The following is a 1,142,569-nucleotide window of genomic DNA, read 5'->3' as shown; positions in this document are numbered from 1 at the left end:
ATCACCAGTTCATCTTACAGCCCCTGGAAATGCCTACACCTCTTATACAACATATCTTTGGTCTGGGATAAGCATATCATTCATTTCTTTAGCTTCTCTTAGTTCATACAGTGTCTTCTGGATTCTCTTCATACTGAGCCTCTATGTACTAGAATGCATTGCTGAGTGTATTTGTGTTCCATGTGATTATATTTTAGAGATACAGATACATGTAGAAAAGATTACACATAACCTAATTTCTCTAAGCTCTGTTCTAACTCTCAGATGTGTTTCATTCCTTCCCCTTTATTAGAAATCACCCCCTCTCAGAGAAAACATGTAAATTAAATTATTAACCATACATTTGCAACTTGGAAGTATTCTCATTTTTAAAATTTTCTAGTCTTTTTCCCTTGCTTCCTATTATTATTATTATTATTATTATTACTACTACTACTACTACTAAAGGCATGTTTTCTTTCTTCCTTTAGTCCTTAATTACATTTAATATAGGAAACAAGTATACAATTAACACTTCAATTGCTCTGCAGATCTTCTGTCTATGGCAAGAGTTACCATTACAGACAATCTTTCAATACTGGAAAAAAAATAGCAGCCATGTGATTCTCCACACCCCTGTTTAAATATTCTATTTTTATATAATTTAATAAAGCCATGTAACAGTTGTTTTTATCTGAAAATATCATGACTGTCTGAATGTTGTGGTTACCAAAAGGATTATTTATTGAGGGAAAGATTAAGGATTGAAAGAGGCATTGTTTTAAATTTCACAAGGGCAAATAGAAGAAGTATGTTTAGATTCTTGAAGTACAGTGCTCATAAAATAATTATTACAGTAACAACTTCATTAAAAATAAAAATGAGCTCATTTAATTGAATTACTTGTAATTGCTAATCAATTAGAAACACTTTCAAAAAGGTTATGGTATTCTTGGGTTTCCGGTTAGAGAGCTCTCAAGGGAAAAAAGGCTCATTAACAGTTCTGTATTTAAAGATGAAAAAAATTAAGACCTGGGATTGCAAAGAATTAGACAATTTCTTAGAACAGTTAAAATAAAATATTAAGAAAAAGAATACAGAATTTGAAAAAGAATGAAAGAATGAAACAAATTTCTGCAGTGTTCAAGGTTGGAATATAGTTCATATCCAAACAATACATGGCTATATAGTATTTATTATTCCTAATAAATATTGTATTTAAATTTTATACAGTGGGTATTTTGTTGTTGTTAAAATCGTATCTTCTATCAGTAATCTAGAATTTTCCTGTAGTTCAAGGTCTCTGCTTGTTTACCAGTGGTGTGACTCTAGTGAATTGGTTGAACGCTGTGTGTCTGTTTCCTGATCTATAAAATGAGGTTAGTAACAGTCAGTGCTTCTTGATTATCTTGAGAATTAAATAATATGTTCGAAGTACTTAAAACAATGCTTTAGAATTGAGGAATATTTAGTAACTTTAGTGGTTGCTGTTATTATAATAGTTATAATAATTATTACTACATGAGTAGTCATTATTGCACTTTGCTTTCTACCCACTTGTACATTTCCGTTTTTGGTTTCATTTTAAAGGACAATTTATCATCGAGAGCTCCAAGTACAATCCATAATTTCCCTCAAAAATCTCACCTTGTACATCTCTCCTTGAATGAGGCAGCACCCTCTTGTGACCCTACTATCTGATCATCTGTAACTCTTGACATGAGAAAGATTTTTCAAAACAAGCATGAACTGTTTTTTTCTGTCAACTCCTCTTTTCTAGAGCTTTATTTGTGGGGACTGTATAGCTGAGAATTTAAAATGCCATCGTTAGCACCACCACCCCCTCAAACACACACACACTCTCCTTTTATCCTCTGTGATTTCTTTTCTCTCCTGAGAATCACTACCTTTGAATGCACGTGAAAAATGGTAGGTAACTGAAAGGTCAATACTTTGTCTAGGAAAAGAATCAGCAAACAGCCAAAATATATTTAGCTGCTCAGTTTTCATGTCATCAAAGACTGATTCTTTGATGTGGTAGATAGGCCATAAGAAAAATTTAAAGCATCTTCTATCATTTTCCAGGCAGCTGCTGTTTAATGAGAGTGAGAGAAAGAGAAAGGGTGAGAGGAAAAGACGTGGGCAGAGAGAGGGAGACAGAGAAGTAACAAAAGAAACAAAAGAAACATCCTATGTAATGAAGGGAAGCTAGGTAAATTCTTCATGATGAAATTGCTAGGGTTCGGATATGGACTCATATAACAAGATTCTGGAATTGTATGCTGCTGTTGATTTTGGTATTTACATTTGTGGGTTTTCCTCACTTTTTTAAATAGATATTTTAGTGGAGTGGTAGAAGATGTTATATTAGGGGTTCTTGAATACTGTTTTAATCTACAAGATTCAATCATTCTGTTTCTGAACTACAAGAAAATGTTAAAACTTGAAATGAGTGGGTGGATGTGCATGTATGTGGCAGAGTAAGAGGGACCATTGAAGTTGTAAGTTTTGTGTGTGTATGTTTAAGAGAGGAATAGAAAAGAAGAAAAGGAAGAGAAAAAATTTAACAAAATGGTTGGTTTCTTGGTTTGATCTGTGTCAGTAGTCCTCTCCCTGATGATGCATATATTCATTTTCTATAATTTTTTATACATCAAGACTTACAAAACTTGAGTTGATTTTTTTCCATAAATAAAAATAATTGTGACCTATAACAAATAGACTACATAATTTTATGGACTGAAAACTACCTAGGGCAAGACAGCCTTTTGCAGGAACATTACCCTGTCAATCAATTGATATTATACAACCACGCTTTCATTAACTGGTTAAGGTAGTATTATTTAAGTATCAGCTAAGTATGGTTGGAAATATTTCAACTTGAAAAAAAAAGAAATATTTCACTTGAAAAGGGCCTGGTATTTCATATAATACAGTCTAACTATTAGACACAAATAATGTCAACATATTTTTGAAAATACCTGATAAGATGCAGACTTAAGGTTTGCATATTCTTCATTCTTTAAAGAGTACAGTATTCCTAGGTTGCACCCAAGGTTTCCATCAGTGCAGTGTCTGGTGTTAGAAGTTTCAGGCTATGTTGAATTGTTCCCCTTTATGCAAGAATTTTCCCCTATTTGGTAGCTACAACAATTTTTTCCTCAAACTTGAATTTCTGTAATGTTTCTTTATAATATAAAGGACATAAAGAGTCTATGTGATTATGCTAGTTGCCTTGTCCCTTCTGTTTCTTGATATTTTTAATTAATTTTATTTTTTCAAATGTTATTTTTGTCTTTGACTTTTTTTTAACCTGCAAGTTACATTTAAATCCCATCTTTTTCCCTGTGTAAATTCTGTTGTAGAGGTAGTGTTTTATTGGATATATTATTACACTATTTACAGTGTTCATATCATTTATGGAAAATTTGTCTTCTGTGTCAGCATAAACTAATATGCATTGTACATGATAATATCCTTTGTTTCATGTGCATATATTGGTTGGCACTGCTACTGTTCCGTATCTTGTCACTTTTTTCCCACTTGGGTAACTTTGTCCAGATATTTTCTTTGCTCCTTGACATGTTTTGACAATGTTCTCACCATAACCACGTTGCTTGTTTTTCCTACTTTGTTACTATTGAATGCCAAGTAATTTTCTGTTTTAACCACATTTCTATAGCCTGAAAGCATGACAGGTAAAGGAAAAAGCTTGAGTGAAGCGGTATGCAAGTCTTGTTAGAAAACCCAGGGTATGCTTTGGTTTCTGTCATGATGCTTAATGCCCACACGCTATGTCCTCAGTGCCTGCCGTATTGGCACACTGTAGGTCTCAACAAATGATTATTAAATAAAACAAAGAATAACTATCTTAGACAAGAATACCTGTCACATAATTGGGTGTTTATTACCCTTCTGCTACACGATGTTTCTTCTATTCATTATGTACTTTGAAATTCACACTTCAAATTGAATGAGCAAACTCACACAATGCTACATAAAACTGGAATTGGCACACTGCATTCATTCATATTTTATTAGTTTAAGCAAGACATAGGATTGAGCCTGCTACTGGGTAAGACATACATCTGCTGTCCTCAGAGAAGTACTAGAAATACCAATGGGAACAGGTATTTACTTATGTAGCCAGGCTTTTCTGGAACTAAACATTCTTAATAAATGTAAGATGACAAACTTCAGATTTTTATTCTTTATATTTGAAGCTAATATTAAGAATTTCCTGGGGCGCCTGGGTGGCGCAGTCGGTTAAGCGTCCGACTTCAGCCAGGTCACGATCTCGCGCTCTGTGAGTTCGAGCCCCGCGTCGGGCTCTGGGCTGATGGCTCAGAGCCTGGAGCCTGTTTCCAATTCTGTGTCTCCCTCTCTCTCTGCCCCTCCCCCGTTCATGCTCTGTCTCTCTCTGTCCCAAAAATAAATAAATGTTGAAAAAAAAAAAATTTAAAAAAAAAAAAAAAAAAAAAAAGAATTTCCTGGCCTCTGTTTGCCTATGCTGTGTTCCCCTGGGTTTGTAGGCTTCAATAATTGTGACTGCCAATACTGTTGGCAGTTTTTCTAGTTTCTAGAATCATGTTAATTTGTTAGTAGCCATTTTTAAGTTTTATATTTATAATGTTTATTTTAATCTTTAGAGAAAATGAGTGTTGCAGTTGAGTTCTTCCATTGTTTTCTATAATTTGTTTATTTTTTATAAGTTACATCCAACTTAGCACATGGTGCACAATGATTTCGGGAATAATTTCCTTAAGCCCCTTATCCATTTAGCCCATGCCCCCTCCAACCATCCCTCCAGCAACCCTCTGTTTCTTCCCTATATTTAAGAGACTCTTATGTTTTGTCCCTCTCCCTATTTTTATATTATTTTTGCTTCCCTTCCCTTATATTCATTTGTTTTGTATCTTAAAGTCCTCATGTGAATGAAGACATATAATATTTGTCTTTCTCTGACTAATTTCACATAGCATAATACTCTCCAGTTCCATCCACGTAGTTGCAAATGGCAAGATTTCATTCTTTTTGATTGCCAAGTAATACTCCATTGTATATCTATACAACTTCTTCTTTATCCATTCATCCATCGATGGACATTTGGGCTCTTTCCATACTTTGGCTATTGTTGATAGTGCTGCTATAAACATTGGAGTGCATGTGCCCGTTTGAAACAGCATACCTGTATCCCTTTGATAAATACCTAGTAGTGCAATTGCTGGGTCATAGGGTAGTTCTATTTTTAAATTTTTTGAGGAACCTCCATACTGTTTTCCAGAGGGGCTGAACCAGCTTGCATTCCCGCCAGCAGTGCAAAAGAAATCCTCACCAACATCTGTTGTTGCCTGAGTTGTTAATGGTAGCCATCCTGACAGGTGTGAGGTGGTATCTCATTGTAGTTTTGATTTGTATTTCCCTGATGATGAGTGATGTTGAGCATTTTTTCAAGTGTCGGTTGGCTATCTGTATATCTTCTTTGGAGAAGCGTCTATTCATGTCTTTTGCCCATTTCTTCACTGGATTATTTGTTTTTTGGGTGTTGAGTTTGATAAGTTCTTTATAAATATTGGATACTAACCCTTTATCTGATGTGTCATTTGCAACTATCTTCTCCCATTCTGTCAGTTGCCTTTTAGTTTTGCTGATTGTTTCCTTCACTGTGCAGAAGCTTTTTTATTTTGATGAGGACCCAAAAGTTTATTTTTGCTTTTGTTTCCCTTGCCTCCAGAGACGTGTTGAGTAAAAAGTTGCTGTGGCTGAGGTCAAAGAGGTTTTTGCCAGCTTTCTTCTCTGGATTTTGATGGCTTCCTGTCTTACATTGAGGTCTTTCATCCATTTTGAGTTTATTTTTGTGTATGGTATAAGAAAATGGTTCAGGTTCATGTTTCTGTATGTCGCTGTCCAGTTTTCCCAGCACCACTTGCTGAAGAGACTGTCTTTATTCCATTGGATATTCTTTCCTGCTTTGTCAAAGATTAGTTGGCCATATGTTTGCAGGTCCATTTCTGGGTTCTCTATTCTGTCCCATTGATCTGCCTGTTTTTGTGCTAGTACCATGCTGTCTTGATGATTACAGCTTTGTAATACAGCTTGAAGTCCGGGATTGTGATGCCTCCAGCTTTGGTTTACTTTTTTAAGATTGCTTTGGCTATTCGAGGTCTTTTCTGGTTCCATACAGATTTTAGGATTCTTCTATCTCTGTGAAGAATGCTGGTGTTATTTGATAGGTGTTGCATTGAATATGTAGATTGCTTTGGGTAGTATTCACATTTTAACAACTGTTTTTCATATCCAGGAGCATGGAATATTTTTCCATTTTTTGCGTGTGTCTTCTTCAGTTTCTTTCTTAAGCTTTCTATAGTTTTCAGTGTATAGATTTTTCACCTCTTTGGGTTAGATTTATTCCTAGGTATTTTATGGTTTTTGATGCAATTGTAAGTGGGATCAATTCCTTGATTTCTCTTTCTGTTGCTTCATTATTGGTGTATAGGAATGAAACCAACTTCTGTGCATTGATTTTATATCCTGCAACTTTGCTGAATTCATGAATCAGTTCTAGCAGGTTTTTTAGTGGAATCTTTTGGGTTTTCCATACAGAGTATTATGCCATCTGCTAAGAATGAAAGTTTGACCTCCTCCTGGCCGATCTGGATGCCTTTTATGTCATTGTGTTGTCTGATTGCTGAGGCTAAGACTTCCAATCCTATGTTGAATAACAGTGGTGAGAGTGGGCATCCCTGTCTTATTCCTGAACTTAGGGGAAAAGCACTCAGTTTTTCCCCATTGAGGATGATATTAGTGGTGGTTTTTTTGTATATGGCTTTTATGATCTCAAGGTATGATCCTTTTATCCCTATTCTTGAGAGTTTTTATCAAGAAAGGATGCTGTATTTTGTCAAATGCTTTCTCTGCATTTATTGAGAGGATCATGTGGTTCTTGTCCTTTCTTTTATTGATGTGATAATCACGTTAATTGTTTTGTGGATATTGAACCAGCCCTGCATCCCAGGTATAAATCCCACTTGGTCGTGGTGAATAATGTTTGTAATATATTGTTGGATTGGTTGGCTAGTATCTTGTTGAGGATTTTTACGTCCATGTTCATCAGGGAAATTGGTCTCTAGTTCTCCTTTTTAGTGGGGTCTTTGTCTGGTTTTGGAATCAAGGTAATGCTGGCTTCATAGGAAGATTTTGGAAGTTTTCCTTCCATTTCTATTTTTTGGAATAGTTTCAAGAGAATAGGTGTTAACTCTTCTTTAAATGTTTAGTAGAATTCCCCTGGAGAGCCATCTGGCTCTGGACTCTTGTTTTTTGGGAGATTTTAGATTACTAATTCAATTTATTTGCTGGTTATGGATCTGTTCAAATTTCTATTGTTTCCTGTTTCAGTTTTGGTAGTGTATGTGTTTCTAGGAATTTGTCCATTTCTTCCAGATTGCCCATTTTATTGGTGTATAATTGCTCATAATATTCTCTTATTGTTTGTATTTCTGCTGTGTTGGTTGTGATCTCTTCTCCTTCATTCTTGATTTTGTTTATTTGGGATCTTTCCTTTTTCTTTTTGATCAAACTGGCTAGGGGTTTGTCAGTTTTGTTAATTCTTTCAAAAAACCAGCTTCTGGTTTCATTGGTCTCTTCTACAGTTTTGTTGTTGTTGTTGTTGTTTCGATAGCATTGATTTCTGCTCTAATCTTTATTATTTACTGACTTCTGCTGGTTTGGGGTTTTATTTGCTGTTCTTTTTCCAGCTCTTTAAGGTGTAAGGAGGTTGTGTATCTGTGACCTTTTTTCTTTCTTTAGGAAGGCCTGGATTGCTATATACTTCCCTCTTATGACTGCCTTTGCTGCATCCCAGAGGTTTTGGGGTGTGGTGTTATCATTTTAATTGACTTCTATGTACTTTATAATTTCTTCTTTAACTTCTTGGTTAAATGTGTATTCTGCTGCTTTAGGATGAAATGTTCTGAATATATCTGTTAAGTCCATCTGGTCCAGTGTGTCATTCAAAGCCATTGTGTCCTTGCTAATTTTCTGCTTAGATGATCTGTCCATTGTTGTACGTGGGGTGTTGAAGTTCCCTACTATTATGGTATTATTAATAATGAGTTTCTTATGTTTGTGATTAATTGATTTATATATTTGAATTCTTCCACATTTGGAGCATAAATGTTTACAATTATTGGTTTTCTTGGTGGATAGACCCCTTAATTATGATATAATGCCCTCTTCATCTCTTGTTATAGTCTTTATTTTAATGTCTAGATTGTCTGATATAAGTATGGCTACTCCAGCTTTCTTTTGTCCACCATTAGCATGATAGATGGTTCTCCGTCCCCTTACATTGAATCAGAAGGGATGCATCATGTTTTCTTATCCATTCTGTTACCCTATGTCTTTTGATTGGAGCATTTAGTCCATTGATGTTTAGAGTGAGTACTGAAAGATATGAATTTATTGCCATTATGTTGCCTGTAGAGTAGGAGTTTCTGGTGGTATTCTCTGGTCCTTTCTAGTCTTTGTTGCTTTAGGTGTTTTGTGTGTGTGTGTGTGTGTGTGTGTGTGTGTGTGTGTGTGTGTGTGTCTTTTCTCCCCTCAGAGAGTCCTCCTTAAAATTTCTTGCAGGGCTGGTTTAGTGGTCATGAACTCCTTTGATTTTTGTGTGGGAAACCTTTAATCTCTCCTTCTTTTTGAATGATAGCCTTGCTGGATAAAGAATTCTTGGCTGTATATTTTTCCAATTCAGCACATTGAATATATCCTGCCACTCGTTTCTGGCCTGCCAGGTTTCTGGGATAGGTCTGCTGCAAACCTGATCTGTTTTCCCTTGTAGGTTAAGGACTGTTTTTCCCTTGCAACTTTCATGATTCTTTTCTTGCCTGAGTATTTTGTGAATTTGACTATGACATGCCTTGTTGATGGTTGGCGTTTGTTGAATCTAATGGGAGTCTTCTGTGTTTCCTGATTTTGATGTCTGTGTCTTTCCCCAGGTTAGGAAAGTTTTCTGCTATGATTTACTCACATAACCTTTCTACCCCTTTTTCTCTCTCTTCATCTTCTGAGACACCTATGATTCTGATGTGTTCCTTTTTAATGAGTCACTGATTTCTCTAATTCTTAAATTGTGCTCTTTTGCCTTAGTCTCCCTCTTTTTTTCTGCTTCATTGTTCTCCTTAAGTTTGTTATCTATATTGCTGATTCACTGCTCTGCTTCATCCATTCTTGCCACTGTGGCATCTATCAAGATTGTAGCTCAATTATAACATTTTTTATTTCATCCTGACTAGATTTTATCTCCGCAGAAAGGGATTTTAATCTGTTTTCAACTCCAGCTAGTATTCTTATCATTGTGATTCTAAATTCTGGTTCAGATATCTTGCTTATAGCTGTGTTGATTAAGTCCCTGACTGTCATTTCTTCCTGTTTTTTTCTCTTAGCGTGAATTCCTTCTTTGTGCCATTTTAAGGAAGAAAAGGAACTAATAAGATAAAAGAAAAAATTAAAATTAAAAAATGTAAAACAACACAAAAAAATCAAATAAAGGATGCTAGATCCTAGGCGTGTTCTGGTCTGGTTGTTGAAAGGAACTTGATAGATTAGAGAAAAAAGGGAAAGATAAGGAAATAAAAAAGGAAAATGTTTTGAAATTTGAAAAAATGAATACAATGAATGAAATAGAATAAAATTAAATGATGGGAGTAAAAAGTAGAATTTGAAAAATTTACCAAAAGTAATAAGTATAGTAGAAAAAATTTTAAGAAAAATATTTTAATAGTAATGGAAAATATTAAGAAAAATATTGTAATAGTAATGGAAAATAAAAATAATTTTTTCTCTTTCTGTAGTTAAGACTAAGAAAAGAAAAAAAATTGAATCGATGCACTAGCAAACAGACTGAAGTACGATTGAAATTACATCAGTTTCTCCTAGAAGTTGAACTCTGATGCACTTTATAGTCCATAAACTAAGCAGGCAGAGACATTTATGTTGCTCCTGAAGAGCGAGGTTGGCCCAGTTGGGCGGGGCTTAGTGTAACGACTCCATTCACCACTAGATGGTGCTGCTTAGCTTACTGGGATGGATTGTTGTGGCACCTGTAGTTGTGTATGCGCATGCACAGGAGGGGTGAAAATGGCATCACCCAGCTACCCAGTCTCTAGTATCAGAACTCTATGTTCTCCTTGACCAGCAGTTGCACATGCTTTTTGTCTCTGGCTTCTGTCCACTCCTTGTTTTTACATTGTCCATGAACAAGCCATCAGTTTGCCAGGCAGCACCTCCCTCCTGAATTTTATCTCAGATGTGGCTGTGTTTCCTAACCCCTCACTTCTGAAGGACTGTGACTTTGACCCACTGGGACCTTCTGGGGGAGGGTTTCACTAAGCAATGGCCAGATGCCGCCCCACCCCCAGGAACGATCGGGAGACCACACTGCTGCCAATGCCCAGAGACTGCGGCTGGGTCCCAGCCCGCTACAGAAAAAGTTCTCATGATAGTGTAGCAGCAGCGTTTCAGGGATATGGAAAATCACAACACAATTCTGGTGCCAGGCTTCACCCTTAAGGACCTTGTCCAGCACCAGTGAATGTGATTGTTCTCCAGGGTCCACTGGGACCTTTGCCTGTGGGAAGGCTGCACAGCCTGTGTCTACCAAATGTCCTCCCAGCAGGGGAACCACCTCTCCCATGTGTCCTACAGACCTCACTCTCTGCTTCTAAAGATTTGCCCTTCCTACCAGAGCATGCCAGATATCGAGCTGTGGAGTTTCAGACTCTGCACTCCCCCTGTTTAGAGTCTTAATGGAATTTAAACCCTCTTCTTTCTCCTTCCTCCTTTTTTTGTTCAGTCCTTTGTGTACTCTTTCTTTTCTCTCCAGCTGCTTTTGGGAGGGGGAACGGGGGATGCTTTCTGTACTCGTCCCCTGTCTCTGTCCTCTCTCTGAAAGCAAAAACAGTTCCCCTCCCTCCTCAACTTTCTTCGCCAGTTCACCTCTCCACACCAGGTACCTGCTGAGTTCTCTGGTTCAGGTTGTGCAGATTGTTGTGTTAATCCTCAAATGAGTTTTTTAGATGTGCAGGCTGATTAAGTGTTGATCTGGCTGTATTTCAGGGATGAAAGATGCAAAAAAAAACCTTCCATCCTGTTCCACCATCTTGGCCCCTCCTCCAAGTTCTGCCATTTTTACATTACTGTTCAGCTCAGATGTTGGCCAAGATCTTTAAAGCAATAATATGTACTCTGGTATTCTTTTATCCTATCATATATCAACATTATCTTATTTGTATGATAGTTTTATTTAATGCATATTTTTACATATTTAATATGTGATACATTCTAAATGGTTAGTACAGTGTTAGTACAAGGTTGGTGCTTCTTTTAGTATTTTCTTTATTACCTATTAATATTATCTGTATCAGAAGATTCAGAATTTCATCTGTTTAATTAGGAATCTAATTTACACTCTACTTTAAAAAGTTCAGGAATAAGGACACATTTTCAAATTTGCTGATATTTTAAATTGTACAGTAACTTCTTCATCTAATAAATGATGTGAAACGTTGGGGTTCAGCAGCAAATGGTCAAGATTTCTTGAGACATCTTTGGTGCAAAAGGGTAGTTTTATTAAAGCACAGAGGCAGGACTTGTGGGCAGAAAGAATTGCACTGGGATTGTGAGGAGTGACTAATTATACACTTTCAAGTTGAGATGGGGTTTGGTATAATATATGTCTCCAAAGAATTTGTAAGCCAGTTTTCCAGGACTTTGAGGGACTAGCTGTTGTTAGCATAATGTTATTTACTACTGTCTAGTAGTAATGACCTCTTACTTATGAGACCCTTCGGATGTATATCAATGGGTCATATGTTTGGGGGATGATTGCTAACATATATATTGGGGGGCACAGATAAAGGAAGTCTCCAAAGGAATTTTTGTATGTTAAAAAAGACATAGGATCTGGAGATCAGGCCAATGTCAAGCTAGAGTTTCTTTTTGCCTGTAGCAAATATCAACATTGAAGAAGTTGAGCTCCTTGAAGAAGGTCACTCTGTCCCAAGTACTTGTCAATGGGCTAAGTAGTAAGGAAGTTTATTTTGTTCTAAATTTCTTTTGTCTTTGGACCCCACATCACTAAACCATGTTTTGAAAGCCATTAATTTTCTTTAAATATGCCTTTCAACTTAAACACTTTTAGGAATATGGGATCATATTTGCTGTGTTTTCTTAGAATCTGTAGGAAAACTACTAGGTTGTAGGTCATACTTTGGGTTACAGAGAGTGGTCTCAGAACTTGTGCATAACCAGAATCTATATCCTCACCAGCATTTGTTATTTTTTCTCTTTTTGATGATAACCATTCTAACAGGTGTGAAGTGATATCTCATTGTGGTTTTGATATACATTTCCTAATAATTGGTGATGTTGAGCATACACCTTAACTCCCTGTTGGCCATTTGAATATCCTCTTTGGAAAAATGTCTCTTTAGGTCTTTTGCCCATTATTTGACCAAATCATTTTCTCGCTTTTTTTTTTAACTCCTTATCAGATGTGTGGTTTGCAAATATTTTTTCCCATTTTATTGTTTTTCATTTTATTAATCATCTGTTTTGCTGTTCAAAAGCTTTTTAGTCTGATAGTTCCATTTTTTAATTTTTAATTTGGTTGCTTGGGTTTTAGATGTCATATCAAAAAAAAAAAATCATTGTCAGAACCCATGTCAAAAAGATTTTTCCCTGTGTTTCTTCTAGGATCTCTCTGGTTTCACTTCTTATATTTAAGTCTTTCTTCTGAGTTAACCTTTTTTAAGATTTTTTAAAAAGATTTATATTATTTTTATTTATTTTAAAGAGTTTATTTTTAAGTAATCTCTACACCCAACGTGGGGCTCAAACTCACAACCCCAATATCAAGAGTTACACATTCCACTAGCGGCCAGCCAGGCATCACTGAGTTAATTTTTTTTAATGGAATAAGATAGGGATCCTGTTTCAATTTTCCCAGCCCTAATTATTGTCATTTCTTCATGGAATATTCTTGGCTTCCTTGACAAATATTAGTTGTTACTGTTTTTAATCCTTTAACTGCCTTTGTCTCTTTTACATTACAGAATATAAATATATCCACTTATTGTTCTTTCTTTCTAGTTTTAATGTGTAATTTTTTTTCACTGTAAGGTGTTTGAATTTTATAATAGCTTAGAAAAATGTGGGGGTGTTTGATAGGAGAAAATATGTCGGTGTTGTTTACGTTAATTGCCCAAGATTTATAAGTGAAGACACAGTTAAAGGCATAGCAAGTGTGATAATTGCTGCAATGAATGCTGCGAACTTTCAGTCTATTGTTACACAGTGCCCTAGAGACGTGTCATTTCTAACACATTATTTTTGATACCACATCTCTTAGACATTTTCCAGCAAATGCCAAATTTATAATTTAATATATATTTCTAGTTATTGTTTATTAAATCATCCATAATCAATTGAAAAATTATCATTACAAGTCATATATCTGAGTTACAATCTAGTAAAAAATGTGGAGAGTTAGATATTAACATTTGTGGCTGTAAAACATCTCAAGATAAAACCAAATAATTTTACTTGGTTGAAAAGCAATTTTGAGGGAAAAAAACGACTAAGATGATTAAAAGTATAATAATACCACAGCCACCTGGTTTTTCAAAGTAAATACAAATGACACAGCTTGCGTCATTTAAAATATCAAAAGCCTTAGTGAACTATAATTTTTAATGTTTAGTAGAGAATAAAAACAATTTAGAATGAATTGTTTATCTAAATTATTATTAAATTAGAAGAATAAATTATTTAATTTAGAAGGATAAATTGTTTTTTACTATTTAGTTCTACACTCTGTGAAAGATGAATTGCAACCACACATGTTCACTCAATCAAAAAAACAAAAATCTACACCCTTCCAATGACTGAAAGTCGATATGCATATCTCTGAATGTAGCTGATACTTAAACATCCCTCACTGAGAGGGGTTTAAATCTCATGCTGAGGTTACAAGGGGCATCATTTGGAAGATCTTTTTGTTTGAGATTTTCAGTTTGTATCAATCAAGATGCATTTAATGGTCCCGGTCATCATCACTACACTTTAATGAAAGCTTCTTCCTGATTCTAGGCCCCTGACTTCCCCTTTCATAGAGCATTTACTTTAGGAAACTTGTAATTGTAAATTCTTTCTCAGCCATGTTGAGATGTAAATCTTTTTAAAAGCCTCTTGCATGTTTTACACCCCAGGAATGGTTTTCTCAAGGAAGTGAGATGCATTTATTTGAAATGTAATCATCAAAGGTGACAGTACTCTTATCTCTCAGTTTTGTGAGAGAATGGGGACCTAACTTCTGCAGGTGCCTTGCTCCAAGTTGTGAAACTACCTTCTGTTGTAAAGATATGACAAGCTTATTTTTCCTCTGGATAAGCCAATTGAGCAAACACAGATGACCTATAACATTCTCCCATAAATTTCCACAAGCTCACTCCAGCCCTAAGGAATACTCCCTCCCTCTACCTCAGAGGAATTAGGTTCAGACTCAGTTCCAACCTCTCTTCCCCCATCACAATAGCCTTTAAAATCTTCCTTGTCTGACTTTGTCCAGTGTAATTTTTTGCCTTCACAGAATCAGGGTTCAAATTATGTTGGTAATTTATGAACTTATTTTATACAGTGGGGAAAAAAGCAAAATAAATAAAAATACCTGACCATGAATAAGATAACCTGGATTTGAGTTCATTTTCTCCATTTGCAAATATTTAAAGGATATAGTTCATATTTCTTCCTGTGATCATCAAGTAAACATTAGCAACACACTAAAGAAGAGATAAATGAATTTCCTAGCACTTTCCATAGACTGAATGTTTGTGCTCACCACCCCCTTCCCATCACCACTGTGATGATACTTGGAGTGGGACCTTTGGAAGGTAATTAGGCCATGAAGGTAGAGTCTTTGTGAATGGAATTATTACCCTTATAAAAGAGACCCCAGAGAACTATCTTACCCCTTGTGCTCTGTGAGGGCACAGCAAGAAGAAAACCATCCAAAGTGGGTTCTCACCAGGCACTAAGTCTGCTGGTACCTTAATCTTGGATTTCCCAGCCTTCAGACTGTAAAAAATTTCCATGTGTAAACCACCCAGTCTTTTGTTATAGTAGCCCAACTGGGCTAAGATAGCACCTTATTCTAATTTAGCATCATCAGATCCATTTTTGTTTTCCTTCAAAAGGACAGACATAGAGATGGCACAGTGTAGGAATAATTAACCAGGAGCATGCATAAATTTGGTCTGAAAATTATAATATTTTGTGAATAGATATCTCTAAGAAAAAAATATACTAAGATAGGTTCTTAATAGAGTATGAATGTAGTTCTGGCAAACATTAGCACATCAAAAGGTGAATTGGTTTAAATGTGAAAGAACAAGATTTATATATAAAGCATATGCTAATTATTAGTCTAAAATGGTAACGTAGAGCCCTTGTGAGATCTGTGTAGACATATCTTCAAATGGCAGTGTCTGATCAGCAGTGAGAACACAATCTCAGCCTACACATCGTTCCTAGCTAATATGCCTTTGGTATGATACTAATGTTACAAAAATTATAATCCCACTTACTAATTTATAGTTGCTTTATGAAAGTGTTCACCATTGAGTTTTTCAGCCAGAGTTCTTGCTGCTCAATTTTATTTTGGTTAGAAAAGCCAAAATGAAAGTCAGAAACTATCAACAAAAAGGCCAACAGATTTGCTTACATAAACATGAAGATATTCTCTGTACTTAAATATGGCTAATAGACAAGCAACATTTAGGGGGAAAATATTCACAAAAAATATAGAAGGCAAAATATCAATATATAAAGATTTCCAGAAGTACAGAAAATTAGCAGGACAAAGGAAAGATATAAGCAGTTGATTTAAAGAAATAAACTATAATTGGTCAATAGAGATGCCCAACAAAACTACCAAATATTAGTGAAAATTAAAAGTTTAAATTGTCCATATGTTAGTATATTTGAAAATATAAGATTGTTAATACACAGAAGTATTGATATTAGGGTGATATTTTATCTGAAAAGTTGATTCCTACAGAAATATTCAAAATTTTTGCATATATATGAATGTTTGCTGTAACATTGTTTATAATGGCCACATATTACAATATAATATAATGACATCCATATCCACTTAGTAGGGAATATTTAAATAAACTGTGAATTATTCATATAAGAAAAAATTATAAAATCATTAAATATAATTACCAGGAGCAAAGAGATCTAAAAGTATGCTTAGGATGCAAGATTTTTTAAAAAGTAATATAGCAAGTTGCAAAGTTACATATAAGAAAGTATATGTCATCCCAAATGTATTAAAAACAAATATATACACTTGTGTCTACACATACAAGCAAATGTACAAAAATATTTTGCACATTCATATCATATTTTTTATAATTGTCACCTATAGGGTGTTGAGAGCATTAAATCAGAATACATTGATGTAGTGTTAGTTTGCTTACATTGTTTTACTTCTGAAAGAGACAAAATATTAAAGGTTGACATCAAAATTATCCCCTAATTTATTTTAGGATAGCAATTTTATTTGGACTAAACATTTATATAAAGTTATATTTTTAAAAATTTCAGTGACGGGGAAATAACAGTATTGAGTTACTTTTATTAGATATTTCTTTGTAAAATTATATCATGTCCTTACAATTTTTATGCTGTGAAGATGTAAAATTTTAAAAGTTTATTTTGAATTGATCACTTTGGGGGAAATGATTAAAAAGTTGTTATAATTTACTACAAATTCTTATAAATGTTAGAGTTTACTATGAATTCTTACCAGTGGTAGTTGACTGGAGTCCCAAGGTAATCGCTTAGATAAAACCAGATGCTCTTAGGTCATGTCTGATAATCACATTTTTACCAGATAACATTTATTTCTGACAACAACTTACCAAGTGGAACCCATATTACTGCTTCCGTAGGATATCACGTTTGAGAGAGTGGGACTGTCTAGGATCTTGAACTAACCTTAATTTTCAAAGCCAGCCTAGCTGGTCCAAGAGGTGGATATAAACTCCCATCCGCTTTTAGGATTTGACTCCACTATCTTGCAGAAACTGAACTTTAGTTTGTCAGTCCTATAACCTAGTTCTTGTGTTTTCAGCTGGCATTATAATTCAATCACATCTTCTTTTGTTTTTGTTTTATGAGTACTTGTATCACTGTTCACTACTAGAATTTTAGCATTGTCATTGTCAAAGACCTTCAGTTTAAGCCCTCCTTGCATATTCATTCATACTCAAGTAGAAAACACTTCCAGTGGAGACTGCGTTTTTTGCAAAGCATATGCTAAACCTGAAGCCCTCAATGAACAGTAGCTCTTTCTGTCTCCCGGTTTCTGAATAGATTGATGGCAATTAATAGCTAACATTTCTAACGTTCTTATAATGTACCAGGTAAACTTCTAAATTATACTCTTATTCATTCCTCAGAGCTAGTTGAGGTGACTGGAATTTTATCCTTTCTTTACAGATTCAAAAAGTGAAGAGCAAAGAAGTGAAAAAAGTTATCCAATATCTTATTTCTGGTAAGTAGTGGGACTCTGATCTGAATCCAGGCTATTAGCCTTCAAAGTTTTGTTTTCTCTCCTTTTTTGTTTGTTTGTTTTGTTGTATTGCATTGTATTGTTTATTTCTGCCTTTAGACTGTACTTCAGATGGGTTATCAACTCAATTCAAAAATATGAAACATGTTAGAGAGTTGAGATTCAAAACCAAGCAGTCTGACTCAGACGCCATGCTGAACTATTGTTCTGTACTATCTAAGCCCATTCCCATTATCTATATCTATGGTTTTATCTACCTGTCAATGTATTCATATTTACAAAGCCTATATATGGACACACACGCATATGTATATATGCTTAATTTGCATGGCATGCATAAAGAAATAGTTATTGTATTTCAGGGAAAACATATACTTCATGAATTACATTTTCCTCAAAACTAGCTCATCCAGACAAATGGAGACTAAAACATGGGGCTCATCTTGTTCCTCACACAGGTCTACATATGGAATTCGTTCCTTTGCTGTGAGCAGAGACAATTTACTATCACCATCTGGGATTGAAAATTAAGAGTTTCTTTGTTCTCCAAACAGAAACAGAGAATCTTCAGGAAACAGCATAGTTGCCCATAATTGACCACTTCCAGGGAGTCAAGTGAGAGTGGTGCCTCTAAGAATCTCTAGAACTGAACTTAGAGGTCTTCTGTCTTACCACCCACTGTTAATACATGGCAGTGGGTCATTTGTGGGTTGGAATTTGTGATTAAAAGAGAGGCTATAGGGACACTGGACAAAGTTACTCAACTTCACTAAACTTAAATTTCCCCCTCTGTAAATAAAGAATATGAACTAAATACTCTACTGTTTGTAATAAGCTTCTGATAAATTATAAGTCCCCAACAAAAACATAAATTTCCACAAAAATAAAAATTACTGTCATAATATCCATCAAAGAAAAAGTGGTCTTTTCTGAAAAAGGAGAGAGTGCAAACGGTTACAGGCAGAACAGGAACATAATCTGAGGTGAGCCTGAGGAAACATGCCACTGGGGAGAGCAGAATTAAATAAACAAGAGCCCTGAAATGGGAGGGAGACCAAGGATTCCTTTCATCCTGTACCTACAGTATAAAGAATATGGAGACAGATGCTGAAATTTGAAGAACGTCTTTCATTTTTAAATTCAGCATTTTGGGGATGACTCAGGGGTATTTGACCATTCTTTAAAACTATGAAGAAATTCCTAAGAATATTTATTTTCATTCTCTTATATAAGAATGTGTTGAAATCTGAGAATTCTCAGGAAAAAAGTTTATAATTGGAAACATATCATTATGAGTTCTTATGAAGAACTCTGTTGTCACACACACACGAAAAAAATAGCCATGATGTAGACATGGTTTTGTTAACATGAAATCTCTTGTTTCAATGCTGGGGTGCTTGGGTGACTCAGTCGCTTAAGGGTCCGACTCTTGGTTTTGACTCAGGTCATGATCTCACAGTTCATGGGCTCAAGCCCCACATCGGGCTCTGCGTTGACAGTGTGGAGCCTGCTTGGTATTCCCTCTCTCCCTCTCTCTCAGCCCCTCCCTAGCTCACTCTCTCTCTTTCTTAAAAACATGAATTAAAATAAATAATTAAATCTCATATTTCAATGCAATGAATAAAGGTAGACTGGTTTCCACACAGGGGTAAGTGTGAATATTAATAAGTTTGATGCCTTCTCTTTCATAAATTAAAAGCAGTCAAGTGACGATATATCATAAAAGCAATGAGAAATACCAGAGATAACATATGGATATGTATATCTATATGGATATGTATATCTATGTCTATCTATTTATCTAAAAAGCTAAAGATTCAAAACATTATACATACAGACGTCCTAATACATCTGTGAAGAGTGAATTACTAAGTCTGCCAAGTTTATATTGATCAAAATGCATGAGGATATTTATACATATATGCTTGTTGCATTGTTTTTAATAGCAAAATTGGAATAGTTTTTTAAAAGTTTAAAATTAAAACACACCAAAGAAAAAGTTTTAAATAACAAAATAATTTTACTAAATATAAAAACATTATTTTTGAATGTATGTATTTTGAAAAATACATATATGAGTTTATCATAGATGAGCAGATTATAGCTTATTTGAATCAGTGAATAAAAATATTTTTAGGAGCTCCTGGCTGACTTAGTCAGTGGAGCATCTGACCTTTGGTCTCAGGTTGTTGGTTTGAGCCCCATGTTGGATATAGAGATCGCTTAAAAAATAAAATCTTTAAAAAAATATTTTTAAAACAGCAAACTTTGTCATTTCCAGACTAATCTATACATCTCAAGTACTCTGATTTTTTTTCACACAATTCATATAACAAATCAATATCCTAAAGAAGAGAGGGAAGAGGAGGGGTATACCTTAAAGTTACTATGTTTAAGGTCACTCTCCCAGACTTGCTTGAAATTAGCAAGGCAATAGAATCTCAAAAGATGATTGAAAATTAAACTGGCTAAAATTGGTCGAAGGACGTATCTCACCAAAGAGTATTTTAATAACTTTGTTACTCATCTGTACTTCCATAAGCCTGATTTTTATTTGTGATATATATGTAAAAACATTCCTGCTTCAGAGTCAAGTGTGGACTCCTAGGGGAAAGTTATGATCAGAAATCGTTCTTTTTTTATTTCTTTTTAATGTTTATTTATTTTTGAGAGAGAGAGACAGAGACAGAGTATGAGCAGGGGAGGGGCAGAGAGACAGGGAGACACAGAATCTGAAGCAGGATCTATGCTCTGAGCTGTCAGCACAGAGACTGATGCGGGGCTCGAACGCCCAAGCCGTGAGATCATGACCTGAGCCAAAATCAGATGCCTAACCAACTGAGCCACCCAGGTGCCCTGCAGAAATGGTTCTTTAAGGCTCTGCAGCAGGCAGAGGATTTGTCTTTTACAAAGACAAATGTCTTTTCCCCATGACTAGCCTTGGATGATGATGTCAGGTTTCCAACATGACCCTCATATTGAGTAATTGCAAGAGAGTTTAATAAATATACTATTTTACCAAAATATGGGCAAGAAGCCAAATAAGGAAAATGCGGGTAGTAATGGACTGTCCTTGTGCTAGCAGTAGTCCACCAACAACAGACTGAAGCCTAAGTGGTGAGCAGAGGGATTCGCAGAATAATGCAGAGAGAGAGAGAGAGAGAGAGAGAGAGAGAGAGTCAGTCATGAGATATAGCCAGCCAAAGCAGACCCCACAGAAGAGAACCAGGATTTACCTTATTCTCCTAACTCTTCTGGTATTTCTACTAGTACTCTTTATTCTCCAGTCTTAACTGTAGCACAAAGGATCCCATTAGTGAAATCCATAGAGGTCAATCTCCCAGGGCATAAAGCAGAATAGGGGAAGAGTGAATATGTATCTGGAAGGACAGGCAAAATAAATGTAGCTCACATATGAGGAAGAAAGATACAAACATGAAAAATGGGTTTTGCATTAATACTAAGCCTCAGAATTGACTGGCCTATATAATAATTCTTCATCTTTGAGAGAGCATTCCAGTACCTCAGCAAAAGAGAGGGTAGTGAGGACATTGATGATACTGAACCAGATATAAAACATTGATATTTTCAATTGTATTCAGCCCTTTTGGCAAACCACCTTTAGAAATATCTTAGCCTCTTAGTGAAATAGATTTACACTCAATTAGGCCATTTAAGCATACTTTTCTACTTACCCTGAGGAAACACAATGTGATAACAAAAATATGACCTCTGATCAAGATCTTGCAACATAAATGCCCAGGGAGAGGCAATTGTTATCCTCAGGCTAACTTTCTTCCTGCAGCTATAGGAACCACCTATATCTGCCAGAATGGTAGCAGCTGCCTTCCTTTTTAAAGAAGTGTCATATAGACTTCATCAATTTTGATTTGAGTATTATGTTGTTTAGAATATGCAATGAATTTGAGATAGCATACAAATTGGTTTAAGAGAGTAAGAAATGTTTTAACTGCTAAGTAGTAATACATGTTGTCACTTTAAATAAATTAAACATTATGACAATAATATAATTTCCTGCTTTTTAGAGCATATCTTAGAAGTGTATAGCCCGGTTTCTGATCTAATCAGAGATGTGATCCCGCTGGGGGTAGTTCTGCTTTACCAGTCAGAGTTGCAGATTTTATCCAAATCAGGGTGCAGGGCTGGTGTGGTGTGGACAAAAATTAGGAGAAAGCTTTGGGGAAAGGAGGACTAGTGTATATATTTTGCTTGTTGAAACAGATGATGTTTGAGAGGCAACTGGAAATCTATCATTTTCCACAAGAAACACTGGGAAATGAATATAATTTCAAATGGTATACCAAGATAATAAGTAATAGTCCAAAAGAAGACATTAATAACAGACATTAGTATGAATATATCAGAGCCACATCCAAGTCAGAAGATAAATCCTAGGCCATAAGTATAGTCTATCATGACACTAAGAGGAATAAAATGGGACTCCTCCCCCAGCCTTTAAAAGTCTTATCATATTTGGGTTAAGTTGAGCTTTAACTACTTTAGAAGCATGTGGAATACATTGGAAACCTTATATAATATAAAAGTGTCTTTATTCATTTTTACTCCGTTGGATATTTATTGAATGCTATTGTGTGCAAGGCATTGTTTGGGGCACTAAGGATATAAGATAAATGAAACAGACAATAATCTGATCTAATGGAGTTTACATTCAAGTTCACAAGACAGATAATGACTACATAAAACAAATAGATGCATAACAAAATACATGTAATGTTATATCCTTTGAAGGAAAAGTAGGAGAAAGGAGGTGGAGTCCATGGAAATTATTTCAGATAGGGTGGTGAGAAGGTGACATTAGAACATGAACTTGAGTGAAGTTTAAAAGCCAAGCATACAAGAACCTGGGGGAAGACCAATCCAGAGGAAAGAAACATCAAGAGCAAAGGTTTTGAAATTGATTGGTAATTGGCAAGTTGGATAAACAGCAAGGAGTCCCCTGTGTTCTACATATGGGACAGAAATAAGCTGATAGAGGATTGGTCGGGAGCCAAATCTCAGGGCTATGCAGGCAAAGGGAAAGGATTTGAATTTTATTCTAAATGTGATGAAAGGCCTTGGGAGATTTGGGGTAGAATAATTAGATGGCCTGAATCAAAAATTGGCCACTCTGTATTGTCTATGTAGACTAAACTCTAAGGGAGGAAGATTTATTTAGGGAGGCCAGTTAGGGAGTAATTATAGTAGTTTAGGTGAGAGATGATGACAATTTTATGCCCTTAGAACTTGTGACTTGCCCTTTTAATACTAATGCCATATATTTGTTTTATGTTTTTTTGAAATCAAAACTCTATTCCTTTTATATTTCTCAAATCATCATAGAGCTTTTTCACTTAGAGGTAAGAGGGCCAATGGAAACACTAGGTCTGGAAAACACATATAACCTAAATGCGATTTGACACCTGCAATAAGTCTCTGATGGTTTCTCTCATTACTTGCCAAAACATCCTCCACTTACTATTTTGCATTTGCTTCATACAACTCAGCATCATCTTCTGTCATCTCTGGACCAGCTGTTCTGATTGTGAAACTTCAAATAGTTTCTCTAATCACCAACCTCCCATGACTGTTTTTTAAGTTCTGAAAACAACCTGGGATAAATTTAGAAATCAAGAACAAAGCATACATGAGACTCTAGGTTTAATAGCTTGTGGTTTTTAATGGCATCTGTCAGCATGTCTTTGAAAAGCTATTTATCACAATTCCCTACTGTACTGTTTTCAAATGGTGGCCTTTTTATCTTCTTCACCCAAACATTTCATGTAAACAAAATCACTAGGATGAGAATAGGAATATCATATTTGATAAAGAACTAATTTCTGCTTTGGAAAAACTTAAAGGTATCTAGCATCAGATATTCAGACAACATGAAATATGGAACTGGGGCCCCTGGGTGGCTCAGTTGGTTGAGTGTCTGACTCTTGATTTCACCTCAGGTCATGATCCTACGGTCTTGGGATTGAGCCCCATGTGGGGCTCCACACTGAGCATGGAGCCTGCTTGGGATTCTCTCTCTTTCTCCCCCTCTGCCCCTCCCCTGTGTGTGTGTGCATGCACACACATACTCTCTCTCTCTTTCTCTCTCTCTCTCAAAAAAAAAAGGAAGAAAAGAAATTAAATATGGGACTGAGCTTTCATAATGCTCATTAACCAGTATTATGAGATCACATGACATCACATTAGACATTTTCTCAGCTTCAAACAAGCACTGGCAACATGTGATACAGCAGAACAGAGTGTCAGGTACGAGTAGGAAGTTTGATGTTAGTGGTTTGTTCCATGCCATTGAGCATGAGCATCATCCATATGGGCTATAATTACCTCATTTGAGAAATTAGAAATTTCAGTTAAATATATTTAAATTCCCTTTGGGGTCTGAACATTTACATATTTTTGAGCAATAAGATAAATCTTCTAGGTTTGGTTCCCCAAGAAAATGATAGCATGAATCACTAGAAAAAGGATAGATTACATCTTTAGCTCTACTAATTTAATACAATTCATTACCAAGATAGAATTTTACTCTTGAAGTTCTTATTAAATTAGTAACACACAATACAGAGTAATTTAGCTCATAGTAATTTTCAGTATAGTTGCACAATGAGATTTTGTACTATAAGGAAAACTGTTGTTTATACACATTTTAATGCATAGGTATGACGAAATTTTCTTGAAGATGAATGTCAGGTTTTGGGTTATGTTTACCACCCCCCCCCAACCCGCATTAACTCATAATATAAGTTTCCCCTTCTTCTTGTTTTTGGCATCTCTCCAGTGTTTTCTAAAGAGTGTCAAAGCTTCTTTGGTAGCAGTCAATTGTAAAACAAAATAATCACATCATTATGAGGATGTCATTAGGCTCAAAATCTTGCCTGTCTAGGGACAGTCAGGTGTTCCATAAGGGCCCAGCCACCACTGTCTTCAGAAATCCACTTCTATGGACTCTTTGTCTGAAATGAACATGGCAACTCTGTGAGTTATGCTCAGATGTCCTCTCACTACCCTTGGCCTTTATTATTCATTTTGCAAAACCTCTCAGACCACATCAATTGAAACTATGAATAAACTCCATATCTGTTCGTGGAATGATAATTCAAGGCATTATTATTTTGCAGACAATTTCCCATCTACAAAAAATTAATATTTAATTTCAGAGGGAAAGCTTTAGTGTAAGACAGAGTGTCACAATGCCAGTATGTGTCAATTTGCTATTGTGGTGTTTTCTGAGTGATAGTGACTGATGTATCAGAAGGACAAACCAAGGTATTCTATTCATCCCTCCAGGCAGGGACGAACAGGCCTCTTCCTGCAGTGAGATGACAGCCGGTGTGGGCATGAGCCCTAGCAGAGAAAGGAGTTTTACAGTTTTAGAAATAAAGAATGAGCTCGTTTTTTGTTGTTGTTGTTGTTTTGGTTTTTTTTGAAGGAAGGGACACATCATCTGTTAGTCATAGTCCTATACATGTGAGGGTTAAAATTCACTTTCTAAAGCCTCACCAGAACCCAAATAAAAAGCAGAGGACCACTAGAAGCAGCATGACTGCTACATGTGCTTTTATCAGTTTCTAATGATAAGTATCAATAAGTTATCTGGATAGGGACTTCAACTTTTCACTTAATTTTTTTCTGGTTACATATAGCATTGTATGCCATATGTATGCTTTGTTTATTTGTTTTTTCTTTATCAGGAAGACTTGACTCTTCCTTACACTTGAACACTCCCATGCCCTGAGACACTGTCCTTGGGCAGTTCACACATTGCAGAAGTATAGGCGTGATAACATAAAGGAGATATTACTCCTATCAGATTCCTTGATTGAGAGTCAGTAGGTTTTATGATGATTCCTATATTAATTTCAGATTTCAGCTGTCAATTTTAAATTACCAGTCTTCCCTGTATATATTATTTCTATGTGTTATGACAAAGTGCCAATTATTTTGTACTATAGCTTGTCAGAATTTAGTAAACCTTCAGTAGAGATGAAGCTAAACAAGGAAAAATCAGAAATAATGATTCGTATAATTATGACTAGGTTTTAAGAAAAATATTCCTAGCCGTTTATAAAACGAAATTTATGCGCCTAGATATCTTATTTGAAGTGATGAGAATTGCCATTTAGATTACAAAAGCCCCTGAAACTAGTTTATTGGGTCCTATAGATCTTGGAATAATTTGAAATAGCTGTAAAATATATGTGCTATTTCTTTGCCATACCTTGTCAGTTTTAATTGGCTATTTTGGAATTGGAATCATTTGATGTGTATTTTATTCTGTTGGTACTTGATATGATATTGTAGTATTTTTTGATATTTAATCAGAATCATAATTCAATTATACCAGATAAATATTTACTTACATACATGTATGTAAGTTATTGTATGCATCCGTGTGACTTTTTTCAATTTTTTCTGTAAGTTGGTTTGGTATACGAGGTAGCACTAGAATTGTTGTTTTTTTATGCTGTTTATTTATTTATTTTACCTTTTTTTTAAGTTTATTTCTTTATTTTGAGAGAGAGACAGCATGAGCAGGGGAGGGGCAGAGAAAGAGAGAGAGAAGAGAGAGAATCCCAAGCAGGTTCTTCACTATCAGCGCAGAGCCCGACGTGGGGCTGGAACTCAAAAAACTGTGAGATCATGACCTGAGCTGAAACGAAAGGTTGGATGCTGAACTGACTGGGCCACCCAGGTGCCCCCGCCCCCTTTTTTAAGCTACTTTTTTTTTTTTTTTTAAGTCAGCTCTAGGCCCAACGTAGGGCTTAAACTCACAACTCTGAGACCAAGAGTCACATGCTCTACCTACTGAGCCATCCAGGCATTGTTTTTTAGATGTTTGTCTTATTTGAAGGGTAAAATGAGTCTGAAACAAATACCTTAAATATTTAAGGTATTCGTTTTACTCATGTAAATTACTTTACTGGAGGTTCCTCTCAGATCTGATATTTTATCTATAGCCTATTTTGTGAGTGTAAAAGAAAAATTCAATCCATTTAGCTTAGCAAATATTAATTTCAAAATCAAAGAATTGTTCTATAGTTCACATGTAAGTGTTCACTACTAAATTGTTAGTTTTCTCAAATTATAAAATATTTTAGATTTATCTAAATTCACAAGATAATTTTTTAAAATTAGATTAAAAAGTATTCTGCATAAAATAAGACATGAATTTAAGGATTCATTTTTGACATGTTCATTACCCTGGCCTGGCCTCACCTCAAGTGTGCAATCCTATTTCATACCCCTTGATACACTTAAAGAAGTGTATCCTCTTTCTGTTATACTCTCAAGTGGGGCACAGCTCTCTGGAGTTTCTCATGGCTTATATTTCCACCAACAGTTATGAGTATAGGTGCTGTTAGATAGAGACCCCCTCATTCCTTAACCACAGTGGCAAATTGCAGATTTCTATTAAATGTAACCGCAATAACTAAACTCACTTCTATGTGGATCTTTATATGACCATCACTTTAGAACTATACAGCATATACATGTTCTTAAAATATAAGGATGATTTTTTGACAAGTAAAGCCATATTTAATATTAGTATTATCTTTGAATAGCCAAAAAAAAAGGATTTGAATATAATTTTTGGATGCACATTAGGATCCAGGGTAATGCCTAGGTAATGTTTAGTTTCCTAATGTAGACTTACAGACTCAAGTCTAATAACGGCCTCTCATTATATCATTATATCACTTTATAACTTAGACTTGAAGTGAATTATCAGACATTTAAAAAGCTTTCTACAGTGGAATTTAATGGACATTATGCTAGTGAAATAAGTCAGAGAAAGACAAGTACCATGTGATCTCATTTATATGTGGAATTTAAACAAACAAAAACACAAACTCATAGTTACAGAGAACAGATTGGGGGTTGCCAAAGGCAGAGGGTAGGGGGTGGGCAAAATGGGTGAAGGGGGTCAAAAGGTACAAATGTCCAGTTATAAAATAAGTCATGGGGATATAAGGTACAGCATGGTAACTATAATTAATAATTATGTAGTGCATATTTGAAAGTTCCTAATAAAGTAAATCTTACAATTTTTCATAAGAAAAAATAAGCAACCATATGTGGTAAATAATATTAACTAGACTTATCAGGGTGATCATTTTGCAGTATATACAATATGGATTCATTGTTTTACACTTGAAATAATATATTGTTGTATGTCAGTTTAACCTCAAAAAAATAATAAAAGGCTTTCTGTAAGAGTAGCTTTTAAATGTAACTTTGCTATATATTTTTAATGAATCATCAACTTGGTTTTTTGTATCTCAAGTTACAACTAGAATCTTCAGAAATAAAATATCCTAAAAACTGATTAGGCACTCATTGCCACCCATGGCCTAACAATTCAGGGTGATAATCATTAGATAAATTAGGTTCCCAATTGTCATAAACTAGAGATAAATTAAAACTCAAGAATCATTTTATTTTAAACATAATTTGATCCCAAAAGGGTAATCTTAATTTTTTTTAATGTTTATTTTTGAGAGAGAGAGTGAGACAGAGCATGAGTGGTGGAGGGGCAGAGAGAGAGGGAGACACAGAATCTGAAGCAGGCTCCAGGCTCTGAGCTGTCAGCACAGAGCTAGACGCGGGCTTGAACCATGAACCATGAGAACATGACCTGAGCTGAAGTCAGAAACTTAACCAACTGAGCCACCCAGGAACCCCCCAAAAGGGTAATCTTAATGAGAGCATCGTAATGATTCTTAAGAAGATTCCAGTTAATTTACCATGTGAGCTACAAGGGAGTAAATTGAAGCACTACAGGGAAGGAAGGAAGAAAAGGAGGGAGGGAAGAAGGAGAATTAACATAACAAAAATTGTCTTGGTGAAGGCAATTACACTTATATTTTCACCAGAAAAAATAGTGGAAAACACCAAGTCATCTGTCAGTGGGTATAACTATGGGGCACATTTTCAATAATCAGAAATAAAAGCCAGATTGGTTTTAAAAATTAATTTATTTTCAACAAATGTATTAGATAAAACAGGATTAAAGTAAACTATCCCCAGGGCCCCTGGGTGGCTCAGTTGGTTGAGTGTCCACCTTTTGATTTCAGCTCAGACCATAGTCTCAAGATTTGTGGGATCGAACCTGGTGTTGGGCTGTGCACTGACAGATCTGAGCCTGCTTGGGATTCTCTCCCTCTCTTTCTCTGCTCCTCCCCCACTCATGCTTTCTCTCTTTCTCAAAATAAATAAATAAACTTTGAAAAAAAAAAACTTAAAAAAATAATTAACTATCCCCAAAATGATTACTATCCCCAAAATTTCCTTGACTCTTTAAAACCTCTCCTATACCTCAAAGGCAAACACATTTAATACTGAACTATTTGGGGGGCACCTGGGTGGCTTAGTCAGTTGAATGTCTGACTTCAGCTCAGGTCCTTGTCTCACTTATACCTTATATTTTCCTCTCAAAATAAGTATACCTTAATTTTTCTTAAAAACATTGTATTTCCATGATGACTTTTCAGATATTGTTCACTGTGAACAAGAAATGTGTTCTGATTACATTTCCTTCCTCTACATTGATTTTGTTACAGAAGTTAAAAATTGACAACCCCCACCCTGCTTTGATTTGGTTTTCTTTGAACTTATGAATAAGTCACTCCAAACACTCCAAAGGTCTGTAAAATGCCTCATTATAAAATTTTCCATATGGTCACAGCTTTCATCTCATTTTCAAGCATACTTTATTTTGCTGAACACATGCCTAATGGAGACGTCTGACTTCCTGCTAAAATATGACCCTGTGCACTCTTCTCCTACTCTACAACTACCACATGGATACTTCCTTTTTGCTATGATCTCGGGAATTTTTTTCATCTCTCTACTGTGTTGAGTCCCCTGTTCCCTGGATCACAATTCTATGTTGGTTTATTTTCTTGCTTTGGCAGAAATCATCCTCACATAGCTTCCTTTAAAAAGGTACAGAGAGTCAAATGTTCTATACTTGGAAAGTCTCAAGGACTTTTATTCTCTGATATGTGTTAGAATATCTAATGGAAAAAGAATTTTAGGTTGTAAATATATTTTGCCTCAGAATTTGGAAAACTGGCTCAAACTTCTTCCTGTTGCTACTGCTGCATCTGAAAAATCTGATATTCTGATTTATCATCATTTGTATTTGACTGTTTTAAAGTTTTTATTCAGTTATTTTGAGAGAGAGAGAGCGTGTGCAGGCGTGTACGTGCACAAGTTGGGGAGGGGCAAAGAGAGAGAGGGAGAGAGAGAGAATCCCAAGCAGGCCCCACACTGTCAGCACAAAGCCTGATTGCAGGGCTCAATTTCGTGAACTGTGAGATCCGACCTGAGCCGAAATCAAGAGTCGGTCACATAAGCAACTGAGCCATCCAGGCACCCCTTTATTTGACTTTTCTGTTCTTTGAAATATTTTAGTGTTTCAGTTGTTCACCTTATTCACCCCATTAGTGAGGGGAGGACTCAACTCTGTGGTTACAGGGATGTCTGAACTTGTGGCTCCTGACAGTGAGCAGAGGAGATTCACAGCATTTTATAAGGCACATGTGCTTACAGTGCAGGGGGAGGAGGGTACTGCAGGGCCACAGAGGGGTACATTTTGGAACAGAGTAAAGGACAAGAAGCTGTGGGAGGCAGGCTTTTCAGGACCAGGAGGTTAGGGTTCCCTTCATTCCTATAAAAGGACGTGATTATCTTGTTTGAATAGCACCATGGGCCTAAATAATCCATGAACTGAAACCCACTACTCAAGAAGAAGCAGGAGCTGTGCCTGCTCCCTTTGTTAAGGGTGTAGCAGCAGAATGGGGTAAGAAGGGACTTGCACTGTAGGACATTCGAGGCAACCCCAGTTCTACCAAATGTCAAGGAAGCAAATGTTATTTATTTTAGGACTTCTCCACTATGTGCGACCTTCCCCTTACTTTTTGTGTTCTGTAAGTGCATGATAATACACGTTAAATAAGGGTCTACTTCTCGTTCTCTGCGCTGAGCATGTTTTGGACCCTGTCACTGTGGAATCCCCTGCCCCTGCTTCCAAGTTTGTTTGCTTTAATGATTGCTTTCAAGAGTTCCTTTCCTTTAGTTTCACTTTTCTCCTTTTGTTGAAGTTCTGTTAGCCAGATTTTGGATTACTTCAATTTCTATACCAATTTCCTTTTCTATTTTCTCTTACTGAAAATCATCATCTTTTTTCTTTCCCTGAGAGGTAAGATTTGACTTTTCTTCCAACCATTTTACAATTTTACAGCTATTTGAAATTTCCAAAGTTTCTTTTCTTTTTCTCGGAATGATTTTTAAAATATTGTTTAATAGCTGCTGTATCTTCTCCGCTAGCTCTGAAGATATCACTGATATATTTTTCCCTTCCATCATTGTCACCATTTTTCCTCTTTGCTTGCTTCTGTCTGGATCATTCATCCTTAAATGTTGGCAGCCCATTTATATTTACCAATGAGGCACTAAAAATTGATTGGAAGCTCTATGTGCACTGAATTTACTGTAAGGCCGTCAGACCTCCTGCATGTGTGGTATAAATCTGGCTGCTGTTTTTCTGGATCTGCTTAGGAAAAAGAGTGGATAGGCAGAGTCTGACCTAATGCAAAAAGCAGACTTCCATATTGTGCACGTGTGTCACATATAGGACATAAGGGATAAAATTCAACTGCCTTTTTTGGTTTAACCAACTTCCCATCATGCTCTCATTTTCTGTACTGCTGCCCATACTCTCACAGCACTTGATACATCAGTTCCTGAAGCTCTCCAAAGGTTATGCTAGGTTTTTCTCCTCTACCCCAACTTGAAAGCAATTAGGTATGACTTCTTCCTCTTTCCTAAGTCATTTATTATGCATTTTTCTGTCTCATGTATTTTTTTTAATTTTTTTTCAACGTTTTTTATTTATTTTTGGGACAGAGAGAGACAGAGCATGAACGGGGGAGGGGCAGAGAGAAAGGGAGACACAGAATCGGAAACAGGCTCCAGGCTCGGAGCCGTCAGCCCAGAGCCTGACGCGGGGCTCGAACTCACGGACCGCGAGATCGTGACCTGGCTGAAGTCGGACGCTCAACCGACTGCGCCACCCAGGCGCCCCTGTCTCATGTATTTAAATACTATGTGCTGGGCTTGCAGGTTTATCCTACTTTCATTGAGGATTGGTTTTGTGATGATATAGCCTTAGGTTTATTGTTGTTGTTTTTTTTTCCTTTTTTTGATTTTCTTACTATTAAAGGAAATATTTTAAGTGTTTATTTATTTATTTTGGAAGAGTGAGAGCACACGCACATGCGCACTCTCCCTAGCGGCAAAGAGAGAGAAGAGAGAGAGAGAGAGAGAGAGAGAGAGAGAGAGAGAGAGAGAGAGAAAGAAAGAATCCCAAGCAGGCTCCATGCTGTCAGCACAGAGCCCAATGCGGGGCTCAATCCCAAAACTCTGAGATCATGACCTGAGCTGAAATGAAGAGTCAGATGCTTAACCAACTGTGCTACCCAGGTGCCCGTAAAGGAAATATTTTTAAGGTTAAGATCTAAGGTCCTTATGTTCAAAAATACCCTTTATTGTGAATCCTAAGGCTGTTTCTTCCATTAAACTCTCTGGACATCACTTCCTTAATACTTAGAAAGAAAAAGGAAAAATAATAATCTAGACCTCATAGATATGTTCTGGGAGTTACATCTGAAAAAGCTTTAAAAATGATTGGCACAAAAAGAAATAACTGGCACCATGGTTAGCATGTAATGTGATCTCCATCTTCATTGTCAGCAATATCATCTAAGTTCTGTGCATCACCAGTCCAATATCTTTGTTCTTCAGCCTGACTTCTTTCTTTTGCTTACCCCCTTTCATTTAAATAGGCATTCTAAGCAGTAACATCTTTGAATTTCTTTTTTTATAGTTTCTATCCTTTGAGTAGCATTTACTTCCATTGTTTCAATCATTTCTGTAGTGTCGACTATCAATAAAACTTCACTTCTAGAAATTTCCTTTTTCTAGAAACCCTGTCTTTTGATTACAACTTTATCCTACTTAGCTTCCCCTAAGTCTTTCCTGTCTAGTTGGAATTTAGCAGGTTCTGAAACACCAATGACTCTACTGTTGGAGTCTACTGTTAGAGTCTGAAACACCAATGACTCTACTGTTCTTACAGTGTTTTAGTTTGTATTTTGATGACTTGTTTTCCATTCTTTTAAGTCCTCCTGATCAAACCCTTGGGATCAAACCTTTGATTTCCTTTTTTTATCTTAAATTTCAGTATTTGTATTTATTACCACTGCCCTATCCTATTTCATGCCTTAATTTCGTTTTTTCCCCAAGCTTTAAATTTAAATTCCAGTTAGTTAACATACAGTGTAATATTAGTTTCAGGTGCAGAATTTAGTGATTTATCACTAACACACAACTCATCACAAGTGCCCTTCTTAATCCTCATCACTTATTTAACCCATTACCCCACCTACCGTCCCTCTGGTACCCATCAGATTGTTCTCTATAGGTAAGAGTCTATTTCTTGTTTTTCCTCTCTTCCCCCTGCCCCCAGGTTTGTTGTTTGTTTTCTTCAATTCCACGTATGAGTGGAATAATATGGTATTTGTCATTCTCTGACTTATTTCACATAGCAAAATACTCTTTGGCTCCATCCATGTCATTGCAAATGGCAATATTTCATTCTTTTTTATGTATGAGTAATATTCCATTTTATATATATACCAAATCTTCTTTATTCACTCATCACTCTAAGGACATTTGGACTCTTTCCATAATTTGGCTGTTGTTGATAGTGCTGCTATAAACATCAGGGTGCACGTGTCCCTTCAAATTAGTATTTTTGTACCTTTTGAGTAAATACCAGTAGTGCAATTGCTAGATGGTAGGGTAGGTCTGTTTTTAACTTTTTGAGGAACAGCATGAGTTTGCACTCCCACCAACGGTGTAAGAGGGTTCTCTTTTCTCCATCATGCCTTAACTTTTAGTTGTTTAGAGAATTATAGTGGTCTTCAAACAACTTTAATCATTTCTGTACAATTTATTCTCAATCATTAGCAAACACTGTTTTGCATTTATTTTGGATGTGAAAGGCTATACCAAAATCTGTAAATAAGTGCATTCAAGGTGTCATATGAGGCATATATAGATATGGAAAGAGTAAAATGATGAACTCAGATTTAGGAATACATTTTCCTATATGGGAGGATTATTCTTTAATCAGCATAAAAGCCTTTGAAAGATAAATGACTTGGACAAATGGCTCATGCAATTCATTCTACACACAATTACTGTGTTAAACTTTCTTCTTCCTATCCTTATTTGAACAGTTTTAGTTTCTCCATTCCCTATCAAGTAAAACCTGGCACATTTAGCTTGACTTTCAAGATATTAGCAATATGACTCAACCATACTTTTCAGCTTCCATATTCCAGTACCTCTTTAGATGCTTAAACCATCATCTAATGTACCTGGATTGCTCACAGTTACTTCATACACTAGCCCCATTTATTTTGCACACTTTCTTATTTCTTCATTTTCTTTACCTCAAGCTTTCTCCTCTGACATTTCTGCTTGTTAAGCCCTATTCACTTCCTTCATGAAGCATTTTCTGATATATTCACCCATATTACCTTCTTTTCCTCAAACTTTCCCTTCTGAATATTTTAATGTCTTTTGTAGCATTGATGGTATTCAGCCTTTTTATTTTATCTGTACTAGATTATAAACTCCTTGGGAACATCCCCCCCCCATTTTTTATCATGTGTGTATTTCATAATACATTAGTGCTGTACTTTCTAGGCATTCAAATATTTACTGATTTATATTTATATTCAAGTTAATTTTTTTTCTAAAACAAAACCTTTGCTGGAAGTTTTCATTTTCATAAATATTGTGTCTTCAGCAATTACCCAGAACGTAATGTCTATTTTTTTTTCAAAGTAAGGGTATTTTAAAATAACAATGAGGCCTCCAGTGCATGTATCATTACTGAGTTTCTTCAGAGGTAGGAATTATGATAAGATGTTTCCTACATAAATTTCAGCTTAAACTGAATTGCCAGGAGGCAGAAAAAGAATACAAATTGCCTTCAAGGTAAGAAGGACCTCAAGTTTTCAATACTTCCTAGAATTCATATCTCTAAAAAAATATGCTCTGTGAATCCAATAGCTTTGTCCTGCTAGGCATATTAAATAAGTAATGTAATTCATGGTTTGATGTATGCGTGTATATGCGTACAACTCATGCTGACACTCTTATTTTTAAGAAATCCCACATAATACAATACAAAGTCTATGTTGTGTTAATACAGAGTTTAATAAGAAATACTGTATTTTATACAATCCTTTGTGAATAACACAACTATGTAGCTAACAATTACAAAGAATGTTTTAAAATGTCATTATTAGATTTGAAGCTATTTATAGAGTATTTACATTTATGTATAGTTCTTTTCAAGGTCCTATACTTCATCATTTTAAGATGCAAAATGTAATTCTTAGCTGACGTATTTAATTATATTTATTTTTGTCTTATTTATTATATTTAGTATTAGCATTTTGTTATGCTTTAGCCTATTTTTGTTTATTTTTGTTTATTTATTTTCAGAGAAAGAGAGAGAGAGCACGAGCACACAAGCAGGGGATGGGCACTAAAAGAATCCAAGAAGGCCCTGTGCTATCAGCGCAGAGCCTGACATGGGGCTCAAACACACAAACCGTGAGATCATGACTTGAGTTGAAACCAGGAGTCAGATGCTTAACCTACTAAGCCACCCAGGTGCCCCATGCCTGGGACTAATTCTAACAGAGATGTTACTTTGGAGGTCATGATTACACATGTGTCAATTTGCGTATTTCTTGTAGGAAAGATATCCAAGTTCATGTAGGATGGCTTGCATGAGATCTCAGAAAGGAATGAATCCATAGTATTTTCTTCTAGTCAGCACTTTTCTTGTCATTAGATTTATGTCATTCTATTTTCAACTTAAAAGCTATTTTGATCATAGGAATGGAGAGATATTGTGTCTTTTTCAGTCCCCATTATAATGTCTGTGATGAGAGTATAGTATGGAAATGTTAATGTTTTATGTATTTCTGACAGTCATAATGTACAATTCGATTTTGACCTTTCCAATATGATACAGATCAATTGGCTGGGCACTTTATTTCTTCCTTTGTCTACTACTGTAATAGTCTATTAAGAATAAGGGCAAAATGATCAATCAATCAAACTTTCTAATGTGTTGGATAATAGTCCTCCCATTTTGCCCAGTAAAGATAGACATATGTTCATTATTTAAATACATCCATAAATATATTCATGTTAACATAGGCGTTCTATTATTTTGAATATACCATCAAATATTCTTATGAATTATAGTTTTGTTTATATCTAATCTCCTACTTTCCATTGCCAGTTATGGATTTTGGAAAAAAAAAAAAAAAAAAAGAAAGTAGTGGCTTTTAGCTGCTAGCTTTTGGAAATTTGGGTACTTTGTTTGAAAAATGGAATGATTTCTCTAGATACATTGGACAAAGTAGCAAGGTCCCCAGATGTTATTTCAAAATAACAAAAGGTCTTGAGGTTTGTGCACACACATGCAAGGTAACTGAACTGAATGCATACTCTCAAATGGTTTACTTGTGATAACACTGAAAAAGAGGAAAGAACAATTCAAGTCTCATTCAAAGAGTCAACCCATTACTGTGTAGTTTAAATTGATTGGTTCTTATTTGTTTCATACAAAGGCATCTCTGCTCTGGAAACCAAACATTTTCCTCTAAAAACTCTGTAAGCGATATCAAAATTGCTGTATTATGAGTGGGAGAGAGGTCTAGTAAGTAATGTCCTGGGTCTGCCTTACTCCTAAAGAAATCAATTAATAGCAATATAGTGATTAACAGCACTGTAGGCCTGGTTCCCAGAGTCAATAATTTCCATTTTCACCACTGCAGGGATATCATAAAAGAAATACAATATGTTATCTTGAAGTTAAAATAAGTGTTTTTGCCACCTATTTGGCAGTTTTCAAAGCATTACAAATTATTGAGGGTCATTGCTTATATAGTCCAGGTGACTGTTACACTTTTGATTTCCAGGAGGAACATATCATTCGAATACTTGGAACAAAACATGTAGTATACACTTCTTTCCAAAGTGAAACGAAAAATGTAATGCAACCTCACAGTGTTTGGAGGGCTTAGCATGGTTTGAGATACTCTAAACACAAAGAACTGAATTGCTTATCTTGTTGCCTGGTAATCTTTGATGTCCACTCAATTTGTCCAACACAAGGTGAATCACATTTTGTTAGAGAAAGGAGAAAGAAAGGAGAAAAGGAGTTACGAGGTAACACTTGTGTTTATATGGAGGTAAAGGGTATGATTAAACACTTAAGATGCATATCTGTAACCCTGGAATCATTTCCTTCTGAATTATCCCAAGGAGAAATCTCAGAGTTATCTTGATTACTTTGGATATGCAAGGCTATGCATCCCCTTCTTACCATCTCTACAACCACTGTCTCCTTTTCATTTAGCAAATATTTGTACAGTTCCCAGTTTATGATAGGCACTATGTTTTGAATTTCACCTGGATTTTTGCAATTTTATGTTGCTCATGCCTCCATCTTATTAGCCTCATCCATAACATTCGCTCTACAGCCATTAGATCATCTTAACGTCTCTAGATACAAATTTTTTTAATATGAAATTTATTGTCAAGTTGGTTTCCATACAACACCCAGTGCTCATCCCAACAGGTGCCCTCCTCAATGCCCATCACCTACCTTCCCCTCCCTCCCACCCCCCATCAACCCTCAGTTTATTCTCAGTTTTTAAGAGTCTTTTATGTTTTGGCTTCCCCCCTCTCTAACTTTTTTTTTTCCCCTTACCCTCCCCCATGTGAAGTCTTCTGTGAAGTCTCTCAGGATCCACATAAGAGTGAAAACATATGGTATCTGTCTTTCTCTGTATGATTCATTTCACTTAGCATAACGCTCTCCAGTTCCATCCACGTTGCTACAAAAGGCCAGATTTCATTCTTTCTCATTGCCAAGTAGTATTCCATTGTGTATATAAACCACATCGTCTTTATCCATTTGTCAGTTGATGGACATTTAGGCTCTTTCCATAATTTGGCTATTGTTGAAAGCGCTGCTGTAAACATTGGGGTACAAGTGCCCCTATGCATCAGCAGCACTCCATTTATCCCTTGGGTAAATTCCTAACAGTGCTTTTGCTGGGTCATAAGGTAGATCTATTTTTAATTTTTTGAGGAACCTCCACACTCTTTTCCAGGGTGGCTGCACCAGTTTGCATTCCCACCAACAGTGCAAGAGGGTTCCATTTCTCCACATCCTCTCCAGCATCTAGATACGAATTTTAAAGGGCTTCACATATCCTTTAAAGTTTGGATCCATAAGCATGAGTGGAATTACATATTACTTAAAGAATTGGCCAGTAACTCTTTCTCCAACAGAATCTTTTTTCTTGCCTAGAGGATATTCAAAATTACTTAACAATACTCAGAAATAGTATGTTCTAGACTAAACTACATTGTTTGCATAAACTGATCTTTAAGCCTGGACTGCTTTAATTTTACTTGCTAATTGGCTAATTTCTTTCTACTCAAACTCTTTAACCTGCCAATCTTGATTATTATAGCCCTACTATGTGCCCTGTAACAACTCATGCTTTCTTTTATCTTTGCACTTATCACTTTGCATTTCAGTTGTAATTAAACTTTTTGTTTTGAGATCATTGTAGAGTCATATGCAGTGGAAAGAGATAGTACAGAGAGATCCCACGTATCCTTTATCCAGTTTCCCCCTGTGGCAATATCTTGTAAAAGCACAGTATCCCAACCAGGATATTGACATTGATACAATCTAAAGATCTTACCTAGATCCACTCAGACTTATGTGAACTTTGTATGTGTGTGTGTGTATTTAGTTTTATGCAATTTTAACACAAGTAATTTTGTGTAACGCCATCCGAGCGAAAAACAGAACAATCCTATTGCTGCAAGAATTTCTCAGTTTGACCTTTATTGTTAACTTTCCCTGTATAATAAACTCCATGAGTTTATATGGCCAATTGGTAAGTTTAATCAATATTCAATAGTAAATTTTCTGATCATACACACACACACGTGTATGTCTGTGTGTGTGTATGTGAATAGATGGATAGATAGACATATGTATGTATACATATATATGCATATATAGTTCTTTGAATTGGTATTTTGTTAAGTTAATTTTGATTACAGTTCTAGTCAGTATTTCTGTTTTATATGTCCAAATGTTTGCTTTTTGTGTAATAATTTCTATATAATACTATAACAAATCATGTTGTAAAGTGTGTGTGTGTGTGTGTGTGTGTGTGTGTGTGTGTGTGTGTGTATGTATTTGATGTGACTCTAGAAGTTTGACCCTTAAAAGCTTAGAACTTGTGGTACATGGAATATAATGTTTTTGATAGCTTGGATAAATCATGAAATGTATGATTTAGCACTTCACATGATTACTGTGATTCACACATATTTGAATTCATGCTGATGCTCTGTGCTAAATTCAGTTAGGTGCCAAGATTTGGAATTTGGGTGCATCCACAATATTTTCCCCTTTTCTGTTTATCTGCTTGTTGTGATTGGTGATTACCAGCAGCTGCTGTGCACATTTGCTGATAATAAGAAATGTTTAGAGCTCTGTATCCAGTTTCTCTTGCTTCAAACCCTCCATGATAATCAGCTTATCTGCATTTGGCTTTCACATGATGAGATTATCTTACCCCTGTGAGTTTAGTCCTTCCATCATGGGTATAAATCATTATGATTGGGCACACAGAAATGTTGGCTAGAGAACAAGCGAAAATAGGGCTCATTCTGGCTCAGTAATTGGAATCAGCCCCCATCCCTTGGAGAAGATTAAGAGTTGGTCATCAAACATGCTTTTCTACGTATCTCTTCATTGTTAACTGGTCCCTGGAGTTGGAGGACTGTTTCTTAATAGCGTTTCTGGGGAGAATGCCCAACCATCAGCCAGAACTCTGTCATATTTGGATGTTAGTGTGAGGTTGGTTACCAGAGGACCATTTCAGACATGGTCAGCAAGTATTCTTCTGTTCCATTTTCATACTTCAGTCCTGATACGAGATTCAGAACAGTGTATCTGGAAGAAGTGTCTAAAAAGTCATATACTCTGTTTTAGTTAATATCCCTATAAATATCTTTGTGTCAGAGAAGATAATACAAGAGAGAGCTCAGACAGAATGAGAACAAATCTATTGATTGAGGAGAAGTGGTAATCTTCATTCATCTTAAGAAATGTAGCTTCTTTAGCAAATCTCATATCATTTAGTTAAGCAGCATTAAAAGAGGGATCCTCACACCCACCTTTTAATGGTTTGTGTGTTAAATCATTTATCTATGTCAACAGCATCTATTCAGCAATCTGAAATACATCAAATGCTTCTAAAGCCATCTTTGTTTAAGTAAGTGAGTTTCATTCCTCTGGCTTCAGATCAGCCAAGAATGATTAATTGTTGGTTCCTCAAATTGTCGGTTCCTCACCTGTGAGGCATTCAACACTCCTGATGCCCAGGTGATACCCTCGTCCAATTGGCCTCTGAAAATGGGACCCAGGCATCCATAGTTTCTATAAAACTTCCAAGTAATTCCAATGAATGGCCAAGTTGAAGAACCAGCAATTAACTGCTCATTCTCAGGCACTTATATATCAAAATAGTCTCCTACGGTTTATTGGGGTAAGAAAAATCTTTAATTTTCTTTCTCATCTCTGTCATACATTTATATATTTTAAAGTTGCTTTAGTCTTTTTTTCAGGCTCCCAGAAAGAATATATAGGCAACAAACTTCTTCTCCTAATTTCAGTTCAGGATACAAGAGGAAACTGGTAACTTGTCTGGATGGCATTAAAGTCGACTTAGCTAAGTTATAACAAGTTAACACTAAACAAACAAGAAATCTCTGATTTAAGAGAAAAAAAGAAACAATGAATTTACTCAATATGAAAACCAAGTTCCAATTTTTAAATTTTATTTCAAGCTAAATAATGCACAAGTCTTTCCCCCCACCCCCCGCCCCAGGAAACTGAGCCTTAATGAAAGTCCTGGTAAAAGATATTTGTAGGTATTTTAGTATTTGGATCATGACTACCCAAAGAAGGGATTTTTGTGAGTTTGTTTGTGTTATTTTGCTTTTTGGTTTTTTGCTTTGTTTTGTTTTTGCTTATCTGTACAAAAAGTAAGATAAATGCAATGGGAAGAAATTTGCCTTGGCATATATAATGGAAGCCCATGGGACTCCTTCATATGCATAGCTGTAGACCAAGGGCTGCCAGGGACCTTGACCTTCAATGTTCATGGCATAATATGTACAGCTTGATAAATCAGAGCCCCTCTGGAACATCTTGGGAAATTTTAGCAACTTTAGAATCATGACCAGTATTAATAATTTTCCAATTAGGTGCAAAGATATTTTAATAATATACAGCACTATGGCTTATTAATAGGTTTTACATTTTTAAAATGTTTAAATTTTTATGTAAAAAAACTTTGATAACTGTGCTTCAGAAGAACACACTAAAGTCCAGCACACTTATATGATATGTGTTGAAATATAAGAGAGAAAATTTCAGGTCCAAAGTAAAGCTTTATCATTTAGAATCATTATTTTGATGGTTATAGAGAAACATTATAAGAACTCAATTTCATATATTCGGAATACGTGATTAAGAGTAGTAGGACACTTCAAACAAAAAGTGTCCTATAAAAGAACTTTCCTTTAAAATATTTTTCTTGGGTGAAGAATGTTCTTTTCTAGGTTTTGCTTGTATGAATTTAAAATATTAGCTGTAAAAGTAAAGTAAATGTACAAAGAACTATTTTTTTATATTATCAAAGGAGTTTAATTGATAAAGAGGTTAAGTGAATCATATTAATAGGCTATAAAGTTTTATTTATCTGCAACATAAAATGCTTCACAAATGTAGAATGAGAACTTAGAGATTCTGTGTCTGTTAGGGTAGGCTAAGTTACAGAAGCTAATATATAAAATGTTAAAGACTCACAGAAAGAAAAACATATTTCTCTCTAATCTTAATGGTGTAGTGCTGGTATTCCAGGTCAGTGAGAATAGTGTGTGTGTGTGTGTGTGTGTGTGTGTGTGTGTGGCGATTAGGGAAGTGGCAAGGAGTGGGGAAGTCTTGCTCCATGCATTCATTCAGAATCCCAGACCGATAGGAACTCTTCCATCTTCATATATAGTTTTTCTAATTCTAGGCAACAAAAGGGAAAAGATCATGGAGGAATGAACATAGAAAAATTTAAGGGTCTGTGCTAGAGTTAGCACGTATCACTTCCTTCACATCACTTCAATTATAGCTGAATTTTATAGCCATATCTGACAGCAATAAACATTGCCCAGGTGAAAAACAAGAAAAAACAGTTTGGTAGATAGCTTGTAGCTTTTGCCATGCAAGCCAGTGTGCATTACTAATTTCTAGATTCAAGTTTGTTTTCTTTATGTCCAAGGATCTTAAATATTTTAAGAGACTGGTTTCCTCATAAACATGATCTGTTCCTTCTTTTTAGAATACTCTACAACATAACCTAGGCAGAGCACAGCCGTATGGCTCTCTTACACACACAAAGACATAGACACAGACGCAGACACACACACAGACACACACACACACACACACACACACACACACACACACACAGAAAATGATTCTGTACTGGAAGAAAAAGAAGAAATTGAAAGCTAATCTTTCTGACCCCAGGTACTGGTTTGATTTTACCTTGAACAGTCATCTCTGCTACATCATCCAAGGAAAGACATGGAGGCAGAGAGTGCCTATGAGTGGGAGATGTGGCAGCGGGAAGGAGGAAGTCACTTGTACTGTAAGAAGTGGGCACAGCTCTGGCAGCTCTCCCCTCTTATGAAAAAGGGTGTGCTTTATGAGGGCAAATAGTTGGGACAATGAAATTCTGTTGACGAGTTTGGAGCCCAAGGCAGAGTAAAACAGGCAAGAAGAATTCTGCCCTCTTACAACCATGGCCTTCTTTAGGGCCTGCTGCAAAAGCTTCTCTATCCTTTGCAGAAGTGTGAATGAAACACAAAGACTTCTGACTGACAGCAGTTGGAGTCCCTCAAGCCCTTAACCATCTAGTCCTGGATTATCACTCAAGAATCCTCATACATTTTGAAGAATCTTCCTTCCATGCTGTTCTGTTTTGCAATTCCTTAAAGTATTGTATCACTTGTTTGGACCATTCTCCTCCGTTTTCTACCCCTACCATCCCCTCAAATGTTTTGAGTCGATAATTGGCTCTTCAGATCTCAATGCTCTTGATTTCTGAGCATCCTAGACTGAATTAGCTCTCCCAAGTAGAGATTGCTCCCTTAGCAATCTGTACTTTACCATTTAGACAGACACTACACTTACAGTGATCTGTTAAATGATTGACTTCCCCTATTAAATTGTAAACTCCCTGAGGACAAAGAGAGGAGTATCTGCAATGCATTGCTTAGAACAGAACACAGTCCGTGGCAACAGTAGCTGCCAGTAAAACAGTTATCAGATGAAAAAAATAATATATATATATATATATATATATATATATATATATATATATATTTTCAATGTATACCATATATTATCCAACCCTTACTATAGGCAGTCATTCACATATAAATACTTGAAGCAATTTATTTTAACCTTAGCATTTCTAATGCTAATTTCAGAAAATCTATAGGCCTCAGAGTTAAAGTTATTCTGATTGATTCTAAAATGAGGTGTTTCCTATGTTGTTTATCTTAGTGGGCCAAGCATAATATGTGTGTATGTATATGTGTGTGTGTGTGTGTGTGTGTGTGTATGTCTATATATAGATCATATATATAAATATATATGTACTTATAAATATAGTCAAGGCTATGGGATACCATAGATTATCTTGCTAGTATATGTTTTCACCATAAGTGATTACAAGCATGTGAATGGACAATGTGATTCCATCACTATAATTAAAAAAAATAACTTAGAACAAATATTCCATCCCTGAATCAGTAGATTCCTGTGTCCAAAAACAGTTCATAGAACTACATAGTGTTAGGGAAACAGCATTTTCCAAAGTTATAGAAAGGGTGGTGTAATATAGTAGTTAAGAACATACGTCCTGAAGCCAGATCATGGGGGTTCAGATCTCAGTTCCACTACCTGTGTGATTACATACCTCTCTGTGCAACTATCTCATATAGGATACATCACAAAATATTCCTCTCCTTTACCTCCTCATCCTCCTATTTTCTTTTTCATTTTCCTAATTTTAGGAAATGCTGTGCATAATTACCATTGTTTATTGTGGGAAGCATTAACAGAACATGATTTATGAAATTATGAAATAAACTGACCAGTGAAATAAGAACTTTACTGATGTGTTAATTAATACAATATTATTTTGTTAGATTACACTCTTGAGTAGTGGTTGTATATGGCAAAGTTTAAATACCATGATTGTATTCTTTTTAAAAAGCTGCCCTGTCTGCTGGTACAGGAACAATAGAAACTAAAATTTAGGACCAAGATTTTTTATCATAATTATGTCCTTACTCTCTTTCAAATGCAGCAATGTTGAAAAATATTAATTATATTTAATGACAGTATCTCAATTAAATTAAGAAAACTATATTGCCAAGCAACATTTTGCTTTGTGCACTTTAGGTTTTTTCCAATAAATGTCTATCTGCTCTACATGAATCAAACCTGTAGATACTACTTGCAAAACATTTTTTTTCAAATAAAAGAAAGGAAAAACATGGGGGAAAAGTTAGGCCCCAAACAAGAAAAGCCGCTCTAAGTACTAACCAGAAAATATTATGTGTGACAAGGTGTGTGCAACTACTAAAAGACTTTGTTGCAACCAGAATGCACTAGCTTTGGGCACCAATCATAGCAGAGTAGTTCTGCTCAATATGCTGACACACAGGCAAGTTGTGCAATTTGCCCTGATTGTCACAATATTGCTTTAGTTTACAATACTATTCTGTGGAAGCATTTATTACTAGTTTAAATGCTCCAGAGTTTTCCTGTAAGGTTCATAAGTATTGCATGGCGTTTGACTATTGAATTATAACTATAACCTGAAAGTGAGTTGCAATATACTTGAAACTTAGCATCAGTAGCCTAGAATATTTTACCTCACACTGTGCAGATTGTCATTGTGACCATAATTTGTAGTTGAGATTACTAGTTACAGTTATTTCAGCGCAAGCAGTCACAGGGATCCATTTATCCAGGTCTGCTTATAGAAGACATATGTGATCATCTATAAGAACAGAAAGAGATTTCATGCTCTAATTCTGGAAAATGTTCCTTCCCGGGAACATAGAAACAGAAAGAGATACTTGGCTTAATAATGTATAAATAACATTGGAAAATGTAATTACTAATACAAAATACCAGTCGTAATGTTTTCAACACTTATCAGCCCTTTTCTTTTTTTTTTTTTTTTTAATTTTTTTTTCAACGTTTTTATTTATTTTTGGGACAGAGAGAGACAGAGCATGAACGGGGGAGGGGCAGAGAGAGAGGGAGACACAGAATCGGAAACAGGCTCCAGGCTCCGAGCCATCAGCCCAGAGCCTGATGCGGGGCTCGAACTCACGGACCGCGAGATCGTGACCTAGCTGAAGTCGGACGCTTAACCGACTGCGCCACCCAGGCGCCCCTTATCAGCCCTTTTCTGATACAGACACTATCACTGGTGTCTTAAAATCTAGACTTAAGATTTTCTTACCGAATTTTGAAAACCAAAGTCCTGTTTCTCTACTTCAATCCATAAATCTCAGGAAACTAGAACTACCCATGCTCCCTAATCTATCCTACAGGTGGCTGAAATCCCCTGTGGATCCCACTTACTTAGCAAGACACACACAGTATTGTGCTCAAAGTATAGATCTGCCACTTGTTGTAGCTGTGGGTAAATTACATCACTACATTGTGCCTGGTACCCAAATACATACGTAAAACAATGTTAACTATAGTATAATGCTTATGTCACAAGATTCTATAAGGACTAAATGAGCAAATGCTTAAAAACCATTCGCCACATGCCTAATAAAAGCTTGTTTAATAGGCATTACATATTATGACTAATATTGTAAGCAAAAAAAATTAATTTCTTTTTCCCAATATTCTTGCCACAAAACTCCTGATTCCTAAGTAATAGTCTCTTAAAGTAACAGGCTTATATGTGTACTGTTCTAGCTAAATTAAGGATGATGAAATAAGAATAAATATAGTAAGGTAAATTTCAGGTAGAAGATTTCAAAAAGCAGTTTTATGATGTATTTTAAATAATGTAACTCTTTAAAAAATTTTTTTTGAAGTTTTTGAATGTTTATATCTGAGAGAGAGACAGAGTCTGAGCGGGGAAGGGGCAGAGAAAGAGGGAGACACAGAACTGGAAGTAGGTTCTAGGCTCTGAGTCGGCAGCACAGAGCCTGACGTGGGGTGCAAACTCATGACCTGTGAGATCACAACCTGAGCCGAAGTCAGATGCTCAACTGACTGAGCCACCCAGGCATCCCAGGATTTTAACTCTTAAGAATCAATTTACCTTTCTATTTTTATTTTTTATTTTTTATTTTATTTTTTTAATTTTATTTTTTTATTTTTTAAAATTTACAGCCAAATTAGTTAGCATATAGTGCAACAATGATTTCAGGAGTATATTCCTTAGTGCCCCTTACCCATTTAGCCCATTCCCCCTCCCACAACTCCTCCAGTAACCCTCAGTTTGTTCTCCATATTTAAGAGGCTCTTCTGTTTTGTCCCCTCCCTGTTTTTATATTTTTTTTGTTTCCCTTCCTTTATGTTCATCTCTTTTCTCTTAAAGTCCTCATATGAGTGAAGTCATATGTTACTTGTCTTTCTCTGACTGACTAATTTCACTTAGCATAATACCCTCCAGTTCCATCCACATAGTTGCAAATGGCAAGATTTCATTCTTTTTGATTGCCGAGTAATACTCCATTGTATATATATATATATCACATCTTCTTTATCCATTCATCCATCAATGGACATTTGGGCTCTTTCCATACTTTGGCTATTGTCGATAGTGCTGCTATAAACATGGGGGTGCCTGTGCCCCTTCGAAACAGCACACCTGTATCCTGTGGGTAAATGCCTAGTAGTGCAATTGCTGGGTTGTAGGGTAGTTCTATTTTTAATTTTTTGAGGAACCTCCATACTGTTTTCCAGAGGGGCTGCACAAGTTTGCATTCCCACCAGCAGTGCAAAAGAGATCATCTTTCTCCGCATCTTCGCCAACATCTGTTGTCGTCTGAGTTGTTAATGTTAGCCATTCTGACAGGTGTAAGGTCGTATCTCACTGTGGTTTTGATTTGTATTTCCCTGATGATGAGTGATGTGGAGCATACTTTCATGTGTCGGTTGGCCATCTGGATGTCTTCTTTGCAGAAATGTCTATACATGTCTTTTGCCCATTTCTTCACTGGATTATTTGTTTTTTGGGTGTTAAGTTTGATAAGTTCTTTATAGATTTTGGATACTAACCCTTTATCTGATATGTCATTTGCAAATATCTTCTCCCATTCTGTCGGTTACCTTTTAGTTTTGCTGATTGTCTCCTTCACTGTGCAGAAGCTTTTTATTTTGATGAGGTCCCAGTAGTTCATTTTTGCCTTTGTTTTCTTCACCTCCAGAGACATGTTGAGTAAGAATTTGCTGTGGCCAAGGTCAAAGAGGTTTTCGCTGCTTTCTCCTGTAGGATTTTGATAGCTTCTTGTCTTACATTTAGGTCTTTCATCTATTTTGAGTTTGTTTTTGTGTATGGTGTAAGAAAGTGGTTCAGGTTCATTCTTCTGCATGTCACTGTCCAGTTTTCCCAGCACTACTTGCTGAAGAGGCTGTCTTTATTCCATTGGATATTCTTTCCTGTTTTGTCAAAGATTAGTTGGCCATATGTTTGGGGGTCCATTTCCGGGTTCTCTGTTCCATTGATCTGAGTGTCTGTTCTTGTGCCATACCTTTATGTTTTTTTTTTTTTTAATTTTTTTTTTTTAACGTTTATTTATTTTTGAGACAGAGAGAGACAGAGCATGAATGGGGGAGGGTCAGAGAGAGGGAGACACAGAATCTGAAACAGGCTCCAGGCTCTGAGCCGTCAGCACAGAGCCCGACGCGGGGCTCGAACTCACGGACTGTGAGATCGTGACCTGAGCCGAAGTCGGCCGCTTAACCGACTGAGCCACCCAGGTGCCCCCATACCTTTATGTTTTTAAGTGCGACACTTAAAACATTAACAGTTCTCTTTTTAGGAGATTAAATTAACTTATATTAAGCAGTTTAGAATTCCCAATAAGCTATTTAATTAGTATTTTACAGAGTGATCTTAACTTTATTACATTATAACTAAGCAAACATACATATTCCCAAGAACTCATATATTAACAGCATGCAGCTGTCAAGTATTTTTTGAAAAGGCAATCAAAATAACTGAGAAACTTTTTTATGGATGACATAATCCAAATGCAGAAATGCATTCGAACATCATCTGCATATTCCATAGCTTAATGACCAATCTCATCTTCATTCAGCATTTTTCAAGTCCTTGTGCTTAAAAGGATGAAAGTAATTCTAAGATCATCTTTCATACAAACACAAAACACCTCTGCAAATTACAAGAGCTACAGGGAATGCGAATGTAATATATTACCTGAGCAAAACATGAGCCCCTTAACTCTGATATTCACAGCTTTTCCTTTGAGAGGTACTGCCAATTACAAATCAGCCAAATGTGTGAAATCTTTTAATAGTGGACGTGCCCCCAAATCCAGCAAACATTAAAGTTAGATAGAGTTAAATACAACAAAGCTGCTTGATAAAGAGAATGAGACATCTTTTCTTATAAGTAAATCTATTGGGTGCAGATAACATGTTAGTGACATTCTTATGTGACCCTTTCTTCTGGGATAGGGACTATCTTTGGCCTTTGGATACAAAGGAATCACATGTTACCATGACAAATGGAAAATGATCAAATGATTTCTTTTTTTTTTTATTTTTTTTTCAATGTTTATTTATTTTTGGGACAAAGAGAGACAGAGCATGAACGGGGGAGGGGCAGAGAGAGAGGGAGACACAGAATTGGAAACAGGCTCCAGGCTCTGAGCCATCAGCCCAGAGCCTGACGTGGGGCTTGATCTCACGGACCGCGAGATCGTGACCTGGCTGAAGTCAGACGCTTAACCGACTGTGCCACCCAGGCGCCCCAATGATTTCTTTACCCAGCAATTAAAAGCCTCATATAACATAGAACACTTTTATTTAAAAAGCCCTTCAATTTAACGTTTTTCATTTAAAGATAAGTGTCTTCCCTTGACAATAGTGTTAACTTTATACATTAGTTTTAAACATATGTTGTGTTTCCTAAGCAAATATCTCTTAATTCATCTCAGAAGACTGAATTTTGAGTCCTTTTCATCAGCCTCAATGATTTTTTTTTTAAACTAATTGATTTGTATAAGCCTGTCTTTCAACTAGTTACCTCAGTTACAAACCGTCTTTTAAGGACTAGGTTTCAATCAGGGGCTTCTTGTGATTTTAAACATAAAATTTTTAGGTTTCTTAAATTGTTAACTGAGTATCTTTTTAAATTAATTATTACATGATATTCATATACTTAACTAAGTGAAGGAGTGAGATGTGAGGAACCTCAGTGTCAGAATTGGGTTTCCTTGTCTTATGAACTCAGCCCCACTCATCCCCAACCTTTTTTCTATTTCTTTGAGTAAGGTAATGAACTGAAAGTATTCAAATTGGCAATGTGCCCCCTTCTGATTAGTTCAAAATGGGTTCCTCATCGTTATTTCCCCATTCAACAATCTATTCAATTCCAGGATTGTGATAATGATGTTTTCTCTTACAGAGCTATTGTGCTACTTAATTAATGTTTGTTACATACTTGGAGATCCTTGGATGGTAGATGATATACTGGTGCCAAGTACATTATTATTTCATTAAAATTAATGCCAAGATAAAACATAATGTGGACGGTGATGGCCTGGAAATTGTTTCCTATTACCAAGTGGAAAGGATAGATTTGTTTGGCACCTTTCTAAGTACAGTGTAAACAGGTGGCCATCAGCTAACTGATACATAGAAGAGAAGTATTTCATCCAGATAATTTAGATTTTAATTGGATTATTAGCAAAGTATATGAAGTTTGAGTTTCTTTTGCAAGGTGGAGATTTTGATGAACTACTTTATAAGAGGGCAAACAGAGACCTATAAGGAAAAAAATAAAGCACAAATGTGTACTTTGGTGTAGTGAAGAAACATGAGCTTGGTGTTAAAGAAGACAGTCTTGAATCCAGGCTCCATCAACGTTGACGTTCCCCAGCACACAGACTAGACCTGTCTTTTTCACTGCCATTTTCCTAGTATATAAAATGTATCCGTGTTTTACCTACTTCATACACTTCTTAAACAAATATTCTAGTTTTTGATATAGTCAGTTTCACCAGTTTTTTTCCCACAGGCTTTGTAGTTTTCATATCTTTCATTAAAAAGTCTTCTCTCAGGGCACCTGGCAGGCTCAGTCAGTAGAGCATGCAATTCTTCACTCTCAATCTCAAGGCACACATTGGGCATGGAGCTTACTTAAAAACCAAAAAACCAAGAAACAAGTCTTCCCTTACTTGAAATGATTAAAATAAATCCTCATATTTTATTCTATAAATTTTAGTTTCTTTAAAAGTTTATTTATTTATTTTGAGAGAGAGAGAGAGAGAGAAAGTACACAGGGGAGAGAGAGAGAGAATCCCAAGCAGGCTCTGCACTAACAGTGCAGAGCCTGACATAAGGCTCAAACTCAGTGAACCGTGAGGTCATGACCTAAGCCAAAACCAAGAGCCAGACACTTAACCCACTGAGACACCCAGGTGCCCCTATAAATTTTACTTTTTATATATAATCCATTAATCCATGTGGATTGCATTATTTTGGAGTAAAAATTGTAAAAGGTAGAAAAACATGAGCAGTCTAATTTGAATTTCAAAAATTAAAGATGTATTTGGAGAGAATTCACATACTATCTTTTTTTGTTTGTAGTTTACTTTGTCTTCTAATAATGAATTAGAGTATACTTTTTTCATCTATTTTAGTTTACTTTTTGTTTCCAATAAAGTCCTATACATATTTTGCTAGAGTTATTATAGGTACTTAATTTCCTGTGTTAATACTGGAAATGGTGTACTTTTTCAAAAGGAATTTAAATATCTGATTAAATGCACTGAAATTAGAAACGTACTTCAAGAAATATCTCTGTTTTTATCTAACAAGTGCCTTTAAATAAATTGTTTAATCTTTCTTCCCTGCCATAAATGACTGCTAAGATAGAAGCCATCACTTTCAGGAACACTTTTAGTTATAGAAACAAATTTTATCTCCGTAATTACAACTCACTTTGAGGTATTAAAATGATGGCTCCAGTGTAGAATCCAATTAAAAATTTAAATGTCCAGTCAAGTTCATAGATTTTCCCTTTCCGTGGTTCAGGGTTAACTTAAGCCCAGGATGCCTGGAGTAGAAACTTCTTTCTTCCTTCCTCATTCCTTCCCCAGCCAGTCAACAACTTCTGGGTTCCCCTTCCTTCTCTAATGTAAGTGTGATGTGAAAGAAAAGATGGCAGTGAGCAAAGTTGAACAGGAAAGGAGTATTTATTCAAGACTGTTGCAGTAGGGCAGAGTGGCCAGAGCTCAGTAAAGGATTGGAGAGTTTTTAAGAGCCGGAGTGGGTGGGTCTTAGGCCATCTATGTTTGCTAATTGGCTTTGCCCATAGGAAAAGTAGACATTCTCTTTCTTCACAGAAGGAAGTAGTTTTACAACTTGGAGCAAGGCTCCCACCAAAGTTTGGTTCCTGATAGGTGCTCTGTCTTCCTTGATGAGTACATTTCAATGGATGGCTCTCAGGTCCTCTAGAATAACATTTTATTTTTTTTATTTATTTTTTATTTATTTATTTATTTATTTTTAAAATTTTTTTTTCAACGTTTATTTATTTTTGGGACAGAGAGAGACAGAACATGAACGGGAGAGGGGCAGAGAGAGAGGGAGACACAGAATCGGAAACAGGCTCCAGGCTCTGAGCCATCAGCCCAGAGCCTGATGCGGGGCTCAAACTCACGGACCGCAAGATCGTGACCTGGCTGAAGTCGGACGCTTAACCGACTGCGCCACCCAGGCGCCCCTAGAATAACATTTTAGGTTGTAAAACTGGCAAGAGGCTTTTAAAAAGATTTACATGTCAACAGGGCTGAGAAAGAATTTACAAGTACACTTTTTTCTAAAGTAAATGTTCTAAACAAAGGGAGGTCAGGGCCTCCAGTCAGGAAGAAGCCTGTCTAAAGTTTAGTTGTGCTTAGGGGAAGGTTAAGGCCATCTTGTTCAATGGGTGCACATTGCTGTCCTCTGTCTTGTGCCGTAGACAAAATTTATGGACAACAGGAAAATTCCTTTTTCATCTGTAACTTTTTCTAATTGTTTATGCTGGTGTTTAGGAATACAAATAATTTTTGTATTATTCCAGAAAACTTGTGGAACTCCTTTTTTTATTATAATGTGGGTTTTTTTTTTGTAAAGTCTGCTTGGTTTTGTATATAAGCAATTATTTTTCCAGGAAATTATGGAAGTTTTGTTTCTGATTAATCTTTCTCTTTTTCTTTACTTTCTGTGCCCACTAGAACCTCCTTTACAATGTTCAGTATATACAGTAATGAAAGGCATTCTTTCCTTCTGCCTGACTTAAAAGAGAATGCTACTAGTATCTCACCTTTAAGTATGAAATCTGATGTAAGATTTTTAGGAGGATTCTATAGAAACAGGCAATGCCTTTATGTTTTTATTTTATTAAAAGCTTTTCCCTAGGGATTGAATTTCTCCTTTTGTTATAGGTTTGGAAATGTAATACAAATTTAATATAGTCAAAGATATCAATGTTTTATTCTGTGTGTTTTTTTTCTTTTAGTTATTTATGCATTTTTTTCATTTCAAGATGACCTACAAATTCACTGGCACTTTTTTCTAGTACTTTTGGAATATTATCTTTTATACTTAAATATTTAATGCCTCTGGAATTAATGCTCCAGTAATTGTCCTCATTTGTGATGTCATTAGAATTATCACTAACATGGTGTTATGCTAGGATTTGTTCTTTGGCACAATTCTTTATGATACAATGACAGATATCACAGACTCCGGAGACAGAATACTCAGGTTCAGGATCCAGCTTCTCTACCTTTGGCTCTATGTCCTTGATGGATATTTAACCACTTAGTGCCTAGTTTACTCATCTGTAAAATTGAGGTAAAAATAGTACTATGGCAGGAAATATTGTAATGATGTTCCCTCAAGAGTCTCACCTTCTGGTTATTCCATCAAATGCAAACCTAGGTACTACTGTCATAGGGCTTTGCAGATGAAATAGAGAAAGTATCTTGAATTATCCAGGTGGGCTCAATGTAATTGCATATGCCCTTCAATTCAGAAGAGGAAAGAAGAACACAGCCAGAGATATTTGGCTAAAGTAGAAAGCAGGAGAGGGATTCCATATATAAGAAAGACTCATCCCACAGTTGCTGGTTCTGAACATGTCAAGGAATGTGGGTAACCTCTAAAAGCTGAAAATGTGGGGCACCTGAGTGGCTCAGTTGGTTAAGCATCCAACTCTTGATTTCAGCTCAGGTCATGATCTCATGGTCATGAGATCCAGCTCTGCATCAGGCTCCACATAGAGCCTGCTTAAGATTCTCTCTCCCTCTCCCTCTGTCCCTCCCCCTTACTTGCTCACTCTAATAAAATTAAAATTAAAATTAAATAATAAAATAAAATAAATAAAATAAAAGCTGGAAGTGGTACTTGGCTGAGAGCTAGCAAGGAAATGGGGACCTCAGTTCTACAACCACAGGATGTTAATTCAGACATCAATCTAAATGAGTTTGGAGGTCGATTCTTCCCCAGAGCCACCAATAAGGAACACAGCCCTGAAACACCTTGATTTTAGACTGGCAGAAATCTTGTTGAATCTCGAGAAACTATGAATGAATAACCTCCAGAAACTATGAATAGTGAGTTTGTTGTTTTAAGTCCCTATATTTGAGGTAATTTGTCATGGCAGTGAAGGGTTTAAAGAAAGCTCCCCTGCCCCCCTGCCAATGTGCTGCTTTGGCATGTAGATCATTTTGAGTTGAAGGCACTTGAGGCCCTGTGGGCTCAAGAGAAACTTCTGTCCCTCTCTTAACCGCACAAAAGAATCTAAATTGGGGGTCTTTCCTAGAATAAGGGTTATTAACAGAGATAAATTTTATCTGAGTAACCCATCTGTATGGTAGGGCAAACATCTAATAACCAGACATCTGTTCTTCTTATCACCCTGTGAAATGTATTCCTCTCTCTGAAATCTCAGACCCTTTTCCCCTTCTCCTTAATTCAGAATGACATATACCTCATTTTGCCTAATTGTCTTTGGAATTTCCATGTCTGTGTGGACTCCCTGTAAGTACAGCTGTTAAATTTGATTTTCTCCTATTAATCTGTCTCATGTCAATTTGATGCTCAGTCCAGTAGGAGGACTTTTGAAGGGGCAGGAATTCTTGCTCCCCCAAATGGCAGCAACAGAAGACTAACACAAGTGCATACATGAAAAAATTATCATGCATGCTAAATGAGTTTATTTGTGTAAAACACTAAGGATAGTGCCTAGCAGGAATTAAGTGATAAATTCTGATTTTTATCCAGTTACCCCCTATTTTATTTCATTCACTCAAATCAGGTTATTTATTATATTTTTATAATACATATTAATCTTTGGTGTAAAATGTACTCATATGGTCTTTTTTTTTAATGTGTTCTTAGATATCCTTATTCATTTATTCTTCCTCATTCTTTCAAATTTAAATCACCATTGGAGTTTTTATTAGGAATACTTTAACATATATACATTTGATTCTACTTTCTGTTTGACTCTATTGATAAAAATGATAGCTTTTATAGCCAGATTATTGTTATTGAATACTTTTATTATGTTTGTGCCCTCTCAGGAATTATTTTTGCTACATTTCTTACTCATATCCATGTTTATATTACTTACATCATTTTTTCTTTTCTTTTCAAGGATCCATGTTATCCTTTAGTTGCATGTTATTCCCTGTCCTTTATGTGTTAGTTATTGTTGCATGATCAGCACCCCATACTTAATATACTAATGTTCTCCCATTCTAATTATGTGTCTTTATTCTCCGGACTAAAAGGACATCCTTGCGATTCTCATCTGCATCACTCATTAAATTTGATGTTTTCATTCAAAAATAGGTCAAGTTTTATTAACTTAAAAATTTCTCATATAATATTTTCATATCCCAGTGATATTCTCCCACCCTTTCTCCCTATCCACTCCCCTGGGCTTTGTTTCTATTACTAACCTTTTTCATTTGAATTAATTGTTATCATCTCATCTTTTATCTATTTTAGATAGTTAGCGTTTTGTTGAATTTTTAAGAATACTCAATTATATTTTTCATATTTACCTTTGTTGCTATTTCAGTTTTTATGCTGGCTTTTTTCATTGATTTTAGTAAGGAATTCAGGAGTTCTTTGTTTCTCAACTATTAAATGGAGAGAGCTCCGACTTGGCTTAGGTTTTGACATAAACAGAACGGGTAAATTGTTTCTGCTTTTCTAATTCTTTGAGTCAGAAAAGAATCTGGATTGTAAAATGTGTCCTCAACTAACATTCTATTGAAATGAAAGGGCTTTCCTTTTTTCAATGACAGGGATTTATTATTGTAATATTTGAAGCAGGCTACAGTTCTTTCCTTTTCAGAAACAGTACATGAGCCACTGTAACCCCTCACATACAGACACTCCAGGTTTTTCCATGTTTGCCCTCCCTGTGATGGATTTCACATCCCAGACTGCAACAGGTCATTGAACGTTCAACTCAGCTCTGAAACGGAAGTGGATGGGAACTAGAGCATCCAATGCGGGACACATTCTTGGGGAAAACAAACAAACAAACAAACAAACAAACAAACAAACAAAGGCTACTCCTGTCAGGTATATACATGTATGTTTCAACTAGAAAAAGGATTCGATTTTTTTTTTTCCTTTCTAGTCTTGGAAGATTTGTTTCTCTGTGATTGGATGGAAATCTGCCATCATCTTCTCAATACTTTTCATTTTTGTATTAGGGTCCTTACTTGTGCTATGATTGTTGACAGTTTCTTTAGGACCTGGAGAATTCTTGACAAGTGATTCAGTTTTTAGTGGTTTTACAATGTTGTATCTCTATCTGTGTTCTCATGGGTATTTCAATTGGAACTGAATAGCCCTTCCTAGAAGTCATTATATCAAATTGTAGTAGAATTTCTTTATTTTTGTTGTATATTTTATCAAACCAATACAAAGTAGAAAATCATCTAAGGTTTTGGCAATAGATTGACTGTTTGCCTTTCTTACAAAGGAAGAAATTTGGGGTGCTCTTTAGTATTTTCTCAGGTATTGGAAATATTTTGTGAAAACTGGGTAGTGCAATGTCTAGTGACATCTTAAATTCTGATTTTTACTTTTTATTTTTCATGATCACAAAATAAACCAACTAATCTTTCCATATGTTTTCAAATTATTTGATCACAGTACAGAAGATATTTTTGAAATACCGTTTTGTCACACTGTTCAGGGGAGCAGTCCTCTATAGTTATGAGTCAGTCGTAAGCCAGCATAAGCCGACAGATAATGATGTGAATATCCACAGAATGTGTTTTATTTCGGTGATATTTTCCCAGTGCAATGTAACTACAGAACAGAATTCTATATGGTACACGGACTAGGAGACTACATGTTATTAAACTCATTTTGAACAGTTGACATCAAGAAGTCTCAAATGTTTTGACCTGTTTTAAGTAGGTCATAAAACTGCGTCTCACCCAACTTCCCTCTTCCTATTATTGTTTTCCATATCACTCTTTTGAAAATAATTGACTTTCATGCAATCCTTTTATCTTTTTTAGAAGCTGAAAGAGGGTCTTTATAAGCAGCAGACTAGGCAAAAAAGAAAGAAAGAAAAAAAAGCTTCAAAGGAAAACTGAAGCAAAATTTGAAACTGTGTCACAGAGCTGGGAGTTGTTGAAACATAGAAAATGTTTTCAGACTTATGGTGAGCTGCCTGAATGGATCATGACTTGTCCAGTAACTCTTGGAAGAGTTATGAGCAGTGATACATTCACTAAGACACACCTTCGAACCCTAGTTGATGAAGTGTCTAGCCTTTAGTTCTGTGCTAAAGGTAGTTGACAACAACTTGCCAGCTTTTGACCCTTTCTTCTAAGGTTGTCCTATTTTTACATGTGCACTCCTGCCCTAGGCCTGTTCCTTTTCTGGAATCTCAAAGGAAGGGAACAAGGGAATATATCAAGGTTTTTGATGGAAGAAACCATTCAGTGCTATCCCCTCCTCTTTCCTCAACTCATACCCAGTCCAAGTCACAACTACAATATATAGATATGAAATGTTATTGATAATGTGAAAGATACACAGTAGTCATATAAATAACTAGAAGAAGCCTAAGTAGATATCTCTCATGTTCATAGGGCATGATCTTTATATTTATTGATGAGCCATAGACTACTAAATGCTTTAAACAACAACCACTTTAATATGCTTCACTGTTTTGTAAAGTATAAATATGGGGTGATTTTCCTTTTTCATGTGGCAGCAGTGTCCCAGGGATAGTATTTTGCTGGCAGACTGATCTAGATGGTTCAAGATGGCTTCACTCATCTGTCTGGCACCTTGGGAAGGAAAGACTGAAGGCTGAGCTCAGCTGGACCCTTCTTCCATATAGGTTAAGGGCCTTTCCAAATGATGTCTCCACCTAAGCAATTGGATGTCTTTCATGGTGACTCAGATTCCAAAAGGCTTAGAAGTTGCTGCATATTTTAGAGCTTACACACAGACTGTCACCTTTGTTGGTCAAAATGGTTTTGAGTCAGCCCAGATTCAAAGGAATAAGAATACACTCCAACTCTCAGTTAAGGGAGAATTAAATAATTTGTGGCATTCTTTTATACACTTTAGGACTCAATAATCTGTATTCAGTGTTTAATAACAACTTATGGAATATTTAATATCCTTCACTTCTGTTCCATCTGTGTTTTCAGCTCAGTTTCAGCACTTGGCAGACAGGAATTCACATATTAATACAGCGACCACATATTCCCTGTTCTGTGTATGTGTGCTTGCAAGCACGTCTCTCCCCTTGTCCTCTGTCTTCATACAGTCTGTGTTACAGAGTGAATTCGAGCCTGAGTTTCAAAACATTTAAGTATCATGTGGTAAAAGTTGAAGAAGATAATTTCTCTCTAAGAAACAATATGGCATAAGCACCATGTATTCAGAAGTGAGTTAACCAGATGTTATTTTGGAATTATAAATGAAAAACAAATTGCCAGTGGATGATGGACTGAAGCCTAATCTCTTTGAGCCCATCAACTGCTTTAGCCTTTGTAGAACACATTGGTGGGAAAGACAGCAAAGACAGAGCTCGTGAAATTGAAAATGATAGATCATAATGTGGAGAGAAAAATAGCAGGATTTTCTTATTTGTTTTCCTGACCATAATAGAACGCAATTAGGCAAGGGAGAAAAGGAGGGAAGGGGGTGAGCAAGGAAGGAGACAACAAGGAAAGCTGAAAACATGTTGGGGGGAGGTGGGCAGGAAGAGGAAGAATACAAAGATAATGAAAAAAAGGTGGAGGAAGGAAACAATTCTAGTGACTTTCTTTGTCTCAAACCCAAATAAATTGTGTCCTACCAAGTATCCATCAATACAAAATAAGGTTTATTGCCATGGAGGCTATCCTCAGGTAAAACATGTTAAGCTGTTATTAATTACTAGAAGGGAAGAATTTTTTGTTTCATTTACTTATCCCATGTCCTTTTCAGTATTTGACACAATGCTAGGAACTGTGTACATATTAAACCCAAGCTAAATGAAAGAAAATATAATTTAATATAAACGTTTGACCAGATTGGGATATAATGAATGGATCGCATGTTTTGGCTTTATTTTTATATTAAATGTACCAGATTACATCACCTTTGTAGATATGATCTGAGTAAAGTAAAATTATTAAAATAATTAGATATTTGAGAATGGGCATAAGGTCCTTTTTCACTTTCTTGATAAATTATTGCAAACTTGGTTGAGGATATGTCTAAGACAAGTAGGTAAGTATTAACATATGTTCAGTAAGCCTCACACTTCTATTTAGAATTAGACTTTTTTCCTCATAATGCACGGTTTCTCATATTCATCATAAGGCTTATTCAACACCAAGCCACCATTGCCCAATAGCATGACACTACCCATTTGTGTAGCAGAAATGTGACTTGCTTCCAGGCTTCTATTTTAGGAATCTGGAATGAAAATGTCATCATAAGGAAGGCCATTCACAGAATCTCAAGTCATTAAAAACAAATCTACACAGAGCTTTATTGGAGATCCAAAGAAATCCTCAATTAAACACGAAGAATACCTTCTGAATGTAGATTAAGAAATATATAATCTCTAATTTTATAATAATTCTCTTTTATAATGTATGATATAATATATATGTAGATAAATTTTTAGAACATACATATCAAAGGTTTATGCAAATCTAAAAAATGTAGCTTGACAAATACTATTATAAAGTTTTATATTTAATAGAAATGATTTCTGGAAAGTAATTAATGTTTCCATGACCATATTTTGAAGTTGTCAGTTTATTATATCAATTATAATATATATGTAAATATTTTGAAAAACTTAATTTGAAAGTATTGAATTATAGTGCTTTTATACAAACTTTGTTAACTACTGGAGAACTTAACGCCTCTGCATCATGTGTGTAAATGTGTGTGTATGTGTGCATATGTGTGTATGTGGGTATATATGTGGTATATATAGTAAGTATCTTGGAATGTCTGAAATTTATTAGCATTATAATATATGTGCCTTCTCAGTTGTTTAAAATGTTTACTTAAGGTAATCTACACCATATTTTTCAAAGAAGAAGAAACAAGAGAGGCTATATTTATATAGCACTATTGTTTTATTAAAAGTATTCCTGGAGGCAAGAATCTCCACTATTTATTTAGAGGTTTATGATTTTTTAATATTATTTTCTGGTTCATAGAAAAATAATCAAAAGAAGACAGCAACTTCTTTAACTTATTATATATGCATCTCATAAATCTAATCTTCTCCTAAAGTTTCTGGTATTTACATATAAAACTCACTTTATATAGGAAATTTTAGGAACTATGTATTTGGGGTATGCTTTTCACTATCAACCACCAGTTTCAAAAGAAATTAAATATCACTGTAATGAAAACTTTACTTGAACAGTTTCTATTGCAGAACACTCTCAATTAAATTTTGGGATAATTTTTTTTTTCTCTTTCAACTCTTGCTGCTAACTTTCAAAATTTAAATATATGTGGAAGAAAAATGTATGCAGAGATAGCTTGATAACAAATATGGAAATTAAAATGCTTATATAATAATAATTTCAAGATACTTAAATTGATGCTTAAAATAAGCCCATGCATATGTACTTTGGACAGATAATGTAGCATGTATTACATGTCAGGTGCTATGCTGGGAGATGGAGATTTAATAATAAATGTATATGCTCTGGACAGAGTTAAAGAGATTTCCTGCAAGAAAAGGTATATCCAACTTGAATCAAAGCATATTCTTTGGTAACATGAACTATTTCAAATATCATTCTTTAACTGTGAAACATAGTAAGAATTTTTGCAGGTTAAATCAATTATCTAAACAAATTTTAAAATTAAATCACTATTTCTCTCAAAGATATAAAAGAATTTATCATTTAATCAAACATCTCATATAATCTAGTAATTGTTCTACGTTACCTTTGATGAATAAAAATTCATTCAAGAGGCAGTCCGTTTCATTGTTTTCGGGTACCTGCAGAGCAAGATATTTACTTGTAATGAACCCAAACCTGCTGGGTGTCATTCTCAGGTGCTTGGAGGAGTGGGGGAAGAGTATATAGATAGTTTTACTATCTAAATCTTAACAATTATAGGGGCACCTGAGTGACTCAGTTAAGCAACCAACTTTGGCTCAGGTCATGATCTCACAGTTCGTGAGTTTGATCCCCACATTGGCCTCTCTGCTGTCAGTGCAGAGCCCACTTTGGATCCTCTGTCCCCCTCTCTGTGCCCCTGCTCTGCTTGTGCTCTGTCTCTCAAAAGTAAAATGTTTTAAAAATTTTTAAAAAAATCTTAACAATTCTGTCTATACCACTTAATTATATATTCATTTTTTTCTAAATTCTGTCTTCCCCACTGGAATGTGATTTCCACATGGGTGGGGATTTTGTTTTGTTGACTATTGTTTCCTGAGCAGTTAGAACATCTCTTTCCCAATAAAAGGTGTTCCATAAATATTTGATGAATAAACAAATACAAGGTAATAATAATAGAGAGTGGCAGATGCTATTGATGAACCAGCACATTTGCCTTGGGCTATCTGAGGTCACCTATAGCTACAGACAGTTTCCAACTTGCCAAATGCTTCTTAATTTAGATGCCCTGCGTCTGTTTCCCTTCTCTGCTTGAGAGCTTACTCCCCACCATCTGATGCAATTCTATCCTGTGCTCCCCCTTGAGGGCAATGCTCCAGCAAAGCAGGATGGGAGTGAGTAGACAAGTGCTAGAACCTGTCTGCCTTCTGGTAAGACAGTCCTGAGGTTGATTCCACAATGTTTCTCAGAGGGCCCTGCACCCAGGCAGGATTGAGCCATAGTTGCTCTTAGGAGCAACTTCCTCGTTAATACACTCTGTTAGCTTTTTCTCTGTCCTACTTTCCCCACTTCTTTGCCTGTGTTTCTCAGGACTACACTTTGGAGAACCCAAACTATGGAGACTTAAAAGTCATCGATGATGATATTTCCTCTGGGCAATCAATGCTTATTATTTCATCATATTAAAGGTAATGACCAAGTCCATAAAAATTAACTTTATTTATTTTGATATGCATCAGCATTAGGGAAAAAAGACAAATTTGGGAGCCATTAAAATTATTCATTAAAGTAACTGGGTCAATACTTTAAAAGTACTAATAGATTTCAAATGTTTTGTGCAGAAGTGTGTATTCATCCTTGTGCTTTACGTCAGTGCCTACCTCCCTGCTGCTCCTAAGTACCCTTCTAGATTTAAGTTGTAGAAAAGAACCCAACCTTTGTACAGCATAGATCATCTCATTTCATGTTTAACAATTATCTTCCCTAGAGCTTAAAGAATTACACTTCAAGACAAGTAGGTAAAACATAGAAGAACGAAATTCTTTGTATATTATCAATAAGAATTTTTAGACTTTGTGTATAATCCTTATACTTCCAAATGTCAGTTGGAATATTACTTGTTTTCTAGTGAATTTTCTACTACATTCCATTTTAAAACACCTCATTTTGAAAAGATAAATTTTAAAAATGAAGTTGAAAAGAAATTTGAAATAACTTACTTTAACTTTAAATGAGAAATATCAAAGGGCACGTGGGTGGCTCAGTCGGTTAAGCGTCCGACTTTAGCTCAGATCATGATCTCATAGTTCATAAGTTGGAGCCCTGCATCAGGCTCTGTGCTGACAGCTCGGAGCCTGGAGCCTGCTTTGGATTCTGTCTCCCTCTCTCTCTGCCCCTCCCCAACTCACGCTCTGTCTGTCTGTCTCTCTCTCTCAAAAATAAAATAAACATTAAAAATTTTTTTAAAATGAGAAATACCAAAACTGATGTGCTTTTATATGTATGTAACTACTAAGTTACATACATATAATTGGCATATTTATTTTGGTGTTTGGCATATTTATTTTGTGTGATTTAGCCAAATAATGTAAAATGAGATCTGTGCTTTTCATTATCAAAACCATATTACTAGTTAAACCATGTGAGGAAGAAGTGAAAAAAAAGAGAGAGAGACTCTATATTTGATGAGAGGATTCGATCTTAACATCTCTTTGTGCATGTGCTATATAAGAAGGTAGTATTAAAATTACTATGCTTTGTTTCTAAATGAAATGACCATAATGAGTTCCTTGGTGTTTATAGAAGCCTCATAATTACAGTGTTTGAAAAAACAGACAAGTTTATTTCATTTTATGTAATAGTTCTAAATTAATAGTGTTTACAAGACAATTTTGTTCTGCATGAACATTCAAAAACTTGAATATCTTCCACATCATGGTGCAGCCACATCCCATAAAGCATTTCCATTTTCTCAAAGCTGAATCACTGTGGGTCCTGACTGTTCTGTCAATGGAAAGAATAAGGCCACTATCATGAAGACTAAACACAGAAGTGGAAAACATCACTTCTGTTCACATTCCATTGATAATCACTTACATAGACACACCTCACTGCAGGGAAGTGGGAAGTAAACTATTACCATGTTACCAGAAAGAAGGAAAGACACATTTTGGGGGACCACTCACTGTTCCATAAACAAATGATTAGGGCTTAGTTACTAATAGGTTTAAAAAATTTCATGTAGGGGCGCCTGGGTGGCAAGGTCGGTTAAGGGTCCGACTTCAGCCAGGTCACGATCTCGCGGTCCGTGAGTTCAAGTCCCGCGTCAGGCTCTGGGCTGATGGCTCAGAGCCTGGAGCCTGTTTCAGATTCTGTGTGTCTCCCTCTCTCTCTGCCCCTCCCCCGTTCATGCTCTGTCTCTCTCTGTCCCAAAAATAAATAAACGTTGAAAAAAAAATTTTAAAAAAAATTTCATGTAATGTTAGAATTCTTGAGATTGGCATAAGTTTAAAAGGCAATATGTGTAGTATTAATTCCCACTGTGTTTCTTTTTTTTTTTAATTTTTTTTTTCAACGTTTATTTATTTTTGGGACAGAGAGAGACAGAGCATGAACGGGGGAGGGGCAGAGAGAGAGCGAGACACAGAATCGGAAGCAGGCTCCAGGCTCTGAGCCATCAGCCCAGAGCCTGACGCGGGGCTCGAACTCACGGACTGCGAGATCATGACCTGGCTGAAGTCGGACGCTTAACCAACTGCGCCACCCAGGCGCCCCTCCCACTGTGTTTCTTAACAAACGTTGACTAGTCTTATGAACAAGGAACTTAGTTTCCAATATATAAATTAAATCTAGTTTATGACATGTTTTAATAAAATGTTAATGTAAAGCAATTAGTAACTTGTCACATTCAAAGAAGTTTAGAAGCAAGATGTCTCATATAGTCATGTCTAACTGCTTGAGCATAGATTCATTTCAGAATTATTACAGAATCATTTTAAGTTATAACATTGCTAGATTTTTGTCAAAGCTGAAATATAGAAATAGCAATCATTGTACACATTCTTCCTGGGTGATAAAATTCATGAAGCTGAGCATGTAGGCAAGGACACCTTCATTTATTTTCAGTAAGCTTATGTGTAATTTAATAATATAACAAACAAAGAATCCTCAAACCCCCTTCTATTCCAACCCCTTAGAGAGCTGAAAATATCAGTAATTTTATCTTCCAACACATCCTAACATATCGTCGGAGAAATTGGTTATCCAAACACACAACCTAGTTAGGAAACATTTACACTTTAAATATTTACCACTATAATTATAATAAATTAATAGTAATTGTCTTAGTCTTTTGTTTCAGAAATATCAAGCTTCTATTATATAGAGATTGAAAACTATATTTTTATTTTTTTATTTTTTAAATGTTTTTATTTATTTGTGTTTTGAGAGGTAGAGAGACAGAGACAGAGCATGAGTGGGGGTAGGGCAGAGAGAGAGGGAGACACAAAATCCGAAGATGCTTCAGGCTCTGAGCTGTCAGCACAGACCCCGACATGGGGCTTGAACTCATGCATGACCTGAGCTGAAGTCTGAACCAACTGAGCCACCCAGGTGCCCTGAAAACTATATATTTAAAATGGATAATTTGTATCCAAGACTATAACATTAATTTTACAAAACAGAAAGTCAAATGAATCAACTTCATAATGGTTTTATTGAACTTCATGAAATACTTTTTCAATGGTACTTATTTCTGAAATAAAGTAGACCTAATAGGATATAAAAATGCAAAGGTTTATCTAGTTTACTGTATGTGTAGATTGTATTATTTATTTATGATACTTTCTCTCTTTCTCACTTTTGCCATGGTTTAGGGTAGGAAAAAAATCTATTTTCCCACTAACTTTTGCCTTGGCCAGGCCAGGTGATTTTATTTTTGATCAGTGGAATGTGAATAGAACAGAATTTGCCACTACTGAGGAGAGATTTTTAGAGACACTGTGTGTTTCATTCACCACTCTGGTTTTTTTCTCTTCCACATGATAACACATCTCACATAAGATGGTTCCCAAAGCGGGGTGCCTGGGTGGCTCAGTCGGTTAAGTATCCAACTTTGGCTCAGGTCTTAGTCTCACAGTCTGTGAGTTTGAGCCCCATGTCAGGCTCTGTGCTGACAGCTCAGAGCCTGAAGCCCGCTTCGGATTCTGTGTCTCCCTCTCTCTCTGCCCTTCCCTCACTCACGCTCTGTCTCTCTCTGTCTCTCAAAAAATGAATAAACGTTAAAAAAAAAAGATGGTTCCCAAAGCAAGGAGACACATGGAGCAGTGTTTCACCCAACTTGCATCCTGCATCCATGTCCACCAAAGATAAACCCAGAAGAGTTCTGAACAGTCACAATAAACTCTCAGACACTGAAGTAAGACATAAATACAGGGCATTGTAAACATCAGAGTTGTCAGTAGAATGTTGTACATAATTATAACAAAACCATACTAATACAGAAGGGGACACCAGATGTAGAATGTCGCCGTAACAAAACCATAGCTGTGTGACATTGGCACTGGAGATACACGGTAGTCAGCCATTGTGCACAGAAAATATTCAACCCATGTGTAATAGTGGAACACCAGTTGATAAAACTGTAATCTGAAATAACTTCAGGGTAGTAATGCTCCCAATGAATTCCTGAATGAGGACAAGGAGGTTTCTCGAGCTGAGGTGATCTATGCGAATTGTGAGCAGAGACATTAAAAGGCATTGCATGTTTCTATTTACTTCTCTTGCATTCTTCCTCTCTTATGAAACTCCATGTCCCAGAGGAGACGGGCTCCTTCGATTTGTGTCCTAGAATGGGGAGACATGTGGCACAGACTAATCCTAACACTGAGTCTGTGGCCAATCACAGACAAATCTAGCAGAAATAATCTCAGCAAATCACAGTAAGCAGCCAAACATGCATAGATCTGTGAGTGATTAACAAACATTTGTTGCTGCAACTCATTGTGTTTCAAGGTCAGTTATTATACATATATGGCATGGCAGATATAGATAATTAAAATTTCACTTTTCTTGCCAGAAATATTTTGTTATTAAAATATCTTGAAAACAAATATTTTTTCTAAGATAATATTGTACAGTATAATGAAATGGCTGTATCTGTAATCCATCTAAATGTTTACTCTTTTATAATTTTGTATTACATTGCCGCCTATATTTTAGAATCCTCAAATAGATTAGTACATATTTTTTAAGTACTATTTGCCTAATGGATATGTCTGGGATTTCACTCTAGATTCTTTTTTAATTTTTTTTTAAGTTTATTTACTTTTGACAGAGACAGAGTGCGAGCACGAGCTGGGGAGGTGCAGAGAGAGAGAGGGAGACACAGAATCGGAAGCAGGCTCCAAACTGTCAGCACAGAGCCTGATGCGGGGCTCGAACTCACGAGCTGTGAGAATATGACCTGGGCCAAATTTGGACGCTTAACCGACTGAGCCACCCAGGCACCCCTAGATTATTTTTTTAATGTTTATTTATTTATTTTGAGGTAGAGCACTAGCAGGGGAGGGGCAGAGAGAGAGGGAGAGAGAGAATCTCAAGCAGGCTCCGTGCTCAGAATGGAGCCCGACATGGGGCTCGATCTCATGACTGCAAGATCACAACCTTAGCCAATATTAAGAGTCTAATGTTTAACCAACTGAGCCATCCAGGCACCCCTCATTTTAGATTCTTGAAAGGAAAAATTAATTGTCGGTTTCAATCACTGGTTGAGCCAATTTAAAAAAATAATTTCTGCTAAATGAGCTGGTGTCTGAATTGCATATAACATTCTCATTAAAGACACACATCAATAATTTACCTAGAGACAATGTTGTAGCAGTCACTGTCTAAAAGAGTTTGGACTAATGAGTTACAAAATCATTCACAAAATCAGTCATTGTCTATAAAAGATTCCTTCAATAATTTGTCTAATGTCCAGATTTTAGACAGGGTTTAAATTACAGGGTTTTAAAAGCTACTGCAATCAGTTATATGCATCGATAACTTTCCAAACAAAACATTGTATACTAAATCATAATTTCTATGATGATTAAAAGGTAAATTTATTTCAAAAATGAATGTATTTGTACTAATATGCAGTATTTTGATCTAAATTTCAGGTTACACACACACACACACACACACACACACACACACACAAAGTTGGTAATAAGGAGAAGAGAATATAGTAATAGTTTTGATGCAGGCCAGCTGAGTCCAAGAACCTGGGGGAAAATCCAACAAGAGGGTCCTTGGCTTCACTGAGGATAAAAATCAAACACGAGCCAGAGAAACTGAAAACAGAGGTTATTGAATAGTGTTAAGTGACAGGTACAGAACATTGGATGCTGTGTCTGGAAGACTCAGAAAGGAAAGGAGAATGAGCCTCATCATTGCTTGCGGCTAGGTGTTTATATTAGGAGAGGGTATGTGTTCCTCCAGGAATCCAGGGTAGGGTCCAATCGAGGCAAGCCTCAAGTGAAAACAGGTGTTCTTCCACAAATAATCAAAGGTAAGGGTGTTGATGCCAGTGTCAGCCAAGGTTTGCTTGAAGCTGATGTCCTGGAACATGTTTGGGATCTGACTCTTGTTAGGTGTTATTAGGTATTGGGAGGCTAAGACAAAACTCACAGAATCATCAGCTTTCTTGCTTCACTTTTGAAGTAGGAATATAGCTTCTTTGGCTTATTCAGAGGCAAAATATGGAACAAGAGTCAATGAGGCCTTGCAGAAAAACAGCAGAGATGGGTCCTTTCTAAAATGGAGTCCCTTTAGCTTCCCTACTTGTTTCAACTCTTTTTTGTAAAATGACCCCTAAATAACTTATGTATCCATTTTGAGAAACCTGATTTTCCTGAAGGTGATTTTGTTCTTGTGTCATCCTTAAATTGGGTCAATTCAGTTCCTCTTTCACTTATAAAATATTAGATATAAATCTCAAACTGTTACCTATTAGTTGTGCAAAGTGAAAAAATTCATTTGTGCCTTATTTCCTCATTTAAATGTGGATAATAATATCTTATTTAGTAATTGGGAGTACAATTTCTTTTTTTTTTTTTTTTTTCAATGTTTATTTACTTTTGGGACAGAGAGAGACAGAGCATGAACGGGGGAGGGGCAGAGAGAGAGGGAGACACAGAATCGGAAACAGGCTCCAGGCTCCGAGCCACCAGCCCAGAGCCCGACGCGGGGCTCGAACTCACGGACCGCGAGATCGTGACCTGGCTGAAGTCGGACGCTTAACCGACTGCGCCACCCAGGCGCCCCGGGAGTACAATTTCTTAACACAAAACAGAGTATCTAGTACATAATAGGTATCATATAAGTGTTTATTTCCACCTCACTGAGAAATCCCCATCTCATCCCTGTGTAATCACCAATATTGTTTCCCAAAGTCTTATTTATTCTTAAAAGTAATTTTCTTTTCACACTTAGCACTGCCTATGTGGAGTAGACAAAATATTCTGGTACTACCTTATGCAAAGGAGACCAGTATGTATTTGTACACATACAGGTTACAATCCTCAACACTTATATTTGTAGCTATATTCTTAGAGAATTAAATATGAATATGTATGGGTATGTACATGTGTGAGTTTGTCAACATATTCATATTAGTAAAAGAGAGGGAGAAAGGTATGCCTTGTATAGACAATCCAGGCTCTGTTAGAGTACAAATGATAAAGAAATAACAGTGATATGGGCCTTTGGGTTCATTTTGAAATGACTTCCCTTCTCAAATTTAAGTGAATCAAGTCAACTGTTTTTTAATTTGACCATAATTAAAACTCAGGTTTCTAACAAGAGCCCATACTGGGCTGTAACAATAAAGATCAACACCAGCATTTATTAAACCCTGAATCTTTTCTCTGGGTGGAACTGTGTTGCCCATTGTTTGTCATGAGCCCTGGCTCTATACTTTGAGAAACTCCTCCTTATCCATTATGCTCTTTGACCACAGTGGACATGAATGAATATTTGGGGGCACTCCATCCTTGTTACTGTACCCTCTTTAAAGCCTACTACTCATGGAAGACTAGGGATCTAAATGATTCTAAAATTCAGTGGTGTTTTTAGTGCAACATTATGGTTATTTTACTAATAATATCCCTTACAGATTTACTAGTATCACATTCGTCACTAACCACCCACCAAGGTTTTCAAAATCATAGGTCTCAAATCTGCATTATTTTCTGCCACTTTGCTTCCATGCGCCCCATCTTCAACTAATTTCTCAAATTTGAGCACTCCCTTGTGCTCTCTGCCTCTCTTCTCTCTCTTTCTTACACATTGTTCAATAGAGATATTTTACCAAAACTTTGGTTTTCCTATCCCTTTGTTTGGAGTTAGAACCAGTGGCTTCAGCTTGAAAGACCCTTTATCCCTTCATCTCTGACTGCCAACTGCCCAGTTTGTTCATGTGTTAACCCATCTGTAATGACAAGTGTTTTAAATCCATCCCACAGGAAGTCAACACAACCTAACAAGGTTTGGTATTCTAAGTCCCGTTTCTAGCTTCTCCCCTGGAGCAGCTGACCCAGCAAATACATGTTTTTTTCCCTTCCTTATCGCAGATGATGATTAAGTAAATCTTTTGCTGTTACCAACATGGATTACTCTTTTTAAAATCTCCAATATTAGTTTTCTCACTTTTTGCCATGCAGCTGTTAAGTCAATGCCACATATTTTTGGGTTTTGCTAAGGCAGAATCCTGCTTCAAAAAGCCACTTTCTGTATTAGTTAGGATGATAGTTTTCTATATCAGTTAGGAACTATATTTAATAATGAGAAAGAAAAACTATCCATTCAGTAGCCTCTATCCTAGTATTTCAAAGAAGTCAAAAAGAATGTTCAAGAAACCAATTATTTTATGGTAAATATGTAAAAAATGCAAGATATGAAAGGTAACTTGAGAAATAATGGGAATGAAACACAATAAGGGTGACACCCCATTTTTAAAAAAGAGGATTTTTTTAATTAGTCCTTTGAAAATACCTGCTTTTCAGTTTAGAATTATGAATCGAGTGTTATGCTTATATAACTAAATCTTCCTCCAGCTATCAAGGAGGCAGATGAAAAAAAAGCCTTCAAACAGAACAAATTGTTTCCTTACTACTAAGCCAATGTCTTTGTACACTCCTGACTTTTTAGATGAATAATAAATAATAAAGATATTGTTTAGAAATGGCTAGTGATACCCATTTCTTTCGAATCAAATAAGGATAAAAACATTAGCTATAGAGTAGAAGTTGTATATATAACACGGGATTAATTAAAGGCATATAAGGCATTATTCAAGGGTGGAGAGAGGCAAGTTTGAATGAAGACCCTCTAAATATAAACAGAATGGGGGAAATTACCTCGTTAAAGAAGCGAGCTTCAAGAGATTGATTTTTACTAATGATAATAAATAGAAATGTTCTCAGGAAAGCAAGTTCAAAGGTAAATGAGTCCAGGAAATCACATTGCCAACTTTCAGAAATAATTACAGCTGTATTTTCTAAATGTTTATATAGAATAGGAAAAAGAATAAAAGTAGACCATATGAATTCATAGCTACATAATAATGTGAAATTTAAATCTGCTAACATGGAAATAGGAAAGAACAATCAGGACAAAGGTAGTTAGTTCAAAGATGTATTTCTCGGGGCACCTTGGTGATTTGGTTGGTTAATCTCCTGACTCTTGATTTTGGCTCAGGTCATGATCTCACCATTGTGGGATCTAGCCCTGCATCAGGCTTTGTGTTGTGCTGAGCATGGGATTCTTTCTCCTTCCCTATCTTTCTCTCTCTCTCTCCCTCTCTCTCTCCTTTTCCCCTCCCCCACTCATGCTCACAAGCTCTCTCAAATAAATAAATAAATAAATAAATAAATAAATAAATAAATGAATAGTACTTCTAGAGTATAAAACAGAGGAAACTCCTTTAAGATATATTTTGGGTCACCACGTGGCTTAGTCAGTTATGCGTCTGACTCTTGGCTTCACCGTTCAATGGAGCCCCGCATCAGGCTCTGTGTTGATGGCATGGAACCTGCTTGGGATTCTCTCTCTCCCCCTCTCTCTCTCTCTGCCCCTCCCTTGCTCATGTGTGTGCATGGTCTCTCTCTCTCTCTCTCTTAAAGAAGTAAACTTAAAAAAAAGATACATTTTGTGTTTAGGAGGAGAAAACCAAAATAAAGCAGCAATACTGTATTTGAAAGTAAATAGAATAGATTTTCTACTAATGATAGCAAACAAAGGGCATAATTCTTTTAATATTTTATTTATTTTTCCATTGGCAACAGTAATACATGCAATATAGAAAAACAAAATTCTGTCTTAACACTGCCCCTAGTTCTTTTTTTTATTATTCTCCCAGAGGCAGCCACTGTTATCTGTCCTTGGTTGTGCTTTCAGAGATGGTTTCAAATTATTTTAGGTACATATAGCCATATATGCACAAACATTTATACACATAGGCACCTTTATACACCAAAATATAGTCCACTCTACACACTAGTCTATACATTGATTTATTAATAAGTGATATATCTTGAAATTTTTGTATAAATATGTATGCAGCTTCTATATACTTTTTAACAGCTACACTTGTAGACATATTTATGTACACCTGTGTATAGCTGTATCAGGGTTAAATATCATCACATCTTACAATAATACAGGTCAAATGATACAATTACTATATCAGAGGGTATGCAAAATTAATTTTGATAAATATTTCTAACTGCATTATAGTTGTATTCCAAACATCCAAGTACAACAGTGCCTATCGTCTTACTTTCTCTAAGTATGTTATCAAAATATGATTATACCTAATGAAACTGTGAGCAGTGGCATAATGTGATTTTGATTTTTTTTTATTATGAGTAAGATCAAACACTTCTATATATTTGAAAGCTATTTGTATTGGCTTTTAATTGAATTCTCTGTTCATATCCTTTGTGTTTTTTATTGTGTTCATGGATATATCATGTTCACCTTTCAAATGCATTTAACAATTAGAGAATTTAGCCCTTTTTACGTGATATGAATTACAAATATATTCTCATCTTCCCCCTTGTCGTTTTTATGCACTTTCTTTCTTCATGCAGATCTTCAAAAAGTATATGATATATAGGTCCATTCATATCATTGATTTCTCCTTATTTGAGTTTTGGTAGTTTGTGCTTTTCAATTATTCTATTTCATCTACATTATTAAATTTAAGGTCATGGAGCTATTAGTATTATTTTATTATAATCCTTTTAAGATCCATGAGATCAGAAGTGGTGACACTCTCTCACTTCTGATATTTGTGATTTATGTCTTCTCTCCTTCACCTTTGTTAGATTGACTATGGGTTTTTCAATTTTATTAATCTTTTCAAAGAGCTAGCTTTGGTTTTGTTGATTTTCCTCATTTTCTTGTTTTCAATTTTATGTATTACTTCTATAATTTTTATTATATCTTTCCTTCTGTTTGCTTTAGATTTAAAATTGCTCTTTTGCTCTAATTTCCTGAGGGGGAAGGTTTAGGTTATTGATTTTGGATCTTTCTTTTTTTTCATATATACATTCAATGATATAAAATTCCCTCTAAGCACTGCTTTTGCTGCATTGCACAAAGGTTTATAAGTTACCTTTACCTGTTTAAAAATTCAAAATACTTTATTTTTATGAGAACTTTTCATTGAATCGTGTATTCTATTAGAAATATGTTGTTTAATCTCCAAATATTATGGAATTTTCCAGTGATCTTTCTGTTATTGATTTATAGTTTAATCCAGTGTGTTCTGAGAATATACTTTGTATCATTTCTTTTAAATTCATTGAACTATGTTTTATGGTGCAGAATGTGGTCTATCATGGTGAATATTCCATATGAACTTGAGAATAATGTGTTCTTTGCTGTTGTTGGTTGGAGCTCTCCATAAATGTCATGTTGAGAAAGCAAGAATTTCCTGTAGGAATGAGTTGAGTGAGTTGTTTTATTCTCTGCTTCCTTTGAACCAACGAAGATCAGCAACTATATGGCTATTCACCCTGTTGTCTCTTTCATCACCCCTACCTCCTTGCCTCATTGAGAGATCGATTCCCTTAAAATTGCTTATGTATATAATTCCTCAATAAACATTACCTCTTTTGCTTATCTTTAGAATCTTTTGAAATCAAATGGAATCATTCCAGACCATGCACATGTATCTGTTGTCTCAAATAAGATATGATGGGTTTTTCAGAGAATACTCCTCTCTTTGGAGTATGGCAGATCCTGTTGGTTCTACAGGATTGTCTGACATCCACAATGATAAGTAGGTCAATATGCTGTGGTTAGTCAGATCTTTCATAGAGTTTTGTCAGGTGGGGCCACTTACATAAAAATTGCTTGACATTAATAGGAATAATTTTCTAAAAAACATCTTAAAGTAAAAATATTTCAAAAAACTTGTGAATAAATAGTGTAACTATGGGCTAAGTGTATAAAATAAAAGTTCAATAAAATGTGTTGATAAACTGCAGGGCGGCAGAATAAGTAATTAGAAAAAAATTACTCAAATCAAGCACACACTTTATTATATGCTAATTACAAAAACCAATATTTGAAATCACCACTTTATGTTTTGTAATGAAACATTTGTTATAATGAATGTAATTTAAATGAAATAGAGACAGTGATGATGTAACGGGGCTTAAATGATCTCAGTGTTCCTTCTCTTAAACGAATGTGCTCCACAATCATTTATAATATGCATATCCACCTCTTATAAACGAAAACTGTGATAGAAAACTTTAAATGTAGTAGAAATTTAAGCAGTTGGTTAGGAAAAAAAAAAGAAAAAGATCTCTGTAACATTTAATAATCTCCTGGTACTGAAGTGTATATTGTTTCAAATTACTGTTATTTACTTAATAATCTATGAAGAGTCATCTGACTCCTCCATAGATTTTTCTCTTGCCAAAGCCTATTAGAGTCTTTCCAGTGAAATATTAAACCCTTAGGTTATAAAACTTACAAATGAGTCATTACTGTCTATTAGGTCAGTACAGGTGTAAGTATGGGCCATCTCTTGGTTAAAATGGCTTTTAATATCTCAAAGATAAAAATATCAAGCTGGCACTGCAATGATTTACTATAAAAGATGCCATAAAAATAAAATGCATACATTTTCAAGAAGAAATCACTTGTGAGATGTTTGAAAAAATTTAATCTCCAAACATTTTTAAAGTATTATATTTCAAAAAATATTTTGCAGCCATAAATTTTTTAGAAAGATATATATATATATATATATATATATATATATATATATATATATATATGAGATTACTCAGATGCTATTCTAATTTATTCCGTTATATGGGAACAAAACTGGAGGGATTGTCCTAATTTATATCTGAGGCTGGAAGAACAAGACCAGAAATGAAGATGGAAAATTAGCGATATTGGAAAGAGGAAAAAGCACAGAAGTGAGTTCAGATATCTGTGTGTTAGTCTGGTCTCTGCCACTACTCGGTCTGTTATCCTTGCAAGGCAGTTCACTTAGTATGCATTCAATCTTACTATCTCTAAAACAAGGAGCTTATAGTGTCATGTCTAAGGACAATCTCTGTGCTAAATTAAGTTTTGTTTCTTTTTAAGTTTATTTATTCAGAGAGTGAGTGAGCAGGGCAGGGGCAGAGAGAGAGGGTGAGAGAGAAGATCCCAAGTAGGGATCCCCGACATGGGCCTCAAACTCATGAACTGTGAGATCATAACCTGAGCCCAAATCCAGAATCAGGCACTTAACTGACTGAGCCACCCAGGCGCCCCCTAAATTAAGTTTATAATTATAACTGCCTTAATCAAAAGAAATTGAATTATAAATTCAAGTGCAATTTTTAGTAAAATAAACATATATGCTTAAAATATCTAAAACTAACAATAGAGTATAAACTAAGAAAGCTCTTTAAGTAAATGGTATAGAAAAAACATTAAAACAAGTATACATGAGAAAATAATAAGTTGGTTAATCAAAATTGAGGTTGATAGTGAATTTCAGAGGTAGAACAATCACATAGTTCCTAATTGCTTTTGTTAAATGAATGTGGAATTCTGGAGTGGATCCTGGAATAACAAAAGCTCTTAGGGAAAAACTAAGAAAATATTAATGTTAAGTATGAACTTTAGTTAATAATAACATGTCTGTAATATTTTATTAATTTTGATAAATTTATATTACTAATGTAAGATATTGGTAATAGAGGAAATGGCTTGCGCATATGGAAACTGTAATATCTTTACAAATTTTCTGTAAATCTAAATATATTCTAAAATTAGTCTTTTCTAGATGAAAATTACTTTTGTTAGCCTAGCTAGTTTATCAATTTTATTGTCATTTTCAGACAACTAGCTTTTGGCTTTGTTAAATTTCTTTTTCTTATTTTTTTTTTTGTTTTAAATTTAATTGATTTATATGCTATTTTTTTATGTTTCTTTTCTTCCACTTGTTTTAGGCTTAAATTATTCTTATTTCTCTGGTTTCCTAAGGTGAAAGCTTAGGTTTCTAATTTTAGATCAACCTTCTTTTCCAATATATTTGTTTCATGCTATAAATTTTCTTTTAACCACTGCTCTTGCATCCCATGGATTTTTATACAATGCATTTTTATATTCACTTATGTCAAAATATTTTAATTTGTATTATAAATTTTTCTCTGACTCATTAATTACTAATTATTTGGAGGTTTTCTAGTTATCTCTGTTTTTGGTCTAGTTTAATTCCACTTTGTTCTGAGAACAGATTGGAATAATTTCCAATTTGTATAATTTGTATAAAAGTTGTATACTTTCTGTTTTTAAATTTATGAAAGTATGTTTTATGGCCCCAAAGGTGGTAAATCTTGGTTAGTATTTTATATAACTTGAGAATAATGCAAATATTGTATATTCTGCTGTGGTTAGATTGAGCATTCTATAAATGCCGCTTAGAACAGTATATTTATATTGATGTTTTGGTCAACTATATCCTACTGATATTCTTTTTGTTTGACTTGTCACTTACTGAATAAAAAGTGCCAAAGCCTCCAACTAAAATAGTGAATTTATCTATTTTATTTTTAGTTCTTTTTAAAAAAATTTTTAAATGTTCTGTATATTTTTGACAGCTAGAGCACAGGGTGGGGGGTGGGGAGGTGCAGAGAGAGAGGGAGACACAGAATCTGAAGCAGGCTCCAGGCTCTGAGCTGTCAGCACAGAGCTCAACGCAAGGCTCGAAGTCACAAAACGAGATCATAACCTGAGCAGAAGTTGGACCCTTAACTGACTGAGCTACCCACGCACCCCTTCTTTTTTTGTTTGTTTTTTATTTGAACATTTTATAAGATTATCTCTCTTAGCACATCAATTATACTGCTTTTTTAAAAAAATTTATTTGTTGCTCTAGAAATTTCTTTTTTTCTCTAGAATATTCAATAACCCATTTAACTACTCTAAATCTACCTTCAAATAACAGTATACTGCTTTGCAAGTAGTACAAGTACTTAAAATAGAGAATTCCTAATTTTTTTCTCTCACTCCTTGTAATGTCACTGTCATTCATTTTACTTATCCATATGATATAATCCCCAAAACATTGCTACTATATTAAACCAAGCAATTGCCTCTAAGGTTAATAATTTTAAAATAAGGTATTTCACCTTCATTTACCCTTTCTTCGTGTTCTTTCTCTTTACATTGATTCAAGTTTCTGGCCTATACATTTTTCTTTCTGTGTTTAGCATACATTTTAAGAGTTGCAGGGCAAGTCTGTTTAGCAATGAATCCCTCAGTTTTTTTTTTCATGAGAAAAATCTTTATTTTTCCTTCACTTTTGAAGGATAGTTTCAATAGACATACATTCTTTTTTCAAGGTCTGAATATGTCTATAAATATTATTAAATATTTCACCTTCTTTCTTCAAATGTTTCTTATGAGAAGTCCACTGCAATTTTATATTTGTTCCTCAGTGAGTAAGGTGATTTTTTTCATCTGGCTTATTCTATTTTATTTTTTAAGTAATCTCTACACCCACTGTGGGCTCGAACTTGAGATCAAGAGTCACATGTCATATGCTCTACTGACTGAGCCAGCCAGGCACCCTTCATCTGGCTTATTTTATAATTTCTCTTTGTCTTGTCTTCCATTGGAATATGATATATTTAGCTCTAGCAGGTTTATTTGTTTTCGTTTAGACTCTGTTATTATTTGTTTGTTTATGTTGGTCTTAAAATTCATTCTGTTTGCTGTTGTCTGAGCTTCCTGGTTCTGTTGTTTCATATCTGTCAGGACTTTTGGATCAATGGCTACTTCTTAACCATTGCTACTTCAAATACTTTTTTTTAATCCTGATTCTTTCTCCTTTTCTCTCCTGTCATTCATTAGACATATTTTATACTTTTGAAATTGTCCCGAAGTTCTTACTCTGTTCTACCTTTCCTCATTCTTTTTTTTTCTTTGTATTTCATTTCAGTAGGTTAATGAGGTGTGAGGAGGGTGAGAATAGTCTTCCAATTAAATCTCTTTATTTAAAAAAAATTGTTAATGTTTTATTTATTTTTGAGAGACAGAGTATGAGCAGGGGAGGGGCAGAGAGAGAGGGAAACACAAAATCTGAAACAGACTCCAGGCTCCGAGCTGTCAGACCCTGACACAGGGCTTGAACTTGTGAACCGTGAGATCATGACCCGAGCTGAGGTCAGACGCTTAACCAACTGAACCCCCCAGGTGCCCCGTAAATCTCATTATTTTAAGAGCTTATTTCTTAGAACTATGACCTTCACATCTGTTTCTTCAGTGATATAGCCCCCACCACACCCACAACCAATCCCCCAGCCAACTATTTCCTTCTCTAGCTACAGTGTTCTAGAGCCCTCCGGGTTCTGTTTTTCTCTCTTCAGTTAAAACAGGAAGGCTGTATGGGGCTAAGATTAGGGTCAGGATTGTGCTTAAGTTCTTTCCTTGAGAGTATGCCTTTATTATGATGAAGGCTCTGAATATATTGTATACTGATACTCTTTCCTTCTCTCTACCAGAGACATGAAGGTATCTTTCTTGGATCCTCACAGTGAGAAATTAATGAGATTTTTTAGAGGTAAGCCTGTGGTCCTGAGGACTTTCTCCCTCTCGCACTAGTGCACATTCAGCAATGCATTGAAATTACACGGTAAGTAATTCCTGCCAGTTTATGGTTCCCATGCCACTTACTTCAGGTAAATAGACCTCTTGGCTAGACAGGTTGCATCTGTTTCTACAGATTTGAAACTCTGTACCCTCAATTCTCTGATTTGTCCTGGATTGCTGACTTTCACTTTTCCATCTTGTTCTTATTGTAAGGATGATGTGATGACTTTTAAGTTCTTTAAATTAAGAAGTGAACCTCAAAGTGTAACTAGGTGCTTTTAAGCATAAAATTCTTAACTAGTGGTTTCCAAAGGCCTAGCTTTTTACATTTTTTTAAAATCAGAATGACTATGAAAATACCATTTAGGAAGCTTCTTAGAAAAACAAATTTCTAGAGATTCCCTTTCAGAAATGTTGTGATATAGACACCAGTATTGTTATAAACTGCCCTTGGTGATTCTGTTGTGCAACCAGGTTATGGAAACTAATATTCTAGAAAATAAACGTTATTTTTGAGAGGTGCTATCAATTCATTATTCTCTGTTTTCTACTTCTAATGTCTAACATACAGCTTAACTTATTTTACAACAGTTACTATGATCTATTTTTTTTATATTTCTTTAATAATTTGGTCCCATAGACTACTATAATCAAACTTATGGTTATCATCAATTTGTCTCAGGCTTAGGGTCGCATATTGGGTCACATTTGACTGGAATCAAGGTATCTGTTAAAATTCTAGAAAGACTTTCAAAAGATGATACATGGAAGTATTAATCAATTTATTTAAAATGATAGAAGCAACCCATTCAATTCATGAAGGGAATACCCACAAGTACATTTAGAATTCTATAGTAAAAAATGATGAAAATTAATTAGGAAGATATAATTAGGGGGTTAAAAAATTTGATATATAAAGTTGTTTAATATTCTATTTGCTAATATTCTTAATATTCTATTAATATAAAAATTAATTCAGGGGCACCTGGGTAGCTCAGTCAGTTGAACATCTGACTCTTGATTTCAGCTCACACTTTGTGAGATTGAGCCCCACATCAGGCTTTGTGATGACAGTGCAAAGCCTGTCTGGGATTCTCTCTCCCTTTCTCTCTGCTCCTCCCATGCTTGTGCTCTCTCAAAATAAATAAACTAAAAAGAAAATTTAAAGACAATTAATTCAGATCCCAGAGTACACTTGATCTGTCTCTATATAATACAACACTAAACATATGAGTAGAACCCTGGAGTGTTTGATGAAATAAACCTCAAAACTGAACCTCATATTTGATATAAATTTTGTTTATTGTTTTAAGTACTATATATGTGTATGTGCACATATATTGTAGTTATATGTTGACATACATACTTTTCCATCAGGGGAAAAGAATATAATATTTGCAGAGACAAGCAGAAAGAGAGAAAAGAGAAAGTTAGGAAGCTATGTGCTTGAAAAACCTAGTTTTTTATTTTCTTCCAGGCAAAGCTTAATGGAAGAGATAAACCTGGAGGGCACTGTTCCTGTTTTTAGCTCTGAAATTCTTAGTCCTACAGAGAGTGCTACTTGTCCCCAAATGTTGACATGGATAAGGGAAAATTTTAAATGAAAGTTCGGTACTGTTAAAATATTAATATGCAAGTTTCAGAAGCCTGAGTAACAGATGTCAGTGGGACACCAATCTATGAAAATCTTACCAACACTAGAGATTCCATGATAGTAATAATTTCTTATATCCAAATCAATGAGGGTATAATGGGAGTAGCCTTGACTAAAACATTTAGAGACTCTTGGCCAACAAAGAGTGCCTAAAACAAAAGCAAAGTGTACTTTAATGTATATTGCCACTGGGGGAGACAGGAAGGAGGAAATAAAACTGTAGTTGATTATGTACCACATGATGTTCTGGGTTTTGAATGTTTTGCTGCCTACCAGTTGTGATATTAACAAAGAAAGTAAAACAAGATGTGAATCTAGTAGCATGCGTTTGATTGTAAACTAACTGCACTGAGAAGATGCTGCCTTAGTCTCAGAAGGTGAGTACAAGCTCATTTAAAGTCATTTTAGCTAGCAGGTTGTCTTCATGGTACATAATAAGGTTTCCCATACCCTGGATAAGAATCAAGAGATAAAACTTAATCATAGTACATGACACTTCAAAAGGTTTTTTATCTCACTTAATTTAAGATTCATAACTAAAGCCAGGCTATGATTTTATTCTGACATTTCATCTTCTTAGCATAAGGAAGAGTCATCATGACCTCAGAATCTGAGCCAGCCACAGTCATTCAGCAATCTAATTTTATACTCAGTGGGCTGGAATACTTTTCATCATTCTGGAAATGTTCTGGTTCATCTAGGAAACACTGGTTCTTGTATTTTATCTTCTTAAATAGATAATGGAGTAGTAGTGATCATGCAGTTTAAGATTAAGTTCGTTTAATGGTCTTAAAATGTAGATTAAAAAAATCTTGTTAATGAGAATAATCCTCTTTAGGTATTTTGCCAGATGCTTGGTAACAACTGTTCTCCAGTGCAATTTATCCTGAGATATTTGCTTTTTGAAGTTTTCCTGATTAAGTGAATCAAAAGCACTTAGAATGCAATTTATACTCCTCTCAGTTCCAGATTGATCTGCAACACAGATTGAATTAGAGTTAACTGCTAAAAAATGTTCATTTTCGTGCCTTCTTTTTCAAATTCTTGTGTACTTAATATTTCCCCTCTTTAACTTTGCTTTAATATGATGTGATTCTCTTCAACATATATAAAATCAGTGATATAAGACCAATCCATAGCTTTTTCAAAGAATTATATATCAAGATTCTGGCCCTTCTGCAGGTATATAGATGATGGATATGTTTTTGAATGGAGTGATTCATCCTACTACACACTAAGTAAAAACTGAGGCCCATTTGTAATTAACTAAAACATAAGCATACTTTGAATGAGGGCCTTGGGGAGGAGATGAAAATAATAAAGACTACAGTCAGTGAGTTGGGTATATGTGGGTAAGATTTCTAAGGAAAAACCAAGAGGGAGAAGTCCCTGATTAAGTAAAAATGCTTTTGTTTCATTGTGTTAGCATTATGAAGATGAATTTAGGTTGCATGTTTACTTGGAAAATAAATAAAAACAGTAAATTTGTTAAATGAACAAAAAATGCTTTTAAAAATTAAATAGATCTGAAATTTTTAGTCCTTTTTAAAACATTTTTTTTAAAAAAAAACTCCCCACCCCCAATTTCCAGAGAGTGGAATACTATGACTGAAGCAGGAACTCAAGGAAAGGAGAAATACCCTACTAGCCAATTATCTGCTCTTTCCTCTCTCACAGTAGCCCCCAAAATATCTCCAAATAATCCAAAGATTCTGGGTAACAGAATTGAGAAACTACTTTTCATTTTTTTGTATGCCTATAGGTCATCAGCAGCATTTTTTTCCAATTGTTTTGTTCAATATTATGCCTCTCAGTAGTGCTTTTAGAAGTGTCTCTTAAAGAGGATGAGGTCAAACAGAGTTGTGACATTTTTTAATAATGTTTAAAAGGTCAAAAACATAGAGCATGTGAAGCATGAAGTAATATAGCATTCTATGGCTACATGTATTAATATCTTACAGTTAGGAGCAGAGTTGGATTGAAGCATGTTATCAGTGAGACTACTGGTAAGAAGGACATAGAAGCTCACAGACATGCAGTGGACAGGATTTATACTTCTCCAAATGTGATTTACAGGAGACTGGTGGTCCCCAAGGACATCACAGGTTGTCTGGAAGCCCAGGTGTCTCAGCTGAATTAATGTTAAAGTATTTAATTTATTTATATCCTGCATAATTCCAAAAGTGATTTGGACTTAAAATACATTCAAGAGGAATAATTGAGTAAATAGCTTAGCTTATACCCAGAAGTTGACAAAATATGGTACACCAATGTGATGTTATTACTTAAAATAATACATGAGGTCTTCCATCATTGTTAGAGTTGACACAGATTAGGATGAGTTCACAAATGTCTACCATAAGAAGGGACAATAATTATATTAATTAAAGGGTCTATGACATAATACCTACCTTCTTAGTACTTACAATCTAATCTGTTGGACAAATATGGAGACAATTTCAATCCACTGTCTAAATATTGTGATAAATTGCTTAAACATGTGGCCTATCATAGTTCAAGATAGGAAGCAGTGAAACATGTTGGAATGCTGTCAAAGTGATCCAGGCAACTGAGGAGTTGCAGTGGGAAGAGAAAGATATAAAAAAGGCAGAATTTATAAAATTTAGTCATTGCTTGTTTATGGAATATGAAGAAAGAAGAGGAACCAAGAAAGGATAGTACCGCATCCGCATCTTTAGTTGATTGCACCATTCTCCAAGATTAATAAACAGGCGGGAGGAGTATGTTTGGAAGAAGGAGAAGTGAGTTACATTTTGGACAAATGGGGTTGGAGGCTACTTGGGAGAAATACAATGATTTCTGGAACTAAGGAAAGAGTGAACTTTCCCCCATGGGTCTTCTTTAAGACAGTTATGACACACTGAGCAACTTTCTCAACAATGTCTTTGTAATTAATAACATAACGAATTTCTTTGGTCATTTCTTATATATTCTTCTACATAGTCAAAAAAATAATATTTAAATATAGTTAAGTAAAACAAATTTGAAGGTTTCCAAAAGTATATCGTCCGGGTAGACAACTTGGAGGGTTGGGCTGTGAATAATTTTCTTTCAAATTCTTTGGGTTATTATAATGGAAACTTCCTCCCTTCGGGGATTATCAGGAAAGCTATTTCTTCCTCTCCTTTAACCCTTGTGATTATTGTTACTCAGGTGGAGTGATTTCTCTGATTTGTAGAATGACAAGAATCTCACAGCTAGTGGGATCCCTTTCTCTATTATGAAGGGCAGAGGTGTTAAAGATGACTGTTTCAATGTTGTTTTCTCTTTTCACTTTTAGGCTAGCTTATGGCAATAGATCATTCTTCACTGAATGTAGGTTTCATGAAATATGCACATCTGGGTACAAGTCTAGGGTCTGCCTTTTAGAAGCAAGTTTGAATTGCAGCCTACTTTATCCCCACTCTCAGGACAAGAGGAGTATAAAAGAGTGATTTATCTTAGGCTGCCTGAGTAAATTTCCCAACTGCAGACAAATTTCCTTATGCATGGGTCACAGATCTGGATTTTGGGAAGGGTGGCAGAAATCTTTATCTTTGCATCTTTTAATCTAATCTAGTCTTTCCCATAACTAAAACTTTTTTTAAGATTTTATTTTTAAGTAATCTGTACATCCAATGTGGGGCTGGAATTCACAACCCCAAGATCAAGAATGGCATGCTTCACTGACTCGGCATGCCCCAAGAAAACTGTTACTTTGATGCCAGTCTGACATTTGTGTTTATATTTCAAATATTTAAGAATCTGTAGTACTAGGTGTGCAGTTTTTATCCCAAAAAGAACCCAAACACAGATCTTTCATTGGGGTGACTTTTAGAGTATTTGGAGTGGGTGTTACACATTGCACTCAAAATGGTCTAGAATAGCATTTTGTTAACTATTTTTTTGGAAGTGTTTCTGAGTGTTTTAGTACTTAAATTTTGCTATAGAAATGGTAAAAATGCTTTTCCAACTCTAGCCACAAAAATACAGATAAAATTGATCTGGAGTAGAATCCAGTATATGTATCTTCAACAAGAGCCACGGAATATTCTGACTCAAATATCCATGAACCTTACCTAGGAGACACTGTTATAAGTTTAGAATCAAACTTTTTTTTTTAAATAGAGCTTTTGTGGGGCGCCTGGGTGGCGCAGTCGGTTAAGCGTCCGACTTCAGCCAGGTCACGATCTCGCGGTCCGTGAGTTTGAGCCCCGCGTCAGGCTCTGGGCTGATGGCTCAGAGCCTGGAGCCTGTTTCCGATTCTGTGTCTCCCTCTCTCACTGCCTCTCCCCTGTTCATGCTCTGTCTCTCTCTGTCCCAAAAATAAATAAACGTTGAAAAAAAAATTAAATAGAGCTTTTGTTAAATATTATCTCAAACAAGCTTTTGCTAAATATTATCCATCTTGGAGTCTAAAACTTTACTCTCCAATGGCTACTGAAAACTAACCCCCACCCTAGTCATTGTTAATTGAAACGATGTTGGGTACCTGAATTAACACCAATGATAACCAATATTGTGGACTGAAGTGTAATCTAAGAGAAAAAAAGTAAACATCATTCTCTTAATAATGGGAACTAGAAAACACAAAAAGAGTGAGTAGGTACAAGTAGGATCAAAAACTACAGAGTCAGGGGGCGCCTGGGTGGCTCAGTCGGGTAAGCATCCGACTCTTGATTTCAGCTCAGGTCCTGATCTCATTGTTTGTGAGATGGAGCCCAGCGCTGGGTTCTGTGCTGACAGAGCAGAGCCTATTTGGGATATTCTCTCTCTCTGTCTCTCTCTCTCTCTCTCTCTCTCTGTCTCTCAAAATAAATTTTAAAATAAACAAAACAAAACCGCAAAATCACAATATAGAGAAAAACTTGACAGACATAATGTATTCTCTTTCAACTAAGTTTTGTGAAAACACAAATCAGAAAATGTGCATATACTGTTATGAAACTGAGAAAAGATATTAGAGCAGAGAATAAACCAGTGGTGACAGGATAGAAAGAAATCACCATAGAGCAATGGAGTCATGCCCGTGTCCAGTGATTATCAAAGCTATAGCAAAATTCCAGCCTATGTTTTCTACTCTTCCCAAGTCCTGTTATTTGACTTGTGTGTGTGGTGGGGGGGGGGGGGGGGAGAGTTGATGCATGTTAATCATTATAGTAAATTCCTTTTACTTGGGATAAATTGCATTATCTTTATTTTTTAAAAAGTGTTAAAACAGATGCCTTTTCTGGACATGATTTCATACAGTATCCAATCCAAAAACCATTCACTTTATTCATTTTCTATTTACCTACATTGTATATCATATTAATAAATAATATTTTAAATTAATCATTATAGTTTATGTATTATTGTTGAATAAAAACTCATGGCATAGGATGCCATCTTAATATTTTGTAACTCAGTTCACAAAATATTTTCAGAGAACTCTGTTGCCTGAAGAATCACCTAGTTATTTGCTCTTCTGCATCTGCCTTCGGTGTTGTCACCATTTTGCTATAACTTTCACCAGCTCAAATTATAGACTGTTTTTTTTTTTAATTCATCCCATCTGTGGGCATTATTTAATACCATGAGATATGATGAGAATACTTACTTTTTGCTCTGTAGCAAACTTATGGACATCAGCAAATATTAGCATTAATTCTGTAAATTTCTAGGGAAGATTTTAGATTAGTCTTCATTTTCCTTTTTTTTTTCTTTTTTTTTTTATTTATATATGAAATTTATTGTCAAATTGGTTTCCATACAACACCCAGTGCTCATCCCAAAAGGTGCCCTCCTCAATACCCATCACCCACCCTCTCCTCCCTCCCACCCCCATCAACCCTTAGTTTGTTCTCAGTTCTCAACAGTCTCTTATGCTTTGGCTCTCTCCCACTCTAACCTCTTTTTTTTTTTTTTTCCTTCCCCTCCCCCATGGGTTCCTGTTAAGTTTCTCAGGATCCACATAAGAGTGAAACCATATGGTATCTGTCTTTCTCTGTATGGCTTATTTCACTTAGCATCACACTCTCCAGTTCCATCCACGTTGCTACAAAAGGCCATATTTCATTTTTTCTCATTGCCACGTAGTATTCCATTGTGTATATAAACCACAATTTCTTTATCCATTCATCAGTTGATGGACATTTAGGCTCTTTCCATAATTTGGCTATTGTTGAGAGTGCTGCTATGAACATTGTACAAGTGCCCCTATGCATCAGTACTCCTGTGTCCCTTGGATAAATTCCTAGCAGTGCTATTGCTGGGTCATAGGGTAGGTCTATTTTTAATTTTCTGAGGAACCTCCACACTGCTTTCCAGAGCGGCTGCACCAATTTGCATTCCCACCAACAGTGCAAGAGGGTTCCCGTTTCTCCACATCCTCTCCAGCATCTATAGTCTCCTGATTTGTTCATTTTGGCCACTCTGACTGGCGTGAGGTGATACCTGAGTGTGGTTTTGATTTGTATTTCCCTGATAAGGAGCGACGCTGAACATCTTTTCATGTGCCTGTTGGCCATCCGGATGTCTTCTTTAGAGAAGTGTCTATTCATGTTTTCTGCCCATTTCTTCACTGGGTTATTTGCTTTTCGGGTGTGGAGTTTGGTGAGCTCTTTATAGATTTTGGATACTAGCCCTTTGTCCGATATGTCATTTGCAAATATCTTTTCCCATTCCGTTGATTGCCTTTTAGTTTTGTTGGTTGTTTCCTTTGCTGTGCAGAAGCTTTTTATCTTCATAAGGTCCCAGTAATTCACGTTTGCTTTTAATTCCCTTGCCTTTGGGGATGTGTCGAGTAAGAGATTGCTACGGCTGAGGTCAGAGAGGTCTTTTCCTGCTTTCTCCTCTAAGGTTTTGATGGTTTCCTGTCTCACATTCAGGTCCTTTATCCATTTTGAGTTTATTTTTGTGAATGGTGTGAGAAAGCGGTCTAGTTTCAACCTTCTGCATGTTGCTGTCCAGTTCTCCCAGCACCATTTGTTAAAGAGACTGTCTTTTTTCCATTGGATGTTCTTTCCTGCTTTGACAAAGATGAGTTGGCCATACGTTTGTGGGTCTAGTTCTGGGGTTTCTATTCTATTCCATTGGTCTATGTGTCTGTTTTTGTGCCAATACCATGCTGTCTTGATGATGACAGCTTTGTAGTAGAGGCTAAAGTCTGGGATTGTGATGCCTCCTGCTTTGGTCTTCTTCTTCAAAATTACTTTGGCTATTCGGGGCCTTTTGTGGTTCCATATGAATTTTAGGATTGCTTGTTCTAGTTTCGAGAAGAATGCTGGTGCAATTTTGATTGGGATTGCATTGAATGTGTAGATAGCTTTGGGTAGTATTGACATTTTGACAATATTTATTCTTCCAATCCATGAGCAGGGAATGTCTTTCCATTTCTTTAAATCTTCTTCAATTACCTTCATAAGCTTTCTATAGTTTTCAGCATACAGATCCTTTACATCTTTGGTTAGATTTATTCCTAGGTATTTTATGCTTCTTGGTGCAATTGTGAATGGGATCAGTTTCTTTATTCGTCTTTCTGTTGCTTCATTGTTAGTGTATAAGAATGCAACTGATTTCTGTACATTGATTTTGTATCCTGCAACTTTGCTGAATTCATGGATCAGTTCTAGCAGACTTTTGGTGGAGTCTATCGGATTTTCCATGTATAATATCATGTCATCTGCAAAAAGCGAAAGCTTGACTTCATCTTTGCCAATTTTGATGCCTTTGATTTCCTTTTGTTGTCTGATTGCTGATGCTAGAACTTCCAGCACTATGTTAAACAACAGCGGTGAGAGTGGGCATCCCTGTCGTGTTCCTGATCTCAGGGAAAAAGCTCTCAGTTTTTCCCCATTGAGGATGATGTTAGCTGTGGGCTTTTCATAAATGGCTTTTATGATCTTTAAGTATGTTCCTTCTATCCCGACTTTCTCAAGGGTTTTTATTAAGAAAGGGTGCTGGATTTTGTCAAAGGCCTTTTCTGCATCGATTGACAGGATCATATGGTTCTTCTCTTTTTTTTTTGTTAATGTGATGTATCACGTTGATTGATTTGCGAAATTTGAACCAGCCCTGCATCCCAGGAATGAATCCCACTTGATCATGGTGAATAATTCTTTTTATATGCCGTTGAATTTGATTTGCTAGTATCTTATTGAGAATTTTTGCATCCATATTCATCAAGGATATTGGCCTGTAGTTCTCTTTTTTTACTGGGTCTCTGTCTGGTTTAGGAATCAAAGTAATACTGGCTTCATAGAATGAGTCTGGAAGTTTTCCTTCCCTTTCTATTTCTTGGAATAGCTTGAGAAGGATAGGTATTATCTCTGCTTTAAACGTCTGGTAGAACTCCCCTGGGAAGCCATCTGGTCCTGGACTCTTATTTGTTGGGAGATTTTTGATAACCGATTCAATTTCTTCGCTGGTGATGGGTCTGTTCAAGCTTTCTATTTCCTCCTGATTGAGTTTTGGAAGAGTGTGGGTGTTCAGGAATTTGTCCATTTCTTCCAGGTTGTCCAATTTATTGGCATATAATTTTTCATAGTATTCCCTGATAATTGTTTGTATCTTTGAGGGATTGGTTGTAATAATTCCATTTTCATTCATGATTTTATCTATTTGGGTCATCTCCCTTTTCTTTTTGAGAAGCCTGGCTAGAGGTTTGTCCATTTTGTTTATTTTTTCAAAAAAACCAACTCTTGGTTTCGTTGATCTGCTCTACAGTTTTTTTAGATTCTATATTGTTTATTTCTGCTCTGATCTTTATTATTTCTCTTCTTCTGCTGGGTTTAGGCTGTCTTTGCTGTTCTGCTTCTAGTTCCTTTAGGTGTGCTGTTAAATTTTGTATTTGGGATTTTTCTTGTTTCTTGAGATAGGCCTGGATTGCAATGTATTTTCCTCTCAGGACTGCCTTCGCTGCGTCCCAAAGCGTTTGGATTGTTGTATTTTCATTTTCGTTTGTTTCCATATATTTTTTAATTTCTTCTCTAATTGCCTGGTTGACCCACTCATTCGTTAGTAGGGTGTTCTTTAACCTCCATGCTTTTGGAGGTTTTCCAGACTTTTTTCTGTGGTTGATTTCAAGCTTCATAGCATTGTGGTCTGAAAGTATGCATGGTATGATTTCAATTCTTGTAAACTTATGAAGGGCTGTTTTGTGACCCAGTATATGATCTATCTTGGAGAATGTTCCATGTGCACTCGAGAAGAAAGTATATTCTGTTGCTTTGGGATGCAGAGTTCTAAATGTATCTGTCAAGTCCATCTGATCCAATGTCTCATTCAGGGCCCTTGTTTCTTTATTGACCGTGTGTCTAGATGATCTATCCATTTCTGTAAGTGGGGTGTTAAAGTCCCCTGCAATTACCACATTCTTATCAATAAGGTTGCTTATGTTTATGAGTAATTGTTTTATATATTTGGGCGCTCCGGTATTCGGCGCATAGACATTTATAATTGTTAGCTCTTCCTGATGGATAGACCCTGTCACTATTATATAATGTCCTTCTTCATCTCTTGTTACAGCCTTTAATTTAAAGTCTAGTTTGTCTGATAGAAGTATGGCTACTCCAGCTTTCTTTTGGCTTCCAGTAGCATGATAAATAGTTCTCCATCCCCTCACTCTCAATCTAAAGGTGTCCTCAGGTCTAAAATGAGTCTCTTGTAGACAGCAAATAGATGGGTCTTGTTTTTTTATCCATTCTGATACCCTCTGTCTTTTGGTTGGCGCATTTAATCCGTTTACATTCAGTGTTATTATAGAAAGATATGGGTTTAGAGTCATTGTGATGTCTGTATGTTTTATGCTTGTAGTGATGTCTCTGGTACTTTGTCTCCCAGGGTCCCCCTTAGGATCTCTTGTAGGGCTGGTTTAGTGGTGACAAATTCCTTCAGTTTTTGTTTGTTTGGGAAGACCTTTATCTCTCCTTCTATTCTAAATGACAGACTTGCTGGATAAAGGATTCTTGGCTGCATATTTTTTCTGTCTAGCACACTGAAAATCTCGTGCCAATTCTTTCTGGCCTGCCAAGTTTCAAAAGAGAGATCAGTCACGAGTCTTATGGGTCTCCCTTTATATGTGAGGGCACGTTTATCCCTTGCTGCTTTCAGAATTTTCTCTTTATCCTTGTATTTTGCCAGTTTCACTATGATATGTCGTGCAGAAGATCGATTCAAGTTACGTCTGAAGGGAGTTCTCTGTGCCTCTTGGATTTCAATGCCTTTTTCCTTCCCCAGTTCAGGGAAGTTCTCAGCTATTATTTCTTCAAGTACCCCTTCAGCACCTGTCCCTCTCTCTTCCTCCTCTGGGATACCAATTATGCGTATATTATTTCTTTTTAGTGTATCACTTAGTTCTCTAATTTTCCCCTCATACTCCTGGATTTTTTTATCTCTCTTTTTCTCAGCTTCCTCTTTTTCCATAACTTTATCTTCTAGTTCACCTATTCTCTCCTCTGCCTCTTCAATCCGAGCCGTGGTGGTTTCCATTTTGTTATGCATTTCGTTTAAAGCGTTTTTCAGCTCCTCGTGACTGTTCCTTAGTCCCTTGATCTCTGTAGCAAGAGATTCTCTGCTGTCAGCTATACTGTTTGCAAGCCCAGCGATTAATTTTATGACTATTATTCTAAATTCACTTTCTGTTATATTATTTAAATCCTTTTTGATCAGCTCATTAGCTGTTGTTATTTCCTGGAGATTCTTCTGAGGGGAATTCTTCCACTTGGTCATTTTGGATAGTCCCTGGCGTGGTGAGGACCTGCAGGGCACTTCCCCTGTGCTGTGGTGTATAACTGGAGTTGGTGGGCGGAGCCGCAGTCAGACCTGATGTCTGCCCCCAGCCCACCGCTGTGTCCACAGTCAGACTGGTGTGTGCCTTCTCTTCCCCTCTCCTATGGGCGGGATTCACTGTGGGGTGGGGTGGCCCGTCTGGGCTACTTGCACACTGCCAGGCTTGTGATGCTGGGGATCTGGTGTCTTAGCTGGGTTGGGTAGGCAAGGTGCACAGGGGCAAGAGGGGCAGGCTTAGCTTGCTTCTCCTTAGGTGATCCACTTCAGGAGGGGCCCTGTGGCAGCAGGAGGGAGTCAGATCCGCTGCCGGAGGTTTGGCTCCGCAGAAGCGCAGAGTTGGGTGTTTGTGAGGAGCGAGCAAGTTCCCTGGCAGGAACTGGTTCTCTTTGGGATTTTGGCTGGGGGATGGGCGGGGGAGATGGCGCTGGCGAGCGCCTTTGTTCCCCACCAAACTGAGCTCTGTCGTCCGGGGGCTCAGCAGCTCTCCTTCCCTTTGTCCTCCAGCCTTCCCGCTTTCTGAGCAGAGCTGTTAACTTATGACCTCCCAGACGCTAAGTCGCGCTTGCTGTCGGAACACAGTCCGTCAGGCCCCTCCGCTTTTTGCAAGCCAGACTCGGGGGCTCTGCTTGGCCGGCTAGCCGCCCCTCCGCCCCGGCTCCCTCCCGCCAGTCCGTGGAGCGCGCACCGCCTCGCCGCCCTTCCTACCCTCTTCCGTGGGCCTCTCGTCTGCGCTTGGCTCCGGCGACTCCGTTCTGCTAATCCTCTGGCGGTTTTCTGGGTTATTTAGGCAGGTGTAGGTGGAATCTAAGTGATCAGCAAGACGCGCGGTGAGCCCAGCGTCCTCCTACGCCGCCATCTTCCCTGACCAACCTTTCCTCTTTTAACAGGAATTGAATCAGTCAAGATCCATCAATAAATTGGAAACCATTCTTGTCGTTCTAAAAAGGAATATTGGTTACATGCTTGTTGCACGACATAAAGAGTTGAAAAAGGGATTAAGAGAAAATAAAAATTAACAGTTGTAGGAAGCAGCTACCACTTCTAAGTCTAAGGGAAAAAAGGAGGAGGTCGAGTTATAAGAACCTAGTAGCACTGAGGAAGGGACCCAATAGAGCTGATTTTCAAGCCTTTATGGAGGGGATACTTCTAAGTGCTTCTGTAACCTATGGGGAACACAGTCAGGTTGGCTCTGAAAATGACAAATAATGGAAATATGGAGATTTGCCTGCTGCTGCTTCTAGGGCAACAGCTAAAAATGGGAAACAGGAAGTAAATACCTTCTCCACAACTCCTACTTCCCAGGATTTCTCTAGTGCCTACTATCTAACCTAAATTGAAGCCAGCTCACAACAAAATGAACACCAAGAGACTCAAGCAGACTAGACTAGGGAAGGTTTAATTTAGAGTTGACAAACAATAGATAATCTTCACTGAAAAAAAATGAATTTTTATGTAGTTTTAATATTATATACATATCACACGCTTATCATAATAGTGATTAACTTTCCTTGCTGTGTGTATAGATTTTCTTCATTTTAAGACAGTTGAAATCATTGTGACAATAGAAAATATATAAATTATAAACAAAACTATGATCCTTGCTGAGAGTAACTCTTCTGTATGTGGAATGAGACTGGAACACAGGAAATTTCATGACTATTCAACTTGTATCTTCTTGAAATGTTTCATTCTTTCTTCTTTTTCCAACATATGCATTTAAAGCTGTAATTGTCTCCATATGCTCTGCTTCAGCTGCATCTCACAAGTTTTGATAAGCCATATTATTTGTTTTTCAGTTCCAAGTATTTTATCATTGCCATTGCAATTTCTTTTTTGACCCATGGGTTGTTTTGAAGTTTATGGTTAATGGCTAACCTTTGGAGGATTTCATAACTATTCTATTATTACACTGAGTAAATTCCAATTTAATTCCACTTTAATCAAAAGTCTTATGTATTATTCTAATAATTTGAAATTTCTTTATACTTAAGTGTCTAGAACTTATTTTGAGAATTGTCACATCTTTAGCACAAATGATATGCATTCTACTTCTCTTTGAGTGTAGGGTTATATAAATGTCAAATAGGACAAGTTGGATAAATGTGTTGTTCAAACATTATATATTTTTAAAATTTGTGTCAGCTTTTTCTTAAAATTAAAAAAAATATATTGTTTAATTATAGTGAGAGAGAGAGAGGGAGAGAGACAGAGCACGACTGGGGGAGGGGCAGAGGGAGAGGGAGACACAGAATCTGAAGCAGGCTCCAGGCTCAGAGCTGTCAGCACAGAGCCTGACACGGCTCTGGAACTCACCAACCACAAGATCATGACCTGAACTGAAGTTGGAGGCTTAACTGACTGAGCCACGCAGGCTCCCTCGTGTCAGTTTTTTCTAATAGTTACTAACATTTGTGTTCAGTTATTCATTTGTATTATAAATTTACCTATTTTTCCTATATCTTCAAATTTTGGCTTTTTGCATTTTGAAACAGACTTAGGATTGTTATACCTCCATTTTTATAAGGACAATTTTCCCAGATACAATGTTTTTCCTTGCCCCTAATAATATTTCCTACATTAAAGTATTTTATATTATTATTAGTTATATCAAATGATTTTTCTGGTTAGATTTGCATATTTCACAGTATCCTTTTTATCAGTCACCATTCCTTCAAATCTATTTATGTTCTCATCTACAGTGTGACTTTTGTAATAAAATAATCGGGTCTTTTGTTTTTAATCCTTTCTGAAAATCTTTGTCATTTAATTAGAAGGGGTATTTTTTTAATGTTTAATTTAACCACTGATATAGGGAGATTTAAATCACCATCTTGCTATTTATTTGATAATTATTCCATGTATGATTTATTTCTTTATTCTTTTTTAGCCTCCCTTTGAATAATTATCTTTTATTATTTGGTTCTATCTCCTTTATGAACACATTATTTATGCTATTTTGTATTACTCTTTTACTGGTTAGTTAGTAATGTAGAGATTAAAATATGCAACTTTTGCTGCTTATAGTCTACCTTAAATAAGCACTCTTAACATGTCTCAAACAACTTGAGAACCTTACAACAGTTCATTGCTGTCTACCCCATTCCTCAACTTTGTGCTATTATTATAGGTTTTACTTAATTGTTTTAAAACTCACACACCATAGTTAATTTTTTTCTTTTTGCCTATTCAGAATACTTTTCATATTTGCTTACATATTTGTCACTTATGGTGCTGTTCATTCCTTTTGGCATCATGGAGCTTCTGTGTGGAAGCACTTCCCTCCTGTACAGGATGCACCTACAAATAACAAGCCAAAACAGTGTCTCAAGTGACTGGTAATTTACAAGAGGAATAGGAAGACCCCATCCAGAAGTTACCTGCAGATCTTGCCTCTCTGCATAACTTCCTACCCTTCTCCTCATGAAGGATAGGCAGAAAAAAAGCATCAATAACTTGTAGCACTATCCAAACAGATAAACTGTGGAAACAGACACAAAAGCATATAGAACAGAAAATTCAGGTACAAAGAAAGTACAATCGAGACTCAACAAACATATGAGGAAAGCCAGTAACATAAAAGGCCAATAGTGACAAATGAAAGTAATTATAATTGCATAACCTAGTATAAAAATCTAACATGAGGAAACAGTTAAATCAACCCCTACATGTTATAATCTCAACCCCTACATGTTATAATCTCAAAGTTTCAATTTAGACCTTCTATGTTGACCCTATGTTAGAACTTTCCTTCACTGTTATTATTTTTTCATACTATGTATATGTTTGACTTCCGGAGTAGGGCCAGAAAATAATGCATTCATGCATTTACGTTGTCTCTCCAGGGGCTTAGATAAATTTTGATTAAAATAAAAAATTTTTAACGTTTATTTATTTTTGAGAGACAGAACCGAGCACAAGTACGAGAGGGGCAGAGAGAGAGGAAGACACAGAATCTGAAGCAGGCTCCAGGCCCTGAGGTGTCAGCACAGAGCCCAATGGGGGGCTCACACCCACAACTCGTGAGACCATGAATTAAGTTGAAGTTGGATGCTTAACCAACTGAGGCAACCAGGCACCCTGATAAATTTTGATTTTTAATAAATAACTGTTTGTAACTTTAAAGCCTGAAAGAGAAGTACCTATGGGATTCTAAAATGAACGCAATTTTATGGGGCGCCTGGGTGGCGCAGTCGGTTAAGCGTCCGACTTCACCCAGGTCACGATCTCGCGGTCCGTGAGTTCGAGCCCCGCGTCGGGCTCTGGGCTGATGGCTCAGAGCCTGGAGCCTGTTTCCGATTCTGTGTCTCCCTCTCTCTCTGCCCCTCCCCCATTCATGCTCTGTCTCTCTCTGTCCCAAAAAATAAAATAAAACGTTGAAAAAAAAAAAATTAAAATGAACGCAATTTTAAATTAAGTGCAAACAAATAAAATCAACAAGACAGCTCGTCAAAGAAAAGGTAGATAAATACAGTTGAAAATTTTAAGTGGTTGTTGAAATTGTTTTAAAATATTTAAATGTTAAATAGTAAAAGAGTAGTTATGCTGGGTTTATTTTTTAAAGCTGAATAAAATATTACTTTTCTAAAAGATCTAGCGATGGAATCTTTCCAAAATGCAGCACAAAGGGGTTGATAATGCAAAATATGGAAAAGAAAGACAAGAGAAATAGGAAATTGAAGCAGACATTCTAAATCTAATGGAGAATGAAGGAGAAAAGAGAGATTGGGAAAAAAGGTTCTCTTTAAAGAAAAAAGGAGAAATAACCTCCAAAACTGAGAAGGAGTGGCATACACAAATTAAAAAGACATGACGGTACAGGGGAAAAAATTAAATAAAATAATAAGATACAATCAATAAAATAAACACATAAATAAATATATATCTGGCAAAACTTATAACATTAACAAAAAAATCTCATATTATTAATTATAGTAAACCAGAATCAAACAGACATCAGACTTCTCATCAAAATAGAATCTAGGAAACAGTGAATAGCATTTTCAAAGGAGAATTAACAGATTCTATACCTAAGCAGGTAGGATGTTGAGGTAAAAATTATTCAAACATGATAATTCTCAAGAGAGTATATCACCTGTGAATTCCCAGTGGAAGAATTTCTAGAGTAAACAGTTCTTTAATCCAAGAATTAGGTTTCAGGAAGATAGTAGGAACAATGAAATTTGTAAAGCAAAATGCTAAATGTTATACATATAAGTACATACAAATGGAAAAAAATTAATAAATCTGGAAATAAATTGCCAGAGAAAATCATTAGGGGAAGTGAACACTGATGATGATAAGGAAATGGCACTCTCTCCTTGACCAGTTTGACTGAAGATATCTAAGACAATAAAAAGGTGTTAGTTGTTTGTTTTTCTGAGACATAGAATAAGATACTGATTAATTTTATACATACTTGGACAACATAGGTTAAAATATGTGTGCAAAATATCAAATGCTAAGAGACTTCTGATTCTTAAAGACTGTATACAATGCTAATAGCTTTGAATTTCTACAAGCATACCTCTCATAGCATTTCTGGGTTATGGGAAAAAATAAACACCAGGAGGAACAAAATAAATAAGCAAAATATAAGCTGCATTGATTGGTTTAATCAATGCAAACAATTGCTTCACCTTGGGTCAAATGCCAAAGAGAGGCTAAGATCTGGAAATGAAGCCTTGAGTCCACACCAGGCTGTGAGCACATTAGGGTGGAAGTTTCAAAGTTAATAAAATTGTTGCAGATAAGTAGTATCATTGTTTTTTCCTAGCAAAAACAGATGCAATCACAAATCTCATGTACATCCAAACTAAACATATCCCCAACTCACATCCCCAAAAATCTCAGTAGCCACTGTGATGCATTTGACAAGAGGGAGTCTTAAGGGGAACCCAGACTGGTAAATTGTGAGGGGAGACTAAGGATCACATATCTTCTAGTTGAAAGCTTGACAAAAGGAGCTGATCCAAGAAAACATTGCTAGAACTCCTGTTGTTACAAAAATGAAACATGGGGGTTTTGTTGTTGTTGTTGTTTCTGCAGAGATCCAGCCAAACTAGGGGCCCTGCAATGTAAGTTTTCTAACTTCCTAGTTGACCCATCTCTGTTGCCCGGCCTCATTCCTCCTTCCCACATGTATTTTTCATCCATCCATCCATGTTCCGTGAAGTAGCCCTTAGGAGATGCTGCAGGTGGAAACTAGGCAGATTAATCATAAATTTGTCAGAATATGTAAGGAAATACCCGAGTTCAGATAATGCTTATTTAAATGTACTTCCCATGGCTTGTAGTCGCTTTGACTTCTGAAACACGATAGAGAAGACCAGGTCAAAAAGAAGAAAGAAGAAACTTTAACTCACATACCTCAAAAAGAAGTAGTAACCTGCTGAACCTACCTAGCCTACCTAGCTATTTTTCACAGAGTACAATGACAAAACTAAGGAATGGTATAATTTTTGAAAGTTTATACATTTTGAATGATCCAAGCTCTGATAAGTACATAAAATAGGGGCGCCTGGGTGATTCAACCGGTTGAGCACCCAACTTTTGATTTCAGCTCAAGTCATGATCATGGTTCCTGAGATACCCGGAGTGAGGCTCCATGCTTTCAGTGCAGAGCCTGCTTGGGATTCTCTCTCTCTGCTCCTCCCCTCCTCCTTCTTTCTCTTTCTCTCTCCACTCTCTCTCTCTTTCAAAAAAAAAAAAAAGAAGTGTGCGTGTGTGTGTCATACACACACACACACACACACACACATTTTTTTAAAAAGAACATAAAATAATAGGTGCACCAAGGTTGATCTTGGGGTTGTGAGTTTGAGCCCCATGTTGGGCTTAGAGATTAGTTTTTTTGTTTTTTTTTTTTTTTATTTTTTTTAAATTTTTTTTTTTTCAACGTTTATTTATTTTTGGGACAGAGAGAGACAGAGCATGAACGGGGGAGGGGCAGAGAGAGAGGGAGACACAGAATCGGAAGCAGGCTCCAGGCTCCGAGCCATCAGCCCAGAGCCTGACGCGGGGCTCGAACTCACGGACCGCGAGATCGTGACCTGGCTGAAGTCAGACGCCCAACCGACTGCGCCACCCAGGCGCCCCGAGATTAGTTTTTTTTAAAAAAAGGAGCATAAAAAAAATAAAAAATTAAATTAAATTAAATTAAAAAATAAAAAAAATTTAAAAAGGAGCATAAAAATCATAGAATAATACCTAGACTAGGAAAAGAAGGAGACTGTGTTTCTTTTTTTTTTTTAATTAAAATGTTTTATTTTTGAGAGAAAGAGAGAGAGAGCACAAGCAAAGGAGGGGCAGAGAGAGGGAGACACAGAATCTGAACCAGACTCTAGGGTCCAAGCTGTCAGTACAGAGACCCCACACAGGGCTCCAACTCATGGACCACGAGATCATGACCTGAGCCGAAGTCAGATGTCCAAATGACTGAGCCACCCAGGTGCCCCAGGAGACTCAGGTTCTAATGTCAATCTACATATTGACTAAAATAACTTAACCTGATTTTCCTGACATTTTTCTTTTTTTGTAAAAAAAAAAAAAAAAGCAAAACTGAGTGATGAAAGGCACACAACTAGATTGAAAGGGAAAAAGTCTCTTATGATACAAACGCTCTCAGAAAACCACTTTGATATTAAAAATTTCACAAGCGTGTACAGAAATGCAAACCCATTGGTGCATATGTGTTGTTTGCTTAACAGTGATGGGAAAAGATTACAGAGCAAAGGAAATAAGTTACACACTGAAACAGTACAATAGCTTATCTAATAAATTAGCAACAGCAAGGAAGAAAGACACAGAGGAAAAGGACAAAGAGACTAAAGTGATAAGAATGAGATAATAGGTACAAAGAGACTGATGACCTCCCAGTGGTTTCCTAAAATGGAGAATGCATCAACTGAAACCTTAAAAATGTATTCAGAGAAATGACACAGCAAAATTTCCCTGAAGTGAAAAATTGCATAAGTAGATTAAATTATGCCAATTATACAACAATGAATTAAAAGATAAAAATCAGCATTGAGTTATATGCTGAATGTTGTAGAGGTCGACTCGCTTTAAAGTGTACTTGGTTCATCCAGGTAGAATATGAGAGTCACCTGCAGAGGGAAAATTGAGCTGAACTCAGACTTATTCACAAAACCAAGAATAGTTCAGCAAAATTTTAAAAGACTGAGGAAATATTATTACCAAGAAAATTATATTTAGCCTAATTTTCATTCAAGTATAAACACAAAAGGAAGATAGACTCAATTATGAAAAACCTCAAAGAAGAAGCATTCACTAGTACTTTTTGGAAAAACTATTTGGAAGAACTGAAATTTCACTAACCAATAGTCAAAATACACACTTTGGAAATGAAGATGCCATTTAGAAGGACTGATGGTGTATATTGAAATCCTATAAATAGAAAACTAAGATTTTAAAATAAGGAGAATTGTAGATACACACCAGAAATGTGAGTACTACAAACTCTGACTAATTAAATCTATTTTAAAAACTCGGAATTTGTAGGAAGGGAATCATTGCAGTGAAAGTTATAGTGCAAATAATTTCATCTTTCCTAGCAGGGAGTTAATAATAATAATAAATTAGTATAGAAATATTTTAATAGAACTATTATACAAATAATACCGTAACTATTAAAAAAAGAAACAGAGTTTTAAAAAGAAAAAGGAATGACTTCAACATCTCTGATACCCATTTAGAGCAAAACTGTGAATGGCTATGTTCGCTCTCTGTGTTTCTCTCCTAAACTTGATACAGTCAGTCCTTCATCCTGCTCTCCAGAAACTGCTTTTCTGAACTCCATGTTACCATACCCAGTGGTCATTTCTCAGCCTGCATCTTATTTTCTTTATCTTCGGCATTCGACACTCAGATTACCCTCCTCCTGGCAAGACTTACTTTCCTCTCAGAGGACATCAATATCTTTCCATTTTTCTTTGCCTTTATGGCTTGCAAGTTTTTAACATTTCAATTAATCTTTTTTTTATTTTATTTTTTTTAACGTTTATTTATTTTTGAGACAGAGAGAGACAGAGCATGAACAGGGGAGGAGCAGAGACAGAGGGAGACACAGACTCTGAAACAGGCTGCAGGCTCTGAGCAGTCAGCACAGAGCCTGACATGGGGCTCGAACTCACGGACCATGAGATCATGACCTGAGCCGAAGTCGGACGCTTAACCGACCAAGCCACCCAGGCGCCCCTTTTTTTTTTTTTCTAAATTTTTTTTTAACATTTCAATTAATCTTTCCCGTGCTAGCAGCTATAAAGGTTGTAGTGCTCCTAGATTTAGCGCTTAAAGTTCTTTGTCTATGTGATTTCTTAGGGGATCCCATATGATTTTATCAAGAATGAATGACGAAATGAATTGACAGCATCTATATCCTGTCAGGTTTTAGAAGTATATCCGGCCTAAACCGCATCCTGGATTCTAGACTCAAATATTCAACCACTTCCTTGACATCTAAATTTGAATATCTGATAGATATCTCAAACTTAATATGTCAGAGTGGAAATTCCCATCCCCCTACTCCTTTCTCATCTTGCTGCTCATCCAGTCTTCTCCATATTAATAAATAGCAACAATATCCTTTCTGTTGACTCTTCTCTCTCATATCCCACCCACAATTACTCATCAAATCCTGTTCACTCTACCTTCAAATTTATCTATCTCTACTGTAGCTTGTACAATTCACGATTAACTGTCAGTGTATCATTCTAATAGATGCCTTACAGGCTTCTCTGCTTTTATCTTTATTCCTACAATCTAGTCTTAGCAGAATGTCTAGAATGAGCATACTAAAAAATTAAATCAAGTTACTTACTTTTGAACTCAAAATCTAATGTATTCCTGCCTCATAGTAAAATGTGTTTATTGGTTTTTAACAATGAGAATGTGACCTCCATTACATCTCTGCATTGTAAGAAATAACCTTTGGCCATCTGGAATGAAGAGATTATTGAAAGCAAGTCTTTGAAGGACCAATAAGCCAATATTTTTAAAAATGTGTGACAGGGGCACCTGGGTGGCTCAGTCGGTTGGGCATCCAACTTCAGCTCAGGTCAAGATTTTGTGGTTTGTGGGTTTGAGGCCAGCATCAGGCTCTGTGCTGATGGCTCAGAGCCTGGAGCCTGCTTTGGATTCTGTGTCTCCTTCTCTCTCTGCCCCTTCCCCACTCATGCTCTGTCTCTCTCTGTCTCTCAAAAATAAACATTGAAAAAAAAATTTTTTTAATGTACGGCAATGAGTAATTCAAGAAAAAGTTAGCGGGCTGATTGTCTCTAACTACACTGAAATTTTTTAAAGCAAGTGAATTTTAAACTTAAAATCCAAAATTCTCAGCTCAAAATCTAACCAGCACATATGAAGTTTCTCTGATTTTGTAAAAGAATTTATTGTAGCCGTAACATTTAATCTATAGTTTACTAAACTACAACATCAACTAAATTCAGAGTCATGACCAGACTCATCTGTGAAGAAGAGTGCCTAGGAATTGAGGGGGAGGCATAACAGAGAAATCAGGGTCTCCACTGGAAACAGGAAAAGTTTTTCTTTTCCTATTTTATGAGGGTCTCGATAGCTTCTCAGAAGATACTATTATGATGTCTCTAAGGTATTTATTGGCAAAGGGAAACACAATTTTTTTTCATCACTTACTTGCAAACACCCTTCTAGAATTCTAGAGTCAGAGTACAGTATTCCCCAAAGGAAGATATAAGTTTAAGCCCAAGAAGGTATGAACTCATGTCTCAAGATATGCTAATTAATATTGAGAAAAACCTTGGAATGCGTGGGAATGTATTCTAAGATTATAGACTGGAGGGCTAAATTTATTAATCTGGATACATGTGCCAGGGATTCTGAATTCAAAAAAGTTGCGTGATGTAATTTCTGGTTTTGTTAGTTGGTTAGTATATAGGCTCAATGGTTAGCCTGAACTAAAAGTGAATTCCCAGGGTTTCTTGGTGTGTCATGTATACTTTGTAAGTATGCCCAAACCAATGCATCCTATCTCCCATGTTTTATTTATAACATCATTTTATAGGATGACAAATCCTGACATTTACCACCCTCCACCAAAAAACACAGTTGTATTTGTATACTTCCTGTATACTTATTCATGCTATCCTGCCACACTGTCCTCAAATCACACGTACAGCCTCATGAGTATTGCTTATTACAATATCCAAGTTATTAAGGAGGAAAAAATAGGGTCTTGCTTGACAAAAGGTTCTTGGCAATATGCTTAGATCATCTGGATTGATAGTCCTGCAGTTAGGCAACTTTATTCAAGAGTAGGGCAGAATGAAAATCCCACCAATAGTTACAAATTCAACTTGTTTACCTCACAATCTACTTAGTCCAGAAAAAGAGAAGCATGAATTCATGGGCAATAGCCAAGAGGTTGGTCAGATGTTCATAAATTGAAAGAAATATGACTGAAGGATTAGAGGCAAGGAAATTGCTCATATTGCAAGAAATGCTGTGTCTTATTTAAAACTCACCAAATCTTCTTCTGAATAAGAGTCTCATGTGGACAGTATGATCCACTTCATATCAATCAGCCATTTTTTTTATTCAGGTACACCAACGTTGATCAATAGGTTTATGAACAAATAGCTATGATAACAATTACCGTTTATACTTCACTTTAACATGGAATCTCACCATGTTTGAACTGGATACAACCACTCCTAAGCATCCAGTATGTTGACATCAGCAACTGTCTCTGAGATCCCAATAGAGTATCATACCCAGAACAACCAGAGAGCCAACTGGTACAATATGACTTTACAATTTCTCCCATTGAGAGGGGCTGGTATTGTGACTTCCGTTGGCCAGGAGAATGTAGAATAATTATGACATGCCATTTCCAACCTCATGGATCTGGGAAACTTGTATGTAATCTTGCCTGGTTGCTATGTAAACGGGTCCATGCTAGCCTGTTGGGGATTGAGACACCACATGGAAAAGAGTGATCTTTCCCACTTGAGCCCATCAGAGACCAGCCCAAGTTCAGTCAGCCAGTTGCTGACTGAAAATACATGTGCGAGCTCAGCCAAGACCAAAAAAAGCACCCATCAGAGCCTAGCACAAATAGTTTACTCAGAATTGTAAATGAAATAAATTATTTTTAAACCATCTGTTTTCTATAAAATGATCTCTCTACTTGTCTACCTTTGTCTTTCATATTTTCTCTTTTTTTCATTTTTAAATATTTGGTAGAATTCACCAGTGACACCGTGGGCCCTGGGATGTTCTTTGAGGGAGAATGTATTCTGTGTGAGTGTGTGTATGCACCATCCCCCAGCCCCCATGCTCCACTATATTTCCAGCAGTTAAAGTAGACTTTTGTAATTAAAATGTTCTTGGATCAGTTAGAGTCTCAGCATGAAATAGATGGCATACTCTATTTAGGCTAATATAATTCAAGGAATGTTTAATGAAGGGAAAATAGGTGTGATAAGGTAGAGGAGGGGATCCTAAGGAATATCTCAGTGCCTAGGTCTAGTGGCGCTAACATTCATACCCAAAGTATCAAACAGAATAGAGTGATTACTGAAATTTGGAAGAGAGAAGCTGTATATTCCTTACAAGACAAGAGTCATACTCATCTCAAGGAAGCCAAACAGAAAGGGAGCCTTAACTTTACTTTCCTCCCTCCTTCTGCCTTTTTTTGTCACATCTTTGAGGCTGAACCCAATTTGAGGCCAGAGAGTAAAGAAGCCCATTCCTACAGTTAAATAGATGATCCTCCTGGAGCGGAGAACAGGGCACAAAAGATATGATGTATCTGGAAAGCAAAAAAAGATGTTATAACTGGTATAGCACTGAAGAATACATGAATATATATATATATATATATATATATATATATATATATATATATATATATATATATTGAATGAATTAGCAGATGCATGGATATTGCCATATATATTGTTGCAGTTACTCTGAAGGCAATTTGGAAGCAGTTATTGGCATTTAAAATATTTGATTCCATATCTCAGCATCTAAATTAAAGAAACACTAGTACAAATGAAACAAGAGGTAAGTTCGAGAAAGATAACTTAAAGATACAACTTTGGTCACCATGTGAGATTAGTGTAGGCTTTGTGGATAATATTTTATCTGTAATTTTTTTTAATTAAAAATATATTTTTTACATATTCAACCTGGGTAATTAAATGATAATTTAAGTTAAAAAAAAATACAGGAGTGCCTGGGTGGTTCATTTGGTTCAAATTCAGCTCAGGTCATGAGCTTGTGGTTCAAGCTTCAAGCTCTGTGTCAGGCTCTGTGCTGACAGTTTGGAGCCTGGAGCCTGCTTCAGATTCTGTGTCTGCCTCTCCCTCTGCCCCTTCCCTGCTCATGCTCTGTCTTTCTCTCTCAAAAAACAACAACAAATACAGTAACTATACTAGAGCCAAGATAAAATAATTCTTACAATTAATCATTCTACTCCTGTGACTCTTCTGAGGTTCTTGGCAGCCAAGGCAAAATGAACAATATAAAAGATTATATAATATAAATTATCAAAGAAAAGCAGACCAGATGAAATAAATGTTTTATTTCTAGTAAGCTCCTTCCAGTATTAAACACGATGTTCCTATAATTTTTTTTTTTAAATATAAGCTATCATAGAAAGAACATTTAAGGTACCATCTTATTGGGAGTTTAAAACATCCCATCTGATTGGGAGTTTAAAAAAAATTGCAAAAGCATCCTTTTTCATGAACATTTTCTTACACCAAGTAGTTAAAAATGATAGACATTGCTATTTGAGGGCCCTGTAAAACAGTTAACGTAATCTAAATACATCATTTTCAAGTAGTGTAATGTGAGCAAAGAATAAAGATGCCATATTTTAATTTTACACAGTATGACTTACTATTTACATGAAAGTGGTTTTATAACAATGATTACATAACTTCACCTTTTTAATTAAATATTCTCACCAAAAACAATGATATAGTAGATGATCTGCTTCTGCTTTCCATTTATTCATCTTTCATGAATGAGTAGAAAAAGCAATTAATAAAATAACACATGGGCCACAAATACATCGTGTATAACAAAAATGAAATTGTATGATTTTTCTATGCAATTCTTCTCACCTTGATCATGTCACATTTAAGTGTTCCTTTCTAGGATGCATTTCTAGTATTTCAAGAAGATATATTTTATATTCATTATGCATACATTGGGACCTCAGCATGGCCAGACTAGTTCTGGCATAATATACAAAACTTGTATATTTGGCATTATATTTTTTATGGCTTTCAAGAGTTTTATTACTGGGGCGCCTGGGTGGCGCAGTCGGTTAAGCGTCTGACTTCAGCCAGGTCACGATCTCGCGGTCCGTGAGTTCGAGCCCCACGTCGGGCTCTGGGCTGATGGCTCAGAGCCTGGAGCCTGTTTCTGATTCTGTGTCTCCCTCTCTCTCTGCCCCTCCCCCGTTCATGCTCTGTCTCTCTCTGTCCCAAAAATAAATAAACGTTAAAAAAAAAAAATTAAAAAAAAAAAAGAGTTTTATTACTGAAAGCAAGCACCATATGAAAGAGTTGTAGCATTACTGAGGCATGCGTTCTTGTAAAGGGTTGTATTTTACTTGCTTACAGACACCAAAATCATCAATCAAGTCTGAAAACACAAATATAAAAATATAAAAATGAGGATCTCTTTTTCAAATAAAAAGTTGATTATGAATATGTAAGCTATAACTCCTGAATTTCCTACCAAAAATATAATTTCTTGGTATGAATGCTTATTTGATTATGTATTTTGGTAAACAGCATATCCTAGTGATAGTTTATTTCCCATGTATATCAATATTTGCAAAAAAGACCAGTTTAATAAAAGACATTAAATATTTTTAAAATTTTCATGTATTATAGCCCACCCTCACCCCAGGAAAGGAATTTAGGAATTGGAAAAGGTAGATTCATACTCTTGCCCCTTCCCCCCACCCTTTATGTTGTCCCAGATGACAGTGAATATGTGTATCTTACTAGACTTGTGAAAAAAAAGAACTTAGGCAATAAAGTCAAGTTATAGGAATTTTTTTAAAGGTAAAGATAATATTGAAGAAAGTTTTTCTATTAAGTCAAACAAAATGTTATTTTAAAAGTTGCATACAGAAATAAAAGTATAAATCAGATAACTCAGCTCTTATCATTGGTTAAACTGATGAGAAGGGGCATAGGCAGAGAATCCTCATCAATCTGGTTTGATGGGGCTGACTGGATTGACAGGGGCATTTGGGGTAAGAAGTGCTAAAAAAAAAAGTCAAAGAAAGTGGATGGGGTAATAACTTAGAGCAACATAAGGTTAAGTCCACTAGGATATTACTGCAAGGAGACATACAAGCAATGGTGAGTCGTCCATTAGCAAGTTACTTGAAGTTTCCCTAAAAATCCCTGTCTATACTACATCATGTCCTCATTCCAGACAAATAAAAAATGAATATTAACTGCATTATTGATGCTTGATTCATCTCTGGAGGATGAGGTCAAAGTCTCAGCAATGGGGATTTTTAGCAGAGTCCTGACAACTTCAGGTCTTAGGCCAATGCTTAGGAGAACAAGCCTTTTCTGCATAGCGATTATTCTCCCACTTTAAAGGTAAGGGCTTTCCTTAAATATGATTTACCCTATTAAAAATTTACATTCTCTTAATGTATGGACTCAGTCCAATTAACTTCTGCATTACCTTCCCCAATTTGGCACAAAAATCACTTCTTTATCTCTGGATAGATTTGTTATATTCTCTCTTACTTTGGAAATGCAGATACAGGGAGGGAGGAGATGACATCTACTTGGTGCCATCTTGGCTTTAAATAAATTAGTTTATCTGAAATCATCTGAGATACCTCTTATCGAGATTTTACAAAGAACAGTGGATCACTGGCCCAAGGTCAAATGGGAAGGAAGGAATTTCAACCCACATCTTTAATTTCAAAGCTTTTTCTTGTTCTAATAAATGATAATTTCTACTAACACGAAGCATCTATTTAGTATTCTAAGCTACAAATAATGGAGTGGATTGAATAGTTTCCTACAAAAATCCATGTCCACCCAGAACTTCAGAATGTGACCTTGTTTGGAAATAGAGTTATTGCTGATATAATTAGTTAAGATGAGTTCATACTGGATTAGAGTTGGCCTTAAATACAATGACTAATGCCCTTATGCAAAGGTCATGTGAAGACACAGAGACATAGGTGCACATATGGAAGAAGACCATATGGAAACAGAGGAAGAGACTGAAATGTTGCAGCAACAAGCCAAGGCATCTGAGGATTGCCAGCAACCACTAGAAGCCAGGACAGACAGGGAGCCATTTTTCCCTACAACACTCAGAAGAAACATGGCCCTTCTGACGTTTTGATTTCAGACTTCTAGCCTCCAGAACTTAAAAGGGTAAATATCTGTTATTTTAAGCCACCAAATTTGTAATATTTTGTAGACAATCCTAGGAAACTAAGAAAAAGTCAATTAACAAAGAAGTTATAATTTGCTTGTCACAGTGCTACTGGAAATAAATATCTTTTAATAATTTAGAGGATACTTTAGAATTTGTATTTCCTCAAAATCACAACAAAAATAATTACCAGTCACAATTTTTAAATTGATTTTGCCTATTGCCTCATTTGACTGCTCTTCCCCCACCTATATAGCTAAACCCAAGCATTCAACACAGCATATTCTAAGTGTTCCTATGTTTTGGGGAGAAATTCTTTAACAAAGCATTGGCAGAATTCATCATTGAAACTCAGAGTATATGTATAGAAAAGCTGACTAGTAGAAAGTCTTAATAAAATTTTGGCAAAACATTTGGAGCAAATATGGGTCCTATGTCACTGACCTTTTCTCTTACGTATACAAAAAAACATATAAATGTGATGAAATGGGTAAAGAACTAAACTCCATCATTTTTACTCACAGCTACTGCCTCTTGAAAGAATACTTGCCAAAGTGGCAAGGTAAGAATGGGATGTATGATTTGAGACAATAATTCTGAGATTGCCCCATCTCAGTTACAAGAGAAGTTATTACCAGAAGTATCTGCACTTAGATAGAAGTCATGTTTCCAGTACCTCCAAAATCTCGATAACAGTAAGAATGGAAAAATAAAACTATTCCAATACGTTGATAAAGTTTCTGCATATTAATATCTTAACTTTAAACAAGTGCAAAGTACAGAATTCTTTGTAGTCATGATATTACTGTTATTCAAGTATCTACCTGGAAAAATGTGAACTGATTTGGAACTGGCTTATTAAAGAATATCCCTAATGCCCTTAGTTTGGTAATTAATTTCACAACTCCACCTTTAGATATATCTATATGTTATATATTTTTTTGTCTTGATATTTATACTTAACTAGTTTTTTTTTTTTTAAATAATGTGTCTTTCATAACACATCTCTCTGTAGTGGGTAAAACTGTTTTCTTATCAGGCAAGAGAAAATAAAACTCTCAACCCCGAAAACAGGGAGAAGAGATCAGCTAAATCTACTGTGTGTGCTTTTTATTTCCTTGGTTTTGCTCTTCTGTAAAAAAGAAAAATCCCCTCTTCCATTCATATATTGAACATATGCAGTAGCTCTCAGCTCTGCATCCCACAATTTATCACTTTAAATCAAGCTTGAACAAAAGGACTGTGACATAATCAGATATATGATCCAAGAACCTAAATTGTCTTTTGTTAAGCCCCCTCGTTTCCATAACTTCACTGAATTCTAGGAGCTGCTGAGCACAGTTGATAGTACATATAGTAGGTGTCTAGAGCATCCTTGATGTTAACACCACAGGACAAGAGAGATCTATCCTTGTACACAGTACAGATCTCCACAGGGACAGCTCATTTTCTTTTGTTTTCTTTTGTTTTCTAACGTGCCATAAAACACATTTTTCCTAGAACTCAATGTTTTAAAAAATCAAGATTAAGTTCTCCGCAGCTGAAAATTGATATAGAGTACTTACAAATTTATTAAACTTGATTAGACCCACTCAAAAGTCCCTGTGTTTTTGACAATTTAAATAAGAATTGCTAAGTGGATAAATTTTTTCATCTGTTTTGACATATCATATTATACAAGTACTTCACAGTGGAGATAAAACATTGTATATAGACATTTCCAATAAAATATATCCCTTGTGTGGAAACCACATTAAACTAGCAACCAACATCTTAGCAGCAGTGTATGTCAATAGAACACTAACTCCGAAGGCTCAGGTTTTTCTTGTACCATTTATGAAAATGTAACCCTAGGCAAGTTATTTATTTGAGCCTCTTCGAGGCTCAGACTCCTATCTGAAAACTGGATAAGAGATACACGCTGCCAAACGTTATGAACTAATAACTGAGTTACTAGAATTGAGGATGGACAAGAAAGCACTGTGAAATAAATGCATCCTTAAGATATATAGATCATTCATGTTTTACTTTAAAAAATTATTTTGTTTAATAAGATAAGCACATACTTTCAAAGATTGATATCCTATTAGGAGTTACTTAGCTCTTTCAAACTTTTTGCTCCATCTTGAATCTCAAACCCCCTACTCTACCCATTGCATCAATATTGAAATTGTTGGATGGTTGCATTACTATTAACTGTGTAATGTGCTAGGATTAAGTTTCCATTCTTGTAAAACTCTTTCCCCTGGATTTATTAATTACTTATTTTTGTTATCTGTAGTGAATTTTTAATTTTCTCTAACAGATCTATCAAAGCACAACAATTGTTCTAAATACCTAGGCCATCAGGTTCCTTTTTTTTCCTTGCACATCACCCTTCCATAGCTATCTTCCTATGCTAATTTTGACTGTGCAGCTGTTATTGGGAATGCCTTCCATCATTCACATTTGGGAATCTATTGTTTCATGAATGTCATCTCTCTTTTTTTTAAGTTTATCTATTTATGTTATTTATTTATTTGGAGAGAGGGAGAGAGGAAAAGAGCACAAGTGGGGGAGAGGCAGAGAGTAAGGGAGAGAGAAAGAATCCCAAGCAGGCTCCACACCATCAGCGCAGAGCCCAATGTGGGGCTGGAACTCATGAACTGTGAGATCATGACCTGAGCCGAAATGAAGAGTCCGATGCTTAACTGACTGAGCCACCCAGATGCCCCAAATGTCATCTCTTTTTGTTTATGTTTCTTCCTTAACATATTCTCCAGTCTCTTCTAAAATGGATTACAAAAGAATTACTATTTTCTGATTCCTTGCGTGTTTAAAAATGTTATATTGTATCCTCTCATTTGAGTAAATTTGTCCAACCATAGATATCTATCTCCCCACAATCAGTGGATTTTCTCCCTCTTCAGAGGCCATAGGAACAGTGGGCTGTTGAGAGCTATAGTCTTGATTCAGCTGACAAGTACTGCCAAAGGCAAGAAACCCAATGCCTTCCCACATAAGTCCTGTCCTTGAAGGAATACAGACAGGTAGCAGACAAAGCAATGTAGAGAGGCTCATCATCCTCCATGCCATGAGAGAAACAAACGGTCTACAGTACCCACAAGTTCCCAAAAGTACAAGCTGGGATTTAACTGTGCAACTAATTATTTTTGATCCACCTTTTGACCTCACCTAACTTTCCACCCAATATCTTTCTCAGGGTAGAGCCACAGATCTGCTCACTTCTCCCCCCGCCCCAAATCAGACTGCTTACACATAATGCCATTATAATATACCAAGTGAACTGAGGTTTGGGCTGTATTTTTCATGCTTCAACAGTTTTTTGTTTGTTTGTTTTTGTTTTGTTTTATTTTGTTTTACTATGTATCTCTTTAAAATCTTTGTGGAGAAACAGAACATTCTTTTTCTTAATACCTTATAGATAACAGTTGGTATTAAACAGAATCGGTCTGTTTGGTTTTTTTTCCTACTCTCTGTACTTTGGGCTCCATTTTTAAATTCAAGCCATCTTTTTTTTCATATTGTTAGCATACTTCTGAAATACTGTGTTAAGTTGAATTTATTTAGTATACTTTATCGTCAATTTTGTCCGTCTCCAATTTACTATCCAAGGTTGAAAATTAAATGCTTTCAGAAACTTGAAGTCATGACTCCATTGTCTTCTAGAACCCAATATTGCTTTCCATTCTGATTCCAAGTTTGGATGTGTACTTGTTGTATCAGGATGGACTTCACTAACGAGTAGGCAATTTAGTTAGTTGATCTTGTTCTGAGAGTGTCCAGAAGCTTTAAGGTAAAAGGGTGAAACAAATCATTCAGAAGTAGAAATCTTTGCAAGAAGACCTGGAATTTCAATTACTTCCCCCATTTTTATGGTGTCAAAGTTTAACTTTTTATAACTGTACTGGGAAATGAAATATAGAAACAAAACACAAATATGGAGATTCATATAAATAAATACATGCACATGGAAATGTGTGTGTGTGTGTGTGTGTGTATCTTTGGTAGCTAAAGGATTCTTTATTATACTCTTTGAAGAGATACGTGATTACCTAGCATGAAATAGTTTACTCTTTCTCTTTAAAACGTAAAATGCCAGTAATTCCAGCTAATTACAACAAATATGGTACTGAGTTCTGTTTATTGGCCTGTTTTCCTGCTTCATTGTAATTGCCTCTGCCTATTGTTTATTTCTGTTTTTGATAAGTCCAACTCAAAGAGATATGGGAGCCTAAGGCTTTTTTAAACAATTGAGGAAAATGGGAAATTGTCAAATAGAAACCAAATATAAATATATAATCAAGAGAAACTGCCGAATTAAAAAAACAAAAAGATGGAAGTACTGCATGTCCAAAATTTTGTATATTGACCATCTGCACAATCTTAACTCATCAAACAACTTCCAGCTTTTAACCTCATTTTTCAACATGTTTTCATTGAGTAATAGTGAGAGTTAGAGAAATTACCAAGTTCTTGTCCTTTCTGATCCATTGATTTGTTCTATGACCTTTTGTCTTGACACTGTTGGACCCCAATTTCACAATCTATAAAACCATTCCTGTTAGATTTACTATTGGACCAATTACTCTAGTCTTGGGATACTTTAGAAGACAAACAAAAAAGGAGAGATGAGATATCTATCCCACATCTTTACAGTATGCCATTCCAAATAATTCATTTCTATGTCACCAATGTTACCTTATAACCTAAATTTTTTCACAGATTATATTTTAATTATTTTTATGTGTTTTATATAAGTTTAAGATACTGTATTAGTAGTGACTGAAAAAAGAAACATCTTCAATCTAAATTTAAATAATTTAAAGTACAATTGGAAAACTACAGAAAGTGTCATAGAATATATGATGCCAAAAATTATATTTGTACAATAAATGTTTTACATTTTTTTTTCTTGGAAAAAAAATGAAAGTTCTCCTCTAATGCACTGAAGACACAGGTAATACCTAGAATTCTCAGTACAAAATACAACCTCCATGGACTCCTTACATAGAGTTGATGTGCCATTCTCCCCTCTGCAGATGAGTGTTTTCCGTTCTCTAATCTATGTGTTATAAAGGAAAGAAATCCACCCAAGAGACATACAGAAAACAATGCTCATAAATTTGGGGCAAAATATATCGAACTATACTCATGTGTTATCATTTCAACTTGTTTAGTCTTTATGCATTTCGATGGCCTTTGCAACAACATTGTAATGACAATCTCTTGCATCTTCTCCAAACCTTTGTCCTTAAATCTAAAATATCACTGCATTAATAAAGCAAATCATAAGAGTATTTGAAAACTTATTTCACTCCTAATTCAGTATTATTAGTCATGAAATTATTGCAGTTGACTGTTCAAATATTAGTCACTTTATATCTTCATAATGAAAAATTTGCTTTTATGTCATTAAAAGTGAAACCTCACCTTAAACATTTACTTTAATTATCAGTATTCTTTCCTCCTTTAGTGTAAGTTTATATGAGTAGGTAGGATCATTAAGAAGGCAAAAAGGAAGCACACGTGCACTCAGTGTCAACAGTCACTCTACTCTAAGGTTACTTTCAAGAAAGGCTTCCTCACTAACTACATGAATAGAATTAAGACAGGCTGAATTTGGCTTTCTTTACCCCATGGCTAAGCATCTGGAACTCTTGCCCCTTCCTTCCTAAGATGACTGTTAATACTGGACATTTCTTCTTAAAATATTTATAGGCCATTTATTAAAAATCAGGAAATGTCAGCAAGTAGACTCCAAGTCAGAGGATACTTTATTAATGTTAAATATCTTATGTGTAACTTAGCAAGAATCAACTGGATTTCATAAAAGAAATTTTGGCTGAGGGGTGCCTGTGTGGGTCAGTATGTTAAGCAGCCCACTTGGCTCAGGTCATGATCTCATGGTTCGTGGGTTCAAGCCCCACGTCAGGCTCTGTGCTGACAGCTCAGAGCCCGGAGCCTGCTTCAGATTCTCTGTCTCCCTGTCTTTCTGCCCCTTCCCCACTCGTGCTCTGTCTTTTTCTGTCTCTCAAAAATAAATAAACGTTAAAAAAATTTTTTTAAAGTAAAGAATTTTTGGCTGTGATATTGTGTATTAATTTTATAGTTAATATCAATGTATAATTAATAGAATATATTTGTAGCTGTATGTTTGTACTAATACAAATATAATTAGTACAGTTGAAACCATGGAAAGGCAATTGAATCAATTGATGTATAATTAATACAGTAATATATAATTAATATAGAGAAAGGAATTGGAGGAGCAAAATTTTCCACTGATGAAGATATCTCTGTGTTTAAAGACCCAGAATTATTTTCCTAAAGTGTTCCTTTGGAAACATCTAACTGTAATTTTGTAACCCTAAGCAATAAAATACACATATAAAATCAACTTTTAAATATGACCCAAATTTGTTTAAATCTTAAACATTCAGTTACAGTAACTCTAGAATCAATATGAAAGAGTTGTTTGAAGAGTTATCAAGAGAAGCAGCTCCCTATTTCTCTAAAATGTAGACACTTTATAGTAACATGTCATCTGCATATAGGGACAGTTTTACCTCCCCCTTACCAATTTGGATGTGTTTTATTTCTTTATGTTGTCTAATTGCTATGGCTAGGATTTCAGTACTGTGTTGGATAGAGGTAGTGAGAGTGTACATCCTTGTCTTGTCCCTGACCTTAGGGAAAAAGCTCCCAGTTTTTCAATATTGAGTATGATATTGGCTGTGGGTTTTTCATATAAAGCCTTTATTATATTGAGATGTGTTCCCTCTAGGTCTACTTTGCAGAGGTTTTTATACAACTCAATACCCCTCCCCCAAATAATCAATTAAAAAATAGGCAGAAGACATTAACAGACATTTCTTCAAGAAGATATCCAGATGGTCAACAGACATATGAAAAGATACTCAACATCATTCATTATCAGGAAAATGTAAAGCAAAACTAAAATGAGATATCACCTCACACCTGTTAGAATGGCTAAAATCAAAAACACAAGAACAAGAGGTATTGGCAAGGATGCAGAGAAAAAGGAATCCTCCTGCACTGTTGGTGCACTCTTAGGAGTGCAAATTCATGCAGCCAGTGTGGAACACACTATGGATGTTCCCCCCAAAATTAAAAATAGAACTATCCTGTGACCCAGGAATCACATTACTGGGCATCTACAAAAAAAAAAAAAAAAAAAAAAAAGCCAACACTAATTCAAAGTGATACATGCACTCCTATGTTTATTGCACCTTTACAATAGCCAAACTATTGAAGCAGATCAATTGTCCATCCACTGATAAGTGGATAAAGATTTGGCATATATATACAATGGAATGTTATTCAGTCATAAGAAAAGAATGAAATCTTTCCATTTGCAACAACATAAATAGAGCTAGATGTATAATGCCGAGCAAAATAAGTCAATCAGAGAAAGACAAATACCATACCATCTCACTTATATGTGGAATTAAACAAACAAACAAAAAAGAGAGAGGCAACCAAGAAACAAGAGGAGGTACTGGGTGGGGGATGGGGGAAATAAGGGATGGGAATTAAAGAGTACACTTATCATGATTGAAGTAAATAAAATAAATAAAATAAAATAAGTAAAACAAAAATAAATAAAATGTAGACACTTTAGGTTGTTTAATATTTATTCAACACACTGTGCTTTATTTTCTTCTCAAGGATATTCCACAAATCCCGTTTCTTAGATTGAGAGTTAAAAAGCTTTTTTTAATTTTTTTTTTTTTCAACGTTTATTTATTTTTGGGACAGAGAGAGACAGAGCATGAACGGGGGAGGGGCAGAGAGAGAGGGAGACACAGAATCGGAAACAGGCTCCAGGCTCTGAGCCATCAGCCCAGAGCCTGACGCGGGGCTCGAACTCACGGACCGCGAGATCGTGACCTGGCTGAAGTCGGACGCTTAACCGACTGCGCCACCCAGGCGCCCCGAGAGTTAAAAAGCTTTATATACAACTTTTACCCTACTCTATGTATATATAGTTAAGTATTTGTAAATATAGATTATATATAATTTATCTAAGTGTCACAGCATTTGATTAAATGGCCAAGAATATCTATTAGTTAAATAAGATGACTCACACATCAAGTTATTGACTTACCTTTATATACAGTATTCTGGTGTTGTTTCAACATAAGAATAAAGAGAAAATAGTTCCTGATAAATGAAATTCCAATTTCAAATTGTGTAATTTAGGGCTAAATTATCCCTTTGCCTTATTTTACCAAGCAATTAAATTAATATACATGTTTTAAATGTGCTGGACATTTGCCCTCCTGCCATAATGTAAAATAACACCCTTAATGCTGCTTACATGGTTTTTATCATCTTAATTGTTAATAGACAATTAAGAGCCTAACCATCTATCACCTCTAGGTTGTACTTCATCCTGGCCCTTTGTACAGCCCCACCACATTTTGGACGCTTGTGATAAAGAAGACAGTACAGTGATTTTCTTTTCTGGGGACCTTTCTATAAGCAATTTGACTTGCTATTTAGGCCCTGGTATCCCTGCATGGTGTATCTTAATGAGTACAAGAGAGAAGAAATTGTACAGGATATGTGTGTACTACTATTGTATAACATTAGGGCAACAGAAGGCTGAGCAGATTCCAGTTTTATATGATGTCTGGCTAGCAATCAATATTTTTGGAGTTAACATGAGTCTACATTAGCTCCAGATTGCAATTCCCATGTCAATTACATGAGATGGCAATTTTGTTGAAAATCTGGCAGTAGTTTGGAATTTAATCTTTAATTCTGAGTGCTTTGACTTTTTGCTAAATCTTCATAGATAATTTAGAGGGAACATAAAATACCATAGGAACAAACCTTACTATGGTCAAGTAGCTATCAAAAAGGATATATGAGTGTTCTTCCTTGCTGACTGCTGCTGCTATCAAGATTCAAATTATATATCAACATAAAACTGGGTGGTGATCTTTAGTTTGGATTAATATTAGACTAGAGAGCTCTATGTTGGCTAGAGTAAAAGATAGCCATCCATTTGAAATATGCACACACATACACAAATATGCGCATTCCTACACATTTGCACACAATGTGCTATTTTATACACTATATCTGAAATCTGCATTGTAAGTAAATGATATTGATAGGTAAATAACAAAAATTTTAATTGAATTGGGAGATGCTTTAATCAATATGATGGATAACAAATTTGTGGATTTCTGTAGCATGAAAAGGAAAATGAAAAAGAAGATAAAATGCAAGGATTGTATGGGATAGATATGTCAAAAACAAAACAAAACAAAAAAACCAACAAAAACACTTCTAAGTAAAAAATTATAGGTATTTCTCAGGAAGAAGAAGAATAAATCTCTGGAAATATACAACCTACCAGGACTAAGTCATAAAGAAATAGAAAATATGAAAAGACCAATTATGACTAAGGCTACTGAATCATCAATCAAACAACTCCCAACAAAGAAAAATCCAGGACCAGACGGCTTTGTTAGTGAATTCTATCAAATATTTAAAGAAAAATTAATGTCATTCCTTCTCAAACTCTTCTAACAATTTTAAGAATAGGGAACACATCCAAACACATTTTTACTAGCCCAGCATTATCCTCATACGAAAACCAGACAAGAACACTATAAGAATATCCCTGATGAATTTAGATGCAAAAATCCTGAACAAAATATTAGCAAGCTGAATTTAACAGCATATTGAAAGAATTGTACACCAGGATTAAGTGAATTTATTCCTGGAATGCAAAGATGGTTCAACATTCATAAATGAATAAATATCACACACCATGCTAACAAAATGAAGGATAAGAATTATATGCTCATCTCAATAGATGCAGAAAAAGCATTTGACAAATACAACATCTTTTTATGATAAAACTCAACAAATTAGATATAAATGGAATGCATCTCAATATAATAAAGGCCATATATGACAGGACCACAGCTCTCATCATTTGTAGTGGTGAAAAGCTGAAAGCTTTTCCTCTAAGATCAGGAAAAAGAGAAGGATGCTACTTTCACCTTCTGTATTCAACATAGTACTGGAAGTCCTAGCCAGAGCAATTAGGAAAAAATAAATAAATAAAAGATATCCAAATTGATATCTATACAAAGGAAGAAGTAAACTTGTCTCTGTTTGCAGATAACATGATTATACATATAATATATACATTATATATAATATACATATATAACCATAAAGACTCCACAAAAACAAATTGTTAGAACTACTACATGAATTCAGTAAAGTTGCAGGGTAAAAAAATCAACATAGAAAAATAAGTTACATTTCTATACCATGAGGTCAAAATATCAAATACCAATTAATTCAGGATAGTAAATGCAGAGAAGACGGTCAAACATGCTTTACAGAATTTACAAGGATATGGATGAATTCAAATTACTCTTCTAACCTTCTCCTTCTTATCTTCCCTTTCATATATGTGTGCATGACTCTAAGAAGATGTTAACTAAGGAAGAGGATGACTAATATCTTTTCCCTTTCTAAACATGAGTCAAATAAAGGGGCTCCTTTCAAGGAAAATAAAGAGAATCCAAGAGAACCATTCATAGGGACTGATGGGTGGGGAGTGAGTGGGGGGGTGCGAACATGAAAGGGAATGTGCCATCTTAGTTGATAGCTGGACATCTTTTTCTATAGTAAATTGTGCTTTGCCTTCTGTACTCATTTGAACAAAGTCTGAAGAGACTGGGAGAAAAATGGGTTAGTGAGGCATCCACAGAACAGTCTACCGTACCCCCACTGGTAAGACAAGTACATACAAGTTTCCTGTGGGTGAAGTGTAGGCAACTGCAGCAGTGGGAGATGGGTATGGAGTTTAGGGTGAAGAAGTTTGATCACAGATAATGTTCAAGGACAATGAATTGTTCAGTTGCAGGTTCCTTGCTGTGCTCCCATAACAATCATATATACGGCTCAGTAGTTGGAAAGCTGCCCCACAGAGTCTGTTGTCAGAGAGCCATTGTTAGTATAATGTTCTCTGCCATTCCCCTTCTTCACCCCAGCCTGCTAGAGCAGTAGACTACAAGAAGAGGAAGGAGAGAAGGCATTAAACTATTTCAGGAGGACTTTTTTTGCATTCCGGGTCATTTGAGCATAAGTCTAAACTAGTGTGGATGAGAAATGAAGAGGTCACAAAGCTTTAAACTGGGTATGGAATTGGAACTTTTAAATAGACTAGACTAGGGGTGCCTGGGTGGCTCCGTTAAGCATCTGACTCTTGGTTTCAGCTCCGGTCAACATCACACAGTTTGTGAGTTCAAGTCCTGTATTGGGCTCTGTGCTGACAGTGTGGAGCCTGTTTGGGATTTCTCTCTCCTTCTTTCTCTGTCCCTCCCTGGCTTTCCCTCTCTCTTTCTAAAAAACAAACAAACAAACAATTTTTAAAAACCACTTAAAAATAGACTAGACTGAAGTTTATGAAAAAGAGATTAAAATCTTTGGATTTTCCAGAGGTATCATTTAGGAATGACAAAAGAAAAAAAAAAAAAAAAAGGAAATTCACCAGCGTAGTACAAGGCAGTGATTGGAGAAAGTAAAGCCATTTCTGTTCGGTTGTGCGCCGATTACAGATAGTTTAATAATTGGTTAACGTAATTGCTTGACAAGAAAATTAATAATGGAAAAATAGCCTAGCATTATCACTTGTACCAAAACTCCACATAATAATTTTGACTGCAGTCTTGGAAAAGAGTATGCTAACTAATTTCATTCAGACAGGTCAATTATTTAATAACCTAGGAATGGGGGTGGAACTCTTTATAGCTAACATTTCGTGACAGGCCCTATGTTGATAGGCTTAATAATTTCTATTTCAATTAAAGTGTCTAATGTCTAATACCTAACTTTAAAATTTTAAATACTAAATTATCTCTTCAATCTATGACATTGAAATTGAGGGCTTCAGCCCATTACTTGAATAAATATAAAGATACCTTTTAGGACAGCTTTGGCCTAGCCTATGGCCTCCTTATAAATAGTTCTTCAGATTGAGAGGTGATGGCAATTCTGGGAAGCAGATGCTGGCTTACTCTTTTATGACTTAATTTATAGTGGTTCTGTGAAAGCACAGGATCACCTACCAGTAACCAGAACATGCCCTTACCCAGGTCCTAATGGTTCATGATAGCACAGTAATCTGAGGTGACAGTGCTAGAGTCAGACTACCTGAGACCAAATCTCAGCTTTGCCCCTTCATGTTTACGTTACTTTGGGCAAATTGCATAACCGCTGTGTCTCAATACCTTGATTTTTACAAAAGGGGCTAATAAGCTGTTTTATTTCATTGGATTATTGTAAAATAGAAAGTCAAAATAATGTATAATGAATAATATTCATTCAGAATATTAGTATTAGCCAAGACACCAATTTTGAGTGTGCTATAAGCAGCTCTTGTGAAAAACTGACTCAAATAATCATTATTTGAGAAAGATAAAAAAAAAGGATAAGTACATATTATTCTATCTTCCCTAAGTTTTATTCCTGTTTTTATCTTCCTAACTGAACCATATTATTTTAACACTCTGACATTTTTCTGTGTTTCAATACTTATATAGCTCAGTAGAAGAAATGGGTAATAAAGAAGATTGCATAGGCATGCCCTTATGTAATGATATGCATGATTCTTCAATAATTGAATAGCAGCAATTTTTTTTCTCTCTCGACAAAAGGATATATACTTCCTTTAACACGCAATAGGATTATATCCTTTTTTCAGTTTGATATATGGGGAAAAAGATATTCATTTTAAACCATATTCATCTAGAATCCTTATATGATCTTTCCCTTTCACATATTTTACATTTTATTATTGCAATTATAGAAGTTCAAGTTAACTCAAACCCTATTGTTGAAGCAGAAAGAATTTAAATTATAAAATTAATTTAGAGGACTATGTGTAAACGACTGAGGTGGACTTTCCTATTCCATAGAACTAGCATTTCTTTGTAGAGTGAAATGTAGTCCAGTTAATATTTACCAGGAATCTATATATGAGTAGGGGGTGGTATATAATAGAGTTTGCCTTTGATAAAAGAGTCCAGCTAAATCCTTTATTTCTGGTGGCCTGGATAGAAACAGAAGAGAAAACAAAATAAGGACAGATTGAGGGAGACAGGTGAGAGGGAGAAGGTGAAGGAGACAAAAAGGAGAGAAAGAAAGGGGAAGGGAGAGGGAGAGTTTAAAGTTAGGTGCAAACATCATAGACCACAGCTTCCACAATCAGTCATGGGCTAGGGGTTAGTAGGAATAAGTTATCTTTGTTTCTTATTGCTAACCTCAAGTATAGTAGAAACCTTGGGATTACTTTTAATTGGGAAAACAGCATACAGTTATACATGGATTTGGTTATGGCCAATGATTATTTTCCACAGGAAATACTCATATTATATATGAGTATATATATATTATATACTCATAGATATATATAATATACTCATACATGCATTATTTTTACTTTGTTTAAATACATTAAATGTAAACTCGGTGTGATATACAGTCATTGACTCCATTTCAATTTGCCTTGCTTTAGGAATTAGAAGATTCACAGGACACAAAACATACCTAGTTTATTTAAATTCAAAATACACAAACAAGGTGATATAGCATTCAGGCAAACAGCAATTGTAACAGGAGTTCTTGCAACATCTCAGGTGCAGATTCTAGGCCCTCTGCCTCAGAAGAGGCATTCTATTGCAAGAGATGAAACTGAAGCATGTATGGACCACTTCAGTTTATGAGCCTCTATCATTCATCAAATAACTTTTGCATTATTGCAAGTTACACTTCTTGGAGAATGTGCCACTTGAGTACAGCCGAACCCACCAATCAGAGATTTAACAATGAACACTTCTGATACCTGAATACAAGCTACTTGATACAGCATGAACTAATCAACATTCCACATTATCTTAACTCAGTACTCTTCAGAAGGCAGAGTTGTAAGAAGGCAAATCCAGGGACGCCTGGGTGGCTCTGCCAGTTAAGCTTCTGACTTCAGCTTAGGTCATGATCTCACGGTTGGTGAGTTTAGCCCTGTGTCAGCCTCTGTGCGGAAGCTCAGAGCCTGGAGCCTGCTTCAGATTCTGTGTCTCCCTCTCTTTCTCTGCCCCTCCCTGACTCGTTCTCTGTCTCTCTCAAAAAAAAAAAAAAAATTAAAAAAATTTAAGAAGGCAAATCCAGAATCATACAACCAGATCTCCCTGGAGTTCAGACCAAATGAATGAAACAGCGAAAACCAAATTTCCTTAACTCTTTAAGCATTACCTACAGATTTTACAGATTACCTATTGGTTGTATTGATTAAATTTGAAGTGAATATAATTTTTCATTACAGTACCTTTGAACATCCTAAACAGCAGGTAAACAATTTCAAAAACAACTAATATTAAAAACTTAAAATATTATATCACTTCACATATAACCATCATGGGAAGTATATGTGTTCATTATATCCAATATTTTGTTTATAACTTTGCTTACAGCTTTAATTGCTTGATATCCCTTATGATTCTTCTTGTAATATACCTTTGATACTTTACAAGAAGTTTACATTATTCTAGAAGTGAAGGTAAAAGAATACCAAATCAAACTAGCTAGGGATTTGAGTTATCCCTCTACTGATTCTTGTCTGAATACAGGATTAGGATTATTTTCCTTTGGAGATTCGAACGTGAGATACTCACCATCAGGCTGAGTTTAGCGTTTAACAGTTAAACTTATTAAAATGTAGGGTGTAGGTACCCATATCCCAAACTTGGAGAGCAGAGTCTGAAAAGTAGTGAGTGCTCAATTAACAAGCACATATTTGTTAAATGTATTAATTTGTTAATTGGCACTTTTTGCTTAATGATTTATAGAAGTTTTATTTTCAAAGCCTACTTTGAGTTTCAAAACATGTACCATCCATTTGAAATTTTGTTTTATCAGTAACCCATTAATCCATTAATCCATTACCAGTAATCCATTACCTTAATATCATGATATCTTGACCTGTCCTGCCAGCACTATTAAAAATGTATGCAATAAATAAATAAATAAATAAATAAATAAATAAATAAATATACATGCCTCATTAGTATTTTATAATTAATAGTATCATTTAGAAAATGTGTCTCCTAGGAGATGAGGACTTGTGTCTTCCCTACCAATTCTTCTTTTTTTGACACATTTGGCCAAGAAAACACTTCAACCACAAAATTTAAACTTTTTTTTTCTCTTTGCTCATTGTTTTTTTTTTAATGTTTATTTATTTTGAGAGAGAGAGAAAATGCTTGCATGTGCACACATATGCACAAGCAGAGATGGGCAGAGAGAGAGAAAGAGAGAGAGAATCCTGAGCAGGCTCCATGCTGTCAGCTTCATCTCATGAACCATGAGATCATGACCTATGCCAAAATCAAGAGTTGGACACCCAACCAACTGAGCCACCCAGATGTCCCTCTTTGCTCATTGTTTGTGACAAGTAATGCTGATTAACTGTTGGGCCCCAGGATAATCTGTCTTATCTAACTGATATTACCATTACTTATCATGTTCTTCCTTTCCCTGTAACAAGTGTGATTGCTTCTGAAATACCTGACATTATTGTTTGTTCTTCATGCTTACTAATTCCTGCCTACATTCTTCTTTTTTTATACCCAACTTTTGTATCCCAATAACTTTTGATTTCCTTTTATTATCTCTTTCGATTTTGAGGATACCAGTCAGGGTAAATAATGTTAGCTGAGTAATAAACAACTCTCAAATCTCGGAGGATTAACAATATAAACGTTTATTGTTCATTCATGTCAAAGTACAGCATGGTCCCCAAGAATGGGGAGAAAAAGTTCTTCTATGTGGAGAAATTCAGAACACCAGTATAATGAAAGCTTGGCCATCTCTAATACATGGCTTCAAATTAATTCATTCAATAGAACAGGGTAAAAAGAGATTGCGAAGCAGCTTCTAACTGCCTTATACCAGAAGTGACATATCATTGGTATAAACCAGTCATACAAATCCACCTATAATCAAAGGGATGAGGAAACGGTTTAACTACACTCACAAGAAGGGGAAAAGTTTAGTGAGCATCTGCCCAACATTTTACATAAATTTCACATAATCTCATGGGTTTTACAGACTCAGCTTTTTCCACAGAATTATTGTTTATCATTATCAGTATCATCCTGATACAAAACTTGCCATGCCATTTCCAGTGTAAGCTTTAATACTATTTTTTGAAAAGATGTCATGTTTGATTCTAGGCAATGAAAACATATAAAATAACCCTCTTAATCTTTTTCTTTACTCAAGACAGGGATTCATCTCCCTATCCTTTTAAATGGAGAATAGTAATAAAATCAAACATAAAGGCATGAGGTATAGACATGGGCCAAGATTGCTACAACTGCTGGGTCAGTTTTAGTAGTGACATAATGGAAGACATGTGTATTTAAGGTTACAAATTCAAATTTATTTCTTAATTTAATGTATTTTGTCACAATACTTTTTTTTATAGTGATGAGGTTTCATTGACAACTAAGGTTTTCTACAACTTCAACAATAGTTTTTTAGACTTCAGTTAAAGCTCTTCCAGACTCAGTTGGGAGCCTAATCAAGGTATTTTCAGGTGAATGATGCTGGAGTCCAGTCATTTTTGAAATATACCTTTTCCAGTTATGACTATAATCAGAAAGCTGTCTGACTTCTTTAATTAGAAGTTAATAAGCAACTGTGTCAAAATTTTCCTTACAAGATAAATGGTTAATTGTACTAAAGATGCACTCTATTCTCATAGGGAGAATTGAGCTTACCATGCAATCACAAGTTGGTATAAAATTCTAAAACTTACGTAAGTTTCAGGTTTCCTTTTTCCCTTCACACTTTGAACGGAAAAGCATCATCACTTATTTTTATTACTGGAGCCTGAAATTCTAAAAGTTATTTTGCGTGTACTTCATTTGCTGGGCCTTTTCTATTCCCAAATTCATTCATATGCAGAATTGCCATGATATTCTGAAGAAAACAGGATGTCATTCTCTAAATGAAACACTTGGAAGGAGGATTATTTCTATTTCAAGCCTCCAGTTTATTTTAATTTATTTGCTGATGGAGCCAAGATCTGCAAGAACAGTCCCACTTTCTCATGCTGATTCTAAGTGCAAAAATCTACATCATGACCTTTGTATTAACAGACACAATATATCTTTAAAAATAGAGTATTCTTGCCGTATGTGCCAGGGCCCTAGTGACTTCAAATATGAACAGACAACATTACTACAGAAAAGCTTCGGTCTTGAGAAGAATGGCTTTCACACAGCTGAATGAGAATTAAAAAAAAAAAAATGCTGAGCTCAAAATACATTGTCAGAGTACCAGGATCCAAAATAGAGTGAAAATGTATGCCTCAACTCAAGCAGTTTTTGTCTGTCACTCATCTCCTGGTTTAGAATCATTCTCAAGTGAATATTAAGAAGGTACTTTTATCTCCTCAGGCTCCATTTCCCCTAGGTACTTTTCTGTATCCCCATGAACAATCCCCAGAGGAACCTTAGAGGGTGACTGAGTTTGCTATTCACATTTGGATTGCATGAGCTCCAGGGATGGGGTCCAATCAGTGACTCAGCAGCCTTCTCTCTGCTCATGCTTATTCTTCCCACTTTTCTAGGACCACAGAAGAAGAGAAATAACCAGTAGCAAATTTTGGAGGGAGCTACATGATATCAAAATAATTGAATAATTGATGTTCTCTTAGGATATACATGTCACTGAGTAGTATATCCTTGGAAACCAGTATAATTACTTAAAAGGAGAAGAAACTGTTGAAATTATGAGTAGTGGTCAATGGGACTAGGGAAACCCTTAGAAGAACTAGCAGTCTGGATTCTTATCTCAGAATATAGGGAAATCAATGTCAAGTACAACGGTGTAGAGCGTTGCATGGTTTCCTGTGGGTGACGTCTCATTCAGGTGTTAATTATATAGCACAGGTATTATTTACAGTTAACAGCTGAAGAAATGAAGATTTGCAGAATTTAAGTGATTTAGTCTGTCTTCAAGTAATATGTGCCAGAATCAGCATTTTATAAAACTTCAATCCTATGATTCAAAACCTTATATCTTTGTTTTCTCATTTTCTTTCTTTCTTTACTTTTCTTTTTAAAACTACAATAGTGATTTTCAGATTGTATTTTGCAATGATATGGGTCTTTGGAAATGAATTTTGGGATTACTATAGGGGAAAGCATAGAATCAAAGCAAGTATGAATGCCAATATCCAATATCCAATATCCAATGTCTCCTCTTACTTCAAAGCAACACTACCTTTTAAATATTTATTTATTTTTGAGAGAGAGAAAGAGAGGATGCATGAGCCTGTGCACACACGGTTAGGGCAGAGAGAGAGAGAGAGAGAGAGGGAGAGAGGGAGGGAGAGAGAGAATCCCAAACAGGCTCCACCCTGTCAGCACTGAGCCCGACATAGGGTTCCATCCCACTGCCAGGAAATGAGGACCTGAGCTAAAATCAAGAGTCAGATACTTAACCAACTGAGCCACGCTATTGCCTCAAAACAACCCCATTTTTATTGATATTGAAATTGGGATTTGATGTTAAGATTACATTTGAAAAATTTTGGGGTGCCTTGGTGCCTCAGTTAGTTGAGCATCCGACTTTGACTCAGGTCATGATCTCATGGTTCATGAGTTCAGGCCGCACATAGGGCTCTGTGCTGACAGTTTGGAGCCTGAAGCCTGCTTCAGATTCTGTGTCTCCCTCTCTCTCTGCCCTTCCCCCATTTGTGTTCTGTCTGTCTCTCTCTCTCTCCCAAAAATAAACACTAAAAAATTTTTTTAAATAATAAAAAACAATTTTAAAATTAGTTCCAATAACTAAACAACAGTAACAATAGATTTTCAGTACAAAATATAGTACTATGTTTTGTTTTTTTCCAAATAGAGACTACTAAAAGTGATTCCTAGGTACAAAGTACACTCATCAACCATCCTGGAACTCAAGACCTTTAGATAATAAGATTAATGAACAGCTGGCTGCACTAAGGGGCAGCTCTAAATTTGCCTTAAAAAGCACAGGAATTATAAGTTCAGCAGTTTTATTTTTAAATGCTTATTTATTTATTTGGAGAGAGAGGGAAAGCACGCCCGAGTGGGGGAGGGGCAGAGAGAGAGGGAGAGAATCCCAAGCAGGCCCCACTCTGTCAGCACAGTCCCATAGGAAGGCCCTATGCCTTGGACCTGGAGAGAAGAGGGCACTTCACATATCTTTTAGCACCCATCACTATTAAATTAAATGAGATCATGACTGAGTCAAAATCAAGAGCCGGACGCTTCACCAAATGAGCCAATGAGGCACCTCGAGGTCAGGATGTTTTTAAGCTAACAATTTATGTATATCTTTTCTCTGTTAACCTTGTTTAAAGATAAAATTATAAACTCATTGATTAGATATAGCAAATGTCCTATTAACCTGCTGGAATTCTGCACTAGCTTCAGTAGCTCTTTGTTGAGAAGGGCACATGGATCCCTTGATGACAGAACCAAGACTCTTGGCCAAAGCCAATTGAATAGACTGGCATCTAACCCAAGTTGGGCTAGTTTCATTACTTTGCACATGTAAAAACCAGATACAGCAAGTTATAACTGGAAGCTGTCATATTGATAGTATAGCCATAATAAACTATAAAACTGTCCCATTTTCTGTCCATTATGAAACCTTTATTTTTTGATATTTCCTTTGATTCCATGACATTCTCTTTTATTGCTTAAGTTAACTCAAGCTTTTGGTTTTCCTCTTTTGAAACCAACAATATCTTACTTAAGAGAGCAGTAACTTAAAAATCTATTTTTGAAAGCAATACAAACTCTTTATTTGTTTCTAGTGTATTTTTTTTTAATTTTAACATTTATTTATTTTTGGGGAGAGAAAAAGCAAGGGGCAGAGTGAGGGAGACACAGAATTTGAAGCAGGCTCCAGGCTCTGAGCTATCAGCACAGAGCCCCACACGGGGCTTGAACCCATGAGCCACGAGATCATGACCTGAGCCCAAGCCAGGCACTCAACCAACTGAGCCACCCAGGGGCCCAATTTCTAGTGTATTTTTAAAACAATTAGAAATGATCTAAATGCAGGTAAAATTAAATTTTTGTAAAGCCTATTAAATAAATCAGTGCAGTGTTTTTCAGATATTTAATTCAATTTTTTTCTTTTCTTAATTTCTACTGCTTAGATTAGAACTGCATTCCTATGTTTGAGGAAGCTTGAGTTTTTGTATGGTTATTACTCAGCTAACATATTTGAAAATAGACTACTTAATTTTACAGCATTATCTCAAATATCATTATTGCATATGGCATTTTATCTAAGTACATACTTTAAAATAGGACTATTCTTAAATGATCACCATATGAAGTAAAATCCCTATTTTATATCTTACTCTATTAACAGAAATGTGGACTATACAAAATAAGTAATTGTGTATAAAGGAAGATTTTACTGATGATGATTAAGTTTCTGAAATTGTATTGTGTTTCACAGGGTATTATTTTATTAACCTGGAGAGAAGAGGACACCTTGCACATCTTTTAGCACCCATCATTATTAAATTAAATAGACTATTTGAAAAATAAAATTCTCACGGTAAACTGCTGAATTGGGTCATTCTGAAAGTCTTCTAATCATTTTTATGGTTTATTCTTAATAGTTGTACAGTATTGCCTTATGTTCCCTTGGTTCAGGTACCCATCAATTCAGAATTTATTACAATAACCTCTCGACTGTCCTCCATATCTCTGGCAGCTCCTTTCTTTCTTGTCACCCCAAATGCAATCCAAACTACACCCAATCCATAAATTAATCCTCATAAACACCGTCTTCTCTGGTCAGCAGCTTTTGAAAAACAAAAACAAAAAGTACTTAATTTAATTTTAAGAAAACATTTTAATACTTTTGGGAGTCATTCAAGGTCTCTAAATTGATACTAGCTGGTCCAATACAAACCAATTTTATAAAGTCAAGCATTTGTAATGCATATTCCCTAATGCTCATAATAAACTTCTTAAGCACATTCAGTTATTCCAGTTTTACAGCTGAAGAAACTGAGGCCCAGAGAATTTAACTAATTTTCCAAAGCTATATAGCTAATGAATAGAGCCATCTATTTTTGAACCCAAGCCTGGATTCCATAAAATACATCATGAAAAATAGGTCCCAAGGTCCAATAAGTTTTGAAAATAATGTAGAAATATATATCTATCGTAGAAATTCAAAGTTCCCAGTAGCATTTTAGGGAACTTAACAGTTGTATAGTAATAAATGCATTCCAACATGATTACTCCAACATTTTCCAAACTTATTGGACCTCACTATCTTTTTCATGTTCCACTAATACACTATTTCTAGAAGACTATTGTAAAAGTATTTTTTGTCTGCTTACTAGGCATTCACTTTTCCCTCTTCATGGCTTCACTGGGGACTCCCTGCTGTGTATGGCCACAGTAATTATCAATTATGTATCTGCCTTTTCCCATTGCAATGGTAGATGCACTACCCTGGTTGTTCAATGAGAGTCCCACATACTGTAGGACCCAGTAATTATTTCAAAATAAAAAAAAAATCAAAATTATTTCAAAATTATGGGCATGGCTCCTTAGAATCTTTCCTGGGAAATAGGAAAGAAAACTTACCTTTACAGAAGCATCTTTATATGTATGAAGAATAAAGTTAAATAAATTTGAAGGATGGAAACAGTAACTGAAACCCTTAGGTCCAACTATAAAGGAAATTTACCCTTGAGTTCCACAGACACAAAGGACAATGAATTTTCTTTTGTACTAAGTTAATTTGAATTGAAATTGTATCACTGGCCACCCAAAATAGTCCTGACACATAAAAACCTGTGAAATTTATGTACTATGCAATATATTTTGGCAAAAACTGCACTGGTCTATGCTAAAAAATAATGCCTTTAATTTCTTTATAGTATTATAGACCCTACTAAGCAATTTTTCCAGATTGTGTCTTTTCATTTATCATTTCACTGAGATGTGACACATACATACTTATATGTCGAAAACTATGTTTGTTTGTTTGTTTGTTGTTGTTAACCTGTAATGAACTTGAATCATATTGCTATTTAGCTAGTTATTACAACCTTATCTTAGATTCTCTAGAAGCTTAGTTTCTGGATGGGGATTCTTGAGCCGGTGAGTTATTAAGGTGCTATTCTCAGATGAAACATATAAGGGAGAAAAATAGGTGAGGGGAAGGTTTGTAAACCTTTGTGTATAGATAAAACTCCAGCTTCAGTCTGATCCCATGGGGAGTTCTTGCACAGGAATGTCCACAGGGCCATCCTACCCTGAAGCAAAGTATCTCCCATACCCTGAGGGTAATTATAAGGAGGAATGGAACTCAGCTTTTAGCAGCCACCACTCTCAGAAACTGGGAGATGGATGACCTCAGACCAGTAAAGGGATCTTGGTAAGGCAACAACAGCCTACCACAACCACCAACTTGCTTCCAAAACCTACATAAAAGAGTTTTGAGAAACTGTGCAGTATAATTTAGTAAGACCTTGATTGTTACAATAGGATTAGTCTAGGTTAAATTCTAGCTCTTGAGTATAATTTCTGGGTTAATTTGGACAAATTGTTTCACATCTATTGGCCTAGAAACATTTTTTTGTGATGACTAGAGGTAGTAATGTATTTAAAGCTTTGCCACATACTAGGTACCCGATAGCTAATCAGGGTTAGTAATACGTACAAAATCAAGCACTTGGTGGCTTTTTAAAACTCTGCCAATTCAAAGAACAAATTTATTCAATATACAAAAGCAAATTAAAATAATTTGAAAGTATGTTTTGCTATAACCTCTCAAAAAAAAAAAAAAAAAAAAAAAGAGTCCAGTAGGGATCACATAGCTAGTACCTGTCAAATTGCTTTACAGTCTTCATTTGTAAACCCTGTCCTAAACTCTAAACCACAAGGCAGCTGTCTCTAAAGTTTCAGTTCTTCCTCCTTCTAAACTACCACAAGCTGTCTCTCAGAACACAGCCTATATTAAGCCATCTTGAATTTTTCCTTTTGTATTAGTTTGCTAGAGCTACTATAGCAAAGGACCACAAACTGGGAGGCCGAAACAGCAAAAGTTTATCGTCTTGCAATTCTGGAGGCTGGAAGTCTAATATCAGTCAAGGTGTTGGTTTCTTCTGAGGCCTCTTTTCTGGCTTGGAGTTGGCTGTCTACTACCTTTCTTTACTTGGTATTTTCTCTGTATGTGTCTACATCCTAATCTCCACTTTCTGAATAGTCTTGGGGGATTAGGAACAACCCTAATTATCTCATTTTAACTTAATTGCCTCCTTAAAGGCCCTAGCTCCAAAGATGGTCACATTCTAAGGTACAGGGGTTAGGAATTCAACATCTGAATTTGGAGGGGACACAGGTCAGCCCTTAATACCTTTACTGGTCCTGTAGCTACCATTTACTAGATGCTCTCTGTTCTTTTTAGAGGCTCTCTACTCTTTCCAGTGTGCTGGTCTCACAACTTTTGCTTGTTACTCTTTATTGTGATGTGTATAAAAATGGCCCCGGAGTCATTCTGGTAAAGGAAAACTCTAGTGGGCACTTCTTGGACAAATGAGAGTGAGCAAGTAAGAATGGTCATGAATGAAATTTGTTCATGTCATATTCTTTAATAAAAAATAGGTTTAAAATAATTTAAAAATAGATCTTATAGTAAAATATCTCAGTGATATTCAACATTGGTAGCAGTAATATATGTTAAAGCAGGCACTGGTCATTCTACCCAGGATGTGAGGGAGAGCTGAAAGAACTTATTCTGAGTGGCTGCACCAATTTGCATTCCCACCAACAGTGCAAGAGGGTTCCCGTTTCTCCACATCCTCTCCAGCATCTATAGTCTCCTGATTTGTTCATTTTGGCCACTCTGACTGGCGTGAGGTGATATCTGAGTGTGGTTTTGATTTGTATTTCCCTGATAAGGAGCGACGCTGAACATCTTTTCATGTGCCTGTTGGCCATCCGGATATCTTCTTTAGAGAAGTGTCTATTCATGTTTTCTGCCCATTTCTTCACTGGGTTATTTGCTTTTCGGGTGTGGAGTTTGGTGAGCTCTTTATAGATTTTGGATACTAGCCCTTTGTCCGATATGTCATTTGCAAAGATCTTTTCCCATTCTGTTGGTTGCCTTTTAGTTTTGTTGGTTGTTTCCTTTGCTGTGCAGAAGCTTTTTATCTTCATAAGGTCCCAGTAATTCACTTTTGCTTTTAATTCCCTTGCCTTTGGGGATGTGTCGAGTAAGAGATTGCTACGGCTGAGGTCAGAGAGGTCTTTTCCTGCTTTCTCCTCTAAGGTTTTGATGGTTTCCTGTCTCACATTCAGGTCCTTTATCCATGCATAGGGGCACTTGTACCCCAATGTTCATAGCAGCACTCTCAACAATAGCCAAATTATGGAAAGAGCCTAAATGTCCATCAACTGATGAATGGATAAAGAAATTGTGGTTTATATACACAATGGAGTACTACGTGGCAATGAGAAAAAATGAAATATGGCCTTTTGTAGCAACGTGGATGGAACTGGAGAGTGTGATGCTAAGTGAAATAAGCCATACAGAGAAAGACAGATACCATATGGTTTCACTCTTATGTGGATCCTGAGAAACTTAAGAGAAACCCATGGGGGAGGGGAACAAAAAAAAAAGAGGTTAGAGTGGGAGAGAGCCAAAGCATAAGAGACTGTTGAGAACTGAGAACAAACTAAGGGTTGATGGGGGGTGGGAGGGAGGAGGGGGTGGGTGATGGGTATCGAGGAGGGCACCTTTTGGGATGAGCACTGGGTGTTGTATGGAAACCAATTTGACAATAAATTTCATATATAAATAAAAAAAAAAAAAAAAAAAAAAAGAACTTATTCTGTGCACTTGAGAATATTAGTTGAGGATAGTATGACTATTTCACCTTTTCCTCAGGCAAGGATTTGTTTTACTTTAATTTCAAATTCAGAGTGGAAAATACACTGAACTCTTACAGCGATGATATTTACTTTATAAAATGCAGAGCTCTTGCAAACAGGTAAGATTAATGGAAAGAAAATTACTAGATCAAGATTATTTTGTTTACATATATATCATGTCATAGTTCTAGAGAGCTTAGTGTTATATTTGCCTGCAACCTCTGTCTGAAGACTGTGCCAGGGCTGGACAAACACAGGTCACTGGAGAGAGAGAGGATCTCTGACATTTTGGTAATGGAAGAGTCAACTGCTATACTGCCTACCACAGGAAAGAAGTCACTTGTCTGGGGAGAATAGTGTACCCTCCAGTGCAGAGGAGTGGAAATCACTGCTGAAAAGAAACAGCCTAAGGATCAAAATCGAGGACCAAAGAATGAGGAAATGAGAGGTAGAGGCTATCAATTTATAAATTATTTAAACTAAGAGAGTGAAAGAGAGAAACCTAAGGCCAGTTATTAATATTTTTATTTAAGGTAACACTAATTTCTTCTGTAAACCATATTTTCTTTTCATTCCATAATTCTCCAAGGTCTATCTGATTATTGCTAAATAATCAAAGCTTTCCATTCCTTTATTTCTTTCCAGTATGAATTTTTAAAAATGAGCTCAATAGCTCAGACCCTTCAGAATCATCATTAACTTACTAGTCTTTATTTATTAATGCCCCTTCCTTACATCTTATGCTCCCTTTTCTCCAAAGTATTTGTAAAATTCTATTCTCTTCAAACCCTTTGGCTACCATGAATTATTTCTGCTTTTTTCCCCCTTGTACTGAAAACTACAAATAATACAACATATCTTTGTTGTTTCTTCTTTCCTTCTTTTTTTTCTACTTTCAATATCAGTTTTTTATTATAATAGAAAATAGAACCATACTCGGATTTTTATAGGATCATACTAATGACTTAATAGAACAGGTTGTCATAATTATCTGTATATTTCTAGGCTATTTGAAACAAATAAATGTATAAGGCTCATCTAATTTATGATGGCTATATGTGTGTGTGTGTGTGTGTGTGTGTGTGTATCCATGTACAATGGTGCATTCACTTGTTGTTAGTGACATTTTATACTAATACTAGCAATATGTACTAGAAAGATTGACAAAGTATGTGAAACAAATCTTATTTATATTAATCTGACTTAAAATATATGTTTATTTACTGGAGTGGTGGCATGTGCCACTTAGATTCCCCTCCTAGATTGAGACTCACCTTTCCCCAGCTGCTGGGAGTGTTAGCTACGAATAGCTCTTTGCTGATTCCCTCTCAGGAAATTGTCTTTGGCTGAAAAGAATACCCTTGTCTGAGGTCACATCTTCGTGGAGGTCAGCATGCAATGAGTAGCTGATACTGAGATATAAACACTTGGTACTCTTGCCTCAAACTGGAGCAATCCCAAAGCATTATCCCATCTCTAGAGTCCCCATTAGATTGACTGAGACCTTTGGTGCAAATACATCAATAGTTTGGTTCTTCTATCTGTCCAATCTTCTTTCCTTTATTCTTCTACAGATGTTGACCCTGAGGGTAGTCCCTTATAAATTTTTGGCATAAAAATCTCTGCCTCATAATCTCTTTCCCAGTCAAACAATTATAAAACTGTTGTTACAGGAATGGTCCAAGGAAGCAGACTCTAAAACAGGGTTTTGGAACTGGACCACGTAACACCCAGGTGCAAAATGAGACCCCATTGGTTGCAGGCAGTTGCATTGCAACTGTGAAATTTTGCCAATAGTTAATATTTTTGAGATAAGATAAATATGCACTGGTGGTATAATATTTTTTAAAGTTCCTTAGAAGTGCAAATTATAAGAACAATTGTATTCTGATAACTCTTGCTAGGTGCCATTTATGTACTGGAGAAAGACATTAAAAGTAGAAGGTGATTAATCACTGAATGAAAGTAAGTGTCTAAGGAAGAAGTCTTCCTTGGCAGCATAAAAAGAGACTCATCTCCTACAGCCAGAGGGCAGAAAAACCTAAGGAAGAAGTCTGTGACTTAATTAGAAAGAGTAGTAGATTTCCAGGGGAGAGAGGAAAGAGAAATCTAATGAATTGGACCAGGACCTAATTATATGAGTAGCAAAGTTGACAGAAGGTTAATTCTTAGCTCCCTCTACATGTTCCACATGTGCTGTGCCAAGCATGGTTGAAAAGAGTGGGATATTGATACCTGGCTTGAGGATATCTGTTCCGCTGCACTCAAAAACCTTGGGACTCCAGACTCCACTGAACTCTCTGTGGACCTGCAGACGTGGCCCACTCTTACTCTTAGAGGGTAAGGCTACCTTCTTTCTAAAAGCTATAGCAGAAGCTTCTGCCTTTCAAGAAACATGTATACCCTTTGGGATCAACCCATACCTGCCCTCATTGCCAACCACCAGTTACTGAAGCCAAGTCACAATATGCCCAGGGAAGTTCTGGGCATTCTCTTATGATACAGGATATAACACTCTGGCAAGGATCTCAGGAAACAATATTAACATGCTGCTCTTGGAAATATGGAGAAAGTAATGGTCCATGCTATGTTAAATAGAAACACCTATGGCAGATGCCTAAAGAAAAGATCAAAAGGCTCAGAGAAGTAGTTTAGGGTGGATATACTATGTAAGACTGAAAAATCTGCTAGTTAGCTATGTTCTGCAGAAGGACCTCAATGAAGAGCACCCCAAAATGGCACAGAATACACTAATGAGAGGAACACTGATATTACAGGAAACCTCAATGGTCACTGTCCTCTAAAACAGGGGCTGATGATAATAGGTATTTTTTTATAATTAAGCTCACTGATAGCAATGGAGATTGCACATTCCCCCATCCCCAGAATAGAGGCCAAGTAGAAGCATTTCATTGTCAGAAGCAAGTAGAGTTACAATAATGCTAGTGAGAGACAAGGTTGTCATGAAAGCCAAGAAAGCTTGATTGCAAAGAGGTATGGATATAGTTAATAGAACACAGCATCTCTAGGGTCAAGACAGTTGTCAGCCAATGAGCTCATTGTTCAGTTTGCACAACCAAGGGGTGAGGAGGAGTAGAAGGGAGAGAGAGGGGAAGAGGAAGAGAGGAAGAGGAGGGGGCAAAGAAGGAACAAGGAGAGAAAAGGGAGAGAATTATCAGGAAACGGAAGCCCACTGTCTCAGTCATGATCCTGCACCAAGTTTATGGATCTGAGCCTATTTCCAGACCCTGATCCCATTGACTAAAGGAGATAGCTGGTACTTAGATGGAGGAAACCTGCAATACCACATCAGAAGCATGTGGCCCAGATCCCTGCTGCATTTACAGTTTCACTAATGCCTTTCTCTGCCTTTCACCTATGGCCACATGGGATGGAATGCAGTCTTATATCACTAGATGCCAGAGGAAGAAAAAGAGAAAACTTTGTTCAGAGATAGTTTGGCTCTGTGAATGTAGGATGAAATGGTCCACTGCTGTACTTCTGTCCCACTGAAGAGAACAATAAGGGGAATTATTTCAGCGAGCAAAGCTTCAGGTGGCATGCTCAGTCTTGCTTTATGCAAAAAGAGAAGTGCCCAAGGTAAGAATATTTAAAGACACATGTAGGGTCAGTTGGCTTGGCTAATTGGTCCAGGCCTGGAAAGAGAAAACTCTGAAGATCAGGGATAAGAAAGCACAACAAAAAGGCATGCTGAGAGCATTATCAAAATGGGCAGTAAGGATGAGGGTCTTTGTATTTCTTATTAACCCTCACCAAAAAGCATCCACTACAAAAATACACTAAACAGCCAAGAAGATAGAATTACTTGACCAATAATTCTGACTTGATCAGCTGGCTTCTGTCATTGTCCACCCCACTGCAGGCATAATAGATTCAGGAAGACTCAATGGCAGTAAGGATGGAAGATGTACATGGGAAATGAGCTCCCACTCAACAAAGCTGATTTTAGCCACTGCTGTTGCTAACCATCCAGCTTCCCAGCCATAAATATCAGCATTTCAGTCCTGATATGGCACCCTACCTAAAGAAAACAAATCAGCCACTTGGTGGCACATTGATTACATTTGACTCCCTCTACCCTGAAACAGTCAATAGTTAACTTTGAACAGAAAGAACTCATATCTGAGGTATATGTTTGCCTTTTCTGCACCACTGTTTAAAAACTTTGAAAGTATTTAATCATCTGATAGACCCAGCATGACATTGTTTTTACCATTGTCATTGTTTTGGACTATGAAACCATTATATAGCAAAGGGGTGCAGCAAGAGGCACATGATCATTGAAGCCCGTGATCTTGCCAGATACCACACCTCCCAGCAGCTCTTAACATGCTGTATCCTCAGGGGGTAGAATATATATGTCCAGGAACAGTGCATGGGAAGAGGAGTGAAAAACCTATTTGTAATCTCACCAAATGCTTTCCTAATTATTTTGAGGAAAAATTAAATAAATCTCCAATGTCGAAATACCTTGAAAGAAGACTAAGAATTTCAATCTTGATCTTGTTGACTTACCATTTTTCTTTCCACTGAGATTCACTACCTTTTCATATTTGCTCCTAGATCAAAGGGCTGAACAAACAGGAAGAACAGCAAAAATAGTCTCTCAGGAATAGGTGGTCAAGAATGCACTTTAGGGCCTCATTTGTATACAACAACATTCACATATTTTTTTTTTAATATTAACAAACTGAAATCAACCAAATGTCCATCATAAGGGAATTAATTATACAAACTATGTAATAAATACATGATGCATGAGCATGCAACTATTTAAATTTTTGTTGTTGTTGACTGATTTACCCAATTGTGGTTAGTACGTTGTAGCGTCAGATCTGTAACGCATGATGTTTGGTGTTTAGTCCAATGGGCTATCCACCATATTTAGCTGGATTGGTCTTGATCTCCTTAGACATCACATTCTAGCACTACCACTCTTCCATGCTCATCCCATACCTTTCCTTCCAAATTATGTACTGAGGTTGAAAAAAGTAATCAAGTTCTGATTAGTTAATACTAAATGTGCATATAATTTATGAATAAGTTTGATCTCTGCCATTATTAAAAATGAATACATTTTTCATTTTGTTTTTTAAAGTTCATAATAGCATGAGATGAATATCGCTATATAAAATTATGTAAAAATATATATATATATATATAAACTGTATAGCATGGCCTCATTTATAAACACATAATCACTGGATATTAACCAGAATATGATACAATTTAGTGTGCATTTTATTTCTCTTTTATACTTTTCCATATTTTTCATACAATCTTATAATTTTTAAATCTGAAAACAAGAGCTATAGTAAGACAAGAATAAGGAAAAGTAAGCAAGAAAGAATGCAAAAAAGAAAACCGCAAGTTAAATGATGTAAAGCCCTACCCAAGATCTCCGGTGTACATTTTAAAGGCATTTTTTGAAATGTTGTTTCTTTTTTGAGCATTATTTCTATAATCTCTAGGTGAATTGAAGTAAATAATATTCCTCCTAAATGAATGCTAGCAAAGTTGTTCTCCAGGGAATAAAATTTGCTTGAAAAAGGAGGGGGGGAGCCCATTAGGATTTGCAAATTACACACGAGTACACTAGGTCAAATTTAAGCAGAAATTGCTTCTAAGGCTTGATGTTACTTCCTTCAATCTCCTCCCAATCCTTCTGTGTTAGTTTACCAATAGAGCGGAAATGAGTATTTGTCGCATTTTTTTGTCAATTAAGAAGTTAAAAGCAACACCATGGTATATAATAAGAAATAAGGACTTAAATCAGGCGATACATTACTTAGCCACTTTAGTTTTTGCCTTCATTTTGTATTTTACCCAAGTGATACAGCTATGTTAAAAACAAAGCTATTCCCTTGGGTTCTATAACAATTGGCAGAAAGAAAGAGAGAAAGAGAGAGAGAGGGAGGAAGGGAGGGAGGGCAGGCATTGGACATGATGCATGATAATTATATACATCCGCTTTTTATGCAATGATACTTTGTAGTAGCTTCATCACAGTGCCCGATCATTTCCTGCTTTACCTCATGACTTAAATGAAATTAATTATTATTGTTTCTTTGCTTATTGTTTAGTTGAAAATCTTGATATACTAATAAATAGTATTTGTTCTTTGAATAACCACATTAAAGTTCAAAGTAGCTTTGAAATTACTATCCGTATTAAAATAAGCCATAAAGCGGTGCCTGGGTGACTCAGTCAGTTCAGCTGCTGATTCTCGAGTTCAGCTCAGGTCACTATCTCGTAGTTCTTGAGATCGAGCCCTGTGTTGGGCTCTGTGCTGACAGTCCCAAGCCTCCTTGGGATTCTCTGTCTCCCTCTCTCTCTTCCCTGACCCTCCCCGGTGCTCTCTCTCACTTGCTCTCTCTCAAAATATAAATAAACTTTATAAAAAAAAAAAGCCATAAAATGAGAAGGTAAGGAAGTGGTTGTTTAATGTCTGATATATTTAATCATATTTTACTATACCGGTCAGATTCCCAACAGAAATCCATTAGCACACTCAAAATAGGGTATACTTCAAGGACTGTTTATGGACCAGGAGTAGAGGAGCCTTGGATAGTGCAGTCACCTGGAGTTAGTGAGCTGGAGATCAGAGGGAGAAGGACAAAGATTCGTTGCTAGAATCTGGGAGAAGAGAGTCCTGGAAAATCAAAAGCCTTGGGATGAACAGTAATCTTCACTTGAGAGGTGTAGCCAAACCAAGGCATCCTAGCAGGAGTAAAGCCACATAAAATACCCTGACCTCACTCTCCTCCTTCCCTCTGATTTCTTACAGTGGTTGCCCATTTTCAAAATCCAATCTGATAGAGAAGGCATGGATGCTCATAGACATATTCTATATGTTCAGTTTGTCAGGGCACAGGGCCAGCGAAAAGATGAAACATGTACCTGGAGGGACAAAAGGAAAACATTCCACATAATTGGAGGCCTTTTTGTCCAACTTGAATATAAAAATATAATGATAATAACAATAAGAGTAACAGTTTACATTTGGGTAGATCTTTGGTCAATTTACATGTATTTTTTATAGCGTTCATACTAGCTTTTTATGGTGTTTTCATCTGCTTCAATGTGACATGGTATCCAGAGTGGTTTAGCTTTCTGGGGGCTCACTAATTCAAAGCCTTCTAGATTTTTAAAAGTAAAGTCAGAGAAAAAAAAATGTTTGCTCTCCATGATGCATTTATTTAACCAGTCAAGAAAAGTGCATAGTTTCAAGGTTTAGTTTTAATTGCTGTCAAAATTATTCATGTTTCTGTTTTAACAAGTCAGTTATATAAGGTTTGTTGTGGAAAATAATAGTTCACGCCTCTACTCTCCTTGGTTATCTCTCTCTTTTAGCATTAATTGATCTTTTTTGCTCATAACATTCTTGTATTGTGACTTCTTGATTGTTCCGTTTCAGGTATTTATTAGTGTGCTAGGGCTGCCGTAACAAAATATCGCAGACCAGGTAGCTTCAACAACACAAATTTACTTTCTCATGGAAAGGCTGAAGGCTGAAGGCTACAAGTCTAAGACCAAGGTGTTTTAGGTTTGGTTTCCTCTAGGGATTCTCTCCGTGGCCTGCACATAACCAGCTTCTCACCATGTACTCACATGGTTGCCTCTCAGGCCATGTATGTCTGTGTCCTCATTTCCTCTTCTCATAAGGACATCAGCCATATTGGGTTAGGGTCCACCCAAATTACCCCATTCTACCAATTGCCTCTTTATTATTTTTTTTAATTTTTTTTTACTGTTTATTTTTGAGAGAGAGAGAGAGAGAGAGAGCATGAGCAGGGGAGTGGTGGAGAGAGGGAGACACAGAATCTGAAGCAGGCTCTGAGCTATCAGCACAGAACCCAAAGCAGGGCTTGAATCCACAAGCCATGAGATCGTGACCTCATCAGCCATATTGGGTTAGGGTCCACCCACGTTACCACATTTTACCAATTGCCTCTTTATTATTATGTTTTTTGTATTTTTTATTTTACTGTTTATTTTTGAGAGAGAGAGCACAAGCAGGGGAGTAGTGGAGAGAGGGAGACACAGAATCTGAAGGAGGCTCCAAGCTGTCAGCACAGAGCCTGACGCGGGGCTTGAACTCACAAACCGTGAGATCATGACCTTGAGCCAAAGTCAGATGCTTAACCGACTGAGCCATCCAGGTGCCCCCAATTGCCTCTTTATAAGCCAAATCTCAGATATAGTCTCATTCTGAGGTACTAGAGATTAAGAGTTCAACATATGAACTTTGAGCGGACACAATTCCAGCCCTAAACAGGTATTGTCTATTGACATCTTACTAGAAAGGTGATATAAAAGGCTATTTGTAATTTACCCAGTAGCACCACACAAGCATGCTTTCCATCTTCTCATGTATTCATTATAGTTACTATGCTTAAGTCAATATTTAATGTTCACATTATTAACCATATGTAAACCAATTCATAGTGAGTGCTAAATTTACTTTCACTTTATCCTGAAAATTTTTTCACTTTCCCTAGAGTTAGCAAAACTATTGTTTTTGCTTAGTTTTCTATGCAATTATATTATTTTAACCCCAAACTGTTTGCTATTTTAAAAAAATATCCTATCCGGGCACCTGGGTGGCTCAGTCATTTAAGGGTCTGACTCTTGGTTTCAGTTCAGGTCATGATCTCACAGTTCATGGGTTCGAGCCCCGTGTTGGGCTGTGCTCTGGCAGCATGGAGCCTGCTTAGGATTCTCTCTCTCTGTCTCTCTCTCTCTCTCCCTTCTGCCCTCTCTCCACCTCTCTCTCTCTCTCTCTCTGCCCCTCCCCTGCTCACACACACACACACACACACACACACACACTCTCTAAAAATAAATAAAAAAGAAAACAAACCAAAAAAACCTGTAAAATATCCTATCAAGACATTCAGAAGCATGTGAATTTCATAGATTTTATCTTCCTGGGGTAACCTTCCCTGAGCCTTCTGACCTGTTCCAGGCATGTCATCTGCTCCTGATGTGTAGTAATGTTCTGGGATCTCCATTTACCAACACTGTGAGTATTTTTCTTGCCTCTTTTCAATTAGGGTCTCTTAGATCTTTCTTTACATACCCTAACTTCACACATGGCTGAAATAGAATTTTAGTTGGGAAGAATTACCCTTCTGAATTTTAAGGACATTTCTTTTATTGCCTTCTAAATTCTAACGGTGTTGTCTAGATGTCTGAAGCCAGACTTCATTGAGACTTTGTGTCTGTTTTATGCTTTTCTCTCTTTGAAAACTTGTATAATTTTCTCTTGATTTCCTGTTTACTTAATTTTTTTAATGATTTGTCTTCCTCAGTTTGTTTCATCTGTCTTGTTAGGCGCTGAGTATTTACAACCTTTCTGCTTGGCAACATTTCCTTTAGTTTTAGGACTTTAAAAAAAAGTATCTCGTTGACCATTTTTTCCTCTCTTCTTTTCAAAATAAATATGTCCATACATAAAATCTCCTTTCCTCCCCAGGATATGTATTTTTTCTCTACCCCTCAATTTTCCTTTAAGAAACAAGCATTCTTATTGCTGAGGTTAGACATAGATTTTTCCTGTTTCCTTCATCTTTTTGCTTCATGCAATATGCCAATCAGTCTTACTATTTCTTCCTTTAAATTGTCTCTCAGGATTTTCACTTTCTTGGCTTTCTTAGTAACTCTATTCTGGGTCATCTGGATGTCACTGAAATCCCAGATCAGTAAATATGAGAGCATTCAATAAATTTGTGTTGTATTATCCAAGTGAGAGGTCTTGCACACCTAATGATCAATTTCAGAAGTGAATGTTGGAAATGTTTCAAACTTAAATTAAGGTAAAACCAGTTTCTATTAATTTACTCTATGTAAATATTATAATTTATTGATATCTGAAAGTGGAAGGAGATATAAGAACCAAGTGAATAAATGGTCAGCTTTTTATTATCGTTGATTTAATTCATATGGACTTTAGAAAACACTTTCTCCAAATTGATTCTTAAGCCCATCTATCTTTAAGGCAAAAGCAGATTACTATTTATTCAACATTGTCTAATTTATATAGTTCCTACCATGTGTCAATTATTGTGTTGGAGTTTAGTCAGATTTTGTTGGAATGAGGATACAAATGTGAATAAGGAAATTAGAATGTGACTTCCAAGTCTTCCAAGTCTCATAGGAACGACATTTTACAAACAGAATGTGATAGGATGTGCTAAGTGGTGTAATAGAGGTGGGGACAAAGTGGGTAGAGAATAAAAAGAGTATAATTTTAAACTCTACCCAACTGGGTCTTGTAGTTAAGGATGGCTTGGAGGAGAAAACATTTGCAGTGGTATGGATATTATGGGGGAGAGCATTCCAAGCAAACTCATCAAAAAATGAGGTAGGATGACATGTCTAATCAATTGTATATTTAATTATCTTTTCACAGTTTATATTTCCATCACCTTTCCAAAAAATACTATATACTTATTAAAATATTATTGAAAATACATTACATTTCATTAATTTAAGTGATAGTACCATACATGTTAGTTTAATATACATATATATATATATATATATATATATATATATATGAAGGTAATATTTCCTTGTGTTTTTGTTGGGTATCATTTATATTTGTGCTTGGAACTAGGCTCTATATGCTGTAGCCCCTGCCCTCAGAATGATGAATATCCCTGTTAAAAAAGAAAGACTTGTGCAAATAGCACATATTAGAACAATGTGTTCAGTATGTAGGCAAAGTAGTAGGTTTTGTAGAAAGAGCTCTGAACCAGAAGGCAGGAAACCTAGGTTCTATTCCCAGACTTCTCTCTAATTAGCTGGGTGACCTTTTTAGAATCAATTATCATTCCTATGTCCCATGTTCTTAATTTAAAAGAGTGTCTTGCACTAGATAACAACTATGTTTCTTTTCAGCTCCTAAGTTATATGTCAGTAAAATGACAAATGGATAATTTCCCCTGCCTCTATTCTTTCCTAATTGTTTCTGGCAAGTCTTGACCTATGCTTCTAAGGTCAGCACAGAAGCCAGTTTGTCTCTTCTGAACTCGCATGGAATTGTATTTCTAGCTCTCTTAAGGTTTAAGGTAGACTACAATTTAGAATATAGGTTCTGGAGCCAGACTTCCTGGTTTAACAATCCAGCTTTGCCACCTACTTACAAATTGTATAATCTTAGAAAAATTATCTTTTTTTTTCATGTTTTTAAATGTTTGTTTATTTATTTATTTATTTGAGAGAGAGAGTCAGTGTGTCAGCAGGGGAGGGATGGGCAGAGAGAGAGAGACAGACAGACAGACAGACAGAATCTGAAGCAGGCTCCAGGCTCTGAGCTGTCAGCACAGAGCTCAATGTGGGGCTCAGAACCCACAAACCACAAGATCATGACCTGAGCTAAAGTCAGATGCTTAACCCACTGAGCCACCCAGGCACCCCTTAGAAAAGTTATCTTAATATTTATTTCTTCATCAATTTATTCAACTCTTATAGAAAACAAATGAAGAGGAACCTCATTTTTATTAGGCCAGGTTTACTTTGATAGTAAAACCAGACAGTTATAAGAAAGTTGAAGACCATTTTTTTTTTTTTGGTCATGGATGCATAAATCCTTATTACCAAATCTAATATTAGCAAGTCTAATCCAGCATCATGTAAAAAGAAAACCATCAAGTTTATTTGGGCATGGTATGTTGGTTTCATATTAAAAAATCAAAGTGTATTTTGCCATATTATGAGTATAAAGAAAAAAAATCTTAATATTTCAAAGGTGCAGAAAAATAATTTCACAAATTGAATACCCATTCATGATAAAAATGCTCAACATATTGGGGCGCCTCGGTGGCTCAGTGGGTTGGGCAACCAACTTCAGCTCAGGACATGATCTCACAACTCTTGAGTTCAAGCCCTGCATCAGGCTCTGTGCTGACAGCTCAGAGCCTGGAGCCTGCTTCGGATTCTGTCTCCCTCTCTTTCTGCCCCTCCCCCACTCAGGCTCTACCCCCCCCCCATCCCCATCAAAAATAAACAAACATTAAAAAAGTTTTTTTTAATGCTCAACATATTAAGATTAAAAGGGAATTTCCTCAACCTGGTAATGGTAATCTAGAAAAACTATACCACTAACATCGTACATAAGGATAAAAGACTGAATGCTTTTTCTCTAAGATCAGCCACATGGCAAGAATGCCCATTGTCACCACTTCAATTAAACATTGTGTTAGAGACCCAAGCCCCTGAAAAATAAGTCAAAGTTTTATAAATTGTAAAGAATTAATATTATCTTTATACGTATACTGTGGCCCATGTGCACTGAAAAAAGCAAGCAAACAAGCTACAAAAAAACCTACTAGATTTGTCAGTAAGTTTGCATGATACAAGATCAATACCAATATGATTGTGTTTCTATATCCTAGGTAGGAACAGTTGGAAATGGAAAATCTTTAAAAATACTTTACAATAGCATTCAAAAATACAAAGTAATTAGGTATGAATTCACAAAATGCTCTGCCAATTAAAAAAACACTGCTGAGTGAAATTAAAGAACTAAATAAATGGAGGACTATACTATCTTTACTCATCATAAATTGACAATTATCACCAACTGATCTATACATTTATTGCAGCTCCAACAAAACTTCCATAGGCTTTTTATGTAGAAATTAAGAAAATGATTCTGCAGTTTATATAGATATACAACAGGCCTGGCATAAGCAAAATAATTTTGAAAATGTGAACACAGTAGGAGGACGTAGACTAGCTGCTTTCAAAACGTATGAAGTCACCCAGTATAAAGCTACTACTGTAGTCCAAAAATACAGCTATGGATGAGTGGAGCAGAACACAGAATCTAGGGATACACCTGCATTTGTACAGTCAATTACTTTTCAAAAGTTACCAAGGTGCTTCAATGGAACAAAAAAATTTTTAATAAAATGGTCCTGGGAAAAATCTACATATTCATATGGGGAAAAAAACCAATAACTTCAACCCTTAGCTCTTGTCATATGTACAGGTTGACTCAAAATGAGTCACAGACCTAAATTTAAAATTCAACAGAATCTATAATTAAATGTAAAAGCAAGCTATTGACCAAGAGAAAATATTCACATTACATGTATCAAACTTTGAATTTGTGTGATGAATATTTTTTAAAAAGTTGTGACTCAAAAATAAGTAAATAACCTAATACAAAATAGCCAAGAGATTTAAACAGATGGCTTATAAACAAGTTTTATATGTGAACAAAATGTATATGAAAATACTCAACATATCAGGGAAATGTAAAGTAAATTCACAATTAGATATTGCTACACACATGGTATTAAAATAGCTAAATTTGTAATGATTGACCATGCCGACTATTGGTGAGATTCCTTGCTGAGGGTAATATAAATTTTACAACCACCTTCCAAAACTTTTTTAGCTGTTTATTAAATAACTAAATATATTTATATATATATAAAACCTAGAAGTTTCAATCCTAGATATTTACTTAGGGAAATCAAAGCATTGTATATGTCCCAGAAAGACTTGTAAACAAATCTTTCTAGGACCTTTTTGCAGACATAAGGGATATATTCTATGATTGCTTTTATATGAAACTCTAGAAGGGAAAAATCTAAATTCATAATGAAAACAAACTGAGGAGTGATTGCCTGGGGTTGATTGCAGGGGCTTAAATTGACTGGGAAGGGACATTGGGCATATTTTTGGGTGATACTGGTATTCCAGTTTGCTTTTGGCTACTCATTAAAATACACACTACTCGGGCACCTAGGTGGCTCAGTAGGTTAAGTGTCCAACTTCAGCTCTGGTCATGATCTTATGGTTTGTGGGTTCGAGCCCCGCATCAGGCTCTGTGCTGACAACACAGAGCCTGGTTCAGATCCTCTGCCCCCCTCTCTCTCTGCCCCCTCGTTCATTCTCTCTCTCTCTCTCCCTCTCTCTCTCAAAAATAAAAATTTAAAATATACACTAACTCGAGGTGGTGGGTGGCTCAGTTGGCTGAACATCCAACTCTTGATTTGGCTCATGTCATGATCTCACCGTTTGTGGGATTAAGCCCCACATCAGGCTCTGAGCAGACAGCATGGAGCCTGCTTGGGATTCTCTGTCTCCCTCTCTCTCTGCCCCTCCTTCCCGTGTGCTCTTTCTTTCTCTCTCTCAAAATAAATAAATAAACTTTAAACAATAATAAAATATACACTACTCATAAGGTGTATTTAAACGAGACATTATATTGTATGTAAATCAAACTGAACTTTATTTCAAAAAGTTTCAGGGAAATTTTTTTTAATATTTAATTTTGAGAAAGAGTGCAAGGGAGGGGCAGAGAGAGGGAGACAGAGGATCCAATGTGTGCTCTGCGCTGACAGCAGAGAGCATGATGTGGGGCTGAAACCTACCAACCATGAGATCATGACCTGAGCCCAAGTTGGATGCTTAACTGATGGAACCACCCAGGCACCCCTCAGAGGTTTTTTTTTTTTTGTTTTTTGTTTTTTAATTGAAATATAGGTGACATTCAAGGTCACATTTATCTCAGGTGTTGTTTTTTTACATATGATCTTAATTGAAATCAACTAATCATGTGCAAATTACCACATCTTTTTATATTCTATGGTGTGAATTCACCTAGGTGAGCCCTGAAGATCTGAGCCAACATTCATAAGCAATATCCTTGTCTCTACCAAGATTCCAAGATACCTCACAATGGACAACTCAAACTTAGTGGAGGAAAAATCTATGTACATATATGCATAATCCTGCTGTCATTTCTCCTCTGGAAATAAATTTAATGATATTAAAGTTTGTACTTAAAATGTATACTTTGTTTAAGCTATTCATGCATTATACTATATTTCAAATGATAATTATCTGTTTGAATATTTTTTAAAAAATGTTAATGCTTAGAACTCCACAAGTAATCAGTGATTATATTCTGTCCAACCTGAAATACATTTTTAAAGGGATTTATGGAGATTTTTAAGCAAATTCTATCAGAAATATGTTTAAATTTGAATTACTTCCAAATGTTCCTCACCCTCCACCCTGCTTCTTTCTGTTTCCAGGAATTACCTCCTTTGCTGGGTCCATAAACATGGAATTAATCATGAGGCAGTAACTATGGCCACAGAGTCTAGACTAGACAAGTCATATAATTATTATTCAATTTCCAATAGAATACGATAACTTTTACCTTATTTCCACCAATTTAAAGACACCATAGTATTTTTTAATGCTCATGTTTGTTCTTATTAGAAGTGTTTTCACATTATTGTAAAAGTCAAAATGCAGATATGTTTCACTGATACTCCATCAGAAAATAATTCAGCAATGAAAGCAGAACATATCCAGCTTTTCATCCGATAAAAGTGAGAACCACATTGTGTGTGGTGCTGGCTACCTTCACTCTTTCATATGTTATCCAGACGGTTTATTCGTGATGCCCAGCTTAATGATGCACACCTTAAATTGACCATGTTGGACTGGCTGGCTTGTAATCTGCTGTGTCTGTTTATATATCCAATTCAAAAATCTTTGATAAATTGAGCATTAATCATGATTTTCTTGTCACATATTTTTGAAATCTACATTATGACTCATTTAATATGTGTTAAATTATTCAGACTCTAACACGGCCGTTTGGACATTATAAATTGCCTGCAGATTTTTTATTTTGTTCAAATCAGTATAAACTCGCATGTGGATGGAGATATCCCTATTGACTATACATATGAATAGGCTCAACAGCTTAATGTAATCCTTCTAAAGATTATAAAAGTTTGCCTAGACATAAAAATTCAACAATGAGCATGTTTTGTAAACTGAAATTGATGAGAGAATAGATCTGTGTAGAGTCTAGACACTTTGCAGCTTGTGACTTGAAGTCAAATTTTATTTTTCTTTCATAAAATACATTTCTTGACTATAAGTGGCAATCTACTAACAATACTCTATTCACTGATAGGATTAATGCCACCAAAGCATTGAGGAAGGAGAGGTACATGTAGTTTAATGAATTTGGAAAAATATAGTGTCACCATGTACCTAAATCCTAATACCAGTTCCAAGTAATATGGTAATTATATAGCAGAAATCCATATACAAGCAATGTTAGCTTTAAATTTGCACTGGTAAATATTTTTATGGTGCTATTTAGTTCCTTCAATCAATTCTGCAATCTCATTAATATCTCTGCCTATAAACATGCCTCTAAAATGATGGATAGAGTCAAAGTTCTTTTAAGGTGGTGTTTTATTACCTTTTCATAACTTAGTGTGTTTTAAATTATGTTTAGTAACTTGGTAAATGCTTCTCATGGTTTCCTTTTCTCAAAAAAAAAATCACTGTATTTAGGGTCAGAAGATAGCACCAACTATGGGTTTGCCAAGCAAGATGTGAAGATAATTGAATACCATTCCATCCGTGCAGAATTTAAAACGTGATAGATATCATTATACAGACATAAGTTCTATAGGAGTAAAGAGGAGGAAGCATGCAACTTACGGCTTTGAAGAAAAATTTTAAAGAGTAAGATGTATTTGAGTAAGAAGTTGCCAGATAGAGAAGGGGAGAAATAGCATTTAAATCAGAGGATACAGACACAACATGCCAAAAGACATAAATAGAAAAATCTTGAAATTTACAAGTATTCTGACATGACTGTATTACAGTATGCATGTGTTGGTAACCATTTCGGGGGTATGAGGAGGGGAGGGAGATGAGCAGATTGCAGGAAATGAAATGGGGTCATTGCAGAGAGCATGGTAACTTTATGCTCCAGATAATTATAAGCTCTTCAAGATTCAGCAGAGGAATGAAGTGAATCTGTTTTTCTTTTGTGTAATTTTTAATTTCTAATCTATCACTCTGCACTGTAGATCTTGCCTGGGTAGAAAGAGAACCTGTTGCAGGAGGCTAGTTAGGAGATTATGGTCATAAGCCACATGGAAGAGAGTTTACAGAAGGAATGGGAATGAAAAGGAATGGGCAGATTTGAGAGTAACTTTATACCTTTTTTTAAAATTTATTTATTTATTTTGGGAGAGACAGAGGCAGTATAAGTGGGGGAGGGGCAGAGAGAGAGGTAGAGAGAGAGAGAATCCTAAGCAGGCTCCACACTGACAGCACAGAGACAGATGCAGGGCTCAAACCCACAAACCATGAGATCATGACCTGAGCTGAAATCGAGAGTCAGATGCTTAACAGACTGAGCCACCCAGGTGCCCCTATATCTTTTTAAAAGCACTTTGCCTTTACTTAACAAAAGTAGTTTGTAAACTTTTTGTTGACTCAACACAGAAAATGTTACAAGTATTTCAATTCAAATTCTTATTTTACCCTATTCAATCAAACTTTTCTTATACAGCCAAGGGTCACACTGTTACTTTGGGAAGAAGTCCCACTTTTTTTTTCCTCATCCAAAGTTTCTACCTCATTATCCAAAAATGACTCATATTGTTAAATCACTTACATATCCTAATACATCATTCTGATTCTCTTCATCATTCCACCCAGGTCAGAATTTATTTATTTTCCTTCTTTGCTCCCGTGTTCCATATTGCCTACACCTTCTATTCTAGCTTTTGTTTTCTTTGCTATATTTAATATCTTAAAGGATCCTTAAGGGTAGGGACCCTGACGTGTTTGACAATCTAGGACAGATCTTTTATCATAAATACTTGATAAATATTACTGAAAAGAATAATAATTGATTCATACTCAACCTATTTCATAATGTTATTTCCAAGTGATAAGAAGTTGCCAAGTTTTATCTGTGATACAATCTAACACAGAATCCCTAGTGTATGATTTTTATTCATCTTTAATCATATCTGTATACAAAAAATAATCATGCCTTTAAGTCCCATTCATCAATGTGAGAATTCTCTCTTGTTCTCAAATATCTTCATGTAAAGTCTTTCATATTTACTTTATTATAATTTTGATTATAATAAATCATATATTATAGAGTTTTATCATATCTAACGTTTAACCTGACTTATTCAAGTCATCATTGCTACTAAGAGCAAACTATTGGTCATATAGAGTATTACTACATTTAAACAACATCATGTCAATGACAGAACACTAGAAAAAAGTATATACCTTATTGTACCATAGTTTATTAATAAGGCTTTGAGTATGGAGTTCTGAGAACTTACTGTAACTATACCTTGATTATAAAGGCTATTTTAATTTGAGACCTTTATTTAAAAAAAAATCAAGTCTCTAGCATGTGTCATTCATTATCTCATAAATATGATAGTTTATACCTCAGATACATGGTAATATTTTCCCATTCATTGTAGTTGTGATAGAGTGTACTTTTAAAAAATGCCTATAACAATATTTCTAGTCCTATGTGATCTTCTAGAATCTTGCCTCTCCTCCATCACAGGGCGAAGTCTGCATCCACTCCTCTTGATCTTGGGTGGGCCTCTTGGGGCAATAAGGAAGTAGAAGTGGCACTCTGTGATGATTGAGGTTAGTCATGTAAGTGGTAGAGCTGTCTTGCTCTCACTCTGAATGCCATTATGCTGTGAGGAAGCCTTGGCCACGTGGAGAGCTCTACATAGAAAGAAACTGTGGCCACATGCCCTCAGTTCTGTCTGAGCCTCCATCCAACAACTATCGCCAATTGTCAGCTATGTGAGTTTAAAGGTGAGCCTTCCCTGCCAAACCTTAACCATATTACACATTTACAAGCAAAATGAAATGATTGTTGTTTGAGCCCTCGTGGTATTGAGGTGTATTTTTTTAAGGTTGTTATTTATTTTGAGAGAGAGACAGATAGAGAGCGAGCAGGGCAGGGGCAGAGACAGATGGAGGGAGAGAGAGAATCCCAAGCAGGCTCTGCACTGTTAGCACAGACCACAGCACAAGGGGCTTGATCATGAACCATGAGATCATGACCTGAGCCTAAACCAAGAGTCAGACGCTTAACCAACTAAGCCACCTAGGCACCCCAAGGTGGTTTGGTAAAAGGCAATAGTAACCTGAACGAAAGCAAACAAAGCATTAATAAGAGATATATTTTGCATTATAGAGTATTTCTTTATAATGCAAATGTGACCTCCAGAACAGCACCACTGCTGTTTGGTTCGCTTCTGTCTTTTTGGTCCTTAGTACAGGGGGTGGCCCATAGTATTTAGTACATAAAGTAATGATGAATTTATAATGAGATATATATATATATATATATATATATATATATATATATATATATGTATACATATAAATGATAATAAAAGCTTTTGAAAAACTTATTCAATCAAAAGTGCTTGCAAATTAAAACTTTTCAGAACGTTACCCAAATTGATGAAAGTGTTAGTATACATAAGAATTAGCAAAAACCATTTTTGTACATTTAAAGCTATAAGACTCTCAAAATATAATGCATACCATTATGTCACATTCAGTTCATGTTTCATTTCAAATATATATTACTTATGTTGACCCTCAACAATATTGCTGAGTTTTACATACCAAGTTTTGATTTAATAGTCTGTATTTGGTTTATTTATTTACTAGTTCCTGAGATATAGGAATTGATTTAAATATCTCAAAAATGTATTTTTATGTGTTCTTTCAAATATCATGAAATTTTGATTTAAAATGTGCTATGTTATCTCCCCCAAAGCAACGATCCTTCTGATTTCTTCATTTATAATGTAGGCTGCAAACTAGGCATGTCTTAATGTTTTCTCCTAGATGAAAAGGTCCCTGCAGACAATATCAATCCAGAGATTCAGATTCAGCCATGTGTTTTCCATCTTATCGACTTGAAGCAAAGCATATTCTCTCTCAGCAATGCATAAGGCTTTGGGGAAAGATTCCATAACTAAGAAACATGTTTTATTATTTACTCTGCATTGTGATGCAGAGCTCATTCCAAGTGTGATTGACAAGGAGGAACATTAAATAGGCAGAGGCACATAAAAATCAGTGTGAGAAAAATTATGGGATAAAAAGTCACTGAATATGATACTATTAGCCATTTTTTATTTCTGTACTAGAAAATTATCTAAGATGAATCTGAGAAGCCTCCCACAAAGATATTCAAATATGTTCTAAAAAATAGCAAAACCATCCATTGATTATTGTCGTTTATAATCAGTGGCTCAGTAAATTCAACTGTAATTTAAATTTTTTTAAACTTAAATTTATTAAATTATCAGAATATTGCCCTATTGGGGCACCTGAGTGGCTCAGTCGGTCAAGCGTTCAACTCTTGATTTTAGCTCAGGTCACGATCTCATGGTTTGTGAGTTTGAGCCCCACATTGGGCTCTGTGCTAACAGTGTAGAGCCTGCTTGGGACTCTCTCTCTCTCTCCCTGTCTCTCTCTGGCCCTCCCCTACATGTTTTCTCTCTCTCTCTCTAAAAAATAAATAAACATTAAAAATGATAATACTGGCCTATTTATGGAAATGCTATGTCAAACAAAAAGAAATATTTATGAAATAATATAAAATTTCATTAAAATAATATTTTGTGTTTTATTTTATTCAAATAATTATCTAATGCAGTAAATACCTTACAGTCTATTAAAAGACAGATCTGTGTTTTTAAAACCAGAAATACTCTATGGTTAATGTGAAATTGCAGTTAGTCCGGTTTCACTCTGAAATTATCTCCTATGAGAAATTCTTGAAATGAAAAAAAAAAAACAAAAACTAAGAATAATTAAATAAAATAACAACACCAAAACCTACCACAGATGTATTTAGATCCAACCGACTGCTCTCAATGTTTTTTCTCAAGGTGGTCTAGCAAAGAATGAAGATGAACAGCCTTGTTTTTCAAAGGCAAACATTTAACAGCCTCATCCACACAGACACTATATTTTACAGACACTGTATTTTAAGTTGTTGACAGAGTATTTCATATTGCATACAATACATAAGTGATAAATTTCATTTTGTAGATGTATTATATTTTGAAACTTATAAGGTGGTTCTAAAACTGACAAACACCCCAAAACATATAAAACAAAATGGTAATATCACTGAGTAAAGAATGTCAAATTTATTGCCTCTTCTGATATTTATCAGAATTTATGAATAAGGGAAAAATGTATCATAGTCTATTGCAAGAAAGTTATTAAGTTGAAGAGAACTTCTATGTGATTCTGTCTTTGAAAATATAAAATACCAAATAGCTAATTGGTTAATAATTTTTCAGAGTATTAATAATTTACTGATAATAGCACATAGATTTTTACTCAAAGGTGTGAATAATAAGGATAAAAACCTATCATTCTTTTTCTGTCCAAGATATCCATTGAAACACTCAATTTTAGTTATTCCCCATTCTGAATACTTCCTAAACTATTAAGATGTAACATTTAATAGAAGAGCTTTTGAGATCTGCCTTCTCTTATATTTTTGGACAAGGCTTTCCTTGAACTTTATTGCTGAGGTAACAATGAATTAGTTATGGATCCCCCTCTGCTCAATGACGTGTTGATTCCCACTTATGGTTTGTTTAAGGTGTTTCTTCTGTCCAGAAATGCCCTAAATTGCCATTTCACTTTACAAAGTTGGTTCAGTGGACTTAAAACTCAGTTCAGGAGTGTGTTTGATGTCCCCAGGACCACTCCCACTTTCAGAGACAGGCTAGAAAAACTGATAGGAGTCAGCACATAGGTGTACTCACCACAAAGACTTATACAGTGATGTCATGAGGACACATGGCTGGATCATATGCAAAAGAGGTGCAGTGTCTGGAAGAATTTATGTGGTGGTTTTCTTATGCTCTCTCCATCCCATGAGGTGTCACATAGGGTGTCCTGTTCTTTCAGTAATGAAATGCAGTGACCTGTGTGCAACATTTCTGCCCAGGGAAGCCCATTAGGGACCTAGCCGGGAGCAGATGATGCAGGACCCTCTGCCTAGCATGTATGAATTCCAGACTTCGAGAAGGGAAGAAGGCGTTTAGCATAAAGCTTATTGGTTGCACAGTCTAGGCATAGTGAACCTTCATCAGTTAACTATGTATTGGGGGCCAAGTTTCCAGATGCAAGCCAAGGGCCCATGGTTCAAGCAGGTCCTTCTATAGATAGCAGTCTCAGGCCTGCTATGGTAACTTTTTTTCCCCCTGAACAAAAAGCAGCTCCCTAAGGATTCTGTGTCTTGATTCCTGGAGTGGTAGCTACTGATCTTCAGTGACCCCATATCATAGTACTTTCTACTTTGGAGTACCATTACCAGTATATTTAGCTTCTCTCCCATATTACTCCTGATTATTTTTTACATGAAACTTGGATACACTGTATGTTAGCCAACTTGGCAATAAATTATATTTTAAAAAAATGAGTTACCCATCAGGACCCCAGTGCAGCTCATCCTGCCCATGGGTCCTGTCCCCATGATTTAAAAAAATCACCTTTTTGCACCAAAAAAGAAAGAAAGAAAGAAAGAAAGAAAGAAAGAAAGAAAGAAAGAAAACTTGAAAAATAGTAGGCACTTAGAAAAAGCTTGTAAAAAGTTAAATAATGAATCAAGTCCCTTTTCTTTAAGGTTTAAAATCTATATAGTTCACCCCTTTTCCCATCTCTTCTTTCCTGAGCAATGTATTCATAATATCATTAAATAAGGCGGAGCAAAGTATGTGTTCACATATGAGGTGGAAAGGAAGCAGGTTGAGTTGTGGTGGACCAAGGCAGGGTCTCAGAGCTATGTGAGATAAGTAGGAATAGAACTGCACAGGGTAGGAGTAGAATAGCACAAGATGTTGAAGCCCAAGTATGATGAGGAAGGCATCCCTACGGGAAGACAACCCAGCATGTTGTGTCAGAGCCTAGAGGGTAATGGGGGAAGCCACACAGGGAAAGGCCCAAGGCAGGATTTTAGATCTTGGGGAAGGAAGGTGAGGTGACCACACAGTGGTGGACAGTGTCCTGCAGAAAGTATTGGAGGCAGCCATGGGAGATTGGTTGATAAAAGAGGATCAATAAACTAAGTGAACTTGTGTAGGATAATTAGAAACAGGACTTTCACTGTCAGAAGGGTACTACAACTATGGAAAGGAAGATAATAAGGTTGGGTTGGGAGTAACAGGGTAAACTCATGGTTCTTAGAGAGACAGACAGGAAAACAGAAACACAAACCAACATAGAAAGATAAATAGGTAGATAAATAGATAGATATTTGCATAAATATTTAAATTAGATATTTACAATTTAGTAGGCTACATATATGTTGCTATTCTTAGTGGTCCTAATATATAAGAGAATTGTAAATAATTTTAAATACTCTAACCAAATAGTCCATTGGTTATTTTGATAAAAATATATTCCTTCATTAGGAAAAGTTATTAAGTAAATAGAATATGAGCACCAGTGAAAGACATTATTTCTCTTGATCTCTAACAAGTTCTCAAAGGTTTTCATTTTCACCCTTTCAAGATTAATTTATTGTATGTAAGAGAACTGGAAGTGAAATTGCAGATTGGGAACAAGATACTAATATCCAAATGTTTAATATCAAGAAAAATTTCCAGATGATGGGGAACTGTAAACTCAGGTATTCCACTAAACCATTCTATCTCCTGCATATAAAACTTACTGTAACCTCTATCTTAACATACCAGTATGGAAGGTAGCATCTTCTTTCTCTAAATGTTTCCTTTGATTTTCCTGTTTTTTATCCATACTCTCAGTCACTGGGCTCAAAATTGGTGTCGCCTTTTTTTTCCCTCAGACTTCCCTGTCAAATAATAACACATACTAATTTTGTTTTGTTTTTTTTCCTCAAAAGCTGTCTTATTATGTCCATCCTTCATTTGCTTTTTTATTATAAACTTTATTTGGAGTAGACTTTTTTTCCTGTCAGTTTCTTCTCTTTTAGCTTTCTCCTACACATGGCTATCACAAAACAAAGCATATTTGTTATTTCCTCTTTAATCAGTTATAGAGAGGGAGTAAGAGCAGTGTTAGAGTACCGTTTCCAACTTCTCTCCCCTATACCTTCACAATTTATTTTTCCATACATACAATAGCTGCTCCACCTAGGGTAGCTTCACCTCATATCACACATTGTCCAAACTTGTCTTTTCATGTTTCAGATGTTTTAAATGTTTATATGTTATAGGGTTGCCTGGGTGGCTCAGTCAGTTAAGCATCCCACTATTGATTTTGGCTCAGGTCGTGATCTCACGGTTGTGAGATCGAGCTCTGCATCAGGCTCCATGCTGGGTGTGGGGCCTACTAAAAAAGGTTCTTTCTCTCCGTCTCCCTCTGCCCTTCACCCACTCATCCCATAAATGAATGAATGAATGAATGAATGAATAAACAAATAATTAAATGTTATAAAATGTTTTAAGTATGTTTAAAATGTTTATATAATTCTTTATTCCCCCTTCTTACTGTGAATTCTTTGCTAGGGTAGAAAAGCTGAGGTTTCCAAATTTCTTTATTCATAGTACAATTCCTGTTTCCCAAAAAGAAATGATGTAGAAAATTAGACACATATAGACTAAAACATCAAATGCAGTCACTTGGTAAGCATTCCAAGCATGTTACTCTTCCCAAATCTGCATGCACAGGACTCTTTTTAAAATCAGTGGGAGTTCTGGCCCACAAAGGTTTCACATGAGAGGAGAAGAAAAATAATTTAAACATAAATAAGTAGAACAAACTTTATTAAGCTCTCTCAATAAGTATTTACCTGAGGGACTGGAACAGCTGCAATGTAAAACCTGTTTAATAACCCTCTATTAAATAATTTTCTTTATTTAAATTAAAATCCAATGCAGGTTAAATTGTAAACAAGCAAGATTTGCATAATATCAATTTCTAAAAGTGGGGTAATGCAGGGATCTTCTATGAACCAAATATTTTAAAGTATTGTATTATGCTGCTTTTCTGTATACTCCACTATTTTGAGTGATTTATTAAAGTCAACTACATAATTATGTATAGAAATAATGACGCAAATATACTTGTGTATCAAAGTGGCTTGCTAGAGCATATCAAGCAGTTTTAAAGAAAGTAAACAAGCAAATTAATTGCCAATTTTCTCACAGAATGTGGCTTTTTAAATGATGAAAACTTTATAGACTTCTTCAAGATTTTCAATGACCATAAACCATTTGGGGTAATTTATCTTTTTTGCCAACATCAGTAACATATGCAAGAATTTACTTTTCTCCAGTTTTAGAAAAAGCAGGATTTTATTTCTTTGGAACTCTTGCTGCTGCTTTCCTGTTTGTGGTTACAATTCTCAGTTTATGGCACTGGAATTATTCCACGGCAATTAATCCCAAAGTTATAAATATGATAATGAGTCCAAGAAGCAAATTTATATGTTCCCTCTTATCTTCCCTCTTTTTTCCATTTCTAACGAATAAATGGTTTCTCAGGACAAAACACTTAGGGAAGATACTCTGAAGTGAAACTCACAAGCAAGGTTGCTTTTGGATTAAAAGAGATTACCATGCTCTTTCTTATTTTCATCCCCGGTGTCAAACTCCCTGAGGGCCGCTGTTCTTCAATAACTTGGGTCATGCTAATGTCCAACTTCATGCTTTGCATGTTGTAGGTGGTTGATAATAACAATGTGTTCAAAACTGATTTTTCCCTCTAATTTGTCCCCTGCCTTGTTAGATCATAGGAACAACATGTGCATTACCATCTGTAATTTCATGAAAATTTTTACAACAAAAATATATTATTTATATTAAAAATAACCACTCTGCTTCTTCGTAATGATAGCCATGCCATGAGGCAGGATTGGAGTTGTAACGTGATGGTTAGATTTTGTACATCTATTTACAAAATGTGTTTAGCTGACAGAGTTCCAATCACACAGAATTGGACAGGGGCTCAGAACAGCATTGTGGGAACTTAGAAAGTCAAGTTCATTTCATTGTATAAAATATATTTAAGATGTTCTGGATATGAGGAATAAAGTCCCTGAAAATGGGTTACTTTTAATAGGAGATGTTCAAGGTCTGAAACTTTAAAAAGGGAAGATCCTTTGAAGAGGACTTTGAAAAGGACTTTGCAGTATTAATAAAAGGAAAAAAAAGAAGTTAGAAAAAAGTTAAGCGCAGGTTGCCAACCTATCTTTTTAATAGTAGTCCAAAAAAAGACACAGGTCATTGCCCTTTCCCTGATGACCATATTCTAGGGATACTGTGAGGTATTTGAAATCTCAAGTATGTTTTAAGCATTTATCTAGCCTTACCTATGCTATGACTTTCTAACGTCCTCCATATCTTAACTAGTATGTCAGGTTTTATTTTTATTTCCCTGGGGAACAAAATAAATAAAAATGGGACAGCTTGTGTACTTTTTCTAATGAATAGATAATCAAAACCAAACCAAAATTACCTTTGGATAAAGTACATTTGCTAAACTCAAATAATATGGAACCTAGAAAGTGAATAAAAATAAACTATATACTTCTTTCTTTATAATTTGAAATTGATCAGAAATTTGATCAAATATTCTAGGGTAAAAATGTTGATCTTTTTTCTGAATATTTAACAGTATAAGCAAATATGTTACTTTACAAAAAAAATTGAAGTTGCTAGAACTTAATCAAGATTTAATACATATAATTTCAATTACTGGATAAAACTTTTGTTCATTTCACAAGTTGATTAAATTCTTTCTTAATGTAGGAATTTTTTTCTTTAATAAAGAAGATACTGTGTTTTAAAAAACATAATAAAGAGTTATTAGGAAATAGGTTGAAGTGTTCAAAAGATACAAACTTCCAGTTATGAGGTATACTAATTATGGGGATGTAATGCATAAAATGATGATTATAGTTAGCAACTTTCTTTTTTTTTCAATATATGAAGTTTATTGTCAAACTGGTTTCCATACAACACCCAGTGCTCATCCCAGAAGGTGCCCTCCTCAATACCCATCACCCACCTCCCCTCCCTCCCACCCCCATCAACCCTCAGTTTGTTCTCAGTTTTTAAGAGTCTCTTATGCTTTGGCCCTCTTCCACTCTAACCCCCCCTTTTTTTTTCCTTCCCCTCCCCCATGGGTTTCTGTTAAGTTTCTCAGGATCCACATAAGAGTGAAACCATATGGTATCTGTCTTTCTCTGTATGGCTTATTTCACTTAGCATCACACTCTCCAGTTCCATCCATGTTGCTACAAAGGGCCATATTTCATTCTTTCTCATTGCCACGTAGTACTCCATTGTTTATATAAACCACAATTTTTTTATCCATTCATCAGTTGATGGACATTTAGGCTCTTTCCATAATTTGGCTATTGTTGAGAGTGCTGCTATAAACATTGGGATACAAGTGCCCCTATGCATCAGCACTCCTGTGTCCCTTGGGTAAATTCCTAGCAGTAGCAACTTTCAAATATACAATACTGAATTATTAAGAATGTAGATCTTAAAAGTTCTCATCACAAGAAAAAAATGTGTCATTACGTGTGGTGATGGGCTTTAACTAAATTTATTGTAGTAATCACTTAGCAATGTACACATACATCAAGTCATTAATCTATACACCTAAACTAATACAGTGTTATATGTCAATTATATGTAAATTAAAAAATAGGTAAAAATAAAATGAAATAACCTAATACAGACTTTTAGAAAGAAGTGTCTTAGAAGAGGTTCTAAGAATGTAGTTAGAAATACTAAACTTCTCTTATATGAAATATATAATTGAGATACTAAAATTTGTTTATCACTTTGGGCAGTTAGCATAATTGGTTAAAATATGGGGTGAACAGATGAGGTACTCCCCTTCTGTATGACACAGACTGATTTCCTGTGCTGGCCAGAGACCTCTCAGAGATGTGCCACAGGGGATGCATCTGTCTGCAACTTAGTTATATGATATAATCTTGGGAAATCTTTTAACCTTCTTAAATTTTGTTATTTTTTGGGTAAAATGAGAGCCAACTATAGTAGGTATATTGAGAAAGCATTTTTACACAGCTATATAAATGTGGATCATTTGTCTTATTGTTAAGGTAATTTGTTTTCCCTTGTACATCTTGGTAGAAAAATCAGCTTGATTCTCTGTGAATCTTTTGGAGTTGCAATAGTAATCTATAATGGGGAAAAAGTGCATATTAACTATCTAATAAGAGCATCCAGACCTTTAACAAATATTCACTTTATTTCTACTATGTGCCAATTACAATGGTAGATCCCAAGGATATACAGATAAAAGACCATTGCCTTCTCTTCAAAGAGGTTATAGTCTATTGCCTAAGAAAACGAAAACACACACATCTCTTCTGAGCTATTCTGGTTTCTGATGGAGCATGGGAGATGGACGTAATTTAGAAGAGGTTAGGCAGTGGTTCCTAGTGATTGGGACTCAAGCTGAGTGCCTGAGAGCTCTGAGAAAGAAGTGTGTGAACCAAGATCCTGAATCAAGATAAAACACACCAAATTCTGCAAACTAAAAATAGTTGAATAAGACAGTGAAGTAAGCTAATATCAAGACAGCATGAGATGAGGCTTAAAGGGTAGAGGAAACTGAGATCCTGAAAGGTCTGCTGAGGACTGATTTCTGAAAAAGATGTACACTATCGAAAGGGGTAGTGATATGATTGTAAGTGCATTTTTTAAAAACACACTCTAGGGGCGACTGGGTGGCGCAGTCGGTTAAGCGTCCGACTTCAGCCAGGTCACGATCTCGCGGTCCGTGAGTTCGAGCCCCGCGTCGGGCTCTGGGCTGATGGCTCAGAGCCTGGAGCCTGTTTCCGATTCTGTGTCTCCCTCTCTCTCTGCCCCTCCCCCGTTCATGCTCTGTCTCTCTCTCTGTCCCAAAAATAAATAAACGTTGAAAAAAAAAAAATTTAAAAAAAATAAAAAAAAAAATAAAAACACACTCTAAATAAAAGGCATACAGATTTCAAAGGAAGAAATAAAACTGGCCCTGTCTTTGAGTGACGTGATTGTCTGCATAGAAAAATCTAAGAACTAATGAGGAAATTCAACAAAATTGCAGGTACATGATCAACACACAAAAACCAATTGTATTTCTGTATTTTGAATATGAACATATGGAAACTGAGATTTTAGAAAAACACAAAATACTATATATTTACAATTGCCCCAAAGAAAATGAAATACTTAGTATACATCTAAGAAAACATGCATGGGATCTGTATGCTGAAAATTGCAAAATGCTGATGAAATAAATTTTTAAAAAAGAGCTAAGTAGATGGAGAGACCATCACGTGATCCATCACGTGATCATGGATTCAAAGACTCTGCATAGTAAACATGTCCATTCCCCCCAAACTGATTTGTAGGTATAATGCAATGTCTATTTAAACCCCAGCAGGATTTTTTGTAGACATGGATATGCTTATTCTAAAATGTATATAGAAAGACAAGGATCTAGAATAGCTAAATCGGTTTTGAAAAAGAATAATAAAGTGGAAGGAATAACTTTAGTTGATGTTAAGTGTTACTATACAATGTCAGCAATCAAGAAACTATGGTTTTATTGAAACAAAAAATGGAGAACTTAAAAATAGACCACCAAAATATACCCAACTGATTTTTGACAATGATGCCAAAGCGATTCAATACAACTGGGCTAGGCTTTTCCACAAATGGTGCTAAAGCAACTGGATATCATAGGCCAAAAAATATATATAAAATGGACTTTGACCTAAGCCTCATGCCTTATACAAAAAGTAACTTAAAATAGATCGTGGACTTATATTTAAAATGTAAAACTATAAAACATTTAGGAAAAAAAACCAGGCGAAATCTTTGGGACAAAGAGCTAGGCAGAGTTGTTATAGTTGACACCCACACCATGATCCATAAAAGGAAGAATTGACAAATTGAACCTCATCAGAATTAAACCCCATCAGAATTAAACCCTTTGACTTTACAAAAAAAAATCCTGTGAGGAGGATGAAAAGACAAGCTAGGGGCGCCTGGGTGGCGCAGTCGGTTAAGCGTCCGACTTCAGCCAGGTCACGATCTCGCGGTCCGTGAGTTCGAGCCCCGCGTCGGGCTCTGGGCTGATGGCTCAGAGCCTGGAGCCTGTTTCCGATTCTGTGTCTCCCTCTCTCTCTGCCCCTCCCCCGTTCATGCTCCGTCTCTCTCTGTCCCAAAAATAAATAAACGTTGAAAAAAAAAAAATTTAAAAAAAAAAAAAAAAAGAAAAGACAAGCTATAAACTTGGAAAAAATATTTGCAATGGCCATATCTGACAAAGGACCATTATTTAGAATATATAAAGAGCTCTCAAAAGTCAACAGTAAAGAAAAAACAAACAACTCAAGTTCAATTAAAAAATGATCAAAGATAGGAACATGTATTTTGCTGAAGAATATACAGATGGTAAATATGCGCATAAAGATATGTTCAACAAAAGTAGCCATTAGGGAAATACTAATTAAAGCCACCGTGAGAAGTCACAACACACTATCAGAAAGGCTAAAACAGAATAAAAAAAAAAATGATAATGACAAATGCCGAGAAACCAGATAACATATAGTTTACTGGTGGGATATATAGCCATTCCGGAAAAGATTACTGCAGCTTCTCATAAAACTAAACATACACTTATCATACAACCTACCAATTGCACTCTTAGGTATTTATCTCAAAGAAATGAAAATTTATGTTCACACAATAATCAGTACATGAATGCTTATAGTAGCTTTATTAATAAAAGACCAAAACTGGAACCTCTCCAAATGTCCTTCATGGGGTGAATGCTTAATTAAAGTGTGGTATTAGTCAGCAATTTAAAAAAAGAATTGTTGATACATGCAACAATGTGGATGGATCTCAACTAATTCTACTGAGTAAAATAAGACTGTCTCAAAAATTGATATTGCATGATTCCTTCTACACAATATTCTTGAATTGATAAACTATAGAGGAGAAGAGATCGATGGTTGACAAGGAATAGGGAAGGAAGAGGGAGGGAGACAGTTGTGTCTATAAAAGAGGACCCTTATGATGGAAATCTTCTATGTGTTTACTGTGATGGTGGTCGCACAAATCTGTATGTGTGATAAAATTAGAACAAAATATAAACATGCAAAAATTAGTGTATGTAAACTGGTGAAATCCGAATAATGTCAGTGGATTGCATCAATGTCAACTTCCTGGTTGTGATATTGTACTGTAATATGAAAAATGTTACCTCTGGGGGAAACTAGGTGATTAGTATAAGTGATCTCTTATTTCTCACAATTGCATGTGAATCAATAATTATCTTTTTTTTTAATGTTTATTTATTTTTGAGAGAGAGAGAGAGAGAGAGACAGAGTGCGAGTGGGGGAGGGACAGAGAAAGAGGGAGACACAGAATCTGAAGCAGGCTCCAAGCTGTCAGCACAGAGCCCGACGCGGGGCTTGAACTCACAAACCGTGAGATCGTGACCTGAGCCAAAGTCAGACGCTTAACTGGCTGAGCCACCCAGGCGCCCCATGAATCAATAATTATCTTAAAATAGTTTTTAAAAAATCACTGTAAATGGGGTGCCTGGGTAGCTCAGTCTGTTAAGCATCTCACTTCAGCTCAGGTCATGATCTTGCGGTTTGTGAGTTCGAGCTCCACGTCAGGCTGTGTGCTGGCAGCTCAGAGCCTGGAGCCTTCTTTGGATTCTGTGTCTCTCTCTCTCTGTCCCTCCCCGCATTCATATTCTGCCTCTCAAAAATAAATAAAACATAAAAAAATTAAAAAAAATTACTGTAGTTGCAGTATAAAGATAGATGGGAAATGAGGGTAGACTATACCAGCTTATTGGATCACTGGATGAGTGTGTGTGTTTTGGGGGCGTAGGGGAAGTAGTGAAGAACAGGACAGGGTCTGTGAATGACCATCAGGTTTCTACCTGAGTAAAGAAAAAAAGAGGTGGTGAATTCAATTTTGATCTTGCTGAGTTTGTTTTCCATCAACCAGGCAGAGTATATAAAATGAGAATACAAGAAGGAAGAACAGGAATCCCTGGGTAAGAGAACCTTAGAGTGAGAATGTTCAGCTGGATTTTGTATATTATACTCCTCACATAGCGTTTCAGTACATGAATGAAGACTAAAATATCAGAGTCACCAGTATATCACAACAAGGGAATTTTTGAACTCAGAAGCAAGAGTAAACATAGCAAAACTATCTGTGAGAATATCGGATACAGGAGGGATAAAATAATTTGCATTTCCATTAGACATTAAAGCAAAAAGGAATTGATACTGAGTACCATTTGTGTGTACTAAGTTCTACATTGGTGTTCAGAAGTATTATCCCATGTAATCCTCACAATAGCCCTAAAAAGTTAAATTTTATCTGCAATTTCTAATTCTTCTTAATGTTTATTTGTTTCCGAGAGAGAGAGACAGAGAGACAGCGTGAGCAGGGGAGGGGTAGAGAGAGAGACACACACACAGTATCCAAAGCAGGCTCCAGGCTCTGGGATGTCAGCACAGAACCCGATGCAGGCCCCAAACCCACGAACCATGAGACATGACCTGAATCAAAGTCAGATGCTTAATCAACTGAGCCACCCAGGTGCCTCTGTTATCTGCAATTTCTGAACAGAAGTTAAGTAATTTGCGAGATGAAACAGCCTATGACTAATTTCTTGGGCTACAATTTAATTCTAGATGTGTTTATCTTCTTTTTTTCTTATTTTTTTAATGTTTATTTATTTATTTTTTTAACTTTTTTTTTTTTTTTTTTTTTTTTTTTTTTTTGAGACAGAGAGACAGAGCATGAACGGGGGAGGGGCAGAGAGAGAGGGAGACACAGAATCGGAAACAGGCTCCAGGCTCTGAGCCATCAGCCCAGAGCCCGATGCGGGGCTCGAACTCACGGACCGCGAGATCGTGACCTGGCTGAAGTCGGACGCTTAACCGACTGCGCCACCCAGGCGCCCCTAATGTTTATTTTTGATTGAGGGAGAGAGAGAGAGAGAGAAACAGAGTGTGAGTGGAGGAGGGGCAGAGAGAGGAGGGGGCACAGAATCTGAAGTTGGCTACAGGCTCTGAGCTGTCAGTGTGAAGCCCCATGTAGGCCCAAACCCACGAACCATGAGACCATGACCTGAGTGGAAGTTGGATGCTTACCCAAATGAGCCACCCAGGCGCCCGAGATGTGTTTATCTTTTTTTTTTTGAATGTTTTTATTTTTGAGAGAGAGAGAGACAGAGCACGAGTGGGGGAGGAGCAGAGAGAGATAGGAAGACACAGAATCCGAAACAGGCTCCAGTCTCTGAGCTGTCAGCACAGAGCCCAACGCGGGGCTCGAACTCACAGACCTCGAGATCATGACCTGAGCCGAAGCCGGACCGCTCAACCCGACTGAGCCACCCAGGCGCCCCATGTGTTTATCTTCTAAGGCCACATTCTTTCTACTGTATCAAGAAGCTTGTGGAGAGTGGGGGAGAGTAGATCTCAAAGTCTTAAAAATTGTGGATATTAGGGGCACCTGGGTGGCTCAGTTTGTTAAGTTTCTCTTAATCTCTGCTTGGATCTTGGTCTCCAGGTCATGAGCTGAAGCCCTGGCCTCGGCTCCATGCTGGGCATGAAAACTACGTTTAAAAAAAAAAAAAAAAAAGAAAAAGAAGTTGCAGGTTTTATATTCTCACTTATTAAGGGGTTTTTGTAAAGTTATACATCTATGTTTATATTTGCAAGTGTTCACTTTCCTGCTGGGAAGTTTTAAAGGCTCTGTTTAGTTCACCTGCCCCATCTCTAGGGGAGGTCATGCCAGTTTGGCATCAATTGAATATTCGTGGCTCTTCATTCTCTAGAGACACCTGTCATGCTTGTACCTTATTGTCTGGATTAGAACGGGGTTAATTTTCTTATAGTAATTGTTAAGTAGTGCCCTCCTTTTATTTTCCAGTTAACATTTTTTTCGTGTATGCAGGCTATACAGATTTGTTAACAAGCATCTTTCACTGCAACTAATACAAACAGATAAACAGCAGGTGTTTTCAGTTCTGTGTTTCCAAACTTTCATGGTGCGTTGGCTCTGACTTCATTAACTACTAACATGGGATTCCCTAAACCTCTATACCAGTAAATAAGTAAACAAAAATACCTTTCCATCTCTACAAAAAAAAAAAGCAAAAAAACAAAAACCCCTGCACATTAGAAGGTTTGTTTTTCTCCTTCTCTGGTAAGTTTCTGTATCCTCTATTTCTTGTTAATATCTTTTCTTTGAGGTATTCCATTTCAGATTTTTAAGGTTAACACATCATCCCTAAGAACTCTTAGTCTTTAAAGTCAATTCAAGACTATACATCACAGTCCTCTTACTTTACAAACTAGGAACAAAGTAAGCCTTGAAAATGTAACTTTTAGGTAAAAATTAGACTTCTCCCCTAATTAGTATAGATAAAACCTCACTATTTCTAAGGGCCTTTATTTAATCACTGTTATTCAGTAATCTAAGTTTAATTTTCAAAGGTATTTCAACTCTCCACATCTTCCCATAGCCATGGAAATGCAGACTCAAACCTGAGTAGTATATCTCATATAAATACTAAAAAAGGTGGATGGAGAGTGGGGGATTGAGGATGTTTTTGTGATCTGCTCTTCTGCTGGGTCACTTCATTTTGATCCTTCACCTTTACAAAGCATCTGAACCTTAGGTGTAGATTTAACTTCTCTCCATTCCCGCCATCTAGTGGTTTTAAGTGGTATAGGTTTGGTTTTAAGAAATATTCCTAATGACGCGGGGGGGGGGGGGGGGGGGGGTGCACGAAAAACAAAACGGTTGGCCGCGACAATTTCCTAGTCTCTCACCCCATCATTTAGCCATCATACGGACACCTTTAACTGCTTTAACCATTTTTGAGATGCGCAGAGATGCGCAGAGAGAAGGAAGGGGACGCACACTCAGAGCCTCACGCCCCTTGACGCTGACATTTAGAAAAGGATTCTAAATCCTTCCTGTCATTCTCAAAGGACGGGAAAAGGAGTTGTGGCAAGACCTAGAGCGAGGAGACTGTCTGACTTTTCAGCAAGTTGGACAGATGACATATTAGCTCCTGCAACGTTCACATCTGGTTTGAACAAATAAAAAAAGAAAGAAAGAGGGAAAAACACTTAAAAAATTCCGCCGCGGGGCTCTGCAGGTCTTGCTACCCAGTAGCCCCCAGAAGACAACCAATTCCTGCGTGTTCCGCTCCGCTCACCCTCCTTCCCACCTTCTCTCTCTCTCTCTCTCTCTTTTTTTTTTTTTTTTTCCTTTTTTTCCCACGCTCGCCGTGAACCGAGTCCCAGGGAGGCAGAAGCAAGGCACCGGTCCCCTTCCTCCTCTCCTCAACCAAACCACCGCAGCCGAGCGCGTGAAGCTTCCCTTTGTTCATCCAGGCTGCTCTCCTCCCCGGCAGATCCACCTGGATGCTCTCCCTCGGTGACATTTTGCGCCGGGGCTGGTGGGTGGCTGGGGTGGAGCGAGAGGAGCCGGAGGGGGCGGGGGCGGAGAAAGGTCAAGCCGAGGGAAAGGCAGGAGACGCCTTTCATAACCTGCGTGGCGGGGCGTGCGCGCGGTTATTTATTTATTTTCTCCTTATTTATTGATCGCACGAGCAGAGCGGCGCGGGGAGCCGGGGGAGATGCAGGACCACCCACTGGCGGGGAAGCAGCCAGCCGCCCTCCCGCGCCCCCGCGCTGCCGAGCGCCTCCTGCCTCTGCGCTCCGGCGATTGCCCTCGCCGGCCCCGGCCCCGGCCCCGGCCCCGGCTCCGGCCCCGCCGCGCCGCCGCCGCCGCCGCCGCCGCCGCTGCCGCCCGCCCGGCAGCCCCGCAGCCCCGCAGCCTCGCAGCCCCGCACCGCCCCGCTCGGGCCCCGGCGACCGCGGCGGCGCAGTAAGTTGGCAGGAGCGAGTCCCCTCCGTTCTCGCCTCCCCCGCACCTTTTGAACTTGTTGCTGCTGCTCGGCTCGCCTGCGCCTGGCTTTTGGAAGGTGAAAAGGAGGAGGGAAGCACAGAGGAATGGGGGAAGGGGAAGAAGAGCTCGCTTGAGCTTTATTTATGCCCTCTGGGCGCATCGGATTCGGCTGCTCGGGAGCTGCTTTCTCGGCTTTTCCCTTTCCGGGTGCACGGCGAGGAGAAAGTCTCTATGCAACTCAGCCCCGGCGCGCACTTTGCCAGGTATGTACCGCGAGCGAGGCGCGTTCTGCGCGGAGGCAGGTGCTGCTGCTGCTGCTGCTGCTGCTGCCGCCGCGGCGGCGGCGGCTGCCAGCTCCCGGCTTCTGTGACTGTCACACTGCACCTGGGCTGAACTTGAAAAGAGAGTGAAGGGGCCATTGGGCGAACGCTTTTGGCAGATACAAGGGGTGCTTGCAGACGAGGGGGAGGCGGATCTGTCTTCACGCCCCCCACCGTGCCCACCGCCACAGCACCTCCATCTCTGCAAATACGGCCCAAGGAGTGGAGGCGGCCACCGGACTCCCAAAGAGATATGGGGCAGCGGCTGTGACCGCATCTCGGAAGCTACAACAACAGGTCGCCTTTCTGAGACTCCTTTGGCGGGAAGGGCCACTTGGAAAGGGGAGGTTTGGAAGAGCTGTAAGGGAAGGTGGTAGGGTTCTCGAATTCATCAGAAGAACACCACTGAGTGACTGTCCCTCGTTTTCTCTGTCCTACACGACGCGTACTGGCCCTACATTATCCGGACTGTGTCAGGGGAGAAATCAGACACCTGTCTGAAGAAATTGCTGCGCCTAAAGTCACCTGTGTGCTTATTCGTGCCAGGAGTGGCCTGGCCCAGCTGCTGGAAGAGATCTGGTGAGGTTCTGCTGGGTGTGATTGTAAGGACGTTGTACATATACACATACTTTTTCTTCTTACAAATCCCTGCGTTAGAGGGAAACTTACCTTTCCGAGAACTGTGACTTCACCAGGAGCCCCGCCTTGGAGTAGGAGTGATAACCTCCAGACCGCAGCTCTCAGTATTGGGTTCGACGGCAGGAAGCGAGTGAGTGTGGCGACTGGGACCCGCTGTAGAAGCCTGATCGCCCTTCGAGCCTCCGCTTCGAGGAACCATGGCGGCGGGTGTGGCCGCGTGGCTGCCCTTTGCTAGGGCAGCAGCCATTGGCTGGATGCCCGTGGCCTCGGGGCCCATGCCGGCTCCCCCAAGGCAGGAGAGAAAAAGGACCCAAGATGCCCTGATTGTGCTCAATGTGAGTGGCACTCGTTTCCAGACGTGGCAGGACACCCTGGAACGCTACCCGGACACTCTGCTGGGCAGTTCGGAGAGGGACTTTTTCTACCACCCGGAAACTCAGCAGTACTTTTTTGACCGTGACCCAGACATCTTCCGCCATATCTTGAATTTCTACCGCACCGGGAAGCTGCACTACCCTCGCCATGAGTGCATCTCTGCGTATGATGAGGAACTGGCCTTCTTTGGCCTCATCCCGGAGATTATCGGGGACTGCTGTTACGAGGAGTACAAGGATCGCAGGCGGGAGAACGCGGAGCGTCTGCAGGACGACGCCGATACCGACAACACGGGAGAGAGCGCGCTGCCCACTATGACCGCCCGGCAGAGGGTGTGGCGGGCGTTTGAGAACCCCCACACCAGCACAATGGCCCTGGTGTTCTACTATGTGACAGGCTTCTTCATTGCCGTCTCAGTCATCGCTAACGTGGTAGAGACAGTGCCCTGCGGCTCTAGTCCCGGGCACATTAAAGAACTGCCTTGCGGGGAGCGGTATGCGGTGGCCTTCTTTTGCTTGGATACAGCCTGCGTCATGATCTTCACAGTTGAGTACTTGCTTCGCCTGGCCGCGGCACCCAGTCGTTACCGTTTTGTGCGTAGTGTCATGAGCATCATCGACGTGGTGGCCATCCTGCCTTACTACATTGGGCTGGTGATGACAGACAATGAGGATGTCAGTGGAGCCTTTGTCACGCTCCGGGTCTTCCGGGTCTTCCGGATCTTTAAGTTTTCCCGCCACTCTCAAGGCCTGCGCATCCTGGGGTACACGCTGAAGAGCTGTGCCTCAGAATTGGGCTTCTTGCTCTTCTCGCTCACCATGGCTATCATCATTTTTGCTACAGTCATGTTCTACGCAGAGAAGGGGTCTTCGGCCAGCAAGTTCACCAGCATCCCTGCTGCCTTCTGGTATACCATCGTCACCATGACAACACTAGGGTAGGTGCCGTCAAGGGAAATGGGGTGGAGGTTGGATATCTGTGAGGTGATCGTGGACCCAATAAGGTTCTACAGTTCAGAGGAAGTGCTTTTTTTCTCTTTTCTAAGTGGGTTTAGGAAAGCATTATCTAAGTGGCTCTGAGTAACTCTTTATCCACGAAACGGGTATGATACAGAGATTGAAGTCATTTAGGGATTTGCTGGCCGGTGTTGAGTATGGATGCCTGAAGGTGATAAATACACAAAGAAATTTTAGAATTCCTGAATATAGGGAAGGATAATATTATATATATATATATCAATACATAAAGATATGACAGTGAAAAACACAAAATTGGTGCCCAGTAAAGGTATGAATATGCATAATATATATTGAAGTGCCTAGAGAGAGTTCCAGTGTATTCAAATGAAAAGTTTTCATGTATATTTGAAGTATTATTTTCATATAAATAGATACTTTTGGCAGGCATTTTCCTTCTAAGAACCATAATTCTTATTTTACAACATTGTAAAACACAGATTATACGTATCATTACCCAAGGATTTTGTAATATATATATATACATATTCATATACATGCATTTTCATTTTGGATGATAGGTTATGCGGTTTTAGAATATCAGGGCTGAAACTGATCAACCCTACAAAATGAAGTAGAATGATATTTGCAACATATCTTACACTATAAGTTCATAGTTTTAGAAAAAAGTCAGTAACTATCACTCACACAGTTTTTAGAAACTACAGATCCCATCAGGCAATGGGCCTATGACCATTAAATATACTTAGAAGGTAGAACACTATCTGGTGAGATTGATGGTCATCAGGGGCTGATCGTATTATAGAATTTTGTGCATTGTAATTTCCTTCTAGAATTCTTCTGTGTGTTCTTTTATTTGGGGATAATGGTGTTTTGCAAGCCAATGGGCATATTCCAGATTAATGTGGTTTTTTTTTTTTTTTAAATAAATATGAAGCTAGAATTAAGGTTTCTTTAGATGGTACAAAAAAGGAAAAGTATGAAATGATTAATGTTAATCAAGCTGCAGAAAAGTAGCAGAATTTATATATTATAGGACCTAATAAAATAAAATGGTTAGAGTCTTTTACTTTTATGAGTTCTTAGGTAAGCCAAGTAGTGATGTTAGTGCCCTTTCTTCAGCTTTTCTTTGCTGCTTTTCTTGCATAGTTAATCAGTTCAATAAGGCTTTGGTAATGGCTGTAGGAAAAAAGTTATTCCCAAGGCTGCTTTTTTAAGTTTTGTGTCTGGCTAATCTAATTGTCTTCTTTAAATGACCATGTGGTTAAAGTCAACTTAATTTTATTAGCCATATTGTGTTCAGCAGAAAGTCTCATGTTGTCATATGGCCAACTAATGGAATATCTTATATGTGAAGAATTTCTGGCGAAGTTAATTAAGAATTTATACTAAGCTAAAATACCATAGTGTGATTTTGATTTTGTCTCACATATTTTTTAAGACCTACTGGTGCACTAGAAAAATGAATCAGTGAAAATCCATATCCTACTGCTTCTATGTCCTTTTTATCGTGTTGGTAGTTTTGTGACAAATTTTGAAGGTGATAACAGAATACCTTAGCAGTGAAGGTGCTTATTTCTTATCAAAGAGAATTATATATATATGTGTGGTTTGGGGGCTTATTGTCTTTTTATCATTTGAAATCTTTGTTAAGGACAATTGGATAGTGCAAATCACTATCAGAACGTCAAATCAGAAATGTATATGAATAAAAAGAGAATTCTGTTTTAAGAGGAAATTAAAGAAACATTAAAAGGTTACATATATATATATATATATATATACACACACACACACATATATATACATATATATGCATATATATATATAAAACTTGGTGTCTATGGTAGTGTTTTTCATGAAGTATCAGTGAATCATTTTAATACCATATACTGTCTATATGGTTGAATATCGGTATTATTATAATGAATATTGATGAGATGCTAATTTCATCTGGCTATAAGTTCTAGACATGAGAAGTTACTATTATTTTAAAATTTGATTCCTGAAATGACTTTTTTTTTGAAGTTTATTTTTATTAAATTCAGGGGAAAAAAGAGGAAGTTTTAACCATTAATGACATTTTCTTTATTATATAAATAAAATACTTATAAGCATATTTTTGAAATCATTTAGGAAATTGAATCATAATGCCCGAGTCAAATCTATGACATGGATTTATTAGTTCATATGTTCTGTATGTAAGTAGATTAGAAGAATTAATTATATATACTTTCTCAAAACTTGGAAGCAAAATGGAAGTTACTTTTAAGACTTAAGTTTCACTGAAGTTGAAAATTTTAATTTTCAAGAAATTAAGTTAATGATCCTGATGAAATATAGCAGTCATACTTTTAAGATGTAGAAATGTGGATGCAATCAAAATACAATCCATGTATTGAAAAATGTATGTGAACATTTAAGAAAGAATATGCTTTATGATATAGAAAGCTTCTTAGAAAGATGTCTTCAGTTTCTCATCAAAACATATTTATAATGTATTTTATTTTCCTGGAGAAATAGATTTTGTTTTAAATCCTGCCTGTTTGGTGTCTTTGGTTGCACTGTGATTCAACAGCTTTATTTAAGAACAGAAAATATTCAGCAAAAGCCATTGTCTGAATTTATTTTTTCACTCTAGTTTTATACTTACAGGCTGAAGTGTTAGGTATAAACTTTCTGGAAAATATGCAATAGTCTGAGTTAAGATCAAGCTGTGTCTGATAGATGACCAAGAATTTCCCCGTACATTTTCTGAACTCTTTTTACTTGGCTGTTATTTTTGATGGAGCTAATATTCATCAATTAATGATAATAGAAGTGAAAACGGAATCCTAAACAGTGGTTATCGAAAACCTAGCTCATATAAACATTATCTACATGAGAAGTAAAGGCAAGACCTTTGTAATTTAGGACTGACAGAATTATCTACTTCTCGGCTCCTTTGAAACAATTTCAGTTCGGTTTTGGGCTGAAGAAATGAGTGGGTCTGTCTTAGAACTGTTGTGTGTTCATCGAATCATTCTTATGCTCCCTGAAATCTCAAATATATCACTATACCATAACTTAACCATGCTTTTATATAACCAATTATTTGCTGTGAAAATTAATGCTTTGAAGTATAATTTTAAGCCTACCCATTTCCTATTAAAGTAACAAACATTAAAAGCACAATTTAAAAAAATCAGTGAAAGAAAGAGTATCAGAAAGAATTTTTAGAAAAGTGTTTAGATTGAGTGGTCAAGTGTATCTGTTTTTTCACTTCATCTTTTCCTTTGGAGCATATTCATAGGCCTTCACTGGCCCTCAGTGCCCTTTTACTCCCCCCACCTCCCTCCTTTCCATAATGTAAACTCTAATTGCTGCCTTAAACAGCCTTGGGAGAAAAAGAACCTGGAACTCCTCTTTTGTCCTAATGACCCTTGGCAGATAGCATCCAGTAGTGGTGTTTCTTCCAGGTGGTAGTACTCAAATGGTACCAAGTTTAGGAAATTTTCAAATGTTTATCAGTGATCAAAAAAGATTTTGTAAAAACAATACTTCACAAGGTCCAGCATCAGTTTACCATTTATTGAACCTCAGGTTCATGACTTGTGAGTTAGAAGTGGTACCAGGTGGCACATTAAATAATCTGAGGAGCTTGTATGGTAGCAACACCTGCATTTTTGGTCACGATCACTAACCACTTAGACCCTTGTTTTTAAACAGATTGTGGGGCACCTGGGTGGCTCAGTCAGTTAAGCGTGCGACTTGAATTTAGCTCAGGGTATGATCTCAGCGAGATCCAGCCCCGCGTTGGGGGAGGCTGCTTGGGATTCTCTTTCTCCCTCTCTCCTTCTGCCCTCCCCTTGCGTGTGCACGCGTTCTCTCGCTCGCTCTCTCTCAAATAATGAATACAAATAATAAAAAAAAAAACATTGTATTACTCATGACATAAAACTTAAGAACTTGAGAAATTTCTTATTTCTTAATTTCTGTGGTCCACCACTTCTTTAATTTTAAAACAAAGTTGCTTTTATCAAAGTTTTCACTTGGGAAAGAAAGCTACTACATGGCATTTCTGTAAAGTTTTTGTTTAACATGCAACTTTATGATTTTAACTACATAAATTATATTCTGATTTCTGAACCAATCTAGGAAAACGAGAAGGGTGCTGTCATCAGAGACAAATATGGTAGAATTACATCTATGCTCCCAGAAAACTTAGTGTAGTTATCCATTTATAACTCTAAAAAAACTAGCACTATAATATTTCAATTTTAATAGGTTTACTAAATTGCTGTTTTGTGAAACAAAGAAGCAAAATAGTTTTTTTCACTGCAGTTTTCCTAACACTGTGTCAGTATCTGTGTATCCTCTTTTTGGAGTGGCATGATTGGAGAGGGATTATATAGAGAAATATGCCACATATGTTATATTTTATGTACGTGCAAATGTGTTATATATGTCAAATACAATATATAAATATATTAAAAGTATTACATTTTATATATCATATAATATAGAACACATACCTTACATAACACATATATGTTGTTAAGTATACATGATTAAAAAGAAGAAGGAGCTTTTAAATATTTTCCTGCTAGCCATCACTATCCTGACTACATAGCTTTGAGGAATGTTGGGAGTATATCTTGCAGAATCATTTAAATAAATAGAAACTTTTCATTTACGCAGTTATTACTAAAAATGGGTAGAATTATTTTCCCCTGCACCAGCTTCTGCCCAAAATATTGCTAGCATGTTAATCAAATATCTTTACAATGTGGAAAGTACCAAATATTTCTCTTTCAAATGAAAGAGCCATACTATGGGTAACATCCATTTTTATTTTAGCATACCATGATATATATTTTTATTAAATTATTTATAGAGTGTGTTAATTGTTGGGAGTTGAAAATGAACTTTTAAAGAAATGTAGACATGTAATATGTATTCTTCTTTTAGCATTAAGGTCACCAAACTTTAACTGTATTTATTTTGTTTTATTCATCATTTAAATATAGACATTTTTTGACATGACATACAGGTGTATCTTTTAAACGTGTGTATTTACCTAGCATTTTTCCTTTTCTTTTTTACAAGTATTTACTTGGTGCCAAACAGAGGTATGTCAGGAAGAGATAACATGTGTTCTATCAGCACAGCATACTACAGTGGGATTGTGTTCTAATTTTCAGTGGGTCTGTTATGATACGGATACTTTTTATCCTTTCAGGATTTCCCTTTAGACTACAGATTAGCTTGGTCTTATTTTATTTGTAGAGTTACTTCATTTAATTCTGATGTCATGTCCCAACACTCATCTTTGAAAATGAGTTAATGAACTTCAAATGTCTTATTACCTAATTTCTAAACTTCTGGTGGAAAGAAACTTAGCTGTTACTCATTACAGTCCATCATTTTCTACATGTAAGACTTTTGGGGGCTTACTGATAGTTACACAATTAGCAGCAGCATTTTTTTTATTTCATTTTTCACTCTTTTTTTTTTTTCTCTCAAGACCATAAAACATTATCTAGGAATATGTAATAATAGCTACCTGGAGATTACTGCTGATACTACAGAGTAAGAAAAGGAATAAACTTCCTCTTTATTTCTCTCCTAGTTCTGCTCTCTGTGACTCACAGTACATTTCTCAGCATCGCTGTTAGTCCTGCATTTATTTACATAGTACTGGGTTTTAGCATGATGGTGCCCAGTTGACATAACAAAACCATGTGTTCCTGTTCAGTGAACTCTTAGGCCATTTGGAAGCAAACTATATGGTGGTAAGTATCTTACCTGGCCTAATAAAGAAGAAAATAAATCAATTGTTTTGCATGAATTACCTAAAAAGAGTTGACCTGCGAGTTGTTAAAACTATACAATTTAACTTCTATTTCATTGAAAGAGCAGGAATGGTAAAAAGAATATTCACTGAGAAGGAAGTATTATTTATCCTTCAGAGCTATAATAATGATTTTACTCCCCCCCCCCCCATTCTCCATATGTCTTATACTGTTTTCTGATTACATATATGTGTGTGTGTGTGTGTGTGTGTATCACCATTGTTCTACCACTGGCTTCAGCAGCTAGTTTTGGCAATGTGGGATATAGTGTGGTATTGAAAAGAAACCCAGTACTGCAATAGCATCTCTACATTTCTATGCACATTGACACTGCTTCTTGCTTTAGTAGATTACATTGGAATTTTTACCCTTTAGTTTTCTCCTTTGAGAACCAGTCTTTACAGTGATTTTCTCCATGAAGCCTTCTTGACCTCCCATGCCTGTACCATCTATAGTTGGAACTACATTTGACATTAGTAATGTTATCTTATATATGTTACAGTTCTACTTCTTGCCTTCCTAATCAGATTGAAAGGCTTTTAGTATGGGTCCATACCTTTTTGGGACTTATTACCTATTAGTGCAGTGTCTAAATGTAGAAAAATCTACATTAAGGCTTTGCAAAATCATGGTGTGAGGTGATACCTGCACACCATGGAGAGCTCCTTCGTTTTGGAACAGTGCCATCTTGACATCAGCCATCATCTACCAATGTAATCTTTCGCTTTGTTCAATGTTAGGGAAAACTGGAATTTATTATTTGAACATTTTGTCTTTGTACTATAATCTGCCTTTTTTATTTTTCTTTTTGGACTTGGGAGGGCTATGAGTCTCTTCCACTCTTTGATCTGTAACTGCTTTTCTTCAAAAGTTAGAATTAATGGCTGTCGATGGTTATTTCCTTAATCAGCGTGCTTTCTGGTGAAGGCTGGTAAATTGAAAATCCTCTGGGAAGCATATGGAGATATCTTATAATGCAAATGAATCAGCACAGAAATGTACTTACTGCCTTCTCTTTCAACCTCAGTTCCCCCAGTAAACATGAGCTGGCCCTTTTTTTTCTTTATCTAAGCCCACTCATTAATGCATAAAATGGAAATGTTTAAAAATAGTGAAGTGTTATTTATAAATGACATACACAATACACAATAAATGTAGTCTATCAGAGAGAAGTTCCTATTTGAAGTGATTAAAAGGCAGGTATGTAAAATGTACACATATATGTGGATCCACATTCTGGCATGGTGGGCTGCATTTTGCATTGGGAATTTTGACATGTCTGTTATGTAAAGAAGATCTGAATTATAAAAAGTGTGGGGAGAATAGGCAGTGAATTATCAGAAGTTGCTAATGAGAAAAAATAACATTGAAAGAGTAGGATGACTGTTGAAATAATGTCAAATAGAATGGGAAGGTTTTGTTCTAAAAAGTGAAAGGTCTTGTCTTTTTGCTCTCATGTGGGCATGATTCTGCCATCTTCCTCATTCCCTTTGCTTTTAAGAATAACAATAATAGTGCTTTTGGAAACCCAAAGTTTTACCAGTAGCATATACTCTCAGGAAATCAAAATATGACTCATAGAGTTGGTTTCAATTTAATAGACTTTTGTTGATCACTTACTACTTGTCACTGGCCACAGCAGTAAACATAACTGCCAATTTCCTAACCTTAAGAATTGTGTTTTCTAGTGACAAAGGCAGAAAGAAAACCACACCAAGTACTGGTGGGTGCTACAAATAAAATAAGCATGGGTTAAGAAATGTATTGTTCTGGATAAGAGACAAAGACCTTTGTAAAGGGAATGGCTCACTGGAAGGATGGAGTGTGTTCTGTGAATATCTGGATAAAGAGCTTTTGGTGAAGAGAGGAAATAAGTAAAAAGACCTCAAGGAGGGAGGAGACTTGTTGTATTCCACCTAAGGCCATGGTAATTAAAACAAAGGGAGGGAGGGTCTTGGTAGCAAAGGCTGTCTGAAAAGTAGTAGGGACAAGATAGCTCAGGACATTGTAGACCATAGTAAAGACTTCTGGTTTTATTTAAGACATAACGGGGACACATTAGAGAACTATGAGTATGGTAAAGATAGGATATGATTTTTGTATTAAAATGTGCACAAGCTCCGAAACATTTAACATTTTTTTTAAGTGGTCAATTTAACATTGATTTCTTCACATGTATAAATCCTCATCCTTAGTTAGATTCATTATACTTACCTTAAGTTAAAATTTATATCCAGTTACTCATGAGATTTTCCAGAAAAAATGAAGTATTTTATAAGAATGCACGATTAAAGTATTCCCAACAGACAAAAATAAAACTAGTTCAAATGAGAAAATGAATTCCACACTTGAGCTGAAAGGACAAAAGTGTTTCTCAATAGATGTGGAGCTATCTAGGAAGTGACTAGGGATTATTATTTATTTTGAATATAGATTTTCCGGCTTACAATTATCAGTTCTAATGTTAATTTTCAAGAATATCATATCTGCATTGGTACTACAAGAATATTTCCATTTCTTTTTTTCTCACTTTGCAGTAGGTACATGTGTCCATGTTCAGGGGTTTTGTTGTGAGTTTGAAAGAAAAAATAGTTTACACGTCTTAAAAATTGCCAGAGGATATGTATTTTTAAGCCCAAATCAAATTGGAACCATGCATGTAGCAGATGTGTATACGTAATGAAACTATTTATAGAGTTTCAGTGCTTTGGTAAGAGTCACCACGCTGGAGATAAAACATAATCATGGAGAGAACTTGGGTTTGGAAGAACAAGAATTGGATCGCCAACATAAAAATTAAAAAAAAAAAAAAAAGTGTGTTTCCTAGACAAGCAACTTATGGAAATAGTACCTGACTCTAAGGGCACTCAGCATGCCATCTCACCGTGGCATTCTGCTTCCATTAAAACATCTGTCCTACACATCATTCTGCATCCTGACCAGTACTTCTATCTGGAGACCTGACTTCGGATGGTTGTAAGCTGGGATTCATGAGGATCATAACAAAGGAAAAAGTCCTGGTATTCCCTGTTCTTTGCACGTGAAGTTGATAATGACAATTACATTGTCAAACTACTAGACTTTTTTTTTTTTTTTTTTTGAACGGGGAGCTAGTTTGTTTTCATCTCATTGTGGAAGTTGGAACTATATAACCCTACACCATTCTAACACATTTTGGAAAAGGAAAATCCTTATGCATATTGTTTTAGATCACACTGTGGAACTTTTGTTTCCAATTCTTCCCAAATGTGGTGTTTGGGAATGAAAAGCAAACACATGTATTTGTATTCTTCTTAACTTAGATCAACTTAGTAATGCACATTGGACACTACTGGATCAGAAAAGAATGTATCTTATGGATTTCACTAATATTTGATTTTTTGTTTTAGTCTGAAGGTATTAAAATCATGGAATTTTGATTTGCAAGGATCTTTAGAAATCATCTTGTGGAAACTTATCAATTTATGCTTGGAAAATGCTAGGAAACAAAATCACAGAGCTAGTTAGTGGAAAAACAAAGCTTGATTTCTGGGGGATCTTTTGAAGTCTAATGCTCTTTAGAGCACATTTCACTGGAAGTCTTTTTTCTCCATATTTCTTTACTGTATAACCTATTTTCATCATTCAACAAAATAAAGTAGTAAAACTAGTGCACATACACGTATATATAACTAGGTCGTAGTTCTCCTTTATATATATATATATATATATATATATATATATATATATCCCCCCATTAGACAATAAATTATATATATATATATATATATATATATCCCCATTAGGCAATAAATTATATACTTAAAACTTATTGTCTAATGGAGACTTTGAGCTAGTAATGCAGATTAATAAATTCATACAGTCTTATCCTGTAATTTTTCCCTAGGTCATCTGCTACTTATTAAATCTTGTTCAAACTAAAGAGAATTACTTATTAAATTGAAGTTTCAACTCTGACTTTTATTTTATTATTTATTTATTTAAAATGTTTATTTGTTTGTTTTGAAAGAGAGAGAGGACACACAAGTCAGGGAGGGGCAGAGAGAGAAAGCGAAAGAGAATGCCAAGTAGGCTCCATGCTGTCAGTGCAGGGCTTGATGTAGGGCTCGAACTAACGAGCCATGAGTTCATGATCCGAACCCAGATCAAGAGTCAGACACAATCAACTGAGCCACCTAGGTGCCCCTCAACTCTGAGTTTTAGACAATTATCTAAAGTTATGATTTGTTAATTTTATTATCAGCGGTGTTGAAAGCAGGGTGTGAAATCAGTGTCAAATCATTTGTCTGAAAAATTGGAACTCAAATTTTGGAATATCAGATGTGTTCCTAATTTGATCCCAAAAGATCATGTTATGTTTTCTTCACTAAATGAAAAGACATGTTAAGGTTCAAATGAAAGAATATCTTAAAATATTTTTCATTTAAACATCATAATCAAGAATATATTTGAGGAGATTGTCTCAAGCTTGCTTCAATAATACATTTCCAATTTGAAAAACATATAAAATGTTATTTTTATATACATTTATATGTCATTTTTATATCCCTGGAATTACTATAGGGAAAACAATTCCTTCTTAATTCCTTTGAATTTTTGAACAAGTTAATATTTTGAAAAAATTAGGTAATAAGCAGATACCTCCAGTACTTTAGGAGAAATCTTCAAGATGAAGCCTAATTGATAAATCATAAGAGAATACCTTACATTTCAATAGAGTGTATTTAAAAGAGCTAAGCCTTTGATACTGTGAGCTTAAAGAGGTAAACCAAGATGCATTGCTTTTGTTTAATTCCACATACATAGAATTTAATTAATTATCCTTTTTCATAAAACACTTCTATCATTCATAGTCCTCTATCATTTTATTTAATAAATTTTAGTAATGTAATATGGACAAGTGAACTTATCCCCAAACTAAAGCTATATCATTGGTATTAACTTACAGTGGTTGCTAACCATTAGCACCTCTTTTTCCGTTGTGTCCCGCTGTCTTTCTCTGCTGGAGATAACCATCATCCTGTATCCTATATTTATCATTCTTAAAATGATACTTTTAATTGGGAGATTTTGTTAACCTTATGAAAGTATATCATGGCGTATACAGCCTTTTGGGCTCTTTCATATAATACATCATCAAGGTTTCTATGCATTGTAATTTATTTTTTGGCTGCTACATAATATCTCATTCCATTATGTGATTATTCTACAGTTTATTCAGCCACTGTCTTGATGATGACTTTCAAGTTGGTTCTAGATTTTTTTGAAGAGTGCTTATATGCAAATTGTTTGCATGTGCAAATGTTTCTCTTACATATATAACCTGGAATGAAATTGATGGGTCATAGGTGTGAATGTTCAACTTCGGAGATATAGCCAGTTTTCCCAAAGTTGCTGCATCAGTTGACACTTCCATGAGCTACAAATAAATACAGAGAATTTAAAAAAAGATGATTTCTATGAGGCAGTGGGATGCGATGGGAAGAGGAAGTGCATATGGTTAGATAGAAGTTACTGTGAAGAAATTAAGAATGGTTTTTATATTGGCACTATTTTTACCTTGATCCCTTTGAAATGAGAAGGTAATATAATTGTAGCAATCCTAACTTGCACTGTATTTAACTCCATGGTTTGTAGTTGGATTTTTCTTTTTCTTTCAACCCAAAAAGATTTACTCTGGTCAACACTGCATTTATATTTTCACAATGTGAAAAAATTTGGTTAACTTCAACTTTGTGTTTGAACTCAAGGCCAATATTATGAAAACATCAAACCTGAAAATATCTTGCAAAGCTTGGCTTACTCATTCATCTGAAATTAAGAATGAGGATTGAAACTGATCTTCAGTTGGTTTTCTGACACTTTATAGTATCTTATAAAATGTTACATATAACTTTCTACAAGTGTGTACAATCAAGAAACTATTCACATCTCTCCATTGATATTGTCTAATTTATCACAATATTACTGCAGTTAGAAAAAATTGTGCTAATTTCAAGGCATCTCATAGACATTTAGAAGGAGATACATTACTGTGAAACAGGATGTATGAATAAATGTCAAGAGGAAATTACCTCCATTTCAGGAAATTCTTAATTATGGAAATTAAAATGAATATTATTTCCAGTTCTTCATGGATGACCTTGCATTTTTTTGTTTGCAATAGAAGGCAAGTGTTTTGAAAATGCATAGATAACTTACAGTGTATATATGTTGACCCATTTCTTTTTAAAAAATATAGTATTTGTGCTTTTGGCTTTAAAAATTACATGAAGTTGATATAAAATGTCAGAAGATAATAGTAAATATTCTCATAAAAAAGAAAAGAATGTAATTTACAAAATGGCTATAAACTCTTCTCTATGGAAAAAGACACTTTCTTTATTCAGGATTGGCATGGTTTTAGAGCAGTAAAAACTAAAGGGCCTATTGATTTCACAGAGAACTTCATTATTTTCATGTGAAGGGCCCAAATACCTTCATAATCACCTAAATGAAAAGTAAGATTATTTTATTTCAAAATTAAAGAGAGTTGTTTTTTAGTCAGGTAGCAAATTTTAGCAATGTGTTCTGAAATACACTATTTGAAGCCAAACATTGAATAAACTAAAAAGTCACTTTACATAATTCACATTATTTTACTTCTGTCTCTTCATTATTTTCCACAATTAGACAGCGTCCAGTTACTGGATCTATATTTGTTATTTTAAATATTACTAAAATATGTGTTAATGTATAATATATACTCAGATATACTTTTTAAAGGCACAAACACATATGTGATTACAAAATGTATGAATATGTAAATAAATATTACATACATGTACATAAGTTGATACACACATACTCTTTCTTTTTATTTTTCTGGGAGGACACAAAATGAACTATTGGTGATAATACTTTTATGAAGTGGGGGAACAACAATTTTATACTTCATTTTGTAACTTTTTGTATTTTTTTTCTTTCCAATAGCCTACAGAACTTCTGTTGAAAAAAGACTCTTTGGTGACATTTGAGGCCTTTCCCTTCATATATTTTCTATATAAAAATCTTACCAGATGTTACTTAAAATTAGATCTTTTCTCCTACAATAACCCTTTTGATGATTCATGCAAGAAGGTCTTAAATATAGATGGTAATATATTAGAAATATCCTGGATTTAAATACCAGCTCCATGATATTGGTTAAATTACTTAAATTCTGTTTACTTGAGATTCCCTATTTTTAAAAATAGATTAGGAATACCTATCTCATAGGACGTCAATGGAAATTAAATGTAAATATGCAAACTTCTTAGAACAGTACCTTCTACATAGGTGCTATATGAAGGATTACTATTACATTGTTATTATTAAATATATGATAATATTAAATGTAGTATTTTTTCTTTGTTTTTGCAGAAGACAAAGTAGTAAGGGAGTAGGAAGAAACTTTGGGAGGTGATGGATATGTCTGTGGCCTTGATGGTGGTGATAATTTCGTGGGTGTATAATTATCCCCAAACTCCTCAAATTGTAGTCATTAAGTATGTACAGCTTGGAAGGAAGGAAGGAAAGAAGGAAGGAAGAGAGGGAGGAAACTAAGAATAGAAGGGAAAAAAGATCCTAGTGGATCACTCAATGGACAATTAGGCAGGAGAAGATTTTTGAAAATGAAGAGATACTGATTGAACATACACCTTAAGTGAAGAGGTATTTCCTATTTAGAAACTGGAATTCTGAGTCATCCTATAAAACTTTTTGTTGCTGTTGAAAATTCAGTAGTTAATGAGTTTGGGTTACCAAATGATAAAAATTTTACATCTCTGGCAAACTTGTTTTAAAATTATATGCTTGGGGCGCCTGGGTGGCGCAGTCGGTTAAGCGTCCGACTTCAGCCAGGTCACGATCTCGCGGTCCGTGAATTCGAGCCCCGCATCAGGCTCTGGGCTGATGGCTCAGAGCCTGGAGCCTGTTTCCGATTCTGTGTCTCCCTCTCTCTCTGCTCCTCCCCCGTTCATGCTCTGTCTCTCTGTCCCAAAAATAAATAAACGTTGAAAAAAAAAATTAAAAAAAAAAAATAAAATTATATGCTTAATCATTCCTTTATTATTTTTTATATCTGCCAATTTTCAGAGAGGGTATGCAACAATCTACTGTCAAATGAACCAAAAGATTAAATAAGTGCCAAGTATTAAAGATGAAGCGGAAATGATGGGGAAAAACAATTATGTTAAATAAAGCATTAGTGAGCATAAAATCAGCTCTGCATTTCCTGGCAGCCAAAGAAAAGAGGGAAAGTGTAGCATGTTTCACAGCTCTCTTTATCCAAGAAAAGAAAGTATCTTACTTCCTGATGAGGTTTTTTGTTTTTGTTTTTATTTTTTTAGAAGAGGTAGAGTCTAAGATAATCCAGTCATGTGGATCCTTGTAAGCTGGTTATTTACCAACCTAGTGAACAGTGTCTGCACCAATATTTTCACAAAATATTTAGAACTATTTTTGATTTGGCCTTTTTGTGCAAAGTACATAATATTGTAAGAAGATAAAGGCATTTCCATAGGAAATATAAATGACATGATCAAAATGTATATAAATTCCACATAACAAGATTCATATGTAGAGTTGAGCAAATTTTGAGTGATGTTTCATACTGTGGACCAAAGGCCACCAGAATTAGGATCAACTCAGTCACTTATTAAAAATGCACATTCTTGGGGCGCCTGGGTGGCGCAGTCGGTTAAGCGTCCGACTTCAGCCAGGTCATGATCTCGCGGTCCGTGAGTTCGAGCCCCGCGTCGGGCTCTGGGCTGATGGCTCAGAGCCTGGAGCCTGTTTCTGATTCTGTGTCTCCCTCTGTCTCTGCCCCTCCCCCGTTCATGCTCTGTCTCTCTCTGTCCCAAAAATAAATAAATGTTGAAAAAAAAAAAATTTAAAAATGCACATTCTTAGCATTCACCTAAAACAAATCATCTCTGGAGATGGGAACCATGATGACTGCATTTTTGCTTCTCACATCAAATTTTAAGAACCACTGATCTGGAAGAATGTATCTTGAGCCTATCTCTACTGTTATCATCCTGGAATATTACTGACCTTGAGTTAGAATTTTCAAGTGAGGTAAAAAAACAAACCATGTAAAATAATGTTCCAGACAAAGTAGCTAAAGTGATGGTTTTCAGTATTACTTAATAGACATGTATCGAGAGAAACATTGATAGAAATTCAATAATCTTCAATATAGGTGATAAACTATTTATTGCAAAAGCCCTGTTTTATTTTGTGCTAAGAAGTAAGGTTCCATGGATAATAACCATTAGTACTAGTATTCTGGAGAACAACTGGAATAAAGAAAACACAGCTGCTTCCTTTGGGGAATTTAAAGTTGTAACCTTTTAAAGTTATTGATTTCTTAACTGGCAGGGATGAGTGGAGGCCCAAGTTAACTGACCAATTGATCATAATGAAAGTAAAGTATGTGGTGTCTTGGATCAGAGACTCAGAAGAAGGGAAGAGCTTATGAGGAACAAAACAACACCATTCATAAAGATAATCTAAATCTCATGAGTTGAGAATTTTCTTCAGTTAAGTTCTTTTTTCTCCCCTTTTTTTCTCTTTTGCCTTATATATAACCATAAAGTTGATTTGCAAGGATTTTCTTTCCAAAGAAGATAATTTTTAATCACATGCTAAAAATTTCAACCTGGAGGGTCTAAAGATAGAAAATAGGGGCACCTGAGTGGCTTAGTGGACTAAGCATCCAGCCCTTGATCGTGATCTCAAAGTTAGTGAGTTCAAGCCCTGCTTGGCATTCCCACCCTGCCCCCATCCCCACCTGTGCATATTCTCTCTCTCTTTCTCACAGAATAAATAAATAAACATTTTTTAAAAAGATAGAAATCAAATTACTGGTGGATTCTTAGATCATAATGTAGCATAGAGGGAGGTTTTATGTAAAAACCTACTGAATGGCTGATTTGATGTTGAGCTTTTTAATTGACTCTTCATGATGTTAGCCTGACCAAAACTACTTTGTGTTGATCTAGGAAAGTATGCAATAAGTGTTTTCTCACAAGACCTAGGTGCAGAGAGAACTACCTTTTGAAAGGCTGATTGAAGATTAATATGGCCAGGAATTGAAATTCACTTTTTGCCTTGGAGGATGCCATCTGATTAGCTATGGTTACAGGATTTCTCGTCATCATCATTCGTAAAAAGAAGAAAACTATAGTCAAAAGTTGTAATTCAGTTATGAAGTTCTGATAAATATAATGTCATGCAAATTCAGATGTTGCTTAGTATTAAGGTAAGAAGGTCTAAGATGACATTTTGAAATTTTGGTTTGCAGTGAGATAATTTAGATGATGCATGTTTATCCCAAATCAGATAAATAGGAGGGAAAGTCTTACAATCCCTCTGTAATGCCTCTTCCTGAACAGAATATTCATGAAGAGGGAGAGGGAAATGGAGAAAGATGTGTAAGGAGATAATCTGACTGTTACAATGGAGCAAGGAAGGGGGCCCCTACTCTGTGGTAGACACCATATGCATAGACATAAACAGTATTATTTTTTCATACCATGCATCAACTGTCTCCCTTGCTTTACCACATTTTGATCCCTACTGGCAAGAGATAAATGAAAATATGCTAAATAATTACCCAATAAAATGGAAGACATGACACCAAAATCGGACTACTCTAGTAAAAACATGTTTAAGTTCACACAGCTAGAAGTAACTTTTAAAAATCAGGCAAACCCTTTTAGCTAAAATAAAAAGCTAGAGCCAAACATAATAGAACATGTTCTGAGAAACAAGTCTGAATTTTGATATATGAAGTTCTTCTGGGAGAATATCAGAAAAGATTCAGCAGAAAATTAATGTTCCTGATCAGGTATCCCAGTAAAAGAACTTTATGCTTCTACCAAAGATTTGAGCCTTGAGCCACAAAATAAATAAGTTCTCTTATCTTCCTGCAGAAAATATCAGTGGATTGGCCAACAGCACTAGCTGTCCCTTCCCTGTACCTCAGGCCAGACTTAAACATCAGCCAAATGCCACACATACCATGCTTGCAAGTTGTGACCTGCTAGTGGAATCTGGAATATTGGAAACAAATGTTTTGTTTTGTTTTCACTTTCAATCCAAGATACATTTTAATTGGACCTATAATTCCTGTTCCTCTGTATTTTAGTTAAGAGGAATTGGTTTTACTGAAGAGCTAGGCGTAGCTTGCGTTGTATTTCTGTTTATTTATAGTATCTCTAGGAGCCAAATAAGGAAAAAAAGAAATCCATGGATCTATAATGCTCTACCTGTAGACTTGTGTTTAAAGTGCCTCAATATGCCTGCTGACAAAAGTTCTCTCTTCCAAGAACCTCAGACTTGAGCTGAATTCTCCCCCACAGGTTTATAACAATATCTAGAACATTGCTTTGTAGATCACAGATGCTGAATAAAGATTTATTTTATTTTTTTTCTTTTTACTGTAGAGTTAAATGTCCAATTCATCTTGGGAACTTACATCATTCATAATACAGTTGACCGTTGAACCCCATGAGGGGTTTAGGGGTGCCGATGCCCCCCTCATGCACAGTTGAATATCTGCATATAACTTTTGACTACTCTAAAACTTAACTACTACTAATAGCCTACTGTTGACTGAAGGCCTTACCAGTAACATGAGCAGTCTATGAACACATGGACAGTCCGTGAACACATACTTTGTATGTTGTATGTATTATATACTATATTCTTATAATAAAGTAAGCTAGAGAAAAGAAAATGTTTTTAAGAAAATCATACGGAAGAAAAAATGCATTTAAGATACTCTACTGTTTTTATCAAAGAAAATCCATGTGTAAGTGGACCTTCAAAGTTCAGAGCCATGTTGTTCAAGAGTCACCTGTACTTTCTAGCTACTTCTCTCTCAATTACACATCCTTGGACACAAAAGTATCTGCATACAGAAGTAAAATTTCCACAAGTGCAAAGTCTTCAGCTCAAACATACATTTAAAAAAAATGATATGTGAAATAAACTATTAGAGTTTTGATACTTTTTTATTTTTTATTCATAGACACTTTTCAAAATATGCTAATTGGTTCCTCTATAAAACTGTTTTCCAAATCCTTATTCATTTTCCTTAACCATTAAAAGAATTCCCCTAAATTTCTGTGCTATTTCTTTCACCTCTATGCTGTTGGCTCATAGCTATACATATCTACCCCGGGCCATGCTTCCGAGCTTCAGACAATAATTTCCTGATTTATGCCATCAGGAAATATTATGCCCTTAGTTTTTATGGACAATCAGCATAAGTAATGGCCATATAGAGAATATTTCTAAATCTAATGCAAAACCATTAGACATAGAGTATTGTCTAGCTGGCACATTACTCACTATCCCATATTATTAAGAACTATGAAAATATAAATATTAGAAGTTTTTCTTATACGCTAGCTCTGTTAGAATTTGGATGTTTCCTGTGCGACTGATGAGAAAAATTCTCAGGCATGTCCAGGGTCACCAGTAATGGGTGCCATGACCAATTAGTGATGACAGTCATAGTAGGGGATAGAGGAGAGTTTCCTTACCTGACATAAGCAAAGTCTCAGTGGCAAAAAAAAATTCAGGGCATATTCTGGGCACAGTGTGTAGATTAATTTGGCACTAAAATGTCTGTTGAATGTTGACCGAACAAAAATTGGGGTCACTTGTCACTTTTTAAATCTTAATAAATTCTGCTATGAGTGGATTTGAAAGTAATCATTATAACATAAATAATGATCTCTGCACTTAACAATTATATTTGTACTCGTATTTGTGCTTTTACCTTTCTAATGTGTTTTTACTTTCATAAGTGATCAATAATTATCCATGGAATGCATGAAATAATAAGTTACAAATGTCTTTCTGAGCACATAAAAATTTGATTCGTATTTATGAAATGGGAGAAATAATTTTAGCAGGAGGATGGATTAGAGATTGACTTAGATGACATTTGAATCTTGTTTTATGGTCTTAACACTTGAGACCCCCAAATAATCTGTGACATGACAGATTTACCTACTTTACCTCACTATAATAAGGTTCTCTGTAACTATCTCTCACCATCACCTTAAGATTGGTATTTAGTAATAATCTATGAAATTGATGTACATTAGATGTTGCACACAGTCTAACATACCAGAACACTGTTGTTTAACAGAAACAAATATGATGCCCAGAAACACAGAAAAACAAATGCACAGTCATATACAAACCTAGCAAGTAAACACAGAATCCAGATTTCATTTAACTCAACTTATTGACTGTTCCTATGTGCCAGAAAATATACTTGGCACTATGAAGAAACGATATAAGTATGAGAGAGTATGTTCTGTGCAAAGCTGGGATTTTAAATCCTGGCTCTTCTCACTGGCTGACTCTGCAGAGCCTGGATGCAGTTTAAAAATATATTTGTGTTTGTATGATATAAAATGTGTGAGGAACTTTTTAATGCTCTGAAATGAGCGATCGTTTGCCTGAGTTGGAAGGAACAAAAGTCAGCCATCAATTCTTGTAGTGAAGTTAAAAGTCCATGGAGCATATGAAATTGCCAGGATATTTGAACATGGTTTTTGTCCTTTCAGTACCTCCTTTCCTGCTTTTAGGCCCATCCTAGTAAATAGGAAAAAATGGATGCATGTAAGCTTTTATTTTATCCTTTAATTATGAATTTTTATTTATTTTGTTTTTAAGTTTTTATTTAAATTCATGCATGTAAGCTAACTTTTGAGCTGATTACTATACCAGTTGTTTTTCTCTTATTTTTTGTTGGTTAAACATAATTGATATTTGCTTTTTTCCAAATACTTTAAGATCATCTATATCTACTGTAGTTTTAAATGATGCACAGCAAATGGATAAATGATGCAGTGTTACTATTGAGAATGTTATATTTGCTCTCTAATAGAAATATGTTGTTTCAGAGATAATTACCTTGAAACACATGAAACAAGTCTTTATTGTAAATGTTCTAGGTATATTTTGGTTTTTGTTTGTTTTTTTAAGATTTTATTTTTACGGGCTCCTGGGTGGCTCAGTTGGTTAAGCATCCGACTCTTGATTTCGGCTCAGTTCATGGTCTCAAGGTTTGTTGAGATCAAGCCCCATGTAGGACTCTATGCTGACAGTGCCTGGCCTGCTTGGGATTCTTCCTCTCCCTCTCTCTCTGTCCCTCCCCTTCTTGCACATGCTCTCTCTCTCTCTCTCTCTCTCTCTCTCTCTCTCTCAGAATAAACAAATAAACATTAAAAAAAAGATTTTATTTTTAAGTTATCTCTATACCTAATATGGGGCTCAAATTTACAACCCTGAGATAAAGAGTCATATGCTCCATGGACAGAGCCAGCCAGGCTTCCTTATTCTAGTTTTTTTTTTTTTTTTAAAGACACTTTTCTATGACAAGAAAGAAATTAAATATTATTTCTCAATTTTCTTAGTGCTTTTGCTCTCTGTGTCCCAATTTTCACTCATTTGCAATGGTATCCAAATCCCTTTTGATTTCGTTTTGGTCGTTTACGCCATCGTAACCATGATACTTAAATAAGTTCAGCAGCATGTTCATAGATACAGACATTTAGGTGGGGTTTTTCAAACAGTAGTTCTTTCTATTCTTACAACCATAGAATCCTGAAAGTAACAGTTTTCCTGTAGGTCACCTAGTTCAATCTTCTACCAGTTGAAAGACTCTAGTATATTCTCTATATTTATATGGCCTTCTATGAACTTTTTGAATGTTGTGTAATTGGAAGGCAGCCCATTTCTTTGCAGCAAGAATCAAATTTTTATCAAGTTTTTTAAAGATTGTGCTGACATGTACACCTTCCTCTATCACCCATTTATCCAAATTAGGCTTTAGAGATTGAACACAATATATTTTCTTTTTCACATCCTTTCTAGAACTGTACTTGAAGAGAGCTATCATGTCCCTCCTTAGGCTTTTCTCTGCTGGGGTGAACTTTCCTAAGTCATTTAAACTTTGCCATGTAATGTGTTTTCTGGACCCCCCTCATTGCCTTGATCTCAAATCCTCTGAAGTTGATCCTACTGGAAGAAAGTACATTGAGATCATGACCTGCCATGACACTAACACTATGTATCTCTGAATAGGGCCTAAATGCAATGACTTTTATCGATCTTGTGGTAAAATAACAGGTCTTTTATTTTTACTTGAAATACTATAAAACCTTTTCTTTCTTCTCTTTACTTATACTATTTACTACTTAAGGATAAATTCTGTCAGATTTTTAAAATCTTTGTTAAATTTCATTCTGTGAGCTAATAAAAATGCATTGTTTGAGTGTTACCTAGCTATATGGCTCAAACTTCTCTATGAGTCTGTTTAATTGTGTTATAAAAATGAAACAGAACACATAATAGATGATATTCTTCTGGAAAACCTATAAAGGAGTCCTTTCATCAATGGAGGTGTTTATCTAGATCATTGTACCTGAGTGCATCTATCTAGACATTTAAAATCCAGTAGGTGAGGGAGAAGAGAAAGAAAGAGTATATTAAAAATCCTAACTGAATTGTTCGGGGACCCATGGGATATTCTGATTCTGTCTGACCAGAGGCTGAGGTTCATTCAGGTTTCTGATGATTTTTCCCTTCAGTCCCTAGGAGGATCATCAATAATGAGCCTATTAAGACAACTGGGATGGATAGAGGAAAAGGGTCAGACACATGCAGCTTTCCTGTTCCCTTTTATTTGATCAAATTCATTCCAAGGGATGAAATGGCAGGCATCATCATCATCATGACAGAAGCTCTCATTTAATGAGTAATTACCCTGGGTCAGGCACTCTGCTCAGCTATGCTTTACATACATTATCTCTTATCACATGTGATTCTACAACATAAGACATTGCTTTTACTTCATAGGTAAGCAAAATGTGACTTAGAATTGGTGTCAATTCTGTCTCTGAAACATGTGCATTGTCCACAGAAACATGTAGGCTCATAAGTTATGTTAAATAAATAGCAGTAGGAATGTAACTGTCCGTCTGGAGGTAGAAGTGCTATAGAAAAGGCTTGGTTCAAAGTGTGTCAGGACCAGCAATGACAAAACTAAATTTTCTACTCTCAAAGTATATTTACCAAGACTGTGGTAATAGAGTATTCTGGGCATGTGTTGGTTTGTGATTTGTGGGTTTCCTAATTGAGGTCACTCAAGATGAAACCCAGTCCTCAACACAGCCATTCTAAAATAGTTTAGTCAAAAGTAGGTAGGTGGTGGAGCTATCTTGATGCTGGAGGAATAAATTCTCTAATATGTTTTCTGTCATCTTCTAACTGAAGTCATCATCCCAGCATATTTGAAATAATACATGACCAGATCAAATATGCATTCATTATAGCAGAGAGGATTGATTAGGTCACAACTCTAGAAATAAGGTTTGTATTGAACACAAGGAGAAGTTAGTTGTGAACCCTTATCTGACTTAAGCCAGGTCAGCAATAATGGGCATATATTAAGTCAGAAAATGATGTCAGCTTGATATACAGACAAGCAATATTTTTAACAATCATAATTTCATTTTTCTTCCTGGAAGTAATTTTATTTATTTGCATTATCTCTAATTTACAAAATCTTATTATAATTAATGCCCTAGAAAATAAAAAGATGTGATTACAAAATACATACTTCTAAAGAAATTTTCATCTAACTTAAAATTTAGAGAAGACATATATATATAGGATATAATAAGCATCTTAGAATGGTGTCAGAATTTACTTAAAATTAATTAGGACTTGACTAAAAGTCATTCCTATAATGAAATAATGTTTTATTTTTATTTTATTTTTTATGAAATAATATTTTAACATTAATATGGCAAATTGCAAGAAAGATATGCTTCTTAAGTAAACACTCAGGCCTATTGTACATTAAATTATCTAAGTTTCTATTATATACATATCATAGATAGGTTTGTAGAGATATATACACACAAATACATACAAAATATATTTGGAAAATATCTATATTTATTCATTTCATACTCTCTTTCTCCTATTATGAATTCTTGGAGGTCAAGACCTGTATCTAACTTAATTTGATCTAATACTCTGGGCATTGAATATATTATTTTGCTGACGGTTATGTTGGTCTTGATAAAAATATGCAGTATTCTATTTATAAAGGGAAATTGGCTTGGAGATAATGATTTTCAATATGTAGCACTAAGAATTCATATTGATGGCAAGGAAGCAAACTCAATAAAACATCAGTTTAGTTCAGCTTTGGCTGCAAGAATATTATAATGTTCTGTTTCAAGAGCTATTAGAAAATATCAAGATTCTTTTCTTTCATTTATTCAGCAAATATTTGAGTAGCTTCTCTGGGCATGCTCTTGCTAAGTGTTAAGGATACAAATTAATGAGACATACTTTCTGCCTTTTGAAGGCAATGGCCATAGTGTAGTCTTACATGCACCTATGCACATGTACACACACACTCACACACACATACACAAACACACAAAATTCTACCTTAAAGTACAAAGAGTATAGTAATAAGGTTATACCAGGTAATTATGGAATCCCTAAAGAGACACACCTAATCTAGCTGGGAATCTCATAGAAGGCTTGCTGAGGGTGAGTCTTGAATGAAATATTTAAGAATGCATATGGGCTATCAAAAAATATTGGGATGGAGATTGGGAAGGTCATTACAGATTGAGGGAATAATAAAAACAAAGGGATAAGTGGGATATTTTAGCAACAATACAAATATTAGGTATTATGTATTTAATATTTACTTTGGACTAGCAAGCGTGATGATGGTTTGACATGGATTCTCTTGTGTTTGCCTTACAACAACTTTGTAGATAAGTGCAACTTTTATCACTGCTTTGCAGATGATGTAATGCAAACTCAGAGTCCAATTGTAGGAAAGCATGGATTCAGATGTAGGCCTCTGACTTCAGAATCCCTGCTATTAAGCTTTCCTATACACTCTTGAATTTGGGGTTGGGATATTCCCAATAATTTAGAGCAGGTATAAACTATTCCCCAAGGAAAGATTCACAACAATTGGACTGGAACCCCACAGCAAGGGTTCATGGAGATTTTTGAGGTAAACACTGAATACTCAAGGATAACCTTAAGCAATTTTTTTTTCCTCTGATGTATAGTACTAAAGATTTAATTCTGTTTTCACACATTGAAGAGGTTGGCATATATCTTGCTAGTGATGGAGGATTTATATATAGTCATTCAGTCTCATTTTGGTAGGGTCAGGATTGCATTCATGTACAATGTAAAAAGTGTAAGTGTTGCATTTGAGGATGACATTTTTTTCCAGTTCTAGAAAGCTGTGTTTTACACACCAGTTCTTCCAACTGAAGAAGTGTTTGAGGTCATGCTTCTAATTGTGACTGTTGTCCCACAAATTTTCAAAAGGATTCAAAGTGCTGGATCTCATTAAGTTTAATTCCTAGGACCATGGAGAGAGGAGATCTCTATTTCAATTTAATCTCTTAAAGTGAATTTCCTATTTCAAATAATTCTCCTGAGAAAGACTTAGTGCTAATAATTAGCTTCATATTATCCTTCATTTTTACAAAACCAGAACTCAAGATGTGCCTATAGTGTGATCATACGGGAATACTAATTGTTTATTTGAAAAAGCCTCTTTTAGTCCATAGTAAAATAGACTATGAATGAATTCTTTATAGTTATTGTAATTATCTGGGTGGTGCTCATTACATAAATTTGGAAGAATAATTTAAATGCACTGCTGTACTATACATAGTTACTGAGAGAAGCAGTTTTCTAATACTTAGAGAAATGAAGAATCAAACATTTGAAATAGTCTTTGGATTTGTTGGCTAGGGTGAAAGAAACCAGAGCCAGACTTGGAAATGAGACATCAATAAAAGGAGCCAAGAAAGAACAATTAGAATACCCAAACAATAAACCTTTTATCCAGTTTAGCAATTATTTTCTAAGAATTTTTTAAGCTATTGGTTTTTAAGAATTGCAATTTTGATATGATAAGGAGACATGATTCCATTGTCCTTTTTATTAGTTGAAAGCTCTTACTTGGCATTTATATTTCCATGATGCCTCTTTTAAATCAGATTATTTTTAAATAGCTTCTCTGTATCATTGTTATTTTTTAGAAACTCTTTTTTAAACATTTCTACTCTTGGCTGTTTTATGAATAGCTGTCATTTCTCATGGAGTTTCAAGCCTCCTGGCCTCTAACTGAAATCTCTTGGAGACTGTTTTGGTATTTTAGTTTGTTCATTTGAGTAAAAGTCACTGTGAACACATTAACTTTTCAGTTTTAAGTTAATACTCTTTCAAAGTGTGTTGATACATGAAATTCTAGTTCAGCATTATCCCATTGAACATTCTGTGATGATAGAAATGTTCTGTATCTGTTATGTTTAATACAGTGGCCACTGGCTACGTGTGGATGTTGAGCACTTGTAATATGGCCAGGGTGACAAGGAAATTTAATTTCTAATATCATTTAATATTAATTATTTAATATTTATATAGTCACATGCAGCTAGCAGCTATCTTGTTGGATAGAGCAGTGGCAGTTAATGTATTTTAACTGTGTGGCTAGTGAAGTTCTGTATTTCTAAAGATGCATCATTGGGATAGTAACTTCAACATGTGTTCAATTGTAAGAAAGGTCCCCATATACATACATATTGGAGGCTTCTACGTGGGCTATCCTGTCCCCAGGTAATTTCATTGTAAAATTGGAACAATCACCAAAAAACGGAACTCCTTCAACTAGAATACCCCAGCCATGTCATTGTGCAATGGTGCTATTAAAAATTAAAATGTTTAAAAAAAAATTAAAATGTTTTTACATTCAGAACAACCAGAAATATGAAATATACCAGGCCACTGAGTAAAATTTTCTGGCCACTTAATACCTCTTCAGTCTGGCTATTTAGTGATTGATGAGTTCCTGATTAAAATTGAATATTAAGTATGATCTGGACGATGGATGATTGAGAGCACTTCCTATTCAGCCATACATTTCTGGTGCTCCTGCTAATAAGCTCTAAAAATAAGTGTTGAGAACTAGTCACAAAAAGGTTTTCTGAGATGAGGATGTTGATGTAAGCCTTGATTTTAGTTTCTGCTTTAATGAATTCAAAACAATATGTAGGAAGTGAAGTAGGAAATGTACCTCTTAATGCCTAATCTTGGAAAAAAACACACACAGAATTAAGATCCATTTTTATTCTGCTTGTACAAGTTAATAATGATTGAGCACCATTGTTAGAAAGTGTAGCTCTTAAGCTATATCTGATATAACCATTGGCTCTTGATGAATTACCCATGCAAGTGAAAGAGTGGAGGACACATTTGCTAGTCGATGCAAGATATATCATTTAGCCTCACTTTATTACTGATGGTTCTGTTTTGTCTTGTTTTCTTAGTGGTATTTTGTACTATAGGTAAAAGAAAAAACCAAATGCCATTAAATACATGAGTCACAAGGATCTTGATAAGGAGGGAACTGGTCATAGCTATCACAGTTTCACATTCTGTGTGTGTGTGTGTGTGTGTGTGTGTAAGAGAGAGAGAGAGAGAGAGAGGGAGGGAAAATGAGCTTTTGCATGTCAAAATCTCCTGGATGTCTGAGTTTTTCACTATCTTACTATTTAACTAATACTCATTTTTAATTATTTTAATTAAGTTATTTATTTTGAGAGAGAAAGAGAAAGAGTGAGCAAGGGAGGGGCAGAGAGAGAGGGAGAGAGAGAATCCCAAGTAGGCTCTAATTCCAGTGTGGACTAATTCCACACTGTCAGCACAGAGCCTGATGTGGGGCTTGAGCTCATGAACCATGAGATCATGACCTGAGGTGAAACCAAGCATCAGACACTTAAGCAACTGAGCCACCCAGGCGTCCCAACTAGTATGCATTTTCAAATGCCACATACATGAAGTTTAGACTTAGATTCAGCTATAAATAAGGGAAAACTTGAAATTAAAATGGCTTAAACAAGAGAACAATGTCTTTATTTCTCAAATAAATAACGTCAGTATTCCAAAGCTGTTTTCGCTAATTCTGCATCACAGATTCAGACTTCTTTTATCAAGTTCTCCACCAAATTAAACACATAGCTTCTACCTTATGATCAATACAGTTAATTGAGGTTTAGATATCACATCTGCATTCTGGAGAGTGAGAAGAAAAGGAAAGAAAGGGGCAAATCCTTGTGCTACATGTCTCTGAAGAGATTTCTGGGTAGTTTCTATGTGAAAATTTTTGTTCATAAGTCTAAATACGGTCATGCCTCCCTGTAAGGTAGCTGATCCAGGGGTTTTTTGATAGAAGAGATGAAATATTTAGGTCCCAGTAATGTTTCCTTTTGGAGAATAATGTTGAACTAGAATGACTTTCCTGGCTTACTGTAGAAATAGACTATTATTTGGCATATATTAGAACTATTTATGATATATACAAAGCTCTGCAAATAAAACTACAGAACTGGCCAAGAATATATGTGCTGGGTTGTAGCAAAGTTAGCATTAAGAAATATCCAGTGTAAAAAGGTTGGTCCCATAGATGGAAACAATGAGGCCAGGCCCTAATCAAAAAATATACCTGATAAAGGACAAACTATTCTTTTATTTTTTTAACTAATTTTTTTTTTTTTTTTAGAAAAAGCATGTGCATGAGCAGCAGAAAGGGGCAGAGGGAGAGGAGGGAAGAGGGAGAGAGGGAGAGAATCCCAAGAAGGCTACATGCTGAGCACAGAGTACTACATGGGGCTTGATCCCACAATCCTGGGATCACGGCCTGAGATGAAATTAAGAGTCAGACGTTCAACCAGGTGTCCCAAGGACAAACTCTTCTTACAGAATAATTTGGAAAAGACTCGCTTCACTAGATTGACGTAACTAAGAATGTAGTAATTCATGTTCATAGGAAATTTATTTATAATTTTATAAATCCATTGTGTCTTGTCCAGAAAAGAGGCAGGCGATAAAACTGAAAACTCATAGCGAACTCCTTGCAAGAAATAGATGAAAGAACTAAATGGTGTTTCCGCAAGAATAAATCATAAATTCATATGATGTCCTTGAGTACTGGATTTGCATTCTGATTGCTGACTTGGCAGAAAGACTTAGAGAATCAACTAAGAGCATTTAGATTGCTATTTAAGAATACTGGTATGTGTTGTTTCAATTTCAGAACCATCTGAAGCATATTGTTTATCTTTAAAATATATAATGAACGTGGATACTACTCAGGAAACAACACTGAGTGGTGAATATGTGCGAAAATTGTATTTTCTTTTTTGATGAGGTTATTTGTGGAGTTACTGATGCATTATAAAATATTCTCATAAATTTAACCAAAAAAACATAATTGCAGTTAAGTGAAAGCCTTTATTATCATCTAAAAACTTAACTAACAACTATTTTCCTCCACACACTCTCAAGTTCACTAAGATTCTGATACGTAGGCCAACTTCGTATGAAGCACAGTAGGCACGGTGCCTGTGACCCACATTACTTCTAGGGGACCCATGAAAATGGCTTATTTACTTTTAAAATAAGAAGTAAAAGTAAACTTCATAATTGTGTATGAATATTTATTATTAATATATTTATATTTGCACCAACACAGTTATAAAATGTAATTTAAAATTTTTGGGGGGGGAGGAAGAGGCCCACAAAGGCAAAAGTCTCTGGAGCCCACAGAATTTGTAGTATACCCCTGAATATCCAAAGAGGAATCTGAACAAATACCTCCATTTGGCATGTTGAATTACATGTAATAATCAAACAGTATCGTATAGCAAACAGTACCGGAAACTTCTATATTAGTACCTGTGGAGCAAATGCTGTCATTAGTGTCTTATATAAATTAACTAATTTGATTCTTGCCACACACTTCAGAGGCGAGTATTATTATTATTATCATCCTTCCCCTCTTAGGGAGTCTCTACCGTCTTCCACTTCCAGGCGAGATCATGGAAATACCTGCTTCTGAGCGGTAAACGTGAAAATGCTGCAAGCGCTAGATCATTGTCTCCTCAGTGGAAAGCAGTGCAGCGGAATTAGAATCGGGTGATGTTGAATTTCTGCGGCCACACTTACCAGATATCTTATTTTGGGGGGATTGCCATCCAAAAGCTTTAACAAGCTTTACAGGATTCTTTGTCAGTGATGTTTTTTCTAAGCTTGATGGAATGCAAGAATGATTTCTGCCAACTTATTAAGTTGTGGAATCGCCAACTCTTCATAACGAGTACTATGAAAATTGCCACCACACTGGGTCCAATCCGATGGCAGCACAGTTCTTCAGAGGAATGAAATATGGCCACCTCTGAAATGTTATTATGCCAATGTTATCTTTGCTGGAAATAGTATTTAAGTTTTTCGATGTAAAAATTTTAGAGATACATGCTTATGTTATGCACTTAGAGTTATGTACGTAAAGGTAGCATTTCTGTAAGTTAAGATTAAAATAGAGAACATAAATTGAATATATCTTTAATTAATTAACAAAAATAATAAAAAACATGTGCTGCCATCAGATTGCCATGGCTATAGCTGCATAGCCATAATGCTTACTTGAAGAAGAAAGCATAGAGAATTAAAGTAGGTAACGAGATGACATTTTTTTTTTTTTTTACCAAGACCCATTTTGCTAGAATCATAGGTTTGATATCAACATCTCTGCATCATGTGTTTCATGTCTAGATACATAGCTTTAGTTTACTTGTTAGAAATTAGAACACCAAGCCACACATATGTTACTATTTTCATATGTTGCCGTAAGATTCTGTGTAACTTATGTATTTATATATACAATATGTATGATACAGAGAACTATTTACCTAGCTGATTCATCCGCAATAACCGATATCACTAGTGAAGACTCCCTAAAAATTCAAACCAGTTCTCTAACTGGCTGCGTTTTTTACTGTAATCGAATGGGTGAATTACTGTATATACTATGTGCTTTAGGTAATATAAAAAATTTTTTAAATTTATTTATTTTTGAGAGACAGACAGAGACAGAGCACAAGTGGGAGAGGGGCAGAGAGAGAGGGAGACCCAGAATCTGAAGCAGGCTCCAGGCTCTGAGCTGTCAGCACAGAGCCCCATGTGGGGGCTCATGAGATCATGACCTGAGCCAAAGTCGGACGCTCAACCTACTGAGCAACCTCAGCGCCCCTGTATTTTAAGTAATATTAATCAGTACCCTAAGGTACTATTTAAAAGGAGTCCTAGGGGTACCTGGGTGGCTCAGTCGTTTGAGCGTCCGACTTCAGCTCAGGTCATGATCTCACGGTGTGTGAGTTCAAGCCCTGCATCGGGCTCTGTGCTGACATCTCAGAGTCTTGGAGCCTGCTTCGAAATCTGTGTCTTCCTCTCTCTCTAACCCTCCCCCACTCACAGAAAGACCGTCTGTCTTTCTCTCTCTTAAAAATAAATAATAAACATTAAAAAAATTAAAAAATATTTAAAAAATAAAAGGAGTCCTAAAAATGTTTTATGTATGGCTGAATGTTTGAATCTAAAAGAGTAATATAAAAAGGGCTTATTAATTTCATTTCCAGCAGAGAATATAATGTCTTCTTGTTAGAACTCATGGACAAAACTATTTAAAAGCCTATTTCTGGGGCGCCTGGGTGGTGCAGTCGGTTAAGCGTCCGACTTCAGCCAGGTCACGATCTCGCGGTCCGTGAGTTCGAGCCCCGCGTCGGGCTCTGGGCTGATGGCTCAGAGCCTGGAGCCTGTTTCCGATTCTGTGTCTCCCTCTCTCTCTGCCCCTTGCCCGTTCATGCTCTGTCTCTCTCTGTCCCAAAAATAAATAAACGTTGAAAAAAAAAAAAAGCCTATTTCTGAACTAAGAACTTTATTTGTTATCCATAACGTCTTTTAACCTGTAACCATCTCAGGACTACTGTTTACCAGAATAAATTATAAATTTGGAGAGCTTGAGTTGAATTTAAAGTTACCTAGTCTAATGCACTCATCATCATCTTTATATACGAGAGAAATGAGAGGCATAAAGGTGAAGTGATCTTTACAAGGTCATGCAGCTATATAGAGGCAGAGAGGGAGTAGAAGTAAAAACAAGATATTAGATCCTCAATCCTCTTTCCCATCCTTTATAATACACATTGTTACCTGTGCTACATGTTATACAATTCAAAGTTCTATTGCTAATATGTTTGACTTTGGCAGACACTTGTTATAAAGAAAAGATGGGAGATGGATATTACAAGTCAAAATGACTTGAAAACTGTCAAGTCAATAAAATTGGCAATAAAGTTTTCATAGATTACAGCAGGGAGAAATGAGACAATTACGTTATGAAGAGAGATATTGCAGTTTTCAAGAAAGAGCAGATAATGAGGTTTATTCCTGGAGATCTATGATCAAAGTCACCTATAATTGTGAAAAACACAGCTAGTCTTACGTCTATAGATTATGAAACAACAAAATTGGTGATCTTTTCCCAAAGAAGTAGAGAAGTGCATTTGCAAACAGATCTATTATTTCCTTTTTTTGGAATAGGAGGTTTAAGATGTTAACAATAAGATAAATACTTGTCCTTGCAGACTCAGAAAAGGCATGATATAGCATATGTGCTTTTTCTTAAATGCATCATCTTAAGTCATTTTTAGCATGCAGAGTTAAGTTTTAAAAATGAGTTTCCTTTCTTTTCATCTCAGTGTTCTGCCAGGGACAAAGTTTTGATTTTGGCCAGATTAGGGGAATCCCTCTTACAACTCTGACATCACTTTAGACATTCCAAGAATGAGAACTATGTTCATGGATATTCATCCAGAGCAGGAGAAAATAAGTTTAGTTCTTGCCCTCCTGAGCATCCTTAGATGGGTGAAATAGAGAACGTACCTTTCTACCCTCATTCTTATTATGTGTACACCTCCATTTTTTTCTGTGTCAGTGTCACTTTTAAAATAATGCCTGCACTGATGAATAACTAAAATACTGACCTAAGAAAAATGTACTGGGATTCTTTTTTTATTTTTCCCCCTTAGGGTTCTTGGGAGGGTTAAATATCAGTCGTTAATACGTGTAAAGCACTAACCAGATGCCTCGCACAGAGTAATGTTCAATTACTGTTGTTATTAACGGTGGTTGCAGTGGTGCCTTTAGCTGTTGAGTTAATAAGGTTTTTTTCACATGGCACCAGAAGATAATCTGAAACAAGTAGGCCAAATTATACTTGCACCAACAGTGAATGAGAACGCCCATTTGATCTCTCACTACCCCATCAGCATAAATGTGTACTGTTACCTTGGGTTTTTTCTCCCATCTCTGATATGTAGTGAAATATAAAATCCATTTAATCATAGCACAAATATAAGAAGTAAAGATTCTATCATATGCCTAGGTAGGAGAAGTTCAGTGTCTTGAAACAAAATAACACAGCTTATACAAATGATAATGACTTTTACAAAGGTGGCAATTGGAACAGGTTTCTTAAATTTTAAGAACTGAACTACACCTGTTTTTTTCTAGGCACGACTCCATATAGATGGAGAGTTATCATAGTATTCCGAGAGTGTGGCTCCCAACCAGCAGCCCCGGCCTCACCTGGGAATTTACAGGTGCTAACTCACATCCCACCCCTCCTCCCACCCTCCTAGGCTGCATCAAAAGCTCTGGGGTTGGGCCCATTAATCTGGGCCTTCCAACTTATTCTGTTGCCAGTTACAGTTAAGAACCGCTAATACATAACTTGACCTCTCTCGCTCTCTTCTTCCTTCACTGCCTGTCTTTGGGTCTCCCTTCTCTTTTGCACCATCTCTTTTTCTCTCCTTCCGTATCCCTCTTTCTCTCTTCATCCTTCCCTTTCTGTTCCTCCTTACCTCCTGCTAGGAATTGTGGTTGAAGCTAGTCATTGCATTATTGTTAAACTACAGAAGTTGACTAATTTGACCTAAATACTCACTGACTATTAGATGAGCCTGAACAGGAATGCATGTCTCCTTCACCTTTAGCCCGGCATTCTTTCTGCTGCACGGCAGTCTGCTAATAGGCTGGAATGCTCTTGAGAAACCTCCTCCTATCGTCAATATTATTGTCCTTGGAGACATTGCCTCTTTGAATATAATAGAATTTCAAAGCTTACTGATTTAATCTTTCATGCTTCAAATCCAGACACTGTGTTATATTCTAGGTGAAAGATTGCTGTTTCTTTATTATTAAAGGAGGAATTGTGTCTTCCCAGCTATAATTAGTTACATCAGCTTTCACATCAAAAGGGTAGTAATTTTCTGAACCAGAGCTTTGAAAAGTAGCAAGAAAATAATTTTACAAGTGTCTTTTTCAAGAGCATGAAAATTATGAGGCTGTATGTTCAAACTATTCAGTTGAAAATGTGTCCAAGTTAAGCCCGACATAAATTCACTCTTTCTTTCTTTCTTTCTTTCTTTCTTTCTTTCTTTCTTTCTTTCTTTCTTTCTTTCTTTCTTTCTCTCTCTCTCTTTCTCTCTTTCTTTCTTTTTCTTTCTTTCTTTCTTTCTTTCTCTCCTTCCTTCCTTCCTTCCTTCCTTCCTTCCTTCCTTCCTTCCTTCCTTCCTTTCTCCCCCCTGTGGCCCTTACTATGGTGCTATGACATTTTATCTCACCCTGAAGGCTTCATGAGGAGATTACTAGATTTAAGGTAAAGTTAAAAAAGTAGACAACCTGCAATAAAGGAAATTAAGTAGGTGACATACCTTCAATCCAGAGACAGTAAGAGACTTTTTCTTAAATCTTAATAAAGTCACAATAAAGGCTTTCCTGGTTTTCTGCTTCTGTCTTTAGTTAGTTTCCTTTAACCATGAACTCATTTTTCTCAAGACACAGTTCCACTTGCATTTTCCAACTCAAAATCCTCAGTGACTTTGCAGATCTACAGGTTCACCCCTTGAAATATTTCCTCCCTGTATTTCTGTCTTTAAACTCCACTACTCCCTAAATGAAGCTGAACTTGTCTGCCCCAAGTCTACCCGGTTTTCTGGGACCCTTCTGTGGAGTTAAAGGAATTATAAGCTCTTAGTAATAGCTCTTAGTATAAGCTCTTTTTTTACTGCTAATTTAATTTTGACTTCATGAGCAATGTTTTAAATTCTGAATTTGAAGGTTTTGTTTTGTTTTGTTTTGTTTTAATGGCCCAACCACTGCAGTTTGTGAGAATCTTCAAATATACCTGGCTTTCACTTTTGGCAAGGTTCTTAACATCTGTAAGGATGGTACTAAACTTAATATGTGGACAAAAATGCCTTTAGGGTAGAGGTTTTGAGGATTTGTTGCAATGGTATATGCAAATTGGCTAGCAGATCGTGGGCCCAGACTTGTTCCTCCAAGAATTTTATGGCCCTTCCCTTAGCGTTGGAAACCTCGTATTGCTTTATGGTCTGTCTTCAATGTCTCCTCCTCCATAAAACACCACTTAGACATGGCCTCACAAAATTTACAGATCTTTTATGACTTATTGGTAGTCCATTATGTTCTTTTCTTAAATCTATCCATGATTTTATGTTAAAAATTAATATTTTTGAACAGTTGTTTAGTTATTGTTTTTGAGCTCTTTATGATATCCTGTTTATAAAAAATACTCAATAATCTTTGGTGAATTTAGTTTTAAATTTAAAAAATTCAATACAATTTAGGAGACTGTAAGACAAGTTGAAATACTACAGAAAATTTCTTGTCCCACTGTGCTATAAACAATATTTAACGTACAGTCATTAGTTATGTTTCTTCCTACCATTGTAGAAAACAGATTTTTTTTTTGCAAAAACTTTCTCTCACTTTATGAGGCCATGTTCTTCATCACCTAATAATTGCTAGTTTCCTTAAAAACGTTCTCTGTAAAACTGCATGTTTATGTGTGTGTTTGTGTGTGGTGGGGGTGGTTTGTGTATGTTGCACATATAGAACTTTTTCAAATATTGACTTCTACACCTTCTGCATATTTCTTCTCTCCTTCAGCCCAAATATGTTTTATTTCCAGTAACTCAAAAGTATGGCAAGCCATGAAAAATCTCCAGGTATAGCTACAGACAGGGGAAAGAAAAGGAGAGATAAATCTAGGAATGGGATAAAGCAGAGAAAGAGAATATTTACACCACTCTTTAGATTGATAACTGAATGCTTTACCTTCCAGGGCATTGTATTATCATAGAGTACTCTACAGATTAATAAAAGTGACTAAAAGTGAGAATTGCACAGAGACTGATAAAAATATTAAATCACAAGTCATATATGAGTAGCAACTATTAAAATCAGGGATATATATATATGTGTGTGTGTGTGTGTGTGTGTGTGTGTGTGTATCTATGTATGTGTATTTTTTAAGCAATCATATTTTAGAAACTTAGTCTTTCCTGTCAAATTGATAATAACTCCAGTAAATAGGGAAGACCAAACTCTCACAATGAAAAACACAAATCTTCCTCCCAAATAAGTGCACAGTGGAGAAGTTCCCGGTGATTCTTGGGCATGGAATAGCCCGCAGGTATTTCTATTTCAAACTAAGAACTTATGGCTCTTGTTATTTCTAGCTATCTGAGGTAGTATCTGAAAGAGAAGAGAATTTTGTGAAGGAAGTTTCAAAAATGCTTTTTAAAATGAATTAAGGGAATTTAATCGTGTTTAACTCAATTATTTAAATATGAATTGGGGACTCTCTGAAGAACATAAAATAACATGTAATATATAAGCCATTCTATACAAAATCATTAGGTGTATCAGTAGCTGAATTTCAAAGTAAGTTACGTAAAATGTTACTATTTCTAGGACAGAAACTATACAAAAATATTAATGACCACTCTTAATGAAAGTCTTAGTCAAGGCAATCTTTATGTTAATGGCTATTATCATATATCCACTGGCAAGAAATATGTATTTTCACAATTGCTGAAGTGTATGTTTACTGCCATTAAAATAAAGTATGTATTTCTTATATGATTGATGAAAAATTGTTTTAGGGGTTTGGACATTACCTAACTACATATTAATACAATTGAGTATTTGTTTTAAATCCAAGGGAGGGACGCCTAGGTGGCTCAGTAGGTTAAGCATCCGACTTTGGCTCAGGTCATGATCTCGCAGTTCGTGGGTTCGAGCCCTGCATCAGGCTTTGTGTTTGAGGCCTGCGTCAGGCTCTGGAGCCAGCTTCAGCTTCTGTGTCCCTCTCTCTCTCTCTCCCTCTACCCCTCCCCCACTCATGCTCTGTCTCTCTTAACATTAAAAAAAAAAATTAAATAAATACATTAAAACATTCAATAAAAATATGAAAATAAAATGCATTAAAACATTAATAGCATTAAATAAATACATTAAAACATTAAAAATAAAACATTAAAAAACATTAAAAAATAAAAACATTAAAAAAATTAATTCCAAGGGAATATTATTAGTTCACAAATAATATTCAGTATCAAGATTAGTGACACGTGTTTGTACTGAATGTCTCCAGAGGTTTTCACTGTAGTCTGTCATGCAAATTGTGAAGGTGAGCCACTACTCTACCCCAGCCCTAGCAAAAGATATTTATTTTTAGGCAAAATTAAGCTGTACTTTAAATAGTGAAAAAGAAAGAGTATCAGACCTAAGCAACGTTTGGTCACTCTAAGGTTTTGATTAAAATCAAAGTCTATTTTTCTTAAGTTTGCCTTTAAAATCCATGTTGTGTTTAAGATTAGAAGTTTTCGTGTCTTTTATGTTTCTTTCCTCTAGATTTGTTTTCTTTCCCTAGTCTTTATTTCCTCTTTCATCAAAGGGGATTATCACCACAAGTTGAATGCTTTTAGAAACATATGAGAATTTTTGTTGTTTCACAAGGTGGTAAAGTTTACAAATAAGGGAATAGTGATGTACCTATGTACTCTATGCCTACCTTATAGGTTTCCAGTAACTTGTATTGTCTCTTTAACATAGAGCATTCATAGTGCCATGATACTGGGGTATGAACTACAACAAGCAAGACTTCTGTCTCTTGAAGATCGTTCCAAGAACTGGAAATTCTACATCCACCTTGTTTCTGAAATGAGACAGCCTTCCCAGTAATAGAAAAAGGTTGAACAAGTAGGGAAAAGTATTTAAACATGCCTGTGTGGTCAGATATATGTTGTATCACAGCATGCATTACTCATGTTGCATAATCTACTGAGAAAGCATGCCTCAGCCATCTGAGCGGAACATATCAATGTGCAAAAATTGCAGTTACTCTTTAAAACCGAAGCAAGCTTTAATAGATGCTGCGCAAGCTTCCGCGACTAGACACCGTGAAGATTCTCTGGGCTCTTTCATTAACAAATTGTATCTCTGCAGCCTGCATTTCTCTACTTATTTATTGAACAGATAATAGGAAATAACTACTTTCTTTGTGAAGTCGTAAATAATACGGCAGAAGGATATTAAATGCACTGAGATGTGACCGAAGAGCTAAAACTTGTGGGTTTTAGAATTTTATGATGCAAGCCTTTTTTTTTCCTTTTTCCATGAGCACATGTAAAGTAAACAGATATATTTGAGTTGTTTATGTGAACAATTACCAGTTTAACATCGCAGCTGCTGAAAAGCAACCACCTTAAACCCAGAACTTCTTCTGGTACTTTTTCCTAGAATATCACTTGCTGAAGGGCTTTACTAAAGAGAGGGGGAAAAAAAGATCCTTTAGCCTTATCCATAGTCCAGCTAAAAATGATGTAAAACCTTTTATGATTATAAAGGTGGTTTTATGTCCATACTTCTCATAATCACTGTGTGGCGCCTGTAAAGGTGATAGGAGGGCACCAGCTTTTCTAGTCCAACATAGCTTTATCCTGTTTACTGAAATAGTTCCAAGCAGTACCACGCCGAGATGATACATTACCATTCTTCCTGCTATCAGCAAGAGAGCTCTTTCTGTTTGTCCTTTCAGGGCTTAGCAAAATTTACAATTATTTTTTTAACACTAAGTGAACAAAAACTCAGGTAAAGGTAAAATAATAGAATTAAGGTTTCAAGGGGCACTGGAGCTGTAGTTTTATCATCACAATTATCTCAAATTAATATTGGTCGATATGACTTGTTGGTTGAAGTATTGTTTTCAGTTGTTACGGATTACTAAACATGTCTTGGATATGATAATTTTGGTTTCCTTATCAAGAAATCATATTTGTTTTGTTCTAAGAAATAGGAGGTAGGAGAAAGTTGCCTCCTATGTGTAAATGGTAAGTTATGTGACTGAGAGACTCTGTTTCCTTACCTGAGTAAATCAAATTGGAGTTTCTAGTTTACAAATAAACTTGGATACATTTATCTCTAGTCTTTTCTGAGACCTCATTGAATTGAAAGCAAAAGCTAGGTGATAACAAATGAGTGTTTCTCATAAGTGTTTAAGAGATGGGAAATATGTGGATGGGGCAAATGACTCAATAAATTAAATAGTTTAAGACCTAAGTGTTTTCTACAGGGAACACCAACAGAAAACAAGCCAGTATGTGCAGGAGGAAACCATGAAGGCTCAGGAAGTGGAAGTACTCGATGCTTTGGAAGATATGGGTGGAGAATGAGTTGAATGTTTTTAATGGAGAATGATTAGAACTCAGTCCCAGTGTTTCACTCTGTACATCCAAAGAACTACTCTCCTGACCCTGGCAAAAAAATAAGATATTTATTCTTCATGAAATTCAACCAGAAAGCCTTTGAAGAAAGGGAAGCTTTGTACAACAGAGAATAGAGGTGAGGCATCATATTAAAAATAAGAGTGTTTACAGAAGGTTGACATCCTATTTTATATGTAACTGGATACATCCCTAGAGGAAGAAGACAGTAATGTCTGTAAGAATGGGAGAATTTCTGGAGTGAATAGTTAGAATGAAATATGAAGTATTTAACTCTTACCTAGATCATTGTGTGCGAGGCTCTGTTCCAAGTACTTCACAAATAGTAGCTCATGGACTTCCTGGTAGGGCCATGTGAGGTGGTGTTACTGATTGGTGTCCTACCTTCAGATTCCCCTCGTCCCTTTAATCCAATCTCTGATCTCCTCACTCTCTAGATTAAAACAGTTCAGTAACCACTCTCTATACACAAAAATTCAAACTTTTCTATTTTGGCATACGAGAAAGACTCTTTGTTGTCTGCACACCAGGCATGGGAAATTCTTTGCCACCAGCAAAAATCCCCTCACACGTATTTGCCTTCACACATCTACCCCTTGAAGACTTTCTACTGTTTCTTCAAATCTTATTTCAATTGTTACTTCTCCTGTGACTCCTTTCCTGACTTTCTTCCCAAGAGGAACCACTGTCTTGGTTTTTCCCCATGTTTGCAGAGCTCACAAACATTCTTCTATTATAGTATGGGGAGAGGAAGGGGAAAGGAGAAAAAGAGAGTGTTCCATTAATAACACACAATGTTAATTTTAGGATTAAGAAGAGCTTTAAAATGTGTAAATAAAGAATAAATGACTTATCAGAAACTAAGTCACTTGTGTTAAGCTAAAATTTTAAAAATTATATATATTTGTAATCTCAACAAATAAATTTATGGAACTTGTAATTTTCTTTCAGTTTAGTAGCATGGTACATAGTATTTACAGTTTTTAAGGACAATGAAGAACAATTTAACTTGATTTATCCTGCATTATGTTTTTCTTTAAAAGAAACGTTTTTCTTATCCATAGATAATTAACACCTGTCAACTATTATTTACAAAGAGCTCACATCAGTTTCTGCCTTAAGATATGCAGAATGACACAGAGGATTGAGTCTGTTTCTGTGCCTTTATTTTCTGCTATAGAATTACTAGTAAATAAAATAGCGTTTAAATAATGTGACTAAAGAAATGCTAATGTATATTATAAGAAGTTAAAATATATATTGTAGTTTATATTTCATTGAGTTGGTGGGTACCTTAGCTTCATTATATTCTTTCACAGCACGTACAAATTTCCCCCCACTTTTTTATTTAGGTTTCTGACAAATAGAGCTTAGACATGTGCCACATCCTCTTGTAAGCAAAACTGTGCTCTTTGGTAATTTTTGCTGACATACCCATACTTCTTTTTATTTTTTTTAATCTTTATTTATTTTTGAGAGAGAGAGACAGAGTGTGAGCAGGGGAGGAACAGAGAGGGTGACACAGAATCCGAGGCAGGCTCCAGGCCCCGAGCTGTCAGCACAGAGCCCGACGTGGGGCTCGAACTCAGGAACCGTGGGATCATGACCTGAGCCGAAGTCAGACGCTCAACCAACTGAGCCACCCAGGCACCCTTACCCATACTTCTTGATAGAAGTCTCAAGAAGCTGAATGGTATCTTAAGAAGAATGCATATTTTAAAGATTTTTTTGAAGGGTTTTGTAGGTAATTATTCAAATGCCCTTTGTTATAAGATAAAATCAGGAACTACAATATAAATATTTTAAATATTTGGTAGACTTTTCCATTCCAATGATAGTGAAGACTTTAATTGTAGAGGCAATTGGGATAGAATGTGACATTTTAATTTGAGGAAGACTTGGGAATAAATCCAAAGTTTCTAAACTCCTTTTAGTAATAGCAAGGGCTAATATTTATTGAGCACCTACAGTATTTCAGTAACTATCCTGAGTGGACTATCTCCTCATATTCTTAGAATGCTAAGCTACAGATAATGCTTTTATGCACATTTTTTTTGGGTAAGTAAACTGATGTGAAATTGTGTAAGTACTTACTAAGTTCATGCAGCTAGAAAGTGATTGTGTAGAAGATCCTTGATTCAGTTGTGGGTATTCAAAAACTTGCTTTCATGGCTATGGCAGTAAACATCCACATGTCCAGCCTCAAAAGGACTACTTAAACTCTTAACTAATTTCCCCAGGTGTTGTTCTGTGCCTAACTCATTCAGTGATATTTCTAGCATAGTTTTTAATGGATAAGCATGAGGAAGCATTATGATTATTGGGATTATAGAAAATAAATCCTCAAATAAATAGATATGGTGATAATAGTGACAATTGATAATTGGATAATAACCACAGAATAAAGTTGAGGAAATGGAGGTATGAATGGATAGTTCTCTGCTAATTTTTCAAGAGAATCAGAAAGGAGTTTTGGTTTTGTTTTATTTTATTATTATTATTATTATTATTATTATTATTATTATTTTAAGTCTGATTAGATCCTTTCCAACATGTCCACACAAACCTTAGGCTTTCAGCTCTGATAGTACGTCTGGTCTGGAAGCCCCTAATATGACACAGGGTGTTAAAGATCTTCTGAAGACTTTTCCATTGCCGAAGTTTGAAAAAGGAAATTTACTTATGACAGTTTGTTGGTCCATTTAGAACTTTATTAATTGCTTCTGCATCCATTGGGCCAGAACTGTCTACTTACTTATATACTTCCACTTTAATTTGTGATCTCATGAAAATTTCATCAGAAATATTCTTTATCTGATTCAGTAGAAGGTTGACTTGAAGGATACATAGAGATGCTTGTAGAATAGAAATTTAGCTTCTATTATTGCTAACTAGAGAAAATTATCTTAAGCAAATGAATCGAATAAAGACAGTTGTTCATGCTAATATCCTAACAGATACATTATTTCTATTGTACACATATAAATTTATATATGAAAATTAAATAGATAGTGGGCAGCCTGTTTCATTGTTAAGGTGAGGACTTTGAGGGATGGAAAGCATTTGTTAGTAAACGTTTTCTTACTAAAAGTTTAAAAGCACATTGCAATAGTGTTAAATAGATAAAGCATAGCTCTAGCTGGACATTTTCTGTCCCTTCTGTTTTTCCTTTCATTAGTAATTACAAGATGTATATGGCAAAGATAGGAAGACTTCGCGAAGTGGTAAGCAGCTGGGTCTTTGTTGAATGCCCATAGCATGCCCTGCTGGTAGCTTCCAGATTGCTTCTAGGACTCCCCTTGCTGGTGGAGTGCATAAGCTTTGTTGTATTTTAGAAACTCTGCTCAAGAGGTCTACAAGATTTTTTTTTTTTTTTGTAATTTTAAAGAGAAGTGTCCTTCTTTAGAAACATGCAATATTTCTAGAATCCTATGATATCATACTGTAAGACATAAGCCAACAGTTTACACATCCCTGTCCAGGAAGCTGAATAGTAAGTAATCTTGGGAATTTAAATCTCTATTTTAAGCCTCCAGTAGGACACTCTTATTTCTTCTGTATAAATACAAAAAAAAAAAAAAAAACAAAAAGAACAAAAAAAACAAAAAAAACAAAACATAGTTTGATCTTCTTCTCACTTCAAAAAGACCCCTATATGAGGATTTAAAAAAAGAACAAATGCAGGTGGAAAGAGAACTATTCAGATTGAGTGAACTTAATATTTTTTGAAATTACTTTTGTGAAAGCAGATTATAAGTAATGTGGGACATGTATGTATTTATTTTCCAAATGCATTTGTTGTTTCATTTGATTCTTTAAGGTCAAGCAAGTAAGACAAAGGCCATATGGACTTCTTTTTCTCTAACTCTTGGTTTAAGAGACTAATCAGTAAAATAGATAATTTATAAGCAATATGGAGGAATAAATTGTATAATCAAATTAGTCCTTAGTAATTCTTTGGCATTTCATATATTTTATTCTGACTATCCCTCAGTACCATAAAGAAGAAATTATAAATCCCATTTTATGCATAGTGAAACAGACTTTAGAGGCTTGACTGGTCATTCATTCATCTAATACGTATCAGGACTGGCATAAGCAATGGGTCATAAAGAATGCCTGAATAATTACAAATTTGTTGCCTGTATATATTACAATGCAAACCAGTATGTAATTATAACCAATAACCAAGATATATGTTATGTGGCTTGAAATTCATAATCTCTAGATAGAATACAAGCAGGGAAATCTACATTAAATATAAAAAATAATGACATATTATAAAATGTCAGTTGTGTTAAATAGCATATGCCCATTAGCTACATTGGAAGATTAAGTCATAGAGGTTTTTCTTTGCTGAAGAAAGTTATCACCACTGAGACTTTTAATGGAACACACACTCACAAATACAAATATACATGTACTGATACACATAATCTGTGACTATGAAAAGTACAATTATTGAAAGATATATTGAAGTAAATTATCAATTTACCAATTGATTAAAGCTTAGTACAGTGTAAATTGCTTTGTGAAGGGAGGGGGAAAAAGCGCCTATTAATATGATTTATTTCGTATCCATGCAACCTTGAAAGAATGAACCTTGCTCAGTATTTCATTAGGGCCTCTGCTGCTTCCCGCCATCCCCACCACCACCACATATATACCCTTGACTCCCACTCACAAAAGCAGAGTTTGAGCAGACCCAGAATTTCCTGTAGAAATTGGTGCATTCACAGGAAACGCAATTGAGTTAACAATTATCCTTTAATCTGAAAAGTCCTGTGGATACATAGTGTAGATGCCTCTCAGGGTCTCTAGGAGTTTCAACCTTGCTAGGTTGTCCAGAAACATTGGATGCCTGTGGGACCTGAGTTTTCTGCAGTGAAGTGGAAGACTCAGAAGCAAAATGATACCTGAAATTCTCTATTCCTACAATAGGTAGGATGCTGATTCTCAGCATCAATTCCTTTGCTAGACATAGAAAATCACATATTTAATGTCAAGGAAATATTTGACAATCTGGCAGCACTCTTATGGAATAGTCCCTGAAGCCTCACAATATAAGAGTTACTCTGGCTTTGATAATGTTCCCTATATCACCACGTTGTAAATTTCATTGTCCCAAACCCATGTTGCAAAAGGTAAGGAAAGTCATGCAGTGCAACATGCAGCTCAAGTCATGCAGTGCCTTGTGGTTTTCCATGAGTGCTGTTTTTTCTTTTTTTTTTTTCTTTCTACTACTTAATAATTTTAAGGGTTAATGACTAGCTTCAACTTGAGAGTAAGCAGATAACTGAAATGCAATGATGCTGTATATTTTAGAATGCACAGGTCTTTAAATTAAAGGAAAACATATGCAATAAACCATGAGTGTTTGGCATCTCATAGATGTTGAATTTGTGTTGAACCAATGGCTTCTGTTTATGTGTTATGTACTTTTTACACATATCGTATTTAACTCTAGAAGTATTTCTAGTTGTGAAGATCCAATAATATATAATTTTAATATTTTAAATGGCAGTGACTATATTTAATAATTATAATTCCCTTTTCCCCTTACATGTTCACAAAAATTACCTTGTGAGGTATATATTATCATATTATATATTATTAGTTAAAATTTAAAATTATACCTATATTCACCTTAAAAATTAGATAATTATTATCTTATTAAGTATTTTAGGTAAAAAACAAATTTAAAATATTTTGGGTAAATTTCCAAGTTAAAATGATCTCTTCAGTGAATGCTTAAAAATTATGTTTCAATAGTCATTAAAAGAATGAATAAAACCTCAACTTTCTTTCAAAATAATAATTCTTAGGTTTTTTTAATCATAAGTAGCGTGTGGACTATGTAACACTCCACAATTTGGGAAGTATAGCAATAAGTTTATAATTTTTATCTGTGTGATATAGTACGCAACTGGAAAACAAATGGATTTATCAATCAAAACTAGTTTTTTAGTCTCCAGACTCTCTGAGAATTCTTACATCTTCTTAAAGTTTTTCCCCATTACTAAGTGGCATTCATAACCACCAACATAGCCTATTCTAATTTGTAGGTGACTGAGAAACAACAAATTTTGGTGAAGAGCTATAGTTAAAACAGTACCTAAGTTAGAATTCTGAAAATCTTTTTCTTCCAATTAATTAGGGAGAAAGTATCATGAAATTCATTGGTCACAGGAATTCCAATAAAATGGAGATAAAAGATTTTCAGAATTCTAACTTAGGTACTGTTGTCTGGGCTTTCATATCTTAGAAAAATGAGTATGTTGATAGATAATATTGATATATATTCTTAGCTATGACTCCTTTCCCTAAAAGTAAAAATCAGACCACTAGGAAAAAGAAGTTATCAGGACAACTACAGTTTTAAAACACAAGATGGGTGCCTAGATGGCTCTGTCGGTTAAGTGTCCACCTCTTAATTTCAGCCCAGGTCATGATCTCACTGTTCATGAGTTCGAGTGCTGCATTGGTCTCGGCTCTGACAGCATGGAACCTGTGTGGGATATTCTCTCTCTGCCTCTAAATAAACAAACTGTAAAAAATAAATAAAAATAAAACACAAGATAAATTTACTTTCTCTTAAGGCTATGTCATTGGACTTTTTACAATGGCAACAATTTTAATCTATTTTTGGCTTTTGATGTTGTAAGAAGTAGTTTAAGATTACAAAAAGTGAGACAGAGCTCAAGACATTGTTAACTTTTTATTTGGACAGAACTACCTAGCAATTCATTGCTGAGAAGTGACCATAGCAAAGGTGGACTTTTGACGACTCATAGTTGGAGAAAATGAACTATGTGAATTAATTTCATGCTTAAAAATTGTATATAGCTCTGGGGTGAGGGGTGTGGGCGTTTCCCTCAGGGGAATTCTGGCAGCAGTGTTTGCTAGACTGTACATATTAATGTAGAGTTCTGGAGGGATGGCAGATTAGCAGATGTTGGGATTTTGCCATATTAGCATGGGTTTTGAGAGTTTTCCTCAACATATTGCAAATTAAGATAGGTTCAAAAAGACCTGAAATATTAAGATCTAGGACTGCCAAATCAAAGGTAATGGGATGAAGAATGCCAACAGATCTCCGCAGCAGTAAGACCTCTTGGCAAAGTATTAGTCAGAAGACAATGTGTGGTGCTCACTCACTTCTGAGCAGGTTCATCATAGGAAGTGGGGAAGACCAAATACATAGCACAGAATCTGCTAATGTCACCTCCTAGAATGATTTGGGAAAAATAAGAACACATTTTTTTCTAGAACTGTCCAGAATTCTGGTCCCCCCTCTAAGACTAGTAGTCATTTACTTCATGCATGATGCATGCATGTTTTATGATATGAGTCCTTTTCTAATCAACTACTCTAAGCAACTACTCTCTGTTTATTTTTCTTAAGTGCTTTCACCTAGCTCCTATGAGCAATACTTAATGTTTATGTTGGCTTTCTGCATTCAAAGAAACCTAGCAGATGTCGCATAGCCTTACTGATATTTTTGTGTCACTTCTTCCATTGCTGTCACAATTATTATAGTTGGTGAACCAGGCTGTCCAATCAATTGTTCAGCATCGCACTAAGAAGAAACTTATCTATTGCTGACTGATGAAAATAGTATATGATTAAATCACTAGATGGCATTGCCAAAGTGGAGTTTTTGTAGGTGCATCCAAATTCCAGCCATCTGAAAGAAGTAGGCACACCTTGAAACATAAGGAAGGAAAAAAATGCATAAATACGTCAACAAAGAGTTTATGTAGTTCCAAGGGGGAAAAGTTGGAAATATTTTTTATTTATTCCCAAAATTTAAATATATCTGTGGTTGTAAAGTCATAATACATTATTAGACAAAACTAAAAGTATCTCCAGTTTTAGAAATTTAGGGGCGCCTGGGTGGCGCCGTCAGTTAAGTGTCCGACTTCAGCCAGGTCACGATCTCGCGGTCTGTGAGTTCGAGCCCTGCGTCAGGCTCTGGGCTGATGGCTCAGAGCCTGGAGCCTGTTTCCGATTCTGTGTCTCCCTCTCTCTCTGCCCTTCCCCTGTTCATGCTCTGTCTCTCTCTGTCCCAAAAATAAATAAAAAATGTTGAAAAAAAAATTTTAGAAATTTAAAAGGTAAAACCATTTTTCATCTGCTTTACCGTGTCTTACAAGAGGTGGAAATCCAGATGCTTCTGGTTTCCATACCACTTTTCTTTGCACCTATTAAAGTTCCAATTTTGCTTTGAGAGAAAGAAAAATGATTCCACTTCTAGGATTATTTAGCTAGCTATGTGAGGCAGAGGCAATTTTCAGATTTGCATTCTTATCACTGCTGCTGTAAGCTCAATTATTTTAACAAGGTCTTTCCAATTTCCCCTAATGTTTTTCATAACTACCTCAAGCTTACATTTAAATCAAAACTCATTTTTGAAATAACTTATTTCTCTTAGACTTTTGAAGCCTTCAACATCACACTTGTGTAGCATTCCTGTTTCTACGTATTGAAGTTTGGTGCAGAGATTTTCTTTTTATTCCAATGGGTTTATTAAGCTACAGCTAAAGTTATTAATGTAAATTTTAGATTTATATTTAACAGGCTATTTTAAAGCCATGTTGACATATTGGCTACTTATTCTGTTACTAAGCAAACATCAAAACAACAAAGTTTCAGTCATATGAGGTAAGTATTTCCTGGAGATCTGCTTTACAACATGGTGCCTAAAGTTAACAAAATTTTAATGTACACTTAAAAGTTTTGTTAAGATGGTAACTTTCGCGTTAAGTGTTACTAAAACAAAACAAAACAAAACAAAACAAAACCAGCCTAAGGCTAACGCTTTTCATTTGACAATGAAATGGTACAGCTTTTTATTGTACTCATTTATTGTATTTGATGTTCAGGATTTTTAAAAATCAGAATATGACATTAATTGCAGATCATTTTTTGTAAATCATTTGTGTATTCAGTGCTTTATTGAACAGAAATATATTTCAGACTTCTTTAAGAAACTATTAGGAACACTTTGTATACCAATCTGTTATGCTGAATGATAAATGGTCTTAGAAAAAATAAAACCATCAAAACATGGCATCAGATCCTCTGAATGATGCATTAATTTTAAATTAGATAATTTATATAATTCAGATTAGATAATTAGATAAAGTTTATTTATTTATTTTGAGAGAAAGACAAAGGGCGTGAGTGGGGGAGGGGCAGAAAGGGACAGAGAGAATCCCAAGCAGGCTCTACACTGTCAGTATGAAGACTGATGTGGGGCTTGATCCCATGAACCATGAGATCACGACCTGAGCCAAAACCAAGAGTTGGCTCTTTAGCCGACTGAACCACCCAGGCACCCCTAGATAGTTTTTATATTAATATATTTCATTAATTTTTTAAGATATTTCAACCACAATGTACATAGGTCATATGTATCTAACACTTAGTAAGTTTGTGTCCTTTTTTTTTTAATTTCTTTTTAATGTTTTATTTATTTTTGAGACAGAGAGAGACAGAGCAGGAGCAGGGGAGGGGCAGGCAGGGAGAGAGGGAGATACAGAATCCGAAGCAGGCTCCAGGCTCTGAGCTGTCAGCACAGAGCCCGACACAGGGCTTGAACTCACAAACTGCGAGATCATGACCTGAGCCGAAGTTGGTCACCCAGCCAACTGAGCCACCCAGGCACCCCAAGTTTGTGTCCTTTCTATAATTACTTTCTTCTCTCATAAAAGCTATGCTTTCTTAATGCGACCGTGCATCGTGTGAGTTATGTGTCTTTTACTGAGAATATCTTACTCTAATTAAAAATACTCATGTTGGTCCTAATATGAGTCACAAGTTACAAGTTACCAAAGATTTAAAGAAAGGTTTTGTGAGACAGATTGTTTTCATTCTTAAACTTCATCCCAGTTTGATTTGTGTGAATCTGTGATTTGGCTGAGATTACAGTACAGGGCTTCAGAAATTAAATTGTCTTTGGAGATTATTGCTACTGTGCATATGTAATTAAGTGTACTCATTATTGTCTATAAAGCTGTAAAAACCTGCAGTTTTATGGGAAGAATATAAACCCAATGATTTCAAATCAATCAGTTGCAGAGGGTTCTGAGATGTTCCAACCATTAGTTTTGTGAAAAACTTTAAGAAACAATATTCCTGCAGTCGGCCTAGATGTATGAAGTAATAAAAGCTATCCCATATTAATTAAACAAGCATTCGTTAAGCACCTGCTGTGTATTTGCCACCATGTACTCTAAGGTGTAGGGGAGTTATGGGATGTTAGATTTGGGAAGAACTTTAGAGTAGATCTTGGTCCAATTTTCCTACTTATTGTTGAGACCTAGAAAATACGAATGATTTAAGTTCTCACATCTAAAATTAGCATCAGTACTCGAATTAGAACATACAAGAAAAAACACAATTAAAACGAGTGAACCTAAGAGCTCAGTGTACGTGTTGAGTTGCCTAAAGATAGGAAAGTGTAACCGTACAAATTCACAGTGATGCCATAGGAAGGAAAGTCAAGGAATGATTAAATATAAAATTTGATCTCATTGTTATATCTAGATCATAGTCATCAGCTTTTTCAGAAATAATGTCAATCACTTTTACTGATTCCATATGAAAGATGAATTCTCTGTTGATTAAGGTCATTCATAATGACTGAAAACATGTGCTGAATTAATTAATACTTTTTATAATGCTTTACATTTAATCATAACATCAACACAGCTTTTATATGTATATGCAATATATCTGTTTGCTCTAATGGTAATGCTTACTAAGCTCATTTGGCCTTGAACAAACCTTGAAATAACTCCTTCGTGATTAAATCCAGAGGTTGGGAACCAAACAAAAGCTGATGAGAAAGTTCTTCCCTCAATGGCATATGTAACATTTTTAGCACTTGAAGACTCTCTTCCAGGCTTCACATCGTGAAGAACGAGGAAACACATTTTGTCAATCTAAACAAATAAAATTCACTGATAATGCTAGCATACCAGATTCAAAAGATGGCTTTCAACAAATTTGTATTGCTCTGAGACAATGCCTTAAGCATTTATAAATAAATAAACAAAGGATCATTGATATATCTCATAGGATTCTAGAAACTAAACAAACTAACCCTATGTCAGCATATAGTGGACTTCAAATTTTTAAAGATGATTTCCATTTTAGAACAAATCAGGAGACTATAGATGCTGGAGAGGGTGTGGAGAAATGGAACCCTCTTGCACTGTTGGTGGGAATGCAAACTGGTGCAGCCACTCTGGAAAACAGTGTGGAGTTTCCTCAAAAAATTAAAAATAGATCTACCCTATGACCTAGGAATAGCACTGCTAGGAATTTACCAAGGGATAAATGGAGTGCTGATGCATAGGGGCACTTGTACCCCAATGTTACAGCAACACTTTCAACAATAGCCAAATTATGGAAAGGACCTAAATGTCCATCAACTGATGAATGGGTAAAGAAGTTGTGGTTTATATATACAATGGAATGCCATGTGGCAATGAGAAAGAATGAAATATGGCCTTTTGTAGCAACGTGGATGGAACTGGAGAGTGTTATGCTAAGTGAAATAAGTCATACAGAGAAAGACAGATACCATATGTTTTCACTCTTATGTGGATCCTGAGAAACTTAACAGAAGACCATGGGGGAGGGAGAAGGGGGAAAAATGTTATAGAGAGGGAAGGAGCGAAACCATAAGAGACTCTTAAAAACTGAGAATAAACTGAGGGTTGATGGGGGCTGGGAGGGAGGGGAAAGTGGGTGATGGGCATTGAGGAGGGTATCTGTTGGGATGAGCACTGGGTGTTGTATGGAAACCAATCTGACAATAAATTTCATATAAAAGAAAGAGTATTTGCATTTTTAAATTATTCACTTGTAATTTATGACAATTTATGCTATTGTTATCATCACTGTTCAATAGATGAGCAGTTTCCCTTTCCCCTACTGTTTTTCACCCTCTCCTTCCTTATAGCATTACTGCATGGAAGCATTAGAGCATTTAGTTTTATATTTTCTGAGCCGTGGTTCCCTTCCATTAACCTCGTTATTAGAGATGATTCTAATACCTTTCTTCTGAATGAACCCTAAGTTTGCTATTCATTTTTTTCCCTATTTCTTACAGGGCTCTAAATATAATCTCAGGCATTCCTCCAAAATTGCCGTGAAGTAACAGGGGAGTAGCTGTAGAACTTTTTATTTTTAAAGGAGAAATTGTAGAATAGTAATACACTGTACCAAATTACTCTTTTCTTAAACAAAACTCTAACCCCAAAATAGGACACAGATTTTACATTCACTGTTCTATTCCATATACTTCATATATTACAATAGACTTTTTTATTAACATTAGGCATAGGTTCTGGGCATTTAAATTTCCTCATAAGGTAGATAAGCTTATCAACAGAGCTATGAAATAGAAGGAAAATGGAATATAGAATCAAATTCTTTCTTGCTTCTAAAGGTAGGTCACAATAAATAATGCTATAGTTAATTAGTCTAAAATGTGTCATGTTTTTATGTCTTCTTCATGCATTAAGACATTGAAACAGAAAAATCATGTCCAAATCATTTTGGATTCATTTAAAAAATATCCTTCAGTGGTGCCTGGATGACTCGGTTGGCATCTGCCTCTTGACTTTTGGCTCAGGTCATGATCCCAATGTCATGGGATTGAGCCCTGAGTAGGGCTGTGCACTGAGCATGGAGCCTGCTTAAGATTCTCTCTGTCCCTCCCTCTTCCCCTCTTTCCAGCTTTATCTATCTCTTTCTCAAAATAAAAAAATAGAAATAATATCCTTTAGATAATTATGTTGTCAAGTCAATATGTATTTCAAGAACTAGAGATAAGATTTAATATAATTATGTCTTGATTATGTGAAGTCTTACTATAGAAACATTTTGCTCTCCATTTAAGGTAATAGAAGTCAGTAGAACCAATATTACACTTCATGTTTCTGCATATACTAATTATATCATACTATGTTGTAAGCCATGAAGTATTTTCTTAGCATGCAGCTATTAGCTGGTTGGCATTTAAAAGGTTGACACCAATCCCAGTATGTGGAGAGGGGGGATTTCGCCACACATACAACAAGAAATGCCTCAGATACCGACATTTGTCCTACATTTCAACTCACTTTGACACTGTATACAGGTTAAGAGCTTGGTCCTACAAGATTTCTCCTCCACCCCACCTGCCTCTCCCTCGCCACTTTAGATGCCAGTTGCCAGCTTAGGTTGTCACCTGTAATTTTGACTGACTGACTAGAAATCAGAGTTTTCCATGACCCCCTCCTTAGGTTTGATTAAGTTGTTAGAGAGGCTCACAGAACCTAGAGAAACATTTAACTTACTAGATCATAGTTTTATTATAAAAGTATATAACTCATGAACAGCGAGGTGGAAGAGAGGCACAGGGCAGAGTCTGTGGAAAGGGCACAAAGCATCCATGCCTTCTCCTGGCATGCCTTCTCCCCATATCTGCATGTGTTCACCAACACGGAAGCTCTCTGAGCCCCATCTTTTTTTTTTTTTTTTTTATGGTGGCTTCCATATAAAGGAATGGTTGATTAAATCATTGACCCCTGATGATTGAACTCAATCTCCAGCCCCTCCCCTCTCCCTGGAGATCAGGGGCGGGGTGGAACCGAAAGTTCCAATCCTCCAATCACATGGTCAATTCTCCTGGCAACCAGCCCCAATCCTTGGGTGCTTTCCAAAAGTCACCTCATTAACATAGCAAAAACTAACTTTCTTATTCTTAACACTTAGGAAATTCCTAAGGTTTTTGGGAGCAGTGAGTCTGGAAACCAGGACAAAGACCAAATATGTATGAGAAATATATTTTGGTCATCTGAATTATCAAATATATTTTTCTTATATATCACAATATCATAGCATTAAATATTAAAGTACATGTATTAGTTTAGGCTATGCAAATACAAAAGTAAGAAAATCATGTTTTAAATATACTGAAATTAAAAACCCTTGAGTCAGACTGTCTAAGTGATTCTGACCCACCTCGAGCTCCTTTGTCAGTTCGTACCACTTAAATGATAATAAACATTGAGTGTTTTAGAACTGTGTGTATGTGCCAGGCACTAGAGATACCCACAACTTGAATAGCTGACATCTACCCATAGGAAGTGTAATAATGAATTATATGGTGGCACAGGGGTGTTATAAGGGAAAGAGTGATCATATCTGCAGAGGGGAATTAAAGAAACATTCACAAAAGAAGGGTCCCTGATAGAATGGATATGACACTGCCAGGTGTTCAAGATTGGAAAGTGTCCAGGGACTAACAGATGCAAAACCTGTAAGTGTGAGAATTTGGTATGTCTTTGTGGTTCAGTGTGAATGTGAAGTTTATCATTCAGCCCGCGCATAGCCACGTGGGTGGGTGGCAAATTAAGGAAATGCCTGTCATTCTACAAAAGGACCTTTACTTTATCCTGTCAAAGACAGGGACAGGCTAAGGAATTTCAAGCCAAGAAGCAACAATGTGGCTGCACTTTGGAAAATTGATTGAAGTGGTTTGAAATTGAAAGTAGAAAAGCCAATTAAGAGTTTATTGTAATGGCTTAAAAGGAAGAAAATGCGAATGAAGATGTAGTAAAGGAGAGAGATGCCACCTTTAGAAAGTAGAAGCAAAAGGATAGAGTGACTTATTGAAAATGGGAGTTGGCAGGAGGAAGGTGATTGCTCTCTCTCACCTGGTTGATAGACTCAGGGTAGAACAAGACAGAGAATGCAAGAACAGCAGTTTTGTTAAAGAAAAGGAGTTCCTTTTTGTTTTGTATTAAGGCTAAAGTACCTTAATATAGGTGGAGATGTTTGGACCTACAACAAAATACTTTATGAATGAACAAAGGATTATTCAGTGTGCCTATGTTGCTATGCTTGGAATCCATGTTCAAAGTACGTTGTTTCAGAGTACTCAATCCATGATACCTTCCTAGCTTTCAGTGCTATCATTTCCATTCATGTATTCGTGCATTCGTTAGTAAATTCATTCGGCAGATGTTTGTAGATTTTGCTAGGTAGGCACAAGGATGCATCATTAAAGACCACAAACCAACATTCCACTATTTTATTTATTTATTTATTTGAGAGAGAGGCAGGAGGAGAGGGATAGAGGGAGAGAGAGAGAGAGTCCACACTCAGAGTGGAGCCCAGTGTGGGTCTCCATTCTATGACCCTGGGATCATGACCTGAGCCAAAATCAAGAGTCAGAGGCTCAACTGACTGACTCACTGAGCCACCTAGGTGCCCCTCCCCTATTTTAACTTAGCAGAGAATACTAACAAGTAAACTACTGATCAGAGTACTGTGTGGTAAGTGCAGATTGACTGCATTCAAAACCAGGAGTTTATTGTTTAACTTGCATTTATATAGCTATTAGCACAAACATTTAGATAATTATTACGTAGTTGTATTTCTATCTATGCTTTTCCTGTGTACATCACTGGAATATTTGTCTGTTAGAAAACTAATGATTTTAACCACAGTTTGTCTAAGGTGTTTATTTTTGTGATATTAATAATCTTTGCTTATTGAAAATTTTGTCCTTCACATTTTCTATTTAAATGGTATTTGTTGTTTGTAATCCATTTTGAAAATTTTATTGTCCTTCACATTTTCTATTTAAATGGTATTTGTTGTTTGTAGTCCATTTTGAAAATTTTATTGTCCTTCACATTTTCTATTTAAATGGTATTTGTTGTTTGTAGTCCATTATTAAAACTATAATAATGTGGTTATACTTTAAATTGAAAAATATCTCAGAAATGGAGATTACATATGTGAAAGTACATCACTTTGTGCCTAACAGAGAATATGCAATCAACACGTTGTTTTCCATGTTTTTTACTTTCCTTTCTAGCCCTCTCACATCTGTTGTCTAATGGTCTAGTTATATCCAACACACTCACTGTTCCATACGTCATCATTAAGTCTTTGAGAGAAGGAAACCAAATGTAGGATTTATTTCTGTCCTCATCAATCCCTATCATTATTAATCATTTACACAATAAGCATTTATTGAGTACCCAAAGCTATAATATTCAGGAGATGCTGAGGTACATAACATATGCCTTAAGTGCATTACAGAAACTCAGAAGAGGTGACATTTATAGTAATGAGAAAATATGAGCATGAAATTGCTCAAAAATGCCCATTAAAGGTGGGTAACAATATTACAAGCAGAGAGAAGAAGTTCAAAGACTCAGAGGCATAAAGTGGTAAGTATATTGGAGGCAGTAGATGGTTCTGTGTGGCCAGAGAACTGCACACATAGAAGAAAGGTCATGTAGGCTGAGAAAGGTGACCATGTCCCATGGTGAAGGGTTTGTTGTGTCATAGCAAGAAATTTAAGGATTTTGTTTTTGTTTTTGTTTTGTTTATTTGTTAGACATTCAGAGTGCCAATTATTTTAAACAGAATGATACGGGCACACAGTTTTAAAAGGTGCCCCTTTTTGGGGCACCTGGGTGGTGGCTCAGTCGGGTAAGCCTCCAACTCTTGATTTCTGCCCAGGTCATGATCTCATGGTTTATGAGAAGGTGTCCCCTGTGGGGTGGACAGCACAGAGCCTACTTGGAATTCTCTCTCCCTCTCTCTGCCCTTCCTCCACTTGCACATGCAGAGCATTCTTTCTCTGTTTTTTTTTTCTTTCTCTCTCTCTCAAAATAAATAAACATTAAAAAAAAGTTGCCTCTTTTCATATAAGACATGATGAACTGAAGAGAAGAGATGTTGAACATATTAGCACATAGTTAATTTTAGTACTTAATGGAATTATTAACCTCTATTTTATTCATGTGTGGTGTGTGTACACGTGCTTGTGTGTAGTTTCAAAAAAATGCACATTGAATATGTATGTTTTATAGGGAGGCATATAGGGTATTTGATAAGAAGAACTTTTATGGAAAGTATTCTGAATTGGGACGGGTTAGTACTTATCTGTGTTCGTGGAAAATGATTATTGAGTATTGAGACTAGGACATCTGCTAAAGAGGAATGGGGAGATTAATTTATCTCCAGAAGTCAGTAATTCTATTTTAACAACCATGTTTGTTTGTTTGTCTTTCATTGTTATCAGTATTATTGAAAGATAATTACTAGCAGTGTGTTAAATAATGTGAAAGATGAATTAAAGTAGATGTGGTCACTGAAATGTATGTTTTAAAACTAGAAAACATACTGGGATTAGTAAAGTGCACACTGCCTATAGATCTAAGAATTAATGAGTAAAAGTAAAACAAAGCAAAAAACAAATATTCATCAAGCAGCACGAACAATTGTGGAGTTTTATATTTTCATTTGGGGCATGCCAAATATGCTTCTTGTGAGATATATTTTTTTCAGAAATGTAAATGACAAGATGATTTTGAAAAAATGAGTATAAGAAACCTTTTAAGAATATCTGTTGAACTGACGAAGCTACAAGTATAGGGTGAACGATTAAGTAGTGGGAAAAAGGCAATTTGAATAATAAAACAAAACAAAAAAAGAAGACATTGACAGAATGATTTAATCCACACTCTAAAAGTTTTGGAACCCACTCCATTACATGAAGTTTCTATAAGGTCCTAAAGAGAAGCTATCGTGAAACATCCAGTGTATCTGTGAAGTCATAATTTACTTGAAAGGGAATTAGAAGCAAGAGGAGGAGGTTCATAATTAAGGTTGATAGCTGAGATTAATTGTCCCTATATTATTTATTTGGTCATTCTTACATTTTTCAATGTAGTAATTTCACAAAGAAGCTTTACTTCTCTGAGAACCAACTTCAGGTTTTATTGTAAACAAACCTGCATGAGAAACAGTCTAAAACCTCCATTTTGCTTTTGTTTAACTTTTTTGACTAAATTAAAGAAATGTAATTTCCGGTGAAATAAATTAGTATTTCTGTGAAAAAATTACTTTAAAAAAATTGACATACCAGCACCTGGCCGGCTCAGTTGGTGGAGCATGAAACTCTTGAACTTGGGGTCATGAGTTCAAGACCCATATTGGGGGTAGAGTTTACAAAAAACAAACAAACAAAAAATTGCTATCAATTCAGTACATAAAATTGTCTAATTCATAATACATTTTATGTCAATCAGAAGCTATTTTTATTTAATAGGCTTATAAGTTTTAGAAATGTAAGGAAATTTAATGCTCAGTTGTTCTAGATTCCTTATTTTGCAGATGAGGAAACTGAGATCCAAGGATATTAAATGCTTCCTATGAGGTAGGGACAAAATCCAACTCCCTGCCCTTGTCCATATTTCTTTCTGTTATGCAGCATTGATATGTATGTCATATGTTAGACTTGAGTAATTTATTTATTTATTTAGTTTTTTTTATTTATTTTGAGAGAGAGATAGAGAACAAGCTGGGGAGGAGCAGAGAGAAGGGGACAGAATCCCAGGCAAGCTCTGCACTGTCAACGCAGAGCCATACATGGGTCTCGAACTCACAAACAGTGAGATCATGACCTGAGCCAAAGACAAGAGTTGGACACATAACTGAGCCACCCAGGTGCCCCAACCTGGTGGACTGAGCCACCCAGGTGCCCCAACTTGAGAGGTTTTTAAAGGAAACAGTTCATAAAGCAAACAAAATGATTTTTAATTATTATAACATAACTTGTCTTGAGATTGTTATTCTAGTCTTGCATAGGTTAAATAAGATATTATGTATATTCTGACAATTTATCCATTTAAGGAAAGAAATACATATTTTAATTTTGCCACTGACATAATCTAACATTTAGAAAATTTTCATATCCTGGTACCTGGGTATTCGGTCACTGTGAGAGTAAAAGATGGCATCCTCTCTTTGTTAGCTCATTCGTTATTAATATTTTCTATGACGAGTAAAAGTAGCATTATTGGCAAGACACATAATAGCTTTGTCTTTTGGTAACAGATAATTTGTACCCATAATGGCTTTTAGGTGTTAGATCAATAAATACATGGCTTTTGTTTTCCCTAGGGCCATTTTAAACTGAATTCTAGATATTACCAAAAGTAATCCTTTACTATAAAGGTAAATTTCTGATATGTAATAAAAAAATAAAACCGTTCTTAAACAAGGTCATGTGTCAGTCTATTGGCTTTCATTAATAGGTTAAAATAATGACCTGGAAGAAAACTTGTTAGTATTTCCAAGTAGAATCAGCCATTGGAAAATAACACTATCGGCTTGCTGTGAGATCATTGGAGGTTAATATTGATGCAGTGGTGCTGACAGGTGCTTCCACGTGTGGTCGACCTTTGGTCGTAAAGGTTCCCAGTACTCACAGTGGGAAAAGAAAGCTGACATCAAAAAGAAAGCAAGAGAATAATAGTTCAATTACCAGTGAAATTAGGAAGGCTGGTTTTTAAAGTTTTTCTTAATTGTACAAACTGATTTCTTTAAAAACACGAGTTTGATAAATGACGTGTGGTTGGGCTCACATGAAAACTTACAAATGAAAGCATCTCTGGGCACATTCTATTTTCTTAAGTTAATATATTGTTAGACTATCATCTGTATATAAATTTCAATATTTATGTTGAGTAAATACATGGCTGTCAATTAATGTATTGAATGTGTAATTCCTTGATTGGGAAAGACTGATACAGAAGAGTATACACTGATGTTGCTTACTTTTCTTTGGAGTTGCCTGAGAAGAGCACTCTCATAAATTGAATGTAACCTTTTTAATATAGCTCAATGATAAATGTTTAATTACCCTATGACAGAGTGGAAAAGAAAAATGACATTTGTTTTATACTTTGATCATGGACATCTGGCCAAAAAAAAAAAAGTGGAAATTTCTGACTTACCTCCAAAAGCTTCAAAAGGAAAAGTGATTGCATATAATATTTGCATTAATCTACCTTTTAAATGACTTGTTCAATGACAATAATATGCATAAATGTGCATAAACATCGATGTATATTTATGGATATGGAACTAAAATGAAGAATAAATGGTAGCCTACTATTGTAGCAGAAATTTATTTTGCCTTCAAATTGGAGAATTACAAGAACTCTTCAAGGAAGTCATACAGATAATCAAATCCTAGCAGAATAGAGATATAAAAAAATATATCAAATATTTATTCAATTCATTCTTTCACATGTTTTGCAAATATGTATAGAGAGCCTATTTGTTAATCTTCTCTCTTACCCACAAGAATATAAACTACAAGAAAGCTGTGACATGGCCTGCCTTGATTACTGCCTTATACCCTGCACTATGAGCTATGCCTACACAGTTATAGGCATTCAATAAACATTGATGAATGAATGAATGCCAGTTACTGAACTGTGTGTTAGATATATGCTGTTGACCAAAATAAGTGTAGCCTGCTATCTTAATGTCTAGCTGAGAGGGTGAGGGTAGGATAAAAAATCAAATACTTACATCAATAAATATTTAATAACAATTGTGCACCATGATAGGTAGGAAAACAATGACATTTTTTTTTCAGATGTGAAAATGTTACTGTTGGTTGGTAATCAATCTTCCACATTGCAATAAAATATGCAGTCTATAAAGATCACCAAATGACTTAAGTTTAAGCTCAAAAGGAGGAAGGTAAAGAAAATGTAGCCTAAGAATTCCTGGCAGTTTATATTCCAGAATTAAGTGTGTGAATTTGTATATAGTTACTTATGGTGACCTATTAGCGTAAAAGGCCTTTAGAGATTACAGGTAGTATTACCCAGGAGCTCCATTAAACCCTTAAGATGTAGATGTCCCAACATGCGTTGTCAGACACAGCTCTAGGAGGAAACCTTAATGATCACTAACTTCAGAATGTGTTTGTAAATGTTTTCATTTCCACATTTATCTAAAACATTTCTCATATAAACTAGTGAATGTTTAGAATTTTATCTCCCTCTCCTCCTGAATCAAGAGTTACTCTCCTGAAAAGTTAAATAGGAGGATTCACCGTCACAAGACTGTAGACAAAATTTTGTTTGCTAGAATCCCAATTTCAGCAACTAAAGAAACTTATAAATTAATAAAATTATAGGTAATAATAAATTCTAATATAAGACCCATAATATACTGTTTGACACCTTTGTAGTTTTTGTTGTATTTACTCGACCCTGTTTCATCATGAAGGAATGGAAAAAAATGCAAACTCAGATTTTTGAAAGAAGCACAGAGATAATCACTCCCTCTGTAGAAAGTGACTTCCTTTAGACATTTATAAACATAACCTTTTCAATTTTTTTAAAGTTTTGTTTGTTTATCTTGAGAGTGCATGAGTGGGAGAGGGGCAGAGAGAGGAGAGAGAGAATCCTAAGCAGGATCTGCTCTGTCAGCATAGAGCCCAACACTGGGCTCTAACCCACAAGATGTGAGATGAAGACCCGAACAGACCAAGAGTCAGATACTTAACCGACTGAGCCACCCATGTGCCCCTAAACATAACTTCTTTTAAAAAACAAACTGCCCAAGATCATTTGAAAGTTTTCGGAATTTATTTTTTAATTGAGTTACATAAAAAACTTTGTGAAAATACCTGTTATATAATATGATTAATATCCCACTGAGTGCTTTCTTCTTTGGTTGAGTTTGAAAGTGTGCCACTACAATTGTATCCCTGAGTCTACAGATATGGTGTTGTTCCCGCTTTCAGTGAGTCAAATTCATTATTAATTTTTTTTATTCAATATCTGATAATACTTATTGAATTTTTTTTTTTAATGTTTACTCATTTTTGAAAGACAGAGAGAGACAGAGCACAAGCAGGGGTGGGGCAGAGACAGAGGGGGACACAGAATCTGAAGCAGGCTCCAGGCTCTGAGCTGTCAGCACAGAGCCTGAACGTGGGGCTCGAACCCACGAAACCATGAGATCATGACCTGAGCTGAAGTCAGGCGCTTAACCAACTGAGCCACCCAGCTGCCCCCGATAATACTTATTGAGTATTAACTTCATAGTAGACTCTCTGCCTTACCTCATTTAATTTTTAGAACCACCCTGCTGGGTAGGTACTATTATTATTCTCACTTTCTAAGTGAAGAACTTGGTGGTTCTAAAGTAATTTGGCAATAGACAATATAGCTGGTAAATAGTAAAGCTTAAAATCTAACCAGGATTATCTGTTTCCAGTGTAAGCATGCTTAAGGTCTGTGCTATGAATAGAGAGATATGTTGAATTACAACCTCAAGAGGAGATATTTTATCTTAATGAATGAATAAATGAGAGGGTGAATTAGTACATAAAATATATCTCAAAAGTAAAGAAAGTCAGGAAAGTAGTATCACGAAATGGGGAATATTTTCTGATCCATAGGTTGCTTACCTTTGATTTTTACATTTTGGTTCTTAGCTACAAAATAGCAAATATTTTTTTGAGCTTGTGTATGAGAAGCATAGGCATACTATAGCCTTTATTTTCCCTGAAGTATGAGGAGTCTAATATACATTCAAATGTTGCAATGATAGGTTCTTTATCATATAAATTATATTAGTTAACAGATGATATTTTAATACTTATATATTTAATATTTGTGAAAACTCAGCTTTCAGTACTTTTTTTTAAAATTTTTTTTTTTTTCAACGTTTATTTATTTTTGGGACAGAGAGAGACAGAGCATGAACGGGGGAGGGGCAGAGAGAGAGAGGGAGACACAGAATCGGAAACAGGCTCCAGGTTCTGAGCCATCAGCCCAGAGCCCGACGCGGGGCTCGAGCTCACGGACCGCGAGATCGTGACCTGGCTGAAGTCGGACGCTTAACCGACTGCGCCACCCAGGCGCCCCGCTTTCAGTACTTTTTAACATATTATGTTTATATCTCACTAAAGTCATCTGGGAAATGCCATAAAAATATCTAACTATAAATTGTTCAATTGGTTACTTATTTGGCCTGTCTTAATTCAGTTATAAATCCCCTTAACCAAGCTAATGGGCAGCTACTGATATGTACTCTCATGGAAATAAAATATTATCATGTGGTAAGATGACACTACAAGATAATGAAAATATAACTACCTTATTATGGTTTTCTGCCCATGCATAGTTTCTGATTCAGAACCTTAATATGAATTTTCCTTGCCATTTCAAAATTAAGTTACATCTCCCAAGAATTTATTCAGATGCTGTTTTCATGAAAATACAAAATTGAATGAATTTTAAATGAGAGAATTCTTGCTTTTCTGCATTGAAAATGGAGGATTCTTGGCCAATAAAATGAGGACACATACCTTTTTCTGGTCATTTTGTCTTTTCTGAATGCTAGCACGCCTTTCTCAAGTCCTTTTTGACAATGAATGAACTCTATTCTGAGCTCTGGTATTTGCAGTGATTTGATAAAAATCTTCCAAACTGTCCTTAAACTGAGCATTCTACATGTTAAATAACTGATTCTGTGTAGGCAGTGGAGGGAGTTACTTCTGCTATTATCCACACAATTAAGAGTTTTACAGAGTCCAATGAATTTCTGATTTTATAAAAATGGGAAAAATGCTTGCTGATTATGCTGCAGATTTGTCCGGGCCCCACACTGTTTATTCATAATTTTAAAAGTAGCATATACTATAATTTATTGTATTTCTGTAGAATATCTGTAGATTAATAGAATGCTCCATTAATATTCACCATTTAGGAGTATTTTTCATCTGTATTTTGTTTTGCTCTAAATAAAACAAGATCTATAGAGGGAGCGTATTGATTCTGTCTCTAGAACTATACAGCCTGGGTTAGAACCCAGCTTTCCATTCACTAGATATGTAAAACTTGGGCAAGTTTGCTTAAACTTTTTTTTTTTTTTAGTTTATTTCTTTTGAGAGAAGGCATGAGTGCAAGTAGGGGAGGGGCAGAGAGGGAGAGTGAGAATCCAAGCAGGCTTTGTAATGATAGTGGAGGGGTGGGGAGTTTGATTCCATGAACTGTGAGATCATGACCTGAGCCAAAATCGAGAGTCAGATGCTTAACCAGCTGAGCCACCCAGGTGTCCCTACTTAAACTTTTCATGTGTCAGTTTCTTCCTCTGTAAAATTAAGATCATAAAATACTTACTCTAGATGGATGTTTTAAGGACAAAACGAGTCTATTTATTTTAAATACTTAGAAAAGTGCCTGGCACATTAAGAAAAAAAAAAGCCAGTAATTCTTTTTATCAAGCTCCAACACAAAAGCTGATGAAATTAGAAAAAGGTGCAAGAAGCTGTACTTGTGCACTTATATCAAAGTGATGGATGAGTTCCATTTTAGAATGTGAAAAATGATAGAACAATCATGCAGGTGCAGAGAAATTAATAAATGTAGATATTTGGGTATTTCATTATTTTTATGCTACTGTTTCTAAATAAAGCATGATGCTTTCAACACCTCAGAAAGGATTTTAAAAATAAAGCATAAAGCATCAATGTAACTATGTAAAATCCACATACTAATGTAACCGAAATTGAAATGAGGGAAGAAACAGGTTACAACTGATCTGAAGATAAAATTAAATTGAAAATAACCTTCTAACAAAAATCACGTTGTGACTTTTCTTTATCATTTTTTTAAGATTTCTAAACAGTGTTATTTTCCTGTTTTAGCTTTTTACACTATTAGACTTTAACAGCCATAATAGCATGAAACATTTAAGGAAACTACATTTTTCCAGATTTAAATTCTAATCATATGTCTTATTGAACTTCCTCAGTTTTATTAGTAAAGAGTAATATTCAATAAATTAATATATTTACTTATAATTTAATCTTTTAATGATTGTAATTTGTAATGAAAAAGGATCATTTTTTTTATTCTTTAAAAATATTATGTTTTTAATGGTTATAAACTTTTGGTAGTTTTCAAAATTATTTGTTCCTTGACCTGGGATCCTGGGAGTGATTTTCATAAGACAGAAAGAGGGAAAGAGAGAGACAGAGACAGAGAGAGACAGAGAGACAGAGAGAGAGAGAAAACACAATGAGGAAAAGGAGAGTGGGAACGAGGAAGGAGAGGGAAAAGGAAGGAAGGAAGGAAGGAGATGGGGAAGGAAGAAAAGAAAGGAAGAAAGAAGTTGAGAGAGAGGAAGATGTGTGTAGAAAGGCATTTTACTGGCATTTAACTTATAAAAATAATCAGGTAAGTGTTTTTGCTTTGTTTTAGCTTTCATAACACCACAAGTAACTGAAGAAATTAACAATGAATATAACATAGTAACTATACTTAAATTTATCTTCTGAAACAACATATAAGTATTTGTCATTAAAAGAAAAATACAACCATAATAAGTTATCTTGTAGCTCTTCTGAAGTAAGTGAAAGAATCCAAAGAACTCTCACAAGTCACCCTGATGTTTTGGCTGTGCATTTAAGTACAATATTCTAAGATTCTCTCTCTCTCTCTCTCTCTCTCTCTCTCTCTCTCTCTCTCTCTCTTTTAAGTAAACTCTACATCCAGTGTGGAGCTTGAACTCACAACCCCAAGATCAAGAGTTCCATGCTCTACTGACTGGTTAGCCAAGGATCTCAGTTCTAAGATTGTAAGATATCCTTTATTTTACCCCATTCTCTCTAGCCAGAGGCCCCCCTCCCACCTTTTTGTGTCTCCTTTTAAAATTTCACTTGTGTCCCATTCTTCTTTGCTTTCAGTTCTTTTATCCCATTAATCATGTCCTCTTTGGAAGCAGGGATATTGTGAAGGCCTTCTGTATGCTCGTCTTACCTGATCTTTCTGTTGCTTTTAACATTTTAAATGCCAGCACCTCCTCCACCTGTAGCCCCATTGAATTTAAGTTGGTATGACTGATTATCTCCAACATCCACAGCAGTGATTATTAGTAGAATGTAAAGTAAGCAGGCAAACATCAGAAGCAGATCTTCATCTTCCACCTAATTGAAACAATAATAAAATAGTTACTCCTCAAGACCAGATAGTGACTTGTGGAATCATCTTCAAAATGCTCCTAACTTTGGGGCGCCTGGATGGCTCAGTTAAGCATCTGATTTCGGCTCAGGTCATGATCTCACAGTTCAGGCGCTCGAGCCCCACATCAGTCTCTGTGCTGACAGCTCGGCGTCTGGATCCTGCTTTGGATTCTGTGTCTCCCTCTCTCTCTGCCCCTCCTCTGCTTGCACTCTGTCTCTCTGTCTTTCAAACATAAATAAACATTAAAAAATTAAATAAATAGTAAAATAAAATGCTCCTAACTTTAAGCCAATTATCAGCTCCGATTGTGGCATATTAAAGCTTATTTTCAACATTGTCAAATATAAGGCATAAAGCATTATGTCACATGTATTTTATCTGTGCTTATAAATCAATGATAACATGTATGAAACAGGATTGAGGGTACTAATTATGTCAAGTAAGAAAAAGTAGGTACATGTGGCTGACATTTCTTGGAAGGTTCTTTATTAAAAGTAAGAAATCCGAATGCAGTTAGGTTTTCATTTAATCAAGTCGTGTTTCCAGTACAAATGAATGGCTATTGAAGTCATTATATCCCGTACTTTTCTTAAATGCTTCGCTGAATGTTTAATACTCTGGCATCCCAGTTTGGAGCTTCCTTTAAAGGAGTCTTTCATAAAACTTGGGACAGAAACCCGCTGTAGAGGACCACATGGAGAGTTGTACAAAAGAGAAACAAATTATAAAAGCTTAGTGTTACTTGGTTGCTTAAAATTTCTCTTTCCCTCTTTCTTTTTTTACAAGAAAAAAATGGGATTAATCAGTGACCTACTTTAGGTTATAGAGGCTAAATAGTTGAAAATTTTATATAAAGGTTCACATAAAATCATTTTATTAAGTAAAAAGAGAAGTACGCAGTCTTTTGAAATTAAGCAAACAAAAATTTAGCCAAGATAATAAAGACAGCTTTTTTAACACACTCAAAATTGCTTTACTTCACATACTGTTTTAAATTATGTAAATCAATATACTCATCCACAGTTGCTATGAACAGTCTTCAGTGTTTTCCATATCTTCTGAAATTAATCTTTATGACAAGCATTCCATACAGTATCCTCTGTCCATTGGAGGTGCATGGGGCTAGAAGAATAAGAGAACTGGGTCTGATTCTGTTTGAGTCCCTTATGTAAGTTAATTCTGATGTGTTAAGAAAATTGAGGCTGGAGAGGATTCAGTTATCTGGAAAAGAGATTAATAATTTATTCCTTGACTTTTTCATAGGTTTATTGCAAGTAATACATGAAATATTATTTGTTTCCAAACAAAAGATTATAACTACAGATTAATTGATGTAATTGTATTCAAATGAGACTTCACTGTTTGGCTGGGTCCCATGAAAGGTTGGTTTCTTTCTATACTTGAAGATGGTTGCTGTTAATCCTGGAAGAAATGGATGATAAAACATAGACAGATTCTTAGAAATTCTACCCCATTTATTGAAAAGCAACCCAAATCTTAAACCAACAGACAGTTTCCAAGAAAGCATTTTAGGACCTTTGCCATATGGCACAGTTTGAAGGGTAAGAAAAATACAAGAAAAAAATTTGTGGGAAGAATCTAAATATTATTTTTTCCCAAAATACAATCCACTGATTATACAAATTTTTGCTCTCTGAATTTTAACTGATCATATTATAATTCTTTTATTTAGATCAACACAGATACTCTAGCCATTTCATCCATAATAATACTGGTACTAGATTCAGTAGAATTAGCTATTAGCATTAATAAAAATGAATTACTGTTGCCAAACTATTTCATTTCATGCATTTCTAGACAATTTCTGAGGGCCATTTTCCAAAATATATTTTAAGTACTTTTTTAAAAAGATTTTTTTAATGTCTATGTTTGACAGAGAGAGAGAGAGAGAGAGAGAGAGAGAGAAAGAGAGATACAGAGCATGAGTGGGAGAGGGGCAGAGAGAGGGAGACACAAATCTGAATTAGGCTCCAGGCTCTGAGCTATCAGCACAGAGCCCAATGGGGGGCTAAAACTCATGGACTGGGGAGATCATGACCTGAGCTGAAGTCTGATGCTCAACCGACTGAGCCACCCAGGCGCCCCTACTTTAAGTACTTTTAGAAAATGTTTTTTATTTAATTTGAGAGAGGGAGAATACTTGTGCGCGCGCGCACGCACGCACACACACGCACCCGCGCGCAAGCACAAGTGGGGAAGGGGCAGAGAGAGAGAGAGGGAGACGGAATACCAAACAGGCTCTATACTGTCAGCGCAGAGCCTGATGTGAGGCTTAGACCCACAAACGGATTGAGCCACCCAGGGGCCCCTCCAAAATATTTTCCAAACATCTGTTGGCATTTCAGGTCTTAACAACTTGTTAGTATGTTTAAAATTTTTTCATTTTAAAATGTCATGTAAATACAATCATTTTAATTTTATATAAATGAGTTTTAATCAGAATTGTGTCTGCTACAGTATAGTGGTGGGAAGGTGTTGCCTCCTTTGTGGAAGATTAATTGATCATACAATTGTGGGTTTATTTCTGGGCTTTCTATTCTGTTCCATTGATCTATGTGTCTATTTTTGTGCCGGTTCCAGACTCTTTTGATCACTACAGATTTGTAGTGTGTCTTGAAATTTGGGATTGTGATAACTCCAGCTCAAGATTACTTTCACTTTTGGGGGTCATTTGCATTTGCATACAAATTTTAAGATTATTCTGGTTGTGAAAAATGCTGTTGATATTTTGTTAGGAATTACATTAAATTTATAGATTTCTTTGAGTAGTATGGACATTTAAAAAAATTGTTTATTTATTTTTGAGACAGAAAAAGAGTAAGTGTGCAAGCAGGGGAGGGGGAGAGAGAGGGGGAGAGACAGAATCCTAAGCAAGTTCCGTGCTGCCAGCACAGAGGTGAATGCAGGGCTCAAACTCAAGAACTGTGACATCACGACTTGATCTGAAACCAGGAGTCAGATGTTTAACCAACTGAGCCATCCAGGCGCCCTTGTATGGACATTTTTAGCAATATTGGTTCTTCAAACCCATGAGTTTGACATTTTTTTCCCATTTCTTTGTGTCATTTCTAATTTCTGTCACCAATATTTTATAGTTTTCAGACTACAACTCTTTCACCTCCTTCATGAAGTTTTTTCCAAGGTACTTTATTATTTTTGGTGCAATTTTAAATGGAATTGTTTTTTAAATTTCTCTTTCTGTAACTTCATTATTAGTGTACAGATATGCAGCAGATTTCTGTGTATGAATTTTATAGCCAGCACTTTGCTAAATTCATTTATCAGTTTTAGTAGTTTTTTGGTGGAATCTTAGTGTTTTCTATATACAGTATTACATCATCTGCAAATAGTGAAAGTTTTACTCCTTCCTTACCGAATTGGATACCTTTTTTTCCTTTTTCTTCTTTGATTGCTATGATTATGATGTTAGCTGTGAGTTTTTCATATATGGCCTTTATTATATTGAGGTCTTTTTGAAAGGTTCTATATATTTTCAAAGGGTCATTAAAATTAAAATAAACACTGGTTCAAGAAGTTCTTTTCTCTCCAGTGATGATTTGTTAACATCCCTAAACTCTGTGTTCCCACTTGAAATGAGAAGATTGACTATGCATTGCAAGTATTTAATAAGCATTTGGTTTGAGCTCCCTTTTTTTCTTGGTGGAACTTATATATGGAAAACAGAAAAATAATAGATGTCCATTTACACTTTACACATATTTATATTTATTACACTGCATGATATCCATATCTTTGAAATATTGTTTTTTTAGTTTTGAAACAAGAATAACTATATAATATTATTTTCCTTCTCCTGGAAAAACAGCTGCAGTTCTTTCATTTATTTAGCTTTTGCGTACAGGTAACTTAAAACATGAAGTATATTGTGAATGAGTTTTCGTCCAGGTAGCAATTTTTGCACTTGAAGTTGATGTCATTTTGAAATCTATTCAAGCAAAGGTTATCAAACTTAATGTGTATATGACATAAAATATCAGAGTCTAGCAAAGACTCTGTAGCAAGACTCTCAGCTTAGTGTATACAGTGAAGCAATGTGGAATACTAGAAAGAACACTGCAGTAAGATGAAGCAGACCTGAATTCTGTTGAGAAGTGGTTTTTTAAATATCTTTCATTTTTGTTCCTCCATCAGTAAAATTAGGAGGATTGAATAGATTCCTGCTAAATTCCCTTCCTATTCTTTTTTTTGTTTACTTATTTTCGAGAGAGAGAGACAGAGAGACAGAGCGTGAGTGGGGGAGGGGCAGAGAGAGAGGAAGACACAGAATAGGAAGCAGGCCCCAGGAAGTAGGAGCTGTCAACACAGAGCCCTACACAGGGCTTGAACTCAAGAACCATGAGACCATAACCTCATGAGCTGAAGTATGAGGCTTAACTGACTGAGCCACTCATGTACCCCTACCTCCCATTCTTTTTTTTTTTTTTTTTTTTTTAATTTACATACAAGTTAGTTAGCATATAGTACAACAATGATTTCAGGAGTAGATTCTTTAATGCCCCTTACCCATTTAGCCCATCCCCCAGCTCCACAACGCCTCCAGTAACCCTCTGTTAGTTCTCCATATTTAAGAGTCTCTTATGTTTTGTCCCCCTCCCTGTTTTTATATTATTTTTGCTTCCTTTCCCTTATGTTCATTCTCCTGTTTTGTATCTTAAAGTCCTCATATGAATGAAGTCATATGTTACTTGTCTTTCTCTGACTGACTAATTTTGCTTAGCATAATACCCTCCAGTTCCATTCACATAGTTGCAAATGGCAAGATTTCGTTCTTTTTGATTGCCGAGTAATACTCCATTGTATATATATTCCACATCTTTATCCATTCATCCATTGATGGACATTTGGGCTCTTTCTATACTTTGTCTATTGTTGATAGTACTGCTATAAACATTGGGACTCATGTGTCCCTTCAAAACAGCATACCTGTATCCCTTGGATAAATACCTAGTAGTGCAATTGCTGGGTCAAAGGTAGTTCTATTTTTTAATATTTGAGGAACCTCCATGCTGTTTTCCAGAGTGGCAGCACCAGTTTGCATTCCCACCAACAGTGCAAAAGAGATCCTCTTTCTCCACATCCTCGCCAACATCTGTTGTTGCCTGAGTTGTTAATGTTAACCATTCTGACAGGTGTGAGGTGGTATCTCATTGTGGTTTTGATTTGTATATCCCTGATGATGAGTGATGTTTAGCATTTTTTCATGTGTCAGTTGGCCATCTGGATGTCGTCTTTGGAGAAGTGTCTATTCATGTCTTTTGCCCATTTCTTCACTGGATTATTGTTTTTTTGGGTGTTGAGTTTGATCAGTTCTTTATAGATTTTGGATACTGATATGTCGTTTGCAACTATCTTCTCCCATTCTGTCGGTTGCCTTTTAGTTTTGCTGATTGTTTCTCCTTCACTGTGCAGAAGCTTTTTATTTTGATGAGGTCCCAGTAGTTCATTTTTGCTTTTGTTTCCCTTGCTTCTGGAGACGTGTTGAGTAAGAAGTTGCTGCGGGCAAGATCAAAGAGGTTTTGGCCTACTTTCTCCTCGAGGATTTTGACGGCTTCCTGTCTTACATTGAGGTCTTTCATCCATTTTGAGTTATGTTTGTGTATGGTGTAAGAAAATGGTCCAGGTTCATTCTTCTGCATGTCGCTGTCCAGTTTTCCCAGCACCACTTGCTGAAGAGACTGTTCTTATTCCATTGGATATTCTTTCCTGCTTTGTCAGAGATTAGTTGGCCATACGTTTGTGGGTTCATTTCTGGATTCTCTATTCTGTTCCATTGATCTGAGTGTCTGTTTTTGTGCCAGTACCATACTGTCTTGATGATTAGAGTTTTGTAATATAGCTTGAAGTCTGCCCTCCCTCCCATTCTTAAGTTGTATTTCCATAACTTGCGTTTTTCAAGAAGCTAATATGCATGTGTGTATAAAAGTACATTCAATCAAACATATGCACATAAAGTATATATATATAATGATAAAACAAGAACACAAGTTTAGGAAGTCTTTGGAGGAAAAGTACTCATGACAATCAGTTTACAGAAATTTTAATGAGGTGTATTTGTTGTTTTGAAAACAAAGTTTTTCTATTTTCTGACATAGTGTCAAGAACTTGCTCCTTCTGAGAAATGATTCTAAGACACTTTGTTCTTTTGAAGCTTTAAAAGTTTTTATTGAGCTGCACAGAATAAAGTCTATTTGAACATGATAAGCTGACATGGTGAATCAAAAATGTCAAGCTGTTTTACATTTCAGAGTTTCACAGTAATAAAAATTGTCCTTTAATCCATTAAATATAACATCTTTACACAAGAGAATTCTGGTATGAAGATCTTTAGAAATTTGAAGAGTTTAATGATATCACTGAGTACTTCAAGTTGTTATTTATTTCTGTGTTGTATTTAGGCATCCTAATTATGAATATTTCATTGTCTCTTATAATTTTATAGTTTCTTTTAAACTTATTTGAATCACAGTGTGCTACACTGAGCAGAAATACAAAACATAATTAAAATGTAAAACATGTTCGTAATTCAGACATGGTGTTTAGCTTTTCTTTCTTTTTTTTTTTAATTTTATTTATTATTTTTTTAAATTTACATCCAAATTAGTTAGCATGTAGTGCAACAATGATTTCAGGAGTAGATTCCTTCGTGCCCCTTACCCATTTAGTCCATCCCCCTTCCCACAATCCCTCCAGTGACCCTCAGTTTGTTCTCCATATTTATGAGTCTCTTCTGTTTTGTCCCCCTCCCTGTTTTTATATTATTTTTGTTTCCCTTCCCTTATGTTCATCTCTTTTGTCTCTTAAAGTCCTCATATGAGTGAAGTCATACGATTTTTGTCTTTCTCTGACTACTTTCACTTAGCATAATACCCTCCAGTTCCATCCACATAGTTGCAAATGGCAAGATTTCAGCTTTTCTTTCTTTTTAGTACCTCTTTCAACTCCTCTAGTAGTAGAAAGTACGGTGATTTCTCTAAGTGACATAATCAGTCTTTGCCTAAATTATTTTGGGATGGAAACTTTTCAAAGTCTTTATTTCACCTAAATTATGTCCATTCTTTTATTCTTGTTTTCATCTTTCCAACGTGAGGTGGATTTACTGGAGCATAGCACAATAGTGTTTTGAACTTACCGGTGGAATTCTCTACCTCAGATTTTTCATGAATTATCTTTCTTCAGGCATAGCATCTCTTGCTGGTACTATTTTATCAGTGTCATTGATTTATCATGACAAAACTTCCAAAATAACTTAAATTTCAAAATGAGTGAATGTTTTTCAAGTTCTTTTGAGGTTTGTCTACATATACAAACTCTTAATAAAGTTTTAAATTTGACTTTAGTTGTATTAATATTTTTAAATCATCAATGATTAAAATAGTCACTTGGTTTATTCAGCAGACATATTTAAATGCATTAAAGGTTTTGTGTACCCAATAGAATATGGTGATGGGTACTAGTCTAGCAGGCAAAAGAACTGGTTTCTGATTCTAACATTGCTATTTTCTTTAATTGCTGTGTAATCTTAGGCAACATTAAATAATCTTGACTTTCCAATTTTCTCACTGCAGACCATGTAAAAGGCCCCCTGTTACTACAGTATTCAAGAATAGACTAGAAAATTAGTATGGGAAAACATGTAGAAGAAATAAACATTACACACATGACTGAATTATATAACCTTTAAAATTCTTCACAGTTTTGAGAGTCTATTGTTTTATATACAAAATTATTAATTATCCCTTAGATGTGGATCATCATATTTCACTTATCAAGGACAAATTTCCAGTTCTTTTTAGAGCTGTGTGCGTGTGTACGCACACACACACACACACACACACACACACACACACACACGTGTGTGGGTTTGACCAAGATTACACTATATTATTTTATACATTTATTATTTTATGTCTGGCACTGTTCTGGCATGTGTCTGGCACTGTTCTAGGCACTAGGGTTACATTAGGGGAACATACACACACAAATTATTTAGGCAGCAGTAGGTTATAAGTGCTAATGAAAATGTAGAACAGAGGAAAAGAAAAGGGAATCAGGTTGCATTTTTTACTTAGGCGGTCAATTTTGGCTTCATTGAGAACGTAGCATCTGGCAAAGACTTGAAATACTTCAAGAGAATAATCATATATCCAGAGGACAATAAGGAAGGAGTTATACTTGCACAAGCCTATAAAGCATACATATGCCACCTCTGTTCACTGGATAGTAAAGTCAGGTGGTTGGAGGTGAATGAATGAGTAAATGGTTACATCTGAAAGGAAGAGGAGCCTGATCTTGATGTGGCTTATTGTGACTTGAGTTTTACTCTGAAAAGAGGAACTAGTAGACAGTTTGAAGTAGAGGAAAGATTTGATCTGATTTGGATTTTACAAATGTCAGTCTGGCTGTTGTGTTGCAAAAGTTTGCACATAGATTGAAGTAAGAACCAGTCAAGAGATAATTATAGTGATCATTGGAGTAGTAACGATGGCTTAGTATCAAGGTAATAGCAATGAAAATTTTGAGGACTGAGTTCTGGCTATATTTTAAGATAGTATAACAGGAGTCCCAACAAATTGGACATGAATGTGAGAATAGAAAAATCTGGAATGAAGTCAAGAATTTTGCCTAAGCAACTAAAAGGGAGGAAAGGATAAAGAACTGAGATCTAGGAAACCCCAACGTTAAGAGGTCTGGAAGAGGAAGAGAAACCAACAAAGGAGATTGAGATGGAACAAAAATGTTGTTACAAGAGAAACAACAGTGTGGTAATGGAAGCCAAGTAAAGAAAATATATCACAGGCAGTACACTTGATGTTGATAAGTCAAGTGTGATAACAACTGAAAAGTGACCACTGAATTTAGGAGTTTGGATATAATTGGTGGTCTTGACAGGAACATTTCTGGTGTAATAATCAAGAGGAAAATCTAATTGGCAAGGATTAAAAAAGAATAGGAGTAATCGAATTCAGTATTACTGAGTATAGTCAAATATCGTAAGATGTTTTGCTGAAAAAGGGAAAAGATAATCAGTTATAGTTTTTAGGTGAAATGAGACTTAAATGAGGATTACTTTTAAGATGGGTGAAAAACAACATTTTTTTGCTAGTGGTGTTTATCTCTACTACATAAGAAAACAATAATGCAGATAAAGGGGAATAAATTACATTATGTGGTTCTTGGATAGGTGATAGGGAATTGTATTTAGTGCACAAAGGTAGGTTTTAGAAAGAAGTAAGTATCATTTATTTCCAGAAATTTGAGAGAGAGCATTTGAGATATGGGTTCAGTTGTGGGTTTACATATGTGGCATTAATTTCTAGTTGCTTTAATTTTCTCAGTGAAAAAAAAAAGCAAAGTCATCAAATTGGAGTATTAGGATGGAGGTGTTAGAAATTTACAAAGAAAGGAGAAGGTATGAAATAGTTCTCCAGGATAGTAGAAAGTACATGAACTAGTGAAATATAGTTGATTGTCGGTCCTCTTAACAGTTTGTCAAGTTGAATATAAAGTGAGATCTTTCAGAGCTATTTATTTCTGCACACATATTTAGCTGCACAAGTGCAGGTGTTGAAGAGGCGAAGAGTTAGATTTAAGTAGGATTGTAATTTGGTCTAGAAAAGGTTGTTGAAGGGCATTGAGGTGTTTATTAAGTTTAATTGATGACAGGTCCCAGTGGGATCAAATGATTGTTAGAGTTGAGACACTAGAAGAAATGAGCTGAAAATATAGCAGATGATGGTCAGAGAACTGGATGCATGAAACAGAGATTATGGAAGTTTGGGCATTGCTTGTAATGAATAGGTCTAGAAATGACCAGGGCATTGATTGGTTGAAATAACGTGGAGGACAAAGTATTTAGGGGAAAAAAGAGCAAGCGATCAAAAGGCCAAATTTCAAGGAAGATCATATATTGAAATTGTCTATCATTAAATCAAGAGTCATGTTGGAAAGAGAGACAGGAGCTAAAATACTTGAGAAACATGAAGGATCATCCAGTGACTGCAACAATGAAGGTAATGAACAATATAATCTGATTCCAGTAGAGTAAAAGCTGGAATTTATAGGGAATAGGGAAGAAAAATAGTATAGAAATAATCATAAGAATGGAAGCAGCCATCTTTTAATGTGACCACTTTGATAAAAGGCAGTCTCTTATGTGGTTTTTAAAAATTTATTATGGCTAACATAATGTAGAAACTCATGAAATAATAATAGCTAATTGACTTAAGTGTTGATATTTAAAACAGAGAAGCAAAGTGCTTCAAACAAAAGTGTCACAAAAACATATGTAATGAGCAATGCTAGAGAGAGTTGTGTGTTAGAAAGAAAAAAACATGAAAGAATAAGACAGGTGTTGGGTTCCACTCACTGCTCTGCCATTTATGAGCTGACTTCTTCATTAAGCTGTTTCATCTCTGCAATGGGGAGAAAACAGTACTTCACAGTTGTTATGAGGACTAAGAACAATGATGTATGTAAAGCACCTGGCATAGAATAAGCATCCAATGAATGTTAGTTCCCTCCCTTAAAAGAGAGATTCAAATATTGAACATCTTTACAGGGTACTGCAACAAAGATAGACTTCTGAGGTAAATAATGTCTATTTCTATCACCAATGATAAATGATTCATGAATTCATTCATACACCAAATGTGTGCTATTTCAGTGACTTAAGATTGTGCTTGTGGACTTTTAGTTTCTTTTTCTCAATTTCTGGCTTTATATTACTTATTTAACACCAGTGGGAACAACAGTCAAAAGAAGAAAATCTGGACATTATCATTTTCTTTTTAGTGAATACTAAGCAAGCATTAATTTTTTGTTTTACATTTTAAAATTATGTGGATATATAATTAGCATTATCATTGGATAGCATATACATATATTAAATAATGGCTAGAATATTTTATGAGTATTGAAATGCATATAATTGAATGATACTGGGACAAGTTGGAAGACAGTATGTATCTTCTCTTAAAAATATACTGATGTTGAATGAATGTTATTAAATAATTGTAGTTGGTTATATAGAGAATTTTAAAAAGCATTGAGATATATTTCTAGTCTTTTACGATCAATGAGGGAAGTGAAAAATGACCCAAGAAAAACAAGGGGTGGAGGGTGAAGCTTCATCCATGCAGTCATTGAGGCACCCAGGAGCTCTGCCATTCCCTAGAATCTTGTAGTCCTTGTTGAATCCTCTTCATGTGGCCACTAGAAGAGTACAAAGAAGGAGAGTGCATGAAGCACTTAAAACATTTTATAGGTCAGCCTCAGGATGGTGAACATTATGTTTGCCTACTTGCCACTGGCCAGAACCACTCAAATGATACACCCAGATGCAAAGAGACTGGGAAATGCAGTCTAAATGTGCACCAAGGAGAAGAAGTGCTTATAGATGAACTAGTTGGTCTATTCCAGAGCTGATGTACTCCTAGTTGTCAAAGTATGAACTCTGTGGTATTATAAAAATGTAGAAAATGGATGGATTATTTTAAGCTATCTGGGTACTAGATAGGCAGGTGATATTTCACAGGAGGGATGAACTATTGTGGTATGGTATGCCTTGCAAGATGGGAAATTTGGGTGAATATGTTTTTCAGGGAGTGAATAGCAGTGAGGGTAGGATTGAACTTGCAATACATTTCAGTGGTGAAATTAGGCTGAGTGGGGAATTGGCATTAATTACTAAGGCATAAGAAACTCTCATATATAGATAAGATAGATAAGTTGGACCATACTGAAGTCTATAGTGGATACCAAGATGGGGACTGTGTGATTATTTAGAAGCTACATTTGCTGCCATGTTATTTTAAACCATAAGAAACAGGATGTTGACAGTGTATTTATGTAAGAAGTTTATAACAAACTCAAGTATACTATTGACATCTACAATTTGACTTTTTTATTTTATATTAATCTGGAGAAATATTCTTATCTTATATTCAGGGTAGCTTCTTTTTACAGAGAGCAATGTATAAACATATGCATGTGCACAAGCAAAAGAGTATTTATGCTTAGTGCTAGGTAAGGGTTTAGCCCTTCAACTATCATTCTGGACATTACTGATAGACCCATGAGATTTTAGGGTTTGAAAGAACTTTTGAGGTATTCTAATCCTAAGTAGTCAAACGACTTTTCTAAGGAGCCACAGTTACCCTAAGTCTACATCTAGATACAGGTCTAATAAATTTTGTGGTTTAAGATTGCTATGAAGGAAATCATATTTCCTATTCTCTTAATTATAGCAACTAAAGCGTGCATTTTTTACATAGAAAGGGTCTTGACTAGATTGTCTTATTACTTTGAAAAGGAGCTTAATTTAGCCATAGTTTAAGGAAAAATAGAATAACTAATATGACACACAAGTGGATATACATTGGAAAACAAATTGTGGAGAACAGACTATACCACCTACTCAGAACTGAACCAGACAACATAAAGTGTATAAGAACAGATATTGCAGTAATGAGAGCACAGCTGTTTAGGATTATACTGAAATGTAGGAAACATTATTCATGGAACAAAGAAAGGAAACTAAAGAGAACAGCTTTAAAACAGCACCTTCATATTTAGCCTCATATTGCATATTTTACATATTTTAATCATATCTCACTTTCTTCCAAAATAGACTTGAGGCAGTTTATAACAAGATAATGTTACGAGAGCATAGACGTAAGGACAAGACAAGACGGGGTAGTGGTGGAATAAAACCAGATTACTCATACTAGATTACTAATGCTAGGGGTAAACTTTAATTTAGGACAAACGTTTGGCATTTAGCTTCCTGGCACCCAAGTCAAAAAAGAAAAACAGAGCTATATTATATTATTTGCTAAAATAATATATTATTTAGTGAAAAAGAGCAGGTGGGCTTTTATTCTGCCATAGTCCTGATCTCTAAGAGGAACTTATTTCACAGTTATTTAATAAGGCAGTTTTTACAAGAGATGGCTTCAGCAGCAACCTATAAATAAATACTGAACTTCTATTTCTTGCTTGGCTCTCTGCTGAGTTCTTGGGACACACAGATGAATATGAAGCATCCTTACCCTTAAGGAGCTCACAGCTAGTATAAATCTAATTGGGCAGTAAATGCAATAAATGAGTCACTTGCAAGACATAATGGTAGCCCAAAGGAAAGAGTGTCAGCACAGTCAAAGAGAGAAGACCTCACAGGGGGAGAAATGTTGAATTGATCTGAAAGTATGAATAGGTCAAGATTAAAAGACAAATGAGCAGAACTTTCTCTTATCTCAAAAAAAAAAAAAAAAACTGCACTGCATAGTTTTATGCAGATATCTGAGAGAGAATTTCTTTGAAGAACCAAAACAATATAGTTCAGATGCCTAAAATTTAGGAGAACCATCTGGATGAAAAGTGCTAAAATTTGAGGAATGAGTTGTTGGCTGATTGCTTCAACCCTATTTGAAAATAATTGATCATAGTATTATCAATAATTTTTCGCCTGGTGGTATGCTTTTCCACAGCATAACTAGTAGGATGAAGACATCTCATTTTTATATAAACCAAAGTCTGGATTGTTTTTAATTGTGGCAAAATACACGCAACAAAATTTACTCTCTTAACCATTTTACATATATAGTTCAGTATTGCTAAATATGTTTATATTGTTCAGCCAATCTCCAGAAATTTGTCATCTTGCAAAGCTGAAACTTGATACCCATTAAACAAATCCGCATTTCCCCTCCTTCCATCCCCTGGCAACCACCATTGTATTTTCTGTTTCTATGAATTTAACTACTATAGATCTCTTAAATAAGTGCAGTCGTACAGTGATGGTCTTTTTGTGATTGCCTTATTTAACTTAACATAATGTCCTCCTGGTTTATGTATGTTTTAGCATGTGTCAGAATTTCCTTCTTTTTAAGGCCAAATAATATTCTATTGTATGTATATACCACCTTTTATTTAACTGTTCATCCATTGATGGACATTTCCACCTTTTAATTATTGTGAATAATGTTTCTAGAAACACGAGGATACAAATATCCCTTAGAGACACTGCTCTCAATTCTTTTGCATATATATTCCCAGAAGTGGAATTGCTGGATCATATGGTAATTCTATGTTTAATTTTTTGAGGAATGATTTACTATTTTCTTTTTTTTTTCATATATGAAATTTATTGTCAAATTGGTTTCCATACAACACCCAGTGCTCATCCCAAAAGGTGCCCTCCTCAATACCCATCACCCACCCTTCCCTCCCTCCCACCCCCCATCAACCCCCAGTTTGTTCTCAGTTTTTAAGAGTCTCTTATGCTTTGGCTCTCTCCCATTCTAACCTCTTTTTTTTTTTTTTCCTTCCCCTCCCCCATGGGTTTCTGTTAAGTTTCTCAGGATCCACATAAGAGTGAAACCATATGGTATCTGTCTTTCTCTGTATGGCTTATTTCACTTAGCATCACACTCTCCAGTTCCATCCACGTTGCTACAAAGGGCCATATTTTGTTCTTTCTCATTGCCATGTAGTACTCCATTGTGTATATAAACCACAATTTCTTTATCCATTCATCAGTGGATGGACATTTAGGCTCTTTCCATAATTTGGCTATTGTTGAGAGTGCTGCTATAAACATCGGGGTACAAGTGCCCCTATGCATCAGTACTCCTGTATCCCTTGGGTAAATTCCTACCAGTGCTATTGCTGGGTCATAGGGTAGGTCTATTTTTAATTTTCTGAGGAACCTCCACAGTGTTTTCCAGAGTGGCTGCACCAATTTGCATTCCCACCAACAGTGCAAGAGGGTTCCCGTTTCTCCACATCCTCTCCAGCATCTGTAGTCTCCTGATTTGTTCATTTTGGCCACTCTGACTGGCGTGAGGTGATACCTGAGTGTGGTTTTGATTTGTATTTCCCTGATGAGGAGCGACATTGAGCATCTTTTCATGTGCCTGTTGGCCATCTGGATGTCTTCTTTAGAGAAGTGTCTATTCATGTTTTCTGCCCATTTCTTCACGGGGTTATTTGTTTTTTGGGTGTGGAGTTTGGTGAGCTCTTTATAGATTTTGGATACTAGCCCTTTGTCCGATATGTCATTTACAAATATCTTTTCCCATTCTGTTGGTTGCCTTTTAGTTTTGTTGGTTGTTTCCTTTGCTGTGCAGAAGCTTTTTATCTTCATAAGGTCCCAGTAGTTCATTTTTGCTTTTAATTCCCTTGCCTTTGGGGATGTGTCGAGTAAGAGATTGCTACGGCTGAGGTCAGAGAGGTCTTTTCCTGCTTTCTCCTCTAGGGTTTTGATGGTTTCCTGTCTCACATTCAGGTCCTTTATCCATTTTGAGTTTATTTTTGTGAATGGTGTGAGAAAGTGGTCTAGATTCAACCTCCTGCATGTTGCTGTCCAGTTCTCCCAGCACCATTTGTTAAAGAGACTGTCTTTTTTCCATTGGATGTTCTTTCCTGCTTTGTCAAAGATTAGTTGGCCATACGTTTGTGGGTCTAGTTCTGGGGTTTCTATTCTATTCCATTGGTCTATGTGTCTGTTTTTGTGCCAATACCATGCTGTCTTGATGATGACAGCTTTGTAGTAGAGGCTAAAGTCTGGGATTGTGATGCCTGTTGCTTTGGTGTTCATCTTCAAAATTACTTTGGCTATTCAGGGCCTTTTGTGGTTCCATATGAATTTTAGGATTGCTTGTTCTAGTTTCGAGAAGAATGCTGGTGCAATTTTGATTGGGATTGCATTGAATGTGTAGATAGCTTTGGGTAGTATTGACATTTTGACAATATTTATTCTTCCAATCCATGAATGAGCATGGAATGTTTTTCCATTTCTTTATATCTTCTTCAATTTCCTTCCTAAGTTTTCTATAGTTTTCAGCATACAGATCTTTTACATCTTTGGTTAGATTTATTCCTAGGTATTTTATACTTCTTGGTGCAATTGTGAATGGGATCAGTTTCTTATTTGTCTTTCTGTTGCTTCATTGTTAGTGTATAAGAATGCAACTGATTTCTGTACATTGATTTTGTATCCTGCAACTTTGCTGAATTCATGTATCAGTTCTAGCAGACTTTTGGTGGAGTCTATCGGATTTTCCATGTATAATATCATGTCATCCTCTTCTGTGGGCCTCTCGTCTGTGCTTGGCTCCAGAGACTCCGTTCTGCTAGTCTTCTGGTGGTTTTTTGGGTTAGTTAGGCAGGTGTGGGTGGAATCTAAGTGATCAGCAGGACGCGTGGTGAGCCCAGCGTCTTCCTATGCCGCCATCTTCCACCTAAAATCTGATTTACTATTTTCTATAGCAGCTGCATCATTTTATATCTCTATCAATAGTCCGCAAGATTAGTGACCTTGTGAAAAAAGGCCCCAGGGAGCTGGCTCACTTTTGCTGTACGAGATTACAGCTGGAAGTTGCTGTCTGAGAACCAGAAAGCAGGCCCTCACCAGCCCCTGAATGTGCTATGCCTTGATCTTGGACTTCCCAGGCTCCAGTACTGTGAGAAATAAATTTTGTTATCATCAGCCACCCAATCTATGGTATTTTGTTATAGAAGCCCAAACAGACTAAGACATCTACCTAAGAAGGTTAATAGAGGCATGGCTTCTGGGGACACTGGCTTTCTTTGTTGGCCTTTCTCTGACAGAACGTTAAGAAGCCATTTCTGATCATGTTATTAAAGCCTCTCATAATTATGTTATTGTTCAAACGATATTTAAAGATTGAAAAGGCAGTTGATTTAGAACCAAACAAAGGTGGCCCATGTACCAAGATAATATATACCTTGATAAAGCCCAGATCTTATCAAAGCAGGAGTTTAGCACTAACTAATTTTGTACCTGCAAGGTAGCTAAGACGCAGTTCCTCTGATACGAACCGAGATCAGAGGAGCCAGCCTGCTCTATCCTCCATGAGACATACCTACAATCTTACTGTGAATAAGTGCATTTTCTCAGATGAGGCATTTTCTCTAACAAGTGACATGAGAGACCAAAAAGAAAGGTTTTATCCTGCTGCACCTTAGGAAATGCTGCTTTAGCCATTATCAAAGATATGTTTAGGGATTATTCATATCTCTGCTTTTTAGAAATATAAGATTGTGTACTTCTAAATGTATATATATATATACTCATTTTACTGTTAACTACTTAGTTCTTATAGTTTATTATTATAATGTGCTTGGAAGAAGGGTGTCATGCCTTCCTCCTCAGCATATCCCTCAGCAGGATTTGAACATAAATAGCCTGCCTAATACTCAATAACTATTTGTTGAATATGTGAAGGAACATGTTGGCATATGTATCTGCGCTGTAAGTTTTGAAGAATAATTTTAATTGACCCATACGAGAATGGGTATCATTCCACTTCTTTAATATCTCACTATGTCTCCCATTTTTGTCATAGTCTCTTTCTCAATTCTCCAGAGAAATTTACTCTTGTTCTTCTACATCCAATTAAGGAAGATCTACCATGCTTTCCTGATGCCTCTCATGGGACTAATTAGATGGACATCTGAGGTTGTATGAGAAGCATAAGGCCATCACCACGACCATCTCTACCACGTCTAAGCTACACCCCCAACCCCAAGTGTGAGAGCATGCGCATACACACACACAATGTTTTCCCAGGCAATGTGGACATTTTAATACTGTCTTTATGGAATTAATGCATCTGTCTTTGCTGTTTAACCTAGTGAGATAAGCTTGAGTAAAATGGCCTGATGTACAGCCACAAGTCTCAAATAGTATCTTTAGGTGGATCATTGTAGACATATTTGATGGGCTTTTCTTCCCCCCACCCTAACCTCCTGGAGTGTGTAGCTCCTATGCAGGTTCCTCGGGTATGCCATATGCTGCTAAATCTTTTCCAGGGAACCTATCGATTAAAAGGGAAGCTTCCAATTTTTATATTATTGAAGATACTATGCAAGTTTATTTACCCAAAAGGTATTTTTAAGCAGATATTATTATCCAGATAATGTTCTAGACACTTTAATCACCAAACGTTTACATACAAAGACTGGCCCCATTGGGACTTGAATTTTATTATTATTTATCATTTATGTTGTTGTTTTCCTATCTTGTCTCCTTTTAGTCTGTAGTCTATTACAAATATCATGATGACAATGAAATCTTAATTTTATTTACTATTTCTTCATATAGTATTTTGGTACCTTTACAAATGTAACAAACAGTAATTGCATTAACTATGTATTTCATGTGTATATACACTCTATGAATTTGTCTACATTAGTGGTTAAGAATTTTGATCATTTTATAAAACATTGCATAAATAAAGTTTTGTGGATTTTGCAGGCATATAAAATAATACCATTTTATGAAGTAACTTTATCAGTGTTTATAAAAACTAGTAAATTATTAAAGTTTTCATCTGTTGCCTTTAAATGCAGGTGCTGTGAGTGTTCCATTCACGAAAACAGACATCATTTTTATTGAGTGAGCATAGTTCATTTTTTCAACCAGTTTATTTTATTAAATCACAGAATCCCATGCTAATACAATGTTAGGATTGCAAATTTTAACCTTCATAACTCAAGAAAGTAAAAAGTTAGAGTTTTCATAACAACATCAATTTCCTTACATTTCTTATGCCTTGTAATAAAGTGTACATTTAGAACACTAACCAGCAATTCAGGAATTATATATAATCAGTGTTGGACAAGGTAATGTTACTAAGAGGATCTTAACTTTCATATTCTCTGATTTGTTTTTAAATTTACAGCTTTAACAGTGCACTAATGGAAAGATTTTGCATTTAATTTTCTAATTTTTATGAAGCAGACAAGCACAGATAATAAAGGTGGAAAAGTTGATAATGATTATTTCAGTATGATGACTATTTCATTAGTGAATTTAGAGGCAATCCTGTGAATTTTTAATCAGTGTGTTTGATTCAGGATGTTAATGCTTATAACATATCCATAGTATTTCTACCTAAAAAAATTGAACTTAGGGGCCGATTTCTTTTCACATGATTGCCTGTAATTGAACACCTTTTAACATATACTGCAAGTAAAATTAATTACCAAGTTCTAAATTATGGTTCCAGTCATACTTGTATTTTGATAAATACTGATTTAAACAATGTACACTCAGGTCCACTTTGTGTATTTAAACAATAAATCACATATAAACTGTAATAACACAAAAATGAGTCCAAAGAAAAATAGACCTTTAGCTGATATATCCCTATTAAATGTTGTTGTAAAGATATTTAAGTATAATAAGAAAAATAATGGACTTTAATTATTGAAAGCATTGTTATGTATTATGCGTTATATATCACATATACTTCATATTGTGTATTATAGTTCACATTTTATATTATATATGTTGTTTTATTGTAAGGTATATTCATAGTACCTATTCTATCATATGTTATATATTATGTATCATATATATGTTTTTCAATTTACTTATTTGTTTATATCGGGTCACTTATAAAATCCAAGAGAATATACACAAACAAAAAAATCAAGGTTATAATCAGCACAGGGTCTCTCCAAGCCCCCAGCAGTGTTGGCAACAAATACAAAATACACTGTAAAGAAGTGTGCAATAAAACTGGCATGGTGATTTAATGATATTATTTAGTGGCTCTTGTTCAGCAGTCAGGTACTTGGGTTCAGGGTTGTGGACTTCCTATGATTTATTTGCAAAGTTCAAATAAATATAGACCTAGTAGGCAATTGTCTTCACTTTGTGATTTGACATGTTCCAAAATGTTTGCATGCTAAAACATACACATCAGTTTGTCATGGACTCTGCCAACTCCTGGTATTATATTCTCTGCCATCTTCTACAACAACGGTTATTAGCCTTGTCTGGGTCACAGACCTCTTTTGAGAATATGAAGAAAGCAATAGACATTCTTCCCCCCACCAAATGTATACAGAATAGTCATGTATCTTCCAGCCAACCCTTGGACAAGTTGACTTTTGTCCTTCCGAGTCTTTGGAAGACACATGTTTAAAAATGGCTCAGGACTTTGCCAATCGGGGTAATATGTTGGCAGATTAATCCTAGTATATAATTTAGCTACTGTGTGTGTTTACATATTACAATATATTTTCCTCTAGTAATTAGGTAGAATCTTAAAGAATTGAGACTTAAAAACTTCAAATAGTAATAAACTAAGTCCACATTGTAGATAATTCAGAGAAAACTTAGATTCATTAACTGATATTTTAAAAGTACCAATTATGTTTCAAATTATGTGCCGTGCCCTAGGCATAAAGTGAGGAGAAGTTAAGTTTCCAATTTAAAGGAGGACATAGTCCAGGAGCGGGAAAAGCATAATCAGATAATTTTTACAACAAAGTGAGAAGAATTTTAAGGAAAGAACAGACAATAATTGTTAACATTTATCAACAACTTGCAGACATCAGGGTATGTGATAATACTTTCTGTGTATTCACCTAAATAATGCTTTATAGGAATTATCTCTACCTTTGCAACCATATATGATAAATATCTTTACTTTTTTTTTTCTTATAAAGGCAAGCAGTATAACACACAGAGCCTGAGTAACTGCTAACGTTGCCCAGCTGGGAAGTGAGAGAGTAAGGAATTGAGGCCAGTGCTGTGTGACAAAAGCCTCATCTCTCAATATTGCATCATTTAAATTTGCTTTTTCAAAAGCTAACTTTAGAAATGAGTGAAGTATGAGTAGGAGGAGAAGGAGATTGAGCAAAGAAAACTAAATACAGGACAATTTTTTTGAGGCGCTGAAAGCTTGAACGAATCCAATCTTAATAGTGTTGGACAGAAATGAATATATGTAAGAGATGGGACATTGTGACTAATTGGATGCAAGGGTTTGAGGAGAAAGAAAAATCAAGAGTGACTCCTAGATTTCCGACTTCAATGACTTGTATAAAGATGCTACCTAAGATAGCAAGTGAAAGAAGAACAGCTTGGGGTAAGAGGACTGACAATGATCATATGACCGTTAATCAATTAAGATTCTGGAAACAGCAGTGCCTATAGGACATCTGATAGACCATTGAACATTTGGGTCTAGACCTCAAGACAGAGTTTTGATTACAGAGCTACTCAAATTGTGCTCCACAGACCCCTGGGAGTTTTTGAAATGTTTTGGGGGAATTCAGAGAGTCAAACTATTTAAATAATATTCTAGGATATTATTTGCCTTTTTCACTGTGTTGATATTTGCACTGATGCTGCCAAAGCAGTGAGTAAGGGTACCTTAACACAAATGAAGGCAGTGGCACCAGATTGTCATATTCCTCATTGCCACATTTTGGTGTTTAAAATTAAAAACCATGGGGCGTCTGGGTGGCTCAGTCAGTTAAGCATCTGATTTCGGCTCAGGTCATGATCTCACAGGTAGTGGGTTTGAGCCCCGCATCAGGCTCTATGCTGACAACTCAAAATCTGGAGCCTGCTTCAGATTCTGTGTTTCCCTCTCTCTCTTCCCCTCCCCCACTGGTGCTCTAACTCTCTCTCTCTCTCTCTAAAAAACAAACATTAAAAAAATTCAAAAAAATAAAATTAAAAATCAGTTTCTCTTAATAATGTGGAAGCAGTGAAAAGCTATTAATTTCATTAGCTCTGAACTTTTGAAATTTTTAATATTTAAATATGTTGTGTGATGAAATGCTAAATATGCATATGCATTTCTTTAAACAAAACACTCTGGCTGTCTCAAGAAGAAACACTTGTACACTTATTCAAGTGGCAAACTAGAGTAGCCACTTTTTTCATACAATACTTTTTTTTTTTTTTTTTTGAAAGAACAACTGACATGCCAACTGTGGTTATTCATGTGTTCGGCAGACATTTTCTCAAAAATTCATTAACTGAGCCTGTCACAACCACTACTATGAGTTTAACAACTTCCCAATACTTGAAGAATTTTCTGATATGATTAGTGGTGGTGTTGAAACATTTTTTATGTATGTATTATATGTACATATGTTTATATATATAATATGGTACTGCCATGTAGAAATCTATCAACATTTGAAAAATGACTATAACTCAGGTAACTAATATTGTGTAGATGTCCAATGCAGGAGGTTATAAAATTATGCATGGGTAAAAAACCCATTCAACCCAATTAATGTAAGAGAAAGTGAAAAATTCATTGATATGGTTTCAGATTCCACCTTGTAATTAATCTTTTAGAAACTGCCACTTGTCAAGATTTGGTATAGTATCAAAATAGAATATCCACAGTTATCTGAAAATGCTATTAAAATATACCATTCCTTCCCAAACATTTACCCGTGTGAGTCAAGATTGTCTTCATATATTTCAGCCAAAGTAGCATATCTCGACAGATGAATACGGTAGCAGATATGAAAATCGCACTCTCTTCTATCAAGCCAATCATTAAAGAGATTTTTAAAAATGCAAAAAAAAAGCCACTTTTCTAATTTATTTTAGAAAACATAGTTATTTTTCATGATAAAGATGTTATTTACGTGAACAAGTAATCAGTTTAATATTGTTCTTTTTAAAGTAATTAATAAAAAGTTTATGGGGCGCCTGGGTGGTGCAGTCGGTTAAGCGTCCGACTTCAGCCAGGTCACGATCTCGCGGTCCCTGAGTTCGAGCCCCGCGTCGGGCTCTGGGCTGATGGCTCGGAGCCTGGAGCCTGTTTCGATTCTGTGTCTCCCTCTCTCTCTGCCCCTCCCCCGTTCATGCTCTGTCTCTCTCTGTCCCAAAAATAAATAAACGTTGAAAAAAAAAAAATTAAAAAAAAAAAATAAAGTAATTAATAAAAAGTTTAAATTAAAAAAAATTAAACTGTGTTAGTTGATGTGGAAGTGGCTTCAGCCTCAGTTCTAGGGAAAAGTCTCAGCCATTTGGCATTCATTGAGGTTTATTTTAACTAATCTTGTGGTCTTTGATATGAGACATCCATTGCATAAATGGATACATGCACATAAAGAATCATGTGACTAAGGAGACCCTTACTTGATACAGGCAAAGATGCTTTGAGGGATTATTTATTTTACTTTAGCAAGTTCAGTTAGAAATTCTCTAAAGAAAATTTCACAAACATTTCACATGTGAGATATTCATTATGTAAATTATAATATTCTTCAGTTTTGTTGAGTATCCCAAAAATATGTTCAGTTGAATAATATTAAGGCACATGTTTTTGCAAGGAGTGAGGAAGTCATCAAGTCAATATCCTGGTAAACATCATTTTTCTTTCTTAAGCTATTATCAGTCTAAAGAAGCAAGAAGTGACCTTCTCTCCCTTGCTTGCTTTTTTATTGAACCTCACTAGCTAGCGAACATGCTTCTAGTAGAAAATTCATGCAGCAGAAATCACATATTCATCATTTTTTATCACTATTTATCATTTCTGTGGAACTTTTACTTAGTATTTCTAAATCCTCCATGAAAATTTCTTATAAATCAAAATCTCTCTAATCACTTGAGCAAATTCGCATAATTAACTTCTACCTAAATACACAGAGAACATTGATTGTATTTCTGTTTTTTCTAAATTCTTATAGAAAGGAATATTTAAGGTGTCATAATTTAAAGGTAAGAGCTCCTAGGGTATCAACTCATTTAGATGAGGAAAAGTTATGAGAAAGGACAAACCAGTCTCAATGGGAGTATGAATTCTGTGATTCCTATGTGTTAACCTTGAATCAAGGGAGGGCACCTAATTCTTTATGCCAACCCCATATCAGTGATGCTGTAATGGAAAACTACTGGGATGTTATATGCTCCCTGCGAAGACGGAATGCCATCCTTGGTGATTGTATAATTAGAACATTTTTCACAATGTTATGACATAATGTGTGCTTTCCTACATATGCATTTAACATCATATAAACTCTACACTGCTGAGAATATAGCTACTTTAAGGATAAGAGCAATTAGTAGGCTTTGTCTTTACACACATAAAATCTAAAGTATTTTAATGGGAATTTTAAATCGTAGATGAATATTTTGAATGACCACAGGTCTCACTGTTGTGTATCATGACAATAGGTAAGAAATGAGATGATCATAAAGTCAAAATCCCATTGCTGTGAAAATAATTGATCAGAGTAGAGGACCCTGGTTTGATTCACTGTTTGGGTGTAATCAAGTGTGGAGTTTTGAAAAGCCATAGTGAAGTCAGAAACAACTGAAATGGGAACAGGAAGAATTACGTCTTCCCTGTCCATGCTGTCTCTTGCTACGTTCCTTCTTGTCTTGCCATATTTCCTTATCCAACATGGACTAAGTATCTAATATTTCATAGGACTCTCATCCTTTCTATACATTCTTTGATTTTGGTCTTATTCTGCAGACTAATCTCAAACTCAGTGTAAGTCCAACCATTCTCTTCTTTTGTTATTTCCAGGCTAGTTAGCATTGCTGGAAAAAAGTGCATGACCCTGTGGATAGATATGTTTAAAAAGTTAGGGTTTTAGACTGCACTGCACTTGGCAGTGCTGTTCTGCCCTCAAGTAAGCTTTTTCTTTTCCTGTTCTCTGTGCTTCACCACCGCCTCTCATGGCTCTTGTAATACATTTACCCCTTTTCCCAGATTTATTCTTTCCCTAATCTATATCCTTTCTAATTGTACTATGTAAAATTGTCAAAACAGCCAACATTTGTTAAGCAAGTGTCAGAAATTAGAGTCCAGGCCTAGCAGTTTCTTCTAATTATAATAATACTGGAAATTAAGTATTATTATTATCCAATTTGTAAAATGATGAAACTGAAAACCAGCCTGCACAGTTATTAACTGAGGAGCCAGGATTCAAAGTCAGGGTTTTATGACTCCCAAGTCAAAATCATTTCCATTCCAATGTGCTTTTCCTGTTTTATCCTGGGATTCTTAAGTGTGTTTTCACTCTTCTATCCTTGTAGTATTTTAAATCTTCCTAAAAAGTATTTTCCTCTGTAAGAATCTGAAATTCACTCCTTTATGTATGCAGGTACATAATCTTATAATATTATTGCAACAAATAAGTATATCAAGCATTATGAGAGATTTTTTTTTAATTAGATAGTTTTATTTCCTGTCCTCCATGTCAGTCAACACAGGGAGATAAGTATTAATTAAATACAAGTGGTATATTAGTTTTTCAGAGCTCCCACAAAAAAAATACCACAAACTGGGTGCCTTAAACAACAGAAATTATTCCTCATAGTAATTGAGGCTAAAGTCCAAGATCAGGGTGTGTGCAGGTGGGTTTCTCCTTGACTTACAGATAGCTTCCTTCTTGCTGTGTCCTCACACGGGCTTTTCTCTGTGCTTGTACTCCTGGTGTTTCTTTGCCTCAGTGTGAGGACACCACTGCTGTGGATTAAGGCCTTACCCTTTTGATCTCATTTAACATCAGTTACCTTTTTAAAGATCCTATTTCTAAATATAGTCACACAGGGTGGAAGGGCTACAACATGAATTTTGGGAGGACATAGTTGAGTGCATAATAGACAGCAAATATGACAATTATTTCCAATGAGGTAAAAAAAAAAAAAGTTACTGTAGGTGTTACAAATTTGAGAGTTGAGTATAGTATAGCTGGAAGTGATTCTAACACATATGCTGGAGAAAAAGAGATGTAAACTAGAACTTCATGGATGACTGTAATCTGGAAAAAAATTTGACACAAGAGAAAGAGTATTTCTTATGATGGAAACTAACTCTAAGAGCAAAGGTACTTGTATAGGAATTAGCAAGGTGTGTGTAACTGGTGTATATAACAGGTTGGCAAGTTGTGTTACTACAAATGGTGATGCTTTCAAAAATTCTCTCAAAGTTAGTATTAGGATAGTCCTTGAAGTTAGAAATGTTTCCCTCCCTCCTTCTTTATCCACAACATAATCTAACAGAGACTTAAAAGTGTTGTGTTGGCTTGAAAATCAATACCTAAATTTTAATCAGATTGGTAAAAACTAAAATGATCTCTTGCTGGTACATGAGGTAAACAGTTGCCATGGTCTGTTGCATTGCGTTCAGACTTTTCATTTTAGTGATTTAATGCCTTCAGTTTGTTATATTTTGCCTATCCAACCTTATCTCATCCTTTCTCCTGGCCTAACCCATTTCTACTAGCTCAATATCAGCAGTATCCCTAATGTAAGACCCTGTATGTAAGTCTACATGTAAAGTCTTATGCATTTGTTCATGGATTTATCTTGTCTGAAGTGCTCTACCCAACTCTTCTTCATTAATTGTTTTGGAAAGGCTACCTTCAAGTTTAGTTTCTATAGGGGTCAGTCTTCCTTGAGGTTTGTTATCTGTAAATTTACTAACCTAAATTATAAACTATACTCTTCAGTAAAGGATTTGATTATATGCTGTCTTTCATAGATCTTTGAATATTTTGTGCAGATAAATTTTGTCTTCATGATTAAAGCTAGGGATTTTATTTGCTACTTCCTACATTGCATTGTGGGATTATGATAGATACATTGTAAACTTTTGTTGACTATAATAACAGGGATGATTCTGCAGCATATAGATCAGATATTTTATTATTTTATTTTATTTTATTTTAATTTAATTTAATCTAATTTTATTTTATTTTATTTTACTTTATTTTATTTTATTTTATTATTTTATTTTAATGTTTATTTATTTTTGAGAGAGGGAGACAGAGAGCGAGAGAACGTGCACACACAAGTAGGGGAGACACAGCGTGAGGGAGACACAGAATCTGAAGCAGGCTCCAGGCTCTGAGCTGTCAGTGCAGAGCCTGATGAGGGGCCCAAACCCACCAACCATGAGATCATAACCTGAGCCGAAGTCGGATGCTTAACTGACTTAACCTAGGCACCCCCAGATATTTTAAAAGAGAGAAAAAGAAAGACCCTCACAAGCCATAGGAGGCATTCATTGATCCTGAGTGTTTAACCCTTTCTGTTCTTCACGAGGGACTAGTAGTAGTGGTACTTTACAGATTGGAATAAGTCAGGTTATGGGTTTTCAGTGCTTCCTTTAATGGCAATAGATTGAGCTCTCTCTGAAGCCTGCATATAAATGGCAACTTTGGGAAAGAACTTATGTCATGTGCTTAAACATTTTCTTGAATGTTCTGCCAGTGAAGGTATTCCTTCTCTCTATAACAAGACACATTCTGTACATTAAAAATTATTAAGGTAATATGTGGAAGGAAGGGAAACTGTTTTATATTTGCCTCTCTGGTGACCTTTTGAACATACCGTGGTTTGTACCAACACTTTTATAGGCCTCAGAATGCTAGACCTCTAAGCATTTCAGATATTATGAAACCTCATGATATTTTAAGATCTTAGGTGTCTTCACGATGTTTAGTACACCTACAACTAAAATGAAATAAACAAAAAGTTATGTATTTTTTATAAATGATAAGATAAATTCTGTTCCTCCTTGTTCCCTTATCTTTTCCAAAAAGGAATGGTCAATTATAAACAAGGCAGGTGGACTTTAGAAACTTCTCCTTGATAATGAAAATTGCTTTAATGTGGTAACAAGTTTCTGTATCTTCTTAACCAGAAAATTAACAGGTGTGGAAATTAGATAAATATGGCCTTTTCCTTTGGGGGCAGGATAACTCTTCATGCAGAATTGCAGTTAGGCTACTGAGAATGATGCTGATGATTACTTCAACTCATTTTCACTATAATTCAGTACAACAGATTTTTAGACCTTTATTATGTACCAAGACTGATATCTTTTTCAGGGAGAGGGCAAAGAGGTACATGTACTCATCTCAAGTAGCTGTATAGAGTTATCTTTTGGCCTAATAACTTTTCTGATCAAAGATTTCCAAAGCCCTCTGTGATTGATAAAGCTTATCAAAACTCTCTCTGCTACCCTTCATCTTATTGCATGTGCAATATGCTTAATACATCATATCACACTCCAGCCTTTGACCTGCAAGCTTTGGAAAACTATCAAGTTTAAAAGCTGCAAAAATTTAACAAAATATATATAAATTCTGTACAAAGATGATGCCTTTGTATCAATATTGTTTGGCTCTATAACATTCACTTTGGAAAGTAGAATGAGTGGACTGAGTGGCTCCAACTAAGTTTTTAATTAAGCATTGGGCTTAGATGGTTGGGGACACAGTGACATTTTATTTTTCCCTGTCACAGATGCTTTTTTCTATAGCCTTTCTTTATTAATAGAAATGTGATTTGGTTTTTACCTCTTAATCTTGATCCATTATCACATACATTTCAATTTAAACAAAAATAAAATTTTAGATACAAGAAAACAGTGGAACCCTTTAAGAAATTCACAAAGTTCAAAAAATGGAAATGGTGTTGGACTCATTTTACTTCATCAAAGACTTAAAATGATGTGATCATTTTTGTTTTTTTCTTTTTCTACTTTGTGTTATTTATGGGCCTATTATCTGTAAGCAACAAGTAGGATTCTTTTAAAACATTGGTGCAGGCACTAACATATATCTTTGTTTAAATCAAATTAAGTTCAGCTCAAGCACCCATCCTTTCCCTACAGACACACATATGGCAGGACTTTCAGTATTGGTCATTTGTTGTTGCAAGAGAACCCCTCTCTCTGCCTACACACAAGTTGGATGGTGATTACATAATCTCAGAAGGGGCCCTTCTGTTTTGACTGTCAAAAGCCTCTATTTCTGCAAGCTGCAAGTTACTATGTGACCCAAGTATACAATGACCTAAGCCTTGAAACCAAGGGCTGCTTAATGAATTGCCTTTAGCCCATCCCAGCCTAAAAATTCTCCTTGCTGGTTCTGAAACACACACAAAAATTCTGTTTCCCACTTCTTGCTCTAAGCAGAGCTCAGTCTTTAGGAATAATTTCTTGTTGTAGTCTTAGAGACACAAATTTTCCCTCTTTTTTTTCCCTTAATGACTACAACTTTGAAATAAAACAAATTAATTTCTCAGTAGATTATCTGCCTACATTAAATTTTTAATAAATCACTTTCCTGAGCTGAAAAGGATAATTTGTAAAAGTCATTGATTTGAGGATGGAGAATTGTGATTTGAGGCGTTCAGGGCAGGCGAGAAGAATGAGCAACAACACGGCTTGGTGAGTGAGTTGCATGTTGAACATGTTGCATGCAAAGGAGAGAGCCACGACTGAAGATTGAGAAGCAGAAAGGCAAAAGCGGAAGTGCTTAAAAACACAGCTTCAACAATTTCACGTACTGATTTGCTATAATCGCCATTAATCCCTATTTGGCTCATTAATGTAATGAGAGAACCTGGTTGAGAGGAAGTTCCAAAGTAAGTTATAATTCTATTTAAAGATTATTGTGCAGCTGACTAATCACTGTAAAGAAGTCTAGGCTATTTCTATACTGTCAGAGCTAAATAGAAGGATTTGCAGTTCTCGATAAATCTAATGCCTTCTTTGTGAGTCCAATAAACATCATGGCCTTATGAGGATTTCCTGAAGAAGATATAGAAAGTAGAGCTTAAAAATGACAACCAAACCAATAATCTTCCATTTCATGTAACTATAGATGGTTATAATGAAAGCTATTCAGTATTACCTAACTGGGTGGGATTTAATCCATTATTTGTTCTCATTTGACCCCAAACTTTTCAGTCTGAAATTATAACTAGATGTGTAGTAGAAAAAAAAAAATGCTGCTGTAAATTCTTTTTCAAAATTGCAATAGTCCGGCACTGTTTCCATAAATGATTTTTCGGAACTATTGTAATGTCATGGTTTTTATATAGCCCAGCTCTACTCATTTAAATGTCTTTAAAAGTTAGAAGTTACATTTTCTCTGGTTTAAATCCCAGACCATCTTATTGGGGCAGATCATTTATCTACTTGACGTTTTACAATCTATACTTCTATTCATCTTGAGGTTAACCAAAGATCTCAAAATGCATTTAGTTAGAAAAGGAAGGAAAAGAAAAAAGTTGGTTTTCAAGGCCAGGAAAGTGGTAACCTTATGCTAACAGTCTGGCATTTAATTACATTTCCAAATAAAAACATGGAGATAGAATGTGAATATTGTAGCATATGCATAACAGCAAAAGCATGTGATCAACTGAGGGGCCATATGCTCAAGTAGATTGCATGATTCCTGGGTTCTACCTGTAGCTCTGTAATAGCTATATGAATGACCCTTTCAAAGTCATTTATCCTTGCCAGACTTTAGCTTCTTTCAGTGTAAAAAAAGGAGCTTCCTGTAGATTCCTCCTGAGATTCCTAAAAGCCTATAATTCCATGATATAGTCTATGTATTATGGCTTACTAACAAAATCAGTTCAACAATGAAATATGTTTTATCTTGGAAATCATACAATATATCCTGCCTTTCTATTGAACATGACTATAGGTTGGACCAAGGATGAACAAAACCAGGAAGCTCCAAGCAGAGTATTTTCTGTAGGAAATTACTAACTTGGACCTAGAGAGGAACAGTAACTGGGAAAAGGAGGACTTAAAGGGGAGAAGAGAGAGATTTGTCTTTTAGGATGACTATGGTCTAAATTCTTGGATGTCTAATAAAGTTTCAAAGTCCATATGCCCAAAATTAAACTTCTTATCTTCCCCCCACACTCTCCTCTAGGCTGTCTCAGATATCTTAACTCGCTCAGATGATGAAAAGCACATTCTTCCAGTTTCCAGATGAAACATCTTGGAGTCATCCTTGATTTCAGTCTCTTTCTCCCATACCTGTAATCTATGACTTTATGTTCAAAATGTACTCAGAGGGCAACCACTTCTCATTGCTGCCACACTGGTCAAAGCCATTGTCATCACTCACCTGCATCATGGTACCAGCTGCTTAACCAGAATCCCTGCTTGATCCTTGCGCCATTTCAGTGGCCAGAGTTATCCTGCCCAAACCTGAGTTTGGTTGTGTTACTTCTCTGCACAGAGTTGTGCAATAGTTTAGAATTTGAAACAGAATGAAACCCCAAGTTTTTATAATAGTCAACATGGCCCTCTATGATTTCCCATCCTGACACTCTTCTCTGACATCTCCTTACCTTTCAGCTCCTCTGATATATCCCCAGCACCATTTGTGTTGCTCATTCCACTCCAGCCCCACCTTCCTTCTTACTGCCTTTTTGTTTTTGTTTTTGTTTTTTTTCTTTACTTGGAACACTTTTTTTCTAGATATCCAGTTGGCTAACTTCATCACCTTTTCTGGTTTTTGCATTACCATGTTATTGAATCCTGTACCTTTGTCTGTTTTGTTCACTGATGCATCCCAAGCATCTAGAACAGTGCCTAGCACATACTGAACAACTGTTCAGTAAATATTTACTGAATGTACAGTTGGCCCTTGAACAATAAGGATTTGAACTGCACAGGTTCACTTATATGCAGATTGTTTTCAATAAATACAGTACAGCACTGCAAATATATTTTCTCTTCTTTATGATTTTCTTACTAACATTTTTTACTCTAGCTTACTTCTTTATAAGAACATAATATATAGCACATATAACATACAAAATATGTGGTAATGAACTGTTTATGTTATTGACAAGACTTCCAGTAGGCTACTACTGTTTTAGGCTAGCTAGGTTTTGAGGAAGTCAAAAATTATATGCAGATTTCAACTGTATGGGAATTGGTGCCCCTAACCCTCATGTTGTTCAAGAGTCAACTGTGTTAATCTTAGATGATATATTTCTCCCACTGGGATTTGTCTTGCTTGCTCAGTTGCTAATCGCATTCATAGTGTGCCTAGTTTATAAATTCAACCCTGACGTCAGCTTTGTATTTCATTTTGCCAAGTACTCTTAGGAGGACCTTACCATTGTTCTATGTGCTATCAACAGCTCTGTACTAAGTGTTCTTCAGAAGAAAGCCTGGTGTAGTAAATGGAGGCATTTTTGATACCCAGGTTTCTTTGGAGAAAAACAGTGAAGTGAGTAGGTCACCTTTCAAAGCAAATCCATCCACAGACTAGGAGACATACCTTAAGGATAAGATAAACTAAGATGATGACAGGAGGAGAACAAAGACTGTAAGAAGCAAAACGAAGAGTTATAAATGGCAAAAAGAATATATTGGAATATGAAATTGATATTGTAGAAAAAGGTCTAGAAAGAAGCATTTAAAAATATAATAAGATGGTGATGTTATGACATAGTCAAGGTACAGTTCACAGCTGTTACTTATCTCTTTATATTTTGCTTTGAGATAGGATGGAAAAAAAGGAAACGAGGGGAGGGAGGGAGGGAGGGAGGGAAGGAAGGAAGGAAGGAAGGAAGGAAGGAAGGAAGGAATTCAAGAGTACCAATTGAAAAAGTCTGCTTTGGAAATGTGTTTTGAGCCAAGCAATCACTCTTAGATATGGGCAGCAAAAGTTCAAGGCTGGGTAGAGGAGACAAGACTGGGCGTTATGTCAGACAGTAGCCATCCAGCAGGTTGCATATGGGGTGACGACCTGCAGGATTAGAGAGACAAAGTCCAGGCACAAGTTAGGCAAAAGGTCGGTGTCTCTGTTGGAGCTCCAATTTCCTTTTTCAGTGTTTACTCAAGACAGAGATGTACTTGCCTTTATTGCAGCCGAGATTTAGTCAGTGCCCTGAACAATCCTGCGTTCTCCTGATTAAGGTGAGGGCAGAGTTGCTGGGCCTGTGGGGAACGAACGCAGAGATGAGAAAAATACCAGCATGTCAATTGTGCAATTACTTAATACTTTTTGACGCACATGTTTAGGGCTACAGAAAAGGAAGAAATGGAAAATGGACCTGTAAGAAAAGATACACGAGATTTTTCGAACAGGACACACATGTTCTAAATAGAACTGTATTTATAGTATCAATGTAAATAATCAGAAATAGGAAAAATGGATATTTAGGTAAAGAATCATATATCATGTTAAAAATAACTTGTAAATATGATTAAAAATATAAGGGGTAGAACTCTGTGCTAATTTAAATAAGAATAAATTAAGAATGTTTAATAGAAGTTTAAAATTATTATCCCCAAATGAATTTAAAATGCTTAGAGAAGGAAGGCTTGTAGGAGGCCAATGGCTGCACCCTTACTTGTAAGTAATTATAGATAATTATGAATACAAGTGGAAATGATTGCAGTTAGCAGAGGGCATCATGGTGAATCAAATAGTCCAGCGGAAAAGTAAGCTTCATCTTGATAGATGAGAAATCTATGAGTTTGATGACCAAACACAGGCAGGGTAATGTGTATGAGGAACATCAGGCCAGGAAGCAAGGAGGTTTTTATTTAGATTGCATTACAACTTTTGAGGGGTGGAAGCAAAGGGATGATGACCTATTAAATTTATCTCCATCTAACTAGCTTTTATATTCCTTTCTCGTGTAATTTTTCTGCACTGAATCCAGACTTCCAAAACCAAGAGGCCACTTGCTGTCCCAAAGTTAAATTCTGTGACTGAGGATTACAATGTAATGTTTACCTCCAGCTGCAGTATTTTGATGCACCATAGATAACTTTATACCATCAAGATATTATCTTTTAAAATCCTCTTTCAGTGATACAGCAAATTCATCAGTCCGGATTTAGCCTTGGGGCTGGTAAGGCAGGGAGTCCTTATCTCTATGGAATCCGAGGCAGAAAGTATACATGGAACAAATAGTGGGACCAAGGAGAGAAAAAGGATTGGAGAAGGGACTCAGCCCTAGTCAGGGTGTTCAGGAGCTGAAGACAAATGTATAGAAAGTGCTGGATTATCCAGTTGGCCAACTGGGCACCAGTGATTAGGATACCAGTAAAGCAGAGATTATTAAACAATATATATTAAATTAATTTTGCATTTTAAATTTGCAAATGTTAAAAGTGTCAACATGGGGAAAGTTCTAACTGTGTTGGTCTTCTTAGCCTTATTTTATTTTAGGGCTTAATACTATTTTAGAATATAGAATTACAAAACATAATTATACATGTGGGCTTACTCATATTATCGCTTTTTTGATTTTTCAGGCTGATAATACTATCCCAGATGTGGATATGGAAAGTAGCCAACGGTCAGGATTTTGGGAGAAGTTCCTGACTATTCTAGAATAATGTAAATACTTTTTTTCTCCCAAGCTCTGGGGGAAATAGATGCACTGTCTTCTCCTGCCAACCTTGCTGTCTGGCTGGAACCCAACATGTGAGGAAACAAAGGGGTAGAGTTAGAAGACAACTGTACTAGAAAACAGAACAGTTTGGTTTTAACTTTCTCCTGAAGTTCTCTGAACTTGTATCTATTCATTTGTTAAAAGAATAGGTTGAGCCAAATTATTTCCAGAATCTGAAACATTGTCAGATTCTGTGTGACCTTGGATACCCTACCAACTTTTCCGTACTGTTTCTTTAAGTGGGATAATAGTTGTTAACCTCACCCATCACTGCCTCCTTCCTTTCCTTCTTTCTTCTAAGAAGTGAATGAGATAACACTTGTGAAAACACTTCAGGAATTCAAAATGTGGCATATAACTGCGAGGTATTATTTCAATTTCCAAGGGAGTATAGGTTAACAGGTATTGAATGCACATTCTTCACCAAGCATGGTGCTGTGTGTTTTTAATATGTCACCTCACATACACATAGTAAACCAACAAGGTGGTTGTCAGACCTTTGCTACAGATGAGACACCTGGGATTCATGGAAGTAAAGGGATACGTTAAAGGTCAAAACTTAAATAGCAGAATTTAGGATTCAAACCCAGGCCTGCCTGATGCCATTCTGTCAAGCTTATTTCCTGTGGCTTTAAGAGAATCAGATCCATGAAGTGAACCAAAAGGGTAAGGCAGCTGGATTTTCCTGTTCTGTTTTGAGTGAATATAATGGCTACTCTTATGTTCCCTTTGAAGAAAGGGTCTGAATAGCGACTTCTGTGGGGTAGACCTGGGAGATAATTTCGAGAATGGTGTTTCTTTTCCATTGTAATATTTGCATCACTGTAACAGCTCATACTAGGATCCTGAAGTTCTAATAATTGTTAAAAAGTAGGTGTTGAGGAGGAAGCACCTATATGGGGAATTTCAGGACATGCATAATTTTTAAAAGCCCCACAGATTATTTTAAACAGGCTTCCTCCCAGTGAGAACTATTCTGTGATTTAAAGCACTAAAAATGGGGATGGGGGGATAGAGGGATTTCCTTGCAAAATTTTAGAACTGTCATTCTAATTACTAAATAGCTATGGGTTTGCTTCTCAAAAGAAAGCCTGGAGACTCAGTCTGTAGTATCAATTAATTTCAGAAAATAGTGCCCGATTCATAATTGTTTCAAAAGGAAAAAGTAGCAATCAGGACACAGCTGTTAATAGCTAATTTTTTCTTTTTCATTGTCCTAGCAAGGTGACTAGGGAAGGGCTGCATCAACCCTGACAAATATCTGCTTTAAAGCTTTAAGTTCCTTTGGGATCTTTGTTGCCAGAGTGTAAAAAGGCCTGGGATAGTTGTTTTATTTGATACTAATTCAGCTGGGCAAGCCATAACCAGGAGTGTCACATCTAAATGTCTGAACGCTCTGCTCATCTTCTACTGTGATTGGTCTCAGATTATAGTACTATGTCAAGGTTCATTTGGTCCAAAGCATTTCAACTCTAGATTTTACCTCTCACTGGCTCCAATGAAAGAAACTTCCTGATGTAAAGCCTGAGAATTCCTTAACCTTTGATAATTCTATTATATTCCTCTTCAGATTCTTCTTGCAGATCCAGAGACATTTTTTGTCATTAATGATGAAACTGCTAATTGCAAGTTGTCAATAGGGTAGAGAGTTTTTATTTTCAGTGTAAGTTTCTTGGGTTTCAGGGTTTTTTTTTTTTGTTTTTTTTTTTGGACAGTTTGAGTATTTTTTGTGTGGAAGCCAAACTACTACGTTGAAAGAAAACAATTCAGTATCCTTAATATAAATTTTTAAAATTCTATTTGAAGTGTCCCTTAGTAAGCATGGAAAAGACCAGTTATCTTTTTTCTTTTATTCTAACAGTTAATTCTGCCTGCTAGTAGAAATCTGATTATAAGTTTAAGAATATTTGACAGCATTTTTATTTCTAATAAAGCGTACAAATGTAGCTAACCCAAAGTGCATAAGCTCTCTGTACATTCCATTTAACTTTTCAGAAGCATTCATATCTACTAATTCTCTTTTATCGTTTGCAGTTTGATTAATAATATGAAGGTGTTTATAGGAAATTTGACTATAAGCCAAACCTCTTGGAAGTAATTATTGGTTTCCATTAAGAATTTAAAAATTGAAGAGGGAAGAGGGCTATAACGAAGACACAGAAGGCTTTCATGGAAGATGAAGGACAAGCTTAAATTAAAAGGGCACTGAGGAGAAATAGAACCACTGTGTTTCTCCTCAAACAATTTACTGCATCAGATTTCATTTATTCATCGTCCTTAAAAGATTATAGTTTCTGTGGATAGCCTCCAGCTGTTCATTTCCTAAACTAAGCTGGAGCCACTGATTGGACACACATATGAGGATGCTGATGGGCTGTGCAGTAGAAACTGTATTTGGTGCTGGTTTTATTATCCTCGATCCTTCTTCTTTGATAAATGTATATGAGCTAGAGTTTGAGAGTTAACAATGTTCTTGGGGTTGAGGCAAATTGGTTAAAATAGAAAGGAATTTTGAAAAGCATAATAATTTCACATTAATATTTATAAGGATCAACTCAAAGTTTCCAAATGTGCACCAATCCACTTTGTTGTTGTCTCAAAACAAAAATAAAAACAAAAAATCCTGCAAAGCATGTGGCTAATTAGCTATCTTTCATATTTTCCTCTGTTTATTTTCAGCTCTGTGAAGTTAGAAAGATGTCACATCAGTGACTTGTTTTATAAGAAAAAAGGTACTATTTTAATCTTCAAAAAACAACAGCTTGCGGGGGTCAATCTTTTAAAGTATATGCTTCACTGGCTGCAATTATTAATCAGTTTCCTTCAGGAAATATATGAAATTAAATATTAAAGTACAGATCTAAACAGTGCTACAGTCTCAGGGCTTCTGAGCGCATGATTTCCTTATTAGCCTGAAATAACTGACCTTCTTCAATCCAAATGTAGAATCTGCATGAATACAAAATCGCTCATTCTGTCTCTACACCTCATCATTTGGGCTTTATTTACTTGTTAGCACTTTATCTCTTTTAATAGGCATAATTTCTTAGAAGTTAACTTTTTATGATGGCATAGTTAACTGCTTAATAAACATTTTGTTTGTAAAAAAGGAAATTTACACATTTGCTCAACTTGTGGGTTCACTCAACTAACAATATTTATTTACCATCTATCATGTGCCAGGCACTACTCTAATTGCTTGAAATCAGTGAATAAAACAAAGGACCTCTTGGAGAGGAAAGATTTTCATTCAGCCTTTAAGATTCTTTTGGCTGGTCTAAGAATTAAATGACATGTGACAGATTAACAGGAGAAAATCGGGTTTAATTATGTACATGCAGGTACTCCAGAAAATATGAGGCCCACAGGCAGCTGAGGCTTCTATGCTCTCTAGAGCTAGGCAGAAGAGGATGGAGTCAGAGACTTCAAAAAGGAGGAAGGCAATTCATAGGAATATGAAAAGAGCAAATGTTTGGTAAACAAATGTGTGCTGGGCCATAAGGAGACAATGCCACAGAGGGAGGACTTTGCTAGGTTTCTCTCTGTCTACCCCAGGTAGTTCATTTTATACTGTAGTTATCTATGATGATAGCTCCTATCCTGGAACAGATCCTCTGTCTAAATTCTTTTAGGCAGTTAGTGGGGAAGCAAAAGGAAAAACTTCTTGAGTTTTCTGTTTCTTAAAAATAATTGGCCTACAATAATTCACACTCCAAAGAGACCTATTTTGGGGTGGCAATTTTTGCTCCCCTACAGACTCTACGCAATGAAGCTTACATTTTTATAGAAGTAAAAGATATTAATTATAAATGTGTATCATAAGCAAATCACATGGTATGACAGAAGGTGATACGTGCCTTAGCAAAAATAAAAAGAGAAATGTAGACAAGATTAAAGGGAGTCACAAGTGTCAAGTGTGTTGGGGTGTGGGGAGGAGAGTTAACAATTTCAAAACGATGATCTGTTTGCCTTATTAAGAAGGTGACATTTGCACAAAGCTGTGGAGAAGGTGAGGAACTTGGTAGTGCAGATGCTTGGAAGAAGAGCGTTCCAGGCAGAGGAAGGTACTAGAGCAAATACTCAAGAGCAAAAGCATTTCCTGGAGTGTTTAAGGAAGAGGCGAAGGACAGTTGTCTGGAGTAGATTGAGTGAAGAGGTAGCTGCAGGAGATGAGATTAGAGATGGGTCAGAGGCTTTTGGCCTTATGCAGAACTTGGAGGGCATAATTGGCTGTTGTTAGGACTCAGTTTACTCTCGGAATACTGGGAAGCCACTGCAAATTTTGAGTGCAGAAGTGATATCATTTGGTTTCTTTAGACTCTGGATACATTTTGAATGTGGGGTCAACCGGATTTTTTAATGGATTAGAATTGAGTTCAGAAAGATGTAAAATTTAAAACTGCATGTATTACCTATGGAAACCATAAATATCTTGTCAAATAATATTTATGGCAAATAATAGTAATACTCATAGTAGATATTAATAACCAAAGCATTGCCATGTGCCAGATACTTCTCTGTTTTGCCTGTGCTAACTCAGGTAATCCTTACAATATCCTCTCGGTGGTAAACTATTACTTTTTCCATTTTATGGAAGAGGAATATGAGGCACAGAAAATGAAGTTCTTTGCCCAAGATCACACAGCTGTAAGGGACAGAGTGGAATTTAATTTGGGGCATTTCAAAGTATGTGCTCATAACCTGAAAAGTTCATACAGTGAAGCAAAATTATTTATAGGAAAAATCCAAAATAAGAAAGAGTAACTGATACCTCTTATTTTAGAATAAATCTTCTTTTACTTCTTCATAAGGAAAACATAGTAAATATGGGAAATGTTGACAGTGCTGAAGGGGAATGATTATATTACCTCAGATAGTAATATCTTACGTTTATGCTGGGAGAGTGACCACAGTCTGTCGACAAAGGTTCATTTCTCCCTGGTGTCACAAGTCTCTCAAGAGCCAACTGCACGTCACTTCATACTGTCTTCATTCTGGAACTCAGGCCAATGGAGCAACCATTATCTGGGGCATGTCTGTATCATAAATGAGAAAAAGAATATGCCAAGCCATAGGCTGCCTCTTAAATCTTCTGTTGAGTAGAGACACACATTGCCTCCGTGTACCTTTAATTGGCCAAAGCAAGTCATGTGACCACTGTTGTTTAACACAGCCATGGTATACACACATAGAGAAGAACATGAAATTGTGAGTAGATTCTAATCCACCACAATGACACTACATTCATGCTTACATACTTTGCAGGTGCTAATCTGTTGGCACTTTCCTGGGTTGGAACCACCTGTAAATAAAGCAACACACAACATAGCTGATTCATTCCTTGAGTTGGGAGATGGCTTACACTATCTCACCCAGTACCAAGACAGAGAACCCTTCAAAATTTTGATTGATAGGTTTTCTGACTGGGGCCCAGTGGGGGGAGATGAAGGGGAGGGGTGTTCCTCTGAATTTTTCTTAGCAAATGCATTCTAACATTCCATGAAACCCATTTCTTTTGAAGGAAAATAAAGTGCCATACTCTATAATATTGGTGGGTAATCTGAACTTCAGCTAGCTGTATGTATCTCATGAAGGGGAGAATTGGTAGGACCTAAGTAAACTATTATTTCACTATTATACCTTTCTGCTTTTATTAGAGGACATATGTAAAGTTGTATCACTTTGCACATTTCTCCCATAGAATTGAAAACAAGGGCTGCGTATTCTAAGCATTTTCTCTTTACTACTCACCATAGTGTTTGGCAAATAGAAAGCAGTCAAGGAGTTCCGAGCTGGCTCAGTCAGCAGAGCATGTGACTCTTGATCTCGGGTTTGTGAGTTCAACCTCATGTTGGATGTAGAGATGACCTAAAAAATAGAATATAAAAGAAAGGAAGGAAGGAAGGAAGGGAGGGAGGGAGGGAGGGAGGGAGGGAGGGAGGGAGGGAGGAAGGGAGGAAGGAAGGAAGAAAAGCAGTCAAAACTCACAGAATGAATAAGTGAGTGAATGAATGAATGAACAGCTACCTCAAAACCAGCTGACTTCATTTAATCAAGGTTTCCTGAAAGCAAGTGGTATATGTCAGTGACTCTAATACTTTAATTTTGGCTCTTTTTGCTTCACTCTAGAAAATCTTTATAAATGGATAAATTGGATCAATGGAAATGATTTTTTTCCAAGGCCTTCCTAGGAATGGGCTGTTTGGTGGAAAGTGGCAAGTTTTGCATGTCATAAAAGAGAAGTTTTTTTATATGTCAGAAAATATGTAGTTTTGTTTGTTTGTTTTGATTAGTTCACTCCTCAAGGAGGCTCTAGTTTTGTTTTAGCTATGAGTTACGAGCTGTATAGTAGAAATTTTCTTGAGATTTAAAATAATTTTATGATACTTTTATGAGAGTAATTTACCCCATTTATTTCTTGAAGTACTCGCTTTGCTAAAGATTCTCCAGTGTCCAAAGTATTGGATCTAATTTATGTTTAAATTACATGTCCCCCCAACGACTTTCATGTATATCTTAATTTGCTGTAAATCATTTGATCTGAAAGGGGAAAAATATGGAATTCTGTCAGGAATAGTTGCTTTCAAAATTTAACATTACTGTTGTTATTCCATTATACCATAAAGGCCAGTTTTTAAATCTGAATTGATTTTATTTTTGCAAAATAATTTACTTCAATATATATGTGAACTATTTTTTTGGTTTCATTTTGTTTTAAGATGAAAACACGTGGGGCGCCTGGGTGGCACAGTCGGTTAAGCGTCCGACTTCAGCCAGGTCACGATCTCGCGGTCCGTGAGTTCGAGCCCCGCGTCGGGCTCTGGGCTGATGGCTCAGAGCCTGGAGCCTGTTTCCGATTCTGTGTCTCCCTCTCTGCCCCTCCCCTGTTCATGCTCTGTCTCTCTCTGTCCCAAAAATAAATAAACGTTGAAAAAAAAAATTAAAAAAAAAAAAAAGATGAAAACACGTACTTTTGTATGTCACACACGCACAAAATCACAAAATTTGAAATGAGTTTCAATTTTTCACAAGGGAAAAACCATCTTATTGAAATGTAGGCTTATTTTATAACAAGTCTCATTTCTTTTCCTTTTTTGAAATTGTAATTCTAGAACTTCCGCCCAAATAGTCAAAACTATGAATAGAAATTTGTCTTTTTATTTTACTAATAAACTTCTTTCCTGATAGGTGTCTTTTTCCATAGGGGAACAAGACTAAGTTTAGCACTGTCAAATACTCCAGGATCAAAGCTCTCTGCTCAGTCTCCAAAATGGAATACCTACCACCAGCCTTTCAACTACAAGTCTTTATGAACCTGGACTTTTTGGACCCAAGTTAGAAGTCTGTCAATTGAATTCCCTTTATAAAGTTTTACTTCAGATAGGTGCCCTTAGCTTCATTTCCCCTCAGGGTTCCTGTAACTTCACTAGAATATTCTCTGGAAAATGATACCTTTCAGTGACTCCTGCCTGAGTCCTATCAGAATTTTTATATTAGTTGCCGATGCTCTGGTACTTTCTTCCTTCCGTATCTAACTAATTATAAAATTCTGGGTGTAATTTATTCAATTTTTATAGAGATTATTTCTATACTGGCAGGTTTTCATCTTATTTTTGCTTTCCTCTGATCTAGTACTAGAGTTTTAATTATGACATTGGCTAACTTCCTTTTTCTCCCATGAAGAAAGTAGAAAAATACAATAACTGGTCTTTTTGGGTTGAGGACCAGAACCTGCACCTAAGCCCCACCTTATCTCTAACCAGTATTAACTGGCACATTTCAATCCAGAATAACTGGTGTCATTTATCATGTCACCTTAGAAAGCAGGAAACTCTTTTATAAGACGTGATTCATATGCAAATCTGAAAAGCTCTTTGCCTCTTCCTTAGAATTGACTCAGATTTGAGTTGCTTTTTCATTTTTGAAAGTAATGATGAACTTGTTCTTCTGGCATATCTGTGCTACTGTAAGGAGGGACCTTCCATAGTTTTAGGAATTTGTAAAAAAACCATCTCCACACAGGGAAGAAAGTGGTCATGAATATAAACACTTAACATTTCAACATTTAGATCTGTGGATAAATTAGGCAGTAGACAAAATTAAAGTCTATTTGTTATCAAAATTTATTTGGCCAGCTTAACCATCTATTTCCTTCTTCAACTTTTTCTTCTACCCTTCTAGGTTCTTGGCTGAGCCACTCAGGTAATAAAAGACAAGTTAACAGGAGAAAAACAAAAGTTTAGTAGCATGTGTACCTCCTGTATATCTGAGATATCCAGGAAAAATGAGCAACTCCCTGAAGTGGCTCAAACCATCACCTTAAATACCTTCTCCAGCTAAAGACAATAGATGTGTGAGGGTGGGGCAGTTATGGAAGGTTATCAGGCAAACCAGAGTAAACAAAGGTAAGGTTGTTATGCAGATTTAAGTCTGTGTCCTTTAATTGAAAATACTTTCTAGGGATTTAGTTTTCTTACTCTTCCTGACAAAGCAGAAAGGACCCTTACAAATGGAGATTTCTTTTATAAATGTGAATGTGTCTTACAGGAGGGTAACTTCTGCTGGGTTTTCAGAGCTTCTCCTGTATCTGCTTTCTTAAAAATAATCAGTTCACAATAATCCTTCTTCCAAAGAGAAATGTTCAGGGTGGAAAATTCTGCTCCCTTTCAATATCATGTTTGAGCTGTGAAAAATACCACAGGAAATTTGCTGACAAGTTTTCCTATCCACTGCTGAAGAACTAAGGCAGTGTCATTTAAATTAAACAACTCTGAAGTTTTTCTATCTCCATTCTGATTTTTTTAAAGTTTATTTATTTATTTTGAAAGAGAGAGGGAGAGAGAGCTTGCACTCAAGTGGGGGAGAGGCAGAGAGAGAGAGGGAGAGAGAGAATCCTAAGCAGGCTCTGCATGGGACTTGATCTCACCTCCACATGATCACTATCTGAGCCAAATCAAGAGTTGTATGCTTAACCAACTGAACTACCCAGGTGCCCCTCCATACTGATTTTTTCAGTAAGATTTGAAGTCACGTGAAAATTAAATATAGACACTAATTTCATATTCTATAATTCTATGTTTTCTGGCTAGTTAATACACCCAGAAATTTAAACAATTGAAATATTTGATCCTACTACTAGTATATTTCTGTTTGAAAAAGTTGGTTTTATAGTTACCATAATTTTTTTAAAGTATAAATTGAAAGTACTTAAAAATATTGTGTAAGATTGCCTTTTTCCAATAAGTTTTACCTTATTTCATCTATCCTAAAAAGAAGCTTCTTTATTTTAATCTAGATTTGGATTACTCATATTTTGATTAAATGTGATTTTTAGCATTTAATCCACATGATTATCGTGGAATTGTTTAACCTTTCTATATGTTCATCCTTACTACAATGCTGTTAAATTCTTTTTTATTTTTTAATTTTTGAGAGAGAGAGAGCAGGGGAGGGTCATAGCGAGAGGGAGGTACAGAATCCGAAGCAGGCGCCAGGCTATCAGCACAGAGCCCAATGGAGGCTCGAACTCAAGAACTGCGAGATCATGACCTGAGCCAAAGTTGTATGTTTAACTGACTGAGCCACCCAGGCGCCCCGCTACAATGCTATTAAAAAACAAAAGTTCAGGGGCGCCTGGGTGGCGCAGTCGGTTAAGCGTCCGACTTCAGCCAGGTCACGATCTCGCGGTCCGCGGGTTCGAGCCCCGCGTCAGGCTCTGGGCTCATGGCTCAGAGCCTGGAGCCTGTTTCCGATTCTGTGTCTCCCTCTCTCTCTGCCCCTCCCCCGTTCATGCTCTGTCTCTCTCTGTCCCAAAAATAAATAAGCGTTGAAAAAAAAAAAAAAATTAAAAAAAAAAAAACAACAAAAGTTCAAAGGAGTAAATTTGAAAATCCAGTTGGCTTTAGGAAGGTATTCATGAATCAGGCAGCATCCCATCTAGCAAGTAGAGGGGAGCTCCAAGGTGCTGTAGCAAATGGAAGGTTCTTATAGGAAGGTAACTAGGGCAAGAAGTTATTAGCAAAAGAAAAGAAAGGGTTGTTTCTTAGTGAAGCACGGGGGATCTTACTCAGATTACCTCGTTTTTCTTTGGGGAATGGAGAGGGCCCTTGTGACAGATTACTTCATAGATGCTTCTTGGAAAAATTCTGACTGACCAATTAAGACTACATTTCTGGAGTAGGTTGGAACTGCATATCAGTAAGGTATTGGGTACAGTTGGATGAGTTGGCCTGAGGCCATATTGGACCTGTGGTTTTCTTTTTAACAAGGTTTACCCCTTAGTAGATACGCAAGTAAAAAAATATTTTTAAAAAATTTGAAGGGAACTAAAAGGTATTTATTGGTAATCACTCAAAGATAAGGATTTTAAATGACCATTTTACAATTCTTAATTGGCTTACATCCCTCTATAATCCAGTTTATTACAGGAGGCAAAACAGCAGGTAGGTGTGAGCTAAAGATTAGATGAATTAATTATATTTGCTATGCCTGTTTTAAAATAAGTATTAGTTGAATGGCTGTAAATTCCTCCATATAGGTCTCTCTCTGCCTTGTCCTATGTCTCAAACTGCCAACAAGTTAAGCTTCTTAATATATACTTTGATCTTAATTAAGAGACTTTCTTTAAAGATTGCACATTGTTTTCAAGATAAAAATGTAGAATCTTTAATGAACAATTCTAGTCCTTTCTTATAGGGCCCCACCTTTTCTTCCATCCTCAAAGCCTGTAGGGCTTGTTGTAAATTACTAAAGTACTTTTCCCAAATACACTTTACCCTTTGGCATATCCATACCTTTACTTTTTCCTACTAGAGCATCTCACCATCTACCCTCCCTATTATACTAATAGTCCTTTAAGATGTAAATCTGATCATATTTGTTCTGATAAACTTCACCACTGTTCATCTCTTCAAGCCAAAATACTTCTCTTTCCAGTGTTTACACATCTCTTGAGCCTTCCTTGAAAAGGAACTCACCGTATCTCTGCCTTGTAATCATCTCTCACATTGGAACCTGAGCTTGCTTAGAAGAGAAGTGTCTTGCCTCCTGCCCTACAGTCTGCATCGTGCTGGGAACCTATTAGATACAGAATACGTGGTTTTGTTTTTGTTTCTCTCTCTTTTTTTTTTACTTTGTTGTAGTCGTTTAATGAGTATTCCACAACAGCTGATTTTAAATTGCTGCAATCTCTTAGACTCTGGTGTTTATGATTTGTGTAGATATGTTTTGTTTCCAGAGGAACATACATTTTTAAAAGAATAAGTGAAATACCTACCCTTTTCTTCATGAACCATTATTAAAAATAACAGCTTATTTAAAAAGTTATTAACTGAGAACTTCTGTCCATGTCACTTCTAATCAGAATATACTTGGAAATTTAGATTCCTTTCAGTCTCCTATATGTAAATGCTGCATGGCCTGATGCTTATTATATACCATAAATAGTCTTTTAAATCAAAGAATCATTGTTCAGTTCTATTCCTTGTCAGTTTAAATGTAGCATAACAGTGGAAATATGCCTTTTCAATATGCTACATGAATGTATATCAAGGCTTGATGGCTGAACTGTCAGAAATCCGAAATTCATCAGAGACTACATTTTTTTATGTAGATAAAAAGATGTGGTTCCCCATTATATTACATGAATTGTCATCATAATATTACAGTTAAAGCTAATGAACCATTCTCTGGCATTTGAAAAGCCAGTTAATGTAGTGTTTTCCTGATGAAGCTCAAGTTTATAAATGAATTAAGTCTGTTTGTGTGGGTGTTGTAATGATCATGACATGATTTCTCAACATTTTAAAATAACCCCATTCTGCCCCCATTTAAGGCTAGCACGACCTACAAAAAGACACAGTCATATTCATTTAATCAAAGTAAGATATGTAGGGCTTTAAGGGGAAAAATAATTCTATAAGGAAAATTATTTATCATAGCAAACATGTCTTATTGGAATCCAAGTTGTATATTTGGCTGAAAATTGTATTTATTTACTTACTTATTTATTTATGTATTTTTTAATTATCCAGTCCCAAGCAAGCACAGACCCTACCACACCCTTAGTGTATTTCTACTTTAAGTAGAAGTACATTAATATTTGATACGTCTTCCTTGTTTCTCAAATAACAAACAAACAAAAAAAAGGGAAATCAAAAACTCCCAGTGACTTTTAATCTGTACTCTACTCCCTTTCCTAAAATTCTGTTAAATTTTAGGTGAATTCCAGTTATCATAAGAAGGGTGCTGTTGAGTGGGGGGAGACCACATTTACACTGTGAGCCAATAACCCAGTTACGAATAAATAATCCTTGCAAAAACCTTTAAGCAACTTCCAAAGAACTAATTCCAGTTAATTTTTTTTTTGCCATATTATAAAGTTATTGAAAGACCTTACATATGTTCACTTAACAGTAATTGATATCCCCCTACTTTTATTTTTAAAGATATTTTCTTATTTTTATTTTTTATTAGAATCCCTAGACCTGAACTTACCTCTTTGAAGTATTGAACTGAATGATGATATTGAGTTAGCCATTGCTCATTGACTCCTTGTATTTCAGCGCGTTAGTTCTACCTTTCAAGAATCATAAAAAACTTAGGCTCAACTGGATATTAAAATGACAGCACTGGGGCACTTGGGTGGCTCAGTTGGTTAAGGGTCCAACTTTTAATTTTGGTTCAGGTCATGATCTCAGGTTACTGAGATTGAGCCCTGTGTAGGGCTCCAACTTCACATTGTGGGTGTGCTTCAAAATTCTCTCTCTCCCTCTGCTCCTTCCTCTCTGTTTCTCAAAATAAGTAAATAAAACTTAAAATAAGATGACAGCATTAAAATTTTATCCATACGGAGCTTTCTTTTCTTTTTCAAATTTCTACATGTTTATTATCTCTTGTAAGGCATGTATATGACTCACCAATATTTGTTTTTGATCAGCTGTTCTGATATTGTATTGACAGAAACTATGGCTCAGGTTTTTCCTCTCACATAGGAGATAGGCTTTTTGTGTAGGTCTTTTATTCACATAATGTCTCCTAATGTTTTGACTCAAATGAAGATAGGACATTTTCAAATAAGAATTGAATTTTTGGTTTAACATTAGATGTGGTATTGAAGAAAGTGCTGATATGGAAATCTGAAAAATTGGGTTCAAGTTCTGGCTCAGCCATATAACAGCTGCATGATTTTAGACAGGTTACTTAACTTTTATAAAAGTTAACTTTGTCTTCCTACCACTGAAAGTAATACTATTGATTCTTAGGTCCCTCTGATAATTTTTTAGAGGGATTGGAGAACTATAGGATACAGATTTAATTTTAAAAGCAAATTTTGGGGTTGCATCGGTGGCTCAGTCAGTTGAGTGTCAGACTCTTGATTTTGGCTCAGGTCATGATCCTGGGGTTGTGGGATTGAGCCCCGTGTCTGGCTCCATGCTAAGCCTGGAGCCTACTTAAAATTCTCTCTCTCTCTTTCTCTCTCTCTCTCTCTCTCTGCCTCTCTGTCTCTCTCTGTCTCTCCCTGTCTCTCCCCTTTGGCCCCTCTCCCCCCACTTGCATGCACGCTCTTTCTCTCTAAAAATGTTTAAAAGTAAAAATAAAAAATAAAAGCAAATTATAATATATAGGTGAAACATTTGCCTCAGGATATTAGAGTTTACTTCTTATTTTAAGGCATGAAAACTACATGCAGAGAAGGCAAGCAACTAGAAGTGTAGTGGGCTGAAGCCCTCAAATCCAGAAAGAGTTTATGCTAGGGTTATTAAAATTTGATTCTCTCACCCCATTGACTAATTTTCTTAAGCATATTCTATTTTTAAAATCTATGAGTAATGTGGTAGTAGTTTTCCTCAATATGACGGAGTTTTTAAAGATTCCAATTTTGTTTATGTGTCATTCTCTACCCCCTTAACCTAATAAAAAAAAGATATAGTGTCAAGGCAGTTGTTTAAGGGGTTGGACAGACATAAATTTATATTTAGCCTTGTCACTTAGATTCCTAAACCCTGCCTTTTTTGTAAGAGTGGGAGCCAGTATATTTATTTTGTACTGTTCCTTACTATGGCAAATATTCTAGGAACTTAGGTTGTTTTATTATATTTCCATGGCTTTGCACATGCTGTCCTTTCTGCCTGGAATACTCTTATGCAGTCTATCCACCTAGAAAACTTCAGTACATCCTTTCAGTTTTATCATGGAATATAGGATATCATTAATAATGTCTTCTGTGATACAGTCAACCAGCTTAAGTGTCCCCCTTCATATGTTTACACTACATCTGTAATGTAACTCCCAATGAAGCAATTAAATTATTTACAGCTTTTTGTTTGCTAATCCTTTCCCAACTGGATGGCATGCTTTTAGAAGAAAGAGAGTACTAGCTTCCTACTTAGTGAATGAATGAATATAGAAAACACCAAAGCCTAACATTTAAGGCAAACAAAAATGTTTTGTCTTTTCTTTCCCCTTTTGTTAAAAAAAAGAAAAAGCAGGGGCACCTGAGTGGCTCAGTCGGTTAGGCCTCAGACTCTTGACTTTGGCTCAGGTCATGATCCCAGCATCATTGGATGGAGCCCCATCTTGGGCTCCATGCAGAGCTTAGAGCCAGCTTGAGATTCTCTCTGTCTCTCCCTCTACCTTTCCCCTCCTTGTGCACAGACTCTCTCTAAAATAAAAACAAAAAAAATATATTATTAAAAAAAAGGAAAAAACATATACGTGAGCAGTTTGTATATATGCTGTGTATCTGTGGTTAAAATTATATACATATAAAATTATATATGATATATAAGTATATAATCCTTATTTTAAAATGATTTTTAAGGTATTTGTATATGCAGTATTTAAAAATTAACCATATGATTGCCACATGCCATAATTAACATTTCAAGGGATAAAAAGTTGACTCATTAAAAAGTGCAAAAATACATCAAAATCTAAGAATTAAACTATTGCTTTATTTCAATCGGTATAAATCTTGGCAAAGACATTTAGAGTACACACTTTAGACCAGTAGTCACAAGGTTTGCAGATCTCTTCTGCAAACTCACCCAAGCAAAGTGGAGGGAAGGTTTTTTCCATGGAATATTTTGTGGGAATTAAGAATAAGCTAAAGAACTCCTTTAGTTTCCATGTATTTTCTCTAGTGACACATAATACCTAGAGTTTTAAGTGAGCATAGTAATTTAACAGAATATAATATGATACAATATAATAATTATATAAAATATAAGCCCCTTTTTTTAGCTCTATAAGATTTAGAATAATAGATATTCTTAGGACAAAACTACATGCAAAGCAGGCTCACAAGAATGTGATTTTTTTTTTTTTTTGTACTGGATTACCTATCCATATAAATCTTTAGGGATAATTTCTGCTTTCAACATAATTTTAAGAGGTCCTTGTTAAGTAATAGCTCAAAACTACCAACATCTCAAAAATGTATCAAGAAATAGAAAGTTTCCTTGAATAATTTGCTTTTTTGTTTAAGACTCTTACTTTTTAAAAATATAGAACCTCATATATAGAACTATTCTAGGGACTGAGAGGGTGATAAAAATCTTAGTTGTAATATTACTTTTCTCAGTAGCAAATGGCTCGTGTCTTCTACTTTAATCTATGCTGGGAATTTATATGCATGTTTAAGAGGAGAACTCATTTGTAACTGAAAATACAATAAAACTGGAATAAGCGGCCAGAAAATTTTAATAGTTATTTAAAAGCAGACAGATCTTTACCCATGCAAGTTTTTTATATAAAAAATGTTCAGTGTGTTTTTTCTTCAAGGTTAACTCTTTCTTAAGAATGGAATAAAATGATTCTGACGTATAGCATAAGCCAGGAAACTAAGACAGTGTTTCTTCTACGAACCGTGGAATTTCCAATCTTGGTAATGTAGTTGAGTTTGAAAATACCACTGATAATATTTTGGTTATTGGCATGCAGCCATGGAAGAAGTTCCTCATCCATATGTAATAACATATGTCAGGGAAATAGAAATGATTACTGAATTATTATTACTAAACTTTGGTTGATGGAATGGTGGCACAAAAAAAATTAGATAATGTGTCATGCTTTAAGGTCACAGCTGATTAATTTCATCTTAAATTTCATGACCCTACCTTTCTTGCCTGTTGACTATACTACTTTGAGAAATGATATGTTGAACATTGTTTATTTTAATAAAATATACACAAATGTCTGTGGGTGACTTCCAGGGAAATTTCAAATTTGCCTTTCGTAAAGTCATTCTTAAAATGCCTGCACTGCCTATTTCTGTCTGTGGCCTGGAAATTGTTCTAAAAGAATTTTTTCTAAAACATTAGTAGTCTTTGTTGAGTACACATGAAAGGAGACTTTCCAAATGTCTTGAGTTAATCAGACTACATTATGTTGAAATGTGATTTCAGTATTCAAACGTGATTTGGGGAAGTACATGTGACATGTGGGCAGAGTCAGGGAGATAACCTTAGTTATTCAGTTTCTCTCTGCCCTGTAGCTGCAAACTGAGACTCATGTCCAGATGATAGAGACACAAAGTCATGTTGGCTTGGATCACTGAGGGTATCATATGCACAGTATCTGCCTTGGAGTACTACAGACACTAAGTATTACTTTATATGTCAATGAAGTTTAAATTCTCATTGATACTAATTCTAATGTTATTATGTGATACTGAACTTTGGGGTTTGGCAGCATAACATAACCTATTCTGTCCTGATGTATATCTTTATTTCTTTTTTCTTTTTTTCCCTGAGGGACCTATGACTGCATTAAATGTATCTAGTATGCAAAAATATGAATTTATAGAAAATAGAAGTATTACAAACATCATAGTGCCAGTTCAAATTGTAGAAAACTTTCAGAAGTACCTACTGCACAAAGAAAAGGACATTTGTGGTCATAAGTATTTTTATGGGGATAGTATAAAACCTTCCCAGTATTATTTTACCAATATCATCATTAATAATCCTAGAAAAAGACCCAATCAGGACTGCATTTATGTGACTGTGTGTTGTAGGATGGCATTGTCTTTGTCCATTCATCTGTGTCTTTCCTCTTCCATTTATAAAGCACTGCATTTGTTGTGAAATAAGTAGGGTCTAGGTCAGGGAGTGTGTGGATGATGAATTGGAGCTTGACGGCTCAGGACCTACAATGGCTTCTGATGTAGCACAAATTCCTAAGTAGCATGACTTTGGGAAATAACAAAAATAAAAGTTAAGGACAATACATAGAAATTGAAATAGTTAATAGATTTTCAAATCTAAATCATCATTAGATGGATAATATTTAATAAATTTTACTGTTTTTTGTGGTTTTGTTATGAACAAATTTTAGAGCTACCAACTTACTAATGATAGCACATTAAATATTTTTGTAAGGAAACTATCCAGTCGTTATGCAAGCATTGACTATTTTAGGGACAAATCATGGGCCACAATATATAGAAAATACTGATAAAGAAAGATAGATATAAGCCCATTCCCCAAACCTAAACTGAGACAGAATCCTGCTATATTATCAGTTTTGCAGAATTTAAGTATACATATTTATATGTTCTTAAAAATTATTTTAGGGGTGCCTGGGTGGCTCGGTCGGTTAAGCATCCGACTTCGGCTCAGGTCATGATCTCACGGTCCGTGGGTTCGAGCCCCGCGTTGGGCTCTGTGCTGACAGCTCAGAGCCTGGAGCCTGTTTCAGATTCTGTGTCTCCCTCTCTCTGTGACCCTCCCCCGTTCATGCTCTGTCTCTCTCTGTCTCAAAAATAAATAAACGTTAAAAAAAAAATTAAAAAAAAATTATTTTAGATGTATTTATCCCAAGAGCAGTGACAACTTACCAACAACTGTGAGTTAAATAAATTATTTTAAATTCACAAAATGGTTTCTTAAGGAGTGTCAAACACATCAAAAATTCCAAGGTGTTATTTACACAAAGCTTAAAAGTAGGAAATATTTTTACAGTATATTGTTAAAGAAATCAGATAGCTATATATTACACATAATAAAAATCTTATTTTGTAAAAGGTAATTATATATTATAATTGTTTTTTGCTTAAGGGAAGTGATTTCAAGTTTTATTGATAATAATATGATACATGACGAAAATAAAACATGACAGATTTATCTGTTGCTACATTCTGCCAAATTCTTCATTATCTTTTTAATTTCATCTAATGAGAGGGATGAAAGAAAGCCTTTCTAGTGCTACATGGAAAAATAAGTTGTAAATTAATGGGATAGAATAATACATAGAAATGTTGTTAATAATTTCAGGTATAACTGAGGAAGATTCAATTATCCTCAGAGATAGGATCTTCCCAAATATTAGCAAAAAAAAAAAAAAAAAAAAAAAGGTAAAAATTATGAAGAAACAAAGTATGCCAAAACTGTGAGTGAAAAGTTTCTGTGATGTATTATTGTAAGGTTTAATTAGATTAAAATTTTATTTCTGGCGAAAAGTATTTTTAGGTATGCAAAAACAATTTATATTTAAACATGACTATGCCATTTAATTTTTAGAAAGAGAAAGAAGGGAACTGGTAATTTCTCATTAGGGTAAACAGAAAACTGTCCAAACAATGATAAAACTTAAAAGTCAAATGCATTTGACAAATAATTTTGTATTTATAGATTTAAGAGTTAGGATAGTTTGTAGTTTTATGTGATTTATTTACTTGATTTTATAGGTAATTTAGAGTTCAGTCAACCTTGTCATGCAGAACATATTTTTATCTTTCCTTGAGGAGTTCAAAGAATATGTGGCTGATTATGAAGCATTTTCCAACTAGTAGAAAGTATATTGTTTTTTCGTTTCTTTTTTAAGTCAAGAAAGCAGAGAAATGTTCAGAATCTGAAATAGGATTTCTTTTACTCTCCCCACATAATCTTCTCATTGTTTAAAGACTGAATATAAGATGGAGATCCTAATTAGTCAAATATTGATTAGGGCATTTAAAAGCACAAATGAAAAATTTATATAGCACAGATTTCCATGCTGGGAACATGAACATGGTAAATTTTGTTAAGCTACTGGAAGAGTGCAAACAGAAAAGCATTCTATTCAACTTCAAATAATTATAATGCATATGTTTTTGGTCCCAAATGAACTAATAATGTTTACCCTTATTAGAATTCAAATACAAAGGTAATGACTTGGTGATTGTTTTTTAAGTCCCACTGCAACATGTTGCTGAAATTTCACTTTGGAACAGAAACGTGTGTTCATTACTCCTGTTAACTTCTTACCTTTTGCTACTCTGAGTCAATGATCAGCATTAACATGCAAAGATTAATTTAAGTGTCTGTCCACGGGTATATTTTTCTCATCTATGAATTCTAACTTTCATGTAACTAAAAAGTAGCTTCAGCTAAGTAATAGTCAAATTGAATTCTATTGCAATATTATGAAGACTTTGGGGCTCCTTCCTGAAAAGAAATCCTAAGGAGAAATGCTAAGGATTACTCTTTAATTATGTTTTAGATCATCTTTCTGTGTTATTAAAGAATATATTTTGGTTTTGATAAGCAGTGCATGTTACCTATGATCTTTCTTCTTTATTCCTGTTCGGAGTTTAAAAATTAATGGTGTCACTCAATAGATGTGTTTGCTGAGCACACCATTCCTATTATCTTACATGACATCGAACCCTTTGAACCCTTAGTCACATCTAAGTTTGCAGCTTTGACCTGGGACTCACATGATTCTAAGGCATATATTTGACTTTATTGTTTCTCTTGAAGAAAATGTTTTAAGTGAGTTTAAATGTTTAGATATTACAGAATTGTTCTGAAATTAATTTTGAATGGTATCTAACCACTGTTCTTTCAATAAAGTCACTTTCCCTTGGATTCTCAATGTATTATTTAAGCTACTACCTCTCTATCTTTTCCTTTCTTCCTTTTCTTTTTACCCTCTAGCCAGATTTCCTTTCTGTCTTGTCTACTTCTGTATCAGCCAACAGAATCCAAGCTACAAAGATTGCTTCTATACTTGCATTAACTCTTTACTGTCTTACTATCATGGCAGCACATTATGGCCATTAATTTACCTGAATAGTTTACTTAATTAAAGAAAATAAACATTGTGAATAATATTAAAGTTAAGTTTTTCTTCTTTTTGGTTAGCAAATAGTAATTATGTAAACTGTTGGGAGCCTTTAAAAAAGTATGAGAAAATGCATAGTCCACTCATAAAGTTTAGCACTGATATGCTCTAAAATTCAAATATCTATCTATATATCAACTATAATATATACACAAATTCAAATATATATACCAAACTATAAAAAATACAAACAATATACATCTTATATAACGTCAAGTCCTGTTCATATACAATGGTAAAATAAGTGACAGGACTTCAGTACATTATTGAATATATAAAAATAGATAAGCAGCATTTGACCCCACATTTGATGTGTGGTGTATAAAATACATTACTTGTATATATGCGTGTATGTGTACACATGCACCCACACACATTGCTGTATGTGCCATATTACCCCTGTGTATCTCAACTCATAAGAAAAACACTGTAATGTAAAAATAAAAAGGACATTTCTGACAGTATTAAATAATATTTAATTATTAAGATAAAGTACACTTCACCCTTCATTTTATAAACTCCTGAATATGGCTGAATAATACATTTTAAAGTTTTTAAATTAATTTTTATGGGACTGTTGTTTTTTAAACTGGGCATGTCTATCAGTTGTCTATTGCTACATAACAAACTGCCCCAAAACTTCATAGCTTAAAACAACAATCACTTCCTTTTGTTCATTGATTTACAGTTCGGGCAGGATTCAGCGGGTGTAGCTGGTCCACTCCATGCTGCACCAGCTGGGGTATCTCCCCTTGGGGGCTGAAGAGGCCACATCCAAGATGGTGTACTCATGTGGCTGGTAGACTGGTTCAGGTATGCCGAATACTACGTACCACTGGAACCTACATCCGCTAGATGACTTAATCTAAATCACTTTTACAGAGACACACAAAATCTTTTCTTTTTCTGCCTGAAAGATATTAGAAGGATATAGGTAATAGGCTCAGTGAATCTTAGCTTGAAAATAACACTCTCGGCCATTCTGAGAGCAAAATTAGGACTGGATCACAATCAGGTAGTCCGAATTTAATCACATGGCCAGAGTGGCCATAGGTCGCTGCAGAGATGGTGGGTAATGTACCTTAAGTGTGGGCACTTACGTATAGCCCAAACTCTGATTTTTACGAAAGAAAGAAAGGATATTTAGGAAAAACTAGTCGCTTCTCATACCTTCCCAGACTGTTTACTCTTTTCTTTGTGTAAACAAAGCCATTTATACACAACTTTACTTAAAGCAGGAATCTTACCATTTTGTTAATAATGAGTTTCTTCAACCTGAGAATCCCCTAATGTGTCTCTGAATATCCCATACTGGGATCAGTGCCTGGCCAGAAAAAAAGTAGGTACTTAGAATGTTAATAGGACAGATTTTCCAACTTTTGAAATATCCAAGTCATCACCAATCATATTTACCTCTAGAGCAAGGAGAATTAGCAAATAGATGAATACCGAGAAGGGGCAATTTTAACTTCTTATTTGGCACAGGAAAGATTACTCAGTTCTTCCAAATTCTTAGTCAGTTAAGGAACAGCCACCAAAGCCAATAATTTATGCAGCAAAAAAAATGCATGGTTCCAAAGGATATGATGTTTTCATTTGTAGACTCATTAATGTTCTAGAAATAGCTGAACTGTGAGCTATGCCTAGCCAAAGGCAACATTAAAGATTTTGAGGAAAGAAAAATGTTCTTGATATACACAGCTTTATCAGTCGTATACCAGTGTTTTCATATGTTTCTCCTTTTCTTCACAATTATAGCTCAGTTGGTGTATACACTGGTTTCCAGTCATTCTGCATTGAGCTATTTTCATTCCAGCACATAGTTATTTTCAGTCTCAACTGGAAATGAGTTCAGTGCCCACCTGATGATACTGATTCCATCTAGCCTTCTTTGTATTCTAAGACTGAGCACACATTATTTTTGGTTTGACACTCCTTTGTATTGATCCTAAGAATTCAGTGCAAGCCTCACCTTTTCTGTCTAGCCTCAGGAGTCTGTCAGAATGACACAGCCATTAAAATGTAGGTTTGATGGTTGGACAAAGTCAGAAGCACTTGTACAGGGCTTACCTCAGGAGTCACTCCACTCTGATTTTAGATTGGAAGAAGACAGAATATATTCAGGGTATGGAAACACTTCTCAAGAATAAAAAGCATATTTATTTTTATGTTTATTCCATATCCATTTGTGAGACCAGTTTTACATGATCATGTGTAATTGATGCATCACAAAGTTAATAGTTTCTTTTGCCCACACTTTTCTCCTCTGACTGTTTTCCATCTCCTTGCCTCCTCCTCAGTGGCTTTTCAAACACAGGGTTGTGTTGAAAGTCAGTAGGTATTTCAGTGCTGGATGGGAACCACAGGAAGTAGCCCTGAAGGGATCCATGAGAATGGCCAAAACAAAGTGTTAAATAGAGTTGTTGTTTTTTTTTTTTTTTTTTTTTCAACGTTTATTTATTTTTGGGACAGAGAGAGGCAGAGCATGAACAGGGGAGGAGCAGAGAGAGAGGGAGACACAGAATCGGAAACAGTCTCCAGGCTCTGAGCCATCAGCCCAGAGCCCGACGCGGGGCTCGAACTCACGGACTGTGAGATCGTGACCTGGCTGAAGTCGGACGCTTAACCGACTGCGCCACCCAGGCGCCCCAGTTGTTGTTTTTTTTTTAATGTTTATTTATTTTTGAGAGAGAAAGAAAAAGACAGAGGCCGAATGGGGGAGGGGCAGAGAGAGAGAGAGAGAGAGAGAGAGGGAGACACAGAATCTGAAGCAAGCTCCAGGTTCTGAACTGTCAGCCCAGAGGCCACCACGGGGCTTGAACTCACAGACAGTGAGATCATAACCTAAGCCACAGTGGGATGCCTAACTGACTGAGCCATCCGAGCCCCTCAATATTCTTTGGTAATCATTTAGCAATTCTTCAAAAGCCCAAAGAGTCAGAATTGACATCCCTTTCTTCTATATTTAGAAATTCTTCTATACTATAAATCTTTACGGGATCATGTCATTCTTAGCTTTTTAATGTAAAAACTAAAAACCATTTACATTTATATTCTACCAGCAATTTCTGACAGTTGCACATATTTCACTGTTCCATGAAACATTTGATTGTTCTTCACCCCTCATAAAGAGACCTGTCTTAATATTATCAATGTTTCTTAACATTCTTTATGTTACAGCTACTCTCCAGAAGTCTTGTTTTGAAGGAAATGGAGGGGAAAATATTGAGGAATTACTTTTTGATATATGACTTTAATAAGCATCTACAATCAAATTATGACAATAATTAAAGGATGTTTCTGTCCTCATCAACTTCATTTCTTTATTCAGTGCTGTGTTTCCACTGAGGCCATTCTAAGTTAACTAAATCACCATGTCCATCATCACTTGCTTTATTTTTCTTCTGGGTATTTTTCACTGTCTAACATACTATGTACTTTTTTTTGTTGTCTTGTTTATCATTTGTCTTTCCCCATTCGAAGGTAAGCTCCTTGAAGATAGGAACTTTAATCTGTTTTGATGACTACTGAATTCTCAGCAGGTGGTAAAATTATGTCTGCCACATAGCAGACGCTTAATAAATGTGTTAAATAAACGGTTAAATGACATAGTGAATGAATATACATGTGATATTTGTTTAATATGTCATGTTATTAATGAGATTTTCTCAATTATTGTCAATATATTTTGGTATAAATTGAAGTTTATGTTACTTCATTTTGTCTGTTAAAAGAAGTAAAGATGATGACTTGGAAAAATTGCCCCAAATGGCAAAAGTTATAATTGTTTTTCTATTCTAATAAATGGTTTTATGAGGAGTATTTTTTAAATCATTTTTTGCATTTGAGTGGCTGTATTATTACCTATATGTCATTCCATAAACCAAATAGAGACTTTTGCAGTGAATTTCTAAGCACATGATACTCCTTATAGCTATACTCCTGTGTCTTCTCATTATGGAAGCTATTAAGAAAGCAGCATGAAATCCAAATTGTATTTTATTAATTGATTTGGAAAATAATTCTTCAAATGTCTTTTTGTGAATGACAGAGATAGGAAAACCTGGGTCATCAGACAGTTGGACTAAATGGATATTCTCTCTTAACTGTTTTTCTTTTACAATTGAGGATTTACTTTTTCAGTAGTAGTGAAACTTCTATTTGTTTTAGGTTTACGGTGCAAAACTAAACATCTTCTGAATTAGTGCTGTACCCCTTCTTAATAAAATGCTGGTGATAAAAGGTTATTATTTTTACATTAATATGAATTTTACAGTGTCTCTTGGTCATCATTACGAATGAATATCAGTCACCAACATATATTCATGGAATTCTGATGTATTAATAGTTACGTATTAACTGTTGTCTGTTTTCCACAAAAATAGATTATCATAAATGTGTTTAAATGTTTAAAGTTGTGATATATTTAATTTTTTTTTAATTTATTTTTGAGACAGAGAGAGAGCATGAATTTATTTTTGAGACAGAGAGAGAGCATGAGCAGGGGAGGGGCAGAGAGAGAAGGAGACAGAATCCGAAGCAGGCTCCAGCTCTGAGCTGTCAGCACAGATCCTGAGTGAGGCTCAAACTCAGGGCCTGTGAGATCATGACCTGAGCTGAAGTCGGACGCTCAACTGACTGAGCCACCCAGGCGCCCCTACTTAATATTTTCATTAAGTGGGTTACAGTTTGGGTATTTACTAATTATTTCTGGGAAAAATGGAAATTTAATGTGTCTGATACCTATTTTAAATTATTGGCGATGTAGAAAATTTTATGGTGATTTAGAAATTAACCTCTTCCCTCAGGGAAGTATTTTTCTATAATTGAATAAAAGCCAACTTTTAAATTCAACTGTGTAGAGTTCTCTGTAATTGGGGAAATATACCTGCTGATGCAAATGAGAGTTTAGTAGGAGACCTTTGGGCCCAGCAGTATCTGCGTAATCCATTGGCCTTCCCCCAGCACCAGCCTGTGGTTCTGTACAAAGTAGATTCCCCGTAAGTGTATGCTGAATGAATAACGTGTGCATAAGTCTCTGCTCAGCCAGCCAGAGGCCTGGATCTCTGACTCACACTGGGATCAAAGAGGGTGTAATAAGGGTGTGGATGATACTGGTTTGTAGTTTTAGGAAGGAGACCAAAGGGAACCAGAGCTAGAGTCCCAAACAAGGAAGTTTGGAAATAAAAGGACAAGTAGAAAGCTTTAAAGCAATGAGAACGAACTGAAAGCAAGACTCCTACCCCAGTGAAGGTTTTTCTATGGAAACCAGTCCAGATGAACTAGAACAAAGCTATATGTATGGTCTTTCCATGCGTATATTCTCATGGATGTGTGTGTTCACTACAATAATTTTGTTTTGCAATGAGTGATATCTTTGCTGATCATCTGAAATAAGTTAATATAAGCCTCTTTTTTGTATATGTATATATTCTGCTGCAAGATTTTACTTCTTGCTTTGCAATTTGTATGTATAAACATTTTGGTGCCATGTTGTATTTAATTGTCTAGGGCTACTGAGAAAAGAGAGAAGTACACAATACACAAATAATGCATCTTCGCTGAAGAGATGCCAAATTTCTTTAAGCCACACCATTGAAAGATTTTACATTGCCCAGTAGGGAGAGTAGTGGGAGAATCATCTTCATTTAGCATATTTGTTAGGATGGGCTTGCTGAATTCCAAAGGTCATCATTTAGCAATTACTCACATTTTAAATTGTTAAAGATTATTTCATTTAGAAATCATTCTTTATATTAATTTAATTTAGAATGTTTTAAACTGATTTTTATTGATTTTATAGTTTTGTTGCATTTAAACTGTAGCATTTTAGTTACTTTAGGTTTATCACAATGGTAAGCACGAGGAGTGTTTAACATATGTTTATGTTTATGTTTAAATACAGTTATACAATATAGAAATAAGTCAAGCCTGTTCTGGGTTGTTGAAGCCTTTATGTAGAGCTCTTTTCAAACCTTTATTTAGAGCTCTGGGCATTTCTCAAGTTCAAGAAGTGGAATCATGAGAAATTCCCTTGGTCAGCTATTAAGGAAAGAGAGCTAGTTGGGACTTTTTATCTCATTATAAATTCATGTTCATGGTCCTTATTGGATAATATGTGGAAATTATTATTTTCTATTAGAATCTTTAAGGTTACATTAACTAATGAGGGGAAAATAAACACATATTTTTAGTAATTTCTTAAACCAAATACTTTCTGAGTTGCTTTTCTTTTACTTGGTTTCCTAAATATAAGATGTTACATTAACTACTAATGGAAATATAAAAATGCATAAGACTCAATTAGTTTAAAAATGACACACTCCCTGGTTATGGGGATCAATTTTGGGATGATGATTCTAATCATGATGATAATGATGATTTCTGTCACTTACATAGAACTTGACACATGCCAGTCATATGGCATGTGGTATGTGGTTGGCACTCACATGTTATCTGACTTGACCCTCACAGTAGCCCTATGAGAGAGGTTTGCTTATTATTCCTGTTTCACAGATAAGTAAACTGAGTATTCAAGTAAACGGAGTCTTCTAAGGTCACACAGTTCTTGCACAGTGGAACTGGATGCGGATTCCATTTAATTCCTGTACTGTATACTTCCCCTCAAAAGTTAGATTAGGGCCTCTGGGTGGCTCAGTGAGTTGAGTGTATGATTCTAAATTTCGGCTCAGTTTTTGATCCCAGGATTGTGGGATCCCTCCCTGTGTAGATCCCTGATCTATCAGCATGGAGCCTGCCTAAGATTCTCTTTCCCTCTCCCTCTGCCCCAACCCTTGCTTGCACACACACTCTCGCAAATAAAAAAGAGTTCATTGTTTAAAAAATTAGATTAAAGTATATTTATGCTTAAGATATAGTATTAAATAATGTTACCACAAGAGATAATTATGATTTTTAGTTTTCTTCATTTTGTTTTTCAATACATAAGTATATCTTTGTTAATTTTTTAAAAGTATTCAACAATAGACAAGCACGATATCTATATATCATTCATCACTCCCTGGATAATCCAAATTCAAAATTTGTGTCAATTAGAAGTGAAAGGTGTTGGTTTGCTTTTCTTCCCTTTTCACCAAATGCATCCAAATATGAAATATCCAAAATATCAAATATGGAAACCTTGGTTATGACAGACAATATTTTAAAAGAGGAAATCTCCTCAAAGTCAGACCTATTAATAGTTAGGTTCCAGATTCATTATTTGAATGTTATGAGTAATTTTGTCCTTGTATTTGCTAACTTTTTCTTTGGTTATTTTATGTAAAAAGTTATTTTTCACCAAAGCCCACATTAATGACTTCCAAAACTGTTTCTTCACTGAGGTGGTTCTTCCACTATTCCAGAATGGCTCTACCTGAACTATCATAACATCATTTTTGCTCTTGTGGTGTTTGTGTTACAAGCAGTTAATTCATAGGCACAGAGCAGATTGTCTTTATTTAACATAACTGTGGTATTAGGATACTAAAACGATAAGTATCAATATCATAAAATTTAGCAAGACCTTATTAATCCTAAACTATTTGCCGTACAGACTTTCTTGTTCTATATAAAGTCCAGTGGTCAAAATGTATGTTTAAAGCAAACACTTATCATATAAAATTACATATTTATTGCCATACTATATTGCTTTCACTGTTTTTTTTTCCTCAAATAGTGTAAAGGGGATGTTTGACACTCAATATGAAAAATAAAAGGTGATATAAATTTGATAGCTTCATTTTCTCTTCCTTTGTTTTCTGAACTGCCCAAAATATATAGACCTTTTGAATTGATGAGTTCTTATCCCACCTAATGGCATTTATTAACTATGTGCCCTTGCACCGTATTTAATTTCTATAAGCTTTAGTCTACATATATTTAAGAAACCAGGATAATGGCATGCAACTATAAAACTTGTTGGGAGAAATAAATCAGAAAAAAAACATTTATTAAAACTTTTTACTAAGCTTTTTATTTTAATTCCAGTATTGTTAACATGCAGCATTATATTAGTTTCAGGTGTATAATATAGTGATTCAACAATTCTATATATTACTCAGTGCTCATCAAAAGTGGACTCTTTATCCCCTCACCTATTTCACCTATACCCCCACTTACCTCCCCTCTGGTACCACAAATTTGTTCCTTATAGTTTAAGAGTCTGCTTTTCAGTTTGTGTCTTTTTTTTTTTTTACTTTGTTCATTTTTGTTTGTTTCTTAGATTCTACATATGAGTGAAATCATATGGTCTCTCTTTGACTGACTTATTTTACTTAGCATTATATTCTCTAGCTCCATCCATGGTGTTGCAAATGGCAAGATTTCATTCTTTTTTTATGGTTGAATAACATTCCATTATGCATATATCTCTTCTTCTTTATCCATTCAGCTATCAGTGGACACTTGGAGTACTTGCATAATCTGGCTATTATAAATAATGCTGCAATAAACATAGGGGTGTATATATCCTTTTGGATTAGTGTTTCATATTCTTTGGGTAAATACCCAGTGGTACAATTACTAGATGACAGGGTACTTTTATTTTTAATTTTCTGAGGAGCCTCCATGCTGCCTTCCACAGTGGCTGCACCAGTTTGTATTCCCACCAACAGTGCACAAGCTTTCCTTTTTGTCCATATTCTTGCCAACACTTGGTGTTTTTTGTGTTTTGGATTTTAGCCATTCAGACAGGTATGAGGTGATATCTCATTGTAGTTTTGATTTGCATCTCCCTGATGATGAGTGAAGTTGAACATCTTTTCATGTGTCTCTTGGCCATCTATCTGTGTTCTTTGGAGAAATATCTGTTCATGTCATCTGCCCATTTTTTAACTGGATTATTTGTTTTGTTTGTGTGTTTTACAAGTTATTCTTATATTTTGGATACCAATCCATTATTGTATATATCATGGGCAGATATCTTCTCCAATTCAGTAGGTTGTCTTTTAGTTTTGTTGATTGTTTCCTTTGTTGTGTAGAAGCTTTTTATTTTCATGTAATCCCAATAGTTTATTTTTGCTTTTATTTCTCTTGCCCAGGAGACATATATAGAAAAATGTTGCTTTAGCCAGTGTCAGGGAAATGACTGTCTATAGCTCTCTTTTAGCTTTTTTATGATTTCAGTTCTCACATTTAGGCCCTTAATCTATTTTGAGTTTCTTTTTGTGTATGGCATAAGAAAGTGGTCCAGTTTCCTTCTTTTGCATGGAACCGTCCAATTTTCCCAATACCATTTGTTGAAGAGACTGTTTTTTTTTCCCATTGCATATTCTTGTCTCTTTTAATTGACCATATAATCTTGAGTTTGTTCCTGAGCTTTCTATACTGTTCTATTGATCAGTGTATCTGTTTTTGAGCCAGTACCATACTGTTTTGATTACTATAGTTTGTAATATAACTTGAAATGTGGAATTGTGATATCCCCAGCTTTGTTTTTCTTTTTCAAGATTGTTTTGGCTCTTCAGGGTCTTTTGTGGTTCCATACAAATTTTAGAATTATTTGTACTAGTTCTGTGAAGAATGCTTTTAGTGTTTTGATAGGGTTTGCATTAAATCTGTAGGTTGTTTTGGGTAATATGGACATTTTAACAATATTTGTTCTTCCAGTCCATGAGCATGGAATATTTTTCCCTTTGTGTGTGTTGTTTTAAATTTCTTTCATCAGTGTTTTATAGTTTTCAGAGTAGGGGTCTTTCACCTCCTTCGTTAAGTTCATTCTTAGGTACTTTATTATTTTTGATGCAGTTGTAAATGGGATTGCTTTCTTAATTTTTCTTTCTCTTGCTTCATTATTAGTGTTTAAGAATGCAGTGGATTTCTGTACATTGACTTTGTATATTGGGACATTACTAAATTTATTTACCAGATACCAATTTATTAATTGCCTAGCATAGTGCCAGGCTCAGAGGAAATACTGTATTAGTTTCTTCTATCTAATTGGCATCAAAAAGTCATTGAAAATTCTTTACCTTCAACTCTTAGATACCTTCAGAAAGAGAATTTCTTAGTATCTTCTAGCAATGCATTGACTTTTCATTCCTTTTTAAGCAGGCAAAATGCACATATGTATTGTTAAAAAGTTTTACATGCTGTCTGCAATGTTTTGTGTACTTTCTTCCCTCTTTATCATGTACCAATGTATTCTTAGTAAACTGTAGTTTGTTTAAACATCATACATCCTATGATATTTGATTATGAAAATGTATAAAGTTTTAAGATTTAGAAATTTCAGGCCAATTACTTTGTTTTGGTGCTTAGGTTACTTACAAATTGTTTCATGTGATGATTTTCTCAGCACCTCATTGAAACATCTCCAGATAAAGCCATTAAGCAACCTGGCTGAATTAAGGGCAATTACTTTCTATTTTTACATTTTTTTGAAATTTGTTCTGAGAAATTTCTTGGAATTCTGTTATGTTTAATAACCAAAGATATAAAATGCTCTAATCACTCTACACTTCAAAGTGGTGACATTTTTGGAAGGGAAGCAACTTTTTTTAAACTACTCAAAAAATACGACTTCGTAAGAGAGAGTAAGTAATAAGTTAACATAGGTAGATCATCCATTATATTTTTAGAGCATAAATAATTATTCTAAGTTTATGCTATAATGAATTTATATTAGGAAAAATAATCAGAAATGGAAGGAACTTGTGATTATCTGAACTTCCTGCGGTCAAGTCACCACTTAAACCACCGAAATCAAATAAATGGTCATATATGTTCAAAGATTAATGTTGCTTTTACCTGCCTTTGGCTGAATGAGAAAAAAAGGAGTTTCTTTTAACTTTGCTGGAAGCAGATAGATTCTTCTTTGGGTATTTGGTTGTCAGAAAGGTGCTATTCTTTGCTATTCAAATTAACGATGCTAAGTGTAGATTCCTTGTTGTTGAAACTCTTTTAGGACAACTCCTCAAATCTTTATATGTTACATATTTAGCTATTGATGAGTTTATTCTTGGAGACTTCTTGTTTCACATATCAATGAGGGAGACATTATCTCTGAAAGAATATGACTCTGTTTGTATTCTTTAAAAATCTTTAATGTAGTCTAAAAGATTACCCCATGTTCTTTAGTTACAGTTTTACATTGTACATAGTAAATATATTTGAGGCAGTTTTCAGTAACTATTCTAATATTTAATTTCAAACTCAATACAACTCAATGTAAGTAAATGTTAACTAGTAAAATGGTTCCAGTTCTTTGACTCTTTATTTCATTTTCAAGGTAGAAACATTGACATTGACTTGGAGTATTGAATAAGCAATTTTTCCAATGACATAGAAATTGCACTTTTTCCTTCTTCACCACACTCTCTATATAAGTAAATTGCCTTTTACTTTGAGCTACCTTTTATGTTCACTTAGGACTTCCAGCAAAGCAAATCCTACAATTTTATCCATATATTGAGGAAAACGGAAAATAGATATTTTCCTGAAATTTAATTGCTGAACTTCCAAATAAAGTCAGATTAATAGATAGAAGTCCACAGTCTGAGATATCCACATGCTGGCAATTACTTGTTTAATTTGATCCATGTAGATAGCTAAATTGGTCAATGTCAAACCCAGTATTCACTCTTTAACCTAAATGTGCATTCTGTGTTGCTCAAATTAATCATAAGATCAATTGCTTTTTCCTCCTAATTGTTGAGGACATTATGTGAGACTGTGAAGCTTCACAGAATCAACTGGTGTGCCTTAACTAACAGTTTACTGATTTTTATCCTCAGGGTCAAGAAGCATATTTTAGATTTAATGCTCGTGTCACCCTACTAACTTGGCTTGGAACAACTCAAAAAGATTTACTTTTTTGGACTGGATGTAATAGTTATATGTTAGCATTAATAATAAGACTTTATTCTATGATTTCATTTAAATAGAACAATAGTCAACCGAGTTGAGTTTATATTTTTCACTGCATTTGTGTTTTTAACTAGTTAGGTTGATTATCATTTGTGAGTTCTTGTTAACATCAGGAAACTTGTGACTTACAGCCAATTCAGTTAATACTACTCAGTGTTTAGTAGTTTAAGTTAATGTGTGTGTGTATGCGCGCATGTGTGTGTGTGTGTCCCCTGATAGAACTCTTTAAATGATTTCTTTATGTTTAATAAATGTGAGCCATTGGTCATACGTAGGGAGGCAGAATGGTAACACAAGAACCCTCTAAGTTCATGTCTGACATACTATAGAATGTCATGATCATATTATACAGCAGATCAGAAATGAGTGGCTATTGTTGCTGTTATTTTTCTGAGTAACTTGTCTTGCTAAATGACTTTACTGTCTTATTTTATCAGAATTTAGCATGTCCCTCCAGGCGCTTGGAAAACCAAGCTATCGACATTTAATTATTTTCAATTTCCTTTAAGTTAATCTTCCTGAGTTGTTCCTGCATTGCTTATCTGATTTTCTTTCTTAGTTTATCTACATGTTCCTAGGAATGAAGGCCTTATATCTACATGTACATTTAATTCTCCATAGAAGAAAAAACAAAGTATCACCTTAACTCTGCACTATCATGAGAGAGAATACACCTTAGCCAATATGAGTGCCCATTTAACAGCTAATATTGGCAAAGTCAAGTTGAATTTGTAGTTTTATTATTAAACTTATTCACCAAAGTAGAAAATGTCATTTTAATAAGATGCAAAACAGATCCAAGAATATTATTACTGTCCCTGGTAGATATGACTACGTGTTTTCAACATACTCTCCATTTACCCGGTCAGTAGTCGTTATTTCTTCCCTGTTCCACTGCTGTATTTAAGGTATTTGGACCATAACTACAAAATACAGAATAAAAATTAGAAATCCCGAAGGATGTGTATCTTTCTCCTCTATAATGGTCCTGTCCAAATTAAGGACTTTGAAGCTCTCAACTCTAGTATTGCAAGTAGTTTCTATATTTTGCCAAGTTTAACAGTGCTCTTCAGTTTCTTTAAAATGTGCTCATCAACAGCTAAGTCATCACTTCTGTTGATCTGTTTACTTGGCATCTACCGCCTCTGCTCTTGCTCCCTATTTTGGGTCCACTTGTTTTCTTCTCCATCAGCTCAGCCTAATTCAAAATTTAAGGTCCAGTTCATTTCAAGTTCTCTAACTCATTCTCCCACCCACATAAGTTTCCTTAATACCTTATAAATATATATGATTATATTTTCTTTGGCACTGCTTATCAGCTACAATTTGGGATCCTTAGGGTAGTGAAAGTATCTTGGCCGCTAGCAAGCTTAGCACATTATTGACACATATTAGGCCCTTATTCACACGTTACTGAATGAATAAATGGAAGAATGAATGAATAAAATGGTATTAATGTGTTTTTATTAGTAATTGAAGTTACCTGGGAGCTCTCATAAAAACCAACATTTATCATACGTTGATAATTATTTTATAGCATGTTAGCATGTGGGGCATGTTTTCATTAAACTTTCACACACAGACACACATTTTATATACTGTGCTTGGGAAAATAATAACCAATTTTAAATCTCTAACATTAAAAAACATGATTTGCTTTGGAACATATAAAGGAAACTATTTTGGCAAGCATAGGGGCCACCTTTACATCTTTCCCGTACTTATTACACATTTTAATGATTCTTAAATATTTGCAGACAGTCCTTGCATTATAAGCTGTTAGGTATCTTTTGACCTTAAAATATGATACATGGGAAGGAATAAAATGATACTTTTACCCTTCATTTTTTAAAATTATTAAATTATTCAGCTGAGATCAGGGAAAACATGAAGCATGACATGATTTCTAAGAGCTTTATATGTAGTGGAAATCTTATATTAGTGCTTACACTTCTGTGTATCCTTAAAATATCTACTTAAAGTGATGTTAAATTGATTTTATTATCAAATATATGAATGATATCTAACACCAGTTTTAATTATGTGATATATTTTAATTTTAAAAGATTTCCTTCATTTTTCTTTTATTTTTCTAATTTTTTCCCCAGTGTTACTTCCTTTTGACTGTCTTCCTAGACTTTACAATGTGTATATTAGTCAAATATCTGTCATTCCTCGTGTCTATATTGTTTTGTAATTCAGTGTTCACTTAACCATGTGTAATTAACATTTCCCCATATGATTAAGTATTCTATATTGTCATGCTGGTTAGAAATTATAGATATCTTAAGTCTTTATCTATTTAAAAATTGCTGTACTAAACAATATTAGAGCTGAATAATTAAATACAATTATTCATGATGGACAAATTTCTAAAAACTGAACTGCTGCTTCCAAAAAGTTGAACAGCTTATACACATATATACATATACATATGTATGTATATATACATATATATCCACACACTGTGTGTATGTGTGTGTGCGTGTGTATGTGTGTGTGTATTCCTTTAACAATAAAATAATTGCAGTAACATGATGGAAGTGATTATTGAAAGTGAACACTAATAATTTTTTGTAAAAGCAAAGTAGAAAACATATACAGTGAAAACTGTTCTAGAAGTAATATGAAACTTCTATGATCATTCATTCATCAGTCATTCACATTTGTAAAAATTTGTTTACTGAACACACAGTATGTTCTAGACACTGTGTTGGATGACTGGGATACAAGGGTCAGTGAGCCATGGCCTCAGCCTTGCACCTGTGCAGAACATACTTACATAAAGCAGGTCCATTTCTGTCAAATGTCACCGCCAGAGATGCCTAAACAAAGTGTTATACAAGTTAGTCAGTGGAGAAGTTGGTGGAGCTTCACAGAGAAGATCATACTTGAGCTAGCTCTAGTAGTATGAGCAGGAGTTTATAGAAAAGTGAGGGAAGAAATAAAAATAAACCAATACAAATTTATATAATGAAGACAATGAACAGTTATTTGCTTATTTGTTTTTTAAATGAAAGAGAAGTGAGGTTGAGGTCCATCTTATGGAATGTGAAGTGAACCCATACCTTGTTAAGAAGTGCTGGAAATTAGTGTAAAAATCAAACAGATTTTTAATTAAAACATTTTTTTTAATGTTTCTTTATTTTTGAGAGAGAGAAAGACAGAGCATGAGCAGGGAAGGGGCAGAGGGAGAGGGAGACACAGAATCCAAAGCAGGTTCCACAGAGCCCACACGGGGCTCGAGCTCAAGAACCGTGAGATCATGACCTGAGCCGAAGTCAGACGCTCAACCCACTGAGCCACCCAGGCACCCCAGAAGAGGTTTTTAAATAAAGGAGCGGCAAACTGCTTATGTAAGAAAAATACTTTTATGGCAGAGTAGAGTAGGGAGCAGAGTGAAAGAGAAACTGGTGGAAAGAAAACAACGAAATATGCCACGTGATATCAGCCAAGTCTTAGTGGCAGTGGACGTGGAAAGGAGCACAATCATGTCCACTGGATGTGCTGCTTCAAGAGGTAGGTGGAGGGTAAAAGTCTGAGGTTGCAAAGAAACATCACAGAATAACCTCCTTTCCCAATTGATTTTATGTGTCTAGTGTCCTGTCCTCTGCTGAGACCCCAATCCTGAGGTAAAAAGATTCCAGAGACCTCAGAGAACCCATGAATGCCCTGATTTCATGGACAACAATTCAGAGATGAGGATCTATAGTTTTCAGCAGATTGTCATCTCAGATTCCTGGATACTTTTAAAAACTATAAGCCGATAATGTTTATAAGCACTTTTCTAGGGAGAAAGACTACATGCTTTCATTAGATCCTTTTAGTAGATTATAACACCAAATATCTGAAAACCATTATCTATCTGAATATGCTTTTTATTTTCACAGATTTGTCTGTACTGAGGTCCAGTCCTTAGGGCAGGGCTGCAGGGCAATATGGCAGAAAATACGTGGCAAAATTGGCGAAATTGTTTAAACTTTTTTAACTTCAGTTTCTTCACTTGTAAAACAGAAAGAGTAACATCTAGTTCAAATATGGGGATATTAAATAAGACCTTATCCCAGCGGTTAGTAAAATGGCTGCTTAATAGAAGGCACTCAGTAAGTGATAGCAGTAATGAAGATTGTTGTTATTATGGTTACATTTAATAAATGGCAGTGATAAAGTCATCTCAGTCTCCTCCCCTCCATGATGCCTTCACTTATGACTCTATCCAAAGTGAGTCTTTGGATTGTCTTTGGATTTTGAGCTCTTTGTTTGTACTTCCTTTTGATATCTACCTTACTTTAACCAAAATTATAATGCAAATGCCTTTGTCTCATCCAGCTTCCTCAACATAGGGGTATTCATCTTGTATTCCCTTTAGTGTTGGCTATACTACATTATATGTAGTAGTATAAGCACAATATTTTAAACTTTTTTAGGTTCATTTGTTTATTTTGAGAGAGAGAGAGAGAGAGAGCACATGAGGGAGGAGCAGAGAGAGAGAGAGAGAGCGCACATGAGGGAGGGGGAGAGAGAGAGAGAGAGAGAGAGAGAGAGAGAGAGAGAGAGATAAAGGGAGAAAAATCCCAAGCAGGCTCTGTACAGTTCAGCTCAGAGCCTGACTTGGGGCTCAGACCCACAGAATGTGAGATCATGACCTGAGCCAAAATCAAGATCTGACACTTTGAGCACCCCACGTGCCCCAAGCACAATATTTTAAATATTTATATATCACATGATATTTGATATTTTAATAGCACGTTTGGTTCAGTGGTAACTATCAAGCACTTATCACACCATATTGTCTCCCTTATAACACAGTGGATTCAGGGCAGAGTCTATGGTATATTCATAGTGTTTACATTAGAGAAAAAAATGTATATATTATTTGAATCAATGACTATGGGCTTCTGACGCTTGAAAAAAAACTTGGGTTTTACTTTTACTCTTTAAATATTAGATGTCTTGTCACTTATGTGATATGACATAAAACTTAACTCTTTGTATAATGTTGTATGTATTGTATTAAAATAGCCCATATTTGCTAAAACCTTATGTAACTCAACATCTGGAAAAACTTAGCAACAAACAGTGTATATATAGTTCAAAGATTTGGTTTTTATAATTCCTCTTATTCACATAATAATTTTTGTGTGTATTTTGCCACTAGGGTAATTTATCCCTAGGTAATTACATAAATTAAAAATTTAATAAGGCCATGTTTAAGAAACATTTTATAAAACACACAGCAAGCAACTGACACTTCAATAAAGCAAACTTGTGTCATCCAAGCACACAGCTGTCAAACAACAACTTTCCAGATTCACCACAACCAGGTGGGGCAACCCTTCCATGAGTTTAGAGAGCCCTGTGTTTATTTATCATAGCACCTATCAGGCTTTATTGCAATCATCTTCTGATTTGTCTGTCTTTCCTATCAGAATGAAATACATTCTTGGGGCACCTGGGTGGCTCAGTCCGTGGAGTGTCCTACTCTTGGTTTCAGGCTCAGGTTGTGATCTCATGGTTCATGGGATTGAGCCCTGCATCCAACTCTGCACTTTGAGTGCAGACCCTGCTTGGAATTCTTTCTCCCTCTCTCTCTGGCTCTGCCTCTCTCCTTCTCCTGTTCTGTCTCTCAAAATAAATAAACATTAAAAAAATAGAATGAAATAATTTTTTTCAAACCATCTCTATGCTCCCAGAGCCTATTGAGTATCTAGCACATGTAAGGTGATAAACTGTTTATGGAATCAATTAATTAAGTAAATAATTATTTAATTAAATGGCCCCTGTGTTTTTCAATGACTTTCAAACTTGAATGTGCATAATAATTACCTTCCAGAACTTAGTTTTAAAATGCAGATCCCTTACTACTACTACACACATAGATTCTAACTCAATAGGTTATGCAACCTGAGAATGTGCGTCTTAACAAGGACATCAGTGTTTCTGATTCAGGGGCAAAGATAATTCTTTAAAAACATGAATAGAATGTCATCAATGTTATTAAGAATTCTTCTTGATTGATGTAAACTTCAGCAAAATCACTAACCTTTGTTCACTGTTTCTGAATTGACAGAGCCAGAGTGAATGAGGAGGGAGGCTCTGTAAGAGAAAGCCTGAGACATACTGGTGAAAGCTTTACTCAAACTTCTTCAGATTCTGTGCCTGTTAGAGTCGTGAGGTCAATATTAATAGAAGGACAAACTTGGCAATGTAGGCAGACTATGGGACAACCTAAGGATACAGATAAAGGATGCAGGGTTCCAGCTGGGCTGCAACTAGGTTCACTATCCAAGAGTTCAAACCAAGAAAAAAGCAGGGGGCAAAATCTAGGCCAGTAATGGAATGGCATCTCAACATACAGACCATGCAGGCACACTGACAGCAGAAACAGTCTTGAATGTGACTTCAGATACCTGGACAGACCCTTTGCTTCCTCAGTTCCTATTTTAAGTTGGCTTTCTCAGGGCGCCTTTGTGCTCAGTTGGTTAAGCATCTGACTCTTGATTTCTGCTCAGGTCATGATCTAGCAGTTCATGAGTTTGAGCCCCACATCAGGCTCTGTGCTGAGTGCAGAGCCTGCATGGGATTCTCTCTCTCCCTCCCTCTCTCTTATGTGCTCTCTTGCATGCATGTGCGCTTTCTCTCTTTCTCTCTCAAAATAAATAAATAAACTTAAAAAAAAAGTTAACTTTCTCAGTGTCAGTGGATGGGAACTAGTAAAGTATGTTCTGTTCCCAGAGTGGATTTGCTTCTTTAGGTACTGGCCATGGTGGAAGTTTAGATCTTCTAAAGCATTTATACTTTCAGATTCAGCACAGAATCTTTGAAAAATATTGTTTAGATTGATTAAAGCCAGATGGAATAAATCAGTATCTGAGGAAGCACACAATGGGAGTTGATTTATGAATGCTCTTTAAGGGATGTAAATGATTGGCCTGGTTATGGGAGCCATGACTTTGAAAAGCCTTCATAGATATTTCATTAATGAAAAATGTTACTGTATTTATAAGGAGCCATATTCCCCAGTTCCCATCTTTAACCACACGTTTCTGCCTCTTGCACACATCTCTCCTCATCTGTCTCTTAGTAGCCTTCTGTCCAAAATTATTTTGTTACAGACTTGCTGCTTTAGATAGTCTAACTTGCTAACTATAATGATTTCCTTTATTCCCCTTTCTGTCAGTTTTCAGTCTAAAGACTTATTTTTCTCTTCTCTTTTTTCCCCTTTGTACAATTTATACCCTACCACGTATTCAAATTGCATGTCATAGTGTCATACACATCCCTCCCACCTTTTTCTCTATACCCACATAGGTAGCACACCAGCAGGCCTAGATTTTTTTAAATAATTAGGGTCCTGTGACTCTGTGTCTGAATAAGCAAGGAAGGTCATTATTCATCTAAGGATGTAAGAGAAAAGTTAAAAAAAATTGAGAAAGTTGCCTTAAAAAATGGACGATGGGTTCAGAATAGAGCAGAAAGCCTAAGATGTTTTACATCCCGACTTGTTTTAACAAGATTCTACTGCTTTGTAATTCATTTATAGAATGGTTATAGCCTCCCATTGGCTCAGTGCTCCCATTTATTCAGCGACTGTAAATAATAGCCATCAGCAAAGCTTTTGAAATCTTCAGATGAAAGGAACTAAATTAAGGAAGCTTCCCGAGTGCATCCCATCCCCACAAAATGGATGCTGCTAGAACACAGGAAGCAAGGAATAGCTAGGACAGCCTGGTGATCTTAGCAACCTAATGCAGTCCAGCTTTCAAGAACCATGAATGTTTATTTTCTATGTACTGAGGGTTCGTTTTATTAATAGTTTCTTTTTCCCTCAATTGTAACAGGGTATGGTGGATTTTATGTTAAGATGTGAGAGATTGGAGAAGGCAATATCAAATCAGCTACATTATGTGAATTAATACTGCAGTAATTTCTTTCTTTGGTTATTGCAAAGCTGGTTGCTATTTTAAAGCTATTAGTCACATGCTACTGTACCTGAGAGTGAAATTGTTCATTTTCAACCAAAGATGATTCATTTTGTTGCTTAAAAGGGAAACTTCGATAAATAAATCTCAGCATTTTTTTTAATGCTCCCAGGGACTCACAATGTACCTGCAGTTTAAAAAATTTTATGTACTTTATCTTTTGTCAAGGAGTTTATTTATATAATGTACATATTTTAAATTATTAGACTAATGAGCTTGCAGTGGATGAGGTTTAATCTCATTGAAGTGCTTTGTAAAATCTTCTTAGGATATGATTGTTGAGTTAGGGAATCCGTGCTCACTCCTCTAGGCCCACAGTGTTTAATTAGATGAATGTGGTAAATAAAGTTGGGAAGCATTACTTGAAATATAGAATATGCCTAACTCAGATAAGAGTGGATTTGTAGTTTAAAAAATTTGTGTTAGAGTTCTTTGTCCTTTCATCACTTTGTTATATCTGATAATGTCAATATTCAGTACTAGGGAATGCAGTAAACAGAAAACCATGTTGCTTACTATAAAGATCAAGTAACTGTTGGGGCATTGTGATGGATGTAAGAAATGTAGATATGCTCTTAGCCTTCGAAAACCTCAAAGTACATTTGGTTAGATCAGGAATACACACACACACACACACACACACACACACACACACACACACACAGAACACCTATATATATATGGATACATAGATAAGATATATTGCATTTATTTTTCAATAATGCACATCTCACATTCCCTATTTTTTAACAATTGAGTTTACAATTATTTATACCATATAATATCACCTGTTCTGTAGCTTTAAATTGTTATTTAAATTCATGAGCTCTTTGTACCTCAGAGAAGATTCATTCGCTTGTTTTTGTTTGTTTGATATTTGTTCTCTAAAATAACTAGGTACTGTGAATAAAAGAAAATCCTTTTCAGGGATAAAAGATGCATTGTATTCCTAATTATCATTTTGTTATTTTAGGATATAAGCATTTTTATATGTGGTTTATTTCTCTGACTTCTTAAAAGAAATAAATTGAGTGTGTTTTTAATCTATTCAGAGGCATCGTTATGTGCATCAGTGTTTGTGATATTCTCAAAATGAAAATGTCAATATAAAATGGATATGATGGAAATCCCTTGGTTTCGTGGAAAAAATGCATTACTGACCTACTCTTAGGTCATTTTTTATTTTTTCTCCTAAATATGTGTGAAGCAGTTAGGTGCTTTTTTTATGCACTTTCTGCTAAATTACTAATAAATTAATATGTGGGTCAAAGGCAAAGGCATGCTTCTTCCAAGGGGTAACTTCAATTTATAAAATGATCATCTTTATTATTGATATTGATGATCCTGAGTTTGTCCGTATCTTTGAAATGTAATCTCAGAATTCTTCATTGCCAATATGAAGGATCACCTACAGTATCGCAGTATTCACCCTCTCCTTTAGAGCCCTCGCTGTGATTTTGTTCCCAATGTAGGAAGGAGTATTTTTACCTTTTGCAGCTTTTGATAGAGAATTGCATTCTTAAGAGTGGCAAGCTGGAGTGTAGGGAGCATTTTGTGACATACCAAAGATTAATAAAATTAGAAATCCCACACTTAATCTTATGATAACAATAAAATTAATAGCTATTTGATACTGTAATGTTATCTTGAGATTCCTTCATTCCTAAATTACAATTTCGATTGTTTTGTGAATATTCTAGGAGATAGATTCTATTAATAAGTGAATCTTCTACAAGATTCATGAAACTCTTCTAAAGCCTCAAGTTTTTGTTTACAATCTTTGTTTAAATGTCTAATGTAATTATTCCCTTTCAAATGCCATATCTCAATTCTGTGACTAATACAGCTTAATAAGCTGTATCTACTTATTTGTAAAATGCTCTTTTAGAGAGTTTAGTGGAAATAATAATGTTCCCTAAAGATGTCTATATTCCAGTCTCCAAAATCTGTGAGTATGCTCTGTTACATGGAAAAGAGAAGATCTTAAGATAAGGAGATTATATATATTATCCTGTTGGACCAATGGTCCTTACATGGGAAAGAGGAGGCAGAAGAATCAGAAACAGAGAGATAGCATCCTGAGAAAGACTCACATCATTGTTGGTTTGGGTAATAGAAGAGGGTCATGGATTTTGAGAAGCCTCTAGAATCTGGAAAGTGAAAGACAACAGGTTCTCCCTGGAGCCCCAGGAAGGAATGCAGCCCAGTGAGACTCATTTCAGATTTCTGACTCTCAGAAGTATGAGGTGATAAATTGGTGTTTTTTTAAGCTATGTTTTGGTGATTTGCTACAGCAGCAATAGGAAACTGAAACAGTTAATACTAGAGTCAAAGAGAGGCATTCTTACAATGTTTCATAGAAAGTCAGTCAAACAACATTGCTGAATTCCCATATGTGGGTGAATGTGTGGAAGCGTGCTTCTCTGTAACTTTGCATCATTCATAATTGTTGGGAAGTATAAATAGCTACCCAGTCTGAGGCCTAATGTAGAGATAGGGTAGATAAAATACTTCTATACTGACATAGCAATGTTTTCCTGCATTTCCTTTTAAAAGCGAAATTATATAGATCCATTTGCTTATTTCAGTTTATATTCACTCCTCACATGTTATTAGATAACAAATTAGAAGTCCTACAAGCTTTTGCTTTTACTGCAATATTCTTGTTATAATGTATATATGGTGTTCCTATCTTAGTCCTTCTGCTCTGCCATACAGTTAAACAGATCATGGTGCCTAGCCTGTATTTTGGCTTAGTATGTCATGGTAAAATTGCTTTAAGCCTTCAAGAAGCACAGTCCTGAAAAGCTTCTGAGGCTACTGAAGTACAGTTAGGTTGGGTGCCACATATGTAGGCTAGATGCATGCTAAGAATATAGTTTATAAAAATAACTACAGTGAATGAATGTGCCAGTTGGGACGTTGACCTTGACTCAATCAGAGATAAGCTCCTCTTTCCACAACCTGTATTCATTAATCTGAAACTAATTTAATTCCATGGATGAGATCCATGGAGTTTGGAGATTCACTATGACGTATCTAAAAATTCCACTTTGAGCATATTTACTGGTTAAGCAGAGATTCTCAACCTTGGCATTATTGACATTAGGACCAAATTTTTCTTTATCGTAGGGGGCTGTCCTGTGAAGTTCGGGATGTTTAGAAGTATCCATGGCCTCTGCCCACTGGATGTCATTAACAAACCCCTACTCCAATTGAAATGTTTTCAGATTCTCCAAAGTTTTCAGATATTGCCAAATGGTTTCCAGATATTGCCAAATGGTTTCCAGTGGGGCAAAGTCACTTCTGATCGGGAACACTGGGTTACGGTACATGAGAACTTAACTTTTTTCTTGAAACTAAGATTCTGTTTTATAACCGACTTTGAGTAGCTTGATTTACTTTGACAGCCCCTATTAGAATACCTGTAATTGTATCCAAAAATTACCTCAGAGAAGCCCCAAATTTAAATACTATATTTTCTCTAGACCTTAATCACCATGGTAGGATCTCTGCTATGATATTGCAGAATATCCTCTCTTCCTCCTCTCTTTTCATGAACCAGCTGTGTGTAAAACTCCCTGAATAAGTATTCTACCTTGCAGGATTTTATCCACTGACATCTGGAGACATCTTCCCTGATAGGCCTAACCTGTTGGATCTGCTCATCTAATCTGCTAATCTGTAGTCTGTCCCATTCTATTGGACCCTCATTTCTGACAGTCAAATTTGTTTAAAAACAACAATAACAACAAAAACTTAATTGGTACTGACTCTTATTTCACATGTAAACACACACCTTACCACCAATAACAGTTGAGACCTGAGTACCCAATAAGACTCTATTTATAAGTAACAGAAACTAATTCAAGAATGCTGAAGTAGAAAAGCAAGGCAAAGCAAAAAAAAAAAGGGGGGTGGGAGTAATTTTGATTAGAAATAAACTGTCTCAGAAAAGCAAGGCATGCAGAATGGCATTGTGATTGTTTGCAGGAACTGGGAAGTGGCCAGGACCTCAGGGCTCAGGGAATGGTGTGCACCCTTCTTTCATCTCTGTCTCTTTCACATTTTCCATGTTTCTTTCTATCTACCCATTGGCTTTGTCTAATGCATTGTCCATATGGCAAGATGGCTGAGCCAAACACCCAAGAGTTTACAAGCTTTTCCTTCCAGAGATTAATCCAAACTGAACTATCATATCTGAATCCCAGTTTCACATCCCTGCGAGAGAGATTTGTAGCCATGGGTGTGTGGAGGATACTTCTAGCTTCTAGGTAAGAAGATGCCTCAAGAGATTACAGCCACGGATTGGTTCAGAAATTTACCCAAATAATCTAGTCACTAACATGGAATAAATTATTTTTTAAGTAAGATTTGTGATAGAAAACAATGCCATATGCAGAATTTTAATTTTCTGAAAGCAACATAAAATAATACCATCTTTTACATATCAACTTATGCTTAATAATTACATAGCAATGCTTACATTGAAGATTTTATTTACCAAAGGGACATTTTAGAATAGTTTTGTGCAGATATAAACAATGATTGTTTTCTGTCTAGGAAAATAGACAATTTAATTTTTCTTCTACAAATAAATGAAAACATCAGTATCTTTTTACAAGAGTCTCTAAGATGTTTTTGCATATCTTTGAAACTAAAGTAAAAATATCTATTTCCAAGATAAACAAAAAAGATAATATAACCTTTGTGTGAAGCTACAAAGATGATTTTTTTTCTGTAAAGCTTGTTTGTTCAGACCCTGATTATTATTTCAGCAGAGCATACAGGAAATTTCAGTATCTTAAGACAAAAAACTAGAAAGTTGGGACCTTTATGTTTTTCTAATAAGTATGCTCTGCTTTATTTTCTGACAGGGTCACTGACAGGGCTTCAGAGGTAGCATAACAATATCTGCACTTACCTGTCAGCCAGGAATGAGTCACTCTTGAATTTACTAAAAATGACATGATCAACATGGCATAGTAATGAACCCTGGGGAGGATTTTAAGATACTAGATGGCACCAGAGCCTCTCATTAGTGCCATGGGTCTTATTAGCACATGTCAGTTTTCTAACCTTTACAGCATTGCTGGTAGAATACAGCACACATTGAATATCTCTACATTTGTCGCATCTCTTAATAAAAAAAATTGTTTATAGCTTGTAAAATTTTCTAAACATGTTTTAAAGATGAGGAAATAGTGTAAAGCAAGGAAAATGAGAAAAATTCATGGACTTTGTAGGGGGAAAAAAAAGAAAGAAAAAGTATGCTAATACATTGAATGGGAAGAAGTACTTGTTCCCTGTCAATTCTTATATCCTAGGGAAGCTATATCTGATGAGGAAGGGAAAGAACCTGTGACTCAGGCTGGGGTTCTAGACAGCACAGCCAATAAGAATTTGTGTTACTCTTAACCTTTCTTAGTTTCATTTTTGACATGTGTGGTATAGGAAAAGAATTCTAGGATTCTTTTTTTATTAGCATTGATTTTCTCAGAACCCTTTTTGAATGTTTCCTCTCTTGTATCCCCCTCCTTTCTTTCCCTCTTCCCTCCCTTCCTTCTTACTCAAAAACATTGAATGAGCAAGTAACAAATGCCAAACATAGTGATAGGAACTGCAGATACAATCAGGAATTTCATTCTCTATGTGTAAAGATGAGATAATATTGTAACTCTATGTAAGTGAACTCACTCACTCCCAATACATATTTGATTGTATAGAAAACCCCCTTGGGAAAGAGTTTAACAAAATCTGAATGTTGTTTAGTTTCAGTTAAAAAGATGCACTTAAAAAAGCTTTTGAAGAAGAGCTGCTGGCTTTCGAATTTAAATACCTCTCTAAATTTCATAAATCGTCTTGAGAAAGCAAAGCATCCACATTTTTCAAAAAGACCGGAAATAAAAATACCTAGTAAAGCTTTTGTATTTTAAAGGCCAAAGCAAGTAATAAAATTGTGTAAAAGTGAGTCCAGTATATCATTTGTTATTTTCAATTTTGAAGTTAACATTTCCCATGCGCTACCTCAAGCCAACTTTACAAAGCCTGTCACTCTAGATATCTAGCGTGGTGAATCCCAGGTGAGTCCCTAATGTCTTCTCCTGACATTTCCTCAAGAGTGACTGATCACTGGGCAGGTCCAGATTTACGGAGTGGTGTGGATTGATACAGATATAACTAAGGTTTAGAAATAAGAGAGAGTGATGGAAAATACATCTCACTTAAAGATGGCATCTTATTCTGTTGACTTACCAAAAATACAGCATAATTTTATGTGAGATTAAAGAAATAACACATTTCCATAATCTTTACATAAATATTTCAAATAAAAAAAATAAGCACCAAAATGCATGCATGCATTTGTAAGGTTATATCTTCCAGATTCCTAACATTAAATGTCACCTCAGAATCAAAATTAAGAGAAAAAATTTTTTAAAAAGCCATCTGATTTGTCAGGTAGTTACTGAACTACTTGTCATCATATGACTAATTTGTCTTCCTAAAGGCGGAATCATGACACATATTAAATGTAGAATAGAAGTAGGAGTAGTCGACATTTTTCACGGTAGTGGTTTAGACATTCAGAAAGTTCCTGGGAAAATACCATATGCTAGTTGAGACTATCAATTGCATTAAGTGTTTATTGGTTTCTGTCATGGTATGGTAGGTATTGGTCAGTGATAAAAATGAAGGAAAATTTGTTTGTTTGTAGCTTTAATTTTTCAGCTATGTGCTTTCTAGTAGGTACATTTGTCTTGTGGAGGAGGTAGAAAGGAGCTACGTTAGAATTCAGTTCTAATCACAGACAGAATATTGTAATGTAATTTGTTTTCTCTCCAGTGAATCAGAGAGGTTTAAGGTATCTGCTGAAGTAACTATTGCATCAGTAGTTAATCATAATAGATGAAATTTACTTTTACTTCTTAAATACAGTTCTATTTTCCTGGTAAAGGATAATCATTTCAAATAAAATTCAAAGTGATATCTTTAAGATATATATTATTTCTTCTAGGAATCTCAAAATCAACTTAGTTTGTACAATATAAAATATGTAAACCCCCATCATTTGAGGTTCTCTTTCACTGCATTAATATATGATAAAACTTATGATTTTAGTCAATCTTTTCTGCTGGTTTGGAAGCAGTAGCAAAAGATCAACCATTTATGATGTGCCTGCTTATATGTACCGCACTGAGTGAACAGGGAGAGAATTCAGGGATGGGTTAGAGTTTATAGATTTTATTTTGAAGCCAAAACATATGCATGCTAAAAATTTAAATAACTTTCTAATCAAAAATAGAAATATGTGACAAAGTAGTACATGATTAATAGCAAAATTAATGGGTTAGGGAATAATTGCTAAAAGAGTATATAGGAGAAGATTACTTCACTGCAGAGATAAGCTACATATTAATCCAAAGATTAGAACTGAGCCAAGTAATGAAGGCTGGAGTTAGGGCCAGAGAGTCATTCTAGGCTTAAGAAATGCCCAAAGCTAAGGTGGAGAGATAAGAAAGTAGAATGATTTCTTAGATAAGAGTGAGTATGGATATATGAAGGGTATATGTAGGGAGTAGATTGACTCGATCAGATTAGAGTCAGGATATAATGGCTTTTGAATGTCTGGCTAAGTGATTTTGACTTTATTCTTTAAAAGCAGTATTTCCCAGAACCCGGTCTTCAAAACTTCAAAAAGTTCCAGCAGATGTGATAGCTATACCTGGGGGTGGGTAAAGATAGGAGTGAAATTTGGAAGTTCAGTATATTTGGTAAATTCTTAATTTAAAAAAAGCAAACAAATTTCCTTATACTAGGCCTTCATAGAGCCCTTAATCTATTAATATGCATTGTGAAATCCCAAGAGGAGGATATAGGCTAGATGAGCCCCCAGGTTCATTTGATTATGAAATACTTGTTCTGTGGAGCATCCTACAGCATAAATGTACATGGAACAAAATTTAGGAAACACCAGTGTTGATTGCTGTTGAATAGGAAGGAAACAAATGTTTGATTAACTGAAAGTTTATTCGACTCTACTGTATACCAACACTAGCTTGAAGCATAAGGATATAGAGATAAAGTACAAATAGACATTGTCTTCACAGAGCTCAGAGTGTATTCATAAATCCAAAAATTAGTGTAGCATCCTTCAGATGAATGCAATAATAAGATTATGCAAAAATAAGACTGTAGAGTTTATGCACATGGACTTTGGATTTGAATCTTTAGGCTTTGAATTCTGGATTCACTACTAACCAGTTATGTGTCCTTGGATAAAGTACTTGCTCATCCTGTACCTAAATGTTTTCATCCATAAAATGGAGAAAGTAATAACCAACTTCAGCTACCTAAGATTAAGATTAAGTGCTAATGTATATAAAGCATTTTGGGAGTACTTGGTACATATTAAGTCCTATGTAAATATTCATAGTTAGCATATAAAGTAAGAGCATTAACAGAGTAGTGATGTCCAAGCTACCTTTGAAAGGAAAGGCAGAAGTTCATGAAGTGAAAGGTAAAGAAAGAAGCATAAGGGCTAAGGTCTTCCAGGAAGGCCTGATAGAGGCACAGGTATATGAAACACCTTCGTGTATTCTAGCAGCTTAGGTAATTTGATGTTATTGAAGGACACTATATGACAGTGTGAGAGATAAAAGATGAAGCTAGAGAATCATACTGAAGACTTTCCAGTGTATGCATATTTTTTATTGTGTAGGTGATGGGAGGCCAAGGAAAGGTTACAGGAATTACAGGAAGAAAGTTGTCATATTCCGATTTATATTTTTGAAAGGTCATCCCAATGACAATCCAAGAGACTCCTGTAATCTGTCATTTAAGAAATGGGGGCCTGAACCAAGGCAATGGCAGCAGAAATGGACAAAAAAGGTCTACCTCAAAAATATTTAAGAAATATAATCCTTGGGGTGCCTGGGTGGCTCAGTTGGATAAGCCTCTGACTTCAGCTCAGGTCATGATCTCGTGGTCCATGGGTTTGAGCCCCAGGTCGGGCTCTGTGCTGACTGCTCAGAGACTAGAGCCTACTTCAGATTCTGTTTCTCCCTCTCTCTCTGCCCCTCCCCTACTTGTGTGCACCCTCCCTCTCTCTCTCAAAAATAAACAAAAAAAGAAATATAATCCTCAATTCTTGATGATTGAAGTGATAAAAAGGAGTCAAGAATGGATGTTGAGTATGTAGCTATGGAAACTAAGAGAAAAGCAACATCACTAATCAATTTAGGGAACAAAAGGAAGGGCACAACGGGGAAGGGGTAGGAATAGTGCAAGAAGACAAATAGTGAAATCAAACTGTGGTGGTTTGGGGTTTGAGATCCCAAAGGTACATACAGAGTGATATATCTAGAAGACACTTAAACATATATCTGGAACCCAGAAGAGAGATCTGATCTAGAGGTAAAGGTTTGAAACTCACTGCTATGTAACAACATAGCATGCAAAGACATGAGGAATGATGAGAACACTTACACAGACCTTATAGTGAAAACAGAGGACCACCAAGGACATAATCTGGGAAAAATAATGAATATACAACAGAAAGATATCAAAATTAGCATTATCCAATGTGTTATTAGAAATTGCTCTGGGGCGCCTGGGTGGCGCAGTCGGTTAAGCGTCTGACTTCAGCCAGGTCACGATCTCGCGGTCCGTGAGTTCGAGCCCCGCGTCGGGCTCTGGGCTGATGGCTCAGAGCCTGGAGCCTGTTTCCAATTCTGTGTCTCCCTCTCTCTCTGTCCCTCCCCAGGTCATGCTCTGTCTCTCTCTGTCCCAAAAATAAATAAACGTTGAAAAAAAAAAAAAAAGAAATTGTTATACAGGGACATCTGGGTGGCTCAGTTGGTTAAGTGTCCGACTTCGGCTCAGGTCAGGATCTCGCGGTTAGTGGGTTCAAGCCACGTGTCAGGCTCTGTGCTGACAGCTCAGAGCCTGGAGCCTGCTTTGGATTCTGTGTCTCCCTCTCACTTTGCCCTTCCCTGCTCACGCTCTGTCTCTCTTTCAAAAATAAAAACATAAAAAAAAAAAAAAAAAATTGTTGTACATACCCTATCATTGTTCTACTCAAAATGGGACTTTCTCATTTCTTCACAAGTTAGTTGTGACCATTGCCCCTAGCCTGCACACACATAGGAACTTAGGTGTCCTTGTTCACTGAGAAGCACAATCATGTATAGAGTGCTCTATTTTTCTCTTACTGACATTATTTTATGGGTTTCTTTTCCCAAATAATTCCCTAATACATATTTGAAGATTGCTGTCCATAAAACACATTGCCTTTAATGTACATTAAGTGGATTCTTTAAATCACATGAACTGAGCCCAAAAACACAAGAGCAAGAAAGTGTTAGGGGAGGAAAAAAAGATAATGATATGTCAGACCTACCTTATACATGTTTCCTGAGAGGGAAAAGCCTGGAAAACCATGCTAAGAGCAAATACATCTGCTCCTTTTTTTACATATGTCTGAGAATCATTGCTACATATTTTAATCAAGACTGAGGCAATATACATGACTTACTCCAATTTAGAAGACATATTACTGCTGGGAAGTACTGTGACAGAGTGGAATGAAATGTTGGGTTTAGATAGGTCTAAGTTGTATTTATAGTGTGGCCTCATTCTTGGGAAGGAACTTGAAACAAGATATTTAACCTTTATGAGTCTCTGTTTTCTCATATGAAATATCTTACAAAATAAAAGCTACCTCATGGGATAATATGGATGATAAAACAGTATAGGTAAAGCACTTAAAAAAAACCATAATGGGGATGCCTGGGTGGCTCAGTTGGTTAAGCATCCGACTTCAGCTCAGGTCATGATCTTGCCATTCCTGAGTTTGAATCCCATGTCAGGCTCTGTGCTGACAGCTCAGAGCCTGGAGCCTGTTTCAGATTCTGTGTCTCCCTCTTTCTCTGTCACTCCCCTACTTGTACTGTCTCTCTCGCTCACTCTCAAAAATAAATAAACGTTAAAAAAATTAAAAACAAAACCAACTTATGATGACTTATATTAAGTAATTCTTGTCCCAATAGTATGTGGTAGTCATTGGTATAGGTATGCTGAGGTAGGAACTCCCAAGCTTTAGGGCTAACCCATGTGGGGACTAGGGGGTCTATAGTCCACAAACCTGTTACAATTAGTTTTAGTAGCCTTATCCATTTACCCTATTGGAACATAAAATATTATTTCCTATCAGTGCCACAACATAAAAAAGCTAAAATCAAATGAATAATTTTTTTTAAATTTATGATAACTTAAACAGTTATACACTACCAGTTTTGAGTAGGTGTTCAATAAACGTAATTTCCAATTATGTTTAATTTCGAAATTTTTAGAGCAACTACTAACCTGGAGTTCTTCTGGTGACTAACACTAGAACTTTTTATAATTAGTCCTCCTGCTCTATATCCTGCTATGTAGATTTGAAAGAAATCAACTTTGCTGAGGTAAAAACAGTAAAATTCATTCATTTTAGGGATAAACTTTGTTGAGATTTGACAAATGTATATAGTCTTTTAACTACTACCACAGTCATGATAGAGAGTATTTGTATAATTTTCCAGAGTTCCTTTGTGTTCCTTCCACCAAACCCACACCCAGGTGACCACTGATTGGCTTTCTATCATTATAGAATTTTCTGGAATTTAATATAAATGGAATCATGCAGTATGTAATCATCTGTGTTTGGCTTCTCTAATTTAGAATAATGTTTTTAACACATATTCATGCTGTTGTATCAATAGTTTGTTCCCATTGAATGGATATGCCACAATTTGTTTATCCATTCACCAGCTGATAGTCATTGGATTGTCAATACTAACGTACTGTACTGCTATGAACATGTGTAAACACATTTTTTGTGAACACGTTTTCACTTCCATTCAGAAAATATCTAAGTTTAGGATTATTGGATATGATAAATTTATGTTTAACTGCATAAGAAGCTGTCAAACTGCTTTTCCAATTTTTTTGTCATTTTGCATATTTACCAACAGTGTATTAAGATCCAGTTGTTATAACATAGTTACCCTTAACCAAACTTGGCATTGCCAACCTTTGTGATTTTATTCTTTGTAATGGGTGTGAAGTAGTGTTTCACTGTGGCTTTAATTTTCATCCCTATAAAGACTCACCATTTTAAGCATCTTATCACAGTTTGTTTGGTTTCTGTTTTTTTGTTAGTTATGTATATTGTATTCTGTTGAAATGACATTCTGATCTTTACCCATTAATTTGACTGGGTCGTTTGTCTTTGAGTTATTCAGTTGTAAGAGCTCTTTATACAATCTAGAAACAAGTTTTTTTGTTGTGTTTTGTTTTCTTGTTTTTTCACCATATATATGGTATGCAAATATTTTCTCTCAGTCTGTGCTTGCCTTTTTATCTTCTTAATAATCTTTCTAAGAGCAAAGTTTTAAGATATTGATCAACTACAGTTTATCATTTTTTTCTTTAAAAACTTTTACTTTTTGAGGCACCTGAGTGGCTCAGTCACTTGAGTATCCAACTTCAGCTCAGGTCATGATCCCACGGTTCATCAGGCTCTATGCTAACAGCTTGCAGTTTGGAGCCTGCTTTGGATTCTGTGTCTCCCTTTTTCTTTCTTCCCCTCTCCAGCTTCTGCTCGCTCCCTCTCTCTCTCAAAAATAAATAAAAACTTTTTAAAAATTAAAAAAAATTTTAAATAAAAACTTTTGCTTTTGTCCTATTTTAGAAATAGTTGCCTAACATGAAGTCTCATAGATATCATATATTTTTCTAGAAATTTTATGCTTTTGGCTCTTATGTTTAATATCCATTTATAGTTTTCTTTGAAGTTTATTTATTTATTTTGAGAGAGAGAGCATGGGGGGGAAAGGGCGGAGAGAGAGGGAGAGGGAACTCCAAGCAAACACTGTGTTGTCAGCACTGAGTCTGAAGTGGGGTTCGATCTCATGAACCCTGAGATCATGACCTCAGCCTAAATCATGAGTCAGATGCTTAACCAACTGAGCCACCCAGGTGCCCCCATTTCTAGTTATTTTTATATGGCATGAGGTAAATAGTCAAGGTTTTTTTATTTATTTGAATATGGATATCTGGCTGTTATAGTGTTGTTTGTTGGAAATACCACCCTTTCTCATTGAATTATCTTTTTTGCTCTTTGTTAAAAATCATTGGACCAATGTTTATCAGTCCATTTTTAGACTCCCTATTCTGTTCCATTAATGTATATGCCTGTATTTATGCCATCATTATGCTGTTTTTCATACTATAGCATTATGTTATATTTTTAAATGAAATAATGTAATTCTTTCAAAATGTTCATGAAAACTATTTTGCCTATTATAGGCCCTTTGTATTTCCATGTAAATTTTAGATTAAGTTTGTAACTTTTTATGAAAATTTCTTCTGAAGTTTTGATATTGCATTAATTATATAGATCAATTTAGGGAATACCGGCATCTTCACAATACTATGTTTTCCAGTCCATGAACATGGTATACCCCAACACTTATTTATGTCATTTTTTACTTTCTCTTGGCAATATTCTATATTTTTCAATGTAAATATCTTGAGCATATTTTGATAAGTTTATTCTTATGCATTTCATGTTTTAGATGCTACCATATATGGCATTTTTTTAATTAATTTTTTTAAATTTATATCCAAGTTAGTTAGCATATAGTGCAACAGTGATTTCAGGAGTAGATTCCTTAATGCCCCTTACCGTTTATCCCATCCCCCCTCCCACAATTCCTATAGTAACCCACTATTTGTCCTCCATATTTAAGAGTCTCTTATGGGGCTTCTGGGTGGCTCAGTCAGTTGAGTGTCCGACTTCGGCTCAGGTCATGATCTCGCAGTCTGTGAGTTTGAGCCCCAAGTTGGGCTCTGTGCTGACAGCTCGGGGCCTGGAGCCTGTTTTGGATTCCGTGTCTCCCTCTCTCTTTGACCGTCCCCCATTTATGCTCTGTCTCTTTCTGTCTCAAAAATAAATAAACGTTTAAAAAAAATTTTTAAAAAGAGTCTCTTATATTTTGTCCCCCTCCCTGTTTTTATATTATTTTTGCTTCCCTTCCTTTATGTTCATCTCTTTTGTATCTTAAAGTCCTCGTATGAGTGAATTCATATATTTGTCTTTCTCTGACTAATCTCACATAGCATAATAACCAATAGTTGCATCCACATAGTTGCAAATGGCAAGATTTCCTTCTTTTTGATTGCCGAGTAATACTCCATTGTATATATGTATACCACATCTGCTTTATCCATTCATCCATCAATGGACATTTGGGCTCTTTCCATACTTTGGCTATTGTTGATAGTGCTGCTATAAACATGGGGGTGCATGTGTCCCGTCAAAACAGCACACCTGTATCCCTTGGATAAATACCTAGTAGTGCAATTGCTGGGCCATAGGGTAGTTCTATTTTTAATTTTTTGAGGAACCTCCATACTGTTTTCCAGAGTGGCTGCACCAGCTTGCATTGCCACCAACAATGCAAAATAGGTCCTCTTTCTCCACATCCTCGCCGACATCTGTTGTTGCCTGAACTGTTAATGTTAGCCGTTCTGACAGGTGTAAGGTGGTATTTCATTGTGGTATTGATTTGTATTTCCCTGATGATGAGTGATGTTGAGCATTTTCTCATGTGTCGGTTGGCCATCTGGATGTCTTCTTTGGAGAAGTGTGTCTATTCATATCTTTTGCCCATTCCTCACTGGATTATTTGTTTTTTGGGTGTTGAGTTTGATAAGTTCTTTATAGATTTTGGATATTAATCCGTTGTCTTATATGTCATTTGGAAATATCTTCTCCCATTCTGTCGGTTGCCTTTTAGTTTTGCTGATTGTTTCCTTTGCTGTGCAGAGCTCTTTATTTTGATGAGGTCCCAGTAGTTTATTTTTGCTTTTGTTTCCCTTGCCTCCAGAGACATGTTGAGTAAGAAGTTGCTGCGGCCAAGATCAAAGAGGTTTTTGCCTGCTTTCTCCTCGAGGATTTTGATGGCTTCCTGTCTTACATTGAGGTTTAATGCATTTTGAGTTTATGTTTGTGTATGATGTAAGAAAGTGGTCCAGGTTCATTCTTCTGCATGTCGCTGTCCAGATTTCCCAGCACCACTTGCTGAAGAGACTGTCTTTATTCCATTGGATATTCTTTCCTGCTTTGTCAAAGATTAGTTGGCCATACATTTGTGGGTCTATTTCTGGGTTCTTTATTCTGTCCCATTGATCTGCCTGTTTTTGTGCTAGTACCATACTGTCTTGATGATTACAGCTTTGTAGTATAGCTTGAAGTCCGGGATTGTGATGCCTCCTGCTTTGGTTTTCTTTTTCACGATTACTTTGGCTATTTGGGGTCTTTTCTGGTTCCATACAAATTTTAGGATTATTTGTTCTAGCTCTGTGAAGAATGCTGGTGTTACTTTGATAGGGATTGCATTGAATATGTAGATTGCTTTGGGTAGTATTGACATTTCAACAATATTTGTTCTTCCTATCCAGGAGCATGGAATCTTTTTCCATTTTTTTGTGTCTTCTTCCATTTCTTTCATAAGCTTTCTATAGTTTCCAGTGTACAGATTTTTCACCTCTTTGGTTAGATTTATTCTTAGGTATTTTATGGGTTTTGGTGCAATTGTAAGTGGGATCAATTCCTTGATTTCTCTTTCTGTTGCTTCATTGTTGGTGTATAGGAATGCAACCAATTGCTGTGCATTGATTTTGTATCCTGCAGCTTTGCTGAATTCATGAATCAGTTCTAGCAGTTTTTTGGTGGAACTTTCAGGTTTTTCATATAGAGTATCATGTCATCTGCAAAGAGTGAAAATTTGGCCTCCTGGACAATTTGTTTGCCTTTTATTTCTTTGTGCTGTCTGATTGCAGAGGCTAAAACTTCCAATACTATGTTGAATAACAGTGGCAAGAGTGGTCATCCCTGTCTTGTTCCTGACCTTAGGGGGAAAGCTCTCAGTTTTTTCCCCATTGAGGATGTTATTAACTTTGGGTTGTTCACATATGGCTTTTATGATCTTGAGGTATGATCCTTCTGTCCCTACTTTCTTGAGGGGTTTTTTCAAGAAAGGATGTTGTATTTTGTCAAATGCTTTCTCTGCATCTATTGAGAGGATCATATGGTTCTTGTCCTTTCTTTTATTGATGTGATAAGTCATGTTAATTGTTTTGTGGACATTGAACCAGTCCTGCATCCCAGGTATAAATCCGACTTGGTCGTGGTGAATAGTTTTTTTAATGTATTGTTGGATCTAGTCAGCTAATATCTTGTTGAGGATATTTGCACCCATGTTCATCAGGGAAATTGGTCTCCAGTTCTCCTTTTTAGTGGGGTCTCTGTCTGGTTTTAGAATCAAGGTAACGCTGGCCTCATAGAAAGAATTTGGAAATTTTCCTTCCATATCTATTTTTCCAAACAGCTTTAAGATAATAGGTGTTAACTCTTCCTTAAATGTTTGGTAGAATTTTCCCTGGAAAGCCATATGGCCCTGGACTCTTGTTTTTTGGGAGATTTTTGATTACTATTTTGATTTCTTTACTGGTTATGGGTCTGTTCAAATGTTCTATTTCTTGCTGTTTCAGTTTTGGTAGTGTATATGTTTCTAGGAATTTGTCCGTTTCTTCCAGATTGTCCTTTTTATTGGCATTTAATTGCTCATAATATTCTCTTATTTTTGTTTTTATTTCTGTTGTGTTGGTTGTGATCTCTCCTGTTTCATTCTTGATTTTATTTATTTGGGTCCTTTCCTTTTTTTTTTTTTGTATCAAACTGGCTAGTGGTTTATCAATTTTGTTAATTCTTTCAAAGAACCAACTTCTGGTTTCATTGATCTGTTCTACCATTTTTTTTTTTTTTTGGTTTTGATAGCATTATTTTCTGCTCTAATCTTTATTATTTCCTGTCTTCTACTGGCTTGGGGTTTTATTTGCTGTTCTTTGTCTAGCTCTTTAAGCCATTAGGTTAGATTGTGTATCTGAGATCTTTCTTCCTTCTTTAGGAAGGCCTGGATGGCTATATACTTTCCTCTTATGACTGCCTTTGCTCTGTCCCAGAGGTTTTGGGTTGTGATGTTATCATTTTCATTGACTTTCATATACTTTTTAATTTCCTCTTTAACTTCTTGGTTAGCCCATTCATTCTTTAGTAGGATGTTCTTTAGTCTCCAAGTATTTGTTACCTTTCCAAATTTTTTCTTGTGGCTGATTTCAAGTTTCATAGCATTGTCGTCTGAAAATATGCATGGTATCATCTTGATCTTTTTGTACTTGCTGAGAGTTGATTTGTGTCCCAGTATGTGGTCTATCTGGAGAATATTCTATGTGCACTGGAGAAGAATGAAGATTCTGCTGCTTTAGGATGAAATGTTCTGAATATATCTGTTGAATCCATCTGGTCCAGTGTGTCATTCAAATCCATTGTTTCCTTGTTGATTTTTTGATTAGATGATCTGTCCATTGCTGTCAGTGGGGTGTTGAAGTCTCCTACTATTATGGTATTAGTATCAATGAGTTTCTTTATGTTTGTGATTAATTGATTTATATATTTGGATACTTTCACATTTGGCACATAAAGGTTTACAATTGTTAGGTCTTCCTGGTGGATAGACCCCTTAATTATGATATAATGCCCTTCTTCATCTCTTGATACAGTCTTTATTTTAAAGTCTAGATTGTCTGATATAAGTATGGCTACTCCAGCTTTCTTTTGTTGACCATTAGCATGATAGATGGTTCTCCATCCCATTACTTTCAATCTGAAGGTGTCTTTAGGTCTAAAGTGGGTCTCTTGTAAACAGCATATAGATGGATCTTGTTTTCTTATCCATTCTGTTACATTGAGTCCATTGACGGTTAGAGTAAATACTGAAAGGTATGAATTTATTGGCATTATGTTTCTTGTAGAATTGGAATTTCTGGTGGTGTTCTCTGGTCCTTTCTAGTCTTTGTTGCTTTTGTTTGTTTGTTTGTTTTTGTTTTTTCTCCCCTCAGAGAGTCCCCCTTAATATTTCTTGCAGGGCTGGTTTGGTGGTCACAAATTCCTTTAATTTTTGTTCTGAGAATCTTTTAATCTCTCCTTCTTTTTGAATGACAGCCTTGCTGGATAAAGAATTGTTGGCTGCATATTTTTCCAATTCAGCACATTGGATATATCCTGCCACTCCTTTCTGGCCTGCCAAGTTTCTGTGGATAGGTCTGCTGCAAACCTGATCTGTCTTGTCTTCCCTTGTAGGTTAAGGACTTTTTTTCCCTTGTTGCTTTCATGATTCTCTACTTGCCTGAGCATTCTGTGAATTAGACTATGATATGCTTTGTTGATGCCTGGTTTTTATTGAAACTAATGGGAGTCCTCTGTGCTTCCTGGATTTTGATGTCTGTGTCTTTCCCCAGGTTAGGAAAGTTTTCTGCTATGATTTGCTCATATAACCCTTTTACCCCTTTTCTCTCCCTTCATCCTCTGGGACCCCTATGATTTTGATGTTGTTCCTTTTTAATGGGTCACTGATTTCTCTAATTCTTAAATCGTGCTCTTTTGCCTTAGTCTCCCTCTTTTTCTCTGCTTAATTATTCTCCATATGTTTGTCTTCTGTATTGCTGATTGACTGCTCTACCTCATCCATCCTTGCTGCCGTGGCCTCCATTTGAGATTGCAGCTTAGTTATAGCATTTTTTATTTCATCCTGACTAGGTTTTACTTCTTTTATCTCTGCAGAGAGGGATTCTAATCTATTTCGGCCCCAGCTAGTATTCTTATTATTGTGAATCTAAATTCTGGTTCAGAAATCTTGCTTGTATCTGTATTGATTAAGTCCCTGGCTTTCATTTCTTCCTGCTTTTTCTTTTGGGGTGAATTCCTTCGTTTTGTCATTTTGAAGGAAGAAAAGGAATTAATAAGGAAAAAAATTAAAATTAAAGAATTAAATCAACATACACACACACACACACACACACACACACAAGAATCAAATAAATGTTGCTAGATGCTAGGTGTGTTTTGGTCTGGTTGTTGAAAGGAGCCTGATAGATTAGAGAAAAAAAGGGAAAAAGAAAATGTTTGAAAAGTTGAAAATATGAATACAATGAAATAGAATAAAATGAAATGAAGGAAGTAAAATAGAATTTGACAGATGCACAAAAAAGTAAATAATACAGTATTGAAAAATTAAATATTTTTAATAAAAATTAAAAATAAAAATAACATTTTTTTCTTTTTGTATTCAAGAAAAAGAGAGAAAAAAAGAATATTGAATAGTTTGACCAGCGAACAGACTGAAATATGATTGAAATTACATCATTTTCCTCTAAAAGTCAAACTGTGAAGTACTTTATAGTCCATAAACTAAGCAGACGGAGGATTTGTGTTCCTGAAGAGTGAGGTTTGCACAGTTGGGCAGGGCTTACTATAACGGCTCTATTTGCCACTCAATGGCGCTGCTTAGCTTACTGGGGTGGATTGACATGGCGCTTGTAGGTGTGTATGTGCATTTGCTGGAGGGGTGAAAACAGTGTCTCCCACCTACCAGTCTCTAGTATTGGGACTCTGTTCTCCCCAGTGAGCAATCACACACCTGTCTTTTGTCTCCAGCTTCTGTCTACTCTCCTCTTTTACACTGTCTGTGACCAAGCCATCAGGTTGCCAGGCAGTACCTTCCTCCTGAGTTTTATCTCAGATGTGGCTGTGTTTCCAGACCCTTCACTTCTGAGAGACTGTGACTTTTTCCTGCTCACATCCTCCTGGAGAAGTCCTCACTGAGTCATGGCCAGGTCCTGGCTGCATCCAGGAATGTTCACAGGACCGTGCTGCTGCTCATGACCAGAGACTGCAGCTGGGTGCCAGCCCAACCCAGAAAAAGTTCATGCGATCATGTAGCAGCAGTGTTTCAGGGATTATGGAAAATCTCAACACACATCTGGTTCCAGGCTTCACCCTTAATTATGTTCCAGCACCAGCGAATATGGTTATTCTCTGGTGTCTGCTGGCACCTTTGCCTGTTGGGGGGGCCACAGGGCCGCTACCAAATGTCCTCCCAGCAGGGAACCACCTCTCTCCTGTGGCCCGTGGACCTCCAGACCTCACTTTGCTCCTGGGGATACGCTCTTCCCACCAGAGCACCACAGGTATCAAGCTGCAGAGTTTCAGACTCTGTGCTGTCCCCGTTTATAGTCTTAGTGGAATTTGAACCCATCATTTTACTTTCTCTCTTTTTCATTCAGTCCCTGCAGCTGTTTCCACTTTTCCACTTTCTTTCCATCTGCTTTTGGTGGTGGGGGGGTGTTTTCATGAATTCTCCCCCTGTCTCCATCCTCTCTCTCCAAGATAAAGCAGCTGCCTGTCCTCTGCATCTTCTCTCTCCCCCAGGTCACCTCTCCGCTCCATGTACCTTCTGAGTTCTGTGGTTTAGGTTGTGCAGATTGTTGTGTCCGTCCTCAAATCAGTTTTCTAGGTGTGCAGGATGGTTTAGGGTTGATCTGGCTGCATTTATTTCATGGACGCGAAACACACACACAAAAAACTTCCATGGTGTTCCACCATTTTGGCTCCTTTATGTGGCATTTTTAAATTCAGATATCTAGTTGCCCATTATCCTTGAAGACTGTCAAGACAATATCCACAGGGAAAAGCACATATCTCTTGGTTTTTGTTTTACTTGAAACCTGGGTATTTGTTGACTAGCTTAACCTGTCTTTTTGCCATCACTGTTTTCAAGAACTTTTCCTAACTTTTCCTCAGACACAGATATTGGTGACTTTAACACATGCTTTATAGTTCAAATTTAACAATACTAAAAGAAGTTAAAAATAAGAAAGCTTTCTGTTATAAGTACAGTTCTCTATCAAGTTTGGAAAATAAATTGGAAAGTAGGCAATGAGAGCCTCATCAGATCCACTTTTGGGGTGTGACTCTGTATATGTGTGAGAAAAAAAAGTTGGGTGAAGTATACAGAAAGAAAAGTCCCTGTAGAAAAATAAAGAAGAGAATCAAGACATCTAGGCAGTATTTGAAAATATACTGGCAAGAAAATTACATTTAATATTTGTTTTTAAATATTTTTGTATTATGTATTGTACAGGTTATATTAATTGTTATTTTAAAGATGAAGAAATTGAGGATTAGAAATATAGTATCTCTCCCAATGTTATGGAAATAGTAAGTAGCAAAAGATGTATCATTGCTTGGGCCTTGTGGCTCCTATCTCTTTTTCATTTACTGGTTGCCTCCTAAGTTACCTAGATAGGCTTTTTGAAATCATGTAACTAATTGCATCTTTGAACAGATATACATAGACATAATTATCCCTGCCTGAGTACTGTGTAGTAGCCAAACAGTTATTTGGTAAACCTGGATTAATGTGTTTTACTTCTAACAATATTATACTATATTTTATTTTTATTTTGCTCTATGTGGTCCTAAAGGATCTTCGCAGGAATGTTTCAGTAAGATTGCTCAATCATGAGACAAGTGAAAATGTATTGAGTTATGAATACTTAATCTCATTATGGCTAAACTTTATTATTGAATCACTAAGAAGTTACACATTTAGCTCAACAAATAAATGATTAAATCCAGAATTCTTGAATTGGCAAGAGCTTAGTTTTAAATTTGTTTAATGTTTATTTATTTTTGAGAGGGAGAGAGAGAGAGAGCAAGCATGAGCAGGGGAGGGGCAGAGAGAGAGAGGAAGACACAGAATCTGCAGCAGGCTCCAGGCTTTGAGCTGACAGCACAGAGCCCAACGCAGGGCTCGAATTTATTAACCATGCGATCATGACTTGAGCTGAAGTCAGACACTTAAAGGACTGAGCCACCCAGGCGCCCCAATAAGAGCTTAGTTTTAATACTGGATCTCTTTCTCTTGGAAATAAATAATAGTTGTTTTTTGACTGGGTTATTCCCAGTTCTGCTCTTGCTGTTTTTTTTTTTTGTTGTTGTTGTTGTTTTGTTTGTTTTTAAAGTCTTAGTGTACCATTTCCTTTTCATATGTGTGGCATATGCTCCTTTAAAAAAATTTACATATGATATATGTCCTGCACCACCCCTCTTGTCTCTTACATAGTTTCCTTCTCTATAGTTTCTGGTTTTCTCCTCTATGCCTTAAAATAATTATATGGCTCATGTTGCTCTATCCCTGAGCTCTGCACCCTGTCTCCACCTGTGTGTTCACCAAACCTTTTTGTGTTGCTAGTCTTCTCTAAAACAATGCATTCACTGAAGCTGTAGTGTTTGAAATATATTTCATTGTGCTTTCTACACACAATGAGTGTTCTCAGAAAACTCCATCAGTTTAGCTTCCTGGCAGAAAATAATATCGTGGAATGTCAGCCCAACCTCCTAATGCTTCTATCTTAAGATTCTTTAGGTCACACTAAAACAGCAGCCCTTTGAAATCTACAACTTCTCCAGAAGCTTTGCCAGTATTTCTTTACACCAGATCATGTGTTCTGCATTCATATGTTAAACATAAATTCCCTGCTTTTTGTTAGTTCCATGAAATCTCAACCAATGAAAAAGCATGAAAATGCCTGCGGAACAAATTTGATGTGATACAGGTAGAGTAGGAATTGTGATTACTAGCACCAACCTCCCATTACTATAATTATGAAGAATACATATTTAAAATGTAAGATATTTAATGGAAGATTCAACATTCACAACATTGATGTAGTTGATAGTGGGTAATTAAGAGCAATCTGCTGAACAATCCAATGGAATGGTAAAGTACTATTTGAGCATAATAAAATTTTCAAGAATTACTGAAACGATATATATGGTTAACTCTGGTTAAGCTATCTACAGCATCAAACATTAATATTTTATTTAGATAAATTATTATTATTTTTTTAATTTTTTTACGTTTATTTTATTATCAAGAGACACAGTGAGACAGAGCATGAGCATGTGAGGGACAGAGAGAGGAGGAGGCACAGAATCTGAAGCAGGCTTCAGGCTCTGAGCTGTCAGCACAGAGCCTGACTCAGGGCTCAAACCCACCAATTGTGAGATCATGACCTGAGCTGAAGTTGGACGCCCAACCAACTGAGCCACCCAGACACCCCTAAATTATTATTATTTTTTTAATATTTATTAATTTTGAGAGAGAGCGAGCATGAGCATAGGCACGAGCCAGGGAGGTGTATAGAGAGGGAGAGAAAATCCTAAGCAGGTTCTGTGCCATCAGCACAGAGCCTGATGTAGGGCTGGATCCCACAAATTGTGAGATCATGACCTGAGCTGAAATTAAGAGTCACACCCTTAACCGACTGAGCCACCCTGGTATCCCTAGATAAATTATCTTTTCTATTGGAAAATAGCAAAGAGCAAAAGAGTTATCAGGTACTAAATAAACCATCATTTTTTCTGGGTTAATTTGTCTGTAAAAATATGTCTATATTTGCATATTTTTTAATGTTTGTTTTTTAGAGAGAGAGTCGGCGGGGGGGGTGGGGAGGGCAGAGAGAGAGGGAGAAAGGATCCCAAGTGGGCTCTGCACTGAAAATGGAGAATCTGATTCGGGGCTCGAACTCACAAAGCAGGAGATCATGATCTGAGCTGAAGTCAGAAGCTTAACTGACTGAGCCACCCAGGTGCCCCTTGCATATTATTTTAGAAAAAAAATGTGTGGGGTGTCTGGATGGCTCTGTTGGTTGAGCGACCAACTCTTGATTTCAGCTCAGGTCATGATCCCAGGGTCGTGGGATGGAGCTTTGCGTGGGGCTCTGTGATAAGCGTGGAGCTTGGTTGGGATTTTCTCCCTCTGTCCCTCTGCCCCTCTCCCCAACTCTGTCTCTCTCTCTCTCTCTCTCTCTCTCTCTCATAGAAGAAAGAAAGAAAAAGAATGTGTGCTTACTCTTTGACATTTCTTTGATATATAACGTCATCACTAATTCAATTTTCCAAAATATGTATATAGCACTAACACACACACACACACACACACATCTAGAGAAAGAATAATTTCAAACTGTCATGTACAACATATCAAAATTATATATTAGTAGCAATTGATCCTGTTTAATGTAAGTTATCCTTGGAATTCTGAAGTAGCATTGTACGATGGTTTATAATAAAATACCAAAAAATTTCTTCAAGTTGATAGGAAAAGAAATTCATGTTACTGTCTGTTAGTTGATATTTCCTATCTGAGTATATTAAATAAATGTTTCATGTTAGGTGATTGACATTGGCTAGCTACTTTTTCTTTTTCTTTTTACTATGGAGGACTTAGACAAATCAATGTTTCTAGGATGTTTTTTTGGCATTACAATATATAGTACTGTTTTATTCCTCAAACTGATTTATTATGTTTCAGATATCTCCTAAAGCAATTTCCTTTTTTTTTTTTTTTAGAACATGTACAGTAAGTTAATCTATTAGACTGAAGTTCAATTTTTCCCTCTTGTGCTAAATCTGATGATGAGGTTATAATTCTTTTCTGCCAGAGAAGAAATAGACAATACAGAATAAAAGCCTCTATTAGGAAAACTTCTCATCCTATATCATTACTGGTATTTTTAAAAATTTTATATTGAGAATTGTACTATGCTTTCAAAAATAATAATAACAAAGAATCCCTTTAATAGCTAATTTATATAGAAAATTTGGTTCCAGAGACAGAGAACTTAAGATATTATGTTTTTTAATAGTTTAAACAGATGATTCTGTGTTCACCTAGATGAAAAGCCATTTGGGATTATTCCAGAAAGTCTCCAGTGAATATTGAAAAAATAATTACCAATTTTTCAATTACCCTTACCCTGACTATTTTGCTATCATGGATCATTTAATTAAGATGTGTTGGAGTGCCTGGGTGGCTCAGTCGGTTTTAGTGTCTGACTTCGGCTCAGGTCATGATCTCACGGTCCGTGAGTTCGAGCCCCGCGTCGGGCTCTGTGCTGACAGCTCAGAGCCCAGAGCCTGTTTCATATTCTGTGTCTCCCTCTCTCTCTGACCCTCCCCTGTTCAAGCTCTGTCTCTCTCTCTCTCTCAAAAATAAATAAACATTTAAAAAATGTTTAAAAAAAAAAAGATGTGTTGAGTGTACTTATTTCAATTTTCATCTGCAATCTCCTTCCTACCATGTTCATTGGCACACGTTCATATGATGACCCTTACAATACTCTAGTTACTAGAGCTTAGTGTTCGTTTTGACCTCCTCACGTCCTGTAACATTCTTTGCTACACTTTGGGCAACCAGTTGCACAGCCATGCTCTACAGGTGTCCCCCCAAAATCTATCTCCTCCAGAAATCACTAATTAAGCATCATACTTTGAAGAGTTTAACTTTTATTGTTGAAGTATTCCCTATATGATTATTTTTCTACTTCATTGTGACCTCCATTTCCTTGATACCTCTATTATTGGCCTCTCTATATTCATCAGATTGATGTTTGAAGTTTCCCCATAAGATCATTCTGCCATACTCTCATGATATCAGGCAGCTTCATATCACTATCATAGGCTTCACCTTATTCATTAGCTGCTCCTGCTCTTTCCTTCTGTTTTTATCTTCTTCTAACCAGCTTAAATTGGATGGATTATTATGTCAATAAGTTTATGTCAATATCCAAAATTCCCTTGCCCCAATGGCTTTGACTTTTTGATCATGAAAATCATCAACCACTGATGAAGCCAACTATTTGCTTTATCTGGCCTGCATGTGTGCAGCTGGGCTCAGCTTGACACAATAACAATGCACATAAAATTAGTGCCACTGTAATTATTATATATTTATTAACCTCAGCTACACTATCATTGCCACCACATTTTGTGTCTCCCACCCTCTGAAAAGATTATTTCAAGCCTTCTCTATTCTCTATAAAACCCCAACTTCCCTCTTCCTCCATTTATTCCCCATACATAACCTAACCTAAGCAAGATAAAACAAAATCCTCTTACATGTAAAAGTTTTCTATTTGACATGGGATACAGAGAAGTGAACAGGTATAGGGAGCTATTCAATAGTGACTTTCTCATCAGCACCATCCACTCTATCCCAGCGTGTTATTAAGTATACTTGAAGTTTTTGGGTCTTCTGCTTAGCTGACCACACCTTCCTTCTTGCAGCACTGTAGTGTTCTTTTGCCTATACCATCATATTTTTTTTTATCCTTTTCCTCCTACGTCTCTGCACCCACCTTCTCAATTTTCTTTGCTTGCCCATTTTTCTCTTTCTGGTAAGTGTTGGGGTAGTGCAGGCTCAGTGAAAGGCCTCCCCTTTCCTTTCCATCCTATACTTCATCCCAGGCCATTCAGCCCAGTGTATGGCTTCAGCTCAAAACCAGTCATTCATGCCAATGACTCTGATTATATTTCTAGCCCAGTTCTCTACTCATCTCTGGAGAAGTACATCATTTGTCTTCCAGATATTACCACTTGAAGTTCAGAAGCATGTCAATGTCAATATGTACCGAGTTTCACAATATTGCATTCCTGCCTTCCTCTGTGTTTCATTCCTTAATGAAAAGTACAACCATCAATCTGTTTACAAAGCCAGAAAGAGGAGACATCCTGACCATCTTCTTTCTTTTCACGCTTAATTCAATTCATTAGCAAGCCTTGGTGATTTCACCTTCGACTATGTTTGAGGCACTGCATTTCTCAACATCACCACCATTATCACACCCAAGTTTAAGCCACCATTTTCTCTTGCCTGGACTGCTTCAGTAGTGTCCTATCTGGCCACATCTTTTCTTAGGGCTCTCTCTTTGTATACATAACGGAGTTGGAAAGGCAAGTATTATTATTAACTTTTTTTTTTTTTTGCTTAAAAACATCCTTCCCTACTTTGTGCTCCAGCAACACTGTCTTTTATCAGTTTCTTTAATGTGTCAACCTTCTATTTACGTCAGGACCTTTGCACATACTCTTGCCTCTATTTCATCTGTGCTTCCTCACCTCCAACACACATACATCCCTCTCCACCACTCTTGCTGATCTGTTTTTATGATCTTGGCTCAAATATCACTTCTTCAAAGAAATCTCCCTTGACACTCCAAATAAGATTAGTCTCCTGCAATTGACTTTGGAAGTATACTATAAATTTACAATACCCTATAAAACCTGGTTTAACAATTTGAAGTATATATCAAAATAATGATACAATTTTGTGAGAAATAAGCATTTACTGAGTGCCTACTATAATGCTAGACTCAGTCTATGCTCTTGAAAATCTCACAATCTATCAGGGAAGTCATCCACATTAAAAAAATAAGCGAAATTGCACTTTCAAAGAGTAACGCAGCCCTTATTTCAATTGAGTGAATGTTTTTTCAAGTCCCTACCATATGCCAGGCCTAAAGGAAAGACATAAGCCCTGTACTGGAGGGACTCAACTAGCAAGGAAAACTTTTAAAACTTTTAAAAAACTATAACGCAATGAGCTATATATAATGCAGGTGTTTAGAAAGCTCGCAGATGAGGGAAAGGTTGAGTGAGCCTGATAAGTATTTTAAAATAAATAATCCCTAATAGATTGGACATCTACTTGCTAAATCTATAGTATCACATAAAATGATTGTGCCCCTCAGGCAAGAAATAGTCTATGGAAATGAAATTTCAAAGGGACTTATACCAAATCATGCATTTACTTTCTTGGTTGTTTAAATAAATCTGAGCTAATCATGCCCCACCCCCCTCCTCTCTCCAAGCTTTTCATTTTTTCAGATGACTGAAAAGATTTATTGAAACCTTACGGCTGTTCACTCCCTAATAAAGTTCTCCCTCAGTCATCCTGCTAATTTGGTTGACTGGTCTATTTTTAAAAATTAGCAGTTTTCGGAAACAGCCTCCAGTATTGTGGCTGTGAAAAATCTGTTGAGAAGAAATAAAAGGCTAAAACAAAATCTAATACTGTAAGCAAGTATAAATTTTTTGGAATGATATATGATCCTGTGTTGTGCCAGTTTGGTCCCTGAGGCAGGAAAGAAAGCAATCTGGTTTTCTGAAACATTCAAATTTCTCACCTAAGCTCAGCTAAGAATACATCATTATGGGAAGCAGAGTGAAAAGTCACCATTTTATCCTTTAATTTACGGTGTCAGTGGGAATAACACAACACAGAATCCAAAGTTCAAAGAGAGAAAAAGATCTGGCTTATGGTGGATATAAACTTAATTTCTTTGAACCAGGTATCTAGGTCCTGCTGTGTAGATTTAACACTGGGCATTCTAGACTTCTTTTAATGGCCTTTCACAAATTTCAGAAATATGATAAAATATTCACTTCAAAGAAACCACTAAAAAGCCACTTGGTAAAAACTGATCTAAGAAATGATTTTGGTTGGATTATGAAGTATTTTACTTGTTTTAAGATAGAACAACTTTTTTAGATTGCCCTTCATTTAATACAAAAGGTCAATTCTACTTTCTATCTCAGTTGTGATATTAATCTCTCTATTTCTTTCTAAATCCTATTAAGAGAGAGTAGAAGCTTAACTTTATCATCTTAATGCCAAGATCTCAGCAAGCATTTGTCTAGATATAAACAAGAATGCCTTTCAGAAGGTTATATCTTCATTGTGATAATGAAGAAAGGGGCTCATACATTAATTGCCATGATTTCACAAAATGGAGTGTTTGGTAAGATTTATAAGCACGTTTTATTATTTTTGCAACCTGATAAATGAGAAAAGCTAAGGAGAGATTATCTTGTGAAAATGTAGCTTAAGAACAGACAACTTTCAGCAACCAAGGTCCACCTTCACATCCAGTACACCAACAGATCTCAACCCATGCTACTTATTAGCATCACCCTGGACAGAGTGGCTTTTAGAAATACCCATTCATCACCTGCTGCTCCCCACTGAGTTTCTGCTGAAATTGGTCTTAGAATGGGCCCTGACATGGGTACTTTTTATTAGTTCCCCAGTCTATGCTTACATTTAACCAGGCTTATATTTAGCCTGGCTAGATGCTTGACCCCACCTCACCACTGTATCAATTAAGTGAGGAGGGGCACTCAGGTAAAAGCAGTGGCCTAGAGAATCTGAAACTTAACTGAGAATGCCATCTGGTCTCTCACCCACACCCCCCACCAGCGATTGTACTCTTTTTTTCACTTAATTGTTCCATTAAACAGATCCCATTGATTTAATATCCTACCCATTGCTAAAATAAGGCATTAATTTATTCCAGCAGGCAGGAAATTCAGTGGGAAAAAAGTCATGAGTTAAATCACTTGCTTGGCTACATTGACACTTGTTCTCTCCTGAATATTCAGTCAGATAGCCCTTCCCCAAATCCTCCGTTGGTGAAATAATTCATCACTGTACCACTGAATCCCTCTGCCTTTTTAAAAATATATAATTGAATATGAGTGAATCCCTGCATTATATTTTCTTCTAAAAAAGTACTGTTCCTGTTGTCAAATTGGAACATATTGTACTTCCTATATATATCACCCACAAGTCATTTTTAAACCTGGATCACTGTCTATCCTGAAATAAAAGGTCTACTACTAGGGAGGGGCAACTTTATCCTCCTGCATCTATTAAAGCTTCTGATTCCCATCTGCTATGCATTGCTGAAGGGGCCGCTGTGAATCTCCCATGGTTTCTGCAATTTTTAGGAAATAAAATTTAAATGGTCAAAGAAAAGAAAACCCTTTATAAATGATTTCTGTGAGATTTAAGTATATTTAGAATATAGACAAATCCCATTTGTCTTGGCAACGTGTTACAGGCATTTGTATGTACAAAGGAATCTCCCTTGAATCCAGCTGACTAGCAGGAGGATCCAATATGAAGCCACTCTAGAAGCCAATCCACAATGGGTCCATAACTACTGGAGCACCTTAATTGACAATGTGGGGAATGGCTGTAGGGGGAGATTTATGAGTATATATAATACACATACACACACACACACACACACAGGCCTGGAATTCCATGTGTACATTAGTCATCAGGTGGCATTTTAATGTATCTAGGAGTGGGACTTGGAAAACTCCGCAGTGATGAAGATGCTCTCCTATGCCAATTCTGTGTGCTCATGTGCCTGGGAATGCACATACACATATATAGGCATAGAATTATGTGTGTATACCTGTGACTGTATTTCTGTCTATCTAACCCAATAGATCCTCTCCCATTAGGACACAGAAAAAGTTAAAACCAAAAACACCATCAAAAACTGATGTTTGCAACCTATGGTCAGAACCTAAGAATTAATTTCACTAATTATCAGGCTTTTGAAACTGAATTGGGAAAAATAAACTTTGTTGGCTTAAATAAACTTCAGTCCCAGTGCCTCTCACTGCTTGTGGGAAAAAAAATGGAAGCATGCTTTTTAAATTTTATTATTATCATTACCATTATTATTATTATTATTATTTTTTGCTTCTCCCTGAGTGCTACTAATTGAACTCTGGGAAGAGCATCAAGAACTGAAGAGCCATCAGTTTTGCATAATAGTTAAAAGTCCAGTTCTCTGAATTTGATTTCTGTTTTTTACTGGGTTCTTACAGTTTGACCTTAAGGAATTAACTAATTTCTCTAAATCTGGTTCTTTTCTAAAAATTATGACAAAACATATGCATTAGTGTTGTTAGGAGAATTGTATATGATCAATTCATGCAAAGCCTTTAGTTAGTGCATAGTTTAGAATAATTACTCTGTAATTAGTAATGATTAATACTGCACTGCAAGAAAGATATTTTTATAAGTAGATATTAAAGCTATCTTATTTTTATATCTATTCAGAAGTTAAAACTTATAGAAAACGGAAACAAAGAATTCATAAACAAGAACCTACTACCTCCTATAGTTAGTGGGTAAATAGAAGACACTCAATATAACATTGCCTGGTAGGTTGTGGGTGCTCAACAATTATTTGCAGAATTAATGAGAAATTAAAGAGGGGAAAGAGGAAGAGGTGGACAGTGGTTCCTCTTGAAACAGCAGTTTCCAGGATACTTTATGGATTTGGCTTCAGATAACTAGTTGGGAGACAGTCATACCTCAGAACAACAGGGAGACACTGCATGCTTATAATATGAGCAAAGGAGGTACATATCCACCTGGAATGAAGAGGGAGAGAGGGGTAGTATCTCAAAGAGGTATCTGATCAACCTTCACAGTAGACAGTGAAGCAAAATCCATAATGTTGTCACCTTGTCTCTTGATGACTAAGGAGACCAGATAAATTTTCATTGCCTGAGTATAGGTAAGAGGGGAAAAATTGAATTCAAATTGAAAAAAAAAACTATAAAAATCAAAGGAAGAAAAAAACATGTTCCAGCTGATTGCTGGAAATATACACCTCTGAAAACTAAAAACATAGGAATCAAGCATTTACTGTATCATTTGGCATACATAAAATCATGAGCTATGTAAGAGCAGAAACATGAGAATAAATTGGAGTGCTGGGTGATATTGCTATAACAATAACAGTGTATTATAATTGTTACAATTACAATTATAATTATGATCACTAATAATGTGACAGGTATTCAAACCTATCAGAAAACTATCAATAACAGTAATGAATATGTCACCGAAATACATTTTAAGTTATGAGATTATACTTGACATTGTTAGATATCCTAATTGTAGCTTATGCAATTCAAGTGCCTGCCATTTTCATTAATGTCAGATATGGCTGAGAGGTGATGATCATCCCTCAACAACAACAATAATGTCAATGTCCTTTATATGTGAATTGAGCACTGTTATCACTATTGTCATGGTAATTCTAAATGTAGATAATTACCTCTATCCTAGAGATGATAAAATTGTGGCTCAGAAAGGTTAGACAGTTTACGTAGAAATAAAAGTACAGGACAAAGCCCTTGTCTGTGGCTAGGATACATCAGCATTTCCAGTCAAGTGACCTACCTGCATACATGACAACCTCGTCGAAACTCAAGTTTCTGTTTTGAATAATGGAGACCTCAGCATGTTCATCCAGTGCTATTTTGTGAGAAAAACAATGTGCAAGTGTTATAAACCTTTTACTATGTTATTGGACCAGATTTCTATGATAGCATTAGGAATGTTTTTTCCAAAGATCCATGGGTGATTGTTAATTTTCAGAACATTGAAAGCTCATCATTTGGAAACACTATTTGACATGAATCTGGCCCGAACCAGTCAACCTCCTGTATTCCTATACCTCAGTTCATACAGCATTACATTTTTAGTGACAGCTGTACAAATAGTAAGTTATCATTTCAGGCTGTGTCCTTTTATCGAGGTATCAAGTTTCAAAATGGTAGACTATTGTACTTAAAGCTTAGATAGCAAGATAGAACCTTTCCATCCACAATCTTAGTACCAGCTAGACTGACAAAACTGCTCCCCTCAGGAAAAGCAGTGGGAGCTGGTGGACTGGTGGTCACTTTTTCGAAAGTTGTGCATGGTTGGGGGGCCACATGTCAGAGGCGTGGCTGCTGGGAGATTTACTGTAGAGATCCAGCAGGATGGCAGAATAGCAGAAGGCTGTTTAGTGCATCTTCCTTACAAAATCTTTAGGAAAATTACTAAGTTTATGAAATGCTAAATGTGGAAAAAGAGTGAAGGGGTGGATCCTCTCATCTGGGTCTGACATATGTAGCATGGTTGAAATTTTGCACTCTAATGCAGATAAGCCAAAATCTGTACTCTCTTTATGTTCTATAAGTGATCTAAATATCCTCATGAGCCTTACCATTCTGGCTGGTAGAAAACGAATATAAGGTTTTCAAACTTTTCTTATTTAAAACCTTTGTTATTCTTCTTCAAAACCTGTCAAAACAGTCTCAAGACAATATGCAATCAATTCAAATCCCAAGTCACCCTCAGAACTATTTTCCCATGTTCTCCCTCCTTCATTTATGCAATTATTCTTTGAGATTGGAGAAGGATCCATTTGGCTTGGGCTGTCTCCTAGGTTTATGCTGCCCCACCCTCATGTGGTACAGCGGGTCTCATCTCTTCTGTAGGCATCTGTTGGTAACTGCTAATGCATTTTTGACCCTGCTTTGGTTCTTGAACACTCTGTGTTTGCAGCCCCTAATGCTGAAACTAACCAAGGGGAGAATCATTATGTTCCCATCCTTCCTAGCCAGTTCTCTGTATTTCACCTCTTCTTTTACAGATGAGGCAAAACCTAAGGCTGAGACCTTTCTTCTGTTTGGCCCCTGCTTTGGGCTTTCTAGCTCATAGTCTTGGCTACTTCATTGCTCTGTTTGTTTTGAAGGTAGCTCCAAGGCTGTCCTCTGGCTGTCAACACAGCTTTTCCCCCATACCTATTGGGACTCTGCAAGATTTGGAGGATGTCTTCTATGTCAGGAGTCAAGATAAAATATCAGAGTAAATTCACCTAATTGCTATTTTCCTTCTGCTCAGAATGTTCCATGTTTGCAAAGGAGCACTCTGCAAGGCAGTCTTTGTCCCAGCCTCCATTCTGCACTGATAACTTTCCTCACCTATTTCTAAACTGCTGCCACGTAATGTCAGAGCCCTGCTGAATATGGGACTTCCCTCAGCAACTTGCAGTCATTATGGGTTACACCTAGAGGAGAAGAAAGAAACAAATCCCTTGCAGTGAGACTTTCCCAAACTCATCTGGTCAGTTTTCACCACCTTATTGTTTTGATTCTAAATGGAGACCTTGATGTCTGACTTCTGACTTGCTCTGCCCCCAAGTACTTCCCCTCCACCAGAAGGGTAGTCATTTACTTACCTTCCTGTCTTAGAAAATTCTCCCTATCAGTCTCATTGGCCCCTCCAACTATCCTATGAGTGCTTCTTTCTAACATGGGGGCATACCACTGGGAGGGTTGCAGGTGAATAGGATTTACTCATTGGCTCAGTACTATCTAAAAGGTTTTCCTTTTAAATTGGATTTCATGCAAGGCTCTGGGGTAGGCAGTTCTTTGGAGATGTCAGATGTATATTGTCAGACCAAACCTTCAGCTTTACCGCAAAAATAAGAACATACTACCCTCCTAAAGATCAATCTCATAGATCACAGTGAAATTGATGCCTGGGTTTGTTTGTTTGTATTTCTCCCATAATGCTGCTTGTAGATTTTTCACATGGTCTGAACACAAGAATCACCCTATTTAAGATGGGACACAGTTGAAACCGGGCTAACTTGTCTTCCTTTACCCTCCATGACAGGCAGGGAATATTTCTCTCTCTGGAAGAACCCATTACACTCAGGCTGCATTACTGGCTCTTATAACAAAATGATACATTTTATTGCCTTGTTTACTAACCCTTCCTGTTCTGGTACATATTGCTGGCATTTTAAAATTTGACTTTCTATTAAAACCAAACTGCTTCTTTTAGTGATTTTACTTTTCATTCCTACCAGAGCATTTTAACCCAACTTGAACAAAATAAGATATAACAATTTTGGATATATAAATTCTCACAACCTTTTAAACCCAGTTTGCCTGCTCGTATTAGGCTTAACTATAAAACATTTCCCCAATTCTTCTCACTTGAAAAAAATACTGAAAAGCTATGTTATGTTATAGACTACTCAGCAAATGGTTAATTACTCTATTTCCTCTAAATTCTGGCTCTAGCTATGATGTGAGAAACTGTTACACAGCTTATGTTAATATTGATGACAAGTTGGTATTATTTCAACATACACTTGACTATCTGTAGCTTGGTGGCTAAGAAGAGGAGCTTCAGAAAGATCCTTGGAATTCAAGTCCCAACACTGCCACTGCTGGGATTGTGATCCCATGCATGTCAATAATTTCTCTAAAGTTATCATCCACACATTGCAGATAATATTTACTACTTGGCAAAACTGAATGAAGAATACATGAGATAAAGAATGTAAAGAATCTGGTTCAGCATAAGACCTCTATGGAAAGAATGAATATGTTATCTAATGGTTTGTCAGATACAATTTGCTGCAGCTAATTAAGATGGTGTTATCAGCATTGCCATACAGATCAATCACAACAAATTAAAGTGGTGAGGTATTTTGGTCACATTCATTTCTATTAATGGCTATCAGCCAAGTTCTGGAAGCCAAGAAGAGACTCCATAGAAAGAAAGATATATTTAATCTGGAGCTATACAGTTTCCTACAATGTCTCCTGAAATAGATCCCCTTTCTAATAAATAATGTCTTCCTACAGATGGATTTGACCTCATCTTCTACTTAATGGGCACAGTCCACAAATCAGCCCCATGTAAAAAATCTGAACCTAGCTACTTGGGAAAATAAGAAAAGGCATAAAAATAAATGAAGTTACAACTAAATTGCTAACTTACTTGACAATAGATGTGAAATCAAGTTTAATCTACCCCTTAATCTAGAGACAAATTAGTGAAGGACATTTTTTCTCCACAGCTTTGAGACAGAGCTAGCTATATTTGTCCTTTAGTGCAACATGCATTTTTCTAGTTTATTTCCACAGTTAATATCTGCTGCTATCACAGATTTGGCCTGAAAAAAATATTTCAAGGCAGAGTTGACTAAAAAGGGGAACAAATTGATTCCATCTTTATAGTGAAACTTCGGAATCATTTCTCCCTCTCTGTTGTTTTTTAAAGGTTTACATAATTAGTTTTTTTTGTATTGCAAATCTGTATATGCCTTTTCCTCTTATTTATGTTCTTCTCTGCTATCTTTATATTTATATAACAGGTACAAACTGAGCATATAATGGAGTAAAAAATGCAGTAATAAACAGTAATTTCGTAGCTCGCCCCCTCTATCTAGGTTACTAGAAGTACGTCTCGCCCTACTCACTCCCATTATACAGAACATCTTGCCACTTAGCAAAGGGATATTGGAATGAATACACAAGATATAACACACACACACACACACACACACACACACACACCTTGCCACAGCCACAGATTATGTGATGCTTGGCTGAGACAGTGTTTCTCAACATTATTCAATCAGTAACTATTTTTGAGGAATTAATATGTTAAGGAATGTGACATTCAGTGATGAAGTATTTGAAATAAACACGTGAAAGGGGCGCCTGGGTGGCTCAGTCGGTTAAGTGAAATAAACACATGAATCCTGCCTTCATGGTGACTCCAGTGCCAACATCACCTATATAATAGGCAGCTACCACTGATGTCCATCTAGCTACCTTCATACTGAGCCAATTTTCCATTCTGATGCTCTGTCACGGGGTTTCCTCTGTAACGCAATTCTATTCAACTTCTCCCCTTGTTGTTTAGCATAACAACACTGTGCCAGGAGCATGCTACAAAATCCCAGAATGGGAATGCTTTCTAGACTATATCCTCACCAAAGTTACATTATTCTTTTCATAGACATACAGGAAGCACATTAATCCTGGCCCTGGTGCCATGCCAGATTATGTTTATACCTGGTTTGTGGGGGAATAGGCACATTTATCTTCTCAATCAGTTCAACTGATACTTTTCTTTTTTAAAAATTTTAAAAATTTTAAAAAATTTCCTCTAAATTTCAACAACTTCTACTTTCCTCTCTCTTCTACATTCTCCATTCCTGTCCTCTTAGTGTATTTTAGAACTTGTCAATTTTCTTTTAGAAGTAAGGGAATGTCCTAAAAATAATACTTGTGAACTTCTTTGTTTATATATAACTGTTATATATAAATCAGTATGGCTTCGACTACAAGTTTCTCAAAAATGGGATCCCTTATATGAATGAAGAACAGAAGAAGAACATTAAACACAACATCCTGATTGGGAACTGGAGAGTTTGCAATTCTCTGGATAAAGACTGGATCAAGGTGGTGATTGACGAGGTGACATGGTGGCTGGACCTGGTGGAGGAGGGTAACTGGATGACTCTCCCTGGTATTGCTGGCTTCCAGGCATTTGAGGTCCAGCTGGTGCTGAGGCAGGCCATCCCTGACATCTGGACAGGACTGAGAGACCAGGGTATAATAGTGGGAAAAGTGAGGAAACCACAACGTGATCAATTCAAGCTGAATATCCACAACCTGTTCTCATCGACATGGACAATGTGACAAAGGATATCTGGAAGGAAGTGAATTTCCCAAGGGTGTCAAATCTTTTATAAGTTTATGAAGTCCTAAACAATGACTTGAATCCTACCAAAAATTTTGGGCCAATGATTATTCATGCAAGCAAGTGTGAAACTTGTACACTGAGACTGAATACCCCTGTAAGGCTGTGATCGATAGATTTGAATCCGTTCTTTTGAAAGCGACACACTTGCTCTTATGGAGGGTGCAGGGTGCTCGTGCCATGACTGAGGTCTCCTTTCTGCTGTATCCATGAGCTGGCTCCCTGTGTGAACCAGGTGAATCTTATCCAAGCCCGGGTCCCTAACATTAATTTTTATGGTCCAGATTACCCCAGGATCCAACCTTTCGTCCTCCTCTTCAGCGTCCGGAGATGGCCTGGGGTCAGCATGCAGCAAGTGTATCACGAGTTTCGGAAACTCTGCAAGTTTGATGTCCGGTGACTTGCTGGGTCAGTTCCTGCTCTTGACCAGTAAGTTTAAGGATACCCGGAGCATCCTGGAGGAGGACAGGGACCACTGGACCCTGCAGGTCTCCCTGCTTCATATTGGAGGCACTCTTGAACTGCTTGTTACAAGTCTGTGGTTTAGTCACCACCTGGGCCCTCCTCCTACTTCTTTTCAGAAACCGTGGCAGCCTGCAGCCTCTGTCCCATCTCTGCACCTCTCTGGGACAGCCAGCTGTGTGGGTTTTTTGTGGGTTTTGTTTGTGTAAATCATATTTTACTTGCAGACCAATCTGTGTGGTTCTTACGAGGAACTTTGTTTTGAATGTGATCTTCTGAACTATAAGCAACAATAAATCATTAGATATGGTGAAAAGAAATCGACCATATTTAAAAAAAATGAATAAGAAGATACCTCCTACATCTGAAAGGAGCAGAGCACATATTTAAATTTGTGTGCAATGATAATGCTTCACTAAATAAAAGGAAGAAATAAAAATTAAATTCTGTTGCCTAGACATATCTTTCCTTAAACTTAATGTATTTTTTTAAATTTTAACTCTCAAAAATATAAAATACTGTCCAAATTTAATTTTCATAACATTCTCTTATGTTTAAAAGACAGAGATGTTCATTTCACACAGATCAGATGGAAGAAACAATTTAGGATTTCTCCGTATTTTAAGAGACTTACATAACATTGGAATATGGTTTAAAATTCTGATGGTCAGTTTTGGGTTTGACTCTTAAAAAGTAACAAAGCTAAATTAAAATGCTTTCATCATACTTCCTGCCACTTTAGAATGCATGACTGACTCCCTTTAGAGAATATTGTAAGGGGTGGTCTACTCTTTGTTTGCAAGTCTTCCTTGCATTTTTATTACATATTACTTCTGCCAGTGACAAAATCTTCAAAGGAATTGTCTTCATTGTCAAGTGCACCTAAAGGATATGGAAAAAGCCCAGATTGGTATATTAAGCTCATCATGTTTTTTTCAAGTCTTCAGAGTCTCTCTCTGCCATAGAGAATGGTCTTGGGGCAAATCCCCAAGTGTATTTCTAATAGTTTCTTTCCTGTTTCCTTTTCCTAAGTCAGTGTCATTTTACTGTTTTGGTCATCAACCAGCATCTGTCAATATTTCATACAAATTTAAACCCCATGTGGATCCAGAGTTCCTAATGCATGGGACATGATTCATTTCTCCACCCCTTCTCTCACAGCCCCTGCCATGTTCAGAAATGTCCTTCTGTGAGCAGAGCCACGTCAGTCTGCCCCTTGGACCACACTGCACACTCAGGTATAATTCAGCCCACCAGGACCTCTTAATGAAGTTTAGCCTGAGCTTTGGACTAACCACGTTTGGTCTCCACATGAGAAAGCTCTTCAGACCATTAACCATTACAAATGGGAAGGACATAGTAGTAGGACTCATCTACTACTATGGCAATGCCAAAGCTCTGGTATCAAGTGCAGTGAATTGTGACTGGAGTATTGAAAGCTGAAAGCAAATGTATATTTTTATATGAGAAACAAAAATTAAAATCTAAGAATATAAAAAAATGTGAGAAATGTTTATCCATATTTATAAGAAAGTTTATATCAAGTAATTGCTTAACTCTAGTAAAAAGATAATATTGATGTATTTTAATTAAAAAATCCAACTGTTGTTTGCTACTAGAGTATTCTTTTACTCCATTGCTGCTTCTACTGTTTTCTCAGCAGAGATAACACAGTTATCTAATAATTGAGAAAGATCCCTATATCTAGCTCTCCTTTCACTCCTTGACATGTCTGAAAGTCTTTCAAGACTATACATTTCTGTGGCAATAGTATCCTTTTGTATGATCATAAAATTGTTCCTGTTTCTATTTTGTATAACAATGAGCTACATTATAAGGTAAATCTGACAAGCTTTAGGTATTTTAATTGGTTTATATCTTATTTGAAAGTTTAGGGAATGGAAACAGTGTAATTATAAAACAACTCCTATTAAATTCTCAGAGCTATATTTTCAATTTGAATACTATAAACACTTGAACAAAGGGCATTAAAACAAAGCATATTTATCATCCTCAGCTTGACATTTTATATTATGTATATCAACTCAGTTTTTACAAATCGATTCTACAATTAAAATTCTATAAAACCACACCAACAGCTAACTGCCTTAGGTGATTGTGTGACAACTTCTAACAGTACTTGCCCTCATATTGCTTAAGATACAACAGAGGCCACACACAATGGAACAGTCAATTCCAATATACTGTAATAAATGCTGTGATAAAAGATGCTATGGGAGCAGAATCAGACAATGATGAAGTGTTACCTATGGTGAGACCATAGCATGAAAAGGGCAGGAGTGGGAAATGAATATCAGGAGAAAAGAATGCTTCACTCAGAGAGGATAACATAAGCATTGACTAGGAGTCTAAAGAGAAAGAATAGCATACTTAAGAAAGTGAATATTTATTTTGCTTTATCGTAAAGTTTGATGTATATGTGAAAATGACAAAGAATGAACAGTTAGGTAGAGTTAAATAAAAATCCTCTGATTTGCCTCTACTGTTGTTACCCTCTGTTTATCCTGATTCCCCATCACAAAACCCAAGAATAGGGAATTGAGACGATGCTAGATTGCAGTCTTAAGTAAATAGGTACGTGGGAGTACCTACCAACAAGGTGAGAATAAGAAAGAGGCTCAGACCTAAGTGGGAAGAAAATTAGCTCAATGTTGGATCTTTTGAATGTGAGATTTCTATGGAAGAACCAAACTCAAGGTGTGGTCCACAGACCTCTAAGGCTCCCAGAATGTTTCTGAGAATCTACACGATCAACTCTAATTTCATAACGTTACTAAGGTGTTATTTTCTGTTTTCCACTGCATTGGTCTTTTTGCTCACAGTGCACATGCCATGCCAGCGACGACTCTTGGCAGTTTAGCCGTAGTCAGTTGTAATTATATTCTTCACTTACAAAAAGAAAAACAAAACAAAACAAAACTTCTAAAAGCCAATAAAATACTAATTTTATCAAATATCAAATGTCAATCCTTGGGTACTTATCTTTTTAATAATCTTGTGAGCAAATGGGAAGTACACAAAAAGAACTTGTCACACATACAGATTGTATTCAGGAAAAAAGAAAACAAAAATACTTATGTGATTGTCTCAGTTGCAAGCTGAACTAGCCAATTTTTTCAAGGTGCACCATTTTTATCTGAGAGAACAACCACTAGACAAATCATGATTGCTCGTTATCTGGCTGACATATTGAAATTGAATGCAATCAGTCCCTCACTTCAAGGAAAACCAGTGACAGCATTTGTGGACAATAATAAAATTCAAGTTTTCAGGTAAATGTAAAAAAGTTGGAAAACTAGCATCTGCCACTGTAAGCTTGATATCCAATAAAGACAGTCTTCATGAGATTATAATGATAATTTTAAAAAATGTGACTTTTGATTTATTATAAAGAATTATGTCAAAATTTGGAAAATCTGTATCTCAATCAATATATTCCAAATGACCTGTGGATGATTTTTCAAAATTATGCATGGATATATGATCCACTCAAAGAGAAAGATAGAAAGGGTTTTAACATTACAGAGTTCTAAAATTTCATTGATCTATATATTAGTTTGATAGTGCTGTCATAACAAAAATGCCACAGGCTGTATGGCTTAAACAACAGAAATTTATCTTCTCATAGAACCAAAGGCTGGAAGTTTAAGATCAAGGTTCCGGCAGATAGGATTTCTCCTGAATCGTCTTTCCCTGGCTTACAGTACTGTAAGTAAGTACAGTACTTACTTACTTACAGTAAGTACTGGCTTACTTACACAGAAGCCACTGTGTCTTCACACAGCCTTTTCTCTGTGTGCATATACAACCCTGGTATCTTTCCTGTTCTTATAAAGACACCAATCATGTTAGATTAGGGCTGCGCCCTTGTGAGTCATTCAACCTTAATTGCCTTTTCAAAGCTCTGTTTCCAAAGGCAGTCCCATTGGGGGTTAGGGTTAGAGCTTCAACATATGAATTTTGGAGGATACAATTCAGTCCATAACAATCTGTTTTCAGATTTCACATTGAAATCAACTTTTAGTCCTCTACTGCCTGCCAAATTTTAGTGTAATATCAAAGACAAGTATCCATAATTCCTACTAAGGTTATTGGAATATTAATCCCTTTCCCATCTATTTCCTTAATATACTTCAACCAAAACAGCATATCATAAGAGGTTGAATGTGGGTATGAGTATCCAACTGTCTTCTATTAAGCCACACATTTACAAATATGTACCACAATGTACAAAAATGTACCACAACCTTACACTAATTTTTTATTTACTAAGATATTTATCATAAAAACATTTTTAAATAGGCAATTACCAATTACATTTTTACTATTATTTTTAAGGAATTAAAAAATTTCTGGCTTAATAGCTAATATACTAAGTATTAATAAATACAAGACACATAAATAAAAACTCTTTGTTCCTCATTCATTTAAGTGTCCAAAAGGTTATAAAGAGCAAAAAGTTTAACATCTAAAGCTTTAGAATATCAGCTTGGATATTGGATATGTGTTTAGATATGTGGATATATTATTGGATGTGTGGATATGTGGATATGTGTTCATCCTGAAGATGATTCATCAAGTCAAAGAACAAATAAGAAGAAATCACTATCTGATTTAAGAGAAAAAAAAAAAAAAGCAAGCTTTAGGAAAACCTGTATTTATAGGCCAGATAGAGAAGGATGGACTGACAAAGGAGAATGACAAGGAAAGCCTACTTTTTGTTCCATGCTATGCTGAAAGCTAGGTACACAGAAATAAATGAAATAAACGTGACCCATGCCTTCACTGAGCTTAGAGTCCAGTGGAAGAGAGTGGAAAAACAACTTTTTTTGAAAATCCAGGGAAACTAGTTTTTAGAAGGGAGTGTGGTAAGTGTCAGTGACTGCAGAGGATTCAATTAGGTAAGGACAGAAAGGTACTCCCTTCCATCAAGGAGGTTGCTTATGGTGAACTTGTTGAACGTAGTCAGTGGACTGCAGTGGGCAAGGAATGAGTGCAAGAACAGGAAGCTTTTCTGCCTTTTCAAAATCAGGGAATGGATCATATTCCAGTCCTTAACTCAGATGAGAAAGAAGAGTCCTCCAGTGACTTTGGGAGAAGGAAACCTTCTGGCTTATTTTGCCTCATCATTATTTTTGTTGCCCATAACCCTAAGTTTCATATTTACCATAAATAACCAGGACTTGTACTTTGATGTTATCTGGCACTGCATTTGAATTATGTCTGTTGATAGATATCAAAGATAGATCACTTTAACAATCTCTCTCTCTCTCTCTCGCTCTCTCTCTCTCTCTCTCTCTCTCACACACACACACACACACACACACACACACACACACACACACAGTCTTCTGTTCCCAACTGTTCCTGAGAGCTTAGATATATGCAGTGTTAAGAGGGTTATTACTTCATACAACAGAATAAATCTCTGTTGCTCAGTTCTAATTCCTAAAATACATGGCCTCAGGATGAATCTACATTTAACTGCAATAAACGTATGCTCATTCATCCTATATATGTCTTATGAATCAACCAAACATTAACATTTTCACTCTGACAGACCCTCAAATATTTGAAGATAGTCTATACTTGTTCCTTTAGTATTTTGTCCCCCAGTATAAATACCAGGATTTTTTCCAAGCAGTTACCAGGTGAGAAGGTATTTTCATACTTCACTCATCCTGATAGCTCCTCTCAAGATATATCCTGGTATACTAATGACTCTATAAAGACTGCCAAGAATTGCATACTGCATTTTCAGATGTGTTTGCAACTATATATGTACATTAGAACTATTGACATAGACACTACATTTTTCTTGATAACCTAAGAAAGCATCCTATCAGTGTATATATCATATCAGTGGGCTTATTTGGCTAGTATGGCATGGGTAATACTCGGTTTTAGAGAGGCGTGTCATAAAATGGAGTACCATTCATACCTTTTATATGTGTGTATTGTACACATACATATATGTGTGTTATACTCACAGCACTTGAAGTAAATTGAAAATATATTTTAAGAGAAATGAAAATAGTCATAACTTTTTTCCAAGCAACACCATTCCTGATCATTTTAACAAAGGAAAACACCTCTACACTTGCCTTAGCTTGAACATCATTGTCTCTCTGTTGGAGAGTTATTTGTCTCATATGCAATCCCTTCCTTGTCAGTCCTCTTCTAAGTACAAATGTAATCATTGCAACTATGCTACTTCAAAACCTTTTATGGTCCCCCATCAATTGCAAGGCCAAACCTCCTAACCTGACTCTCATTGCCCTTCCCAGTCTGGATCCTACCTGTGTTTCCACTTCAGTCTCCTACCACTCCCCATGTTGCTGCTCCGGGCTTCAATCACACTGGATGAGTAGGTCTCCCACCTCTAGCTGTGACTTTTCAGAGATAGTAGAAAGGGGATTTGGGTAGGAAGAGGAGGGGATAGTGATCACCATCATCTAGAGGCTTCTTCAAATTAAAATGTTTTCCTCCCCCTTCCTAGAGATGTTTGCATTTCCTCATTGGGAGTGGGGACCACTTATTGCGTGTGATTACAGGGATGAGTCATTGTTAATGCTGAGAGGATATCGTGACCCTAGTTGAAGTAAGATAGACAAAGATGGAGCAGTACTGCCCTCCTTGCCCATGTACTGTATGAATCCAAAGCTTCTTTCAGAATTCTGCCCAAATATTATGTCTTCTCTCAAGCCCTGCCTGTCTCCTATCATCAGGGGCTCCATATACATTATATTGGTTTGAACTATATCAAATAGGCTATTATTTGGTCTTCTTAGTCCTAAGTAAACTCCTTGTGGTTTACTTGTAGATCTATGAGCACACATCTCACTGTACTTAATCCTTTGTTTTTAAGTCTGTCTCCTACTTAGATTATTCCTTAGGAGTAGAAACCACAATGTATCCCTGACAATCAGCATTATTGCCTGACATGTACTAAGTGCTCAATAAATGACTATTGAATGAAATGATGATTAATAAAAAAACAGTTAACCTACTTCTAAACAATAGAAGAATGATGGCACTTTTACAATCATCAAAAATAAGGTCAGTATTAAGCACAGGAGCAAATGTGAAATTATACAGTATAACAAGTTTAAAATATAAGAGCATAGTTTTTGTAAACAGGTAAGATATGTAAAGAAGCATGAATATAAGACATGTTAGAGTGAGTGATGAGATTGACTATCTAATTTTAAAATTATGTTTTATTAACTTAATATTTTTTAAGGAAATATATTTTTAAGCCTGTGTTAAATGTAGAGTAAGTGTGTGTCCTACTATTTACTCACTGTTGAGGGCATAGAATGTCTTAAATCTTACATTTACAATCTTACATCTTACAATCAATCATCTTACAATCTTGCATCTCCTTACATTTTATACAGTGTATGTGTGCCATAGATGATCAATAACCCATCTGTTAAGTGAATGGAAAATTTAAGTGCCTAAATTATAAGTATGGAAAATAATAGCCAGAAAATATTTTGTTAAGGGACCTCAATGAATCAAAGCCTAACTTGCTTCATTGCATTAAGAAGCACTGGTGAAACATGTAAAAATTAGTCCAATACTATTGGATGTCTTAACTCTCTCAGATCCCCCAGCTCTATTCTAAGGGTAGGTGGTTGTGAGGCAGAGCCTCCAGGGAGAGTCTGACTAAACCACAGAAAGGATCTACCAGAGGAAAGATGGTAAGTCCTTGCTGGTCTTTTTTTTTTTTTTTTTTTTTTTTTTCCTCCCTTTTGTTCTGTGGGTGAAATTATCAAAGGAATAAAAGCAGGTGTGTCCTCGTCTGGACTTCCCATTGCCTTGAGCATAGTTTCCATAGATGCCTGGGGCAGCCAAAGAATCTAGCTCCTGAGCCCTGGTTGTGAAAACCTTCTCTCCTAAGCAGGGTCTCATGGTACTTGATTCTGAACAGAGGCTATAGTTGTAGAAATCACCATTGCTTCCTGATTTCTCTTTTCTTTCTCTCATCTTCTTTATTCCTCTATACCTATTCTCTCCCTTGTGAAAAATGCATGAATTCAAATGCAATGAAACACAGTGGTGGCTACACTAAAAGGAGAAATGGTTGAATCAAGAGCTCCTGTTCTGGCTGGAATTTATTGCTTATTTGCCTTTGGACAGTTGCCTCTTGTGGGGATACAACAGAGAGAGACCATGAAAGCTCATGGGTCCCAATGTGATGCTTTGACCTAATTAGTTTATTTTCACTGCTGTGTAAAAAGATCTTAGAGAAAAAATAGACCTTTCCAGGTGTGAGCTATTACCCTGAAATAGCATTTCCCACCTGCACTAGTCTGTGATCATTGTCCATTAGTAGATGTCAGAGGACACATTGTCTTCTATTCAAGACTCACAGGACTGACAGACTATTTTTTTTTAAAGGAATGTGATATATTTGCATGGTAGAAAACTATTCACATCTAATCTGTAGGGGGAAACATGAATAATTTATCTTGCAAATATTAAAATTTATGTGTAGAATAGAAAAAATAAATTTTAGACTAGCTAACCCTCTCATTCCTTCTCGTTTGCATTATGCTTTAGAAAGCCAATGTTTCTTAAAATTTAAAAGTAACTAGATACAAAGTAAGGAAATTATCTCATCATTTTTATAGCAAATAGTATAATGCATAATGTAATGATGGTTATAATAAATGAAGAAACTTACTTAAAAATTAAGTATGCATTCATACAATTTAGGACTAATCAAAACTCAGTTTGAACATTAATAATAATTTATAATGATAATAATAATTGTTGTTATATAATTTTAAAATGGATCTAAACCACTAAACTGAACTATAATTTCTTCTGGCATATATAACCATTGTGTGTATGAATAGCCAGCCTCACTGCAGCCCATCCTCTGCTCTTCCCCTCTTTCCTTTCCACTGCCATATGTTTGTTTGAGTATTTGGGCAATGGATATGTTTTCTTAGGCCCGCCCCCCTGCCCCCAGCAGAGTTGGCTGTACCATTAAGGTACTCTGCACTATATTAAGGAAAATTAGGGTTCAGAATTTAGAATCTGCAGCCATGTGGTATCTGTTCTAATCAGATAAAAAATGTTAAGAAATAGGTCTAAGAGTGGATTGGGAAGGCTGAAATGTTGATCAGAATCAATTACAATATAACTACAGACTTGAGAATTATAGTGACTAAAACCAAAATAAAGAGACACACAAACAGTAAGAGAAGGGAAGGCCATTAACTGAATATACTTTTGAGATTGATAAACTATTGTTATCATATAGAAAAAGAATACATTATTTCCAGTAAAAATTCGCCATCATTGTTGACAAGCTTAAGGGGAGGATAAGAAAAAAAAAAAAAAGCAGAAAGGAAACACAGGATAGAGTAGACAAATATTCTCATAGTAGATTTTAATATATACCATGATTGTGGAATGAAGGGTAATCTATGAATAAAGTAATTATGATGTGTAGTTTAGTTAAGAAACAGAGAGTAGTAGGTAACTAAAATAATTAGGTATATTATGTAAATACAGTAGTTAGAATGCAATATTTGATCAATAGGAATTGTCCTATATGTCATTTGTAGACACACAGCAGAGAGAAATTTCAGTGTATAAGCACAGGTATTCAAGTATGCAAGAAACCCAGTTTTCTGCATTTTGTTCTAGCTGAATTTAATTTGTATTTGGGGCCCCAGTTCCATCAAGTGGCAGAAACTCAATCTCAATCAGCCCTAACCGACTCTCCTCCAGGACTATGTCTACAAAATGCCAGGTGGGGGGCCATCTGGCCCTTAGTGTCATCAGCTATCCCTGCCGGTACCCACAGAGACTTCCTTCTTTCTGTCTGGTCTGTGGTCACTGGTCCCTGCAGGTTGTCACTGCAGCCTCCTTGTCCTCATGGCAAGGACGCATTAAGCCTGCAGGCTCTCTGTGAATTTTTCACTGGAGGAATTTTGCTTTCCCTGTACTGCTTTAGGCTAAGGAGAACTCTGTGAGCTGCTCTCAGCACACATGCCCCGTCAGATCTTGCTTTTAGAGATCCTCAATTCATCTGAAAATTTTGTCATTCTCTCCCAACAATGGGGCTTGTTCTGTGGGCATCCGTAAAGCAAGCACCCTTTCTCAATGATGTCAAAAACATTTAGATTCATCTTTTTTGTGTCTACTTTTCTTTCTCTTCCTAGCCCTTTGAAATGTTGCCCTGGAGAGGGAGCTGAGATAGGAAGAACAATTTCTTTTACTCATTGTGCAATCTTCCATATCTTTTGGGTTTTGAAACTCAAAATCTAATAGCTAAATCTTATTTCTAATGTCGGTAACTACTTGATACAATGAGTATGGAACATTCTAACCATCTGAGTTAGGGGAAGAGGCATAAGATTAAAAAAAATACTACTCACAGAATTCACATTGGTAATATAGTAATATACTAACCTCCTGGAGATAATTTTCAAGTTATCGAATAAAATTAATTAATCCTATATTACGTATTTGTATATATGATAGTAACAATATAGTGATATACTTATTTTACCTATTTCCATATCAGATACTGAGTAATTATAGCAAATACATTTCTAGATTTGAAACTTTTTTTTTCTTGTAGTAACCATTGGAAACAAACTGAAGCTATCACATTAGAATGCAGCTCTATGTAGTTAAATTCTGAATGGCTAAGCAAATGTGATCCAACTTTATCTGATAATAAATTTTTGAGTGCTTCTGGGACTGTGTGCCTCTTAGATAATGCTCCCTAAAAGTCACTTCTCTGACTTGAAGAATTAGAAATTGAAGAGCAGAGATTCTGGATTGTACTACATAATGAAAGTCTAGAAGGTTTGGCCTTCATTTTGCTCATAGAAGATAAGGTACATGCTTTGGAAACCAGATGAGCAACTGCCATGCTTGGCAAGCATGAAACTGAAGACACTTTATAGAGGACTAGTCCACCTCAAAACAAGGGTGTCAATAGGCAGCCTCGTTTCTCCAGAAAACAATTTTGGATGTGCAACAGCATTTGATCAAGTGCTTAATTTGGTATCCAGAATCTCACTTCATAGATAAAGTAGTAATTGAGAAAAATTCAATCCAGATATTATCAGGAGTTGGTCACAGTGATAGAATAATTTCCTGCTGCTCTCCTGGAACATCTTATACTCATTGGTAAGATTCTTGGTGTAGCCACTTTATAATATTGTGTTTACTTCATTCAGCCTTAAGTGGAATCATTTCATATAGGTCAATTTAATGTATTCCAAACATAACAACAATAATTAGGTAGAGAAAGAGATAGATAGATGGATGCATATGGATATTTACGAAGGACATTTATAGGCACTAAAGCCGGTTTGTTTTTATTGTAGTTACTTCATGATAATAAGAGTAATAAAACCATATAGTATGCATAAAGAGAATTCCTATGGTCCAATTAAATCTAAAATGATCTGAAATCCTAAAGTCAAACATTAAAAAACATATAGTGAGAATGGGAAGTGGTCTGCCAGAATATCTCTCTGTCGGCTTTGATTCTTGTAGCCCTAAGTAAATCAGATATTGTGTTCATTCAGCTGGACTCATAGCTTGCTTTTATTCATTTGTAATTCATATATATATTATATATTTTATATATAGTTATTGAAATTATAAGCCACATTATATTGTTTTAAACAGCTTTTTTCTATACTATTCATGTACTCCTCAATTCACAGTTATATATCAACCTTCTTATTCATGCCAGAACCTTGTTCTAGAAACTGTATTGTTCATTTGGGCTAGGTCTTAGTTAGGGAAGGTTAATAGTGAATATCATGCCTGATGTTCCTTTGCTCGATAAATGAAATATCAGACTGGGAGAATCAAGCCTCCACTTTATTAAGAAAGCAGACATTATATTTTTAAATAAATTGAACTTTGAATTGCATTTTAGGGGAAATTAGGGTACACTGTGTTTCAAATATATGTTGCAGGTGCCATGTTTAAGAAAATAATTGAAATGGATTTTTTCCCCAGATTCTAGAGCCTACCAATTAGAATAGAGTTTAAATGGGTTTTAGGTCAAAGGATCTTCTCTTAGCACTTTGTTTTGAAATATTTAATCAAAATAGCAGTGTTGGAAGGAATAATTGAGCTCTAAACACAGAGGCATCTTGTCTCTATAAAAAGCATGAATCCAAAACTCTGAGAAGTACTTGGATTCCCATTCTCCAGCATCGGTTGAATCATGTATTCATCACCACTAAATACTAAATATTAACTGAATCCTTATTCTGTGTCATTCAGGGTATTAAGCCTGGGTACAGCAGTAAACTGAAATGACAAGGCCTCCCTTCAGAATTTACAATTTTGGTTTATATATGCGCCTGTGTTTCACACAATCTCTCTCCTGAAATCATACCATAAAAATTTGTCTGCATCATTGGTTCATTAGGCATTTTCTACATTATAGAGTTTTAGAGAAAATACAAAATTGGTCGTAAGATTCGAATGTACCTAGTTCCTAAGTAACCTCTTTCCTGTTCTCTCGTATGGCTGCCTGTGTACGTGTCAGATGCTTGTATTTACCTCTTAGAATCTCTGCTAAAACCAGAAGCTAGAAAGTCATAAATAACAGTCACAATTCAAGCTATTTTAAATATAATCCAATGTTTGAAGATTCAGAAGGCACAGAGGATTTTATAGTGATGACTTCATCATTATGAAACATTATTTTTCAATCTCCTGTAGATATGGTGATATTAGATAGTAACTAATTACATTTGATGTATCATCAAATAAGCCCTACTAGATTATAAGTGAAGTCTAGGATTTCTTGAATTGTGTTTACTTTTATTATAGAATTATATTAATCAGGACCCAGTAAAGAAATTCTTAAGCTAGCTCCGTGATCTCAGTTAGCTCTCCTTAAAGAATTGTTGAAAACAAATATTGTATTTTATATTCATGTTCTAGGGAAGGAAAAGTAACAGGAATGAAATATAATTTAATCTTTGACTTTTAGATGAGGTTGTTTACAAAATTAAAGCAGATGGCTGTTTTCAGATGAAGGATGATGAACAGTTTTCAAGAATGCAAGAATTTATTTCATTTGATTCATGTAGATATAAAGCAAGATTTTCTTCAGTTATTTTAAGTTTGTGAATTCACTTCACTGTTCAGAAATTGTCTGAGGGAATGAAGTCAGGTAATGAGATACTAACAAATTGTTTTAAAAGAAGAGTAGTTGACCAAAAATGTGTACTTAGAACTTCTGTATCTCATTTATTCCATTCATTTCCCTCCCAGAGAGGCACTTCCAGAACTTCTGTGCATAAGCAGCTCCCTACCTGAACCAACCTCTGACACACTGAATTGTACTTATATATGCCTCCTCCTGCAGTGCGCCCATACAGATGCTCTGAATCCCAGGGTCTCTGATCTTGGTGAGCTTTTGTGTATTCTTAGGTTTTATCTTTCCAGGATTGCTCATGTCTGAATATATCTTCAATTATTCTATTCTTGCAGAAAGAATGTCTTTAATACCAAGGTTGTTTTTCAATAAGCAAGTAACCCAAAATGCTCAAATTTTGAGGGTACCATTTTCTGTGTGTTTAGCAACCCTTCAGTTGAGTGAGAAGCAGTCAGAGCCTTCTTGCTGTTGATTCCATTTCCAGTTACCCACGCTGATGGCATGGGTACATGGAAATAAAATAATACAAGAGCACCTGTCATAACACTACACCCAGCAATTTCATGGAAGACAAAGTAGATCAGACCAGTTGCCTGGCTTTGGAAAGACAAAACTGGTTAATGAGAGAATCCATAATTTATGGATATTTTGAAATTGAACAGTGTTCTGTAGAACCAGAGGGATCTGTGTTTTAGTCTTGAGTCTTTTCTTTGCAGTTTTGTGAAATTGCGGAAGTTCTATAACTTCTCTGTTACAGATTTTGTTCACCTGTATTAAGAAAATATGCCTAAAAGTTGTTAAGAGAATTACTATGCAGTTTACTAGAGATATAGGAGTACCTGGCACATGGTAAGATTTTAATATATATTTTCTTTATGTGGTGCAGCAGCAAGTGGGCACAATCCTATTCTTATTACTCTTTAGTAAACAGCTCTTTGGTGTTGAGCCTCGTTTATCAAAGCCAGAGATTATTCTTAATACTGGGAATGAGTGGCAGGGTGGGTTTTATTTACTTTTTCTTTATGTAAAGAATGACTATGCACTTAACAATAGTTTATAAAATAATAAATGACTGGTAAAATAAATGGGTATCTAACAGGCAACCCAGAGAAAATGGGACATAGAAAATCCTCTTTTATACACCACGTAATTAACCTGTAGAAGATTTTCCTACACCTAGTTAGACAACAACTAATTGCAGAATGAGTTTAACAAATGGCTAGATATGGAACTAAAATTAATTAAGGGAAATATCACTGTGCTTCAGGGAATAAGTTTATCAGAAAATAATGTATGTGCTCAAGATTATGGTTACCATACTCTGCCCGTGGCTGTAAATTTCTTTCTAGCACATTGGCTATTGCTGTGGGTTTGTGTAAGCTGCCAGCAAGTTGACAGCCAGCTGATATCCAAGAAGTTTCCCCAGTCTCTACTCCTTATCCTTTCTTTCCCTTTGGTTATCTGACAGACAAGGAAGCCCATTCAGAATCCAGAACAAAGCCCAGTTCTTGGTAAAAAGTACCACGGACACCGGCATGTGCTTCCTTCCTATTGAAACAAGAACCATATCACCCCCACAATTTACAAAAGAAGTTTAGAAGTTCCAGCATCAGGGGACACTATGTATAACCAACAAAGAGAACCCTCCATTGACTGTGCTGTGGAGAGTCTCCCTAAGAGGTAACGGACTGAAGGAAGCATTATGGTCTGGGATCTCAAGCTTGCAATCTGTGGGCCCAGTACAGTCAGCACATACATGGTGTGTGTCCAGAATGGAGATTGTTAAATTGTGAATATTTTTAGTTAGGCATGCTCTGCCTAGTATACTACAGCCTCCTCTGTGACCTGTTATCTTAAGTTTGTCGATTTGAGTCTGCAACTTTTGATGTAGAACAGCCTTTCTTTAATTGAGAAGGAAAATAATAAGTAGAGACTACAGAATTCTAAAAAGGACAAAAGGCCACACAAAAGTAAGTGGGGACCTAAAAGTTAGCAGAGTGAAAAGAGAAAATAGCAAATCCTTTTTGAAACAATGTGTAATTAACCTATTGAACATTGTGATTTACATAGTTGGACAGCAATTAATTGCTGAGTGTGTTTAACATGACACACATCAAGTGATTTTTACAGACACCCATCTGAGAAGTTACACAACAGCATTTTCAAGAATGTGAAATGGCTATGTGACTGGTTCTGACAGCATGCTCTCTGCATAGCCATCAGTGTCCTCTATACAGAGCTGGCCAGTGTGCTTGCCCATGTGTGTCCATCATTTCCAGCTCTTGCTTTAAAGCAAGCTCAGGAAAAAAAAAACAAAACAAAACAGTCTTCATCTATTTGAGTTTTTACCTAAAGATAAATAAAAGAAGAAATATAAGATCTATGAATGTTCTCAAGATCATAAATTGGCTACCTCCCTATATTTTGCTCTAGGGGAAAACAGGTGTAACAAGAGTAGGTGTGTGGGTACATGCATGTTTGCATATGTGTGCGTGTGTGTGTGCTTGCCATTCTATCACTTCCTAGTATTTCTGGGCTAGCAGCTCATAATCATGAACTGGATTGTTGTCAGTTTTGACGGACAACCTCAGGTAGGTAGACCCAGAGAAGCAGTTCAGTGTGCTTGCTTTTTACTGATAATCAGGGTGAGGTGTGCTGCTGAAATTGCATTTGTGATGCTTGCTTTCCCACTATCTCCCCCAAGGCAATGTTACTGTGACAGACTGAAGACTGGGGTAGAAGAAATTCTGGCTTTGAAAGATTAGATAGAATTTTCTACTCTTCCCAGGCACTAAACCCTCAGAAAAACTTGAAAGTTTCACTAGCTAATGATTTCCAAGGAAAAGAGAAAAGAGTTGTCCTACAGAAGAAAAGAATATAAATAAAGTATTGGAGTCTCAGCCTCCTTCCATGGAGAAATTGACATTGCCATCATTTCTCTCCTATCCGTTCTGTCTATAAAGTCCTCCTGACTGGTCTCCCTCCCTCCCCATTGCCAGTTTTCCCCCAACTCAATCACCTTGCCAAGGAATACTGAATTTATTTTGTTGAATCGTAATACTCATTCTCAACACTGTCAAAGATTGATCATATCATTCTTCAATTCCAAAATTTTCAAAGACTTCCCATTGCCTATTAAGACACATTGATTTGCATGGCATTTGATGTCCAGTGTGATATTGGAGCCCACTTTTCCAACTTCCTTTATCACTGCTTCCTTTTGTAAACTGTATCCTCCAGTTTTTTCTCAACTAGAGTGCTTTTAGCATTTTTGGAGGGGTGACATTTTTCCGTGTGATGACACTGATTATAGAATCCTTGACTTTAGCACAGAAAACTCCAATGGCACCTCTCCATCATTGTGACAACCAAAAATGCCCGCACCCATTTCTAAACCCCCAGTGGTAATACTGTATTCCCGTTCAAGATCTGTTCTTGAACTTTACTTGTTTTCCTGCCTTCATTCCTTATTACTCTGCTTCCTTGACTTGAAATGTCTTTCCCTCATATCTTAATATCCTAACTTATGATGCCTTAATGAAATTACCTCTATCTCTGGTTCAAAGAGATTTCTCCTTCCTCCTAAATTCCCAAGGCAATTCATAATCAAGCGCCTACCACATGCCAGGCAGTCTTGTTACTTGCTTTACGTGTATTTTTTCCAGTTAACGTTGTGCTTCCTTGCTCATAGTGAGTGGTATTGAAACTTACTGAGTTTGCAAAGGCCACCTTTATTTACCTTTTCCCTCTTCCTCCCACCAAAGGGCAAGTTAGAGGTGAAATCTAAATTCTCTAATCTTATTAGACCTTGAGCATTCACCTATTTCTATCCCAAGTACAAAGCCCTTTTGTTAATTTTCATGAAGGCAATATATTGACTTAGTTATTGCCTAGACTTGCCATACATTTCTTACCTTGTATACTAGACTAGTAACTGCTTAAAGTCAAGGCATCTAATTTATCTTCTTTTTTACTAAGTACCCCAGCAGAGTACACTGGGGTCTCAAATAGGTCTCAAAAAATATTTGCTGTGAAAATTTGTATAGTGAAAATACTGACTAATGTATTCCAATGTTTAGTGCTCACTTTAAAACCTAGAGGAGTTCAAAAGAGTCAAGATCTAGAATATCAGAACATTGCTTGGGGGTAGGGGTGGTTAGATGAGAATAGCTTAAAAATTAAAACTAACGAAACTTAAGAGGTCAACTTCAGTTTTTCAAACAAATATATAATAACAATGTCATACTATAAAACCAACATAAAATGCCAGGAAATTTTTGATATTTTGGGGATGTTAAGGGGTAATGATTCAGAGCACATTAAGAAGGGCAATTGCACAATTCCCATTACCATCAATGAAACTCATATGGTAAAATTCACACACACTTCAGTGGAAGCATGACCTCAACTGTCATTGGACATGTTACTCTTCATGGTGTGTGATTTTCTTCTCTAATTTGAGGCAATTTAATTTTCTGCCCACTTCACAAAGAAATGTCAGGCTGAATGACTGGAGCATTGATGTTGAACATCTTTCTTCACACATTGTATTTACAGTAAAATTGATTCTGTTATCCTTGATATCACCCAATGAAGGCAAAAACTGCAATATACTTTGATATATACTCACTTTGAAAATAAGATTTTGATCACAAGTTATAGACATACTTATAAAACATCTTAAAATGTGAAATTAAAAAAAACAAATTTTAGTTAAACAAATGAAAAAAACATTATTGAAAAACAGTCATGTATTAACTGTGTTCTCTAAAATTTCAGGATGAACTATATATCGGAAAAGATGCAATACTTGGATTGTGTGTTCATTTTAAATTTATAGATCTGGGACACATGGCTGGCTCAATAGGAGGAGCATGCAACTCTTGATCTCAGGGTCATAGTTCAAGCTTCATGTTCCGTGTAGAGATTACCTAAATAAGTAAATGAACCTGAAAAAAATAAATTTTATAGCTCAAAAACAGAGTAGTGGTTAAAATGAGAGTCTCTGGAACCAGACTGTTCACACACTGGTTCTACTGTTTACCAGCTCTGTCACCTTAGGTGAGTTATATAACATTGCCGAACTTCAGTTTCCTTATCGATTAATTAAAAGTACTGGAATTCCTACTCCATAAAATTCTTGCAAAGTTAAAATAATAAGTTTAGATCACTTTTTTGTAAGTTTATTTATTTATTTTGAGAGAGAGAGAGAGAGAGAGAGAGAGAGAGAACATGTAACACAAGTGGGGAGGGGCAGAGAGAGAGGGAGAAAGAGAATCCCAAGCAGGCTCTGTACATGTGGGGCTCGAACTCACGAACCATGAGGTCATGGCCTGAGCTGAAGTCGGACGCTTAACCCACTGAACCACCCAGGTACCCCTAAATCACTTTTGAGAGTGCTTAGCACATGGTGATGTACAAAAAAATGTTCATTAGCATATTGACATTTATTATTAATATGATAGATATTCTAATGGAAAATAAACATAAACTAAGCCAATTATCACGTGGGTTTTATTATGATGCTCTTTCAAAGTATATTTGCTCTGATTAGTCTATTTCACTGTATATTAGGGGAAAGTATATAAATGTAACACATATGTTCTATAACTATTTTAGAGGACTCTTAATTCATAAATATCAATAAATAAGCAATGATAGGACTTACTAACTTGTCCCCATGAAATGTTTTTATCTACCTCCTCCCTCCTCCTTTACTCCAACACAGCCATTCAGTCTACCTGCTTGAGGATAGGAGGGACCATTTCCAACTGGATCCTTCATCTTTATTACCTAACACTGTCTTGGCACATAGTAGGCACTCAGTAAAAATTAATTCAATCCAGCCTTTCTCAAAATAAACATTCCACTTTATTTCTCCACCTAGCCAATGAACCCAACCATCCTTAACCATGCTCTGAGGCCTTTGATCTTTTCGTCTTTCCCATCTGAGAAAGAGTTGGAGCTCCCTCACCTCCTCCTGTACAGCGCTTCTGGTTCACCCTAATCTCTGCCTCCTCGAACTTCCTGCAACCAGATTCAGCACAATAGAATTTAGCACTACATTGATTTAGTTGCATATCAAATTTGAATCTTCAACTAGACCAGGTGCAATTTGGGGGCAGAAGTCAATTTATACTTCTTTGTAACATCTCACAGTTGGTCCTCAACAAATGATTATTATTTGATAACTACCAACACCCACACTAGGATTCTTTCCCTGCTGAATTAATCTCTCTACTTTAATTATTTGCTTTTTGTTCCAGTGTTGGAGTGGAATTATTTCAATGTTGAAGGAAGATCTGTAATATTGCATGTTGTATGTCACACACACACACACACACACACACACATCATATGAAGTTGGGAAATTGGGGCAGGATTCTAGCTTCTGACTCAGGGACACTGAATGAGTACGTATTTTCTTTGTACTCATAGGCCAAGTGGAGACTAAGTCTAGGTCCTATATCCAGATTCTGTTGTTATAAGGGGTGGAGGATGACAGAGCAAATGCCTTGGAGTTTCCTGAGTCTAACACAGCTATTAATCAGTTATGGAGACCATTAAGTACCAACCAATATAATTTCACTTGCTATTTTAATGTATTTTGCATTTCTAAAAAATTAGTGTACTTCGTTTTCTAATTCTCTAAAGAGTCACTTAAAGAGATTCAAAATTTTAGTAGATTTTACTACATAAATTATCACCAAATATTTTGTAAGTAATAGTTCACATTAATTGAAAGAGACAATATTTTATCCCCATTTTATATAGGTGAGGAAATTGAAATTCCAGGAAGTTAAATAATTACTCAAGATCACACAGGTTAGAAATGGATGAGCCAGATTCAAACCCAGGAAGTCTGACCAGACTACCTTCATAACTACCATAGTTTACCTCTGGTGGACCCCATAGTTTGCATAAACCTGACACCCATTTCCTTTCTGAGAGCCTGTTTGCATAACAGTTGTTTTCCTGGTTTCCTTGAAAGAAAGGATGGAGGACACAGTCTAGATCTGGCCAACAGGAGTAGCAGAAATGTATTCTGGGTCTTTAATTTTGTACCCTGGGGGGAAAAATAGAAAGATGCATTAAAAGAGGCCCAGTTTTGTCCCTAATTTTAGATATTGATATGTGAGGATGCGATGCTTGGAGCTTCTGTAGCCAGTTTGCAACTGAAAAAAGAAAAAAAAGTCGGGGCGCCTGGGTGGCCCAGTCGGTTGGGCGTCCGACTTCAGCTCAGGTCACGATCTCGCAGTCCGTGAGTTCGAGCCCCGCGTCGGGCTCTGGGCTGATGGCTCAGAGCCTGGAGCCTGTTTCGGATTCTGTGTCTCCCTCTCTCTCTGCCCCTCCCCCGTTCATGCTCTGTCTCTCTCTGTCTCAAAAATAAATAAACGTTAAAAAAAAAAATTAAAAAAAAAAAAAAAGAAAAAAGTCAAAAGAATTACAGAAAAAACTATTTAGAGGATGTGTATTTTTAAGCTTTTGGACTGACCCTGTACCTCCTTTTATATGCATTTTTTTTATTCGAGAATAATAATCTTTATTGCTTAAGCTTTTTTGTTGGATATTGTTACCTATAGCTCAAAACCTATATATAAAATATATATATAGGTTTTGATATATAAATTTCTAAGTTTATAAATATATAAATTATTTTTATATAAAATATAAATTTATGTTTATAAATTTCTAAAATTTCTAAAATTTATATTTCTAAAATATAAATTTCTAAAACTTAGTCAACTCTTATATCTTGTCATAAAATATAACCTTTTGCTTCTTCCAGTTAGCAAAATTAGTGTTCCCATTGAATATTTATAAGCATCACTAATTATTAGATTAGATCACCACTTTGATTCATGAATTGTTAGTTGCAGCATATGTTATAAATTGCATTGGCAGATTTGACAAAGAAAACGTTATTTTTAAAAATATAGATCCATTTGAATTATTTGACATTCTTATATAATAATCAGGCAAATGAAAGTACATTTCCATTTTATTCCCTCTTATGTATTTTTTTAAAGTTTATTTATTTATTTTGAGGGAGAGAGAGAGAAAGAGAGCACGAGCAGGGCAGGGGCAAAGAGAGAGAGAGAGAGAGAGAGAGTCCCAAGCAGTCTCACACTCTTAGCACAGAGCCTGACACGGACCCTGACACGGAGCTTGAACTCACAAACCATGAGATCACGACCTGAGTGGAAATCAAGAATCAGAGGCTTAAAGGACACTGAGCCACCTAGATGCCCCACCGGTTTTATATTTAAATTAAACTTAAACTTGTGTTAGTATGTCAGTATGTCTGTCATACAGATTTCACCAGCCACCTCTCACCTAAACAATCATACATGAGAAAATGTAAATCTTTCCTCCAAATTTAAAAATCTGGTTTTCAAACAGCACCATACTTGCCCGCATTGTCCTACTAGCTTTTCCCTCATCAGATTGAAGAATTAACCACCCTTTAAGGAGATTTTAGATTCTACGTAAGAGAGTATATGTTCCCAGTTTGTTTTATTTTTTTGTTTTGTTTTAATAAAACATTGGTTCATTAGGCACTGAGCATTTTTAATATTGGAAAAATGCTCCTCATTTAAAGCTAAGAGTTTTGGTTTTTATTAAAAGCTGAGTTTTGGGGCGCCTGTGTGGGTTGGTTGGTTAAGCGTCCGACTTCGGCTCAGGTCATGATCTCACGGTCCGTGAGTTGGAGCCCTGCGTGGGCTCTGTGCTGACAACTCAGAGCCTGGAGCCTGTTTCGGATTCTGTGTCTCCCTCTCTCTCTGCCCCTCCCCTGTTCATGCTCTGTCTCTCTCTGTCTCAAAAATAAATAAACGTTAAAAAAAAATTTAAAAAAAAAAAAGCTGAGTTTTAATTTCATCGTGATAAGCTAAGAAATGAAGACGTAGATTTATTTACATTAATAGGAGCAAATAAATAATTTCTGAACCATTAAGATAAGACTATCACTTCCTGGGGAGAAAGCAAAAAAAAAAAAAAAAAAAGAGAGTTTTTAGTTAAGCCTGCCATTCACTCTATAATTTACCTGCAGTGCATTGACAACTGTGACGTCAAAGCACATAACACTACAGCTTGCTCAGCCTATTTCGAATGTGAATCTGTAATGACAAAGTGCCAGTTTCAGCCTTCTGTAAATAAAACCATTGAGCAAAACTCAGAGGTTTAGTTATGTCACTACAGTCACCCTCTATAATATAAAATTTTGCGAAAAAACATCCAAATTAGTAAGAATTCCTACAGGGAGACATCCTCTAATGTCCTCTGAAGATCTTATTACATGTGTTATTTAAATACACGTGTTTGACTCAAGTAAAGAAAAGTACCCATTCTCCACCCAAGTGTGTAATGGGGAGTGCAATAAAAGTTCGGTGATTTGAATGCTTGAGGAGGGGGTGGTGCATAAGGAGAGGGGATAGAGTAATAAAGGCAAAAACAGCAACAGAAGGAGGACTAGGCTCCCAAAGACAGTGGTGAAAAGCTCTTTGTGGATTTATGGGAAGCGGAGTCAGCAGTGATGCATGAACACAGACTGGAACTCTCGGTCAGCTGCAGTGTGCATTCTGTAGTCTGTGGCATGTGATTTGATTTAGAGGTATTAAGAGAAGAGACTAAGGAAATAGGATTTGGCTTAGGGTAAGTATGCAGATATCTAAAGTTGTAGGCTGTGGGCTATGTTTGGGATAGAGCACATTTCCTTCATCTCATATTTCCATAAGGGAAGGAGACATTTCATCCACTGTCCAGAAGGGAATGATATTAAGGTGACTGTTACTAATACTTCTACTACTTAGCATTCCCTGAAGGAGAGATAGAGGGATTTACTACTTGTTGGCAATATGGAGGAAGCTGGCAACCACTGGGCCGGGCCCCAAAAATCAGTGGAATTTCCTTTGACTAAAAGTAAAAAAGTGGTCCTCTGTAATTCTCATTCTAATTCCCTCTCTTTTCTCATTCCCTCTTTCCTGCTCTCTCTTGCGTCTTCCTCACAGCATTGCCTTTCCCTTTGCTCCCTGTCTGCCTGTGGCTCAGACAGAACTTTTCCATTGCAGTAGTCCATTTGGGGATGGAGGTAGGAGGCCCAAGTTTTCCATTGTTGGATGTACCAATAAAAAGTCAATACTGTATCTAGATTGTTATGTGGTGCTCTGTGTCTGCTTGCAATTGGTTGGAATCTACAGGAGGAAACTGGTCAACTGCTTGGCTTACTTTAATGTCCCATAAATCACTAGATTCTGGGGAGCATCAGTTCTAAAGAAAAAAAATACATTTAGTACTCCTCTGTGGACAGAGTGGGGAATTTGAATGGCAGACACTTTTGTTATATAAGAAGTGTAGAAATAAGAAATCAATAAAAAAGTAAGAAATCAATAAAAAAGTTAGAAATCAATAAAGTTTTATACCTTACTTAAATGTTTCTTAAAAAATTAAAATAATGAATATAATAATAGGTATTCATCGAATATATTATTATAGGTCAGGTACTGTACCATGTGCTATATACATTTATCACACCAATTATTTCAAACACCTTCAAACTACAGATTGACAAGTTCCTATTACTGCATAAGGACTACAGTTTTGCTGTAGACGGGTAAAGCCCAAATGACTGACACAAGGTTTATACATAATAGTAAACACATGACTCTAGTGATGTCACCTCCCCTTCTGTGCCCATTTTAGACTTTGCTAATCAAGCACAACACAATCACAACCAATCAATCTGCATTGACCCAGAGAAATGAAGTCTATTCACCATTCTGATGCCAGCATAACCCCAGAAGGATCTAAACTCTTGATTTGCTATGCTTCCATGTCACTTAAAATTCTAGAAATCTCAGTAGCTTAGATGAATTTTCTAAATAGCCAGTCACAGGCTAAGCCCATGTGTACTGATAAGTCAAGAGATCCATCTTGAGTAGTTTTTCTGTTTTGTGAACTGTTTGCATAGTATTTATGTCTGTGATTAACCAAACTATAACAGAAGTCAGTAAAAGATGTTTTACTGACAAAAGGCTTTTTAATTCAATCACTTTCTTCTTATCTAAGAGCTCATTTTATAGAAAAGAGGCAAGAAAAATATGAAAATAGAATAGACCATAAAATCTATTAAACTATATAACATTTTAAAATTGAAAGGTTTTTGAGTATAGTGACTTAGAACGCAAGCTTTGTTGTCAAAAATCTCTGGGTTCAAGTTCTGGCTCTGCCATTCTATTTTCTTGTGCAAGTTACTTACAGCTCCACTCCTTGATTTGTCCCTTTGTAAAATAGAGTTAATCAGTAGTACTTTCGGCAGGGGCTCGATGGAAAGATTGAGTGGGAAAAGGTATCTGAAAACACTTAGACCTGAACACATAGAGACTATTTTTTAAATCTATTATTGCAGGGGCACCTGGGTGGCTCAGTTGGTTAAGCACTGACTTCAGCTCAGGTCATGATCTCAAGGTTTGTGACTTCAAGCTCCACGTCGGGCTCTGTGCTGACAGCCCAGAGCCTGGAGCCTACTTTGGATCCTGTTATCTTCCTCTCTCTCTGCCCCTCCCCTGCTTGTTCTCTGTCCCTCTCAAAAAATAAAATTAAAAAATGTTAAATCTATTATTGCAGATTAATAACAAAAGACTGCTTCAAGCCATGCTCCTCTTAGAGAAGATTGGCATGGGTTTGGCTAAAACATTTCATTTTGAACAACGAGTAATATGATGCTTTCTGGTTTAAAACAACTGATGTGATGAAAGGATATTCCTCTGTAAGTAATGACTAGGTGGGTGACATTGGGCAATCTACCTAAGTTCTCTGAAACCCATTTGTATAAAATAATGACATCAGTTTGGATGATCTTTAATAATCTGTATAATTCTTAAAATCCATTTTTAATTGGTATTAATTATTTGGCCTTACTTTAGCACTTCAAACTTTGTGCTTATCTTTGGGTTTTTACAATATTAATATCTTTGTATCCATATAGTACCCAGAGAAATTCAACTGTTTCTGTTTTCCTGGCTTACTTTCTCTCTAGGAATATCACAATATGTAAAGGCAATTTCCTTATTATGAAACTGATTATTGTATTTGCTACAAATTTGAAATTATAGTCATGTTAATAACGTGTAAAGTAGCACATTAAGAATAGATTCAGTGTAGTATATCACCTTTTGGAATGTGTTATTGGAAACTATATAAAATTGTATCACAGAGAGAAGATGCCAAAGCATTTGATCTCATTAAAATTTCATGAAAAATGTCTGAGTTTTTGCTTATGTGCAATTTCATATGGAAAGAATCCATACTATTTAGCAGGTTCTCAATTGTCAGTGACCCAAAAATCAGAAACTGTTTCTATTACCTCTCATCTGCTTCCTATCAAATCTCACCTGACCTGTTTTTATTCTTCAGTATATTCCTCCATATTTTGCAAATGACAAACAGGAAGAAAGAAGTAGGGATTGCAGCCCCTTTATTCTGTTCTATCTCAGGGTAAGGTAATGCATTTCTTAAAGTAGATTGTAATATTCATGCTTTCATTAAATGATTATTGAGCATTGCATTGGTGATGGTTCTTTATTCCAAGTAACAAAGCTAAGTATGGCTTATTTAGGCAAAAAGGAAGTTCATAAAAGGATATTAGGTAATTCACAGAACAGTTGACAATTTTAGAGAACCAAGCATTGGCCTAGGCAGCCAAAATTACACCTGAAACCATACCTCACCATTAATCTGATAAAGGGCAGCTGAGAGAAGAAAATTCCAACGTTCCCTGCATTTGTGCACTGACTCTCTGGGATATGCTCTTTGTGGATACCTCTGTAAGGAGGACCCCAGAACAAGAGTCTGGGCCCAAGACACAAGGGAGTTTGTGGAAACAAATATTTAACATTTCTACCTTCTGTAAGTCAGACAGTCTCTGATGTCAACCAGGACTCATTAGATGAGAGTATTCCAACAACCTAAAAATGGATTCAGATGGTGGATGGGCAAAATGAATAAAAGTGTTATTGATTCTATGTCTACCATAACCACACAGTGTGTATCAGGTCCCAAGAAAATTAAAATGAATAATTCACATTCTTTATTTTCAAGAAGAACAAAGCCTAGTTAGGGTAATGGTTAAATGAAATTTTGAAATTGTGTAATAGGAGGTATGGGAACATAAAATTGAGAGGATGAAATATATACCATAATTATTTGAGAACTGTCTAGTTATTAACTTTAAATGAAGATAATGAATCGAATGTTCTTCCTACATAGAAAATCCTTGGATTTTGTTGACTCTTCTCTTTCTCTCACAACTCTGTCTGATCCACCAGCAAATCCTGTTGACTCTTCTTCAGTTTGTATCTAGTAAAGTATCATCATCATCATCATCATCATTATTACTACTTCCTAATTCCTACTGTCTGCAAAACAAAGCAGCCAATATTAACCAATTAAAATGGAAGTCAGAGCATGTGTCTCAGAACCTTCCAATAGTTCTAAATTACTCACAGAAACAAAACAAAACAAAATAACAACAACAAAAAAGCCCAACTACTTAGAGTGACCTAAAAGCCCAACAAGTCCTGGCCTTCCGCCTCCATCACTGCTGCTCTGGCCACTTCCTTCTTCATTGACTGCTCTGACCACAGCTTGCCTCTTGTCTGTTCTTCCAGCATAGGAGGTGTGTTTCTGTCTACAGTACTTGATCTTAATTTGTTGTCTGTTCCCCCTGCCTAGAAAGTTCACCCATAAATGATCTATCTGCATAGCATGTTCCTTCACCTCCTTTAGTCTTTACTCAACCGTACCTTATTAGTGAACCCTTCTCTGATCATTCTATTAAAAATTTCAATGATTGCTCCCACCCCCAGCATGGCATTCCCCATCCCTTCCTTGCTTTACATTTTTTTCAGAGCGGTTATCACTATCTGATATTTTATATCATTTGTTTATTTCTTTTATTCATTGTTTGTATCCCTCTTCCCTGAGGATGTAAGCTCCATCTGAGCAAGAATTTTTATCTGTCTGGTTAGTGCTGTATCCACAGTGCCTAAAACAGCAGTTCCTGGCATATAGTAAACACTCAATAAATTTTTGTCAAATAAATGTTTGAATAAAAACCCCAACTGAAGGATAGAAACACATAGAGATTTCTTTTTCTGCCTTACTTTTTTGCCTTGTGCCTCAGAATTTATTTTCCTAGTAATTTAATTTTAGAATCTATTATTTCAGCATCCTATTTTCATCATCACTCTTGTGAATACAGTCCAGGAATCCTCCTTCTCCCCCAAATAAATGCCAGCATAAAGACGTTTTTCTTGTCCTTTAAAAAGAACAAGGAAAGAGCATCTTAATAACTTGAACTGCATCTTCTACGTGTTTCTTTTTCAATGCTTTCTTCCTTTTGCTTCTTTCTGCTAATGAGTCTCATCTTAGAATTTAATCTAGGCAGAAACATAAATGCTCCCAATTAGGAGGGAATATTTCCCTTGTTCAAACTCGGGAAGAAGAAAATTCTTTTCTTAACTGTGTCCTAGGTCACCAACTTCCTCCATAACTAAACAAAACATTATTATCTCTTTTGTAGAGTAAGTGGAGTTCCCTTTAGAGAATTTTATCAAATGAGTACGGTAGTCCAGGCAGTAGGAGCTTGCAAAGCTGTAGTGTAATTTTATTCAAAAAACAATATTAGAGATCTAAATTATTAACCCCACATTACAGTTTGGAAAATGGAAGCTGGACAAAAATAGGCAATGTGCCCAAACTCAACTGTCTAGGGGAGGAGCTTGTATCCAAACTCACATTGGCCTGACTCTGAAAATGGTTCTCCTTCCACTTTCTTACATCCTCATTGCAAATACCTCTTCATGCATCCTGTCTCCTCTTTCATCATTGCAGTTTTGTTCTCAGCCACCTAAGGCTCCTTAAGTTGCTAAAACACTTGAGAGAATGTGTCATCACCAAGACCCCTCCCCCTTTGTTTAACATTTGAAATTTGAATCTAGAATATAAACCATAGAAATATTATCCACTTTGAACACATATAAGGAGGTAAGTTGCAAAACAATCTAAAAAGTCTGTGGGAGTATCAGGGACATTTACACACTGATGCTGATTATATTTTACAGGCTAAAGAGAAACTAGGGGCAGTCTGAACCCTCAAATTAGGGTGATTGCCTCTTTCAAAGAAAGACCACTTTCTTTCAATCTAAACAAAAAGAAGCACATAGAAGACAAAAGAAATTTAAGAGGCTTGACACTCTTCTTTACAAATTCAACCAAGATAAGTAATTCTTCGTATAGACTATTAGAAAAAATGAATACCTTCCAGATAGTTAAGAAAGCCTTTTTTTTCCCTGCTTCTTTGATATATGACTTGGACAAAAGGGAAAATGTGTCCCTTGTTTCTACTTCATGCTTTATTGTTAAACCTACTGTGTAATTTTTATTCTGCTGTCACCCAGCACCTTCCGTGTTCCTGGATGCCAAAATTCTCATGAGACCATGTGCTGTTTGAAGGCCTCCTTGGATGTGATTATGGTGTCATTAGCACCTTCTGCCCCAGGCACCCTGGCTGAAGGAACTTTCTATTGTAGCCCCCAGCTCCTGCTATGATTTGTACCTATTGACAGGAGAACAGCTAATTAGCCTTGGTGACTTGTCAGGGCTGCCACTGAGGTCACTCTGCTTCTGTCCTCTTCATAGAAAATATTCACAAAAGCAGGCACGTTTTCACTAGGGTTCCTAGAGCAAATTATAATTACTTTTTTTTTCTTCCCCGTATCAACAAAACATTTCTTCCATCACTGCTGTGTCTTCAAGCAGGTGGATACAACTGCTATTTCACATATTTTGCCCCCCTCTCCAATTTTATTTGAAGACCCACAGAGTCTTACATCACTGCCCTGTTCAAACCTACATGGCTCTGTTTTCTAGTTTCCTTTTCATTCATGTTATTCTTTTCACCATGCGTATGGCTTTAGGTTGCAAAATATTTGAGCTGCTATTTGAAATTACATAATTGACAGTCTTCTGCTGTCAGAGTTTTCTAAGAGGTGTGTGCAGCATGCTTTTTCAAAGAAGACTATAAATATGTATGTAGATTAATGGAAATTGTGTTATTTTTGCAATATATAATGCTATTTTTGCTTTAAAAAAAACAGATTTCTGCCCTCATTTAATTCTGCTTTTGTCACCTTTCTAAAATCATAATCTGCCCACTCCTGTACTTGTAGCTTTCCATTGCAGATCTAACAAATCAGTGGGTACGCTTAGTAAATTCAAGGAATTTTAAAATATACTCGAGAAAGTTGAATCCTTAACATGTGTCGTCTTTAAAAATAACCAAAAAGACAATCATTTTCATCAATCTGAATGGGAATTAAGTCGCTTAGATATAAGATATGTCAGAAAGAAAATGATAAGGTTAAATTATTTTCACAATACCATAGGATGTATAAGATTTTTAGTATTGATTGCTCTCTATGTAAGTAATTTTATTGTTGTTTCCTTAGTGGACTTCAAAATGCATTGTCCAAAGCCCAAGGAAAAAAAATGGATTTTTGTTGGTGGTGGTGGTGGTATGCCTTCTAAAGAGTCTAAAGAGTTAGGGCCTTCCACAGATACTTACAACTCAATATCCAAAGTAGCATCCAATAAACAAGGTTATTAAACTTGAGAAAACTAATACAAATAGAGTATCAACCTTTTAAAAGAAGATTTAAAAGAAGGTTTATTTGCCACTCTTTTGTTTAAATTCTGGATTCTGAGATTCATTTAGCTTTGCCTTGTTGAGATGCAATTAGCAGGTAGGTGAGCATTTTAAAGAGTGAAGACCAAATTGTAATGGGTCTCTGGCCAGGAAGAAATATTACTATTTCAAATAATGTTCTTTTAATAGAATAGTACTTACAAGTATATAAACCCTTAAAATGGTTTTGAAGATATGCCTTTAAAGAAAATGTACACACTCTGCCCTGAGCCAAAATAATCATCTACTTTGTTACTTTGTCATTTGTTAAGTATTTTATCAGAAGAGGTACATCCCCTTTCTACGTAAAGAAATAAAACAAGAATATAACTACTAGAAAGGCACCAGAGATGAAGAAATGAACTTTTCAAAAAAGAACCATGAGACAAAACCATAGCACTGCCATTGATTTTCATATTTTCAATGGAGTACACAAATACCAAATATAGAAAACAAGAGCAATAGTGAGAACACTAGTTTGTTGTTCTGCTTTAATCTTCTTTTTCATTTACTTATTTACTCATGATTACTTTCTCAACCATCTTTAGATCAAGCATGCTGCTACAAGTAACAAATCACCAAATCTCAAAGCTTAGCACAACATAAGCTTATTTATGCTCTTGTGAAATCCTGTGGTGATTGGTAAAGGAAGCATATAACTTACTGGTTTGTTGTGATATCTACTTTTTTTTTTAACATAATCTTCCTCTTACATAGGCTAAGATAATTAAATCATGAGTTAACTTTAAACTTTGGCACATAGATTGTACCCTTCAAGACAGAGGAATTATGCCTTTCTCTTTCAACTTTACTCATATAATTTGGAAGAATATAATAATTAGATCTCTCAAAGTAAGTGCAATCAATGCTATTCTTAAAGTGCTTTCCTTTAAAGTTATTTTACCAAGTTTGGTTTTTCACGTTTGTAATCTATAGAGTCAGACACATAGGTGTGTAACCGAACATTAAGCTTTTATTTTTATTTTGCAAATCACGTTGTATTATATAAAGAATTGCAAGTAGTACACTGTGTCAAGCAGAATTCTTCTATACACTTGGGTCACTCCATCTGGTTCTTTCACATTTTGCTATGACCTAGTGTAGAATGAGAGATTCTTTAATGTGCTGAATCTGTGTAGTTAAAACAAAATCATTCAGCTGTTAGTCTTTTGTTTTCACTATTGAGTTGTAAATTACAGGTTGAATTGACTAGTAGCCAGAGTATTTGATACGCAGAAAGAAATAAAGGAGGCATCTTTGATTCCTACATCTTTTACAATTTATATCCTGGGGTATCAAAACTGAAGGGGACACTGCAAATTATATTACTCTTAGAAGTGGACTGCTGATCGTGGATTGGGCTCTTTACCAGGCAAGCAAAATCTTCGCATATAGAAAACAATACAGTCCATTCTTGAAGGATAAGAATTCTGGTACATATATTGCAGTAGAATGTCCTGACTGAATGCTTTAGATAAGGCAAACATTTCTCATCTTTCTCTTGTAGTTGAGATTTTTTTCTTTCAAGAAGAGCATGTACCCCATGGCATATTATAGAACTGCCTGGTTTTCCCCTAGCTGCCAATTAGACTATACTGCTATATCAAAGTAGGTTGTCAGGGGTCCTGCGTCTGGCTGAGTCCATTCTTGCAGGCTAGTTGGATAGTTTGATTTGACTGCTAAGGGTTATAAAACATTTATATCCAGAGAGCCAAACCAAAGTATGACTAATTATTTGTCACATGAATTCTTTTAATCTCATTTGTTTACTTATTCCTTAGATGTTATGTAAATAATACACACTGCCTACCTTTAGGGGACTTAAAAGCTAGAGGTTAAAGAAGAAGTCTGTGTCAAAATCATAATAGCTATTTGAACGACCGTATAGAAAAAGAACTGATTCGTTTGCTGAGGAGGAGGGAGACGGGCCTTCCTTGTTTTTTTTTTTTTTTTTAGTGCTGCCTATCAAATTACCACAAAATTAGCAATTTACAGCAACAACCATTTATTATCTCACAGTTCTCTAGATCAGAAGTCTGAATTTGACTGGGTCACTCAAGGCTGAAATCAAGATGTCAGCAAAGTTCAGTTCTTGTCTAGAGGCTCTGGGAAAGAATCTTTCACACTCATCCAGGTCCTTCGCAGAATCCAGTTCTTTGTGGCTATAGGTCTGAGGTCCCAGTTTCCTTGGGGGCTGGGGGCCGCTGTCTTCTCTTAGAGGCCACCTGCCTTCTTTCTCTTGGTCCCTCCTCACTCCTTCGTCAATGGCACTTGAAGCCCTCGTGCTTCGTCTCTGACATCTCCTTCTGCTATCAGCCAGAGAAAACTTGGCGCTTTTTAAGAGCTCACATGATTAGATTAAGTCTACTTAGATAATCTTTTTATTTTAAAATTAACTAATTAGTAATCTTAACTGCAACTGCAAAATCCCTTTTGCTAAGTAAGGTAACATGATCACAGGAGTAACACCAGGGAGCAAAGGTCATAGGGGTCTCTTTGGAATTTTACACAGTACACTTAAGGAGGTGTTTTGTTTTGTTTTGTTTTGTTTTGTTTTGTTTTGTTTTTAACAGAGCTAAGTTGAACCTCAGTATTTTGGAGATAAAGTTACAGAGACAGTGAGGCATTAAAGTTTAGGTCACATTGTGAAGGAAGTTGGGGAAGTCCCACATGGTTGTATCAAAACAAGCAAGAGATATCCAATTTGGGTTCTTATGGGGAAATATTATGCAATTTCATAGACTTTTTATTTCTGTGTGGCTAATTGCTAATACCATATGGCAAATTGTGTAGATGATGTATCACAGGAGGATGCTACAAGACCATAAAGAAGGAGCAGAGGAAGAGATATCTGATTCAGCTCTTAGTAATTGGAGAGGTCAGGAGGGGTTTACACAAAGAAACGAACAGAATTTTAAAGAATAAGCATATTTGGCAAGTGACTCAATGGGGCAATGAGTGGAGCACAAAAAGAAAAACACTATCAAATACTTGAAAAATTTAGAGGGGAAGAAAGTGGCAAATGCAGGAGGAAGAATAAGTTTCAGTGATAACTGATGAGATCAGTTTGTACACGTTCATCAGGGTGTTCGAAACAAAGAAATAGGGGTGCCTAGCAGTCAGACAGACCAATTTGTCTAAGGTTTGGAGGTTACACTGGAACAAATAAGAAGATGTGAGCATAATTTGCATATTGGTAATATATTTTAAACTCATGAGCTTGAAAAAGTCGTCCCAAATGAGAGCATAAGGATATAGCAGTTGAAATCAGTGTGGTATAGTAAAGGGACAATAGGAAGTAAGGAGAGCAGACAGTATGCGTGGAGTCTACCCTTTCCAGAAGCTTGACTTAAAGGAAAATCCATGCTATAGCATAAAGAATAGCGTATTGTCTAAAACAGGGTTTTGCAACAGCCAACCATGACATGATTAGCATTCGGGCCTGGATAATTCTTTGCTTGGGGGACTGTTCTGTGCATTATAAGATATTTAGCAGCCATCCCTGAGTCCTACCCACTGGATGCCAGCAGCACACCTCCTTTCCACCCCCCACCCCCCCACCTCCCCCCACCCCCCGCAAGCTGTGACAACCAGAATGTCTCCAAGCATTGCCCAATGCCGTCTGCGGGGCAGAATTGTCCCCAGTGGAGAACCACTGCTGTAGAAGGTGTTCATTTTAATTAAGCAATCAACAAAGGTAACTGCAATTAGAAGAGGGTAAGACTGAGTATTGAGACATCTAATGAGGAAGGAGAAGCAGTCTGTGGATGGGATCATTGGGAATAGGAAACATTCAAAGATGGAGGAAAATGAACCTAGGAAAAAGATGGAGAGTAGTACCATTCTCAGGGCTTGGAAGAAAACTAAGAGAGCTTGTCAGCCAATGATATCACAGTCTATGATATTCTTATCATTAGAGATAAAAAAAAAATGAAGCCAACTGTCTCTGTTCCTAGCTGAATACAGTCCTCCCACTTGTGTCCTGGCTTCCAGCCGTTCTTACTTTCCCAAGATTATTATTCTGGCAATGTTCCCTTTACTCTCCCTCAGTAACAAATTGTCCCTCTCTAGAGAGTATTCCTATAGTAAAATGATTCAATAATTCTGTGAAAACAGTGCTCAAGGCCCACAGACTCTAAGGTTATGTGCCTTGCATTCCTGTTGCCGTTGTGACAAATTACCCCAAACTTTGGGCTTAAAATAACACAAACTTACTGCCTCACAGTTCTAGAGGCCAGAAGTCCCAAATGATTCTTAAGTATCTGGAATCAAGCTGCCTGCAGTACTGTTTTCCTTCTGAGGCTCCGGGAGAGAATCCATCCCCTTGTCATTTCCAACTTCTTGAGTCTGCCCACACCCCTTGGCTCATGGTCCCTTGTCCATCTTTAAAGCACACAGTTCCAACTTCAGCTTCCATCATCCTGTTTCCTTTTCATGACTTTGACTTTTTTGTCTTCATCTTAGAATGACCATTGTGATTACTCTATCACATCTCCAAATTCCTGTTTGCCATATAACGTAACAAATGAAGAGGTACCAAGGAGGGGCACCTAAGTGACTCAGTCAGTTAAGTGTCTGACACTTGATTTTGGCTCAGGTCATGATCTCACTCTCACAGTTTGTGGCGTGGAGCCCTGTGTCCAGCTTTGTGCTGACAGTATAGAGCCTGCGTGGGATTCTCTCTCTCTCTCTCTCTCTCTCTCTCTCTCTCTCTCTCTCTGCCCCTCCCCCACTAGCGCACACACGCTCTCCCTCTCTCTCTCAAAATAAGTAAATAAACATAAAAAAGAGGTTCCAAGGAATGCAATGTGGACATCTCTTGGCGGGGGGGGGGGGGGTGGCTACCATAGTATTGTAAAAGGCAGACTATGACAATATGATGAGAATTATGGAAGTTAGATCCATTGGACCGGGGAGGAAAAATTACATCTAATAGACATTTTGACCAAAAATAAGTCAAACTTTAGTCATGATACGTGGAATAAGAGAGCTAGGCCTACCCATCAGTTCCTTAATTCTCGAGACTGAACTAGAATAGGGTCAGTGTTCCTAAGAAAAGGGTAATGCACTGTGGTAGTTCCTGTTCACTCCATTTTATTCTCGTTTTTATCAATCTACTAGAAAATCTAGCAGTTTAATTTCTGGTACATTTGGAGGCCATCAGGTGTTCTTTAAATGCAGCCTCTCAAGAAAATAAAGTTTCACCAGAACCATCTGGCAAGCCTACATTCACAAGGGAACAGAGTGGCAGACCCAACCTGCTTAGGATACACATTTCATGCAAATGTGTGAGGCACAAATGCTACTGATCTCAAGTCTGGAAATGGTCAATGGAGGTCGCTTTATTGCTGTGCATTCTATTATTAGCAATATGAAATTTCCAGTCTGTTTACTTCTTTTTGTCACCTGAGATCAGTGCATAATAAGCTATACACAACACATTCTACTAAGCTCTGATTCAGGAAAGAAAACAATTGTAACCAGAAGTGGGTGTTGATGCCTAATACATGTAAATGTAGCAAGGAACTATTAGACAATGAAAGTTAGCTCCCAGATGGTACTACCATCTGGAACATAAATCCATAAAGGTACTTTGGTAGTATTTTTGCAATGAAAAATCAGGCCTTACTGAGAATTTTTAATGGCCACTTACGAAGTTCACTGTTAACATTAGTGTTGATAAATGACAATTATGCATATATATACAAACTTGCATTCATCAAGGTAGGCTCTAGAAGCTTCAGGCCTCTGTTAAAGAAAAAGCATACCCTAAAGTAATCAGTATCTGGGAGAATGCATGCAGCTGGTTTAGTAAATGGGATGTGAAAAATTTTTAATTCCACATTTTTAAGTATTTTAAGTGCAGAAAACAGCATTCATATATTAGGACTTTTCTCTTTGTTTTCCATTTAAATCCCTCGTAAATATTAACTAAGTACTTTACTTAACTCTCTCTTGCATTCTCGTTTCACAGACATATGAATAAGAGATAGAGCATTAGTATTTATTTGCAGCTTTAAAGTAAATAACAATTGGAGTCCCTTTGCTGTAATATGATTTTCTCTAAAGCAGATAGGGAAATGAGGATGGCTTTGTCTGAACACTGTCGTAAGGAGTGTCCTTAATGTCATTATGTCATCCACAGTACAGATCTGTGGCATCCTCCAGACAGTACTGCAGTAATGGTTCTTTCTGCTGATAATTTGCACAAAACCTGCCAAATTTATACTTGTAACATTCTTTTTTGGAAAAAAATAAAGTGACTTCTAGTTAGGAACTTAATTTTCTATAGGATATTTTTAGAAAATTGAATTCTTCTATGGATATTTTAGAATCCATAGCAACAACAAGCCTATCTATATGCTACAGTTTTATTTACATATTTATGTATTTTTTTTAACAGGGAATTGGTTCCAGTGTTGCTGTTTTCTATGGAATGAGGGTTGAAGAACTTTAGGGCTGAATTTCAATGTGATCTATCTGAGAAATGTGCAATAAACAGCAGACAGATTGATTTCCTAGAAACATGTCATAATGAGATTGCACAGGATATAGGCCCAGCTTCAGGCTTATTCTTCATTGATCCCTGACTGAAAACAGGGATACTGCTGACCGTGAAATCCCACTTGTTTCCATGTTAGAACTTACTAAGGAAGCATGGTCCTGGATAATAATAGCAGATTCTAGAAAGATATTTATGGATATAATACATATAGATAGACACACACACACACACACACACACACACACACACACACAACACACACACACACAGAATGCCTCTCATCCTCAAAGTGCCACTCCCCACTTTAAAACCCCTATATTTAAAAATTAAATTGAAAACTTACTAACTTTTGATCCATTATGCATTTTATTGGTATAAATTCCTCAAATGTCAAGCATGAGTAATTCACAAAACATAGATGAATTGGATCCTCTCATTTGTGAAGCCCAGCACTTCATCTTTTTCATACCTCTGTAATGGAAGAGGTTTAGTTATTAGCCGAATGTAATTTTATAAAGATGTGTATTTGAAAGTAAAATGGAATTCATGATTTTGTCCATGAGTGGCATATTTAAATTCTGTTTCACAGAGAAGTGCAACATATAATTCCATTTTGGAATTTTAAATATCTTTAGTGGATGCATAGCTTTTTAGCATTAAATGTGTCCTGTGTGTTCATTCTTAGCTCCCTGGTGCCAGAAAACTTCAACAAAAGGATGCAGGAGAGTCTAACAACACTAATATTGTTAGAAAGTCATTATCAGCCAATGCTCTGTTTCAGTAGTGGAGAACTGGGAGTTCAAGTCCTAGTTTCGCCCCTGTCTGTTTTTATCTGCCAGATGCATAGGATATTCCCTCAGAAAGGTTCAAGTGGAATATGACAGAGTGAAAAGCCAAATTAGCAGCCCTGGACTCTGGCCATGAACAGGGGTGAAATACAGATCAGCACAAATTTCCCCCATCTTTTCTGTTACACCAATTGTGAGTGTTTTTCTGATTGAAATAATTATTAATCTGATATGAGTCTGCTCAGTTGAAAACTACCCAACTAATTACATGATACTAGCATTGGGTGTTACTCAAATTAGGGACTCAAAATCTATCTTTTGGTTCATAAGGAAAAAAAATAAGAAGACTGAACTTTAAAGTCCTATTAGTAGCATAAAATGTCACACTTGGTTTATTGGTTCCTTACACAAATTAAGAATATTGTTTGAGTTATATTTTGATATTTGAGATTGTGGCTAGTAATTTACCTTTGATAGTAGGGGTATATAGTAGAATTTCATTTTGTATTCTTACTTAATATTAAGCATAGAATTCTAGAGTGGCATAAGATCTAAAATTGTTTTCCTTTTAATAATAACAATATTAACGTTTCTTCCAAATTTGTGTATGAAAATTAGTACACAGAGTACCTCTCTTCCTAAGAAACACTGATGATATAACAAATTAAGAAAGTTCAAGTTTTACAGAACACCAGGCACCACTACTAAAGCCATGAGCTGTATCTGTTCAGAAGAAAGGGATAAAACGTACTCACTTTGTTAAATGAATTGTGCACTGTTATTTTCCAACTAGTAATGTCCGTAAGTCTGGGACATGTATTTCTGCAGACTCCTACTTCATCTTCCACTCTACCATCAAGCACTTTAACATAAGTGATTATATGTGCCCTGCCTATTTATCTCTTCTCTAGGTCAGCTAATGTCAACCTCTTTTTTTTTATGCAGATCAGATGCTTTATGTCCCAGATCACAAACCTTAATAACATTTTTCAAAGGTAACCATGCAAAGGCTATTGTTCCCTTCATAGACTCCCCCTCCCCCAATTCCTCATCCAGTTTCCATAAACTTGTTAGCTAGAGGATATGCTTATGTTGCTGCTGTTATTTGGTTGGTTTTGTTTTCAGGAAAAAAATGATAAATTTAAATGAGAAGGAACTAGGTGACCTTTAACTTCCCTTTCAAAGCTTAAAGAGTTTATAATTCTGTAAGAATTAAAACCAGTCTAGAAAGGCATAGAATGGGAACTATCATAGTAGACAAAGGGGAATAGAGAGGACTAGATAAATACCCCCTGTAACTCAATACATTTGTCATAATATTATACATGCATTATTATTTGACATTATATATGTAATATATAATATCGGCAAATGCATCCAATATCCATTTATTGAATGATGTTCTTGGTAAGGCTCCACAGTTAAGCCAGTGTGCGAATTGGTCATAGAGCTTAATAATTCCCCATATACATCCCATTAACTTAAATAAGAAAAAATAAAAAAAATGTGTTTGTATGTGTGTAATATTAAAACCACTAGAAATTATAAGTGAACCATTACTAGACATGGAAGATACTGGAGTTAACGTGTTGATTGAGATTCCATGTAATCAGCCATCACACCAAATTATATGCAAACCATACCTAACCATTATATAAAATGTTAATAAGGATGTTTTTGAGTCAGCTACTGTGCTTTAATATGACAGAATAGATTACATTTCTTCTTTATTAGTATTACTTCTTGAGAATCAAATGTAAAGTCACTAGCTTTATTGCCTATGTGTCCTCAAATTAAAGATGTCATTAATGGTTTCATATTATAAATCCTTAAACAAAGATAATTAATTGTGACAGATGTGTAAATAGTAGCAATTTATGGTTATTTTGACTAGAATTATACATTCCTCCAAATGTGTAATTGAGGAAAAGATTATTTTACAAATATCTCCAAATTATCTCTAAATAGAAAATACATGATGAAATGTTGACACCATGGATCTGGAATCACTAACATTTGATACTGCAAAGTATACCTTTATTGACTTGAGTAGTATTCCCATAATGGGTGTCCAGAAACTTGACCCCTTTACTGTCACTATCTATCTGCTTCACTCATAGTCAAGTTATTTAATCTAAGACTTTAATTTGCTATCACCTCACAATCACCGCCATCAGGATCTATGTTATGAGGAGACTGATGATGACAAGACAACATTATTCCTTTGAAAATTAACCCTGTTGGACAGGACACTCAATTCTACCCTCAGTTACAAAATATCAGAGTGAACATCCACTGTTCTTTGCAGTACTTATTGAGTAGCGTAAAGTGTTGGAGTGAACTGTAATAATAAGGTAACATTCAATAAAGCAAATAGGGAAAGGAATCACATACCTTTATAGATGTAGGGGCATCATGGATTGTAAAATCTTCAAAGAACATGTGCCCAATGATAAAACAACAACTAGACCTTAAAAGTAAACATTGTTAATGTGCCTAGTATTATCTCACTATAACTATTGCTGTTATTACCTCCATATTAGATATAAGGTAAACAAAATTCAAGAAAATGATGCAATTTATCTGAGGTTATATTGCTACCAAGTGATGAGGGCATGGGGGGGCTCACTACAAGGAATATACCAAGATAGTGTAAACTCTGGAATGAGTGAACAGCAAACTAAGAAAATGCTGGAAGAGTAGCTGGAGTAGAAACCTTTATTGTACCATGGTGGAAAGCGCATGGCCTTTCAGATAACATTTTGTTAGTGCCAAATCCTTGTCATCAGCTCATGATTATGGCAATTTACCTACCCTCAAGTTCATGTAAAATAGTGATGCAATATTGTTTTCCTAAGATTGTTGTGAGGCTTGAATTACAAACATGCACGCGCGCGCACACACACACACACACACACACACACACAATTTGTTTGAGGTTATTTTAGTTGGTAGATTGATTGATTGGTTAGTTAGTTGGTTTTTTAACTTTATAGAGGGAACCTGGAGTCTTGTGAAAAGTTCAAGCTTTGGAGTGGCCATAATTAGACTTAGTGGACTAGACTCTTAAAACAGAAATTACTCAGCTACAGAATGCTGTGAACAATGGGGAAAAACTGACAATAATGGTAGATTTGTAAGGACAAGTGGTGACACTTGGGAAGATATTTAGGAACAGCTGTAGCCATGGACCTGGGAATCCACACAAAGCTGAAAACCACAAAAAAGTTGGTAAGAGATGACAAAGAGTTGTGAATAGTTAATAAATCAGGATTCAGAAACAAAACCAACATGAAATCCAGCTGTGATGGACAATGATGGTTAGGAGTGTACTAATAGCCAGGATGGCTGCAGACTAATCCCAGAATATGGAGTCTTCTGGTCATGACCGGCCCTGGGAGCCTGCACAGGGCCAGCACACAGCCACAGCGTTAGGTGTGAAGGAAATGCTGAGGATCAGCTGCAGTACCCAGAGATGGAAGTGTCCCTGGTTCTGAGGTCCATGTGAGAGAGCTGGGTATGGAGCTTGTGGTCACACTGGTGGTTGATGGAATGTGATCCAGGGCAACCATGGGTTATACTTAATTTAAAGGACTTAACTTCAATGCACATGGCCACTCTAAAGTGTCTGGTGACAGCAACAGAAAGCATCATTATGGGAAGGCATCCGGGTCAGGTTTCATCACTCAGGGGCTCTGCACATTTTCCAACTGAAAGACTTTCCACTGTGATCATTTGGCTGAGTCTTTCTAATTGTTGAGAATGCCCCTCAAGTACCATGTCTTCCAAAAGGCCTCCTCCGGTCACTCATCCAGTACTTCTACTTTCTTCTGCCCTGTTATGTTTGTATCAGGAGAGCACATGTCACTCAAACACCAACTCACGCTTGGAGGTAAAATAACTTCTTTATTATGTCTATAATTAGCCCAGCCTCCTTCGTGTACACTCCGTGCACTGGTTAACAAGAAAAAATGAAAACTTTTAATCCAATCAAAAGTGGTTTTTTTTTAATTTAATAATTTTAACAGTGTGGAGGAATATTTAGCTTCCATGGATGAAATGTGTACCCTCTCAGCTATTTTCCTCTCATCTTCTTTCCCTCCCTACGTTAGTCACCTAGTATATTGGGGGAGGGAAGAGGCTGTGCAACCTTTTGCTGAGAAGGGAGATTCAGGATCCCTGGGAGGTGTCCTCTGCCCCTTGGGAGTATAGGGTAGTACTGTTTATCCAACCAGTTGCTACTTGTCCCGTTGTTCTTCTTGACTGAAATCTGAAGTCATATAACTTGTGATGTGGCCTAATTCTGTCCCTTGCCTGTGTCTTACTTAATCCTGTGTCACTCCATGATTGCCACATTTTCTTGTCAGCTTGAGCAATGCACAATCCTTTTTACAAAGCCACCTACCCCAACTCTTTTCTGTAGTGACCACCTCTCAGAAATTCCCTAGCCACAGCTTCTAGATGGGGGCCATGGACTCCATCCACACGGGAACTCAAGTTCCCCAGTGCCTGGCCATTCTGCTCTGCCAAGTTCATGGGAAGACATCAGAGGTGCACGTGGGATCATGAATGGTGACTTCTTTTCAGAATCCTTGATGAGGAATAGAAACAGAAGCGTTCTCTGTCCTTGCTGCTTTCCTCAGCTGTCCTACCGCCCTGACCACCATCTCCCCACCTCAACACCCATGATCTTCATCTAGTTTCTCCAGGAAAGGAGGGTAGAGGATGTTGAGGTCATGTGTTTCTCACCATATTCTCATTCTAGTCTTTGAGAAGCAGGACCTCAGTCATCTATCTGTTCTCCTCAAGACCTTTGTTTTTGACCATTGAGGACCTAGATTTAGATACCAAAACTGAGTATTGTGCGTTGCACTTCAGGGGAACTGTTGCTATAATAAATGCCAATCCCTTTTAGACATTTTTGTTCAGGAAACTCTTACGTTCAGAAAGGCAAAGGAGAAAAAGGGGATTTAACATTTTTAAACATTATACCCTCAAGAAGCAGGACGTAATTCAATTTTTCTCCTTTAATTTAGCTCTTAAAGTTGGGATAGATAAATAGATAGGAATATGTTCCAGTTTATATCAAGGGAAAAGATAAAGTTAACTAACAGTTGTGGAGTGACTGCTATGTGCAAAGTACTTCTCTTTATCATTTTATTTCCTCCTCCCTTAAATAAGGATCTTCATAATGACCTTGCATAATGCTTGCTATGCAGAAGGCTAAATGCTGTATCCTTTTCCTTCAAATTATTTGCAACTTAAAATTTGCATAATTTTTCAAAATTACAAAGCCTTTTATTTACATTTTCTATATCAGATCATCATACCAGCCCTGTTGTTGTGGAAGGTCATTAGTAACTATTTTAGAGGTGGAAACTGAGGTTCCCAGAGCTCAAATGACTGGCTACAGGGTCAAATAAAAAAGCATGGTGAAGGGACAAATAACATGCATGGAGGAAATGTCACTATGCTCTACTCTTCCGGGTTTCCTCATGTTAACTATGATCATATGGCCACATAGCATTACAGTAAATTGTGTAAGCTGTGACAATGCTGAATGCTATGTTAACAGAAATCTGGCTGATTCAGTTAAATTTGGCTAAAATTAAGGACAAAGAGACAAAATATGATAAAGTTCCCGCTAAATCAAACCGCGGTGCCTCAAATCATATACTGAAAATTGCCAGAAAATGGTAATGGGAAGATGGAAAGTGCACCAGGTTTCAAAGGTGATTGCTCATCATTGCAAACAATCCTAAGAAACGCTTCTTCATTCCATTAGAGAAGAATGTATTCATTTTGAGGAAACAGTTGCTTTATTAATGGTAACCTTTTAAAGCTTCCATGAGGCCTTGACAATGACTGCACAGACCCTGGGGAGATAGTAACCCAGTTCAAATCCCAGTACCATTTCCCACTTGCATGACCACAGGCAAGCCACTTAACCTTCAGTACCTCAGTTTTCTCACTGTGTAAATCGTTCCTATCTGATGGGGTTGTTGTGAGGCTTAAAACACATCAGCCAACTTACCCAGTGTCTGGTACGGAGCAAGAAATTTCCAAGCATTGCTAGAGTGTAAGCTCCTGAAACAAGAGATTCTTGTCTGTTTTCTTCACTATTATAATTCCAGAGTCTATATCATCACTTGACCTAGAAAGCTACTTTCAAATACATGTCAACTAATTGAATACTTACTATTTAACCAAATAAGCAAACTAGACAACATGAAGCCAACCAGCCCACCTCACTCTATTCATCTAATGAGCCCTCTAACTCAATTAATACTTTAGGCTTGAGCTGTCCTTATTCATATTAAATTGTGTTTTTCTGCTATATGGTGTGTTTGCATGTGTGTCTGTGTGGGAAGAAAGAGAGGGGGTAGGTAGGAAATAGTGCTTTTGTACATGACCTCACTAATTTTATATTTACGCCTTTCAAAAAAATCCATTATACCCTCTCTCTTTTCAAAAGAGGTATGTGCTGACTTGTTACAGGACAATACAACCTAATAAAATAGAAATAGAAAGTTACAACCAATAAAAGGAAAAGAAAGCAATATCTAAACCATAAGAGTAATTGCTGGGTTTGAGCATCACAAGGGGCTCTACATTTTTGCACAGCCCTTAACCTTTCCAAATGCCAACCAGCAGGGCTGGCCTCATCTCATGACTGAAGTGTTAAATTAGGTAGCTATCACCACAGGACATTTTTGAGAAGTAGTTAGATTGTTCCATGACCCTAGCATATTTCTCCCTCTGGCTTAGCATCAAGTATCTGAAGTTAAGATACAGATGTAACAGCAGCAACAGAATAGCTTAAATGTGTTTAGAAGAGCTCTTATTATATATAGCTGCTTTACTGTAAGCTACCTAGCTTAGTATATGCTGACAGTCTTACTATGTACTAAGAATCTGAGATGGGCATTTTGAACAGTGAAGCACTGAAATATATAATTTTAAGAGGAAGCATAGAATTGCACAGAACTGTCTACTAAGGCAGGTGGTCTGAGTAAGGCATTATAGTCAAGCATGCTAGACAAATTGGGGGTTTATATGGAGTTGAGTAAATTAGAGTCATATAGGGCCAACGGAATAATTCAACAACAGTTGGTGGATGTTTGAATTCCATATTTTAAGATCAGCATGAACACCTATAATTATTACAAGACACACAAATTGGAGCTAAAACTAATGAGTTGCTTTCTTTTTCAAAATATAGGTCACAAAACTCTCAATTTTATCTCACATCACCAGATTTTCCTTTCAAGTACTCAGAGTGGACTCTCTTTTATATGCTAACAATATAATAATAATAATAATAATAATAATAATATTCTTTTAATCACTCATTCATCATGCATCACATTAATTTGTCAACAATTTGTAGCAAAAATTAATAAGAAACTGAACTTATAAAGTCAATTACATTATAATCTTTATGCTAACTCTTAGGATCACCCTTAAATGTAGCCCAAATGGAAAATATGTCCTAAAGCACTTGTACTACTTAAAGGATGCTACAGGGGTGCCTGGCTGCCTTAGTAAGTAGCCCATGTGATTCTTGACCCCTGGATGGTGAGTTTGAGGACCATGTTGGGTGTAGAGATTACTTTAAAAAATGTTCTAAGAATATAAAAATTTTAAAATTAAAAAAAGCATGCTACAAACATAAAAGATACAGTCCTATTACATATAGCTTTTTTTTTTTTTTTTTGGTCTTCCTATCTTTTATTTATGATATAATAATTGCTTCTCTCAAGTAATCATAGCAGGGCTTTTTACTTGTAATCTTCTTCAAAATAGAATTAGGTGAAAGTAAATATTTGTGCACTTTGTGGACTACCACACTTGAGACTTCGTTATTGATTTCAGTCTGGAGGCCATGCACACAATTCAACATACACACCAAGTGGGTTAAGGTGATAAAAGTGGGCTGAAAGAAAGGACGGGATTTGGAACAAGTAAATTGTATTTTGCTTGCATTAGAGCCACAACGTGACCAACAAAAGCTGTGCTTGTCTCAGAGTTCTTTTATTGTAGTGTGAGGAGCTTCTAAATAAACATCTATGGTGATTGGATGGCGAGTGAGCAAACAGCGATATGGCCTGCTGGACGCTTGGCAGAGGCTTCATGTCTTCTTCCCTACTTCTTTCTTGGGTTCTTGTTTAAGTCTGTAATCAGCCAGGGCGGCCTTGATTGCATCTTCAGTCAGCATGGAGCAGTGCAGTTTCACTGGGGTGGTGGAGGCAAATTTCCTTGGCAATATGTGTGTTCTTGATGGTCAAGGTTTCCTCCGTGGTCGTCCCAGTGGCTAACAAGCTAGAGGCACTTGCACAACCACAGCCAAATGTTTTAGGGGCGCCTGGGTGGCTCAGTCGGTTAAGCATCCGACTTCAGCTCAGGTCACGATCTCGCCGTCCATGAGTTGGAGCCCCGCGTCGGGCTCTGAGCTGATGGCTCAGAGCTTGGAGCCTGCTTCCGATTCTGTGTCTCCCTCTCTCTCTGCCCCTCCCCCGTTCATGCTCTGTCTCTCCCTGTCTCAAAAATAAATAAACTTAAAAAAAAAAAAAAGCCCATATGACTTTGGGCAAATCATAAAAAAACAAAAACAAAACCAAAAAAAAAAAAAAACGTTTTAAACCTGGCAACCACAGTCTTCTCCTTTCCATCCACTTGAACCCGGCATTTCATTACATCACCCCAAGCTGGAGCCCCCACCAATCCAGTGCCAACATTTTTTATGTCTTGTCAAGAGTCCCCACATTTCTAGGATTTTCATAATGATTAACAGTCTTCCTGCGGTAGAGGCAGAGCGGGGTGGCGGGGAAGTCAACAGCTTCCGGGTCAGCAGGTGCGGGCCCTGAGCAGCAAGGCGGAAGCTGCCCTCCATCTTGGGGCTTGCCCATATGGCACTTCTTAACTGTGCTCTTGTCACTCATGAATTTTCACTCTGTTACACATTTAAATGATCTTACATCACTCATAAATTCTCACTGGGACACACAGCAACCCCCCATTGATATCAATAAGTTCTGATGATTTTTCAGGGGGAAGAAAAAACTTACCAATAAGTGAAGTAACATTTTCACTTTACAATAAGGTTGTCACTGGAACCAAGTTCTGCTACTATCTTCATTTTTTCTTTATGCCAGAGGCCCATGGAAAGAGTGGAAATTAATTTATCCTCAACTTATATAATGAATCATGAAAAAAATATACTTTCCTGATGTAATATGAAAAATAAAGAACTGCTAAAAAAAATTTAACTCTCTAATGATCTCGGTGAAGATTGGTTTAAATGTTTTTGAATAGTATAATTATAGCTGTAAGAAAATAACTGAATTAAAAAAGCTTTACTAACAATTCATATTTCTGACTCAATAACAATTTCTTGTACTGGCCTCTGGCTATCATGTTTTCTATCAGACTCAAGAGACAGAATCTTTTATCTCTTTCTCAGACAAGCGGGGAAAATAACCATACTGGAGATTTTATAATTATATCCAAGTAAAATAGAAGGAAACTTGATCCTCTCTAATTTAATAATGTATTAAACCATTAATATTTTTCTTTCTCATTATGCATTTTTTTGTAAGAAGGATAGTACCTTAGAGTCTTCTCCATGGTTCAAATGATAAAATTCATTTGAATTTGATACTAACCAGGGAAATAAGTATTTTCTGCATCTTAGCTGTAGGGAACAATTGAAACAAATGTATTGAAATTCATGACTCACACTTGACTACAGGCAATATCAACTTAAAATTCAAGGTTGTAGTGTTGCAGATGTGTCGTGAGGTTTCTTGCATACAATTTCATCAAGGAGAAACAAAAGAAAAGCAAGACCTCATAACTTTTTTCTAAGAAGCTTAAGCTACATCCAATGTGAAGCTATATTGGTGTTTGTTTATGAGACAGATATATGTGACAGATCCCTGTTTGTTTTCATTTCAAACACAGAACATACTCAGATGTAAAATAAAGTAATACTTCAATTTTAAATACAGATTTAGTCGATCTACTCAAATTTTACCAACATATGTATTTGAATAGAATATTTTGATCATAATCATCTGTATAACAATATGGTGAAGGCAAAAATTATACTGGGTATTCATAAAATATCAGCTCTCTTGTATAATAAGACTAACCTAATATTTTAAAAAGAGGTATGTTATCAGACATCCAAATCTCTGTTGTATCAACTAATGAAAAAACTATGTTTTAAAGCTTGACTTTGAAATACTTTTTACTTTTACTAACTTGTGAAACTAACTTGTGAACTTACAAGAAAGGAGTGTAAGCATTTGGAGTTACAAAAGGACTAGAAGAAATGTTTATAACCACATTGTACTCCTTAAAATGAACCTGTAATGAACTTCAAAATATATATCATTATTTTCAACAGTAGTTTCTTTTTATGGGAGAAAAATTTCAAGAAATATTTAAAAAATACATTCTGGTGTTTTTCCAGAGATTTCTAAAATGTTTATTCTGGTAATTCACAGCATGTATTTTCTATCTGATATGTTTAAATACTTCTCTAAAGGGAGAAAGAATCAGAATACTCAAATATAGAAGGGATGTATCCCACTATTACATGGTAGTGACAGAATGGTGATGAAGGCTGATACCTACTCAAAGCATAAACTTCTGGGGTGCCTGGGTGGCTCAGTTGGTTAAGCGTCCGACTTCAGCTCAGGTCATGATCTCCCAGTTCGTGGGTTTGAGCGCCAGGTTGGGCTGTGTGCTGACAGCTCAGAGCCTGGAGCCTGCTTTGGATTCTGTGCCCACTCCCTCTCTACCCCTCCCCTGCTCATGCTGTCTCTCTCTCTTTCTCTCAAAAAGAAATAAACATTGGAAAAAAAACTTTTTAAAAACACTAACTTCTGTGTTCAGTGATCAAGAGTTTTATTCATAAAAAAGACTTTAAGGTTTAAAATGATACAAGTAGCACATCTTCTATTAGACTCTTCTTTGACCATATAGATCAGCTTTCATATGGCAATTAGAATAAGTTGAATATTGACTGTAACTGCGTCTGTGCATATGCTAAATTCTCTTCTTCCACTGTCCAGAAGGAATAGTATTTTAACACCATGATCTGTGGATAACTGCAATACAGGAAAAGCTACATAATAGAGATTACAAAGCATTTGTAAATGCAAAATGTTCTCCCTTTCTGATAAAGGCATCATTTGAGAACTTTGGACATAAGTTGCCAAACTTCTAAGAGGCATAGGGTAGAAACACATTGTTTGTCAATGAATGATTGAATAATGATTGAATAGCTCTTTTAAAAGATAGCTTTTGGTAAAATGACATGATCTAGGAATTTGTTTTAAAATACTTCAGGGGCGCCTGGGTGGCTCAATTGGTCCAGCTCAGGTCATGATCTCATAGCTCAGCTCCTCAGTTTGAGCCCCGCATCACATCCTGCTGTCTGCTGTCTGTTGTCTGTGGGAGCCAGCTTTGGAGTCTTGGTCTCCATCTCTCTGTGCCCCTCCCCAACTTGCACGCATGCGTGAATGTGCACTTCTCTCCCTCTCTCAAAAATAAATAATCATTAAAGAAAAAAGAATCTAAGTGGTTACTATAAAATACTTAAGAAAAATTGGGAGAGAGTAGTTAAAGCAAATGGGGCAAAATCATAAGAACTGTTGAATGTGATGATTTTAGGAGGGTTTGGTTTATTTTTCTCTCTCCATTTCTATGTTTAGTTTTTTCATAATAAAGTTTTTTGAGAAGATATAAGTCGCCATTAAAATTCATAAATTGATAACATGCAAGCATTTGTCATATTTTACATCAGATTTAATTCTCTTATCTCTGTGCTATTTCTAATATTACTAGCTCCAGAATTATATGAGGAAAATATGTCTTGAGTTCTTTCCAGTCATTAAAATAAACTTTTTGTGACATTTTTTAGATGCCTGAAAAATTGTCTTGAAAGCTCTTAGAAATCTATAAGGTGAAAAATCTTTTCTTCTTACTTTTAAAGGCCAAATTGATTTTTTTTTCACATTCACATACATTTCCCATTCCTCACAGCGTCTAAACTTGCAGTCCATACTCTACTCAAATTAGTTCAAATGTGAGGCTAGGGAGCCTTGAAATCAGACACTCATCATATTTTTCGTGTTTATCTAAAAACTTACCTGTAACTGCTCTTCTCCCAGAAGTAATCACTGGATAAATTAATTGCATTAATTATGCTATACAGCTAGTATAATTAAGTCTAATCAGTTAATCTTGCTAAACTTGAAACTACCATAGTCCTTGGGGCAGTCAAGCTTAGTTGCCTACTTGAAAATCCATTCTTCTTTCTCCTTACCTTATTCACAATGGCCTTATACCCAAGTAAAGAATACCTTTCACAGACTCCCTTGCAGCTGTGTTTTGAGAAACAAAAGTTAGGCAACATCCAGGAAGTATTTTTAAAGAGAGAGAGGGTGCTCTTCTCTTTATTCTTTTCCTGCTGCTTAGAAGAGCCTCCAGCTCCAACTGCCATCAAGGATCATATACTATACTATAAGAATTATACTTTATTTATAATAATAATATTTGTTAGCATTTATTGAATATTTGTTATCTTCATTTAATAGGTGAAAAACAACAACAACAACAACAACAACAACAACAACAACAAGGGTTGGTAAGGTTAAGGGGCTTGAGAAAGTTCACAGTTACTAAGAGGTAGACCTGAGATGCAAGCCTAGGACTGCCTAATATGAAAGCTTAGATTCTTAACCACTGGGCTGTAAGGCTGTATACCTTAAGGATTGATTAAAAAAATACTTAATTAGCCTTTTCTACCGACACTATCAGAGAGTTTAAGAAGAATGTAGTATTAGTACCATGTCTTGAAAGGTGTGTGGTTTTCAACAAAGGGAGTGTTGAGGAGAGAAACACAAGAAAAGCAAATATGATGATTTAGAATTTGCACTATTGTGTTTGAGAGGCCAGTATGATAACCAGGAGGACACACTCAACAGACAACTGGAACACAGGTCTGGATCCTTCAGCTTTTTAAAAAGGCACAACTAGGGGCGCCTGGGTGGCACAGTCGGTTAAGTGTCCGACTTCAGCCAGGTCACGATCTCGCGGTCCGTGGGTTCGAGCCCCGCGTCAGGCTCTGGGCTGATGGCTCAGAGCCTGGAGCCTGTTTCCGATTCTGTGTCTCCCTCTCTCTCTGCCCCTCCCCCGTTCATGCTCTGTCTCTCTCTGTCCCAAAAATAAATAAACGTTAAAAAAAAAAAATTTAAAAAGGCACAACTAGACACAGAGATTTGCAAGTTATTTGCATGGAAGTGATAGGTAAAACAGAAATAGGTGATATTATCTGAAAAGAGAAATGGGAAGCTAAAAAATAAGACCAGTGAAGGATTCTTGAAAATATCTGCATTTAGTGAGAGGGGGAAATAAAGAATGTAGCAGTGGTAATTGAGAAGATTCATCCCAGTGAGAGAGGAAAACCAGGAGCCTGCAGTGTTAAGGCAAGCAACAGTTAGAAACGGAAGAAAGAAGCAGTAGTAGAAAAATGTTACAGATATATTTGATAGGGCAAGGATCCAGAAATTGAAAATTAGAAAGGGATGCTAACCCTGAAGAAAGCAATTTCAGACAACTAACATAATGAAAGACTGGCTGTGTTAGATTGATTAGCAAATATGAGGTGAAGAATTAGACACACCGAGTATAAAATATTGTTTCTAGAAGTTTGACAGGGGAGGGGAGAATGGGTATGTGCAGGTACGTGAGTGGGAAGAATCAGAGAAGATTCTTTTGTTGTTGTTTTGCTTTGCTTCATAAAATTTAACGTGGCAAAACTTGAGTATGTGATAGCAGAAGAGAAATAAAACTAGGCAAAAAAAAAAAAAAAAAAGGAATGTGAAGATAAAGACAAATAAGAGATTCATGAGAATAAGATCCTAGGAGAGAGACATAGGAAAAGAAAACCTTTTAGTAAACATCAGGAGAGATGAGTTTTAGAAATGGGAAGGAAATACTGCCTTGGAGACAGGAAATGAAGCAGGGTTAGTAAGTGTGAAGGACACATTGATGTGACCCTAACAAATCTATTTCCTATTGAGTAGCTATTGTTACTGTCACCTAATCCTTCATTTCTTCTTCCAGGTTTAGAAAGGCCTTCAGAAATAGCTAACGCAAGATTTCAGGGTGGTGGACAGGTGTCTTGTCTTCTTGATTCTTGATGTCTCCCATTTTGGAGTTATTTTCTGTAATTATATAAAGGCATTACATCTACTTTCTGTTATGCAGCTATGGAATTTATTTCATTACACAGATAAGAGGAGGAATATCCATTTCCAAAAAGCAACAAATTTCTCATATGGAATGTATTTCAACAAACACTGAAATACATTTTAACAAGTACATTTTTTTCCTAAGATTAAAAGGGTTGTTTTCGACATTCCCACTTAAACTTGCTTATTATACCTTTTAATACTGTTTCTATTCTGAGTATTTTTATTTTTGTTAACTGCTATTTATGTAACATATCAAATATATAATACAAAGTTCTTGCAGAACCTCCAATTAAGAGATGGAATCTACCATTTATGAAACCCTTCATTTTATTTTAAAAATTTATCAAGTTTTTAGTGTTCAACAAAAAAAATCTGCCAAGATGAGGGCTTTATAACTTTGTTTTTTTTTCTTTGTAATAAAATAAATTATACACACACATATACATACCCTATTTCTAAGATCTAGGCTTATATGCATTATATATACACACACATATGTTTATACAATTATATATATTTTTATATATGCAAAAAATTAAAATAAGTTTTACTAACATTTTTTTAAAATTTAAATCCAAGTTAGTTAACATATAGTGTAACAATAATTTCAGGAATAGAATTTAGTGATTCATCACTTACATATAACACCAAGTGTTCATCCCAACAAGTGCACTCCTTAATGCCCATCACCCATTTAACCCATCCCCAGACTCAACACCCCACCAGAAACACAGGGCCCGTTTTCTGTATTTAAGAGGGTCTTATGGTTTGTCTTCCTCTCTGTTTTTATCTTATTTTTGCTTACCTTCCCCTATGTTCATCTGTTTTGCTTCTGAAATTCCACATATGAGTGAAATCATATGATATTTGTCTTTCTCCGACTGACTTATTTGCCTAGCATAATACACTCTAGTTCCATCCATATTGTTGCAAATGGCAAGATTTCATTCTTTTTGATCTCTGAGTAGTATTCCATTGAGTGTGTGTGTGTGTGTGTGTATATGTGTGTGTGTGTTTGTGTGTGTGTGTGTATATATATATATATATATATATATACACACACACACACACATACCACATCTTCTTTATCCATTCATCAGTCGATGGACATTTGGGCTCTTTCCATACTTTGGCTATTGTTGATAGTGCTGCTATAAACATATGCCCCTTCAAATCAGCATTTTTGTATCCTTGGGATAAATACCTAGTACTGCAATTGCTGGGTTACAGAGCAGTTCTATTTTTAACTTTTTGAGGAACCTCCATAACTTGTTCGAGAGTGGCTGAACCAGTTTGCATTCCCACCAGCAGTGCAAAAGCAGTACTCTTTCTCCACATCCTTGCCAACATTTGTTGTTGCCTGAGTTGTTAATTTTAGCCATTCTGAGGTATGAGGTGGTATCTCATTGTGGTTTTGATCTGTATTTCCCTGATGATGAGTGATATTGAGGGTCTTTTCATAAGTTTTACTAGCATTTTAATCAATATTGTGAAAACTTCTAATTTGTCAATGTTCTTATTTTTAACTTAGGTTGAACTAGAATGTAATCTTTTATTTAATGTAATACAACCATTAACATTAACTGGTATGTTGGTATTATATTAATGATGAAATTACCGAGGTTGTATTTTAGACATTATTTCTTCAGCTTATAAAGCTCTCATCTAAATATCAAATCTTAGAATGCCAATAGTTTATTATCCGAGGGTAAGAAAATCTCTATTGTCCCCTCAAATAATGGCAAGAAGGACTTGACTCCATGGCAACATGAAATATCAAAGTGTGGGAATGGAAATACAGTGCCTGCCCAAGAAAAAGGACAAAGACATGACCATAGCTTTTTGAAAAACACAAAAGAGCATAACAGAAGTCCTCGATTTGCTCAAAAAAAGATTGACCTTGAGATGTTTCACAGAAGTCCTACATCCACTGGATTCTCTGTGGATAAAACCATGTACTATATATGTGGAAGACACTAGAGAATTTTTTTGTGTGAAACAGGAAATATAAAAGAAAATTCAGAACAATTGCTACCTCCTCCAAGAGGCTGCCCTGACCATTCTTTCTAAAAGAGTAATTTGCAGGGGTGCCTAGGTGTTTAAGTTGGTTAAACGTTTGACTTGATTTTGGTTCAGGTCATGATCTCACAGTTTGTGAGTTTGAGCCCTGTGTTGGGCTCTGCACTGGCAGCACGGAGCCTGCTTGGGATTCTCTCTCCCCTGTTCTCTCTGCCCACTTCTCAATAATATTTGTTTATTTATTTATTTATTTATTTATTTATTTATTTAGAGCACAAGCAGGGAATGGGCAGAGAGAGAGGGAGAGAGAGAATACCAAGCAGGGACTCACTGTCAGTGCAGGGCCCAATGTGGGGCTCGATGTGGGGCTTGAACCCATGAACCATGAGATCATGACCTAAGCTGAAACCAAGAGTTGGATGCTTAACTGACTGAGCCACCCAGGGGCCCCTAACTTTTTTTTTTTTAAAGAATAACTTGCAGACCCTTTACAATGTTTTATTATTTTTCCTAGCATTTGTTAACACCACATGTACTTTTTTTGTTTTTGTATTTTCTATCTCCCTTTTCTAGAAAGTAAGCTATGTGAGAAAAAGGAGCTTGTTGGTGTTCCTGTATGTATGATGAGCACCTAATGTATACATGTGTCCAATATATAATTTTTAATGCATAAATTAATTAATGAACAGAACTGAGCTATTAGAACTCATTCACTCAAGAATTAATGTATTTTTAAAAATTGGAGTATAGTTGACATACAATGTTATATTAGTTTCATGTGTACAACATAGTGATTCAACAATTCTATACATTACTTAATGTTCACTGTATGACATTATTGCAATATTGATTATATTCCCTATGTTGTACTTTCCATCTCTGTGGATTTTATTTTATAACTGGAAATTTGTACCTCTTAATCCCCTTCACCTATATTTTGTCCATTTTGTTTGTCTATTTTGTTTTGTCCATTTTGTCCACCAGTTCTTAGTATTTATGAGTCTGTTTCTGTTTGTTTGCTTGCTCATTTTTGTTCCACATAAATGTGAAAACACACAATATTTGTCTTTCTCTATCTGACTTATTTCATTTAGCATAATATCCTCTTGACTCTATCCATGTTGTTGTAAACGGAAAGATCTCATTCTTTTTTATGGCTGAGTAATATTCCATTTTATAGATGTGCTACACATCTTTAACCATTCATCTATTATTGATGGACACTTAGGTTGATTCCATATCTGGCTTATTATAAATAATTCTGCAATAAATATAAAAGCACCTATATACTTTCAAATTAGTTTTAGTGATAGGAAAAATGCTGAATGAGGAATATCATAGAAAATTTGGAAACGAAGACCAAATGGAGGAGTGGTAATTGACTTAGCAGACCAGAAAAGAATGGAACTTGAGCCTGCAAGGTATAGAAGCCAAGAGGATGTATGGTAATTAATGCTGCAGAACTCTAGAAACACTTAGGAATTGAAGGGACGAAATTTTTCTGAAGGTGAATGGGGAAGGTAAGGGAGATTGATAGCAGGTTAAGATAGGGAGTGGTTAGCCAGCCAACCAAGGTATGAGGAAAGGGCCAGAGGTTTGCTTTCTATAAAAGTAGAATAAGAAAAGCAGTATGGAGGGGCACCTGGCTGCCTCAGTTGGTAGAGAATGTGATTCTTGATCTCAAGATCGTGAGTCCAAGCCCTACATTGGGTATGGAGCCTACTTAAAACAAAATAAAACAAACAAAAAAAAAAAAACAAAAAACCAGAAAACTCATATGTGGATTCATGGATTCTGGATGCAGGTAGTGCATCAAAATTCAAACAAAAAGAATGAGTGAAAATTTCCATGCTGAATGGTAAGAAAGTCCGGGATTCTTCCTGTGTCTGGCTCATTTATTTTTTGTCCTTATCCTGGTTTGTGTAGGTCACCAATTATCTGAGTCAGTTATAGTAATTGAGACAATGCAAAGGGAATTTGTAAAATACTACTACCTACAAATGCTGTCCTTTTAAGCATATATATAATAAGCCCGAAATATATGGGACAAGAACTTGAGGAATGCTAGACATTAAAAAAGAAAATCAATGTTAACTTTCAATCCCAATTTAAATGAATTGAACTATTAAAAAATCAGAGCTACAAAGGAAACATGCTGCCACGGAACAATTTCAGTGTTCTTGACTGACATAAGCAAATTGGAACTATGAGAAGGATCAAGACTGCAAATGGCTTTGAAAGCCATAAATTGTAAAATCAATATGCTAAGCTACTGGAAGCCAATGTGAGAAGAACAGCACAGGAGCACTCCAGTGATCCAGTCTGGCTCCCACCAACGCCTGGCATCACAATTCTATAAATTAAATTTCAACAGGTTTGGCTTTCTCGCCAAATAGGCTTACAGCTTTTACTAGAAATAAGGCATGTTCTTTAAGTAAAGGGGGAGAAAAAAAGCTGCCCTTAATACTAGAGCAAGCAACAATTTAGCTTTCAGTATCAGAAACAGCTAAGACACTCTTCTAGGTACAATTACACACCGAAGTCCAAGGTAGAGGAAATTGAACACTACTTAAAATATGGAATATTGGGGAAAATGAAGGAAGTGGAAACAATGAGGCAGAATACAGAAAAGAGAGAGGGGAAAAAAAAGAATGTCATCAACTATCCCCAAAGTCAGTGAATTACAAAGAACTTACACAAGGGCCAATTGCAGCACTGTGTGTGTTCTCTCCAAACTCTCCCCTTCCTTGGGGTTGTGTAGAAAGACTTCATGTTTGGACAGCATCACTATCACTTCTTGGAAGGGCATAACAATGAAATATTGGAACCACACCTCACCTCAAATGCCTACACTTCACCTTATGTAAGACCTTACTTCAAATAATATAGAAAGAATCTCAAGATTTTACACAAGATGTAAAAAACAGGTTGGAAATTATTGATTTTGGGAACCCCATGCAAATGATATGCAATTGAAAAAGGAGGGGAAGTCAGGAAAGTAATATACCAGTGGCTTTATTTTCTGGGAAGTTTTAAGAGTATATTTTATCATTTACTTATATTACTTAAAAATTAAAATAACATTTGTTAATGTAAAATAAATTCTTTTACTTGGAAAAAATGTTACTCTCATTGTTTTTATTTAATTTATTTCATGTTCATTCATGAATTTTGTATCACCTTTTATGAATTGTCATCTTGGTCCATTTATCTGTACTTGCAAACAAAATTTTTAAAACCTTATTATTATCCTTTAAATAGAAGTAATATATACATAGGAAAACCAACATAATGAATTGTGATTTATTTTGAGTATCTAGCATGCTAATTAAATGCAAGTATATTTTCCAGACTAAAAAAAATAAGCACATATTCAATAAGCTCCTCTAAATAATCTGTCCAATTTTCCTCTACCATTTGAAAGTATAGAATGTTAGATCATTCAGATAAATTGACAATTATAGTTAAATGTTAACAAGTATCCTGATTAAAATTACCACCCTGCTAGAAATAAATTCAATCTTTATACGTATATATTCATATTCTGTATATTAAACATAAGCCAAAATAATCCTATATTTCCATCTAGAATAGTTTATATTTGTGTAACTAATACATCATATCTAAAACATTTAGCGGGGCGCCTGGGTGGCGCAGTCGGTTAAGCGTCCGACTTCAGCCAGGTCACGATCTCGCGGTCCGGGAGTTTGAGCCCCGCATCGGGCTCTGGGCTGATGGCTCAGAGCCTGGAGCCTGTTTCCGATTCTGTGTCTCCCTCTCTCTCTGCCCCTCCCCCGTTCATGCTCTGTCTCTCTCTGTCCCAAAAAATAAATAAACGTTGAAAAAAAAAATTTAAAACATTTAGCATAAGTAGTAATTAATTCATATATAAATGACCTATGTATCTATAGATCATTCTGTTATTATGATAACTCTGTGCAAGTTAGTTCTATTCAACTGTATGTGAATGAGTCAGGTACAGATATAAATGTACATATTTTACATATATAGTATAGAAATTAAATATAAGTAACTTTAATAGAAAATTAGTTCTATTATTTGATTAGTGAATTTCTCTTTTTTCCTGGTGAAAGATAAACATCCATTCAATTGACGCAGTTATGCAACTTAAGCTACAAACCTCCAACTGAAAGAAAAGTCATCATAATATTCTCTAAATAAATACTTTTCACAAGAATTACACATCCATTACAAAGTTCCTCACCCTCTCTCCCTGATGGATCATTCAACATGCTGACAGAAGCATATTCTACAGTTATTTTTCCATGTTACATTCACAGTGATTCCAATAGAGATGAAAATGCTTTCATTTCAATTGCTACTATTCACTCAGTCACAGCCTTATCAGAAGCAGTGTTAATCTTGAAGTGGCATTTTATGTACTTAAAGAAAGCACTAGGCTTCATGTCCCATCCCAAAGGGACATAGAAGGACCATCTGAGATCTGAAGTAGTAAATACTGTGGATCCTGTAAATTTAAGAAATTAGTAAAGATTACCTACATTTCTATTATGAGTGCTCTATGATAATTTTGGCAGAAATACAGAGGTTATCTGAAAACACTTCAGATGGTAACTCAGTCCATAACCCACCCCCACAGGTGGGTCAGCCAGATGAACAAAGAGAAAAGGGAGAACCAGGAGAGTCATGTCACTCTAAACAAAGAAGCACTTAAGTTAAACTAGGTGTAAAATGTAGGCTTTCCCAGGGTGACTTGGAAGACTAAAAACCCTGGGGGTGGATACCAAGGGGAATGACTGTTTCCTCAGCTCACTTGGACAGAGGGCAATCTGACCTGGCCTGAAGCATATTACTCACAAGAATCAGAGATTTCAATAATATCTAGTGTCTGTGAACTTGGGAGGAAACAAAATTACAACCTAATTTTCCCCCAAATCTCACTGGTATTTATTTAGCTTTTCTCTTAGTGATGAATGTAAGAAATAGACCCAGTAAGTAATATCACTATCCTGTCATGGTATCTTATTGTGTTATAGTAGTTGCTCTCATATACATTTCAACTTGTCATAGCTTTGTGAACTGAGTAGTTATTAGACTCAAACCTAGCTATTATTTTATATGATTTCTTGATAAAAAGGGTATCATCATTTGGGTTTTTAATAAATTTCTAACTGAACTTTAGTGTTAATGGTTTTTATTTTAATCTCATACATTTCATTTCATGCATTTTAGAAATCTATTCAGAAAAGGAATCCATATATTTCACCAAAATGCCAAAGGAGCTCACGACACATAAATCGCTAAGAATGATCAGCATGCAGAGTACAGGTTAAGCAGCGGCATCACACTACAAGTCTAAGGTGTAGAGTGATCTTTATGCCATGCCTGCGTGGCTCTCGTCTATATTCAAGCACTCCCTGGGACATTGCAAAAGTGCTAAATAGTCACAAAGGGATTTGGAGTGATTGAACAAAAGAATTCTTTACCAAAAAAATATGGATAGCTCGGAAAATAATATTTTTCTCCATATTCAGCATTAGTCATCACCATCTGGTATAAAATTTCTGCTCAAGCAAGTAAATCTGTCATCTCATTGCTGAAATGATACTGAAATTCAGAGGATGGTTGGATAAAGTACCTGCCCCACAGGCCACACTTACAAACAAGCCAAGATGAGGGGCTTAGTGAATGCTTAATGAATACTAGAGACCAAAAGACTAAGCAACCTGTCCTGGGCTTTCACGTTGATAAGACGTAGGAAAGAAGACTACCATTCGTACTTCTAATACAGGAGTGATGCAGTACCTCCCAACACTCAAAAATAAGCAGATAATTTTTATGATACAGCTTTATTACAATCAGATTCTAAATCGCATTTAAGAAACATGAACATGTACATTGCGTTGAGTTCGCTGGGTTGAAGATACCACAGAGGAGAAAGAAAATTTTTTATTGGGTAAGACTATGTTCCCTGAAATCTACGTATATCAGTTAATAATGAGACAAGTCATTACCGGGTGCCCACTATGGGTGAGGCGCTGTGTCATTCCTACAGCAACAGAACAGATGTATGATTATAGACATTCTGGAATCACGAAGAAGGGTTTTCTAATAGTATAGAAAGGCTTTCCTTCCTACTGAAGGCTTCCTATAGGAAGGCTTTCCTTCGTAACATATTTGGCAGCATGTCATTCATAATTAAAGGTAACTATTTTTCAAGTTTCTTGGAACTATGGTAAAAAGTCTGACCCAAGACAGGTGGGAATAGGAGTCTAGATTCCTAGTATATAGCAGAGCAAGTTCTGTGCAGAGATCCATAGGAAATAGGCATGTCTTTCAGTGTTAATGACGTAGGAATAATAGCAATCTTAGCAAAATATGTGTGGATTTGTTTTAAGAACTGAAAACACATCAACTTACTTTTTAAAAAATAAATTCTCAGAATTCTTCCATCTCTTTATTTTCATTTTAGCTTTAAATCTCATTTCATGCATTTGAAATTTTAGAAGCAATTAAGGGCTGCTTGAAAGTGCTACTACTACCCATTTGTGTGATTAGTGCAATTATGTAATTAATGTAAATAATTGCAACCTAGCAATTATGATTTGTTATCTTTTAATAAAATATCTATAACGTTGAAAGATTTCATGTAACAGTAGAAATTTTAATTTAAATCTTTGGCCATTTAAATCATGTCTAATCACACTTTTTATTAATAATACTGTGCAAAATAGCAGTTACAATTTCATGTTTTCAAGTGAAAAAATGTCTTCTTTATGCCTTCATAAATTTATTCCAGACATTAGAATTTTCCTGACCACACTATTTCATGCTATCAATCAAATAAGAAGTAATTTATTTTCCTAGATCTTGGAAGACTTCAATTCCTATCTCTAGTCATTCTTGTGGAATGAGAATCTAGTAAAAAGTAAAAGATACACACACAAAAAAATTATGTATTCTCTGTAACCTAAAACTGTAACAAAATGTGTGATATATAAAGTCTTAAGGTAGGTGGATTTCTTGAAGTCACTTTGTAGACAAGCTTTTTTATTACACCAACATTTGATGCTATCATTCCACTGAATCATTGTGTGTGTGTGTGTGTGTGTGTGTGTGTGTGAAACTTCTGTTTCCTTCCTACAACTCTGTCCTATTCTATCATCTCAGAAGTATCTTATAGACCAATGATTAATACTTTCCTTCTTTCCTTAATGATTTAAGAAGAAATTTTTAGCAAAAGTAGCATGTTACTATCTGCAAAAGACAAAACTACCTAATTGAATCACAATGCTGATCCCTGGAGAGATAAGAATAAAGAAGGTGCAGTCCTTCCCCTCCAGGATTTTAAGTTTAATCGATGGACACACACATCTGAAGAAACAACGTATGGTTTCATAAAGAATTCTTGCAAATACAAAAGAAAAAAGCAATGGCCAAATAGAAAATTGATAAAGGATATAAACAGGCATTTCCTTTTCAGAGCAAAGCAAACACAAAAACACCAGAAATAATAAAAATATTCTCAATATTATAAGTAATCAGAATACAAATTAAAACTGTAACAGGATAACATTTCACACCCACTATATTTGCAAAAATTAAGAATTTTAACAAGTCCAAGTGTTGGTGAAGATGTGAAACAATGCAAATTCATATATTCCTCATGGGAGTAGATATTGATACCAACACTTTTAAAATTCTTGCATGTTTGTATCATGAGAAATGATCCAGAGTGTTCACAGGAGCACAACCCAGAATAGTGTTAAACTGGAAATATCTCAAATATCCAATTGGTAAATAAATCATGATGTGTTAATACATTAGAATATTAAGTAAGCAGTAAAAATTACTGACCCACAAGTAATTACATTCAAAATGAATGAATCATACAATAGTAAAAATGCAAATAAGCAAAAAGTGTCATTTGACTATATATAGAACAATATCATTTTTACAAAATTTTAAAATCGCCAAACTGAAAAATATACTATTAGGAAAACATGTATGTGGGGTACAAACTATATTTTAAAGAAATAAAATCATAAGGAAAAGCTTAGCACGTTTCTTTGGGGAGTGGAGTAAGATGGAAGATGGAATCCAGGGGCACCTGGGTGGTTCAGTCGGTTAAGTGTCTGACTTCAGCTCAGGTCATGATCTTGCAGTTCTTGAGTTCAAAACCCATGTTGGGCTTTGAGCTGACAGCCCAGAGCCTGGAGCCTGCTTTGGATTCTGTGTCTCCCTCTCTCTCTGCCCCTTCCCAACTCATGCTCTGCCTCTCTCCTTCTCAGAAATAAATAAACATTTAAAAAATAATAATAAAGTTGGAATCCAGAAGGAGCAATCAGATAGTTTCAACAGCAGTGATATCTAGATAAGAAGTTAATTAATGGGTTTTACTTTGTACCTTTCATCATTTTCCCTATAGTTTTCTATGCATAAAATTTTGTATGCATTACATACAAATGTACATATGTAAAACAGTATTTTTTTCTATATATTAAGACATTGTATGTAAAAGGAAATAAGCAAGATATCTGTGGTACATTAAAACGTGTTTCTAAAAGAGCACTATTAAGGGGCGCCTGGATGGCTCAGTCAGTTGAGTATCCGGCTCTTGATTTGGGCTCAGGTCATGATCTCGCAGTTCCTGGGTTCGAGTCCTGCATTGGGGTTTTCGCTGACAGCACGGAACCTCTTTGCGAATTCTCTTTCCCCGTCTCTTTGCCCCTTCCCTGCTTGCACGTGCACTCTCTCTTTCTCTTAAAATAAATAAACAGGCATTTAGAAAAATAAATACAAATAAAAAAGCAATATTTAGAAAGCATTGCAGAGAAGTTGCATTTGTAATGGAGGAAAAAATCACTTTGAAGAGCTATGTTTACATCAGACTAATGTAAAAGATAATAAAAATTAGGTAAGTCATGTGTCTTCATAAGAAGACATCTCCTGTCTTTTGGACAGTTTTTGTTTACCTTAGAAATACATTTGTGCTCTAAGAAAAAGCCCATTTAAACAATTCTAAGAATATCCGAATCCCCTACTAAATAGACCTGCTGTGGATTCCAAATGATATTTTAATCTTCTAAACTATGGTTGGGGATGTATTCTAATACAATTTAAGTTCTACAGAAATTTGTGTGCATGGCATGCTATTTTGTTTTCCAGGGCTCTAGACGAATGCATCCTTATAGGAAATGATTATATCACTGCATGTTAAAGTGGATAACATGTCTGAAAATTGTCAAAATATATGTAAATCAGTATTTCAAGTAGGACCTAATGGAACCATTTAAACAGGCTTGTTGAAGTTTGACCCATAATTGTGATTGTAACAGTGTGTTGTCAATTTTATTTCCCACTGCTAGTTGATCACCAGAGGACATAAATAGCCATGGAGTGTATAATTGGTGCTGTGTTGCCACAAGTAGTTATTTAAATTCAGCTTCTTTCTACTCCCCTGAAATCATGTGCATTAGTAATAATAAAGCTGCTGAAATAAATAGATGCTTTGGAAATATAATCAAATCTTTGAAACATGTTAGTTTTTTTTATTTATTTTTAATCACTAGCATACTAACCTGGAAACCCTTCATGTTTATGCTTTATAAAAGCTAACATTCAAACCTATTCTACAAGCAGTAGATAATGTGGGTTGTTTTTAAGCACAGTGTTAGTGTTGTTTTGAAGATTAATGAGATCAAACATTTCATTAAAAAAAACCAAAGATATCAGCAGCCCACTCTTTGATATTTTAAAGCAGGATAGAATGACAACTTTTTTTTTTTTAACCCAGTTCAATTGATTCAGCTCTTCCATGAGACCTACTTTATCATTGTGTGATAAGAAACAAGCCTGTCAAACCAACTTGCCCAGGTCACTGTGTCCCTTTCAATCAAGATAGTTGGGGCTGTAGTGTTATCGACCCAGAACTATGCAGATTGTATATTAGCATAATGGCCAATCAACTTAATGCATTTTAATGCCATTAACTTTTCCCCATACCCAGAAAACAAAGAAAATGTAGACCTTCAGTTGAGATTCTTTTTTCCTAAATTTCATACGCTAAAAGTCATTTATAGAGAAACTACATTCACTTATTCTGGTGGAGGTCAAGACTGAAAAGTGGATTACTAGAAAGTAAAGTGAAGACAACAATTGAAGTATTCTACCTATGCTCTATTCTGCACACCTTAGGGCTAATCTCTGAGTTTAGGCAAATGCAATGTGTTAAAATGGTAACTCTGTCTTTTTTTTTTTTAAGTTTATTTATTTATTTTGAGAGAGGCAGAGAGAGAGAGAGAGAGAGAGAGAGAAAGAGAGAGCAAGCACGAATGGGGGAGGAGCAGAGAGAGAGGGAGAGAGAGAATCCAAGCAGGCTCCACGCTGTCAGCACAGAGCCTGATGTGGCACTAGATCCCAGGAACCATGAGATCATGACCTGAGCCAAAATGAAAAGTTGGACACTTAACTGACTGAGCAACCCACGTGCTCCAACAATAATTGTGTCTTTAAAGCAAAAAGAAGGATAAATATTTCTTAGGCTCTGGAAAAGTAAAATATTCATTTACCATACTGGTAACAGGAAGCATATCAGTGGCAGGCAGCAGGCATGTGACATAGCCAAGAAATGCTAGAAGGAGGTTGAATTAATACAAGAAACAGGCAAAATCAAATAAAAAACAGGTTGATGTAGACGGGTAGCTTCAAAATTAATGATTAAAAGTTATGGAAATCAAGGGGACAAGACCAGTGGCTGTTTGAAGAAAAAGTTTAAGAACAGGAAAAGGGATCTGCTCTAGCTCTGAAATCTCCTTGGGCAAAAGCTGTCCCATGAACCTATATCACTCCACCTGAGGAAGTTGCCTTGATAGACTCTGAGGTTGGAGAACTTAGATCTCCAGGCCTCAGACTGACTTGGTGGATTCTAACCTCTTTCTGTAGCCCTTTTGTGTCACTGTTGGTTTTGGTTGAGGCCACAGTTAGTGTCAGATGAGAAGGCCATGTATTTTATTGTAAATGGACATGCAGCTAGTTGCACAATGTGTTACCGCCACCTGCTTCTTGATGTGTTTCCTAATCCCTGTTCTTTGGCTGTGACCTTTCTCTTTTACAGATCTCTGTCATAATTTACAGCAGGTGTCATGCTCTACTTTGTGTAATAATTATTTTTGTCTTACTTTTCCTACAAGAGACTAACCTCCCTAAGAGTTGGATTTATGGGTAATTTGTATACAAACCATGTACTCCCTAGTACAGTCACTTGTTGAGCTGAACAAATTTTATTACCCAACCCCATGAAAAGATATTAATCTGGCTTAATGATGATGATGATGGCATTTGAATTTGTCTAGGTTCTTTTTAAGATAAAGATAATTTACAAGAACTGTCATATATCTGAGACTATAATAATATCCTTTCTCTACTAAATGTTATGTGTAGCATGTAAAAATACTGATTAATCATTCTCTTTGTTAACTAGACTGAAAAATAAAGGATGCTGCTAACATTTAGAGATAAAAATAACAAGCATGTAACAGCATCCAATGCTACCAAGAGCTCTTTAATTGTATTATTATCAGTTGCCAGAAAGATTCCAGATCCCCTTCATGTGACATATATTTTAAGAGCTTATCTTGCCCTTACAGATCCTTTGGAGAATCAGTATAGCCACATGGAAAGTGAAATAGTCATAAGGGCATGTATGTGAATTTCCTCAATCTTGGAAAACCCTTTGAAGGAAGTGAGTTCTCAGAATGCTTAAAAACATAAGAGAGAAGTGGTAATTTATAAGATTAGGTTTACATGTTATTTAAATTAGGATTATGTTAATAGTTTTTTTTTAAAAGATAGATTTATATTTCCTTCATGTCATAAGTAAGTGTGGCTCTGCTTCACAAGTCCTCAGAGACCCAGGTACCTTCCAACCATCCAAGGATGTAGCCATTGGTCTCATGATCCAAGATGGCAAATGGAGCTATTACATTCAAGATCCACGATGATGGAAAAAATGGCAAAGGTTAGAGCACTAGTGTGTTTTAAGAAGCGTTCCAGAAGCCCAGAGGCATAGGACATTTCTAGTTGGATTTTATTGACCTAAATTACTCACATAGTCTTAAAAGAGCCTGGGAGAATAGTTTTACTTCAAATGAGTATATGTACTCAGGTAAAACTCAGATGTTTTTCTATGGTAGATAAAGAGGATTATGGGTACTAGAAGACACCTATGAGCCTCTGCTACAAAACAATACAGATCACCATGGAGGTATTTAGAGAAATAAATTAATGAAACAAGAGTAGAGGAAGAAACAAGGTCTTAATAATTTTTCCAATTTGCCATACTGGTCCTTATTTAATCTCTCTTCAAACAGATCCCCATTTACCAACAATTTTTAAGTATCAGATGTCACTTTCATTGAGATAGGCACATCATAAGGCACAGTAGCTCACAAGGGCTGTTAGAAGAGCATTTGATAAACCAAGTGAGAACAAGATATTAAAAAGCACCATAGAAACCTGAGCGTATTAGCTCTACCCATGGGAAATAAATGTTGTCCATGAGGCTTAGCCTGAGGTTTAGTGTACATTTTTTATCTTTTTTTTAATTTCTTTTAAAGAAGCCAAATGAATTGCACTAGATACTGTTCCAGCATAGTCACTTAAGATATAAGTAAAACTATTAATATATTATACAATTCAGTTCATAAGAAAATTTTTCTTTGAGACTAACATAAGAAATCTGTGATTTGCCTTGCATTCAAAATTATAGGCAGGAAACAGTTCATCTGCATGAGCCTTATATCATAAATTATATTCTAATTGCCTAACCTGTCAAGTTTCTATACTGCTAAATATTCAGCTGAAGCAAAGGGAAGAAAACCTCATTATATACTGAGCTGTATTTAAATGGATTCTCTGATAAGGGAAATTTTACAAAGCCAGCTTCTACAGGCTTATGGAAATTAATGAGTGTTCAAAATATGTTTGCATATTTTATTGTAAATAAATTATAACTGAACTAAAAAACAAATACAAAATAATCTTTACCAGCCCATTTATTTTATATTTAAATTTCCAAAATAAAGGAAAAACTACACATATTTCCTTATTTTCACCATTGGTAGCAAAAAGACATTTTGTTTCTGATTTTTGTAGGCTGTATTTGGAATCTATACAAAGCACATTAAAAGAGGTACAGCCTTACTTTCCAGGAACTTAAAACCATTAAAAAAAATAATTTTCATCACAGAAAATCTTATAAATGGTGTGGTGCTTTTAATTGTATTGTTCTTTTTATCTAGAAGGTTCATCAATTTGCTCCACTCCCCTCTGCCCATGTATCCTCCCCATCACATATGCTTCTTTTAGAGCAAATTTTACTTAACTTTCAAGACCCAGCTTACACGCGGTCACGGAAATGTTTGGTGCTGTCCCCATCTGGAAGCCAAGGCTTCCTCTTTTCCGTTACACGTGTACTTATCTGATACCATACAGCTCATACTGTTTTGTCACAGTACTTTGCCTTCATCTTATTTCCAGCACTAGATGACTTACTTGTTGAGCACAAACCCCCATCTGATTAATTTTCGTACCACCACGGCCCCCATGTAGCACAGGGTACCCAACACATAGTGAACCTTCAAAAAATGCAAAAGTGATGGATACAAAAGAGAGCAACATTTAAAGACATCCGAGATTATGTTGGCATATTCATAACATTATGTTTTGTAAGTGGTCTTTCTTAGTTCCAAAGAGCCGATTTGCACTGTGTTCACTTATAATCATTTTACTAAATTAGAAACTGCTCTCAGAGATCGGAAAAGGTCTCTAACTTGCATTTTTGGCAGCTTCTGGTGTGAGTCAAGAAGATGTTATTTGGACCAACGGCACAATCCGGAGATGAGAAGTGACTGATAATTCTATGGTTTACTAAACCCCCACACAGAAGGGCCCAGATAGGTGCGGTCTCCATCGTCTTCACCAGTCATCTTAAACATAAATGAATGCTTCTTGTCCCCTAAGCGCTTTGGATTTCCGTAACTATTTTAATAGTGCTTATTACTTTCTCTCCTATCTGATGATAAAGTGCATTGTGTATCCTGAGGCCATCTAACTTGAGCCCTCACTATTGAAGCGTTCTTACAAAATTTGTGAGGGTCTTCACAATCTCCATGTTACAAAGTCCCAGGTGCTTATACCTTTTTGAAATTCTTCCAAATAAACACTTTCAGGACCACGTGTTTAAAACTGCAATATCTGGGGGGTAATTCAACCCCAAAATAAATAAATACCACCAACAAAACCATCCAATCCAACAAACAATAACAACAGCAAAATAACCTGAAACTATTTGTTATGCAACTTTCCAAAGGGAAGCAAAATTTCATCCAGTTACATAACTTGATATTTCCCTTGTTTCAAGGATAAACTTTTCTTTTCTTTCTTTCTTTTTATAAATTTATTTTAGAGAGGGAGAGTGTGTGAGAAGGGGGAGGGAGCAAAGGGAGAGAGATGGGGGAAAAACTTTGGCAGGCTCCACACTCAGGGCAGAGCCTAATACAGGCTCAATCCCACAACCCTGGGATCATAACCTGAGCCAAAATTAGGTGAGATGACTGGACCACCCAAGCACCCTAAACGTTGCTTTTCTAAAACACATATACCTCCACAGTTATGATTGATATGGGTTTAGGTATCATTATTGATAATTTTTCTACCTATAATGCCAAATGCCAAAGCCTGAGAATAAATAATATGACTTTTGATTCACTTTCCATTCTGTTGTACCACAAATGATGGTTAAATCTTGTATTTGACTTCTGGCTAGAGTTTGTTCTTTTTGTGTGAGCTGTGCAATGCTAAATTCACTAGGTTTTATAAGAACTCATTGAGTGTTAGCTTAAACCCTAAAGCCATGTTTTGAGTTTTTTTTGTTTTTGTTTTTGTTTTTGTTTTGTTTTGTTTTGTTTTGTTTTGTAAGTAGATTACTGACTCTAGAATCTGTTAATTCATACTCTTTGTTTCTTAATTGCACCATTGTGTATACTTTGACACATGTCATATTGGGGAACAGACCCACAGCACAGTAATGACCTTGCCAAGGACCAAGAGGTGTGTCTTAAAGAATTATAATCTCTTATAACTCGATTTATGTGATTACTGTGTAAAACAGAACTTGTTCAGCAATGATGGATGACAATGCTGCAGGTATTGACTGATCTTTAGAAATATTTATATGACAGGTCCCTTAAGGTTTTGTACATTGTAGGAGAGAATAACTGCCTACAGAAAAGAAACGAGTTGTGATTCAGATTCTTGAGCAATGAACTTAATTATCATATTTCTTTCATGCCCAGGCTAAAACCTGCGCATTTGCCCATGCAATAGAAACAAATGCCACTTAAGGAAATATCCTCTGCTTTTTCAGAGGATTACCTTTGCAAATACATACATACATACATACATAGATATACATATTTATATATATATATGTAAAAATACATATACATATATATATGATTTTGAAGGAAAGTAATTATTGAAAAGGTGAAGAATATATTTAAATAAAAATCTACTTGAATTACTGAGATTCTAAACTGAACACATTCTCTGATATATTTCCAGTCTGGGAATTGCAGACCTACGTAGGCACACAAACATGAGAAATTCAGCCTATACTAACAATTCTGCTTTAGAGAATTCCAACTGTTGGTTCATGAGACCATATATTTCCTTCCATGGCTTTCTGTATTTCCTGAGGTGTTTCAGATTTTTAAAAAAAAACATTCACTTTGGGGCGCCTGGGTGGCGCAGTCGGTTAAGCGTCCGACTTCAGCCAGGTCACGATCTCGCGGTCCGGGAGTTCGAGCCCCGCGTCAGGCTCTGGGCTGATGGCTCGGAGCCTGGAGCCTGTTTCCGATTCTGTGTCTCCCTCTCTCTCTGCCCCTCCCCCGTTCATGCTCTGCCTCTCTCTGTCCCAAAAATAAATAAACGTTGAAAAAAAAAAATTAAAAAAAAAATAAAAAAAAATAAAAAAAAACACATTCACTTTTAAGATTTAATTTGCCATTAAACATTTGCTTTTGGGTGGCTAGAAGTAGAATGTCTTGACAAAGTTAAAGTTTTTCAGGAACATATACTTTAAAAATGTTTTTATCAAGGAAATTAAGGAAAGCATATTTACAGCAAACAATCTGTAAAGCTATAAAGTGTAAGCCGTACTCCAAATAAGCTGGACAAATGTGATGTAATCCAAAAACATTTTTATTTTTGTCCCTACAACCTGTTTAAAATTTCCTCATGGGGGGTGGTAGTTCTCTAGCCAAGGGTTAAAAATGTAGGAAGACCATAGCTGCTACCTTGTTTAGTAGCAAACAGTCCCATGTAACATTCCGTTCCATATAACAATCAAAACTCTGATTTAAGGGTCAATTTTTTCACCTTCAAAGCTTCCAAAGCTTCCAGAGCTGGGGCCTGCAAAAGGCTGGCTACTAACTCAGATAATTTAGGTATTGCCTTTCCTATCTCTTTACCCTGCCCCAAGCTTTTACCCCCTCTTCCATCATCATGTGAACTAAGATTTCCGACCCCAAATACTTGCAGAAAGATGGAGAGAGGCACACGGAGAAAACAGTAAGGAGCGCCAACTGCTAGGATGGCTTTGCCTTCCCTGAGCCTAGCAGATAGTTAAGCTCTCTCATGGGCCACTTAATGAGGGTCTGTCACCTAAAATTCCCTCAGTCTGGATGAAAGTTTCTTTACCCTAGCTGGTTGCTAACTGCTTCAGCAGAACTAGAAATTCACCAGTCCACTTCCAGTTTTGGTCGGCTGAGTGTCCATTGCCCCCTGAGGTGGCCTTATCAATCAGGACTCTGTTTTTTTTCTTGAATGCAAGCTAATCCCAACAGAGCAGCCACTCTCCTTCAGTTCAGCACCAAAACAGCAAGCTTCTTTCCTGTTAGGATACCTGAGTAGAAGTTGGACTCTGGTTCTCTGGGTCTCCCAAAGCAGGGAAATGTATAAAGGTTTTCCAAGTGGTCCATTAAATGTTGTCTCTCAAAATGCAGTACAGTAGAAACACATTCCCTTCCCTCTAGGTGGAAACGGGAAGGCTCCCAGCACAGCTGTCTCCAAGAAATCTGCTCTGCTGGGGTGCCTGGGTGGCTCAGTCAGTTGAGTATCTGACTCTTGATTTAGGCTTAGGTCGTGATCTCCCAGCTCTTGGGATCAAGGCCTGTGCTGGGCTCTGTACTGACAGCTCAGAGCCTGCTTGGGATTCTTTCTCTCCCTTTCTCTGCCCCTCCTCCACTTGCGTGTGCATTCTCTCTCTCTCTCTCTCTCTCTCTCTCTCTCATAAGTAAATAAATTAAAAATAAATAAATAAAAAGAAATCTCCTGTGCAAATCTCACATTTCCTATCTACTTTCCCAACCAAATTGCAGGCTCGAAGTAGGCAAGGCAAAGCTGGTTTTTCAGGTTCTGCTGATTTTTTTGAAATTCTTACAGGGTATATACCCCCTTACTTATCTGCTACCTATTGCTTTAGGGTGTAGGCTGAACTCTATTTTAACATCTTGTTAAAGTTCATCTAATCTACTTCTTTTCAGTCACTTAGTTATTTTGCAAGCATCCTCAAATGGATGAAATTTAAAGAGAAAAAGAAGGAGGAGGAAGATGAGGGTCAGATGTTGAATGCATACTGTGTGATTTCTCATCAATTCATATTTTATTTATGAAGTAAAATCAAATGGCATATCCAGGATAAAAGTGACAATAACCCATGTAAAAATAGTACAAAGGTTATGATTTAAAGCTGGAGATTACAAATTCATGTCTTAAGTGAGAGAGCTGGAAGCTGTGGACAAGAACTACATGTGAGACTTGGGGACTCTTAGTCCCCAAGACTCTCATATGTGTGTCAGATTTTCTGCTCTTTCTGCAGAAAATCCTCTCTCTTACTCTTTCCTTTCCTCCACCATTCCTTCCATTTCCTTCAACTTCCTGCATTCTTTCCTTTGTTCCTCTTCGTTATTTTTTCTGACAACAATGAAAACCTGCCGACAATTCTCCTAATTCTTCAGTATTTTCTGCATTTAGTCCCTTCTCAATCCTGAGGTCCCCAATGATTCAAGACTGCAAAAGACCTTCAGATGTTCATGCATACATGCTGGTGGGTCCACTTGGTATGAAGCCTGCAGCCTTATACAACTTGCAGAGTGCGGTGCAGGGGAGGAGGACATGTTAAGCAATAGAAATAGAATACGAACTAATGAATATAAAATTAAGTTCAAGACCTTGGAAGGGACCCTTGCAAGACAGGGGCACTGAAGCTTCATGAGCTCCCCAGCAAATCCGCCTCTGCATCCACATATAAAAAGCTTTGAAAAATGTTTTACTCCTCTCTTCTATCTTTCTAAAACAGTCATAATTAGAGAGCTGCTTCTCTATGTCTTTCCCCTAGGTTATATAAGAATAAATAATGAAAGAAGCTTGTTAGTTCAGATCTTCAAGATCTGATTCTTAAGTGGGTGTTAAATATAAAAGCTACATCACAGTAATTAAGTAACTCTTTTTGGTATGCACAGATATATTATAGTGTACAAAAACAGAATTTTGGCTCATTCACCATCCTCACACTTATATAACTAATAATGATGCCAAAGTAATATTACTATGTCTCTTAAAATAATGCTTTAGTTCAAAACATGCAATAAATAGAATAATTTTTGAGTTCTTAGACAGTTCCTTATTATGCTAACAAAATTACTTCAACACAATGAAATGTGGAACGCTAGCTTTCTATTGTTTCATTATTATTTTATATAAACCTTAAAATTGTAACTTCAAGAATATGGATCTACTTTTATCATTCATTGAAAGGCTTTATGTTGGTTCTTATTGTAAATAACTAAATTTATAATGCTTGTCCCTCATGTTATCTTTGATGACAGTTAATTGTTAGTTGGTTTTCATTATACATCATAGTCTTTGTTCTGGAGACAATCCAAAGAGTAGATCATCTTGGTGTGTAATTTACTGAAACAGTTTCTAGGCAGCCTGCCATACTGAAAGACCATGTGGTACAATTGTCATTAAAATTAGAAAAATATTGGTATACACGTTTGAATTAAGGATGGGTGGTGGTTGTATAAATTATGGAAGGCTCTGCAAAGTATTACTAAAGTTTGAGTTCAGTCAAAGGCCTAATTTCTAAATACCATTACAATACACAGGTATACTTTGTGTACCTGTGGTAGGACTTTGATGAATGCTTCTTCTGCTGGTAGAATTCTAGATCACTCATGAATATTGATATACTCTTTATTAGCAGGTGAGTTGGTGGTAAATATTGTTAACATCTGGATATTGGATAAGACGCTAAGAAATATTGTCCTATTACACAATATAAAGCACTTTAGCTTTTAAAATAAAGGGCCCAAATTCTGGTTAATATTTTCTTCACTTAAAGATAACATTTTACCCAATTTAAAAAATAATAAAAAATGCTTGGGCAGTATTTAGAGTCATAAATTCATTCTTACAGAATATAAAACAACTGCTCTGCTAGCTACCATTGAGTAACATCATTAAGCATTATCTTATTTTTATTCTTTTATTTTTGAAATTCAGTAAAAATATGTCAAGCAAAGACGAGCAAGAACTGGCAAAAGAGAAAACAAAAACAAAAACAAAAAACTATGCACCCTTTTGAAATAAAAGACCTGTCTTCTCTCTCCTTCTTCCCTTTGACATCTATCTTAGGAATCTTCAAAAACAAATCTCAGGGCAGAGAGCAAAAGAAACAAACCAAGACAAAAATGGAACTTTGTATCTGCAGAAGTAAAGCTTTCAGCTGCAAATACAACTCTAAAAAACAAAATCAATTGTTTTTATTTTAGTGTTATGGCAAAGCAATATTCTTTTTTCTTAATGTTTATTTATTTTTGAGAGAGAGATTGAGCCTGGGGGAGGGTTAGAGATACAGAGGGGGAGACACAGAATCTGAAGCAGGCTCCAGGCTCTGAGCTGTCAGCACAGAGCCTGATGTGGGGCTCTAACTCATGGACTGGGAGATCATGACCTGAGCCAAAGTCAGAGGCTTAAGTGACTGAGCTACTCAGGCACCCCCAGAGCAATATTCTTATAGAGTAAAAATTAGGAAAGTACAGAGAAACTGCATGTTTATAATAAAATAACCAAATAAAACAGTATTTTTTTTCTAAAATCAAATTTTATCAAGTCAATCAAAAATCTAACTTTCAGTGAAGTCTCTTGCCCCTGGACCTATATCAGCTTACACACTTTATAGCTTTGGCAGCTCTCCCTGGGCTTACCTAAACCCAGAAAGATATTAGAATGATGCACAAATAGCTAGTGAAGTGGGAAAAATTCTCCACTCAGAGTCCATACAAAAGATAAAGGAGACAAAAGAACTGATAAAGAACAGTAGGGTCACAAGGACCAGACCTACTTACTCCCATCTGATTTTACCCACCGTTCAGTATTTAGGTGCTACTTGCCCATACCTCTAACTCCTTGTTTGATCTTGTAATGAAAAAAAGCACATCTGACATTCGAATTTATCTTCCTATCAAGGAAAGCAAATAAAATATTTTTGATATTTTCATTCTTTGATATTAATAAAAGAATTTTAAAAGTCATGTCTACATTATATTTGCATTCAGTAATGTGAGCTAATTGTTGATTTGATGCCCTTACAAGGAAAAATGGCAATCTTGCCTTCTCTATTCTTTAATTTCCTCCCCCCCTAAAATTTGGAAATAAGAAGAAATATGTGAAAACAGCAGACAGTTTTTAAAGTGGGTAGTATGGCATTACAGTTTTATTTAATAAATACTGAGTTTCACTTCTTGTGCCAAGAGATGTGCTAGATGCTGGGTACACAAAAATAATATGATTCATACCCTTGAGCTGCATATAGACAAGGGCAGTATCTGGTTAATTGGATTAGAGCAGCATACTAAATGATGCCAAGATCATAGATTCCACTTATGGACCAATTAGTCCGTCTTTGTTCTATAGCCATAGATTGCATACAGATTAGATACTTTCATGGGTTTGTGCATTTGTACTCTATCTCTTGCCAAAAGGAATTTGAACGAGCATACAGCAAAGATCTATAGAGTACAAAAACTCAGTGGAAGATAATGGAAAAGGTTTTTTGAGACTGTATTTCCTAAGATCATTCAAACATTCAAAAAGTTTATTTGTATTAAGCCTATGAAACTCATTGAAAACAAAATTGTTGATTAATTCAGTAATGTGGAAACTATTTAAAACTGTAAAATGATTTTAATAGAGTAAGGAAATTTAATAAAGTCCCTAATGCATTTATTAGATATCATGCTCTAAATGTAGAATTTAAATTTAGAATAAAAGACACAAATATACAAAGATAATAATTTGTGCAGTAGAGAGATTCCTTGGTTGCAGCTGAACTATCTGTAGACAAAATTTCCCACCATAAAATTATCAGTTAAGTCCTCTTTAAGTTTCTTATTTAATTACTAGCTATGTTATTTGCATAAGTCTTTAATTGGTGTCAGATTCATAATCATCATTTTATTTATTCATTTTCTGGGGAAATAAACAACAAGAAACTAAGGATCGCATTTCTGACTAAATATCGTAAGCTGTGTTTATGTATTTATATCTATAATATATATGGCACATGCATTGTTTTATAATGATAAAGTAACCAGTTAATTTATTTATTTTTATTTTATTTTTATTTTTTTTATTAAAAAATTTTTTTTCAACGTTTATTTATTTTTGGGACAGAGAGAGACAGAGCATGAACAGGGGAGGGGCAGAGAGAGAGGGAGACACAGAATCGGAAACAGGCTCCAGGCTCCGAGCCATCAGCCCAGAGCCTGACGCGGGGCTCAAACTCCCGGACCGCGAGATCGTGACCTGGCTGAAGTCGGACGCTTAACCGACTGCGCCACCCAGGGGCCCCAGTAACCAGTTGATTTAATTGGTTCAGTTAAACATCCAAACTGGTTACTTAAAAAATTGTTTTAATGTTTATTTATTTTTGAGAGAGACAGAGACAGAATACAGGTGGGTTAGGGGCAGAGAGAAAGGGAGACACAGAATCTGAAGCAGGCTCCAGGCTCTGAGCTGTCAGCACAGAGCCTGACGCAGGGTTCGAACTCAAGACCTTTGCGATCATGACCTGAGCCGAAGTTGGACGCTCAACTGACTGAGCCACCCAGGCGCCCCCAAACTGGTTATTTTACATTATTTAATAAGCACGTATGTGATCATAGACCATTGCCTTCATCTTTTAATCAATTATATTAAACATTTTAGAAAAATAGTTTTTCTTGGTTTTGTTCTTCAAGAACAGGGACTTGAAAAGGATAGCAGCATGGAGATGTTGTATCTATAACAGATCTTTTATGAACAGGATTTATGGTCACTTATCAAATTTGTTGAGAATGGGGGTATTTGTTGATCTCTCTGTACTAACAGATGTAGCAGAGATTTCCAGTTATCCTCAGGATATCTGTCCTTTCCTTCTTCATTACTGCTATTGCCCTAATTTTTTTGCTGGGTATATGATCACATACGATAAAGACTATGTCTTTCAACCTTTCTCGCAGTTAAGTGTGACCAAAAGATGAAGTCTGGCCAGTGAGATGTAAGAATGCTTGAGTGTGCATTTTATATGAAATTTCCCTTATAGGAGAGGGCATGTTCATCCTCTTTCCTCTTCCCTGTAGGTTGGAATGCATACCTGATGACTAACACTTCATGAGTTGTCTTGAAATATGAAGTGACCTTGAGAAGGGGAGCCTAGGTGTTAGGGAATATCAGGATGGAATGTGTCTGGGTCCCTTAGATCCTAGGACTCCTATCAGCCCTACACTTCTTAATTGTGGACTTTCTGATAAAAAAGAAATGTGCTTTTATCTTACATAAGTCACTGGTTTTTTTTTTTAAGATTCTTTTAATGTGCATTCCAAATTATACTTAAGCAACATATAAAAAAGCACATTTGATATGACATGGTAGTAGGATTATATATCTGTAAGTTGATTTTCATGGTGACATTTCATAAAAATAAGCCCACTGGTGGTAAATGTGAAATATTTGAAAGTTTATTTTGAAACTATATTGTCCTTAGTTTAATGATAAGCTTGTTCTCTTTAGAGTTGTTAAGAGGTATCAGGAGTCTATATTGCCACTTTGAGCGTTTGAATGAAATTTGGAGTTTTGTTCATTATTAGCCACCATTTCAAACTAAGGCACATTTATAAAATTTTAATTAATCTTTTATTAAAAAACAAAAATTATCTGGGGCACTTGGGTGGCTCAGTTGGTTGAGTGTCTGACTTCAGCCCAGGTTGTGATCCCGTGCTTCATGGGTTCGAGCCCTGTGTCCGGCTTTGTGCTGACAGGTTGGAGCCTGGAGCCTGCCTCGGATTCTGTCTCCGAAAAATAAATAAACATTTAAAAAAATATCAACAGGAAGAATTGGTTGGGTTTTTTTCCTCTTTGTTTAAAATTGATTTCTTAGTATTTTTAGAACAAATCAAAAATTGTTATTTATAATCTAAAAATCACTTTCTCTGTTATGACTATCATGTCCTCTGCTGATATCCAGTTTTACATAGAAAGCTGGACTGTTAAAAAAAATTTAGTGTATTTCTGTTATCTGGGGGTCTGAGAATTTCAGTCAGAAAAGAATATTTAAACATTATTTGAAACTCTAAACAAGAACTCTATTATTGTTTATAACGTCCAAAATGAACTGAGAGATTGTGAAGATTCCATGCTCAAAGGAAGTGGCTAGGAAAATGGTTTCAAGGAAGGTAGCAGTGAATATGATTCATCCGCTCATTCTACCCTCTGGCTACAATACGCTACTTATTCACAGCAAGGTGTAAAGAAAGCAAGTGGCATTTTAAAAATTAAATTATGTCTTCCAAAATGATTGCTCTAGTAATCCTTTTCTAGTGGTCGTTCACTAACGGTCTAAAAGGAAGCCAAAGTCAATCAATGTGAAAAAAACACAAATGCAAGTTTCAAAAATGCATATTTTTGCTGTTCCCTAGATTCTATTAATCACCTTAAAAATTGGCCCCAACAGGGGCGCCTGGGTGGCGCAGTCGGTTAAGCGTCCGACTTCAGCCAGGTCACAATCTCGCGGTCCGTGAGTTCGAGCCCCGCGTCAGGCTCTGGGCTGATGGCTCGGAGCCTGGAGCCTGTTTCCGATTCTGTGTCTCCCTCTCTCTCTGCCCCTCCCCCGTTCATGCTCTGTCTCTCTCTGTCCCAAAAATAAATAAACGTTGAAAAAAAAAAATTAAAAAAAAAAAAAAAATTGGCCCCAACAGTACATACCATTGTTCTGAATGATAGAAATCCTATTCTGTCAGAGGAATTATGTATCTTTTCTGCCGACCCTATGGCATCCACTTATGTTATCTATCACCAAAGCAAAATAGGAGAATCTACTTTTACCCTCCTCCAAATACACACTCTCAGTTTAGAAATTGCCTTTTATGGTTTATTTTTTCCTTCAGTAGTTCCCCTGGCTTTGCCCCCAGCCCCACTGTTTCCAGAGACTGGCACAGATTAAATCGTAAATGAAATACGGGATACTGATGAAATACAACACACTGATAAAATATTAGAAACAAAACACATTTGTGAATATGCATGTGACATAAACTGGCAAACAGGGAAGCGATATTTCTGCCAAGAAGTTTTCAAATCAGCATACGGAATGTATCAATTAAGATTTTTATTTTACTGGTAATTATATTTTTAATGTAAAAATATTATGGTAGCTGTCACAGCCAAGAAGAGTCTAAGAAAAAATGACTACCTAATATAATGTGGTATCCTAAATGGGATCCTGGAACAGAAAAAGGACATTAAATAAAAACTACGGAAATCTGAATAAATGATGGACTTTAGTTAATAATGTATCAATATTGCTTCATTAATTATAACAAATGTGCCACACTAATGTAAGATATTAATAACAGGGGAAATTGAGCATGGGGTATTTGGGAATTCTATGATCTCTAAAGTTTTTCTGGAGATTTAAAACAGTTCCACAATGAAAAGTACATGTAAAAAAATACGTTAACATTTGTTACCCAGAGTTAAATATTCATAAATAATCTCTTATCCAGGGTTGGAATGGTCACTTCAGTTCACAAGCTTCACAAAGATCAAGCTTTCTACCTCGTTTGGCAACGTGCTAGAAGAACCGGATAGCTTGTTAACAGTCAAACGGCATCTTGATGTTTTCATGTTCCTTCTATCTGTTCATGGAATGGAGAGTGCACCCTGACGTACTGACAGGTCGCTACAATGGCAATAATTTTATTGTTTATTTCAATGCGACATAAAACAATCTAGTTGCAAAAATATTTGCCAATCTGCGGTCATATACTTGGAATGGATTTTACCTCTAATTAAGAAAATAAGTCTCACAATTCCATCAGTAAGATATAAAATACTTAGGACTCAATGTTTTGACTTGATGTAGGGTAAGTTTTGCTTCTTGTTTCTAGCCAAACACTTGCCAAGTAACAGGACCTTTATGGTAACTGGTGCAGTGAAAATACTCTCTCCTGTGTTGAACCATCGAATCATTAAATCCTATGGGAAGTCAGTCCCTTTCACCCTATGAGTTTTGAGCTTTAGTATTCAAAGTAATGTTTATGCTTTTCCTACGTGACACAAATTTCCTAGTGCATGCATCGCCAGCACTAAAGTTCAGGCTAACCTCAAAGACCGCTTGTCACTGAAACAGGTTGATGGCAGCATATGAAATGCAGCATGTTCTAGTTGTCAGAGGCATCCAGCTAAGGTTATAAGTACTTTACAAGTATTAAAGTTCATGTTTAACAAACCCTCTGAGGCTAGCATTGTTATTAACTTGATTGTAAAGAAGAGGAAACTGAGGCCAGAATTTTAATTCACTGGTCCAAGATAACCGACTAAGTGTTGGGGCCAGGTTTTGAATCCAGGTAGTGTGGATCCAAATTCTCATCACACATTGCCTCCCAGAAGCTTGTCCATGTGTGAACATATCAAGGAAAGCGTTGCTTGGGGAACTTGAAGACTTAAGTTCCAGCCCACCTTTACCCAGAAGTCCTCACGGCACTGCGTCTCAAGTTATTCATTAATAAATGTGTACAATTTTTCTAGATTCCAGTTTCCTGAAGATTGTCTAGGGGGTGGGAATTATTTGACATGTGTCTTTTAACAGTCCTCCATAGGTTTTGAAAATACCTAATGAGCACTGAATTCTTTTCTAACTACTGACTCCCTTGTACACTCATTCCCACCTACTGTAGTCTCCTTACTATTCCATGAACATGTCAAGAACACTCCAACTCAGAGCATTACGGTTAGTCTCTCTGGAGCATGCTTTCACCTGGAGTGCTCCAATGGTTCATTCTCACTTTTTCCACACCTCTTCTGAAAAACTCACCTAATCAAGGATACCTCCACCGATCTTCCTTGACCCTATAAACACAAACCCTTGTTACCATGCTTTGTTTCCCCCCCAAAACGTATCACCGTTTGAAATTATTATGCTCTTAGTACTTTAATTTTTCTTTGTCCTGTTCCCCAAGTATGTGATCTTCTTGAGGGCAGAGACTAGTTTTCTTTATTGCTTATTTCTAGCACTTGGTTCAGTACAGGCATTCAATAGGTGTTTGTTGAATGAATAAGTGAATCTAAAAAGTGTTGTATAACTTATGAAGTGTGTAGTGGGATGCAGTGTGTACTGGGATACATTTATCAATAATATTTCTTTTCTTCCTTGGTAATTTATTCATCCCAAGAAAGATTTCTACATTGTTTGAATGCAGTAAATTGTTACTATCTCATTTTGTGCACGGCAGAGGCAGTTGGCTTTAAATTCTGATAGTGTCATTTTTTTTTTTTTTTATCTGTGGGACTATGTGTGAGGGTTTTGTTGTGTTTTTTTTTTTCTTTACCTTTTGAGATTGTGTTCTCAACTGTAACGTGGGGATGATAACACATATCTTGCAGATTTTGGTGAAGAGCAATACCTTGAAGATATTAAATTAAAGTTATAGGAAATGTCAGGCTAATATACAACTTTCATCACTGAGAGCATGCATGCTCCTGACAGAATAGGATCCCAGACCAGCCCATTTGTATTATATGATAACAACCCCCCCGTCTACCACTTCCCAAACCTGGCACAAATGGAGTTTCTCCAGTTACGCTTCTGTTTCATTCAGATGATTCGAGCAACCTGAGATAAATTGCCTTTGCCTGAGTCCAGATTTTGTGAATTACCAACCTGTATTATTTATTCATACCAATGCTTCCCTTCATTGACATTGAATAATTGAGAGTTGATTGTGTTTAGGAAGATCAACAATCCGTGGTTCAATTCACTTTTCAAAGCACAGAATTCGCCAACCTTCAAAAGAATAAAGAAGAATTAATCCATTTCAAAAAATACAATGCAAGTACAAAAATACATCTACATTGAAAATTGTTAATGATATTGATGAAAAATATATATTAAAAATAAGTAACTGATACAATAGTAAGAAATATTTGAATATATACTTTATTTTTAATAAATACTAGATATTGAACATTATTAATTAATATTAATTCAATATAAATATTAAAGTTATTATTATATTGGGGTTAGTTTTTCAAATCATTTTTTGAGTTTGCTGATAAAAAAAATTTCATTGAATCTATTGGGCTATATTATTAGCATCACATTAATTTCTTCTAACCTTCAGAAATTAAGAAAAGGTAGCAATTATACTCTTAACAATTCGCTAATTGTTTAGAGTATCAACTAATTCTAGATATATTTTTAGAATCAACTAATTAATCATTCATTGCCCATGACACTAATAAGTCATTAGTCTTGTGGGGTCTCATTATAAGGAGCAATATGTAGTCAGGTTCATTTAGATAGTCCTTTCTGAATGTTGGTGAGGTTATTTGTATATAATACATGCATGTTAGGATCAATTATAACAAATTAGAGTGGTTTTTTTTGTCCTTTTTTATAAAGGGAGGAAAGATACTTTCTAAAACAACTAAGAATTGCAATTTTGAGATGTGCTTGAAGTTTCTTCAAAATGGATAAATAGAGCAATTTTCTAATGAAACCCAATGGAGATATCTTAATCTATTAACCTGAGCAACTCACAAATTTCTAATGACTGTGCACACACATTCTGAAGCATGTTTTGAGAAATGTACATTTGTAAGGTTTAACCTCTTAAGACTTTGAGGCCAACCAGTATAGGCAATCAATAGTCACGTTACATCACTATTTTTCTTTTCTTTTCACAAAAAAATTGTTTTTTATTATGTATTCATTTAGCTTTTAAATTCTCTTTGCCACTTATGATACAGATTTAGGTTGTATCTATGTGAGGTTAACATTTTCATTGACTAAGGTACTCCATTTCTAAAAACAAATTATTGGACTGATATTTTTCACTGAAGTGATCTTCTCATTATACTAAATTAATGGAATTAACCAGTTGCTTTGGTTTAGATAGATACATGTAAATAGATGCGGATAAAGATACAGAAAAACCTTGTTCTGTTTTAAATAGTTATAACACTTGGTGTTATTTTTTTTCCTAATTGCCAATCATTTGTTTATCTGTTTGCATATGTAAGTGTAGCAAAATATATCATTAAGATAAAGATCACATTTAATGTGAAAAGATTTATTTTAAGAAACTAATAATGTGATTTAAAATATCCAACCAAAGGTCTTAAAACTACTGTATACTTGAATAATTGTTTTGAAGACAGTGTGATTTAAACCATGTTTAACAAAACACACAGACTAACATTCAATGTGTTATTAATAAGAATTTAAACGTACTAATGAGCATTTAAATGTGAATTCGTTAACAGTAATGGCCCAAATTCTGGCCTTGGATGTGTACATGTTGCTTCCATTTAGGTCAATGAAACATACACTGGAAGGACTAGGCAATTGACATAATGATTTATTTTTTAATCTACAGTGTACTCATACCTACAGTTTCCTGGAAAAGATGTTGCAAATATAAATGATATAAGTTAAATCTGATTCTCACATTAAAAAACTGGTATGATTGAAGGTTTAGCTCATGACCAATGACCTGCTCATATTCTTACCTGTCCACACCAAAAACCCAGAAGGCAAAGAATGCTTTGTAACTGTCAAAAATATGAAAAAACTGTCAAAAGGACATGAAATCAGTTGTGAAGCAGAAGTCATGGTTCAGTTTTTTCAAAGACAGTATATAAATTGCAAACGCCTATGTTATAAGCACCCTACAAATACATGTCCCACTATGCCCAGAGGATTCATATCTAGTTCTTATGGATTAAATCAAACATCACATTTATTCAATTACAATGTATATCCTTATCTAATATAAATGCTTATAAAGTATATTTAAACAGGACATTCCAGTATGCAATCACGTAAAATTGTGGGTTTTTTCTTTTTTGCTTTCTTTGTTTTTTTTGTTTTGTTTTGTTCTTACTTATTTATACAGTGTTTTTGTTTTTTGTTTTTTTTATTGCAACAAATTAGATAGGGAATGTGTACTTCCGAATGAATTTGGAAATCAGGAAGTTCACTCCTACTTAAATTGCATTTTTATTTTATTCCATTTTTAAACCTATTCTTCTCTCGTATTTTATAAGATGAAAAGGTCTCCAACCTGTACTTTGTGTTATTTGCACACCAAAAACCACAAGTAGTTCTGAATTGTTCTTACTCTTCCTGTTCATGTACCCTCCCCGCAGCCCGGCTGACCTGCTCATCGTCCCTCTGTGCACTCCTGCTTTCCTGCCTCTGCCATCTCCTCTTCTATTTTCCTGACCTTCAATCTCACTGCAAACATCAGTTATCTGTCACAGCCCAGTGGAAATGCAGATATTTTGTAAAGCCTTTCCTGATTGCTGCATCCCGAAGTGTATATTCCTTTCTGAGTGTTTTTTTTTTTTTAACAAATTTCTGTTGTTTAATGTTTATTTATTTTTGAGACGGAGAGAGACAGAGCATGAATGGGGGAGGGTCAGAGAGAGAGGGAGACACAGAATCCGAAACAAGGCTCCAGGCTCTGAGCTGTCAGCACAGAGCCTGATGCGGGGCTCGAACTCACGGACCGCGAGGTCATGACCTGAGCCTAAGTCGGCCGCTCAACCCACTGAGCCACCCAGGCGCCCCTCCTTTCTGAGTTTTTATGGCCGTGTCACTCCGGATCCAGTCAGAATAACAACGCAGGCCACTTGCTTACCGGAGAGAATTTAATTAAGAATTAAACAGGTATATTGGGGCAAAAGGAGAGGGGAACCTTGAGGTTATAAGAAGACAATAATCACATGGAAGGAGATATTATCTCTAGGGCTGGGAGAACAGCCAGGAAAGAGGTTGGGATTATAAGAACCTAGAAGCTCGGAGGAAGGTCCCTGTGGGGCTGGGATTTCCACGTCTAGAAAGGAACATGTCCCATCGCTGTGCTGCTGCTGCAGGAACCCAGAGGAGGTCCCCCCACAGAATGAGGACTTGGAATTCTGAGAATGAGGCATCCCGGCTCTCTGGGGCTATTATCTGCTTCAGGGACCGCGAGGGAAATGGCAGGTGGAACTAACTGATGACGTGAAGGTGAAGAGTCCATTGCTGGGGTGACATTGATAGGAGCAAGAAGCAGAACGGTAGAGGGGCACATGCCTTCTCTCTCCTTCAACCGTCTACTCTTTTGGTGGGCAAAAACTAAGAGGGAGCCAGATGGCGGAAGAGAAGCCAACTCCAGCATCGCAAAACACGTAGAAGGGTGTGTGCGACGCTGAGAGATGATAACTTAATAACCAGCACCTTAGCATTTTAATTAGGCCTTTTTCAGGTACTTAGCATTTTCTTCCTTCTAATGTAGTGTTCTGTATTATCTTATCCTCTATCAGTCTCTACGATCCTTGAGAATAATATCTGGATATGATTCATGTGATCCAAATTTCAATTAATATTGTTGAATATATGAATATATAAGTTCCCCCAAATCAAAGCCCTTTCCTTTTCAATTATAAGGACTGAATATTTTATTATAAAAGAAGATCATTAGAAAATTAGTTTCTCTTTTACTTGACACTTCAAATAATTTTTCTGGGATTTTATTGAGTATGCTTATGATAACACATGTATCCAAACAAATACACACAGAAGAGTGTTCTTAAAATTAATCTTTTAGTAGTCTATATAATTATGCAAATTTTGCTTCAATTTTTTAAAGATTTATTATTTCTTAGCCAGGTTTACCCTTTTCTTCACTAAGGGAAAGTGAGAACAGAATCCCAGAAAAGAGCCCCTGATGGTATTCCAAAGCTGAGCCCCCTGAAGGAAGCAGTTGTGTAGGCCAGTGCAAGCAAAAGCTGGGGAAGAAACTGAGGTTCAGGATGAAGATCTTTATGCTACTCACATCCAGAAGTGATTTACTGGCATAAGTCAGTGTATGTACTGCCTGACTCTCCAAGTGCTGTAAGTTGAGCTCATGAGGGTGAATCCGCTGAACTTCATTAATATAAATAGCCTGTGTTTAGCTTGACAGAAGATGGGACCCACAAATACATAGCCATACATACAAAATACACATGTATAGATTCAAGCAGGTAGGGCCTTTTTTGCTACATTTCAGAGCTATAGGAAGACTTTTTAATGGATGGAAAGGTTTCACAGTGTGGTCTTTCTCCAACAATTAATTTAGATAGGGTCTAAACAGTGTTGCCTAGAATTCTAAATAAAACTCTAGAGATTTTTCTGGAAAGTATGAAATCAGCATTATAACTTGTTGTCAAAATTTCATTTGCTCCAAAGGAAATCATTTGTTCCAGTGAAATAATTTTATGTATAGCATGTCAGGTTCTAATCAATGAAACAGAGGTAAACTAGGAATTGATTATTCATTTTACAAGTTATTGACAACACGATTGCTTTTATTAAAGTAACCCCATTGCATATTTAAAAAGCAATTCCACTTATCAAAATTGGATTTGCACACAATTTTACAAGTAATGATTTTTGGTGTGTGAATTGATCTGTATTGCATGAGGCACAATCATAGTTAAAACTGATGAGAGTTAGACTTTGTTAATGATGTATTCAATATCCTCTTTGAAGAAAGTAGGGAGAATGTTATTCTCAGTATAGTTGTTGAGTCAGAATCGCATCTTCTGTAACTATTTTTGTAACTGTTGCTTATTAATACTATCCGTAGCTGAAGTTCAAGTTATAATTAATATCAGTAAGCTGTGAAGTGTCACCACAGTCATTATTTAGTGTCTGATTTCTAAAAGAAGCAGTGTAGCCTAACAGTAAAAAAGCACAGGATTTGGGTTAAAGATTACAGTCTCCTTAACATACTAGCTATGTAACCTTAGACAAATTATTTAACTTATCCAAACCTGTCAGTATACAAAATTAGGAGACTAATATCCACCTCTTAAATTTGTTATGTCTATTGAAAAACTAAGAGGTCAAATGCTTAGCACATACCTTCAGTGAAGGGTAGTTATTATGAATACACTATGCCTGTCAAGTTTAATCATTTCTATCTGTCTTCGATATATATGTAATGTGAATAACTTATAAGTATATTCATTTCAGGAGTCATTTAAATATAAATCCTCTTGCATATCATAACCAGTTTTCAATCTCCTACTACTCTTAATCTAAAACCTCTTGTGCTAGTTAAATAGCACAGATTTAAATTTTTTACACTACTGTTGCCACAGGCCTTCTTAAAAGACTCAAGAAACCATTTTGTCCCCTGCATCTCCTATACAGTTCTTCTCTGGGGTATACTAATTTCAGCCATTTATTAGCAGCATATTCTATAGCTTCTTCATGGCCAGAGACTATACAGTTATCTGTGCCTGAAGAAAGATGTGTTAAATAGGGATCTGTGGTTTTGTTTCTATAAAAAAGAAGCATCAGGTCTGGAAATTTTAAAAAAATGGATGGGAAATTGCACCTGTGTAACATACTTGACCCTTTACGTGTGACCTCATAGTCAGAAAGATTCTGCTGTAACATTTTTCTAAGGCAAATCTATCCTTACTCTGTCTATCTAAGGAGTCTTTCCTAGCAAAAGAAATTTGAGTATGTAGTGTCGACTCTCAATGGTTTTCATTATAAAAACATTTTTTAAAAAATTCAGTTGAGAGGTTGAGACAAATGTTCACTACTTTAAAATAACCTAAAGAACTGGGGCGCCTGGGTGGCTCAGTCAATTAAGCGTTCGATTTCAGCTCAGGTCATAATCACGTGGCTCATGAGTTCAAGCCCCCCATCTGGCTCCACACTGACAGTGCAGAGCCTGGTTGGGATTCTCTCTCTCTGCCCCTCCCCTACTTGTGCACTCTCTCTCTATCTCTCTCTCAAAATGAATATATAAACATAAAAAATAAACTAAGGAACAAAATGAAGCAAATATCTTAGGTATCAGACAAAAGGATAATATATCAAATCAACAAGTAACTTCTTACGATTTTTCCCTTTGAGTCATCTGGAAAATTATCACAATTCTTCTCAAATTTTCTTAATGTTTACTTATTTTTGAGAGAGAGAAAGACAGAGTGCAAGAGGGAAAGGGGCAGAGAGAGGGAGGGAGACACAGAATCGGAAGCAGAACCTGAGCTGTTAGCACAGAGGCCGACACAGAGCTCAAATTCACAGACTGCAAGATAATGACCCGAGCCAAAGTCAGACGCTTAACCGACTAAGCCACCCAGGCACCCCATCACAATTCTTCACTGGAATCCAATTTTATCCCTAAAACTCATCAATACACTAAACCATCTGCTAGAATAAAGTTTAAAAATGAAGACATATACACAGATTATATTAATTCATTCTATAAACATGTGGAAATGATGTAGAAAATATTTTTGGAATGAATCTAAATTTCATTATATTTGTTATATAGGTAAGAAATATGGAATCTGAGCTAAATTAGTAAATAGATGAGAACTGAAGCACTGAAACAACAATTTGTTTCAATATGATAGCGTTTTGCCATAGAATGGGTAATGGTTCCCAAAGATGTCAGCGCTGTAATCCCTGGAACTTGTAAATACATTTCTTAACCTGGCAAAAGGGATTTTGCAGATGTCTTTAAGAGTAGGAGTATTAAATATCATGAATTTTCCATGTAGTTCCAGTTTAATCACATGACCTTTTTAAAGCAAAGAACGTTCTCTGACTGGAAGAAGAAATGCCACAAAAGAGAGTGTCTTAGAAATTTGAAGCCTGACCAGGGCTGGACATGCTAGTTTGAAAATAGAGATAAGGTGACAAACAGTGTTCGTTTCAGTAGCACGTATACTCAAAAAAAGGTGACAAGGAATACAGGTGGCCTTAAGGAACTGAGTGTGGCTCTTGGCCGACAGCCAGCAAGGAAGGAGGGACCTCAGCCCTGCAACCAGGAATTAAATTGAGCCAATTACCTGGATAAGCTTGGAAATGGTTTCTTCTCGAGAATTTTACTTCATGATCCCACATAAGAACCTCCACCAACTGACACTCTGATTTCAGTTTTGTGAGACCAGGAGCAGAGAAACCAGCAACTTCTACGGGGACTTCTGAGCTAGAATACTGAAATAATACACTTATGCTATTTTAAGCCACTTAATTTGTGCTAATTTACAATGGAATCAATAGAAAACGAGTATGTATCTTTCCTCAGTTCTCTTTCATATGAAAGTGTTACTTCATTAACAAAATCATCAGGCAAAATAAAACTTAAAAAAAAAAATCTACTCTTGCATAGTTAGGGTTTTTACACTCAAGCCTGACTCATTACCTTCATACTTATTTAAAATAGTTTCTAAAATTCTTATGTGATTGAAGTTAATGTAATATTTATGCAATCAAAGTTAATGTTAAGACATATAATGATTTTATCAGGTAAGCCATGAATATAAATTACAAATTATCATAATTATTTAAGATCACAATATTTGCGTGGTGAAACTATTTTTTCAAAACTAATGGTTGTTCTCATTAATTTAGTGAGCACACTTCCACAATGAATATATTAATAATAGTTCTTTCTAATGAATAAATAATAATTACCATATAAGAATAAAAATAATTAAAATATGGGTGGAAAATTTCCTGTTTTAAATAGTTTTGTCTGTTATTTATGCATAATATGAATTAGCAGAGGATGTGGTATGTAATGAACATTGTTATTTCAATAATCTTAATTCTGAGAACCTACTTGAATGAAACACTTCTGAATATGAAGAACTTATGCATAAGGATATTCATTACAGTGTCATTTATGGTAACAAAAATACTGAAATAAACTAGACAATAGGGAAATGCTTACCCAAGTCCTGGGATACAGACTCAAGAAAATATAATGCACCTACATAAAAGATTGTTGGGAGTATATAGCAACTCATAAGATTATGATCTTAGTGAAAATATATAAAAATACACTTTATTAAGGTTATAATTATTTTAAATATTTAAGATTTGAAAAGGAAGAGAATATATACACATATTAATAGTTCTTTTGAATATTGGAATTATGGTGATTGCTCTTTTGTTTGTGTCTTCAAATAATTTGTAGTTATATAATTTGTATGATTTTATTTGAGACACATTAAAAATAAATATCTCATCATCATGACTATTTCTTAAACCCTTTAAGTCTGATTGCCATCTTTTGGGGTGCCTGGGTGGCTCAGTCACTTAAGTGTCTGACTTTGGCTCAGGTCATGATCTCACGGTTCTTGAGTTCAAGCCTCGAGTTGGGCACTGTGCTGACAGCCCAGAGCCTGGATCCTGCTTCGGATTCTGTACCTCCCTCTCTCTCTGCCCCTCCCCTGCTTGCTCTCTGTTTCTCTCTCTCTCTCTTTCTCTCTCTCAAAAATAATAAACATTAAATTTTTTTTTTTTATTATAGTCTTTCAACTCACGTAATTCAGTAACTTGATGGAGTCTAAACTTGGACAGGAATAGGTGTTGCGTTATGCTCACAGTAAAATATAAAAAACAAACAAACAAACAAAAACTTGAAAGTGAGGAAGAAAGCACTCGCCTTTGAGATTTTGCTCATAGAAATCACTAAGAGATCCATTCTCTGCCGTTCATTTTACCAGCGCTCATCCAAGCTGCTTCAGTTCTCTTCTTCACGACAGCAACAGTCACCCCCTTTCCCTCCAGCCCATTCCTCACATCCCACTGTGGTCAGAATGACGGATTTCAGTAGGAGATCTGCCCACATTGCCTTGCTTAAACCTTCTAATAGCTCTATTTAGCTCTGAGGTTAGAGGATAAAATTCTTAACTTGGCTAACAAGGTTGAGCATGACCTACATACCCCACCAGACTTTCCAGCTGCTTTTCAGGGCTCTCACATCCTCACTCTCTTTTCTTCAGCTTCATCGTCCTTCGATCAGTGTCCCAAACATGGCATGCTGTTGCTCTCGCTGTTATCTCTGCACCACTGCTGCATCTGTCACGTTAGGACCCAGTTATCCTTCAGATAGCAACTTGACACCTTCGTTATAGTTTAGGATCTACTGTGTTGTATATTCACTCACATAATGCTCATTCCTTAGGGGCACTTATTTAAATCAGTCTGTAATTATACTTTCATGTTTGTGATTATTTGATTAACATGATAATTAATGTATTGCAAACCTTGGGAAGACAGCTCTGTCTTTGTTACCTGTGTTAGTGCTTGCAACAGCAACCTATCATAGGAATTTAATAAATATTTTTGGATGAATGAATGAGTGAATAAGGGAAGGAAAGTTATACTATAAATTAACTCACACATAAAAACAAAAGCTCCTTTATATAAAAATCAAATTCCTAGTACAATATGGCAAATGAGGTACTAATGGACTTCACTGGTAGGGTTAGCATTGTTGCATAATTGGGTTCATCAGGTTACCTTAGTCTAATCCATTAATATTTGAATTAACAAGTTGTTACTTTTCATGTTCTTTCAATACACCTTTTGATTCCAAGTTAACTTTTGAAGTGACTAGATTTATAGGAAGAAAATGTAATGGCTATAAAAATATGAATATGCTGGCTCTCAATTGTTAGTCTGGCAGTTCATCATGTAAGCTACTGTTAGTACTCTGATTGTATATATACATATATATGTATAATATATGTTAGTTACTGTGAATATAACCTTAAGAGGTGTGGCCCTTTCAAAATTGTGACAAAATTAAGTTTTGGGGTTTTCTGAATTTACCTATATAAATTGGTGAAAAATTTACTGAACAAAGGTAACTTACACCACCTTCTTATTGAGGATGGTCAACCGGTCATTTCCAAACAATGGATAGTCACTTATGTTTTTTTAAGGTTTATTTATTTATTTTGAGAGAGAGAGAGAGCAGGGCAAGGGCAGAGAGAGAGAGAGAGAGAGAGAGAGAGAGAGGGAGAATCCAAAGCAGTTCTGTACCACCAGCACAGAGCCCACTGCAGGGCTCAATCTCATGAACTGTGAGATCATGCATGACCTGAGCCAAAATCAAGAGTCAGACACTTAGAGAGGGAGAATCCAAAGCAGTTCTGTACCACCAGCACAGAGCCCACTGCAGGGCTCAATCTCATGAACTGTGAGATCATGCATGACCTGAGCCAAAATCAAGAGTCAGACACTTAAACTGACTGAGCCACCCAGGTGCCCCTCAAATGTTTCTTTTAATTTTGACTTGTAACTCTAAATTACAAATCAAGGGAGTCATTTCTAAATCAATTGAGCAAGCATCTTTTAGCGTATCAGATTTATTTTATAAGCATAATCAGATCATCTTAAATATGTAGAATATTTTTATCATCTGTGGACTTTCAAAAACATCAATGCATTGGTTTTGATTAAACATTGACAATATTTAAATCTGGATACTGGGTAACATTTAGCAAAGGAATAGATAAAATTGAATTTTTAAGTATATTCAGTTAACACTTGGGGGGAATTTATTCTCCAACTTCTAAACTGAGCATAATAATAATACACACCTTACTTATCTCATAGGGTTTTTGTTGCAAGATTCAAATGAAGGAAAAGATATGCGAGTTGTTAGGACATTAAAAATACTTCAGAGACACCTGGCAGGCTGAGTCAGTAGAGCATGTGACTCTTGATCTCAGGATCATGAGTTTGAACCCCACACTGGGCAGAGGGTTTACTTAGAAAATGCTTTGTAAATACAACATCTATCTGTCATCCATCTGTGTTGGTGTGTGTGTGTGTGTGTGTGTGTGTGCATGTGTGTGTGTGTGTGGAGTTTGTATACATACACAAACACACCACAGGCATACCAAAAATACCTATGATGAAAACTAGCAGAAGAATCTATTAGGTAAATTGGAAGAAAGGCCTTTTTTTTTCCTGAGTCTTGACATCCCTCTGTTCTGTATCATCAGCTGTGTAGTTGCCTAAAGGCAAGTATTGCACCCGGTGATCTCTCAGGGTGCCATCAACCTCTATTATTTGGTGTAAAAGTACAATCAAAATGATAGGGAATTGCATTTCACACACAAAGCTGCAACTCACCCTTTCTAGTCTCAGCTTCTATTTCTTCAGCCTTGGTTCTGCACCTCCATTTATGTTCCCTGCCTGTCTTCCTAATCATTCTCTTGTATACCTACATTTGCCTTTCTTGTCCTCAGCCTTTTGTTGAGAAGTGAAATTATTTTTTTTTTGCTGTGGTTCTCCATGTTAGCTTTCATTTGGGCTTTCTAGAAAAGGCCTTGTGTAAGCACTATTCAAAAATCTAAGTTAATCTACCCAGTTGGACACAGAGTACAGCATTAAAACGGGATACACAAAGACTGACTTCTCAACCAAGGACTTATGGCGTGACCCTGAGTGAAGCGCTTAATCTCATCAGGCTTTAGCTAAGGGAATTACATTAGTTACTCACTCCAAGATAGAGATATTGAAAGATCAATGGGATAATATATGCAAAGTGGTCTTTGGAAGGAAGCAGAAGGGTAAACAAGACTTCTTCACATTCTCTCCTTGCTTTTAGAAATGAGCCATTCTAATATGCTTTGTTATGATCGCCAGGTGAGTTGTTCACTTTCAAATACTGCTACAAATCCTGGAAAAAGGATCCTTCAGCATGTTATAACAACAATACTAAGAATCATCCCAGATAGACCAGAAAGGCTAAATAAAAGTCGTGAATATTTAGATTCTTTATGTTTTAAATACTCAATTTGATAGAGTTTTTTAATAATGTTAGGAAAATCACAATGTGACAGGTCTCAGGTTCTGTGTCTCCAAAAGCTGATAAATTTAGTGCTGGTTTCATGAATAATAAAGCAAATCTCTGTAAAATGCTCATTTTATGGAAATACTAAATAACATAGGGAATCCTTGTATTCTGCCAATTTCCATAATGCTTCTTCCCTTTTTACTTAGACATACCTGTCTTTTTTACTCTTATTTTGAATTCATAGACTTTTTTTTCCACTGGATTCTTCCTAAATTGTAGCGCCAGAGATAGCAAACCCAGAGCCTGAGTATATGAATGAAACAGAGGAAGAAGGTAACAGTGTCTTCAATCCATCAGATTCTGTAGTATGAGGAAATGCTTTCTAAATGCAGGCTGTGTGCATAAATGAATTTAAAACATAAAGCCACATGCAAAGCTGAGGGAAGCCAAATTGTCCCTACCGTGATCTGGCAAGCCTTAGAGTCATGGTGCTACAAACCATCAGCTAAACCTGGAACATTTTCACATACAATATCAGACTGGACTATGAAAACATAATTTATTGGCAGGGACAGTACAAAGGGTGGAGAGCAACCCCTCATTACCTTGGGGATGTCAAGAACACTTGTAAATCTTGCAACAGATACACAGTTCAGAAGGTTTGCTACTATCTGTTTCTCCCCTCTTCATCAGCTAGGTTGGGGGGATCATAAACCTAATCATTTATGCTAATTTACTTCCCCTGCCTACACAGCTGCACTTTTCTAAGTCTTGACACTGAAAGTGATTTGGGTATGTGTGGATTTCACAGATCTGACTGTCTAATCAAGGATACTATGGTTAAAGTGTAGCTTTAAAGTCTTCTTTATTTTCAGCTCTTAAATCTTTCAGGATACTAATGCACTCTATGCCTTCTAGCTTTATACTGATATTTAAACGTTTATAATAAGTAACCAAGAGGATTAGTAAGTTAGCCCTATATGTAAATTTGACCTGGCTGCACCCCTGGGTACAAAGAGACTGTTGGTCTAACCCCCTAGCTCTCATTGAAGATCACCTCAAATGCCAGATCTCGAATAAAGATGTCCCTGATTCATCCAGGAGAAGAAATGGCTTGCTTAGAACTGCTATAATTCTCCTATGAAACAACCGACTTCCCATTTCCTGTTACAGTTATTGTGTATGTATCTAATCTTCCACTGGTGTACAAGGTTCTAAAAGTTCAGTGTTATGATTTATTCATCTCTGACTCAGAAACCAGAATTTTGCTTCCTACTCTATATAGGATAACAACCAAGTCTACAGCTACTAAGTAGAGAGGACAGAGTAATTATCTTACCCTTTAAAGTAAGGCACTGTCGCTAATTACTTTTGTGACAATAGGCATAGACAGCTATTGTCCTAGGCAAACTGGAATGTATGGTTTTTACACTTACACAGACTTGTCATGATTTGACCATTGCCTCAGTTTCCAGCCTCACTTTCCATCAGGCCCTCCTACCCACACTGAGCTAAATTAGCCAGGCTAAATTATTTGAAGTACCCACAAGTGTGACAATTTCTTTCATGTCTAAAACTCTGCCCAAATCTCAGCCGAAAGAGCAGTTCTCCATAATCCTTTCTTCAACATTCAGAGAAAGAAAGCCTCAGCCCTGCAGGATTGTGTGCAGGTTCTGATCATTTTTTTTTTCTCAAAAAAGTATTTGGTCTATTGTAAGTATATAACTAATTAAGGTGTTCAGTGAAAGAATTATTTTGAAAGAGTAACTAATCCAAACTGATTACATTGAGCCCAAACATTACATTCTGGTCTGAACACAGAACCAGAACATAAAATTATATGGCATCAAATCTGGCCTCAAATTTTCTGTTTTCAAAGTGACTAAAAAACAAAACAAAACAAAACAAAACAAAATACAAACAAAACCAAAAACAACAAAAATTTTAAAAAAGTGACCAATGCATGACTTTTATATCTTGACTCACCAATAATGTTTAATAATTAAAAGATAAGCAATGTGGGGCACCTGCCTGGCTCAGTTGGTAGAGGACGTGGTAGAGCACCTTCACATTTCAGGTGTGGTAAACAGTATTGTGCTTGTGTTGTTTCTACTACCCACATTTAGGTTCTACCTTCGATGACTGGAAGCTATATGTTCTTTAACATGACCGCTCTATTCTAACTGTGCTTCCTGTCATGAAAAGGTGTTGTATAAAAATCGATGGAGGCAAAAATCTATGTGTGCCCTAAATAATGAAGCAAACTTCCAGACATTGCAGAACAAGTTGGTTTTATCATTTTATTTTATTTTATTTTGTTTTATTTTATTTTATTTTATTTTTTAATATTAAATTTATTGTCAAATTGGTTTCCATACAACACCCAGGTGCCCATCCCAACAGGTGCCCTCCTCAATACCCATCATCCACCCACTCCTACATCCCACCCCCGTCAACCCTCAGTTCTCAGTTTTTAGTTTTATCATTTTATAAAGTAAATGAATATTTACACTGCTTACGATTTTATTTATGTGTAGCAGTCTGTGTATGTTTATATGTCTTTACATGGACAAGCAACTTAGGGTTTACATGGATTTCTTTTTAACGCTGACGTGATATGGGGTGCCTGGGTGGCTCAGTCGGTTAAGCGTCTGACTGAGGCTCAGGTCGTGATCTCGTGGTTCTTGAGTTCCAGCCCCTCTGACAACTCAGAGCCTGGAGTCTGCTTCAGATTCTGTGTCTCCCTCTCTGTCTGCCCCTCCCCCCCACACACACTCTGTCTCTCTCAAAAGTAAATAAACATTAAAACAAATTTTTTGGGGTTGACATGATTTGTACACAAAAGTAATCATAAGCCAGAATGTACCAATTCAGCATTTTGTAATATCTCAATGAGAAGTAGAAATATTGCAATTCTTGGCAAGCCAAACAAACAAACAAAACAAAACAAAACAAAAAGTGCTGGATCAAGAGAAGTGAAATATCAAAAGTATAGACATTTCATGAGAGAATTTCTGAAAATCAATACTTCTTGAATTACAAACCTGAGAGTCAGCTAATGTCCTAAAAAGGCCAGAGTCAGAAAGAACTAATGACTTGTATTAAGAATAAGAAGGGAATAGGGGCTGAGAAATAGGAATACAGCCTGAGAGTAAAATAAAATGTGCAACTATTACATTGCTTTTTAAAGTTTTTGCTTTAATTTCATGCTAGCTCTTAAAATATAACCTAAAATGCTTTTCCTTTGGCACTTAGTCTTCAGGCAGTACTAAATATGAACATAACCTTCATTTGTTTAGAAATGTAATTTCATTTTCCATAATTACCATCCTAACTGCTATTACGGTAGGGCTTTGTTAATTCACGCTAATGACAGGGAGACAATTGCTGAATTTTGCAAATTACTAAGTATGTGAACAAATACAATAAAAGTCACGGATATTTTATCTCAGGATGTACTTTATTCATTTATTTTGACAATTTTAGTTTAGCTCTTAATTATTCTGATAATGCTGGGACTAGTCAATATCCTAATGCATATTCTGTGAAACTTAAAATACTCACAAGAGATGCTTTTTTGCCAACAAATTGCTTGGGTTAGCTAGTTTAGAATACCAAATTATCCTAAGGGATAATTAATAAGGTTTACTTTCTTGGGAGTGTATTCAACATTAGGATAGCAAAGCTGTTGTGCACTCTACCTGTACAGTGTGACTTGAACGTTGTATTCCTTTTTAAATACTTAACAATCTTCATTTATTCCTGATTCCTTTCTTTAGTCATTCCAAGTTAATTAAGTATTATAATTGATCTTGAACTATGCTTTAGGCTAAACGGCTTCTATCTTATATTAGTTACTGTTATTATTACTGTTGGTTTCAGGATAGATTCCCAGAGTCTGTGGTGTCCACTCATTCTTTCCCCAAATGTTGCTTTGCTATTCTGTACAAATTCAAGTGTCAACCACTTGGAAAAAAAATATTTTTTAGTTATATCTACAAACGATGATTTGAAGAAGAAGTTTTAAAATTTAGAGCTCCAGAATGAAGACTGAGATTTTTAGATTCTGAACCTGAGTCATAAAATGTACCGAGGCATGAAATGTACCCCCTCTGAGTCTCTGGAATTTTAGTTTCTGAATACTTACATTACTGCTTTCTGGGAATGTTTTTATTTTATTTTGGGGCACTAACTTATATTCAGAATGCTATGACTGTATAGTCTTAAATCAGCATAATAGAAGCGGGTGTAAGTGAAATAAATTCAGACTTCCTGCTTACTATTCTGAGGGCACAATTAAAGTATCTAGCAGGAAATCCCAGTCTTTCCCCAGGTGGCTACATACTTGGTGAATTCATGCCTTTACAAGAATGGAAAGGACTCACAAATCTTTCTGCACCCTTCATATAACTTTCCAAAATTTAACATTATACAGTCTTTTACTCAGCAATGCAAGGGAATACCATATGCCTCTGTAATGCTATTTATTCATTCAGTAATCATTTGCAAAATTAATGAGTGAAAAAAGAAAACCTATCATAAATGCCCAGTTGACTCACACTACCTCAGCAAGGCCAAACTGGGACTTCTTGTATTTGTTACTATGCACACAGTCCTGTCTGAATTCTCCTTTAGAAATATATTCAATTTCCCCATAGTAATAACCTCATTGTAGCCTAAATGTTTAATGTGTATTTCTAATGCTCACAGTCTGGCCAAGCATGTTTCTCTTTTCCTTTAACAAATGATAATTTCCCTCCATAATCATGGGATTTCCCTCCTTCTCTAAAATCTTCTCTACAGGAGGATGGAAGTCACTGCCTTTTACTTTGATGCAAAGCATTCTTGCCAATCACATTCTTTTACCATGCTGACATAGGAGAGTGTTCTGCACATTCTCTTTTATGAATTTTTATGTGCAATTCATCAGACATTACTTTTTGATCCTGACTCAATTCAGAATTTAACTAATCGATATTAATTGAACATTTTGGAAAGATGGTAGAGTGTAGAAGAAGGAGAAATGGATCTTAAATCAAAGGGTTTGGGATGAAACCCAAGTATGAAAATTTATGTGGCTTTAGGGGAAAATAATTCCATTAAACTTTCCTGAGGTTGTCTCCTTATATTGAGAAGTAAGATTATACTTGAAGGTAAAAATGTAAGGATGTAAGTGCTACTTACAACACATGTCTTAAGGAAGTTTATTACCTTTTTTGGTTCCAGTTGTACCTAGCAAAAACTTCAAAGATAGTACTCAGTAACCCATGTACCCCCAAAGAAAACAGACTGCATTCGTTGGAGCCTGGTACTTTGTTGATTTGTTCATTTTTGACACATATCAAGTGTCTAAAAATCCAACAAAATAACTGATAAATGAAACTTATTGGGAGAAACTAATTTAATCCTTAAATATCAAGTTTTGGTAATTACCCATTATATAAAACATTTATCTAAAATTTTTAATTGTTCTAATACTTGTTTTTTAAATGTCAGGATATTCATACTGGATATACCTGTTTTCAATATAGAGAATTCTGATGGTTTTCAATCTTGCAATTTCTATTGATATTTTATTCATTATCTGAAGGACCATAAGCTGAACCCCCAAATAAGCACCCAAGATCAATTTTGAGAAGAGGATAATATGTCTTTCCTATACCTGAGAGCACATGAAATATTTGACTTGAATTCAATAATAACAACAATGGATCATTTTAACTTTTGCAACCAATAGAGCTCATGATAATATAATGAAGTACATCAGATTCACTGAGTAATTATGGTGGCACTTTATCAGATCGGTACAATGTGCTGGCTGTGGAGTCACATCGATATATTTACCCTAATGTATATTGTTGAACAGTATATAATAAATTCTCTATTTTATGGTCTTCTGGGAACTGAGGGAAATGATTCAATTAGCAAGAACACGTGAACTGAGGGAAATTAAATCAACTTTAATAAAAACATCTATAAAACATGTTGCAAGCGAAGTATAGTGGTGATTAGGGACCTCATTCCTGGAAATCAATAAAACATTTGAAGGGTCATATTTTTTATAACTTCTTGCATGTTAGTTGGACTCAGCTCAAGGGCATCCCTAAAACTGCCAAACACCTGAAGACTCCTGACTTCAGGGACATCACATTTCTAATGAGGTTGCTCCGTATGCATTAGCCCTATATATTAACTTGGTCCTGAGAAAGCTTTACAGCCAGTGATGTGAATTTAACATATCATTGGTAGGAAATGCATGCGGAGTGGTCAAAGTCCAGAAACATTTTGTGTTCCCTAAATAATAAACATTTACGTATTTTATCAACTTCTAAAACAACTGTATGTTTTTAATTGCCATTACAAAATAAATTCATGCACATTTTAAGCAAAGCAAAAACTCAAATATAATGTCTTCACTGCTCCCACTCTCCCCCAACCTCCTTTTTCAACTCTACCCTCTCGGGTAATTACTGTTTACAGTTTATTATGTGTTCTTCTAGAAATCTGTCTGTTGACTTATGTAGAGAGAGAAGGTATACATATTCTATGCCACCACATATGTATTCACCATTTTCTGGGATTCTATTATACTTATTATGCTGATGAGTCTTTTTTAATTTAATGATATATAGACCACATTCTTATGAAAGTGCCGTTTTGTGGCCTAGAATGAATACACTAATGTATTTAACCACTGTTTTTTGGTGAATGGTTTCATTATTTTTTTAATCCCAAGATTGTACATAGCTTATCTATAATTCCCTAGTATAGATTATCCTAAGTTTATATTTTTTAACAGACATTTTTCGTGTATGCAATGAGGTTGTCTTGGCATTAGCCTACTTCAGTATTTTAACACATTTAAAAAGCCCATAGTCCATTCACTTTCTTTTTCTGTCAATGGCGCCCAACCCCCTCCTCCAGGCAATGAACTTCAATTTCTTCAAGGGAACTCAAAATGTTGAGAGTCTTGATTTTCCTATGTATGGAGCTGCAGGTTTCTTAACTCTGATGGACTTAGTAGTCCATTTCTTCCCACCGGTATGGTGTCTTCCAGAAATTCCTCACAGACTCCCTTGTTGAAAGCACATCTTCTCCATCCTAACAGAAATTAAGAAAAAATTAGCCAACACAACAAAGATAAACCATAACAGTTCTTCTATGGACTTACTTTTATATTTCTTCTGCCGCTTCAGAGATTTTGAAAGGAAAGATGTTCAATCAGCCATCTTGAGCCAGTAGCTTGTATTACCTTTATAATCAATATAAGCTATAAAAACTTTAAAGGATTCTATGCATCCTTTAAGACCCAGTTTAGGAAGCCAGTCACCTGCCACTAAGGTACTTTTTAATATTCCTCCAGGTCATATTTACTTTTTCTTTTGTGTTCCCATAGTTCTTTGCTTAAACTTCTACACAGCATTTATTGTAGCCTGCATTGTTTATAATGTGTCTTTTCCCCACACTGAACCCTTGTTTAATTAAAGATCAGGACAATGACTAATCCATCTTTATATGGAAATATATGCACACAGGAAGTATAAGGAAATATGTATTAAGTGAATTAATGGATGAATGTATACATAAGGAGCAGACAGGGTGTAGAGTAGGGATACTTATCCATCTGTTTTGATCACAAAGAGTGTCTGTGACCTAATTGTGGAAAGTGATAAATACATTTTTTAAATGTAGCTGTGATTTTTGTTATTGTGCTACACAATAATGTATTACAACAATTCTGATATACTAACTTTTTCCCTGTGATTTTATTACTTTTCTGCTACTAAGACAAACATTGTTCTGATACTCTCAGACCCTCAGGGAAAGAAGAATGATTTTCACAGTAGTTTATACAAACACTGCTTTTTAAATTGGATCAAGAAAGCTTCTTTAAAAATGACAGCAGTCATAGAATTTAGACTCTCAATTGCAAGATAAAATTAAATTTTCAGTTTTTCCTAGCTGTGGGGAATGATTTAGAGGTTAGATTGCAAAGGAGAAGTTGTTACATGTGTAGAAGAGGTTTTGAAAGTGATTCATTATTAAAAAAAAAAAACTAAATTGATGACATTTTAGAAGGTCACTTTGCAATGAGCTATTCTAGTTTGAGGTTCTTGAATCAATCTAATTAAATATACAATTTAGACAAAATGTTAATTCATGGTCATGTAAGGTATTATATATCACTTAAAGTAAACTAAATGAAGACAGCAGTAAAATATTTTCCATAGTTTTGGACTCTCTCCATCTTAATATACACGGACTGGCCAGCACCTTCCAGATCATGGGACAGAAATTGACTAACTTACAGAAATAACCCACAATAAGTAAATGAAACACAAAGGTGAGACAAACTTCACTGCAACGATTACAGTTTTTATAACCATGGTTATAGTATCACAATATTTTTCAACTCCAGGGGTACCTGGGTGGCTCAGTTGGTTAAGCGTCCGACTCTTGGTTTCAGCTCAGTTCATGATCTCACAGTTCTGAGTTTGATCCCCGCGTCAGGTTCCACACTATTAGTGTAATTCTCTCTCTCCCTCTCTCTCTGCTCCTCCCCCACTTGCTGTCTCTATCAAAATAAATACATAAATTTTTAGAAATTAAAAAAATAATTTTCAACTCCATCCTGAAGTTAACTCTTTCCTAGTCATACCACCAGTCAATTTGACCACTGTTCTCAGCTTCACTATCTCTTAACTCCAATGCATTGACCTATGGGGCACTAAATCCGTGGCATTTGGGGAACTTCCAAATTAACAAACTGGTTTATAAACCTCTATAACTAATTACTTCCTATAATTTTTTTCTACTAGCAACTAATACAGGATTCAATATAGGAAAGGTAGATATTCAGTTGATGTCTCCTAAAAACAACATTTGGAAAACTTTTCTGCTTTATATTTTTCCTCTGTGGTTGTTGGTATCTTTCACTACTAAGGAACTCTAGTGAAGGTAGCATACAGCAAATGTGTGTGGTGAATGCTTATCTGGGAGAACTGGACCCATTTGGAAACCAAGGTCCTGTCTCCTTTCTTCCCTGTCCCTCTTAGGTTCCCATAATGCCAGTTGTATTAAGGTTTGACATTAGACAAGTGTCTAAGTTTAAATGAGAAAGATACTCTCCTAGTGGCTTTTTCAGCGATGAAACTAAGTATCTGAATTATTAGAATGTAAAAGATGCCAGGATTTCAGATATAACTTGGGCCATTTCACCTTCACCCTCTTCTATTCTAGAAAGCTTTTCATGGCAGCCCTCCAGCTGCTTTTCTTCCAGTTGAATTTGAAATGCTCTATTACCTTGGCTAAATTTCAACTATGTCAGTAAAATCCCAAAGAGCAAATCAAGCTAGTAGCAAAAGTGCCTTTCCTAAACAAATAGACTGCTAACCCCCAATATGAGAAGAGACACCCTACCACCGGGATTATTTCATAGTCAGTTTTAATGAATACAGTCATTTTCTTGTGCATAGGCGTTCAGTGTTTAATTCAAATTGAAACTCAGTTTAAATGACCCGCCTGTCTCCTTGGACTGGGCACAGTTCACAGCAGCCGTTAAGGAGCAGATTCCTTCTGCTTCCAGTATGACCAACACTACTGTATTCAGCACTATGAACTGCTGGAGACTAGCCTCAAAAAGGAGACTATTCCTAACAAGTGATCAGGACTAAATCTACCCTGTCATACATCCTTGATTACTTCGGCTTCACTCAGAAATGCATTCCTTTTCTTCTGAAGCACATTATTCCAAGCATGTGGTTGCTGATGATTATACCCACCACCCTGGTGTGTGGTAGCTAGGTGACATAGTTTGCACCTACAAAGGCAGCTCTTTGAAAAGCTAATACCTGCTTTACTTTTTCATCATGCTTGGTGAGTCCACGAAGGTCTTCCATCTAATGCTTAGATACTAAGTCGTCTCTTGTAACTAACTTGTCTTCCATCCCACATTCTACACCCATTCCCAGGGTCTCCCCAGACCTGGTCAATACCTGTCATCAGAGCCAACATCTCTAAGATCTCAATTTCAAATATTCCATTGTCTGATCACCACCTATTTACCCCACCACCTCACTTCCACTAGCCCAATTTCAAATATTATTTGATTCCACAGGTCCTGCAATTCATGGATGCTACCAATTTTTTTACTATCCCTCACCCCATTTCACCTCAGTCACTGCCCTCTTACATAACTTGGATTACATGATTCATCATTATAATTATCACTCCTTTGCATACTTCTTCATGTTCGTTGCCTGTTTTTCCCTTATCAAACTCACTTGTCAGACCCCAGCTTTGATTACAAATTGAGCTCTCCTCCTACTACCAGCCTACATCTAACGCTGACCAAGTTGGAGGAAACTAACGGTCATACTGACTGATGTTACATTTATGGCCACAGATTTTTGACTCCGCATTGCCCAGAAATCCTACTGGAATTCTGTGGTCAACTCATGCTCTCATACTCAAATAACTATTTGATACCTTCTCTTATGTCCTCGAACTTGAAGTGTTTCCTCCCCCATCCTGACTCTCTCAGCTGATTACCTTGATTTTTTAAAAAAATCAGATGATAACTTTCTAATTCTTTCACCACCAAATCTACCAACCCACTTTACCTTTACCCGTATACTTCTCTTTACTCCTGTTTCAATGGATGAGCTGTCTTGATTTAATTGTCACTTAAATGGCATCCCACCCTTTCTCATGCACTCAGTCCTTGCTCTTGTAATTAATTTTATCTTTCTTCTGTGCTGATTGATCATTCCCATCAGCATATACACTTTCTGTAATACCCCCACCTTAGAAAAAAAAAAAACCTCTTTATCAAATATTCCTCTCCAGCCGTCACCCTTTATGGAAAAAAACTTGTCAAAAGAGTTGTTTCTGTCACGTTCTTTCTTGACAGTTTTTTACAATCAGGCTTTCAACCCCACTATCCTCTTGAAAGGTCTCTTCTCTGGGTCACCAGTGACATCAAGGCTGCTCACTCTAGTAGCCAAATCTCAGGCTCCATTTTACCTGATGGCTCCTGTTGACACAGTTAATTACCACCTTCTTTACAGAAGACTTTTTATTCATGGCTTCCATGCTACAACACCTTTCCGGTTTTCATTCTATTTGAATAGCTTCTCTTTTAATCTTGTTTCTTGGTTCTCTTTTTTCCTATTTCCAAGAAATGTTGGAGTTCTCCAGCTGTATGACCTTGGTCCTCATCTCTCTTTAATCTACACTTACTCTGTAGGTGATCTTATCCAGTCTTATGGCTTTAAATATTGCATAAATGTTCAGACCTCCAGCTTCAAATTCTCCTCTGACTTCTGCTCTGCTGTCCAGTAGGCATATCAAACAGAACTCTTGATGTATGTATGATGTGTGGGGATTAAGTCATAATTTTAAATTTTATTTTTAAAAACCAAATCAAAGAAAAAGTTGACTCTTGTTAAATGTATGCAGTGGTTATACCATATCGATTATATGCTGAAATTTTCCCTGTGATTTGAATCCATCATCATTATTTCTTTTAAGTTAAAAATTAAATCTATGCCAATATTCTTTAAAAATATCAAGTATCAATACCTGTGAACATGTGACAAGGCTACAGAGAAATAAATCAATAAATAAGTTCACAGCTAAACGAGTTTTAAAGTATAGGCAGTAAACCTCAAAATTACTTAAACCTAAGGTAAATAGTTGTTTTTAATATTCTAATAAAATAAATGATATAGTATTAAAATTGTTATATCCTGATTCTAAAATCCTGTATTTTAGCTTAAAAGATATTCACAAAGTTAATTGTGACATACACGATTTGAGAAAATCAGGATTAAGTACTAACTACAGAAAATGAAAGTATCCCCAGCCTGAAATAAAAAAAAAAAAAAAAAATCATATGTTCCTCTTAATACACTGCAAAACAAAAGGTAAGTAAAAGTACTAAAGCTTACTGGAGGAATGATACAGAAATGCAGTAGAATAGGAAAAAACAAGACGACAAAGTAAAATGGACTATATCAGCTATGAAATAAACAAATAGAATAAAATGCCCAACTAAAAATATATACCTTTTACACAAGTATTATTTAAGACAAAAAAACTTTAATTATAAGAAGTCATGACAAAGGAAAATGCTCACAGGGCAATATAAAACGAAGACATAGGGGGGCGCCTGGGTGGCTCAGTCGGTTAAGCGGCCGACTTCAGCTCAGGTCACGATCTCGCGGTCTGTGAGTTTGAGCCCCGCGTCGGGCTCTGGGCTGATGGCTCAGAGCCTGGAGCCTGCTTCCAATTCTGTGTCTCCCTCTCTCTCTCTGCCCCTCCCCCGTTCATGCTCTGTCTCTCTCTGTCTCAAAAATAAATAAAACGTTAAAAAAAAAATTAAAAAAAAAAAACAAAAAACGAAGACATAGGATAAAGTACTATATAGTCACATTACAATGTGTTAAGAATATATGCATATGTAAACACACACAGCATACACACACACTCCCCTGGGAAGGTATAAAGTAAATGTTTTCAGTAGTTCTGTGATGGAAAGTTGACAAGTGATTTTACTCTCTTCTCCATGCTTCTCCATCTTTTATATTTTTTTCAGTCAGTATTCTTGATTTTAATATCAGCAAAAGTTAATGTCAATATATTATTTAAATAAATCACCAGTTATCTTTACAACCTTTAGTCTCAACCCTTTTACAATTTATTTCACCTTGAATTTAAAAACTTCTGAAGTCTATTCCACTTAGCAACTTTTCAATCATTTTTCTGCCCTCTCTGTTTTCTTAAAACTATTCCAACCAAAGAGGTCTACCTTCTGATATTTAGAAACTGTGCACATTCTTACCTTTAGCCAAAGCCCTCAGGGTCCTGCTCATATCTTATTTCCTCCAGGAGGTCTTTGAAATCAGCCTACCTTTTGGAGATTTCTCTTTCCATAGATTCTCATCGCACTTTCTGTATTGGTCATCTCACACTTTGACAAAGTATTTCTGGCCTAGTTTTTAATTTCAGTAATTTTTTTTCCTAAGTATAAGAGCTATGGTTTTAAAAATGGAAAATACCCTGCATCTAACTCAGAGCTCTACCTACAAAGTCCTTAACAAATTTTGATATCGCTCTTAGTAATGATGGCATATATATGAACTAACATAAATCCATTACTAATATTTGAAAATAATTTCTGTTCAACTAAATCATGTATATGTTTAATCTCAGATTAATGAGAAATATGTTGGTTAGTGGGAAAATTAGCATAGCTCATATGAATTGGATAACTGGATCTACAATATCCCACTCCTACTTCATCTTGCCAAGATCTGTCCATGGTTCCCTCCATCTTGACATATAAATGTTTTCACAGACCTCTCTTTGTGCTCTTTTAGCCACGGTAAGTAAAGGGAGTTAATACCTTGAATATCAATTACATAACATGACTCTGGACGAATAATAATTGGTACAGAATAAGCAATGAAAGTGACCAGTTTAAAGAATTGACAGTTCCCCGGTAATAAAAGTGGAATGATAAGACCAAGAAAAATTCTCCAACTCCCTGATTCACTATGTTAACCATAGCTCAAGGATTTTGAAAATAAATCTTTGTTTTGTTTTATAGCATTTCATGGTAGTCTGGAAAATGGATATTATAAATGTCTATTGTATGAATCTCCTATACAGAAGATGACCAAATAATTTATGTAGACACTCTCTACACAAAAAGTGAAATATAACTCCCACTCCTTGAGTGTAGCTGTATTTGATGAGCTATTATCTGGCCTAGACTGTGGAAGGTGCAAAAGAAGCAGGGAATAACTACATTCGGAGAAACCTGAAAAACACTGCTTCGGCTATGTGGTCAAGGTTAACATCATCGATATAGGTCCTACTGATAGCATGTGCCATTTTATGATGAGATAAGGATGGCATTTTACCTCAGTAGTCTTATTCCCAAAAGCCCTAACTTCAGTCTAACCACAAGAAAAACAACAGACAAACCCAAACTGAGGGACACTCTACTAAATACTCAGTTAATATTCCTCAAAACTGTCAAGGTCATCCAAACAAGGAAAATCTGAGAACGTGCTCCTGCCTGGAGGAGCCTAAGGATACATGATGACTACATGTGAGGTGGTATATTCTGGAACATAAAACAGACATCAGGGGAAAACTGATTATATCTGAACAGGGTGTGGATTTTAGTTACTAGCGATGCACGAAGGTTGGTTTCTTAATTGTGACAACGTACTATAGTAATGTAGGGTGTTAACAACAGTAGAAACTGGGTAAGGGGTAGATAGGAACTCTGTGCTATCATTGCAACTTTCTATAAATATAAATCTATTTTAAATCAAAATCTAAGAGTTATTTAAATTTAAAAGGTCTCTTATACTGTCCAGTATAAAATAATATTTTAACATTTATAAAAAATACTCCACATACCACATCAAATAGAGTGGCAAAAGAAATAATTTTTGATCTTTGATATGTAATATTCTTTAAATGAACAGTGTACTGGTTAAAGAAGAATGTATTCTAGAAAGTCATTCTATCATTCCAGCAAGATTGTGTTTTATGTATAGTCTTTGGTTTTAAAGAGCTGTAACTGCTACAAATACAGTTGAAATACATGTCTCAATAAATAAGAGGGAAAGTGGATGAATGTCAGTAAAACCTTACTATTATAGTAATCTTCTGGAGAATTATGGGCTATTCTATATCCTTTGGATGTCTTCATTCTGCTGTAGCTAAAGTATGACTTACTTCTGTTATTATTCTCTTTCACAAATAACAATATATACACATTCTGTGGGCTTTTCTCATTTGATGTACACAGATCAACAATGCAAGTTTACTTCTGTTGATTTGTACACTTTTAGTCATCAACTGTTTAATATTATCTTCCTCTCTACTGTTACATTACAGTTTCTGATTTCTTTTTGAAAAAAAAAAAAAACTATTGTAGACTATCGTACAGACTTTTACTTAATGAGTGTTTTGTGCAACAACTAGATGAGGACATTTTCTTTATTACTAGTGAAGTTTATTTTGGAGCTGGAAGGTAATGTAGACTTCACTTACTACAAAATCTTCATTCTTCAAAGGAAGAAACTGAGGCAGAGAGAGTTAAATCATTTACCTAAGAGCACACATTAATTGCAAAGCAGGTCCTGGGTACCTGACTCTGACTAATCTAACACACTTCTCACAAAGTAGTGTTTACAAGAATTATTTTCCCAATGTTTTGGATTTCAGAAAAATTATTTGGATTTCTAACTCTCATAATTTCCAACAGAATATTTGGTGTTAATGTTTTGACAAATGGAGCAACCATCTTAAAATTAGACTGTATCATTTGTGGATGATAGTAAGAAGGAAATTAATGTACTATCCGTAGCAGGATAAAGGGATCCAACTGGAGGATAGTCCATGATCCCCACAAGGCCCTTCAGCATGGTCTGTAGTGCTGAATTACTTATGTGTGGGTGAATGCGTGTGTGTGTGTGTGTGTGTGGCACAGCTGAAAGATAATCGAAAAGAAAATATAGTCTATGAATTCTTGTCTTTTATTCACTTTTGTGCTAGAAACCTCCAGGTAATGTGGTCACTAGTTAAGTAGTCATCCATTTAAATTATTTTTTAACAGAAAATAATTATATATATATTAATTATGCATTGTATATTAATATATTAATATAATATATATTAGTTATATATTATAGGTAGATAAATCAATACATAATATATCTTATAGGCAAGAACAAAAGGGGAGATTATTACCAAAAAGTAAAATAAATAGATTATCAATTGATATATATTACAGATGCATATACATATACTTTTATCTTTAGTCTTCCTCAGAAGCAATTAAATCCTAGCATCACTGTCTGTTTCAGTTAATTTGCATATTTGCCTTAGGAGTTCAGGGACATTTATGACAACTCTCTGGATTTGGTTGCCAAAAGCTTTCAAAGTCATGGAACCGAATTCACTGAAGAGAAAGCTCTGAAGAAAGCTTTGGGACTTACGATCAGTTTGCTGATTCCTCACAGGGGTATCAATGTCTGCAGTGCATTTGATAAAAAAAAGCAGGGTGCTCACTCTGAGTTTGCTAAGGAACAGTGAGCACAGGGCAGCAGAACCATGGAAGGAAGATTGAAAAAAGAGAATCTTACAGACACTAAGTGGTACCCCCCATGTATTTCCTGAGGAAATGACTGAAGCATCACCCAAAATGGAGCCCACTGATGGAGACATAGAAACCAGCTTTGGGTGTTACGTCTTAACCTGAAATAATATCTAAAGCAGCTAGACATCCCTTTAACTCTGAAGTCTTAGTATCACAACTGCAATGATATGTAGCACTACAGAGATGAAAATAAGAAAAGGTTGCTTCTTTCTTGAAGAAAATTTTCTTCTACAAGAAGGGCAAGCCTTCACCATGGTGAACCCGATAGTATGAGAATTAGAAAATGAAACAGCTAAGACATCAAATAAAATAAGATGTGCTTTTAAAATGTTTTAGCAGTAGGTAGTAGATGTTCTGTAACAAGTAAAATGCTATTTAACCTTACCTTGTGATACAAAATCGTCAGTCTCTTTAAGGCTTTCGGTATAAATTTTTATCAAAATTTTAATATGAGTTTACAGACCTTGATAGATCTACAAATTTATGATGTATTTTTCATATAGGCTTAGTATCATGTCCTAATATAGTTACTTAAATATTCTCTATCTGGTTTGAAAAGAGCCATATATAGAAACTTTTTGTCATACCTTGTTGATAACACTAGTTCTGACTGTGTTTTAAAACATGTCAAAATTTAAGAGTGACATTACAATTTTTATTTTTTTAATTTTTTAACATGTTTATTTGAGAGAGAGAGAGAGAGAGAGAAAGAGAGAATGAGTGTGGGAGGCGCAGAGAGCGAGAGGGAGACACAGAACCTGAAGCGGGATCTAAGCTCTGAGCTGTCAGTACAGAGCCCAGTGTGGGGCTCGAACCCACAAGCTCTGAGATCATGACCTGAGCCAAAGTCGGACACTTAACTGACTGAGCCAGCCAGGAGCCCCACAATTTTTCTTAATTAGAGTCTCAGACATTTGAATGATGCCAAAGAGTTAGGTAAATACTCATATACAGAGTAATGCTCAAATTTCACGCACTTCTTAAGTAGGCCAACTACAGAAGAAGTTATACCCAGTAAAGCTGCCTTCTAGGAGGATGACTTATCTACACAAGTGGTTCTCAACTACTGTAGTAGGTAAGTCAGTCAAAATAATGATCAAAGTCATCAAAAGAATAAGTTGAGTTTCTTGAATGATTTCCCTCAATGGGATTGGTTCTGCTTCACCAGAAAAGAAACATTAACAGCTTTCATTGATGAATGGCTGAATGGGTTAGTCTCTGTCCACATAGCTCAAAAATATTCTGTAGGAGAAAAATGGTTAATTTACTAACCTGATAGTTTCAAATTGGTCTGACTATTCATTTGTAACATGTCCAATTTATTGAAAATTATTTTTTATTAAAATAATTTGGGATGGCAGAACTTACAACAATATTGTTCATTTAACTTCTCTCTACCCTGGCCTATGCTCTATTTCAGTATTTTCCCCCAATACGTTTTTAAACGTAGTGAAAAAATTACTAGAAAAATAAACAAAGACATCTAGAATGCTACCAATTATTAGATTCAATAATCATAAAAGCATTCATCAAAGTGCTATTAAATGTTTAAACCTGTATCTCCGTTTCTATCCTTTTCTCAACTTAAATGCCAGACAAGGGAAGAACCCTAGCTCCTTTGAGTACCACTGATAGAGAGTAGATTCCTTGTTCTCAAATCTGGCCGAACAGCAGAATCACCACTAGGAAGCTTTCTAAGAAAGACATATTCTGATTGAGAAAATTTATTCAGAAGGTAGAAGAGATTGGAATAATTTCCCTTATAGACTAGGGTGGGGAATGCATCATCTACCCACACCAGAAGTAGCTGCAATAATACCTCTTGAAGTATAGGAAGATCACAGAGCTCACAAGTCCAAATCCCAGAATCCTCAGTGTGGAAGTTTTTTCTGCACTCATGAATGAGGCTTGCATCATCTAAGCATATAAGTCCTTTCATTTGGCGGTCACCAAGACAGGTCGTTGTCCGCTTACTTTCCAGCTGTCTTTGGCCACAAGCCTGGAAGAACGAGATGATATGAGAGCAGGAGGAGGATCTTGGCCTTAGTGGGCTGCATAAACATTTTGTAATAATTCTTCTGGTCAGGAAGAAAGAGAAATGGACCATATTATACCATTAATCATGAAAATTTTATGTACATGTGTATAATTGAAAATAAATCCACATGCATCCAGAGAAATTCTTTAGAAAGTATTTAATAATCAATGTCACATTAGGTCTTTTTTTTAGCATCTTTCTTTATGATGAAGAAATAGATCATTATAAAGTTGTCCTTAAACACATACACCATTTTACAATCATTTATTTGTTCAATGTAATGTTTCCATGACCTATCTATTAAATACTTTCTTAATGCTTTAGTATCAGGAACATGGGTAATTATTTGCTTAATACAACTTGGTGAATTAATGGAGCTAGAAATAGATCCCAAAATTTCAAATCCTCAAGACTCCGCTCTCCAGTTTGAAAGGTAATAAATAAATCAAAAACCGTGTCAGTCTCAGCCATCAAACAACAATATCAATATATTGGATTAGACTCAAATTCATTACAGTAAGCACTTACCATACACTGGGTAATTTTATTTCATTTTCAAAGGTCAACACCTTTTAAGTGTTTTAAAATCAGTTTTATAACTGGCTTTGGGAGAAACCGTCACAGCACTTGACTCTGTTCACTTGGCTAATGATCATGTTGTGTTATTAGGATAACACGGTTTTAAAAGAAATTTCCTCCTTTTATTTCCTCCCAAATAACACAGGATTTCTAAGGTACTGCTTCTGCATAGTATGAGGAAAATAATAAAATTACCCTGATAAGAGTCCCAACTTCAGCACAGCAACAGCATTTAGTGAATCAGACCTAATGCTAACATCGTTCTAGTTGAAATGCCCTAACCATTTCCTCCATGTTCTATTCTTTTCACTTCACATCTTTCCTTTTTTGTTGTTGTTGTTTAATGAAATACATCCTGTAAGTGTCTGACCCCTCCAAAACCCAGTGGAATGTATTCCTAAATAAAAGCAGTGACGTCTTGACCTTTCTGATAATCTATTGATAGCATCCTATACAATTTGGAAGCCTGAGCACATGGCTTGGGAAGCATGACTAATATTGAAATGATGTCTGTTGTAACAACTCTTTGCATTAGGTTGCAGTAAATAGCTACTATTTATTGCTCTCTTGCAATGTGTCAGGCAATGTAATAAATAATTCTAGTTGTTATAACAGTCCTGCAAGGGAAGGGGTATCCCTGTTAACTGACCGTTTGATCCTACTTGCACTTCACAAAGTCAACTTTGACAATTTTGCATCTGATAAAAGATAATATACCCACGCTTGCACGCGCGCATGCACACACACACACACACACACACACACACGCACACACACAAACATGCACACCACTCATCCTGGTCTCTAAAAGTATTGAAAAATAGTGTAGATGTTTATTATAGTTTTTGTGCAGATTATAGATATTTCCAATGCACTGTGTCACAAAAATTCTTCTAAAAAAAATCTAACCAATTTTATCTCCAAAACTTCCAGGCTCTTTCTTTATTTTTCCAGCATCAGTCCCTCTGGCTTTGCTCTGTTCTGTCCACTACCCTCTCTGGCTGCTTCCACCGTCTCCTCCTCAGTCCACTTTCATACCCTCCAGGATTTCCTCAGTTTTCCCAAGGAGAGCAAGCCTTTCCTATCCCTTTCCAATTCAACAAAGGACTAGCAACTTTCTGCTTCAAAGATAGGAGAAGAAGGAGAGGATGCAAACTCTTCTCTTCTAAAATTCTTTGTCACATTGCCATATCACAGATAAGAAAAATGAAGTTAAAAATGAGGTTCTGATAGGTGAGGTAGCTTGTTCAGGTGCTTACGTAGTTAAAACACTACTAAGTATGTGTTAAAATACTACTAACCATTTTAGTAGTATTAGTGGGTATTTTAATAAGCATTTGAATAAAGTGGTTAATTTTTTTTAATTATGTGTTTTTTCCCACTATGTAACATCATCTTATTGTGGTAGAAATTACATCTAAATCAGTGAAATTTAAGAGTCAAAGATAGTTGTCTTACATACAGGATGTGTCTTTTTATTTGAAACTCCTATTGATTCTCAAAAATCTATCTATCCCTTGTATTTTATCTTTCTTTTTAAGCAAATGTTGCATTGCCCATCTGAACATCTAATTTGCAAAGAAGCTTGGAATTTTTTTTCTCAGCCAATCTGCCCTCTGAATGATAGATAATATTGAATGCAGCCAACTCTTATCCATTCCTGATGGACGCCTGCATTTTAGGCAACTATAATCTCCTTAAAAAAGTGTCACTTTATAGGAGCTTCCTGGTTATAATGTGTAGTTGGAATAGACCACCACACTTACCAGTCATTCAGAGAAACTGACAAAGTATAAACAAGGAAGCGATGATCACATGACTCCCAAGAAAGCATACTTCTACTCCATGACAAATTTGAATTATGGGTTTGACAATTACAAAAGATTAGAATTCATATGGAAATGTTTATTCCTCCCTGAACTGGCTACTCCCAAAAAAGGTAGGTTTTAATTGAGGCAAGAGTATATTGTGGAAAATCAATTTCATGAAAGGAATAATGTTCTATGTTAAGGCAAATTAAAATAGGTTATGAGCGGTAGGAAACAAAGCAGGATACAGCTGGGAGGATTAGCAGGAATTCTAAGAAACGGTTCATGCTTGGATTCTGTTGTATAATATAGGCACAAACCATATCTCATGCACAATTGAGAGCAATGATGTAATTTAATTTACATGTATGCTTTAATATTTTTCTTAATGATAGAATTATAAAAAGTAGGGTCATCATTAAAATATCTTATTTGTTTTATCCCAAAGTGAAATTTATCTAAGGAAACATTTTAAAATTTGTTACCATTCACCAGATTCTGGAAACAATGTCATGAAAGATTATAATCAACCTAGAGTTAGCAGTGGTGTCTTGACTTTAGCTTTGCCATTGGTTGATCCTTACAAAAAAACAAAAATCTAGGAATCATGGCTGCACCTGCAAACATCAATTCAACAATAGCAGGATCAGATCCTCAGGAGAGATTTTGTTCTTCTGCATTTCTGTCCTTAATAAGAATTATACAGGTACCCACAAAAAAGTCATTTTTAATGACCTTCGCTTAATTCCTCAATTACTGCTAAAGCTAATTCATTAAGCAAAGTAGGAGTTCAAAATCATCTAGTTATCTTGGGAAGTCAGGTGATAAGAGATAAGAGCAACTGGGTCTAAGTTTGCTGAGAATTCCATAAGTTACCTTGAAAATAAGAACAAGCCTGAATGTAAGAAAATCTAGATAACGCCTACTTAAGAGAAAGCCTCCTAAAATAGTCAATACTAGTAGTCCTTTCATGGCTTTGCAACCTATTTAAGAGATCTTTTCATATTTCTATAAATGTATTCCCTCCTTCCCTCCCATATATATCAAACCAAACATTGCCATAGGTGTAAACTAAATATTTAGATTCTAGTCCTAGACATATCTTTGAAAGGAAAAATGTCTTGCAAGTGTAACTTGATTCATGTTGTCATTATATGTGGAAATTACTTCTCCTTCCCACCCATACGTCTCTGCATTTCTACCACTGCAGTAGTTAGGCACTGAGAATGAGTACAATCAAATAACAAGGCAGATGTCCATTTTCCTAATCTACCTTCACTGAAGATAAACCAGGTCTCATAGAAAAAAGTGGATTAATATAAGATTATTTGCACATTTAGTACTAAATTATGCCTTACAGGTGTTACATAAATAAGAAAATGGGGAGTAAATACCTGCAGAAAGACTTTAATTATGTAAATTACATGAGCAAAACATCCTTTCCTGATTCCATAAAGCTTTACTCTTTACTATTTACCAAGTCATCTTTGAAAGTTATTAAAGGAAAGAATCAGAACAATTTCTATGATAAATTAACCTTTTAGGCAGAAATTTGTTTTTCTGTTTTTAATTTTTCTCGTTGATCTAATTTAAACTTCAGGTATAATAAGCTGTGTAGAGTCTCTTTGTACCTGCAGTTTGCAAATAATAGATCAACAGCCAATATAGGACTGATACACTATGAAATGAAATGTAGGGTTTAGCAAGCATGACTTTGAAAACAAGATAGAAATAATTGTTGTCAAAGCAGTTTTAAAAAAATACTCAGAGTTACAGAAAAATATCATCCTGAAAATAAATGATGAACACGTTCTAACCTCTCATTCAGGAACTCTTTTTATCAAAAAAATAAAAAATAAGTAAAAGTCAAATTTGAAATAAACCTTTCTTAGCAAGCTGTTAGAGCTCAAAGATCATGGAATTCAAATCCAGGGTTAGCTTCTTGACTTCGAGTTGACCATATACTAAGAAATACACTAAAACAAAGGGGGAAGATCATAGTCTACAAGGAGAGATTGCTTAAGATATTTAAAGGAAAACATGCAAAGCTAAAAATATATAATAGCTTATGCACAATAAATGTAAATGTTTGATTTTCCTCCCAATATTTTGGCGAGATAAACATCAAATGTTGATCATCTGACCTCTGTCTCTGGCCCAATGGGGCCCAATAACTCAGGAAAGTAATGATCTTCTCTATTTTGAAAATCAAATTTATTGGTGGGTCTCAATACTTGTTTATTGAATACAGTTCTAGCCCTTTCAATGCAACAGTGTGTGTGGGTTGAAAAGGAGAAGATATGTAGAATAAGGACATCAACAATAACATTCATCTTTCTTTCAATTTCAGAGAAGGGATCTACATAGCCATTTGAGAGAAATCATGTTATATGCAATTTTCAAAGTGGTTTATATCCTATTATTTTACATAGTCCTCCTAATGACCCTGTGAGTTAAGAGAAAGAAGATCTATCTATTACTGTTTTTCAAATTATAATTCCAAAACTCACAACATTCGAATGATTTTCTCCAAATCATATGGCTATTAAGTCAGAGAAGCAAAGCTAGAATCCACCAGAACTTCTGACTGTAAGTTAATGGCCTTTTGTTTTAAATTATTCTGCTTCCTAGAAAACATCTTCCACAAATGAATCCAAATTATGAGTGGAAGAGTTGGGTTGATAACTCTTGAATGATAAATAATTCATTGAATGCTCAAAAAGTAATTGTCTATGTGGCTAGGAATGCAATACAGATTTTAAGCTATATTTACCACTTAAGAGAAATTATCCCTTTTGTACATTAGAATCTCATATAATATGTATTTCATGCAATCTATGATGTACTCTTAAGTGAAATACCATGTTTTAATTGTTCACACTTTCATGTTATGGATTCTCAGTCAAAATAAAATAATATTTATATTTTTCCATCTGTATTCTCTAACTCATTCTTTTCATGAAATCTAGATTTTGTGATCAAAATCAGAAATGTTAACAACCATCTTAGAATCACTGTCCTTTACCAACTATAAACTATAAGCACTGGCACTATTATCAAAACAATTAATTGAAAATAAAGTACATAGTATACATGGAGTTACAAGAAATTCACTTGAGTCCCCACTAGTTACTTATATTCGAGTCTTCATTCTGTTCAATTAAAATGACTATTAGAATGTCCAAGACAGGCAAATTGTGAATGACTCAAGTCTGGCCAGCCTTGGAATTACTTGGCCCAAATTCCTTGGGCTTGCATTATGACCTTCAATAAGAGCCCAGTGACTGAAATCATTCTCCATTTCTAATGGTAACTGAAGAAGTTCTGCCTCCAATTTCCCTTTCTAGGGAAGTGGATTTTTGTGGGTCATGTTGTCCCTGAGCCTCCATTTTCTTTTCATTTCTTACTGCAAAAGAATTTTTTCTTCCCCTATTGCTCTGGCAAAATGACAAGCAGAGACTCAAGGATATGTTTGTTGCAGTTCTGTAGAAGCTATTAGAACTCACAGTTACCTCTGCTCTCTCTGTTGTTACTATTAAAGGGTCCAGTACATCTAGGGGTGATATGGATTTCACAGTCAGCCTGAGGATGTGAATAAATTATTCACTCATCTTAAAAAAGTACTTTACTTAAAATAACTCTAGGCAACTAAGAATTATGCTGCTCTTCTATGTTTAATTTTAAGTGCAAAGAGGACTAACAGGTGCTTCCTGAATGCTATTTGCATTGTCAGTGGTATAGAGTATCATCACATGATTGATGCTACATTAATACTGACTTCGGACTTGAGTAATATACTGAGAATGTGAGGCAGTCAGCTTTGTTCACCTTTATGTGCCCTAGAGATTTTTAGATTCAGCCTTATCCAGGATGAAGGGAAGCAATAGTATTTCAGACAGAGCTTTGGCCTCAGACTCCGTCACAAATAAGTTAGGTGACAGCAACTAAGAGATCTAAACTCTTGGGGACTCAGTTTCCACATTTGTATATTGAAACAGTTTTTCCTACTATATGACCTTAAAGCATTTTATAGTTCCCTCAGTGCTATAAAGAAAAAAAAAATGTTTCCCTAAGTAGGAACTGGGTGCATCAGAGAATTGTCTGAAAGAAGTAGCTGGTAGGATTTCCAACAGAACACGCATTTACCTGGGTAATCAAGACCCACTTCAGGAACCATAGGAGGAGTCTGGAGACTCATTCAGAACAGCCAAGCTCTCACTTTTGTTGAAGTCTGCCTCATTTGTAAAGTCTTCATAGTCTGCCTTATATTGTGTCAGAATGAAACCAGCCCAAATCACAGTGTTAGGTGGAGAAGAAGGAATGGAGGGAAGAGGTAATTTTATCTATAACTAAATGAACTAATTAAAAGTACTGCTGAACCCTGCTTCCTTTATTTTACTAGGACAGTAAACAGGATTTTTCCTTAGTTTAAAATGGTGTCTTCAGTGTCTGTGCGGGTTGAACTAGGAGAATCTGAAAGCCCTATTTCCTCTAAAATTACTTCCCTTCCAGATTCTTTCTCCTCTTGGCAAGCCCATATCCCTCAAAGAGACTCATTTTTTTTTTTTTCCTCAACCAAACAAGGGAGGTCTTGCCTCCATAAAGCTCTTAGTGTGTAAGGAAGGTTCCACAACAGTACCTTAGCAATGCATGCTTATTAAATATGTGTTGAGTGAATGAATTAAAAAGAAAGAATGGGGCTCTTGTAGCTTTCCCTCAGGAAGGAAGGAGAGCCTGATGGAGGTGCTCTGGTACAGAGGTTACAGTGCAGTGAGTTGGGGAAGAAGCAGGGGATTATATCAGTACCAGTTCCATGGCTACATGTTGCTGATGAAGACTGTAAAAAGGGGGAACCAGAAAAGCTGGCAAGGGAAGTGTTGAGCACAGGACAGGAGGGTAAGTGAGGGATCCACCGCAGGGCTCTGCCCCAAAAGGGCTTTGAGTTCATGGACCCTAGGGCAACATTTTGTTTCAGTGACCATTTTTGTTCGGTTGGGGCATTCTTATGTGATCTTTTCACTAGATTTTAGACTCAAAAGACATACTTCAATTGCAGGCATTGAACTTTAACAAGGTTAGTATCTCAGGAAAAACTGATCTGACATCCATTAAGAGGTCAAAAAAGCCAGAGAGCAAGGGGTGGTCCTTTTGAAGCGAAATCAGAAGCAGCACATCAACTTTAGACATGGAGATCCAGAAGGGAGGGCATCTTCATATTACACCGTAATGGGGAAAGGGTGGAAATCAGAAGGCATGCCATTTTAAAGGGAACCTCTATCCTGCTAGGTCATTGAATAAAACATGCCTGTCTCTTCTACAGATCAGTCACGATTTGCAGAAATTAGCCGTCTTCTATTGAGGACACAGCGAGATGTGGAGAAAAGTTAAATGGGGAGAGGGCGTAAGAGAAAGCAAAGAGATGGAGAATAGAGTCGTTTTCTCTCAGGAATGGTGTGCCCCTGCCGCGGCGTCAGCCTTGGCACATTTGGTGTTTGCGTGTTGATTAACAGCGTTATAGTGTATCTGTTATTACTTAACTGACGTGTTGCTGCAAATTATAGCTGGAGCGCTGTTGTGGGTTACAGATACAAATAACATTTAAAATAATTTCTTTCCTGGATACCTAGAGGAATTGTGAACTCAACAGCAGGTTTTCCCTTTACTCTAAAAGCATCCATCCTGCTAACTGAGTAAAATAGCTGTTTTTCGGTTCATGCTGAGTTTTAAATGTAATGTGTTATAAGGTGTTTATTCTCTCACCGATTAGCTCCCATTATCATTAATGGGAGTTGCCTGAACAAGTACTCCATGAAGTAGTGCGAATATCATCTTCTCAGGCTGCTTTTGGGGGAAATATTTTCTTTCAGAGAGAATTCTTTTCTTAACCTCAGCTATTCTAAGTGTCACATCATTTGTCGTACTGTCAGGTTTGGGTTTTTTTTCCATATCGTATTGGCAAAACAAAATGAAGCTAGCCATATCAAAAGCGATTATAATAAAGGGCATAAAGACAATAAAGGATAGTTGGGAGGAATAGATCAAAGCATGGATAATTTAGCAATCTCCCCTGAGTGAGAGCCAATCTCACACATAGCTGGAGTCAGAAGATGCCTCTGCGCAGGGAATTGAGGTCTGCTCGGCGCCCCCCAGACACAGCGCTTACAGCTTCTGCTTGCTCTATTGCCTTTGGGTGGGGATGTATTAAAATTGGAGTTAATTTTTTCTCTTCTTTAAAATTTAAATACCTCTAAAAAGTAAAGTATGTTATCAAGATGATTTAGTGAAGACATACAACTAATAGGATTATTATTCCCGTTTTACAAATGGAAAAAAAAAATGAGGTAACACAAAATTCAATGACACGTTGACCAGAGGTTGTTATCTCATAGCCCAGTGATCAGAATGAAATGGTTAGAATTGCCCCATCAGTCTATTTCATATTTTACTTAAAACTGGGAGACCCGCAAGATGTGGCCAAACTAAAGACACAGAGTAAATAATATTCGGTTGACCAAATCTCACTGTGGGCTGATGTATCTGCAGAATTTTCAAATGGTACTTGACTGTACTTGATTCCTTTTTATGTTAAGAAACAGGAAATGGTTTTGCAACCAAGCACTTTGTAGTCAACCACAGGAAGCTCGTGCTGTTTGTATTCACACATGCTCTTCAAGGTCTCCAGGGAGCCCTTTGAGGATAAAACATGCCTTAACTCCCTGCCTCTAGGGTAAGAACGATTTACCTTGATGTTTGTGGAATCTTCCTATCAGTTTGAGAGAGAACAAATTTTGAGGAAAGAGGCAAAGTAATAAAACATCTTCTTATGGACTTTCCCGGTCAAATAAACATATGAATGGAGGTGGAGGAGCAAACTTTACATTGCAGTTCTCAAATGGAAATACCTCATTTAAAAAGATTAAATTGGGGCATTATGATCAGCACGGGGTCGACCAGCCCCAGAAGAGGATTGTGTTATGTTGGAAACCCACAAGGAAAGAGGAGCAAAGAATAAAGAGACTTTGCAATTCTTTATTGTAGAGAACCGAAAATTGAAAAATGTCAATCAACATTTAAGTACAATGAAAGCTCCTAAGTGTCTCTTATATTCATTCAGAATTTTTAATAAACTTTTAGGACTCTAATGGAGTTCTTCTTCATACTATTTTTAAAAGATGGACTCTAAGAAAGAAAGGGAACAGATTGTTACTTGGAAATATTGGAACAATTTAAGAAAAAAATTATTCCCACTGTCTGTAAGCATATAAAAAATCCGCTAAAATAAATTATGACATAATTATAAATCATTCTTATCTATTAATGGCAGATCCCCGAGAGCCCCTAGTAGTAAAAATATTCAACACATGGGCACATACCTCCTGAGTTTCCTTTATTTATTCATATATATTTACTCATTCATCAATAGTTATTATGTACCTTCCTGTGCCAGGCATAGTACTCGGTGTTGGAGATAGAAAGTGGAATGATGCAAGGTGAAATTGCATTTCTATCTGGTGATAACACTGTACCTGTGAGTCAGGTTTTTCACTGGATAGAGCTCATCACATCTTCTCAGTGCACAGAAGGACATGCCATCACATTTGTTTTATTGAAAGTTAGCTTGCTTTCACACTTAAAAAAAAATTTGCTGCAGAATATTCTTGTAAAAGCCACATGATTCCTCATTAGCTAAACTGTAAGAAATCCAGATTTTTAAAGGCATTCTTACTTTTCCTCCTATCACACTGTGTCTACTCTAAAAAAGAGCAATGTATGATAGCCATTGTGCATAAGCTGTGGATCCATTCATTCATCTAATATTCATGGATTACTATGAGCCAGACACTCACTGTGTTCTCAGGTACTGAAAAAATGAAGGTGAATGAGACAAAAGCCTTGTGCTCAAGTAGCCTCTCGAGTTATAGCACTTCCTGGAAGATAATGGATAGCCAGAGACAGAATGCTAGTACTGGTTATAATGCATTGCCATCTACCTTCTTCAGGGATTGAGACACAGGATACCAGAAACCAAATGGCATATAGACTCTAAGACTATAGATTGCAGTAACTGTCCCCTCGCAAGAGAAATTAAAGTTTCCTGTAAGGATATGCAAATCCTAGAATGGAATGTTTTCTTATAATAGCATATATGTAAATTACAGTGAGATCCGAGTGTATTAAAATTCTAATTATACTGGACCAAAAGAATTCACAGAAGTTACTTTCTATTGGATTAAGAGAATGGGCAGTTTGTTTATGTATTGGCTGTGAAGGAGTAACTCATGGTGGGAGAAAATTGTTAAAATCCACACTTTTTACAAGTTCATGCCACCTATTCCTGCCATTTACCATTCCTTTGAACACATTACACTGCTGTCTGTAAATTTTTTTAAGTGCTGCTTTGCTTTTACAACTCCGTAGTAGGTCCCTAAATTTTTTGGCTCCTGCACTCATACAAAATATTCCGCATACTGGGTATTCAGTATGCCATTCCTGCTGCTACAGCTGCTAATGATAAGGTTGATAAATTATCATCTTGATCCATCTCTAAATAGAGAAACGGTCTGCATCTGTTCGGGATGATTTTAGGCCAACCTGCGAGCGCAAAGATTAGATCACTGGGCATATTGGCCAGAGTGAGATTTTAAAGAGATGGGCTGGAATTAAGTACAGGAGAAAACAAGAGTCTGGCAGCTTTTTGGACTTGTGTCACGTGGTTCAGAACAGGTGTGAACCATCCTGGGCTTGCTATCCTTGAGGCTCCCATCCTGGGCATTGCTAATTTTTCTGCTCTTCCCTCAAGAAAAAAAAAAAAAAAATTATTAAGCAGACTGCTTAGGCAAAAGCTAGAGGTCTTCTGGGACCATCTCATTCTGTGACTTACTGACCTTGATAAGCAGCTCACATCCCCATAGGCCTTTACATTTAATGTGCTTCATGTGGGAATGACTAGTGTTTTGTTACTACTCCCAACAGGGTTAGCCTACTTTCCAGCTGAACTGGAAATAATTCATATATCCATCTTGGCCACAAGTACATATCAAATAGTAAAGAGTCACTTAGGACCCAAGAAGCAGTCACTCACATAGTAGTTAAAAGAATCAACCCAATTAGATCTTTTAAAGTAAATACGGTATGTCCTTCCTGCTACTCCTGGCCAGTTTCATATCATCTCAACTTATAAATTTGAGTCGTGGTTCTTGAACATTAACTGGCAACAGAATCACTTGGAGGTCTCATTCATCACAGATTGCCAGTATTTAGTCCCCCAGTCTCTGGCTTAGTACTTTTGGGGTGATGCCAAGAATTTACATTTCTTACCTATCCAGGAGATACTGATGCTTCGGGTCCTGGTACCATACATTGAGATCCTCTGGATTACAAAAGAAGATCCCATAGATCTTTGGAGTTAGGCGCAGAATGAAACATAGCTAGCTGTGCTTTCAATATAGCAGGTTCCACCTTTCTATTTTTGCAGTTGCCTGGTTTTCTTGATTTCTTCTAATCTTCTTCCTCCATTTATTCATTTACATAATCAAAGGCAGTGAATCTAAGGATGGAACATTGAGAATCTATAAAGTTCTGATAGATCCCACATTAAGATGTGTGGTACCTTTCTTTCATTATATCTATCTGAATTAAAATTGAAGTGTGTGCCAGGGAAGGACATGGCTGTACCCCCACCGAGAAATCTGTAGGTCCTTTATCTTCTGATTCCCTCACAGTGACAATGATGCCACACATTCCTGGTGTCTGCTGACCCCTAGTGGCTCGAGATGCCATCCCCTACTCCTATGTCGATTTTTACAAACTGTAAACTAATTTAGGGTTGGAGAGATGGTAATAATGAATAATTCATCATACTGACCATCATTTTCAAATTGGGGGGCAAACATAGACATACAATTTTTTTTCCTCTTTTGTACTTTCTTGGAAAAAAGTAAAATGATTGGCAAAGTCTTCTCCATGAAAATCAGATGTATCAGGCCAACTTCTTACAAATTTAAGACAGAGAGCTCCCTACCAAATCCAGCTGTTTGCCCAGGATTTAGTGTCATATAACTGTAGAGATTAAAATCTGGGTGTGCTGGGGCGCCTGGGTGGCGCAGTCGGTTAAGCGTCCGACTTCAGCCAGGTCATGATCTCGCGGTCCGTGAGTTCGAGCCCCGCGTCAGGCTCTGGGCTGATGGCTCAGAGCCTGGAGCCTGTTTCCGATTCTGTGTCTCCCTCTCTCTCTGCCCCTCCCCCGTTCATGCTCTGTCTCTCTCTGTCCCAAAAATAAATAAACGTTGAAAAAAAAATTTAAAAAAAAAAAAAAAATCTGGGTGTAAAGGAGGCTGTCTGTGGTTCCAAAGAATTGTAATTTAAAGATATATTTAAACAGGTATACAGTGTAAATCAAATGTGAAGGTAATGACAGTTATTTCAGGGAACATTTAAGTCAGATTAAGTTTCCAATTGATTTGCTCAATGTCCCTGAATATGAGCAGATCCACCAGAAAACTTTCTGGCTTTAGTACAGTATGTTGCTAAATCAGTATATCCATAAACAAAATTCAGAGATGCTTTTCCTTACAGACCAAAATGATTCAAAGAAAATAGATTAAAATACATTAAATATACTATATTGTTTGTATTAAAGGATTGTAGTTCTTGATGTTTAAACAAGGGGGAGTTTAAAACTGAGAACAGTATTAGAAATTACTGGCTCTTCAGCAATTTGTGAATTAAAGGCAAACTTGAATTAGCATGCATGAGATACAGTATACTATTGATTACTTATACAAACTCTTTTACACCATCATCTCGAAGCTGCCTCCAAAGAGATTGATAGGGGCACCTGGGTGACTCAGTCGTTTAAGTGTCCGACTTTGGCTCAGCTCATGATCTCGCGGTCCATGCGTATGAGCCCCATGTCGGGCTCTGTGCTGACAGCTCAGAGCCTGGAGCCTGCTTCAGAATTCTGTGTCTCCTTCTCTCTCTGTCCCTCCCCAGCTCGTTTTTTCTCACTCTCTCTCTGTCTCTCTCTCTCTCTCAAATAAACATTTAAAACATTAAAAGAAAAAAAAGATTGATATTAAGTGAAAAACAATGACAAAAAAATCCCAAAAACCTCCAACACTGTTGTCTTTCTATCCCTCAATGCTTCAAAAGTGAAGGATATAAAGAACACTAAAATGGATAAATTCTTCTGGTGAGCCATTGAGAAGGAATCTTCTTCACAGTGAATAATCTTTAAATCAACTGCAGGCCTAACTGCCCAGAGTGCATATACAGAGAGCCTCTGATTTCAACCAGATTAAGGTGACCCAGCTATTCTGTATGTATTACTAGAAAGAAGAAGACAATAGAATGAGGATCCTCTCTTCAAGAAGCACAGAAGTCTGCTCAAGGAGAGCACAAGGTCCCACTGTGTGGACACTGTTTCCACATTGAAGCCTCTCCCCTTAGAACAGACAGATCGCTAGCTAGGAATTTTCTTTTTTTTTTTTTTTTATCACTATTTCAAAGTCTTTTTTTCTGGCAGGTTCTTTTAGGATCTCATCAGAAATGTAGCTATAGTGCTTTATTCACTATGACATTTCATTTTATTGGGATGCAGAATGAGGACTTGCTACTAAAGCCCAGATTTGGAAGAGAGAAGATTTATTGCACACATGCACAGAGAAACAGTATTACCTGAAAAAAAATATGTGCTGGCAAACGACCTAGACTTACAATATTAATAAAACAGATTTACCTGTATAATAGACATGTAATATAAATCACTCTAAGGAATTTGTGACATATTAACATTGCATAGCGCAGAGTTATCATGGGTAGGGAATCTCTCTATTACCTTCATCCCAGGTGGACATTTTGCACTAACATTTTACAGGTGTTACCATGCACGTTGTTAAAACAAGTGTGTTAATCTGTAAGGGGTCCCACCTCTTGAGGTTTGTAATCCAGACTTTCATTTCTGAATCTTGACATCTGGCTGCTGGCGTTTCCTTTTGCCTATGTACGATAACATAGTGCTTGCTCCTACCAATGAGAAATACTTTCCAGAATATTTTGTGTCACCTTAAAAAGATTGTATACACATATCTTGAAAACATAATAAATGATGGTGGAAAACAATTTGTATAAGTAATATCTCAGATTCTCTTCCATGCCTTTAATCATGCTGTTGGGCCCACCTGAAATACCCCTTTATTTCCCTCTTCCAGTACGAAGCCCACCTTTTCCAAGTAGTGCTTCCTAACTCCTCAACACCTACATTTTTTCTATAATTTTTCTAGATTTTTATGACTAATAACCCACTTAGTATACTAATAACATACTTCCAGGTTTCCTACTAAAACATATCCATATTTTAGTTGGTTTGCATAGAAGTTCAGGATTTTGTTTTCTATTGTTCCTGAATTTCACTTAATGAATATTTATACACTTAATAAGTGCTCAGTAAAAATCGTTTGTATTAAATTTCATATCAATGCCCAGCTTAATCCTAGTTTTGTGGCAGTTGTAGAGACACCTAAGAAATAATGAGCAATTAAAAAAGAATCATTCTTGTATTGTGGTTTTCAAGTACCAAACTACTGAAGAAATAGAAGATTTGAATATTCACAATTGCCTTAATTGGCTAACTTCCTGTGAACTAGCTGAGAAAATTAACAATATAGGCCTCTTAAAATTTTACTAATGTTTCCCCCTGATGGCTTTATTATTAATTTTCTTTTCGTAACTCTACAAAATATCCAGAGGCCTTTAGAAAATTATCACATAGATTTTCAAAGCATATTTAATTATGTTTCCATATAGTTTAGAACTCAACAAAAGGGTACACCTCTAAAAAATTATGATCTGATTCTCATAAGGGAAGATTTTATTCCAGACTTAAATAATAAAAGTAGCTAGAAAACTGTACAAGGGAGAGAATATAAATGGCCCTGATGAATCACAAAAGGAGGGGCATTGCAATCAGAGGTATTGGGATAAGACAGTCAGAGAAGGACAACCATCACACCCTTAAATTATAGCTTACTTGGTGACATTAACAGCTCTGGAAACCTATTCCTCCCCCACACAGACACACCTTCCCTGTAACTGCTCACCCTCAGAGATAGAGGGGGGACATTAACACCTTCTTTTCAGCTCAGAATTAAATTAATTTTATCTGTGCATAGCTTGGGATTCTGGGAAGAACTAAATGGGATCTGTAGGATATATGTGAACAACTAATTAGCCACCCTGTTTCTTATAATATCTTCACTTGAATGATTCTTTCATTGAAAATAATGGTCTGTGTCCTATGGTGAAACAGATTGAGTCAGCTGTTCCCTGAGCTTTTCAAGTGATGAGCGGATGAATTTATCCTTTATTTGCAGGATAATTTGGATCTTAAATTCCTATTTTTTTTTATAATTGTCTGGTCCCTCGAAATATCTATTCCTTTTGTCTATGTAGACTCAGCCTAGTCTGGCAAGAAACAAATGCAAATATCTAGAAAATCATTATATCCAACAGGGCACAATAGGACAGAAGGAGGTAGGTAGTCCAAAACATCATGCCAAGACCCTTTGGTTTATAAATTCTCTGAGTAGATGAATGATTGATAAGTGAGATAGCCAGAGTTCACAGAGTAAACACATTTTTTTTGCATTACTGACATGTAGACATAAATATTGGTTTAAAACTGTAAATGTTAATATATTCCTCAGAAATCGAGTCACCTTTTATGAGAACATCATTAACCTTAATTGCATAACTTTAGTCCTTGATTAAATGATAGCCATAGTGCTACCATTAACAAAATTACATATTTTCTGATATTTTTAAATTCAATTTCATGATAATAACCATAGTAGTACTACTACTAATGATATTAACTAGAATTATCTGCCTGCTTTTTACTTGCCAGGCATCCTGCACATACCTTCTCACATTTGATCTGACAAACAATCCCAAATGGTAAGCAGTAATGAAGAGTAATCAAGTTCTCCCATTTTACAGTGAGGGCACAAAGGCTTAGGCAGACAACAGAATCTTCTCAAGATCATCAAAGTAGAAAGGGGAAGACCAGGGACACAGGGCTAAATATTAGCCACCACCCTTAAAGATTTACTCTAGAGATTACCATTTAATTATTATCTATCTAGTTATGGCAACATTTTCTAAATGAAAACATTAGGCAAACAGCCTGATAGGAAAAAAAAGTATATTCAGGAGAAAGCAGGGCAGTATGTTTGAACTTGAGACTCTGTTGGAAAGTTATCCCTGTGATATAGCTTGTGTTTTAGAGTATGCCATTCAGTGTGGTCCATGATGCAGCTGAGCTGCCCTACATCAGCATCGGGCTCTAGTTAAGTGTGCTTATGAAACTCGATATGTTCATCTTTCACATCAAAATATGAGTTCACAAATTAATTTCCTAATGATAGCCATCAGATGATTAATCAAGGCCTTAATAAATAATAACGCTGATCTCCTCAGGATGCATTGTGAAATATCCACAGTCCTTTGGAGCAGAACGTTGTCAGATGAAGGACAACACTCACGTAAAATTAATGATTTAATGGTGCATTCAAAACAACTTTCTATGGACCATGATAGAATTGGAATGACTTTCTTATTTCTCTACTGAAATCATAACATGACTGCCTTTCATAAAATAACAATTTTAAGCAAACAGTGCATGTGGGCCAAAATTGTTGGGTTGTTCTCAGTTAAAATTTAGCATTAATATGACTGACTCATAAATAATTCAACATTGATATAAACACTGCTGGTTTCCCTAGGAAAATCTTTTTCCCAGGTCCCAGAAACCATTTTTGCAGTCCATTTTTCCTACACAGAAAGCTTCCCATACATTAATCAGCAGAAGAAATTTTAGGTATTCAGTAGTTTTTAAAGACTACATTTAAGACTTGCTCCTTGAAGTGGAATGATGAATTAAATTTGATTTAAAATATTTTGTCTTTTGAAAAACCTCCAATCAAATAATCGGGGAGAAAAGTGACAATAAAATATTGGAACTAGTCATTTTTAAGAGCCAATATAATCTTAAATGATAGGGATTCAGTTTCTATAGAGCCCTTTCTGGGCTCAAGGTCAAAACTTTAATGTGGTAACCAGCTTAAGCTAAAATCTTTTGCACTTTTTGGAGAGAAGGGTTTGGTGTTTGAAAGAGATGTAAATGAATGCTAAGACAGGGGAGATCTTGCAGAATTAAATTTAAAAACTGTCTTTTAGAAAATCCTGTCTACCAGCCTGTCTCATTGAACTGAGCAACAGGCTGAGAAATCAGCGTCATTAGTTTAATATCCCCCTGCCTGAAATGTTCTACATGATGTGTTTTTCTCAGTGTCTTATATTTCAAATGTTGAATAATTGCTCAAATCCACTGAAATCATAAATGTTAAAGGATCATTAAGATAATTCTAGTCCAACTTACTAATTTTAGAGGAAAAGAAAATGGAACTCAAGAGAAGCTGTATGTGACTTGCCCAGTGCCACAGAAATGGGCAAGGGAGCAAAATGTTCAGTTGCTACCCTAAATGTTGATTAGCCGGTGAACTGGCCATTAGTACTGTGACATCATAGCAGTTTTACAAATGGTGGGACTATTAACAAATACGCCAATGTGCTTATGTCCAAATGATCAATCTTTCTAAGCAATTACTTTAAGAGGATCTACAAACAGTCCAGTGACTGACAAAAAGAGTTTTGGGACCCCTGGTTCAGAGTCAGATTTTACAACGTAGATGCATTGACTTAGTTATTACTTAATAGTGACTGAGAGCCTACTATGGGTAGGGCACTGCAAGTAAAGAGGTAAAAGCCACTATGTCCTTGTTCTCAGGGATAGCAGTAGACACGAACATGGACAAAAGGAAGGGTGAATAAGAAACACAATTAATAAAATTGCAAGACTGGATTTAAGGCACGCAAGAGAAGGTGGAGAGGGTGAAGATGAATAATCACTTATATATACATGTATATATATAAATATTGTATATATTATGTATTGTATATAAATATATAAATATATACATTTATATATAAATATACATATATAATTATATATATATATATACATTTATAAAAATTTACCCTCAAACCAACACTATAAAGTAGAACTAGTCCCATCTTTATTTGACAGATGAGGAAACAGACCCAGAAAGGGTGAGCTACTTTCCCAAAATGAAATAGTTTTTGAAAAGACGACTTTGCCATCATTTGAGACATAAAAAAATGTGCTGGGGCGCCTGGGTGGCGCAGTTGGTTAAGCGTCCGACTTCAGCCAGGTCATGATCTCGTGGTCCGTGAGTTCGAGCCCCGCGTCAGGCTCTGGGCTGATGGCTCGGAGCCTGGAGCCTGTTTCCGATTCTGTGTCTCCCTCTCTCTCTGCCCCTCCCCCGTTCATGCTCTGTCTCTCTCTGTCCCAAAAATAAATAAACGTTGAAAAAAAAATTTAAAAAAAAAATGTGCTGCAAACTAAGATAATTGCATAAAATAAAACTCAGATGTATTATAGTAAATGTACTTAATACCATGAACTACACTTCACTCTAAACATCAGTAATGAACAAATATGTACAGTAATGAAAGATACTATATGCCATTAATAAATTCTATGAGGGGCACCTGGGTGGCTCAGTCGGTTGAGCATCCGACTTCAGCTCAGGTCACGATCTCATGGTCCATGAGTTCGAGCCCCGCGTCGGGCTCTGGGCTGATGGCTCAGAGCCTGGAGCCTGCTTCTGATTCTGTGTCTCCCTCTCTCTCTGTTCATTCTCTGTCTCTCTCTGTCTCAAAAATAAATAAAAACGTTAAAAAAAAAATTAAAAATAAATAAATAAATAAATAAATTCTATGAGATAAAGTAGATCTGTGTAGAGTTATTTGAAAGCTATGATAATGTTCAGGAAAAACCTTCAACTGTCTGTGATACAAACAAATTTGAATTTCAAATGTCAAACAATATGAAATTTTTATATCCTTGGTTTATCTTAGATCCCGATCAAACCATTTATTGTTTACCATAATTAGAGGTTGTAATTAGTGTTTCTTCTAAAATAGAATCCTGGCGTATCTATTAGAAGGCTCAATATAACTATTTTCCCTAGTAACCAAGGGATGTTACACCACTCTCCTTTGTAAGAAAATGCCATCTCTTAAAAGTTGAACATTATTCTTTAAGGATATATGTGTTGTGATAAAGAAATAAAAGGAGTGCTTGTCTGGTTCGATGCTTTCAATCAAGAGCTGGCTGAAAATGCTATGTTACAGTCAGATCACCCTTAGAAATAGAATTAAACTTTCCACCTTTTCCACTGTTAGGAAGAATATGCACATACAAAGTTCAAGAATAATTTAGAAGAAAAATATTGAAGTAGTGAAGGACTTTATTCTTACCATGAAAGCCTTTCCTCTTGTATTTCCTATCTCAGATTGCAAAACTGTTCATTTAATCACCCAGCATATGAGATACCTTTCTGTACTCTTTATTTCCCTGTCACCCACATCTATCACTAAGCCCTTTCAATTCTACTCCCTTTCTATATGTTAAACCTATCTGTCACCTGTAGCCCCACTGTCCTTACCTAGATTTGAGTTATTTTTTAAGCCCTCAAACTGGTCACATTGCTTTCAATTCTGCTCCTTCCCAGTCCCTTTTCCACATTTCACAGGGATCATTCCAAAATGTAAATCTAATATCTTCAATGTCTTGCACTCACCAGCAGATTGAAGTCCAAATATCTCAACCTGATGTGCATGATCCTTAATGATCTGACTCATGGTTTTCTCCACCACTACGTCCAGGCCGTAGTGAACATACAGTGTTCCCTCCACCTGGAATACCCTAACTTTGTTTTTCCCACTTTTTTCCCGGGTTGTTACTCTTTAATTTGTCTACATAGGTATCTTCTCCTTCAGGCCTCCCCCTGCAGTGCCCCAAAGATGAGTTAGGTATCTATCACATGCACACATTACAGCCTATACTTACCACATCTGAACATTTATAAGACTACACTGACATTGCCTCTATGTTTCTATTTGAAGCTGCTTAAGGATCAAGAGTGTGTCTTTCCTTACGTTAGGTGTGTTACCTAGCAGGAAAAAAATAAATGAATAAACGAATGGGGAAAAACCTTACCTTTGTGTATAATACACAAAACATTTGGATAAACAACTTTCTGTGATGCTCTATTTTGTCATGCATAAAAGCAGAGGATTACTGAAAAGATCAAAAGGGATAAGCAAGCTAGAACCTATTAATAATGATGCAAATATATAATATATGTTATATTGTTGTAGTTTTTGTTCTTGTTCATGATTCCTTGTGAAATGGTGCCATAGATACAGCCGCTTTTCAAGCAGCCTGATCCGGCTCTATTCTTCTTGTGCAGAACTCCATACTGCAGATCTGGGCTCTCCCATCCACATTTTGGCAGTCTATCAGTCAAAGGATTCCCTGGAGAAAACCACAATAGTAGCCCACGAATTAATGACTGGTTACTAAGCATTTGCCTCAATAAATTACAGCTGTTTGGTTAATAAAGACATTACTCAACAAGGATATAAATGCATATACTTCTGCAATACAGTTCTTAAAAGAGTGTAATAAAATCAGACTTAACCTCAAAACCATGAGAATTCATTAACTCTTTGGGGTTTTCTCCATAGAATTACAGTGGGTTAGAAGTTTTAACTTGGAAGGTTTTACATACACTCGAGAAAAATATATAAAAATCAAGGGAACAAATTTGTTTTCTGGGAAGCATGAGAAATGTCAAGAATTTCTCTAATAATCCTTATGTAGTCGTACAAGCCTTAAACATCTGATTCGCAATTTTTCTGAGCCTAATTCTCACCTAAGACTGATAATAAAATATATAATTAATGTTCCCACTGCTGGAAATTCTGATTCAGTACTCTAGTTCAGGGCTGAGGAATTTGCATTTTAATGAGAACTTCAAATGATTCTGATACAGGTTTTAATCAGTTCACTCTTTAGAATCCTCTCTACGAAATGTGCCTGTCTTCGTTCTTATTTTCTTACAAAAGATACTGTATTTTTAAATCATATTTAATAGATTACTGAACATGTCTGTTCACATAAAGTAACATTTGTAGACGTTTGTAATGGGGGTGAGTCTCGTTTTCAAATCTTGCATTCACTCATACTCAAGTACAATAATATAAATAATATATTTCTCTTACATTCTAAATAGGACTCTATATATTATGAATAGGTACCCACATAATAGACAAAGATAATATTGTTTCTATGTGGCTATTTTTTATTACTGGCATTATATTGGAAAATGGAGAGCAGAGATCTGCAGTGGACTTGAAGAGATCTGACCTGCCACTTCTGCGACCTCAGACAGGATATCTAATGGTTGTAGACATCGAGGTCCATATTGGGGCAAGGAGCCTGTACTAAATACTGCTCCAAATGCTTTCCAGATGGAAGGCTATGACATTCTCTTGCATATTAAATCATTTTAATTTACAGAAGCAAATTTTTTACATCTGAGAGTGGTTGCTAATTGGAATTTCAGGAGGAAATATAGGATATTTTCAAAAGTACTGCTGCATTACACATCCAGTAAGTCCTAACACCGTTGGTTTAGGGAATTATGTTTGTAAAAATTATTCTGCACAGGTGTGATGTGACAGAGGGTTCTCTGGATAAGAATGAGGGTTCCTGAGATTCCATGATTTTTAAAATGAAGTATAGGTCTGTTATGTCAGGAAAAAGAGGTTTGGGATTCTCTTCCTACAGTGTTTCTTCTTTGAGAGATAAAATTATAGCTGTCTATCCTTGTAGAATACCTGAGAGGAAATTTGCAAGACTCTGCATCTGTCCTAGTTAGGAAATCAAAGTCTGCATTGTTGACAAATATTTTAACTTTCAGAAGTTCCGTCAAAGTGAGAATGATTAGTCTATTTCCCAGTGATCTAACACAAAGATTACACAATTATTCTCTAATTCCTGAGTGTACACGTCATCCTATTCATCAAAGCAAACTTAAGGGACCTAATATTGAGGGCGCACAGACCATAACAGCTATCCACAGGGGATGACAGATGGTTGTCGTGGATAGGAAGAGACCCTGAGAATTTCTGGTCCTATTAAAAGTTGCTCTTGCTCAGGAACTTACATGTTTTTTCTTACTGACATGCATGTTGAAAGTGCCACTTTCGCATTTGTATTTTTCCATGCTGAAAGAGCAGAGCAATGCATAGATGAGGGTAAAGGAGAAAAACTAAGGGAAACTTGAGGTAAAATAGTCTAGATATTAATATATCTTTAAACTATTTGTCACCTCCTTAGCAAGAATTTCCATTTACTATTTTATCAGACATAATGAGGCTCATAGAAGTCCAAAAAATCAGCATAACAGCAGAATATGTGTGTGTATATATATATATATGTATATACATATATATGTGTATATACATATATATGTATATATATGTATATATATATTTATATACATATATTAAGACAGTGCCTATTCTTAATGTTTATATCTTTCTTCATACATGATTTTCATAGAGAACCTTATAGAAATAAATTTATTTACATATTTATTTAAAAAAATTTTTAATTTAATTTAATTTCATTTTGTCTTGAGAGAGCGAGCATGAGAGCAGGAGCATGGGAGGGGCAGAGAGAGAAGGAGAGAGACACAATCCCAAGCAGGCTCTGTACTGTCCATGCAGGACCTGACACCAGGCTCAAACTCATGAACTGCAAGATCATGACAGCCAAAACCAAGGGTGGAATGCCCAACTTAGCCACCCAGGCACCCCAAATAAATTTAAATATATTTACATTCATACGTAAATCTTAAGCAATAAGCTAAGTTGCTGGCTCACTTACAAAGTTTATGATTATGCTTACTAAAGAGAGCATTGAAGAATACCATTTTGTTCGTATATAAACCTGCTTTGCATTTTTAGAAATAAGAAATTATCTTTCATCAGAACACCCATTTCAGACTTATTTCTATGGGGAAAATATCCTACAAAAGAATCCCCATGTTCTTGCTCCTGTTGTACTGAACTAGGTTCAAAAACCTAGGAATCAACCCTTTTATTATCTCTTCAGTAACTGCAATGATTGCCACATTTTGCATACAATATGAATATTCTCCTTTTGAAAAATTCTATAATAAATATAACTGTGCTCTGCTCTAGCTACTCAATTCATGAACAGCCATATATAATTGTGTATACTTAATATAATTCCCTGGTAATCCAAAATTGCAATACAAATGTTATTCAGTTTATATTTGTTATATTATTCCCTCCACTTGATACACATCACTGCCTCAGGTATATTCATTGTTTTGAAATCCATGTATCTGTCATCTGAAAATAGCCCAGGATCTGAGAAGAAAATACATCTGCCATGCTTTAGAACTCAGAAGCTAATTCTCACTCGGGTATACCTAGGAATCTTGAGCTCCAATTCTCTATTTCAGAGAGCAATATGGTGGAGAACTTGCAGAATTTCAGCTCCCAAGGTGAGAACATCTCATAAACTTCTGCAGTCACTTTTTTTTTATATGCAAACAGTTTCAGAGAAACACAAATATCCTACATGAATAAGTGCCTTTCTCTTCCCAATATAAAGCCTGGCTTATAATTGCTTCCCAACATGATATTTATGCAGTATAACATTTTCATTAAGATTTATATTTCTGCCTGCAGAAAATCCGCAGATTTTAAATCTTGCACCCCAACATCATGCATGCCATCGTGCTAGTAAAGAAAACCAAGGTTTAGGGAATAAAATTAAATATTTGTAGATAAGATCACAATCTGTAGCACTAAACTAGGTAAGCACTTATTTTTGTACCTTTGTAGTTATGTGTATGTTGCATCAATGATGCGTGGAGTACTTTTGAATTTAGCCAATATATGCATAAAGGATTAATTTAGCACTTTCTTATGTATGTTTTTGGTAATAGACCTACAAGAAAAATGGTTGACACAAATCAGTTTTCAATTTAAAGCATTGCAAAAATATCCAGGAGCATTTACATAAGTCTTTTTCTCAACATAAGTGGAGGAACTAAGTTTAATGACTTTGAGGCAGGCAGCAAATAAACCCTTTTCTAACCCTGAAGATTAATGTAGAAAATTCAGTGGGGTTGCATAAGACTGCTATATATTAAACTAAAAATCTCAGGTCTAAATCTCTGTAAATATTTTGTGATGAATTAAAAATCATTTGACTCTAGAGCTAGTGAGTTTCTAACAAGACTGACCAGATTCCTATGTATTGTTACCAAAATGTACATTCCCAGGATTGGGATAAAATACTAATCAAAGAAAAAGGCTTACTGAACTTCAAATAACTCAAATGACTGTAAATGAATGAAAAATTAAGGGATTACACTTCTTTTCAAAACACATTTCTGCCTTACTCTAGGGCAAAGATTTTATTAAAATGAAACCCCAGGACTTTCAAAAGAGTTCCTTAAGATTATGTGGCAAATGTTCCAATCATTGAAATATGATTTTGAAGTACAATTAACGATCAGGATTAGAACAATCAGGATTACACTTGGTATTGAGAGAGAAATTAGTGCATGGAATCTGGGCCAGACTGCTTGGTCTCTAACATTTCTTTGTTACCTTCAGCACTGTTACTAAACCTCTCTGTATCGTCAGTTCTCTAATCAGTAAAATGAAGATGGTAAGAGGATCCACTTCGTAGGGTTTTTATGAGGACCAAATGAGTTAATTTAGTACAGGCTGTGAAAGTGTTGGCTATGATAAAGATGATAAGGATCATTATGAATTATTTGGTATTTTGGAATTGAGCATTCATCTATCCGTGGGTGGGACCTATCTGATTTTTAAAATTGTTTTCCCTCACACTTTCTAGATAAATGCTTAATAACTTTGGCTGAGTAAGTAGAAGATCCTTTCACTTGCAGTCACCCTATTTCTCACTAGCACCACCAGCAGATGGAAAGGGAGAGCACATAGGAGTAGTATAACAAATAAAATGTTAACTTTGGGCGTAGTTCTGATTTCAAGTTGAACCAGAAGGAAGATCGCATTAATACGTACATTTATTTTTCAATTTACTGATGCTGTGCTCATCCCATCTACATAAAGATATTTCTGAGGTGACCATACTGTATGTATGTCCTACGTAGTATCTTTTTAACCACAGCATTACAAAAGAATCTTTACCAATAAGTGAATGCTCTAAGTCCAGACTTAATTCCTTGATTAATCTCATTCCTCAATTAATGATAAGAGAATCAAAATAGCTTCCAAGTGCTATATTCCTAACAGCACAATTTTTAACTGTTAATTGTTAACTCTGAGAATTATTTACCTAATTATTTCCTGATTGCAACCCCTTATTTATAAATAAAACTTAATATCCCAAATTATTTATTTAACTTTGGGGCATATTATTATTAGTACAAATTACAAAAACAGACACATAGATTAATGGAACAGAGAGCCCAGAAATAAACTCACAGTTCATATGGTCAATTAATCTACAGCAAAGGACACAAGAATATACAATGGGGGAAGACAGTATCTTCAATAAATGGTTGTTAGAAAAATTGGAAAAACATGTAGAAAGACTGAAACTGGACTACTTTTTTTTTTTTATTTGCCATCAGCTAAGGAAACCATCAACAAAGTCAAAAGTCAGCTTACTGAATGGGAGAAGATACTTGCAAATGATAAATCTAATAAAGGGTTAATATCCAAAATTTATAAAAAACTCTTAAGACTCAACAACAACAACAACAACTTGATTTAAAAATGGGCAAAGAACCCAAATAGACATTTTTCCAAAGAAAACATACAGAGGGCCACAGACACATGAAAAGATGCTTAACACTAATCATCAGAAAAATACAAATCAAAACCGCCATGAGATATTATCTTACACTTGTCAGATGGCTAGTGTGAAAAAGACAAGAAATAACTAGTGTTAACAAGGATGTGACAGAAAGAGAACCATCATGCACGGTTGATGGGAATGTAAATTGGGTGCAACCACTGTGGAAAACAATATGGAGATTCCTCAAAATATTAAAAATTAAAATACCATACTACCCAGTAATTCCACTTCTGGATATTTGCCTGAAGAAAACAAGAACACTAACTTGAAAAGATATCTGCACCTTATGATGTTCACTGCAGTGTTATTTACAATGGCCAAGATATGGAAGCAACCTAAATGTCCATCAATAGATAAAAATATGATATATATATATATATATATATATATATATATATATATATACACATATATATATATACATGCATATATATATACACAATAGAATAGATATGCATTCTATGTATATATATGTATGTGTGTACATATATATACAATAGAATATTAACCAGCTATTGAAAAGAATGAGATCTTCCTATTTGTGACAATATGGATGGCCCCAGAGGGTATTATGCTAAATGAAGTAAGTCAGAAAGAGAAAGACAAATACCCTTTGATTTCACTTATGTGTGGAATCTAAGAAACAAAACAAATGAACAGACAAAATAAAAGGGAAGTTCATGAATACAAAAACAGGTGGTTGCCAGAGGGGGCTGGGGGCTGGGCAAAATAGGTGAAAGGAATTAAAATGTGCAAATTTCCAATTGTAAAATAAGTAAGTCATAGGGATGTAAAATACAGCACTAGAGAATGTAGTCAATAATATTGGAATAACTTTGTATGGTGACAGGTGATAACTAGACTTATTGTGAATATTTCATTATTTATATAAATGCTGACTCACTATATTGTATGCCTGAAGTTAATATATTATTGTATGTCAACTATACTTCAATAAGAACAAAATTAAGAACTCAGACTGGAGTAAAAAAGCCTTTGGTCTTCTGCTTATTGTATTACAAGCCAGTCTGCCACCTTCCCGCTCACCCCCACACATAATGCTCTTGCATCACCAAAAAGAAATCCAATCAATATTCTAAAAAAACAAAACTGACTTTGCATCAATAAAACATTGTCATAAGGGAAAGTTTCCCTATGTTTGCCAACTATATACTTAGCAGGTGTTGCTTAAAGAAAATCTAGTTTGGAAAATAGAAAAATAATTTTTAGCTTAAATTATTTTTCTGTAAAACATAGTATAATATCTCTGTAAGATGATTCTGTGAAGCCTTGTTTATAAATTGAGATTCTAAGATAGAGGACAGTTGAGGTTGATTTGTTATTGGAGAGCAGCCTTCACAGGGCCACAAGAGTGACAGGTTGATTGAGCTGTAATGGAGACAGGGGACCTTTCAGATGGGGATTGATTTTTATTTGACAAATGCTAATGATGGTTGAAAAAAGATACCTGAAATGCTCCGAGCCTTGTCCCTGTTAGGTAATGCATTAAGGGTATTTACAGAAGTGTCAGTCTGTTTGTGTAAATACTACTTGTTTTAATTGATGTTCCTCTTACCTCTTAACATTTTGTAAATAATCTGTGTTTGTTAGAACATTATTTCAGAATATCTGCATATTATAAGGAAATTAGATTCTTGGAAATTAACAATTGAATTCTAGTGATATTTGAGATTCCCCTTTTCTTTAATTTTTCTATTTCAGATAATCTTTGTGTAAACCTTGCATTTTTCTCTTTTATTCTCTCAAAAACAGTTAATTTTTACTAACTCTCTGGCTATTCTCTGCTATATCCATGTATAAATACTACCTTTCTCACTAACGATGCTTATCATGAAGGATTTGACCATTCTTTTATTTTAGTTTTATTTCTACTACAGTTTTCTTCCAGTGTTACCTTCATCTTCACATTTCTTAAAATTCCAATCACAAAGCAGTATTTCTTTCACAAATATAACAACATCAGTCTTGTTCTTAAAACTAAGTGTAGTTTTTCCTTTCCCGGCTAATATGTGAAGTGGTATAAACAGTTGTTATTTCTTACATATGTCCTAAATTGGTCATGTTAAGAAGGTCTGAAAAATAAAAAGTGTCACCAGGATACAAATACCACTGCAATTTTGTCAATTCACAGGACTTTGGCCATACTCTTCATATCTTTACCTCTTTTCTTTTCCTGTGTTTATAACCACTGCCTGCACCCCACCATTCGCCAAAACAGAGCTTCTGAGTTCTTCTCCGAGGCTACCCACATTCAGGTATTTATGACATAGTTGATATATGGACTATGTGTCCCCAACCATCTTTTTCCTAGCTCAGCATTTACTATATTTAGCCTTTATTTGTGATTAATATATGTAGCTAGCTTTATAGCTTTGAATTAAAGAGAGAAGCTGAAATATGAATAAAAGAGGAAAAAGGATAGGGGCACTTGGGTGCCTCAGTGGGTTAAGCGTCTATCTTGATCTCAGCTCAGGTCTTTATCTCAGGGTCGTGAGTTCAAGTGTCCACAATGGGATCTGCACTTGGCATGAAGCCTACTTAAAAAAGAGAGAGAAAGAAAAGGATTTATAAGGAAAACCTTATTAGGTTTAATAAATGAATTAAAACTTAAATCAGAAAAAGTAATATGCCAAGAATCTTGGCCTAACTTGGGCACAGTCTTTAAGCTCTAAGTATTGCACAAAAGTTATTCTATATAGTGGGTTTGTGGAAGGGAAGGAGGGAAGGAGAGAAAGAAAACAGTGAAAAGTAAGACAGCCTGGCTATTCTTGGAATCGGTTGCTGGACTGAGGATAGACTAGATATTCATGCCTCTCTCACTATGTCCTTAAAAAATGTGCAGGAAACAATTTAGGTTTGCTAAAACATCATGGCAAGAAATTACTCCTGAGGGTCCCTTCACATGTTCAACATCTGTCTTCCCTTTAAAAACTATGTAAGTCTTTCTCAATGAACCACCTTGTACAATATACATCACTAAACATCTGGCTAAATGAAACCAATTATACTATTAAAAACTAAACCAGGATTTGCCAATAATATGGTTCACCTGCCTGGTCTTCCTCAAAGTTAGATACATGTACTCCGAATATAATTTTCTATATATATAATATTATAATATATAGGGGCGCCTGGGTGGCGCAGTCGGTTGAGCGTCCGACTTCAGCCAGGTCACGATCTCGCGGTCCGTGAGTTCGAGCCCCGCGTCGGGCTCTGGGCTGATGGCTCAGAGTCTGGAGCCTGTTTCTGATTCTGTGTCTCCCTCTCTCTCTGCCCCTCCCCCGTTCATGCTCTGTCTCTCTCTGTCCCAAAAAAATAAATAAACATTAAAAAAAAATTTAAAAAAAATATTATAATATATATAATTTTCCATAATTTGTCTACATATATAATTTCTATATGGTTTATTCCTTACTCAAATGCTTTATGTATATATATCAGGTAATACATTGCCTCAATCAGTATGACATTTTGAGATGGTTTATTACAGTTTGGCAGTTTAGGAAAATGTGAACATAATCTATGCAACCAGTCTAATAAAATAGTCTCAAATGAGAACTAAGGAGACATAGGTTAACAATTATATAACATATACACATTCACATAAATACATAAACACAAACACCAGACACACGAGGTCTTTTGTTTTTTAAAATACTATTATCCTTTTGATTTATAAAACATTTACATGTTTAACATGAAATACTTCCAGGTTTTGATGCAAAACAATTTATTAGACTGTAAGAATTCTTTTCAGATTATGCATCCCTCAAAATATTCTATCTGAAATATTATGGTATTTTCTTCTCAGTTATAGTTCTTTAAATTTTATCTTTTACCTTTAAAAACTCTACTAGAGGGGCACCTGGGTGGCTCAGTTGGTTAAGCATTTGACTTCAGGTCAGGTCATGATATCATGGCTCATGGGTTCAAGCCCCGAGTCGGGCTCTGTGCTGACAGATCAGATCCTGGAGCCTGCTTGGGATGGATTCTGTGTCTCCCTCTCTCTCTGCCCCTCCCCCACTCATTCTCTCTCTCTCTCTCTCTCTCTCTCTCTCTCTCTCTCTCTCTCAAAAATAAATAAACATTAAAAAAAATTAAGGGGCTTCTGGGTGGCTCAGTTGGTTAACCGTCCGACCAGCTCAGGTCATGATCTCACAGTCAGTGAGTTTGAGCCCCTCGTTGGGCTCTGTGCTGACGAGCCTGCTTCAGATTCTGTGTCTCCCTCTCTTTTCTCTATATCCCTCCCCCACTCATGCTCTGTCTCTCAAAAATGAATAAACGCTAAAAAAATTTTTTTAAGTTAAAAAAAATTTCTACTAGAGCAGCAAAACTGGAGTGCTTTAATCTCTCACAACACTTACATTGCATATATGAGAAAAATAACTGTAACTCATGTTGTAATGCTTCGCTTTTTTCCTTTTTTTTGTTCTTCGTTACACATTATCAGTCAGACTTCAGATGCAATTGTACAGAGCACACTGGAAGCTATCAGCAATTATTGCCCTCAAGGTTTGACTAAAATGTTGAACATCTCTACCAGAAATGCGGAAACACAGTTCCAAATTTAGCCCATCTGAAGTTACCACAGCACTACAAACTGAAACGAGGTTTTTCCTGGAACAATTGTTCTGCAACTTGCTTTTCTCCCCTTCAGCTTATTTCACAATTATTGTCTTCTCCTCACCATGTGTGGACTGCTTCTCCTACTACTCCAAGGCACCTAACGACATTTTTCCTAAGAAATAAAGGGAATGGAAAATGCATTATCAGTTGGCATTTAGAATCCTGTAGCAAGTCCTGTCTATCTTCACTGTTCTGTAAACCGTTCTCATCTTCAAAGAACTTAAATTTGGGCATTACAAATATATGTATGTTGTTTAACACTTAAAAATCTCTGCACTTTTATTCTTGTGCTAGTATTAGTTACTTGAAGAGAGGTTAAGTTAAAGATCTTTATAGAATGAAGAAATAATAGAATGAACTTAAGTGAATCCTAGGAAACATTAAGGTGTAAGATCTCTGTCTTTGCCCTTTCACACACACACACAAAAAGATAGTATTTGTGTTTTTCCATCACAGAGTTTAATCTGGAATGTGAATAGAAATGACACTGCTGACAGTTAGTTATAATAATGTGGTTAAATGTACTCAGTTTGAAAAGCTGAAGGACATCCTTTTTAATTGCCTCCAAAAGGAGTTGATTTTAGATATAAATTGACCAGGGTAGCTTGAACTCAGTCACTGTCGAGAGTCTTGTGACCCTGCATACGAACAGAAATTCTTGCCACTAGTCAGGTTCCACATGTCATATGTGAAAATAAAAATAAAAAATGATTAAAAACAGCAATGACAATACTTGAGGAGAAACAAATGAAAGTAAAAATAGTAGTAAATGTGCCCTTGGTTGCACTATCTGACAAAGGACCCAAACGTTTAAAAGAGAGAACCTGGGTGTTTAGTGAGAGGCTATTGCTGCAAAAGACAAAGTATCAAAGAATTGAAAGACATTATCAGAAACTACTAGACTGGTGGTTCTCAAACTTGGCTGAAATTTAAAATCACCTGGGGAGCTTTAAGAAAGTAACAAATACCAGTGCCTGAATTCTACTCTCAGAGATTGTTCTTATTGGACTGTTCCATTGCGACTTCAACAAAACAAAGAGCAGTAGTTTGGCCTTTGGGGGAACTATATGATGGTTTTCTGTAGCTGTTTCCTCTGAAGTGTCCAGAATTTCCTTACCCATAAATAAAGCTGACCCATACTATGAACTTGAATTCCACTCTCCGCTCTTTACAAAGAGATATATTAAACAAAGGAGGGACGCCTGGGTGGCTCAGTCGCTTAAGCATCTGACTTTAGCTCAGGTCATGATCTCACGGTTTGTGAATTTGGGCCCCGCGTCAGGGTCTGTGCTGACAGCCTGGAGCCTGGATCCTGCTTTGGGTTCTGTGTCTCCCTCTGTCTCTGCCACTCTCCCACTCACACTGCTGTCTCTCTCTCTCAAAAAATAAAAATAATAAACATAAAAAACAAATGAATAAATACTCATATAATAGTTTCCTTACAAAACGTTTCTGGCTACCTCGAGTCTGTACACCTGGCTCTGGTGCTGAGAGTTTTGGAGGCTTACAAACCAGGAGAAGCTGCTTTTATTCAGCCCTGATTCTCAAGCTGTGTTTGGTTGGACCAGAAGCAAGCTGGTGACCCTGGCATCACTAAACGGGCAAGTGCACTTCTAATTCACATGCCCGTGGAAGAATGTTTTCATCTCTTACTTCAGGTTTCTCATCTCTAAAATAAATGAGCTTTGACAAAGTCAGAATTAATGTTTTTAACAATGCTCAGATTGTCCATTCCATTTTCTTTTCACATCTTTGGCTGATGGTGAACACATCATGCTCATTGTGGAGAATAGAAAAAGTTATGAAAAAAGTCAACGATGTCTTTTGTTTCACCAGCAACATTTTAGCATACTCTTTTCCAATCATTTTTCTTTTTTTTTTATTATATGAAATTTGTTGTCAAATTAGTTTCCATACAACACCCAGTGCTCATCCCAAAAGATGCCCTCTTCAATGCCCATCGCCTACCCTACCCTCCCTCCCACCCCCCATCAACCCTCAGTTTGTTCTCAGTTTTTAAGAGTCTCCTATGCTTTGGCTCTCTCCCACTCTAACCTCTTTTTTTTTTCCTTCCCCTCCCCCATGGGTTCCTGTTAAGTTTCTCAGGATCCACCTAAGAGTGAACACATATGGTATCTGTCTTTCTCTGTATGGCTTATTTCACTTAGCATCACACTGTCCAGTTCCACCCATGCTGCTACAAAGGGCCATATTTCATTCTTTCTCATTGCCACATAGTACTCCATTGTGTATATAAACCACAATTTCTTTATCCATTCATCAGTGGATGGACATTTAGGCTCTTTCCATGATTTGGCTATTGTTGAGAGTGCTGCTATAAACATTGGGGTACAAGTGCCCCTATGCATCAGCACTCCTGTATCCCTTGGGTAAATTCCTAGCAGTGCTATTGCTGGGTCATAGGATAGATCTATTTTTAATTTTTTGAGGAACCTCCACACTGTTTTCCAGAGCGGCTGCACCAGTTTGCATTCCTACCAACGGTGCAAGAGGGTTCCCGTTTCTCCACATCCTCTCCAGCATCTATAGTCTCCTGATTTGTTCATTTTGGCCACTCTGACTGGCGTGAGGTGATATCTGAGGGTGGTTTTGATTTGTATTTCCCTGATGAGGAGCGTCGAATCATTTCTCAAAGAATTACCTAGATTGTGTGTGTATATAGTTGTAGGTACAAAAATTAATATTCATAATATAAGGTTGCATTAAAAATTTGACTGAAATTGATAAATCACAAATAATCTTACCACTAACAATCAAATATTTTGAGGACTTCTTTCTTCTTTAATAGTTATAACAAAAATATGTTCCAGTACCCTGCAATTTTACAATACTATATTTTAACCAATGCAAAATGTTCCATCTTATAAATTTATTTAGTTCTTACCCTACTCTTAAACATTTCAGATGCTTTCAATGCTTTTGTAGCCATAAATAATGTTATAAGAAACAACTGTGTGCCTTTAATTACCTCTAACTATTTCCTTGGGCTAGAGTTTTGGGTTTGCGAGTTCAAAGAGTATGAATATTTTGGAGTTCTTTGTTCATATTGCCAAACTAGTTTTCAGGTTGTGGGTTTTTTTTTTTTAATAAATTTAAACTTCCTCTAACAGCACGCGAAAGAGCCTTAGGTGCCACAGTCTCACTAAAATGGTATCACTTTTTTGTTCAATTGTATACATGAATGAAAGATTTACTTCTAAACCTGTTTTCTTCATTCTCCCAAGAAATAGTCTCCTCCAGTCAGGCCAGCAGTAGAAGCTGAGAAGAAACCACAGATGATTACAGCCAAATAAAGATATGCTTATGGCATAATGTCTTACTATTTCTTAAAGGGCTTTGGTCCCAATATACTTATGAAGAATAAACAAAAGAATGTTTTTTTTTTTTATTTTAACATTTGGAGATCTTAAATGATCAATTTCTCAGTTTAAGAAAAATCAAATGATAAACCTGAGAAGGTAAAAAAGAGCAGAAATAGTAAAGCTGGAAGGTCATCAGATTTTTCCCTTTTGATTTATACAAGTTTTTTGTTCATAAGTTATTATGAAAGTGCCAATTGTGAAATATGTCTTCCCTGGAACATACATCATTTCTACAATTCCGTTAAGTGACTTTCTCATGGCTGCAGAAATAAGAATGGAGACCCACTTGCCCGCCATTACAGCCTGTGTTAAGCAACACTAAGTTAACTATGCCTTCAAGGACTTAAAAAAAAATTGGTATTTTTAAGAAAAAAACAATCCAGTTAAAATTTTATTCATTCAAAAAATATCCTCTTGCAAAGCAATGAAGCACCAACTTAAAATTCAACACATTTTATATTGCCATAAAAAATGATAATCTAACACATTAAATCTTATCACTTATGGTAGCCCCACAGGCCTACTGTTAGCCAATAATTGCTTCATAATTATTTTCTATCCTGAGCAAGGTGAATAATAAGATATACCACTCAAGAAATAAAGTTTATAAAGTCTACATTTATTCTTCTTATAAAATGAAAACTACCCCTAGAGATCCACTCCTAAATGAGCACTTTAATAAAGATGTTTTTCCAAAGATGTACAGTGTTCATATATTTCTAATTTTACTTCAAGTTAAATAAAAAGCATTTGTTTTAACCATTATGTACCAAAAATAAACTATAGAAAGAGTATAGTATAAAACTGGGCAAGTTTCCCTGTGGCTAAGTACACTAAAGCTGAAGACAAGTTAATCACTGAGAGAATGGAGGAGAGGACCTACATATGCGCTATGCCAGCAAGGTGACCTAAGGCTGGACACCCTGGCTCCATCTTGGATACTGAGAAGTATGTGGTTTAGGACTGAGTCTTAGATATGCCAGTGTTCCCTTGATTATAGTCATGCCCATGGATAACATTTCACATGAAAATCCCACTTCTCACAGATACTAGGCAGTCCTACTATCTCCATCAGGGTTTGCGTTTCAATAGAGCTTAACCCTTCTCAGTAGGGCAAGGCAAACCTAAAGAGAAGAGGAATAGAGGGTGAGATGATACAGAAGACAGATGAACTGTCCCTTCTCATCATCACCCTTTTTACCCCTTCCCCTCCCCCCGCCCTCCTTCTGATCCCCATGTAGTCAGCAGAGCAGACCCAAACTTGGGACCTAGAAGAACCCACTAATCAGAATTAGGACACTGAATCCCCAAAATGATAATTATGCAGACCGTCCTGTGTTGTTGATGAACACCTACCCCTGTTTCAAATGTCTAATGGTTTCTTTTGATTCTGGAACGCATTTACAAAACTCACCTTTTCTTACAACTTGTGTTCTACTAATGAGAAAGACATGGTCAAATAATAGGAAGCCTTTTTTTTTTATGTCTGACAAAGTACTTTAATATCTTATACTCTCTGCTTTGTAATATGCAGCCCAAAATAACTTGTATCACTCTAGTATGTGGGCTTGTTTTTATTCTGACACAATGATCAACCTGAAAAGGTAGTGAGCTCCCCATCTCTAAACGCACACACACACACACACAAAAGGCGAATTGACCTTCATGAGCATGGATTCCTAAATTCAGTAGAAGACTGGATGAAATAATGTCTACATTGCACTTCAACTCTAAGAATTCATATATGACAACTATTTCCCAAATTATTGAGATGACATAAATAAAATATATACTATAAGTCTGCTGAACTGGAATTTGAAACTGAAACTTCTGGGAACTCAAGATTAAATGATTCCTAATGTAATGCTCAATTAGAAAATGAAATAGTAAGGAATACTCACTTATCCATTCTGTTCTGACCAGATTTCTAAGTTAGTGGCAGTGTCAGCAGATTGTAGTTTTTAGAGCCAGTATAATGTTCCTTTTTCTAAAAGCAAGTTTATAGTTTGTTTCTCACTTGCCTATAGAAGCCCCATAGAAAATACTTAATTTCTGGCTCTTGTAAAGTTCTATCATAGTCAGCCCTTAACACAGACAGTTCCTTGCACCCAGTAGGTACTACACAGAAGGGTATGGATTGAATTGAAGAGCTTAAGACAGAAAGTCCTTATCCAATCCTACCTTAAAACATCTTATTTTGTGCTAAGGAGTAAAAAATGTATCCTGATGGAGATCTAATTAGACCGTAAAAGATGAATAAAATACAACAAGGACCAGAAATAGTAGCAATTCAGTTCCTTTCTGTGTGGGGAGAAGCAATCCTCCACCTACATTTTTTCCTCACAGAAGAAAAATGTGGCCTGTAACTTTAGTATTCTGCTGAAACAGAGAGTGGGTAAGATGGAGAAGCAGCAAACTATTGGCCTGGAATCCAAAATTGGTAGATCTTTACAACTTACCAAAATGTAACAGAAAAAGAAAAGAAAGCCCTTGACCCTCTTAATATTTAAGGATAATATACATCACTCTTCATCTGGAAAATGCAGTGTCATTGCTCCTGACCTTTTCTCATTGGATTTTTCGAAACCTTTGTCCATGACCTCTTCTAGCCCCAGTACTGCAACTGTGTTCATCACTTCCTCCTGGCTACCCCCTCAGAGATCCAAACACCTCTCCATCGTGATAAAAAAAATCACGTGACCCTTCTCCTAATAGCTCCTCTTCCATTTTTTAATTCTAGCAGACCTAAACTTTTGTTTTTTGCTATCACATTGACCCCCACATTCTAATATTCTGCAGTTATGTTTCTGTCCTCATCCTGTATTAATATTGTTTTAAAGTCACAAATGATCACCTGCTCTTAAAGTGATCACCTGCTCCTTAAAGTAGTCTGTGGTTTCCTTCACTTTTGACTGCATTTTCTATTCTTAGCCACTCCTGGCTTCTCCCATGCCTTAGATTCTGTCACATCCAAGGTCTTTTTTTTCCTTAATGTTTATGGTTTGTTTGTTTGTTTTTTGAGAGAGAGAGAGATGGGCGAGGGGAGGACAGAGGATCTAAAGTGGGCTCTGCACTGACAACAAGAGCCTGATACAGGGATTGAACTCACAAACCGATAAGGGGCTCAAACTCATGAACAGATATGGGGCTTGAATATATTGTGAGTTCACAACTTCAACCAAAGTCAGATGCTCAATCGACTGAGCCCACCCAGGCTCCCCTGTCACACCCAAGGTCTTGATTCTCTTCTAGGCTTTCAGACTGCTTCTCCTCTGTGTCTTTCATGAGTATTTCTCTACCTACACATTCCATAAAGTGTGCTTTTCCCTCAAGATCTTTACTTTTGTCCTCATTTTTTCCCTTTCACCTTCATCCTCAGAGATCCTATCCACTTCCAGACTCCCAAGGATTAAATTGATGGGCCAGCAAGTCTTTAAAGAATAATAAAAATATGTGTAAGTAAATAATTTTTCCCTGAAAACATCTCTTCATCTTTTGGCCAACTTTTGTCTTATCTTTGGCCTCAGTGCTGGCCTGGCAGTGTTTTGTTCTCTATGGTGTTCATTTTCTTTCCTTCCTTTCCAAGTTTGCTTTCAGCCAGTATATAACCCAGGGAACTTTCAAATGGCTTCCTATAGTTTTCTTAGCTTTTAACTCTAATCTCTCTTACCTGGTTTCCATCGCTGGAGCTCTCTCTGTATCTGTGTGCGTGTGTAACATGTGCTGCATATCTTCTTCCTAGCTTCACTGTATACTGCTGCAAGGCAGAAAACATATAACATATTTGCAGTACAACCTATAGACCCAGAAGAGTGACTTACCCATAGTCACTGTTGAATAGATACTAGTAATCATGATGGTAATTGATAAGAACTCAATCCATGTTAGGAGCATGGATAAAGGAATATAGTGTACATTTTCCTGCCTTATTTCAGACCCTACTCTGACCAATATGCTCCACAATGCAGAATCCTTTCCATGTTCACCAACATTTTCTCTTCTTCTTGATTATTTTCACGAATTTCCCACAGATGTAATAAAAATATTTTTTTCCTTCTGAGTTTTATAGTATGTAATAATGTTATTTAATTTTTGAAACAACTACAGATCGTTGATTTGGAGCAAACCCACACACAGTTACATGTGTGTGTTATATATTGTATAATTTTGCTAGTTGTACCATAACAAAATACTAGAGACTGAATGGCTTGAACACCAGAAATTTATTTTCTCACAATTCTGGAGGTTAGAAGTCCAAGGTCAAGGTGTTGGCAGTGTTAATTTTTTCTGACGTCTCTGTCCTTGGCCTGTCTTCTTCTATGTTTTCAAATGGTCTTCCTTCTGTACCTCACTGTGTCCAGATTTCTTCTTATAAGGACAACAGTCATATTGGATTAGAGCCCACCATAATTGCTTCATTTTAAATGAATTACTTTTTTATAGACCCTATCTCCGAATGGTCACATTCTGAAATACTGAGAATAGAGTTCAGTCCATAATCACCGTGTGTGTGTGTGTGTGTGTGTGTGTGTGTGTGTGTAGTGAAAGAAAATCAAGTAAAAAAAATACCTTAACATTTTTTTTAATGTTTATTCATTTTTGAGAGACAGAGAGACACAGAGCATGAGCGGGGGAGGGGCAGAGAGAGATAGGGAGACACAGAATCCGAAGCAGGCTCCATCCAGGTTCTGAGCTGTCAGCACAGCAACCGACGCGGGGCTCAAACCCATGAACTGGGAGATCATTACCTGAGCCAAAGACGGACACTTAAACAACTGAGCCACCCAGGCGCCCCCCCCCCCGAAAAAATACCTTCTTAAAGACAAGAAACTATAGGAATACATTAAGCTTTGCAGAAGAAAAAGAACCATGCAAAAATTTAGTTAACCATTCAGGCTAATGTCTGAAGAATTCAACTGGGAAGAAACCACAGGACATCAGGGAGGTCGTTGGATCCAACACTGTCTTGGGAAGGAAAAGGAAGTAGCTAATATACCCGGTAGAATTTCAGAAGGTGTTAATCATATCAATTTTTATTCCCTTGAGAAATTCTTGTGAAACTGAGGTAAATATCTGGAATGCACAATCGACAGAGACATATGGAGTGCATGCTTTAATAATATAAATAAGCTTTCTATCCTCTTTGGGAGCATAAGTTATATTTTGAATTACCTCATAGCACATATGCTGCCCTTGTGTATCACTAGTTTAGCATTCCATGCAGATCCATTTCCCAAAACTGTCCCTGGACCTGGGTCATTTATTGATTGTGTTCGGTCATGGCTTTTACTGATCATTTTTACTCTCACATTTTGGTGGCTCTTTCAGCACATTTTAAAGTTTCCTTGCTGGTATCCCTGCTGTTATTTCTTAGATGACTCATGTTGTAATTTTCCAAACCGACTCTCTTAACGGTAAGAAGAAAAGCATTCACTCCACTAAGATGGATTTTATGTTCGGTGCCATTCTAAACTATCAGTGAAAAAAACTGAACATGTTAGTATTTGAAACAAGTATATTGGGAGCAATATAAAGGGACCCATTTAGACATTAGCTGCCTGCAAAACATCCTTGTGTTGGAAAGACACTCCCCCAGTTTTCCCCAAATCACAGAAACACAATATGACTCTCAGCAATTCTAACCCTTACTGGGAATCCTAAGTACATGGACTCACTTTTTTGCACATCTCCATGTATAACATGCACATGCACATGCACACTTTGGGTAAAAGATGAAATATTAGCTGCAAGAGATGAACAAACAAAAAGCTGAAAACGTGCATTTGTATTGGGCTTGTTAAAAACACTTATTGTAATGCTCATCACTGAAATGAAAAAAATTCAATGGTAGAAAAAGAAGGAAATTATACGGAGACAGGATTTTTTTTTTGTATATTTGTATGAATGAGAGCAATGACTTTTTTCACCTAGGTGAGCATACCCTCTTTCGGATGACAGCAAGTGAGAAAATTTGTGTTAGACAGGGCTTTGTCAAACTATAGATTTACTTCTGAGTTCCTGATACCTACATGGTGTGCCTCTCCTTGGGAATGGTCAAGTATAATAGTGACATTACTAATGCTTGCTTTTTGTGTACATGAAGTGTGGGGACATAAAAAAGAAAACATGCTGGGAAATAGTATGGTAGTATAAAATTCACCTATCTGTCCCTTGGATTCACAGAGAAACATTGATGGAAGAGCACAGGCAGAGAAGGGGGGACAACAGGTGAAAGGTAAAGAAAGGCATCATAGTTAACACGGGGGTTAATGTGGTCCAATTTGAATTTATTTTGAGAGAGAGAGGGAGCAACAGGGAGAGGGGGGCCAGAGTGGAAGGGGGAGAGAAAGAATGTTAAGCAGGCTCTATGCCCAGTGTGGAGCCTGCGTCAGGGCTCGATCTCATGACCATGAGATCAGGACCTGATCCAAAACCAAGAGTTGGATGCTTAACCATCTGAGTCACCCAGGCACCCCTGAAACTCTTAAAACATGTGAAAGTGGAAGTTTGTGAGTTTGTTCACTTGGCAGGCACGCCTTGGGCAGACAGAATAAATAGAGGAAAGAATGCAGAGAAATATACCATGTCAGGACTTTGTAGAGGAAGCCAAGGCCTGAAATTCAGGTAGACTGGAGGAGGATTTGTTTGCACCATATATTAAGGAGAGAAGAAATCACACACTACGGACTAAGAGGAGAGTGGAAGGTAGGAAACAAATAGAGGGCAGGTGCCATCCTTACAAGCAGATAAAGAATGAATTACAGGAAGTAAGGCAGGGAATGAAGAAGCTGGACCAGGGGACTATAGACAAAACATAATCAGTGATACATGAAGCTATATTTGGACCCATGTACCAAAAGTGATGTTTGAAAGCAATAGGAATGTGTCTTAATCTCTTGTAAATTCATCTCTGGTAAAATAGATCATCTTTCCTGTTGTCTATGAGCCATCACTGTCTATTCATTTCTTCCACATTAATGAGAAAATTACTCAGGTTTCACTGGGTTGAATTGGTAGCGTTTTAAGATTGATCTTTTAATAGTCATATGGGTCAGTCCAGCTGAGTCTATAAATTCTGAACTCACTCTTATAATCATTTCTTAAGAAAAATGCCAGGACTATTCTTTTTGATGTCTATATGAATTTATTTTTCCATTGTAAGTATTATACTATCAGAATCCTAAGTATTTTATATATCATACAATACAAAACCTACACTGCCTATAAACAAGTACATACAAACATGTATGTGCACATGCATAAAATCCAGGTGATTACAAAATAAAGACATTGTACCCATTTCCTATGAAAATCACACATATGTAGATAACTACACTTGTAAGCATAGCTTAATGTATCAAGATGTTGAATCACTATGCTATATACCTGAAACGAATATAATATCTCTGTGTCAGCCATACTCACGTAAAAATTTTTTAAAAGAAAAATATTCTGAAGTTAAACTAGTGATATGGACCCTCATTATTTTTTACTGAAGGCTTTTCAATTCTCATTTTTTTCTATTTAAATCCTGAAATTCTCACCATTATTTTTTTTTGGCCTTTGTTTTTGTCAAAGGACAAAAGAGATTTTTAGTTACACTTGACATTCACCAAAATCCTTATCCATAATTGAACTTGTAAGATATAGTGTTATTATCAAAATTACTATAAACTGAACCTATATCAGAAATTGTAAGGCATAAAATTACTCTGTTATTTTTAATAATTCTCTCTTTTCTACTCTGTAAAAGTATACACAATTGTGCATTTTGCAGACCAACTGTTAAACAGCTAAAGATAAATTATTAGTGATTTGCAGTATTTTATTGTTAAGATTTTCAGTGCTTTCTCAATGGTTTCCTGACTTTCAGAGGATTTTTTTTTCTTCTTTTTCTTCTCATTTCCTACCAGGGTAGCATTTTAAGTAGATGTTATAAATCTCTGCCAAAGGCACATTCATAGCCCTGCTTGAATGGTTTCATTTAGACTAGGCCTACCCTTACTTTTCAAGTTTCTTCAAGATCTTTATCATGGTGAAATAACACTCTGTTTTCATTAAAGAAGCAGGCACAACTTCCTAAGCAGTCCCCCAAAGTAACTAAATATAGATGATTTCTTTGTTTTTGGAATAGATCCAATATTATACCACATTATTAAATTAACTTCACATTTCTACTTGAAATACAAACATGGATTATTAATAGTTTTTTTCAGGAGATAAGGGGATATTATCTGCGTACATATATATAATATATCCACTATTTTAGTTCTATAAATTAAGCATGTTTGATGCCTGACTGCTGTAAACATTTTCTACAAGGGCAAACAGGAAGCCAGCATCTATTTTTGCAATTTTAGTCAAACATCTTTTAAAAGACTAGTGATGAGTATGGTATTTTTCTTAAAGTTTCCAAGACCTCTAATTCAGGCCACAGATATTTCTTTAAAATGCACCAAATCTAGCTGAGAAATATATTGAGTCAGAGATTCAGAAAGGGAAAACCGGAAATAGAAATCTTTCCCAGATTCCATTTCTAACCTAGCCAAGTAGACACCAAGAATACTAATTTTTTTCCAAAGGTGTCATAATTTTTCAAAATTTTAGCCTGAAGGCAGCTATATACTATTCTTCTTGATCTGTTTCACGATCAGTAACAATGGTTTATTCATGTGGTTATAAGTGACAAGGAAATGCATATTCTAATGACTTACAGGATTTTTTTCCAGGTGAACAGATTTCTTTTTTTTTTTTTTTTTTTTTTTTTTTTTTTTTAAATTTTTTTTTTTTCAATGTTTATTTATTTTTGGGACAGAGAGAGACAGAGCATGAACGGGGGAGGGGCAGAGAGAGAGGGAGACACAGAATCGGAAACAGGCTCCAGGCTCCGAGCCATCAGCCCAGAGCCTGACGCGGGGCTCGAACTCACGGACCGCGAGATCGTGACCTGGCTGAAGTCGGACGCTTAACCGACTGCGCCACCCAGGCGCCCCATGAACAGATTTCTTAACAGACATATCTGTCTTTTGGATGAAAGAAAGAAAAAGAAAGGAAAGGAAAGGAAAGGAAAGGAAAGGAAAGGAAAGGAAAGGAAAGGAAAGGAAAGGAATCGAAAGGAAAGGAATGGAAAGGAAGGAAGGAAGGAAGGAAGAAAAGGAAAGAAAGAAAGAAAGAGAAAGAAAGAGAGAAAGGAAGAAAATTCAGTGAATCAGAGATGAGATAACCTTTCTCTTTCAACATTTCTTTTTGTAACATCAGTCACTCTGTGCTTGCTATGTAATGATGAAAAACAACCACTTTCAGTTTTATAAAGCTTCTATCTTCACAAAGCCCCATTTTCATGAAGCATAACCCTGCCTTTATAATTATGCTTGTGGTCCAAACTACAGGTCCCATTTATTCTTGTCACTTTAATTTTTTAGTGTTTCAAATAATAGGAAAAATAATTTAGTAAGATTCACAAACGCTAATCTATAGATACCTCCTATAGATATTGTGATAGATCCTGAAGGCCAAGACCTGTGTTTAGAAGCTAAGGGTATGTGGCATATACTTTTACAATGTATGTTTGTACTCCTGTTCACTTATGAGTACAAAAATGTCAGTCAGAGAAAGGACAACCTCTCCACCTCTTTGCCCAGTAAATAGCAGAACTATCTATTTTTATTTATCAACGCTCCCCTCTCCTCAGCTGAATGTTTATACAGTTATGATTTACATGATCCTATGCTCTTTATGTAATAAAAATTCACATTAAAATTAATTAGACTTTTACCCAAGTAAAGTGAGGAATTAGTGGCATTTCTGACTTTAAGTGATGTTACTATTATTTCATTATATTCTAACAGGTGTATGGAAGGTAATTTAAACGTCCCTGTCTCATTATAGCTCACATTTTGTAATCCTAAATACCAGAATTAAAATGTTATGAATGAATTGCATCCCTTTGAAGGGCATATACAGTGATAGTTTATTTTTATTGCATCTAGGAATAAAAATAAAGGGAAATAACTATGCAAGTGTGTGTGTGTGTGTGTGTGTGTGTGTGTGTTATATTTTTCTTCTTTTTGATTTCCTTATTTATTTACCTAATACCACCTTTTGTACAGAAGGCTCAGAGTGGCCAAAACTACAAAGACATTGAAATTGGGATTGAAAGATGGAAAAAGGCAAATGTTGGGAGATGTTCTACCAGTGGGCCAAGCGGGTGACAACATAAGGGTGTGGAGCAGGTGGACCAGGAGAGTCCAGGCCTCTCCAAGGGACAGCCTCCCCACCTTTAGCGGCTGCTGCCTCCAGAGAACACACACCCAGTGTTCAGAGTTGCCCTAGTTGATTCTCAAAAGATGGCAGAAATGTGTATTTCTTGATGTATGTGTTTCAAAAACTTTTTTTTAACTTCAGGTTTGAATGTTTGAGATTAGGAATCAGGCAGTGATTTTCCTTGGATGGATGGAGACGACCAGGAGGGGACACAGCAGGGTTGTTGGGAATGGCGCCCTCTGATTCCTGATCTGTCAGTATGTTAAAAACAAAGTGGTCCATTCTGTGTCTCTCTCCGCCCCATTCCCGCTCATGCTGTGGCTTCGTCTCTCAAAAAATAAATTCAAAAAAAATTAAGAAAAATAAAAATGAAAAAAACCTAAAGTGGTCCAAATGAAGCCTGTATGGCAAGGGACTGGATTCTACATCTAGAGGCAAAGGTCCTCAGGGGCTAGTTTAGTTCTTGGATGCCCCGGGATTTATACCCAGGGCCCTTGTGGCAACAATGATGAGCATCTTTCTCCTCAGCGTGTCTCTCAGACTAGAATCCAGGATCGAAACTTGGTTTGGGCCCATTATCTTAAAACTGAATCTAAAAGGAAGCTGCTTATAGAAAGCAGAGCACTGTTCACCCCATTATTTATCGGGGAAGATGGGACTTGATTCTGTTTCACAGCTGCATCTGCTCCCACCTCCTCCTGACAACATGGGCTACAGGAACGCAAGCTTGTGAAGAAAACTGCACTCGCTCACCAATTACAATGAAAACTTTATAAGGGGGTGGAAGAAGGAGTGACAAAAGAGACAGGAACAGGAAGAGGGCTGAATTAATTTTATACCGTTGCCTAATGTATATTTTAACATTTTCCTTATTTAATTTCTTTGGGTTTGGGACATAATTACCCACCTGCCTGTCTGGCAGTATTTTACTCAATAATGCTTCACATAGCAATGCCTCGGGTTTCAGAGCATTATCTCTTGTGCTAACTTTGAAAAACCAAAATTGAAATGTGTGCTATCTTAAAGAAAAACAAAATGTGTGCTATCATAAAGCAAGGCAATAAAACATTCATCAAAAGACACCTTCTCATAAGCCAGCCCGGAAGCATTCTTCTGAGGACACAGGCCCAAACTGACACATATTATTTAACCCTAAAATTAGGAGCTAGCACAGGTGTGCAGTCAATGCTTATTTGAACAAAGCTGAACTCAGTCACACAATAGTTAGAGAATCTTCTTTCTGAGATTAGAATTTAATTATTTAACATAAATAATGAATAATAGAATTATAAGTACATACTGGAATAAATACTCACTAGGATATGATAAATTCATGGCACAAAATAAGTATCTGACATGAATGATGAATATGCATAGCACATGAATAAATAGAAACTTAGACTTTAAATTTTAATTACCACCGTCACCAAAATGTACATATAATATACAATATACATAAATATATTGAAGAACTTGGTAGACTGTTTTGTGAGATTAGGCTATAGATTTTTTAAAACCATGGGACCAAGAACGTTTGACAACCATTTACTCTAAGTCAAAGCATTTGCAAGGGGACAGAGTCACTATTGAAGTGCTTTCCAGCTCACTGAGCCTAAAAATCCTTGAGTAGTAGGACAAGGCAGCAGGCAGTAAAATAAAGTTTATGATTGTTACTTTTTTATTTTGACATCCATTTTAATACAAAAGTTTGTCTTTTATGAGTTCAATCTGTTTTAAAACAATTTGTTCTCTAGGGAAAATAAATGCACATTTTGTTAAATGTAGATGTGAAATCTTTCAAAATGAATTGTGTTAATTCAGGTATCATATCTGGAGTCAGACCTTGGGCGAGTTACTTGCCATCACTGTTCTCCAGTTTATTTCTATGTGGAATGAATATGTTAGTAGCTAATAATTAATGTTATGAAGTTGAATGGAAACCTGAGTTGGGAGCATCTAAGTGTTCAATAATGGTATTATTGTTCTTCTTATTACTGCCATTTCATACACTTGTAGTCTGAGAGAGGCCCAAAGTTCATGTGTTGGTTGTGCTCCTTAATTTTCATAAAGGCTCTTAACTTAGTCACCTTCACAGTGGATGCCATCTCCCTTTGATCAGTCACCAAAAAAATACAGAGTTTTGTCAGACTTCAGCCTTCAAATCCTTATTAATTCTTACCAAAAGCCTGCTTGTGGCAAATATTAATGGGACATTAAACTCTCCATTTATTTATTGGAGGGATGGGAGGAATGGGTTTCTGGGAATAAAGAATGCCACTAAGTGTTTAGTTCTACATGTAATTTTTTTTTCATTAAATATATTGCAGCTGTAATTTTGTGTCTGTTTTAGGAGAGAGAACTTCCAATCATAGCTGTCATCTGATTCTCAAAAGTATAGGTGGCCCCACAGACACATTTGTGGTGCGATTTTCTGAGTCTTCTAATATTCAGATCAATTCAGGCCTTCGTAAAATTGTGTATGGGAACTGTAGCGGTGTTCCTTGTGGTAGGATTTTTTACTGAATGAAGTTTTGGCACCATTTCATTGCCATCTGGTTTCTTCCGTAGGTCATTGTCTAGCACTACCTTTACAATACGTTTTCCAATAGTCTTGTTGTGAGGACTTGACAAAATAAATTTTACTTATACCTTAGTGTCATGAAAAGTTCTGAAGGGTTGTGTTTACCTTATAGACAGGTAAACGTTTTTTCTTTGGACTGCTAGAATATCTATACTGCAATTCATATACAATTCATATACATAGAAAATTTTACTATGGATTGAGTGTTTTGCTATGATGGTTTCGCTTTATCTGGGTTTCTCACATATTTTATTTGAAACAGTAGAAACCGAACATACTTTTCCCAGTGTATACCACCACTCATGTTCAGTGTCTTTCAGTAAAGTTACATCTCAGACGCCCGGGCGACTCAGTTGGTTAAGCGTGCAACTCTTGATTTCAGCTCATGACATGATCTCGAGGGTTCCCCTCACCACCACACCACCCATCCACATGTCAGGCCTGCTTGGGATTCCCTCTCTCTCCCCCTCTCTCTCAAAATAAAGAAATAAACATTAAAAAATAATTCTAAAAGGTTACATCTCAAATTTCCACCCATTTGGTTATGATTACAAATAAGACATTTCTTTACAAATCTAGTGAACGCTTATGAGATATTTGGAAATTTGGGGTTAACATGTAGCGGTATTAAAATGTACTCTTGGTAGCTTGCTTTTTTCTGAATTATTGCCCACTGAATGTCACAGTTAGCAAAAGACTGGATTGGCCTACAGAGGGAGACAATATGATTCAGTAGAAAGTGCCCCTCCCCTCCCCAACTCATGGACTTAGAAGATTGATTCTAGCCCACACTCAGCAGCTTCAGGCAGAAGTCCTTTCCATAAGTAGGAGACAATACTACTATACCTATATACCTCATAAGATTGGGGTGCTAGGGTAAATAGTACAGTGGAAAATGGTATAGAAATACAAAGTATTGACAAAACCCACACTTTGAAAAAGTTGACTTAGATAAGAGGAGTTAAGATGGCAGAAGAGTAGGGGAACCATAGGCTTGCCTCATCCCTCGAACGCAGCTAGATAAATGTCAAATCACTCTGAACACCCAAGAAATCGAATTGAGGACTGAGAGACCAAACTGCACATGTAGAGATAGAAAAATGGTCATACAATGGAAGGTAGGAGTTGCAGAGAGTTGATTTGGGGAAGAAGAGAGCTGCAGGTGCTGCTGATGGGGAGGGAGCCCTGATCACAGAGAGAGGAGTGAGAGTGAAAGAGAAAGAGAATGAAGAAGTCGATTTCCCCAACTACACTGCTTAATAAAGAGTCATAGCCATGCTCAACCTTGTACTTTGAACCTGTGGCTATAAAGTTTTCAAGTCATAAATTTATTTAGTCTGTGATTTAGTCTGCCTTCACCACCTATTCGTTGCATGATCTTGGGCAAGTTTTGGAGCATGCTTGTTCCTCAGGCTTCTCGCAGGTTGTCAAAAGGAATAAATGAGATAATACAGTAAAACCCTTTAGTTCAGTATTTGCACTATATGTGAAATTCAATAGACATTAGCCCTTGTTGTTAACATGTAATTCCTTTGCTTTGTCCTTAGTTAGTAGGCATTACAAAATGAAATTTCAGCCTGTTTTATTAAGCTAAGATATGTATGTGTAAATTGTTCCCTATTACAGCAATTGGTGACTGAGGAGATTTTATAAACAATAATTAATGAGATTTTAGGCACTAAAATGTAATGGAAAAAGTTTGAATTTAACAATTGCTGTTCAGAGTATCCCAGTCACCCAATTTTAGTTTAATGGCAATGGGTACAGTGGAGGGACTTTAATGAGGCAGCTGCTAACATGATTGTGCCGTCAGGTGTGTTCAGTCCCCAAGCACATAGTCCAGCTGTATACAACTCTGACAAAACCCAGCCCTGCAGAAACAGAGCCAGAGTCCCCTCCTTACCTACAGAAGCAAACGGAATAGAATGCTGTGTTACGGTTTTAGTTGCATACACAATTTCAGAGAGAGTGACCAAATTTCCTTGCAAAATCACAAGGACATGTTGGTAACATCCGATTCAGTAGGCGCGCCACAGCCTTTGCTCACAATCCCTTTATTATACATTAAATCTAATTGGAAACAATTATACAAATTGCAATGACTAGAAAATATTAGTGAGTCTAAGTCTAATAAAAATAAGTTCAATCTGATCTGAAGAAAATCAAGATGCAAAATCATTAGACTCCTTGAAGAGCTACTCAAAATTTATTCACTAGAGTCCATGTCCTATCAATGCACGCTGTAGATATATTTATGCATTTTAAAAGGAGAAGGAAATGTCTGCTTGGATTACAACGTGATCCTGATAAACGCTCTTGATGCTCATATTCTCTGGGAGAGTGAAGTTATTTGTTGCCAGTATGCACCGAGAAATATCAAACATTACAAGCAAACAGTTTTTGTTCAAATGTTCACAGAAAATTCACCATCGCAAATAGCAGCAAAAACAGTTTGACAGTATAAGAACAAACATAACATTGTTTCAAAATATCCTGTGAAAACCTTGTTTAGTTTAGTACTAAGATGAAATGAAAGAAGAACTCAAACCTCTCAAATATTCCTTCCCAGAGCATGCACTGGAACCCACATAAGATGTAATACCTGACAGCTGATCCACTCACATACTAATTTATGTCTTCATTGTTCCTAAGGAATACTTGATTTGGGATAGAACAACCTTCTGATTGATTCTCCAAACAGAATTAACTTAAAATGCACAAGCAAGGAGCTAAGTAAATTTCTCTACCAAATGAGGTCCATAGGCACTGTCCTTTTATATACTGAGCAGAATGTCACAGAATCTTTTCAAATATAAACTCCCTGTCACTTCCCACTATTATCACAACCAGACCAAGCAGTTGATTGTGATAGGAAAGCCACTTCCTAGTCACAAATATACTCACCAACAACCAGGTAGGAAAAATTCATCCAAACAATTTTGGGAGCAAAAGATCTTTCTCTTATGGGCCATGTTAATGGTATTCTGTAGCAATAGAGTTATAGTAATAGAAAAGTAATAGAAAAGAATGCTGAAATATATACAAATGACCAGACATAAGTTAGCAAAGGTGTAACCAGACCATTAGCCACACCCAAAGGAAAAATGTGACACCAACAGAAACCAAATGTTGGTTCTCTGATCCCTTGCCTAGTTCATTGGAAGGAAATGAAACCCTGCCTGTAGTCTTGCCTCTCAAACCAAATATTCCTCAAGGAGAAAGAAGGGAACATTTTCTCACATATCATTAGAGCAGTGCAGCCCCCTTACTTGAATGTTCCATTGGGCACCATTGCCTGCTGCCTCTGAACTGGCTGCCCACACCGGGCAGCTCTGGTCCACAAAGGTATGTGGAACCCACAAACCCTCTCAGGGAGTCCCAAACCTCATGGAACATCAGAATTATCTGGTAAACCCTACCTGGAGATATCATCTCTGACCAACCTAATGTGAAGTTCTAGGAGTAGATCTCATGAAATCTGTACTTTCAAGAAGCTCCCCACAATAAAAGCATATAGTAAAGGTGCAAAAAATAGTTATTGAATTACTGCCTAGGCAGATATAGAACCCTAATACACAGATTAGCACCTAGAAATCAGAGCTTACACCACAGTCCTTCTCTTCCTGTGGTAGAACACCTACTTCATTGTTTCGAACATAGAGAGACAGTTAAAGAGGTCCTTTAACATTCAGTAACAGACAGGAGGTCATATGTCAGAAGTATACAGTGTCCCTCTTCAGAGAGATGTTGCCTGAGTCTCCTGTATTCCAACTGTAACAGTCCCTCTTCAATCCCCACTAAAACCCGTAATAGAAATCAGTGCTTAAAAGAATCCCTCTTAAAGAAATTGTCCTGTCATTGCCAGTATCTCAAAGAATACATTTGGTCTTAGAAATAGCTAAGTAAAAACAGTATTAATGATACTTCTTTATCCCACTTTTGAGAGGCCACAGTGTAAAAAGAACTGAATTTTAAAATGATCAAATGTAGGGGCATCAGACTGGCTCAGCCGGTCGAGTATGCAACTCTTGATCTTGGAGTCTTAAGTTGGAACCCATGTTGGGTGTAGAGGTTACTTAAAATGATCAAGTAAGTTTCCCTTAAAACTACAGTCTGAGTTCCTTAAAAGGTAAAGCTTTGTATTTATAGCATTTTTAATACATAAAAGGCACTCAAATCATGTAATCTGGAAGGAAGGAAAGAAAGGAGGCAGGGAGTTGGAGGGACTGAGGGACAGAGGGAATAAGTTAAGTCAATATATGAATGAATGAATGAATGAATGGATGAATGGCTTTTGTTAACACAGACATATATTTGCCTTTGCTAACCTTTATGAAATGAGAAGGTAAAATATTTTACCCTCTTCATTATTACGATGTTCAGTGAATTTTTCCAGATAGTCTCTTTTTTCATAAGTATAACAATGTCTCTGTTTTATTTACTTGGATTTGCTGTATTTCTCAAGAATGCAAGGCAACATGTATCCATCCACCTTTCCCTGGAGAACTCTTTCATAATTATGTTAATTTTTAGACTTTTTAATGAATTAAGCATTTAGCCAAACTATTGCCAGATTGCTGTTCATGTATGGAAATGATGATACCAACCAATATATGCTTAGAGAGTAGTAAAGCAGAAATGCATTGGTTCCTAAAATATTAGGGATTTATATGCATATTTGTAGTAGGGATTTATATATTAAGAGAGAAAATTACATTTTATGTTAGTAAAAATGACAAAAAGCTATGTTGCAGAGAATGTCATGCCATTTTTTTTTTTCTCATAAAGAAGGAGGCACAGAAAGGTCCTGAATCTTCAAGAAGTCTCTGTATGTTGTCCGATTTTGAACTCAGTGTGCTTGACATCAAAGCTTACATTCTTTTCAGGTAAATATTATTATAATCTGGATCAGGATTTTCATATGCCTGATAAATAAAATCCATCCTACTATGTTTACTGTGTGTTAGCTCACATGCAATTGTTGCTTAATCAAAACCCAGTAGGATCTGACATCCACCCTAAAGAAGTTCATGGCCTCCACGGAAGGGTAAAAGAGTGCACAAGCTATCATACTATTTTGTGTTAAGACCTGAAAAGGAGGTAAATAGTCATAGTTAACCTGTGTCTAGCAACTGCACCAATTATATGTCAGCCTCACAGGAAACCCGAAAAGTGGAAGCTTAGAGACACAAAGTAACTTATCCAGGAATGAAGTTCAAATCAGGCAGTCTATTTCTGGCACTCTTACATTTAATTACTATTCTATATTTTTCTCAGGTTAGAAAGTGAAGGAGAGACTGGAATAAGAGAGATCAGTTAGGTCACTGCAGTAATCCACATGAAAGATGTTAAGGACCTGAACTAGCATGGCCCCAGGGGAATTGGGAAGGAAGTACACAGGAGATACTTGATAGAGAGAAATGAGGGCACTTGATGCCTGATCAGAGGTAGAGGAGGCAGGAGGAGTGTTGATAAGATACAAGGAGGGGTCAAAGATCAAGGGCTCTGGCCCAGATGAAGAGAAGAATGGTATATATCTTTAACAAAAGTAGAAAATATAGAATCGAGAGAGATTTGTGAGGAGGAGAAATGGGTTTAAGTTTTGACATGTTGAGTTTAAGGAAGAGATTTCATAGGTGTAATGAGGTTTCTAATCAGTTAAGACTTAGGAATAAAAATGACTCAAAAAACATTCATGGCGGAAAGTCAGCTGATAAAAATGCTATTTATCATGTATGAAAAGACTCACGTGTTGTTTAGTGTCCCTTAATTAAACCGCATCTCGCAGTCAAGTCCATTCCTTACTTACACTCTTGGGGGTGCAGCACATTCTGGACCTTAAAGAGCTTTGCAGTTTTCATTACACCCTGACTGACAAAGACCTGGGAACCATCTTCTGGGAAAGTGAGACAACATAAACAGTTTCTGTCCTAAAGATCCTGGGAGAGTATCCCCAAAGCTAAACATTCTGTTTCTTTTACATTTGCATGCTGAAGAAGGCTATTTGGGAAATGTAAATACTTGTAAATTTGATGAGAGTCAGTGCCTGGTCATTCTTGTTTCATGAGTTGCCTTTTTGTCTTAGAAGACAGTCTGTGCTAAATTGCCATAAACTGTGATTTAAGTAAGGAAGCATCAGCCTCTGTCTCTAGAGGACTCTTCTTTTAGTCCAGAGGACCATCTGCACTTGGTGTGGGAGATTTGTTTACAGATGCTAAAAACTGCCTCCACAAAAATATTTAGCCCCACCCTGCCCCATCCAGAACAACAAGCTAATTTTCCTCCAGAAAGAATGCATCAACCCCAGGCCATTGGCACTTCTACTGAGTTCTTCTGTGGACAGAGTGGTAGCTACTTAAGAATGCCAACATTTGCAAGTGGAGCTCAAATTTCATCAGCTTTTAATTTCATATAATCCACTAAGTGTTCATTCAAAAGAAAACCAACAGACTATGAAAGTAAATTGTGAACTAATTTTTCAAAATAGAAGGGACTAACAATAATAATATGTCTAATAACCAGATGAGTGCCATTGCTTATATTAAGACATTATTTTCCATTATTTATTAGACATTTGGGAAAATTGATTCTAAATTCTCTTTATTCCTAATTCTAAAAAACTTACTATGTGATTTTCAAATTCAATATAATATGCAGAAATGGGAAAATATCTTAATGCGGTTTGTGTATTATCTCAATGAAAGTTAACTGAACAACTGAATGAATCAATGGATCAATGAGTCATGTATTATTTTTCACTAAAAATTTAAATAGTCTATCATGTATAATTCCCTAATTTTGGTTCAATTTCTTTTAAGTTTTTGTATTTGTACATTTTTATTAAGATTCACCTTTTATCTGATAAATAAAATATATGTTTTTAGTACTATAAATTCAGTCAATAAGCAGTTTAAACATTTTTTTTCCTGTGCAAATCCTTGTGTGAGGTGCTGAGATTGCAAACATCAACGAAACACAATGTCTACCTTCTCCAGTTTATATGCTATTCTACTGGGTGAATCAGATGCATAGCTAGTATGCAAATCTTATGAATCCCAGAGGAGGAATACATTGTATTTACTCATATTTGTGGCCATTGTGTTAAAACAATGTTTGCCACATAGGATGCATTTACATGCCTGATACCACAGTAGTAGAACTCTAAAAAAAAATGTGGAAGGGGCACAGAGGATCCACTGACCAGTTCTTCCTAGAGCAGTCTGTTTAAAGAGATGACATTTGAACTGAATCCCATAGAAAGAAAGAAGAAGGAAGGAAGGAAGGAAGGAAGGAAGGAAGGAAGGAAGGAAGGAAGGAAAGAAGGGAGGAAGGAAGGAAGGAAGGAATAGAGGGAAGGAGGATGGAACGGAGGGAAGGAGGGAGGGAGGAAGGGAGAGGGGGAGGGGAAGAGGAAGGGACGGAGAAAGAGAGTTCAAAGCAGAACAGCATAAGCAAAGGTGCCCTGGTGCTAGATACAGTGGTTTCCAAGACACAGGTGACTCTACCATGTAGTACAATGGTTGCAGAAACTGGCTCTTGTTAATAAGAGGTAATCTAAGGACAGAGAACAGAGATTTAGCTGTCTTGCTTAGGATCCATTTCTCTGTAGGAAATACACGTGACAGCTAAAGAAATCTAACTCTGCATTATGTTGTATAGCATGCAACATGTTAAGCTAGTAATGTGCAGTTCAAGAGTTGTAGAACAGTCCTTTGTGCTGCAAAACCACCCTGTTCAGTCCTTTTTTACCTTTCTTCACAACAGTCCCTGTAAGAGTCCACGACTAAAAGTGTTTAGCTTCTCACCAACAGCGAGCTATAGTATCCCTTGGAATACATAACCCCTTCTCACTTAGCTAATTTATAGGTCTGCCTAGTCATGTGAGAGGCCAACATAGAATTCCATTCAGTGATTTTTGCAATTTGATCAGCTCGAGAGGGGGATAAGGGAAATCTTCAAATATAAAACTGTCCAGTGAAGATAAGAGCATATAATTTAGGACATGCAGCAGTAGACAGCATTAGTTATTGCTCTTCCCTATACGCTGAACAAAAGCTGAGAGTTCCATACCTACTGACAGAATTATGACCTCCACTTCAAACCTTTTGTGGTACAGATGTAAATAATAAAGTCATGTAAACAGCAATAAGTGAAATTTCAAATCCTCTACATTTATCAGATTTCCTCATTTTAGAGAATTCATTGGGTGTTAAATGTGTTATTAAGGGAAAATGTTGGGTCTCAAGGATTTGTAAGTGTGGCAAGATTCCCAGTATCGAGATTAATCTGTCTGTTTCTTCTTTTCTTCTACAAGTACACCACTGAGCTCTAGTGCACATTTTTCTTGTTTGTTTTCTTCTTTGTCATCCAGCTCAGCCGCATAGGCTTCCCGCAGTCATCTGTCCAATAGGCCTGGGCAGAGCTACGTGCTTTGCAGTGCTCCATGATCCAACCCTAAGGTTGTTAGGAAGGGTCGTTAGGAAGATGTGGAGATGCTAAGCAGAGAGAGTCATTAATGCAGGTAACATGGGTGAGGTCACCCCCCTTCAGCTACCCTAATAAAACTTGAATGTTTCTCAACTTTTAGAATACTTCATTAAAATGATAGAGTATGAGTCTGTAACCTAAAGTGTTCAGGAGACATGTGAAGAGAATCCCCTTTAGAAATGTATTTTGCGTCAAAAAAACCCACCTCAACTCTCTTGAGGAATGAATGTCCAAATTCAGAAAGACATCCACTGAGAATGTTATATAGCTCATCATTTTCTTCTCCAGGTGTTTCTATGGAAACATTTTAAAGGAATTCTCGAAATAGAGTAGAGCAGACAGAAATAAAGACTCCAATTCAGAAGCAGTTTGTGAGAGTAAATATTGCTTTTAGAAATCTATTGAAATGTTCCTTTCTACTCCTAAGAGAAAGACAAGAAGGAACTCAACACAAATTGTGTGAAGGATGCACATATTATTAGCCTAGACTGATATACTTTATTCGAGCAAAACATGTTCTAGGAAAAAATTATGAGGACTACATAAGGAGCCTGGTGTAATAAAAAGAACACTACCTATGGAATGAAAAGATGCATGTTTCCCCATTCATTGACATGTGACCTACTAGAAATCACTTAAATTCTCTGACTCTCCATCCCTTCATATATAAAATAAAACCATAATAGACTCTTGATTACTGTTTAATGGGCTGGTGTAAAGCTCAAATATAATAATAAATATAGACACACCGTGTATAGCTCCTCCACCTAGAAGGAATCTATGATTCCTCCTTCCAAAGAGTAACTTCTCAAGTGTCCCAAGTGGGCTGCACGTGTATCAGGGCCCCAGACCAGATCATTTCCTGGAGTGAGGCTTTCAGCTTTTCTTAGCAGTGGGTAAATGCGGTGCTGAGTTCTCTGTCTGTACTCTGTGTGCACAGTTGGGGTCTGGGGCTGGTGCCGAGCCCTGTGTTTGATGTGTATTATCTGCTTTGCAGGATTATGGGAAGCAGCATGGTGCTATAGAAAGAGCACAAGGTCAGTAGTGAGAAAGACATAGGTTCCAATCTTGGCCCCACACTTATTAAGCATCTCTGGCTTTGACTTCCTGCTCTGACTCTTTGAATTGAGCCAGCTATCATATCCTGAGCTTCTCTGGGCCCACCACAATTCCTGTGTTGAAATTGTCTTTGGTCCTGGTTTCATGAAAATATATTTGCAAGATGCTTACCATAGTGATTTTTATCTCTACTGGCAAAGGTAGCATGAAAATTCAGCTCTATGTAATAAGAATGCAATATAAGTTATATACTTTTTCCTATACTAATGATTCTTCTCCTTCTCCTTCTCCTCCTTCTCCTCCCCCTCCCCCCTCCTCCTCCCCCTCCCCTCCTCCTCCTCCTCTCTTCTTCTTCTTCTTCTTCTTCTTCTTCTTCTTCTTCTTCTTCTTCTTCTTCTTCTTCTTCTTCTTCTTCTATTCCAGTATAGTTAGTCTACAGTGTTATATTAGTTTCAGGTGTACAATATAGTGATTCAACAATTCTATAATTACTCAGTGCTCATCATGATAAGTGTACTGTCAATCCCCTTCAGTAATTCTTCATAAGATTTAAGAACATCTTTTTAAAAAAAGAGTGGGAGGTTGGTATAATATAGGGGCTTTGAAATTCAAGACCCAGTCTTGCCACTTGTTGCCTGTGTGTCCTGAATCTTATTAAACCTCAGTGTCCTTAGCTATAAAATGGGAATGATCCCTTGAGCCATACTTAATAGGATCATGAAATTAAATGTAATTTAATATAAGCAGTACACGATCAAAGCCCTCCAATGAATTCTAAAATGTAGATGATTACTATTATTCTGCACTATTCGGTGTTAGTGATTCCTATATTCTCTATTATTCTTATTAGGTCAACTTTGCTAAAGAAGCTCTGGGTTTTCTCTCTTTTTGCCTTAGTATTTTTAAACTAAGGTGATGTCTCTTCTTTTAGAGAAGCCAATTTAGAGTCAATGTTCTCTCTGGCAATTAAAGTTGAAAACAGGTGCTCCTTGCATTCTCTTGTCTCAAATATGCAAATGCTTGATTTATTTTTCTTTATATAATTATACTTTAATCATTGTGGAAAACAGACTGAATATTTTGCAGAACTGTGTTAAGTACAGAATGTAACAGGAAAAAATATTTTTATGATGCAATCATCTTTCATCTAACAATTATAAAAAGAAAAATACTCATACATGTGACATCTTAATCATTATGGCATACCTTTGATGTGGTCAGAATATTACTACCTATTATATATATAAGAAAATTATTTTTCACATTACCCCTATCCTATCCAGTTGAAATTTGCTTCTTTCCTGAAGTGCGATCTAACTTGGAAATGAACGTTAATACAGTCTTTTGTTGTTTTACATTTGTTATTATTATAATTATTTAATAACACAACTCTGACATCTTTCCACATCAATATGTATAGGTCTGTTCAGTGGTTCTCAGTAGGGCAAATTCGACCCACACGCTATATTTGGCAGTGTCTGGAACAGTTACACAACCGTGACACCATCTAGTTCCAGAACATCTTCATCACTCCCAAAAGAAACCCCATATGCATTAGCAGTCACTCCTTACTCTTCCCTTCCCCAAGTTCCTGGCAACTAATCTTCTACTTTCTGTCTCTGAATTTTCCTATCCTGGACATTTCATGTTAATGGAGTCATACCATATGTGGCCTTTTGTATCCAGCATCTTTCAACCAGCATAATGTTTTCAATGTTTATCCATATTTTAGCATATATTAATGTATCAGTCAGCTTTGTGGCTGAATAATATTCTATTATGTGGATATACTACACTCTGTTTATCCATTCATCAGTTGATAGACATTTGGCTTGTTTCCACATTTTGGCTTTTATGATTAATTCTGCTACTAACTAATATTCACATATAAGGTTTTGTGTGAACATATCTTTTCAGTTCTCTTGGGTATTTAACTAGGAGTAGAATTGATGTGTCATATGGTAACTTAATGTTAAGCTTTTTGAGGGACTGCCAAATTATTTTTCAAACTGGCTGCAATATTTTACATTTTTACTAGCAATGTGTAAGAGTTCCAAATCCACAAAACCTCTCCAACATTTATTTATCTTTTTTATTATACCCATCCTAGTAGATGTGAAGTAGTGTTGTGGTTTTGATTTTCATTTTCCTATGGTTAATGATGTTGAGCATCTTTTTTACATACTTACTGGCCATTTGTGTGTCTTTCTTAAAGAAATGTCTATACACATCCTTTGTGTATTGTCAATTGAGTTATTTGTCTTATACTTGATCTTAGCCAAAAGGCCGAGAAGCGATTGAGTTATTTGTCTTATATTTGTAAGAGTTCTTCATATATTCTAGATGCACGTTCCTGTTCAGATATATGACTTGTAATTTTTTTCTCCCATTACATAGCTATCTTTTCACTTTCTTGACAGTGAAGCACAAAAATTTTAACTTTGATGAAATCTAATTTATCTATTGTTGTTATTGCCTGTGCTTTTGGTGTTGTATCTAGAAAAATCTTTTACTTAATCTAAGATCATGAAGATCTACACTTAAATCTTTTTTCTGTGAATTTTGTACTTCTAACTCTTACATTTAGATATTATGCACATTGAGTTAAGTTTTGTATGTAATGTGCACAGGGTCCACCTTTGCATAGGATACATAGCTGTCCTATTACTACTACTTGAAAAGTAGTACTATTCATTGAAAAAACTATTGTTTTTCAGTTGAATTGCCATGTGGCGTTCTTATAGAAAATCAATTGACTGTAAATGTGAGGGTTTATTTCTGAACTCTTAATTCTATTCCATTGATCTACATATATTTATCTTTATGCCAGCATCAAACTGTCTTGATTAGTGTAGATTTGTAGTAAGCTTTGAAATCAGAAAGTGTGAGTCCTACTACTTTGTTTTTCATTTTCAAGACTCTTTTGGCTATTCCAGGTCTCTTGAATTTCCAAATGAAATTTAGGGTATCTTGTCAGTTTCTGCAAAGAAGGCAGTGGGGATTTTGAGAGAGAGTTTGTTGAATCTATAGATTTGGGGAGTATGGCCATAGCTATTCAAACACAGGAGGTTTTCCCATTCACATAGGTATTTAATTTCTTTCTATGATGTTTTGTAGTTTTCAGTATACAAGGCTTGCACTTCTTTTGTTAAATTTGTTCCTAAGCATTTTATTCTTTTTGAAGCTATTGTAAATGAGATTGCTTTCTTAATTTTGGTTTTGGATTGTTTACTGTTATTATATAGGAATATACTTGATTTTTGTCTATTGATTTTGTTTTTTGTGATCATACTGAGCTTGTTTATTGGCTTTAATTGTGTGTGTGTGTGTGTGTGTGTGTGTGTGTGTGTGTGTGTGTGTGTGTATTACTTAGGGTTTTCCATATGCAGAATTATGTCATCTGCACATAGAGATAGCTTTGCTTCTTCCTTTCCAATCTTGGATGTCTTTTATTTCTTTTTCCTATCTAATTGCCCTGGCTAGAAACTCCAGTAAAATGTCTTCTTCCTGACCTTAGGAGGAAGCTTTCAGTATTCCACTATTAAGGATGATGTGAGCTGTGGGTTTTTCATAAATTCCCTTTATTAAGCTGAGCAAACTCCCTTCTATTATTCCTGGTTTGGTGAGTGTTTTTACCATGAAATAGTGTCGGATTTTGTCAGAAGTTTTCTGCGAATATTGAGATGATTGTGTGTTTTTATCCCTTATTTATTAATATTGTGTTATAGTGATTGGTTTTCAGATATTAAACTGACCCTGTATTCCTGTCAGGCTGTTAGCTTTCATTGTGGTTATAGAGCTAATGGTTTTAAACAGTCCTATGGAGCCAGGAAGAAGGACATGAGAATAAGGCTGGTTAAAATATGACAAAGCTCACTTTTCTTATGGAGATTCAGTCATATTTTTGTAATAAATGCTTCCTAGGTTGTTGCAAGCCTTTGCTTAATTTCCAGACTTTTGAAAAATGTATTTTGACAGTTTGTATCAGTGTAATTGTTGCTTTTAAGGAGATAAGGTTTCAGAGGTCCTACTTTGCCATTCCACTGACGTCAGTCCATTAAAGCAGTCTTAAGGATGACGCTGAATGCTCCTGAATATTCAGTTTAACACATTTGTAGGGAAAGGAACCTACACACTCTCAATTTTATTTTCTGGTGCTATCTATTCTCATATTACTATTTGCCTCTGTTTATCCCTTTATCCCAGCCCAATAGTCATTCATTATATTCACTGCTTCAAATATTTATGCAGTGCCTTCTAAGCTTAAGGCACAGTGATAAACTTTTCAGTGGATACAAAATTAACAAATACAAATTATTCCCAAGGGGATAAAGTAAGACATGTGTGTAACTAAAATACATGTTAAACATGATATATACAAAAAAAGAGACAGATAATTTTCAAAAAAAAGAATAAAGGAATATTGCTCTATTTTTAGAGAATAATTGCTCTCCTTAAGTGTGAGAGGCTACACAGTCTGGGCCCATTTGTTTTGGGAAAAGCATGAGTAGGATTGGGAATATGCAAAATGGAGGAAGAGAGCTACAGACAGAGGAAACAGTAGAAACAATGGCATGGATATGAAGAAAACTCTAGTTCTAACAAGGAAGGGGGAAGTAAGTCTGTTCTGCTGTAACTGTCTTGAAAGAGTAGTGACAAATAATGGTTACATAAAGATTAAGCCTAGACTAAAGAGTACATTTAATGCCAGTCTAATGAGTGTGGGTATGGTTTTTTTTTTTCTGCAGGAGGCATAGAATTGTTGAAGATCACATGATTAGACCTATACTCCAGAAAAATTAATTTTCATATAAATATTTGAGAAATGTAGTTGAAGGATATACTGTGATCAATGTAATCCAGCATCAGGGTAAAAGCAGTATAAAAAAGATGGAGAATTATAAATTGAAATCCAAAATAGCAATAGCATGGAATGCAGGATGAAGAAGGGATGAAGGCCTGAGCCTTCTGATTATTTTACGACTTTTTTTGTTTTCGATTTATTTGCTTTTCAGAGGTTCTTAGCACCAGTAATCATATATTGCATGTGTGAGCACAAGTGAAAGTCCCAGGCAATAGGATACCATGGCAGACATAAAATTATCCAGCTATGTCTTCCATTTGCAAGTATATAAAAGGGTTATTAATGGTGTTACCATGTTATTTATTCACAGAGTCCTTGGTTATGGTGCCTTCTGGTTTTAAAGCCTAACTTCTAATACCTCTAATCCCAGCACAGTGGACTAATTTGCCTCTTCTTGTTCTGTTTCCAGAAGTTCAAAGTTGAGCTTCACTGTAGTCTTCAAAGTCCTTTTTCTTTGTTTTCCTCTGTCATCTCACTTCACCTGTTTGAGCTTCCCACAGTCATCTATTCTTTACTCTCAAGTCTCCAGAATTACATGTTTCCAGTACCTTATTCACTCTACCACAGCATCGGGAGGACTAGTAATCTTTAACAGTTAAAGTTAAATATGGCCACCAATTCCTCAAAACACCTGAAGTTGAGAAATTCCTTCCCAGTTTGCACTAGTGGCTGATACAGCACAGTCAATCTGCCAGACTTCCAAAGGCCAGGTTGGCTTTCTTGATTAAATTGCCTCCTTTCAAAAAGGAAAAAAAAGGTAACTGACCATTTAGATGTGGTGCCTTCTAAGGAGTCACACTTACACGGCTCAGTTGCCTGTTACACAAAGAACATCTGGGTCTTTGTGGGATTTGTTTCCTACTTAGGCTGGGATACGACCTTGGTTTTCAGTAGGTGAATCATCTTTCACAGCACTGGTAGTGTCAGGCCGTTCATAATATTCTGGACTTTTTTCTTGCACAGTTAAGAATGCAATACTGCAGCAGCTACTAAATCACTGTCTTGAGAACTTTGATAATGTCCATAGCCTATTAAGTTGAGGGAGACTAAGATCGTATAATTAAAAAAGCTTCCATTTCCCCTGTGATATCTTAGAACATAGATTGGCTGAAATTGCTAACCAACATTTTTCACTTCGTTGATGAGAGGGAGAGGGTGGCATAGCACTCTGTCAACTCTGACATAACTGTTCACACTATTTTGAAGCAGTCCTGGGCACTGACTAAATATTTCTTAGCAATAAGAGTTACTGAGACTTGGCCAGAAACTGATCCATTGCTGTGTATGCATCAATATGTGGTGAATTAGAGACGTGTGCATATACAGCTGACCCTTGAACAATGTGGAGGTGAGGGCCACCAACCCACCACACAGTGAAAAACCCACAGATAACTTTTGAATCCCCCAAAACTTAACTACCAATAGCCTACTGTTGACTAGAAGCCTTACCAACAACATAAAAACAACCAATTAACACATATCCTGCACATTATATGTATTGCATACTATCTTCTTATAAATAAGTCAGAGAAAAGAAAATCATAAGAGAAAGTACGTTACAGTACTGTATTTATTGAACAAATCTGCATCTATGTGGATCCACACAGTTTAAATCCATATTGTTCAAGGTCAGCAGTAGTATGGATATTTTGACCTTACCCACTATTTGCCTACAATTGTCATGGAAAACAAAAAACATTTTGTGTTTGAGTTTTGTGAACTTTTGAAACTTAAAGGTGATGCTGATTTTGTAGGACAAAAACCATTTTTGAAGAATACTCCCATCTAAAGTGTTTGCAGCGAGAGAATTTAAGGACAGAATATGTGGTTTGAATTTTAGAAGCTGGCTCTGCTTACCACTAGCTCTCTTCCACACAAGTCTAGCTGCATAGTTTTCAAAATGAAAATGCAGTTCCCATTTTACAAAAATTATTTGAAAATTTCAAGGTCGCCACAGTTGAGTCTTAATTTTTTTTAATGTTTGTTTATTTTAAAGAGAAAGAGAGAGAGAGAGAGAGAGAGAGAGAGAGAGAGAGAGAGAGAGGAGACTGGAGGAGGGGCAGAGAGAGAGGCAGATATGGAGTCCAAAGTAGGCTCCAGGCTCTGAGCTGGCAGCACAGAGCCCTACGCGGGGCTTGAACTCACAAGCTGTGAGATCATGACCTGAGCCAAAGTCAGACACTCAACCAACTAAGCCACCCAGGCACCCCTACAGTTGAGCTTTAAACCAATTGTGGGGCTTTTCTTTTTCTTTTGTTTAGTACGAAATTTATTGTCAAATTGGTTTCCATACAACACCCAGTGCTCATCCCAACAGGTGCCCTCCTCAATGCCCATCACCCACTTTCCCCTCTCCCCCACCCTCCATCAATCCTCAGTTTATTCTCAGTATTTAAGAGTCTCTTATGGTTTGGCTCCTTCCCTCTCTGTAACATTTTTCCCCTTCCCCTCCCCCATAGTCTTCTGTTAAGTTTCTCAGGATCCACATAAGAGTGAACACATATGGCATCTGTCTTTCTCTGTATGACTTATTTCACTTAGCATAACACTCTCCAGTTCCATCCACGTTGCTACAAAAGGCCATATTTCATTCTTTCTCATTGCCACGTAGTATTCCATTGTATATATAAACCACAACTTCTTTATCCATTCATCAGTTGATGGACATGTAGGCTCTTTCCATAACTTGGCTATTGTTGAAAGTGTTGCTATAAACATTGGGGTACAAGTGCCCCTATGCATCAGCACTCCTGTTTCCCTCGGGTAAGTTCCTAGCAGTGCTATTGCTGGGTCATAGGGTAGATCTATTTTTAATTTTTTGAGGAACCTCCACACTGTTTTCCAGAGTGACTGCACCAGTTTGCATTCCCACCAATAGTGCAAGAGGGTTCCCATTTCTCCACATCCTCTCCAGCATCTATAGTTTCCTGATTTGTTCATTTTAGTCACTCTGACTGATGTGAGGTGATATCTCAGTGTGGTTTTGATTTGTATTTCTCTGATGAGGAGTGATGTTGAGCATCTTTTCATGTGCCTGTTGGCCATCTGGATGTCTTCTTTAGAGAAGTGTCTATTCAAGACAGCATGGTATTGGCACAAAAACAGACACATAGACCAATGGAATAGAATAGAGACTCCAGAATTGGACCCACAAAAGTATGGCCAACTAATCTTTGACAAAGCAGAAAAGAATATCCAATGGAAAAAAGACAGTCTCTTTAACAAATGGTGCTGGGAGAACTGGACAGCAACATGCAGAAGATTGAAACTAGACCACTTTCTCACACCATTCACAAAAATAAACTCAAAATGGATAAAGGACCTGAATGTGAGACAGGAAACCATCAAAACCCTAGAGGAGAAAGCAGGAAAAAACCTCTCTGACCTCAGCCGCAGCAATTTCTTACTTGACACATCTCCAAAGGCAAAGGAAGTAAAAGCAAAAATGAACTATTGGGACCTCATGAAGATAAAAACTTCTGCACTGCAAAGGAAACAATCAACAAAACTAAAAGGCAACCGACAGAATAGGAAAAGATATTTGCAAATGACATATCGGACAAAGGGCTAGTATCCAAAATCTATAAAGAACCCACCAAACTTCACACCCGAAAAACAAATAATGCAGTGAAGAAATGGGCAGAAGACATGTGGGGCTTTTCTAAGCACAGGGCCCTGCACAGGTGCACAGGTCCCACCTCCAGAGAGCCGCTCTTCTTTCAATAACTATAAATGAAGAACAGTATGAACATCATTCTTCTTGGACTTAATGAAGTTCACATCCTGCTCATATAAGCAGAAACACTGAGTATTTAAGTATGCAATTCAATTTGGCAGTAATGTGGAAAGAGTATAGTATTATCCCACAAATAACACATATCTATTGCAGTGCCTACTAGGTGCTGAGTGCTTTCAGATATGTTATCATATTTACTCCTTATAAAACCCCCAAATACTCAATGGCATGTGTGATTAAACTACAGAGGTCTAACTGTAATGCCTTTAACTTGAAGGTACAGAAATATTGAAAGTAAGTGAGGCAGGCTTCAGTAGCCACCTCTTAGGTGAACCAGCTGCACTTCTTGGGCTCCCTGAGGATTACAGAACCATCTTTGAAACATTTTAAAAGTAAGAAGCCAGATCCCTCCACAATAACTGAAAAGCTCACAGTCTTGGAGCCAAGTGTTTTATGCAGGGCAGCTGGGTTTAACCACCTCCATCCCCAAATGAAGGAGAAGTAAAGAATCTCCTGAATGAGTGTTTGTCCTACTCTAATATGCACATGAATCACTGAGGAGCTCAATAAAATGCAGAATCTGATTCCACTGTGTGTTAAGACCAGAGATTCTGAATTTCCAAACAAGGTTTCGAGAGGCGCCTGTACTGCGGGTCTGCAGACCATGCTTGAGAGGCAAGGCTCTAGAGGAAACATTCAATCACCTGCCCTGAAATAAACACAGCATAGATACACTATGTAATCACTATTCATGAGGAAACTAATTACTTTCAGAGCTTTGTATAGTCATTCCACGGTTATATCATCTTTAAAGAAGGTGCATTCTCTCTTCTTAAAAAAATGTGTACCTTCATACTGAAGGGGAACATTAACAGCGTGCTGCTCATCTGCTGACCTTGTTTTATCACTTGGTTATGTGGGCAAATGTGTATTTTCAGGATTACGAACTACTCTGCCCTTTTAGTCTCTTCACCCACTCAGCTGTTGTTCTTAGAACAACTCCACCCTCACATCTATCAAAAGTCATCCCTCACATCAGTTCTGAAAACGCCCATCTTGCTACCCCAAAGAAGTCACAAATGATCTAAGTCTTTCTTCCATCATTAAGGGAGGATAATTGCTTACTAAATACAATGTCCTACAGCCTACAGCAGCCCTCTATAAGTACTGAACCAGGCCATTAAATAAAAGTTAGTAATAGACGAGACCGCCCTGATGACTAATGCCTGGTTCCTCTTTGCTGTTATTTAGCAAACTCTGGACAGTTTGCAGATAGTGCTTAATTATTATATACGTCGTTTGTCATCATATCTTGTGCTTTCCTAAAATGTGAAGCTGAAAGCAGTTCTGTTATAAATGCAAAAATTTGTATTAAGAAATAGAATCCTAAAGAAAGCTACAATAATTGGACATGACCTCTCACTGGTAACTCGCAGCAGGCTGTAGAGTTCCTCTGGCCCAGCCATAGAAGATTTGTGATTTGGTGCCCCCTGTTTTCTGGGGGTGTAGGTTAGCACAGAAATGAACTTTTGATGAAAGGAGCTGAGTGGGTTTTGTGATATTAATTTGATTAGAGTTGGGGTAAAGGATGTTAAAGGGGCAGTGGGAGAGAATTGTTCTTATGGCTCTACTCTGTCCAGAAAACCCTAACTGAGTTGGTGCGATTAGAAAGAAACAGATGAGTAAGGAGGTGGAGACTAAAACCTGAGAGATACCAATCTAAAAAGATTTCGTTTCCTGTTCTCCACAACAAAAAGCAAAACAGACTCTGTTCCAAGGCAAGTCTCCTGATCAAATGACCTTTCTGGACATCCTTGTAATCATATTTAAAATTTCATCAAAGGTCACAAAACCCTGGGATCATCACAGGACTGCTGCCTGTGCTTCCTTGGGAAAGACCATTAAAAGAGATTAGAAGAGAAAAAGGATGTTTTATAGGAAGAAGTCTTTGGCCCATGATTGTAGACTCCATAGGTAGAGCTGTGCAGTAATAGCTGTGTGCAATTTTCTCTTACCAGCAAAAGTATGTTTATGCACAACCAATCCAGGTTCTCTAAACTCTTAAATGTGCCTTATTCACAGTGAATGTAGAAACTTGGTTCTTATGGCTTTCCCCATCCACTCGACAGCACATTTAGCCAACAGCTCTCTCTACCCGAGATGTGTCTTTCGTGAATTGTTTACTACTAATGAGCAGATAGAGAGCTGTTGCACAGTTGCTAATTTGTCCCTGAATTTGTATATAAAGCATTGATAAACATCTCAGGCTGAATTTGAACAAGCAACTGTATCTGAAAAAAAAAATGTAACTCGTCTTTCAAATCCCCTCTGCCCAAACACTTAAACTTCTAGTTCATGAAATAAAGTGCTAATGTTGCACTTTGGTTCCATAGCTACGTCCCCTCACAACACTTATTTTGTGTAAAGTAGTCTTTCCCATTAAATAAAGTGATTAAGAATTATTCAGCAGTGGAGGTAATAACATATAAGGTGTGCTGCTAAGGTACTAAATAAATTATGGTGGAATATGTTGAAAAGTAATACAGCCACGTCTGTTTTGCTGCATTTCATGGGAGACATGCATATTTCTTTTACATTTTTTTCACATTATTTTTCAAATAACTAAGTTTGGCCCTTTTTTATAGTGTGGCTCTGAATACTCAGAATATTTACTGTATGGACTCACCAAGATTCCAGTCATCCGTAGTTCATGGGTGATCTATAAACCTAAAGAACATGCATTTTGATCCTATAGGTTAATTTTGAAAAGAATGAGGCCCTTCTTATTGTATCCTTAATTATTCTAGTAACTAGCCCTTATCCTTTCTTATATATAACAAGTTTGATAAACTCATGAGTATTACCATTACATGGGTGTCATTCAGTTACTCTTTTAAGCATTTGAAGAAAGATATTAAAATAGCTGAATTCCAATTGATTAATTGAAAAGGATGGCATGTTGTTCTCAGACCTTGTATCATAAATCATTTTATAAATTCAAATTATAAAGTAAAAACTTGTTCAAATAAACTTTATTATAGAATAGTATGCATATGAATTTAGGAAAGGTGCAAAGCTAGCCACAAAAGTAGAGAGAGGTATTCAGCACTCTGTACAGTAGAAAACTGGATGTTTCTTTTTTTTCTGCAATGGGCTGGGTTTGGGGGACATCTACCAGCTACTATACAGTGATTCAGAAAAACAGCATACTACAGACACTCAAAAGGTCAATTGGTCTAACTCTGTGCCTGCAGACAGCTGGACCACTAAAAACCTCAAGAAAAAAGATTGCAACCATTTACATAATTAAAGACAGTTATGATTCAGCATTTGTTTCTTTTTCTCCTCCACAATGAACAAATTCCTGCTCCTTGAATTGTTCCTTGAATTATACCATGGTGTAATTTATCCCTGATGTGGAAGGGAAATTCTGGCTGAGGAAGGAGGTCCTTCATTTTCCTTATGAGGTCCTTTGTCATTTTCAGGGCTAGAATTACAGCCCTCACTATATTTTCTTGATGGTTAAAATTCCTAAAAGTCACCTCCTACATCCCTATCAAGAGACTAACCAAAATTGAATTGCACATTTCACATCCTAGTACATTTAAACTATGAGAGGTATGCTACTTTTGTTGTTGTTGTTGGAGTCTAAATATCATTTGTATATAAAATGCCTTTTAGACAAATCTCTAATAAAGCATTTTAACCTTTGTTGGAATCATTTGAAAAGATTACACGCAGAGCTCAGTGCTCGAAACAGTCAGCACAAAGTGCCCCAATAGAGAATCATTTTGAGGTTTGCTTGATTTGAACCTCAAGGCCCCTTCATGTGTAATAAAGTCTATAGATCTAAAAATTTACCTCTTCCAGTTTTATCTGCATTTGTAGAAGTACACTGCTTCATTCAATTCCTTTGCCAAAAATCTGGATTTCACCTCCCAACACTCTCTCCCCATACACACATCTTCCTTTCCCACTTATATTTATATGTTCCCCAGCTAAACTCAATTAAAATGTGATGAACATTGGATTGAAACTTCATTTGCTCACCTGATGTGTGCCAAGGGGATAGTCAATGTCACAAGACAGGCATGGTGCAAATGTTTTTGTCCTGATGTTTCCCTACTTATATTTATCACTTTGTATTAAAATGAACAAAGATAAGGTAGGAGTAGAATACAATGTTGCATAACTTTTAGGATGAAACAAGGGACTTCAAAGAAATTTTCAGAAGGAGATATTTACCATTCTTTGTCTAGGAGAAAACAGAGTAGAAACCTTTAATAAGTGTTAGGTTCATCATGCTATACCTTGACTTTTTCTTTTCAAACGGCACACACTAAAAATTTAGATGCTTGACCATAGACTCATAGAATTCAGAGCAAGAAAGAACGTGTGTGATATGTAAATAAGACTTCATGTGCACATGAAGAATTGGAGGCCCTAAAAACTTGGACATGTTCATTGTTCTTTGATTCTGCTTCAGAAATCTGTAAACAGAAGGAGGACTTACTAGAATCAACAATATTGATAGAAAGTGGCATTGCCATTGATAATCATCGCCTGGAGCCTGGCTCCAAGATTATTTACGAACAAAATTTGATTTGGCAGAAAGGTTACAAACCCCACTGAGAGGGGCTCAGTTTCTGAAGGCCAAATGGTCTCATTATAAGATGTTCTTATGCGGAGAGAATTGCCTATCCTATCCTGGGAAGGTAATATTAGTGTAGAGGTCCAATGTGTTACTCTTTTAAAGGACAAATAAATAATGAGAGACATGCTCCCTTCCAAGGTAATGTGCCCATTGTCTTCCTGGAGGCTGACACTTGTTGTAGCTTTCCTGGGTGCATTCTTATTTGATAAGGGGCAACCCTGTCTCAGAGTGACAAGATGTTAAAGTGCTGCTGTTTCTTCCCCATAGTCAAGATCTCTTCCATGTTGTTTAATGCTGTTTCCTTCAGCATTTCTCCTGTAAATCCTGCCTGTGGTTACCAGAATTTAGTTCTATATAAATCACTGTTTTAACTGCCTGCTATTTGTACTAGAAAATAGGAGAGAGTAAAATGTAACAAATAATTGCTTCTCCAGGGCTTGGATTTCCTCATATTATAGTGTCAACACATGATCTGGAACTGCATCAAACTGTATGGGCTCCTTTTCTGAAGGAACATCTCCCGCTTTCAAGACTGAATGCTTTGCCTTGGAGCTACTTGACGTTCAGTGATGACATATTAGAATGACTGGCATCACACTGACTTGAAAAATTCAGGGAGTTCTTATTTCATAGAATTTGGTTCTATGTCAATCAGGTAGGTTGTATTTTCCACTGAGTTACAATAAACACACATTCAGGGTTACTGGTGAGAAATATCTGGGACATTATTATTATATTGGATAACAAGTGAGTTAGGTAGGTCAGTAGGGCTGGAACACAAGGTGCGTGATTGTTGAGGAGATACAATATAATGGAGACAGTCCCAGGGAATTTTGGAGAATCTTGAAGGTCACTCTCATCTAAGTACCTCTGATTTTATTCTGTAAGTTAGGAGAACCATAAATATTTTGGAGAAAACAAAGTTGTAATACTCTCTAGTCGGCTTCATGAAGATGAGCCTAGTGACAGGAAAAGGGTGGAGGGGTTGCAGTAGCACAGAAGAGGGGGACATTTAGCCACTACAGTAATATCACCAAGAAACAGTGATATTCATTCAATATCCGATTTTCATATCCAACTGGTATCCAATCTGATATCATGTCAGATTCTGTGTTTGGGTTAGAGCGTGATAAAATAGACTCGTATGATGCTTGTCCTAATGAAGTTTACTTTCTGCTCCTGAAGAATATATAACAAAGAAAATCTAATAAATGCTGGAAAGAAAAGAAACAAACAGGATACAGGGTAACCTAGGAGAATATACCTTCAATAGGTTGGTAAAGAATGGGCTTTCTAAGAAGTTGGTATTTCAGCTAAAGTGAAGAGTGGGAATCTCAACACAACCAATGAAAAGAGCACATTCAAAGGATCAAGAAGCATTGCTTGTTCAAAGAACTCAGAGAAGACCAGTGCAATTGGGACTCAAATGATGTGGAGAGAAAAACAAGAATGGGATGAGAGGGTTGGAGAGAATCATTCACAGCTATATAAGGCATGACAAAGACCAGAGTTTGTTCTGAGTGAAATAAACTTCAGCAGAAAGAGAACCCCATGCTTAGATTTGTCTGTTAAGAGGATCCTTTTGCTGTGTAAAGAATGGTTTGTGGAAAGGAGAAGGAAAAGGAGAAATGGCTAGGAGGTAACTGATGTATGATCTGATGTAGGCTGATAAAAATAGACATGGAAAGAAATTGCTGGATTTAAGATTATATTTTATAGAGAAATTTCTGACAATTCAGAGTTCTATGGTTAGAAAAAGGGAGTAATCTCAGATTTCTGGCTTCAGCAACTGGGTATATTTACTGAAAAGAAAAAGAATGAGAAAGATAAGCTTAAGATTATGCTTTGCCCATATCAAATTTGAGGTGTCTGAAGATACCCACAGTATGAGAAGCATCATCACTCATGTGATGACCAAGGGGCTAAGAGATCCCATCCCAATCTCAGAGTTGGTAGACAGTCATCCAAACCTTCACCCAAACAATTCTCTCTGTTCCTCTGTTCGGTGTGACAGAAGTGTTCACACCTGGGGGCCCACTGGATGTTTAGATACTATTTTAAATGTCATATCAACTCTGCGAACATGAACAGTACAGAAGCATTAGGAATATATCCCAAGGGGTATGAAGGTTTCTTTCTTTCCTTTAAGTTACTGTTACTGTTAAGTGTTTTTACACTGTAATGTTTTCATAGCAGAAATTTTATCAACATTATCAGAACTTACATGTCCAAACAAGTGCTTTTTCCATTCAAAACAATCCCCTTAGGAGACTGCATATTTTCTCCAGAAATGCTAGCTTTATTGACAGTGCTTTTGGAAACTTCTCTTGGAAATACCTTCCAGAGTTTATAGGATATTTTTAAATGATGAAAAGTTTTCTTCCCTGAAGATTAATTATTTTTCATAACTAACCAAATTTTCAGTAAGCAAAGTATAGTGATTTTATTGAGGATCAAAATTAGACAAAGGTTACAGAGGGACTATAAACCAAGTAGATGTATTTTCCCATATGACTCATCACTGGCTAAAAAAATAATCCTTAAAGAATAATTACAGAATGATTGAAACTAGTTGTAGCTTCCCAAATTGACTCTTGATTTCTACATTGGACATTTTTTCACATTGGACATTTTCTTACCATCTTAAAACTTTAAAATCACACCAAATGTTCAACAGATAACACCAATTTGAATCAATTACTGTGGGATTCTTTACCTACATTCCATGTGTTCCTAACAGTTACCACCAGTGTTAACCACCGTCTACTGCAAAAATGTTTCCATTTAAATTTATGGGAAATGGATAATGGAAGATAAGTCTTTAGCTAATAGGTTGAGTTTTCTTGTCCATTGTAATAAGCAATTTAACCTTGAATGGCTCTGTGTAGAGTTCTCTGTTTTGCCATAATTATGAAACTATATTAAACATATTGTCAGAGAAGTCAGCAGGCACATTATGAATTTCACAAGCTACACTCAGACCTGTAGAACTTGACCTTTGTTAGAACTAGTTCCATCGTAAAGAATTGCAGCAGTTCACCACCTGAGCCCTTTCCCTACAACCAAGATAACTACCAGTGACTGTTCGTTCAGTTTTCAGCATGGGTTGCAACTACTGCAAGCAGTAACTCTAGAATGAACATGTGAATGCTCAAGGAATGAACCTTAGTCCCAACCAAGAACAGTCCAGAGTGACCCAGCATGCCATGTACAGCCTAATACCAAAAATTTTGAGATAAGAAAAATGTGGCAGGTTCATAGATTGCATATTTTGAAACTGACAAATCTAGCCTTATTTCCTGCTCTATCATGAAGTTTACAAAAAACTTCTTGTCTAAAGAAAAAATTGCCTTCATCTCATGGTCAACCTGTGTCTATTTCTGCTTTTCTGTCTCTTACTGTAGGTGTAAAATGTCCCTCAGACTTGACTTCTGTTTATCTTTCACTTGACTATAAGGGGTATCAGGGAAGTCAACTACTTATATGTTCTCAGTGTATGGTACAGAGCAAGTCATAAATAAATCTTTTTGTAGGAAGGAAGGAAGGAAGGAAGGAAGGAAGGAAGGAAGGAAAGGAAAGAAGGAAGGAAAGAAGGAAGAGGAGAGGAGGGGAGAGGAGAGGAGAGGAGAGGAGAGGAGAGGAGAGAAGAGAAGAGAAGAGAAGAGAAGAGAAGAGAAGAGAAGAGAAGAGAAGAGAAGAGAAGAGAAGAGAAGAAGGGAGGGAGGGAGGAGGGAAAGAAGGGTAGGAGGGAGGAAGGAAAATTTACTGGATTTCACAGGCTTAAAAATACGATCTGGAGTCAAATTGATGGTAATGGTATTAAAGTCCTCTTTGACATTTACTAATAATGTAAGGAAAATTATTTTCTCTCATTAAGCATTAATTTCCTCAACTAGAAAATCTAGATACAAATTTGTACCAATCTAAAAAGGCTGTTTTTGGGGTGCCTGGGTGGCTCAGTTGGTTAAGCATCTGGCTCTTGATTTCGGCTCAGGTCAGGATCCTATGGTCATGGGATGGAGCCCCACATTGGGCTCCGCACTGAGTGTGGAGCCTGCCTAAGATTCTCTCTCTCCCTCTCCCTCTGCCTCTCCCATGCCAATGCTCTCTCTCTCTCTCTCTCTCTCAAAAAAAAAACCAAAAAAACAAAAACAAAATACAACACAAAACAAAAATGTTTAAAAGGCTTTTTGTAAGGACCAAATAACACATACAAAGGTGTTAGTATAATATTTGTGTATTATGTACTATTTGAACTATAAATAGCTCTATGTATTTTAGCTTTTATTATCTTGAGAGGATATCATGAATCCATTTGAGAATTTGATGGAAATGGACTCTCGCCTCAAATAATTTTATGTCTTTAATAAGTAAGCTCTTGAAACCTATCCATGTACAGCATATTAAGAACCATTCACTAAAATTAGTCACTTTTCCCTCCAGTTACACATCACAACTCATTATTAGTGAAGTGAAATCTACTTAGTTTTGTAGGGACTGGTAATATTTTTTAATGAAAAAGAATAGAACAAAATAGAAAATTGAATACACCTTGCATCTCATTTAATTAGGGTTATTAAAGGTAGAAGTTTTGTGAAACTTTATTTCGTGCATATATGTGTGTTAGGTTATACTGTAACTTACCTTTCTCAAGATGGGTCACACTTGAGCATCCTTCAGAACCTAATGCCTCGTTGTCTCCTTAGCCCTTCCCGTTTTTAGTTCTACCCAGTGTCTTTGATTCTCAGCCCTTTCTGGTTTTAATTCTACCTTGTCTGCTTGGTTTCCCAAACATTTGGGCACAACAGCAATGTTTGCACATGCAACAGACCACAGGGTTAATCATTAAAAAAATGAACTAAGTAACTCTGATGATCACATTAATCATTGCATATTAACCCCACCAGCAACATAAATGTCACGTTCAGAAGACAAGATGTATGCATCTGAATTCCAGATGTGCCATGTGGATGACTTATATTCCAGAGTTTCGTTGTCATACTGCCCTTTGGCTATGACCTGGAGCATGTTATACATGAAACAGGTAGAGCCAAGTGCTTCTAGTAATTACATTCTTCTGGAAAATATCCAAAGTACCAATTCCATGCCAGACTTTGTGCTATCACATGATGCCTTATACTGAAATTATAATAAGTGTGTGTTCCAGATTTCCATAATGAAACTGCTTTAAGCCAATGTATCCATTTTCTTACCTTAAAACCAGAATCAAAATATAGGTCCTGCATGAGTCAAGTGACTCTTGTATAAAAGATAATTTCATCCTGCCTTTAAAACATTTTCTATTTGAATTTTAAAAACCAAAGATTATATTCACATAAGCCTTAAAATCTGTAGATGATGTAGACAATTATCAAAATTCTCTGTTCAATGATATTTGATCTAATTGTCTTCTTCCTCAAATAGTGTCTCTTTAAAATGGAGAGTTTCTAAGTGAGTCTCTAAACTGAATTATAATTGCATTAACTTTATGGTCTCTAATTATAAATGTCTTATTTATTATAGAAGTTTATCAATAATTAATATAGTTAGACATATGGACATGGCTAGACATATCAGTTAAAAAAAAAACACATAAACAAAGTATGTCTTTATGATGTCCTCTGTTCTCACATTAGAGACTTTAGGAAGATTTGCCAAAGGAATTGCAGAAGTTGAAAGTCATTATTTACTTTCTCTTAAATATTTGTTGAATTACTGAGGAATGAAATAATTATCATATTATGAAACAAAAACATAACTAAGCTTTTTACTCTAATTTACCTGGCCTATTGACTAGATATATATGGATCTTTCATGAAGGTAAACATCTCTAACAAGCTTCAAAATATAAGTGTTTAAGATGCATAACTTCATATATATAATGTGAATAGTTGAGATGAAACAGCTAGCAGTTTATGCGTGAATTTAAGAAACCAGGAAAACAACCACCGGTGTAATAAATAGTATTTTATGCATGCAAACTTAGAAAATATAATTTACAAGCATGAAATAGAATTTGTAACAATGGCAACAGAAACCAAACAATCAGAAGATAGTCTTATGACATGGTTCCTTGAAAAGCATTAGCCCACCAGTCAGGAAGCCTTAATTTTATTTTTCTTATTGTCATGACTATTCTTGGCCTATTATTGATCTTTTGAAAACTGAACATCAAGTTATGAATTTGTGAAACAGAAGGACAAAGTCAGGATTTATATCTGCCCTATTCAAGATAGTATGTGGTAAAGAGGAAGCTGAAAAGGATTTGTTTTGTGAATAAATTTAATCAAGTGGGAGCTTGATTCATATAGGTAATATTCAGGCAATATGAGTATCCTTCTAATGTCTCAGAAATGAATATTTTCTATCTTATTACATGAAAAATTACTTATGAAAAACTATTTACATTGACTCAAATGATGAGGTTCTTAAGAATGATTTCATAAATACAGAATAGGTTTGTTAATTATAAAATATAAATAATCTCAATTAAGCAGTACTTAAAAATTAATATCATGAGATTTTCATTTAAATGCTGTCATTCACTCTCTCATATGAAACCTGGCAGAATTCTAACTGCAGAAAAACTCTCTTACTCTTAAGGGGCCCTCCGTCATTTATTCATTTACATCCATAACGTGTGGTCCATGAAAGAGTAGACTTTGGAGTCAGAGTAAATGTGGAGGGCAGGGAGCATGTTAATCTTATTCACTGTTGTATCTGTAGCACAATACCTAGTGATAGTACTAGTAGGGGGAGAGGAGTTAATATGTTTTGTTCCTATATTTTGAATAAATGAAGGAACAAAACTAAATTCAGGAAAACTAAACATGATAAAGTCATTTGTCTTTTTAATGCATGGGAACAGTTCTACCAGGCATTTTTTTTTTCCTGTAATGTCCTAATACAAAGGACTTTGGATTTCTTGGGGAAACTAAGTGAATTTTTATCAACTTATTGTTCAGGAGTTTGTAAAAACTCATAATTTTAAGAATTAATCTGCTTCTTCCTGATGATAGGAAGACCAAGAATTGATTTGCTAAGTTGTAAGGTCTTGATCCAAATAAGTTAGATGATACTGGGCAAGTAAAAACCATAATGTGTAAAGGTCTGGATCCTGGGAAAACCCAGACTCATCCTGGGTAAAATTTTTTAAAAAAATATTTTTAACATACCTTGAAGGTATCTTGTCACCTTGGGCCTTTCTCCCATTCTTCCAAGTTATCCCTTAACCTTTGTGTTTCTGTTAAACACATTTTAGGATGAGGTGCTGATTTTTGCAGTGACTCTGGGGACAATGCACCTGCCTGTATCATTTAACTCAGAGACTCCCAAATACAGGTCAATATATTCTGAAGTCTATGATAACTGCTTTAATTATCACAGGGACAAAATTAAATAATACAGATGGTGAAGTGGGCTTTTCATTAAAATGTTTTTTTTTAATTTTAAGATCTATTCCTTATTACAAAATGTTATCTCTTTTATAAAATATTGGTGATATTAAATGTGAGGCTGTTTTTCCTAATAAAAAAATGAAGTTGCTAAACTTTGCTGCCACTAAGTACAAATAATTCAAAACAGGTAGACAGTTGGTAATAGAAAAACACATTCTGTGACTGAATGAAAAGAAGACAATGGAAAACACTGCATGGCCTAATGCAAGAAGAAAACAAGATTAAAAGAGTAGATTTCAGTATCTTTATTTTCAACCACTATTGACTGATGAAGGCACAAAACCTAGGAGTGGTATGAACAGGGTTTTTTCCTCTTTTGTGCATCATTTCTGAAAGAGTCCAGCTACTCTTGATATTTCTGTGAAGAATGGCATTCAAGTATATTAAAAATGAAGGGATATATTTTTTGGGGTGTGGAATGAAACAATGAATCTTTTCTCCAAGGTTCTTTTTTTTTCATTAACTTATTATGACTTAACCAATGAAATGATCGCTAAAAGTCTTACAACAAACACACTATTTATGTTGTACTGGATTATAAGCAAAAGAAAAATGTCACTCACTCAAAAATAAATAATCCTCCAGTTACACAAATGGCTTATTGTCATGTTATATTGGATTTTAAATAACCTAGAACTGATGTGTCTGAGTTTGTTTTAAGAAAGCTCAACATATGTTAAGCTTTCTTAGAAGAATGGTTTAATTATTAAGACATCAACGTCAAAGTTTAGAGATGCATGAAGACCAATATATTTGCGTTTATAGGATTCTTTTTTAAGAAAGCGAGCCTGATGCTACTTCAAAATAGGTATGTCAGGTTCTCTATGAGTCGGGGAAGGGGAGCTTTTACCCAAAGATTATTTACCAAGGGTTGTTAGGTAACTTAAAAAATTAATTAATAATAAAATAATCCACACAAAATTATTACATATACAGTCTTATCATTGCTTACTTAAGTAAATATATTACTTACTTAAGTAAGTAAGTAAATATATAAAACATATCCTAAATTCCCACCATATTCTGGGATTTACAGAATGTTGGGACACTCACACAACTGCCATTTTATTCCCTCAGACTTTAAAATAACTCTTCCTTTTCCTAACACACACACACACACACACACACACACACACACACAACTGTAGACCTCCTTCCTTTACATTTAGACACTTTTGGGCAAACCATTCCAGTATATACCCTATATTACCAAAACTGAAAAAAATTTTCCTTACGAGAATTATTTTCAGGTATCAATGAAATATTTATTCAGTACCTTTAATCACTATATAGAAGCAAAGAAGCATAAGGAAGACTCAAGGGTGTCAGGGTGTCTCAGTCATTTAAGTGTCCACTTTGGCTCAGATCATGATCTCACAGTCCATGAATTCGAGCCCCTCATTGGGCTCTCTGCTGTCAGCATGGAGCTGGCTTCAGATCCTCTGTCCCACTCTCTCTGGACCTCACCTGCTTGTGCTCTCTCTCAAAATAAATAAATAAACAAAGACTTAAAAGTCTTTGCAATCAATTCTGTGGGAAATAACACATATTCAATTGAAAGGCAAAATATGTGTAATGATATAAATAAGCGTAAGCAGGGAAATGTCAAAAAAAAAAAACCAAAAGAACGGAGAAAATAGACGTGGATCGGAATCCTGACCAAGACAGTAGTTGGCTAGCGTAACATCTCTTGAACCCTTTGTTTAGATGTGAAATGAGAATGCTAATAACTCTGTAACATCATCACTATGATGAGAAGCAGAGGATGTTAAAAGCCTAGCATTGGACCCTAGAGTCAGCAAATAAGTATTAATTATTATTAATAGTACTTCATGGCATTAATAGTTATAACTGTATTTGGTTGTGATCTTTTCTCCCTACAGTATCGCCCTGCTCTGGAAACCTTATTTATGCTTCTCCCCTGACCCTTACTTTCACTCTGCCCTGATTATTTAATGCTGTGCTATTAGTAAACTGTACGAGGGCAAGTATTATGATTTGCTCCTGTGTGTATCCTCCCCAGCAGTGCTTTTCCACCTTTAATTGCCTGGAGATCTCGTTACATAGTGTTTCAATCCTGCCTTAGAAGGTCTAGGCAGGGTTCTCAGATTCTGCATTTTCAACAACGCTTTTGGTTCCTCTGATCAAGGCCCTACAGCATTTATACATTCAATAATATCTTTTGAGCTTAAAAGGTAACATGAAACACATAGAGTGTCAAATTAAATACAAAAGCAATCATTTTTTAAGGTGTTCAGAGGAAGGAATTACAGAAAACTTTAGGGAGCAAGTGAGAATTTACTCAGGTCCTGAAGAATTACAAAGATGTGAATGGTCAGAGTGGATGACAAACAATTCTAGACTTGTAGAAGAACATGAGGCAAATTGTGGAAAGAGCAAAACATAAGGAATATTCAGGGATTAGTACAACTGGTGTGTCCGAAGCATAAGACTTAAGCAAGTTAGAAAATGTTGGTTGATGCATATGTGTGTCTAACAAGCAATGAACAAACATAGAATTTCTGAGCAATCTGCAAAGTGATCACTCTGGTTTTAGGAAAGTTATCCTGGGTGGTGGTGTGTAAAGTGGTTGATGGTGAAGAGAAGGTGGGAGGCGCAATAAGCTCTTAACTTTAGCTTCTGGCGGTGTATTCAGTTAAGCTTCCAAGATTTTAATTTGACATCAAATATAAAACAAACATACATATTATTCCTGTGGCTATGTCAAATCATATTCTAACTAAGCCTGAAAGCAGTTAGACAGGAGTATATTTTGGTCTGAAGATAAATTTGCTTCGTGGATTCTTCTACCAATACAACACATTAATTATGGTGCAGCTTTCCTGAATTTGAGCATCTCCAGACTTTTGAGATCTCTAGCAACTTCACCACCAGAAACAAAAAAAAACACAAAAATAACTTATTGCATTCTATTGGGAGACTCGCATTTAGCGTGTATTGTCATTATTTCCCCATATTTAGTAATATTGCTATTAAACAGTTAATGCATGAAATTATTAATAACCCATGAGGGAAGAAGTAGGCCAATCATTTATCCTTCCTAAAAATTAAAATATAAAAATAGAATATGCAATTATCTAATAATACATTTAATGATTGAAGGAGCCAACAGTCATGTTTTTGGAAAGCAATTTTGATTATATTGTAAAAGAATCAACACAAGTTTTGATCAAATCTCTGAAGTTCACAGCTGAGAAAATCACTCACTAATGTATATCTGAAAGCATCTAATTGTAATTTTGCCTATTATGTGATTCATTTCCGGGGGGTGGGAGGGGTGGGGAATAGAATGAGACTTGGCCCATCTTGGATGGTATTAACATCTAACTATAGTATACGGCTGCCATAAAATTAACCGAAGAGTAGCCCTCATAAGTGATGTCTAAGATCAAGTGATTTAGTGTGTTGTATCACTTAGAACCAATGAAGCAAAGTAAGTAATTGGCAGAAAAAAAGAAAAACCATAGTAAAATAGCAAAGCAAGGCAACTGCCATTAAGAGAAAAATGTAATGATCTCATTAAAGACATTGCGTGCAGTCTCCATTTCAGTTTTCACATCTCTGAATTTTTCTCTTGGCTTTGCAAAAATATTATCTACTATCACATAATTGTAACTATAATTCAAATGTAAAATAGAAATATGTTTTAGAACTTTATTATAGGTTTCATACTTAGGTTGTCTTATTCCATGTCCAATATCAGTATTTTGATTGATTTCTTGTTTCCCCTCTCTCTTCTAAACTGAGGTAAAGTAATTTATTTAATTCAGAAAGAAAAGTCCTCAGGTAAGGGTCCATTAATTCATACTGTATATAAGGTAGAAGAACCTATTTTACTTGTGAGAGACTCAATAGGAATCATGAAGAACTCCAAAGATTATTGTAATAAAGCATATTCAGAAGCATATGTCAGTTTTTCAAATTGTGAAATCTGAATGAGAAATTCACGAGAATAACTTTCTTAAGGAAAAGTTGAGGGAATTATGGTCTCAGACAAAACTTTTTGGATTCATTGGTGATTCCAGTTTTACAGTTTACTATCACTGATTATGATAAAATCATCAATATTTTGTCCTAACTTTGCAAGTTGGAAAAGAGAAGTTTTAAATTACCTGTATAAAATAGCTCTGGGAGAATATAATTCTTCATATGTAGATAAGGTGCTCTAAAATTTGTGACATTTTACAATCCAAAACGAGAACCTATTTTCAGTTGTTCTAACACTGTTTATACTCCTTATAGTTTTTATTTTAAATTTAATATCAGTACTAAGAATGTGTCATCTGCATTAATATTTAATCACTTACTTTTCTTGCATTTTCTGTTTTATTGCTTCATAAGTAAATAGTTTATAAATTTGCCTGATTCATTTTTGTTTCTACATAGAAAAGTGGACTCTAAGAAGAGTAAGTTAATGTTCTAGACATGTAATAAAAATTTATTGAAAACACATTTTGCCATTAAGCATTATAGTGGAGGATATGTAAAGGAAAGGGCATGGCCTCTTTTTTCAAGTATCATATAATCAATTTGAGATATAACGAGGATTTATAAAAGTAGATGCCAATTATCATTGTGTAAATTAGTGTATATATTTCTAATGAATTGTGAGTTAAAAGAGTAATCATTGGTGGTGCTAACCAAGGTGATTCCTGAGGTTAATGTTTTGCATAGAATACATGAGGGGTGGGTGTAGTTTAAGTCCATCATCAATCAATGCTATTTGATTCCATCAGTAGTAACACAAAAATATATAGCACATGCTTACATCAGTCCATAATTAATGGTACCAGTCTCTTCTGGAATACTGGAACTTATCTGAAAATAAATGTTACAGTAGCCTGCACTATACATTAAGATGCAATTGTATTCAAGATTTGAAAGCTGATTCAGGTGGGCAAATCACCACCTTTCTGTTTGCAAGATTTTCTTCCTATTTTCTAAAAAGGAGATGTTGGTTCTGCCCAATGCAACTCATAATGTTATTTGGAAGTCCAAATAAAGCTCACAGAAAATATGCTCTGGAAAGCATAGTACACTAAAGAAATATTGCTACAAAGAAACTCCTGAAGAAAATCATGCTTGTTTTTTCATGATCCCCATGTTCCCTTCCAGCGCTGTGACACGCACCAAAGTCTCAGTCTCGTCGAGTTTGTGTAATATTTTATCTAGAGTTGGTCAACATTGACTCCCATTTGTGCACAGTACGATTTTCATCACACACGACAAGGCCATTATATTCCAATATAACTTCAAGTATCCAGTACAGCAGCAACCTAGATGGAACTGGAAATGAATTCACTTTTCCACAAACCCTTATTAAGCATCTTCAATGTGTCCAGCATAGTGCTCATCACTGGAACAGAGAGAAGACAGTTCCTAACCTTCCAGGGAGTTTCATCTAGTTGAAGAGAAAGACAAATGAACATATAATATAGCCATCCTACTTTCAATATGATTGTTTAAAAATGGATAACTGAGACATTTTTATTTACTTTAGGAATGAGGTTATTTGATTTAAGAAGTTATAATACAATTCATAATGTTGATTTATGTCAATTTTTCAAATAAATACCTGTTTTGAAAAGTAAAGTTCATCCTAAATGTTACCCACTATAGTTTGTTTCAGTTCTAAAGGGATTGTTCTATAATTTGACTTTCTTGTCAATGTCCTACTACTAGTGAAATTTATAATATTCTTGGTGAGCTAACCCCTTCTATTGAATTTAAGTGATGTTTTGGACTATTTCACCATTTAAAGTGGGAAGATTACAGCCTTGCTGATATAGTTTAATCCAAGATTTTCATGCTTATAAACTTGTACATAGTCGCTGTGCAGATACCTTTATAATAGATTACATATGATATTAAAAACTATATATTAATTTATTATAAACAGGTAGGGCAAGCATCTAATTATTTGCAGACACATAATAAATGCTGTTTGTATTGCCTTTGCTAGGGAGGCCTTAAAGAATCCAAAGTTAAGATTTCAATTAATCTGTAATAATGAGTAATTTAAGAAATTAAAAAAGTAAGCTAGCACAGGAAGTTTGACATAAAAAGTGCACAAGGTGGTTCCAGGAATCTTTGGCACTGAGGAAATACGGGAGCATTTTTTTTTTTTAATCTAAGAAGAACTGAAGGCAGCAAATGCACCAAGATAATTGGAAGGAGAAAAGCCAGATTATAAGGTATTGATTCATTATAAAGAAATAAATAAAGACCCCAAATAATTAAGATGACTGGATTGTTTCCTTTCATAAGGAACCATGATAAACGATGATGAAAAAAAACTAAAGGTGTAAGACCAAACAAATCTGCCAATCAAAATCTACACTATTTTCTCAGCAATAAGGTCACCTGAGAGGTGGAGCCCAGGTACTCTTAGAGTTACCGCATCAAGCACAGAGTGGGCAAAGCGGTGTAAATTTTCCACAGTCCGAATATCAAAGGAATGTGTACATTACCAGACACTGAGGCAATGCTAACTATGATGCTGCCAATGACTGTGACTGTCCCACAGGAAATCTCCTCTGAGGAGATTTTAATGATAGTTTCTTCAGGTGAATAAGTCAAATTTGGAGACGAAGTACACCTGCAGGTCTGTAAATTGAACGGGCTAAGAATGCCATTTCCCTTGGCAGAGATCTGTCATGAATAAAAATACATTAATGAAACAGCACTAACCGTGCCTCTAGGGGGAAAACATTTTTTCCCTTATGTGCCTAGGAATTCTAAAGGCTATAGAAAGAGCATATTCTTTAAGCCCAAGTGCCCAGTTCCAACCACTACATAAATGGATAGCACTCCAGGAAACTTCTATAATTAAATCCATATTTACCACATTCTTCTCAGCATCACTTCATGCAGCTTTTCTGAATTAATTCAATAAATTTTATTGCATTCCTACTTTGTGCTTTGTGCCGTTATTATGTGCTGATGAAACCACTATGAAAACAGAAAGATCCAGAGCTCAGGGGCTTATATTCTAATCAGAGGATGAAGACAACAAGTATGTGATGAATAATTTGATGAAGCTATTACGAAAATGGGCAGGGTAAGGGAGTGAGTTATACAGGAGCTTATGGAAGAGTTGTCTGATAAGGTGTCATTTCAGAAATGGTTGAAATAAGCTAAAGAAAGAACCATGTGCATATCTGTGAAAAGAATTGTCAAGGCAGAAAAATAAGTTTAAGGATCTCTGAGGCAAGAAGTATCAGAAAGAAGTTTCAGGTGGTTGGTGGAGGGAAAGCAAGGAAAACAGGATGAATTGAGTTAAAGGAGAAGACATGAAGCAAATGAGGTCAAAGTTTGAGATGCCAATGGAGTATCTAAATGGAAATATTAAGTAGGCAGATATATATACAAGACTGGAGTTTAGGGGAGAAGTTGAGGCCGGCATTATAAATTTGGGAGTCATTAGTATAGATATCATAATTAAAGACCTAAGAGTGAATATGCCAAAGGAAAGAAGTCCCAGCACTGACATTTAAGGAAAATAAAGAAGATGAGCAGACAGTCTTGGCATTTCTCTCATCAGGGGGAAGAACTCAAGAGACATTAAACTAGTTTTCTTGCACCGCTCAGCATTGAACCATTCATAGATAGGCAATTAGCAAGTCGCTTTCATTAGGATGTGGCAGACCCATGCATTATTGACCTCAATACACTGAGACAGTTACTCTCTGACCAATACAAATTCATTAACATTTTGGAAATGATCAAGGCACTCTGATATCTTAAAAAAAAGACATGTGAGACAAAATGTTAGTGCATAGACAGTGATACAAATTGTCAGAGTTGCCATTGCATTTCTGTAATGTGCAGAAATGTTTTTTTTTTCCAAACTACCCAAAATTTTAGGTGTCAATTTCCATTATTCTACTTATAGAAATATCTAGCCATGATCTCATCAAGTCCATTCTTTCAGACATGAATGGTAGGAACTGTTATAACAAAAGCTCAGATCTTTTTAGTTCATGGCAACTTATAAATATTTTTATAAATGAACTGTTAGGAAAACATGGCAAATAAAAATACTCATCCAATACTAACAAAATCTCTTTTTATTGTTTATGTCATTTAGGGAATTCCCGAGCTACTAGAAGAATAACTGTGGCATCTCACTTAAAGGCTATTAAGTCATATGTACTTTTCACAGTATGGGTTTCTAGGATAAATCACTTGAGTTTTAAAACATCCTAGTTAAAGTTTTGCATTTTCATTTGTTGTTGTGCTAATATGAAAATTATTTTTGCCAGAAGCAGACTACAACAATATTTTAAGGGAGAAATTGAAATTAGGTATATATGCCTGCTAATGTTATGAGAATAGTGCTAACTACATCTGCTAAGTAAATCTGTAAATTAGAAAATCATTGGTTTAGTGATCACATCAGCCTTAAGGAAGTGCAGTTTAAGAGCTTAGATGTATTTCTAACAACTGCTTCCAAAGCTGTTGATAGAAAAGGAAATGAATGCCTATTATCTTGAGAAATGTCTGAAAATTTTATCAAGGTAATATTTTGATCCTTTTTTTAATTCATATGGCATTAAATGAAACATAGGGTTTCATGAAATACAGGTTTTGCAAGTGTAAATGATATTCTTACAGTCTTTACCTATTAAGGCATTACCTATCCAACTCTTTTTTTCTGAGATGCTTCTGTATTTGTCTAGAAATTTAAAAAAAAGTGAATATGCCATATGAAGCAGCCCAGTATTCAGATAGTCACAGCGTTTCTATTTGAGACTCAGTGATTTTTAAAATCAAAATTAGTGTCCAAAGTTATTAAAACTTACTACTTTGCTTAAAATAAAGACTTAAAATAATGTAAAAGACAACATTAAAAATGCAAGCTTTTATATGGTTATTTTTTACTCTTTAGGAGGATAAACAGAAATCAGCATTAGAGTTTTCCTCTGGTAGGAAATAAAATTGCATAGTTTACTTGATGCAATGCTTTCTAAAACAGCATATTTAACTAGTTTATGGAGTTAGAATGTTGTACAATATAGGAAAGGAATGAGTATTGTTTGGGCCACATATTACATTGCATCGATTGGATTTTATTTCTATAAATAGAAAATATGGGAAAGTAATTTTATGTATGCATAATTTATTTTATCAGCCCATAATAAGAGCATCAAGTACTTCATTATTCTCAATTTAGCCTAGAAATGGGGATTATAAGCTCTTCATTGTACAAATGCACAAACTCTAGTTGGAGAAATTCTTACTAAGGAACAACAGACAAAGATTAACATGATCGATATCCTATGTAGTAAGAATTGTCCTTATTTTTATTTATGTATTCAGTATGTTGTAGCTTCACAAAATAAAATCATTAGGACACTGTCTCAATTCATGATGTCAGGGCTCCCAACTCGATTTCAGGTTCTTGTCATTACTCTAACTAAGACCCCAATTTTCTTGGAGGATAAATGGATATCTGTATATTTTTATAAACTCTCTGGGACATAACATGGTTTCTATATGATTAGAGAAGAGCAATTCCAGTAAATTGTATTCATAATACAGCATCTGCTATTAAAGTCTCTCAATTTTCTATTTCTAAAAAAAAGATGGTACAGAATATCTCATAATTCTGCAATTTGCTATCATTAGGATGTAATTTCAGCAGTATATATGCACACATGCTGAACAGTGGAAAACAAGGGCATGCTTCCAAAAAATAAGTAATTCTGTCTTACATTTGTATACACCTTACATCTAAGAAATTGAAAGTAGTTAAAAGAATTTTTAAAGCCAGAGACTACAACCTGTAAATGACAGTTTACTTTCTTTGGAGAAGAGTAGTACACAGCATACAGAAAAAGAGAAGGGCTCTCTCTGGAATTACTTGACTTGTGAGAAGAGCATTCAGAATATATCTTTTGCTACTGATATATGGAGGTCTTTCCTTTTCATTACAAAATGAGAAAAAAACATACTTGACCACAATTTCTCGTACTATATTTGTTTTGTTTTATTCATGTGATTTTACTAAATAATAATAACCATGAATTTTACTAAATGCTCTACACACTACAATAGATTATTAACCCAACATCCTTAAAACATCACGAGGTGTTCTTTACCATTTCACAGGTGAGAAAATGGGCCTGGAGAGGTGAAGCAGCCTGCCCCCAGAGTGAAGAGCGAAGAGCTGGGGTTAATACCCTGCTCTGCTACCATTAGAGATAGCCTTTGAACTTAGGACTCGCTGTTATCTAGGCCGACATCTACCTGGCTGTCTATAGCCTATTTGCAAAGAGACACCAAGAACCTAGATTAGGGTGGAATCTCCAATCTTAGCATAAGTAGAGACTTTAAACCCTGCAACAATTCTCACACTGGTAGTCAAACTAAAATAATTCCATTGGTAACAGCGCAGTTCTAGGTTTTATTAACCATTGTAAAACACGCAAATAGAACCTTGAGAGAAAGGTCTCTTTTCCTTCTCAGAGGAAAGAGGAATTGAGAGGAGGTAGGGTTAACAATGTCTGCCTTTCATTTTAAATTAATTGTCTATTTGTTCAATGTTGCTTTTACAACTGGTTACCGTTTCACTAGAACTGTTTAAAGAAGAACAGTGCTACTGGTTATAAAGTTTCCATTAGGGCAAGCTTAGCAGGTGAATCCAAAGAGATTAGTCCATTTGGGGTATCTATTTATCAATACAGAGAAAATCACTTTTCAAATGTGGATCACAATATTGAGGCACGAACTGAATCTACAATAGAATTGTAGAGAGAGAAATCAAGCCTAATGCTGGAATTTGATGGATGGTTAAGAAAGAACAATACATTTGGAAGAAAGAGAACATTTCCTATGGCAATGATGACCCGTCCAGATTGTAATGAGAGCCAAACTTAAGTAAACACATGTTTATCAAGATTATTTCATTTAATTCTCCTTAAAAAAAAGGCTCATGAGTGTTCTTATTTCCCATATTACAGATAAGAAAGCTAGAGTTAAGAAAGTTTAGGAGCTTTATCAAAATTATTTGCAAACTGTGAACCAAACATGAGAACTCAGAGAATTCATTTTCATAGCCATGTTCTCAACTATTTTGCCACTCTGAATTCATCACGTGGTATAAAATGAGAAAGATTAGTAGTTTCTTATCACAAAATGGCAACCTTTGCATTATACTTAACTAAATACATAAGCCTGACCTTATGTCATTTAGCGAATACATCAGGTTTTAAATTCAATAAAATAGCAAGGATTTCAAATATGAACATCTTGGAGGTATTTTGAAGCTATTTGAGTTCAAGAAAACAAATTGTGTTAAATGTATGAAAACTATGGTTATAAAAGTAAAGTCAGCTGAGTACTATCTAATATCACCCTGATCCTTGCATTTGTAAAATCTTTTCATTTTAGACAGTATAATATTGATCTAATAGATAGTCTATAAAATTTGAAGCTACAAAGTCTAAGCTTGTATCCCAAACTTGGCCAAGAAATTCTTTGCAATTCTCTGAGCTTCAATCGCTTTATTCATAAAACGGGGATATTCAACAGGCAACAAATATTAATTTAATAATGATAATTAGTATAATACCGTCTGACATCAACATTTGGTTTAGAGTTTTAAGTGAGAAAACGTGCTGTGAGCACATTAAAATTCTATCCAAGGATCGGATAGTATCATTTGACAACTCCAGATCCTGCTCCCTGTGGTCTCCATGCATATGTCTCATATTTAATAAGACCAATGCTAGGTCCATTCACCGTGTTGCCTAGCAAAAGAATTGGTGCTACTATGCACTCAATATTCAATCCAGAATCCTGGGTGTTAGACTTGTGACCTCCCTCAACTCACCTGCCGTATCCTGGCCATCACCAGGTCTGTTAATTATACCCCAGTTAGCTCTCAAAGCCACCCATTTCTTGCCATGACTCCTGCCACTGTCATCTCTCACCTGGCACTTGCAGTAACTTCTGAAGGACCCATCCCATTTTCTCTTGCCTACCACTTCTTTATTCTCCACTCTGGGGCCCAAGTTGTAGAATTATAGACGTTAACTGTGTTACCTCCCTACCCAAGATCCTGTAATTTCTTCTCATTGGCCTTAAGGTAATGCCCAAGTGCTGCATGACTCTGCCTCCCTCTACTCCATCCTCGTCTCAGGCTACTCTCCTATCTCCTACTTTACAGGACTAGACATCAGCAATTTTGAAATTGCTGAGGAACTATCTCATACCATCTCTTCTTCATATCACAATCACATGCTGCTCCCTTTTTTCTGGAGTATTTTTAGCCCTTCTTCCCTTGGGTGATTCCTGTTGATCCTCAAAATATACTTGTTGACACCACTTCCTTAAAAAGGCCTTTCCCAGTTCTTCTCACCAAGTTCGATCGCCCTGTTGCTGAGAATCTAATGCCTTTCACTTTCCTTCTGAAAACAGTCATGACACTTAAGTTTCTTATATTAGAAGTTTGTCTGTCCTTTTCACAGGTGTAGTCCTAGAATCTGTAACAGGTCATCATACATATATGGATGTTCAAAAATTGTCTGATGTGACTGGTGAGTGAATGAATAAAATAACAGTATTGACCATTCAGTTGACTAGGCTAGGAATCTATTTCATCTTGAGACCTCTTGGTAGAACTAAGCATTGGCTGTGGTTGCTACTGTAACTTGTCAAATATTTTAGTGTTTCGTATAAAGTTTGAGAGCAGGGACAATACCTTACTACCTTTTTTCCACCTGGAGACCTAGTAAAAATGATGAAAGCATGGTAAGAACTACACAAATGTTAGTAGTTATAAGGGAAGGACTGAAATTTGTTTACTAAAATGTAGAAGATTGAAAATACAACAGAGGTCATCAGATGAATGTTTGTTACTTCCTTCAGAACAGACTCCTTGCAGCACATATATTTATTCTGGAGGTGCTCTGTGCTTTATGATATGTGATAATCCTTTCCTAAAAATTATATTCAGGGTCATAAAACTTCTTTGGAACGCCTTCACCAATTGCAAATATTTGACTTTCAAGTGTACCTTTGAATTTTGAATTCTTAAGCCATCCAAATTTAAAAGCTACATATGGTAAGAATCATTGCAGGGTAAAAATATTGTTGTAGAGTTTGAGGGGAAAAAGTAGAAAAATAATGAAACCAAATTTCTTGGATGAGTTTTAAGCCCTCTAGGAAAAAATTCTTAAAGAATTTCCAAAACATTTACATTTTTTTTAACTTTTTTTATTTATTGTTGAGAGACAGAGACAGAGCATGAACATGGGAGGGGCAGAGAAAGGGGGAGACACAGAATCCGAAGCAGGCTCCAGGCTCTGAGCTGTCAGCACAGAGCCCGACATGGGGCTCAAACTCACAAACCGCGAAATCATGACCTGAGCTGAAGTCAGACACTCAACTGACTGAGCCACCCAGAAGCCCCAGAATTTCCCAAACATTTAAAGCAATGGATTAGGGAGATCTCAAATGACAACATTAATTAGCTTTTTTTTTTTAAACAATCCCTAGACCAAGAACACTATTGCTAAACTCTAAAGCACAGCTGAGGCCTTCCTACTCTAGAAACTACTACCTTGTGTCTGAGTTAAGTGCTTCCTGGGCTTCAGCTCTAATTCCACAGCTATTCTCTTGATTGATTGGTTTATTTGTTCACTGACTGACGCACTTGTGTATTCATTTATTCTTTTATTTAACAAATACACAGTGATCAGAAATTATGTGTTAGAGAAGGAATATTTAACAGTGTCAAAAAAAATTTTACCTTGTGAGGCTGGAGTCAAAGCAAGATCCAAAATTATAACCACAAACAGCAGAAGTCATAATGCATAAGAGTATTTCAGGTTTACTGAAAGGAAGAACTCAAATTAGCTTCAAATTTCTTATTACTGTTATATAAGCACTCTTCCTTATTATAAAATATTTATGTTTGCACTAAAAAGTCTAGAGCATGTTTCTTTGTATTTTAATAATGCTTCATGGACTGTATTTGCTGTGGATGTTATTATTTTTTGCATAATTAAGTAATGAAGCAATTAGCACAGCAGGCACATGTCAACTAGATAGTGGTTAAAATTTGTGATTAACTAGGATTTTTTCTGTGTTTGCCAATATTCTCCTTACTAAATGAAGTTGCATTCTTTTCACCATGAAGAAATGGAGCTCCCTTCATATCTGAAGTTTCACCCATATAATAATATAATGAGATGAGTCTTAACAAAATGTCCTGGTGACATGAAAGCATGTGCTGAGGAGCTGCCTATGAAGACTTGTGAAGTAAACTATTAAGACTGTCGTTTAGGTTTAAAAACACACGTAGAAGAACAAGCATTTTGCAGGATCCCTAAATTGGCAACTTCTTTTTCCACCACCCACCAAATCTATCGTAGCTCAGTCCTTCTACCCTATGCCTATGTCCCCTCTGACAAATCGGCAACCAAATACTCTCCAGTTAGGGGCTTGCAGAACTCTAAGCAGGAGAACTGGCACTTACAAAGTCCATCTTTGTGGCTCCATCATGGAAACCAACCAGAGAGAGGAGGCGGTTCATCCAAACACAAGGTCCACTGTGTAATTTCATTCAATAGCCTTTCATTGTGTGTCATTCTGTGCCAGCACTTTACTGTCTGAGCCAAAGATGAGTAAGAAGTGGTGTCTGCCCTTGAGGAACATACAGTCCAGACTAAGTGAGTAACTAATTTTGAGTCATAGTTACATCACATTTCAAAATACGTAATAAATGCCAATAAACGTTTGCCAAATTTTGAGTCTCAGGAGTTCTCTAATCGAATCTCTATAACTTGGAATCTAGCTTTTTTTCATAGACTTCTAAAGAAAAGTAGTATTAAATAAATTGGTGAACATAAGAAAAAGAATCCCAGCATTAAGTCTGAAGACCACGTTTATCCTCTGCTTCTTACTTGCCGGATAAATCCAAAACTTTGAGTCCCGATTACGTGGATTATAATAATACCTGTCCTGCCAGGGCAAAAGGTTGTACGTAGACTCAAAATAGGTAATGGATTGAGAAAGTACTATTCTTTCTTAATTTTTTCTTCAAAAGTTTGCATCTCTCGTGTATTTCAGGGTAATTGTCCACTTAAGGAATAAGAAACAACAGTAGTGTAATACTTTAATTGAGCATCAACAATAGTCTATAAGCACAGGGAAGATCCAATTTCTCTCCATTTCTGATATAAGCATTAACCTAAGGCCACAATTTCTCTCACCATTCCAGTGCTTATTTTGTATGTGGATAAGGAGCTTAACTTGATTTAATCACTGTTTAGGTGCAAAAGAAATCTATCTATGGTGAATTTTTATGAAGTCAGAGTTGGGAAATATATTCTCCAAATTTCTTAAGATGATTGCAGTGCTTGAAGTGTTTTATCCCTATCAATAGTCTGAAGAGTCCGATAGCCATCACAGAGTTCTCGGACCCAGTTCGAAGAGATTAGCTCCTGGGTAGCTTTTGCTGAGAGTTTGAAAATGAAGACCCAGCGGAATGTCTGCTTCAGAGCTAAAATAAAGTATAAAAAGCAGACACTGGAAGATAATCATTCTTCAAAGACACAAACACAACTGATATGGGAAACATTAAAGATAAACCAAAGAAATGCATTAAAATTGAGATAGTAGATTGTGTTGGCTCACACAGTAGAAGAGAAAGAAAGTGGCTTCAGTCAATTCAAGGTCAGAGCAAAAAGTTTAGCAGGTAAATTTGGATTAGGGTCTTCCCTCAGAATTTCTTAGCTGTGTGCTGCTAAAGAAGCTATTTCCTCCATGCTCATGAGCTGTTTTTATCTTTCCCAGTGTGAAGCCCAATACAAAGTAATGGAGAGTTGTAAAACATCTTCGGTGTGGGCTTTCCATGACTAGCACTCTTCAAGAGATTTGGCATCTGTAAGACACATTGAACCACAATCTGACTGAAGGACAGACATATTCAGTATCATAAATTTAAGAGAACCCCTAAGGGCACCTCTAGGGATGTAGCCAGTACCATAATAGATGTCATAGAAAACTAAGTTGCAAAAGAGATGATTTTGGAGAGGGATTTAGATACCCTACCTAATTAATAACTAGATATTTACCAACTCTTAAGTTTATTGTCTTGAGTATTAAATTTCATCCTAAAAGAGTCCTCTGAATAGAATATGATATTACCCTGTAGGAGAGGATTAGAAATGATATATGTATGGTTCTCAGTTTGATGACAAATAATTTCCTTTTTAAGATTTTGAGAATAAAAAGTCCTATTTGTAAATAGTGCTGTCATACTGAGAAAGCTTACATACCTCCATCTACTTCAAAACGGAAAGTTCTCTCTGGAAATCACAAAAGTGTGTTTGTACCCAGCAGGTGCTTCATACATGCTTTGGGCTTGTATAGACATGAAAGAGACCATTAAAAGTGTTGAAGATGCATAAATTATTTAAAATCATACTATCATTGAGAGAGAGGGCATGTGTGTGTGTGTGTGTGTGTGTGTGTGTGTGTGTGTGTGTGTGTCTGCACGTGCACGGGTGCGTGTGGAGGGGGAGAGGCTTATAAAAGTGAAAAACAAAAATTTGTAGGTTGTCCCTTTGCCAGGTTCCTCTTGAGTGACTTTTGGGATGGTCTTCCTTTGGTGCTTCACATATGCCCGAGAGAGCTTCAGATGCTAGCAGGCACACACACTTTGGTGTTACTGACTAAAGCCTGGAGAAGGACATACTACAACAGCTCTGATAGTATTGGAGAGATCATGGGGAAGACATCTTCTTGGCATTAGAAGAGGGAAAATCTTATCAACTTTTGAGACTTTATTCACAGAGCAAATACAAGTGAAAAAGAATAACTCCAGAAGAGAACAGAAATCAGGTCTTCTTTGCTGTGGGATTTTAGGGAATTTCTCCTTTCAGTATGATAGATTTGTAAGCACCAGAGAATAAAGCCTAGGAAACAGTAAAGCTGGTCTTTTTATAGTGAGTAAAATGATTCCTTCCAAAGGATACAAGGGGCACACCCACGGGCCTCTTCTTCACTTTAAAATATGATACTCCCAGTTCCAGCAGGGAACAGTGTAACTCCACCCTTGGGGAGAAAAGCTGTATTTCTCCCATTCTTCCCATTGCTATTGGTCACTTACCGCAGCATGGGCATAGTGGATTTTTATGGATTCCTGTCAGTACTTGCCTATCATACTGGGATATTAGTCACAAAGTCAGTGCAAATTTAGGATACAGAAAATGTAGGCAGCACATATAAGTAATGAATGTATCTGATCCAACTCATCCGTTCTTAAAAGTGAGAAGTTTGTCTGCCTTGTTTTGTTACGGGTTTGGGTCATGTGGGGAATCGTTCTGTGCCAGCTAGGAAGCGCAGGTGGTGCTGGAAACTGACAAACACTTCACACAAAGAGATTTCTTCTATCCCCCCAAGGGTGGGGTTTGTGTCAAAGCCTTAGCATCACCAATCTCCCATTTATTAAAAAAAAAATATTTTCGTTTACCCAATAATCTTAATACTGAAAAATAGAAAGGAAGGTAGGTGCTCCCTACAACCCTCACATCCACACACATGCATCACACTACTTCCGACACATCCATTTTTTAGACTTATGGATAGTTTAAATGTAGCTTTTTTAATAACATTGAATGCTTTCAAAGATTGATTATTCAGCAGTATTTCTTCTTTCCCTCTGTGGTTTTAGCCTACCCTGTGGCGTGTGTTGATGAAAAGTCTTGTAATATATTGAGCCTTCACTGAAATTTATTGTCCTTTTTAGATGACACATATAAATATCCTAAATGAAATGTTGGCACCACCATCAAAGTGCTAAAATATGTCATCATTCCTCTCCAGCAATTTCATATTTTACGTGTGTTTGATGTTAATGTGAATGTTATATTCAGGCTTAATAAATATATGGTAAGAAGAAAAGTAAATGTCAATAGGCTTTTTGAACCCTTTCATTAAATGGTTGTGTTGCATAAAAATACATCCTAAACATAAGAGGCATTGTAAATCTCGTTTATCAGCATTATGTAGTTCCATATATTTAAATGATTTATATTTGTATAAATGTATATTTCCATTGAGAACAGCCTGATATCATAATGCAAATTCTTGAAAAATGTCTTATAAGAGGAAAATTTTTATGTTAGTTGTTCTGTGAATTTGGTTGTTACCAATAGCTCGTGGTATAAATCCTTCATTTGGTTTTTTGCTCCAAAAGATATTGTTCAACTGTTGGAGAAATCTAGCTGAGGACCAAGTTGGTGATATGATTTGCATTTTTTGCTACATGGGATACATTTCTCATAGGAGGATTACCGAAGGAAGACAAGGGAAAGAGAGATAGTTGAGGAATGCTATTTCCAAAACCAGTGTGGGCTGTCTAATTATCCAGAGAATTAAAATGGAATCTGATTGAAGTCCTCGGGGCTTCATCTAGGCTAGCTACTTAGTTAACACAGCAGTTCCAATTACCTAGACTCCGTGTAGATCTGGCATCAGCTCATTCAGGGGCTGTCATTTGGGCAGCCCCCAGCTAATCCTGTAATGTTGAACCTAAGAAGAACACATGGGGAAAATGAAACGAGATAGTCTTTCTGGAATGGCTACTCAAAAACACCCTGTGCCCTCCAGATTCCCTGGAGACAGGCAGGCAAGAAGATTTCCAGCCAAGCTTTCCCCCAACTGGCATGCTTTTAGAGACCAAAATAATCTATGACCTTGTGTAAATCACACTGATAATGGACATTTTCTCCAAGTGCCTGCCTCTCTTTTCCTCTGGGTACCTGACTCCCACTGGCTTTAATTGGACTTCTACGTGGGCACCCCAGGAGAAATGCCCCCCAGATGCAATGGGCTGATGGATAAAACTTCAAAGTGTCTCTGCTTAATATCCATGCAATGACATGAAATGAAATAAGACATTATTAATGTCATTATTACATCACTCAATTGGATATTCCTTTTAAAGTGAGAATCTTATTAAAACTTTTCTGAGCAGTTTCCTTTTTTTCATATTTGATACTTAAAAATCCAATCATAAAAAGTTCCTGGGAATAGTAACCAGTATTCTGTGTTATGGAGCATAAAGATAAAAGATAATGAAAAAAGAAAGAAAAGCACAGCACTCTCATACCCACCTACTAACAGGTAGCCTGAAAAACCAGCCATTGTCATTTCCTGATGAGATAAGCACCTTTGACCTCACGGTTGCTGGGATTTTGATACCTAGTTTAAGTTTAGACAATAAAAATATTATTGAATCAGAATATAATTAAAATATTTCTGGATGTTTGCTATTGAGATTCTCTTTGTAAGGTGCTTCATTTTCTCTATGTCCTTATGAGAGCTATCGCCACATTTTTTTTTTATCTTTTCCCTATTTATATCACAAATACATCTCAGGATCAAAGATATTGACCTTGCCGTCAAAGAGAAATCCATATCCAGGTCTGCCTTTTTATATAATAAAAAATATAATGTTACACAAATTTTTACTATGTATTCGATATATGAAGTGTCTTTTATATACATTTCTTATTATATAAAATATACCTCATAGCTATAATGAAATACTTTAAAGAAGAATAAGGATGCTTCAGTGTAGTTTAACAGACTTTTTTTCTCTTTCGGTAGAAAGTCCACTTCTTTATGGCAAGAACTATGTTTTATCATATTAATGAACATTTATAAACTACATCAGAGTTTACAAAACATTTTCACATACTTTGTCTATTTAAATCTAACATTGTCTCTGAACTAGTCATTGTAGATTTAAAAACTAGTACTTCACGCTATTTGCTAAGATTACATGTCTAGAAAACAAAATAACTAGGATTTTAATCATGTTGTCATACCAAAGTCACATGCTTTTTTCTACAGTATGGATCAGAATTTCTCTAAAAAAAGTTTCAACTCTGCAATAATACTTTCCATTGCATGGCACTCTCCAACTTCCAAAGCATGTTATTCTATAAAATCGATCACAAAAATTCTTCCAGATGCAACTATACCTAGCTTTGCACACAGTACACATGAAAAAGTGTTCACTAATTAAATGAATGACAAATTCAGAGCAGCATATAATGAAATCTCTGATGGAGTAAGGTTCTGTCTTCTAAAGCCATTCTTTATTCCACATATAAATATTTTTTTTGGCTTAAGTCAAGAAATAAGAATATTAGCCGTGGGAAATGCCGTTTTAATCTTTTGAGTCACATTAACATAATAAGAATAAAATGTAAAAGCAGACTTCCTGTGATAGGCTGCAGTTGTTGAGGGTCAACATAGAATAAGAAATACTCTAATTTGTGAAGTTAACTTTATCACTCACTATTGAAACTTCCATATATTTCTCAAAACCATTCACTTAGAAATATATAATACTCAATTGTAAAAGCATATTCTGTGCCCCAAGTGCATATGACTTGATCACAATTATAGATATTTATATCTCAAACTATATAGTGTTTCATTTTTAATTTCCATGGGGGGTTCTAGGAAAATAAATGACTCAACGCTATTTCAGACTTTGGGGAAATCATTTCAATACTTTGGAAGCCAGTGTCCTTTTAAAGACCAATTTTGCTTGGAGACTGGCAAATAAGGATCATAATAATCTTTTTTAAAAAATTTATTTTGATATTTATAATAAAATAATTGTATGGTTTTTAATATAATGTTATTAGCTTTATATGTTATTTCATTATTAGCTATTTTAAGGCAGATCATCCAAAAACTACAAGTAATCTAGACTTATTTCCTCATGCTATCTCACTAAAAAACCTCTCAAAATGAACTTTGGTGAAAGTATATATGTTTTTAAAGTGAAATATGTTTAAAGGTTAACATCCTAGTTCTTAAGAAACTGAATGAAATCTCTATTGGGAGGCAACCTCCCACAGTTGAGAATTTAGGGTAATATTTAAAGACTAGGACAGGAATTTCAGAATATTCCATAAAGAGAAAGAAAATAGAAGAGTGTCAAATAGTAATCATTATATTTGGGAGAGCCATCCATTTCAGGGACATTCCTATTTTCAAGTCTACTGGAAAATATATTAGCCACATACTTGAACCTCGTTCCATTTCTGAGGCCTAGCGATTCCAGCCAGACAATATTACCAAATAAAATCTGATGATTCTAGAGAGGTAAACACTATAAATGATAGACCTGTTAACTCTACCAAGGAAACAGCTAGGATAAATGATTTAAAAATCAATTTCCAAACCTCTAGAAAAGAATGAGTACCAGGAAATGGCCATATTTAATTTCTATAATACTAAATAATGTTAGCATAAAATATATCAAAGCAAAGAAATCATTAGCAAAGATTTTATTTCTGGTCAAGATGACAGCATCCAGTTTCATCTCAACTAGATTAAATGTTCCTCGTGGGTAGAAAATGTCTGTCTTTTCCACAAAGATAAGGAAGTGCACATCACAAAAATTCACTTAATAATTTCATGATAACTTTAAGTTCTGTTTATTGGTGAATGCTCAACACTATCAGAAGCCGGGTCCTCTCTTTGGAAGTTAATTAAGAACACTTTTACTTAAGAGCAAGGCCTTCTACAGAAATTATGTATGTGTTTAATATTTATCCCTTCTCCTAATATCTTCTAAACTCAAAATAATCTTTCTTAGTAATTCTTCTAAACTCTCATAGTTGTGTTTTCTGGTTGGGATTTGATCCTGTCTAAGTGTATAGGCTAGAATCAGACTGTATTTTGGCCATGATTTACTGATGGCTGCTAACAGTATCTGAACTGTAATAGACAATGAATAAATATTCTATTTTTAATGTGTTGCTGGGGTTTTTTCCTGTGAAGTTCTGCCTTTCTGCAAACTTTGTATGTGTCCTTTTATCTGCCTTTAATCTTTCTTTGTGCCTACTGCAATGATCCCCATTCAGTAGGGCATTTGTTATACGTTGTTAAATGACTCAGGAAATTGGTTTAGTAAAACAGATACAAGTTTAGAAATAGTTCTAGTCCTCACAACTAAATGAAGAGATTGTACAGAACTGTAGCCTTGGGCTCCATTGCTATAAAAGTCTGCCTATCAGCTGGCCACGAGATAATGGCATGTTACAGAGGGTTACCTTTCCAGTGGATGGCCACATGATAAATGGCATGCTAATCTAGGATTATGTGTCCAATGGCCAGACATCTTAACATTCATTTGTATAAAGCCATGAAGTTCCATTTTCCCTCTCTTTTAGGGAGAATTGGAAGCCTTCACATTTAGTGAGGTGAGAAAATAGATACCATCGTGTAAGCATCCACCACCAGGATGTAGCTCTGTTATGTTTTGTGCAGATCTGGACCATGAGATCACTTAAGAAGGATCACAATGTGACACTAGGAAATTAAGAACTGAGATCTGCTGGAATTATTTTGCAATTCAGACATTTCCCTCTGATGATCTGACCCAAGGTTTTCTTCCTCCAACCATATGTGATGCATTTAACACAGGCCAGGAAGTGGCTCACTCCTTCTGAATGAGCAATGAGAAAAAACTTGAAAAGCATTCCCAAAAGCCATGCTACAGCCTTGGCATTCTTGATCTCCCCTGGGCCTGTTTCCTGTCTATTCCTCTCCTTCCAGTGACGATGGCTCCCTCTTTTCCCTTTCCCACAGCTTGGACTTGTTCTACTCTTAGATATAATCATGCCCAAAGACATTGAAAAACAGAAATTCTGTTAGTGATTTTGTTGATAGTTATTTACCTAAAATTAGATATCTGTCTTGCAGTCTTGTTATTTGTGATTTGTTTTCTGTCTCAACTCTCATCTTTACCTTTGTTTTGTAGGTAGTCAGCTGTCTCAGTTGTCTTCTTTCTGATTTCTGCCCAAACCAACATGCAGTGAAAGACCTTTCCCGTTGTGAGATTATATAAAGAGCCACAGAGCTTTCATTTTATGGGGGGGTGGAAGGGCAAAATGGAAAAAAACCCTAGAGCTCGGTTTCTAAACAAAGAAGCTATTTTAAGCAAAATACAGGGGAATTTACAGATATCTTACCAGTGGGAAAAGAAGTAATTTTGTTTTCATCTTAGCAAAGAGATTCAATACTGAATTAGGGCTACTCACATTCCTTTAAAAAGGCAGCGATAAGAAATATACACTTTCTGTTAACCAAAATACAAGCCTCACTTTGGTTTTTGAACATTTCCTTGTGATTGCATTTACTCGTGTGTTTGATCTTACGGAAAAACGACTCAAAAGGCCATATTTTTCTTAAACTTTCAGTTCCTTTTCTCAGATAAAGCGTTCACTGAAAAAGATGTTAGGTTGAGAGTATTTATTTCATCTGAAACATTATGAAGGAATAGTCTCTATACTACTGCAACTTGAACTTGGTTTCCAGTGTGATTTAAGTTTCTTCTGTTTTCAGCTCTACCCTTGTGTACAGTGACTCTCCCCAGTGATCAAATATTTCCGAAATCAAAGACTTGTGATCACCATTTGCCTTACATTAAACATCATATCAACCTTCAGAGCATAGACTTTACTTTCACTGGATCAGCCCCAGGCTGCCTGACTGCCCTTAAACACAGCTGTCTGTGGCTGGTGAGGTAAGGGGATAGTACCTTCAAAGAGTTAAGTCACAGCTGCCATGGCTTTTAGCAGAGGTAGAGGATGCATCACCATGGACATCCCCTGTCTATACTACTATTCTACAACAACTCAGTGACCACATGCCATTATTTTTATTTCATGGCTGATAAAACCGTTTGTCTTCTGTGTATCCTACACTCTGAGATTCTTCTCATCTTCCTCTCTTCCTGTATAAACACATTAATTGTTTTAGGAAAGTAATTATTTTATTGCCACTTTGAAAATATACTTTTTTTGTTTCTAGTCAAGTTAAGAAGGCAAGAACTGTTGACAGATTTGGGTATGGGAAAAAAGATAATCATTTAATTTCTCTTTAATTTTTTTAATGTTTATTTTTGAGAGAGAGACAGACATAACATGAGAAGGAGATGGGCAGAGAAAGCTGGAGACACAGAATCCAAAGCAGGTTCCAGGCTCTGAACTGGCAGCACAGAACCCAATGCAGGGCTCCAACTCATGAACCGTGAGATCATGACATAAGCCAGGGTCGGCTGCTTAACTGACTGAGCCACTCAGATGCCCCAGAAAGATAACCATTTCGTTTACATGAATAGCTTACCATTTATGTCTAATTGTTGTTCAGTATAATACATTAATGTACTTCATTAAATATCTGTCAGATTAACTTTGTTGTAAGTTTTTATTAGTTTTGACATTCATGTTTGTTTATTTGTGTATGTGTATGTATGTACACTATATGGTATTCATAGTTTTATGCTCACTTAATGTGGAAATATACTCACAACTTTTAATAAATTTAGTGATAACATTGATCAGAAAATATAGATTTTATTGTTGCATATATGGTATATTTATAGACTTAGCTATGCACATAGATATGGATATGGTTCTTTTGTGTGTGTTTATATATAGGTGCTTACAAAAGTATTGCCTTGCTTATGAAGTCACATCTACGCTTGTTTGAATATTCAGCTTTAATATTAGCAATGGAAATTGCTTTTTATTTTTTATTGAATGAGTAAGTGGATGAATGGTTTCATACTTATAACAAAGGATATGATTTTTTTAATCTCTCTTTTTTCCTCACAAATACTTGTCTTATTCTCTAATATTTAGTCCTATGGAGAGAGACATAAAAGCCTAATGGCACGTAGCAGAGACCCAGTAAGTATTTGATTAAAAGAATGAGTAAGTAGGGGTGCCTGGGTAGCATCTCGGTGGTGCCTCAGTTAAGTGTCTGACTCTTGGTTTCCGCTCAGGTCATGATCTCTCAGTCATGAGATGGAGCTCTGAATTGGGCTCCACAGTGTGGAGCCTGCTTGAGACTCTTTCTCTGCTCTTGCTCTCTCTCACAAAATAAAAAAAAAATTAAAATTGAAAAAAATTTTGTAAACGAATGAATAAGTAAAGGTAATGATAATCACAGATTGGGATGAATGAGTTTTATATAGTGCAAATTTAAAAAAAGTAGAAGACAGAAGAAGAATTTAAAAAAAAAAGATAGTAATAGGGGGCGCCTGGATGGCTCAGTTGGTTAAGCGTCTGACTTCAGCTCAGGTCATGATCTCACAGTTTGTGGGTTCGAGCCCCATGTCGGGCTCTGCGCTGACAGCTCAGGGCATGGAGCCTGCTTCGGATCCTGTGTCTCTCTCCCCTCAGCTCTTCCCCTGCTCACACTCTGTCTCTCTCTCAAAATAAATAAATCTTAAAAAAAAATTTTTTTTAAAAAGATAGTAATAGGAAAATAGGGGCCCAACTCTGGGGTGTCATAGAAATGGAAGTGAAAAGTAAATGCAGAGTAAGCAAATGGAAGAAAAAGAGAATAAAATGAAGGAATATATGTTAATATAAAGACATCAAACTAGAGAAGGACAGTATGAGAAGATAGACAAGGAGGTAAAAAGGAAGAGCACAGTTGTAGCGAGATGTGAGAGAAAGAAGAGGGATCCTGAAAAGAGCAGATAAAGCCCAGCAGCACAGGTTAGCAGACATAGGCAGAGAGGGATCTGAACAGTGGGAAAATGGAAGGAACATCTCAATGCAAGAGGAGGTGAGCTGGACCACTGTATTAGCTCTGTGCCTCCATATGCATTAATGAATTTTGGTCGATTTTGAATTTCAAATTTAAATTTTCCTTAAGCTTTTTAAAATAATAATCCATGTAGATTAGAAGACTTGATAACCCTGGGGCCCCTGGATGGCTCAGTCACTTCAGTGTCCGATTCTTGATTTCGGCTCAGGTTGTGATCTCACTGGTGTGGAATTGAGCCCTGAATCAGGCTCAGTGCTGAGTGTGGAGCCTAGAGATTCTCTCTCTCCCTCTCCTTCTGCCTCTCCTCCACTAGCGCTCCCCACCCCCCCCTCTCTCTCAAAAACAAACAAACAAACAAACAAAACAAGACACTTGAAAACCCTGAAGAATTAGACTTCCATGCAGACTGTATATACAGTCTACTATGGAACCCCCAAAACATAACTCACTCCGTGTATTCCAAATGGAATAGCATTTCTTATAAATGGTTACTGTGGTTCTTATTACTTATAACTCTTAGTAATACTACAAAGTCACTGCAAGTTATATTCTGATTTCTCAGAAGTCAATTTTTATTATATGACATTAATGTAATTAAAAACTCATAAGCCATCTAATCACATTAATGAAGGTTTTGCTTAGCAAATTGAAATGCACCTATTATAAAAGCAAGTCATTTCATAGACTGGTTGACACTGGAAGTAAAGATCTTAAAGATAGACTAATCCTAACCTCTCATTTAAATGTTGAGGAATGTGAGCCTACAATTGTTAAGGGACTCTCCCAAGGACATATAAGTAATTAGTGGCAGAATTATGGACAAGAATTCAAAATAACAGTTCTTTTCCCAGTTATAATCCAGATCTGTAGTCTTGTGGGGTTTTTTTAATGTAGGTCTATATTATTATCTAAGAAATGCATCATTACTTGCACATTAGCACTGATAGAATTTTTTTAATCCTACGGCATATTTTTATAATATGGAGATAGTGAAAAATTGAAATTCATTACAGAGAAGAAAAAAGAATCTTCTAAGATAAGTAAAACAATAATGTTCCATGGATGAAAACTAGAATATTTCAAGAATGTCTGCTTTAAGTAAATAGTTAGAAAGAAGTGGCAGGAGGAGAGAGACAGAGACAATGAGACAGGGAGAGAAAGAGAGAGAGAGAGACCTAATAAACTATCTTTTCTCCACAGGGCAAGAATATTTTATTGAGAAATAAAGGAAATTAATTAACACTGGACTTAGATTGAATTAAGTCTCATGTTTATGAGTTCGTAAAAATCAAATAGAAAGAGATCACCAGAACTACACCTAAGGTTTCATACATTGAGTATGAATTTTACAAAGAGTGATGAAAACCACCATTTCATAGTGGATCTGGCTTCTTGATTATTTTGATGGTCACTCAACTAGACATTTTGATCAAAATGGATTACCAATGTGGGTAAGAATTCCAAATCAGTAGTTGATTCAAATATCTCATAGTGCTGTGATGTACAGGCCTATAATGAATAATACAAAATAAGTATCATTCAGTTACTTTGGTATAGCTTGATAGGCTTTATATGGTGCTTTCACATTCACTATCTATTTTTATACAATAATGTGTGAGACAAGTAGAATAAATCTCAGGTTTTAAAATTAGGTTAGACATAGGTGAAGTGATTTGCTTAAATTCATATAGTGAGTTTGTCTTGAAGTTATGATTAGAACCTAGTTAACCTAATTCCTAGCTTAGATCTTCTTTCATCCTCAAGAAAATATATCCCAAGATGACAGGAATTTTTGTCTGATTTGATTACTTCTATATCTCCACCAAACTGCTGGGCACATTGTAGGTATTTAAAAAGTTCTTGTTGAATTAATGAGTGATAAATTTACATCATTCTTCTTCTCATTGTTATCCCGTTTCCTTTTTCTAAATTTTAAATTTGAGTTCATAAATCATTTTAAGATAATTATTCAAAGCACATTATCCTCCACCTTAAAATAAACAAGCATATCTTTGTTTGTCTTCCCAAAAGGAAAGCATTTAGTCCCCCACGAACACCTTACACATTTCTGACTTTATCAATATACTAACAATTCTACCTATTTTTGGTGAATAATATGTTTCAATCCAGCTTATCAAAGCTAATGGAAATCTGTTCATTTTAGTGTAAGGGGAATTGCCTGGCTGCACCCAAATTATCCAAAAGCCCTCTATCGCAGATAGTACAATAAATGTAATGGGACATGGGTCAGAGTAGAAAAAGGAAGAACTAAAAGAGTAGAAAGACAATGTGGGGCACCTGGGTGTTTCAGTCAGTTAAGCATCCGACTTCAGTTCAGGTCATGATCTCACTGCTGTGGGTTCGAGCCCCACATCTAGCTCTGTGCTGACAGCTCAGAGCCTGGAGCCTGCTTCAGAGTCTGCCATCTCACTCTGCCCCTCCCCCACTCGCACCTCTTTCTCTCTCTCTCAAAAACAAATAAACATTTTAAAAAATATGAAAAAAGAAAGAATGTGATTCTGCTTTAGATGCCTTCATGCTTCTTAACTTCAGCTGTCTGTATGTTTCAGTGATTAAAAAAAATAAAAACTGAAAAATAATGGAGGGACCCATAATTAACTTTAACACGGAGACTGTGAGAGTGGACATAACTGATCAGAAGCTCAGGTTTCCTTGTGTAGTCTGGGAGTATGGCCCTTGAAAACTATGAACACTTCTGAAAATGATCTTAAATGGATTACGGTGGCAGTAAATGGAGATGAACTTTCTCTCTGTTGTTCCATGAGCTACCTCTTAAATTGATGCTTGGAAGGCTCACCTCTTTAAAACCTTTGTCCATCATAGCTCTAACTTTGGTTCTTTCTGTTGGAGAGAGGAAATCTGCCATGGGTTGAGTTTGGAGAAAAAAAGAACCTGAGATATCTAGATACCATAAAAGAAAAGTAACTTTTAAGGTTTTCAGATCTTTCATAATTTCTTCATTTTGTTATTATGTTGTTTACCCCATCTTTTATCTCTTGGTGATAAGCAGGAAAACTTTTAGTATATAGAGGATGTATTTTTGATGATAGCAAGAACAGAGATGGCTGGAGAAACTCACTTTCTCTACAATCCTCCTTCATAGAAAAGAACCCCCAGGGACAGTGGAATAGCCAAAGCTCATTAGAGGAAAGATTTGAGACCAAATCTCAGTGACTTTGTAAAACCTAAATAACAGGCCACTTAGTGATCTAAATTTGGCCCAAGAGATGCCTTCATTAATTCATTTGTTCCCGAGCAGGCTGTATCTCACCTTTCATCCAAAGTCTGAATTTAGTATCAGAAAGTCTTAAGACATGAGTTCTGCCTTTGCAACTACCTAATATGTAACATAGAACAAGCTATTCTTTATAGATGTCAACTAGCTCGTCTAAAACAAGAATATTATTTATATCATAGATTTATTGTGAGAATAAAAAGAGATGTTGCTCAATGTCTATGTAGTCATAAAACAAACCATAGTTAGAGGCCTGCTATGTACCAACTGTTACGCAAAATATTGAGGATACACAAAAACTCACATTCCTGACCTCAATGTCTCAGAGTCCAGAAAGGGTGCTGAGAAGTCAATGGACAAATACAATCAATACACAGTGAGAAGAGGAGCCATATAAATACAACACAGTGAGAATATAGATGAAGAAGCCATTAACTTTGCTTGGGGAAAGTTAACAAGCAATAGACTTTAATATTTTTTTTAACGTTTTTATTTATTTTTGAGACAGAGAGAGACAGAGCATGAACGGGAGAGAGGCAGAGAGAGAGGGAGACACAGAATCGGAAGCAGGCTCCAGGCTCTGAGCCATCAGCCCAGAGCCCGACGCTGGGCTCAAACTCACAGACCGTGAGATCGTGACCTGACCTGAAGTCAGACGCTTAACTGACTGAGCCACCCAGGCGCCCCAGCAATAGACTTTAAAAAGACATGTTTTTGTAGGGGGTAAAAAAAAAAAGAGAGAGGAGAACCAAGAAACAGACTCTTAGCTATAGAGAACAAATTGATGATTCCCAGAGGGGAGAGGTGGGTAGGACATGGGGGAAATAGATGAGGAAGATTAAGGGGAGCACTTGTTGTGATGAGCACCGAGTATCACATGTAAGTGTTCAAAACTAAATTCACACCTGAAACTAATCTTACACTGCATGTTAACTAACTGGAATTTAAATAAAAGCTTGAAGCAAGCAAACAAACGAAAGACGTGTTTTTGTATACATTCTCTCTACCCACCTTTAAATTGTGGCTTAAGTGTACGCAGATCATGTCCAAGTCTGGGTTCTGTTTACAGTACTTCTTGTATGGTTAGTGCTCAACAGATGTTTATTATTAAAAATTATTTTAATTTCCTTTTCCATTACATTGAATTATATTGTTGTATTACAGAGAAGGCAGGGGTGGTTGAAATCTGTCACATAACTCTTTAGTTGAGTTCAATAGTAAGTTGTGCTTGACTGTTTCTTCCATATCCTAGGATCACCCCAAGAATTAAAGATATTTGATATTTTTAATAAGAAAGAAGTTTTTTTACAGAATGCAAAACATCATATTCATGTTGAATTAAGAAGGTATTTGTTGTGCTTCCAACATAGAACACTCTGTTAGTGAATGTGAGGAGTATTAGACATTCCTATTCTTTGCTGGTTGGTATGTTAAATGGTACAATTAATATGGAGAGTGATTTGAAAATAGCAATCATGATTTATATTTCAACAACACGAATTCTAGGAATGTTTTCTGCAGACATATTGACCATTTATGAAGTGACATATGTAAAGGGATATTTACTGTAGTGGCTATAGTAGCAAAAGATCAGAAACCACACAAATGTTCAACAAAGTAGGGACTGGGTTAATGAATTATTAGATAATTTCAGGTATTGTATGTAATATATATTCAAACAGTTTTATACTGTGGAATACTATGCAATGGTTAAAAAGAAAGAGACAGCACAATATATACTAATATAATAAGCAAAACTGCCACGTTCCCTATTCTAAGTGTAGTATAAAGTCATTAGTGCAAAAAGAGGTAGGTATATGGTTGTAAATATAAATGTAGCTTCGGATGTGGATATGGATACACACACATACATTTATATAATCTTGTGTATGAATATCCCTAAGAGGATATACAAGAAATAGTCACAATGGTTACAGGGGAAAGAGTGAAATAGAAATATCCACTTATTATTACATACACCTTTGTCCTTTTTGAACATGATATTATGTGGGATTCCTATTAAAAATATACTAAACAGGCCAAAGACACATGAAAAGATGCTCAACATCACTAACCATCAGGGAAAAGTAAATCAAAACCACAATGAGATATCACCTTACACTTGTCAGAATGGCTAGTATCAAAAAGGCAAGAAATAACAAGTGTTGGTGAGGATGTAGAGAAAAGCGAACCCTCATGCACTGTTGGTGAGAACGTAGATTGGTGCAACCACTGTGGAAAACAGTATAGAGGTTCCTCAAAACATTAAAAATATAAGTCCCATACAACCCAATAATTCCATTTTTGAGTATTTACTCAAAGAAAATAAAAACTCTAATTTGGAAAGATACATGCAACCCTATGTTATTGCAGCATTATTTACAATATCTAAGATATGGAAGCAACCAAAGTACCCAACAGTATTATGCTAAGTAAAACAAGTTAGAGAAAGACAAATATCCTTTGATTTCCCTTATATGTGAAATCTAAAAAATAAAACAAGCCAATGAACAAACGAACAGAAACATTCATAAATACAGAAAATAAACCGGTTCTTGCTAGAGGGGAGGGGGTTGCAGGGCTGGGCAAAATAAGTGAAGGGGATTAAGAAGTACAAACTTCCATTTGTAAAATAAATAGATCACAGGGATGAGAAGTACAACATAGGGAACATAGTTAATTGTATTGTGATGATGTTATGTGGTGACAGATGGTAGCTACACTTAATTGTGGTGAGTATAATGTAGTGTATAGAATTGTTGAATCACTATGTTGTACACCTGAAAATTAAGAGAACATTGTACATCAGCTGTCCCTCAACTTTTAAAAATGCATTAAATGAGTTAACAAAAATGCCTAAAACACAGAAGGTCTTCAAACCATGTTTGTAATAACTGTCATGTTGGAAATTTTTTCTGTAAATTCACAAGAGTTATACTTGTTAATCCACTTTTATATTTATGTAGAGGAAAGTTTGAATTTTTTCTGGAGGGAGAATATTTTTTAAAATCTTTAAATTACTTTTCCCCCCCAGGAAGTCGATAAACTTCAATTACTTTACTCCAAAACAAGCAGCGTCAGCTATAAAAAAGGGATGAATCCTATATTTAATAGCATAAATGAGGCATAATAATCAAAGAAAAAACTTCTGAAAAGAAGAATGTGTGAGCTACTGGATCCTTGGGACACCAGCCGTAATTTACACACCATTACTTATTCAGGGTTGCATTCCTAATTACTGCTTGGAAAAAAAAAAGGTAATTATTATACTATAGTGATTACTCCTTTCATCATACAAGAGAAACAATGCTGATATAGGCACATCTTAAAGAAATATAACTTTAGTCTGTTGAAAAATTTATTTATATACAATATTTTAAGGGGAATATATTAATAGCCAAACACATCTCTTAAAGGAGCATTCAGATCTCCAGTAAACTTGTACTCAAGTATTTCTAGAAAAATGTGGATGAATAAAGTCAATTTAATAATAAATTCTAGGTTGTTAATGACCTATCAGCTTTCTTACAAACATTCCTTACAAACTAGTGGAGAAGACACTACTGAACTACACAGTTAAAAATGATTAAGATAGGAAATTTTATGTTAGTTTTTTAACCACAATATTAAAAAAATAACTAATGCAGGGTTAGGAGAAAGAAAAAGGCAAGGAAAAATCTGCCTCTTTAATGTGAATAATTATCTACATTCTACTTACAAAAAGTTGAAAACATAAGCATTATTATTTGCCTACAATTACAATTGGGGTTATCTATAAAGGTATGTCAATCTAATCTAATCAATATAATTATACAAAGCAAGATTAATGAAGCAAGGCTATGTCTTGATTGCATATACTTAAAATCTGAAACTTTCCTGGTTGCCTGGGTGACTCCTTCGGTTAAGTGTTGGACTTCAGCTCAGGTCATGATCTTACAGGTCCTTGGGATCAAACCCCGAGTCAGGCTCTGTGCTGAAGCTCAGAGGCTGGAGCCTGCTTCAGATTCTGTGTTTCCGTCTCTCTCTGCCCTTCCCCCCCCCATGTTCACTCTCCCCCCCCCCCCACAAAAATAAATAAAAACATTAAAAAAAATTTTAAAAACCAGAAACTTTCTTGGTTTTCTGTTTAAAATTATATTTAGTTCATGCTTTTGCTAATAAAGAAAGAGAACTTTTAATATTCTTATGGATTATCTGTATCATGTATTTAATACTAAATGACATTCCATACTAACCTGTATCTCTTTTCATGGTCTGGCTTTCCTGGTCATCAGTTGAGGTACATTTATAAATACAGATTTTAGTAATATCCTAAGCCAAACAAAATTCAGAAGGTGAACATGCAGAAAGTACTTAAGGGTATATTCTAGAGGCAAATGTGTGTTCGTGCTTTTTAGATTATGCACATCACTGCCTCTTTACATTACTGTGGACTAGACTTGACTCATAGGTATTTAACCAAATGAACCATAGAAAACTATTTCCTTTCATAATTTGTCACTGTAAAGCGAATGTCTAAATCTGAAATGGTAGAAATGGATCGTTTATTATATTTTTAAATACACAGAGCATACTGAGATTAAGTATTTAGAATTCATATCCAAGTGTATCTATAATGTGTTTTAATAAGGTCATGAATAATGAAGTAATTTTACACAATGTGGAAAAGCTGTGAAGTGTAGCATTCAAGTGATATTTATCTATGAGGTGTATCCATTTAATAGTTCTCTTTTCATAAATTTCATTTCCACTTGTAGAGTTGTGTCCTATGCAGACTAATTAATATGACTTATCCTGTGGCTAAGCAGGAATGTTTTTCACTTTTCCTTTATCCTTTCACCTTGTGCAAAATTATTATTCCCCTCAACACCTCATTTATCTCTCCCATCCACCCTAGGGAGTCTCTCGTGCAGAACAACTAGGAGGTGTATACAGAGGAACAACAATCTGGCAGCCTCATCATAAAATGTGATATGTTAGCTATTTCCCTTTCCAAGGGACCTATCCAGCTGAGACTGTATGGGACCTCTGGGCCACACATGCAAATGCAGCAAACTCACATCCCAAGAAAACTTTCTGCCAAAAAGGCAGAGGGAAATAGCTCTTTAACAGAGCTTGCACAGAGGGAAATAACATTGTGTTTTCCGGGAGTTTGTCATGTCAGAGAAATAAGCAGCTATAGCCATGTGACAAGAGAGTTATTTTTTCTGGACCAAATATGCTTAGGGATGGAGTTCAATTCCATGTATTCTTAGTGCTAATTCTGGGAAGATTGTCCAATTCTGATATACAAAGGCCATTGAAAAAATTGAGTAAGCTGCCATCAAAAACAGTAAATAATTTGAGCTTATGTTATTAGATTGTTTCTACCCATAACAGATACCAAACAGGTGTTGATAAACACATATATCAAATTTTCTCTGCTATTATGATATTGTCCCTCATTTGAGTCTATAGCTGACTTGGTAGGTAGGAAGATTTTAGTCTTAATTTATGTTCTTCAGGCATGTGTTTGCCTTGTGGCTGATTTTCAGTAGTGGACAGATTTATGTAGGCTTATGTTACTTGGGTTTACTCCTAAGCAGTAAAACACATTCTGAAGGATTTTACTAATATTCATGCTTAAGCTTGTTATAGAACTAAGAAAGATAACTGGCCTGGACACTGGTTAACCTCATACCTAATCCATATTTCCATCAGAATGGGATCAATCTCCCTAATCAACCTCAAAGAAATTGCACATGTGTTCTTGATATTTTAGACAGGGACAAATTTTTTTCAAGAGGAAGAGTTATCAGTAGTGATATGTGTAAGCTCCAAACAGGCCAGAAATTGAGTCTGTTCTGTTCCTGCTATATTCCCAACATCTAGAATATTTCCTGTATTTGTCCTCTTTCATGGTTTAGATGCAACCACTATGCAGAATGGTCCCCAAAACATGAAGCCGTATGAGTGACTTCATTGTTTTGTGCGTTTGTTTGTTTGTTTCAAATTATTATTTAGATTCTAGTTAGTTAACATGTAGTATAATATTGGTTTCAGGAGTAGAATTTAATGATTCATCACTTACATATAACACCCAGTGCTCATCATAAAAGTGATGTTATTATTTTATTCAAACAAATTTAATCTGTCCAGTACTTACCATATGCATAATGTCTGCAGGCTGATAGGCATAAGTAATAAACAGTTCATCACATATGTGATTGAAATTAGCATTATTTTCAACAAGCATCTCAGGTTTTCTTGGTGTTATTCTTCCCCTCATTTTGACCTGTTTTGGGGAGTTTTTCGACTTTGGCTTTATTTCCTAATATGGTATAAAAAAGATGCCCTTATCCATATCAGTAGCACCATCATGCATCCCAATATTCAAATTTTAAAAGAAAAAGTCCTGATTTCTTACCTCCAAACAGAGAGTGGTTACTTGACAGGGTCCTAGCCCCAGGGACTTTGCTCTGGTATTCACTCTTTTTCATCATTATTATAATCTTTTTACTGCTTCACATTAAAATACTGTCCAACTACTCACTAAAATGCTTTAACTTAGGGTATGCTTCTTACACACATTCCTTCCACAGTTGTAGAGCACTTGATAGGCATTGTGGGATGGGTCTATAAGACCCAGCAAGAATGTGTTGAGTATTAGAAAAATACAAAGATGAATACAACTGAACCCTTCCTTCAAACTAAATACCAATAAGAGAGTTAAAATATATGCATGGATTGAAACCTTCCTGACTTTGTATGAGAAAATCCTACATGTGTGACTAACAGAATGAGTAGTGTCTTAGTCCATTTAGGCTGCTATAATAAAAATACAGTAAATTGGATGGCTTCTAAACAATAGAAATTTATTTCTTGCAGTTCTGGAGGCTGAGAAGTCCAAGATCAAGGCACCAGCAGATTTGGTGTCTGCTGAGAGCCCCTTCCTCTTTCATAGATGGCCATCTTTTCCTGTTGCCATATATGGCAGAAGAGACTGGGGAGCTCTCTGGGGTGTCTTCTGTCATAACAATAATCCCATTCATGAGGATTTTACCCTTATAACCTAATCACCCCATCCAGGCCCCACTTCCAAATACCATCCATCACATGGGGTATTAGGTTTCCACATATGAATTTTGGGCGGACATAAACATTCATTCTCTTGCAATAGTTCTTACCAGGATTGGATTTTTATAAAACAGGAAAACCCTAGGAAGACCTAAAATTCAGAGATGGTGAATTTAGATGGTGGAAAGGGAGAAAAAAATATGCCACCTGGAGGAAAGGGGAGCAAAGAAAAATGATCATTCAAATTTTAGAGATTGTACAGTTTCACTCTGAATTTGTCATGTCTTCATCTGTGCAAAGGTATGTAGATGGTATATCTTTGGACTATAGCTCTAGCAAGTGGATCTGAACTACCGTATATCCTACACTAGAGCTGATACGAGCCAACTCCCTCTTAAAAACTCTATACTACCTTGAATCTGAGTCACAACTACTGATATAGATGACATAACCACGTGGTTTCCTTGATCAGAGACCTTAGTCCAACGCACATGGCAATAATATCAAAGACACCACCTGCAAAGAAGTATTTGTGTGTGGGATTATGTGACATATTTAAATTCTATATATACAATGGTGGAAAATGACTGGCAAATGCATGGTTGCCTCATATATTTAAATTGCAATTGTGAAACTTTTCTTTGATTAAGATGTTGTAGTTTTGATTGCATACCATGAGGAGAAAATAGTAAGTAAATTTGCAACTGTCCTTACACGTCAATCCAATGAGTCATTTATATTTAAACAGAAAACTAATTTCCACAAGGCAAATATAGCAAGAAAGATTACTTTGAGATTTTCTAGTTCCTTCAGAGATCACAAGGAAAAATTACCACCCTTCAGAATTCTGTAGGTTTACATGTAAGTGAGATATTATGGGTGGTCATGGTTGGTCTGTTATAAGGAATATAACCTGTTGTTATAGATACTTACCCCTACTGCAACATATGAGTATGTCATAACTTTACTTATATTATTCAGATTCAATTAACTTTTTAAAAACTTGGTAACTGGTATGCAAGAGGAAAGCAAGTTTTGATATCAGTTCAGAAGTCTTTCTTCCAATTAAAAGCACTGACCATTATACATTCAGTCTTCTGAGTAAAATGTATACATCCTTTCTTTTTTTAATTTTCAAAAGGGAAACAATGACTGGTCATGTGAAGAAAGCTCCTAATCAAGAAAAATGTCTTTTCCTGAAATAAAACAAAAGTAAATGTAAAAAGGAATCTTCAATTAGGAACGGATCATTTATTTTCCCTATGCATCATGACCTCCTATTTCTTTCCAGTTGGTTGGATTTCAATGGAAATAACTGTTATGTTAAGTTTGTTTAACCTTAATTTGCTATGAAAACACAAACTGTGCCATTATTATTGATTAGAATAAGACTGCCAGCATGGCCTTGGAAAACCATTATATGCAAATGTGCAAACACAGATCGTTATAATATGAACTAAGGCTTGCTTGCATACCAAAGTGTCAATGGTATTAGTATAGTCATTAAAGATTTTTAGGAAGAGTATGTTGTAACAGGCTTGTAGTTCCAATGAAGAACTTAGAGTGCTCTTGAGTTTGATTTAATGATGTATTTATAAAAAAATGTATTCATATCATATAGCTTTTTTCCACCCAGCATTTAAAAAGGAACCATCCCACAAGCCTTTTTCCTAGAAACTGAGAGCGTTGAGTATCATTTTCTGTAAATCCTATTTTATATGGAAACTTTCTCAAATGATATTTAGATAAGGCTTTTTAACCTTAATATAGTTTATAAACGCAAGTGGGCTCAAAATACCTGAACCTGAATGGTAAGACTGGGGAGGGATTGACTCTCCTAAACCCCAAAATGAGTCATCTGTGCTGCTTCTAGAAGCCGAGGCATAAACCTCTCTTGTGTCTAAACATTTGCTGTCAAGAAGCAGTTTGTTATTCTTTTAAACACACAATATTCTAAGGTGCCATTAGTAGTGATACTCATGGCCACAGGGGGCTGAGGCTCGGAGTGAAGAACACAAAGCAGGAAAAGTAAAAGAAAAGAGGGAAGCAGGGTCTATGGATCTACACAAGCTGTTGGTGGATGGCGCTTCCAATTATTATAATGAATGATACCTGAGAAAGTAAAATAATATGATGAAAGGCTTCTTAATGCCAACCTATCCCATGACTGGGCTTTAAGCTTTTGCCTGTTGTTTGGACACTTTCTATAGAGTGTTCATTCTGTGTTACTACAGTGTTTGCTCTAGACAGAATTGGTGGGTACTTCATACATTGTTTTCATTAAATTTAATCGAATAAGCATTATAATCTTCTAAATATCTCTAAGCATTTTAAAGAGTGTTGCTTTTAGTCATGTAAAAGTCTTGTTATAACAATTATTATTCGGGGTATCAGAAAATTCTGTATAACTAAGCTATATCTATATCCCAGCATACCTCCCAAATAAAGAATGATTCAGTGACCTGATTATATTGCTTTCCTTACAATACAATTTGTAATGGCTTCTTCTCTCTCTCTCTCTCTCTCTCTCTCTCTCTCTCTCTCTCTTACTGTTGTTGGCTTTTTCTATTGCTTTACAAAAAAAAGGGTGCTATTTATAACATGTCAGTGGAGGCAAACTGAGCTGACATATAAAATAGAAATATTTGTTCTTTTGTTCTCTTTTTTAAAAAATGTTTATTTCTTATTTTGAGAAATTTGAGATAGAGAGACAAAGAGAGAGAGAGAGAGAGAGAGAGAGAGAGCACAAGCAGGGGAAGGGCAGAGAGAGAGTTCTAGGAAAATCTAAAATTCAGAGATGGTGTTAGCACAGAGCTCGATCTTATGAACTGTGAGATCATGACCTGAGCTGAAATGAAGAGTTGGACGCTTAACCAACTGAGCCACCCAGACACCCTGTGTTCTTTTATTTTGTTCTTAAATGAAGATGAAATTATCCTTCAAATTCTCTTAACCTTCCTGCTCCAAATAACTCAACCATCTAAATAAAATGCACCTATGCGCCTGATGATCCACTAAAACAAAAGACCCACAAGAAAAGATATGAGACCAGCAGATAAGGGTACAATAAAGATCTGAACCTGATCCTGATTTCTGACACCTATTCATTTTCATCAATGGATTCCAAAGACTTTTAGCTTGCAGCGACTGCCAACACATTGACTGATTTATCTGAATGCTTTTAGTCTAGAAAGAACTTTTAACATGTGGCCCAGCTTTGTTTGTTTATAAGGATGACTACCCAGGTATATAACTAGAACTGGTTTAGTGTAATCAGAAATCCTTTGGAGTGCTCCAAACAATCTGGGCCGAGCCTCAGTTTGTGAAAGAGCAGGTTCCTCTACAGGATACCTAATATGTAAAATGACTGGGGAAGATAAATTTGTGCATATGATGGTACACGGTATGTTGAAAGTAATTTAATTTCCTCTTCTAATTTCTTAGAGAACTTTCTAACTACTTGTCTTAGGGAAATAATAACATCACTTTTCTTAATGTTGGAATCCACTTTCAGTCCACATTGACCATTTTAACAAAAAGGAGAGGATACAAACGAGGTCAGTTTTTGATCAGATTTCATCAATCAGCAATAAGAAGTGCAAAATAAAAATGTGATTTTTGATTAAGTGATTTTATGCCTTCCCTACATGCTTGATATTTAAATGTTTTTATTTTATGAAATAACGGGACAGTTTAAAAGATGACAACTCCATGATAGTCTTCCAATTTCATAATGATTTTGCTAATTTATGATGAATGAAACTTTAAGAATGACTGCAAATTTTTATAAACTTTTACTTTCTTATTCAGTTTTTTTATTCTAAGAGCAAAACAGCTAGCTATAACAATAAAATTACAATAAAGAATAAAGAAAACAATGTAATCATTTACCCCTAACATTCTCCAGTTTCATTTCCCTGATGTAACTGATACTAATCTATGTATTATTTATATTTCCTCACTTTTTTCTATGCTCACAAAAAAATGTTTACATATTAGGGGAGAAAAAAATTTTTCTCTACTTTTTTAGGTTCTTTTGGCTAGTCTATTAATTAAACTGACATAGGACAGATTAACCAAAGAAAAGCAAATTTGAGTCAGGCAATTGAAGTGTGTATGCCATCTTGAGCTAAGAAGAAGGTAGGAATCTGGGACATCAAAAGGAAGGAGGATAAATCACAGGAAAATGGGAAGACCAAATGTTTGGTAAGCAAATGTTTGGCATGCCATGCAGAGACAACTGGACACAGAGAGGAATTTGAATAAATAGGCTGAACTCCCCCAGCTTACCACACCTAGCCCCTACTGTTTGTAGCTGTCTCTGGTGATAGCTCTCTTCCAAGATCAGGCCCTTTACCTAAATTCTTTTAGGCACTTAAAGGGGAGCTGAAAAGCTCTTCCTGGGTCTTTCTGGCCTTGATTATCTTCAGCTCAAAATAATCCACATGCCAAAGTGTCAGGCAATGGGGCAGCCTGCTCTGAACCCCATCAGTTCCCTTCTTTGAAACTCCCCTGGAAGTTTCATATAGTAAAACCTGAGCTGGTAGATTGCTCCATTATTTCACTGATTAGTCTGCTAGTCTTGAAAATAGGTCAGTTCAGTTAAAAGTTGTGTCTTATTTTAGGAGGTGGTGATGAACCTGGCCTTTCAAGTTAGGCTTCTATTGCACAAGAAGTCAAGTATTTAATAAAGCATTTCTACAAAAACAGAAGGAAAGGATGGTTAATTATTGGAACAAATCATAAATTAGTTTTTGAGCCCAGGGAGCAGCCAGTGAAGATCTCTATATATCAGGGCTGAAACATCTTTTGTGGTTTGAATGTCTCTGATAATATCATCAAGATTCGGGCAAATTCTCTGAGTAGCCCACATAGCAACAGGCATGAAGATTGTCTAAACATGAGTTATTGTGGCAATTTCTCTGATGTTTATATCAAGTCATTCACAGTAAGTTTGCAGGACTTCGGGAAAAGGACAATTTTTTTTCTTAGTTATTCTGAGTCAAAAGTCATAAAAAATTCGAAGTTTGGAGAGTTGTACCCAAGGAAAGTAGAATTCAGAATCAAGTTGATTTACACGTAGAAAACAAAACCTCAAAGATAAGTAGCAACACTAGAATCTGATACCCATAAAGGGTATTTGGAAATAGGTAAACTCTGCCATAACTTTCAAACCAAATAGTATCAGAATATTTACCAAATTTTCATCTTACAGTCCCAGGCCTCATACCCAGAAAAATAAAAGGGTATCTGTCTACAGAGAAAGTGAATATAATATTTCATGTAATTTGTTCTGGATTATTACTTTTTATTTTACAAGATCCATGAAGCCATGTTTGTTTTAATTATCCATATTTTAAAACCCAGGGACTAAAATACTGATAATATTTCCAGAAAAGTTGAGTTTTGTGTGGATGGCGGTGGCACTCCAGTTTATAAACTTAATTACTTATTGCCACTTGGTTATAATGCAAACAAGTAGATATTTAAGGGGATGATAGGTGGAGGGAAATAATCTTTGTGTAACGTCATTATAAAACAAACTATTGAGAAATTGCTGAAATAATCTGATTTTATGAGTTGGTTGACGAGTTGATAATCATTTATGTCTTTTTGTAGCTCTGCATTTAAAAAACACACCAGATATTTAAGTTGAATAAGACACATCTACTTCTCTCTTAGGCAATCCCAAGCTCAATGTGTTTTACATGCACACCTTTCCTTGATATATCAGTGCACTTTTCATTATCTTAAATTGAGTTAATTCCTCATTAGCTAGTTTTATTTTACTGAGTCACATGCCTGTATAGCACCAAAAGAGATTCAAGTTCTCTGTTTTCTTCCAAATATTGTCAACAGCTTTAATTCCTTCAGGGTATGGAGGAGAGGTCTTGTGTATGCCTGTGGACTTGCTAGCAATAAAGCCAACATAAAATTAGTTAAGGAGGAAGACGGGGAATTGGGAGGCTTTCTGTACTGCTTTTACTAATCTAAAAGAAATCGCTGGAGTCATTTACTTTCCATTCTCTTTACGATAATTGACTCACACAACCCATCTCTTTTTCTTCAAATAGTTTTGCAATGATCAAACTAGATTGGATCTTTCTGTGGTTGTATCTTTTATTTTACAAGTACAGTTATTCAGATAACAAATGGGAAAGTTATCCATAAGCATATGCACACCCAATCAAGGATAAATCTACAATTGCTCCATTAGTAATTACAGGTAGTATTTCAATTATAGTCCATATTTTTGTGAATACCTGAATATACTAAATGTTAAGTTCTTGACTGGACAGAATTTCAAATCAATCAGAAGATAATATTGGAGGAGAGAACAGAATTATTAAGAAAACTATGATTGAGTACAGGTCTTCCAGAAATTTGAAAGGATTTTATTTTAAAAATTCAAGCAGGTTTGGGGTGCCTGGGTGGCTCAGTCAGTTAAGCATCCAACTTCAGCTTAAGTCATGATCTCAGTTTATGAGTTGAAGCCTCGTGTAGGGGCTCTGTGCTGACAGTTCAGAGCCTGGAGCCTGCTTCAGATTCCGTGTCTCCCTCTCTCTCTGCCCCTCCCCTATTCGTGCTCGCGCTCTCTCTCTCTCTCTCTCTCTCCCTCTCTCTCTCAAAGATAAACATTAAAAAAATAAAAATAAAAACTCAAGCAGGTTTGATAAGTATTCACACGTGAGTTCATCATGCCATCCCACATTATATTGTAAAATATTTCTAATTGGAACAATCTGATAAATTGTCAGCCATTTTTCTAAGTATAACAGTTTTGGGGAAAGGGGAGGGACAAATGAGATTTAAAGAACATTGTGATTCATGACCTTGAAAATCAGGAATGAACAGAAAAACCATAATCAGCAAGGAGAAAAAGTGAATTCCTACCACATAGGATTAAGAAATGTAGGGGCACCTGGGTGGCTCAGTCCTTTGGGCCACTGACTTCGGCTTGGGTCATGATCTCACCGCTTGTGGGTTCGAGCCCCGCATCGGGCTCTGTGCTGACAGCTCAGAGCCTGGAGCCTGCTTCCGATTCTGTCTCCCTCTCTCTGCACCTCCCCTGCTTGTGCTCTGTCTCTCTCTGACTCTCAAAAAAATAAGTGTTAATAAAAAAATTAAAACAAAAAAGAAAGTAGTCAGTTTTTAATAACTAATATGTGCCAGGTATGCAAATAGTTTCTTTTTGTTTTTTCTTTTTTAAGTTTATTTATTTTTGAGAAAGAGAGAGATAGAGAGAGAGAGAGAGAGAGAGAGGGAACACATGCATGCAAGCGGGGGAGGGGCAGAGAGAAAAGAAGAAAGAGAATCCCAAGCAGGCTCTGCACTGTCAGTGCAGAACCCAATGTGGGGCTCGAAATCATGAACTGGGAGATCAGCGGGGTTCAAACTCAGGAACCACGAGATCATGACCTGAGCACAAATCAGGAGTTGGATGCTTAACCAACTGAGCCACCCAGGTGCCCACGCCAACTAGTTTCTAAAAATACTACTGTAAAAGATGCAGTTATTTGACTTAAAGAATGTACAATCTAGTACACACTAGAATAGTGCAATTCTGATAAAACCAGGCCACGAAATGTATGTGTTATCGTAGGTTACTCTTAGGAAATTCAGATTGGAGTTTTGCATCCGTATTTATTCAAGGATAAATTAACATATGTGCAAGTGAGAACGTCCCCATTTTCTTGTTTTTTGTCCAATTGTGAGATATGTGTAAGTTCTTGTAGAAGCATCTCCAATGCATACCATCTGGACCCACCCCAGAGTTTGCTAAGCTAAGTCACCACAGATAGCCTAGCCTTAACCACTAGGTTCCTCCACTACACCCAAAACCAAACTGCAGCAAAGGATAATGCTTTAACCTGCCCCTTTTTACCTACCACTGACAGGTAGTTCTCTAGGCAATTCAAGGGGGTGAGGGGAATCCCTCAACACTTAAGACATTAGCAGTAAAGAAATTTTAGGGCCAAATTTTTACACACTAGGTCTCAGTTCTCTAATTTGTCCTTTTCTGTTACACAGAAGAAGAGACAAAGGACAAGTGAGAGAAGAGTGGGAGGAGAGGGAGGAAAAAACAGAAAGAAATAGAGTAAAAGAGAGAAGACTATGTAAGTCCTACAAAAGACTGTATAAAAGAAAATATATCACAAACTGGACATCAATCTACAATCTATGGTTTAGGCAGAAAGCAGCAGACTATAAACTTAGACTCCTTTCTCCCTAGTAGAGCAAGACTTACTATAGCAAAGAGAATAGGCTATGATTTCTCATTTTAAATTTGATAAGGAAAACCTGGCATGGCTTTTAGTTAGAGCAGTGTGGTCCATTTACAAAGATTCTTAATTTTGGGAGACATTTAAAATTCTAGTAAAGGCTCTGTGCATGTATACAAAGTCGTTTGCATGCAACTTCAAGGTGGTCCCAGAATCCATGCAGCCATCCATAAATCCAAGTTTGGGTTAACACAATGTCTTAGTTGCATTGCTATTTAATTATAGTAATGACAAAGAAAAATGTGAACTTTATGCTGTATGTAGATCAAAAACTAAGAAGCAACATATTCTGGGCCAGAGTAACTCATGTATGTAATAAGAATGGAAGAAACTACACAATGGATGAGATTAATGGGCCTGCAGCCCCATATTCAGTTTCTGAGTGGTCTTAAGAAAAACTGGAGAGCATGAGAAAAACCTCATGATTCTCATTTTATCTAAAAATATTAGAGTTCTTCAACTAAATATATCTAACCTCCTCTTAGTAATCCAATTTCTGTCTCCACTCAGCAGACGTGAATATACCCAAACTTGTCTCTTTCTTGAACTTCAGAAAAAGGAGAAAGAAAGAAAAAGTGAAGAAAGAGACAACTGGGCCAGACACATCCCTCCACTTGACCTCAGCTTCTTTCCCTCACAAGTAACACAAATCCTCTTCCCAAGAGTAAGAAGGTAAAGACGACATGTAAGACCAGAGTAAACTGATTGCACACTGACTGCCCCAAATAGAAGCACAAGGCACCTTTAAATACTTCGGCAACTAAAAAGTTTATTACCATTTCTGAGAGACTGAAAAAATATACATATTAAAATATGAGTGTCTCATATCCTCCAAATGAAATCAAAATTCACTGAAGCACTCTCAAACAATGGCTTACTAGAGAAAAAAAAAGTGTTAAGAATAAATTTTTCATGGGAGAAAGTTGTGCATTTAACCAGTGTGCCTGTTATCCAAATGAATGGATTTTCTTCCTTGAAAAATTTCACACATCAATGGTAACATAAAGTTCAGTAATTATCTTCTATCTTCTATATTTCTAACATTGTGTGATGCAGTGATTCTTCTATGTCAAGATATAAAGCAGGGGATTGAACAAAATTAACACACACATTTCACTTTGGTCATGATCTGAGAATATCTTTTTTGCCCAAGTGAAAGCCCTGGGGGCGGTGGGGGAAGAGAAGGGGGCTTTCCTGAGAAAGGAAAGGTGTCATAATAGGCCTTTAAAATAATTATCCCTGCACTAAAAATGCCAAAAAGTAAAATTATAATAAATTTGAATAGTCCTTTTAAAAAGTGTTTCTACTTTTTAAAATGTTTCTTACATAAAATAATCAAGATGGCTGGATGAATAGTAAAATTACATTGTATCAGTTTCAGGGTATTAGTTCAAGTCTAATAAAATTTTAATAGAAATGTGTTTGATGGCTTTAACTTACTGCTGAATGAATAGTATTCTGCAAGATTTGATAGTATATGACTCAAGAAAAGATTATTAAGAAGACATATAATGCACTTTTATAAAAGATATTTGCAGGAAACCATTAGATGATACAGAAAATCAATAATGCCCTAGTGCCAATTTCAGCAACATAAAATTACAGTGCTCATTGATATTTATGATGATAGAGGTACCAAATCATTTCATTTTTATCTTTCACTACATTGACGTTTTTCTTTGTTATCCAGGACCAGTTGCAAATTTGATTGGTTTCTTCTAAAAGTATTTTATGATGATCTTGTTTCTAAACAGCTGTTCTCAGGGAACTTTAACAGTCCATTCTTCCTAATTCAGTGCATAAATGGATTGGTAAATCTCTTTCCTTTTAGGGAAGCCATAATAATTGTAAAATATTAAGACATTGAAAATGGATCTTAGCAGAACCAAGTGAACAGGATTTAATAAACAAAGTTTTATTTCCATGAGGAAAAAAATAATGATGGTCTAGCCTCATTATCTCCCATGTGTAAAACTGAGGTCCAAATAGCAATGAATTATCCAAGAGTAGTATTCTATATAGGGTACAAACAAATCTCTTGAGTTTCAACCATATCCTTTTCCAAGGTCACCCAAAGTATCATACAAACAGGAGTATAGAGCTTACATTTATTTGGCTTCTGAAGTAACTCTGTGATTTTTTTCCTAACCTCCTAGAATGTCATTGCCAATGGACTTTAGATAAATTCAGAGAACTAGAAGAGAAAATAATGGATATGATGAAACACTGTTTCTACAGTTTGCTAACTTAGAACTCCAGCTAAAGGAAAACAAGCAATTTGACTCCATTTGGTTACTAGGCTTCTGCATAGGTAAAGAGATACCATGAGACACCCCACTGGAACTCTGTCTAGGACTGCTGTCTCCAACTTGAAAAGGACAAAAAAAATCCACGATTTCCCAAACCCTGAGCCTCTCTAACTAGAATATAGAAATGGCAACTGCCAGGAGCAAAGTCTTTTCACCAGTGGCTTGCAAGAGTTAAGAAGTCTACAGCACTAATAAGAAGCTAAGAGAAACCTTTCAGATCTTATCCCATACTTATCCCATGCTAAATCTCCTTTTAATCATCTGTTTTTCCATAGTAACCAGTTGCATATACACTAACACATGTAATAACGGCAACGATAATGAAATATGAAGGAAAAAGTTCACATACACCCTCAATGAAATTTGTTTCAAAAGATGACTCTACTGTCTATAAAAATGAAGATAGGTTAATAGTATATAAGGATTTCTGTAGAGCCATAGGCCTCTGGAGCTTTGAAAGTCATAGATAAAATTGCATTTTTACGTAAAAATTTCCAATTTGCTCTTCCATCCGGACTATTGTATCATTTTTCATGATCTATATATAGAGTTCCCTGGACTTCATCTTCCAGGTCAATCCTGAGAGCCAAATATAATTTTTACATTCTCCCTGGGTGATCCATCTATTGTTATGGTTCTTAAATTAGCAGCAATTGTCAGTGAGTCTCAAATCTATCTGTAGATCAGATCTGTTATGGGCTGAATTGGCCTCAGAAGAAACCAAATCTGTCAACCCCTTGATCTTGGACTTCTAGCCTCCAGAACTACGAGAAACAAATTTGTGTTCTTTAAATTATCCACTCTGTGGCATTTTGTTATGGTAACCCTAGCAAACTAGTACAAGATTCTTCTCTTCAGCTCCAGATCCATAAATATAACAGCATTCTAGTTATCTCAAACTGTATGCTTCATAACTTCCCAAAACCTAACATGTTTAAAATTAAATTCACTTTATCTCTCTCAAAATCTGCTTCTCTTCTTTTAGTCCCACACTGATGGTAGGCATCTACATCTAACCAGTTGCTGCACCAGAAATCTGGGAGTCTTCTTTGGTACATTCAGTTTCTTCACCACCATTCCTATTCAGTTACCAGATCATGTTAATCCTACAGATGTCAAGCCCATCCTCCTTATCCATGCCGTTATTTTTCACTTAAATGCTTCAGCAGACTCTTAACTGGTCTCCTGTCTGGTCTTGCCCTGCTCTAATCAATCCTTTGCACTGCAGCCAGAATGAGCTTACCAATATGCAAATCTTATTACATCGTGACCTTACTATAAATCTTCTGATGCTTCCTCATAGCCTACAAAATAAAATCCAAGTTTTCATTATGGCGTAAAATGCCCTCCATGACCTAGGGACACATCAGTGTCACTGGCCTCCCTAGTCTGCACTCCAGACTTCCTAAACAACATGGAGTGTTTGCATGTTAACTGCTCCTCCTTCCATGCCTTTGTCCCTTCTTCACCTACCTAACTCTATTTTTTTTTCAAAAGTCAACACAGATGACCCTTGTAAAAAGCCTTACTTAAATGGCCTACTGCAGGCCAGCCTAATCTACGTGCACCTTTAATGAGTTCCAACAGCATTTTATATACATTAGTCCAATAATAGATGCTTTACCTATGGATCTAAGGCACTAGATTTAACGTCTTTGAAAAGCCTTGTCTTTGCATTCTAAGGGTCTCATATGAATTCAATAAATGTAAATTGATGGAAGAATAAATTGAGGAATGAGTGTAGGTTTAGACATGTTAAATTGTATCTAGAATTTCCTGAGGGAAAGCCATTAGTAGACCCGGTTATATTCTATGTGTCTGAGAATTTTTGTAGATAAATATTTTCAGATAAATACCCTAATCCTTCCAGTTATTAAATTTTCCCTTCTCCAATTAAGAAATTAGAGCCACATTCTAAAAGTAATTTATTGGTATGTCTTCCCAGTTCTACAGTTTCGTAAACCTTCTGGCTTCATGGTCAACCACATATGCCCATAAGGCCCAAGGCCCTCAAATTAATATTGCTGCATTCTACTTGTATTTCACCCAGAGTATATATGTGGGGGGAGTGTTCTTTTCTCAAAAAAAGTTAAATAGTAAAGTATGCCTTTAAAACAAAACTGATTTCAAAATAAATATACTTTCAGTGTACATTGTTTTATAAAGTAATTCCTTGATTTTTACAGAATTTTTATGATGACCGTTTACTAAAACTTCATTTTATCCCAGCCTTGATTAAAAGTTAAAAAAAACAGGGTGCCTGGGTGGCTCAGTCGGTTAAGCGTCCGACTTTGGCTCAGGTCACGATCTCACTGTTTGTGGGTTCAAGCCCCATGTTGGGTTCTGTGCTGACAGCTCAGAGCCTGGAGCCTGCTTCAGATTCTGTGTCTCCCTCTCTCTCTGCCTCTCCCCTGCTCGCACTCTGTGTCTCTCTAAAAAATAAATAAATATTTTAAAAATACTTAAAAAAAAATTTGTTTTAAAAAAGTTAAAAAAACAACAAAACAAACTTTTCTTATCTGAAGCTTTTTTTTTTTTTTGGAAATATGGCTTTATTTACCTGTTCTTCCTATAAGCCTTTCATCAAATGACAACTTATTCATCTATCTAGTTATTTAGAATCAATACAAATTGTTGAACTTTTTCACACTACTGAAGTTTAGTAACTCTGGGTTTTTAACTTTATGATTCTTTATTGAGTTTCCCCTGTTTTTATATGGTGAATGCATGCTTATGTGCAGCATATGTCTGAGTTTCTGGAATATGTATAAGAATGAATCGTAGAGAGACTACCCATCTGCCACATACCTATTTCCATCTCAGGCCTATATGCATTCAGCCAGAACGTGGATGTCAGGAATGAGAATGACCCCAAATGTTATTATGCTCTCATGACACTTTGCTTATTCCTCAATGATCTCACTCATCATAGTATAATAATGAGCTATATGGCTGTTGACCCCTTGGCTAGTTTGTATCCACTGACTCATTTTTTTTTATTCCCAGCACCAAAGCACTAGCTCTTAGAGATGCTCAATAAATGGTTGTTGTATTGAATTGTTTTGGCTAGACAGATTTCAATTGCCAATATTGAAAGGATTTTCTAGACTGTGTGTGTGTGTGTGTGTGTGTGTGTGTGGTCTTTTTAAAAATGCTTCCCTTTCTTTTTTTGCAGTTAAAGAGAATTTTATCATTAACTGAAAATGCATTTTTAATGAATTTCACTTTGTTGAATTGCACTTTAGACATCATGTAGTCCTACTGTGATCAGCTCTGCATCATTGAATTTAACTGCACTAACTTTAGTTTCTGGATGACTTTAAATTGTATGGGTTGTAGCATTACCTGGAATATTTTCTGTCTCTGGTTTACCACTACATTCATGCATTTTAGAATACAGGAATTCTATATTGGTCACAAACTCATATTTCTTTAATAATGCATTGAATACTATAATCTGATTCATTTGAAGATAGATATACTTCAAGATAACAAAGATGAGTTAAGAAGTGAGCAAAAATCCTGATCAATGATTTACATCTCTCTTGAGAAATACTGTACATATATTTACCATGGTACCAGACTTATTTTCCAGTTTTCTTACAATATTTCTTCCCCTGTGTCTCTGGCTGTTTCAAAATACAATGACTAAAATGCTTACAAATCCAATTGTTTGATGATTCAGGATAGAAAGGAGAAAAGAAACCTGGGCAACTACAGTCTACATAAGAACTAAGAATAGTATCTTTTTAAAAAGACTTACGTGAAGCAATCAAATTTGCTCTGTTGTTGAAAGACAGAAACCTGAGATCATAAAATCATAAATAGTGCAGTTTGGTCCTGATTAAATAAGCATTCTGTTGATTCAGTGGCCAATCACTATGGAAAAATCAAACAAGTACATGATCACAGTAAGGTGAAAACTGTTATTCATATCTTGGAGACCCTGGCAGCGATCAGACTGTCAGGATCAGAGGATGACTATAACAAAGCCCTTGAAACTGACTAAAGGCAGAAATTATAGGCAATGGGCCTATTCTTTTTTTTAAGAATTGATGGCAATAGAGACAGAGCTACCATAAAGATACTATGCGTAAATGGGAATATACGACATTTACATGAGTGACATCAGAGTGCCTGTGGTAGTCAGTCACCTTGGAATGAATCAGTTCCAGGGAAGAGTAAGCCAATAAGCTGAGAAACTCATAAGATCTAGGAAAGACTGATGAAAATAAGATGAGAGAGACCATTTGCCAGTCCCCCAAACTCCCTATTCAGCTATTTTTGTGAAATAGTTAAGGACAGAGGTGGGTCTGCTATTGAGTTGAACTTCCATGACCATCTATAATTGGTGGTGAGAAGGCCAAGTATATATAAAAGATCCAATGCTGATCTAAATGTAACAAAAATTTTAATATCTAGAAGATAGGATGTTGGAACACTTACTTTCAGAGACATTAAGAGCATAAATTAGATGAGGTTCTTCAGTCCTTGCAACATCATCTCCGATTGTTAGATGTGATGTTAGTACCTTCATTTTTGCTTTCTAAATGCTAAGATACTCCAAAGACTAGTTTCAGTAGAAAAAGATTGCAATATGAATGAGTTCTTTAATTTCTAAGTTGACTAAGTTTGGCTTATGTTTAAAAGGAGATTAAAGCTTATTTTCTGGGTCAGTAAGAATATGTATAGCAAGTGTTATTTTAGGGTTCATGAAACTAATCAGTAGTCCATATAGCTTAATCTGTGTTCCATCTATATATTTTATTGGAAATATAATCATTAATTTATGAGCCATTTTTGTTGAATTGTCAGTGCAATAGAGGGCTTTAATGAATTGAGACTGAGGCTGATCCTTTATGCCATTTATTGAAAATAAGCCTTATCTGAACAGAACACATGCACTGTGTTAGCATGGGTTACATTTAACTTCATTATGATTTCTGAATATTAACCGTAAGACAGTTAGGGGAATCTAACTAACCTTAGCAAGAACATCACCTACATTTATACCAGAAGCTAAATAAGAATTGTGAATTTCTGATTCTGTATTGTATTCAATTGCATAGGACTTAGTACCAAAAAAAAAAAAAAAGTGTATATATGTGTGTGTGTATATATATATATGTGTGTGTGTGTGTGTGTGTATATGTGTGTGTATATCTATATGTGTGTGTATATATATGTGTGTATATATGTGTATATATGTGTGTGTATATATATGTGTGTGTATATATATGTGTGTGTGTGTGTATATATATATGTGTGTGTGTATATATATATGTGTGTACATATATATATATATTATTTCCTAGAGCTCTTAAGACACACACACATATGTGTATGTGTTTGTATAATACGTATATTTCATTTTCTCATACTTATTTTATATATTTTATATATATTTATATTTTCTCTCAACAAGGACATACTCTGAAACAAAAGTCCAGCTTTTGGTATGTGTGTAAGTTTTAGTTCACAACATAGAAACTTGACCCAATTGTACTTGACTTTTGAGTTACACTTCTAAGGTAACAGTTCTTTCTAAAATATGTATATTGTTGTTAAACAGTAGCCCTTGAAAAGCGCTAAATGTGCTAGGGAATATAGACAGAAAACATGCTTAAGCAGTTACATAGCTTACATAAGCAGTGAAGTTTCCAGATTTGTATACATTTCCCTCCTGTCTATATTATTCCATCTGGTAGCCTACCCTGAGGCTTCATTTTATCACCCTACTTGTCCTGTAAAGTTTCTTGAGATTTTTATTGAAAGAAACAATGAAAATGCAAATTAGTTATATTTTTCATCATAATCTTTTTTTATACTGAAGGATCCCTCTCCCTTTCCTGTTCCTGCCTTTGTACGCTACTTCCAATGAGTTTCATTGCCCCAAAGCTATCATTTTTAGGCTTCTAATATTGTTTTCTGTTCACAGGGCTTAATAACTACTTTTTAATGGATTCTGTTTACCTCAGAGGCAGGCATTTTGGAGAATTCAGCTTATATTAGGGCAGGATTAAAAACTTCTATGTGGCTTTGGGGGCTTCTTCCCTCAGAAAATTAAAACGGTTTAATTTTTTGACTGAAAAAGGAACTAAAATGATCCTTCTTAAAATGAGACACTTGGGATTCAAAAGAGATCACAAAAGAGACAGTCCTGCTGTCTTTAAATGCATAGGCAGCATATTTTATGCATATACTTACTTATGTTCTTTTAATTATTATTATGATTTTACCTGCTTAAAAAATGGTGACCTAAAAAAAAAAAAAAAATGGTGACCTAATCAAACACTAGAAGCGGATGTCTATTGCTCCAATAAAAATAACCATGGAGTCCAGTTGTATATCGCCTTTAAGAGCTTCTTTTTAGACTTAAAATTTTCTCCATTTCTCTGTTCCCTTCAGTCATAAAAAGTCCATTTTATAAGTTATTTGAATAATGCCGAACTCAATTCCCAAAAAGAAGTCCTTTCATTTATTCACTTATACATGTGTTGCGCATGTGCCCCTAATACCTGCGTAGATTGACAGGACACAGAGAAGTCTCTTCACACTGCACCTACTGATAGGTTAAGACAGAGGAAGAAGTCAGGAGATGGTTTAAATTTGGGTAGACTCAGATAAGAGAATTAAAAGAAAAAGCTGCCTTTCGTTTTAGACATGATTCATTTACATGTGAATACTTGCCTCCTATAGCACAATTTAAATGAGAGCAGCCACTAAAACAATACTCATCACCTACAACAAACTTCTATAGTCCAAACAAAGCACAAACGGGGAAGGTACTGTGCTAGGAAGGTGAAGTAAAAAGAAGAAAAATGTATCATGCCCACCTCCTTAATATGTGTTTGGGAGGACAAGACAAGATTAATACAAATAAGCACTCTCTCCATTTTCTTTCCATCTTCTGAACCCCCTGGCACTTTACCAATATTTATCTCCTTCATTTACCATTATCTTCCTTGTTTTAGCTATTCCTGTGTACACATGTGATATCTCTGATTCTAGAGTGTGATCCCTGTGAGTTCAACAACCTGTGACTGTTTCATCCAGTGTAATACCAGGCAGCTCGCCTCACAACAAAAAGGTACCTAATAATGAAGGGATAAAACAAATTACAAGGCAAAACAACACATGCCAAGTGCCACATACATAGGATCTTCAATTAACTGTCATACTAGAGAGGCCTTCTCTGGCCACCCAGTGCATATTTTTCCCTAGCCTACCACCTGTCTGTCCACTCACACTTCTTCATGGGCAAAGTTTTTATTGCTACCTTTTATTATATTAAATATTGATTTATTTTTAGTCTAATCCAATATTAGGTAAGCTCCCTGGAAGAAGGAAAAGGGAATTTGTTTATTTTATTCAGTGCTGTGAAAATCCTTCATTTTAGAGCACTACCTAACACAAAGAAGTACTCAATAAATACTTGTTGAATAAAGAAATGAAGAAACACAGTTGTAGGAAATGGTAACAACTTTAATTTTAGATAAAAAGGATTTAGGCACTGACAAGTCATCCAGGTAGAGTTAATAAACACCCAACACCAGATCAAAAGGCGCAAGTCTCCAATGGTCCTGAGGGCCCTGACTGACAGGCTAATGTGGTACTACATGTTGGTGTAGCTATTGGACTATCAGTAATACCATGCTAATTAGTGTTTTCAGGAGATATCCCATAGTTCATATCCAAGCACGGAGTTGTTTTGAACAACTTATTCATACGTAGTGCGTCTCAAGCTGTATAAACAAGCAATTATCCAAAGGAGACATTTCACACCGGCATTTGGATGGGATACGTGGCCCCTAAGGAGTTGAGACTGCCCAAGAATATTTATTTCAGAGAACTGGACTGAAATTAGGAGTTCAGGACCTCTGCTGCTACCAAATAATTTAGGAGCCTTGGATTTATGTGTCTCAGTTTCTTCCTCCCTGGATAGAGGTATGGGGGGTATAGAGGTGGTGTACATGGATTATAAAATCCCTTCCAGCTGTAATGCTTCCAGATTCTATGATCGTCAGTGGGGAAGGTTTTGGTAGTGAGAGGAATGGGGAAGATGAAGGAAAAAACAAGACCAACATGTTCTAACTAAACACATTCATTCTGCAAGCATCATTCTTCACCTGCGCTGACATCTGGTGACATTTCTGTTAGAAATATTTAAAATGCATCAGTAACAAATAATTTCTATATCCATCTCTATAAAATGAAGGAGTAAGCATTATGATTTTGGTAGAAAGGTACAAACCTTCTTTCCATTTACTTGCATTCAAACTAGAGTGGCTACGTAAATGAGTTTTGGGCTTCATAATTTCCCTCTATCTTTTGGTCATAATTATTCATATTTTCATTGTTGAATATCAAGAAGCCTACTTGTCAGCAATATTTCTAAGAAAAAAACAGAGTATGTGAATGCTGGTTTCATATCAAAGATTGAGAGTTATTTTTAATAGCATACATAGAAATATCCTATGCTGAATGTCCATATACGAGCATTTTATTTATCACATAATAACATAATTAGAATAACTAAGCAGCTAATACTGACTTAGAGATAATTAAATGAAACTCCCAAAAAGGCACAGTTAAACTTTAAGTAGATAATAGTGCAATAGAAAAGACTCTGCTTAAAAGCAAATGATAAAATCCAACATAATGTAATGAATATAAATTAACTTTAATTGTAGTTTATCGTCTCATTTTCAAAAACACAATCTCAAACTCTGCTAGAACATAAGTTATCATAATTTCAAGCAATTCATTTCATCAATGCAATAGTAACCTTTCCTGGTTTTCTTTTTTCCAAATTAAGGACATAAACACAATTTCACAAAATTTCTGTATGTTTTCTCTAAGTGAAGGTTGTTTTCATTATATCAGTTATTTCCCTCAGAGATATGTGGAGGAATGAAAGATAATATTAACAAATATTAGAGCAATAATACATCTGTTGATGCACACAATAAATTATATTATTGGAATATTTAAATATTAAAATCAACAATCTTTTCAATACATTTTCAGTAATGGTCACTTTTCCTAATTGATAGAATACAGAGTAAATTAAAATCTAGGACTGTGAATTAAAATAGAATGTAAAATGAGTTAAGATTCATACGGTGCGCTATTCTTTCCATAAGACACCAATATATCCAAAAAGCACAAAGACTCCATGGAACCGGCCAAAAATTACCCGAGGGCTTCACTAATAGTATTAAAAACCCATCCTACTGATCAGCCATTCTAATTATTATTGAAAGACATAGCACTCTATTATAACAGCATTACACAGCTAAAGCTGAGGGAAGGCTTCAGAAAGGAAGCAATGACTCCGGATTATTTGAATGCTAAACATGGTGGTAACATACATCAGTTAAGATTCTTTAGCTATGTATAACACAATGCTCAGCTAAAAGTACTTTGAGAAATAGTCCTTTATTATCTCTCTTAACAAGAAATCTGGAGTTAGGCAGTTTCATGGTTGATTCAGTAGCTTAATAATGTTTGTTCCATTTTTTCTGCTCTGTCTTCATTTGGTGTGTTGGTAATATCCCCACTTTGGGCTTTAGAATGACTACAGCAGCTGTATCATACCTTCATAGAACGACTTCCAAATGAATAAAGGAGTGTCAGCTTTCCCTTGTGTCAGGGACTTCCTGCAGACTACCCAACTGGCCTGTTGGCAAAAACGGCTTCATTATGTCCAGTCGTTGTCAAACCAATCCTTGGCAAAGACAAATGGGATTGCCATGATGGACTTGGACAACATATGATTTATCTCACAAAACACTGGGTGGATCTTATTTTTTTCAGAGGAAAACACTAGCCCACACCTGAGCAAAATTGGACTTCTTTTAGGAAAGAAGAAAGGAGTATGACTGTGGGAAAAGAAAACACCAATAACTACGCCCAAAATTTAATAGGAGTGCAATTTTTCACCAAAACAATCTGGTTAAATCCTGACTTTTTACCAATCCTGATAGTAGAGAAGCCATCCAGAGTTAATTATTTCCTCCTCCTAGCCATCGGAGCCAACCTCTATACCGAGCACCAAGCATGGTGCCTGTCATTCAGTGCATGTTTGATGAATAAATGAAGAAGTCCTACAATTATTGATTTGCTTTCTCTGATGGTGACAGTGTGAGGAGAGATGGAGGAGGAACTTTAGTCCATAGTGACGTACTGGTTGACATTTCTTAAATAAGTCAGAAAGAGGACACACTAATAATGAGTTTCCTAGAGACTCTGTAGGGTACAGTGTTGGAAGTTGTCAGTGAAACTCAGAAATGCTTTATCCTCTGTGAAAAAGGATAACATCAAAAGAACTAATTGGAAAGATACTGGTCACATCTTTATAGTCGGTGCAAGAAGCAAACACCCAAAACAAATGTGAAAGTTCTATTTTCTAAGATATTTAGCAAAAGGAATAATTATTAAAATAGTATTACACTAGCATTTAATATATGTACAACTTGAATATTGTAACACAATTAGGACATTTCATGCTCAGGAAGAAAAGAAAATTAGGGAGAATTAAAACAGCACTAGAATCAATGACCAGATCAGATTGGCATAGTTATGACAAAAGCAAGTTCTAGTTCAGAAACTTAAGTAAAATAGAGGAAGAGAATTCTAAATAATCAAAAAGTTAAATCCCTTTCATTTTTCCTTAAGAAGAAAAATAAATCAGAAGTGGAAATAGTGCTTCAGAGACTCAGAAGACTTGAGGTCTGAGGGCTTAAATACAGATAGAGTAATGGTAGGTATGGTGGAGTAAACACAGATGATTCCACTGAAGCTTGTATAAAATCATCTTGTTCTCTCTCTCTCTCTCTTGCTCTCTCTCTCTCTTTTTAATGTTTTTCTGGCTTCCTACATGAGCCATTGGGATAATAGGGGCCATCTCCAAATAGAGCCTTTATGTAGTAAAATAGTTGTAATAAGAAAATGGAGTACTTCATCATCACCTAAAAGCAAAAGGGATGCTGCTGATCAACTAGAAAGCCTCTCCCAAGACAAGGCCTAATTTTGTACAAAGGATTGAACTCTGTGTGCATGCTAGCGTGGAGTAGCCTTACACCTGGGGCCTTCAAAAATAGCAAGTTCATCTTTGCTAAAATACATTTCATGAAGTTCAAGTTAGCACACTGCATTTCAATGCCTCAGGCCTCATGGCTTAAGCAACTCCATGTAAGTAGAAGTTATTTTCAAGGAGGCAAAGATTAATAATAAAAAAAATTACAAGAAGTACTCCTGGAATATGATAATAGGGTATGTGAATTTCTTCTTAGATAATAAGGACTATGGCAGATTGGTTAATATTGTTCATCTTATTCTCACCAGCTTGTATTTTAAGTCAGTCTGCACTCCAAGACTATTTTCAGATACAAAGGAAGTTACACACCCTGGTTAGACCAAGTGCCCCAGGGCAGTTACTCTGGGTAGACTCCTATAGACAATATGGCAGACCTTCAGAGTCAGAAGAAGTTTACAGCAAGGCCCAGAGGTAGCGACGTCGATGAGTGCATAAAGGTAGTGTCTCTGTGTATGTCTCCACCAAGATTAGGAGAAAGAGGATTCCCCCTACAGACTTGGTAGTTATCTAAGCACCAAGGTCATATAAACTCCAAGGATTCTACAGAGTTGTTAGACCTGTCATGACCCAGGAATCCGCCCAGGTTCTCACAAATACTTCTTTCCCATCAGAATACCTGTATAGGGACAACCATCTGACAATGTGTGAGGAACACGGTGCTACTAGCAAGTTGATAAGATGATATCAGATGCCACGGTGTCGGTTGGCAAAATTTAGAATTCTGAGACAAATGCAGGATCACACAGCTGAAGACAGAAATATCCGAATTCAAGCATAGCCAACACCTGTTCTATGAGCCGTTTGTCATTGCAGAATCTAGTTTCCATTCAGCATTTCAGTGTCAACTCCATATCTGCTGTCACAAAAGCAGTTAAATTTCTACGCTACAGCTTTATTTGAATCCTGATAAAGTAGGTTTTGTTCTGCATAAGAGAGAAAGCTCTTTGAAAAAGCAGTTTCAAATGAACATTCTGGTCAAGGCAGTTTTTAAAGAAGTCTCTCTCACTAAGAAAAAGTAGAAACTGATAGCATTCCGATGAGACGAAAACCTCGTGCTTCCCCCCACTCCCCTGGTGATCAGGAGTTGTTTTACTAGAATCTGTTTCTGCTTCTCCACTGAATCTTTTATAGGGAAAAGAAGCAAGAATTCCTAGGTCTCAGGGAGCATATTCAAGAGACTGAAAAGATTGATCATCCCCCTTCTCCCCACGTGCTCTTCTGTACACTAAGCAGAAAGCAATTAGAAAACTCTAGAAGATGTCAGGACATTGGTCCCTGAGGGATATATGGAGGATCTTTACATCAAACATGCTTGCATTTCTGGAGCCCCACTTAGGAATATCTTGATTCTAAATTAAGATTAAATGGTGAATCACAATTAGCCATATTCTAATCAAGGTTTCCTATGAGATTAAGGGTGTGTAAATACATAATCCTTACAGTTAGTGAAATAGGGATTGAAATTTGCCTTTTAAAACATTCTACCTTTTTTTTTTTTAATTTTTTTTTTTCAACGTTTATTTATTTTTGGGACAGAGAGAGACAGAGCATGAACGGGGGAGGGGCAGAGAGAGAGGGAGACACAGAATCGGAAACAGGCTCCAGGCTCCGAGCCATCAGCCCAGAGCCCGACGCGGGGCTCGAACCCACGGACCGCGAGATCGTGACCTGGCTGAAGTCGGACGCTTAACCGACTGCGCCACCCAGGCGCCCCTAAAACATTCTACCTTTTAAAAAGTTCATTTCTGTCGAAAGTATCTCTTTTGTTATTGAGGTTCAGCTATTTCATTGTACTTTTAATAGGAAGATGAGGGTAGACAAGGCAATATTGCAAGTATGGAACACATTCGGCATCTAGTCTGACGATGCGTCTGAAGCCCTACTGTAATCTGGAGAACACGTTCCTGGATCTCAGATTCAATCAAGTATGTGGATGAATGTGGCTTTCTTAACAGTTAGGACTGCAAAAACTAAAGCTATATACTATGTAACAGATATGTTTATCCCTGAGTTTATATCTAATGTAAAAAATTGCAAATGATCTACATGTCAGTTTAGGGAAGAGTTGTATAACTTGTACCAGGAGTCCACAAGCCTTTGTCTGTAAAGCACCAGAGAGTAAATATTTCCAGCTTTGCAGTCCATGGGCTGTCTATTCAGCTCTGCTGTTGTAATGTGAAAGCAATCACAGAAAATATACAAACAAATGAACATGTGTGAGTTCCAATAAAACTTTCTTTATAGGTACTGAAATTTGAATTTCATACCATTTTTATGTGTCATAAAATATCCTTTTGATTTTTTCAGCCATTTAAACCTTTAAGAGTTATTCTTAGCTTCCAAGCTAGGCAAGAACATGAGGCAGACCAAATTTGCCCATGGGCTGCAATTTGCCCAACCTTGCTGTATAGATGGAGGTCTTCCTAGATCCTGAAGATGCTACACACAGCAATGAATAATTCATTGTCCTCATCTTTGAGCTTCTGAAAACCATGTTTTTCTTCCTCATTCTTTGTTTCAAGACTCCATCTTGATTCTGGAACATAATCCTTGAAGAAAAAAAAATTTAAGACGAAGATTCAGGCCTGTTATGGTTTTAAAAATAAAGCTACCTGCACTGCTCTGAAAATACTTTTGTCCCTATTTCCCAGTGTTACTGCTCTCAAAAAAGATCTTTTATATATGACTGAACACAAGGAAGGGAAGTCTTACCTCCTGTATGCCAATAGCTAGCTTCTGAATATGAAGGGGAAAAGAAGGGTTTTTTTTGGGTTTTTTTTGTTTTTTTTTTTTGTTTTTTTGCAGATGGGAAACTCAGTAATGTATCCAAAAGCAGACTCCACGTAATCAATCCTCTCTTCCAACTGGTGCCCCCCTCTGTTTCACCATCCCTCGAGATGTTTTAGAGAACCTTATCATACTTACAATACACACATAGTGTCACTATGTTGCAGTCCTATGAAAATAATACTATGGGTTGAAAAATGCACAGTAGTGGGCCTAACTCATGGCCTAACTTGCAATATCACACTGAATTTTCACTTTCTGGGAGAGAAAAATGCAACACAGGACACAAAAGTAAAATACTGAACAAGCACCATTCAGAATACCAGGAAACATTGGCATTCTTTGCTTTTTTCTTGTCACCAATTTTGAGTCACAGTGAATAATACTGCAAATAATTTTTTAAATGTTTATGCTTCAGATACATACATTGAAATAGGGGTTTAATTTTTTCTTTGAACTGAAATGTTTCCAGCTCAGTAATCCAATTTCGTAGTTTGCTAGATTTTTGTTTATAAAGAGTAAATTTAAAAAAAAGTGAGTTAAAGTCACCATCTGTATCATTTGGACCTAATATTTACTTGAAATATATATAATAAATCCAAAATCATAAAATTTATGATGCACATTGTCCCTCATTTTATTTTTGGATCAATATTCTGTTTTAGTAATTATGATTTATATAAAAACTTGGTCATAAATCATCCCTAGGCTTCTTTCAAAAACTACTTGGATAATACACTTGAAAATTGCAATAATGTGCTTCTTTGTAGCATGGAGTTTGTGCAGGTCGACTTCATTTTGCAATTCTATTTTTTTCTCCTCAGAGACAAATAAATAAAATGAGGGTAGGAGACTAAAAAACTTTGTGTCTTGGGAATATTCTCCATTACATAACACCCCAGAGCATCCTCTGGTTACCAGCAGGGTTATTGGGCCTCTGCAGCAGTGGAGGAGAGTGGGAGAGCTGAGAGGGTATTTATGAGTACTCCTCTCTTAAACCCTTTTAACCATCTGCCATGGGGTGTGTAGTTCTAATCAAAATTAACAATACTGTTCGATACTTCCTCATCTTCTCTTTGGCACCTTATAAATTATAGCACAAATCTTTCTATGTGATTCTGGCATTAGAAAAGGTTTCTTTTTCCAATGATAATTTTTCAGTAAAAAATGGAAATATGATGTCAGTGATAGATATTCAATAAACAAATATGTGCCTTGGAACTTGCCCATGACGAGCTAATATATTATGCAGGTATAAGGCATGGACCTTCTTTAAAATGACTTTGAAAGATTTTTTATTCTTTTTTAAATAAAATGACTTTGAAAGATGATTTATTCTTTTTTAAAAAGAATAAATTCCTTTTATTCTTTTTTTATTCGGTTAAGCATCTGACTTCAATTCCGGTCATGATCTCATGGTTCGTGGGTTTAGTCCCACATCGGGCTCTGTGCTGAAAGCTCAGAGCCTGGAGACTGCTTTGGATTCTGTGTCTCCCTCTCTCTCTGCCCCTCCTCCAGTAGCACTCTATCTCTCTCTCTCTCTCTTTCAAAAAATGAATAATACGTAAAAAAATAAAAATAAATCATGTATACTCACAAAGATACTTCTATTACCTTTGCATGTAGTACTTATTGTAATGGAAAAAAATCCACAAATAACTTTGAGAGATCTTGACACTCAGCATTTATTTATTTTTTTGTTTATATTTGGGTATAGTTGACACACAATGTCACATTAGTTTCAGGTGTACAGCTTAGTGATTTGACAAGTTTATACACTATGTTATGTTCACCACAATACAGCTACCATCTATCCCATTACATCACTATTAAGGTATCATTGACTGTATTCCTTATGCTGTGCCTTTTACTGCCCTAATTTATTCACTCCATAACTAAAAGTCTGTATCTCTCTCTCCCCTTCACCTATTTTTCCCATCTCCTCAACTCCCTCCCCTCTGGCAACCAGGAATTTGTTCTCTGTCTGTATAGGTCTGACTCTGCTTTTTGTTCGTTTATTCATGTTCTTTTTTTTAGCTCCACATATCAGTGAAATCAGATGGTATTTGTGTTTCTCAATCTGACTTATTTCACTTAGCATAATACCCTCTAGGTCCGTCCATGTTGTCTCAAATGACATGATCTCATCTTTTTAACGCTGTATAATATTCTAGTGTGTGTGTGTGTGTGTGTGTGTGTGTGTGTGTGTGTGTCTCACACTTTCCTTATCATTCATCTATTGATGGACACAGATTGCTTTCATATCTTGGCTGTTGTAAATAATGATCCAATAATCTAAGGATGCATGTATCTTTTCGAATTTGTGACACATAACATTTATTGTTTCCAGGTATCATTGAAAAGGTGGCCTCAGGGTAGTAGAGAGAACCATGTGCTTGCACAGACATGCAGAGACACCAGATCTACTACCCCATACAGTGACATAATCCTGTTTGCATCATTCACACCAACTGCAGGGAGATAGGGGGCAACAGAGCTGGAGGGGAGGATTAGGAGTGGAGTTTGGGTGATGTTAATGCTGAGATGCTTACTAGACATTGAATGGACATGACCCATGGGAAGTTGGATATGTGAATTTGAAATCCAAGGCAAAGATCTAGCCTGGAGCGACACATCTGGGTGTGACCTGAGTATAAATGTTAGAAAGCCAGTCACTGAATATGATCACCAAGGGAGTGAGAACTGGGTGGCTCCAGTGCAAAGGGGATGATGTAACCTGGAGAGTAAGAAGCAGAGGCCAGTTAGGTAGGAGGAACACCAAGGAAGGTAGGATCCTAAAGCCAAGTGAAGAAAATGTGTAAAAGAGGAGCTTGTTGTCAGGTATGTCAAATGGGTCAAGTAACCTAAACACCGTGAATTGACCTTCAGATATAGCAATTTAGAGGCCCTTCAAAGGAGCAGTTTTGGTGAAGTTTCCAATTGGAACATGATAGAGACACAATGAAAGGTGATCAAGATTGCAATTCTTTTGAGGAGGAAAGTTGCTGTGAAGAGGAAAGAAATGAGGAGGTAGCTGGAGAAGGAAGTGGAATCAAAAGTTTTTATTTATTTGGTGATGCGTAGTGGGAGGAGAAATAACAAGAGTGTGTGTGTGTATGTGTGTGTGTGCACATGCATGTGCATGCACGTGCAGGTGGTGTAGTATATTACATGAAGGCCATCTCCAAGTGCAACAATCACCATCGCTGATTGGCACTTCTGAAATGACAGTCCTTGACTATGGTACTTCATGGATCATTTAACTCCAAATTCTCTATTACAGACTGTTGGTAACTATCTTCTATTTTTCTCTTCTAGTTTTGTCCATAAAATAGTCACTTACTATAATGACAGGAAATGTTACACTAGATTATATTTATATGACATAAACACACTGACAGGGCCCAAATTCTGCAGCCTTGGCAGGCAGGACAAGAGAAGAAAGGAGATTTCCCAGGCAAAGTCCTTTAATAAAAAGTTAATTTTATCCCAGACTCCAAAGCCCCCTGCAAAGAACCCATCCCTTCTAGGATTAACAAGAAAAAGAATTATTATCCAATAAGAGAGTGTCTTGCTGTTTGTGACTGCTGACTTTTGTCTCTTCATGGCAAGAGTTCTTATGTAGATGGGGACTTTGAGTTCTCTATTCTGTCCAAGCCACAGGGCTTGGGAGAGGCTTTAGCCCTACAGGGCATTCCATACTGTGAAGCTGTCTCAGCTCTATTCATTATGATCAAACTCCTATGAGGAAAGAAGCTTTTTTTCTATTGAGTGGTTGTAATGTGATTGAACATAGAGTTTTGGAGAAACCCACTGTTTTGAATTCCAAAGTTCATTTTTCTCCCTAAGAACAAAGGAATTCCTACTCATTTAATCAAAGGAAGAATAAACCTATGGAAGTCCACTAAAATAACTACTCATCCAAAAATAAAAAGAACAAAAGAAGCATAAGATGCAAACATGAAATAGAAATATTTTTGGTTGTGCTCTCTCTTATTTACCTTCCTTATTCCAGAATATCAAAATACAGAAGTACCAACAGTCATACATTTTCAAGATCAATCCATCAACATCTAGACGTTTATATTAGCTATTCATTTTCTGTGTTCCAATCTCCCCTAGTAGAAGGGGGAAAGGAAAAGATATTAACATTACAATTATTCACTCTCTTAGCGCCATATACTTCTGTTTTATACAGTTATATTTTTTTATATTCACTATGTCTTACTTTGATTAATGTTTGTCTCTCTTATTAGATTGTAAGCTGATGAGAACAGGGATTGTTTTCCAACTTATCCTCAGTGCCATACATAATATTTAGCAAATGGAAAGTGGTTAAAATATTTTCAATAAATATTCAATAAAGAATGAGAGGAAGGAGGCAAAAAAGGAGGGATGGGGAGAAGGAGAGATAATGGAAGAGGGAATGAAGGAGAGAAGTAGGGAACTAAAATAACTTCCAGTATGTGATTATGTCCTGTCTATCTCTGTGTTAGCTATTTCATATTTGCTGTTTCAATTAATCCTCACCAAAAAACTAAGTATTATCGTTCCTATTTTACAGAAGAAAAAAATGACACCCAGAGAGGTTAAGGTCATACAACTGGCAAATGGCAGCTAGAACATCATCCAGTCTGAATATCCAGTGTATCTGTACCTTTCCCTCCTACTATGCTGGGACAATAGGAGTAGCAATTATGGTGGAGAAAGGCCTGAAAGAAGATGAAAAATATAAACATTTTAAAATAGAAGAAAAATATTTTTCTTTCTAGGATGTAGACTCAGAACCAACTCTTGGCCACCCATGTTGACGCTTCCTTTCCCAAGCCCATTTGTGCTAGTGCCTCCAGCTTGATGCAGTTATTGTCTACATTTCTCAAAACTTTAAAAACGTTGTCTCCATTTCCCATCTCTACACATTTGTGGGGCAGGCCCATCCCAGCTTGTTATTTTCGGGAACAGCCCTTCACGTTGGACATCTATTACTCACAAGTGACCTTTACAAAGCATTGTCATGTTCATATGGGCTACACAGTCTGGTGGTTGTGGTTAGTTAAGTCAGGCACAATCTAGAAGTAAATAAGTATGACTTTGAAATCCTTTCTTCTACTGGAAATGGCCAGATACATACTTAAGTTGGAGGACAACTATCTCAAGGACAACTATCTCAAGAATGACAAATTCTTTCAAACAATGACAAGTTCAAATTCAGCTGCCCTCTGCTCCCATGGAACTATGGGTAATTTTTCCTTAACCATGTTGTGCAGCCTCCAAATATAAAAAATATTAAATCTAAACTGAGTTAAATGCACCACTGCAATTCTATTTCATGTTGGTATTACTATCCACTGTGATGGCTACAATGCTCTGAGATGTTTGCCCTTGCCCTGTGCTGGTTAATTGATGACATATAGTTAATCCTCAGTATTGGGCATGCTCTGAAGTCACATAACTTACTATTCCAAGTAAGAAAGTCTCTACAAAATACAGCTTTAATATATGACCTAGATTACCAATGCTCCGAAACCACCTGTTTCTGCAATTATACCAACTGGCCTGTGTTCCACTGTGTTTCTCTACCTTTGTTCAAGATTTTCCTCCAGGATAGAATACCATTTAGGATCTCTGTCATCATTCTCAAACCCTACTTAACCTTCAAGGCCTAGTCTAAATCTGATTTCTTTCCACTAATTTTCTATAACACTTTTGGTCTCCCCAACACATTTTAGCATTTATTGTAAACTGGGTTGATGACCAGATTCTTGCTTCTCAACAGTGTTTACAAATTCCTCAGGGATTTAGTTTTAACCTATTATTGAGTGCCATGATGCTGAACACATGATAAAGCATAATTTTGTTTTATAGCAATAAAAACAGGGGAAAAAAAGATCAGTTCAAACCATACATATCCTAAAAGTTTTCTGCCTTATTGGTTTACTTTGATTTCAAGAAACAGCAAGCATATGCAGAAAAAGTATGTTCCACTCTAATTATAAAGACAAGAACATTTGACAATAGAAAACATGCTAAATTTAATGTTTTTTTTATTTTCTTTGTTGATGAGACAATGAGATTTCCCACTTTATGTCACATCTTTTATGAGAGAGTGACAGTGTCGTCTACCACACTATCTGCTACTTCTTAACTAGGAGAGAAATCAGGCTAGATTTAAATTAGCACATTCTTTTCCAGTGAAGATTGTTTAATTAAAATATGTTGCCTAGAAATCCAAATCTCTCAAAGTTGGTGATATCAGAGTGATAAAAAGTGGTGAAGATAGTAGATATTCATTTATAGGTAGAAATAACTGGGAAGGGGTAAAATACAACACTCTTGAATACTTACATTTAAAGTTATTTGTAATAAAAAGAACAATTCTTTTTCTAGAGTTCTTGATATATAATTGACATATGACCTTGTGTACATTTAAGGTGTACAATATAATGATTTGATAATAGGTATATATTGTGAAATGATTACCACGATAAGTTTAGTTAACATCCATCATCTCACATAGTTACCAAAAGTTTTCCTTGTGATAAGAGCTTTTAAGATCTACTCTTAGTAACTTTCAAAGATATAATACAGTATTGTTAACTATAATCATCATGCAGTACAATATATCCCTGAAATTATTTGTCTTATAACTGGAACCAAATCCCCAACACACATACCCTGATTCTTGCAACCACCAATATGATCTCTGCTTCTAAGAGTTTCAGGTTTTTTTAGATTCCACATGTAATGAGATCATACAATATTTGTCTTTCTCTGACTTGTTTAATTTTGCATAATTCCCTCACATTTCATCCATGTTGTCACAAATGGCAGGATTTCCTTCTTTATTATGGCTGAACAGTACTCAACTATAGATATGAGTAACATTGTATGTTATTATATATGATAAATATAATATTTGTTATATATATGTGTGTATATATATGTATATATACATATATGTGTTGTATATATATACATATACATATATGTGTTATATGTATATATATATGTGTTATATGTCCATATATGTGTTATATATATATATATATATATATATATATATATATATATATATATAACATTTTCTTTATCCATTTATCCATAAATGGACACTTAAGTTATTTCCATACCCTGGCTATTGTAAATAATGCTATAGTGAACATGAGGGTGCAGATATCTCTTGGACATAGTGAGTTCACTTTTCTTTGGCTATACACTCGGAAGTGGAATTGATGGATCATATGATAGTTCTATTTTGAGTTTTTTGAGGAACATCTATACCATTTTCCATCGTGGCTGTACCAATCTACCTTCTAACCAACACAGCACAGGAGTTTCTTCTTCTCCATCTTCACCAACACTTGTTATCTTGTCTTTTTGATGATAACCATTCTAACAGTTATAAAGTGATAGCTTGTGGCTTTGATTTATATGTCCTTAGTGATTAGTGATGTTGAGCATCTTTTTATATACCTGGTAGCCATTTGACTGTCATTTTTGGAAAAAAAATGTCTATTCGGGTCCTTTGCCCATTTTTAATTGCATTATTTGTTTTTGAGCTATTGAGTTGTAAGAGTTCCTTATATATTCTGGATATTAATCCCTTATCAGATGTGTAGTTTGCAAATATTTTCTCTCATTCCATAGGTTGCCTCTTTATTTTGCCCATTATTTATTTTTCTGTGCAGAAGCTTTCAATGTTATGTACTCCCACTTGTTTTGGTTTCTTTTTTTTTTTAATTTTGTGACTTATGCTTTAGGTGTCGTATCCAAAAAGATCACTGCCAAGATGCTTGTTAAGGTTTTTTTCTAGAGGTTTTATGGTTTCAGGTCTTACATTTGAGTTAATTTTTGTTGAGTGGTAAAAGATAGAGGTCTTGTTTCATTCTTCTGCATGTGAATATCCAATTTTCCCAGTGCAATTTATTGATGACACTCTCTAAATTAACATGTTTTAATAATTCTCAAATGCGTATGCCTTCAAGTGAAACTATAATGAAGAAAAAACAGAAAATGGCAAGTGCATGTGTGAACTTAATAAATACATTTATTGATGATGATGATGATGATGACAACAGTAGAAATGGAAATTTCATTTTCCTCTGCTTACCCACATAGCCCTCCACTTTTTCCCCTCTGCATTTAGAACCCTTGATTCATTTATTTTTAGTAAAGTTTGAGATGATATAAGACTAATCAGAATACATATAAAGTATCTCAAAGTAGAAGTACACTGAGTAGTTTGCAGATGGAAGTTGATTGATTGGCCACATTGCCATGAGTTGATTTCAAAAAGAGGTGTAAAATGAAATGCCAAAATAAATCAAAGAGTCAACTAATCCTCATACAAGGGGCACCACTGACTGGAGTTCCATATCACATCAATCCTTTTATTTAATAGTCTCAATGGAAACCACTTCTGGGAGCATCACACAAGGCAACCAGCCAGAAATGTCATTATCCCAAGCAACATTTCTGTTGCGTAAAGCTACCTAACTCCAATTGTAATTTACTTTGAGAAAAATCTGGTTTTATTTTCCTGGACAATCCAGTATGAAGTTATTTTACATATAGGTTACAGATATTCTTTGTTGGTATTGAATGGGTAAAAGGAAATCATTTCACTATATATATTTTTTTCTTAACTGAAAAACATTTTGCTGAACTGAAGGCTATGTTGGCATTTTGTAAGAATGCCAGAGCCAAGTTTAATTTAGTCATTCCCATCACTAATTAGGAGTGGCCTGCTAGGACCCCACCCAAAATGTATTACTTTGACGGAAGTATATTGTGACCTCTTGGGTCATCTTTCCGTATTTAAGTGGTCATATTACAACACTGTGTGAATTGAACCTAAACCCTAAATTACCTTGTTTGACCAAATAAGTAAAATCCTTACAGATTATCAAGCAAATATAATTACTTAAATGTTTGAAAAACTTAGAGTTACATACATTTGAAAATAATAACATTATCCTTTTTAAAATCTTGAATACCTTCTATTTTATACAGCTTTAAACTGCTAAGTCAGTGAAAGTGTTACCATTTTCACATAAGAAGAGAGTGTATTGTGGGGATCAGTCTTCCCTAAACACTGATAAATGAGTGAGTTAGCATTCTAATTACAGATATGGTTTATGTGTTTTCTCCTTTCAAATGAGATTAGTAAGAGGTAAAGTAATCAGTGGATAACTTTTTATACTGCGGCTGATAATTTTCGCATTACTTAACCAAGCATCTTTCTAGTGTTGATTTTTAGAATGCCAACCCCTAAAAAGTTAATATTTTTTCTGCTTAGATGGGTAAAATAATTCCCTTTTAGATTTATCTGGGTGTGAGAGGAATTTTTTATTATAATTATTTGTTTTTGAAGCTAAAGAAGAGCTTGAGGATATTTAAAAAGAACACCAAGATACCTCATAATAAAGAGTCCCCAGTCTGATATGCTAAACAGGTTTTAAGAGCTTTTGCAGAGTATAAATTTTTCTGTATACTCTAATATGTAAGTCATGCATGCAGGGATATACAGATTATCCTTCAGAGAGGTTTCATAAAAACGTGAGAGCATGTAAAATTCAAAAGAGTGAGGAAGCAGTAGATTTACCCCAGTGGACCAACTCTAAGAGAGTGAAAACTAGAAGCTGAGAGGCTAATGACAGGATAATGGCAAGAACAACAATCAACAAAGCTGTGAAATACAGTTAAAGTGAAAGTAGCCCGCCACTAAACAATGAAATACACTCAGATGGAAGAAATATTTTTAACATCCTACATCAGCTGCTCTCAAATAAAATTACTGGACATTTTAGAAAATAATAAGGACCCTTTATTTATTGTTCACCCAATTGTGGTTGTGGATTTTTAAATATCGTTATATTTATACCCTGAAAAAATGTCAAGGAATAATTATGCAGATTACCCATAATCCTCATATTTTAGGGAAGCATATCTGGCTATATAAATTTACTTTAAATATATATTTGGAGCCCCTTTGTCTATTGCAGAACAGCTATTACGGAATACTTAAGAGCATGCAGGCTGGAACCAACCACACTGCTGGGCTTAGTTTCAGTTCCACCATTTGTTATCAGTAATATTCTAAACAATTTACTAAACCTTTCCGTAGTTCACTCTCCCAATTTATTAAAGGATAAAATAATAATAAATCTATCTAATAAGGCAGTTATGAGGATTAAATGAGATAATACATTTAAAAAAACAGTAAGAAAGAGTGCCTGGCACATATTGTGTTCTCAGTAAACGTCAACTTTTCGTGATCAACATAAGGTATGAGCCCATGTGCATATCATATCTCAACTTGAAAAGTGGATAAAGTTATTTGTGCATAAAATCATTCAACAAATATTAGTGAGTACCAGGCTATAGATTGACAAGAGTTTGGAGTAAATCCCAATGTCAGACCCCATCAGTAGGCCAGGTTTCTAATCACAATTATTACCCTGTAGAAGGAATTTGGGATTAGAATCTGACATGTATTTCTCCCTTACGACCAAGAAAATGGCCGTGTTCTCTGAGTTCAAAAGATGAGGAAGCAAAAAAAAATCAACTATCATCCTTTTGCAGTTCTTTCCTGTACACATAGGTATTTTTTTATGTAAAAATGTCTCTAAATTAATAGGACTTAATTTATAAAAAGAAGAAGACTAGTTGGGATGAGAGATGGTTAAAGTCTCACAAATGAAAAATGGGATGAAATCAGTGAATAACGGATCCAAATTATGGCTCTACTTGCAAAGGTTGAGGAAACATTCATTTATTTATTTAAAAGGATTTTTGAGCTCGTTATGTGAATCACTATAGTAGATCCTAAAGACACAGAGATAAACAACTCAAAGCTCAGCTCAAAAGGAACTAACAGTGAAGTGAGGTTGATTTATAAGTAATTTAAAAATGACAACTCAGGGGCACCTGGGTGGCTCAGTCGGTTAAGCATCCGACTTTGCTCACGTTATGATCTCATGGCTCATGAGTTCAAGCCCCACATCGGTCCCTATGTGGACAGCTCAGAGGCTGGAGCCTGCTTTGGATGCTGTGTCTTCTTCTCTCTCTGCCCCTCCCCTGCTCACGCTCTGTCTCTCTCTCAAAAATAAATAAACATTAATTTTTTTTTTAAAAAAAAAAGGCAACTCAGGGTGAAAATATTAAACAGAAGCAAGACCTTGGTGTTACAGGGACAAAGAGCAGGAGCACAGAAGAGGAAAAACTCTCATTAAGGTCAGGGACATTTCCAAGCAGAGATGAGACTTGAAATTAATCTTAAAAGATGAATGAGCTTTCCAAGGCAAAGAGAGATAGACAAGGAAAACGATGATGCCATCACCCAAAAGAAAATACTGTTGGATGAGAAGGTGGAGGCAACAGCTTGACATTTAAGGTGGGTGAATTCAGCCTTAGATTTGTGGATTTCTTTTTAACGATTACAGAAATACAACTCTAAATTTCAGGAAATAAAACATACACTCATGAGTCATCAGAAAATAGGTGGTATTTGAAGTGAGAAAGAAAGAAACTCAAGATAGAATCCTAAAAAAAAACAGAAAACAAAAAACCAATATTTTAGGCATCGTGGAAGAAAAGACACAAGTGAATGAGAATGAGGGGTGGCTACTAAACTGGGAGATCCAGGACAAGAAATCCCATGGAAGCTGAGAATCAAGACAGTTTCAGTGATGATGTGTGAAACAGTGGCAAATGCCAAAGGTTGGTCAAGAAAAAACAGATCAGAAAAGCTTCATGAAAGTGAGAATATAGAGTGAGTTTAGACTAATCTTTCCTGAAGTTTATCTCTAAAGAAAAGGAGATAAATAGGAGAGTAAAATAGATAGATATTGACTAATAACAAGAGGGTCATTTTTTAATGAAAATAATTTAATCATGTATATTCCCTGCAGATAATGAGCCAGTAGATAGGGAGAAACTTTGGGGCACCCGGATAGAAGCATCCAACTCTTGATTTCAGTTCAGGTCATGATCTTGTGGTTGGTGAGTTTGAGCGCCACATTGGGCTCTGCAGTGACAGTGCAGAGATTCCCTCTCTCTCCCCTCTCTTTTCCTCTCCCCCACTCACATTTCCTCTCTCTTTTAAAATAAATAAGTTCACTTCTTTTTTAATTTTTTAATGTTATTTATTCTTGAAAGAGAGAGACAGAGAGACACAGCAGGGGAGGAGGAGGTGCAGAGAGAGAGGGAGACTCAGAATCCCAACCAGGCTCCAGGCTCTGAGCTGTCCGGACAGCGCTGACGCAGGGCTCAAACCCACCAACCCCACCAACCGTGAGATCATGACCTGAGCCAAAGTTGGACGCTTAACCGATTGAGCCATCCATGTGCCCCTAAATAAGTAAACTTAAAAAAAAAAAAAAAAGAAATGGCTAATTCATATAAGGCAAATTACACTTTAGAAAAGAACACTTGCAATGTTACCTGTATCCATATTAAGTTTCCACCTAGTATCACTGTGCCTTACTGAAGCTATATGAGACATTATCTCAAAATGAGTGAGCCTATTCAATTTTCAAAGCCACATTTTTATTTGTGGCCATCAGATGAAACTATGACATGATAAATAAGCTGTTTCTTGTTTTTTTTCTTCACATCAAGTCACTATTCCATTTAGATGTGATCTTACTACCATGATATAAATCATAATTAACACATTATGATCCCTGTCAACATGCAAACTTTTGAGCACTTAAAATAGAAAAATTTTTGTTTTAAAAGTTAAGACAACAGGGGTTCCTGGGTGGTTTAGTCAGTTGAGTGTCCCACTCTTGATTTCAGATCAGGTTATGATCCCAGAGTCATGGGATCCAGCCCTGCGTCAGGCTCTGCACTGAGCGTGGACCTTGCTTAAGATTCTGTCTCTCTCTCCCTCTGCCCTTCTCCCCTGCTCGTGCTCTCTCTCTAAAATATGAACATTTCACAAAGTGTTGAGAGACCTAGACTCCTTCCAGATCATTGCTCTCCTATCCTTAGAATGTGGCCCTTCTCCTCATGACAAAGAAGGCTGACAGAGTTCCTTCCACCTACTACATTTATGTTCCAGGCAATGGATGGTAGAAAGGGGGGAAATAAAGATGTTACCTTTCCTTTGTAAGGAAAGTTCCCAAAGTTCTTTCCAACATTTCTGTGTATATTTCACTGGCCAGATCTTAGTCACATGGTAATACCTAGCTGAATTAATACCTAGATGGATGACTGCAATGTATAGCTAAAAATTAGGGTTCTAGTTCTATCCTAAGGAAAACATATATTTGCTATATCAAGTATATAGCAATTTATGAGATATGGTAGCAATTTCTGCCACAGGGTTCCATTCACCATGAAGATTTAAAGTTTCCCAAGCTCCCTTTCTGCCTGGTAGGGAATGGAAAAAGAAGTGAAATAGGTTCTAGATGAATTTAGGATGGAAACTAGGATGACTTATTGGTCACATCCTAAGGGACTGAAAGGACTGTTCATCTTCCTAAATCAGCTGCCTAGGAAGTAGCATTAGTTCACTTCGTGATTGTTCAATGTCTTCGCTCCATTTATACAATTCCAATATGTCCATGAAAAGAGTAGAAAACTTAGCCTCAAATGTGGAATATATAATCTAGATGTCCTAATCTGTCTAGTGATATGGGGGGGGGGGGCGGCTAAATTGGCATTATTAAGGAACACTTAAATGGCTGCTGTCAAAAGACAGAAGGTATCTGAACATGAGTCAAATTTTCACTCATGCCAATTTTCACTGGCATGTTAACTGGATGCAACTACAACTGGATACATCGCTGCAACTAACTGCCTATTAAATTAACAACAAAATCACAGCTTCCCCTACCCTTCATTAGCAACTTCCTTCAGGAATTATCCAAGGTCAGTGCTCATCCATTCTTACTTCTCATGACAGGGGTCAGCATTTAGCCATCACCCTCCAGATGGTGATATTCAAGACCTTTGGCAAACTGCTTGTCAAAGGTTGTGAATCCTAGTAGTGAATAATTACCTGGATGTTGAACTGATTTTTTCACCCTTTATAGTTAAAGCAGTTGAGAGCAATTGCGAGCTATGTTGACAGAGTATATTTGGCTGCCAATTTCTCCTTTGATATAACTACATGTGGAAAATGACATGAGCCTGCTCATCTGCTGTAACGTTCAGAACAGTTGTCATGCTAGAACCGAAATGGGGGCCCTCAGTTCAAGAAGAGGGAGATTGGAATTTTTGGGAAATGTATCCAATTGGGAAATTGGATATTTATTAGAGGTCTGTGGCACTTTCTGGAGGAAAATTGCTGATACATTGCAGGTGGCACTGGCCACACTGTGGTGTCAGCAATGTCACATCAGCAGGTCAGGTCAAACTTCCACAGTAATCGACAAGGGCTCTGACGTGGCTGGCACAAAGCCAGGTACAAACCAAATCCCATCTTGTAGCTACATAAAGCCCTTTATTTCACCACTAGCCTAGCACACTCAGATGTCTCATGAAACATTTGACAGAATGCTATGCTCGTTTTAGGAAGTCATCCACATCTCTGATGGTTTCCCTGGCATCTTTCTATAGCCGATAATAAAAATAGTAATAGCTAGCACTTATTGAGCTTTTACTGTATGCCAGGCACTATGCTAAATTTATTTTCATTTCATCTCACATTATAATGGCTATTGGCCGAATACTATCCAGTTCTATCTACTTTCCTTCTAATATAATCCTGAGTGAAAATGTCTACATAAGGAATATTACCTTTCATAACCTCTATCTGTTTATTCAAGAAAAACAAAAATCAATATCAGTGTAATCACCCATAACATACCCAAGAAGCAAATTTTAGAAGAGGCATTTCTAAAATATCAGAATTTCATAATAAATTCTGATTTATTTTGGGAGGCTGCATTATGCAGGACAGTAGAATTCCCAACACATTTTTTTCAAGGGGCTTAAGTAAATCTTCTAAATCCTTGAACTTCAGTTTAAAATATAGAAATGATTATTAAATCTTAAAACCCTGGTCAGGTGAGTTATTTTTCTTATAAAGTATCTTTTTTTGCAAAGGCTATTCCTGCTCAATGAGAAAATTCACAGCCCTGAATATTTATGCACCAAGATTTCTGTGGTAGGAATATTTAAAAGCCATTGACCAGATCGTTGATTTCAATGCCAAGCCATAATCATTTCACAGATAGCAAGAAAAGAAACACAAAATAATAAGGGCATACTATAAGCCATGTCCAAATGCCCATATTTTTAATTTTATATATGTTAAACTTTAACAAATCGGTAAAATATTTGTTATTTGTAGTCAACTAAGACCTGGGTTAAATCCTCTTTTGTCTCTTACCATTTGGGTGGCCCTGTATTAGTTAATTTATCTAAGTTTATTACGATACTACACTATGAGGTATTGATACAGCAGGTGCTATAGATAGCAAATATTATTGTCATTGTTCTAGTTTTTAAATAAACTAGATGACATATAGAGTAAAGCCTTCAATATGAATAAACATGTGGAATAAAACTTAAACCCTTTTTAAAGGAATTAGTATTTCAGTTCCTTTAATATTGCCTAATAAGGGTTCTTTTTTGAAATAAAAAAAATGTAAATTATTAGGTGTGAATCTACCAAAGGCAAATAGTTTTATTCAAGCAGAAATAGTATTAGACTATTCTCATTCATTTTTGGAATAGGATTCTCATTCATTTTTGGAATAGGTCAATTTTAATGGAAGGAATCCATAAGATTCCTGTTCTTGGTTCAGCTTGGACACTTAACTCTGGAACCTTGAAAGACATCGCATATAAAACCTTAGTGACCTTAAGGCAAAACTGAGGGATTAGATTAGATTATCGTACGGCTTCTAACATCCAACAACCATGTGTTCAAAATCATATATAAAGTTCCATCAGCAGAAATTAATTCCTTTGGTTTTAGACATTGGCAGGCAGTATGGTATAATAGAAACAATGCACATTTTGGAATCCGACAAAACTGAATTCCAATCCAGGTTGGTTTTCCAGTTACATGACCTTTAGTAAGCCACTCACCCTCACTGAGGCTGTCTTCTCACTTACAAAATGTTGATGTTAGCTACCTGCTGGCAATGTTGTAAAGATTAGAGATGGTGTAGCTATTCAGTTAATTTGGCCAGCATTCAATTAATCATAGCTATTTTCCAGAACCCTCCAGTAAAATGCAACATCATTGGGAATGTTGACTTTTCAGGACATTTTTGATTGCCATGAATAGAGAGTCACTCAAATCCCAATAAATGAAAGATGTGAATCATGGGGTTACAAGGTTATAGATCGTTCCATGGATCTCAAGACAGAAGGTGTGGAAGTGGGAATCAAACAGAAATAAAGTTCCCTCTGCTCATGTGATGTATATTCTTCTGGGAGATCATTTTTCTCTTTCCAGCTTTAATGCTCACAGCTGCCTGGAACTTCCCCCTCCATCCCTCTCATCCCCACACGGGGTCCCTGATTTACTAACTTCTACTTCGCTTTCAGCTCTGGGAGAGATGCTACAACCAGAGGGTGGAGACATGTAGTCCCCTGTCCACTTCACAGAGTTAGGTTGTAGGAAGACCCTTTGGAATGGGTACATAGCAGAGGCTAGTACCCCAACGTAGCACTAGCACAAAGGACAACGTAAATGCTTATTGCCACCCTAACATTTGTTTTCTGCTGATAAGATGTACGGAGCTAGAGCTGGGGATGAGTATAGCTTTTATGGATCCTGAAGCCAATATCATTATGAGGCCTGTCTTTAAGACAAAAAAGCAAAGTTATGAATGCAAAATTGTATCAAAAAGTAATTTTTTTAGAATTAGAAAAGAAAGTACAACAAATTATACACTTTAAGGAAGTTGAACAGTAACAAAGATGTCACAAAGTTCAGAAGCTATTTCTATGAATTCATTGCTTATCACACATATCTAGTACTTTTTCCCTACATATTTAGGTTGCATACTTACTTATATCACTTCTTTGTGTAATAACATTTGGAACATTTCTTCAGAGACAATGTAAACAGTTTTCCTATTGCAAGGTTGACCGAAATTTGGTTTTATCTCATTGATAGTTGAGATGCATATAACAGACATACTTATTTTTTTGTTGTGCAATTACAGGTTTGTTTCCTAAAAGAAAGTATTCTGTCTTTCTAGAATTTTTTTAAGTTTAATTCTACTTTAAATTTTCTATTAAAAGTGAATGATGCAGTGAACCCTGAATTATCAATTCTATCCCTGACAGGAGAGAATTTGTCTTTTGACCTGGCATTAATTAGAACTGAAGTTTTTTGCTTACTAGTTTACACAGATAAGGATTGCAAGAATTTTCCTCAGACGAGCTTCTGACTAGTCTGGGAGAAACCTACCTACCTCCAGTGCCAGGTGATTTCCAACACATTTATATATCGATACAGATTCTAACCTTGTGCCTTTGTGTCAGGTACAAGAAGACAGGCACAGAGGCTGGTAGGTGTATTCTTGGAAATAGTCCCTACACCAGGAAAGCTATAACAATAATAATTATTTACAAGAAACAACAAGTGTTGGCAAGGATGCGGAGAAAAAGGAACCTTCTTGCACTGTTGGTGGGAATGCAAATTTGTGCAGCCACTGTGAAAAACAGTATGACAGTTCCTCAAAAAGTTAAAAATAGGGGTGCCTGGGGGGTTCAGTCGGTTAAGCATCTGACTTCAGCTCAAGTCATGATCTCACAGCTCGTGGGTTCAAGCCCCATGTCAGGCTCTGTGCTGACAGCTCAGAGCCTGGAGCCTGTTTCGGCTTCTGTCTCTCTATCACTCTGCCCCTCCCTCACTTGTGCTCTCTCTCTCTCTCTCTCTCTCTCTGTCTCAAAAATAAATAAACATTAAAAAAAATTTTAAGTTAAAAATAGAAGTAAATCCAGAATACCCTATGATCCAGTAATCACAATACTGGGTATTTACTCAAAAATACAAAAACACTAATTCAAAAAGATACATGCACCCTGATGTTTATAGCAGCAATATTTACAATAGCCAAGATAAAGAAGCAGCACAAGTGTCCACTGATGAATGGAATTGTGTGTGTGTGTGTGTGTGTGTGTGTGTGTGTGTGTGTGTGTATGAAAGAGAGAAAGTTGAAATGGAAAGAGACAGCAGCATTAATCTGGACTGGTTACAATACCTTACTTTGGAGAATTAAACATATATATGCATGACTCTGTGAACACATTAGCAGACATCCTCTCAGCGCCTGAAGTTGATGCTTTGTTAGGATAAACAAGGGATTATCAAGCATTTGGATGCTACTGGGAGAAAACAAGCCAGGCTGATGTAGAAGGACACTATTCAGTCACCTTAAGGGGTCTGGGTGTTCAAGGAAAGAAGGCTGTAAGAAAGCTCGTGACGAGGTAGATGAAGTTACAGCAAAGACCAACTTCACTGATTACAGTATTTTCCCCAGGGGTCGATTTACATTTGCTAGCATCTCCCACATGCCTCTGCTCTAGCAAGAAACTAGTTAACTTGACCTCAGGCCTGGGATTCCATCAGTTAAGATGACAAAAGAGGTGGTTTTCAGAGAAAAGAGGCCTATGGGAGACACCAATTCTATGACTGGCAGAAAGGGAGAGACGAAAGTGACAACTCATAGAGAAGAAAGACATGTTTTTTTCATTTTCATAACAGTTGTTAAAAATCAATGACAAGTAAGAAAAAACTAAAGATGAGAAGCAAAGACCTTCATTAGCTTTTTTAAGTGAAATGCTATTATGCCCAAGGGAAGTGTGCGATCACAATACACTGAAATAAGACTGAGTCTGACAACATATACATTCACACCATGAACTACAGGCTTCCTAGGTAAATTTATTAAAAACTTATGTATGTGTCTACGAAGGACCTCTTCCAAGGAAAGAGAACTAACAGAATGCAATTGTATTAGGTACTTAAAGGTCAGCTAAATATCATTAAATGAGTGATTTTGTTGCTAATACCATTAAATGAGTGATTATGTTGCTAATGAACCTTCTAGAAAAATATTTACACACACATTGCCTAATATGAAACAATGGTGAGGATAAGGCTAAAATTCACTTTACGACTGACTAATATCAGCCTTCTAGTAATGACAAAAGCTGCTCACGCATTCATTATTAGCCAGGACTGTGCTGTTTTCCATATGGATCACGTAGGCTTCACAGACTTCTTGTGAGGTAGGTATTTTCACTTCTTCCCGTTCCCGATTCTCTTCCCAGTTATCTCCTACTCATCTTCTGTGTCTCAACTTAAATATTTCACCACCCAAAATACATTGTCTCAACACCCTCCCCAACTTTTTTTCCCCAAATATCCTGGACTTTCTTCACAGCACTTATCATAATGTGGAATCATGCAATTATTTTTTGTTTATTGGTTTACTTTCCATCTTCCACTTTACCATGTAAGGTCCATGATGGTGCAGAGAGTCTGTTGTGTTCCTCAGAGTATACGCAGTGGGCTCAGTGAATGTAAGTTGACTACATAACCAAATGATGAGAAAAGTGGAGCCATGGCTAAGAAGCAGAATATGATTCCAATCACGCTCTCAGGACCTTCAAAGCCTTCGGAATGAACCAATGTGTTACCCTATCCAGCCAGCCAGGCTGCATTATTTTCAGGGCTCAATGCAAAATTAAAATGCAAGCCCTGGGACATCTAGGTGTAGGTGGCTCAGTCAGTTAAGCGTCCGACTCTTGATTTCGGCTCAGGTACTGATCTCACCATAGTGAGATCAAGCCCCACATGGGGCTCTGTGCTGAGCTGGGAGCCTACTTGAGATCCTCCCTCTCCCTCTACCCCTCTCACTCGGTCTCTCTCTCTTTCTCAAACAATTTTTTTAATGCAATCCCTTATTAAAAAAGCAGTAGGGAAGTGTCATTAATGGTATTAAACTGTAAAGCTTTAGCCTTTCTTTCACAGCTCCCTTTCACCTGACATATTTTTTCTTTGCTATTGAATGTGATTCTAAGTAAAGAAAACTTAAAACTTTAAATTATTACCATGAATTTTACTGTTATCTTTATATGGTGTAATAACAGTCTTATATTCAAGTATGAACATTCACCTTGTATACAGAATTCTCGCGTATGGAGAAGCCCCCAGAATTCTGTGCGCGGATGACATGTGGAGCGCCATATGCAAATGCAGCAGCAAGGAACAGCTGACCCAAATGTTGTGTGCATCTCCTCCGCTCACACACGTGCACCATTGTCCCACAGGATTCCACTTGCAAAACAAAAATCGAAGACAGGATTATTGAGAACTTAAGTAGCAGAGCGTGAAAACAGGCGAGGGGCCCTGGTGAGCACTTGGTCTTGTGCTGCTGCACAGGTCACACTCCGATGAGGCCGCCCTGTGTACTGTCTTAATGTACTGTGTGTCACCGCTCTGTACCTGATGGTGCCATGTACAAACTCCAAATTCACAGCAACGAAACATATAATAATAAGGTAAAGATACCTGATTTCAGTGCACTGTGAGGACAACGAAGGATGACAAATAGCTCCCAAGTCTTTTTCAGACTTCTGTTGTAACTAGTAAAGGAGGCAGATACATATGCTTGCACACCAGGAATAAGGAATTATTTTTATTTGCAGACATTTATAATTGCTTTGCCATTGACTGAGCTATTAAATATTCAAATCTGAGCAGGGAGCAGGTAATTTAGTGCAGCAATATTTTCTCCTCTGCTTCATTATTAAAATTGAATAAAAGTTAAATTATACAATAATGCAATTGCAAGTATTTGAGCCAGGAGGACCTGGTACTCTTTAGCGTTTGTTGAAGAGAGAACCAATTACAGACAAGGTCAACCATCCTCACAGTTCTTTGGGTCTGGGCTGATTTTGCATTTTTCCCCAGTTTTCCCTGCCATGAACCCTAGCTCTGAGCCCATGTGCTCTAGCAACCCTACCAAAAACAGTTTTTCATATTTGCCATCATGACTTGAGACTGCCCTGGATTAAGGAGACATTACTCAGACCGTATCAAGAAAATTAACAAACTGAGGTTATCTGATCTGTTCAGCAGATGAGAAAATGTAGTCTCAGAAAAGTCGAGTAATTGACACAGCTAGTAAATGGCAGCATTAGAATCTGTACCCAGGGCTAGCAGAGCATGCGTTCTGAGCCCATTCATTCTCAGAAAGCTCACTAAAATCAGAGATACCCGGATGATAATACCTGTGTGCTTCTCCTGAGCTAGAGCTATTGTATCCTTTTCCCCCACTCTGTCTGACTGTTTGCATTTACATTCATCACTTAGCTTTGTTACGTTCTTATGCCCTGAGGTACACATTTTTTGTCTGTCTACACTGTTTCTCGCACATTTTTTTAAACATTTCTGCCACTATTTATCTGAAGATATAAATACACAGCATATCTCCTTAAACCTCACTACAATTCGAAAATTTTGTACTAAACTTTTTCCTTAGTCATTCATATATGTGATACAAAAATATATTAAAATGTAGAATATATATCACATTTTATATGCATTAATACATATTACATATGATTTACAAATGATTCAATGTAAATGACAAAGTAGAGTCCTTAATTGTGTGAGAGATGTCATACCCTCTCACCGAAAATACTGATTTTAGGGACTTCTGGGTGGCTCAGTCTTATAACATTTGACTCTTGATTTCAGCTCAGGTCATGATCTCAAGGGTTTGTGAGATCGAGCCCCACGTCAGGCTGCATGCTAACAGTGCCCAACCTGCTTGGGATTTTCTCCTTCTCTCTCTGCCCCTCCCCTGCTAGCTCATGTGTGCTGTCTCTCTCTCTCAAAATAAATAAACTTTTTTTAAAAAAACAAAAAAAAAGAAAAGAAAATACTGATTTTGGCATTTGATTAAAGACTCAAAAACAATGATCTCATCATTATATTGCCAAAGGTACATTTAGATCTCTAAGTTTATGTTCCACATTCTGTATAACATTTACTACTTACTCGATATAATCAAAGGTTAGTATACGCAAAGCAGTGAATTCAACATTGTATTTGAAGGACTTGCGTTCGCTTTACTGGGATGCGTAAAACAGTTCAATGTCTGATGGTTATGAAGATGTTCTTTGTCAAACTTAACTTGAAAGGCATCAAACACCTGCACTGAAGGAAATCATGTTCTCTTATGAAAACAACCAGAGCCAGATAGGCTGTGGAGAGAGGGTCATGCCGTGAAAAGGAGCCCAGTAGGGTTCCCTAAGTTAGACCACACTAAGGAAATAGCCATTCTTTTTTTTTTTAAGTTTATTTATTTATTTTGAAAGAGAAAGGGGAGGGCAGAGAGAGGGGGACAGAGGATCCAAAATGAAGTGAGCTCTGTGCTGACAGCAGAATCCAATATGGGGCTCAAACTCATGACCTGTGAAATCATAACCTGAGCCAAAGTCGGACACTTAACTGACCGAGCCACCCAGGTGCCCCAAGGAAATAGCCGTTCTTGTCACTGAGGATTTGACATGAATTCTTTGTATTTCTGGAATAAGTAAAAGATTTCAAACGGTGTTTATGTTTTGTACAAATTCTGTTCAAAGTTAGCGCAGAGAATATGCTAGTTTTATTCCTTGAGGCTTTGGTTTCTCAGCAAAAGCAGCTTGGTACAGATTTGTAGGAGTGAGATTATTTTTTATTTGGGTTCATGTTAATATGAGGGTACATCAAAGTCTGTATTTATGGTTAGGATCATAATTCTCTTTAAGTTCCAGGTTATAATCAGGCAACTCAATAAATGAACAAATCAAAATACACAAGTGGACAGTAAAAGACCTTATTTGTAACAGAGACTCTAAATAATGTTAAGGAAAATTAAGAAGACTGAGTATCTATGCTCTGATTGATAGTTGATGTCTCAGATACTTCCTCCCAATTTAAAAGATTAAAAGTTGATGTGAACAGGCTCAGCTGATGCTTCTTGGCTCTCCTCCTTGTCAACATGGACCTTAAAACAAATGAGATAAGAAAACTGTATCTTTTTGGTCTGGTAGGGCTAATTTGTACTTGTATCCATGGAGCCTTTTTATTTTTTTAACACTTCAGTTTTGTGGTTTCCTTTTGAATTTTGGATTTCTGAATTTTTTAACTTAGCTTTATAGTCTAAGAAGAATATAAATGAATAAAAGAGGTATTAGGTAAGGATAGCTACCAGAAGTCCATAATGAAAAGAGGAAAGCATTTCCATCTAAGAAAATAAATTTAATTTGATTTTAAAACAGAAGGAAACTAAAAGAAATAGTCATCTTAAATTGGAAGTTCAAAAACCAGCTACAGGTCCCTGAAGTGAGGGCTGAACCTAAATTTCCTGAAAAGATTGAGGATTGATCCCTGTTTGTTCTTTGGAAGACTTGTATTTCATCTGCAAGGCCCTGGATGCCTGGGCTCAGATTTTGGCTCTGACATTAATCATGCACAGCATCTGTCTGTACAGTATCATTTGTAAATCTTTTGACCACGTGTGAACCCTTTGAAGAATGTGAGGTTCGGCCCACCAACCCTTCTCGCCTCTCCTGTGATTGTCCTTCCAGGCATTTAGTCCCATGAAGACTCCTTTCTCCTATTTGTAAAATAGATGGAGTCACGGTATCTACCTCATTGTGGGGTTATGAGCTCACTATAAATGTGTTTTTCCGTATAAGTTTCTTACAATAGTGTCTAGTAAATGAATGTACTATTTTAGCCAAGGTAGACTAGAAATGACCAGGCTCATGGACACTCAGACCCTTGTAAGGGAGGTTCCTTGGGAGTCTATGGGGACTCCAGGCACCAACTCATCTCAACGGCAAGGAGTCCACCTGAATAAGACAATTAGGAGTAAAAACCTCCCTGGTAAACTGGGAAGTAGAAAGAATGGCTATGCTCATCCCATATTTGATACATAAGTAAACAGTCTCAGGTTAGATTCTTTACTCAACATCACAAGGCTGGTAGGACATAGAGCTGAACTTGACGGCAGGTGTTCTGACTTCATGTCTTGCCAAGATTAAAATGAAATAACTCACAATCATGTTGCTGCAGATATCATGCCATCAACCAGCAAACAGGAACAAGGGGTATAATACATTAGCATTTGACAATCACTAACAGTAGCCTTTTTTTATTTAAGCAGGTCACAAATCTGGGCAAATGTGCCATCAAAGATGGACATGAGTAGTGACAAGTGCCTCCACATAAAGCCCTCACTCAAATGGTCCTGTCATCTCTTGCTAATCTGAAATTTAGTTGCATCAATTTTTTTTCCTGAAACCCACTAATGTGCCACGGGGATTTGCAGACCTCATTGTCATTGGGAGGTTTTGCTGTCATGCTATTAATTATCTGAACTGCACAGTTTTAAATGTGAGGATAAGGACTTCGGAAGGTCTGGCTTGTGTTACATACTATTCTTGTTTGGGTTTGGTTTAGTGTTTTGGGAAAATCAGAAGCAAATTCTGACATAGCAGTAATAATAGTGGCTCGATGGCAAGCATTTTTGTCTGTGTAGTAGCTTATTCCGGGAAAGCTATAGAATAAAAAGAGGTTTTTGCTCATATTTAGGGGGGTGGTACATCTGTTATACTGTTCTCTTGAGCACATCAATTATTATTTAATCTCTAATGGTAATAGATATGTAATTAACACAAGAAAATGAAACATTTAATATGTAATTCTGAGCCCTATGATCCTTCAGTTTCCCTAAACAAGCTCACTTGTTCTCATCCTTAAAAAAAGTCATTTCCTTCCATACATGCTCCCATTGAGAATGGTACTAACATGTTCAATCATTGAGAATTTTAATTTACCATTTAAGTTGATAAGATAAAGCTTTCTTTAGATGATAAGGAAGTTCTGACAAAGAAAATAAATTACTGTTTTTATCTGATTATGTAAGTAAAAACATGTTGGTTATAGAACGCAGTGTAATTAACATATAAAAAGTGTTCGCCTAGAATTCATAGATTTGTTTGTACTACAACACAGGATAAGCCAACATTGTGCTTGCAAATAACTATCCGTAGATACAACTGATCACGTGGGTGTCGTTTACCAGTTGTTATTTCTGATCTTTGAATTCTTGTTCCCAGAATTGTATATTAATCTGGTATCATAAGAATTTAGCAATGTTCAGATACATTTTGTCTGTTCTTTCTGTATCATCCTGTTTGCTCACATTTAATATTTATGACATTTACCTTCCCATGGGGGGCAATACGGCATAATGAAATAGAGCATAAGAATGGAAAATCTCATTACAGTAGCCATCCCTAGCCTTTGGAAATTGAGACGTCCTTCTCTTCATGTTTTGATTTTATAACATGCACACATTTTTAATTAGAGAGGAGAATTCCATATATATATGTGTGTGTGTGTGTGTATACACACACACACACACACACACACACACACACACACACATACTTTTCAAGTGAATTAAATATAAATTAGATCATGAAAAAGCTTTTTGGAAATAGGAAATAGCCCTTGAGATAATTAGAGACTTATTGAGATACTAGCAATTGATCATTGTGAACCAAGAGTTTAGAGCCTGAAGATAGTGCAGACCAAATATACCCAATATACCTCCATACATTTCCCTGCCTTTCCTTGGCATTCATCCTCTGAGGCATTGGAGATAGGGCACTATCATTGGTGATCAAACTTGACTTATTAAAAAGGATCTTTGTTGGTAGAGGGGTTGCTGTGAGTGACACACATCTCTTGGCTTGCACATGGCAGGGATTTGGCAGGGTGCCTAAAATAAGATCATCTCTGATGTCCCCAAGGTTTGTTTTGTTTTATTTTGTTTTAGAGATGTTAAGATTAGTTTTGAAAAAAATAAGAAAAATGATAATTGTATAACAGGCAAACTTGTTGAAGAGTGATTTTGCTTCTTTAAAACTACTCAGACTTTACATACCTAAGTTATGAAAGCATAGAAAATATTTCTATACTTCTGTCTTTGCTTCCAGTTAATAACCTTAACTGCTGGCTGCATTTCTTATCTGAGTCCCTTATTCTGTGAGAGTGAGATGTTCCTGCTCTCAGTAGAAGACATTGCCAGGTGAAGGGTGGATGTTCTATATACAAAGGTGCAAAACAGCAAAAACAAACTTTCTTAAATTATCCTCAAAGTCACTTACTTACAATGTTAGTACCCTAGATTTATAATTATAGTGCAAGATTACTTTTGCTTTTGAGAAGGAAAACCAATTAAAACAGCACAGCACACATCATGATAATGATCATAGGACTTTTTTTTTTTAATTTTTTAGCGTTTATTTATTTCTGAGACAGAGAGAGAAACAGAGCATGAGCAGGGGAGGGGCAGAGAGAGAGGGAGACACTGAATCTGAAACAAGCTCCAGGCTCTGAGCTGTCTGCACAGAGCCCGACGCGGAGCTCAAACTCACGGACCGCAAGATCATGACCTGAGCCGAGGTCGACGCTTAACCGACTGAGCCACCTAGGTGCCCTGATGATAGGACTTAAAATCCTCTTTCATTAATGGCACCATATTTCAGTAGGTGTAGAGTGACAGTGCTTCATTGGAACCAAAATATTCTGACTTTATATTAAATTCAACATATAACTTTCTTTTTTTAATGTTCATTTATTTTTGAGAGAGAGAGTGCAAGTGGGGGAGGGGTAGAGAGAGAGGGAGACACAGAATCCAAAGCAGGCTCCAGGCTCTGAGCGGTCAGCACAGAACCCCACGCAAGGCTCGAACTCAGGAACCATGAGATCATGACCTGAGCTGAAGTTAGACGCTTAGCCAACTGAGCCACCCGGGCACCCCTCAACATGTAACTTTCTATCTATGTTCTCTACTTGCTATCTTTCCTAAAAACCACTTGTAGATTCATTTGACTTTTGTCATTAATTAATAATTAGGGAGCTAAACTTGTATTCATACCTAATCAGTTCAGTCTAGTTTTAAAAAAAAAAAAAGCTCTACTTTTTTTTAAATGTGAAATTTGTTTGTGTTCATTCAGAAAAATAATTAGCTAAGAGAAATTTCTTACTTTCTCACTTTAGTAAGACTAAGCAAATTTCCACTCAAAATTAACATGTTTCTAGGATATAGAGAGCTCATATTTGAAATGATTCACTCATTTCAAATCTAGAATCTTTTGAGATGTTTCAACAAGAAAGCCTCACGCAGGCAAAAAAAAAGTGGGTTTTTTTACATTTTATTCTTTCTAAAATATAAAATAATTAGCAACATACCATGCATACACAGTAAATAAAAAAATGAATAAAGTTAGAAAGTTGTATAAAAACTTGTTTTTCTTCTGACTTCATTTAATAGAGTTTAATGTAAGAAAAACAAAACCTGTTGGTCACATTCCCCTTTTGACTTCCCTACATTAATTTGCTTATTAGATTCTGTGCTCCCTTCTCCACACAGAGGAAGGTTTCATAAATGCGCATTGACATGCCCACTGTAGGCTTATGTGGAAAAGAGAATTAATCCTCCATGGTGTAGCAGTCAAGTCCTATTTAGTGGCTTGTCTGTGAAGATCAATACAGGGTCTCTAAGGCATAATGGCTGGCTCCATTCACTCTTGCTAGACAAACAAATGCCCTTTTAAAAGTCAGTTCACGAGGAAAGCTTTTTCTAGGCACAACCTAGCCCTGAGTAAAACTTTTAAACGGTCCAAGTTTGCATTTCAGTGCTGCAGGCTTCATTTCTGGGCCCTCTTCCCTGCTTTGAATGTGACTTTGCCAACCTCTCCCCATTAAAACCTGCCTTCAAGAAAATAATTTGATGTATAAATTCAATCCCAAAGAGATACTCATGAGTTCAAAGGCTTAATGTGTTATCACTCTCAAGAATAGTTGTATTTTAGCAAAGACAAGAATTCTTAGGCAGAATTAGCCTCTAATTGTGGGATTTAAGTCATTCAAAGAGCATGAGAGACATTTATCAGAAAGTTATTCCAATATCATCATAGACAGGGACTTGGCCCCACCTACTCGTAAGAACACTCCTGTGCTGGGAGTTGCCTGAAAGCTTCCTCACAACACATTCTTTCTCTTTATTGTTTGGCGAACTCCTTTTTAATCTCCTAGATTCAGTTCAAATCTTGCCTCCTTTTGGAACTATTTCTCAAGTACACTCAACTCTCGAGGAATCCCACAATCGTATCTATCATGGTAGTTATAACACTTCATTGTTATGTCCTGTGTTTTCTCTCTCCCTCCTAGAAGTCACTAAGAGCAAGGACCGCTGCCTTTAATCTCTGCCTTCCCACATTTAGCACAGTGTTTGGCATGTTATATACATCCTTCCCCCACCCCCTGTTCCAAAATTATGTAAATAGTAGACAATAACCAGGGCAATCAGCTCACTCCCCCTTCCATCTATTAGATGCCCACTGACACCAGGCAACTGGTAATGGTGGAGAGGACAGTAGTGAAATAGAGGTAGATGAGCTGGGATACAGAGGTTCCCCTCTTCTCTGTTTCCCAGGATGTACATTTCCCACAGTCAAGAATTACAAAATGTGTGATGGAATATGTTTAACGGTATTGAGGTAATGTTTTGTTTTTAAAGTGCTGGTAATGGCTTCAAACTCTTCCACAGGGAAACAATGGTTAACACTGTGAGTTGATTACACAAAGAATGGTCCCTCTGAATGGTCTCTGGCAAACTATTACCCACAGGTCAAATACAGCATCTCCTGTTTGTATATTGTTTGAGATCTTAAAAGAATATTTACATGTTCAAATGGTTAGGAAAAAAAAATAAGAATGTTTCTCAACAAATAACATTCTATGAAATTCAAATTTCAGTGTCCATAAATAATTTTTATTTATTTATGAACACTGAATTTTTGTGGGATTATAGTCATTTTATTCATTTTGGATTATCTAGGGCTGTTTTTGCACTACAACAAAGTTGAGTGGTTGTACCAGAAGCCATATGTCCTGCAAAGCCTAAAATATTACCATCTTGCCTTTTATAAAAAGAATGCTCTAGGGGCGCCTGGGTGGCTCACTCAGTTAATCATCCAACTTTTGATTTCAGCTCAGGTCATGATCTCACAGTTCCTGAGATTGAGCCCTGCATCCAGCTCTGTGCTGTCAGTGCCTGGGATTCTCTCTCTCCCTCTCTCTCTGCCCCTCCCTTGCTCATGTTCTCTCTCTCTCAAAATAAATAAATGTTAAAAAGGGGGGGCATCTGGGTGGCTCAGTTGGCTAAGCATCCGACTTGGGCTTGAGTCATGATCTCGAGGTTTTTGAGTTGGAGCCTTGTGTAGGTGCTCTGTGCTGACAGCTCAGAGCCTGGAGTCTGCTTTGGATTCTGACTCCCTCTCTCTCTGCCTCCTCCCTGTCCATGCTCGGTCTCTCTCAGTCTCTCAAAAATAAATAAACATTTAAAAATTTAAAAAAAAAGAGTGCTCTAAATGAGCATTTTAGGAACAACGGTAACCCAATGACATTGTTTATATCTCCTTAAAAAAATAGTTCAGAGGGGCGTGTGGGTGGCTCAGTCGGTTGAGCATTAGATTCTTGGTTTCATCTCAGGCCGTGATCTCTCAGTTCATGGGTTTAAGTCTTGCTTCTGGCTCCATGCTGACAATACAAACCATGCTTGGGATTCTCTCTCTCCCTCTCTCTGCCCCTTTCCCTGCTTGCTCTCTGTCACGCACACACTCTCTCTTTCTCTCTCAAAAGTATATAAATTTAAAATAATTTAGGACATAGTTCAGAAAGAATTAGGCCTGAGGAAAGGAGATTCACTTATGGTTGAAGAGAGTAAGCCATTGGTGTGTTCCTCCCTAGTGTGAATAGCACAAGTGTGACCAAGAGAATTAACACTTATTTCTAGTAGCAGTTAGATCAGATAAAGCACAATACAAGCGATAACCTTAGGCATCTTGAAAATAGGGGGAAAAAATACATAAATATATAGAAACCTGAGATCCTGAGAGTTCAGTTATTTCTTTATTACTCTAACTTCCTTCCTTAACTGTGAGATCTTTTTGGAGGAAAAAAGAACCAAGTGTTAAATCTATTCCCGGTATGAAACCACCTCACTCAATAGAAGAACTAGATAAAATTTTGAGGAAAGAAAGAAGGAATGGAGACGAGAAGAAAGGAAAATATATTTAAGACTAATTTTTGCTTTCAGCTTTTGTCACTGACTTTACCTTTATTCCTGCAGACAATTTTATTTGTATTTATGAAACCAGCAAATGTTTTGAGGGATATTTCAAGGAATGTTTCTTCGGCTCTTTCACATCTAAGCCTTGTTGTCTCATAATGAAAACCAACCCCCATTGATCCCATAGTGACTGCTCTCAGAGGGTAAGACACTGTGTTGTGAAGGCTTTACCCTACAACTGTAAATACACCATTATCATAAGCTCTCATTAGTGCTAGGGACATCAAGTTGTCAAACAAATTTTAAAAGAGTAGTCTAACTATCCATGTTAATGACATCCATAATGGTACGACTATGTTCTTTCTTGTGTTTAATTCAAAGCACACATTGTATATTTTCATTTTATTGCCAAACCCTCATCTGCCATCTTATATTCCCCTTTAAACATAAGAATTTTTTTTCTTTATTTAAATTTATAACTAGCAGCCAGGCTCCGACATGTTTAGCTATAGACTTTCATTACTGTAATAAAAAAACAAAGAACAAAACAACAACAAAAAACAGAAACAAAGAAAAACTCCTGCAACTAGAGGGTCATGAGCAACTGCACTAATTGTGGAGCCATGTTCATTTTTAAAGGCAACTTGGTTTTACATATACTCACCTGCCCTTAAAATATGCTTTAATTTATTACTAATGGTATTCTCAATGATCTGTTGAAGGATACAACTCCGAAATGATTTATTCTAATTAAGAGCTTCTCGCTAGCACTTAGTTACCACGAGGCTTAGGAGCCCCAGGGACCAGCTTTTATTACACTCTGTGCCCATTTCATACAAGTGGAACATTTTACAATCATCGAATCTAATTGGACATCTTTATAATGTAGCTTCATATTTAGCATTTTTCCCTCACTCTGACAAAACAGATATTTTGGTTCTTTAACTTATTTTCAATGTACAATGGATTGAAATGCACAGAAACTGAAAAGCCTTGAGCCTGCCCTAGAAGAAGATCCAACTTTCCTTCCATCCTTAAGGTAGGAAGGTTGATATGCTTGTGATGTTTCAAAATACAGGGTGACGTGACACACGGTGCAGCCACCCAGAGAGGACCCATCAGTCTCACTACTGGGATTCTAATTCTGATCAAATGTAATTTTCTGCTTTTAGGGGGAGGACTGGAGTCAGTCAACAAAATAACAGCTCTGAATCTAGGTCATAACATCTTAGGCCAGAACGGATCTTAACAATGAACTACAGTGAGGTAGTTAGAGCCCAGCTTTGGGGGGAAAACCCTGGGTCCCAGTCTGGTTATGGGTTGCGTTTCCCAGGCTGGCCTGTCATCTGATTTTCTGCCAGTTTGGACAATGGAATCATTGGCAGGAGATTGGAGGATAGAGGTGGGAAGGAGTAGCCAGGGCATCTGTCCTTCTTTGCATCTTCTAAGGCAGCAGCTGACCCTCTTCGATGGCTCTAGTTCCTTCCCTAAAGATCTGGTAAAGATCCAGATTCTACCTGGAACTCTGCCTTGGGCTCAGAAAGCTGTCTCCTCCTTTGCCTCTCCAGCCCCACAGTGGTTGTGGGGGCTACCGTCTCCTGCTTCATCTCTAGCCTTGTGATGGTTTCTCAGCAACTCCATTAACACACCAAGCCCCCTTCATTCCTTTCATTAAATTCATGCTGCTGTAAATAATTGGGGTGCTTTCTGTTTTCCTGCTTAGACCCTGAATTCAGACAATACTATTTTAAAAGTGAGGTATTGTTTCTATAATCTAATCTCACTTCCAGAAAAATTACAGGTAGATAGGAACATAGAGAGAGAGGTAAGAAATTATGTATTTTATGTGCTTGGAGTGTGCGATATATTCTGCAATTTTCTAAATTTAATTTCTAATTTTCAACTTGTTTTCAAGTACTATGTTTCCTCTTTTTCCTTAAAATGATACATCAGGAAAATAATGTCTTTTTTAAAAATTTAATTTTTAAGTAATCTCTACACTCAACGTGAGGCTCAAACTTACAACCTGGAGATCGAGAATCATATGGTCTACTGGCTGAGCCAGCCAGACACCCCCAAAATAATTTTTTATAGCAGGTTCTTTTTAATTCATTTATGTTTATTTTTTTTAATGTTTAGGTGTATTTGAGAGAGAGAGACACAGCACAAACTGGAGATGGGCAGAGAGAGAGGCGACAGAATCTGAAGGAGGCCCCAGGCTCTGAGCTGTTAGCACAGAGCCTAATGCAGGGCTCGAACTCACGAACCATGAGATCATGACCTGCGCCAAAGTTGGACGCTTAACTGACTGAGTCACCCAGGTGCCCCAGTTCATTTATGTTTAACCAGGTGGACTTTTTTATTTCATTTATTTTATTTTATTTTATTATTACTATATTTTAATTAGATACAATCAGAATGCAACCACAGGAGCATTTTCATATAGAAATCTGGCCAGTTAGAACTATAGAGGTAGATATGAATTCATTTAAGACCCTCTTCATTTATGCTTATTTGGGATACACCCTAATTTACATAGTTCATAGAAAGAATGACCATTCAATCAATGTTTTAATTGCCTAAGAAAAGGCAAAAGAATCTAAATATAAAATGCATATAATACCTTCATTTAATTTTAGGAAATAACTTTGTCTCACATTGAACAGAATAGAATTGTTCTCCAAAAGCATCTCTAATGTAAATACAGTCCCTTGAATTCTCATCAAAAACAAAGTTTGTTTAAGGATATAGAAACTTCCTAGGTTAAATTGAAGACTTGAATTTTAGTAGAAATACCTGGCTGTCTTTGGGAAGTTAAATCACAGCTTCTCTGCTCTCCCTTCCTTTTGTATTTAAACAGCTGTGATTCTTTACATGAAGATAATCATATTAAATTATTTATGCCTAAAGAATTTTGGAACTTTCAGCAGGAAAGAAGTCCCTAGTCAGTGACTGGGCAGAGCCATGCATAGATGAGGAAGGAAAAAGGTAGGTCTACCACCTGGCTGTATGACTTGTGAGAAACTGCCCTTGATGGTGAGTTACAGACAAGATCCTCACCTCCACCACAAGACAGGAAAAGTCCAGGTTCTGCCCAGAGTGGTCAGTTGAGTGAAGGGTGTTAGGACATTCATGTGACATTCAGGCCATTAGATCATGCTACAGACTGAATGTTTGTATCTCCCCTAAATTCTTACATTAAATCCTAACACTCAATGTGATCATATTTGGAAATGGGGCCTTTGGGGGTGATCAGGTCATGAGGTGGAGGTCTCACGAGTGGGATTAATGTCTGGAGAGCTTCCTCCCCTTGCCACCATGTGCGAATGCAGTGAAAAGACAACCCTGTATGAACTAGGAAGTAAATTCTCATCAGACACTAACTCTATCAATGCCTTAACCTTGGACTTCCCAATCTCCAGATCTGCAGGAGGGACACAACCTGCTTTTGAGTCTCAGTCAGACACTGCCGCTATCAAAACAGCCATATTCCCTGCCCTAATAGAGAGTCAAGTGTTAACCTCCAGTACAGTTAGAATTTTGTGCATTCTTTTCAGTAAAGCTCAAGTAGACAAGAGGTGGCAAAATTATCAGGCCTTCCCGGACAGAATTAGAAACAAGAGGTGTGTTAGGTCATTACTAGATAATCTATAAGTAATTTTAAAAGTGCAGTCCAAAAGAAAATAGGTAAATACTTAAAGACATCTTAAGGGTGTCATGAGGCCTATAATAGCTAATAGGTTTGAGACTGTGTAAACTCAGGTGGAAAGAAATGAAAACTTTCAGGATAAACATCCCCACTTCATGCTTGTCGGCTGCAAGCTGAATTCTCCCATAAGACTGGCCCTGCAAGCGTAACCCTTGGGACCAGCTCCCCCTTCTTCCCATGGCAAAGGCACTTAAGAGTCTTTGAATGGGTCGTAGGCAATGAATAATTTTGGTGGTATCAGCAAGTGAGCTGGGTGGCTGGTTATAAAAAAACAAACTCATAAACAGAACTGTCTAAATGGCACTGGGATTTGGCTCCTTGGGTGACCGCCTGTAGTGCAGAAGCAGTGACCCGGACTCACACACGGTGGGGAGCTTCCTCCAACAGTTACTTTTCAAAGGACAGGAAGAGAGGAAGCAACAGCAGCAGCTAACTAAAGAAAGCCCCCGGTGTGAGAGCAGCTCTGATAGTGATGAAGAGGAAACCCCTGGGATGTGAAACCAAGATAGGCATCCTCTGGAAGCTGGTGCAATCAGCCCAAAGCCAACATGGCCAGACATTTGCTGGGACCTTGATATGCTTGATGAATTAACTTTCATTTGAGGGAAGACAAGCATACCTCCTCCAATAAACTACCAAGGCATAACCAGAAAGGGTCTTGTTAAGAAAATGGATACCAAACAATGGAATTTCCAGAGAATTGCTAGTGTTCACTATCTAAGATTAGCATCATCTTTGAGCAGATGAGAGGGAAATGGGAAGACCCAGCCATTTCCCAGAATGATATGTGAGATTCAGAGAACCACAAGTCCTGTTCCTTCAAGTTGCTGGGCATCTGAGGATTGCAAAATCTGTCAAATTTGGGAGAATTTGTAGTTTGAAATTCTAGCAGGGTACGTGTTGGCTAAGCATGTGACAATGAAAAACAAGTAGGCATTGGAAAACTGTCAGTTCTCTAGGCTTTTCTGTTCATTTAAAATCATGTAGGTTAAAAATGATTTCTCTGGGTATAAAAAGTGAGATTAATTGACAGTGTAGAACTAGGTTATTCTGGGCATATCATCTAAGTATCCAAAGAGGAATTTAGACATATTGAGGAAATGAGATGGTGCCAGGCTTGGAGAAAGAAAGGAACTCTGGTTAAAAGAAAAAGAGCAGTGGATGTGTATTCCCCTTCACTCCTTCCCATATTTATTGTTTACCATCAGACCTCTCCCTGGAGGATTTATTTAAGCAATAAACATTTATTGGGCTTCAACTGTTTGCTCAGCTCTGGACAAGGTCTGTGCTAGACTTGGGTTTATAATGATGACATGATCCTTGACCTCCTGGACCTCCTAGTTTAGCAGGAGCAAACAGACTTGTACGAAACTAATTGTACTCCATTAGTTGCAGGCAGCATTGGAGGCACTGGAGAGGGAAAACATTACTCTGGTTGGACAGAGGTAACGTAGTCAAGAAGTTCTCCAAATAAGAACTGATCCTTGAGCTTTATCACTGTAAGTTAGGAGTTTACCCAAAGGATTTATGAGAGGGGAGAATATTCTAGAAAGAACAACATATACAAAGACACAGGAATGGAAAGTCATGCCAGTAATTGGAAGTGATTTGTTCCAACTGGAACATAGGGTGTGTGTGGGTGAGCAGTGGAGGATGGGATGGGCGAGTCATGAGGAGCTGTGTGTGTCATGCTAAAAAGCTGGAGCTTTTTCCTGCAGGTGATAGAGCAACAATGAAGGCTTTCATGAGAGAGAATGACAGGATCAGACTCTGAGCTCTGTGAGGGTGACAGGATAGCTCCAGGCAACAAAGACTCAAAACCCAAAGCGGGAGAATACATTTCCGGTGGTCCTACAGCTGGGGAAGCCAACCCCCAGTGTTTCTATAATGTGTGCCTCACAGTAATCAGTCGTACATGCATTTTTATAGCTTTGTTAAAAATGAAGAATAAAGTAAATGTTACAAATCTAGGCTCTGATTAGCATGCTTTGAAAATAAGGAAACACTCTTTAAAGGAGGCTATAAAGACTTTTACTGATGATAATTCATTTAGGTAAAAAGCACTTTATTAGGATATTCGGTCATAATCATATGTTTCATTTATAACCTTTAAAGCCTCATGTGATCATATAATAGGCTGAAAGCAAAGAAAAAAATCAGGAGTCAGAAAAGAATTTGCTTTAGAAAAAGGCACAAGCCAGAGGCACACAGTTAGCAAGCCCGACTGAAATCTAACGTTGAGAGAGCTCAGAGTATAAATGTGCATAGATGTGCTAAAAGCATTTTGGCCCTTTCCTCAATTTTCCCCTTTTCTACATGCAAACTCAATCCTTTAATTTACCCTAATTTTCACACTGAGGGTCTTGGTTAAAGGGCTCCGTGTTTAAAATTACGCTTTAGTGATATCTCACATTACAGAAATGTCCCTGTCTCTCTGAAAGAAGTAGAAAAAGCTGTCAGAATTATTTTGCATCTTTTTGGAAACACCATGAAAATAGATAATCTATGAAATTGGTGAGGTTTTGTCCTGTTAAACTATTTCCAGAGGAATAAGATGCCCAAAATGTATCCTAAATATTGGATGTGTGTAGGCAAAGATAAGGAATTGGTACAGGCAATTTACTGGAAATACTTTTCTCTCAGCTTAGGAAAACCAAAAAAGATCCTGGTTGGCTTCCCAACTTTCATTTAGGTTTTTATGCCCTCTAGTGGGTATTTGGGATTTATGCAGTTGTAAAATAATATTTTTGCAGCATTTCCTTTGTGCCATATGTGCTCAAACATTTATCTCAACAGTATAGGACATTGACTGATAAGCCCTTAAATAGTCAACCCAAAGTGTTTAACATTATTTGAGCCATAAACTTTTGATAATTTAATAAAAGCTCTGAAAACTTTTAGGAAAATGCCTGTGAAGACACACTGTCATGGAGTTCTCTAACCACTTGAATTTTATCCATGAATTCCTTAAGAGTCCATTGATTCCTGGTTAAGAACCGCTAATGAAGCTGAGGTGTCCTCTAGCTGTCCCCTTTTTTTTAGTAGATGCTAAAATTATTAACGTTTTGAACAACAGGAAAAGGAAACATACATTTTTAAAAGAACAGTAGCTAAAAATTCGGCTTAGACTTAAAGAAATAGGAGAGAACACAGAGTATCTTAAATAACTAGATACCTGAGATAATCCAAAAGCTTCTCAAGTTTTCAACGCAGCTAGGATAGTGTAGGATTAATCCTACAGGCAAGGGAGGTGGAAACAAAATCAAAGCAGCTTTTTAGGCAAATATTGATTTTTAAAATGTCAAAGAGAAATCTGTCTATTGTTAAAGTAATATGAGGGCCTCTCTGGCAAACAATTTGCATACCACAAGCAGGTGTTATATAGCAACACTTAAAGAAAAGTCATTTGCTATTTGCAAACATTGCAGCTACTATAAAAAAATTAGCCATCAAACTATGATCCTTCTAGGATGCCAAACTGATATCAGAAGATCCATAAATAACTAGCCACTAAGACCCTAAAGGATAGAATGATTAGTTGAGAAGTGATCCAGATTTCAGGTCAGAAGAAAGGAGTTCACAGACTTCTCTGACCAGTGGTCATGTCTAGGAGAAAATTCAAACACAAAATCAGTAGGTAAAATACACACACACACACACACACACACACACACACACACACGGACAGTTCATAGCTTTTACCAGGTTATTATTATACATATCACTTTCATCTAATTTCTTAAGGATACTGTCTTTGTCCATTCAGGCTGCTGTAACAAAATACCACAGACTTGGTACTTTATAAAGAGCAAACATGTATTTCTCACAGCTCTGGAGGCTGAGAAGTTCAAGATTATGTCACCAACAGATTCAGTGTGGTGGTGAGGTGTTGTTTCCTGGTTCATAGACTGCCCTTCTTGCTGTGAACTCACAGTAAAAGGGGCTAGATAGCTCTGTAGGGCCTCTTTTTATAAGAATGCCATTTGTTTGGGCTCTGCTTTCATGATCTAATCACCTCCCCAAACCCCCACCTCCTAATACCATCATATTAAGCATTAGGATGTCAAGGTATGAATCTGGAGGAGACACATTCAGACATATAATAGCAGATACCTATTTTTCAAATACTTACATTTCCAAATACAGATTCATGTCCCCTATGAAGTTGTGGGATTTTTTTCCCCCTAGTGTAGTAGTTGAAGCACAGCTTTATTGAACCAGCACCTGCCCTACACAATGTACAGGGTGCTCCCAGAGTTCTGTGCAGCTGCATAGGATCCATTCACTCAAGTCCTTCTACCTAGCAATTTAAGACCTTTTCATTGTGAAAAAGAAAGAGGGAGAGTGAGAGATTGAGTTACAGTAAGCATTGAGGTTTATATTTAAATAAGTATTTCCTTCCTGTTATTTGAAGATCTTTCCTACCTTCATGAGTGTTTATAAAATACACAGCTTTTGTTTTCTTTCTTAGTATCCATGGGAAATAGCTTAACAGATGAAAAGTCATTCCTTAGCTGGGGAGGTTTGCTTATATAACATTTCTCTTTTATAAAATGAGCCTACATTTATACTCTTCAAATAAAAAGAGAAGAAAAAATAGAAACTATATGAATAGGACTAGGAAGCTAACAGTATTGTGTTTGAACACTGCATAAGAAAATTCCAGGAACTACTTCTCCATTTGAGATCTAAAGACAAGCACACTTTAGCCATAGGATTTCTGGACAAATGCCAAAAAGGGAAAAATTGTGTGGAAATTAATAAAATTTGCTTTGCAATATATTATGTTTAAATATACATAGATGTATGGATGGATGGGTGGATGCATGGATGGATGGATGGATGGAAGGTATATGCATTCTACCTGTTTGTCTTAATTAACCTGATTTAGCCCCTTCTCCATCATTGAGTGCATGGCACAATTTAAGTACTTTGCAGAAACTTTTCAATGCCATTTAAGAGTAAAATGTTCAAGAACCAATAACTGAATCTTTGCTGGGGAATTGGTCTTCCATTCAATATGGTCCTTAACACATGACAAATGATATAATTTTAAACAAGTATTTGGGGCAGTATGTGAAAATTTAGAATTAATATTTTTACGTGAATAACAATTCCATGTTGTACCTTTTTAACTGATATGAGGAGGGAAAGGAGCAGTAAATATCAGGTTTGGCAGATGTCCAGGGTAAAAAAAAAAAAAGCAGAATGAAACAGGACTGGCTCTACATGGTAAATGTAGGAACAAGTGGAAGGAAGTGAGAAATGGAAGAAAGTAGAAAGATGGGGAAAGCTTCCTTTCAATGAACAGAGTTCAAGTCTGCTTATTTTTATTATGCAAAACTTTTGGAGAATGATTCCTTTTATATTATGCTATCTTCTCCCCTGTTTTCTTCTATCTTTTAGGAATTCAATATTTATCTTAGCAGACCTTAGAAGCCCCTTATAATCTTTTAATAAATTTTATTTAAATATAGGAAAAAATGTCTCTATGAAAACAAAACCACATCTACATAAAGTTTTAGTGTAAATCTTCTTGGGAAATGGATTTTTGAAGACTGGAGAAATAATATTAAATTCTGAACAAAATCAGAAAGACTAGAATATATAATATTGCTGGGCTTAGCATAAATTTAAGAGTAGGGAGTCAGGAAAATGAGGCGTGCTTTTATATGGAACAAAAAGAATAAAATACCAACCAGTAAACAACTTGCCTTGGATAGAAATAATCATTAAAAGATGGCAGTATTGTAGGCAATACTTAAACTACATGATCAGTTAGCTAGAGTGTCACCTCTCATTATGAAGCTTTCTATTCTAAGCCTTTCCTCCACCGAGTTTGAGGTATGATTCCTGAGGTGTATAATGCTATTTTGCTTCTTACTACAAGTATGAATACTAGTTAAAAGATCTTTTGTTAAACAAAGGAAAGCAGATGGTTTTGCCAGAGAGCTATTTCCTATCCCCGGTAGATTCTGTGCCCAATTATAAGTTTGCAGATAAAACTTCCATTCTCAAGGTTATCCTAAGTGAGAAGAGAGACACAACAGACAGTGTAAGAATAGATACAAATCGCACTGTGTATTTGTGGTGATTCTCCAGCATATTCAAACAAGTGAAATATGCTTAAAATATTGCAAATATCAACAGCAGTCCAATCTTGAAAAGAAGTGGGGAACAGGAAGAAGAGCAGAAAGGGCAATAGATACAGTTCCAAGGGGATTGTGGAAGGAGATGGCAGGTGCTTCTTGGCAAATCAGCCTGAGGTGTCCTAGCAAGCAATCAGGGGCAGCCCGCACCTCCCCCCGGCCCCAACGGCAGCACCCTGCCCTCTCTGCTCCCTGTGCCCTCCTCCCATCTCCCTCTACCCTAGTTTCACAACAGCGGAGACTTGGGGCCCATCCTCATTTTCTGTATCTTGAGAAAGATCTGTCCTTTGACTCAAGAGTAAAAGATGGAGAAGATGCCCCCTCCAACGAGCACTTTGTGGTCCCTTCTGCTTCCCATCGTGATCACTGCAGTCCTGGCCAGTCACCTCAAGGTGACTTTGATTGTGAAGAAAATTTGGATTGTAAAACAAATACGGTGGAGGTAAATAATAAATGTAATTGCATTTGATGCAGATTAGCACAGTTTCATGACATTAAAGTACCCCTATTCTATCTGTTATCTCTTTTTCCTTATGGATCCTTCTAGACTATGAATTTTCTGCCTTTCAGCAAGCTGGCTCATATCTTTACTTTCTACCCTTTTGTTACAAACTGTACAAGAAATTTCACTTTGCCCTCTGAGTACCAAGTTCACTTTCTGCTTTATGTATTTATTTATATTATAATCTCTGTTTATATTCGAAAAGGATTTGCAGTGATTATTTCTCTAGTTGAATCCTGGGCACTTTGTCAAAAATCGCTTTCCCAGGAAAACCTGCTTTATCAATTGGCTCAGAATTCCTTTGACTGAGTCCCTCAGAGTCTATTTTCTCTCCTCTTCTCTGAGGTAAGGTCTTTCTGAACATATGATTAGCCTCCATCCCTGCCACACCACAGCCTGCTACTTGAACTTACAAACCTTCTGTCTTCTTAAAGTCTTACTGAGCTTTGGGTCCATACCACACAGTTTAGCCCTTAATTTCCTCTAATAATTACAAGAGTGCTAGCCTTGCCTACTCTATTATATAGTGAGCCTAGGATACAAAAATAGCTGATAAATACTAATTTTTAAAAATCTCTTAGAGAAAGACAGGAAAAACTTTATTTTGTGTTCATTTAACTATTTTATTTATTTTATTTTATGTATTTATATCTTACAAGGTTTATTTTATTTGCATGGACTCAATGCTTATCTATTCTGGCCACAACAAACATAGTTGAGTTTTATTTATTTTCCCCTTTTAGAAAATCTTTCTAGATCCTGATTGGTAGACATTAAAATCAACCCCTCACCCTTTTTTTTTTTTTTTTGAAAAGCTGCTTGTGTGTTTCAGACTTATCCAGGACCTACTGTACAATCTGTGCAAAGAGAAAAAAGATGTCTTTAAAATATGGCTGGGCACTCAGTGTAAACTGTGGCAAACATAGAAATTGGCTCACGTGCACACAGCATTGTATAAAACATTGATCTTCCAATTCCACTGACAGATCCCTATAGGACAAAAGTCCTCAAGACTTGATCGTTCACCTTATAAATTCTTCTATGTGTGACTGTTTCCTTACTAACATAAACTTCAGATTATAACTTAACTTCCCTGATGGACTACAGAAAAATACCCTGTTTCATATGGACACAGCATTCCAGTTCCTGGATTTATTCTATTCTTTTGTCTGTCTGTTTGTCTCACTATTAATTAATACCGCCATTCTGATGCCAAAACCTGTGGGAATTTTAGTTACAGTGAATTAGCTCAACTGCTGATCACCCACAAACACTGACAAGAATGAGTAACTGGGACCAGAGCCTGGAATGGGTTATCGAATAGGCTGTCACCACCAGCCTTTCCTGGGCCAATTAACCCTGCAACTTCCCTCTCCCACATTGACACACAAATGTTTTCCCACAAAACAAAATCAGAGTGATCATTTCCTGGGCCACCCTTCAAGATGTAATGCATCCCCATGTCCTCCTAAACCTCCTTGAGTCTGGATTCCAAAACCTGAGCTCCTCTCAGAGTGCTGAGCACCCCAGACCCCTCAAGTGAACATGGAGAGGTTGGGGCTCTACAGGCACAGCCGGGCAGCCTCTGCAGTAATACGATCAAAAGACATCCTTCTTGCCCCCTCTCCAGAAATGAATTCTTAGAACTCTGTATCAATAAGGTAGAGAAAATGGATTCTTTGACTAATATTTATTGAGGCAGCTTTGTGCTAGTCGGACTAAATAGAGCAGATCTTGCTTTGTCAAGGTTATATTCTAATGTCAGCAGGGCAGGTGGGTGGTCAAAAAATAAATATGTTAATAAGTTATAAAATATCATGTGTTAATAGTACTGTGAAGGTCATTAAATGGGAAAATGTTAAAGAGAATGACTAGGGGAGAGAATAAGACCACTATGGATAAGGTGGCCAGAAAATAACTTCTGGAATGGAGACATTTAAGTCTCAACCTGAATAATGATGATCTGGGGGCTGCACATTGTGGACAAAAAGCCAGATGGCCCACATAGCTGGAAGACAGTGGACTTGGTGCAAGGTGGTATGAGATACAGGTGGTAATTAAATGATATAGGCCCTTGGAGATAAAACTGAAGAGTTTGGATCTATTTTAGTTCCAAGTCTATTAGAAGGTTTAAGCAAAGTGGCACCAGTGCACTCTCCATTCTAAAACCATAACTCCGACTGCTATGTTGGCATGAATTGTACAGTGGTAAATACGAAGGAGAGAGTTAGGGTAAGAAGCTATATCTATCCATCACTCTGGCAAGAAATGATGATTGCTTGGATTGTTGTGGTAAAATGGGGGTTGAGGAAATAGACCATAATAGGACATAATTCAGTTTGGTCAGAGAGAACAAGACTAGCTCAAAAATGAGATGCGTGACTGAGAATTGAGGTAACTCTTTCAATTTTGATGCGAGCAATTGAGTGGTTTGCAGTTCCATGGAATTGGAGGTGATAGACTGTGGGAGGAACAGATTTGAGGGTGGCAGAGGAAGCTAGGGAAATAAAAGTTCCTTATTGGCTAATTTGTTTTAATTGGCTCTTAATTGGTTCTTAAAAATCCAGGGGTAGGAAAAATCAGACTAGACCACTGAAGACATGAGTCTGATTTTCTAGGTAGACATCAGGGTTGTCAACATAAATTAGGGTATCAGCAACAACTGCAAGCTATGAGATTGGATGATATCACATAGGAAAGGGTTTATATGGAGAAAGTAAGAGTCTGAGAGCTAAATTACTCCAAGATTTAAAAATCAGATAAGGGGCAGGGGGGAGCCAGAAAAGAAGACAGAGGAACAGCCATTGAGTTAGGAGGACCGCGAAGGGAATTTTCCAATACTGAAGCCAATGGAAAGTGTTCCAAGAAGAGAGAAAACTAATCAAGTACAAATGAGAGATTGAATAAGATCATCATGAAGAAATAACCATTGTATTTAACAAGTAGAAGTTAATGAGACCTTGGAAAGCTTTTTTTAAGTGATTATGTCTGATAAAAAGAATGTGATATAACACTTTTTCTACTTAAATTTCATAACCAATCTAATGCAGAAAAAATTAAGTGGAAAGAGATGTTATCTAGACTATGAAATTCAGCATGGAAATACTAACTATAAATAAATGTAAAGAGGGGCGCCTGGGTGACTCAGTCCGTTAAGCGTCTGACTTCGGTTCAGTTCATGATCTCACAGTCCCTGAGTTCGAGCCCCGCTTTGGGCTCTGTGCTGACAGCTCAGAGCCTGGAGCCTGCTTTGGATTCTGTGTCTCCCTCTCTCTCTCTGACCCTCCCACATTCATGCTCTGTCTCTCTCTGTTTCAAAAATAAATAAATGTTAAAAAAAATTTTTTTAAGTAAATGTGAAGAATTTTGCCATATTATATAAAGGACAAACTGAAGAGCTATCATTACATCATCTGGCTTAAAACATTTTCCAATCAAAGAGATATCTAAATATTGGAATCAATTCCTGCAATATTGAAAGATAATTTTTTCATATTCAGATATTCATAATTTCTGGTTTATTAAGGTCTTAACCCATGTATATGGTAGTCATGAAGTAGAGATAGATTGGTCTAAAAAATCATTTGACTTCGGGTAAAAAGCTATTTGTAGCAGGTGAAAATAAATTTCTGTGACTTAAAACCATGTTTTTTTCTCTAACCCAGGTATGGTGACATGGTACCAAAAACCATAGCAGGGAAGATATTTGGTTCCATCTGTTCACTGAGTGGGGTCTTGGTCATTGCTCTACCTGTTCCAGTGATCGTATCTAACTTCAGTCGGATCTACCACCAAAATCAACGAGCAGACAAACGGAGAGCACAGAAGGTGTGTATTCAGCTCTGTGCAATCATGATTTAACATCTCCCCCTTTTTATAGTGAGCTTTAAAAATCCCTTACTGGCTATTCAGTGTTCCAGTTTTGGTCGATAGTTGCATAAGTCAGCACAGGCTAGGTTATACTACAGTAAAAAAGGAACCTTAATATCTCAGTGGCTTAAAACAACAAGGAATATTTCTCAGTCATGCTGCGGGTCCATTGCTGGTCCAGTGATAGAAACTCCATCTTGACAAGGTATTCTGCAATCATTCAAGCCGGGGTAACAGGACATGATGAATCACGCTGACTCCTAAAACCTCCTCCTGGAAGTGGGCCAAGTCACTTCCATTTCTATTGCACTAGCCAAAGTAAGTCACATAGCCGTGTGTAACTTCAAAGTGGGCAGGGGAATATAATCCTACTGTGCAATCAGAGGCAGAGAGAAAGAATTATCTAGTAAACAGCACTAATGATAGTAGTAAAATCAAAGATAGATTCTTGGCAAATTTTATCAGAATCAGATTTCTAGATCTAATTAATTTCGTCTTTGCCCATCAGGGATCAAGCTGGTTCCAGTAAGCAAGGACTATTAAAAGGAACTAAGATATGTCTCAGATATTTTAAATAGTTGACCCAGGAAGTAGGAGAAATCTGATCATTAATAGCTGAGTTTTATTCCTGGCCCAGTTTACTGTTTCTCTGAACTTCGTGCCAGTTATTAATCCCTCTAAGAGTAAGGGTGTATACACAACTGTAAGATGGGGAAAATGTACCTACCTGAAAGATTTATATAAATCTATATGAGTATATCATAATAGTAACAATATTTAACATTTATTTCTGGTTTTACTATGTGCCGGGTACTGGTTTGGTGTTTTTTTTTAAATAATTCATATTGTTTTCATGAGTCTAGGAGTGAGTCAACATTATTATTCCTATTTTTTAGATAAGGATCCGAAAGTACGCAGAAATTGAGAAATTCAATCTAAGCCAACCTGACACCCAGGTTCATACACATAAACATTATGGTAGACTGCCTCTCAGAAAACCCGACTAAATGTTAACACACTTCCCTTCTCCAATTTTTGTCAAAATAGTCACCTTTAGAGTCAGGGCCCTTGCTGCTTAGAAATAATTTTGGAGGGGCGCCTGGGTGGCTCAGTCAGTTGAGCGTCTGACTTCAGCTCAGGTCATGATCTCACAGTCCATGGGTTCGAGCCCCATGTCGGGCTCTGTGCTGACAGCTCAGAGCCTGGAGCCTGCTTCCGATTCTGTGTCTCCCTCTCTCTCTGGCCCCTCCCCTGCTCATGCTCTGTCTCTCTCTGTCTCAAAAATAAATAAAAACATTAAAAAAAAAAGAAAGAATTTTGGAAATCTCTTGTGTAGTTTCTTTAAGACCATGTCACTAAATTTCCAGTATTCCTCATGGATACTCCATCGTTGTCCTTTATGGATAGATAGTTTTTAATATCCACAACCATGACTAAAATGGATCCACAATGCCAGTAATGTAGTATAACTCTAAACTATCATGAGACATTTGGGTGCAGTTCAAAGCTACTGGCTTTGTAGCTAATTCCAGAACAGGATTTTAAGTATGGTTTTGAACAATGTTGGTCTTTTAGTCGAGTATAAAATCTCAAAAAGTAACTCTCAGGAAAGTTCAGGGTAATCAGTGTGGTCACAGAGCATACTGTCCAAAGAACATGTTCAAGTCTAACATCACAGATCCTCTGCCTTTTGCAAAGAGTCACTTTTTCAGCCTTGTCCTTTCTTGCTTTATAGACTCCCCCAAGTTTGGACAGGTACCTAGCCTTTAATTATTGTAAAGAATAGAGTAGTCCAATTAATATGAATTTTGGAACTGATAATTCAATAAACAGAGGCTAGCAAAAGGCACCTTCTGAGCAGTTTTATAGTCTCACATAAGGTATAATTTGGCCTCTCCCCCAGGACTTTCATGCTCACAACTGTGGCTCTGCCCACACGTTACAATCCTTCTAACTGGGCACACATGTACATTGTTTAAAATGACAAAAATCCTACAAAAATCTTAGATGCCCAGGACCCATCCATCTTCATTCTAGAAATCCCTTCCTTGATATAAGAGCATAAGAGCTACCTATAATTCATTTTCCCAGTGGAGGAGGTTGGGGTGCGGTGGGGGGGAACTACCTATATGGAAAACGTAGGAAGTACAAATCTGATTTTCAAATAAATTGAACACCAAAATATCTGTATTTTCTTCAAACTTTGTCATCTGCAACAATCAGATCGGGAAAGAAAATCTTAGAATAATTTAGAAGCCTTTTTGCATAAATAAATATAGAATTTATTCCTTAGTTAAAGGCAGTTTAGGTTTATCTGGAATGAGGTGATTTGACAAGTATAAAAGTTATGAAAAATTAGCCACTAATTCAGTCAAGCAAACAGTCCATTTAGTAAAAACATCAGTCAAGCTGAATAATAAGGAATATTACAAAACACTTTTTTAGACCATGTTTTTCTGCGTTTGGTCCATTTTTCAACTCTAAGCTCAAGCAGAAGTGTGAAATATATCCAATATGCATCTGAGGGGTGCCTGGGTGGCTCCATCAGTTAAGCATCCGACTTCAGCTCAGGTCATGATCTCACGATTCATGAGTTCAGGCCCCACGTCAGGCTCTGTGCTGAGAGCTCAGATCTTGGAGCCTGCTTCAGATTCTCTGTCTCCTTCTCTCTCTGCCCCTCCTTGCTCACACTGTCTCTCTTTCTCTCTTAAAAAAAAAATAAACATTAAAAAAATTTTAAATATACATTTGAGAACACTCTCCTTGGCACACAGGGATACTTTCCCTCTTCTAGGCTCTTCCCCCCCAGCAAGTACTCTTCCTGCTTTCACTACCTATCTCCACTCTTAAAAGAAATGCACATTTCTAGCCACCCTTGATCATTTTTTTTTAAGTTTATTTATTTTGAGAGAGAGAGAGTACGGAGGAGGGGTAAAGAGAGAGGGGGAGAGAAGAATCCCAAGCAGGCTCTGTACTGTCAGCGAGGAGCCCAACTCAGGGCTTGAACTCATGAACAATGAGATCATGATGTAAGCCAAAATGAAGAGTTGGTCACTTAACCGACTGAGCCACCCAGGCACTCCATCCTTGATCATTTCTTAACTAAACACCGACCTGTGGGTCAATATAGACTTAAACTGGAGCATGTCTCCTTTCACCCCCACCACTAGTAATTGTATTTTAATAGATGTATTTATTCAATAGTATTTCAGTTATCCAGTGGTATTTATTGATTAGAAAATATTTGCCAGGGCATCTGGGTGGCTCAGTCGGTTAGCATCAGTCTCTTGATTGCCGCTCAGGTCATGATCTCATGGTTCGTGAGGTTACTGAGTTTGAGCCTTCTGTTGGGCTCTGCACTGACAACATGGAGCCTGCTTGAGATTCTCTCTCTCTCCCTCTCTGTCTGCCCCTCCCCTGTTCTCCTGCATGAGCTCTTTCTCTCTCTCTCTCCCCCTCAAAATAAATAAATACACATAAAAATTGTTTAAAAAGAAAGTAGTTGCCAAAATAAAGCTAAATTGATACAATGACAGATGGTAGGGTTGATATTTTGGAGTAGGGAGCCTACCTTGCTTTAAGATACAAATCACACCAGTCAATCAAGGTGTGATTACAAGGCTAATTGTAAGTAATTTTCATGTATAATAGTAATCATAATTATAATTATAATTTAATAGTACTAATAGCAAAAACAACAACCCTCTCCAGAGTTTCTAGTATATCCCAGGTTCTTTATAACTGTTATTTTTATTTTCACAATCAACTCACACAGAAGTGTTATTATTTCCATTTTACAGATGACTGTCTTATGCATGCACACCTACTGATTAAGGTCTAAGACAAAGAAATTCTGGCATCATTAGAGTTATGTATTTTAGGGATTTTCCTATAGATAATTCTAAATACAGTGAGAAGTTTTGAATCAATGAGCCCATGTACAGCCAATGGACAATGTAAGTACAATTTTTTACTTGTCACATAAAAATGTTGGCACTGATACAGAAAGAAGTTACCAATACTCAGTCTTTTATCATACTTTGCTCTGGTGGTTGCCAAACTTTAGGTTCATTGGAATCATCTGAAATAGAATATAAAATATAGATTGTTAGACCCACCCCTGTAGCATTTGATTCAATAGTGTGGGATTACAGTCTGAAAATTTCCTAAGTGATGGCGATACTGTTGGTCTGGAAACCATACTTTGAGAACCATTGTCTAGTACATTAATTAATGTCCAAATCAAATAATTTTTATAGAATTCTAGAATAAATAAAGTAAATAATAATAAATACAGCCTGAGTATGATCTCTCTTAGATTATCCAATATTAAAAAGTATCACTCAGGCCCTACCCCACATCTCTGTGGATAACTAGATGTTTATCTATAGTTTAAGAACCCCCATTATCAACACATGTAAGAGTCTGGAGGTTATATACTTCTTGATATCCACTGTATGTTTCAGTCTTATTGAATTACTGAGTTCTGCTCTTAAGTCTCCATTCCATCTTCATACCACCTGGCAAACCCCTACTCAGGGTGCAATACTCAGCTCAAATATTACCCATTTTATGAAGATTTCTCTAAATGATGTGGACACCATTAATTGCTCCATCTTCCCTTCTACAACATTACGCGGACTCTACTATCATGTAGTATACATATTCTCCCTCTCCTCCATTTGTCTGAGTGTGGTGCCCAGCCTAAAATAAGCACTTAACAATTTGTGAAATGAGTGAAAGAATGAACAGTGAACTCTTGTTCACCTGACAGTGTCCTCCATTCCTAAGGTTGGGTGGACAGTCCTAGGGCCAGTTGAAAACAATATTGGGAAGCATGAGTTTTGTCTTTGGTACCCTCCCACATCTTCTTTCAGTTCTTACCTCTTCCCACCTAGAGAACTCTCGTGGCCCTCTCTTTCACTGACCCTTTCTTTCAGGGTCCCTTCCACTCACCCAGTTGCCGGCATTGTTTCTGCCCAGCCCTGCAATTACCAGGATTAACCAAGCTCTAGAGCTGACAGTTTTGCACTATCTTCAACTGATTTCTTCTCTCTCTCTTTTTATTAGTATTTGGCACTAACTTGTCTCATTTCTAGGGGAGCTATTTACCTTAACAAATGGAAAGGTTCCAATAAATCCTTAAATCTGTAAAAGCTGTTAACGCTTACTCTGCTACCTCCACATGAGGCATTTTACTAAACCTTAAATGAAAGAAACAAGTCTAAGTAAAATTTCCAGAATAAAAGGTACATGCAGCATGCGGGCTGGTATTTGAAGAGTAAGGAATTGCCTCACATTACAAAGGAGAAAGGTCTTCTCTACCTGACTTGTAAAGCTACCTAGGATAACTTTATTTTTCAAAGGTATTGAAAACATTTTGTGACTTGACAACAACATGGTCCAATAACTCCTCACAATCTACCTCCCACTTCATTTAGAAGATAGATCACATATAAGAAAATTGCTATCTCAGTGGTTTTTGGCTTATACCGTCTCTGATTGGGTCCCCTGCTGTTTCAGGGAATACATTGTAAAGTTTATATAATGTCATTTGGTACAATTAAAAATCAATCCACTTGCTAAAAACCACTGCATTCTAGCCTCTGAAAACTCTACAATAAAAGGGTTCCATGTCAAATTAGTTTGAGGAAAATTATATACCATATCCCCCTTTTGACTTCACAGTGAACATCCACAATATGTTGTAAGGAATCCAACAGCAAAGAAACCTATTTGACTTCTGGGCATTTCCAAACTTCTCTTGACCACAGAACCTGTTGTTTGTTCATTTGGTTGGTTTGGATTTTACCCATAACACTTACTAGTTCCTTGGACCCCAACTTTGAGAAATCCTGCTGAATTTAGAGAATTTAGATGAAAACTGAATTTATGAAGAATTGAGATGCTTGGGGGAAAATGTGCTTATGAGACAATTTATTTTTACCAACACCATCGGTGTTTCTCAAGAATTTGAAAATAACTTCAAAGCTATGTTTGTTTGTTTTTACATAGACAATATAAGCCTTTTTGTTTAATTAAAAATCTGAAAGCCTCCTATTTTCCAAATAGGCTAAAGTATTTAGTGAGACTTTACTTTCACGCCATAATATTTGCTGGTACTTGACTGTGCCAAGAAGTTGTATTTCCTACAAAATAGGGGTGGGGGCTGCAAGGAATACATTTCCTCTTACTAGCCGGTGATTTTCTTTTAACCTCTCATCTACAAAGCCACAGTTGCCAAGATCGTCATACTGAGTGGGTCAGAAGTAAAGTGATTTTCTAAAATATCTTCATAAAAGAAATTTCCTCAATTACCTACTGAAAGCAAAGATGTAATCACAGGTCATAAAAGCTGGCATTATGCAACAGGCATTTGGTGTGGTGCTCCACAAGACCGATTAAACCAATTAACTCATATACTATTGTTGTAAAATGAAAGAAAAGTCGTGATTGAAATTTGAGACGGGAGGCTTTTTCTAACATAGTACGCGGCCTAGCAAAATGGCCATTCTGTCCCTGCAACAACTGCTTCTTTTCCCCTAAGCTTAGAACTACTTCTGTAGTAGCGGATGCCACCATATGTAGGCTTTCCCAATGTGGAAAATATGTGTCATTTTCCTTTGCTGGACAGTATTTTTGGCTAATGTAAATAAATGTCTCATTTGTGAAAAAAAAAATGTTTTCTAATACTGCTGCTGGATGCTTGGAGAATAACATATGTGAGACTAGGAACTAAGATACAGGCAATGTAATTGCATGCATTAATTGCAGAAGGAAGGAAGGAAGGAGAGGTGTAAGAAAGAAGGGAGGGGGGAAGGAGGAGGGAGAGAGAAAAGGTGGGGGGAGAGGGAGACACCCCCCCCCCAAAAAAAAAGGCATTGACTGTTTCAGGAGACCAAGGAGACTTTAGGACTTAAATTTCCACAATAATCCCTTTCTGGAAACCAAATGTATATTTAAATTAGTTATTTCTGAATTATTACATCTATTCAAAGTCATTTCCAAATATGCTTGTCATTTCCCATTGTTTTATCAACTCTGGCCTGAAATCCTGTCTGGGCAGCACAGCTTTTGAAGTTAAAAATTTCCTACCTTCCCACTTCATTCTCTAGTGCTTTGAGTGATCTAAACAGTATACTGCCAACAAAGAGTGAAATTTGTCTATTTTTCCCATCATTTATAAATATGATCTTTGTACAAAGTATTATTTTAAGTTGGAATCAACAAACAGGAAGAATAAATTCAGAGAGGAAGAGAGAAGGGGTAGAGTTGAAGCCAGATGATATCTTAATGCTATTTTGAGAGCTTCAGATGTCTCAGTGCTACTCTTAAATGCTGTGAGTGAAAGGGCATCTTGGTACAACTTTGGAGGGAAGTTTGGTAAAACACACACACACAGACATCCTTTGATCTAGGAATACTTCTGCTTCTAGAAACTGTCTTGCCAAAAAGCACATCATGATGTTCAAGGCAGGACCCATTGTTTGTAGTAGCAAAAGATGCTTTAAAAAATTAATAGTAGTTGGCTGGTTAAATAAATGGTGCTTTATTCATTGGTATATTATATATTTATAATGAATGAGGTGGATCTATATATTTAGATATGGAAGGAGTTCCAGTATGTAATAAATGGAAACAGCTGAGTGCAAAGGAGTGTGAGGCATATTGTCCCAAATGAGTAAAAATATGTGTGTATAAATGTATGAGTACACACACACACACACACACACACACACACACACACATACACGCTTTTATCTCCCTAGAAAATTTCTGGCAAGATTCACTAGAAATATTACCAGTGGTTGCCTCTGAAGCATAGCAGTAGGGTAGCTCCAGGGTCCAGAGAGACTTACTTGTTTTTGATGTACTTTTGTATTAATAAAATCTTTGTCATATGTATGTATTCATTTTTCATTTTTAAAAAGCTAGATAATTTTTAAATTTTTATTTTAAAAAAATCTCAGGGTTAAAGACTACAGATAGTATTTATCTGGGTTGTTTAGAAAGGGAAAAGAAGGAGTCTTTATGGGGTAATTTTATAAGAACTTGAGGAAGCCATCCCAGTTGCTTTCTTATATACACTTGCTAGATACACATCTTACAAACAGAATGTTCATCAAAAAGTGCCCTCCAGGAAGTGAAAACCAGACTCATTCCATGACTCATTCCATACACAAGCATCAGTTCTAAAGTAGAATGGAATACCAGATATCTGGCTAAATAGTTAGTTTGCTTAGTAATATACTTTGGTGATCTCACTGTAACTGTGAACAATTGAAGTAACCACCCTCAGGCTCTAAACTGGAGAACATTCTCTACACATAAATGTTTTAAAATTAAAAAATAATTTTATAAAGCTCCTTGGAGGGACTCATTATGTTCTCATCTCAACAAATTCCAGAGAGAAATAGAAATCAGATAAGCATGCTGCAGTATGGGCCAGTGTCAATAGAAAAAGTGGATAAATTAGGGATTTTTTTTGAGACTACATGTTATTCGGCATGGGGTCTACATTGCCCAATTTAACAAAATAATTCCAAAAAATGCTTTTTGATATTTGAGAATGCAGATACACTGCATTATTATTTACCCTCCATTGTTTAATTCAAAGCATAAATGTATTTTTAAAATACATTTTTATAAAAACCTTTTTAAAAAAAAAACTTTAAAAAGTAAGGAAGGAAAGGAGGGAAGGAGAAGAAACAAAGGAAGAGAGGCAAGCAGGCCATTGGTTCCTGGAATATATTTACTAATATTTATAAAGACATTAGTTTAAATGAAAATGATTTGGAAGGTCGTATGTTAAGTCTTCATTTCATTAAGTTACTCAGATTGAGATAAGTGAAAATATAAATAAAGGAATACTGTCATTTTTCTCTTAACACAATTGACAGAAACAACAATGAAATAACTTGATCTTACTAAAACGACTTAATTACAAATCTTAAATGCACCGACTCCAAAGTAGTTAATTGATCTTACTGGAAAAGTTCACGAAAAAAATATATATGCTGACATTAGCATTACACCAGAGTGCCTTCGCTGTTTTAAGAAAACAACTCATGAGTATTAACATTTATTTCTCTTCTGGCTTATAGAAAGCCAGACTTGCCAGGATCCGGGCAGCCAAAAGTGGAAGTGCTAATGCTTACATGCAGAGCAAACGGAATGGCTTACTCAGTAATCAACTACAGGTACAGTCAAGCATTTCACTTTTTTTAATGTTCGATTTATTAGTGTAATATTGATTTAGTTCCATTTAACCATATAATTTTATTGTGGGCAATTATGAAAATGGCTACTGAAACAACAAAAGTGTCATTTTTAAATAACCTTGCCCTGTACAGTCTCATTGGCTGTATGTAGCAGATTAGAACCTGGGCTATGAAATATTGCCAGTGAATCATGACTCCCATTCATGATTGGGCAATATTTCTTCACTGCCTTATTGAAACATGGGAAAGGTAAAAAATTCTCAACGACTCGAGTACCTATTTTTATTTCAAAATTATTTATGTTCCTTAAAATTCATTTGTGTGGGGTTATGATGTCTTGTTTTACTTCTTAATGAAGGGGAACACCATTCAGTGTTCTAAAGCTCGCTAGTAGCAAATACAAGAGAAACTTCACTTTTACCTCAAAACTTTCCTTTAATATTTAGGATTCCAATCATCTTGCAATCAAAATAGCTTTTATGTAGGTGAGCACGATCATGATTTCAGGATTATCTAAGTACTAGATTAAAATTTATTATCCAAAAAGAATAGCTCCCAGGCTTTCAAAGGTAGCTGGTAGTTGAATGAGTAAAACCGATTTAAATTTTCAATTCAGGGAGGCAAGTCTAAAAGCCCAGACCGCTAATTTGACAGAAATATAAATGCTGATTACCAAAATTAAAAGCAACTGCACATTTGTCCCTTTTTGGTTAAAAGAAAATTAAAATGCTGCCATTTAATCTCGGGAAATAGGCTAGCTCTCTCTCTGGAAATGTGTAGCTGAGGTTCTCATTGTTTGCAAATGAAATAGAAAGCACTTCTGTCTTCTGTGTGTTACCAGTCTTCAGAGGATGAGCAGACCTTCATGAGCAAATCCGGCTCCAGCTTTGAAACCCAGCACCACCACCTGCTTCACTGCCTGGAAAAAACCACGGTAAGGAAAAGGCATGACTGTCCGCCCCTGTACGGAGACAGTAATACCATTTGCTTTTGTGGATACTGAGCGTTTCCAAGTATGATTTCACTGTCTACATTGCTGGAAAATATACTAAAAATGAAAAAAGAAAGAAAGAAACCCACAATATTTGAAATTGCTTTGAAAGACTCTAGTGACATTTCAACTTGAAAAGTATTTTAGAGAATTATTTAAAATGTTTTTATCTTCAGAGATTATCTTAACTCTAGTCTAAAATATCAGTTTAATTCCAATGGAAAGTCGTTTCCCAACAGCTGACTGCAGGTCCTGTAAAATATTATTTTTCCTCGGATAATTAAAATGTTAATTAAACAAAAAACAATGTAGTTCATGTATTACTGACATCTAGGTAAAGGGAAAAACAATAGCAATAACAACAACAAAAAAAGAGAGTAACTGAATATAAGCATCTTTCCATAAACAAGTTGTAATAAACAAGATGGGTAATAAAAACTATGTGTTCCCATAAGAAAAATGACCCATTTAATTGCTGAAGCCCGTTGGAACTGAGGATTGAGCCAGCACTTCTTCGCTTAGAAGCTTTCATTCGGATCTCCACTTTAGCAAATGTACCGTTTCCCTAGCTGGCTTGTCAAAAGGGCTCACAGTCTTTGACCACAAGGCAAAACAAAACTCTCACCATATTTGAATCAAGTCTACTCCCTCACTCCCCAGAGGTACATACTTGTATTCTCATTTCCAACATATTCCCCATTCATTTATTCACTTCCTTATGCAATCATTCAACAAATTTGTATTACTTGCCTATCATGTGGCAGACAGTGAGCCAGACCCTGGATACACCATGAAGTCAGGTGTGGCTTCTGCCTCCATCAAGCTTCCACATATGGGATAAAACACAGATGTTACCGGAAGAAGGGTCATGAGCTGCAGAGGAAAAACGAGGCCACAGTGCAGTGCCACAGAGGGCGGAGTCACTAGGGGCTTTCCTGGAAGAACTTGCATTGAGACCCACAGGATGCCTAGGAGCTAGTTAGGCAAAGAAATGAAGGAGCTAAGGGGTGATGTGAGCACCCGGGGACTGGGTGGGGGGTGGTGGCTGGAAGTTGGCCTAAGAGGAACTGAAAGAACTTGAGGGTGATCAGAAGACAGAGCATACAGAGACTCAAGCAGAGACAGAGAAAGTCTAGATAATGGAGGGCATGTGAGTAATTTTGATCTTTATCTCATAATAAATGAAAAATTACTTGAGGACTTTAAACAGGGTAGTTACATGATTATATTTGCATATATATATATATGCAAGAGAGTAAGCGAGAGGGGAAGGGACAGAGACAGAGGAAGATAGAGAATCCAAAGAAGCATGAAATCATGACCTGAGCTGAAGTCAGCCGCTCAACCTACTGAGCCACCTAGGCACCCCTATATTTGCGTTTTTAACTGAAGATCCATAACGATAAGGTCTATAACTGTTAGGATACTCTTTCAAAGGTAAATGGTAACGTTAATAATCAAATCTATTTATCCCCATGCTCTTCTCTTTTATTTTCATTTTTTACTATCTTACCTTTTATTTTTACTATTTTACCTTTCAAATAAAAATTGTCTAGCACCAATTAACATAGTTTAAATCGAGCTACCTACAAAAATAACCAGCAACAGAATGACTTCTTCACTTCCAATCACTGATGTGAAAAATTAGAATCTCATGCATTATATACTTATATTTTGTGTGAGAATTGTGCATGGTAAAAGAAAAAAAACAGACTGTGAATCCTTTGTGAGCTATATTTTTTCTATAAAATTTGACATCGAAATTCACTTCTTAATGAAATTCCATCTTATCTGGTCATATTATTCTCTGGACTTTAAACAGTAGATTCTTAAATTTCAGTTACCTCAAAATGCTTGTCTCAGCAAAGAAATAACAAAATGAGTAACTAAAACAATCTATTTGCTATTGGCCAGTGAATTGCTTCAATCGTTTCACTAATATTCTAGGATGAGAGATGGTTATGTGGAACTTGGCATGTGCAAAGCCTTCCATTATAAGATTATTCCCACCTACACAATGAAAAAAAATAGTAATTGAAGTCATTCTCCAGCAGTTCGGACCAAAATTTTTTCTCTTACATTTATGAGGTAAAATCTTACATAGGCATTTTAGGAAGCGATTCTTTATTAAATACTATAAACACAAAATTTGCACTGTGTTTTGTCTAAAATGCAGCATACAAAATGATGCCCATCACTGTTTGCCTCTTGGCCAGAAGAACTATGAATACAAGCAGAGCTAAGAGGAGTACAGCCAGTGATGTATCACAAAAGTAAGAAAGGAGACCTCAGAGTTCAGTGCTAACCTCTTCTGAATCAAACATAAAGTGGCACATTTTGCAGTATTTTATTTATTTAACTAATGGGTCATTTTCTATACTTGGAAATTTTAGAGGAACATCTGAAGAAACAGAAAGTATAGAGGCACCTGGGTGGCTCAGTCGGTTAAGAGTCTAACTCTTGATTTTGGTTCAGATCATGATCTCAGGGTCATGAGATGAAGTCCCGAGTTGAGCGCCACATCAGGCTCTGCACTGAATCACTGAATGTGGAGCCTGTTTAAGATTCTCTGCCTCCCTCTCCCTCTGCCCCTCTCCTCTGCTGGCACTCTCTGAAAGAAAGAAAGAAAGAAAGAAAGAAAGAAAGAAAGAAAGAAAGAAAGAAAGAAAGAAAGAAAGAAAGAAAAAGGAAGGAAGGAAGGAAGGAAGGAAGGAAGGAAGGAAGGAAGGAAGGAGAAAGAAAGAAAGAAAAAGAGAGAAAGAAAGAGAAAGAAGGAAAGAAAGAAAGAAAGACAAAGAAAGAAGGAAAGAAAGAAAAAGAAAGAGAAAGAAAAAAGAAAGAAAGGAAAAGAAAAGAGAAATAGAAAATGTTTTAACTATCTCATTTTCTAATTAAAAAATGTTTTCAATCTCATGTGAAAATATTTGCTACTGTAAAACAGACAATCTAATTTGGGACATTCTATTAAAATAGCCTCTTTAACATAATTCCAAACTGTTTAAAAAATAAAAGTCAATGTGAATTTACACATTCACTGTGGGTACTATTTTATATGCATTTTCAACCATTTTTTTCTTTGCCTCTTAACTTCCAGAAATGATGTTTAAATTAATAAATGATATTTCAGGATAAGGTTAGTCCATAAAGAGACACTAAATCAGCCTGCAGTTGTCCATCTCAAAATCTAACAGGGAGATTTTATTTTCACACAAATGCCAGCATGAGCTGGCTTTGATATTCCAGTATTTATGAAAGCGGCTAGTTGCCCACTGGATAGTCTAAGTGTATGGGCCTATTTGGGTTTTAAAAATAAAGCCATTCATTTCCTTTCTTAAAATCACAATGTGTTTGTTGCCTTTTTCGCATGTTCTCATGACTACGGAACAGAATCACGAGTTTGTGGATGAGCAAGTCTTTGAAGAAAGCTGCATGGAAGTTGCGACTGGAAACCGTCCTTCAAGTCACAGCCCTTCTCTCTCGTCACAACAAGGAGTCACCAGCACTTGCTGTTCACGACGACACAAAAAAACCTTCCGCATCCCTAATGCCAATGTATCAGGAAGCCACCGAGGCAGTGTGCAGGAACTCAGTACGATCCAGATCAGATGTGTGGAGAGAACCCCGCTGTCTAACAGGTACCCGAGGTTAATCTGTGTGGGTGCACACACCTGTGCCTGTTCCCAGAGCGTATCTCCACCTGCAGGCATGTCGCTATCTTGGTGTATTTGGCATTTTTTGGTATTGGGGCGGGCGTGGTGGGGGAGCAAATAATGTTTATTTACTTATTTTTAGTAAATACGCCTTAGAAGTACTGTGGCATCTAAATCCTAGTTCCTAGGGTTTAGTATGAGACAAACTAATACCGTAATAAGTATGCTGTAATATTCATTTGAGTCAAAAGTAGCAGTTGTACAGTGTGAAAAGTAGAAAGAAGACAAAATGGTCAGGCACAAACAAGTGTACTTCTCCCTCCTTACCTCCACAACTTTTTCTTATTTCGGCAGACACCTTTATACTCAGGAGCCCCTTATGTAAATGCAAATAGCCTTAAATGATGTTCAACACTTACTAAATGTTAGTAAGATGTTAGATGTTCAACACTTACAAAAGGAGACCAATTAGATTGACACTGGTATCATTGGAAAGGACTCAGCAGCGCCTAAAAGAAATCGACACCTTCAACGTAACAGTGAAAAATAAAACTATGCCTATACAAGGCTCTTGAACCAATATATAATTTTGACCATAAAGATATTTTGAGTTGCCAGAAGCACAAAAATCAATCCAACACACAAAAAAAGATAAGCGATATGCTACAATTGTTCACCTGTGGTTAGTTTATGGACAACTTAAGTGAAATTTTTCTGGTGGTATTTTCCTTTGCTTGTCTTTATTTGCTTTCTGTTTTTCCCACAAACATGTATGTGCAACACAAAGTAATCCATTTAAACTATACAACTCAACGGGGCGCCTGGGTGGCTCGGTCGGTTAAGCGTCCGACTTCGGCTCAGGTCACGATCTCGCAGTCCGAGAGTTCAAGCCCCGCGTTGGGCTCTGTGCTGACGGCTCAGAGCCTGGAGCCTGTTTCAGATTCTGTGTCTCCCTCTCTATGACCATCCCCCATTCATGCTCTGTCTCTCTCTCTCAAAAATAAATAAACGTTAAAAAAAATATTTAAAAAAAATAAACTATACAACTCATTAGAATGATCAATTCCTGCCAAAATAATTTTGCTTTGTTCTTCAAATTAAATAGCTATGTTTTTATATTAACAATCCATTAATTCAGCGCTGCTTCTTTGTTCTCATTCAACAATCTTTGTGAAAAACCTGGATGAGATTCTGAATTCAGGCTGTGTTGATTTACATAAATCAGATGTCTCTGGGACCAGAATATTAAATTTTAGAACAATGAAAGATTTCTGTCTCTAAATGTTCCACCTCTGCGTTGCAAAATTAAGTAGAAAGCAGAGAAGTACTTAGAAAGAAAATTTTAGGACATAAACATTTTAAGTAAGATTTCCATGAAAATAATTAGATTTAAGTATATCATGTATACCCTTCTTGTTCCTTTCTCCTTTTCCCTCTATCCACATAGAGTATAAAAGTCGTGCAAGAATACTACTTAGGAAAATCTTGAATTATTGGTAATGGCTAACATTTTAGTGTTCTTAACATTGGCTGTCAGTAACTTGAGAGCTTAAAGGGCATCATCTTTCCCAAAGAGACAAGATAGTAAAATGATTCTGTGGTCAAAAGAACTGAGACACATTCACAGGTAATTGAGGTACATCCCTTTCATAGGAGCAGCTCAAAGCTCTCAGAGGTCCTGTCTTAAAGAAAGCGATTTTACTTTGCCTAACCCTGGCTTTCCAAAACTGGCCTGAGTCTCTTTCTTGCATTTTCGTAGAAAACGCTTTGATAAACACTGCCTGAGCCAAATTGAGCTGGCTGTTAGACACTCATTTAATATTAATGACATGACCAATGTTCACTTCAACATATATTAAGGTTTAGGGCTTCATGTTTTAAAAATCATGGTGACTGTAATTAGATATTTGAAATGTTACTGACAAAATACATTCCTCAGTTGCAGGGAAATTTTTTTTAAGTAAACAACTTACTTTTTTAAATCTATTTTCTCCTCATCAGCCGATCCAGTTTAAATGCCAAAATGGAAGAGTGTGTTAAACTAAACTGTGAACAACCTTATGTGACTACAGCAATAATAAGCATCCCAACACCTCCAGTAACCACCCCCGAAGGAGATGACAGGCCAGAATCTCCTGAGTACTCAGGAGGAAATATTGTCAGAGTATCTGCTTTGTAAGACAATTGGAACCAGGTCTAAGAGAATTTGAGCTCTGGCTGTGGAAAGAATTCCAATGTGGAAGAAAGAAGAAACAATAAACCTTTTGCAGATGAAAACAGCAAGGCAAGAAGGTTGGCAGTGAAATAAAAACAAAGCTTCCAAACTTGAGGATGGAAATAAAACCACCAAATGGCATTTCTAGACAGAGTCTGACCTGTTCTACAGAGAAGTAGTCTGTGACCCTTTGACTTTGTGATTGAGCACAATGAAATGCCGCCTAGCGATGCTTCTTATGATCTGAACTCTTTTTTAATAAAATAAATAAAATAAATCTTTGAACATAATGTTCCAGTTGAATGCAAAACAAAAAAATATGGAAAACATTTTGATAAAAATTTTTCCTGTTAAAACCATGAACATTGGCTATGATGAAGATTATTACATATTAAAAAAAAACTCATACAACACATTTGTATTGACTGAAGGAAACCATCATAATGCATGCTAGAATTCTTTGGAGCAGTGATCTCAGTGTCCTTATGTTGTCTTCAGAATAGGCATGATAAATTATAATTGTAGAAAGGGGGACTTTCTGTGCACTTACAACAAGCTGATTGCTCATGTTCCATGGTGGGCTGTGCAAATTAACTCCTTTCAGAGCTGCGGTATTTCTCATGGGGATGCTCATTAGTAAATCTAAAGCGTTCGAATAGTTCAGTATTAATTATCATTTTACCTTGCACCTAGATACTGTTACAACTGCAATAATTCATTGTACACCTGTTGTATCAGGAATCAGGATTTTTGTTGTTGTTGTACTTTCCAGATCCTCATAGATACAGTAAGAGCCACATACATAGAGAAACTTCTGGTGTGGCCAGATTTTAGATAACTTTTTAATCCAAAACTATTGTGCCATAAATGTTTTTCAGTAATATTCTTTGGTCCTCTGTATTCGTGTGACAGTGCATTATCTGTTCTTGTATTTCTATAGCACCTTTTCGTGGGTTTATCGTCATCAACTGGACTAACGTTTTGTAGCTCAAATGACTTTCCTACTTTTGTATTCCCCAACATATTAGCTTGTAAGTAGATTACCATCATCAATCCCCTTGTCAAAAATTAGGAAAAAGGAGTTGACATCTATGAATGATCTCTAACTTCTTTGCTGTTAGGGAAAAGCCCAGACACTGGATATATCGTTCTGTGTTTCAGGCAAAGAGTAGGCTGGGATGAATATCACAAAATCGGTGATCCCAGAGTCTCACTTGATGTATTATTTATTTTACTTTAGATCTCAAATACATTTTGAGAATAACTAATGTGAATTGAAATGCAGAGATAAACTAGAGTGCTTTATGTAGCAATATTTGTTGAAAGCACGCTTTCTATGCCGTTGGAGAAGGCAGCACAAATTTATCTGAGAAAGGCTCCTGTAGACTGCAGGGAGCAATTTTCTCCACTAAATCAGGAGGATAGGAGTTTGATGATGCAAAGTTGATCTCTATGTACATTGAAGTGAAAAGTCTTTATACCTTTTCACCTTTAAACTATATCAGCAGACATGTCTGCACGTGACAGTGTAAAAAAGTTGTATGTCAAATGAAAAGTTTCGTTCATTCCAAACCACCACTGTAAGAAATAAAGTTTAGCTTCTGTACATGGAAAGAATTAATAACTATCCCTCTACTATAGAGATTTTAAAATGCTTATCATAATTTATCATAAAAAAGACTTAATCCAACCATTTTCGAGTAAAGCCAGAAATTCTTGCTTCCCATTTCTAGAATAGCTTCTAGAACAGTGCTGTGCACACAGTAGATATTAATAAACATTTGCTTCATAAAAGTAAGGCAAACTCTACTATCTCTCGGGAAGAACTGGCTTTATACCTAGTATGTCTTTTAAAAAGTTACTAATCTTCCTGGAGCGTGAATATTAACAATTATATTAACACCTGCCTCATGTCACTTTATGCTTCTAGAGAAAATATATAGCGAAACTTCTTTGATGGCAGTGGTTGAAAAACTTCCTAAAAAGTAGACTAAGGAAACCACAATCAGGAATACTTAGGTCTTTTGATTCCCAATGAAAAGTTCTATTTTCATGTTCTTAATACTACATTTAAAAAAACGAAGTTAGATGATTTCAGTTGACAATTCTGCCTCCTTTTCAACTTATCGTTTATCCCAAACTATTAATTTCTTTAGATTTTTGGAAAAGAAAAAAAAAACTTTTTGGTGTTTTAGGTGATTTAAAAATCTACTGTGTTGGTGGTGAATGACTATTGATGACTGTGTTAAGTGCATCTGTATCGTAAGTGAAATGTAGTTATTTCTGTGTACCATATGGAGTAACCAAGGTCATTGTTTTTGGCAATTTTGTTTGAAATTCATATATCTTATTTCAAAGGATAGCATAATACCTGCATTATGCTGGAAAAAAATAGACCTTTGGAGAATACTTAAATAAAACATGTGCATGCTTGAACAGGACAACATGGTTGACTGTTGCTCTTTTTTCTTACACTTCCTCCCTTTCCAAAATCTAGGCTACATCATACTCATATTTGGGGGAACCTTGTAACATGTACAAACTCAAAGAACCCGTCGATTGTGAGGAACACTTAAATCTGAACAGTGGAGATAGTAGATTTCTGCCAACAATGGGAACTGAGGAAGAGACTTTAAGAAACAAAAAAGTTAATATCACCTAAAGAGTGTCACTGCTTTAGATGATGGTTTTTGGAAATATGTTGGCAAGTATAACTCCATAGCTATTAATTGAAGTATATTACAAGGTTTTGTTGGTCATTACCAAAAAAGGGTAGTATGTTTAAAATCAGTTGTTTTTGTATATGTGATATTTTTAGAATACTTTCTGCAATGTATGACCCAGTTTATTAGCCAGTACCCTACATCCCACATGCCTCTTGGGCAGCGTGGTCCACAGAGAAGTAAGGCTGGTGCCTGAACCTTACATACTTCTTGACTACCACTACTTAAACAAAGTGAAGCTCTGAGTTGATGACATTGGTGAGAACTCAATCAGATTCCCAGCCAAAGACTCTTTTCAATTTAGGAAACAAAGTGTTATATTTGTCTAGCTATATGTGTGTGTATATGTATATTTATATGTATTTATTCATATACCTACACATAGATTTTTATTCCTTTTCTTTTTAATGCACATCTGACGGTTTCTCTTCAGGAGGAAACAAAAAAACAAGGAAATTTTAAGAGATTATCAGAAGACGGGAAAATTCAGAGTAAATCACAGACAGTGATTCTGAATAGTGATAACTAGTGATGCTCTTGGTGGATAGTCTCTTTTTGTTCCTGTTAATTCTTTTCTTTTATATTCTTTGATTTATTGAGATGCCAATCCTGCGTTAAAAAGGTTTAACACACCTCCCTATTCCTTCAACTGAGTTACAGTGTTGGCTTGGAAATAGCCTCCAGGGAGTTATATCAGTGGCTGCCGGCACCATTACTCAAAAGAATAAAAAGGGTTCTTCATATCAAATACATGACTCCTCAGAGTTTCATAAGAAAGGCATCTCCTCTTCCCTGGAGTGTTATTAGGTGTTTGTTTTATTAACTCACAGGTACAAAAATGATTGCTCTGCACTGTGTAAATTTCATCAGAATTTTCAGCACAATTGGCATAGGCACACTGTACTTTAAAAAAAAATAAGAGCTTAAGTTGGATATACATCAGCTGGTTGTGTTTAGGGTAGCAAAACATTCTCAAAAGAGTAAGATATTTTACCTGTGAGGAATTATTACTTTTGAACAACAGCGTATTTGCTTAAGAGAATTATAAAGTGTATTTATTGCAAAAGTTTTTAGTGGAAATAATATTACATCAATATCTTCTAATTCTTTGTTCTTTACTGTCCACTTTACCTTTTCCCTCCTTTCTCTTCAAGCCATTCTTTTACTAGATTATTCTCTCCCTTCCCCTAATCATTTTCCCATTTTCCCGTTTTTTTTCTATGGAAATCCACTAGGTAACTACTGCCCATTCTATATATAATTCAAATTCTTGAGTGCATCACATGGGTCAGACATTGTGATAGGTGTTGGGGAAATAGAGATTAAAAATCCAAACCAAATCCTCTCCTCAAGGAGATATATACTGGAAAACAGCTTAACATGCTCTCTGCTTTACGCTGCTAGGCATAGTCTTATACTGCAAGTATTTTTCTTTCTGCCATAATAACAGTTATTTTTCTGCTTCAATCTGCTGAAAACATGTCTTCGAAGGAGGCTACATTGAGATAGTGTTCTTCAAAGTACTTTCTAAAACCCTCCCATCATATGATTAAAATCTTTGTGTGGGCCATGGTCCTCTTTCTATGGGGATGCAGGGAAGGGCACATGAATCCCTACCTGCCTGCTTGGAGAGAGAGTAGAAAACAAGGCAAGGCAAAACAAAACAAGAAAAGAGGCAGAACTTCACATTTATGATGTGAGCATGGTAAAAAACTAGACTTCCCCAAGTTTGCACTCTGCCCTTCCTACCATCGCCCCAGATTATAAAGAAAACTATTGAAATAGCTTTGCAGGAAGAGTCTCACATAACACTGTTGTGAATCCTACTGCCCCTCCCCAAATTCATTCATCCGCTTAATCCCCTTGAAATATCTGAGAGACACTCTGACAATAAGAGCAGCAGGTCTAGAAAGGAAGGTGAGTCTGCAGCAGCACTCACCAAAAAGGTGGGCCCAGGTGGTCTGGGTCAGTTCCAAGGAATGAGCCGGGCTGAAGAAGGGTATTGAAGCAAGAGTATCAAAGATGTGGAAAGAGATTTAGAGGAACCCTAGAACAAAGATGTGGGCGTTGACACGGGCTACAAGGTGGTAGAGAGGCATCTTTGGGCTTTGATTCTAAATTCAAAGCCTTTTTGACTTTAATCAAGTTAGAGCTTTGTTAGAGCTACAAATCATAACACCAAAAGGTATTATCTTAATCTATGATCAGTTTTTACTATTCAGGCATAGACAAATTGCTCAGAGATCTCCTGGGCTCCCTGTGCAACAGAGAACAAAACTCTAAAAGAGCCAGTTCTATAGTACCAGTTCTATATTCTGGTACTGAGAAATGGGAAAGAGATTTGAAAGAGCCAAAGCATGAACCTTGACCTTGGCAGGATGAATCTGTTAAATTTCCAAACCAGAGGCACTGGATATAAAATTTTAAAAAGTAAAAATGTCATGCTCATCACAGGTTTCCATACGACTTATCTGGACTTCATGTGCATTATTTTTATTCCCAGCCACCTGGTAAGGAACCAATGGACAAGCCACAGAAGTTAAACCCGAAGGTGTCCTTTCCAATACACAGTTTCTTTCTTCTGTAAGTTCACAATGAACAGTAAACAATTATGATTATAGCCACCATGAAAAGATAACAACAGTAATAATGACTGCGAACTTCTATTGTGTTCTAAATATATACCAGGCACTATGCTCATGACTTTATATGTATCAGTCCATTAAGTGATTATATTATCCGAATTTCTGTTGAGAAAACTTTAACACTGAAAAATGATGGCTCTGAAAATTCCTATTCAGGTAATATAAATTTTTGAATTAAATCATGTATTTCTGGATAAAGTTCCCTTTTGTAGAAATATAGATGACATTTGTTTTTCTAGTGTAAAACAGAACTTAAATAAAATGGGGGCAGGAAGAAGCCTGGTTATAACCATGCTGTGTTGGTTGCAATGTCATTATCGAAGACAATCACTGTTTCTTCCCATTTTCATTGTTCTAAATTTCTCTTATCTTGAAAAGCATGCTACTAATAGCTAATCCTGATTGACTATTGGTGAATTAAAATAAAAATGAAACCTAGCTGGGAAATATATCAGTGTCCTAGTTGACAAAGATTTTTCCAACAACCCCATAGCATGGCATACACATTGAGATAATTTTCCAGTAACAAAAATAATGATGTGTTAGGACATCCATTATCTCTCACTTGCTTCCCTTTTTGAACAAGGCCTGCCAAAATGTTCAAGGTTGTTGATCAGGGCTGTGGTGATGACTGTGGCATCTCATTGGCCCATAACTCATCTCCCGGAGGCATATAATAATGGAACAGAAATGTTTTGGAATTCAGGTCAATAACCACAGTTCCCATCTTTCATTATCTTTTATATTTTCCTCAGATTCTTGTAGGCAAAAATCCCAGAGGATGGCTATGAAGTGCCCATTGGCATGTGAAATAAGGTGCAGAGATTTGGATTGGCAACATAACTGTATAATTCAGTATCCCAAATTAAGATGATATAATTTAAAATATCCTTGGAGTTTCACATCTTCACAAAGAATTCCAAAATTTTTCTGCAGGTCGTTGATAGTTTTTATTTGCTCCTAATAAAATACAGAGCTTCAATAAAGGTGTAAACACAGACATTTGATTTATATAGAACTGTAGAAAATTTAATGTACCTTTTAAAATGGTACTTGGGATATAACTACTTGTCATAAAACTTCTTCTTTGGGCTTCATCGTTTGCTTGTTTTATGTTCCAAAATAACATTGGGCTATTAATAATATCTCTTTACTGTCCATCTCACTCTTTCCTTTCCTACTTCTCCATAGGTAAATGTGTTAGTCATCATAAGTATTAACATTGTGCCCATTCTTTTCCATGAAAACTTAAGTCAAAAGTATGATTAAAAAGAAATGTAATGAAAATTTGATATTACATATGGTTAATCATGGTCAAATCCTACTGAAGATGATAATGAAGGGTAAAAATTCTCATGTCTGTTTTTTTTCCAAAGTAGGAATATACAGCAGGTAAACCCTAATATTAAAAAAATCACAGTATATTTTGAAAAAGAGACATATATATAATATCAGATGGCTCAATTAGTGTCCAAAACAAAATATTTTATTCATCCAAGGATATATGGGCCCATTAATGAGAGACTAAAAGAAATGGATCCATTTGTGACCAGAGAAACCTGATACAGAGTTTGGAAGATACAGAGTTTGAAAAACCAGACAAATTTAACATAATCTCTGTTTCTCTGGCTATCATACCTACTATTCAGTTCCCTGGCAAAGATCCTGAGAATTTAGTTCGATTACACTGCAGTTATTTACTGTCTAATAAGACATAGATTATGAATTTTCTAGGATTATCTGAAATTAATTCAAGTCATTTCCCCCATCACTTAGAGCCTCCAATTATAAGTATCTCAACATACGTTTAGACTGAATGCTAAAATGATTATAATAAACTCAATTTAGGAGAATAAGGTTAAGGCCATCAGTCAAAAAGTGAGGGTATAAATGTCTCAGTTTATGTGTCCAAGTATCTCTGATTCTAATTAGATATATTTCTATAACAATTCCTTACTCTAGTCAAAATTTAAATACAGATGATCTTTAAAAGTACTATTGTTTGTTTTTAAGTAGTTGCATTTCCCTTCTTATAGCAGAAAAAAATACTTGATGTCCAAAATGTGTTATAGCATAGCCTCAACAAATGGCTTTTACAATATCAGAGAGAGTCAAACAATGGGCTCCTGGGTGACTCAGTTGCCCGTTGAGCATCAAACTCTTGACTTGGGCTCAAGTCATGACCCCAGGGGCATGGGCGAGCCTGTTTTGGCTCTGTGCCAAATGTGGAGCCTGCTTAAGATTCTCTCCCTCTCCCACCCTTTACTCTCCTCCCCTGTTTGTGCTGTCTCTCTCTCTCTCTCTCTCTCTCTCTCTAAAAAATAAAAATAAATACATTTAAAAGAGAGAGAGAAAGCCAAACAAATAAGTGAATGTAAGCATCCAATGCATTCTTCATAATAGAAACATGTAAAATAATATAAAATACACTATAAAATAGAAATATTTCTTAAGAAATGTCTTGTATGTACATTTCTGTGTTTAATCATAGATTACTCTATAACTTATGTAGTGGTTCTATTATGAAATGTCTTTTATGTCTCAGATAAAACTCAGAAGAAAAATGTTGGAGGGTGGGGTACACACCCAGGGAAACAGGCAGAATGTGGAGTCCCATTTACGTCACTACCTAATGAAACAGAGGAACTTCTTAAAAGGACACTTTCTTGCCAGTAACATTGTATCTTCTGGGGCCTGTTTTTCTTCCACTGTAGAAAATTATAATGTAGCCATCTAGCCTTTTAAATAAATTTTTCTGAAAAGAGGGATCAAAAATAGCATTTTTAGGGGGTGTCCAGGTGGCTCAGTTGGTTAAGCCTCCAACTCTTGATTTGGCTCAGGACTGATCTCACAATTTGTTTGCTTGGGGCCCTCATCGGGCTCTGCACCGAGCACAGAGTCAGCTTGAGATTCTCTCTCTCTCTCTCTCTCTCTCTCTCTCTGCCCCTTCCTCACATGTGCTCACACACTCTCTGTCTCTCAAAGTAAATAAATAAGCTTAAAAAAAAAAAAAACCAGCATTCTTAGGATTACCAAACAGCGTTATTTTTTGTTTAAAGTTTAATGTGATTGCCTGAACCTGCGTTAGCACAGGGAAGAAATAAGTTAGGGGTGAGCTGGAGAGCACACGTGAAATTTGCAAATGTATGGAGGGAGGATCTGTGCCTTTTAGGTGACTTGTAAGTAAACAATACACAGGTTTCCTTAAAATTTAACCCATTTCTTGGCTAAAGTTGTTTTAAATTTGAAGGTCATTATATCCAATAGTGGAATTGTGGGAAACTACCATATTTTATTGCCATGACATTAGAAAGGACACCAAGAGTTTGAAATTCTTGCTTTCAAGGTGTATCTGTGAACTTCTACCCTGTCTCCTCCTACATTTTAAGCGGCTAAACCACTTTCTCTGGATTCCGTAAATTATAAGGATCACAGAGTATACATATGCCTATGTTCTCTGGGTCACGTTAATCATTGTATGTGATGCTCTGTGGAGAACTGGGGACACCAAGAGGAAGGAAGCAAGTTCTCTCATTCAAGGGGGGTGTTAATGCATCCTGAATATTGAACAGTGTGTTGCAATTCCAGAAAGTTGTTTGAAGCTCCCTTAATGGACTGTATAATAATGTCCACAGTTTGTTTGGTTTTAATGTTTATATATTTTTGAGAGAGAGAACACAAGCAGGAGAGAGGCAGAGAGAGGGAGACACGGAATCTGAAGCAGGCTCCAGGCTCTGAGCTGTCAGCACAGAGCCCGACGTGGGGCTCGAGCTCACAATCTGCGAGATCATGACCTGAGCCAAAGTCAGACACTCAACCGACTGAGCCACCCAGGCAACCTGCCCAGAGTTTAAGATTACACAAATTTCAAGACAGCTTCTAATAAGAGACATTTTTAAGGAATGATTTTGCATTATACCTCGCCTATGATGAAAACAGGACTGCAAAGGGGCATAACGAAACTCAGGCCATGGAGATGGCCGTTCTTCTCATTCATTTTCTTTGTGAGCACATTATATGCTCTAGGCATATAATGCTGGGTGCTGGGGACAAACTGAAAACAAGGTCCTGCCCTTGGTGGTCCTGTAAGGGAGGAAAGAAACATTTTCTATTCTTCTGAGTTCTTGTCTGAGACCCCCTGTAACAAAAACAGATTACGAAGAGAAAAGCAAACATGTTCGTTCACATGTATACCTCAAATACAGGCGAGCGATACCAGGGAAAGTGAATAACCATCCCAGGTGGCCTAGAATTCAGGACTAAACAACCACCTTATAGGAAAAGAAGAAAGGTGATATAGGTCTCTTAGCAGACAGTAAATGATATTGAGGAAAGAAGAATAGATAGAAAGTATGATCATTTGTGACAAAGTTTGCCTGCATGTTCTAGGCACATAAGGGGAAATCAGAGGAAGGCTCTCTGCATTTGCTGTTGTTCACATACCTACAGCCCAAAGTAATCAAAATACCAAAGTGGCATATTTGGGGGGTCATGAACTCCTACAGCTGTATTTTGGGGAGATGGGCTCTGCTACCCTTCAGTGTTCATAGTCTACTTGTTGACTTGGACTCCAAAACAGGTAGAAATATAATTAAGCATATGAAGTTCATAGTGACATGTATTCTAGGAAAAAATATACAGGGTTCAGATCAGCAAAGACACGGTGATGATAGAGGAGGTGAGCAGGGGAAATGATTAATATGATGGTAAAGGAAGAGTCTGTAGGAAAAGACACGTGTGACCCTGTAGAAGGAAGAGTAATTTGAAGAGCATTCCAGGCTGGGAAGCACATGTACATTTGCCCTGGGAATGTAAAGAGCCAATCAGTTGGATTTCAGGAAACTTCATGGGTTTTAATTTTTCCCTTCTAGGGAAAAATTATCTCAGGTCTCTATATGATTTGGGGCCACATTTTTCTGGATATTTTAAAGAAATTAACAGTTTATCACTCTTAATTCCTATTCCTTTCCCTTTCATAATTGAGTGCCAGAATAAACATCTTGTTGTGAAAATGACCGCTAACGTTTACTCATTAAGCAATCAACACAAGCCGAGCCATTCGCTTCCTTTCAATTTCTCTGTAACAACTTTAGAGTTGTTATTAAGATAACCACTTTCCAAGTGAGGAAACGTAGGTCAAGGGAAGTTAAGCAACTTGCCCAAGGCCACAGGACTGGTAAACGATTAAGATGGAATTCAGACCCACGTTTGACTGCAAAGCCTGGGCATTTAGCCCAACAGAATCTCCCATTTGTCAACAATAATATTGAATAGTACTAAATCTGAGTATAGCATGCAACTCTGGATTTCGAGGTAAGAAGTTTAGGAACATCTAACCCTAACCCTAACCCTAACCCTAACCCTAACCCTCTCTCTCTGCTCCTCCCCTGCTCACAGTCTGTCTCTCTCTGTCTCTCAATAATAAACGTTAAAAATTTTTTTTAAAGATCACCCTACTTAAGGGACGCCTGTGTGGCTCAGTCAGTTAAGCACCTGACTCTTGAGTTCAGCTCAGGTCATGATCTCACAATTTGTGATTGAGCCCCATGTCGGGCTGTGTGTGGAAAGCACAGAGCTTGCTTGGGATTCTCTCTCTCTCTCTCTCTCTCTCTCAAAATAAGTAAATAAACCTTTAAAAAAATCACTCTAGTTGCTTTAGGCTGAAGAATGAGTTGGAAAAAAGGCACAAAAGGAAGCTGGGAGAACAAGTAGGGAACCTTTTCAGTAACTCAAGTGAGCAACAAGGTATGGCTGAGTGAGAGAGGCACCTGAAAGGACTGGATGACCTAAAGAACATAGAGTTAAAGTCTAGGAGACTCGGTAATGATTGATAGCAGCATGAGAAAATTCTAGGAAAGCTGTCAATTTCTGATACAAGGTGAGTGGAGGAAAGTGTCATTTGCCAAGGAGATCAGATGTTCTGCTTGAACATGTCCATGAATCATCCCAGAGGAGAGGGAAGATAACAATATGAAGAATTAGCAAATATTGATTAAATGCCGACTATATGCCAGACATAGTTTTTAAGTGCTTTAAATGTATTACTTCATTTATCATCAGGAAAACCCTATAAAATATATACTCAGCTTCTCCAGTTTATAAAGAAGCAGAGGCACAGAAACGTTACATAACGTACATAGGGTCACTCAACAAATAAGTTGCAAAATTGGGATTGATCTCCAGGTATTGACTCCAAAGCCTGATATCTCAACATCCAGGGACCTCTCACTTTGGTCTTTAAGCATACAGTTAGATACAGCTGTACACAACTCTGTGTACACAGCACAGTGCCCCCTGGGTTTCCTTTTTCAGAGCCCCTTGCACTCCTTCCTACCTCTGATTATTGTCAGTCTATGCTAGGAGGAACACAGTCTAATTGCAATAACTCGTAGGAAGATACAGATGACAGATGCAACTCCCAGGATATTTGCAATTGCAAAGAGCTCACTTCAACTTAATGAATCTCTGGAGAAACATCCATATTGAGAGAGACAATATCTGTGGCCCCTGAGTATTCTCAAAAACGCTCTTTTACCCAATCTACCTATCAATCGGGGTGTCCCTGCTTACACAGAGACATACCAAGATACACATACAAGCCCGCACATACAGACACACATGTGCATATAGTCAAATACAGTAACACATTGAGACACATGTACATTATACACACCCACACAGCATGCACATACACACACACGTTCAAAATGTATCTACACATGTGCATACATTGTGTGTTAATATACCTAAGTACTGTGCCTTTTTAACATGGAATATACCTTTATTAATAACCCTTATATTACCATCTTTATCAGCTTATCATTCACTGAATTAGAGCTTCCTACTGGTATGCCCAGCTTACTGATCCCAATCTTCCTCCTCATGGTTTTTTTCTTGGGAGGACGGGAGGGTTCTTTTGTTTTTGTTTGGTTTTGGGTTTTTTGATATAACATGCACAAATAGAAAATCTCTTTCACTTTTGTAGTGATACTCCTGACTTGGGTTATTTCGTTCAATTCTTTCCCATAATTACTACTCAAACCATGTGTTCTTTTTAGTTACAATTGAAATAAGGTAGAATTTCCAGTTACATGCTTTTTTAACCAAATCATATATTACATGTGAGTGAGTGTGTTTGAGTGTGTGTGTGTGTGTGTGAGTGTGTGAGTGTGTGTGTGTAATCAGTGTGCCTGGCTAGTGGGCAGGGGCAGAAATCTGTAAAAAATTATAAGAGCAAAGAGTTTGGGTTTATTATTCTAAATGAAATAGAAAGCCACAGTGAGTTTTAAACAGAGGAGTGACAGGAACTGATTTCATTTTCACAGTGCCACCATATATTCTCTGTACTACAGAGAATACTCTCAAGGGCAGAGAAAAGGTAAGAAAACCCATTAGTAGCTATTGGAGCAGTCCAGATGGGAAGACACATAGCCTGACCTAGATGGTTAACAAAGGGGATGAAGAAAATTCCGTAGGTGCAGGAAAGATCATGAAGAAAGTGCAACAGGACCTGCTGGTGGACTAGACATAAGACAAGGAAGAGCTTGGACAACTGGGTGGACTTACTAAGAAAGAGAAGCCCAGGAGCAAAGCAGGGAATCAAAATTCTCTTAGCCACGGCATATTGAATGCCTGTGAGCCATGTGGAGATGTCGAGGAGCATCCCTGGAATTGCAGAGAGAGGTCAAGGTTGCAGACAAATGTGCTTCATACACCATGGTACTTAGCAGGTAAGCGCATACATGAAGAAGACGTGAACAGCTGGGACTCGCCAACATTTTCAGGCAGAGGATGAGGGGCAGCAAAGAAAATAGAAGAGACTATCATTGAAGGGTCAGAAATAGCAAGAGAGTTTTATATCAGTTTTACCAGCATGTGAACCAGCTGAAAAAAATAAATCTATTTTATGTGCTTTCTTCTGCAAGGCTAAGAATTAGAGTGAGGCATTGCAGTGGTTTTTGAAGATGTGTCCATGAGTTCTTTGATACTTCTCTCTCTAAAAAGTGGGGCTGACTTTCCCTCCCCTTGTGTGTGGGCTGCATTTAATGACTCACTTCTAATTAATTGAATTCGTGATGGTGATGGGCTATCACTTCAAGATGAGATTATAAAAAGATTGCAGCTTTAATCTTGGGTGCTCTCTCTTGCTTTTTCTCACTTTCTCTTGGATCACCGGCTGCTGAGGCAAGCTGGCTACCACACTGCGAAGTGGCCCAGAGAAGAACTGAGACTCCAGTCAAAAGCTAGTATCAACTTTCCAGACATGTGAGAGAACCAACTGGGAAGCAGATCCTGTGTTGCCACTCATACCTCCAGATGACCGCATCCTCATCTCATGCCTTCACGAGAGACCCTGAGCCAGAACCACCCGGAAGAGCAGCTCTCAGAAACTATGAGATAATAATTGTCTGTTGTTTTAAACCACCAAGTTTTGGGGTAAAATGTTAAGAAGCAATAGATAATTAATTCATCAGCATAATGGAGACAACAAATGCTATATAACTATGAATAATAAGCTTCCCCTACAATAGTTTTGTTACTTTACTCCTAAGTGGGAAAAAAAAGAAATCAAACATGTTAAATGTGTTTGGAGAGACCAGAGTCGATATCATCTTTTCTCCACAGAGAAGTGAGAACATGTGGCATGGACTCCCATCTGGTTAACATCTTCCATATTCATCTATTTGGGTCAAAGAATTGTCTACCTCCAATAGTATTCCTGGTAATGAAACACAATCTCTAGAGGTTGGTGTCAACATGCTATGGGTTTTGTAAAGTATTCCCAACAGGAATTACTTTAAACCCTCCCCAATCACCCTGAAATTGAAAGGTCAAGACCACATACAGAGAGTAAGGAGAATGAAGAGTCAGTGAGATCTAAAGGAAAGAACAGAAAGCCGGGCTCTCCCCACACCTGGCTGTGGGCTTTGGAAATGTATCCAGCCTTTTGAGCCTCATGTCTGCATCTCTAAAACGAAGTTGTGCCCACTTCACAGACGGATGAAGAGTTAAATAAAATAATATGCATGAAAAGACTTTTTAAATGACAAGGTTTTAGGTTGATCACACAGGCCATCCCTGTCTACTCCCTCTGCTATTGGTATGTGGATAGGAATAGCTGGATAGAGAACAATGGTTTGTTTGAGGATAGAATACATTCAGGTGACCTTGAATGTTCTTCTCAAATTGTTCATATGTTGTATGAGCTCAGCACATTTTACTCCAAAGCACACAATTCTACCTAAGTATCCCTAGATAGCCCTATACACTCTATTCAGCTATTCTCCTGTTTTACCTCTGTAAGTGGTCATTAGGAGCTTATTCCTTCTCCTTTTTGACTATTCTTTACGAGCTATTTTATCTAGATTAAAGACAGAAAATCTCAGGGCATAGCTGTGGATTAGCTGGCATTTTTAGCATCAATTTTCTACACTTATTTCTCTGAGTTGAAATCATTAAAAAGAATCACACTAATCATTGCAGTTGAATGTAAGCAGATAATCATATTAAAGTTCATTTATAAGTAAAACCTACACTCTGAAAAATCATCACAGATGAAATGTGTATAAACAAAATATATGTGCTCCTAGTTGGTTCTTCAGGGAACTGTGGCATCAGACTTATTGTTATCACTATTATTTTAGCTTTAGCCTTTCCTAGCCTTTAATATAAAGGAGAAGAGCATTCCTAGGGAAAACTTCTGGTCTCTAGGAGTGAATGAAGAAAATCATCCTAATGACAAGTTTGATCTACCTAACCACTCAAAGAAACATGCAGAATTAGCATCTCTTCATTAAAAAATTTCAAATTAGAAGGTAAATTTCATCTATTTTTGTCTTTGTCTTCTTAGAAGTTAATTTTTTTGTGATCAATTCTTTTTAAGGGCCTTTATTTTAAGAATCACTTTTCTGAACTTTAGCAAATGTTTTGCAATGCGATCTATACTACAAACATGTTTGCTTGCCACTTTTGGCTTCATCTCAAGTGTTTCAGATGTTAAAATATTTTTAATATGAAATATTTTGAAAATACTGAAAAGTAGGAAAAATAAACAAACACTACATTCTCACCACTAAGATCCAACAAATGTTCATATTTTGACTTGTTTGTTTCAGATATTTCTACTATTTTTGAAAATGAAGAATTAAAATAACAGGTAAAACTTTCCAGATTCCAATTCCACCCTTGCTTTTCCATACACAAACCTTACCCTGAGATTTATTTAAACCTTACAATGTCCATTTGTGTTTTAATCATTGTTCTATATATGTGAGTATGCAGATTAAATAAAGTTGAGATACCAGAATGTCTTTGGTTTATTGTAGAAGAATGGATTCAAAGGCTGGGAGACAGGAATTTGGAATGGTTTTATCATGTGTGACCCACTCACCCACCCATGAACTCTGTCTTAAGGAATTACCCAGAATGCCCTACCTTCACTTTTACATTGAAAAATACACTGGTAAAGAATGGACCTACATTTAGGACCTACATCCTAAAAAGCTCAAGGTACTTCAAGCCCTCAATGATGTTGAGAGATGCTCCCTCTGAAATGAGCTCCCTGATGCTGGGGTCCTTTGGCACAGCTGGAGGTGATTGTCAACATGGACGGCAGGATTAGAGCTATAATCAAAAGAGTTTAACCTAAGGAGATCTTCGGTAGTAGCTGATTATGGTGCTCCTCAAAGAAATATATTTGCACGTTCTACACTCTAAGGAAAACACATTAATCTTTAATTCTTATGAACACTCTTGACTTTAATTGACTCAATGGAGCCACAATGTGTCACATAACCCCCATTCCTGAGCCAGTTTGTAAACACGAGCTCCTTAAATGAAAGGACCAGATTCCTTCCAGTTTAGCTAGCATGTTTCTGCCACAGTACCATTAGAGGTTGTGTAAATCTTCTTGAGTTGCCCAAAGGCACCAGCAATCATTTACTAGTGTGGCTGTGTAATGGAGAAAGTGAAATATTTAGACTTTTCAGACTATTGGACTGACTAGGAGCTAACACAAATTCAGGGAAATTCTCTAAGTCGGTGGCCCGGTAGTCAGAATAAAGACACAAGAAGTCAGTGACCTACATTAAATGGAGTTGAGAAGCCAGAAATTCTTTCTTATAATGCAGAGGAAGGAATGAAAATCAGAGTCCATCTCACAGTGGACTGAGTGGGTCTATCAACTCACTTGTGCTTAACACATAGTTTCTGAATACAAATCATACATTTAACAACAGGAAGTTTACCTACTTCAGCTCTTTTATCTATGTAGTAAGGACAATAAGGCAGGAAGGATCAAATGAAAATGGCTGGAATACTCCCTCCCTTCAAAAATCGAAAATCACCAATAATACTTCAGAAATTTGTGCCGCTTTCAAATTTCAAAGATGGGGGGTGGGTGTTTCTGTCACCTCTCCCAATTAATTCACCTATGTAGTCTATGCCAAGGACAGATGGGTTTGTAGATTTATGTGGATTATCATAAATGTAATCAGGTAGCATTGCCACTTGCATGGTTGTTCAAGCTGTGGTTAATAGTATGCCATCATTAAATCTGGCAAAACTTTCTCCTCTAGACCAACTAGCAAACAATTTGCTTTTCTGTTGCAGGGGCAGTACTATAGATGCCCTATATTAACCCTGTGCTTTGAAGACTCTGGCTCTTGTGGTAACCAAGTTCTAGGGATCTTCATCATCTTACCAACCCACCAAACATCACGCTGGCCCACTATTTTGGTAGCACAGTCCCAGCTGACCCTGGAATGAAATGTGTGGGAATACTATTACACTGAAGCTGAATTTCTGCACGTCACCCCTCACCTTGACAAACGTTACACCTTTTTCTCTTTGTGCAATCTCACTGTCTTTGCTTTGCCCCTTTACCTGATAAAAAAAATCATATCTCAATTTTCCCTTATGTAGCCTCTCTTACAAGGTGTGCTCATTTTTTTTTCTTAATTTTCTGACCATTCCTTCTCTGTGTCTTTCACTGACTCTATTTCTTCAACACACACACAAATAAAGCTCAGTCAAGTCATTGCCCATAATCTCTGTACCCAGAATATGCTTTTGTGTTACGATTCATGAGGAAAGAGGTCTCCAGTGTAGAAATTTTGAAATATAGAGAATTACAAGCATACACATCCTTAGAGCTGGAAGAATCAGAAGGAAGTCTGGGAGATGGCCAGAAATCTACAAGTGATTTCTCCCAGTTGTGAGGCCACTAATGAGAAGCCAGATGACAGCTGCTATAGGAAGAAGTGAGGGCTGAGCCTTCTGAACTTATGAAAGTGGCTCTCAATGGAATGATCTACCCTGAAACCATGTAAGAAGGAAATTCTGAGGACTCTTTTCCTAAGTAACATAGGACAGTGAGGATACAAAATACTGCTGAGTTGACTGAAAACAATCCAACTGTTTTCAAACAACTATCTTGAACCTGAGCTTTTCCTTTAAAAACTTATAGCATCCTGAATTTGCCATGATAATCTCAAACTTGAATCCAAAACAAAATCTTTACAACAGTTCTCCTTTCTAGTTTTCTCTTCTGTCTCTGGCACTGTATTCTTAATGGTCTTTCTGACTTATAAATCAGGAAGTCAGACTTTATTTCCTCTTTGTAATCTGTGAACCTCATTGTTTTTTTAACTTCCATGCTTGGTTTCTTTCTTCCCAACAATGCTGCACACATAGTACTTCAAGTTTTCATGATCCAGTTCTTTATATTGCTATGTTCAGTTCTGTCTTCAAGTATTTTCATTGTTCAGCCTCTTCTCCGTGCTATGCAAATGTAGACTTCAAAAATACGGCCCTGCTGATAAAAACCCACGTGGGGCTGTCCACAGCCTCAGAATAAAGTCCAAAATTCATAGAAAGCCCTCCTCTATCTGACCCTGTCCTACCTTCTCCAACCATAACGGGCTCCTTCCTGCTGTGAACACACACCCGGCTAATGCCTGTCTCTTTGGCTTATTTATAATGACCCTAACCTGAAATATGCTTCTCATTTTTTTCTCATTAAAATCTGCCCCACCACAAGTATAATTTTCCCATGATGTGCCAAAACTTCAGCCCGCTTTGATGTCTTGCTTTCTCTGAAATCCCATATCTGTACCACATACTTTTGCATTCAGCCTTGTACAAATTTTCAGTGTTGTTGATTCAATTCACACATTAATGAGTACCTTCAGCTGCCAGAAACTGTACCAGGCACTGGTTAACTATTCCATGTCCACTTGCCTGGTCTCTCCAATTACACTATGAGTTTCTTGAGGCAGGGATTATAGTTTAGTTTATTTACTTATTTATTTATTTGCTGCTCTTCACAGTGTCCAGCCCAACCTATTCTACATAGCAGATGTTCAATGAATCTTACTAAGTTGAATTGAATTGGTCTCAAACGTGGCAAGAGAAAATAAGATGAATTCCAAGGAAAACTAAGAGAGAATAGAAGGGAATTAGGAGCCATCATTAGAAATCTGATTGTCGGGGCGCCTGGGTGGCTCAGTCGGTTGGGTGACCGACTTCGGCTCAGGTCATGATCTCGCGGTCCGTGAGTTCGAGCCCCGCATCGGGCTCTGTGCTGACAGCTCGGAGCCTGGAGCCTGTTTCGGATTCTGTGTCTCCCTCTCTCTCTGACCTTCCCCCATTCATGCTCTGTCTCTCTCTGTGTCTAAAATGAATAAAGGTTAAAAAAAAAATTAAAAAAAAAAAAAAGAAATCTGATTGTCAGATTGGTTCATATTGAACCATAAGCAGAATCATATAGCACATTATACCTTCATCACAGAAATTTTCTTCTCCAATTTTGCCAGAGCACAGCTTTCCAGAGGGGAATAGATTTTTAAGTTTTGCATGTGTGAAGGACTTAACAACACAAGGGCAGTTAAATTCTCACACAGTTTCTCCATAAGAGGTAATAGTCTGAGGTGTGGTTTTTAATTCTGGAAAATGCAACTTTTTTCCCTAACTGTTCTAGCTTCAGGAACCTGCCCTTTGACAAGCATTTGAACAACAAATTATAAAACAAAGGGAAGTCTCTCCTGCCTCAGTAACAGATGCCTTCCATCTTTGTTGCTAGATCAATCAAAGGTCATTATTATAGGCCTATTTTGTTAAAACTTCTTTTAAGAATAGGAAAAAAATATGTCCTGGAAGCAGAGTAGCGATACCCTGCATTGGAGTAGAATGAAGTCCCTGACAAATGGAAGAGATGCTGTATCTGCCTATCTTGCTGAATCGTTACAAGGCTCTAAAGGATCATTTTTAAGAGCGGGCTCAATACTCAATGTGTTCATCTCTGTCCGGGTGAAATTTTCTTACACTAAACAGGAGAAATTTAGCCACATCCTCATAAAGTATCAGCTACTAAACACTAAATTTAGTAAATTGCCCAAATGGTTAGTGAAGAATGGATATCAGCAAAGCTCAGGCCAGGCCTGAGAACTCCAGTTCAAGCAAGAGAAAGGTCAGAGGTGACAAAAGTCCCAATAGGCAAGTAGGGACCTAACCAATCCTCTACATGCTCAGAGGTTGGGACACATCTTCAATTACTTATCATCTCCATGGCTATTTTAATTTTTTCTCCCTCCCTTTCTTTCTTGAGGCAACCACCAATCTGCTTTTGTCATTGTCAATTAATTTGAATTTTCTAGAGTTTTATATAAATGGAATCATGTAATATGCATTATTTATTGTTTTGCTTCTCTCAGCACATTTCTTTTGATTTTTACCCTTGTTATTGTATATATCAATAGGTCGTTCCTTTTTTTTTTTTTTTTTTTTTTTTTTTTTTTTTGCTAAGCTCCCTTCTCTAAGCATAATTACTTTGTGATTTACCTATGTTGTTGCAGGTATCAACAGACCATTCTTTTTATATTATTATTGAGTGATATTCCATTATATGGGTTTAATGCAATTTGTCCATTTACCTGCTCATGGACATTTGGCTTGTTTCCAGTTTGGGGCTATTGCTGATAAAGCTGCCATAAACACTCATGTGTGAGTCTTTGTATAGAAATATGCTTTGTTCTCTCTTCAATAAATAAGTACCTAGGAGAGGAACAGCTAAGTCATATACTAAGTGTATGTTCAGCAATTTAAGAAACTGTCAAACTGTTTACTAATGTGTGTTTTTTTGTTTTTGTTTTTGTTTTTGTTTTTTAAGAGAGAGACAGAGAGAGCAAGCAAACAGGGGAGAGAGGCAGAGGGAAAGAGAAAGAATATTAAGTAGGCTCCATGCTCAACGCAGAGTCCAACAGGAGTCTTGATTCCATGACCCTGGAATCATGACCTGAGCCAAAAGCAAGAGTCAGGAGCTCAACTGACTGAGCCACTCAGGCGCCCCATGTCAAACTGTTTTCTATTGTGATTCTGCCATTTTACATTTGTACCTTCAATGTGTGAGAGATCTAGTTCCTCCACATCTTCAACAACACTTAGTATTGTCAAACTTTTCATTTTAGCCTTTCTCACAAGTGATACATTGTGGTTTTAACTAACAGTTTCCTAATGAATAATGTGATTTAGTATTTTTTTCATATGCTTATTCTCCATCTGCAAATGTTCTTTGTGAAGTGAATGTTTGAATATTTTACCCATTTTAAATGGAGTTTGTTTTCATATGACTGAGTTTTCAGAGTTTTTATATATTCAGGATACAAGATCTTTATCATATATATGTTTTGTAAATATTTTCTCCCAGTCAGTTCTTTGTATTTTTATTCTGTTAATGGTGTCTTTCAATGAGCTGTGTTTTTTTTTTTTTTTTTTTAATTTTTTTTTTTTTTCAACGTTTATTTATTTTTGGGACAGAGAGAGACAGAGCATGAACGGGGGAGGGGCAGAGAGAGAGGGAGACACAGAATCGGAAACAGGCTCCAGGCTCTGAGCCATCAGCCCAGAGCCCGACGCGGGGCTCGAACTCACGGACCGTGAGATCGTGACATGGCTGAAGTCGGACACTTAACCGACTGCGCCACCCAGGCGCCCCCAATGAGCTGTGTTTTTAATTTTGATCAAATCCAATTTATTAATTTATTATTTTGAAGATTATGTTTTGCTATCAAATCTAAGAACTCTTTGTTTAATCTGAGGTTGTAAAGATTTTCTGGTTTTTTTTTTTTTCACCGTTTACTTATTTTTGAGAGACAGAGAGAGACAAAGCACGAGCAGGGGAGGGACATAGAGTGAGGAAGACACAGAATCCAAAGCAGGTTTCAGGCTCTGAGCCGTCAGCACAGAGCCCTACACGAGGCTCAAACTCACCAACCATGAGATCATGACCTGAGCTGAAGTCGGATGCTTAACCAACTGAGCCACCCACGCAACCCAAGATTTTCTTTTTTTTTTTTCTAGAAGTTTATTTTAGTTCCACATTTAGGCCTGTGATTCACTTTGGATTACACCATTTTATCTTCATGTAATTGTCTTGTACCATTTATTTAATGGTGCAAAATATAGAACAAGTTTTGGAGTTTTATTTTGTTTTGTTTTTTGGTTTTGCATATAGATATCTTATTGTTCCAGTACTATTTGATGAAACGACTATACTTTTACCACTGCATTGTCTTTGCATCTTTGTCAGAAATCAGTTGTCCATATATGTAGGTTTATTTCTGGACTCTCTGTTCTATTGAATCAGTACCACACAGTCTTAAAACCCAGTAGTATTGTTAGCCCTCTGACTTTGTTCTTATTTTTCAGCTTTTTAAAACTTCCAGAGGTTTTTTGCATTTTCATATGAATTTTAGAATTAGCTTGCCAATTTCAACAAAAACTTCTCCTGGGATTTTGATTGGAATTTGAACCTGAAGATCAATTTGGGGCGAATTATCATCTTAACAATATTAAGTATTCTGATCCATGAACATGCTGTAAGTCTTCATTTACTTAGGTATTCTTTAATCTCTCTCAGCCATATTTTATAATTTTCAATGTATAGGTCTTGCACATCTTTTTTCCCCTTGGATACATCCTTCACTATTTAGTATTTTTAATGTAATTGTAAATGGTGCTGTGTAATTTCAATTTCTGATTGTTGTTTGCTAGAAAACAATTTGTTTTTTCATACTGACTTTGTATTTTTCATTTTTACTAAAATCACTTACTAGTTCTAGTAGTACTTTTGTAAATTCTACTGGATTTTCTGCAAAAAAAAGGCAGACAGACTGGATGCCTTTTATTTCTTTTCCCTGCCTTATATGATGAGGGGGAAAAAAAGCCTTATATATTTAACCACCTAGCAGACCCTCCATTTTCCTTTAACATTTCCTGTAGTGTAGTCTGCTGGCAAGGAGTGCTTTTCAGCTTTTGTATGTTTGAAAAGTCTTCATGTTACCTTCATTGAAAAGATATTTTCACTGGGTAGAAAATTCTAATTTGACAATTTTTTTTCTTTCAGTTCAAGATATTATCCCACTGTCATCTTGCATGCATTACTTTTTCCAGTAACCATTTCCAGTGGTTATCTTGATGCTTGTCTGTATAACATGACTTTCCCCCCTACCCCCTCTGGCTGCTTTAAAGATTTCCTATATATTGCTGGTTTTAACTAAAGTGATTATACTGTGACTTGGTGTCATTTTCTTCAAGTTTTTTGTGGTTGGGGTCCTTTTATATTCCTGGACTTTTGAAAATCAAGCTTGGAAAATTTTCTAACATTACTTATTCAAATCTTTCTTTTGCTGCTCTTGCTTGAGGACTCTAATTACATGTGTATTAGACCACTTGACATTGTCACAGTTCAGTGATGTATTTTTCACTGGTTCTAATTTATTTTTCTGTTTCAGGTTTCTTTTGTATAATTGATATTGCTATGTCTTGAAACTTGTTAATCTTTTCTTCCACAATGGCTTACTTGCTGTTAGTTATAAGCAGCATATTTTTCATGTCATGCTTTGAAGTTTTTATCTCTCAAATTTTAATTTGATTGTTTTCAAAATTTCTTCCCTATCTCCATTTAATTTTTCTAACACATGAATACCAAGGTAATTGCTCTTTTAATTCTTTGTCTGCTAATGTATCTGTGCCAGTTCTGGATCTATTTCAACTGATGTTTTCCTCATTATGAGTCATGTTTTCTTGCTTTTTAGCATAACTGGTAATCTTTGATTGGTTGTCAAACATTGTAAGTTTTCCCTTGTTGGGGGTTGGTTATTTCTTTATATTATTAAATACTCTTCAGTTTTGTACTGGATTCAGTTATATTACATGGAAGGAGTATAATAATCTATGGTCTTACTTTTATGATTTGTTTGGTGCCAGTAGAGCCCTATTTATTCAAAGATTAATTATTTCTCACTACTGAGGTGGGACTTTCTGTACTCCACTCACCACCCTATGAATTATGGATTTTCTGGTCTGGCTGGAGAGAATAGCACTATTGCCAGCCCTCTAGGGACACTAGGTACCATTTGCTCTAGTCCTTTTGAATGTGTTGATCAATACTCTTCTGAATACCCATTCTACATATCTGTTGAGCTCTTGATCCATGCATTTCTTTTCTCCATCACTCTCAAACTCAACTGCCTTGGTCTCCCTGTATTCTGAGCTTAATCTCCTCTAAAAATGAAATCCAGGCTCTATTTAGATTCTCCCTCCTTCACCACATACTGGAAGCTCTCTTAAGGAAGTTGGAGAAACCACTGGACTCACCTCATTTGTTACCAGCCTCTTACACATCATGGTCTTTACTGCCTAATATCCAGTGTCCTAAACAAAAATCATTGTTTCAAACATTTTTTTCTTATTGTTATATTTCAGACATAAGGATACATTTGATCCCCATTATTCCATCTTGGCTGGAAGTGGAAGTCTCATTTTGCATTCTTAATGTTGATAATAGCTATATTAAACAAAATTTTATCTCATAAATTAAGTACAGTATTTATGCCTTCCAAATTCTTAGACTAAAATGAAATTTAAAATAAATACATTTATAAGGCTCTAGCTTGTCCTTGATATAATATCTATCAAAGATAAATGAGTTAACAACAAAATACATGAATATAACTTGTGAATATATAAAAAATTCCTAAAGAAACATTAATTAGCAAAATTCAGCAATATATTAAAATAATATGTCATGACCAAGAAATTAAGAATAATCTAGGAAATCTGTTAATATACTAGCTCTCTTGTAAAGTAGTTAAGTTGAATTTAGACAAGCCTGGTTAAAATCACACTTACTTACTGTGTAATTTGGGGTATGCTCCTTAAGATCTCTGATCCATAGGTACCTTTTTCTTTATTATAAAACCTACATCATTGGTATTATGAGAAGAGTAAATAGAAAACTGTATTTGAGGCACTCAGCACAGAACTTTTGAATGCCACATATTATTTAAATGTTTGTTTATTTATTTTGAGAGAGAGGTAGAGAAGGTGCACTCATGCACAAGCAAGGGAGGGGCAGAGAGAGAGAGAGAAAGAGAGAGAGAAAGAGAAAGAGAGAAAGAGAAAGAGAAAGAGAAAGAGAGAGAGAGAGAGAGAAAGAGAAAGAGAAGAAAGAGAAAGAGAAAGAATCCCAAGCAGTCACTGTTAGTGTAGAGCCCGACTCTGGGCTCAATCTTAGGAACTGTGAGATCATGATCTGAGCCAAAAATCAAGAGTCAGACGCTTAACCAATTGAGCTACCCAGGTGCCCCCACCACACATTTTTTTAAGTTGCTTTCTAGAATTGCATGAAAATTGCAAAATTAGTGGTGATCTGCTACAATCTTTAATTCTCCAGAGATTTTTCTCAGTGATGTATGTGAACTCAGATTTTACTGTGTACACTTCTAGTTTAACAAGTGTAGATTCAAAAGTTAAAGGGTTTGGGGGTAGGCATAAAAGCATTTTATAAATGTGAGACTCTATTATTGTATTAGACCACAAGTACAACTTGATAGTTCACTCAGACATTCATAAGACTTTGACTGAGCTCTAACCGCATTCTACAGATCTAATCTACATCCACTTACAGCTAAGTACATGAGTCCTTAGCCCATGAGAACCCCGTGTCCTCAACCCCAGTCAAGAACAGATGGCCTCCTTTAGAGTTCTTTCTCCTTCTTGAAATCATTTTGGATAATAGCTTTTGATTCATTAAACTAACTCATAATTCATGCATGTATTAATTCATACACATAGTGAAGAGATATGCACTGATACCTAAGAAACACTACCCAGCCCTAGGCAGTGTTGAGTGGGGTACAAAAGAGCATATTTGTTCTCAAGAGACACCAGACATACAAAGAGAAAATAATAATATAAATGAAAAATAGTGTTGGGGCGCCTGGGTGGCTCAGTTGGTTAAGTGTCCGACTTCGGCTCAGGTCATGATCTCACGGTCCGTGGGTTCGAGCCCCGCGTCGGGCTCTGTGCTGACAGCTCAGAGCCTGGAGCCTGTTTCAGATTCTGTGTCTCCCTCTCTCTGACCCTCCCCCATTCATGCTCTGTCTCTCTCTGTCTCAAAAATAAAAATAAATGTTAAAAAATTAAAAAAAAAAAAAAGAAAACTAGTGTTATAAAACAGAAAATACAAGGATCAAACTAGATATCATGGCAACAAATGCTGAGCTCACAGAGGGAAGCTTTTCTGTGGGCTGGAGTTGTCAGGGGAAGCTGCACATAGGAAGTAGCTGCTGAGCTGGGACTTAAAGGCCGAGTGCAGGGTGAGCTGGTGGACATGAAGGTATGTTAGAGGAACACCCTGATGTGAGCAAAATCAAGGAGGCCTCAGATATATCCCACAATGTTAGCGGCAACTAGTAGACCATGGTTGGCCTGTGTGGCTGGCGTGTATTGACCTGTGGGAAAGTGCAAGGGGACGGGTTTGGAAAAATAAATTCATGCGGAAGATCTTATTCTGCAAGTACTGAGGAATGTGGCAGAGATTGCTAAGTGACACCTATACCAGTTTCCCCTCCTTCCATGGTCATAGAACTTCCTGGTTCAACTGGATACATGGGTGCCTGGAATAAACACTGTTCCCCCAGCCCCCTTATAGCTGTGAGACGTGAATGGAAGCTATGTATGTTTCTGGGTATGCCCTGAAAGGGAAGAAGCACGTCTCCTCCCATCCACTTTCCACTTTCTCCCGCCTGCTGCCATATATATGAGAGTAGAGTTTGCTATTTGGGGCCATGTGAGCGTGGGAAATGCCTTAACGCAGCAGAGCGGCAGGAGAAAAGGGCTTGAGTCCCTGACTCTTTCAGGCAGCTGTACCTTGGGCTACTCACACAGGTACATTTTATGAAATATCAAATCACTTCCATTTTGTTTAAAGCACTGGACTGCAGCCAGACCTGGGTGCTGAGCTATCACTTTCCTGTAGCCCTCACTTATTAGGGCAAACCTAGGATGGCCAGTCCCCTCTGGCTTCATTTATCCCAACGTGCCACATAATTGCCATATACACAGATGAGCTGGACACCTCTGTCTTAATCAAAGCCAAGAACTCCTGGGAGGGTTTGAACGAAGAAATGACATGACAGGAATTGTGTTTTATAAAAAATGAGTGACATAAACAGTGTCACCTGGGGCTAGGAGTGGGGATTGTAAGGGATTTACAGCAAAGGCATGTAGTGGAACTTTTTGAGATGATGAAACGTTCTGTATCTTGATTGTGGTTGTAGTTACATGAGTCTATAGATTTGTCAAAACTAATACTTACAAATATATATAGTTTATCACCTCAATAAAGTTGATTAAAGAAATTAATTTGGCTGTGTATATGTGCAAGATAGATCAGTGGAAGGAGACCAGAGATGGGAGAAGAGAGAAGAGAGAAATGTAACGCTTCAACCGAAGTTTTAGATGATTTGAACTTGTTCTGGGAAATCGTAGGACGAATGAAATCAGAAAAGAGGCTCATTTTGAAGGAAGAAGTAACAGAATTTGGAGGCAAGTTGGGCCTAGAGATACTGATGGCCATGGAGGAGGACTTGGCTTTTCTGCGTAAGGCAACAGCTGCACTTCACCACAGGCTGATGAAGACACCGTGTCACAAAGTGGTGAGGCAGGGAGGGTAGAGCACTGCCACTTTACCTAGTTAGATGTATTTCTTCAATATCTCCGGGTCTCTCTCATTCATTTGTATCACAGGGATCATGATGCCTATGGATTACAAAACGGTTGTAGAAAGCAGAGAAATACACCTGTAATACACCTGGCACCCTGTGGCCTGGCACCTCATGGGCACCCACAAATGCACGAGATGAGTGATTGCAGTAACATTCTAAGAGAAAATAAATGACTATCAAATGGCACGAGAGACTCTCCCCAACATGTTTCTAGGAGGTGCGTGGAGGCGAGGAAATAATTCGGTTAATAGGAAGGAGGAATCCGCTTGTAAATCACAGGATGATAACAGGAAGTGGGGTTGGATGAGCAACATAGCGCTTGGCAGTATTGTTTTAAAAGGGGTGGCTCCTTTTGCCACAGAAGATTCAGTGGTTTATTCGTTTCTCCTCTCTTTACCTCGCTTGACTCATCCACAGGAGTGGGAGTTCAGACAAAAGGAAGCTCTTGTAGCATCCTACTTAAGATTCTCCTCATATTAGATTTGGTTCTCAGCCCATTTTCTGTCAGGCCTCCTGAGATGGGAAAGCAATGCATAAAAATTCTCAGGCTCCCAGTGAACTCTCTGAGCTCCAGACTGGAGTTTACAGCTGTCTGTAGACATCTCCGTCTGCACGTCCTTCAGGCCTGGCCCACTTGGTATGTCCCAAACCAAATTGATTACCCTCCCACACACCGGCTCCCCCTCTAGTCTTCTATCTAGGCTAATGCCATTGCCAATTTACTAGCTACAAACTGTAGACATTTCAGGTCTTTTGCTTCTCAACCCACACTCAATTTGCTGCCCATTTTTGTGGATTCACCCTGTTGTAACCTGTTTTATGCTTTCCTTATTTGTTATTATTATTATTATTTACTTCCATTGCCCTAGTGAGGGTCCTTCCCTCTCCAGGACCACAGCAACAGCAATCTACCCAGCCCCCCTCCAGAGTCAGAGTCTCCGGTGTTCTAGAACTCTGGACACCTGGTAGCTACACGAGGTAAAGAATGGCCGCCCCACAGGGATGTGTAGTAACTATACCTGTCTCACTGCTCACTGGCTAATCCAGTTAAGTTTCTGAGAGGCAAATCCTTTCTGAGAGTACTTCAATGACTTCCCATTTAGCTTACAAAATGAATTTCAAAACCTAAATTTCACTCATTTCCTTTCTCATGGTATCTCTTCAAGCATCCTGTGCTCTAACCACATCAAAGGACATGCTCTGCCCCCAAAATAATACATACTTATTAACTTCAGAGTCACGGAATGTTCTCCATGAGTGAGCTAAACTCTACTTTCCTTCCTGACTCAGCTTGAAGGCCTTTTTTTGGTGTAGCTGCCTCAATTCCACTCTCCTTAGTCTCTCATTCCTCAGCATGAACCCACTCACTGCATGTTCTCCTAAGAGTTTTATCTGTGGCTGGCACAGGGTCTCTCTACCACATTTTACAGTGCTTGAGGACAGACTCTATCTCCTACTGTCATTTCTGAATCTCCAGGGCACTTTGAATGGACTATTAACTAGGCTGGAAATAATCTTAAATTTTCACCAAAAGTAGTGATTTTTTTAATAAAAGAAAACCTTTTAAAAACTTCCAAAGAAATAGCAATTTTTTCTTTTTTTTTTTTTTTTTTTTTTTTTTTTTGCAGTATATGCAAACAGTGAACTCCCTCAGCTCTACCATATTAAGTACACTTTTTAAAGTCTCTTGCAGTTTTATTTTTCCAGGTGCACTGCCACCGTAAGAGGCCCATGTAGACCACGGCTATAAATGTCATTTGTTCCCATTAAGCAAGTGTAGTATATATAAGATGTCTGTCTAAATTTATGTTGACTCCTCTGGAGTACTAAGTCAGGTAATATATCAAAAAATCTAAAGTCTAAAAATGTGGAAATTGGCTTTTATTTAAAATTTGCAGATTTTCAACTGAGGTCAACACAATATGTACTTGTTCTTCCTGTGACTGAGACACATCAACCAAAAAAGCAGCCATTTAGATAATTTGACCATTATCCAAATAATTCAAATAATAGTCATAGCTGTCTCGATTCCATGGGCATTTTAGGTGAAGTTATGAGGCGCTGGATGTTGAGGAAATTATAAAAAAGGACACTTTTGGTTCTGACTGAGCAAGGAATTTACTCAGTTTTTATTTGAATCTATGGGAGAGATAAAATCTGGCAGTTAATTTCAAATGTTGCATTTCTTAGACTCATTTGCTTCTAAAAGTTACTTGAAGAAACTGGGATGTGAAAACATTGAGAAGATGAATCAGCATGAATGTGCATATTTTTATGTTCTAGCAAACAACTACATTATTTATCATTTAGCTCAAAAACGAACCTGAAAAGTAAGTGGGCATCTTTTTGTCTTTTCTCACTGAGGATACATCCTCTTATAGATTAGTTCCAGAGTTTGGCAATCATTATTGTTACTTTACTTAATCATTTCTTCTTATATTTCTCTCCCCTTGCCAATCATCGTGAGAGGTAAAAGTGTTCATCGTGTATAAAAATTAGACACAGACAAATTATTACTCTCTAGAAAATATTTATTGACACATTTTAATTTTCTTTTCATTTTCTAATAAACATTATACACAAAATACAGTAAAATGCACTCTCCCCATTTCAAATAAATATATTTTACTCTTGTAAAAAATTTAATAATCTGTGTAATTCACCACAGTATCTTAATCAGTGAAATAAAGCGAAGAAAATCTCTAAATTGTCACTTATTTTAATGATTCTCTTGGCATTTTGCTGGAGAGAAGGGACAGTATTCTCTATGGAGCTGTATTCAAACTTGTGGACTATTGCCTATTGTTTGGAGAAGACAAAGGCTTTAAAAAGTGTTGAGTGTCAAAAAGAGCCTTAGTTTGGGAGAAAGGCAGCATCCAAGATTTTGCTAAATGAACTACCGTTATGTGCAAACTTCCTTGGAATATTTCCTAGAGACCAGACGACATTCTGACTTAAAATGATTCCTATGCATCACACTGGCAATCTTTCAAAATTAGTGGTTAAGTATTTAAATTAACAGTTATGTACGTAATATAAGCCCAAGACGGATTTTTAAAGCTCTATTACAGGAAAGGTTAACAATAATGGTGCTATACAGGACAAATTTATCCTTTCCACTCACAATTGTTATTCTTAACATTATAAGAACTGAAATCTACTGAATTATACAGACTTACCACAGACTCTTATATACACATAGATCCCTGATCAGTTTAAGACAATGTGTTAATTTGCTCTTGTTAAGTAACAAGAATATTTTAGTAACCAGAAAAAAAATCACATTTAGATAGTCACCAATCTTCAAAGTTTTCTTATGTATAATCAACCCACTCTCCAAAAACTATGTCACCAAGTAATACAATTCATTAATACTGCCTAACTTCCTGTGTTAGCCGTTCATTGGTACTTGATATACTAGCAAGCTTATGAAAGTAAATCAAACTTTACTGTGGCTCCAATGCCACCAGAGCATGGCTTGTTTACATGGATGCGGAAATGCTGGTCAAACTAAGCCAAAGCATGAGCCTCAAAGAATAACTGTGTTCAGTAAAAATCTTACACAGGCTATAAAGTGGGTATTGGATCTGTCCTCAGCATTATAAAGGGCATCAACCGTTGTCCAGGTGGTGACTTACAAAATGGAATTTTTCCCTCTTCACTTTAAAGGGTAGAAAATTATATGCTCCGGCATTCCTTATGGCAACATTCTTATTTCTACACATTTCTGAAACAGATAAGTGTGTGCTCAAGAATGCACGAGTCCAATAAAATAAATTTGTAGTTTCCTTCTTTGACATCCTCTATAATTCCTCCATCTCGAAGTGTGTAGTAAAGCTGTTTGCCATAGATGTGTGTTCAAAGATCCTCGACAGGCTTGGTTTCAACAGTTCTACTGAGTGACATGACAGGTGCTGAGTCGTGTCATTCTTCAGGGACATCATTTGGTCTGTCCCAGGCTCCCTTCGATCATAGTAGAGAGCCCAGAGCAGAGTAATGGTGAGAATCATGGCCAGGATCTGTGTCACTCCAATGGAGATCCCCAGAAACCTTAGCACCTGCAGTTGTTTGGTTCCCCTCAAAAAGGAATACATTTTCTTCCCACAACCCTGTAAAAGAAATAACACAGTCAGTATTACTTTGGGTATGTCCCGGAGGGTCAAATAGTGAAAACAAACAATCTGTGCCAGTTAATGGAACCAAACAACTGGAATCTTAACAGTTTAACACAGTGACTCTCAGCAGGGAACACCTATGAGAAACTGGAGGGGAGATGGAGAGGAGCACTTTTTGAAAAGCCTGCCCAGGTGATTCTGATGAGCTTACTCCTTTTTCTGTCTTCCTCACCACCTGACATTGAGAATCACCAGCACAAAACACAACTAGAGCAGGGTTGGTAACCTTTTGTTTGTGTCTTTATTTGTAAAGGGTCAGATAGTAAATCTTGAAGCAAATCTTTGCCGGCCATATGGTCTCTATTGCAATCACTCATCTCTGCCACTGTTAACAAGCAAGCCACCATAGACAATATGGAAATGAATGCATATGGCTGGCTGCCTTCCAGTGAAACCTCATGAACCAAAAAAGCAGTAGGCCACATTTGGGGCACAGGCCATAGACTGCTGACCGCTGATATAGACTGATCCAGATTTTGCAAAAATGTTTCCTTATCATTGTTGGTATTCACTGTTAGGTTATAGCTCATTGGTGGAAGCCCAGCTACCCAGCCTGAGTGGCAGAGCCCAGGCTGTGGACGGACTGGTGACTGCAGGGTGGCCCGCCGACAGTGAAGCTTCTTGTCCTCCCGCTTTTAGGTAATTCGGCCTTAAAAGTACCTGGGGTATTGTCTGTTGGGGAATTGGCCTCGGCAGGCCCCCTGGGAAAAGAACCATTAGGGAAGAAGATAAGGTTCCGCAAGAAATTGTGCGGCCTTACGTTTAGCCCTTGCCATTCCCTATGGAGACGCCTCTACTTGCAGGAAGGATGGCCTCGTGCAGGTGCCAGCAAAGGCGGCCAACGAAGGAGAGACATATGGATCCGAAAGCCCCACTCCGGTAACTAAGGAGTGTATCTATGGACATAGGTCACTCTGACCCCTGGGCCCACTTGGCCCCCAGGAGGCATTCCAGATGATGATTGAACCTAGTCGGTTAAAGTACAGAATGGTTCATTGGTTCCTAGGTGCATTGTCTCTCTGAGAATGTATAAGGCGTGGGTTTCTAAGGCCCTCTTGGCCCCCTTCCTGGCACCTCGGACACAGGCGAACACTTTTGTTCTTCAAAACCACAAATGGTTCAGGGAAACAACTAAGAGGTCATGTCCCTGAAACTGTCCCACTTGAGGTGTTGAGGGATAAATGACCTTTCGTGAGAACAGCAAAGCAAATGCTTTATAAATTATAGATAAACATAGATACATAATAAAAACAATAAAAGAAATTAATCAATAAGCAAAGGGCAGGAGGGAACGTTATGGCAAAACAATCATGTTATTCCTTATGGGGTAATTATACAAAGGAACGTTTTCAAAATTAGATAATGTTAGAAAAACATAGATGACATATGTTACAAGGAAATCACTAGCATATATAATGCCACATTTACTGCAATAAATCGGCCAGTTCAACACACTGCTGTTGTCCGTGTCCATTTTTATTTTTGTTTTGTTTTATTTTCACTTTTTCGCCGACGCCGTTCATCCTTCGGGAAGCCCTGGACCTGCTGGAGCTGGACTCCGGCAGCTCATTTGGTCACAGACTTGTCCCCAAGGATCAGGAACGTTTGCCCAGTCTGCTGCTGAAACTTGCTGATAGGTGGAAATTAATCTATTCCCTTTCACCTACCATCACACACTTCTGTCCACTGCCTGAGAAGAAATACAAAATGGGGGAAGGGGTGTTCCTGGCATGGCATCGAGTCTTAGTTGGATTTATTTATTCATTTATTTATAGACAGAGAGAGTGCATACGTGAGCAAACCAGGGAGGGGAAGATGGAGCCCGACACAGTCCTCAATCTCACGATTTTGAGATCTTGATCTAAGCCAAAATCAAGAGTTGGATGCTTAACTAACTGACCCACCTGGGTGCCCCAAGTAAGGGTTTGAAAAGTATCTTTGGTTTCCCTACACGCTAAGGACACCTGACTTAAAAGGATTAGCAAAGTTTCTGTTTGTATTTAATTTTAAGTATAAAAGGCTAAGGAGTGCTTGTGGTAGACAGAAGAGAATTTTGAAAGAAAAAGAGAAGAGGGGAAAAAAGGGAAAGAAAAACTATGACTAAAGATAATGGCGGGGGCAGGAGGTGCAAAGGAAAGGAGGGAGAATGCAACTAACAACTGTCCAAGTCACTTCTCCAGTGAACAAAGCAGAGAGAACCTGCCAAGTCTCTATTGAATCCACAACAAAGAAATGATAATTCCCTCTTCCAAAGGGAAGCTGATTCTAAATGAAGGTGAAAATCTAGGAAAGAATTTTATAATAATAAATTTCAAGGACTTGGAAGATTCTGAGTCTCTGCTCTACTTGGAAGAGAACAAATTTGCCTGCCACAGTTTCATGGACTTTGGCAGAAGACAGAGGCCAAGGACTTTATTACTCATAGCAATAGCAACAGCCAGAGTATGTGCCAGTTCCTCGAGATCCAAGTGCAACATGGAGACAACCAGATGATACCTGCACACAGTGGACTGCATTATGAAAGAGAAACCTGAAGTTTAGGGAACCCTAATCTTTCATAATGGGCAGTAAGCATAAATGTCCTTTGCATCGGAGAAAGATATCATCTTTATTATACTGGACAGTAAATAAACCTGCCCTTTTCTTTGAAGGGAGACACCATCTCTATCTTCAAGGCTGTTTCTGTGCAAAAGCCCTTGAAAAGATAGTCCAGAACAAAGGCATCCATTGCTTCTGCATATAAGACATGAAGAAATGCAAGAGACCCATGGGAAATTATCTCCTAACAAGAAGAATTTGACTTTTCAAAACTTTTGTTCAGAGTTTGTGCAGTGATTCATTCTGCTTACCCTATTGAGGCAGCTACTTGAATAAAAAGAAATTGATAATTACATTGAAAATTTCCTCCTTGGGGATAAGTTGGATAAGCGTCCAACTTCGGCTCGGGTCATGATCTCATGGTTCATGAGTTCGAGCCCCACATCGGGCTCTGTGCTGACAGCTCAGAACCTGGAGCCTGCTTCGGATTCTGTGTCTCCCTCTCTCTCTCTCTCTGTCCCTCCCCTGCTCGTGTTGTTTCTCTCTCTCAAAAATAAACAAAACAAAATTTTTTTTAAAAATTGCCTCCTTGTTTTCTTCTCTAGATATCACAAAGAACTCAACTAAATCAAGGGAAGCAAGACTACTGAATCAGTTGTGAATCTGTGCATTATGTTGGAGAAGAAGAATGAACAATACATAATTCTTAGATTTCCAAAGGCATTGATCAGTAACTTTACTCCAATAAGTCATTATGTTCAAGAAATACAAAATCATGTAAAACGAGTTCTAGACATGCTTCAAGAACTTTTTCTGGTAAATCATGTAATGCGAATTAACAGCAAAAGATTAGCTAAACTTCATCAATTTCACCAAAAATGAACTTAAAATATTTATAATTTAATACTACTTAACATGGGTTTAATAAAATCACTTCTTCGGCCATCTTACCTTTTTAATACACACACAAAATGCATGTATGCACACACATGCACACACAGTCTGTGGGAAACCAAAATAGCTGTCACAGAGAAAATTCACCGAAGTTCAAATACCTTTCAAAGAATTTCATTGAGCTAGTTCATCAGAGCCCTCTCACCCTTATGTTTATGTGTAATTCTAACAAGTATCCTTGCATGACACAGTATAGAATAATAGTTAAGACCATGAACCGCAGAGCCAGAATTCTGAGTTTCATATCCCTGCTCCATTTACAAGCTATGTGACTTTGGACAAGTTACTTAATCTCTCTGTGTTTCAGTTTTCTCATCTAACCTGATGAGGTTTTTTGGGGTGATTGTGGGGGGTCTGGAGCCAATGGCCAAGAAAGAATTCTTGAAGATGTCTTCAGTGCAAAAGGGTGATTTTATTAAAGCACGGGACAGGTCTGGTGGGCAGAAAGAGCTACCCGGGACCATGAGGAGAGACTGGTTTTATACTATGGGGTTGGGGGAAGTAAAGTCCAGAGGAAGTTTCCAGTGAGATTTTCCTATGCTAAAGAAGACTCCCAGGATACTGGAGGCCTAGCTATTGTCAAGCTAAGGTTGTTTTTCCCTCTAGCAAAGCATTAACATTAAGACAGCAGGGAGTTCCTGGAGAAACACTTTACTCTGCCAGCCTCAAGTATTTGTCAATGGGCTGCAGGTTATAAGGAAATTAAATTCTATCTGCCATTTCCTCTGTCTTTGTTTCCCACACCAGGCCCACTAAGGATTAGAAAGCTCAAATTAAAATAGACGAAAAATTAGGGCACCTGGGTGGCTCAGTCAGTTAAGCATTTCTCAGGTCATGATCTTGGTTTGGGGAGTTGGAGTCCCATGTTGGGCTCTGTGCTTACAGCTTCGATCCTGGAGCCTGCTTAGAATTCTGTGTCTCCCTCTCTCTGTGCACTCCCCCAATGGCACTCTCTCTTTCTCAAAAAAAAAAAAAAAAAAAAATTAAATTAAATTAAAATTTAATTAAAAATCAAAAAATAAAATGATAGAAAATCTATAAAAAGCAAGTATGAATAAACAGGTACAAGGAAGGTACAACATTTTTTAAAAGAGAATGAAAATACCAAATCACAGCATTGTGCCATCTCTGAGTATTGATGCAACAGCCCTTGCTCACAGGAGCCAAAGTGGCTGATGCTGTTTTTCAGGGCAGTGAAGTAACTATCTAAAATGATTATTTGCCACTGATACATTAGATCACTAGCCTTCTCATGGAGCAGAGAAGTATTAATTTCTTTTTGGTTTATTTATTTCTTTTGAGAGAGAGAGAGAGCATGCACAAGTGGAGAAGGAACAGAGAGAGAATCCCAAGCAGGATCTGCACCATCAGCACAGCCCGATGTGGGGCGCAAACCCACGAACCGTGAACCATGAGATCATGACCTGAGCTGAAACCGAGAGTCGGAAGCTTAACCAACTGAGCCACCCAGGCGCCCCAAAAGCCATTTTATATAGTTTGGAAAGGGTCACATTAAAGATAGTTAAATTTAAAAGCTTTAGCTTCAAACAACAGGAAATTAATTTATATAGATACATTATTTAACATCATTGCTAAGTAAGGCAGTACCAGATCACCACATCCATCTTTAGAAAAAAGAAATGGATATAAAATGGCAGCGGATTATGTTTAGTTAATTCCTTACCTATATTCATCAGTACTTAGAATAAAAATGGATGTTTAATAAGTAAATAAAGGATTAGTTAGAATAGATAAATCAATAATTTGGTAATAAAAATTAAAATAAACTTCAGAATTAAATGTAAACCATTCAAGAAATACATATGCTAATGATTCAATCCTGTGAAATACCATAAGTCAATTATCATTTGATTTTTACTTTTTCAGTTGTCACTGGTACTTAAATTTTACCTGTATAGTTCTTCTTCTTGTTCTTCTTTTGTGGCACCATGTTATGAATGGGGTAGCATTATCATGATATATAGTTCTTATTGTCATAAGATCTCCCACCCCTTTTGACTAACTCATTCTAACTTGAAAAACTGTGCAGGAAAGGTAACGTTTCTTGTTTAAATCAGTGAGTAAAATCAAGCAGAGACTGATAACCAAACTACAGTCTATTGTGTTTCACATTTTGGCTTTGGGGAAAGTCTGTTCTAATTATATTTTAAACAACCACATTTGTAAAAAAGGTATAGTAAACTATATCCTCTGGGATTGTTTGGGGGATGTGATACACTAGCTAACACTGAATGTTCTAGAGTGGGAGGAGACCTTGTAAGTTAATAAGTTCAAGTTTTAACCTTTAAAAATGTGGCTAAAAACCACTTCCAGAACAACATCAACAAAACTGGCAGAGAAAGGACCTCTATATAGTTTCTCTTCCACATAAGTAATGAAAGCATTAGCAAAAATTGTCACAATCAACTTTTTTAGAACTCTGAAAATTAACCAGAGCTTGTAGCCACCTGAGGAGCATTATTCAGAAGTACCTGAGTCTCAGTAAGAACATCAAGCTCTGTCACATTGTAATTAGCCCTCTCCCATCCCCTCTCCCCAGCTCTGCAGCAGCCTTGAAAATCAACAGCCCATAATTATGGTGAAAACCAGTGGCCTGGAAGCCAGAGGCAACAGAATATGACTGGAGCTCCTTCAAAGCCCCAGTCTCAGATAACTGTCATTATTTGTCCTATCTGGCGGTACCCTGGAAGACCTCATTTGCAAGGTTGTTTTTATTTGAACCTGAGTTGGAGCTCAACCGGGCAACAGCCTTTTCCCTGGGGGTATTTGTCAAAAGCACCCAGAGGAACACTGAGGCTGCCTGAGGCAGTGCATAATAACTGCACACAATGAGCTGGTCAAAAAGCTTAAAAAGAAAATCTGGGGGAATGAGAAGTCCACAGGGGCCTTGGCAAAGCTCTGGGATACTTGTGGAACTTTCCAAAGTTACACACAAGAACAGGGCAGTGCTTATGTTCAGGGCCGTGTGCATGCTAAGGGGAAGACCTAAGAAGGCCCTGCAATCTTACCTCTGGCTAACTTTGAGGCTCTGCGCACCCTTGACAAAGACCGGGAGGCTTATTGGTTCCAGGCATCTTAAGGAAATCTCTGATCATTCATTAACTGTCCCTAAGTTAACAGGGCAGACTTTAGTGGCCACACATGACAAAGAATACAGATTTTACAGAATTGATTCAGGAAGGTCACTAATGAATAAACAAGCAACAACAAACTCTGGGGAGGGAGGAGAATCTGATTTCCAGAGTTGCCACATTATATTATTTACAATGTCCAGTTCTCAACAACAATAACAAAAATTACAAGGTGTGCAAAGATACAGGAAAGAATGACTCCCACACAAACAAAAAAAAGTCTTCAACGAAAATGCACTTCAAATGAGAGGAATTCACTGCCCCACTAGACAGTTTTGTCCACGCTTGAGCAACATTAATACTTAAGCTTTTCCTTATTGGAAGCTATCTTCTTTTTTTTTTTTTTTTTTTTTTTTAATTTTTTTTTTCAACGTTTATTTTTGGGACAGAGAGAGACAGAGCATGAACGGGGGAGGGGCAGAGAGAGAGGGAGACACAGAATCGGAAACAGGCTCCAGGCTCTGAGCCATCAGCCCAGAGCCTGACGCGGGGCTCGAACTCACGGACGACCGCGAGATCGTGACCTGGCTGAAGTCGGACGCTTAACCGACTGCGCCACCCAGGCGCCCCGGAACCTATCTTCTTAATAAGATGCATTGGTCCTGGGTCTGCTCTCAAACTCTTTTTTTTTTTTTTTTTAATTTTTTTTTTCAACGTTTATTTATTTTGGGGACAGAGAGAGACAGAGCATGAACAGGGGAGGGGCAGAGAGAGAGGGAGACACAGAATCGGAAACAGGCTCCAGGCTCCGAGCCATCAGCCCAGAGCCCGACGCGGGGCTCGAACTCACAGACCGTGAGATCGTGACCTGGCTGAAGTCGGACGCTTAACCGACTGCGCCACCCAGGCGCCCCTCTCAAACTCTTCTATAAGGTAGAGAGTCATATTTGAAGAGCCATCACTTTCCCTTGAACTATTCTCTTCTCCAAACTAAATATTCCCAATTCCCTCAAGTTTTCCAGATATATACATGTCATCAGCCTACTGAGCTCTTTTTGGATTGTGCTGATTTGGTCCATGTTTCTTTGAAAATAACACTGATTTTTAACTTTAAAAACTAGAAAATGCAGTAAAATATTAGTGTGGCAGAGCACCTCCCTAAGGAATGTGGTGAACATCTCGAGACATGGGAAGGCAACCTGGCTATGTGTGCATGCATGACATTCCTCATGGCTCTGTAACACAGACTGCACATTCAGACTGTATGTTACCATATATGGGAGACAAAGGAGCAAAAACTGTACAAGAGGCAACCCCTTACTGCGTCCAGGGCTCAGCCTTTTGGGTCTTAGCCCTCTGAGCCCGTGCTGACATGAACAAAGCTGCTTCCTGGAAAGAAAAACCTCGGTGTCCCGACTCTGTGACTCACTACTACATTAGGACAACCAAGACTGTTTGAATGAGTTTGGATCCTGGGCAAAAAGCTTTGTCAGGTTCCCCAGAAGTGTGGACATGGGATCGTATCATATGACACATAGTAAGGACGCAGCCTCCTTCTGGATCTTGGGGACACTAAAGATTATTTCCACGTCAAGGTGGGCAAGGGCTGTTTATTCAAGGCAAAGGTCTTAGATTCCTCAATTTATGTAACAATATGTCAGCCTTATCACTACCTCATTTAGTTTATAAGGCATACAGATAACCCCTCAAGCAAGACAGAATTTTAATACTTAAGTTTGTCATTAGAATTCATTAAATACAAATCTCTCTATACTGCACACAATTTGATATTTTTTTGATGATTCAGAGGGCATTGTAGAAATTTGCAGTACATCAGGCATCGTGCTGAATATTTGTGAATCATTTACACAATTACTTAAAGTTAAGGATTAATTTTCCAAAAGAATAGTCCTCTTCTTGAGGACAATATTTTTCTGGATTTCTATATAAGCATTGTCCTCCTTAGCCGCTCTCTTCCATTCTGTGCCTTTGAATAAAATCACTCTGAACACAAGTTGTGAGCTTATTTTCAGTCAGTCAGATAATCATGCATAAGGTTTACACTTTTCAGTGCAGACTTGGGACACTTTTGCTGAAAACCAAGACACCAAGTCTAGAGAAGAAAAAAAAATACAGATGTGTCTCTATACACTCTATTGTACTATTCATAGAGATTTAGTTGCATAAACAAACATTTCTGTTGAGTGAGTCAAAGAGGAAACAGAAATGTTAGAGTTCAAAACCGCATTCCATTTCACAAAGGGTGTTTTATTCAGAATTGGAAAGAACTCAATTACACTTATTTGCTTTTCTCAAAATAAAATACTCTAAGTTGATTCACCTTGAATGTGTTTTCTTCCTACATAAAGCTATGTTAGTCCTACATTAATAACTTCAGAAAACTCAAAGGTATGAATACGCATGTGGTCTAACCTACTTTACTTGCTGCAGTATTAAAATCCTGGTCAACTAGTAACTATAAATAATAACACTAACTTTTTATTAGAGAAAAAAAATCACTAATCCCTACGTTTCCTAGAATCTATTGGAAGGCATGTCAGGATGCCTCATTTTACTTGAGGAAATGATACACTTGAAATTATGCTCTGATCTATCTCCAAAATGATTTTCTAAAATTGGAAGCACCCCATGGCTTTTTGTTATTCAATATTCACAAGCAACAGAGAAAAAAATTAGGCAGACTTCTAATCAGCTTATGAAGATAAAGTATGAATTAAGTCTAGGTGCCAATACACGCCAGTATTGATATTTTTCTAATTGATGTTTGGTAATAAACGTGGCTCTCAAGTTTGAAATGACTGTGTTAATTATCACGTACAAATATATAATCTTCGGCCTTATTTCTTCTAAAATTAAAAAAGTGAATGTGCTTCATGAGTCTGTGATCTTTACACAGGTTGGACCAAATGTTCTCCACTGATAATCATAAGTGCTGCAGGGAAATGAATCCTTCCTTTAAAAAAATTAAATAGATGGGGCGCCTGGGTGGCGCAGTCGGTTAAGCGTCCGACTTCGGCCAGGTCACGATCTCGCGGTCCGTGAGTTCGAGCCCCGCGTCGGGCTCTGGGCTGATGGCTCAGAGCCTGGAGCCTGTTTCCGATTCTGTGTCTCCCTCTCTCTCTGCCCCTCCCCCGTTCATGCTCTGTCTCTCTGTCCCACAAATAAATAAACGTTGAAAAAAATTTTAAAAAAAAAAAAAAAAAAAAAAAAAATTAAATAGCAAGTAATAAAATTCACCATAGGACTTTCTGTTCTCGTTAAGGGTAAGGCTAACCAAACCCGTGCATCGGAAATGCAGTAGAAAAAGTCTTCCTATTTCTTAATGACGGTCCCTGGTATCTCTATTAATTCTCACAATATCCCCATTGGATAGACAGAATCACCAAATTTAAAAGACTGCATCTACAGAATATTTTTCAATTTTTACAGAAAGATGTGGTTGTAAAGAGACGACAGAGTCAGAAAACCCAGACAGTGCTGTTCTCCCTTGTGAGGCCGGCTCCTGCAGCAGGCGCTCCCTGATTGAGCAGAAGCACATTTACAAGCTGCTCATTCAAACGTTATCTCTCATTGGGCCCTTTGGCCGCCTAAATTTCATCTATAAGAAGAAGGGAGGTGTTAAAACAAGTGAAATCAGAAACCACATGAAGGCCCCAAAATCTTGACCTCAAAATCTACCTTCAGCCAGCACAGATATATAGAACCAGAAAATGCTTACCCTTCCTGTCTTTAACTAGCAAAACCGAGTGCAATTTGGCTAGTTAAAGATCTAATTATAGATCGTTAATTATTCTATTTACTTTAATAAATGTTAATAATTAACAGTTATTATTGTCATTACTGTCATTAGCTACCGCCATGCATTGGAGATTTGTGTTTATTATATGCCAAGTGGTTTGCTAAGGGTTTCTCATTACAAAGCTTGATTTATCTTTGTAATGCAAGAGTGAGGTAGGTAGTATTATTATCTCATTATAAAAATTAAGCCATTGAGGTTTACAAGTGAAAAAAAATCTACAAACATTCAGCTTATTCCTCACCATGTATTCCATATCTCAAAATTTTAGTGTCTAAAATCTGGGCTTTGGAATCAAATAGATCTAAGCTCAGTCACTGACTAGCTATGACACAGGACTACGTCACTTAGCCTCTTTGTGTCTCACTTTTCTCATCTGTAAAATGGAGATAATAATACCGCACCTTAATGGAACTATTTTAGGGCTTTAATGAGGTAATGCATGTTTATAGAGCTATATAAATGTGTACCTTATTTAAAAATTCCTAGGTGGACTTTCCAATCCCTAATTTACCTTAACTCTCAGCTATGACTGGTAGGATTTACTACCAACAGGCACTGTTCTAATGGCTTTAATATGTTCATTCACTCTCCAGACAACCCTGAGATGGGTACTTTGGTTATCCTCATTTTGTAGGCGAAAAGAATGAAACACAGAGACAGGAACACCTTGCTCGCGATCACACAGCTAGTAAGGCGCAGAGTGAAGATTTAACCTCAAGAGTCTGACTTCAGAGCTTGATCTTCACCTCGGAGCCATGCTTTCTCACTCAAGAAAACTCATTCCTAAAACCCTCTCCTTCCTTGACTTCAATAGGTGGGGCTCCTCCTCTGCCCAAGTGGTGCCACTCCCTAAATTTTGTCCTCTGTCGCATATGTCACACCATCTCTTTGTGGGACCTGATCTCCTCCCCATGCATTCATTGCCTCATCTACACTGATAACACCTGTAAACTGTTAGTCCCCCCCACCTGCTCCAGGCTGTTTTCTACTTCTTCATAGTAATCAGTGTTGTCTATGGGAATGCAGTCTCCTAGCCAGAGGCCACATTTCCCAGCCTCCCTTGCAACTCAGCAGGGCCAAGTGAGCCCTTGCCAATGGAATGTGAGCAGAGGTGATGAGTGTAGAGCTGCACACACTGGATGTTCTCCTTCCCATGTCTTCCTTCCCTCTGACCGGAATCCGAGAAAAACAGGAGCAATTTTGGAAGGCAGGTATTAAAAAAAGGTGGAATTGTCTCACTATCCTGGGTCCCTGGATGAAGGCGGCAGAGCTGTCTGGCGGTCTGGCCCACCTGACTGGTTTATGGGAGAAAAACAGACTCCCACCTTATTCAACTCATTGCATATGGAATTAGCTCTTTCCCTGATCGGTCCGCACAAAATCCACATCTCTGACTGAATTAGGTCTACTGAGCTTTATATTTTCTACTGGTTTCTGCACACCAAGTACTTGACAGGAACCTTAAACCCAGCATTTCCAAGAAGGACCCAGTCAAATCCAACCTATCTCCTCAGTAAATGGCTTCTTTATCCAACCAGGATCCGAGTCCAAGGCTAGTGTCCTTACAGCTTCCCTGTCATTCGCTCTGCACAACCAGTTCATCATTTTGTTTATTCCCCCTCAAATCACTCACATTCATCCCTTCCCTCTGTCCTCAATGGCACAGCCTGAATCCCAGCCCTTATCATCACTCACATGAATCACCTGCAACAGTTTCCTACCTCTCTTCCAGGCCTCAAGACCTAGTCCTTAGCTCCACTCCTCTTCACAAGGGTGACACAATAATTTCAAGGCACAAATCTAAAATTGTTACTTTGTGAAGTACTTCTTTCAGGTCAAAATATTAAAATGGCTTTCTTATGAGTAAATTCTAAAGGTAAACCTCACAAGTCTTCATTAACAAAGCAAAAGAAGAAAAGTCATTTGAACGGTGACTAGGTAACGGGAAACCTACAAGTGAACTGTGCCAAAAAGAGAGGGAAAGAAAAGAAGAACGCATTTGTATACCTTAGGCAAAATCAGCAGAACAGTTCAAGGCCCCATTAGATAAAGCAAAGCCTAAGATAAAAGGGATGTTCCCCCCACCAAGCACAAACTGGTCCTGCAGGGCTCTGAATGATAAAACAGATATCACCCCAAGTCAGAGTGAACCTGACCCCTGCGGGCAGTTGCTGAGGAGATAATGAAGTCAGCAGAGAGGCAGGAGGGAGTGTCTTTGACTTCATATAAAAGAACCCTGTGAATGGAACTTCTTGGGGATATTCCATCTAAATAACCACTGAGCCTGAAAGCTGCCTACCGATTACTATCTGTGCAGGAGGTTCTGTGTGTGTTTATCTGAGAATGGAGCTTCATTATTAATAAATCAGAATCCCATGACTACTCAGCGTTAAGCTTTCCTGCCATAATAATGCCTCAAATTTGTGAATGTGCTTGCCTTTCTACTTGGCAACTACTCACAGACTTTAGCATAAAATTCATGCGGTAGCAGGATTTACGGGGCTCTTCGTAATCCAGCGTAATCCAGCGCCTGCCCTGGCCAGCAAGCCAGGAAGGCCCTCTCGCCCCAGGCTCCAGCTCTAAGGTGGCACAATTGCCTCTTTGCTTGCCCCTTTCCGGCCGTGCCACCCAAATATTTTCTCCACATGGCTAACACCTGCTTATCTCAGGGAAAGACGCTATAGCCCCTCTGTGTTCCCGATGCATATCTCACAAATATAAAAAAATGGTAATTAAAGATTACCTACCCATGTCTGGATCCTTCTTGTGCTCCAGTTTAAAGTCACCAATTCCTATCTCTTATTATAACCACTGGTATGAGGATCATTACTATGCAGACTTGGTTAACTTCATGTTAATGCAACTGGCCAGTCCCTAGCCAGGGGTCTAAACTGTTACTTCGGGCTTCTGGTCTCACACTTCTCTTTCAACATTAGCCCCTCATGTTGTTTTTTTGTGTGTGGTGATGTACTTGGTCCTAAAGAATCCTACTACGAGTAATTTAAGAGCAGGGTTACCTGGGAGAAAAATAATCAATCTCATAACTATGTAGAACTTGCCAGAAAGCCATACCCCTATTCCCTACCATCTCCTTTTGGATCTACAATGTATGTCGTGTCTCCACCACAAAGAATTGCTAAGGAAATATTTCTGTGTTTAGGATGTTGTGTATGAAAATTATAAAATCAAAGTTGTTTCTATTAGTCAAAGCAGACTATATACAGAGTTGACTCACTTTTCTAACTGTTAATAGGAGAGTGTTCGTCAAAGGTGTTGAAGGCTAAGATGCTGCCCAGAAAAGTACATATGCACAGATTATGAAGCAAATACCATTTGCTGATCACAACAGGGTACAAAGGAGATAAGGAGGAACAGGACCTCCAATCTGTGAGGGACGACAGCATGAGTTCATGACTCAGCTCACACGGAAGAGAACACACAACAGAGAGAACAAAAACTTAGAACGAACCATCCCACATGGGTTCATCATGAGCTGGCCCACCTTTAACCTGGGGGAGCATCCCTAATATGTCCATGTACCTTCTGGGAGTACCATGGACCTCTAGATGCTTGTCACCATCTGGGTTCTTCGTGCTGTAAACGGAGGCTCAGAGAGATCACATCCCTTCACTTCCATGCTTCCCGGCCTTCCCTATCACCCTATCCATACAAGTTTTCTGTTACTCAGAGGCAGAAGTGGTTTGGGGCAAAATTCCTTGGGGAATTATAAAGAATATTTGCTATTCAAACCCAACATCACATGGAACATATAAAGACTAAGGGTCTAAAGGGAAAGTATTCCAGGGGCACCTGGGTGGCTCAGTCGGTTAAGCGTCTGACTTTGGCTCAGCTCATGATCTCATGGTTTGTGAGTTCGAGCCCCACATCAGATTCTACACCAACAGTGTGGGGCCTACCTGGGATTCTCTCTCTCTCTCTCTCTCTCTCTCTCTCCCTGCCCCTCCCCTACTTGCTCTCTCTCTTTCAAAATAAATAAATAAACTAAAAAAAAAATAAAATAACGGTGCCTGAGTAGCTCAGTCGGTTAAGCATCTGAATTCAGCTCAGGTCATGATCTCATGGCTTGTGGGTCAGGCTCGCATCAGGCTCTGTACTGTCAGCTCAGAGCCTGGAGCTTGCTTAGGATTCTGTGTCTCCCTCTCTCTCTCTGCCCTTCCCCTGCTCTCTGTCTCTCTCTCTCAAAAATAAATAAACATAAAAAAATTAAAAATAAATAAGATAAGTAAAATAGAGGGAAAGTGTTTCAAAGGCACCCAGCTGTGCGGAAACCATCTCTCTATCCAGCCCTCACATAAACTGCTGTGAATACTACTTTTCCGAAGAAGCCAACAATACCTTTTAACAGTGGTCTTTCTCCTAACTACAAAACGAAGGCATGTATCTTTGGAGGTACATTTTACTTTACTCTCTGTTCCTCTTTGTTTTACATTTTGAGTTGGTCCATTTGAAGGAGGGCCTGTTGTGAACTTGTTTACTTGCATTCATTTTTCTTGAGGCGGCGTACGGAGGAAGAAAATTGCATTCCAATCCCTCTGAAAAGATGTTTATTCTTCATTTCATAACAGGGGTAGCAAACACTGCAACTATCTCTACAACTGTGGTTCTTCACACTTTTTGGTATGAAACCCCAAGAAAAGCTGATGAAAGCTAAGGATACTAGTCATTGAAAAAAATGCATATAAAATATTGAAAACAATTTCAGCACTATCACCTTTCCCTTGAAGCCCATCCAAGAAGAGCACAGGTCCTCGGGCAAGAGGTTGACAGTCCACACTTTGCTAGCTTTCTTTCTTTCTCAGTCTCTCTGTTTTTCTTCTCCAGATCAAGTCTAGACAGAGAACTTTAGTAATGACATGGTGGAAAACTCAGCAGATCAGAGAAGGAAGAGACACTTCAGTCCTGTATTCTACCAACATACACCCTGAGTCTGATGTTCTGCTGAGGCCAAGTCTAACACCTGGTATTTAGAGAGTGTGGTTACACAAATAATCCCAAAGAACAGGGTAGTAAGCAGTCAGTAATCACTGACTAGTCTACCTCTGGGTGAGTTTTTGCACTCACAGTTTCACAGGCTAAAAAAAATTCTTCAGTGGATCTTTTTTTTTTTTAATTTTCTTTTAATGTTTATTTATTTTAGAGACAGAGATACAGAGCACAAGTGGGGTCGGGGCAGAGAGAGAGGGAGACGGAATCTGCAACAGGCTCCAGGTTCTGAGCTGTCAGCACAGAGCCCGACGCGGGGCTTGAACCCACGAACCGTGAGATAATGACCGGAGCTGAAGTCAGACACTCAACCGACTGAGCCATCCAGGTGTCCCAGTGGATCTTTTTGTTTTTCCTAAGTTTATTTATTTATTTGAGGCGGGGAACGGGTGTTCCACGCATGGGGTAGGGGCAGAGAGAGAGAATCCCAAGCAGGCACTGCACTGTCAACACAGAGCCCGAGGTGCACACTGTCAGCATGGAGCCTGATGTGGGGCTCGAACTCATGAATTGCGAGATCGTGACTTGAGCCTAAATCAGGAGTCGGATGCTTAAGTGACTGAGCCACCCAGATGCCCCTTCAGTGGATCTTTGCATGGCTGCAGCCTTCTCATCCACTGCTCATCATTCAAATGTCACTTCCTAAAAGAGTGGGTTCCTAACCATCCTAAGTAGCTCCCTCACCAATAAAGCCATTCTCCAGCACACAACCCTACTTAAGAGCCTTCAAAATGCTTACCATTACCTCAGATTATTTTTATTGTTGCTTTTTTCTTGCTAAATGTCTATACACCTAACTAGAATGTAAGTTACACAGGAGGAGAGATTTTGTCTGCAACTTTCTCTGTTATATCCTCAGCATTTCCAATAGCACCTGGCACTCACAAAACATTGTGAGTTGATGAATGTGATGGAACCAGGTTGATGGTCAGAAACATTTTCATCTGTGATTTTTGCATCTGTACTTTTATACAAGTGCGTAGCTCATTACAGGTATTGGAGGAGCTGTGTGCCAAATCCAACAATACTTCTGATGGGAATGTTTCTAAAATGTGCAATTGTTGCTTTATTTCTGCTCTGTCATTTTTCACAGGTTTCAAACGTGTCATAAAACATTATTGGGTCAGGGACCATGCAGGCCACCAGATGGTTGAGAATGATTTATTTCCTTGATTTCAGACTCCTGAAGAAAGATTGCAGGAAGAAAGCCAGTTCTTATCTCTGAGCTTACAGAATATGAAAGATAAAAGGGACCTTGAAGTTCATCTAGTCCAGATCCACTCTTAATTTAAAAACCCATTCTATCTGCCAATGACATGGTTATCTGACCTTGACTTTAATATTTTTAGTGATGAGCCACTCATTATTTTATGAGAGAACCTGTGTCACAACTGGACGGATTTTGATGAGCAAGGTCTTCCTTCTATGGATTCAAAATTTCCTTCCTGTAATGTCTGGCCCTTGGAGCAACAATGAGCAAGTCTAGTTCCTGTTCTGAATGATGAACTTTGAAATATTTGAAGACATCTAAAATATCTCCCCCTTAGTATCTGCTACTTCAGAATAAGTAACATAAATAACTCCAGCTGTCCCTCACTTGTTCCTCCCTGTTAGACCCCTCCATCTTCCAGGTGGATAGTCTCTGGGCACTCTTCAATTAGGAACCATGTTCTCCAGGGCAAAGTGGAATTGAGTCTTATTTTTAATGATGGGTTTAATTGTACTTGTACCATAAAGCTACTAAGTGATCCACTTTTGTCAGTCAACTATGCATATAATTATGCACTGTATCATTACCAATACCAGCATCTGTTATTAATTATAAAATGCAAAAGCAGAGCTACTCTGATATAATGAACCTCCATCTCTGCTGGAAGTCTATCTAAAGAATATCTTGTAACTGGCAATGTCGGCTTGCTACTGAAAATCTTTTGATGAAAATATGAAAAAGCTTTTAAAATAATCTGGCTTCTCAACTTGCACATGCACAATAATATGGCTTCTATCAATCTCAAAATCCATAGAATAAGTAATTATAGACAGCCTGAATGTAAGGTATTCCATTATAAATACTACCAGCGGAAATAATCTAAGATAAACTAGTAAAAATGAATGGCATTCTTACAGCAGAAAAAAACAACAACAACAACAAAACTTATCAAATGTTTAATTGAAAGCTTTTCAACTAAACAAAGCACAAGTGCAGTGAATCTGTCCATATTCAGACTTTATGGGAAGATCTGGCAAATTGATTTGTGTTTTGTCATTCTTATGATCAACATTGGTTATAATCATATTATCAGTATTAATCACTAAAAAGGGTAGAGATTATATATAGTGCTGTAGCCCAATATTTTCCCATACTGACTTGCCACTCCTAAAAACTAACAAATGGATTAAGTTCACACTAGGAAAGTTGATAGGTTTCAACTCACATATACACTTAATATCTATACTGTAATCATCTGTGTTTTTAAAACCAAGTGGTAAGTTATAATGTATTTGAATATCCACAGTTATGTTCGCATTTAATAATATCTTAGAAATATTAAGCATTGTTTTCTGTTCTATGGCATGAACAGGACCTTAACTATTGAACTTGTTAGCTGGCCATCCTTATTTCAGACTTTCCCCTGGAAAAAAAAGATGTAGCATAATCACTAAAGAACTCAGAGACACTGAGCGAATGATTCTTTGATTATCTTTTAAAACAGGCAACCTAGGTAATTCAGTGGTTTCAACAATTCTTGTTATGAGTTGAGTTGTGTTCCCCACAAAAGCATATGTTGAGGTCCTGATCCCCAGAACCTCAAATGTGGTCTTATTTTGAAATAGAGTCATTGCCGATGTAATTAGTTAAGATGAAGTCATACTGAAAGAGGATGGGCCCCTACTCCAACATGACTTGTGTCTTTATGAACAAGGTGAAATCTGGAGATCTACACAAACAGGGAGAATTCCATGTGAATATGAAGGCAGGGATTGGGGTGATGCTTCTACAACCAAGGAACACGAAAGATTGTCATCCAACTGCCGGAAGCTGAGGGAAGGACATAGAACAGATTCTTCCTCACACCCCTCAGAAGGAACCAACCTTCCTGACACCTTGATCTCAAGCTTCCTAGCTTTCAGAACCATGAAACAATAAGTATCTCCTGTTTAAGCCACTCACTTTGAGGTACTTTATTACAGCAGCCCTAGGAAACAAATACAATTCTAAATCCCTTAAAAAATCCTTGCCACACTTCTTTGTGGCACTTCAGGGCCCAAAGCACTTTATTTTGGATATGCTTAATGTGGCATAGTCTTGTCCTCTGAGATGAATTCTTTAACAGCCAAAAGCTACTTATACGTAAGCTATAAATACAATGGATCATTTGTGGAGGTAATCCGCCATTTTTCTCAAATAAGTTAATTTACACCATAAACTAATGAAACTGATTTTTATGCATCTCTACAATTGACTTTTGTGCATCTCTACAATTGAAACATCTAAAAGATGTTTTGAACAATAGGATTTTTAGGGAAAGACATATAGCCTCTTAAGATTACTGTCTTGAAATACATAAATATATATATAAATCCGGATGTTCTGTTTTAAAAAAAGTTTTGCTCTTTATCACCATGCTTTGTGGTAAGCCAGAGGTTTTCAATGGTGCTTTTGGATACCCAGATGCTTGACTGGAGATGTTATTGGGAAAAAATCCCAGCCCCTCAGCCTGAGCACCCTCCCTGCCATCTGATTTACATTTTGAGTTTCCACTCTAGATCAAGACTGCAATAAAATTTTCTGTAATGTGGAAATGTCTTATATCTGCATTGTCTAATACTGAAGCTGCAAGTCTCAAGTGGCTTTTAAGCATTTGAAATGTAGCTATTTGAACTAACGAAATGAAATTTTAATTTAATTTAATTTTAATTTTAATAGCCACATGTAGCTATTGGTGACTGTACTGGATGGTATAGTTCTAGATTTTAATTTGAATTAAGATTCTGCTGCTAACAAAGTTTGAAAATCACCACTAAAAAGGAAGGAATAGGAAAGCTTCTGCTAACAAAGGAATAACTGGTTATTCTGAAAATTTTTCCCAGAAAACGCGAATAGGCAACTTTCTTGGGCATGTGAGGATTGATGTTAAACCCAGTGAGCATCTAATTTCTTTAAATCAGCTAACTAAAACTAACATCGCTGATCATTAGCCAGTAGGGGGAACTGAAGAGTAGAGGACAACGTTTTCCCTGGAGAGTGGGATTTTTTTTTCCCTACATATGTTTTCGTCTCTGTGGAGGCCCTAAAATACATAGTCTGTTCAAGAACTCCAAACCTTGTCTTCTGAAATATTCAGAGTTCTTTATACACTCTGCATGCACCTGTTTCCAAAGAATCCCCAGGAGGCAAGAGAACTTGGTTCTAGACAATACGGTTTAAAATCCAATTGATTCTAAATCTAGTCTTCCCCAATTCCTTTTTTGTTTAACTTCTTTTTTAACGTTTATTTATTTTTGAGAGAGACAGAGTGTGAGCAGGGGAGGGGCAGAGAGAGAGGAAGACACAGAATCTGAAGCTGGGTCCAGGCTCTGAGCTGTCAACGCAGAGCCTGGTGCAGGGCTTGAATTTACAAACCACGAGATCATGACCTGAGCCGAAGTTGGACACTTAACTGATTGAGCCACCCAGGCACCCCCTACCCCCCACCGATTTCCTTTGTTAACACATGATGATTTTATAGTGATTTTTAGTGCTATCCTGTTTCTCCACAAATTAGAGAATAATTTTAAGGGCCTTTATATTTAGATAGAAGAGGAAAATTTCATTGGCAAATTGTTGATTCTTTACCTAAAAGTCATTATAAGAAAATTTGTATGCATGATAGGTTCACAACGTATGGCCTTACCTCTTGATAAAGGTCACTGAGATCTTCCTGGTGGGCCTGTTTGGAACATCCTGGGAATTCCCTAACACAACAGGAATCTGGGGGCCAGTCCATCTCTGTCATTTCCAGCCAGTCAGTGAAGTACACCACCCCACAGCATTTAAACTGCAAAAGAATGACTGGTCAGGCTCAGCAACTACAAAAATATTTTCTTAACTTACAGAAGATTAAACGTTAGATTTCTTAAATTTTTGTACCCAGAGCCAAACTCACCTCTCTCATTACCTAACGATGTGTGTACATTCTATGTTGACGACAAAAATGCAGCCAAGGACCCTATAATGGAACACTTCTGAACAATAATGCTCATAACACATGCAAACAGATCAGGCATGGCTGAATCTCTCCACGACTGTATGGTCCTCCATAAGTGATCATTCAGCAGCAGACTGAACATTCACAGTAACAAAATCATTAGCAAGAATCCTATATTTACCATTAAAACTTTAGCTACTAAAGAACAGTTGATCCATCTATTTGCATATCACCTAGTTTAACTAATATAACTGCTTAATAAATTCAGACATTAAATTACAAGTTTCCATTATCTCTGTAGAAAGAGTTGTTGACCAAAAGTCCACATCACAAAGATTACCCAACTTGGATTGATTAACCACTAAATTGTCAAAAATTTTTCAAAACATAAACACAGGTTTGGCCAACAAATTTTTATTTAACTGAATGAGAATCTTGAAATAAAGTACCATATTCTAGCACCATGATCTCAGAAGAAATGATATGCCTTTAGCTTGAATAAAATTGGATTTAAGGAAAATTACTGTTGTCTTTTGTTTCTTTTTATCTAATTTCACCAAGGATTAGCAAAAACTTTTTCTGGTGAAAGTTTAGAAACACTGCTTAAGGATATATGTAGATTAGATTCAGAATAATTAACTATGATAATTTTCTGCCCTTGGATAGAGGGAGTTACTCTTCCCTACAGTCAAAAACAAGGACTCCTGGCAATCACTGAAAAGAACTTTGCCAAGAGTGACTGGCTCTGCAAATTATGTAGCCCAACAGACCAATCTGTGTGCAGGATTAACACCGTATCATAAACTAGCACAATCCACCATTTCAAAATCCAACTAAAATCATCTATGAGGAATTCTGAACTTCTCATGTAAAATGAAACAAGGAAAATACTAAAAACCATTTTACACTTTTCCTTTTGCCTAAGTAACTAATTAAAAAAAAATCTTCAGACTATTGTAAATGATGAATTACTGATGCCACGAGTAATACTAAAATTTTCTGAGAAACATTTTTTATATTTTTACTACTTTCCTTTTACAAACTTGTTCTAAAAGCTACAGATATACCATAAACATCATAAATTAAGTCAAACATAATTTGACATCATATATTTTACAAAAGGCCTTGAGTATCCATAAAAAACATATGTAGTAAAAAGACTTCACTTTCTAAAAATCATAAACTACTATATTTCCAAGGCAGGCTTTTTCAATTCTTGCACTCAGAGAAAACCCACTTCTCTCGTTTCCTGAGGACATGTGTTTTTCTATGCTGACGACAGAAGTACAGTTCTTGGAACTCAAGCTCCATCCACAATAGAACAGCCCATTTATCTGGCCTGGTCAGGAAATGAGGTGCTCCACAGAAATGACTTTTCCAAATAACTGAAGCATACCATGTTCAGTGCCAGATATATTTTTTAATATTGATAAGTCACTGAGTCATTTTTTTTCTTTTTACATAGTTGTTTTTCTTTGTCAACAGGAGATACTAAATCGGTAATGAAATTTTCCCTGAGAACTCCCCTAAGTGGTCCCTCCACGACACTAGGCATGACTGTGGTCTACCTCTTCTCACGGTTTTCTCACCACCTTTAAAACCACATTATTGAGAGAGGGTCACTCTTGCTAGCATCCTGTGAAACTGGAAAATACCACCACCACTTTACATATAAAGAAAGGTTCTGATGGGCCAGGTAACTTGCAGAGACCAGTATGTGGCAGGAGCCTATTTATTCCAAAGCCTGTACTCCAACCATTAAGTTAAAATAAATAAGTAAATACACCTTTAAAAATGAGTTTTTAAAAAATATATGAAATAAAGATCACTAAGGCTTGAGTGAAAGTCCACTAAAATGAGGTACGTGCATAGAACTGCACTGAATGAAGGTCAGAAAAACTGGGGCCCCACCAGGTCACTTTTAGCTCTACAGTTTATTTTGGGAGAGGGGTGTTATGGGCTGAAATGTGTTCTCCCTTCCCAAAATTCACCCCAAAATGTGACCACATTTGGAGATAGGACCTTTACAGATGTAATTAAATTAAAAGAAGGTCATAAAGGTGGGATCTACTCCTATATGACTTACATCCATATAAGAAGGAGAAATCTGAACACAGATACATACAGAAGGAAGATGACGTGAAGACACAGGGAAAAGACTGCTGTCTACAAGCCTGGGAGAGAGGCCTCAGAAGAAGTCACCCCTGCACCCCTCGATCTCAGACTTCTAGCCTTCCAAACGGTGAGACAATGCATTTCCGTTATTCAAGCCCCCAGTGGTAACTTATTATGGCCATAGCCCTAGCAAACTAACACATAGGGGCTTTAAAAGACTCTTTTGGGGGTGCCCAGAGATCTTCGCCATCTCCTTTTGGGGGAACTGGGCCTATGATACAGAGGAGGGAACTTACCAGGCAACGAAGCTAAAAACATGTACTATCATTTGCAGTGCTGTACTTCGTCTACCTAAGTAAAGCCCCTCTTTGTGCCACTGGGAAAAAACTCACCTTGCTTTCTAGCCTGTTTTATTATGGTCTACATCAGAAATCCCAGAACATAAGGAGCTATGGACAGCTTCCACCCAGGGCAGTAGCTGAACACATCTTACCATAAATTCCCTAAGGCCTCACCTTTTTTCCCTTCACGTTGCCTTTAGTACAAATGAACAGTAAACAAACAAAGTCAGGAAGCATTTAAATAAATAGGAAATCTGTGTCACTATGATAATTTTCACCATCTCGACAACTGTAACACCAGGAGCCAAATTTGGAGATTATCCTGTACTTGAACCTCTGCCCATATTCCAGACAGAGGAACTGAGCAGAAAGCTGGATATCTATCATGGGAGACGCTGCCTCTCACATGAGTTGTGGCCCAGCTCTAAACGAAACGAAAGGAAACAGGCATACTTGGTCACCCCAGCATCTCCAATCACAAGAAAACTGCTTGGGCAGAGAGCTTGGTTTGAAGCAAGATCAGCGGTTAACTTCAAGTCACCGAATTTTAAGCATCTAAATATAGGCTGTGTTTGAGAAGATGATATCCATGGGGCTTTATGGAAGTTAGGTAAGAAAAGCTGAAAGTGCCTGTGCTTTGTAATGCTATAGTTAATAACCTTAAGCTAAATGAGATCAAGCTTAAGATCCCATTTATTCTTCTCAACAATCCAAGGAGGCAGGTAATTTTATTATCCCTATTTTACAGGTGAGGAGACTGAGGCTAAAGACGTTAAGTAAATGAGAGAAGCTCATGTAATATTAAGGAGCAGAGCCAGAATCTGAACCAAGATCTGACTAGAAAGCTCATGCTTCTTAAAAAAAATGTTTATTTCTTTATTTTGAGAGAGAGAGAGCATGAGGGAGGGGGAAAGTGAGAGAGAGAGAGAGAGAGAGAGAGAGAATCCCAAGCAGACTCCATGCTGTCAGCACACAGCCTGACACAGGGCTCCATCCCATGAACTGCAACATCATGACCTGAGCTGAAATCAAGAGACGGACGATTAACCGGCTGAGCCACCCAGGTGCCCCAAAGCTTATGTTCTCAATGATATACTGATGCTTAATTCCCCAATAAGAACCATTATTTTTTTAAAAATTAACTGTTTAAAAATAAAGACAGCCCTAAAGGTCGTGAAAAATTATGTATTCAAATAAAACTTGGATATATATCAAGAAACTCTCATAAAACTCCACAGTAGGTTAGCAACATGGCTCTTAAGAAATTCTTAAAATATATGTGAAGCATGTGAAATGAAGGGAAAAATGGTACACAGGAAGAAAAGAAGGGCATGGAGTTACTTAAGGTATTTCTCAGTAAAGAATTCCACCCAGGGTAACTGAATCATAGGCTTCACTTTTCAGCACAGAGAAAATGACCAAAGCCAAAGCTTTGAACATTTGTTTTGAAAGTGTGCCATTTATTCCATACCCTCTGCCTCAGACACTGTAGCACTTACCTCTCTCTGGAAAAAATTCCAAGCGTGGGTAAGCCACCGGTATCTAGGTAAGCCATAATTTGTCATTCTGGCTTTCAAAGTGACCATGTCTGACCACTGTACTGGAACCTGGAGATAAGAAACAAAATATCAACAGCTGGAATACACAAACACACACATACAGGAACACAAACGTTCACATATTCATAAATACAATCACTCACAGACTCATACACATACTTGGAATGTATTGCAATTAACAGATGCTATTTTAAACTTATATTTGTGGCCCAAATTAAGCTCAAGGTTATTAGCTACGTATTAAACAATCTCTATGTGTAGATGTTTGCAGTAAATGAGGAAGTTCTTTACATTAAACAAAGGAAAAAAAAGCAAAATCATTTAATGCTAATATCAAGCATTAGGAAGTCACAAAACAAGCAGTTTACTGTATATCCTACAGATCCAGCTAAAGAGCTCCTCATAACAAATGATCTGCCCAGAAAAGTCCTCTGATTTGATTTCAGAATGCTATGGAGTTGGTCTTTGAAGTGACTGCAGATTATAGCACTAAAATAATGGGATAAGAATTAAGAAGGAAAAGAATTCAGCTCAAGTCAAGCTTCACTGTGGATTAAGTGTGTAAATATCTGTCCAAACATTGGGTTTCGGGTGCATGCTAGAATTTTAGAAAGAAAACCTCTCACATTAAAGCGCTTTTTGTGCTTCTTGCCCCCAGTCACCTAGCACAGTCTCCCTTAACAGAGTGTTTAATCATGACAGCTTCAGGTACACAACCCAACAGTTGGCCAGAAACCTAGTCAGCATATCATGCAGTGCTTTATCTACAATGCCAGGGGAGAAACTGATGCATACACATCATAGTCTCACCACACATGTGGTATTAGGTTTACAATATGTAACTGGGGAACTGGACAGATATCCATATCCGATCTATCGGGTAATACAGACCAAACTTAGCCAAACAAGCTTGACGCTAACTCAAGATTAGGACTATTTTGAAATCTTATTTTGAAAAGACAGTAATACCAATAGAAGTAGTTTCAAAATTCCTGACCACAGAAATTCTTCATTGTTTTCCTTTGTTACTTTTCTTTTTTAATACTTGGAAATGTGCATATAAAAGGAAACATGCCAACACTGGGGCACACAACTTTGTTCCCCCTGAAAAATGGTCTGACCAGGTATACTCCATGTTCGCACGGTTTCGACAAAGTTCAGGTAACTAAACCAAAACTCAGGCTACTCACTATAAGTTATTATTTCATATTCTTTTGAACATAATATACATAGAAAGGAAATAAATTCTCTAGAAATTTATAATCTGAAACAGTTAATAATATTGATTTTTCTAGAGAAAGAACGAAGAGGAGGTAACTATGTATAAGCAACAGAAATAACAGGGAAACAGACTGACGTCAAATCTCTTGATTTGGTTATCAGAATAGTCTTATTTTAAATTTTATTTTACAAAATAAATATAAGTTGTTTCTCTCTTGTGACCACAATCTGAGACCAAATATGGCAAGAAACAGAGATCATTGAGGTTCTGGCACAAAATACTGTGATTTGGCCATAAAGGAAAACACACAGTTATTGGCTCCTTGCATGGAACAGCTAAGAGCACAAAGCCCATTCTATGCAAAGGCTGGGTTCTGCAAAATTTGGCAGCTAATAAACTTTAATGGCACTTTTCTTTCACACTGCTATTAGAGCAAAAGCAATAAAAAAAATTCTGACAAACTTTTTTTCCAAAGAACCATTTTCCACGTTTCACTTTTAAACAGCCCAAACAGCCCTTGCTCTATCCTGATGACTTAGTGGGGAAGATTTGTATAAGCAAACAGTGATGTACGCACTCAACTGAAATGGCAGTGTGCATCCATATAGTACCACTATGACACCAAGAAGATATGTGGCGACTGTCCCTTAACACAACAGAAGAAAGTATCTTCTAGAATTAGATTATATTAGAATCAAAACAGTTACTTTCACATACCTTAAATTAATTCACTTCATATTTGTTATAACTTGGGAGATTTATCAAATATCAGTATGACATAAAAACTATACAAACCATTTTAAAATCCATAGAGAGCAAACTTCTTTCTAAAAACCTTTAATTATCAAAAGGAACATGATCAAAAGCTGAGCTGACGGGATCAGAGGTTAATTATACAACTACTATCTATTGCTTGAATGTCAAGAAGATACATGTATCTTGGGAAGAAAGAAAAAAAATAGAAGGGAACATCTCTTTATCAAGAAAGCATAGAAACTGAGTCTGGAAGAACTACTCTTTCACTCCCCTAAATATACGATGTTTCTAGGGATGGAGTGAAAACGTGATTCTCAAAGACAACAAGAACATTCCTATTTTACTAGGAGATTTCGTTTTAAAGAAAGTTTTTAACTTTCTTAAAATTAGTTAGAACCTGCCCTGACTTTTCAATTTTTAACAGAAAAAAAAAATCATCCTAAATTCTCTCTTCTTACTAAGAGCTGTCAGACAGGGGAAGCACTACTGTTTTCGGAGGGGTTCAGAGATGTGGCTGTGCCAAAGCATCGTTTACATGCAAATTAGCATATGCAAAGGACCCATTAGTCTCTAATTACCGCTTAGGATTCAAAACAGTCTCACAGGACAGTAACAGATTCACCCCAGAATCTTCAATAACTGTATCGGTACCAAAACACTTCTATTTTATTACGCAACTGCTGAAATGCCTCTCTGAAATAAATACAAAATAACCTCTCTCTTTTTAAAAGCTCTTAAATGTTAAAATGTTGAGGATTCACCTGGGGAACTTGTCACAAATGTGGATGCCTGGTGCCTGCCGTTTCTTCTTCTGCTTTCCCCTCTATTCTGGCCTAGTGCCCTATAATGTGCATTTTAAAGACTGCCCTGGGTGACTCCTGCTGTAGACAGTCCAAGGACTACTTGTTGAAAAACATCATCTTCCTGAAACAGAATTACTCCAAGATGCTCGCAGTGGAAAAATCTGGCCTGCCACCATGAAAACAGCCAGCAATCAAATATGCAGAGATGTTCAACCTCATCGGCGATAAACGCACCAATTTTCACCAATGACGTGGGCAAACGTTAAAAAAGTAATAATGCCTAGTGTTGCGCAAGGGTGAGGGGCAAGTGATAAACCAAGCAAGACTGGTAAAATCTTAAGACTGAGAGACTCTGACCCTTGTTCCTTCTCTCATTCATAGCTATAAAAGTTTATTTCAGTTGATAAAATGAAAGAAAAAAAATGCTTCAGAGCTGTTTTCAGGTAGCCAAGTCTCAAACTAGCAGAGTGTTTCTAGGCTAAAGTAAACACACAGCAACTCTTCGAATATAATTCTTAAAGTAGAAGATGGCTCAGCTTGTTGCGAATAGAAGATGCATGCTTCCTATTCATCAGCATACAGCTGCAGTGGGCATTTTCTGAGGCTTACATGTACATTTTCAAGCTCTCCCAGATCCTGTTGCAAACACAAATGTTTCCTATTACACACTCAAAAGTTGGCATAATTATTTTAGGACACCTATTATTTGTAGTCTGTTGTATCCGTGTTTAAGCAACCTGTGGAATTAAAGACATATAGTACAGCAAATAAAACATTACAAATTATGATTTGGAACTATGCTTTAGACACAGACAAGAAAATGTTAATTTTCAGAGGTATTGGGACCATCATTGTTATCATATAGTATAAACATTCAAATTAATAATCATGTGCCTAAATAACTCCAAAGTATGTGATTTAGAAATCTGCACTAGAGATTGTCCAGATTGTAACTGTATCCCACTTTGAACTCACCATAATCTCCTGTTCATACGTCCAAACACCGCAAGCCAGTTCCACACAGAAAATGACGAGCAAACTTCCAAAGTACTGTAGGAGAACAAACAGTTAATGCTGTTAGGATAGAATCAAAACGAGATGCAGTCATTAGACACAAGCTAAATCTTATTCAGCATTGTTTATCCAGTGGACAAGAAAACAGAGGCATATAGTCAAGAAGCTCCCTTGGGAATAGATGGGAGACGTGTCAGCAAATTTAGAGAAATCTGCAGACAACGTCCAACAACTCACGTACATGGGCCGTTTGGCTGGTGCTCTATTTTATCAAGTACTTTCATGATGAATTCACTCAAACACCTTGTGAAACGGATAGGACTACCTCGTTTTATAAGTGAGAAAATTAATGCAGAAAGTAGGCAGTGCGATTTGCTCAAGAATGTGTACAGCGAATTCTGGAGGGCTAAGACCCTCGCAGTTGTGTCCCTTAAGCCATACCTCGACACCTCTCCCATTGTGGAGGTACCGTTGCAGAAATAGGAGGTGAAAGTGTGAGAAAGAAAGGGCTCTCTGAAAGTTCTCTTCACTAAATTCCAGCAGAAATAAAACAATACCAGTGCTTTCTGCATCTTACGTCACTGGGTCAGGGTGGGGGTCCCCGGTAGTGACGATTAGTGATTAACCCCCGTTACTGGAATGACATTTCCCTTACGGGCAGGAACTTTACTGTGTTCCTTGTTACAAAGCAGGTGCTCAATAAAGATTTGTTATATAATAGAATAAATGAAAACAAAGCAGAGTGATATCACTGTAAGAGACTGGGAGCTGCCTTGGACTGGGTGATCTCTAGGAAGGTGATTTTTAGGAAGAGTCAGTAATGACAACGAGAAGGCAATGCTGATAAGATTCGTGGAAAAGCAATCCAGGAAGGGGAACTATTAAGTGCAAGGTCACCTATCTGAGCATGCTAATTAGTTAAGAACTCCCTGGTAACTGGAGTACAGAAGGAGGCAGGGTGGGTACAGGGAGTGTAAGTAGACCACGATGAGGAGTTTAAAGAGCCAGATCTTCATGGGCAGTAAAAAGGATTTTGGCTTTTATTCAAAGTGTAATCAAAATCCAGCGGCATGTGACAAGATCTGACGTACATCATAAAAACATAATTCTGGCTGTTTTGTAAAAAAACGACCTGCAGGAAAGCAAAGGTGTGATAATAAAAAAAATTGCTAAATAAAAAAATTGCTGAGCTAGGATGGTAGCAGGGAAATGGGCTGATACAGGATTGGGAGCCATCAAAACTTGAACACTGAACTTGAACTTGAAAGGGGAGGAGGAAATAAGAAATCTAGAAAATTGAGCTGATTTTCTACTACTTCCAGGCTATAGCCCTATTATTTAAAGACATCAGTCACTGCTACTAGTTTTAATTTGTTTCTTTCATATAAAAAAATAAAGAATATGTAGCTGCATAATCTCGTAGATCATAACATGGTTTGAAAATAAAAATTGGTTCAAAAGATAAAGTGATATTTTTTAAGGTATTCCATTTTAGCACTTTTATTTTCAATATATGCAGTACTCCTGGTCAGCATCAATCTACTCAAATCTCACTGCCTTACTTTAAAGATTTTAGCCTTACAATGATGATCAGAAGAAAGTTTGTGAACACAGTACTCTAAGTCAGTTTTTCTGTAAACTCTCTTTCACGGCTTACTTAAGAGATTTCTAGACATGAACAATACTACATTTCCCCCTTATGTTACAAAGAGCAAATATTCAATAATTGTATACCAGATCAATTTTTTCTACGTTTTAGAAGACCCTGCAAGAGAGTAAGACTCTAGAGAAAAATTGTACCATGGGATATTTTTGTTTTCTCAAATCCGTAATCTAAATTCTTTTCAAAATTGACGTTAGGTTACAATGAAGACCAAAGCAGCCCTGAAAAGCAAGACATCTCTAAAATAAAACATAGACATGGACACTGTTGCTTGTCAGGAGATAACCTTACTTTGCCTTGCAGATCACCAGGCAGATTTCTGGATTGATTTTATATCCTTTTAAATTCCACTTGAGTCACTTCTCTTGTTTCTTGCCTCCTGGAGTCACTGGCCAGTGAAGGGCCAGCAGAAGGGCCCCAAGCACAGAACTCAGGGCAAAGTGCCCAAATGTAAGCAATACTTGTAATACCTGGGTAACTGTGCCAGGCCTATGGATCCAAACAGTGTAGTAACTACTCACACGCCAGCACCTCTGATTTCTTGTGGTGAGCATTACAATGGGCTAGCAACATCATGACCTAAGCATCTCCAGGAATACATAAATAAAGCCTATATAACTTAAACAATCACTTATTAAAAACTCAAAACTGAGATTACCTATCATGAGAAGGAAGAAGTCCACATAAGTTGGACACTCCTTTACCTCTGGGAAAACTCTAAAATTATTTTATCTTTTCAGATTTCCAATGATGTCACTGGATGCAAGTTCTTTCATATAAAACAATACTTCTGTCTTTATTCTACTTATACTCGGGAGCACAGATTTATTTCAGTTTCAGATTGAAAACGCACATTTCATCAACATTGTAAAACCTCCTTGAACTAAATTAAATCTAAAATTTAATTCAAATTATACATATATATATGTTTGTTTGTTTTTTTACAAACAATGTTGCAGTCTCATGGTCAGATGCCTTTGCTTTGTTGTCATTGTATTGGCCTCACACATCTAGTCTTCTAATTCCAAGGAAAATGTTAAATGCCAAATCCATTGTGAACACAACAAAGAGAGATCAACCCCATTTACTCCTACTTTTTCTTTTTCAGTGAGCTCTGAGTCTTAGATGGTCATCCTCAGATTGACTATTGACCAGATAATCCCTCTGCCAGTATTTTGTTTAAGGGCTGGACCTGAGTGAGGCATCTGCTAATCCATAATTTCAACAGAACAAAGCTAGCAAAGAATAAAGCAATGGCTCCTGCTGACCTTTGCTATGGTATGAAGTGCACATACGTATTACATTTCACTAAAAAGCCCTCCATTGTCCTCGACAGTATTGGGAACATGTGCATATCTCCCCTGACGGTGTTAGCCTGTGTCTCTCCTGCACGTCTACATCTACCATCCCCCTGCACACGCCTGGGTGAGGTGGTCTGTGCCAATCTAGTTTGCAGACCAACCAGCTACTCTCATCTCCTTCCTGAAACTTGAGAAGAGCTCAGAATTTGGAGTCGGAAGACTGAAGTTCAAACCCAGATCTGAACACACTCTGTGACCTCTGGCAAATCATTAAACTGGCCTGGCTTCAGTTTGCTCATCTGTATGGTCAAGATGCAATAAAGCCTTCTTTGCTATTATCATCAAGGTTGATGGGAGGGTGGTTTGAAAATATTTTTTAATTTTAAGTTTGCAAAACATTATACAAATGTTATTCTGAACCAGTGTGTGAAATGCAATCCGATATTGACTTGTCCTTCCTTGCCGTAGAGGAAGTGCATTACCTACAACATGACCCGATTTTTTCCTCATTATGGTTCTCCAGCATTTCCTCTCTCGTTCTTTACCACTTTGCTTTTCTCCTTCCCTCCATGTATGGCAGGGTTCCCACTGTGGTACATCAGGCCTCAGAGGCTTTGGCTTTTAAACCAGTGAGGTGCTTCACACCTAAGACACAGTGCTCATTAACTATTTGATTATTGGTTCTGCCTGGCAGGGATCTAGTTCTTTTTTTGTTTTTTTAAGTTTGTTTATTTTGAGAGAGAGATAGAGCACAAGCAGGTGAGGGACTGAGAGAGAGGGAAAGAGAGAATCTCAAGCAAGCCCCTCACTGTCAGCAAGAAGCCCAACATGGGGCTCGAACCCACGAACCCTCAGATCATTACCTGAGCAGAAACCAAGCGTTGGACGCTTAATGGACGGAGTCAGCCAAGTGCCCCTGGCAGGGATCTTGTTCTTAAAGATTATTTTATGCCCCGTACCTGAGCAGTACCTGTCACACAGCAACTAGTCAATAAATAGTTTACCAACGAAAAAGACCAATTTCAGATTTCCTTGAGATTCTCCAATTCGAACTGTTTCCTGTTGACGTTTGACTCCCCTTGACTTCTGCTTACACATTTAAAGAAATTTTAAATGTTGCCTTTCTGTGTTACTATTGTCTTTTTTTGTGGGTTACTATATGATAATCCGGTGTGCCTTTAAACAATTGGGACGATTTAATGAAGCTAAATGAAAGGAGCTTTCCTCAGCTACCAAAAACTGAACATTTTCAACAAATGAAGAATGTGAAGCTGTGTGTTTATACAAAAAAAAAAAAAAATTCAGAATGCGATCATTTGCATGACAAACTATTTTATTTGCTTTAAACATGATCCAATACAGAGTTCCTTAAAATAGCTAAGCTCATCTACTGTAACTCAACCAAAATTTGTGTTCTATGGATAAGCTTTATCTCTAAGCATATGTTCATGAAAAAAAAAAAAAAAACTGCATCAAATAAGGCAAGCGGACAATAGGACACACTCCCCAAAATATGCAATTAATTAGTGACCTTTTTTAACCAAATCTCTCAGGCTGAGGGTAATTACTGTCAGCTAAGAACTGAGAGCCCTCCCTAGGTTTGATAAAAGAAGATCAAATAAAACACTGTATGTGAAGTTGCTTTGTTGACTCTTTTTAAACGAGACAAATGAGAAGAACATGGGATCTGAAATAAAATAGACTTGGCCTCCAGATTCTGGCTCATGTACGTATCAATTGGATGAATGTGGGCAAACCACTAAGCCTCAGTTTCCTCATTTGTAAAATGAGAATGTTAAAAATAACCTTGCGGTGTTGTGCTAAGGATTCAATCAGGTAAAGTGTTCTTGGGTTGTAAACACTCCCTAAATAGCAGCTATTAGTAACCGTATCATAGCACCTAGTAAAGTATAAACTCAATGAGGACAAGACGTATCATTCTGGCTTAAATACTTAACATATTTACCGGGATAGTGCACGTACTCAAGGCCTATTTCTTGAGTAGATGTGCTAGGATCAGGGGAGGATGGTGAGTAACATGGTTCATTTCCTTTTATCAGCGGCACTCCCACTAAAGGATGTCTAATCCTACAAGCTATTTGACAAAATCTTTACTGAAATCCCTACCTAATGTGAATATAGCTGGTATTTTTCCAAACATCTCTATTAGGAAGCCAAGGAGGAAGTAGTGGGTGGGGAACCCAACTTCTCTTTAAAAAGGACTGAAATCAAGTTGTTATTTTAAACTAAGATTGGCCACAATATCCACAATATGGCAAGAATGGCATAGGGTTAACCACTCCCTTTATCCACTGGAAATTTTTGAGGAGGAAGAGAAGGACATGAAATCCCACCTTCCTATTTAAGCCCTTGGTGACTTGTGGGTAAATGCATCCCGCAAGAGAAACAAAGGAGATTTATTCCTCCCTATTAAAGGTTATTTCATCTCATTATATGTATACAGACAAAATAGTAAAATCTCAAGGAAGTCCTTTCCTAAAAAAACATTTATTTATAAAAATGATTGGTTCCCTGAAACCATCCACCCCAGGATTTCCTCCTAAAGAAAGCAGATTAATAAATACATGTCCCTATCCCTTCTCCCTCCTGAAATTTCACTAAAAAAAAGGGGGAGGGGGCATTTTTTTTAAAAAAAGGTATATTCCCAGAGGTAAAGGAAAAGGAGATAGCAACAAGTATAGTTTGGAAATGTACAAATTTATCAACAGTCCCCCAAAAGCTGAGTCGTAACCTAGTGGAGAAATTTGAAAACAACAGGGTCCCCCAAATGCTCAGATATTGGCAGCTGGGATACCAGTGAAAGTGGATGAAGGTAGAGTTGAAGAATGACTCGTTGCAAACCTGTTTAGGAAGAAGTGAGACCCCTCAGGTCCCTTTCCCCACACCAGGTAGGTGGGTGACTACCCAACCCCACCCATATGGACGTTGGGGATATTCATTCTCTGGAGACAGTAAAACAGAGTGTCAGGACTAGGGACACTGGATACAGTAGAGGATAAAGTACCGTACTAAAAAAGAGAATTGAAGTTCAAATTTACACACCTTTTCCACAAAGGTTCAAAACTCCAGTCGAACCAAAATAAGCATTGGCTTTCTCAGTAGAATACCGGAAGCGAAAGGGCAGTGGAGGAATGTCCTCAACATTCTAGGGAAAAAATGATTTCTAACCTATAATTCCGTAGCAATCAAAATTATCATGAAAAGGCAAATAAAGCCATTTTTAGCCATATAGGCTTCAAAAAAATTGTCTCCTCTTCAGCAAACAACTGAAAGATGTGCTTCCTAAAATGAGAGACTGAACAGAAAATGGCAATGACTTGGAATCCAAAAAACAGGGATCTAAAATAAGAGAGACACAAAGTAAATCCCAGAATGGTAGTAAAGGGATAGCCCATGATGCAAAAGCTTCAGTGGGCCTAGACTGGAGCATGTCTAGAATGTTCTGAGAGAGATTTCTTAAAAAAAAATTTGATAGAATGCCCCAAATATTTGGACATATAAAGAGAACAGTTATACCAGAGGGAGTTTAGAGTTGAATTACACAGAAATACATAGAAAATAGAGTTATTAATTCCAAGAAAAACAAAGTATTATTCCAGAAAGAAAAATTAAACCCAGTACTTTCCTGGCCCAGCTGTGAATAGTATTTACATAGTCCTAATCCTAAGCACTGATCTATCCAGAGTTATGACACGTCCGTGTTGAGGTATGATAGGAAGTATGCACGAAAGGTTGGGGCATGAGGGCAGGAAAGGGCACCAGTTCTCCATCTTAATAAGTTCTTCAGCATAAGAAGTCAGTGGGTAGTGCTTACAGCTAAAATTTTTAAAAACGAGAATTTACATAAATATGAGATTTAGAGATGGGGAAGTAAATTCCAAGGGAATCTGTGAAAACAAAATTGAGAGCAGCTGCCACTTAGGAGTGGAAGATGGCGTAAGACTACTATTTCTTGTAATAAGGCCTTGAGAATGAAATTAACTGTAAATTATGTGCATGAAGCACTCTGATACAAATAAAAGCAAAATTAAAACAAACAATAGTCCCCCTGAAGCCCTGACACCAAAGAGAAGAAGCTTGGAGACAGGATTATCTATGTTCTACATAGAAAACGTTATTCAAACAGGCTGCGAATTTTAAGTGGCCCAATTATACTTCACCGTTACTGGAACTAAAGGCGGTGGGTGGCAGATGGAAACTTCATGCTCAGGTGCTGTCATCTTTTTGCTAAATGCACCTTCAGTAGCTTAAAATAGGAGTGCTACAACAAAATACAAAAGTGTATACTCAAATGTGATTTATAGACCCAACCCAGGGGTCTCTCTGTATTACTAGATCCTGTTTGGCAATTCGGATCTCTCCTGCAACATTGCTCATTAAAACCACACATACAGTCTTCTCAGACTAGTGTGAGTTGGATTATTTTCCATGATATTTCATTTCAGTCAAAAAATTATGAAGCTTAGAATTCTATTTTGTGGGCAATTTCATTCAATGAGAGGGGCCTGGTTTTAGTTAACTTGCTGGAGAGAGATATATTTGTATACTCAAGTCACGTGAGTATATAACATTGTAAGTGCACAAAAGTATATTAAATGTATGTAAAAAAATCAAGTATGCTAATATAGCTATGCAAATATGTGTATGTGAGTGCATACACACACACATATGCATGCGTAAATAACTTACTGTGCCAGAGATTTACATGCTATATAATTTATATAATTATATAATACGTAATATACAATTATATAATGCTAAACTATATAATTTACTTCTCAAAAAATATTGCAAGAGCATCATTACGTTATTTTTAAAAAGAGAAAATGGAGCTAGGCACATTCTCACATAAGTGAGAGGCAATAGAACACTAAGTTTTTCAGAGCCCAGGCTCTGAAGTCAAACATCCTAGATTCAGATCCCAGCTTTACTACTTAATAGTTGGGCAAATCACTTTTCTAGATCTCAATGTCCTCATCTGTAAAATGCGGATAACAGTAGTGAAGCCTCATGGTATGGTTTGGAGAATTTACATACAATACTGGCTGGCACATAACATGTTATTATATTAGGGATATTGGTGGTGGTGTTAGCAATATCTCACAATCTACCATTTAATAGACCCCCAACTTATGAACATATATGCACACAGGGACATGTTCACATATGTTTATATAAAACTTTTCTTATCTTTGAACTGATAGGGAATGACCTAAAAACCTTATGTTCCCATCTTTGACCTTTCCTAGCTGGAAAAAAAAAGACTGCCAATAATTTCAAAATTTTAAAGATGGCAAAAAAAAAAATGTCCTTTTTTTGTCCATCTATAATGGCTAGTTAAAGGTACAAATGCTGTTTTACTGGCTATGTAAAATCCTTGACGAGTTATATCAGAAATTCCATCTCTTATTTTTATGTTTTGAACTTCTATTATAAGTCAGTCAGATCAGCTTCTTTCCAATAGTAAAATTAATTTTTATTCTTATTCACATTTTACAATTTTATAATGAAGTCTGGTGTCATGTAGGCAATGAGTGCTTAACTGTTCATTAAATGGAACTTTTATGAAAGCACTAATGAATGAAAGTGATTTTTTATACCTTTAATTCTTTACTGTTAACAATCAATAATAATAAAATTTCTAAGAAAGTAGTATTTATTTTTGTGTAAAATATCAAATAATTTTCACTTTTGGGAAAAGAGAGTAATGTTTAAATTTTTGTTTCCAGCTTTGATCAGTCTAATGAAAACATAAAAGCAATCAATGTATTGAGTGTTTAAATTTGAAGAGTATTACATTTTATTTTATTCTAACGTTTATTTATTTTTGAGAGACAGAGAGAGACAGAGCATGAGTGGGGGAGGGGCAGAGAGAGAGGGAGACACAGAATCCGAAGCAGGCTCCATCCAGGCTCTGAGCTGTCAGCACAGAGCCCGACGCGGGGCTCGAACTCACAGACCGCGAGATCATGACCTGAGACAAAGTCGGCGCTCAACCAACTGAGCCACCCAGGCACCCCGGGAGTTTTAAGTTTTATAAGCAGTTGAGAAATAGAGGCAAAAATATTTTTGATTACTAAGAGCATCTTATAGAAAATATATTCTATTACTGCAAAACTTCTATCTTCATTCCTTCCAGCTTTAGAGAGAAGACTCTGAGATATACAGTATCTAAAGGAAACCAAAAGCCCTAGATCCAACCCACCACAAATAAACCAGGCACTTATTTTCCAAACTGTTTTTCTACATAAGTACCAACTAGAAAATAACTTTTACATTAAAACAAAATTCTAATGTTTTCCTTGAACACTGTCATATAAGTTTCTCTGTGCAAGCAAGCGGATAATCAGCCAAGTATCACAGAACACTTTCAGTAAGAATATATTTCACTGAGAGAGAAGTAAAAATTATAGACACTGTAAAAATTATTTTAACCTGCTATGCTCTTAATTTATAGCTAAAAAAAAAATTATAACTAAAAACTCAGGCCTTTTTATCTTAAGAAACATTCAAAATATTGAAAACCAGAAAAGTCAGATTCGCTTATCTTGGAAAATTAGTACAACCTGAGATTCACCTCCCTGCAAATGAAAACGATTTCAAAATATAACATACTTTACTGGACATCTTAATATTTTTAAAACACGGTGCCTTCTGACTCCTATCTACACACTACATATCCAGCACTTATAACAAACAAAAAGTTTGATTAAAAGCCTACATTCATGAAATGATAAATGATAAACTCCAGTCTCTACCCTGTCAAATACTAAACTCTGTAAGCTTTCAGTGCTAAGTATCTCTATGTCAGTTGTTTATTTTTCCTTTCCTGGTGATTGGAGGTTTAAAAATATTATATTACTTATAGTTAGTAAATAAGAGAATTCCAGTGCCAAATATTTGTACAAGATAATGGAACAGCCGACATTTTGTTAAGAATCCACTGGGACTAAACTACTAACAGTCCAAGAGTACTTGCTGCTTAAAATATACACCCAGACAAAGCCTCTGTGTTAGCCTAGTCTCAAAACCATGTCATAGGCTTGGTACTTTCTGACGGCTAATTATTCACCACATTCTATGTCTCTCTACAAATTCTTCAAAGAAAAGGCAACGTTAAATATCCTTTTTTTTAAGAATCACAAATGGAGTGAGATCAGTCTAATTTAGGAAAAAACCAGAACTATAAACCAATTTTTGAAGAAACATAATCTTGTAACTCCTGAGCCCATACAAAAGTTCAGGGTAAGGTAAGAAAATATGGGCATGATATATATGGTCCTTTGTTCATGCTTATGTTTGAATAAATATAGAGGAATATTTCTAATAGCACCTCTTAATTTATGTTCCCTTTCAATTTTATCTTCTCCAGTAATTGCTGGGCTGATTTCTTTATCAAGGATGTTGGTGAAGTTCAAATTAGTACGTGTTTGCTTCATGTGCTGTTCAAACTATTTGAGAAATGTGTTACACCAGAATCTGAGGGACTTAGCCAAGGGCTACGAGTTCTCAGGGTCAGTGATCTATATCATGAGAAGTAAAGCATTAAGGGTGAGGCAATAAAGCAGCTGGACATGCTAGACAGGTTACCACATATATAGCTTCTGTTGCTTTGTAAGCTAGGTCAGCTAAAGTCTGCCTGCTCAGCCCTATCTCCAAAGATTTACAGGGTGTTACTGGTCTCTGAAGAGGCTATCTTTACATATAATTGGGCCGTTTCTCAGAATTTGAGACAGGGGTTCCCATCACCAGACCCCGGGCAGAAAAGTGCAAACAGGAAGGAGCTTTAGAAATATTCTAAGCAACAATAGCCAAAATAACACCAGACCTGCTTTGTATCCAGACTGCTCCTCTCACATAGACCCATCCAAAGGTGGTCAGATCCCTCCCGAACATACGAGGGGCAGGAGTTCATTATCACAGGCACTTTTTTTAAAAATTTTTTTTCAACGTTTTTTATTTTATTTTTGGGACAGAGAGAGACAGAGCATGAACGGAGGAGGGGCAGAGAGAGAGGGAGACACAGAATCGGAAACAGGCTCCAGGCTCTGAGCCATCAGCCCAGAGCCCGACGCGGGGCTCGAACTCACGGACCGCGAGATCGTGACCTGGCTGAAGTCGGACGCTTAACCGACTGCGCCACCCAGGCGCCCCTCACAGGCACTTTTATGACAGCATCTTTTATGAGACAACAGGTTAAGAAACTGGAAATTTTAAAAGATGTTTTATTGGGCAGGAAGAGAACTTACACTCCAACCTCAGTCAGTAACTTTTGAACCTACTTGTAACTCTGTGTCTGCGAAAGTTATCTTCTTCTAAATCACATTATTTTAATTATTTGACGCTTATTTTGAGACAAGATATGCACTTTAACTTATTTTTGTATATTCTCCAGAACACCACAAACCCTATTTGTTAAAAAGAGTATTATAATAAAATGTTTCCTTCAATTGTACACATCTACACCTACAAATATTTATTATAAGTACAGAGGGTTGTTTTCTTTCTTTCTTTCTTTCTTTCTTTCTTTCTTTCTTTCTTTCTTTCTTTCTTTCTTTCTTTCTTTCTTTCTTTCTTTCTTGTTTTGATAAATCTATTCAAGCAAAAAAACATTCTTCCTAAGCCAAAAATATACTTTCTTCCTTTAAAGAAGAAAGTCATGCTTAATGTTCAGGGAGAGAAAAATCATTAAATTCTCACCAAAGTTGTTCAAACATCAATATTTCAGCCTAAGTGATAAAGGAATCGTGTAAATTAAACAGCATGAGGGGCGTCTGGGTGGCTCAGTCGGTTAAGCGTCCGACTTCAGCTCAGGTCGTGAACTCGTGGTCCGTGAGTTCGAGCCCCATATCAGGCTCTGTGCTGATGGCTCAGAGCCTGGAGCCTGTTTCAAATTCTGTGTCTCCCTCTCTCTCTGACCCTCCCCCCATTCATGCTCTGTCTCTCTCTGTGTCAAAAATAAACGTTAAAAAAAAAATTTAAACAGCATGAATTACAGAACTATTTTAAAGAAATGCACCCTTGTCACAACAAATATTTGAGCTACACCAATGTTGAAAAGTAGAAATCCGGGGCGCCTGGGTGGCGCAGTCGGTTAAGCGTCCGACTTCAGCCAGGTCACGATCTCGCGGTCCGTGAGTTCGAGCCCCGCGTCAGGCTCTGGGGTGATGGCTCAGAGCCTGGAGCCTGTTTCCGATTCTGTGTCTCCCTCTCTCTCTGCCCCTCCCCCGTTCATGCTCTGTCTCTCTCTGTCCCAAAAATAAATAAAAACGTTGAAAAAAAAATTAAAAAAAAAAAAAAGAAAAGCAGAAATCCTCCAAGACCTGCTTTTATCAACAGACCAACAATCATTTGAATGGAGTATATCCATTATCTATGGGTAAATGCTTCTAACACGCTTGGAAAGTTTATTCTCCAACAAGTTAAGCAGTTCTACAACAATCCTCTGACACCAGTTAGTTATTTATGGAACTGTTTTTTTTTCCCCCTGAGGCTGGAAAATTGCTGCAGCACTTCAAAGAACTACTGTTCTGACCCTTCCACAAGAGTCCTTGAACCTGGCTTGTCTCCCTAAGGACACCTTAGCCCTGCACCCAGTTTCCTGGTTACTACTTTAACCTGATAACCATATTTTTGCTGTGACACCTGAACTAAACACACCCAGATTCACAGAACTTTTTTTATAATGTACATCTGAAAAGAAAATTCTAAGACATTAGACTTCCCCACCTCAGTACCTTCATTTCTTCATCAGTAAAGGCACATTGTTAGAATAAAGTTTGTCTTCCATTCTCTCTTGTATCATTAAAGAAGGCTCATCATTAAAAAAATGTGAAGCCCCCTTATCCCAGAGTGGCAAAACCAGGTACTATTTTCTCCAGGGTAAATGAGCAGAAAGCCCAGGGCAAGCAGGAAAGGACACTGCAAAAGATAGATCACATGACTCTTAGGCTCACAGAACTTCCAACTGCAGAGTAAGCACACACAACATTCAAGACTCTCCATAATGTGGCTTGAAAGCTCACAGAGCCACCTCTCTACCCTGCATATCTGGCCCACATTTCCCATATGACTGACACATACCCTTCTCCACACACACCAGGAGCTTCCAAATGTTTTACTACAATTGCTCTGTCCACCAGCCTTTCAGTTCCTCCAGAGTACCTTCCCCCCCAGCAAGGACCTTTCTGTAAGCCACCTCCCACCTCTGCCCCCCATTCTCCCATCATCTCCTTTTCCTGTCCGTGTATTAAACGTGTATTAAACGGTCTCAACAGAACAAGGTTATTGTTCCTTAGAGCTCTTTTAGAAAAGTACTTTAATAATACAAAGAGAAAACGTACAGAATTAAAATATTCTAATTATAAAAGACAAACGTCAGCCCATGCCTTCGACTCAGTTTGTAAAGCCTGCACAGAACATGAAATCCAAAAATATTTTCAATGCTAGTTTCCTCGAAGAGACGCTGAAAAAAATCATCTTTGTACTTAATGAGAAGTAACTGTTAAACTGGCAAATATCATTTCATAAATGCTATCTTCTTAAGGACAATATTTCTACAATGTCTTTATAGCTATGATCACTTTGATGAAACGTGTAGTTTCAAAATTTTAAAGTTCTAAAACTAAAAGAATGGTAATCTTGGGGCGCCTGGGTGGCTCAGTCGGTTGAGCGTCCGACTTCGGCTCAGGTCATGATCTCACAGTTCGTGAGTTCAAGCCCCGAGTCGGACTCTGTGCTGACAGCTCGGAGGCTGGAGCCTGCTTCGGATTCTGTGTCTCCCTCTCTCTCTGCTCCTCCCCTGCTCATGCGCGCTCTCTCTCTCTCTCAAAAATAAGACTAAAAAAAATTTAAAAAATTAAAAAAAAAAATAAAAATAAATAAAAAAAAAAAAGAATGGTAATCTAAAGAAAATTCAGGGATAACCACTTATTTTAGAATAACCCAAATATATTGCTCAACAGAAATAGTGATATAACAATGCTTATACATTTCAAACAAAATTTAAAGCAGTGTTTGTCATGTGAACTGAGAAGATTCATCTTAATCTGAGCACATAACCAGGAGCCGTTATCACCCTTTATCTGAAAAAAGGGAAAATTCTATGGATCACAAAGGGTTTTGAATTTATGAAATTTCATGGGAAAAAACTTAAATTTAATTAATAAGCTATTATTTCATCATTAACTTCATGAGACACTGCATAGAGAGTAAATACTAAGCATCATTTTCTAACAAGTTTACCTGAAAGCTATTTCCTCAATGGCTGAAATGACTTAATTCTCTCACCTTTTATGTGTGTCATTTGCCCTCTTGCTTGAACTCTGTACTCTAGGGACACTGATTCCTGAGTCAGTCTTACAGCTATATGATTTTACATAAATGCCTACTGTTTTACATTTGCCAAAGGAAGCCAACAGACTGACAATGTGGAAGCAGAGGACAAAGCAAAACCACAGCACAATTGCTGAACTGACCTCAAGGGAGCATTTGCTGAACCGGTAACCAGCATTCACAGCTGGAACGAACCTTTCAATGGAACATGCTGGCAGAGAAATACCTGGCTTTAAATGCTACGCAGACTAAAGACGTTCACCAAATTAATGGATATAGATTTACATGGCTTATATTTAGCCAAAGCTATCTCATCATATATATTAAGAAACAACACACAATAAAGCTTAAAATGTTTACTATGATAGAGTACACCTAAATTATGCAAAGGTCAGAAATATAAAAACTATTCACACTTCAAACCCCAAAGTAAGCAGAAAGTCCAATGAGCGCTCAAAATCCCGTCACAAAGACCCAACACTAAGGGCATGAATATCACACAATTGTCCCAAGCCCCTGTCTTGGACACATTTACTTTTAAAAACATCTGCTTATGTGCTTTTCTGGGGCATAACCAGAGGTAGTCAAACCAACATGACTTAAGAAACAGAAGAGGTCACGGAACTCTGTGCTGGGCTTTTGTGCATACAAAAGCAAGTTGTGCAAACTGAGAGCCTCTGAATCCAGAAATGCCTACATCATCTTCAGTTTCCTCCAAAGACCTGAGACCCTTTGTGAGTTTAACAACTAAGTTTGAAAACTATAGCTTTTAAAGAGTTCTAGTTGAAAGGTCACAATAATATGCCTGTATTGCAGAGATGTGTTTTGATCATATGAAAAGTGCATCAGTGTAGAATAATACCTCATTTCCTGATGTCAAGTAATACAAATTGTACTGTCATGTACAATTCTTTATTCATAATTCCACTTCAGCAAGGTCTACTGAATTCATCCACCTTCCATCCCCAAAGTCTTGGTTCTGACCCCAGCCATGGCTTTGAAGACTACTGTGTGATCACTAACAGGGCTTCCCAATGCCTCCAACCCTAAGTACTAGAAAAATCCACTGGCTCTTCATAGCCCAAGGGACAACATCAGACTCTCTCCTACAAAGACCTTCACAACTGGGCTACTTCATGTGTTTTTCTCAGTGCAGTGACACTACAGCCACACAAAATTTCTAAGTTATTCGTCTGTGTCTTTGCACACTTTTCATGTTGTTCTAGGGCCCCTCCCTCCCCTTCTCCACCAGAAAACTCTGATGCATTCAATATCTTTTCAATAGCTCAAATAAAGACCCTCCTTCGAAACCTGTCATAAGTCTCCAGTCGCTCCTTATTCTGTGTTCCCACACTTATTTACTACTAACTTTAATATTGTATTAAATTTTGTTTTTTCTTTCTATTCCCCCCTTTCATCTTTGTATCTCAAGTGTCTACCACACGCTGGTCAAAGGACATCTGTCTAAAGAGGGAAAAAGGAAAGAAACAGGGAGTGGGAACGAAAGGAGGAGAGAGCAAAGGATAAATGGCTGGATTCTGTGATAAAAGAAGAGGGAACTATGGTAGAATTTTTATGATAAGGGTATTAAAAGATTATATTTTTAAAGGCTAAATGACCACTGAATGCCTTGGAATTATAAATGAAGCATATTTAAGTCTTAGAGAAATAATGCCAATAATTAATTAATGTATTTTAACAGTAGTGTGGTGTAGTTAGTGAACCCTGCATGGGCTTGAGCAAGGACTCTATTTGAAGGCTAATGATGGCAACTAGCAGCCCTGAATCTTTGGGCACCCTTCCTTCCCTCATCTGTACAATAAGTCAAACCACAAAAAGTTGCTGTATTTTCTGAGGAAACAAAGTAAAACACTGGGCAGATGCTGAATATGTGGTCAATAATATGATGGACCTTAATTGCGAAACATAGATGCTAGGCTACCAACCAAAATCATAAACAGAAAATAATAAAGATATTTAACTCAATAGTTTAATTTTAACTTAATGGCTTATAACTAGCTATATAATTATAAAATTTATAACTGCTTGAAAGCAGGCCTTAAACAGAGAGTCTGTAGAAAATTACCATTTAAGATATTCTGGTTTTGCATTATGATTTCAACCAACAAAATACTCAAGGATGGTTAATGTCCTTGTGGCCACTGAAATTTACTTGATTTCCATTAAGAGCATCATTAAAAATCCGGTTCAATCACTGTATATTTTAAGAAAGCTTTACAAGCGCTTCTATATAATCACTAGCTTTATGCAAATTCTCTGGAGTAATAAAAATGGAAAAAAAAAAAGAAAACCTTCCATTTGAAACACAAGGTACTTGGTCTTGAACTTGTTAGGTGCATCCAACTTCAGTTCTGACCAGTGCCTGACTACTTGTGATTTACTGGTGGTTGGATGTATATTAGCATCATGCTCTGACAAGTGACGATCTCCTGATGGTGACATTCAGCTGTTGTCGATACTGTAAACATGTCCGCTCAATCTGTTTACATTCCCCTGAGCGGCCACGGCTTTCCTAATGCCTGTGTTAATAGCAAGGTAGAATTGCAATAACAAATGAATTTCATTTAGTCTACAACTAAAAGCCTTGGGAGTACCCATCTAAGGCTTAAAACCAGTTTCCATGTAGCTGCAATTTCTCTTTAAAAACGAGAAGGAATTTCTGTTACTAAAATCACTTTGAAAGTCATGGCATATGCAAGTTTATTTTCCTAGTCGTTTTTGGTTTGTTTTCCTAACATAATTAGAATTTAGTTATTTTTATAAATATACAAAATATATTCTTACAAAGATATAAAAGTTTCTGTTCTATGACAATCTCACATGTATTAAGAACAAATCTAGTTAGAGTAGGGTTGCCAGATTTAGCAAATGAAATTACAGGATGCCCATTTAAATCTGAGTTCCAGATAAACAATGAATAATGCTTTGTGGATGTATATCCCAAATATTGCATGGGACATACTTATACTAAAATATTATTTGTTGCTTATCTGAAATCCAAATTTACTTAGCTGCCCTACACTTTATATAGGAACCCTAAATTAGGGTATTTTAACAACTTGTATCTATAACTCAATAGAAGGGTGAAATTCATGACTAAAGTTCACCAGAAATGTTTTCCTATGGGTGGCCTCTTAGCCTGCCCAGTTGTTGGTATTTTAAGGAGGTGGTGTAAGGAGAGGGCAGGTTGGTTATAAAGACCTGTTTTGAGAGTCTCCCATTTTTTCTTGATCAGTCTGATAAATAATGGCATTCTGACTTTTGCTTAACAGCACCGTAGCCCAGTTGCCAGCTCTTTTTGTTTTTTGTTTTTTTGTTTGTCTTTTGATAATCATTCAAAAGATATGGCAGCTCTCAGAGATACTGGTTGTCTTAAAATAAATAAATAATAAATAAATAAAAATAAAAAGCCTCTTCCTACTAATCTCATTTACAGTTCTTAAAAGTGAAACAAGATTTTGAATACAGGGAAATGAATTCAAAAGTTGGGTTGAATGCATTCAACTTCTTTAAATATTAATTAGGATAAAAAGCTAAAGGGCACAAAGGGAGAAAACATGAGAGTTGCCTTGCAAATATTTGCCAAATCCTGTCCTATTTTGCATTAGTACCCCTCCCCTCCTTTAAGAAGCCATACCCCTTGTAGTAGAATCCTATCCAATAGGCTCCTTCTTTATTTTATCTTATTTTATTATTGTTTTTTAAAGATGATCATTTTATATGGTGTTTTACCAATTTCACAATATAAGTTTAAGCAATAAACCTGCTTGGAATCAACCCCGATGTTCAAATAACATCCAAAGATAAGGTGGCGAGGATGGCAGTTATTTGCTGCCCCCAAATGAAGATCTGCTTTGATTCAATTCCAGCATCATTACAGTTTAGTGGGTCAGACTCCTCCTTTAAAATCTCACTCTCCTCATTGTCTTCCTGGTTCCATCTTCCTTCTGAGGTGCTGACCGCTACTTGCGCTGTTCTAATGTCCTGTCCATTATTCAATTTGATAAACATTTACTGAAGCTATAGGCAAAGTGAACAGTTCATATTATCAAGCTGTTTGTAGTCTGGTAGTTTGGGCTGGTTATAAAACAAGGAAATTTATAATAAGGTAAATGTGCCGGGCTTCAAAGGTTGAGACACATCTACTAGAGACATCAGTAAAGACCCAATGAGAATGGGCTTGGCAGCCAGAAATATTGAGGTTTGAATCAAAGCAACACCCATTATTGTTGAGTGACTTTGGACTCTGAACCTCATTTATAATTCTCTACCTTAGACGATTGTTGTCACGTTGAAGAAGTGAAAGATCATAGAGAAAGTATTTTATAGAATGTGAGAAACATTTATAAGCACTTAGGAAAAGGCAGCAGAGTAATATAGTGAAGTTGTCACATATATGTCATACTGGACAGCTATGGTCTGAATATAGCAGATTCTCCATTTACTAGCCATGCAAACCTAGACAAATCAGCCAATCTGTGCCTCATTTCCTCATCCATATTATAGAAATAACAGTATCCATTTCATTAGAATTGTGGAGAGGACGACATTGATTAATTCATGTAAAACTCTTCATGTAAAAAAAATTCACATAAACCTCTACAACATCTGTAAGCACCTGAGAAATGTTAACTACTTTAACATCAGCATCTTTGTCATTATTATGATTCCAGTCCTCTGTGTCACCTTTGCATCATAAGGTTCTTTCCAGCCTCTCATCACAATTCTCTGTGACTCATCCTGCCTCAAGTAGCGACCAAATTACTTAGTTCTTTGTCAACTTGCTTTATGAGCACTCAAACAGCCTAATGGAATGCATAAATGGTTTTCAAAATGGGTTCCTAAAAATCTTTGAGGTTCCATGAAATATGCTATCCCACCCTCCCCAAACACACAGTCCAGGGACCACCCAGAGTCACACAAGTTGGAGACAGGGGGAAGACTAGTCATTCTTAAATTGTTGTGTAATGGGACACCATTCTAAGATTGTGGTTTTAAAAAAGGATTCTGAGATTTTTTTTTTTAAGTTCAAAATACCTCCTCCGTCCTTTAAGCTATGGGTTTCATATAAAGTAAGTCCTTGAATTTATGTTTAAACTATTGTCCAAATGTCTTAAATGACAAAGTAAGATTCCAAACCCTTCTACCATTCTCCTCACTATATACGAAAGGGGAGAAAAGTAAGGTAATGGGCATGTTTCCCTTCTCTGAGTGTAATTTATTTTCTGCAGCATTTTCTGTTTTCCAATCATGGACCTGAAGAATCCATGAAGCCAAGAGTTATCTAATACATCAACACAGGTTGTTCCTGTGAAATTCAAAGCTTTAGTTCAGTTTTGCACTAAGATTCTGTTTTAATTGGCTTGGGATGGGATCCGGTCGAGCCCTGGCGTGCGGGAGTGGCTCCTGACAGCCACTTGTGCTCATCTCTCCCCTCTCTGCATTCAGGGACACCACTCTGGTGGCCTGAAATCCACGATGCTGCAAGTATTCAACCCATGGAGATCTTCAAATGCTACAAATCAGCATTTTTTTTCTCCTCAGGTATCTGGCGTATCAACACACCATTAAAACTTTTTTTTTAAGTTCCCTACAAGAAATTAATGCACAGCTAATACTGAATCCTACTGCAAAGAAGGGCATATATCCAATGAATTAATTCTTCCAAAATCTGAGATGTCTGCAATTACATGTTAGCAGCCTCACTACCTAGTACCACTAACAAGCAATATTTTATACATGCAACGTGCTTCAAAAAAAAGCTGTGTGTGTGTGTGTGTATATATGTGTGTGTGTATATATATATGTGTGTGTGTGTGTGTGTGTGTGTATATATATATATATATGCTATAGTTTAAACTGACTCAAATTTTTAATGTTAAAAGAGAGTTGACTAATTTTTTGAATTAAAAGTTTAATCATAGATTTTAGAATCATAGATTTTGCGTGCTGAAGGGAATTTGAGAAGTCGCCTAGTCCAACTCTTTCAGAATCAAAACAAAACAAAACAAAAGCCACTAAGATTATGGAAACGAAGACTCATTTTTATCCACTAACCTCTGTAAAGGCGGTGCTGGGATTTTAATATCTGTCTGCTACTTCATCACCTGAATTTCCACATAGGTTTTTTGACAGGTTTGTTTTTAAAAAAGGAAGAGAGAGAGAAACAAAGTTTTGTCATGTCTTCTTCATTCTAGTCCCAAGGAGCCTGTTTGGGTGGTAATAAGGCTCATGACACAAGAAAAAACTCGTACTTTCAAATGAAAATGTCAACACCTAGCCTGAGTGAAATAATTAAATAGCATCCATATTTCCATACCTCATCATTTGAGGACAACAAATACTTGTGCTGAAGTCATCCCCCATGGAAAGAACGCTTCCTTTCTCACAGGATGTTGAACAATTACCACAGATTAGAGTACTGCTATCACGGTTCCCTAAGCACGTAATCTTGTACACTGATGAAAAAATAATGCAGTCCTGGTTGGTCTTTTTACCCATAATAAAGAGAAGATATAAACACCATACCCATGCAAGAAGTAACAGATTTCTTTTCACTGTTCCACAGTATCCTAACATCCCCACAATGATAAGGAAACAGCAAACAGCAATCATGACTGGATGAACCACAGGAAAATAAGTCAAGATGACAGCCTCCTCTACCCTGAAAGAAGAACAATAATGCCACGTTATACATAAAATAGAACCAAAATGCACCCAAGACATAGTACAAGACACAACTGAGATTCGTGTTAATAATCCTTTAAATCATCATGTCTCAAAGCTGATGACTGTATCGCTATTTTCAAAATCACTGCACTACCACTGACTTGCTTGCTTGTCTTATTTTTGTTATGTTTTGTTTAGTTTTTTATACAAGTGGTAGCACTTCTACCTCCACTCATTTAAAACATAAGATAGGGGTCCCCAGGGGCACTTGGTTGGCTCAGTCAGTTAAGCATCTGACTCTTGATCTCAGCTCAGGTCTTGATCTCAGGGTAATGAGTTCAAGTCTTGCGCTGGGTTCTATAGTGGGCATGAAGCCTACTTAAAAAAAAAAAAAAAAAGAGGTCCCCAATAAGAAGTCAATCTATTATTTGCTCTGAAGCTTTAGCCTGAGGAAAACACACAGGCCCCACTGAGAAGAATCTCCCTCCTCTTCTCTGATCTGGAAATCCACATGCAGCACTTTCTCTGCTCGTCAACTAATCTTTCCCCCCAATGTGAAACACTACTATGTAAAAGGAAATTAATCTATATTAAAAGAAAGAGGAAGGAAGATGATTTTTGTTAGAAAACTTTATTGCTATGAAAAAAATCATTAACTAGAACCATACTAGTAAGAGTAATAATAACAAAAAATTAGACATTACTGTATACTAAGCTCCACTTTGTTTAGGACTTCACAAAATCTATCTCAGTTAATCCTTCTGACATTTCAGAGTGGTATACGCGACAGTCCCCATTCAGAGATGAAGAAATGGAGACTGGGAGAGGTTAAGTAACTTGCTTTTTGTGATGTTACTGGATCAACCTTTTGAAATTTGAGAAGACAATGGCAATGCTGAGTTTGGTTTTCCTTAGCTGAGGGATATGAAGGTAGGAAGGTGTTGGCAGTGAAATATACAGAAAAATATACAGAAAAATAGCTACGCTGTCCTTTTCATGCAAATGTGACACAGCTGACCCACTCTCCAGAGGACAGCAAACTGATATTAGCATACCCAGAAGTTTTCTCTGGGACAAGTGGCATAGCTTAATGAGAATGCTAGAAGATGTAACAAAGTTTATTGATTGTGGAAGAGTACTACCGTCTAAACGGGCAAAGTTACTTAGAAACTAGGGTCTAAGAAAACCTGATGAAAGAAATCAATCATTAATTATAAATCTTACCTTGTTTCTGCAGTTAACGTCAGAACATTATTTAGGTAGTCCCTCATCCAAGCAGAAACTGCCAACACACTGATGGACATTAACTGGAAAGAAAAAAAAACCAAATTGGTTACCAAGGATTTATGCAACATTCTCTGCAAGATTAACAATTTTAAAAATTAAGGATTTTTTGTTACATAACCATTATGCTTTTTTCCCTACATGGCTGATTCCGGGTTCAAGACAGGATTTGCACAGGATAAAGAGGCCACTGAATGACTAAACTATCAGATGTACAAGATGAGCCTAAAACACATCATATGCAATAGCAAGGAAGCAATGAAATCCATAGGACTGATATTGCCAAGAAAGTCACAGGAGCTAACTTGAAAGGGCTTCCATTAGCTAAAGTCGAACAATTTGAGCACCAAAATAATAATAATAATAATAATAATAATAATAATGATAATGATAAATGCAATGCTTTGAAATATCACATGCTAAAATCTATGAATTCATATAATACTTAAAACTCACCTGTCACCTTTGTAAGGATGGTGGATACTCATTATTCAGAAAAGTGGTAAGAATTAAACATTTATCCTACCTATCCTGTACAAAGGAAAGAACTGAAGACTTCATGAAAGTTCTTATAGAAGAATTTCTGCTAATACATGCAGAAAGCATAATAGAGTATCACTATTTAACAACCTCACTGAAATAATGGATCTCTAGGCAAAGATCCTCAGCAACTGCCCAAATTATCAGGTTAGTAGTCCTCAGTCCTGTCTGTACATCAAAATCACTTAAGACTCTTAAAAAAAAAAAGTACTGAGCCCAGAACCACCCTGGAAAAATTCTTGAAAGTGGGGAGGAGGCACGAGAAATGTGTAAGGTTCCACAAATGTTCTAATATGTAGTTAGGAGTGCAAACTGTGACACGTGAAAGGCTAGCTTCTAGAAAGGAGAAATCAAGTGGAAGAAAAAAATGCCATACCCCACTGCTTAGTTTTAGTGTCATAAAGAAAAGACAATGTGTCCCCCAACGTGATACAATCGGAAGCACACAGAGATGACTTTGAAGTATTTTTACCGAAAAGTCAACCTGAATCTAACCCAGCCTCCACCTCTAATTATCAGTTTATAGGAAATACAGGGACTGGATTTAAATTTGTTAAACACCACCATGGGGATGCAATCAGCAAAATTGAGAATATGAGCAATTTCACAGGACAAATGATCCAATTTCTTCAATTAAAAAAAAACTGGCCAAGTGGAAAAAAAGAAGGAAGGAGAAACTATTATAAATTAAAAGAAATTTAAGGGATTACCCAATGCAATATGTTGACCTGATCCTGATTCAAACAAAACAATCACAGAGAGACATCCATGAGATGGCTGGGGATATTTTCACTGACTGGATATTTGAAAATGTTAAGAAATTATTGTTTTAGATATGACAGTGGTATGAAGATTTTTTAAAGGATCCTTATCTTTTAGAGATATATGCTGAATGGTTAAATAAATAATCATAATGCATAGGATTTAGTTGGGAAGTGGAGATTATGTTGACAATTGGGTAATAGGTAATTAAGGATTACTTATATTGTGTTTTTGACTTTTGTTTATATTTTAAATTGTCCACAGGTTTGTTTTTTTTTTAATTTTTTTTTTTTTTAACGTTTATTTATTTTTGGGACAGAGAGAGACAGAGCATGAACGGGGGAGGGGCAGAGAGAGAGGGAGACACAGAATCGGAAACAGGCTCCAGGCTCTGAGCCATCAGCCCAGAGCCCGACGCGGGGCTCGAACTCACGGACCGCGAGATCGTGACCTGGCTGAAGTCGGACGCTTAACCGACTGCGCCACCCAGGCGCCCCCACAGGTTTTTTTTTAAAGCAACTATATAGAACATGTTCAAAACAAGTCTTCCTAGGAAAAGTCTTCAACTTTTCAAAAAGTTGAAGGTTAACCCCTAACCCTCTCCTATTTAGATGGATTTATTTTTCTAAAGTGTGCCTTCTACTTATGTTCTTAAGCACCATATAGTGAAAATTAACTTAATTTGATTTTTAATAATTTCTGTCATCTTAGTGAACATCGATTACCATTATGCATCATAGATTTAGCTTTAAATTCATTAAATAATGAATATACAAGACAGGAATGAGTCTGTACTGACTGAGTCAAGCAGTGGTCATGAAAATGCTTTCTGGATAAAGGCTCAAAGGCAAACAGAACATGTAGAGCTCTATGACCTCTGGTACAGGGAAGTATGGCTACCTGCTCGGAAAATCAGGTAGTGAATTTGCTCATTCTTCATTCAGTGACTGAATACTGAAGTGACTGAATACATTCAGTGACTGAACACTGACTCAATACCTACTATCTGCCTCATACTATTTGTGCTAGATTTAGAGATCCCACAATAAATAAGAGATGCGAGATCCCAGCCTTTGTGAAGCTTCTTGTGGGACACAAGGAATAAACAGATAAAGCAGATAATAAAGACTATAAAGAGCACCATGAAGCACAGAAAAATGAAGTAACCTGTTCAAGGTCTTACAGGTTCTCAGTGGCAGAACTAAGATTCAAATTCAGGCCATTGGTCTTTGGAACTTAAGGCTTAGTCACCAACTGCCTTCCAAATTTAGAAATGACCATATCAGGGCACCCAGGTGGCTCAGTGGGTTCAGCGTCCAATAGGCTCAGGTCATGATCTCACGGTTCTTGAGTTCCAGCCTGAGGCTGCTTCAGATTCTCTGTCTCCTTCTCTCTCTCTGCCCCTTCCTTACTGGTGTGTGTGCACATGTGTGCGCTCACTCTCTCTCTCTCTCTCTCAAAAATAAATAAACATTTAAAAAATGAATGTATCTATTTCCACAGTGAGGAGACTAGCCTGCACAGCATGCAGGGATCTTTTTTTTTTAAAGGGAGGGATAACATGGGGGTCAGTCTGTACTTGCCAGGCTAAGTCTGAATGTCTTAACTATATCCTTTGGGGAATAGAGTCTCAGGAGTCATGGCCTAAAACAGATTATGAATCCTGGGACCACAGCTCAGCAAAGAATGAGGTTAGTTATTACTATCCTCTTTTCTGTTAGGAATAAAAAGACTGTAAAAGTAAAAACTAATAAAAGTTACCCCGTGGGTCAGCCACAGTTTATTAATCATGCTTCTAGCTTCTGTGAATTTGATGCTTTAACATCTGTTCTACATGTTCAAGCCAGACACACCTTGGTCGGAACAAACTGATAATGTGCCTGAGCCACCTTGCCTTGGCCTTCTGCCCTCCACCACCCTTGAGAAGAGGTCTTCTCCCAGGTTCACACTTGTCATTTTCAAATAAAAACCAACCATTCCAGACCCCACACCCCAAACACCTCTTTTATTGCTCTCTCTCTCACTCTGGGCCACTCTACACCTGCCATAAACATGCCAAGGTCCAGGTGCCAGACAACCAGGGACAGCCCCTATACTCCAGAGGCTGCTGAAATTAGTTAAAGTAGCCAATCCAGACCCTACTTACTTTGTCTTGCCCATTTCTTCTTGATGTAGCCACAATGAAAGTACTTGCCCAGTCCCTTTCTCTCTGCCTTGTGATGGACCCCATTACTTCCCCCTTGGCCCTCGTGATGAGGCATGTACTCTCTCTCTCTCAGGATCTGTAAGTACAATAAACTATCTTTTCAGTGGTAGTCATCTGATCTTTTGACTTCTCCATAGCTAAATAATAATAGAACCTATTAAAACACACAGGGCTAGCAGGGCACCATGGACTACTTGATTATATCTAAGGCTGCATGCTCTTCCTCTACTTGACTTGTATGTGGCCTTTTAAATACCTTGTAAGTTTCATGGGAGCCAGAAAATTCTATTAATGTGATAGTTTATTTACATCAAATTCTTGTGCAATTACAAATAATTCTCTCCTCTCTTTATCATTCTTTAAAGTAATAACTGATCTTGGTTTCTCCATCTTTGAATTTCTTACTGGCTGTTTAGCCAATTTTCAGTATCTAAGCTCTGAGACAGGTGTCAATAAATTATCAGATTCTTCATTTTGGTATAATGTATCATCAGTGGTTGTCATCATACACATTCTTCCATTTATAACAAAAAATGTGTATAACTTTTAAGTGGCATATTCCAAAACATTTCTAACAGGGTAGATTTGGTTAAGTGCATGGGTTTTGAAGTAATTCTTCCATTCAAAAATACATATTGATCAACTGCTCTTGGCCAGGTCCTTTGTGATGTGGTAGAGACACATGGATGGGCAGGAAAAGGCATCATCTCTATTCTGTGGTGAAATTTACTAAGAGAACACACCTTAATCAACCCATCAAAGACATAAATGTGTAGCTGCAAACTGTAATAAATTCTGGGAAGGAATAATACTGGTTGCTATAAGAATCCTATTTGTAGTGCCTGACCTATTCCATGGAGTCAAAGGGACTTCTCTCAGAAAGCTGAGATCTGAAGGAGAATTACACAAGTTCATTACAGAAAGAGCAGTTGGAAAGTACATTCCAGCCAGAAGGAACAGCGAAGATCCCAGGATGGAAGGCTGCACGACATGTTCAAGGGAAGGAAACTGGCATGTGGTAAGAATGGAAAGCCAAGCAGGGACCAGAATACATGGTCTCAGAGGCCATTTAAGGCACATAGTCTTGGCCATAATGGCTATAAGAAGCCACTGAATCAAAAAGCTTTGGTTTGAATTCCACCTGTGCTCCTTTTCAGTTATATGACTTTGGGTGTCACTGAATCTTTCCTAAGCCTATTTCCTCACATACAAACTGTTAGGAAAATAAGACCGACTTCACAGAGGATTTATGCAATGAAAAGACAGACTAGGATTCTTATATATATTACCTACTACTATCTCAAGTCACTTTTGACCTCAGGGCTTTCTCTTAATCTTTCTCAGTCAGCTTAAGAGAAAAGGCAACGCCTAGATTAGTTCAGAAATGGAATCTTCAGATATTTGAAGGTCTAGCACACGGATGAGGAAGAAAGCTCTGTGATACAGCTATCTATTGCATTGCATGGCCATTCTCAGTTTTGACATCTCTGAGAAGGTACTCATTTCCGTTGCTCTCGAAACCTGCGTGTCCCTCCCACTGTGTTTCCTATCTCAGTAAATTGTATAATCAACGCTTCAATCACATAAACTGGCAACTGGGCAGACAGCCTGAACCTCTCCCTCTTCCTCAGTTCTCCATCTAATTATTTTCAAGTCCTACAGATAGTTCCTGCACCATGGCTGGTGAATTCCTCCCCCCTTCCTGCCACTTCTGGCTAGTTCAGGGCCTCAATCTCTTGCCAGGTAATTACAATCACCTTCTAATGAACTTTCCAGCTCACAGAGTCCACCTCATACTCACCCTTCAGTTAGCTTTAGGAAACACAGATTGAGTTCTTCTGCTTATACAGCTCCCACAGCTGCCCTGAGGGGGGCCTTCCCAGCTCTGGCTTCCACTACCCCCAACTCTTTCCTAGAGAGTCAAGTTTAAACGCTTCAGCAGGGCACAGAGGCCCTCTTCAGTCACCTTTAAAGGATCTCTTCAATCCGTTCCCTGCCTGCTCCTTCCCACACACATTCTGTACTCAGATACAAAAAGCTGCCTGTACTTCTCCAGCAATGCACCATGCAGATCCCCCCAAGCCTCTATGTCTTTGCCCATGAAGTTCCCTCCCAATGCACCCTGCCCCAGCCTTCCCAACCTCCCCAGCAGAGCAACTCAACCTTACCCTTTGAGACCAGCTCAAACAGCTAGCATATAAAGATGTTCTCCCAACTCCCTCCTTACCCTCTGGGACAGACTTCACAGAGCAATTATCTATTGTTTCCTATTTTCATCCACCCATCTCATTCCACAGACCACTGCCTAGAGCCCAACCACACAGCAGAGTACCAGGCCCAGCAGTGAGGCCCAACAGATATTAGATGAAATGAATGTGACAATGATTAAACTAAAGGGAGGCAATTTCAACTTGCTAGATGAGCTAAGCAAAATTAGGAGATGCTTCAAGAAGAACTAAGCTTTCTACCACTGGAAGTTTTCCAGTAGAGAGATGCCTGCTGAATTACAAGATCAAAGATTTATATATCAGGTCAGAAGCTGGTTTAAGTGTTCTCAAGCGTCCTTTAAACTACAAGCTTCTACTTGACTCTACTGTTCTTTTGCACAGTAGTTACCCAAGCATTGCGGCTGTGCCCAGAACATTAGTCAAAATAAATAATATCAATACAAAGCCCTATCTTATGGCGAACAAGCAACTCTGAGAATAAAACTGCTTTTTATTATGACATTATTTCTAGCTGCATTAAATGTCTGGAAACAGTTTCATTCTCAAAGAGTGATTTTTACTCACTGGGGTTGAGAAAATCATAGCAGTGTACAACATAGAGTGCATGCTGTAGCAAGGAACAAAGCTAAAAGGAGATGAGGTCACCTCAATACAAATCGTGCTATTAAATCTACAAGTACAAATAGTGCAAGCAATTCAGGACCCCTTCCTAATAACAGCATTTTCTACTAGGTTTCCAAATAAAAATAAAATAATTCTTCAACTGTCATTCATTATGATTAAATTCCTAGGAGCACTATAATTATCATATGTAACTAGGCATATAGCTCCTTACATTTTCTCCAATATTGCAAAATATCATTTGTAGTTGAAGAAAATGCTTAGAAAATAACCCAAACATTACTCTAGAGAAATATGCTTGATCTACTACTTAGCAGGACATTTGCCACATTCTGTCTTGAAAAACATTTAGAAAATGCTAGCTCTCAACAAATACTTGTACATATGAAATTTGCTATTGCTGGATATATATTCTGGGTTTGTTCAAATCTAATTATGTAAAAATAAGTATTGAATCAAGTTGTTTTCTCAATCAGAATTTTACATGTATGCAGAGTCCCTAAACTTATTATGAAATGTATGCCTTTGGTTTCCACCAAATAATAAGGGCCTAGTCATAAGACAGACTTTCTAATTCCTTCAACTGTCTGCCATCCATAATCTATAGTCTCATTTAAGAGAGCAGTTCAAGGCTCTCTTGCAGAAGTTTAAGGCTGACAGATGTTTAAAACCATCTACCTTAACTTTACTTTTTATGTCAAATCTGGTAGCAAAGAGCAGAATGCAGGAGAGAGATGGGGAATTTAGTTACAGTTCTATCTCTGCAGAGAACTTGGACAAGTAATTCAAACTTCTGGAACCTTTGTTTATCCTGAAAATGGAGAATTGAACTAGGTGCTTTTAAAATTCCCTTTGTCTTGGGGCGTCTGGGTGGCTCAGCCGGTGGGTTAAGTGTCCACCTTCAGCTCAGGTCATAATCTCACGGTTTGTGGGTTCAAGTTCCGCGTTGGGCTCTGTGCTGACAGCTCGGAGCCTGGGGCCTGCTTCGGATTCTGTGTCTCCTTTCCCTCTGCCCCTCACCTGCTTGCACTCTGTCTCTCTCTCTCTCTCAAACATAAACAAACACTAAAATTTTTTTTTTATTGCCTTAGTCTTAAAAAAAGGTTTGAAATAGTTATTTACTGAAACATGAAGTTAAATCAAGTCTTGATTATTTGGAGGCTGGCAGGCCAAGGTCAGTACTATTCTGCTCTGCCACAAGGACATGTCCCGAAAAATCCCCCACACCCCTCTCCAAAGTGTGGTCCTTATGAACCATGCGATGGCTCATCTTTGCTCAGTTGGGGCCACACTGTATGAAAAACATGTACCGGCTTTGCCCCTGAGACTAAAGCTTATTTAATATTTATTTTTAAAAAGAACTAACAGGGGCGCCTGGGTGGCGCAGTCGGTTAAGCGTCCGACTTCAGCCAGGTCACGATCTCGCGGTCCGTGAGTTCGAACCCCGCGTCAGGCTCCGGGCTGATGGCTCGGAGCCTGGAGCCTGTTTCCGATTCTGTGTCTCCCTCTCTCTCTGCCCCTCCCCCGTTCATGCTCTGTCTCTCTCTGTCCCAAAAATAAATAAACGTTGAAAAAAATAAAATAAAATAAAAAAATAAAAAGTTGTAGTTATATATGACTACATAAATGCCATGTGAATACAAATGTCTACTTGCCAAGAATCTCTGTAGGGTCTGCCATGGGTCAAACACCTAAGGTTCACTACATATGGCCAAGGAAAAAGAAACAGGACATTAACCTTCTGTTATTTCATTTGCCCTGCATATATCCCAAAAGTATGAACTGGATTCCCTGTCCACTTTTAAGGTTTTCTTTTATAAGTTTCTTTTCTTAGTACACTAGAGTAGTTCCTCTCTGTTGCTACTATCTTTAGTAATGGTAGGTGAAAAACAATGGCTCTTATCTGCCAGTGAGAAATGGGGCTTAAAAACTACAGATGGGAAATTATATTTTTAGAAAATAATAAGCAAACATATTTGATAAATGTTAAGTGCTCACCAACTTCAAGAACTTCCAAAGACAACCATATTTATCCATAGTTGTAATAGCAGAAAATTATCATCTATGAATGGCAAGCATTCATATCATAAAGCCACAGAAGTTGTCTTTAAAATGGAGGAAAGCTTTCATTTACTCAAATAATATGCCATTTAAATAGTAAAAGTGGGATAAAACTGAAGTGAAAATAGCTCATTTCCTTGCTCCTTTGTGGCCAGAATGTGAATCATGGTTTCAAAAGAGCTCTTGGGGCAGTTCACCCACGTGCACCGTGTCCCATGTGACCTCTCCCATTACAAACCCACAACACTCATGACAAACCTAGAAGGTCCAATATCTGTGTGCCAGCTCCTCTACAGCTATACCGGGATTGCGCTTCTTCAGAATGTGGAAGGGCCACTCAACAGATGACACTTCGAAGTGACTGGATCCATGGCAATGGAGAGAAGCAGTGCATTTGTGATCTTGAATTGTTTCCTCTTAGACATATCTCTGCCTCACATTTAGAAAAATACTCAGGATGTACTTTAAAAACACACACACAGGGGCGCCTGGGTGGCGCAGTCGGTTAAGCGTCCGACTTCAGCCAGGTCACGATCTCGCGCTCCGTGAGTTCGAGCCCCGCGTCAGGCTCTGGGCTGATGGCTCGGAGCCTGGAGCCTGTTTCCGATTCTGTGTCTCCCTCTCTTTCTGCCCCTCCCCTGTTCATGCTCTGTCTCTCTCTGTCCCAAAAAAATAAATAAACGTTGAAAAAAAAAAATTTTAAAAACACACACACAAAGCACTCTGATTTCCAACTCTCAGAACAGCAAAGCAAAATTCTATACGTCCTCAGTTAAGATTTTAGTTTTCTTTTCCCTAAAATCCTTCTGGATACAGGAAAGATGGTAGCAACATAGTAAAAATAGGGAAGGTGGGGCGTGGGGGGACTATTTAAAATGTAAAATGAGGAGTAAAAGGCTTCAGCTTTGAGCCCAGAGGTAAAGAGGGCAGGTTTCTCAATCCTGCAAAACTAGAGGCAAGAATAATCCCCTCTCCATACTCAGGATGTGAAGTGTGATGTAAGAAGTTGGGCTCATATGCTACACTGGTTTGTTCTGCTTCTAATCTCAATGAGAGCTGAACACAAGGACTAAAGCCTTGCTCCTCAATACGTGAAGCCCCTGCCACACTCAATCAGACTCTGTATTCTAACAAGACGCCGGGGGGATTCGTAGGCACACGCAGGTGAGAAACGCTGCTCTGGAGGACTTGTTAGGAGTTGGATAGCTTATCCCTTCCTACTGAGGGCGTTTACCTCTCCACTGCAAATACATTCACCCCCATTTCCAGTCCTACAACTTCTATCACACTTGGAGAAGAAGTTTGAACTTTGAGTCCCTGTTCTGCCACTCACTAGCAAGTTACTGAACTTCTCTGAACAACCTCTCTCTACCCAAAAAAAGAAACAAACAATTTTCCAAAGCCGTTGTGAGAATTAGATGAGACAGTAGTGCAAGAATGCCCAGGAATGTGCCCAGCACAAGGCTGAAAACTACATCTGACTCAGTAAGAAAACACAAGATTTGCAAACATTGTTTTAGCACTGAAAGAATAATGCCGATTCTCCCAAAGTTGATATACATCGCATACAATTCCAACAAAAATCCCAACAGATAATTTTAATTATATCAAATAAGCTTAAAGTCCACTGGGAAAAAGAAACCCTGACTAAAACAAGAAAGGCAGGTGCTTTGAAAGAACAGAAGAACAGAAGAAAGAGTATATAAAATCTTATTTAAAACAGCCTATAAAAATTTGTTGAACTGTTGTATAGTAACAGCGTAAATGAAATCAATGGACAAACAATAAGACAAACCTAAATGGTAAATATGACATACTTACTGAATATGAATGATAAAATGAAATAACATATATGAAATATATACGTGTCTAAAGAAAATGATGCTCATGCTCATTGGAGAAGAGAGGAAATAAAAAACAAAGCAACAGTAAAATAACACTTTAAACCTTTCAAACCGACAAAAATTTCAAAGTGCCCTAACACCAACAAGATGGCAATAAATATTTGTGTGCATATAATGGGGTGTATCGGTGTTCTTCTTTCTAGGGAACAAATTCCCGGGGCAGGATTTCTGGGTCAAGGAAATGTAGTAGTGATAGCAGTATTAATCCCAGGAATAACAATTGCTGCTATTACCACCACGGGGGTTCCTTTGAGTGAGCACTCCACCTCCCGATAATCTACTTGAGCGTCATTACTGTAGTAACAGCGGTAACAAACACAAGTACTAATACCTACTGTTACTGCCACCACATAGATAGCACATTTAGGCACCACTGTTCAAACCCCTTGTGTACATTAACTCTAATCCTCAGGACAACGCTAGACAAGAGGAACTATCATTCCTATTTCACAGGCTAGGAGACTGAAGCACTAAATGTGACAGGCAAACAGAAGAAGAACTGTATAAAGATTAGCTCTTTTGTTGTCGTCTGTATCACATATCCTCCCACAAAGCAATCCCACTCCTGCCACTTGAACCCGCATGAGAAAAAAACCATTTTAACAAAAAATATTGTGAATATACATATAAATGTACATGAATGGGTATATGCGGACAGGTATGAGTAAATACATCTTTGTACAAAATTTTAAAAGATACAGAGGTTAACACGGATTATTTTGTTGGAGGGGAAGTTGGCAGAAGAAGAGGGCTGGAGAAAGGGGGAAGGGATCTCAATAAATAAATAAAATACACCCACAGAAAATGAGAAGGCTGAGGTACAGGATAACAGCAAAGACATGACATTTTACATTTTGGGGCGCTAGAAAGAGCCCTGGAGGAATTTAAGAAATAGGTTTTTTGAAGCAAATTTAGTAGTCGGAAGAGCAATATTTTTGTTCAATGATTGAGGTTTTTTTCCTCCCACATAATACAGATTATTAAGAAAATTTCCAAATCATTGTTCTTTGGACAACAACAAAAGTCCTAGTAATTTCAAGACTGAGAACGCAGAAATCATTCACGTAAAGGCACTCTCCGGGAGCAAGAAAGCTGAGTTCTGCTACAGGAACTGTTACCATCAGGCCATCTGACCTCTGACCTACACTACTCTAACCTACACTTAGTTTTCTCATTCACAAAGTAAGGAAGTTCAACCAAGTCATCTTTAAATTCCCTTTTAGTTATAAAAGTGTGATGATTCTATAATTAAAAAGCATAAAGTAGAAAAGTGAAAAACCAGTAAATTGAAGTGATAATTACCACACATTTAAAAAAAAACACAAAGTTCAAAATCTTAGTAACTTTATAGCTAAGTAGGTGATTTAATGATCCATTGAAAAAACAAACATATTTAGAATTAACATCTGCAATGAGATCAATTAGTGATTTTACGTTCCCAAGTGGTGAATTTAACTATGCAATGATTTTTAATTCTCATGTAGAAAAAAAAAAGTTGCCAATTTAGATATCTTTTCAGATTACTCACGGAAGGAAGGCTTAATTTGTCACTTCAAAATGGAGCCACCCGTAGGGACTAGTTGAAACCAAAATGTCATCCTCTAGAGACCACTTGCACTAGCCTTATGAAAGGAGCCTGGTCAATGCCAGCCAGTCGGCCAGATAAATCACACATTAAAATTTCTAACAGAAAATTTTGAATATAAGTTATTAATAGAATACAAAATTGGCAAAAATGTACTTGCTTAAGGATGACAACTTCTTGAAGCAACATTAAAAGTTTTAATTTTTATATTTTCCTCATAAATTTTATAAATAATAATGTGATTTATTAATAACACTTAATGAAAACTTATGCCTGGGCGCAAAGCATAGAAAGTCACTAGCTCATACAGCATAAAGATTTCCATGAGCTTGTTAAATTTTATGTATTTTATTTCCTTAAATGGTTATGGGATTTTCCAAAAGCATACACAAAATTCCTTAAAACTTTGCCAACTTAGAAATAGTTACATGAAAACCACCTTTTCAGCCTGGATGGAATCTCTACCGGTAGAAAAATCTACCCAGTCTTTCGATAGGCTGTCTATGTATGAATTCTCACGAAAACATAGAAAGACTGCTTTACGCCAACCAGATTTTATAGGCTAGGATGACGTAAGGAAACAATTTAGGGCTTGGACAGTTATCTGAAATTCCTGAAAACAAGCAGTTCCCTAAGTAGTGTGCCATAATTTTCTTATCTACAAGCACAAGCACGTGCATTTATTTATATCCCTAGCTTAACTTCAAGTCTAATTTTACTGCCACCAGTATCCAGGCGTCGATTTCTTTTTTCTAATTGCAAATGGCACTTCAGCTAGATCAAAGGCATTTTAAGGTCAAAATGGACTTCTCTGAAAAATAGAGGGTGTGATCCTCTGTAATTAATTAATGTTTAGCCATGCCCTTTGGCGCATTAAGTGGTGGCTGGAGGAGACCGAGTCCAGCCGTCCCCACCTGTTGGTGCAGTGGAACTGTTTGACTTACCCAAAAGAGCAGATTGAGGGCATAGAGAAGGCAGCGCAGGCACTTCACGGAATCTTCTCTGGCCATTGTGAGCCCCGTATGGGAGAAGCCCCATCCTTTCACCACATCCTACTCTCACCGGCAAAGTAGCTGCGGTCTGCAGGGGGCGGGGAGAACAGGGCACTTCTCATCACCGCGCTCCACGCCCCCGCCACCCCCCCGCCCCGCAGCCCACCCCTCCTCTGCAGCTCTCAGCTGGGTCCCGAGTCCGGCGCGAAGCCTAGGTCATTTGAGACATCGCTTCATCGAAAATCATTTGTTAAAGTTGTAACTGTAACCTCAACTCCCCTAAAGTTCCAAACCGGCTTCAGATAACACCTGCTGAGAAGAGAAAAGATTGACTCCCGGATGAATGAAGGCACACAGTAAACTCTCGTTCTCGGGGGACGCGCGGCGGTGTCCTCTGCATTCTGATAAGACGCTCTGGAAAACGTCCCTCAGTCCGCGCCCCTCCCGGGGGGGGACAGCTCAGCTCGGAACCGTCCCGAAGGTTGGAAACCGCACTACCCCCGGAGACGTCACCGGCGCCGCCGGCGAGTCCGCGGGTGCGAGCGTCCCCCGCATTAGGACAGCTCCCGGGCCCCCCAGCTCTCCGCACCCCCCACCCCACCCCGCCGCGCGAGTGTGAACAGGGGGCACTGGGGGGGGGGGGCGAGGCGCTGAGCTGGGATTCCGCCCCGCGACTAGGGTTTCTCGGGGAGAACGTGAGAAATGGTGCTCCGGCCGGGAATGATGGATTAGCCGGGGGCGGGGGCGGGGAGGGGCGCGGGGGAATTAGGGCCGGTGCAGCTGTGCAGACGCCGGGTTAGTCACTCACGGCCCCCTCCCCCGGCCGCGGCCGCGACCCCGCGCCGCCGGAGCAGCACAAAGCCGAGCGCGGTCCCCCGCCCCGCCACCGCGTCCGCGCGCCCCCGGCAGGGCGCGGGTGGGGGGTGGGGGGAGCGCCGGCGGCGGGGGAGCCCCACCGCCAGCCTCTAAGTAGTTTAGCACACAGCGCCGGGGACAGCCGCCGGCGGGCTGGCGGGACGGCCGGCTGGGGAGACGGGAGACGTGCGGCCACTCACCGTCGGCGCTGGGCTCCGCGCCCCACTCCCGCCGGGACGCACTGCGGGGGCTCATCGGGGCAGGGACGCTCCTCCCGGAGAGCCAGAGGGCTGCATTGGCTCAAGGAGGAGACGCTTCCTTCTCTTCCTCTCCCCCGCCGCCGCCGTCGCCGCCTCCTGGGAAAAAGAAAAAAAAAAAAGAGTCCTGGGCAGCAGTTGCTGGAAAGTCTCTGTTAAGCCACCTCCCAGCGCCTCTGTCCCTCCCAAGTCCTCGCCAAGTCCGGACGAGGCAGCGGCGGCAGCCAGGGCCAGCTGCACAAACTCTCAGCGCATGCTCCGGCCGCTGGCTGCCCGGGTTGGATCCGAGTGGGTGTTTCTTGTCCCTTCACCCGGCATGAGCCCCTCGAAGGGACGCCTCACCTCTATGAGACGCGGCCCAGAAAGAGAGAAAACCTATGCACTGCGGGGAAGTCCGCGCAGTAACCCCCTTTAAAATGGTGGTGTCCGAGGAGGGGAGGCTGGGTTATAACCATAGGGAAACAGGCTTTTATTATATGAAAATATTTGTGTTTGAGAAGGGGGGGCGAAGGAGTGGCCCAGCCCAATTCCTGCAATGAGAAACTAGTTTTCACAACCTTTCTGGAACCACCTCCTGTGATTTGTCACTAACATGGTGCCCTATGATCCTTCTTATTGCTTTGTTGCCCTCCTGATTTAAAATTTAAAAAATAAAAATAAAAATAAAATTGACAAAAATAAAAAGACTTCTTTCCAACTTCCATGGTGCCCTGACAGCATTTATGTAAACACCAGAGTAAACGTGTCCGGATCTGATATCCAGAATAGAAAGAAAGAACATTTTTAACTCTTTCACAAGTAACCCAAAGGTTCCAAAATTTTCTCCCAATAAGATTGTCTGAGTTTTAACCGGGTGTTTTATCTTTTTATTTACTTTTTTAATGTTTTTATTTATTGTTGAGACAGAGAGAAACAGAGCATGAGCAGGGGAGGGGCAGAGAGAGAGAGGGAGACACAGAATCCGAAGCAGGATCCAGGCTCCGAGCTGTCAGCACAGAGCCCGATGTGGGGCTTGAACCCATGGACTGTGAGATCACGACCTGAGCTGAAGTGGGATGCTTAACCCACTGAGCCACCCAGGAGCCCCTGGGTGATTTATCTTGAATTGTGTGCAGAGTAACGGGTCTTTAAATTTGTTTTTAAACTAGAAATTCAGGAAGTATTAAAGTAATAATAGGAGACTATCTTTCCAAAGTACCTTTCCTTTGGGAAGTAAGAAGTTTCACACTTAAAAAAAAAAAAATCACTCAATCATAGTTTCCATATAAAACGTTGATGTTTTGTGCCCCATGATAGTTCACATTTCTATGATTACTTTTGTGCACATTGTGTGGCAAATAAAACTAGACTAACAAATACAAACTCCATGAAACACAAGCAACATTTTGGGGGAAAACCTCATAATGGAAGTCCTCCTTAAATTTCTTTAGGGGAAAAAGAAGAAGTTTGCAGTGCTGTGTCTATCATCTCCTGTCTGGAGTCAGTAGCCACATGACCAGAGTGACGATGAGACACATGCTCTCATTTGGGTAGAAGTAAAACCAAGACTAAAAGAGAAGCTGAGTTCCAGGTTAGGGTCAGGAAAATTCTTGGTAAGCAAGTCACTAAACCAAATGTAAGGTAGCAAGCCCAAAAGAGCACAAAATAGCCATCCAGACAAAAGACGAAGAAAAACATGCAGTAGTCCATCAGATGACTCTACTCTGGCAATAAAGTATCTCCTGGAATCGTGGATAAGAGGAAAGAAACCTATTTTTTTATCCTCTAGCAGTTTCGTGCAAATCAGGATGGACCCCAGTCCTCAGCAGGGGACTACTGAGAATCTTGCCATCTGAACACTGTTGGTGTCACACGTTCCTGTGAGAGGCAGAACCATCCCCACGTTGAGGGGCGTCTATGACTGCCATTATAACTAACAAAAAGGAGTGCAAAGAATTCCCATGTCACTGAACACAGCTCCCCCTCTATTTTGAGAAAGCAGTAAGGTTGCCTTTTCATAATTCATAAACTTTTAAGGGCCCTAGAATAATAAAATTTTGGAGGACAGTGCCTTAGAAGTATATACACCCCACCTCCTTTTGATAAATAAGGAATATGGAACCAAGAGAAGTTAAGGAAACTGCTTAGTGTTACACCTCAGGCTAAATCAAATTCCAAACTACAATCCAGAATCATAATTTTTGAGCACGCTAGTTCAGCGATTCTCAAAAGTGCTGTACCTTTGAATCAGTTGGAGAGCTTTGAAAAAATCCTTTATGCTTAAGCCTTATCCCATACCAATTAAATCAGAATCTCTGCAGATGTGGCCTAAGCATCTAGACTTTTCAAAGTTCCCAAGTTAATTTTACTCTGCAGTCAAGTTTGAAAACCATTGCGACTAGTGATTTACAGATGCCTGAAAACCAGCAAAGGAGTCTCTTCAGGTTTCGTTGGACCAAATCCCTCATCTGTGAGCTGATAAATTGGGGTTAATATCCCCATTTTTCAAGTTAGGTAGAAAACAGAGCTGCTATAATATTCCTGGTAAATGGTCATCAGTCTGGGAGTCAATACTTCAGGAGAGGAGTCTTCAATACCTTTGAGGCATTGCGGTACTAGGCAGTTCTGACTGTTTAAACCTGACCCCACCTCCCTTTATCTTATATCCCTCAACTTTAGTTCTGCTTTGTAGTGTCCACAGCATGAGCAGTCCTCCCATCTGGCAGCCGTCAGCTTCTTAAGGGCAGCGGCTCTTCCCTCCTTCTCCAAATATTTTCTTCATCAGGATTATAGGAGCACGGTAAGACTTGACATCACAGCTGCCATTCTGTGGGCTCTATATTTTTCTCTGTGAGAATAACTTCTTTTGCGCACGAAAAGGAAGATAGAAAAAGTATCAAAATGGCATGACGACTTGAATACAGAATAACCCATTAGAAAGATTGTATGGTCTATGCATTGCCCATGAGGTAGGAACCCAATTCTGTGGCCATTTATACTTATTGTATACCTTTTGGGTGTGTGGAATGCACTGTGCCACATGCTGAAGATACTAAAAAAGAGATGGGTCTCTATCCTCCAAGGAAAGGCAAAATTATTCTTCTTAGTTTAGGTACTAACAACAGCTATAATTTATGAACAATCTAATATATGCCAGTTTCAGAGTCAGGAGTAAAACTCAGCTAGGGGCAGCTGGGTGGCTCAGTCTGTTAAGCATCCGACTTTCAACTTCCGCCCAGGTTATGATTTCACAGTGCGTTAGTTAGAGCCCCACATTGGGCTCTCTGCTGTCAGCACAGAGCCTGCTTCAGATCCTCTGTTTCCCTCTTTCTTCGCCCCTCTCCCAGTTGCGCGCACCCCTGCGTGTGTGTGTGTGTGTGTGTGTGTGTGTGTGTGTGTGTGTGCGCGCGCGCGCACGTGCGCGCGTGTGCTCTCTCTCTCTCTCTCTCTCAAAAAAAAACAAGTATTTAAAAAGAATTTTAACAGCGCCTTGGTAGCTCAGTCAGTTAAGCGTCCGACTTTGGCTCAGGTCATGATATCAGGATGTGTGGGTTCGAGCCCCACATTGGGCTCTGCGCTGACAGCTCAGAGCTTGCAGTCTGCTTCAGATTCTGTGTCTCCTTCTCCCTCTGTCCCTCCCCTGCTCACATTCTGTCTGTCTGTCTGTCTATCTCTCTCTCTCTGTCTCAAAAATAAACATTAAAATTTTTAAAAAATATATTGAAGAAAACCACTCACCTATACAGTACAAGGTTCTCACACCACAAAGCAACTCATTTGTCCACATCTTACTGCACTCACTCTGCTCAGGTTTGTGCAGAGGGAAGAAGCAGCATCAGGACTTGTTTGGATGAATGAGTTTCTATTGCTTCTTAGTATAATATTCTTACAAGTGCACCTAAGAGAGTTCTTAGCAATCAATACAAGAAAGAGAGTTAATATGTTTGAAGTAATATGTACCTGACATGAATGGTGCTTCTCAAAATGTATATTAATTCTTCATAACTACATACTGAAATACTGAAACTCAGACGGTAGATTTCTATTGCCCCAAATAGGTGGTAAGTAAAGAAATGGAGACTTTAGGATCTCTTTCTACAGTTGATCTGCATTAAAATAATATTTCAAATCATGGTAAGTTTTCATTGACAAGACTCAAGAAAAAAGTATTTTAGACACCTTTACTAGTTCTAGAGAATATGAGCCTGAATTCCAAATATGTATACTCAAAGTATAACTTGTCACTCTATTTCACATTTTTACCTCTGAAACAGCATAGCCAATAGGACCCGAGGAAAGCCTTTCATCACCGAACCAGGTAAACTGCTCTCAGCAGCAAGTTTAATGTTGACAAATAAAATACAAGGTGTCCAGTTAGATCAGAATTTCAGATAAACAACAAATCATGACAAAGGATGTCCCAAATATTGCATGGGACAAATACCACATTAAGCATATATATACTGAAAAATTATTCATCATTTATCTGAAATTCAAACTTAACTCTGCAAGCTACATTTTTATTTGCTAACTGGCAACCCTCTGCAAGCTAGAAAATTCAACCAAAAGTGCCACAAGAATAAGGATATAAGTAAATTCATTATTTCACATAACAATAAGACCAAAAGTAGCATTGTCCACTCGACAATGATATCAAAGAATAAATTCTTTTTCCACCTTGCTCTTCTGATCCACGCAAGATGTAAGCTCCTGTCCTTTGGCTTCCTTTTCTCATGATTTCAAGATGGCTGTGCAAATCCAGGCATTGTATTCAGTTACTACTTCTTCTAGAGGAGGAAGAAACTATTCCGTTCCATGGGTCTCCCTTAGGATCAAGAAATCCTCTCCCAAAAATTTTGTAGGAGGTCATCCCTGGTGATTCATTGCCTAGAACCCCGTGTCATACTCATGTATGCATCAATTATTGGCAAGGTCTATGAATCTGCTGTGGCTGATTTAAAGCAGTTGCAATGCACTCCCTGTGTCTGGGGCAACTCTTCTCTGAAGCACATGGCCAAACAGAGGACAGATAACTGAACAGGGGCAGATTTCTGCCTGAACTTTGAGTGGAGAAAAGAATGGATGCTACCATCTTCTTTCCTGTTCAGTACTAAAACAACCCAGCTGTCAGCCAACTGTTTCTTGGCACTACTCGGCAAAGCCCTTGGTTACTGAGAGAACCACCGAAGCAGGAACATATCGGCAACAGCAAAGGATCTTTTTTTTTTTTTTTTTTTTTTTGGGACAGAGAGAGACAGAGCATGAACGGGGGAGGGGCAGAGAGAGAGGGAGACACAGAATCGGAAACAGGCTCCAGGCTCTGAGCCATCAGCCCAGAGCCCGATGCGGGGCTCGAACTCACGGACCGCGAGATCGTGACCTGGCTGAAGTCGGACGCTTAACCGACTGCGCCACCCAGGCGCCCCAACAGCAAAGGATCTTAAGAAAACTCCATCGCATCATTTCCATCTCATGACGAAATCTTACATCCTGCACCCATACTTGCCTTTGTACACCACACTATTGATTAAAGGATTGCCTCAGTCAGAACCCTCATAAAAACCCCTAGAAGACTTTCCTCTGAAAGTTTATCCAAACCCAGCCTCTGTACAAAGTTCAGAGATTTGGATACATTTCACCAGCCAGCATGGGTGCAAAGAATCCATTCCTATTCGATAAATATTTATTGAATTGTTACTGCAAACTGAGAACTCTGATGGGAGTCCTAATGTAATTTTGACTCTCAAAGAATTTACAGCTTCATTAGCATACTTCCAGTTCAGAAAGCAGAATTTATACAATTTAAGAACTCTTTCCCTTTGCAAGAAGTCTTAATTCACGGTTCTTTGAAACACGCTGTACAGGTTCCATTTACAAACAGCTGCTAAAGCCTACCTTTCTTACAAAGATCCCCCAGGAAATATTCTATTGTTCCACATTAGCTCCTGGCAATGCCCACAATGTAACAACTAGGAGGAAGATAGTTACCATGAATATTAGACATTTGTCTTCATCTGCTGCCCCTTCTAATCCACTGGCGGTGCTTTAAAGCTTTCAGGTTTGCCCAAAAGTGCATTAATAAAACCTTTATTTATTTACACTAGGTAAAAGTGTTTAATTTTAGAAATTATTTTCTAAAATAATGAGCTAATACAAACTCACTAATGACCTCATCCTACCATGTATAGACCAACCATTTTATGTAACCAAAAAAAAAAAAAAAATGTGATTTTGTGGTTAGAATTCAGCTTTTACAAAAGGTTACATTGCAACTAGGACTTTCTATTCCTATGTTATTATTTGTATGTATGTGTATTGGGTATAACTGTATATGGCACACTAGAGATGTAGTAATTTTTCATTTCATATTTAATAGCATGAACGCATAGAGGATTGACCAATGAATAATAAAAAAAAACTAATGTCTCCGCTTCAATGGTGATCCATTTTGTTCATTGCAAAGAACTGACAATTGCCATTATGTTTTATTATATTTGCATTGTCAGTATTCTTTCTTAAGAAGCAGTATTAAATGACTTCTATTCATGGTGATAATAAAGGAAGAGATACCATGTCAGGGACATAAAACATCCATGTATAACGTATACAGTTAGTTTTTTAAACATACAAGCATCTCTATCATTTTAATGCCTTTCTTAGTCTATCATCACAACTGACTTAAAAAAAAGATTCGGAAGATAATATGTTTGATTTAGCAAACTTACATGTATTTTCCCAAATGACTTGCAGGAATGAAATTATGTGGGGTTTTTTGGTGTAAGTTTTACATTGATGGTGTTTTATGATCCACCATCACATTAGCACTGGGTCATGGGGAAGAATCTTTCTAGGCCTGCCAAAGTGGAGACAAGTTGGTTCCCTCTCCAGGGAAGGTGGCCTAAAACATAGCAGCAGCCAACGTAGGTTGCAAGGGTGACCATATGTTAACTTAATTAACTAGGTCCCAACAGCCATTCCTTGGATCAGACGTAAAAGCTGAGCCCATAGCAGCCAAAACCTTACATTACTTAGGTGTACTCTGTTTCTTGATCTTTACTTTCTTTTACTGTTCCCAACTTGCACATATACCAGCAGCATCATAAATCACGTCCCCTCTTCCCTCCCTTCCACAACCTCCCTATTCAGGCTAGTGTTGCCAGCTATCCCATGAACTGATCATGTTTGTTACACATCCACAGTCTTACAAACGTGCCTCATTCAGTTATGGGAGTGGGCAGGGATGGCCAGAACCTTAAAACTAGAGCAATCAATTAGGGTGTGACTGGAACTGGAGTGAAGACCCATCAAAAGGCAATGTAAATTCAGGCAGCCGAGCGGAACTAAGTATGAGGGGAATGTGCTGGCAAGCGCGAGGTGGAAATCTAGCAGGAATACAGATGGCAGCATCGGAGAAGCCCAGCAAATGGGAAGAGGCAGGTGCCCTGGCAAACAAACGGAAGTCAGGGGCACAGGAGTTGGGCAGCAAAAAAGCATGGAAAGCTTCACAAAAATCAAGGAAAGCTGCCCTCCCTGTCAAGGTGATTTAATCCTTCTCTGCCAAGGCCCCAGCAGGGAGGCTGGTCCAGGCCGATGAATGCAGTTCTTAGAAACGCAAGATTCGAGAGCAAGAACCACAGTCCCAGAGAAATGCCTCTAGTCCCTAGTTTTAAGAGCCGTCATGTGAAGATTAGAAAAGTTTGTGGTTTCCAGATTAAGGAAGATCCTAAATGCTGGGCAGAGGAGTTTGCACTTAATTCGGAAGCAATGACAGCCACAAAAGGATTTTGATATGGGCAGAAGAACAACAGAAGGAACCTACCTCAGGGGTTTTGAAGTCAGCCCTGGATTTGAATGCTCCCTTCACCATATGCTGGTAATGTGATAATGAGCAGATGTCCTTACCTCCATAAGCCTCAGTTTCCTTATCTGTGTACCTTCCTCTTAAAATGGTCATGAGCATTATGTAAGGTGTGAGTGACCTAAATTCAGCGGGGGTCACACTGTCCTTTGATGTTTAAATAGAATAGGTTGAGCCTCCTTCCCACATTCAGTGGATAAACTTGTTCTCCTCTCGCAATCCCTCTGAGGATTATTTGGATGAAAAAGAAGGGGACACACTTCTTCTAGAGTTCTGAATCAATTTATGGATCATCTCGTCATCCCATGCATGCTATTCTTTTCTCTGAAGGACGGCAGCCTTCAAGAAAAGATTCCTTCCCTCTCAAAGTATGGCCAGCACAAGCCTACACTCGTAGTTGCCTTTGACTGAAGTCTCAGAGAGTGGGAAGGGATTTCTGTAGGAGCACCACGTACAACTCAAAAACACATATTAGCAATTGTCTGGTTACTCTAGAACCACTTATTTGTTCCTTGTTGCCTTTCTCTCAAGTTTTCACGTTGACTGATACTCCTCTTAACCTGTTCTTCTCTCTCACTGCTTATACTCCAGCCTCAAATTCCTGGTAACTTCTCATGCAGATGACAAAGCTATCTATTTTGTTTTACAGTCGACTTCGAAACTATGCCCCAGATGTCTCAGCTTTCACACAATTCTCTCCCTGAGCGACATTCTGGTGTGAGGCAAGTGTGAAGAGATTCATGGATCTAATGAAGATACAGTGGACTGTGGACAGCTAGTTTTCGGAAGAGAACCCACGATGATGACAGTTTTGGGGAGTCATTTTGGGATCGGAACAAATATCAAACACTGACCTCAGAAACTATTCCTTTCAAGAAATCACATTTTGATTGGATGCCTTTGGAGAGGAATATATGCCCAGGGACATTGTTGAAAACAATACCAGAACTGGCAGGCACTTAGTGGAATTTACCAGCTGGCTGCGGTCAGGGAAAGAGTAGAAAAGAACTCTACCAGTGCCACAGTCACCCCAGGGTGGCTGTGGCACACCCCACACTGTGCCTCCTTGAGGAATAATATCGGAGGCTTAACACCAAGTGGGGGAAATGGGATTTCACCAAAATAATCCAGCCGATCACTAAACAAATAAACAACCGAATAACAATAACATGCCCCAAAGTGGGAGGGAGCAGCCGGTACCTAGAGTGGCTCCAATATATTATCTAAAATGTCTGGTTTCCGACCAAAAAAATTGAGGCCTGAAAAGAAACCGGAAGGTATGACTCACATACCAGAAAAAAAAGCAGACAACAGCAGCTGCCTGACAGTGACCTGATGCCGGATCTCACAGAAAAAGAGTTCAAAGTAGACCTTATAAATATGTTCACAGCACCAAAGAAAGTATGACTGAAGAAGAAAAGGAAGGCATGATGGCGGTATCGCATCACATAGATAATATGAGTAAAAAGATCCAAATTATAAAAAATAACCCAATGTTGCTGTATGTGCTAGACCCAATAACACAATTTATATTTATAAGAGCATTTTATATAAACAGTTATATGTATGTATGTATATATATAAAACCATTCAGTATGTATAATTATATGTGTGTAAAGTGTATTGTTGGGCCTAGAACACACAGAAACGTCATATAATTGTAATATACTGGTCAATGACACCACAAAGGAGGTGGGTAGGAGCAAAGCTATAATGGGCTACAGGAAATGACTATAGGTGATAAAGCAATAATTATATAAAATAGAAAAAGGAAGAGAAAGAAAGAAAGGGAGGAGGGAAGGAAAGAAGGAAGGAAGGAAGGAAGGGAGGAAAGAAGGAAGGAAGGAAGGTAGGAAGGAGGGAGGGAAGGGGGGAAGGAGAGAGGGAGAAGAGAATTCCCCATCTGCCTCATCAAAGACAATGATGCCAACTCCTATCTTCTTTGGCAGATGCTCGCTATATGCCTGATGCCCCTCTTCTGCAGGCTCAACCCAAGTCTGGTGCAGAGACAACCCTGATATTGCGATCCAGATGCCACAACAAGACAGAAGAGCCTATTTGCTGCCAGGGCTTCCAAGAGTCCCTCTGTCCCCCAGTTGCAGCCTATCCTTATTGGCTCTATTGCTCCAGTACTAACTATGGGTTCTGGCTTCTGCGTTTCCTACCTGACATTGCAATTTAGAATTATATTTAGAATCAGAAATCCTTCCCCAAACCCCATCTTCTTGGTTAGGCCTTAGTACTCTTCTTAACCTCTCCTTCCAGAGGCTAGATCTTGCTCCCTATGTTTCATTTGCTTTCTTACTTTTCTGGGACCTGTTGGGATCGGACCCTTAAACCATCACAGTGTTACATCCTGCTTAACTTGGGGTTTTCTTGTTGTTGTGCACCATCAGCCCCACCCCACCACCCTCCATACTTACACACACACACACACACACACACACACACACACACACACAAGATGTTGGAGCTTCTTAGTTACAAAAACCAGGCAGGAAGTTTCCTGCCTGACCCTTCAGACATGTACCTCAAGTCCAAGAGCTGGGGCACTGTCTCAGCCCTCTCCTATACTGGCCTGTAGGGATTGCTATGGTTTTGTGTCTGTATTTGTTTTGCCTAAACACCTTTGACTTTTAACAGTGAATGCACTAAAGTGTCCTCAGCGCTGATGTCACAGCTTATGTAAATAAGCAGGTTATTAGCTTCTCTGCTAGGTGAGTTTGTAACATAACTTCCTGTCGCCTCACTGTCAGACTGGTTTTTGCTGGTTCGTTTGTTATTTTTTGCTAGTCAATGTGTGCCTGCAACAAGCTGCATAGCCCTCCCTCCCCCCCGCCCATCCCCTGCTCTCTTTCTTACCAAAAGCAAAGGAACAAATTTTCTAATTTACTCTGGGCAGAAAATCAGAAGAACCAAAATGATGCAACCGAACTCAGAATCAGAGGAAATATACTCCAATGAGACTCTAGAAAAGTCCCTGAGAGCTTAAGTGTAAGGATTTTGTGATGTCTGTGTTTGCATGAGGATTTAATGCAAGCATCGTATGTATGGTTGTGTATTTTCATGTTTTTACTCATCTGTGTTCTGGACAGTTAAGGTTCTAAGATCAGTGGCTTCTGGTCATGAAAGTACTACTACATTAACTTTTGGGGGAAAAAAAAGACTCTGGGAAAATATGTGAAGGGAATTTTACTTTTAGCAGATTACAATATTTCTGAGTCTAATTTTGTATCTGAGCTTACTACACACTTATGTAGTGGGTGAAATGACCACTGAACTGGGAAGTAGAAGACTGAGGTTCAAATCCAGATTCTTCCTGAGCCAGGAAACCTAGAGTTGTTTAATGGTTCTCCATCTAGAGAGATAAGAAAAAATTTAACCTAGTTAATTTTAATGTCATAGTTCCAACTTTGAACAGTTCAACCACATTTCTGTCCTTCCTACTTCTGACAAAAGTTACTACCCATAGTAAATTTTTTAGAGGCAAAACATTCATGACCTTACATCCCTTTCTTAAACCTAAACACTAAGTGCTGATATGGGTGGATGTCCCTCAATTCTATTGACAGCAATAGTTGAGCAATTTGATATTATTATGACAAATTGCATCCTAGTTGTTAAGGTTCAAAGTTAGGTTTACGATATTAGTTTACATACTATTTTTAATTAAAAAAAAACGAAAATAATCTCCTGTTTGTAAGAGATCTTTACAAACAGTCTTTGTGTTATATAAACCAAATACTCACGCCTCCTCTAGGTGTATTTAGGCTTTATCGATGTTAAATTTGCTTTCTTTCTTATTCTTCTTTTGTCTTTCAACTTGGAAGATGGCTGTGATTGAACCATACAGTTGTATTATGTATCCACATTCATACTTAGTCCTGTAATGTTTTGTTCATTGGACATTCATAGTAGACATAATTGTACTTTATAAATCTGTGTTAATTGGTAGCTACTAATTTCCTCTGTTAATTCAGATTCAAGACCATAAATCATGATGCATTTAACCTACCATTCTTTCATGTATAGGATAAAAATGACAATGTGATATGATTTTTATGACTTGACAGTCATCACAAAATAATTAGTACATTAGTAATCAGTGATAGCTCAGTACAAGTACAGTTGAGATTCTCAATTGAATAGAATGGGGGGAAAGGTGGTTTTCAAAAGACATGTTTTCTGCTAAAACTAACAGTAGTGCCAAGTGTTTTAGAAATTTTTGCAATGCAGATAATAAAACTGCAGTGAATTGGACTAGAAATATCAAACTCATTTCATATAACTGGCTTGTTCTGAAGTCAGACTCCCCACTTTGCACCAGGCATCCTCTACATGAATACTGAAAAAGAAACACTTCACTCACCCTGATGAATGCAACAATTATAACACAAAAGAAATCATTAATGCATCAGAACAGAAGAGTATGGTCTGTTAGCACCTAATTAGGCTCTTGCTGTAATTATCCTCCATTTGAGAAATTTTCTTAATGCAAAAATGATAAAACAAATCATGAGTATTCACTTAGTTTAATTAGTTAGCAGCACTAAGGCGCATTTAGTTTAATCTGTATCCTTTTTATGTACTTTGTTCCAAGGATCTTAACTACAGAAAAGCTGAATACCCTACCACTTTAAACTTTTTACAATATCCACATCATAAAATGTTTCTTGTACACTCCACAAAACTTCCTCAGACAAATTTCCAACATTGTGCTTGGTTATTTGTGCTGAAGGGCTACAGGAGGAGGGGAAGGATTAAGGAAGCATTGTGTGGCTAGAGTTGGAGCAGAAAGAATGAGGTGGGGGAGAAAGCGGGAAAGGGAAGGGATAAGATGGAAGAGAGATTTTGACAAAGGAAGGAAGGAAGACCAGGAGTGAACTCATCACTCATTGGTGATCACATTGTGATTTTTATTTTTTTTTTTAATTTTTTTTTCAATGTTTTTATTTATTTTTGGGACAGAGAGAGACAGAGCATGAACGGGGGAGGGGCAGAGAGAGAGGGAGACACAGAATCTGAAACAGGCTCCAGGCTCCGAGCCATCAGCCCAGAGCCTGACGCGGGGCTCGAACTCACGGACCGTGAGATCGTGACCTGGCTGAAGTCGGACGCTTAACCGACTGCGCCACCCAGGCGCCCCCACATTGTGATTTTTAAAAATTACCTGTGTGTCTATCTATCTATCTATCTATCTATCTATCTATCTATCTATCTACCTACCTATCATCTATCATCTATCTATCTATCTATCTATCTATCTATCTATCTATCCACTTCTACTTGGCAATGGATTTAAAAAAAAATCCGGGGCGCCTGGGTGGCGCAGTCGGTTAAGCGTCCGACTTCAGCCAGGTCACGATCTCGCGGTCCGTGAGTTCGAGCCCCGCGTCGGGCTCTGGGCTGATGGCTCAGAGCCTGGAGCCTGTTTCCGATTCTGTGTCTCCCTCTCTCTCTCTGCCCCTCCCCCGTTCATGCTCTGTCTCTCTCTGTCCCAAAAATAAATAAAAAACGTTGAAAAAAAATTTTAAAAAAAAATTTAAAAAATAAAAAAAAAAATCCTTCTTTCTCTGGGAAAAAGCACAGGAAGAGAAGACTACATTCTGCCTATGATTCTCCAAAAAAGAAAATTCTCCAAGTTCCCTAGTAACATTTTTCCATTTCTTCCATAACCAAGGAAACTTTCAGCCACTTAAATGTACCAAGTCAGTCTTGATTCTTAGGATCACAAGTTCTTGCTGCCCCCTTAATCAACAGAGAGCTCCTAAGATGATAGGAACAAACTTCAGTTCAGTGATGGAAAGCAACCTAATGTGCATGCCTCTTTGTGGATAGGCAAGGCAGCACTCCATCTAGACATGCTGGCAGGATTGAGTTGTATCCAAGTCATTTTCTTCCCCTATTTGTATCAATGGGAGAAAAAAAATCATCTTTCCTACTAGTACTTTCTTTTATAATTTATGATCAGTAAAGCTTGTTTACTATGCTGATTAAATTTTTAAAAACCATGCTTGGAAAGACTGTGCTAAATGAGTTCTTCCCAAATCTTTATGTGTAATGGTCCTGAGATATTTTAAATGCATGTATACATTAAAACGTTTCAGTACATGAGTGAAATCTTGATTTGGGCCTATAAAGCCCATCTGGTAATATTCAGCTTTGATTATAGATCTGATATATAAGGAAAGTTTCAGAATAAGTGGCTCTAAAATCTTTTCTATCATCAAAATTGATGTTTACTAGAATAAATACTTGATGAATAATTAAGAAAGTATGCTCAGATTCATTCACTGAAATAAAACAAAAAATATGCTGTATACCATTGATTCAAGTTTTTAAGAGGAGAGAAGCTTTTGAGAACTGTTATTTAATTTCATCAGCTTACATTCATCTGGAAAGCATTGATATGGCCATACTGGTCATTAACATATTAAAAGCTCTGAACTACTTGGTAAATAGCTGCAGCTCTGAGCCTTTGACTCCCCAACCACCCTGTCCACTCTCTCATTATCTTTGCACTGTCTACAAAATACAGCATTAAGGTTGGGGAAGCATGTTCTCTCTAGGTTCTGTCCCAAGGCTATAGAACATCCATGCTACTTTGTTTGTATCTGAACCATAATCGTATTTGATATTTTATATATAACCTCTGAATGGAATGTGTGTTGCCAGTTTTTGTCTAATGAGAGAATTAAGTTTTCACGGGGAAGGAGTAATATAATTACCATAGGGTTTTTTTTTTTTTTTACTGTGTTTTTAAACTGTAAGCTTGTATACCCTTCTCTCCTTTGAAATGGTCCAGCCTATTTCACCCAGTCTGTGGATATCATTAGAACTTTATTCTACAGACACAGGTGCCAATACAGTGGCTCAACTTCCGTTGTCAATGTTGATCTCCATTTCAGTACCCATTTCTACCCTAGAGATGTAGGCAAATCATGGCATGACTGCATTGCCATTGTGTCTCCTTTCTTCCCACAGTCTTTTCCACTCCCCTCTTGGGTGAAGGAGGAAAAGGATATGTATGTGGAGGAGTGAGCTAGTCTTTCTCCAGCCAGCATAACAGATCTTTTAATAGGTTCATGATCACAGTTGTTTGGGACCCCAGGCTTTTCCTGTACAAATTTTTTATGCGAGATCTTGATTTATCTTTGTGGGGCAAGCTTCCTTTGGAGCTGGGTTGTGGGTAGCACAACCAAAAGAAATCAACTCTTCTCACTAATAATTACATTCGCAGGTCTAAAATGAAACACCTTTACTTTTCTCTTTTTCAAATTGGGCTCCCCAGGACTAGGACCACTGTTGAGAGAAATCCCTCTCTGCTCTAGAGGCTCATCCCAAAAGTCTTATTTCAGCACTGGCATGTCCAGACTTCACATCTCTTCCAGGAGGTAAATGAAACCTTCGGGGCGCCACATTGGTGTGAGATGAGGTTCGTGAGATAAAATGTTGTCTGGATCTTCACCACACACACACACACACACACACACACACACACACAGTGGGCTATAAGAATGTCCTTCCTTTCCCAATCTTCCTTACTACATTTAACATCTTTTTAGTTATTATCTTTAATTGTTCCATGCTAGTCAAAGACATATCCAAAATAATTGTGTGTTTCTATTTCACGTGAAAAACTACAGAATTGCTAAATAAAAGAGCACCATCTCTTCTTTCAGCATTTTGTGAGAAGAAAATATTTTGCTGACGTAAACTCTCCTCGTTTCAACTTCATTATTTTGTTTTCTGCCTTTTCTCAGAGTTAAAAGGGCTTCAGGTGAGAAGTGATCGAACATTGAACGTGTCACATGAAACTTTCTCTTTTCCGCTCAGCACTAATGAAAATATTTGCCTTCTACTTAACTAACAGGTCTTTTCTTTAAAACTTGCTGAACTTGTTTTTTACCTGAATAACTTCGGTGTGAACCATAACAGGGATGCTTTAGATTTTCATCTCTTTCATTCCTCAGGGGGAGAAAAAAGAAAGGGGGAGGAAAAAGTCCCCAATTTTACAAGTTCAATGAAGAAAAGTTTCTTAGTTCATAAAATAATAATTTTAAACTCTCTTTGGCTTCTTAAATTACTAGTTTTCATTAAATATGAACCCAAAATCACTTACTATCACCAACACAGTATTTGTAAATTGCCAATATATTTTCATTTTATGTAATTACAATGTGGAAGGCAAAACTAAAAATGAGCATTCATTAACAGATAAGTAGTACTTTAGAATTTTAGCAAAAATGTTGTTCATTCAGCTAACTCAAACTTAACATACGGCATATCTAAGTTTTTTGCACCTTAAAAACATCTGAATGTCCTGCTGTAAATCTACTGGTGCAATTAAAAAAAATTGGTAAGACATATAGGTATATACAATCAGCATAAAAATATTTTAAACTGTTTTATCTACCCAACAAAATTATTTCACTGAAGCTAAATAAATAGTCATCAAATTACTACCCAGAAAAGTCAACAGCTGCTTCTATTTAAGACTTTCATATATGTCTTTACTGTCCCCTCCCTACCCAGCCAAATTAACCCGAGAAAGAGACAGTGGGATTCATTTCAAGAGCTCTTTCTCCCTGCAGGGCACTGGGAGATGATGGAATGAGAAGCAGCTGCCTTTCCTGAGCCATTCTGTCCCTTCCAGTTATTTTTCAGCCTTTTCTTGCCCTCCACAGTCTCTCCCTTCCCATATACAATCTCAATTAGTTCTCAAGCTTTAAATTACATTTATACCTTGATGACACCTAAAAGTACCTCCCTAGCCCAGACTGTCTCTACTGGGAACTCCAGATGCCAGTATTCAACCAGCTGCAGAATATCTCAAGCTTCATGTGTGCCAGATGGAGCTCCCAGTGATGGAACACCATACCACTTCTCAATAAGTATTAGTGGAATCACCATTCATTCATTTTTCAACCAGAGACCTAAATTTTATCCTTGATTCAAATTTCTCTCTTATCCGTATATTGAATTCACTCTGATGGAAAGTTCTATTAATTCTATTGCAAAATATACCTCAAATCCGTCTTACTCTCTGTCTCCTTCGCCAACAAACTAGTCAAGAAAATGGCAAGCTCTCAACTGAACTGCTTTGTCAGCCTTTGTCACATTAATATTTGCTCTCAATTCATTCTCCATAAACAGTAGGAATTCTTGTCCTATTGTTACAAATAAGAAAACTGAAGTCTCTGAGGGTAAATACATTTGCCCAAGTTTACATGGCAGTGAAGGATAGCATTAGAATTTTAAGCCAGGTGAACCAGCTCAAGGTTCAACAATTTATTCAATTTCATATAACTACAAATTGGATCTAGCTAGTTCAAATTTGGGTTCTTTTTACTAAGTTATACTGTTACTCTGTATTTAAAGGAGTAGTGACTCCTTTTTATGGCTCCCAAATTAAAATGGACCAGGAAAGTCACGTGTGTGTGTGTGTGTGTGTGTGTGTGTGTGTGTGTATACATATATTGTAGAAAATACCAAAACGTTAAGAGATGTTAAGAAGGGAGTAACAGAGAGGTGAAATTGTGATTACTTAATTTTCTTCATAATTTTCTATTTCTACATTGTCCCAAATTCCCTACTAATAACATATACCTGTTATAATCAGAAAATCACCATAAAGCTTTAAATAGGTCTGGATATAACTAAAATATAGATTTTAAGTAAACTAAATTAAACTGAAACATCTGACCTGTTTATATTAACTTTGTGACCAAATTTTCATTACTTTCATAATTTTATGACTTCATTAATTTTTATTAATTTTATAAATTGTATTGTACAGATTGGTCAAAAGATTCTTTGCAATTGAAATGAGAAGTTATAATTTTTTAAGACTTTGCTTCCTTCCTGTATTTTCCTGACCAAATCTATCATCAAATGTCTTTCTCTTTTACTTCTTAAGCCATTCTAAATACTTACAGGTGAAAGGCATATTCACATACACTTGGAAGTAATCATAAGGAATAGCATAGCGTTTACATACAAGTGCTTCTTAGAGCCCTTTGATTGTTTTTATAATTGTGAATGGCCCCAAGAGTTCCACCTATAATCTTTACTTGCTCCAAAATTGCAACATCGTACATCCATCTTCTATTGACAACTCTGACATTTTCAACAACATACACCTAAAACTGAACTTGTTGACAGCTCCAGGCTGAATTAAGTGCCCCTCATTGATGCTTCCATAACACCCTGTGAAACTTCTTTTAACACATAACTTGTGTATCATAATTACCTGTTAGTCTATGTTCTCCACTAGATTGTAACCTCCTTAAAGGCAGTCTCTCTCGTCCATCTCCTCAGTGTCTAAAAATTGTCTGTAGGGATTTCGTCAACATTTTTTTTCAAATTAAATTAATGAACATCTTTAAAATAGTATAATAAAAATAGTTTCACCCAATCAAAATCTACATGATAATTAACTCTTGAAGGCAATTTAAAGTTAGTCAATCAACATATATTTCAATGCCTAAAAGATTCAGTTTCCTCTGGACCAGACTGGGAAGGGTTTAAGGATACAGTTTATCAGTTGGAAAATTTTGGCTCTTGGCACACCAAAGAGAAAATATCAACAAAGTGTATTCAGATGATGGCAAAGTATTTAATTTCAATGTTCTTTAGTTCACGGAGTTGGTCCTCAGTTTTCTTCTGTAATTCACTAGATCTCATCTCTGTTATTCCATTTAGAAGGTGTCTTTAGATGTACAAAGACTTCATTGAAGAATAATGAATTTCAGCAAAGGCTGAAATAGAGGGGATTGTTTCCCTTTCATACAGCTCTCTAAAAACGTCTCACTTTTTGTTATCCAAGTATTGTCAACATCTTTGCAAGCTCTCTCTGAATCCTAGATCATTGTATTTGATTCTTTTAATGTTGTTTAGCGTTGGTGCCTGATATAAAATGACACTTTCAGAATTTCATCAACCACAACAGTATGTAGACAACAACCATTTTTTACAGTTTCCACAAGAGTTTCAAAGTCTCATATTTTGCAGCAAATAATCATGGCTAAAAAAAGAAGAAGAAGAAGAACTCAAGCATCCATTGGTTAGATGAACAAAACTAACACCAGGGTATTTGGCTGGTGAATGAAGGAGACCTTAAGGACTTAAGTAGGCAGCCCCAAATCTAGTGTATGGTAATTGTTGGGCCTAGGGATTCTTCTCACCCCAATGGATATAGGATATGTGATCTCTGGGAGATTGTATGAGGCCAGAGTTTCAACCCCATGAAGTCTGAAGTTAGAGTTCCTGCAGGGTATCATTTACACTAAGAAGATCATTGCCTAACATTGTACAAGGGTCTTTGGAGCCTCTGGCAGCCAGCCATGATTCACTGCAGCAGCATGTTTTTGAGGCAGCTGGTCCTCTGTGTACACACACACACACACACACACACACACACTCAACCCACTGCAGAAATTAACCCTTTCTCACCTAATAATACATTCATACCCTGACTTCACACTACCCATAAGAATCATGTCTTACTCATTGAGGGCCAGTTGTGTGCCAACTCTTCCCATGTAATGTCTCTAAACTTCACGACAATCCTCTAAGGTAGGTATTACTATTCCCAATGGACAGATGAGAACTTAGAGGTTGAATATCTGCTTAAGTTTTCAGAACTAGTGGAAGGCTTAACTGATTTCAAACCAAGATTTGTCTGGTTCCCAAACCCTCTTTCCATTAAAAACTAGTGATCTATTCATGCATCACGAGAGGACCTGGAGAGAGAACAAAAGCTCTTTTGAGGTGAAAAGTCATGAAAAACCATTAAGAAGTTAGGTAAATTCTATTATTAAAATTACAAGCCTATCTTCCTTATTATCAGAGCTGACTTGCTTGAGAACCACAAGAACCTGCGATTACTTTAAAGTGTGTGCTTTAATCTCAATGATACATTGTATTTTAAATATCCATATTCTAGGGGCATCTGGGTGGCTCAGTTCGTTGAGCATCTGACTTTGGCTCAGGTCATGATTTCACGGTTTGCGGGCTTGAGCCCCACATTGGGCCATTGCTGTCAACGTGGAGCCCACTTTGGATCCTTTGTCCCCCTGTCTCTCTGCCCTTCCCCTGCTTGTGCTCCCTCTCTCAAAAATAAATAAAACATTTAAAAAATTAAAAATAAATAAAAAGATATTCATTATTCTAAAGAAATAACTCACTTTAATAAAGCACTACAAAAGTTGTTGAAGTTTCAAAAAAGGAAAGGAATTACCAATAATGTGGTCAGAATGCCATATGGGAGAGGTCAGTTGCCCATCTCCCAAAGGGACATCTGACGTTGGCCTTCTCTAGTGAATTTACCATGGCCTAACTGAGGCACTGGCTTTAACTTTTTGATATCAGGAGGTTGATTTGTGTCTGATACTAGAAGTTATTTCTATTAAATGAGAGTTTTTATTCCTCCAGACTGGTTTTTACATGGGGGAAAAAAATCATTAATAGGTTGTTAGTTTTTTAAATATTCAATTTATTATCATTATAAGGAAAAAAAAGATTAGTTCTTCTTTACAGTTGTCAGTTCACTTTATAAACCTTATTATCCCATGTACAGGGCTAGCAAATTCTCACACTTCAAAAGAGGCCTTTAATTACTATCTAAAAGGGGTTATAAACCTTGTTAATTAAACTACTTTTAACATTGTAAACTGCATTAATACGTTTAACACACTCAAATTCTTTCAACACATACATAAATTATCTAACACACTTTTCAAGTATTTAAGCAATACTTAGAAAATTAACAAATAAAACTTTGAAAATGGTTTCCTTTAAGTTTTCTTAAATGCTCAAATACTGTATATGAAATTAATTATATTCAGTCTAGATGCACATTTACAAATCAGTTTTTAATTAGCCATTTTAAAATGGTGTAAAAGTTGGGGCGCCTGGGTGGCGCAGTCGGTTGAGCGTCCGACTTCAGCCAGGTCACGATCTTGCGATCCGTGAGTTCGAGCCCCGCGTCGGGCTCTGGGCTGATGGCTCAGAGCCTGGAGCCTGTTTCCGATTCTGTGTCTCCCTCTCTCTCTGCCCCTCCCCCGTTCATGCTCTGTCTCTCTCTGTCCCAAAAATAAATAAACGTTGAAAAAAAAATTAAAAAAAAATAAAATAAAATGGTGTAAAAGTGTCCTATACATTACAGATTTTTTTTAATGTTTTATTTATTTTTGAGACAGGGAGAGACAGAGCATGAACAGGGGAGGGTCAGAGAGAGGGAGACACAGAATCAGAAGCAGGCTCCAGGCTCTGAGCTGTCAGCACAGAGCCCAACACAGGGCTTGAACTCACAAACCGCGAGATCGTGACCAGAGCCGAAGTCGGACGCTTAACCGACTGAGCCACCCAGGTGCCCCCATTACAGATTTTTTTAAAGTTTATTTGCTTTGAGACAGTATTGCATGGGAGGGGCAGAAAGAATTCGAGAAAGAGAGAGAGAGAGAGAGAGAGAGAGAGAGAGAGAGAGAGAATCCCAAGAAGTCTTCACACTGTCAGTGCAAGGAACCCAATGCAGAGCTGGAACTCATGAACCCATGAGATCATGACCTGAGCCAAAATCAAGAGTCTACCACTTAACCAACTGAGCCACCCTGGTGCCCCTACTTTACAAATATTTAATAAAGCAAGTATGCATACGTTAATTAATGTGAAAAGATTAATAATAGCTTCTGGATCTCTAAAACATTTCTACGATTAATTCTAAATCTTCCTAGATGTGTAACATTCTTTTCCACGAAGGAAACATATACCATCTCACAAAATTTTAAGGGTTATATCACTATACAACTTTTGAAACTGCCTTCTTAGCTTCTCAATGAATTGAGACCAGTCCCCTGATAAGACTGGATCCTGTCTTTGACAGGGATGGAACATGCTGAACCCTTTACAATATAGCTGACAATAATAAGGACTTTAAGTGAAAGAAGAAAACTTCATGGGGCTCATAACCATTAGAAATGAATCACATCATTATCTAATTTTCAAGTCAGGTTAGAGTCCTACCCAGGTGGCCATGCCTCTTAATTGGATTTTGCTTTCCTTAGTTCTTAAGACAAGTAAATATATTCACCTCTAGGTATACAGACATTTGAATGTAAGGAGGTCCTGAATTTTCTCACACTAATCAAACTACCCAACTCTTCCTGGTATTAAAACCGTATTGGATTGAATTCTGAAATGTCTTGGAGCTTTGTCTGACAATTTTGCTCACAACTTCTAACATCACTCTGTTGACAGACCCATCTTTTAAGGGCAGATGCACACTAACCAGGCTCACAAAAATAAATTATCAAAACAAAATGCCAATGTGTTAATTATAAGGAGAAGTACGACTGGTAAGGAAGCCAGGCACTTAATATCTTCTGGTGCACACATTATCTTCCTTTAATCAAGGCTCATAAAGAGGTGAGTTATTACCTGAAGATTGCCTGGTGAGTATGAATCAGAATAAGAGAAATTAAAAATATGACTTGGATAATTAACAACATCAGCATGACATAATCTCTACCTACCAGGGTTTGAAGGAGCGTAATAGATAGCATCCTTTCCTGCCCCAGAAGTTTGGTACTAACTAAAAAGCAAATATGGAGTCAAGCAGATACAGCTCAAAATGTCAGCTTTATTACTAATGAAGGCTAGAGACACAGCTTTAGCTACACAACTAAGTGCACTTGGCGCTATTTCTTCACTGAATTAGACCAACTGACTTTGTCACAAGTACAACTGCTCAATCCCAGTCACCCTTATAGACAGACCTCTGACTACAGGGAAGGAGAGAGACCAAAATGCATGCATCCTGTGGGAAGACGGGTTTCCAAAGAGGGGAGAGATTGAGAGAGTGCCATCTCTCTCTTCCACATTTCACTTATTAGATAAGACATCTCTTCTGCCAAAAGGGGTAAACTGGGGAAAGAGAGGCCAGGAGTGTTTCCCTTAGGGAATCCTTCCACATAAAGACTGGGGAATGAATGCTCCCTGAGCCTTGGTGATAACCATCTCCGCAGGAAGGAGAGATCTGATCTGCCACAGTGCCAGGAAAGGGTTGTTTGCATACGTGGACCAGGACCGCTTCAGCCCCTGTTGGAGGCAAGAAAGGCACTGCCAGGATCTGCTCCTGGAATTCTCATCTCCCTCTGCTTCCATTGCAGATCAATCCTTTTTCTCATTTGCGGGTAGGTGTGGTATGCGTGCGTGTGTGTGTGTGTGTGTGTGGTTTTTTAAAATTCTGTTAACGTATTAAATCAGGTTGATGTCAAGTTCCATGGGCCTGGAAGCTATTCTGCCTTTCTAAACACTCTTTGCATGTCTCTGCCATGATCCATTATTCCTCAATCTTAATTCTCTCTGTTCCAAATTCATGAAGGATGACCCAGTCCCCAGGAAAGTCATAATAGATTCTGTGGAGCTAACACTACTCTGTGAGATGGAGAGATGCTCTTCTGTTTACATCCTCCCGGGAACCTTCACTTAATGGCAGTAATTGATTTCTTTTTACGGATACGTCTGGTTTGCTGCTCAGTTTTTCAAAACTAACAAATAATTGCTTAAGAATGAATACATAGATGCTGCATCTATTTTTTCAGCAAGGGAAGCTTAGTATAAAAGTAAAAAGTGAAGTTCCTACTGGGAAGAGAGGAAGGGAAATGCGATTGGGAAAGAGCACAGGGCCTTTCTAAGTACTATGAATGTTCTATTCCTTAATCTGAGTAGTGAGGACACAGGTGTTTATTATTACCACATATACATTAATTATGTGTCTTCATATGTTTGTAAACAAGTGATACATTTCAAAGAAAAAAATAATTCACCCATGATAAAAATGGCAAGTGTAATGATTCTATTTATGTAAAATTTTATGCGTGTGTATGTATGTATAAAAATAGAGACGTGTGAAATGACAATCATAAAAATGTTAATGGAAGATTTCTCAAGATAATGAGATTTCAGATTGTTTTGGTTAGTTTGTGTTTGAGGGTTTTTTTTTTCAGCATTAATGTTCTTATGTTATGAATGTAATTAGAAAAATCAATAAAGCTATTTTCATTGAAAACCAAAAAGAAACAGAACTGCTGCACACAAGAAGTTATTAAATGAAATTGTATATGTAGCTTTGTGTTTTGAACTCGTTATTCAATTGCATTTCTACGCACTTATTCTTCTCTAATTAATGGAAAGGTGGTACCTAGTATCCTGTGTGCTGCATGGGTTCAAACCTTACTGCTGGTACCAAAATCAGCATTATTTTTCTATTGCTGCTGTAACAAATTACCACAAATGAAGCGACTTAAAACGGCACACATTTATCACAGTTCTGAAGCTCGTAAGTCCAGCACGGGTCTCCCTAGGTTCAAATCAAGAGGCTTGCAGGACTGCTTCCTTTCCAGAGCCTCTAGGGGATGGTGTGTTTGTCTTTCACAGCTTCTAGAGGCCATCCATACTTGTAGGCTTACGGCCCCCTTCTTCTATCTCTCTATCCATTCTTCCTTCTGATTCTCTCCACCGCTGGGAGGGTTCTTTTAAGGACTCATATGATTAGGTTAATTTCCCCATTTCAAAGTCTCTAAGATTAGTCATATCTTCAAAGTCTCTTTATTCATGTAAGATAATATGTTCAGAGATTCTAAGAATTAGGACAGAAATATCTTGGGGTGGCTATTATTCCGCCTACTATGTCTGGCTTAAAGATACAAAAATACAAATCTGTGTTTGTCTATATGTAATTTTTCTCTAAAAAATACAGAGGAAAATTCATTTTAATCTTCAAAAAACACATTGTCAAATATGAATGTGATTTCAATTTATTGAAAATAACTTCTGAACAAAAACTGGAAAACATTGTTTATGATAATGATTCAGTTGAAAAATAGGTACATTTACAAATTGTCAAATAAAAATGCAGTCGTGTAAATACTGAAAGCCCAAACCTTATAAATAATTTAGGGTTTCAAAAAATAAGGTATCTTCAACAAGTTTTTAAAAAGATTATAAAATCAGACTGCCACAAAGCAGGAGTAGGAATTATCCTATATATATATATATATATATATATATATATATATATATATATATATCAATCAACCAGGGTCAGCTTCCCAAACAGGTGTCAAGAATGTCAGTGGGAGGGGAACCTGGCTGGCTCAGTCTGTAGAGCTCATGACTCTTGATCTCTGAGCTGTGAGTGCAAGCCCCACATTAGCTGTAGAGTTCTCTTAAAAAAATAAAAAATTAAATTAAATTAAAAAAGGATCCCAGTGGGAGCCATTTACTGCATGCTATTCAGGCCTCTTTTTGCACCTCATCTATGACCTTTACTGAAAATTCTTCCAGGAAGGATTTATTCCTTTGGGTTCAAGTCCTCTATTATAATGCCAGCTCTCAGAATATAAGCTAAATATTGGCGAAAATCTTGGCCTCAGCTTGTTAAAAACTAGGGTAAAACTTGACATTTGAAGAGGGAAGTGCATCAGAACTCCACTAGAAACTAGGAATGGCTCATTGAAATGGAAAATACAACAATCTAACTTTTCCGATTTTCTATTTTTTAAATGCATCATCCTGTATCAATAATGACAAGTCATACCAACCAGCCAGGGGAAAATAAAATATAAGGTTATAGAGGCATTTTTATTAAATTTAAAACACTTGATGTTCTGGCCAGAGAGGACAGTGACAAGGGATTCTTGATGAAATAATATGAGAGGTAGATGTAATTTTCAAGAAATGGAAACAGATACATGCAGTCTATCATAAATCATTGATCATAGTTATGTCTAATGTTTTGTAACATTTTCCATGCAGTGCCTATTGTTGATTCATATTTATCAAAAATAACCTGAAATTAGTGCCAAATGCCCTCAGAAAATATTGCAAAGAAAGGACATTACTTACAGGATTACTTCTGCTTCTGCTCAAAAGAGTTTGAAAGCTTTATATCACTCGGTGGCATATTTCATTTAAAGCAGGTTTGTCTAGTTTCATGTCTGTGCTATGTATAGCACGCTGAACTATCTTCATTAGATCAAAGGGAAACTCGCTGTACTTTATTTACAAAGGCAAATTTAATGGGTAACCAAGGTACTTGTTTTACTAAACTGACTAGTGCCTTTGAACTAATATCTTCACTGATCCATAGACCATGCTCAAATGTGGAGAAGGCTTCCTTGAATCTGGAAAATGTTCTTAGCCTAATTGGTGCACTTTCTTTGAACTGCGTGCCATGGATTTTATTATGCTGTAAGTGCACAACAGAGGTTTCTTCAGGACACATGAGTGCTAAAATACTTTAAAAAACAAAAAAACAAAACAACTAAAAAATATACCAACGCTGCAAAATTGAAACTATTTTATTTAATTATCAGTGGGTAAAAATAACTCACTCCGAAGTACATGATTATGGTATTAGTAGTTTATAATAATAGATGCAGTAATTAGCATGTAGCTGGCTATCTAATAACTTACAATGCTCACTTCTACATTGATTTAAGTGGAAAATATGTTCTGTGTGTCATATTAATGTAAATATGAATGTGAACATATGTGAAGCAACGTGATGCAGTTGAAAGAATATATAGATTTAAGAGCCTTACATTCTAATACCCCATTCTAAGAACAGAGTGATTTTGCCAAAACTGTTAATCTCTCTGAACCTCAAATTCCTCATCTTCAAAATAAGAAGACTTCTTTTTTGATAGACATCAATGGTCCTCACCAGAATTTCTGGCTCTAATTTTGTGGGGCACAAGAAGGAGTTGCATTCTCTCGCCCATTGAGGTTATTACGCAAGGTGCTGTAACTTGCTTTGGCCAAAGAAATATGAGGGGAAGTAATATGTCACTTCTGGGGAAAAGTATTGTTTGACATGCTGAGACTTTACAGACGTATATTTCTTTTCTGGGACAATTTTGGAAATATGTATGGATATGATATGGAGTTGCAAGTCTGAGCCACCACATGGAGAAGAGCTGCCTTTGAGAAGTAGTTAAATCTAAAATCTTGCTGTTTGGGGGGCCGGGGGGGGGGGGGGCACCAGGGTGGCTCAGTCAGTTAAGCATCTGGCTTCAGCTCAGGTCATGATCTCATGGTTCGTGAGTTCGGGCCCCACATCTGTGCTGACAGCTCAGAGCCTGGAGCCTGCTTCAGATTCTGTGTCTCTCTCTTTCTCTCTGCCTTCCCCCACTCGTGTTCTGTCTCTCTCTCAAAAATAAGTAAGCATTAAAAAAATGAAGAAATAAAATCTTGCTGTTTTAAGCACTGAGAGTTGTTACCACAGTTGTTGCCTGTTCTGACGGAATATCCCTGTGAAAGTAATGAAAGGATTAAGTAAAATCATATAAATAAGACACCTAGCTGATGCTTAGCACATATCAGTTGATTCATAAATGCTGGTTCTTTTCCTTATCTTTTGCTCTAATCTTGTCCACTTTTAAAAAAGTGAACATGCTATCATAAGCTTACAATAATATAAAGGTAATAGTTTTCTCCTCATCCCTTCCATCCTTTCCTATTATCTTTTCACCTCTCCTGCCTCTTTCCCTGGGTCACAGTAACCAGCTATTACAGGCAGAAGTAAAAATATACACATATATTTTATAAAAATATCCACACTCCTCATAGTGGTAATATCAAGAAAGAGAACTTTTTTTCTTATTTTAGACAAAGAGAGCACATGCACAGGGGAGAGGGGCAGAGAGACAGAGAGACAGAGAGAGAGAGAGAGAGAGAGAGAGAGAATCACAAGCAGGCTCCAGGCTCAGCATGGAGCCCCACGCAGGGCTTGATCCCTTGACCCTGGGGTCATGAGCTGAGCCGAAATCAAGAGTCAGACACTCAACTTACTGAGCCACCCTGGCACCCCTCAAGAAAGAATTTAAAGATTGGTGAGGTCACCTGAAATTGCTATTTTTGTCCTCCAGAAGCTGCAAAGGTAGTCTTCTCTGGATTGTCTTCCTCTGACGCTGTTACTTTTAAGTACTTTCCAAGATCCATGGCAGTTCCAAAGAGTATTTTCCATTACATTTACTTCAGTGTCACAATTTCCCTTGGCTTACTTGGTCTGTGAATAGCTACATTTCTGTTTATCTTATCTTGGTCTATATTGAATGTTTTTATTTATTTGTTTGTTTGTTTTTTAATTTACTGCAGTACCTGGAAAATGAAAGCATAACAGAAATATACAAAGAAAATAATTTTTCTGGTTCCGTGAATGCAAGAAATGGCCCAGAAAATAATATCATTAACATATATAGACTACTGACTATGTGCCAGGCACTTTGCTAAGCATTTGGCAAGCAATGCTTTATGTAATCTTCATGATCCTATGAAGTAGACACTGCAATCAAGAATGATAAAGCCAAGTTTAGAGGAACTAACTCATCAACATCCCTAGCTACTAATGAGTGGAGCAGGAGAGGTGCCCAAGAAGTTTGACTGCAAAGTCCACACCCTTAACCAATTCCTAGTACCCATATCACAATATTGGTGTTGCCCATAAAGTCATTCTGTAATTTACTAAGTCGTGTGGTTATAGAGGTATATTAGCAGGATTGTTCTACGTTGATTTCTTATATGCCAAGCTCCATCTTTCAATCCCTACTAAATAACTGACCACATCCCACATTCCTCCATAATGAATGGATTGCCCACGTGTACATATAAGAATATCACATATAGAGAATATGTGTTCCAGTAAATTTCCTGGAAATCAAAGAATGGAAGAAGAGGGGGGTGCTTTTGTTTTCTCTTTGTCATTCAGGGCTCAAGTAGCAATTATTCGTTTATTAAATTCTTGGGTTATTTACAGAAAACATTTACAAGGAGGTATTTTAACCCATATTTGTTGGATTATTGAATATGGTTGTATAGAAGACAGTATACTAGGAATATTTATGAAATACAGAGATTTGATCCTTGCCTCTCCAGACTCAGTTTTGGAAGGGAAATGGTTGAAAGATATGCTAGATTTTTGTCGTTGTTGTATAGCTGTGGTCACCTGGTACAATGGAGAAGAGAAGAACACAGCTCTAGTTTTCTTTGTATATTTTAATTTCATTCCATATTTAAGTTAATTAAAACTGCTATGGAAAATTATCTCTAGTGCTTTCTGTTCTCATTCCATTCTGAGGAGGAAAGAAAGAGAAGACATTCATTACTCAACCCATTAATTTCCTCAGCATTAGTTTTTTAGTGTAAAGAGGCTGCTTAGAATCCTTTAGAAGTTCTGAGGTAGAAAGGAAATATTACATGTAATAACCGAAAGAACAGAAAGATAAGATCAAAGACCAATTGAATAGTTATAAATATGGTTTGCTAGATTAGCAAACAATATTGCTTTAAAATGGTAACTGCATTTTAAGATGGTAAAATGTGATTTTCTCACATCATCTTTATTTCTACCTCAATTGTATATATATATTTCTGGTATTTGAACATATATGCATACATATACGTATGAAGGATTCTCAATTTGTGCATAAATGAGTTCATAAGACTTTTCTAATTGAAACATCTTGAAAATCTGTCATTCACTTGATTCCATTGTAAAATATTCTCTATTGCTACAGAGAAAGAGTTATATGGGAGAACAATTTTGGGGGCTAAAATGTGTCACACAGTTTTATATAATTTAATATGGATGAATAAATATATGAACATAAGTATATGCACAGAGTCAAAAAGAACATGAGAGGACATCTAGTTCATTCCGTGTCTTTAGGTAGGGGGGACCCTTAAGTTATCAAAGGCAGACAGCTATTAAGAACATTTGCTTGATTAATCATGAATTTGCTGCAGGGAGAAGAGCTATAGATGCAGGGATAGTAAGCTGATATTTCCCCAGAGAACAATTTAAGATCTTAATTTTGATAAATGTCTATAAATTAGAACACTAACACATGCTAATGATAGCAACTGACTGAAGCAAAAATTATACAAGGATAAAGGAAGATACACTACTTCACATTTTAGTAATTTATATACACGTCATCTGAGGACAACAGAGTCCGAAATGGATGAGGATTACACTCTAGGCCTAAACCTCAGTGGTAAAAAATTCCTAGATGACAAAGAAATGCTTACCTATACCTTGATCCAAGGTAATACATTGCTTTGTCTGGAAAATATCTCCCCCAAAATATATTTAATGCTTTGATAGGAATGAATTGTTACACCATTCCATAAGTAATTCATTGCCATGAATTTATCCTCACTTTAAATGGGATTTAAGAATACAGTAAGAATAAAATAAAAATTTTATTTTTAGCAGTTTTATCTAATTGCCAAAAATTGGAACAAGTTACATGACCTTCAGTTGTACATCCATCAGTGGAATACTACTTAACCATTCAAAGGAATACACTGCTGATACACACAGCAACACTGGTGAATCTCAAATGCATTATGCTGAGTAAAAAGAATTTGCTCAGCCAAGGCAAAGAGTTACATTGTGTCCAGTTCTGTTTGTGTGGCTTTGTGAAAGTGGCAAACTATAAGGATGGGAAACAATGCAGTCAGGGGTTTTGTATGTCAGGGACTGAGTATGATAATGAGTAGGAGTAAGGATAATGACAAAAGAGACATAAGTCAATTTGGGAGAATCAATGAAATTGTACTATACCTTGATTGTGGTGCATTTTTCAAAATACAGAAAGAATGACTTGCATTCTATGTAAACTATACATCAATTAAAAAATACCACCACTAACAAAAAGGAACATATTTTCTAGTAACTACAAACATACTATGGTTAAAAGAAATATATAACTGACAACACCTGATGCATTAACTTCTATGGATTTCCCTGAGGTGAAAGAGATGACTATAGTTTGGCACAGAACTTCCTTTGGCATTTAATTCACAAATGCCTATATATACATATGTCTGCCTCTTTAAAAATGTATGTTTTGTGTGGCATAAGCAGAAAGTTAATGGCTTTGCAGCTGTTAGCATTTGTGCAGTTTTCATTATTTGATGTACATGGGAAATAAATCTATTCTTTTGTCAGAAGAAGCAAAACGTTTTCAGTTTTATTAAATAATTATTATTTTTTTAATGTTTATTTTTCAGAGAGAGAGAGACAGACAGAGCATGAGTGGGGAGGGGCAGAAAGAGACACAGAATCCGAAGCAGGCTCCAGGCTCTGAGCTGTCAGCACAGAGCCTGACACAGGCCTCGAACTCTTGAACTATGAGATCATGACCTGAGCCAAAGTTGGCTGCTTAACCAATTGAGCCACCCAGGCACCCCATTAAATAATTAGTTTAAGTGATATTTTTGAAACTAGAAAGACCAAGATAAGTTGTGTCATGGTTTTTAAAATAAGGGAATTAATTAAAAATTGTTTTTAAGATAAGTATATATGTCAATTTTAGTGACATAAAAATGAATCTTTCAGGAGAAATTATTATAAAATACAAATAATTGCTGCACGGTGCAAAAGATATATACATAAAAGGCACCAGTTCGATGAATCTGTTAAGAAAATATAAGGATTATTGTAGAAAAAAGAGATAACATAGAAGGAGGCTGTCAAGAATAGACATTCATTAGATTTCTGGAATTTTTGACTAGTTACTCTCCTTCTTAAACTGATTGTGTGATCCATTGCTAGCCAGGGCCTCGATCCTTACAAATATAGAGCAGTTAATAACAAATTCTATCCTGCATAATTTTTTTCTAGCAAAGCACCCTTAAAAATACTTTAATGACTTCTCATAGTGATATTCACGTAGGCATGCATTTATCTTTTTTTTTTTTTCTGTGTATGTTCTTAAAAAATTTACCAATGAGTTAACTTGGTAAATGAAATAAAATATTGCTGGCATGCAGTTTTATTTATTTATTTTTTTTTCTGATTGTGATTTATCAAAAATTTTATATTCCATTTCAAATAAATATAGATCAAGTTAAATTATTATGAATGTTTGTCCACTAGCAAGTTGATTGCAAGGGAACTGCACCAAATCCTAGCCTATGTGATAAAACAAAATTTCTTATATAAATTGAGTTACTTCATGAGATTTTCAATTTCTCTAAAAAAATTTGTAAAGAATGTTAATTCTCATTTTAGGACTTTTTGAGCCTACATTCAGTTATCTTTGTTTAGTAATAATCTTTGCAGAGAAGACAGGATGGTATGTAAAATATTAAGAAATGATTCTTAAGGAGACAGTGGAGAATGTGCTGATCCAGATATTCTTTTCTGCGCAACTGTTTTAACAACGGTAGTGAAAACAGGATATATGTAAGTGACTCATCAACGCCATGTTAATCACAGAAAAGACAGTCTCTTACTCAGTGGTGACTGAAATTTAGGCCTGAGTAATTCCTGGCTCACTTGAGGAGATAAGATCTATGGAATGTCTCAGTCTCTCAGTGTTTGGGAGTCCTAATACAGCAGAGAAAGTCTGAAGGCCTTTGCCTCAACTCAAGAGGTGCAGGGAAGATACACATGCATCAGATTTAGCCCTCATACTTCAGCCCCACTCCACTTAAGTAGAATATCATAGCCTTGCATCCTTGCAAGAGTTGGAGAATACTGATGCGGGCCAGCAAAATTCAGTGTAAGATAACACTATGAACCTCTGAGTGGCATGGCTCCCTAATGGATGGAGGTATGGGAGTCACAGTTAAATGTCATGGTGGCATTTACTTTTTCTTCCTAGAAATATCACATACAGAAGGAAATGAGAAGGCTGATGGAAAGCTGAAGTGGCCTTCAGAAGGGAAGCCAGACACACGCACATTCTTAGAGAAATGACCAAAGAATCAGAGATTATGCTTCTAGTTTAGCTAGACAAAGGTGCACACAGTGCAACAAGTGTTTTTTTGGGAGAAACTAAAGCCTCTAGGGTTTGAACTGTGTACTCTTAGGAGGGAAGGAAAGGAGCATTTGTGATACTCTATCACTTCCTCATCAAAGGTTTCAAAGCTGTGGCAGTGCTGGAGTGGTACTTCAAGCACATTACAGGGGTCAGTCCTGTGTCTCCGCCCAAGGCTGGAAAACTAGAACTCTGTCTAAAGTGATTCCACCAGTCCCTAATTCTCAAGATAGAATATCATCCTCCTCAAAGGGATTTTTTAATGTATTTATTCATTTATTTTGAGAGAGGAGAGAGCACCAGTGCAAGAGGACCAGAGAGAGAGAATCCCAAGCAGGTTCCATGCTGTCAGGACAGAGCCCCATGGGGAGCTGGAACCCATGAACCTGTGAGATCATGACCTGAGCTGAAACCAAGAGTCAGACACTCAACTGACTGAGCCACCCAGATGTCCCTTACTGAAAGTGATTTTTCATTACAAATAAGGCTGAGGTGAAAGATTGTATTTTTGAAGGTGTGTGAAGAGTAAAATTGAACTGAACTTGTAGCGTTTCCTCAGGGAGGCTTACTGATGGAGGCTACTACAGGACTTCCCAGGGAGAAGCAAGAATTTGAGTGTAAAGAAAGACTATAGTCAGGGAGAGTAAAGAGTTCATCTTAGTTGACTAGTTTACACTTGTAGAAAAACAAAAACTTGAGGGGAATAGGTTTTCCTAGTACTTCTCATAGTGAAAATCAATCAGAATCACCATCTTCAGTTAGGTTCTGTTTCATTAGAGGATTGAAGAAACAAAAATTCAAAATAGCAAATTATATGTTCTTAAATACATTAGAGGTAGAATACGAGTAAAATTTTATATCTATTATCAAAAGCTAAAAAAAAAAACTTCATAGAGGTTGACATTATATCTGGGACCATGGAAAGGGCAAGCTCTGAAGCTGCCCTTGATATTGACCCTTTCTGAACCCTTGAGTCACAGAACGTGGGTGCAGATACAGACGACCCAACCAGTTCATCCTGATGAAAGATTCTGCCCTTGTCTAAACCTCAGTCAGGCTCTTCTGAGCCCTTTTTCTTTTTTTTTTTTATTTTTAATTTTTTATTTTTTTAACGTTTTATTTATTTTTGAGACAGAGAGAGACAGAGCATGAATGGGGGAGGGGCAGAGAGAGAGGGAGACACAGAATCGGAAGCAGGATCTGAGCCCTTTTTCAATGCATCCTTGACTTTGGGTTTTTGTGTTCATCTCTGCATTGTCCAATTTTACCAAGATTTCTGTTAAGTTGTTTTAGCCAGAATCCCCCATCCTTGATATCTGATCATGTGACTTCAATATCTAATCAGTTTCCTTATCCTCTGATACCCACTCCACAAGTGACATCTGATCACCCTGGTCTGCCTTCACCAACAGCCCTACTAGGTCAGTTTAGCCTGAATTCTCTCTTACTCCTGATACTTTCCTTTGGTAATTATCCATGCATCAACCCTCAGCCTGGCTCCTTGGGTAAAAATTCTCACTTTCTCTTGTTACACTCAGAATTGAGCCTAGTTCTATGCTGAGGTCTTTCCCCTATTGCAATAATTTTTTCTGAATAAAATCTGCTTTCACTGCTGTAAGTATTGTCCAAGTCTGGTTTTTCCTTGACAATCCTACGTCTGGTAAGACCACCTAGTTAATGAGAAGGCTGTTTTACACTAGACGTTGATATTGTAGAACAGAATTTGTAAATAACTCTGGGTCGAACCTGATCAGGCTCCTCCAAAAGGTTGCTTCTCTGGCAGGGCTCAGCCAATGCTAACTCAATGCTGTGGTTCCCTGGCAGCATTTTATGGCATTCATCGTCTTTATATATTTGAGATCCATGTAGCCATAAATAGAGCATTGGAAGCTAGGCTCTTTAGCTATAGCTAGGTGTCTTGTCAAACTTACTTAACTCAGATTACAGCAATATTCAAGTCACATCTTGCCAGGACATCTAGGCCTTCACTAACTATATTTTAAACCACAGGAGGCTTTTTATAATGGCTAAAATTATGAGGCTTACAGAACTGTCATCAATTATTTGACTTTGGCCAAGGGACATGCATTATTAATCCTTTCTTATTTCCACCTTTTTAGCTGTGCCAACAAATAAGTGAAGTGTGTGTGTGTAAGAGAGAGAGAAAAACAGATGGTGGTGGGGGGAAAGGGAGAGACTGGGGCATGAAGGCACATCTATATACATGTTTATTTGTATGTTGATGGTATATCTGAAATTTATGCGTGGAAGGAGAGACAAAGCTATATGGCTGGGTAAGCAATAAAACGTATAAAAAATGAAAGGTTTGAAACTATAAGAATAGCTCCCTAACTGTAGAGGTCATGTCTTTGAAAACTCCTGTGGGGGAGAATTTAGTTGAGAAAAATAGAATAGAATAACTGAAGTCAGTAATTAACCAATTAAAGTTGTTACACCTTTATGGTCACTACACAAAGCAGAAAATAAACTCTTATCGTTAAAGATAAGATCAATATTGACTCATGAAAGTAATTAATAATTTGTTCTCTACTATTATTTTTGATTTACCACCTAAGTCACTATAGAGGCTCCTTCTCTTCGCTGCAGCCTTAACAAGACATATACACAGCTGTTGGATGTTTCTAGAGTCATAGCCCATGAGGTCCAGGCTCAGATCCACGATATCATCAGAATGCAACCAAAGAGATAATTTTTAAAAATTTAAGTCCTTCACACGTATTTCTTAAAGTCCATGAGGGAAGCGTATTTCTAATGTAATATTTAGAACTCTTCCCTCACTCATCAGCTCCTCTCTCATATTCTGGGCTACTCTCTTCAAAATTCCTCTGAAAAACTTCCATGAAAGTTTTAATCCTCAAACCATTTTATACTCAAATTCAGGCCACATTCCTTCGTCTAATAGTTCATCACAAAAGCCCCAAGACAAGTGGAACAAGACAGGACCTTTTTTGGAGATCAGTGGGGATGGGGGGTGGGGGTGCGAGGAACTGACTAGATGAAGCCAGAATTTATTTTAGTATATCAGGGGGAGGAGAAAAGCCAGCACCATTCAGTGTTTAATAAATTTGCCATCTCACATCCAGAAGACATTTTTTGCTTAACGCCTTTCTGATTTAATGACTTATAGATGCTGACATCTGCATGCCAACCCCTCCCCCTGCTTTCATGCCTCATCTTCCCAGTTCATCTCCATCAGCTTTATTTTGTACATGACTCAGCTCACTCAGTCCTCTTCTAAGGATGAGGTTTTCCTACTTTTAACATTCTTTATCTTTCCAAGCCTTAACCAAGAAAGAAAAGTGGTCTCCCTCTTGCTTGATTTACTTTCCTTTTCTACTCCTAAGCTTAGTTCTTTCTTCTTTAATCGACAGGAGTGTTTTGAAAAAGCACATGCGCTAAAATCCTGAGTTGGGTACTTTTTGACACAAATGTATATATACATAAATTAACAAATTCTCTAATTTTACCAAGGGAGGAACTTTTATTGGGGAATGACTACTATATTTCCAACTCTGCTTTAGCTTCTACAAGCAAACTCTTACCCAAGAAGATTAGGTTTTGTTCAAGGCATTATTGCATTACTTGAACTTGCTTTGTACAATTTGCTGTGTGTTTTTTCTGCTCAATGATTGCAAATACCCCCTTTCAGCTCTACTGTAACAGCTGCTTCAACATCCCGTTCACAGTGGTGTTGGGTTGCATCAAGGATCACTGAAACGCCAGAAGACTGGCTATGGTCCAGGGTCTTGGTAGTGGTGATATTATCTGGTCATTTTAGATAAAGTATGACTCCAATTGATGGTGATGAAATATATTAAGAATAAGATATAGTCATTATGACAGATGAGATCCCACAAATATGCGATAGGCCACAATTTGCCACCATTCTTCAAGCCTTTAGTTGGATTAGGAATCTAATCTAATATCATAGCCATATGATATTAGCCAATATCATAGACTGCTCTGTCTTCCAACCCACCGGATTTTGATTGACTATTTCAGTTAGTGCATTATTTCACAATGTGTGCCTAAGCATGTGTCTAGTGATAGCCTTAATTTTAATGTGGCTGATGAAAAAGTTCAGTACATGCAATGTATCTGTGTATCCAACGTATACTACTACACTAACCTTCCAAAATGGTTGTTTAATGCTCAATCATATAGCATGTGTCAAATGTGCCTGGAAACCTGCTCAAAGCATTTTGGATGGTGAATAGATCATTTCCTGACCCAAAGGAGACATGTGGCCCAGCAAATTCCAAAAACTCTACTAATTAGAGAAGCTGCGATTTGGAAAGAGACTAACTGTGATCATATGACTCCCTTTTTGAGAATATGAATGCAACAAAGAGGCTGCAGTTAGTAAAAAAAAAAAAAAAAATACAAGCAGACATCCATGTAACAGAAGTAATGGGAGCAAAACATTAGGGAGAATGAAATCACACACAGTAAGATTTCAAAAAAGACCTTGCCATTTACTACAGCTACAAGTAAGAAGGAATAAGGAGGCAGCCATAAAGTGAGGGTCTTTGACTGGCTTTCTTAGGGATTATGATTTATATCCACCAAAAAGATGATGGATTTTATGTCATAAAGCATGTTGATCATGGCACCATCTTTGATACTGACTTATGAAAAGATTTTTCCAAACATATAAAAAACTTGGAGAAACCTCTTAAGCTTTTTAAAATGAAGTATTTACATACTAACCATGCATTTTTATGGTAAATATCCATAACCCGAAATTTACTGTTTTAACCATTTTTAAGGGTACAATTTAGGAGCATTAAGTGCATCCAAAATGTTATGTAAAATAAAGAGGAGCAGGAAAGAAGGGTGTAAGGTTGGTTTGAATAACCTCCTGCCCATAATTTTTACTGTTTTATATACAAAGCTTTTGCTATTAGGCAAGATTTAAAACTGCCATCTTTAAATACTTGGATTAAAAAAACTTGTGATAATTAAGCTACTCATTTATTCTTTAGCCTGTGGCCTGTTCTTAATCAAACCAAAAATTAAATCTTATTTTTGAGGTTAAGACTATGCTGGAAAATATGGTTCTTAATCAAAACTGTTTAATTCATATATATTTTAACTACATATAAATGTATACATATGGTCATTTAGGAAAAATAATTCAAAGTCAAGTTTTTTATATTTTTACAAGTAGGTGTTTCATTTTAAAAAATCAAGTACTTTTTTTTTTTTTTTGAGAGAGAGAGAGAGAGCACGTGCCTGTGCCTGTGCGCATGCTTGGGGAAGGGGCAGTGGGAGAGGGAGAGAGAGAATGTCAAGCAGGCCCCAAGCCCAGCACAGATTGGACACAGGGCTTAATCCCACCACCGTGAGATCATGACCCCAGCTGAAATGAAGAGTTGGGCACTTAACTAAGTCTCCCGTGCATCCCAAACATCCAGTACTTTTTAATTGCTTGATTGGAGGGCACATTTTCAATTAATTACAATTAGAGAAATCGAAATTTCTGAACATTTTAATTTTAAAAATATGGTTTAAGAATCATACTGTGCAGGGGGCTCCTGGGTTGTTCAGTCAGTTAAGCAGCTGACTTTGGCCCATGTCATGATCTTGCGGTCTGTGAATTGGAGCCATGTCATGGTTGAGCGGTCTGTGCTGACAACTCAGAGCCTGGAGTCTGCTTTGGATTCTGTGTCTCCCTCTCTCTCTCTGCACCTCCGTTGCTCATGTTGTCTCTCTCTCTCTCTCTCTCTCTGTCTCTTGCTCTCTCTCAAAAATCAACATTAAAAAATAAATTAAAAAAAAGAATCATACTGTATGAGTGCTCTTTTGAGAGATTAAGTCCTGCATCTATAAAATAAAGATAACTTTATGTGTTAAACCAGAATCGCTAACATCTATACGTCTTCAAATGTCAGTGGCTATTCAATACCCCTGAGAGTAGTTGGGCTGGTATATACAGTTTGGAGGCCCTCATTAAGAAAAATAATAGAAATATAAAAATTCAATACAAAAATCAGTATTTATTCATAATAAAGAGTCTGAAGTTTACATTCTTAAAAAAGTGACAAATATCACAAATATTACAAAATCCAAAAAGATGGGCTAATGTGTTCTATTGATTAGTCTGACCTGTCTTTGAATTATTCTTTATTCTCTATATTTTTGGCTGTATATGGTTCTAATTGACTTTTTATACGATGATAATTTTTTTTAAACTTTTTTTTTAACGTTTATTTATTTTTGAGACAGAGAGAGACAGAGCATGAGCAGGGGAGGGGCAGAGAGAGAGGGAGACACAGAATCTGAAACAGGCTCCAGGCTCTGAGCTGTCAGCACAGAGCCCGACGCGGGGCTTGAACTCAAGAACCGCGAGATCATGACCTGAGCCGAAGTTGGCCGCTTAACCGACTGAGCCATCCAGGCGCCCCTATACGATGATAATTTTATAATATTGTTTCCATAGAAAGAAGAGAAAGATAATTTCATCTCTTCTCAAAAAGTTGATCAAAATTTAGTTTTTTTAAATATTAATATAGATAGACATCTTATAGCTTCACTTTATTTCTAATGTCATATAAATGTTTAGGATTTTTGTAAAATTTGAGAAAACCTCTGTCAAGCTTATAATTTCATAAATGAGCTGATGATTTTAGGGAAGTTCACGTTTTCCTGTGTAGTTCCTAATCTTAAATGCTATTTATATTGACAATACTCATTAACCAGTTTGCCACTAATGTTTATACAAATTGCTTTTTCATTATTCCTCAAATCAATGTTTTAAGTTCCTATTTAAACATTTACTGTTTCTCATCATTTGTCTTTTCAATGTTATTCATTTTCCATATTTTCTAAGATTTTTCTGATTCTTTTCCTTATCTTTGTGATTTCAAACATTAGGATTTTTTTTATTTCAGTTAATTAATGTACAGTGTTGTATTAATTTCAGGTATACCGGATAATGATTCAACAATTCTGTTAATTTCTCAGTGCTCATCAAGATAAGTGTGCTCTTAATCCCCTTTATTTACCATCAGGATTCTTACTGTAAGACAATAAAAGAGTTTTCAGCATTTTGAAACTTCTTTTCTTCTTTGTTTCAATTTACATTTATTTATTTATATTTTTTGCTTCAACTAGAATACTTCCTGACAATCATATTTGAATTTTGCTGGAATCAATAAATCTGGGAAAAAAATTAACCTGAAATTAAATGAAATGCATATTTTAAACTTGCCACGTACAGAGCTATATAATATGTAATCAAATTACTCTAATACTGCACACATTTACTTAATGTGACTTAACACAATCTAATATGTTGGAAAGTGTAAAATGGATAACTTCACATATAGTACTACTAAAATTGGGTGCTCTAAATACAGAGGCATTCTGATAAGTGAAAGCTTAATTTCCATGTTGAAAAATATACATTGTGCATTTATAATTCTGAACTTTGCATTATTAAGTATATTCCTGATAATAAAAAAAATTGTTTTTGACAAGGCCTTGATGAGAGCTAAATCTTTTGCCTACAATGATTGGAAGGAGTTTCCACATATTAACTTCTTGTTTCGCAAATTTAAGACTCCACCTCTTTTACTTGACTTACATACTTCCAGTGCTGGTTGCTCTCGGACACATTCATATATGACATACTTATGGCCCTGAACTTTGGTACCATGACACTATGTGAGTCACTATAGTGGGCACAAAAGAATTCCCACAAGCCATCCTTACACCTGGATGCTTGCAATAACTTAACTGTACTTACAAGTGACAAAAGGGGGCTCCCGGGTGGCTCAGTCGGTTAAGCATCTGACTTTAGCTCGGGTCACGATCTCAGGGTGCTTCTGCTCTGCGCTGACAGCTCTGTGCTGTGACAGAAACTGCGCTTCTGGCTCTGTGCTGACAGCTCTGGAGCCTGGAGCCTGCTTTGGGTGCTGTGTCTCTCCTCTCTACCCCTCCCCCACTTGCCCTTTGTCTCTCTCACTCTCAAAAATAAACTAAAACATTAAAAAATTATAAAAAAAACTTTTAAAAAGTGACAAAATACATAAATATATCCTCCTAGATTCACATTAAATATATGTCCAGCTCAAATTCCCATCAGATCCTTGAATTGCTTACAACTCCAAAGCCACCTAACACATGAAAAAATATGACAAACACTGAAATGGAAGAGACATAAGTCTTAACCAAGTGCATTTGAAACAACTTTTTTTTTGCAAATTTTATAAAAAAATGTGTAACCACCTCTAGTGGCTCCCCAAAAATATAGCTGTGTCCTAAACCCCAAACTTGTGAATGTGACCTCATCTGGGGAAAAGAGTCTTTGCAGATGTAATTAAGGATCTCGAGATGAGATCATCCTGGATTACTCTGGTGGGCCCTAAAACAACTGACAAGCATCTTTCTAAGAGTAGAGAAGACCCAGACACAGAGAAGAAAATGATGTGAAGAGAGAGGCAGAGACTGGAAGGATGCAGCCACAGAGGAAGCTGACATCCACCGGCAGCCAGAGAGGCAGGAAGCATTCTCCCCGAGAGGCTCCAGAGGGAGTGTGGCCCTGCCAACACCTCGATTTCAGACTTCTGGCCCCCAGGACGGTGAGACAATAAATTTCTCTGGTTTTAAGTCACCAAGATTTTGGTAATTTGTTATGGCACACCATTTCAGCACAAGAGCCTTTTCTGGGGCCTTCGAAGAGGTCCCATAAGACAATAAATTTCCTCTGCCTTGAATAAAAATAGGACAGCCAAACTTTCTGTGTATAACTTTATATTTTGAAATATTTCAAGTTTATCCTTCACTCAGACTTCCTAATTGTTAATATTTGATAACATCTTACCATACATATATATACTTTTTGAACAATTTAAAAGTAGTTACAGATATGAATCCCTCTGCCCCAAATACTTCAGGATATCTTTATTTTCCGGAAAAAAAACCATCACTCTTACATGTCTACAATACAATTATGAAAATCAGAAAATTAACAATGATTCAATAACATTATCAAAAGATCCTTTTCATTTTTCCCAGTTGTCCTAATAACATCTGTAAGGAAAAAATTCCAGTCAAAAACATAATCGAGGATCATATGTTGTGTGTAACTCTTATGTATTAGTCTTTTTTAATATGGAACAATTTCTGTGCTATTTTTCTTCTGTCTTGCATGATCTAGACAATTTTTGAAGACTATAGGCCAGTTATTTTGTAGAATATTCTTAATTTGGACTTGTCTGATGTTCCTCCATGATTAGATTCAGGTTCTACATTTTTTGCAAGAATACTACAAAATTAATGTTGAGTTCTTACAAAGCATCAGGTCAGGAGACACGTGATATTGGTTTGCCCCATTTCTGTTGATATTAACATTAATCACTTGTGTTTAGGTAATAGCTGCAAGATTTTTCCATTGTAAAATTATATATTTCCCTTTTAACTAATAAGTACTATGGGGGAGATACTTTGAGACTAGGTAAATACTGTATCTTAGTTCTCATTACACTTGTACCCACTTGATGATTCTTGCCTGAACTGATTGTGGCCAAATAGTTACTTTAAAACTCCATCATTATTTCAACATTTAACACTTGATAGTCTACTTAAGAGTTTTTCCTCCTGAGGTGGGGCCAAGATGGCAGAGCGGCATGGAAGTTCACTGCTTCTCTCATTCTTGAATTGCAGCTAGATCAGCACCAAACCATTTTCAACACCTAGAAAATTTATCTGAGGACTAACACAATAATCTGCATAACTTGAGCCACAGAACTCAGCAGGTACACACTGCAAAGAGGTTACCTGAGGGAAAAAGAAGCCACAGAGGGTAGGAAGCTGTATTTTTTTGTGGAGAGAGAGGATGGAGACAGGAGGGAAAACCACTCCACCCCAGAAGCAGCTGAAGAGAAAGAGAAACAGTGGAAACACCCATAAGGAACTGAACAAGAAAGGGAGAAAAGAGAAAGGAGAAAGGAGAGGGTTTCAGTACCATTCAGACTCTATAAACAGGGGAATGCAGAGTCAGAAACTCTGCAGAGTTGAAACCTGGCAGTGCTCTGGTGGGAAGGCTGAATCCCCAGGAGCAGACAGCAGGATCCGAGGGGTCCTCGGGCCACACAGGGAAAAGTAGTTCCCTTTCTGGGAGGACATTTGGTAGAGGCTATGCAACCTCCCCAAATGCAGAGGTCCCAGTGGACCCCAGATCACAGCTACGTTTGCTAGTGTTGGAATAAGGATGCTAAGGCACCAGATGCATGTTGTAATTTATCATAGTCCTTGAACCACTGCTGCTACACGATCACTCAAAATTTTTCTGGGGCAAACTGGCACCTGGCCACAGTTTCTGGGCCTCTGCAGTAGTGTGGTAGCATGGGCATCCCCTGGGGCAGGCCAGCACCCGGCCGTTGCTGTGCAAAACTTTCCCCCAGAGGATTGGAGCAGGTCCAAGCCACAGGGCCCTCAGAAGTGAGGGATTTGGGGGAGACTGGATGGCTCATTTGGTTAGACGTCCAACTTCAGCTCAGGTCATGATCTCGTAGTTCGTGAGTTCAAGCTCCGTGTTGGGCTCTTTGCAGACAGTTCAGAGCCTGGAGCCTACTTTGGATTCTGTGTCTCCCTCTCTCTGCCCTCCCCCCACTTGAGCTCTCTCTCTCTCTTTCTCTGTCTCAAAAAAAAAAGTACACTTAAAAAAAAATAAGATGTGAGGGATTTGGAAACACAGGCCCATCTGAGATAAAATTCAGGAGAGAGGTGCCACTCGGCAGGCTGACAGCCTGGATCACTGACAGTGTACAAGCAGGGAGTGGACAGAGCCGGAGACAAAGAAGAGGCGCTTGATTACGCTGGGCGAGAGTGCAGAGTTCTGATGCTAGAGACTGGGAAGCTGAGTGACACCATTTTCACCTCTCCCACACATGCACATACACGTGTTCACAAACCACAACAATCCACCCCAGTAAGCTAAACAGCACCACCTAGTAAATAACAGAGCCATTACACCAAGCCCCATCCAACTACACTAATCAAGTCCTAGAGGACCATGACAAGTCTCTCAGTTTACAGACTATAAAGTGCTTAGTTTATGTACTATAAAGTGCTTCCTAGTTTGACTTCTAGGGGAAACTGGATGTAATATTCAGATTTCATTCTGCTCACTGGTCCATCTATTCATTTTTTTTTCTTTTTCTTATTCTTGGATACAAAAAGAGAAAAAATTATTATTTTTTTTACGTTTATTTATTATTGAGAGAGAGAAACAGAGCATGAGCATTGGAGGGACAGAGAGAGGGGGAGACACAGATTCTGAAGCAGGCTCCAGGCTCTGAGCTGTCAGCACAGAGCCCAATGCGGGGCTCAAACTCATGGACCGTGAGGTCATGACCTGAGCCGAAGTTGGACACTTAATCAACTGAGCCACCCAAGTACCCCAAGAAAAAAGTTATTTTTATCTTCCCTTTTTATAAAAAAATTTTCTTTAATTTTTATACTATTTATTTTTTGTAAATTTTTAAGTCTATTTTAGTTTCTTCATTTTGTTTTATTCTATTTTATTGTATACATCTTTTAAAATTTTTAACATTTTCCTACTTTTGTTTCCTTTTTTAAGTTTTCTTTTCTTTTCCTTTTTTCTGTATTCTATCAAGCTTCTTCAAACAACCAGACCAAAACACACCTAGAGTCTAGCTTCCTTTATTTGATTATTTTTTTAATTTTATTTTTTTATTAATTGTTTTTCTTCCTCCAAAATGATGAAATGAAGGAATTCACCCCAAAAGAAAGAACAGAAAGTAATAACAGCCAGGGACTTAATCAACACAGATACAAGCAAGATGTCTGAAGCAGAATTTAGGATCATGATAATAAGAATACCATCTGGGGTTGGAAAAAGCATAGAATCCCTTTCAACAGAGATAAAAGAAGTAAAATCTAGTCGGGACAAAATTAAAAATGCTATAACCGAGATGCAATCTCAAATGATGCCATGGCAGCAAGGGTGGATGAAGCAGAGCAGCGATTCAGCAGATTCAGAATTAGAGAACTCAGGGGCTCGTTAAAAAGGAATAATATCCGAATCATAGGGGACCCAGAAGAAAAGAGAGAAAAAGGAGTAGAATGTTTATATGAGCAAATCATAGTAGAAAACTTTCCTAACCTGGAGAAAGACACAGACATCAAAATCCAGGAAGCACAGAAAACTCCCATTAGATTCAACAAAAAATGACCATCAACAGGCATATCAAAGTCAAATTCACAAAATACACAGACAAGGAAAGAGTTACAAAAGCAGCAAGGGAAAAAGAGTCCTTAACCTACAAGGGAGGACAGCTCAGGTTCATAGCAGACCTATCCACAGAAACCTGGCAGGCCAGAAAGGAGTGGTAACATATATTCAATGTGCTGAATTGGATGAATATGCAGCCAAGAATTCTTTATCCAGCAAGGCTGTCATTCAAAAGAGAAGGAGAGATAAAGAATTTCCCAGGCAAACAAAAACTAAAGGAGTTTATAACCACCAAACCAGTCCTGCAAAAAATCTTAAGGGTTCTCTCTGAGGGGAGAAAAGACAAAACAAAACAAAAAAAACCCAAAAGCAGCAAATACTAGGAAGGACCAGAGAACACCACCAGAAACTCCAACTCTACAGGCAACACAATGGCAGTAAGTTCATACCTTTCAGTACTCACTCTAAATGTCAGTGGACTAAAAGCACCAATCAAAAGACATAGGGTAACAGAATGGATAAAAAAACAAGATCCATCCATATACTGTTTACAAGAGACCCATTTTAGATCTAAAGACAGTTTCAGTTTGAATGTAAGGGGTCACATACAGCCCTCAACAGCTACAAAAAAATCAAGATCATACTGTGCATATTTTCAGACCACAACACTATGAAACTCAAAATCAACCACAAGAAAAAATTTGTAAAGACAACAAGAACATCCTACTAAAGAATGAATGGGTTAACCAAGAAGTTAAAGAGGAAATTAGAAAGTACATGGAAGCCAATGAAAATAATAACGCCACAGCCCAAAATCTGGGACGCAGCTAAGGTGGTCATAAGAGGGAAGTATATAGCAATCCAGGCTTTCCTAAAGAAGGAAGAAAGGTCTCAGTTATACAACCTAATCTTAAGCCTAAAAGAGCTGGAAAAAGAATAGGAAATAAAACCCAAAACCAGCATAAGATGAGAAATAATAAAGATTAGAGTGGAAATCCAAACATAGGGGATGAATCACTGGATTCAACTCCTGAAATCATTATTGCACTATATGCTAACTAACTTGGGTGTAAATTTAATAAACAAACAGACAAAACAAAACAAAAGAGTTTTTCCTCCTTGGATGCTTGGGTGGCTCAGTCAGTTAAGTGTCAGCTCTTGATTTTGGCTAAGGTCATGATCTCATGCTGACAACATGGAGCCTGCTTGGGATTCTCTCTCTCCCTGTCCCTCTGCCTCTCCCCCTCAAATAAATAAATAAACATAAAAAAATAAAATCTAGGGGTGCCTGGGTGACTCAGTCAGTTAAGCCTCCAACTCTTGATTTTGGCTCAGGTCATGATCTCACAGTTCTTAAGATTGAGCCCTGCTGGCAGCACAAAGACAGCTCAGGATTCTCTCTCCTTCTGTCTCTGCCCCTCCCCCACTTGCATGTGCATGTGTATACTCTCTCTCTCTCTCTCAAAATAAATAAATAAACTTTTAACAAAATCTAGAGGGTTGCTGCAGGGGTGTTGGGTGAGACAATGGGCTAAAATGGGTGATGGGCATTAAGGAGGCCATTTGTTGGGATGAGTTCTGGGTGTTATATGTAAGTGATGAATCACTAAATTCTACTCCTGAAACTATTATTACGCTGTATGTTAACTAACTTGGATTTAAATAAAATTATATTTAAAAATCTGATAATTTAAAAAAAGAGCGTTTCCTTCTCTGTCATTTTTCTTTACCTGCTTTGGCTCAGAAACTTTAAATCGAATAAGAAACAGATCTTGGATGAAAATAGCTTCAACAGCCCTGGGTAGTAAAGGGGAAGCTAGGAGGTAGAAATGAGAGTGAAAAAGCAGGGAGTTTTACTTTTCACACTGATCCTCGACCTAAGGTTTCCTCTGCTCCTCTCAGGATCTGATGATCCTCCCAAGTCTTCACCAAATTATCAGGGAAAATAAGATGACAGACTCAAATTTTACAGTTGGACTTTGTCACTGACAAGGATGCAAGAATGAGAGAGACACGTACAAGTTCAACTAGACTCTCTACAAACCTCACTTCCCTAATGGGACTTGCTAGATGTGCAGTTTATGTTCAAGAAGCAATCAAGAGATTTACTTTAGGTACATCAAGTCACAAAGCAAACCGATCATGGCATTTATGCTAACTTGTGATGGGTTGGCCAACTTGGAGTTATTTAAAGGAATACCAATGAGTGCTGATAGTGTATTTTAAAAGTGGCCACAGTATGTCTGTCCAGGGAAAGTAAAAGCACATGGATATTATTAGTTTGTTGAGCTCATAACTACATACATAGTATGTTGTTTGGACTATTATGGAAATTGATTTCTTCTTCTAGAGAAAAGAGGGGAGGTTGAGTCTCAGAATGAGTAGGACATTACACAAACAGAGTAACTTCTAAGGTTACAATTACTGTGGTTGTTATTAAGATATAATGTCCTCTAGGGAAAGTGTCTTGGAATGGTATGGATAGAGTTTTCCTGATAATCCCCAAATCTCCTACTGCCAGAGTGACAGCCACACCCTTGCTTGGTTATAGGTTTATGCTAAGCCAATAGGCTTAATAGATTAAATGATGCCACTTTGGTTGATTAAGTTTAAGGATATCTTATTGGTTGATGTATCCTCCTTTTTTCTACCCTGTTATATTCATACCAGGCTCCTTTCTGTTTCGTAACACACCAGGCATGCTCTTCCCTCAGGGATTTTTACTATTTGTTCCCTCTGCCTAGAACATTCTTCCTCGAGATATCTGCCTATATCAGTCAGTTTAGGCTACTATATCAAAAATACCATAGACTGGGGATCTTAAACAACAAACATTTTTTTCTCACAGTTCTGGAGCCTAGGAGGTCTGAGGTCAGTGTCTACAGCTTCTGCGTCTGGTCAGAGTTGTTATTAATATGCAGATGGTTACTTTCTCACTGTGTCCACATATGGTGGAGAAACAAGGCTCTGGTCTCTTCTTTTTTCATATATAAGTATTTTTTAAAGTTTGTTTTTGAGAGGAGAGAGAGAGAGAGCGAGCATGAGTTGGGGAGGGGAAGAGAGAGAGGAAGACAGAGGATCTAAAGCAGTCTCTGTGCTGACAGCAGAGAGCCCCGACCGACCCAGGGCTCCAACCCACAAACCGTGAGATCATGACCTGAGCCAAAATTAGATGCTTAACCAACTGAGCCATCTAGGAGCCTCTGGTCTCCTCTTCTTCTAAAGGTATTAATCCTATCATGGGGTCCCACTCTCATTACCTCATCTAAATCTGAGTACCACCCCAAAGCCTCACCTCCAAATATCACATTGGGGAATAAAATGTCAACATATGAATTTTGAGGGGCACAAACATTCAATCCATAGCACAGCTTCTAAGCAGGTCCTAATTACTCTAAGAGAGCCTCTTGCCTTCTCCTTCTTCACTTCCTTTTATTGTTCACCTTTTCATATGATTTTGTTGTTGTTGTTTATCCCTTCCTAACTGTAAAGGGTAAATGGGTAAAAGGTCAGCGGGATGCAAACTGAAAGCTTAGGACTAGTGGAAGTGAAGGGGAAAGTATTTCAGTTCCTTTCCCCCAGCATTTTCAATTTTTAATTCTATGAGCTTCAAGAATACTTTCTAAAAATTACCAGAAGTTAACTCATATAGCTTGCTCAATGAGCTGTTTCAGGAATTTTTAATGGGAAATGCTGTCTCCTGTGAATTTCACTGTGTCACTGATATATAGTTTAATAATATCTTCTAAGGATTCCAACTTGAAAGCAAGGAACTACTTCCTAAAGGAATTTGTTTTGCTACATTATAATGTGTAGTAATAAATTTTAGTTGAAATTACGGTAAATAAAATTAATAATAAGAATCAATTAACTTATACTAGCTATCACACATTTATTCCAAAATATACATTTAGAAAAAATTTAGGCCATTGATTACTCTTTCATCAGGTTTTAAAATTTAATATCTGCTCAATAAATCTGTAAATCTAAATCCAATATAATTAGTTTACATAACTTGCATTGCATTGTAATTCTTATTTTAGAGACTTAAACAAAATAAAGCAATGTTTTGTTCTAATGGTAGTGTATGAGTTATCAAATTCTCTGTATAAATATCTTTGCTTTTATAGAATTCTATGCTTATAGAATTCTGTCAGTAATAACGGCACTCTGATTAAATCAGCTATAGGATTATCATTTTGCTACATTCCTGTATAAGTGCCTTGACTTACAGAGCTATGTGTCATTAATCATTCTAGTGTTAGGTAAACTTGTTTCTTATCAAGAAAACTTATATTTGAATCAATGGGTACTAGAAAACTTAAATTTAATAAAAGCAAGCAATAACTTCCTCCATGAAAATCTTATTCTCTAGAGTAAACTTGGGATAGAGAGTCACAACCTATGATCCAAACAAATAGTAATTTTCAGGAAAACAAGTGCAGTGGTACAGTTAGGAAAAACAAAAAGTTCCATATTTACGGTTAACCAGACAATGCATGCTTCAATGAAGTTAATATTCTTTCTACTATTTCCATACATACATTATTCAAGAGAAGGAAATTGTGTAAAACTCCAGCTGACAAAAGAAAAAAAGGTTTAGCCTGCTTAGTATAATGCTATTAAGCCCGAGAAGGGAAAAGATACCCAGAGTTTATTGGCTACTGGTTCGATGGGAGTGAAAATGGTTACTAATGCCTGGATAATTTAATTTTGAGAAGTGTATATCTAGTAGGACTTGGATTTCTTGGGTCCTAGATCAGCTAAATTGTGAAGACTGGTGTTGGGTCATAAAAGGCCCTGTGGCTTCTGTTTTGCTCTTGGATTACTTGTGCTGAGGGAAGCTAGCCACTGTGCAGTGTGGACACTCAAGCAGGTTTATGGAAAGATCTATGTGGAGAGGAGTGGAGGCTTGCTGCTAAAAGCTGGTGCCGATTTACCATCCTCATGAAAGAGCCGCCTGGGAAGCAGATATTCCGGTCCCAGTCAAGCCTGTAGTCCTGGCAGGCATTTTGACTACATCCTTCTGTGAGACCTTGAGTCAGGATTGCTGCCCAGCCATGCAGCTCCCAAATTCCAACATGGAAACTGTGAGAGATGATAGAAGTTTATTGGTGTTTTAAGTCACTAAGTTTTAATTTGTTGTGACACAACAGATATATAATTCATACTGCAATCATTATTAAGACAGTAAAGAGGCAGGCAGAACAATAACAATAAATCAGGAACATTCAATATTCAAAGCACAAGGGTTGCCATGACAGTGACTCAGATCCGTGGCTTAGTAGTGTCAGAGTTCTATTAGCAGCGAGTCCTTTGAGAAAGAAATGCCTAAATACATCCCACATAGACTGCACTCCAACTAAGGCACTATAGGGAAGGGAAACTACGATTGAAAAACAAGTGGCCCAATTTTGGATAGAGAAGAAATCTGAATTAGTCTTACTATATCTAATATGTGCATAGTATAAATATAAATACAAATTATTCCACTTGTTTTTTCAGATGGAACATTAATGTGATTTCTGTGAGTCATGGTCCTATTTGTACTGACCTCTAGTCCTGAATTTGGGCTTTTTTCCCCAAGAGGTTATTTTTAGCCATTGTAAAATGGGAACTATTTTAAAGTTATGATTTCTTGATCAATAAATTAACAAAATTTACAAAAATTCTAAAGGAGTGTTTAATTGAGTTTCTTCTGTGCTTACAAAACAGAGGCATTTACAAAAACAATAATTTTTATTTTGTATTTTACACTTAAAGAAAATTACATCTAATATTCTTCAAACGTGGTTACTTTCTGAACTTCCAAGGGTCTGCTAAACGGATCATACCCTCCAGAAAATCAACTAGGTTTTTAAAATAGTCTTCATCATGTACCTCATTCAACCTTTATTCTATTGCCCTACTCCTCACTTAGCTGTAAAAGATAGTAAGTAAGCCATTTCACAAAATAGAATCCTTTAGGACAATTCCCAAGGAATAGGCATTTTTATAAAGAACAATACTTTCAATGGTGGCTTGTCTGTTGAAAAACTACCTTGGGGATGTTGCACATCCCCACATAGACATTTGTTAATCCTGCAAAAACTCAGGATCAGCACGGAATTTGTATGTGGATAAACGAGGACATAGGCTAAATGGGCTTTGGAATAAGGAAAGAGGAACACAGAGTTATGTTCACTAGAATCAAAGGGATTTTCATTCTGTCTGCTTCCACAGACTGGCAGCTAAGGGAATAATATTCTCTATACACCTAAAAATAGCATGGAATATAAGTTTCTATTATTTTCTTTTCTCTTTCCTTTCCTTTCCTTTCCTTTCCATTCTTTTCCTTTCCTGTCTTTTTTCTTTTCTTTTCTCTCTTCCTCCCTGATCTTTTTCTTTTTCTTCTTTTGGCCTCTCTTTACCTTAACATTAAAAGATGCTCTTTGGTTTCTGTCAGAAAAAAAAAATATGTGAAAGACTTTCTAACACATATTGGGAATTTCTGGGCCATTAATTGAGCGCTTAACTCATGGTAGGCATTCTACTGTGGCAAGTATGTATTATTACCCTCAAGATGCAAGCTTGAAAGAGAGACAAATAAGTGTCATGCTGACATGTGGTAAAACTGGGATTGGTCCCCAGGTTTTCCCAGCTCTGGTGCCCATGATTTTAATTACTAAACTGTATGTTGGAAAAAAAATATAGCTAACATTATTGTAGCGCTTATAAATGTCAGGCCTTTGTTTAAGAACTTTACATGTATTTACTCTTTTAATCTTTACAACAACTTTATGAAGTAGGAAGTGTTATTATCCTCATTTTATAAAGTAAACTAAGGTAAGGAGAGTTTAAATAACAGGCAGTGAGTTATAAAGAAGGCATTTAATTCCATTCTGTCCAACTCCTAAGCACATGCTACTAATCAATACATTAACAATTAATTTTTGAAAAGCACACTATATTTTTAAGACAATGCAATATAACAAGTTTAAGAAAAATTAAAGTCAAAATGTATTTTTGACTAACGTTGACAAATGTTCTAATGTTGCCGTAGCATTAAAAGCAATAAACCATCTCTAATCTACCACTTTGAATAAGAGTCAGTCTTAGAGATATTTCACTGTTTTAATGATCGAAAAGCAACCTTTCAAAATTCTAGTATATCTTAATTTATATAAAACAATTACAAAGATGGGTCTTCAGAACTTGTAGTTTTTACTTCACACACAAATAAAATGTTAAGTGAAAGTAGATTTTTTAACTTTCATTTGTCTAAGGATTAATCACTTTGAAAGATGTGAGATCTTCGTGCTGACAGAGGAATAGGTAATGAGGACATAAATTAATTCAAACAAATTTTTGACAAAATGGAAATAAAATGGTTAATAGCTGCTGATGTTTTTGCAGACTGTGAGGAAGCTGTGACTAATTCAGCTGTAAATGAAATGAACTAAAAAGAGAAGGTATGTATTTGTCCAAATCTGGGCTAAAAGTCAAGTTTGAAGATATACGGAAATTCCATTTTCCTGTTGATAAATCAAGTAATTAATCATCTTGATCTTAAAATAGATAAGTTCCTACCCCAAATTTATTCCTTCAGTTGAAAATATACAAATAATTTAAAGAAAATACTTTTTCACAAGAATGACATGTCTGTGGTACAGCACTATGTATTCAGTATTTATTATCATCAAATGGTAGTTACTGACATCGCTATCTCTAAGAGTTTATAATGAAGATGGATAACACTCACGCTTACTGTTGAGGGAAGAAGGTATGATTGCATAATCCTAAAAACCAAGTTGTGTATGAGTGTGTGTTTATACCATAGACTGGAAAGGGAATGCCGGGAGAGAAAAAAAGAGTCACAGTCCCCATTAGAGGTAAGTTTATGTAAGTCTTATTATGTAAGACTTATTACATAAGTCATAATGTCACGGTTCATGAGTTCAAGCCCTGCATCAACAGCTCAGAGCCTGGAGCCCGCTTCAGATTCTGTGTCTCCCTCTCTCTCTCTCTCTGCCTTTCCCCACCTCTCTCTCTCTCTTAAAAACAAATAAACAATTTTAAAAATTTTAAATAAATAAAAGAATGGGAGAGAAGATTCATTTAAGCAAGTGACTCTTAAAAAAAACAGACAACTAGGAAGAGATAGCTCTAAAAATTAGGGACACATATAGATCATCATGAACTCTTTTTCTAACAAATTCTAAGTGTAATAGAATACATTAATCTATTAGATTGGCTGTAAAATAATAACCAACCAGATGTGAAAAACTTATTTGAAATAAAAAGACAGGAAGGTTGAAAGCAAAAGAGCAAACAAATACAAATCATGTTGGAAAAAGTAGGATTTGCAATATTAGAACTAGAAAACTATTAAGGCAAAGCAAAAGGTGTTAAAAAATGAACACTTTCAAACAATTAAGAATGCAATTCATCATATCTCTCGAGGATTTTTATGCACCAAATAACAGCTCTAAATTCAAAAAACCAAAGCTTCAGAAAATACAAGTAGACATAGAAAAACAACAATACCTAAGTCAGCACATGATAGATCAAGTAGATAGAAAAACAAGTAAGGCTATAAGGCCCTAAATAACAATACCTCAGAACCTATAGACAGATACTGAATTCAATATCCTCGAAAACAAAAACAACTTTTTAAAAATCCCTGTAAGCACTTACAAAAATTTATCACCTATTAAGCCACAAAAATTCAATAAATTCTAAAATACAGAAACAACACAGAACACATTATGTGACCACAAGGCAGTCAAGTAAGAAGTCAACAAAAATCCAAACCAACATAAAAAAAGTCAGAGAGTTTGAGATGAGCCATTTTTCAAGATTCAGTGCTATTATTCTTCCCCTTGGTAATAATACTAATACTTATTATATTGACAATAATAACAAAGTCATGACAGATAAACTAGGAAAAGATAGCTCTAAACATTGTGGACACACATAGATCATCATGAACTCTTTCTACCAGATGACACTACATGGCTTTAAAGTAGAAAGCATTGTGAATGGGAGAGAGAAAATCCTCACGACAACCTAGAAAGCAGTTTCTTCCATGCAGAAAATTTAGCTGGGAGTACTCATAGGAAACATTATGTCTTATGTTTGATATGTCAGCAGAAAAACATCCAAAATGCTAAATCAAAAGCTAGAGCAGGGAGCCCTGGTGGCTCATTCGGTTAAGCGTCTGACTTAAGCTCAGGTCCCTGAGTTTGAACCCCACATTGGTCTCTGTGCTAACAGCTCAGAGCCTGGAGCCTGCTTTCCAATTCTGTGCTTCCCTCCGTCTCTGCCCCTCCCCAGCTTGTGCTCTGTCTTTTTCTCTCTCTCAAAAATAAATAAACATTAAAAAAAAAAAGGCTAGAGCTATTGTTTAAGCCTCTCTGCTGTGGAGCTATGTTACAGAAGCCCTAGCAAACTGAAATGGACAATTTTACCGCTTCTTTTCTATTTTGTATCCAATTACACTGGATAGAACCTCTAAAATAATGTTGAAAAGTGGTAGTAAGGAAATTTTTCCAGTTTTATTCCTAGTCCTAGGGAGAAAGTGTTCAATAGTTCATCATTAAATATGATGACAGCTATAAGACTGTTGAAAATAGCATTTATCCAATTGAGAAAGATCCCTTTTATTCAAGTTTGTTGAAGGTTGTTTTTCAAAATCCTGAATTGGTGTTGAATTTTGCAGATTTTATTTTATTTATTTATTTATTTATTTATTTATTTATTTATTTATTTATATTTATTTTATTTTATTTATTATGCAGGTTTTATTTAAACCTGTGATATTAGGTATGATTTTTTTCCTGTATTCTGATAAACGGTGAGTTCCACTGATTAATTTTTGAAGATTAAACTAATTTTACATTCCTGATATAAACCTCACCTGGTTATACTATAGTAATAATTTTTATATATTGGTACATTTGATTTACTAATATTTTAAGGGCTCTTAGTGTCTATGTTCGTGAGTTTTATTGGTCTGTAGTTTTCTTTTTCTTTTTTCCTTACTGAAGTATAATTGACATATAGCCTTATATTAGTTTCAGGTGTACAACATAATGATTCAATATTTGTATTACTAAATGGTCATCATGATAAATGTAGTGAACATTTGTCACCACACATAGTTACAGGTTTTTTTTCTTGTGATGAGAACTTTTGAGATCTACTCTTAGCAACTTTCAAATATGCAATGCAGTATTATTAACTATGGTCAACATGCTGTACATTATATCCCCATGATTATTTATTTAGTTTGGAAAAAAGCTAAGCATATATTTTGAAAGTTTCTTGAGCAAGTAGAGTTTGATGTAAGGACAGTAAATGTCTCTGAGTTTCATTAAATTAACTATAAGAGAACATATATTTATAGTAAAGAGCACTGGTTTAGTAGTTCAACAAAATAAGAGTTATTAAATAATAGAATAGTCTACCAAAAAAGTACAATCAATTATACGATGGTATTCGGTGATATATTTTATTTACTATATTTAGATGCGTTTGCTAATTATTTTTCAGACTGAGAGAAAGAGAGCACAAACGTGATTAGGGAAGGGAGGGGGTGGGGGGGAGACAATCCCTGCTGGGCGGAGCTCGCTCTCAGGACTGTGACATGAGCAGGTAGTGACCTGAGCAGAAATCAAGAGTCAGATGTTCAGCAGACTGAGCCACCCAGGTGCCTCTGTAATTTTTTTAAATGAGTAAAAGTTGCAGATTCAGTGCTCAGGATATACACTAAGAAAATTTAAAAGTCATGGTTCTTGTATCTGTGGAACTTCTATTTTGAAATTTCTAGTACATCTTCGCATAAAATGTGGTGATTTTTTTTCTCAAAAAATACACTTATTTTCTTTGTTTCATTCTGCTTCTGTTATTATTTTTGTTTTCAGGATTAGAGAAGTAGAAAAAGAAAGAAAACCATTGGAGGACAAATGATAATATAACCTAAAAATGTGTCTATCACTGCCCTCTGCTGTACAATTTTCTTAGGCCAATACTACTTCGTTAAGGGGGGATAATGTCACTAACAGGCATGGAACACTGACCCAAGAATGTTGGGGTACTCTTCAACCACAACGTCGGTCTGCAGCAGGTGTTCTCAACCTTGGCATTATTGACACTTTGGACCCAATAACTATTTGCTGCAGGGGGCTGTCCTGAGTATCTCAGGATGTTTAAAGGCAGCCCTGGCTTCTATCCACTAGATGCCAGTAGTACGTATTCAAGTCGTGACTACTAAAAATGTCTCCAGTTATTTCCAAATATCCCCAAGGGGGCAAAAATCGCTCCTGGTTGAGAACCACTGGTGCACAGGTTAGCAATCATGTCTGTAATGTGGTCTGATTAGGAATGAAGGCCCGAGGTACAGAACGATGAATGTTACCTGTTCTCAAGGATCCACTTATAACCTGTGTCTGGATGGCATGTAGATGTACTTGTTTACTCCATCATTTCCGTCCTAAAAACACACTCACATGTTGAGCTAGATGAGAAAGCAACCCAATGACGCTGATGGTACTTTTCCTCTTGGCATCTTCACCTCCAGCCATCAGCACAGTGAAAATAGGTGCAGAAGCAGGACTTAAGTTGCCATTCAGAACAGACTCTTTTTATTACTTAGCTACAAAAATGCAAATCATGTCATTTCTCCTACCTCAGCTGACCTCAACTTAGCATTTTGTATGTTGTCCTGTGTTCTGAGATTTAACTTGGCAAATAATCCTTTCCTCCTTGTGTTCTTAACCTCATTTCCTATTTGTGTATCTGCTTCCCCCAGATCCTGACCTTTATGTGTCTGACCCACAGCCGGTAATGGGACTAGATAATGAGACTTAGAATCCTGAATGCTTATTTTGCTTAATGACTTGGCTTGGTGTTTTGAAAGTTGGACACCACTTTGATCCTGACAGCAATATTAGCTCAGCATGAAACACTTTTGAGAACAAAATTGATTATTCTAAGAAGAGTTACAACATATTTGCCCAGTTTTGTAGAACTTGGAACAGTTTGGGGGCACAGACATAACTCACTACATAGGTTACCAATATGATTGCTTTCATTTCTCATTTTCTGTCTCTCTCTTTCTCTCTCTGTGTTTCCACATATATATTTCTGATTATAAAATAATTTTGAAGCTTGGAAAAGATAGAAATTTGTAAAGAAAATATAGTCACCTATAATTCTGTGATCGTTCAGAAGTAACTATGGTTAACTTTCTACATAGATTCCAGTCTAAGTAGAAATGTATCTGTATGTAAATAAGTATCTATCCACACACACATTTTTTTTTTACAAAGTGCTATCATGTTCCACACAGTATTTGTAATCTTTTTTTTTTTTTTTATACTTTATAATGGATACAGGAGCGATATTTAAAATAACTAATAACCCAGAGGCTGACATTACTGGAGCAGGATCCTGGTGCTATGTGTCAACTCCACAGGAGTTACATAATGGAAGAGCCCCAGATAATCCCATAGAAAGGACCAGGGAAGCCAGGGTGGTATGAGACGCTCTGGTTACTCAGAGAAGCTTCTATATACCAACGAGTGGACGTATCTCAGTTTTTGTTTTATTTATTTTTTTATTAATACTTTATTTTTTAGAGCAGTTAAGTAAAATTGAGAGGGAAGATCAGAGATTCCCCATAATCCCTGCCTCCACACATGCACAGCCTCTCCCACTATCAGTACCCTCCACCGATAGGTACTTTTGTCACAGTTGATGAACTTACGTTGACACACCATAATCACCCTAACCCCATAGTTAGAATATGGCTCGTGTTTGGTGTTGTACACTCTGTGGGTTTGGACTAATATATAATGACATGAATCCACCATTATAACATCATACAGAGTAGTCTCACTGCTCTAAAATACCTCCAATCCCCCTCCCCACCCCTGGCAACCACTGGTCTTGTTATCGCCTCCACAGTTTTGGCTTTTCCAGAACGACATGTAGTTGGAGTTAACTATGCGGTCTTTTCAGATCGGCTTCTTTCACTTAGTAATATGCATTTAAAGTTCCTCCATGTCTTTTTATGCCTTCATAGTTCATTTCTTTTTAGCACCGAGTAATATTCCATTGTCCACAGTGGTTGTATTGTTCTGCATTACCAACAACGAATGAGAGTTCTTGTTCCATGTCCCAGCCAGCATTTGGTGTTCTCAGTGTTCCAGATTGTGGCCATTCTGTTAGGTAGGTAGTGGTATCTCCTTTCAATTTCCATGTTTCCTGATGACATAGGGTGTCTAAATTTTATCCGAATTTTTAAATATCTAAATTTTTATCTAAATTATCTAAATTTTTATTTTTTTTTTAATTTTTTTTTCAACGTTTATTTATTTTTGGGACAGAGAGAGACAGAGCATGAACGGGGGAGGGGCAGAGAGAGAGGGAGACACAGAATCGGAAACAGGCTCCAGGCTCTGAGCCATCAGCCCAGAGCCTGATGCGGGGCTCGAACTCACGGACCGCGAGATCGTGACCTGGCTGAAGTCAGATGCTTAACCGACTGCGCCACCCAGGAGCCCCTAAATTATCCAAATTTTTAAATAACCAATTAGGGTTGTATCAGTGAAAGTCAGCTGCTTAGAATTCCTGAATATGTTGTACTTTAATATCTACTCAGATAGTCATCAAAAATCTAATATTTAATGGCTTCAAAGTACTTACATATGTGGATATTTTATCCACTGCATCTTTATATTGGTCTCCAGCACTTTATATTTTTGTTTAATCTGTAGTTCACTCTTCATCAAAGAAATCATCTTTTTTTTTTTTTATGTTCATTTATTTTTGAGAGAAAGAAAGAGTGCCAGCAGGGGAGGCGCAGAGAGAGAAGGAGACACAGAATCCGAAGCAGGCTCCAGGGTCTGAACTGTCAGCACAGAGCCCGACGTGGGGTTCAGACTCATGAGCTGAGAGATCATGACCTGAGTGAAGTTGGACACTCCGCTGACTGACCCACCCAGGCACCCCAAGAAATCATCATTTCTTCATTAAATTTATATAAATTCCTCTTAGTCCCTTCCTCAAAATTTGATCATCTTATATAGCACGTACTACATTGTATTTGAATAATATCCCTAACCTCTGCTTCTCTTACCAAGCTGTGCATCCTGCAAGAACAGGGACTGTGTCTTGCTCATGTTTGAAATGGTGGTAGGTCCTGTTCAATAAATGTTTACTGAAATGAACTGTAGTAATATTCTTACTCATGTTCCCTAGGAGCCTATGTATTGGCCTCGATTAACATCTAGCTTTCAAAGAGTTTTTTAAAATATAAACTACCATGAATTATCATATTACTTTCATTTTCCCTCTGCTTCCTCCTCTAGGCAAGCCTAATTAAAAACCACTTTGGAAGTCAATCTACTCCTGAATTTTAGAGTTTTTCAAAGGCTTCTGTTTAGAAAATTCTTCTCAGCATTCCAGTCCAGTTGTTTGAATGACCACTGGAAACCTATTTTATTCACAGAGCTCAGTAGTTAACAATCAGGATAACTTCATCTTGCCCCCTCTGATCTGAACTTGGAAACTTAGGAACGTGTGCTTGATGTTCATGCATTCGTTCATTCAATAATTCATTATATCTTTATTGAACTCATATTACCTGCCAGATCTGTGGATCAACAGATAAATAAAACATAGTCTCTACCTTTGAAAAATTCCAAATTAATGGGGGAGGCAGGTTCTATCCTACAATGTAGTAAGTCTCATAAGATATTTATTCACAGAGTGTAAAAATGCACTGTATTGTCATATTTTCACAGTCTTATGTCCTCAACCAAGTTTAGAAAAGCACTTTACCTCTACTATCAAAATAAAGCTTCCTCGGCCCTTAATGATTTGGATTTATTAAAAACGAAGTTTTAAATAAAAATTTTTAAAAGCTTGAATTTTCAGGGCGCCTGGGTGGCGCAGTCGGTTAAGCGTCCGACTTCAGCCAGGTCACGATCTCGCGGTCCGTGAGTTCGAGCCCCGCGTCGGGCTCTGGGCTGATGGCTCAGAGCCTGGAGCCTGTTTCCGATTCTGTGTCTCCCTCTCTCTCTGCCCCTCCCCCGTTCATGCTCTGTCTCTCTCTGTCCCAAAAATAAATAAACGTTGAAAAAAAAAAAATTAAAAAAAAAAAAAAAAAGCTTGAATTTTCCAAATACCACTTCTTGTCAATATCATCAAGCACCTGACTGATTAAAGGAGAAAAGAAAAAGAAAAGAAGAATCTTTAAATGTTTTCCAGCAATGTTAAAATTCCTCCCACTCACTGAAATATTTTCATACCGTGTCACAAAACGAAGATAACTTATCTTTAATTTTTTCATCTTTTTATTTAAAGATAATTTATCTTTAATTACTAATCTCATGCAAATGAATGTTAGTGAGCCTAAGGCTTTCAATATCAAACACAGGAAATAGTTACAATGATACCATTGTGTACAAATAAACTTACACTTGCTTTCTGTGAGAAGCCTTTAATAAGCATACCTAACATATCTGACACATGAAGCAAATCATTTCCCTAATATACCCCTTTTCTTCTTTCTAAATTTTTCTCTTCTAAAAAAATTTTTTTAATGTTTATTTGAGAGAGAGAAAGAGACAGAATGTGAGTGGGGGAGGGGCATAGAGAGGGTGAGACACAGAATCTGAAGCAGGCTCCAGGCTCCTAGCTGTCAGCACAGAACATGACATGGGGCTCGAACTCACGAACCCGTAAGATCATGACCTGAGCTGAAGTCGAGCGGGTTAATCGACCGACTGACTCACCCAGGTGCCCCAATATACCCCTTTCCTTAACAAGAAAGTTATTTTCAAAAATAATCATTACATGAAATAAATGATGATAGGGGCGCCTGGGTGGCGCAGTCGGTTAAGCGTCCGACTTCAGCCAGGTCACCATCTCGCGGTCCGTGAGTTTGAGCCCCGCGTCGGGCTCTGGGCTGATGACTCAGAGCCTGGAGCCTGTTTCCGGTTCTGTGTCTCCCTCTCTCTCTGCCCCTCCCCCGTTCATGCTCTGTCTCTCTCTGTCTCAAAAATAAATAAAAAAAAAAGTTAAAAAAAAAAAAAAAAGAAAGAAATGATGAAAATGGCCAGAAAAGAAACTCAGACAGTATAAAATTTCTTTTGTTAAACTTCATTACATAAGCATGTTTACAATGAATAATTAATTAATTAATTTCACAGTGAAAAAGAAAAAAGTAATAGATTAATTCCTTTTAATTATATTCAAGCATTTTTTTGAAAAAGGAAAAACATATGGGCTTGTTGCACTAATAACATTAAAATATAATAGCAATTAAGTACCAGTTAAACAAGAATAACAATTTGAAAATAATACATTTTGTATTTTCAAGATATTAAATTCAGTAATATGTTTCATGTATGAACTAAAATTTGCATTTGATGAGCAAAAATATCATACTTAGTAGTTTATAGTCAGTTTTACTGTTTTAAATTTTAAATACAAAGAAAAACTCCAACAAGTGATCATATAGTATTCTATAATTGAAATAACTCAAGTTCCGTGTCTTTGTCTTTATAATCACTGTGCTTTCAACGTTTCTGTCCAAGCCATTATTTAACAGCAATATGTAGTGCCACTTATTAACTTCAACCACAACTTCAGAGATAGTTTAGAACTTAAACCAACAAAATATTTTTTTTCAGGGAGAAATATTTTATCACTGACATTATTTAGAATTGCTGGCACATAGTAAAAATAAAAGCAGACTGTAAAAGTCAGTTTTAATATTGTTTTTAAATCCCAAAGACAACGATTTCCCTTATTTGTCTGCTCTGGGGCAAACATTCCCATCGCGATGCCCTTGGACCGGCACTTACTAGACCATTTACCTAATGGTGCTGTCACTTCTACAAATAACATTGTTTCATGATTACATTTCTGCACAGGTCACGGTGCTAGATACTCTTATTCATTATTTTCTTTGAGCCTCCCCATATTCTGACAGTGCCAGTTACCCTTCCTTACTCTCATTTCACGGATGAGGAAACTATGTTAGGGACATTAAGTAACTTGGTTCAGGTCACATGAACAAACAACAGAGACGGTGTTCAAACTCAGGTTTGTCTGATTTGAAAGGCTTCATCCAGCCAGTCCTGCTTCTATTTATTCATGCAACAAGTAGAATTGAGGGCCTTCTGCAAGCTATTAATAGAGCAGTGCATAAGAAACAGTTCTTGTCAGTAAGGGTTCTAAGATTAGTCAAGCACCCGATTTCCCCAGAGGTGGCCACTCTCCTCTATCACCATGTATCTATTCAGAAACTTCATCTCAATGTCATGATAGAGCATATAGTCTTTAGTGTCTCCATTTTTTTTTTTTCTGTTCTCTCTTTCAGGAACTCCTATTAATCAGATATTGGAACTTCAAGATTGACTCTCCAATTTTTATATCTTTTTGATTTTCTCTGCTCGTTTGTTCTACTTTCTGGGTTGATTTCATCAATGATAACTTCTGATACTTACATTTCGAATCCCCTGTTTATTCTATCTGCTGAAGTCTCTCAGAGTCTTTGTTTCCTAAGTGGTTTGTAATATTTGAACGTGTGCTTATTTCCAACACAAGTTGTTGTTCTTTGTGTCCTAGCTTGAGGCACAATCCTAATGGGTATTGTATTTGTCTCCTATATGGGCCCCCTCATGGTTCAAATGGGCCAGACCGATGTTTACTATCTTGGTAAAGGGTCTCTGTACCTTGTGAGGAGTATGAATTTGGACTCCACATTCAGGCATGGTGCAGGTCTGAGGTCTAAATTCCTCTGGGCTGCCTTCTCTCCCTTGATTTTAGATGGGTGGGTGGCTTCTTTGATGTTTCCCCAGTCTGTTTCACTGAAGCAGTCTGTTGAGATTGCTGGCTTTTTGCAAGATGGTTATCTTTAGTTTCCCTACAAGTATATGACCCCAGGCTTGTGTTTACAAAAAGATTAAAGAAGGTAATTTAGATGACACAAAACAAAAAGCAAAAAGCAAAAAAACTGTAACACTTCAACAAAGTGGACAGTCTCCTTTCAGAGAACTGCAAAATGGGGTAGAAAGCAGGAAGATTTTATAGGATAAAGAATAAAGAACAAGGAAGAAAAAAATAAAAATATCTGAGTAGCTGGAGCCACACCTTCCTTCAGGAAGGAAGGAGTCAACCTTCCTTCACATGAGAAAGAATAAGAAAGTAAGTATAAAGCCTAGAATTAACTTGGCATCTGGGGATTGGCTGATTGGAAGATAATGCATTTCTGATCAAGCGCAACATTTACAGGGATGTGACAATTATCATCCGAGTTTCAGTTTGCTAACATGGCACCCCAGCTCCACCCTGGGTCTAGAAGTTCATTTCAAAATTTGCAGTGTCTTCATTCTGCTATAGTCAGAACCCAAGACCCAACAGTTAAGGCCTATAAACCCTCTACTCCTTCAGCTCCAGCTCCTGTTCACTACTGCGACTTTGAGTTTACTTTTCACTTCTGGCACCTGAGGATTTCATTCTCTTAGTTTCAAGCTTTTTCTTATTTTTTATCTCAAACTTCCCTTTGTTTGGAGGGAATGGTTTTATAACAGCTTCATATCTATCTCTCCGTCACCCTGTTCGATATCTTCCTTCTCCCATCCATTGAACCCCCACTCTCCCATTAATCCCCTGTTGTCTTCTTCCCTTCTCCCTTCTTCTCCAGATTCTCTATCGCAAACACCCACAAACAAGGTCAGGAAACTAGAACCTTCCCTAGAAGTTGTTTTAGTGGGTATTTTGAGTAGGAAAGGCTGGAAACATCCAGAGATACTCAAAGTGAAGGCTATTATCCTGCTGCTTATAACTGATCCAGTGAGTGACTCAATGGATTTTAAAAGATGTAAAATTAGAGTCATTCATGTAAAGACAGAATTTTAGTTGCTTTCTTCCCATATTACAGAAGTCTGTCAGAGAGGATACACTACTTGGCCCAAAGCTAAGAAAATATTTTATTTCAAAGTTTTACTATGAAGATTTGAGGATGGAGTTTTCTTTATAAGATACAGAAGCGGCAGAATCTTAAGACGTAAGGCAAAGGTCTGCCTGAAAACATGCTATATGAAGGCTTTAAAATTTCCTTTCTCTTAGACTCGGTAACAGTCGTATTTTGCATCCATTTTTAAGTAGTACTCTGATATAACCCTCCCCACATCACTTCTCCTTTGAATTTCACATGACAGTGGCATTACAACAGTTGGAGGTGAGATAATCCTAGAGTTCTAGGTGGTGCCCAGCCACAAAATAAACAGGGGCACGAGGCAAAATTCAGAGAAGCACAAAGGAGCATCTACAACCTGAGTAACTTAGGTGGGGACTCATTGAGGACGGTAATAGAAGCTGACATTTATTGCATCATACCATTCACTGGGCATCAACCTAAGTGCTTTGCATAGACAGTATTATTTCCCTCTAATACTAGCTACTATTGCTATTTCCATTTACAAATGAGGAATTGGAGACAGAGTGTTAAAATAACTTTCTCAAGGTCATACAACTAGTGACTAATGAGAAAGTGACAGAGAAAGGGGGGGGAGAAAGCAAGGAGAAGCAGCAGAAGCTTGTGGACCATGTATTTATTGTGCTGCAGATCTGCCACGATGCCTTCAGTCTCCAAGTCTCTTCATTCCCAATTTCAGATCCCAAGAGAGTGCATCTAATAGGCCCAGCTTTGGTCCATCCCTGGTAAATTAATGAGCAAGGATCAGAGAGCACAATAACGTAGTCCTGATACCATCACCCCTGTATATAAAGAGCACTGCCAAAAAACACGGTAGTGGTTGTGAGTGGGTAGGCACGCCAAGTAGCAACTACTATACAGTCTAATGATGTAAGAAACTATCGTATGTGTGTACATGTATAATTTTCTGCATGTGATACATGGTCCATAAATGAGGATTACATTCGTTAACTAAAATACATAGCATGTAAGTTTTATTATGTTTTGGTTTTTCTGAAGTATGTATGTATATTGAATGAACTGGGATCCTCCTATTATTTAATTTTTCCCTAAAATGGAAAACTCCCTGAAGAAGCTCAGTTTTCACTAAAATGACAGACTTCAGTTTCTATTTCTCTTGTTTCTCATAGCATGCTATTTTAGCTATTCTGAAAAAACACCTGCTGAAAACTGCTAGGTTAAAAAAATATATATCAAATACATTGATGAACAGGTAGGAAATGAAGGAATACTCAGAAAGGAACAAAAGAAAAAAAGAAGAAAAATGAGAGTATCCTGAAAAATAAGTGAGGGCCAAAGTGGGATTTTGTCAAGAGATTATCTGTCAAATTCTGGACACCTACAGCTCCTGCTTTTGTAGCTGTGCAGCATGCCAGTGTCAGGAAATAAAGCCAAGAACCCATCTAAAAGGAGGAATCTAACAGGGGGGGCAAATATCTGAAGCCCTAAAGGACTACATTCCCAGTGTAAGGGTGAATGAGGAAGAAATCTGATGCATAAGTCAGATTTCTGACTTGTCAGAAATCTGATGGCTGACTTGACCTTGGAATCCAGGAAAGAAAGACAAAGTCTCTTCTGGGAATGTCCTCTGAGAATCAAATCCAAGCCATTTGGATCTGAGGCCAAATGAAATCTATCTGTGCAGCCCAATACACTTTAAGTGAAAAATTTAATCTGGTCCTAGGTTTTTGCAGAAGCAAATTCCAATACTGTCTACGAAAACTCAATTTTAACTCTGGCCTCCGATAATTCTGACAGTTACAACCCTAGAAACATGAGTGCAGAATCCAAAATCACAATCCACAAAGAAATAGGCACCATGAGCAAAAGCTAGAAGAAACAGCACAAAAGATCCATAAAACGTCCAGTTTGGGATGTAACAGATACAGAATATAGGTTGTTTGATGTTCATGTGATGTTTAATATGTATAAGAAATTAGAAAATGGCTCAAAAAGAATCAAATAGAATTTGTAAAAATTAAAAGTTATCTGAAAATATTGAGATGAACCATATAAAATAAAGACCAAAAAATGGAGGATAAAGTGAGAAAGTCTTAGAGGTGTCTCATAGATGTTCTAAAAGATAATGGAGAACATGGAAAACAAGCAACACATAAGAGAAAATTGTTGAGAATTTTCTACAATCATTACAGGACATTAATCTTGAGATTCAGCAATCCTTTCAAATCCTAAGCATGGCTTAAATTTTTTTTGAACGGTAAGAAGAAAAGAAAGAAAGAAAGAAAGAAAGAAAGAAAGAAAGAAAGAAAGAAAGAAAGAAAGAAAGAAAGAAAGAAAGAAAGAAAGAAAGAAGGAAAGAAAGAAAAAGAAAGAAAGAAACTACAAACCTAGATTCACCCCTGAGAAACTGCAAAAATATCTGCAAAAATATCTAAGAGATCTTAAAAGCAGCTGGAAGGAAGGAAGGAAGGAAGGAAGTTAGGAAGGAAGGAAGGAAGGAAGGAAGGAAGGAAGGAAGGAAGGAAGGAAGGAAGGAAGGAAGGAAGGAAAGGAATGTGGGAGGGAGGAAGACTGAAAGCACCAGATTTTAGATAAAAGTACAGAAAGTAAACTAGTTAATTATTAGAACTGAGGTAAGTTTCCTTTGACATTCATCAAAATGACAGGTAAGTATCCTGATTAAGATCGGTGAAAATCTTGAGTATAAGAAAATGTGAAGGAGGGGGAAAGCAGAAAACTTAAATGCATAAAATGTTTCAACTCCAATCTGAAAAATATTTAAATAGAACATTAAATTATGAACTAAAGACAAATTTCCCTCAAAAACAGATAGAGCTAAGACAGGTGGAAAAGAACAAAATCCAACCTTTATTGAGTGCGAACGTTTTTAAGAAAAAGAAAACTGAGCAGTGAAAGACTAAATACATCACGGTGGAGCATGTGCGGGGAGGAGTCAAAAGGTAGAAATAGACACCACCCAGGACTATAGACATCTAATACAGGCTGTTTACTCAACGTAATCTAAAGTGATTATTAGAACAGTCCTTAGATATTAAGTTTTCATCCGTTATTTCTACTTGTTCACTATTTCTTCTTTTCTGTGGGTGCAGGTTCTATGTATAGTTCAATTACATTACCATGACAGTGAGACAGACCGCAAAATAAAATGTGTAGGAGACTATAAAGGGCTATTTTTGCATCTTTTAATATGGGAAATTCATATTCACCCCGTATTCTTAGTGTACACTATTTTAGTTACATGGAAGCCAACCAAAAGTCCCATTTATATTTTTAGCAGTGGATACTAAGGATAAATTCCAACAGAGAGTTCTGTTTTAAACAATCCAAATCGCCCGAACTTTGCTGATTATTCTAGCGTTGGAACATTTTCTATTTGCCTAGCACTATCTGAAATCTATGACTCACAAACGCTAGGGTATGGAATCATAGCAGTAAAGAACAGGTGAAAAGTTGTTCCTAGTTGTGTTCTGCAGGCGCATACAACTCCCGTCATCCCCTGTGCAAAAAATCAACAAATAAACATAGGCACCGCATTTCAGATTCTGTTGCGCTCCATTCGCAAGGACGCCTGGTTTTTGTAGTTTCTACATGAGGAACTGCCAGCACGTTAATAACTGCTGGGAGGGAATGAAACTACACTTCCCACAATGGCACGGGGGCGGGCTCCGGTCGGCTTACGTCATTGCTTCAGCCAACCAATGACAGCTCCGGGCGGCAGTGAGGCAAGCGCCGTCAGGCGCCAAAGTGGTTTTTTTTTTTCTTTTTTTTTTTTTTTTTTCCGCCGAAGCTGAGCGGGTGCTGCTAGCGGAGGCGCCATATTGGAAGGGACAAAACTCCGGCGACAGCGAGTGACACAAATAAACCCCTGGACCCCCTCGTTCCCCCAGCTCTAAGGGCCGCGATGTTGTACCTAGAGGACTATCTGGAAAGTGAGTGGGCGGCGCTGGCAGGGGCCGTCTGTGGGACCTGCGGGCGGGCAAGAGCGCGAGTGGACGGGGAGGCGGGATGGCGGGAGGGAGGGGGAGGCGGGGGATGTTTCTTTCTCACGGTAACTGGCAGCCTCGCTGTGGGCTGCCGGCTCCTTCGACCCCCCCCGCACGCACGCACGCACGCACTGACGTAAGCGCGTACTTTCGCCGTTGGCCCCGCCCCTCTGACGGACTCTCCCTTTGACAGTGATTGAACAGCTTCCAATGGACCTGCGGGACCGCTTCACTGAGATGCGCGAGATGGACCTGCAGGTGCAGAGTAAGTCGGCGCGTTTGCCCTTCTTCGCCGCGCGCGTTCAGTCCAGACTTCCCTGCCATCGACTTCATCGCCTCCGCTATTTGACTCTCCTCCGGCTCACTGGCTAGTGGATAAGGAGTTGTGAAAAAGAAAAGGCAGTGCCTAATCTTGCCTCTTGCTTTCCACGCTACTTTTCTCCTTGCTTTTACAAGAGAAGGAGGCATTAGGGCACGTGTATCTGTTTCTTCTCGAATTCGAGACTCTGCAATAAAAGCTTCTGTACCTTCAGTGAGGACGTAGATACCTGTTTTAATGCACATCGGTGTAAATGTTGAGAAGATTTTGACTTGAGCCCTTATGTATGGAACATAGATTTCAGCATTTATACTTTTGTTAAAGTTCTATTCAAAAATTTTCAAGAGCGGAAAACAGAAGCATAGGTGATAATGTGGTTCTTTAGTGACCCTGGTGAACTTGGAATGTCAAATTTTGGAAAGTTACACATTATAGGATACATTCTCAATTGTCAACAGGATGATATTTTCTCAAAGTGAGGGAAATAAGATTTTACTGTAAAGCTTCTTATCTGCTGTAATAAAAATTTTGACTTTTTTTCTATCAGTGGTAGCTTGGTAGTCTGGTTACTTTTTCCCAAAATTAACCTTGTTCTTTCACAGAGCAGTATGTGGTTTATATGATCATTTTTTTTTTTCTGTGGAGTTTCTAAAAAAGGGTTTACAATTCAAAGAAAGTAAAGAATCAGTGTCTTTGGAGATAAGGTAAATACTTAGAGCAACATTACACTTAAGTACAAATTTATGTCCACCATGCTCTGAATGAACCTCATGAACTTTCCCCTTTTATGAAATGCGTATAATATAGCTGTTCTAACTATCTTGTAGACATACTATATTACAAATTAAGAATGCGAAATGAATTATATGTTACTTAATTAAAGTATATAATTAGGTGTACCTTTATAGCTGGATGTTTCTCCCGCTTTGGAGAAATTCAGCTATTCCTTAATTAAATTGTATAAGTGATAATAATGGCCGGCTGGCCTTCATGGGGTGTATCCTCAAAAAATAGGTTTCTTGATCCCGTTTATTCCAGTGATATTTAGGCTATACACATGAAATGTTTCTCATGCTGCCCATGTTTTTTTGTTTTTTTAAAAGTAGAGGTGAAGGAAGACCTGGGTTTTGGGATATGATTGGGAGAAAAGGGGTATTGTGGAAAGAGATCAGAGAACCAACCATTCCTTGAGGTAGCTAAGGACCTGTACTTTTCCTCGCTTGTCTCTCTGCCCCTCTCCACCTTCCGCACCATTGTTCATGAATATACTTTTCTCAGCCTCTTGTCAGTTTCATGTGGCCGCACTTAATACAAGGTGATAAGATATGGAAGCTTTCTTTTATTTGGTGGATTGTAGTGTAGAAGTCTGAATTGTGTATTTCTTTGACTTGCTCACAAAATTCATTTTAACTTGAAGTTAGAAAATGCTTAGACAAAGGAAAATTCTTTTAAAAAATTAACTGCAAGACTTCTTAGAATCTTTAAAAACCTATTATGCCCTGAAAATCTCCAAAAGGTTTTCCTCAACTTACATAGCAACAGATTCCACCCCTCCCTTTTTTTTTTTTTTTTTAACTTTTCCTTTTTTAGCAGACATGGAATGAGATGACCATTCTTGGCATAGGCTTAGAGAAAAACGTCTAGAATAAATAATATAGTGTATGAAGTGAATAAATGATTGTACCCTCTATTTCAGTCATGATGTGAGACAATCGGGGGCTTAATGCATATAGTGAGAGTTTAAAATCTTTTTATTACTTTTTCTTATTAAAAGAAATGTAGGGGTGCCTGGGGGGCTCAGTTGGTTAAGCCTCCAACTCTTGGTTTCGGCTCAGGTTATGATCTCACAGTTTGTGAGTTCGAGCCCCACTTTGGTCGGGCTCTGCACTGACAGTGTGGGGCCTGCTTGAGACTCTCATTCTCTCTCTCTCTCTCTCTCTCGCTCTCTCTCTCTTTCTCTGCCCTTCCCCCCCCCCAACACACTTGCTCTCTCTCAAAATAAATAAACTTAAAAAGAAAGAAAGAAATGGGAGGATTATCTACTGGTGCTTTTTAAAAAAATTTTTTAATGTTTGTTTATTTTTGAGAGAGAGAGAGAGAGAGAGAGTGCTGGCAGGAGAGGGGCAGAGAGAGGGAGACACAGAACCTGAAACAGGCTCTAGGCTCTGAGCTGTCTCACTGAGCCTGATGCAAGGCTCGAACCCAAAAACCTGTGAGGTTGTGACCTGAGGCAAAGACAGACAGTTAACCAACTGACCCACCCAGCACCCCTCTAGTGGTACTTTCGATGAGAAATTGTGTTTTGGCACATTTGGCTGATTTAATGCCATTAGCTTTTGATCCAAAGGCTGTACTATTGAACTTACCTATGTAGTCGACTCCTTTGATGACTGGAAAATTTTTGAAATAACAAAAATAAATTGTGAGTAGAGAAAATTGTTATTTTTTTCTAAAGTAAAGCATTTACATAATCAAAGCATGACATATTTAAGTTATTGGCCAAGTGAAAGAGTGTATGTTGTCAGATATTTTTTTCTTTCCCCAAATCAAAGCATGTATATTCAGTATATGAATTTGGTCATCTAAATATGAAATGTTTTTATTATGTCATAGATGCAATGGATCAACTAGAACAAAGAGTCAGTGAATTCTTTATGAATGCAAAGAAAAATAAACCGGAGTGGAGAGAAGAACAAATGGCATCCATCAAAAAAGTATGTTCAACACTCTGGATGATTTATCAGTAAATACTGGGACTCTCTGAGAAAGATATTTTAAAATGAAATAGTTTTCTGGATCTCAGAATGAGGGAAAGTTACCAGTGGCTCTTTAAAATTTAAATATTTTGTTGTGGTTTAGAGCTTTAGGTGTATGGATTTTTTTTTTTAATTTTTTTATTTATTTTTGGGACAGAAAGAGACAGAGCATGAGCAGGGGAGGGGCAGAGAGAGAGGGAGACACAGAATCCGAAGCAGGCTCCAGGCTCTGAGCTGTCAGCACAGAGCCCGACACGGGGCTCCAACTCACGGACTGCGAGATTATGACCCGAGCCGAAGTCAGATGCTTTAACCGACTGAGCCACCCAGGCACCCCTAGGTGTAGGAATTTTTAATAACTTTTTGGCAATAAAAATTAGCAACTTTTTTTAGAGAGTTACAGAATCATAAAAAGTACAGTTTTTTTCTTTTAATTTGTTTTATTCTGTTTACAGGTAATTAAAGTTACCTTGTGTTTAGAGATGAAAATACTGTCTTCTAATTTTGGCCCCAAACTGGTATGAAAAATAGCACACCGTGAAGCATATTTTACACATTGCTAGGTACCTGAGTTGGTGGAATCACAAAAGAACAGAATTTTAAGAGTTGAGAAGATCCTTAAAAAAATCTTTTATTTAAAACTCTGTATGAATTGGGCCTAGAAATACAGAATTCCTTGAGTTTTTGTTAACTTTATAGTACTCTCAGGTCTCTTCCAGATTAGAATGAGTATCAGATCTCCTCCCAAGCTTTGCTTTAAATGTATGACCTAGTGTATTTGGGATACATTGGAAGAACTACATAAAAGACCCACATTTTGTCGTGACCTCCGTTTAGCTGTGTGACATTGGACAGGTTCTTTAATATCTCTAATAATAATGGCTCCTTCATCCCCATCCTTCATAGAATTGATCAAAGATCAACTGAGAAAGAAATTTGAAAGCTACAAATTTCGTGTATTGTGTTATTTATTTTGCCACATGGGAGGAAGATTATTTCTGTCAGGAGAAAAAAAATTAGAATCTGTAACAATTGGTCCTGACTGGGAGGATACCTGGAGACCCAGGTGTGTATGAGTACAGACATCACATATACAGTTGACCCTTGAACAACATGGGTTTGTATCAATGGGTCCACTTTATACCTGGATTTTTTTTTTTTTTTGACAAATACAGAACAGTACCGTAAAAGTATATTCTGAATAACATTTTTTCCTCTAGTTTACTTTATTGTAAGAATACAGAATAATATAATGCTTGTGCAAAACATGCATTAATCTCCTGTTTCTGTTATCAGTAAATGCTTCCAGTCAACAGTTGACTGTTAGTAGGTAAGCTTTTGGGGAGTCAGAAGTTCTATGTGGATTTTCAACTGCAGGGGGGTTGGCATCCCAACCCCCGCCATGTTCAAGGGTCAAATGGGCAACACCAAGTCAGTTATTATTCCTTTAACCTATTAAGTTTTTGGTGCACTGCAGCTTGGATATACCTTTAAAAGTCTAAAAGTCCATGGTTTCTATGTTTTTAAATGATTTGCTTTATAAAATGAGGAGAAATCGAAAGTATAGATTGACATTGTATGAATTGTAGGAATTAATACTTAGCTTAAGAGAGTTCTGAGACACCTGGGTGGCTCAGTTGGTTAAGTGTCCTATTCTCTATTTCTGTTCAGGTCATTATCCCAGGGTCGTGGGATCGAGCCCCTTGTCAGGCTCCTCACTGAGCTGCTTAAGATTGTCTCTCTTTCTTCCTCTGCCCTTCTCCCCCACTCTTGCGCTCTCACTGTCTCTCTCAGATTAAAAACAAACAAAAAAAACCCTGAGAGTTCCAGAACAATTGGAAAATAGAGACATGCAGGTCAGAATATTTTCAATATTTATACTTTTATTAAAAAAATTTAAAAATGGAGAGTATAAATTAGATAAATTGTAACGTTTTCTTTGAAAGAAAAAGAGTATTCATTAGTTCACATAACTTTTACTAGTTTAGAGGCTAGACTTGGAATAGTATTTAATTTTACTTATATCTTTTTTAGGAATGCTTAACATCTTCCTTTGATTCTTGACCATTGTATAAAATTTCTAATCCTACCCCATCCCCATCCTATCCTTAACTGGGTTTTTATTGCTAATGTAGGTTGACTGACATTGAATACAGGGTATGATAATGAAAATGCAGTTTTATGTCCTAACTGCACATATTTTTAAGTTATTAATTTTTTCTTAAAATGAAAATGTTTTTATTCAGGATTACTATAAAGCTTTGGAAGATGCAGATGAGAAGGTACAGTTGGCAAACCAGATATATGACCTGGTAAGTAAAATTAATGTGAATGCTGTGCTATAGTATTTACATTATGGATTATGCTTTAAGTTTCATTGGCTTGAATGTTAATAGGAAGAGCAGACTAAATTTGAGGTATTGTTTTCTTGATCCCATTTAATTTGAGGTTTTAGTGTCCATTTTTTGTTTCTTTGCAGAAAAGAGAGTCTGCAGTTTTAGTTAACAGGTCTAGAACCTTACATTTTAGCCGAATTTACTTTGCTATAAGGTTTTATCCGATGTTAAACTTGTTTTTTTTTTTTTTTCAACAAGAATTGATGTTTAAATTTATTTTACTAATCCTTATTTTAAGGTAGTGTATTTACTTCCCTGTAAATCCTCTTGAGATTGTTTCCGTGGTAAAATACATGTAAGACTACTGTGCTGACAAGACTTTTTGGTAGCCTGATTAAATGAAGAAGAGAATCATTTGAAGTCAGTGTTAACAGATAGTACTCAACTATCTATTAAGTGATGTCAATAGATAGCACTCAACGACTGGCTCAGGTGGCAGAAATGGGAAACACTCAATTAAACTTTAAAAAAAGGTTCTTTTTTGCAGTAGCAGCACTTGTGAAAGATTGAAATCACTAAGAAGACAGAAGCAGTATTTCTCAAACTGGTATAATTATGGTGCTCTCTTTTATGTTAAGCAGCTTCTAAAATACATCCTTTAGGAAATACTCATTTCTGGTTCTGCCTCAAAGCAAATTAAAGCTAAAAAGAAATAAGTGGTCACTTATGGTCTCCTTTAGCATATAGATTTCACATCGTATTTTTGTAATCTTACCTGGATGCCATCTTATTACTGAACAAGTATATGTAAACGTCAATGTTGTTGGTGAGCAAGCACAAGATAAAAGGTACATACCACACATGGTGCACATTGTAAATGTTTATGCAAAACTAGCAGACATTTGTCCTGTGAAGCTATAGAAAATGTTTTGTTGTTCTCATATAGTAGAAAGTTTTACTGGTGTAAATCACCTAGGCTCTTTTGTTCATACAGTTCTGAAAATAATTCTGAAAATAATTTCATGAAAGATATACTGCCTAAAGAAAGGTAGAACAAATGGTAGCTTGATTTACTGTGGAATTGAAAAAAAAAAGGTTCTTAATTGTTTTGGTCTTGAATTATATATATATAGACATAGAAAAAGACATTTATATTTGAATCCAAGAGGAAGTTGTTTGGTAACATCGTCCTCATATTTAATGATTATACGTGTCAGTCTTTATTTAGAGACTACCTTCTTTTTAAATCATATAGATCTTTGGCTGTATTCTTGGGTTATATTTTGTTATTTTAGTACTTTCTGTATGTTTAAAAAATACTTCATACACTTAGAAAAATATGTATAATATAAATATGTTCTTTTTAAATATGTGTGTTTTTCTGTGTATGTATTTATATATTATTTATGAACCGCACTGTTTACTCTTGTGCTTCGTATAATGGAGTTTTACCTGGAGTTATAACGAAGGAGTAAAAAGTAAATACTATAAATGGCTTGTGTCCTCAAGGTGTTGGTAAACTAGTTGGGAAGATGTGTCCACAAACTAAAGCGAAGAGCCTGTATAGAAACAGTGTAACAAATAAAGATTAATGCAGTTAAAGATAAATATCTGATAAAGGGCTGAACTAACTCACAGTAGAGTTATTGTTAATTTCTTAGAGGTTATGAGATGAGTGTTGAACAGAATTTATTCAGAGGCTGAGGGGCCTGGATTAGGTGTGGTATTGAGGGGAAAGCATTTCACTCAGAGATAATGGATAAACAAAGAATGAGAATAAAACCTAGTAAATTCTTTGAGGGGGATAGATTATTTAGGGTAGGGAGTGAGGTAATTGAAGGTGATGTGATAAACTGAACAAAATGTAATAAAAAGCAAGTGCCCATAATGGATCCATACAGACGTGAGTTCAGCCACTTCACTGACAGTGGGACTTTGGAAAAAGTATTTAATCCCAGAACCTTGGTTTCCTGATCTGTAAAATAGCAGTCTTAATTTGTGCCTTACAGATAGATTTGCACATATGTATATAAATGCTGTTAGCTGGGCAGATAGTAGGCGCTCACTTCTTTAAAGATTCACTCCATCTTATTCCTCAAACTGGAATTGTGCACTTTCTTGGAGCCACTGTTTCCCTTTCAGCTCTGCCAAGTTGCACCTGGTTTTCCTCCAGTCTCCCAGTATTTCCAGAACTGCCTTTTGTCTTGTCTTTTCTTCTTTCTTTCCTTCCTCTCCCCTTCCTTTCTCTGTCCTCCTTCTGCCTTTTCTTTTTGTGACTTTTCTTTTCCTCTCCCCCTTTTGCTTCCTTCCTATTTTAGCACTCCATATTAAATTGCTGTTTCAGGCTATTGTGACATCTCTAATATAAAAATCCATTCTTCTTCGAGACTTAATTGTCTATTATCATCCTTCCATTTTTCTGACCTTCCTCAGTCTCCATGGGTGCCACTCATAACGGTTGCTGTTCCTCAGGACTCTGTCCTCGACCTGCATTCTTTCTTACTGTATTCAAGTAGTTCTCACGTAGAGGTAACTCTCTTCCCTTCTTCTGCCCAACTCCAGAGGCCAGAAAGACCAAATGACACATGGTGAAGAACTGATCTCTCAAATGCCAGTTTTATCCCCTGCCCCACACACAACCCAAGTTGAGAAATCTCTCCATTAATTTTCTGTGTGTTCTCTTAGTTTTAGCAATTATACATGAATGATTCCCCAAGCTCAGACTTCTCTTCTGAGCCTATTCATCTTACCTGAGAATTCCAGGCCCTGGAGCTCAGTGTATTCAATCTTAACTCTTAGTCTCCCCTTCAACTTCTCTCAGAAGAACCACTGATCTTCCAGTTATTCACATTGGAATACCGAAAGTTATCCTAGCCTCCTCCTCGTCCCTGGCCTCCCCACATTTAGCTGATCACTATGTCGTGTTCGTTTTTATTTTCTAAGCATCTCTCATTACCCCTTCCTCTCCAATTCTACAGCCTGCCGTCATTCAAGAACTTTAACAACAGCAAATGACTGGCATGCTTTTCCTTCCGTCTTTGCTTAGGAAACTTTCTCCATCTTTCATAATCCTCCACATGCAGTCTCTTTATTAAAATCGCCTTAATATTGATATCTGTGTCATTTGTATCTAGGAGACGAGATTTGACCACTTAGGAAAGTCAACAAGAGTGATTAAAACACATTTTTTTTTAATTAGTTTTCTTTATTTTTGAGAGGCAGAGAGAGGGCGCGTGTGGGGGAGGAGCAGAGAGAGAGGGAGACACAGAATCCGAAGCAGGCTCCAGGCTCTGAGAGGGCAGCACAGAGCCTGATGCGGGGCCCAAACTCATGAACCGTGAGATCATGACCTGAGCCGAAGTCGGACGCTCAACTGACTGAGCCACCCAGGCACCCCACAACAAGAGTGATTTAAACAAAAGATTTATTTTCCTCTCGTGTAAAATAACTGTTGGAGGAGGCAGGCCAGGGGCTGTGTGGCAACCCCAACATCTTTGTTGTCCCAGGCTGCTTCTGATCTGTTCCTCCTCTTTTCTGGACAGGTAGAAGAATTGCTGTGGGGGTTACTCAAAAGGGCGTATTTTGCAATTCAGTCAGCTCCTTTAAAGGAGCCTGGAAATTTTACCTACTGATTCCTGCTTATCTTCTTGACTCCTTCTAGCTGCAAGGGAGGCTGAGAAATGTTGCTTAACAGGGTACATTGCGACCCTTGGAGTATAATTGGGGTTCTATCAGTAAGGAAGGAGGCTATTGAGTAGGTAATTAGCAGTTTGGGCCTTACCTTACCCTCAACAGAATCATACTGACCTCTAAATATTGTTATTCCCATGGTTTTATTATTACTTTAATTAAATAATTATTTATTTACCTTTTACTTGTATGTGTGTCTTCCCTACTATAAATGTCAAGAACTATGTCTTTAAAAAATCTTTTAGTGTTTTCAGACTCTAGCGTAGTTATTTCTCAGTAAACATTTGTTGAACAAGATCGCCTAAATTATTTAATGGAGACGAAAAGGCACTAACGTGACTCCCACGTTATGAGTTTAGTGGCTAGAGTTTAGTGGTGTTCAGTTTGTTGCATCAGATATGGCAGTTGAGTGACATTTTCTCAGAAGGTAACAGAGTCACATTTTAGTATATGCTAAGTTTGGCTTGGTTTTGACGGACAAACACAGGCTGCTGTGCCAAACATGGGTAGGCAAATAGCCACCTCTTGTCAAAGTATGGCTTTAAACCAAGAGAAATGAAAGTAATATAATTCAAGTGAGTTTAGTTTCCTTTATAGAATCGTTTAGCAGACCACACATTCAATCTCATGATCTATGTCTTTGCTCACATCTTTTTGGCATCCCTCTCTTTAAATTGCTCTCAATTTTTTTAGTGTCTTCAGTTTAGATAGATTTCTATCTCTGATACATAAGCTCATTTTGAAAGTTCTAAAACAGGATTTATAGATATGCCTTCAGCAAAAGGGGCATTTTTTTAAAAATATAAAAAACTTATTATGAGGTACATGTTTTATTTAAATACCTTTCACTTTATAGTTGTACATTAATAATTTTTGACTATTTTCAGTACCTTTGCTTTTAAAGAGATTCCTTTTAAAGTATGAAAACGTTTATTAAACACTATTAGGCCTTGACAATTGAAAATTATGACAATATTATTTTTGTAAAATAAAAAATATTAGATCTCCTAGCCAGGGCCCTTGAGGGTACATAAGGTTTGTAGTCATTCTCTACCCTCAGAGCCTGGCACAACAGATTCGTTGAATGGTGAGCACAAGGACAAAGACTTCGGAGGTGATCTAATCCAGTGTTTCCCAGACCTTAATATTCGCATCCTACCCTCCAGGCTTTTAGAGTGTTCATATCATCTGTACATCTATTTACTAAGTAAATTTTAAAATGAAATTTGTGTAAGAGGAAAATTTATTTGGTAATCTGATATTATTAATGTAAATGAAAAAATGAGTATCACTTATCACAAATAAGTCATTATAAAATGTTAAAAAACAATAGCCTCCTTGGAATACTTGTGCTCCGTGTTGCTGCACCACTTTGCCAGAGTGGCGTGTGGAATTTGAGCACTTTACACTTGAGGGTAAGTGTACTTTTGCAGGTAATTGCAGTTGAACGTAAGGGAATTATTGCCTTGTTCATAGGGAAGTTATTAAATGAATTTACTATCTTAAATTGGTTATATTCCCCAAAATATCAACAGTAAGTATCCAGGTGAAAGTCTTTATAAATAGGAAAGAGGGGAAAAAAAAAAAGGAAAGAGGAATTAAATTCCTATAACATTTAACACTTGAGAGCTTAGGGAGCTAAATACTTCAAAGGTGAGTGGATAGGGCACAGTATAAATGTAAACTTACAGCAATTTTCATTCATAGATCATTTATCCAGTAAACAGAGGTACCTCTATTTATACACTTCTGCATAGTGGGAGAGAGTAACTTTGATTCATTCAGCAAATATTTGTAGAGCTCCAGCTATGAGCAGTCATTGGTATAGTGGGCAGTAATGACAGACAAGCAATGAATATAGGCATAGTATCAAATAAAGATTAGATTTTGGTAAGTGCTGTGAAGGAAATAAACATTGTGGAAAGAGGGATGAAGAATGAATTACTAGGGGAGGCTGTTAAGAATGTCACCAGGATGAGTGTAGTCTTAGTAGGTGACATTTGAGGTAGTACTTGGAAAACGAGAAGGAGCCAGCCATGGGAAGGGAGCTTCAGAAAGCACATTTCGGGCAGATGATGTAGATGATGTACCACGCGTCAAGTCTGAGGGGGAAAAGGGCTTGGCCGGTCCAATCAGAAAGAGGCCAGTGTAGTTGGTGTATGTAAGAAAGGTATTCAGAGGAGGCAGGCAGGAGCCACCACAGGCAAGGTCCTCCTGTAAGCCAATGCAAGCTGTGTGTTTTTTCTTCTGAAAGCAGCAGGAGGCCACCTTAAACAGGAGTGAGGTATACCTTAGAGGAGATTGTCTGCATGCCTTTGCTTAAACATTGTGTTATTGTGGTAATTTCAAGTAAGCGTATATTTACAGATTTTAATGTACAATAATTTAGTATATAATTGTATTTGATTTGCCCCTCAGTGTTTTATATAGCATGGTATTTGATTGTATTATTAATTTTTGAGATACTTTATTTACTTTTAAAGTCAGTAGTAAACTTTTAATACCTAGAAGTAGCTCTATAATGTTACTTTCATTTATTAAGAAAAGAAACGAGACTGCATAAATATCCACAAATGAAGAGATTGGTGGAATTAGAGGTTCTGTAGAACAAACTGAAAATTCATTTCAGTAGTCTTCGTGAAATGAACAACAACAAAAAGCTGTCCTATTAAAATAAATTCCTTCTAGAATCCTGATGCTCATAGTCATTAAACACTTATTTGTGTTTCTCAGTCAGATGTCACTGTCATAAGGCTGTATTACATTACAATACCTAATAAAGTTGATTTGTGTACACTCTGATAGAATTTGAGCTTTTAGTTAATGCTTGAATGATTTTAGCAGTCTCTTAACATTGCTCGGTACCCTTGAACTTGCTTCTTTTTTATATCCTGGCCTGTTCCTGAGATGATTATATTTCAGGTCTACATTTTACCTATAAATTTGAGAATTCTTCATCTGATACTCTAATTAAGGAAATATATTGTGTAAGTTTGACCTTTTGATTTGTCTCCTATCCTCATTGTCTTTAAGGAAGATTAGATGTAGTTTATGTGCTTAGGCCTCAAATATTTGATTCAGCCTAAAGATGGGTCAAATTTTCACCTATTTTAAATAAAATTCAGAGATGTGGAGAATCATTTTCATGACTTGTCAGAGAAATAATTTGCCATCACGACTCCTTTTTCTTCTCCAATTTACCCTCTTTATTCACTGTTACCAGGTCTTTTCACAGTTAGAAATTTATCTCTCATTGTCATGAATTTCAACTTAGAACTTTATATACTAACTTGTGCTCTTTCTAAAAGGGCAAGCTAGACATTTAAATTTTAGAATGGCATGGTATTAGAAGCCATAAATCACGCAGAAACTTTTTAAAATGCTGTATTTCGTTCAGTTTGGGTCCATCAGTGACACATCTTAAAGTTTGAATATTGGAAAACTGGGAGTCAAAAGAGAAAGAATAAATGATTACAGTTCTATGCAAAAATGTTCAAGTATGAGAATTTTTTTGTTTCATGCAGAGGGGCCAAGTGTGACTTAAATATCTTTGTGATCATCAATATGTTAACAAATAATGTTGACAGAATTTCCTTTGGCTCTCAAGAAGTCAGAAAAAAGGTAATTGATTTAAAATTAAAGGAATTACATTTGGGGTTATCAGATATGATTTGGGGCTATAGAGTAAGGAAGATTTTGCTGCTGTTATTTATTGACATTAAATGGGGAGCAAATCAAATAATTAGACTCCATGGTCAGCCTTGTGTTAGAAAGCTGTGGTTAATGGAAAATGTCTCTCAGTTGGCGTAGGACCCTCTTTACTACTATAAATCAATCTTATGAGGTCAGATGTGTGTGGCGGAGTGGGGTAATTTAGGTTCTTGCTTTGCCTGATACCTATGGGGCCATTATGGTGATCTGCCAGAACAGGTGCTCTACCCATGCAGAATCGTGAGGGTAGAGGACATGCAGTCCACAGCTTTCAGTCAAGTTCGGTGTTCTTTCTGTGGCTGTTTAATACCATTTAAGTACTCTGGTGCTTTATAGCTTAAGTTAAATCTGTGGCCAACTTTCTAACTTTAATTCGATTTAGTACATCAGCGGTGAATCTGAGACAAATTAATTCTCATTGCCTACTGATTGCTTATAATATTCATCTGTTCATAATCTTTTTTTACCTTTCAGGTGGTAGGAATGATTGGAAGTTATCTTCCAAAGCTGCCTGCCTACTACAATGTGGTTTAGGCTTTTCTGTGTTTGTTTATTTTAATTATGTATTTGGTTTTTAGAATTATGAAATCGTGGGATTCTGCTGCTTTTTCTGAGCTGCTAGTACTGGAAAATTCCATCATTTTCCATGTTCTCATGTATAATAACCCTTATCAGTACTATCTTTAATGCATCGAAACAGTTATTAGATGCAGGGGTGGAAGGAGTTAGGGGAGGGTCCATGGCGTCGCCATCTCACTCTGGCGCCATCCTCCCAGCCAAGATTCTAATATTCTACCTGTCTATACTGTACATACCTGTTACAGGCCACACTGTTCTTTACTTTTTATTTTTTTTCTTAGAATCCTTTGTCTTTCTGTGTCTATTCATTCTTTCCATCCCTTCAAAGATGATACATTCTTCACCCTCTAACTCATTTATACCTCCTTTATGTCTACCACAGCCCAGTGTTTTATATATATATATATATATATATTTTTTTTTAATGTATTTCTACTGATCCTTTTCCAGCCTTTGCTTATTTGCTACATCTAGGAGATATATATTTTAAAACATTATTATGTTAAACGTCTTACAGAAATCTTGATTTGTCAGCTAAATTGTAATTCCTATGAAGGCAGGGATTCTCTCTCATTTTTCATGTGTCTGCCATTTAACCCAGTGCTAACTAAGCACATAATAGGAATGCAGTATTTATTAGTAGTATGATTGTAGTTAATAAAGTTGGTGGAGTATTTTCATTGCATTGAGTGTTCTTGGAATTTAAATATGAGTATTTTTTCTTACTTCCCTTAAGATTACATTTTGACAATGTAAGATGTATTTTTGAATAACTGAGGTCTGTGTTCACACATTCTTATTGGATGGGAGGTTCCATTAAAGAATGCTCAATTACCTGCATGTTCTTTGAATAGGAGCAACTGTCTGTAATATGAGACTCTATAGGATTTTAAATATTGCGAGGACAGTCTCTACCAGGCTCTGAAAAATGACTTGTGTGTGAAGATGGAGGGAAAGACTGGGTTTTAAAATATTGAAAAGTCACTAACCAATACCCCAATGGGTGCTGCTAATATACAAAATATAAATAATAAGGAGATATTCTTATTTTTCTATTTGAATTCTCTTATTCTGAGTTAATAAACAGTTGGGTGCTGCATACAGAAGTTCAGAGGGCAATGTTAGGTATAGATGGTGAAGTACAATTTATTACAAATAGATCAGAGTTAAGTTCCTTTTCCATAAGGCATTAACTGTTGCCTTTGGCTATCTTACTTAAACCCTCTAAGTCTTAGTTTCTTCACTTATGAAATGGAGACAGTAAAAACCTATGTCAGAAGATCAGAGCAAGGGCTAGAAAAGACAGAAGAGCATCTGATGCACCAAGCACGTTATGTGGCGTCTGACACAAACAAATTATCTTTTGCTACTTTTCTCCCCATCTCCTTCATTTTAGGTACACGTTACTTCATTCTTATTTAATTTGTTTGCCCTCATGATGTATCATAGACCTCTTGATACTTGTCAGAAAGTCACTCTTAAATTATTTAACAATGATCCATTGGGAATCTGGAGTTTGAAAAAAGGTGTTGTCAAGAATATAACAGCATTTTTCAGAAAATTTGTGTTTTCTTTGTTTCACTTCAAAGTAGTAAATTTGAAAAAGTATTGAAAAAAAAATTTTTTTTTTTCAACGTTTATTTATTTTTGGGACAGAGAGAGATAGAGCATGAATGGGGGAGGGGCAGAGAGAGAGGGAGACACAGAATCGGAAACAGGCTCCAGGCTCTGAGCCATCAGCCCAGAGCCTGACGCGGGGCCCGAACTCACGGACCGCGAGATCGTGACCTGGCTGAAGTCGGACGCTTAACTGACTGCGCCACCCAGGCGCCCCTGAAAAAATTTTTAATATTAACCTTAAGAAATTAAGACTTGCTGCTAGTTGGAGGTATCATATAGTTTTCTGAAATCAGTCAAAAGATCTCTAGGTGAATGAAAAAATTTGCTACCTTAACAAGGACAGTAGTATAACAATAAAACCATTTTAACCAGGCTCTTTGGGGAATAGAGTTTTCTGGCTAAAAACTCCCTTTGTTTCAACCCTTTACATCAATGTTTACAAGTATAATGGTTTAATTTTCTGCCTTCGAGAAATGTATGTATAGAATATAGGAGCGTCTTTGTTTATAGACAAGGATCTTTCATTCTTCATTCTAAATAACAGTTATTATAGGATGGCAGTGTGGATGACCTTATTATAAGTAGGAGATTAGGGTGAAAGTAATCCCAGGGGGTACTATAAAAAGTTACCAACCCTCCTGCACTTCCTCTCCCCTCAAGTCCCAAATACCAGTTTTGCTTTAGTTTCATATCCCACCTCTTCTGAATGTTTTCTAACAAATTGTGATTTTAGTTTCTTAAAACTTCACATTATTAAGGGAGACTTGAGAGATTATTTTGTCTAGCACCCTCATTTCATAGATTAAAAAGCTGAGGTGTAGGTTGATTGACTTGCTCAAGGATACTAAGCGGATTCACTAAAAGAAAAAAGGTTCAGTTTTCCTCATTAAACTGACACTTTAATAGTGTCCCAAATTTTGGTGGTTATCTTTGATCTTCTTTGAAACAGGTAGATCGACACTTGAGAAAGCTGGATCAGGAACTGGCTAAGTTTAAGATGGAGCTGGAAGCTGATAATGCTGGAATTACAGAAATATTAGAGAGGCGTAAGTAAAATTTACAGTTTTCCATCAATGTCGGACAGTCCATGTGCGAATCACTAAGGAGACACTTATCCCACGGGGACTTCTCAGATCCCGTGCTTCTGTGGATGGTGGCACCTGGGTCGGACAGGCGTGGACTCTAGCAGTTAGAACATTTGGGTTATGGATGCTGAGAGAGAGGATACAGGATATCATACACTCTCTCTTTATTAAAATCACATATTAAGTCATTCCATTTTTTTTTTTTAATTTTTTTTTTATAAAATTTTTTTTTTTCAACGTTTATTTATTTTTGGGACAGAGAGAGACAGAGCATGAACGGGCGAGGGGCAGAGAGAGAGGGAGACACAGAATCGGAAACAGGCTCCAGGCTCTGAGCCATCAGCCCAGAGCCCGACGCGGGGCTCGAACTCACGGACCGCGAGATCGCGACCTGGCTGAAGTCGGACGCTTAACCGACTGCGTCACCCAGGCGCCCCAGTCATTCCATTTTTTAATATGCATATATATATTAGTAAGTTGAGGGGTAAGACCAAAGATTTAAAGAAATAGAACCATCTAGATACAGGTTAACCATCTGTCTTTAAATGTATTGACTTTGCCCTGCCTATTGGATACACTTTAACTTTGAGGAAAATTTTTCTTTTTTCTTCCTAAGAACTGCCTTAAGGTTTTTTCCCTCAGTAAGAAAGATTTTAATTAGTTCCAAAACACTTCCTCTCTTTCTCAAGTAAGTCCTTCTTAAACTTTTTCTTATTCATAAGAAGCCATTTTAATATATCTTTGCAAGGTTTGACTTGATCTCCTGCTATAATTTACCTGTTTATTACTTTTTTTTTTCTTGGTTCATTTCAACAGCAAGAACATGTACCTATTTCTACACACTGATGAAAAATTTATTTATGGTATTAGGTGATGTGTTTATATATGTATGTATGTATACATGTATGTATGTATATATATTATACACACACACACACACACACACACTCTCTCTCTCTCTCTCTTTCATACACATGCTCCCTAGAACAGGGAAACAACCAATCATGAATCCATCTTGGTATCCGTAGTGCATTTTTGTATTCAAAAGTAGATCTGTCACTTTAGATGATCGTCTGATTTATTTCTGATACTTTTATTCCAAGGAAATCCTATTTGAGAATTGTATTTTGAGACAAAATAAAATATAACTGCTCTAATTTTTGTTTGAAATGCTGACAGTAGCTGTGAATAACAGTAATTCATGCCTGTTCAGTACTGCAGGAAGGTTAATTATGCATCCTCTGTAAGGACACAGACATATGGAACTAAACCAGATCAAGTTCTAAAATCTGCTCCACCCTGTGCCCTGCCATAATTTCATCTCAAGGGATCAAGATAAACCCAGAATATTTCTTTAAAAGCATGTTAATGCTTGGCAGTAGAGATTCTGTGCCTAACTTCTTTCAGGAAGTCTTTACTATCATGTGTCATTTTAATGATCAAAGAATTTTCTTTCATGTACTAATGCCCCATCACCTAATACTGTAGGATCTCCCGTTGAAAGGTCTTCTTCAATCCAGGATAATTAGTTTGAGTTTTTCAGATCTTATCGGTAATGGACTTGTGATATCCATTCATCCACTTATGTGGTACCCACTGTCCTGAATTCCCCAATTAGACATTAGCATGCCTTGAGCTGTTTTGTACTTAAGGTGAATATTAAGAAGTGGATTATGTATTGTTTAGAGGGAGGATGAAATTGGCTCAGGGTGAAACTGGAAGTGGTGATTCTCTAATGTGCTTAACTAAAATGATACAGGCGTATGCATAGAACTTGCCAGTCCTTTGCTGGGTAAGGGTACATAGTGCCTTTAGTTGATTGACCTGTAAATTTTTGTGTTGACATTTAATGGAGTTGTATCTCTGTGCCTTTTTTTTAGGATCTTTGGAATTAGATACTCCCTCACAGCCAGTGAACAATCACCATGCTCATTCACATACTCCAGTGGAAAGTAAGTTTGGTTTAGGGCAGCTAAAATTAAAAACTTATTATATTACCTGTATATTCTTTTTAACTGGCTCTATGCCATCAATTGAGGGGGGGAAAAATTCCCTTCCTTTTCTTTTGTGAGATCTATTTTTTCATTATAGTTCCTGGTGAACTTACCTTCTTCATTTGGGAAAAAAGTATATTTGATTTGGGAGTAGAGAGTTTGCTTTTCCTGGAATACTTGGAGGACAAATGTATGGTATTAATAGCAGTATATACTTCCATATGCAGACACCTGACTCTCTCTAGAGAGTGTTAAAACCCAAGGCAAGTGATAACTACTTGATGGTAGGCTCTTTGTTTTTGTTGTTTTGTTTTGTTTTTCATCCTTGCTTGTCCAGTGCTTAGCCTACTTTGGCATATAAGAAGGTCTCAAATGATTGGTGGGCTAGTGAGTAAATGAATGCTTGGTTGGATGTTAGCTTGCTAGAAGACTGTATCAGTGCATTTTGTGACAGATCAATTTGAATGAAAGAAGGGTTGACTGAAAACTGTTCAAAATTGTAGAGTTTTGAAAACAAAGTTCCTCTCATGTTATATGTGAAACCATGGTGAATCGTGGGTTATCTGCAGTACTTTGCTACTGAAGTTTTGTGGGTTTTTTTGTGATTTGTGTGAGAAGTCTCCTCTTTTTTTTTTTTTTGTTTGTGAGAAGTCTACTCTTAATGAAATAGGTGACACAGAGAGTTCTTCTTATCCTGTCCTCTAAGAAAACAGACTGTTGTGTATTCTGTGAAGGACTCAGAACATAGCTGTACTTGTTTATAACTGGATGGAAGTATTATGCCTTGTCCATAGTTCTTTAAAGTTTAAAAACACACAGATTCTTTCTTTATATTCAGAAAGGAAATATAATCTGACTTCTCACCATACAACAACAGATCATATTCCTGAAAAGAAGTTTAAATCTGAAGCTCTTCTATCTACCCTTACATCAGATGCATCTAAGGAAAATACACTAGGTAAGTTTATTATCTTAAATATGAATTTTGCTTTTTGTTTCTGTTAAAATAAGGGGAAATTAAAGCGTTCGGGATTAACGAAGCTTACAGATTTTTTACTTGGTTAAAGTCCACATGTGGGAAAAGAAGAAAAAGGAAAAATGGAACATGAAAATTTTATAGTGGCGTGAAAATGTTAAATTTAACGATTATATCTGTACTGGGAAATAATGTATTTTAAGCTCACTAACATTATGTTCTCTCCAACCATTCTTATTTCTTCTTTAATTCTACATAGGGTGTCGAAATAACAATTCTACAGCCTCTTCCAACAATGCTTACAACGTGAATTCCTCCCAACCTCTGGCATCCTATAACATTGGCTCATTATCTTCAGGAACTGGTGCAGGGGCAATTACCATGGCCGCAGCTCAAGCCGTTCAAGCCACAGCTCAGGTAAAAAGGAAGAGGTTTGGAAATAGGTACATTTTGTCTGAATCATTGGCAAACTTGAATAGAAACAACTAGATGTGAACAGAAAGAGTTTTTTTACGTTGTGTAGTTCCATTTTTAAATCATGGTCTTACGGTATCTGATATGAATATTTAATGAAATGAATATGCATTAATTTACCTGATTGATAATGAAAAGTGAAAAATAGTTTCGTGCAATCTCATGCAGAGCCCTTCACCCAGTAATTGCTCATGATGTGCATAGTCTTGACAGTGAGCCACAGCACCTGCTAGGAGAGCACTCTGTTCTCTCTGCTGGTTTCGGGGTTTCTTCAATAGCCTCAGGACTTAGATTGCCAAATTAATATATTCCAAATTAAGTTGCCCACTCTATAGTCACCTCCTAACTGTGTAAAAACTGATTTTAAATCTTTACATAAAGTAGCTTAAATTACAGTGATGAAAATAATGGCTTAAACAAAATAATACTGGATAACCAACATAATATTATAACTAGTAGGACTGAAAAAGAAAGTCTGCATACTTATGTTTATTAATATTCTCCATGAATGTCTATTTAAGATGAAAGAGGGACGAAGAACATCAAGTCTAAAAGCCAGTTATGAAGCGTTTAAGAATAATGACTTTCAGCTGGGAAAAGAATTTTCAATGCCCAGAGAAACAGCTGGCTATTCATCATCTTCAGCACTCATGACTACATTAACACAGAACGCCGGTTCATCAGCAGCCGACTCACGGAGCGGGAGAAAGAGCAAGTAAGTTTGATCATTACAGTAGCCCCATGCCTTTACTAAGTATGCAGGCTACTTGGTACCCAGCTGGGCTTCCGTATATTAAACACAGGTAGCATATAAAGGATCAGGGTGACCTTTAGGGAAGCAGGGAGACATGACATTTTCATCCACACTGCCCTACTTTGGAGGAGTAAAGTCTTTAGAAGACGTTAAGTGTCTTTAATCTTTCTAAAGTCTTACATTGGGTATAAATGACTTCTGTTTACTTTCTTTCGTTCCCTAGGATAAACCATTTTATGGAACTTTTTTCATCTATGATCCCTTATTTTATCATGTGTTTCAATGTAAATTAATGCATAAGACACAAATTTTATCCTGGGAGTTTTTTTGAATAAAATTATTCACTTTTATTAAAAGTAAATTATCTTCCTTCATTCTTGGTCTTATGCCCCCAAAACTGAAATTATGAAAATATCTCTAGATTGAGTGTATGAGACTCTAAGGAAGATTGTCTGAATTTTAAATATGAAAACTTAACAGCATTCGGCGCCACCTGTCCCAGGTGTCTGCGTTTGGTAGGTGTTCTGCCATCATGGAAGTTCTGAATGGTAGGCCAGAAGAATAGGTTACCTAGTAATTGCATCATAATTTATTTTTAAATGTATTCTATTTTCTGTGGGTAAATCTCTAAAAGAATGATCAATGTAAAATCAACACAAAAGTGCTAGATATCCTAAAAAATAATTCATCTTAGTGACCCAAATTTATTATAACTGCCCATGATAGATTTCCCTATTTTTAAAATTTAATTTTAGCATATAAATAATAGTAAATTGCTTGTGAATTTTAACACTCTGTTTCCTATCTAACACAGGTAAGTATTCACATATTGACAGATGGTCATGATCATTTTCATCAAATGCTTTTGTGTATTTGTATATATATTTTTTTATTTAAATTCAAGTTAGTTAACATACAGTGCAGTCTGGCTTCAGGAGTGGAACCCAGTGATTCATCTCTTACATATGCCACCCAGTGCTCATCCCAATAAGTGAGAGCAAACGGGATTGCTGGAGGGGAGGAAGGGGGGCGGTTAAACAGGTGATGGGCATTAAGAAGGACACTTTTTGGGATGTGTATTTGTATTTTATATTTTGATGAAGAGTATTCACTTGGCTTAAAAATACAAAGAATGGGGCGCCTGGGTGGCTCAGTCGGTTAAGCGGCCAGCTTCGGCTCAGGTCATGATCTCACGGTCCGTGAGTTTGAGCCCCGCGTTGGGCTCTGTGCTGACAGCTCAGAGCCTGGAGCCTGTTTCCGATTCTGTGTCTCCCTCTCTCTCTGCCCCTCCCCCGTTCATGCTCTATCTCTCTCTGTCTCAAAAATAAATAAACGTTAAAAAAAAAAAAATTAAAAAAAAAATACAAAGAATGTCTCTAAGGTAGCCATAACTAATATTAATTCTTAAAACTATTACCTATAATTTAAGTCAATGCTACGTAGTAACTGATTAAAAAATTATTTTAAAAACCAAGATATGCTGAGTTTTTTTAATATCTTTATTCTCCAGAAAACAAAAAAATATAAAAAAAAAAGAAAACGGTTATGAAAGATAATTGCTCTTTGTTGCTATCAACAATTATGCTTTCAAATATGTTTATCAGGTTAGTTTAACTTTACGTTAAATGTTAATTTATACATTTGATGTTATTTCATGTCATACCACTCACTTAGGAGTTACTCTCACGTAATTTCTTTTGGATGCTGAGCAAATAGATCTGATACTGTTCTTTCAGAAACAACAACAAGTCTTCAAATCAGCAGTCCTCCTCCTCCTCCTCCTCCTCCTCTCTGTCATCGTGTTCTTCTTCATCAGCCGTCGTCCAAGAGATGTCTCAACAGACAACAGTGGTACCAGAATCCGATTCAAACAGTCAGGTTGATTGGACTTATGACCCAAATGAACCACGATACTGCATTTGTAATCAGGTAAAAGCATAATCTGAATCAAATAGAAGAAAGGGAGCTATTTCAATTTTTTAAGTGCTCTTTTTTTCCCCCAGTTAAAACACTTTTGCTTTCTTGTGTAAGGAATGTAATAGAATGTGTAAGTCACCCATAATCTCAGCCCCCGGATACAGCCTGTAATTAGACATTTTGATTTATCACTGCCATACACCCCACAAGCATGTTGTCTTAGTCTGCTCAGGCTGCCGTGACAAAATACCACAGACGGGGCGGTTTAAACAGCAGAACCCTATCTTCTCACAGTTCTGGGGGCTGGGCTAGTGTCAAAGTGCTGACCGATTCCATTCCTGGTGAGGGCTCTTTTCCTCGCTTGCCAAGGGCCACCTTCGTGTTGTAGCCTCACATGGTAAAGAGAGCACTGGTGTCTCTTCCTCTTCTATAAGGGCACCAGCCCTACTGGATTAAGATTCCACGCATATGGCTCATTTTCACCTTCATTGCCTCACAGACCCTATCTCCAAATACAGTTGAGGGGAAGGGATACAACACAAGAATTTAGGGGAGAGGCACAAACATTCAGTCTCATACACATATGTACACACAGATGTGCAGATACACATGTGCATGTATATGTTTGTGTGTATGTGTATATATGTGTGTGAATTTGACCAGTTGGAGTCACAGTATATTCTTTATGTAACACTTTTTCACTAAGTCATATGTACTGAGCATCATTTTTAAGTAATTTTTTTAATCTTCTCACAGTTATCTGTTAGGCTGTGTGTAACTTTTTAAACCAATGGTTAGCTATATGTCTTTTAGTGGCTTGAATTCTTTTGAAGTTACAAATAATGTTATGGTAGACATTTTTTAAATGTTACCCATTTTATACATGTATTTCTAAGATAATCTTTTAGAAATAAAGTTAAGTTAAAATATTTGTTATAGACTACCAAATTATCTTCTGGAATTCATTACCAAAAATTGGTGAGCGTGCCTGTTTCCTTAACCCGGTCCAACACTGGATATTATTCTGTCTTGAAAACCATGTACCAATTTGATAGTTTTATATCACAATCATTTCAATTTACGTTAGTAGTAAAATTGGACCCTTTTTGGCCATTTTTATTTCTTCTTTTATGAATTGACTCTTAATGGTATTGGCCGATTTTTCTATCATTTTTGTCTTGTACATTAAGAATGCTTTGCGGTTTATTTTTTTTATTTTTTTTATTTTTATGTATTTATTTTTTTAGTTTTGAAATTCCAATTTTATGGAGTAATGACTCAGTCTTTATGAAGTCAGCCATGGGTTATATGCTTAGGAGGCCTTTTTGCTTTTTTTCCCCTTATAAATGTGTCTTTTATTTTTTCTTATTTGCAAATGGCTTTGTCTAGCTCTTGATATACTTTAGTTTCTTCACATTTAAATCTTTAATCTATCTACAATTTATTGTGTTTAATGGTGTGAGTTGGCAATCTAATTTTTGAGAATTTGCCATTAAAGAGTTTGTTAGTTTTTGTACTGTCACCTGACAAACTTTTTTTTTAAGTTTATTTATTAATTTTGAGAGAGACAGAGACAGCACAAGTAGGGGAGGGGCAGAGAGAGAAGGAGACAGAATCCCAAGCAGGCTCCACACTGTCAGTGCAGAGCCTGATGTGGGGCTTGAACTCACGAAACCATGAGATCATGACCTGAGCCAAAATCAAGAGTCAGACTCTTACCTGACTGAGTCACCCAGGCACCCCAAACATTTTTTAATATCAGTGATTAAACAAAGAAAATTGTGTAAAAATCCTGTCAGTTAAAGTAGCTTACCTACAAAAGAACAAAATCAGATTCACCCTAGATTGCCTATCTGTAACACTGGAAACTAGTTAAGTTGATGCAATATATCTGTAGAGCTCTAAGGGAAAAATCTGGGTGCCCCCCCAAAATTGTTACCCAGAGAAGTCATTCATGTGCGTACAACCATATACAGATACTCTCACTAGTGCAGAGAATCAGTATACCCTCTAGTTATAACCCTGTCTGAAAAAATGTTTTGGTCCATTAAGAACATAAGTTAATTCAAGAATTAGGAAATTATATTATAAAGTGCTGGTGATGAACAGCAAAAAGAAAAATGAGAAAGGGCAGATAGTAAATTTATAATAAGTTTAGAAGTTTCGACCATTGACTGCAAAAATATAAATGACCTAATGACCCAAGGAAAAGTAAAAACCTTAAGTAAGTAAGTAACCAAGAAAGAAATGTAAACTCTTTGTAAAAGAAAGCACACACAAAGATAGTCTGTCGAGGTTCTTTCATACGTTCCAAGAGCACATAATTTCTGTGTATTTCTCTCTGTCCCTCTGCCCCCCAAAATCTTTTAGTAAAAAGCTCTAAATTATATAAAATCTTTATTAAAAAAGTTATATACTCTATTTTTTAGTGCAATTGAGTATATGGTATATTTCCATCTATTTCCTAACAGTATCATAAACCATTAATTTGGATTTAGATGCTTGTCATAAGTCATAATAAAAAATATTTACTTTTATTTGAACTAGGTATCCTATGGTGAGATGGTGGGCTGTGATAACCAAGATGTAAGTATTAAATTTTTTCTGTTTGGGAATGAAAAAAATAACAAATTATTATTACTTGACTATTTTTCTTATTTACTGTATCACTGAGTTTAAGAACACAGGTTTGCAGTTATGTTAATTACAGATTAATGCTAGAATATTTCTCTGCAAAACAGGTAATGTCCCTTAATGTGTTCCCAATGTAAGTTTTTTTAAAGCTAGTTTTATGGTTTCATGTGCAGATTATAATTCTCAAAAAGTGTTACATTGTATGAAAATTAGAAACACTCTCCACCCCCTTTGCTAAATAATACAGTGTTTACTAGAATCCAGTTCACCTATTACGGTGAAGAACTAGAATTTTAAGACAGTGCATTTTGTCAGGAAGCCCGCGGCCAGGGGTTGGGGTGGAAATGTTGAGGCTGTGATGTGAAGATATTTTCCTCCTGTCAGTATAGTACTTCCTGTTGTACTCTGCAGCTGTCAGCTGATAAGAGCCACTTCTGGTATAAAAAGTAAAAGAGGTTTGAAAGAAAAGAATTCCTATGTCTTTTTTAGGAAGCTTAATTCTGGTTAGAGATCTGTTTTTATTGGATGCTGAGAATATTTCTTCTAGTAATTTTATTCCCTCCTTACTGTCTCAAACTTCCAGTCCCCCTCCATTTATCTTTTCCTGCAGAGGGGTAACGGAACCCTGAATTCTAAAGAAGTACTAATCCATAATGTCAGAATCCTGAGGTTAATCAACAGTTTACACAATCTGAAGATTGAACAGGGTTGGCTTGGTGTGCATTAAAGTTTGTACTTTCCTGACATGACAGGGTCACCCCAACAGCATGTTCACATAGATGGAGACAGACTGTCCTCCTTCCCTCTTTAGAATCACTTGTGGGCTGTTTGTGATTATTGTAGAACAGTATTGCCCGATCATTTCAAGAACGGCGTTGTAAAGTCCTGGGGCACTTAGTGAAGATGATGCATTTCCATGACCGCCCCGTTGTACTCTCTGATCCCTCTCACTCCCAGGCGTGCCCTTCGAGTGCTCAGATCTCCTGTGCCCGTGTGCAAGTGCTTAATGTGCTGCAGAGTAGAATACTTCTCCTCTGCATGTCTAGGCATAGATCTACCCAGAGAGGAAATCCAGGGTATCCCTTCATGTTTTGCATTGCAACCAGCTTATTCTACTTTATAAAGCAGTGAATAATGCTGAATATTAAATAAAATCCGTAAAATATATTTGCCTTTTTTGTGACCCATCTTACTTCTTGCCCTTGAAAGTTGGTATCCTCCAGTTTAACGAGAATTAGTGAATTTTTGTTCGTTTGTTACTTGGGATTATGAAAAGGGATTATATGAACCTCCGAGTTAACAAAGATGCATGCTTTTTCTGTGTCTCCATTTCCTCGTCTCTGAAACTTAACCAGTTGGATTCAATGATCTGTAAATCGGCTCCTTGATCTAAAAGTTCCGTTTCCATGAATCTAATAATACGCAGTCTAGTGGGCGTATTTCAGCGTATTCTGTAATCTTTAGAGGTCTGAACGATTTCTCTGCAATTTTGCCTTCCAGTGCCCTATAGAGTGGTTCCATTATGGGTGCGTTGGGTTGACAGAAGCTCCAAAAGGAAAGTGGTACTGTCCTCAGTGCACCGCCGCTATGAAGAGGAGAGGCAGTCGGCACAAATAAGGGTGGTCATTTCATGTGAGCAAGGAAAAACTTCAACTAAATGTTTTATATGGGACTTTAAAACAGAAGAAAAGAGAAAAGAGAAACAATGCATTTCCAGGCAACCACTTCAAGGATTTACATAGACAATCCTGTAAGATCTTGAACTTGAATTTTATGGGTTGTATTTTAATAATGTAAGTAAATTATTTATGCACTCCTGGTGTGCTACGAATATTATTCCAGTTAGCCTTGGATTCTTTCAGTGGCCAACATATGCAGACATTTGTACTCCTCAACCAGTTTCTCAAAGTAATGGGCATTCTATAATTTAGACTTCAGAGAATTCCAACGATGAAGATTTTAAGAAAAGCATTTTATATTCAACAGGTATGTTCTGCTGCATGTACTGTACTCCAGAGCTGTTATGTAACACTGTATATAATGGTTGCAAAAAAAAAAAAAAAAGTCAGTGCTTCTAAAAAGAATTTAAGATAATGGTTTTTAAAATGCCTTTATAATAAGCTTTGTTTCTTTGTGAAACTAAATTCAGCAGGCTGAAGGAAATGGTTCATGTGATAAAGTGGGCTGGTGTCCTCTAGAGTACCTGGGTACATAAACAGAAACTCCTGTAGGTAAAAACGAATCTGTGCCATTAGTCTTTATATGTTTCTGCATCCAGATAGAGTGCAGTTCATGGGAGGGGAGGGGGGGGGCGGGGGAGGGGCTGAAGGGCAAAGGGTGTTAAAGTGATACATTTTTATACCAAATGTGTTTATTTTTTTGTGCAAGTAATCCTTAAAATTGGAATTGTATTAGGTGTTAAAATAAAGTTTTTAAAAAATTACTTGTATTTATACTTTACACACTCAATAAGGAAAATTTCTTAATTCCAATTAACTTCCAGTTTTCCTAATCTAAAAAGGACAGAGGCCCAGGACACAGAATGCTATGTAATCTGTGATTTCTTAAACAATGCTTGGAATTCGGGACGTAAAAATAAGGGAAAGACATTTTTAATGTAAATTTGAAATGCAAATGTATTTTTCTAGAACATCTCTCTGGCTTTTCCTTCAGTCTAAGGGACATGAAAACAGTCTAATTATAGTAGATAAAATAGAAATAATGGTTATAGATGTTTTGACTTTAGGCAGTGTGGCCAATTTAAATAAAGAGACCTCCTGGATTGGAGCTTAAAATTCAGTTCTATTTCCGATACTACCACATATTGGTATGACAGTTCATTCAAATTTTGAATCACTCTGGGCCTTATTAAACCAGGGTGATGCTGGCTGCAGGATGTCTGTAAAGCACTCCTAAGGTTTTATTCTATAGGTGCTATTTAAATTATAAATTTTGCATAGTGGAGGTTTTATTTCAGGTATAATATCAAGTCTGGTTGGTAGAAAAATCCTTAAAACTTTAAAAGTACTTATTACATCATATTTCTTTTATGTTGAAACTTATGGGTCCATTAGATTTCTGCTTTAATCAAAACCACTTATGAGCCTCTTAGAACTTTTTCAGAAGTCTATAAAATCTATGCAATGCTACCCAAAGGGTATGGATTAGGTAGGGGATTTCAAAGGTCTCTTTTAGCTTCACGAATCCTCAACTCTGAGCAACTCTGAGCTGTTGCAGAGTGATTTTATAGCTGGAAAGCCCCTAAAACAAAGTAGGTTCATTTGTGGGTATTCATGATTTCACGATATCATAAGTATCATGATTTCGTAACACTCAGTATTTTCATGGAGATATTATAAACCTTTAAGAAATAATATATTAACGTAGCATTCAGTTAGCTTATTAGCATGTTGCCTGGAGATGCTCTGTGGTATTGTTCAATCTCCTAATTCTATATAATGACTTTTCCAAGTTACTCATTTTCCAGGAATTGGTCAAAGGAAAAAGCCTTATGTACAGCCTTATTTTAAGAGAAAGTTCCTTGTCGGAGTCAGGAACATCCCCCATTTCCAGCTGCTGCAACCCCTTTCAGTGTGTGAATTCCACTAGTTACCAAATCATTTAGAAAACATTTTGACAAAACTTAACCTCAAACATTGAATATTTTATGAAGCATCTATAAAGAAGCAAATGAAAATTTTGTTCGGTTATTTAGCAATTGGTGGAACCAGTTAGTATCTAAGATATTTTATATATGTATATGAATAAATGGGCCAAACGTGGAACTACCTCCTCCAAAAAAAAAAAAAAAAAAAAAAAATGTGGCCAACTATTAATATACTTTGAGACGCTTAGGCCAAGGGGTGTGATAAGCATTTTTGCTATTACAAAATACACATTCAGACTCTTTGTTGTACAAAACTCATGTAATAATTGGTGACACAAAGAATCCAAATGTGGGTTCACATTTTATAGGTGGTGAAAATTGAGGCCTTACTGCTATGAAGTGTACATTAAAATGTTCATGGTGACACATTTGAAGCAATAAACGGCTTAATTAAATGCCTAAATGAAGCTGAGTGTTTGATAAACATACATACCATCATTCTTTCAAGGGCAGTTCATGTTTTTTTTTTTTCTTTGCTCTTTTCTACTTTAAAGCAAATTCCACATATTTCAGATTTTTAACCGTATTTGGTTTGCGCATTGTTACAGCCCTTTGTCCTTAGATCTCAGAAATGGGCTTCTTGATCTAATTAATTATACTAATGTTAGAAAAACAAATGTCTAATACACCTGGGTTGTGAGAGGTGAGATACTCTGTGTAGACATTGCAGTGTTTTCCTTCAACTCACATTTTTGAAAGAAATCTTTAACAGATGGGTTTAAGAGGAAACGAATAGCCTCAAAAACGTTTACTTTTATAATTTTACAAACACCGAGCACTTAGATATTGAGAACACACAGATGAAGGTATCCGGGTGTGGGTGTGGGAAGGACGAGCATGTTAACACGGAACTGCTGCACTTTGATGGGTGCTGCGATGGATGCACAAAGCATTGTGGGAAACCGGGGGACTTAAACACAGGAGGTTTCATTTGAACTGATTCCTAAAGACAGATGATGTAAGGGAAGGTTTTCATGGCAAAAGGAACCGTTCAAGGGCCACTACACTCCCGAAACTTAAAAAATAGTCTGGGCAGAGTGGACGTCGCGAAGGGAGGTGGAGGGTCAGAGAATAAAGCCAGAAAACTGAGCAACAGTTGAAACGAGCATTTTACACAATGTCCTAGAATTGTTTGTTTAATGAGGGTAGTGGTGGCATTTACATATTGTTGTCTAAATACATTCTTATTTTAGCAATTTAATGAAATTATAGCACTTTTCTTATTTTAATGTAGGGATGACACAAGTAGCCTATAACTTGGAAATTGCTAAAAAAAAAAAAATTCTAAAGAATCTTTTTTCCTAGTTTTTGAAACTACAAATTAGAATTGCTAGTGAAGATTTTTGTTTTCCTCAGATGATAAAATCTACATTACTCAAGACTGTAATTTCCAACCCAGGATCTTAATATTCATGATTTGAATCTGCTCCAGAGAAATAAAGTTTAAAGTGACTTAAAGATGAACTGACTTCAGAATTGTTTTCTTTTTTGATTTCAGCTTGATATAAAAAAAGAGGTATACCCCTCCTTGGCCCTTTCCATTTTAAAGTAGTAAGTATATATACTTTACAAGTCAGTATTTAACTAATAAATTATTAGGCATATTAAAATGTTTATTTGGAAAAAAAATTAATTTCTTAATAAATTCTTCAGAGCCACATGATTCAGTTTTTGGTTAATCCAGAACCACCTTTTACTTTCTTTGTTTCTGGCAAAGGAGAATATTACGATCCTTCACTTTTCCGCTGCTTATTAAGAACTCAGAAGCCAATGTGGGAAATGAGGTCCGCAATGTATTATGCTTATGTGTGTGTTGCTTATTCCCAGCCTCCATTTCTACTTACCTGTGTTAATGAATAAGAATAGTGTTCCTTAGGAAAGTTATAACTTCTAGTCTTTAATGGTGAAGTACTTTGAAACATTCGCAAGTGTAACATCAGTGGTAGGGAACAACAGTGGTCATATTTGAATTCTTCTTGCGTTGTTAAATCTAATCCAGTAGAGGGACCCTTCATGCTAATACATTAAAACAAGAACAGTTGTAATAGGTACTAAGTTACTTTTCAAAGCTGCTCAGGTTACATGTAGTATAAGAGGCCAGCCAGAAATATTTCTGAATAATCCTGAACATAAATATAAGTTCATTCAAATTTTACTAATATTTTACTAATATTATAACTAATGTTATGACTAGCCAATAGAAAGTTTTAGTGTAACTGATTTTACCAATATTATGACTAGTTAGTAGAAAGTTTTAGTCTGACCTCCCCAGTAGTTCTCATTAGAACTTTTCAAAATTTATGTTCATATATCCTTGCAGCACCTTTTATATTTATCTTTAGTATGAGAAGTGACTATTTTTTTGAATGGGTTTCACAAGTGTGCCAAAAGATGTCTTCACTTCACCAGTGCTTATCATTTATAAATGTTTGAAAGAATCCAGTTATCTGTTGAAAACAAAAAAATAAGCTTATATATTAGTGATCATATGGTTTACATATAGGAGTAATCTTTTGAATTTATGTGGTATACATGTGACCCAAGAACCATGCTCTATCAAAGAATGTGTCCTTACCCACTCAGAGTAGCTAAATGATTGCCATTCTTCACTGGAGTGATAAGATAAAACCTACCTCATGACCATCCCCTATCACACATCAGTTTTTTAGGTAGTAAGTTTGATGCTCTAAAAATTTCAAAATACCTTTTATTTTCTGAAAATAAGAATGAATGATTAAATTGTAATTACATTTTAAAAAAGAAACAAACTATGTCACTATCTTGAGACAATTTTTTGAATGTATTATGGTTTCCAGGTAATATTATATTGCAGGTTTACAGAGAATACAGATGAGATTTCTAACTGAGTTAAAGAACATAATTTGATACTATGTTACAAGAAACAAAAGCTAAAATTGTTGTTTTATAGAATGATAGATTAAAACTTAGGAATACTGGCTGCATGCCACGGTGTAAATTTGTGCCCTAAAGAAAGTAAAACAAATAGTGTAATTCATTGGATTAAATGTTTGCCAGTCTACCTGTGTGCTCACTGATTGAAATGATCCTCTCTTCCTTCCTCCCTCTCCCCCTCCCTCCCTTCCTATCATGCGTTCTTTCTTTTTTCTTTTTTCTAGACTGTGTGCATAAATATGTATATGTGTGTGTGTGTGCACATATATCTACATACATGAATATATGGTCTTTTAGAGGATGCAAATCTTCAAAACAAATTAGAGAGGCTTAAAAGAAATTATATGGGCAAAGTTGCATTTATTTGGGGAAGTGGTATAATTACACATTTAGGAAGTGGTTAAAATCCCAATGTCATTGCCACAAGCTGCTCAGGTATACACTATTCTGACTTAAGTAACGATCAGGCAGCCACATGTAAAAATTACGCTATAACTATTTGATTAAGCTTCCGTTTTCCAACCTCAGCTACTATTGACATTTTGCACCCTATGTTGCTTTGTTGTGGAGGGCTGCTGTGTGCATTGTGGGATGTTTAGCAGCATCACTGGCATCCACACACTCGACGTCAGTAGCATTCCCTTGCGCCCATAAGTTGTGACAACTATAAATGTCTTTAGACATTGGCACATGTCTCCTGGGGAGCAAAATTTCCCCTGCTGGGCTGCATGTTACCAAGACGTGAAATATTTCCTATGGGAAAAAATGGAAATCATATGGAAAATATTTAAATCAATGATGTATAGACCTCCACAAATAGGAATTTTTAAATCATTTGCCAGAAGACAGTAGTAGATGCTGCAAGGATATGGTGGTGAGTAAAATAGTTTCTGTTACAAAGCAGTTCATACTGTAAAAAGATACAAGTATACTAGTCCCTAAAATACAGTACAGAATATTTAAAATAGTTTCTGTTACAAAGCAGTTTATATTGCAAAAGGATAAAATTACACTAATCAGTAAAATACAGCACAGACTATGACAAAAGTAATTTTGGTTCTGGTGCAAGCAAGTCCAAAGTGCTTATATAGGAGGAAAGTTGTGAAAAAAAAGTAAAGCAACTAGTTGAGAACTATGGAGAGTTGGAGAACATATGTCCCATTTTAAAAAGGCAGCACCAAGCATTATTATATGGAATCTCTAGGTGATTTGCATGCTCAGAAATGCTAGTCTAGTGGACAATTTAAAATGAAAAGCGTTGGGGTGCCTGGGTGGGTCAGTCGGTTAAGCGTCCGATTTGACTGGCTCAGGTCATGATTTCATAGTTCAGGAGATCAAGCCCTATATCAGGCTCTGTGCTGACAGCACGGAGCCTGCTTGGGATTGTCTCTCTCTCTCTCTCTCTCTCTCTCTCTCTCTCTCTCTGCCCCTGCCCCACTTGCCCTCTCTCTCTCAAAAAAAATAAACTTAAAAAAATAAATAAATAAAATGTAAATAAAGCTTTTAGTTTGGAGGATTTGGTCTGTCTGGACTGTTGATTCATCTAGAACTTGAGTCTAGTTTGAACAATAAAATAATTTTTAAAATACCTTCTTCAAACGGTTAATAAATTCACCACCTCCCTTCACCCCCTGCTCATTACCAAAAACCCAAAACGAAACGTATGTATGACAGAGGAGTATATTTTGTGTTAGAGAGGTGTGAGGCAGAAGATTGTTCTGTTCTGCCCACCCTTGAAATTCTAGAATTCTAAAAGGACTGTTGCCCCCTTGTCCCAGGTTGATGCTGCTTAGATACAGGCCCTTGAAGACTGAAATAATTTGGCGGAAGGGATACTTTATGAAATTATATGCACAAAAGCATTCAGTCTGAAACACTGCCAGAACCCACAGGCACGCAGTCAGGCAGCGTGTCACCCGCCTACTCTGCTCACCGAAGCAGCTTACTCTGTCTTCATTGTTCCTGTTCTGACGCCTTCAGACTCCAACACAGGCTCCTACTTAGCCTTCCATCAAAACTGGGGCATGAACACCGACTGCTTGTTGTCTCCACCTACTGCTCACGTCCAGCCCACTCTTGATCTCATTCTCCCAAAGCAGCATCTGCCACCAACCTCCATCTCACAGAATAAAGGAAAAAGAACATACTAAGTGCTCATATTTGCTTTTGGGGCTTCTGTGTTCCAAGGGGTCCGTTATTTGATAATTTATCTGTTCGCATGCCTGACTCCACTCCAGACTGAGCTCGGCCTCAGCATCCAAAACATAACAGACATGCATTCAGCCTGCGTTCTTTCAACATGGGTACACAGAATGCTTCGGTGCTTTCCATACATTGTGTCATCTGTCATACACTTCAAAAGAGGCATTAGTACTCCCATTTCACAAATTACTGTTTAAAGACAGTTAAGAGGCAGCAGCATGATACTGTCCAGACGGGGTTAACTCTAATATCCGATGTCGTCTATGGACCCCCTCAGTCTGTTTGGTGGTTATTCCTCCTGTATCTTCTTTTCCACCTTGTCCTTCCACCTTTCCACCCTATCCTTTTTCTCACTTCTGCAGATGGACTTTTTTTTTTTTTTTTGTCATCTTCTCCTGCTTCTCAGACTCAGTGGTTCAAACAGGGAACTGGGGTCTTTCAAGCCACCGGTATCACTTCTAGAACATTAATTTTCCACTTTCTTTCTGATTCTTGTTATTTAAAGTCTAGCTATAAAATTATCTGTGCTGTTGTCTTTCACTTTTCCCAACCCAAAGGCACTATGATTTTAGCATCTCGATTTATGCTTTCTCTTGTACTCAACAATTTAATGATGCATAAAAATGACCCTCCAGATTCCTCAAACTCAGTTTTTCCGACTTTTTGTCTTGATAGAAATGTATATCCCCTTCCTTTTCTCCTAGTAAAGAACTTTATCTCATTTGATCTCATCAACACAGGAACACTTGCAATGTAAAGATCTCATAATTCCTAGTATCTCTCAAATCACATGGAATCCACTAAAACTATACCTTCCAACATGATTGTTTAGCCGTTTCTCTTAAAATACTCTTGGCTTCTAAAAGTCAAGTGCCACTTCATGTTTCTCTACTTCTTCATTTGTCATGGGATTAGGAACTCTAAGTCACTGGGATAAATCTAGCTTAGTGTGGATACTGAATTCTATAACGCTTTAATCTGTTTCATAAAGGTTTTAAAGCAGTTTCTTCTCAGCGAGGAACCATGGATGCCCCTTTCTCTGGGTCTATAATAGCAGGGCACCCCTAGGGGGCGCTCCGCCTCACAAAATATAAGTGACTGGAGCTTGACAGACAGAAGGGATCATTTCAAAGGTGTGGCCTCACAGAAGAACCTCAGCCCATAAGAAAGAGTTTGGGTTAGAAACAAGTTACAAAACCTACTTTGGTTCAGAGCCTTTGAAGAATGACTTGAGCTAGCCCTGCTTATCCAGGGCTAGAGCTGGAAGGGCTGAGCAACAAGCACTGGACAGATTGCCTTTCTCCTTGGCTTCCCTTCAGCTGACTCAGCAAAAGTAGTTGGTGTTTGCAGAAATGCCCTACTAGGAGCGTCCTTGTGGCGGTGTGTATAGTATTATATTGAGTTGAATTTGGACAAAGCCTGCTGTGTATCCCTTTCCGCAGGGCAAAATTACCCGCTACTATCCACTTATTATAGGGGCAAAATTATCAGGCAATTAGCCTTTGAAAGACTTAGTCATTAGTCCAGGAAAGGAGCAATAACAAGTGATAGGAGTTAGGTATCAAAGCAGAAAGATGACTTCCAAGTTTTTCTGGTGCATTCACAGGCTTTCCAGTTCTGAGGTCCAGACGGTACTCTGGACCCTCCTAGCCCCCATAAGAGTGACCACCATTCCCTCGAGTGAAGATCCTAACAATTCAAGCACGGAGGTCGCTTTTCGCCTCACCCTCGACCTTGGTCATCAGTCGACGAAGGGCTATTTGTTTTTCCAATTCTGTATTAAGGAAAAGAGATGACACAGGGGGTCAAACACCAAATGAGCATTTAAAATTCTGCAGGCTGCGGGTAGGCAGCCACATTTCCAGGGCAGCGGGAGACGCGGGTCCCCAACGGGGGGAAGCCCACTGTCTCCGCCGCGGGGCTGACGGCGAGCCACGGCAGCCCCGGGACCCCGCGCCGCCGGCCGTAGCCCCGCCCCGCCCCGCCGTACTGTGCGGCCGCGGGCCCCGGGGCCCAGCTCCCGGCCCGAAGCGCCGCGCGCGTGCGGGGGGCGCTGTGCCTGCGGGCATGCGTCCGCGTGTGGGAGATGAATTGGAGTCACACGACTGGGTGTTTCCTTCCGAGTGGTTTTGATTAGCAATCCATTAGAGGAGCGTGGAAACTTTTTTTTTTTTTTTTTTTTTTTTTTTTTTGTGGCTGAAAGGATGAAAACTGAGTAAGTACACAGAACTTTGAACTTGAAGCGGAATGAAACAAATACAAGCAAAACCCTAGCAGTAACCATGTCCATTCAAACCGTGCATTCCCTTTTTATGTGAAAAGCCGTGAATGCTTACAGGAAAGTGGCAATTTAAAACGGAATGAAGGGAAGCAGTGAAGAACCATGAAAGGCTGGAAGCAGGACTGCTCTAAAAGCGGAGGAGAATGAGGAACTGCTCCGGCAAGCTGGCCTGCATCCCGCGGTGCAACAGGCACTTTTGGTTTTAACCTATTGAGCTCTTCAGCGTTGTTTCCAGACTCCAGATTTACTTTGGTATTGTTTTCTCTTCTCCTGTAAAGTCTTTGCTGCGAGTTTAAGGATGTTGTGAAAATAAGGCATCACCGGAAGCAAAAGTTTGGCAGCCTGGGGATACGCTCAGGTTATTAGTTACCACTATTATTATTTTGATGTCTTTTTTTAACCCAGGCCAGCCACTTTTCACTGTCATCCATGGAAGGGATCTTATTAACCGCCTCAGACTTTGGGGACCTTTGATTCTTTGGCATGATCCTTCGGAAAGTTCTTAAGCCGGGATGGAGCAAGCTTGATTTAAAGACTGATTTGTATTTTTTCATGCTGACCAAAAAGAGCTGCTATGACTTTTCCGGCAAAGTGGACGGGGGCCAAGTGAAGCTGAGCTGGTCATGGTCTGTCGTCCAGTGTTCCCTTGTCGTCGGCGATTTTGCCCCCGGCCCTTCTTGGTGGGCTTGGTGGTGGCAATCTGTCTCTTCTACCAGACCCTGACACTCCGAGGGACGAGGAAGCTCACAGCCGCTGACCCTGGGGCTGCCCCAAACGCACCCACCAAAACCCAAGCAAGCAGATGTAAGAAAGGACTCTCCCTGGGCAAACAGTGCTTCCTTCTCCCCAGTAATGCGCAGGAAATCAGAAAGGTAAGGTGGTCATAAGCTTAACCTTGACATTTTCTGCAAAGATAGCAGTCTGCCTCTCTCTGTCCTCTCCGTAAAACTAAAATTAACTTCTAAGAGGTCTGAAAGGGATCCAGAGTATAGCCGCCCAGAGAGTGACCTTATGACAGTTAGCTTCAACTTCTGTTTACTTCCAGAAAGTCCTGGCCATTATTTTGTCTCCTAGAATTGTACTTCATTTCAGCTGAATGAAATAGACAATTTGGAGGACGTTGGCGTGGTGTAAATTCTTTCTAAAGTATTAGGATTCTAAGAGATCTGAAGATTTACAGTTCAGAGACATACAGATTCATAACATTTGGTCAACACTGAGTGTTTCCTCAAGGTAGTCAGTATGAGTGACCAGACCATTCCAGACTCAAAGATATTCCAGAATTCCATTTTATACTTGATTGAATCAATTTTTCCTTGGTGAATGCATTTCTAAAGCAACATATTTATTTCTGAACCATTTAAAAGAATAGTATAATACCTTTCCTCAAAAGAACTGATGCCCTGAATTTTATTGTTTACAGAATTTGGGAAATATTGATTATTCTACACTTACACTATTTTAATTAACTTTACTAATTTTGTTAAGTGTTGGAATGAACACAAAACACACACACACACAAAACCCCACGGGATTTCTATTTTAATATACCACTCTGTTTATGCCTGTCAGTGAAATGATGACCTTTAATATAATCCAACCTAAAAAAGAAAAAATAGAAAAAAAAAAACACACGCAAAAATCCATAGTGGCAAAGCTACTGATTTCTGTGCTACAGCAAGAGGTATAGCAAGATAATTTAGGAATCTTTAAGTGCTTTCTTATACCTGCAGTAGATTTAGGTAGAGCCTATGACTGTGGTTATTGTTGGGAGCAGAATTTCCTGTTGAATATACACCGCTCCTGCCATTATTGCTAATAACTCCAACAGTGCTACCATCTTGTTTCAAAAACTCCCTTATGTATTTCTTCTCAGACTTTTCAAACCCTGTGAGGCAGGTAAGGGAGTTGTGATGGTCATCATTTCTCAGTTACGATGACTGACATTCAAAGATGTTTAGGCAGGCCACAGGGCTAGCATGTGACATGGTATCTCCACCTGGTTCCTGCCACAGGACTGGTGCTTAAATCGAAGTAAGTTCAAAGATCTAATAACAATTCATTGTGAGAACTCAATGAAATACAAAATAATATTAGACTACAACAAAAAAAATTTTTAACGCTTAAGTGAGTGACTTAGCTTATCAGTCAAGAAACATCTTGACCAAGAAATTTAGTATCACTAGAAACACTTCTGGATAGAACTTCAACTGGCAAGTGTGAATCAATTATTAAAGGTTCTGAAGTCAGGGAAGAATGTGTATGTTTTCTTCGATTTTTTTTTTTTTTTGCATTTTTTGAATACATTGAATTTCTAATGGGTGTAACCTGTGACTTGGAAAGTCACTTCTTGGTTTTTTTTCCAATGTTAACACATATAGTTTCTTTAAAAATAATTGAGATGGTTTTGCTCTTTAAGTACATACAAGTTTTGCTAAGAATGGTGGACGAAACGGTTTTCATTCATTAACTTACAGCCCTTCTTACTCCCTGCTTGACTTTACATGACTCCTGCCTTTGCCTGTAACATGGGCATATGTTAACTGTTATTTGTAGACTGGCACAGAGAATTCCGTTTCAGCTTTGGTTCTCCTGCTACTTACAAACCATCTGAAACTTATTGGCTGGTTGCGTAAAGCATTCACTCTAGAATTTTCTTGACATACACAAAAATGCCAATCACATGATTTTTTCCACAAATGGTTCACAGTCTTAAATATTTTAACCATAAGCAGGATTCTTAATTCACAATTATAGTTCAGAAGCCTGGTGGATATGATAACTGAATTTCCAAACATTTGCCATGTATCTCTATTTTTAACTTGTGTCAGCCTTTGGTTTAGATCCAGTTTTTATTAGAGATAGAAAGGAAACTAGAAGAATCATGTGGAGGTTAGTTAAAACCAGATATAACTTAGTTCTTCTTGTGATACGTGTTCCAAAACAAGAATCAAATAATAATCCAGTTTTGAAGATTAAACATTCTTGAAGATAAAGTGAAGAAACAAATGTCTTTGGGGTCAATATATTGATCATTCTCAAAAAGAGCTACCTTATGAAGTTCATTAAAAAACTGACGGCATGCTTACACAGATTTTCCTCAAGACCTAAAACACAGCTTTTGGGCATTTTATAGAAGAAGCATTGTTTCTATCTAGAAATTTGGGGTTTTGTTATCACTTTTATTTACAAGCCAAAATGTTCACTTTTCTAGGGCTTTCCCTTACTGGTATCCATCCATTTTAAAGAGATTTTAAAAGTTACTTAAAATAGCTGATTGTGATCTAAGGTTCATGGGTTCCAGGAAGTATTTGGATTTTTAAGATGACCACCAAAGGCAGGCATTGCACACAAGATATTGTGCATATGCATATGCACAACAGTCTGGGAAAAATCATGGTCCTTCAGATATTCAAACCTAAAGAAATATTAAGAAGCAAATAGGGGCGCCTGGGTGGCGCAGTCGGTTAAGCGTCCGACTTCAGCCAGGTCACGATCTCGCGGTCCGTGAGTTCGAGCCCCGCGTCAGGCTCTGGGCTGATGGCTCGGAGCCTGGAGCCTGTTTCCGATTCTGTGTCTCCCTCTCTCTCTGCCCCTCCCCGGTTCATGCTCTGTCTCTCTCTGTCCCAAAAATAAATAAAAACGTTGAAAAAAAAAATTAAAAAAAAAAAAAAAGAAGCAAATAGACAAAGTGCTTAAAAAGCAATGCATTTAAACTTTATTTGCCCTTCCAGGAAGTGTAAGTTGGGTTTGGAATTATAAATCTGAAAAAGGAAAACAAAATCTTAATGAAAGGATCCATGCAAGGACATTTGAAAAAGCTACTGTGAATGCTGTAGTGTCTATACGGGATAAACATTCAGAAACTAAAATACACTCACAGTGTATTTCTCGAATCACAGTTTTCATAGTTTATCGAATCGAATAAGCAGTAACTATTTCCCAGTCTTTTGGTTGCAGTTCTTTCTAAGAGAAGACCTTTTGTACCTGTCAGCCAAGTCATAGAGGGTTCTGCGGTAGCAAATATTTAAAGATGGGTGACAGACTGTGCCCTTTACACCTTTACAACTGGGACCTGGTTCACTGTCTAAAACTGTTTTCAATACAGATTGAGATCATAGTCTAGTATATGCCAACTTTCCGTAGTGAGGGAGTACTCTCCCTCTTCTGGCCAAATTTTAATTCTTTTTTTCCATCTGAACTTTCCAAAAGGACCTTGCTAAGCAGCTGTACTTTTGTCATTTCTTCTGGGTTTCCTCCCAACATTAGTTTGAATTTGGGCTGATAATCTGCTATGTTTTAAAACTGTTTCAATTTAATGTCTAAACCAAAGACAACTTCATTTGTCTTCACTGAAGTAGATCACTCAGTAGATTTATTTATTTTTTTGGAATCTAACCCTTTAATATTTCACGACATAAGAAACACATTAAATTATAAGCAGGCACAATGAAAAAAAATATGCTCAGTATAGATCATTAGCGTGTGCTCCTTTAATGGAAACTTTACTATTTGGAGAATATGTTTATACTCACCGTAGCCATGTGTTACTGATTATCTCCTGTTGGTGTTCCAGATGGAGAATTTCTAGTTCTTTGTTGCTTGACTAGTCATTCTCCATTTCTTTTGGATTCTCCATTCTCCTTCAGTGACTGCTCTCTACAACTACTCTTCCCAGGATCCAACCATAATCCAATGCAAATAATTGAATGTTTTCATACAAATATACTTTGTGTAATTTATTTGTGTCTCTAATAATACCTTATTTTTAACATTGGAAAATTTCTAAAAATGGATTGTTTAGCCCAGGTTTTCTATAAACAGAACCTAAGACAAACACTTGCAAGCTAACACTTTATTGGATGTTGCGATCCCAGGGACGCAAGAGTAGGTAGGGGAAGGAATAGGGAGAGAAACAAATGGGTGTGTTTATGGGAGACATAATCAGAGAGTCTGGAGGAAACTCTGCATCTCAGAACAGGTATTGTGGGGAAGGTCAGGAGGGGCAAGCCATTTACCTCCTGGCTTTTCCCTTCTTCTGTCTTTCACTGGTTAGAGTTGTTGCAAGCTGCTACGACATAGTGTTACTTGGACTCTCGGGGTGGCCACTGGGGAAGCTGGGGCCTCAGTGGGGGCAGTACTGCTCCCCACTCCTCCTTTTCAAGCAGTATTGTGCATAGGAACACTCCCAGGTCTGTGGTGACCAAGGTGATAAAAACAGTGTCCATCACTTACCACAACAACATGGCAGGAGTAATGTCGCTGGAGGGGTATGTGAGGCATGGTGATCTGGCAGCTGATACAATAGTTATGCTAATTTTGCCTTCTAAAAGTCACAGAAAACGTTGAAATGTGCTCTTACTCTTGGGAAATGGCATCGCTCTCTTTAAGTGAAATGTTTGTAATTATCTCACTGAGAACTCTCTTCTCCAACTGAAAAAAAATTCTCGCTTCATCTTTACCCTTTGTCATCCTAATCCGTTTTGTTCATTCATTCTTTCATTTTCTTCATTCCTACAGTGACTATTTATCGAGCAGTTTATTGGTGCCAGACTCTGTGCTAGTCGCTGGTGACACAGAAATAAAGGGCACTGTGAGACAGACAAGTAATTAAATAAATGCTAGGGAATCCATAACTTTACTAGAACATTTTGAAAGATGAGAAGGAGCTACAAAGGGTGGAGAAAGAGAAATGTATCATAAGCAGATAATGCCAGATATGCAAAGAAGAAATTGAATGGTGTGGTAGATTTGGAGGATTCAATGTATTCACTATGTGGGGTGTGTGTGTGTGTGTGTGTGTGTGTGTGTGTGTGTGTGCACTGTGATAGGGGAGCAGAGCAGAAAGTCAAATAAATAAGGTAGAAAATTCAGCAGGGTCTAGATGTGGGAATGTGGTCATGATAAGGAGTCTGGATTTTATTGTGAAGGCAACAGGGGACCCCTGAAGAGTGGTAAGCAAAAAGTGGCATAAATAGATTTATGTTGTAGAGAATGCTCCAGAACATATATTGCAGAATGGACTGGAGGGGGTAGAAATGAAGGTAAGGAGATCCAGCTGCAAGGCTGTTTCCCAATGCCTCTTCTTTGCCAAATCTTATTTTCTTCTTGTGTTGAACACTTCCTCTCAACCTTTTCCAGAGGGATTCCAGAGTTATTCTCTGTTAGTTACAATATTGCCATTTCAAACCTTTCCAGTGGACCATGCCTTCTGCCAGTAAACATACTCATAACTGATAACAATAAGCCTTCTTTGTACCTGGCAATTCACTGAACCCAGTGTGCTCCTTCTCTCCTTTCCCTCAGAGAAACTATGGCTGGTTCTCCTTGGATTCACTTCCTGGCCACCCCACCCATTCCTGAAATTTGTCTTCACTGACCCCTTGACTACCAGATGAAATGATTTATTTCCAGTCAACATCCTTCTTCTCTGAAGCGTTTTACACTATTGGCCAACAACTCTACCTTGAAACTTCCCTTTTGAATTCCATGTCACAATGGGATTATTCTCTGACCTCTATGGATAACTGGTGGTCTCTTTTCAGGATCCATTTCCTCTGATGCCAAAGTTAGTGTATTTGAGCTTCCAGTTGTCTTGTTTTGTACCTTCCCTTGGTGATTATATCAACTTTATGTACTGTTAATTTTCAATCTGTAAAGATAACCTATAGGTATATTCTTAGCTTGGATCTCACTCTTGAACCCCCAGATCTAGAAATCCAATTTCTTGCTTTTATTGAGGAGTAATAAAAACTGTTTAAACTCAGATATTTTTCTTTCACAATTTTTATGCCCAAATCAATGATTCCTCTTGGCCTCTCTGTTCCTGTGAAAAGGACTCCTCCAATCCCTATTCTCCTCAATGAATAGATTTTAAACCTCTTTAGAGTTAACATTTGAAACTACTTACTCTTTCTCTATACCTTGCCCCTCACCTAATCCATTGGCCTGACTCCTTACTAAATCTGTTGGCCTATCACTGATCCGCATGGCCAGCTCCTAATTAGAAAGGCTCCTAATTAGAAAGACTTTTCAGGTTTCCCTATTTTCTTTTTTTTAATTGTTACCTTTAAAAAAAAATTCATTGTGGTAAAAAATCCCACAAAATATAAAATTTACCTTCTTCATCATTTTTAAGTATACAATTCAGCAGTATTAACTCTATTTATACTGTTGTGTAAAGGCCACACACTCTTGCCTTGTTCACAACCCTTATTCCGAACCATTTGTTTCAAGCTAGCTCAATTTCTATATTGTTTCCCAGTCTTTTCTCCATTTCCCTGGCCTCTGGCCCATTCCTAGATGTCCCGTTTGTGGTTTATAGACTGCCTTTACACATACTATTCCTTTTCCAAATCTGACTTCTGATTTCTCTCTGGAGACCATGATGCACATTTGGCCCTTTATTATACTAAGTAATTTTAGTAAATATCACCTTAGCACAAGACTGTATTACTGGTATATAATGACTTTTTCCAAGCCCCCAAATGAATCCAGATAATAACTAATTAATTTTCCAAAATCTTAGAGTTTACCTAATCTTACCTAATCTTAATGCTGTATCCCCACTGCCACTAACCTAGACTATTTTAGTAATGTAAATAGTTCCCCTTCAATCTACTGGGTATTCTAAGCCATTTGCGTACAACTCCTATGATTTCTCTCCTCAGCAGCCTTCAGGAGTTGTTGTATTGAACCCACTAAATTGAGTAGAATCTGTCCCTCTCACTCTTAGTATGTCCTAACATGCTTTTATGGCCTTATGTTCCACTCTGCTTTTATTTGTAATGCATAAGCCAGCCTTACCGTAGTTAACCAAATGCCACCATCTCCGTCTTTGTCTGGAGTCCTCTCCAGTGAGTCTGCCCCAATCAATACCTCTAGAAATCTTCACAATCATTCCTAAAGCATTCTGGAAACTGGAATTTCACCTCCTCCTGGTGGCACGCCTTGTCTCTATGACTTGATGTATGTGCTTGAGAATCCCTAATAAAACTTATTTTTCAATATAATTATTTAGAAATGAAGAAACATGAGACTGTTAGAACTGGAAACAAGTTAGAGATCATTAGATTTGAGGTCGTTTTCTAAGTGAGAAAAATGAAACTTGCGGAAAGAAAGTGCCTCTCAGAGTAACAAATGGAGTTGATAACGATGACAGGTTTGGACTGAGACCTGTGCTTTTCTAGCTATATCCATCCTATTTTGCTATACTAGCTCCATTCTATTTCCATATACTCTCTCCCTTCTATTTTCATATAATCTTTTCATTCTGTTTCCATATACTACCTCCATTCTATTTCCATATACTCTCCATTCTATTTCTGTATACCATATCCATTCTATTCTTGTGTACTATCTCCATTCTATTTCCATATACTCTCCAGTCTATTCTCGTATACTATATTTATTCCATTCTCGTATACTATATCCATTTTATTCTTGTATACTATCACCATCCTATTTCCATATACTATCTCCATTCTATTTCCATATACTCTCCATTCTATTTTCATATGATCTCTTCATTCTATTTCCATATACTATATCCATTCTATTTCCATATATCCTCCATTCTATTTCCATACACTCTCTCCATTCGTTGGCATTATGGGTTGAATCGCATTCCCCTCAAAAAAGATATGTTGAAATCCTAATCCCAGTACCCCAGAATGTGACCTTATTCAGAAATATGGTTGTCGGGGCGCCTGGGTGGCGCAGTCGGTTAAGCGTCCGACTTCAGCCAGGTCACGATCTCGCGGTCCGTGAGTTCGAGCCCCGCGTCAGGCTCTGGGCTGATGGCTCAGAGCCTGGAGCCTGTTTCCGATTCTGTGTCTCCCTCTCTCTCTGCCCCTCCCCCGTTCATGCTCTGTCTCTCTCTGTCCCAAAAATAAATAAACGTTGAAAAAGAAAAGAAAAAAAAAAGAAATATGGTTGTCATAGATATAATTAGTTAATATGAGGTCATACTGGAGCGTCGTGGGCCCCTAATCCAATATGACTCCATTATATGAGGATAGTCAAATGAAGACGGAGACACACGGGAAGCATGCCGTGTAATGATGAAGACAGAGATTGAAGTTGTGCAGTTGCAAAACAAGAAACCCCAAAGATTGCTGGCAAACCAGCAGAAGGTAGAAAGAAACAAGGAAGAATTTCCCTACAGTTTTCAGAGGCAGCATGGCATGGCTGAAACCTTGATTTCAGGCACCTAGCCTCCAGAATTGTGAGACAATGTGTTTCTGTTATTTTAAGCCACGTTTGTGTAGTACTTTGTTACGGTAGGCCTAGGAAACTAATAAAATTGAAGAGGCAGAACAGTTCAGCACATGAGCTCTGGAGTCAAATTAATAGCACTTGTTACCTTGCTACCTTGGGCACATTTCTTGGTCTCTGTAGGATTTCATTTTTCTCACCTAAAAGGGATATCTTATCACCTACCTTACAAGGCTAACATGAGGCTTAAATGAGATAAATCTTGTGAAGCACTTATGTGGTTGACACATAGAAAGTGCTCAATAAATATTAACTATTATATAATTTCCTTGAGGATTTACTCATCCCCGTAGTCCTCACAGACTCTGCCGTTTGGCCTTCACAAAGGAGGTGAGCAATAAATAATGGCTGCGGTGAACATGAGTACCTGGGTGAGGAGTGTCTGAGATGAAAGCCTTGTTGAGTTTCTCTCCCTCTCCTCCAGCATCTAAGCTGTTGCCTTTCCACACTAAAATGAGCCTTTACAATCAAGACAGGACTTGGGGAAGCGGATATGTCAGTCAGAGTCAGGCCTATTTATCTGTAGTCAAGGTCTTTGGTTCCGGCTGAGTCTTTCCTTTTTTTTTTTTCTAATTTAAGATGCTGGGATTAATGACATGCTATAGTTGAGGATGTGGAGAGATGAGTTGGATGGGGAGTACAGGAAAGAGGTGAAGATTTTGGACTGTGAACAAATATATATATTTATATGTTGTCTTTCTCTCTACATACAATATAAGCTCTTTATGGGCAAGTCCATGATTTAAAGTGTTTACTGCATATGGCCCCAGTGCCAAAACAGTATCTGGCATGTAGTGAACCCTGAGTAAATATCTTATCAGTGAATAAATGAATGGATGATGACTGTGAGGATCAGAGAAAGCCTACTTTATTTTTTTTTTAACGTTTTTTTTTTTTTTTTTTTTTTTTTTTTTTTATTTATTTTTGGGACAGAGAGAGACAGAGCATGAACGGGGGAGGGGCAGAGAGAGAGGGAGACACAGAATCGGAAATAGGCTCCAGGCTCCGAGCCATCAGCCCAGAGCCTGACGCGGGGCTCGAACTCACGGACCGCGAGATCGTGACCTGGCTGAAGTCGGACGCTTAACCGACTGCGCCACCCAGGCGCCCCGAGAAAGCCTACTTTAAAGCAGAGATGAGAAAAGGGGAGGAAGTCCCTCCATCTCTTTTTAATTTTTGTTGAGCTCTCAGATCCAGCACCCCATCTTTTTCTTGTGCCAGTATCCCTCGAAACCTTTTGGTACCATCTGTTCTTATACCTGCGACCAACGCTAATCATCTGCCATCGTGCTACATTGAGTGTGGTTCAGTTATCATCCATTTCTCCTGTTCTCTTCAGCTCATTTGTCTCATTGGGATCTTTATCCTGTAAGAAGATCTCAGGTATCTACCATGTTTAAGAAAGAAGGAGGAGGAGGAGAAGGGGGAGAAGGAGAAGGAGAAGGAGTGCATCCTTTCCCAACCAGTGTGCCTTTCTCTCTTGGCTTACTTCCTATCTCTCTTGGCTTCTGAGTCACCATCATCTAACCTCTCTTTCTATTTTTTAACAAATTAATTCTACTAAAAATTGAGCTTTTCCATTTATGTTTTTATATTTTATATTTCAAGCATATCTGAAGGTAAATATTTTTAAAGTATGCTGATAGGAATCTAAATACAGAGGTCTATGCACAGGAGGCTCTTGGGAGATGATGTCAGCATACTAACAGGTATGTGACTTTCATGGAATTAGTTAGGCTGCCTGATGAGCATTTAATGCCTGTGGATTTCTTTGAGATAGTTGATTAGAGCTATGTTAGATTTTTATAATGAAATATGCACATGGGTGAAAAATGGTTCATACTGAGAGAATTTTAAACAAATTCAAATTTGCTTATGTTGGATAAATTTTAATGAAGTCTTGATGAAGCTCATATTTAAGCAAGTTATGTTAAATTTCCTATGGATCAAAGAATTAATCAGTTTATGGGTGTCATTCTCTCTTGTTTTTTAAAGATAGTGGCGATAGTTTCTGCTTCTTTCTCCCTCTAAGCAATTCTGTTTCTTTTTCTAATGGAATTGGAAACTCACATAAACCCTCTGAAATGGAAACCGCTAGATACACTCACATTGTAAAAAGTGCTTCCTGTTATCAACTTGGAGTCTGTGGCCTTTTGGGGTGAAAGGAATGTTTGGTTTCATTTTTCCCTTTGGTTTCCTTTGGACATGTTTCTTTTTTTTTTTTTTCCTTTGGACATTTTTTTCTAAGGAGACATTCTCGCTAAAAGGATGAGCTCATTTTCTAAAACAAGATTTATGTTCTCTAACAAAAACTATACTAAAGTTGGAAATTTGCATGGTAAATAGTACTTTGGCAATGTTTGCACTTTCCAGAAACTTGTTAAAAATGTAAAACTAAACATCTAGACTTATGTACAGGGTTGAAAAGGAATATAAAAATAAGATATAAATTGAGGTTTTGTCATATATAAGTATCTTGATGAAAAAAGTTATTTAACTTTCAATTAAATTCGCTAAGGAAGGCTAATTCACTTAAGACCCAAAATAATAGATGAAACAAAATAATCATTAAGAAGAACACATGGACTTCGAAAAGCAGAATGGGCCCAATCATGTGTTCCGAAATATAACTACATTTGGTATCTCTAATCCTGACTGGGGGACTCTCAATGGACCCCTCTCGGTTTGCTTAGAATGCATCCCAATCAGAGCAACTTGCTAAGGGGAGGCTCCGACACCCTGCATATTGGTGGGAATCTACCTAACTATCTCTGTCAAGGCTTATGACCTCGAACCCGTTAAGTGGGTTGAATAAGAAGTCTAATAGAGCATAGGTGTGTTGTGGCACAGACATGGGCTTTGGCACACAGTGGTTCAAATTCCAACTGTGTCATTTACTAGTATAGGTCATAGGCAAATTTTACCTCGATTTCTAAACTCTCCATTTTTCTCACTGGAAGAATGGAGCTAACTAAGCCTGATGTGTGAGAATTGAATGTGTGTCTGAAAACACATGGTGGCTGACCAAGGTTTGTGTCAGTAAATGTTGGTGTTTTTCCTGACCCAAGAAGTTGGATTTAAGCTCTGACCTTAAAAACAAGCACTTTAAATGGCTTATATTATATATATATATATATATATATATATATATATATATGTATTTCCAGAACACACGTATGTAGTTCCTGCATTTGGCCTTCAGCCTATGTGCTTTCCTCATTATATTCTACGTAAGCAAATATTTAAAGTATCATGTTCTATGCTAGCAGCCTTCAAAGTTTCTCTTTGATACCTCTAGATGAGTCAGATGCAAGCACATTCCACTGGTTTTCTAGGGATACACGAACAATACTTCCTGCCTCTCCTGCTCAAGAAAGTGTTGGGCTGCAAGTAGTAGGAATGCAGCACATCTTCCCTGATTCATGAAGTGTGAATTATGCACAGTTTTTGACATTTTAATTCTTTTCAAAACCAATTTCTCATAACACACCTCACAGCTGATTTTTGGCAAATCAAAGTTTGTATCTGCTGTCCTAAGTATATTCTGACTACACCTCAGAGAGTGATCTGGGAAAAGTGACCAATTCAGAATGGGAGATTCAGGCAAGGGAAAGGCCTCACGAGAGCGAATAATCTATAGGGAGAAAAGAGAATTTGTTAAATAGTAATATTGCTCCAGGGACCTGGTGTTTCTTCCTTTTGACATAAGGAAAAGTGGACTGTGTTGGGGTGGTGATGTGCTAGTTAAAGGTCAGTGTATCTGAGGCAGATCATACTATTCTCTGCTCACTTTCTCCCCAGGTGAGAGAGAAAAAGAACTGAAAAAATAACTAATGGTTATTAAGGAGGGCACTTGTTGTGATGAGCACTGGGTGTTATATGTAGGTGATGAATCACTAAATTCTACTCCTGAAACCAATATTACCCTATATGTTAACTAACTCAAATCTAAATAAAAACTTGAAAAAAACCCAGAACTAATGAGGACTGAGTTCCAATGCTGAAGAGTTGAGTGACCATGGACAAGTGACTTCTTTGGTTTCTTTTTATATCATATGGCATAAAGATGGAAATATCTGCTACAAAGATGTCATGGGAGCAGGTTAGACACGATAGCTCAAAATGTTTTGAAAAACATTGAAATTATAAAAGACAGGGGAATAAACATTATCACTTCTGTTAACAGATAAACTGAGGGGGAGGTGCCTGCGTGGTTCAGTTGATTGAGTGTTAGGACTCTTGATTTTGGCTCAGGTCGTAATCTCACAGTCCTGGGATTATGACCCTCCCTCATGTGTGTGGAGCCTGTTTGGGATTCTCTCTCTTTCTTTCACCCAAACCCCCCATCTGCACAGGCATGTTCTCTCAAAAAAATAAATTAAAAAAGTACATTAAACTGAATGAAAAAAAAGATAAACCGAGATATATTGAGAATTTTAAGAGTTCATTTGAGCAAAAATCGATTCTAACGAGGCAGCGCCAAACCGGAAGTGGCTGAGAGTGTTTTCCTGTCAGGAAAAGGCACAGGCAAGGTAAGGCAATTGTTGTTTGTTTGTGTATTTATTTTAAGAAAAAGAGGATGAGTGTGGAGGGGCAGAGAGAGAGGGAGAGAGAGAATCCCAAGCAGGCTCTGCACTGTTAGTGTGGAGCCCAACGGGATGGGGGGGGGGGCACCAAACCCACAAATCATGAGGTCATGACCTGAGCTGAAATCAAGTCAGATCCTTAACTGACTGAACTACCTGGGCACCCTAAACTAAGGCTATTATTGATTGGCTAAAGCTTGAAACCTAGTTGGCTGTTTGTGATTGGTTGTCCTTAGGTTTTGATTTCCTAACCTTGAGGGACTTACAGGCTTAGATTTTGGTTTGCCTTACATAGGCCACCACCGAATTACAGCCACTTAGCCAAATAGCCCCCATGTTCAATTAACTTAACACATCCCAAAGGATACTACCATGAAAATATTCTCACTACATTTAGCATCTCTTGAGGGAAAAGAATGCGTATCGGCAACAAAAGTGTACCGGCAATACTCCTGTTTTCATTAAAAAGTTACAGTATAATGTCGTTTACAAATGTCAAGTTGTACAGTTATGTTTCAGCATTCCACCAGGAGTCCAAAATTGCACTGTCACAATTGAGTTTCCTCTTGATGTTCCACTGGTTCTTTAACAAGCAATAAGAAGTATAATAGCATTCTGATAGTTTCAGCACTAAGCCTAGTTCTTCTCCGGTGGAAAATCTAGCATTAATTTAGCCAAAGTGCACAAATGCTTCAGGAAAAATGCAACAGGAAATTAACTTTTCTGTAGCGGTGCAGGAACTATCTGACCTTAGCAAAGCATCAACCAGAAAGTCAACTTTCATACCGAGCAGGAAACCTTCCATACTAGACACACCCAGAGGGCAGAAGTGATTTCAAGTGGGTTTTCCCTCACTCCTCCCTTTATTATTCTCTCTCTCTCTCTCTCATAAACAATGAAAATATTAATAACACATCTGAATCTTCGTATGCACAAGCTAAACTTACTTGTCCAAAAATTTTAGCGCTACATTAGCTATTTTAAAAATGGATAGATTTGGGGCAGAGGTGTTTTTGTTGTGGCGGTGGTGGTAGTGTGTTTTTTGTTTGTTTGTTTGTTTGTTTTTTTGTGTGGAGAAGATAAAGATGAGGGAAAAGGAGGTAAACAGATTATTTTTCTTTTAAGGAAACAATGGTTCAAGCAATATTTTGTCTGCTTTAAACAAACTTGTTTGGTGGAGAACAGATAAAATGTATTTGTGAAAATATATTCTGTCAGAAATAGAAATTTTAGGAAGCTAGAACTGTCTCCTGTTTTTAATATAAAATGATGACATTTCATTTTATTAGTAGTAGCAGTGGTAATAGTAGTAGTATTTAGAGGGAGAGAGCTTGAGTGGGGGAGAGGGGAAGAAGGAGAGAGAGAGAGAGAGAGAGAGAGAGTGCATCTCCATGCTCAGCGTGGAGCCTGACACAGGGCTCAATCTCATGACTCTGGGATCATGACCTGAGCCAAAATCATGAGTGGATGCTCAACCAACAGAGCCACCCAGGCACCCCAAAATAATGACATTTTAAAAGGAAGCCCCTTTTCTGTGATATAAATGAGAAGATTTCTCATACTCCAATGATTGCACATGGTCCTCAATACAATTCTTAGAAAAAAACCTGAAAAAGTAACCAAGATTTAATAATGATGTAACTACCCCCTGTGAAGTCTAGCATTTAAACAAAATCTTCTAATGAATTACTAGCAGTTGGATCAGGGCAGGGATCAGGTTTAGACAGTGCCTGGCACATAAGTTGAGTGAATGGATCAATGGGATCTAGTATAATTCATGCTGTGTGTCTAGTTTAGGGATTCCTGTGGTGCCACTGGTCCTTAAATTTTTCTTTTGTATTTTCAGTTGGAGTTTTAAACTCTTTCTCCCCAAACAACCCATCTAGGTCTTCCTCAGTTTATAAGATGTCCTCACTTTCCTGAAAAGACCAAAGCAATTTATTACATTAGAAGAGATGGTTTCTTCTGTAGGTCTGGCCTACGAGACCCTTTGCTGGACCCTTTAAGAATAAACTGTACCTCTAGGAAGGGAACTCATTTTTCTAGCCAGTCACACAAGAAAGCCAAATGCTATTCTGCAACATAATCCATCCCCTAAGGGAAGAATTACAGAGTTTAGGGAGCTGAAAATTTGATAGCAGTATTAGATGATGTCTTACTCCTTCCTCTGGAGATAGTGCTTATTTTGTGGTATTACTAGATATTATCATTTCCTGCCAATTTTTGATTTTTAAAGCAAAAAGTTGGCCATCGAATACTTAAGCATTCTAGAGTGAGTATGTAATTTGGAAAGCTCTAAGATAGATTTTGAAGGGAATATATGAGATTGTGTTATGATGTGTTGGTGTAATATTGCAGCATGTGGCAGCATGAGCAGGACCAGGGTAGACCAGGTGGAGGCTTCTAGAGGGGAAGCATGGAAAGGAGGTTTCCTAGGGCTCAGTCAGGCTGGGAACATGTTACCCAGGGTAGTCCCCAAGGAGAGCCACGGTTGTATATTAGTACTGGCCTTAGTGAGCTGAAGGGATAAGATGAGGAGGCCATGGAGCACCAACCACCACAAGAGTGCTCCGAGTAAGCAAGAAAGCAGAATGGGTGCCAAGCCAAAAAAAAGTGCGTGAGGAAACTTCGTGTGTAAATTTGGTTTAAGGCAGGATGTTTTTTTTTCATGCAGAGCGTGGTGCCTGCATATTTAACACTTGTTTCTCCATTAATCCTAAGGCTTTGTGCCCTACATGGGTAGGATGAGGCAGAGTCTCTCTGGGTTTGTGAGGTATGGGCCTCTGTCCCGTGGCCATTCAACCAAGCACTGCAGCTGGCCTTTGCCACCCTGGAAATGGAGGGGCACCTAAAGGGAGGATATTGGTTTTCCATCCTTAACCATCTGTCCAGTTCATGGGGACACGGGATTTCTGGTAAGAATCTGGATCATCTGGTTGCTACAGGGCTGTGAGTACTGAGAGGCAAAGAGTACTGTGAGTACTGAGAGGCAGGAGCCAGATATCTATCTGCATGGGATTGACATTAGACACTTAACTGAAGTGAGTTTAGTAGCCCCTCCTCCTCTCTTGGGGGGTCTGAATGTGGTGACTGGGCAGGCAGTGGATGGAGACTCTCAATCCCCACCTCAGCACCTGAATTCTACCTGTACTTCTGGCAGATATATATATATATATATATATATATATATATATATATATATATATATATATTTTTTTTTTTTTTTTTTTTTTTTTTTTTTTTTTTTTAAGGCCGGACTCTCTGTGCGGAGTGGGTCATTTTCACTCTGGTGCTCTTTCAGATTCTCGGCTGGCCAGCACACATTTTATTTTGGTGGCTGGCTGCAGAAGCCTGGGATCCCTGTCTGTGCAGTTTTGAAGTGCAGAGAGGACTACAGGGCTTAGGAGGACAGTGGAGATCATAAACTGGGCTGGTGGTGGGCAGGTTAGCAGCTAGCCTTGTGGCAGAGAGAGGCAGAGAGAAGAAAATGAAGATGGAAATGGAAAATGCAAACGAGGAGTTCGGGAATTTCCTAGGTGAATGCTATGGAAGGTTCTAAGACTAGACAATGGTGACCATTAACTTCTCAGCCAAAACGAGGGAGTGTAACGTGCTAGAGAATTTTGTATATCCCAGTTGTGAATTTATTTATAGAACATTATAATGAAATGTAAAATTAAATCATATTTAGTCACATAGTTAACATAGTGCTTAATTTTTTATCTAGCACCCAAAATCTAAAAAGTGTGTCCATTTTATATATGATATCAATGGCCTTTTTCTTTCATAATACGTTTGCTCTAACACTGAGTATTTATGAAAGAGAAATATTAGAAATGACTGATTATGTGTAAATGTGTTAACGTCCCTACTATATAAATACTACCTTATCCTATTCCGCTTGTAATTTGACAGAACCCCTACGAAATCACATGGTTGAATTTTTTTTTTAACGTTTATTTATTTTTGACAGACAGAGCATGAGCAGCAGAGGGGCAGAGAGAGAAAGAGAGGGAGACACAGAATCCGAAGCAGGCTCCGGGCTCCTAGCTGTCAGCACAGAGCCTGATGCAGGGCTCCAAACTCATGAACCATGAGATCATGACCTGAGATGAGGTCAGACACTTAACCGACTGAGCCACCCCAGCGTCTGTCAAGAGGTTCTTTTATGCAATAACTTCTTTAAGAGATGTTTAATACGCTTTACATTTATGAGGCGCTATGTATATTCAACTGCTTTTATCCTCACTGAGTCTCCTTCAACCCTTCCACTAGCATGAAAAGTAAGACAGAGGTTGGTACTCATTTGCAGATGAGGAAAGTGAAGTACATCAAGTAGAGTTTAAGTGGTATTAGCAGATAATGAATGGAAGGCGGGAAGTAGAGGGGAAACCCAGGATTTAGAAGGCCTTGGGGAGTTGCTGGCAAAGGCTCAAACTAGTCTCTGGCATCTATAAAAATGTTTGGTAGATTGTATGATGCTTAGGTATTGATATTGCCGTAATGACCCCAGTGTTCTTTCCTGTCTGTTACGTTGTTTTTGTAGGGACTTACTATTTTAAGACTGAATTGCTGAATTAACTGGTTGTTTGGGCACCAGGGGACAGAGACTTGCTATTATTTTAACATTTTTCAAAAGAACAAGGTCTCCCCTTGTTTTCTGCTTGGTGTTTCACAATTGTGGATTGTCAACTTTATATTTTCTTCATTACGGATATCCTTCAGGCTACTGCGGACACTGTGATAAGGTTCAGGGGGCTTGAGAATATTTGCTCTGAAACCTGCAAACGTGATCGGGGCTTGAGGATGGGAAGAAGAAAATGACTTCCTCCTCTTAAATTCCATGAGCTTGTCAGACTAAGAAAAGCCTGGGAAGCGAGAAGAGTGTGGGGTCAGGAAAGCAGAAGGAAGGAGAAGAGACAAAAGAAGGGCCCTCATGAGTGGTTTTATTTGATCCGAAATAGGAAGTAAAATCAAATGTGCCTAAAGGAAAAGCAACCTACATTCTCTCCCAAACTCATTTACAGCTTTATCTTATTCTTAGAGATATCTCCAAGGACACGATCATGAGCACCATCTCCCAGCTACTCCCGGGGTTCTGTAATCTCTGCTGGGTCTTTGTTATGTCTGTAAAGTTGCAGCAATCAGTACATTGAAGACCCACAGCTGTGCTTCGTGGGTGGCACCACAACCAAAGGGGAGCCTTGAATTAGTTGGAGGAAAAACCTCCAGAGGAAGCTGAAACAGAGGCTTCCCATGACTTTCCAAGCAGCTAGAAAAGAGAAAGAGAAACACTAGGAGAAGCAGAGAAGGGAATAGAAGTTCCTCCACGTTGGTGGAAATGGCTGAGATTTTCACGCGGTGGAGTTTGCCAGCCAGCTGCAGCTACAAGACAGGGAAGAGGGGACCTCGCCGCCGGAGACACTAGACACAGGCTGGAGGAGGAATCCCTGTTCCGTGTTCTCGGTTTCATTTTTAGTTTCTCCAAGATTCCCGCCATGGGTGAGGGTTAGCCTGGGGCGCAGGGCTGAAGCTGCGCTTTCGCTGGAGCCTCAAGAGCTCAGAAGCTGTTTAGTCCACCTTCTCTTTTCTGTCCTGCAACTTGCCCTCTGCTAGCCTCTCCTCTTTCCTCCAGCTGAACAAACTCTGTACTTGTGCCCCATTTAGAAAGGCCCAGCGTGGTTCCCGGTTGTGAGTGTGGAGCCTGGGCATTTAACATACGGATGACGTGGGAATTCTCAGGGTCGACCTTCGGATTTTGTAGATGTGGTGGGACGTCTTTACTGCTAAGCAAAAATCATTACATGTCCCTTAAGTTTCAGTATTTCAGATCTTCCAAGCGGATTCGGGCAATATGACATTATTTATCATTAAATATTTTCTAGCTGAGGATGGCCAGGTCAGGGTCTGTCGTGCTGTTCTCTTCCATTTTCCTCCTTTGTGCCCGCTTTTCTTCTGATATGTCAGGCTTGTAGCCTCCCTTCCTGTTTACTTAATACCAAGTAAATTCATGGCCAATCCTTTCTTTGGGACTTTTCTTCCCACTTCTGGAAGGTTTCATCCTCTGTACTTTACCTCTGTCTTAGTTACACTCACCGTGATTTGTCCTGTTGCTGCTTCTCCTTCTTTCTATCACAAATGAGGCTCCACAATACAGAACTTACTGCCTTTCCCCTCCCAGTGCATTTCCGATGATGCTCCCCCGATGTGATTCGGTGCCTCCTTAGGACAGGTGTCATGTCTCCGTCTTATAGCTTGATCGCCCAGGTCACTGAGTACTAACATTTTTGAAAAACTTTTCGGGGGCACCTGGGTGGCTCAGTCAGTAGAGCGTCCGACTCCTGGTTTTGGCTCAGGTCATGATCTCACGGTTCATGAGTCTGAGCCCCACGTCGGGCTCTATCCTGACAGCTAGGAGCCTGCTTGGGATTCTCTCTCTCCCTCTCTCTCTCTGCCCCTCCCCGCTGGAGCTCTCTGTGTCAAAAATAAATAAATAAACTTTAAAAACCCCCACAACTTTTCTGTATTATGGAAATGATGGCATATAGTTCTTAGGAAATTCTATCACTTAGGAAGTAAAAGTCTGCCTTCTGGCATTCTGTTAGGATGCCCATCGATCCGGAAAACAAAATAAAACAATAAAACACCCTCCCAGTTTTCCTCATTTGCCTCTTCCCTGCTATGGCTTTTAGTAAAAGGAATCAGAATTCATTGAGGTTGTACCTAGGTAGAAAGACCAGCATAAAGTTACCAACTTTTAAATTCTCTACTACTTATTAGGTTTTCGTTTCCTATTAGCTACTTAAAAAGATAATGAGTAATGATGTATTACCTACACTTTTGTCCTCATTGCCAGTTACTTGTTACCTATCTGGCTATATTTACCATCCACAATAACAAGTACATATTGTACTGACCTTGAAGGACTTCCTGTTTTAATTTCTCTGCCCATCTTTTCTCTCCCTCTAAGAATTATCTTTCTTCTCTCATTTGCTTTCACACACAACATTCGTAATACATGCGAGTAACAGCATCTAAAAGAGCACCTCAGTCATTCTTTAACACTTTACCCAGACCAGAGATTTTTTCTCTACAGGTACTTACCTTGCATGATTCACTAATTGTTTATCACTCCTTCCACTAAAAAGTGAGTTCAGGGACACCTGAGTGGCTCAGTTGGTTGAGTGCCTGACGTCGGCTCAGGTCATGATCTCACAGCTCATGAGTTTGAGGCCCACATCGGGCTAAGAGCCCACTTCGGATCCTCTGCTCCCCTCTCTCTCTGCCTCTCCCCCACTCACGCTCTCTCTGTCTCTCCCTCTTTCTCTCTCTCTCAAAAAAATAAATAAACATTAAAAAAATTTAAAAATGTGAACTCAGTGAGGGATAGAGCTTTGTCAAGTTTCTTCACTGTTATGTTGCTCAGAGCCTAGAACTATGCCTATCATATAGAAAGCGTTCAAAAATATTAAATGGGTAAGTGGATGAATGAGTGTGAGTGAGTGAATAAACATTGAGAAAGAGCCAAAAGGGAAGAGATATTAAGGATCCAGGAGAAGGAGAAAAGATGGATGAAATTCTCAGGGATTTGAGGGTAGAAATTGGAAGGAGGTTTGTTGCCTAGAGGAAGGGGGTTTGTGGAATCTGGAGAATAATCAGAGCAATTAGCCATGGATAAGGGAGGACAGGTTTCTCGTGTGGAAGTCAGAAGAAAAGAGGAAATGTTAGTCGTGCTGATAGGCTATGCGTTTGACAAAACAGAGGCTATTTAATTAAATCAGTGTGTTTCCTTCTAGCAGTGGAAATTTCACTGTGAATGGGAGGCAGTTTTCTGTAGAAATAAGAAGGTAGCTGGAGAATAGGAAAGTTAGTCACTATGGAGAATGTGAGAGAGAATTGAGCAGTGAAGAGCATAGCGGGATGGTCTGGGGGCCCTGAAGACGGAACTGGTTTTGCCAACCAGAATCTGTCCACTGGACACTTCTCTCCAGCAGCTCTCAGCAACCCAGCCCGGGTGCAGGACAGGCAGGCTGCTGAGATCTTTGGGTCTCAGAGTTTCCACGGCACCCTAGTCCTCTCAGCTTACGCGGCATGTCATAATTATTGTAACTAGTTGTTTATGTCTGCTTTCCTTGATGGGCTGTCAGCTCTGTGGGGGCCAAGACTTGTCTGGCTTTTTAACCGCCATGTCCCCAACTCTTCCATGCTTGAAGCTTTGCCATGTGAATGTGACGCACGTCCAGTGGAGCAAGGGGATAATTTCATATTCTGGGTAGGGAGTTGTTGGAGTGTTGGACCAGGGGATCCAGGCTGCACAGAAAGAAGGTAAAAAAGAGGCTAGTAGAAAGTTGGCATGAGCAGGAAAGACCAGTGTTGAAGAACTGATATGTTGAGAATAAATGAGATGGAAATACTTGAATGTGATCAGAGAATGGAATATCTCATTTTATACGTTCAGAGGTGGGGGTGTTTGGGGACCATAAAGTCCAAGATTATGGCCATTCGAGCGGCCACTGTAGTAAAGTGGAGGAGACAGGCATTAGGGATGAGGAAGTCATAGATATTTCACGGCTTGAGATGCAAATATCAAAGCTTCCACTGAGAAGTTTCTAGTGTATATTTTCACCTCATAGTAAAATAATTAAAAGGCATGCATGTGTTTACAAACAATGAACTCATACGTAGCATTCATGCATTCATTCATTTCCTCATTCATCCATCCATTCCCTTTTACTGGAAACTGGTAGTAAGCTGTATGTGCAATGGTTAAAAGAAGACACATTTAGGCTTTCAGGAAACATGAAAATTTGTATAAAGGTCAGACACTAAACAAGTAATAATATGTTACTATAAATTGTGAAGCGTGCCAAAGGGAAAGATAGATTGAGAGATAGGTGATGATGGGTTTTGGGAATAGCTGTTTAAGTAGGTGCCATTTTACCAAAGCTATATTGAGGATACACCTTTTTTATATTGAAGCCTTACTGCTTTTGTTTCTCTGTCATTGTTTAAAACTTACATAGAGGCACAGATGAGCAAACTTGCTTTTCACTGGATGTTCTTGGGATAGTCAGTAGCCCCAAGGCACAGTTTGCCAGTGTAGTCAGAAGGCCCTCAGTGTCATGGAGTAGGTCTGAGAATTGTGTGTTTACTCCATGATGGGCTTGAGATTCAGTTGAATCAGTTGTGAGATAAAGGCAGACTTAACTAAACGTTCATTTATGGAGGAAATTTCTCGTGAGGCTCTGTTTGCATATCCGGGAAACCTGTGGTTCCTACACTGTCCTGCAATTATAAATAATTTCTAAGCAGAAAATGTAGAGGACCTGCATCCAAGAAACTCAGTTTTATCTCTTGAATTCTCTAAAATAAGTGTAAATTTCACCAATGAGTAAAAAAAATCCCTATTTTATTCTTATAGTGGAAAAATTAAAGCATAATTCACTATGATAGATTCCGCAATATTTCTAAAATGTCAAAGATCGAGACCAGCAAGGCAATTTTACTTTTAGTTATATATAACATACATCCAAGGTCTACTATATGATTTGTATTAGAGCATCAAAAGGTGTCATAAATACATGGCTACTTTAATAAATCTAGAAAAAAACTCTGTCATGTGGAAAAAAACAAGTTTTATTTTTCATCCCTTCTATATTTTAAAGAGCTGCATTTCTTGCTTTTTGTGTTAAGTCCTGGTGAAGATTTTTTAATACTATAAGTAACTGAGAAACATGGTACTTTAATAATACAGCTCTTTATTTGATTTTTTTTTGCTGCAAATTCATTACTTTGCTCAAACATTTAATTCTATTTTTGTCATTCTTGCTCCTATTTGAAATTCTGCTGAAATAAATTTCTTAATACAAATGTTTACCACTTTTGTATTCCCAATCTTCCATGGTAGTATTTATAACCCAGACTTTTACACATTGAAGAAAAAGATGTTTGTATTCATTCATTCAAAGAATATTTATTATGTGCCCATTATGTGCCCAGTGGTATTCTTAGGTAGGGGAAACAAAAGTCAACAAAATAGAAAAAATATATGCTTTTATTTACCTCTTTTTATGGTTTGGGGAGACAGACAATAAACACAGTAAGTAAATAAGATCTATTTTTACATTAAAAGGTGATGAGTCATATAGAGAAAAACATACATCAAGATATATGGATGCATATAGCTTATTGCAGAAATGGTTTTTATGACAGAGACAAAACTATATTAATTGAAAAGCTGAGAGAATTATTAAGGGAGGGGTGCCTGTGTGGTTCAATTGGTTAAGTGTCTGGCTCTTGATTTCAGCTCAGGTCATGATCCCAGGGTTGTGGGATCAAGCCCTGCATTGGGCTCTGCAACTGAGTGTGGATTCTCTCTCTCTCTCTCCCTTTGCTTCTCTCTCTCTCTCTCTCTGTGTGTGTGTCTCTCTCTCTCTCATTGAGAAAAGAAAGAGTTCTTAGTGGAAAAGCAGAATTAAAATATAATACTACTCAGTTTAATCATATATAGTTAACATCGTTTATTAATGGGACACTGTGTTGGATACCTTTAGATACCAAATTCATTTAATTCCTCCTACAACTTCATGAGGTAGGATTTGTTATTTCAACTATACGTATGAGAAAACTCTGATGTAGAGAGATAAAACAACTCTCCCCAGTGGATGAAGCAAGGTGGACTCTGAATTTAAATCCAGATTTCTGATCCCCACTCCTCTCCTGTTCATCCTCCACATTGCTGCATCTAACACTCCAGGTCGTTTATTACAACACTCTGTCCTTTGCTTTATTTAAGGTGGTATAAAAGTTTCAGATGTTGAAGTTTTTCCAATAAAAATAATAAGTGTTTAGTTTTAAAATAACTTTCACGTAGTCTGGCAAAGTGATTTCTGAGGGACAGTTTTTCAGATCTTTCCAGAAGGGAGAGGGGGAAGTGACTTGGGAGCTCAGAGTGTCAACATCCAGTAACATTCATTCTTTCCTAAGTCTTCTCAGAAGGCCTGCGAGTCTCAAGTTTAGTTGCGGTAGTGGTGGCTAGGTTAAATTCTTTCACTAAAAATATATCTTCAGAATTGTAGGAGTAATCAAGAGCTCTCAGTTCCCAAAGTGCTTCTCTTGGCATTTGATAATCCTGCATTTGCTGGTGTGGTTGACATAATTGTTCACGTAGTTTTTATTTCGCATATGCAGTGTGTGCACCTGTCATTGGACCAGCTAAAAGCGTTCTTGCCCCTTGGTATTGGGCCATTTTGCTGATACAGTCTGTTATAAATATGACAAGGACAGGAGCAGTTTGTATTACAGGGTAATACAACATAATTTGACTGACAAGCTCGCTTCCTATTATTCTCTGTAGTCTGAGATGTGAGCGAAAATGTCAGTCTATGCTATAAAGGTTATTATAGAATATGGCCACTTATTATACTTTATTTAAAATATATTTTTGTAAGATATACTGGCAAGAGCCACATGGCTGTGGCTTAACCTGATCCTGGTCGGGGGGGGGGGGTGGGGGAAGGGAGGGGTGTATCTTTCAAAATAATAATAACGTCAAGTTTGAAAATACACTCACCTCATGTGAAATCACTGCTCTACTTGAGCCAGCTGTAATAGAGAGGAGCATCCTGTGATTACGAAAGAAAATAATGTGAGAAGGGAATTCTGGGCACTCTGCATTCTGCTTGAGTGACAACGATATATTTGGAAGCATCTGTCTTCCCCTTGCACCTAGATGCATGTTTGTTTATTTTGGCCTCCTGTGGGATACTGGTTCCTTCTAACTCCTGTGGACAAAGGCTCAACTGTTTTTGGCTTCAAAGACTCCTTCTAATAAGTTTACCATGACAAACAATGATATTGGCTGGGGAATCGTGTCCCAATAGGCAGCTAAATTTTTGAGTTTAAATAGTTTCATTATCAAGAAAACACAATATCCTTTAACAAGGGAAAGTATCTAATCAATCATGTTTGCCCAAAGTACCATGCAGGGGAGGTGTGCTTAGCTAGTTTCTGTTCCTTTCTATGAAATCCACTACACAAGTATTCAAAGCTTATGTTACTATGTGCCAGGCAGAGCTCAGATTCAGAAAGTTTTTCTGATTCTTTGTTTTTTATATTATTATTTAAAAAACACATAGATGGTCTTTCTATGTGTATAGTATACCATGCACAGTTCTAAGCCAGTCACAAACATTAACCCTTTAGTTCTCACAGCGCCCTTAGGAGGAAGGTATTGTCCAAGGTCACACAAATAGTTCTGGCAGAACCAGGGGATTCAAACCCAGCAGTCTCTCCAGAGTTTGTGTTTTTCTGCACGTCATCGTGCTTTGTCAATCCATTTACAGGTGGAGATAATTCGTATGCAGTGAAAAATAGGATATAGTTCCTGCCCTCGGAGAGTTTACAACCTAAATCTGTTTCCTCTTTCTTTCCATATGTATCTTCATACATATCTTCAAAGATCTTGATAGACCACTATGGCTCATTAATTTCATAGATATCTTCATTTATTAAACACGTCCTGTGTGTACATGCATACTGCCTGTAATGAGCTCACATCAGGGAGAGATGCACATTTCCTTTCCTAAGTGCTAATAAAAGGGTGTATTTCAATGAAAACTTTCCAAAAGAGGTGATGTTTGATTCAGAGTTAGCCAGATGGACAAATGGAGAGAGAAAAAGGAATTTAAGTAGAAGACACAGGTATGTGTATGAAGGAACAGGGTGGGATCAGGAATGGAAATAATTAACAGTGTGATATGAACAGAGAAGAAAGACAGGGCTTAAGTTTGAATGACCTTGTGTTCCTTGATGAAGATTTGGAGTTGATTCTATCATTAATGGGAAATAATAAAGAACTTTAAGTAGTGAAGAGGCATGTGGTACATACTTTTAGATCCATAAAGCGGACAGTTCGACTCAGAGGTGTCGCTAAACGTAGTTTGGATTCCCAATTTTGTTTTTTATCTCTTCTCCCTCATCTTCCTTCTCCAATTCCTTCGTCTCCTCTTCTTCAGTCTCTCCCAGGTTTTGCTCAAACCCCCATCCAATCTCACTGCTCCTTCCGGTAACAAGAAAATGTCTACTTTATCCAGTTTTAATCTCAGGTTTTCAGGAAAATATCCAATGTCTACAATTACACCTTATCATGAACTCAAATATCAGCATTCTTTCTACTTTGTCAATTGGAAAATTCCCTTTTGTTAATGGAATTTCAAACACTGTCGTGAGAAAGAGGAATATCTATGTGGGCGATCAATAAACTGTGGAAGGAAGAACCTGAAATTATGATGCTCTAGATCTTGGGCAGAGACCCAGCCTGCCACCCTGAGATGCATTCCAATTTTGCTGTGTTCTGATTGAGAGGAGAAGCAGCACTGTGTATCTCCAGAGGGCTCTGAAATTGCTTCTCAGGTCTCCCCGTTCCTAACCGTGTCCTTCCAGCACAAAATCCATCCTCTCGGAGTCTGTTTCCTCTCCCATGTTTACTTAAAAAGCACTGTTAGAAGATAATGCAGCTGGAAGTATTTTATACAAGCACAATGCAGATGAAAGGCATTGCTATTAATTTATATTTTCAGCTAGAGTTGAGTTCTGTATTTCTATGCAACAGTATTCCTCCAGGACCTCTATATTTTAATGGCCTAAAATTTTCATCTCTCTGTAATAGAGAGAAAAATTCAATTCACCTTCCGTTCTTGCCTATGAGGTCACTTTTGCCCTTGCCAGCCTTTCAGAGAATTTGTCTTTCATTTCCAGAGAACAACTTGAAGGGTAACTTTCTGAATGGCCCTTGATTTGCATTAATGATGTCCTTCAAGGCAAAGTGTGCTACTTTTTCCTCTTGAATTTTTATGCCTCCTTTCTTTCTTTTTCTTCTTCTTCTTTTTTTTTTTTTTAGATTGAGAAATCGATAAAGATACACTTTGGGAGCCATGACAGAAGGGCCGTCCTCTACAGGCCTCCTTCCTACAGCAAAATGGAGTTTCAGCTCCATCAGCACGTCCTCACTCAGCATCGCTACTCGGTCGTCATCGCTGAAGAAAGGCTTGGTGCTGGTCTTGGGCCGGGGCTGCTAGAAAAAGGTCAGAATAAGAAGTAAACGCCATAGCTGCTTGACATACAATGCTAAACAATTTTTAGAATGTGCTACTATCTCCCCCTAAAGAAATTTATAAAAACAAAATTTTACCCATGATCCACTTTCTTGCATCAAAGAAAATTTGGCTCCTTTTTTACTTCCTCTCAATTTTTCTTTAGCTCTATTTCTTTATTCCTGAAATTACTTTGTTTATATTTTTGTAGCATTTTGGAGTTGCATAGTTCATATTTAAATGCTACATAAAAAATGTTTATGTTTATGAGCCTGAATACATGTTCTGCCCAGCACCAAACTGCTCCATATTTTAAGAAAATTGCCACTTCATCTGACTGCAAGTAGAATGTGCTGGAAATTGTTTTGAGAAGCCGGCTTAAATGTGATTCACAGATTGGCTCTAAAATGGGGAAAAAGTATGGATATTCATCACAGACACTATTACTAGTCAAGTACTTTTATTTCTATCATTTGAAATGAGAAATAAGAGACAAGTTTTTAAACAAGGTATTTGAAAAGAAAGTTGAGCAGATGATGAGGGTCAAAAAGGGCAATGAGAATAACAACTAGCGATTCCTGAGCAACTAACCACGTGACAGACACACTCCACCTTGCTCTTTAAAGTGCAAACTTATGCCAATGAATGAATGAGGTTGGGGAGACCTTTAGCCACAATTACCCTTCACCAGGTTCACTTTTACCACACTGGTAGTAAAGCTATAAGCTACCTAGCTAGCAAAGCTTTTGAAGGATAGGACCCCAAAAGATAGACTTGGGTGAAAAGAAACATCCTAAAAATGTACAGAGTATGGGCTGTTAGGACAGGTCTTCAGGAATGCCATTTGCTCATCCCTGCCCCACTGTGAGTAGTATGGAAGTCTAGAGCCTTGTGCTTCTGGAAGCAAATGAGAAAAACAAAAAGGAAGGTAAAAGCTCTGGAATGTCAAAGAGTGCTGAAAACAAATCTTACAAACGTCATTGCAGTTGGTTCTGTTAAGGACCAACCGAAAGTTCTGGAACATCCATAAATGATATTTGTCAGAAAAACATTTATCAATGTTAAGGAAAGATATAGAATGTATAGCCTCCTTCTCATCCCCAAAAACCTTTTAGTTAATTTTTTAAAAAAAGCTTATTTATTTATTTTGAGAGAGAGAGACACACACACACAGAGTGTGAGCAGGGGAGGGGCAGAGAGAGAGAGAGAATCCCAAGCTGGCTCTGCACTGTCAGCGTGGGGCTCGAACTCAAGAACCTCAAAATCATGACCTGAGCCCAAACCAAGAGTCGGATGCTTAACCGACTGAGCCACCCAGGCACCCTCTACCTTCATAAAACATTTTAGCCCATCATTGACCTAGGTGATTGAATGTATAACCACCACATATGTGCCATGTGAAAACATCAGCCATGATTACACAGCACTGTTGTGTGAAATGCCTGTTTCTCGACCTCCTTGGTACCGCTACTGACTGAGTATGTGGACGACCTGGATTCTCTGTGCATTTCAACTTCAGTTCAGTTTCAATTTTCAATTTCATCCGTTTGCAATTTAGAAAGAGTATGTCTGCTCTCTCCCTTAATGTCTGGGTCAGTTTTACAAGAAAAGGGAGAATTACTTTGAGGCTTCCAAATATCAAGAAAGTGCAAAGACAGACAGCCTGAAGGCAATGAAATCTGGCAGCCAGAGGAGCTGGTAGGCCCAGCATAAGCTAAGGAGATGGTGTCACCAGAATTTGTCAGTGTAAATACTGATTTGGCTCTCTTATTCCACCTTCCCTCCTCTTTTACAACATCCTTTTCCTCATTCTTTCTTGGTTTCTTCTTCTCGGTGTAATAAGATATTATTCCTGGATAAGGCCTCAGTTTCATGATTATGGAAAACTGATTTTTGGTTTTTCACTTGAGTTTGTAGTTTTCACTGTGAGAGCAACATCAAATACCTAGAAATTAAAAAAAAAGTTCTGTGACCATGATCTAACATTTCCTTGATTTTCTAACATATAGGAAACAGAATCACTTTTTTATTGAAGCTTATTTTCTATGGCCACAAATTTAAGCTGTAGATAATGTTTGAGTTGGGGTACTCATTACAAATATATTTTCTAAAGATTTGATTCTTACAAAACTCATTTCTCTTTAGTTTCACATATTCCCCTAATGCTTCTTTGCCTATATGTACAGCAGCAGAAAGTATGATGTTATACTGGCACATTTAAACTTCCTTTCTCCATGCCGAGCATCTTGGGGGGAGTGGGGGCAATTCAGAATGATCCGGAGACCTACCCCACCTATCTTTCACTTCATCATTGCAGTTTCTGCTCTTTGCTAAACTGAAATTTGAAAGTATTACATCCAAAATAAATCAGGTACTACCACAAATGTTACTAAGTGCCCAGGTGCAGATTTGACATGTTTATAAAATACATTCTTGGTTGTAGGAAAATAAATACAAAATAAATTTTCCCCTGTCTACCTATCCATTTTACCTGCCTTTCTCTCCTCTTCTGATTTGACCCCAATCACTTCTGCTGACCTCTTTCTGTGCCATCCTTTGAAGCACAGGTGGCCTCTTTCCAGCCGGGGGCTACTTTTTTTTTTTTTTTTTTTGATGTTTATTTATTTTTAAAAGAGAGTGAGACAGAGCTGAGCAGGGGAGGGGCAGAGAGAGAGAGAGAGAGACAGACAGACAGACAGACAGACAGAATCTGAAGCAGGCTCCAGGCTCTGAGCTGTTAGCACAGAGCCGGATGCGGGGCTCAAACTAACAAACCACGAGATCATGACCAGAGCTAAAGTCGGACGCTCAACCCACTGAGCCACCCAGGAGTCCCTGGGGCTCCGCTCCTTTTTTCTTTTTTAAACCTTTAAGGCCAGAAGTGGATAAAAATTAGCAAAAATAAAAGGGTCTTACCTAGGCAACATTCCACTATTAAGTATAATCTGTTTTTGTAGAGTAATATTTGGGTTTTATATTTTATTCAGTTTCCTTACTACTTAGTAAACATTTATTGAAAGGAAAAGTAAGCAATCTCAGGTTCTAAGTTACAATGTGGGCATCATGTTTTTTCCCTGGTTAATTCCATTCTAGTGACATAACAGAAGTTGGTGGCTGTATCGGGAAAGACAGGCCCTGGATATGTGACTTTAAGCAAGTTAGGTTCTTTGAGTTTTAGTTCTCTTATCTGTTAAATGCAATAATGATATTACTTCATGTTAGTATGTGGTGAGAATTTAACCACTTTGTCTGCCCCATCAGAGTTCTGGGAGGAGACAAAGTAAAGCCCAGGCAATATTTTTTATTCAGTAGTCTGGGAGTGGGGCCTAGAAATTTATATGTTAAAAACAGACACTTGTGATTCTGATATATAGTCCATTGGAGCACACCATCCTAAGGGATATACTGTTGGCTCAAAAAATAACAATCTTTAGAGTTAGTTTTGGGAATAAAACAATGCAAAAGTCTGTTTGCTATAATGCCATTGTACTACTTAAGTTTTAACTATGCCCCCCCTGGGTGGCTCTGTCAGTTCAGTGTCTGACTTCTGCTCAGGTCATGATCTCATGGTTAAGGCGTTCAAGCCCCATGTTGGGCTCTGTGCTAACAGCTCAGAGCCTGGAGCCTGCTGTAGACTCTGTCTCCCTCTCTCTCTGCCCCTCCCCAATTTGTGCTCTCTCTGTCTCTCTCAAAAATAAATAAACACATTTAAAAATTTTAAGTTTTAACTATATAGGTATTTACAAACATTTCATCTTTAAGCTGATTTTGAAACAGTAAGAGCACAATTGTCTTTACAGGTTTAAACCTACAAAACTTAGCAGCATGTAAAACATCTACTTTATGGTCCTTCAGTCCTTGCTTTGGAAAAATATATCTTATGTCCCTGTGTTTATAAGAGCATATAATTCTCCAAAGGAAAAGATAGAAGCACCAAGCAATTATTGCCCTTCCTAGTATCTAGGTACTATTTAGTAAACCAGTGATTTAGTACATGGAATAGTATAGTAGCCTAAAAGAAAGTAAATGTTTTCCAAAAGTTCTTAAACTCATTGTAACGTCCAAGTAGCATGTGGTCCCTGAGACTCTGACTCAGTAGGTTGTATCATTGGATCAGAATTATTTCTGTGTACTTGAAGAGTAGTGCATATTTAGCAGTTTTCTGTTCACTTCTGAATATACTTTGCACTTCTAAATTAGACATATTATATAGGCACATGCAAAACAAATGCCAACTGCTGTCAAAGCTGCGGAATTGGTTACTCTTATGGTTTCGCATTGCTCTTGTTTTTGTAACTTGGGTGTTTTACGTGGAATTTTTTTTGAAGAAATACAGAAAGTGCAAGACCACATTGATTTTCTTTCCAGGGGTTGGCAAACTATGGCCCACTGGCCAAATCTGGCCCAATGCTTGTTTTGCAAACAAAGCTTTATTGGAACACAGCCACACATTTGTTTTCATACTATCTTTGGCTGCTTTGTTCTGCAATGGCAGAGTTGAGTAGTTGCAACCGCGACTATATGGCTCTTAACACCTAAAACATTTATTGGGCCCTAACAGAAAAAGTTTGCTGACCTATGTATTTAGACTAATTCTATGTCACTTGATCCCCTACCAAGCTGATGGTTAAACTTTAGGACTCGGATGGTTTAGTTTTTTAACTTATACCAGACCTCATTCAAAAAGGATTTGATGGTTTACACTAAAACATATAATAATGAAATTACTAAAATGGAAATATAAAATTAGGGCTCAAACTGGATATTCCTCTTAGTGACCATAATTTAAGCTTAATTTTGGCTTGAGCCAAGAGCAACAAGGGAAAGAATAGAAATTTTACACTCAGAAAAAAGGGAACACTATGTTCCTTCCCCTAACCTTCCACATGCCCAAGTAGTATATTTAAAATAAGTTTTTTGAAGGAATTATTATGTAGACAACCCTAAGTTATATAATGGGTCAATAGCCAGAGCAACATTTGTATTGCAAATGAAGTGGATGTCATATCTTGGTTCAGATAGCAAACTTCTAACACAAGCTGAGAGTATAACGTTAACAGCATGATGTAGTGAAGGCATTTCTAAGAAGGGCTAGAGTTAATACTATGATGGTGTTTATTGGTATTTGTATTGATATTAAACTTGATAGAGTATGTTCTGGAGAATGGTATTTTAAATAATGTTGCTTCACAGCCTCCCCCAACCCCACCATAAGGATACTGTAATTTATCCAACTGTGTTCTTGAGAAGCACTATTAAAAGATATAGTTAATAGAGCGAAAGATACAGATAGATCACTACTTAATGTTGTGGAAAATATATTAGAAAAGAAAAACCCTATTTCCTTCCCTGTTTGTAATTTAATAGCTTTCCATCCTCCTATATTTTTATTTACATTCACTTGCACCCGTAAAAATGTCCAACACATCCATGTACCATTTGGAATTTAGTTGGATTTTGAAGGTTTCTTTTATAAGGGCTACTTGCCAGAAGCTGTTTCTGAGATTTGTATGGAAAAGAAACATCTGCTACAGACAAATCTTAACTTTTGTGATGGAAAGCATATTTCAAGTTTTCTTTAGTTTATTTGTATTCAAAAGATGCTATAAGGAAGTTGAGATTTAAATTACCCGTAAGTAGGAAGGGCTTAACCGCAATAATTGCTTTCTTGGAGAGGTTGTAGACTGTGGTAATTAAAAAGAATAAGCTTTGGAGTAAGATCAAACCTGGGTTGAGTTCTAGTATTTCCTTTAATGGTTATACAACCTTGGACAAGTTACTTAACCTCTGAAAGCTCTATTTTTCCCTTTGGGATTTGATTGTTTTGGATTGTTCTGTGAATGCCATGTTACAGGCACTCCAGAAATGGGAGCTAATATTGTTATTACTGTCAAGAACTAACTAACAGAAAGGAGATTATGGAGATTCCTTTCTCGGGAGATACATTTATACGAAGAATATAGGGGCGCTGCTGCTGGATATTTTGTGATAAATGAACTTAATAGGTGTTTTCAAGGCCCTCTTTATCAACTTACATGTTCCCATTGAAAGGTCTGGGCTGTAAATGCTCCTGAAATTCCAACACAGTCTCCTGGATCATTCCCTTGGAAAAGACCCCTCATTAAAAATAATAATAATAATCTGTAAGTTTCTTGAAGTCAGGGACCATGTCTGTTCCGCTTACCCCTTAAAACCATGCTCTCCATCCAGAGGCACAAAATAAATATGTACCAAATACAGTTGAATACGTGAACAAATGAAGAACAGTGTACCAGTATTTGAGCTCCTTAAATGGTCAACTACTTCAGAGAATTCACATTAAAACTTAATTGATAAACCTTTTATTTTTACATAACTTTACAGGAACACTGATACTCTACGCCTGCTCAAATCTGTTCTTATATAAAAATAATTCATCCACAAATATGGTAAGTAAATAGGGCTGATACTACCTGTTGAGGGTTTTAAGTGCTTGTGTCCATTTTTCAGAATTCTTCTCTTCTTTTGCTTTTGAGACTCCTCTGTCACTTTGACCAGTGCTACTGCCTGTTGGTTCTGGAGGAGGATGGATGAGTTTAGTTCTAAACATATTCAGTCTCAGGTGCTGTGAGCTTTTCTATAAATGTATTTAGCAGTAACTGAAGAAAGTAGAGAGGCCAGGGCAGGAGATGAAGATTTGTGAGTTACTTGCTGAGAGGTGATGATTGATTCACCGGAAGTTTACTATTCCACAAAACAATGAAACACGAAATGTTACCTAACAAATATTCTCCAATAAAGGACACGTAAAAGTAAGCATACAGCTTTTGCGGCTTGTGAACGTAGAAAGCATCAAGGGTCAGAACCCCCATCTTGTCATTTAGGTCCTGTTTGTCATCTACGTTATGCTCTCTACTTCTTTGCTGAGCATAGTGTAAAATATTTCTGCTTGTGCTCTTCCAATCCTCTGCTTTGCAAAAATATATATTTATAATATACACCTTCCCTACAGAAACAGAATCACCATCACATTATTCTCTTTCATATTATCCAGGTCCTATTTAGTAAATCAGTGTTTTAGTTCATAGAATGGAGCAGTGGTCTAAGAGAGAATAAATATTTTCCAAAAGTTTTTAACTTGCTCCTGGGATAGAGTCTAAGTAATATATGGTCCAAGAGACTCTGACACGCAGTATATTTTATCATTGGGTGAGAATTATATATGTGTACTTGAAGAGGGCATATTTCTCCAGTCGCCGCCGAAACCAGATCTGCAACAGCCACAAGAAAATAGATGGTTCCAATTGCAAAGAATGTTTCTGGGAGGCCCTGCAAGTAGTTGGACCAATATTTTTGTTTCCCCACTGTTTAACGGGACACTTGGGTACAAGATTTATTTGTAGCAACCCTAGAAGACATAACCAGGACCCATTTAAGGATGAACGTTTTATCAGTCAGAGTTACCCAGCAGGGGATCTGCCCATCTCAGAACACAGGAAGTGCTGTGGGAACAGAGTCAAGTCAGGGGTGCTGCCCAGCGGTTGTTTTATTCCTCAGGAGAATGAGGAAAATCACCACCCAAGTCTTTTTCAGATCGTCTCTATAACATTCATGACCATGGAATGAGAGAAAGTAAGACACGATTTTAAACCTCATCATTCTAGGGATTCTTTCTCTTGAGTCTTTTTAGTCTCATGTCCAAGGGCAGAAGAGAGGAATGGTAAGCAAAGGAGTGGAGAAACATTGGTCTGGAGGCAAAGTGGGAGGTGATCCCCTTTGTCTAGTAGTGCATGTCGATAGCAGATGCTTCCACTGATCATTTAAAACTCGGGGCGCCTGGGTGGCGCAGTCGGTTAAGCGTCTGACTTCAACCAGGTCACGATCTCACGGTCCGTGAGTTCGAGCCCCGTGTCGGGCTCTGGGCTGATGGCTCAGAGCCTGGAGCCTGTTTCCGATTCTGTGTCTCCCTCTCTCTCTGCCCCTCGCCCGTTCATGCTCTGTCTCTCTCTGTCCCAAAAATAAATAAACGTTGAAAAAAAAAAATTTTAAAACTCAAGAGCCTAATGAAGTCTCTTCTTCTCCTTCCTTCCTGTCGCCAGCCTGAAACCAGCACCCCTGCTGCTTTCCTGAGTTTAATATGCTATATGAACATTTAGCAAGAAGACGAAAGAGTAAAGGTCACATTTAAAAGGCAGAGTGTGTTTTGCCTTGTCAGTATTTCACCTAGAACACCTTTGACATATGTTTTTTATTATGCAAGTAATAGGTTTTGGACGATATCAGAAGTGCTTCTGTGCCTTTCGTTAATCAAACTGGGGAAAAAAAGGAAATTGAATCAAAGAAACTTACAGGTCTGTACCATTCAATTTTATTGTATTATGACACGCAGTAATTGTGTGTTCAGGTTTATTGTTATTTTCCTCAGTGCTTATAGAAGTACTGATGTATTTATGACCAAACAGAATTTGTTCTTTAATTGGCACACTAGAGCTCGAGGAATGTTTATTTAACCCTAACTCAGTTGAGTTGTTTATACTACAGAGACCTGAGTTGAATTTACTTTACTTTTTGAAAAAAGCTTTCTTATTTATAAAAGTTGAGCTTCAAGTGACCTCTCCATTCTAATGTTTCCTTTACCCTCCACTGTGCAAAGAGAACAAAAAGCCAGTGTCTCATTTTTACTCCAAAGAAATGAAACTACTTCCTTAAGTGGGTTGGTTCTTACCATTGAAAATGGTAACCAGATGTTTACTGAAATCCCCAACATTTCTCCTTCAAGCCTAGCTTCCTTCTAATCGTTTGATCTTTTTAAGTTTCATAGAAACCAGATTGGGTATTTAAATTTTCCAAAGCTGGGAAATGTTTAATAGAGCTTTGAAGATACTTTTTCTGAACTGTTTTCCTTAAATGCACTTTCTGCTACTTTTATTTTTTAAAAAAGGGACAGCGTTAACATTTTTTTTTGCAATGCTATTGATTTTATTTAACCATATTACAAATAACATACTGTACTATTATTTGGTTTAGTGTGAAGGAAAAAAATCCTTGCAGTTTTTTGCCCCTGGCAAATACATATGCTTGCTTTATATAGAATAACAGAAACCTACATTTCACCTGGTTTTGCCTCAGTTACAAAATTAATAGCCCAATTCAGTGGTCAGTTAAAATATTGAACTCATTTCAGACACTAGGTAACATGGATTCCCACTGATCTTTTTAGATCAGGGTTTCTCAAACTTGGCTGTCCATTGAAATTCTGTGAGGAGCCTTAAACTCCCATTTGCTAACTTCTAGCCCCAGATCTTCTGATTGAATGGATTTAGAGTTCTGGCCTGGATATCACGAGTTTAAAATCTCCAGGTGATTCCAAAGTACAGGTAAATTTGGGAACTTTGATGTGCTGTGATGTTTTCATCTCAAATTTTTATAAATACTGTTGGCTCTTAACACAGCTTTGAACCATGCGGGTCCATTTATATTTGGATTTCTTACAGTACAGTCCTATAAGTGTATTTGCTCTTCCTTGTGAATTTCTGTCTTTTTTTTTAATGTTTTATTTATTTTTGGGAGAGAGAGTGTGAGCAGGGGAGGGGCAGAGAGCGAGGGAGACAGAGGATCTGAAGCAGGCTCCAGGCTCTGAGCTGTCACCACAGAGCCTGATGCAGGGCTCGAACTCATGAACCGTGAAATCATGACCAGAGGCGAAGTCGGACACAACCCACTGAGCCACCTAGGCTCCCCTTCCTTATGATTTTCTTAATAACATTTCTTTTCTGTATCTTACTTTATTGTAATAATACAGCATATGATACATGTAACATACAAAATGTATGTTAGTCGACTATTCATGTTATTTATTGGTAAGGCTTTCAGTCAACAGTGGGCTATTAGTGGTTAAGTTTTAAGGAAGTTGAAAGTTATACACAGATTTTCTACCCTGCAGGGCTTGGTACCCCCCTAACCCCCATACTATTCAAGGGTCAGCTGTAATTTATTTCAGGTCATTGTTTTTTTTCATACTCTTTAGAATTAAAGACTTTTTTTTTAGACATTAGACATTTTGTTTGGTTTTGCTATAGACTAAACTATGCTTTGAATGACAGATCTAATTTGTAAAAACAAATAATATTCATATTATATTTAGATTAAGGAAAGACTCCAGGAAAGAAAAGCAAACTGTTTCATATGGGACTTTTCAAGTGACAGAGCATGTGGATAAACTACAAGGGAGTTTGGGGACTCCAGATATAATGTGTTTACTATGCTAGTGTATTATCACATTTGGATGCTTGAAATATTTTAGACATTTTCCTCAATTTGGGAGGAGTTTGGAAGCATCTAACCACAGTTTCAAGACTGCCTCTTCACTTTTGCATCACTTTTGCTTTCTGCTCTCCATTTTATAATTATTGTAAACCTCCCCACTTTCTTTTGAGACTTGATTTTCCCTCTGGAGAATTAATTAGCTAATTAATTATTATTAATCAATATTTCCCTCTAGATATCCTCTGTTATTTTTCATCTTCTTTTTAGCTAAAGTTGCTTCTTCCTAACATTATCTCTTTGTGGATGTGGATGTCCAGACTACAGTTTGGGAGATGAAGACTTAAGAAAAAGTCAGTATTTTTTTCTTCATAATCTCTCTCTAATTAACCCTCAATAATAATAATATGACTCCCCTCTCCCTTAAAGTTGTTTTTTTTTTCCAGAATTTACCAGGAAACTCCTTTTTTTTTTTTTTTTTACACAAAATACAGCCACTGTTTTGTTTTTGCATTGTTTTTGGTATAAGAGCAGATTTGATCATGAGTAGAATATTGGTATTCTTCAGGAGTTATGTAAATATTTTAAGAACTGAAATTAAGCTTTAATGTGAATTCACTGAGGTAATTACTCAATTTCCTTGATCTTACCTATCAGTGTTTCCCAACCTTGGTGAAATGTGTGAACCAGTGGAATAGATACTTGTCCTAGAATTGAGTAGGTTCCACAGGGTCTGGAATTTTCTTATGAACTCTTTTCTCCCTTAACTTCCTTAATGCTGCCCTCTCCTGCTTCTCCAACCTTTCTGATGCTGCTTCTTTATGACCTTCCTCCAAATTTGGGCTTTCTCCAAGACATTTACCCCAGTCATCATTTTCCCCCCTATCTTGACATTTCCTCAAGATATTTTTCTACTCTGCAGATTCAATAATCTCCTCTGGGGAACAGATTGGTGGCAGCCAGAGGTGGCGGTGGGAGGACTGGGCAAAATGGGTGAAGGTGGCCAAAAGGTACACACTTCCATTGAGAAGTAAGTTCTAGGGACATCATGTACAGCATGGTGACTACAGTTAATTACACTGAATTTTATATTTGAAAGTTGCTGCAAAAATAAATGGTCTAAGTTCTTGTCACACACACACACACACACACACACACACACACACAAATTTGTAACCATGTGGTGATGCATGTTAAGTAGACTTATTGTGATGGACATTTTGCAATATACACATATTGAATCATGTTGTGTGCCTGAATCTAATATAATGTTATCTGCAATTATATCTCACTAAAAAACATCTCTGGAGATATGATGTTTGAATAATGTTGAATCCTAATCTGTTTTCTGTAGGCAGGATTTTTAGAGTCTTGATTGTCAAGTACCTGATAGATGTTTTGGCTTGTGTGTGTCACTGCGTCAACATATAGCAAACTGCACCGATTACCTCCCACGCCTGCAACATCTGTGGTTCTGCCTGCCGTGTTTCTCTTGTTGGTACCGCACTCGCTCAGTCTCTCAGGTGCTAAAGCTCATCGTCAGGTTCTCCCTCTCCTTCAGCTGCAACACACATTGGACACCAAGTCCTCCTCCGTGCCGTGGCTCCACATTCCGCGCCTCTCATGCTATCACAGCAACTATTAAATACTCTCCCAGCTGCTGGTCTGTGCTTTCTACAACACACCCCCATCATGACTGCCAGTTTAATATTTCACAAACATAGCTCTGATCACATCACTTCCCTGTGCAGAAGTCTTCAGTGATGTCTCATTTCCTCCTAATCAGAAGACATGTTTCTTGGTGTGGCATTCAAAGCTTCCCAGGCCATGGTATCAGATACCTCCCCAGCCCTGTTGTAGTGTGATTCTCAAGCCTGTCCTCACATTCAAATTATTCAGGGAAGTTAACAATTTAAAAAGTCGGTGCCGAGGCCTCACTTCTGAAAATTATATCAGAATTTTAGGGGAGCAGAATGAACTCGGGCATTGCTATTTTTTTACAGAGCTCCCAGGGATGGTCATGTGTGGGCTTCCTGGTATTGGCCTACTAATCTTTGCCTGATCATGCTCAAAGCTTTGTGATTTGCATTGCTACTGAGGTTTTTGGCCCCTAGAATTCCTTCCTGTCTGCCATTTCTTAGAATTCAAATCAATCTGTAAGTTGACCCATAAATAACCTTCAAAGTAGAAATGTTAAACAAATTATCTGAGACCTCACCACACATTATTCACATATCTCTGATGCCTAGAGTATGTTCTGTGTTACATTTTTAAATCTTATGTGTTCATCTCTTCTCCCCTTCTATATTATAAACTTCTTGTAAAGCAGGAAATGTTTTATTAGTCTGTTTATACTCTATTCTGCGTAGGACAGTGTCTTGCAGGTACCTAGTAGATACACTATTAAATGAATAAGCAATTGAAGAAATAGACCTGCAAATATACTAATAAAATAGCTGAATCTTTCCTTTGCATATTCAAGCACCATTCGCTTCTTAGAAAAGTAGGGGGAAAATGCTTAGTATGATAGGAGATAGCTGTGTGGTAGAGCAAAATAAAATGTGCTCCAGGCCGTGTCTGAGCAAAACCAACTGAAAAACAGAACTCACATACCTGCCGTTCTTAGTGAAGAGTCTCTGTAACCTCGTTTCAGAGTTGCTCAAGCCAGTGCCCTCTCTGCTTTCAAAGAAACAATTCCACCAAGTTAATAATAACCTTTTAATAGTAATGATAATAACTCTTTTCAGCTTTCTCTAAGGACAAATATGAAAGGCATATGTGAATCTCATCATCTATGCAACAAAATAGTCTATTTAGAGCAGGGTATCTTCTGGAATTTAAAACATCTTGTTAGCATTCCACCTCATTTTCAGAGTGACCACACAAGTGATTAAGGGCTATAAAGGGCAGAAGCGACTCGCAGGGGGCCCTGCTTCTCTAATAGCGAGCTCTCTATTTTGTACTTGTGGGTAAAGGGAATCCCTGTCTCAGTGGTTGCTTAAAGAACATGGTTTTGGCAAAGCTCCAGGGTAGTAGCTACTGTTTGCTGGGCCCATGATTCTCAAACTTAATATGCATCAGAATTGTCTGGAAGGCTTGTTAAATCACAGACTGCTGAACCATACTCCCAGGAGATCTGATCCAGTAACAATGGTTAAGATAAAGATAACAAGTTCTCAGGGAATGCTAATCTACTGATCCTGGAGCATGTGTTGAGAACTAGCGTGCTGATACTTCTTTATTACAGTTTTTCAGTGTTTCTTCCAGAAGCACAAAGAAGTTCTGCCTGTTTGCTATTTAAGTAGTTAAGTGGCCAAATGATTCCCAATTCCCCATTTGCCTTGGCAGGACTCTGAACCAGTCACCCACTTGGGTGGGAAGCCCTGCTCCTTAATTCAAACAGATGCTAAACCCGTCAATTAAAAGTTGGCATGCAAAGCTGTGGTATGTGCTATCTTCATTCTTTAGAGTCTAAGGCCCGGGATCCATTTTTTTTTTTTTTTTTTTTTTTATATATGAAATTTATTGTCAAATTGGTTTCCATACAACACCCAGTGCTCATCCCAAAAGGTGCCCTCCTCAGTACCCATCACCCACCCTCTCCTCCCTCCCACCCCCCATCAACCCTTAGTTTGTTCTCAGTTCTCAACAGTCTCTTATGCTTTGGCTCTCTCCCACTCTAACCTCTTTTTTTTTTTTTTTTTTTTTGTTCCCCTCCCCCATGGGTTTCTCTTAAGTTTCTCAGGATTCACATAAGAGTGAAACCATATGGTATCTGTCTTTCTCTGTATGGCTTATTTCACTTAGCATCACACTCTCCAGTTCCATCCACGTTGCTACAAAAGGCCATATTTCATTTTTTCTCATTGCCACGTAGTACTCCATTGTGTATATAAACCACAATTTCTTTATCCATTCATCAGTTGATGGACATTTAGGCTCTTTCCATAATTTGGCTATTGTTGAGAGTGCTGCTATGAACATTGGGGTACAAGTGCCCCTATGCGTCAGTACTCCTGTGTCCCTTGGATAAATTCCTAGCAGTGCTATTGCTGGGTCATAGGGTAGGTCTATTTTTAATTTTCTGAGGAACCTCCACACTGCTTTCCAGAGCGGCTGCACCAATTTGCATTCCCACCAACAGTGCAAGAGGGTTCCCGTTTCTCCACATCCTCTCCAGCATCTATAGTCTCCTGATTTGTTCATTTTGGCCACTCTGACTGGCGTGAGGTGATATCTGAGTGTGGTTTTGATTTGTATTTCCCTGATAAGGAGCGACGCTGAACATCTTTTCATGTGCCTGTTGGCCATCTGGATGTCTTCTTTAGAGAAGTGTCTATTCATGTTTTCTGCCCATTTCTTCACTGGGTTATTTGCTTTTCGGGTGTGGAGTTTGGTGAGCTCTTTATAGATTTTGGATACTAGCCCTTTGTACGATATGTCATTTGCAAATATCTTTTCCCATTCCGTTGGTTGCCTTTTAGTTTTGTTGGTTGTTTTCTTTGCTGTGCAGAAGCTTTTTATCTTCATAAGGTCCCAGTGATTCACTTTTGCTTTTAATTCCCTTGCCTTTGGGGATGTGTCGAGTAAGAGATTGCTACGGCTGAGGTCAGAGAGGTCTTTTCCTGCTTTCTCCTCTAAGGTTTTGATGGTTTCCTGTCTCACATTCAGGTCCTTTATCCATTTTGAGTTTATTTTTGTGAATGGTGTGAGAAAGTGGTCTAGTTTCAACCTTCTGCATGTTGCTGTCCAGTTCTCCCAGCACCATTTGTTAAAGAGACTGTCTTTTTTCCATTGGATGTTCTTTCCTGCTTTGTCAAAGATGAGTTGGCCATAAGTTTGTGGGTCTAGTTCTGGGGTTTCTATTCTATTCCATTGGTCTATGTGTCTGTTTTTGTGCCAATACCATGCTGTCTTGATGATGACAGCTTTGTAGTAGAGGCTAAAGTCTGGGATTGTGATGCCTCCTGCTTTGGTCTTCTTCTTCAAAATTACTTTGGCTATTCGGGGCCTTTTGTGGTTCCATATGAATTTTAGGATTGCTTGTTCTAGTTTCGAGAAGAATGCTGGTGCAATTTTGATTGGGATTGCATTGAATGTGTAGATAGCTTTGGGTAGTATTGACATTTTGATAATATTTATTCTTCCAATCCATGAGCAGGGAATGTCTTTCCATTTCTTTAAATCTTCAATTACCTTCATAAGCTTTCTATAGTTTTCAGCATACAGATCCTTTACATCTTTGGTTAGATTTATTCCTAGGTATTTTATGCTTCTTGGTGCAATTGTGAATGGGATCAGTTTCTTTATTTGTCTTTCTGTTGCTTCATTGTTAGTGTATAAGAATGCAACTGATTTCTGTACATTGATTTTGTATCCTGCAACTTTGCTGAATTCATGTATCAGTTCTAGCAGACTTTTGGTGGAGTCTATCGGATTTTCCATGTATAATATCATGTCATCTGCAAAGAGCGAAAGCTTGACTTCATCTTTGCCAATTTTGACGCCTTTGATTTCCTTTTGTTGTCTGATTGCTGATGCTAGAACTTCCAGCACTATGTTAAACAACAGCGGTGAGAGTGGGCATCCCTGTCGTGTTCCTGATCTCAGGGAAAAAGCTCTCAGTTTTTCCCCGTTGAGGATGATGTTAGCTGTGGGCTTTTCATAAATGGCTTTTATGATCTTTAAGTATGTTCCTTCTATCCCGACTTTCTCAAGAGTTTTTATTAAGAAAGGGTGCTGGATTTTGTCAAAGGCCTTTTCTGCATCGATTGACAGGATCATATGGTTTTTCTCTTTTTTTTTGTTAATGTGATGTATCACGTTGATTGATTTGCGAATGTTGAACCAGCCCTGTATCCCAGGAATGAATCCCACTTGATCATGGTGAATAATTCTTTTTATATGCCGTTGAATTCGATTTGCTAGTATCTTATTGAGAATTTTTGCATCCATATTCATCAGGGATATTGGCCTGTAGTTCTCTTTTTTTACTGGGTCTCTGTCTGGTTTAGGAATCAAAGTAATACTGGCTTCATAGAATGAGTCTGGAAGTTTTCCTTCTCTTTCTATTTCTTGGAATAGCTTGAGAAGGATAGGTATTATCTCTGCTTTAAACGTCTGGTAGAACTCCCCTGGGAAGCCATCTGGTCCTGGACTCTTATTTGTTGGGAGATTTTTGATAACCGATTCAATTTCTTCGCTGGTGATGGGTCTGTTCAAGCTTTCTATTTCCTCCTGATTGAGTTTTGGAAGAGTGTGGGTGTTCAGGAATTTGTCCATTTCTTCCAGGTTGTCCAATTTGTTGGCATATAATTTTTCATAGTATTCCCTGATAATTGTTTGTATCTCTGAGGGATTGGTTGTAATAATTCCATTTTCATCATGATTTTATCTATTTGGGTCATCTCCCTTTTCTTTTTGAGAAGCCTGGCTAGAGGTTTGTCAATTTTGTTTATTTTTTCAAAAAACCAACTCTTGGTTTCATTGATCTGCTCTACAGTTTTTTTAGATTCTATATTGTTTATTTCTGCTCTGATCTTTATTATTTCTCTTCTTCTGCTGGGTTTAGGCTGCCTTTGCTGTTCTGCTTCTATTTCCTTTAGGTGTGCTGTTAGATTTTGTATTTGGGATTTTTCTTGTTTCTTGAGATAGGCCTGGATTGCAATGTATTTTCCTCTCAGGACTGCCTTCGCTGCGTCCCAAAGCGTTTGGATTGTTGTATTTTCATTTTTGTTTGTTTCCATATATTTTTTAATTTCTTCTCTAATTGCCTGGTTGACCCACTCATTCGTTAGTAGGGTGTTCTTTAACCTCCATGCTTTTGGAGGTTTTCCAGACTTTTTTCTCTGGTTGATTTCAAGCTTCATAGCATTGTGGTCTGAAAGTATGCATGGTATGATTTCAATTCTTGTAAACTTATGAAGGGCTGTTTTGTGACCCAGTATATGATCTATCTTGGAGAATGTTCCATGTGCACTCGAGAAGAAAGTATATTCTGTTGCTTTGGGATGCAGAGTTCTAAATATATCTGTCAAGTCCATCTGATCCAATGTCTCATTCAGGGCCCTTGTTTCTTTATTGACCGTGTGTCTAGATGATCTATCCATTTCTGTAAGTGGGGTGTTAAAGTCCCCTGCAATTACCACATTCTTATCAATAAGGTTGCTTATGTTTATGAGTAATTGTTTTATATATTTGGGCGCTCCGGTATTCGGCGCATAGACATTTATAATTGTTAGCTCTTCCTGATGGATAGACCCTGTCACTATTATATAATGTCCTTCTTCATCTCTTGTTACAGCCTTTAATTTAAAGTCTAGTTTGTCTGATATAAGGATGGCTACTCCAGCTTTCTTTTGGCTTCCAGTAGCATGATAAATAGATCTCCATCCCCTCACTCTCAATCTAAAGGTGTCCTCAGGTCTAAAATGAGTCTCTTGTAGACAGCAAATAGATGGGTCTTGTTTTTTTATCCATTCTGATACCCTATGTCTTTTGGTTGGCGCATTTAATCCATTTACATTCAGTGTTATTATAGAAAGATATGGGTTTAGAGTCATTGTGATGTCTGTATGTTTTATGCTTGTAGTGATGTCTCTGGTACTTTGTCTCACAGGGTCCCCCTTAGGATCTCTTGTAGGGCTGGTTTAGTGGTGACAAATTCCTTCAGTTTTTGTTTGTTTGGGAAGACCTTTATCTCTCCTTCTATTCTAAATGACAGACTTGCTGGATAAAGGATTCTCGGCTGCATATTTTTTCTGTCTAGCACACTGAAAATCTCGTGCCAATTCTTTCTGGCCTGCCAAGTTTCAAAAGAGAGATCAGTCACGAGTCTTATAGGTCTCCCTTTATATGTGAGGGCACGTTTACCCCTTGCTGCTTTCAGAATTTTCTCTTTATCCTTGTATTTTGCCAGTTTCACTATGATATGTCGTGCAGAAGATCGATTCAAGTTCCGTCTGAAGGGAGTTCTCTGTGCCTCTTGGATTTCAATGCCTTTTTCCTTCCCCAGTTCAGGGAAGTTCTCAGCTATTATTTCTTCAAGTACCCCTTCAGCACCTTTCCCTCTCTCTTCCTCCTCTGGGATACCAATTATGTGTATATTATTTCTTTTTAGTGTATCACTTAGTTCTCTAATTTTCCCCTCATATTCCTGGATTTTTTTATCTCTCTTTTTCTCAGCTTCCTCTTTTTCCATAACTTTATCTTCTAGTTCACCTATTCTCTCCTCTGCCTCTTCAATCTGAGCCGTGGTGGTTTCCATTTTGTTATGCATTTCGTTTAAAGCGTTTTTCAGCTCCTCGTGACTGTTCCTTAGTCCCTTGATCTCTGTAGCAAGAGATTCTCTGCTGTCAGCTATACTGTTTTCAAGCCCAGCGATTAATTTTATGACTATTATTCTAAATTCACTTTCTGTTATATTATTTAAATCCTTTTTGATCAGCTCATTAGCTGTTGTTATTTCCTGGAGATTCTTCTGAGGGGAATTCTTCTGCTTGGTCATTTTGGATAGTCCCTGGCGTGGTGAGGACCTGCAGGGCACTTCCCCTGTGCTGTGGTGTATAACTGGAGTTGGTGGGCGGAGCCACAGTCAGACCTGATGTCTGCCCCGAGCCCACCGCTGGGGCCACAGTCAGACTGGTGCGTGCCTTCTCTTCCCCTCTCCTAGGGGCGGGATTCACTGTGGGGTGGGGTGGTCTGTCTGGGCTACTTGCACATTGCCAAGCTTGTGATGCTGGGGATCTGGTGTCTTAGCTGGGGTGGGTAGGCAAGGTGCACAGGGGCAGGAGGGGCAGGCTTAGCTTGCTTCTCCTTAGGTGATCCACTTCAGGAGGGGCCCTGTGGCAGCAGGAGGGAGTCAGATCCGCTGCCGGAGGTTTGGCTCCGCAGAAGCGCAGAGTTGGGTGTTTGCGCGGAGCGAGCAAGTTCCCTGGCAGGAACTGGTTCTCTTTGGGATTTTGGCTGGGGGATGGGCGGGGAAGATGGCGCTGGCGAGCGCCTATGTTCCCCACCAAACTGAGCTCTGTCGTCCGGGGGCTCAGCAGCTCTCCTTCCCTTTGTCCTCCAGCCTTCCCGCTTTCTGAGCAGAGCTGTTAGCTTATGACCTCCCAGACGCTAAGTCGCGCTTGCTGTCGGAACACAGTCCGTCAGGCCCCTCCGCTTTTTGCAAGCCAGACTCGGGGGCTCTGCTTGGCCGGCGAGCCGCCCCTCTGCCCCGGCTCCCTCCCGCCAGTCCGTGGAGCGCGCACCGCCTCGCCGCCCTTCCTACCCTCTTCCGTGGGCCTCTCGTCTGCGCTTGGCTCCGGCGACTCCGTTCTGCTAATCCTCTGGTGGTTTTCTGGGTTATTTAGGCAGGTGTAGGTGGAATCTAAGTGATCAGCTGGACGCGCGGTGAGCCCAGCGTCCTCCTACGCCGCCATCTTCCCTACCTGGCTCCCGGGATCCATTTGAAAGTGAGAGCAACAAGCCACTGAATTTTTTTTAATTTTTTTTTAATTTTTTTAAACGTTTATTTATTTTTGAGACAGAGACAGAGCATGAACGGGGGAGGGGCAGAAAGAGAGAGGGAGACACAGAATCGGAAGCAGGCTCCAGGCTTTGAGCCATCAGCCCAGAGCCCGACGCGGAGCTCGAACTCACGGACCGTGAGATCGTGACTTGAGCTGAAGTCGGAGGCTTCACCGACTGAGCCACCCAGGCGCCCCAAGCCACTGAATTTCAAACTGTCTTTGGGCATCTTGGGCTTGCTTGCGTATAGTGGGATCGAGGTAAAAATATGGACATACGATTTACCCTAAATCGTAATTATATGCCCCCGAGAAGCAGCAAGATGGTACTATGGAAGGGAGGACGACTACTTTGGATTGCACTGTCTGTGTGAAGCCGTGACTAAGTTACCTAATTTCTTCGGACGCCTTTCATTTTACAGAAGATGAATATTTTTTGACTAGATAATCTTTCAGATCTACTCCAACTGCAAAATACAGAAAAAGTACAATAAGGACTGGAGCTAATCTCTACAATGCCACCAACAAAGACAGCTAATGTTGGACATGTTTCTTTACAAGTATTGTATACATTTTATGCACTTTCCTAGCTTGCTTTTTTAGCATACTATTTATCAGAAACACATGCCATAAAAACTTTGTAAACATTATTTCAATGGCTACATAAAATTATATTATATGGATGTATTTAATATTTACTTACTATGATTTCCTTAATCTTTTCCACATTGTTAAATATTTCTGATATTGCCAATATTTGGCTATTGTAAATAATTCTTGTATATAAATCTTTGTCTACATTTCTGATTCTTTCTTTAAATTTCTAAAAGTAAAATTACTGGAATGAAGAATGAGGGCCCACCTTGAAGCTCTTCATTCACGCTGTCAAAATTCTGCCTGAAAAAGTTAAAGCATCCCCCATTAGACGTGCAAAAAATTTCCCATCTCACCAAACCTCACCAGTATCAAAACTCTGTCATTTTAATAAGTGATCTTATTTTCAGAATGAGAACTTTATCATTGTTCTATGGAAGTGTGACATGGAAATCCAAATTCACAGCTGTAGTGTAAAACAGATTGTTTCTGTTGGAAATTGGTACTTGCATCATAGTAAGAATGCGGAAGGCCAGAAAGGCTGGCACATTCCATGGTAATCTGAAGACTCATCCAGATAGCCAACATATGAGGAATAATGAGTGTTTGCATTTCCATTGGTTTGTTTGCTGAAGGATTTCTATTCATTATGTCCATTTGTTTGAGAAATAGCATATTAAAGTTTATCATCAAGACCTTATTTTGTGGGTACCTGAAATCCTAACTTATAAGCATACACAGCATGACTACTGCATGCTGAGACTGATTTTTATTTCTTGTCTGATGGAAAGAAATCCTATTACTTTGTCACCCTGAGTATTTTTAAGACACTATCATATCATGGACATTTTGGATTTAAAAATGATCAAGATCCAGGTTAATTTTCTGTACATTTTTGCTTCTGTATAAATTAATTGACATTTTACAGTACTTTGAAAGATATGCAATGTGTGTATCTCAATGTGTATATCTCAAAAAGACTCAATGTCATTTTTCTCAGAGAAAATGTTTCTTTACTTAGATGCATATCCTGACCGCATTTTTAGAAAAGAGTCCCATTTCAAAGATGTCATATGTTTATGGTAGAATATTGAATCAAATATTTGCAAATACAAAGATGAGCATGAAAAATTAAATCTAAATTCACCCAGAGAGAACACAGTTGACATTGTGCATGTTTCCAGGCATCTCCCTAAGCACAACCCAAACATGTGTACACACACACACACACACACACACACACACACACACTTTCATCTTACCCTTTTGCACCCTGCCTCTTTATACCATAGCTTATCTCACATGTTTTAACAGATAAAATGTTAATATTCAGATATTCTGATAAAAGCTTTGCAATATCAACATAATTTAAAAATTTTAATATCAGTAGTTTTAAGTTTTTCTTTTTTTGATTACTAACTAAATGCACTGTGATATGCACTGCATTTTTTAATTTTTTTTTTGTGATATGTCCTTTACATGCATTAACTTATTGAATTCTCACTCATAGTCCATAGGTAGGTATTTCTGTTTCATAAGTGAGGAACTGAGTAAGGAGTCTCATAAATGGGACAGCTGAGATTTGGCCCTGGGCTGTCTCTCTCCAAAGACTCTCTTGAGTCTTTAACTGCAATATCAAAGTCATTTCTGGAAAGTATATGGAAATTTCCTTTGCTTCGTTCTTTTTAGTATTTTATTATATGGAAAGGAATGCCCCGATAGTTTAACTAAGTCCTTCTTAATAGGTATTTAGAATCGTTTCAACTAATTGCTATACAATACAACTTTGCTACGGTATTTATTTAGATTAAATTTTGGAGATTTTAGTGTGAAACTCAATTATTGTATGGATGGGTGAAAATATTAAAACTGGGGTTCTCCTTGCCAAATTTCTCCACAAAAGGTTGGCTCCTGTTTTTACTTTCATCACCAGTGCTAGTTCATGATCTTTAGCAAATACATGTTAACATGTTTTTTAATCTGATGAGATTAAAAATGACACATCAGTTTAATTTTTTACTAAAAAGAAAGTTTTACTTGCACATCAAATACAATTCTTTTTCTTATGCTAAATTTTGTCTATTTTGCTTCATTTTTATGTATAAAACTTTTTTATACAATGCATATAAATAAGAAATTTATAGAGGGGGCACCTGGCCCATGCAGGTGGTAGAGTATGTGACTCTTGATCTCAGGGTTGTAGGTTACCTAGAAAATAAAATTGGGTGTAGAGATTACCTAGAACATAAAATTAAAAAAAAAAGACGTTTATAGAAAGCAAATCCAAGTGGTACAACGAAGAAGAAAAGATCACGAAATTAAGAAAAGTTTACTGAAAGACAATTTAAAGCATAGAATATCACTTTACATTCATAGAACTGACAAAATCCAAAATTGGTGATATCACTTATTGCTGGTAGGAATTCTGGGAGTGGAAGCTCTCATACCTTGCTTGCAGAAATCTGAAATGTTGTAGTTTTCTTTTGGAAAGCAATCTGGAAAAATCTATAAAATTTAAAATACAAATACTTTTTAAGATAACAATATTTTTGAGAATCAATTTGATAGAAGTCACAGCATCAAAACGTAATAAAATATGTACATAAATCTTAAAATTAACAATGTCAGTGGAGCAGAGAGAATGATTTTACATAAGGACAATTAAAATAAAGGAAATGAGATTACTGTATGAATTTTGAGTAGTAAATAATTAGATAGAAAAATAGCAAATTATGTTCCAAGCATCTCCAGAGAGGTGGAAAATTAATGTTTGAGATAAGAGGAAACTATGATTTTGCAGAATTCTGTTAAAATAACATTTTATGAGATAAATAATACCTCTTAAATGCATAAGAACAAGTTACTTTAAAAGAATGGTACACTGTAACAGTACTTGGCAAAGCTTCACATTGACCTAAATATTCTTCATCTCATGGATAACAGAATTATTAGCCTCAGGAGACATTTCCAATATCCTTTTGGCTTCTAGGAGCAGGGCCAATTTTCTGAAAATTGTGAAGTGGATGAAAATTGTCTTAGGCGATAGCCCAGTTTACCCACTAGCCAGGTCCCTCCTTACCCAAAGCACCTACTTCAGGGAGTCAGAGGAGTTGGCCTAGGTGGTTAGGTCACACCTACCACTTGGGCCTTGTTGCTACTCACTCAGGAGAATGTACATTCCTTCATCATTAGTTTTAAGGCTCAAGGTGTCACCTGTTTTAGCAAATGCACAGTGTCAACGAGAGAAAACTGCTGAGTTCCTTTCTAGATAATGTGCTTGAATTTTAAGTGGGACCTACTACTAATGAGGTCCTCTCTTTTCCTTAGATTGAAGCCACCAATGAATGCCTTTCCTCCTATGGTAAGAAGGCCTATTGAAGCAGCATAAAAGGGGTAGCCAGGAGTTGGGAGAGAAGGTTATTCCTTGTGTTCTCTAAATTACACTTATATTGCTCTGTACAGAAGCCTTAAATAATAATCTACAAGACACATAGAAGATGTTGCATTTTGTTTCTTGAAATAAGTTCATCATCTAGATCTAGAATTTATCTGCCCATGTATACCTACCACTCACCTATTTATTCATTAAACAAATACTAATATAAAGCTCATCAAGTACCAGGCACTGTTCTAAGCACTTTACAAATATTAATTCCTTTAATCCTCCTAACATTCCCTAAGTGTTGGTATTATTATTACAACTACTTTTTGGAATGGCCGTGAATGAGCTCACTAGATTATCTATTGCTTGATTTGAAAATGGAAGATAAGACTTGCCCATAAATATCTTACAGAAATCTATGATTGGGTTAAATACATCTCCAAAGAGATGGAAAATAGTGCATTATGAGTAGGAGATATGTAATCTTAAAATACTTATTGCATTAAGTAATAAGCCATTGAGGGAGTGGATTCTTTTTCTCATGTTAGTGGATTATAGTTTCTCAAGCCTGAGTTCTCATCTGTGCTGAATTAGTGTGGAATTGTTCGTAGAGTAAATTTTAAATCGATGACTCCCTCCGCCCTCTCACATTGTTCATAGTCCCCAGTGCCTTATTAAAAAATGTTAAACCAGACATGACTAGCTTGCATTCACTGCATTTAAAAAAAATTTTTTTTCAACGTTTATTTATTTTTGGGACAGAGAGAGACACAGCATGAACGGGGGAGGGGCAGAGAGAGAGGGAGACACAGAATCGGAAACAGGCTCCAGGCTCCGAGCCATCAGCCCAGAGCCTGACGCGGGGCTCGAACTCACGGAGCGCGAGATCGTGACCTGGCTGAAGTCGGACGCTTAACCGACTGCGCCACCCAGGCGCCCCCATTCACTGCATTTTAAAGAAGTCATGCAAAGTGATTTTTAATAAAACCGGAAGAAAAAATGATATTTGGTTAAATGAAGTGTCACAATGCTAATTATACACTAAAACCTCCTGTTCCATAATGTGGAATTAAGTATAAGGAATGTCTGTCAAAAACTCATGTCAAGTACTCAAGTAATAAAAGAACTCAATGTGTGGGTGCCTGGGTGGCTCAGTCAGTTAAGTGTCCAACTTGGCTTAGGTCATGATCCCGTGGTTTGTGAGTTCGAGCCCCGTGTTGGGCTCTGTGTTGACAGCTTAGAGCCTGGAGCCTGCTTCAGATTCTGTGTCTCCCTCTCTCTCTGCCTCCCCAGCTCATGCTCTATCTCTTTCTCTCTCAAAAATAAATAAACATTTAAAAAATTTTAAAAAAGAACTTAATGTAAAGCTCTAACCTCATAACAAGTGTTACCAGTAGGACATTATAGTCAGGCATCAAGTTATTGACACTAGATACTCAAGTTATATTCAATACATGGTTATTAAACAAGAACGAAGGGTAGGATGCTAAGGCTGGCATTGTTGGGACAGACAGAATTTCAAAGATGAGTGAGACCTTTCAAGGAGCTATAGGGCATAGTTGTATATGAGTGCTTCTCAAATTACAGGCACATTTAGATTACCTGGGGATCCTGTTATTGACAAATTCTGATTTGGTAAGGTCTAAGTTGGGGGCTGAAATGTTTCATTTCTAACAAGCTTTCAGCTGATGACAATGTTGCAGGGCCAAGGACCACTGTTGAGTAGTAAGGATGCCCATGTTTAACTGTAATAAAATATTCCAGAACTGTAATGAAATATTCTGCAAATAAAATATTCCAGAACAGAAAAAGTTGCCAATTCTGAGTGTGGGGATCTTGGCAGGTGTGCAAGTAGAATACTTGGTAGGTAACAATGAGCTCTCAAGTAGATTTTTGAAGGAAGAGGGTCAACCGCATGAGCTGCATGCCAGAGACACACAGGTCTGTAAGTGCTTGGAGTCTCAGGGACCAACAAGGGGTTGATGTGGTGGAAGAGGAAGTCAGGGGCTGCCTTGACAAGACTAGATTGACTAGAAGACTAGGTTAGGGCAGATGTAAAGAGCCTAGGTTGTATTGCTAAGGAACTTGATCTGCGATGGGCTGGCAATAAGATGTTTCTAGAGGATGACTCTGACTGTAGAGGGGAAGTGGGTTAGAGAAGGAAAAAGAGTAGGGAGAGTAGGAGACTTTGCAGAGAAGATGAAATCTTAGATTTAGGGAATGTGGTAGAATTTGGAAAAGTCAGGAAGTTATTTAAGAAGTTCAAATTTAAAATTGATGGGAATTGGAAATGAATGGGATGTGGAATTGAGAGACAGGTACAAGTTGAAGACGACCTTATGCTTTCCAGCTTGAGGGAGAAAGAGAGGCTACACCTTTGGTAATAAGAAAAGTGGAAGGAATGACAAGATTTTGGCCAGAGATAATGGGTTCAGATTTGTACTTGTTCAGCAGGGCATTTGTTCTAGAATGTAACTGGAAATGCCTCTCTGAAACATGAGAAAGGTAGAGAAATGTAACTTTGGGAGTCAATGCAAAGAAGCAATAGCTAAAGCAATGGATGTAAATAAAATCACCAAAGGATTTGACTTTAGAGAGAAATAGTAACAAATGCAAAGAAAGGTGAGGAATTTGGAGAGCTGCATGTATTAACAGGAGGCTCTCAAAACCCAAACTTGATCTAATTTTTCAGTCCTCTATATTTTAAATACCATTGGAGTTTGTATTACCAGAGAATGCATCTCACATAAAAAATAAAAACTTTTCACTTTCAGCATTGTAGTGCTGACTGGATTTGTAATACAACATCCTGAGTATAAAATCCTTAGGAAGATGTGTAATTAGTATGTGAGAGTTTATGCGTAGTTTATGCCTACATCCACATACTTAATAATCATCTTATTTCCTCTGGAGGATTTATTTATTCTGCTTTTAAATACTGAAGTCCATATTTTATTCAGGTTTTCTTGTTTTTCTACATAATGTCCTTCTTCTGTTCCGAAGTCCCATCAGGATATCACATTACATTTAGCCATCATGTCTCCTTAGGCTTCTCTTAGGCTTCACAGTTTCTCAGACTTTCTGTTTTTGATGACCTTGGCAGCTCTGAGAACTGGTCAGGTACTTTGATCTTTCTCTACTGGGATTTGCCTGATGTTTTCCCCATGATTAGACTGGAATTATGGTTTGCAGGAGTAAGACCACAGAGGTAAAACATCATTCTCATCACTTCGTATCAAGGGTATATATTATCAACTTGCCTCATAGCTGTTGGTGTTAACCTTGATCCCTTGACTGAGGTAGTGTTTGTCAGGTTTTTCATTGTCGCTCTTTTCCTTCCCCTTTCCATACTGTACTCTTTGGAAGGATGTCATTATGTTCGGCTCCCAGAAAAGGACCAGGAAGTTGTGCTCCACCTCCTTGAGTTTGGAGTAGCTACATAAATTATTTGGTATTTTTCTACTCACATGGTTTGTCTCTTCATCCCCATTTATTTGTTAATTCAGATAATTTGTTTATATCAGCGTGGACTAATCGATAGTTACTTTATACTTTCGGTTATAATCCAATATTACTTATTCTGTTGCTGAAATCACTCCAGTTTTGACCATTGGTTCCCATGTCCCTGTCACATACTTCCATCATTGCTTTCATTTGTTTAATTATTTGTTTTGAGCTCTTCCTTACTTTCTGGTGCAATGATGCTCTAGTATCGGCTTCTATATTTACGACTCCAGCCTCTTGAATAAGCCATTTCTTCAAGGACCTATGGTTCCTTTTATTGCAGAATGATGTTAGAAACCAGTATCTAGGCACTAGGTGTAGCCTTATTTTTTTTAATTGCTGCACTGTTCATTCTTTTAAGGTCTTCTAAGCTGGTGAGGATTCCAGACATTTAGAAATTTGGTAAAATGCTATAATGAGAGTTTTATCCCAGACAGACAACAGTCTTGAAAGCGGTGAAAGTTTAAACACACATTCAGTACACTTCACTAGCACACTTACAGAAGTGCCATGAAAATCTTTAAAAATATTTTTAAAAATACGTGGGGCGCCTGGGTGGCTCAGTTGGTTAAGCGTCCAACTTTGGCTCAGGTCATGATCTTGCGGTTCGTGAGTTCGAGCCCCGCATTGGGCTCTGCGCTGATGGCTCAGAGCCTGGATCCTGCTTTGGATTCTGTCTCCCTCTCTCTCTGCCCCTCCCCTGCTCACGCTCTGTCTCTCTCTCTCTCAAAAATAAACAAACATTAAAAATTTTTTTTTAAATTAAAAAAATATGAAGGAACTTCAGCAAGCCTTCTAAAGTAAATATTTCTTGCATGTATTTCGTAGGAATAAACTGATCTATTTCCTTTAAAACTCTTCTTTTAAAAAATGTTTATTTGAGGGAGGGAGAGAGAGAGAGAGAGAGAGAGAGAGAGAGAGAGAGAGAATGCATGCATGTGGGTGAAAGGCAGAGGGGAGAAGAGAGAATCACAAGCAGACTCCACACTGTCAACACAGAGCCTGACGTGGGGCTTGAACTCACAAACAGTGAGATCATGACGTGAGCCAAAATCAAGAGTCGGAGGCTTAACTGGCTGTGCCACCCAGGAACCCCATCCTTTCAAACTCTTCTTTATGACAAGTTTCTTCAGAACGGGAGTCTTAAACTTTTTCAAAAATTTAAGCACGATATTGGTTTCTTAAGCTTATGAGTAGAGCAGAAGAATTTCAGGAGCTCAAAACTCCTCACGGAAATGATCTCATTGATTTTCACAACCTCTCATGGGGCAGAAAGAGGGTAGATAGTAGAATAGGAAAGCTTGATTTCTAGTGTGGATTTGGAAAACCCAGGGGAGAATGGCTTAGAGTTTCTCTGTGGTAAAACACAAAGTTTTTATCATCAGCCCTTAAAGGGTAAGGAGCCAGAGGTAGCATAAGCAAAAATCCATGACCAGATTTTTGGGGTAAGAAACTTTAATTAGATTTTGTGACTATGTTGTATAATTTATTGAAGATCTAAAGATTCTGTATATATAATTTCTCTTAAATTCTGAAAATTTCCATATTGAATCCAATAAACATCTAAGTGTCTACTATAATCTGTGTTAGATACAAGAACGTGAATAGTTTTTGTCCTTAAAGAACAGCTGTGAATAAATTTTACTATGGGTCCTGGGTTGCTGTTCTGTATAAGAATACAGTTAAAGGAACTGGTTAATGCAATTTGAAAGATTCAGGAAAAGATACAGGTATGTGCAGTGGCTAATTTATATCCAAACAAACTTATGGGGTTATCAAGCATAGAATCTAATTTTTCATCAATAAGTTGATAATGTATTCATGAAATGTCACATTATTTACTAATTCTGATAAAGGATGGGTACAGAGAAAATAAGACTTTGTTATTCAGCAAGAATCTCACAGTCTAGTGGTGAACAGAAAAAGAGTATACAGATGGAACTGTGAATATATGAAATATTCTTATGTTATATTATAAAGGAATATTATGTATTGTTTAAAATTAAACATTTTGTGTATTCCATGCTAAAAAAAAAAGAACCCCACACATTTTAGGAAATCACTGTACTTGTATCCTTATGGAATATAATAGTCTAACACTGTGAATAAGTAAATGAGGCTTGGCTTTTGTAGCTATGTATCTTGGAAGCTTTTGGACAAGTTTATTTTCCAAGTCAGACTTTATAAATCTTTTCTGCTTCAATTTGATGTATGTGTTCACAAAAAAGTTTCCACTAAGTAAAGCGCTAGGAATCTGCTTTGTTTTTTATAATTTCTTCAAATGCTAGGAATGGTTATTTTATTTTCATAGGCTTACTTCTCTCATCCTTACTAAGAACCAAAATATATCTTTAGGTCCTCTTTGTAAAACTACTTTAAAATTGTCCTCACTGCCTCCATTTTTAATTTTTACAATGTACTGGCTTTTGATTGAGTTTTAATTGTTGATCTGTTGCTCACATTCAATTGTATATTCACTATGGATCTCACAAATCTATAGCAGCTGTTTCTGAAATCGCAACCACTATTGTAGATACTAAGGATATAGCAGTGAACAAAATAGACACAGTCCTGCCCTCATGGAGCTCACATTCTAAGGGGAAGAGGCAGGCAATAAATAAATAAATAGACAAGAGATACATAATCTGTCAGATGATGATAAATGCTGTAAAGAAAAATAAAGCAGGAATAGACTTAATATTCTGAGATTTTTATATAGTGTGCCAGAAAATAAAAACTGTCATTCCTTGAGAATAAACAGCATGTATATGAATGATGATATCTCAGAGCTGTCTGTTGTTCTCTGGATCGAGTAACTGATCTGGTAGACTCTATCAATGAGGGAGATCATTTGTGAGCCAGGAAATGATTGTTTGCTTTACATGGCAGCCTGCCTATGAGGGACTGGAAATATTCTAGAGTCAGCCCTTGCTCCATAGGGCAGATGCTTGATTAAAACAGAAACAAGAACAGAACCTTTAAAAATAGCTCTTACTTTTAACACTGAGATGTTACTTGGTTCCAGAGAACAAGTAGAGAAAGATAAAAACTAAAGTCAGTAGTTGTTTACGTCTGAATAAATATATCCGGACCCAGACAACTCCCAAAATTGTCCGGGGAGTCTTCATTGCTACCCGAGCCAACACTAGGAGGCATGATAGTGTGGTATTATCAGCAACTTTGTTCCACAGTTTATGGGGAGAAGCCTATAGATTTTTCATGTTTTTGTGATTATGAGATGGAGAACAGAACATCCACATCCTGTTTTCCTAGAACAATGTCCTGTGACCTCTCTATTTATGGGCTTGGCTAGTCTAATCCGGGAGCTAGTCTTGCTCTGGTTGCTTTGTGACTGCAAAAGAAATCATTTTAATCATCTAAAAATCTAAGAAACTTTTGGAGATTTCTTTTCAAAAGTAGGTGGTAGCCAAGTTAATATTTATGGTTTCTGAGTACATGTGCAGTTGAATATTCCTTCCTTTTAAAGATCAAAGCACTTACTTCTCAATTACCAGTGGTAGCTAATAATGTTTGGGGGCACTGTTGCTGGGTGAGGGTCTAGGAATACCCAAGATACTTGTTAGACTCCTTTTTTCCTCTGAGGTCCCAAAGGAAAATAGATGCACTAGACAGTAGTTGGAAAAAACACCAAACCTATATAATTCCTCTTTGTCTCAGTACCCTCTCTCATAAAGAGTATGGAATAATTGCTTATACCCCATAATGTTGTTAGAAGTTCTGCATAAATCAAAATATATAAGGTATTCTCTATTGCCTCCCTGGTTTTTAAAGTGATGATGATATAATGGTTATGAACCCTTAGAGCTAAATGTCTGTGTTCGAATTCTCTTCCCACCACTAACTAGATGACTAGATGATGAGTTTGAGCAAGTTATTTAACCTTACTGTGCTTTTCAAAACAGAATAATCATATCCGGGAGGATATTGTGTGGAATAAATGAATTAACACAAATACTTTGAGCAGTACTTGGCTTACTGTAAGTGGTCAAGTAAGATGTACTGTTGATATCATTACTACTACTACTATTTATGTATTTATTTATTAGTGTGGCTTTGGCACCCAAATCCTAATGCAATATTCTAAGGAGCTAGGCTGAATCACATAAAGGTCTCCTGTTCTGTCTGCCGGGGAAACCTAAGAAACCACCATCCAGGTTGGCCAAGGGCAGTTTTGCCTGTTTTTTTTCAAATCCACATCTGACTTCTCCACTCTTACACTCTAATGTCAACCTTTTGGGACAGAAGAAGTACATCAAGTAAGGCCAACATAAAGAATGTTTGCCCTAATGCCAAAAAAAAAAAAAAAAAAAGAAGAAGCCTGTCTTGGGCTGCTTCTAACTATGGCAACAGTCCTGAGACAGGCTGAATGTCTTAAAAGAGTCCAAAGAGAGACTGTGGGTGAGAAAGAGAAGGGATCAGGCCCACCTAGGAGTGGTACCTGGGTCACTCTATCAGTTCAACTGGAGAGAGAAGACATAAGTGAAAAAGATTTCCATAGGCCTCTCCTGATTTTTCAGGCTCCTGAGAAAAAGAATTACTCTAAGAGACCACACGTCAATTCTTACCAACTTTATCACAGCCAATAAAATGTCTCCGGAGTTGAAATGACCTTGCTCAACCTTGTGGGAGAGCATGGCCGGATCTGGAGATCAAAGGGTGTGTTCAGACATCCTTATAAGACCAACTGACCAAATATCAATTTGCCCACAGTCATCTTAACAAGACCAATTTACCTAATGAACAACTCTAATTCACTGAAAGCTAAAGCCTGGAACATCAACTTGCTGAATGGGCAATTCATGTAAAACGGACACACGGTGTTTTATACCAGGTCTAGGTCTGGTTTGCCTACTAGAGGCACAGCCCAGGCAGTTAGGGCCTGGGGGACCCACATGGTAAACTGGAGAAAATGCGGGAGGCTGTACTCCACTCCAGTCAGTGGCTGCCTTATAGGATATGGACCCAGTATTACCACAGCCTCCAAGTTTTCAAATGAAGGCAGAAATCTGGATTTTTATATGAATTATGCTGACATTTGCATTTTGGCAAATACTTAAAATTTAAAATGAAAACAAAACAAAAATTGTGCAGGCCAAACGCACCCCACGTGCCGTTTGACTCTCCCTGTGTGCCTGCAGTCTACAGTCTCTGTTGTACATCCTGGGCGTTTGCCTACTAAATGCTCATGCTTTCAGCTAGTTGAGCATGGCCCCAAAGCTCCACAATACTTGCAGTGTGTAATTTTGCTGAAGCACAAATCTGTTTCCCAAATGCTCCAAGTTGACTTATGAATGTGACTTACTTAGCTGGTGAATGTGCTTATGTCTGTACCCAATTTCCAGATTTCAGTGTGGCTTTTGGGGTTTTTTAAACCAAGTTTGAGTACATAGTGCCATTCATGCAACAAATAAAAGCTCTTGCTTTAAAAAGGGTTGTGGGAATCAGGGGACAGTGTTGACTTTTAAGGTTGGAGATGGAAATGAAGAGAAAGTGAAAAGGTCTACTCAAGATTTAACTAGGAGGTAGAGTTTAGGAAGTTTGAGTAGGAGTCAGGGAGGGTATCTGTAAGAATTTTGAGTGGAAACAATCAGCATTTTTCAGATTGTGGTGGCAAAGAATTAGGCAAGAACTATATGAAGAGATTACTTGAAATTTTTGGTTATACTTTACTTTCATTTTAAGAGGAAATTTATGTGCTACAAAATATTTTTGAAATTTTAATTTTAAATTTAAAATATTCGTTAAATATTTTTGAGAGGTACGGGGTAACCCTTATGAATGTCAAGAAACTGTAGCACTTTACAAGTTATCCTAAATTCTTTTTAGTGTTCAGGTCTCTCAAAGATTGCCGAGGTCAGTGACCACTTTTTTTTTTTCTGTTTACATTCATAATTCTAGTAAAATGTCCTGCTCATAGGAGGTTCTTTATAAATTAAATACTTTGAATTATTTAAGCATGTCTTCCCATTTTAAACATTTATGGCTTAAATATATATGTCTTAATCAAATTCAGAAATTGTGTGTATGTCTTGGGTAGTGAAGGGGAGCTTGCATCAGACTTGGAGAAAAATGAAATGTACTGTGTTTTTAATGCCTAAACAATACAGTCCATGATTTTTTCTAATTTTATTTTTTATATTTTAAAATTTACATCCAAATTAGTTAGCATATAGTGCAACAATGATTTCAGGAGTAGATTCCTTAGTGCCCCTTACCCATTTAGCCCATCCCCCCTCCCGTAACCCTCAGTTTGTTCTCCATATTTATGAGTCTCTTCTGTTTTGTCCTCTTCCCCTGTTTTTATATTATTTTTGATTCCCCTCCCTTATGTTAATCTGTTTTGTCTCTTAAAGTCCTCATATGAGTGAAGTCATATGATATTTGTCTTTCTCTGACTGACTCATTTCACTTAGCATAATACTCTCCAGTTCCATCCATGTAGTTGCAAATGGCAAGAGTTTATTCTTTTTAATTGCCGAGTAATACTCCATTGTATATATATATATATATATATATACCTATATATACCACATTTTCTTTATCCATTCATCCATCAATGGACATTTGGGCTCTTTCCATACTTTGGCTATTGTTGATAGTGCTGCTATAAACATGGGGGTGCGTGTGTCCCTTTGAAACAGCACACCTGTATCCTGTGGATAAATGCCTAGTAGTGCAATTCCTGGGTCATAGGGTAGTTCTATTTTTAGTTTTTTGAGGAACCTCCATACGGTTTTCGAGAGTGGCTGCACCAGCTTGCATTGCCACCAACAAGGCAAAAAGAGATCCTCTTTCTCCACATCCTTGCCAACATCTGTCGTTGCCTGACTTGTTAATGTTAGCCATTCTGACAGGTGTGAGGTGGTATCTCATTGTGGTTTTGATTTGTCTTTCCCTGATGATGAGTGATGTTGAGCATTTTTTCATGTGTCGGTCATCTGGATGTCTTAGAGAAGTGTCTATTCATGTCTTTTGCCCATTTCTTCACTGAATTATTTGTTTTTTGGGTGTTGAGTTTGATAAGTTATTTATAGATTTTGGATACTAACCCTTTATCTGTTATATCATTTGCAAATATCTTCTCCCATTCTGTCAGTTCCCTTTTAGTTTTGCTGATTGTTTCCTTCACTGTGCAGAAGCTTTTTATTTTGATGAGGTCCCAGTAGTCCATTTTTGCAATACAGTACATGATTTGAAGTCCTCTCTTTGCATATCCTTGTCTTCTTAAAATATTTGGTTGAGTATATTATGTCAGGATGTTTCTTCTAGGTTTTAGTGTTTCCTGGGCTAGAAATAATATAAAATGGAACCATCTTTGTTTTTTCCCTTTTGAATCCATATCAAAAGGTTTTGGCTGAAAGTGCCAGGTGCACATTTTAAATAAGGTATTGGAATCATCACAGAGTATTTGGTTTTGGCTCAAGAAATCCATTTAGAGTTTCCTTCAAAGTGAGGATGCATGGACCTTCCAAGTCTAATGCCGAATGGCTACTAGATGGAGAGATTTCTCTCATCCCCAAATCACCTGTATCATTTCTCATGTCCCTTTGAACTATTGCACTATATTCCAGCATCTTGAGATACATCACGCAACAAGAGACAAGAGCTTAACTTGAGTTCAATTGTCTGGATCCCTTTGTTTGGCAGAGAGGTTTCTCTTCTAGGAACAGGACAATTACAGAGGAATCAATAGCCCAGACAGCACAGAGCTTGTCAAATGGTAAAGGACTTGATTAGTGCAGAGTGAAATTTCATTCCTAATTGTCATAGATCAGTCTTCGTTATCAATCTTTTTTTTCCCCCATAAAGTCCTTCTTTGAAAGCATTATGCGTTCAAGTGAGAAATTCTTTTTTTATTAAAAAAAATTTTTATGTTTTATTCATATTTGAGAGCAAGAGAGACAGCACAAGTGGGGGAGGGACAGAGAGAGAGAGGGAGACACAGAATCCAAAACAGGCTCCAGGCTCTGAGCTGTCAGCACAGAGCCCGACGCAAGACTCGAACTCACAGACTGCGAGATCATGACCTGAGCTGAAGTCAGATGCTTAACTGACTGAGCCATCCAAGCGCCCCTCAAGTATGAAATTCTTTCGGGAAATTTTTAAAGACAGGATTTGGTTATTTTCAGGCTTTGTAGAAGCCACTAATACCTAATGCAAGAGGTGACTTGTGAGATCTGGCATAAATAGTTACCAAAGGAATATGATCTCAGGATTGTTTAACTCCAGAAGCCATGCGTACAGAAATTGCTTGATTTTTTTTTTAAAGTAGATTTCCACCCAAAATGGAGGAAGTTTTACAAGTAATATCAATCCTTTCATACATTCTTTAGTGTTCTTTTTTGCCTGGTTATTTTTGAGATACCTATTTCTATATGCCTTTGAAGTAACATGTTTACCACTCTGTCCTGGGGCTAGTTATTCATTCATTTATCAAATATTTTTAAAGCACCAATTATATGCAAGACATGTTGATAAAAACATATAAATAAATCAGAGAGACTAAGAGAAAACAAACTCATAACACACAAATGTTAATTTTCAATGTTCAAGTATTATGCAAGAATGTACTCTTCTGAGATTATTTTGGCAAGTTACTAGGACTTATTGGCAAAGGGCTTTGTCTTTGGTAAATAGCTGAAATATTATTTGCTTCAGTCCATGTTATACTCTGTATTTTGAGCTCAATTCTGCTGTTGATAACTAGACCACAAATTCCTTTTAGACAAAACCTGTTTTTTAGAATTTTCATTGAATTTTATTTTCAATACTGCAACTTTTTCTTTGGAAGAAATCTTATAAAAGTATATCTGATGTTAAGATTTGTGAAAAGTAATGGTGATATCAAAGCCTAGAACAAAATATTTGTGTTTTGACTTCTTATCATTATTTGATTTTGCAACCATCGTCTATTATCTTAAAAGACTTTATAAACATCTTTCCTCCCAATCTCCAAATAAGACTTTGTGTATTTATAAAATTAGTGGCTTAAAACATTTAAATTTTAGACTTTTAGGAATTTTATGACATTGCGTTAGATAATTGAATTTTCCCTAAGATACAATAGTAAATATAAAAATGTTTCTAAATTAGAAAAGTTGAATTTCAGTTACTTTGAATATTGACTTTAAAACATATTCAGAATCATTGTTACTTGTGTTTTATATTTTAAATAATAGCATTCTTAAATCTAAGAATGGTGCCTTCAAAAATCTAATAAAAAAATATTTGTTTTTCAATATTCTTTTGCCATTAGGTGATTTGGGCTCTTGGGATCTGCTCATTTGCCTGTCTTCTAGGAAAGCTGGTGGAAAACCTTGCATATCCAAGGAAGACATGTGCCAGTTAGGTTTACATCAAAAGGTAATTTTTTTTTTTCAAAATGGTTACAGATTTTAACAGCCCTTGGATATTAACAGCAGCATATCTTGGTCCATAGTATTTTTTTAATGTGAAAAAAGCATCAAAATTTACAGCTATTTCTCAGTAGTGAAATAATATTATAGTAGCTACACTGATCATCTGATATATCTGTAGTTGACAATCTTGATAAGTCCTTCCTCCTTGTAACTCCTGACTCCATTGGCCTTTGGGCCGAGAACATTATTTTTGCTCTTCTTTTCCATCTTTGGCCATTCCTTCTCTGTTTTCTTCATAGCCACCTTTTGTCTGCTCATACTTTAGATTCCTGTGTTCCTCAACACCACTCCCAAGGTTGTTGATGATTCCCAAAAGTACATCTAAAATTCAAGCACTTTCCCTGGCATCAGGCTCGTGTGTATAATGCCTGCTGAACATCACTTTTATATCACACAGACACCTCAGAGTCACCATGGGGAAAACTCACTCGTATGTTCCCCAGTAAATCCACTTCTACTCTTGCATTCAGTAGCTCTGCAGAACTTCTGTTATATTGGTCACAAGCATGAGCAACCACTGTCACTCCCTAAGGTGGAAATCTGGCCTTTACCTCTGATCCCTTCCTCTCCTTTGTGGTCTACATTCTATCAATTACTAGTGCTAAGGAATTTAACTCCTAAATACTTCTCAAGTATATTATTTCTAAAATATCCATGCTCACTACTTTTATTCTGGCAAGATAGTCACCATATCTTACCAGGTTATTACAGAATCCTCTTTACCGCTTTTTCTGAAGCAAGTGTTCTGCCCCTGAAATCCATCCTGCCCAAAGTTATCAGGATAAAAAAAATATAAAATTCTGAGCTAACCTAGTTAGTCCTATACTTAAATCTTGAATGGCTTTACATCAACTATAAGGTAAAGCCTACAGTTTTCTTCCCTGTGAGTATTGGTCAACCTCCAAGCAGGAGACAAATTCCATACTTGAAAGGACTTAACTGAAGGGAAACCAATGAAAGAGCTATTTACTGAGGTTTTGCCAAGATAAGAGAAACAAGATTAGAGAGAATGTAATTAAAAAGATTGGGAAAAAAAAAAAAAAAAAAAAAAAGATTAGAGGCACCCAGGGACCAGCAGCATCATAAAGTTTTACCACCCTTGGTCTGAAGAAGGGTTTATAGAGGGAATGGTTAGCAAAGCCTAATGAGAGCTGGAGCCAAAAAAGAGGGGTCGCTGGAAAGGAGCTATAAAGTAGGGGAATGTAGCCATTGCCAAATCATAAGCCTGCAGAGAGGAAGCCAGGGAGATGAGTACTCAACCTCTCTTTACTACCCCCCAAACTCTTGCCAAGGCCTCCTGTTGGTGCCACGCATCATTCCAAGTGTTCACCTATTTATGCTCATTCTTTACACACAGGAGACTGAAGCACAGAAAAATTAAGAGAATTTCCCAAGTCCACATAGATAATAAATGAAGCAACCAGGATTCAAACTCAGGCAGTTTGACTACAAATTTTGTCTTCCTAACTACATCACTATAAAATTTTTCTAAATAAATATTTAAGACAGCATTTACAGCCTATTCTCATGAAGATTCTTAAAGAATGCATAAGTTCTAAATGATACATATTAGATAACTGTCACTTTGGAGCATGAATAATTTGAAGCTTTATGAACCATGACTTATTTATGTAAACATAAATATTCAAAACAGAAGTTGCTTCAGATTTGTTGGGATTTTTAGATGAACAAAGAAAAGGGCCTCTGCTCAAATTAGGATTACTAATCACATGAGAGCTTTGGAATCTAAGTGCTTAATGAAAGTGATCATAAGATTTGTTATAAAAAATGAGTGGCCTGGAGTCTCTCTAGTCAGAAGGAGAGTAACATGATTTTAAAACTGTATTGGTCCATGTGATGCAGAAAGTGAAGTGAGGTCCACTATTTGGGGTAACACTAAGTTTAGTAACTGGGACTGTATTTCACCTTTAACAGAAAGGTTCTACTGTTTCAAGAGCAGAGGGATTCATTTCTAGCTCTAAATGTTTGTAGGATTAGCAGTCCCTAAAACAGTATGCTGTTTTTAGTACCCGGAGCACTGAGAAATACTGAAATGGCTCTTATTATAAAGCATTTGAACACATTTTCAGATGAATTTGATGGAATGATAATTGCATGGGAGAGACAAGGGGATAATGGCTCTTCTTGTCATTAGTCTCTTCCTTGTGAATGATACTGAACAGCTTCCAGAGAACATCTGAGTTCTGATAAAATAGAGACTGTTTGTACCGACCTAATGAAGAGAAAGAGAAGAAAAAGATATTGCTGTGAAGTTTGTGTTACTCTCGGTATTCATGAATGACCCGTCCCAATTTTTTCCCCTGTGTTCTTTCTTCCACACTTTGTAGTTATAAATAGTCCAACTCAAATGTCTCTCCTTAATGAGTTAATCGTATTACTGTAGTTTTAGTTTTAGTTTAAAAAAAATTTTTTTTTCACGTTTATTTATTTTTGGGACAGAGAGAGACAGAGCATGAACGGGGGAGGGGCAGAGAGAGAGGGAGACACAGAATCGGAAACAGGCTCCAGGCTCTGAGCCATCAGCCCAGAGCCCGACGTGGGGCTCGAACTCACGGACCGCGAGATCATGACCTGGCTGAAGTCGGACGCTTAACCGACTGCGCCACCCAGGCGCCCCATAGTTTTAGTTTATAAACACGTTCTAAATGTTTATAATTGATATACTGTTGTTCATATTAATTGAACTATGTCTCAAAATAAGAATGATTTTTTTTACTTTTGCTTCTCATAATCTGTAATAGAAACAATTTACATGTGGAATACTCACAGATTAGGATTGTGGAAGGTATGTGGGGATTGAAATCTTTCTAAATGCACATTTTCTTTTTCTCAGTTTGATCTCAGAAATATCCCAGGGCCCAAACATCATTCTCTTTATCATTTCCCTTATGTATTCTAACCCTTTCAAAGATATGGAAGGTTTTATGTCAAGAAAAATAGCAGCTTATATAAAACATACACACACATATAAGTGTACGTAAAGCATTCAAACCCAATGCAAAATCAGTGTATATTGAAAATAATTATTAGGGTGATAATGATGTACAGTGTAGACTCTTTAAGAGTAACAAATGTACCACTCTGGTGGGGTTGAAGTCAGCTAATCCAAATAAAATGTCATTGATGATGTTCCTTTTGACAATGATGGAAATCTTACATATTTTATGATGCACATAAAAAAATAAAAACCAAGCATGAAGATATAGAAGAGCATTATTAGGTTTAACAATAAAAATACATGGACTACATGTAATATAGTTGATTTGTTATAGCTATATGACCCATAGCCTTTGAATATGTTTCTTTCTTTGTGCCAAGTCATTCGGTTTAACTGCCCAGGTTGGTGCTATTACACAGAGTCAAACGGAAATGGTATTTCTGGTGTCACGTGTCACCTCGGTTATGTCATCTGCTGAGACTCTGTGTATTCTAAAGATGTGCTTTGGAGGAGGGAACACGGAAGAGGTCACTGGGTGGAGGAAGGGAAAGTAGAAAGCGGAAGCCTGGGAGCAGTTGCTTCCCTTGGCTTGGCTCTGCTTTCTTGAAGCGAATGCTTTGCTGATCCTGGGTCAGTTCATTCTTCTGACTGAAGGTCTCATATAGAAAGTCACCTCTCTGATAAGACGCAACAACCCGCACTTGTGTCTGAAATCTATGCAAGCTGTACTATGTCTTTGCAGCATCTTTGCAAATTCTTCTGGCCCATTAGTTCAGTTATGGTTGCCCATTGACTGGGACTCTTCTTTCAATTTGTAAAGGATGGGACAGCTCATCCAGGATATACCAGTGCTGACCAGCTGGCATAACAGCACTTTTGCTGTGAGCTCTTCAAAAAGTGCAAGAAAGTTTTAATCTGGACCTTGTCAATACATAACCTTTAATGATACTTACCTACTCACCCTGGGTGGCTCAGTCAGTTAAACCTCCGACTTCGGCTCAGGTCATGATCTCATGGTTCTTGGGTTTGAACCTGCATGGGGCTCTGTGCTGCCAGCTCAGAACCAGGAGCCTGCTGCAGAATCTGTGTCTCCTTCTCTCTCTGCCCCTTCTCCACGCACACACTCTCTCTCAAAAATAAATAAGCATTTAAAAAAATGATACTTAAAGCTACTTTTCTTTCTGGGTCCTTCCATTAAAGTTTCTATTTAGTCAGTAGCAACTGAGTGATTTTGCCTGGGGTGGGGAAAATGGTTCAAGTGTATTGACCTTTAAAGCTTTTGATGATCTAATTTAGAAAACTTCTTCTATTATCTTTAACAAACAAAAATCTAAAACAAACAAACAAAAAACCTTTATTATAGTTTCTCCATACTTTTGCAGTATTCTGCTTCTTCCCTCCAGCCTTTCTTAGGAAGTCTGAATTATGACCTTAAGGACTTTCTGAAAACCCTTCTTTGTTTTCCACGTTTAGTCTCTGAACCTTATCATTTTTAAGTTTGAGAAAGTAGACATGCCTAAAATCTGAAGTGTACTATACTTCTAGCCTTTGCCCCCACGCCCTGTGCCCTAAGAATGTAAGTGACTCAGACTTTGTTATCTTTGGAGACTTTCAAACTCGAGTATTTAACAATGTTGTTCCTGCAGATTCACAGGAGCTGGTTCTGCTGAAGCCCTGGCTTCATTTATACACAACGTGGGCTGAAGTTTACTGTTTGCTGAATAAATGAATAGAGTTAACGGGATTGCAGGAGTTGGAGAATGTTTTTTGCTTTTTGTTTTGTTTTTAATTTGTTGTCAAGTTAGCTAACATACAGTGTAGTCTTGGCTTCAGAAGTCTGTTCTCTGATTCATCACGTACATACAACACCCAGTGCCCATCCCAACAAGTGCCCTCCTCAATGCACATCTCCCATTTTCCCGGCCCCCATCAAAGGGTTGGAGGATGTTTAATCAACACACTATTTCAAAGCACTTTAAGAGAATCATTTCTTTGTAAAACTACAACTGATGGTTGAATTACTACTTCCTAAAAATCTTAGAGAAGCAGTGGAACTCAGAGACCAAAAGCTCTAAGTGCTTTATTTTACAAATGTAGAAATTGAAAACGAGAAGCAAAAGTGATGTGCTCAAAGTTACGATTCTGGGGGCGCCTGGATGGCGCAGTCGGTTAAGCGTCCGACTTCAACCAGGTCAAGATCTCGCGGTCCGTGAGTTCGAGCCGCGCGTCGGGCTCTGGGCTGATGGCTCAGAGCCTGGAGCCTGTTTCCGATTCTGTCTCCCTCTCTTTCTGCCCCTCCCCCGTTCATGCTCTGGCTCTCTCTGTCCCAAAAATAAATAAACGTTGAAAAAAAAATTAAAAAAAAAAAAAAAGTTACGATTCTGTTAACTGTCCTAAGTAGGACTGTAACTCATGTTTCTGGTTCTCCAACTGCAGCTGAGTTATTTTCATATAGCCTTGTCAGTAGAACACAGCGGAGAAACTACAATACTTGATTAGTTTAGAGTGAGTTGGAAAGTATTCAATAATTTCACAAAAATGAACCCGATTTTCAAGCTAATTTACCCTGATCTCTTTCTGTTGGTTTTAACAAGGCTTTGCCATTTGAGGCATTATATTTGGAATTTAGTTGATAATACCTAGATAATCAGTCTATGAATTCAGAAGAGAAGGACAGATTAAGCTTGTCTGTGTCTTTTCTTTATAAGTTAAAACGTATATTTGAATTTATGATAACTTCTATGAAGCTTTCTAAGAACAATTTTTTTTTAAGAATAGAATTTTGCAGTGACTGGATTTTATATCTGGAAGCAATAATGCCCTTCAATATGAAGGGAAGATTACATATTAAATTTTGAAACAGGATTAGCACTGAATTTCCCACTAAATGTCTGTGATTTAAATCAGCGAGGGCCTTTGGAACTTAAGAGTTTAGTTGACTTTGAGGTATGGTTGGTGCTATTTTCTGCCAAAGCAAAATTTGCAACTGTCAAGTTATTTGTGTTATTCTGTTTACCATAAGAATGCATCTATTTCCTTTTAGTTTTAGCACATATCATGGTTTTGAAATATATCAAGGTTTTCAAAAATATTCTCAAATTTCTAAGGGCAAGTTTTTGTTTGATGTTATCAAATAAACCATTTTATTATTCTGGATTTAAATGTTGACTTTCAGAGATTTGAAGGTAGGGTGTGGATGGAGTACACAGTAGTTCACGTCTATACCCTGTGAGTTTTTGCATTTTCTTTGCTTTAGCATTTATGAATGCCTAACTCACTAGAAGCTTTTTCATTCCTTGCAGGTAAACATATTACCAGAAATACAGCATCAGCTTTGCAGTAAAGAAGGATTATGTCAAATAATTAGAAGATTTCCAGGTAATCTTTAGTTTGCCTCCTTATGCATAAACATGTGAGATATGTAGCCTGCTTTAGCAGATACCAAATAATGAGATCTCAGATCCATATATTTAGCTCCTCTGTCTATCATTTCACTATCACAAATCTTCCAGAATCCACAAGGTTTTTGCCCATGGGGAGACCCTGATAAAAAGGAATACAAACACAACGTTGGTATTCTTTCTTTTAGTTTTGCCTTCTAACTTTTAAGGTGAATATTCCCTTCTTCCTTTGTGTTTTTCTTTAAAATCATTCTTGTTTTATTTTATTTTTTTATTTTTATTTTTTTTATTTTTAAAACCCACTTTTATTTTTTTCAATATATGAAATTTATTGTCAAATTGGTTTCTATACAACACCCAGTGCTCATCCCAAAAGGTGCCCTCCTCAATACCCATCACCCACCCTCCCCTCCCTCCCACCCCCAATCAACCTTCAGTTTGTTCTCAGTTTTTAAGAGTCTCTTATGCTTTGGCTCTCTCCCACTCTAACCTCTTTTTTTTTTTTTCCTTCCCCTCCCCCATGGGTTTCTGTTAAGTTTCTCAGGATCCACATAAGAGTGAAACCATATGGTATCTGTCTTTCTCTGTATGGCTTATTTCACTTAGCATCACACTTTGCTACAAAGGGCCATATTTCATTCTTTCTCATTGCCACGTAGTACTCCATTGTGTATATAAACCACAATTTCTTTATCCATTCATCAGTGGATGGACATTTAGGCTCTTTCCATAATTTGGCTATTGTTGAGAGTGCTGCTATGAACATTGGGGTACAAGTGCCCCTATGCATCAGTACTCCTGTATCCCTTGGGTAAATTCCTAGCAGTGCTATTGCTGGGTCATAGGGTAGGTCTATTTTTAATTTTCTGAGGAACCTCCACACTGTTTTCCAGAGTGGCTGCACCAATTTGCATTCCCACCAATAGTGCAAGAGGGTTCCCGTTTCTCCACATCCTCTCCAGCATCTATAGTCTCCTGATTTGTTCATTTTGGCCACTCTGACTGGCGTGAGGTGATATCTGAGTGTGGTTTTGATTTGTATTTCCCTGATGAGGAGCGACGTTGAGCATCTTTTCATGTGCCTGTTGGAATCCGGATGTCTTCTTTCTTGTTTTATTTTAAAAGCAATTATTATAATACTTCTTAATTATATAAAACTTGAGGTTTTAAAAATATATGTATTTCTTCATTATTAATTCTGATCTCAATAAATCTATTTCCTTTTTTTTTTTTTTTGAAATTCCCTGAATTTGCCTGTTTTACACAGGATACTGAATGAGTAAATTCTATACCTTGACAACATTAGTAATTTGGGACAAAAATTACCATATCTTTTCCTCATAGATTCCCAGGGTGAAAGAAAAATCAGATGGTCTATGAGTCTTCATAGATCAAATTATAGCTTACTTTAAAACCCATCAGTGAAAGGGTTTCTCAAATTTCTTGTTTAAAACCTATTTCATGCTATACAGCTTATGCCCCTAGAAAGTATTTCACTATGTAATTAAAATTTGGATCTGCATAGCTTCAATTCTATTTTTAAAAATTTAATTTGTGTTCTGGTGGAATCAGAAAACTGATATCTTATCTCATTGGGTTTTCCATGGGGTTTCTGCTTCCATACCAAAGATAAGCCACATTGGTATGTCCCATTGTAAAGACTAGTCTTCTGCTGTCATTTATTAAGGATTAAAATGTAGTAAAAATCAATCAAAAATTCAACTTTCAATTTAAGATACTTGCCTAAGATAAATAATAGTCGCATAAACTTGGTTTTATAGTTATTGTTTTATGTGGCAATTGTAACTGCCTCCATAATCTCTAAGTTTTGTTTTATTTTGTTTCCGTAAACTTCAGCTGGGTAGTTTTTATTTTATTTAAAAAATGTAATGTTTTTGTGAGATGCAAGTAAAGTAATTATTTCCATTAATATATTATTAGGAAGTATCTAGGAATCCTTTAGGGAATTTGAAAAAAAAATTTGTTTATATTTTTAACAGAGCCTACATATTATTAAAGTATGTTTTTCTTTGTTGCTACTTACATTTCCTTTTTTAAAAAAAATATAATTTATTGTCAAGTTAGCTAACATATAGTGTACACATGTGCTCTTGGCTTTGGGAGTAGAATCCCGTGATTCATCACTTACATACAACACCCAGTGCCCATCCCAACAAGTGCCCTCCTCAATAGCCATCACCCATTTTCACCTCCCCCTACAGCAACCCTCAGTTTGTTCTCTGTATTTAAGAGTCTCATATGGTTTGCCTCCCTCTCTGTTTATAACTATGTTTTTCCCTTCCCTTCCTCCATGGTCTTCTGTTAAGTTTCTCACATTCCACATTATGAGTGAAAACATGATATTTGTCTTTCTCTGACAGACTTATCTCACCCTAGCATAGTACCCTCCAGTTCCATCCATGTTGCTGCAAATGGCAAGATTTCATTCTTTTTCATTGCCAAGTAGTATTCCATTGTATATATAAACCACATCTTCTTTATCCATTCATCAGTTGATGGACATTTGGGCTCTTTCCATAATTTGGCTCTTATTGATAGTGCTGCTGTAAACATTGGGGTACATGTGCCCCTATGAATCAGAGCTCCTGTATCCTTTGGATAAATTCCTAGTAGTGCTATTGCTGGGTCATAGGGTAATTCTATTTTTAATTTTTTTGAGGAAACTCCACACTGTTTCCTAGAGTGGCTGCACCAGTTTGCATTCCCACCAAAAGTGCAAGAAGGTTCCCCTTTCTCCATATTCTCACCAACATCTATTATTTCCTGAGTTGTTAATTTTAGCCACTCTGACCTGTATGAGGTGGTATCTAAACGTGGTTTTGATATGTATTTCCCTGCTGATGAGCAATGTTGAGCATTTTTTCATACGCTTATTAGTCATCTGGATGTCTTCTTTGAAAAATTGTCTATTCATGTCTTCTATCCATTTCTTCACTGGATTATTTGATTATTTTGGGGGTGGTTGTTGAGTTTGGTAAATTCTTTATAGATTTTGTCATTTGCAAGTATGTTCTCCCATTCTGTCGGTTGCCTTTTAGTTTTGTTGATTGTTTCCTTTGTCGTGAGAAGATTTTCATCTTGATGAGGTCCCAATAGTTCATTTTTGCTTTTATTTCTCTTGCTTTTGGAGACGTGTCGAGTAAGAAGTTGCTGTGGCTGAAGTCAAAGAGGTTGTTGACTGTTTTCTCCTCTAGGATTGTGATGGTTACCCGTCTCACATTTAGGTCTTTCATGCATTTTGAGTTTATTTTTGTGTATGGTGTAAGAAGGTGGTCCAGTTTCATTCTTTTGCATGTTGCTGTCCAGTTCTCCCAGCACCATTTGTTAAAAAGACTGTCTTTTTTCCATTGGATACTCTTTCCTGCTTTGTCAAAGATTAGTTGGCCATACATTTGTAGGTACAATTCTGGACTAGTCACATTTCAAAATGATAGATTCAAAATATTAAGTTTCTTGGGGCGCCTGGGTGGCTCAGTCAGTTGAGTGTCCGACTTCGGCTCAGGTCTTGATCTCATGGTTTGTGAGTTTGAGCACTGCATCAGGCAGAGCCCACTTCAGATCCTCTGTCCCCTTTCTCTCTGCCCCTTCCCTGCTCACATTCTCTCTCTCAATAAATAAAACATTAACTAAAAAACATTAAGTTTCTTTAGCATTGGAGTTAGCAGAACATGTAGAATCATAGGACTAAAAGCTCATTTATACCCAGAAATTAGTTATCACTTTAAAAACACTTGCCAAACAACTCTTACACAAGTTTATATTTTATATTTTGCTTCCATACAATTAAGAAGTTTTTTTTTTGTTTTTTTGTTTTTTTTTATTGTTGAGAGACAGAGAGAGAGCATGAGCAGGGGAAGAGCAGAGACAGAGAGGGAGACACAGAATCCAAAGCAGGCTCCAGGCTTTGAACTATCAGCAAGCACAAAGCCTGATGTGGAGCTCAAACTCATGAACTGTGAGATCATGACCTGAGCCAAATTCAGACTCTTAACCAACTGAGTCACCCAGGTGCCCTACAATTAAGAGGTTTTTAACTGTCTCCATTTGCTTTAAATATTACTTTTTCCTCAAGAACATCTATAGGCTCTAGAAATATGTAGTCCTTTCACTACGACATCTAGTGTTTTAGTTTTCTATTTATCTCTGTGACTAACAGGATAATTTCATGGAATATATAGCCTTTTAAGTAAAATTATTTCTCCTATCATGTTATCTTTCTTTAGCTGAAGATAATTTTCTTAGATGTATAGCTTTAAAGGACAGCATGTAAGTTCACAGCATTAATTTCTGACTTAAACTTTATAATCAATAGCTTTTGTTATAGACTGTTGCTATGAATATACACTATGTAGTATAAACCCTGTATTCACAAGACTGAAAACATTCTATTTGTTGTCAATACTGAATATTTAATATTGAATAGATTAGATAACAACGTGTCTATGTCAGTACCTAAATATACACTACTATTAAAGAGGTAAGATAGTGAAACTAAACAAACTACTTTATAATTTAGCCATTTTACTTAAAGCCAAAATGTCCTGTGCCGTTTTAGGCTGTTTCCTTTGGAGGTAGACAAAACACAAATTTGTGACACCAGAGATTTAACTCTGCCAACTATTAGCTCTGTGATTCAGAGGTTGTTCATTTTTTGTTTGTTTGTTTGCTTTTTAATCTATAAAGTGAGGATAATGAAACCCATTTCATAAGTTTAATTTAAAAAATATAGTAGTTCCTATTATCTATGTGTGTGTGTATAATTTGATTTGAATAATAAAGCATATTATATATTATACCTGACACATAATGCTCAAGTAATGGTAAATGGATCATCCTAGATGCAAAAAATCAAACAACACACCTCACAGTGTTTAATATTTTTTTCTCTTTATATGATTGATTATCACTCTGATTTTATGTTTCTGGCAAAAACTGTGAAGGGTCTGAGATTTCCCCCTATTTCCAAGCTCACAAGTGAGCCTGCCACTGTTTCCCAAGCACTGGCAAAAGACATGAGACTCCTGGGTCAGAGACAAACGACTTTATTATTTACAGCAATAGCAGTAGGCAGACTAGCAGCATTTGCACTGGTTCACTGAATCCCAGTTCCCACAGGGTGATGTGAAGAGAGCTAGGTGACACTTGTATACTTAGTGGTTTGCGTTTCAGTAGAGCAGCTCTGAGCTTAGGGAGTTTGAATGTTTTATAATGGGCAGTGAGCATGCCTGCCCTTTGCTCCAGAGAGAGATATTATTTTTGTTATACTGGACAAAACCTTCTCTTTTTTCCATCATCTCTATCTTTCAATTCTATCTACTATATAAATATCTTTGAAAAGATAGTTCAGAACAAAGATAATCAGTGCCTCTGTTCGCAAAATGTACAGAAATGTGAAAGATGCATGGAGAAGTGTCTCCCAACAGTTTCAGAGAATACCGGACAAATTCTAGCTCTGAAGCTTAATCAGTGTATACTTCTGAGCAAGACTTAAAGCCGAGTTGTGCTTCGGTTTTCTTGCCTATGAAAATACAATGTTTGGCAATGAATAATAATGCTGAGATTCCATGATTCTGCTATACCTTTTTTTTCATTAAAACATGATGTCCTGGGCTTTATCTTAAGCAGTAGGCAGATACAGGGATGCTAAGAGAGGAGAGAAGATCATCTGGATGGATGTAGCTGGAACCCTGCACATGTGGCAGGACAGAGTTTGGGCCAGAGGTAGAGGAGTGATTGAAGACAGCATGTAAGACTAACACAGTCTGTTCCGTTCCATAGTCAAACTGAATGTACCTGCCATTAGACTTGTGACTCACTTTAAAAGTCACAAATCCATGGGATTTTATTGGCTAGCACAGAGATTTATTTTTACCTTGGCATTTAAATGCTTTGCCTTTTGGGGAAAGAAGGTTTCATAACTTTTAGTTGGCCCAGAGTTCTGGTTAATGTTTTTTGTTGCTTTTTAGTAAGCTTTTTTTTTTTTTTTTTTTTTTTTTAGATAAAAAGGATTTCTTTCCCATATTTGAAATAGAGACACAAAGCAAAACATCAGAGAAAGGTTTTACTTGGGTTCTGAGTTGTTGTTTTTGTTCTTTTTTACGCAGCATCACCACCCAATAAGCCCTGGTTAGAAGTGTGCCAGATTTTTGTCCATTACTTGTTCTTTCCAGTAGTTTTACCTCACCCCTGAGCATTGGCATTCACGGGAAGCTTGAAATGGTAGTACCCAGACTTGATGCAAAGGTAGCATTTTGAACACTTTAGGACCTGTGTCCTCATTTTTATAATGTGTGGGTACAGAAAGAGAAAGGAAAACGATACAAAATTAATCTTTTGTTGTATCTAAAGAAGACTGGACTTTAAAATATCATAGATGTGGGGCACCTGGATGGCTCAGTCAACTAAGCGTCCGACTTTGGCTCAGGTCATGATCTCACAGTTTGTGAGTTCGAGCCCATGTCAGGCTCTGTGCTGACAGCCCAGAGCCTGGAGCCTGCTTTGGATTCCGTGTCTCCCTCTCTCTCTGTCCCTCCTTTGTTTGCACTCCGTCTTGCTCTTTCTCAAAAATAAATAAAAACACTAAAAAAATATTTTTAATCATAGATGTTTACTACCAAATGTAAAACATAGGTTCCAAATAACATAATTGAAATTATTTTTAAACATTGATCAATAACCTGATGATTGATTTTAATACTCCAGGTCTAAAAATTCCTATTTGTTATATGATGTCAGTGGAATATCATCAGGGAAACAGGTAGCTTAGCTTGGATTTAAATGAAGCAACATGGAAATTGTGAATGCTTAATACCGCTTGAGGATTTTTATTGCTTTCATTTTTTTCCTCCCCTCTGCTATAACTTGGAGGAATACTGTCCTTCAAACAAGAATACAAAAAGTGAGAACATTCCCATTAGTAAAGACTGGGGACTTGTCTCTTCAAGGCAATCAGGCAAACTTTCAGAGAAAGGCCAGTTTGCTTATTCTCTGTCCTCTCAAACGCTGACACCCCTTCTCTGTGTCTCCTGTGTGTTCCTTCATGTTTCTGCCTTTCCAAAGACTTCCATCTCCTGTCCTATACATGATTGTTTCCTTTATGCAAAACATTCTTTCCCCAAGTAAAACTCATCTCTTTAGTATGACTGACTTCAGCTAGGTGATAGCAGAAAGTAAGCTGATGGAACTAATTCAGACTAAATTACACCCTCACCCCGGTCATAAGCCTCTTAGATGTATTTGCATTTTTATAAAAGAAGCTTGCAAAGCCAATGAATTTCTAATTGGTAGAATTTCTGGAAGTGCACTTAAATTCCCATTCACTTCATCTGTAAGCCGTCCACTTGCAAAGCTACTTGGATCCGTCTACTTTCTCTGTCTCTACCATGACCAGTCTAGTTCAAGCCAACATTCTCTCATAAACTGCCCCTTCCTTTCTTGCCCCTGAAAAATCCACTCCATTACCGAGACTAAAGCCAGAGTTATCTTCCCCCATCCTTTTCATAAATAAAAACAAGTTTATTAGACCTCCTCAGAGCAATTTATCTAGGGACTAAACAGTGAGGCCTAGGTAACTGGCTTTCTGATGCTCTGACTTGATCCCAGGTTAGATTTTATGTAGAAGAAAAGTCCCACACCCAAATGTTGTCAGGGACCTGGGATGTGACTTAAATAAATTCATAGCAAATTCAGCAGCTTGAGAGGTCAGATAACCGACACATTTTCAGATTTGGCCTGTCATCAAATTTATAGACTCTTTAAGCCATTTGGTCTCCCAGAAGAGAAGAGGAGGTGAAGACGTGGACAAGTACCAGGCAGTACCATGTGGCATCACCCAGATGTACCTCAGTAATGTTGCAGTGTTGGAAACTTAGGGGAAGTTCCCTCCTGTGTCTCACCCCTGCAAGATCCAGATCCCATGCGGTGATCCTTCTTCTCTCACCCTCTGATCCCTACACTTGTCTATGCTCCTCCCCTTTGGCACGTGTTTGCATTTTCCTAAACTCTTTGTGATTCCAGCTTCCATTTTCCTCACAGAACTTTGCTAACCCCTGAGAACAATGACGCTGGGTTGTCTGCTAAAAAAAACCTTAATCTCGGGAGCTGGGAGGGATCCTCAGCATCTCTTCGCTCCTTCTCCTTACTGTCATCTATTGACATTCTGATCATTCAACATATTCCGTAAGGAAATTGTCACCCAGTTTAACTTCTTCCTCTCCACTTCAGATATGCCAGCATTCCTGTCAGTTTTGATGTCCATACCAATGACCTTTCATTGTCCTAACCTCGCAGCTCTTTGATGTTATCAAGCCATGACCTTCATTTCTAATCAACTTTAGCCTCCAAGTACTGTAGACTTCGTCAGCAGCTTGCATCACGCAGCACTACCCCATCTTTGAAAGCTTACTGATTCACGACTTTATAATCAGTCTTCCTGGTGTTTTCACTTCTTCAGTGCCAGAGGCTGAAACCTCAAATGACACTTTTAGTATTCTTAATTCTACTTCTTTCTTTAAGTCTGTCAGCCATTTTTGGTCATAATTCCTTTCTTACCAAGGCTAGACCCCTTAGTCTGCCACTTGAAATATTTCTCTACAAGCACTTGCAACATTGTATTTTTCTTCCACACCAGTCCTTAAGGCAATTATATAAAAATCTCTTAACCTGACTTATCTGCTTCTACACAACAAACACTGGAGAAAATCATAGGAGTTTGCTGTGTTTTTGTTTTGTTTTGTTTTGTTTGTTGTTGTTTTTTTTTCCTGAGGATGTCTTCCTCACTTGCTAAAATGGAAAAAAAAAATCATACTACTTTGCAATTGTCAGCTCAACCACCACCACAGCTGGCTGGTGGCCCCTGAAGCAGCCTGTCCTAATTTCTCTCTAAAATACTTATGAAAACACACACACACACACACACACACACACACACACAAATTTAAAAACTGTTCCTAGCATGTGCATTGCAGATATAGGAGGACTTTCCATGCATTGTAAGGCTGATGGAAGTAAATTGTCATTCTTAATTTTGTATTGATAGAGAAGATCCTCTTCGTCCTTGGTTATGATGTATTTCAAAAGAAAAGTGAGCAGAATGTGTTGATGGTTTGGATGGGTTTGTAAAAGAATATCTGCTGCGGTTTTAGCCAGCCATCAGTTGGGCTAAACACACTAGATACCAGGAATGGAGCTTAATCTGTCATTCAGCTTTAGGTTCCAGAAAATTCAAGTGGGAAGTCAAGGGCACATTCCTTCCAAATTAAGCATATTGTTTTTAAAATGAAAAAAAAGTATAAAGAGGAAAATAAATATCTTGGATTCACTAACCCAGAAATAATTACTGGGAACATTTTTGTGTGTTTTGTTACTCGAGAGTACCTTCCAAGTGAAGTCTACCCAATTTTTTGAGGTAAATTTATACTTTCTTTCCTCTGTGTTCCTATTGTACCATGTGAAAACCTCCATTATAGTCACCTCACATTGTATCTTAATTGCATCTGTATGTGTTTGTCTTCCCACAAGGACTGAGTGTCCCTGAGGGCAGGACCTTACTTCTCACTTCTCAAGTTCAGTACATGGTCGTAGTTCCTGGTATATAACAGCCACTCTAGTGTTTTTAAATTAGAGACTGGAGAGGATGTTAATGGAGGGTATCAGTGTTGTGAAAAGAGAGCCCTACCCATCATCAGGGGGTCTTGGCAAAGCTTAGACAGATTTATCCCTTTACCCATTATGAGCTCAATATTAAGTTGGTACTTTGGGGCAAAGGACAGGGGCAGGCAAATTTGAAAATACTGTTGCAGTCCACCAAGATAGAATTACCCATTTTAAGTAATAAGGCATTTGCACTTGTGAAAGAACTAGAGAACTGTTATACTATTACACATGTGCAAGGCAGAAAGATACCAATAAATTACATAAGGCAGCTTCATCTTCTAGGGGATCACCACTGCAGCCAAAAGACTCACACCTCATTGCTTTCTAAAAGGACAAGCTTAACACTTTATCACACTGTTGACTGATCATTCATGCAGGATACGCGTGGACGTGTTCTTCCCTTGGGTAGGCTCCTGTTTGCATACCACTGCAACCCAAAAGTCTTTAAGTATTTGTTCTCCACTTGTTTAGAATAGAAGCTAAGTGCTGACTTCCAGAATGATGGAGAAGGAAGATAATAGTAAGAGCTCTCTCTTTCCTATGCAGTAAGGTTTTAGTACTTCTTATAGATCAGCTCTCTGGATAGTTTTCTTCATCTTAATGGTTCAACATTCAGAGTAGAGGAAATACAATACTTCTTGCTGACTATTGTGCTTCAGCACTTATTCTCCATGGATCCTGTGAAAGTAAGGGTGTCTGAGATATGGCCAGAACATCTAAATCAGAAAGAAAGAGCATTGATCTAGATTGCAGTGAATGTTAGGTGGATTATTTTTCTTTTTAAATCTCTAAACCTTAAAGAAAAATCTCAGAAACCTTATTTAACAAAGAAATGGAGCTGCTCTGATCGATAATGGGTAGGATCCTACTCTCTTCATCCTTCCCTTTGTTCTTTTTTTTCATCCTCTTGGTGGCCCCTAGAAGCAACTTCTTAATACCTACTCGACCCCGGCAAGCTCACCAGAGTTCAGTCTGGGAATCATGGCTTGAAACAAGGAGCTTTAGAATAGAGAGAGTTAATAGCAGCCAGTGGGGGTGGAAAATACTGCCATGATTCTATTTGCCAAGTATGAAAGTTAGGAATATTCTCTTTCCTTCCTGTATCCTGTTCAGGTTTTTGGTTACCTATGAGAAGGAAGTTAATGAAAACAGAAACAAAATTTTTAGAGTGATCAAACATGAATTTTTAAAATTACTTTCACCTTTCCCTTTTATTATGCCTTGATAACACTAGTAAGATACGTTCATTATGAGAAGATTAGAAAATACAGATAAACAAAAAGAAAGAAAATTGTAAATGCAGTGTCATTACATAATATTTCATACCTTCCTTATGAATGTACAAATTTTACATAGTAGAGTAACATGCACTTTGAATATGAATAAGCTATGGCATATTTATCAGTGGAAAACTATGAAGGCATTAAAAATGATGGAAATCGACACTATTTGGCAGAGAAAAATGCTCATACCATATTGTTGACTTAAAAATAAGGGTAATCCCTGTATATGCTGTACATATATTTTATATTATTATATGCTTTGCCTATGTATATAATATCTACTTATAAAATGTTATTAACAATGTTTTGTTTTCAAAACATATTCTTACTATAAACATACATGTATTAGTTCATTCATTCGTCAACAATGCCTCCATAAGGGAGATACTATTATTCCTTTTGTGCTCAAGTGGAGAGAAATCAGGGATGTTTCCCGAGACCACACATCTCACAGGTGGTAGCTGCACACAGGCACTATGAGCCTGGAGGATGAAGTTTTCAGCCACTGCACCTGGCCAAGCTCCTCAGCATGGTATTCAAGGCTCCCACTGGAGGGCAGCCTCCATTCCTCCCAGGTCGCCCACTATTCCCTCCACCCAAATCTGCTCAAGCCAGGCTCCTCTTTCCTCTGATTTCCTCTGTCCCTTCAATGGCACACTTAACTGTCCTCTCCTCTCCCGGCCTTTACTCTAATGACCTCATTTGAACTTAATCATCTCTTTTAAAGACCTCTCCTTCAAATACAGTCACACTCTGAAGTGCTGGGGGTTAGGACTTCGACAGATGAACTTCTAGGGGACACGGTTCCAATCCTAACAGCCAGAGATGGGTGGAGGAGGGAAATATGATTGGCTGTTCCACCAGATCCATATGGAGAGAGGAGAGCAGATCCCCAGGGGAAGAAAGGGATATTGGACAGATGAAAACAACTTGACTGGTTACGACAAAGCCCATGGAATTCTTTAGGCAGAACAACCTCACACCCCCACCACAAATCTTTTTAAAGTGAGAGACTATCTTTCTTCTCTTCAGCACCAAGAGTCCAATACTGTCCATTGGGGACTCAAGTGCCCTTCTGCTGACCCCTGTGTGGATTGTCTTAGTTCTCACTTCCTGCCTTGAAGCCCAGTTCTCACATGCCTCTGCTCTCCAGAGCCAGCTAATTTAATAAATTAATTAGTCCTGCTGTGCTTTCCTGTCTCAACTGTACTGTACTTGCCCCACCCCCACCCAGGACATACTTCAACCCAAATGAATAATTCTATTGGTGAGAATTTTAGACACCATTGCAGAACCTCATGGAAACTGCTGAATCATGCAAATGTGACAGGCAATCTCTGACACTGTCTGACCTAACCATAAAATTCACCGCTCTGCCTGTAAGACATAAATCTCTAAATTAGCTAATCACAGCCAAAATCAAGTGGAGATTTTTGGGAAATGATAGCATAGCCTTGCTCCATTTCCTTGAAAAATGGGGGGAAAATATCTGCTGTTTAGTATGTAGTTTGTTAGTCGGAAACTACATAATTCTTCCTTCCAGTTGGTATTTCTTAAAAAGAAACAAGCTTGTCAATGGGCCTAAGATATATATACTGTGTAGTGCTTCATTCCTGGCCACTGGCAAGTTGGAAGGCAAAGGCAGTGGTGGCCAGTAGCACTGGGATATGTGGATGAGTGTGCATTTTAGGAGACCCACTTTGTCATCTTCTCTCAGGGAGAAGCTGGCCCGAGATCACTGACCCAAAAGTGTCTCTTGCTTCTGTGTCACTCATGGCTTTACACTTTGCACGTTTGGCATGAGGCCCATTTGAAAGGGACAGCATGTTCATTTTTCAGTAAACATTTGGCAGCTCGTTGACATCTCTGAAGTTGTGCTAAAGACCAGCTAGCTGAGGGAGCTGACTAATCCCTTTGCACTTTGGTAGGAAAAGTCTGGTAAATCTTTACTGGTTTGTGACCTTGCACTTCATGCCACCATGTAGGTATATCCATCTGTTTCACTTGGAGTTTGTTATCTTGGGCCACATACTGTGATATAACAGAGGCAACATTGTGTGACACACTTACAATGTGATTCTGATTATTGATTGTGATTTTCAATGGGACTGTAAAGGAAGAAGTGGTAAGAGTGACCTTCACTCTTTTGTTGCCTAAATCTCCGTGGCAGGCTCCTATTTACTTATTTTGATGATAAAAATAAGTGAGTGAGAATAACACTTAAATAATACCAAAGCAACTTGTTACAACTGTGAAGAACTTCAAACAATAAAACTGGATTTCTTTGCATTACATAATAAAGACTCAGTAAACTATATTTATACTTCATGGATTTGGTTATTCTGTTATCCCAGCCTGCATTTATTCATCAGTTGTTTTATATCTTGCTAAGTGTAGACACATTCCATGACTCAGTATGTAGCCTGCCAAAATAAACTATACTATGTTTGTTGGCATTTTCCTCAACAAATGCATCACCCAAGCAGTGACAATGGTATTTTCCCCACCTCAGTTCTTCTGGAGCCATTGTATTTGTAACAGATATATTAGCAGTGAATCTGAAGTTTTGATAAGATGCCTGAAAACATAACGTGCTTCAAAATAGACATAAAAGTTCTTACAGAAGTGGCCAAACTTTTTATTTTTATGCCATCGGAGGGCTACACTGTTTGGGGATTACAAGAGCTGATTAAGAAGGTTGCAAAACAAAATCAGGCTCAAGGATTTAGCTGGTGACATGTTGCAAATTCATCCTGACAGTTACATACTTGATTTGTAAGTGAACTCAATAGGCAAAGGAGAACTATACTATAATTTTGATTCATTTGTCTATACATTTTTAAATCTATTCATTTATGTATTTAGATAAATGAATATAAATATAAATATGTAAACATATAAATGTAATTTTTATATTAATTAAATCAATCAATCAGTCTATCCATCTATCAAGAGTGTGTGTGTGTGTGTGTGTGTGTGTGTGTGTGTGTGTGTGTTTGGTGTTGGAAGATACAATGTGTGGAACTTCAAAATAACCTCTCTCCCAGTCTCCTAATGGCAGTAGACATAGATGTTGAACAACAAAATTTCAAGTGTTATGAAAGAAAAATATTGTTAGTAAGTTTGTTGTGCTCATATCTTTTTTCATTCATTTTCATGGAAGTCTAGGACCATGAACTGACTTTTGATTTGCAAGATTATCATCAATATTATAAGATAAAAGCCCACTAAAGTGATCCATGAACTGTAATGCACACAGCTTCATGAAGGGTATGTTGTTTAACATATTATTTATGAGAAGGTGATTCTTGTTATGACTAGTCTCTTGAATTTTTCTTTGAAAGCATAATAATTAACAATACAATTTATTAGTACCAATACATTTTAACAGGCATTTAATGTCTTCCAATCTGACACATCCTGTTGAAAAATATATTGATAAAGGCCCAAAATGAGAGTTGCAGCAAGCTATACACAAAGTGAAATACATTTAGTTTCCTAAATAGAATGTTAGAGTCCTTCATTTGTAGTTGAACTTGTGATTAGAAAGGATACATATCTTGGCAGAACCATAATTAAGTGAATGAATGGGGTAGTTTTGGAGGATGTTTTACTCTTCGATGATGGGTTGGGTGTGCTTCTGTCTGGGAAAGAAGCATCGACTCTATTATATAGTGAACCCATACAAATCCTCTGATTCATTACACTAATAATTTTTGAGACTATTTTCTTTAAACTTCTATTAGCACCATCTAATGGTAAAATAATGGAACTTCTTTCTTCTCAGTCATTTTAATTAATGACAACATAGAGTCATAGCGGCACTACAATTCCAGTGTTGATAGCCATTTCATGAGAAAATGTGTAGCATGCCAAAGGGTCAGCTTAACCCAAAAAGGACAAAAGTAGGTAATTCATCCACATTCACCAAGAGGGCCTTTTGGGGGTCCGTTTTGCCTCACCTATTTCTAAGCATCTGCAAGAAAGCATGAACTGATGAGAATTTTAACCTTCTACCTAGTGAAGGCAGAATTCAGGAATCCTAAGGTCCAGGTTTGAGAAGACCTGAATTTTAGTTCCACTCAACTGCTCCTACAGTTATGTGACTCTGGGAGAAGTACTTAGTCCGTTTGTGCCTCTTATCTAGGCTTGTAAAATGGGAACAATTATACTGACCATTCTTTCTGATAGAGTTGTCCTGGAAATGCTTTACAAAAGAATATGTGTTGTAAATCTGTAAAAGTAATATGTGAGGCATTATTTCTATATTACTCAGGATGTCCATGAATTGACTCAGAAAGAAAAATTAAATGAGGCTTCCAATTTTCCACATTGACATAACTGTCACATAACAGAAATGTTCTTTTTGGAGGCATTCTGATACGGAAGGAAGTAGGCAAGTATTACCCAGAGTAAGAGGTTGAATACAGATAGCCATCAGAAAGAATAAGTACTAGTTTTGGGTTTGTTTTATAGACAGTTATAGTGGGGCTTCTTGATTAATGCCACAGAATTATTTTATAGATAAATTACCCCAAGACAAGAACAGGAGGTAACATTAAGTTTTTACTACATGTCAGACACTGTCAAGCACTTTACATATTCTTATAACTCTCTATGACCGTCTATGGGACAGATACTGTCATGACTTCCTTAGATAAAGAAATGGAAGCTCCAAGAACCTCTGGGAAATATAGCTAGAAAATCCATGTCTCAAGTACTGTCCTATACCTCTTATAATAACCCTGAGCCTCTATACTTTATTTTAAGCTTGTCTTATAATGTAAGAAAATAAGAAAGGAGCTATTTAAGAAAGCCTAATACCTGGGCCTACTGTGAAATTGAACTTATTTATCCATTTTATTATGATGATTGTAATTCTTTCATCAACTAAAATAATACTTAAAAAATTTTTTTTAATGTTTATATATATATTGAGAAAGAGAGACAGAGCATGAACAGAGGAGGAGCAGAGAGAGAGAGGAACAGAGGAGGAGCAGAGAGAGAGACATAGAATCCGAAGCAAGCTCCAGGCTCTGAGCTGTCAGCATAGAGCCTGACGTGGGGCTCGAACCTACAAACCGTGAGATCATGACCTGAGCTGAAGTTGGCCGTTTAACTGACTGAGCCACCCAGGCGCCCCTAAAATAACCCTTTTTAAAGATGAAATGAAATAACCCTTTAAATTTCTTATTTATCATAATATTTACATATAAGCAGATGTTAAGTGAATTTGCTCAGGCAAAAACATTGTTTTTTGTTTTGTTTTGGTCTTTTAATAGGGAACTCAATAGCAGATTGAAATTGCCAGCTCTGGGTAGTGAGAAGCTTGAGTCCTCAGCACTTACGTTCCTCTGTTACCTTTTTTCTGATGTGCCCACTCTAGGCTCAGCTCCCCAAACTATCTACAACCTTTCTAGGCAGAGTAGAAAATTACCGCAACAAACCTCAAACTGCAGCCACATGCCTGGGGTTAGGAGTGATACAGGTGTGGGTATAGCCGCTGGACTCCGGTCTGGAATTTTAGTAACCACCCTGGGCCACGTAGGAGGGCCAAGAATTAGTTGTCCTGGTTTTTTGAAGCTGCCTTTCTGATCTTCCTGGGACGGTTTTTAGAATTCCCTGATTGTGCAGCCAAAGTGGTTAATAAAACCCACATTCATAATGATGTAGATTAAAAAATGTGAGTAGAACCAAATTATGTTTTGTGGGAAATATACGCTTTCTGTGGAATTAATGGTTCTTGACCATGGTTTTCAGAACAAGTAATTGCTTTGACCTGATTGCACGTCTGCTGTTGGATAGTGGCTAGGCAGAGGTGGAGCCAGACTGCATAGGTGGGATCCCATCTTAGCCACTTAATAGTCCGCTGTCCTTGGGCAAGTTTCTTACCTTGTCTGCACTTCAGTTTTCTGTCTGCAACATAGGGACAGTAATGACTGTGTCTCCTAGGACTGGTAAGAGGATAGCATGAGTCAATACATTTAAAATACCTAGAACAATGCCTTGCACAGAATGTGCAACCCACAAATGTTAAGTATAATGACTGTTGCTTCAATAAGTATTTTCATAAATATTAGTGGATGATTACTAACTGGTAGTTTGGTGAGATGCATGTTTGTCAGGATTCACCAATGTGGGAATAAAACTAGGATCTTAAAATAGTCACAAAAATATTTCTTTGCTTCCACTTATACTCACTGTCCTCAGGCCCCTTCATCTCAAAATCCTTTTGCCAATCACTTTTGGGTCATCTTCTGTTCCTGTCAGACCCTGCATTCTTTTTTTATAGCAGATATATTTTCTGACCTCTGGTTAATCTATAGCTTACCTGTACATACAATTTCAACAAGCTAGTAAAATGCCCTAAGTTTAAAATAAAGGTTAAATAAAAGGAAAGTACTTTATAATATAACAATATATAATATAGTATGTAAATTTCAGGCATAATGATACCATAAGGTGTAACAAAATTGCCAAATGCTTGGCACTTAGAGTTTGAATCACCATGAATGTGACAGATACAAATTCAGACTGGTGCGGTTGTATTGTAAGGAGACTAAGATTCCCTGGGTCATGTCACTATTGGTGATGTGCCTTTCCAAAATGGTGATCAGCTTGAGAAAGTCACAAACAAGACAAACAATAGTTTTCTCTTGTTTGCCCATGGAATTATACCCCTGCAAAATTCAGTGTATATTAAAACTGGGTAAAATTCTTACTTACAGTTTTTATATAAAATGGAGTCAAGCTCTAGGTTCAAATAATCACCAACGGGCTTTTTACCTACATCAACGTCCAGGTAGATATTCAAAAATGATGAGGGATGAGAGGGAATTTGTTGTTGTACACAGAGTGATATTCGACATGGTAACAACTGTTGTGATATGTGCACTGGCCAATGAGGATTGATGCCTAATTGTTGAAACATGCTGGACTTTGCACCTTACCAGTACCTTCCAAATAAATATCCTCTTCATCCTACACAAAGCACAAATCCAGTGTTTATTAAATCGTTAAGTTTAATCCAATCACTTAAATTTCATTAAATTTTACTTATTAAATTTCAGTAGCATTCTTCATCATTGCCATGCCCTCAAATACCCTCTTTGTCTTTGAGGGTGTATCTTATTTGCTCATGAATGCAATCTCTCATTCCTTGGTAGCATGTCCACCGTTTACTCCACGTCCGCCCTGGTGTCCTGTGCTCCTCTGCTGCTGATATACACCCCTGGTCATGCCCACCAAAGGCGCTCTGTCACTGGTGCCCCACATGGCAGAGGCTGCTGCTGCTGTGCCTGTCATTGTCTGTGCTAAGGTGCTAAGCCCGGTGTCAGGCACACGGTGCATGCTGTGCCTGCTTCTCCTATGGACGCTGCTGAAACTGTCAATGCCATGTCCCATTGAAATACTCACTGTTTTGCCAATGGCTTGGAAGTCCCTTGGTATTCTCAGAAGCCTGAATGAGTCAAAACCAAATTGACTTAGGAGTAAAAAATCAGGAGTTAAAATCCTTCTTTATAGTTTTTTGATTGCATATAATAAAAAAATTGTTTTAGTATTGTTTTTGCTCTGACCAAAATCTGGAATGGAAGACAGGCTATGGAATATAGGAGCAGTGTACTAGAAGTTGCCCTCCTCTTACATGTCCCATTACCCTGGGACGTATCTTGCCAGCCATGTCTTTTCTTTTTAGGATAGGTTCCTTATTATTAGGCTTCACCCACAATTCTTCCAGTCAAGGCCAGACGTGGTGAACTCCTAGTTGAACACGGATTAGTTTCACACTAAAATTCTATCACACTGGTAAATAATAATCAGATAACAGTCTTGCATCTCCCATTGACCATAGGGTTTAAAAGAGCAACAACACAGAGAAGTGTCTTTCTTTTCCCATTTTTGGGGGCTGTGATGGTAGCATTTAGCATTGTTGAGTTCTTAGAATGTCACAACTGGACCGGAAATATCTCTCTTGAACAGAGTATGAAAAAAGGGTTGTATTTATTCCTCAAGTATAAAGCCATTACTATTTATGTCCTTGTGTTCCAAATATTGTAGAAGCAAAAGTTTACTTTGAATCTAAATACAGAATTGAGAAGAAAAGAAGAAAGATTGCATGGTTAAGTCAACTGGTCTTTGGCCTAATTTATCTTTTTCAGTTCAGTATTTTGTAATGTTGCTGTTTCTAGATCCCTTCTCTCTCAGCCCTGGGTAGTAGGGCAGTCAACAACCAATTTTAGAAGAACTAGTGTCACTTAAGGGAAAGAACTTTAAACTATATTCATAGCAGGCTATAAAAAGCAGAGATACCACCCACAAAGTGATATTTAAAAATTTCCAGCTATGTGATTTATTGGTAAATGTACACATGTGTTGTGCTACAAACAAAATGCACGATGTACCAGGTGTCCCCTGAGTTTTTAAATTAAGACTAATTTTACCTAAAGGACACATTTTAATAGAATATTTTGCTGTGTATAAGCTATGGAAACAACATTTTAAGCTGTCTGTGGGTGAAAAGTCCTTAATTATATGGAATATAGCTCACAGGGAAAAGCAAAACTGAAAAGCAACCAAAAAACCTAGAGTCTCATGTCAATTTTGAAAATTTCTAGTCAGAAACATGTGCCCTAATGTCAACTCACGCTCTGAGGAGTAATGGATACTGTTATTATTTTAAGTGACTTGGTAAATAAAAGCCAGATTTGGGTGATTGAAGAAAACACTAAGCAAAATTCTCTCAGAAATCAGGGTAGTGGCAAGTTGAAGACTGGGTGAGTAGTTCTGAAGCATTTTGCTGAAAACCTGAATTGCAAATCATTTAATGGATAATGGTAGCCATGAACTTTTGTCATTTTTCATTCTAAGTGCATGAAATTGAATGAACAACTCTTGAGTTCAACGTTTCTCCTAATAGAAATTTCATGACTTTTTCTCTAAATCTGATTTTGTTTGGCTGCCAGTGGCATCCCTTCCCTCACATCACAGTAGAGTGCCCCAGGAGTCCTCTTGGGCAAAGGGACCTGACCTTGGTCCAAGGGACCCAACCTTGGCTATGGAGACTGGAATCATGAATGGCAGCACGTAGGCAAAAACGGCCCCTTTGAGAGAATGCTGAGTATTACGTTGAGTTAGGCAAACAAAAAAAAACAAAACACTCCTTCCAACAACAATAAGTTTGGCTCCAAAAGCCTTGAAGAGTGGTTTAGAGTTTTTTAATAGATTTTTTTTTTTTTTTTTTGAAATGTGGAGGGGTCAGGACAAAATGACTGCAAGGGAGGAATTAGCCTTACTCAACAAAAAATGAAATTTGTGCCCAAATCTGCATTTATAACTCTCATCTCTCTCTGGGCAACCCCCTCTAGCTCAACAAAGCATCACCTGTAAAACCTCTCTTCTAATTGATTTCTATATCCGCTCTTCTCTAACTTATTTATATAAATTAAAAAATTTAAATGTATTTCTTCCCATTACTCCAAACACTGTAACAAAGACATGGTTCCCACATAAGCATACATCATTCTTTCATAGATGGGAAAAGAGGAGGGGAATACCTGTACTTTGATAATTTTTTCACTGTTACCCAATATTTTTCCCTTTTGAGTTAAAACTAGCTTCAGTTTTTTCCACCACTTAACAAATCAATAACAATCAAAACTTTTTTTATTTTTAAAGATCTAATTTTTAAGTAATCTCTATACCCAACATGGGATTCAAACCCACAACCCTGAGATCAAGAGTCACATGCTCCCGGGGCACCTGAGTGGCTCAGTTGGTTAAGGGACCAGCTTCGGCTCAGGTCATGATCTTGTGGTTCAGGAGTTTGAGCCCCGCGTTGGGCTCCGTGCTGACAGCTCAGGGCCTGGATCCTGCTTTGGATCCTGTGTCTTCCTCTCTCTCTGTTCCTCCCCCGCTCACACTCTGTTTCATTGTCTCTCTCTCAAAACTAAATAAAGAATTGGGGCGCCTGGGTGGCGCAGTCGGTTAAGCGTCCGACTTCAGCCAGGTCACGATCTCGCGGTCCGTGAGTTCGAGCCCCGCGTCAGGCTCTGGGCTGATGGCTCGGAGCCTGGAGCCTGCTTCCGATTCTGTGTCTCCCTCTCTCTCTGCTCCTCCCCTGTTCATGCTATGCCTCTCTCTGTCCCAAAAATAAATAAAAAACGTTGAAAAAAAAATTAAAAAAAAAAAAAAAACAAAAAACTAAATAAAGAATTTAAAAAAATTAAAAAAAAAAAAGAGTTACATGCTCCACCAACCAAGCTGGCCAGGCACCCCAACAATCCAAGCTTTTTAATTCAGCTTCCATTGAGCCAAAGTATAGCAGAGTTGGATTGGTTAACTCATGACTTTGAGCCTTGACTGATGCCAGAGCTCACAGGATTTTTAAGGTGATGACTACACATCTTTAATTTATTAAAAATGACTGGGACATTATTGGGTGCCACAGAGTCATTTTCCCAAAAGCATTCAGTGTATTTGGTAAGTAAAAAAAAACAAGATATAAATGACTTGCTATCCACCATCCACCTATTTTAAGGCATCTAAGTGGCACTTTAGAACTGGATGTTCAGTCTGGATTGCTATTCAGGGACATGCAGACAAGTGGGGTTAATTGAGATAAAATGCTGATGTCAAAACTAAAGCCTGAGTTAGAGTGTATTAAATCTCTGAAAAATAATTATCTAAAAATTTCTAAAAAAATATATATATATACATAAAATTTATATCCATATACTCACATATATATACACACACATGCACGTATATACTAAAAACATCTTGGCAATAAAAAGATAAGATATGTATAAAGAAAATATGAAGAATATCCTTATAGAAAATAGTCATTTGAATTTAATGTCCTGACCAAAATTCTGCACAGAGAGGAGACAGCTTAACTTCAGGGTTTAAAATCTAGAGAAGAGTAGGAAAAGAAAAACTCAAAATTTTTATCAACTAATTAACATTTTTAAAGACCAACAGTTATTTAGCACTTCAGATATGAAGACCCCTCCCCTTTTGGCTCAATTAGTTGGTTAATTCTTTAGTCATTTACAAGATATAAAATAGGTCAAATGTACCTGGCTAATGATCGGTTTACCTGGCTAAGGTTGAAAACTGAGACACCATCTCACAAATCCTTGTTAGGTTCCGCTCGACCTCTGACTCTTGCCCTTTGTGTCCTCATCTATATTAGGAGTGGACTCTTATATTATGATGCCGCTCAGCCAAGCCTGATCTCCAAAGACTCCAACTATATGGCTGGTCAGTTGTGGGAGGGGAAAGAACTTAGAATAAAATGGTTCCATAGAAATATGTTTGCTGTCTCCTAACCAAAAATCTTTTCTGACATATTTCCATGTTCTTGACCTATTTCTGGCATTTGGATCTCTGGCCCTCATTAGATTTCATTTGGCAACTGGCTCTAGTCTCCACATGTTCTATATTTTTGTCTCAATCTTGGAGTTAGATATTATGAAAATATTGATATTCTAAATATGTACTTGGCTCACATATAATACACTTATTTATAAATAGTGTAGAAGTAGAGAAGAAAATTGACAGTAATACTGTGCATGTTTTATTATACCAAAAACATAGGGTAAAAATTGAAGATTGAGTTGGTCTGTGAAGTTACCATTAAAGGAGAAATAGGTTAATGCATCGTTTTGTTTAAAATTGGGGCAATCACCCCCATTGTTTGTGTCTTGTATTTAAATTAGGATTGACTTTAATATACTTAAGAAGAATTTGGAAATCACAAATTTTTAGTAAGTCATTAATTATTCTGATGTAATATGTATCAATAGTATTTCATGGCTTACTCCAGAAAATGTTACTGAGAAAAAAAGTTTAATATTAATAAAGTGATTAACTTATTTTCACAATGGGTGGGTTTAGACAGCTACTCTATTATCATATTTGTTGCACTCTATGTATTAATATTTGTTGGAGACTGTGTTTCAAATTATTATTAATGATGCTCATTAATTTATACTGAATTATTCATCTTTGGTCTTGCTGAACTAGTCAAGCATTTTTTTCCCTTTCTTTTTCGCTGGAAAATTCATGCAGAAAAATATCAAAGCAAAATTAAGCTGCCATAAAGTAATAAAACAATCTTTCATGCTGTTTGGTCATTGCAGTGAAATCACAGGGGCAAGAAAATTGAAGTACTCGTCTTGACATAGCTTTTATTACCAAGGAAAGTGAACAGAATTCAAGGTTCTTGTGTTGTCATGGTCAAAACATAGAGCAGTTCATGGGGAAAATTGTTTTTGGAGAATTGCATGACTTCAACACTTCCACTGAGAAAGAACAGAAAGAACATTTATGGCTTGCATTTACTGAGTGCTCAATAAGCATTTGATCAATTGATTGGCTGATTAATTGACTGATTAGTTGGTGGACACTTTATGCAAGTTGCTTAGCTTAAGGTTAGCATTATGTATTAATGATTCCACTCTCATAAAATGAAAGTAAAAGTGCATTAAGGAATTGATGTATTTGGAGCACATAGATCCTCAAATTATACCATTCAAACTCAAGTGCAGGTCTGAAATAGTCCAAGGACTTTTGTCTATGTGTCATAGATTTGTTGACCAAGAGCTAGTTCTATTGACTAAGAGTTAGTTGTGGTGGTTGTTGGTGAAAAAGTTATCTTCCTGAACAAAATAGAGAAGAATAGACATCACTATTGCAAAACTGGGTCAGTCCTAGGCTTACTCCATTCACAGAAACCTAGCCTTAATATAGAACTCCTTTAAATAAGTGAAACAACAGGAAATTAACTGCTTTGCTGGGATGATATTGCAATGCTAAACTTGAGGAAAGTCACTAAAACCAGTGTCTCTTCACAGGCTACTTCAAGTAAAGATGCTGTGTTTTGTTTTGGTCTATGCATCTGTGCATATCACATATTTCCTGCTTTGTTCTGAAGCGACTAATGTCAAATGTCATGTTTCATAATCATGTAAAAGAGGATTTATTAGTCTTTGTCTGATATCAGTGATGAGCCCTTAGTGCTGAGTAAATTCAAAAGAAATAACACTTTAGTTACACTTTGAAGTTTCCAGTTATAAACAGGTTTCCTAGGTTATAGGAAAGGATTATATTAAACTACTACTAGAAGTAGTTCTATGACATTTTTTTAGGATTTAACATATTCCAGGTGCTGTGCAAAGCACTTTAAAGAACATTTTATATTTAATTCTGTCAGTATCCGTATGAGGTACGTTCTTCTTCTTGTCACTACTGTTACAATTCTCATTTTCCAGGTAAAGATATTGAACTCAGAAAAGGTAAGGAATTTGTTCATGGTCATACTTATGAATAGGAATCCATTAATAAACAAGAATCAGGATTTTTAAAATAAATTTCTTTGGAATATTATTTGTAAAATATTTTTGAAAAAAGTTACTGGGCAGCAACTATATTGCAACATCCTAGACAAAGCAGAACATGCATTTTTATTGGTTTCATCCATGTCTTCCCAGGCCCAGGTTCAGTTTCCTTGGGGAAACAGATACAACCTTGGTCCCCAAATCCCTCTCTTATCTGGTGTCCTTGTAAGGGGCAGCCTTCCTCTTAGAAGTCTGCTTATGACATTCTCTTCCATGGTTTTCTATGCTTGCTGTGGTTTCCAGGGGGCTTTGCTGGTATTAGACCTCTTGGCCTTTGATAGTTCCTCTCATGGTGTCCATCTCTGGTTCTTCACTGGAGCCTCCTCAGTATTGTTGCAACGTCTCTGATAGGGTCGTAACACATCATGCTACTCTAACAGATACACATTGAGGTGGACAGAGAAAACCAATTCTTGTCCATGTTATGCTAATATCCTAGGTCATGAACAAAAAGTTACACCATACAACCCTAGTAAAACTGCTCAGCGGCTAGATGGCTCATTCTTTACATTTCAGCCCCTTTTCCTAGGGCCAGTGCACATATCTCTAGCTATTTGGTGAGAAGACATTAGCATTCACTTATTAAGCAGAGATATATTGAGCTCCTACGTTAAGTGCCAGCCTGTGTGTTTGGCACTAGATATGCTATGGAAAGAGAAAACCCGAATTCCTGACTTCATAGAGCTCACTGTCCAGTAAACTGAGAATTCCCTCTGAAGTACTTAATACTTAAAAGAATCCCTCCTCTCTAACTGCCAATGAGTCATCAAGTTGGTGAACTTGAAGGTATCTAGTGGTGTGTTTCCTCTCCAGTTTGTACAGGGCTCAAGAAATGAAAGGGTGGTTGATATTCCCCAGATACTTTCTCAGAAGGTAGGAGCTCAAAGGAGATTCAGAAACAGTCTCTCCTATGTTGTCTGTTGGGGCTCACACAAATAAAAATGGCACCTGGCTGACCTTGTGAAGCACTCAGGATTCCTGGAATATACCTGAATTCACAGAGGGGCCATATTCCAGCCCTGGCCCTTGGACTTTTGCTACTTATCTATTCCATTAGGTCATATATAGCATATATTAAAAATTATAACATAACTTTTCACCTAGGATCACAGAAATTTAGAATTGTAAAAAACCTTAGAAATCACTTAGTTGTTCATTCAGCAAATATTTGTTTAGTACCCACTGTGCTTGCTGCTGTCTTTTTCATCATCATGCAAAAGAGGAAACAGATTCAGAGATGAGGATATTTGTTCTCTTTTAGGAACTGGCAGATGGGCTACGCTCCTGTTGTTTTCAGAGCATGTACCAAATAGTCATTGAATGATTTCAAGATAGCCCCTTGTATTAGTCAGGGTTTTCCAGGAAAACAGATAATAAGATCTCTAATATCTGTCTATCTATCTATCTATCTATCTATCTATCTATCTATCTATCATCTCTCTATCTATCATTTATGTGTTTATTGGGAGAGTAGGAGATAAAGAAATTTATCGTAAGGTGTTGGCTCACATGATTCTGGAAGTTGAGAAGTCCCATGATCTGCCATCTGCAAGATGGAGACACAGGAAGACTGATGATATAGGCAGCCAATGGTTAGAATCCAGTCTGAGTCTGAAGGCCTGAGAACCAAGTGTTCTAAGGGCAGGAGAAGATTAATGTCGCAGCTCAATCAATCAGGCAGAGAGCAAATTCAACCTTCCTCTGCCTTTTTGTTCTCTTCAGGCCCTCAATAGATTGGTTACTGCCCAACCACCTGTGGAAGAGCTATCTGCTTTTACTCATTCCACCAATTCAAATGCCGATCTCTTCTGAACACACCCTCACAGACACACCCATAATGTTTAAGAAGCTCTCTGGGTATCCCTTGGCCCAGTCAAATTGACACATAAAGCTAACCAATGCACTCTTTTGTCATTCCTGCCCATAGACATTCTAGCCACTGGAACCTTCTTTCACAGGTGGTAGGTTTATGTACTCTCTTGCTTTCTTCCAATAGGCATCACATTGTGGTAAAAGAAACATTATGAATTGCTGATATTTGATCAATGTTCAGCCATGTTTTTACTAACAAAAGGTAATTTCATATGATTCATCTTAAGACATGCCCTGCTGCCATGTACAAATGCTTTCAAGATCAAAGCTAATATTATTTCTCTCTTACTCTTCCCACATGTGCGTGCACACACACACAAACACACATATCATATAATTGTTTCTCCAGGACATGTGGTTAGTAAGGAGAAAACGAGGGCCAAAATTTGTATTTTCCAAATACAGGGCTTGTGTTGGATATTCTCCATTTACCCTTCTACTCTAGACCCTTCCCCAGGAAACTGTCCACTGCAGACTAATCAACAGGGCTCCCTTGTCCCCTGGCTTCTGCAGGAGATCAGAGTTCAGGAGGAGAGAGCTTTGGGATATTTATCCCCAACCTGCTTTCCTGCCAGACCCTGGCTTGGAAGTACTTGTGTCCTTCTACCTGTGACCAAAGCGCATGCTCAGTGTCCTCTCCCACACTTAATGCTCTTTGTTTGATTCTATAATCCCTGCCCTCCTGAGCTAGGGGAGGTAAGCCCCAGGAGCTTCACTACCTATTGTTTTCTCTTAACCCTCCTCTCATTTGTTTAACAGTCCTTTCTGTAATAGTTTCTCTATTAATAGTCTCTTCACTTACCCCTTTGACTCTGCCATCCATTCATTTTCTCCCAGGGCACAGATCCAGAGTTACTTCCTGGCTATGAAGTTAGTTTTGCGTATATTAATTTATATTTGTTATGTATATAAGTTTTGAGGGTATATTTGCATAGCTTATACCTGCAGGCTAGGCTAAAGACTAAGACTTGTAAATATCTTTGGGTAGGAAGAACAATTAATATACCCACAAATGGTATTTATGTATACTTCTAATCCCAAAACTAATTGTCAATTATTAATTAAGACCTTTTATCTTCATTGAAAGTTTTAAAATAAGAAAATACTGGCTAAGTTTAGCTTCCTAATATGAAATGCAAGACAATACTCAAACATTTATGAAATATAATTACATTTTCCAACTATTACTTTTCTATTAATTATTAGCTCTGGGCAAAACATTAAATCAAATACAGTATAAATTTGGCTGCTAATCTTTGCTAGTTTTACAGTGTTTAGTCTTTGCCTATGATATATATAATTATATGCCATAAGCAAGGGAAAAATTAAAATATTTTTAATACATTGGGATACCATTTTGTTCTCCAAGTACACATTGGCTTAGTCCTCCTACCTTCCAAACTAGCTCATTGCTAGAACAAACATTTACTGAGCACTTGTTATGCATCAGCATTGTGTTTAGTGATGTGGGACAATCAGGAGATTTATGGGGAATCATATTCTGGATTCTAGAAGACTCCTTGACATTGTCACATGCCCATGAAGCATTGGTTGGTAAGAATCAAAATGAAAACCCAGGTCTTGTGGTTCTGGTTTAATCTTTCTTTTCTTAAAACTGCACGACACTCATTGGGCATTCAGTACTTGGCTATATCAGTAACCAGATATTAGAAGGCAGAGAAAAGCAGCCTTCAAAAAAAGTTCATTTTTCCTCTGGGTAAGAGGTAAAGTTATAAGCTTCAGAGCTCCTTAAAATAAGATAAGAGTAGTCAATAAATAAAAATGTATGATATTTCGTATCTGTATCTGCTTATTCATTTAGTCCTCATAGGGTGGGATAGGAAAGCACTAAAGACACATGCTAGACCCTCCATCTTTAATTATTTTCTGGAAATAATAAATATGTGTTAATGAATTACAAGGCCATATGAAAGACTACATCACAGAGACTCATCTCCCAATTTTTCCCCCAAAACAGAAGCTAGTTTTGGCATCGTTTATGGAGGATTTCTAGGTTTCTGCGTATGTTGGGGGGGTCAAGGGAGAAGGAGGGAATGGCATATTAAAACAAGTGGATTGGACCAGTTTGTTGAGAGAGCCCTTGATAGATAGGCCAAATGAAAGATGTAAGGAAGAGTGACTACAGACAATTCTTTGACTCTGTTAAGTAAGAACCTAGGATATTTAAGATTTCCACAATTATTTATATAGTTCCATAAAATGTAGTTGCAGCTTTTATAGGTATTAATGGAGCTTATTTTTACTTTTTAGCTATAATCAAGGGAAATGGAAATGATTTTTGATGTCAGAGAACATCTACTTAGAGTTGTTTTTTTTGTTTTTTTTGTTTTTTTTTGCAGGGAAGGGGGTTAGAATCATTAAGAGTAGCCTCCAAACCTGGAATAAGATAATGGAAAGTTATATATATTTGACAAAGGGTAAAAATTACTTTAATCAATATTAAATTCCACTGTTCAACCACAGTTTCAGGGGCTGATGTGGAAATCTGACATATTCTTGACAATTCCTGTATTGGATTCCTTTAGCTCCATGCTATAGGCTCTTCCACTTGAACTAAGCCAAAAGTGGGTGACATAAAATTGTTTATTTTTTGACATATTTGCTGACTACTACTTCCTGAAAATCAGTGAGCTACTATCTTGGTAAAACACTTAATAGGGGTAGCTTCTTCAAAGTCAGCTCTGCCTGGGCTTCAAATCAATGCTGTGCTTCCTGGCAGTAAGGATAAAAAGGAAATCGGAGTAAATTACACAGTTCTCATATTATACAAAAGAAGGCCACAAATTAGCTCTTCTGGGGAGACAAAACTTATCCTAGTAATAAACTCTAAAAAGGACTATTCAGTAAAAAAAAAAAAAAAGAAAGAAAGAAAGAAAGAAAGAAAACACATTTCCTTGCTGCAAATGTAAAGGATTATAGAAACAGTTCAACTCTTTTTTAAGTTGCGATTCCCAAGAAAAGAAATTACCTTAATGACTCTTCATTTGCCACCTCCAGAAACAAGCAATTTGCGTATTTCTTTTATTATGATGTATTAGAACTTCATTAATAAGGAAGCCTTCCAAGTAGGCTATCATTTTTTGAGAAAGATCACACTGTGCTAAATAATGAGATATGGGAATACATTGAACAGCTTGACTTCTGCTGACTTTTACTTAAGAGTGTGAAGTGTTTTAAATTAGACTATGTTAGTATTGATGAAACGTGCACAAGGGGGAAAAATAATTTAAAGGCTTTGTTCCATTTTGAGAGCTAGATAAATTGTGTAATTTAAAAATAAATCACTGTGACCTGGCAGTAAGGAAACAACAACTCTCAAATGCTGTTGGAGAGAATGGGAATGTGGACAACGAAGGCAATTCAGTAATAGCTATCAAATTTACAATGCGTTTATTCGTTGATCTGACTATTACGCATACAGATTAGAATTTGCCCCTAGATAAACTCGTAAAAGTATACCTAAATAGATGGATAAGAGCATTCGTTGCAGTATTTTTGAAATAACAGAAGACAAACATTACAAAACTAATCTGAATACACAACAATAAGAATGATTAAGTTAAATGTGCATTCATTTAACAGCACACCCCAAGCCATTAAGAAGTCTAGTGTAATTCTATATATATGCTGATATGGAAAGGATTCTGGGATGGATTGGTAGGTTAATATGCTAGATATAGACCTAGATTATACAGTAATCCCCCCCCCCCTTATCTCTAGGGAATATATCCCAGGACCCCCTGTGCAGAAACCACAGACATTACCAAATCCTATCCGTACTATGTTTTTTCTTATACATGCACACCTAAGATAAAGTTTATTTTATGAATTAGGCACAGTAAGAGATTAACAACGATAACTAATAATAAAAAAGAACAGTTATAACTGGACTGTAATAAAAGTTATGTGAATGTGGTCTCTCCCAAAATACTTTATTGTATTGCATTTATCCTTTTTGTGATGATGTGAGATGATAAAATACCAATATGATGATATGAAGTGACGTGAATGACATAGGCACCGTGACATAACATTAGGCTATTGCTGACCTTCTTTCTGATGGTACGTTGGAAGGAGGATCATTTGCTTCTTGGCTAGGGTTGACCACAGGTAACTAAAACTGAGGAAAGTGAAGCTACAGATGAGGGGAACTACTATAATGTCGCCTTTGGATCATTTAAAAAGCAGAAACAAGTATAAGTATAAGTAATGTAGATATACTGATATTTATATCAATTTACATATTGAAGAGCCATAAGCATCTTACCCATTGGGTGCTTCTTTGGACCTCAAAGGTGAATATGTAAAGCATTGGCTTTGGCAGAGAGAGGCTCTGGTTAGGGGTGGATTGCTGGCTGCTTCTGAGTTTTTTGTTTGTTTTGTTTTTCCAATCTGGATAGCTTTCTATACAGTTTGCTTTCTCTAACCATGTACATCCAATACATTTATTTTTTTTAAATACCAGTGAGTATTTTGAAGTAAGTCATTATTGTTGGTCTTCAGTTTTATATACTTCAAAAAACTATTAAATAATATTTTATAAAATAATAAAGCACTATTGTTGACTTTACCAATATCATGAAGCATGACAGACTCTAGCACATGACGGACTGCACTGCCAGGAAATCTACTCAAGTCAGCCATGTAATATTCTCCTCACAAACAGAGGCTGCCCCTGCAGCCATCTTCCCCATATTAAGAGTGCACCTCTAACATGTGGGGAGAATAGATCTGCTCAGTGAGGTCAGTTGGAGACATCATATCTACCTCCCCTCTGAGCAAGAAAATTTGAAATCAATTATTACAGTTGTTTTCCTGTTTTGTTGTAAGACAATAAACTACAAAACAAAGGCTTTTCTAAACATCCATGATTTAATGAATCTAACTTTGATTAAGAATGGAGAAAAAATTGGTTGCATATTTCCCATGGGCCCTGTATTTGAACACAGCAAACACTATTTTGGAAGCAATTCCAAAAAGAAATGATAAAATGACTGTTTTGTGCTCTTTTGAATTTTTTCAGAATTGCGACTTGTGGTGAGCCCCTCTGTGTGTCTGGATCAGAGCATACAGTTAAAGCAGAGTACTCTGAGTGACCTTTTAAAAACAGTGAAGCCACATATGTGGAAACCATGGGACTGGCAACGTGAACAGCTGTAAGCTAATCATTTTGAATTGTTCTATCCAGCATGCATTTTTGGAGACAGCTAACAAGAGAAAACTCCTGAAGATATCTAGGGGGTATTACATGTTTGAATGATTAGGTTCTATTACATAAAATTTCAGCTATCTCTTCTTAATAAAGAACACCATCATTGATTTTCTCCTAGACTAATTCAAACCTCTCCTGCCAAAAAATAAACATTTGGGTAAATAGGACTCTTATCTAGGAAGTTACATTAATGGAAATTGAATTTGAAACCTTGACAATGTGAAACTATAAAATTTTAACTTCCATTTTGTGCTCAAGTGACATTGCCCTGGTCTATGAGTATGGCTGAATGATTTTTTTTTCTAGTTAATATATTTTTTTATGGCCCTTATGATCTAAGAAAGCAACTGCAAGGTACCAAGTTATTTAAGTTTCCTCCAGGAAAATGATTTTTCAATGTAGATAGATTATAGTGAAAAATTAAGAGATTTTCATTATCTTATCCAAGAGACAGAATAGTTTACCTCATCTAATTTTATAATTATTAGGTAATATTTCCACAGTTAACAGTATTTATTGAAGAATCATATGCACCTCTGTTTACCTAAGACTTCAAAGGTTGAAATAGCATAGTCTGTTCATTGATTAAACTTAGATATGAAACATAGAAACATCATGCAAAAAGCAAATAGTTAAACATTTTGTATCTTTTATGAGGAAAGTATATTTGTTTCATCACAAAGTATTAGTGTTAATTTTCCTTTGTAGACTGAAGTGTTTACTTCATGCTCTGTGCTTTAAATTAATCCAGAATTATCTGTGGTGATGGTTATTGGGTAGAATCAAACTAGTGGGCAATGTATGTTGGCATATTTTGGTGACCTGTCTACTACTGAGAAATATAATAGTATCTCTTGTCAAGGAGAAGGTAGAGCAAAGGCAATCGAGGGCAGGACTGGAAAATGTCAGGTTTCACTGTTCCCTACACTATAATTTGTATCACTTTTGTAGTGATGGTACATACATGACCAATGTACATCTTTGAAATCTTTAAACCTCATTTTAGGTATTTTCCTACCTTTCTTTCAAAAAAAAATTATTTTAATTAAATCTACCAGAGTGGAGAACTCTTATCAGTTTGATCTCCTCTCTCTCTCTGTACCTGTATATGTACCTGTAGTGATGCTAATGAGCAGTGGGATTGCTGAAGGAAACCCACACATGGAAGGCTGAGGTCCAACAAAGGATAGATGAGTGTACAAAGCTTCGAGGTAATTTACAAATTACATACCCTAAGTTATGGAGCATTAGCTATGCTGTTTTATTCTTTAGGAATCAAACAACAGTCCTTGCTCCACATGAAACAATCTTTAGAGCTGAAGAACTGTCTGTGATTCTTAAAGCATATGTGTTGGTGACATCTTTAAGCCCTTTGCGTGCATTCATTCATTCAACTGGCGCGGTTTGGAATCCACCGAAGAAAAAACGCTTCACTGTCAAGGTAAAATTCCATCGAAGCTGTTATTTCATTCAAAGTATATTAAAGATAAGTAAAGTGAGTTGAACTGCCTTTCTCTGACCTTTATGATTATCAAATCCCATTGAACAAAGATTGCATCATCTTATTGCTGCAAGTGGAGATTTTCATTTAATAGGTGCAGGCTCAAAAATGAACTGGAAGCAGCTTAATTCACTAGGGATCACAAAAGTTACATCTTGTTTTCTCAATTCATCTTTTTAGTTCAATTCTTTGACCCATTACAAAGCTAATTCTCAGCTGTATTCTGTTTTCTTGACTTTCCACTTATTTAAGAAAAATATACTCATTGCAACAAATGAAAATATTACTTTTCCCTTATGTTTTTTTCTTCATTCTTAGGAAGCAAAATACCTATTTGGTCACAGTAGTCAATATGGAATATTTCCTAAGTGAAAAACAAAGCTCTCAAGTGTGCCTAAGATAGTAAGTCATGATATAAAGCATGATGAGAAAGTTTTCTGGGAAGCACTTAATAATAACTCCCCCAAAATTTAGTTATAAAAGGTAACTCAGGTTGCCTCAGTTGAAAATAAGGTCTAGCGACAACATATTGGGTAAATTTTAAGAAGTTTCCAACTTTACAGAAATAATCATTCAGAGGACAGTTAAGAGGAAATAGAAAGAAATTGAAAGAACACTCAAGTGCTTTGGTTTGTATGTTCTTTCAATTTCTTCCTGTTTTGTCTTACCTGTCCTCTGAACAATTATTTCTGTAAAATCAAAAATTCCTTCAAAGAACAAATACTACATGATCCTACTTATATAACAATCTAACTTTGCAAACACGGGGCACCTGGGTGGCTCAGTCGTCTAAGCATCCAACTCTTTATATCAGCTCAGGTCATAATCTCACGGTTTGTGAGACTGAGCCTCGCGTCCAGCTCTGTGCTAACAGAGTGGAGACTGCTTGGGATTCTCTCCCCGCCCCCCCGGCCCACCCCCCCCCCCATCCTTCCTCTGCTTGTGCTCTTTCTTTCTCTCTCTCTCTCAAAAATAAATAAACATTATAAAAAACAGAAATAAAATTGTCAAACTCACAAAAGCAGAGAGAAAATAGAATGATAGTTACCAGGGGTGGGGGGGAAAGGGGAGATGAGAAAATGTTGGTCAACTGGTACAAAGTTTCAGTTATGCAAGACCAGTATGACCTAGAGTTCTACGTATAGCATAATGCCTGCAGTTAATAAGATTTGCTAAGAGAGTAGATCTTACGTTAAGTGTCCTTATCGCTAAATAATACATAACATATAGGTACGTACACACATACATACATACACAGGGTGGGAGGTAAAATTTGGATGGGATAGATATGTTATGGCTTGATTGTGAGGATGGATTCATGGGTGTAGTTATCTCCAAACTCATCAGATTGAATATGTTAAATAGGTACAGCTTTTTGTATCTCAATCATAATAAAATGTTGTTTTGTTTTTAAAAAGAATGTGCAATGCCTTTCATAGCTTCAAGAGATTCAGAAGTAACTGAACCTGATTTTTTTCAGAATTTATCTTATATAAACTACATTGTAAATTCTGGAAAATCTTCCAATGGTGAAAAATTTTTAAATGGCTCATTTAAATATTGTCAATTAAAAAAAAAGGATCAGCATGATAAAAGGTGCAAATGCTATATTCCTTAGTAAAATAGATGGCTGACATTTTAGGGAAATAGTGTTGATGACTTAAGTCATAAGATAAAGAACAATTATCGTAACTATATCAACATAGGTGTTTTTTAGTTAATTATGAAAAAGTAGCATCAAATTTGGTTTGTCTTTCACGTTATCGCCTACCAGTCTTCACAGTGGCTATTTATTTTTACCTAAGTACCTTTAATTATTTTCAGATTTCTGTTTATATTAGGTTGAATTATATGAAATTGTTAGTACGTGGCCATTCTTTTTTTTTTTTTTTTTTTTTAATTTTTTTCAACGTTTATTTATTTTTGGGACAGAGAGAGACGGAGCATGAATGGGGGAAGGGCAGAGAGAGAGGGAGACACAGAATCGGAAACAGGCTCCAGGCTCTGAGCCATCAGCCCAGAGCCTGACGCGGGGCTCGAACTCACGGACCGCGAGATCGTGACCTGGCTGAAGTCGGACGCTTAACCGACTGCGCCACCCAGGCGCCCCCGTGGCCATTCTTGACTTACAAAAAATTGTCAGTTTCATATGATGCAACCTAATTTTTGGAACTCAGGTACTGAGAGATAAAAGAATCATATCACTAAATTCATGTCACATTCACACATTCAACAAATGTTTATGGAGCCCAGTCCAAAATCCCTGTTCTTGTAGAATTTGCCATTAGCCATCGGTGCAAGACTCCCACATCTATTTATATAATCCATTTCATCCCTATTCCCCATGCAATTCCTTGGGGCAGCATTACAATGATTTAATGTGTATCTTTTTGTTTAGGTTATTGTAAAAATGCAGTTTTGTTTTGTTATGCATATATGTGCTTTTAACTTACGTAAATTGTATTGTATTAGAGATTTTTTTCTTCTAACTTTTTTATGTGAAGCACTACATATTTTCGGGAAGGAAATACCCACGTTGTTATGTGTCCACCTCCTGTGTTACTTTGCACTGGTTAACTGTATTCCGTGATGTATTGCGTTACACTTCACTTAACCAGCGTTCCAGTGAGAGACACCTTGATTGTTCCAACTCTCGGCTAATCCAAATAGTGCCGCAAATGTACAAATTCTTGTATTAGACTCTTAATGAACCTGAATCTATTTGTTCTGGAAAACATATACCTATCATTGGACTTGCTAGGTCGTCAGCTGTGGGTTCATTTGATAGAATTCGATAATGCCAGCTTACCCTCCAGAATGCCTGTCCCACTTTCTGTGCCATTATCAGTCTTTCCATGTCCCGACAACCTGCCCAACACTTAACCTTTCCAGCTTGCAACAGGGGAAAAGTAGTATCTTACTCTCGCAAATGGCTCAATTTGTCATCGGTTAACTTTATCCTTGGTATCCTTTGTTGATCAGAAATCTTCAATTGATTCATCAAATTAAACTTTCCCTATAATTTCTGCTTTGGAGATTTAGTTCCAGAAGTTGTTTCTTATCTTTAAGTCACAGGGGTGGGCTTCTTCATTTTCTTCTATTACCTTTATAATTTTTCCAGGACATACAAATATTTTATTCAACCAGAGGTCACCTTTGATCCAGAATTTTTTTCTATATAATCAATTTTCATGGGCTAAAAACTCATCATTTCCCATGACTATAATATCACTTTTATTGTATAAGTTCCTATTTGTATATGGAGCTGCCTCTGAGCTCTCTGTTCTGTTCCAATTGGCCCACTTGTTTTATTATTTTGACAGTGTACATACATCTTAACACCTGGCAGCGAGGTTGCTCCTTCTACTTTTTCTTTTCAAAATCAAATTAACTATGGTATAGACATTTATTTCCTCATAAATATTTTAGCATTCAAGTATATTTTTAAGATCCTCCAGTAATTTCAATATATAATCACATAAAATTTATAGATTAATTTTTGAATAATAATAATAATGTTATTATTATTATATTTGTAATATTGTCTCTTGAGTCAGATCATTTTGCTTTTCCTTTATTAGAGTTTAAAATATTTTCTCTAGAAAGATCTTGTATGTTCTTATGTTTATTTCTAGATTCCTTAGAATATTTGTTGATATGCTTTTTGACATTGTATTGTGTAGTTGGTTATTGCTAGGATAGAGAAATACTATTTTTGAAGTTGAACTTGTATTTGGTAAACTTGTGTCAATAATTTTATCATCAGTATCATTAGGTTTGAATTTTTAAGGCAGATGACTATTTTATCTGCAAATAAAGTCATGTTAATTTCCTTTTTAAAAAATAATTTTTTTAAGGTTTATTTTTGAGAGGGAGACAGAGTGTGAGAAAGGGAGGGCCAGAAACAGAGGGAGACACAGAATCCGAAGCAGGCTCCAATCTCTGAGCTGTCAGCACAGAGCCGGATGCAGGGCTCAAACTCACAAACCTCGAGATCATGACCTAAACTGAAGTCGGACACGTAACCGACTGAGCCACCCAGCTGCTCCTTAATCTCCTTTTTAATTCTTATATATCTTTTTCTTTCTTTCTTTCCCTTTACTAATTTTGGTCAGAACCTCCAGTACTTTCTTTAAGGGTAGAAATGAGAGTTAAGTGTTCTCAAATTGTTCTTCATCTTAAAAGGAGTGTAGCTGAAGCTTCTCTCTTAAGTAAAATGCTTGCAGTAGGTTTTGGTCTTTAATTTTTATAATTCCTGCCAAAGTAGGGAGGATAATATAAATAACCACAAAGTATCCATCAGTGTGTTACAACGACTGCAATATATGGATAATTTTGTTTCATCTGCACCCTCTCCACTCCCCTTCCCAGACAACAGTTTATTTTGAAACAAATCCCAGACATCACATGATTTCCTTTGTAAACCTTTTTAGAGCGTAATTTTGAGAGAGACGGATTTATAAACTTTACAAAGTTAAATAAGTTCCCTTTTGTTTTTAGTTAGCTAGGAGTCTTCACCATAAAAAGATTTTGAACTTTATAAATGCTTTTTCCTGCATTAATAAAATTATATGATTTTTTCCTCCTCAGGTTTATTTTTGTGGTATATTACATCGCTAGATTTTCTTTTAATAAAACCTCCTTGCATCACTGAGATGAAACCTATGTGATTATTTGGGACTATTTTGCAATAATGTGTTGGATTTGTTTAGTTACGATTTTTATATCTATGTTCATAAATGATATGGACCTATAATTGTATTTTCTTATATTTCTCTTACCTGGTGTTTAGAGTTGAGATTACTGGATAAAATAGGACTAGATAACTTTCACTCTTTTTCAATTTTTTTGGAACAACTCGTGTAAGATAGGAATTAGCTCGCCAAATTGCTTAACAACACCCTCCCCTATTTGTTTCTCTACTTACTGAGTGTTTCCAGTTTGGGCCTGAAGTCTTTACTCCTTAATTCTGGAAAATGTGTTTTCATCATTGCTTGAAAATTTTTTGCTCACTGTTTTTTCTTCCTTTCTTCTGTTGTCCAGATTTTGACCCCTTCATTTCATGTGGAGAAACCCCTTAAGAAGTATGCATATTTTTACTTACACCAATTTATTTCTTATTTTATTTCCTCTTGATTCTTTATCATTTCTTTTTCACATTTGATTTTGCTCCTGTCTTCCTTGAATATATTATTTCCTTGAGTATATTAATCATGCTTTTTAAAAATTCCTAGTCCATTAGTTTTAGAAGTCACTGTTCTATCCATTGCACCCCAGGTCCTGAGTCTATTATTAGTTTTAGTAGCAATGTATGTGTCTTTTACTTTGTTGCCTTACTTTTACTTTGCTTGCCCCCTACTGGAGGTAGCTGTACTTTTCATGTGTCCCTGTTTTGTTCTTTGAGCTGAAGTGCTCCTGCAGATACTCTGTATTCCAACGGGTCTGCTCTTTGGGGAAGGTCAGTCCTGTAGGTGTCCCCAAGGAGACGGCACAGAATGAGTTCCAGGCGTCACAAAAACCACTTTCAATCAATTAATTCTCTCTGCTGCCACTCTTGCAGGTGGTTTCTCTGGTCAGAATTTTACTCCCTAAACCCTTAGGAAGTAAATAAAGCCTTGGGAGGAAGCACTTCTCTCCATTATAATCCATCAGACTTGAGGTTTGAGAGACAATAGAATGGAGGAGTGAATATGAGATGTGTTACAATCTCACACTTCTCATCAAGTCTTCACCTGAGCAGGACATAATCATCCCAGAATCAAGCAGCCTGAGTCCTGGGGTGGATTTTACAGGGGATCACAGGGGAGAGGCAGGAGGAAAACAAAAATACTTTCCTCCATTCTGTCCCCTCAAAGAAGCCTCTGGCACCCACCCTCCCCACACTCCAGTCATCCTGACCATTGCCACCACTGGACAGACCAGTTCAAAACGGCTTGTACAATCCCCTTCACACAGATTTTTATTATTTGTCCTTTTGAAGTATCCCCCCCTTTTTTCTTCTTTATTTAAGCATCACTTCTCCTAGCCCCAGTAGAAATGACTGGTAGAAATAAGACACTTTTTACCTACAGTAATCTCCCCTTACCCGCAATTTTGCTTTTCGCAATTTCTGTTCCCCGCCACCAAAGGCTTTTGGAAGCAGATGATCCTCCTTCTGATGAATCAGCAGAAAGGCAATAGTAGCCTAACCCTACGTCACGTGCCTATGTCATTCACCTCACCTCCTCCCTCACAAGCATTTTATCATCTCACATCATCACAAGAAGCAGGGTGAGTACAGCACAAGAAGACATTTTGAGAGAGAGAGAGAGAGAGAGACAGAGAGAGAGAGATCACATTCACATAACTTTTAATACAGCCCATTGTTACAACTGTTCTACTTTATTATTAGTTACTGTTGTTAATCTCTTAATGTGCCTAATTTAGAAATTAAACTTTATCTTAGGTGTGTATGTGTAAGAAAAAACCAGTACATACAGAGTTCAATAGTATCCGTGGTTTCAAGCATCCACGGGGGGTCTTGAAACAGACCCCCCCTGTGGATAATGGGAGACTACTGTATTTCTTGAAGGTAAAGCACGAGAAAGGAAAGCTCTTTGTGATTTGGTTCTCTTTAGATTTTCATGCTTTATTCACTAGTTTGTTTCTTATTCATATCCTTGTCGCGTCTGCAGGACGGAGGCAAGCGGTAGATGTAGCACTGGAAAGCATGCAGTTCTTGTCATTTTTATCCTCTCCTTGGAATTTGTCTTTTCAAGATCTTGCCTGATTCCTCTGGACAATACCGTTATCAGCTCTCACAGGGAGGTAGTACAGCTTCCTGGGTTAATGTTCCAGAGAGCGATTATTTCCTTACGAGGTCAAAGTTATACAGGATGCTATGGCTAGATTTCTGAAAACAAGGGAGTGTCTATTTACCCTTCAAGTGAAGTGCTTGTTGCTTCAGCTAAAACAAATAGATTTTACTTATCTGTTAAATCACTTGACCATCCTCCAAAACTGCTTCCTCCTGATAGTTTTAGATGTGAAAAATATGCGGAAACGGTTCTCAATGCTGATGTGGAAGACAGGACCAAGATCCACTCTGAAGCCTGACTAGGTGACATCAAAGTTTTACTGGCTTTAAATTCTGTGGAAACACAATTGTGTGTGTGTGTGTGTGTGTGTGTGTGTGTGTGTGTGTGTACTGAGTCCTTGACTCAAAGGCTGAATTACTTAGTTAAATCAGTCGTGATTTATGCACTGTGCAGTGAGGCAAACCTACTAAACCGGTTATCAGTAGCCACTTATAGAATATTCTGGCAGTTAGTGGAAGTATGAAAGTAATAACAGCTATAACTATGAGCTCATTTATTTCCAATTAGGTTTGCTGCTGAGATATTTTACCTGCCAAAGCTTTAGGGAGACTTGAAAAATATCAAGCAATGCAAATTTGAGAAATAATGAAAAATAGATACTTTGTAAAGTAAATTTTTTTCTAAGATCTCCTTCTATACAATAAAAACAATTTAAAATGTAAGTGTTAGGTGTTTCCAGAGGATGTTCAAATTTAAAACTGAGGGGAAGAGGGGCGCCTGGGTGGCTCAGTTGGTTGAACGTGCAGTTCTGGATTTCGGCTCAGGTTGTGATCCCCAGGTGGTGAAATCAAGCTCCTTGTCGGGCTCCACACTGAGCGATGAGCCTGTTAGGATTCTAGCTTTCCCTATCCTTCTGCCCCTATCCCCCACTTCCTCTCTCTCTTGCTCACTCGCTCGCTGTCTCTCAAAAATAAAGTGAGGGGAACATAGAAAACAGGAAAGAAAATTAATAGCAAATGTAACATTTGTTTACTATATCCTTTGATTCCGTTTTAAAACAAGCATTTAGAGGTGCCTGGGTCTGGGTGACTTAGTCAGTTGAGTGTCTGACTCATGATTTCAACTCAGGTCATGATCCCAGGGTCCTGAGACTGAGCCCCCTGCGTTGGGCAGCACTGGGCGTGGAGCCTGCTTAAGATTCTCTCTCTGCCTCTTCCTCCTCCCCCTCCACCCCACACTTGCACGTGCTCACTCTTTCTCTCTTAAAAAAATAACTTGCTGCTAAAGCAGTGTCAATTTTCTTGGTGAATATAATAAATCCAATTTTAAGCCATATTTTATTCAACAACTTCTTCCCTTAAAATGCTTTCAATTCAATTACAAAACCCTCCAGTTTTATCCATGAATTCATGACTGGAACTCTTACATGAACATTCTAACTGTAAATTTTGGTCAAATGGGCCCATGGCTGTCTTTATGCACAGGTCATATAGATTAACGGCAAGAAATGTCATAAATTTAAATTTGGCTCTTACAGTAAAAAGTCACGATTTATCCCTTTATCCATTCTAGTTATCCAGCAGAGAGGAAGCTCTCATATCTGTAACTTCTTTATGACGTCTGGAGATTCTTTATACCTGTGATCAGAACAGACTGCTTTGACGAAAATGTATTGCTAGAGTGATTTGTGACTTCCAGCAGGAAGACTTGTCAAAAGTCTTATTTTGTCTAGTTGAGACATAACTTAAATGAACTCATTGTTTGATCAGCCATCTTACATTTAAAGACGTTCATTTGTTGATATTCGGTAGTCAAAGTTAGATGAAGATAATTCCTTGAATATAATCAGCTCTTGATAAATGTGTTTTGGATTGAATTCAATTGAGGATCATTTCAGCCATTTTTTTAAGAAGTAAAACTGTATTTGGAGATGATATGTTCTTTTTAGTTGAAGTATAATTGACATACAGTACCTTCTTAGTTTCAGATAAATATCCTAGTGATTCAGTATTTTTATACCTTATGAAATGACCCCCATGATAAGTCTACTTACTACCATTTAAAATTTTTTAACTGTGTGAAGAAATGCCCAAATCTATTTCATCCCTAACTGTTCTAATTTAGCTCATCTATGCTTCAATGGTCTTCCAGTGGCTTTCTGGCAAATGCCCTGGACAGATGTCATAATTTGAATTTCTGGACAGTGCCACTCTGATAGAAAGGGGAAAACATGGGATAATGTGAGCTTTTCTTAAGTCAGTATCTATCTGTAAGACTCATCTCCAAAAGAAACCCAAGTTAAAGCAACATCCTGCCCAGGCTGCAGCTCTAAATCACTAGCTCTCCCACCACTGGGGCTTTCTGGGGACCATTCTTCCATCTCCAGTGCCTGCCCCTGCCTCTCACATCCGTGCAGTCAGCAAATGTACACAGAGGAGAGCGAACTCTGGCAAAGCAGGGGTGTTGTTATTTACAAAGACCCTTTTTAAAGAATGCATATATCTCTTACTCAGGTTTGGAGACATCACACAGTTGCAGGGGATGAAGTTAGCCTCATTTGTCATCAGTATTTATGCAGTGCCTTTCATAATGTTGGATGAGATTGCTCATATATTCCCCGGGGTAAAAATGAGTAATGTCTCTGGATGCAGGTTAAAGTTACAGTATGGTTTTTCAACCTTAGGAAGTGTTCTTCTTCTGATCTTCATTTTACATCTAAAACTGCGGACTGTGGAACTGACCTTGTAAAAGACTTTTTTACTGAGCATCTGGCCCTTCTGCAGGCCTCGGAGATTTATGTCAGCTTGTAGAAAGAATGTGAATAAAAGGCTGGTCTCAGGAGTTTGTAAAATGAATTGATGTATTACTTCATCTACTCTTATTTGGATTAAATTTAAAAACTGCATCAGGGTGGTCATCTTAAAGTATGATTTTATACAAATAAAAATTATAGATAACAAGCACAAAAGTAAATAAGCATGTGGCTAAAGCTGACATAATAAAAACCAAATAACAATTATGAAATAAAAACATATCTAATCAACCCACTTTGGTGTTAATATTATTTCAGGTCTATAATTGCTCTAGAAAACGAATGGTTGTTTTGCAACTGCACATGATTTTAAAATAATTTTGTTATTTTGCATTGGTACTGTTGATGGCAAAATTGTCTCTTATTTTGAAAAATTTCATTCACTCATTCATTTCATTCATTCACTCCCAGCTTTGTTGCATAAAAGGTTTGTCAGGTAATTGTGTACATTCATTAATTCTTAATACTGCATCTGAATTATTATCCTAAATAGGAAGATAATTATTCATTAATCATAGTCATGTTTATTTGATCAAAAATTATCATTTCAACACATGACCATAAGCTTCAGAACAGCATGCAACGTTCTGTATTCTGAGAGCCTCAGAAAATGCCTGTAAACATGGAAGGCACTCAAAAAATGTTTATCAATGAATGGTTATCTATCATTATTATTTTTATTATGGGGTACTTCATTAATTGTAACATACAAAAAACCTCTCATTTGGGGAAAATAGATTTAAGAGTAGGTTCTGCAACAAAAGATGAATATGATGAATTTACCTATCACATCTTTGTTAATTCAGATATATATTTTCAGAACTAGTTCAGTGAACTAATTAATTTATGCAAATTAAAATTAACTAGTATTTATGCATTATATATTATATTATATATTACATTATAATTAATTATACATATACATAATTAATATATATATTTTATATATACATTATATTATATGTAATATAATAATTACTTCAGTATGAAATCAGGGGAAGTAAATGAATGCCTTCGGAATGGTTGAAAGATAGAAAAGGGAGTTTCTCAGTGGCATTTGGATGTTAGGATGTGTATTTCCCTATTATGCTTCTCTTCACTGGTTTTGTTCAAAACCTGCTTCTCTCTGGCGCCATCTAGTGGATACCTGTGCGAGGATAAGGAAGGGGTCCAACGGAGGACTTGCAAAGAGCTTCTGTTTCTCCAAACTGGAGCCTAGGAGTGTATGGCATATGGACGTCATAGAAACTCTTACCAATTAGTGCAGGCTCGTGCAGCAGGGAAGTGTCGCTCTGATTTGTTACACGTCGCCAATCATAAGTTTATAAAATAAACAAATGTTTAGAGCAAAAAATGAACATGGAAAAAGCATATAAGCAATGTTTCAAATACTTTAAGCATACATAGAGAACAGCACCCTCTTAATTTCAATTTTTGAGTTTCTCATTACTTCCTTAATAGATGAACTAGCAAAGCCAGAAAGATGTTCAAAGACAGCTCAACTGTAATCCCCTCCTTTATTACTCTCCATCAATAAAGAATGGTAAGATGGAGCTTTGGTTAATGGACCCGTGAGTTAAGGCAAAACTCCCTGCAATCTTCCTGAATTTTTCCATTTCTGTGTAGGTACCTAGAGAGTTAAAATTGATTTTATAAATCTTGATTCCTATATTTTTACAAGACGCACCTGAGTGTTCCATCACTGTGGTAATGATAAATATCTTCTGAGGACAGGAAAATATGTTGGGAGAAAAAAATCAGATAAAGTCAGCAAAGAATCAAGAGAACAAAAACAAAGAAGAAAAATTTATTGTCCCAAAAAATTATTGGCCTTGAACGAAGAGATTACGTTTATTTTTTATTTAAAAAGGAAATAAACCTTTAGTGCCTGACATGATACCTAGTGCTTAGAAGACAGGGGAAGAGAAACGGCTTGGAATGGAGACACCACTCATCAAATTGCTGAAAAAATAATCAGATATAAAAATAACCCCTTTGTTAAGTGTTTTGTGAATGTGACGCAATACCAGAGAAGGCAATAGCAATAAGTATCTCAAACAATTAATGACTTTCATGCTTAAGTTTATTATAAAATATGTACCCAATGGAGAACACAGATGATATTTATATTTTTACTCTGGTTATTGAAACAAAATAATTTTCCACCAGTACGTTTCGAAGCTTATTACATGTCTGCCATTTTAAATGTTTCTATTAACAATTTCCTTTATTCTTTGAGATCTATCTCAAAGCCAGTGACAAATTGTAAATATAAAATATCCCCAAATGTGCCAACTAGGTAAAACTGATTTGTCTGCTAACAGAAGACAGACTTTTGCTCCCTTCAGGAGAAAATCTGACTTGCATTTGTCTTATGTGATTTATGCACTGTAAGTTTAAAATGATATACAGCCTTTTCCCTCCCATATATTAAAAGGTGGTTTCAAATTTGAAAGAAAGAGCAGTCTTTTGTCACTGAGGAAACTAGCATGGCTATGAGATGAAGAAAAACAAGAATACTGTATTGCCCCCAAGTGATCTTTTTAGATATTGCACTAATAGCCTGAGCTGTCCAACAGTGAAAGAAAAAAGGACAAAAACGCTTAGACACTTTGGCCCTTTTCTTTCATCAGATTATACACATTTATTTTTAAAACATGATTTGGTAGTCCATGCTTAGTGCTAAGTAGAGATTCTGAATGATGGTACATTTTCAGTGCTATTTAAATTGCCTACCCCACAAAATTACTTGGAATGCTTTCAGCGTTTTTCAGTCATTGGACATTGTTTTTCCATTTAAGGCAATTTTGTGATACATAGGTTCTTTTAATTACCGTAAAGTTAGCATTAGCATTTTAGACTTAGTATCTGAAAATGCATTCCATTAACCATTATCTTTGGTGTGTACTTCTATTTGATTTCAACCTGAACCTCAAAGCGTTGGTTAATGCAAATTCCTTTGAATTATGTAAATGACCTAATATTGTGATATGAAACTGAAAATTTGTCTTCCATTTTTCTGAGTGCTACTAAGACAAAGATGAATTATTTATCAGAATTCTGCACACATACCTCATGCTGCATTCTATATCTACTACATTATACAGATAGATGTCCTCGCTTTTGTTAGTTCTATCTCTATGGAACATCGGCCTGATTCACTCATTCCCTGACTTCCCTCTTTACTGATAGGAAGCATCCTCATACCCACCACTCTATCCTCTCAGTCTCATAACAGCTTGTCCTCTTGTCCCCCTGTCATACTCATGAAAGCAATTCTTAGGAGCTCTATGAAGCAGGTCTTTAAAATTTGGAGCAAGGGACTGCAAATGGGAAAGGATATCACAGGTGTCCCTGTATGTTTATGTATCCAGGTACAGTGTGACTTCCTCTCTAAACCAGCTTCCCCATGCCTGGAGCCTAGTCTTCCAGAATCCAATAGTTCCAAGTACCACAGCTTTCACTACCTGTTTTAAAAAACACTGTACCAAAATGATTTCTACGAGAAATTTTATGCCTGAACGTATTTGAAAGGTATGAGAATTTTCCCATGTGCTTGATTACCCAAATCATCCACATAAAGAACATGTACTCAAGTGACAAAGAGTGAAATTATTACTGTAAATTCCAAAGTCACACAAGAAAAACAGCACGCTAAGGAAATATATTACATTTCCATGCTTTCTGTGAGTGACTGTCAAAATGAAAAGAGATGTGATTGCAAAATATGAATAGGACAATAATGACATCTTTTCAATCTGAGTGATAAGCAAATATCTGGTTGCACTTTTACTCTAAAGGAAAAAGTCATAAATCACTAACACTGGATCTATAGTGCTGGATCTGTAGGACTAAAAAGAAAATCCCAAGGCATGATGACCTCTAGGGACCTGGGAATGAATGTTCACTAACAGCGTTCTTGTACCAACTGTATGACATCAGACAAGTCTTTCAGTCTTTCCAAAGCACTTTCTCTATCTATAAAATAGGAACATCTTTCAATGAGTTAAATGAGGTTTTTCATGTCTTCTACTAATATTTACCGGGGACTTCTCATATGCTAGACATTGTGTTAATTAAGCTCCATTGATATAGTAATAAACAAGACAAAGTTCCTGGTTTCATGGAGTTTATCCTTGTATGGACTGGTAGATGAAATACAGATAAAGAACTAGTTATACACATATGAACAAATATAATTACGGATTTTTAATGTAGCTAAGAATGAAATGAGTAAGAGTGATGCGTACATAGTAACTGGTTTACCCACTTTAAGAATGGTAGAAAGATTTCCCTGACTAGGTGACATGTGGGCTGTAATTCATTGATAAGACTAAGTCAGTGAAGCGTCCGACTTTGGCTCAGGTCATGATCTCATGGTTCGTAGGTTTGAGCCCTGCATTGTGCTCTTTGCTGACAGCTCAGAGCCTAAAGCCTGCTTTGGATTCTGTGTCTCCTTCTCTCTCTGCCCCTCTCCTGCTTGTCCTTGTTTCTCTCTGTCTCTCAAAAATAAATAAGTGTTAAAAAAATTTTTTTAAAAAGACTAAGTGGCATTTGAAGAACTGGTGATGAAACGTTGCTGGCAAGTGGAGAATTCCAATGTCTTGAGATAGGAAGATCTTGGCACAGGCACAGAACATCACAGGCACTGAAAGTGTGTTATGTTGAACAAAAGAAGAGTGGTAGTGAGGAGGTAGGAGAGAAAAGTAAGAGCCAAATCATGCAAGACTTATAGGCAAAGTAAAGAATTTGAACTTTTTTCCTAGGGGCAAAGGGATGCCACTGAAAAATGGTGAGCAGGGGAATGTCATACTCTCATTTACCTTTTCAAGCCCGCTCTGCTGCTGTGTGGAGATCACATTGAAGAGGCTTATGAGCACAGGTGGAGAAATCAATTGCAAGCCTATTTGGGTGTCAGAGTAAAAAGTTTGGTGACTTGGACTAGTTGGTGAGATTGTGGTCTACAGAAGGAGAGAAGTCTCTACCTGTCCGAGGTAGAAACAAACGTTGGTGATGAGTTGAGAAAGAGGATAGAGATGGCTCAAAGATCACGCTGTAAGCAATATTTGAATGGTGGTGTCATTTCCTGAGCTAGATCAGATGGAAAGGATGGAGGAGTGAGGAAGTGTGAGGAAGTGGAGAGGGAGATGGGATCCTGATCTCACAGCTGCTTACCCATGTGGGGGTTCCACCCATCTGCCTGGTTCTTAGGTCTCCTTGGCTCCATACCCTGCCTGAGGGCCCTACACAGAAAAATTCTCGCCTTGGGAATTTGGTGTTTCTTTACTCATTCACTTCCTCCTCTTGTTTTTTTCTCCCCATTCCCTTCTCCCTCCTGCTATTTCCAACAGAGGTATCCTATCACTTGTTGCTTGCACTTCCTAATGTGACAAGGCACGTCCCCTGTGTCCAGATTCCCATCATTGTAAAAACAGCCTGGGCAGAAGTGCCTGCTCTCGACACCATAGGTTCAAGGGTTATTTTCAAATAGATGGGGCCTCAAATCATAATTAGAATCCTCAAATGATGCCCTTGAGGTTCACAGGGTTGTCAACTCTGGTATATTCAGGCAAGAAGGTGAGAAGAGAAGGCTTAGGAATCTGTCCGCCAAAAGGGTGAAATTTATTCAGTGTTGGGGATGGAAGTCAGAGTGAAGTTGGAGGCATTTGAAGTGGAGAAGCCAAACCAGAAGCAGCAGGCATTACACTACACTCTAAGCACTGAAAATAAAGCAACATGAAGTTCTTAGATCCCCTTCTTTCTCATGTGGGAGATTTAGGAGGGATGCAGAATCCATGCCAAAATGAGAGGAAAGTAAGACACAGTGTGAACAAATAAACAAGCAAAAAAGCAAATTTAAGTAGTTAGCTTTTGCACCATAAACCACTCCCAAACTTAGTGACTTCAAATGAAAAATATTTATTTATTATTCTCCTTATCCTGTTTGGTTAGCTGGGCAAGCCCTGCCGATTTTTGTGGCTCGGTTGAGGCTGGATGGTCTAGCTTGGTCTCACTCACATGCCTGGCTGTTGGCCTGGCATTAGCTAGGATCATGGAGATGACGTGGCCATGTGTTTCTCATCACCAGGCTACCCAGTGTTCTTTCATATGGTGGGAGTGTCAGGGTCCCCAAGAATAGCCAGTGAGCAATCCCCGAAGGCCAAGTTCTCTTCAAGCTTTTGTTTGTGTAGTGGGCTGAAGAGTTGTTCCCCGAAAGATATATCTATGTCCTAACCCCAAGAACCCGTGAATGTGACCTGATTTGGAAAAAAGGTTCTTGGCAGATATAATTAAGGATTTCAGGATGAGATCATCCTGGATTATCCAAGTGGGCCTTAAATCCAATGACACGTGTCCTTATATGAGAAAGGCAAAAGGATATTTGGTACAGGCAGAAGAGGAGAGAGTCATGTGAAAATGGAGCAAAGATTATAGTTATACACCATCAGGCCAAGGAAAGCCTACAGCCACCAGAAGGTGGAAGGAACAAGGGATGCATTGTCCTCCAGATCCCTAAGAAGGAATGTGGCTCTGCTAACACCTTGATTTTAGACTTTTGGCCTCCATAGCCATGAGATAATAAATTTCTACTGTTTTAAATCACCAGGTTTGAAGTAGTTTATTACAGTAGCCTCAGGAAATTAAAACAGTTTGCATTGCATTTACTGATGTTTCATTGACAAAAGAGCTTCACAGGGCTAAACCAAGACTCAAAAAATGAGGAAAGAGATTCCACCTCTGAATGGGAGGAGGTGTGGTGGAGGGGTTGAATACAGAGGTTGGAAGAATTTGTGGCCAGTTTTTCCAAATTGCCACACCACTGTGAAGAAGGATTTTCACATTGGAGCAGATTGTCAGCAGGTTTCATGGGATGGGATTTATTTAGACTAGAGAACAAGGAAGTTTTTAAATTAGGGGCAGGAGAGGGGCACCTGGGTGGCTCAGTTGGTTAAGTGTCTGACTCTTGATTTTAGCCCTTGCGGTTTATGAGTTTGAGTCCTGCGTCAGGCTCTGTATTGTCAGTGCAGAGCCTGCTTGGGATTCTCTCTCCCTCTCTCTCTCTCTCTCTCTCTGCCCCTCCCCTGCTCACTCCACCTTCCCCCCCAAAATAAGCAAATAAACTTTTTAAAAAAAATTAGGGACAGAAGACAACAAAAGAGAGAAAGGGAAGAGTATTTAATCCGATGACTTCTCTACTCCTTGATGAGAACAAAGCTTCTAATAGTTGTGTGTTCCTCATCGAGTAACATGGAAAAACAATATCTCTCCCCATAAAAAAATTGGTGGGGAATCAATGTGTTTAATTTGTATCTCATTGTATATGTTATATTTTCATGTTTAATCATGGAGTCAAAAACAACTCAAAGGAGAAGCAGTGTTGACTATTTAATAATTGTTCATACTCAATTCAGCTCACTTATATTCCACAGTTGTTTAAAGGATACCTGTGTGCTGGGCAATGTGGAGAAGGACTCAAAAGAGAAATGTTGGTTGTTGCTTTCAGGGAACCCTCCAGTTGGGGAGAGGGAGGGGGAAAGACGTTTATAAATAACTTTAATACCGAACGAGTGCAATAAATGGCTGAGTTGCTGGGACAGTCAAGAGTAGGAGAATATTACTCAGCTGTAGGAAAGTGAGGTAGGTTTCATAAAATAGGTGGCATTTTAGCTGAGCTTGGAAAAATGAGTAGTGTGTCTTTAGAAATGGAGAAGGGATATTTGCATTTTCTTTGGACAGACATCATGAAGCATAGGAACATAGGTTATAGTCTCAGAAGTATGAGCTGCCTTATTTACTTGGCTAGAATGTGTATATATTTCAGGGTGGGAAAAATCCTAGAGTAGCCTACAGTGGGAGGGTTGGAGAGAAAGAAAGGGAAGAAGACATCGGGTTTGTGGAGTAGGGGAAACCAGCAAAGGTATGTTAGAGTCAGATCTGGAAGAGCTGGGATTTCATGCACTGTAAAATGTAAAATGACAGTGGGATCATTTCTGAATGTATTCTCATATATGATCTCATTTGATATTTTTAAGAATCCTTAGGGATAGGGTGATATGTTTATATCCATTCAATAGATAAGGAAATCAAGATTTATGATTTAAAGAGATGACAGAACTAACAAACGTGATTAGGATTAGGACTCAGATCTTCGGTGAATAAAATCTCTCTTAATTCCCACTTAACTACTTGTAGTTTTAAGCAATGCTCTGTATGCCCTCCATAAAGCATATTGACTGCTGAGCCCAAGAACTCAGTGTCTGAGGCAAGCATTTGTATGCTTACCTCATCATGCACTGATGAACTATCGGTGCAAAAAGAGATAGACTTAGTTCTATAAAAGCAAAGGAATGTTTATAAAGGAATCTATCTGGGAAAATTTCTTGGAAACATTGCAGGTGAATTCTATGTGGTGTAACAGCTTTCGTGGGGTCAGGGAGAATTGTGAAACCTAGTATTCTGTCTTCCCTGAGATTTCTTTGCAAGTGTCTTTATGTTCTTGCATAATTGTGGCTATAACCAATGCATTATGGGTGAGGTTTCCATAAAGTAGATGAGTAACAACTCCAACTAGTTCACCTTCATGCAAATAAAATACTTTGGCTGTGTGTTACAAAGTTGACAAAGGAATAACATTTATGTTTTTTAAATTAAAATAAGATGTTTAAAATTTTCATGCATTGCTTTTTCTTTTGAATACTCCTATAAAAATTGCTATCCCTTTGTAGCAAAAAAGATAAAAGGGCCTCTATTGTTTATTATATCGCCTCCTTCTGTGAACATTGGGACTTCTGTCCTTTATGTTTGAACTGTGCTTCATAAAAATGACTCCGGCAGCAATGAAAGAGAAAGAGGTTGGGGGCAGAGAAATCAAAAGTCAGTAGTTGGACCCCAGTGAGAAGACATTGATTTGGGCTAGATAGCAGTAATATTTAATTAGAGTACTAAATCATGAACTTTTAAATTGTGCATAATATTTAAATGTTCATTTAAAATATCCCATGTAAAAGAAGGAGTTTTGTTTGAACACTGGTAAGAGAGATGTGTAAGGTACCTGATATAAGAGAAGTGTAAGAAAATAGTGGAGGATTGTAGTAAATCTATGGATTCAACAGACTTTAACACTCCAGCTCTCATACGTTAGGGCAAATTGGTCTATCATTTTCTTTATTGTACAACCAGAAGTCATTATTTTTATAATGAATACATTTCCTTTTTTTTGTGATTGACCATGAAACTTGATAAGAACTAAAACAGATACGCTGCATAAAATATCCAGAACATAAATGAAAAATATTTTGCCTTTTACTTTCTTACTCTTCTGAGAGTATTTATAGATATGAGATGGGTATCTTTCTACCAAATGACCAAATGCATCCTTGTTTGCAAATTTTTGTACTGCCTGTTACAAATATTTCCTGTTACCTGATTTCAATGTCATTTTCTACTCAAGACAATTAATAAAAGATGGAAGGTTTTCCAAACAACTGTCAGACCTTATTTTACTGAAGGTTGAAAGAAGGCCTGTGTTTTAACTTTAATGGAAAGAGTTGTGACCTACCTGAACAATGGCATTCACATAAAGAAAATTAGTAGACATATACATACAAAATCCAATGATAAAATTTTTACAACTTTAACTTTTGCTCTTTACTGTTCAATCTCTCTGCTCCTTTATATCCCACTGAGAGATTCCAGAAGGGGCAATAAAAATAACCTGCCAGTTCTCTGAGAAGGTTGAATATAATGCAATCAGGGTTCTACCATTCAAAGCAAATAATTAAATTTTATGCTATTCACAGCCTTTTGTATTTCTGCACCTTGCTTCTGATCAATTCTCTGATATACATGTGGGAGAATTTAAAATTTCCAACTATGAAACTGATTAAATCACATTGAATCATCTGAGTTTCCAAGTTTAATGTATGCTTTAAAGCTTAGGGCTGTTAAGAAGTACAAATGAATAAAATTATTCATGTCACGGGAAGCATGAAACTTATTTAAATATTGGAGTTTTGATCTAATTCCAGAGAATGAGTAAAACTATCCTAATTTAGATTCAGCTAATTAATTCAGTTTTTCCATGGTAAACCCTAAAGCAAGCCAATTTTCAATGAGCTAAAACAAATAATGAGAATATTTATGTTCTTAAATCATTTAACTTAACACAAAATTTGCTCTCGATCCAGGCAATTTAAGTTACAAAGAAATATTGTTAATTTTTCCAAAAGGTGATTAGGCTACATAAATCCTCGAGTTATTGAATTGGTATTTTAGATGTGTGGATGTAAGGTCATGTGCTTGAGAATTCTGACAGTTTCAAACGCATTTTCCATGAAAGTAAAAACACAGATGATTCATTCTTCTGTATTTCAGGGTCCATCCACATTTCTAAATCTAGTATAATCAAAACCACAGTGACAGAGGTAATGCTGTGTCTTTCCAATGAAGCAGACTAGTTTTAACACCCTTATGGGTGACTTCTTGGCTGTGTAACCTTAGGCAAATTACTTGTGTTCGCGTCCCTCAGTTTCTTCATCTGTAAAATGGGGGAAATGAGTGTCAACCTCATCGCATTGTTATGAATATTAACAAAAAAGTGCATGAGAAATGCACAGTGTCTGGCATGTGGTGTCAGCTTGGCTAAGGTGAACGATTATTAAATGCAACATAGAATTATATTGAAATATCACACGTGCACTAAATGAAAAATTGCACCAGTACTTGGGTTCATAATTTAGTCTTTTTTTTCTCCCTTTCTCAAATCGTTTTTTCTTCTTTTTATTCTGTTGCAAATATCTGATTTTCCCTCTAAATCATATCCCTTTAAAACACGAAGGAGAGTTTTTCCTTGGGTCCAGACTGCTCACTGGCACTTCTCTGGCACTGCAGCAGCCCCCTGATGAGTGGTGGATGTGCTCCTGAGGGCCAGACACTTCCAGAGCTGTGATTCTCAAGCAGGGTGTCCTGTGTTTCTGGGGATCCATAAAGCCTCTCCAGGGGCTTTGCAGGCACATGGATGGTTTCAAGAGAATCTTCTTTCCCCGTCTCTTTCACAGATACTCTTCTGCTCCTCAAAAAAAAAAAAAAAAAAAAAAAAAGACCTAACTTTCACCTCTCCTTAATATTATGGTGATGATTGGTTCATGGTGAAAAAATTCTGCAAAACAAAACAACTCCCCTGAAACAAAACTTGAGAAAGTGAAGGATGCCAATAGTAATTACATAACAAACACTACATAACACTGTGTAACAAATCCTGCACAACTCAGATTGTTTTCAGTTTTTAACAAAATTAAATATTTCATGATAAATCACTACGTGGCGTTTTTTCCCATGTACTTTGGAAGGAGTTCAAGGAATTAAGTCATGTTGCTGTAACTAAACTCTTCCATTTCCCATTTCTCTCTCTCTCTCTCTCTCTCTCTCTCTCTCTCTCTCTCTCTCTCCACACACACACACACACACACACACGCCCTTCCATCCATATATTTCATACATATATATTTCTGTGGACAAGCTTTCTCCATGCTTACATTAAAAGTAATATTAATACTGATGCCAAACCCTTATCACTCTAGTCATAAGTAATATTCTCTTAATGGATATGTGTTTTCATTGAATAAAAAAAATTTCATGAAATTATATCCATCTAAGAGATGCATTTTCGTGACAATTTTATTTTTTTATTTCAGAGATTCATTAATAAGATTTATAACTATTTCTATTGTCCTGACCAATTGTGTATAAGCAATAACTGTAATCATAACTCTGGGGAAGAAAAAACATTTTTAAATTTAGAGCCATATGGTAACTGCAATTTTAGAAACTTAAATTTATAAATACATTTTTCTTATTGAGAATTATAGGGTTATCAAAAAACCCTTTTATTTATAAAATATATTACATTGGGATAAAATGCTGAGGTATTTCTATTTCTCTGGATACATTGTGAATATTTTGCAAGTGCCTGGGAGACAGGCTGGTTAGGTTAGTGTCAGGCAGGGAGATCTTAGTCCAGTCGGTAAAAGACAGAAAGAATAATAGTATCAGTCAAAAACAATAGACTGAAATTCCAAGGACATTACAAATAGGTGGATTTGAATCTATACTTATTCCCCTTTTAATTGGGACAAAGAACATAGAATCTTGGATTTCATATATTTAGAACTAAGGGTGCACTTAGTTCTACCCTTGGATGGAACGGGGTCTGAGCTCTTCTGTGCTATTTCCTTTTAAGCATTGATTATAACCTGTAACGATCATCCTCTAGACTCACTTTGTGTTCCATATTAATTTGCCCTCTCTTCCGGATCATTCCTGTCAACATTCAAGCTTGCTGTGTGATTATTTCCTATCCTAAACAAATGAACAAAAAAGCTCAAGAATGAAAGAGTGTTCATGGATAAAGCAGTGACTAGCAAGAGGTGGAGTAGAGCTGGACACTATTTCCACTCTTTGCAGGAGCTGAGAAACGGAACAAGGGAAGGGTTATTTTTGTTTTGTTTCTTTTGCAAATTTTTTAACCACTGAAGAAGTGGTCTCTTGGACTTTGGTGGCACAAAACTAGCAAGTCCTTAAACATAGTTGTTTAAGTTGTTTAAGCAAGTACTTAAACATAGTTGTTAGAGGGAGTGAGGCTGTAAAAACTACAAAATTACTTAAAAAATGTTAATTGTGGTAATATATACATAACAAAATTTACCATCTTAACCATTTTTAAGTGTACAGTTCGATAGTATTAAACACATTTACATTGTTGTGCAACCAATCTCTAGAACCTTTTGCAAAACTGAAATTATATACCCGTTAAACAACCCTGCATTTGCCCCTCCCCCCAGGCGCTGGCAACTGCCATTCTGTTTTCTGTTTCTATGAATTTGATTACTCTAGATACCTCATGTAAGGGGGATCAGACTGTGTCTTTTGGGACTAGATTATTTCACTTAGCATATCCTCAAGGTTCTTCAAGCCATAGTACGTGTCAGAATGTTCTTCCTCTTTAAGGCCGAATAATATTCCACTCTGTATTTTGTTTATCCATTCATCCATTGGTGGAAACTAGAGCTGCTTCCACGTTTTGGCTATTGTGAATAATGCTGCAATGAAAATGGGTGTCCAAATCTCTCTTCGAGACTCTGTTTTCAATTCTTTAGACTACATACCTGGAAGTTGAATCACTGGATCATATGGTACTTTTATTTTTTATTTTATGAGGAACCTCCATACTGCATCATTTAACATTCCCACCAACAGTGTCCAAGGGTTCTGGCTTCTTCACATTCTTCCCCACAGTTATTATTTTATGTTGTTTTATTTTGTTTTGTTTTGTTGTTTTGTTTTGTTTTTTGGTAGTAGCCATCCTAATGGATATGAGGTAATATTTTGTTGTGGTTTTGGTTTGTACTTCCCCAAAGATTAGTGACTTTGAACATCTTTTCATATGCTTTTTGGTGCAAAATGATTTGAAGTAGAAATATTCTTCTTCATACTGAAACAATGAAAATTTCTCTTTTATGCAATAATATTGAGAGAAATTCTAGGAAACTTTAGTAAAGTACAATGCTATTAAACACGACTCAAAGTTCAAGATACTAAAATAACTGTATTCTGCTATAGTTTCCCAGCTAGTCGAGAACATGTCTTAAAAAAAAAAAAACTCTAATATTGGTTAATCTTTCATCTTTTGTTTTAACTCTTAGATTAAATTTTCTTATCTCAAAAATCCTCTTGAACTGCTGTAAGCTTCAATTTTTCAAAGGTTTTATTACAAGCCACCAGAAAAATGCATATCCTCCCTCTCTCATGAGATGGAAATAAGAGATAAACATGTCCTAAGGAGAAAAATTACTTTATCCAGAAGCTCCAGTAAATTATTTCCCTTATCAAAGTCTCTGTGGTTTCTGTAATGCTATACTTAGCTTTATTCACTCAATATCTACTCTGCATTAGGTACTAGCCACCCAAAGATAAAATGGTTCAGCTTCTTCCCTAAAAGATTTCACAGTCTAGTGGTAAGAACAGACAAGAAAGTCAGCAAGTTTGCTCTCAATGTATTGCCATTGAGAACAATTTGCCCAAAGTCTTGCGGGAAGATAAAGGGAATTAATTAATCAAGTGAAGCCCAGAATTTGGCATGAGAAGGGTTGTCAGACATGGGGAAAGGGAATGAAGTGAATAGGACTCCTTAGAAGTATTTCAAGATATCAAAGATATGATGGAAGTTTTCCTACAAATATTTTCAAGTTGATTTTCAGTTCCTCTTGTCCTTCCATTTTTAATAAATAATTTTGATCCATCTGTGTATATTTAAATGATCTTTTTCGATATTTGCAAATGACATATCGGACAAAGGGCTAGTATCCAAAATCTATAAAGAGCTCACCAAACTCCACACCTGAAAAACAAATAACCCAGTGAAGAAATGGGCAGAAAACATGAAAAGACACTTCTCTAAAGAAGACATCCGGATGGCCAACAGGCACATGAGAAGATGCTCAACGTCGCTCCTCATCAGGGAAATACAAATCAAAACCACACTCAGATATCACCTCACGCCAGTCAGAGTGGCCAAAATGAACAAATCAGGAGACTATAGATGCTGGAGAGGATGTGGAGAAACGGGAACCCTCTTGCACTGTTGGTGGGAATGCAAATTGGTGCAGCCGCTCTGGAAAGCAGTGTGGAGGTTCCTCAGAAAATTAAAAATAGACCTACCCTATGACCCAGCAATAGCACTGCTAGGAATTTATCCAAGGGATACAGGAGTACTGATGCATAGGGGCACTTGTATCCCAATGTTTATAGCAGCACTCTCAACAATAGCTAAATTATGGAAAGAACCTAAATGTCCATCCACTGATGAATGGATAAAGAAATTGTGGTTTATATACACAATGGAATACTACGTGGCAATGAGAAAAAATGAAATATGGCCTTTTGTAGCAACGTGGATGGAACTGGAGAGTGTGATGCTAAGTGAAATAAGCCATACAGAGAAAGACAGATACCATATGGTTTCACTCTTATGTGGATCCTGAGAAACTTAACAGAAACCCATGGGGGAGGGGAAGGAAAAAAAAAAAAAAAGAGGTTAGAGTGGGAGAGAGCCAAAACATAAGAGACTGTTAAAAACTGAGAACAAACTGAGGGTTGATGGGGGGTGGGAGGGAGGGGAGGGTGGGTGATGGGTATTGAGGAGGGCACCTTTTGGGATGAGCACTGGGTGTTGTATGGAAACCAACTTGACAATAAATTTCATATATTAAAAAAAATGATCTTTTTCAAAGCTTATTTATTTATGTTGAGAGAGAGAAGGAAAGAGAGAGAGCACAGGGGAGGGGTAGAGAGAGAACTCCAAGCAGGCTCCATGTGTGGAGCCCGACGTGGCCTCAAACCCACAAACCAGAGATCATGACCTGAGCTGAAAGCAAGAGTGGGATGCTTAACTGACGGAGCCACCCAGGCGCCCCGCAACCACGATCCTACTAGGTCATTTTCTATAAACTTTATTTTGCACAAAATTTGTATTTCAGTTTTACAATGAAGGAGGGAAATGTAGAATTTATAAAATAGTTTCATGTCATGTTAAAAGTTTTAAGACGCTCTTTTAATTATTTTTACCTTACTGCCAAGGCAGTGATTTCTTTGGGATCTTATTCTCATATTTATGTAACTCAAAAACATCCATTAAAAATCTTGATGTAGAGAGGGATAAGTTGATATTTGAGTTTATGGCTTCATTATTTTAAACTAGCAACGAAAGTGAAAGTGCTTCTTCGGGTATTTGTTCTTGAGTTAAGAAAGCTCCTGGGTGAAGTGGGTTTTTCAAGCTCTGATGGCTGTAAGTGGTATTAATATCAAATAATTTCAGATTTGCCATTGTCTAATGAGACCATTGAGCACAATTCTCTTTCTATATCTGAACACACTGAGATGCACAGAATTCAAGTAATTTGACCAAGGAAATACAGTAAGTATAACAAATTACAGTAGGACCAGATACACAAAGAAGTCCTCCACTTAGCCTGCGTGGATTAGTTAGTTACAAGAACTGATACAAGTATTGTGCCCTCTCAGGGTCACTCACTGAAAGTTGATTTTTTTTAGATACCTATTAAACACTTGCACAATTCTATTTTCATTTTTGGTATATGTAGTTTGCCACTGTACTAAATAAATAGGTCACTCATCTAGAATTTCCTTTGAACTGAAGGGCTTAGATCATTTAAAATTCGTGCAGCGAGATAGAAGGAAATGCATACAGAGACAACAATTTGGAACCGAGCTAACACAAAAATAAAACAAGTTGCTCCATTTCGAAACATGCTTTCCGAGCCCCGCTTCTCTCTCCTGTCCTCATACTTCGCGAAGGCCGCTATGTTCTGGCCCCCTGTTTTCATTGTTGGTGGCTGATGTTGGTCCTTCTCTGAGCAGACTGAGGTCTTGGGGAATTGGGGGGACAGCCAATTATTTGGATCCTTCAGTTCTGCTCTCTCACTTTTGTTGGGAGGCATCCCACTGGAGGGGGCCATTCAACCATCATACCTCTTTATTCTCCCTTTTATTTTTTTTTTTAATTTATTTATTTTTTCAACGTTTATTTATTTTTTTTGGGACAGAGAGAGACAGAGCATGAACGGGGGAGGGGCAGAGAGAGAGGGAGACACAGAATCGGAAACAGGCTCCAGGCTCTGAGCCATCAGCCCAGAGCCTGACGCGGGGCTCAAACTCACGGACCGCGAGATCGTGACCTGGCTGAAGTCGGACGCTTAACCGACTGCGCCACCCAGGCGCCCCTATTCTCCCTTTTAAAACATTTCTATTAAAGGTTTATCATATATTTTTGAAATGTTCTATTTTGATTGGTGTCACATGTGTTCAAATTCTCAGAGGCAGTTTTGAATTTCCACAAATGCATCGCATTATGAGAATCTGACTTCAACAGCCACTCCTTTAAATGGCTGCGGACTTCTCTCGTTTTAATTGATACAAGGAGCGAACATGTGCTGAGTATTGATGTGCTGGGAGGTGGTGTACCTTATGTAAATTCTGTCATTTAATCTGAGCGATACCTCTGCAAAATAGATACTGTCATTAATCCCAGTTCTCACAATTTAATAGTAACAGGCATAGAGCCAAAGTTAAACCCAGGACTTTTTGCCTCTAGTATCTATAGTGTGACCACTGTGCTATGTGCCATGACTCCTAACAGTATAGTACTTTCCACATAGTAAAATTCTCACTAAAAAATGTGAATTGAATGGAACTGAATCCATATACTGGCAGCCCATATTCAATGCTCACTGTTACAGACAGAAATTAAGAAATAATCATTTCCACAGTGGGAGAATAAATACAACCCTAAGACATTAATTTCTAATGATTTTTTGCCATGGAAGATATAATGTGATATCAAACTTATACATCTTATATGCTACACAAACATTTCCAACTTTCTTAAATTATTAACCTTGACCTTTGTGATATTTGGGAAACATTAAAATAAAAAATGCAATAATACAAATCAGTAACCCTCTCTACATAATCATGCTGAACTGAGTGAAATAGGAGTTCTTTTTTATTTGGAAAAACAATATTACTCTGTTTTGACTCAAGGGTGTTAACATTTTTAGTGTTCGTATTAATTTGTTTTCTTTTGATCATACAATTATTACATTTATTTTCCTTAGTGAAATGGCAAAACATCCCAATTGCCAAATGCTAATGTTGTGTCCATAGAGTCTGAAAATGCACATCTCATTAGGTTTCTGTGTTTCAGCTGGTAAAAGTTTATGAAGTCAGGATTTGTTTCACTTCGGGGATTTTACTTGTGTATTTTTAAAGATACATTTACCATTTCCCTCAGGTTGCTTATCTGTCCTTCATTATCATAGCAACAAAAGTTTTTCACTTTGTAGTCTTACGCAGCTCAGAGCGATCTAGTCTGTTCTTCCAAAAACATGAAGAGGCTACCTGCTGCATGTTTTTTCAAAAAATATTTTTTGTTCTTCATCTTTGAGAGATTATGTTTATCCAAAGAAAGTGTACAACCCAATATGAAGTTTGTTTTATGCTTTTTAAAAATTTTTACTTGAACTTTGATGTTAAGCATCTTCAAGAGGTAGTTTTGTTGTTGTGATTGTTTTAATACTTAAGCAAATAAAAATGGCTGTTTACAACATGAACAATGGTATTTCTAAGAAAACATAAGCCTGAGCTTTATTCTCCTTTTTGTAATACTTCCCTATCTTTTCTATCCACATGAAACGTTCCTTAAACGAAAACGTTAAGAGGAGACTGAGACTCTCTTAGATTCTTCATTAGTTGGCTAGGTCTCCCATAGCAAGATGCTGTGAAAAAGCAACTTTCATGCAGTTATTTTTGTTCCAATATATACAGAAAAGTGACAATACTAAAAAGCTTGGATTTGGATTTCATACCTTACAGTGGCTTTCAAGTACACGTTCTTCCGATTTGTATTGACAGCTCTCTTGTTGGTAGTATTCACCCATTTTAAAGAGAACACAGAAATCCAAAGTGAGTTGTCAGTCCAAGGTCATCTAGTTTGTAGAGTCACAAATTAAACCTGTAAGTTCTGATCACAAGTTCTTGTTAATAATTCCTTTTCACTTTCCATGATTAGATGCTGTGAAATGAGGGAAAGGGAAGCAAAAATGCTAAAGTAATTTAAATTATAAGATGTTGTGCACCCTATATTCAGTTGAAAGGCTTAATAATTACATAAAATTTTTTGAGAGAGAGAGAGAGACAGAGCATGAGCGGGAGAGAGAGGGAGACACAGAATCCGAAGCAGGCTCCAGGCTCTGAGCTGTCAGCACAGAGCCCGATGCGGGGCTTGAACTCAGACTGCGAGATCATGACCTGAGCCTAAGTCAGACGCTCAACCGACTGAGCCAGCCAGGCTCCCCTTAAAAATTTTTTTTAAATGTGTATAATCTATACATATTGCATATTATGTACATAATAGACATTGAATATTATATACATAATATTCATTTATAACATACTTTTAGTATATTATATACACTTTCAGTATATTATATGTAAGATATATGCGTATGTATATACACACCCTATACATATATATTATATATAGGTTACCAAACTTTCCTATTTAAGGAGTTTTTTTGAACATGAGGAAGATATAACCTAACAGAATCTTTCAAACTGGTCACCTTGGAAATGATAGACAAACTGAGATTATTGACTCAATAGTTAACCCTTTACTTTGTTCACAGTTGCAAACATTTTTTGAGACATTCCTGACAGCCAGTTCACCTCTTCAGGCTTTTGATAATATGAAGGAAGCAATTAGCAAACTCCTCCTAGCAGCTGAAGTATTCAGTGAAACATCTACTCTGGGACCAAAGACCTTCAATAGGTAAAACCAAAATTTAACATTAAAAAAAATTAAAAAACCCCAATCTAAAAATTATTAGTGAAAATATATCTTAATTATTACAAGTAGGTGCTATTTGGAAAATGTTATGTCAGTATATAAATATGGACTTGCAAGCATCTTTCCATATTTGTAGATCCTACACTTCAAAGCATGTTACAGACTTGTTAGTGTCTAGATAATAGTGACAAGAAATAAAACACACATTATTTAAGTGGATTTTAATTGTATTTCCTTTTTAAGCTTAGGTATTTCTATCATATGCACTTTGCAATGACTAGGTGTAATTTTACTTATGGCCCTTATTAGCAATAGTCAATAGCTACTGTTTTCATGTTACAGCCTACTTCAACGTAATTTAATGCCCTTTTTCTAGAAAAAAAAAAAGTTAAATTTACAATGTCAACAAAAAGGAGGTGGCTCAATTAAGCTTTATCATGCTTCCTATGTGAATAAGAATGCCCAGCATGTAGGAGAGTTTCCTTCTCCATATTTGCATTTTCATGAAGTAAACTCATATGTTTAATGCATTATTAAACTCATTGTTTAATGCGTTATATTTGTATTTTCTATAAGGAACAAAACAAATTCCAATTTAAAAATAGGCTGCATGTAATTCCATATTATCCAAGCCACTGCTCTCTTCAATTAATACATACCTTGAAATTTAACTGTAGTAACTGTTAATAATGCATCAAATGATAGAGTAAATGTAGCAAATAGAATATATTTTTATATTACCTTGTGTTTTTATTTCAGATGCAGATTATGTTTTCAACTTTTAACTTTTGATATTGGTTACTACAATTTCAGGTACCCTGTTGTGCTCCAGGTGCGTATGCCAAAGGCTTTCTGTGAGCTTCCCGCCTTATGCTGAATGATCTATGTGCGTGTGTGTGTGTGTGTATGTGTGTGCACGTGTTGTTTGCATTCATAGTAACCAACCAATAAATAGCAACTTGTATTAAAGTCACTACAGGCTTATATTTTACTGTAGTTCAGAAAATTAACTAATGTATGGAGAATCTATGATTTGAGGTCCAGTCCCTACTATGCCTCACTGTGGAACAGGCACAGATTTTTCTATGGTTCAGTCACTGTTTATGAAATAAAGTGGTAGACATTTGGGTAATAGAAAATAGCAGTTACCCAGCTTATTCCCTTAGGTTTATATATATATATATATATATATATATATATATATATATATATTATATTTATATATATATATAAATAACTCTTATTCTTTACATATAGATATTTAGTTTTATTTTTTTAATGTTTATTTTTGAGAAGGAGAGTGAGTGAGTGGGAGGGGGCAGAGAAAGAAGGAGACAGAGAAGACTCTGTGCTGTCAATACAGAGCCCAGTGAAGGGCTCCAAGTCATGAACCCTGAGATCATAACCTGAGTGGAAGTCAGATGCTCAACGGACTGAGCCACCCAGGTGCTCCTAGGTATTTAGTTTTAAATTGGCCTATATTTTAATTAAAAAGCCATGGGAATTTTTCAGATATATGTTTTTTTTCCTAGTATAAAATATGTGTAAATCGAAGAGTGTTTTTTTATATACCCTGATTCTTTTGCCTCCCTTCAAATTAAATGAACTCATTCAGATCATCTCCTACATACTTCTCATCTAAAATATCCCTTTGTGGCAAGAAGATTTAAAAACATTGAATAAGTCTACAGAAAGCTTTATTTTGGGGTATGGAGTAGGAAGAAGGGAAGAGGAGCAAAATAAAATTATGAGCAATCAGATTTCAATTTCATATTGCATTGACTGCGTTTCAAACTATTGTACAAGGGGAGAGATTATATTATATGTGGCTCAGACATTTAGTTTAATAGCTCAAAGACTCATTCATAAAATTTTGAAACTTCATGAATCTACATTTTAAATTATTCATTATCTTGCACACATCTTAGTGTGTTCTTTAAAATTTATTGTTCAGAACTGTTACTTATTATCTTTCATGGACACGAATTCTAACAGTAAAGAGTTTCAAGATAAACTTAAGTGACTTTATAATCCATTAATTTTCTTACAAAAATTGTATCTTCAAAAGAACATTTCTTGTATTTTATAAAACTGTTGACCTCCAAAAAGGCCACTAGATGTCAGTTCTGATCTACAATCCAACAGGAATGAATCGTGTCTTACAAGTGATTCCACTGCATTAATATAAAAGTCAATGAAAAATATTTGCCGTGCTTTTACTCTTTCACAGGTGCATGAGCATTTAAATTTTCAAGATAGTGATAATACGGATTTTGAGGACCAAAACACAGAAGAATTCCTTTTACAAGATACTTTCAATTTTCTCTTCTCTAATGAATCTTCACTTCCCATGTTTTCTGAGATATTTCAGGGACTTTATGTATCAGGTGTTTTTAAGGTAAGTGCATATTCTTGTAGTGACAAATATTTCTTTCAAGTCATTCTTTGGAAGGTGCCATTTTCTTTATTGTGCAGTTAAGCAAATTGATAATTCATTTGAAACGAATTGGTATCCATTATATTACATCTCTTATATTTTTCTGGCCTAAACACTAATATTATTTTACGTCAACTAAGTATGAGTGACTGATTCTGATGCAGTTATGGGTTAAAATAAGGCAATTCCTAATTCCTAAGGAATGTTTGTGGATATTATGAATAATACATATTCTATGTTATTTAGAATTCTTTAAGAGGAATAGAGAGAATAAGAGAACTTTTTGGAGCCAGTCTAGAATAGCAGTAAGTGCTCTAGATTGACACCAAGGCACTGGAGTTATAATACTAATTTTTAAAGAATTCACATCTGGTTAACATCTTTGCTTAGATTTCTGATGATTAGGATGTAGTGCTTCGTAGTAGCATTGGTTAATTTTTTTTTTATTTAAAAAAAAAATTTTAACGTTGTATTTATTTTTGAGACAGAGAGAGACACGGCATGAATGGGGGAGGGGCAGAGAGAGAGAGGGAGACACAGAATCGGAAGCAGGCTCCAGGGTCTGAGCCATCAGCCCAGAGCCTGACGCGGGGCTCGAACTCGCAGACCGCGAGATCGTGACCTGAGCTGAAGTCGGACGCTCAACCGACTGAGCCACCCAGGCGCCCCGCATTGGTTAATTTTTTAATGACATGTTGATATAATTTTTCTTGATGGATCAAAAAATCTGTACAGATTACTAAGTACAGCATTATTCTCTATACGTCTTTCTGTTTTAAAACCCGTATTCAGAGAACTTGGAAGAGTAGAACATGGAAGTTCTCACAAACAACGTTCTTGCTCTGTGGAGAGTTGTTTGTGAGAGATAGAACATAACTTTATAGACTGCTGTTTCCCTGAGATTTTATTTATTTATTTTTTTAATTTTTTTTTTCAACGTTTATTTATTTTTGGGACAGAGAGAGACAGAGCATGAACGGGCGAGGGGCAGAGAGAGAGGGAGACACAGAATCGGAAACAGGCTCCAGGCTCGGAGCCATCAGCCCAGAGCCTGACGCGGGGCTCGAACTCACGGACCGTGAGATCGTGACCTGGCTGAAGTCGGACGCCCAACCGACTGCGCCACCCAGGCGCCCCTCCCTGAGATTTTATTAATTCTCCTTCTAGTTCCCTATTTTCCTTCACTAGTGAGTAGATTGTCATTAAAACCATTAGAACCACTTCACCCAGAAGGAATGGAAAATATTTGCAACTTCTCCTCTCTGGGATGCATCAGGAAAAAAATAGATGTGAGGGGAAAATGGGGCAGGGGGACCGTTTATCAGAATCCACAAACTCCAAAACTGTAATTTGGAAGAGATTCACATGTTCATTTGCTGCTCTGATCTCTGGTACTTTGAGGGCTGAAGAAGACTCTTCCTGCGTTCCCAAATTGTCACACACCGTCTACCCTATAGGGCTCATCTCCCCAGGCTTACTACCAAAGCACTATTGAGCAATTTCATTCAGCATCTCTTTGTCAAATATGAAATTTTCTTAGAGTCAGACACTGTTGTGACAAGCTGAAGCTACTATGTATTATTTAGCATTAATTAGCTCAGCTGTTTGTAGAGTTCGAACTTTGGTGTATAAAGTGGGAAGCAATTGGGCTAAACATGGTTTGACTTGGTAACAATTGCTTAAGATTTGTTCCCCTCCCCCATTATAGGGCGAAAACTATCAAAAGGAACCAAATCAATGCCTGTCTTTAGAGGAGATGCACTCAATTATGACTTTCATAAAGGAACTTGGGAGTTTGGGGCCATTCCAACTGGTAAAACAAAAGTGACATTTGATTCCTCATGATCACTGAGATTATAGTAGATCAGCCATAAGCTATTTGATTTTCACTTGATGAAGATATTTCGTTAAGAACTAGAAACCTTTGTAAGCTTCTTTCTTCTTTTCAGAGATCTAAATATTAAAATGAGCAGAATCCATTTTCTTTAGGACTTTGCAAATAATACATGGCTTATTCAAGCTAAAGGATATGAGATCAGTAGGGCTGCCAGTATATGGCAGTTCTTAAGGAAAAATGTCCACGTTTTTCTAGAGAAGTTTTGCTTTTAGCTTTGGGACATTTATGTTTGACAAAAATTTCTTTCTGCTCATTGTGCCCTTTTTGTTTGTGTAAAATCAAATATTACTGAATATGAACACATCTTAGAAAACTACCTAAATCTTAATTTAGGTAGCAAACCTAAATATAGAGCAAACTCTATAGCAAACCTCAAAGAAAGAAAATGTAAATAGTTATGATAACCATTACTGGTTTCAGCCTAAAAAAATCAATGACATTTTATTGTCTTTTCTGTGTATTTCTTTGGGTTCTGTTAATATTGGTCAATATCAAGATAATTTAGTACATATACATTCAGTACTTGCTTTTTCTCTAGTTCTGTCACTTGTCTAGGTAGACTACAATGGATTTATATTTTTCTACCTAAGGTTTGTTTATACAAAACATCTTTTTAAAACAGCATTTTTAAAAGTCCACTGATAGTTTGTTATTAATCTGTATGGATCAACATTTATTTTTTACTTAAAAAACCATGTATTCACATTATACTTATCTGAGTTATAACTAATTTACTAAGTTAATTAGTGAATGTTTGGCACTTGTTTTTATAATTTAGACTCATTTTATTTTATTTTTTCCAAATTTTTCTTTAAATTCTAGTTTAGTTAACATACAGTGCAATATTAGTTTCAGGAGTAGAATTTAATGATTCATCACTTACATGCAACAATCATTGCTCATCAAAATAGACTCATATTTTAGAGGATTCAAAGTAAGCTTTTGCCCCAAAGATAATTTAATTGGTAGATTATTTTAATTAATTTAAACATACCCATATTACATTTGTGACAGTTGGATCAAAACTCTACAAATATAAAGAAAGAGGTCTCATTCTTCAGGAATTCATAATTTAAGATATTGTGAATGTAGTGAACATCACTCGGCACAGACTACAGAATTATTTCGCAAGAGAAAGAGCAAATCCTAATTTCCTGACTTTCTGTGTCAAAAGAGGATGACTAGATTTTTTTTTTTTTGTAGGATTAATATCTCTCACCCTGACAAAGTTCACTTGTAATCCAAAGCAATTTCTCCTCATTCTTCCTACTGCCTGACTCAGTCTGTCATTCACCTGTTCTCAGATATCTTTAGGAAGGAGACGTCCATTTCCATTCAATGAAAAGAGAAAGAAAACTCATCCTATTTAGAAATATTATCAACAAAATTTGTTCCTTATAAAAAGTGGCATTTACCTTGACAACTGCACAGAAAATTATATTATGATACTGACCAATGGATTTTAAATAAATATCTGATTTTTAAAAACAGCTGAATAAAATACAAAGACTTTTCTAGTAATAACACCTTTTAAATTATTTTCCATAACTTATTCAGATATTCTCATTTTGACTGTTTCTTTTCAGCTCTTCCCATCTACTGCTCCTGGGATTCAGTCTTTGATGCGTGAATTTTATGATATGGCAAATCCTATAGGACAACCTAGTTCAGTCCTGACTCAGTACTGGTCTCTTTTAAATGTATTTGAACAATTTCGGCTCCTGAATAAAAACGCACAGCTACACCCACTGGAATGGTAAGATAGCCACAAATTTGAATTGTGCAATCCAAAAATTCTCTAAAGATTGATTTCAAAAGATTTTGCCTGCATTAAAGAAAGCAACAAAAAGAAATGTGTCCAAAAATTTGTGCTCTGGAAAATAAGCTTCTGTAAAGCATTGAAACCATAACAATTCTAGTGGTCTTCAAACACTGTAATAAGAACACATCCAACAGTTTTTGAAACCAACAGGACTTGACTCTAAAGAGTAATGTTTAAAATGAAAACCTTCAAACTTGTTTCATTCTGTGATATAGATCCTTGAATTACAGGCGTATCAGACGGAAAGACTTGGGTGACTTTTTTCTTTTCTTTTTTTTTTTTTTTTAATGACCCATCAGTCAGCGTGGAGCCCAAGATGGTGTGAACATTTATTTAAAGAGTTTTTGAGGCACGGCTTTAAAGTGGGCAGAATGTATCCAAATTTGTAAATATGTCTGTCCCTGCCAGAAGAATGGAACTTTTCTTTTTTTTTAGGAGGTCGAATCTCGGGAGGCCTGGGTGCCTCAGTCGGTTGAGTATCCGACGTCGGCTCAGGTCACATACTCACACCCCCGCGTCAGGCTCTGTGCTGACAGTGCAGAGCCTGGAGCTTGCTTTAGTTCTGAGTCTCCCTTTCTCTCTGTGCCTCCACTGCGCGCTCTCTCTCTCTCTCAAAAATAAATAACCATGGAAAAATTAAAGAAAAAAAAGAAGGTAGAATCTCAGAGGGAAACATTTGGCCTCCCCCTTCCACTTTCATTCTAATGAAAGGTAGTAATTAGCAGATGGAAGAAAGGATAGGCCAGGTGAACACGTTAACATCTCCTGTAATTGTTGAAAATGGACAGTGCCTAACACACTGGCTAAGACTGCTTTTCTTTTATAGGATGGAATTCAGGGAATATTTGACTTTTCTACGGCCAGGAAAACAGAAGCAAACCTAAAACCTCCTAGGGAGATGAAAGATGAAATGGCCAGGCTATAACCACTTATGTCTCTTGCAGTTACCCTCAGGAAGGAATGGCTTTGGTTCTCCTGAGTGCTGCTTCCTTTCCCTCTACCTCAGGAGATAATGAAAGCAGATCCACAAAATTTTTTCTAAATTAAAAAAAAGTAAATACTCATATATTTGATGAATTCTTAGCACATTACTCAGGATCAGAACTCACCTTAATTGTCATAACGTTATGAAGTTGGCCTTATTCCCTAAATGCCCGAAGTAGTAAGCCAAACAGAAAGTTTATTCGTTTGTTTGAAAAGTAGGTTTTAAATAATAGAGCTCAGTGCCTGCTTCTCTGTTCTTTGCACTCACTCAAGGAATCCGAGTCTGTCTCATTCATCATTATCAGTTGGGAGGAGCAAACTTGATTTAGCTACTGTTTTTAACTTTGAGTAAATTCCCTTGAGATATGCAAGCATTGGAAAGTTTGTTTCTCAGCAAGTTTTTCTCAAGAGTCACATGTAGTGTAAGGTTAAGTAAGGGGCTTATCTTAAATTTAACTGTAACCCTAACGCTAACCCTAACCCTAACCTTAACCCTAACCCTAACCCTGATTCCCTTTAAATAAAGGAATGTATTAGTGCTCAGTGTTGAAAGTGATCAGTGTAGAAAGAGTCAGGACTTTTTTGAATCAGACAGACATGGATTCAAATATCCCAACACTAGAGTTTATTAATTACAGCAGCTAAAGTTTTGAGCCCTCTGAGATTCAATCTCCACATCTATAAAATATGGATTATACTACCTACCACATATTATTTTACAAGAATTGAATAAGATAATTTCCACGTACCACATGGTGTCTGGTATGCTGCAGGGCAAGTAGGTAATAAATATTAATATTGACTTTTCATGTTTCTCTGCTATCCAAAGGTCACTTTAGGATCTACAGTGGAGGAAATATTTTTCTTTCTTTTATAGGAAAAGTAAGACAAGTTCAAAAGATTTATCTAACTTAACACAGAAAATTAAACTTCAGATCTTTATCAAAAAGCAATTAGGTAAATCACCTGAGAACATTTCAAGAAATAAAACTCAATTCGAATTATCTTCAAATTTACCTGGGAGCATATGTATATTTAATTATCATCCATGCTGTATTACAAGGAGGATGCATATTATACATATTTTCCAGACAAGGAAACCAGGATGCAAAGGTGGATCGTTTGCTCAAGCCACACAGGTAAGAGAAATAGAGGAGAGATTAGGACCCTGGCCTCATGTCCACGGTCCAGTCTTTATTCCAGTTCATCCTGCAGAAGGGAGGTCAGGTGTAGTCATTTGTCATTGTCCTTATCTTCACAATAGTCACCTCCAGCTTTTTCTACTTCTAGCCAATTTTACATACCTATGCTACCTGTAGGGATTAATGACTTCATGATTCCTTTTTTTAAAGATTATTTATTATTTTGAAAGAGAGAGAGAGAACAGAGAGCACATACATGCGCCAGCAGGGGAGGGGCAGAGAGGGGAACAGAGAGAATCCCAAGCAGGCTCCACGCTATCAGTGCAGGGCTGGTGTGGGACTTGATCTCACAAACCATGAGATTATGACCTGAGCCAAAATCAAGAGTCAGATGCTTGAGCGACTAAGCCACCCAGGCACCCCTCACGCTTCCTTTCAAATAAAGATCATTTGCTTAGAGCAACAAGGTGAGAAGAGATAAAGTCAGAAAAGCAAGAGTTAGAAAAAGTGATAATTATTTATGTGTGCGCCCTGAGGCTTAGAATCCAGAGGTCCCAACAGAATTAGTGTAAATCTGAGCAAAATGAAAATGTTGCTTACTATCAATATTTGTGTACTATCTGTTAATTCTCACTTTACTAGAAATACAGTTGCTTTGCTCTCATCATACGCTTTCCATGAAAAATCCACATTTTTAAAACAAATAATTTATTCACAAAATTGCATAAGGAATCACTGCAGGATGCTTTAACATACAAAGCATCTCATCCCATTAAGATACTAATTCAGTGTATGTGCATTTCAGGGTTGTATCTTTTATGAGCTTCACTTAGAGTTTTTGCTTCTATGAATTCAGAGCTATTTTTTTTTTTTAATTTGGCCTGGCACTCAGTCAACCTTCAACTAAACATATCTAACCCCATGCTTGCTTTATGTTTCTTCATTCCTTGGGAGGAAGGAAATATTTTAAAGTAAGTCCTAGACATTATTATTTTTCACCCCTAATTACTTCACTGTATGTATCAAGGAAAAAAAAAACACCTTTACAAAGTAAACTGAAATAAAATTATCACACCTTCCAACATTTGCAATACTTTTAATTCCCTGATTCTTCGTAATTTGCTGATGTTTGTATTTTGAAGGAACTGAATATGCCTTATTCATCTCTTCTCTACCACAGTGCCCAGCACAATATCTGGGACAATAAATATTTATAAAATGTAACTTAACACAGGGCATTTGATTTCATTCTCATCCCTGTGACGTAAGGCCAGGGCTGTTATCTATGTTCTGCTGCAGGAGAAATGGAGAATCACAGCTCAGCCCGGGAAAGTAGTCTCCATCATCAGGACCAGCAATTTTTCTGCTGCAGTTTAGATTATTTGGTACCAAACTTGAGGATTTAGAGGGGTATCTGGCTAGGCATCTAGTTATACAACAGAAAACTGAGGCAAACACACTAGATAAAACTAACCCTTACTGTTAAGCGTAGTTAGTGTTTAAGGATAGAAGATGCAGAAAGACATAGGTCATTTTCTGCATAGTACGCTTCTGTTTCTTAGGTTATATGCATGTTCTCCTGAGTCTATGTCTCAGGGCTCCAAGCTTCTCACTTCAAGACTGTGTAATTTTTTCCAAACAAATTCCAGTAAGAATGTGTGTTCCCAAATTCACTTCTGTTGGACCCAGGCTATCAGAGATCGCTCACTTTTGGACTGAAGAGTGACTTTTTGCCCTGGTTTTCTTCAAATGTACTTCTGCTGATTGGAGATGATGAGATTTCCACCCACCTCACTTGAGGCGAGATTGCCAGCTTTGAGGAGTGAAATCCAGAAAGTGTTTCTTTGTGTTCATCAAAATATCTGTGCCCACACAGGACAAAAAAAAAAAAAAAAAAAAAAAATAGTGTGTTCAATGTAATTTCCATGAATTGTGTTCATTTCATTGATCTAGATTTGTTTGGCATTGCATTTGCAGGGCTTCTTTCACAGAGGATGAGAACATTGAAAAACCGCAAGTGCCATTTGATGCAATTGAAAATAAAAAAGGTAAAAAGATATGGTCTCACTGATTCCAACATGAAAATAAGTATTGCGTGGCTCAAAAAATACATAAGAAAGTGTTTCGCTTCATTAGCAATAAAAAATGGAAGTTAAACTAGGAAATACGATTTTCCTTCAAATTTGAGACGATTTTGCCTCTTAAAGATAATAGAGCTCGGGAAAGTGTAGGGAAGTAAGCATTCTCATGCTACGTGTGCTAGTTAAACTGAGCAACCTCCCTTAAGGACCATAACAACATATAAGAAAATCCTTAGAAGTTATTCTTGCATCACAGAAATTTCACTCCTAGATATTCAATTTAAGCAAATAATTAAGAATGTACACAGAAGTTTAGTTACATGAGTTATTAATAAATAAAAAAAATTAGAAACTTCTATTTTCTACAGTTACTTCTAAAATTACTTATAATACAATTACTTCTACTGTAATAATACTGGATTGGATAAATAAGTCATAGATTTCCAACAAAATATGATAAAGCCATTCCAATATTGCAGAAGAGTTATTTATGACATGAAAGATGTTTATGGTATATCATTAAATGAAAGAATTGGCTACAAGCAACTTGGGCCTCAGGGAAAACTAATGGTGATTGTAATTTTCTCTCCTGGACTTATCTTTATGTTCTAATTTTTTCCTTCTAAAGAACATCTGAGCTTTTTGTCATACAAAAAGAAAATGTTTCTAACTTTAAGAATAAAAGATGAAAAGAAGTACTACGTTTCTACAATTTTTTAGAAATCAAAATTTTCCTAGTACAAATCAAGGTTTAATACAATACAGTGGTTCTCAACATGTGTGGCCCCTAGACCAGAAGAAACATCAACATCGCCTGGGAAATTTAGATGATTCATATCTGCTGAATCAGAATCCTACTTTTCTGGGTATGAGACCCAGCACTCTGTATTTTTCTTAAGTGTTTATTTATTTTGAGTGTTATTTTATTTTTTGAGGGAGAGGGAATCCAAGCCGAGGGGAGGGACAGAACGAGAGGAGGACAGAGGATCAAAAGCAGGTTCCGCTCTAACTTGCAAACCACGAGATCATGCCTGAGTTCAGGTGCTTAACCCATAGAGCCACGCAGGCACCCCAGCACTCTGTATTTTAAGAAGCCCTTCAGTTGATTCTGAGGCATGCTAAAGTTTGAGAAAGACTGAGTCAATAGAATGAAGTGGTAAGCCCAGTGAAGAACTGATTATAAACTGCTACTCTCTTTCTGGTTCCCACCATTTTTTCTCTTTAAATGAATGATTTAAGCATTCTGAGTACGTTTATTCATTCCTTTGTTCCATCAGTATTTACTAAGGAGTTTTTTATAGAGATGTTTGGTTCGATTCAGAAACTTAAGAGTAAATGTCAGTGGAATCAACTGGATAGAATTTCTGTAATTCTAATGATTTGGGATATTAAAGTCATAAAATCATAGAACTAGAAGGAATCTCAGTAGATCACCTTCAGGCAATGGAGACATTTAGACCATTTATTTTTCTCCCCTAATATTTTCCTATTTGGAAAACTCATTCTTCTGAGATTTGAACCGAGTAACTTCTTTTACATAACTTTCAGTTTAACTAAGAAGTGCTTTCTGATGTAATAAGTTAAGTAATAAAATATGTGTTTTACTAAGTTGTGCTGTTTGAGATTAATGAATATGTGTTCTTTTTGTTTTGATTAATAGTTTTCATTTTAAAGTAACTTCTCTTTTTTTAGCTTCTGTTCCACGAATTATGAGTGAAACCAAAGAAGTTCATTGTAGTAATGGTGAGTTCCAATTAAAGTCTTTCAGTGGCAGAACCAATAGTGAGACACAGCCCTGCGTTGAAGAAATCGTCATTTTCTCATAGTTGGACACTTATAGACTACAATATTAATATTGCAGTAAAATAAATAAATAAATAAATAAATAAATAAATAATAAAATATTAAGTACATTTTTAGAAGTTTCTGAATAAGTTGTTATCTGTCACTTTTGCATAAGAAGAACATTTTTATATCTCTGTTTTTGAACATGAAATATTATGCTCATGTGTTTAATGACAGTGACTTTCAAACTCATTTTGAGGAGTCCTTAGGGTATTAAGGCTTTGCCTTGGAGACTGTTCAAGTGGAAACACTTAAGCTTATCTGCTTTATACATTGATTTTTAGGGCTCTCACCACCCCACAGGGATTCCTTTTCTGTCAGATTATTGACATAATGGATAATACTTGAGTTGAATTTTCTTTATTAGAATTGAGAATTTTTAAGCTGCTTTTTAACTTATTTTCTTAAAATTCATGATTTTTTTTTAAACCAAAGTATAATCAAGAAAAATAGTATATATATTATAGTAATACATTTCAAGTGTTATATAGATTTTAGGATGTAAAAATAATTTTGTTCACTCTGGTCAGCATTATTCCAGTGACCTTGCCAATATATATCTAGAGAATATAGAGAGAGAAATATAGAAGGAGAGAATATACAGAGAATAGGATATATATAGAATAGAATATAGAGAGAGAGAATGAATCTAATTGATCTTTCCAGGATCACAGGACTGTTAAATACCTGAGCTGGATCAAAGCTGGGTCTTCCAATTCTTTGTTTAAAGCTCATGAGTTATCTTAATACTTTATAATAATATGATAGAATAATAAGAGTTTACTTAGCAGGTTTGCTTTTTGAATATATATATTGCTATTTGAATATATATATATATATATATATATATAGTGCTAAGACATGCACTTAGAAAATTTAGCCTTTCACAAATAAAAAATCTATTCCAGGAAAATATAAAATCTGGAAAAAAATAAAATTTATAGATTAAAGTTTAATTTATTATAAATAAAAGTCTTCCAATTTAATAAAATCTAATTTGTATCTTCTATAATACAATTTAATTCATTATGTTTTAACACTATCATTAAAATTGGGGTAGACTGAGAGGTTATATAATAGTATGGCATAATAGAATCAACAAATACATTCAATTAAAAAAGCAACATTTTAAATAAAGTTTTGCTGATCAGGAAAAAAGAACAGATATCACTTATGCCCTTCCCTCCCTGCACTTGCCATCCAATCTCTTCTAGAAAAATACATGCAACTTTGGGAGACTGGTGCCTAGCTATAGTGGGTAAAGTACTAGGGAGAAAACCAGGAGCAAGATTAGAATGCACATTTGGGGGTGGCTGGGTGGCTCAGTAGGTTAAGCTTCCGGCTTCAGCTCAGGTTATGATCTCATGGTTCACGAGTTCGAGCCCCTCATCGGGCTCTCTGTTGTCAGCATGGAGCCATCCTCGAATCCTCTGTCCCTGCAACCCCCTCTCTGCCCCTCTCCCACTTGCTCTCCCTCTCTTTCGCTCTCTCTCAAAAATGAATAAACATTAAAAAATTAGGAATGCATATTTGTCAAGTGCTAGGTTCTGGGGTAGATGCAGCATCAGGAAAGCCACTTCACCTCTTTGGTATTCTATTTTATAATTTATAAAATGAAACAACTGTATGGGGATAATCTTTTTTTTTTTTTTTCCAGTTCCCAAGTAACGTGTTCTGGAGGAGGTGAACGTGTTAGATAAGCTCTTCAGCTTAGTTCATGTTTTTATGTTGATAAAAACTAGTCCTACCTGGGTCCGCATAATTAATCTTCCCACTTTTATGGTATAATTTAAGGTTTAAAAAATAACTTGATGATGCCTCAGAACAGGTGGGATTATCCTTCAGAGTCTAGGCTGTTCTCGTGTTTAATATGAGTTATGATTATCCCTCAAGAGGGCAATAAAACTCTGTGGTTAAAAGGATTCATTAAAAACAACCAAAACTTCAAACAGCTTTCCCAAATATGCTTGCCAAAGAGGCTAAGCAGCCTGCTACCGCCATAGCTGGCACTGGGTTCTCCGTGGATCTAGGTGAACTGGCCTGAGGCGTGCTGGCCCCGGGCTGGGAAGGATGCCAGTGAAACTCCAGGTGGATCAGCAGCACTGATGATTCAGGTGAAGATCATGTCGAGATAAATCAGCCTTTAAGCAGGGGTTTAGGATGGAGCACTTCAGCCGGAGGTGGAGAGATTCTGATGAAACCAAAAACAAGCACTTGCTAGAATCCTGCTTAAGAGAATTCCTTACACATTTGGTCTCGTGTAGGGCTGAGTTGCGGTGTTATAATGGGCAAGCCCCACTGGAAACTTTCACTGTTAAGTGAAAGTGTGAACTGCAGGGAAATCAACTCTCAGTGACTGATTTATAAAAATATATCATCTGAAGTTAAAGTACGTCCTCTGTGGTTACTGTTTTGAAAAAATAAAGCTTCTACTTGGTTATTCATTTAGCTGGTTTTGAACATAAAAGAGTAATGCCAGTGTTTATGTATTCCCTTTTCTACTTAGGAAATGGTCCTCCCAAAAGCACGTTTTATATCTCTGGACTCCAGCCTGCTTAAAGTGTTATGTTAGGTTCACAGTCTCCATTTGAGTCAGATCTCACGACCAACAATAGCCTGTTTTTTTACTGTGCTTATCTCAGTGCCTTGAACACGGAATGTGCTGGGGGGGGGGGGGAATCTTTGAAAAAAAATGAATGCATTATTAATAAGTGGTTGAATTCAAATAAAAACTTATGGTCCTTTTTAGGATGAGATCTAATAATATAATCTTGCCCTCATTCTTTCATTGGTTTCTCTTTTGTTATAGAAATTTCAAAAGTTGACATGATCATCAAAATTATAGATTCAATCCACCTACGTTTTTCAGCCAGATCAAATATTTGGTAACAAGTAAAATCAATAAAGTCGGTAGTTTCCCCAATTATTTAACCAAATTGACTAGTCATTTATTTTTTTATTAAGACTTTTCCCTACAATGAAATTACAATGTATCTATTGTATTATTATTTATTCCTAATTTGTACCTGAGGAGTTTTTTTCTTTCAAAATCTGGGAAAACTATACAATGTGGGTCAGAAGTACGTAGGGTTTTTTTTTTTTTTTCAATTTCATTTTTCGTTTTCATTCTCATTAGTGCCTGATGGAAGTTGTACTGAGACACAGGCCTCAGAACTGGAGTCCAGACACCCAGAAGGCTGGTGGTTTCCACTGCCACGGATTTGGTGGTGCATCCCCATGTCTGCCAAAGAAATATAAAAAAATTCGGCATCGTTAAGTCACAAAGTGCAGGATATAATGGGGATGTAACGAGAGAGGAAGACAAGGAAGAGATTGTGAAATGCCTTGTCTGCTTTATTAGGAGCTTGGACTAAATTTGGGAGATAATGAGAAACCATTAAAGAATTGAAGCTGACCCAGAACTGATTGTAGAAAAATCATTGTGATAACTGTATACAGAGAGGGGAAGAGGCACAGCTGATGAGATAATCTACTTGCTTCAAGTTCGGTGGATAGCTTCCTGCAACGAATTCCGTGTTCCCTTTTTCTGTTGCCATGTTGTTAACCGTCATTGAACATCTTATTTAAAAGACAAAAGATACTTTCATTTTACCGATTTCTATAAAATTTCTCATTTACTGGAATTTTGTGAACTACTGAAAAGTATTTATGGAGCAAAATACTTATTAATATTTCTTTGAAAAACGTTTGCTAAACTTCTTTTGAGTAATTTACTTATCCCAAACATGACGCAATATAATTTAGCAGCGGCTGGTGTGTGTGCCTACAAATGTACTTTTCTTTTACTCGTCAAGATCCTTTTGTAAAAAATCGGGCTATCGCATGGAAACATATTTTTCAAATGACTTAGAATCAGTGGTATGAAGTAATATGCTAGGTTCCATGACAAGATTGAACAGAGTATGCCATTTCCTTCTCATACTTGAGGGTACTTCCTTACGCTGAGGTGACCTGGGTGGAGTAGGGAGGGGGGTCTCAGGATGTCCTGCTGATGTTTTTGTATCTAAATGTTTTCTGTAATATTGAATTTCACATTCTTCACTCCACCCTACTGCCTGTAAGCTACTATATCAGTTCAATGGCAGTTTAATGACTCTCCCTATTAAATTTTCCTCATTCCCTGCTGACGCCCTTCTGTTACCACCTCAGAGTCCTCATCCCCATTCACCAGTTGCTTGATACATGCAGTAAATGTCATGAACGTGTTATCAATCCACTGGTGAGACATTTTCCCGCCTTCTCTGTGCCTTCAAACGTATAAGGACTGAGCAAAAACTAGCAACTGTCTAATGCCAGCTAAAGTCAACAGCTGTGTATAAGGCAAATTGTACAAAATCTGACAAATAGAAAATTCAGCTGAAGCCACAAATCAAATATGACCAGAGTGCCAAGCAGAAAATCAGCAGTGATCACTAAGTGAATGACTAAGGTTGTTCAAAGGATAATCATATATGAGTTTTCAACATTTATCCATTTCACAGTTGTCTTTTTTTGTTTGTTTTTTTGTTTTGCTGTTATTTTTTCTTTTAACAGATGACACACAATGTTATATCAAACAGATCCTCACACATCCACATTTGGAACTGAATCCTGAATTTAACCCGAAGATCACAGATTATTACTCTGAAGTTCCATTTGACGTGGTAACAGTGACAATTGGAGCAGAGACTTCTAATTGTCAGTGCAAGGTGTACCTGCACGATCGGGCAGGAACAAGGTACGGGGGGATGTTGACCAGGGCTGAGTGGAGACATAATAATGGGAAGCAGATATTTGAAGCATCCTTTGAAGATTTAGAAAATCTGAAGCGTAAGATCAGTTGGAGAGATCACCAGGGTGTGAAATCCTTTACCTTTCAGGTGTCATGTGGTTAAAAAGAACACATCAGTGCTCTACTGATCTTTTAGCAATATTTGTACCTAATCTTTGTAACAATGTTGAGCAAGAGAGGATCTTGTTATGTGAAATATTAAAGAGACTCATCAAGGGTAGCTTCCTTCTACCCTAACCCAACTCCTCAAGATTTTGAATATTCAGGGATTGAATAAGCATTTTCATGACAATTTATGAACATGCTAACACTAACTTTCCCAGTCTCGTGGAATTTTTTTCTATCGACCCTCTTGAGAGTCACTGACTCTTTTGTTTACAATTTTGAACAGCAGGTAGAACTTTGTTACATGCCATGTCCAAGGCAAGGAAGATACTCATGTTCCCGTGCTATAGGGAAAGAAATACACTTGGCATCCTGGGAGCTAAGAGAGTCCAGTAGCAAGAAAAGAGGATTCAAGTCAGACCAACCTGGGTTCCAGCCCTGACCCTACCATGGGACTTTGGGCATAGAGTTGTTTTGAGTATTAAATCAGATAATGTATGACCCTGAGAAGTGGTTAATAAATATGAGTTTCCTTCTCTGTGGTTGACAGAGGACCTGAATTGCTCTACAAGATAACTGTTGGCATACCAAAGTACTATGAAACATAATGAAAACTTTTTTCATATTTTAAGTTTCTTATGAAGTTGTATAGACCTTATCTACTTTTGTATGCAAACTAGGCATGTAATGAATATTGATATATAAATCCATTTGGGCTGAATAAATGTTACTCTCTCTGTCTCTCTCCAGCTTTGCCAACTACCCTCTGGGCTTGGGAATGAACAAAATCTCAATGTTTGTGGCAGATGAGTCTCCAGCACAGGGTGAGACCCTGATCACGTACAAGCTCACCATCTACAGAGAAGATCGTCCAAGTCTGCCCTTGTTTGAGGACTTCTCAGCATGCGGGTTTGTGCAGGTAAGTGAATTCTCCATTTGCACTTGGGTTGAATTGGGAGTGATCTGTTAACCCAGGTGCAAAATGCCAAGTGAAAATTGTTAGGAAAAAATGTATGCTTTTCAAATCCAAACTGGTCTCATTTTAAAAGAGAAAGGGCCCCAGCCAGGTATTTAAGATACCTTGCTGCCAGTGGTTTTCTTTCTAGTGTGGTGGCTTCTCCCTACACGTACTGTGTTCAGTGGAATCGTTGTGGTTAATATTGAAAAAAAATGTCTGAGTGCTCACACTTAGTTATAAAATTGCTTTTACATTTCCATTTTAAATTGTGCTGTGTTTCTTGGATTTGTACCTGAACCTACTCTGAAATTTTAAACTAGATTCAGTGGAGTTTATTTTAAAGAATTAGAGGAAAATCTGTGAAGCTATTTTATGGAAGGGATACCAGATGAATGAAATTAAGTTTGCTTGAGTATATATATTTTTCCTGCACGTCCTGCATCTTAATCATTCCTAAAGGCCGTAGTTTCTCTTGTGAGCAGCACATACCGTTATGTAGCCCTGTTGATGTTGGAAGGTGACTTCTATCCAGAGACTTTATCTATTTTGGTGGTTCTTTCCTCTGTTTCTTCCTTTTGTTAGGATTCTAGGTATAACCTACCACATTCCCTCGCATCATATACCCTCACTGGAGATCCTTCCGGAGAAGTAGTAATTGATACTCTTATCAGATCTCCTAATTCACTTAGAAAGTATAATTGCAAATATGTCGTGTCTCAATGACTGACAGCCTGTTGGGTCCACTGAGGCACAGAGGATTAACAAAGGAGAGAAGTAGCTGACTGAGACTCAGTGAGTAGGATGAGTACCATGTTGCCTTAAATGTAGTGGCCAGATAAGTGTTCTCTCCCCCTCTACCCATTCTTTGTCAGAGTGTATTTTATGCTTCCGCTCATCTGGCCTGCCCACTCATCCCCAAACATGCTTCCAAATCTAGATGGTGGTCACATATATAACCAGGTGGTACATAAATAAATAAAAAATCTAACTATGAACTTGAGATCGGTGCAATTTGTTGTATATAAAGTATATCTAAATGTATCTTGCTATACATAAATTACGTGTGCTGAATGTAAGTTATACTTCTAAGAGCGAAGCATTAGTGGGGAAGTATGTATTATCTTCCAAGACATGCATCTCTTTTCAAATATTATATTCATCAAAAATAAGTTAATTACCATGCAGCTTCCTTAGACAATGGATTATATTAGGAATTTGTTACTATGATAGGAAGAAAAATATTAGAAAATTCTTGTGGGATGTCTCCTACAGATGATTGCAGAAAAGTATTTTAGTCATTTATAAGAATCATTTCCAGAAGGTTTTAATTTAAAGTTTATGTGTGGTCCCACAGCAGTACTATATTTTATAACATGGAAAAGTGTCTAATAAGCACTAGTATTTTTTTAGCCTTCCTTTTACAAACTGTCAAACGACTAAAGAGATAATGAATGAATAATAAGGATTGATTTAGACATTTATTGAGGCATGTGTGGCCTCAGGAACTTGGAGAAGTCAATGGCAGAGGTAAGATTTTCTCACCCTAGGCTCCAGTGATAGTTCTAATCCAGAGACCTTTCCCTTATTTCTACTTTATGCTTAATCTCATTAGAGTCTTGAACTTTCACTGCAAACTGGCACCATAATGATGTTCAGAACACAAAGAGTAAGGGATACAATTTCTGAACTCCTATTAATTCTCAGCTATTCCAGAGTTTCCAAATTACTAAACACATATACATTATGAGACTCATGAACTTTTGTTATTCTAAATTGTTCTTTTTCTTTTTTATCAAGAACCATAGTGCCTTCTCTATATTCTCATGTTGAAGTCTAGAGTCCAAACTATTGCATATGAAATGGTAGACCGTTGTGTTTGAATCCCTAAAAGCTTGCAGGTACCAAAAGAAAGGAAATGAGCTAAACTTCAATTATATTTTGTTGGTTAAGGGGAAAAATTACATTTCTTCTTTATATTTCAAATTAGATTTTGTCCTAATGGGTGCCATTATGAAATTTTAAATAAGCATAAGAGGTGATCTACCTTAAAGTATCCAAAAAAGAGTATCCAGTTTGTGGTTAATCAAGCCTCCTAATTTCTCCTTCTAACACTCTCTCACCTTCTGGATATCGACTATTCATTTTAGCGTTTCACCAAAAGACTAAAAGTGAGGAGAAGGCAAATAGAAGGCATACTAGTCAATTAAAAAATCAATCACTTTGACATTTTGGTGAATAATAAGATAATTTAATTAATTTGTTAATAGACATTTTAAATCATTTATATGATCAAATACTGTTAAATACCTGCTTGGCCATAATTAACTGCTTGAGTTTAGTGTCTATTTCTAATTATATTGCCAGTTGGAATTTGTATATGGTTGCCATAGAGGCAACTCATAGTTTAGTTATTACCAGTGAAGGAGAAAGGGCTAATTTACACAACTGATGGAAAACAACTAGATTTGGTCTGAAGTTTCTCAACCTTGCCAATATTGTGGCCAGGTAATGTTTCATTTTGGGGAGCTATCTTGAGCACAGTAGAATGTTTAGCAGCATCCCTGACCTCTATCCATTACATTTCGGAAGCATAACCCTCTCCAAGCTGTGACAACCAAAAATGTCTCCAGACATTGCCAAATGTCCCCTAGGGGACAAAATTGACCCCAGTTGAGAACCACTGATATATACCAATAACAGGCCTACTTTTCTACTTTCCACTTATAAATCTAGTAAATCTGTAGTGGATTTACTCCAAGTATGAATAGGTTAGAGGTAATCCTTCAACGTTGAATGTTGAAGACTCACTCTTATCTTTTTTCATCCTTGTATTTTTAATTATTTCTGTAGTTGGTAATACTGTGACAGCTCTTTATTCTTCTCATTAATTTGCCATCTTTCCTGCCTAATGTAATTATAATCAGAAATATGCATTCAATTATAGAAAACATGATTCTTAATGAAACATAAAAAAGTCATATAACATACCTAGACTGTTATTTCATTTTGATTTACCCATAAATAGCATAATGTTTTGCTGTTAGGAAGAAGGATTTAGAAAGTAATAAACTGTTATTATGGCTGGAATATGTCATGCTTTGGAATTAATAAAATATATTTATGTTCTAAGGAAATTAAAACACATATGGGGAAATATTTCTTTTAATATCTCTTTCCAAATCAAAAATTTTTGACATGGATAACAATACAGCATCCACAGAAATTGATTTGTATAAATGATCTATGGGCTCATACACATTTTGCCCCCAAAGTGTTGTGCCAGAATAGAGCCATAAATAAAATCTACAGAAAGGCCATAGAGCAGAAGTGTAGGAGACTACATTTCAAGGATCCATTTGTTAGAAACAGCTTTCATTTTAAAATAAATTACAATTAATAAAGGGAAAATACCAAGGAAAGAAAAAATTTCAGCTTTTGGAAAGGATTTGTCCAGTATTTAGCTATAGATTTAAAACTGACATTTGCTGCCTTATTGAAAAAATTAATTAGTGATCTATATGCTGAACTATTAAATGATGTGTAAATGACTCCAGTTACAGCATTTGGAAATACTTTATAATTTTCCCATCTATATTTGCACTTATTCTCGACACAACGGTTACAAAACAGCTCATGTGATAATTGTCTAATATTTTAGCAAATACCCATAATAAAAGAATAGAAGAACATTTATCAGTGACTACTTAAAATGCCTTTGTTCATTTCCAAAGTTGTAATACCTATTAAATACTCATTTTAGTGATTTTTAGTTACCTTGCCTACCCCAGGACACCAGAAAAAAGTGATTCAGTTTTTCAACAATAGAGCCTGTGTTGTAGTAAAAGACTCCCAACTAGCAACTGTTTAATAATTTTTCTGCTATGCTCTTTGTTCTTACAAATGTGTCATGTACTGTAGGAGATACAATAGCAGCAGAGGTGGGAACAATGCAATATTTATAGAACTTTTATTATATGCCAGACACGATGCTAAGCACTTTACCTTTTTATGTTATTTAATGTTTTCCACAACCTTAAATGCAGGTGACAATTGCCCCAGCCTTTGACAGATGGAGAACATAAGACTTTAAAACATACAGGGTACATGGGTGGCTCAGTTGGTTAAGCATCTGACTTCGGCTCAAGTCATGATCTCATGGCTTGTGAGTTCAAGCCCCATGTAGGGCTCTGTGCTGACAGCCTGGAGCCTGCTTCAGACTCTCTCTCTCTCTCTCTCTCTCTCTCTCTCTCTCTCTCTCTCTGCCCCTCCCCCACTCACGCTCTGTCTCTCAAAAATAAACATTAAAAAAAAGTTTAAATAAATAAATAAAACATGTAATTAGTAGCAAAGGCGGTGTTTGAATACAGGTCTGACAGACTTCAAACTGATCCCCTTAATCATTACTCTGGAATGCAGAATCTGAAGCTTTTATTATACTTATAATCTAATTAACCTCTTTAGGAAACTCATTTGGCCAGAATGTAACCTGTTAAAATTTAGTTAGCTAAAATTTGTTTTCATGGTCATATACAATGATAATTTTTATGATGTTCTAGAATCACTGCAAAATTCTGAGGTCTTCATAATCTCTATTTTGATGAGAAATGTTATGGAATCAGAATCTTCCCTTCCATAGAGTATCTATTGGAAACATTTTAGAGCTAACACCTAATATTTTACCAGACACCATATATATCCTAGTATCAGTATCAGTCTATCTTTATTGGTCCCAGTATTTAAATCAGGTCTAATATTTTACATATTGGAATTAGTCAGACTCCTATTATTTCTACTAATTGCTAAAATGCTTTCCAATTCATAGGCTTTAAATATATATATATATATATATATATATATATATATATATATATATATATATATAAAATGCCTGATTACACATTAAAGCAGTTAACAGTTAATCATTTTTACTATTTGACACAACTCACTACTTTATTGTTTCTATTTAAAACATCCACAATACATTTTTGCAGCATTTAAAAAGCCCTTTGTCCACATAAACTTTATCCTAGTGAGAAGAATGTATTGTGGAGCTGACAATTTGACAATACTTCAATGATACATTCACCAGTGTGAAAGGACCTTACTTTCATACTCTTACACAAACCTCACACAAACAGATAAGATTCTATAAGTGATTTTTATTATCTACCTCACCCCACTCCTTCTAAGAGAAAAATTAAGTCTTAGGCTATTTTTATATTTTTATATTCATTTATAAAGTTATGTATTTATATTTATATTAATTAATTTATATATTTATATTTAATTTTAAGGGTTTTCTATTTTGGTGATATGTCTCAAAGGTATTAAGAACAGGCCCTTCAAGGGTCAGTTTCCACCTTCAGTGATTTGTCATGATAGCTCTCTGCCTTATTTAATGAGTGAAAATTAATAGGTTCCTGAATCCGTGAATAAATACTACATTTAGTACTCACACATGTAGAAGAGAATGTCTTCATTGTAAGTGTCAGAGTTTTCTCTTGTGCTATGAACAGGATGAAAGTCCATTTTGTCCGTCAAAATTATTTTATAGAGCAAATTTTGCATCTTAGCAAATTATGTCAGGCCATTTTCCTAACCTAGTGGTTAAAAGCCATAGGGGCACCTGGCTGGCTCAGTCAGTAGAGCATGTGACTCTTGATCTCAGGGTCATGAGTTCAAGCCCTGTGCTGAGCATGGAGCCTACTTTAAAAAAAATCATAAGTTAAAAGCCATGGACTCCAAGGCTTATGACCATAATTGCTATCAGGGAAGCCTGGGTTTCAGTCCCACCTCTGCTTCTAACTAGCCTAATTTGCTGTATCTCCTAGTGCAAAGCATATAAGCTCTCTAAACCTCAGTGTCCTTATTTTTAAGAATAAAACTAGTAATGGAACCTGTCTTATAGAACAGTTCAAAGTATTCAACTAGATGACAAATGCAAAGTTTTATCACAAGCCTCGTACATGATTAAGTACTCAGTCAGCATTGAATTAGCATCTTCATCATGATCGTGACTAGCATCATCATCATCATGAAAACTCTTTTTTCTCAGAAGCACCTCTAGGACTTACCTGCAGTTATATAGAGAAGGAGAAGAAGAAAGAAAGATAGAGAATAGCCAAAGAAGTAGAAGCCAATAATAGCGAGGATACTGGAATTTGAAAGGAATCAGGAAGAACTGTTTGGGAAGTAGAGAGGAGAATGAGTTACCTGGGCTGATCCACACAGTTGTATTCCAGACGTTCATGAGTCCTAGGCACCTTTGCCTTCGTGGACCCCTTCTTTCATGAAAAAAATACTTAAAATTATATTTTTCAACTGTGTTGGTATACTCACATGAATACATACATACACACTTTGAAGAGTTGTTTTTTCTTCTAATTAGACAGGATATTAAAATATTTTCTTGGGCTCCTAAAATTAGTACTATGTGCTGTACGCATGGTTCCCATTATGCATAATAGAGAAGTTGGCCCCACTTTCCTTCTTCACTCTAAAAGATGTATAGCAGAGGCATCCATAGCATTATCAATGACCCGAGCTGTAGTCATTCTTTCAAGTTAAATGCTCTTGACTTAAACTTAGCCCTTTGCAGGTGTTTTAGGTTCTGTGCAGGGACTGAGAACACCTTTACCAGGATTCTTCAAGAGCCTATGTAGCAGCAAGGGGAGTGAAATGTTATTTCCATGAGCCGTTCGCACACACCCAGACATTTTTACTGCAGTAGCCCCCTCAGTGGCCAGTAAGCATTCACATACATCCTAGGCTTGGGAGTTTTTATTTAGCATTCAGCTTTTTTAAAAAGCAAGTGAAGATGGAGAGGGCTGTATTCTTTAGTTCATGATCTGTTTGAGTGCTTATATAAATTACCTTTCTGAGTTGGTGAAAAAGAGCTATGTTAAACACTCACCTCATGAGTTAATATAACTTATGGTCAGATAAATTACCACTTAAATAAAAACTTTTGCTCAGCACATCTGTTCTCCATGTTCCTTTCTCCAAGTCACATCTGCTTCCTTTGCAAGAAGAAACAAACTTCTACTATCATTAGTGCAGCCGCACCAATACCGTGTGGAAGAGAATGAGATCTTCTTGGCTTCAGCATCCAGAAGTTTCTCTGAGTACAATCTTCTGTATACGTACACTCATTTTTGTTTGAAGTTAACGAATTAGTCTTCTGATTTCAAAACTTCACAGGGAAACAGAAAAGAACGCTGGCAGGTCTTTAAATAAAATATTCTGTTAGAGTAACCAGATTTCAAATGTGACATTTGAAACTTTGAAGGAAGCTGTGGCTAAAAGCGAAGCAGATAAATGGGGTTTCTTTTTTGATAACTCCGAATCCTAATACCCACTTCTTTGTGGGCTTTCATTGCTCCAAAGGGCCCCTTGAGCTTTTATCTGTTTCTCCATTTCTTCCCCATTTCTGAAGTCCAAACTAACTGTAGCAAAGGTACACAGCAAGATAGTGAGGATGGTGGCAAGAGAGGGGAGAGAGCTTGGGTCCTGGATTAGGCACTTAATAGGTTCTTCTGTCCCTACCAAACCAAGCCTAGAATATGACTTACATTAAAAAAAAATTTTTTTTTGGCCCCATCAAACAACAGAGTTTGGCTACGTATAAGACAACTTAAGGGCACCAGGGTGGCTCAGTCGGCTAAGCGTCTGACTCTTGATTTCGGCTCGGGTCATGATCTCAGGGTCGTCGTGGGATGGGGCCCGTGCTGGGCTCCACTCTGGGCATGGATCCTGCTTGAGATTCTCTTTCTCCCTCTTCTTCTCTCAGAAAGTGGTTATAAGTTGTAGGTAATGGTGGTCCTGGAAACATGGGGAAAATTAATAATATGTCACTTGGACTCTTTATACTGTCCTCATTAGTCAAAGCCATTGATGTGCTTTCTCTCATCAAGCTATAACAAATTGTTTTTTGTTCAAAGAAAGGTTGGCCCAAAGGCTTAATTAGGTAATGCAAACAAAATTTCTACATGCGTCTGACCAACTGTAACATTTCCTTCAGTAGGTATGTGTTGTAGGAACAAGAATGAGGGATGGGGTATTCCTTGCAGACAGTTTCACCGATTGCAGAACTACAAGTTAGTTTGACATATGTTCCCTGAAGGCAGAATTAGGACACTCTACAGCCTGACATATTTAACTTCTTTGGAAAATGATGCTAATTTGTCTTTTTTTTTCCTTTTTCATCCACATCCTTTTTTTAGGCAGGACTAATGAGTTTAAAACATTGAACATGACCTCATTCTTCAAAGCAGACCAGGTCTCTCCACCCCAGTGGCCCCCCATCTCTTTAGGATCTCATTCTTCAGCAATGTGGGGCAGACTTTCACTGACATTCCTGGGTTTTTACCTCGTCCAACCACCCCCTCCCCTGACCCAAATGCTTGAGAATGATTTTTCCAGACCTCATAGGTTATTTTAAAGTTAAATTACTGATAAAGTTAAGAGACCCAGATTTCAAAGGTTTAAGAATCACCAAGGAAGGGAAAATTTTTCTTTGAAGTGGAGTAACTTCTCTTAAATACTTTGATCAAAATATTATTTGTGCTGTCTGAATTTGATTCACAGCTCACCACTTACGTGTTGGAGAACTTGGACCAGTTTCTCATCTGTCAGGTAGGGATATAATACTACTGATCCCATAGAGTGGTTTTAAGGAAAAACTGAGTTAATATAATTAGAATTTGGAATAATGCTGGTGCTACAGACAGAGCTCAAAATACAAGTTTGCCAAACATGAATAGACAAATAAAATGTCTTCAGGTTGGTATAAGAGGAAAGTTTAAAATAGGCTTTTTAAAAAACTGAGGTCTAATAAACTGAATTGGGGATTTTTAAATTCCTTATATTTAAGTTTAGATTTAATAAGATATAAAAACATGAAGGGCTTTGCAGAGCAACCACCTGTGCTAAATTATACAATAGATTTTATGGTAAATGTAATAAAATGAAACTTCCAGAATTCAATGTAGAATTCGTCCTGAACGTGTTTTAAAATTGATAGTTGCACAACTAATTTTGTATGCCATCATATTGGCAGTCTCATAGACTGAGAACTAGAGAGTTACTTCACAAAAAGAGGAGAAGTATTTCTTTGCCAAATGCTGGGACATCCTTCACAGATATTATCTGGCGGATTACTTTAAAGGTGAGAAGATCAGTGTTCCTGCGCCATTTTTATAATGAGCAGCCAAGGACAAAGATGTATGATACCTAAATGTCATCAGACGGAAGGTATAACTATAATGTAATTTAATTTTTTAGTGTGTATAATTTTTTTTAAAAAGCACTGTCACTTTTGAAAGCCATCACTTCAAACGACAATAAACGTATTCACACCTGATAATAACCTAAATGAGAAAATATGTCCCATCATGTAAATCCACATCATAATTTCAACCCAAACTGCGAAACTCTCCCCAACTTGTTTAAAATCAGAGTTTGCTCCAAATGCTAATACATCTTCACAGATTAGAGATTTGTCACTTTTGAGATTATTTAAAATGCGTAGTATCTAACATTTTTGTAGGCCTTACTGTGTGCCAGGTCCTATTCTAATTGCTTTACATTCATTAGCTCTGTTCTCAGCACAACGTAAAACACTGACAAGACAGATACTTTGATAATGCCCAATGATTTCACAGATGGAGAAATGCCCACAGGCACAATTACAAGTAGCAGAGCCCATTTTGGAACCCAGGCAGCCTGGTCCCAGAGCTTTGCAACCTACGAGCAATGGGTTTTGCTACTCATAAGCTCTGCTGTTAGCCGCTATATTCCAGTCCAAAACTAGATTGCTGAAATAAGTATATGGTTTCCAAAAGACTTTGGCCTCAAAAGTTAATTTGTAGGTTATTGTTTAGAACTTGTCATTTTTTTTTCTTTAGAAGAAAATTTACAAGTGAGGCTAGGTTACAGGGGACCTCCAAAAATTCTCCTAATGTATGATATTTAATACAGTGAGAAGGGTCCTGAGGAAAGGGACAATTATGCTGGATTTTGTGTGGATGAAGGGCTCCATGGCCCAGGCCATTAATGGGGAAGATTCTAGTAGAGGAGAATATGAGTAGCTGGTATGTCTCTAGCGGAAGGATGGACCAATAGCTCTGTGGGCAGCAGGTATATTCATTTTAAGGTTATTCGTGAATCTTGTATTTCAATGTTGTGCTAAACTTCAGAGTTGGGGAGATCTTAAATATCCAACCCCTCATCCTGCATAAGAATAAACTTCAATAACTTGCCAACATCCATCCTTAATAATTTACCAAGTTTCATTGCCAGTGAGTGGCAGAGTAAGGATGAAAACCTATGGGCTGGTTATCAAACCTTCTGGCAGTTAGTCGTTGTACCTCATGTAAAAGAATTATTGGAATCCAGACCCAGACATGTTTCCCGAGTTGTTGAGCCAGCTCCATATCCTTAAATCTCCAATGCAAAATTTCTCTTTCTACATGTATTAAATGAACCATCAGTTGCAAATTTGCTGACCACTCTGCTTGACTAAAGAGATCCCTATTTCTTCTTCAGAATATGTAGTCAGTTATTCCATACCCTTATTTGTTAAGTCGTAGTAGCATCCTCTTCATGTAACAAAATATAAAAACTGTAAGTAAAAAAGTTTTTATTAAAAAAGACATTATAGGGGCGCCTGGGTGGTGCAGTCGGTTAAGCGTCCGACTTCAGCCAGGTCACGATCTCGCGGTCCGTGAGTTCGAGCCCCGCGTCAGGCTCTGGGCTGATGGCTCAGAGCCTGGAGCCTGTTTCCGATTCTGTGTCTCCCTCTCTCTCTGCCCCTCCCCCGTTCATGCTCTGTCTCTCTCTGTCCCAAAAATAAATAAACGTTGAAAAAAAAAAAGACATTATATTTAGAGGTAGTTATAAATTGTCATTTAAAAAACAATCCTTTTTGAGTGATGTCTCCAAAGATGGGACTTACTTTGGTAATCTGCAGATCTTCAATAGCCAATCAACATATACATTTGTCTACGTCAGTGCTGGCACTGAATGAAAAAAATGATTCATGCAAAGCCCCCAAAATAGCATGCACTGCCTAGGACTCTCTGGCATCCTCTTTCCCATGCTAAGTCCATCTGTGATCACGCTAACCCCTCGGCCTGGCCCACAGCCCTCCTTGCCAACTGGCCACATGCTGCTGATGAACAGCCTCTCACCCCTTTCATAACCAGAGCACAAATATTAGATGAATTTCCTTTGAACCTGGCTTCCTCTTGGCTCTTAATATAGTCTGGCTCTTTACAAGAAACACTCTGGGTTCTGGGAGCCACAGATTCCCTTACTAATCACTATTTTTTTTCTGGATAAGCAAATACCAAAAGAATTCTTACACATCTCCAAGGTATTTGATACGTGTATCATGATTGGAAACGGTGTCCCATTTCTTAAACATTTAATTAGAATCTGTCACTGCAATATGTGCAATATTAGCTATCTAGCCCTTAGAAGGAGTACTAAGGTTTCTCTGTATAACAATAATAATATTGATAATAATAAACCACAGTCATTTTTATTCGATGCTTTTTCTGAGAATCTATTTCCTCAGTCACCTTCATGTGTAACTGACCAGACAATAGCCAATCCATATTTAACTCAACTTAATAAAATAATATGCGTTCCATGTTAAGAGGAAGCGTCTGAAAGATTATATTCTTTTTAACACCATTATCCAGTAAGAACACTTTTAACCATAATAATAATAATTTCCAGCTGTCCCAAATCCTAAAAGTAAAGCACCAACCCCCCAAATATATTTGTTATTGAGACATGTGTAAACAATTATGAATATCTAAACCATACTAGCTCTGATTTTCAGACTCTCCAAAACTGTAGGGGGGAAAAATGCTTTTAATAAGTATGTTGATAGACATATCCTACTTCAAAAGTTGCTTTTGCAGATGCACAGAATAAAGATTTCACTTTTTATTGGGTATAATAACAAATGCTATAAAGTTTAAATTTCACATTAAAAATAGAGGAAAAGACATTGCTGCAATTCATCTTTCTAATTTGTAAAAGTCAGATTCTTCAAAACTGCCCCAAAGATCCAAGAGTAGAGAGTGATGATCTCTTTTCAGCGAGATCCCGCTTCTTGAGAGATCAGAGAGGCCTCTGACTTGATCAAAAGTTTGTGTGTGTTTTTCACTTTTTGTTTTGTTGTATTTTGCTTTTTCAAAAACAAAGTACATGGATTCATTATGCCAAGGAAACATCTGAAGTAACATCCATGTTTAAATCTTAAAATGTTTAAGCTTAAATATATTTTTACATAAAACTACTTCTTATTTTTATTTTTTACCAGAAGAAGCACTCACAGCATTATTCATATCCTTTATTTATTTATTTATTTATTTATTTATTTATTTATTTTCATTTGAGAAGGTGGGAAGAGAGAGAGAGAGAGAGAGAGAGAGAGAGAATCTTAAGCAGGGTCCATGCTCAACCCCACGATCCTGGGAGGCAAAATCAAGAGTCTGGTGCTCAACCAACTGAGCCACCCAAGCACCCCAAATCCTATTTTAAATAGAGTGGATTCCTCTACCCATTGGCACAGTATTGTTCAAAATAGTGAAATCATTGTGGATATATTTATTATGACACTATAGTTGTCCTGGGGCTTACTCTCTCTCTGCTACCTCTTTGCCTCTCTCTCTCTCTCTCTCTCTCTCTCTCTCTCTCTCTCTCTCACACACACACACACACACACACATGCACACACACAGTTTCTCCAGGCCAAAACGTAGATCTTTGCTCACTTCTCTTAGCGCAATGCCTAGAAGATTCTTAATTAATATTTACAAAATTAAGTGGCACTTCCAAGCTAGATACAAAATTAAATATATGTTCTATTTTTAAAGCTATTATGCTCTAGATCATATGAATAAGACTCTTTCAAAAATGTTAAAATGCATTGTTACATTGGTAGCATCATTGTATAATGATGGCATCATTCCTGTCCCTGAAGTTTACCAAATAATTCAGTATCTAAATTCTTCATGTTTTAGTAGAAAGAAAGCCTCCTTGTTAGCCTCAGACTTTCACAAACTCAGCAGCAAGAGAGGTATGAGGGCATTGAGAGAGAAGAGCTGACCTTTGGAGCTTGTATTCCTTGTGAGGAAAGGCTACCTCCTTCCCTCTGCTCCCAAGGGGTGAAGGAAGAGGAGTCCCCAGTTTCTCCTCTCTGAGATAATCACCTGTGACATTTGGACATGACTTTAAGAAGGAGAGAAAGATGCTTGATTACCTGTTTGGATGTCTGCTTAGTTTGCAGGGCTTGTAGAATGGCCTTGTACTACCAGAGAGGGAGAAAATCTCTCTGAGATACTGCCATTGGTGAAGGCCACAGCCTCTAGAATCCAAGCTGTAAAATGTCTAACAAACTAGGTTCAGAAGGCCTAGTAGGACCCAGCATGGGGCAAAAAATGTTCCTGAGACTATAAGTATGTCAGGATACACTGGAAAAGGTAGCTGAGACCCTCAAGTCTCCAGACAGCTGCTTCATCATCAGGGCTTATTTGAGGAGACCGCCATCTGCATCAAAGGTAAACAATGAGCTAGATCAACAGTGATGACCACTGAAAAGGAGATCTCTTTTCCCCTCTCCTTCGTCCTATCACAAATCAAGAGGTGTGAGTTTAGGGAGACTGTGAGAGAGTAGGGCGCACCCACTACCTCCAACCTTCCAATATTAGGTTTCTATTGCTGTATGATGAATTAGCACAGATTTAGCAGTTTAAAACAATACCCATTAGCTAGTTCACAGTTTGGTAGCTCAGAATGCCAGGGAGAGTATGACTTGGTTCTCTGCACAGGGGCTCAAAGCTGAAATCAAGGGATTGGTCAGGCTGAATTTCTATCTGGGGGCTCTGGGGAAGCATAGGTTTCCAAGCTCATTCAGACTGTCACAGAATGCAGTTCCTTGTGGCTGTAGGACTGATGTTTCCATTTCCTTGCTAAGGGTCAGCCAAGGGCTGCTCTCTGTTCCCAGAGGCTGCGCACATTCCTTGCCATGTGGTTCCTTCTGTCTCCTGAGCCAGCAATGGAAGAATCTCTCACACCTTGAATCACTCTCAGGTTTTGTCTCTCTGTCTTCCCTAGACCTGCATTTAATTTCCCTAATTTAGGGTCAACTGATTTTGGACATTAATGACATCTGCAAAATCCCTCCATAGTAACACCTAGAGTAGTGTTTGTTTAACATTTTTAAAAAACATTTTTAATGTTTATTTTTGAGAGAGAGACAGAGCGTGAGTTGAGGAGGGGCAGAGAGAGAGGAGACACAGAATCTGAAGCAGCTCCAGGCTCTAAGCTGTCAGCACAGAGCCCGACTCGGGGCTTGAACTCACGAACCATGAGATCATGACCTGAGCCAAAGTGGGATGCTTAACCGACTGAGCCACCCGGGTGCCCCTAGAGTAGTGTTTGAATAAGTAGAGGAAATGTATATACTCCAGAGGATGAGAATTGTAAGAGCAATCTTAGAATTAAATCCATCACTCTCTCTACACGTCATAAACTGTAGAGGCTACAAATCACTTTCCTGCGGAAAGCTGTGGATCCAATATGAAATTAAACTTTTAGTGAATAAACCCAAGTCTTTATAATGAAAATGAGACTTTTTATAACTGGCAATAACTAAAGTGTAATGATATAGGGCTTTAATATCATTAAGGGAGTCAGGCCCATTAAGAAAAAGGGTAGTTCAGTCAATGGAGTGTGAGAGTAGTAGTTAATGCAAAAAATAAAATTACTACTTATTTGTAACTTCCAAGTTGAGGCTCTTCAATCAGAGCTATTTTGCGTGATTGGAATAAGCTCATGCCGTAAAGTGGTCTATCATAATAAATGTCCATATGCCACATACTATTCTTGGCACACCTTATCACTTAATGTACATGATAACCATAAATAATAGACACTATCATCACAGCAAACAAGGGAGGACCTGGGACTTCATGTCTATCTGGTTTTAAATTTTTTTTTTCAACGTTTTTTATTTATTTTTGGGACAGAGAGAGACAGAGCATGAACGGGGGAGGGGCAGAGAGAGAGGGAGACACAGAATCGGAAACAGGCTCCAGGCTCTGAGCCATCAGCCCAGAGCCCGACGCGGGGCTCGAACTCACGGACCGCGAGATCGTGACCTGGCTGAAGTCGGACGCTTAACCGACTGCGCCACCCAGGCGCCCCATATCTGGTTTTAAAGCTCATGGTATTAATTCTTATGCAATAAGCCACTCTTAAACTACTAAGTTACTTTTACCCCAGATGACAAATGAGGAAACCTGCTTAACCATAAAGTAAAATGCCTGCTATCAGAGCTTTGGGTATCTTTCATAATCAAATCATGTTCTGCCCCCCAATAAATTCCAGTAAGCCTAATATACAGAGTATGATTAGGATTCCAAGTGTCTGTTAGTTCTTTTTCCAAGATTAGCAGTTTCACTGCATTTTGTTTACATTCCTTTGTTTGCTTTTTACTTAAATGAAATAATTTCAGAGACCTGGGACAGACCTCACTGACCACTGATTTGGGTTGCAAACACAAATCCTTCCAGAGGTGGGTAAAATATCTGATAGAATTAGGCCAAAAGTGAGGCAATAGGAAGTGGCATGGACTGTGGCAAATGGAAGACATATGCCTTGTTAAAAGTGAGGAGTAGCTGTGCAGCTCAAGATGATTGTTGCCTTTTTGGAATTCTGGCTCAGTAGTGTCAGATCTTCTGAGTCTTCAAAAGCCATCAAATGTATGGATTTTAATGGGATACCTCCCAAATTTTATATACTGGTAATAATTTTTAAAAAGGAACCAACCTTCTGTCAGCCAAACAAATAAATAAAATGTTTGTGATCAGATTCAACTCACAGTCCATTAGTTTGTGTGTATTCTGATGTCACCCAATTCAGTCACATTATAAATGATAAACTTAATTGGTGAGGGAGGTTGGAAGGATGAAAGCTGAGAAGAAAGGTTAAATGGTTAGAACAATTTATATTACTTGTGTTAAAAACCCAGCTTGATGTGGATTTTAAAATAAAGGGGATTTGCTAGCTGGTGTAACTGAAAAATTGAGATTTTTTTTGGCTTTAGTTGGAGTTTGATTTAGTACTTAAATGATGTCCTTTGTTTCCTCTCCATCTCACTGCTGTGCATTCTAGTTGTTGCTTTTCTCTCAGACTCCACCTGGGAACCTTTGGGCAGTGTGGGTCCTCTTCCATGTCTGCACTTGGCTATGGCCATACTAGACTTTATATCCTCAGATCACATTCCTAGGAGTTCTTGAAAAATCTGCACAAATCTCATCTCTGATCAGATTTTCTGCCCTATTATTTACTTTTTATTGAATTAAGCCAGTCTATCTCTACAGCTGGTAAGAGGTCAATCTTCCAAAGCTCATAGCTAGCTATGGACAAGAATCAATCACCAAAAGAAATTAGGAATGGTCTTTCCAGAGAAGATGGATGCTAGGAAGCAAAGAACAGATTCCAAATAAAGTTCATCTTCTTCTGTGAATACTTCTTCCATGTCCTAGGACTTTTTTTTTTTTTAATTTTTTTTTTCAACGTTTATTTATTTTTGGGACAGAGAGAGACAGAGCATGAACGGGGGAGGGGCAGAGAGAGAGGGAGACACAGAATCGGAAACAGGCTCCAGGCTCTGATCCATCAGCCCAGAGCCCGACGCGGGGCTCGAACTCCCGGACCACGAGATCGTGACCTGGCTGAAGTCGGACGCTTAACCGACTGCGCCACCCAGGCGCCCCCCATGTCCTAGGACTTTAAATCTAAGATGGCTACGAAATGCCTACCTCCTGTCTGAATCCTCGTCATGGATTCCATCCACTTCTCTAGTTATATATGAACCACTTTTACTTAGATAATTCTCTGTCACATTCAACATATTTAATGTCAAATTCATTATTTCTTCCCCCCTCTCAACTTCCTACAATCTTCCATCCATTAGTCAAGGATCTTGAGTGCAAGAAATTGAAATCAACTCTGGCTAACCTAAGCAGGAAATGGACTTACTCAAAACATATCTGGTAACTTACAGAATTGAGCTATTGAGGGAAGACTAAAAAACCAGAAAATAGGAATCAAAGGAAGTTGAAGAAACCACAGACAATATCACACCATGAGAAACATCTGGTCTGGATGCCACTCCTGGCCCCATTCCTCCTGCTGCCTCTGAACACACTCTCTGTTCCAGATACTCCCTCTTCCAGAAGCTATAGGCTGCTGCTTCTGCCACTGCTTCCTTCCAATAAATGAATTCAAAACTGTCCCTTCTTATTTGTATCATTTGCTCCAAAATCAAAGTCTTGGGGTGGGATTTGCAGTTGGACAATTTAGGTCATATGTCCATGTTCAGTTTGTCAAATAGATGGAACAGGAGTATCTGCTTTTCATTGTAGAAGATTCCCGATAATCAAGAAAACATTGAGTAATAAGTGGTGAAAAAAATGACAAATGTCTCCAATTCTTGTATTTTATTGAACCTCACAATAGGAAGACAGCTATCAATTCAATATAAGTGTGTTCTACCTATAACTCTCCAAAGACAAAATTAAAATGGCCCCCTCCAAAGGCAATACATTTCCCTTTAAAGTGTCCAAAGCATAGACCCGTTGACCACTTGGTGGCAAAATTAAAGAAAGAACTCAGGCACCACAAGCTTGGGTGGACCAAATGACTTTTTATTTTTTTTTTATTTTTTATTTTTTTATTTTTTTTTATATTTTTTTTAATTTTTTTTTTCAACGTTTATTTATTTTTGGGACAGAGAGAGACAGAGCATGAACGGGCGAGGGGCAGAGAGAGAGGGAGACACAGAATCGGAAACAGGCTCCAGGCTCTGAGCCATCAGCCCAGAGCCCGACGCGGGGCTCGAACTCACGGACCGCGAGATCGCGACCTGGCTGAAGTCGGACGCTCAACCGACTGCGCCACCCAGGCGCCCCCCAAATGACTTTTTAAAACCTTACTAATCTATACATTTTAAATAAATGAAAAATTACAAGGATATCCCAGTCTGTGTTACTGCTAAATGCTGTGCTCTTATTTTCACTGTTGGTGTCTTTACAAATACTGAAGAGCAAAAGTTCAGGACATTACAAGTGTGATCTGAAGAGCATAAAACCCTGTTATCCCTCCCTCTTCCACATGACATATGGCCTGCCCTACTTCTGGCTACATGGCCCAGGGTTTAAAGGAGCTGTGAGACAAAGCAGATCTGCAGGATTAGACCCACAGCTTGCCATCCAACTCCTGTCCAGTCTATTACACCTCTTTAGGTCACTTTGACCTAGATCTTAGTTTCTTTATGTGTCACTGATTGCTTGTGCACATTGTAGGGGCTTTTGATACCCTCTCCCATTTTTCCAGGGCTCACTGCCCTTGCTACCCTCAGCCACCTTCACTTCACTTTCACTCCTCCCCTGTCACTACTTTTCTTTACACTAGTGATTCTCAAACTTGAATGTATGTTGAAATGTCCTGGGAGCCTTGTGAAAGCACAGGTTGCTGGCTCCAGCCCCTTGCTGACTCAGGAGGACCTGAGGTGGGCCGGGAATTTGCATGTCTAACCAGTTTCCTGGTGATGCTAATCCCTGGCTTCTGGTCTGCACTTTGAGAACCATCACTTGTTACCATCCCTGAGTTTATGCCTTTTCTTTCTCAGTAGTATCTGCTTTGAGAATTATGTAGCCCAGGTGCACACTTTCCAACACAGTTCTGTAGTCCATTTATTTGCATGATAGGAAAGCTTGTTTCTTTACTTTTCAAAAAACTCTATTGCTGTGTGAGAAAAAAACAGATTTCTAGGTAATGTCACCAGGGAGATAGTTTCCCAGGAAACAAAATAAATCCTTTCTATGGTGCTTCCCATAGCGTGATTTTCTTCCTTCCTTCCTTCCTTCCTTTTTTTCTCTCTTCTTTCTTTCTTTCTTCTGACTTTCAATCCTATATTGATCATTCAGTATTCTCTATGGCACAAATGTGTTTTTATTCCTTTTCTTAATATTTACTAACCTTTCCTGTAAGTGATTCTGAACAACAAAGATGCATTTCTGTATTTTTTCTTGAATTATCCAGTATTGTGAAAAGCATTCATGTTTTGTGCATGTAACATATTATATCAGACTGAATATTTCAATAATTATTTTAGGGGTGCCTGGGTGGATCAGTTGGTAAGGGTCCAACTTTGGCTCAGATCATGATCTCACAGTTCCTGAGTTCAAGCTCCATGTTGGGCTCTGTGTTGACAGCTCAGAGCCTGGAACCTACTTCAGATTGCCTCCCTGCCTCTCTGCCCCTTGACTGCTCACTCTCTGTCTCTCTCTCTGTCAAAAATAAATAAAGATTAAAAAATATTATTATTTTGATAATATCAGTTATTATGTATTTTAGTTTTATTTGCCCATGTTAAACATAATTCAAATCTGTGAAAACAAAATGGAACAAAACAAAACAAAAAAGAAAACTTCTCCAAATACCAGATAAAAGACATATCATAAAGAGTAGTATATTTTGGATAAGACTTTATTTGAGGATCCAGTGTTGTTTCTTATTTTGTTCTGTTGATTTTGTCTGTTTTGGTAAAGTCGATTTCTAAAAACAAAATTTTAAAATTTTAAAAATTTGAAACTTCTAAATTGTTCAGTAATGAAAATACAGGCTGTGCTCCTTAATGGACCAGATTTCATGTGTGATGACCCATTACTGTGTGAATATATTCCAATAATCTTATCCTGTTCCTCCTACTCCTCAGTCGTGAAAGAGTGATGATATGTTTAGCAATCATTTGACCAATCTGTACGGCATTCAAAAGTCCTTTTCTTAGAAATTCATTCCCCGACACTCTAATTTCCTTCTCTTTTCTTCTGTCCCCAATCTCAAGAGCCTTCACCACGGAGTTTATAATACATCCACTGCCTCCTTCTGTCCTCTGTAGGATTAACCGCCACTGAGTCTAAGGTTTCTAAATTGTTTTTTCTTTCTGTTTCTCCTTTTATAGTATGTGGTTTGGGAGGAAATAAAATTTTTACAATTCAGAAAAAGTCTTAAAATATTTTAAGGTTGGGATTTATAAAGCCCAACATTTCTTTTGATTCTGGCTTTCACTAAAATCATTTGTATTTCATTTGTTTGTTAAACGTCTACATGGTCTCTTCAGAATCAAACCAAACTATGATTTCATGTACTTGTGGCTTTTATAAACTCCACGCTATACAGAGTCATCCAAGTTTTTAGAAACACTCTAATGTATGTAGCTATTTTCACAAATCAACATCCTTCTTATTAAATCAGTTGAGTGTATCTGACTTTGTCACTTTAGAATGCTCATTGAGTAAACACAGTTTACCTACCACCCTTACCAATAGGTCCTCCTTGAGTGAGTGATATTTTTTTAAACCATTAATGCATTCCACCAGAAGACCACATTTTTCAAAATGCTTTTCTTTTTATTAAATAAAATAAAATAAAATTTTTTTATTAAAAAGATTTTTTAATGTTTATTTATCTTAAAGAAAGAGAGAGAGAGAGAGAGAGAGAGAGAGAGAGACAGAGTGTGAGCTGGGGAGGAGCAGAGAGAGGAAGACACAAAATCTGAAGCAGGCTCCAGGCTCTGAGCTGTCAGCACAGAGTCCAACATGGGGCTCTTGAACTCATGAACCGTGAGATCATGACCTGAGCTGAAGTTGGTCGCCCAATCAACTGAGCCACCCAGGCGCCCCTCAAAATGTTATTCAGCTACACACAGGGATTAGGTGTGGCATCAGAAGATCTGGATTTTTGTGCAGTGACATTGAGATGCCACAGTTTAACTTCTCAGGAAATTCCTATGATCCATAAAATGGAGATAATAATATCTGTCCCAACCTATTTGACTGGGTTGTTATTAAGAGTAAAATGACAATGGATATAAAAGGTTATTGAAATTAGAAGGTGTTATAGAAATGAAAGATACTGTATTATATTCATATATTAGGCATATTGATTGATTTTTATTTTTTTAATTAATTTATTTATTTTGAGAGAGAGCGCGAGCAGTAGAGGAGCGGGGGGGGGGGGGGGGGGTAGGCAGAGAATCCCAAGCAGGCTCTGCATTGTCAGTGCAGAGCCCGAAGCAGGGCTCCATCTCACAAGCCATGAGATCATGACCTGACCCAAAATCAAGAGCTAAATACTTAACCCACTGAGCCACCCAGGAGCCCCTATATATTAGGCATATTGATTGATTTTTAATGATTCCATTCATTCTTTGGGGGAGTTTCAGTTAAACATTATATTCTAATATCACACTCTATCAGAGGAAACACTGTTTTCACTGATAACGAGCTGAAATAGGAAACCAAATTGGACCAGCCTGTAATTGTAAAACAACTCGTGGTGGTTCTCCCTCTGCCCATTCCAAGGAGATGTGTTTCTTTGAATTTGAAGAGTGAAAAATTATTTTGGGTCCTTTTATCTGTAGACTAATTCCATGTTTCTGCTTCCTTGTAAAGTTAAGAATCATGTACTAAAATATATATATATATACAATAGGCTATGATATTGCCCTAAATGCTACAGGAAATAAATGTAGAAAAAATTTCTTTAATGTAAAAATTCCTAAGTGTTAACAGATCGTGAAAATCAACAACAACTGTTGTGCCGCAGTCCATGATCTGCAAGGAGAGGGCAGATAATTCCACCGAGATGAAAAGAGTGCGTCTGGTGTTTGAGGTGTGGCCACATTTGACTTTCATGTCCTTTGGGGACACGACACATTTTGTGGGAGACTAAAGTTAACGCAGCTGCCTTTGCTAATCAGTCAATATGACCCAGCCTCTCAGGGAGGAAGGCCCAGGCAGCTACACTCGGAGACCCACCAATCTTGCTGTGATTAACAGCAAATATGCTGGTAAAGTCACCCTCTAAGTCTGTCTAGCCCATCAGGCCTAGAAATGTAATTTAGATGATTATCTCAGTGCCCATTAAACCTTGTGACCTATTGCATTTCGTTTGAAGTCGGCCTGCTTACACTTGCTAATAGGAAAAAAAGAAGGATTAACTCAGAGGTCATGAAATCAGAGCACAGCCAGGATGATGATGGCAAAAGAGCATAAGAAACTTTGCTCTGTCCCCATAGGAAAGAGGAAGAACCTTAAGAGTAAAGGGCTGTCAAAGGAATGCATTTCTCTATGGAAAAAGGAGTTCTCTGGAATGCAACCAAGAGTGAATCCTTCACTCTCCACTAGTTTCAGCCTGTTTATTTAATATAGGCATCATATTCTAGCAAGGTGAGACATCAGATTTAAGATCATGGGATTGTTGAAAAGAATCACGGCCTAGAGTCTAATTGGGAAACTTAATGCAGATAACAGATGCGTTATCTGCATCCTATAGCTATTTGAGTCAGAGTCTTAACGTATCTGGGATCTAATATAGAAGTTAAACAATTTGGGGTGGGTTTTAAGGCATGAAAGAACCTACTGGAACCTATTAGTTTTAGTTTATCTCAAGAGTCTACTGCTTTTAAAGTTGCAAGGGCTGAGTTCAGTTCCTGAGATCCTTGCTCGATTCAGCTTCCTGGTGTGTGCAGAGTACATCATTACTGGCATACTTTTTAGACACCATAATAGCATAAGTATTTATTGCTAGTCAGAGTTTTAACGTGTAGAGAGAGTTGCTCGAATAAAAGTTACATATCAGCTGACCCCTTTACCAGATGGATATTTAAACTTTCACTTTATGAAAATCTGAAGTGAATTTTTAAAATTTATAGTTCTTAAAATATTAGTGAGAAGACCGTTTCAAACGTAGTCTTCCCCATCCAAACGATCAAAATTCTGGATTCTCTTATCCCATTTAATACATGATTTTAATTGACAAAACATGTTCCTATATAATTTTTCAGAAACAAGAGTATTTGTTAAGCTAGACATTTTAATATGACAACTTTACAACCATCATGGTCATAAGAAAAGGGAAAATTAAACTGAATTTTAAAACCTTAACTAGGTCTTTTATTTTCTAAATTCATGACTGATAGCAATTGAAATTGATATCAAATAGAGCATCTTGCAAAATGTTCTGGTGAAACAGCTTTAAAAATTACAAGGTTTGGGGCCCCTGGGTGGCTCGTCAGTTAAGCATCCGACTCTGGCTCAGGTCATGATCTCACAGTTTGTGGATTCAAGCCCCTCATCGGGCTCTGTGCTGACAGCTCAGAGCCTGGAGCCTGCTTCGAATTCTGTGTCTCCTCTCTCTCTGCCCCTCCCCCACTCACATTCTGTCTCTCACTCTCAAAAAATAAATAAAACATTAAAAAATTAAAAAAAATAAAATGACAAGGTTTTTAAAAAAAATGTGAAATGCAATTGAGATACAGGTCAAAATGCACATATGAATGAATATGTTTACACATTTCAACGCTAAATAGATTTCAGGTCATCATGTTTTATAAAACTGTCAAAGAAATTTAACAGGCTGCCTCTAGCTTTCACAAATAAGTTAAACTAGCTTAAATAATATTCCTAAGAAAGTATTAAAATGATTGTAAAATTAAAATAAATTATTAAGTTCTATAAAGAAGGTAATTAGAGGGGCGCCTGGGTGGCGCAGTCGGTTAAGCGTCCGACTTCAGCCAGGTCACGATCTCGCGCTCCGTGAGTTCGAGCCCCGCGTCAGGCTCTGGGCTGATGGCTCGGAGCCTGGAACCTGTTTCCGATTCTGTGTCTCCCTCTCTCTCTGCCCCTCCCCCGTTCATGCTCTGTCTCTCTCTGTCCCAAAAAAAATAAATAAAACGTTGAAAAAAAAAATTTTAAAAAAAGAAGGTAATTAGAAAAAAATTAACTTTAATTAAGAAAAAACTTTATTATTTATACTTTTTAAAGTTTTAGTCCTGCTTATTTCCCTTTTTAAAATGTATTTTTGTTTTTAAATAGAGTTTTTTATATTTTATTAAGAACAGCATGGCATTGAATTAGGTTTAGTTTTATTAGAAGGTAGCAAATAATCAAAACGTCTTTGTTTTCATAAAGCTTTGATAAAATGTTTGATCAAAATATCCTTTTCATTTTTCACGTAGCTGCCAGAATTTAAACAATAAAAGATTCACATGAAAATCTGAATTTTAGTTCCTGATGAAGATCTGGCAATCCCAGGGCTATTTTCCCAGATGACAGCTATTACTGTCACCTGATTTACTCTCCACTGAGTTATAACCTGGACCATTTTATACTCTCCCATTTATATACCATACCTGTGAGCATTCCAGGTGAGCCTCTGACCGGGCAGTTATCAGAAAGGGGCCCAGATTTTGGAATTAACCAAGTCAGTTTGATGGAGGCAATTGATTTCTTTCCAATCATTTGTTTCCATGTTTCCAAATTAAATAATCATCTATCCCATTATGCTCATCTCCCTGTGATGACTTCTCATGTAAAACTCTGTAAGGACAGGGGTTCTTGCCTGTTGTGTTCACTGCTGAATCCGGTGCCTGAGTATGTGCTTAATAAACAATTACTGATTGAAGAAAAAATAGATCCTCCAATAAAAGAGGCTACATAGTGGCCACATGGCAATAATAATAATAATAATAATAATAGTAATAGTAATAATTTTCATAGTATTTTTCATTTAAACAAGAATATCAAATATAAGTAGGGCCCTGAGAAAATTAATGGTCGATCTTCTAAATTCATCACTTTTATATCCCAATGCCTGACAGAGTGCCTGACACATGATGGACATCCAATAAGTATTTGTTGAATGAATGAATGAGCTCATCCTCCTGTGATGAATATGTCCAGAAAGGAAGAGTGACAGCCAAAGCCATTCTTTTCACTCTGTTCAGGATAATAGTGCTACAATGTGATTTCTCTAGGACAGTGATAAACTGATTCTGGGTTAATATCCAAGATAGATTCACATTTTTTTCTTACTACATTAAAAGAGTTGTGTTCGAAATTTCTTTTTTCCCCCATTAGGGAGGATTCCACTAAAGCAAATGATTTTATCAGTGCCTGTGGGAATTACCACTTCTCCCGTTGACCCCCATCATAATTTACACTTCTAAATTTTACACTGACCACCCCTTAGTGACACTGTTGTTTACAGCATCTCTCTCTCCCCAGTCCCATTTCTTCCTTGTCTTGATTATCACTGCTACCCTGAGAAACACTGTGGCACAAGGTCAATGTCCAGCAAATGTTTGTTGAGTGAATGTATGAATGACACAGAGTATATTCATACAGGAAATACATATAGTTTTCAGAGTGATTAACTTAATACATCAAAGTTGATGGGATGCCCTACATTCAGGAACATCAGACACATCATCAGAAAATCTACATGTTTGATATTCCGCTATGACTTTAAGCAGGTAGCTGTACCTCTCTGAGCCCTGTTTTTATCATTTATGTGGTGTGGGCAACCTTCACAGGCCCCCTTACCGCCAGCCTCATTCTGCTTGGCATTAAAAAGTCTTTTGTGCTTCTCTATATAAATTTACATTTTTTGATTCATTATAAATTTACATACCTACTACCTTAGCAATTACAATTAAATAAACTTTACAGTAATATATACAAAATGCTTGAAACAGAGCCTGACAAAATAATAAGCACTCAATAAAAATTAACACTTATTATTGTTACTATTATCATTGCAATGTATCAGATATAGTGTGGATTAAAATAGGCACAATCCCTGGCCTCCACCCTGGATGGGTAAAAGTCAGTATCTTACGGATTGAATGTTTGGAGACATATATTTGCAGATTTACAAATAACTATAAATCTAGTGCTTAATTCACAACACTAGGCAAGTATTAAAAACCAAGGATATTTTTCTTTTATCTCACAGTTTTGTCAATTCTCTTAAGACTGGAATACTCCTAATGTTTTTTTTTTCTTTTTTTTTTTTTTTTTCTCTATTTCAAGGTGTAACTATACTGGATATTTTTTTCTTCTTTTGCTTTAATATAGTTAATAGGTCTCCTATGAAACTTAAAGATTATAAAAAGCTGCTTTCTCACAAAAAGATATAGTGATATTGGTGTCAATAAAATATTTTTAAAATTTTTTTTAACATTTATTAATTTTTCGAGAGACAGAGAGCACAAGCAGGGGAGGGGCAGAGAGAGGGGGAGACACAGAATCCGAAGCAGGCTCCAGGCTCTGAGCTGTCAGCACAGAGCCCAACGCGGGGCTTGAACTCATGAAACTTGAGATCATGACCTGAGCCGAAGTCAGACACTTAACCGACTGAGCCACCCAGGCGGCCCATGTCAATAAAATATTTTAACAAATATGATATATGTCCTTTCAGAATTTTGATTTATGTGCCTGTCTGTTTAAAATAAAGATAGATAGATGAGAGAGAGAGAGAGAGAGAGAGAGAGAGAGAAAGAGATTGGTTAGTCTAAATGCCTGAATAGTTTAGGATTTTATACTATGTCTCAGTTTGTTCAAAGCAGGTCCAGAACAGAATATAATCTATGATAAATTGGAGTAAATGCATGTAATCTATTACTCAATATATGGAAAGATCCAGCTGGCTCTAACTATCAGGCTAAGAAGAATCACCTAGATTTATTACTGAAGCATTTACAAGTCTCTAGTGATTAATAACTTTAAACTTTATACAAATGAATATGGGTCTAGATTAAATATAAATATGTATACATACACACAGTCCTATGATTGTCCTTTTTCTTTGTGTGTGTACATATTTTGAATTTCCAACTAGAAACCAATGTCTGTGAGACAGAGATCACTTATGGGGGCAGGGGCCCGAAGGATCTTTAGATCTCCTTTTATCATTTAGCTCAATGACATGCAGTTCTTCAGAGGGGCTTGTAACAACTCACAAAATAGTAGTGTGTTACATGCTGATACTGATTTAATCATCACAGCAGCCTCGTGAAATAGATGTTATCATTCATGCCCCCATTTTATAGTTATGAAAATGGAGGCACAAGGGCAGTTAAGTGTCTCGCTGAGATTACATGCAATAGTGGAGATGGGATTCAAATGCAGTTTGGTTCCAGAGTCTTGTGTCCTCAACTACTCTTCCATTCTGCCTTAGCTAAAAGCCATCAGGGTTATTACTGCACCGACATTTTTGTTTTTTGGATTCCAACATGAATATTTCAAGAAAGGTGCAACATTAAAGATAGATTATCTTTAAAATGAAGGCCTGATTTTTAAGTTAAAATATATTTTGAGTTAACGGCTATCATATTTTGGGACTCGTCAGCACAACATAGCTGCTTACCAGCGTAGGAAGAGTGGTAGAGGAAGGCTGAAGCTGGGGCCAGAATGAGCCAACAAAGTGAGACAGAAGCTGGGAAGCCGTGCTTGATAACAATAGATTTGTTGGGCGAGGCAGCTAGACCTTGGGATATGGTGTATCTTCTTTCTGAGAAATGTGGGCAGCAGGGCTACGGGAAGCAGCCAGCTGACTCTTGGTGAGTCGCCTCCTATGAGTGACACTTGGCGATTTAGGACAGGCAGGTCGAAGCACTTAAAGGACCCTGTCCACAGGGTAGGGTTAAAGTAATAACAGGACGTTTTCACTGAAAGAAACTTTTTAGTGCTCCAAACACTAGCAAAGATAACAAACAAAAATGAAAAGACAACGAACAAAGCCGACCAAATAACACCGCAAGAAAAGGGAATGTCTAACAAATATTTCACAGCTGCCACCACTATCTTTCTCGTGGTTTGCTTGTTTTTATCGTTCTTTTTTTTTTTTTAACTGTTTTACAGGGGACCGATAGCTTTTGTAATATCACATTTGGAATATTACCCCTCCCCCCCCCCCCCAAAAAAAGAGAACCAGTTGGAATATCACATTTAGTTTTGGTTTGCTCATTACTAAAAACATAAACCAACTGGATGGAGTTCAGAGAAAAGCAGGAAAAACTGTTAAGAGAATGGAAACCCTGATTTATTTGCCATGATTAAAGGAACCAAATATGTCCAGAAGGAGAGGCAAGGGTCATGACGGCAGTGCACAGATATCCGAGACATGCAACAGCTCCTGGAAGGAGACACATTTTTTTATCTACACAACAGCAAGTATATCTTGTCAAGCAGAGTTGGGTTAGAAAGGAAAGATTGCTACTCTGTGCATTTACAGGGCCAGTGGAAAGAACGACTCTGCTGTACCTTATTGTACACTTATTGTACCTTATTGCACCTCATTGTACACTCTTTCAGCAGATATGCTCCCAATTTTGAAAAAGACAAGGGTGATCTGAAGTAAAATTCAAGTGACTTATATATTACTTTGGTCATGGGAATTTTTGAAATCCTTGGAAAGGAAGCATGTGATTATAGTGAATAGCAGTGTTCCAAAGAACAGAAGGATTGATAGCTTTAGAGTAAATCTGTCATGTTTTGATCTCTAGCAACTTCAAGTTACTATCTAGGAAGTGAGAGGATTCTGGCAACAAGGTGTTGCTTAGGACTAGCAAGGAATGGGGCAGGCTTATGTTTTTCTATTCCGGCCGGTTTGCTGGTTTTCATGGAAAGCGCCACTGGGATATAGAAGCATCAGGACCAAGTTATTTTCTAGATGTTTTCTCTTTAGTAGAATGGCTTCCCAGTGAGAGAGATACAGGTTCCTCTCTTGGCTCTGTCACTTGTGCCTTAAAATGGGAACAGGGGAACCTGGGTGGTTGAGTGTCAGACTCTTGATTTCGGGTCAGGTCATGGTCCCAGGGGGTGTGGAATCGAGCCCCGCATTGGGCTCCATGTTGAGCGTGGAACCTGCTTAAAGACTCTCTCTCTCTCTCTCTCTCTCTCTCTCTCTCTCTCTCTCTCCCCCCCACCTTTCTCCCTTTGCCCCCTCCCCTGCTCTTTCTCTCTCTTAAAATAAAAATAAAATAAAGTAAAATAAAATAAAATAAAGTAAAATAAAATAAATGGAAACAATAAAATTGTACCTTCCTAACGCAAGTATTAAATGGACTATGTGGTGAGTGTTGAGTTGTCCAGCTCATAGAAGGGCGTATTAGTTCATATTAGTTCTCTCTCCTTGGCACCTTGAAACCTCTACTGAAACTAAATCTGTACAAATTCCTGGAATTGCCCATTTCAAATATTTTTCTAGAGAAGCAGAAAAGCTGATTTTATTTGAAAACTCTCAAGTCACAAAAAAATTCCAAAAAAAGTTTTAAAACCTTGTATACCCTTCCCCTTCCAAAAAAATACAAATATAGACTTAAATGATTTCTTCCATAAAGAGTTTTGGAAATGCTGTGGTTGAGGTATAGGGTGAGCTGACGTCTTCAAACATACTATAAATAAAAAGCTTTTAGAAAAGAGAAACAATCATCAAACGCAAATGAACAAAGTTTAAAGGAAAGAAGTGTATTGGGCAGTTCCTTCTGAGGAGCTGCCGGAGGGAAATGCTACACCGCAGCTGAGGGATTGTCTGTCTTGGGGGATAGGTTTGCCAATGGGTTTTAAGTTCTGCTACTTAAAGTGTAACGAGATGATATTTTGTAATATTAGCCACGCTCCTCCCTTTCTCCTGCTCCCCCCACCTGCCTTCCAGGCAAGAATACGCTTACGCCCCCAGGTGGTAAGGCTGTCATAGCATAAACCCAAGTAGGAAGATAAGTAAATTCAGTGAGCTGAAGCCGGCCCTGCGGAAAAGTTCTAGGAACCCGTCCCTGGTAACCACCCCCAAGATATTACAGTTCTCTGGACTGCAGAGCAGAAGGAAAAGGCAACAGGGAAGAGAGAGCACCGGGTGCTGGAAAGTGTCCCTGAGAAGAGGCCCTGGAAACAGATCCTTTGTGTCCCCAGAGCCACAGAGAGGTTGGGATCCCGTCAGCAGAGAGGATCCCCCCCTCACTGTTCCGAAGGAAGCCTGTGAGGAGGGGGCAGGTGGGGCCGGCTCCTTGTGACAGCAGGAGAGACGACCGCCGAGAATATTCAAGAGATAGCCTCTGAGACACCGCACCACATGTCTTATGGCCCCACGGCCAAATGCAAATGCATCTGGAAGTTTCCCATCCTCTGATGTCCTGGAGAAATGGAACTCGCAGCTGTTTTCTTGGTTCTGCTGAAGACCATTACTCTCATGCTGTAATGTCAGGGCAGAGAGGGAGTGGGGGACCACTTGGTCTGAAAGACCCCCCTAAAGTGTATTTGAAGATGCCTATTACAAATGAAAAACACAAAGTTGTGCAGACGGGCGAGCGGGACTGTAGGAAGTGCCGTGGCCTAAACTGTAGTGGCAATGAATAGGACTGAACTGATGAAGGGGTGAAGGTATGAATGCAGGGAGTGAAGGAGAGAAAGCAGCGAAATGTGATAGAAGGACCTGATCTTAGGAGATACAAGGTTTACAGGGTGCCTGGGTGGCTCAGTCAGTTAGGCGTCTGACTCTTGATCTCAGCTCAGGTCATGATCTCACAGTTGGTGGGTTTGAGCCCCATGTTGGGCTCCATTCTGACAGTGTGGAGCCTGGTTGGGGTTCTCTCTCTCTCCCTCTCTCTCTGCTCCTCCCCTGCTCGAATTCTCTCTCTGTCTGTCTTTCTCTCTCTCTCTCAATAGCTTTTAAAAAAAGAAGAAGACAAGATTTACTGGTGACCCAGTAAATCCATCAGGGAAGAGGATGAGCTGAGTTTGTAGAGCACATAAGGGTGTTCACTGGGCACATTGAGGTGAAGACACAAGTGGGTCATGAAACAAAGACATCAGGACACTGAATAGAAATTTCAAGAAGGATGAGATGAGGTTTGGAGATGTGTATGTCATTGGTATAACAGGGGAAGCCAGAGGAATTATCCAAGGAGAAGAGTAGAGCAAAGATGTTCAAGGAGAGAATTAGGAGAGGGCCCTATATTTAGAGCCTAGGAGAAAGGGAGGAGCCCCCAGATGCAATAGAAAAGCAAAGTTGGAGATATGGGAGGGGAACCAAGCAGTACTGGTACTGCCTGGAAAATCAAGAGTGAAAGGTATTTCAGAAAGGAGTGATTAGGGGCGCCTGGGTGGCTCAGTCGTTTAAGCGTCCCACTTCAGCTCAGCTCATGATCTCACGGTTCGTGGGTTTGAGCCCCACGTCAGGCTCTGTGCTGACAGCTCAGGGCCTGGAGCCTGCTTCGGATTCTGTGTCTCTCTCTTTCTGCCCCACCCCTGCTCATGCTCTGTCTCTCAAAAATGAAAAAAACATTAAAAAAATTTTTTTAATAAAAGTAAATAAATTATTCACAGACTTTGTGAAGGAAAAAAAAGATGCTAACAGTGCTTGTGCTTTGTTTATGATACATATTGGAATAAAAATCATCACATTTATGGCATAGAACAGATTTGCAGGTGTGCCTTTCTGTTTACTGTATGACTTTGTCAAAGTCCCCATCACTGCTATTCTGTCAATGAATTAGGTCTCTTGTATTTCCAGAATCCTGGAAGAGTATCTGATGGGGCCTAGATGATGTCTAGCTTTCTTCCTGGTGATTTCTCAGCAGTAAGGGCCCCACTGCACTTGGGCAAACTGTGAGAGATGTGTGTGATGCTTCTTGAACTCATTAGGTCTTCATATGAGGTGATTATAACACTGCAGGACAAACAACTATTGGCCAATTTTCATTTTTTTTTCAGCTAGGGCCTATTTCAGTGTTTTGGTTTTTTTTAAAGCCAATACATAAATAGTTTCCCCAGATTTTGAGAACTATATTTCTCTGGGAAAATATCAACACTAAAACGGAAATAGACTTTTAATGGGGCAGCAAATCTGATATTCTTTCAAGACTTCTGAGGTTTTTAATTTGTTTTTCTCCATTATTCATGCACAAAGAGGTACTATTTTTCTTTTCAGTCTGAATATATCTCTTTTGTTTGATTTTCTTTTAAAACCTAGATTCTATATTTTTATCACTTTAATTGGTAGTTTGACTCACCATCTATCTAATTTTAATGTTTTTAAAGATCTAACAGAAGTTAGACTTCAGAGAAGTCAAAAATAACAAAGTAAGCAGTCCTTTAGATGAGGATAGAAATTTTTATTTTAGTGTTTTGAAGCCAATGGTAGTCATATGCTTAAAAATTATTTTAATATACTACACGACATTCATGACAAAAATATAGAATCACACGGTATGTTTTCTGTACACTCTTATTCTCCCAGTATTTCCTGCCTTACTGTCACTTCCCTCAGTGAATTTACCTTGATTCACACAGTACCACTTACATCTACCAATGATTCCTATTGTCTGTAATGTCTGTACAATAGATATTTCTTTACAGCAGGAAAAAAGTGAAGAGAAAAAAGAAAAGCATTAAATCTGTTTTTTGGTAGGAACAGGATACTATCATTAAATGATCAATAAGTAAAAACCAGTATTTTTTTAAAATTAATACTTCATTGGGCGCCTGGGTGGCGCAGTCGGTTAAGCATCCGACTTCAGCCAGGTCACGATCTCGCGGTCCGTGAGTTCGAGCCCCGCGTCAGGCTCTGGGCTGATGGCTCAGAGCCTGGAGCCTGTTTCCGATTCTGTGTCTCCCTCTCTCTCTGCCCCTCCCCCGTTCATGCTCTGTCTCTCTCTGTCCCAAAAATAAATAAACGTTGAAAAAAAAAATTTAAAAAAAAAATAAAAAAATAAAATTAATACTTCATCTCTAATACTTTCTTAGTCATTTAAAAAATTAATGTGGATGGGGCGCCTGGGTGGCGCAGTCGGTTAAGCGTCCGACTTCAGCCAGGTCACGATCTCGCGGTCCGTGAGTTCGAGCCCCACGTCGGGCTCTGGGCTGATGGCTCAGAGCCTGGAGCCTGTTTCCGATTCTGTGTCTCCCTCTCTCTCTGCTCCTCCCCCGTTCATGTTCTGTCTCTCTCTGTCCCAAAAATAAAATAAACGTTGAAAAAAAAAAATTAAAAAAAAATTAATGTGGTGATTAGTAGGGACGTGTCTTGGCATTTAGTTATTTTCAACTAACTTGACTTCTTTCCACAAAATAATTTTTCAAACTACTGCTTTTTCATCATTTTCAAGAAATACCAATAGTAAAGTTTCTGTTCCTATCAGGCAAACTGGATGAGATTGTGTGTGATGATTCTTAAAGTGATTTACTGTTTTCATATGAGTGATTATCACACTGTAGAAGAGACAACTGTTTTCAGCTAATTGAATTTTTTTAAAAAAGGTGAATCATTTCCCCAGCTTGCTTGACACGGATGTGTATTCTTCAGGTATCCCTGAAGGTTTACGAGCATTTCACTCATCATCAATGAGGAAAAGGGTATTCCACGCAATGGGAACAGTATGAAAACTAAAGCAGGAAAACTGAAGTTCCCAGTTGTTCAATTACTGAAATGTCTACATATTGCTTGGTAAAGATCCACGGTCTCCAAGCCTCAGCAATGACTGCATTATGGTGGAATCTGTATGTTTCCTTGGATGGAATTCAAGATATTAATTTGAAATACATTTCTCACACAGTATTGCTATGATTCATACATGAGTACATTACTGATTATGAAGGGCAATCACAAGATTTAAAACATTTTTTATATTCTGTATTAGAAAAATTCCATAGAAAGTACTTTCTAATTTCATCACTAACCAAGAGACATTAGTCAATTCTTAACTAAAATGGCGACTTGGCTAATATTAAAAGTTTTCAAGTATTGTTGCTTGCATGAATACATTTATAATATTTTAGAAAATCTTAATAAGATTGTTAAGGGGCACCTGGGTGCTTCTGACTTCAGCTCCGGTCATGATCTCATGGTTCGTGGGTTTGAGCCCCACCTCGGGCTCTGTGCTGACAGCTCAGAGCCTGGAACCTGCTTCAGATTCTGTGTCTCCCTCTCTCTCTCTCTGCCCCTTCCCTGTTCATATTCTCTCTCTCTCTCTCTCTCTCTCTCTCACACTCTGTCTCTCAAAAAAAAAAAAAACATTAAAAACTTTTTTTAATTAAAATTGAATTTCAAGAAAAAATAAGATTTTTAAAACATCTATAACATCCAAAAATGTGAGAAAGATTCTATTATTAGGTCCATTTTACAGATGGGGAAACTAAAACACAGAGTGGTTGAGTCACTTTCCAAAGATCACACAGCTAGTTTGTGGCAAATCAGAGATATAATTGTCAGGCTCTAAAACACAGTACATACAAGAATATTGGACACATATTAACTGAGTATATTTCTCTCACAACTCTTAATATAGTTCTGAATTAGATATTTCTAAACAAAGCTGATATATGGAAATTCTAAAGTTGTATCTATTCCAAAATAAACATGGGAAAGTATTTAGAAGCCATTTATGTCTATCTACCTCAGCTGTGTCACACATGTGTACTTCCCTCATAAAAATATTCTGCACTGGGCATCCAACATATTAAAATATTTCTGATCTTTTAGACAATAAGAAACAATAAAAACCACTATAAAAGCAACAGTGGAATTTAACCTGTCAGCCCATGCTAAACACTTAAATGAGAGCCTTTTATTTTTAGTTTTAATGATGTTACATTTCCTGAAATAAAAATTCATATAAAATGCATGCAAATAATACCAGAAGAGTTAGGTAGACCATGTTAAAGTATTTACTACTTCCCTAAAAGCAGATCAGTCCTTATCAGAATGAAAGAAAACCACTTAATGGAGTAACTGCTTAACAGCTCAGTAAATCATTTCCCTCCCTCTCTTCCTCCCTCCTCCCTTCCCTCCCGCCTTCCTTCCTTCCTTCCCTCCCTCTTTCCTTCCCTTCTTCCTTCCTTCCCTCCCTACCTCCTCCATCCTCCCTCCTTTTTCTACTCCCTTTCCTCCTTCTCTCCCTCCCTCCTTCCCTCCTTCCTTCCTTCCTTCCCTCCTGCCTTTCTTCCTTCCTCTCTCCCTCACTCTTTTCCTCCTCCTCCCTCCCCCTTCCTTTTCTCCCTCCTTCCTTCCTTCCCTCCTTCTTCCTTCCTTCCTTCCCTCCTTCCTTCTCTCCTTTCTCTATAATTCCTCCCCTCCTCCTTCCCTCCTTTCCTCCCATCCACCTGCCTTTTTTCCTTTCCATATTTGTTTTCTGGTTATTGAGCATCATTAGGTTTCTAAGCCTGAGACTTCCCCTCTGACTCACCTGATGTTCAGTGTAACTGGAAGCAGCAAGTGCAGAGAATCACCTCTGGTCAGACCACAGATTCTAAAGTCAGACGGCCCTGGGTTCGAATCCCAGTTTCCCTCTTGCTGTTGGAGTTACTTCCGTCAGGTTACTTGACCTCATGTCTAAGATGGGGATTCTAGTACCTACTTCACTGTGTTGTGAGCATTACTTAATTAAATAACACAACACATGTAGCCTGAAGACCACTGTGCCTGGTACCTGGAAGATGATTGAAATATATTAGTCCCTTCCTTTTACCTCACTCCCCTTTTTACTAGCACTTTTTTTTCTTCAAGAAATTTTTCCTATTTATCATTCTAAGCTTCAACCTTTGTCCTTTTGAAGAAAAAATCATCGCATTTGGTTTTTCTACAAAGCTTTTCAAAAATGTAAGAAACTGCCAAAAATTATAATTATTAATAGTCATAGATAATTCATAGTAATTATGTGCAGTAGAACCCTCAAGCTTTCCCTAAATGCCAAGGGCTTATCTCGACTTTGTGGGCTGAGAAATCATTTGGTTTATGGTGGTCCAGTAGTTTTTTCGATCAAGGTTTCTAGCCGTTCCTTATTCCATTCAGTTTTGAAATTCTGATTTTTATAGCTGTCAGTAGGGAATGAGGAGCACATGGCAATGTAAATTTTAAAATTTAAGTAATGGGGCGCCTGGGTGGCTCAGTCGGTTAAGCGTCCGACTTCAGCTCAGGTCACGATCTCGCGGTCCGTGAGTTCGAGCCCTGCGTCGGGCTCTGGGCTGATGGCTCGGAGCCTGGAGCCTGCTTCGGATTCTGTGTCTCCCTCTCTCTCTGCCCCTCCCCTGTTCATGCTCTGTCTCTCTCTGTCTCAAAAATAAATAAACGTTAAAAAAAATTAAAAAAATTAAATTAAATAAAATTTAAGTAATATTTGCTTCCAAGTTTTTAAAACTGTTCAAAAGTAGACACGGTAACCGTTGTCAGCCGAAAGATGTTTACTGAATATTAATTTGGACATAGATTTGAGAACATAAAGGGGCCCTCACCCTCAAAGCTTCCCAAGGGAAGGGGTTCTAGGTATCTGCAGAGTGTCTCAGAAGCCTGGGGGTCTTCTGTAAGTTACATAAGGGGTGATATTTGTCTTCATGTTCCTTTGCAGGTCTTTATACCTCATAGATGAAATAGTAGGCACTGGAGAAGTGGATGAATACGTGTAGCAAACTGCTTAAAAAAAACAATTAACTGAGGGGCGCCTGGGTGGCTCAGTCAGTTAAGCATCCGACTTCGGCTCAGGTCATGATCTTGCAGGGTCGTGAGTTGGATCCCCGCGTGGGGCTCTGCTGACAGCTCGGAGCCTGGAGTCTGCTTCAGATTCTGTGTCTCCCTCTCATTCTGCTCCTCCCCTGCTTGCCCTCTGTCTTTCACAAAAATAGATAAAAGCAAGAAAAAAATTTTTAAGAAGATTCATGCAACTCACTCGAATGAAAACCAGTTGTTTTCCACACTTCTTTAAAAATGATTTCTTTGTGTGGCTCTTTTCTTCCAGGAAGAAGGAAGGAGAACCACAGTTGGATTCTCTATTTGGATGTTGCAGAGTTTAGATACAGCCATTTTTCTTATTATTTAAATGATAAATTGACATTGTAGAAAAGGAAGAGAGTTCCTTAAGGCTACAGAAAAACTAAGGGCAAACCAACAGTTTTTGTGAACAGATAAAACGTGAACAGTGGAAATGTAAACACAGTTGAGATTCTAGTCCACTTTCAGATAAATGTAAAATAAATACTGTTATTATTTTAATTTAATCCTAAAGCTGCTTTTCATTATTTCTGAGTTTTACTACACCCGTCAAAATGCGTACAATGCTTAACCTTTCTTGTAAAACTTTTAAGGAGACTCATATTTTATCTTAATAAGTTTTGCATTGTGTTTCACACAGAAGACTAGTGGGTGGGTTTTCCATTTCTTCCAACGTTAACAATATTGAAGATAATTGTAAGTGTTTTCTGAGTTATACTTTGTTATACTGAGTACACTTAACAATTGGCTTCATCAAAACTTGGCAAATATCTTGGAGTAAGAAGTGGAAGTGGATGAACAGAAAACCATCGCAAAATGCATGCGCTGGAAGCCTGCTCAGTTCTCACTGGTAGTAAATGGATAAGGGAGGAAGGATAAATGAGTTTTAAGTAACAGATACACAACTTCTCTCTGAAGACAGTGGCATTTCTTTAACAAAGGGGCCATTGCAAAGCCTGGAGAAGGGAACAGTATTCAATTAAGAATACAGTTGAAAGCATAAAAGTAAATGTTGCTATATGTGGAACTAGTTAATTCCTATGGTTAGATGAAGAGTGGAGAACAGCCAGGGCTTCCTTTAGGAGATTAACCTCACTCTGCTTTGCCATTAAACTACCCACCAGCCTGCAAGCAAACCCTTCAAAAATAGATGCTGTTCATCATAAACGATTGCATGGTGTGTGCAAGAATAGACCTGGGTCCCTGCAACCCTGTCACTCCACCTGAGACCCAAAGCAGAATAAAAGTTCTCTAGGTCAACAGCATCGATTTTGTATGATCCTATATATTCTGTATGAGGAAGAGCGTACCGTCCCTGGAAATTTTTAAGTGGCATATATAGATATAAAGACTTACTAGACCAAAAATGTAACAAGTGATGTATCTCTATTACAGAGATAGGATTAGATACCGGAAAATCTGTTCTCTTACTCTTCAGTAATTATACATTTCATAAATGAATACGACAATGGCATAGGAAAACACTCATTGTAGCATTATTTCAAAGTATCTGTTTTTACCTCAAACAGGTTTGAATGTTAATTCTAAAATCTCTCTTAAATCACAAGATATACAGTAAATAAACATGTAATATACAAGGATTGGTAACATATCATAGCTAGAGCTAAAAGTAAAATATGTTTTATTGCCAATAATTAAGAATATAGGCTCTTGTTGTGGAATCAATATCTCAGTAATTGTAGAGGTTTGGTAGAAACTGTATAGAAAAAGATGAAGTTCAATGTGACAACCTCCTGCATTTCTTTCCCCGTCTCTACAAAGCACCATAATCTGGGAGTGCAAAACTCAGCAAGCAACTGCATTTGGTTCACGTGGGCAAACTGTGCATTTACTGGGGGCTCTTATGATGACTTGCTACTGCTGACATGTGTCCAATTATCACAGTTTCCTAATGGATTTTTAGACCCACAGCATGCTGCTGCTAACTGAGATTCTGTGCTCGAAAAATCCATAAGTCCCATTTCAGCAAGAAGGAAGGAAGCAATGTGCTGGGAAAATTGCAGTGGGCAGGTAGTAATCTGACATTGGACATTTCAAATGCTTTGCAAACAATTAATTAGTCATGTGTGATAATGCATTAAAGTGTTGAAAATTACATCCAATGAACTGGATACCACACTGATTATTATGGAACATATATTTTATATTTTTGGTAGTAACACTGGCTGCCTTTCCATAGCATCATTAAGAAAATAGACCCAGGATAAGAAAGGCGTTTAGTTTCATTTATTTTTATTTGCTTTCCTGCCCAAAACATTATTCTGTATTCAAGATCTGGTTATTTATAATTTTGAGCAGACAGGGAAAACAGATTTGCAAATGCTGTCCAAATTCTTGTTACAGCTCTTTATTCTTTCTCCGCTTTGGTAAAAATATGCTTCAAATTTTACGTCAAGACTTGGAAATTACCTAAAAATTATATGTGTAGGAAATTGTAGTAAGCTTCTTTTTTCATCAACTTGCAAGTCTGTGAGATGTTTGAATGCTGTGGATGAGACACCAGCACTTATCTTCTATCGGCTTATTATAAAAGAGTCATTATGGTTCTATTTGGAATCCCTGATATTTTATGCCTCCACCAAAATGTTGTCCTTAGGTCAGTATGATTTTTTTTTTCCTGGTGCCTGAAACACTGAACACCAAAATAACATATAATTCTTAGGAAACTCACAACACATAGGATATTATACATATATCTAGAAAAAATGATCAAAATGTCAAATGCTATCGGTGCTTAGTGGTTTATTAAAGAAGCAAAGTCTTTTGTAAGACTAAGAAATGAAGGGTGGCTGGGTGGCTGAGTTGGTTAAGCGTTCGACTTTGGCTCTGGTCATGATCTCCCAGTTCCTGAGTTCGAGCCCCACATTGGGCTCTTTTGTCAGTGTGGAGTTGACTTTGGAACCTCTGTCTCCCTTTCTCTCTGCCCCTCCCCTGCTTCCTCTCTCTCTTTCTCTCTCTCTCTCTCCCCCCACTCAAAAAAAAAAAAAATTAAACAAAACAAAGAGTGGAAAGATGATGAGATTGGTATTGGTCTTGGAGCAAGGAGACATTGCTCTTGGCACTTGAGTATGTGAGCTGACAGGTCTACTAAAGAAAACTGGGACACAGATGTGAGCACAGGTAACTTTGGTTCCCATTTGCCATCATGCCTTGTATTGTACCTCAGGAATTTCTAGAAGAGTTACATCATTCATGCTGCATCTCATGGCAAGATTCAGGCATTCCTCAATCCTCAATATATTGTCACATACTAGTGTTCAATTCTATCTTCAATGCCAACATCTTCCATGTTCCAAGAGAACTTTTTTTTTCTTTTATTTATGGAGGATATTTTTGATGTCAGTATGAAGAAGTTCCATAAAATCAAAGAAATAGCAAAAATGATGTAGTCATAATGCCTTACAATTTATGAAAAAATAAAGAGCTTATCCATGGGTGATTTTTTAGGTTCTCACATTTTTTGGAAAAGAGATAAGATTGTTTCTAGCCATACTCTTATTCTACTTTCTTAAGTTTTTCTTTTTTTTCATATAAGTTGTATATACTATTGCCTTCCTTACCATCTTAACTCTATGCAGACTTAGGATAGAGATGTAAAGATGTATTTATTCATTCTGTAAGTAAATCAACAAGTATTTGTTGAGTGCCTATTAAATATCAGGCACTATTACAGACATCAGCCAGTAACAGTGGACAAGAACCAGGCAGTATACAAAAACAGATAAGATCCCTGCCTTCAGGAAATTTACATTTGGGTTGAAAAGATATTTTAAAATTTTAACAAATAAAAATACAGTTTATCAGGTAGTGATAAGTGCTATGAAGAAAGATCAAGCACAGTAAAAAGGCAGAAAGTGAAAAGGGTGTTATTTTAATAGTTGGACAGAGAAATTCTTATGATGCAGTAGCATTTGAGCAGAGACCTGAATGAAGTGAGAAAGAGAGCCTTACTTTCTCAAAAGACCATCTCAGGCAGAAGGAACAGCAAGTGCAAAGGCCCTGAGGTGAGCACATGCTTGGTGGTTTGAAGAACAGGGAATAAGGGGGCTGTGTGGCTCCAGCAATAGGTGTGAGGAGGAGAGAGAAAGAGGATGAGGTGGGAACAGGGAAATGGAAGCCTTGTAGACCATGCTAAAGACTTAATTTACTTTGGGGGTTGGCGGGAGGAGGTGATGGGAAGGTATTGGATAATTTTGAAAACAGGCATAGCATGATCTGACTTATTTTTGAAAAAGACTTGTGTGTTTGTGTGTGCTCACCCATTATTTATCTGACGCTGTGAATAAAGTTTAAGGACATTGCTTAGAAATGGTCAAAGTGTGAACATTATTTTATTTCTTAGCAACTCCACCAAGGCCACTTAAAGTCCTAGAAAAGCTCACAAAGTAACTTTTGACAAATATATAAAATATTTGGTGTGTTTGTATGGTAGTACTAACACGGCAACACTGTATTCCTAAATATTAAGTTGTTAAGTTACATGTGGCCGCATTGTTTGAAAGAAACTTCTAGCCCATTCTCTATGGTCTCTTTCTTATATGTATAAAAAGAAACTGATCCTGAGAAACTTAACAAAAGACCATGGGGGAGGGAAAGAAAAAAAAAATTAGAGAGGGAGAGAGCCAAACCATAAGAGACTCTTAAAAAGTGAGAATAAACTGAGGGTTGATGGGGGGTGAGAGGGAGGGGAAAGTGGGTGATGGGCATTGAGGAGGGCACCTGTTGGGATGAGCACTGGGTGTTGTATGGAAACCAATTTGACAATAAATTTCATATTAAAAAAAAATTTTTAATAAATAAATAAAAAGTAAAAAAAAAAAAAAAGAAAGAAAGAAAGAAAGAAAGAAAGAAAGAAAGAAAGAAAGAAAGAAAGAAAGAAAGAAACTGTGTGTTTTCAGGAGGACAAAGGCCCAGGTTTTCTCAATTCTGTTCCTGTGTTTTCCAGACAGTAGACTGACTCTCATTCCATGTGCCATCCTCAGTGACTGATTTCACTTTAACTTTCAATTCTAACTTTAAAAACTAGAGAAACAATATTTTTTCTAAACTCAAGAGAACTAGAAAATAAATCAATAACCAGATGATATTTAAAAAATACTTTTTATTCACCCATTTTATTTCCTATTATCAAAGAAATGTATACTTTTTTGAACATCAAAAACTCTCTCAAATAATATAGTCTCTCAAACTCTAAAAATGAAAGCAGCTCTGAATTATTCTGCATTTGGCAAACATCTAAAGTCTGAAACCTGAATGTGATGACAGGATTTTATTAAATCTTGGTGAAGTCATGTGAGTTCAACTACAAATTAGTTTACAAAAGTCACCCACATACAAATCAGATTTTCCCCATCCCTGTCATTGCTGAATTTTAAAGCCTGTCTGGCCAGTCTTGGCTGTTACAGTATTGGTTCCTTTAGCCTATAAATGTCAAGGTCAGTTGGAGGTAAGGGCCGTGTGCTATTAGAGAGGGAGAATTAAAAGAATGAGGAAAATATTCCCAAATCTCAGAGGATAGGTACTTGGGGAAAAAGTAAAAGAACTTTTTGATGTGTGCTTTTTGACACTTTGTGGAATATAAACTAACATCCAAATTATTTTAGAAACATTGAGTATAGGACAAAGACAGCATTTTCAGAGATTAACAAATAGTTTACAGATTTATAGAGCAATTCATGCCCTAGTGAGCAAAGGACACTGTAAGCCTATTTCCTGCAGTCTATACTATAAAGCGTTGATTTAAGTGTATTAGGGAAGACTTCTTGGAGAAAGTGACATCTGAGATGATATTGAAGGGCTGGTAGAAGGCAGTCTGAGGGGGAGGGTACATTCTCAGCCCCGGGGACATCAGAAGTAAAGATGAAAAGCAATGTGTAACATCTGAGAAACTATGAGCAGCACCATGTTGCTCATATGCAAAACCCAACAAAAACTATCTTGGCATTTCTATCTGGTGGTGTACATGCACTGAAGCCCATTTACCGCGTTGACGAAAAAGTGTCATTAACCGTTGTCAAAGGAGGCTAACGTTTAATTTTCTATACCCAAACAATGTAGAAAATGAGTGGCTTTTTATAAGGGATTTTCAGGCAGGCTGGGCTGGGTATTTTTGTCTACCCCCAAGATTACCATGAGCTTAACTGAGATCCAGCTGTGAAATCTGGTAGTACGTATTCTTATAGTTCTCAACAGAAGAAAGAGACACATAAAAAAAATGCTTAGGAAGACTCGTTTGAGATGTTTCGTGATGTTGTTTCTCTGTGTCTTTCTTCATCCCTACCCAATTGGTTGCCAGGTCCAGCTTGTCCACATCTTTCATATCTTGTGAACTTTATCTTCACTGTTTCTCATCTGGACTTCTGACAGACTTTTCTCTCTACTTCTAGTCTCATGGCACTCTAGACAATTAAGTGATTTTTCTAAGGGGCAAATATGATTTCATTCTGCCCACAAAACTCTTGGCCCCCATGCCTTCAGGATAAAATCTCATCTCCTTAGAAAATGGCGCCCATGGTTCCAGTTCTCATCTTGTGCCTCAACTTTTGGATTCCTCATTTTACCTTCATTTCCTCTAACTTGCTGTCGTTTAAAGCACTACCTGTTTTCTTGGATTACTTTTCTCTTTTTTCCCAGCAGACACATTCAGTTCGAGTTTATCTCTCTGAGGAACTCATCTTGAGGTTTTAGACCGAGTGTGAGAGAAACCCTTCAGCTTCCTCAGATTATCTTTTCTTATCCATCAGAGAGCACATATCACACAGTATTATAAGAGTTTCTGTCTCCAGTTAAAAACTTTCTAGTGGCTGGGACTTTGTCTTTTATTTATATGTCTTCAGCACCCAATAAAGTGTCTTGATGTAGTCAACTTGTCAGTAAATATTCATGCAATAAAATGAATTAATGTGTTCTTTCCCTAAAAGTCATATATATATACACTTCTCAAGTGTAAAAAAATACAAAGGAAAAATTAAAGGTACATCTTTGTAAATTTGCCTATGTTTATATGAAAAATATGAGTTGTGTATTTTAGGGTGTATTTTTAAAGGCGTATTTTAAAAACCAGTTGAGTGAAAAATTTAGTTGAAATTGTTATTAGAGGGGCACCTGGGTGGCTCAGCTGGTTAAGCATCCAACTTCGGCTCAGGTTATGATCTTACTGTTCATGAGTTCCAGCCCCATGTTAGGCTTTCTGCTGTCAAACAGAACCCCCTTCGGATCCTCTGTGTCCCTCTGTCTCTGCCCCTCCCCTGCTGTCTCTCTTTATCTCTCTCTGTCAAAAATAAATATTAAAAAAATTGTTATAGAAAGACTATTTTTTTTTGAGCACCCAGATAGCTCAGTCAGTTAAACAGCCAACTCTTGATTTTGACTCAGGTCATGATCTCACGGTTTGTGAGTTTGAGACCTGCATCGAGCTCTCTGCTGTCAGCACAGAGCCTGCTTCAGCTCTTCTGTCTCTGTCTGTCTGTCTGTCTCCCCTCCCCCCTCAAAATAAATAAATAAACATAAAAAAAAACTACTTTTTTTTTTTTTTTTGCAAGGGAAACCTTTGAATTGAAAGTTGGGGCTCTTTCTACAGTTGTCGGAGTAAGAATGCAACAGCACAATTATGTCCAATCTGTGTTCATTTTTTATACTTTCCGTCAACTCTTCAGCAACTTTTGGAGTGGTGGAATGCCTGTGGCTTTGTGACTAGTGTAGCAAAACAGACTAGCTCTAATTCGCTCAAATTTGGGTGGTTATTGGTTACATGCCTCTGTGGTTCTCTTTCATTGAGTTTTGGGCCCAAAACTCTGGGAGGTATATCAGTTTCAGACCTCAACCCAAATGTATTTTTAATTGGCAAGCTCATCCCAGAAATTGAGAAAGATGGTAAAAGGAAATAGGAAACACTACTATTGGAACAATTCAATTTATACACATTCCTTCTGCATTATTTCCCTGGTATACCAGCAAAAATGACACTGCAATTAGGTCTACAATACATATTTTAGTCAAAGTGTCGTCGGCTCCTTTTTCCAGATGGCAGCAACGAAAGTCCTTTCTAGAAAATGAGTAATATTTAAAGCGGACCTTTACGGACGCTGAAAATACCTTGTACGGTGACTCCATTCCATTCCTCGAATTCTGAGTAAATCAGACAGCCAGAAGCAAAGAGCAATGAAACTGGGGAGAGGAAAATCTGTTAAATCCTCAACATTATATTTGAATTTGCAACTGCTCGATACCACACGTTTGGTCATTTCCTAAATATCATTGACACTGTCCTGTGTCATTTCGTTCTCTTAGCGTTTTCCCCCATCCTCCCCAGTCGCAGGGTGTGTATAAATGCCGGTTATACGGTGGATGGGATACATGGATGTACATGCTGCTTTGGAGGTACTGGTAATAAGGTCCTCGAGTATAAGGGCCAACCTTATCTTGTTCTCTGTACCCTTCACCTCGCTTAATATTGTGCATTAAATGCTTGATACATAGGGTTCAAATTTGAGTAACCACAGTCCAGCTTTATGGGGAAAGGCAGGCTAGTATTTATTAGAAGTCAGGGGAGTAGAGGGATGAAAAGGTGAAGACATTTTCAGGGAAAATTACCTTTTCTTCATTTCCGTGTCTGAATACAAAACACATGCTCTAAAATAAATAAATAAAGGCTTATCCCTAGTGACAGAGAGTGCACTTATATCAAAATGAAAGAAGTAACAAAATAGATAAGATTTTTATGTTTTCAGTTGAGGAGAAGCAGAGCACTTCCCCCCTGAGTTTCTGACAAGTTGTTGCCAGGCCCAGCCGTGTATTTTCTGGGAACTTCATCAAGTAAAATCATTCTAAGACCCTGCTGCTTTCAAAACCTAGATCAAATTTCCTTTTGGATCTGGGATCTGACCAAGAACATATAGAACCCTTAAGATGGATTAATTTTTATTCTGTTCATCTGATCTCTTTCATTTATCATTTAATAAGTTGACAAAGGGACTGAAATACACAGAGACATGGAATTTTGGGTTACCCAAAATGAGCTCCTGTGACTCAGTCGAATTTGTGGTTTATATTTTAGCCATCACTATGGTTAATTTCTATTTGTTTTTACAATGCATATGAACAAATGTTTGATAAAAAAAAAAATTAAGAGAGAAGGAACCAAAAGTGAAATGTGAGAGCAGTTAGACCGGCCAACGTTGTATTAAAGATACCCAAGTTAAACGATGGAAAATGTGAACAAGCTGGGTTACTTTAGTTGAAAAAATAAACTATTGATAGTACCCTAATACCTTGAAGGTTTGTTTGTTGTACGTTCAAGCTTTTCTTCCTCTTGGGTGGAAGTTTCTCTTGGGTCATTTCAACTAATAAAATCAAAAATCACATTAATTCAATTTCTTCTTTAATTTCTTTGTCTTCTTGTGGATCATCTGAAAATTTCAGCTATGACATGATGTGCTAGCTCCTTCACTCTAGAGAGTAGGCTCCAAGCAAGTGGAAAGGGAGAGACCCAGAGCAGAGAAAAGGTCGGAGAAATAGAATGGCCATTTCCTGAGCACCTACTGTGTGTTAGGTTTGACTAGGTGCTTTATATCCATTATCTCACAATTGCCCCCACGCTATAAATGTTATTAACTCCACAGATGGGGAACTTAGGACTTAAAAAGGTCAACGCTTTGCCCAAGGCTAGGGGTAGAGTTAAGATTTAAGCCTAGTTCTGAGTTACACCAAATTTTCACGACTTCATATTACCTGTAGAATTGGGATACAAGAGTAATAAATGCCTGATATAAAAACCCAGAAATAAGTCAGATGTATTTTCTTACATGTGTTTAAGAGTTAGAAATTGGTATCTGTAGACTTAATTTATCCGTCCAGGCTTGGCCTCTATTAGCACGGATGAGCAAACACTGACTATAATATAGTTTAAAATGATAGCAGTAACAAATGTTCATGGCGCTACCTGAGTAATACTGATTAAAAATAATTAATTACCACAGAGCAGACTATAAACTTATTTTACTAGTTTTCCAGGCCGTTGAAGCAGAGCATACATTGTCTCCGTATAGCAAAACTGTGACGGATAATCATTCCAATTACCAGCAGAACATGGTTTGGGTTTTTTTTTTTTTTTTTCCCTTGTTAAATCTGTCAAGCTTTTCAACTCAGTATGTCTCATGGCTTATTATAAAATATAATATAATGTGAAGAATAGAAATGAATCAGAATTCATTTGTGTTGTGGGACTTTCTAATACATCATTTAGGAAAAGGAGTTTCTAGTTTTATAAATTCCATTAGAGAAGAACTAAAATGATCTGTTACATCTCTTTTATTAGTTTTTCTACAAATGGTATGTTTTTCTTCCTTACTATATGACGATATGCAAACCACCCTACTAAAGTCACTTGTTTCCATTGATCAGTCTCTTAATTCATTAAAAAAAATTATGAGATACAAGTATAAACATAGAGGGCCTCAGACCCACTTAGTAAACATGATAAAATATCTATGCAGATATTTATATTAACTCCAGAAATCCTTGTGTAAAGTTAATTATGAAGACACATAAGTTAAAAATTATTTTTTTTTCCTTTTTCTTCTTCTGCAGTTTAATTAATCTCATTGTTATTGAAGATGGTGAGGAATACCTTTCACTCTACAGTAGCCTTTATCTAAACAAAGAGCTGTTCATTGGCTTGATGATTGAAGGCACATCAACATAGCTAGTGGCGATAATTCAAGTAAAGATTTAATTTCTTTAAAAAAATCTGATCATTGTAGGTCAGAGAAGTGCATCTAACACACTTACAGTAGGCTCAGAATAGGAAGTACAGCTTCAGATGTTTGCTCTGGAGCCACATGTAGAAAAGTCTGGGCAAGTCGTGGACCAATCAAAACCAAATTTACCTCAAGAATATTTCCACTCATCTCTGCCCGACAACGACCACTGAAGGGATAGGGAGGTTGGCATTTGTATCTGAGAAATTTGAAGGACGTCCAGACAGCTATGAATTTTGAAGGAAATATTTATCTTCCTCATAAAACGAATAAATGTCAGGTTATTTGTCTTCCAAAAACACTACTCACTGCTTAATTCCTGGCGTCTTGACATCTAACAAAATCTCTAGCTCGGTTGGTGTTCGTCTGAACGTGTGCTCTCAGGAGCGCGCTATAAATTGACTGTGGAGAAGTAGGGTTTTCTGGAGGGCAGGAAGCCTCCTCTTTGTGTTGTTTGGCACTTGTGTTGGTACCATGAATGTGACACGTAAAGCGACTATGTGGCTAAAGTTGCTGCTTTCCTAGAAGGCAGGGAGAGATGGTGTTCAGTCGGTCTGCTGGTTGAGTGGGCCAAAGTAAACTTTGTTGTAAGCGCTGTCTCGTGGCCGAATGCGTTCTTTCGCAGGGCATATCATTCGGTTTTCAGACATAATTTAGCTTCTCTGGGATGTGGGGAGCAGAGAGGAATTCTGCTGCTGCCTGCTGGAACCTCCTGGTGAAGAAGATGGTAGGGAGAAGAGTGCTGGGAGCAATCTGTTGCTAAGAGCTGGGAGAATTGAAACTTCTGTCTGCTCAGTCGGCATTAGCTGTATGCAGTCTGTAGCGGCCCCTAGGTGCCAGCTACCTGCAGCCTGCCTCTCGGTAAGCTTGCGGCCTCCATTGTACCCTCTGGCTGCTTGCAACCATAAGGCAAATACTTAATCAGCAGCTTTTGAAAAAGAGCACGATTAAGAAACCTGTAAAATTCTCTTCCCTGATTAAAGCAGCAACTATGTGGCAAAATCTATTAGAGCTGAGTTAGAGACCATTATAGTGGAGAAAATAAATTATTAAGGGGCAGATTTGTAGGTACTCTAGGAAAATAGATTTGGCCGGGCTAGTCCTGTCTCCCAGCTGTGAGAATTAAATAGGAGTCTGGGGACATGTTAAATTTAGCGCAGGACATAGTTATAAGACAGCAGGGAAAATACTGTAACTGAAAGGCAACAGTTCCCCTCCACGAAATGCACATTGATTTTCAAAGGCCAGAAAGTGGTTCTTCAGTCCCTGTGCTACTGTATGGTGATAGAGAAGAATGCACGTGACCACATTTGAGATCACACTTAATTTATTGTTAGTTTTATTTTTAAACCCTTCCCATAAGTCTAGCTCATTAGAGCAAGAAAGCTTTAATGAGATAACGGGCATAAAAGCAATCTAGAAAGTTAAAAACCTCCATTCAGTTGTCATTCAGCCTTAACAGTTTTCACTGTGTGTAAGCTTATTGCCGTTTAAGGGTATCAAATATAAATGAAGATAAATGTTCGCTTCTCCAGACTTACCCACTAAAATATGCATTTTTCAGAAAGTAGTTAACCCACAAATTGCCAGCAATAGAGCCTTGTTTTTATTTTAGTTCTTCCTTTGAAAAATGCTATACTTTTTCCTAAAGAATATCTATCTGGTAAGTCCTGACATTAAGAGAGAATCCCTAAAGCAGGTTTTTCAAGTCGTAACAAACGAGTGCATTGAATGTCACTTAAAAACCTCTTGCTTGGGGCGCCTGGGTGGCGCAGTCGGTTAAGCGTCCGACTTCAGCCAGGTCACGATCTCGCGGTCTGTGAGTTCGAGCCCCGCGTCGGGCTCTGGGCTGATGGCTCAGAGCCTGGAGCCTGTTTCTGATTCTGTGTCTCCCTCTCTCTCTGCCCCTCCCCCGTTCATGCTCTGTCTCTCTCTGTCCCAAAAAAAATAAATAAAAGTTGAAAAAAAAAATTAAAAAAAAAAAAAAAAAAACCTCTTGCTTTATGCTCATGTACTTATTCTTTTATTCTATAAATGTTTATTGATCAGGTACAATGTATGAAATCACGTGAAATACCGTCAGGAATAAAAGTAATACCACTAATACCGTTACCATGACTACTGTTGCTAATAGCAATCACTTACAAAAGGCATACTGTGTATCAAGCACTATAGGAAGCACTTTACACAGTTTCATTTATTCCTTGCAACAACCCCATGAAGTAGGTGCTATTATTACCCTGAGTTTCACACTTAAGGAAATTGAGACGCAGAGAGGTTAAGTAAAGGCCAAGGTCACACAGCAGGTAATTGGCAGAAAAGAGATTTAATTCAGGAAGGATTGTTTACACTTGAGAGAGAGAGAGAGAGAGAGAGAGAGAGAGAGAGAGAGAGTGTGCGCGCGCGCACACGCACGCGCGCACGCAGGGGAACGGTCAGAAGAATGCTTGGAAAATTGCTGAGGGGACCCAGAAGACAGAGAGTCCCCGTGCTGGGAGAACCACGGAATGGGGCTGAAGCCTGGACAGTGCGTGCGAGCTGCATGTGTTGAGCTGGAGGCTGGGGCTGCCAGGCCACAGGAGTGGGGAGCGAGCCACCCAAACTGCCTAGGCTGTGGAGTACAGCAAGTTGATTACGGGTGTGAAGCTAGACTAGTAGGCTGGGCCCAATTATAACAACTCTAAAGGTCAGGCTGGGGCGTATGGCCTTTGTTTAATGCCAATGGAAAAATCATTGACGGTTTTTTTTTTTTTTTTTAATATTGGGGATACACTCTGAAATGCATTTCAAAGTTTAAGTCTGATAACAGAGTGTTTGGGTTGCGATGGAGAAAGACTGATCCAACTTGCATGGAATACGATTGCCAAAAAAAAAAAAAAAAAAATGTCCGAAAGTACTGTTTGGGGATGGCAGTGATGCAAAAGACAAGCTGGTTCCAGCAGAGTATTTTATTACTTCAGGAGAAAAGCCTCTCAACGACTCTATAGGGCCGGCCTGACAAAATGAGAAGCCTTTAAGGTTCCTACGCCACCTTCCGAAGGTCATGGGGGCACACCTTCCTTGAGGGCTCTCTGTCGCTTCTTGGGTGAAAGCCCCTCTTTGGTCGTTGCATTCAGTGTGGTTCCTCTGCATACACACTGTGCTTGCCTGTAAGATAAGTATATCGGATCCGTTTTCATTTTAACTCTGCGGACGGCGGGTGTGAGCGGAGCGGGCATACTTGTGTCTGACTGGAAGCATCTGCAGCTTATTTTCCATGGTGTTGTGCCCTGTTTTCCCCTCTGACTCATGGCTTGGAGAGCAATGCCCAATCCTGCTCTTCTCCTCTTGAAGCAACTTTCACAGGAGCTGCCGCCAAGACCGCCTCTCCCCATTGTCTGAAAATCAATGCGCCGGAGGCTGTTCTTACAGACGTGGCATGACTTATCAAAGTGTGATTTTTATCTCCGCTTTCGTTTCTGTTAGTAACCGAAAACACGGTGAAAATCAGTTATTTCCTAGCTTCGTTATGTGAACCTTCAGAGTTCAGGACACATGTATGAAGATCCCTCTGCAGCAAGTATGGTAATGGTGGGTTAAAATCGACTGTTTTTTTCCCCTACCCACCAAGGAATAGGCTTCTGGGTTACGAGAAACAATGGTCATCCCTTCAGTAAATGCAGATTCAATGCCAGGGAACAACTTTACAGTCTGTAAATGCCCCAAAATTGTTGGAGCTTGCTGAAATGCCGTAAGAAAGAATACACTGGAATAGGAATTACAGGTGCACGTGAGCATTCCGACTGGGAAGCTAAGGAGCATCTGACAAAGGGTCTTAGAAGGTCAATGCCAGCTTGGCATTGCTAAATGTTGTTCTCCAAGATTTATAAGCGGAAGTAAAGAATGCACAACACTGGCTCTCTCAACCGAATCCCAACCTTGCTAACCAAATTAATTCAGTCTTCACTGAATTAATGTGTTAAATGTCTTCACTGGGTACAGCATCTTTCTGTGCGCTGTAGAAGGTATACACAACGTATGGAAAATGCAATTGCTAGGCCAGGGCTATTGGTAGAAAAATAATGTGAGCCGCATGTATAGTTTTAAGGTTTCTGGAAGCCGCATTTAAAAAAGTAGAAAGAAGGGGCGCCTGGGTGGCGCAGTCGGTTAAGCATCCAACTTCAGCTCAGGTCATTGATGTCCTGGTTTGGGAGTTTGAGCCCCACGTCGGGCTCTGGGCTGACAGCTCAGAGCCTGGAGCCTGCTTCCGATTCTGTGTATCTCTCTCTCTCTCTCTCTCTGCCCCTCCCTGGCTCGCGCTCTTTCTGTTTCTCAAAAATAAACATTAAAAAATATATATTAAAAAAGTAGAAAGAGGTGAACTTAATTTTTTAAATGTTTTAATCTTTTATTGTAGACTTTGAGCTCTGAAAATAATGAGAAAAAGGAGATAACATATTCTCATGAACACATCAGCAAAACAGTTGAAATAGCACTTACTTTATCTTGAAGTATTTTCCCATTGTATGTTGGTGTTTATTTTTTGATGATGGCAAATTACATTTACCGATGCTTTGTTCTTTTTTTAACCATACTTTTTATTGAGATAAGAAGAGGCGAAGTTAATTTCAAAAAAATTTTTAACCAAATATACCCAAATTATCTCAATATTTAATCAATATAAAATTGTATTTTTTTATTTTTTTTTAATGTTTATTTATTTCTGAAGGAGAGAGAGAGCATGAGTGGGGAGGGGAAGAGAGAGGGGGACACAGAATCCAAAGCAGGCTCCAGGCTCTGAGCTGTCACCACAGAGACCCATGCGGGGATCACACTCACAAACAGCGAGATCATGACCTGAGCCGAAGTCAGAGGCTTAACCAACTGAGCTACCCAGGCACCCTGTAATCAATATAAAACTGTTAATTAAATACCTTCCATTCTTTGTTTCATGTTGTTTTTCAAATCTAGTGTGTATTTTATACTCACAGTGCATCTCAAGTGAGATGAGCTACGTGTGGCTTGTGGCTACCCTATTGGACAGCACAATCCTAGGCATTTAAAAATCAAATTGGGAGGGACGCCTGGGTGGCTCAGTCGGTTAAGCATCTGACTTCGGCTCAGGTCATGATCTCATGGTTTGTGAACTGGAGCCCCACCCCTCCCCACCCCCCCACCGTGTTGGGCTCTGTGCTGACAGCTCAGAGCCTGGAACCTCCTTGGGATTCTGTGTCTCCCTCTCTCTCTGCCCCTACCCCGCTTGCTCTCTCTCTCTCTGTCTCTCTCTTTCTCTCTCTCAAAAATAAACATTTAAAAAAATTTTTTTTATTAAAAAAATTTTTTTAATAAAAAAATAAAAATCCAATTTGTATGAAAGGTCTTTTTACATGGTGATAAAAATAAAATCTTGCAAACAAATGGGATGTTCATAACATTCATGGTCATCATTTAATTAATCAATTAGTGCAATGTTTCCAAGGGTGTAGTCTGAGAAACAGACTTTTCCTATAAGGTGTTATGTAAAAAAAAAAAAAAAAAAAAAAATGAGGTATGATTATATAGGTTCAGAAAATTCTGGGTTAAACAAATTTTCATCTGCCACTCTTCTAGTTGAAACTTCGGATATGCTGATGTCCATTGTGGATTTCCAAGAAGAGAACGTGTATACGATATTTCCTATTCTTAATTGATCATGAAATTGTTTTTTCACAGAACATCTCTTGGCTCTAGTGTTACAAGGAACATACTGTGGAAAATGCTGATTTAAGCCCAAAATAAGTGATGTCGGAATTTGGAAATCGGAAAGAGGCAAAATGGAGCGGTCCTGGGAAGCCTTTGTGGGGTTGTGGGTGTACCTTCAGTTAATTCTTCTCCAGTGTGTCCAGCAGAATCTCTGTGATAGCATTTGGCACACTCTTCACTTGGCCACCGCCTTCTAAGTTCCTTAGAGAGAAGAAATAGATTGTTATTCACATCTTGATCTCACACTGGACTGAGCATAATTATCAGTAAATATTTGCTGGATTGAATTGAATAGAAAGTTTGATAAAGACCAATGCAGAGTAGAGCACTTGAAGAGTAATGAACTTCATAAGTCCAGGAAGAGAAACAAATCACACTACCAAGTTCAGGTTAATGAGGAAAAGACAGTGAGAGAAATTGTGTTCCTGACACAGCAGGGAAGCCCCTCCCAACTCCTCTCAAGTGTTCCATGTCAAGCTCACTTATTGGAGAATCTTCACATTCATGGCAAATCAGAGAACAAGAGAGGGCAAGGAAAGCCATGGAGAGAAGGGTAGACAAAACGAGGCAAGGCAATAATATGCCAACATTTAATAAAAAACGCTCTTCACCTAACACATATGGGAGTTTCTGCTTTTAACAGGTAAATCTTTAGGTTTTTTTGAGAAAATGAGATCTGAGACAAAAGACAGGAGGACGTGTATCACATAAAAGGTCAAGATCCAGGGGCGCCTGGGTGGCGCAGTCGGTTAAGCGTCCGACTTCAACCAGGTCACGATCTCACGGTCCGTGAGTTCGAGCCCCGCGTCGGGCTCTGGGCTGATGGCTCAGAGCCTGGAGCCTGTTTCCGATTCTGTGTCTCCCTCTCTCTCTGCCCCTCGCCCGTTCATGCTCTGTCTCTCTCTGTCCCAAAAATAAATAAACGTTGAAAAAAAAAAAAAAAAAAAAAAAAAAAAAAAAAAAAGGTCAAGATCCAGAACTTGGGGAAGAAACTCTAGAAAGTATAATTTCTACTCAGATACCCAAGAATCACATGATTTACTGAAATGAATTATTTAGATATGAATATTCAGGAAATTTTGTTCTTCTAAGCAATAGCTTATTGCATGTCTAGATGTGGGGTGACTGACCCATGTCCCTACCTGTTAAGCTCTCTCTCAGAATCTAATTTCTGGATCCCCTTATAGATATAGTCCTTCCCAGAGGAAGACACCCAAAACACAAAGTAAAGCAATCTCTTTCATTTTTCTCCTTTACTCTTCACCTAATCTGCAGCCTGTATTGCCTTTTCTTGTCTGCAAAATCTGCTTTTAGATATGGACTCCCCCCTCTTAGCCTGAACACAAAAGGAGAGAAAGACACCTACTCCTCTCCAACATGGATGACAGTTTTCCAATACTTGATAAAACAGAAATATGGAGTAAGATTGAGTATGCTAAAAAATTTGGGTGTACTATAAAGAAATTAAAACTCTGACCAGAGCTGTAATGAAAGACTATTCCTAGAACTCCAAGATACATTTCAGGGAATATGTTTCCTATTCTAGACTTAAACATCTAAAAGAAAGGGCAATTTCCTTAATTCTACTCCCAAAAATCCTCTCCAGAACATTACCTTTGACCTGGCTTCCAGTCACCAGACATACTCTTTTAGCTTGTCCTTCCAAAGTTTTGACCACCCAAAGAATGCACCAGGCTGAAGATCAAAGAACTCTTCTGCTTTCCACTTGGCTGCTGGGACAGCTCTCTGTTGTGCTCCTGCTGGAATTAGCACCGATGTCTTCATAGGAGCCAGCCAGAGGAATAGGGCAACCAGTCATTGGAAACATGGGGAAGTGGTGAAGATTCCAAGAGCCCCCTGGAAAGCCATGCTCCCCACTTCCCAGTGAGAGGCAGTGCCGCCCTTCCTGGTTGGGAAGCTGTGTAGGAAGGAAGTCTAAGCCTGAGAGAGCCATGGGGGCATTATTTGGAGGTAGAGTCTTCTATCCAGAAAGTATAATCACTGTTAAGATCGTGATCAAAACAAGACAATTGTTTCAAGAAAAAAAAATACTTTTCCATAGTTTGTTTGCTTTTTTTTTCTGTAGTTGGGCTCCAGAATTATCAGAACACATTCTGGTGTATTATCTCACGTGACGCTCCTGGTAAAGGAAGTAGGGGCAGGGAGCCACTGCAGAAACGTGAGGACAGAGAGTGTCTTGTTTACTATCGCACCTGCATTGCCCTACAGAGCTCCTGGCCTGTGGTAGGCATTCAGTGACTATTTATTGAGTGAATTAATGGGTGCCCATTTTGCAAATGGAGAATCTGACTTGGGAATAATGAATGATCTTGCCAAAGACAACCCAGTTATTAAGTAGCTGAGTTGGTGCTATGACCCAAGTCATCTGACACATTTTCCAAAGCACCTCTAGAAAGGTTTGTGTACTCAGTAAGCTTTCAAAGAATGCTTGATGCAAAACACACGCATTTCTTTCTTTTTTTTTTCTAGAATTATCCCCTCCTTCAGGCTTAGGCTTTTATTAATTTCTAAAACCAGTTGCTCCTATTTTAAGACCCGCTGGCGTGTAGCCCATCGTAAATAAAGATGACACACCTGGCCCACCACCAAAGGACATGACCCACCCATTCCAGATCTTTTCCACTCTTCTCAAGCTTTCATCCCTGTGCCCTAAGTCTCAACAGATCATTAACAAGATCAAAGTAAGCTGGTATGAACTCACAATGTCTCCGAATTCTTCTATACCTTCACAGATTCCTCCTTTCTCTGACTAATCTCTCCTCTTCCCTCAGACCTCAGTAATTCCTATCTCCTGGAAACCTTGCTCCATCAATGAATTATTTTTCAAGTCCATCCTTCCTCTGTGTCAGCAAAAGTCACCTCCACATTTAAAAGTAATTCTTTCTCAGGGTGCCGGCATGGCTCAGTTAGTTGAGCGTCCAACTTCGGCTCAGGTCACGATCTCATGGTTTGTGAGTTCGAGCCCCGGCGTCGGGCTCTGTGCTGACAACTCAGAGCCTGGAGCCTGCTTTGGATTCTGCCTCCCTCTCTCTCTGCCCCTCCCCGCTTGTGCTGTCTCTCAAAAATAAGTAAATATTAAAAAAACATTTTTTAAGTAATTCTTTCTCTATCCTTGTGACTCCTGGAGCCATCTTACTGTCTTTCCACCTCCCCTTCTGTCAAAAGCTAAGCCCCCTGCAGCATGACTTCCAGTCCACCAACAGACCGTTCTATACCACCCCAGAGCCACAGTAGCTCCCTCTGTAGTTAGTTCTGCCCTTTAAGGTAAGTAAATTGCCAACTGCCCTCAGTGCGCTTGAGTCGAGAAATTTTGGTCCCCTTCCTGCACAACTTCTGGTTTTCATGGTGCTATGGAAATGCTGAATTTTCTCTCTGAGAGAAACAAGGCTAATGAAATTAACAACTTTCATATTAACAGGAGGGAACATGACCAGAGGCATGATGGAGGAGGAGGGTGACCGTGTTGAGTGAGTCAATTATGAGGCTATGTCTTATTTGGGTGTCCAAGGGCAGAAAATAGAAGGTGGAAGTGTGGGGGGGAGTGCTGAAAAAGGAAAGAAAACAAGGTGAGAAGCTGCTTGCTAGCTGGGGATGCTTGGCAAGGCTCACCCCAGGTCTTGAGACTGTCACACTATGGCGTCAAAAAGCCAGGACTCACCTCTCCACCAGAGCTCTCCATTTGCCCCGCTCTCATCCACCCCCTTCCCCCACTCTCAAGGAAGGAAGGCAGAATGGCCTCAAAAAGAAGAGATTTGCCATAGTCTATATTTCCTCAAACTCCTGAAATTCCCGGACACTCCGGAGAATGAATCTCTACTCTAAAAACTTCTTTCACGTACTTAATAGATGTCTCAGTTAAAAGACCTTTGTTCCAAATTTGGGGGGAGGGGGGCTTAAATACAAACTAAAGTTAATTTAGTTTAGGTAAGAAAAAAAAAGGCTTTTGCTTTTTTGTTGAGGTGACCTAAATTCTCTATAGAAGTCTAAAAGTCTATAATAGGTTTACCAAGTAGAAGCCCCTGAATGAGAAAAAAGGATCAGAAAAAGCCTAGAGATGCTGAAGGAAAAGTACTCTAAACTAAGTGTTGGAAAGACCTGCTCATGTTCATTGTCTTCTGAGAAAAGGCAGGAGAAATTCTGCACCAATATATTTCCAAGTTGGCCAGTTAGCACACACCTACAGGCAACCAGATCTCACACTCTGCTCCCATGGGTGCAAATCCTCAGGTGTCCTACCTGGGCCAGATCTGAACTGATCCTCTAGAGTGACAGGCAGAGCAGGCCACAGAACCTGAATAGCATTCAGATGATGAGCACTATCCCTTCACACAGAACTTGTCAGTAGCCCAGATGATCTAAAAAGGAGAGGCACATTATCTCATTTCCCCTGGATACAATACTAGTTAAAAGTGGAAAGAATTATAAACAGAAAAGTTACAGCTTCATTAAGCCCATGATGCAGGTCAAGTTTCCTGGCAGCCAATTTTGCCCCAGGCCAGTGCTAGACATGTAGTCATTTACAGGCAGAAATAATAGCAGATTATATAGTCCTTTCTGTGCACCATGTGTGGAAGCTTTATATAGCTATTAATGTGCCTTTCCTACAGAAAACGGTCAGATAAATATAACCAAAAAGGAGTCATTGCCTAATCTTGATGATTCAAATGGGGGCTGCAGGCCTCCTCCATAAAATATTGGTTTTCTTTTCTGAGATGCAGTTCCTTTCATTATTAATTCAACAAAAGGTTAAATTAATTTCCACTCTGGAAAGTAAGATTTATTTTGATGATGCAGATTTCGGATGAATTACATATACTGAGAAAACTACATGGCTGTGCCTATTAATAGGTAAAATAATCATTGTAATTTCTCCTTTTTTGAGGATTTTTTCTTACATTTGTATATGTTACCATGCACAAGAAGTCTTCCTATGTTTTATGAGACCCTTAGAAACATTGCCCTTTATAATTCAGAAATAGAGAAAATCCGTAACTTCAGATTTTATAAATCCCACTTATCTGTCAATGAGGCAATACTTCCATTTGGAGTCAGTTAATTATTTCATCCCTCTTATTTTTCACCCTGTAAGTAACTCTGAACTCTGCGTTCACTTTTCACATGGTGAAAAACTTTTCTGATCACTCTTCAGTTGATATTTAGGAAAGTCAGTTTTCAGGTACTTGTGATATAATCTTTTCTTCACACTTTCAGAAGTTTCTGGTATTGTTTTTGTCTTTATTTTCTGGGAACTGAGCTCGAATCCAGTCAGAGATAATTCTTTCTTTTGGTTGTTCTGAGCTGGAGAACGGAGTCAGATATGATTTTAAATAAAGAAATAGAATGTACACTATTCATCTGGCTTACTTTTCTTGACTCTCTCAAAAGCATTCATGTATAGTGATGCCTGGGAGCGAGCTCAGATTTTGATCACTTTGAAAGCATAAGACACTGTGACTTGTTCAGTTCAAATGTAACTTAAATATTTGGATACTAAAAAAGCTCTTTAAATCATGAATTGGAAGCAAGGAGACAGCTAAAAGTTACCTAGCCAATTAGTTGGTTACCTTAAACAGGCTGATAAAGACTGACTTTGGACCAAATGTAGGCTTCAACATCCATGAGAAAGGAAAGCTCGCTCCACTGACAGGAAAGCCAGACAGGACAGCTGTTGTCACAGGACTTTTTTTTTTTTTTTTTTTAACTCAAGCATATCTAGTCACCCGCTTCCTGTATGTAAATACAGGCACTAGTAACCTTCCTTCTTCCATCTTGAAATTGAAATTATATCAATGCTAAAAGGAGCTTCAATTGCCAGAGACAGATACCCTCCCTCGAAAAGGAAAAGGGAATGAATGCGTAGGAGAGGGGCTCAAAGCATTCCCTGAAAGTGCTAATAAAAGCAAAATAATGACATTTTTGCCTTATAAATTTTAAACAGATAATTAAGAAACTTTGACTTTTATTTCTCTGAAGGACAAGCATTAAATAGGCCAAAATGGGCAGCTGGGAGTCGTGAATATTAATATCACAAAAGGTTATATTCTCTTTACAGAAGAATATTTTGCATAATTGAAAACTCTATTGTTCCAATTAAAATACAATTTTCCTTAATAAAATTTAATTTGCACAGAACTTTCAAAGAACATATCTAGGGTATAAAACAAACCATGATGACCTTTTATTAATGGTTACTTATTTTAGTTTATATTGATTTTATTCCAAACAATACAAAATGCGTATTTTGTATTGTTATATATACACAAACATCATGTTCCAAACATCATGGTCTGGTATATACATATCTAGCCTGCTAACTATTATATATATTTACCTAAAAGTGAAGCAATTCAACATAAACTTTTATTTGTAACCTACATTCTTCACTTGCAATATTATGGATATCTTTTTTGATCAATACATACTCATGCTTAATTCTTTTTATAATTTTTTTCTTTTTATTGTCTGAAAATTCAGAGAATCATTGAATAAAGGAAAAAACTACTCATAATCTGAAAAACCTTATATAAAATAGTTAGTGAAAATCTCTCCATTCATCTAATCCTACCAACCCACACTTAGAATGTGGATAGTGAATACAAATGAGTATATCCTTTCAGATTTTGACCAAAATGATACTGACATATCTATATATACACCTATATATATTTTCTTTTAATAAGAATGAAACTGCTATAACAGTGGTGTGAAATTTCTGTTGTTCCTGACTTTAATATGTATGTACATCTTTTCAGATCAGTTGATATATAATGACCTCCATCTTTTTAGTGGCTGCTTTTTATTGGTCCTTCTTGAATAAAATGTATTGCCTTACTTAGTTCTTCATTAGTGGGCATTCAGATGGTTTCTTATGCTTTGCTACCATAAATATTACTACAATAATCAGCCTTCTGCACATAAATCTTTACATATGTACACTCTTATTTCTGTAAGAAAGAAAATGGAAGGGATGCCTGGCTGGCTCAGTCAGTAGAGTGTGTGACTCTTGATCTCAGGGTCATGAGTTTGCGCCCCACGTTGGGTGTAGAGATTACTTAAATAAATAATATTTTTTAAAAAGTAAATGGAAGTAGAATTACTAGATTAAAAAGAATGAGAATTTTAAACTTTAATAGATCTTGCCAAATTACTTTCCATAAACAATGCATGAACTTCCCTGTTTCCCCACACTCTCCTCAACGCTGGTGTTAGTTACAACATTAGAAGCTAAAGTGGAGAATATAACTAGATGTACATCATGGTTCTTAGACACACTGACAAAAACTTGCACAAGGAAGTGCTCTATTAATTTATATACATCACTAAGAGGTACCGACTCTTTTCTCCAATAGTATTAATTTCAGGCTCTCTTATAACCAAGGGGGACATCACTACATACCAAGAAGCTGGAAAAGAATTGATACTTAGTACTGATTAAATATATGGTGCAATACATACCACATATTGAACAAAGGCCAAATTGACTCAAAACCCAAATTTATTCAGTTGTCACTATCTGTGTACTATTTACGTTGTCCAGTTCTTGGGGCAAATTTTACACTATAAATGTACATATGTATGTACATATATTATGTATATATAGTTTAAAATTTATTTATGTTATATGTGTTATATTGTGTTATATGTGTTATATTGATACATATATATTAATCTCTGAAGAGGCTTGAAGAAAAAGGTACACCTGTCTATGGATAAGTAGTTACAGTAGAGTATGATACATCTGTAATATTATGACATTACAGCAAAGCGAAAACAACCTCTTTGAGGCAAGAAGGGAAGGGAGGCCAAGAGAGATTTCTCACAAGAGATAGCAATTTTGTGTGGTCCCAGAGCATCCTAGGACTTCCAGACAGAGGTGAAGTCATAGGGGAATAGCAAGTAGATCTGTGGGCTGGAATACAGGATAAAAATGAGAAGAATAAGAGAGAGGCACTCAAGTGAGACGATTGATCTCAGTTGCAAAGGATTTTGGTTGTTATGCCAAAAATTTGGATCTAAGCCTGTCCTCACTGGTGAGCCAGTGGATTTTTTTAAAACAAGGAGGACACACAAATGTGAACAAGTAATTGTTGAGCACCATCATTCCAGGAAGTCTGGAAATCATCACTGGGGTAGATGATGGCAGCTACTTATGGCAGCTACTCATAACACCCAGGGAGTGTCTAGTCAAAGAAACACAACTCTGATCCCAAGAAACAGTATTTCAATAAACATCGCCATATATGTCCTCTCCTCAGAATTCTATACTTCAGCATTTTATGCCATTGTCCATAGGCAGTCTATCTGCACATCGCACAGGCATTTCGAGCTTGACAACTAAACCGAACATTTCTTCCTTCGCCTCCCTTCATGAACAAACTACTCTCTCCCTTCTCGTGTGTCCATTCAATAGCCCAAAGATTTCCAAAAGATTTCGTAGTTTTGGTTTTTTTTCCCTCACCTCCACTACTTATAACTTCCTCCTGTGGGGTCTCCTGTGTCCTGGCCCCTTCCCCCCCATTCTATTCTAGACTGCCATCACCTTTTGCCTTAACAATTACAATAGTCCCCTCACCAACTGCCTTGCCTCTAGACCCAGCAGTCTCCACACCTCTTTTTTTTTTTTTTAAGTTTATTGATTTATTTTGAGAGAGAGAGAAGGAGCAAGGGAGAGGGGCAGAAAGAAAGGGGGGTAGAGAGAATCACAAGAAGGCTCAGCACGTGGGACTCCATCTCACGAACATGAGGTCATGACCTGAACCAAAATCAAGAGTCAGATGCTTAACCAACTGAGAGCCACCTAGGCACACTGACCTCTTTAGGGTTTTTAAAAAATATGCAGATCTAATTATACTCCAAAAGCCCACCCCACCACCATCACCATCAAAATCCTTCTATCATGTCCTAATACTACATAAAGGTAAAAAAAAAATGATTACAAAACATAGTGAACAGTTTAACTTCATTTCTGCAAAATGTATGCACATGTAATGAATGTGGTGTGTTTAATACACAACTGAAACATAGTATGCATGGATGTATGGTGAAATCCAAAATGTCATTGGTACTTTCCATTTTTTAACTTATTTTTTATTTTCCAACCTTCTAATGAGCATGCATATGTTACTAATTAATTAATTAATGAGAGGAACGATAAAACCCAAGCCCTTTAGTATAGTTTGTATCACTCTATCCTTTGGCCCCCGCTTCCCACAAAACCTAAAGCTGACCTATAACATGTTGTGTCCTTGATGTTCTTAAAATACACCCTTCTTTCTAATTGCTAGCTTTTGCATATTTATTACCTTTTCTTGAAGACATTGGTTTCCTCTTCTCTTTCTACTCATCCTTCAAATTGGTCTCCCCCTTTTTAACACCAGGCTCCTTCAACACTGGGGCTATTTCATCCCGTTGACCTGGGTCTTCCCTTCACAGGATGAGAGCAAAGTAAATGATCCTGGAGGAAATGAATGATGGAATGTTCTCTTGGCTATAAATGAAGCTAAATTGGAGGTTATAGTCTCCCTCAATATTTACCTTAATACCGTTTATACAACGTCATAAGAAAGAACTCCAAATGACTTCTTCAGCAATGTTAGATAATGTCCTCTTGTGGTAGGCATAGTTTTGGAAAGCATCGACTGACTTCCAACCCTATCAGTCCTCTATTTTTTAAAAATACATGGGTGTTCTCCGATAAGCCATATTTGAAGTTTGAAGCTTTTTACTTAACTTTAATTATTTTTATTTATATTGCATTTTATTTCCTTAATACAGAAATGCCTGCAGTCATTTTTAACATCATTAGAAAGGACTCATTTAGCCACATAGATATTGCTATTTAAATTCACTGAGAATAAAATATGTTAACATGTATTGGGTGATTTTAAAGGGGTTAAGAAGGATGACAACAATTTCTTAATTCTCAAGCATGTAACTATTACTAACTTACATGTGTACTTACCGAAACCAGTATGATTCAGTATTATATGTGGACTTCTAAAGCAGCTTTTTTTTTTCCAAATTGATTATTTCTTATTTTGTATAATGTATCACTTGTCATTGAGAATTAAATGGGTAATAAAGTGATATTTACATAACTTATTTGCATTTTTTAAATGAATACATTTAATTCCTATGCGTGGCTGTGAGAGAGAAAAAGAGTAACCCTTACTTTTGAGAATGATGCGGCTCTGAAAAACTTATCCCAAGGAAATTATCTCAACCTTTTGACACAACTTTGACTTTGTCCATCTGTGCATCGTTGGCTGTCGATTAGCTCTCAGCTGCTCACATGTATTGTAACTGGGCTGTATTTACTTTCCTTTCTGTTCCCTATAAGCTTCATCCTGCCTCTAGTTCTGATTTTATAGCAGCTTTTTAAAAAAATACTTGATTTTTTTAGAGCGGTTTTAGGTTTACAATAAAATTGTATCAACATTACTCACCAGAATGGTATTTTTTTTTAAGCCAATGACAAACCTATGCTGATGAGTCAGTCACCCAAAGTCCATCCTCAAAATGCATTCCAGGTCACTCTTGGCATCGTACATTCTATGGATTCAGAGACATGTATCATGACATGTGTCCATCATTACAATATCTTACATTGTATTTTCACTGTCCTAAAAGTCCTCTGCACTCTGCTCATTCATTTCTCCTCACAGCCGCACCCCCCTAAAGCAGGTTTTTAAGACACTGCTTTGTTTTTCTCCTATTCTACTCACAAAGGGACAATCTTTGGATACATATTCTTATGTATATCAAATCACACAAAATTTCATCAATAATTGTTTGTTCTAATTTGTGGTCCACTTTTACCATTTAATACTTACTGCTCAACAATATCAAGTCACTTTCTGATTTTTATTGATTCACAATACTTACAAAATTGTTCTTAAAATGTGAGAAGAGTGTGTGCATGTTTAATTCTCATTACAGGTAATAAATTGTTTTTGCTTTCAACCTAAATAAAAATGACATTTATATACTTTCATATCTTGACTTTCCATAAAACTTAGCTGCAAATAAAAACAAATTTTCCTCCTATGTGTGTAAGAAACTTTCCCAAGGGGGGAAAAGCCTTGAAAATGTTGACCCACCTCAAAGGAAACGTTCCACCAGACAAATTACTCTACAAGTGCTATTTGTTTAGAATGTCTATTAATAGAGCTAATCCTAATGCATAGATATGTTGCATGATGTGCATAATGTGGCTTTTGGTGCACAATATTTAATTTTAATCATAACCACATTTGTTGAGCCCTTCTTGTGATCATGCATGGTTCTGCATTCATTACATGTATTCATTTATTTAATCCTCTGAGCAGTCTTACGAGGCAGGCTTTCACAGGAGAGGAAACTAAAGCAACTAAGGATTTAATTTGCCCAGGGTCACAAAGACAGTGAGCGATGGAGCTGAAATCAGAAATTTCAGCAATCTGACACAAGAGCCCCCACCCTTACCCGCCATACTACTGATTAAGTTAGATCCAGACCCTTCTATTCTCTTATGTGCCACACTGGCCTCAATAACTCTGTTTCCCATGCTTTGCACTCATGTGAATTTCATAGGAGAACTCCACAGTATATAAACCAATTTCCGGGGCATAATAATGGACAGCATCTTATGTAGCATATGAAATGTGATTAATTTTTTTCAGAAAAGGAATCTCATTAAAAAAATAAAGTTAATAGCATAGCATACCATCTGCATAATGACTTTTGTTATTGACATCCAGGAGAATCGCTATAAATTAACAAAGAAATTGGTGTATTCACAGAATATGAATCATATCATGTCCATAATTGGAGACTTAATGAAACAGGAAAGCTTGCAGTTAATTCAAGAACTCAAGAAATCATCCAGGAATGATTTCTTAGTTATGCCAGACAGATGTCTGTCATCACAGAATATTTCTTTTGTTTATAATTTTAAAAAGAATAGTAAATGGATGTCAATTGTTTCCATATAGCTTTGTGATATTTTCTTTTGTTTTGATCTTAGCTGCCACATATGAGTTTTTCGCTCATGACCACATGATAGAACAAATGATCCCACGTGATTTCTTGGTTCAGTGTTTTCAACACAAACTAGTCATCAGAGAAGCTAAGTGGGTAAAAATTCCCCTGGTCATAAGTTCTTTAATAGATAGTCAAAAAGATTTCATCAAAAATGACTTCCTCCTCCGGAAATTAAAACTCACTGAGATAGCTGAATTATCTCCAGTATAAACAATGACAACGTGTTAACCATTTTTAAAGAAACGGCTTTATTAAATTATAAAAATTTGTTGCTAGAATGCCTTACCACTGACAGCAAGCATAGGCAAAATCTACTTGACATTTTTTTGCCAAAGTTTGGTTGGGTACACCACTCTTTTTTGACTTAGCACCTACATACTGACTTCCAAAAAATAAAAATAAAAACGATATTTCATGGAACACACTTTGGGGAACACACAGTCCTTCTTTGAATTAATTTTTACATCATTTTTACTTCAATAAAAAATTTAAAGTACAATCAAAATAGGATTTTGAAACTTTAAAACACCACAGGGAACGATAAAAAAAAAAATGGTCCATCTATTGAGCAATTTATCCTCTTAGATACTATTTTTTTCCCCAATTATCAGCCTTAGCTGTTAAACGGTTCAGTTATATACACAGCTCCAATTACAAGAAACACTTGGCATAGGGAAGGGGGACTCAGTGGGAATTAATATTGTCTAATGCTATGTCCGTTTTGGTTTTGACCTGTCAAAGTTAGCCAATACGTGGAGCCTTAAGACACAGTTGGCCTTTTAGAGATAAAACACCAAGGAGCAACAAAGTATCATATCTGAGCAGGGTAACAACTGCAGAGTTCTAGAACAAAGCCAGGCCTCTGACTTTAAAGCAATGTTAGCTATAACTTGGCTCTGCTGGGCCGAGCAAGCATATCTGATTGGTGACAGCAGGATCCCAGAACAGCTGTGGACTAATGCAGAGAAGTGACATATTCTGGCAATCAGCTTGAAATGCCATGTGGTTGTGGATTATTGAGAAGCAGTGGTAGGAGACAAGTCCCCTGAGTGTGTGGCCAAGGAGAGAAGACCCGGTGGTTTTAACTGAGTGGAGAGAGGAAACCTGAGGCAAGATACATAACAGGAGCCTTTGAGGCTAAAGTTGTAGAGACTCAGAGATATGCGATCTATAAGGTCTCACTCACCAGAGTTGGCTTCAAATGAAAGAGTCACTTCATCCCACACAGTGAGTTGTGACAACCGCTTATCAGTAATGATCAAATCACAGCTAAGCATTCAAGTTCAGGAAATAATGAGCTAATTTAAAACCCATGGGGAATTTAAGACAGGCTAAATGACAATCTTATATCTTAAAATTTCCCCAGGACACCTTCTCTTGTAACTGGGATCCTGGAGTCCTGATTTCCTCCATTAGAATGGGCAACACTTAATTCTGCCTTGCATGCCAAGGAAGATAGCACATTTTCCACAGGAAAATGCCAGCTTCTCACTGGGCAAACTTGCTGATAACTGGCAATATCCAAGCCTGAACCGATATGGCTGGGTTACATTGTGAACAAACTGCTTTAGAGTTTTGTAGCTGCCACCATATGATTTACACGGTCCCCAAACACAAGTAGTCAAAATCCATGTTCAGTGTGTTCTACATTGTCTTGTGTGTTTTATGGCTAAAGACTGAATCCCAAGCTAATAATAGTCACAGCAGGGAAGAAAAATTGGCAATTTATAAATCAGAGTGCAGTTAGCCCTCAGATACAAAGGGTGCTCGCTCCTTTGTAGGCCTTGGAACTGCAGAGAATCAACTGCTTTGCCCCCCTCGCCCCTGCCTCCATGGTTTCCATCAGCCCCCATCTGCCTGGTGAACACCAGTGTATTTCAAGTTGTAATCTCCTTTGCAAAGCAGAGTTGATCACATTCATTGTGCCAACACTATGTCCAGAACAATCTTCATTACAGCATTTAGCACTTTCCACCACAATTGTGTGTTTACATATCTGTTTTCTCTACCAGAACTCCAGGAGGGCAGTGGCTGTGGCTAGCTCATGTACATGCTGAACAAATGTCTGCTAAAGGAATCAGTTGAAAAAAAACAAGCGAATAAATGTCATAAACCATAAACTTCTTTGGAGAACTAAAAACACATGACATAGGAGTCCTGATGATTTTGAAAATCATATTAAAACAGATATTTTCCTTGATGATAGGCCATAATATGTAAATAACTGTTTATTGTCTGCCATGGGAATTAATTTTAAGTCTTTAGTTAATAAGTGACTTCCTAATGTGCTGTTATTCAAAACTAAAAAATATTTGAGTGACCAAGCATGAGCTGGAAAGGTGCTTTGAGGCTTTTTTTTTCCATCGGAGAGAATAGATTTGACCTGAATCACTCACATTCTTGCTTGGTCCCACTTTTGACCAACCGTAAGCATTTTAAAGTGCAGCTGGTTATGTTTAGAGATGCCATCTGTAGCCATGAGAAAAGAGTCTTCTCTGATGAAGAGTTAATTGGTCTGGAAATGTTTCATAAACATGATCTTCATTTCTTAGCATGGTGTGTTTTGTTTTATTTTAGGTGTTTTGTTTTGTTTTGTTTTTTTCAGTCTAGGAAGCATGGGTTGAAACTTAGACCCAGGATTCAAACTCTACCTACTCTACTTATTAAACTGTTTGACTTCAGAAAAGCTTCCCCACATTCTACAAATCTTCATTTCCTCATCTGCTGAATGAATGTTCAAACAGTTGTAAAGATCCAATGCATTCGTGTATATGAAGTGCCCATCCTTGTGCTTGGCATAACCCAGGTTCTCTCTAAAGAGTATTTCCTTTCTTCTTGCCAACTCACCAGGAGATTGGTGCCTCCCCCAAAGTTAGTCCATAAATACAGTAGGTGTATCTCAGCTCTTCTTTAGCTTGTAGACTGTCCTCCCACAGTTCCCCCATTTTTTAAGAGCACAATGCTTGTAGATTACAATTTCTGCCATGGGATATCCATGGATGCCAATAGCACACTGCCATATGTCATTGCTCTGCTGTATGACACTCCAACAAAACTGTTTAAAAGATTTTTAGTGGTTAGAACATTCTTCTACTGTTAATATATTTTTGCCCTTCAAGAAAACCCTAAAATATGACTATCGAATTGTGTTAGACTATCTTTGACTTGTAAAATTAATTTTACAATTGCAGAAAGTTCCCAAATCCTCTCATTTAGTTTCCCCTAATATTAACATTCCACATGACCATGGTACTTTATCAATACTATCAACACTAAGAAATTAAGGCATGTGGTGGTTCAGTTAAGCATCTGACTCCTGATCAGGTCGGGTCATGATCTCACAGTTCGTGGGATCAATCCTAACGTCAGGCTCTGCACTGACAGTGTGGAGCCTGCTTGGGACTCTTTCTCTCTCTGAAGATATATAAAACTTTAAAAAAATACTAAAAAATTAATATTGGTATAATATCTTTACTTAACCAAACACCTTATATGAATTTCATTAGTTTTTCCAATAATGGATTTTTTTGTTTTGTTGTTGTTGTTTGTTTGTTTTTTTTCCATTCCAGAATCCCAAATTGCTTTTAGTCATCATGTTTCTTAGTCTTCTCAAATCTGGGGCAGTTCCATAGTCTCTCCTTGTTTTTCATGACTTTGACACTTTTGGGAAATGCAGGTCAGTTATTTGGTAGGGTGGCTCTCAATTTGGAATTGTGTTGATGCTTTCTCTCATTAAGTGAACGTATACGTTTGTGGCAAAAGTTCTGCAGAAGTGATGTGTTTCTCTTAATCACTTAATGAGGATAGTGTTGGCTGGGCTTCTCCACTTGAAGTTACATTTTTCTCTGTGTAGTAATGACTTAGGGGAGTGACCTTTAGATTTCTCCTGGAGTATTTTAGATTATTTTTAAAAGTTTGATTAGCATGTATAAACATATAAAATTACACATAGAAAAGACTGTCCTGTTATAGAACCACTGTTTTCATAACTGCCTAATACTTGCACTGTTGGGATATGTTTACACTAAAAATTAGTATTAACTTTTGATCTTACAACGTCATAGTAGCTTGGATGTTTGGTGTTAAATGCATTCACATTTTCTTCTGAACAGAATGTAGCCACATTTAGCATGCTTTGAGCTTAACTGTGGATGTATAGGATGCTGATCAGTGGTTGATCTTTAAAAATACTCTTAATGCTAAATAATTACTATTAAAGCCTCAAAAGAGGTGGAATTTATAACTTAAGACATGTAATGAGATCATTCTTTTTTAGCATATTTCACATGTCACTTGGCATAAGTTCCCTTAAAATTTCAAAATTCCACAATTCTAAGGATCATCGTGTGTGTGCACCTGCGTGTGCATGTATGGGTGTGTGTAGGTATAGGTGTGTTTGTGTAACAGTCACCAAGATGAATGTAGGCAGGAAGTGCCCGAGTGGTGCCCCAAACTTTTTTTTTAAATATTCAACTCTATGGGGCGCCTGGGTGGCTCAGTCGGTTGAGCATCCGACTTCGGCTCAGGTCATGATCTCATGGTTCGTGAGTTCGAGCCCCACATCAGGCTCTATGCTGACAGCTCAGAGCCTGGAGCCTGCTTTGGAATCTGTGCCTCCCTCTCTCTCTGTCCTTTCCCTGATCATACTGTCTCTTCCTGCCTCTCAAAAAATGAATAAATGCTAAAAATAAAATATTCTACTCTATTTGTGCCACTCACACAGATGATTCCCTACCAAAGCTACATTTTTAAGGATCACAACTCCATGTACTTTATTAGTGGGCTATTGACAAGTGGGACTGTCCCTGCTGAAATTCATCAGCAGTTATACTCACCATGAGTGATCAGTATTTCCTGGGAAGACCTGACTGCTACTTAATATGTGGCAAATGTTGTTATATTTGGTGTCACCGTTATTGGTAAGTAAACAACAATGAAAAGTTGTCCTTTAAAATATCTCCGTAGCCTCCTGCCTCTTTCCAAGCACTACTATTTCTGCTTCCGTCTACAGATAATGGGTTTGCTCCTTCGAAATAGGAAACAACCTTTTCTAGTTGCTATGACTGTTGTTACTCTGTCACTTCTCAAACTGATCCAGATGCTTCCAAACACGAGAGACCCTATGGTCACACATTCAGTTCCAATTCCACACTCCTTTGTTCACAAATCAAAAAGAACTGAACTTTTTCAAATATCGAAACCTATAAATTCATTCTTTCTTTTCATTTGCATTCACATCTACCCTCTGGATTCCATCTGCAACCCAAACCAGCAGTGCTGAAAGACCACAACAAAGGCTGCTTTCCTTGGGGTTCCCAGCTCACCGGAAGTGGGAAGCATCCGTCTCCTCACAGGCTCCGTCTCACTAGATTTCCAGACCCCATTCCATGGACCCAGACATTCATATGCATTTTAAAACTGAGAATACAGGGTGCCTCTCAGAATGGACTGCAGCAAGCAGGATCACGCTGGCTCCGTCCTAGCTAAGTGAGAGGCCATCTAGATTAAAAGAGAGAAAATTGCATATTAGTTCAGGGATGTGGAATGCATGAGAAATATATAGAAGTATTCCAAATATTGATGTCATATTAATAAATTTAATTGAGTAGAACTAATTCATCTGTTTATAATTTGTTGCAATTTCCCCTTTTCCTGAGTTCACTGGGGACCAGCTTAATAGTCTCAGGTAGTATAATATATGGCCACTTTCAGCTGATATTTAAGGAAAGAAACACACAACTGTTTTATCCTATTGATGGCTCATTATTACATGGGTCCTAATCAGTTACATGTAAGACTATGAATTCCAAACACAAATAGCAAGTCAAGCTGCGTTTATAATTCTGCTACCCAACACCAAGTTCCATTATTCCTTAAAAGCCGTTAAAATTAAAAACCTATTTATAAACTCTCATTAAAACAGAAACATCAAGCATTGAAAAAGACCAATTTTTTTAGGCTAATTTTAATTGTATTTTTTTAATTTACATCCAAATTAGTTAGCATATAGTGTCCCAATTTTAAAAGCAATGTTATTAGCCATCCCTCCTGCACAAAGTATAGTTACTCATTTGCATTAAACTTCAAACTAAGGCAATTGCATAGGTAGTTTACTCACTGGAAATATTTTATTAGAACAAACTGTAAATAAAAGTCAAAGTGTCTCCTGCTCCTCAATAAAAATATTTTATTGTATGGTGTTTCTTTTTTAAAAAATTTAAAAAAATTTTTTTAATGTTTATTTATTTTTGAGAGAAAGAGAGAGTGAGAGTGGGCGAGGGTTAGAGAGAGACAGAGACATAATCTGAAGCAGACTTCAGGCTCTGAACCAGACACAAGACTTGAACTCATGAACCGTGAGATCATGACCTGAGCTGAAGTTGGAAGCTTAACTGACTGAGCCACCCAGGAGCCTCAATTGTATGCTGTTTCTCAAAAGAACATCTACTTGGGGCGCCTGGGTGGCGCAGTCGGTTAAGCGTCCGACTTCAGCCAGGTCACGATCTCGCGCTCCGTGAGTTCGAGCCCCGCGTCGGGCTCTGGGCTGATGGCTCAGAGCCTGGAGCCTGTTTCCGGTTCTGTGTCTCCCTCTCTCTCTGCCCCTCGCCCAGTCATGCTCTGTCTCTCTCTGTCCCAAAAATAAATAAACGTTGAAAAAAAAAATTAAAAAAAAAAAAAAAAAGAACATCTACTCAGTAGCAAGTTTTATAAGTTTTCTGTCATTCTAAGCCATGCAGTTTGTCATGGCACAGAAAAATAGTATACCTTTAAAGGAACTGCCAGGGCTTTTCTGATTTTCCATTCTTTTACTTTTCCATTTTAAATATTATTTTCTTGGGGCTCCTGGGTTGGGTGTCCGACGTCAGCTCAGGTTATGACCTCACAGTTCTTGAGTTGGACCCCCACGTCCGGCTCTGTGCTGACAGCTCAGAGCCTGAGGCCTGTTTCAAATTCTGTGTCTCCCACTCTCTTCTCCTCCCCTATTTATGCTCTGTGTGTGTGTGTGTGTCTCAAAAATAAACATTAAAAAATTTAAATATTATTTTCTTCACTTAAATAGATATTTTTAAAAATATAATCATGAGCCATACTAATGGCAAAATCTTGAAAAACATAAGGAAGAAGTTCATTTCTGCTTCTTCATCTCTGGCCTACCGTTCTTAATCTCCAGTAGAGCCACTGTTCAGAGGCATCTGTGCATCATTCCGGCAATACATAGGCACAGTCAGGCAAATACAATATTTAGCATTTTCTTTTACTTAAATAAGTAAACTTAAATAAGTAAATGGTATACATAATGTCCTGCAAGCTGATTTATTGCTCTTAATAAAATTTCTTTTGTACTGCTCCATATCTTTACTCTGTATCCTTTTCTTCTAAGAATTACAAAATATTCCATTACATGGATGTTATTTAACTAGTTCCCTATTGAAGGATGCTTGAGTTGTGTCAAGTTTCTGTTACTATACAAAGCACTCTAATAAATTCCCTTGCAGACTTTATAAAGTATACCTGTAGGATAAAGTCTTAGCAGAATAATTATATTTGCAAGATATTTTCAAAATGCCTCCCATTAAGGATATAAGTCTCCTTTCATATGAATTTATAGGCATTGCACTCTTTTCTTAATGAAAAAGTTCAGTTTTAGGACCAATGTGGTATGTAAACAATGATTTCAGGTGGATTATGCTGTAATTATTTATTGCTAATATATACCTCAGCTAATTTTCTATGAATGTTCATTAGGTATCTAATAATGTGAATCACATAAGAACTATTCAGTATTTTATAGCTTGCTGACTACAACACAAGGAAAGCAGTTGTTCAATTTAGAGACAATGTGAAGATAAAAAAAAATTCTTTGCTTTTGGAACAAGATAGTGAAATTAGCTCCTCAGGAACGTCATTTCTTTCTTTCTTTTTAAATGAAAATGTAAGTATCTTATTAGTTCCAGGTGTACACCATAGTGGTGCAATATTCTTACACACTACAAAATGATCCTCATGATAAGTCTAGTTACTATCTCTCACCTTACAAAGTCATTACAATATCATTTACTATATTCCCCAGCATACATTACATCTTCATGACATTTATTTCATAACTGAAAATTTGTACCTCTTAACCCCCTTCACCTATTTTGCAAGTCCCCCAAAGATTTGTTTCCCATAGCTATCAGTCTGTTTCTGCTTTGTCTCATTTGTTCATTTGTTTTGGTTTTTAGATTCTACATATAAGTGAAATCATATGGTATTTGTCTTTCTCCGACTTATTTCACTTAGCACAGTGCACTCTAGCTCCATCCATGGAGTTGGAAAAGGCGAGAGCTCCTTCTTTGTTATAGCTGAGTAATATTCTATTATATATTTATATAATTTATATAAAATTATAAATATACGTATATACACACATACATACATATCAGTTCTTCTTTATCCATTCTTCTATCAATGGACACTTAGGTTTCTTCCATATCTTAGCTGTTGTAAATAATACCACAATGAACATAGGGGTGCATGTATCTTTTTGGATTGGTATTTTCATTTTCTTTGGACAAATATACAGAAATGGAATTGCTGGAATTTATGATAGCTCTATTTTTAATTTTTTTGAGGAAACTCAATAGTGTTTTCAATAGCGGCCACACCAGTTTACATTCCCACCAACAGTGTTCAAGGGTTCCCATTTCTCGACATCCTTGCCAACACTTGTTATTTTTTGTCTTTTTGATAATAGCCAATCTGACAGGTGTGAGGTGATATTTCATTGTAGTTTTCATTTGCGTTTCACTGATGATTAGTGATGTTGCGATCTTTTTGTGTGCCTTTTGGCAATCTATATGTCTTCTTTGGAAAAACGTTCATTCAAGTCCTCTGCCCATTTTTTAACTGGGTTATTTGTGAATTTTTTTACATTAAGTTATGTGAGTTCCTCATATATTTTGTATACTAGTCCCTTATTGGAGATATGATTTGCACATATCTTCTCCCATTCAATAGGTTGCTTTTTTGTTTCATTGATGGTTTTCTTCACTGTGCAAAAGCTTCTTAGTTTGATATAATCCCTTTTGTTTATTTGAGCTTTTATTACCCTTGTGTAAGGAGAACGGTCCAAAAAAAATACTGCTAAAACCAGGGTCATAGAGTTTTTACCTATGTATTCTTCTAAGAGTTTTATGGTTTCACATCTTACATTCAATTCTTTAATTCACTTTAAATTTATTTTTATATATGGGGTAAGATAGTTCTCCAGTTTTATTCTTTTGCATGTATCTTTCTGGTTTTTCCAGCACCATTTATTGAAGAGACTGTCTTTTCCCCATTGTATATTTTTGCCTCCTATGTCATAGATTAATTGGCCATATATAAATGGGGCTTGGGGGCTCTTATTCTGTTCTATTCTATTGATCTATGTGTTTGGTTTTGGGGCTAGTACTATACTATTTTGACTACTATAGCTTGCAATATAGTTTGAAATCAGGAAACTCTAGCTTTGTTCTTTCTCAAAATCGCTTTGACTATTTGGGGTCTTTTGTTGTTCCAGACAAATTTTAGGATCCTTTAGGAACCCAATTTCTTGTCAGAAAGACCAGTCTTGATATAGAGGGGACCCTGCCTCCCTAGGAACTGTACCAGGATTGCCAAGTTTGAGAAGTCACTACTGACTTACAGGAAAAAGCAGTGGTCCAGGAGGAGAGGAAGAAATGGGTACCTTGGAAGGTGTGGATTTCTTAGAGACTGAATGTGTATTTTTAAATTTAGATGGGCATTTTTCATTATTTAGTAGGAGAAGGAGATAATTGTTTCATCTTGAAAGGGTGATTCCATGGGGCCAGAAAAGCAAGTAAGATTTAAAAATACCTACCAGATCAAATAGTCCGTGCCTCTAAAAATATGGTAATATCACATCAAAAATGAGAAACACCACAAATTCCTTTATGGCTAAACATGTTTTTAAGGAATTAAATAGGTTTCCAGAAAAATTGGTAGCAAGAAATAGTGATCATGGATTCATGGATAAGTAGGCGGTAAAACCAAGGGCACCTTAAGATTCTTCTGTTAGTTGCTACAACATTTCATGAAAAGTTAGTAAAATTTTAAAATTATATACTAAACATATATACTCTACACATGTTTGAACAAGGAAATCCCTGATAATTATCTCATTGGATTCTAGTGAGAGCTATGACAACCCAGTAAGGAATTTGTGAACTCTCCAGCAAAATGATGTACTCTAAATGTGGAGCTCTCTGGGGTTAAGGCCATTTTAAGCAACTCTGCTAAATACCACCTTTTTTTGTGGATCTAGACTCTGAGGCTCCAAGGGATGACACTTAAGACCAAAAGAGCTGTCATTCATTTTCATGAATATGCCTGAGCCTGAACAAATTACTAATCACCCCAGTGAAGAAAGAAAGGAGAGATGCTAATGAGTTTTTTTTCTTTCAAGATAGTTTAAATTTTGTTACTGGTAGGGGTAAGCACTTTTAATAGCTAAGGCAGTGCTCAAAAAGATTCATATGGCCAGAGAAGAATAGGTTTCACAGACAGAGGAAAAGAGAAGTTTGGCTGCATATTCTATCTCCACAGTGGTTTCACCAAGTATGAGTTTGTTTCTCTTCCACAGCAAGAAGCACAGAGGACAGCCCAAAGTTGGCACTGCATCTCTGTAGCCTCATCTATGCCCTGGGCCCTTTCAAATTTCTGCTCATGGCCGTCTCATGGTCACAGCATGGCTGCTCCCCCTTCAGGCTCACATCTGCATTCCAAGCAGAATCAAGAAACAGAGTGACCAAAAATGTATAGCATCAAGGAGGCAAAGCTTATATCAGGGAAGCAAAACTTCTAGAAATTCATAGCCAATGTCCACATTCACTTACTAATTTTATTTATTTACTTATTTTGACCAGAATCGTGTTGCATGGCTATGTCTAGCTACAAAGAAGACTGAGAAATAGAACTTCTTCTTTTCCTCCTCTTTCTTCTTCTTCTCTTCTTCTTCTTCTTCTTCTTCTTCTTCTTCTTCTTCTTTTAATGCTAGATAGGTTGTTCTGCACAAGAAAACAAAGGTCTTTTGTTAGAAAGGAGGAAAGGAGAATGGGTATTCTGTAGGCACCTAACATTTGTCTGCTGCCGTACTTAAGAGATCATTTAATGCAATTCCCACCCTCTTTTTCTTCCACCCTTCCCCATTTTATGTTGAGAAAACTAGATCAAGTGACCTACTCAATATCATACAACCAGTTCATGGCAAAGCTGGAACCAAAATTTGAAAGTATGATCCCTTAACACAGTGGTGCTCTTTCCAATGTATGCCACTATTCTCTTAGTTCATAAACTGTGCACAGAGCCCACCCAGTTACACAGATACCATTTTTCTTCTCCTTACTCCCTCAACTCTGTTTCCAGACTCAGGTCTGTATTTAGCCATATGCTTGTCTCATTCAACCTTAAGAGTCACATTGTTTGGCTGCAGCCAGAAAATGAATAATGTCCACGTCAGCGGGCTGCTTTGGCTTTCCAAAATAGTGAAGACTTTAACCTAAAGGGTTAAGATTTATGAACTGCAAACAAAGATTAACTGCTAAGGAGAAATAAAAAAGGAAACACAGAATACAATAGAATATTCTTTGACCTAAACCTCAGAAAGGAGAATATGACTAAGTTTCATTTACCTTAAAATCTGCTCTCCCTCTCCTAACCTCTGCTATATCTATCCTTTGCAATATTACTTTGATTCCTGTGCTTAGAATTTACTAGATTAGGGGGTGCTTGTGTGACTCAGGTGGTTAAGCATCCAACTCTTGGTTTTGGTTCAGGTCATGATCTCATAGTCTGTGAGTTCAAGCCCTGCATCGGGCTCTGCACTGACAGTGCACAGCCTGTTTGGGATTCTTTCTTTCTTTCCCCCTCTCTTCCCCTTCCCCACTCTCTCTCAAAAATAAATAAATTAACTTAAAGAAAAATAATTTCCTAGAGTCATGGCTGTTTAGTTAGAACCAACATGTCTGATCCTACCAACTGTCACAGAACAGTAGCTGATGGGAGCGTCCATCTGAGGCAGAAATAGCACCATGCCAGGTAGCAATTCAGACACAAAGACAGGCCAAAGTTCACTCAGTCTGGGAGTGGTCCCTCAGTCTGCCTCCCACTCTGCTTTTCTGTGTTCTACATTATGTTTATTCTATTATCAAAGGCTCATACGTGGGATCCTGGGTATTCAGAAAGTGCAAACACTAAACATTTCATTTTATTTTATTTAAAAAAATGTAATGTTTTATTTATTTTTATGAGAGAGAGAGAGACAGAGAGAAAGAGAGAGAGACAGAGAGACAGAGTATGAGGGGGCGGAGGGGCAGAGAGAGAGGGGGAGACACAGAATCCATGAAGCAGATTCCAGGTTCCAAGCTATCAGCACAGAGCCTGACGCAGGGCTGGAACCCAGGAACCATGAGATCATGACTTGAGTTAAAGTCGGATGCTTAACCGACTGAACAGTTTAAAAGATTACCATACTTGGGGCGCCTGGGTGGCTCAGTCAGTTGGGCATCCAACTTTGGCTCAGGTTATGATCTCACAGTTAGAGGGTTCGAGCCCCACATTGGACTCGGTGATGACAGCTCAGAACCTAGAGCCTGCCTTGGATTCTGTGTGTATGTGCCTCTCTCTCTGTTCCTCCCCCACTAGCACTCTGTCTCTTTCTCTCTCAAAGGTAAATAAAGATTAAAAAATATTTTTTTTTGTTTTAAATAAAAAAAATAAATAAAAGATTACCATACTATATTGCCGTCCATTTGTTTCAGAAGCTTTGAAGTCAGAACATGCTTCTGTATTATTAAACTTTTTTTAAGCTGCATCTATGAAGATAATTAGAACAAATAAGATGTAGATTTCAGTGCAGGATTAGGAAGACACTTCTGACAATGAGCTAGACTGTGCCACGTGAGGTCAGGGATTTGCATTCTCAGCATGGCACTTTGCACGTTCTAGGTATTAATACTTTTCCATTTTGAAGATGTATTCAAAAATGCTTATGACCAGGTTATGAATTAATTGTTCTTCCTCTGAGTAGGAGTTTGTAGTAGACAAGCTCGGAGATGCCATCTCAAGAAAGATTCTGTGATTTGATCATTAAAATGTAGATTGTCAGCATATGAGTTCCTTAAAAATGACTTTCTTTTTTTACTTAAGATGTCAGATAAATCCTTTTCCTGCCTTATCTTATGGCCTTTGACATGACATTTCTTCTCATAGTTCTCATTCCCTGATTTTCCCATTATTCAGTTCAGATGTTACCTCAGAAAAGCTCCCATGACTAACTCACCCCAAATAGCCCACACCCACTAATTCGGTGACTGAGCTGGGCCCCCCACAGATCAGCACATGTAACAGTACATTTTTCTCAGTGATGGATCCATGTCAATTACATGTTGGGCTTCAACAGAGAGTAGCTGGGACTCTGTCAGCTGTGGTCTGGACTTTCTAATGCCCCCCGTGTGAATATTAGGATTTGTCCATAAACACACACACACATACGTACACCAGAAAGATCCCAAACAAACTAATCTTCAGGCAAAGGTTTATCTAAATCCAGAGTTTTAGAAATGTCTCAACATTATTTGCATGAATCAATCTACTATCTATGTATCTATTACCTACCTATCTATCATGATCATCATCATCTATCTATATCTATACACATAAATATATATATATATATATATATATGCACTGAAAGGCATCTTTTTATTAAAACATTGAACACAGCATCTCAGTCTGAAGTACCTGAGTTTAGGTGCCTTGGTGGCGTGTCCATGGTGTGTTTCACATGGCATATGTTATTCTGTAACAAAGCATTTCTTGAGTTGTTTTCTCAATCATGTGTCTTAGAAATCTCTGAGAAGACTCTGAGACTCTGAGAAGTCTGATATCAAGGCTATGGAGTCTGTGATTTTTTTTTTATTTTAGTATAAACTTTCCTCCAAAAGTAGCTGAACTAATTTGCAATCCCATCAACAGTGTATAATGATATTTCTCATTGTCTTCTCTAATGTTTGATGTAAACATTTTTTTGCAATTCTGTAAATGCTTAATGTCATTTTTCTAGCCTTAAAAAAAGGTCCAACCTGCACCAAAAATAAATGTATAGATGTATATCACACACACACACACACACACACACACACACACACTCATACATATTGTACATAGATGTTTATTCAGACAAAAACTCCTCACAACATTTATTAACTTTGTGTCATTTTAATTGATTTTTATAAGGAGCACTTTAACACAAATCACTTTCCTAATCTTTAATCAGTATTCTAAATTCCAGTTTCATTCATTAATTTAAAAATGGAAATATGTATACTGAATCAAGATTTTAAGAAGTCTGTACATCACCCTCGTTCCTTTTGTTCCTTACTATCCTGAACTTTCTCATGTGAGATGTGGAAATCTGAGTTGGGTGTGAGGCTATGTGAAAGGGTGAGGGATGGTGACTAGAAATTGCTCCTTAGAGACAGTTACAGAGCAAAGAGGAGGGCAAACCCATTCATTATTTCTCTCCATTACCGAGAATTTATGATATGAAGTGAGAGACAATTGAGCCTAACCATTTATGCATCCAATAAATATTTGCCTACTGTATGGTAGGGACTGGGTATATGTGTGAGTGAAATAATTATTTGCTCTCATGTAGTATTCAGTCTGGTGGAAAAGACACAAATAACAAATTATCACCAAATGGTGAAGGGCATGAAGGAAACAAGCGGAGGTGACATGGACTAGGGAGGGGCTACATAATCATGCTAGAGTTTCAAGAAGGCTTTGCTGAGACTTAAAACACAAAAAGACGCTCTCCAGGAAAAATGAGAGGGAAAGCACTCCCGATAGAAAGAATAGCATTTTTACCTGCCCCAAAACATGATAGACTGTGAGAGCCTGATGAAAAGGGAGGCAGTGGAATCAGGTGAAGGAGGATGGAGGGACACAGGCAAGGTACAGGTCCCAATACCTTGTGAGAATAAGCTAGGAGATCACTTTGTAGTGTGTACACGCGTTGAATTGTAATGTTCCACGCTTGAAACACACATAATGTTATATATCAATTTTACCTCAATGAAAAGAGAGCACGTGTGTGCATGAGACAGAGAGAAGGAGGGGGGGAAGGGAGGAAAGAAGGGAGGAAGGGTAAAGGGAGGAAGGAAGGAAGGGAAGAAGGGAGGAAGGGAAGAAGAGGAAGGGAAAAAGAGGAAGGAAGGAAGGAAGGAAGGAAGGAAGGAAGGAAGGAAGGAAGGAAGGAAGAAGGGAGGAAGGGAAAAAGGAAGGAAGGAAGGAGGAAGGAAGGAAGGAAGGAAGAAGGGAGGAAGGGAAAAAGAGAGGAAGGAAGGAAGGAAGGAAGGAAGGAAGGAAGGAAGGAAGGAAGGAAGGAAGGAAAGAAGGAAGGGAAGAAGGAAAAGCTAAGTGAAAATGAGAGTATTCTAACCTGCCAGTATAGGGGAGAGTTGAAGAGAGGTTTCAGAGCCAAACTGCTGCTCTCCACTGCACATGTCAGACTAGAGAATGAATTGCTTTGTACATATCGTGCCTCTACAATGATACTCACTGCAGTGAGATGCTACCTATTTTTATAAATACATGAACATGTTTTGAAAAAAAATATGTGTATTTGACTCCATTTCTGACATATCATGGGTCCTTAATAAATGTGAATTGAAATGGAATTTGTCTGTTAATTCTCCTCAAATATTTCCCACTTTTTCACATTAATGGCTTTTTATTCACCTGATATATGGTCTTCTAATACAGTATATTTTTAATGAATCAACAACACACAGGTATGTTTTTAAAGTAAAACTTGCATCCATTTCTTTAAAAACTGGCAGGGCAGTAATAATATCAGTGACAGTATTAATGCAACAATGAATGTCAATGCCAAAGTAAAGATTGAATTGCCATTGGAATTTATATTTATCCCTCAATGCAAGTAGCTACTTCTAGCACAAACAATTTCTGACAACCCAATACCGTGAGAAGGGTAAGCAGTTGCTCCTTTTTATCTATAAAGTTTATTTGGCACAAAAAAAATCTTATTCTTTAGATTTTATTACTATCTGTCATGTTCATTGCAGCTAATTTCTATCTATCATTTTAATGCAGGATTGTGGTTTGCTGATTCACCCAGAAGAAGCCTGTGGATTACAGCCTATTTCCTCTGACTACATTGAAGCCATTTCACAGCCTGAACTAAAGATCTGTCCATCTGGGGACACAAAAGGTGACTATTACATTGGGTGTCACTTCTCTTAAAAAAATTATTTGATATAGATGAGTGTACGCTTATTTGAACTATCCTTATACAAAAAAAATCAAGGTACTACACAACTTTTTCATTAGTATGAACTGTAACACATGTAATTAATGCATTATTTTAATATGTGAAATATTTCAGTTAATCAAATGCTTTTCTCTTCACCCTCCGCTCTTTGCCTTGTGAATCCATATTCATCTACAGATATCAGCCAAAAAGTCACTTGTGCCAGAAAGCCTTTCTTCAGCCTCTGATTTGTTTCTTTATTATACATTTTCATAGTACTCCATGCTTTTCTTCCATGAGAGTTTCCACAATTATTTAAATGCTAAGTATGTAATTAATTCTTTGGTGTCAGTCTTCCCAGATTGTGAGCTGTACGAGGACAGGGAATCTGACTTGTTCACACTATCAGTTCACTTAGTACTATAATTTCTACAGAGTACGTAGACTATGTCAGCCAAAGAACTGTCTTAAGGAAACAAGTTTAATTTCCTTTGATTATATAAAAAAAAAATCCTTGAGAATGATCTCTCATGTCTCCCATATATTGAGCATTAATAGAAGCAGGAAAATCATAATGTCAAATTGGAATTATAGTGTTGAATCCTGCCTGATTCTAGAACAGACCTGGAATGAGACACCTTGGTGCCACTATCCACTTTCCCTGTTTCTCTCCTTCCCCAGCACTTTTCTTTCAGTGGAGTCTAGTGGGGTCAATCCAAAGGTGGGGACCAAAAATGCCTCCAAAAAGATAAGAGGAACAGGGAGCATCTTCTCTGAGATTCCTGCTTGCCCATCTGGCCTCACGACCCCTTCATCTAAAAAGTCTCCCTTCATCTAAGTCTCCCTTCATCTAAAAAGTCTAAGAAAACACTCAGGAGCTTTTCTACCCTCACCATGAACTTCACACCACAACCTGAATGGGAAATGAGTTTCACAAATGAGCAGTACAAATCGCAATTTGGCACGCACGGTGAGCAAGCGTGGGCATATCCCTGTTCTTGAACATGTGTTCTAAATAATAAATTACAGTCGCTGCGTAGGGAGGGATTTACCCATTATGACATGTCAGGAGGTATGATTTATGATTCTCACCTAAATGAGATATACACTCTTACATACAAAGGAGACCCCGATGTGTCTAGTTACGGATTTTCTTTATCAGATGACATTTTATGAGAATCATAAAACAACTTAACTTTCTTCCTGCTATTGAACCAAGTCAAAAGTTCATCAACAAAAAGTTGAAGATATGGTCCTGAGATTCCTCAAGAAGTGGCATCTTTTTCTGTTCATTAAATTTGCTGTAACTTACGCCAGGCCCTGTCATGAAGCTATCTCCATGCCTGGTCCTTAACAGGAGATGCTGCCTTCGAACAGGGACCTTCTGGTAACTTGAGTAGCGAGGCTTCTTTAGAGAAGACCCCAAAATTGACTCCCCAGTCAAGCCCATGTCTCTTAGCCCGACGATACCAGGCCTCGTAATCTGACCCTTCTAGGCCCCCATAATCTGGCCCTTCCTCTCTCCCAGCTCCTCCCAGCCTCTTGGTTTCACTTCATGCCAATAATGCTGCTGCAGGGTTCCACATTCTTGTCCATGCTGTCCTGTGCTCCTAAAAGTCTTCTCATCTTGGTCCAGGTCTCCCGATGCTATATTTTCCTCTCCAGGAAGCCTCTCCTTACCACCCCACCCCCTGATTAGCTCCCCAGAATACTTTGGGCACATGTCTACCATAGCACTTACTTCATTATGTTTCAAGTGTTTAATTTCTCTCTCTTTCTCTAATCAGTAGTTTTCAAAGTGGAATGGTACATCTGAGCAAGCGGAGGGAGTGGCATGGGACAGTCCCCAAGATGAAGCCAGTAAAGCTTAAAATACATACACATTTATTTATGTCTAATCATTCTTATTTTTGTTTTATAACAAACATAATGCATCGATATGGAAGTATAGGTACCTACATTACAGTGTGTGTGTATTAATATAGTAAGGGTGCATTAGCAGTTCGTTTTTAATGATGACTGCCCTAGATTGTCTTTCTCCAGAGCAGAGATTTGTCCCTCATGCATCTTTCAGTGTCTAAGATGATTCAAAAATGATTGCTGAACTAAAACCAAGATCCAAGCCCTCCTCCTTTCCACAGAAGATTGCGAGCAGTCAGGGCACAATCGACCAGGGAAAACTGCTTCACTCTTATGGCCCTAAAGATCTAAAGATTCCAAACAAATAAGTGAGATCGGCAACAGCAGTTTGTGCGAATGGAGTTTTTGTTGCCAGAGACGATTTCCTTCCTTGATGGTGGGACTCCCTCCTGCTGAAAGAAGCTGTCACGGTGGGACAACATTGGGAGGAAGTTTATTTAGGAAGTCCAGCCTTAACTTGCATGACCATAGATTAGTTCTGAAATCTTATTTTCACAGCACATTACAGCTATTTAGCAGAACTGGGTCCGTTTTTTTCACCTTGCCAACGAAATGATGGTTTACGTGTCTTTTCGATAACGCTAGCTAGTATCATTTTGCGTGACTTTTGTTCATATTTTTAAGTTGATTTTAAGCCTTTAGAGGAGAATCTAACTATAAAACACAGCCTAAGAATAAAAGTTCTTGCTTAAGAAAGAAAAAATAATTCTAATCTAAAGAAAGAAGAAATTTATACAATGATTTTGAATGATAATTACCTTAAAGGAAAATAACTCCAAAGGCATTTTACGACATATAAACAAAAATATTTTATCATGTTTTATTTGTAGCAAGGGAATATGACAACTTATACTTTAATACTCCTAGTGTTGAAAATATGATGTGTTTTTTTCTTCTTAAGGGAAAACTGCTTTATTTTGTAACAGTGTAGAGTCAGGATTTAGTGCCATCTATATGATTTTACATCTCAGCATGGCCCTAGGTCACAAAGTTGAGTTTCTTCCCTCCATTATGTCAGCCAATCTGATTCACTTAAATGGCTGGAATCTAACTTGCATTAAATATAAAGCTATAATTATAAACCAAATAACTTCTCCCAAAAGCCCTATTTATTCCTCAGAATGTCATTCCCTAAAACATATGTCATACTCTATTTCAGAAATCACAGCTTTGATTCATTCAATGTTTAAATATATAACATAGAATTCATGTCCCTCTTTTTGACAATTTTAGTTAAGAGCTGGTATCATTTAAAATGTCAAGAAACTCCAGTCTTGCAGATGTTATACAGATGTCTATTTCAAGCAGCATTACTAAATCACAATAAAAAAGGGGGGGCATTTTAAACCAATACAAAAATGCAAAGAGTTATGACTGTATAAATATATAGTAGTATGAAGCATTGGGGCCAAGATTTCAGAGACCCAATCAGGAGTCCTTTTGATGTGCATGAGATTTTATGCCCACAAACTAATTGTGCCCATATTTGGATTTTTGTGAATGCAATTGGCCACTTATTTCTTCAGCTTTAGAAGCAAATGGCCAAAGAAGACCTCAGCTTGTACAAAATTAGCTGTCAGCAAGGTTAGAGCAGGACAAAATGTCTGGGGGAGAGGATGCATGTGCCCTTAAATACTCAAGGATCTGATGAAAACAGAGACCTTCAAAATATTATTAGATATAATCTCATTAGCAGAAACACATTTATGTCCCCGACATACCCACCATCCTATTAGAAAGAAAATTACCCATCTTTTTTTAAACATAGTCTCCATCAACAGGTGAACCCACTAAATAAATCCAGATTTTTAAAATAAAGACATTCATTAAAACAACCTGATGTGGGCTTTCCTATAAACAAGTGCTACCAAAGAGACCATTGGGCCATATTTCATTTTCAACTGATGATTTTGTGCTAACCTCGCCTAATACGACAAAAGGATCAGAAAATTGGAGACTCCAAGACTTCAGTTAATGACTGGTTAATGACTGGTTCAGCATGACCCCATTTCTACCATTTAATTCTTGTGGCCTCAGTTTACCTCATCTGGCAAAGAGGAGGGTGGACACAAGACCCAAAGCCCATTCCACTCCATTCAAGAGGATGCCCACTGAACACAAATCATCATGAAGATGTGAAGATGTGAAGAAATCGGTTACTGATTACAAACCCTATATTCCAGGACAAAGTCAGAATTAGAAGCAAGTTATATTCTAAATGAAAACCACAGAAAAATCACAAAACAGAAATGGATGGAGAAACAAGCATTTTGGAGGATAATCTTCACATTGCCATTCAAAAACCAGCACCTCTCCATCTTTTAGTAGCACTGCTCTTCTCTACATTTGGAAACTTTGGAAATGCCTTTTACCGAGCAGACCTTTTTCTCTCCTATATGTAATCTTTTGTAGAAGCCACTTATTTCTTCAGTCCCTGCTGTCAGGGTGGCTTCGTCACCCAAAGTGCCACCCATTCCATCTTTCCAAATCTTGTCTATCCAGAAGACGTGAACACATTTCAAGGGCTCCATGACAATTCTGACTTCTGTGATGCTTTCTTTATTCTGAACTACCACGGCTTACTTGAGGTGGGGGCGGCGGAGTAAAATATATTCACCGACTGCTGGGTATCAGGCACTATGGCAGGTGCCATATGTATTTTCCTCATAGAGAGAATATTAAGTAATTTTTTCAAGCCAAACAGTGGTTCGCAACTGTGGCTGTATATTGGAATCACCTGAAAAGCATTTAAAAAACACCGACGCCTGAGTTCCATACCGGGTGGTTCTGATTAAATTGGTCCAGCATACGATCTGAGCATGGGGATTTTTAAAAAGCTTTTTAGGTGACTCTAACATGCAGTGCTGAGGTCCACAGAACTAGCTAGAGGCAGAGCTCAGGTGTGTGTGTCTCTAGAGCCCGGACTCTTTTCATACCACGCAGCTATTTTTACTCAATTATGCCTTTTTTATTATGCTGTAACTATTTTACATGTATAAATTGTAACCCTCTAACCTGACTGTAAATTTTTTGAGGCTTAACATTGTAGTTAAGAGGCTTAAATATGTTAATATATGAAAGTGCTCAGAATATCCCTAACCTCTGGCAGGTGCTATGAAATGTTAACTATTTTTTAAAATTATTATATTTTAACATCAGTAGCACCTAACATCTTGTAGGGTAAATACTTCAATAACCTTTTAGGTTAAAATCCTCCTAGAGAGTACTATTTTCTTTCATCTCCCCCAGTTCTCTCTTAATATACCCACACTTCTTTTTTTCTTTTCTGTGATCAACTAGGAGGCCATAAGCTAAACCTCCTCTCGTATTTTATCATTTCTAACTATTTCCAAAAACACTCACATGATTGTGACATCCTTGAAGTCATGCAATGGAAGCACACCATATTCATTGCTCAAAAGTAGAGATTCTTCCCTCTAATGCCACACCAGATACTTTTGTTAGCAGAACCACAAATCAAAGCCAGAATGGACAAAGTTGTTAATTTTTTTTCTTTCTAACTCAAAAAGTAGCTGGGAATATTTGGCTCCTCAATGTTTTGAAGAGAAACATCTAGTGGTAACATAAGCAAGACCTTTAGGGTAGAGCATGTGATTGTTGGAGACGTCAGGGCGTTCTCCACAAAGGATATAAATAACCACTCTGTATTCAACGTTCTAGTTCAAACTCCATTTCTGAAAAGATGAAGAAGGAAAAAACAAAAATAAAAAATCCCTTCTTGATTTTTTTTCTGATTATGAACATCTCTACTCACACTAAAAGCTGATGCGTTTTGGATACATATTACTTTATCACTAAAATAGAAAAGATCGCAAATGTTGAGAATATTCATTTATCTTATAAACATTTACTAAAGCTTATGACCTACTCTGGGCCTGAAGTCAGCTAGTAACAAAGATAAATACGATATTGTAATTGTGCTAGATATGTTAAGCACATTATCCCATTCAGTCCTCCCATCAACCGTGGGAGAACAGTACATACCTCATCTAAGGGCTGGAGAAATGAAGGCCACAGAGCTAGAAAGAGCTGAAGAGATTCACACCAAAAAGGTCACCGATCAAATTAAGAGCAATAACTAGTCTTCGAAATAACAAATTAGCAGTATATTGAAGTAATTCTCTTATGTCTTGACTCTCTTGAAGGCAGGGGATAGATCTATTATTGGATTGTTAAGCTAAGCATGTCTCACGCTAATAAAGATTAGTGGTCAATTACCTTGATATCAGTGGCTTCCCATCTACTTTGGTTCTATTAAGTGCCTAGTGTACTCTTTAAAAACAAGTAATAATTGAGTAGTACCCAAGCACTTAGTTTTTTGTAAGGAGGCAGTTTCACAGAGCAGGACCCGTACTTGACTTCAGCATGGACTGTGTTCTTTCAGAATATTTTTACCTGTTGCAATTCTGTTTGGTTGTCAGGGGGGCATGCGTCGTTCCACAGATGTACACAAGAGTGGTCTTCTCACTGTAATATTTATAATACTGTGCCATAACTGAATTCTAAAGTAACTTGCAAGCTGTAATTTCACTAGTAGAATGTGAACAAAGGTCCTGCTGTCTATTCCAGGCCAATGGATCGTGCCTTGCCTTAGCTGTTCAGACAACAGGACCTGTGACTGGAGAGAGATAACGTGGCAGCCTCAGAACTGCCAGTACAGCGTTCTAACTAAGCCTCAACTCCAGCGGTGCCTGGGGGGAAGGAAGGTAAGTTCCGGATCCGGCAGGGGAAGCCTTTAATTTCTGCCACCTGCATCACCAAAAGCCACGCTGTTGTATTTAGTAGACCAGTTCCTGCTCTCTTACTCTGCAGAGGATAACTAATGCAATGCAGTCTGGCTTTTTGAATCATGGGCAAATGTTAGAATAGAAGAGCCTTAACAATTCTTGCTCAATTATTTCCAAATACGTCTACTTGACAGATGGAGGATATTAAAGTCATGTCCTGTGCTGACCCAATTCCATGCTGGTTTTTCTCAGCACAAAGTGAGCGCTTGCCACGTCAACTGACAGATGGCGGTTCAGAGCAGCTGGCCTGGTCTAACTGCAGCTCTAGCGAGGCACTGCGGTGACAGCCGACGTCTGCAGCTCGCTTGCACAAGCCATGAAATGTTCTTGCATGTAAGACTCACTTCTGCTAGAGCTTCCTGGGTGCATGAGACACTAACCTTCCTGATCTTCTTTCACATTCCCGGGCAGGTCTCAAACGGACCTCACTAGGCTGCCTTTGCTTTAGTGAGGCTTCTAAGCTGATTTGTTGGACACGCAGTGTCTTCTTACTAGGCGCACTCTGAGTAGGTAGATTCCGGCAGAGCCCTTGGACGTGCGAACCGGGCACATAGACTGAGATGCTTGGTTAACATGAAGTAAGTAATTCTTACCCAGATTTTCAAAGTTCTTTCCTTACAAACTGTTTGTAAGCTCTCACAGATGGGCCACACGGAGTTCCAAAACTGATTTTTTTTTAAGTTCTATTAATGCAAAAGGAAATGAGCACTGGAATGAATGTATGCCAGCTTTTCAGATTAGGCCTATGGTTAGATTTTCTACTAGCAAATAATTTAAAAAGAATGACAGGGGGTGAGGGGCAGGGCAGGAGGATGGACATTTCTTCATGGTGATTCCAATACAACTGCACCAATTTTCATGACTGAGAGTATCTCTAAATATAAAAGCATCAGTATTACTTACTTTTAAAAAGGAAAGCAAGGGGGAGGGGCACCTGGGTGGCTCAGTTGATTAAGCATCCAACTTTGGCTCGAGTCATGATCTCACAGTTAATGGGTTCAAGACCTGCGTCAGGCTCTCTGCTGACGGCTCAGAGCCTGGAGCCTGCTTCGGATTGTGTCTCCCTCTCTCTCTGCCCATCCCCTGCTTGCAGTTCATCTCTCTCTGTCTCTCAAAAATAAATAAACGTTAAAAAAAATTTAAAATGAAAGAGGTGCACCTGGGTGGCTCAGTCGATTAAGCCACTGATTTCAGCTCCGGTCATGATCTCAAGGTTTGTGAGTTCGAGACCCATGTCGGGCTCTGTGCTGACAGCTCGGAACCTGAAGCCTGCTTCAGATTCTGTTTCCCTCTCTCTCTGCCCCTCTCCTGCTCATGCTGTGTCTCTCTCTCTCAAAAATAAATAAACATTTAAAAAGTTTTTTAAAAGATAAAAAAGAGAAGAAACCAAACATTTAGACTTTTATTAACTGTCACTTAATATTCTTATTAACAGAGAATTGATTGTGTGCAAGGAACTAGGTGTGCTGCTAACTTCATACCTTATGTCTGACCAAACTGTAAGCTTCATGAGGACAGGGAACATGTTTGAATCACTGCTTAGCACAACTTTTTGATACGTAATAGTCACTTAACAGATATTTGTAGAGTAAACAAATAAATTAAAATCTTACTTATTTCTCATCACAAATCTGTGAGGTAGATATTGTATCTGTTTTCTACTTAAGAAATTTAAAGCTCAGAGAGATTGAGTAATTCTCCCATGATCACACATGTATGTGTGGCTACTACTCTGACATTTTTAACCACCAACTTGGATAACCCAACATCGACATCTTAGAAATGCAGGACTGGAAGCAATGAAAATAGTTGTTGCTATAACAGTCAGACTTCTCTAAACTCTTCCAGGATACTGTTCCGACCTCAGAATTTAGAGCATTCGGGAAAATTCCAAGATGTCACAGTCTATTAACCTGAAAGGCAGTAGATGTTCATTTAAGTTCATAACTAAATTCCATGGCTTTTGACATGACACATATTATTTCCTGGGCTCATTTTATTCCTCTGTAAAATAAAAGAAGCCTATATGATCTAATCCTATGCTGTAGATTAATCAGCTTTGTAGGAAGCTAAAAGCCCTTTTCCTTCTCTGTGTTAAAATATCATAGACTGGGGTCATTCCCCATAGTTCTGTAGGCTGAGATCTCTGAGATCTGGAGACCAGCAGGGTTGGATTCTGGTGAGAGTTCCTTCCCAGCTTCCATTGGCTGCCTTTCTGTTGTTCTCACAGGGCAGAGAGCTCTGGTCTCCTCTCCTTCTAAGGACACTAATCCCATCATGGAGGCCCCACCCTCATGACCTCATCTAAACCTAATTACCTTCCAAATGTTCCACCTTCTAGTACTATCACTCGAGGGGGTAGGGTTTCAACACATAAATAAACCCAGGGTGGGGGGACACGGGGAAGGGACACAAATGATATGGTCTTTGCTAATTTCAAGGTAGATTATTAGCAACTCTACAAAGTAATGATAAGAAAAAAGGAAGATCCCTCTTTCTGTCTGTTAGGTAGGGAGACAGAATGTTGCAAACTCTAAAAATAACCCCGATATGCAGATAAGGTGCTCCTGGCAGAGACCAGCTAGCTGGCTGCTTGGGGTGGGGGGGGGCTTCTCTTAAAGATTCTCTTAGTCCAGAGGTGCTATTCGGACCTTCGTGCTCAGAACTCCAATTTGTTAGCATGCTGGCAGTGATTCTACAGAGTCTGATTTGTTTACCAGGATGCTAAAGTTTTCTATACACAACAGGGAAGCATTGTACATTTTTAGCAGAGGAATGACACAGCCAGAATTAGAAAAATCTTTCTGCAGCAGTATGGAGACTGCCTACGGCGGGGAGGAAGTGGGTGCTAGGGAAGCAGAGGCTGTTTCGTGGAAAAATTCCATCATGCAACATTGAAGAGTCAAAGAAAGTATAGATTCTAAGTATAGATTTCTAAAGAAGTACAGATTCAAAGTTAGTATATATTCAATAGTATATGTATACAATAATGCCACTAATATAAAAACTTAATACATACATACAAGCATGCCTACACATACAGAAAAATTTTGGAAGTAACACAGTTAAGAATGATTACATAGGAGGGCACCTGAGTGGCTCATTTGGTTGAGCATCCAATTCTTGATTTTGGTTCAGGTCATGGTTCTTTTGTGAGATTGAGCCCTGTGAAAGGCTCAGCATTGAGCACAGAACATCTGGATCTCTGTCCCTCTCCCCAGCTCTGTCTCTCTCAAAAACGACAACAACAACAACAACAAAACAAATGATCACATAAGTGAAAGGGAGTGGGAGAAGGGTAGGGTGGTGATGGGACCAGCGACATATTTTGCGAGGCCCAGGGCAAAATGAAAATGCAGTAGCCTGTGTTCAAAATTATTAAGATTCCCAAGAAGGCAACCACAAAGCAATAGCGTGAGCACTGGGCCCTCCTGCTACACGGACTCTGTGCAACGCCCAAGGTCACATGCCCATGATGCCACCTCAGGTAGCAGAACATGTTTGGCGAAGGATGAAGAGATCTTTTAAAATATCTGTGTGATTTTCATTTTTTTTACAATGGGTGCATATTTTTAAATCTAAAAATCTGTGTTTTAAAATTTAAATAAGAACTAAGGCAGAGGCAGTGGAAATGCAAAGGAAAGAGACCCTGAGGAAGAAATCTTATATATAACAATCATGGACCTGGTAATATAGACAGGTGCATGCTCACATACACCACACAGCACAGAGAAAATTGCATGAACACTCACAACTATGACTATCAAATAGCACTTAGTTTAAGAAGACTCTATTTATGCATAGAAGTGCATTAGCAAAAAGCTTTCCCAGTACATTGATTTCTCATTCTCCATGAGAGAAATATAAATACACAAAGTATCCTGAAACTCTTTCATTACTAAACTAAGACAATTCTCATCCTTCCCAGAATTTTTCATAATCATTATTCTATTCCAAAGACAAATAAATGTCTTGGCATACCATTTACAAAAACAGAAAAACAAGTCACATAAATGTTTTGTTTTTTAAACACCTTATAAACTGACATTTGGGGGAGCTCACTTTCTACTATGTCAGTCATTCAACAGACACATATTATTTGAGCGACATTGTACAGAAATTCACTTCATAAGGATAGCAGGGTCAGGGAGTGGTAGGAACTTCAGACCTACAATCAGGAAGCCTGCACTAACTACAGTTCTGATCCCATCAGACAAAGTGATTTTTTATTCATCAACACCATCAGATCAACTCTGCTGCCCCACATCAGAAACCTTGTAGTATCTGTTATCCCTAACATGGTACCAGAGTAGAAGTTAGCCACCTGATTGCTTAAAGTGAAGCTCACAATACTTTTTATAACTTTTGTGATGCTCCACTGTTCATTCACTAGCCTAGCTTTTGTTAACAATCTGTTCTAGGGGCATACAAACATGATCCTCCAGGGAGCTAAATTTCCAGTACAAGGAGACACATGAGAGAAGCAATTGTTTCCTCATAGTGTGATAACTGTACAGGTAGAAAGAAGCTCAGAGGCTGGCACCTGACCTGTACTTGAGGTCCTGGAAAAGTTGGTAAAAGAGAAAGTGCCTACGGAGGGCGGTGGTGGTAGTTACAGGCAATCTACCAAACACGTTACTTTGAAATGGTTTAAATGAACTGGAAAAAAAAAAAAAAAAAAAAAAAAGGATCTTCCTTTCTTTCCCCTGAAAGAATCTGCAGGGAGGGGCGCCTGGGTGGTTCAGTCAGTTAAGCATCCGACTCTCTGTTTCAGCTCAGGTTATGATCTCACAGTTTCGTGAGTTTGAGCCCCACATAGGGCTCTGTGCTAAAGCGTGGAGCCTGCTTGGGATTCTCTCTCTATCTCTATCTCTCTCTGCCCCTCCCCCACTCAGGCTGTCTCTGTCTCAAAATAAATAAACAAACTTCAAAACATTAAAGAAAAAAAAAAAAGGAATCTGCCAGGAGAGTCCTATCACTCGAGCCTAGGTCCTTTGATTCTCTCAGATTGGAGAGAAACAGAGGAGGGGCAGGAACCAATCAGGAGTGCAAGAGAGGAGTCCAAGTTTCTCATTTTTTAGTGCATTGCAATTTATGCTTCTTGGATTATGTAAAAGTGGGGACATATCTAAACATGCAAATTCTAACAGTAGAGTAGCCTTACTAACATGAAGACTCAATTAATTTGTAACTCAGACTTTTTACAGTGAGCAGCTGAGTTTCACTGTTGCCATGAGCAGGTAGTGCAAATGTTGTGCTACAATAAAACAGAACTTCAAATCCAAATTGAGGCAGACTTCAGCTTTTGGAGATGCATTAAATGGAAAAATCTTTCTCCAAGAATCAGATTTAAATGCCATAGAATTTGACTGAGCTTGTGAGAAGTATTGGCAAATTCGGCCTCCTAGCATTCTGCTTTCTTTAGAATCTCTAAGTGGTCATTTCCCTCAACTGAATTTCCTTATGTTGTTATTACGACCTTTTACATCTTTTTACTACTATTTTACACTGATGAATGCAAGGCTGTACTAGGAAATACATGCCCACCTGTGGGGAAGGGACAAGACACAAATCAGTTGAGACTTAAAAAGGAGTTCAAGTTTCCAGTAACTTTGACCAGGAACCCCACTGTGCTTAGTGGCACGTGAGCAGGACTGTACTTGCTATAGTCCATCATTTGCCTTCACTACAGTGTTGTAAACAGGAGGCTGATGTCTGGAGAAAAGATGGAAAAAGGTTTCTCCTCGAAGCATTTGTACCCCATTTCTAGGTCATACTTGCTTGTGTATGGAGGGCAAGTAAATGTGGGACTCCTTTTAGACCCTAAACTTATCCAAATATAAGTTATTTCATGTATAGGTTTTTGCATATGTGTTATGTATAGGTTTTGTGTTGTATAACTGTGTTGGGTCAAAGCAAAATCAATTGAAAAATATCAGCTATGTGTTCAGTTATACTCTCACACATTTACCTAAATAGATACCCACCTCTTACTTAATAAGCTCTGAATGGAACATTCATATACAAATTTATCAGAGCATAACTCTGTAATCACAGTGTGAAATTTATAGGAAATAGCTTGGAAATATGATAATCAACTTACAATTGAAAAAACTTAGGAGCCGGACCAAACTGAATTAAACATGCCTTTATTTTGTTTGTCAGTTGAAAACGTAGCTCAGAATTTAAAACAGTAATAAAGTATCTGAGAGAAGAGTGCAATTAAAAAAGGGAAATACAAAAAGGTGGTATTTACTGAAAGTACTTAAATTCAGCTGTTAAAACAGGAAACGTAACTTACATCTTTAAGTAATATTTGCAAGTTAAGTAGTGTCTTGGACTTAAAGGTATTTAAATTTTTGAAGTGTGGCTATAATAATATGTTCTGACTAATATGTGAGTTCCATTATAGTTACACAATTCTTGTTGCTTGTCAGTTTCAATATAAAGGAAGGATAAAGGGAAGGAAATCACCTCACTCTCACCAGGAAAGGATGGCTTATCCGTAATGCCCATAATCCGGATTGAACAGCAATGTAGATAAATAATTTTGTTCTGAGCAGCTACACCTACATGTAGGTGATATTGCTTAGCTGTTTATCCCCCCCCCCTTTTTTTTGGCCAAATTTCATGTATTTGAGGGTGATTTGCCTAAATGGCAATTTGCATTTGTTCTTGACCCCAAAGAACAATTTGGTTGGTTATCTACAGCCAATTTAATCAAAATGCATCATTGGAAAACATTTGTAACCATATTATATTTCACAGAGAGATGCTTTGCTGAGCTAGATTTTCATCATGCCCTAAATATCATTAGCCATCTGATCAGTCTTAGCTTCATATTAGGACTGGATGACCCCTTGTTTTGTTTAGAAATGAATACCTTCTGGGAGCAGTGGTGCTCAATCACACGTCTCATCAGAATTGCTGTGGAGCTTTCTAAATAGATGGGCTATGGTTGGCCCTGGACTATATGTAATGAGTAAAATGCCCCTTCACCTCATTGTCATTTCCTTAATTACCAATGAGAGAGCACTCCAGTAAGCAGGCATTGCCTAGATTAATGGGCAAGTAGCTTCTATTGCATTCCTATATAACTTCCCCTCCTGGAAGGTTTCAGTTAGGTCCTGTTAGCTGGGTTGAGTCCTGTCTCGGCATCTACATGCATTCTGTTGGTTCTGAAGAAATATCCCTATTTCTGTGAATATTGAAGATAAAGTCTATGCAGGAGGAAAGAGGAAAGGAGGGAAATTATTTAAATCAAGAGTTTTTTTCCTTGTCTATTGATTCTACATATATCCAAATTCTTTTTGGCCTCAACAGATCAGGAGACTCTGAAAAGCTAACAAGTTCCAGACATTCTACTGCCTTTATATTGACTCAGCCCAGATAGCCAGATACTCTTCTTTCCATTTCTTTATAACTTGGCTTGCTAACTATGCCCTTGCTACTTTTGATGACTCTGCAGAAAGGAAGCAATGGAATGTATAATATCTGTATGCTTAAGTGTCACCATTGTTAGTTCCCTTCATTCACGATGAGTGGAATGAAAACCATTTTATTTTATGTTTCAGTCAAAAATTCCCAAGTTCTAGTTGCATTTTCAGTAATACTAATACTGATACTGATATTGATACTGATTCTGATACTAATGATACTTCTTGCTATTATTTGTCTCAGGGAACCGATTTTCTTAGAAGTCTTTCTATGCATCATGTGGATTATAAATTTAGCTTTTCATATGTTTCATACTTTTGCTAATTCACATGTTGAAAAATTTGAATTTAGGTTTTAGGTTTTTTCCCCAGGAAGACAGTATGTAGGAGAAAGTGGTAGCTACGTGTTGATAAAACTCATTCCCTCCTCTTCCTGGCAAATGTAGCTTGACTACATTTCTCAGTCTCCCTTGAAATTAGGTGCTGCCATAGGACTGAGTTCTAACCAATGGAATGTGTGAGCAGCAGTGATGTGCCCAGCTGCCACGGGGGGCCCATAGACAACCTGGCAGCTCTTTACTCCACCTTTCAGCTGGATATGGATGCCCACAAAGGTCTTTGAAGCCATAATTGAAGCAGGCACAGTCTAAACATCCTGGGACCCTGCCCCACCCCACACATACACCTGCCTCAAACCACCTGAACTGTTTTCCTGAGGGAGAAATAAACTTCATTTGTGTTCAGGCAATTATACCTCTCAGGGCTCTATTTGTTATAGCACATAGCCCGTCCCACCTAATATAAGGACTAGATAATAAAGAAATGAAGATGACTTAAAAAAAAAAAAAAAAAGTCCCAGGCTTTAACAGAGCCTAGGAACATGATGTGCTTCTAGGTCCCCTGGTCCATGGTGGTATGAAAAAGAGTGGGAAGATGCCAGCCCCTGTAAACTTTTCAGTGACACACTTCCTGCTGAGTCTTGGGAATAAAAAAGTTACAAAAGTCCTCTGAACACGTCTTTGTCGCCCACTGATGCACTGAGGTCCAGCCTCTCAGCACACATCCAGGCACAGATGCTTCTGCTCCTCTCCAGAGCCCACCTTGATGGAGGCAGGCTCTCCTCTTGCACTGCAGAACCCAAAAAGAGATGCTGCATGGGAAAATGCCATTCAATCTTGGAATAAGATTGCTACTGGAATCCGAAATATGATTCACGTGATTCCTGTGTTGGGTTTATTGAACCAATGCTTAAGCCATTGTTCCACAAAAGTTTAAGCTGGTTGTTTTTATGGGAATTTTCAAAATGTTTTTAAGATGAAAATGCACTTACTGTTATTGCTGCCACTGTTGCTGCCTTTGTGTTGTTTCATTATTGTCATAAAAAGTCAATATATGTTCATTTTAGATAACAGAATACACTGTCATATCTCCCTTTGCAAACTAACCACTGTTAACTTTCCAGGACCTTTGCTACACATCCACATGCTTTTTACCAAAAAAATTGCAATCATTATTTATATTGTGATTGTAGTTAGCTTTTTATAAAAGTTAACTGAAATCTTCCCCATTACAATGTATCCGTATTACGATATCATTGTTAAAAGAGGAAAAAAATTTAAGTGTATGATTATACTTTAATATAAGCAATCTGGCAGACATTTATACTGCTTCCAGTTTATTTTTCTTTTAAAATATATTTTAGTAGACATCCTTAAATATTTCCTAGAAGTGGAATTCCTTAAAAATTGCCAACTTATACACACAACAGCGGTTTCCATTCATCCATTTAACACATGAGAACCGACTTTTATGCCAGGCACTCTTCTGAAGCTTGGGATTCAACAGTTGAAAGGAAAGAAGATAAAAACTCTCCCTCGTGATCCTTACATAGTCTGAAGGAGAGGGTTCATTTCCCTGAGGTCATAAGATTGTTGGTGCTTTTAAAATCTTTGCTAAATTGGTAGGGGAAAAATTAGCTATTTTGATGTTTTATTGCCGACATGGATTATTTTTATAATTGCTTACTGGTTATTTGTACTTAATGATCACATTTATTTTCTTCGATTGCCTATGCCAATCAATACCTGTGCATGCTAGTGTGAGGCAATAATATTCATGGGACAGAAGAGTTATTTGAAAATTGTACGACCTGTTATGAATATCTGTTTTGATGATTTAGCCCTTTTAAAGTTGACCTTTAAAACAAATAATCTACAAATTTTATTTTATTTTTTTTTTCAACGTTTATTTATTTTTGGGACAGAGAGAGACAGAGCATGAACGGGGGAGGGGCAGAGAGAGAGGGAGACACAGAATGGGAAACAGGCTCCAGGCTCTGAGCCATCAGCCCAGAGCCTGACGCGGGGCTCGAACTCACGGACCGCGAGATCGTGACCTGGCTGAAGTCAGACGCTTAACCGACTGCACCACCCAGGCGCCCCTACAAATTTTATTTTTAAAAATTCTTGAATTGGATGACATAACAGATATAAAGATTGGGGGCACCTGGGTGGCTCAGTCGGTTAAGCATCTGACTCTTGATTTCAGCTTAGGTCATGATCTCATAGTTTGTGAGATCAAGACCCACATTGGGCTCACGTGCTGGAGCCTGCTTGTAATTCTCTCTCTCTTCTCTCCCTGCCCCTTCCCCTGCCAGCATACGTACACTTGTGCTTTCTCTCTCTCAAAAATAAATATTTAAACAATAAAATATCTAACACTTAAATAAAATATATTTATAAAATAAAACATTTAAAAAAATAAAATAAAACATATAAAGATTGAATATTAGCCATGTAACTGAAGAAAAACCACTCCATTTCCTGATGTTATTTTTAAATTGTGTATGTATACTTAAAAGAGCTGACCTTTTGAAGTTAGAAATCTTTTAGGTAGGAATACCAATCAACGTTTTACAAAAACTGCTTCCCCTACAGCACAGGCAATCTTAAAATCACAACTGTATTTTCATTTTCATTACAATTTAATCATTTGAATTTGTCATGAATAGAAAGGCAATGGGAGAAAATAATTCTCTAGAAAATATTCTTCCCAGAGTAGTGTCCATTAGACTTGAAAAATGCTGTCTAGATATTTGCAGTTCATTTTTTGGTAATGTTCATTTATTTATTTTTGAGAGAGACAGAGAGAGAGAGAAAGCCGGGGAAGGGCAGAGAGAGAGGGAGACAGAATCCCAAGCAGGCTCCACGCTGTCAGCTCAGAGCCCAACATGGAGCTCAAACTCAGGAACTGTGAGATCATGACCTGAGCTGAAACCATGAATCAAACGTTTAACCGACTGAGCCACCCAAGTGCCCCTAGATATTTGCAACTTAGAACTTGTTTTGCAGAGGACGGTGGTGAGGCTTCCTCGCCCCCCCATCCATGCACCTTTTGTTGGTCACTACGAAGGGATGGAGATGTGAGGGACTCGAGTTTCACCAGCAACCCTCTGTGTCCTGCTGGGGGACCTATAGCAAGGTTAGTAGGGCAAGAGAGAGACTGCTGTGATTTAGACATTCCCCATCTTCTCTGACATTTTCTCTAAACAAGTTAATGAATTTACAGGGGCTAGCAGTGCACTGCAAGTCACACTAAATACATTCAAAAGTGCTCCGTGCCCTTCCTATGCCTTAATGCTAGCTCACTTTGTATGCTTTCTGTGTGCCAGGAACAAGACAGGTATTAAAATCTCATTGAGGTCCTCAAAAGTGGTGCTATTATTTTCCCCATTTTACTCATAAAAGAATGAACCTTTGGAGGGATCATATAATTTGTCTAAAATTGCCTAGTTAAAAGATAACCATACCGGGGCGCCTGGGTGGCGCAGTCGGTTAAGCGTCCGACTTCAGCCAGGTCACGATCTCGCGGTCCGTGAGTTCGAGCCCCGCGTCGGGCTCTGGGCTGATGGCTCAGAGCCTGGAGCCTGTTTCCGATTCTGTGTCTCCCTCTCTCTCTGCCCCTCCCCCGTTCATGCTCTGTCTCTCTCTGTCCCAAAAATAAATAAAAAACGTTAAAAAAAATAAATAAATAAAAATAACCATACCTAAGAATTTTGACCCTTAACTCTTTTTGCCTCTAACATTTTTGGTGGGCTCTATCTTTGTATAATCCCACAGAAAAGACCAACTATCTAGAGATGTGCTTCTCTGAATAGGGTGCAGCTACTTTGATTTTCCTAAACCTCTATATCTCTCTCTGTAACCCACAATACAGACACCCAGTGACCTTACTGGCTGCCTGGAGATCCATAGGAGGGATTGCAACTTCATATTATAATGAAAAGAACCTTTTGGGAAAACTTGTAGTGGCAATTTAGTTTAAAAGCTGATCTTGGGGTGCTGGGGTGACTCAGTTGTTTAAATACCCGACTCTTGATTTCAGTTCAGGTCATGATCTGGTTCATAGGATTAAGTCCCAGGTTGGGCTCTGCACTGGCAGAGAGGAGGCTGCTGGGGATTCTCTCTTTCATTCTCTCTGCCCCTCCCCTGCTCACTCAGGCACTCTTTCTTCCTCTCTCTCTCTCAAAATAAATTTTAAAACTTTTTTTAAAAAGCTGATATTAAAGGCCTTTTACTGGTATTAAGAGCTGAAATGTGCTCCCACCCAACCAAATTCATATGTTGAAGTCCTAATTCCCAATACCTCAGAATATGACTGTGTTTGAAAGTAGGGCCTTTAAAGAGGCAATGAAGGTAAAATAAGGTCTTATGGGTGGGCCTTCATCGAATGTGAGTGGTGTCCTCACAAGAAGAGGAGATTAGGGGCGCCTGGGTGGCTCAGTCGGTTAAGCATCCAACTTCAGCTCAGGTCATGATCTCGCAGTCCATGAGTTCGAGCCCCGTGTCGGGCTCTGTGCTGACTGCTCAGAGCCTGGAGCCTGTTTCGGATTCTGTGTCTCCCTCTCTCTCTGACCCTCCCCCATTCATACTCTGTCTCTCTCTGTCTCAAAAATAAATAAACGTTAAAAAAAAAAAAAAGAGAGAGAAGATTAGGACACAGACACAGAGAGGAAAGACCATGTGAAGACACAGAGAGTAGATGGCCATCTACAAGGCAAGGAGAAAGGCCCTCGGAAGAAATCAACCATACAAATACCTTGATCTTGGACTTCTAGCCTCCAGAATCATGAGAAAATGGGGGGTATAGCTCAGTGGAAGAGCATTTGACTGCAGAATCATGAGAAAATGGATTTCTGTTGCATAAACCACCGAGCCTGTGGTACTCTGTTATGGGGGCTCCAGCAAACTAATACAGATGGAGTTGGAAAATTACTAGTACTGTGTCTGAAATTAAGAGCCTTCCTGATTATTCACAATTCCCCTTTTAAAAATCAGAAATCTGGACCAGAAATATGAATAGTTACAGGTCAAAGTAAGAATTTCAAATGATTTCACAAGTTATTTAATCATACTGGAATTTTATTGCCCCAAATAGAACTTGACCAAGAGGATCGGTGACTGGGGCCTTGGCATCTTATGTTATTCAGTTCAACTTGATGATACTTATGGTGTTTGATCTGAGGGCAAATCAGAGATGTTCTGGCATTTCTTCACACAGCTAATTGAGTACATTTACCATGGAAAGGACAAACTTTTGCAGATTCTCACCTAATTTGTTGTGCATGGACAAATGCAGTCGTGCCTGAGAAGTGATAGCAATGACTGCTGTTGAAATCAGAGGAAAATATGTGCATGGCTGACGGAAAGAGAAATCTCAATACAGAGAGAGAAAAGTGAAGAATGAAATAAACCTGTTCAAAGACCTTAAAAAGGATTGTCTCTAACAAAAGTCGTTTTGACTTTCAATTCAATAAATATTTTTAAAGTGCATGCATGGTAGTATGGGGGAAATTAGAATTTAGAAATTAACCCTGGCTCTGACCTCAAATACTTCTTGATATGATATGAGAAAAAAAGACACAGACACAAATAGCCATAGTTTCATGTAGTCTTTGATAACATCTGTCATGGAAATTAAAAATGTAATGAAATCACAGAGGACAGACAAGGTCATTGGACAAGCTGGGGCATTGGGCAAGACCTACTATGAGACATGTTTGTTTCGGGTCTGGAGGTTGTGTAGCGTTTACACAGGTGGGGTGGCAGAGGGAGGAGCTTTCTAGACAGATTAGTACAAGGAGAAACAGATGTTGTGGAGTGCAAATCATGTTCAGTGAAAAAGTAGGAATCTTACATGACGGAAAGCATTGAGAGGATGGGGCCAGTGATCTTGCACTTGGAGTTAAAGGGCCTAGGCTTGAGTCCTGTGTTCCCCATTTACTAGATTTATGACCTCAATCTCCTTGAGCCTCAAATTCCTCATCTGTGGAATAGGAATAATGACTCAGACCTCACAATTATGAAGATTAGAAGTGAGTACTCTGTGTGAAATCTCCACCCAGCAAAGTCTGATATGCAACAAAAATTTAGCAAATGTTGGCTGAACCTAAGTAACTAGGCTTAATTTTATAGAAAATGGAGAGCTGATAAGGTTTTTGAGCATGAAAGTAACATGACCAGAAGTAGGCATTTGGAAATTTATCCCTGTAGTACTGTGTGTGTAGAATGGATTCAAGGGTGGCCACTAGCACAGATTTGAGTTAATGGGAGCCTGAAGCAGAGCCACACTGGGAGGGGATGTGGAAGAGGTGATGAGTATGAGTGTTTGAGGGCCAATGGTGCTGGGATCTGCTCCTGGGGACATAGACGACTGTTCAGAAACTCATGCTCCGGGTTCTGTGGCTCTTTACTCAAGTAGTGGCATGACTTTTACTGAGATTTTTAACCTCTGCAGATCCCCAGTTTTCTCATCTATAAAACAAAGAGGTTAGAAAAATCTCTAAGTGTTCTTACAGCACTAAAATAGTTCATACCTATTTGAATCAATAAAATTTGTGAAGCTAATTAAATGGGAAGGCAAACAGCATAAAGGAGGAGGAGAACCTGAAGGTAGTGTAAAGCAAAAAGTTTTAAACATGAGTTAGCAGGTCAGTGACTGATATCATTGCTAGGAGTGTGGAAGAGAGGAAAATGAACAGGCTTGGGGGAGAATATGATGGATGTCATTTCTAACAGTTGAAAGGGCTCTCCTTCAAAGAATTAGACTTGTGGTTTTATGAGTCCTCAAGAAATCACTTATTTTATATTATCTCTCATCCTGTAAACATCAGGTTTGAAAGCAAATATTTTTCTTTAATTTACAGATTCTTTTCATTGGAGATTCAACCAATAGAGGAATAATGTACTATCTGATCGAAAGACTAAATGAAACCTTGCAAGAATGGCAGAAGGTCCACGGCACAAAATTCTACCACAATGTCAATGGTGGGAAGACTTTGGTCAGTTATTCCTACTATCCCCAGTTCTGGATAAGCCCTTCATTGAGACCAACATTTGAAAAAGCACTTGAACATCTCTTGCAAAGGTACAATGGAACTCTTATGTATGGCACAATGCCATAATGTGCTGATGTTTTACTAGCAGTCATAATGGCTCACTGTATATCAAATGTGCTGAAAAGCTTAAATGCCAAGTAATATGGCTGAAAATGAGTTGGAAACGACAAGGGGGTCCTGTGATCAGGATGCTAGATATGGTTCAGTGAAATGTGAGGCACTGCTGTTAAAATGTTTGCCATCTGTTTCAAGGCAACATGTGTTGTTTTCCTTCCTGGATTTCAGATCACGTCCCCTGGAGAATACAGGCCAGACCGTATTGGTCGTTGGTGGTGTTCAGTGGCTTAATTCCCATCACCTACAAATTATTCACAAGGTTTTGAAGAGGTAGGTTTCTGAAGTAATAACTGTCATTAGTATCCTAAGTTAAAAAGAAAAGTCACCCTTAATGTGACTAAATTTCATCAAGATTTTATCTAAAGAGCAGTTTGTAATTTAGAATAACATACTTGAAGTCTAGTTTAAAATGTTTCAAAATACTTTCGTATCCAATCACTGGATGGCTCTTCATTATCCAAATTTGAATTTACTATGGGTAAAAACATGCCCAATGGCACATAAAACTCTACCCACACACAAAAAAAAAAACACCCTAAAATGTATCATATTTATAAAATGAGAATTTAGTCTTATAAGCTAATTATCACATTCTAGAAGAATTCCAGTGTATTTGTTTATGTAAGCACAAACATCTAGAAATGTAATCAAAGTTTATGACCTCAGAATTCTGATTCACAGGGAAAATTTACTCAATATCCTTGTGATCATCAAAACTTTGGGAATTGGATTTCATCTCCCAGTGGATGGACTGCATTTCTTGACACAGGTAGGCCCATTCCCTCCAGGCTATGTGAACTTTGTGGTTCCTATAAGAATCTTTGCTGGTGTCTGAAAAAGAACCCACAAGACAGTACGCAATACTCAGCAGCCTTCATAAAAATCAAAGGAGGATTGGGGCGCCTGGGTGGCGCAGTCGGTTAAGCGTCCGACTTCAGCCAGGTCACGATCTCGTGGTCCGTGAGTTCGAGCCCCGCGTCGGGCTCTGGGCTGATGGCTCAGAGCCTGGAGCCTGTTTCCGATTCTGTGTCTCCCTCTCTCTCTGCCCCTCCCCCTTTCATGCTCTGTCTCTCTCTGTTCCAAAATTAATAAATGTTTAAAAAAAAAAAAATCAAAGGAGGATAATATAGTTAAGGATTATGATTTCAAACCAGTTATAATTACTCCGGGAAATAAGGAGACCATATCACATGAATACATTGTGGATGCTTTGAGCTCATAAGAGAAGAAAAGGGATGCCGAGCTATGAAAAAAACAAAGAACTGGGGGGTAGATGAGAGAGATTAGGCTTTAAGTATCCCCTTACCCCACTAATGTTTCATACACCTTTAAAGACTCATGCTGGAACCACAAATGAAATTGTCAGTATCAATGAGTACTTTGGGGAAGAGTGGCTTTTTTGAAGATGATTTCTGACTGATTGCTTTTCAAAAAAAAAGTCTTTGAAGTAGTATCATTAGTTTTTCCTTTCCTTGGATATTCATAAGTGGGAGGAGTTAGAAGCCTCTGACCAGTTCTTCTCGAAAAGAGTAAATTAGTCTCAACACTGAATAGAAGTCTAAGAAAAGAAAAGGCAACATCTGTAGGCAAGAGAACCAGCTGCTCTTGTTCAAGTGAGGAGAGTTCACCGGCAGGCAGGTTTGTGTGCAGTTGCTTCAGGGAGCTCAGGGGAGCACTGGGAATTGGGGAGACAGGAAGCTGTCCGTGTACTGTGTAAACTGAGTGAGATTTATTTTTGTATAATAATGTTGAGCTCTCCTAGCTCTCCCCGGTGCAGATTACACAACCCCCTCTCCCTTCTTGCCACCTCGCCTGCCGAGATGCTAGATCTGTGATGCAAAAACAGAACTGGTAGAAAGTGGCCCAAGTCAAGCCTCCAAATTCAGCTTCTTGGAGTTAGTGTGGGGAAGTTAGGGTCACTTAAAATGAGTGCAGGTAGTTTGCATGTTGGGTAGCTGAAGGGTTGGAGACTGTGAGGGATTAGACGAGGGCTCCTTTGATAATTTTTGCTGTGGGTTTTGAGTTAAATCTCCTTTAATGTTATTTGAAGGCTATAGTCAAGGTTACAGTTGATTCTTGAGAATTCTTCTCTGAGCCCCACTTTCCTCCTTGCCAAAACTGGAGTACTTAGGGCCCCTATTTATATGTAGGTTCCTAACTCTGAATCAGTTCATCTGAGCAGATAGCAAACTTTTCTACAGCACTTGCTTTGTGCCAGATCCTGTGTTAAATACTATGCTTCCCACCAGGGCTTTGATGGTCCTCATCAGTCTTTTCAAACTGAATGAAGGCAAAAGGAGGGGAGAAATGGAAAGGAAAGAATAGAATGAAAGAGAAAGGGATAATATCAAGTGGAGGCAGAAAATAAGGGTGAACTCAATCATAGGCTTCCATGGCCATTCACGAGCTTGCCTCTGCCTTCCTCTGTGGACTCATCCCTACATATACACAAACGTGCACAAACACACACACACACACACACACACACACACGCACCACTACTGAGCTCAGTCCTACTGGGCAACTTTCAGTTTCTCAAGCACATCATGCTCTCAGACACTTCCAGGTGTTTGAAATCACTGTTCCTTCCTCATGGAGCCCACCTCTCACCAACTCCTCACCTGAACAACTTCCAGTCACCCTTCCAGTGTTAGTTTACCATGGGGCAGACTTAACTGATGCACTAGACTCAATTGGCTACTCCTGCTATGAGCTCCTATAATAATGTCTTGTGACTTTATTCATGTCGCTCAACAGATACAATCCTTGGTTGTCTGTCTCCCCTGCTAGACTAACCACTGTGAGAGCAAGGACTGGGGAGGGAGGGCTGCATTGCTCACTCTGGTACCCCAAATGCAAAACCCAATTCTCAGCAGATGGTAGATTTTCAAAAAAATATCCCATGCAAGGAGTGAGTGATACTTCATATGATTTAGCTGCTCCCAGATCGCCCCTTCAAGGCTGAAATATTCATTCAACTGGGCCACTGGGAGTGTGACCCAGTAAGGACTCACACCTGACTGCTGACAGTACTGCCTTTCTCTGCAGAGCCCCAACTTGGCAGTGCAGGAGTGCCAAGATTCAGTCCCCTTTCCCCAATTGGGCCATCCCGGAGGGACCGTGCCAGCTCTAAAACTCCCAGGGGGATGCACAAAAAGCCCCTGTTGGAGCTACATCACTTCCTTATAAGTGTTTGATCCCCCAAAGCACTCTACTGTTATGCAAATGCCCATCTCAGAATCTATTTCCCAGAGAACCAACCTTTCTCTAGAAAACTCTCTTAAGAAACTGCTTACTGTAAAGTTCCATATACCTTTCATAATCAGACATATTAAAGTTGAGAAAATACTTGTAACTGGACAAGAAGAAGCCTGCAAACAATATTGAACATCACGGTTCACATGATGGCACAGACGAAATTCACATGTGTTTCCTTGCCCTAGATTCCTTCAGTGGGAATTTTTTCTGTTCACTACTTTTATTTTGGGGGAAATGATGTCACATAAAGATTAGGTATGCTAGCACAGTGGAGAAGACAGAAAATTAGACCTATGTGTACTGCTTCTGTTACTTTGCAGCCTGATCAACAAATGCAAGTGATTCACTTTTTCACCGGGAAAATGAACAGCATTTTTGTCCTTTAGAAAAGGCAAGAGCAATCTCCTCCCTCTGTCAGTTTGGGTTTTCTAAGAAACAGACAGCAGACAAGATTAGCAAAATAAGGGGATTTATTAAGAAGAATGTCTGGAAAGGATAAAGGGAAGGGTGCCAAGTAGGCAGGAAGACTTTCAGGGGATAGCACCCAGTGCATATCCCTCAATCTTGCACCAAATATTTTTTTGAGTGTCTACTATGCATTGGGCACTGTGGTTGGCTGTAATGTGTCTGATATGAAGGGAGTGGAAGGATGGATGAGGTAGGAAGAGTCTCAGACTACAGGTCAGTCTAAGAAAATCCTAACCAGGCTGATGAGGAATCTCAGAGTTAGAGTAGTTAGTGCAGGGTCCCTCTTCTCAGCATTGGATCTGAATTAGACTTTCTGCCAAGCACCATCGTTGCTTTGGACATGGTTGGGAGGGAGGGAAGAATATGATCCAAAAAAGCAGCGGCTGGAAATTTCACTCAATTCTGCTGCCCCCCTGAAGCACACTCCTCTTCTCTGGTGCCCCCACCTCCATCCAATAGGCAAACCTCACTCTGCTTTGGATCCTCTTCCTGAAGCCTCACTGTCCAGCTGTCCCCCTGCCCCTGCACAGCTATTCCTTCTTCTGACTAGCCCAGAGCCCAGCATATTTAAATCCATTAAAGGACTGAGCAAATGTTTACAAATCTATTTCTCCTGTTAGAATACAATGTCTTAAGACCAGGGGCCATGATTTCTTTTCCCTTGTATTCTTGTCCCTTAGCAGAGCTAAGCACAAAACAGACACTAATTAATATTCAAATGACTAAATGAATAAAAGTCCAAATAGATGGAGACAGCCTTTGTGATTTTCAAATTTTGACTTTTAAAGTAAGACTTTTAAATATTTCAATGGATGTTTGTGGGAAATAAAACTAATTTTCATAGAAGGAAAAGTTCCAAACTGTGTGTCATTATAGATATTTATGTGTTGGTGTTTTATATATACATAAATGTTTATATTTATATTTTGAATAAAAAACTGATAACACATCTTTACTTAAGAAATGAATGTGAAGGGCACCTGGGTGGCTCAGTCATTTGAGCCTCTGCCTCTTCATTTTGGCTCAGATCACGATACTCTGCATTGGGCTCCATGCTGAGAGTGGACCCTGCTTAAGATTCTCTCTCTCCCTCTACCACTACCCCCCCCCCCACTGCTCTCTCGCTTTCTCTCTCTCTCTCTCTCTGTCTCTCTAAAATAAAATTTAAAAAAATGCATGTGAAATTAAGTCTTTTTCCTGCAGTGGGATCTATCTGTAAAAAAGACGATATTTACATGATTTCTACCTGAGTTATTAAATCATAAAACAATCCTCAATAAAAATTCTCATTCTTCTCTTTTGCAATACAGAGTGAAGTTCAGAACTTATGGAAAGAAAATTTGATTATTCTGGATGCTGCAAAGACATATGGCTATGAAGTGGTTGACACATTTACTATAACGATGGGGCGATACAAAGAGTTTTTGCAGGGGACGTGTGGATGTCATTTCCATGAGGTATTTACGCTGGCTCTTTATTTATTGTATCTTTTGATTGGTTAGATTTCTCATTATATCTTTAATTATATTCTGAGTCTTATTTTGTATTAAAAAACTATGTCCGGAGGAGATTAAATGATGTATTCACCATTACTCAGCCAGAGCATTTAGCAACCACAACTTGAGACTCTACAAAATAAGATGTTAAAAAAGAATTAGTTTTTATGTAGACATTTAAAAACTAGGATCACTGGTCAATGAAAGCAGGAAGATGGAAACGTGGAGAGCACTTGCCTTGACTAACACTCTCAACCTTCCCATAGGAAATTGTGGCCAAAGAAGGTATAAAATGTCTTTGGTGGAGCATGAAAATCAAGACAATTTAATGTGCTAAACTAATGAATGACCTTCCTTTGGTTTATCTAATGCATTAGACAGGTGGGCCTGTGTTTTGAGTAGTCCCCAACACCCCGTGGTGAAAATTATTTCATTTGCGGTCAGTAATGTATTAGGCTAAACTGATAAGGTGATAGCAGACAATAATTTTAACCTCCCTTCCCCCCCACCATTTTTTCAAACTCTGTGATTATTTCCTCTTTATATCACTTGAATAAAATCTTAGTAAGTCCCATAACTTTAAAACAACTTTCAGATAATAAGAATGAAAAATTATTTTCAGGCGTAAGAAGAATGACAGTTCAGTACTAAAATTGCCCAGTCCTGTTATAACCACATGAAGTCATTTCCTTCCCCCAGCTCAGGCCCTCTTGGGTCTCAAAGCCCAAAGGAGGAGAGAGGGTATAGGAGCTTTCTTTCCTCTTTCTCTCACCCGTTTCGTCACTGGGTCAGGTTAGGGAGATGTTAAGGACAATGAAAGTCTTACTTGACTGGTGTAAGCATAACCCATTGATGTGCTTTCTGGGTAGGGCATGCTAATTCTTGTTAAAGTGCTTTCGTAGACTTCCTTGAAGACCCTCCTTCCCACTGGGGCCCTCTGACTATGCCTTCCTTGATAGAGGCAATACCTGGGCCCCTTGACTTCCAATTGTCCCTCCCTCTGTTGTGGGTCACCTTGCCACTCCAGGCACCCTCCTGAAAACTATTCAAAATAGCACTAGGCTTGCTATACTGTTGCCCACCTTTGATCCACCAGAAACACTCATGCACACTTGCTCTGCTGTTGCTAGAAATAGAGTTAGCTGCCAATACAGCCCTCTCTCTCTTTCACTCTTTCTTGCTCTTGGTCTCACTCTTGCTCTCTCATTCTCCTGGCCATCTTAAAGCTCATCTATAGCCACAGTGTCTCATACCAATTCTAATGCTCCCCAAACCCTAAAGGACACACGTCCACTTCTTAAAGTTGGTCTCTCGAAGGCCCCTCTCATTTGGCTTGAAGCAAGGGTAAAGCAATTCCTTATGAGGGAGAAAGACTGTCAATCATCTGGACAACTCACATGGAAAATCTCTCTCTTCCTTCGTCTTCATTTCCCTACTCTTTTAATGAGACAAAGGTTTGCAAAACTGGATTTTGTCTATACTTTTTCAAGTTTTGCATACATTGTTTTGGAGTATGAAGTTACTTGGCTCCTGTTGTTTGCTCTAGATCTTAGGAGCTTCTGCTGAAAGTGCAATGGAAGAAAAAACTGCAATGTCTCATCTGATCTTTTTGCCAGACACGGGATCTCTTGTTCTTTCTCAAATGGCCCCCTTGGTAAACCAGAAGGCAGTCATTGGACTGACTAGGGAAATGACCACTAAAGGTTTCTTGGATCCTGTTTTTCAGCCTTAAGATGACTATCAGAATTCATTTTGGTCCTCAGATTTTTACGGCTACCCAAAGTTACTGACACTGCATTGGTTCTTCTGGATATGTTATATTTTTTCTATGTTATATTTTTTACATATAATTTTGTAGGACAAATGGAGCTGCATCTCAGGGAAGTGGGAGCCTGCACCCACAGTAGACAGCATGGCATTTTAAGTTTTGGTCTAGCAACTTGAAGCTTGGCCATGCTGTTGCAGCACGGATTTTACACTGTAGGAGACTATGTGTTTATTTATTTCTTCCACACACAAAAAAATATAACACCCTTTGAGTTCCTATTCTATTTGCAAAAAGTCAAGACTTAGAGACACAAGAGCAGGTAGCCAGAAAGGGGAAAAAATAACCTTACAGCTGAGCCAGCCCAGTATCATAGTTGGCTGCAAAAACAAGTCAAAGGTTGCCAAAACCCACATAAAACAGGGACTTTGAAAGACAATATACTGATCTTTTTTTTTTTTTTGCCTCTTTTAGAAAAGGTTTATTTATTTACTTATTTTTATATAATGTGTCTTCAATTAGTATTTTAGGGGAGGGTATCTGTTTTTCTTTTTCATCTTTAGTGCTCGGGAAGTCTAAAAAGGAGAAGTCTTCCAAAGATTTCCAGCATGGCTCCAATTAAAAACAGAAGATGCCCTTCCCACATGATTGCATTACATGTGTCTCCTGCCACAGCATTAACCGGTTGACACTAATAGTCATGGAATTTGAGAACTACAACAAAGGCTCTTTGAACCATCAGAACTAGAATATTGGCTTATAAATATTACTTATAAAAATAGCTTTAATTTGCATAGCAATAATTTAAGCATGTCAGGTGAAATTATGTCACTTATTTGACTTTATAATTATATGTAATCATCATGTACAAATTGTTTTTTAAGCCCTATTTTTTAAGTTTATTTATTTATTTTGAAAGATAGCAGATAGGGGATAGCAGATCCCAGAATTTATCAGAGAGAGAGAGAGAAAGAGAGAGAGCAGGAGGGGCAGAGAGAGAGGGAGAGAGAGAGAATCCTAAGCAGGCTCCACACTATCGGTGCAGAGCCCAATATAGGGCTCGAACTCACGAACATGAGATCATGACTTGAGCCAAAACCAAGAGTCAGATGCTTAACTGACTGAGCCACCCAGGTGCCTCAAGCCCTATTTTTAATGCATGTTGACTTGGCAAGCTACATAGGTATCCTTCAAATTATCTTAATTGATTCTGGAGCAGCATTACCATTTTGAAGTTTTATTTTTTGAGCTAAAATACTTCTGGGGGCATTTGCCTTTCCAGTTACACTGGAGAGTGATAAGGTCATCTTTCTCAACTGGCTCTCTTCATCACAAAGTCTCTACACCCGTTCATCACTTTGGCATAATTGCTACTTAAGTCTTGAACAAAATGCACCTCTTGTAGCTCAGGACGTTTCTACTGCTGACACTGAGGTTTTACAATCTTTCTACGCTATCACCCAACATCTTAAATCACTGTTAGCTTATTATAAAGAATCAAGAAAATCTAAAGGCCCTTGCAAAGTATGATTTGATGATTAATGTAGCAAGCCAGGGAAAAGGAGATTATTGGCCTCATGTAAAACATATTAAAGGACAGAAATTTGTTAATAATAACCATTTTTTTCCCTCTGTGCTCATCTTATGAGCTGACAAAGCAATTTGTCATACAGGAATAGCAAGAATTAAAATCAGCTGTGCTAGAACCATGAGAATTTGAGTTTGTATCTTCTGGTGTTCAATTAAGCCATTCCCACAATAGATCCTCACATACCTAAGAAGGATTGCTACAACAATTACAGTAAGATCTTGTTGCGTCCTCTGATTTGTCGTTAGGATTCTATCAGAGACATAACACACCTGCATCAGTTGACTCTTGTTGCCACAGGTAAGATGAGAGGTCTCAGCCCACCTCTTTCATCTGTCAAGTCACCACGAGAGAGAGTATGTTGCCGCCATGGATCTCTAAACAATTTCCCAACCGGTGTGCATCAATGTTGACTAAAATGTTCCTGCTGGTTAAAAAAGCAGGTGTTTCTCTTCATGGGCAGAAATGGAATTTTGTTTTCCCAACATTTATGCAGGACAACAAACAGGATCCAGGTAGTTTTTTCCCAAGAGTGGTTTTGGATGGTGCTGTTAGTTATGTGGCAAACATCTAGTGTGAACAAGCTAAAACCTGGGAAGGATACAAAAATATTATCAGCCCAAACCTGGCTGCAGGAGGGGCAAAACCACAATGGTTACGTGATTATTAATTAGTCTAATCAGCTGTACAGACCTTATATGATATCTCTGTTTTCTGGCAGATGTAGCTACACCTCTTGCCTCAGTTCTCCCCCCAACCCGCAAAAAAAAAAAAAAAAAAAAAAAAAAAATCCCTCTGATCACTACCCAGCTCTAATACCACTAGGTTTCCTTTCATTCTGGAACCATGGAAAGAAAAGATTGTTAGTTCTTTGTGAGAGATGGTTTCCTATTACTATTTAATCTTCATCTTATACTCTTGATTATTTAAGTTTAATTATGTAAACAAAAGCTTATCTGGCCTAGAAAATTTTCCTTCTGTGTTATGGGCTTAAAGTTTTTCCCTTTCTCCCTCAAACTTTAAAAAGTTGTCATAAACACAATGAAGAAAAAAGCCTTTAAATTCATTTATCCAGAAAATTGTGGTAATGACTTTTGGAGAAAAAAGAACAACTGATTCAAATACAGTTAGTGTGGATAGCAGATCTCAGAATTTATCAGCATGGCTATTTTTTTTTTTTTAATTTTAACGTTTATTTATTTTTGAGACAGAGAGAGAGCATGAACAGGGGAGGAGCAGAGAGAGAGGGAGACACAGAATCCGAAACAGGCTCCAGGCTCTGAGCGGTCAGCACAGAGCCCGATGCGGGGCTCGAACTCACGGACTGTGAGATCATGACCTGAGCCGAAGTCGGATGCTTAACTGACCGAGCCACCCAGGCGCCCCTCAGCATGGCTATTTTTAATAAATTAGCAATGGCAATTTAATTCAACAAAATTTTGTGTCTGTGTGAGCTGTACTAACTACTATAAAATGAGCTAGGAGAACATTTTTTAGGGTCTCCTTGAGTATCTCAAACTCAACATATCCCCAAAGAGAGAAGTATAATAGTCCCTTTAAACTTTCTTCTCTAGAAGGCCTGGATTTTCTTTATTGCACTCTCATTTACAAACTAGTATCATTCTTGACTCCTTCTTATCTTTCCCCAGCCCACAACAACCTCTGACCAGCTACTTACCAAGTCCTTACCTACTAAATATTCTGCTGAACCTTTCTCCATACTCTGTTCCAGTTGCCTCAACCTTGTTTATTCTTTTATTTAATTTGTTTGTGAGTCCAGTTCTTGAGCTAAATGGTAGTGATGCAAACATAAATAACAAACATTCTCTTCCCTCAAGACAGTGTAGTCAGGGGATCAGGCATAAAAGCCCATATTATGAAACAATATGTTAAGTAGCATGTTATACATATAAATAGGATATTGTGATAACACCAAGAAAGGGCACTTAACCCAATCTGAAGATTGAGTGAACCTCCTCTTGAAAATTGTCCAAGTTGATTGTCAAAGGATGAGTAGTCAGGCTAATAGGGTGATGGCAGAAAGGAGGCCATTCAACCCCATGGGACAATGTAAACCACATTAGCTTTGAAATAACTTGATGTTCTCAGGAAATCACAGGCAATTCTGTATATTGTAGAACATCGACTATAATAGGGTCCTGGGAAAGGTGGGCTAAGGCCAGATCATAGTTAAGAGCTTAGACTGTATCCTATAGGTAGTGGAGAGCCAATGAAAGGTTTTATAGAGAAATGAGATGGTCACATATTTGTTTCAAATAGGTAAGTCTGATAACATCAAGGGGGACAGAGTGAAAGAGGACAGAGTCTGGGAGAGAAGTTAGGAGACTTTTTCAGAAGTCAGGTGAGAGATGACAAAAGCTCGCCCAAATCAGGACAGAGACTGCAAGCATAAGAGAGAAGGAGAATACAAGCCCTATTTTAAAAATAAAACCTGTAGATCTTATCTGCAGCATGAGGGAGTAGAAAGACTCAAAGACGATTCCTAACTTGGATGATGGATTAGAGCTGAACCAGCAACTGAGTCAGAGAATGACAGAAGGTACAAGCTCAGGGAAAAGATGATGAATTCAGTTTTGAACATGTTATGTTTGAGATGCCTGTAGGACATCCAGGTGGAGATCTCTTACAGGCAGTTGGCTATACAAGTCTGAAGCTTGAGGTGCAGGGTGGGGCTGGAGATAAAAAGTTGGACGTCATTAGAAAACAGAACAGTTGAAACAATGAAAATAGATCATCCAGAAAAAGTGAGTAGAGTAAGAGGAACTGAGGATAGAACTCTTGGAGACACCAATATTTAAGCAAAGTTTGGAGAAATAGGAACATTTGAATTTAGAAAATAAACTGATAGAGGAAAACTCAGTAGAGTGTGGTATGACGAAAAGTCAAAAAGTGAAAATTTGTAGAGATCGAAATAGCATTAATGTTGTCAAATGTAATGGATAGATTTATTAAGATACGGATTTTTAAATAGTCATGGATTTGGCATTGAGAAGGTCTTTTCTGATCACTTTAAGAGAAATTTCAGTTATTTCAGCCTCGGTGGCTCAGTCGGTTAAGTGTCCAACTTCGACTCAGGTAATGATCGCATGGTTTGTGGTTTCGATCCCCACATTGGGCTCTGTGCTGACAGCTCAGAGCCTGGACCATACTTCAGATTCTCTGTCTCTGTCTCTCCACCCCTCCCACAGTTGACTCTATTTCTCTCTCAAAAATAAATAAACATTAAAAAAAAAATAGTGATTGCAGTAAAGGGGCTCCTGAGTGGCTCAGTCAGTTAAGCATCCATCTTTGGCTCAGATAGTGATCTCACAGTTCGTGAGTTCAAGCCCTTTGTCAGGCTCTGGACTGACAGCTCAGAGCCTGGAGGCTCCTTCAAATTCTGTGTCTCCCTCTCTCTCTCTGCCCCTCTTCCACTTGTGCTCTCTCTCTCAAAAATAAATAAACTTTTTTTTTAAAGAGCAATTTCAATAAAATTTTAGGGGCACAAATAAGACTACAATAGATTGAGGAGGTATAAGAAACGAGAAAAGGAGACTGGAAAGCCTTTCAACAAGTGAAAATAAGAAAAAGGTGGGGCACTCGGTTGAATGTCCAACTGTCCAACTCTTGATTTCAGCTCTGTCATGATCCCAGGGTTGTGGAGTCTGCTTAAGATTCTCTCTCTCCCTCTCTCTTTTCCTTTCTCTATCTCCCCTCTCTTGAAGGAAGGAAGGAAGGAAGGAAGGAAGGAAGGAAGGAAGGAAGGAAGGAAGGAAGGAAAGAAGTAAGAAAAAAGAAAGAAAGAAATGGGGAAAGATACTGGACTTAGACAAAGTAGTCTAGGGTAGGAGGAACTGCTTTTCATGTTTATGGGCAGAAAGAGAATAATCTCTACCACAGAATACATCAAGAATACAAGAGGGCATAGGAGGAAGGCCCCTGATAATGTGGGGGGAGGATCAAGTCAAGGACACTGTAAATAGTTGGTCGGGTGCTGCTAAATGAACAAGGTTGGCTGGAGGGCCTCTTCTTCTCTATGATGTATTTGCCCTAGACTTTTGCAATATTTTCATCTTAGAACCTTCACTTTCAACTACTCAAATTCATCCTTCATATCCCCACCAGGATGTGTCTATAGTTCCAACCCAATGTTGTCATTCAAAACCTTTCGATGGCCCTGTAACTAAAGAGGAATCACATGAGCTTTCACTGCCTACCATTCCTAAACCCCTTTTGGGGGAAAGCGACTCTAGACAGTTTATTCCGTGTAAAATAATTTGTGCTCATTCCATCATCTGCAAGTGAATTCTAGCTTTTTCCACTGGATGATTAGATTAGAAATCAGTGCCTGCTGAAAATGAATTCCTTAGCCCTAAGGGAGCCCAGTCTTTCCTGGGATGGTTTGCTACAAAATCCTGTTCTGGAAGGAGCATCCTCTATTGAATGGTGGTAACAGCAATTACATCAGGGTCTCTTTCTTAAAAAGGATAATTAAATAAAAGATGAACGAAGAGTGCCAGTCACTCTATGTGAACTAGTGTTATGACCCCATGAGTCAGCTGTACATGCCAACGTCTGCAGTACTAGAACCTAGAATGTCAGTATGCCTAAGAAAGAGATGTTGACCCATAACTATTTCATGTTTTTTGCAGTAAACCCTCATTTTGGGGGGATAGTGCCAACCTTTAAAAGTCAAGCTAAGATGGGCTCTGCACTACCTTGATTAGCATTTTCTACTTTATGTTTTGATGCTCTACCCAAGTAAAAACAGGATCTGTGGTTTGGGGAATTCTGTGTACTCCTCCACTGTAAAGATTCTCAAATAATATTAGTATTTTAAATGATCCAAAAAGCCGTTACAGCAAAGAAACTATTTAACTTAGTTTGACCCAGTTTTCCCCAAACATTTTTGACCACAGAACCACTTTTCTTTTTTTAATAACACTGTTAACACCTCACTAAGCACACTTTGGAAAAACTAGCGTACAGAAGAAGGTCAAAAATCATGCATGGAGTACAGATTAAATGTGGCAGAATGACCGCAAGCATTTATCTTCTCTTCCACTTGAAACTCCACCAAAAGACTTTAAAGACATAAAGCTATTCACCTCCCTCCCCCCAAAAAGACAGAATAAGAAATAACTCATAAGAGATAAGAAATCCGAATTCATTTTAAGAAGTTTAACTTAGCTTACAGAAGAGGTTACAGTGGAAAATGAGAGAGAGGATAGATACCAACTAGAGAGGAAGGCACACTTGCCCGCAGAGCCTCTGGTTGACCCAGACTTGAACGAGCCCAGAGCAGAAGAAGGCGGGGCTGAGACACGGGTCAATCTGTAGGCAAAACTGGTGGACCCCGAATCCCTCGCCCCACCCCACCCCGTGGCTGTCCATATATACCTCCATATATACGATTTCTTTTAAAATTGAACATCAGAGATGGACTCAGAAACACGGGTATGGAAAAGAACAAATTAATCTAGAGGCTGAACTCGGAAAAATGCATGTACAAGTTGGCACCTGAAGGGTAGAGCCCCTAAACTTCCCCCCAAACCATCCAAAATACCAGCAGACAGGCGCGCACCGCCTCACGCAAGGGGCTAGAGGACTCTTCTGACAAGAAACGGAGGGGCCCAATCGAAGATCCTTCAAAAGCCACAGTTGTGCTCAGCGGATCCCTACGGTGAAGTCGGCAGTTTGAATGTTGGTCCACACAAATTGGTTCTAAGTAACATTTTCTTGCTTAAATAAAACTTCTCAGCTCAAGAGAGATTGATGGAAACAAATACCTGCAAGTTAAGGTCAAAATAGATTCCAAGACCCAAGATGTACATCTAAACAGAGCAAGGTTGGAACTTAGGTTGTAATAATTACACTAATGAAAGTCTTTTATATTATATCAAGAATTCAGTGACATGAATATTCAGCCACTTCGGAAATTGAGTTTAAAACGGGAATTAGTCTCTGGAGAGCTGCATAGGAGTACAAGATAGAACCAACAGTTTAACATTAAATTGGTAAGCTACTGGTCTATGCCTCCTTATAATCAGTCTGCTCACCTCAGAGCAGAATTTGTTCCCAGAGCCAGAAACTGAGGTCTGCCTAAGGAGCAGGAGTTAAAAAGCAGCTGTCAGAGTAAGAAGGACTGGAGATTTGGAGGTAGGGGGGAGAGACTGAGACACTGCAAATTTGGAAACACCAAAAACAAAAAACAATTCCTCATTCCTAAAGAAAACTTTAGTCTTGCCCTCTAATCCTCAGCATCTTTGACCCATTCAGAAGTTGGACTGCCTTCAATCAAAACATACTTATTTCATGTGGCCATGATTCAATATTGGGGGGCGGGGGTGAAAAAAATCATTATTATCTGTAAAAATTGTACGATTTCCTGAAATGGAACCATGAATTATAAGGACTGGCTTGTAGCTATTGTTTGTTGCTTTATTTTTATTCCATTTCTGTGAATTCTTGGGCTACTTTTTTCAGCTGGTCATAAATTTGGTGACTGGATCTTGGATTGAATGTCATGGCTGCAGAATGACTATACCAAATAAAAAGTACTTCAATAGTATACATTTGTTTTAAAAGACCACATTAGCACATTTTGGTCAAGCTCATGTTTTCCAACCGTGGAAAGCCATTACCCTCATTCTTTATAGCCCATCCCTGTCCGTGAAACACGTTTATAATCAGAACATCCCCCTTAATCCAGTCTAGAGAGATTTTGGAACGCTTGAGCCACTGAAAATTGTTTTCTATTTTGTTCTGTGGATCTGGAACCACATCAGAAGTTCCTTGGGTGTTATTCAGGGTAAGATCAGTTTTAGGAAAGGTATTTGCTTATAATCTGCCTGACACATTTCCAGTAATTCACCAAGCTTTCCCTTTTTGTAGTAACTTTTCAAAAATTCTAAGTTATTTCAGATGCAGCAGTTAATTGACATGGTAATATACTCATTCTGATTAAAATTTATGTGAAATCAATTTTGAGGGTTGAAATTACATGCATTTAATAGTAAAAGTTGCAACGTTAGTTTTGTTGTGTAAATTTATAACAGTTTTTCATTTGTTTGGGTAGTCTTAAAATAACCATTGGACAAAACCAGTCAAGTTGAAATGTGGCCATTTGTATGCCTTCTAAAATGTGTTTGTGCCCAGGTCTTTAATTACATAGATATGTAGAAAGATCTACAATCATAAACTGGGAGATCTCTTAGCATATAAGGAACCTATGAAAAAGTAAAACTTACTTCTGCACGCCAAAGCACAGAATTTCAATTCTTGTCACCCTGGGTCACAGAAAATGTGATCATCCACATTTCTATAATATGTTATCATGACAGCAATTGCTTCCAGCACCAAAATTACTCCTAAGTTTCTATAGTTAATATATTACAAATATATTACTGTTTTGAAACATTGTCATCTTTACTTGAAAGTCTGTTCTTACATATAACTTAATCTAAATTTGAACATTGTCATGAGAAAGATAATTTTTATTGTCACATTTATACTTGTGATTATAGAACAATGCTGACCAAACAGGTTATCACACTTGCTGAGGACCAATTGTCCTTCACTATTACTTCCTAATGTTAAGTGTAATTTGACACAGTAAACTCATAAAAAGAAAATAAACAACAGCAAACACACACACACAAAGCTAAAAACAAAGAGTTACTTTGGAGTATTTTAAAGTGTCAAAAGAGGTGCGCCTGGGTCACTCAGTTGGTTGAACCTCCGACTTCGGCTCAGGTCATGATCTCAACGATTTGTGGGTTTGAGCCCCGTGTCAGGCTTTAGGCTTTGCACTGACAGCGGCAGAGACTGCTTTGGATTCTCTGTCTTCCTCTCTCTCTCAGCCCCTCCCTTACTCGCGGTCTGTGTCTCAAAGATAAGTAAATGAATATTAAAAATAAGTAAAGTGTCAAAAGAATTGTCATTTAACATTCATGTTTAGAGTCATGTAAACGTGTGCCAAATCCCATTACATAATCATAGGTGATACCTCCTTATCCCTCTAGGTACACGTCTCTTTCTCAGTTGGCCAGGTCACGTGTGCCGAAATTTAAAGGAGCATTTGTCAGCATCAAACACTTAGAATTTGTCTCTGGTTGAGACGATCCCTATACAAACACGTCTAGAGTCTTTTGTCTTTGGTTCAAGGTCTCTTTCGTGATATTTTCTAATAAGTCACTTTTGTCGTTTACTATCATTATCACTGTGCCCCAGAGGTAACCTACCATTTGTACTGAGAACATCTCTCTTTCAGAGCCACATTCCAGTCGACACTTTAGTTGGATTTTATTTTTTTCCAATATATGAAATTTATTGTCAAATTGGTTTCCATACAACACCCAGTGCTCATCCCAAAAGGTGCCCTCCTCAATACCCCTCACCCACCCTCCCCTCCCTCCCACCCCCCATCAACCCTCAGTTTGTTCTCCATTTTTAAGAGTCCCTTATGCTTTGGCTCTCTCCCACTCTAACCTCTTTTTTTCTTTTTTTTTTTTTTCCTTCCCCTCCCCCATGGGTTTCTGTTAAGTTTCTCAGGAAGTTGGATTTTAATAATCCTAAGTGGTCCTCTGATGTGGGGAAGGACCCAAACGGGCACATTTCCACACAAGAGATGAAAGAAAAAAAGCAATTAGCCCTTTTTTGTACAGGTATCAACATCTTTACTCGCAAAACATTTCCAAGCCTTAAAATTGTAGCTAACTCCTTTTCCTGCACTTTGGAGCCCATAAGAGTAGGTAAAATAAAGTAATATTTTGAAACTTGGAGATAATAGTTTGACAGCAGTGCTGGAGACTAAATTTGACAAATAAGTTCAAAGAAATAATAGCTGTGTGAACGGATTATCATGCCCACCATAAATTAGCACTAAGTAACGTATGAAGAAACTATTCGTTACGTGGAAACAACATGGTGCCTGACCTTGGGGAGCTAGTCTCAGACAATGTCTTTGAAGTCATTTCATTCTTGTGCTTACTTCAAGTATCTTAGACATGTGTCTCTATATAGTCCCCTTGAGGGTAGGGACCATATTTGAATTACTCCATGTGTTTTTTCACAGACAACGCTGAAGATTGAAAATTGGATATTATATGGAAAAAAATAAATCAGTAAATCTCTTCTACTGCTTTTCTATTATACAAGGATTACATGAATTCTTGCTAACTGTAAAAATGTAAAAACAAGTATACAGAATAAAAACAAAACTTCCTGCCTTTAGGGGTACCTGGCAGGCTCAGTCGGTGGAGCATGCAAATTCTTGGTCTCGGGGTTGTAGGTTCGAGCCCCAAATAGAGTGTAGAGATTACTTAAAAATAAAATCTTAAAAAAAAATTCCAGGCTTTATGTCATATATACCCCTTATTCTCACTCCCTTCCCCATTGGAAATTCTATTAGCAGTTTGGTACATAGCTCCATTTTATACATACACTCTTGATTTTAATTCCATGTAATTAATACTCTTACAATGTCAGCATTTATGATTGCTAGATTTATATAACATTGGGCTTTATTTAGAACTACTTTATTGCTCTAGAAACACTTTTAGGAAAGAATAGCAGTTTATGAAATGCATTTTAATCTGTAGTATGGACATCCCTGTATTTTCTCAGTATTGAATTCTGCTTATACTTGGCTTATGCAACAAAAAACCGGGTCTATGGTAGGCTGGTGGTAGACTCAGTTAATATTGATGAGTGAACATTTGGTAATGAAAATGCCCCCCACCCCCCACCACTGTTTATTTGGTTACTGGTCTTGGTTATTTTCTTACATTTATTCTTCTAGATGTATTTTAGGATTTTTTTGTCATGTTCCCCCCTCCCCAAATACTGCTGGGATTACAATTGGCATAGTATTTTAATTAATCTGGAGGGATTTGACGTGGTATGTCTTTCCATTTGTTCATGTTTTCCTTTTATTAAACTTCATGTTTTGGGGGCACCTGGGTGGTTCAGTCAGTTTGGCGTCTGACTTAGGCTCAGGTTATGATCTCGCTGCTCATGGGTTTGAGCCCTGCCTCGGGCTCTGTGCTGACAGCTCAGAGCCTGGAGCTTGCTTCCGATTCGGTGTCTCTCTCTCTCTGCCCCTCCCCGACTCACGCTCTCACTCTCTCTCTCAAAAATAAATAAACAATGGGGCGCCTGGGTGGCGCAGTCGGTTAAGCGTCCGACTTCAGCCAGGTCGCGATCTCGCGGTCCGTGAGTTTGAGCCCCGCGTCAGGCTCTGGGCTGATGGCTCAGAGCCTGGAGCCTGTTTCCGATTCTGTGTCTCCCTCTCTCTCTGCCCCTCCCCCGTTCATGCTCTGTCTCTCTCTGTCCCAAAAATAAATAAACGTTGAAAAAGAAAAATTAAAAATAAATAAATAAATAAATAAATAAATAAACATTAAAAAAATTTTTTTAAACTTCATGTTTTCTTCACCTGCATAATCGCTAAACTGAATGAAATTGTTTTAGTATTGTAGTGGGATCTTTTCTCTGATATATCTCTTCTTAATTATTGATAGAATATAGAAAAGCTATATAATTTTTAAATATTAACTTTATACCATCTCATTATTTTTTGGTAGATTCCTTTGGGTTCTCAAGGTAAACAATCATATAGCTACAAATAATTCTTTGGTGATTTTCTATAACAAAATATTTTGTAATGTTAAAACTTGCATGCCTGAAATAAATTTTATGTGCTAGTGGCATAGTGCACAATAATGCTGGATTTTTTAAAGACTCCTGGATTCAATTTACAATAGTATTTGAGGGGATTTTTACATCTTTATTTTGACAAATCAAAATTGAAGTAATTCTTTCTTTGTAGGTTTGTCATCTTTCAGGAGTCAGCTTCAAAGTAATACTGGCTTAACCAAAGAATTAGGAAATTTATCGTCTTTGATTATCTCTTGCAAAATAGCTTTCAAAGGAAACCAACTGAATTAAGTGCTATTGGGCCAAGCCCTGGGATAGATGTGTAGGAATCAATCTTGAATAATAGCATGCTGTGACCAGTGGCATTGTGTGAGGCATTAGGCAGGCCCTCAGAAGGTGGAAGAGACTCCATCATCCCATCTTCCTTTCTCAGAGATCACCTTACTGGTTTAAAAATAGAAATACATTATCAACCTTCCCATGTGATCTAACAAAATATTGACACTACTCTTGAGGAGAAGCTATAGGCTTCAACAAAGACACTGGATATAAACATTTTTGTATTATCTCTTTTATAAATCACGTTCAAGATTGCTGTAAGCATCTACACTAGCATTCTCCAACATTTGTAATGCAACATTAAATGCAACCCTGAAATCATACAAAACATTGAGATAACTTTTAAAGAACGATATAACCTTTTGCAATGAGATGTATTTTTAACTGTTTTGCATTTAATTAGCATGTAGATCATCTGGCAATTGCAAAAGCCAGACCTTAAGATAAACTTATACAAACAAAAGTAACCTTATTTTGGCTTCAGAACACTGAAATAATATTTTTTCAAGGTTGAATGTAATATTTATGCTTAAGTGTTTCCTTAAATAAACTTCCTTAAAAATGTTCACTAATCTTGCTATCATTGAATACACACCTCCTCCAAAACAGAACCTTCAGGAAAACATTGGTGCACCTCCTCACCTATCATATTTAAAGTTGTAGTATAACTAAACAGGGTGGAAGGAACTGCACATAAGAGAAACTTACAACCTTGGGACCTGGAATATTAATCAGTGGTTAACTGCAAACTGAGCTCTGAATTACCATCCGTAGGGATTCCGTACCACAACCCACTGATTTCACTGGTCTTCTTAAGAGTCACTTCATCTGAAGGCCTGATCATAAAAAACCAAACCTCCCATAGCTACAGGAAAACAATTCATTTCTTTGGGGTTGGCAGGGTATAATTGGTTTTAAAATGCATTACTATTACATCTTTTCTTCAGAATGGAAATAGCTTCAACATTTTTATGATTATAAAGGAGTGTACATTTGTTGTATTCAAATAAAAAAGTCAAGACTAAAAGTTACAAAGAATACGTTTTTAAATCACCTATAATTCCTCTACCCAAAGATCACTACTGTTAACATTTTGGTTTATATCTTTACAGAATTTCTAGTCCAGTAAATCTTCTAAAAAGGTTCATACTTACTTGCATATAACTAAAAATACCTTATCTTCAAAATAAGCATCTTGTATTTGTTTAAATATTCTGTATTTTTGGAGCTCTTTTCAGTGTATCCTCTTATATGGAATAAAAACATGTGGATCTAAATTATTATATAGCACTTAAAGGAATTTTAAAACTCCATGTGAGCCAGTGTTACCTTCATTAGTCACCAATAATATATAGTTTATGTATCCATATTGACCAAAATTAATGTCTTGTTATTGCATTATTAATCACTCATAAATTGAATGACTGGAGGTGGGGAAGCAGAGATGGGGAGGAAATTTTTGTTATATATCTTTTTATGCTATATAAATGCTTTGTAATTCTGCCTATTCAAAAAAATTTAAGATAAATATATTTACATATGTACAAACATATATAAGTTATTAGCTTAATATGGCATAGCCTGCTTCTACAAATTCCATAACTTACTAAGTACCCAGAAAAAATGAAACCACTAATTGTAACAGCATCAGCTTATGGTTGTGCAATGGAAAATTATTTTTCTTTTCTCCACAAATAGCTTTAATTTCCATTCTATAAAGGGATGCCATGACAGGTTTAGAGTACCATGTTTGATTCACTGACCCAGCACAGGCACCTCAGTGTCTTTTCCATATGTTAGCATTTGGCCTAAGTACACACACACACACACACACACACACACACACACAGAGGCAACCGTGTGGTATAGAAACCATCTGAAACTATCCCTCAGATGCATTGGAACCAACTGTCCTGGGGTAAGAAAAATGGCAGAAATTCTAATTCCAACCTTAGGGGGTTTTTTGACAGGTAAGTTACTCTGGCTCTTGGTTATGTAGATCATATTTATCACTTTTAGGCAACATCTCTGTGATAAAGATGCCGCTCAAGTTTGTGAGTTAGTTATACTAATCTACGCAGGGCTTGAATCTCCTTGATTTTGACTTTTTTTTTTTTTTTTTTTTGCTCTTTATTTGCAGGTAGTGAAGTCAAAATTATCCAAAGAATATCACTTTATCAGAATGAAACAATCAAGAAATCATATTGTGGGAAGATATTTCAGCAATCAAAGCAAACGACAACGAGACTCTGTAACAAATTCTCAATCACCATATCATGTCAGAGGTCCAGTTAATCAGGTTTGCTCTGAAATCCTTCTCAGCAGGATGTGTGCAAGTAAAAACACTGTGTAGACTCCCTGCAGGAGGACTGAACTTGGGATTGGCAGCAAGCCACTCACCTGGACGTGGTCTAAGAACCAAATCCTACACATCACGGGTATCTTGGATTGACCACACACTCATGCATGCTGGCACACACATATACACCAATGCACACATGGCTTAAAAAAAAGTAATAATAACACTTTTCTTCCTACAGCTTTATAAGGTCAATATATGCACTTGACAATCACTTGGTTTCAAGGGGAAAGCTAGAGCTTGAAAAAGGTTACTTGAAGTATAATCATAAATTGGAACCACTGTGGGCTAGGTATTGCATGATGATAATAAGGAGAAATATAGACACTTGAATTATGTGGACAAAAAGGATAATGCTCTTGAGTATTGTGTTATCTTCTCTATCGGTACATTAATACTGAAGAGGGGAAAAAAGCAGTTACATTCCATTTGCAAGTAGGGATTGTGCTTGTGTTTTTTACCAGGAGAAAGAGTGATGTGTACGATAGCTTAGACTTTGTAATCTAACGCTTAGGAAAAACATTTCTTCCTATACTTTTTAAATTTTACAATTGAAAGGAAAAGAACAGGAATGCCACACAAGGAATTCGGAGGGATTCTAGGAGAGACATAGGAAGTGTAGTAATTTACAGTTAAAACACCAATGGATTTAACTTTGCACTCTTTGTACTTTTCAGTAACATTCCCTCCTATCCTGTCTGTGAACTTGGATGGGTAACTGCAGTCTAAGTTGATAAAAAATGTAATGTTAAAGTGAGAAACAAAATGTAGTTCCTCATGTATTACTTTAATATGTTTTATTGATGATACTACTTAAGAAAGCTTTTGTTTGCTGTTAGAGGCCTATGTAATTTAAGGTTACGTTTTATGTAAATATTTTCAAAGGATTAGGCATTTGCATAGGCATTTATTTTCATAAAGCATTTGTATACGTCCACAAATACCATGTTATTGGTAACTATATTTTGATTTTTCTAATCCAAATTGAGAGTAGGAATAAAAATATTTTTTTATTAAAACTGTGGCATACATGTATAAAACATACCTAGTTCTAGTATTGAGAACTTTCTCTTCTATATTTTAATTTCAGAATAGTGAATTTCTTTATTTTAGGTGTTTTGTTGTAAGCTATCCCACTGTTACAATTGTGTTTTAAAGGATTATTTTTCCTTTGGGGAAAAAATAAAGCTGAGAGTGTTATTCAATACATGTCTGAAATTAACAACTGTACAAATACCTCAATTTCATTACCATACAAAAAAAGAGAGACTATTTTGATTGATCAGTTCCTTGGTATGAATATCCACCTCTTTAAATACTCTATTTTTATATATATTTTTATATGAAAGTAAACATGAATTTATATTTAACTGTCTTAAGTTATATTTAAGCACAACTATCACTTGATATAAACAATACATATCTGCCTCTGACAGATGATAGATTTTTTTAAGTGGTACAGAATTAACCTTTAAAATGAAAGATTTGGGGGCACCTGGGTAGCTCAGTCGGTCAAGTGTCTGGCTTCAGCTCGGGTCATGATCTCACTGCTCGTGGGTTCGAGCCCTGCGTCCGGCTCTGTGCTGACAGCTCAGAGCTTGGAGCCTGCTTCCGATTCTGTCTCTGTCTCTCTCTGCTCCTCCCCTGCTCGCTCTCTGTCTCTGTCTCTCTCTCTCTCAAATATAAAATAAAACAAAAAAAATTAAATGAAAGATTTTTCTAATATCTGCAACTATATGCAAACACTATTTTTAGGTTTTTGACTAATTTTTAGTGATATAAAATGTTGCCAATTCATGCAGCCTCTCATCATGTTTTAATGTATTATATGCTCTATAATAGGTTTATAGTCAGGGATGTTTCTTGTAATTTACTGTCAACCTAACTATAATAACCATCTGACTGAGGTTAGTCCTGCATTTACCTCTTCACCATTGAAATAATAATAGATTTTAGAAACAAGTGTAACAATACTATTAATAAATATCTTACTAGTAATAGTCTGTGTTCAAAGAGTATCTTTCATTTTCATTTTTACTGGAGGTATACAACCATAGAGTGATTACTTGGCAAAGATATTATCATACACATTCAACTATTTGAATGTGGTTTAATAGGATAACTGTCTAGTTCCTTCCAATCCTGATATCCTCTGAATTTTGATCAGATGAACTCCCTGCTGTCCAACAACCAAAACTTTTGAACACAGTGCAGTGAAGTGTTTTTTTTTTTTTTTTTTTTTTTTTAAAGATAAGGCCCTGAAATGCTAGGATTATTTTCTTTACTCCTTAATTGAAAAAACATTTTATTTTACTTTGGGGAAATAGGTGTGTGTATGTGTGTGTGTGTGTGTGTGCATGTGTATTTGTATGTGCTTATCAAGTTCATCATTTGAGAAAAAAAAGAATAGGTATTTAAACAAATTTTTAGATGTAAAAGTTTAAGGAAGTGTATTATTTTTGGTAAGAACTGATTAGTATCCAATCTAAACTGAACTAAAGAAAACATTTATAATATTAAAAGGCAAGAATAACTGCATAAGCATGTCCAAGCATCACTGTTGACATTGTGTGTGTTTGTGTGTGTGTGCATTTGAAAGCACAGTGAGCTATTTGCAAGCCATCCAGGTAAATTAATAGGATCCTGTAGGGACATATGAAAAAGAAAGGCTCCCCATTCCCTGCCAGTTGGGCTTACCCTTGGGTCATCTGATCTTCCTCCTTTTAGTTACCCCTGTGCTTAGCAGTCATCTCTACAAAACAATAATTTCCACTTAGAAAGTGTTGGAATAAATCACCGATTTTTGAAATGGAAATAGTTCTGGTAATGTTTATGAGGAAAACATAATGCTGTTGTGTATTTGAAGTTTCTTCTTTCAGTTCCATTTCACTGAAGGATTCCAAGAAGAAAAACAGAAACTGATCAAAAAAATATGTAACCCACTAAAAGTTATTTCAAAGCGGTAATACGTTGGCATGGTCCGGAGACGGGGGTCTAATACAGTAATAGGGTTAAGAGCTTAGAGAGGCGGTCAGCGTTAGGATCTTATCAATTATCATCTTATGGGTCCTTAAGTTGAGCAAAGACTTAAAGAATCATCGGTATCTAAAATTTCTCCCTGTGAATTTTCCACCTTGCAAAAAGAAAAATGTTATCAAAATCAGTGGCTAGGATTATTGTATTTAAAATGAACAAACATAAATTTGAGTAAGCTCAGGGCTGATAACTCCAAAAAATATATATTCAATTGCAAAATGAATCTACAGCAGATTCTGAGTATTTTGACTCAGTCAAGGAGTCCTTTCTCTGCAAATACTACAGTAGTTTGTTTTTTTTATTTTTTTTAAAAAAAATTTTTTTCAACATTTATTTATTTTTGGGACAGAGAGAGACAGAGCATGAACGGGGGAGGGGCAGAGAGAGAGGGAGACACAGAATCGGAAACAGGCTCCAGGCTCTGAGCCATCAGCCCAGAGCCTGACGCGGGGCTCGAACTCACGGACCGCGAGATCTTGACCTGGCTGAAGTCGGACGCTTAACCGACTGCGCCACCCAGGCGCCCCAGTTTGTTTTTTTTAAATGTGTGTTTTAGTTCAATTGATTTTGATTGCTGTTGGAAACTAAGGCATTTTGATAGATCACTTTGACTTAAGGGGATGAACCAGAAGTTGTCAGAAAACCCAAAGACCTACTAAAGACAGCAGGTTAGTGCCAGGACTTCCAAACTAGACTTTCAATTTGGCAAGGCTTCCAAGGTTTCAAACTGTCGAGGAACCTTTTATCATGTTTTTATTGCTGTAGTAACTACTATTATCAACTTCCATATTTTTTTTATGATTCAGTCACCTGGTGTAGGGGGCTGTGGATCTCATTTTTTCTAACTGATAACAGACCATGCAGTCCTCCTAAAATGGGGCTCCATTTGTTTTCTTTATGTTCGCTGAAATATAAAGAATTTGTTTTATGGCTCTACTAAATGTCGGATCACTATGTTTTAACACACACAATACACAATCAAAACACTAATGCTTAAACTTCTCAAGAATACTTACAACTTGTAAGTATATCTGCAATGTAAATGAAGATAAACACTTAAACCCAACTAATAGGAAGAACAAAATTAAACAGTTGCTTTTAGAGAAAACACTATAAAAGGGGTGTTATATATATTCCTACAAGGCCACCATATTTAGGTAGATTAAATTTGAATTTGATTTATGCTGAGGGGCTGGTTATGAGGAGACAAGTTATATATCTAACCAAGACATTTTTCTCAGGATAGCAATATATTGTTATTTTTATTACATGAAAAGGTAATTCTTATAAAATTTATTTAAATGTTTTGATATTTTAAAAGGCAAAGAAATTATAATTGGTTATTTGTACATCAGAATTCAGAAATAACATGGTCTCATATATATATATATATATATATATATATATATATACACACATATATATATGATGTATTCAATTGATTTTCAACTGTTTAGTAAAAAATTTCCTTATTTTATGGTTGGCTGGTGAAATACATCAATTTGATGCAGGTTTTAGTGGTAGGCTAAATGATATAATGATGATGGTATATGACTTATTTATATATTTTGTTCAATTGTATTTCCATTTTTTCCCTATAATAAAATCTGTTCAAAATGTGTAGATTTGAAATCTCGGCATATGGCATCAAGGTCAACATTTTAATATTCTTCACACTCTATGATATGAGTTTTTATTTGGTCTATAATTTGTATGCTTTTGAAAATAAATCATAAATTTGAATATTAGAAAAAAAGTTCAGACCATTAAAGTAAAAAGGGCATATGTTGTAACATCTAACCAATTGTATACCCACTTAAAGATAAGAGGTGTCTGGTCCTCAGGAGATCGTACATTAATAGTTGGAATTGAGAATTCTTGACATCTGTCTGCAGTGAATACATTTAGTTGAGAGGATGCTACAAAAGCCCACATGGAAGCAAATGTGGCTTAAGTGAATCCAGTCAGCCCATCGCAATCTGAACAGATGGAAAGGAGAGTCCCCACATAAGCTTTCCTCTCCCACTGGGTTCTAGGACAGATAGAGGTGATGAGCCCCTTCTCCAGCTGCCTTTGACGGACCCCGCCCATCTCCTCAAACCTCTTCCTAATACACAAGTCCTCATTCCTAAGTAAAAAATAAATAATAATTTTCAAACTTCAGGGGACCAAAATAGCAGCTGAATGTGCGTTTAATGATACTTTCTTATTTACAATCTGGAAAAATAGAAAATGACTTCTAACCTTCAATACAGCATATCCCCTGGAGAACTTGAAATAGCAATTCATTTCTCAGCCATGGAATCATTCACTCACCATGACATTTCCTGCTTGTCTTTACCTTTGTCTTTGGGGTGGAACTTATGCAGTGTTTTTTGTGTGCGTTTAATATGTGTACATGTGTAATATGTGTACAAGATACACTTTTAAACTTACATTCTTTATGTTTTCCTCCTCGCCTTAATTACGTGTAACATGAAGCTTATGTTTTAATGGGAATGAGCTCTCCAGTTTTACGGTATCATAAAAAGTTTTATAAGCCTTTTGTTAAAAATCAGTGCCTATGTCATTGGCAGGGCATGAAATTATTTGCAGCTACTTCTTCTACTTATAAGATAAAATTCGATCTGATTTTAGGAATAGTACAGGGGGGAATTGAAACCATGCCTTTGTAGACTAAAATGAGTATAGTCATCAAATGGCATAAATTTGGGTTCAACAGTTTCCGCCTCATGTGCACACCCCCTGGGGAAAACCTGGTGTCTGTTCATACTTGTCTCTAAAGAGTCCCCATTTCAATGCTCACGTTAGCTATGCAAAATCAGTGGCATGTTTATAAAAGGGTGTGGATCCAACCCTTAGCACAAGTTATTCCTGCCAAGAACAGGAACCATTTCAACAGGATGGAGCTCCAGGACCATGTTATTGGTAAACATCTGGAACTCTCTCTTGGCCACCTATCGTATAAATAAATTAATATTTTCCTTGAATTATTTATGGACGCGAAGATGAGACTGATAGGGACACTGCATCTCTGGTTCCTATTTCCCAGAAGAACGGGCGGCCTCAAGTGGGCGATTGGCCTAAGTGGTATTTTTCGGTTTCCTGAGGTCACCAGAAGTCTTTGAAGTACTGAGTTTCTGGAAGTCAATTTCTCTTCTGATGGAAGCCTCCCTGGGCACTATCTTCAGCAAACTGTTATCAAATGCAGTGAAAATAAATGCCTTTGCCTCACTAACTTGTTATGCTGCCTCTGCAGACATGAAAGCCAAATCTGTGGGGCCAAAACCAAGCCTTCCTTCATTTGTGTCTGGGCAGAGTGTATTGGTAAGGGACTCAGAAATGGGAATTCTGGATTGTTTTAAACAAAACTCACAATGAATAAACATACATATGCACCTATATGTGTCAATACATGTGTTTCTGCACACACACACAAAATGTAATAAATAATAGAGAAGTACTAAATAATTGTTAGATTCATTGCATTCATTTCTTTAAAACATGCCTCTTCTTTTTAAATTTATAGTAGCTTGTAAAACCTTTCGAATAACAGGTTCTCTGTCTCTGGATGCCTTAACCGGGTGCTCGTCTGGACATGTGGGGAATGTGGTGGAGGCCTCTGCCAAGCCAGGAGCCAGGAGCTAGAAGAAGTGTCTGCTAGATGTTTCTCTTAGGAGGTGACAGGTGACCCAACTGCCAGGAATCATCAGAATGGGAAGATGCTAGGAAAGTTTCAACTGCAGAGTCATGAGGATTCCAGCTACTAAATCTATAAGGAGAATGTGCAGAAAGAAGGCCTGGGCAGCTCTGCACCCTGCTAAAAATGGGTCAATAGAGCTCTCTTGTGGGACTTACTCTTGGTAGGGATTCCTGTCGTGCACTCGGCCTCTTCGCCCACCTCCCCACCTCCAAGCTTTCCTGGGTAGCTCTGATCTCAAAGGGCTTTCCCCTCGGCCAATGCAGACTTGAGTGAAGAGTGAGAAGGCATCAATGGTAACGGAACCCTGTAAGCTGTGACAGAGTCACCGCTGGGTGGGATGCCTTGGCAAGATGGCGGTTCCGTAGCTCATAAAGTTAAACCATCACTGCCTTCCCCCAAGTCTGAATTTTTACTCAGCCTTCACCTCCTTGACTGGATTTTTTTCCCCCTTTTTGTTATTTCCACAGCCTCTGTGCCTCTCTTTAATCACCTCTTTCTCTCCACCCCACTAGCCTTAGCCCCTCAAGGCCTAGGATCGAGTCTTAACTCATCTTTCTACATTACAGTCTAACAGAGAGTAGGAGCTCGGCAAATACTTTTCTCCCAATCTCCTTTCTCTGTCTGCCTCTTCTCAGCTTAGATGTCATCTCCTCTAGGAATTTTTCTCGGATTCTCCCCGACACCAAAGTGTCCTTTCTTTGTGCTCCCTTGGCTACTCTACTTACCCCCATGCCAGCCTTTTTCTTTGTTTCATATTTTGAACCCCCTGGAATGTCAAGTCTAGGAGGAAGGGACTTTTTTGTTTGGTTGGTTGTGTTTATTTATTATTTATTTTTAGCTATTTTATTGAGATACAATTTACATACCATAAAATTCACTCATTTAAAGTCTACAGTTCAATGGTTTTTAGTAAATGTACACAGGTTTGCAATCATCACGGTAATCTAATTCTCGAACATTTTTGAAATAAAACAATCACTTTCTACACTTACCCTCCTCCACCCCAACATTAGGCAACTGCTGATCTGCTTTGTGTTTCTGTAGATTTGCTTATCCTCAACATCTCATATAAATAGGATTATTGGTAGTCTTTTTCGGCTGGCTTCTTTCACTCAGTATTTTAATCTTTGCATTCTCAGTTTGGAAATATATTGCCTAGCAAAAGAAAAGACACTCAATGAATTTTTATACCATGAAGAAATAAATGCACTAGCAAACTTTAACATTTTCTGGAGATAGAAATTGTGCTCAAAATGGAACTTGTCTAGGAGACTCTGAGAAAGCATTGCTTTAGAAATCGCATTATCACTTCCTCAAATCCTCTGTAGCAAGTGCCAGTTGTTTGTTATTCCCTTTGTGCCTGGAGGACTGAGGCGGGGACCAGAGAGGTGGCTGGAGGAGGTGGAAACCCAGTAGGCTGCCCGGATTCTGGGGAGGCTGCCTGGTGTTGGGGGAGCCGCTGACACCAGGAGCAGGGCTTGAAGACTCGCAGCCCACACAGATCTGAGGTGCTCCGGACTTCCTCTTTGCTGTACCCCGCTCATTGCTCATCTCAGCAGTTGCCAGTGCTCTCTGCCCTGCCCCTAGCAAACCTGGAAAGGGTGTCACGCCCTGACGCGATGCGCAGGTTTACCCCAAGCCCTCACAAGGGTACTGAGGCTTTAAAAGAGGGCAAATGAAGACATTTTTAGTTGTGAAATTTCCAGACATCAGCAATCCAGAAACGGGGCTTTTGAAAGAAGCAGGGAGCATCACATAATTTATCCCCAAGGTTCTGCCATCCGCAAGAACAGAGGAGACAGGAGAGAAGCGGTCGTGATGGCCAAGGGCTGTCCACTAACCAGATCCTAGGGTGTGTGGCAAGATATCCACACAGGCCCGGCCCTTCAGGCATGCATACCAATGGGGCATGACTTCTGATCTGTAGAAGCATTCTATTAACTTTCTTTTTCTCCCGTACTATTGTCAAATGCAATAGTAATGTAGCATCAAAAGTCATCATTTTTATGTCATATATCTTCCTATAATTTTATATATAATAAGTGCTTACAGATGCAAATCATGTTTAAATGGAGGGACATAATGGTTAAAAGAAGTACTGGCCATATTGTAGTAATTTTGCAAACAGCTGTTTCAAGTTAACATGTGTGTATTCCCAGTCTTGTGTATATGAGATACAAGTTAATGTCAACAGTACATTAACAATGCAACTGAATTTAATTACAGAACTGAAAATGCTACGGGTAAAGGGATCACATTTTCATTCAAAAGCCTAGGTAGGGAGACATCTGTTTCTGGTGCGTTTCAAATAGGTACTTGCATCCTTTACACTCACTGATTCCATAATTTTTTCGCAACGGCGAGTTAACTAAAAGATTTCCCTGCATATTTTTTCCTAAAACAAGATAGCAGATCTGTTCATCAGCAACTTAATTTTGCAAGTGGTATCATATATGCCTTCTAAATATGAATCTGGGACATGTACAGAGGACTGCAAAACATGAGAAAGATACTCTTACTTTAGCACAAAGCTAGGTCTGGAATTAAGAGCAAAAAGAAAGCTTCCTTGCTTTGTTACCAGATGGCTCCCCCACCGTGTCCACAATTCTTTATTTTACTAGGTTCTTCTGTTTGAAATCATTCAATTAGTGAAATCACTCACGTTAACCTCCAGGGTCTTTTAACATGCTAATATCCTTGGAAAGTTGGAGCTATTAGACATTAGCAGTGTGAGTGACTTTAATCACATTATTTTTCTCCAAACAGCTGGCAAATTCAAAGCACTGGGTAAATAGGAGGATGCAGAATAATTAATTACGAAGGGAACCCTGTTGCAAAGAAGATTCCTCTGGGAGAAGGAGGAACCTGGAGAAGCAGAGGGGCACTGGTTTCCAATGAGCCACTATGACCAAGCACCATGCCGTGCCACATTCACCTCTGCAGGCTGAACTTTAAAATCATGCAACGGCCTTGGAATAGAATGCCTTATTGGAATCACTACAGGAATCTAAATTATTCACCTGGAGAGGTGACTTGACTGGGTTACTCCGATTACCCATTGTTTTGCACTTTACCAATTCGGCTCATTCAGAAGACCTCATAACATTTGTTGTCCCCTCTAGTTGCTGGTTCCCACCGCCTCCCAGGGCAACAAAAGATTGCACTTTATTGCTCTGCACTTTCCAAGCAGCAGCCCCCTGCATGTAAAAGCAGGCCACTTCAGAGGGTTGCCAAGGATGTAAAGCATTGTTAAAGTGAAAACAATCAATCATCTGTTTAACTGTTGATGGAAATAAAGTAAATATCTGTGTCTGTCCTTTATTGTTTAGAGGATTTGAGTATAAGTACAATCTTGCTGCTATGCCAGCTGTCTCCAGGACTGCCAGGATCAATTTAGGGGTGCTGGTGGGCTGGGTGTCCTAAATGGTTTACCCATTCTCATGGTTCCGTGCAGGTGTATTTTTTTCAGAGAGAAAAGGAGTTATTCAATCAAGTGTATAACAATGATTCTATCCTTCTAGAGCCTCCACAAAATCTGTTACAGTTCATTTATATGAGAGCCTAGGTTCATCAAGCTTCCAAGACACGAGCGGTCCCTGAAAAATCAGGAAGGTTGAAAATTTTTGTGGTGAAATTCTATGTTTTAAAGGATTTTAAAGGATTTTTAAATGTTGACTGGATATGTCCATTGTCTCTGGATTGTCTCTCCAGGGAAGTAAGGTAGATTAGTGGTTTGAAGGCAAACTATGAAAACTTCAAAGCTTCCTGTTCCTTTCATGCAAATGAAAACCATAACCGTTACCTGAATAGAGTGTGTTCTATCTCGCAGTGTTTGTTCCCATGCAATACTAGCAGTTGACCAGTGGCCTAAGTTTCCTTGAGGAACGAGACTCAAACACCTATGCCACCCATTCTTAGGATTCCAGAAACATTGGCTTTTTTGCTCACTTCTTTTGTTTTTGAACTAGAACACCAGGTGGGAAGGTAAGCCAGCCTGTTTTGTCCATCGGGTTATGAGAAGAAAAGAAGAAAAAAAGAAAAAAAGGAGGAGGTCCCAGAACATGAGAAGAATAAGGAAGTGAGGAAATGAGAGCAAGAGGAATTTGGGGGAGAAAGAAAGAGGAGGTTCAGAAGCCTTAAGAAATGGTAGCAGATGTCATTTGGTGCCATGATTATCAGTCAGCACGCATGGCCTACAGTTTAACCAGAGTCAGTGTGTGCCTCTTAGAGGAGACGTCACAAACAACAAAAGGTCACAGTCTCCCGCTGAAAACTAAAATTTTCAATTATCCAGCTGTGTGTTTATTTTCGTGGCCATTAAGTTACTACATTGCTGGCGGAATGCAAAGATGCTCTTAATCAGAGAGAGGATAATTGTAGTCACAAAAAGAAAATGTCACCTTGTACTAACTAATCTGATTACAGCTACTCTGTAACTGCCTTTTGAAAAGGACTAATCCTTTTTTTTAGCTCGGTCTTCAGAGTCTTGAGTTTTCTTGTTTCGGAATAAACCTAACTACTGTAACTCACTTGCTAATTGCATTTCTCACATTTCCCAGTAATAAAAGTTGTCCTTTATTCTGATTCACGTTTTCCAGTGTAGAAACTTAACTCTTGACGTTATCAAGCG

The 1,142,569-nt window shown here is 37.0% G+C and overlaps 4 protein-coding genes, 2 long non-coding RNA genes and 1 pseudogene across 15 annotated transcripts; 5 read left to right on the top strand and 2 right to left on the bottom strand.

Moving 5' to 3' along the window:
* Nucleotides 1-167,880: 167,880 nt before the first annotated feature.
* Nucleotides 167,881-657,645, top strand: KCND2 (potassium voltage-gated channel subfamily D member 2). The gene is made up of 6 exons (XM_025929536.2): nt 167,881-170,190; nt 638,920-639,082; nt 648,229-648,324; nt 649,187-649,279; nt 652,724-652,971; nt 654,988-657,645. The coding sequence occupies exons 1-6, from the start codon at nt 169,076-169,078 to the stop codon at nt 655,163-655,165; spliced, it is 1,893 nt and encodes a 630-aa protein (XP_025785321.1). The 5' UTR covers nt 167,881-169,075; the 3' UTR covers nt 655,166-657,645.
* Nucleotides 332,006-347,438, top strand: LOC147583091 (poly(A)-specific ribonuclease PNLDC1 pseudogene; annotated as a pseudogene).
* On the top strand, nt 380,620-397,086 carry LOC147583090 (uncharacterized). Its single transcript, XR_015245315.1, has 2 exons — nt 380,620-396,235; nt 396,468-397,086. It is a non-coding gene; the product is annotated as an uncharacterized LOC147583090 (long non-coding RNA).
* Nucleotides 657,646-685,146: 27,501 nt separating the features above from the next.
* On the bottom strand, nt 685,147-759,430 carry TSPAN12 (tetraspanin 12). 4 transcript variants are annotated; one of them, XM_086691580.1, is made up of 9 exons: nt 759,321-759,430; nt 751,466-751,621; nt 750,363-750,498; nt 737,452-737,534; nt 736,087-736,222; nt 715,180-715,254; nt 711,364-711,471; nt 707,115-707,258; nt 685,147-686,745 (listed from the first exon to the last, which is right to left on the bottom strand). In XM_086691580.1, the coding sequence occupies exons 3-9, from the start codon at nt 750,426-750,428 to the stop codon at nt 686,440-686,442; spliced, it is 918 nt and encodes a 305-aa protein (XP_086547706.1). In that variant the 5' UTR covers nt 750,429-750,498; nt 751,466-751,621; nt 759,321-759,430; the 3' UTR covers nt 685,147-686,439. The 4 variants fall into 4 exon arrangements, with proteins under 4 accessions (XP_086547706.1, XP_086547695.1, XP_086547716.1 ...); XM_086691569.1 differs by lacking the exon at nt 759,321-759,430 and adding an exon at nt 751,865-751,991; XM_086691590.1 differs by lacking the exons at nt 751,466-751,621; nt 759,321-759,430 and adding an exon at nt 750,720-750,936.
* LOC147583089 (uncharacterized) lies at nt 690,061-694,079 on the bottom strand. Its single transcript, XR_015245314.1, has 2 exons — nt 694,031-694,079; nt 690,061-693,779 (listed from the first exon to the last, which is right to left on the bottom strand). It is a non-coding gene; the product is annotated as an uncharacterized LOC147583089 (long non-coding RNA).
* A 59,734-nt stretch (nt 759,431-819,164) lies between the features above and the next one.
* Nucleotides 819,165-846,040, top strand: ING3 (inhibitor of growth family member 3). 2 transcript variants are annotated; one of them, XM_025929442.2, is made up of 12 exons: nt 819,165-819,323; nt 819,571-819,642; nt 822,310-822,410; nt 824,699-824,764; nt 835,338-835,434; nt 837,354-837,425; nt 838,345-838,425; nt 838,703-838,860; nt 839,439-839,632; nt 841,408-841,600; nt 844,136-844,174; nt 845,723-846,040. In XM_025929442.2, the coding sequence occupies exons 1-12, from the start codon at nt 819,296-819,298 to the stop codon at nt 845,837-845,839; spliced, it is 1,218 nt and encodes a 405-aa protein (XP_025785227.1). In that variant the 5' UTR covers nt 819,165-819,295; the 3' UTR covers nt 845,840-846,040. The 2 variants fall into 2 exon arrangements, with proteins under 2 accessions (XP_025785227.1, XP_025785226.1); XM_025929441.2 differs by having other exon boundaries at nt 838,306-838,425.
* Nucleotides 846,041-854,873: 8,833 nt separating this feature from the next.
* CPED1 (cadherin like and PC-esterase domain containing 1) lies at nt 854,874-1,133,198 on the top strand. 6 transcript variants are annotated; one of them, XM_086691507.1, is made up of 24 exons: nt 854,879-856,157; nt 883,048-883,231; nt 919,749-919,855; nt 926,173-926,248; nt 957,546-957,678; nt 959,007-959,175; nt 965,681-965,806; nt 988,104-988,246; nt 989,024-989,096; nt 990,495-990,662; nt 992,410-992,514; nt 994,185-994,354; nt 998,524-998,594; nt 1,000,320-1,000,370; nt 1,005,027-1,005,210; nt 1,006,120-1,006,288; nt 1,014,914-1,014,961; nt 1,087,435-1,087,552; nt 1,094,102-1,094,238; nt 1,108,960-1,109,180; nt 1,109,437-1,109,538; nt 1,109,950-1,110,037; nt 1,114,305-1,114,451; nt 1,130,982-1,133,198. In XM_086691507.1, exons 1-24 carry the CDS (start codon nt 855,909-855,911, stop codon nt 1,131,192-1,131,194), a joined length of 3,252 nt encoding a protein of 1,083 aa, XP_086547633.1. In that variant the 5' UTR covers nt 854,879-855,908; the 3' UTR covers nt 1,131,195-1,133,198. The 6 variants fall into 6 exon arrangements, with proteins under 6 accessions (XP_086547668.1, XP_086547652.1, XP_086547633.1 ...); XM_086691526.1 differs by lacking the exon at nt 992,410-992,514 and having other exon boundaries at nt 854,878-856,157; XM_086691516.1 differs by lacking the exon at nt 1,014,914-1,014,961 and having other exon boundaries at nt 854,881-856,157.
* Nucleotides 1,133,199-1,142,569: the final 9,371 nt, after the last annotated feature.

This window comes from Puma concolor, chromosome A2 (assembly GCF_028749965.1).
Source record: "Puma concolor isolate L17-30 chromosome A2, mPumCon1.1.hap2, whole genome shotgun sequence".
In the NCBI taxonomy this organism is placed as follows: domain Eukaryota; kingdom Metazoa; phylum Chordata; class Mammalia; order Carnivora; family Felidae; genus Puma; species Puma concolor.
This window is presented reverse-complemented; position numbering and strand designations above follow the sequence as displayed.

Excerpts from the sequence above, each read along its gene's own strand:
- KCND2 (XM_025929536.2), top strand. The coding sequence starts at position 169,076 with ATGGCGGCGGGTGTGGCCGCGTGGCTGCCCTTTGCTAGGGCAGCAGCC. Across the intron at positions 649,280-652,723 it reads ACTGCCTGGAAAAAACCACG|AATCACGAGTTTGTGGATGA; the intron begins GTAAGGAAAAGG and ends ACTACGGAACAG. Across the intron at positions 652,972-654,987 it reads AGAACCCCGCTGTCTAACAG|CCGATCCAGTTTAAATGCCA; the intron begins GTACCCGAGGTT and ends TCTCCTCATCAG.
- TSPAN12 (XM_086691580.1), bottom strand. The coding sequence starts at position 750,428 with ATGGCCAGAGAAGATTCCGTGAAGTGCCTGCGCTGCCTTCTCTATGCC. Across the intron at positions 715,255-736,086 it reads ATCTGTTACTTCTTGCATGG|TACTTTGGAAGTTTGCTCGT; the intron begins GTATGGTGTTTA and ends GTTCTCCTACAG. Across the intron at positions 686,746-707,114 it reads TCAGTGACCTTTATCAAGAG|GGTTGTGGGAAGAAAATGTA; the intron begins GTAAGGCCATAC and ends TTTCTTTTACAG.
- ING3 (XM_025929441.2), top strand. The coding sequence starts at position 819,296 with ATGTTGTACCTAGAGGACTATCTGGAAA. Across the intron at positions 839,633-841,407 it reads CGGAGCGGGAGAAAGAGCAA|AAACAACAACAAGTCTTCAA; the intron begins GTAAGTTTGATC and ends CTGTTCTTTCAG. Across the intron at positions 841,601-844,135 it reads GATACTGCATTTGTAATCAG|GTATCCTATGGTGAGATGGT; the intron begins GTAAAAGCATAA and ends TATTTGAACTAG.
- CPED1 (XM_086691507.1), top strand. The coding sequence starts at position 855,909 with ATGGTCTGTCGTCCAGTGTTCCCTTGTCGTCGGCGATTTTGCCCCCGG. Across the intron at positions 957,679-959,006 it reads GACTGGCAACGTGAACAGCT|GAATCAAACAACAGTCCTTG; the intron begins GTAAGCTAATCA and ends TTTATTCTTTAG. Across the intron at positions 1,087,553-1,094,101 it reads TCCATCTGGGGACACAAAAG|GCCAATGGATCGTGCCTTGC; the intron begins GTGACTATTACA and ends TGTCTATTCCAG.